The sequence below is a fragment of the Sus scrofa genome, chromosome 2 (assembly GCF_054392235.1).
Source record: "Sus scrofa isolate SSC_HxYL_T2T_F1_AM1 chromosome 2, Sscrofa_HxYL_maternal_Yorkshire_Landrace_v2.0, whole genome shotgun sequence".
Taxonomy (NCBI): Eukaryota; Metazoa; Chordata; class Mammalia; order Artiodactyla; family Suidae; genus Sus; species Sus scrofa.
The window spans coordinates 94,840,843-95,758,045 of record NC_139384.1 but is presented as its reverse complement, the minus strand read 5'-3'; the positions used below and the strand labels follow the sequence as shown (position 1 = coordinate 95,758,045).

Here is a 917,203-nt window from a genome sequence, read left to right as displayed (position 1 = left end):
CACACTTGCAAGAATATTAAATCAAAAACTCAGGCCACCTAGTGAAAAAAAAAGTTGTTTTTTTTTAACTAAATAAAGCAAAGTTTTTTCTTTAACTTAAAACTAAAGACATTGGAAGACTACTGAGACTTGGTAAAAAACTATTTTTAAAGCAATATTATTTTTAAATGATTATTTGCTGAGGCCCATCTCTCTCTCTCTCTCTCCTTCTGGTTCGTTGAAATGAGGTGTTTGAAAAAAAAATGCAGCTTTGTTTTTATAACAGTAAGAGATTATTTATATCCAGAGCATCAAAAAGGATTCTCAGGAGTTCCCGTGGTGACACAGTGGTTAATTAATCCGACTAGGAACCATGAGGTTGCGGGTTCGATCCCTGGCCTTGCTCAGTGGGTTAAGGATCCATCGTTGCAGTGAGCTGTGGTGTAAGCTGCAGACTCGGCTTGAATCCAGCGTTGCTATGGCCCTGGTGTAGGCCAGCGGCTATAGCTCTGATTGGACCCCTAGCCTGGGAACCTCCATATGCTGCGGGATCGGCCCTAGAAAAAGCAAAAAGACAAAAAAAAAAAAAAAAAAAAAAAAAAAAAAAAAAAAAAAAAGAATTTTCAAAGTAGGTTGAATAAAGATCTTGGCATGCAATTTTAACATTCCACTCACCTTTGAAATGATCTGGTCATTTTTCAATAACATCCTGTTATTGATCATTTTAACATATTGACCAGAAGAGTGGCCATTAGGCTTTCAGAGCATCACCCAAAGAAGTGAGGCATAAAGAAAAGTGACAGGAAAGAAATCATTCACGCCTTTTTCAACATCCTAGGCGACTTTGAGTTGTTTAAATTTTCTAAATCATTCCCTGTTCCAGAAAAAAAGAGGTGCCGAGACTGGGCAGGAACTGCATTTGACAGCAAAGGAAACCTCTGTGTCAAAACAGGGAATTGTTACCATCCAACCTCAGAGAGAGAAACTCAGAACAGAAATAAATCTAACAGTCAGTGTTTCAGTTCTCAAAAGTTGCTAGTGGTGTCAGGGAGAGGATGACTAGAACTGATGGCTCCTCTGCATCATCTTATGGCCAAGGAAACAGACAGGCACTGAGAAGTTACCTGATTTCCATGACTATGGAAAGATAGAGCCTTAGCAACATTCCAGGTCCCCTGAGAGTCTCTGCTGGATGCCTTTTCTACTGTAGATATTTTTGTTTATATACATATATTTTTTTTCATATGAAGTCCTTTTGCATTTCACTAAAGTCTGTAGGTTTGAGCAACTTTCACATGCTTTGTCAAGGTTGAATCGGCAAGCTTTCTTGGCAGTTTGGCCTTTTTCTCTTTGTTCCAAACAAGTCAAAGTTTGGAAAGACTGAACTTTAATTTTAGTCACGGCAATGACAAAAAAATTTAAAAAAAGCACACACAGTTCCATTATTATTTTTCCCACTTCACAGTTTAAGAAAGTTAGATCTCCAGTGACTCTGAGATGATCCCCTGGATAACCTGGAAACGGAGGAGGAGAAAATAGCATTGATTCCAGGTGGTTCCCTTTGCTTTTTATCCCCTTCGCCCTGCCTTCACTTTCTCCATTGCGTCTGTCATCTAACAAAGCAGAGTAGATGATTTGTTTATTGCTTGTCACCTCTCTCTAAAATGTGAGCTTCTTGGGGAGTTCCTGTCATGGCGCAGCGGAAATAAATCCGGCTAGGAAACATGAGGTTTCGGGTTCGATCCCTGGCCTCGCCCAGGGGGTCAAGGATCTGGCGTTGCTGTGAACTGTGGTGTAGGTGGCAGACACGGATTGGATCCTACGTTGCTGTGGCTGTGGTGTAGGCCAGCGGCTGCAGCTCTGATTAGACCCCTAGCCTGGGAACCTCCATATGCCATGGGTGCAGCCCTAAAAAAAAAAAAAAGCAAAAAATAAAATGTGAGCTTCTTGACAGCTGGGACTTGGTCTAACTCTTGGCTGCTGTGTGCCCAGAACTTGCAGCAATGCCTGGAATACAGTAGCTGCTCAATTATTTTGTTATAATCATGAATTTATTAAATACTGTCATGTACCATGCACTGTACTAAGAATAGGTGCAACTTTCAATCTTATAACAACTCTGTGAAGAACTTCCAGTTATCCTTACTTAACAGTGAAGAAACGGATTGAGAATCTCACAGGGAGTACAGTAAACAGCAGTGCTCAATGTATGTGAATCTAAACTTTTCTCCAGCACAAAAAAAAACATTTCCTGGTCTTTTCTGGTCTTTTTAGGGCTGCACCGGAGGCATGTGGAAATCTCTGGGCTAGGGGTCTAATCTGAGCTCCAGCTGCCAGCCTACGCCACAGCCACAGCAATGCCAGGTCCGAGCTGCCTCTCTGACCTAAGCCTCAGCTCAAGGCAACACCAGACTGTTAACCCACTAAACGAGGCCAGGGGTCAAACCAGCGTCCTCAGGGATACTAGTCAGGTTCTTAACCTTCTGACCAACAGGAATTCCCACCTCCTGCTCTTCAGATTAATAAATTGAAGTGCAAATTGTTCACCTTCTATGAGTGATGTGTTCCCTTTTCCCAGGTAAAGGCTAAAGGAACTGCTATAAATGCCCCCAAATTACCACCATCATCCATTTGCCATCACAAAGAACTAAGAAACTAGGGTCCGGTTTGTGTCCAGGTACCAGTTCTTTTGTAGTTTTACTAATAATCCCCTACATTTCCCTGTTACTTTCACATGTACTCATGAGAAAAGATCTGAAAAAATGCTCAACCTAAGGGCTCTACCACATACCTGTACAGTTGTCCTGAATCCATTTTTTAAATTATTCATGATTTCCCATTAACTATAATTTCAAGTATGCTTTATCTTCATCTCAGGTTGATCTGTCTTTGGCAGTAGCTCTAGTCCCAGCTTTAATTTTCTCTGCCTGACTCTTACACTCCCTTTCTGGAACACTCTGTCTTCAACTGGTAGATGAGAGGCAAATGAAATGAAATTCTGGTTGACCTGGGAGAGCATGGATTTTTTTTTTTTAATTTTTTTTGCCTTTTTAGGGCTGTACCTATGGTATATGGAGGTTCCCAGGCTAGCGGTCCAATGGGAGCTGTAGCCACCAGCCTACACCACAGCCACAGCAAACGCCAGATCCAAGACAAGTCTGTGACCTGCACCACAGCTCATGGAAACGCCAGATCCTTAACCCACTGAGCAAGTCCAGGAATCAAACCTGCGTCCTCATGGATACTAGTCAGATTCATTTCTGCTGAGCCATGATGGGAACTCCGAGCTTGGATATTTTGAAAGGAGCCTCACTATGTATCAGACAATGAAAATTAAGACATTCATTATGTTACTGACCTGGGCTCTTGGACTCTTTAGTCAATAGAAAATGATAAGTTCCTGCTCTGGTGCAACGGGATCAGGGGCATTCTGGGAGTGATGGGACACAGGTTCGATCCCCAGCCCAGCACAGTGGGTTAAGGAGCCAGCATTGTTGCACCTGTGGCTTGGGTCGCAACTGGCAACTGTGGCTTGGATCTGACCCCTGTCCCTGGAACTGCATAGGCCATGGGGTAGCCAAAAAAAGGAAAAAGAAAAAGAAAAAAGGAAGAAAAAAGAATAGCGGTTTGAAAAAAGTAGAAATTGATAAGAGATCCTATGAGAAATTCAGGCCTAACTTTATTGGGGCTCGTGTGGCAGGAGGGAGCAAGAACAAGAGACAGATGCCTATGCTCATTATCTGAGGAGGGTGGGCTGGTTCCTTAAATGGGATGAGGGCAGGGTCAGATAAGTGGGTCAGGTGGAAAGGGTGGTCTGCCCACCCCCTTGGTGGTACTGCGTGCAGCAGGGATCATGTGCTTTTGCTCAGGGCACCTCAGAAGTGGCAGTTGGTTTGTGGCTTTTTTTTGTATCTTGTTCACAATTGCCCTGACAGACCATGGGTACAGTTATTTTTAGTTCCTTATAGTTTCTTTGTATTCTGTTGCCGGAGGAGACATTTGCCCAGGTGCAAACACTCCAGTAAGAAGGCCCAGGTCCTCACCTACCTCAATTAGGCTGACAAATATGAAAATGCTTAACAAGTGTGAGGCATTGGCAGTTTTCATGCAGTGTTGGGAGAGGTATCCTTTAAGCAATCATTTCCAGCCATCTCTGGTTAAGATAAAGAGGTACTTTTCCTGCAATCCAGCAATTCCATGTCTACTAAGATCCTTTATTTTAGGGCTGCACCCACAGCACATGGAGGTGCCCAGGCTAGGGGTCTAATCAGAGCTATTGCTACTAGCCTATGCCAGAGCCACAGCAACACCAGATCTGCGTGGTCTGCAACCTATACCACAGCTCACGGCAATGCCAGATCCCTAACCCACTGAGTGAGGCCAGGGATCGAACCCGAAACCTCATGGCTCCTAGTCGGATTCGTTTCCGCTGAGCTGCGACGGGAACTCCTACTAAGATCCTTCAGAGAAGCTCCCACATACAGAGAAACAGGTGCAAAGATATTCATTCCAGCAGAAAACTGGGAGCAACTTAAATGTCATTTAGAGGCAGAATAGATAAATACACTGTGATATATAAAAATACAATAGCAAATGATAAATGTGATGCCATTTATGTGAAATTACAAATATACAAAATAACATTACATGTACATATAGGAATATATGCGTGTGGGAAAAGAAAAAAAAATGCACAGGAAGAATGTATCAACTTCAGAATAGCAATAACCTCTGAGAAACCAAGGAAGAGAATGGAAGCTGAGAAAGTAGACAAGGAACATCAAATACATCTATAAAACTTAATTCCTTTTAAAATACTGAAGCAAAAATGGATTTGTTGAATCCAAGTGGTATGTACATAAGTATTTAATATTTTAACCTCTCTCTCTGTTTAGAATGCTTTTCTATATATATATATATATATATATTATACCACCACACGCGTGGCACATGGAAGTTTCTGGGCCAGGAATGGAATCCGGACCACAGCTGGGACCCTCACCACAGCACCAGACCCTTTAACCCACTGCGCCTGGCCAGGCATCCAACAGGCACCTCCTCAGCAACCCAAGCTGCTGCAGTTGGATTCTTAACTCACTGTGCCACAGTGGGAACTCCCAAAATGTTTTTTTAAAAAGAAATGTGCATTCTGCTTGTAAAACTATAAATATGGTAAAATTCATTGAATTATTTTTTTAAAAAAGAAATATGCATTCTGTTAGTACAATCAATTAATGTCTCAGTTTGTTGGCTTACCGATTTTCTAAACTTTGTATTTATTTGATTTTCTTAAGGCAAATGTATATTATTACAAAACAAAGTCTCGCTGAGATGAACATATTGATGGTGGCAATTTATGCAAACATATCTTTCTAGAAAGGTGCTTATTGTCTGGGGAAGTTGATTATGGCTTCTACCCCCAAACTCAGGTGCACCCTAAGAGTGCTGGGACCTGCTTCCTGATGACCAACTTTTCCATTTGAGGACTGTTTAGTGACTCATGCCTGTCTTGTTAAAACTCAACAAGGGATAGCTCTTCACTTCACGAATGGGGGGAGGGTTGACCCCAAGACCTGTCTGTTATCTAAGCAGAAATTGTCACACTTTCACAAAGCACTGCATAAACATTTTGGTGCCACCCCCCCACTTTAAAGAGTTTTTTGTTTTCTTTTTGTTTTCCTCTTCTTTTAATTTTTAGGATGGCACCCATGGCATATGGAGGTTCCCAGGCTAGGGGTTGAATTGGAGCTGCAACTGCCAGCCACGCGACACACAGGATCTGAGCAGAGTCTGCAACTACACTGCCGGTCACAGCAACATCGGATTCCCAACCCACTCAGTGTAGCCAGGGATTGAACCCGCATCTTCATGGATACTAGTCAGGTTTGTAACCCACTGAACCACAATGGGAACTAACCAGCTGCTAAAACTCATTCAGCTTATTAAGAGTTAACTTCACTGGAGTTCCCATTGTGGTGCAGTGGTTAACGAATCTGACTAGGAACCATGGCCTTGCTCAGTGGGTTAAGGATCCGGCGTTGCCATGAGCTGTGGTGTGGGTCACAGACGCGGCTCAGATCCCGCATTGCTGTGGTTCTGGCATAGGCTGGCGGCTACAGCTCCAATTAGACCCCTAGCCTGGGAAGCTCCATATGCCATGGGTGCAGCCCTAGAAAAGGCAAAAAGACAAAAAGACAAAAAAAAAAAAAAAAAAAAAGAGTTAACTTCACATCTGGATCTGGTCAGCCTGAGACTGTGTGTAAAAGCCAATAAAAAAACCAAGGGCCATCACAGTAAAGGAGGCAGATATCACCAACGCCTGCCTTTTGTCATACTGTACATACAACTGTCACCTCAAACTCAACAGGTGAAAAAATCAGAATCACCCAATTCCACATCCTCCCCCCCCCCCCCCCCCGTGGACTAATGGGTCTTTTCTCTGATTGCCATACCCTCTTAAAACAAATATTTCCAGTCGCTTAGATTTTTGAGGTTTTGATCTCAAACTTTGTGGATTCCTCCCAGATCACTCCTCAGCATCCAGTTAGCCAGGAAGATTTGGTAGGTTTTGGTGAATATGTTTCTTGTTTGTTAATGTCTCTTCTTTCCTCTTTGGTCTCATCATCACCACCATCACTCCAGCTCAAGCTCTCACCCGAGCTGAGCCAGTGGCCAGTCCTGTGTTGGTTTTTCCCTTCTTGTAGTTTAACTTCACTATTTCCTCCTCCGAATGCCTGTACCAAATATCTTTATTTATACTCTTCTTTGAACATTTAGCAACTGCTAGTTCAGTTGCTATTTGTTTCTGTTGTTCTCTTGATTAAAAAAAAAAAAAAAAGTTAGCACAAGTACCCAGATTTCCCCTTTAATTCCCAAATAGTCAATAAAAGAAGTAACCCCAGAGTGTCCAAGAGAGCAGGGTGGAAAGTTATAGCTGTTGAAAGTCTGCTGATTTTCCACATGTTTATTCCAAGCCAGGACTTTCTTCCTAGAGATGTTGAAAGTCTAGAAATGAAAGCTTTCATGGAGTTGGACTCTAACCTTTGTCTAACATACAATAAAGACGGTGACTGTAGAAATCTTGGGTCCAGCAAGTGATGACATCAATAGGGTCTGCCTACTACACAGAAAGATTATCATTGGATCGCTACAGTTTCTAAGCCTTGTCAGGAAAACTAGCTGGCTTTCGAATCAGTCAGCTCTGGCTGCTATAACAAAATACAATAGGTTTAAACAACAGACATATGTTTCTCACCCTTCTGGAGGCTGGGAAGTTCAAGATCAAGGTGCCTGCTGATTCCAGTCCTGATGAGAACCCTCTTCCTGGTTTGCAGATGACCAGCTTCTCATTAGGTCCGCAAGCAGCCCTTCCTTGAAGGCGGAGGGGGAGAGAAAGTGGCAGGAAGGGAAAGGTGGGGGGAGGGAAGGGCCAGGGATGGGAGACAGAGAGAGAGCAAGAGAAGGGAGGAGGAGAGAGAGAGAAGGGAGAAGGTGAGAGGGAAGGAGAGAGAAAGAGAAGGGAGGGGAGAGGGAAAGAGAGGGAGAGAGAGAAGGGGGAAGGGAGGGGGGAAGGAGGGAGAGACAGGAAGGGGAGGGAGAGGGGGGGAAGGGGAAAGAGAGGGGGGAGAAAGGAGAAAGGGGGGAGACAGAGACAAGGGGAAGGGAAGGAGAAGAGAGAAAGAAAGAAAAGGGGGGAGAGGGAGGGAGAGCAGAAGAGGGAGGGGGAGGGAGGGGGATGGGGGAGGGGGAAGCAGAAGGAGGAGGAGGGAGGGGAGGGAGGGAGAGAGGGGGAAGAGGGAGGGAGAGAGGGGGGAGAGGGAGGGAGAGAGGGGGGAGAGGGAGGGAGGAAATCTGTAGCTGGCTTGCTTTGGTCAGGTCCCATCTTGAGCGCCCCACCTCGTCTAACCCTAATTTCCTCCCAAAGGCCCCACCTCCAAATGCCATCACGTTGGGTATCGTGGCTCCCACTCAGGAATGTGGGGCTTTGAAGGGGAGGAACCCATTCAGTCCCTCGCAGGCACTTTTCTGGTTCCTCAAATGCCTGTATTCTAAGCCTGTCGGAGGGTCACAGTTGTTTCACCACATCCCATGGACATCGGCTATGGTTTTATGAGAATTTAGTGTGAACAAAGACCACAAAAGCGGAGCAAGGGTGGTGCTGTTGAAGCTGAAGGCAGGAACCCCACCCCCCCCACCCCGATCAGCCGCGAGGTCCAGTGGGGGAGGGGAGGGAGGCCAGACAGTCACCACGAAAGACACTGCTTCACGGTCTGTCATTTTAAACCCTTAATATTTATTGTTAGATTTCACACAAGGCTCAGCCCTTCTTCCCACTCCAAGTGTTACACGTCGTCTCGTAGTGTTTATTTAAATAATCTTAAAATGAATTTAAATTGTTTTCACTTTGAGAGTGAAGTCTACAGTCTCTTGAAAGAATTGAGGACATTCCAGGAAGTAAAATTAAACAAAATAGACAGAATTAGGAATTTATCTTCTGCAAACTATAATGTTAACTTCAAGTGACTTTGAAAATATGGTGAATGAAGCTCTTCTGAATGTCTGGAGTTTATACCTTCTCAGAAAGTCTGTTAATTAGTATAAACTTGAGCCTTAAAATAATTTTTCGTTAAAATTATATGAGGTGTTCTTTCAAAAAGGAAGCATTTATCTGCAATTGCTATAGAGGATCTGTTCATTAGGTGAAGAGTCCTTTTCAATAAGCAACAAAACCATTAACCAGAATGTTGAAAATCTGGCCCTAATTCACATGTAAATCAATTTTAAGATTATCAAGAGTTCCCTGGTGGCTCAGTGGGTTAAGGATTTGGCATTGTTACTTCTGTGGTGTGGATTAGATCCCTAGCCTGGGGACTTCTGTATGCCACAGGCAGAGTCCCCCCCCCGAAAAAAGTGAAAATATACCTAAGGGAGTTCTTGCTCTGGCACAGTGGGTTAATAATCCCGTTTGCCTCTGTGAAGGTGCCAGTTTCATTCTGGCCAGGTGCAGTAAGTTAAGGATCCGGCATTGCTGCAGCTGTGGCATAGGTCACAGGTCCAGCTTGGATTCAGTCCCTGGTCAGGGAATTTCCATATGCTATGAGTGTGGATGAAGAAGGAAAAAAAAAGTATCTAAGATTCTACCCCTCCCATGAGTTATAAGACCCAGGATCATTTTGATTTGATTTGTGGTTTTTTTTATACTAATTGGTTTGTAAACATATTTACAAATAACACTTTTAAGTCAAATGACTTTTCCAGTCTTCATTCTATTTTATTATTATTATTATTATTATTATTATTATGTGTTTTTTAGGTCCACAGCTGCAGCATATGGAAGTTCCCAGGCTAGGGGTTGAATCAGAGCTGTAGCCCTGTAGCCGCTGGCCTACACCACAGCCACAGCAACGCGGGATCTGAGCCGCATCTGTGACCTATACCGCAGCTCACAGCAATGCCAGATCCTTAACCCACTGAGCAAGGCCAGGGATGGAACCCACAACCTCATGGTTCCTAGTCAGACTCATTTCCGATGAGCCATGATGGGAGCTCCCCATTCTATTTTAATATTTTAATTCCATTCTAGCTCCTCTACTTAAGTTAGTGCTTCTCTGTGATAATACAGATTTCAATAAATTCCAGCTCGGCCTGGGTCTCTGCTCTGTGGCAGGGTCTCAGTTTTATAGCACTAGTCCTAAAAAATTAGGCTTTGGAATTTTATATTTGTTGGCTTTCCTTGATTGAGTTGTTCAGTCCCTTAAAGAAATCCCCAGGATCTAGTGACCAAAGGCCCACAAAGGAAAGGGGCCACACTTTCCCTCTCCACCTCCTCTGTAATTTTATACTAGGAGGGCATTAGTTCTTTTCCTATGATGCCTCTGTTAGGCTTCACTGATGCCTCTGATGAGAGTCCAATTGTAGAACACATTTAAAAAGAGGAGGGGAGAGAAGTGCAGGATATAAAAGTACTATTTCCAAGTAATTTTCATTTCTTCTTCAAAGAGTTTTTGAGTCTCCATGACTTAGAGCTCTTAAAAAACCATCTGTTGCCCTAGTTTAACAACGCTCCAGTTTTAATCATTGCTTGTACACCCAGTGCTTTGCATATAGCAGGAATCTGATAAATACATGTCGTAACAATGGATGATTAAGTTCAATCTCAATTCTCTCCAAAATCATTTTCCTAGTGCAGCCTCATCACTTGACTCCCTTGAACTGGTAAAATATTTCTTGCTTCTTCTGGGTCTTTGATGCCAAGAAACCCTGTGGTGAAGGGAAAGTTAAGTAAAAGCCCATATTTGGCAAATGACCATATATTTAAATAGTTCCTGGTTGTGGCAGAGAGCTCAGCTTTGATAGAGGACCTCTGTGTAAATTCACAGATCCCTGCATTGTAGCATCTCTCACTCAGAGCAGGAGCGACGCAGAAGTATATATAACATTAGCATGAAATTCCAAGAGAGAAAGGCAACTGTGACATCTCTGAGAACTGTGGGGCCTCTTGGCTTTCAAAGCAAGGTCGGTCATTCTAACCAGCCAGCCTGTTCAACTGCCAGAAATTGTCTCATGAAACGAAAGGAAATTATGGATCTGTCTTTCCTAAGAGCCGCTCGTGATGGACAGAACCCTGTGGTGAGAATGAATCCAGCTGGAGAAAAGCCCTGCGATAACAGCAGGTCATCCTACAGCGGCTCCAGCCCCAGGAGCTATAACAGGGGGCAAAAGTTACATCAACACATTCTTTTTTAATTTAATTTTTTTGCCCCCCCCTTTCTAAGGACTGCACCCTGAGGCATATGGAGATTCCCAGGCTAAGGGTTGAAATGCAGCTGCATCTGCGACCCACACCACAGCTCATGGCAATGCTGGATCCCTGACCCACTGAGTGACGCCAGGGATCAAACCTGCCCCCTCAGGGATACTAGTCAGATTCATTTCCATTGCACCACGACGGGAACTCCCTATAACACATTCTGATGGCTCCACTGTCTAGGGTCCAGAAAAAAAACCGAAGCTGCATAAATAAAAGTGGAAGAATGATAGGTTACACCTCAGAATAGAAAATGAAAAACCTGAGGGGTCGTGGGAGGTGTTGAGATGAGTGTGCCATCAACAGAACACTCTCAGGGCAGAGTGTAATGCTGGTTTCCACTTACTGGCTTAGAAGGAGGGAGCTTTGATGGGACCCACCGCGTCATGTCCTCCCTCCACTAGCAGCTCCTAAATGACGTGACCTGGAGTTTGGCACCTGCCGTCTGCGTCTGCATGGATCAAGTCATGAGCCACTGCACCTGCCAAGGCGCAGCACCCCCGATCCAAGCTCAGGGTGGAGATCAGGAATGAGATACTCTGGGAAAACTGGAAGACTGGGTCTTCAGGTAGTTAGATATTTTTAGAAGATTTTGTGAGCCCACTTCTCGCATCTCCTCATTTCTAGAAAAACGCTAAACAAAAAGATGTCCTAGTCATCTGTAAATGCAGCCACGCCCAAGGGTGAGCCTGCGAGCCCTGAGGGAACTCAGGAAAGAAAGCAGACAGGCTGAGGTGTGTATCAAAGGAGTGAGTCCAGTAAACCCAGACCCTTCCGTCTTCCCCTAGAAACTAACGTCCTTAACTGAGATATCCGGTTTTCTGTAAATTTTTTGTTCGTACTACCGCCCCTTTGTTGAAAAAGGTCCTATATATCCTGGCTCCTCATCTCACCTCCTCAGTGTGGTTTCTCAGAGCTGCCTGAGATGCTGTCTCCCAGACTTAAATCCTAATTTAGCCCCCAATTAAACTTAACTCTCCACTTGCAGGTTTGCGTTTCTTTAAGTCGACAGTGATTACGGCAAAGCTCTAAGTATTCAGGGCTAATCCAAAGGGAAGTGATCCAGGTGGGTCCCTACTTCAGAAAAACAAAACAAAACAAAAAAAAAAAAAACAAAGCCAGGGGAGCTTGAAGAGAACCATTCAGCTTCTAAGCACAGGCGCAGGAGAGCCCCATATCCACTTAGAGAAGAGAGGTGAGTTGGGAGCCCTGGTAAAAACATCTGTGGGAGAAGCTCCTATGCAACCAGTGAGACTTGGTGAGAGGGGGAAGAACTCACCCTAAACTGGGCTAGCCGGGGGCTCAGTTTGCAGACAGCCGATCAGCCTGCCTGTGGTTTTGAAACAGACAACATTAATGGCCTGAACCTGGCCTAAACCCAGATTGGGACTTGAACCCATGGTTTTAAATTAGAATCACTCTTTGTCGGGACTCACGGAGGTTCAGGGTCTTGCAAAGGAATTCAGCGAGAGACAAAGTGACAGGCAAGACATAGATTTATTAGGATAGGATGCTTGTGAGAGATGAAAGCGGGCCGGCAAGGAGACTCTGCCCGAGGATCTGGTGGGCCACAGTTTATCATCCAAGGGGAGTGGGGGTTGGAAAAGCCCACCTCTTCCTTTCTGGGAGTAGTAGTTCCTCCCTAGTATCCGGTAAGGTGTGTATTCAAATCTGCCGAAGGGTGGTCCTCAAACTCTTGCCCTTGGTCTGAATCGGAATGCAGGCCGCATCCCATCCCCCGCCCAACGACCTGGGGCCATTCTCGAGGCTCCACTAATGAAGCCAGCCTGACTTGTGCTAATGGTTTTCTTGAGCAATTTGTTAATTTACAGTGATCTCTCAATGTCCCCTGAGCTTCGCTCTGTAAATATGGCCCTTTATCGGGATTTCTCCAACTGCCTGTGTCTACTCCATCCTTACCAGTTTGATCTGCCTTTTTTTTTTTTTTTTTTTTGTCTTTTTAGGGCCCCATATGGAGGTTCTCAGGCTAGGGGTCCAATTGGAGCTCTAGCTGCTGGCCTACACCACAGCCACAGCTCTCGACAACCCCAGATCCTTAAGCCACTGAGTGAGGCCAGGGATCAAACCTGCGTCCTCATGTATCTTAGTCAGGTTCATTACTGCTGAGCCTCGACGAGAACTCCTGACCTGAATTCTCATGCATCCTATATTTAAGCAATCGCTGCACTTCTCTATCTCTCTCTGCTTTTCTTTTCAGGGCCGCACCTGCGGCATATGGAGGTTCCCAGGCTAGGGGGTTGAATCGGAGCCACAGCTGCCAGCCTATGCCAGAGCTCACGGCAATGCCAGATCCCAGCCCACTGAATGAGGCCAGGGATGAGTCCTCATGGATACTAGCCAGATTAGTTTCTGCTGTGCCACAATGGGAACTCCCTGGACTTCTCCCTTGTTCACTTCTCTGGCAGAGTGGACAATCTCTCTTGACATGTCCTTTGGGGCTGACGCCATGCTAAACACTGAGGAGGGATAGAAAGGAAGGAATAGAAGCCAGGCACTGAGCCCTTCAGCAAAGTACAATTCCATTTGGCTCTGGCCCTAATTTGTATGCAAATCTGTCATTACAAAAGGTCAGCAATACATTACAAATAACCCAAGCAAAGGATTAAGGGGTTGGCAAGGAGGAGTTCCTGCTGTGGCTCAGTGCGTTAAGAAGCCGACTAGTATCCATGAGAATTCAGGTTTGATCCCTGGCTCTTAGTGGGTTAATGATCTGATGTTCCCATAGGAGCTGTGGTGTAATTCACAGAGGCAGCTCAGATCTAGCAGATCTGGCATTGCTGTGGCCGTGGCGTAGGCTGGCACCTGCAGCTCTGATTCTACCCCTAGCCTGGGAACTTCCATGTGCCACAGGTGCAGCCCTAAAAAAAAAAAAAAAGAATGGGATGGCGAAAGTTATTCTAGTCACCTAAGCAATACTGTGATATTCAAAACAACATTGTTTACATGGTTTTTTGCCCAAAAGAGTGGTTCAAAATTTAAAAAGCTGAATGAAGAAGGCAACAGAAGGGAATTTCAGGTGAAAAAAAAAGGAGCTCATTTTTATCATCTGACTATATTACTTATATTAGCTAAAATTCATGTCCTTTTCCATGCTGACCTCCTAATATAGCTCAGATTGTCTAGTTAAGATACCAAAGGGTATTCAGAACAGAGAAATATGTCTTATTGTCCTAAAAGTTGTCTGTCCAGTCTTGCTGCTTTGCAAAGTTGCAAAAAATCACACTCTGTGAGTTCACATACTTCCTTTTAGGCTGAATAAAAAAACCAGCTTCCAAGTCAGGATGAGCAGAGAGTTCCAAACACTGAGCATTTCATGGCAGGCAGCATGAAGTCCTGGATTGGATCTATAAAATCAGGGTTGATACATTCTGATCCTTTACAAAAGGACCAAAGGGCAAAAATTCCTCATGTAGTTTTTGGTATAAGAGAAGTTCATACATACATAATAATCTCTATCTTTTACTACACACACACACACACACACACACACACACACACACACACACACATACGCACCCATACCTTGCAGTTTCACTTAGTGAAATACCAGGATTTTTACTCCAGTGTCCCTGGGCCTCCAGAGTTCAGCCACAGGGCATCAGGTAACTGGAAGTGGGATGAGGCTTGAAAATTCAAAGATCACCCATTTCACATTGTTCCAGAGTGCCTGCTTTTCCCACAGAGAAAAGTGCTCTCAGTAGAAGGTTGTTAGGGGAGTTCCCATTGTGGCTCAGAGGAACCAAATCTGACTAGGAACCATGAGGTTGCGGGCTCGATCCCTGGCCTCACTCAGTGGGTTAAGAATCCGGCGTTGCTCTGAGCTGTGGTATAGGTTGCAGACGTGGCTCGGATCCCAAGTGGCTGTGGCTGTGGCTGAGGTGTTGCTGTGGCTGTGGCGTAGGCCTGCAGCTGTAGCTTCGATTGGACCCCTAGCCTGGGAACCTTCATATGCTGTGGGTGCGGCCCTAAAAATCAAAAAAGAAAAAAGGAAGTTGTTAGGGACCTTGGGCCCCCAAGGGCCTGAGGCCTGTTCCACTAATATCATATGTCATATATATCATAATATCAGGGAGTAGGAACTGGGGCAAAGGTGTCTGGAAGATGAATGCTCGATTCTCTCGCTTTTGTGCTCCCCACCCCCACCCCACCAGTATTTTAGTTTTTCTTAATGAGCCAAAGAAGGAAATCAGATAGGCTAAATACCTTGCCCAAGGTCATTCAGGGCTCTTGACCAAGTTCAAAGCATTGCTGGCTCGGGGATCCACCTGGAACATGCCTGCCTAATGACTGGGAGGCACAGGTCTCCTGGAGCATTCAGGGCTGTCGCTCCAGAGAAACTTTCCTGGGGAAGATTTGTGGCTTAGTTCAGTTTGAATGAGAAGAAGAGGAAAAAGGGAAAAGAAGGGAGCAAACGATGGATCTGAGGTGTCAAGAGGCTGCCAGGATTGTCATAGCTCTTGGCCTGAAAGGGTGAGATGATTAAGAAGGGCTTCTTGCTGGTGAAATGAATGAGCTGGGAACTGGTGGTTTAGCTGTCCCAGCAGATACGGCCCTGGGTGGTCTCCTCCTCCACTTTTTCCTGGTAGCCAAACCGGCCCACAGATATTTCACTTAGCTTGTACGGTACAGGATCACAGAGTGTTTATAATTAAACTAGTTGCCAACATGTAAAAAAGCTGGTTGGCTTCTCCCTTTTCTTAAAAAAAAAAAAAAAATAGGAGTTTCTGTCATGGCATTGCAGAAATGAATCCAACTAGGAACCACGAGGTTTCGGGTTTGATCCCTGGCCTCGCTCAGTAGGTTAAGGATCCGGCGTTGCCGTGAACTGTGGTGTAGGTCACAGATTCGGCTTGGATCCTGCGTTGCTGTGACTGTGGCATAGGCTGGCAGCTGTAGCTCTGACTGGACTCCTAGCCTGGGAACCTCCATATGCCGAGCAGCAGCCCTGGGCTGGGAGCAGCGGCCGCTGCCTCTCTTTACCTGGGGTGCACCCCCCCCACCCCCCGCCCCCTGCACCCCGACTGAGCCAGAGCCTACTGCCCTGCCTCTTCCGGCCTCTCCACCTTTTCCCATACCTATTTCTTTCTTCCTGCCCCAATGTCATGAGCACCTGAGACTGAAGAATTTCCTAACCCACCTCTGTGTTCAGACTTGCCCCTTGATCGATCCTGCTCTCTTTCTTAAAGCCCTGCCCTCTCCCAGGTGGCCTCAGCAAACTGCACAGTCCTACGGGCCAATTAATGTGATGCTTAAATCTTACAGTCAAGAAACGGCACTCAGTTATTTTTTCATGTTTATTTTTCCAGAACCTACTGGAAAAGACCATGGTCGTGTGAATTTTAGGCCAGGGGGACAGACCAGGTGTAGAGACTTGGTACAGGTGAGCAGCTTGTCATGCCACCTTGTGAGGGTTGCTTGTCCATTTTTTTTACTCTGTGGAAGTACCCCGGCCAGGGATGGAACCTGTGCCACAGAAGCGATAATGCCAGATCCTTAACCTGCTGAGCCACCAGAGAACTCAGGCTACTGTTCTTTCTTGAGCATGGGACCCATCCAAGACTGGAACTTGGAAACTGGACCGTGGGGTAATGGAGCATCTACCCCTCCCTAGAGCCATCTCAAGAAAAGAGAGGAGGCCTCCTCATCCCCACATCCATCTAAAGACCCCCCTCTAGGCAGGCCCTGGCCGGGCACAAGACACTTGAGGAACCCTCCAGAGCCACCCGTGATGCCAATGGGGCACTAAGCCTCCTGGCAGAGTGCCATGTACTGCTCAGGGAAACACATGGCTCCTCCCTTGTCCTGCAGGTACAGCTCGAAGGTCAAACGAGCTGAAGGGTGGCCAAGGCCAGGACGGGCCTGGGCTCCCGCAGCCCAGCAAAGAAGGGAGCTCATTTGCTTACAGTTTCACCCCAGCCTTTCCCCCTCCCCGACAGCTGGCTCCCCGGTTAATTCTGTACCACGATCATCAGACTGGCAGCTGGTTTAGTTCTGACAGCTTTTTCTTCTCCTTCTCCAAACTTCTAGCTTTAGGAAGTACTTTTAACAAGGCTTATGTTTAAACAAGAACATGGCAGGGGCCTGGGAACGCTAAGGAACAATAGGCAGGCGGCAATGACCTCCCCCAGAGTCCCCTAGCCTTTGTTCACAGCCCAGAAGGCATCGCCTGAACTTGAAGAAATTATAGTGTGATGTGGTAGACTGCGAGCGTAAGAAGTGAGGGAGAGAGAAAGAGAATGAACACAGCTTGGAATCAAGTTTTTTTTTTTTGTTTTGTTTTGTTTTGTTTTTTTCAGGGTTAGGGGTTGAATCAGAGCTTCAGCTGCTAGCCTACACCACAGCCACGGCAACTCAATCCTTAACCTGCTGAGCAAAGCCAGGGATCGAACCTGCATCCTCATGCATACTAGTCTCTGAACCACAATAGGAACTCCTGGAAATAAGTTCTTAAAGCTAATGTGTCCCTGGCAAACGTGTAATTTCCCTAAGTTTACAGGAACAGAGGACTTAAAGAGCTGAGTTTCAAGTTATATATACATATATATCACTCATTATCACTCTGCACTCATGGTTTCACAGTCCAGATTTAGATCCAGGAGGGGAAAAAAAAAAGACTGATAGGAAAACTGAGAGCGTGCAACTCAATGCTTGAAAATAAAATTGAGGATTTGCTTAAGTGTGAACATTTTGATTCTGTGGGGAAATATTAGCTCTCAGAAATGACGCCCATGATAATCACAGCATCTTTACTGAGTGGCTGGTAAGTGCAGAACCTCTGCTTTCAAAGAGTTTGCAGTCTTAACCATGTGAAGAAGGCATGGATTTGGAAGAGGTGATAACAAAATAAATGCTGGCCAAATAACATCAGAAGGTTTAGGAATAAGGAGATTTCTTAGCAAAACCCAGAGTGCTATGAGTGTTTAGGACAAAGAGAAAATGGAATCCATCAAGAAAGGTCTTGCTGACTCTGGCATGTACAATCCTTTACCTTCTACCCAATGTCAATCTAGTGTTTGGCCAAACAGGAACCATATTTCTAACATATAGAACGTGCTGACACATAGTGTAAGCGCTCAACTCATGCTTCTTTAATGAATGAGCAAATGAATGAATTCAAGTAAAGAAAGCAGACAGGCTCCGCTGTTTTTAAGCATTCCTTTGAGGCACTCTTCCCAGGAGAAGCAGATGCCTATCAGAGTCACAAGCCTCCCCCATGTGTGCCAAGACACCTCTCTTGGTGAGGCTTCTTTGCCAGCGCATGTCTGGAAGAGCAATTTTGTGTCTTATAGCCACCTAACCCAGGACAAGTCCCTGGGCCTTTGAACCCCTGTGCCATCATCTGTCAAGCGAAACCCACTTCATGGGACATAGTGTAAGCAAAGCTCTTAGCAAGGTGCTATGAGGACATATATGTAAATGAATGTGGATCCTAATTTGAATATATGAAAATCACACATTTACCTATCCTAAGAGGCTTTTCTAATTATTATTTTTTTCTTTTTTGGCTGTAGTGTATGGAGTTCCTGAGTCAGGGGTTAGACACAAGCTGCAGTTGTTGCAGCTGTGGCAACGACAGATTATTAATCCACTGTGCAGGGCAGGGGATTGAACGTGTGTCCCAGTGCTTCAGAGATACCATAGATCCTGTTTCACCACAGTGGAAACTAATTACTTTTTTTTTTTTTTTTGCTTTTTAGGGTTGCACCCCTGGTATATGGAGGTTCCCAGGCTAGGCGTCAAATTGGAGCTATAGCTGCCAGCCCACGCCAGAGCCACAGCAATTTGGGATCGAGCCAAGTCTGTGACCTACACCACAGCTCACGGCAATGCCAGATTCTTAACCCACTGAGCGAGCCCAGGGATTGAACATGCAACTTCATGGTTCCATATTCAGTAATGAAATAATCTTTTTTTTGAGGTATGGTTGATTTACAATATTTTAGGTGTATAGCAAAGTGACTCAGACTCCGTTATACATATATTTCTGTGTGTGTATATTTATGTATGTGTGTATATATGTATACTTTTTCAGATTCTTCTGCATTAGAGGTTATTATAAAATATTGTCTATAAATAGTTACTTAAAAATTATCTTTGGTTCTTCTCTTTCCAACTTAAAACAAATTTCGTGCATGGATAAAAGGAATTTTCTGGGGCAATATCCACTGGCATGGCGAGCCAGAAGAGTCATCACAGAAGACTTCTGGCTCTGGCTGGGGGACTCGTGCTCCCAGAGCAGGCCCAGTGGCTCAGAGCAGAGAGGGTTAATCCTTCCTGTGAATGTGAGCAGCATTTCTCTGGCAGCTGCCCCACAGCCACAGGGCCCTACAGCCCAGCTCTCCCCACCTTCTGCTTTGCTGGAAGCAGGCCATTCGGGTGGCTTGTTTCAGTGCACGAGCTTATCAATAAAAAGAGATTTAAGTGGACAGGTTGGAGATGGGACCTTACAAAGTCTGGGTAATTGGTCACATGCACAGCTCTCTTCTCCATGACCTCCACCATCAAACCAGTTTACTTCCCCCCTTAAGCCAGGGGACAGTCTGCAGCCCCAAAAGATGACATTGCTCACTGGAGGGGACCCAGAGGGGTTGATTTCCAGGAAGTTCTCCCAGCCTGAGGGAGAGGGCTGCCTCTGGTCTTGCAGAAGGAGGCAGGAAGCTGAGGGGACTCGGTGAGGCAAGCAAACTCCCCCTCCCTCCCCACCCCAGGCGAGTCTGTGAGGGGAGGTCTGAGGAAGCGGTCAGACCTTCTGGCCTCAGTCCCTCCCCTGAAAGCTCCTGGGAATCAAACAATGCAAATCAGATGATGCAAAAAAAGCAAAGCCCCCCCATCTCGCCAAATCCCTCTCCTTCAAAGTCAAATACATGAGGAGTTCCTGTGGTGGGGCAGCTGAAACGAATCCAACTGGTATCCATTAGAATGCAGGTTCGATCCCTGGCCTTGCTTTGTGGGTCAGCGATCCAGCCTTGCCATGAGCTGTGGTGCAGGTTGCCGATGGATCCTGTGTGGCTGTGGCTGTGGCGTAGGTCGGCGGCTACAGCTCTGATTCGACCCCTAGCCTGGGAATCCATAAGCCTCGGGTGTGGCCCTAAAAAAAAAAAAAAAAAAAAAATCAAATCAAATACATGAAAGAGGTGAATGCACAGCGTCAGTTATTTGAGGGGTGGGGTGGCACACGTGTCGTGCAGGAAGAGCATCTGTTAGGCTCTTAGTTGGGAGGTAGTGAAGGTGGTGGTTAAAATTCAACCTGTGGTTCCACCCTTTACTAACTGTGAGTAATTTCGGTCTAAGGATCTGTTTCCTCACTGTACACAGGGCATAGTAATAGTCTCAGCTTCTAAGGTTACAATGAGGAATAAAAGCGAGAGTGTGATTAAACCCTAGTGAGGTGGGTGGTGCCCTGGGAGCCCTCAACAAAGAGGAGCAAGTATTAGTGATAATACCATTATTAATACTATATGGTGGCAAATACCTAAATACATATTTAATAAAATAATGTAATATATGTAATCATAACAATTCTTATTTGTCCTGTCTAATGGGTACAGTGGCTGATGCTGAAAAACCATCTCCCTGAAGGCTTCTGAGGGCTCAGTCATCAAATGACCCCTGGGCGGGCAGCTGGCTGTTCAGACAAGGAGACCACCACACATCCCCACTTAGGACTGGACCCCTTCCAGAGGGCTTTGCCCTAGGCTAGCTTATTTGATCTTCATGGTAACTCTATGAACAGGTTTTACTTTTCTCACTCTCTGGAGGAGGAAACAAAAGCTCAGGGATGTGCCCAGGGTGGCCCCGTTAAAGGCAGCGCCAGGATGAAAATCTAATGCTGCCCCTGAAAAAGTCTGTGCTCCTTTCCTCAGACCAGTGTTCAAAATACAAACCCCAGGGCCCCCAATTCCTAAATCCCAGAGATTCTAATTCTTGACCGGGAGTTTTTTTTTATTTTTTCTTTTCTTTCTTTATTTATTTGCCATTTCTTGGGCCGCTTCCACAGCATATGGAGGTTCCCAGGCTAGGGGTCCAATCTGAGCTGTAGCCACTGGCCTACGCCAGAGCCACAGCAACACAGGATCTGAGCTGTGTCTGCGGCCCACATCACAGCTCACGGCAATGCTGGATCCTTAACCCACTGAGCAAGGCCAGGGACCGAACCCGCAACCTCATGGATTCGTTAACCACTGAGCCACGATGGGAACTCCTGGGAGTTTTTTTAAAGTGCGGGGCCACTTGGAGAGTCTCCACCCGAGAACACACAGCTTTTTTGTTATCTTTGAATGAACCGAAAATTGGAAATAGGAATGCAATGGGCAGTGGAAAAACGGAGTCTCAGCTTTGAGAGGGGAGGCAACGGGAAGCAGGCCTCTGACTAGGAGGCTCCCTGGAGCACTCCAGGTGAAGCCAGGTCCAACAGCACCCATCCAGAGCCTGACGTCCATTGTGGGGAGCATCCTGTAAGCTGGGCACTATCCTGGGCACATCCACACACAGTCACAGTGAGGTCATCTGTCTCCATTATTATTATTATTATTTATTTATTTTTATTTTTTTATTTTTTGCTTTTTTTTTAGGGCCACACACACCTAAGGCACATGGAAGTTCCCAGGCTAGGGGTTGAATCGGAGCAGCAGCTGCCGGCTTACAGCCATAGCAATGCCAGATCCGAGCTGCATCTGTGACCTATACCACAGCTCACAGCAATGCCGGATCCTTAACCCACTGAACAGGTACAGGGATTGAACCCGCAACCTCATGGATCCTAGTCGGGCTCGTTACTGCTGAGCCACAACAGAAACTCCGAGGTCATCTGTCTCTATTTTATAGACAAGAAACCTGAAGCACAGAGTCACTTATGCGAGGCCACCTATTTGTGAAGATAGTTGGTGAAGTACTGATGGTCCCACTCGTAGAACTAACACACCAAGTGGCTGAGGGACAATGATGGCGACTAGCAGAATGCATCAGAGACTGCGGGGTGAGGGGAAGGGCAGGTCTCCCAGGCCTGGAGCACCCCTGGGCGCCTCCTTCTTTCCATCCCAAGAGCCAAGGTGGGCCTCACTTCTCAGGCTCATCCTCCCATCACGCTCAAGGTTGCCTGCCTTTGGTCTCTTCCAGAGCCTTCTGAAAGCACTGATCCCTGGTCCCTTCATCATCCTTAACCTCTTCCTCTATGGTTCTTTCTCAGTCTTCTATGAATAGGGTCAGGTAACCCCGCCCCCCTTTAAAAATTCTTCCCCTCAGACTCATATGCCCTAAATCTCCTAAAACGGATTCCATTCCTCACCCCTCCCCTAATCTGCCCCTTTTCTCCTGTGTCCCCCATGTCAGGTATCGACATCAGCATCCGTTTGGGTGCCCAGGTAAGAAATTGAGGCATCATTCTTTTTTTTTTAGACACTCATGGCATACAGAGGTTCCCAGGCTAGGGGTCAAATTGGAGCTACAGCCACTGGCCTATGCCACAGCCACAGCAACGCCAGATCCAAGCTTCATATGTGACCTACGCCACAGCTCACAGCAACTCCAGATCTTTAACCCACTGAGCAAGGCCAGGGATCAAACCCACAAGCTCATGGTTCCTAGTCAGATTCGTTTCTGCTGCGCCATGACAGGAACTCCTGTGGCGTCATCCTTGATCCCTCCCTCTCCATCACTTTGTCGTCCAGTCCATTGCCTCGTTGTGTAGATGGCACCCTGCAAACACCTCTCAAACTCCCTCACATTTCTCCTCTGTCACCCCCTTCAACCATCATCACGTTGGGTCAGCGCAGGGTTGTCTGTTCTCTGCTTTTCCAGTTTTGCCACCTTCCCACAACTTCTACCCATCGGTGCTCTACCCAACAGCCAGAGTGATCTTTACACATATAAACCTGATCCTGCTACTTGCTTACAAGCCTTCAGTACCTCTGCTAAGTCTTGTGTTTAAAACTAAAGTCCAGATTGTGGGATATAGACCTTTGGTGACATGATTCTGCTCCCTTCTCCAGACTCATTTCTCTTTCTCCCCAGAATCCATATGCCTTCAACCACCCAGCTGGGCCAGTTCCCCTTACCCTGCAGTGGGGATGTCACCTGGCCCAGGATGTTTCTTCTGACCTCTCCCAGGTGCCTGAACCCAGTGCTTACTCCTGGTCACATTCACTTGCCACATGATAGTTATCGTTTTTTCTATATTCTGAACTAAAAGCACAGTACCTGCTCCTTGAGGACAGGGACTGTGTCTTAATTATCAGTGCTCATTCCTAATTATTAGAGGAATGCAAGTCAAAACCACTATGAGGTACCACTTTATAATAGCCAGAATGGCCATCGTGAAAAGGTCTACAAATAACAAATCCTGGTGGGGGTACAGAAAAGGGAACCCTCCACACCATTGGTGGGAATGTACATTGATGCAACCACTATGGAAATCAGTTTGGAGGTTTCTCAAAAACTAAAACTAGAACTACAATACGATCCAGCAATCCCATTCCTGGGCATATATCCAGAAAAAACCATAATTTGAGAAAATACATGCACCCCAATATTTGTTGCAGCATTATTTACAATAACCAAGACATGGAAACAACCTAAATGTCCATCAACAGAGGACTGGATAAAGAAGATGTAGTATATGTATATAATGGAATATTACTCAGCCATAAAAAAGAAGGAAATAATGCCATTTGCAGCAACATGAATGGGCCTGGAAACTATCATACTAAGCAAATTTAGTCAGACAGTGAAAGACAAACATCACAGGATATCACCTGCATGTGGAATCTTGAAAAAAAAAAAAGGATACAAATTAACTTACTGGAAGAATAGAAACAGACTCATATATTTTGAAAAATAAATGGTTACCAAAGAATACATGTGGGGGGTAGATGGGAGGGCTAGACTGGGGGTTTGGGATTGGCATATGCACACTGAGGTATATGGAATGACTGGCCAACAGGGACCTGCTATATGGCACAGAGAACTCTACCCAGCATTCTTTGATAATCTATGTGAGAAAAGAACCTGAGAGAGAATGGATATATGTATATATATGACTGAGTCACTTTGTTGCACAGCAGAAATTATCACAGCCTTGTAAATTAACTATTTTTCAATAAAACTTAAAAAAATTATCAGTGCTTCTTCTTCACACCATACCCGGCACTTAGTTAAAGCCTAATAAATATAGGTTGAATGGTTGAATGACCCAGCAAAGCCAGGAGAAGTAACCAGAAGCTCATCAGCAGACTTTGGGGCTCAGGTCACACCATGTTTTCCATTTTTAGGAGCCAGCCTGGCAGCAGAGATGGACGGAAATGGTTTGGAGGAAGGCCCTGAGAGCTGCCCCTTGCTGAACTAGCCTCTGTGCTAAACACTTGCTGGTAATTAGATTCTCTTAGTTCCCATGTGATCCTGTAAAGTAGATACTGTTTTTGTTCTCATTTTACAGATGATGAAACTGAGACTCAGAGAAGTTAAAGAATTTGTGATAGTCACACAGTGGTGATGCTAAGAACCCTTGTCTTTGTATCTTTCTCTGTGTTACAGTTTAATTCCATAGCTTCCCCCTGCAGCTACCTCCATCTGTAACTTACGTGGAATCTATAGGGAGTTCCTATGACGTTGTAAGCAGAGAAAGAACTAGGAGACAATTTGTAAGAAGGACAAATTGCCTACCAGACTTGGCACTCCTAGGCCAGAGGCCTGGATACCTTTGCTTAGCGTCTAGACCAACTCAGACTCTGTGATCTTGGAAACTGAGAGCTTGAAAGGACCTGAAAAATCATTTAATCCAGTTTCCCCCTGTGACACATGACGGGGCCAGTGATCTGCCCAAGAGCACTCACTCAGTCTCTCCTGACCCCTGGCTAAGCTGTGTGGGCTTTGTCATCTTGGTGGCTGATTTTTGTATACTTGACTCTTGCAGTAAAACAGCCCTCTTAGGAGTTCCTGTCGTGGCGCAGTGGAAATGAATCCAACTAGGGGCCATGAGGTTGCTGGTTTGATCCCCAGCCTTGATCAGTGGGTAAGGGATCCAGTGTTGCCATGGGCAGATGTGCCATGTGTAGGTCACAGATGCAGCTCTGATCTGGTGTTGCTGTGGCTCTGGCGTAGGCTGGCGGCTACAGTTCTGATTAGACCCCTAGCCTGGGAACTGAGGGTTCGGCCCTAAACATAAAAAAAAAAAAAAAAAAAAAAAAAACAACCAAAAAAAAAAAAAAACTCCAAAAACAAATGGCCCTCTTAAAGCTTTAAACTGCATTTTTGCTTTGTCAGGGAAAAGAATTTCAACTTCCTTGATGGCCAGATGTCGCTGCAACAGTGGACCTAGACCGGCTGGAACCAGGAAGTTCAGGGGAACTAGCGAGCTCAAGTGAGATGGGGTTCAATGGTGAGGAAAGCCTGGGGGCGGGGGCGGGTGGAGGCAAGTTGGAATTCTTTCCCAGCACAGCCTTCCTTTCACAAACATCAGGGAAAAACACAAGGGGCCTTCAGAATATTTTGTTTAACACATACCTGGTAGTAGAACCTGGAGAAATTGTCCTCAAGCGCTTACAATCCAGAAAGGCAGAGAGGTGTGAGTGCGGTAATTAGATGCGATGAGAATCCAAGGGGAAAACCCTCCCAGAGGCCGTCCAGGGCTTTTTATTTCAGGGACGGTTTCCTACAGGAAGTGGCTCCAAGCTGGGCTTTGAAGGAAAACTAGAAGGGGAGGCAGGCCATTTCCGACCGACCAACCGACCAACCGAGGGAAGAGCCAGGGCGAGATTGGAGGGGCTGAGAGTAAGTGATGAGAGTGTTAATGAGAGCGGTGCTGCTCGACGTGTGGGACGTGGACCAGCCGCACCAGCATCACCTGGGAAACTGTTAGAGCTGCGATGATGGGGCCGCACACCTGGACCTACTGCATCAGGGCTGCTGGGCATGGGCCCTGCAGTCTGAATGGTTTAACAAGCCCTCCAGGTGATTCTGATGCACTTTCAAGGTTCAGGCTCACTGGATTGGATCCTTCCTAACTGAAAGTCCACTGTGTCTTTGCTCCCTTGGTCAGGCTCTGGGACAGCAGGGACAGGTGCAGACAGAACATGGGTGCCAGCATGCCGGTTCCTTCTGAAACACCCCCTGGGCTCCAGTCCTTCTCAGACACAAGCATCACAATGCACTGTGTAGCTTATGGTGGCTTCTCCTCATCTGTGAGGTCCTAGAGGGCCTGGCTGCTCCGTGATGCTAGGTGCTGACTAGGCTAGTACCAAGTGTCACAGCTATGTCTCCAGAAGCCCTGTCATGTCTACTATGCCAGGGCTCTGAGAGGCTCCTTCTTGGAATTCTTTCTTAGTGTCCTCAATGATACAAATGTCACACTCGCACATGGACTTTCTCAAACACCTGGTTTGAAATTGACACACATACCCCTGTTCCAGGTACCCCCTGCTTTTTGTTTTTTCTCCCCTGCTTTTTTCTATCACATCAATCAACATCTATCCTAGGTTTTCTTCTTTTGTATCTTTTCCAGTCTGCCTAGCCTCCAATAAAATGTGCAGTTCATGAAGACAGGGGACTGTGTTGTTTTTATTTCATTGCTGTCATCTCCACACTGAGATGTAGCCTAGCATTTAAGAGGTGCCCTACTGTCCAATGAATGAATGAACGAATGGTTTATACCATGTGATTTTGCACATGTAGCCTCAGTTATTGATTAAGCCAGGAATTGGTCCCTAATCCAGTGGCAGCTTCCCATTGGTTGGCCAATGGCCTTCAAGGGGGTCTGGCACGAGAGCTTTGTCACGATGACAGGCTAAGTCCATCAGAGCCCACTGTTAGGAAGTTGGTGAGACACAGAGAGGGAATCTGAGAGTAGGATGGGACTAAAGAAAGGGGCCACTGAGCAGAGGTAGGAGAAGCTCCAGATAGAGAAGTGAGACAGAGGAAAGTTGTCATCTTTTATCTTTTAATTTGTATTTTCATCTTTTTAGGGCCACACCCGTGGCATCTGGAGGTTCTCAGGCTAGGGGTCAAATTGGAGCTGTAGTTGCTGGCCTACACCGCAGCTCACAGCAGCGCTGGATCCTTAACCCATTCGGCCAGACCAGAGATCGAACCCGCATCCTCATGGATACTAGTCGGGTTCGTTAAGCACTGACCCATGGCCGGAACTCGCCCGAGTCATCTTCATGGAAAAACTCTAGCCTGATAAGTCCAAAGAAGTGCACTGGAAAGCGCTGTGGGGGAGGGGAGCTGCTGGGGGTGACGGGAACTGCTCTTCTATTCCAGATGGTGTCCTGGGTGGCCTTGCAGCCTGTGTACCCAGGACCTTCTCCCTTAGTGCTCTGCACATTCAGAAGCCAGCTTTCCATCCGCTAAGATACCCTTCAGCAAAGGCGCCTGGGTGCCTGGCCAGCCCCTTGTCCTGGGCAGGGGCTCATAGGGACCAGGCTGGGCTGGCTCTCACTCTCGTGGAAGGTGCCTGCACTGGGCTAAAAGGGCTCAGGGTGAGACTTCAGTGGCTGTCCTCGCCCATTCCAGGCAGTGGGACTCAGTGGAGCTGGAACCCTGAAAGCCTGGCAGTATGGAAGCGACTTTGGGCGATTCCACTTTAAATGTACCCTGTCCCTTTATGACTGGGCAGGGAGAAGGTCAGGGAGAGGCTTCATGACTCAGCCAAGTCTGCAAACAAAATCCCGGTGTTTGCTGTTCCACTGTGGCCTTGGAGCGGCTTCTCTGAGGCAGGCTGGGCGTGAGGCAGGGTGTCAGAGGTGGAGGGTGCACAGGGGAAGGGGTCACCCCTGTCCCCAGCTCTGACTGGTTGGTTGTTACCTGATCCACCCCAGGGCCCCGCCCCTCTGTGCCTGCCTGCCACTTACCGTCCTGCCTCATTTCCAAGGACAACCGTGAAAAGCTTGCCACCTGCCCCCACGCAAGACCGAATTTTTCTAGAGTTGCTAGGGCAACTCAAAACATTTTCTTTTCGCTCTGCTCAACACGGAGATTGTTGGGGTTCATATCTTTTTCTTAAATGAAAACATTTTGTCCAGATGGCATGATAACCAAAGCTCATTTGTTCATGAATGTTTATGAAGTTCTGCTAAGAGTTAAGAGCTGGACCAGGAGCTCCCCTTGTGGCCCAGCAGGTTAAGAACCCAACTAGTATCCATGAGGATATGGGTTTGATCCCTGGCCTCACGCAGTGGGTTAAGGATCTGGCATTGCCATGAACTGTGGTGTAGGTTGCAGAGGCGGCTCAGATCCCCTGTTACTGTGGCTCCGGTGTAGGCCGGCAGCTGTAGCTCTGATTCAACCCTTAGCCTGGAAACATCCTTATGCTGCAGGCGTGGCCCCAAAAAGAAAAAAGAAAAAAAAAAAAAAAGGTGGACCAGATGTTGAGGAAAAACAAGTGACAAGACAGAGCTTCAGTCTACAGGAAAGACAGTACACAAATCATGATAAGCATGAGGAATATTACACAAGAAGAATCACAAGGTACTACGGGAGCTAATCACAGAAGGTACAGGACCTAGTCTGGAAATCTGCAGAAACCTTACTGAGGAATGGGTTGGTATTTTAGCTTACTAAAGAGTAAGTAGAAAAGGAGTTCGCTTAGTGGCGCAGTGGAAACGAAGCTGACTGGGAACCATGAGGTTGTGGGTTCGATCCCTGGCCTTGCTCAGTAGATTAAGGATCTGGCATTGCTGTGAGCTGTGGTGTGGGTCGCAGACGTGGCTCGGACCTGGTGTGGCTGTGGCTGTGGCGTAGGCCGGCGGCTGTGGCTCAGATTCAACCCCTAGCCTGGGAACCTCCATGTGCTCTGAACTGGTAAAACCACTTGTCATGCAGAGTTGAGGAAAGAGAAGGTCCTTTGACTGTCAAATGCCAGATTCTGGAGGGTGTGGAAAGCAAAGCCTGTACTATTTTTCTTCAAAATATACTTAGTGTCTCTCACCGGGTCCATCTTCTTCTCTTCAGTGTAGCCCCACTGGACCTCTTTTTTTTACACCTATCTCTCTCTCCCCCCACGCCCCATCTTTCTTTCTGTCTCTGTCTCTGTCTCTTCTCACCTGAATCTATAGTTAGGAACTATCCTCTGTATGGAATACTTTCAACGTACTTTTTTTTTTTTTTTGGTCTTTATAGAGCCATATCCACGGCACATGGAAGTTCGCAGTCTAGGGGTCCAATCGGAGCTACAGCTGCCGGCCTACAGCCACAGCCACAGCCACACCAGATCCGAGCCACGTCTGCGACCTACACCACAGCTCGTGGCAACACCAGATCCTTAACCCACTGAGTGAGGCTGGGGATTGAACCCACAACCTTATGGTTCCTAGTCGGATTCGTTTCCGCTGTGCCATGACAGGAAGTAAGAAAACACATTTTCATTTAGATTCAATAACTTTTCGAAGATTCTAAATGTCTGCTAACATTTTGGTTTTGCCTCTCTCTTTTAATTTTTCTATGTTGGTTATTATATTATGAGGTTCTTTTAGATTTCACACTTCATGAATAAAACTGAAACTGGTAACTCAGAAACAGGGTAGGATAGATGGAATTTGCTTCCAAAGTTTTCACCTTGGAAGGAAGACCAATGTATTTCACTGAACCATTTCAGAACATGGCATTAGCATTACCCAGTGAGGACCCCTGGGTCTAAGAGTGGTCTATCTTTTCCTTTTGAAATTACTGAGTGAAAAATTCCAGGATCCGGGGTTCCTGTTGTGGCTCAGTGGCTAACAAACCTGACTAGTATCCATGAAGACATGGGTTTGATCCCTGGCTCAGTGCGTTAAGGATCCAGTGTTGCCGTGAGCTGTGGTGTAGGTTGCAGAAGAGGCTTGGATCCCACATTGCTATGGCTGTGGTGTAGACCTGCAGCTACAGCTCCAATTTGAGCTCTAGCCTAGGAACCTCCATATGCCCCCAGTGCGGCCCTAAAAAAACAAAAGGCAAAAAAAAAAAAGAAAAAGAAATAAATATCCAAGGCTCTGAGCTTAACATATTCACTGTAAGCGTAAGAGATGAAAAGTCGGTGGCAGCTTGAAGCTCACGGGTGTAGAAATAGTGCTTCTCTATCACTTCTAGAGTGTCTTAAAACAAAAATTAGAAAATAGGAGTTCCGGGAGTTCCCGTCGTGGCGCAGTGGTTAACGAATCCGACTGGGAACCATGAGGTTGCGGGTTCGATCCCTGCCCTTGCTCAGTGGGTTAACGATCCGGCGTTGCCGTGAGCTGTGGTGTAGGTTGCAGACGCGGCTCGGATCCTGTGTTGCTGTGGCTCTGGCGTAGGCTGGCAGCTACAGCTCCGATTTGACCCCTAGCCTGGGAACCTCCGTATGCCACAGGAATGGCCCAAGAAATGGCAAAAAGACAAAAAGACAAAAAAAAAAAAAAATCAGAAAATAACAAGTAAACAAAGACCCTCCTGGGCCACTTCCAAGTCCAGCTTCCAAGTCATTTCAGCAGGGTAGAATTTTTTTTAGAGTATGAAAAATGTATATTTTAACCACGTATTAAAAATTGCCATACACTCGAAGCCATCTATAGCTTCTGTGCAATTCCCATCAAAATCCTGATGGCATTTTTTTGCAGAAATAGAATAAGCAATCCTAAAATTTGTATGGAGCTGCAAAAGATCCCAAATAGTGAAAGTGATTTTGAGAAAAAAGATCAAAGTTGGAGGCATCACGCTCCTTGATTTCAAACAATATCACAATTGTATACTCATTAAAACGGTAGCTAAAAACAGACACAGAGGTCAATGGGATAGAATAGAGAGCCTAGAAATAAATCCGTACATATATGATAAATTAATTTATGACAAGGGAGCCAAGAATGTACAATTGGGGAAAATGATACTGGGAAAACTGGACAGCCATGTTGTAAAAGAATGAAACTGGACTGTGATCTTATACCCTAGATATTATTATTATTTTATATATATATAATATATGATATTATATATGTATGTGTTTTCCAGTATATATATACATAATTATTATTATTATTTTGTTTACACCCACGGCATATGGAAGTTCCCAGGCTAGGGGTCAAATCGGAGCTCTAACCGCTAGCCTACACCACAGCCACAGCCATGCCAGATCCAAGCTGCATCTGCAATCTACACCACAGGCTTTGCAGCAACGCTGGATGCTTTAACCCACTGTGTGAGGCCAGGGATCAAACCTGCATCCTCATGGATACTAATCAGATTCTTAACCCTCTGAGTGACAATGGGAACTCCTATCTATTATTATTCAGCCATCAAAAGGAAATCTTGGAGTTCCCATCGTGGCTTGCCATTTGTGACAACATAGATGGATCTTGAGGGCATTATGCTAAGTGAAATAAGTCAGACGGAGAAAGATAAATACCATATGATATCATTTATATGTGGGGTCTAAAACAAACCAAAACAGAACTCAAACAACCAATAAACAACTAAGCTCACAGATACAGAGAACAGATTAGGAGTTGCCAGAGTTGGGAGCTGGTGGAATGGGTGAAGGGGGTCAAAAGTTACAAACTTTCAGCTGTGAAATAAATAGGATGTAATGTATAGCATGGCGAGTCTAGTTAACGATACTATATTGCATATTTGAAAGTTGAAGAGAGCAAACCTTAAAAAAAATTTGTAACTATATATGATGACAGACATTAACTAGATTTATTGTGGTGATCATTTTGCAATATATACAAATATCAAATCATCATTTTACACACCTAAAACTAATATAATGCTATATCTCAGTTATAGAGTGATAAATAAAAATTATTACAAAAAAATTAAGTGTATGTTTGTTTATATATAAAGAAAAGGAAACATTATTTTCACATGTCACATGAATGGAGAAGTGAGAGTGCCGCATCAGAAGTGGTGAAGAATGGTTTTATGTACCAATTTTTAAACATAATTAATTGCTTACTCATCCCAAATGGCTTTCAGTTGTCTTGACCCATTTTTAGTTACTTTAACTAGCATTACATTCTGTTGAAAATGACAGAAAACCTTATCACAGTTAAGAAGTCAAGCACCTTCTATCCTCTTGTCTTGTCATCCTCAAGTTGGCTTCGACCCCATGGTCCGAAAAGACTGCTTGAGGTCCAGCCATCATGTCAGTATTCCGGGCAGTCCGACCTTTCTGGAAATTATATGCAACACTTCCACCTACACCCCCTTGGCTAGAAGTTAGACATAGGGCTACTTCTGTCCACAGGGGAAGCTGGGAAATGTCATATTTGTTCTGTGCCTATGTATCTAGCTAAAAAAGAAGAAAACAGATACAAGGGCCACCAAGAGTGGCAGCTGGGGACCTCTGGGGCTGGATGATATAAATATTCAGGAGGAAACACTTTTTGCTATTATGCTGTAATAATGATAATGACTTTCCTAAAAAGGTCAAGTGCCTTTCATGTATGACTACAGGGCACAACATTGCTCCTGGTCTTGGCAGAGCATAACTTCCCAAAGAGAGGCAGTGCTCAGCTGGAGGCCGAGAGGAACGGACCCTTAGAACAGGATCAGGGCACCCGTCTAGCCTGGTTAGCGTCAGTGGGCAGACAGAAGAAACACGGGTTCCTCTGTGGTCGTTCCCAGCACCAGCCACTCAGGTCACCTGATTTTCATCTCTTGGAATCACGACAAATCATGAGTTCTGATGACTTGCAACATGAGCTGTGGGGAAATTTAAAGGAGCCTGCAGTTTAAAATCACATGAGCATATTCAACAAATGAAACATGTTTGTGTCCTCCAGAGACTGTCTAATCCCTATTTGGTTTGCTTGGCTCCAATCTCACATCATGGGCCAGAACCGTGTATTTCAGGGGTCGAGCCACAGCCCCTGCAGAAGCAATGCCATGTAGTTATGTTGTGAGCCACTCGGGAAGTCCAAGAACTGCGTATTTCGGATGGTAGAATGTCTTCCATTGAAAATAAAGACGAGTGGTCAGAAATCAAATGATGTCTTCAGCTGTCAGTGAAAAGCGGCTTTTAAGTGAAGCTTATGTTTCCTAGATTAAACCATAATTGGAAAACAGATTCATTCATTTGCTTGTTCAGTCACCAAGTCAAGCATCGCATGGATGTCTCTGTGCCCTTGGCAGGTCTACAGAGATGGCCTTGAAAAGCCTGGTGGCATCTGACAGATGTGCCAGTGTCCATGGTTTCTATTGATTCTATATGTTTCTTGGCTTTTCTCTCAGCTGAGAAAGAGCATTAATTAGGAAGCAGGAGTTCAGGTCTCTTGAATGTTCTGAAGCCTCGTTTGCTCCATGGTATGCTTCGTGGTTGAGTTAGATAAGGGGTCTCAAGTAAAATTCCTTGAGTGGCTGGGCATGTAAAGTAAAAAAGTGAAGTGGACCTTGGCTTAAGAAAAATAGAGGGGAGTTCCTGTCATGGCACAGCAGAAACGAATCTGACTAGGAACCATGAGGTTGCAGGTTCGATCCCTGGCCTCACTCAGTGGGTTAAGGATCCTCTGTTGCCATGAGCTGTGTTGTAGGTCGCAGATGTGGCTCGGATCCCGAGTTGCTGTGGCTCTGGCGGCTATAGCTCTAATTGGACCCCTAGCCTGGAAACCTCCATATGCCGTGGGTGTGGCCCTAAAAGGACAAAAGACAAAAAAAAAAAAAAAAAAAAGAAAGAAAAATAGAGGCAGAGGTCTGTTTTGCTTTCCTCTTAACTCAGCTTTAAGAAAAACAACTGTGTGGGCCAGTGATCAATAGTCACCAATGAAGCTTCAAAACCGAGGAGCTACAGGGAGCAATGGGGCCTGGGGTCACCTGCAGAAGACAGGTCCCTGCCAGGTGGGGCTGCGGTTGCTTGTCTTCAGTGAGGACTGAGGGGGTGAGTGCTGCCAGGTCTTCTGACTCTTCGAGAGAATTGAGAAATATGGATTAATTTTCCTTTGTGAAATTTTGTATTTTCTGATTTAGGGGCAACTAATTCAAACCTTTTTTAAAAAAGTCCCATGCCAGTCAATCTTGTATAGGCCAAGCTAAACAAGCTTGTTTTGTAGGGCCGCCTGATCATGGTTTCTGGGTTACACTGTAGTCCATGGAGCAGTAATTCTCAAGTCAAGATTCCACCTTCTGGAGTTCCTGTTGTGGCTCACCGGGTTAAGAACCTGACATAATATTCATGAGGATGTGAGTTCAATCCCTGGTCTCGCTCAGTGGATTAAGGATCCGTGTTGTCGCAAGTTGGGGTGTAGTTACAGAGGCAGCTTGGATCCAGTGTTGTTGTGGCTGTGGCGTAGGCCGGCAGCAGCCCTTCCAATTCAGCCCTTAGCTCAGGAACTTCCATGTGCCGCAGGTGTGGCCCTAACAAGAAAAGAAAAGAAAAAAAAAAAAAAGATTCTACCTTCAGCAGTTCAAGAGCTTCAGCAGGTCAAAATCCCTAGAAATTACACACTGAGCTTTGTGAGTATACATTTTTGGGGGGAAAGGACTTGTGAGTATCCATAAAGTTAAAAACCTATGACCAGAAAACTTTTAAGATCTACTGAGCAGCCTGGCACGTGTTTTCAGCACTGATTTTCAGAATGCCAAGCCATTCATGATCATGTAATCAGACACTTGATTCACTCATTCATTCATCAAGAGTTACTGAACATTTACTATGGATGAGGCACCTTCTAGGCCCGGAGAATACAGAAACCAATAAAAGAGACCAAGTCTTTTTTGTTCTCGTAAGATATATCCAGCAGAGGGACACAGACGATATCTATAAAAGCAGAAAAGGTCCATGTCATGTCAAGTGGTGATGAGGGCCATGCAAGAGGAGAGAGAGCAGCAAGACTAGGCGGAAAAGGGGGAGTGGAACGGAAAGGCCTCTCTGTTAAGGTTTTACGTGAGCAGAGACCTGGCTGAAATCAGGAAACAAGCCGAGTACTTTTCCAGAAAAGAGCATTCCAGAGGAGGGTGAGATGAAGACACAGGCCTGAGACAGGTACAAACAGCAGTCTGTTACTGGAGCAGCGAGATTAACTCTACCTACTAGTGGGGTTAATAAAAGACTTTGAGAATTTTTTTTAAACATTTATTATTATTGTTTTTTTTGTCTTTTTAGGGCTGCACCCGCAGCATATGGAGGTTCCCAGGCTAGGGGTCTAATCAGAACTATAGACGCTGGCCTACGCCAGAGCTATAGCAACTCGGGATCCGAGCCGAGCCTGCAACCTGCACCACAGCTCACGGCAACGCCGGATCCTCAACCCACTGAGCAAGGCCAGGAATCGAACCCCAACCTCATGGTTCCTAGTCGGATTCGTTAACCACTGAGCCATGATGGGAACTCTGGTTTTATCTCTTTATAGTGATACAGCCCAGTTTTAAAAGTAGCTCTAAGAAGAGCAGGCCACACCCACTACCACCATAAATTGGCTCCATCTTTCCTGAGAGCTGTCCAGTAAATTTCACAAGAGCTATGAAACCATTCACACCCACGACTTGGTCATTTCACTTAGTGGAATATTTCTACAAGGCAAAAAGGGAAAAAAAAAATCCCCCCAAAATGTCCTTAGCAGGGCCCTGTGTAATATATATGAAAAATTTTAAACAATCTTAATCCTTAAAAATGGGGTGAAAATAAAAAAAAATAAATGATGTATTTTGCCATGCTTGGATTCTATAAAATTGTTAAATTACATGTGGGAGCAATATTAATGAGTGGCAATGTATTATAAGAAAAATGTTAAGTGGAAAAGGCAAGCTACAGACCTTAATTCAAAATTATGGAAAAGGGGGAGGGACAAATTGGGAGGCTGGGATTGCCTTATACACACTAGTGTATACAAAATCGCTAAGTGAGAAGGACCTACTCTGTACTACAGAGAAATCAACTCAATACTCTGTGATAGCTTATATAGGAAAAGAATCTGGAAAAGGGCTTATATATATAAGACCTATTATATATAATTATATATACAATATACAATTATAGATATATAATGTATATATAATGATACGTATATTTAAAAAAATTCTGGCCACACCTGTGGCATATGGAAGTTCCCAGACCAGGAACTGAATCTGAGCCATGGCTGCAAACTACACCACAGCTGTGGCAAAACCAGATCCTTAACCCACTGTGCCAGGCCAGGGATTTAACCCAGGCAGCTGCAGAGACAATGCCAGATCCCTAACCTACTGCACCATAGCAGGAACTCCTATAAATATGTATAATTCACTTTGCTGTACACCTGAAACTGTGTAACACAACATCGAACAATACTCCAATAACGATTTTTTATTTTTATTTATTTTTTTGCTTTTCAGGGCCACACCTGTGGCATATGGAGGTTCCCAGGCTAGGGGTCCAATTGGAGCTGTAGCCGCGGGCCTACACCACAGCCACAGCAACGCCGGATCCTTAACCCACTGAGCGAGGCCAGGGATCGAACCCACAACCTCATGGTTACTAGTCAGATTTGTTTCTGCTGAGCAACAATGGGAAGTCCCAACAACAATTTTTTAAAAAAGCAAAAAAAAAAAAAAAATTATGGAAAAGGTATTGTTTCACATTAACAAAGACCAAAAGAGAATTTGGAGGGATTTAAAAAAACCATCTATCATTCAGTCAGCTTTCTTTTTGGGTGGAGTTGCTTATACTCATAATGCATCTGTAACTTTTTTCTGTTGTTGGGTCATGTGTCAGATTTTTTTAAAGCTGAGGTTTACCACCTGTGAAGTACCATTCCTCCATGATGCCACTGAAAATGACAGGGCTGTTCCATGGGCACTGAACTCACCATGTGATGGTGAGAAACATGCAAGTGGGGTCCACAGGGCATGTTATGGCTGGCATCGTAACTGGAGCCATAGGACAATGGGGTGCTTTTTGTCATGGTTTTAGTATCTGCTCCACAAAGAGTTTCACTGAGTGGGACAGAAAACCAGCAGCAGCTCCTGTGAATGCAGCTAGAACCACAAGGCTATTGTTTCAACTCTGGCAGGTTTAGAAGAGCAGAAAGTTCTCTTAGCTGTGACAGTTCCCAGCCTCTTCTTGATAGAGCCTGGCATCTAATTTTTTAGGCGTCTCCTTGTGGGGAGAGTCGACACCCAGCTTATTAAGTTCCAAAGAAAAGCGCTGTCTGGTCCACACTGAACTTTGAGACAGGTCACTGGTCATCTCTTCAGAGATGGCTTCCCTGGCCACTTGATCTAAAGTAGCTCTCGTACTATATATAAAACAGATAACCAACAAAGACCTACTGTACAGCACAGGGAACTATATTCAATATCTTTTTTTTTTTTTGGCCTTAAAAAGGCTGCACCCATGGCATATGGAGGTTTGCTGCATCTGCGACCTACACCACAGCTCACGGCAATGCTGGATCCTCAACCCACTCAGCAAGGGCAGGGATCAAACCCGCAACCTCATGGTTCCTAGTCGGATTCGTTAACCACTGAACCACAACAGGACCTCCCCAAATCTCCCAATTTAAAGAAAGCAAGCCTGTAGCTCCTGCCTAGAGAAGGAGGACACATCCCCTTGCGTTGTGTTCTGTGTGTTAGTCTGGAACACAGGCTTAAAGCGTCTTGTTAATCTACTCACGCATTTCTTAATTTTTAAATATTTTATTTTATTAATGATTTTTATTTTCTCTATTACAGTTTGTTTACAGTGGTCTGTCAATTCCTACTGTACAGCAATGTGACCTAGTCACACATATATATACATTCTTTTTCTCACATTATCCTTCATTCTGTTCTGCCATAATTGACTAGATAGAGTTCCCAGTGCAATAGAGCAGGCTCTCCTTGCTTATCCATTCCAAAGGCAATAGTTTGCATCTACCAACGCCAGACTCCCAGTCCATCCCACTCCCTCCTCCCACCCCTTGTCCACCACAAGTCTGTCCTCCAAGTCCAAGGATTTCTTTTCTGTGGAAAGGTTCATTTGTGCCATATATTAAATTCCAGATATGAGTGAGATCATATGGTATCTGGCCTTTTCTTCTGACTTACTTCACTTAGTGTACTCATGCATTTCCTTATCATCTGTCTTTCCTCATGATAATGTAGGCTCCTTGAGGACAGGGACGACAATGTCTTCTTATTTCCTTTTGGTGCCTACAATGATTTCTGATTGACAGTAGTTCCTCGGCATTTTTTTTTTTTTTTTTTTTTTTTTTTTTTTTTTTAGTGAATTAATAAACGGACTTGAAACAATCCACAATTCAGGATCTCTGGACCTCTCTGGCTCATCTGGTTGTCATTTCTCAAGTCACCTTGAACGAAGGGGTTTAAGATGGAAAATGAGGTGAAACGTGGCTGCCATGTTCGTTAGCATCTCGGCAGGAGCGGCACATTATCTGGGGTCCCAGGAAAAAGGTTGCTCTGGGGATCCAAGGGGGCCCTGTTTCACCTCCCCTTCTTGAAAATCTCCCTGTATTCCCAGATCCCCACTCTTCCTTCTTCCTTTCCTTTCCTTTGCTTCTTCTGGAGAATGAAGGCTAGCAGTCGGGTAAGCAGCGGTAGAGAGACGGGAAATTTCTGTCCGTTTCTTTTCCTTCAGCAGCTGCAGGGCCCTTAGAGAGGAGAAGGGAACTCACCGAGGCTGGGATGGGGGACGTGGTCACTCAGGACCTGCAGATTTGTGGTTGCATCCTTTTCAACAAACAGCTCACAAAATAGTTTCAGGAGATAACCCAGCATCTGAACGTCAGTGGGGAATAAAGGCTGTCAAGGGGCCGTCATCAACGAGAAGCTGACTTCTGTTGGGTGAGTGGAAATAGAGTCTGCTCTGTGGAAGTGGAAATGCTATCTTATGCTAAACCAAGTCTTCAACTGGCTACCTGGGGTTAGTGCTCTGGGATGTCTGATAAACTGCTTCAGAGTGTGTGAAGAAAACAATGTAGCAATTGACACCAAAGACTAAAAATCCATCTGTTGGAGTTCCCATTGTGGCTCAGCCATTAACAAACAGGGCTAGTATCCACGAGGATGCAGGTTGGATTCCTGGCCTTGCTTAGTGGGTTAAGAATCTGGCATTGCCCTGAGCCATGAGCTGCAGTGTATTTCGAAGATGCAGCTCGGATCTGGCGTTGCTGTGGCTGTGGTGTAGGCCAGCAGCTACAGCTCTGATTTGACCCCTACCCTGGGAACTTCCATGTGCCGCAGACGGAGCCCTAAAAAGAACAACAACGACAACAACAACAAAAAAAAAGGTGAAAAAAAAAATCCATCTCTTTCTACCTGATCATGTCAAGACAGGAGACTTTCAATGGTTTTTTCCTAGTCAGTCATTTTCTGATAATTTAAACAGAATTGCTGAAATGGTGTATACCTTTGGTTATCATTGCTCCCCTTTGTTGAAAGCCTAGAATGTGCCTGGCATTGTTTTAAGCACCTTATGTGTACTCATCCTAAGAGGTAGTCACTATCCCCTTTTTTTTTTTTTTTTTTTGTCGTTTTTGTCTTTTTGCCATTTCTTGGGCCGCTCTCATGGCATATGGAGGTTCCCAGGCTAGGGGTCGAATTGGAGCTGTAGCCGCCGGCCTGCGCCAGAGCCGCAGCAATGCGGGATCCGATCCGCGTCTGCGACCTACACCACAGCTCAAGGCAACGCCGGATCCTTAACCCACTGAGAAAGACCAGGGATCGAACCTGCAACCTCATGGTTCCTAGTCAGATTCGTTAACCACTGAGCCACGATGGGAACTCCTCACTATCCTTTTTTTTTTATTGATGAAACAACTGAGGTACAGAGCAGTGAAGCAACTTGTCTGAGATCATCCAGCCAGAAATGGCAGAGCCAGGAAACAGATCTAGGAAAATCTGACTCTAGCATCTATTCCTTTAACCTTTAAAGAGAGGGCTCTAGAGGGAGAATCCAATTTTCAATGACGTTGGCTTTTTTTTTTTTTTATAAAGCTTGAGTTCTGTAAGAGTTCAATAACAGTTGGCTACCAAGGAAAAAAATTAATAAAAACACTGTACGTAAAGCACCAACTTCTAGAGCTGGAGCTCAACCAGTGGTCGTCACTATGAGCAAGTTTTAGAAAAGAGAACGTCCCTCCCACAGAGATTAACTTTCTTTGTAACCAATCAAAAGCAGTTTTCCAAACTGTCTTTCAGTGATCTTGGCATTTAAAATTATACTTGTTTAGGAAACTGGGGTGAAATACACTTTCGAACATAAAAATGCTGGCAAATAGGGAGATGTCGGAAAAATATAGGGAGTTCAGGAGGATGTCTGAATGCCAGGAAGAAGACTGGGAGCCGGGCGTAATCACTGCAATAATCAATGGTTGAGGATAGGGGACTTTCTGGGGAATTTTCCCTAGCCTGTCCTTTATTTGGCACTGCTTGCTAGGAATATACCTTAGGTTAGAGAAAGATTTCTTTACATGATTTTCAAAGCACTAACCTAATATGAAAAGGTTGATGAGTTAGACTACGTTAAGTTAGGACTTCTGTGCAGCAAAAGACAGCATTAGGAAAGTGTACTAAGCATTTGCATTTTATCACTCAATTTTTTTCAAACAGGGATGTAAGTAGCCCTGTATTACAGATGAAGAATTGAGGCCCAGAAGAAGTTAATGAGCTTGCCCTGGACCACAAAGCTTACTAGTGGAGGAGCTGGGGTTTGAACTCAGGTCTGACTAAGTCTAGAGAAAAAGTTCCTTTTTTTTTGTCTTTTCTAGGGCTGCTTCCCATGGCATATGGAGGTTTCCAGGCTAGGGGGTTTAATCAGAACTGTAGCCCCTGGCCTACACTAGAGCCACAGCAGCGCAGGATCCGAGCTGAGTCTGCAACCTACACCACAGCTCACGGCAACGCCAGATCCTTAACCCACTGAGCAAGGCCAGGGATCAAACCCACAACCTCATGGTTCCTAGTTGGATTCATTAACCACTGTGCCACAACGGGAACTCCAAGAAAAAGTTCTAAGTGGCTGTTTTTGTGCCTCCTTTACTCCCTCAAAAATGTCCTCTGTGGGGCCTGGCACAGTATTGGACTCCAGACATGTGTCACCACTGGCTTCCCATGGTGCCTTGCTGGGTGCATTCCTTCCTGTAAATTATTCATTTCCTCCAGCACCACTTCATTAACTTGGTGTGTTGGGAAGTGTTGCCCCGTAGTCTCTTTCTTAGTTCCAGAAAAGCAAGATTCCTCTGGGTGTGATTCACCACAGCTGCACCTGGGAGAGATGTGGACCACCGTGCTGTGTCTGCAGCATCTCTGATGCTGACCCAACAGGATGAATGGCAGAGCCCTGGCTAAGAGGTGAAAAGGCAGCTCTTTTGGGGGAGTGCCAGAGCCACCAAACCCCGCTCTGTGTTCTCAGGGACTGTGGGATCAGTGAGGCCCCAGCATCCTAGTATGTCCCACCACGTCTAGCTCCTTCCCTTCCTGGCTGCCCGAGGCCCTCCTGTGCAGCTGGGCACCTGGGCACAAAGGCAGGGCACTGTGCAGGTTGGTTTGCAGGAAACAGAAGTGGAGCTGGGTTTTAGGGCCCTGGGTGAGTCACTAGGAGTTGTTGCCAGCGTCACCACAGATCCAGGTACCTGCCATGAATGCCAGTGACAAAAGAAGGTAAAGGTTGTCTTGCCCTATGACAATTAGGCAGTGCCAGGACTCCATCCTATCTGAGCATGCCCAGGGCATCTGGCTCCCATGGCTATCACCTCTCAACAGCCTCCTATGAATGGAGTTGCAGGCCTGCCTCCAGCAGCAGATCTGAGCGTCATGCTAATCATTAGTGGTACCATTTACTGAGGGTTTCAGTGCCAAGGGCTTTGCTAAGCTTGCTTTATTTATTTGTTTATATGTATTTAATTAATTTATTTATTTTTATTACTCAATGAATTTATCACACCTGTAGTTGTACAATGATCATCACAATTCAATTTCACAGGAGTTCCATCCCACAATCCAAGTACATCCCCCTACCCCCCAAACTCTCTCCTCTGGAGACCGTAAGTTTTTCAATGTCTGTGAGTCAGCATCTGTTCTGAAAAGAAGTTCATTCTGTCCTTTTTTCAGATTCCATATGTAAGTGATAGCGTTTGATGTTGGTCTCATTGTCTGACTGTCTTCACTTAGCATGATAATTTCTAGGTCCATCCATGTTGTAAAAAATGCTGGTATTTAGTTCCTTTTAATGGCTGAGTAATATTCCATTGTGTATATGTACCACATCTTCTTGATCCACTCCTCTGTCCATGGACATTGAGATTGTTTCCATGTCTTGGCTATTGCAAATAGTGCTGCAATGACCATCAGAGTCCATGTGTCTTTGCGAGTCATGGTTTTCTCTGGACAGATGCCCAGGAGTGGGATTGCTGGATCAAATGGTAGTTCTATTTTTAGTTTTCTGAGGAATCTCCATACTGTTTTTCACAGTGGTTGCACCAATTTACAATCCCACCAACAGTGTACTAGGGTTCCTTTTTCTCCACACCCTCTCCAGCACTTATTGTTTGTAGACTTTTTGATGATGGCCATTGTGGCTGGTGTAAGGTGGTACCTCACAGTAGTTTTGATTTGCATTTCTCTAATAATGAGTGATGTTGAACATCTTTTCATATGTTTTTTGGTCATCTGTATGTCTTCTTTGGAGAACTGTCTGTTTAGATCTTCTGCCCATTTTTTGATGGGGTTGTTTTATTTTTTTGGTATGGAGCTGTAGAAGGTGTTTATAAATTTTGGAGATTAATCCCTTGTCAGTTGATTCATTTGAAAAGATTTTCTCCCATTCTGTGGGTTGTCTTTTCATTTTGTTTAGGGTTTCCTTTGCTGTGCAGAAACTTTTAAGTTTGATTAGGTCCCATTTGTTTATTTTTGTTTTTACCGTCATTACTCCAAGAGGTGAATCTGAGAAGATGTTGCTGTCGTTTAGCTAAGCTTTTTATTTTATTTTATTTTATTTTATTTTATTTTATTTTGTCTTTTTGCCATTTCTTGGGCCGCTCTCATGGCATATGGAGGTTCCCAGGCTAGGGGTCTAATCGAAGCTGTAGCTGCCAGCCTGCACCAGAGCCACAGCAACTCGGGATCCGAGCCGCGTCTGCAACCTACACCACAGCTCACGGCAACGCCGGATCGTTAACCCACTGAGCAAGGGCAGGGACCGAACCCGCAACCTCATGGTTCCTAGTCGGATTCGTTAACCACTGCGCCACAACGGGAACTCCAGCTAAGCTTTTTATATACATTTTCTCAATACTTATGAATCTCTGTGAAATACAAATCATCATCCTTTTTTTTTTTTTTTTGGTGAAGTTTCTTGGTTTTTAAATTTTTTTAATTTTTATTTTTTTGCCACACCCCTGGCATGCAGAGTTTCCTGTGCCAGGGATCAAACCGGCACCACAGCTATAACCCAAACCATAGTAGTGACAATGCCAGATCCTTAATCCACTGAGCCGCTAGGGAACTCCCAAATTATCATCATTCTGGTGTACAGTTGTAGAACGAACACTCAGAAAGATGAATGTCTGCCATGCCCTTATAGTTGCTAAGAGGCGAGTCAGATGCAAACCCACAGTTGTGTGATGTCAAAACTCACAGGAGTGCCTACTGTAAACTAATGAAGCTTCAGCCTTAGAGCCCCCCATTTGCATGGGTCCCCTCCAAGGCCCTGGAGGGGGGTTGCCTAGCTATGTGTTCATATGGTCATATGTTCTTTTTCTTTTTTTGGTCTTTTGCCTTTTTAGGGCCACATATGGAGGATTCCAGGCTAGGGGTCTAATTGGAGCTGTAGCCGCCAGCCTACACCACAGCCACAGCAACACCAGATCCAAGTCATGTCTGCGACCTACACCACAGTTCATGGCAACAACGGATCCTTGACCCTCTGAGTGAGGCCAGGGATTGAACTCGCACCCTTATGATTCCTAGTTGGATTCGCTTCCACTGCGCCATGACGGGAACTCCCCATGAGTTCTTTAAACACATGCAAAACAAAAACCAAATTGCGAAATTAGCAGATTATTTCTTTAGTCACCATTTCCTTCCACTGTGTCTCTCCTCTCTCAGACTTGTCCAGGTGGCGTGGAGGTGGGTGGCACGGGGCGCTCTCTGGCCGAGAGGAATTCGAGCTGGGTTGTGTTCAGTGGAGGTTCAGGGGGTTGTGGATGAAGGTTGAAATCACTTCTGTGACTTAGTCACCCCTAGCTGTCCCTCTGAAGGAATGGCTTCCTGCAAAACTCCTGCCCACTGTGCCCACTCACCTGGCCTTGTGACTGGAGCACACAGCCAGAGGTTGGATTGCAGCTATGAAGGTGGCCTGTATCTTCAGCACAGGAAGTATGCGGAAATGGAAAGAAACATGAAACTTTCCAGAAACCTATTCGTAATCAAAGCTAATTCTTATGTTCCTATTCTTCCTATAATAATATCACAAAACTGCTGACACATAAAGAGGCAATCATGGAGTTCCCTGGTGGCTCATCTGGTTAAGGATCCAGTGTTGTCACTGCTGTGGCATGGTTGGATCCCTGGCCAGAAACTTCTGTATGCATAGGTATGGACAAAAAAAAAAAAAAAAGAGTATGCAGCCAAAAAAATATAGAAAAAAGTTAGAGAGGTGTGTCAGGCAGTGAATTAATAAAAAAAAAAAAAAAACACTATTGGAGTTCCTGTCGTGGCATGGACTAGGAACCATGAGGTTGCGAGCTTGATCCCTGGCCTCGCTCAGTGGGTTAAGGATCCGGCTTTGCCATGAGCTGTGGTGTAGGTCACAGACATGGCTCGGATCCCGCCATTGCTGTGGCTCTGGCGTAGGCTGGCAGCTACAGCTCCGATTAGACCCCTAGCCTGGGAACCTCCATATGCTGTGGGAGCGGCCCTAGAAAAGGCAAAAAGACTAAATAAATAAATAAATAAATAAATAAATAAAATTTTTTCATTGAAATACAGTTGATTTACATGGTGTATTCATTTCTCATTCTACATAGTTACTTTTGTAATATTTTGTTTAAAATTTTGTATCATTTTTCTTAAAGAGGACCCCTCAAATCTGGAAGTGACTTTGCCCAAATTCATCATGCTCTTAGCATCAGAAGGTCCCCTTGGTCCTCAGCATGGATGAGGAAATGGGGATTTGAGATTTGGAAAAGCCTGAGCTCCCAGCACTTTAGAAAGCGCTACCAGTTTCCTCTAATGAAGATGGGAGGACACGAATGTCCCTGAAGACCAGGCAGGATGCTGGAGAGGGTGCAACAGCACAGCAAAACCCCGGCAAGAGGGTGGCCACCGGTCTATGGTGAGGTATGTCCACAGTTTGCAAAGACCAAAAGAGGGGATGGGGCAACTCAGCATCACTTAGTCTTCTGTAACGTGCAATCGCTGCCCCTATAGCCCCATCCCAAAATGAATCTGCAGATGAGATTTCCATGGACATCTCAGTCCAAAGGGACTTTTGCTGCCACCTTGGGAGCCAGCATGCAGACGTGAGCAGGTGTGAGGAGTGGGGCTGTTGCACACGTGGTCAGTTTTGCTCTCCCCATGGGCTCTTAGGCAGGGGACATGGAAATATGACTGAGGGCAGGTGGCTGCCCAGTGCACTGGGGAGTCTGGGTTGGAGCGTACTGTGTCCTCCGTGGTCCCAGATCACACCAGCTCATTCACTCGGGCCCCAGGGCTGGAGCTTGCCTTTGCTTCAGGAATTCTCCTTTCTGATTTTCACTTCTCCACCTGGTGTCTGGATTGCAAATTACAGGAGATGATGATGCATTTCTTTGCCCCACTGAACAACGTGGGCCACCCCAGCTCCAGACTGCTCCTCCTTCTGGCTACCCTGGCAGCCAACCAGGGCACAGGGTGGAGGAGGCTTCAGGGGGAAACGCCCACAGAGGGGGTGGTTTGCTGAGAGGCTGCGGTGCAGAATGGGAATCATGTGCCTATGGACACCAATATTAGAGAAAATGACTGTACAGAAACAGCAAGGTCTCATTTGGAATTCTAATAAGCAGAGAGACCGAAGGAGGCGAGGAGTCACTGGTCTAAGAACAGCGTGACCCAGCCATGTTGGGGTGTACCTCAGGTTTTTGGCTTATGGGTGCAGGGATCAAGGGTTACTCCTTAACCTCTGTCTTTATGACCCCCTTCTGAATGAACAGCACACAAAAGAGTGAACACATCCACTTAGGCTGTGTGGTCTCCCCTATGACCACAGGCGCATTCTATCACATTCTGTACCCGTATATGCACACATCACACTTTCATACACAATACACATACCCACCAACAAATAAGTAGCATTTGGGATAACGTTATGGGCTGAATAGTGTCCCCCCTCTTACTACCCCACGGTTCACATGTTGAAGCCCTAACCCCCCTTCTACCTCAGAATTCAATGGCATTTGGAGATGGATGGAGTCTTTAAAGAGGTAACTAAGTAAAAATGATGTTATTCGGGTAAGTCCTAATCCAATATGACTGGTGCCCTTCTTAGAAGAGGAAACTGACACACGTAACAAGAGATGATCATGTGATGACACAGAAACACAGCCATCTAAAACCAAGAAAAGAGGCCTCAGCAGGAACCAAACCTGTCCAGATCTTGAACTTCAAATCCCAGCCTTAAACACTGTGAGAAAATAAATTCCCCTTGTGTGAGCCTGTACCAACCCATGGTACTTTGTTATGGCTGCCCCGGCAAATTGATAAGAGATAATGAGGGTGCTTTCATGGCAGTGAACATCAATACACAGGATGCTACCTTGTTTGAACACACAGACTGCTAGGAATTCCACAGATGGGATTTTGCAGCCACTGAAACAGGCCAGTCCTGTGGATGCTTCCCTCGGACGCCTCACTATGATCCATGCCGCACTCATCTGACTCCAGCATCTTCAGGTGAGTTCTGCTTGCCATCATCCCTGATAACCACCAGGGATTTTAAGCCTCTGGAGTCTTCTCTTCCCCCTTCTAAGATCCTCATCATGGAACAGGGAAGAAAGGAAAGGGAGGCAGATGGCAGCTTTTCTTAAACACTGAATAGGATCTAGATGTGGTGGGCTGGGAGCCTGGAGGAAGGGTGAAGACCTGTGTTGGGCTGGGAAGTTCCAGTTTGCTGGGGGAAGGAAAAGGGGCGACAAAGTCACTATAGCCCAAAGAGAGGATCTAGGTTAGGGGAAAGAACCTGGGAGAGGTGCCAGCAGACCCTAAGAGAAGGAACAGCCCAGGGAGGGGAGTGAATACACAACCTCCAGGGAAGCGCTGTTCAACGCAACTTCCAGGGACGATGAAATGTCCTCTATCTGCGCTGTCCAATATGGCAGCCACTAGTCATGTGGTCGCTGAGCTCCGGAAACGTGGCCAAATGTGACTGAGAAACTGAACTCCTAATGTCATTTTAGTCACGTGAAGTATAAATGTCCCCAGAGGCTGCAGTGTTAGCACAGTTCGAGAGCTCATGGCCTTGCTGATAGCCTCCTCAATGGCTCCCTTCCTTCTCCTTTGCTCACCAATCCCCAGTGTTGTTCAGGCAGGCAGAAGCCATGTGCTTCGGGGAAGAGTGTGCTCCTTCCTCACTCGCTCGCTGGGGGCAGGTACATCTTGGTTAGTCCAAGCGAGTTATGGTAACTGTATGCCCCTTGCTAATGATTCGTTCAGGAGTAGGCAAATGATTCCAACCCAGCCAATGAGGCAGAGGCGGATGTCTGCTGGAACATTCTAAGACTGTTCTCTTTTCTCCTCAGCTTAGAAAGGATCATAAAACCCTTTTATGGTCCCTCTTCTGGCCCTTGGATTTTCTTTCTTTTTTTTTTTTTTTTTGGCTGCACTTGCAGCATTCAGTAATTCCCGGGCCAGGGATCGAACCCATGCCACAGCAGTGACAACGCCACATTCTTAACCCGCTGAGCTACCGGAGAACTGGTCTTTGGATTTTTGTGTGAAGATCTGATGTTTAGAATGGTTGGAATCATCTCATGCCCACAAAGGGAACAAGAGACAGACAAGAGATGGAATGAACTTGGGTCTTCACTGCCGTCGCCCACCCTGAATCATAACCAACATCGGAATTATCCTACTTTTTTGTTATGTGTAATAACAATTCTTTTGATTGGCAAAGCTATTTGTGGCTGGGTCTTCCATTCAATGCTGTCAAAAGTATTCTTTGGGGATGAACAAATCCACGGCAGGCAGTTTATGTTTCTGCCTCCATGCCAATGCTATAAAATAGAGCGCGGCTCAACATGCTTCTCAAATGTTCCGAGCACACTACCCATCAGTTGGAGTTAATATACTAGATAAAAATCGGTTTGCCATTCCTGCTCTGGGGTGGAACACCACAGCATCTGCTCTGCAACAAACTCCCCCACAAATGTTTTCTTCCCATTGGTCCTGGCTAACAATTGAAAGTATTCCTGCAAAATCAAACAACGCGCTAATACCCATGACACCAGCCCACAGAAACAATTCAAATAAGCCTGAAGCAAGGGAAACAGATTTTCTTCATGTCCAAAGACATTTTCTAAAAAAAAGTACGTACTTTTTAAAGGGTCCGTTCATGCTTGGAAGGGAAGTCAGAAACATGGCAAACTTTATTTGAATATAATGGAGCAAAAAATGCTCTTTTATTAATCCGATGTCCATTAAATATCTTTGCAGCTGTTACATGAATTTTGGGTGTCTGGCATATCACTGTACACACACTTCCACAGTTGAGAGATTTACACAAGTCATCCCACATGACACACACCCTCAACACAAGGAAGGGGACGCGTGGCTGGCTCGGGCATTTGTTAAAACACACTTGGTCAAACATTTTGGCAAAATGGGAACTGGACATAAGAGGAACAGATCAGAAAGATGCGTTCACCACAGGACCAGCTGTACTTAAGAAGAAAACTGCAGAAACCTGAAATGGAATTTATTGGGGTGCACACATGCAGCTCATATATACAGTCCATTTGGGATAACTGGAACATTCACAGCAGGGGGGCTTACAGAGCAGTGAAAACAGGAAACAAGACACAACAAAACGCCCAAACACCGAAACCAAGGAGAGGGCCACTGCCAAGATCTCATTGCAGAGAGAGTGGCTGGTTGGTTTAGTGTGTGTGTCCAAAACGGACATTCACCTGAAAGCGAAAACTCTTCTAGGACCTTATTTACAGCATCGAGACATTAGCGAAGGACATATGGTCTGTTCGATGTGTTCGTGGTGCAGGAGAAGGAGACACAATGGCATTTTGGATGCTGTGAAAGCACGCATCGAGAAAGAACATTCTTGTTTGATTTAGGACATAGATTCAGTGCAATAAATGTATAATCACAGCAGAGGAAATGAGATTAAGCCAATCTGTCCAGTTCTATCCAGGCAGGCCTGGTGACCATCAAAGGCAAGGAAGGAGTCTTCTTTCTTTAATGCCTTCTTGGGCATGAGAGGGGAGATATTGCGTAACGCTGAACAAATTTATTTTTGTTTGCACAGTGTAAGAGAACCAATTTGCTGCCCATTCTCCCTGAAGGAACGAGAATCACAGAGGGTCGTGAATTCTCTGTACCATGGGTCTTATTCTGAATTAATACAACTGCAGAAAGAGTCCCCTAGTGGACAGTATGAGGTTGAACTTGCTAAGTCTTTCTGTCCCTCGGGTGGGTGGATGGGCAATGCTGACCCACAAACCCACGGGATGCAATTTGGTTGGTCAGGGTCTATGGCGTAGGGGCCACATACAGGTCAGGGCCTTAGGCAGAGGTGTGCAGGCAAATGATTAACCGCTGTCTGGGGAGGAATGTGATTTGCAGGTTTGTTGCTGTCTGTGGTGTGAATGCTCCTGACATGGCCAATTTCAAGCTATAAAGTTGATGTCACTGAACCTGCAGATGGAGAATGTATTCAGAAGACCAGCATTTCGCAGTATTTCCACCACAAAGACACAAAAGGTGTCAATTACCTCAAGAGCACAGACGATACTAACGTGCAGTAAAATAATTAGAAAGGGATGAGTTTTGAATATCTATTACCTTTGTTCTTAAATATAATTTCATTGTAAGTTTACATGCTTGCCATTTTTTTTTTTTTCCTTTTTAGGGCCTCACCTGCAGCAGGTTGAAGTTCCCAGGCTAGGGGTTGAACTGGAGCTGCAGCTGCTGGACTACACCACAGTCACAGCAACCCAGGATCTGAGCTGCATCTGTGACCTACACTGCAGCTTGGGGCAGCGCCAGATCCTTAACCCACTGAGCCAGGCCAGGGGTTGAACCCATATCCTCATGGACTGTTGGGGTCTTAACCCACTGAGCCACAGTGGGAACTCCTACATGCTTTAATTTTTAACAATGGCTGTTTCTCAATGGCTCACAAAATTCCTGACATGATGGGCTCTGAGAAAAAGCGTTGCACCTGCTCCCCTGAAAGTCTTGGCCTAAAAGCTGCCTAGGACCCTGCATCCCAGCTTCCAGGGCAGGCCATGAACTCAGTGTTAAACCCTGAGTCTGCACAGAAGGCTGAGGGCTACTTTCTCCTCCTCTAGTTCTGCGAATTTTTGGCTCGAAGGGAGCATGGAGGTGGGAGAGTACACAGAGGGGGGCAACCCCTGCAATTTCAGCATTTAAATCTGAGTAGAAGGCATGCAGCCTCCCGCACCAAGTAGGACCCTCTCCAGGCATGGAGAGATGTGTCTGTCTGCCCCAGGTCAGTGAATTCAGGAGACCTTGTGGGCCTCCTTGCCATTCAGGAGACGGGAGTCGAGCTAAGAGATGGGCCTCTCTCAGGTGGCAGGCCAGCAGTGCCCATGCCATCTCAGGCAGAAGTTCGGAAGCAGCTGGAGATCTCCCCGAGCACAGGGAGCTGTGTCAAAGCCACTGATCTAGAGGTCACACCCCCTGCACCCACCCCTGTTCTCCATCCCCTGGGCCTCCCCAGCACGCATGGGATGGCACATCCCTTCGTCATTCCTAAGAGCCCCATAAAGCTTGGCCTCCCTTTTGCAACGGTTAGAGTCAAGAGGAGACAGGAGGAGGGTGGGAGGAGGAACAGAAGGGAAAGTGGTGTGTGTCCTGCCTGGAGGAGGGAAGGTGAAAGCCAGTGGGTAAAAAAGGAAGGGGAGGGCGGAGGGTCCCTGACAACCACCTGCTCTCTGCTCTGCCCCGCCCCTCAGATCCCAGACCCCAAAGGTCCTTTGCAGCTTCCGGACAATTGCAACACCATATGCACTGGTTTTTAACTGAAATCTGAAAATCGCCTGCCATGGACTGTCAGAACCTGTTTTCTGGATGGCTTATCTGCTGAAAGTAGAGAGGGGCAAGGCTGCTCTAGGGGTCTGCAGACAGTTGACTTCATCACACGTCTTCAAAATCAGAAAGGAAACACCCTGGGAAGCTGAGGCCGGGGCGGGGGCGGGGGAGGGGGGAACGTGGCAGCAGCTGGGCTCTGACTTCTGACTCTGCTTCGAGAGAAAATTCCAGTGCTGTTTGCTCTGGAACAGACTTCCCAGCCCCCACCTCCACTTTCAGGCCATGGAAAGAGAGCCTGCAAAGAAACTGGGACTTTAAAAATGAACACCACTATAAAGATGGGGCGATCTTTGCTGCCAAATATTTTCTTTGAATACGTTAGCACGCAGTTCTCTATCAGGGTATTTAAAGAAACAGCGCATGTATGGCTCCATTTTGCCTTTTCCCAGTATATTCTGGTTTGTATTCCCGCCAACAAAGGCCAAGCAATTGCGGGGCTTTCTCCTCCTGTCAAAGATATTCCCACTTTCTGAGGAGTTCCTGCATTGCCCATCAAAGACTATCACTTCTTTTAAATTTAGAAAAAGAACACTGTGTTTATGGGGGAGGGGGTCTCTAAAGGTAATGGGACCCCCATCACAGACAGCTTCTTTTTCATTCCCTGGTTCCCCACTGTATGTCCTACTAAGGGTTAACTGCCTGCACAGTACAATGCCTCAACCTAACACAAGAGCGCAGGCCGATAAATATTTGTTGAATAATCATTGGAGATGACAAGAAATGAGTGAATATTCTGCCTGGCTCCCCCCCGGCCCCCGGCCCCCGGCCCCAGTGCTGTTGGCCTTAAACTAGGGACCAGGAATGGTATCCTCGACACTCAAAATTCCGGGTTCGCTAAACCAGATCAAGGTCTTGTTTGAGAAAGACACAAGTCAGCTCTGGCAATGGATGTGTCTGGTTGGCGCGATACCACTGATATAAGGAACGGTCAATATTTAGAGCAAAAGACCATCACGTGGAGAACTGTCATTCCATACCCAAAACAACCAAGGGATGCACATCTAGAAGATACTGATGATTTTGTCTACACGGCAATTCCGAGAGAAGCTTTACTCAAAACACACTTTGCTTGCCAGAAACAAAAACTGTACCAAAACGTATAGTCCATTTCGGAGTGCCCTGCCATGGGGCTTCTTCTTGTTGGTGCAACATGACAACTGTTTCTGTAGGCTTGGTACCAGGACCAAGTTCAGCTTGATAGGAGGGTTACTGGACATCCAAATATACAGCCAATATGTACCTTAACAATCAACAAAGGGTCTTTCCACAATACCAGGTGAAGGCCAAATGCAAACACTTCTGGCTTGAGAGCATGAACGAGTGAGGTGTTTTACTGAAGAAACAGGTCAAGGCCCTTTTGAGAGTCAACAGAAAAAAAACTGGAGACTATTATATCCTGTTTTGACTGGCAGAGGGAATCAGAAACTATTCCCATGGAATGCTTTTGAAACGATTCCAGGATTGAGAAAATCTCAATTTCGCCATCTTTTCACTGGAACCTTCTTGGTTCTTAGACTTTCCCTTCTGCCACTTCTTTTCCTACCTCTTCTTTGATATCTCAAGACATCCAGGAAAGTAACTAAGCAGTTTTGGGTGCAAACCTGAACTTTTATTTTTTGGTCTTTTTAGGACCACACCTGTGGCACATGGAGGTTCCCAGGCTAGGGGTCGAACCAGAACTATAGCTGCTGGCCTATACCACAGCTCACGGCAATGCCGGATCCTTAACCCACTGAGCAGGGCCAGGGATGGACCTGCATCCTCATGGATCCTAGTCTGGTTCTTAACCTGCTGAGCCCAATGGGAACTCCCTGACCCTAGATTTGGTAAGATTTGTAAATAAAGGTGCATTTGCTAACTCAGGTGAAATCACTCAAACACTTTCTGAAGGCTTACATCTGCATGAGACCATGTTTCAAGAATAAGACGGCATAACATCAGGAGAGCTATGGAATGTGGCCTTTGTGATAGGACTGTGATCAGAGTATTTGAGCACCCATATTCCACAGGGTGCTTGCTTTCCTAGGCGAGGGGCGAGAACTGTCCAACCACTAAGAAACTGGCAGCACAAACAACACGGAAACCATGCTCTTGCCCATTCCACAGTGGCTTCCTAAACAACTTCCTGAGCTCTTGTGTGCTTGCCTATTTCCCGCTTTTTCAGTTTCTCAACGAAAACTATTAGGTGCTTGTAAAGATGAGTTTAGCATCAGAAGAAGGTAGAGAGAAGATGAAGCTATTTTCATGATGGACCTCTAGAATTTCGGACTCATCCCAGTAGCAAACTACAGATGGGGAAACTGAGGACCAGAGATGTTGAATGACTTACATTCTCTTCAGCAAGATCTGGGGCTCACTACTGCTTAGTGGTGGAGTCTGGGCTGGGACCCATCAACCTTATCTCCCAGGGTTAGCTCTCTGGTGGTAAGATGATTCCTGGCTGCTGGGTGTGGCTTCCGAGGCAGCAAGAATAAATGAGAGGCAGGAAAGACCCATTACTTGGGGTGTAGTGTGTACAAGACTTGGAGTTTGGAGCAGCTGGATTTTTTCCTACTGAGAGGACCCAGTGATGATAACAGGATTTGGGAACCTTCTGGATCAATTCAAAGCGCAATGAGGAGATTTCAGATAGAAAAGGAGTTAGAAACAGGAGCCTGGCGAACTGTTTCCTAGGCTTTCATTTGGGCATGTAGCCTCACTTTCTTTCTACTGTGGATGAAAGGAGATGCTGGTTGCAGGTCTGTGTGCCAAAGGCCTGCTGCAGGGATAGAACAGAGAGCTTCTATTTCATCTCACGGCTCTATCTTAATCACGCTGACCCCAGAACAAACCAGACAGGCCACGCCACATACTTTAGGAAGAACTTGAGCTCTCTCCTAGAAAACGACAGTGATGGGAACAGGGTGAGAGAGGCAGGGAAAACAGCAGGGGAGGTGGAAAAGGTGGTGCCCAAGAAGGTTTGTGACCACAGACCGTCCAGGAGATTAGAAGAGATCCCTCTTGGGCCACCTGGGAGGCTTGAATTAGATGACAAGAAGGTCAGGAAAGGTCATTCTGAAGGGGATACACGCTGGCAGAGCTCATGGGGGGGGGGTGTCCTGCTGGTTAATCCAATTCTGACCCAACCCAGGGTTCAAATAAAATTCTATGCAAAACCGTGCTCTGGATATTTGATGCATTTGGACCTACAACAGACATTTGAGTCCTCTCTAAAAGTAGAAACAGTCCAGGAAGCCAACTCAGCTGTCATGGAAGAATAGAGGCAGCAGTATCTTTGCACACGTCCAGGCATCCTTTGAGTGGGCTGGTGGAGGTACACACGTTTCTTTTGTAGGTATTACCGCACATGGTACATTTAACCAAAAAAAAACTGCTCAGGTCCTCAAATATGTCTTTTTAAGAAGATAAATCAAGGGGTAGGTGGTGGTGGGGGATGAGTCCACAGAGAAGAAGAAAATACAGGGTCCCGTCATGGGTTGAGGGGCTGTCATCTTTGTTCTCCCATAATATTCAGGAGGCAGACGTGAGAGGAAGTGCTGTTTCTTTCCCTGCCTGGTGGATGTTGTTCTAATGGATTCCATCCAGCCTCTCTTGATTTTCCTCCTTCCTGCCACCTTTGCACTTTGCGGCTTGCGTTTTCCTTAGCCCCGAGCGCACATCCCTGGGGGAATCGCCCTCTTCCTGCCGGGCCCCCAAACCAAGCTGCCCACCCCCCACCCCTCACCGTCCCAGCCTGACATACTTCAAGGGAGAGTCGATTAATGGCTTCTGTTAATGAAAGAAGCTTTTCATGGGGCCTGAACTCTGCCGTCCTGAGCTCTAGGAGGATTATTAGGAAGGGGAGAGGGAGGCGGAGTGACCTTTGGGGTTAAGACATCTTTGAGTGTGATGGCTACTGGAAACAAAGGCTCTCCCTCCTCAGAGCTTGGCCTGTTGGAAATGCCTATAATAAGAAACCAGGAGAACCCTGGAACAAGACGGAGAGAGTTGAAAAAAGGAACAGTGTTTTAACGTGGGATTTGTTGCTGGCTGCTGGTCATCACGGCAAGTCTGCATGGAGGCTTCCGATGTCAAAGAAGATGAGTAAAAGGGACCAGCGTGGAGGGGGGCCGGCCCGAGGGGTGAGAAGGTCACCCAGCCGACAGCCCCTGGGAATGTCCTGCTGACCTCTCTCTTCCAGGCCCAGGCAGATTCCAGAAGTAAAATGAGCAGCCAAAACCCACCGGGAGGTGCTGCCCTGTCTGCCTGAGGCCCCTGGAGCACAGCAGGCGAGGTTTTCACACAGAGGCAGCGGCCAGGAACGCACTGACCAGGGCACCAGCCCAGCAAAAGCTAGTGGAATGGGACGGGCTTGGGTGAGGCTGATTCGTCCAATGTCAATGCCCCCGGGGGCACTGGCCCTCTGGAAACTGGTCCCTTGGAGGTATCATCTGGCTTTTACAAATGGCTATGGAGTGAATTTCTTCCTCATTTGCAATTTACAACAGCTTAGATGAGGGATAAGTTCTAGATGAGTGAGTCTGGGTGATGGGCAGGAATAAGGAGTCAGACCCTGTTTTTAGAAAGTGGCAGCTGGGAGCAGGGTGGGGGACAGGGGTGAATAAAAGCAGATCGCTATGAGCTCTGATTTTCTGATGTTCTGAACCACAAGCCACAGCCCCAGACAGAGTTACAGTCCCCTTGTCTTGTGTTCTTCAGGAGCTTCCCTGAGTCTTCTGGTAGAAACGCTGCTTATGCAGCTCACTCAGAGCTCTGCTGCTAACTGCAGAGCCTCTATTTTTCTTGTCACCAGAGTCACCTTAATCGTCACGCCTGAAAGAGCCCCACCCGGCTCTGTTTGGTGCCACATGGTTTTTTCTGAAAGGCCCTGCTGTAACAGCAAGAATTGCTGGGTGTCCTTTTCTAAGTAAACAGGAAATATCACTCTGACAAAAAAAAAAAAGAATCCCTCTCCTCAGCACAAATGCAATAAAATGCCCACTTATATTTCCTGCGAAAGCTGAATTAGGAACAGGATCTGTTTCTTATAGCAGCCCAGACCTCATCCTAACTTCTAAACCTTCAGTGAGCAGAAGGCTCAGGCCAGCCCGGCTGACCAGGACATTGAAAAAAAAATCCTTCCACTGATTCTAGGAGGCAGCAGCATCACAGGTAGGAAAGACAACAATGCATGGACAGAAAACAAAACCAAACAAAGCCCAAACTGTGCAAAATCACCTGTAAGAGGCAAGATGGTATGCGTCTAAATTTGAGTCACAGCAAGACAGTGTTCTGGTATTTGACCACCTTTCTATCTCTGAAAAGTCTGGAGCCTTGAGTCAGCCGGGAGAGGGGACACAGGGCAGGAGAAAGAAACACAGGATGGATGGCTTTTTTTCCCATTACATCAGGACCTGGGTTCGTGTGTCAGGCAGGCGCAAGCCCACCAGTCCTCCACACACGAGCACGGTGGAGGCCAGCAGGATGGGGATTGCTTTGGTGATGCTGACCAGGGAGCCAAATATTAAGTTGCCAAGCACGGCGGCCGCTTTGCATAGTGCATTCAGGAAGCCAAAGCCTGTCGCCCTGCAAAGGAAAGAGATAGAGATGAGGTTGAGAAAGTGACTTCCAAGAGTCCAGCTGTAGACACAGACGTCTTCGATGGTAATTTTCATGCATCTTCACGCAGACGGGTTGGTACATAACTTTGAGCAAGGAATCAAAGGCCGGTCAGCACATCTGGAAGGAGAGAACCCCAGCTGTTGGTACTGTTCCTTCAGCTCTCTGTTGACTTTCTTACCATGGATTCTTATTCTGCCCATGAGTTTATTGTGAACAGAAAGAGAAAGGACATGTCAGGGGGTTAGAAGAGTTTCTTCTCTCTTCCAGAATGAAATTAAAATGTACGACAATTTAGTTCTTTAGATTTTTTTTTTTAATGCCCCATATCCTCTTAGCTTAATTCATGTGTGACGATTTAAGTAATTTAAGTGCATGGGATTTTCTGAGAAAATCAAGGATGACTCCATCTTTCTGGCACCACAAGGATGAACTATTGCTCCCCTGTCCCAAATATTTTTGGTAGCAGGCAGAAACTGAACCTTGGTCTGGGCGGCCACCCATGAGCTAGTAACATACTTCTCACACCCTCACCGGAGCTCTAGGTGGGAAATCAGGCCCAAGAAGATATTTCAGAAGACAATCAGATTGTAGATCCAGAGAAGATGCTGCTTCCTCTGCTGACATATAAGATGTGCAGGTGGTGTACATATATATATATATATATATATATATATATATGATGCATCCCATTTCTTAATTCTTGGGAAAAGAAAATTTTTATTATCTTTATGTCTATTGACTGTAATTTTACTGAGGTCTTTTAGGCAAGAAATTCAATTTTGTTCGTGAGTGTATGGATACTGCTGCTATCATGTGATAATGGAATTTCTTCTGTCTTTCTGCCATTTCTGTTTTTTGTCTGTCACGAGGTTCATATGTGTATTAAAGGCACTTTGAAGGCGGGGTAACCTTGATGATATGTTCCCCCTCCCAAGGGAAATGCATTTGATACACTGTAAAAGGCAGTCTTTAGTACACATCTTTCTTCGATAGATTTATTTTATTTTACTTTATTTTTGCTTTTTAGGGTTGTACCTGTGGCATATGGAGGTTCCCAGGCTAGGGGTCGAATCAGAGCTACAGCTGGCAGCCTACACCACAGCCACAGCAATGCCAGATCTGAGCTGTGTCTGTGACCTATGCCTTGGTTCCCGGCAACGCCAGATCCTTAACCCACTCAGCGAGGCCAAGGATGGAACCTGCAACCTCACGGTTCCTAGTTGGATTCGTTTCCGCTGTGCCACGATAGGAACTCCACCTTTGATTGATTTATAAATAAGTGGGTTTTCCTGTGGTCAGGCATAACAACTACACATAACGTTTTGGGCTGCTTGTTCCGAGTGATATCTTCTACAATGTGTAGGTATTTACTGTGGGCATTATTGTAACATTGACTTTGCTGGTTAGAACAGACTTTAAAAAGGGCAGCAAGTGTCGACTTTCTTTTTTGCTCAAGACACCCAGCGAGTCGAGGAAGCAGCCTCTGCAGTGTGGCCAAGTCAGCAAAGGTTTGGATCATGGAAGGGGTGTAACAGAATCTCTGATGGAGAAAAACAGGAACCTCTTGAGAAAAGGGTTAGCTCATTTGGTATTCTTCTTCTTTTGGGTTTGTTTTTAAAGAAAGAGATGAGTAATAGCAACAACTACCAGGAAGGTAAGGAGATTTAATACACTGATAACTATTTTCAAATGAACTGCTTGAGGTTACACGTTGGGTACCACAGAAGACTTAAGCAGAATGACATCCTCATCTACTGCCTCCTCTGTCTCCATGGAGATGTTTTAAGGCCAAGTTGTCTTTTTCTTTAAAAAAAAAAATTAATAGTCTTTTGGGAGCAGTTTTAAGTTTCTAAAAAAATTGAGTGAAGAGTAAAGAGAATTCTCACACAGCCCCTATTACTAACATCTTAGTGTGGCACATTTGCTACAACTGATGAGTCAATGTTAATATATTATTATTAACTAAAGTCCAAAGTTTGCATTAGGGTTCACTCTTTGTGCTGTGTATTCTATGGGCATTGACAAATGTGTAGTCCTATGCAGCTGCCATTACAACATCATACACGATAATAGTTTCAATGCCCTAAAAATCCTGGCCGCCACTGACCTGTTTTACTATCTCCTTAGTTTTACCTTTTCCACAATGTCATATAATTCAAATTATATAGTATGTAGCCTTTTCAGATCAGCTTCTTTCATTTTTTTTTTTTTCTTTTCTGGCTGAATCCGCTCCATATGGAAGTTCCTAGGCCAGGGATTGAACCCGTGCCTCCACAGAGACAAGCCAGATCATTAATCCAGAGTGCCACAGTGGGAACTCCCTTTTACTTTTTAAAAACTACACGTTAGTTTCTTGATTCTGGAGTCACAAATCACCGAACACATCTTATGGAACTGAGATAAGCTGTATTGTTCTGCGGAAAATAGCTAGTGTGTATATGGCTGATAAGAGACAAGGAAATATTCTGTATGGAGAAGTCTCCTGATGCTAAAACTGCAGAATAAGCCATGCAGAATTTACATCTGGGTTAAAATAACCATATTTTCTTCCCAAGCTATAAACCTGGTATAACTCAGGGCATAAAGTCCAGGCGGCCAGCTTCTTTCGTTGCTAAAACTCTAGCAGAGGAACAGACGACTTCCTGAGCCTTCTGGGTAGCACTAAGGGAGGTGCATCAGGAGCATCTGGAATCCAAAGCATCTAAGAAAGACGATCACATCCTTATTTCGGAAGAATCTCCGTTTTCATTTATCAAGCGGAGGCAGTTCTTCAGATGAAAATCTGGTGCGGATACAGAGCACATAGCTTCCTTAAATTAATGCTGGCATTCGAGAAAACATGACTGTCCTTTCCTTGGATAAGAAAATTATTTCCTCAAATACTTGCAGCTGGAGGGTGTGCTTTTCCACACATTGAAGGCACAGATGCATTAGGAACATCTTTCTCAAAGGAGCTCTCCCTTGGGGGTCATCTGTTTATAAATAAACAAGCGTTTGGTTCATTTATTCCCTTGTCCTTACTTAAAGGAAGGCCAGGACTTCTGTAGACACCCCCAGCCCAAGTCAGCTCATGCTCATCAAGCCCTTGGAAGGTGGGAGCTCAGAGCTGACAAAGCCCGACTTGACTTGCTGATTTCCCAGCAGCAGAACAAACTATTGAACTTTTTTTTTTTTCAGTCCAAAGATGTCCTGTGTCTTCTCTGAACCAACAAGCATCCACAAGAAAGAATGCAGCAGACTACTGTCTTTCTACAAGCTCTATCCCTTTTCCCCTCCCTTCTCCAGCCAGAATCCTTTGTTTTCCATTCTTACTCAACCTATTTATTTAAATCTTTCAAATAGAAACTCTTTCCCCAACAGTAGCCTGGGACTGCAGCAGCCCTGGTCTCCATCCCACTAAGTTGGTCCTTCTCCCTGCACCAGTAACTCCCTCTGATGCTGGTGCAGGAGCTGTCTGGCTGCTGTGCTCAGGCTCAGCTGTGGGGGGATGTGGCTTCCAGAGCATCCCCAAACCACAGCCCCACTGTGGCTCCTTCTAAGAACCTTTACGCTGTAGTGGGATCTAGCGCATTTATATCACTTTACGCTTATTTGACGGCCAGGAAAAGGAAAGTGCTGACTCCACTCTGGATACTGAAGATAGCTTTGCCTTCACATCCAGCCTCTTTCTTATTTGTTGTTTTTTTTTTTTTTTTACTTCTTGGCAGAGTCAGTGCTGGTGTTAGCCATTGTCTGTCTGCCTCTTTCTTTGTTTCTTCCTTTTTCTTTCTCGTCCTCCTTCCCTCCTTCCTTCCCTCTCTTTCTTTCATTTTTTTTTTTTTTTTGTCTTTTTGTTTTTTTAGGGCCACACCCATGGCATATGGAGATTCCCAGGCTAGGGGTCTAACCCAAGCTGTTGTTGCTGGCCTATACCACAGCCACAGCAACGCCAGATCTAAGCCACGTCTGCAATCTACACCACAGCTCATGTCCGGATCCTTGACCCTCTGAGTGAGGCCAGGGATCGAATCCGCACCCAATGGTTCCTAGTTGGATTCATTTCTGCTGCCCACAATGAGAACTCCATCCTCTCTCTCCTTCTTTCAGTGGCTGCACCAGTGGCATGTGGAAGTTCTCTGACCGGAGATTGAACCTGAAGCCACAGTGACCTATGCCACAGCTACAGCAATGTTGGATCCTTAACCGACTTCGAGGGGACCAGGGATGGAACCTGAGCCACTGCAGTTGGATTCTTAGCCCACTGCACTACAGCGGGAACTCTGCCACTGTTTTAAACACTGGCTGAAATATCTGCCCATTGACTGATGAAATTGGGGAAAAAACCCTTAAATACTACATTTTGAAAAAGAATAAAATGGTATAGAGTATAGATGCAGACTTAGCTCATGGGATTTACCTGCTAAGGGATAAAGTGTGAACATTCGCTTTGTCTAGTCTAAACTTTGGGAAATGAACTTTTTCTGGACAACTCAGTCCAATCATTGGTAGAATGACGGGGACATTAGCATGGGACATTTTGGAAAGTACAGACAGTCCTCAAATCAATGTGATCTAAAGATTCATCTGGAAGTTGGCTATTTAAAACACAGAATGAATTTCATTTTTCTCATAGGAACAATAATACAAATGATGGCTAGCTTCCCAGATTAATCTAAAAGAGCTATTTTAACACTGAATCCATCTGAGCCATTGGACTACAATGTTAAGGGCCTAATACACTCCTCGAATATTTGTTGAATAAGCAAGTTAGTCCTTCACATAGTTCTAACTTACACATTCTCCTATGCATTTATTTATTCATTAGACAATCATTTATTAAGCATCTATTATGTGCCAAACACTGCACTAGGCACCAGGGGCCCCAAAATTAATAAGATTAAGTCTCATTTTACACTAAGACAGATGTAAAAAGATCATGATAGTGTAACATGCTAAGTGCCTTGAAAAAGATACCCAGAGGCTACTAAGGGGTGTGTGTGTGTGTGTGTGTGTGTGTGTGTGTGTGGAGGACAGCAAGTGGTCTCAGGTTGGGGGTGGGGACAGCTGAAGGGAGATTTCTCAGAGGGGACAGATAAGAATAGAATTGGTCTTAAAGGAACAGGAAGAGCTTGCCAGGTGATGATGGAACGTGAACAGAGGTGTTCTCTGCTCTCAAAACACCCTCACATCTCTCCAACTCGTCGCCATGGTACCCCACTCAGGCGTGCCTTAGGCATCTCCTCTAAAACCTTCTTGAGTGCAAAAGGCCTGCCTCCCTCCAGTCCCCAAACAAGTCTCCCGTTTCCTCATGCAGCGGTTCTCCACTTGGGGTCAGAACTGGGGTGCACACACGTGTGTAACCACGGCCTCACCCAGCAGTGCTCAAAGCACCATTGATGGAACTTCTAAAACACAGTGATGTGGGAGCTCCTGTTGTGGTTCAGTGGTAATAAATCAGACTAGTATCTGTGAGGATGTGGATTCCACCCCCAGCCTCGCTCAGTGGGTTAAGGATCTGGCATTGCTATGAACTGTGGTATAGGCTGCAGACGTGGCTCTGATCCCGTGTTGCTGTGGTGTAGGCCGGCAGCTGTAGCTCCGATTCGACCCCTAGCCTGGGAACTTCCACATGTCACGGATGTGGCCCTAAAAAGCAAAAATAAATAAATAGTGATGTGGCCACACCAATGCCTAGAGGCATGTCCCCAGAAATTCTGACTTCACTGCTATATGGGAGTCTAGTTATTAGTTTTGTTTTTGTTTTTTTTGGTCTTTTTAGGGCCATATACACAGTATATGCAAGTTCCCAGGCTAGGCTAGGGGTCGAATTGGAGCTGCAGCTGCTGGTCTATGTCACAGCCGCAGCAATGCCAGATCTGAGCTGCGTTTGCAACTTACACCACAGCTCATGGCAACGCTGGACCTTAACCCACTGAGTGAGGCCAGGGATCAAACCCACAACCTCATGGATACTAGTCTGATTCGTTTCCGCTGTGCCACAACAGGAACTCCGGGAATGGGCTTTTTAATGGACATTAGTTGGTCCATGTTTGTTGACTGACATCAGATGGTTACCTTGCTTTTGTGGAGGAAAAAACCCCTAGTTTCACATTCTTAAATCGGGAATGATGGAATTCAACTGCTTTCTGATCTATAAAGCAAGAGAACATTTGTTTCATGTACACAGTGAGTGTATGTGTGTGGTCTGGGTGTGTCCTCCTGAGCCAGGGGAAGGCGGCCTCCTATAACACCCTATCCTGCAAACTGAGCCTTCCTGACACACACACGGGGGAGGACTTTCCTGGACTTGTGAGCCCACAGGAACCTCTCCCTGGGCCCAAAGTCGACCTCCGTCTCCCTTCCCTCCCCACTAGCGTCAAGGGTTATCCCATTGCTTGTTCCTCTGGACATACAAACATGAATCCAGGGACAGGTAATAATGGAAGCCTTTGTGTCTTATCATCTATCTGGTAAGCCTCACTAGGAAGCGAGTCCCTGGGCCAGAGTAAATGATGACAGAATGAAAGTGAGCCCAGGGAGGCCACCTAGAGTTCATCTAAGGCCATGGTTGATGGACACGGCTGTGAATCCCAAGAGCGGTGAGCTTCTGAGAAACTGATTTTCAGAGCCTACCCCAGTCCCACAGGGAGGACTCTGTATGTCACAGGCGAGCAAGGCCTCTGCTGGGAGCAGCGCTGCACAGTCATACCTCTGGCTTTGATGCTAAGGGATTCAGGGCAAGTTACTTCCCCCAATGTCTCCTTTTCCTCACCTGAAAATGGCATCTATCTACCAACACTTGTAGGGTTGGCATGAGGATGAAAGTTAAACAAGGTCATCTGAATACTCAGCACTGTGCCTGACTCGCCTGTCCATTTCTCACATGAGAAAAGGCTCCAGAAAGGTTCAAAGACTCATCTAAAGGGACCTGGCTGTTTTTGGGCAGCGTCTGTAGCTGCACTCAAGTTTTCCTCCACCGCGTTGATGGAGAAGGGGCCAGAGAGGAGGAGGAGGTTTCCGGGAGGCAGTGCTGTCTGGGGAAAGGGGAGCTGACAGCAGCAGGACTGTGGATAAACAACACGAAGGAGGGACATAGCAGGGTCACAGGGGAGAATGGAAGCGAAATGCCACCTCACTCACACCTGGTCCAACTAGCTTAGCCTGCAGCGCGGGGAGCTAGACCCCATTCAGGGAGGAAAACTATCGCCCAGAACCAGCTGGATTGGACAAAGCATCTGTCTTTCCATCTTTCTATCATTTATTCCTTCACCTGGGGTCATGGGCATGAACAAGGACAACAAAGTCCTGCTCTCAGGGAGTCCACACTCCAGGGGGTGACAGAGAGTAAGCAAACGTACACCTTAACAGCTTATCCTCACATAGTCAGGGGGGTGATTGCTTTAAAAGTGCTTCAGTATAATATATCAAATAGATAACCATCCTACTGTATAGCACAGGGAACTATATTCAGTATCTTGTAACAACCTATAATGGAAAAGAAGCTGAAAAAGAATAGGTAGACGTATAAATGAATCACTTTGCTGTACACCTGAAACTAACACAACATGGTAAATCAATCATATGTCAATAAAAATTAAAAAAAATAAAAAGAGATTGTGTGTTTTAGGGAACAAAAACTGTTTTGCCATCTTCCAATAAATAATAAAAATACAAAGAAAAGGACTTCAGTATGAAGAGAAGTTGTCTCTGTACCGATAGAATTTAAAACAGGTTAATCAGGAATTAATGGGCCAGAGGTAGTTGTTTAGGGCTCTATCATTTTATTTATTTATTTATTTATTTATTTGTCTTTTTACCATTTCTTGGGCCGCTCCAGCGGCATATGGAGGTTCCCAGGCTAGGGGTTGAATCGGAGCTGAAGCCGCTGGCCTATGCCAGAGCCACAGCAAGGCGGGATCTGAGCCGCGTCTGCAACCTACACCACAGCTCACGGCAACACCGGATCCTTAACCCACTGAGCAAGGGCAGGGATTGAACCTACAACCTCATGGTTCCTAGTCAGATTTGTTAACCACTGTGCCATGACGGGAACTCCTCTATCTATCATTTTAGAAATCTGCATGAGGAGGTTTGTTCATGAACACAGAAATGAATTTTCATTGATGATATGAGTGCTTGATATGTGGTTGAATGGGAAGACTTTTCTGCCCTTACCACAATGGGTGGACCAGCATCCTCCAAGCCCAGCAACCCTGTGAAATGGTGCCGTTGGTCTAGACTCCAGATTCTAGAGCCGACTGGTCCTGGGCTCTGACACTTACAGTCTCACTCTGCTGCCTGACTAGCCCCAAGTCCGGTGGTCCTGCTGTCGGCATGGCGTGCTATCCATGGCCCCTTCATGCAACCACAGATATAGACTTTCCCTGGAGTCAAGAACAGGCTATAACAGGTTTTTATGTCTACTGGCACACGTGGTAGGATTTTGTGCCATTGTAACACACCTCCTGGGGGCGAGGTGGTGGGTGAAGGGGATGTAAGCTCCCCACACCCTCACTCTCCACTTCTAACTGCCAGAGACAAAAAGGATCTGACATTTGCTGAAAGTGACCCAGGACACATAAAATATAAACATATATAATGATAAGGGCTACAAAAAATAAAAATAAGGCAGGGCAAAGGGACATGGCTGGAGTGTAGCTGGGTTAGATAAGATGACTGATGAAAGAATCCTTCATGCCAAAATTTTTTTTTTTTTTTTCTTTTTAGGGCTGCACCTGCGGCATATGGAAGTTCCCAGGCTAGAGGTTGAATCAGAGCTACAGCTGCTGGCCTATATCACAGCCACAGCAACTGGGGATCCCAGCCAAGTCTGTGACCTACACTCCAGCTCATGGCAATGCCAGATCCTTAACTCACTGAGTGAGGCCAGGGATCGAACCCGCATCCTCATGGATATTAGTCGGATTCCTTTACACTGAGCCACAATGTGAACTCCCCATCTCAAAATCTTTAAAAAATAAGTGAGAGCTTTATTTTCATGAGCACGGATGTAGACTCTTATTTCATATCTTCAACAACTGAGGCCCAGTTATGCTGAGTGGCCTTCCTGAAGTCCACTAAGAGACCAGGATTTAAGAGATCCAGGATTCCAGAACCTCAGGTCTGAGCCACAGGTGGGAATGGGTAACTTCTGTGTCTAAAGAGACACAGTCCTAAAGCGAGGGGTGTGGGTTGGTTAATTCTGGGCAGATGTTTTGACTTTAGCTCACTGAGGAAGAGGACTGCCCCACAGCTCTGGGTGTCAGCAGCAGCTGCCCAGGATGAGCGGGGAACAGCAGGTGGGAACAATGAGGGGGTTACTTTCACATCCTTTCTGAGGTCATGTCTGAAACTGGGCATGCGTAAGGGGAAGGAAGGAGGAGGCCAGTGGCCAGACAAAGGGGGGAGCGCACTGCTGGAAGATCCCCATGAGACAGGCCTGCAGGGCTGAGGGATGCTGCGTGGAGATGGTGGCCAGCACGGAGAGCTTGGGTTTCATCCCTTTCAAGGTGGGCACTCCTTGCCCTGAGCTCCGTGGAGGAGGGGTAAGCATAGTTCTGGGTGGTAGAGACAAAGGAAGTGAGAGCTGGGCTGGGGTGGGTGTGGGGGTGGGGGTGGGGGGAGCGAGCGAGCTCTGCCGCAGGGTGGCAGCAGGAAGTCACTGCCTGGATGCAGAAGGACATGCAGGCCAAAACAGAGAACCCGGATGAGTCAGAGCATGTGCTGCCTCTACAGACCTTCCTCGATGTAGGATGGGTTACATCGCTCCAAACGCATCACAGGTTGAATGTATCACAGGTTGAATGAAATGCAAACCTCACAGCTTGGCCTAGCCCAGCTTCAACATGCTCAGAGCACACGTATCAGCCTGCAGTTGGGCAAAATCATCTAACACAAAGCCTCTTTCATTATGAAGTGCTGACTATCTCATGTAACTTCTTGAATACTCTATTGAAAGGGAACACCAGGAGGGTTGCCTGCGTGCAGAACACCTGTAAGCATCACAGTGGTTTGCCCTTGTGATCCCGGGGCTGAGTGGGAGCACTGGCTTGCTGACCAGCACATACATATTTCAAAAGCATCTGCTTAATAAATTGGTGAATGACTGCTCTACCTCCAGCTCACGAGTCTTTCCAGCATCCAAATGTAAATACTCAAATGCCCATCAGAGAGCACCATGGGAACATGAGAAATGCCACATGTCCGAAATGGAGCTGATTACTTTCCTAACCTTAGTCCAAACCTGCTCTTCCTTCTGTGTCCCAGGCTCAAAACTGCCATCGACATCCACTCACCTGCACATGCAGAAACTGGAATCATCTTTGTCAACCTCTTTCCTCATGCCAACATCAAGCGCCCATCAATCACTACATTTTGTTTATTCTGCCTCTAAGTATCTGTGAGCATCTGTGAGCATGTTGACTTCTTTCCTACCTGCCTCTTTCTAGGTCCACATCACCATCCCTGTCCCCTCACTGGTCTACCTGCCACCAGAAGGAATTCTCCAGCCCATGTATGAACATGTCACTCTTCTTCCTAAAACACCTCGAGGGCTCCTCATCACCAAGACAATATTGCAATTTACAGACTCCCTCATGATCTGTGCCTTGCTTGACTCTGTTAACTCTTGTTTCCAGAGCTTTTCAGGTGGTCTTTCCTCTGACTGAAACATTCTTTCTCCATCTCTTTGCTGGGCTCTCACCTATTAGTCTTCAAGTCTTAGCTTAGATGTCCCTTCTTCTAAGCAATCCTCTCTTCTGCTTTCATAACACTGTATCCTTTCCTCAAATAACCAACTCTGTTACACCTGATGTTCTTAAGCTCTGTGAAAGTAATCACCACAAAGGGCTTATTTGTGGTTGTATCACATACACTCCAAAGAAAGTTGATGAGATAAATGAACAACATTAAAATTCATATTGAGATGGAACAGACATACTTTTCTTATTCTTCCTACTAAATACAGCTAAAAATCATGGACATTATTAAAAAAAAACTAAGAAGACTCTGAAAGATAAAGAGAATATGCAGAGTAGCTGGGAACCTAGGCAATGGTGAGTCCCTCAATTTTCTTTTTGCATCATAGATCTGAAGAAAGCTGGCAGTGTGGACGTACCAACAGGTACAGATTCAAATAACATTCCAACAAAAGCCTGCATTCTCTACCCAAAGGACCAGGACAGAGGCAGCCTAGTAAGACAGAAAACACTTAGACAATAACCTCTCTCCTCCAACCAAACACCAAAAAAACTTGGAAATCAATTGCCAGCTACGCCAGCAAAAGATGAGTGGAGAATGTAGTCGTCCATCCTTATAAAATTATAATGGGGTGCCTCAACATGATCACTGGGGTGGGTCAGGGAAGGATAAGTAGGAAGCTGGGATTTTCATCCCTGCGGGTCAGTAATGAGCTCCTCCTTGCTTTCCCTCCATGGTATCAGCCATCATGAAGAGAGCCTGGACTCCCACCCCTGCCAGTAGGAATGAGGACACCCCTCTTGGGTGTCAGTGGAGGCTGAGTGGGAACCTGGACATCTACATCCACCTGACAATAATGAGGCAGTGCACCCCTTCTCTTCCCATAGAGGGATCTGAGAAAGCCAACCAAGACTAAAGGCTTAAATAAGATCAAAAGTCTCATAACATAACATTGAAAATGACTGCTTTCAATCGACCAGCATTTATTATATGAATAACCAGGAAGATCTCAAATGGAATGTGAAAAGAAGATTAAGAGATGCCAACATTAAGATAGCAACACCTGAGGAATTCTTGTACTTCCTCATCTGGCTGTTCAATGTGCATCTTTTATAATAAACTATAATAGTACATATAGCATTTTCTTGTATCCTATGAGCCATTCTAGTAAATTATCAAGGCCACTGGGGGTTGTGGGAATTCCCAGGTTTATAGCTGGCTAGGGAGGAGTGTGAGTAGCCCGGGTGCCCCGTTTGTAGCCGGTATCTAAAGTGGGGCAGTCTTGAGAGACTGAGTCTTTAACTTGTGGGATCTGATGCTAACTCCAGGGAGGATAGTGTCAAAACTGGAGAAGTGACAGGTGCTGGAAAAGACACCATATCTTTGGTGCACCAATTACGTGAAAAAGCTTCCCTAAGCTTCTATTCCAAGAAACTGATTCCTTCACATCTCCATAAACAAGTTGCATCTTCAAGGACCCCACTAAAATAATTCACTGGGGATACACTATCAGTACAGAGTTCTTAAAACAAGCCTGTGAAGTAGGCAAAACTGCTGGTCAGGGTCCTTCCATAAGCAGATAGGAGAAAGAAAACCAGGCATGGCTTTCTTGACATCAGAGAAGTTTGACCTAAGCCATTTTGTGATCTAAGCCTGGCAACAATGCTTGCCCTTGAAGAGGTCTCAGTAATAACTATCTTAAGGGAACAAAAGAACAAACTGTTATCAGGCAAGAGAAGAACCAGTAACAATAGCAAAGATAACAAATCAGTTGTAAAGACTCCCAGTTTTGTTTCCATGGTAAAGATGAGTCTGAAGGACTTTCTTGAGCTGCTCCACAGAATTTAAATTCCTTTCAGTTACTCAACCATCAGATCAACCGGAACCTAAGGGAAGAGGATGTTGCCCTATTCGAAGTCTGGTGAGAATCAGCTAAAGCTTGGATTCTCTCTGCTATCAAGCCTTTTCATGAATATGCATGTGCCCATAGCTCAAAACTTCCCTAACTCTGCCGTTCACAGAGACACTGCTTTGGGTAAGATCCCTGGTGTTCTCCTTATTTGTTGCAAGAAAGAAATCCTTCCTTCTCCCGATCCTTGGCTTGGTTGTGTCTTTTGGCTTTGGACACCCACCAAGATGGGTGGGAACTAGTTCTTGGGTAACACTTTCCACCCCTTTCTCTGCCTCACACATTATCATGTGCCAACCCATGTCCGTCATCTTTCTAACCTGGGGGAAAATCTAAAATGTCACTGGGCCTCTGTGGAAGACTCTGCAATCATTATGTTATGTTTATCTCTGATGACAGGCTTTGAGGACAGAAGAAAAAGGGACAAAGAGTGGTATAAGAAATATATCTTTTCCCTGGTTCCTAGCACAGAGCTCCTCAAACCTAAGGGATAGGAGTGTCTCCAGTTATTCATTAAAGCCCCTTTCCCTATGTTGGAGCTTCTGCTACTGAGCGATGTAGGGTGAGGCAGGTTACTAGAAATAGCAAGGGATTAGAGGTTGACACTGGGCATGGGGGGAGAAGGGTTGGAGATAAAGCTCTATAAAAACTCTTGAACAACAAGATTTGATAAGCTTCCAGGCTGAAGAAGGCACAGAAGTACTGGAAGCTCTGTGCTTCTTCCTCCATTGCCTTGCCCTCTGCCTCTCTTCTGTCTGGCTGTTTCCAAGTGGTAACCTCTTATAATAAATTAGTAAACAGAGGTAAATGTTAACTTGAGTTCTGTGAGCCATTCTGGCAAGTTATCAAACTTGAGTGAAACTACGTAACCCAGATTGGGACTTGACTCCATTGTTCCCCCTCCCACCGCCTCCCGGTTTTTGGCTGCCAGGAGGCATAGGGAGCTCCCAGGCCAGGGATCAGATCTGAACCACTGTCATGACCTAAGCTGCAGCCGTGGCAACACTAGATCCTTAACACGCTGTGCCTGGCTGGGGATCAAACCTGCGACCTGGCGCTCCCACGACGCTGCCAATCCCATTGCAGCACAGAGGGAACTCCTTCCGCTGTCTTTCAATTAAGGTCTCAGGACTTGCTGAAGTTCAGGTTTTTTATGTCTCAGCACAGAAGGAATTCAGCGAGAGGCAAAGTGATAGGTAAGAAGCAGATTTATTGAGAGAGATAGGGTGTGGGCCATCTCAGAAAGTGAGAGGTCCCCAGACACAGGGTGGTGAGTTTTTATGGGCTCGGTAATTTCACAGGCTAATGAGTGGGAGGATTATTCCAACGACTTCTGGGAAGGGGCATGGATTTCCAGGATTTGGGTCACTGCCCACTTTTTGGCCTTTTATGGGTGGCTTCAGAACTGCCACAACACCTGTGGGTGTATCACTTAGCATGCTAAATATTGTAATGAGTGCATAAAGAGGCTCGGGATCTATGGAAGTTGGATCTTCCACCATCTTGGACCTCGTTGGTTCTAACCAGTTTATGCTGTATCCTTAAGGGCTCTGTCTTTTTTTTTTTTTTTTTTTTTTTTAAGGTTGTGTCCTGCCTGCTTCTCTCTTTTTTCACAAAAAGTGTGAGAGGCCAATTTAGAGCTGGTTGGTTAGATGTACAGGTGATAACCTGAATTGTGTTTGGTGTCTGAAATGGGGGCACTCTGGTGGGAACTGAGTCCTTCATCTGTGGATCTGATGTTATCTCCAGGTAGATAGTGTTGGAACTGAGTTAAATTTTAGGACATCCAGCTGGTGTCTACTGTGGATTAGAGAATTGCCTGCTATGGGAAAAAACAAACAAACATATTTGGTGGCCAAAAGTGAAGTATGGAGAGCAGAGGGGAAAAAACAGCTTTTCCTTACAAAAAGTGCTTGCAGTGGCTGTTTGGCTTCATTTTATAGGCACAGGAAAGAACTACTCAGTTAATACCTTAGATTTTTTTTTTTTTTTTTGGTCTTTTTAGGGCCGCATCAGTGGTGTATGGAGGTTCCCAGGCTAGGGATCTAATCGGAGCTGTTGCTGCCGGCCTATACCACAGCCACAGTAACACCTGATCCGAGCTGTGTCTGTGACCTACACCATAGCTCATGCAATGCAGGATCCTTAACCCACTGAATGAGGCCAGGGGTCGAACCTGCATCTTCATGGATCCCAGTCAGGTTCATTAGCGCTGAGCCATGACAGGAATTCTGGTGCTTACAGTTTTAATTTCACATTTTCCTGCCTCTTTATGAAATGATTTAGGCTAGCTTATAAAAGACAAAATTAATAAGCTAGGGATCCAAGAGTGCAAATCAGGACGAGGAGGAGCCAAGCAAATATTTGGACCACAGAGCTACAACATGGACTCAGGCTCCTGCCTCCTGACTACACAACAGGAAAGGAAATGTGAGGAACTGCTAATTTTTATCCTGGAAAGTGAAGAGATGGAGCAGCAACCCAGAGTGGGTCCTGGCACGCGCTGCAGATTTGGGGTTGCAGGGAGGCACGGCATGCTGTGGTGGGAAAGGTCCTGTCCTCACTGGTACTTTCTCAGGAAATGCAAATGGAACCCCTATTAAGCGTCAGAGAGGTAATACCAAAGGTCAAGACAGGTATGGCTTTCAAGTGTTAGAACTTTCATAGCACTTAGACCATATCCTAAATTATGTTCCCTGAATATAATCACCTTCACTGGGATTTTGATAGGAGTGCTGTGAAATGGCTCAAGTGGTTGGTGACTTCTTAGTTTGGGGCTTGGAATCAGTGTGTCCTAGCCTGATCAGGAAGAACAGACTCTAGAAACTGGGCAGTGGTCTAGCATGAAAAGTTCTAGTGAGAAAAATCACAGCCTTGAACCAGAATGCTTGTCAGGATGTACTGTGTTTTGCTTCTACAGGGAGAAGGGACTGGAGGATACCTGCACACAAAACATTGGGGGTTTTCCTCTAACAGGTGACCCAGGGGTCCGTGGCACCCTCTTTTTGTGACTCGGAGGAATGCAGCAGAGATGGAAGAGGGTTTAACCTGAAACGGAGTACGTCGCCATGGCCCTGGGGGACAGGTTATCTATCTCTCCATCACTAGGATGTGACTTCCTGTACATTATCTGATAACACGAGCTTAAGCCCTGGAGAATGCCTGTCATCAACAGCCTGCCTACACTGAGAATGCATCTTGCCAGTGTCTGAGTCCTGGCCCAGCGGCTGTGCTCTGAAGCACATCTCCATGTTTCACTGTTTCAGTAACTGAATTACAAGAGGAACATACAGCAGGCTGGTGCCCAGGACAGGCGGACTCCTCTGAAGCGGACATTGTCACTGCCTTGCAAACCCTCCTGAGACTGCTTGCTGGGACACGTCCTCTCTACAGGCCTTCCTCGCTCCTCCATGTGGTCCAGGCTTGCCCTGCAGCCAGAAAACTCCCTCCCTGTTTTCTCTCCTACTTGCATGTCCCCTAACAGAACAAAATTCGTACATGTTTAATCCCATCTTGTCCTCTGCTTCTCCAAGGACCTGAGCTAATCACACAGCAATTTCTCTTTTTATCTGGCCGGGTGCTTAATTTTTCCAACAACAGAAGCACAGCAGGCCCATGTTTCTCATGGATGGACCTGCCCAGTTCAATGTGTTTGTATTTGTTGTTTGTTTTTGTTTTCCTGTTTTGGCCACCCCTCTGGCATAGGGACGTTCCTGGGCCAGGGATCCAATCCGAGCCAGAGCTGCAACCTATGCCATAGTTGCAGTAACACCGAATCCTTAACCTAATGTGCTGGCCCGGGGATTGAACCAGTGCCTTCACAGAGATAAGCTGGATCCTTAGCCCACTGTGCTGCAGCAGTAACTCCCCTGGTATTTTGTTTTTAAGCCAGGTTTTTGCTACAGGAGGACTCATCCTTCATCATCTCCATCCCTAATGGCAGAGGGTTAAGCACCTGAGTCATCCAAAACAATATCAAAAGTTTACAATGTAAAACAAAAAGATCTCGGGCTATGACATAGCCTTACTATAACACTGAGGGTCTGCTTTTAAAGTCTAGTTTAGGAGTCCCTGTCATGGCGCAGTGGTTAACGAATCCGACTAGGAACCGTGAGGTTGCTGGTTTGATCCCTGCCCTTGTTCAGTGGGTTAAGAATCTGGCATTGCCATGAGCTGTGGTGTAGGTTGCAGACGCAGCTCAGATCCCGCCTTGCTGTGGCTCTGGCGTAGGCCAACAGCCACAGCTCTGATTAGACCCCTAGCCTGAGAACCTCCATATGCCATGGGAGTGGCCCTAGAAAAGAAAAAAAGACAAAAATAAATAAATAAATAAATAAAGTCTAGTTTAATCCACATCTGGGCCCAGTTTGCAGGATGAGAAAGCAAGCAAGCTGCAGAGTCTTAATCCTGTTTTGGTGACATCCTCATCCCAAGACATCCAACCTAGGAGCTTGCCCTGCAAAAAGAACTAATGTTTGTGGAATGAAGGAAGGAGATGCCGGACCCGGGGTGTATGGTGCCTTTCAAAGCCTAAGTGGCCAATAGGAGGTTACTGATTAGAATATTTGAGGAGTGGACATCCAGAAGGGTTTCAGACATTCTGCAGGGAGACAGGTACAGGAGTACCTATGGGTTCCTTTGAGCTCAGTAATAGATGCTCATGAAGAAGAGTAAGTTAGAGCCTGGGCATTCGGAGAACGTACCCCATTGGGGCCAGTACATAAAAAGAGGGACTCGGGATAAGTTGAAAATTGCATCCGCATTGTCCTAGAAAAAACCTCCTCCATTTCAAGTCCAGAGACTCCTGACTCCATGCTCTAGCAAAGAGGCCCTCAGACCTGACAGAGTGTACACGGAATCAAAGGCAGAGGCCATGTGCCTTGGCTCAAGTCGAACAGCAAAAACAGGGCCTCTCTTCTTGTAAGGACTTGGCTGCTGGAGCTCCACCCCAAAGCCTGGCCTTCTAGCCCTTTTTAGGGTAAGAGGTGTGCACAGTCTCTGTGTCTCCATTTTGAGAACTGAAGCACATTTTTCTTCTAATAGTGACCTTTGTTTTGTCCCTAGAAATGTGTTGGGCTTTCCTTTCACCAACCAGGAAGGTAAAGAGAGAGGTTCCAGAGACCTCTTCGTGGTTCCTTAACACCGAGCTCATGCTGTCACTAGCACACATGAGAGAAGGACACCCTCAGGACGCATAAGAGGCCCAGAGAGGCTCCCGTACCGTGTCCCTCCCTGATTGATTACAGCCTCCTCAGACTGTTAGCCAGCAAGCTGAGTCATGGGCACATTTAAATTCCTACACTGGTTTCACTGCCCTATTACTCCTGCTGACACCTATAATCCCCTACATTTTCCTTTTAAAAGAAACAAAGAGATGTATGACATACATAAGCTACGTGGATATATTATAGAACACATGGATTATAGCCAATATTTTATAATAACTATAAATGGAACATCACTGTTAAAAATTATGACTCTTTTATACGTCTGAAACTTACACTGTATATCAACTATACCTCAAAAAAATCAGGTAAAGAAAACCTTCCATAATATATATAAATATCCATATATATATATATATACATATATATATATATATGTATATATATATACACTCAAAAGCCTTCATAGCTCCTAGGCAAACTGGCTTTTGATTTTCCCATACCACATTATAGTTAACTATAATTATAATATTTAGTATCTGTATTTAATAACAATATTGAATATATATTTAATGACATAATGCATGTATACACTGCTATAAAAATGTCTAGCTGGAAATACACTCTAGCTGTAAAAACTGGGGGACAATTTCCATTGTAATTATTCTGATGTAATTATTTAGCATTTAATTTATGACTGTCCCTTCTCAGCCACCATCATGTATTCCCAGAAATGTTGGCAAACTGAGAAACTAATCCACAAACTGTTTTCAAAGTAATGACATTTTTATGACGCTAAGTGTAATCGTCAATGAAGAAGCAATAATGTTTTGTCTCATAAGATAAATAAATATAAGACATGAGCAGAACCTCCAACTTCCTAAGCCAGATTTTTTTTTTTTTGGAATTTTGCTTTCTTGGGGAAATGGCAGTTTAGCTTATTTTCTCTGACTTTTCCATGGTGCTCAGAGCACCTCTACCTGGGGACCCATTTCAACATACCTCCGATCTGTGGGGTACAGTTCCACGGTGACCACGTCCAGAGAGTTCCAGGCCGAGATGGTCAAGCCATTGTACAGACACAGCATGCCTATCATCATGGATTGGCTGGTGCCAAACCACAGGAAAAAACAGCTGATCCCTGAAAGCACCATGGAGCCACCTGCCAAAGAAGCAGACAAGAGGCTGGGGTGTCTCCCCTCAGACTAGAGCGAGGACACTCGGGTCTTTGCCATCTCATAGCAAAACTGAATCCCAAGAGGAAGCTGCAGTCTGGGCTCACTAAAGCTCAGGCACAAGTGTGTTTACCTATACTAAAGGTTTGCCTCTCTAACTACCTTCTGGACCCAGCAAGCATGAAATGCCCATCATCAACCACTCAGCTGTACAAGTAGAAAAATATACATTAGTTACACATAATTAGTTTTTCAGTCTGTTAACTCACAGAAGCTGCTCAATGAGATGTAATGAGACATAATTTTTATGAAAATTCAGTCCTAATGAAAGGTCTTAAGGGATTTCTCCTGGTCTCTGCAGGATGCAAATCCTTGGGGAGGGGGGTGGGGGTGGGGAGGACAGTGGGAGACAGGCTTCCTCTAGACGGCAGGGGCAGGGGCGGCTCTGGTATTTTGCATGAAACCAAGCACATACCTAGCATCGTTAAGCGCCCGATTCTGTCCATCAGGAGAGCAGACACGATGTTCCCTGGCAACACTGCCAATGTTCCCAGGAAGTTGACAAAATAAATCCAGTAGGCACTATAGTCATCATCAAAGGTAATTGGGCATCCTGTCTTGTTGTTAGAAAATGAGCAGTTTTGAAATACGCTGTTAATGAATTTATATGGCTCAAAATCTGTGGACACAAAGAGAGAAAATTCATCAAGCTCTTTAGGATTGTGCATCAGTATAAGAAAGCCTGTTGAGAATTGAGAAAAGAATCACAGTATTGTATAATGGAAGAGAATGTTAAAAAAGAGAATATATATATTCTGTGTTGTGGCACAGTGGAAATGAATCTGACTAGGAACCATGACATTGTGGGTTCGATCCCTGGCCTAGTTCAGTGGGTTAAGGATCTGGTGTTGCCATGAGCTGTGGTGGAGGCCGCAGACACGGTTCAGATCCTGTGTTGCTCTAGCTGTGGTCTAGGCCGGCAGCTGTAGCTTGGATAGGACCCCTAGCCTGGGAACCTCCATGTGCCTCAGGTGCGGCCCTAAAAAGCAAAATAAAATATATATACATATATATGTATACACACACACACACACACACACACACACACATCTGAATCACTTTTCTGTACACCTAAAGCTAGCACAATATAATAATCAATTATATTTCAATTAAAAAAAAAATGAATCACAATATTGTAAACTCTTTGAGAGCTTCAGGGCCCAGCCAAAGTACTGGGCCTAGTCTAAGACCGCACATTATAAAGCAAATGTAGGAAGGAATAGCTTTGTTGAATAAAGGCATAAAGTAAAGAGTCCAGTTATCTTCTGATTTCTATGGTTGGTCATTGCTAATTGCATTACTTGCTTACTCCTTTATAGTATTAATTTGTTCCAATTATCATGTTCCATAAGGACTATCTTTATAGTACTAATAGCTTCTATACTACAGTTACAAAAACCATTTGTCTTAAAATGAGTATGAATCAGCCTTACAATTGCCATAGTAAAAAAAAAAGAAAAGAAAAAATCTCTTTGGCCACGCTGATGGCATGAGGATATTCCAGGGCCAGGGATTGAACCATGCCATGGCAGTGACCAAACCCACAGCAGTGACAATGCTGGATCCTTAACCTACTGAACCATGAGGAAACTCCCACTACTGCTGATTTATAGGGCTCTGAGACAAGGAAGGACTTCCCTAGGGTCCTTGAGGCTGAATTTATAAGTGAAGGTCTAAGGACCCGCCGAGGAACAAGGGTCAGCCTCTTGATCTTAAAAAGTAACTAGAATTCGCTGATTTTTCTCTTGAATTTGGATCTATCTAAAAGGGATTGCAGATGATGGTGGGTTCTGATAAAAGGCAGTGAGATTCAAAACTGTTGTTGTCCTTGCTGATCAAAATGTGCCATTTAAGCTGCCCTTCTGAAGTTAAATGGGTTAGAAGACAGTGGGAGTGCTACTGAAACAAACCCCAAGACCCCTGACTCCACTCTCTTTTGGAGCTAGGCAGGGCTGGCAACAGGGTGGCGCTGATCCTCCTGCCAGTGTCAGGCTGTTATTCTAGACCTATGTGACAGGCAGACCAAGGTGTGGCGGTGGGAAAGCATGGGTTTGGCAATCAGATAAGCCGGGGCTCAAATGTCAGCTGTTGCTAGTTCTACAACAGTGGCCAAATTACTGAATTTTTCTAAGCCTTGGCTATTGTGAAAATTAAATGACATAATGAATGTCTAATCATTTGGGGTATAATAGCAGGTGCTCAATCAACGTTGTTTCCCCTCCTTTTTGAAAAAAAGCTTTTTAATTTTTTTATTTCTATGGATACACTTGCAGCATATGAACTTCCTGGACCAGGGATTGAATTCAAGCCACATCTGCAGCAATGTCGGATCTTTTAATCCACTGTGCTGGGTTGGGAATTGAACCCATGCCTCCACAGCCACCTGAGCCACTGCAGTCAGATTCTTAACCCACTGCACCTCATTAGGAACTCCATCTTCCCCTTCTTTTTTCCCCTGGGGGTTTTCCAGACTCTATCAAATGGACTGGACTCAGAGACAGTATCTGATTGAGCGTATGTGGTCCATCTCTGCAGGCATGCTCTCTTAAGATAACACCAGATTTGGAAACCAGGATTATCAAAAACAAAAACAAAACCAAAAAACCTTCAGGTTAATTCTTTGCTTTAAGAATGATTCACCGTAGGACTTTTTTCTCTCCTAACTCTGAACTCGGCAAGTTCCATCTGCATTAAATCTGACAGAGACAGACAATTCAAGCTCAGCTTTGAGCCAGCCTGATGGAAGGAGTCCATTCAGCTGTATTTCAACCTTCATCCCCTCCCTCCTCCCCGGTTCCCCAAACCTCTGCCCAGACCTATCATCACATGGGTATCATGTTTCTGCCAAGAACAAGACCCTGTGAAGAGGACTCAGGTAAGGGGTAAGCAGCATACCTACCAGTGTTGTTAAACACGGTATCAATAAACGTGCAGTTCTTGAAGTAGGTGTTGACTGACGTCACATCCTTAAAGGTGCAGGACTTGAAAACGGAATCTTTGAAAGTTACGGATTTCATCCTGATCCCTTCGAATCTGCCCAACACACAAAAAGACTCACATCAATGACTGGGTTCAAAACCGAGTCAAATATAGATTTAGAGATGTGATGCCCCACTATGGAATCTCTTAATTAGAAAGGACATCGATGTCTCAATTTTCTCAGCTCTTAGCTTTTCCCCTTTTCCCTCCTGCAGCCTGTTCTTTAGCTATTTCATTGCTCACCAATATTATGTTCTACCAGAAGCAGAGATGGCATTCAGCATAACATTATTCAGCTTTTCGTAATGTTGGTACAGGTTTTGTGAGGTATATGGCTGAAGGTACTGAATTTGGAGATGACCTGCAGCTACTGATTCTTTTATTTTTCAATGCTGTCCTCTTGTTCCTTCACATATGCCTGTATCTGAAAATCCTCTATGTAGGGATTAATAGTGCTAGCTTGAGGATGTGCTCTCACGGTCACTTTTAATAAAAGTCTGCTTCCCAAGTTAAAAACCCAAGGCTTCTTCATTCTAGCATAGGGACTTCCAATTGTCTTGAGACAGGATGGGTGACTTCTGCTTGATTGACATGTGGAATGATGGACGCAGGTGTCAAGAAGCTCGGCTCACACTCATTTCCAAGAATGTTTTCTTCCCATAACCAAGTGGTATTCCTTGAACTAAGCAGAACGACCATAGCTCTGTTTATGTTTGGAAATGTACAGAAGGATGAACCTTGTTCAGATACATTTTTGGGTGAAGGAGAAGGCAGAGATGTTGAGTGTCAGAATGATCCTAACATCTTAGAAGACACTACAGTTCAGCTCTGTCTGTATTGTCCAGAACTCCCAGGAGTCATGGATAAATATTTATCAGTGTCTCTTGGTAATTCATTAAGAGACTATAAATGTACCTTAGTCACGCATTGAGAGGAAACTGCTTGTTCAACTGGGGAAGAAGTTATTATACCAAATACCACTCTTTTATTTTATTATGTTGTATTTTTGGCTGCACCCATGGCACGAGAAAGTTTTCAGACCAGGGAATGAACCTGCACCACAGCAGTGACAATGCAAGATTCTTAATCTGCTGAGCCACCAGGGAACTCCCCAAATACCACTCTTCTGAGGGCAGAAAGGGACTAATTCTCCTGGGAAAGTGAGCTGACTTAAAAGCAATTCACTACTGAGTACTTTCTTTCGTTCATTTTTTTTTAGGGCAGCACCTGTGGCATATGGAGGTTCCCAGGCTAGGGGTCCCATCAGAGCTACAGCTGCCGGCCTACTCCACAGCCATAGCAACTCAGGATCTGAGCTGAGACTGAGACCTTCACCACAGCTCACGACAACTCCCTGACCTAATGAGTGAGGCCGGGGATTGAACCCACATCCTCATGGATACTAGTCGGGTTCGTTAACCCCTAAGCCACAAGGGGAACTCCGCTACTGAGTACTTTCAAAACCATTCGCACCCTAATGCTGGCCACATTTGTCAGCTCAAAATGTACAAAGTGCCCATGAGATCAACCTCCTTAAAAAAAAAAAAAAAAAAAAAAAAAAAAAAACTCGTTGTAATCCCTACTCTGGGAGTCTGGAGTAAAATCTTGTAAACCATCAATCTATCCACTAAAAGAAGGTAAACATTGGCACATTTTAAGAAGATCACTAATCTTCTGAAAGGAAACTGAATTTAGAAAAAGGAAACATGGGAGTTCCTGTAGTGGCTCAGTGGTTAACAAACCTGAACCCGACTAGTATGCATGAGGACACAGGTTCGATCCCTGGCCTCACTCAGTGGGTTAAGGATCCAGTGCCGCCATGAGCTGTTGTGTGAGTCACAGACGCGGCTTGGATCCCACGTTGCTGTGGCTGTGGGGTAGGCCGGCATCTGTAGCTCCGATTCAACCCTTAGCCTAGGAACCTCCATATGCCACGAGTGCAGCCCTAGGAAAAAAGGATGGGGGGAACGATTTTTCATGGATACTGTCTATACAGGGTACATACACATGGTGCAAAATTCCAAAAGGTGAAAGAGGGAAAAAGTAAGTCTTTCCTCTCCCACCCTCAAGCCACCTGGTTCTTTTTCCCCCAAAGATAACCACTGCTCTCAGTTTCACATATGCTTTTCAGGGAGCATTCTGTATATGGGGTGCTTGCAAACAAGACACTATTCCAGATCTTGTTTGGTTGTGCTGAGAGTCTATCTGGAGGTCATTTCCTCTCAGTACCTAAAGAATTTCATGATATTGAATAGGAACAACATTTTCAAAAAAAATGAGTAGCTAGTGGTATTTGAAATTTCCCTGAAAGGCCAAAAAAAAAAAAAATTCTATCACCTTCTAAAATACATGTATATGTTTTATAAGGATTTTTAATACTATTAAATATTATTAATCATTATATTGCTAAAGTAAACACATTTCTCTGTGACGACTGACTATCCAGCAAGAACTTTTTATTAAAAATATGACTGTCAGAGACAAACATATTAGACATTTTAAATGGAGTAACTGTAGTTTTTTTAGGGTTGCACCCAAGGTATATAGAGGTTCCCCAGGCTGGGAGTCCAATTGGAGCTACAGCTGCCGGCCTAACGCCACAGCCACAGCAACACCAGATCCAAGCTGTGTCTGCGACCTACACCGAAGCTCATGGCAATGCTGGATTCTTAACCCACCAAGCGAGGCCAGGAACTGAACCGGCAACCTCATGGCTCCTAGTCGGATTCATTTCTGCTGTACCACGACGGGAACTCCCTTTTTCATTTCTCTAAATTGGTTTTTGCCTTGGGAAACTCTGTTCAATTATTTTACTTAAATCATTTTTGAAATTGGGAGAAGTTCCTTAGAATGATGTCAGTCAGCAAGAACTTATACCAACAATTATTTGCTCAGATTACAAATAATGGGTAGAGATAAGGACTCTGCCCATCCCTTTCCCTCTCTGAAAGAATGAACCAGAGCCACCTTTTGAGTCATTCCTTCTCCTCATCAAGAGGCATTCCAGATTCTATAACCAAAAACATCCTTTGCTAACTTATTCCCTACTTTCAAAGCCCTTAATTTTGGGGAATCATTCCTACTCTCTAATTGAAACTTCCTGATACAACTTAACCCCAACTCTTGATTCAGCACAGGGGAGAAGGAAGGAATTCTGCAAAGTGGTCTGCTTTGCCAGAGACAGAAAACAGGCATCAAATTACACCTCAGATTTCCTCTCTGAGTTCAATAATGGTATAACCTCTCTTGTTTTCTCATAGTCTTCACTCTTCTCTTCCATGACAGATTTTGCTTGCTTTCCAAAGCCTTTCTGAATTTTCTTTTCACATCAGTCAATTCCTTTTTTATAAATGGGAAGCAGCTCCGTTTCAGAAGTAGTTGTAAGTGAAGGAACAGACATACGTGTACCTTTTCTTTAAAAGCTATTTGCAAGTATTCAAATTTAGTCTGAAAATGACTATGTGTACAAACTAAAAAAACCAACAAACCCAAACCCCAAAACCCAATCCCAAAAAACCCATGCATATTTTAGAGCAGTGAGGACTATAATAGACACTTATCATTATTATTTTTTTGGCTGCACCCACAGCATATAAAAGTTCCTAGGCCAGGGACTGAACCTGTGCCACAGCAGTGACCTGAGCCACAGCAGTGAGAATGCAGGATTCCTAACCACTAGGTTACCAGGGAACTTTAAGAAATACATTTTTGAGATTAAGTAGGAAATTAAGCGATTTAAAAGTTTCTGGACCTGCCATTCTCGTATTCCATTCCAATATTAATCTGATTTGCCATTGTAAAGTTAATAGTAAAATCTGAAAATGTCACTCTTGGGTCATTTGTATTTTTCAATACATTCGGCTGCAGATGTTTAATGACATCAGGGAACCAAACGGATAATCCATAGTACCTGCAAAGACAAAGAAACGTGAGTTTGTAAGGGCGCTGGCACCCTAGAGGCCATGCCCAACTTCCAGACATTTTGGGTGAGGAAGTGGTTCCTGGAGAAGCACTTCTGATAAGGACTGGCCCCCTGCAGCAGTGGGAAGCATCAAACGGGAATCTGCACTGGCCCTCCCACCCCAGCTAAGTCTGCAAAGATCAAGCTAGAGGGATGGCCTAGGTGTCCCTAGAGAACCCCAGGTCTGTACTTCTTGAACCCTTCCTTTGGGAAGAGACATGCATAAGAATCCCATCCAACACCAGCAGGTGGATGTTTTTCTTCTCCCCTGAGGCTACACTGAAGAACTCAATCTCCTAGTTTAGGTGCTACCAACTCCTGGGGCCCCCACACTCTGAGGGCCCTTGAAGAATCACCTCTTCATCTATTTCTTATTTTGGCTGTACCCACGGCACCCAGTGACAACTGCTGAATCCTTAACTACTAGGGCATCGGGGAACTCCAGAGTGACTTCTTTATTAATGGACAATCTTTCTTGGTTCCTATACTAGTGGTACTGCTAGCTTGGGGGCAGAGTCCCATGGCAAAGAGGTTCAAGGCTGGGAAAAGGGCCATTTAAGCCCTCCATCAGAAAAGCCTGGTTATTTCCCACTTTCTGACTCTCACCTCTAATGTGTTATTCTAACAGGTTACAGCTCAGCCATGGTGCAGTGTTCCTCAGAACAGCAGCCCTTAATTTAGCGCGTGGGTCTACTGAGTGGTTAAATGTGACTAGTCTGAATGAGATGTGTGCCGTGAGTATAAAATACCAGACTTGGATAAAACAAATGTAAAATTAAGTCATTAATCATTCCATATTGATTAAATGTTAAAATGATAATATTTTGGACAAAGTGAGTAAAATAAATTATTAAAATTAATTTCACCTCTTTTGTTTCTTTCTTTCCTTTTATTTATTTATTTATTTTTTGGGGGGGCTGCCCCCAAGGCATATGGAAGTTCCCACACCACGGATCAAAACTGAGCTGGGGCTGCAACCTACACCACAGCGGCAGCAATGCGAAATCCTTAATCCACTGCACTGGGCCAGGGACTGAACTGGTGCCTCCACAAAGACAAGCCAGATCATTAACCCATTGCACCACAGTGGGAACTCCCCCTTTTTTTTTTTGGAACGTGTGGCTGCCAGAAAATTTCAAATAACACTTGTGGTGGACATTCTACTTTTACTGAACAACACTGCTCTACACTGGTGGTTCCCACCCAAAGCAGGGTCCCTGGACCAGCAGCATCACCAGGGGGCTTGGGAGAGAGACAGACTCTCAGGCCTCATCTGGACCTGCTGAGTCAAAAACTGTGGATGGAGTCTTCCAAGTGATACTACTGATACGGCACACCCAAGTCTGAGGAGCGCTGCTCTAGTTTATCTCCAGCTACACTGAGCTGCATCGGGTAAGAAGTGGTTATAAGCATACCTTTTACAGGCAGATGTGCTAGGTTTGAATCCTGGCCTTGCTGCTCACCAGCTGTGTGAACTCGAGCACGTTACCCACGCCTCAGTTCCCCACCTCCATCTCTACTATCAGAATGGGGATCGTATCCACATTCCTGGGCGGTTGCTCGGATTAAATAGGATGCAAAATACCTAGCACACAGTGAGGGCTCAAAAGACTAAGTGCTTTGTTTTTCAATCATTATTGCTGCCATCAGGATTCCTGAAACATCTCTGTCTCGGGAGTCCATAGATTCCAACCCCTTCTCTCCAAAGATCATGAAATATTTACTGCAGGGGTGTGAGCGGGGGGCCGCTGAATAGGCAGCGACTCAGGACGCAGACTCTATGCGTTGTTCTCTAGTCATACGCAGAAGATCAACATCTTCACAAGTGGCAACAGTGAGGGAAACATGATACCCTGTACCATCCATCATCAATAACATGAGGAATTTCAGCTAATTTTTCATTTATGCAGCAAATGTTTACTGAATAGCCACTGAGTGCTAAGCACTGTTTGAGGTTTCAGGGACTTCAGGAGGAAATCGTAGAGCTTAAAATGTGGTCCGTACCAAGTAAGCAACATAAATCATAATTATTATCCTACAACTCTTCAGATTTGAAGAACTGAACTTCTATCTTGCTTATCTTTGTATCTAGCCAGGGTTTAGTACGGAGTGGGCATTTAAGACATGTTCCTTTTTTTTTTTTTGTCTTTTTAGGGCTATACCCGCAGCATATGGAGGTTCCCAGGCTAGGGGTCGAATCAGAGCTGTAGCCGCCGGCCTAGTCACAGCCACCGCAACGCAGGATCTGAGCTGCAGCTTCAACCTACACCACAGCTCACGGCAATGCTGGATCCTAAACCCACTGAGTGAGGCCAGGAATCGAACCAGCAACCTCATGGATGCTAGCCTGGTTCGTTAACTGCTAAGCCAAGGTGGGAACTCCAAGACGTGTTAATTTTTATCCCCCTCTTCCTTCATAGATTAAGGGGATTTTTGGAACTTGAGGGGTGTGACTTTACGTGTTCTAAGTCAACCCTCTCAATTTAGAAATAAGGAACTAAAACTCAGAAGTGTTCTCACGTCTCAAGGCAGAACAGCCCCCACCTTCCCTGTCTCTCCCTCCACTGCAGCTCACAGCCCTGCGGAAGGTCTCGGTCACCTGTGATCACTCACTTGCTTTAATTTAGGGATGCTGGGAGACGGAACTTGCAACCTAAATACTGGGCTCTACCAGGCACAATGAATGCCTATTGCCCTGAAGTATCCACCTGCCCTTTTGGAGGAGTAACTCGGGCAAAAATGGAGCTGTACACACATATTCTAAAGTGAATAGTCAACCACTAGCAAATACAATTCTGAAATGTTCTCTCCAGTACTCTTCTCTCAGAACACAGAAATGGTGGTTTGATTCATTAGATGACAACTATTTATTGAGTGTTTATTATGGGCCAGTGCCATTATATCCCTGAGCAAAACAGTTGAAAATACTGGTTCTCACAGGAGCTCCCAAAGGGGGAGGACAAAGCTTTCTTTATTCTATACCGAATAAAAAAGTGTTTTGTCTATTAGAAGATGGAAGCAGTGATAAAGAATAATAAAGCTGAGTAGGGAATAGGGAAGGCTGAGGGGGCGTGATTTTATTTGTTTAATTTATATTTTGTCTTTCTAGGGCCACTGAGGGGCTGCACATTTATTTATTAATTTATTTATTTAAGTTATTTTTTGTCTTTTTAGGGCCTCACCCACAGCATATGGAAGTTGCTTTGGGGAGGTATCCTTGAGAAGGTGACCTGTGAGAAAGGGCTCAACGGAGGCAAGAAAATGAGCTGGGCCTTGACTAGGGGGCAGGCAAAGGTCTGACATGGAACATCTAAGAAAGTTCTGGTGCATTCGAGAAAGAGTAGAGGCCGGTGGGGCCGGGGCCTCGCAAATGAGGACAGGAAGGTGGAGAAATCATGAAGGCAGATTGTCTGCGATCCTACAGGACTTTGCAAACATTGTTCATTTTTTTTTTTTTTACCACCTCAGCTATATGACAGGATAAATAAAGTGACTGGTTGATAAATACTAACTGTCAGCAAATTCAAAAATGAAAAAAAAAATTCCTTCCTAGAGGTTAACAGCATCAAACAGTATAAGAAAAGAAAGCAGGGTGACCAGGAGTTATGGTGGGGAAATTTAGATTTCACTCATCAAGAATTTAAGCATCACTTACCCAAAGGACAGCGTGAACCAAACAATGGTAAGCTTTATGGTATTTTCCCTGACGGGGTAGGTGAAACATCTCATAAAAGTCAACCAAATCTGTGAAATATTAGACAGTTAGTTTTCTTATGCAGTTACCTAAGTCAACCCCACCCCCAAACCCCTCCAACAAATTATAACACATGTTGAATTTGCTTTGGGCTGGATTCACGTGAACTTTTTTTTTTTTTTTAAACAACGGTAGCCTGAGCCACAGCTGTGGCAATGCTGAGTCCCCAACCACTGGGCCACCAGGCACTCCCCATTTGAACTTAAAATGTAAAAGCTAAAGGCTACTGGAAATCAAATGTGGAAATGTTCATTTATCAGCTTTTTGGAGGCCAACGGACAAAGTAACTGAAGATGTCGGTTCGCCCTGTCACTGCCAATATTCCTTGCATAACAACCTTTCCTCTCCAAGGAGGAAATATCTTAGTTACCCTGCGAATCCCAAGAGGATCCTATTACCTGGTTCTACTCCAGGAGTCAGGTGTCCTGGGCAGAAGGGGGAAGATCCCCACTCATGGGATTGGTCCAGTCAACCCTGCTTCTTACTAACCTCAAGCAACATGTTGGCCAGCAAGTCAGGGCAGGTTTGGTACTTACTCCATACAGTTCTGTGCGGATCCGAACAAAACACCTCCGGTACCATGTTCCTGTGTCACTCTCAATCTCAATCAGCTCATCTATTTGCCGTGGGGTTTTGATTCTGTTTACCTGTAAGGTGCAACACAGGGCAATGTGCTGAGTTCTCTTCTCTGAAGTTGTGGAGTTCAGGCTTACAATGTGTTTTTAAAGGAGTGAAAGCCGACTCCAACAAGAAGGAAGCAGGTATTTGGGACATGAGCAGGTATCCATACATATATGAGACCACTGGTATAAGTACACAGACTCAAAAGGCACCTAAAAGAACTAAATACAGAATGAATGGGAAGGAATATCAGAGAGAAACAGAGAAAGAGCTAATAGTAAGGGAATAATATACCTTTCTCTAAATCCTTACTAGAAAGGCACATATTAGGAGGCAGGGGAGGGATGGATTGGGAGTTTGGGGTTAGCAGGATATGAACTATCATATAGAGAATGGATAACCAACAAGGTCCTACTGCAGAGCCCAGGGAATTATATTCAATATTCTGTGATTAAATCATGATGGAAAAGAATATGAAAAAGAATCTATATGTACAACTGAATCATTTTGCTATATAGTGGAAACTAACACACCTTGTAAATCAACTATACTTTAATAAAAATTTTTTAAAAGGTACACAATAGCAGATGAAACCTCCAGATAGATGTGCTCCTGGATTAAGATGAAATCTTTTGCTTGGATTGAACACACTTTTCTTTGGAATCTATTTGATGAATCTGGCCCCTAAACATAAACATAGTTCTTAAGAGCCTTTCCATCAAACTTTCATTCTTAGTGCTTTCCTGCAACCCTTTATTCCTTCTTCCAGAGACCAACCAACAGACTGGTCAGCAAGTACCCACAGGTGACCATGGAGTGAGATCCAGTGAACAAGCTTTGACTGCAAGCATCAAACACTGACTCCTTTTCTTTTTTCTTTTTTTTTTTAACCTTTATAGGGCCACACCTGTGGCATATGGAGGTTCTCAGGGTAGGGGCTGAATTGGAGCTGCAGCTGCCAGCCACAGCCATAGCAACTCGGGATTTGAGCTGCCTCTGTGACCTACATCATGGCTTACCACAAAGCCAGATCCTTAACCCACTGAGCAACGCCAGGGATGGAACCTGTGTCTTCATGGATACCAGTCGGGTTCCTTACCGCTGAGCCACAACAGGAACTCCCAGACACTGACTCTTCGATGATAGAAGGGGAAGAAATGATAGAAGTTCAGCCTGAAGCTGTATCCATGACTTAAGCTAGTTTCCCTTTGCTAAGGAAAAGAACTAAGAGTCAGGAGAAGCAATGCTTTCAACACAGAGAATGAAGCCTGAAAAGAGAAAGAAAAAAAAAAAAAGCAGCAGCAGCATAGTTCCTTTGTGGACCTGTCCCATCTTATCCTGTTAGTAAACATCTACTTGCTTTTTTTTTCCCCTCTGCACCCATGGCATGTAGGAATTCCAGGGCCAGGGATTGAACCTGTGCCACAGCAGTGACAACACCAGATCCTTATCCTGCTGTGCCACTAGGGAACTCCACCCTCTACCTGCCTTTGATTCACCCGCGAGAGGACACAGAAACACACACACATACTATTCTAACCAGGGATAACTTTCGAACAGATCTTTCTGGAGAGTCTGCCAACATCCAAAGCAGCACTTCTATTGTGAGAATCCAGGTACCAAGACTGGCTTTTGACAGAGGTGATGTGGAGACCCTCAGTTTCCTGCAAATTATACCAGGTGAGCAGTAGCCTCTTCCTGGCTATATAAACAAAGATGTCTATATTTAAGGACAGTAAGGGAAATATGGATTTCCCATATGGAAATATGAGATTCCAAATAGAGTCAGCTCCAAACCATCCATTTAGGCAGTATTTGGTGATACTCTAGGAATTTTTTTTTCTTTTTAAGGCTGTATGTGTGGCATGTGGAAGTTCCCAGTTTAGGGGTCTAATTGGAGCTGTTGCTGCCAGCTTATGCCACAGCCACAGCAACACCAAATCCTTAACCAGGGAGCTAGGCCAGGGATCGAACTCCCATCCTTATGGATACTAGTTGGGTTCTTAACCTGCTGAGCCACAAAGGGAACTCCCTAGAATTTTTATTTTTAAATCATAGGGGTATTCTTTTTCTGTGTGTGTACTGAATGAAAAATTCATTTAATTCTATAGTGCTTTATAACATTCAGAAGTTTCATACAATTTCATATAATCCCATAACTCTTTTTTCCTCCTACTTCTCTAACTGCCCCTCTCCCCTCTCCTCTCCCCACTGGTACCCACTAGTTTGTTCTTTAAATCTGTGAGTCTGTTTTTGTTTTGTTATATTCACTAGTTGGTTGTGTTTTTTAGATTCCACATATGAGTGATCTCATACAGTATTTGTCTTTCTCAGTGTGATTTATTTTACTTAGCATAATGCCCTCCAAGTCCACCTATGTGGCAGCAAATGGCAAATTTTCATTTTTTTATGGCTGAGTAATAATCCTATATATATATATATCACATCCCCTTTACCCACTCATCTGTTGATGGGACCCTTAAGTTGCATGCATACCTTGGTGATTGCAAACAATGCTGCTATGAACATTGGGGTCCATGTATCTTTTCTATTAGTGTTTTTGGTTTGTTTGGATATATACCCAGGAGTGGAACTGCTGGGACATTTGCTAGGTCTATTTTTAGTTTTTTGAGGAATCTCCATATTGCTTTCCACAGTGGCTGCACCAATTTACATTCCCACCAGCAGTGCATGAGGGTTCCCTTTTCCCCACATCCTCATGGACCTTTATTATTTGCATTCTTTTTGATGGCCATTCTGACTCAACATACTACTTTGGGGACACTTCTTCTCCACTCATTAATGTTTGTGCATGTGTTTAATGGCACCCATGGGGAGCCAGGCCTTGCACTAGACTCTGGAGATACAAACATAAAACATCACACACCCTCCAAGCAATTACCATACAAATTAGAAAGTATTCTAATGGAACTCTATATCAGATGGGAGAGACATATTATACAGGACACCAAGTTGGCCTGAGAGCGAGGGAGAAGTCGTCACGGACTGTGGACTTTGAGCTGGAGCTTATGGAGAAACATGTCATTTGCTATATGTGCAAATTACTTGATGGGCATTTTTTTTTTTTATGCTTTTTTTTTTTTTTCCTTGATGGGCATTCTAAGTGAGAGGAATCCCAATGCAAACATCCAGCAGTGTGAGTGAAAAGACTGTGTTGGAAACCACAAAAAGTTTGGGATCCCTGAAGACCAGTGCAAGGGCAGAGGGCAGTGAGTAATGTGGGCTGAACCAAAACAGTGGCAGTAAGGATAGAAATTAAGGGACTGTATAAGAGAGATTCAGGGTAGAGAATAATAGGACGTAGTGACTTCTTGGATGGAACAGAGATAAAGGAAAGAAAGAAATAGGATAGTTTTCAGGGTTCTGGCATGGGTGGTATTGGCGGTACTTGCTGATAGAATTTTGGACAAGGAAGATGTTTGGAGACTCTTAAGGTAAGAAGTTGAGATTTAGAAATTCAGAATTTGAAGGGCTTATAGTACATAGGAATTGGCCACAAAGCCCATCAAGACACATGGCTGGAGCGCAGGAGATGTGTCCATTAGGAAACAGAGAATGAGGAAGGAACTGAGACCAGCTAAGGAGAGTGTGTAGAGTTAAAAGAGAAGTTGGCTGCAAATTAAGCCCTGCAAAACAATGGGAAAATAGATGCATAGGAAGGAGAGTTTAAAAAGGAGAACTTTGGAGTTCCCATTGTGGTTCAGTGATTAATGAACCCCACCAGCATCCATGGAGATGTGGGTTCAATCCCTGGCCTCACTCAGTGGGTTAAGGATCTGGCACTGCTGTGAGCTGTGGTGTAGGTCGAAGACATGGCTCGGATCCTGCATTGTGGTGTAGGCTGGCAGCTGTAGTTCTGATTCGACCCCTAGCCTGGGAACCTCCATATTCCACGGGTGTGGCCCTAAAAAGACAAAAAATAAAAATTTTAAAAAATACGGAGTTCCCGTTGTGGCGCAGTGGTTAACGAATCCGACTAGGAACCATGAGGTTGCGGGTTCGGTCCCTGGCCTTGCTCTGTGGGTTAACGATCCAGCGTTGCCGTGAGCTGTGGTGTAGGTTGCAGCACGGCTCAGATCTGGCGTTGCTGTGGCTCTGGCGTAGGCCAGTGGCTACAGCTCCGATTCAACCCCTAGCCTGGGAACCTCCATATGCCGTGGGAGCAGCCCAAGAAATAGCAAAAAAAAAAAAAAAAAAAAAAAAAGAGAGAGAAAAAATTTTAAAAAATAGAAACAAATAAAAATAAGACCTTGGAGGGGGCATGCAAATTCACTGTATTGTAGATATGACAAGGAGAAAGACAAATTTGTCACGGTGGAACCATGCAATGACTTTGAAAGTCACATATAAATGATTTTGAAATTATCCATTCTTTTAGAATGTTCCCACTTTATCCCACCTAACCTTTATACAGTAATACTAACCATGAGTGAACTTGGTAAGTCAGACCTTCTGGAAGAAAAAGCAGGTTCACAGGGCAATGAAGCCCTACTGAGACACCTTCTCAGAAGTTTTGGGTAAAGGGTATCTCCTCATCTGGCTAAGAAAGGTTAGGTGACACTGAGCATCTAAATGATGTCTCAGAGTTCCCGTCGTGGTGCAGTGGTTAACAAATCCGACTAGGAACCATGAGGTTGCGGGTGTGATCCCTGGCCTTGCTCAGTGGGTTAAGGATCCAGCATTGCCGTGAGCTGTGGTGTAGGCTGCAGACTTGGCTCAGATCCCGCGTTGCTGTGGCTCTGGCGTAGGCCGGTAGCTACAGCTCCATTTCGACCCCTAGCCTGGGAACCTCCATATGCCATGAGTGCAGCCCTAGAAAAGGCAAAAAGACAAAAAAAAGAAAAGATGTTTCAAGATTGCTCTTGCCATATGGTCCTTTAATTTTTTTTTTTTTTTTTAAGGGCTGCATCCTCAGCATATGGAGGTTCCCAGGCTAGGGGTCGAAACGGAGCTGTACCTGCCAGCCTACACCATGGCAACTTGGGATCTGAGTCGAGTCTATGACCTACACCACAGCTCATGTCAATGCTGGATCCTTATCCCACTGAGCGAGGCCAGGGATCGAACCCTCATCCTCATGGATGCTAGTGGGGTTTGTTAACCACTGAGCCACGACGGGAACTTCTATATGGTCTTCCTCTACTGTGCATCCACTCAAAAGAGGAGCCTATTTAAAGGCTTCCAGGTCCTCAAGGGAGGCCTTCCACCACTAATCTTCACTTCTCCATTAACCGCATAACCATTCGGCTAATTAAGAAACTGTGATAACTGGGATAGATGCCAGACTGAAGTCTATCTTCATATTATGAAAAAATTCATTTGCTACTAAAAAATGAAATGAATAAAGAATATTCAGGAGACTGTTTAATCAGGAACTATTTCACATATTTTAAGAACTATAATTGAAATTATTCATAAGACACTAAAAATCTTATATCCCCCAAACCTATTTAATTAATTTTTGTTCAAATATAGTTAATTTACAATGTTGTGTTAGTTTAAGTGTTCAGTAAAATGATTCAGTTTTATATATATATACATATACATATATATGTATATATATATATATATATATTTTTTTTTTTTGCTTTTTTTAGGGCCACATTTGCAGTATATGGAAGTTCCCAGGCTAGGGGTTGAATCAGAGCTACAGCTGCCGGCCTGCACCACAGCCACAGCAACACGAGATCTGAGCTGCATCTGTGACCTACACCACAGCTCATAGCAATGCTGGATCCTTAACCCACTGAGCAAGGCCAGGGATTGAACCCGTATCCTCATGGATACTAATCAGATTCGTTTCTGCTGTGCCACGATAGGAATCACTAAATTCATTCTTTTTAGGATTCTTTTCCATTATAGGTTATTATAAGATATTAAATATAGTTCCATGTACTACACAGTAGGTCCTTGTTGTTTAAAACTATTTTATACGTAGTGGTGTGTATATGCTAATCCCAAACTTCTACTTTATCTTCCACCCCAAACCTATTTTAGATGTTAATCTAACTGTATGCTGCATAGATCAAAGGATTTAAAAACCATTGTTCTGGAGTTCCTGTCATGGCACAGTGGAAACAAATCCAACTGGGACCCATGAGATTTCAGGTTCCATCCCTGGACTCGCTCAGGAGGTTAAGGATCCGGTGTTGCTGTGAGCTGTGGTGTAGGTCGCAGATGTGGCTCAGATCTGGCATTGCTGTGGCTGTGGCGTAGGCCAGCAGCTGTAGCTCTGATTCGACCCCTAGCCTGGGAACCTCTATATGCCACTAGTGCAGCCCTAAAAAGCAAAAAAAAAAAGGAAGAAAAACATAAAAATAAAAACCATTGTTCTTTCCAAAATATTCCATGCATCCAATTTTCATTAATTTAGACTGGTTTTCCTATTGAGAATAAACTTTATAACCAGTGGCTGGAAGAGCAATCCATACAGAGGGAACAGCACATACAACAGTAGTGCAGCAGGTTTAGGTTAAGGTCCAGGGCACTGGAAGCTGAGAGTGGCTAGTGCAGCAAGAGAGGAATCTACAGTCAGGCCTTTTCAGAAACAGTTTCTTGAGACCACTGGTGTAGAAGATCCACTGAGAAGCAATGCTCACCGTGAAGACCTTCTCAGGCTGACCCCGTGCTCTCATGTTTGTGTCATGAATTAACTTCAGAATCATCCAGGCTTCATCATGTTTTCCAACCTAAGAAATATGAGTAGACAGTAAAGTGCCAAGAGATGAAACATACACACTCCCTCATCTTCCAGTATGCTATTGGTAGAGCAAATCGGATGTAACAGTGCGAATGCACTTCGGTTCATCCTGCTGGAACACACAGACCACACGGATATCCTTGAGCACCTTAGTTGAAAGGATGCGCCTCTAACTAGAAATAGCACCTTTGGGTTGTAAATTTCATTTCTAAAACAATAACCCATGTCGTCTTCATTGAGGGGAATGACTTGCTGGAGGAGGAACATTAGTGCTTTCTGGCCACGAGGCAGCTTTTTCACATGGTTGCTTGAAGCAGGCCTCCATAAAACCAAACCCTCCATAGTTCCATAGCAGGAAGGAAAAAGGTCCCTCTTGAAGAGGCCAATATATTCGCCTAGAATTGAAAGGAATCCATCCCAATGCCTGTGGCTTCTTTGAGTATTTATAAGGATGAGCGTTACCTCCAACAAGAACCGTGGGCTTTCAGGCATGAACGTGAGGGCCACCACTGACGAGACACAGGGGAGGGCGCAGACGATGACAAACACACGCCAGCTGTGAAACTGGTAGGCCGACCCCATGCTGAAGCTCCACCCTGGAAAAGAAGAGGGGGAGGGGGTGAGGGAGAGCACCTCGCAGACGGCCTGCTGGGGGGAGCGAGGACCCCACGTCATTGTGGGTGTCCACACCTTGAACTGATTAGGCAAATCTCAGCACCCATGGAAAAGTGAGCTGATCGGGACATTAGCCACAAGGAACCAGCTCAAGTTGAAGACCACCAAGGGCAGTGCTGAGAAGCAAGCGGTCTGGAATCAAGGGGTCTGGGCCTAAGGATAGGGGTGCATATGTATTTGGACAACCAAACTCCACAGCCAAGGTAAATGAAGGTGGGATGGTGCTTTTTCCAACAGAACCCCATGTGGAGCATCTTCCCTCTGCTCCTTCAGATAACTCTCTCTCTCTCTCTCTCTCTCTTTTTTTAGGGGCATACCCATGGCATATGGAAGTTTCCAGGCTATGGACTGAAATGGAGCTGCAGTTGCCAGCCTACACCATAGCCACAGCTACGTGGAATCTGAGCTGTGTCTGCAACCTACACCACAGCTCACGGCAATGCTGGATCCTTAACCCACTGAGTGAGGAGGCCAAGGATCAAACCTACATCCTTATGGATACTAGTCAGGTTCTTAACCTGCTGAATGGGATGGGAATTCCATTGCAATGACTAAAAACTGACATTTGCCAACCTTTCCACATGTACCTGTCAACCACCCAGTCCAGAGAATTTTATATTTCTAAATAGCATTTTATTATAATATGACAAAAACAAGCCTAATGGGATGCCAAAAAAATTCTCTTCAAGGACTATAAGAAAACCAATATTTGAGTGCATTAAGAATGGTTGAAAGTGAAATTCAACCATGATTCTAAATGAGAAATAATGAAGCATATCAAATCTAATTGAAAACAGAGAGGCAATGCAGAGAAGCATAGATGAATTATGTGAGGCGAAATTCACATTTTTGCAATGCTTGGTATTCAGAAGGCTGCTGTGAGCAAAAGTAAGACAGTCTACATTCCATCAGCAGGAAATCAGTGTAATTATTCATTGTTTGCACAGGAGGCAAGTGAGATTCTGGAGGTGACATGACTTCCTCAAGGCTATGTAGCTGAAGTTTTATACTAGAATTTTCACCAGGATTTGAGGCAGAATCTTATACCACACACGTCCTCACATCTACGCTTACTGGTAAACACAGAATTTGTTGATAAATGATGTAAACACCAATGGTAATGCTACATTGATCTTAGATTTTATAAGCATTTTCCAGGACTGTCATACATGAAGATTACGTGGGATGCTAAGGATTACATCGTCAACTTTAGGAGAGGATGTCTACTCTCTATGTTTTGTCTAGCAGGAGTCCAAATGTCTCAAATATGCAACACACAGAAAAAAGTCTAATACATAACTGAGAGAACATACTTTCTTCACATTTGATCTGAGAGCCTCATATAAAGGAATTCTTTTTTTAAAAGCACTAGATCCTATTCTTTTTACATACTGGATGAAAAAGAAAAGCTTTAGATGTCTGAGTTCAGCTAATACAATGTTTTACATTTCGGGTGATCACATAGTCCAAAGGGCAAGAGTGAAGACAAGAGAAGAAAAGGTCTCTGGACCCTCTGCTAAAACAATTTAATTCAGAAGGTGTTTTTTTTTTTTCTTCTTTTTTTTTAGGGCCACTCCTGTGGCATATGGAAGCTCCCAGGCTAGGGGTCAAGTCAGAGGTGCAGCTGCCAGCCTACACCACAGCCACAGCAATGCCAGATCCTGGACCCACTGAGCGAGGCCAGGTATCAAATCTGAGTCCTCATAGATACTAGTTGGGTTCGCTACTGCTGAGCCATGGTGGGAACTCCTGGAAGGTGCAGTTTTAACAACAAAAATAGGATGAGTTGCTTAACCAAGGAGAAAGTCACACTAAGAGGACAGAGCAGGAAGCTTCTTGCAATAATGTTCCCTCTCTGCCAAAAGATGTCCTCATCCTAATGTCCAGAACCTGTGACGATGTCACCTTACACAGCTAAACAGATTTTTGCAGGTGTGATTTAGCTAAGGATCTTGAGACAAAGCTATTATCCCAAATTATATGGCTGGGCTCAACACAGGTGCAAGGGTCCTGCAAGAGAGAGGCAGGAGAGTCAGAGTGAGAGAAGGGGGTGAGATGAAGGAGGGAGTGGTCAGATTGGAGAAGGTTTGACAACACCAGAGTGCTGGCTTTGAAGATGGTGGATGGGAGTTCCCATGGTGGCTCAGCAGTTAAGGAACCCGACTAGCATCCATGGGGATGCAGGTTCGATCCCTGGCCTCACTCAGTGGGTTAAGGATCCGGCAGTCCCATGAGCTGTGGTGTAGGTTGCAGATGTGGCTTGGATCTGGCGTTGCTGTGGCCCTGGCATAGGCCAGTGGCTACAGCTCCGATTGGACCACTAACCTGGGAACTTCCACATGCCTCGGGTTTGACAAAAGGCAGGAAAAAAAAAAAGAAGAAGAATATGGTGGATGGGGCCGCAAACCAAGGGCTGCAGGTGGTTTGTAGAAGCTGGAAAAGACAAAGACATGTATTCTCTCTCCAGCTTCCAAAAGGAGCTTCCAGAAGCCCTGGCAACCAGGCTTCTGACCTCCAGAACTGTAAGATAATAAACACATGTGGTTTAAAACCAGTAAGTCTGTGGTGCTTTGTCAGAAGCAGTCAGAAGGCAACACACTTCTTTGAAGTTACAGCTCTCTGAATGACTAGATTGACAGAGGTTACATTGGAGAATGTCAGCTCTTCTCTTTGAAACCGCAGCCTCTCTGCTTTTGCTTGGATGTTTCCAGATGCCTCTCCAAGGACTTGAGGCTTCTTCTTCTTCTTCTTCTTTTTGGGGGCTTTTTAAAGCCGTACCTGTGGCATATGGAGGTTCCTAGGCTAGGGGTATAATTGGAGCTACAGCTGCTGGCCTACACCAGAGCCACAGCAATGCCAGATATGAGCCATGTCTACAGCCTACACTACAGCTCACGGCAACACTGGATCCTTAATCCACTGAGTGAGGCCAGGGTTCAACCCTGCAACCACATGGTTCCTAGTCGGATTCATTTCCACTGCACCATGATGGAAACTCCCTTGAGGCTTCTTCTTGACAGTTGGTCTTAGAAATATTACCCTTTATTCTCACTGCTCCTGAATATCCCTGCAGTGGGGAGAGAGACTAATGGCAGTGTGATTCCACTTCTAACAGTTTTCAGCCTCTAGAGGAAACTGGACCACAAAGAGCTAGAATCTAAACCCAGAAGAGAAGCAGCCAGTCCAGAGTCTAGCTCTCAGCCTAGAATGTGGTTTTTTCAGGTACAGATTCTTCTGCCCACACCAGCTGAAGCTGAGCCTACTCATTGCAATTTCGGTCCTTCTTTGTTAGCTGTGAAGTCCATCTCTGGTCCCCTGCTCTGTGCGTGCGTGTGTGTGTGTGTGTGTGTGTGTGTGTGTGTGCATGTGTGTGTACGCACGCGTACACGCACACAACAGAAACTGATTTGCACCTGTGTCTCTGAGCTCACCTTCTGCTGGTCCCCTACCTCCCTTGGTCCATCCCACACACCTGCTTTCAGTGTTCCAAAGACGCAAGGCTTAATTTCATTTTAGGGCCTTTGCCTTATTTCCTAGGAAGCCTAGCCAGACATTGAAAGGACACTGGTTGAACTTCAGCCAGTCTTTCTATGTCTTTTGAAGTAGAGGATTTTTCAGTATTTCTTGTCCTCAATAGAGTCCCTTTGGGGTTTTGGGTGTTTAATGTTTTCCCTTGCTCGTAATGCTCTGCCTGAGTATGTGCACACATGGATGCTTCCTTTACACTTTCCCCGGTCTCAGTTTAAGGTTATCTCTTCAGAGAGGCCAGGAACACCCAGTCCCACTCTTATCCCCAATGCCTGTTTTATCGTCTACACAGCACTTCCTGCTGTCTCAAACCACGTTCCCTGATTTGCTTACATGTTTACTATCTGTGCCCCTCCACACTACGAGAGCAGGAACCCTGCTTTAGTTACTCACAATACATCCCCAGTGCCTACTGCAAGTCCCGGTCCAAAGGAAGTGTTCTTGAAATGTTTGTTAAATGAATGCACACACACACCCACACACACCCCTTTGTGTGTGTGTGTGTATGTGAACACATGCAGCATCACCGCAGGCTACAAGACATTAGTTACTCAGGTTTTCTTCTGACCTTTTCTTCTGAATCCACACTAAACAGCAAAACAACCTTGATTAATTTCTTTCCAATTCAATTTGTGATTTGTATACAAATTGATGATCCCTTTTAAAATGACACTGATGATTCCTTTTAAAATTACACTGTTCTATGAGTTTGATAAGAGACACCATCATAATCAGGACACAGACTGTTGCACCCAACACATTCCTTCCTGCTGTGCCTCTGGAATCACAACCCCTGCGCCATTCCTAACCCCTGGCAAGCACTGATCCCCTCTCTCTCCCTAGAGCTTTGCCTTTTTGACAGTCATATAACTGGATTCACTGTACACACCATTTTATTTTATTTTATTTTATTTTATTTTTTGTCTTTTTAGGGCCGCACCTGCAGCTTATGGAAGTTCCTAGGCTAGGGGTTTAACTGGAGCTGGAGCTGTTGGCCTACAACACAGCCACAGCAATGCCAGATAGGAGCCGCATCTGTGACCTACACTACAGCTCATGGCAACACCAGATCCTCAACCCACTGAGTGAGGCCAGGGATTGAACCTGCATCCTCATGGATACTAGTCAGATTCATTTCTATGGAGCCACAATGGGAACTCCTTTATTTTATGTTTATTTTTTACAGCTGCACCTATGGCAATATGGAAGTTCCTGGGCTAGAGGTCTAGTTGGAACTGCAGCTCCGACAACACTGGATCCGAGCTGCATCTGTGACCTACACTGCAGCTTGTGGCAATGCTGGATCCTTAACCCCCTGAGTGAGGCCAGGGATCAAACCTGCATCCTCACAGAGGCAACATTGGGTTCTTAACCTCCTGAGCCACAACAGGAACTCCCAGTTTTTTATTTTTATTTATTTATACTGAAGTATAATTGATTTACAATGTTTCAGGTATACAGCAAAATGATTCAGGTTTATTTATACACATACATATTTATATATTCTTTTTCAGATTATTTTCCATTATACATTATTATGAGATATTAAACATAAGTTTCTTGTGCTAGACAGTAGGTCTGTGTTGTTTATCTATTTTATATACAGTAGTTGCTGTTAATCCCAAACTCCTAATTATCTCCCTCTATGCTTTTCTCTTTTGGTAACAATAAGGTTGTTTTCTAAGTCAATCTATTTCTGCTTTGTAAGTAAGTTTATTTGTATCATTTTTAAGATTCTATATAAAGTAATATCATATAATATTTGTTTTTCTCTTTACTTAGTATGATAATCTCTAGTTCTATCCATGCCAATGGTATTGTTTCATTCTTTTTTAAGGCTGAGTTATACCCCATTGTGTATGTGTGTGTGTTGTGTGCGTGTGCTTTACATCTTTAACCACTGTTCTTATACACAGCTCTTAAAGTCTACCTTCTCATATAGCATAAAGCATTCATGCAAACTGTTGCACATACCAATAATTTTTCCTTTTCATTGCTGAGCAGTATTCCATTGTGTGAATATATCAGTTTGTTTACCCACTCATAGGTGAAAGAGAGTTGAAATTTTTCCAATTTTAGGGGATGATAAATAAAGGTGTTATAAAAATTGTACACAGGTTTTTGTGTGTCCCAAAGTTTTCCCTTTCTTTTGGGTAAATAGCTAGGAGTGGGTGAATTGAGTCATATGATAAGTAGCTTTATAAGAAGCTGCCAAGCTACCTTTCACAGTGGCTGTACCATTTTGCCATCCTATCAGTATTGTATGAGAGTTCTAGCTGCTTCTCACCCTTCCCACTGATTTTTTGTCAGTTTTGTTTTGATTAAATTTTGGCCATTCTACAGTGGTATCTCATCATGGTTTTAATTTGCACTTCCCTAATGCCTAGTGATATCTTGACTTACTTTCTACTCATTTTTCATACTTTTATTGAGTGCTTCTATGTGCTTGTCACAGTGCTGTCATGTGGAGGCGAAGACTTATTCCCTGCCCTTGGGGAGTCAGCATCCAGAAGAGGCAGATGTGTTAACAGATACAATAAACAGCATGACTCATGCTAGAACAGGTTCTAAAGAAAGTGTAGGATGAGCATAGAAGGGGCAGAGGTATCTATCCCAGAAGTCTTCTCTCAAGAGCCCTGGCTAGATTTCCTGTCCAAACTGGATCCAAGAACAAAGAGAGAAAATTCTTAAATTTCTAACATCCAAGTTAGAGATACAATTCAAAAAGGTCCTTTAGGAGTAGAGGAACTATATATAAAGGAGATAATCAAAAACACCTTCTGGGAGTTCCTGTCATGGCGCAGTGGAAATAAATCTGACTAGGAACCATGAGGTTGCAGGTTTGATTCCTGGCCTCGATTAATGGGTTAAGGATCTGGCGTTGCCGTGAGCTGTGGTGTACATTGCAGACGTGGCTCAGATTCTGCGTTGCTGTGGCTGTAGCGTAGGCTGGCAGTTCTAGCTCCAATTTGACCCCTAGCCTGGGAACCTCCATATGCCGCAGGTGTGGCCCTAAAATGCAAATAAATAAACACATAAATAAATAAAAATACCCCCCCCCAAAAAAAACCCCAAACCAAGCACCTTCTGTATAGCACAAGGAACTATTCTCACTCTTCTGTAATAACCTATATAGAAAAAGCATCCAACAGAATGGATATATGTACGTGTGTAACTGAATCGCTTTGCTCTACACCTGAAACTAACACAATGTTGTAAATCAACTATACTTCAATTAAAAAAAAAAGAAGAAGTAAATGAGACCAGCCAGGACGGTGTCATGCCCAGTCCTCAACTCCCTCCTACTATATCACAACCATCCTATTTGGAGAAGCAGAGGAAAGCCTGAGGGGTAGGAGAGAGTCATAGAAAAGGGGTTCAACCATACTTCCCTTTTATGATATGCCCTAGGTGTGGGGGAGACTGATGGATGATATCCTGTGGGCTGAATGAGGGACAGACACAGGGAGGGTCTTGAGAAATGACCGAGCAGATGCTTTGTAAAACTAAACTCCATTATCTAGGTTAGAAATGAATGAAAGAATGAAGGAGGGAAACCCTGACCTCCATAACTACTCAGCCAGGACTTCTCCGGGACCCCCTCCCCAGCTTCCTTTCAAGATGGCTTCAATTTGCATTTGAGAGACGCAGAACCCAAACCATAGACATCAGGAAGTGGGGAGACACCAGTGTGGAGGGAAGGGGACTAGGAATGTGATACAAGCCACATGCAACTGGGAAGGTGGTTGTTGCTTTAAGATATTCATCCTCACTTAGAAAAATGGATTCTCTCTACTGAGCCCTTCATGTTGGTACTACGCCTTTTTTGTCTTAAAAAAAAAAAAAAAAGATTCTTGCATAGATGGTGGTTCTAATTATCCTCTGGACTTTATTTAAATACCCATTAAGATGTCATACACAGGGATTTATCTAAACATAATGTAAATTCCATGCCAGGAAGGACCTCGATTAGGGAATTACAGAAAGCAGTTTACTGCATGGTGCTAATCAGCATGGTGCTAATAAGTGTTGTGTATCCTGCATGATAATCAGAGCCATTTACCAGGCTCAAGCTGGTATGCTCTGTGACCACAGAAACCAGATGCCTCCCCAGCTGCTTGATGTCTGAAATCTTCCAAGGTGCCAAGGAAGAAGTGGGGGATACATGTAGAAGAATGCTGGCTTTCGTGTTCTTCTGGGCTCTGTCCCTGAAGTGCTGGTAAACTGATCTACACTGGTTGCTAGCTATGTGATATTATCAATCACCTGGACTTTGGTAAGAAGGCAGATTTTAGGTGTAGGACACAGATCCAATGTTCTAAAACTTTAGCATTAATTAATACTAAAAACAAACATCATAGGTGAGATCCGTTTTCAATAGCTATCACCTATATTTCTTTTTCAGTGGTCTTTACTCACAAGGCACACAGGCAACTAACATTCTCCTTGGAAAAGCAGTTCCAAATCCATTTTCTCAAGGGGCTAACCAACATAAAGGTTAGGAAGGGAACAATGACCAGATGTATTTCTTTTTTCTTTTTTCTTGCTTTTTAGGGCTCCACCCTCGGCATTTGGAAGTTTCCAGGCTAGGGGTTGAATAGGAGCTGCAGCTGCCGGCCTACACCACAGCCACAGCAACTCAGGATCCAAGCCACGTCTATGACCTACACCGCAGCTCAAGGCAACACTGGATCCTTAACCCACTGAGCAAGATCAGGGATCAAACCTGCATCCTCATGGATCCTAGTTGGGTTCATGACCACTGAGCCACGATGGGAACTCCCTGATCAGCTGTATTTCTGATTTTATTTCTAGAGAAATGAAATTTTATCCCCTAAACCTGTCGCTGGTTTAAAATATAAATACTATCTAATCAGCATGAACCATTGATCCTCAGCTAGAAATTCAGGTTATCATGCATCTAGTGTCACCTGTGACGCTGTAAGATTGAACCAGGTGCACCTGGATAGTCCCTGTGGCCAATATCAGCAAGATTTTTCACCTTCTTCCCATTTGCTAAAAATGGGGGGGGGGAGTACTTAAATAAACTAAGGTACAGGCACATCTTAGGAAACCACATAACCATTGGCAAAGAATGAGGTAGGTTTTCCCAAATTGATTTGGAAACTAAGAAACAATGCTCAGTGAGAGAAAAACTCTTCCAAACAGTGTAAATAGTGATTTCATTTTTATAGACACATAAACTCTATCATTACATCTAAAAAACAAGTGGGAAAAAAGGACACTAAACTATTTTATATGGTTATTCAACATAGTGAGCGGGGGGCCTATGGGGAACTTTCACTTTGGCGTTTTGCATCACCTTGTATCACTTTTTACGTAAAGGGGAGAAAAAACCTTTTCAAAGAGTTGTAAGCCTTTGATTTTTATGAAATGTAAGGTCTTATGGGAAAAGAGAGAATAAGGAAACTGGAATGATACCTGTGACACTCTTCAGCATCCATATAATTTGTTAATTCTGATTGTGGGTTTTTTTTTTTTAGGGCTGCACCTACAGCATATGGAAGTTCCCAGGCTAGGGATTGAATTGGAGCTGCAGCTGCCGGCCTACATCACAGCCGCAGCAATGCCAGACCTGAGCTGCATCTGCGACCTACACTGCAGCTTATGGCAACACAGGATCCTTAACCCACGGAGGGAGGCCAGGAATAGAACCCGTATATTCATGGAGCCACTACTGGGCCATTAACAGGCTGAACCACAATGAGAACTCCCGGATTGTGATGAATTTAAACAGTGATACTACAGGGTTCATTTATGGAGAGCAGTGAGAAAGTGCCCTGGTGTCTCTGAGTGGGAAAGAAAATGATATTCACAGACAGTTCATCTTTAACCTGTAACTCTAGCCATACTCTGATTTTGGATCCTTGGACCAAGGTCAGTTGCATCTGGAGCAGTAAGTGCATGAGCATTACTGCCAACAGTGATACACAAGTCAGCCACACATACACACCTACACACATACACACACACACAGAACTGGAGTGGGCGTGCCTACGGCTCAGCATCATGCCTTCAAGAAGTAAAAGCCAATTCAATTGCAATTACGCATCCCACGGAGAGGGTCCAACTAAGTGCAGGAGCCATCTGTCTCCAAGAGCAGGTCCAGGCAACACGCTGACCCTTCCTGCTAGTTTCTCTGCTTCCAAGCTCTGGTGCTACCATTTGGAACAGACGGAGCCAGTGGTCAACAGCAGGAGGACGTCACATCGTACCTCTGATTCCTCAGTCTGCCTTGAGATCCTGACCATGCTTTTGAAAAAATAAACTTCCATGTAGCTTTGGAAATGCAGAAATTCCTGGGCTTAATTTTCGGTGTATCTCTGCGGTTGAGTGCTCCAAATATGAAAAGAAAGAACGAGAAGAACTTTCTAAGAGTTCCTGGAGAAATTATGTAAGATTCATTCGAGCATGGTACTTCCCAAGCTTCACTGACAGAATCAAGAGTCCAAGGATTTGAAAAAAGCTGACAGCATAAAGACTCTGTGTGTGTGTGTGTGTGTGTGCATGTGTGCTTGTATGTGTGTGTTTTAAATAAAAATCTACTTTGAGTGTGTGTGTGTTTTAAACAAAAAAATCTCCTTTGGTTTTTTTTTGTAGACAAGAATATAGTACTAATATTATGAAAATGTAGGTCAATTCAAGTTTTATCAAAGATTTTTATATACATATATACCACTATAGCCTATGGGATGGTCAAATTTTAACCATATACAAATGAAGCTTATATCATAAATGCATATAAAGGCAGCTCATTACTCCATAAATACACATCAAATATATTCCTATATATTATCTTATGGCATATATGGGCACACATTAACTTTCCTTCTCTATTTTACTCACATAAATACTTATTTAAAAGGAACTGTATACTGTATTTATTTAAATACTCCTGTATTTAAAAGGAATATTTACTGATCACAAAACACTGGGGAGTCTCATGTTAGGTAGACAAGTGGACTAATAGACTCTTAAGCCCTTTCCAGGCTAAAGTTTTCCTGATTCTAAGATGTCGTATCTGGATAAGATGAAGCCACAGGGAAACTCTCTTGAGTGTAGATGCATGGCAAGAAAGGGAATACTTTCAAAACCAAACAGAACAAAAGAAACTTGTCAACTGCCCTTTGCACTGGCACAAGTTCCCAAAGGCTGGTAGGGGCCTCATAGCAGAATGAAACTTACTCTCTATATTAGCAACTCAGTCAATATGCTGTCACATCAGCTGAGCTGAAAATACCTTTTATTTTTATTTTTTTCCTAAGCAGTGCTCCATATAATATCATGGTCCCTATTCTATTCCAGATGAGGATTTCTTTTTGTCCTTTTTTTTTTTTTTTCCCACCATTTCTTGGGTTGTTCCCTTGGCATATGGAGGTTCTCAGGCCCGGGGTTGAATCGGAGCTGTAGCCACCGGCCTACGCCACAGCCACAGCCCAGCAACTCGGGATCCAAGCCACGTCTGCGACCTACACCACAGCTCACGGCAACACCGGATCCTCAACTCACTGAGCAAGGCCATGGATCGAACCTGCAACCTCATGGTTCCTAGTAGGATTCGCTAACCACTGAGCCACGACGGGAACGCCTCTTTTTGTCCCTTGCACGTGGTGTCACCAAGATCTTCCATAAGATCAACAAGGGCTCTCTCCCCATTCCCAGCATATTTTTAATGAAGCAGCACAAAAATGCCAACAGAATCCATTCTTAGTTGAAAGTTGGTCTCCCCAGGGCAGAGATAAAGAAGGGGCTGTAATATGTCCCAGGTCGTGACAACAGAGGTCAGCCCGAGTGTTCTTTGCTGCTGATGTCAAAGGTCACCCTCGTGTGTCTCCACTAACTGATGACCTCTCTACCTGCTCCTGTTTTTCTGGCCCCATTTCTCTCCTTGTAGCCTCTGATCCAGAACAAATCACTTAAGACTTGACAAGTGAAACAGCTGCTTAGCACACAAGTCAGGCCCCAAATGACCTTTAGAGCTTTTAGGGCCGCACCCGCAGCATATGGAAATTCCCAGGTTAGGGGTTGAATTGGAGCTACAGCTGCCAGCCTACGACGCCACAGCCACGGCAACGAGGGATCCAAGCCATGTCTGCACCCTACACCACAGCTCGTGGCAACACCGGATCCTTAACCCACTGAGCGAGGCCAGGGATCAAACCTGTGTCCTCATGGATCCTAGTCGGCTTTGTTAACCACTGAGCCACAATGGGAACTCCCTAGAGTTTTTTCGTTTATGTCAAATAAATTCTATTGTAACAGGCTAGAAAATACCTACAGTTACAATGACCTGGGGGCTCAAGGAAGGGGACATCACACCCGGCTTCCAGGTACAGAGGATGGAACTAGGACTCTGGAGAGGGTCTGCCCTATGAACCCCAGACCTAGATATTGCTCACCTGGGTCCAATTTAACCCCACCTGGAGAAGAGCCTTTCCATCATCTCAAGTACCTGAAGTTTACCCACATTGGATGCTTCGCCAAAGGACCCCCCCAGGCCAAGTGGAAACACTCAACCTTCCTTCCTCATCGCCCTCCAGACCAGAAATATGGGGCACAGTCTCCACCCTTCACCCTCCCTGAGCCTAGTCAATCACTGAGAAAAACGATGCTACTTTCTGTATTTCTGCCAAACCTTTCCTTCCACCTGTGCTTCAGCCCAGGCCCTCATCCCTCACCCAGGCCATCCTCATAGGGCTGATCTGCAGCTGCCATGGATGTGTAGGGCTGTGCCCACCACTGCAGCACTGCAGTACACAGTCCTGGTTACTGCCCTGCATCCTGAGCCTTGGATCTCAGCAATGGAAGGGCCTCAGGACCTGGCTCCTGTGCTTTGGCTTTCTTCTCTGATTGGCCAGTGCCCCGTGGTTATATAATTTTAATATCATCTTTCTTTTTTGCTTTTTGTGAACAGTGTGTATTAATTTCTTTTTTGTCTTTTGTCTTTTTAGGGCTGCACCTGCAGCATATAGAGTTTCCCAGGGGTCTAATTAGAGCTGTTGCTGGCAGCCTACACCACAGCCACAGCAAAGCCAGATCCAAGCCTTTTCTGTGACCTATACCACAGCTCAGGGCAACACCAGATCCTTAATCCGCTCGGCGAGGCCAGGAATAGAGCCTGCAACCTCATGGTTCCTACTCAGATTCGTTTCTGCTGCTCCATGATGGGAACTCCTGTATTAATTTTTTTAAAATTATGGAATTGTTGATGTACTATACTGTGTAAGTTTCAGGTGCTCCACTCTTAAAGGCTATACGCCATTTATCGTCACTATAAAATATTGGCTATATTCCCTGTGCTGTGCAATATATCCTTGTAGCTTATGTATTTTATGCATAGCGGTTTGTATCTCTTAATCTGCTACCCCAATCTTGCCCCTCCCGGCTCGACTCTCCTTATGGGTAACAACTAGTGTGTCCTCTACATCCGTGAGTCTGTTTCTATTTTACTATATTCACTATTTTATTTTTTGATTCAACTTGTAAGTGATATCGTATTTGTCTTTTTCTGACATATTTCACTAAGCATAATGCCCTCCAAGTCCATCCATGTTGTTGCAAGTGGCAACATTGCATTCTTTGTTATGGCTGAGTAGTATTCCATTGTGTATGTATGGGTGTATGGATCTACTTCACATCTTCTATATCAATTCATCTATTGATGGACATGTAGGCCGCTTCTCTATCTTGGCTATTGTAAATAATCCTGCCGTGAACACTAGGGGTGCATGTATCTTTTTGAAGTAGTTGTTTCCATTTTTTTCTTTGGGCATATACCGTTGAGTGGAATTGCTAGGTCATATGGTGGCTTTACTTTTAGTTTTTTGAGAACCCTCCATGCTGTTTTCCATCATGGCTGCACCAATCCACATCCCCACCAAGAGTGTATAGATCTCTTCACACCTTCACCAGCATTTGTAATCTGGACACCACTTCTCTTTAATGGAGCTTCCAATCAGCTCCTAATCTGCCCAGTCTAGTCTATCTCCCATGTACCTTCAAGAGATCTTTCCATAAGAAAAATCAGATCACATCACTCTCTAGCTTAAAACCTTTCAGTGGTTCTCCATTGGCCTTTCAGGATAAAGTCCGGATTCTTTCATGTGGCCACAGGGCCCTTCAAGGCCTGGCTGCTGCCCATCCCTCCAGCCTCCTTGCTCAGAAGTCCCTCCTGCCACCCTCTGCTACCTGCTGTGCAACATCTTTGTATCTCTACCCTTCCCCATCCTTGTCAATATGGAGAACTCCTAAACTTCAGTCTTTTATTAACCGGAGAGGAACATTCTCTATAGATTCCTCCAGACACAGTAAAAGGTATTCACTCCCCTCAATGAGCTATCTTGGGATCGTGCGAATTCCCACGGCCCTGAGCACGGTGCCTGACACAAAGAAAAGCTGCAGTAGAGTGATCATTCATCTGCAAATCTGTTCCTGGAGGGCAAGGGCCATGTCTTATTCATCTTTAGGACAAAACACAGCAGAGAGTAGTCACTCAACAAATGCTCATTTAATTAATCAATAAAGAAAATCTGTTCTTGGATTCCTTTATAATCAGAGAGCTTGCCCAATACCTTCAAAAGTGATTCTTTGCAAACCTATCTACTATATTTCCTAATTTCAGAATAATATGGAATTTTCTTTTCTTTTGGTAACTGATTTTTAGCTTAATTTCCTTGGAGCAAGAGATCATATTTGGTATTTTTTTGAAATATGTTGGAAATAGAGTGTGTGGTCCATTTTTGGTTTTTTTCTTCTCTCCAACTTTACTGAGATATGATGGACAAATAAAAATTGTATATATTTAAGATGTACAATGTGATTTGATATGTGTATATCTTGTGAAATGATTATCATAATCAAGTTAATATACACATATATCACTCCACCTTTTTTTTTGGTATGGGGACACTTAAGATCTACTATCTTAGCAAATTTCAAGTATACAATATAGAATTATTATCTTTCATCGTTATGCCACATATAGAAGGACAGTCACATTAGATCCCCAGAATTTATTTATTTTATAACTGAAAGTTTGTATACTTCGCCAGTATCTCTTCATTTCCCACAGTTTCTAATGTTGTATCTTGACAACAGCCTGATGGAAAGGGGGCTGTTGAGCAATGCATGTATTTTCTTGTGGACAAACTTAATATTTTCCCCACGCAAACTAGATTTCCTTTCGAAAAAATAAAACTCTTAAGAATTAATATATTAATATGTAACTCAAAGAGACTTTAATACATCTTTAAAGCATGTTTCATACAAGATGGCTTGAAGATAAAACACGGGAACCCAAATCAGTTCAATTGCTGGCAGAACCCCAATCCACTCTTGCCTGTCTCTGATTTATGACCCTGCATGAGACATACAAACACTATTTCTCTTTACCCGCCCCCTGCCCCCTTCCCCTTTGTTTCAAAATGTCAGGCATCTAGCAGAGTTAAATTTCACCTTTGCTCTCTGGAAAGGCTGCCTGCTTGGGTCATTAATCTTGGCCCAGAAAGAAGCTCCTCGCTGCTACTGACTGTAGAAATGATTGGCCCTGGTGCATCCCAGGGAATGGCTTTTAAGGGCTATGGCGCCAGAAAACTCAAACCCAGAGTGACTGAGTCTGGGGCGGAGGCAGTAGTTTTTCATTCCATCTCGCCGTCTTTGGCTGCTACTTAGGAGAAATGATGTAATAACTCAGGGACCCCACGGTGACAGAGCACAAGAGCACGAGCAGACCACTGCCCCAGCAGAGCTGCTATAAAACCAACTTGGACCAGAATGCTAGTACCAGCACTTACAGATGCCCACGTGGGCTCCCTTCCTCCTCATGACAGTGCACCAGCTCTGATTACAGTTGTGGTAAAGGACAGGAAGCTCTGAGCACCAACTGAAGCCTCCACGAGGGACACAGATGAAGTAGATGCAAGGCCTGCAGCAGATTCCCAAAAAATTTATAGTACACTCACCATGGGCCAGGCACCTCACACACATTCATCTTGTTTAATACCTCCACAGTCCTGTTTTCTCTGCCACCCCCACCTCCACCCCAGGGTGGCCAGATAAAATCAGGTCAGCAGTCAAATATGATCTACAAAAATTTTTCAGTATAAGTATGTCCCATGAATATTCGGGGTATACTTATACTATAAATTATTTGCTATTTATCTGACATTCACATTTAACAAGGTACTGTAGTTTCATTTTTATTTGTTAAATCTGGTAATCATACCTCAGGAGACATCTGGCAACACCTGGAGATGTTTTGGTTACTGTGGGTTTGGGGGAGGAAGGTTACTACTGGCATCTAGTGGGCAGAGGCCAGGGATTCTGCTAAATACCTTACAATGCATAGGTCAGCTCCCCCACGTCTAAAGAATTATCCAGCCCAAATGTCAACAGTGCCCTGGATGAGATCCTGCTGTAAACCTGTTACTGTGCCTGTCTGTGGCATAAGTAACAAAACTAATAGAGATAATAAGGATATTTCAAAGCTTGTCTTTCACACAGAGGTTTGAACACAGACTTCAGACTACCTTAGATTTCATTCTTGTATGAATAAATTTTGTTTTTATGTTAGTTTTTGCTAGTTATAAGCTCCTTTGTTTTTGTTTTTTGTTTTTTTTTGCTATGAAATTGATCTAGGAGTTGTCCTTTTTTTTTTTTTTTTTTTTTTTTTTTTTTTTTTTTTGGTTTTTAGGGCTGCGCCCATGGCACATAGAACTTCCCAGGCTCAGGGTCGAGTGAGAGCTACAGCTGCCAGCCTACGCCACAGCCACAGCCACGCAGAATCCGAGCCACATCTTCAACCTACACCACAGCTCAAGGCAACGCCAGATCCTCAACCCACTGAGGGAGGGCAGGGGTCAAACCTGCAACCTCATGGTTACTAGTTGGATTCCTTTCTGCTGTACCACAATGGAACTCCTTTTCCTTATCTTTTAAATGTACCCTAAGGAATAATAAAAGTGGCATATACTAAGAATAAAGAAATGCCCCCCCCCATTTTTCCCCTGCGGCATTCTTCTTCAAATGCTTTCTGATAACACCCTCAGCTTATAAATGGTTAGTACCACATGAAAAGGTAATAACTATCTACTTCCTCTAGCATTTGTATTCTTGTTTCACAGGGCAGGGAAGTTTGCTCTTAAAATGCCCTGCTAATCCTCAGGAATGGGGACACAGTACAAGCACCTGGCTTCAACCACAGGTCCCTACAAGGTTACTCCAATAGAGCTTTGGCCAGTCAGCGGGAGGAGCTCGCACTTGTTCCAAAGATCTGCACTTAGAACGCTGGGTTCCTCTGGGTTCCTGCTTTCCAGAGTCCATCTCTCCGTTCCCATCCATCACCAAGCCCTGTGCTATCACGTTGACCATAGTTCCTAGCCTCCTGGCAGCCGTTATGGCCACCTTCCATAATGATTCGCCTCTCCTGACCCTGCTGGTTAATCATCCAGCCTCCTGGAGGATGGCTCAGTAAAATCACCTCAACAATGAGCTGCTCTGTGGCAGCCCCAACATTTCCTCCCTCCCCATCATCTCTAGAATTTGCCCATTGGCACTTCCTCCCTTGTCTATATGCTGAATACAGTGTGGATTCCCTTTTTCCTATCTTGAGCTCCTTGTATCCTAGGTGGCTCCTCCCACCTAAGTTGTTAGAGTCCTTACAGGTGCACACTGACCAGTCTTTCATATATGCTCAGTCAATATACTCAGCTCAGGCTCCATGGGACACCTTCACATCCCCCTTTACAGATTTAAAAAGTGAAGATGAATGGATTAAGAAGATGTGGTACATATATACAATGGAATACTACTCAGCCACAAAAAAGCACAACATAATGCCATTTGCAGCAACATGGATACAACTAGATTCTCATACTATGTGAAGTCAGGCAGAGAAAGACAAATACCATATCAGTTATATGTGGAATCTAAAATATGGCACAAATGAATCTATCTATAAAATGAAAGAGACTCATAGACATAGAGAACACGTTGCTAAGGGAGTGGGATGGACTGGGAGTTTGTGGTTGGTAGATGTAAACTATTACATTTAGAATGGATAAGCAATGAGTTCCTGCTGTACAGCACAGGGAATTATGCCCAATCGCTCTGGGCAAAACATTATGAAAGATAGTATAACAAAAAGAATATATATATATATGACTGGGTCAGCAAACTGTACAGAAGAAATTGGCATAACACTGTAAATCAACTATATTTTAATAAACAAGAGAAAAAAAAAAGAAAAAGTGAAGATTTAAAAAAATCAGCCTTAACACTGAATTACCATTGTTCAACATAAGTAGTCTTCAGGATCATGCAAATTATAACCACAATGAGATACCATTCCATGCCCATCTAGGGTTGGCAAGGATGTGGGGCAACCAGAACTCTCAGACATTACTCGTGGGAGTGTATAATGGTTCAACTTTAGAGAACTGACAGTTTCTTAAAAAGTTAAACATATATCTACTCTGTGATCCAGAAAGCCTACTCCTGGGTATTTATTCAAGAGAAATTAAAAATGTAAGCAGAGCCGAGGATGCTCAAAAAACTTGTATAAAAATAGTCAGAAAGCAGCCTCTGGGAAAATTTAAATTAAGCCCTTTCCTTCCCACCAAAAAACTCCACATAAAACGGGAGGCAATTCAAATGTCGATTAACAGGAGGATGGAGGAACACGTTCATTATAGGAATCTGTGTAAGGGATACTACTTTATGACAAACAGGAATGAACTACTGACACATGTAGCAGTATGATTTTTTAAATAACTTTATAAAATATTATACTGAATTAAAGAAGCCAGAAGATTCCATACTTTATATGGAATTTAGACATGGGCAGAATGAATCTATGCCTATAGCAATCAGATCAGTGGTTGACTCTGGGGCAGGGAGTGAGGAACCGACTAAGAATGGGTGTGAGGGAATTTTTAGGGAGGTAGACGTGTTCTATTATCTTGATGTGGGTGGTGGTTACATGGATGTATACAATGGCTAAAATCCATTGAGGGGTACATTCTTGCAATTTTTTGTGGGCAAATTATAACCTCAGTTTAACAAAGAGTGGTCAGATGACAGCAACAGCAACAAGACTACATTGCCAGGAACACACCAAAGCTCCAGGCATAGGACTAGATTCTTTAGAAACTAATCGGATTTGAAGGATTCAAATTGCATTGCTTTGGGCTTAACACTATGTCAACTGGTTGTGTCAGAACAGACAACATTCTTTTCGCTGTTCATAGCAGAGGTGACCAAAGGCCAGGCAGGGCTCAGGTTCCATACTGAATTTCCTCCCACTGTCTTGGCCAAGCTCTCCTAGACACAGGTTAACTCCTGAGGCTATTACCCTTCTGACCATGAAGATGTTGCCCAGACTGGTCTCTGGCAGACATCTAAGTGAATCAAATACACACTACACAGAGCCTGCTTAATGAACCACTGCACAGTCCGGAGCTACTATGTCTAAGGGTTCAAGCCTTCACAGAACAGATAGTTCTAACTTCTGTGACCTCAATGAGTTCTGCAGCTCCCACCATAACCCTTACAGCCAAATTCCACACACACACACACACACGCAAGTTATAGAGAATATTTAGCCCCAGAGACAGCAATAATTGTGAGCTTACTGAATAAGATTATATGTTAATAAATAAAATTAATAAAATAGTAGGGAAAGCAAGGAATTTTTTGCTTAACTCGGTGGCTCTCAAAGTTTGGTGCCCATGGAACAGTTGTGGAGATTTCTAAATAGCACAGATGACTGAAGGTCGGTGTGCTGTGAAGTCTGACGATTGGCTGGGATAAACAAAGGGAGGCATGATTTGATATAGAGGTAGATTAAGGAAGTTTTTTTTTTAAAGGTTTTCAGATGTCTAGCAGTCATTTTCACTTAATAGGTGGTAGCCTGAAGAAGTTCAAATTCAATTTTAGAGACTTATGAGCCTGATAACAAGGAGGGACTTGTTAGTTAGATCTGTTTTATAAACACCTTTGACTTCTGAAGGCAAAGTGAAGATGCAAACCGGGCATTAGTTTTATGAAGGGCTTGAAAAGATCAGCATAATGACATTTTATTTTTTTATTTTATTTATTTTTTTGCTTTTTAGGACTGTACCCATGGCATATGGAGGTTCCCAGGATAGGGGTCCAATCAGAGCTACAGATGCCAGCCTACACCACAGCCAGAGCACCACAGCTCACGGCAATGCTGGATCCTTAACCCACTGAGTAAGGCCAGGGATCAAACTCACAACCTCATGGTTCCTAGTTGGATTCGCTTCCACCGTGCCACAACGGGAACTACCATAATGACATTTTAAAGGAGAGGCAGATTAAGAAAAGATTTGGAGGTGGGTGAAATTCTGGCCACAAAAATAATTTTCACTAAAACTGACCTTCTTCAATCAGAGTCCCGTTTGCACAAAGGCAAACCAAAGTGACTTCTAAAAAATACCCCAAAAGCCCTCCAACAGACTGAGTTTCTGGAGATGATGAAGGGAGGAAAAGTTTCTGGCATTAAATAAGGACTGGCACAAATCCCAAAGCTGAAGTGCATCACACATCCATTCTAGAGTGTTCTAAGAAACAGGAGACTGCGACTAACCTTAACGGACACTGGGGGGCACCCTGGGTTCACAGGATGCACAGAGATGAGGTGTTTTTTTTAAAAAGCCTTTTCCTTGGTGATTTTTACTTGCAACTCTGAGGGGGAGCTGGAATCCATTCAGAACCATGACTGTCCCAAAAGACGGGGCCTCAAAAGTTGTGCTTTTTCTTTCCAGCAGGGTTCTCATTCATGTGCATTCTAAGCCAACTCTTAAATCTGACCTGGTAAGGTACCCACCGGGCAGGATAAATACATAGATTGGGATGGCAGGGTGCCCTCCATGTCTGAGGACCAGAGACCCAGCCAGGGGGAGCCAAGCACAAAGCAGCCTCAGGGAGGTTAGATTACAAGATGGAGCCCTTAAAGGGCTGCAGATCAGTATTACTGTTGTTGTTTTTTAATTAAAGTGTGGTTGATTTTCAATGTTGTGCTAATTTCTGCTGTACAGCAGTGACTACACATATATACACTCTTTTTTTTTTTTTAATATTCCTTTCCATTATGGTTTATCCCAGGAGACTGGATATAGTTCCTTGTGCTACAGAGTAGGACCTCACTGTCTCTCCATTTTTAAAATTTATTTGTTCATTTATTTATTATTTTTCTAGGGCTACACTGGATCCTTAACCCACTGAGTGAGGCCAGGGTCACTGCTTTGTTCCCTGGCCCGGGGAACTTCCACATGCCACGAGCATGTCCAAAAACATAAAAAATTAAATAAAAAGGGTTCAGGGAAAACAATCTGAGAGTGTACTTTGTTTCTACAAGGAGCTACAGTAGGGACTCCCTTCTCTGATGGCCCAGGGCTCAGCAGAACCTGGGGGAAGAGCTAGGGGTGGCCTGCAGTGACGGCACTGATAGATCTCACCAGGTGATGGTGTTCGGTTTTAATGGGCACAGGCACAGCGCTGCTGATGGAAAGGTTATTTGAAACCAACCCACAATCTGGGATGTGGGTAGGCAGAGTCTGATAGAGCAAAGGAATGTCTACCTGGACACAAATCCCAGCTGGGATGATGGGGCCTGAGGACAACTCTGGGGTCACAGTAGAGAAACAAGTGTGAGTCTGTGAGGACCAGCATGAGAAAAGGACTCTAGAACCAGGGCTAAGGGAAAGAAACACTGTGGATATGCTGGGGCTGGTGAGGACGGGGACAGTGCATGGGAGAGATGACAACATGAGGAGATGCTCTTAAGACCCACTGGTCTGGCATCCAAGCCACTTGATATAATTAGAACCAGAAAACAGCAGAATACATTCATGAATTCTTGTCTGGGAAAACCAACTAAACAGAAAAGGCAGAGCTAGAAACATATCTTAAGAGCTACAGCATTATGATTCTGATAATTCCTGGCAGGAAAAAAGCTTTCTTGTATCTGGAAAAAAAAGAAGAAAAAAAAACCAACTTTGGTCACCTTGACATATTAGAAATGAGTAGAGAGAATCGCAGAATTTAATAATGGCCTTGAATGATATTGAGTGATTATTAGTATTACCTTGAACTGCTGTTTCTCCTCTTTCCATGGGGTAGGGAAACACTGGAAATCTCTGGTTAGCAGAGAACTTTCTGATAGTGAGTATTAAAAATTGCACACATACTAAAATCCACTTTTGGGAAGAGGGGGGGCTTATAAAAACAAATAAAATCAAGAATGAGTCTCATATGCCTGGTATGACCTGGAAGAGAGTCAATTTGATGACAAAGGATTCTTTTGATCATTTTTCTTTACCTCAAATAGCAGTTTTTGTTGTGTTTCCTAGTTATAAAAATAATACATGCTTATGTGGCAAATCTGAGAGATACAGACTATAATTTAAAAGAAGGCAAATCCCCCCAAGTTTCATCACCCAGCGGTAAACATAATTAACAGTTTGGATTTAGTACAATTATTAGTATTTAATTAAGCCATGAGAAGATTTAGTAAGAGTCTTGGGAAAAGTAGAAGCTTCATTCAGTAAGAGTTTTGAAATAGCAATCCTGGTTTACAATACATCGGGGTCAATCTGTGTATTTCAGTGAGTATTTGGGTACATCTACATCAGACGTCATTGCTTTTTTAAAAAAGGAGATCATAGGACTAAGATGGAGTCACTTGTGCTAAACCTACATCACCAAACTGAACTAATACCTAATCCAATTGCAGTTTCACCCTTCCCTAGGAATTTAACCTAAACTCATCAGTCTGGGAGTTCTCTGGTGGTTCAATGGGCTAAGGATCAGGCATTGTCACTGCTGTAGCTCGGGTACTGTTCCTGCATGGGTTCGATCCCTGGCCCAGAACTTCCACATGCCACAGAAATGAAAACAAAATAAAAAACAAAACAAAAACCCATAAACTGGTCAGTCTGGAATTTCCTGTTCAGCACTGGTGAGAAGTAAAGCCTGAAGACTCCTTCCATCCCCCAAAGGAGGTGACCTGAGCCTGAAACTATCCACTCTTTGCTGGAAATTTCCCCTTCCTGCCCCATCTTTTGTCTATAAAAACCTTCCCTTTTCTGCAGGTTGATGGAGCTCCTTCCTACAGTCTGGAAGGGATGCTGCCTGACTCATGGTCATTTAATAAAGTCAATTAGATCTTCAAATTCACTCAGTTGGATTTTTGTTATTTAACATCTTATATACCTGAAAATGTCTATAGAAAAAACAGGCAGTTCATAAGGGCTGGAAGACTGAAATCCTAGAGCTAAATACAGAGGCTGGAGAAATGCTTGTGCCACGTCTCACTCCAACTGGGTTCTCAGAACCCACGTCCACCAGTTCTCTCAGGCGTGAAAGAAAAAGGAGGGACGTGGGAATGCTGTTGCTCTGCACACTGGCTGGCTAGGTTTGTAGGTGTACTGCATTTCCACCTCCTGCCAAATCTGAGAAAGCAGTTCATTAAAAAAAAAAAAAATCAATGAGAATATGCCATAGTAGTTTTTCATTGCACGTTGGAAGAGGGGTATTTTTCTTCTTCTTCTTATAGTATGTGGGAATAACTGTTTCTAAATTAAATTATGCCTATAGGTAAAGACTCAAGACTTCCTACAGGATTGCCCTCCACCCATCCCCCTAACCTCAGAGGCCAACCCCAAGCCCAGGTTGTCACCTGTGCTTCTGGATCATCTGGCTACAGACTGGAGGTTTCAGGAGCCCCTCCCTACGTTCAGGTAATTCACTGGAGTGGCTCACAGAACACAGAGGAATATTCTATGCACCAGATTACTGGTTTATCATAATAGAAAGAACTCAGGAACTACAAGATGTAAGAGATGCATGGGACGAGGAATGGGGAAAGGGCTCATTCTCCAAGTTTTTGCCCAGCATGCCATTCTCTCCAATCTCCACGTGTTTGCCAGCCCAGGAAAGCTCTCCAAACCTCACCGTTTTTGGGTTTTTATGGGAGCTTCATTCCACAGGCATGATTAAGGCAGTGGCCACCAGCTGAACTCAATCCTTAGCCCCTTTCCCCTCCCCCCAGAGGAGACATGGGGGCAGCACTGCAAGTTCCAATCACAAGGTTGGCTCCAAGGCAACTGGCCCCTACCCATCCTTAAGGGGTTCTCCAGTCACCTTGATAACATACCAAAAGATACTTTTATCACTGCCTAGTTACTTAAGAAATTGCAATGCTTATCCCACTCTTGGGCATATATCCGGACAAAACTCTACTTAAAAGAGACACATGCACCTGCATGTTCTTTGCAGTACTATTCACAATAGCCAGGACATGGAAATAACCCAAATGTCCGTCGACAGATGACTGGATTAGGAAGATGTGGTATATATACACAATGGAATACTACTCAGCCATAAAAAAGAACGACATAATGCCATTTGCAGCAACATGGATGGAACTAGAGACTCTCATACTGAGTGAAATGAGTCGGAAAGACAAAGACAAATATCATATGATATCACTTATAACTGGAATCTAATATCCAGCACAAATGAACATTTCCACAGAAAAGAAAATCATGGACTTGGAGAATAGACTTGTGGCTGCCCGACGGGAGAGGGAGGGAGTGGGAGGGATATGGAGCTTGGGGTTATCAGATACAACTTAGAATGGATTTACAAGGAGATCCTGATGAGTAGCATTGAGAACTATGTCTAGATACTCATACTGCAACAGAACAAAGGGTGGGGAAAAAATGTATACACGTAAGGATAACTTGATCCCCTTGCTGTACAGTGGGGAAAAAAAAAAAGAAAAATTACCGAATTGTAATATTGTGTACAAAATAAAATATTACATAATAATAAAAAAAAGAAAAGAAATTGCAAGTGCTTTAAGCGCTCTGTGCCAGGGATGGGTGTCAAAGACCAAGCGTGTTTTTCTCATTATAAACCACAATATCACAGTGATCGTCACTAACATTCACTTCACAAAGGTAAAACTTTCATGTAAGAATAGTAAGATTGCGGGGGGCTGAGAGGAGATGTGGTGGGAAAGGAAGAAACTGGTCCCAGAGACATGAAGCTCTGCATAGAGATGTCTGCCCTTCATTCCCTGCCAGGGAATCAGAGGTGAATGTGCAATTAATCAAGAGCTATGCTCATCTCATCTAAAGACTTTTGAGACACCACATCCCTCCTTTGTTTCTAAACTGACATTTACATTTTCATCACAGCTCTTGGCTATATCTCATGCCAGGGGTATATTTTCTGGTATACTGTAAATAATGGCAACTCGAAATAAAAGTCATGATGTCAGTCTTAAAAATGAAGCCAATGGAATCTAAATACCACAGCAATTTGGAGCTGTCACCAGCCACCTAATAACCACAAGGACAAGCTCTAGATTGAAAGGAAAAGTTTGCATGATCCGCCTTTCTCCCTGAACTTGAGACTCCACTTTCCCCACACAATTCTAAAATCCACTATACTGTTATGTGTGGATCATGCGGTTATGATTTTATTGATCAATCTAGTATATTTCTCTGCAACAAACACAAGTTTTAAATTTAAAATGTAAAACAATAGCTTATGGCAGCAAGCTCTCTAAGTGATTAAAAAAGATACACTGATTTATTACACATTTGGTCGATATAACAATATATTGGATTGTAAGTTTCTGATAATTTTTAAACTGAAAAAGTTTTATTGGAAGTGTATCTTTTTTTTTTGTTTTGTTTTTTTTTAGGGCTGTACCCAGGACATATGGAGGTTCCAATGCTAGGGGTCCAATCAGAGCTACAGCTGCCGACCTTCACCACAGCCACAGCAACATCAAATCCAAGCCACGTCTGTGACTTACACCACAGCTCATGTCAACACTGGATCCTTAACTCACTGAGCGAGGCCAGGGATCAAACTCACACCCTCATGGTTCCTAGTCAGATTTGTTTCCTCTGCGCTATGCTGGGAACTCACGGAAGTGTATCTTTAATAACATGAAATGGAGGCCCCACCCTACCCCAGACTGGTCCATGTATCCCTGGGTGAATATTACTTATTGTTAAAATGACATAGTTCATCAATAATTCTTTTTTTCCTAGTAATTGTTTTTTTGTTTGGTTTTATTATAGTAGATTTAAAATGTTGCACCAATTTCTGCTTTACAGTAAAGTGACTTAGTCATAATATGTATACTTTTAAAATATTATTTTTCATCACAGTCTATCCCAGGAAACTGGACATAGTTTCCTGTGCTATACAAGGTTCCCTGTCGGATCTTGTTGTTGATCCATTTTAAATGCAGTAGTTTGCATCTACTAACCCCAAACTCAAAGTCCATCCCACTCCCTCTCCCTCCCCCTTGGCAACCACAAGTATTTTTCATTCTTATTCATATAAATAAATAAGAGTGAATGGAGACAGTTTTACTTACCTACTGCTACATCATTCAATTCTGGGAACCCTGAATTTTCTTAGTTACCTGTTATCAAACACTGTTAATCATCTACCAGGGTACTTGATCCTTCAGTTTTGTTAAAAGAATCAGAAACCAGCTGAGTGCAAAAAAGAAAATTTATTACTCGCTCAGCATCACGTGTTCTCATCTCTTAAACCAACATTTTGAATGGTCCCTTACTCGGAGTCTAGATATTACCAGCAGAGGACGCTAGTGAGCACTGTCCTTTTGCAGAGCAGAAGTGTGTGTTCTCAGGTAGATTAACTTAAGGAAAATCTGCTTATAGAAGTGGAACTTCTTAAAACTATCAGCATATCTCCTTGGACAGTGAGTTGCAAACCCTAGTATGAAGACCCAAAGGCTATGGTCTGGGAACAGTCCTAATTTATCTTCTACCTCACTGACTTCAGACAGGGCTCTCACTCTTTCTGAACCTTGGTTTTCTCTAATGATAATTAAAAACAAACAGCCAACCAAGCTTGGAGGCTTCAATGAAGTAATGGAAATAAAAATGCTTTGTAAACTGTTAAATCCCAGTTAAGTACTGTGATTTTCATTAATATTGGTACTGTGATTTTCATTCATATTTTGGATAGCAATGATCTAAGTACAACAACTAAGATCAAGGGTCATGTCTACAAGTGATGCCAATCTCTGGACTAAGGGAAATTGGTTAGTAAATTCAAAACACTAGTCTTCTGAACCTCCAATGAGAAAATAATGAACAGGCACGCAGCTGGTTCTAACACTGGGTAGCACTGGTTCTCCAGTGTGGCCTCTGATCCACCAGCCTAAGCACCACCTGGGAACTCGATAGAGCCGCACACTCTCTGGCTCCATTCAGTCCTTTGGAATCAGAAACACTGGGGGTGGGACCCAGCAGCCTGCATTTTAACACCCCCCTCCCAGGTGACGCTGTGATATGCCAGAGTCAGTGCTGTTCAGGATGCTTTAAGCGTGGGGTTCTCTACTGGCTTTCTCAGAATGGGTGGCAAGAGAGCACAGGAGGAAGCACTTAAAGTGAATGAGTTCTGTGTCAGCATGTCGCTGAATTCCCCAGAGGTGGGATGTTCTCTTTCACTGTACGGATGATGCATAGACTGCAACTGGTCAGGGGAAACCAGAGGGAAGGGGGCGAGAGGGCTACTTACTAGTTTTCAGAGAGTAATCTTAGAGCTCTTAGGATACACAGGTTAATGGCTGTTCTTCTTACGTGCAAGAACGAGAAGCCTTTTTGGCCTTTGCTTTTTTTTTTTTTTTTTTTTTCCTTAAACAAAGGGAGAAAACAGGATCAGAAGAAAGGAAAACATCCATTGAGATTTCATGGGAGTTTTAGCTGTGCCCATCTGGCTACAAAGAATGAGGTTTTTTGTTTTCAGTGCTGGGCTGGGGTAGCCTGGCCCTCCAGCAGTCTCCAGCTCCTAAAGCTGACCCAGAAAGCCTGCCCTCAGGCAGCCTCGGGAGGCGGGGTGCACAGGGATGGGTCCCAAGCCACTGCAGCTTACACAGGAAGAATGAAACTGTTTTTCCAAGGGGATATATAGCTCCTCCTTTTTTCCCCCAGGACAATCTACTTAATGCATCTTGAAAGCAAGTGGAAAGGAGTGGTTCAGAAATATCAGATGTTAATGGGGTTTGGATGCTGTTTCCTCAGCATGCTCTTTTAGTACAAAGCCAAAAAAGTAAAATGGTAGCCACAATACGAAACCAGGGTACTCGAGAAGCAGGCTTTCAGGCAGAGCCTCTCTGATAGGTTGACTTTAATAGTCTTTAAAATTTTTTAAGAGTTTTTGATTAATAAGATATGTAAGAAGCAAAAATCAAGTTAAAACATTATGCTAAGCATTTTAATTAATTTATTTATTTTTTTGTCTTTTGTCTTTTTAGGGCCACACCCACAGCACATGGAGGTTCCCAGGCTAGGGGTCTAATCGGAGCTGTAGCTGCCAGCCTACACCACAGCCACAGCAATGCCAGATCTGAGCTGTGTCTTTGAACTACACCAGAGCTCACGGCAACGCCGGATCTTTAACCTTCTGAGTGGGGCCAGGGATCAAACCCGCATCCTCATGGATACTAATTGGGTTCGTTAACCACTGAGCCACAAGGGGAACTCCTAAGCATGTTATTTTTAACCTGGACTTTTCTTGATCAAAGTTGAAGAAAAGCAAGAGCCGAAACAAACAAAAGCCAGCCAAAATACAGAGTGGCGAGTGAGGCAAATATTGGAATCTCTTGACATTTCTTTGCCAAGGAGGTAACCTTTGAAACATGGGTACACAAAGAATTACAGTCACCAACTGTTTCATTTTCACACCAGGTTTCTGCTTTTCAGAGGAAATGGCTTTGGAAGAGAACAGACCAAGAGCTCCCTATAGAATGTTCTAATCGTGTCGCTGAGGCCACAGCAGCCCACTGAGGGTTAACATTAAGTCAATGCCTTTGGAGGAAAATCTCATTACGAGGACCGTGGCGCAGAATTGAGTGCTGTCTGGCAGATTTATACACCCCGTGGCTCTGCAGAGGCTTCGATCCGATCTGGCTCAGTGCTGCCGCTGACACTGCACGAGGCACAGCCGTGCGACAGATCAGACACAAACCCACCCGCCGGCATTTCACAGCAGCAGAGTGAGGCAGTGACGGTGATGTCCTCGCCTTTCCATATCAGAGAGAAATCCGTACAGACACACATCTTAAAAACCAATAAATACATTTCCCGTGTATTTTTTTAATGCTATAAATTTAGTCTTCTTACTAATCAAATGAAAGCAGCTGCTGGTATTACCACGATTATTTATAAGCCTCGGATCATATTAAAACACTACTCGGATTGGCTTTAAATGACACATTTAAAGGGGGCACTATTTTTCAGAGCCAGTGTGGAATATTTAATGGAGAGTGGGACGGCCTCAGGCCTTATTTCCAGTGTACTTCTCATGGTGGCTTTGGTTTGTGTTTCTTTAAAAACTTGGTGACTATGAAGGGAATGTAAATTTAATAAATGCTTTGCATCTGGCATCAGATATTCCTGTTTGTGTGAGAGCACTGAAAAATAACAACGGGTTCTGGAATAAACAAAATCTACAGGCGCCTCTAACCTAATGATTTTATAAACTTGAGACAGCTGTTAATTGCTCCCTAGGCTCTGAATCACAGCATAGGGTAGAAGCGGTCTTGCAGATCTGCCACATGTCTGCTTTCACTGGTTTTCCTCAAAGAGGGACAATCCAAGTCCTTTCTCCTTCTGTCTCTCTCTCTCTTTTTTTTTTTTTTTTTTTGGTCTTTTTAGGGCCGCACCCACAGAATATGGGAATTCCCAGGCTAGGGGTCAAATCAGAGCTACAGCTGCCAGCCTACACTATAGCCACAGCAACGCAGGATCCACACTGTGTCTGCAACCTACACGGAAGCTCCAGGCACTGCGGGATCCTTAGCCCACTGAGCGAGGCCAGGGATCAACCTGCATCCTCATGGATACTAGTCAGGTTCGTCACCGCTGAGCCACAATGGGAACTCCTTAATTCCTGACTTTTAAGGTCTGGTTCTCAATTTCCATTCTGTAAATATGACTGGTGTCAATGCACTTCTCAGCAAATGAATCATTTCTAATCACTGTCTTGCTAGATAATGTCATAAGAAAAGGAAGGATGACATCTGACTTTTCTTGCAGCCTCCACCCTTACCATCCTTCCACGGGTCCTCATCCTATGGGTGTTTCACCAATAGAAGCTCTAATTTCTAGAACTATTTTGCTGGCACAGGTAGATGGTGACAGGGTGAAAAAGACAAGCATGCATGTGTAGCTGTGTGTGTGTGTTTTGGGTGGAGTAGGGGGACAATGGTGGGGACACTGAGTTTTAGTGTCCATGGGGTGTGGGGAGCAGCCTCACTCCATCTTGCCTCGTTGGGTGTAAACTGGGTCTATACTAAGTATTTCAAAGCACTCCCTTTCCTCCCTTCCCTTCTGCCCTGATTTTCCAAGAAGAGTGTCCCTTCTGAAGTCTGGAATGCTTCCCACCCTGCCACAATGGCAGCAGGTAAGGTGCAGGAACAAAGTGTGTGTGTGTGTGTGTGTGTGTGTGTGTGTGTGTGTGTGTGTGTGTGTGTGTGTTACTGTTGAGGATTCTCAGAGCATATGTACCCAAAAGATGCCTACTTATACAACCTCGAATGAGTCAGACAGATTTTTCCCCTGAAAGGACTGAACTTGACCGGTTGTTTTGACAGTCTGTAGCAACTGAGAAAAATATGTCTAGGTGGCTGTCAGAGTGAGGTAATCAACAATAAATAAGATAGTCCACTGGGTATGGAGAACAGACTTGTGGTTGCCAAGGGAGAGGGGGACGGAGCGAGAGGGACTGGGAGTTTGGGGTTAATAGATGCAAACTATTGCATTTGGAGTGGATAAGCAATGAGATCCTGCTGGATAGCACAGGGAACTCTATCTGATCACCAGTGATGGAACATGATGGAGGATGATGTGAGAAAAAGAATGTATATATGTGTATAACTGGGTCACTTTGCTGCATCGCAGAAATTGAGGGAACATTGTAAATCAACTATGATAAAAAATTTTAAAAAAAGGCCCACTGGGAAGGAAGAACACAAGTCTCAATGAACTCTGATAGCAGTAATCAACACTGAAGACAAATACGTATGGCATTGATGGTCATCTTTCTATTTGGATAAATCCTAGGAAATTTTGGCTGATTTCATGATTTCTTAGTGCCAGTAATTCTGGCAAAGAAAACCACAGGCTTTATAGTGTGACAAATGTGAAGGAATCCTCAGGGAAATAGACAGGCTTAGGCTCACACTGGGGTCTTAAATATAAATAAAAGGATTTTTTTTTTTTTTTTGGTGCAGTTATTCCCCAAATACCCAGGAACTCTTGGGAAGTAATCATGGAGTCAGGAACTTGACATTTGCTGACAGTGGTGGGCAGAATGTAAGCAAACTTAAAAGATAAATATGTGCCCTTGAAAACCTCCCAACCACAATGTCTAAATGCTGGAAAACATCCTTTTACGTTTTGTGTGTACACTTTATCTTAAACTCACACACCTAACCTCCCCTCCCCCTCTCCCTGCCTCCCCCTTGCCTTGTGGATGGAACTAGCATCCTTTTTTTCCAGTTTTTTACTGCAGTGTTTTAGTGAGCCTTTTAGGAAACTGTCTTCTTTGATTAATCACATCTCTCTTCCTGCCTCCAATAATTCCATCCTTTAAGTATCTTTAGATCGAACACCCATAAATCACATGGCGCCCCAAGCTAGCTATGAATCACTCACAATTTCAATTAGCACACAGATCTCATACTTGACGTAAGTGGAGGCAGCAGTAACTGGAAGGATCACAGCTGATCAAAGGCTTCAGACTGTGCCATGGCCCGAGAACCCAACCCAGTCACGACACTGAAAATATCTACTACTTGGGAGTTCCCGTCTTGGCTCAGTGGTTAATGAACCCAACTAGGAACCATGAGTTTGCGGGTTCAATCCCTGGCCTTGCTCAGTGGGTTGAGGATCCGGCGTTGCCATGAGCTGTGGTGTAGGTTGCAGACGTGGCTCGGATCCTGCGTTGCTGTGGCTGTGGTGTAGGCCAGCGGCTACTGCTCCGATTCAACCCCTAGCCTGGGAACCTCCATATGCCATGGGAGTGGCCCAAGAAACGGCAAAAAGACAAAAAGCCAAAAAAAAAAAAAAAAAAATCTACTACTGAACTCTGGAATGTCAGTGCATTTATGAAAAAAAGGCTTGAAATTAAGTTTGTCTGAACGTCTCTGTAGACTCCCATAAGAATAATCTCTTGGTGACTAACCCTAAGAGCTTTTCCTAGCTCTCAACTGCTTTGATTCTGAAGAAGCATCTGACACAGGTGACTCAGCATCCTGCATGAACCCAACTTCAGTCATCACCCAGTCACTGCACCAGCCTGGTTCCCCGTTCGCATCCCGGCTTCTCTGTTACAACAGAGTGGACCTTTTCTGCCAAGGTCTGGCCACTCAGTTAATTCATTTATAATTTATGTATTCTAAAAATATGTATTGAGGGTCGGACACTGGAGAATCAGCAGTGAGAGCTTCCTGACCACAAGGAATTTACAAACAAGTGGAAATACAAATACATAGATACGAATTAGAACACAGCACAACAGACTGAAGGTGGAGGATACACAAGGTGTTCTGAGAGCTTCCAGTTGAGGCGACCCAATCCAATCTGGGGGTACAAGGGAAGGCTTCCTGGAAAAGCTGACATATAAGTTGAGTCCTGAAGAAAGATACAAATTCTTATCATGAGAAGGGTGTTTGCAGAGGCAGTGTCTGGCCCTTGGGTCTCTGAACTTGTCATGAGTGGGTTCACTTTCCACGTCCATATGCCTTCCTCCTCCTGCTAGACATACACCATGCAACACAGCAGCCACTAACCACATGTAGCTACCAAGCCCTTGAAACATGACCAGTGTGATGGAGGAATTTTTAAATTTAAATTCACTAAAATGAAATAAGACTGATGCTTAATTATCAGAAATCGTTAAGTATGTTTGGAACACTGAGGGTGTGAATCTACTATTTCAACTGTGAAATGCATGAAATCAAAATACAAAGCAAGCATTTCCAATGAAAACTTGCATCTGAAATGAGACTTGCTGTATATGTAAATTACATCCCATTACTGAAAACTTAGAATGTAAAATCTCATTTTTGTATACTGTTTACATGTTAAAATAATATTTTTGGATATTGGGCCAAATAAATTTTAATAAATTAAAGTTAATTGTATGCTTTAAAAAAATTTTAATGTGGCTACTAGAAAATTTAAGAATTCATATGTGGCTCACATTATATTTCATTGGACAGAGCTGTGCTAGACCTGGGCTGAAAGGAGGGACTGGGTCCCACTTTTCTTTCATGTTGGCACAATGTTTCGTGTATAAATATTTGTCAAATGAGTAAGATATTGTACATGTGGCTAAGTCCCCACCTACAAATACTTCATGAAATACTCATTCCACAGAGAATTTTGGAAAGCTTCCCATGCCAGCCCTGTTCTAGGCCCAGGGGGACAAAGCAGCATGAGACAGGATACTCACCCCCATGAAGTTTCATTCTAACAAGAGATGTCATGGTGACTGTATATTATAAATCAGTATAAGTGAACAGAGGCCAGGAATGGGTTTGCTACTTTTGATCAGGGGGTCAGGGATGTCCCCTCCAAAAAGCAGAGATCTGAAGGTGGAGAGAAATCATTCCCTATCCGAGGAAGAATATTCCAGAAGAGGGAACTATATGTGCAAACACACTGAGAGGGAACCGTGATTGGTATGTACACTGAGCAAGGTCAGTGTGGCTGCAGAACCATGACTGAGAAAGAGCCATGGGATAGAGGAAAGCAGGGACCCGATCAGGTAGGGCCATGGAGACCAAAGCAAGGACCTGGACTGAACTTCAAGCATGATGGGAAGACAGAGCAGCTGGAAAGTAGGAAATGGTTGGATGGACCTACACTTTTAGGATTAGTATGACTGCCTTGTTGATAACAAACCGGAGGGCACAGAGGGGAATCAGAGAGATCATTTATGGAGCTTTAGCACGAGTCAAAGGGAGTGTACTGAACATCCCTAGGAATGTACAGAAGGGGACGAGAATGAGAGAAATCTGGAACCCCGCTGTGTGTTTACACATTTAAAACAATCATCATTTAAAAGTTCATCTTTAAAAAAGTCATTCTTCATCGTCAAAAGCATGACAGTGAGCCCGCAATATATTCACACAGTACTGTCTACTTGGTCCTAGTTCTTGTCTTGGATTCGGCTGAAGAAGCCTTAGAGGGAAGTCCTTCAGCTTTATCAGATAATAAAATCCCTTCACTAAGTACTTGTTGACTAAGGAACTGACACAAGAGAGCTCTTGAGGAGTCCTTTACTAGAAGATTGCAGGTGGCTGACAGACAAATTATGGCTTCAGAAAACATACATTTTCTCAATTCAGTGCATTTCTACATTGCAAACGTACTATACCTATACGTATACACACACACTGAGGCACTTGTAATGGTGCTCAATTAGCACCAGGCACTTTCTGTGGGTCATCTATGTAATTTCAGTAGCAACCCAACGAATAGGTGCCACCATCTTCATTTTCTTAATAAAGAACAAAATGCTCCAAAGGTGGTGGGATGGTTGGTGTAGACTATGGCTTCAAGTCAATTCTATCTGGGTTTGATTTCCAGCTCTGCACCCACTATCTGCATGACCTCAGAACTTTTTGTTTCTGTATGAGTAAAATGAAGTAGGTCCAACTTGAAGCCACAGTGCCACTGTTTCTTAAAGTGTGGCCCATGGGTCATCTACATCAGAACTACCAGGGTTCCTCTATTAGAAGTACAAATTGGCATACGGTCTGGGAGTCTGCATTTTTAATAAGCAGTGGAGACATTTAATAAATATATTATTCATTTGACATTTACTCGTAGGGTCATAGCTAGGATTAACATACCTTTTAAAAATTTGGTCATTCATTTCTCCAAAGAAGATATACCGATGGCCAGCAAACACATGAAAAAATGCTCAACATCGCTGATTATAAGAGAAATGCAAATCAAAACTACCATGAGATACCACCTCACACCAGTCAGAATGGCCATCATTAATAAATCCACAAATAACAAGTGCTGGAGGGGCTGTGGAGAAAAGGGAACCCTCCTGCACTGCTGGTGGGAATGTAAACTGGTACAGCCACTATGGAGAACAGTTTGGAGATACCTTAGAAACCTATACATAGAACTTCCATATGACCCTGCAATCCCACTCTTGGGCATCTATCCGGACAAAGCTCTACTTAAAAGAGACACTTGCACCCGCATGTTCATTGCAGCACTATTCACAATAGCCAGGACATGGAAACAATCCACATGTCCATCGACAGATGATTGGATTCGGAAGAGGTGGTATATATACACAATGGAATACTACTCAGCCATAAAAAAGGATGACATAATGCCATTTGCAGCAACATGGATGGAACTAGAGAATCTCATACTGAGTGAAATGAGCCAGAAAGACAAAGGCAAATACCATATGATATCACTTATAACTGGAATCTAATATCCAGCACAAATGAACATCTCCTCAGAAAAGAAAATCATGGACTTGGAGAAGAGACTTGTGGTTGCCTGATGGGAGGGGGAGGGAGTGGGAGGGATCGGGAGCTTGGGCTTATCAGACACAACCTAGAATAGATTTACAAGGAGATCCTGATGAGTAGCATTGAGAACTTTGTCTAGATACTCATGTTGCAACAGAAGAAAGGGTGGGGGAAAAACTGTAATTGCAATGTATACATGTAAGGATAACCTGACCCCCTTGCTGTACAGTGGAAAAATAAAAAAAAATAAATTAAAATTTGGTCATTTTACATTTATATGTTACTTCTCTGAGGTACTTGGAGTGTCACAAAATTCTACATTTAGAGGCACTGTCAGAGTTTGGTTTCCCATGAAAAAGAGCCTGAGACCAGGACTTGAGTGCAGGTGGTTTATTTGGGAGGTGAGCCCAGAACACAGGTGTGAAGGAGCAGGCAGAGTGAGAGAAGGATGGATGGAAACTCATAAAGAGATCATTGCTGAACTGGTTACTGCTAGGGGCAACAGGAGCTCACTTCCACTGGGGACCCTCTAAGGAACCATGCAGGATGTGTCACAGAATGGTCCCTCCACAGGAGGTGAGTCTAAGGCAATTAGTCACCACCTCCTGTTATCTACTGGTTGAGAAATGTCTCCTAGGAATTAAATTCCTTGCACATTATGGCTGAATCTGTGTGGGGCTGAGAGGTTTTTTAGAGGGAGCTCTGTGGAGAAAAATCAGATCCCCAGTGGGAACTTGAGTTAGAACACTGGCCATGTGTACTATACTGTCCACACTGAACTGATGTCAGGGGACTGGAGACCAGGGAACAAAAAACACATCTGCTTCAGGCAGAATCCATACAACTGCTGCTTAATTTAATTGCTCGATTTGAGGCAGGGGATCTGGGAATGCAGTCTTTGGCTGGCAGAGATCCAAGAGCATATTCTTTCCCACACATGCCACCCTTTCATGCTGTGATGGAGCTACCACAGCATCTCAGCAGAAAATGAAGAGTCTTAAAGAGAAAGAAATAGATTCTGACATTTGCGGGGGGGGGGTGTCTTTTGCTGAAAGCAACTGCCTATTGCCAGAACATGCTACTCTGAGCTACCCCTACTCTCCATCTCTAGTCAATAAGCTCCTCTTATTCATGGAATTTTCTTTTAGATTTCTGGTACTTCACTCTCAAATATAAACAGACAGCTGAAGATCTCCAGGTACTTAAGGAAAGAACCCAACCTGAAAGAAACCAAAACAATAGAAACAAGAAGCTCAGAAGAACAGGCAAAGCAGAAAAAAAAAAAATTGCTCACTATCTTCCCATCCTCATCCCATACTCAATATCCTTTGAGTTTTATGAGGACACAATACAGTCATGAAACAAGAAACAGTGGTATGAAAAAGGCAAAAGAACACACAAATAGATCTTGGTAATTAAAAAGAACAGGAAGAGCAGAAATGAAAACTCAACAGAATGGTTGGAAGATAAAGCTCCTAGACAGTAGAGCAAAAAGACAGACACATGGGCAGGAGGAAAGGGGAGCTCAAAATATTAGAGAATCCATCCAGGTAATTCAACACTCCACAGACAGATATTCTAGAAAGAGAGATCAGAAAAAGTGATGGAAGGGAATCATTAAAAAATTATTTAAGGGAATTCCCTAGGAGTAAAGAACATAAGCCTTGAAATTAAAATGGCTCGACAAGTCCCAGGAAGGTGAGAAGAAGAGGAAAAAAAAGAGACACATGAAGGTATATTATGATCATGACATCATGGATAAAGAGAAAATAAGAACACACAGACAGAAAACATACGTCTTACACAGAGCAAAGGGATTCAGAAAGGCATCAGATTTATCAACAATATTGCATGCTAGATGACAGTGGAACTATATCCTCAAACACTCAGAGGCAAAATAATTTATGACCTGAGATTCTATACCCAGCCATACAATCAATCTAGTATGTGGTATGACGAAGTGAGAGTCAAAAGGTTGATGGGTCCCAGGAATGGGAATCAACTCAGGAGAGCAGGGAAGAAAAGTCCCAGAATGAAAAATATGCAGGAGATGCAAGAAACAGAATGACCAAGGATTCCAGGAGAAATGTCTTCAGTAAAAAGCAGTGGAAATGACAGGTCATCTAATACATTTCATTAGGTTGAAAACTGTATTAAGAGGGTGTAGATGTGGAAAGAATTCATGAAACATATATAAAGCCAGGCAAATGAGAATATAATACAGTTATTAACTCCAAGAATGGCAAACGTTATATAAGAAATATTTCCAAACATTATGGGAAACACTCAACAGGAAACAGACTGATGTAAATACTGATTTAACTAAATGTTTTGAGTTAACTGTGTTGAGAGCATAGGAGAATTTTAGTGCTGGGTTGGGGGGTGGTGGGAGTCCAAGAACATTAATTCTCAATTTTAATGCCAATCAACAGATAATATGTAACATAGACACAGCAAGGGAAAAAATACATCCACATAAAAACTAGGGAAAAAAACTAGGCAACCACAACTCTGGTGAAACAAGTTGCCCTTGAGGAGAAGGAAGGGAGGGTGGGCAAGGCAGGGCAGGGAACTATAATTTTTTTTTTGTTATCATCTTCATAGTACCTGCTTTTTAGGACTATGGAAAATGTTACTTGATTTCCAAAATTTAACTACAAATATTTATTCTGAAGCTCAGAAGTAACTTTTGCATGCTATCCACTGTGCCCAAAAGCCTGTTTAGTTTGATATAGTTGTCACTTGGTATCCTTAGTGGACTGGATTGGTACCAGGACTCCAATGCTTAAGTCAGTTATATAAAATGGCATAGTATTTGCATATAACTTACACACATCCTCCCATACACTTTTTTTTATTTACTTGTTTTTTTTTAGGGCCACACTTCTGGCATATGGAGGTTCCCAGGCTAGGGGTCAAATCAGAGCTGCAGCTGCCAGGCTACACCACAGCAACATCAGATCTGAGCTGCATCTGCGACCTACACCACAGCTTGCAGCAATGCTGGATCCTTAACCCACAGAGCGAGGCGAGGGACTGAACCTGCAATCTCATGGTTCCTAGTCAGATTCGTTTCTACTGTGCCATGACGGCAACTCCCTCCCATATACTTTAAATCATCTCTAGATTACTTATGACACCTAATACAATATAAATGCTATATAAACAGTTGCTGGTATGTGGCAAATTCAAGTTTTGCATTGGGAGTTTCTGGATTTTTTTTTTCCCCAAAATATTTCTGATTTGAGGTTGGCTGAATCTGAGGATGTGGATACCTGTAATTAAGGACTTATCTTAAAAGTCTTTGGGCATACTGCTGACATGGTGAGGCAGACATCTGCCACACACACACATCCCAAAGTGATCTCATTTCATCCTAGAGGAAATGGATCAGCTGAGACCAGGGATTTGGTTCCATAAAAAAAACATGGGTCTTGCCACTAACTCCACAGCAGGCAGTTTCTAGGTTGCAATCACTCTGTCTTCTAAAACACACCCATCCTTTAATTTCCTATAGGATGGGGTGAGCGAGACAGCTCCCATCACCAACTGTTTCTTCTCCACTTTAATCAACTTAGATGCAAGTGGCATCAGGCTCACTGCAGGACATATCATTAATGACATGTCCTAAATGAGCCTGTGAGCTACACAGAAAAGAAACAAAAGTGGATTTATAAAATCATGATGTTTTCCTCCAGATCTGAAAATGGGTCGAGAGGTTTTATTATGTTTATATATATTTTTAATCTTAATTCATCTCTTGCATTAAGCAAATGCCATGTGAAATGGATAGCCTGAGATTTTCAATATAAGCATTCTCAATACACCTCAATGACAAGATTCTGTGTCCTGAGTTTATCATATTGCCAATTGTCGCACTGTAGTACTGTTTGTATTTAACATTGTTTATTGACTGGGTTTTTATTTCTCTTTGTAATTTTAACCTTTCCTTCCATAGATATATTTATTTATTAAGATTTTTATTTTTTCTATTATAGTTGATTTACAATAGTCTGTCAATTTCTGCTGTAAGCAAAGTGACCCAGTCATACATATATATATGTATGTGTATATATATATATGTGTATATATATATATATATATACACATTCTTTTTCTCGCATTATCCTCCATCATGTTTGATCACAAGTGACTAGATAGAGTTCCCTATGCTATCCAGCAGGATCTCACTGCTTATCCACCCCAAATGCAACAGTTTGCATCCACTAACCCCAAACTCCCAGTCCATCCCACTCCATCCCCTTCCACGATGGCAACCACAAGTTTGTTCTCCAAGTCCCTGAGTTTGTTTGTTTTCTGTAGATATATTCATTTGTGGCATATATTAGATGCCAGATATAAGTGATATAGTTAGCATCATATTACAGCCGTCCCAAGTCAGAAATGTGTTCCCTCAGTCCTGTGATACAGAAAGCTTTGATGTGTTCCCCTTTACAACTAATGTATTACAAATGTTAGAAAAGTCCATAATATAACAAGAAAAAAATCTAATGAAGCCTTGTTTATCTTGTCAAGCATTTTATGGCATCTTTGCATTTTACTAAGGATATCCATTTATTCCTTGATTTTGTGCCTCAAAAGATAAGATTATATTTGTGCCTTGTAAGATCTACTTTTTCAGGCCCTTTTCTCCATGGATAACTCTCCCTTTGTTTCGTATTTTTTTCTGACGCACTTGTGGAAAAATATTGCTTTAGGTCAAATTGCACTTAGGTGATTTGATCCTGAAAGGCCACATTAATAAATACAGGAAAGTTATACCATTAGCAGGATTTAAAGGTAAAATGAAACATAAGGGCATTGCCATTCACCTATGTTCATTCTTCCATCTCTACGGATCAAATCTCCAGTCCAAGGAAATAGAGTAAATAATTCTGATGAAGTCTGGCCAGCATGTGTAGTTTCCTCTAGTTTTTATCTCTTGATTATCACTGCAGGCTGAGCAATGCAAAATCACCCACCCATATCACCTTCCATTATAAATCAGGTAAGCCCAGGCTGCCCTTTCGATTGGCTATAATATACTGCATGAAGGAAGCTTCAATTTCCCACTAAAGTCTGTGCCAGAAGAAGAAGGGGAAAAATGAGCAAATCAATAACCTTTTCCCTACAAGGAAACTATGATTTATAATGCTCCTACAGAATGCCAGGATGCTTTTTAATGTTTTTTCTGGAAGAGTGATAATGGTACTATGGGGAACCAATGACAACAGAAGCCTGAAATCCGGTGGTTATTTGCTGCTTGAAACACTGCTTTATTGAGGAAGCCAAACAAAATGTCAGAATAAAACGTCATCTCTTTGGACCCCTCCAATTTGGAAATTACAGTACCACAGGCATAAAGTGTTTGATTCTTTTTGAGCTAAAAACCCCAAATAACTTCCCTCCAAACATTGCTATACCTTTCATATGAGACCACTGCAGGTCTTGAAAATGCTGTACTGAGTGTGATAAGATGGGTATATTATTTGGAAGTGTATGTTAATTAAATATTAAAATGAATTCATATTTTAATCAAATATGAATTGGAATCATATTTTTCTTCAGAAACATGCATAGACTGGGATAATAGGGACCACAGTGTTCAGGGTGAATTTTTGTTACATATACTTAATTTTGTTGGAAGCAAAAAGGTCAAATATGAAATCCCTGTGGCGAGGCAGTTCTAGAAACATACAGTAGGCGGTTCTAAATTACTGGCTCCATTAAGTTTAAATATTTATTGAACAACACATCATAGTCATACAAGTCAAACTGATATGCCCATTTACATCCTGGCTTCTAACAATGCACAATACTTTAAAGAAATAAAGCAGCATTTGTTTCAAAGACATACATAACAGAACCTTCCTAATAGAGCTTGTCCTTCCTGTTGTGAATTAATGTAGTTTCATTGTTCTGAGGAGAGAACTGTTTCAGTAACAGACTTCAAGACCAAAAGAAATAAAATCAGCCTTGAGCTGCAACAGTGCAGTACATTAACAACTGTGACTTTGAAAATCAGAAGAAAAACAGCCAAACTGAAGGCAGGTGTTTTGGAACCTTGGCAGTGACTCACTAGACTACAGTCAGAAGTACTAATTAACCCCGCAGATTCCTGCATTAGACAGAAATTTCATTCTGAGAGCTCTTAATCCATTCCCAAGCTTTATAAATTGCTTGCCACAGAACCTCAGAATGTTCTGGCAGAATTAATGGTATTTTTCTAGTGTGTGTGTGTCAGGGACTGAGGCTTGGAGAACTCAAGGGCATGCGGGTATAAGTGAGGAAAGACGACATCTGATTCTTAGTCCAGGACACTTGGTGCTACTTCATCTCTGCTCCTCATATATCTCATGCTCAAAGTTACTTAATAAACAATGAAAATGACCTCCAACAAAACTTCTGACATTTTCTTCTCTTTTTCCACCTTAGGTAAAGAGGGTGGAGTTAATTACCTTTCCACCGACACACTCAACAACATTGTACAAAAAATGTGCATCTTTATCCACATTCCCCATCAATGGGTATTCCACCAGCAGCCCCGCAGTCAGTGTGTTTTAATTGTGGACTCCAATTTGAATAAAATAGTGTGCCTCGTCATGTAATGGCAACATGTCAGCATCCTCACTGTTTCATACTCTTTTCACTCAACATTGGACAGAGATCGCTACACCTCCTTCTTTCACAAACAGCATCACTGTGAGCATTCTTATCCATGACCCCTTACTGAAGTAGGGACTGCTGTGGTTGTATGCCAGGGAGGGCGTGTACTAGATCAGAGTATGTATATTTACACATTTGGTCAAGCATCATCGGATCGTTCTTTAGAATGACTTGCACCAGTGTTCGTCCCTCTACATACTTCAGAAACAGTATCAGCTCAAGGCCCCCTCAACCTAAACCTCCTCCTCTTCAGCACAGTTTGGAGGAGGAAGAAGGGCTTTGTCTCTTGCTATGTGACCCTCATGGGATACGGGCACTGTCCACATGATCACTATTCAACGTACATCCTCCCTACCCTGCTGGGCGCTGTGTTGCCATCTCTAAACAGGAAAAGGCAGAGGCTGAATGGACATAGATTTGGAACTCAAAGGCTCAGAACTGAAAAAGAAGGGATCTGCATGCAGATGAGTGTGAGAGTGCAGAGAGTCTTAAAGGGGGGAGGGTCGGCTGGTCTGGCTCCTGAAAACCTCGTGGACGATTCACTTCCCGAGACCAAATGAAAATAAGAAGAGGCAGGCTGCTGCCTTGAAGGAGCCGCTGGTCTTTGTCTACTTCTCTCTTTTCTCTTTATAGGGCCACACATGTGGCATATGGAAGTTCCTGGGCTAGGGGCTGAATTGGAGCTGCAGCTGCAGGCCTTCGCCACAGCCACAGCAATGCCAGATGAGTCACATCTGTGATCTACACCAAAGCTTACAGCAACACTGGATCCTTAACCCACTAAGTGAGGCCAGGGATCAAACATGCATCCTCATGGATATTAGCTGGGTTCTTAACCTGCTGAGCCACAACACTAACTCCCAGTCCTTGTCTTTTTCAATATGTTTCAATCCTTTTTTTTTTTCTTTTTTTTCTTTTTTAAGGCCAGACTCGCAGCATATGGAAGTTCCCAGGCTAGGGGTCGAATTGGAGCTGCAGTTGCCAGACTATGCCACAGCCACAACACTGCTGTGAGCCGCGTCTGGGACCTACACCACAGCTCACAACAACCCTAGATCTTTAACCCACTGATTGAGGCCTGCATCCTCATGGATACTAGTCAGATTCGTTTCTGCTGCATCACAATGGGAACCTTCTCAATCCATTTCTAAGTGTCCAGTCTGATGGAAGGAAACCTGAGAGCTGAAAGCAAACCTCGTAGGTCACAGGGCTCTGAAGCAAAAAATGGAACTGCCAAGTCAAGTGTGGGTCAGGGGGCGGTTGGGGGTAGAGCTCTGAGCAGCCTGACTTCTCTTAGCAGGATGCGGGTCCTCAGCCTGGCAGACATAGGGGGTGGGGATGGGGAAGGCAGGTATCGAGGGGGTTCCTATTGTCCACCACTTTAAGCAGATGTTGTTTCGAGAAATTCCCCTGCTTTCCTGATTAGGCCATTTGGAAGATCCATCATGGGAGGAGGAGGAAGAAGGCTATCACCTCTGAATTTGGCGAGTCTTTAATGGAAAGCTGGACATGAGCCAGAGTAGATAAAAGGAGCTTCTTGGGTACCAGCCCAGTAGAATGGGAAACCATATAGTGAAGCCACAAACATGGTGGGCATGCAGGCATGCCATCTGGTTCCCAATTCCTACTCCTCCCCTTCGCTAGCTGGGTGACCTTGGGCAATTATTTTTTTTTTTTAAGTACTTTTATACTTTTAGGGCTGTACCTGTGGTATATGAAGTTCTCAGGCTAGGGGTCCAACGGGAGCTGTAGCTGCTGGCTTATGCCACAGCCACAGCAATGTGGGATCCAAGCCACGTCTGCCACATATACCACTGTGCATGGCAACGCCACATCCTTAACCCACTGAGCAAGGTCCACGTCCTCATGGATACTAGCCAAGTTCGTTACCACCAAGCCACAATGGGAACTCCTGGGCAAGTCATTTAAATTCTTTGGGTCTCAGTTTCCTCCTCTGTAAGGTTTATGTGATCATAGTGCCTCTTCATGGGATAGCTGCACAAATATAAGTATTAACATGTGTTCATTTCTCAGAACAGCCTATGGCACAAACTAAATGTTCATTAAACATTAGTAAAGAAGCTGACATCAAATCTCCTTTCTAGGAGGTGAGTGGTGGGTGCTTCCCCTCGTTCCCACCTCTCAGTTCTTTCCATTCCCCTGGGGGGCAGGGTGTGTGATCTCAGACTCAAAACACAAAAACGGAGAAGTCTGGGGGGCAAACTCTCAGTCTTCTTGCCTAATGTTCTGGATTTTTCCACTCTCTCCTTTCTGCCAATCCCCCGGAGTGCAGCATAAGATAGTCCTCCTCAGCATGACAGTCAACTTGGATTTCTGAGGTCTCTCTGCTATCAGGTTCCTCAGCTACAAGTTACAAACTCTCAGGTCACTTCAGCCCATCTTCTGCTCTGTCCCTCTTCAATCAGGCATCTCAGTGTTCTTCAAATCATAACCATATTGCCAGGCTTTTCTCTGAGAGATGCCCAAGTGGATATGATTTGGCTGGAACTGATTCTCAATAGCAGGAAAGTCTTCCTGACTGTGCAGTGCTTAATGAATGACTGACACTTCAAAGAAAAGCAACTGTCTGGATCCCTTGAGGCTACTGAAGATGCTTTGGAATTGAAATGTGAGTCACAGGCCAATAAAAAAGGAGAAAGAGATAGGGAGGGAGGAAAAAACCCCATAAATCTGAGAACCACTTTCAATTACAGTAATGAAGCATTAGCTTAGCAATGACAAAACTTGGAGCAACCAACAAGTTGGCTACTTGTAATTCTGCAGTTCTGAATAATAGCTCCTACAGAGGTTTGAGCTAAGTGAAATGTGATGGAACAAATGGATTCCTTCCCTTCAAATCCCATCAGCCACAACCATCACGAAGATGGGATCCCATTCCTAAAAATGCTGATTCACACAGGAAGACAATAACCTCACAGCACAGGCTTGTTTAAAACTAATGAGAACTTGCAGTAACTGTCTTTGATCAGACACGTAGAAGGGCCTAACATTGCTAACTAGACCACTTATTACATGGCTCTGTGGCTCAATTAATCAAAACACTCATTATTTGCAGATTAGTCCATAATGAGTGTTTTGATTAATTGAGTCACAGAGCCATGTAATAAGTGGTACCATGGAGATTGGTACCATGGAGGTTATAAAGATGACTAAGGTGGTTTTTTTTGTTTTTGTTTTTGTTTTTGTCTTTTTCGGGCCACACCCATGGCATATGGAAGCTCCCAGGCTATGGGTCCAGGCACAGCTGCAGCCGCTGGCCTACACCACAGCTACAGCAACACTAGATCTGAGCCACGTCTGCGACCTATACCACAGCTCACAGCAACACTGGATCCCCAACTCAGTGAGCGAGGCCAGGGATCAAACCCGAGTCTTCATGGTCAGACTCGTTACCGCTGAGCCATGATGGGAACTCCTAAGTTGTGTTTTTTTTTTTTTTTGTCTTTTTGCCATTTCTTGGGCCACTGCAGCAGCATATGGAGGTTCCCCGGCTAGGAGTCAATCGGAGCTGTAGCCACTGGCCTACACCACAGCCACAGCAACACCGGATCCTTAACCCACTGAGCAAGGTCAGGGATCCAACCTGCAACCTCATGGTTCCTAGTCGGATTCATTAACCACTGAGCCACGACGGGAACTCCAGTACTTTTTTTTTAATTGAAGTACAGTTGAATAACAATATTGTTTTAGTTTTAGGTGTATAGAAGTGATTCAATATTTTTGCAGCTTATTTTCTATTATAGGTATTACAAGATAATAATTCCCTGTGCTATGCAGCATATCTTTGCTGCTTACTTATTTTATATTAAGTACTTTGATCTGTTAATCCCATACCCCTAATTTGTGCCCCCCCCACCTCTTTTGGTAACCACAAGTTTTCTGTACCTGTGAGTCTGTTTGTTTTGCATATACATTCATTTGCATTATTTTTTTAGATTCCACAAATAAGTGATATAGTATTGGTCTTCATCTGGCTTGTTTCACTAAGCATAATTTTCTCTAGGTCCATCCATCTTGCTGAAAATGGCAGTATTTCTTTTCATTGCTGAGTAATATTCCATTGTGTGTGTGTATGTGTGTGTGTGTGTTTAGCCCATCCTAAGTCAATCATCTGCTGTTGTTGTTTTTTTTTTGAAGAAAGAATTGGAAAATTTTATTTGAGCCAAATTTGAGAATTATAATCCAGGAAAAACATCTCATAAAACTCTGAGAACTGTTTTTTTTTTTTTTTTTTTGGTTAGAAAACAAATTAAGCCAATTGTCTCTTGTTGGGCCCTTAGGTTGCTTCCATGTCTTGGCTATTGTCCATAGCACTGCTGTGAATACTGGGCTGCATTTAAAAGATGACTAAGTCTTGATCTCTGCCCTTGGAATCCAGCAATTACTTAAATACTAAATAATCATTTTTTATTGAAGCTACAAAGTAGATTCTAAAAATTATAGCTCCAAAAGAAGGTGGTATGCACCCAATACGAGACAGCCATGGGAGAGCAGATGCCCCAGTGAGGGCCTGGGCTAATGGCTCCTCCTACTTGGTTTCACTGGTATCACCTTTGGGTCAGAAAGGGGTGGATAGCCCCTTCCATGGTCTTTCCTTTCTTTCTCTTTTTCTCTCTCATGGAACTCTATCCTCTGTCCACTACAAGAAAGAGACATCATCACTAGCATTCTCGACCATAAACTATACATGGTAGAAGGAAGATGGTGTCTTCTGTACGGCCAGCCCCTGTGCAGAACTTGTCATGCAGTCTGTCATCTGTGTCGTGATAAAATGGAGTCCCTCTAAAACCAAATTCATGATTGAACCTCTCTATCCAAAACTTTATTCCCTTTCTTATCCTATATTTGTTCCTTTTCAAGATTGATCAAAGAAGAAAGGGGATTGTAACCCAGCAGAGTCACATGAGGCCTTCCTGGGAAAGACTCTCCTTCCCCCATGTTCTCTGCCTGCCTCTTGTTTGAAGAACAATTTTAGCCTTCCGGGTCTTCTCTGAGTTCCAAAGAGCAAATTTAATCCGAGGAGTAAGAAAAAACAGAAACAAAGGCAAACAGTCAGGCAGGACAAAATGGTAAGAGTTGAGCCATTAAACAAAGTCAAGTACATTTAATTACTCCTCAAGGCCTATAGACAATATTATGAGATACATCCTTGAGCTGTTTTGCAGATGCTGAAACCCTACCAGGTGGAAGTTAACTGCATGTTGACCACAAGCATGTAGATCCCAGACTGGCTGGAAACAGAAGGATGGATGATGTTGACTTCTGATTATCTCACTATCAACCCATCAGAAGAATGTCCATGAGCTGATTACACCCCTCTCCCTTACCCTTTAAAAATCTCCCTGAAAGCTACTAGGGAGTTTGGTCTTTTGAGCCCCAGCTGCCCATGTTCCTTGCTTGACTTTACAATAAAAGCTGTACTTTCCTTTACTACAACCCAGTGTTAGCAGATTGGATTTACCACGTGCAGGTGAGCAGACAACAAGTTTGGTTCCGTACCATTGAGATGATGGCCCTGAAAGTCTCCATAAACCATCATCTCCTATGAGATGATGATGCCTACCAGACATTTTGCATCCCACCCTCTCCTCAGAAGGTCCCTGTGGATCTTTCTTCCTCCTCCCCAGACCATGCTAAGGCCCTGCCCTTCTGGCATTGCTAGCTCACTTCCAACCTCTAACCAAAACTAAACTCTCACTCTCTCAGTTCATTGGGACTCTTTAGCTTAAGAGTACAGCTGCCCTGCAGGTACCTGATGACCTAATTGCGAGAAACTTCCTCCTATTCAGACTCCCAGAGAAGCACCATACTCTCTATCAGCACAGGCTAATCACATGCCTTCTCCCCTCCAGGTCGACTTAGCTCTCTCTGGCATAAACCAGCAGCTCCCGGGCCAAATTTGGCACCTAGCCTACAAGCGTGTGTTGTTTGGTCAATGCAGTATTTTGAAAATTTTGTACAAAAATTGGGTGATTATGATAGAGCCACTGTGGAAAATGTTTGAACAGTTTCTCATCAAGTTACATGACTTATCAAACAATCCAGCGATCTCCTCCCACCCCCCACCAGCATTTACCCAAGAGAAATGAAACTTCATTCACACAAGAACTCATACTCAAATGTTCACAGCAGTGTTATTCTTAATAGCCCAATGATAAATGATCCAAAAGGTCCATCAATTGGTGATTGGATCAACAAACTGTGATCCATCCTTAATGGAAGCTATTCAGGAACGGAAAGGAATGAACCACTGAGACACCCAACTACATGGACAAATCTCAGAGGCATTACGTTAAAGTGGAGCCCAGACACAAAAATTACATACTACACAATGTATTCCATTTATATAAAATTTTACAAAAGACCAAAAAAAATCTTTGCTTACCAGGTGCCAGGCATGGTGGGAGGGACAAGGCTGCAAGGGGCATGAGGTAACTTTTTGGTGATAGACCTGTTCTTTATCTTGATTAAGGGGGTCCTCAATTAAGCTACAGAATTGTATCCCTTTGCCAAATCTCATCACTTAAATTGATGAATTTTATTCTAGTTGTATTTGTTTCCTATTGCTCTGTAACAAATTCCTGTAATCTTAGGGTTTAAAAATCACACAAATTTATGCTCTTCAGTTCTGGAGTCAGAAGTCCAAAGTAAACTTTCCACCACACTAAAAGCAAGGTGTCAGCAGGGCTGTGTTTCATATGGAGACTCCAGAGAAGACATTTCATTACCTTACCTTTCCCAGCATCTCAAGGCTGCTCACATTCCTTGGTTCAGGGCCCCCTTCCTCTATCCTTAAATCAAACCTCACCAAAGTGAGTTGTGCCCATGCTACCACTTCTCTGGCTCTTTCTTCCTTCTCTGTCTTCTGCTTTTAAGGACCCCTATGATTAGATTGATCTTAACATATAATCTCCCTATTTTAAGGTCAGCTGGTTAGCAACCTTAATTCCATCTGTAACCCTAATTCCCCTTTGCCTAGTAACCTCACATATTCACAGGTTCTGGGGGTTAGGATGTGGATGTCTTTTGGGGCCCTGATTCTTCCTACCATATAAGCATGTTATAGATCTATAAGGATAAATTTTAAAATCGGTAGATTGCAAACTGGAGAGACCTCACATAAATATCCAGAATTCTACAAGTCATGCACTACAGCACCATTTATAACAGGGAGAGAAAGAAAACAGCTTAAGTGTCTATTAGGAGGGCAGTACTTAGCTCAGTAATAGGGGATCTACACAACGGGATACCCTAAACCATGGAAAAATAAGAACCTCCTTGTGCACTGACTTGAAAGGGTCTCCTGGGTGTATTGTTAGGCGAAGAAGCAAGATTCAAACAGTGTGGATAGTTTGCTCCTGGCTGTGTGATTTTATAAAGTGAGGTCAGTGTGAGCACACACACAGGGACACTGATTTTTCCTGGGCTGATACGCAGGAGTGGCTGCTCTGGGGAGGGTCTGGGTGGCTTCAAGACAACAGTGAGAGTGAGACTTAACTTCCACAGCATATTCTTCTGCACCTTTCCCACCCTTAAACGATGTCTATGGATCACCTAATCATGTCAGTAGGTTGTTGGGAATGGGAAGGGAATTCAGGACAGAAAATGAGCCAGGAAATGAAATGAGAGAACCCTTGCATCAGAAACAGGTCCTCCCCTGGTCCTGTCCCAGGCCCCTCCCTGCCCACTACTTTCCCCTCGGTTCTAACTCATGTCCCTGGAGAGCACCCAGTCTGCCAATTTCCGGGAGGTTTCAATTCTGATCTGGACTTGGTGCTTTCACTGATGAGGCCCGGGGTTCCATCCCTGGTCTGGGAACTGAGATACCACATTGAGCCCATTGCATGCCCTGGCCAAAGGAAAAAATAATAACAATTAAAAAAAAAAAAAAAGAATCCAGCTTTTGCTAAGGTCTGGGTATCCTAAGACACATTCGTTTAAATATGCACAGTGGTGGTGGTCTATACACTATGCTTTGTCCTCTGCTCATCAGATTTTGATGATTCAAACCTCATCCCACATTTTAAAAAAGTTCCTATACTACGCATATAAAATAGATAACCGACAAGGACCTACAAATATAGCACAGGGAACTATACTCAATATTTTGTAATAGGGAACATACTCAATACTTCGTAATAACCTTTAAGAGAAAAGAATCTAAAAAAGCATAGATATGATTGAATCACTGTGCTGGACACCTGACACAACATTGCAAATCAACTATACTTCAATTAATCAATCAATGATTCAAAAAGAATATCCAGAATTCTGCCTTCTGGTAAATCATATCTGGGCACATCAGGCTCCAATAGCTGCATGGCTAGATCTCCTACAGCTGAGTGGCTGCCAACCCTCAAGAGAGGACAGGGACCCTTTCATTTGCTTCAGTCCTCTTTTTTGCCAGCATCACCTATTTCCATTACTGGCTTGGTCACTAAGTTATTCACACTGGCCATCTCAGTTTTAAACTTTTCATTTGAAATCAAATGAAATCATGATCTTCACATCCCATCTTCCCTTCTTGCCCCAGCCCCTCCAACCCTCTACCTAACCCGTCAGGCTGATGTGCTCCTCCATCTCATTTGTAACACCGTTTGTATGTTGAAGCACATAGCGGAATTCAAGGTGGCTCCAGCAAAACTCCCAGCTGAACTCCCAAATCCGTCATAGAATCCATTTGAGAAAGGAATGCTCTAAACCCACAGGGTGAAATAGCAAAGATGAGAAGAAAAGCTTAGATTCAGGACTCTTCATTGTTATCCAAGTACAGGTGTTTCTCTGCACTTTGACCTTAGCCTAGAAGCATCTCTGGCTTCCAGCATGGGGGGCAGATACAGTGTCAATACACAACGTTTGTCACCCCCAAAGTGCAGTGTAATATCTCATTAAGCAACTTGTATAAAGGCTAAATCTCAGTTTGTTTAGCAGTGATGGCGGGGGGGGGGGGGGAGGTCATAGAATCCAGTTCTTTGTAGGATAATTTAGACAGAAAAATTATATTGATTCCATGACCCTCAACTGACTTCCTAGCCCTTGTCAATCATATCACTAAAAAATGCTTTGATTTGTTGAGAAGACTGGGAAAGAGAATATGCAAATGATCAAAAGAGGTCATTTCTTCTCCTTCCATGGTACCAAACAACCAACGAGAGTATGTTCTAGTTGGCTCAGCTCATTTGGTTAAGATTTACAGTGACCACTCTGCTCCAGCCCATGCTACTTTTTTTTTTTTTACCTTTCTTGCCTCCTTTAATTTTGCCATACTTAGAACCTGACCACTGTCATGTCCATAGCGCACAGTTCTCAGACTATTTCCCAGTCTCTTTGCAAGTGTCCTTCTGGAGCCTCAGGGCTATTTTTGTCTTGTATATTCCACAGAGTGGTGGGAAAGCACAGCTGAAGAGCTTATTGAGGAATGGCATAAGAACGAGGACTAAGTGGATAATGCAATTCAATCTGTTCTCCAGTGGAAACATGCTCTCACATTTCATGAAAGATTAGGCACTTCCTAAAGAAGCAGCACCTTCCAAATTTGAGAAGAATCCCTTTAAGAATTAGTAAGAGTCTGCCATCATGCCTTCCACCTCAAATTCTGTCCTACTTAATATATTCTTCTAAGCAAGCTATTCTAGGCATTAATTGTGTACTTTCTGGAGTTACATAGTTAGGCTCCGTGGGGTCCAGTTTTGCTGAATGGCCACATTTGCTGAGATGCCACACCTTGGGCTTGCCTTGAGACCCACCAAAAGCAACTCAGAGCAAATCTAAGCTCGATTTTGACAGAGACAGTTGCATAAAATATAAACACTAAATCATCCCGTAAGAGAATGGAAGCTCCCAGGTCTTTGAGCACCAATGCCTTTGCTGGTAGGTTATGTAAAAGTCAAAGTTTGGCTTACTCCTTACAAATGAAAGAATACTGCACTTACAGAAAACAGATGGGCAGTGCTGTAACACTTCGCCTTAACCATCTGGGCAAGTGCAGGGAGCATTCCCTCTGGGGACCCTACTACACATATGGCAAATAAATGTTCAGGTTCTGTAGCGTGTACTTTAAGATATTAGGAAAGCCTTCTCTACCTACACAAAACTGTAAATACTTCCTGCCTTCTAAGCCAGTTCAGTATTATTTATGGAAATCTAGGGAACGATCATATGTTCAAACAAGGAATATTTTAGAAGATGACAATTTTTATGTCCCTCCAGGTGAAAGTTAATTGAGAAGCACAGGAGTTAAGTTACCAAGACTTGGTAATGGTGCTAATTGTAAGCCTTGGATAAAAGACCTAATTAGGTTAATGACAAATTCAGCCCAGCAAGGGTATTTTCAGGACACTTTTTTTCGAAGACACACACACACACACACACATTTTGTCTAGTTCAGAATACTGAAATGTGCAGAGAAATGAGGTGGGGAGAGCTTATGGAACCATAGGGCTATCCTTAAGACCTTATTTTAGAGAGAAAAAAAGATAAGTGCTTCAGAGTTAGGTTTTGTAATAAGTATCTAACAAGAGAAACATAAACAAACAAACAAACCAAATAATCCCCAATGCCTTCAAGGGAGGAGGTGCTTTTGGTGGCTGGAAGGCCCTTTCTTTGCTAAGACCACAATGGGGCTGCTATGGACTGACCCATGTCTCCCTCAAATTCATATGTGAAAGCCTTAACCTCCAATGTGGCTGTACCTGGAGTTAGGGTCTTTAGGAATTAATTAGTGCTAAATGAGGCCATAAAGGCAGGACCCTGATTGGTTATAAGAAGGGGAAGACAGATCTATCTTCCACATGAGGACGTGGCAAAAAGACCACAGGAACAGAGCCCTCAACCAGAAACGAATGATTGGCATCTTGCTCTTAGATTTCTCAGCTTTCAGAACTGTGAGAAAATACATTTCTGTGGTTTAGGCCACCCAATCAATGGTTTTTGTTATGGTAGCCCAAGCAGAGCAATACAGATAGTACCCAAGTTTGGAGTTAGAAGCTGAATTTCTCCGCATAAGAAAGGAGAGTGGGGGTGGGCAATGCAGTTAGATTCCTGGGGGGAAGGAGCCTGGAAGCCAGTGAAGCAGCAGCCTGTGTGGGGAAGGGGAGACAGAAGACATAATGTAGCCTTTGGAGGGAACACAAACGTCAAATGAGGATTTATGAAGTTGTGGGATAAAAGGGTTGTGATGTAAAAACCTCTTCCATGCCTTAGGACATTTTTGGTAACATAATTTTTCTCTTTTTATGGCCAAATGAAGTTCCTGGGCAGTAACGCTGGATCTTTAACCCACAGAGCGAGGCCAGGGATCCAACCCATATCTCAAGGACACAATGTCAGGTTCTTAACCTGTGGAGCTACAATGGGAACTCCCCAGTTAGATAATTTTTAAAATAACAGAACTTGGGGCATGATTGCTTTTTTTATGGCAAGTGGTGGTGGCTTAGCTCTTAGATGCTTGGGGAAGGGGCTGTGACAGCATCACCTGCATGGATGAGGAGAGGGATGGCTGCCATATGGGCCATAAATGCACATGGTAGGGACCTTAACAATCGCTCCAAATAACTCACTGTGTTGCTCTTTGAGGAAGTCTCTTAGCTTTGTCGTATCTGGAGAACATTTTGAAGAAACAAGAATCAAAAGACGGGTTCTAATTTCTAGTCTTTCATTTTCTGTGTCATTTTGGGAAATGACAAACCTTCTATGCAGCAGGCTCTCCATTCCAAAAATGGGAATAACACCGTTGCCTTTGTTCCCAAGATTATTAGAATAAAAATGCAAATTATTGCATTTGGAGTGGATAAGCAATGAGATCCCGTTGTATAGCATAAAGAACTCTAACTAGTCACTTGTAATGGAGCGTGATGGAGGATAATGTGAGAAAAAGAATGTATATATATATGTATGTGTGACTGGGTCACTTTGCTGTACAGCAGAAATTAACGGAACACTAAACTATGATAAAAATTAAAAAATTTTTTGAGTTAAAAAAAGATTTACATAAACACGTCCTTCAAAAAACTAGCACTAATTTTGTTTTCTACTTTTAATTTTGAAATTGAGTCACAGAAAGCTGCTAAGGTAGTACACAGTAAAGAGAGATGCCATGTACTCTTCACAAAGTTTCCTTCAGTGCTTGGAAATGATTAGATCTGAAGTAGCTGTAATACAATATCAAAAGCAGGGAACTGACAGTATAATGTATGTGTATAGTTCTTTGTTACTTGATCATGTGTGGATTTCTGTAACAACCTGCAATCAAGATGCTATTTTATCAACCCAAAGATCTTGGCTGGGGGCGGGGGGATGGGGCTGCCCAGCTATAGTCAAGCCCACTTCCCTTCTCCACACCACCTTTAGCTCCTGCCAACTGCTCATTTCTTCATCTCTATCTTCCAGAATGCTATGTGAGAATACCTTTTGAGACTCCCTTTTTTGTTCAGCAAAATGCCCCTGAGGTCTATACAAGTATACAAGCTGTTGTTCATTTCCTTTTACTGACGGTACAATTCTACTATACTGTAGACATTTTGGTTGTTTCCAATTTGGAGCCAATATAGATAAAAGTGTTCTGAACAACCATGTTCAGGTGTTTTGTTTTGTTTTGTTTTCTTTTCTTTTCTTTTTAAGCTCTTACCTGAGACATATGGAAGTACCCAGACTAGGGGTCGATTTGGAGCTGCAGCTGAAGCCTACGCCACAGCCACGGCAATGCAAAATCTGAGCCTCATCTGTGACCTACACTGCAGCTGTGGTAATGCTTGATCTTTAACCCATGGACCGAGGCTAGGGATTGAACCCATATCCTCACAGACACTAGTCAGGTTCTTAACCTGCTGAGCCACAATGGGAACACCATGTACAAGTTTTTGTGTGGACGTACATTTTCATGTCTCCTGGGTAAATGCTCAGGAGTGCAACTGGGGGTTGTATGTTAGGTGTGTCTACTTTTTTTTTTTTTTAAAGAGAACTCCCCAATTATTTTCCAGAGTGGTGGTACTATTTTTTTTTTTTTTTGTCTTTTTTTGCCATTTCTTGCACTGCTCCTGCGGCATATGGAGGTTCCCAGGCTAGGGGTCGAATCGGAGCTGTAGCCACTGGCCTACTCCAGAGCCACAGCAACGCAGGATCCGAGCCACGTCTGCAACCTACACCACAGCTCACGGCAACGCCGGATCGTTAACCCACTGAGCAAGGGCAGGGACCGAACCCGCAACCTCATGGTTCCCAGTCGGACTCGTTAACCACTGTGCCACGACGGGAACTCCTGGTGGTACTATTTTGAGTTCCCACCAACAATGCATAAGACATGCAGTATCTGCATCCTCCCCAGCATTTGGTGTTGCCATTAATTTTTAAAACTAATTTTTATGCTATAAAATGTATTCATCACTTGTGTTCAAGACAAACCCTAATGCTAACAGCTCTTACAGGAGGCACTTCTATTTATAGTAAATGAAATCAACTTTTCTGGTTTTATTTATTGTAGACAGAGGTGGCACCACCTCTGCTGAAGATCAAGGTCTCCTGGATTCATGGAAGACAGTCTGCTAGTGAGGCTGGGGTTCACATTCATTTTGGGGAATCCAGTCAACTGTGAGCTGAGCACCAGGGAAGGCTGGTCTGCTGAAAGGCTGCAGAAGATTCACTTGTCCAGGGCTTTCTAGAGCCTTGTACCTACATTTTCTGAAACCAACATGTAAAGGCTACATGAGCCCAAACTGTATCCACCTTCATATGGGCCCAGATTCTCCTCCTGACGCACATTAGCATGTACTAAGCACTTTCTCTGAATGAGGGCCTGGGATACCTTGTCTATAATAATCATGTGTTAGTAATTACAATTTACTAAGGACTGAATATTACAAAGAAAACAGCTCTCTCTCCATGACTTCTGAAGAACAACCAAATATCAAAGCTCCTTGGTGCAGTGGAAACAGAAGCTGTATACTCTGAGCTTGTTTTTCTTAGATTGTTTTCTTTGGGTTCAGGTGCTGACATTTTGAGTTCACTGATGGCCCCGACAGCCACCCAAGGAAGGATTCCCTCAGTTCCTGCTGTTATCCAAGCTTGGCTCTTTAGTCTTCCTGATCATTCTGTGTGCTGGTTAAGTTGGCCAGAGTTGCTTTCCATTATGGGCATCCAAAAATGAGTATAAAAGGGCCATGTTTAAACTTTAGATGATTGTTGTACAACTATAAATGTAATAAAATTCACTGAGTCATTTTGTTAATAATGATTTTTATTTTTTCCATTATAGCTGTGTTTTAATAATGATTTTTATTTTCATTGAGTAATTAAAAAATTAAAAAATAAAAGTCAAAGGTACATCTTTAAAAAAAAAGGAAACTTTAGACTGTGAACTACATAAACTTTACTACAAGATTTTTCCAGAGGAAGAAAAAATGGTGCAGCAGAGATGGCTAGTTGTCCCCTAACAGCCACACTATCTTGATTTGTATTTTCCTTGCTGCCTGGAATAGAAGACTGCTATATACATTTCCGAGATGCCCTTGCAGCTAGACATGGGCACGTGTTGAAGTTCTGGCCAATGAGATTTCAGTGGATTTGGGTGAGACTTCTAGGAAGAGTCTTGATGGGGGCACAGACACATCCTTTTACATCTTTTCTGCTTCGTGCTGCCTATGATGTGGACCTACTGGTTGGAATGTGCTAAGAATGGTGGAACTCCGAGATGAGAGGAATTGGGACCTTTGATGACGACAACTGTGGAGCCCTGCCTCCATCCAGGCTTCTTTTATGTCGTACAAAACAAATTTGTCTTATTTGTGCCTGTTCTTTTTTTTTTTTTCTTTTATATGCAGTCAATCCTAATCTTAACTCATAGAGATGGTGAAGAAATGGAAAGTGGGGTTCTGGGAAGAACTTTGAGGGCAGTGGTTTCCCAGGGTTCAAAAGAAAGCATTTGCTAATTTCCAGCTTCTATGCTCATATCTGCTTCAAAATCATGGTTGCTACTATACCAATTTATATGAGTGTGTATGTGTGTATTTTTATGTATATGTATATGTCTTCTACCCTGTATTTCATAATGCTTTTTGAACAAACTATTATGAGGACATTAAATTCATAAAATCCTGTTTGGTGACATTTCAAAACAAGGATTAAGTAATTGGTATAATTTGCATCAACACTGTTCAATACAACAAATGAATTCCGAGCCTAATATTCAAATATATAGTATTGAGGGCAATAATCACATGGTTTCCTACCCTCACTTAAGTTAGTTTTTGAGAGTGGTACCATAAAAATGCATTCACTAAAGCAGAAAGCAATTCTCGTATCGTCTCAACTTGCTCTTGAAAAGGCTTTTATCAATGTCACTTATGCTAATACAGTTTGATAACTATTCTGAAACAACTGGTGTCATTCATAATTCTATTTATATCATTTTCTGCATTTTAAAACATTGTTCCGAAAGGAAGTCTATAGGCTTCACCTGACTATGTGAGGGATGGATTACAAACCCCAGCTCACCTAGCAGCATCACCTAACAGCATCACCTAGCAGCATTACCTAGTAGCATTAGTAGCCAAGGAGCCTCTGTTACTTATGTCAAGGCATGAGCGGGAAAACTGCCATGTTTTTTAAGCCTGCTTTTCCATTTTAGGATCATATGTGTAAGATATGAAAAATAAGAAGGAAAACCTCAACTAAAATTTGAGTCAGGAAAGCCAGCAGAGGGAGCTCTCGGGCATTATCACTTCCCATCATTTGTTTGCACTTGCCTCCATTCGCATGCACAACCAGAAGAGTGCTTAGTACTCCCAAACATGGAAAAGTCTACTTTCTATCCAGAGGGAAGACTTTCCTTGCCCAGCAATAGCCCAGCCAATAAGAAGTGCCACAGCTCAGCCGATGAGAAGCCACCACCACCCTGAACGCTGGCTTTCTTTCAATGAACTTTCCTTTGGAATAGTCCCTCCCGACTTTCCTCTTTTCTCTATAAAAGCAAGTCCACTCTTTGGGTTGTGGGATGGAAATCCCGTGAAATTGGATTGTGATGATCATTATACAACTACAGATGTGATAAATTCACTGAGTAATAAAAAACAAAAACGGAAAAAATAAAACAAACAAACAAAAAGCAAGTCCACTCCTTTGTTCTCTGGATTTGCCTATGGTCTGCCATAGCTTGCATTTCCCAAACTGCAATTCCCCCGGCTACAACAGAATTTTGCTTGTAAAATAACTGCCTATTTTATTATTAAACTTAACAAAAATAATGCGCCTGGTAGAATGCCTGGGACATGGAAGGGTCTCAACAAATGACGGACAGCCCCCTTTCTGAGGAGCTTGAATGGAAGAGTTATGACCTGAGCTCCATGGTGATTGGCTTGACAGATGATAAAGGGGGCGCCTCCTCAGAGTTAACTACACAAACCTCCAAGGTTAGAGTGAGAGTTGAAAAACTCTGTAGAACTCTCCAGCTCTCCAGGAGGTAGACACATCTTTTGAGTCTGTGGAAGCAGTTGGTTTTTTTTTTTTTTTTGGTGGGGGAGGGGCAGGGGGAGGTTCTATTTGCACCCCAGCTGATAAATGTGTTTTCCCAGGTGATGCTCCTAGAATGAGGATAGAGGCAGGAGAGCTGGCTCGTGGCCATGTTTATGAATGGGAGACTTCTGGAGTTCCCATCATGGCTCAGTGGCTAACGAATCCAACTAGGAACCATGAGGTTTTGAGTTTGATCTCTGGCCTCGCTCAGTGGGTTAAGGATCTGGTGTTGCCATGAGTGTGGTGTAGGTTGCAGATGCGGCTCAGATCCCACATTGCTGTGGCTCTGGCATAGGCCAGTGGCTACATCTTGGATTAGACCCCTAGCCTGGGAACCTCCATGAGAGCGGCCCTAGAAAAGACAAAAAGACAAAAAAAAAAAAAAAAAAAAAAAAGACAAAAAAAAGAATGGGAGACTTCTGAAATAGCTGCTTCTGGGTACCATGAAAAATGAAACATACTCACAAAAGAAATGGCCGTTCACTTAAACTATGGTAATGCTTTTTTTGATTTCATGTCCATTTCTTAAGCCCTTAAAGACTCTGTCATTATGGTTTTTCTGGCCGATGTATCATAAGACTGCGTGAGAAAACTGAGCCACAGAGTGAAGGAAATCTGAATCCAAGGGTCATTTTGTTAAAACGAAAGATTGGATTGATCCTAAAATGGACAAATTAAGAAATTATATTGGTATATGCTGATGCAGGAAATTGATTCCCTTTTTTTTTTTTTTTTTTTTGTCTTTTTGCCATTTCTTGGGCCGCTCCCGCGGCATATGGAGGTTCCCAGGCTAGGGGTTGAATCGGAGCTGTAGCCACCGGCCTACACCAGAGCCACAGCAACACAGGATCCGAGCCATGTCTGTGACCTACACCACAGCTCATGGCAACGCCAGATCGTTAACTCACTGAGCAAGGGCAGGGATTGAACCCGCAACCTCATAGTTCCTAGTCAGAGTCATTAACCACTGCGCCACAATGGGAACTCCTAGGAAATTTTTTTTTTTTGTCTTTTTTTTGTTGTTGTTGTTGCTATTTCTTGGGCCGCTCCCGCGGCATATGGAGGTTCCCAGGCTAGGGGTTGAATCGGAGCTGTAGCCACCGGCCCACGCCAGAGCCACAGCAACGCGGGATCCGAGCCGCGTCTGCAACCTACACCACAGCTCACGGCAACGCCGGATCGTTAACCCACTGAGCAAGGGCAGGGACCGAACCCACAACCTCATGGTTCCTAGTCGGATTCGTTAACCACTGCGCCACGACGGGAACTCCAGGAAATTGATTCCCTTTGCAATGTCTTACTCAGAAACACTTGAGCGTAAAATCTTCAGGGCCATGACATACAATGAAGTAAGGCAAAGCTGGGTGGTCACCCAGGCTTGGGGTAACTGGATGCCTGCCTGTCCTTGCTGGGCAGTTCTCTTTTTAGCCCTCCCCTGCCATCCTGGAGTGGGCACAGAACACAGTGGCGTGCCTTACAAGTTCCACTCTCTTTTTATCCATCTCCACAACCTTCAAATGATAAGTGAACAGTTAAGAAAACATAGGAACCAGTGGTTTTGCTCATCCCAGTTCCTTCTTGCTCCCCCGACCTCACCTTCAGCCCCATCTGTGGAAAGAAAAGACTATACCAAATGAACAACTGTGTCAGGCACTGCACTAAAGAATCACTTTTTGTATACAGTCCTTTAGTACAGCAACCCTGTAATGGGTATTATGTCCATTTTATAGATGAGGAAACTGAGGGCCACAGAGCCTAAGTAACTGCTCTAAAGGTGACAAAGCCAGAGAATGGCAGAGCTGGCTTGGAACCAGGGCCTGCCATATCTAAGCCCATGCTGATAACCACTCCGCTGACTGCCTGTGTCCAGAGTGTAGAACACCTTGCAGCCGAGACAGAGCTTGTCTCTAGGGACGTCTGTGTAACCCACAGGCCAGTGGTGATGTGTGCCAGCAGGTGAAGGCCAGCAGGATCTTGTTCTTTCTCTGAGGAGGGCACCATGGCCTTTAAAATTGGTCTTTATATAGGGTGTGCACTTTAAGTATGAATTCATCCAACAAATAAGGGAGTGGAAGACTGATTCATTGGGTTACAGGTCATCAGTTTTATAGTTATCACTTTTTCCTTGGTTCGCTCCACTATCTTACATTTTTTCCTATTTTTTCTTCTCTCTGCTCCCTCTGATCTTCTCACCCTCTGGGTGAAGTTTATATATTCTATGCATTTTAGGTCCTTCTCCCTCTTCTTTTCCTGAAGCTCTGAGCTCACACTGGGCCATAATGGCAGCATCTAGGTATCTGACCTAGGATAGGAATCTGATAGCAATAACAGCTACCACTTTTTCCTCACTACTTAAAAATCCAGTTTAATATGGAAAAAAAGAATAGGAACTACATAGTATAGTGCATCATTATAATAATTCTTGTGTGTATCCTTCTCATCACAAGTAGCAATAGTTACTTATGATTTTTTTAAATTTACAGTTACAGTTACCATTTCTGAGCACTAGTTATGAACTAGGTGCATTAACATGATCATTACATTTAATCTCAAGACGCTGACTTCGGACATAGGGCTGGGGGACTGAAACACTTGACAAAGCTCACATGCCTGAAAGCAGAGGGGCTGAGATTCAGAATGAGCTATCACTGTCTTTTTTTTTTTAATGGTTTGATTTGATTATTATTATTCTTTAATTGTTATTTCCCCAATACAATTTTTTTTCTAGTACAACATGGTGACCCAGTTACACATACATGTGTACATTCTTTTTTCTCATATTATCATGCTCCATCGTAAGTGACTAGACATAGTTCCCAGTGCTACACAGCAGGATCTCACTGCTGATCCATTCTATCACTGTCTTTACTCACGCTTGGCCACAGTGTCTTCCTTCCTGTGAACAAAATGTCCCTTAGTGTTCCCTGTTTCCTTCTTCCACTAGACAGTTCTTTGACTATCCCTTCCTCTCTGCATCCCAGCTTCACCATCAGGGAGAAGAAATGTACCAGCTTCACACATCTTATAACTGAAGGCAGGAGAAGCCAGCTTGTTAATTCAGGCAACCTCAGAACTATGTGAATTTTTAAGCCCAGACATCACACTGTGGCTGGGGGTGGAGGGTGGGCTTCATGGGGACCCCCCCTTCCCCTGACCCCCCGGCCCCAGCTAAGGGCCATTCATTGGAGGTGGTGGATGGGGCTGCTGTAGGGCCACTCTGTGGGCTTTAAGAGCTGAGGCACTTGTGCTGAACCGAGAGCCTTCCCACTTGGCTAAATGTCCTTGCTGCTCTGTGTCACACACCTCAGCAGGGGACAACACTCCATCTGATGTGCACGCAAACTTAAAAGAAAATGACAACAGAGGGTTTAATGGAGCGGACAGCACTGCAACTCGGCGGCAACCCCAAAGTTCAATGAAAGCTCTCAGCCAAGGAGGGAAAGTGCCTGTGATTCAACTCCCTTGCTCCACTTTCCCTTAAGGCATGGGAGGGGGGGAGGGGGGCTTCCAGTAAATGCTGAGATGCCCTGATTCACGGGGGAAGGGGGACGGGGAGAAAGGCTGCAGACAACCTTTGCACCTGTGCATTCTGTTCCTGGACACCATGCTTGTTTTTTGTGAACCAGAAGCTGGTCCTCACTGTGGGTCAGGAGCTGTGGGCTTGAGAGTGGGTATGGGGTCAAGAGGAAGTGCCCCTTGGAACACCCTGTGCTCAGATGCTGCAGGCATCTGAGCTTTGAGGCGAGGTCATTTCCCACTGGGTAGGCTCTTCTCCCACACTCCCTTGCTTTATGGGGACTGCTCTTAGCCACAGGGGGAGCCCCATTCTAAAAGCTTCAGGCTGGGAGGACCTGTCACAAGGGCGGTGGCAGGCAGGAAAGGTGCCTGGTGTGCTGACATCCCAGACACTGCCTCCCAACATCTTTCCAATGTGGGAACCTTCAGATGTTGGTGACCTGCTGTCTCTAGGAAAGTTTTCAGCCCCAAGACCAGTGACATGAAGGTAAAGCACATTGTCACCTGATGCTGGTACAGAAACTCAGCTTGGCAGATGGCCAGGTGGGTCCGTGGTCCATCAGAAACTCTTGGCACAACCCACACCTGAACTTGCCAGCCCTTGAAGCAGTCCAAACATCCTTTCTGGAAATTATGCCTAACTTTCTAGGAATCCCTCCAGGTTTCCTTTCTACATCCTTAGTGACCAGCTCAAGGTCTGCTTTGCATCAGAAGCTTGTCTGGAGCCAGAATTCAGGTCTCCTGGCATTAGGCTCAGGCTCTGTGCACTGAGAGCTCGGCCACAAATGCAGAAAGGCGATGCCCAGAAACACAGCAGCACCTGCGTTCCCCACGACTTGATGTACGTACCATTTATCCCTTGACATCCTTTTCATGTGGATGGAGCTTATTGATTCTTTCCCTCCAGAGAAAATGCTATTATCAGTGTGAGAAGGGCCAGTACCTGGCTCTGAGTCACTTTATTATGCCCTGAATTCCTTCTCTGTTGGGTGAAAATTCAATAGACTGTACCGGTGGCAGTGCTTAGAGGTCTCCTGAATAAAACAGGATGCAGGGGCAAGGACCTGCATGCTCTTGTTATTTCTGTGGGCTGTGGAGTCATTTATACCTTGAGAATTTCAGAGGGAATAAAAGAAACCTTATTTTTTTCAAAGGCTGTAGAGAAAGTGGATGGACTTTTAACCCTTTGTCTTTTTTTTTTTTTGGCCACACCTGTGGCGTATCAGGCTAGGGATCAAACTCGTGCCACAGCAGAGACAATGCCAGATCCTTAACCTGCTGAGCCACCAGGGAACTCTTTTCAAGCAAAGAAAAAAGAAGTGTCACAGGAAAGAAGAGATACCTACATGTAAAAGTTACTTTTTCTTTTTTTTTCTTTTTTTGTCTTTTGTCTTTTTTTTAGAGTCACACCTGCGGCATATGGAGGTTCCTAGGCTAGGGATCTAATGGGAGCTGTTGCTGCCAGCCTATGCCACAGTTACAACAACTCGGGACCCGAGCCACATCTGTGACCTACACCACAGTTCACGGCAATGCTGGATCCATAACCCACTGAATGAGGCCAGGGACTGAACCCGCAACCTCATGGTTCCTAGTTGGATTTGTTTCCGATGTGCCATGACGGGAACTCCTCAAAGTTACTTTTTTTTTTTTTTTTTTTTTTTGTCTTTTTGCCTTTCCTAGGGCCGCACCTGCAGCATATGGAGGTTCCCAGGATAGGGGTCTAATAGGAGCTGTAGCCACTGGCCTATGCCAGAGCCACAGCAACGCCAGATCTGAGCCACATCTGCGACCTACACCACAGCTCACAGCAACGCTGGATCCTTAACCCACTGAGTGAGGCCAGGGATCGAACCTGCAACCTCATGGTTCCTAGTCGGATTCATTAACCACTGAGCCATGACAGGAACTCCCTCAAAGTTACTTTTTAAGTGAAATTCCCAACTGGATGAACACAAGGGCCTGGATGAAAACAACATATTAAAACTCAAACACTGACTGAACTGGGTCAAGCTTGCTTTGTGCTCTCATTCACAGCTGCATGTACATACATGATGAAGTCCCAGAGGCTCCCATGATCACCCACTGGGAGAGATACGGAGCTGATGAACCTCAATCCTGGCTGCACATGAGAACCACCTGGGGGCTTTAAAAATTATCTACACTAAGTCCCCAGACCAGAGTATCTGATTCAGCTGATCTGGGGTAGGATCCAAGCACAGGTATTTTCAGGGGGTGGGGGAAGTGGTAAATGTCTATTAAAAAGTACATGTGAGGTGTTCCCGTCGTGGCGCAGCAGAAATGAATCTGACTAGGAACCACGAGATTGTGGGTTCAACCCCTGGCCTCGCTCAGTAGGTTAAGGATCTGGCACTGCCGTGAGCTGTGGTGTAGGTCGCAGATGCAGCTCAGATCTGGTGTTGCTGAGGCTGTGGTGTAGGTCCCCAGCTATAGCTCTGATTAGACCACTAGCTTGGGAACCTCCATATGCCATGGGTGCGGTCCTAAAAAGCAAAAAAATAAAAATCGGCACGTGAAAAGTGTCACCTCTATATGGCAACATACAAAAATCTTGAGCACCCAGCTTAATAAATTTTTATGAATGAATACTCTTGAAACTCACCCCCCTCCCCATCAAGATACTGAACATCATCATCCCCTATTAGCCTCAGCACAGGACTTTTTTGGGGGGGTTGTCTTTTTTTTAGGGCCGCATGCACGGCACATGGAGGTTCCCAGTCTAGGGGTCAAATTGGAGCTGTAGCTGCTGGCCTACGCCACAGCCACAGCAATGCCAGACCCGAGCCTCATCTGCAACCTACACCACAGCTCATGGCAATGCCGGATCCTTAACCCACAGATCGAGGCCAGGGATTGAACCTGCAATTTCATGGTTCCTAGTCAGATTCATTTCTGCTGCACCACGATGGGAACGCCAGCACAGGACTTTTAAAATTAAACTCTTTGAGTCTGAAAAAATTAAAACTCTGCAAGTTGCAGGAATCTAATAATGAACTCGACAAGGGTATTTTAAAAATCTCCCCTGTTGATTCTAATACACAGACAGGATTAATAGCAGTCATTTTCTGTTTTTGCCACACTTTGGGCCATGGGAAGCCTTCAGTAAAGGTTTTAGATTTTTGTTACTGATTTCTTAACCAAGTTGTTATATAAATTCATATATATAAATTCACCTCAGCCTCAGATACATTTAATTTTGTTGTACTGAGATTATCTTTATAAATTTTCATACATTGTTTATGATTCACAACCTCCCTCTTTCTGCCTACATATGGTTTAGGTGGCCCTTTCTGTTCTAAATAAGAATACCTTATGAGTGCTTGGGAGAAATAAAGATGGAGTTCATACTAGTTTTTTGTGGGCTGGCCACTGACTGATGGTTGGCAAGGAGAGACAAAGCCTGGAGCCCTCCATAGGGCTCCCTGCAGTTCAAGGGCAGGTATGTGGGGAAGGCAGGAGTCCAGGAACAGAAGCAAAACGAAAAGCAATCATGTTCAGGCCTGGTGGAAAGGCAGAGACCACAGAGGCTAGCCTGAGTTATAAGTTTAGGGAGGCCAACAGGAGAAATTCTGAGATATGATGGGAAGGGAAGGCCAGGAAGGGGAGAGCAATCAAGCTGGAAGCCAAGGAGCTGTGCTGTCACCAGAGGCTGAGACACTCTGGCCTCTGAAGGAATCCAGCTGCTGAGTAAAGCGGCCAGGTTGTGCCCTGCATGAGTGATGGGCAAAGACAGCGGGTGGGGCTGCATTTGTCTTCCACCTGGACGAGGCACCTGATTTTCATTTGCACAAAGGCTGCAAAGGGACTAGTGGTGGCTCTGGAGGCAATTCTGGGTACAGCTGGACTCTGCCCAGGCATCTCTTTTGTTTCCAAAGAGGCAATTCCTTATGTGGTGGCTAAGTGATTTTTCCATTTGGAAAGTGAACTGAGAGGGGTGGGAGTTAGATGCCACCATGGAGGGTGGGGGCGGTGGGAGGTTCTGTAGGTGGCTGACATCCTCAGGTCCCAGACGAAGGAGGAGAATCTCCCTTTAATTCCTCAGATGGTGGCAAAAGACAAGCCTCACGGTAGATGAGTAACTGCCTGTATGAGGCCCAAAAGTGACCCAAGAGTCTAAAGATGAGAAACTCATCACATTCAAATGTTTACTTGGCAAAGATAGGTTCTCCCAGGCCCAGTAACAAGTTCTTATGTCTTTCATGGTTTATTTGTTTGTTTTTTTTTATAAAATACAATTTTGGTTTGCATATAAATTTTTAGGTTTATTAAGAGTGTGACAATATGAATTTTGTAGTTCAGAATGTAAAATAAATCACAAGGCATCTGAAAACTGAATTCTGCCCTATCTTTGATTTTTTTGGGGGGCTAAACCCATGGCATGTGGAAGTTCCCTGTTCAGGGGTCAAACCTGCACCATAGCAGTGACCCAAGCTGCTGCAGTGACAACATCAGATCCTTAACCGCTAGGCCACCAGGGAACCCCTATCTTGTCTTTGATTTTAGCAATGAGTTAAATTCACTTAAGGGTTGCTCCCTAACAGAATTATGCTTTATAAGGACAAGTTATTTTGTTCTTTAAGAGGAAAAAAAAGCGGAAAAACAAAAAATGAGCAAAGAGTGAATTTTTGAAATCTGATTTTTAGATTGATCAGTTTTTTTTTTTTTTTTTTTGTCTTTTAAGGGCCATACCTGTGGCATATGCAAGTTCCCAGGCTAGGGGTCAAACTGGAGCTGCAGCTGCAGGTCTATGCCACAGCAACGGCAATACCAGATCCAGACCACACCTGTGGCCTATACTGCAGCTTGTGGCAAAGCCAGATCCTTAACCCACTGAGCGAGGCCAGGAATTGAATCTCACATCCTTGCAGATACTATGTAGGGTTTTTAACCCACTAAGCCATAACGGAAACTCCTTGATTAGATTTTAGCTAGAAAAAAAGAGTGAGTTTTTGAAGTCATGATGGTTTTAATTTGGGCAGTATTCATATTTTGTCAACTTGAGCCTGTTTTCATGCACACACACACACACACACACACACTTATAATACCCCCACCCACGTAACCACATAACCAGAACACATCCTCTCCTAGATTCTGTTGACCTAGCCCCAGGATTTCATTGTTTTTGGGTGAAGCAACTGTGAGCCTGTGGCTTCTGAGAGGTACAGTACTGTTCAGAAACAGGAAACCATCAAGTATTCTGAGGCGGCAGGAATACTAAGTGCTTAGGAGAAACAAGAAAGGTCTGCACAGCAAAGATGGTAGAATCACCTCTTAAGTTCTGCAAATTGATGGTCCTTGACAAGGTGGGTTTTCCATGTTCCCATCCCAGTTCTGATCTGTCAGAAAAGGTGATGAGGGCATGGGCTGAGCCTTGGACAAAGCCCAGAGGAGACAAATCAAGGCACCTGTGTGTGCCTCATATGCACGAAAGTCCCAAGAACTGTAAATCACATGGCTTTATATGCTGATTGTGATATGTGTAGCCTTTCACCTCCACTTATGCCAGGACCCCAAAGTTGAGAGCACAAAGGCAACAGATGAAAGTGATGGCTTTAAAAACAGCAAAATGCAACAGTATTCCTAAAGGATCATTGGTAGTCTTACCTTATACAAATCTCTATACAGGAGGCAAAAACCCTAGACATGACAAAAGGGAAAAACATGATGATGATAGTGTTGTTCTCAAATCAGCATTTAAGAGAGAGGAAATGGATAAGAGTGGAGGCTGAAATATACAAGGTGACCACCCAGCTGGTGAGAGACTGGTCTCTTACCATAGTGCGGGATGATGGCCCAGGCCATGGCAGAGGCGTAGATGCCACCGATCATCCAGAACATGCAGAGCCAACTCAGATGCTCCCCCCGCTTCTCTCGGGCCAGCACTTCAGCAAAGTAGGAGAACACAGTGGGAATGGCTCCTCCAATCCTGCCAAGAGGTACAGAGGATACATGAAATCAGAGCCTGCATGGCCAATGTGAAATACAAAGGGTGGAGCCAGAGCAAGCTCTAACTGCACATGTTCTCTTTATATCCTAGTGTATCAGGAATATATATTCCCCATCATTTACTAACTTTATTCACAGAGACTCTATGTTTAAAATAAGCTTATTATCCCTCCATACACTTGAACCTGCAATTAAGCTACTTTACCAAAAGGGGGTAGTGGTGCCCTATTCATGTGCTTAATAGAGCTTACATTAAGATCTCCCCAGACTTTACGGTGGAATTACTACCTAAATTCCACATGTTTATCAAATGAATATTCTACATATTTATCAAAATATCATGCTATGTGGCATAATCTAAGGAATTTGTTCATTAACACATTTTTAAAAAGACACTATGATTATGCCCACCCTGTCCATGAAATGTGGACTTTAGAAACAGGTTTAAACACCTCTAGAGGGCTGTCTGCAATCCCACAGCACTGGTCCTGGAGCCTAAGGTGGCTGATATGCTGATAAACACAGGACCACCATGGTTGCTTTCTAGACTGGCTCTGGTCCCCATCCAGCAGATTCTGCTGAATGAGAACATGGGACAGGGGTACTGAGAGAGTCAAATCAAGAGCTACTGGTTTAGACTCCAACAGTCCAATGCTTCCTTCCAGTTAGGGTGATTATACTAGATGCTGACTGGTCTCTGAATATACGATATGAATAGTGCCTTCTACTCAGGTTAAGGGTTCTCAAATGAGAATCTACAGAATCAAAGTTTTGCTCATTCTAGGGAGACAGGCCATAAATCTCATCAGAATTTCAAATCGGTCTAGACTCCCAAATTTTAAGAGCCACTGCCTAAAAAGGTGAGGTAGTACGGGGAAAAATTACTATCATTCCAAACAACACGCGAATTCTTAAACATTTTTAAAAATGTGCAACAATATAAGCAAGTTGTAAAGACAACATCGAGTCATACAATTTAAAAAATATGTACTAATTCCTTTATGTTCAATTTCTGTAAGGAAAATTGCTACTGACATTTCATGTAAATTTGATGTCAAGGAGTAACACATGTATTTACCCACTGAGCAATAAGTGATTTCCTTAGAGCCTTTGATACGATAAAGAAGTATTGACAGTGATGTTAGCAAGTGCAATTAAGAGAAAGGTCATATCTGTAGCAAACTAGATGTATTGCATGAACTACAGGATTCATAATATCACTCTGCATCCACTGGCAGGTCAATGTATGGCGTCATTTTCATAAGTTTGCTCCTGCTTATAGCGATGCTGTAGTTTTCTGCTTCTGGATATGGGCAGACCACTTTGAACCATGTTTTTCAACCCCAGGCAACAAAATTAATTTAGGAGCTCTAAATGGCATTTTCAAAACTGAAATAGAGGTGAAAATTTTTGAGTGACACTCAAGTAATAAGGATAGATAACATTTCATGAAACTTCTGTCTCCATAATAAACATATTTGTAATGTATAATACATATTCACATATGAGTATATATATGTTTAATATATAACTATATATATAATGTATGATAAGTCATAATGTGCTTTTTTTTTTTTGGTCGTGCCCGTGGCATGTGAAAGTTCCCAGGCCAGGGATGGAACCTGTGCCACAGCCATGACCCGTGCCACTGCAGTGAGAATGACAGATCCTTAACCTGCTGCACCACAAGGGAACTTCACAGTGCTTCTTAGTGAGGGCTACTCTTGAAAGAGTTTAAAAATCACTAACTTAAAGCATTTATATCTGCTCCTCCAGGCTGTGACTGTGACAGTTCGACCTAAAATCCCTAGATATATGACTCCACATGACTTCAGATGCAGAGCATGGCTATCACACGAGGGGTAGCCAGTCTGGTCCCAGTCTATCAACCAGACCCCCAAACAAGAAGCAGCTGCACATGGGGGGGCATGCAGAGCTGGCCCAACACCACACTGCACCGAACCACACAGCTCTCTGTCTGGCTTCTTGAGGACTTCACACCATGCACTGACAGCTTAGTTGAATTTAAGAATTCAACAAAGCCTCGAACAGATATGAAATGGTTTCATTGCTGCACATAATTTTAATGGGAATAAAACGTCTGTGTGATAAATCACTTAGTGCTACTCCTTCTGTCATTTGATATGGAGAATCTGTTTCTCTGCACCATAAAGTGCCACGTCCCTACTCTGTGCCTTTAATTCTCAATGCATAGAAAGAGTCCCAGTTTTTACTGATTTTTCACACCCTAATGAATGTTTCTTCAGGAATGTGGCCATTCCATACGTAAGAGCTGTAACTCACACTTCATGAAGGCACAGTTGGGTGTTGGGATATGCCAGGCTGCTCTTAACCAAGATGAATGTTGTGCAGGGGTGGCTAAAAAGGCAAGAGAGAGCGAGAGGGACTGCAGACTTGCCCGTTAGTTTTAAACAAACCACTGTTGCATAAAAGACTGCCAGTTTTAAGGGCTTTGAAACAATCTAGCTGGTTTTGATTCAATGCCTCCTTTTTTTTTTTTTTTTTTTTTGTCTTTTTGCCATTTCTTAGGCTGCTCCCATGGCATATGGAGGTTCCCAGGCTAGGGGTCGAATCGGAGCTGTAGCTACCAGTCTATGCCAGAGCCACAGTAGCATCTGCAATCTACACCACAGTTCACGGCAACGCCGGATCCTTAACCCACCGAGCAAGGCCAGGGATCGAACCTCATGGTTCCTAGTCGGATTCATTAACCACTGAGCCACGACGGAACTCCATCAATGCCTCTTTTTTAAAGTTTGTTTTTATTTTTGTTTTTTTGTTTTGTTTTGTTTTGCAAGTGGACACAGGAACTCTAAAATCAAGGGATAAACAAGTCTGAAGGATGAGAGAGGGAGTCTATTTAAATCCCTTGCAAAGTCCTTCAGACTCAGAGCCCTGAAAAACAATCCAAGTGTTCACATGTCTCATTGTGGGCTGATCATCTATTTTGGGGAAATCATTACTCTTCATCTTACTGTGACATCCTTCCAGCAAAGAAAAAACATGACATGCTGTAATATTAACTGTTGCTAGTATTTCATACCCCATCAGAGTGCTTACAGGGTCTTAACCCCGGACCCAAGGCTCTTGGAAGGTGAGGACCATATTGTGTTCATCTTCGAAACCCCTTTTCTTGGGTCCGCTGGGCATGCACTAAGCGATTACTCAGAAGAACTGAATTTCACAAAGACTCTAGGTGATAGAGCTGGCGGCGCTTCAAGCCTAATGAAGTATTCGGCTCCGATGACTTAAGCCTCTCCAGTGAGTGGAAACACACATCATACGTCCTAGGGCAGTGTGATCTGAGAAGGTGGGGGAGCTGGAATGGCAGGTCTGATAGCAAGAGAGTCCCCAAGGAGTTCTTGAATTACTCTATTCTCAGTTGTCACCCTCCACCACCAATCTTATATTTTAAAAGTTTCCCAGAGTTCTTGTCATGGCTCAGTGGTATGAACCCTACTAGTATCTATGAGGACGTGGGTTTGATCCCTGGCCTTGCTCAGTGGGTTAAGGATCTGCCATTGCTGTGAGCTGTGGTGTACATGACAGACGTGGCTCAGATCCTGCTTTGCTGTGGCTGTGGTGTAGGCCAGAAGCTGTAGCTCCGATTTGACCCTTAGCCTGGGAACTTTGATATGCCACAGGTACAGCTCTAAAAAGACAAAAAAAAAAAAAAAAAGCTTCCCATTTCTATTTTAACTCACCATTTTGTGCGAGGGGCTAATATGGTTCCTTATTTGTTTTATTGTACAAAGATATAATTTCTGAGAATACCTGAATTGAGAAGAATATTTAAATGGCAGTGTCCAAATTCCCATGTATCAGTGGTGGTTACACAGGGCAGATTTTGCTTCCTCTTTCTCCCAGCAGACACTTGACAATGTCCGGAGACATTTTTAGTTGTCACAACTCAGGGGCTGCCATTGGCATAAAGCAGGTAGAGGCCAAGTGTAGTGCTAAAACTCCTACAGTATTCAAGGCACATAAAAGAATTATCCAGCCCCAGACAGTAATACTGCTGAGGTGGAGAAACTCTTGCAATAGGAATTTAACATGGAAAATATGATCTTTTATATTCAAAATCCAGAACATAAGGCATAAAACAGTTATCTTTTGTACTACCTAATGGGTAACATATGTCTAAATCCAGTTAACATGGAGATATTTTTATTGTTCATTACATAATGATCAGTTAGGTACTGTTGGAATTTGCTCAAGTTATTTTTGATGGAGTACTTGCATAAATGGAGCAATCAGATCAGGATGGTTTATAAAAATTTTTTCTCACTATTGGATATTAAGTCAACTTCATTAGCTTTCCAAAAGGGTCAAATCTTAATTATCCATGGTAATAGGAGGCACAGAGGGAATCGTAATTGAAATCCACACTCTATTACAAGTGGAAGATTAGGTAGATTCAAAATAATTGACACAAATGAAATAGAATGTTGATGTTTGGAATTTCAGAGTAGGAGTTATTCCCTAAGTAATACTAATTTTAGGTTCTTACAACTGTAATTATAGAAATATAAAAAAGTAAACAATCTGTATTAAAAAAATTACTAGAGGAGTTCTCATCGTGGCTCATTGGAAACAAATCTGACCAGCATCCACAAGGACACAGGTTCGATCCCTGGCCTAGTTCGATGGGTTAAGGATCCGGCATTGTCATGAGCTGTGGTGTAGGTTGCAAATGTGGCTCGGATCCCGCGTTGCTGTGGCTGTGGTGTATGTAGGCCAGCAGCTCCAGCTCCAATTTGACCCCTAGTCTGGGAACCTCCATATGCCAGAGGTGGGGCCCTAAAAAGACAACAAACAAACAACATTATTAGAATAAGTTGGGACCCTTCCACCACCCCACTGCATGAGTGTGGATGTGCTTGTGCAGGAGCACACATGCAATACATCCTCAAAAGGTCTGTGAAACTTTCTGCAATACTCAATACCAGGCATCACATTAAATACTGTGGAACCTATTTCCCTCGGGAGTCTAAGATAAATTCACGAATGAGATATCGTATACAGCAAAGACTGTATCAGCTTTATAGACCAAAGCTGGGACAGGGAGACATATAAGTTGACTCAGTTCCATATACAGGTGAAGGACAATGCCAAACATTACTGTCTGTGCAAACCTCACTGAAAAACTGGGCAGCCTGACTGTCCCAGGCCTGCAAGTTTCACAGCCACACCTCACATTGCTCTAGTCCCCATGGAGGCTCAGTGGTGGATGATGTTTGTCTCAACCTCGTCATTTGCTGGCTCTTGAGGCAAACATGGGGAAAGGTTTAGGCTTCGGCAGTGAAAGAAGAAGGCTGCGGACAAAAAGCCTAATCGTACTCAAAGTGGCTCCAAGTATGACACTTAGGGAGGAAATTACAGAATTACGACTCCTTGTCCTGAGGAGGGATTCTATTGAGTGATTCTGTTTTAATTCTCCAGCGAGCATGTAACAAAGAGGGATTTCACTCTAACTTATTTCACCATGTACCTCAGTCTTGCCTTCCCATTGGAAACGGGGGTATTAAGTGAGAACACAGTTAAGGAAGAAGCTGGGTAACTACTGTCAAGTCAAGTGTTCTGTACAGATAATAAGCAGGGGGCAAAGTCCACCAGGAGCTGACTGTGGCTTTGTTATGACAAGCATCACGGGTTTATAAAAAGACTAGTGAATGGTGTAGTCTATACCAGGAAATCACAATTACAAAAAACCGGCATGAAGCATGTCCTCTTAATCCTCACTCAGAATCAGCAAAAAAGGAAGACACTGAACTGCCAGGCAAGTTGGACAGCAGCAATTCAGAACCAATTCACTATACTGTCTTTTGTTGTTGTTTTTTAGTTTTGTTTTGCCTTGTTATTTTACTTTATTTTAGGGCCCCACCCATGGCCTATGGAAGTTCCCAGGCAAGGGGCTGAATTGGAGCGTCAGCTGCCAGCCTACACCACAGCCACCGCAACATGGAATCTGAGCCACATCTGCAACCTACACTGCAGCTCACAGCAACACCAGATCCTTAACCACTGAGCAAGGCCAGGGATCAAACCCACATCCTCATGGATCCTAGTCTGGATCATTAACCGCTGAGCCACAAAGGGAACTCCCACCATATTTTCAAGTGGACCCAGAAATAAACAATTAAAGTAGCAGACCCAAAAAGGGACTTCTCAGTGATTTCCTTTTCATGGAAGCAAATAAGACTATCACAGAGGAGGTTGCTCGGAGTCTTAACTGAAAGAACACAGATCAAGTGGTCTCTGAATGGGCTGGCTTGGCACAGAAAATGAGATTGCTGTATTGATTGGAAGGCATGTGTTTATTACGAGTAGTCAGGCTAGAAACTGGAGAAGAACACTTTCTGGTAACGGAACCAATCACAGAATTAGGAATGGGAATCTTCTAGCCCAATGGTAATGTGAAAGGAATGGATAGTTAGGTAGCTTAATCTTTCAATTTCCAAAGCCACAAGTTTAAACCTGATTATTTTTTTTTATTATTTTTTTAAATGATTTTAGTTTTTTTCCATTAGAGCTGGTTTAGAGTGTTCTGTCAGTTTTCTACTGTACAGCAAAGAGACCCAGTCACACACACATACATACATTGTTTTTCTCACATTATCCTCCATCATGCTCCATCACAAGTGACAGATATAGTTCCCAGTGCTATACAGCAGGATCTCATTCCTTATCCACTCAAAAGGCAATAGTTTGCATCTATTAATGCCAGATTCCCAGTCCATCCCACTCCCTTCCCCTCCCCCTTGGCAACTACAGGTCTATTCTCCAAGTCCATGATAAACCTGATTATTTAAAAAATATACTGAGTCACTTTTCTATACAGTAGAAAGTGGCATGACATTGTAAATTGACTATAGTTTTTTTGTTTTTGCTCTTTAGGGCCACACCTGTGACATATGGAAGTTCCCAGGTTAGGTCAAATCGGAGCTGCAGCTGCCAGCCTGCGCCACAACCACAGCAACGCCGGATCCTTAACCTACTGAGTGGGGCCAGGGATCAAACCAGCATTCTCTTGGATACCAGGCAAGTTTGTTTCTGCTGAGCCACAACAGGAACTCCTTTTTTTCTTTTCTTTTTTTTTTATTACTCAAATGAATTTATCACATCTGTAGTTGTATAATGATCATAATCTGATTTCAAAGGATTTCCATCCCACATCCCAGGCACATTCCCCCACCCCCCAAACTGTCTCCTCCGGAGACCATAAATTTTTCAATGTCTGTGAGTCAGTATCTGTTCTGCAAAGAAGAGGAACTCGTATTTCAACCATAATTTAAAAATGGAAAATATACTGAGATATAAACACATATTCCAGGGAAAAGCTGTGTTTTTAAGAAAACATAACTGCCAACTCCCCTAGCCCTTGTTTGCAAATCAGGTTGGTGCCCTAAGGCCAGCAAACCTATATAGGTTTGTGTATCCACAGCAGTAGATTTGGTGCCATGAGGTGGGTGGGTGGGGGGGAGGTGTATTCAGACCAGGATTCTAATGCTATCTAGAAAAAAAAGTTAATCTCACTATTGAGAGAGGTGAAAGCATCAGCTCCCACAGCACCTAACTGATGTCACGAATAAAGATGGTGATGATTTCAGGATGATCTGTAAGAAACGATGACAAAAAAATGCCGACTTTTCCAGCCACATGCTGTACACACCTACCCATCCATTCTTCCCCTCATCCTCCCACTCACCTGCCATCTACTGGTCCATTCATCACTCACTCATGCAGGCTCTCACCCAGCCAAACTCTGGTCCAGCAACGTCACCCAATGCTGGCGGTAAAGGCATGAAGAAGACAAGTTCCTGCCCTCACGGAGCTCAGAGAGTTAATTCTAAAGGGTGCGTATGGCTAATTTTTCACAATTACACATTGTTTGAGTCTGGGAGATCTCTTGCTCTGTTACTTCTTTCTCTCTTGAGATCAACAGTACCTTTGCCAAAGGGTATACTGGGAAATAAAGTGTGTCCCAAAGGTCAGTTGTTGTTGGCACTTCTCATAAAAGGCACTAAGACAGTATTCCCCAAGAGAAATGGCATGTGAACCACATACATAATTTTTAACTTTCTAGAAAAGATATTAACACAAAGGAAAAAAAAATCGGGTGAAGTTCTTTAATACATATTCATTTAACCCAAGGTACCCAAATACTATCATTTTAACACAGGATCAATATAAAAAGATTGCATTCTTTGGTACGTGCCATCTTTGAAATCCAGTGCTGTGTATTTTACAATCAGAATACACCTCAATCTGGCCACATTTCAAGCGCTCAGTGGCTGCGTAAGAAAACACTGATGCACTGTTTACAATTTGGGTTTGCAATTATTTTTCAATTAAAGATAATTTAGTCTGTTGCCTCATCTTCATATTGGAAAAGGTCTCTTCATCCTAATTCTCTGAGTTGAAACCTTCTTGAACTCAATCTGAACTCAAAATGTTTATTTAGTGTCTACCATGTATCAGACATTGTAAGGTAGAAAATCACAGACATTTCTCATTGAATCTGAGACAGCACAGCCTGGTGGTTATGAGCATGGAGTGGGACCTCGGACACTTGCTTAACCTCTCTGCGCCTCAACCTCCTCATCTGTGAACTGGGTAGAATAAATAATATCTGCCTCACAGAGTCACTGTGAGGTTTAAATGAGTCAGTATTTATAAAGTGCTTAACACAGCATCTCTCACAGGGCAAGAACTGAATAGGTGTTTGATAAAAGTTGAAAAATGGGTTTGCATTTTTTCCCAACATGACAAGGAAATAAAACCTTATAGTTTAGAATTAGATAGACTAAAACTCAGAAGACCTGGGGGTCTATTGAACATTTAAAAGTCACTTTATCTGTGCCTCATTTTTCTAATTTACAAAAGGCACAGTATTGTCCCCTACCTTGTTATTTAAAATGTGGAAATAAATGAGGTTTTACATATAAAACACCAGAATTCCAGTTAGTGGTGGTCATCTCTCCAAAGCCAAGGTATTCTGGTTATTATAACTTTATACAGTTATAATATAATATAGTTACAGTTTATTCAGTTAATGGATGGATATTGCAAACAGCAACGAAGCATGCCTTGGTGAGGCTCCATTTGCAGAGGGAGAAATAACTATTATTCATTCTCTTACCGTATACAGACACTGAAATTTCATTTTAATTTTTGTTGCTGGTGTATTTTTCTCCTGACCTTTATACTTAGCAGTGCCAGGCCTTCAGTGAGAAGCTCCCAACTCTGACATTGCCTGGCATCTGAAGCATTATCATTCCCATAATTAACAGTGACTGGAAACAAATAATTTAATTCTGGGCAAAGGAAAATGAATCAATGGTGTCAACTCCATTTCCCATCTTTCTAATTTTCTGTAACAAAAGAGGAGACGGAAATGTCTGTTCCCTGGTGCGAGATCCACTTAGGCAAGTGAGAGACAGATGAGTAATTGGTAATGTCCTATTCCTCGTTCCTGCAAAACATGGCTGTCGCCGGTAGGAAGATCATTCTTTGCGCTGAATAAATATTTAAAGTTGCATAGAATATGGCAGCTGGACATATTTAAATTTCTAAGAAAATAAACTCGTGACTTAGTGTGGTGAATTAAGAGGGGAGCACATTTTGAGAGAGTACCTCTATCATAAACCCAGGTTGATCTCAGGCTAAAATGAGAGTTCCTTTTATATGCAAAAACAGGAATACAACACAGCACTGCTACTGCTACTGCTACTTCAGCCACAAAATAAGAGAAAGCAAATGGAAGCCTGTGGCATTTGCAATAAAATCATCACTGAGAGGTCTTATTCTTGGATTCAGAAAGCACAATCTACTTGCTCACAGGGTAGCCCATTCCAAAGGACTTCACTGCAATTTAAGTCTTAGCTGTGTCATTCCTGGTTCCACTGCTGAACCTTAATTTGTAAAAGGAAAGGTCTGGACTGTGACCCAGAAATTCTTTTTCTCCCCTGAATTCCCCAGTGTGTACAACTGGTGGACAGGTGCTCTACCAACGTAGAGGTCTATCAGTTGCTCCATCCATTTCCATTATGCATTCTGGAACTGAGAAATAACCAAGGATGGACTCAGGGACCCTCAGGCCCACTGTGAGGTGGACCTGAGCTACAATTCCATTGATCACCTGACCTCCATAAGCCCCTTCCCTGACAGGTGGATCACAGTGACATCTGGCGTCTCCTGGAATTCAGAGCCAGTGCCAAAAAGCCTGCTTATTTCCTTTTCCAACATGCAGTTACCCTGGCAAAAGGCTATCATCCTTTTGGAGAAGGCTGGGAGAAAGATGAGCAGTATAAACTTCCAGCAATGTACTAGAGTCCTTCCACCAGGAGACCTGGTCTCCCCTTCATTCAGTGGGGGTCTGTCAACTGGCTCAAGTCTGGGAACTGACTGAGGGGCCACACCTCTCGGTTTTTATGATGCAAGTTAAACTTTTGGTTACTTGACTCAGAACTCTTCCCCTTATATGGATCAAGTAAGATTTTGCCTAACTTCCAATCTATTTCACTTCTAGGACACCATGGCTTCAGGTCTGTGCTGGTCAGACTCCACTGCTGCTGTGATTGGGGTCCTTCACAGCAGCCACAGCCACCTTGCTTTGAAAGATGAAGCAGTAATGGGCAGACTGACCCATCTCTGCCCTCTTGGAATTCACATGCTGGTGGAGGAAAAAAATAAACACATACAAAGCAAATATTTTTAGGCATCTATCCCTGCTACCAAGAAAACTGACAGGGGTCTGTGATGAGAGTCACCGAGGGAGGTCTCAGGATGGCCTCTCGGAGGTTGTGAGTACTGAGGGCTCTGGCAGAAGATTCTATGAAGCAGAAAGGATGACAAGAGTGATGCTGTTGGGAAATGCAAGGAGCGTTGGAGGGTCTGAGCATCAGAGTCCCAGAGAGGAAAAATTCCCAACACACTGAAGAGAATGCAGAATGCCCTTGATCATCCAGTTTTCCTCAATTTAAAAACCAGATCAGATATGGATGAAGGGAGCTGCCTAGTAAGTAGAAATAACAAGATCTCTTATTTAAGTCTCCAGGATCAAAGTCTTAATTCTTTGGCTTAAGTTTTATTAAAGACTATTTAAATAAAAAGGGCCTATGTCAAAACTTCAGCTGCTTATGTACTGAGTTCATTGGCAATGGCATGAAAAGAGTTTAAACATGACATGCCTTTAAAACAAGAAGAGCCTTCAAGTGGAAATTGCTTTCTTGTTGGCAATTGTGTCATGGGTCCTCTTTCTGTGAATGCCCCTGTGGCCACCCCAGGCACTGACTGGTTCTTACAGGTGGAGGATGGGAGAGCTGTCTACCTTCCCTCTACCACCAGACCGGAAGCATCTGGGGGCCAGGGCTCATCTGTCGCCATGAAATGTCTTCCATGGATTCAGAGAGAGAGAGAGAGCAGGTGCAAAAGGGGGTTTGCTTTTTGCTTTTTGTTGTTTTTTAGTTGCATTGGAATGGAATTGGAGAAAACAGAGACTTGGCTGAGACCTTCCAGAGATTCAGAGACAGGGTGTGCAGAGGGACACTGCAGCTGCTGAGAAAACCCCTCTGCCTTCAGGGTAGCTCTCTACATGTTACTACATGGAGTTCCCCTTGTGGCTCAGAGGTAATGAATCCAACTAGTATTGATGAGGACTCGGGTTTGATCCCTGGCCTCACTCAGAGGGTTAGGGTTCTGGCATTGCTGTGGCTGTGGCGTAGGTCTCAGACACAGCTCAGATCCCATGTTGCTGTGGCTGGGGGGTAGGCTGGAAGCTACAGCTCCAATTCAAACGCTAGCTTGTGAACGTCCATATGCCACAGGTGCAGCTCTAAAAAGACAAAAATAAAACAAAAAATTAAAAAAAACAATAAAAAAATAAACAATGGCAGCTCCAAACAAAACAAAACAATACCAAGTAGGTAACATGGCCCAGAAACTCAGCTAAGGAAGACCGATCATGTTTTCCTTCACAACTGCATTTCTCAGGTGCCTTCAGATGCTGGGTGTTTTGCCACCTAGGCCCAGGTGAGGAAGCTGACATCACTCATCATTCTCCCCAGCCCACCCCCCAGCCTAGGACATCTCAGTCTAGTCTTGGGATCAGGGATGCTCCATTGCACTCACTTGTTTTCTCCCACGTCTCTGCCTACGATTTGTCTTTTCTGTTTCCCTCTTGGGTGAGACTTGAAATTTCAAAATGAGAAAGAGGCCTCTTTTTCCTTTGCCCTCTGTGGTCATGGCGAGGCCGTGAGCACAGGACAGCTTAGCTGAATGAATGGAAGGGAGAACCGAGAGAGAATGGGGGCAGCCAAGGTGGGGGTGGGGGTGTTTCTACACAGTATCCCTCATTTCTGTGTACTCCTGTGTACTTCTGTGTACTCTACCGCATTATCTCACTTGATCTTCCCACTCCAAGGGAGGAATGTAAAGTACTAGCGTCTCTCTCTGACAAAAGAAGAAGTAGGCTGGAGAGTCCAAAGGACTTTCCCAAGGCTTCACAGTAAAGGGCAATGAAGTAAAAGTCAAGGAGGACTTGGGTTTCTGAACTCCCCATCCTACGGCAACCTGGCAGAGGCACAGTGCTTGAGTCTCTGTTACCACAAGTTACACAGCCTGAGTTGGCAACAGACAGTCTGCGCTTGGCCAGGTAAATTATGTTATTATGTAGAGGTGTGCAGCCCTGAGCTGCTGGCTGAACGATGATTTGTTTGCCATAGCAAAAAGGATGATGTTGGGAATATACCCAAGCAGTTTCTGTCTCTGTAGGGCCTTTGAATTAGCTTCTGGACAGTCCCTCAGGTTGGAGTATTCTGCAGCCACCAGAATGGCCCTTTTCCCTGCAGTCAACTGGGTTGACCATGTCATCATCCAGACAGGCAATTAAAATTGCCATAATAATGAGACCATAGCCGGGTACTTTTGAGTCTGTGGCTCTCACTGACACTTCCTGGATACGACTGCACATGGAAAGGCCCGGAAAGTTCAGACCTCAGGCTATTAGCTTTTTCCTGACAGGCTAGTGATATGATGCAGGTAAAAGAAAGCAGAAGGAAGTTTTCGGCGTGGCGAGAATACCTTATCCTATGGACCCCGAGAAGGTCCTTTAACAAAGAGCGCCAAACAACTCCTCTTCTTCCTCCGGTATCTCAAGTCACTCAGCATTAGGTCTAGAGAGGCCCCCTGAATCCATGACCCAAATTACCTCCCCAAGGATGACATATATATGTAACTAGTCTCCCACAGAGCCCTGATCACCAAGGATCCCCTCTGCTGAGGAAAAGCCCTCTTTCCCCATCATTACAAAGCAAATCACTGATTCTGATCATTTTTCTCCAGGAGAAAAATATTTTCACACTTTCCCAAACTTTCCAACCCTCTTGGTTTACTGGAATGGTCTTTTTTCTAAGGGAAACGCCTGAGATTTGTGCAACTTAGCTGCATATTTGCAAAGTGCCCACTGTGTGCACAAGGTAACACAGGAGAGGCTCTAAGAAGATAAAAAAAGAATATTAGAAAAAGCTGTGGCTAATCCATGAATCTCCGTACACGCACAAATCTTGTGGCAGAAAATGACATAAAAAAGTAAAAATATTTTGAATGAATTTCAAAAGTGACCTCTCAGTCTGCATGAGAAAATCTTTGTACCAGAAATGACCCACTTCTACTATCTTTTTCTCTGATGCCTTATGTTCCCATTAAGCTTAGCTCTGATTTTAAAGTGCTACTCTATGTAATTAAGAGAGATGGGTTGCAGTTTTCTGACTTTTGCTTGTGGTAAAATTTGCTGTGTGGGTACCACTATCATGAGCCACCACAACTGATCTAGTTCTCATGCTCATAACCCAGCCCAGCCTCTTGTCCTTTCTTCCCTCATTTTAATTTTATTTTCTATTATTCCTATAGATTCATCTTATGCTAGATCCCTCAGAAACAAAGACTCCAATGAAAACAAAGTTTTCAAGCATGAATCAGAAATTTCACATTTTCACTTTTTTTTTTCGTATCAAAGCAGAGTTTCGTGGACTGTCCTAATTGAGCTGTTGGGTTTTACAAGCTGATTCGCCTAGTCTAGTAATAAGTGCTTCAAGTTCATAAAAAATGACTGCCCCACTGGCTATACTATGGGCATTCACTTGGCTAACAGCACAACACCTGTTAATTCAACAGGACTCAGGAACTTACAAAAAGAACCTATTGCATCTCAAGAAGCAGCCTTCCTCCCTAAATATGCTGTTAACATAGATCAATAAAACATTTACTTGAGACATTCTCATTCTGGATTTAAGAGCATGCTTGGATGGTGTGAAGCTTTAATTAGGTCATAAAAGGTAGGACCAGAGCTACTTTTTGCTTACATTTTCAGAAGAAAAAAACCAGACATTTATGAATGTGCACTGCCATGGAAACAGCATTCTGTTTAAAACAATGCCCATTTCCTAGACATAAAACACTAAAAGAACCAGCCATGGGAACACCATTGTGTGCTGTCTTTTCTTCTGGATTTAAAGGATGATAATTATATTTCTAAGAACCAGCATTGTGGCTCCCAAGGCTGACATGAAGGTGGGCAAAGGGATGCGTTACAGGATAATTTCTTGGTAATGAGGGCCTCTAGAGGAGAAAACATGCACATTATGTTTTTATGGAGAATAAACACATTACTCTAAAATACCAAAGGGAAAAACCTTACCCGAATCCAGAAAGCAAGCGACAGAAGAGAAAGAAGCCATAACCTTGGACAAATGAAGAAAGGAAGGCAAAGAATCCGTTGATAGACATGCAAATCAGAAGAGACTGCTTCCTTCCCACTTTGTCCGCCAGTCCTCCCCAGAAGAAGGCCCCCACCATCATCCCGAGGTACACTATGCTGCCTGCAACACAGAAAACAGAGAAACACATCAGAGAGGCGGAGTAAACGGCACAGGTCACAGCAGATCAACAAGAGACAAAGCACATTCCAAAATTTTTCAGGGAAAAACTTCCTTTTTTTTTTTTTTGGCTTTTTAGGGCCATACCTGTGGCATATGGAGGTTCCCAGGCTAGGGGTCGAATCAGAGCTACAGCTGCTGGCCTGTACCTCAGCTACAGCAATGACAGATCTGAGCCGAGTCTGCAACCTATACCACAGCTCACAGCAACTCTTGATCCTTAGAAAAAGTTCCTTTAAAAATAGATCCTTCGGGACACTTAGATCAGTTTTCAAGTTGGAAAGCAAGCTCTGTGGGCTCCCTTTGGCTGCCACGGTTGATGGCAAGGGCAAAAGAGGAAAACAGTCAAGTTCTCACCAGCTTTTTGGGGATGGATACCTTGTGGGCAGCCACAAGGAGGCTCCATACAGAACAATTCCACAGTGTGACTCAGGGCTGTGTCCCCTTTGTTCTGAATGCTCAGCTTAACACCACAAGATCAGGATGGGAGCCTGAGTCAGGGGCCCCCAGGTCAAAGTGGATGCCCCAGCTTGCTTCAAATCTTTGCCATAGCACATGACCAGGGCGAGGTCCAGACTCTTGGGCACCCTCTGGAGGATTCCATGGGTTCTCTCTGGTTCCTCCTGAAAGCCCTGCCCTTCCTTGGGAAGAAAGGGAAACCAGAGTAATATTTCAAGAGTTAATCTTAAATTGGTCTCAAATACTGTGCAGAAGAGAAAACTTTTTCTTGGGATTAAGAGCTTAAGGAGCCTGGAGTTCCCGTCGTGGCTTAGTAGAAACGAATCCGACTAGGAACCATGAGGTTGTGGGTTTGATCCCTGGCCTTGCTCAGTGCGTTAAGGATCCAGCGTTGCCATGAGCTGTGGTGTAGGTCACAGATGCGGCTCTGGTGTTGCTGTGACTGTAGTTGGACCCCTAGCCTGGGAACCTCCATATGCCGTGGGGCCGTAAAAAGCAGGGCAAAAAAAAAAAAAAAAAAAAAAAAAGAGCTTAAAGAGCCTTAGGAAGAAAAAAAATTATGGTTAATACTTTGGGAACTGTCAAACTCATCGTGGTTGGCTTTGCTTTCATAAGAGAAACAAATGGAAAATCAAGAGTTAGATACATGTCCCTCTTGGCATCACAGTATACAGTTGAGGTGGGTGGGTGTGTGTGTGTGTGTGTGTGTGTGTGTGTGTGTGTGTGTGTTTTAATTTTATTGAGTACAGTTGTCTTACAATGTTGCATTAGCTTCAGGCGTGCAGCAAAGTGAATCAGTTATACATACACATATAGCAATTTTTTCCCTATATAGATTATTACAGAATACTGAGTAGATGTCCCCGTGCTCCACAGTAGGTCCCTGTTAATTATCCATTCCACATACAGTAGTGTGTATATGTTACTGAGTATTCTAATTCACTTGCTTCTTCTCAGAAACTAAGCTCCCATATGCTTTGTTCAAAGTCTTTTGCAGGATGAAATATTAGGTATCACAAATGTTACTTCAGGGAGGTTTCTAAAAGGGTGTGCAAAACCTAGGGAAAACTGCATAATTAATAAATGAACGTTTGGCTTTAAAAAGCTACCCACGGGAGTTCCTGCCGTGGTGCAGTGGAAACGAATCTGACTAGGAACCATGAGGTTGCAGGTTCACCCCCTGGCCTTGATCAGTGGGTTAAGAATCTGGTATTGCCCTGAGCTGTGGTGTAGGCTGCAGACACAGCTTGGATCTGGCGGGGCTGTGGCTCTGGCATAGTCTGGCATCTGTAGCTCCGATTAGACCGCTAGCCTGGGAACCTCCCTATGCTGTGGGTACAGCCCTAAAAAGGACAAAAACACAAAAAGAAATAAATAAAAAGCTACCCACATCTTTTATCTATTTTTGATTTTTCCTTTGCTTTCACCAAAGTACCATTTGACTAGTTCCCTTCTCAAAGGCATGTTTGAGACCCTCGGTGGCATTTAAGTTGCAAGCTGAGAAAACATTTCTTTAGATTAGCTGGGTAATATCCTACTTAAACATTCACCCAAATTCATTTGCTTAACACACAGTTAATGAATCAGTATGAGACCCATTTGGCAAAATCTGGTGATGCCACATCAGTGACATGTAGATGCTGCTTTGCAGAGAGCTGCGTACAGATGCTATGGTGAATGGCAAATGATGGAGCAACTCTACAATGAGACACAACAGAAGCTTTTTCTATTTAGACTGGGGGACTGCAAAGAGGTGGGTGGTCACCCTTTGCCTGGGTGGGGATGGCATATTTTCCTCTGTACTCTGGTGCGACCATATACAGATCCTCCTCCTCAATAAAGATATTACTCACATCATGAGGCCCAAAGCATGTCCAGAAGATAATTTAAAGAATGTATCAGGGCAAAGTAAAGGAATTCCCAAAGCAGACAGATTCACCCAGGGAAATGCATATGTAGCATATTTCTTATTTAAAACCTTAGAGGCTCAAGTTTGCCACTCATGCCTCTCAGAAGAATAATCAGTAGCTAAGCTGCTTTATGATAATGCCTGTCCTTATAAATGTCTACAAATCAGAAAGTGAGCTCCACTGATCAGGAATGGCCTGTGGCTGCTTCAGTCTAAAGACTGGCGAATCCTTCCTTCCCTCCATTTTTTTTCCCCCCTTCGGCCGTGCTCGTGGCATGCAGAAGTTCCTGGCCAGGGATTGAACCTGCACCACAGCAGCGACCTGAGCCACAGCAGTGACAACACCAGATTCTTAATCCGCTGAGCCACTAGGGAACTCCAAAGGGGGCTCTTTCTTATAGCTCCAGCCCTAGGAAAAAAAATGGTCACTAGCACTTGTGGAACCCTTACCTGTTTCTAAATGTTTGCATGAATGAACTTCTTTAATCCTCTCAATATCCTCAGAGGGGTCTGAGGTTAATACCATGGGAGCCAGATTCCTTGGTAGGAAAGCTGAAGTCCTGGGAAGCTAACAATTTGACCGTAGGAAAGTGGGTGGCGACTACATCCCAGTCCATCAGCAGCTCTTTGTACAATGAAGTTATGATTCCTTGCACTAGTCTGGCTGCCCTTCTTGTGAAAATACCTCAGGTTGTCCAGGCTCTTGTACGGTGGTATTACCTAAACTTGAAAGCAGTACCTCAAAGCTCCCTGAGGTGCCCTCTCCCTGGACACCACCCTCAGAAAATGAGAGTGAAGTCTGGGATGGCAGAAAATGATAGACCGGAGCTGGGGGAAATGCTGGTCTGTCCCACCGGAGCAAGTGATAAGGGAGGCAGTTCGCCTTCTCAGACATTCTGAATGGGTACATTCCTGATCTGGGTGTGGGGGGTAAGGGAGTTAATGCTAAAAAAAAAAAAAAAAACAAAAAAACAAAAAAAAAACAGCTGGAGGGTGCCAGAGCAAAAATGAAAATCTCATCTCTTGTTAAAAAGAGCAGACTACTCAGAGTTCCCACGGTGACTCCGGGGGTTAAGAATCCGACTAGAATCCATGAGATGGGCCATGCAGCTTGGATCCCACGTTACTGTGGCTATGGCATAGGCTGGCAGATATAGCTCTGATTTGACCCCTAGCCTGGGAACCTCCATATGCCAAGAGTGTGACCCTACAAAGCTAAAAAAATGGAGGCTCCTGCGCTACGCACCAAAGGAGGAGTTGTAACTCCCTTGCTTTTCCTGGTGCAGGAGGAAGGATGCTCCTACTGGGCAGGTCTCCATACTCTGTCATCCTCATCTTCCAGTCAGTCACCTTCAGCTGCATCTTCCCTAAGCCAGATCAGAGCTTCAGAGAGGGATGATTCTAGCACTTGAAGGGCTCAGACTGGATGTTAGATTCCCCCCACCCAGCAGTAGCATGAGGACACAGCCTCACCCTGGGAGCCTCTTAAACTTCACAGGCAATACAGCCTGAGAGATTGAGCCTGTCCTGGACTCCTGTGATGAGGATGGCTTAGTGACTTGACAAGGGGCACAAAGGCCCCATCGATTATTAGCACCTTATACTTAAGCCACTTGAAAATAAAATCTCAAAGTAATACTTATTAGGGGTTTTAATACAAAAGTAAAATAAAATGGCTCATCATTTAATTCCCCCAGAAATCCTTATTTATGTATCTATACTTATTTAAAAAAACAAAACAAAACAAAAACCAAATATGCCTCCATGGCCAATAATTCAAACCACACAAATGTACCGAATGAAAAAGTCTTCCCTTCCACCCTTGATCCTCTTCTCATAGGTAACTATTATCAAAATGTTTTCTGGGAGTTCCCATCGTGGCGCAGTGGAAATGAAGCCGACTAGGAACCACGAGATTGTGGGTTTGATCCCTGGCCTTGCTCAGTGGGTTAAGGATCCAGTGTTTCCGTGAGCTATGGTGTAGGTCACAGACGCAGCTCAGATCCCGAGTTGCTCTGACTGTGGCACAGGCCGGCAGCTACAGCTCTGATTCAACCCCTAGCCTGGGAACCTCCATATGCTGCAGGTTCGGCCCTAAAAAAAAATAATAATAATAAAAAAAACCCAAAACGTTTTCTAACTCTTCCAGTAAGTTTATTATATAAATATGTAAAAATGGATATCCAATAGGAATTGTCTGTTAAATACAGGTTTTTTGTTTGTTTTTCCTGTGCAGTGTTTATCTTGTCTCTTATCATGTTTAGCATTTCTAAACTAAGCAAACCAGGAATAAATCTCAATGAGAATTTTAATAATTTCTTCAAAATACATTCCATATACTTCAGAAAAGCATTTACCATCAGCTAATAGGGGGAAACCAAACAATTATTTCTCCATCTCTATTATTTTTATGTCTAAAATAAATCCACCCAATCTCCTTAAAAGAGAGGCTATTAAGTTCCATTTAAAAAATTTACTGAGTACCCACTATGTGTGACTTTTCCTGAGGTGCTAGAAATACAGGGCTAAGTTATGATCCCTGACTTTGGAGAAGGAAAAATCCAGCAAACCTTCATCCAATGTTTACGCTAAGTCAGAAGAGATGGGAGACAATCATACTAAGTCAAGTCAGTCAGACAGCGAGACCCCAGCATCCTATGCTATCACTTACATGTGGAATCTAAAAAAAGGACACAATGGACTTCTTTGCAGAACAGATACTGACTCACAGACTTTGAAAAACGTACAGTTTCCAAAGGAGACAGGGTGGGGGCTGGGGGAATGCACTGAGGGATTGGGATGGAAATGCTATAAAATTTGGTTGTGATGATTGTTGTACAATGACAAATGCAATAAAACTCATTGAATAATTAAAAAAAGAGAGAGGAAAAAAAAAGAAGAGATGGAAGACTACTTCTCACCTATTACTTCACACAACCCTCCCAACAACCCCACGACTCAGGGCCAAGACAGAGAGGGTCATCCGGCCCAGAACCTTCCACAGCTTCCTGGGGACACATGACGGGAACAGAATGGTGCAGTCAGGTACCTGGGCTCCAAGTTCCTGAACTCCTCTCCTATTCCACCAAGATGGCTTAAGGAGCTCATTGTTCAGTGAGGGAGATGCATGACTGAATGAGCCCAACTGCAAGGCATGGGCTCCAACGGAGGTGTAAGTGGGGGCAGAGGGGCACCAGGTGGCTAATAATTCTGACTGTGGCCTCTGAGAAGGGAATATCTGAGAGGATTCTAAAGGATAAGAAAAGTTTCAAGCTAGTATTACATTTCTCCATAACAAACAGGTTTAGAAAAAAAAATGTAGTATTGAGCTGTTATTTTCACTTTTACCCTGGCTAAAAATATGTTTCAGATCCAGAGGTAATAATCTCTTGTGCCTACACTGGGTTACTCTGGGTAATTAGATGTGTCACTGGGCATGCTAGGGACAGAATTAAACCTACCCGATAGCTTATTTGAGACAAACAGCATGACTAGAAGATACATGTTTTGCTCACGTAATCTAATTAAAGCCAAGTCTTTGAATTTTAGCAAAGACGTGCTGTGAATAAAAGTACAAACGCTCTGGAGGCCTGCCCCTTGTTTTCACGTGTCCATTTCGTCTTCGTGATGCTCTTATGTCCCTGAAAACTTAGAGCAGGACAAGCTCATGATAATGGACCAGCCTTTTCGCCTCTCCACTCCTCATGCTGCTGCTGATGGCCAGAATAAGTCCCTTATTATACAGAGTGAGGCTGAGAGAAGCCAGGACTCCTTGACCAACAACACTGGCACCCTGGGGGGAACTTGCTAGAAACACTCCATTCTGGACCTACAGACTCAGAGTCTGCATCTAAACAAGGTTCCCATATGGTCTGTGTGCACTTTAGAATATCCAATCTCTTGGGCTAGAACATGATGAAAGATACTATGAGAAAAAGAAAGTATATATATGTACGACTGGGCCACTGTGCTGGATAGCAGAAATTGGCACAACACTGTAAATCAACTATAATTTTAAAAAAGACTCTGAAAGCACTTTTTAGGTTGGTGTGCTTTCCATTAAAACAACCTCTCTAATACATTTTTTAACTTAGAGTTTGTATTTGTCTAATACATACTTGAAGGGAGGAGATGCAGGTGTCAGAACGTTTAATTCCAAAGACAGAGAACAAGCATGGTCTCCCAATAGAGGCTGGAGACCTCCGAAGGGCAAGGAGGAACCCGTGCCTCTCCCAGGACCTGCCTTTCTTAGGAGCAGCAAGAGGCAGACCTCCAATGTGATTAGAGGCTATGAGTTTCAGATCCTTTTATGAATCTAATGAATTCAGTGGGCCTTTCAGGAGGAAGAGCTTGGCTTGAGAAATAAACACCACTTGAGACTCATTCTTCTCCCACCATAGCTGGGGCTCAGGATATCCTGGGTCAGCCAGCCTCTTGGTCCAGGTCTCTCAGACAGAAAGAGGCCTCAAACATCACTTCCCCATTAAGGGATTTTCTAACATGGGGACTGACCCGTTTTATTTCATCATACCCTGCCCACCCTGCCTCCATCTCCCCTGACAAATACCATGTTTCCATTATATCTCTGTGCTAAGCTGCTTTTGATTCCTTGTGACAGTCCCTAAGGGGGCACATCTTTTCCCCCCCAGCACCACTTAAACTCAACAGAACAATTTTAAGAAATGGAATACAGTGGGTTTTCTCCTAATAATTTTAGCCAATAGCTTTTTTAAAAATGGTTTTAAGCATTTCAGTTATCCATGGCGAATGCATTACCCTATAATTCATTACACCCTTTATTTACAGATGGATTTTCAATTAAAAACAGTCTGTGGTGGTGTTCTGAATTCAGTGATAAGTAATCTCCATGAGGCCATGCTCGGGCTCACCTTTTACAAGGAGATTTTCTTAGGCTGTAACAAAATTTGAAGTCTATGTGAAACAAAAATAAATCTTTAAGAATAACAATGACAGTTCAGGAGACGGTTGTTGAAAAGAATAATATAATATGATCCATTGTAGTCACAGGATTGAGAAAAATGCTGTATTCCCTAAATTACACTCACTACTTTTTAGGCTCTCTGTGTTTATACCTAATCTGCTTATGAGAGTTCTGCTGTTATTAGCTATGTATCTAAAATGCAAGAGGAAGGTGCATTTATTTTCCCTAAGGTGGAGTTTTCTCCCACAGACTTGTTACAACTGCAGTAAAAACCCACTTACCCAATGCTTACTTAACCAACTCAATGGATTAACGAATCCACCCACAAATGCACTGGGGATTATTTCCCATCTTTCTTCTTCTACCAGCAGTGCTTTAAGCTGTATTTATACCTAGCCTACTTATGAGAGTTCTGCTGTCATTAGTTACGTATCCAATTAAACATCGGTCACATTAATAATGAAATATGAGTGTGAAAGGAATAGAGGCTATTCCTATGAAAATTAACTTAAGAAAGACTGGGGGAAGCTGAGTTGTAAAAGCATATTTATCAAATAAATGTATTAAATAAACATCTTTATATCAAATAGATAATTATTACATATTCAATTAAAATGTATTAAGTTATATTAAATAAAATTATATTAAATAAAATGTATTAAATAAATGTGAGCCATCCACCTCTAAAAGACTGAGAAAATCATAAAGATGAAAGATTCCATGCTTAGATGGAGGCATATCAAAGAAATTGAAACAGAAGATCCAAGTCACACAATGAAGATAAAGCCAATGGCTGTGAAGATGCAGGAAAGACGATGGGTTACTTCATTCCGAAGCTCCCTACTCAGAGGGTGTCTGTGCATCCAAAGACGGTTGAAGGAAAGCAAGCCTATGTGTTAAAATACAGTGTCCAAGTCCCTTCACTTACACTGTATATTTTTTTCTGCTTTTACCAACTTTTCTATTAACTGATCAATTACCAGTCTGGACTTAATTAGATAATAGGGTTTCTATTTTGCCTCTGAGGACTCCTGAAGACATGCTTTTGTGCTTAAAGAAATCTGGTGTGCATAGCCACTGGAAGAGTCAAAATTATCCACTAAATATCTTATCACTGACGTCACTACTAAAATAGCATCTCCTTAAGATCGATTCCAGCATTCACAACTTTACTTTCCCCCATTTCCTCAAAGATTTTTTTTTTTAATGTATATTAGCAAAGTCTGTGGAATGAATACCGAGATATCCAGGACTAGTTCCAGTCTCCCTAAGACTGGCTGTAAACTGTCGGGCTAGTCTTTCAGCTTCCTCTGTGTCAAATGGTGGGCCATGGTCAGCCCGGTAAAGCTGGACCAGTCTTTCTCTTCTTTCTCTCTCCTTTGCTGACCTCTAATGCATCCTCCCCACCCATCCGTGGATGCAGAAGCTTGCACAGCAGCTGCCGTGTGATTGCTGCTCCTGGACCCCTAAAATAGAGAGCTATGAGTGTGGCCATCCCTTGGCCAGACCCCACTGCAGTCCATAAAAGGCTGATTCTTGAGAGCGCTGTATCTCCCCAGCTGCCCCTGCACCCACTCAATTCACAGAAGGCTGTAGCATCTTCCTCTTTATCTACAACTTGCTATTTCTCATTGCCACTGGTTTCAAACTCTATGCTTAAATTAGAAATAACATAAAATCTCAAGTTCAGTACTTATTCTATGGGATTCTTCCACTGAATCTGCCTAAAAGTGGGCCCATTATTAAAGCAAGGGGGGTTGAGATGCGGGAAGCAGAAGTGGCTTTCTGTTGTTGCTGCTTTTTAGCCAAATGCAATGTCCTTCATCCGTTACTATTTTACCACTCTGAACTTTGGGTCAGGCCCCAAATAGTTAAGAGGCCAGGTCTGTGAAACACATGAACTAGATCTGAATTTCTGCTCTACCATTCACTAGTGGTTTGATCCTGAGTAAGTCACTTTCTTTCTTTGTGCTTCAATCTCTTCCTCTGTATAATGGGGCTAATAATAATATTCCCCCCACCACAGGATTGAGGAGGGATTAAATGGGTTAAAGCACAAAGCACTGTGTTCAATATAAAACAACAGCTAATTTAACTATTGCTGTGAGAGAAAGAAAAGAGGAAAACAAAATGGTGATGGAAGAGAAAATAGGAAGAAACGAAGGGACGCTGGAGTGGTATATAAAGTAAAATCACAGCTTTTGGCCTCCTTCGGCTCAAGTTCTGAATAGAAGCCACCTGAAACAGCTCTGGAAGAGTTATCTAATTTTGTAAATCTCAAAGACATTCTTTTGCAAATTGAAACTATTTAAATAAGTACCACTAGGCTTCTCCTAAAACCAACCCCTCATTTTTTCCAATTACTACTGTTTTTAGTAGTCAGAGGTAAGGACCGTGATGCATCTATGCATCTATGGACTTACAGAAAAACAAATAATAATAATACTATCAGGAGTTTCCTTTGTGGCTCAGCAGTAATGAATCCGACTAGTATTCATGAGGACTCGGGTTCAATCCCTGGTCTGGCTTAGTGGGTTAAGGATCTGGTGTGGCCATGAGCTGTGGTGTAGGTCAAAGACACGGCTCGGATCTATCACTGCTGTGGCTGTGGTACAGGCCTGCAGCTACAGCTCTGATTTGACCCCTAGCCTGGGAACTTCCATATGCTGTGGGTGCTGCCCCCCTCCCCCAAAAAAGAAAGTAATAATATCAAAAGCATATGTACAAATCAAAGAAAACAAAACCCTTTCTCATTTGCAATGGAGAACATTTGCAACAAAAGTCAGCTCACCTTTGGCAGAAAGAACAGTAAATATCAGGCGCCCTACAGCGCATCTCTGACTTTTACATTTGAAAAGTCTGACATTTAAGTCTGTTGGTCCAGGCAGAGACTGATGTAGCTGCTTGCACAGGCAGGTAGTGCTGTATCAAGCACCATCACCACTTGTTAATTAAATGTTTCTGGACTAAACAGCCCTTGAAGGCTCAAAGACTGAGTTCAGTGAGCCAAATTCAGGAAGGACAGTCATGAAAAGAAAGCCCAAACTTTTCTCTAATCTTTCCTCAAGTGGCCAGTGTACACTGGCTAGGCAAAGATATATTTAAATATTTTTGCATGAAAAAATATTTTTGTATGTATGGCTCTGCAGGCCCCCCAAAGGGCAATTACAGCCCCCACTTGGGGTTCAAAGCAATAAAGAAACAAGTCCTGGGAATCAAGAGGGCATAAAGCCAGGCATCTTACAGGGTACGAGGAAAGGGGAGTGAAGAGAGGTCTGCAGATAGGGTATGGACAAGGCCCTCCTTCTCAGCAGCGCATAGCTTTGGGCAGTGGTTGCAGACAATGGCTGCACATCAGACTATTTGGGAGCTTTAAGGAAAAGACCAACGATGCTCAGACCACACCCAGGGATTCTGCTTTTGAGGGAGGGCTTAAACAACACTACTTTTAACAAGCTTTCCAAACAATTCTAATATGAAAGCCTGGGCTTTGAACCTTTAGCTTCCTAAGGAGATTAAAAACATGCCAAAAATTAATTACCACTAAATGAAACATATGCTCAAATTAAGGTGAGCATGTTATGCTTAAGGGGGAAAAGGAAGGAGAGACTTAATTAGTTCCAGGGAATCTGGAACCCTTCCCCTAGAAGGTAATGGTGGCTCACGCTGGGTTTCGAACAAGGAGTAAGAATTCTCCAAGTAAAAGGGGAAAGAGCCCAGGGAGGGAAGGAGATCAAGTTCAAAGGTTTGGAGGCTGTCAGCGCACAGCACACTAAGGTGAGCTTAGGTGGTTCAGGATGAATGAGTCCAGGTGCAGGGGCGAGAGGGGTGAGAGATGAGGCTGGAAGTCAGCCCAAAGAGTTGGCCTTTAACTTGTGGGAGGTTCAAAACTAGACTGGACGTCATTCACGCCTGAAAAGATCCTTTTAGCAATCCCGTGGAGAACAGACTGCAGAGAACAAAAGACAGAGGGGAGTCGGGGGCAAGGAGGGCCCAGACCAGGGTGAGGCAACCAAGTTCTGACATGCCCCAGCACAAAATTTAAGGAAGTGCTCACTCCCAAGTGCCAGCTCTGCACTTGCATGGCTCTGAGAGTGAGGGCATCCTTAAATCTGCGCTCCAGGCACCCCGCTCTCTTCACCCCAATCCCGGCCCTGGAAAGAGGACCGGCTGAGGAAGTTTTACCGAGAAGTAGCCCAGGAAAGGAATGAAAGCACCTGACCAAGGATGGGGTGGTAGGCTCGAAGAGGGGCAAGGTTGGAGGTACTTTTCATGGTCTGAATCCACAGCAAGGAAGAGTGGAAGGTGATGCTGAGGATTCTGGCTTGGGACGGGTCACAATAATACTAATAAAGAGAAGGAATCCAAGAGGCAGCAGACCTGACAGGGCCAGTGTCTTTTTTTTTTTTTTTTTTTTTTTTTTTTTTGCTGTACCCGCATGTGAAAGTTCCTGGGCCAGAGATCAAACCCACGCCACAGCAGTGACCCTTAGCCACTAGGCCACCAGGGAACTCCATAGGCCAGTGTCTTCATCATGTGAGGAAGAGGTTCACGTCAATAACCCTCCCTGTCCCACGTGTAAACAGGGCAGAACAGGGTGGTACAGGCAATGCATGCAAATCCATAAAGCCACGATTAATATAGCAGATCATCAGGAAATAGTTCATGATGGAAGCAGGGCTTGAGATGAGTCTCCAAACAAAAACCAAGAATATGAGTAAGGAGAGAGCAGAATGGCACGTTTGCTCACGCTCAGGCATAGACCACAGCTCGGGGAAAGGTCTGCAGTGGGAAACAGCTCGAAGGGTGGAAGGTCACAGAGTAAGCAGCATGGGTGGAGTGGCTGGGTTGGGGCAGGTGGAGAAGCACAATTAAGGTGAAGAAGGAATAGAAAATCCTTAAATTTAAGAGGCCAAAGTTTTAAATGAATTACACAGACAAGGGGAGCCACTGCTGGGCTGGTTTATGAGCAGGGAATTGATGCCATCAAAGGACAAGTGTAAGATGACCAGGACACTTTAGAGCAGGATAGGAAAACTGTCTCTAAAGGGCTGGAGAGTAAATATTTTAGACTTGGCAGGCTGTATGGGCTCAGCTTCAACTACTCAATTCAGCTGTCGCAGCATGAACACAGCCAGAGACAATATGTAAGCCAATTTGCAGAGCTGTGCTCCAATAAAACTATTGATAAAAAACAAGAAAAGGGCCAGATTTAGTCTGTGAGAGCCTTTGAGGAAAAGTTTGCCTCTAGCTGAGCCCAGAAACTCAGGAAAGACTTGGGCTTGTCTTGGAAGAGGGGACCAGTGGTCTTTGGAGGGGTAATCTCAGTGTAATGATGTCAGCAGAGGACAGGAGACTAAAGAAGAGTGGCAGTGAGGACACGGAGACAGCAGGAGGAGCTAAGCACAAGTGCCCTTCATAAGAACAAAGGGGTATGATGTTGCTGGGCTGGGAGAAAAATTAGAACACACACATCAGCAAGGGAGAGAGAGAAAAAGAGACAGAAGCGAAATATCAGGCACATTAACATAGACACAACTGCCCTGAAACCACAGCCACAAATATAACAGAAAACAGCAAAGGGCCTCTGCTACTACAAGAGTGGGCTATTTTGCCCTTTTTTTTTTTTTTTCCAGGGCTGCACCCACAGCATATGGAGGTTCCCAGGCTAGGAGTCAAATCGGAGCAACAGCCGCCGGCCTATACCACAGCCACAGCAATGTGGGATCCAAGCTGTGTCTGCGAGCTACACCACAGCTCATAGCAACACCAGATCCTTAACCCACTGAGCAAGGCCTGGGATCAAACCCAGATCCTCATGGATGCTAGTCAGGTTCATTAACGGCTGAGTCACAACATGAATTCCAGAGTGGGCTATTTGGGCCAGGGATTGAACCAGAGCCACTGCAGAGACAAGGCCAAGTAGTTATGATGTGAGCCACAGGAAAAGTCCAAGAAAAAAAGAAGTGGGCTAGTTTGGAAGAACAGTGCTATCTTGTTTAGTCTTATTTCCAGAAAATCCATGAAAAATAGGCTTACGAGAAATGTATTCATCTTGAATTTAAGCATAACTGCCAGCAATAAAAGGATTTTTCAGAGATATCCCTTTTAAATAAGCAAACAGGTAAAACATAAAAATCCAAAAGGAACGGGTATTTTAGAGGAACAGTACAAGGAGCTAATTTTTGAATGGTGTCTACACATTTTTTGATAATCCAAACAACAGAAAGGCCTGGAAAGGAAGGGCTCCTGTAGCTTACGCAGGCCTTTTGTAGACCCGGGGATCAACTCTGCACAGCAGGAAACAGGTCTGAAAAGGGACTCAAAGATCATCCTTGGCCTGATCAATACAGATGAAAACCACTACACACGTCCTCCAAGCCTCTCTCTTGGAAAATTTTGAGTGTGTTTCTTTGTTGCTGTTGGGTTTTTTTGGTTTTGGTTTTGTTTTTTTTTCCTTTGTGTGTGTTTTTAGGACCGCACCCCATGGCATATGGAGATTCCCAGGCTAGGGGTCAAATCAGAGCCATAGCTGCTGGCATCAGTGCGGGATCCGAGCCAAGTTTGCGACCTAAAGCACAGCCCACAGCAACGCCAGATCCTTAACCCACTGAGCGAGGCCAGGGATTGAATCCATGTCCTCATGGATGCCAGTCAAGTTCGTTAACCGCTGAGCCATGATGGGAACTCCGATGTTGGTTTAAATTTAGGTGGCTGATACTGAAATAAAAACCACACTGGATCTTGATCAAGTCCAGTAAAGACCTAAAGAGAAAATTTTCTAGTCCATTTCTGATGTTCCAATATGACCTTTTGTTTCCTCCAAGAGGCCGGTACCAAAACTGCCTGCCCAGAGCAGTGAGTCAACAAACAACAGGATTGGCCTTGGACTAATGGATACTGCTGGCAAAGTGGAGGTGAACTCAGGTGAATTCATGTCGGCACTTTATGACACTTGAGATTTATTTTGTCATTAGGGATGAAACATCACACCAGAGCTCCTCAGTCCCCAAGTGTCAGAAGTACACTTGGGTATTTCAGGGAAGGTCATCCAAATATTCAGGTGTTGGTCCACCACACTGAGTTGTTATTTAGTGGCTGATTATTCTTATTATGAATATAAATGATTTGGGTCTAACATGAGCAGTTAGCCATCTGCTTCTCAGAGTAGGAAGGAAAAAATGTGATTACTTTGAGAGTAAGAAAAAAGTAGAAAGTTTAGTCATTACATCATGGCTCAAAAACCAAACCAAAGAGCATTTTACTTTCTTCTCTAAGACATGTTAAAAATTGACCTATCCCCCAATTCCTCAATACCCTGTAAATGCATCATAGTCATTCTTATCTTTGAACAGTCATCCACTTAACCTCATCTCTCTTGCCTTCCACCCAAATCCTGTACCTTGAACTTCATCTCCACATTCTTTATAAGGATGCCCTAAACTACTTTAGTATTCATGAGTAACTTCTACATATTCTCATCCTAACTCTGACTTGTATTCTTTGTCAGTATTTCATGGGCAGCCATCTTGACTCTAGAACTAAATTGCAATTTGATCCCTGGTAGGTACCAAATCATTTTTCTTTTCTCTTTCTTCCTCTCTTTTTGTTTTTAGGTACCAAACCTTACAGCATCTTATTCTAAAACTCCACGAGACTGTATCATTCTAGGCACATTTAAAATAATCAATAAAACCTAGCTAATTTCATTTAAATCTAACATGGCAGGTTTAACTCAAACCCTAGTACCTCTCACATGCAGCTATGCATTTAATGGAGCTAATGCAAATTTGAAATTCTAAACATAAAATCTTGAGTGTCCCAAGAAAGTTTGATAAATGCCATACTTGAGATTTTTTTTGTCTAGAAAAGTGATTCCCAAACACATATGTAGAAAAAAGGCTTCATAAGAAAGTTTCTGCCAGCCTACAGGGAAATGAGAAAAAAAAGGAAAATAATGTCATTTTCATACAGATCACTTTATTCAACTTAAAGGAAGTTCCTTTATTCTAAGGGTATGTCCTTCCTATTATTTTGATGCAAACATGCCTTTTGTTTTATGAAATGATAATATTATGAGTAGTGAGTGTTGTTGCAATTATTTATTTAAGTTTATTATTTTATTTTTTTCTTTTTACAGCTATAGTTGCAGCATATGGAAGTTCCTAGGCTAGGGGTTGAATTGGAGCTGCAGCTATGGCCTATGCCACAATTTTTAGCAATGCTGTATGCAACCCTGGATCCAAGTTGCATCTGCAGCCTATGCCTCAGCTTATGACAAGGCTGGATCCTTAACCCACTGCGTGAAGCCAGGGACTGAATCTGTACCCTCATAGAGACAATACTGTGTCATTAACCTGCTGAGTCACAACTCCCACTGTTTTTTAAAATTGACCTTCTTTAGTAAAATTACTGGTTTCCTATGTGAATTCACCTAATTTTTAAAAATTGGGCTTAAAAAATGTAAAAGACAGCAAGCCATTAGTCTAAAACTCCAAACAGTGAGAACAATATTTTTGACATACTGCACACTGAATAAGGGCTAAACTAAGAAAACGAATTTATTAAGCTATGGTTGACATAATGAATTTCTAACAGAACGGAATCGGAATGTCTCCCTTGTGTGTATGAGATGATTATACCATGTGGCTGCAAATTTCTCAGTGTTCTTCCCATCAGGAAGTGGAGTTTATCCTGCCCCTCCTTGATTCTGAGCAAGAACATGACAGAAGTGATGCTTCTTCCAAGAGGGGGTCGTAAAAAGCCGTGTAGCTTCCACCTTGCTCACTGGAACACTTGCTCCATGCACCCTTGAGCTACCACATGAGAAGTCCGACTCCCCTGAGAAGGCCAAGCAGGAGCGGTCACAGGTAGGCGCCATGCTCCATGGTCCCAGCAGAGCCCTGACAAGGTGTCAGGCATCTTGGACCCCCCAGGACGGTCCAGGTACCAGCTAACCACCGAGTAACCTCTGATAGCATCACGAAGAACAGAAGGATCACCCAGCCAAGCCGGGTCCAAGTCCCTAACTCACAAGAATGTGACGTATAATAAAATGGGTTTTGCGGAGTTCCCGTCATGGCGCAGTGGTTAAGGAATCCAACTAGGAACCATGAGGTTGCGGGTTCGGTCCCTGCCCTTGCTCAGTGGGTTAACGATCCGGTGTTGCCGTGAGCTGTGGTGTAGGTTGCAGACTCGGCTCGGATCCCGCGTTGCTGTGGCTCTGGCGTAGGCCGGTGGCTACAGCTCTGATTAGACCCCTAGCCTGGGAACCTCCATATGCCCCAGGAGCGGCCCAAGAAATAGCAAAAAGACAAAAAAAAAAAAAAAAAAAAAGAAAAAGGGTTTTGTTTAAAGCCACTAAGTTTGGGGGTAGCTTGTTACACAATAACACGTATCTGGAACAGCATATTCCCTGAAACACTTCTAAAAACATTTCGTTCACTGAGATACTCAGACTATAGGGAATGCATTATGAAGATATCAAATATTTCTCCACTTTCAGTTTAAGGAAGATCGAAACGGTTTGTTACTATTGCTTTCAGTACTGCAAATCACTTCAAAAGAACATAAGAAGCATTTCCATTAAGGCACTCCCCTTTGTACCCTTAATTCCAGCCCTAAATTAAACATGGGGGGGGGGAACAGGAGGGGGCAGAAACAAGCTAGAATGTTCTCCCTTTGCCTTGCTATCAAGTCTTTTTTCCTAGAAAATTCCAGTAAAGATTACTTGGGGTTTTTGCTTAATTTTGTTTTAATGAGTGGGTTTTAAAAGTAGGGGAAAGAGAGAAGTTAAGTAAACAGGGAGCAGGATTGAAGCAGAGGGTGTTTTATCAGAGGTGGTGGGTGAATGGGTTCTAAGGTGGGAGACTTGATCATGAACTGCAAGGAAGGGAGAGAGCACTTTCTCCCCGGGGAAAGTAAATTAATTAGCTCCTAGAGGAAAGAGCACAAGAACATAAATTCTATGTGCTCTGGAGCATGCCGACCGCATTGTAGCTGATTAATAAGGCTCAGAGGTAGGACGAGAGAACCGCAGTTCTCCTTGGGAAACTGGGTAGCAGTTTCACTACCACAGTTGGTTTTCTCTGCACAACCACCCTCCCCCAAACTGAGACCCTCCAGGCTCCCCCCCATTTTCCTATCTTGAGACCTTGCAGGACATTAAATCAGTGGTCACTTAAAGCTCACGGCACAGATGAGACTAAGTGTGTTAAACTTTGACTCTCTGCGGGTGGGGGCAGGGGGAAGAGGGCACCCTGTGCACAGAGGGGTGTCACAAATAACAAGCTGCTTCTTGAGGCCAGGCTGGGGCCTCACAGGTGTGTGGACAGGTAAGCAGAGCAGGGTCGCAGGTTGGGATGTGAGGGCTTCAAGTTACCTTCAAGCTTAGTCAGACCCCCGACCCCCGACCCCCAACCCCCAGCCCACTGAAGAGATGCTGACAGATGTGCAAGGCTACGGTCGGCCAAATTTGACAGGGTTTGACTGCTGCCTTTATTACTCATTCCAACTCTGTCTCTCTCAGTGGCCCACATGCCGACTTTCCCAAAGAGAATCAGACTCGATAAACCTCTGAGTTGTATGGTTAGTTTTAGTTTCAAAAGTTTCAACTTCAGCTTTTAAAAAAAAGTTGTTATTGCCCCAATACAATTATTTTTCTACTGTACAGCATGGTGACCCAGTTACACATACATGCCTACATTCTTTTTTCTCACATTATCATGCTCCATCACACTGCTGGTGGGAATGTAAGCTGGTACAACCACTATGGAAAATAGAATGGAGGTACCTTAGAGAACTATACATAGAACTACCATATGACCCAGCAACCCCACTCTTGGGCATATATCTGGACAAAACTCTCCTTAAAAAAGGCACATGCACCTGCATGTTCATTGCAGCACTATTCACAATAGCCAAGACATGGAAACAACCCAAATGTCCATCGACAGATGACTGGATTAGGAAGATGTGGTATATATACACAATGGAATACTACTCAGCTTTTTGAAATAATACATGTTATGGAGATTTTAGATTTTATGTCTATATTTAGCAATTTAAAACACAATTATAGATCATTCTGCTAAAGTTCAGCATATTCAGGATTAGTGTGAAAAGCATCCCATCAGCAAATCAAGTCCCACAGGTCAAGTTTTCTAGAACGCAGGGGAAAATCTTCACACTATTTAACCCTTCTGTGTTAGATCTAATTTTCTTTCTGCACTTCAGTAATTACGACTGTCACTAATGTCTAAACACAATTAGATTCACTGTCAATTTTTCTTATATATATGTGTGTATGTATATATATATATATGCCATCCTACCTTAAAGGATAAATTCTCTTTTTAATTGAATTATACCTAATCTTTAGGCCCTGTGAGTAAAATCTAGTCATGGTCAAATTCCCTTTTATTTTATAACAAAGAGTGATGAGAGGTTACATTTGTTTTAGATAACTAACTGTCCTTAGCAAACTCTAGCCTCTAGGGGGAGCCAAAGACTCCCCCTCATTTCCTCCAGCAAAGGAAGTGGCTCTGATTCTGAGAAGCACAAAATGGAACATAAGGAGACTTAAAAATGAGGCCATGTAGTCGGATGGAAAATGATCTCTTCATCAGTTCAGCCCTCTTCTCTGTAGTGTTTTATCTTGCACAATCTGTCTCCACATCCCTTTCCCCTCCTTTCTCTCTCCCTCCACCTTTTCTCAAGAATGGTGAATTTTTACCTTGCTTAGAAGCTGATTAGTGAGCCTACCAGTTCTGTGGAAGCAGGTAAAGACCCGAGGCTCCTGGCTCTGAGACCAAGGACTTTCCTACTCCCAGTAATAACAATCACTAGGTTGGAGGCCTGTGTGCTGACCAGGAAGGAATGGGGCAGAACTACCACCTGCCTCCAGCCTTGGTGTTACACTAAACACAGAGCAGCCCAGCTCATCAGGGAAGGAGACCACAACCAAATTTGGAGACATATTCTTAGCTAGTAACCAATAGCGGGGGTGGACAGACTGTGTTTCTGTATAGCGAAGAATGGTGAGCTAAGATTTTTTTTTACAGTTCAAAAGGGTTATAACAAAGAATATGTAATGGAAACCATAGGTGGCCCCAAAAGCCTAGAGTATTTACTATCTGGTCCTTCACAGAAAAAGTTTGCTGACTTCGGGTCTATAGCATCCTCTATACTTGGAGCTTATGAGGGTGAGGGTGGCAGTGGCAAACAGGATTCAGGATCTCTCTTGCTTTTCTCTTTCTTAATCCATCAGAGCTACAAAAGGCAGGCCTGATGGGACAGTGCATTATGAGATCATCTTGTTCCTTCCTTATTACCTCCCATCCTCGACATAAAGCCCAGAGGCAGGCAGACTTCATCAGATGGAGTTGAGACCCTGGCTCACTGTCACATCAACATGTTTGTGGGCAAGGGTTTTTTGACCAGCATCCTGCTGGTACATTTGATTTCTAGTAGCTGCCACCCAGCCCTCCAGAAGACACCTCTGGGAAACCACCTCTTGGGAAACCACTTCTTGCCTACCAAGCACGATGTTTCAAACCAACACCACTACTCCATGGAGCCTAGTTTTTGTAGCCAAATTATCTTGCTACGTGGCAAGCTGACTCCCCCAGAACCACCTTTCTCAAGCCCCTCAAATTCCACGTGCTATTGTGGTTAGGACAGAATCCCAACAGCATCAGCAGCGTCCAGTAGCTTTGTTAAGGAGCTCCATGTAAAGGAACCAATCATGCACATTATTATGACCAACCTTTAATTGACACAGCATCTCCCCGAACCTTGGCTCATCAGTCAATGGTTTGATACAGGGGATGGATTCCTCTGGTGCTACTGAGGGACTTAATCAGTTTGTGCTCGACCTTCTTTGGTCCAGTAGTTCTGCCAGCTTTAGAAATGAAATCCTAACTGACAAGCCTGAGAAAAAATACATCTACTTAAGCTTTCGTAATGCCCCTAATTCCTAGTTTTTCACCACCCTGCCACAGTTTTCAGCCAACAACTAGGAAGTTTCCTCTGAAACTTACGTCACATTTAGAGGCTAAGTACAGTGTCCTAGTCATAGAGATCTAGGCCAATCTTGTCACAGCAGTAAATTGGAATGACAACCATCACATTGCCACAATAATTCTGGGGATTGGAATGCTCCTAAATGGAACCCCTGCTGAATCTCACCACCTACTAACCAGCCAATGTTCCTGCCTTAATTCATTTTTAAAAATACATTCAGATTTCTCCCTCGAAGAGTTTGATGGGACCATTCTTCCTCTACTATGTCCAATAAAATAATTTTATGCTTTTATTTTGTTATATTTTTCTTTCACTCTGTTAGTAGAACTGGCTGACATGGGAACCCTATTAAGGGAGCAATACCTGAAATAATAGCTCACTAATTAATAATGAAAATGGGGAGAAGCTTGCCAGACTACTTACCACAGCTCCAGTAGACACACCGAGTTCCTCAAGATGAATGTTACACCAGAATTAATTAAGCAATGATGTCTACAGGGCAGTCTCCATAAAAAAGGAGTAGAACAGGAGGTTTTATCTCAGGGTTAAATTTGACACCGGAGCAGCCCTGGAATATCCTTTTGGAACTCCTAAAACTCTCAGAGCCTACACATTTTCAGGAAAGGAAGACTGTTGTATATTTTATGAGAAAGGCTGGCGAGAACACTTGCTCTCTCAACTTCGGTTCTCTGCACTAATAAATGCACCTTTATTATTTAGGAGAGAGGGATGAGGGCTGATGAGGAAGGGGAGATATATATAGTCACCTCAGGACACCAGGAAAGCACAGGGAAGGGCTGAGAGCTTGAGACAAAGCGCAGAGAGAGTCAGCTGCCTCCTAGGGCTGGCTTTGGACTCCATTAACCCTCACGACTCCATCTCCAAGAAGAGATGGGGAATTTACCAAAACTTTTCCACTTAATTACTCTTTATGACTCTGTCACACAGGAACACTCCTAAATTTTTGTGGAACCATCTATATTTGTTGCTCTTTTGCCTGCTTGCATTTGTTTGTGGCCAATATGATTAAAGGAGTTTTATCCATTATTGCTGATCTGGATCCAGGGTGAGAATGGGATCCAGGGTGAGTAGCTCTGGAGGGCGGGAGGGGTCTGGAAGCTACTGTAGTTGGACAAGAAGCAGGGTGAGTCAGCCAAAGCAGGGAGTGTCAGATAGGGCCACGGGGTGCAGAGTCTGGAGGTAGGGGGAGCCAGCAAGGGCTGCTCTGGCAGGAAGCCTCCAGCAAAGGAAACTCAGAACCATGTGTAGGTAACTCCGAGCCCATGGGTTTTGAGTCTTCCTACAAGTCCATGGTTCACGTGCAGGGTCAACAGGCCCAGGGGCATTTGGAGCATTTATGCAGGAAACTCCTAACCCAGATTTCCAAATGATTGCCTTTCACTGCAAGGAGAAAGCAGTTAGGGGCTATATAAGAAGCGTATACATATCATGGGTCTGGATATCATGAATGTGGATTCCATGAATTCTGCCTCAGAATTAAAAGCAGGAGTTCCCATTGTGGCTCAGCAGAAATGAACCCGACTCGTATCCATGAGGATGCGGGTTCGATCCCTGGTATCGCTCAGTGGGTTAAAGATCCACCATGGCTGCAAGCTGCGGTGTAGGTTGCAGATGCAGCTCGGGATCTGGCATTGCTATGACTGGGATGTAGGCTGGCAGCTGTAGCACCAATTAGACCCCTAGCCTGGGCACTTCCATATGCTGCAGGTGTGGCCATAAAAAAAAAAAAAAAAAAAAGGAGAAGAAGTAAAAGTGGTTTTCTCTGTCCCACATCAACTTCCTATTTTTCCTATATAATTTTAGGACCAAAAGTGATATGAAATGTTTACTCTAGATTGTTTTTTGTTTTGTTTTTGTTTTTTTTAAGCCCAGGAAGAGCTCAGTTGATAAAGATTCTGACTCCTATTCCTGGACCTAAAGACTCTTCACCACCAGCCACTCAGTGGAGGAGACAGCATGCCTCCTAGCCAGACCCTGACATGACTAGCCATGTGACCTTGGACAGACTAATTAACCTCTCTGGGCATCAGTTTCATTGCCTCTAAAACAAAGAAAGTAACAGTTCATTCTTCACTGTGTTACTAATAAGATAAAACGAAACACAACTTTCTAAGTCAATTATACTCCAATAAAATTTATTCAAAAAAATAAAACCTCAGAACAAAAAGACATATACTCAAAAAAAAAAAAAAGGTAAAATGAATTAAATCTTGTAAAGTGCTTGGAACTATTTCTAGCAGATAGTAAAACCTACGTAAGTGTTTGCCACTATTATTATGCTGGGTTTCCCCATTGGTAAAGATAAGCTAATGCTCTCTTCCTCCAGCTCACAGAAATAACATGACTGTCACACTCAATTCTAAGAGTCACAGCAACTTGGGGATTTTCCCTTCACACTAATCAGTCACGTTCAAGGCCATAAAGATTCAAGGCCTAGGAGGATATAGAGGCAAAAAAGATACTGAGCCAAATGACTCCTTTTACAGATGAAAAACTTAAAGCTAAAACTTGCTATGGCTCTTCAGTTTGGCAACAGAACCAGGACTAGAATTCCAGAAAGTGAACTTGCCAGTGTCTGAGGCGAAGGTGAAGGTACAACATAATAGCAGGTGCCAATGAGGTCAGGATGACTGTTTTTTTTTTGTGGGTTTTTTTTTTTTCTGTCTTTTAGGGCCACATCCGTGGCCTATGGAGGTTCCTAGGCTAGGGGTCCAATCAGAACTGTAGCTACTGGCCTACGCCACAGCAACACAGGATCCAAGCCGCATCTGCAACCTACACCACAGCTCACGGCAATGCCGGATCCTTAACCCACTGAGCGAGGCTAGGGATCAAACTCACATCCTCGGGGATGCTAGTCAGGTTTGCTAACCGCTGAGCCACAACAGGAACTCCCTGGCTGACTGTTTTTTGATTGTCAGCCCAGTCTTTTCAGAAGCATGATCAAATGTGAAAATGTGTTGAGCTTTGAAGAAAAGGTGACATATAATTATGTAGGGTTAGCTGGGGTGGAGCATGACTGTGATGGACAGCTCAGTCAAATAGAATTCACGTGGCTCGACTTCCTTCTGTAACCAAGCAGGACCTACAGGCCCTTCCTGGGCCAGGCCCTTCCTTCACCTCCTCTGCTTTAGCTCCTCTTTGAAGTACCCAGATAAAAAGTAACCGATACACCTTTCCTGAGTTGTTTTATAGATGTGAAGATGTTAAATATTTGATATCCCTAAGCACAAAGTCCCAGGCCTCCAGGAACCTGAGGATCAATGATGTTAACCCCTGTGACATCACATTTTTTGTTTTTAGGGCCGCACCCACGGCATATGGAAGTTCTCAGGATAGGGGTCCAATCGGAGCTGCAGCTGCTGGCCTACACCACAGCCACAGCAACATCGGATCTTTAACCCACTGAGCAAGGCCAGGGTTCGAACCTGCATCCTCATGAATGCTAGTCAGGTTTGTTAACCGCTGAGCCACAATGGGAACTCCCAACACCCCAACATACCCAGCCAGAGAATTGTGTGCCTGCTGATCACATACCCTGTGATACCCCGCTTCCCTCATCCAACCTTTAAAAATGTTTTGCTAAAACCCTTTGAGGAGTTTGGGGTTTTCTAGGTATGAGGCACCTATCTTCTTGCATGGCCTTGCAATAAGTCTTTCTCTGCTCCAAACCCTGATGTTTCAGTTTGTTTAGCCTCACTGTGTGTCAGGCACGCAAACTTGTGCTGGCTAGCACTTTCGATGTTCCAATTCTGCATCATGTAAATCAGGTACAGAGATCTGTGTCATGGAATCCACACACAAAAAAGCATCCCCTCTTAGAAGAACCCTTTAACTGGCAAATGTGACCTTCGAACACTGGACTCTAAATGAGCAAAGAGCTCTGCTGCAGAAAGCTTGGCCAGCGGTGATGAAGGCAATAAGGTTTGTTGAACAACAGCTCTGTTGTTAGTTCAATATAAATCCAAATACCCTCTGCTATTTTATGAAAGGAGCATAAATAGGGGCCCACACACTGCGAGGTCCTAAACTTGAAAGTGAGGGGAAAATAACCAATGAGACATTCCCTGAGGCAGCATTTAATGCCTAATGGTTGGATGCCATCTCATAGGTATCTGCAGGATTTATTTACCATAATATTGAATGATGACTCCTACAAAGGTCCCTTTTATTTTAGTTGGTTGCAAGTTCCATTCCTTCCATTCCTTTACCATCAGATCTGGATTAAGCAAAGATATTTAATGCTTCAAACAGGGATTTGTCAATTCTAATTATAAACTTGGAATTAAGAAGCCCAGTTTCTACTTCTTCTCTCTTCTCTGACTTTAAAAGGCTTTGGAATTTGAGCCAAATCACCTCGGATTCCACCCTGCAGGGATGTAGAATGCTGCTGTGTCATGTACTAGGCTGAGGGACAAAAATTTCCTTTACTTTGAAAAAACACCTAAAGCTCTTATCCATGAGGGTGTTCACACACACACTCACCCCTTATCTTCATTTCTATGCTGGGCATGATCTAAACATAAGATACCACAGGACAGAAACAATATCAGGAGACTGAGGAAGAATAGCGGGCTTGAGGCCCTGGGGTTAGCCAGGGTCAGGTGGAGGAGCTTTCAGGCACTTACTGCCTCCCTCCACCCCCACCTTTCTTCCTGGCAGCATCCAGTTCTGGACCTTGAGTCTGATTCTTGGCACTTCTCCACCCAGCTCTCACTCTCCTGGGCTGGGCTTGGCAGCACAGCCTTCTACCTCTCACTCTGGATCTGGATTCCAATCTGCTTCCTACCTCTGTCTGTCCTGCTGCCCTTCTCCATCCTCTCGCCTCAACTTATCTGTTCCCAGTTCCTGAATCTACTCAGCTACTGGCTTGGTCTTTTTGAATTTGGTCCTAACCTAACAAAAAACAAACCACTCCCCACCCTTCACCTCCCAGCTCAATAGGTGCTACTCATACTCTTGAGCAATAAATAGGAACAAATGATTAAAACATGAAACTACTAATGGATGCCCAGGGCACTATGTTGAGAGGGGGGGAAAAAAAAGCCAACTCAAAAGGTTACATACTGTGTAATTCCATTTCTATAACATTCTCAAAATGTTAAATTACTGAGATGGAGAATAGATCGGTAGCTGCCAGGGGGTAGGGCTGGGGAGTGGCTATAAAGGAGTAACATGAGGTGATTTCTTTGTGGTGATGGACGTTTTGGACTCTGTGTGAAATGGTTATATAAATCCATATATGTGATAAAATTTCTTGGCACTATGCCCAACTCTCCCCACACCCCATCAAAGAAAAAAAAGAACCCACAAAGGATGTTAAATAAAAAACATGATGAGAGTCAGTAAGGTCTGTATTTGAATTAACAGTATCATGTCAATATCAATTTCCTGGTATGACAATATAGGTTTTGTAAAACATTATCCTTGAGGGAAGCTGGGTGAGGGACAAATAGGAACTCTTTATACTATTTTTGCAACTTCTTAGAAGTGTTAAACTATTTAAAAAACATATATATGTATGCATGCATATTTATTTCCTCAATAGTAAGGTCATGAGTTCTATCCCCAGCAATAGCACATCTCAAGAAAGGACAAAAAATGACAAGCAGAGTGTCAAAATCATAACTCAGCTGCATGGCATTCTTAATAAAAATATCATATGGAATTTAGTGTCAAATGGCAAAGCCTTGATATTTTTAAAAAGCAAAACAAAACTGGCTAGGTCGCACGATTTAACCAATGATCCATCTTTAGTTGGCAGGACAGTGGGCACATAAAATCAAGGTGACATTCACCAAATGTTTCACCTTACTCAAATACGGTTGGCTTTTCTTTTGGCAGTTATTTTCTACCACACGGTTTTTGTTCTACTGTGCAGGTTACAAATGTCTTCCTGGCATGAACAGCAATCCCTAACATACATGTCCTATGGCTGTCTCTTCCCCACATCACCAAGCAAAGAACAATTCTGCCACTAACTACCTGGAAAGACCATCAAATCCCACAGCCCTACATGACGGGCCGCTCCCCCTACTTCAGGCCAGTCACAAGTCCAGGCTGTCACTGGAGCTTCTGAACGACTGTCTCCGGAGGGCCCCACACCTCCTTCCTAGGGTTTGATTAATTTGCTAGAGTGGCTCACAGAACTCAGAGATACATTTTACTTACTAGATTACCCATTTATTACAAAAGGAAGTAACTCCAGAACATCCAGATGGAAGCGATGCAGAGAGCAAAGTATGAGGAAGAAGCATGGAGCTTCCAGGCTGAGAATGCCACTCTCTCCAAATCACCTGTTCACCAACCCAGAAGCTCTCCAAACCTTGTCCTTTTGGGGTTTTATGGAGGCTTCATAATACAGGCATGATTGATTAAGTCACTGGCCATGCGAATCGACTCAACTTTTAGTCCCTTCCCCCTCCTCCAGGAGGTTGGGGTGGAGGTGGGGAGGACAGACTGAAACTTCCAATCCTCTAGTCACCTAATTGGGTCCCCCTGACAACCCTCCCCTGAAAACTACCCCGATTCCGAGGGGGCTTTCTAAAACTCACCTCATTAGCATAACAAAATATACTTGTAATCACTCTCAGCACTTAGCAAGTTCCAAGAGTTTTAGGAACTCCGTGCCCAGAATGGACAAAGATCAAAGATATATTTCTCATAAATCAGAGCATCACAACATGACTGCTGTATGGGAAATGATCTTGAGATTATCTGGAAAAAGAACAGTATACTTCTTAATAATTCATGAGTTCCTGAAAGGTATCAAAGAATCCAGTAAAATAACCCTTAATACTTCAAAATGAGATCAGAGTACTTAAAAGGACATGTGGCACCTTATAATTGTTCTCACATGACTTGAGTGCTTCAAAGACTTCAGGAATGGAGGAGGCTGGACATCTTGACCTGACAACTGAGGGAAGGCATAGACATTATTATCTGCTCAGAGAAAGGAAGGTATGGGTGAACACGTCTTCCCAATTCTCAGAAGACGAAAGAGGAAAAGTACTTATGGCAACACCTATTGACTGAGAGGATGACAGGAGGGGTGTGTCACAGTCAGGAAGCTCTTCAGCATCAGTGTCCGCCTACTGTACCGACTCACAGCTCCAGAGACATTCTGCTTGGCATTTGCAAAAGTTCATTCCATGTGCATTGAGTGCTAAGTTGCCAGAAAATGAAAATGAGTAAGTAACAGCTCAAAAGGCCAAAGAAGGTGTTGTTTTGCAGTAGGACATTTATCATGATGGTCATCACAGGTCTAATTTGGTCTTCACTGGGAAAAGGCTTCGTGTCTTATCTGTGTGAGAAAAAGGAGAAAGCGATCTCCTTGGGAGGTTGGAACTGCAAGGCTAATGAAGAGCCCAGATGAAGTTACGGCAGGGCCAGGCCAACAATACTAATAAAGTACATGGTACCATTACAGACAGTTATAAACCAGCATCCTTTGCACCTCAAACCTGAAACACATGGGAAAAATCATTAACAAGCAGAGTTCATTTACAATACACTACATAGGCACAAATACTGATTAGAAGAGAGAAGTGGGGTATAGTCCACCATGGACACATTCATTTGTTCACTCAATCACCAATTCCACAAACACTTCTGGAGCAATAACTACACACCAGGCACTGGTAACCTGAATAAACTGGAGCAACCAAAGAACGTTTCCTGGAGGCACTGAATTTGGTCACTGGTTCAGAGTTATCCAAGGCAGAGGCCTCTACACTGGATTCCTCTGAATTTCCACTTCAGTCAAATATGAATACTGTGCTCTATGAAGCAAAGGCTTTCACAGTTAAATCACTTTGGAAGTGTTCCATGATTGTCTCAGTTTTGCATTTTTTTTCTTTTTTAGCCACACCTGCAGCATATGAAAGTGCCCAGGCCAGGGATTGAATCCAAGCTGCAGCTGTGACCTATGCCATAGCTGTGGCAAAGTCAGATTCTTTAACCCACTGTGCCATAGTGGGAACTCCTCAATTTTGCATATTAAAGGCTCTGAGAAAAGCTACAGTAAAGACTTTAATCCATCAGAGGATCCAGTCTGGGCAACACTCCTCTCAAAACACTCAGACTAGAGTTCCCCTTGTGGTACAGTGGGAATGAATCCAACTAGTAATCATGATGTTTCAGGTTTGATCCCTGGCCTGGCTCAGTGGGTTAAGGATCCGGCATTGCCGTGAGCTATGGTGTAGGTCACAGAGGTGGCTTGGATCCTGAGTTTCTGTGGCTGTGGTGTAGGCCAGCAGCTGTAGCTCTGATTTGACCCCTAGCCTTGGAAACTCCATATGCCATGAGTGTAGCCCTAAAAAGACAACAGACTAGTTAGGAGGGAGCACAGACATTCAAAGTGAAAAGAGAGGATTAAGCAAGTCACAGTTCACATCCCAAGAAACACTGCTATAGCTCAGTCCATGTAAGACAATACATTTCCAAAAATGTCACTGCTGTCCAGTTATCTGATAGGATGCCACATGACGTGTATGCAGTATTTTTACCAACTCTCTTCTGCCTAAGACACACAGAGATGGTACATCTTTCATAGAATCTCGGCATCATAGAGGGCTGTTGCTGCTAAGACTGTTGGGAAACCTCTGGTACAAGCCTCTTGTTCTACATGTGAGTTTGGACAAAGCTGATCAGTGACTCCAGAAGAGACCCTAGGCTCTGATTTCCAGCTGAAATGCCCTTCGAAATAACTACCTGACTTTTCCGTGCTCTAGAGAGTATTTACTGTACCCTGGGTGCTAAGTGACAATTACTAAGTCATCAAAGTCAAGTACAATATTTCAAACATCACTATAGAAAAAGAACAAAAATAAAACATGCAGCCTTCAGCTTGGAAGTATTCACTGAACATTTCAGGGGAAGAAAAATAAAGGTTATGAAGGCAAAAGAGTTAGCATGACCTCAAGAATATCACCATCTGGAGTTCCCATTGTGGTGCAGTGAAATGAATCCAACTAGTATCCATGACGATGCAGGTTCAATCCCTGGCCTTGCCATGAGGTATAGTGTAGGTCACAGATGTGGCTGGGATCCTGTGTGGCTGTGGCTGGCAGCTGTAGCTCTGATTTGACCCCTAGCCTGAGAACTTTCATATGCCACAAGTGCAGCTCTAAAAAGCAAAAAAAAAAAAAAAAAATTCATTATCTGACAGACCTCCTTGTATCAACTTGTCAGTGAGACTTTCTGATATCTTTGGTGTTGCTATAATCTTATTAACCTACTCATACAGAGCTTATTACTCTGAATATAGCTTCCCCCCTTCTAAGCTAAACTTATCTAAGAGCATCAGTGTAAAGACTATAAATAGCCCAAGTAAAATGATCAGTGACATGAAAATGTAGGCTACGGTCAAGAGAACTAAGTCATGGGTTGAATTTAAAATAGAGAAACAACTAATAAGATTCTATCGCTTTCTTGTTTCTGTCCTGGATTTTATAGAGTCATTAAAATGACACTGCACACAAAGACTATATATAAATTCACTTAGTCTAATTTTACAAGGCAGCCAGTTAATTTCCCAAGCAAACTTTACATGTCTCTTTTTAAAAACAGCTTTATTGAGATATAATTCATATACCTTCCAATTCTCACATTTAAAGTATAAAATTCAATGGTTTTTAGTTATTCACGGATAAGTACCATGATCACAGTTTTAGAACATTCATTACCTTGAAAAGAAACCCCATACCTTTTAGCTATCATCCACCCCCTCATCCTCTCATCCTCTTAATTCCTAAGCAACAAAAAACCTACTTTCTGTCTCTATAGATTTGCCAATACTGTACATTTTGTATACCTGGAAGGGTATAATATACAGTTTTTTTGTGACTCACATTTCATTTAGCATAATATTTTGCAGGTTCATCCAGGTTGCAGCATTTGTCAGTACTTTATCCCTTTGCATGGCCAAGTAATATTCCACTGTATGCACAGAGCAAATTTCATTTATCCATTTATCAGTTTATAGACACTGGGGTTGTTTCTACCTTTTAGGTATTATTCATAATGTTTCTATAAACATTCATGTACAAATTATTATATGAATTTTTATGTTCATTTATCTTAGGTGGATACGTAGAAGTAGAATTGCCAGGTCATATGATAACTCTGTGACAAACCATGTAAGGTACTGTCAAACTTTTCTACAAAGTGGCTGTACCATTTTACACTCCCACTAGCAATGTATGAGGGTTCCAATTTCTCAAAATCCTTGTCAATACTTATTATTATCTAACCTTTTTATTTAGCCATCTTAGTAGGCATGAAATGGTATCTCATCCTTTTTTTGATTTGCATTTCCTCATGACTAATGATGTCAAGCATCTTTTTATGTGTTTACTGGCTATTTAGAAATCTTTGCAGAAATGTCTACTTGAGTCCTTTGCCCATTTTTAAATTGGGTTGTCTTTTTATTACTGAGTTGTTAAGAGTTCTGTTTTTAAGTTGGAATATAGTCTTTTTATTACTGAGTTGTTAAGAGTTCTGTTTTTTAACTGAAATATAGTTGTTTTACAGTAATACTTTAGTTTCAGGTGTACAGCATAGTGATTCAGTATTTTTACATATTATACTACATTAAAGGTTACTGGAGACATTCTATGAAGCCACTATCACCCTAATACTAAAACAAGACAAAGATACTACCAAAAAATAAAGTTATAGGCCAATATCTTTGATGAATATAGACGTAAAAATTTTCAACAAAATTTTAGCCAACCGAATCCAGCAACATATAAAAAAGATCATATACCACAACCAAGTGGGATTCATTGCAGGTTCACAAGGATGGTTCAACATATGCAAATCAGTCAATGTCACACACCACATTAACTAAAGGAAAGTCAAAAATCACACGATCACCTCAATAGATACAGAAAAAGCATTTGACAAAGTCCAACATCCATTCATGATAAAAACTCTTACCAAAGTGGGTATAGAAGGGACATACCTTAACATAATCAAAGCCATTTATGACAAACCCACAGCCAATATAATACTCAATGGAGAAAAGCTGAAAGCCTTCCCACTAAAATCTGGAACAATACAAGGATGCCCACTCTCACCACTGTTTTCAATATAGTATTGGAAGTCCTAGCCACAGCAATCAAACAAAAGAAATAAAAGGTATCCAAACTGGAAAAGGAGAGGTAAAACTGTCACTGTATGCAGATGACATGATACTCTATACAGAAAACTCTAAGGACTCCACACAAAAACTACTCAAATTGATCAACGAATTCAGCAAAGTAGCAGGATGCAAGATTAACATTCAGAAATTAGTCACTTTTCTGTATACTAACAGTGAAATATTAGAAAAGGATTACAAAATCACACCCCAAAAATTATACCCCAGAAATTAAATACCTTGGAATAAACCTAACCAAGGAGGTGAAAGACTTATATACTGAGAACTACAGAACATTAATCAAGGAAATTAAAGAGGATTCAAAGAAATGGAAAGATATTCCATGTTCCTGGGTTGCAAAAATTAATATTGCAAAAATGGCCATACTACTCAAAGCAATCAACAGATTTAATGCAATCTCTATGAAGTTACCCACGACATTTTTTAGGCAACTACAATAAACCATCCAAAAATTTATATGGAAACATAAAAGACCCAGAATTGCCAAAGCAATCCTGAGGAACAAAAACCAAGCAGGAGGCATAACTCTCCCAGATTTCAGGCAATATTACAAAGCCACAGTAATTAAGACAGTGTGGTACTGGTACCAAAACAGACATACAGACCAATGGAACAGAATAGAGAACCCAGAAATAAACCCAAACACCTATGGTCAATTAATCTTTGACAAAAGAGGCAAGAATATAAAATGGGAAAAAGATAGTCTTTTCAGAAAGTGGTGCTGGGAAACTGGACAGCCACATGTAAATCAATGAAACTGGAACACACCTTCATACCACACACAAAAATAAACTCAAAATGGCTTTAAGACTTAAACATAAGACAAGACACCATCAGACTCCTAGAAGAGAACACAGGCAAAACACTGACATAAACCTTAAAAAGGTTTTCTTAGGTCAGTCTCCCAAGGCAACAGAAATAAAAGCAAAAATAAACCAGTGGGACCTAATGAAACTGAAAAGCTTTTGCACAGCAAAGGAAACAATAAAAAAACCCAAAAGACAACTTATGCAATAGGAGAAAATATTTTCAAATGATGCAACTGACAAGGGTTTAATCTCTAAAATATACAAATAACTTATACAACTCAACAGCAAAAAAAGCCAACAATCCAATTGAAAAATGGGCAAAACACCTGAACAGACATTTCTCCAAAGAAGATATACAGCTGGCCAAAAGGCACATGAAAAAATGCCTAATATCACTGATAATTAGAGGAATGAAAATCAAAACTACTATGAGTGCCACTTCATACTGGTCAGAATGGCCATCATTAACAAGTCCACAAATAACAAATGCTGGGGAGGGTGTGGAGAAAAGGGAACCCTCCTGCACTGTTGGTGGGAATGTAAATTGGTACAACCACTATGGAAAACAGTGTGGAGATACCTCAGAAAACTAAATATAGAGTTATCATATGACCCAGCAATCCTACTCTTAGGCATATAGCCAGACAAAACTTTTCTTGAAAAAGACACACGCACCTGCATGTTCACTGCAGCACTATTCACAATAGCCAAGACATGGAAACAACCCAAATGTCCATCAACAGATGATTGGATTAGAAAGATGTGGTATATATACACAATGGAATACTACTCATCCACGAAAAGAACAAAATAATGCTATTTGCAGCAATATGGATGGAACTAAAGACTCACACTGAGTGAAGTAAGTCAGAAAGAGAAAGACAAATACTATATGTTATCTTATATCTGGAATCTAATATATGGCACAAATGAACTTTACCACAGAAAAGAAACTCATGGACATGGAGAATAGACTTGTGGCTGTCAAGGGGGAGTGGGAGGGAGCAGGATGGTCTGGGAATCTGGGGCTAACAGATGCAAAATATTGCATTTGGAGTGGATAAGCAATGAGATCCTGCTGGGTAGCACTGGGAACTATATCTAGTCATTTGTGATGGAGAATGATGGAGGATAATGTGAGAAAAAGAATGTACATATGTAAGTGTGACTGGGTCACTTTGCTGTATAGTAGAAAACTGTCAGAACACAGTAAACCAACTATAGTGGAAAAAATAAAAATCATTTAAAAAATTATTTGAAAATAATGGCTATAATTTCCTGTGCTATAAAATATATCACTGCTACTTTTTTTTTTTATACTTAGTAGTTTGTACCTCTTAATTGCTCCTCCCCACTTTCCTCTCTCCACTGGTAACCACTAGTTTGTTTTCTATATCTATGATTCTGTTCTACTTTGCTATATATATTCGCGTTTTTTGTTTTTTAGATTTCACATATAGGTGATGTTATATAGCATTTGTCTTTCACCAACTGTCTTATTTCACTAAGTATAATATTCTCTACGTCCATCCACATTGCTGGAAATGGCAATATTTCATTCTTTCTTTATGGCTGAGTAATATTCCATTGTATACATATACAGAATCTTCTTTATCCATTCTTCTGTTGATGAACACTTTGGTTACTTCCATATCTTGGCTATTGTAAGTAGTGTTGTTATGAACACTGGGGTACATATACATATATTTGAATCAGTCTTTTTGTTTGTTCTAGATATATTCCCAGTAGTTGGAATGCTGTATCATATGGTACTTTTATTTTTAGTATTTTGAGGAGCCTCCATACAATTTTACAGTGGCTACACCAGTTTATATTACATTCCCACCTAATGGTGTACAAGAATTCCCTTTATCCACATCCTTGCAAACATTTACTATTTGTAGACCTTTTGATGATAACCATTCTGACAGGTGTGAATTGATACCTCATTCTTTTGATTTGCATTTACCTAAGGATTAGTGACCCTGAGCATCTTTCATGTGTCAGCCATCTGTACATCTTCTTGGGAAAAAATGTCTATTCAGGTTTTCTACCCATTTTTTGATGGGGTTGTTTTTGATTTTTGATATTGAGCTGTATAAGCTGTTTACATATTTGGGAAATTAACCCCTTGTTGGTCATATAATTTATAATTATTTCCTCCTATTCAGTAGGTTGTCTTTTGGTTTTGTTGATGTCCATTATTCTATTTTCCAGATCACTTATGCATTCTTCTGTATCATTTAGTTTGTTGTTCATTCTCTCTGGTGTATTTATTTCAGTTTATTAAACTTCTTTATTTCTGATCAGATCTTTTTTTAAAAAATATTTTCTAGTTTCTTGTTAAAATTCTCACTGCGTTCCTTCTTTTTCCTAATTCAGTAGAAACATTCTTATTACTAATTCTTTGAATTCTTTATCTGGTAAATTCATTTCTTTTTTGTTATTTTTTCAGGGGTTTTCAGTTGCTCTTTCAATTGAGACCAGTTCCTCCACCTTTGCATTTTACTTGACTCTGCCTCTATGAATTTAGGTGAAACAGTTACCTACCGCAGTCTTGAAAGGGTGTTCTTATAGCATCCCTATTCAAACTTCATGTGCCTAATTCCTTTGGTGGGAGAGCTGGGTTTCACATGGACTCAAGTCCCATCTTTCATCAAGGTATGTTGGCAGCTAACACCTGAGTAGAGAGTGGTGCTGGGGATGGAGGGACTAGAGCTGGCACTGAGTGAGAGGGAGGTCTCCCTTGCTCTGTGGCCATCACTGCCTATCGAGGGTGGAGCCTGATCCCAAGTCGCTGGAGTGGAAACCCTGGGAATTGGGCCGAGATGGCCCTGTTCCCTTTAAGGATGTGCTTTCCCCTCTCCCAGCACCAGGACCATTGCCCTAGGCTGGGGCAGTGGGGGGAGTGCTGACTCTGGGGGTCCTGAGTGGGCTTTTGGCTCATCTTGGACACAGAAAGAGGTCCAAGGTGCTTCCTATGTACTGCCTGAGCAGGCACCAGCCACTGTTTCCCTCACTCTGCTCAGACACAGCCTTGGGCCCGTCTTCTTTGTCCATCACAGCCTCTGCCACCCCTGCCCTGTTGTGGAGCTGCACTGCAGGGCAAGTGAGGCCTTCATGTACTCTTGCGGGGGGCATATTGGATCACACCAAGCTCTGGCCTGTTTTTGATGTGTTGTTTAAGTGTCAACAATGGCCCCTGCTGCCCCGCCCACATGCCACCCTAGGACCAAGTTGCCTCTATATCTATCCCATATCCAAGCTTTCTCTCCAGTCATGGTAGCCTTAGATCCAGTCCTGCACTGCCACATGGAATAAGTGAGGTGGAGTGTTTGCTCAGCTTGGGCTGGGATGCACACTGAGGTGGCCATGGGAAACTTGACAGCTGCTGAAGTAGCCCTCTCATTTCCTCTCTGCCCTGCCTTGGGGACAAGTCAGCAAGCATGTCCTCCTCATAAGTCTAGATTTCCCACAGCCCTATCGTTAGTCTCTGTTGTCCTCCAACCAGCCCCCCCCCCACCCCCCGTGTAGGACCCCAGGATTGGAGCACCCAATCTCTGGTTGGAACCTCTCACTCTCCAGGGTAAATCTCTGCCTTTATATCCTCCCTTTTCCTCTGAATCCTCTCTCTGGGGCATGGGTTCCAACCTGATCACTCTTCCTCCCTTCCTACCCAATTACATGTAGACCTTTCTTACAGCCTTGGTTGTGCAAGAGTCTTCCTGCCAGTTTCCAGTGAGATTTTTTTTCTACATGTAGATGTATTTTTGATGTGTTTGTAGGGGGAATTGAGTTTCACATCCTCCTACTCCACCATCTTGATTGACCTCCAGAGTTCTATATATATTTGGGATATAAGTCCCTTATCAGATATATAAATTGAAAATATTTTCTCCCATTTTATGAGTTGTCTTTTCACTTTTGTGATGGTGTGCTTTGAGTCAGCATTTGTTTGTTTGTTTGTTTGTTTGTTTGTTGGCATGCCTGCGGAAGTTTGCAGGCCAGGGATCAAAACCGCACCACAGCAGCAACCTGAGCTACAGCAGTGACAATGCCGAATCCTTAACCCATTGTTCCACTAGGGAACTCCTGTGATGATGTGCTTGGAAACACAGATTTAAATTTTGATAATTTATTTTTTCTTTTGCTGCTTGTGTTTTGCTACCAAATCTAAGAATCCTTTGTTAAATTAAAGGTCATGGAAATTTTCATGTTTTTGGAAGTTCTTTAACCTCTTACAATAAATTCTTTGATCTATTTTGAGTTTATCTTTGTACATGGTGTGAGGTAAGGGTCACTACATTCTTCTGTGTGCAGTTACCCAGTTGTTCCAGTGCCATTTGTTGAAAAGACTATTTTTTCCACACTGGATGTTCTCTGTACCCGTGCTTAAAATCAGTTAACCATAGATATATGCTTATTTATGTGTTCTGAATTCTATTTCACTGATAAGTGCATTTAACCTTGTGTCAGTACCACATGATCTTGATCACTATTTGTAGCTAAGTTTTGAAATTGGGAAGTATAAGTCCTCCTAGATTTTAAATAATAGCTACTTAGTTTTTTTTTCAAGACTGGATATTCTGGATCCCTTGAAATGCCATTTGAACTTTAGACTGGTGTGTCAATTTCTATAGGGAAGTCAGCTAGGATTTTGACAGTGATTTTGTACATCAATTTAGGGAGTATTACTATCTTTCATTGTCTTCCAATCCATGAACATGAACATGGGTTTTTTTTTCCCATTTATTTAGATCTTTTCTTGTTTTTTTTTTTTTTCTTTCAGGTTGTAAGTTTTACACTTGTTTGTTTAATTTATTCCTAAGTATTTTATTCTTTTTGACACAATTATATAAACAGCATTGTTTTTTTTTTTAATATCTTCTTCAGGTTGTTATGGCTAGTGTCTAGAAATTACATTAATTTTAGTATATTAAATCATGAAACCTTGCTGCTATAGGTTAAATTGTGTTCCCCTAAAAAGTTATGCTGAATTTCTAACCTCTAGTACTTCAGAATGTGACTTTAATTAGAAATAGGGTCATTACGTTGTGGCGCAGTGGTTAACGAATCCGACTAGGAACCATGAGGTTGCAGGTTCAGTCCCTGCCCTTGCTCAGTGGGTTAATGATCCGGCATTGCCGTGAGCTGTGGTGTAGGTTGCAGACGCGGCTCGGATCCCACGTTGCTGTGGCTCTGGCGTAGGCCTGTGGCTACAGCTCTGATTAGACCCCTAGCCTGGGAACCTCCATATGCAGCGGAAGCGGCCCAAGAAATAGCAACAACAAAAGACAAAAAAAAAAAAAAAAAAAAAGAAAGAAATAGGTTCATTACAGATGTCATTAGTTAATATGAGGTCATACTGGACTAAGGTAGGCCCTTGATTCAAAATGACTGATGTCTTTATAAGAGGAGAGATTCATACAGGAAGAAGGTGGCCATGTGTTGACTAAACTGGAGATTAGAGTGATGCATTTACATGCTAATAAATACCAAGGATTTCCAACAAGCACCAGAAGGTAGAAGAGGCAAGGAAGGATTTGACTTGGTGTCTCAAAGGAACTGCTAACAGGTGGATTTTGAACTTTGAGCCTCCATAATTGTGAGAAAATTTATTTCTATTGTTTTAAACCACTCATTTTGTGGTACTCTATTACAGCAGCCCTAGGGAACTTATATACTTGCTGAATTTGCTTATTAGTTTTAATAGTTTTTTAGTGGAGTCTTTAAGATTTTCTATATAAAATATGTCATCTGTGACTAGGTTTACTTCTTTCCAATTTGGAATCCTTTTATTATTATTTTTTCTAATTAGCTCCCCTAGCTAGAAGCTCTAGTATAAAATTCTACAATATGTTCCCATTGTGGCTTGGTGGGTTATGAACTCAACTGGTACTCATGAGGATGCAGGTTCAATTCCCGGCCTCACTCAGTGGGTTAAGGATCTGGCATTACCATGAGGCTATGGTATAGGTCATAGACATGGCTCAGATCCTGTGTTGCTGTGGCTGTGTTGTGGCTGGCAGCTGCAGCTCTGATTTGATCCCTAGCCTGGGAACTTCCATATGCCGCAGGTGCAGCCCTAAAAAAGGAAAAAAAAAATCTACAATGTCATAATGATTAAAAAAATGAAGAATTGGGTTTGTTATCTAATATGTATAATAATATCTCAGAAGGGAGGGAAGGGAACACAGAATTTAGGAGTCTTATCTCTGTATCTCACTGGAACTAAGTGACCATAAATCTGAAGCTAATTCTAGGACAAATTACCAAAACTGACTCAAAAAGAAATAGATAATATGGATAGATCTTTTAAAAAATAAAGATACTACATTAATAATTAAAAAAAACTACATGCAAAGAAGAACTGAGGCCCAGATGGCTTCACTGCTGAATTCTACCAAACATTTAAAGAATTTTGTTTCTATGAAGAAGAATTTGTTTGTAAAGAATTCTTTGTTTATGCAAAATTGAGTTACCATCCGTGATCATTTTCATAGTTCAATACAGCTTTGTTCCACACACGTCCTTTGTGCTATTATTAGCAAATATGTCACATTTCTATAAATTATAGGTCCAACACTATATTTTATATATATAGTTTTATACTATGAATTTTTAAATAAATTTAGAGAAGAGAAGATATATGCATTTATACATTTTTTTTTGTAATTTGCCAGTGTTTTTTTTTTTATGTGGGTTGAGATTACTTCATGAAGCTGCTTGCTTTCAGCGTGAAGAACTTACTATGTCTCATAAGATAGATCTGTTTTTGTTTATCTCTGTTTTTGTTTATCTAGGGCTGTCAATATTTTGCTTTTATTTTTGAAAGATACCTTTGCTTAATATAAGATCTTTGGATAGTAAGTTTTTTTTCTTCTCCTTTTTTTTTGTCTTTTATATATTTAGGGCTGCACCTGCAGCATATGGAGGTTCCCAGGCTAAGGGCTGAATCGGAGCTACAGCTGCCAGCCTACACCACAGCCACAGCAACACAAGATCTGAGCCGCATCTGCAACCTATACCACAGCTCATGGCAACGCTGGATGCTTAACTGGCTGAGCAAGGTCAGGGATTGAACCTGTGTCCTCATTGTTGCTAGTCAGGTTTGTCAACCACTGAGCCACCAGGGGAACTTCATTTTTTTTTTTTTTCTTTTTGTACTTTAAATATGTTGTTACTCTGTCCATGGACACCATTGCTTTGGCTAAGAAGCCAGCTATCAACCTGGATCTTGTGACTCACTGAATTTAACAATCTCTGCCTCTTGACTGCATTGTTTAATTCATAAATACTTGATGTTATAAATACAGCTGAATTTATATCTATTTTACTTCTTTCCATGTATCACATCTTTTCTCCCCTACATCTAACCTTCATTGTCTCTTCTCCCCTACGTTTAACCTTTCTTGTTAACTACATTCACCCTTATATATTTTAATATAACATTTACATTTCTTTAATGATTCATCACTATCATTTTTGAATTATTTCTTTATAACTGCTCCCTTATAAGTGCTGAGTTGTTTTTCTTTTGTTGCTTTCAAGATTTTCTTGTGAGATATTTTCAAATTACATATCTGATAAAGGGTCAATATCCAAATTACATAGGGAACCCCTATAACTCAATAGCAAAAAAAAAAAAAACCCAAAACAAAACAAAACCAAAAGTCAATTAAAAATGGGTAAAAGGCTTGAGTAGACATTTCTCCATAAAGACTTACAAATGGCCAACAGGTGCATGAAAAAGTGCCTAACATCAATAATCATCAAGGCAAATCCAAACCATAATGAGCTACCATCTCACACCTATTAGGATGGCTATTATTAAAAAAAAAAACAAAGATAACAAATGCTGTAAGAATGTGGAGAAAAGGAAACCCTACAGCCATCATGGAAAACATAATGGAAGTTCCTCAAAAAAATCAAAACAGAAGTACCATATGATCCAGCAATCCCACTTCTGGGTACATACCCCAAAGAATGGAAATTAGTATCTCTAAGAGATATTGGCACACTGCACTGTTTACAATAGAAGGGGAAACTAATTAAATGTCCATTGAGAAGTGAATGGATTTTTTAAAATATGATATATACATAGAATGGAACAAAGCCTTAAAAAGAAAGAAAACCCTGCCATTTGCTACTACATGGATGTACTTGAAAGACACTTTGCTAAGTGAAATGAATCGGACACAGAAGAACAAATACCACATGATCCCACTTATATCGGGAATAAAACAGTCAAACTCCCAGCAGGGAGTAGATTAGTAGCTGGGGGAAGGGAAACAGGGGAAGGGTTAATCAAGGGGTAGATAGAGTCCCTTCTGCAAGATGAGTAAGTCCTAGAGATGCAGCGTACAGCATGGTGCACACAGTTAATAATACTGTATTACATACTTAAACCTTTGCTAAGGCAGTGATGGGAAGGCAGATTCACTAGAACAGAACCAGGTGCTTTTCAGACATTGTCTCTATTCTCACAGCAACGCTGTAAGGTGGCATTTTGTACTAACAATGGTCTGTAAGTTTCCTGTACTTGGATGTTAGACAGAGGACCAGTTCAGGGCGCCCAAGGTCAGCTTTAAGTAGTCCATGACTACTAGCAGCTTGCTAACACAGTTTGAAAGCCTTCACCTGACTTACTCTTCTCTGCCTGCTGACACCCCCAGATCCGGAACAGAGGATGAGAGGCTCTGGAAAGGTGATGATCACGGTTAAAAAGAAAAAAAAAAAAAAAAGAATCTGCAAGATAAAGGTACTATTTAGTTTCTCTTTTCAGATTAGTAAACTGACTCAGAGAACTTAAGAATCATGCCCAAAGTCACACAACTCCTAAATGTCATGTCTCAGATTCAAATCCAGCTCTGCCTTGAAGTTTTTGTTCATCTTGTGCTTCTTCCCTTCACAACCAGACATTTGAAGACATGTGTCTGGAAATCATCAGAGAAGTCCAGAGCTGCTTCTACTATGTCTTTTTAGTCCTGCCTTTCGGACTGTTCCCTCTGTTGCATCTCCCTGCTACAAGTATCTGTAACCCATTAGGTGCCCTTATCTGACATCTGTCTGCCTCCATCTCTGGCCAATAAGTGACTCAAAGCAAGGACCCTATCTTTGCAACACCAGCACCTGGTCTAGAACCTGGCACAGAGAAAGCACTAAGTAAGTGTTTGCAAAATGACCGAGTCGTGTCATAAACACACAGAGACAAGAAAGCCCCAAGGGCTAGGTCTTAGGAAAGCCCTATTTAGGGGGCAGAGAGTAGAATGCACGAGGAGTTTTAGGGGAGCTGAGAGATATCTAGGAGGATGCTGAGCTCCCGGAGGCCACAGGTAGAAACAATTTCGGTGAGGATGAGATGGTCAACATTTTATTGGTCTCAGCCTTTCAACGAGTTCCCTTCAACTCAAGTCAATCCATACGATGAGAGGAAGCTTGGGGAAAGAGGCTATTTCCTTCAGGCTCCTAACTGGAGGATGTGGTGGGGTCTCTACGAAACAGGAGCAGCTCAGGATGCCCAGGCAGTCAGAGGAAGTAACTTCCTCACCCCAGGGAGAACCACACAATCCCCTGTCCTTTCCTGGGCTTTCCCATGGGCTTCGCAGTGGTCCATCCAGGATGCACTCCTGTGTCATAGCTGTAGAATTTATTTCTAAGAAGGGAAATGGCATCTCTTGGGGTACTATGCATTGCCTTGAGATGCTGAGAAAATATGATCTGCGATCCCACACACTGTAATAGGTGCACGAGGAATCTGCAGGGGCCACCATCACTGGAGTATTAACTGCATTTCTGCCTAGGTCCCTACATTATAACTGTAGGGTGCCCAGTGAGGGGGAAGGCGGCAGGGGAAAGGGAGGCTTCTTTACTGATCCAGCAGGAACCCACTGGGCAAAGTTGTGTTGTGTGGTTTTAGAGGATCCTCGGACTGAATCAGTTCACCTCTAGGAAGTGGCTAATTGGTAACTGACTTTCCCCCTCTGCACACCAGCCCTGGGCAATTCAGTACCACCTTGTCATTGCTGTTTGGCTGCTTACATGAGAACAATTCAGCAAAGCTTATTTCATTGTTAAATCCAGAGGTACCAGTAACTGACACAGTCTTCAAGCTGGAAAAATAAATCAAACGAGATAGCGCAGCTAACCCAATCAGCTGCTGGGTTCATCTCCTACAGATATTCCGGATGTGATTACAGGCACATGGGATGCACAAGGACTAGATAATGGCTACAAATCTGCAATGATTCCCTTACAGAAGATGATTAATATTTTTTCAGCTGTTCCAGCCTATGTATAATGATGTTATTAGCAATATTATCCAAAATAAATACATCACAGTACCTCATCACCAGCTTTTATCAGTTTTGAAAACCCAGAGTTGTTTCCTTCCCTTAAAAAATGTACATTAAAATTCCATTTCGCAGTTAATCTGACGTCTGTCTTTTCTACTCTCCGGAACAGGTTTTCCGTGGCCATGGCCAACAAACGTCCTTTTCTCGGTCAGTTATGAGTACCTCCTCCGTCCTGAAACCCCTTGTGCTCCTGGCCTCCAGGCAGGAGGCTTTCCCTACCTTTCAAACCATTCATTTGATGACTTTCCTCCTCTCGCCGCTGGCACATTCACTAGGGATCGGCATTTGCCTCCGCTCTTCCTCATGCTCTCCCCTCCAACACGCCCTCTGCTCCCGTGCTCTGCATCTCTATGCAAAGACATCTCCAAGGCCCATCTCTAGGGCTAGTTTCCCCATCCAGCCTCAGAACCCACTTCCCAATGCCTGTTTGGTCAGTCTCTGCTGAGCAGTCTGGCTGGCATCTCAAACTCAAGAGAAATGCACTGGGTTCCTCTTACCTCGCAGGCTCTGTGCTATGTGCGAAGGGTGGTCTATGAATGGGACACTCAGTTCCTGAGCTTCTAGTACAAGTCAACTAAACTCATTTTCCTTGCTATGCATGGGCTCCCCCCACTCCCCCCACCAATGCCAGAGTTCCAGCCTGTTCTTGCCCCAGAAACATCCCTTCTCTACCTGGACTCTGCAAGACCACCTTCTACCCACAATTCAAATCCCGGCCCCAATATCACAGTCTCTTGATGCTCTTTTAAAATCTCTCAAATGTGCCTTTGGAATAGATGAGCAATGCCAGCCTGCTGGAGAGCACTGGGAACTGTATCTAGTCACTTATAATGGAGCATGATATTGTGAGAAAAAAGAATATATACACGTATGTGTGACTGGGTCACCCTGCTGTACAGCAGAAAACTGATGAAACACTATAAACCAGCTATAATGGAAAAAATAGAAATCATTAAAAATAAAATAAAATCCCTCAAACAGAATTTCTCTCTCAGTCCCTTGCTTCCTGTATCATTTTGATGACAAGGGTCTTGTGCCTTGAGTTTTGTCTGGCTGGTCTTTGTATTTGTATGATGCACAGTACAGTGTCTTGTGAGAATCGAATAAAGGAATGGATAAGCTCCTGCTAGTGTTCTTTCTGGGTGAGTACTGCTAAATTCTGAAAGGTGGCATTCTGTAAAGACACCTCTAAACTATTAATTCGAAAATTAAACAGAGGGCACCAAGAAGCCAACCACCTCACATAGACAACCTGCCCCCACTGCGGTGTCTGTGTTTACAGATGAACTGATTCCCACAGCAGGATTTCCTTTTGTCCCTGTTAGCAGTTTGGCTGACTCTTCCAGCTTTCAGTTCTTCTGACACAGTCGTATTTTTAACATTTCTGACTTAATTAGATTCTGCTGAGAAAACCAAGCTATGCTCAGAAAAGCCATTACATTTCGTGTAGATGAGGAGGGGGAAAAAAAAAACCTGCAGTCACATTATAATTTGATCCCCATGACTCTGGCACTGAGAAACTATTTCTGCAAAGCAGAGTCACACTGATCCCTGCACATCTGGGGTCCGTTCTGGGATGAGAGCTGTAAATATGGTTAGGGACTATGATGCCCCCCACTGTGTAGAAGACCAGCCTCCAAAAGCCAATACCCATTTCAGCAGAATCAAAAACAACTGTGCATCCCTCAGCTGGTGGTAAGACATTGACTTTTTGGGAAAAAAAACACTTTCCCTCAGAAATGGCACATTGGAGCTCCTGCTATGGCATAGTGGGTAAAGAATCCAACTACAGCGGCTTGGATCACCAAAGAGGCACAAGTTCGATCCACAGCCCAGAGCAGTGGGTTAAGGATCTAGCGTTGCCAAGCTGTGGCATAGCTTGCAGCTGTGGCTTGGATCCAATCCCTTGTTCGAGAACTTTCAGGTGCTATGGGTGCGGCTGTTAAAAAAAAAAAGAAAAACACATAAAGCTCCCTTGTCCATGGATAGTACTGCATATTAATGAATAAGGAAATCAGTCCCATTTTCATTGCTACTCTCCCTTTCTATTGTTTGAAATCATACTATCATTTATAACCTTTGCTGCTGGGGATGCTGCAGCTCCTTGTTTGGGGGGCCTAAGATAGCTCTATGCAATGTCAATGTCAGGCTTGCAATTAGCAGTGTCAGCATCACTTGGGAGCTTGTCAGCATAAAGAATCTCAGACCGCACTCCAGGCCTGCTGGATCAAAACCTGCTTCCTCAGGTGGCTTGTCTGTACCTTCATATCTGAGAAGTACGGGCCAAGATCACCGTGTTTCTGAGACTTCTCTTTGACTAAGAATCACCTGGGGTGCTTACACAACACATCCAGTTTCCAAGGGTCACCCCCTAGCAGTGATTCAGAAAGCCCGGGATCAGATATAATTTTGGTTAAATGGATAAATAAATTAATACGTCTATGAAGCCTGACACAGAGAGGGCCAAGAACCAACTCTAGGCCGTCTGCCCCCTGCCATCATCACCGCTACCAGGAGGGTTGCTGGATTTAGCAAATAAAAGCACATGAGGCCTGGGTAATTTGAATTTCAGATAAACAATTTTTAAATATAAGTATATACCAAATATTGCATGAGACATACTTATATCAAAATATTATTCCTTCACTATGTATCCCACATTCAAATTTAACTGGGTATCCTGTAGGTTATCTGGTAACCCTAACCATCCCTGACTGGAATATTTGGGAGAGGAGAGTGGGTGGCAGATAAGTGGAAAGAGAGACTAGGCCCAGACTGTGGGGAGCTTAAATGCCTTTGCAGGGAGTTTAAATCCATCCATACTTAACATTTTTGAGCAGGGACATGAGCAACCCAAGCCCTCCCCTTCTTACTCCCAGGAATGATCAGGTGACCAAGAGCCTCCATCCCAAAGGCCCTTTAGGAAAGGAGACCAGAGGATTGTGGTCATAGCCAGTGACCATGTCGCAAAAAATAAAGAAGTTAAAATTTCAAAACCTTAAAATCATTATGCATGCATTCTAAACTCTTAAATTATATACTTCTACTCTGTCCTGACCCATAAAAATAATTTAAAAGATACTCAACTTTTCTTTTTTTAAGGACTAGGTGGTGCACAGCTAAGCCTGAGCCTTATTTACAGAGAGCTATTTGCAATTGGATAAAAAAGCTAGCAACACACCAAAAGCCAAATTTCTAGTGCCCTTCCAATGCCTACTCTGCCAGAACCCGGAACTTGATTTCTGGACCTCCCAAATACCTGGCACAAAGTCCACTTGTAAAGTTAGTCAGAGCTCCTACTCACAGTCTATTTGCTCTTATTTAGCATATAATTCTCTTTTTTTTGGAAGTATAGTTAATTTACAGAGTTGGGTTGTTTTCATATACACAGCAAAGTGATTGTTATACATATACATATGTAAAAATATACACACACACACATATTCTTTTTCTGATTCATTTCCATTTTATTATTTATTTGTTTTTGTCTGTTGGTCTTTTCTAGGGCCGCACCTACAGCACATAGAGGTTCCCAGGCTAGGGGTCCAATCAGAGCTGTAGCCGCCAGCCTACATCACAGTCATAACAACTCAGGATCTGAGCCGCATCTGTGACCTACACCACAGCCACAGCAATGCCAGATCCGAGCCATGTCTGTGACCTACACCATAGCTCATGGCAACACCAGATCCTTGACCCACTGAGTGATCCAGGGATCGATATCACGATCTCATGGTTCCTAGTTGGATTCGTTTCCACTGCAGCACGACCGGAACCCCAATAACACATAATTCTTAATAAGCCTCACTATCTAGCTTCCTAATCCACAATAAGAAACATCAGAGATGAATTAAAGACAGATGAAACTGCAGCAGTGACAGGGCAACAGAAAGAGAGAAAAAAAAAACCAACAACAACAACGAAGTATTATATAAAGAATAAAAACAGGAGTTCTTGTCGTGGCTCAGCAGAAACAAATCAGATTAGCATCCATGAGGATGCAGGTTCCATCCCTGGCCTCGCTCAGTGGGTTAAGTATCTGGCGTTGCTATGAGCTGTGGTGGTGTAGGTCACAGATGTGACTCAGATTCCGAGTTGCTGTGGGTGTGGTGTGGGCCGGCGACTACAGCTCCAATTCAACCCCTAGCCTGGGAACCTCCATATGCCGCCAGTGTGGCCCTAAAAAGACAAATAAATAAATAAATAAATAAAAACAGATACCCTGAAATATTAGGAAGCATTTAAATGATATACGATAAATTTGGAAATCATATAAAACATTTTGACTTCCATTTAAAAAATAGGCTTAAACAACAAGCTCCATGGCTCTTAAAGAGGTAAGCTTTATTTACCAAAAATAAACACCTCACTTCTCAAAAAAGTTACATAAGTGAAGTTATACATTTTAATCTAATAATTATTCATCTGACTCCAGGTGAACTAAAAATTGCCTACAGAATGTTTTTAGGTTTTGTTTTTTCTCCTCTGATTCTTAAATAGCCTAACTGATCCATACTTAATTCCTCCCTCTAGTCTCAAATATTCTCCAGGAGACTCAACAGGAATCCAGCAGTCCAGAATTTTCTTACATGAGAGACCAGTAGAGACAACTCCATGCCAGAATTACCTGGAATCTCTCAGGAAGAAAGCTACAGGAGAAGCTGCTACTGACAAAGAAGTGAGGTCCATGATCTAAGGCCCTGATTCCTGTGAAACCCCAAGAAACATGCTGAAAAGCTGCTCTATTGTTGCATTTTTATCTGTACAGGACTCACAGCCAATTTTAGCATCTCCTCAAATACAGGAGACAGGTGAACTCCACCCATCTCTGAGGACAACTGGGAGCAACTCCAATGACTTCCTTCTGTTTTCTCTTTTTTCCTTTTTGGTACTGTTAAAATTTATATGACATAATTTTCCATTTTAAGTGAAAGACAACATATAAACATATGGCCCCCAAGTGTTGAGAGGAAAGTTCCAACAGAGGTAAAATGGATTCTTGAATCTGGAGGTGAAATCACACTGGGCAACCCTCTGCCAAACGTGCCCCACCTTCTCCTTCTCCTGACAATTGCACTCCATCTCCTAGAAGGGGAGGAAAGCCTCCTTGGTATATTGGTTTTATGTAGTCATCAGCAAGGGTAAAAGGATTCTGATCTAAAATCTTGCTTGGGAACTTAAACTTGACCTCTCACCATCCGTTCTCTCCTTCAGTGGGCACATTACATTCATACTAACTGAGTCAGGCTCTTTGCAGAAAAGGGGCCACGCAGATTTCATTTCCCCCTTTTGGTTCATGCAAATATCTCCCAAGGACTAAGATATTCTTAGTAATGATTTTACTTAAAAGAATGTTTTCGCTTCTCTTTGGACATGGTAAATACCTAAATTTAATATCAAAAGCTATCAGAAACGTAATATATTTTGTGTATTGATCTTTGGTAATTCAAACACCATAAGAAATAATCCCCAAATACTTGTTTCTCTGAAGAACCACAACAAATCTCTCAGAAGAAAGATACGCTTTAGCATTTATGGCAAAGCACCTTATTAATGTCCCCCACTAAGTAGAGCAATTCCAACTTCCACATCTTCTCAACCTCACTAAATGCACCCCAAACATGAAACAGCTCCCTTAACCTCCCCTCTGTGAGCCTGATCCTATGTCAGGAACCTAAACAGAACTCCTCTCCCAGGAACTCACCGAGGGTGCTATGAGGATGCAACATGGACCCTAGCAGCCTGGACGCAGTCTTCCCTGCAAAAGTGCCCATGGTGAGGCACAGTCCTGCTTTCCAGGAGCATATCCCTGGGCCCAGGAGAGAAGCCCCTCTCCTTCCTTTACCTCCCTTTCCACAATGTGGCTGGGCCCACGTGATAGTTCAGATGGATGCTGACCACTCAACCAAGCCCCAGCCTGGCCACAGTGCATGGTGAGGGGTCTTACAGGTGGGTGAGAACTCCCTCATCGGTAGCATAACTAGCAGAGTCCACTGTCCTAAAGCAGGGCCTCCTCTCTCTCTTTTAATGGTAATTATACTTGTGTCAGTTATTCAGGACAGCAGTGCAAAGTTACCAAAGGAGGGAGCGTGAACACAAACCTGAGACAGGCAGATAACAAAGCATAGAGCCTGTCACATGCTCGATTCCCCACCACTTGAGGGCATCCCATTCTGCCCTCTACCCAAAGAACCTAATTTTAGGTTTGGCTCTGCTCCTTGCCTTTGAGATGTCAGACTTTAGTGTTGGAAGGAAAACCCAGCTATGATCAAGATCAGATCAGATCTGGAAGTCTACTCCCCTCTACCAGCATGTCCTCTCTGAAGCTTCTGCGGGAAACTTAGGTCCTATAAAAGCTCTTGTTATATGAGAATATTAAGATCTTAGATTTCCCAAGGAAAAGCACAACTGCATCGGTTTTTTTGTGTTTTGTTTTGTTTTTTTTGGCGGGGGGGGGCCTCTTTTTTTAGGGCTGCACCCCCAGCATACTGACGTTCCCAGGCTAGGGGTCAAATTGGAGCTGTAGCTGCTGGCCTGCGCCACAGCCACACCAGATTCAAGCTGCATCAGTGACCTACACCACAGCTCAGGCCACACTGGCTCCTTAACCCACTGAGCGAGGCCAGGGATTGAACCTGCGTCCTCATGGATACTAAATAGATTTGTTTCTGCTGAGCCATGATGGGAACTCCTGCAATTGCATCTTAATGTTTGGAATTCAAACCTACAAGTCTGTATTATTTGTATTTGGCTTGATCCAGTTATTAGATGATTAACAATTCAGACTGCCTTATTTAAACCAAAGTCCACAACTAACAAATTCCTTAAACTGATAACATATCACCAACTCCTCCTTCAGGATGAATCCCAGACCGAGGCAGTATATGTAAAGGTGGTACTCCCAGTGGATCAGAATCCTCACCGAGGAGTAACCTAGGATGTAGGGATACAGGGATTCAGGATGCAAGGATCAGCCTTCAGGTTCAAAGCTATACTGTGGGAAATTCCTAGGGATCATTCAGGTGACAGAAGGCCATGTACTATCACATTTTCATAGTCCCAGAATGCTACTTCTGGGCAAATTTCAGGAATGCAACATGCCTGTTCTGTGAAAATGAACTGCAGACTCTGGATGGAGGAATCTTTTTAGATTACTTCGTCCAACTCCATTCGGATGTCAGAAATCTCTCTTCTCTCAGGAGGACCTGAAAGACCTGGGAAATAAGACTCAGGAACATAATGGCAATGAATTATTGAGTCTTTGTTTCCAATTTGGCCATAATGAATCCAAATAAGATTTTGCTAGTGTTGGTAGACAGGATGTTCTCTAGAAGCCAATAAGTTTTTAATTCCAATTAGGATCATATGACAGCGAGAGGCTAAACAGAGCCAGATGGCGTACCCACAACAGAGATCAAACCTCCCTCCAAGATGCAGAGGCAGACACAGAGGACAAAGGGATTGGGCAGGCTGCAGAGCTGCTGACCCTGAAACCTGCAGCGTACACTTTCAGGGCACAACACTATGGGTCTTAAAATCTGGAGCCTGCCTAGATGCCAAATGATCAACATCTGGGAGTAATGCTAAAAGAGAAAAAAACTCTGCATCATCTCTGTTATTAGCTTGGACATGCTGGTTCACCTGGCAGCACTGGGCAGGTATGATGCACACCATGAAAAGATGCTCAGTGCACAGGGAGGCTGTCACTGTACTCTGCCTGTGGTCTAGTGACAAACAATAGCCAATGGGACTGAAAAGGGGGGATCTCAGAAACTCGAAGCTACTTTTTTAAAATACAGATATCTAAATATAAGGCAGCTTGAAATCGCAGTAGAATATTTCTTTTTTTTTATTATTATTACTAGTTGAAGGAATAAGGGAGCTTATAGAGAGATGGAGAAAGAGAAATTAGGTAAGAGTTCAGGTCATATCTATCCAGCTCAGCCCTCAAGGAAACTGCCCTTTATTTAAATGGCAAATAAAATTAAGAGACAGAGAGACAGAATGACGTCTATATGTTCCCAGGAATTCCACACCATCCAAATAAAAACAATAGAAAGATTAAAAGAAATGCTTAAGGCTTAGCAGAGATTTTTTTTCTGTTTTATTTCTAGAGTCTAAACAGTGCTTGTCACATAGTAGGTGCTCAGTAAATTTTTGTTGAATGAACATTATAATTGTCAGTGGAAGATATAAGAATGCCAAAGGGTCTGACTTGATATGACTGATGGCAAACTATTGAGTCAAGTGAAAATCACTGTTCCATTTCTAGCCAGAAATAAATCCTAAACTCAAAAAATCTGTATTTACTCTAGAATTATTTAGAAATACCTTTAAAACTTTCAAGAGCTTCTAGAAATGAAAAAAAAGGTCAAGTAAAATTCTATTCATATGTACATATATATTCTTCTTAATGCTTGAATGTTCTTGGTCTACCTTTGTTTTTGCTCAATATGCCAATCAAAGCTCACTAATACTGTAGTTTTTATTTTTTTTTTTCTTTTTAGGGCTGCACCCGTGGAAGTTCCAAGGCTAGGGGTCAAATGCGAGCCACAGCTGCCCGCCTACACCACAGCCACAGCAACACCAGATTCAAGCTTTGTCTGTGACTTGCACCACAGCTCATGGTAATGCTGGATCCTTAACCCACTGAATGAGGCCAGGGATTGAACCTACAACCTCATGGTTCCTAGTCGGATTTTTTTCTACTGCGCCATGATGGGAACTCCTGTAGATGTTTTAAAGGAAAACTAACATGGGAAACCCAAGTGATGACCCAAGTAGGCCTCCCTGGGTGACAGCCAGTTCCTCCCACTGCTGGTCTGGATCTTGACACCCCATGTTCAGAAACCAGATTGTATCAGCACACCAAGGACAGATCCATCTCTCAGAAGCAGATTCCCAACAGTCAACCTCACCACAAACTGAGGGGAAAAGCCTGATTAATTAAAATAAAAAACAGAATTACCTAGAAAACTGGCATCCTTTGGGAAGCACATTCCCAATGTGCAAATTCTAAATTGCTGGATTTGAAATCTTCACATTGCTTTGGAGCATGGAGTTAGGACAAGAGGGCTTAGCTACAGGGTTCATGTCTTCACAAATTCCAGACCGAGGCTGCTCACTGGATAAAGGAGCCTCCCCTACAATATGAATACAGGTGGCCCAAAGTGCCCTTTGAGGCTCAGAGATAACAAACCTGACTGGTATCCATGAGGATGCAGGTTCAATCCCTGGCCCCGCTCAGTGGCTTAAGGATCTGGTGTTGCCATGAGCTGTGCTGTGGGTCACAGATGCAGCTTGGATCTGGTGTTGTTGTGGCTGTGTTGCGGGTCACCCGCCGCAGCTCCAATTTAACTGCTAGCCTGGGAACTTTCATATGCCCAAGGTGTGGCCCTTAAAAAAAAAAGAAGAAGAATGCACATGGCCCTCATGGCCCTCAAACCAGACAGGTGAAATCTTTAGGTCAGGGCACCCCAACCCTGAGCAGCATTTAGCAGGGCAGTGCCAACATGTGCATCTATGACTTTCCCTTTTGTGTCCCTCTGTTACAATGAATTCCCATTCAAAATAATACATTTCTTGCTTTATATATGTCTTCAATGGGGTCTCAAGGTGTTAATTATCTGAAGGGCTGTCATTCATTCATTCAGCAAATCCTTGTTGAGATCCTACTATGTACCAGGCACTGATCAGGGCAGGGGATACAGGAGTGAACAACACAGACAAAAAAATTTGGTCTCAAGGGGCTTACACTCCCTCTCTTTATGTTTAACTTATTTATTTTAACTTCTGCCACTCTGCCTCTTTAAGATGACTTTGCACTTTGGGCTAATTTTAGAAGTGCATCCTCCAAGGCAATCAAATTTCTCATTTGTGACTATTGCCATTATGTGCTTAGTATAAATACAAAAAGCAGGCATTATCTCCTATTAGGGGTCTGAAAAAGGGAAAAAGATGCATAAGTTCAACAGGTGATTACACTATTGAAGCCCACAAACAAAAAGTGAATTTCTAGGTCATTGCTTGAAAGAGCAGAGTGATAGCATCTTATCAATAATGGAGAGATTATATCTTCCAGGAGGAAACCCAGTGAAGAGGATTTTAAAGGAAAATATTAGAGAAATGGAAAGGAATATGGGTTAAGAGTTGCTCTATATGTGTCTATTCCATAGTCCTGTCTGAGCCAATACCTTGCCATAGACTAGGCAACCCACCTGAACTCTCGAGGTCTCCTACTGTCGTCTTTAAGATAACAGTGTTGCCTACACCACTAAGGCACCAACAGTTGGAAAATACCATGATTTTCCCAGGTAAAAGGAACCAAGCCTTATTAGTCTCAATTCCCTCACAGGACCTTGGGCCATGCCCCATACAACATGACCACTCCATAAATACTGCCTTATCAAATGCTAGAAGCTGCTGTAACACCAATGTGGCAGCTGAAGTCACTGATATTCTGGATGAGACGTTTAGAACTTTTCGTTGTTTAGCTATGGAATCCTTTATTCACATAAATAGCCTAAGTAGGAGATGAATTTGAGTTGGCTGTGATGATGTGGGGTGAAGGGAGCCAGAGGCGGTCCTGTCCCCACCCATCCACACTCCCATCCATCTCCAAAGAGGGCTCCACGGAACCAAAGTGTCTAAAGGAACATCAACATCAGATTTCAAAGTGTCTCCATGCAGGTGAATTTATTTCTGGCTATTAGATATTTGCGGGCCAAAAAGATTCTCCAACACCCTGCTGAACTGACAGTTACCTTCATTTGGCCATTTTCTACCTTCTGTTTAGCTGTGTTTTCTGTGCTTAGCCTCTGCTTCCGACTTGCTCATCTGTCCTCTGGTTCTGACCACTCTTCCACCTATCAGAGCAATGCTCTCCAAATGAACTTCCTCAGTCTCCCCACATGCTCTGCCTCCTCTGTTGCCCATGGCAACACCCACCCAGCCTCTCAAGCCCACCCCCCTTGAATGTCATCCTCAACTCCCTACTTATCTTTCTCACACCAAATCTTGCCATTTTTCTTTTAGGAACATTTTCCAATTCTTACCCTGTTAACTGACTGAGGTCAGGATTCCATCATTTTTTTTTTTTTTTTTTTTTTTTTTGCCTAGGCTTTTGCCTTCATCTCCTAAATGACCTTCATGCTTCTAGTAGTTACCATAGCAACAATTATTTATTAGGGTTTTCTACATATTAGATACTTGGCTAAAAGCTATACACACATTCTCTCATTTAATCCTCCCAATGTAATTGAGTATTCTCTTTTGGGGGGCTGCACCAGCATATGGAAGTTCCCGGGCCAGGAATCAAATCCTAGCTGCAGCTGCAACCTACGCCATAACTATGGCAACAGTGGATCCTTAAACCACTGTGCTACAGCAGGAACTTCTAATTTGAGTATTCTTAATCCCAATGTACACGTGAAAACTGAGGCACAAAGAAATGTTATTTATTAATTGTCACACATCAAGTAAGTGGCAGAGGCTTAGATTCCATGATCCAACTGACTTTTTAAGCCTCTTACCCATCAAATTCACTTCCCACACTGCTGCCAGAGGTGGCTCTTTAAAACACAGATGCGATGATACCATTCTTGCGTATTACAGAATAAAACCCAAACCCCCATCTTGGCCTTAGGGTCTTTCATGATTTGTCCACAACTTGACCTATTAGCCCCAACGCCATCCGCCCATCATGGCAAATTCCCCATAATTCCCCACAGAGTTTGGGTCTTTTGACAAGTTTAACAGCTTCCTGAAATGCCATTCTCCCTCTTTTCTCTCCAGTAAACATTATTTATCACTCAAAACCCTGTTTCAGAGTTCCCGTCATGGCTTAATGGTTAACGAACCCAACTAGTATCCATGAAGACCTGGGTTCAATCCCTGACCTTGCTCAGTGAGTTAAGGATCCAGCGTTGCCGTGAGCTGTGGTGTAGGTCACAGACTCAGCTCGGATCCAGCATTGCTGTGGCTGTGTTGTAAGGCTGAATCTCTGATGCGACCCCTAGCCTGGGAAACTCCACATGCCCTGGGTGTAGCCCTAAAATGACAAAAGACAAAACAAACAAACCAAAAACCCTGTTTAAATATCACTTCCTGGATTAATTTTTTTTTTTTTACCAGTTCCCAAAGGAATTCCTCTCCGATTCTATAGCACTGTGTTTAATATCTGTCATAGAAAAAAACATAATGTCCTTACATTTATCTCTTTACAAAAGATCTGTCCAACTGGACAAAAAATTTCCCAAATGATGCAGATCGCAACCTTCCCAGCAGAATATCTCCTAGCGAACCCTGACAGGTACCTGGCTCACTGTTGGTGCTCAATTAATACTTACTGAATGAAACGGCCTTGCTTATCTACATTTTTTTTAATTCCACTCACTTTTTGTCCTACAGTAATCAGATGTTGTCCCAATTATACCACTAAAGCTCCTGTCCTGAAAATCACCAAGGCGTGTGGAAATTAGGCGTTATAATTGATAAAGGAAAAAAGAAACACATAGAGGATAGTTATCATTTAGTTTGGGTTTAATTCTCAAGTATATTTTGGTTTAGAATAAGTTGTTTTCTATTTTGTACTAGTCAACATTTGGCCATGATCATGTTTTAGTTCCTAAAAATGACTAAGCTGTCTGACGCCAGCCAGAACGCATCTGGGGCAATAAGGATGAGGCTCCTTGCTTCACCAGGTGGGTCTTAGAAGGAAACAGGTCCCTCTGAAGGAAGAGCATGAGGAAAGAGTGGCCAGTGAGGTGCTTGCTGGTCTCTGATGGGAGAGAGGTGGAGGGTGGTGCTGGGCCTGGTCATGCATTCCACCTGCCTGAGCCTTTCTTTTTTTGTTTAATATCAAAGCAAAGTTGACTTACAATGTCGTGTTAAACAGCCTTTTTTTTTTTTTTGCTTTTTAGGGCTGCAGCTGCAGCATATGGAGGTTCCCAGGCTAGGAGTCGAATCGGAGCTACAGCTGCTGGCCTACACTACAGCCACAGCAATGTGGGATCCGAGCTGCATCTGCTATCTACACTACAGCTCACAGCAATGGCAGGTCCTTAACCCACTGAGTGAGGCCAGCGATCAAACCCATAACCACATGGTTCCTAGTCAGATTTATTTACGCTGTACCACAACGGGGAACTCCTAAACAACATTCTTTTCTCATGTAGGTTGTAACAGAATATCGAGTAGAGTTCCCTGTGCTATATATATATATATAACAGGTCCTTGTTACTTATCTATTTTATATATAATAGTGTATATATGTTAATCCCAAACTTCGATTTATCCCTCCCCTCAGGGGTTTTCCTAGGACCCAACCTGCACCCTCCACCCCCACCAACAACTCTTAAACAGGAACTACGATGTGATCAGAGAGGGCTAACGCGAACCGAAAGGCACAGCACTGCATGGGGAGGATGCTTTCTGTCTGTGCTACCCAGTCATGGGGGCAGGGAATCTGAAGGACATACTGTCATTTCTCTTAATACACAGACGCCTCCCTTTAAAAGACTTCCTAGCCTTGGAGTCCCCGTCGTGGCACAGTGGAAATGAATCTGACTAGGAACCATGAGGTTGCAGGTTCAATCCCTGGCCTCACTCGATGGATTAAGGATCTGGCATTGCTGTGGCTGTGGTGTAGGCCGGCAGCTGTAGCTCCAATTGGCCCCCTCACCTGGGAACCTCCATATGCTGTGGTTGTGGCCCTAAAAAGCACACACACACACACACACAAAAAAAAAAACTTCCTAGCCTTGCACACAGTGTTTGTTTGAAGAACCATCAGCAGCTGCCTGACCCAACCTTTATTATAAGACCCTGCAGCACCTAAGAGTCACACACACTTTCCTTCTTCCAAAAACTTATAGACCTTCTCTCTTTCCTGGATGCTGCTTCTCAGTCTCCTTAGTGACATCTTCCTTACCACCAGTCCCATAAAAAATATTTAGCAGGAAGCTGCCCTCTTCCTGTTTAAGGTCGTTGGCAGTTTCATCTTAAATGAGCCGACTCTAAAAATGCTTGCTCAGCATTTCAGCCCAAAGAGCCAGTAGCTCACTGACTGCTCCTCTTCGGACACTCCCAAAGATCTCAAAGTAGTGAGTCTAAAACTAAACCTTTCTTCTTTTGCCTTTGTGTTGAAATCTGTGCTCTGCATTACCTAACTTGATGAGTTGGCTTCCTTTCAGTAACTGCCCTCTGCCTCCCTCTTCCAAACTCCCAATGATCAAATCCAGCTCTTTAATCCATCCCTTCCTCCCACTTGCCTTTGTCAGGTCCACACCCCTTACGTGGTCTCCTAGCCTGAAGTCTCTTTATCTAAACTTCTCTTCTGGTTATTGATCTTTTCTCTGGTAGTGTACAGACATCTGTCATTTCTCCATGCTAGACTACAATTCCTAGGATAGATAGACCTTGTTTTGTTTTTGTTTTTTGTCCTACTATCCCCTGTGTGATATTGCACTTTGCACACAATAAATGCTCAATATATAGACTTTTGTAATAGAAAATGTATTATCTTAAAGTGATGGTACTTATTTCCCCAAAGAACAGCTTGTTAGATAATTGGTTAAATATTTACTCTAACCTTTTCCTGTCCAATTAACAATGTTATATATGCACACAGACCATACACAGAGACACACGCACACAAGATGTGTCCTTATCTACAATCTTCCAGCAAACACAAAGAAAGGCGCTATCTCCCGAATAACTAAAACACAAATTGGTTAATATTTTTCATTCTTAGTCTTCCTTGAGGGAAATGACACAAGGCTTAGTGGCAAATGAGAAATTATTTTGCACATCTCTCTCTTCCAAAGGCCACCAAACATGGGTCATGCTTCTTTCTGTCTTGCATTTTGATCCCATCGCTGTGACTTAGTGTGGTAATTATATTACAAAGCTATTATTTGATGAAATGAAAATGGCAAAACAATTTACATGCTTGTCGGAAAAAAGACTCAGTTAGGATGCAATTATAAGTGAGATTACAATGGCAAAATAATTGAAATGCGCGACTGGAAGCCACAGTTATGAAACCATTAAAACGCTGCTGGGCGGGGGGGTGACGACGGGATTGCAACATGAGTGAAGCCACACACTCCTGGGGACACATTTTAATTCACTAACGCAGGCGACATTTATGGAGAAATGAAAATGCCTGTGCTCCGATTGTTCCACAGCATTATCTACACTTGTGAAAGCCACCTGGGGGTGTGTAACATCATCAGGGTTTATGGGACCGATTGATAAGAGCAGAGCGTGTGACACTGCACTTCCACTCAGCACCGAGAAGAGAAAGGCACGAGGGCAGGCTCAGCCTAGATGTTTCTGAAATGCCTCCAAAACAAAAGCCAGGATCATAACACAAAAAGATGGTTATTCTAAGTTTAAGCCTGTAAATATTAAATATTTGTGTAGATGTGTTTCTAAGGATCTATCTTCTTCAAACATTCTGCTGATAGATTCCATTAGCAAAATCTTGATAAATATTTTGATGCCCAGGCTTAGAGTGAGGAGACTTACTCACCAAAGGAAAAAACAAAATACAATGCTCCACAGGAAACAGGCAGGCAGCAATGATCAACTTGACAAATAATTAAGGACCCTACTCTGAACCACATCCTGCATGTTGATGGTGGAACACACAAATGGGGCTACTAGCAATCAGGAGTATGGGATTAACAGATATAGACTACTATATATAAAAGAGATAACCAACAAGGGCCTGCTGTAGAGCACAGGGAACTATACTCAATATCTTGTAGTCACCTACAATGGAAAAGAATCTGAAAAAGAACATATATATATAAAATATATATGCATATATAAAACTGAATCACTTTGCTGTATACCTGAAACTAACACAATATTGTCAATCAATAATACTTCAGTAACAATTTTAAAAAGAAAAATTTAAAGATGAATATTTAAAAATAAAAAAAGAAATGCACAAGGAGATCCTGCTGAATAGCATTGAGAACTTTGTCTAGATACTCATGTTGCAACAGAAGAAAGGGTGGGGGGAAAAATGTAATTGTAATGTATACATGTAAGGATAACCTGACCCCCTTGCTGTACAGTGGGAAAATAAAAAAAAAATTATAAAAAAAAAAAAGAAATGCTAGGAGTGAGTCATATAAAAGAAACAAGGGTTAAAGGAATAAGACGTAAAACCTCTTCTCATGAATGATTCGCTCTCTTGTGTTGTCACATGGCAGGTTAGCAGATGGTATTTCATTTTTTTTTTTTTTACACAGAAAAATTTTTCAACATCAGTGATTATAACATTACTTAATAGCGTTACTTACCAAACCACACAAAAATATGTATGTCTTTGTTTTTCAAACTTTATTTTTAAAAAGGCCCTTGAGGAGTTTCCATCAATGATGCAGCAGAAACGAATCTGACAAGGAACCATGAGGTTGCAGGTTCGATCCCTGGTCTCGCTCAGTGGATTAATTCACAGACACAGCTCAGATCCTGCATTGCTGTGGCCAACTGGACCCCTTGCCTGGGAACCTCCATATGCCACAGGTGTGGCCCTAAACAGCAAAAAATAATAAATAAATAAATAGGCCCTTGAAAGTAGAGGTATCAATGATTCTTGCTCTCTTGCATAGACTCGGAAACACAAAAATATTTAATATGCACATAAACATATTATGTTCCTCTCTGATGGGGGCTGAGCAAAAGGGGTTTGAAAGGCCTCATGACCAAATGTACCAAGTGTCTGCAGGAACTTTACACTTGGGGGATAGTCGGCTATTCGCGTGTTTCTTGACCTTCTTATTTTCCCTTCCACAGGGAAACAAGTGGGAGTATTAACCATGGCTTTGGAAAAATATGAACCTCACATGCATGGTAACTTTGAAACAGAAATCAAACCTGCTCTGTGTAGAATCTAAAATACAGCACAAATGGTCCTATTTATAAAACAGAAACAGATCATGGACATGGAGAGCAGACTTGTGGTTGCCAAGCGGGAGCAGGGAGAAGGTGGGATGGATGGGGAGTTTGGGGTGAGTAGATGCAAACTATTACCTTTGGAATGGATAAGCAATGAGATCCTGCTGTATAGCACTGGGAACTATGTCTAGTCACTTATGATGGAGCATGATGAGAAAAAAGAATGTATACATGTATGTGTGACTGGGTCACCTTGCTGTACAGCAGAAAATTGACAGAACACTGTAAACCAGCTATAATGGAAAAAAATAAAAATCATTATTTAAAGAAATATGGCACAAATGATCCTACCTACAGAACAGAAACAGATAATGGACACGGAGAGCAGACTTGTGGTTGCCAAGGGGGAGGGAGGAGAAAGTGGGATGGATGGGGAGTTTGCGGTGAGTAGAAACAAATTATTACATTTAGAATGGATAAGTAACCAGGTGGTACTGCACAGCACAGGGAACTGGGTCCAGCTTCGTGTGTGTGTGTGTGTGTGTGTGTGTGTGTGTGTGTGTGTGTGTGTGTGTGTGTGTGTGTGTGTGTGTGTGTGTGTGTGTGTGTGGCTGGGTGACTGTGCTGCACAGAAAAAACTGAAAGAACATTGTGAATCAACAACACTTTAATAAAAAAATTCAAATCTGCTCTCTAGATAGTTTATAGAGCAGTTATATTATCCTAACATATATAATTTAAATATTAATATGATTTGAAATAGATTTTCAAGTCTTAGGAGGAAAGGAACTTTTTCCAGTATGGATATAAAGGCATATAGCCTTTTAAAAAGTCATCTAGAGAAAATTCTACAAATAAGGGTAATTGAAAAAAAACCAACAAGCAAACATACACAGAGATTATAGGAAAAAAAATGGTAGGTATTTAAACCATAGTATTATATATAAAACTTGGAATTTGAAAGCACATTTGTCAGTTTTGGAGAATTAGTCTCTGTATTTAGAGAAGCGTCAAGCAAGTTTCATATAAAGATTTTATTAACTTCCAAGGGCATATCCTTGGAATTTAACAAAGGATAAACTAATGCAACATTTATAATAAGTTAAAAATGTACTGCTCTACTGTGAAAAGCATAAAGATAAAAGGGGGGGGGAGTTCCCTGGCAGTCTAGTGGTTAGGATTTGGCACTTTTACCACTGTACCCTGGATTCAGTCCCTGGGCTGGGAACTGAGATCTCACATCGAGCCACTGCATGCCGTGGCCAAAAAAAAAGTAAAGGAAAAAAAACAGAAAAAGAAATGAGGTTGACGGATAGATAGATGACTAGGTGTTAAAGAAAATAACAGTAAATATTAACTAGAGAATCCGGGTGGTGGATATATATGGACATCCCTGTACCATTATTCTTCAGATTCCTTTGCATGTTTAAAATGTTTAAGTGTTGGAAGAAATGCAGGGCTCCCTAAGAAAAGTAGTTATTCTCTTTGTTAACCCCACTCAGCAAGTAAAGCAGTTTCAGAACGTGTCTCTCTGACACACACTCACCTAGCCATCCGGACCCTGAATCTGGGATGCACAGGTCTGTCTCAGCGCTGGGCAACACAAAGCCCACGACAAACACCTCCACGCCATCCGCCATCAGGGCCATGCCCAGGACAAAGAAAAGAGCCCACTGAAAGCGGCCGTGACCACACTCTTGGATTATCAGCTCGTACTGCTGGGCGAGTTCTTCCTCGTCAGCTTTCCTCTCTGACTCCAGCTCCTGGCGGTCCTTGTACTCGCCGCCCTTGGGTGGCCCCACTGACACGATGCTGTCTTTCCCCTGGTTCGTGTTGGGGATGCCCTGATACTCCCCTTCATAGATTTCATCATCTTCATCATGGCCCTCAGTAGCTTCACTGGAGCCTTCATCATCATTGGCCTCCCCGTTGTAGGTTTCTCCCGGGGGGTAGTCGTCATCCTCTTCCTCGTCTTGGAACCGACTGTAGGACCTCTGCGTGTATTCATCCTGGGCGCGGTCCACCGCTTGATTCACCTTCTTAACTGTCTGTTTCTTCACCTCTCTGGCAATGTCCTTGGCACCCTTCATCAGGGAAGTCCTATCCTTATAAGAGTCTTCCATCCTAGCTCAACCGACGGCCAACGAGAAGATGGGAGTTTTTCAGACTCTGGTCAGTGGTTCAGTCCTGACAGCATCTTCCACTTTGGGTTCAAAATGGAACTGCAAAAGAAGAAAAACCACAGAAGATAGTTATTACTTTTTTCTAAGTCTTTTCCACTGTCTATTTCTTGTTCTCTTTTCACTGGCCCCACAGATTAAGACACAGAATCAGCTTTTCCTTGCTTTGGAGAACACTGCTGGTTCTCTGCTTAAGTGAGATCCGCACGTGCAGGCTTTAGGGTTTTTTGCTGTTATTATTACTGTTTTGTTTTTAAGGAACTCTGTTTCTTGGGTGACCTTACATAGAATGCACAAGCATTCTCCTGAATATACAATGGAATATCTTGCACTTTTACATGTACCTCCAACATATTTCTGAAGTGCTAGAAAGACAGACCATGGTTGAGGAAAAAATAATACTGCTCACAGATACATAACACTCTGCAAAAGCAAACTGAGAATAATAAAAGAATCTTGTCTGACTTCATTTCCTCACAAAAATAGCAAGCAAGCTATCAAATCATATATAGGCATACCTCATTTTACTGGGCTTTGCTTTACTGGGCTTTGCAGATACTGCATTTCTGGCAAGTTGAAGATGTGTGGCAACCCTGGGTCAAGCAAGTCTATCAGCACCATTTTTGCAGCATTTGCTCATTTTGTTTCTATGACACACTTTGGAAATCCCTGTACTAACTTTTTCATTATTATTCCAACTTTTTCATTATTATTATATTTCTTATGTGATCTATGATCTTTGATGTTAATACTATGATTTGCTAAAGGCTCAGATGATAGCGGGGAATTTTTTTTAAGCAATAAAGTACTCTTTAATTAAAGTATTTTACATTATTTTTTAAATAAAATGCTATTGTACACTTAACCAATTATAGTATAGTATAAACATAACTTTTATATGCACCGGGAAACCAAAAAAATGTGTGTGATTTTATTGCAATATTCACTTTACTGCAGTGGTCTGGAACAGAACCTGCAATACCTCCGAGTTATACCAGTAAATATTTATAAAATGCATTTGCCCTCTATCTTCAGTGTTATCGTCTTCCAATAAATGATAACAGAAATTCATATGACACTCAAAGCTGACAATGAATACTTTGCCTTAGTATGGCAGTTACAGCTCTAAGAAACTGGCAGCGTTCATCAAATGATTTTGATACTTTTGATAATCACTGAGTTAGAACATGTAGCTTGTCAAGTGGGGATGTGCCCTTTCAGAAACCACTCCCAAGTCAGCAGGGACAGGTAAGCCACAAGTGTGTCACTTCACACTCACTCTGTAAGAAACCCAAGCTTAGCTCCTAGCTTCATCTCTAGACACCGCTCTCCCAATGGCCCACCCACATACTCCCTCCCACCATGTACATGTATAGTTAGATGCTCTCTTGGTTACTGGAGTCAACAGCCTCGCATAACCCATCACTTGGTTTCTTTTCTCACGGACAGTCCCTTATGCCTTGGCTCATTACCTCCAGACTGATGTCTTTCACTTGTCCACTGAGCTGTCCCCACTGGTGGCCCAAGTGAGGCAATGTCAGTACCACCTTGTACAAAGATGATATGAAGGTGAAAATGTCATCCTCCCCCAGCATTAATTCCCCAAGCCCTGCGATGGGCAGCATTCCAAACACTGGTTTATGTAATGGTCATTTCTACTTTGTTCTTTTGCATCCAGAGTAAAATACTTGGTAAGTGGCTATTACAAACATGCATTACAACAGCAAAAAACAAACAACCCAAAGGAAAAGTGGGCAGAAGACCTAAATAGGCATTTCTCCAAAGAAGATATAAAGATGGCCAAAAAACACACGAAAAATGCTCAACACTGCTAATTATTAGAGAAATGCAAATCAAAACTACAATGAGGTACCACTTCACACAGGTCAGAATGGCCATCATTAACAAGTCTACAAATAAATGCTGGAGAGGATGTGGAGAAGAATGTACATTTATACAGCCACAATGGAAAACAGTATGGAGATACCTCAGAAAACTAAATATAGAACTACCAAAAAAAAAAAAAAAAGAGAAACTACTGAATGACACATCAGTCCCACTGATATGTCACATGTCTGAACAAAACTTTCATTGAAAAAGATACATGCAGAAACACTTTTTACAATAGCCAAGACATGGAAAAAACCTAAATGCCCATCGACAGATGAATGGATTTGATACATACACACAATGGAATACTACTCGCCTATAAGAAACAAAAAAATAATGCCACTTGCAGCAACATAGATGGGACTGAGACTCTCATACTAAGTGAAATAAGTCAGAAGGAGAAAGACAAATATCATATGAAATCACATATCTGGAATCTAATATATGACACAAATGAACATATCTACAGAAAAGAAACAAACTCATAGACATGGAGAACAGATTTGTGGTTGCCGAGGGGAAGGGAGTGGGATGGACTAGGAGTTTGGGGTTAGTAGATGCAAACTATAGCATTTGGAGTGGATAAGCAATGAGATCCTGCTGTATAGCACAGGGAACTATGCCTAATTGCTTGTGATAGAACATGATGGAGGATAATGTGAGAAAAAGAATGTACATGTATGTGTAACTGGGTCACTTCATTGTACAGCAGAAATTGACAGAACATTGCAAATCAACTATAATAACAATTTTTGAAAAAATGCATTAACCAGTTCACCCAGACATGACAAGTCAGCCCAGCAATAAAGTCAAAAAGATGTTTGTTTATAAATGGACTGGGCATCATGACCACTGAATACCTACACATGACCAGGAGGCAAAACAGAAGTATGGCTCTGCTTTGGCCTGTGTTTCAAAAGATGACAAAATGAAAATAAACCCAAACTAAATTGAGATTTGGGGACTAATACATACACACTACTATATAAAACATGGATGAACCCATAGCACAGGGAACACTACTCAATATTGTATAATAACCTATAAGAGAAAAGAATCTGAAAAAAACACAGATATATATACATGTATAACTGATCACTTTGCTGTACACCTGAAACTAACCCAATAAGTATAGTAAATTAACTATACTTCAATTAAAAAAAAAACATATGATCACAAGGCTTTTTGCCAAATGTCTTAATGAAGGATATTCCTATTTGTTCTTCCTTTTCTTTCTTTTGGGAGAGCTGAGAGACAGGGAAGGGAGAGACGGCAGGATCCATCAGGAGAGTAATACGGGAAGCAGTGAAAACAGTCTGAGGCGGGCTCAGAAACTTAAAAAGGCAGGAAAAGAGAGAAGAGAAGAGAGACTGATGATAAATGATGCTGGCAATGGAGCCATATGATATCACTTATAACTGGAATCTAGTGTACAGCACAAATGAACCTTTCCACAGAAAAGAAGATCATGGACTTGGAGAATAGATTTGTTGTTTCCCTGGGGGGAGGGGGAGGGAGTGGGAGGGATCAGGAGCTTGGGGTTAATGGATGCAAACTATTGCTCTTGGAATGGATTTACAATGAGATCCTGCTGTGTAGCACTGAGAACTATGTCTAGATACTTACATCGCAACACGACAATGGGAGGTAAAATTGTGTATACATGCATGTGTAACTTGGTCCCCATGCTGTACAGTAGAAAAAATAAATAAATAAATAAATAAAAATGAAAAGCAGGAGTTCCCGTCATGGCTCAGTGGAAAAGAATCTGACTAGCATCCATGAGGATGCAGGTTCCATACCTAGCCTCGCTCAGTGAGTTAAGGATCCAGCACCGCCATGGCTGTGGTGAAGGCCGGCAGCTACAGCTCCGATTTGACCCCTAGCCTGAGAACCTCCATATGCCATAGATGCGGCACTAAAAAGACACACACACACACATACACACACACAAAAGGCAAAAGTAAAACATTTCACACAATAAAGCCAAATGCTTTATTTATTCATGGTAACATCCATGAATTGACAATCACATCAGACACGGCACACGAGCTGCTTCCTGAGCATAAGAGCATCTTAAACACCATTAAAGGAAAAGACTGGGGAGTATGAAAGCAAAGCCTGGGCCCCTGTTACATGTCACTCGTGAATAACATGCCTAGCAGTAATGGAAAGCTTCTGCAGTTGCTTTCTCTACAAAAGTGACTGCATTTGGCTTTCCCGCTTTTGTTCCCAGCCAAGAATATTCTCATCACATGCTTTAAGAGGCTCTCGCCCCCAAAAAGGTCTTTGTATGGGAGCCACCTCTATGACAGAAAAGGTCAGGCACAGTGTCCTGAAGTCACAGTTATGAGTAGCAAGTGGATAACTGTAATTTCCTATGGAATCGAATCACGAGTCATGAAAAAAATTTTTACAATTAAAAATTGGTTCTGGTTTTGAAAAAAAAAATGCTTCTTATAAAAGTCATTTTGACTCTGAGGCCAAACAAAGCCCATGTATATGTGACTTTTCCTTTGGACTCCAGGTTCCTCAGGCCCAAATCAAGGCTCTAGTTGATTTTTGGATCCTCAATGGAATTGATGGGATCTTGTAGTTTGTAGTCTCACTAAAGCAAAGAAGATTTTTCAGTGCTTTTGCATGATGAAGGAAGGGCAGGAATGAATACTTATCCAAAAATTCTGTTCAAATCCAGATGTTTGCAGATGTTGCCAGTGGGGGAAATTCAGCGAAGGGGAGGTTTAAGGATCTTTGTGTGATTTCTTACAACTGCATGTGAATTTGCAATGACCTCCAAAGAAAATAAAATAAGAAACCAGGAAATAAGTTTGTACCATCTACACTATGCAATCTTAGAAAATGTGCAAGATGTTTGGCTAGTGGGCAGATTATTCAGGGGGCAGAGGTGTATTCAATGGCTATTCCTCTTTCTGGTAAATGGAAAATGGAAAAGCTGGGCTCATTCCAAACATCACTAGGAAGATGGTAGGCTGGGATCTGTGCTGGGCTGGGGTGGGGGTAGGGGGTTGGGGGCAGGTCTGCATTAAAGCAGCAGCTCCCAGATGTGGCCTGCACACCAGGGATATCCATCAGCAGCTGCTTATCACATTTGGCAATATGTGCAAACAATAGACCTTTGTTTTGAGGTGAATCAGCCAGTTATACCATGTATATGTGCCAGCACTGTTTTAATGAAAAACGGTTGATTTTGTGCTTACTTTATGCCAAGCTATGTGCTAAGGACTTTATACACATTCCTGTATTCTTTTATTTAATCCTTACTCAATCCTATAAAATAGATACTATAGGGTCCATTTTAAGGCTTATCGAGATTACTTAAGTAGCCCAAAGTCATAAAGCTTGTCAGAGGCGATGCTGGAGGTCAAGCTCAGCGGTCTGACCCCACAGACTTGCCCCTTCTCCCCTCTGCCTCACAGAGTGTGCTCCCTGAGGTCTTAATAAATGCAGTGGCCTTCTTCCTTCCATTTCTGGTAACCTGCCTTTCCTATACCAAAATGGTTTTAGAGCCTCTTTGCTAAATTGTCAGAAAGATTCTGAAACATGAATTACTCCTGCCCTTTGTTGGCGGATCACCATTACCCTCCTACCCCACCCCCACCCCAGCCCATGGGGTGAGCATGGAACAGAGGCACTTCTGAATCAAAAGGCAAAGCAGTTCCAGTAACCCAAAGGCGGTTCTCTGAAGAGATACAAGTGCTAGTTGATGGAAGCAAAGACCCACAGTATCTGGTCAGAGCAGTAGCAGCATCTCCTACAATTAGCATTTAATACATACTTGTTTAGATGCCCTGCTAATCATGTTAAGTGGCGGGACCTACACCTGATTAAAAACTATATTTATAGGAGCAGCTGTTACAACTGAATAACATTTACAGTAAAGTTTATTTTATACAGTTAATGATATGCACAATCACTATGTGTGACACCATTTTGCACAAATAACAAGCCATACACATCAGTGAGTTATTTTGGCAAAACAGAGGTTTTTGTTTTTCCCCTTTGGTGGGTCATGCCAAACAGCATGTATCCACTAATACTATATCCTATTGCAAAATCACCCTACACATTTCCCCATCATGCACAACCCCCACCTCTGTACACAGATGTTCTCCAGGTTCCCCATACTGTGCTCAAAGCTCCAGTCCCTCTTTCTGCTTTATCCTTCATCACCAACATCATCCAAAGATTAGGAAAGCTCCTCCTCCTTGAAACTTTCTAGAATTTTCTGGATGCTGGAAACATCTCTCTCTCTCTTTTTTAATTTTATAGCTACACCTTCAGTATATGGAAGTTTCTGGGCCAGGGATCAAATCTGAGCTGCAGCTGCAATCTATACCACAGCTGTGGCAATGTGGGATCCTTTTAACCCACTGGGCCAGGCCAGAGATCAAACCTGTGCTGCCACAGAAACAATGCTAGCTCCCTCACCTACTACTCCACAGCAAGAACTCCGAAGCCCCTCATTTTAGTAACTGTATTTAGGCATCTTTAAAGCCACTATGCAGACTAATGACAGAGACAATAACAGCTCACCTATTATCATGTCGACCATGTGCTAAGTATTTCAAAGGTATTATCTCATAAGAGTAAGGTTCACAACAGTCATACACTGTAGGAACTCTTAACTCCCCCCCAGCACCCCCCTCCCCACATCTTATAGGTGGGAAACTAAAACCTGCCCAAGAACTCAAACCCAGACAATCCTACTCCAGAGTCCCATCATTCACCTGATCCATCTACCACCTCTTAGTGGAAATGGGAGCCTGTGATGGGAAGAGAGATCTGAGGCCACAGAGCTGCAGGAGAAGAGAGCCCTCACCTCCCACGCCTGGACCTAGGGAGCCTCTCAAGTCCGTGGGGATCTCTAGTGTTGGGCCTGGGGAGCGGGGCACGCTATGTAACGGTCCTCCTCTCCTCTAAAATTCAGGTCTAATAGGGAGAGTCAACACAGCAGGCAAATAGCAGTCACCTGCAACTGAAGGAGAACCGGGCCCACACTTCCCCCTGAGGCCACACTGTCTTCCCAGTGAGTCCAGGCATGAGGGAACATGCGGCACTCCTTCTGGGGGCAGAGCATTCAGGGAGCTGTCCAAATCCACTGATCTGCAGACGGAACAGCTCCTACAGGGCTGAGGCCAGCAGGCCAAGGTCTTTCCCCCACTTCACTGCCAGAGAAATCACCCCCCTTTCCTGGAGAGGAGGGGGGGTACGTGTGCAGGTGGAGGAGAGAGGAGCTGTAAACATCTGTCCCACATCTGCCTCTCCTGGGGAGCAGAGGAAATTCCTGTACCCAAGTGGAAACCAGAGAAGTGGGGAATAATGTTTCACTTTAGCTGGATGCTGTGTCATTTTGGTCAAGATTCTAACCGAGCCCACCAGCCACCGCAAGGAGAGCTGTATCACTTTCCATCTCTTACTGATGTAACCCAAGACCAAGCATATGTGATAACATTATAGCAATGTCACAAAACAGGGTTTCATTAAAATAAAAAGACAAGAATATCTAAGATCTGCATTAGGTCCGGAAATACTGAGGAACACTATAATTCATACTCCAAATTAATATACTTTATGATTAATGTCAGAAAGGCAACATTTAATATGAACAACCACCCATATTCCAAGTATGGCTGATTATAAACAAGTAGATACTTTTTTTTTTTTTTTTTTTTGGCTGCACCCACAGGGCATACAAAAGTTCCTGGGCTAGGGATCAGGCCTACAATGCTGCAGAGGCTATGGGGATCAGGCCTACAATGCTGCAGAGGCTATGCTGGATCCTTAAACTGAAGCACCACATCAGGAACTCCTCATATACTTCTTTATCAACCCTGTTTCATATATATCTGAAAGTGGTGTTTTTTTTTTTTTTTAAAGCTTAAAGTCAATTTTATTGAGGCATAATTTATACTCAATAAGATGCTCTATTTATTCATGAGTATTAAAAGAATTTAGTCCAATATATTTGGTGCTGTACACCATCTAGATTATGAGTATGTTTATTCTGGCAAGAAAATGTTTGGTGAAAGGCTTATTCAGCACAGGTTTGAAACCTCTGGCCTTTATATTAACTGTCCACAAAAAAGATCAGCACACGGAGCTCTGGACTTCGGTGGTCTGGAACCAGGCTCTGGAGACAGCACAAAGATCAGATATGGGAGTTCCCACTGTGCCTTAGCAGTAACGAACCCAACTAGTATCCATGAGGATGTGGGCTCAATCCCTGGCCTCGCTCAGTGGGTTAAGGGATCCGGCGTTGCCATGGGCTGTGGTGTAGGTCACAGACACAGCTTGGATCTGGCGTTGCTGTGGCTGTGGTGTAACTGGAAGCTGCAGCTCCTATTCAAACCCTAGCCAGGGAACTTCCATATGCCTTGGGTGCAGCCCTAAAAACACCAAAAAAAAAAAAGAAAAGAAAAGAAAAAGGAAGGAAGGAAGGAAGAAAAAGAAAAAGAAAGAAAGAAAGAAAGAAAGAAAGAAAGAAAGAAAGAAAGAAAGAAAGAAAGAAAGAAAGAAAGGCAGGAAAAGGAAAGATCAGAAGGTGAACATGGCCTTGTAGGAGCTCCCAAGCTGTGGCTGGGATTCACCTCTAGCCCAGGTAAAAACATCCACATTGTATAGTGTAACCTTGTGAAATAGTAACGATGTTTGAAGGTGATCAGTATTAAAATGCAGAACCCCATATCCCCAGTGAGATAGCATTCTGAAGAGAAGATTTTGGGAAGAGGAGAACACGTTTTGAAATGAAGGAACAGATAGTGACCCATCATCCCAGCCTAAAACTCTGACAGTAGACTGTGGCCACCGAAGGTTGCCTCTTGCCTTCTGAACCTCTGAATTATGTGTAAATACGTGTAAATTCCCACTCTTCAAGGGGCAGTTCAAAGGCTATCTCTTTCATGAAGTAATTTCCCTTCATTGTCACTTAACCTAGCCCATCTTCCCAGTTAAGCACAGTTGGTTTCCTCCAGATAGTTAGTGTTCCCTGATAGTTATTCATGAGTGCCACGGTCTGCCTTATTGGAGTGTCAGTTCCCTGAAAATAGGAACTTAGTAAAATAAAACACCATAAAGTTATTAAATGAGGTTGTGAGCACCATAAAGGGGGAAACTCTCTGACTGCCCCCTTTCTTCATGAGGGTGTCGTCTGCTTCAGTCTTTCCCCAAAGTGCACTCTGCACCATGTGGTCCTCCTAGGTGCTCTGAGAGGAAAAAGTTCTACTTCCAAATAAACTGGGAAGCTTCGGTCTCATACTTCATATCTCCTTCCCTAGGGGAGCCACAATGCAAAGCTTCTTGTAAAGAACCTTGTTTACATATGTTACCCAACCATTTCCCAAAGTTTCCTAATAACAGAATGTCCTGCCCTCAACAGGACACCGATAAGCGGTCTTCATTATACACCATATGAAATACTGTGTTATGGTAAATACCGAGATCCTTTACAACTTTAATGTCTCTCTTATGAAATACTACAAGACTCAGCAATTAGAATTAATTGAGGGGAACGGGATGAAAAGCAGAAAGCCCACATTAAAATAACATTTCTAAAATGAAATACAGTAATTCTTTCAGGTCTATCAAAATCTAAAATTAAATTTTCAAGAAGTACCCTTAGAATTTTTAAACAGACTCGCTATAAAAATAAAGAGTATTTTTGCATATTTTTAAAGTAATAAGTCATCTGAAGAGCCTGGAAATTTTAAGTATGTCAGCATTCTTTTTATGAAATTTTGGTGCAATAAACCTGCTCTATGAGGAACAGCTCTCCTAAACCAAGATAAAATGCCCTCAACAGTTGTCTAAATCTCTACAAATTCCACATGAATGAAATCTAAAGCCCTTATCCAAACCACAAACCTGCTTATATATATCAGCTGTTCTGAAGGTCCTAGACCTCTTATTAGAAAGAATATTCTCATGCGAGTCAAGGGGAGCAATATTCTCTTGAGGAAGTATTTGGGTTCAATTCAGTACAGCAATATTCTTTCTGATTACAAAACTAAAATATGCTTAGGAAATAATCAGATAATTCAGAAAATCACAAAGAATAAAGCCATACATATTTCTACCACTCAGAGATTCCCACTTTCAATCTTTAGGCTATGCAGAAGCTTGAGTTTATGATAAATGTAAATCTTACTTTACATTTGGATTTGAAGTCCTTCTCAGATTACGCTATTACCTCTAAATTTTCAGGTATGAATTTTCCTTTGCTAGGTTAGTAGACTATCTCAAATAGGATAGGACTTTATTACATATTTAGTAATTCTTGGCTGTGATTCTATTTTCTATAGCAGTGGTTCTCAAAGTATGCTTTGCAGAGCCCCAGGAAACCCCCCAAGACCATTCAAGCAAACTGAGGTCAAAATGATTTTCATAACAACAGAAAGATGTTTAACTTTTTCACTCTCCTTTTTTCATGAGTGCAATGTGGCATTTTTCAGAGGCAACATGATGTGGGGTGACATCACTGCTCTGATGGTTAATGGAATGTGTACTTGCAGTTTCTTCTGTTTTAAAAAGTTTCTCAGTTTTAGTTTCTTAATATGGTAAATATCAATAGAGACAACCTATAGAAATTAAAGCTCTTTTGTCCTTAATAATTTTTAAGTGTGATAAAAGGGTCCTGAGGCCAGACCAAAAGTTAAGAACTATGGTTCTATAGGAATCTTCCCCTGCATGGACTTGGAGTTGTGGAGGCTTCCTTTTAGAGTTTTTTTCCTATAGGGTTTTGAGCTTGCCTCTGCTAGAGTCCCATAGGGTTCCCTAAGGTCTGAACTAGCTTTTCTATCAGGAGCTCAGTGTTGAATGCCTCTATTTGCGGAGATGTGGAAAGGGTTTCCATCTCAAGTGGGTGACACTCTTCCAGCCCTAGGTGGGCAGTTGTGCACTGCCGTTTCTTAGTGGGGAAGGGTGTGTTGCTGGATCCTGGCTTGCCTGCTGACCACATCCTGGTCAGAACTTAGAAGACACTGTGCCAGCTCCCCCCACTGCTATGTCTCCCCTTTTAATTCCTGGCACCTGAGCACTTCTTTTTCTTCCTTTTGAGGTCAGCTATTTATTATCTAAATAATACTTGTTTATTAGATCATCCATCTATATAGAGTAAGATTTAGTATGAGCTCAATCCACTATCTTGACCTAGAGGTTGGCACTTTTATAACCTGCGTCAATTATATGGGTTTTTTTGGGGGGGGAGGTTACTGGGGAGGGTTTGTTTGTTTTTCAGCTGTACCCATGGCATGCAGAGGTCCCTGGGCCTGGGAAAGAACCTGAGCCACAGCAGTGACAATGCTACAGCAGCGACAAGGCTGAATCTTTAACCACTAGGCCTCAAGAGAATTCCCTAATTATAGATTTTATATTGAAAAATTTCTCATGCTTTTGAATTATCTACTATTTTAATTTATGGTACACTGTAATTCACTTAACCTGTCTCCTATCACTGAGTGTTTTGGTTGTCTACAGTATCTTAATGTTATTAATAACGTGGTGATGCACACCCTTGTGGTGGATCTTACTGAGAATTTCTGAGGTCAAAGAGGTGACCAAAGAGGAGGGGGATGGAGTGGGATGGACTGAGAATCTGGGGTTAAGAGATGCAAACCATTGCCTTTGGAATGGATAAGCAATGAGATCCCGCTGTATAGCACTGGGAACTATGTCTAGTCACTTATGATGGAGCATGATAATGTGAGAAAAAAGAATATATACATGTATGTGTAACTGGGTCACCTTGCTTGCTGTACAGTAGAAAACTGACAGAACACTGTAAACCAGCTATAATGGAAAAAAATAAAAATCATTACAAAATTGAAAAAAAAGAGGTGACCTAGTTTTGATGATTTCTATGTATGATGTCACATTGTCCTTCAAAAAGGTTATGGCCATTTATAACTTCCCAAAACATGTAGGAGAGCCCATATTTCAATGTGTCTTCATTTATCATGGAAAATAACAATTGTGATTTTTGCCAAATTAGAGAAAATGGTGTTTTATCATTTTAAGTTGCACTTGATTATTAGTGAAATGGAACCTCTCTTTCCTGGTGAAATCTTTTATCTTTTGTCCATTTCTGTACTTACGTTTATAGTGAGTTTAAGGGTGGCCCCCAGAAAGCTACATCCACATCCCAGAACCTATGAATGTGACCTAATTCAGCAAAAGGTGTATTTAAGTTGAGAATCTCGAGATGAGATCACCCTGGATTATCTGTCTGGGCCCTAACTCCTCTGGAAGTGTTCTTATAAAAGAGAAAAGACAGACACAGAGGAGAAGACCACATGATGACAGAGGCAGAGGGTAGAGTTATGCACTCCCAAGCCAAGGAATGCCAGCAGCCACCAGAAATGGAAAGAAGCAGGAAGAGTTCTCCTATTTGGAAAGACTGCAGCTCTGTAACATCTTGAGCTGTGAGAATAAATTTCTGTGTTCTAAGCCCCCAGTGGGGTAATTTGTTAAGTAGTCACAGGAAATTAATACAAGGTCTTTTTTATTGAATTTGAAGAGCTCTTTGTATAGGAAGGATCTAAAGTCTTTTGTCGTCTATGATTGGAAGTAATTTTCTCAGATGGCCTTGTCTATGGTGTTTTTGCCATGCAAAGCTAGTACTATTTTTATTGAGTCTATTTAAAAGTCTCCTCTTTCATGTTTTCTGCCTTACAGCAGATTGTTAAGGCCCTCCTGGACTTCCAAAATAATCATCTCTGTTTGTTCTAATTCATTTTAGTTTCATTGTATAATATTTAGTTCTGGCATTTATTTTCATTACAGTATGTGAGGAAGGGACTTCTTAAAATGAATAACAAATATCAGAAACATTTATTAAAATGTCCCTATCGTAAGAGACAGAATTCCTATATGTATTAATATATCTCCAGTTGTGAATTCAACTCTTTGATAGATTTATTTACTGCTGCTCTCATAACATTTAGCTTTATCACTTACTATGTTTAATATTTATCAGTAATGGACCCCTCATGACTCATCCTTTGCAAATATTTATTTGTATCTCATCTACTTTCTCATCCAAATGAATTTTATAATTGCTTTATCATTTTCCAAGAAGATTTTCATTAGAATTTTAACTGGAATTGTACTAAGTGTGTAAATTAAGTTCAAGAGAATGAGAGTTCCTGTCTTGGCACCATGGAAACAAATCTGACTAGTAACCATGAGGTTGTGGATTAGATCCCTGGCCTTGCTCAGTAGGTTAAAGACCTGGTGTTGCCATGAGCTGTGGTGTAGTTTGCAGACACAGCTCAGATCCTGTGTTGCTGTAGCTGTGGTGTAGGCCAGCAGCTGCAGCTCCAATTCAACCCCTAACCTGAGAACCTCCATATGCCAAAGGTGCGGCCCTAAAAAGCAAAAAAAAAAAAAAAAAAAAAAAAAAAAAAGTCAAGAGAATGAAAAGTCTTGGGAGGAGGAAGGACGAATTACGAGTGTGGGATTAGAAGATACAAACTACTACACATAAAATAGACAAGCAACAAAGATTTACTGTCTAGCACAGGGAATTATATTCAATATCTTATAATAATCTATAATGGCATATCATCAGAAAAAAAATAACTGAATCACTATGCTGTACACCTGAAACAACACAACATTTTAAATCAACTCTATTTCAATTTTAAAATGTCTTAAAATACTGTCTCTTTCTATTCATTCAAGACTTTTAAGATGCAACTCAGTGAAATTTCAGTGCTTTTTTTTTTTTTTTTTTGGTCATTTTAGGGCCGTACCTCTGGCATATGGAGATTCCCAGGCTAGAGGTCTAATTGGAGCTGTAGCCTCCAGCCTACACCAGAGCCACAGCAACACTGGATCTGAGCCATGTTTGCAACCTACACTACAGCTCACAGCAACACTGGATCCTTAACCCACCAAGTGAGACCAGGGATCAAACCTGCATCTTCATGGATGCTAGTTGAGTTCATTAACTGCTGAGCCACAATGGCAACTCCTCAGTGTTTTCTTCTCACTGTGCCAGTTACTTATGAACAAGATGCATACACACATAAATGTAAATCTTTTAAAATTCATTTGCGTAGGAGTTCCCATCATGGCTCAATGGTAACAAACCCAACTAGCATCCATGAGGACTCGGCTTTGATCTCTGGCCTTGCTCAGTGGGTTAAGGATCCGGCGTTGCCGTGAGCTGTGGTATAGGTCACAGATGCAGCTCGGATCCTGCATTGCTGTGGTGCAGGCCGACAGCTGTAGCTCCAATTCGACCCCTCTCCTGGGAACTTTCATATGCCACGGGTGTGGCCCCAAAATTAAAAAAAAAAAAAATCATTCATGTCTCTGTTTACTGGTTTCTCAGAACCATGACAGATATTTGGCCACTAGCTTAAGTTTCTGTCAGATCCATTTGATGGGCTGGGAAGAGTGCTCCCTCCATTAAAGCATGGGCCTCAGCGCAGAGGCCAACCCCCTGCATTTTGATAGTGAAGTAGAGTAGGTGAGTTGCAAGTGCTGGGTCAGACTCACCCAGGCAGAATTCAGAAAGGGAGAGCACTGCACTGTGTTGACAGTCCTAGCTCAGCTGTCCTCTCTAGATCCTCCATAGACTCTGGTCCACCTCTCATCATGTGTCCCAAAGAGCACCTTTGTGGAGGAATTGACGAGCAGACCTGGAGTGTCTGCAGTGGTGCCCAGGAAGGGTGTGGTGCTCTGGATATGTCTGCAAATAGCTACCAGGATTCTGTCACCCCTTGAGGAACACAGATGCTTGAGGAGCATCAAAACAATGTGTACTATGGAGCATTGCCAGTGATAACACTGTAAACTGTTACACGAGTCCTCCTCTTCCATGAAATAATCTCTTCCATTAAATGACCAAAGACATTGTGGCAGAAGATTTCCCCGGTGTGACAGAGAGGCTGTCAGATCTGAAGGGGACAATCTGTGATTGCGGGAAAAGCACTCAAGTGCATGTGATTAGTTCTGCTTCTTTCGCTGGGACTTAGGAATCATGCATGGGAAATGCAAAGAGAAAACAAAGCCAGGAACTGAATTCCTTTGGGGAAGTGTGCAGGTGAACCTGAAGGCTCTTCAGGGCTGGGAAGAGCAGAGCAGAGTGACTTTCCTCAACGATTCTGCTTAGCTCCCTGGGATTAAAACAGGACACACCCCCCAAAGAGCTAATATTCACTGAACAAGTATTTATTAGGCACCTATGTTGTACCAGGCACTCTTTGGGAACTAAAAAGAAGAGGCTGAACAAAACACACAATATCATTGCTGCTGACTGTATGGAGCTTTCTTTGTAGTGATAAGACAGATAACAAAACAAATAAATATATGATTTCATGCAGTGGTAAGCGCTACAGATAAAAATAAAGCAGGGTAAGGGTTAGAACAGCACTGCCCGACAGAACCCTCTGTGATGAGGGAGAAGGTCCGTATCTGTGCGGTCCAACAGCACTGGGGTAGAAAATCCACATTTAAGTGGCCAGGCCTGCCTAGTAGCTACCGCATGGCAGAGTGCAGGCTTAAAGAGTGCAGGAGGGGCTGCCATTCTAGGCAGAGGGATCCAGCTAGGAGTGGTCAGGTGGGAAGAGCGGTTCGGGTCCTCAAATTCCCAGAGCAATTTGAACAGAAGCCTAAGGCCAGGGTATAAGCCATGCTGCTCGCCAGGGACTCAGAGCTTCCCAGACACAGAACAGCAAGAGCAAAGCCTCAGGTGGGGCTGGCAAGGAGGCCAGATGCTGATCAGGGTCAGGGAGGGAGTGACAAGAGAAGTGGCTGGTAACAGACCCCAAGACTCTGAGGCCACAGGAGGTGTCTTTGGTTTTACTCTAAGCGGGATGGGTGCAGAGTAGGGGCTCTAGACAAACACGGCTTCATAAAACCCTGCTGGTTTTATTAAACACTGGAAATGTCTCTTTTCTTTTAAAATATCTCAGGAGCCCAGCTCTTTTGTATCAGTTGCAATCTTTATTCCAACTATAATCACCTGATCATTAACATACAACTTCAAAATAAAGGTAGGATTTATTAGATGTCTTTTTTTTTAATTTTTATTTTTGCCAAGTCTGAGGCAAGGCCAGGGATCAAACCAGTGCCACAAGAGCGACCCAAGCCACTGCAGTGACAATGCCAGATCCTTAATTTCCCGAGCCACAAGGGAATTCCTACTAGATGTCTTTTTTTTAGGGCCACACCCGAGGCATATGGAGGTTCCCAGGCTAGGAGTCAAACTGGAGCTGCAGCTGTTGCCGCAGCCACAGCCACATGGGATCTGAGCCACATCTGTGACCTACACCACATCTCATGGCAATGCTGGATCCTTAACCCACTAAGCAAAGCCAAGGATCGAATCTGCATCCTCATGAATGCTAGTCAGATTTGTTTCCACTGAGCCATGATGGGAGCTCCTAGATGTCTTTAAAGACGGGTTTGAGAAAGGAGGAGGGCAGCTAGAAGAAAAGTTCCTCAGTACAGTCAGAGCCATTCAAGAGGAAAACCTCTAAGACCTAGATGTACCTGGTAGGTACTTAATAAGGACCCGTGATCTCTGACATCTTCTCCACATTCACTCAATCTCTCATCGGAGTTATTATAAAATGAGATCAGTTAGTCTCAGCTTCCTCTGCTTGCCCATCACTGGACTTAGTATAAAAAGACACAGACCAGGCAACTTACAAATGAGATAGTCATATCTTGGGTATTTAAAAGTTGGCTATAGAGTCAGTCACGTACTGGTGTCAGGCAATTCCTTACACCAGTAAGGAAAACGAAGAGTCACATGACCCATACACCATCTCAGTGGAACAAACACTTGGTCATTCCTAAATTTATACAGAAAATCCACAATATCTCTTGAGCCAACATGTGTCCTAGGCAAATTAGAGTGACCTAAGTGATTAGACATAAACAGTGATCTTGTATGTGAGTCAAACACACACCTGGGTTCTAATGCTGCTTTTCCCACTTACTACTTTTGTGACACCAAATGTGTTATCTATGATTTTAATCTTCAATTGTGTTATCTGTAAAATGGGAAATAAAGGCACTATTGGGAGGATTAAATAAAATTAACATCAAAAAGCAACACTGGGTGCATGGTACCCACTCAGTAAGTGCCAATTTACTTGCAATTAAAGAATAAAAGAATGTGGAGTTCCTGTCATGGCACAGTGGAAATGAATCAGACTAGGAACCATGAGGTTGCGGGTTCGATCCCTGGCCTTGCTCAGTGGGTTAAGGATCTGGCGTTACTGTGGCTCTGGCATAGACCAGCAGCAACAGCTCCAATTCGACCTCTAGCCTGGAAACCTCCATATGCTGCAGGCATGGCCCTAAAAAAAAAAAAAAGACAAAAAAAAAGAATAAAAGAATGTGATTTATAAATATAATTCATCATCCAGCAGCAATAACGCTGGCAATTTCCTGTTTTGAAAGGGCAAATGACCATTAAACAGGTTGGCTGTGTTCTCCAGCTGGGAGCCCAGGCTGTGGAGTCCCCAGGCAGCAGCAGTTCTCACAGAAAAAACTCACCCTGGGTGCTCATGGCTGGGATGCACACTGAGGTTTGGCTGCAAAGAAAGCTCCAAGAAGAATGACTGCTTGTCTGCCTGTCTTTTCTGAGCGAGGCAGGCAATGTGATTAGGCGACTTTCAGAGTTCTAATGCCATTTAAAAGCAAGTCTGCCTCATTCATATTACTCTGATAACAGCAAAACACTTCTCCCCGGACCTCAGTTCACTCCCTTGGATGTTAACAGACTGAGGCAACAGACCTCCTCACCCAGGCTTGCCCTGTTCTCCCCTTAATGCCTGCAAATGACATGTTGGCTCTTTCTTCTTTGCCCATGTTTTACTTGGTAAACACGTCATTTTGAAAGGTTCCTAGGATGTGGCTACAATGCAGCAGCCCTTGTTTACTTCAGCACCTCCCTCCGATAAAATCCCCAGGGCAATGTCCCCACGGGAAGCTCTACTCATTGTTCCCATGGCTTGTGGCCTCCAGAAGGGAGGCACCGGGGACTTCCTTACCCCCTCCACCAGCGGTAATGCTGCTAAATGCGGGCGCAGCTCTGCAACCAGCTGTCTTAGGGGTGCATACATCCTCACTGTGCGCTCCACGATGCAGGTGGACCGCAGTGTTCATCAACTCGAGGCTCCACGTTCTGCCACGTGGTGCAAGATACCACTGCGTGATCAAGGCAGCCACCGGCCTGTGGGGGCCCTTGTCTCTTCCAGCAAGACCTGCTCCTTTATGGTCATTGGGGAATAGAGCTGCAAACTCACTCACACACAGGCATTAATAAATGGCTAGGAGTTCCTAAAGCCCTCCTCCCTTCCCTGAGGTCTTTCTTTTTGAATTTCTTAGTCCAAGGAAATGTGTAAATTGTGGAATTTCAAGCTGAGTAACTGGGTGCATAAATTAGATATTGGGGGACAGGAAGGATTTTTTCTTTTCTTTTTTTTTTTTTTTTTTTTTTTTTTGTCTTTTTGCTATTTCTTTAGGCCGCTCCTGCGGCATACGGAGGTTCCCAGGCTAGGGGTTGAATCGGAGCTGCAGCTGCCGGCCTATGCCAGAGCCACAGCAACGCAGGATCCAAGCTGCGTCTGCAACCTACACCGAAGCTCATGGCAATGCCGGATCGTTAACCCACTGAGCAAGGGCAGGGACCGAACCCGCAACCTCATGGTTCCTAGTCGGATTCGTTAACCACTGCGCTACGATGGGAACTCCAGGAAGGATTTTTTGATGTCATCCTCCCAAGTGGCTCCTGAATACTCCAGCAATGTGTGAGAACAGATCTGGGCCCAAAGCAGGCATCACAGGGGAGTCAGAAATTATCCATCCATTCACCAGACTACTAGTTCTTTAAAGAAAGAGTCGGTATTCTGTTGCATCTCCTATTTTTGGTGCCCAAAGCAATGCTGGACACTCATTCATTCATCCAACTAACTGCTATTTTTCACCTCCTCATTAGAAGGGTCTAGATTCTCCCTGGATTCTGTGCATTAAAGGCCCAGCTCCTCATCATCAAGGAATCTTCCACTTAGTGGAACAGCCAAGATGATAAGAGCTATGGGCTGGCCCACGGTATTATGATATTATGGGATAGAGTAGGGTCTAAACTGAGGTGACCAGACAAAAGATGAACAAGTAAAGCATTCATAGACCAAGGACCTAGTCTACCAAAGGCCACAGTAGGAACTCAGTATTCACTGCAATAAAAAACACACAAACATGTAGTGAGGGTCTTTTGCACACTGCCACTTGTGTGCAGCACACAGAAGCAGGTGTGGAAATAAAAAAATGTATTTCCATTCTCTTTCAAAGTTCCTGGGGCAGGAGGGCTCCAGCAATTGTGTGTCCATGATCCCTTGCCAGTCTCGAGAGTCCTGCAGAAATCAGCTGAGACCCTGACTTGATTCTCAGATTAAAAGCCAGCAATGTTTTGGAAGGTGGTAGCTTCTAAAGAACTCCTCTTATAATTTAATAAAATTCAGAAATTGGACCTCTTTTAAAAAATGGATTTCCAATGCCTTCTCTGACTATCACACCTCTGGGGCCAACAGGAAAATTCAACCTTGACCATATTTGCTAAAATTAAAATGTTCAGTTTCTTCCGTTAACTCTTTGGTGTCTGACTTTGCCAACATTGTTACCTACAGCAAATGAGCATAGGGAGGAAGGTATAAAAGGACTTTCATGATTGACAGAAATGTATGATTGACATCTAGTTATATACCACAGTGTTTTCCAAAATGCATTCCAAGAGCTAATAAAAAATGTTCCTCAAAAAGAGATTTAATAGACAAGTAAGATGGGGAAACACCTGTTACTTTCCCACCACCTCCCGGTCCCAGCGTATCACCTGGACACTGCAAGGGCAACTTCACTGGTCTTCCTGGTTCCATCTTTCCCCTTTAGAGGCTTTTCTTGGCACAGCAGCCAGAGAAATCCTTCCCAAAGGTAGGGCAGAAATATCATTCCTGTGCTAAGAACTCTTCAGGGCTTCCTTCCCACTCCCTTTGTCCCTACATGGCCTGGCTCACCTCCTCTCTGGTCTCATCTTCCACCATACCCCCTCTAAACTCCACCCAGCCTACTGCAACAGGTCAGGTGCTCTTCTGCCTCAGGGCCTTTGCACCTGCTTGGACTGATCCCCCATCCCCCACTCTGAGATAACTGTGGGCCTCTCATATCCTTCCCATTTCTCAAACGTCACCTCCATATAGCACTATAGACACACTAAGACAGTGCCCCACTGACTCTTTTTTTTTTTTTTTTTTTTTATTTTCCCACTGTACAGCAAGGGGGTCAGGTCATCCTTAGATGTATACATTGCAGTTACAGTTTTTTCCCCCACCCTTTCTTCTGTTGCGACATGAGTATCTAGACATAGTTCTCAATGCTATTCAGCAGGATCTCCTTATAAATCTATTCTAGGTTGTGTCTGATAAGCCCAAGCTCCCGATCCCTCCCACTCCCTCCCCCTCCCATCAGGCAACCACAAGTCTCTTCTCCAAGTCCATGATTTTCTTTTCTGAGGAGATGTTCATTTGTGCTGGATATTAGATTCCAGTTATAAGTGATATCATATGGTATTTGTCTTTGTCTTTCTGGCTCATTTCACTCAGGATGAGAGTCTCTAGTTCCATCCATGTTGCTGCAAATGGCATGATGTCATCCTTTTTTATGGCTGAGTAGTATTCCATTGTGTATATATACCACTTCTTCCGAATCCAATCATCTGTCGATGGACATTTGGCTTGTTTCCACGTCCTGGCTATTGTGAATAGTGCTGCAATGAACATGCGGGTGCATGTGTCTCTTTTAAGTAGAGCTTTGTCCGGATAGATGCCCAAGAGTGGGATTGCGGGGTCATATGGAAGTTCTATGTATAGATTTCTAAGGTATCTCCAGACTGTTCTCCATAGTGGCTGTACCAGTTTACATTCCCACCAGCAGTGCAGGAGGGTTCCCTTTTCTCCACAGCCCCTCCAGCACTTGTTATTTGTGGATTTATTAATGATGGCCATTCTGACTGGTGTGAGGTGGTATCTCATGGTAGTTTTGATTTGCATTTCTCTTATAATCAGCGATGTTGAGCATTTTTTCATGTGTTTGTTGGCCATCTGTATATCTTCCTTGGAGAAATGTCTATTCAGGTCTTTTGCCCATTTTTCCATTGATTGATTGGTTTTTTTGCTGTTGAGTTGTATAAGTTGTTTGTATATTCTAGAGATTAAGTCCTTGTCAGTTGCATCATTTGAAACTATTTTCTCCCATTCTGTAAGTTGTCTTTTTGTTTTCTTTTTGGTTTCCTTTGCTGTGCAAAAGCTTTTCAGTTTGATGAGGTCCCATGGGTTTATTTTTGCTCTAATTTCTATTGCTTTGGGAGACTGACCTGAGAAAATATTCATGATGTTGATGTCAGAGAGTGTTTTGCCTATGTTTTCTTCTAGGAGTTTGATGGTGTCCTGTCGTATATTTAAGTCTTTCAGCCATTTGGAGTTTATTTTTGTGCATGGTGTGAGGGTGTGTTCTAGTTTCATTGCTTTGCATGCAGCTGTCCAGGTTTCCCAGCAATGCTTGCTGAATAGACTTTCCTTTTCCCATTTTATGTTCTTGCCTCCCTTGTCAAAGATTAATTGACCATAGGTGTCAGGGTTTATTTCCGGATTCTCTATTCTGTTCCATTGGTCTGTCTGTCTGTTTTGATACCAGTACCACACTGTTTTGATGACTGTGGCTTTGTAGTATTTCTTGAAGTCTGGGAGAGTTATGCCTCCTGCTTGGTTTTTGTTTCTCAGGATTGCTTTGGCGATTCTGGGTCTTTTGTGGTTCCATATAAATGTTTGGATTGTTTGTTCTAGTTCTGTGAAAAATGTCATGGGTAATTTGATAGGGATTGCATTGAATCTGTAGATTGCTTTGGGTAGGATGGCCATTTTCACAATATTGATTTTTCCAATCCAGGAACATGGAATATCTTTCCATTTCTTTACATCTTCTTTGATTTCTTTGATTAAGGTTTTATAGTTCTCGGCATATAGGTCCTTTACCTCTTTGGTCAGGTGTATTCCGAGGTATTTGATTTTGTGAGGTACAATTTTAAAAGGTATCATTTTTTTGTATTCCTTTTCTAGTGTTTCATTGTTGGTATACAGAAATGCAACTGACTTCTGAATGTTAATCTTATATCCTGCCACTTTGCTGAATTTATTAATCAGTTCAAGGAGTTTTGGGGTTGAGTCCTTTATGCTATTTTTCTTATTCCTCTATCACCATCTGATAACATAGTATTATATTTTTATTTGCTTACTGTCTGACCCTCCTCCAAAACCAAACTCCATGAAAAAAAAGGAACTTTTTTGTGGGCTGTTCTTGCTCAATTCCCAGCACCTAGAAGAATGCCTGACACATTCCAACATTTTTTGTTAAACAAATCACTGACTGGAACACTCAACTGAGCAAAGCCGAATGTTGTTGCTGTTGCTTTTCCAAGGCTTCTCAGAGCCTTTGGCAGCCTCTGGCATGCACTGTGTGCATCCTTCTTCCAAGAAGGGTAAAGAACTGTAACACCCAAATTCACCCGACCCTGCAGCGCAAACTGCTTACAGAAGGAGCATTTCCCAGGTCTCGTGTTGGGGAACCCTTATGAGGGGTGAGACATGTCTGGGAATAAAACATTTTTTCTTTGTTGTGCTGCCAACAAGAAGAAGGCTCCCTCAAGACAGAGGCCTCTTCTTGCTCTCAGACTCAATTCCCACAATACGGGAGCAGGATGAACACCGCTATTTCTCAGCACGATCCCAGAAAAGCAAAATTAATTTTGATGTTTCTCGGTCTAATCTTGGGAAGGCAAATCAGCCCGATGCTCTCACTGGGCACTGTGCTGCTTCTGTCATGGCCAGTGCGGTCTGTGAAAGATGCTTGCCTTTGTCTTCCAGGCTCCACTGGCAGCAGTGATGGCATCGAATTACAACAGTCCTACAGGCTACCCTCCAAACAGAGATCCACTGCTGGAAATACTCAGGGTGGAGGAAGAAGGACAAAATACATTTCCTTCCTGGAAGAGGGCCTGACTTTATCCTCTCTCAGTCTCTCTCATGTAATTCACAGGTATCGATTTGAAGTATTCATCATTTAACAATCACCTTTGCTCTAGTCATAAGGAAATCATATGTGATAGCAGCTATACATGTCTTGAAATAACTTTTCTGGGCACAAACCATTGTGTTGGTTTTCTAATACAATATACCTTAGATACAGAAAATCTTAGGGACTCCACTAAAAAAAAAGATGAAAACTAATAAACAAGTCCAGAAGTATATCAATTTCCTAAGGCAGCAGGAACAAAGTACTACAAACCGTGTGGCATAAAACAACAGAAATTGATTCTATCACAGTTCTGGAGGCTAGATGTCTGAAGTCAAGGTGTCAACAAGGCCATGCATCCTCTGACATCTGCAGGAGAGAATTAATCCTTCTGTGCCTTTTCTCAGTTTCCCATGATGGCCAGCAGCTCCATCACTCTGACCTCTGCCCTGTCATCTGTGTCCCTGTGTCTGTGTCCAAATGCCCCTTTTCTTATAAGGACCACAGTCCCATTACAGTTCACTCTGATGACCTTATCCTAATTTGATTACCTTTGTAAAGACTCCATTTCTGAATAAGGTCATGTTCACAGGTACTGGGGCTCTGGACTTTAATATGTCTTTTAGGGAGGGAGGCAAGTCAACCTGTAAAATCCATTCTATTAGAAAAGTGACTGTAGGTGTTCCCATTGTGGTTCAGCAGGTTATGAACCTGACTAGAATCCATGAGGAAGTGGGTTTGACCCCTGGCCTTGCTCAGTAGGTCAAGGATCTGGTGTTGCCATGAGCTGTGGTGTAGGTTGCAGACACGGCTTGAATCCTGTGTTCTGTGACTGCTGTGTGGGCCGGCAGCTGCAGCTCCGATTCAACTCCTAGCCTGGGGCTCCATATGCCACAAACGTGACCCTGAAAAGCAAAAATCAAAACAAAAACACAACCAAAAAACTGACTGTAAATAAAATGAACCTATATTTGACCATACTTAAACTGTGGTAGATCCAGACAATGAGAAGTTATTCAGCACTAAAAAGAAATGAGCTTTTCACATGGATGAAGCTTAAGTGCATATTGCTAAGGGAAAAAATATTCTGAAAAGGCTACCTACTGTATGATTCCAACCATATGAGATTCTGAAAAAGGCAAAACTATGAAGACAATAAAAATATCAGTAGTTGACAGGAGTTCTGAGGGAGGAAGGGATGAATGGGCAGAACACAGAGGGTTTGGGGAGGCAGTGAAAAAATACTCTGTATGATACTTTAAATGTGGATATATGTCATTATACATATAATGTATAATAAGTAAGTGTGGGCAAAAACTTGCTGGATGTAACAAAACCAAAAGTGAATCCTAATGAAAACTGGACTTTCAGTTATTATGATGTGTAGGTTTGTCAGTTATAACTAAGAACCACGGTGTTGGAAGGTTTTGATAAAAGAGGAAGCAGTCATTGTGGCAGGATAGTATCATGGCTACTCATCATGGCAGGAGGTCACGAGGAAATCTCTGTACCTTCCTCTCCACTTTTCTGTACACCTAAAATTGCTCTAAAAATAATAAAATCTCTTAACACTTTGAAAAAAAAAAAGAATTACAACATATCTCATTTGTGTTTTCCTGTCACCAATCCCTCTCCAATCTCCAAAATGAGGTTGGCAGATACGTCAAGTCTCAGAGAGATGTTGCACATCTGACAGAGAAAATGGCACAATTCTTGCAATCTCCGAGGGTTAGTCCTTTACATTTCCTCTGATATTAGAAGAGAAAGAAGAAAAATGGAATATTTATAAACACAAACTAAACATTTCTATCCCTTTCCTTTTCTCCTTTCCTTCATACCATCTCCTTCGCTGCAATCTTTATATCACTTAAAGTCATATGTAGTAAGACAGCAAGTAATTAAGACTTGAACATTAGTTCTTGAATGTAAATTCTTCTTCTGAGTTTCTTCCTCCAAGTGGCCGTCAGCAAAAAGGTTGGTTCCATAACCATATATTCATGAAGACCATCAAAAGGAAAAGAAAGTCAGACAACCTGCACTCACATCCCTATTTGGCAGCTGCCGGCTGGGAGACCAAGGGCTAATCATGTCCCCTCTCCAGTCAATGGGACGATGGTGAAAACACGTAAGCACAGAGCACACTAGGTAGACAACCTCTACATTGTCTGCCCAATGCCAGACACCAAGTCATTTTTTTTTTTTTCACCGCAATCAAGCAAATTAACTAGTTGTCTCTATTTGACTTAGGATGGGGAACACTGAACTCACGTTTTATTCCCATTTGATTCCTAGGTCAAGGAGCAAAAGATAACGAAGGCTTCAGCTTGAAAACACAATGTGGTCATTTATGTCCAAAAAGGCTTGACGATTTTAAGGTTACCCAATGAAAAGAAATTTTTTTCCTTTCTAACATAGAGATACCCAATTTTTCTAGAACAGAAAGTCAGTTCCTCTCTAATATGATGAAGAACAGAATTTCAAGAATGCCTGTGCTTAGAAATATACCTATGTATTGAAACATTCCTAAAGAGCAAATTCTGTCAATGTTGCTCACGTCTCTCATTTCTGCTAAGCCTTGCTGTCTGAACAAAAGAAACTGCTCCCATAACCTATCACTGCCCCATAATGTGACTCAATTTCTTTTTCTCAGTCCCCCTCTCTCTCTCTCTCTTTTTTTTTTTTTTTTTTTTTTTGTGTTTTGTCTTTTTTAGGGCCGCACCCACAGCATATGGAGGTTCCCAGGATAGGGGTCTAATCAGAGTTGTTGCTGCCAGCCTACACCACAGCCGCAGCAACGCCAGATCCAAGCCACGTCTGTGACCTACACCACAGCTCATGGCAACACCGGATCCTTAACCCTCGGAGCGAGGCCAGGGATTGAACCCGAAACCTCATGGTTCCTAGTCAGATTCATTTCCATTGAGCCATGACGGGAACTCCTCAGTCCCTCTCTTTATATCCCTCTTTATTCCTACAAAGGACATCACTCCCTTTTAACTGAAGTTACTATAGTATTATCATATTATTGTTATGTCTTTGCTATTACTTTTTTAAATCAAGTGTTTTAAAAAAATGCTTTCTAAATACTTAAAAAATCTTCAAGTTGCTTTCACAACACATGAGATAGATATATACGTATTATGCTGTACCCATGGCATATGGAAATTATGGACGTTCCCAGGCTAGGGGTCAAAACAGAGCTGCAGCTGCAGGCTTATGTCAAGCTTGCGGCAACACTGGATCCTTAAACCACTGAGTGAGGCCAGGGATCAAACCTGCGTCCTCACAAGCTCTATGTCAAGTTCTTAACCCGCTAAGCCATGATGGGAATGCCTTATGATTTGTTGTTAATTCCCCACCCTCTGCCAATCATGGGTCACTGGCCCTTAAAAAAGTTCCCTATACTCAGTGTAGACAAACAAGTCTAAAAGAGAATCCTGTAAAACAATTATCTTCAAAGTTTGCCTACTGTGTTGTGTAGAGTAAATTGGAGTGATCTTTCCTGAGATGTGGTTTTTGCATACTTAGGTATGATGTCAAGTTTAAAAGGATCTGTAGACATTATACCGATTTCAAGAATTAAGCAATATTTTAAAATGGCTGATTGTAAGAAAACACTGTAAAAGTTAATCCTTTTGAGAAAAGTACTCCTTTGTGGGTCTTCAAATATCCCTCATACATCTTGTGTAATCAATTCCTAACTAGCATAGTATCAAATGAAAATGCAATTTAAAATAATCTGTAAAATATACGGTATCACTTGCATGTTATATGTAAATTGCATATGTGCAAAAATCTGACTCTTGTGCCACTATTCCACAGCAGCATTTCCTATATGTATTCAGTAGGTTGGAGAGATAATAATGAGTGTTATTGTCTATTCAACACTTAGAAGTCACAAAAGCAAGGTCTCACTATTGTAATTAATCAAAAAGTTTATAATCCTTAAAATTTGCAACACTCTGTTACTCTTGAATTAATTAAGGGAGGTGAGAATTCTCATCTAAGAGGATATACAGAGAAAGAATATTTAGGGCAGAGAAGGCAGACTGAAATCTCTAGGTCAGGATCATGCTTGGTGTATCAGAGGGACAACAAGGAGGCCAGTGTTTTCAAAAAAAGAGTGTTAGCAGAGAAGAGGGGGAGATGAACTCGGACAGATAACAAGGGGCCGGGCAATGTAAAGCCTTGTGGACATTTGCAAGGACTTTGGCTTTTACCCTGTGTATGATGAGGACCCCTGCCGGGATTTGTACGGAGAAGGGAAATGATCTGACTTCCTTTTAAGAGATATCTCCAGCTGCCATGCTAAGAATGGGCTCTACAGGACAAGAGAAGAAGCAGAGACCAGGTAGCTTTCTACCTGGAAGCTACTTCAGTAATTCAGATGGTTCAGACAGGGGTTGGGAGGGGCAGCAGCAGAGGTGTTAAAAAATGGTCAGATTCTGGATATAATGTGAAAGTAGAGACACAAGGACTTCCTGACGTGGACTGTGAGAGGAAAGAGAGCAAGGCGGGGGGGGGGGGATGGGTTTTCCATATACAGAGATGGGGTAGGTGGTAGCAGCAGCAGGTTTTGCTTGTGGGGAGGGAGAGGGATCGAGAATTCAGTTTTTGGACAAACTAAATTTAACATACTGATTAGACAGCCAATGGAGATGGTGAGTATGTAGCTAAAGTTCAGGGACAAAGGTTTGGACCCAAGTTATATACACTGGGGAGTCAATGGCATTTAGGTGGGTTTTAAAATAACAAGAATGCACAGGATCATCACCAAGACAGTGAGTTCCGATAGAAAAGAGAGAAGAGAGGGATGTATTGGACCTTGACCATTGGAAGGTTATGAGGTTGGAAAAAGGAGATTCAACCAGCAGAGTAGATTAGGAAAAGTCTATGTGGCAGGAAGAAGCTCAAGAAAATATAATTTCAAAGGAAATTAATCAAGAGAGTATCAGGAAGGTGTGTATCAGCCAGGATCTAGTCAGGAGACTGAATTAAGAGAGTATTTTATTGAGTATAAAATTGCTAACCAGGTAACAAAGAGGGTGAAAAGAGAACTCTAAGGTATCATGAAGGTAGAAACCACAACCACAAAAAAGCCTACCACCTGTAGGGCTAGGGGGACAAAGAATGGGGTTTGAATTATTAAGTAAGCTTAAAGGAAGGGCCCCACAGAGCTGAGCTCAGTCTCCTGAAAAGCAGGTGCTGCTCAGCTGGTGCTGGTGTTTCTGAGCTCAAAAGAGGGCCCTGTGGGTCTGGGAACTCTTTTCTAAAAAAGGCCGTCAGCCATCTGGTGCTTATGTCTTTGAGAGGGCTATAAAGAGGTGCAGTATTGGTTTTCCAGGGCTGCCATATAAATTACCACAAACCTGGTGGCTTAAGACAACAGCAATTTATCCTTTCACAGTCCGAGGCTGGAAACCTTAAATCAAGGTGTCAACAGAGCCGTGCTCCCTCTGAAGGCTCCAAGAAAAACTGTTCCATGCCTCTCCTAACTTCGGGTGGTTGCCAGCAATCCTTGGTGTTCTTTGCTTGGAAGACTCCACTCCAGTCTCTGTCTCCATCTTCACACGGCCTTCTTATAAGGACAATAGTTATCGGGTTTAGGACCCACTCTAATCTGGGATAACAGCATCTTAACTAATGACATTGGCAAAAACTATTTCCAAATCTGATCACATCCTAAGGTTCTTGGGAGGTGTGAACTTCTTTGTAATGCTATCCAATCCAATATAGGCAGGTTCTTCGAGCGCTGAAAACTGGAATCATATGTAACAACAGGGAGGCACTGTCATTTCTGGGGTGAAGACGTTTTTCTAAACCATGACACTTAAAAGAACCACATGCAGACAGTAAGCCCATAGGAAGCAAATGAGAAAGAGGAAGTCCCTTTTTCCTTCTCTAGCTCCCTCTGTTACCCTCTATTGCAGAAGCTAACACAGAGGCATCTCAGAAGTCTAGTTTACAGACTCATCTCCAGCATTTCAAACGTAATTATAGAAAAGTAGGTTTGGAGCAGAAAGGCAATATCTTAACAATTAGCACAAGGAGGGAAAGGTCAATTATGTCAAAAGTTGCTGATAAAGAAAAATAAGAACTGATAGTTGCCAACTGGATTTTAGCAACATTTGTTCTATGAACAAATAAATTCAGAAGGTACTCTTCTAAGGACTTTTTGTTGGACTTGCCAGGCATTTCAGCACTTTGGCCAGCTCCCTGCAACAGGGCTCAGCCTGTGCTGACTGACATTAGAACAGTTAACAGCCATCAGACACATGTTGAGCTACCAAATGCCCACAGTGCTACTCACAGCCACTACATATCCTGTAACTCCCTCTGCTGCATTTTATTTTGATGTTTGCAAATGAATTAAAGTCACTTTGAAAATGAATACATCCCCGGGGTCTTCCATAGACCACATAGAGAGGCTACTAAGGGAAATCAGGCAACAGGTGATTTTAAAATAAAAATAAAATGAAAATTGAGTTCCACTTCTCTTTCCTCCACTTCTGTAACTGCTGTAAGAAATCCATGGATGATTGAAAGCAGGTGCTTATGTTTTCTTTCTCTCTTTGGAGGGTGACAGAAGCAAGTAAAAGTAGTAGAAGAAATTGTTTTGGTAAATCCAGAGCAAATGCAGTGCGCATTTTAGAGCCCAGACGCATCCTTAATATCTCATTGATATTTTGGGAAATATTTTCTGCTCCTCCTTAAAATTTATAAATCATGCTAATTTCACAATTATTTAAAAATACATAATACAAAATAAAAACAAAGAGAAGACAACATAAAAACACTGTGAATGAAGAAGCTTAGATTCTAAGAACATCTTTGTAAATAACATTGTATAGCTCTGGGCGAGTGTTTTAGCAGCTCTGATCTGCCTTCTTTATCTCCTAATGGGTATGCTGGCATAAAAGATCTCTAAAAAGCTCTCAGCTTTTGACTGTATTCCCTAACTACTAAAACTAGCGTGTATCGTTATCAGGGTTATCATGCAATTACAATGCATTTTTAGAGTGGAAATTAGTTAAGGATTTTACTTTAATATATACATTACTATAATTTTGCAATTTTCAATGAAATAATGACAGTATATAAACAAATTTATAAGACAATAGGAAACTAAAGCACTGAAAGTAAAATCTGAAAGAAAATTCCTCAGTTGTCTATCACTGTTAATTGTTATTTATTTGACATTGATGACTTTCTCCTCTCTTAGAAATTAACCAGTTAACCTGTGTAAAGTAGATCATAAGAGCCAGAAAGCACTTGGTATATATCTGTTTGTGTCTAAAATTGATGAAAGGGGATAAAAATATAAAGAATGCACATAATAAATCAATGTATGTCATTAAGCTAATCTAACTTTATGAGGAAATAGAGTCCTGACTTCTTTGTATTGTTTCTGTGTGTTCTGAAATTTCATTTTTTACATTTGCAATTTATAGTTCATAGTCCAAAACTATCCAGAAGAGTTTCTGCCAAATGCAGAAGGTGTGGGGAAATTCATCTAACCAGAATTCCATTAGAACATACATTTGATCAAACATAACTGATAGGAAAACAGTAACCATGGTATTACTCAAATATCTTAATTTGGAATGGTATGTTGCTTGCTAGTTAATACCATAAATGAAAAATCACTAAATTTGGTAAAACTTTTGCTAGATTCTCTCTGGGGTGTGTGTAAAGTAATCATTTTCGTTTGCCGGAAGTTCTCAACTATCAATGTGAGGTTATATTTTCATTTAATATCTTAAGTAGAGAAAACATTTCCTTTAAAATTACTTTGAGACTGCAATAATCCATTTTCTTTTTTTGTGTGAAAGATATAACTATCCTTTCAAGCTTTCTTACACTAAAGAAAGGCAATGAGACTGACCTAATAAATCAGTTGTACAATTTATGTCAGAGAATGTTGTGCCTATGTTCTCTTCTAGGAGTTTTACAGTGTCATCTTATGTTCTCTTCTAGGAGTTTTACAGTGTCATCTTATGTTTAAGTCTCTAAGCTATTTTGGGTTTATTTCTGTGCATAATATGAGGCTAATTTCATTGATTCACATTCAACTGCCCAATTTTTCCAGCACCACTTGCTGAAAAGACTTTTTCCCAATTTATATTCTTGTCTCCTTTGTTAAAAATCAATTCACCAAAGGTGTGTGGGTTTGTTTCTGGGTTCTCTATTCTGTTCCATTGATCCATATGTCATTTTTGTACCAGTACCATGCTGTTTTGATTACTATAGCTTTGTGGTATTGTCTGCAGTCTGGGAGAGTTATGTCCCCTGCCTTGTTTTTTTTTCCTCAGGATTGTCTTGGCAATTCTGGGCCTTTAATGGTTCCATATAAATTTTAGGATTATTCTAGTTCTGTGAAAAATGTCATGGGTAATTCGTTAGGGATTAAATTTGATAGGTATTAAAATGCATAAATGTGTAGACTGCTGTGGGTAGTACGGCCATTTCAACAATGTAAATTACCCCAATTCAAAAGTATGGGATAGCTTTCCATTTTTTTGAATTCTCTTTAATTTCATTTATATTAATGTTTTATAGTTCTTGGCATACAACTCTTTTCTCTCCTTGGTCAGGTTTATTCCTAGGTATTTTATTTTTTTGGTGTGATTTTAAAAGATATTTTTTTTTACATACCTTCTCTGATAGTTCATTGTTATTAGAGAAATAGAGATATAAAACCAAAAATAAACAAATGAGACAATCAAACTTAGAAGCTTTTGCATAGCAAATGAAATCATAAACAAAAATGAAAAGACAACCCACAGAATGGGAGAAAATCTTTGCAAATGATGCAACTGACAAAGGCTTAATCTCTAAAATACACAAACAACTCACACAACTCAACAACAACAAAAACCCAATTGAAAAATGGGCAGAAGATCTAAGTAGACATTCTTCCAAAGAATACATATGGATTGTCATTAGGTATGTAAAAAGATGCTCAACATTGTTAGTTATTAGAGAAATGCAAATCAAAACTACACAGGTACAACCTCATACTGGTCAGAACAGCCATCATCAAAAAGTCTACAAATAACAAAAGCTGGAGAGGGTGTGGAGAAAAGAGAACCCTTTTTAGGGCCACACCCACAGCATATGGAGGTTTCCAGGCTAGGGGTCTAATTGGAACTGTAGCTGCTGGCTACACCACAGCCAAAGCAACGCAGGATCTGAGCCACAGGATCTAAGCTGCATCTGTGACCTACACCACAGCTCACGGCAATGCCAGATCTTAATTCACTGAGCGAGGCCAGGGATCAAACTTGCCACCTTATGGTTATTAGTTGGATTCATTTCTGCTGTGCCACAATGGGAACTCCAGGAAATATAAATTCTTACATCCACTATGGAAAACAGTATGGAAGTTCCTCGGAAAACTAAATATTGAACTACCATATGATCCTCCAATCCCACTCCTGGGCATATATCCAGAGAAAAAACATAATTCAAAAAGAATCATGCACCCTAGTATTCACAGCAGCACTATTCACAATAGCCAAGACATGGAAACAACTTAAATGTCTACAACAGAGGCATACTGCCGCTGTAATACAAAAGCTGTGATGCATATACACCATGGAATACTACTCAGCCATTTAAAAAATGATGCTGCTTGCAACAACATGGACGCAACTAGAGATTCTAATACTAAGTAAAGTAAGCCAAACAAAGACAAATACTATATGATATCACTTATCTGTGGAATATAAAATATGGCACAAATGAACCTATCTACAAAATAGAAATAGGCTCACAGACATAGGGAACAGACTTGTGGTTGGTTGCCAAGGGGGAGGAAGGAGGAAGTGGGATGGACTGGGAGTTTGGGGTTAGTAGATGCAAACTATTACATTTAGAATGGATAAACAACAAGGTCCTACTATATAGCACAGGGAGCTATATTCAATCTTCTGGGATAGACCATGATGGAAAAAAATATAAAAAAGAATGGTTGTATGCGTGTGTGTGTGTGTATCTATACATGTATACACACACACATAACTGAGACACTCTGCTGTATAGCAGAAATTGGCACAATACTGTAAATCAACCATACTTTAATAAAAAATACAGTAAAAAAATTGAAAAAAAGAAAGGTAATGGATTGCCTTAACTGCCTGTGGCTGCAAAGAGGTCAAGAAACATAGAGGGAATTTTTTCCTACTATTTTAACTTGACCAAACACAAAATTACTACAACTCTATGGATCTCCATTTTAATATCTCAGTACTTGAGTGTCTAGCAATCAGGTGCTATGTGTCACCAATAATCCAAGTTCCAAAACTGGTCAGGGACTTTTAAAGGTTTCTCAAAGACTGGTCTACGGGCCACCAGTATTGGCACTACCTGGGAACTTGTTAGAAATGCAGAATCTCAGGTCCCACCTAGACCTACTGCACCAGAACCTGCATTTTAACAAGATCTTCAGGTGATTTGTATGCACAGTAAACTTTGAGAAGCAGTGCCCTTATGTATCAACACTCACATTCATTTGAGTACAGAAAAAAAAATATTACAGGTATCCACCAGAAGTTGTAGCTGAATATGCCCACAGCAGTGTGCCATGTGATTGATAAATAAAAATGAAGATATGCTCATATAACCATTCTCAACTTAACCTTAAAAGTAAATAACTATTGAATATCTGTATAGAATATCTGTGCCATGTAATTAGTGTTACAGATTAGTTTCCCAGATTCCTGGGATCTCCTAGTTTACACCTGTTATCTTGGAATAATTATTAATAGTATCCCACCGCCTTTTAATCTAAAAAGGTTCTCATGTGGACAATGAATTACATGGTTGCCCTAATTAAAATTTGCTACAAAATGTATCCATAACAACCTTCCCAGAAGATTTAACTGTAAGAATACATGATATTTGGGCCTCCCTAGTCACCAAATTCTGCTATTTTATACTAATAAGCAGGAAAGAGACGTTGCACTGCTAAAATAGTAAGGCAAGCATTTTCCATTTCACAGATGAACAGAATCATAGTGGCTATAATCTTCTAACTTTTTATTAATTTTACCATACCACTAGTATTTGATGTGGCTTATCTTTACTAGAATCTGGTATAGGGTCTGACTTAGAACCTACATTTATTTATTTTAAATTTAATATATGTTTATGGTGTTGCAGAAAGGTCACCATGACTTGGAACTATCAAAAATGTTAAGAGAACCTCGGAGTTCCCATCGTGGCTCAGCAGTCAGCAGACCTAACTGGCATCCATGAGGATGCGGGTTCAATCTCTGGCCTTGCTCAGTAGGTTGAGGATTCGGCATTGCCGCAAGCTATGGTGTAGGTCGCAGACACGGCTCAAATTCCACAGTGCTGTGGCCATGGGGTAGGCCACTAGCTACATCTCAGATTGGACCCCTAGCCTTGGAATCTCTATATGCCACAGGTGCAGCCTTAAAAAGACCAAAAAAAAAAAAAAAAAAAAAAAGAGAGAGAGAGAGAGAGAAAACCTCAGCTTCAGTGTCCCATAAGTGAAAAGCACCCTTCAGCTAATTTCCCACCTGTACATGCTAAATGGATCATAAGCACATCGCATGCACTAGATAAAGAACAAGAAAACTAGCTTGGGTGAGCCTATAGAAGCAAACAAATGCCCAGGAGAAGGGTGGAAGGACTCTATGCTCTTCCAGGCAGACAGGTAAAGAGTAAGAAATGGCCATTCGCTGGCTGTGGGGCAGAGTGTAATGATCTCAAAGTACAGGTTTGCTAGGAATTCGCTCTGGGGAAGTCAATTCTGCCCAAATGATCAGAAGAGGACAGTGCCTGGTGGAGCTGGGGTCAATCAGCAGGAGCTAGAGTCCATCCAGAGGCCATGGGCGGTGGCATCAGGATGAGCATCAGGTAATGAAGACAGGGACAAGAGGTGCCAAGGGCAGGGAAACTGAGCCAGAAACAGATCTAGATTATGTGGAAGAGCAACCTGGAGAGGGAATACAGTAAAATCTTTTGCTATGGAATAACTTATACAAAATTCACCCTTTGGGGTGTATAGTTCTGCAAGTTATAGGTCAGTTCTACTACCCCTCCAAATTCCCCAAGCCCATCTGTGCTCAACCTTTCCCCTAACTTCAGCCCCTGGCAACCACTTTTTTTGCTATATAAATATATAATATAACCAAACTGTGTACCTTCGTATCTGGCTGCTTCCACCTAGTATAATGCATTTGAGATTCATCTTTGTTGCACTTATCAGCAGTATGTTCCTTTTCAAAAAATTAAAAAGTAGTATTCCATTGTATAAATGTACCACAATTTGTTTATCTAGTCACCAGCTGACAACATCTGGATTGTCTCCAACTCTTGGAGAGCTGAACGAAACCCGTATAAACATTCACATACAGGTTTTTTTGGGAACCTAAGTTTTTTATTTCACTTGGGTAAATATGAAGGATGGGGACCAATGGATCATATGGACGATAGATGGTAAATTTCATAAGAAACTGCTAAACTTTTTTCCAAAGTACCCATTGCAGTTCCACCAAGAATGTTACAAGAGTTCCACATGTTCTGCATATTTGGCAGCACTTGGTATTGTCAGTTTGTCTTTTTCATTTTAGTCATTCCAGTAGGTATGAACCTTGATCCATACCTTTTCTAATCTCCCATGAATGAAAATATATAATAAGTTCCCATCTGCGTATGCAAAATGAAAAAGAGGCACATGTGTGGTTTTAATCTGCATTTCCCCAATGAGAAAGGATATCAAACTTCATTCCTTGTGCTCATTTGCCATCCATACAACTTGTTTGGTGAAGTGTCTGTTGAAATACCTTGTCCATTTTTTTTTAACTGGGTTGTTTTTTTAATTTCTGGGTTTGGAGATTTATTTACATACTATGTATACAAGTTCCTTTTGAATAAATGTTTTGCAAATATTTAACCCATCTATGGCTTCTATTTTCATTTTCTTAATAGTGTCTGATCAGAAGTTCTTAATTTCGATAAGTCAAATTATCAAGCTTTTTTTTTACAGACCATGATTTTGATTTCATATCTAAGAAATATTTTCCTAACCCCAAGCCACAAGTATTTTCTCTATGTTTTCTTTCAGAAGATTTATAAATTTTATGTTTTATAATTCCTTCCATGATTCATTTGGAATTAATATTTGCATATAGTATAAAGTACAGATCAAGGATTTGGTTTTTTTTTCCTCCACCATATATACAAAGATTTGAGTACTATTTGTCAAGATTATTCTTTCTCCCTTGAATTGCCTCTGTACCTTCTGCAAAAGTTAACTGGTCATATATATATACATATATATATGAATCTATTTCTAGACTCCTTATTTTTCTGCCACTCTTCTTTATGTCTGTATGAAACTGTTGATTTCTGTAGCTTTAGATTAAGTCCTGAAGTCAGACAATATGAATCTTCCAACTTTGTTCTTTTTCAAAGGGGTTTGGCTATTCTTGTTCCTTTGTCTTTCCACATACATTTTAGAGTCAGTTTGCTGATTTACATACATTTTTTAAATTGAGCTGGGATTTTGATTCGGATGCACTGAATCAGTTCAGGGAAAAGTGATATATATTTACTGTATTGAGTGTTCTAATCCATGAACACACTACAGCTCTTCATTTAGAGCTTTGATTTCATTTATCAGTGCTTTATGGTTTATAGCATAAAGATACTGAACATATTTTGCTAGATTTATAACTAAGTATTATTTCTCTTTGTGTGCTATTATAAATGATACTGCTTTCTTAAATGTGAATTTCCAACTGTTTATTGCTAGTACTTAAGAATATGAATGACTTCTATTAGTTTTAGTAGCTTTTTGTGTGGATTCTTTGCTATTTTCATTTAGCTAACTATTATCACCTGTTAACATGCAGTTTTATTTCTTCCTTTCCTATGTGCATGCCTTTTATTTCTTTTTCTCCCTTTCTATATTGGCTATGGCTTCTAATTATAATTTTGACTAGGAGTAGTTAAAGCAGACATCCTTGTCTAGTTCCCAGGATTAAGGGAAAAGCACTTAGATGTCTAACATTAACGATTATCTTAACTGTAAATTTTTGTAGACTTTTTTTTGGCAGCACCTGAGGCACAGGAAAGTTCCTGGGCCGGGGGTTGAACCTGAGCCATAGCAGTGACAACGCAGAATCCTTAATAGCTAGGCCTCTAGGGAACTCTGTGTAGATGCTTTTTATAAGGACGTTTCCTTTCATTCTGAGTCTGGTGGGTTTTTTTAAAAAAATCATAAATGGATGCTAAATTTTGTCCAATACTTTTTCTGCATCTGTTAGACTATTAATGTGATAATTTACACTGACTGACTGTCAAATGTTGAAGCAGCATTGCACTCTCAGAATAAATATGATCATATTCTTTTTTTAAAGTTCTGGATCCAATTTGCTAGTATTTTACTGAAGATCTTTTTGCCTATGTTTATAAAGGACAGTGATCTAAAGCTTCTTTTTTTGGTAATGTCTCTGTCCAGTTTTAGTAGGAGGGTAATGTTGGTCCCATAGAATGAGTTGGCAAGTGTATCCATTTTTGCTTAATTCTGGAGGAGCTTAGATAGAATTGGTAAAATTTCTTCCTTAAATATTTAGCAGAATTCGCTAGAAAACACATTAAAATTTATTTGTACCAATCACATAGAACTGTGAGAATTAAATGAGATTGTGTATAAAAATAGTCTAGATGCTATAACAAAGAACACCCTAAACAATAATGACCACTTGCTATTTTTATTAGTCTATTAATTCAACTTAATGTTGCTTGTTAGCATACTGCTAGAAGAGCATAATACACCTGCCCTGTGAAGAAGCTTATATGTCATAAGCTGATGTGGAAACTATCTAGGTTGGCCAGAAGTAGTTATGGCAAAAACTTCAGAGAGGAGCACAGATTTGAACGAAAAGAACGTAAAGATTTTTGCTACAATCATTACATACCCATTTAAGATACATAGAGGAGGGGCATTAAAATTCAAAAAGAATTTCAGCATTATACTGTTTGAAACATTTTATTTTGTAATTGTTCTCTAAATTTATATATGCCCAAGAAAACCATTCAGCTCTTTACTAGAGTCTTGAAATTATGAATGAGCTTAGATGCAGGTGAATAATATAACAAAATTCCTCTCTACTATGTCTACTTTGCATTTCAGTGACTACACAAAGTCATGAGAACCAAGAACGGCAAATAAGGCATCACAGGTGCTATAGCTTGAGAAATCCATTACACAATATACTGAACAGTTCAGTGGTCTCAATTGTGTATTATTACATACTCCATAGTTTCCTCACACCTCCTTATATGGTTTTGCAGACAGAGATTATAAAAGAATTGGGGGAGGGGGTAGTGAAGCACACCAAGGGCTGTAACAGAAAGCTCTTGTGTAAATGTCTAATAGAATATGCTAAACCTTCACTGGCTGTGAACACAGAGGACTCAAGCCTTGGCAGTCTTAGGCTGGTGAGAATAACAGAAGTGCATCAATGGAAGAGCCTGCTAAAGTCAGGGTCTTGTTTCCTCTTTGATTAATAATGAACGGTTATTGAACACCTCTCAGCAAGGCTCCAAGTCAACCATCTAAGGCAAAGAGTCTCTATAATGCTCTTACAGAGCTCCACAGAATGCACAGATTCCTCTGGTGTAGAGAGAGAACCTGAATTTTGAAGCCCCATAGGTATAAATCCATTATCTATAGTTCTGTGACCTTAAGCAAGTAACACATGCTCTCTGAGCTTCAGCCTTTTCATTTCTAAAATGTATAAGCCCCTTCTGATTCATCCCACAAATATTCCTTGATTGCGCCAGGCCCTTGGTCACCCACTGGGTCTATAAGGATGAACCTTCAAGACTCAAGACAAGGGAAACTATTTACAAAACTGCAAGTGTTTTCACAGACTAAGGAGAAGGTGGTTAAGCTGCATGATGGAAGGGGTCTAAACTAGACCTGGGAAGATCAGGTTAAGACTTCCTTAAGGAATCTACCTTTAGGTGAGTCCTGAAGGGTGCGTGCGAGTTAGCTAGGTGAGCTGTGGAGTCAAGGGTGAGGCAAAAGGCTCAGAGGAGGCAGAGGGAAAGCACAGTGACATCAGGACCTAAGATAGTTCACTGTGGCCCTAGAAAGGAATTGCTAATTGAACTCAAGGCAATGGGGAGCCACTGGTAACATTTTTTTTTTTTCTTTTTCAGCTGCATCTGCAGCATATGGAAGTTCCTGGACCAGGGACTGAATTCAAGCCTCCGCTGCAATTTATGCCACAGCTACACCAATGCCAGAGCCTTAACCCACTGTGCCAGGCCAGGGATGGAGCACGTGTTGCCGCAGAGACAATACTGGATCCTTAACCCACTGTGCCACAGCGGGAACTCCCATTGGTGACTTTTAACATAAAATGGAATGTTCTTTTTGTGTTTACAAAGGTCACTTTGGTAGAATCAAGAACTGAAAAGGGACAAAACTGGAGGTCAAGGGGCCTTTTAAGAAGTTATTACATCCCATGTGAGAATGAGGGTGGCCAGGAGTTAGGGCATGATAGAAAATAAACAAATGCCTAGAAATATGACAGGCGTATGCTAGGAACCCAGCAAATGTTAGCTGCCTTCTTTCTTCTTCCCCTGTGATCTGTCATTGTTTTAAAGGGAATGTCCAATGTCCCAGTGGCCATGCAAGTAAAATCCCTTTTCAATGAATACATTTACAAAGAAATACTCTTCATAACAGATACTTTCATATGTCCACAGGGAGAAATTCATTCTATTTACCTCTCTTTTTAGTCATCTAAGGATGAGATTTTTCTTTTTTTTTTTGTCTTTTTTTTGTGTGTGTGTGTGTGTCTTTTTGCCTTTTCTAGGGCTGCTCCCGCGGCATACGGAGGTTCCCAGGCTAGGGGTCTGATCGGAGCTGTAGCCGCTGGCCTACACCACAGCCACAGCAACACGGGATCTGAGCCGTGTCTGCAACCTACACCACAGCTGACGGCAACACTGGATTCTTTTTTATTTTTTTTTTATTTATTTTTTACTTTTTTAAAAATTTTTATAATTTTTTTTATTTTCCCACTGTACAGCAAAGACAAATACCATATGATATCACTTATAACTGGAATCTAATATCTAGCACAAATGAACATCTACTCAGAAAAGAAAATCATGGACTTGGAGAACACTGGATTCTTAATCTACTGAGCGAGGCCAGGAATCGAACCCACAACCTCATGGTTCCACATCAGGTTCATCAACCACTGAGCCACGACGGGAACTCCTAGATTTCTAATGTTGAGGTTAAATGCAATTTCTCTGCAACGAAATTGTTATTATGCCTTAGTTAACTATAACAGTAAGTTTTATCACTATTACCAGCAGACTTTCCAATCACTGATGATCACATCAACTGTTTAATATTTTCACAGAGTTTAAGTAGCATTTTAAAATTATTTTCAGTTTCATTTTTGCTTAATGTTTGTCTCCTTCCCTCTAGAATATAAGTGCCCAGAGAACAGGGACGTTGTTCTCTGTTCTACCTCCAGCAGCTGGAGCAGGTTGCACTTAGCACAGGTGCAACAAATACCTTCTACAGAATGAAGAACAGGGATTCACCTATGAAGTAACTGCAGTTGGCCACTCCTAACTGGCATCTCTACCTCAAGACTCTCCCTACTTTAAGCCATTGCACACCTGATTTCAAGTTCATCTTTCTAAAGGTACAGCTCTAATAAACGCAATTCCATGTTCAAATTGAGCCCAGACTGCTGCCTCTGACCTTCACGGAGTCCTACCTACCCTTGCAGCTCAATCTCCTGCCCGTGCTGACATTCCAGTGTTGAAATCAGTGCTTTTGCCCCTTTCCTGTTCACCCATTTCTGTTCCTCTCTAACCTTAAAAGAACCTGGTTATAGCAACAAGATCACTAGGCAATTTCACTGAATGCCTGGCCTATGCCCCCCCTGAATGCATATCCTGCCTTGTCTAACCTGTTGATTTTTCTAGGTAAAAAGAAGAATCAAGGAGTAAGCATTTAAAAAATGACCAGCTCTCTATTCTAAGATCACCCCCTAAGCAATCCTGCAGGCAGATCAATCAGGCAAGATAATATCGAAAGAGTCAGACGGTCTGCATGCAATGGAGAATGATGCAGAACCCAACCTCCTGCCTCAATGATTTACTGAGATTCTACCCCACTCCCCAATCTTTCCCTTTAAAAACTGTCATGGCTGAGCAGAATTTTTGGACTTGGTCTCTAGACACAAGTCCACCCATTTCCCAGGTGGCCAGGTTTTCTGATAAAGTTATTTTTCTTTTCTAGTGATGCCTGCCTCTTGAATTGCTGGCTTGTGAGCAGCCAAATCCAGGTTCAGTAACAAGTCCTTCCTCATAAGCTTCTCTCCATGATCAACAGGATCATTTGCCACTGCCCACCTGCACCCAGGATGCACCACCTCTACCTCAAACACCCAGCATTTCCCTCTCTGCCCAACAAAATCCCACCTGCCCTTCAAAGTTCATCTCAAAAGCAACTGCTTTTGAAGTTTGTCTTTTTTCCAAAAGTTCAGTTTTAACTAGGGTGATTCCACATGGCTTCTATTCCTCCCTGAGACATCTGGCAATGTTTAGGGACATTTTTGGTTGTGACAACTGGAGGGCAAAATACTACCGGCATCCAGTGGTTAGAAGCCAGGGATACTGTAAACCACTCAACCAAGCACAGCACAGCTCCTCACAACAAAGAATGATTTAGCCCAAATATCAATAGTGCTAAGACTGAGAAACACTGCCTTGAGCAAATCATCTTCAGCTACCTTCAAACCACCATGGAGCTTGTGACTGCTTGCAATGGCCCATTCTTTGTTTTAAAGGACATCTATGTCACCTGTCAGAGCCATCCCTCCAAGTCTATGTCTGAGATCACAACCCATTTTTCCTAATGAGCACAGCATATCCCTTGCACAAGGGAGATTATTGATTTGTTGACTGATATTGAATTGAAATTTCTATTTCATTCAATTTTTTACTCAAGTCTATTTTCTGTTTCCTGCTAAGAAAAGGCAGGCGCCATCTTTTGCGCATTTAACCTTGTAAATACTTAAAGACTGTTATTAAAAAACATCTGTTTTCTTACCTCCAGATAAACTCCAGCACCTTTTATGATTTGATAGGGAAAAGTGCTTTTGAGGGCAATAATTGGGGCTACATTGGATTGACCATAGTTTTGATGCTAGTTTTCATTACATACTGTGAACCTGAATTTATTTCATTTAGCGTATCAGTAGCTTTTGAGCTAATAAATAAGCAGGAGTTCCCTCTATGGTGCAATGGGATCAGTGGCATTTCTGCAGCGCCAGGATGCAGATTCTATCCCCAGCCCGGCAAAGTGGGTTAACGTCGGTTAAATTGGGTTAAAGTAGGTTAAAAGATTGTAGTTGCATAGGTCGCAACTGTGGCTCCAATCTGACCCCTGGCCCAGGGAACTCAATATGCTGTGGGGCAGCCAAAAAAAGAGTAAATAGCCAAGTCTGACTTCCAGTTGAGTTAAAAGGCAGCTTTTCTAAAATAAAGACTAACTAATAAATGCTATGATTTATCTAAAGCACCTCCTTTTCTTACCCTAATATTTAACAAAGCTAATAAACATTTGCTGATTGCATAAATTATAAACACATTATAAATATTTTGCTGACATTTTACAAATAAAAGGTTCCAGCCGATCTGCTGAAAGGGCTGTAAATTTTGTGACTTCTGGCACATTTAAAAAATTCAACTAAGAGTCAAAACTCATATATGATCACCAACACCATTCTTATCTCTCCTGAGACATGAGAAATTTATTAAGCTAAGGAATATACATACACAGACCCATTCTGGTTCTTAGAATTTGGGATTGTGAATGAAAAATTCAGCTTGGGTGAAAAGATAGAAAATCTGATATGAACAGAAAAGATCATCATAAATTCCTTTCACCGTTACTAGAAGGTAAGCTGAACTCTCTTGAACGTCAACCCAAATGGCCTGGGGGCTGAGGATAAGCACAGTGGCTGGTGTGAGAAGCTATCACACTGAGAAGATGGACATCTTGATTCCCAATGCTGTCAGTTAAAGAGATGGTGAAAACCTTTATGAAAGAGCATTCCGTGTCATCCTCTGTCAGCCAGACTGAAAATCAGCGGTTAGTTATCCTTCGAGGGAAGGAGGAAACCTCTCCGAGGAGAAAAGCACAATGCAATCAGAAGACCCTGAGAAGGCACTTAACATTGTCATGCTTTCTTGAGTGAGGATGTCATAACTCATCACCAGCAAAGTGAAATGAAGACACACAGACATACACACAAGCTAATAAGGCCAGTGGGAAGTGCAGAAGTAGCTTCAAAGGCACCACTGGGAGCCCCAAGAGCTCAGAAACACACTTTATTTTACTTCAACTTTAGGCAAAGATAATTCATCGTGTGATTTTTAAAAAGTTTGCAGTTTCAAAACCATCTCTTAAGGGACAAAAAATTCTAAGCCAACAATCAGATACAGCATGAACTGCTCTTTTCCATTTTATGAGGAGCTTTATTAAATGGAATACAATGCTACAGCAAATATCTGACGCAGTATGAAGACAGAGCTGTGAAATAAGGTAATCAGAAGCGAGTGCTTAAAGCCAAGAAGTAGGGAGTAAAAGCCAAGAAATGGGGAATAATTTCCATCACAAAACGTCCCTTTAGTCTTGGCTTAGGCCCCATCACTGGGCAATTCAGGTGGAGCTCAAAGGCCTCCAAAGCTTCTAGAGCCAGTAGGTTTCACTGGTATCAGCCCTTAGGAAGAACCATGCCATTCTATGGATGGTAAATAAAGCTGCCAGTATAGGATGGCCTGTGCTCCTGAGTCTCACATTCAATTATATTAATCATTAGTTTTCTCCTCAGATTTGCTGGGAAGTGGATGGTAACCTTTACAAGTGTTTTTTGTTTTTTTTGTTTTTAAATGCACTGCCTTTGGATGTAATCAAACCTCCTTGTTCACACCCATCTATATCCCAAAAGGCAGGCACGATCATTACACATTCAGGTTCTCAGTAATGAATGTTTGGGAAAACAATTAGCTGTAATGTATTTATCAATAAATGAAGAAAGCTCTGCCCCAACCATGTGTCCTCTGCCCGCCAAAGATAAAGAGTGTGATGCCTTTATTAATACTCTGACTTTAGATTAAAAGGCATACAGGGCAGCATATATTACTCAGTCCTAGGTCACTTTTTCAATGTCTTCTGATTTATTCCTCGTCAATTACCCTCCATCAATTTCAGTTGTAAAGAAAACACTCATATTTTTGAACTATGGACCAATATAGGTCACCAAGCTTTCACTCCCTCTTTTTGTCAGTCTTTTCCGGAAGCAATTCAGAGGGCTCCCACTCTCATACACAGAAGACGCTGGCAGGGCAGTCCTCTAGGATCCACTGTCTGGCAGTGGCCTCAGAAAATAACAGTATTTTAAAAACAGGGTTAGAAAGAAATGACCAGATTCCTACTGGGCACCCCTCATGGCTGTTGGGCCGGCCGTCTTTGAACACAAGGGTCTATTTCTTCTCCCCTGTACGTACCCATCACTAATCAAGATTAGAGCACCATGGTAAAGACTCAGTGCCTGCACAGCCCAAATCCCCAGACTGCATGAATTCAGGGTAAGCCTCAGAAGTACCACCATGATAAAGGCTTGTATATTCTCTACAGACATGTCATTTCTATGGGCAGGTCCAGCCCCCACTCCACCTCCCTTCACATTCACCGCTAGAAAGAGAGAGTAACATGACAGTCATCACAGAAAGAGTGTGTCCCTTTGGGCACAATGCTGAGTTGGAAAAGCCCTCCCTGTGTTACAACCTGCCCCTTCCTAGCCTTGAACATAAATCGGCTTGTTACACACAGTGCTAAAATATAGAATTCAAAGCAGTCCAATAGCACCTACTAATAACATATTTTTATTAATGCCTTATTAAAAATTTTTCACAGCTGAAATAACCTACCTGCACACATAAATTGAAAACTTATATAATAGTCTAACAGTGACAAGGAGAACAGGAGAAGTAATAAATTATGTTTTAAAATATGTAAATGTCCCAGTGTAGCTCCTCTAGAATACAAAATGAAGACAAGGGATGCTTGCTCCTAAAAGTAGAATCACCATGAATGCAAAAAACACCAATGTAGACAAATATAAGTGAGCTTGTCAGCAACTTAAATACCACAATTTGTGTTTGTTGCCACTAGTGATGTGATTTTTAGAAATGATGAACAACCTTTAGTGAGATTTTAAACAAAACAAAATAGAATCTTCCCTTGATTTATAATGAGTTTTACTCCTGGAAAACAGACCACATATAAAAACTACATAAAATACTTTTGCTTATAAATGTAAAACAGAAGAGAGTCTAGGCTCAAATTATTAGAAACAACATATTCACCGAAATGGGTATCTACTCAGACAATGGAAGGCAATGCTTTGTTATATGGAAATACCCTATGAATTATAAGTCTTTGGTTGATGGAATGTGGGCTTAAGTGACAACGTACCTGTTCTGAGCCTAGTCTTAAGAGGCATCACATGTTTCCACTCACCTTTCTTGTACTTCTGCTGTGTCCATGCAAAAAATATAAAATGGATAGCCAATTACTCCAAGGATAATTAAAAACCTGAATCTGGAGTTCTTGCCATGGCACAGCAGGTTAAGCATCCAGCATTGCCACAGTTGTAGTGTATGTCAGAGGTGTTTCTTGTATTCAATCCCTGGTCCAGGAACTTCAATGTGCTATGGGTGCGACCAAAAAAGTAGATCAGCCAGCCACTGCCAATCTACAGATGCACGGGTAAAAAATGATTATTGCTTTAGGTTACTAACTTTTGGAGTGGTCAGTAAGGCAGCATGATGTAGAAATAAATGTCTGGCAAATACTGTTTGGACAGCATTTGGAGAAACAGAAAAGTCAATGAGAAATTCATGATGTTGGACAGGGAGTGGGTGGACACTGGGAAAAAGAAGGACTGGGTGGGATCCAGAGAAAAGGCAGAAGTTAATCAGTGTTATATAAACACACAGTGCTGAGTCACTAGCCCTATGAGTCACCGGGTACTGGGAGAGCCCTACAACAATCCACACTAATGCGCACCTCATGAGCTCACTCCCCTGCAATCACCTTGAAGGACAGAATAGGCAAAGTCTGCCACAGCCTGACAGATTCACACGAAGGCAGGCAGAGATGGGATGAGGACTGAATAAAGTCCACGGTCACTGCAAAATATCACCCTTGTCATCAAAATTCAAATCATTGTTCATTTATCCTTTGAGATTATAAACACAGATAGGAATAAACAACCAGTAGACTCACAGCAAGCTTCTTTTGCCAATTTTTTGCCTACATTTTTGCCTCTAAAGGAGTTGGTTTCTTCTAGAAACCTGGCTTCTATCTCTCAAGCATTTTAAAAATTAATTAAATATATCTATATATGTATAGATATATATATTAAATATACCTTCTATCTACCTATTAATGTTCTGAATTTTTAGGCTTGTTATTAAATAATAAATGAAATAAATAATGAGTTTTAAAACTGCATATCACTACAGGCAATGATTACAGGATCAAATGAGACAGGGATGCATTTTAAATAATTCATAAATTTTTTTAAGATCTTTAGGCAATGCCACATGATTCTATAAAGCTTCTAGAATATATGCAAAAAATTGACTCAGGTTATAACTAGCCATAACAATGAAGAAAATACAATTAAATACAAGAATCACAAGAGTTCACAAAATAAAAACAAAGCAGTGATTATAAATATGCAATAAATTTGACAACCTGGATAAAACTGACAAACCTCTTTTTTAATGCAGCTTATCAAAACTGACACAAGAAGAAACAGAAACTCTGGAAACTTTCTCTATTAAAAAGAAATCATTTTGTAATTAATTAGAAGCTTAAAGGCATTAAATGGAATTCTATACATCATTCATAAGAAATTTTAGCCAATTAGAAACAAAAGGAACCCTATCCAATCTGATAAATCGGAGGCCAATTGACAGAACTGCTCATAAGAGACGTACATCACAGGCAGAGCTGCCCTGCATCTAGGAGTGTGGAACAAAGCAGGGACCATTCTCTCTGTCCCTGGCACCTTACAGACTGGGAGTCTGGGAACCTAGAGATAGCATCCCGGCACAGTCATGACATCCCCATGTCCATCAGCAGTGGTAGGGCTCTGCCAAGCAGTTTCCCAGATGTGGGCATGAAAAAACAGGCACCTAAGCAGGACAGGGAGAGCTGTGTTAGGCACCTCCACAGGACTGACATCAAGATAGCGACAGGAGGTTGTGACTGCAAGGATTATGCAAGGGGCAAGGGGCTTCGGGATCACTGCGAATAAGCTATTTCGTGACATGGGTGCTGGTTAGAGATGTGCTCGGTTTGTAAAAGTCAATTCAGCTATATCCTTTAATATGTGCACTTTTCTCTTTGTATACTATACTCCAATTAAAAAGACTTTAAAATAATTTTTTTTTTTTGTCTTTTTGCTATTTCTTGGGCCGCTCCCACAGCATATGGAGGTTCCCAGGCTAGGGGTCAAATCAGAGCTGTAGCCACTGGCCTACGCCACAGCCACAGCCACAGCAACGCGGGATCCGAACCGCGTCTGCGACCTACACCACAGCTCACGGCAATGCCGGATCATTAACCCACTGAGCAAGGGCAGGGACCGAACCCGCAACCTCATGGTTCCTAGTCGGATTCCTTAACCACTGCGCCATGACGGGAACTCCCTAAAATAATTTTAAATATTTTCAGCTCCCATGGGTCCAGCGCCAAGAGTTATAGAAAGATCTCAATGACTTGGCCTCTTCCCTTGAAGTTCAAGGAACTCAGAGTCTAGGGACTCAGGAAAGCTCCTGTAGAGATATCACGGTGAACACAGTACAAGAAGCACTCTTACAGTGTGGCTGCAAGGGGACCCGGAAAGTCAAGAAAGGGGCCCAAATTCTGCAATGAAAGGTCATGAAAAGCGATCTTTAAGCTGAGGTTTGGAGGATGAGTAGCAGCCTTTTCTATGGACCAACGTGCAGATGCTGGGAGTGGGAGAAGGACAGATGGTGGGAGGAAGGATATTCTGGGTCCTTGGTAAGAAGAGATAAAAAACTGCCCATCTCTGGAGTTTCCGGTGTGGTGCTATGGGTTAAGAATCTGACTGCAGCAGCTCAGATGGCTGTGGAGGCACGGATTCAATGCCTGTCTTGGCACAGTGGGTTAAAGGATCTGGCATTGCTGCAGCTATAGTGTAGGTGGCAGCAGCAGCTTGGATTTAATCCCTGGCCTGGGAACTTTCATATGCCTTGGCTGCAGCTATTAAAACAAACAGGGAGTTCCCGTTGTGGCGCAGTGGTTAACGAATCTGACTAGGAACCATGAGGTTGCGGGTTCGGTCCCTGCCCTTGCTCAATGGGTTAACGATCCGGCGTTGCCGTGAGCTGTGGTGTAGGTTGCAGACGCGGCTCGGATCCTGCGTTGCTGTGGCTCTAGCATAGGCCAGAGACTACAGCTCCGATTCGACCCCTAGCCTGGGAACCTCCATATGCCGCGGGAGCAGCCCAAGAAATAGCAAAAAGACAAAAAAAACCCAAAAAACAAAAACAAACCAACAAACAAAAAACTGCCAATCGTCAATCCCATCAAATACACAGTCACAGAGAATGAATAATGTCTCTCACAGCAAAACATGCAGTATATTAATATAGGCTTATGACAGCTGTTGGACACATAAAATGTATTGAAAACAGGAGTGAGGGGAGGAGGAGATCCTCGGCTTTAACAATCTAGGTCAGCAATGGGAGTCCTTCTCATGGGCCATTGTATTCAATGTTTATAAGCATATACCTTTTCTCATTCAAAATGAAAAGTAATTTATGTTCTCACAACTTACTAATATTACGGACTAGAAAAGTATCCATGGGAAAAACTGGTGCTGCTTTTTATCACTCAAATATTAATTGACACTTTTACATTTTATTCAGGGGCATTTGAGCAACAGCATCGCAGGGATCCTGAAACTAGATTTTACCACCTTTACTGATGCTTTAATTATAAGAGTAATATGGGTTTATTGTTGAGAACTCAAGTGATTCAGAAATACAGAAATTAAAAAGTGTCAAGTCTTTTCCAAGTTTTCCCCCAAAGATAATAGTTTGGTCTTTATCCTTCCGGGCTTTTTAATGTACCTCAATTTTTAAATAGAGACATACCACATATTATGGTCAATAAATTGCTATATATTTTTAACTACTAACATGTCTTCCAAATAGTTCCATGTTAGTACCTATAGGTTCAACTCATTCATTTCAATGTATGAGTAGTATTTCATTGTTTCAATGAACCATAATTGATTGGACCACCTTCTGCTGAATATTCAGGTTGGTTCTTATCTTTCACTACTGCGATGATGCCATGAACATCCTTACAAAATTCTGATGATGTATCTAAATATTCCAATACCTCTGAGCATTGGGCACTAAGGGAGGCACTAAGACGTCTCCCAGGAAAGGGCTCATCCCAAGCAAAAGGTAATTTCAGACCCACTAGTTATAATCCTAGGACAATGGGCTGGCGTCAGTGGGGACAAGTGATTGTGAATACAGGGCACCATGTCACCTGAAGTGTCCTCTCAACAGCCCCAGGCAGTCACATAATCTCTAAACTCCTCAGGGACATTTAAGAGCACACGGTGGCATTAGCACATTCTACAATACTGGAGCCAGGGCATCCTGGGCAGTGGGAAGTAGGTTTAGCAGCACTGTGGTGGTGTTGCTGCAGGGAACTAGGCACAAGGACCACAGGGGTGACCCCTGAGGACTCAAAGAAACAGTGAGAACTCTTTAGCCTAGGAATCCACAGCTAGGGTAGAAGTAGAACCGGAGAAGTGACTGCAGATGTTATTGCGGGTCTACAGTTCTACTTCCACACTGATGTGGCCAAGAGGAAACCCAGGCTGCAGGTTTAATTGGATACTTCAAAAAATAACAATTTTTCTACTTAAACTGTGTTCGATGCAACTCACACTGTGTTTAATGTGCATGAAATGGGGCATGCTGTCACGTGTTGAAAATAATAGCGTGTGGGCACACCTGAGAATGGCCCTATGGAATTACTGGACCATTACTTCTTAAATACAAACACATACTAATACAAGAGTGGAATAAAGAAAAAAATGGTGTGCTCAGACCCACAGAAAAGTCATATTAAAATGAGTACAATTTAAAACAGGCTAGTCAGAGCTTGAAATGACAAAGTGGGTCACCTTTTCTACCCACTGCCAAAATGCATGGCTGTCCCCTGCTGCAGAGGATCCTGTGCTGTGTGACTCATCTGACTTAGAGCAAAGAACAAACATCTCTGATACTGATATTTCCCTTAGAAAATTTTCAGCCCTCCAAGATCACTATTGGGTGGATGTGCAGATTTTAAAACCTGAATATTGGGAAGAGACAGTGTCTAAAACAATTGCTGAGGGTCCTGGCTTTCCTACAAAGGCAGACCTGGAATTTCAAGATCCTGGTTCAGCCACCACAAGAGCAGCGATGGGGAAGGAAGGTCCAGGGAGGTGACCTCAGTATAGGAGACCTAAGGCTAGTTCTTCCAAAGCTCCAGATGCTCAGTCAAAAGTGTGGGCCCACTGGGTGGTCACAGTTGGGTGAAGACAGTCATGGTGTAGTGCAAAGGACATCGAATTTGGTTCAGTCAATTACAAGCTATTGAAAATGGAAAAAATCACAAGTTCTCTGAGTAATGAGAGGCACCTCGGTCATTATGAAGACAAAACGCAATGCTCCTAATGCATATGCTCTTGATACAAACGTGCACAGGTTACCAGGATCCACTACATAACTGGCTAGGTCCCTCCATAACAGAGGGCTGCATAGCTGTAACTGCTGAGCTGAATCTCCAGAATACCTTGCATCTGGGAAGCATTCTGGAAACACTCAGGATTGCATTATGATTAAAAGGAAGAAGAAGGAGTTCAGACGTTAAAAAGGAATCCTTTCATTTTACAAGACCAACATTGGGAGAAAAGAAAAGACACCTCTTAGTGTGAGGTGCTGACAAAGTGACATGGTAGGAACTTTATGAATATTTTTCCTATTTAAACTTTGCATATAACCCTAAAAAGGAGATATAAAGATCATCTTTTCACAACTGAAGAAATTAAGGCTCTGAGAGGTTAAGAAACTTGTCTATGGTTATAACATTTTTTTAAAAAGGGCCGTTATAAATATCTGATAATTATAAATATCAGATATTTATTTATAATTTACATAATTATATAAAAATAATTTATATTTATTTATAATTATAAATAATTATAAATATCTGATAATATTTACTGAGCCCCTTAGACACTAGGCAGAAAACAGTCAAACAAAACAATGGCCTCCCCCTAATCTTCTTCCTGGACTCCTAGAGTTCAACAGTTTAGTCAAGAGAGAAAGGTATTAATGAAAGAATCGCTCTCTCTCTTTCTTCTTAAAGGAAATGGTAAAAATAATGCATTTATAAACAGAGTTGCCAGATGTAGCAAATAAAAATACAAGATGCCCAGTTAAATTTTAATTTCATATAAACAGTAATGTTCTAATATAAGTACATCTCATGCAAAATTTGAGATATTTATGTTAAAAATGAATTCAAATGTAAGCATCCTCTTTTTCTCTAACCACCTTATTTAAAAGGAAAAATACACTGTGAGGGGAGAAGGATTTTTACCGTGCCAAAGAGGCTGGGAGGCTTCCCCAGAAAGAGAAGAATGGACTAACATCTAAATAACATAAGGCATTAGTGTGAGCAAGGCAGGTTGGGGCAGGTGATAAGGTTGCCATAGCAGGAGACTGATGTTTGAAGGTTGCTAGGATAGGAGAGGTTTGGGGGTTATGCAAAGTGAGGTTATGGAAATGAGCAGGGGCCAGACCAACCAGCGCCTTGAAGGTTAAGGTTTTCAGTCTTTATGCCACTAGACTGACAGGTCATATATGATGTTCTTTCTGCCTGTGCCCATCTGTCTCCACAGAGTCATCTTCCAATCACGTGCTGACTCCACCTCTGACTCTTATCAAAGGAGTTAGTCATTCTGAAGTCTACCTTGCCAGCTCAGAATGTGATTTCTCTGAGAGCTCTGAGTAGATATTCCGTAAATATAAAAGAAAACAAGATAGTTTAGAAAGTCCACGTGTTCTGGACCCCTGCTGCATTGCCTAGTACTAGTTCAAGTGTTTCTGCAACTGTGATCCCCAAATGACAGCAACCAACCCACTTGGCAGAGGCTGATGAACGGAATATGTCATCAAGTTTACCTCAGAATAAGAGCGAATATCCCTAATAATAGGAAATGGATTTTATGGTGCTTGTGGTCACATGATATGAGCCCACCCGTGAAACCACCACTCATTTAGAATGTCTAGGATGGGGCTCAGAAATCTCCATTTTAATAAGCTCCCCAGCAGAGTCATACACATGACTATTTGGGAATATCAATCTATTAAGCTATTCTAAGATTCTAGTTCATAGGATTTTCAAATAGTGGCAAATGACAGGAGAAGCACTTGGCCTAACTTACCATAAATCTCACTGTGCCCTTGAATTGTAGGAGGGCCCAAGTGCTGTGAGAAGACTGAAGCCCATCAATATAATTCTTAGTGTCCAGTTTTAATAATTTGTATTTCGTACTCTGCAGAGGAAAAGACAGAGCAGGCATAACATGCATTAGGTGGTCAGGAAAAAACATTAAAACGGTGCCCTGTTAAATTGATCTGAATATCTACAGTGCATTAAGCTGAGGTTGTTTTTCAAGTCTCATCTCTTAAAAGAATGTTTTAATCCACACTCCTCATGGCCTAATACAAAATCTAATAGACCAATTACCCCTCAAAAACAGAGCCCATGGCTCTATGTGAAATTTTAACATGAGCTAATCAAAAACTCCTTATATTCTATTTACAAGAAAATTTCAAATTTAAAATATAACTCATCCTATTTTCTGTATTTCGTGGAGGGAAAGAATATTAGAACTGGAAAGGACCGAACCATCCAATCCACTCCTTTCCATTCATTACATTTTGTTCATTTCATCCCACTAAGGGAAGCCATCGTGATATGCAACTACTACTGACCCTTCCTAATTACAAGGGGTGTTTGTGATAAAACTAAATGGTGTCTTTATACCCTCTTACAACATATTTCCAGCAAGAATTAAAACAGTCACTGAATCCCCCATTGTTATTTCAACTGTGTCAAATAAAGAAAGAAGCTTTAAATTCTATCCACTGCAATATTTCACACGGGCTGGTCAACAGAGCTGGAATGAAAAAAGCCAAAACAAAATTAATTTAGCACTGTTGTACCAAAACTGCACCAAAGCTGGGGGCAGTGCAGCCGTAGGTTTACAAACCCACTTCATCTAAATAACAAGTCTGTGTTTAACGAGTAACGATACACGTTGTAACCATGGCTCAGACAGAAATCTCAGCAACATGGAACCGAGAAGCACTGGTGAATCGCAGATTTTCCCCTGATGCAGCCGCATAGAATAAAAAGAACATTTTAACTATTTACTATTCAGAGAAATCTACCATTATGCATGAGCAATATGAATAACAATGCAGTGACATGGCTGGGAAGGCATTTTGACATGTCAGATGTTTTTTATTCATGAAATATGTCATCAAGTTTACCTCAGAATAAGAGCTAGTATCCCTAATAATAGGAAATGGATTTTATGGTACTTGTGGTCACATGATATACTGCACATTTTGATGCCTTTTGCGGTAAATTCCCTGAGGGCAGGAAACTGCATCCTGTTCTCTGAGAGACCTTCCACACTTACAGACTATGACAAGCATTAATAATGAGTAGAATTTTTACCTAAAAGCTTGTAGGCTAGTCTGATGTTTAGACCAGAGAAGCTACTTTTAACTGTCATTGGGTCATGAAAAATAAATCTGATCTCTCTAATATATCACCAAAAGCACTCAGATGTAATCCAGAGGTCGTTCCCTCCCCTTCTCCAGAGAATCAGCAGTTAATGACATTTGATTTTATATTAGACTGCTAGGAAAAGTCTATTGTCTGCATTTGCTGGCAGGGAAGGCCAAATTTCATTAAAGAAACAGTGCTCCAGGAAGTCTCTGGAATTTTTTAAAAGATAAGTGTTTTCTTCTTCCTTAAAGGGACTCTTTGTTTCATAATATTTTCCATTCACAGAGAAGCTGTATGTCCAAAATTCTCTGAGGCTCTCTCCTTTGTCCTCAAAACAAGTAACTTGAGACTAGCTAGTCTCAACTTATTTTTCACATTTCTCGAATATGGAGGATGAACCCAAGAGAGTAAGTCATTTGCCCAAAGCAACATAATGTTTGGGAAAATGAAACTGTGATCTAGTCTCTGGGTTCTTTAATAATAGCTTTTCTTCCTTCCTTCCTTTAACTCCCCCACCCCACTTCATTCCTTTTGCCACACAGACTGCAGATTTGGGCTCCTTCAGAAAAGCCTGGACAAAAACCTTTCCCATTAGGTTTTCAGAAAGTGTAGTCCCTTTTTTTTCTTAATACATAGAACGACATGTGAATTGGGCCTTTTATTTTCTACCTGGGAATGCATCTGTAGTACCTTTTAAAAACATAGTTTTTATTAAGGAGGAATGCGGCACATTGTGTGGTAAGCCTTTCTCAAGCCCCACTTAGAAGCCAGGCCTAACAAAACTCCCGAAGAACAGTGAAGGAATGGATTGGCGCTACAGAAACTGAAGAACCTCAACATCGAAGCTTTCACATGAAAACTTGCCACAAAGCACGAGGCCTTTCAGAACTTGCCTTTGAAAATGAGTGGATGCCAAAGAGATTACTAGATTCTCCTTCGGGATTAAGGATCAGAATTACAATGAAACAACTTTCTCGTGCCGTCTCAGCTAAAATGAAGGGAGGAGATTCACCCAGAGAGGAGACCATCAGGGAATCCCTACTGCGGCGCCTTCAAAGTCGCCCTATCTTTTCGGTCCCCCGGGGAGCGCCTGGTCGCTGCGGCGTCTTCCCGCCACTGCGGCGCAATGCGGAGCCGCCTGCTTGCCAGCAGCCTCTGCCCTGCCGGGCTTCCCTCGCTGCCCTGCATAGCCGCCAGTCCCCGCCGCAGTCTACACCCACCGCCCCCGCCCCGGCCCACGCCAGCGTCCTCGCCGGGTCGCCGCGGTCCGCGCCGGGTACGCTGCAGGGCATCCATCATCCGAGAGCCTTTGACGCACACAGGCGCGCTCCCAGACGGAGACTCCGCCGCCTCCCCCATCCCCTACCCTCGCCCCCGCCCGGCCCTGGCTGGTCTGCATTTGCATCACTGGCACACGTAGAGGGTGACGCGAGCGCCCCCCTCCCCCGCCTCCCCAGCTCTGACCGTCCAGGCAGCACCTCCAGCCACAGTGACTCAGCCCCTGACCCCTCCGCCCCCGCGCGCTGGGCGCCTGAGGTCCCCGTACGCCCACACTAAGGCTCTGCGTTGTGCACCTGCGTCGGGGTGCCGGCTGCCCCCTGCCAAGTTCGTCACCATATTCCGCAGTCCTAATGGGCCCAGCCCGGGGCTGTTCCCTCGGCACGCCAGAGAAAAGTCTTCCCAGTTCTAGAACCCCGGATAAGAGCAAAGAGCCCGCCGAGATAAAGAGTTAAATGGGTTAAATGATCGTCTCCACAACCCTCCTCACCACCTGAAATTACCTCGGTAGTTACTTTAGGAGCAACTGGCCCCTCTCCCAGCTGAGCCTCATACAGGTCCATCTATTTAGCCGTGCCTAGAACACAGTAAACGCTCAATAGGTTTTTGCTGAATGAAGGCGTAGTGTAATCAAGTGCCAACATAAACAGCCCCGCGAGTTTCCCGTTCTCCATCCCTCCCGTAAACACTAAACAGGGCTTTGGGGATTGATGTGGAATAGTTTTAAAATCCCCGATGTTTTTTATAGGCTCCCCCAGCGCTTACCGCGGCTGCCTCTGCTCTCCTGCCACCCGCACGTCTGCAGAGGGATCCCCACCTAAAAGTTGAGCCCAAGGCTAGGTGCGGGTACAGGTCGGACACTTGGTCAGGGTTTCGGAGCTGCTTGTTTTGAAGCTGCCTCCCCCTGCCCGTCAAACTATGCAACCAAAGGATCGTTGAGGTCCCCGCAGAAGGCAGGCGCTGCCCCCGCATCCCCGCGCCTGCCACCTGCCTCCTCCCGGGAATCTGGAATCTGGGATAAAGCGCGCCTGTATCCCCTGACTTACCCCGGGCAACCGGGGGGTGGGCGGGGGTGTCACTCGACCTACTTTACCCCGTCTTTCTCGGTCCCACTCCAGTAAAGGCGTCCGGGCGGGCATCACCTAGCACCTGCAACCGCTTCCCGAAGGGCAGGTGGGGCAAAGTTGCTCTTCTAAAAGGCTACGAAAAGTTCCCCAAGCTGCAGTTCCGGCCTCTGGGTCTGGAAGGGAAATTAAGTAGCGGCAGGAAATCCTGCCACCGCTGCCAGGGTCCCTCACTCACCGCTCCAGCCGCCAGGGACCCTCCGCCCAGGGGTGTCAGCGCTTCAGCCGCGGCCGCGCGGGCGTCGCTCCGGCTCGTTCCCCGGGGCCGCCTCCGTCTGCCGCTCTCTCCTGCAGCGCGCGGAGAGGTAACTCCTCTGAACGTGTCAGCGGCGAGAGGAGGGGCGGGAAAGTGGCTCCCGGTTTGCACGCTGCGGTCCTCCTCCTCCTCCACCGCCTCGCCTCCTCCCCCCGGTGCTGCAGTGCCGGGCGACGGCGTAGCGAGAGTACGAGCAGCGCGCAGGGAGGGAGTCACGGCGCGCGGGGGAGGCGGGAGCCGCGCACGACTTGGTGCTGAGCGGGTTGACGCGCTCCGGGAAGTCCCGGTGCTAGGCGCTGCCACCGCGCGGGATGGCGGGCGAGGAGAGGCGGCTAAGGCCACCCCCAAGTTGCAGGTACTTTTGGAGAAGTCAGGGCTCAAGTTCCCAGCGGGAGGAAGGAAAGGGCCCCAGTCCTTAATTAGTCACTGGCTGTTACTTTGCCTTGCGCATATGGGGGCGGCGCCTCGGGTCTGGTCCGGCGGGACAAGGAGTTCTGAATGCTAGACCCGGCTGTGTCAGGATAAAAGGGGTTTGCCTCCTCTTTCTGGACCTGAGACTGACGTGCTAACTTTGACTCGGTTTCCAGGGAACCACCGGCCCGGACTAGGTCGCTCGCTCACCCCTTCCCACCCCAACGCTGGCATACAAGTCGAGGCGAAGCTTGGGGCGCAGTAGGGGTAAACAGGAGGAAACTTCGCCGGGTGCCTGGGGTCGCCCCAAAGCACGGGAGGGCCAGACAGCCGGACTCACAGGCAGACTTTCGAAATGGCCTTTTAAGGAGAAACTACCTAATATTTTTAAAAGAGGAAAAAAAAAAAAAAAAAAGCCAAGAGAATTTTGTTTGTATTTTCAGGAACATTTCGCCCCCTTGCACTGCTGGAGACCCCGGATCGAGCTTCCTCATTTCAAAGCTGCAGGGTTCCGCCGCTTGGGAGAAACCTGCCCCAACGAGGCCACACCCAAGACTGGCTCAGCCACCCCACCGCAGCACAGGAGGGCCTTCGGCAGCCGCCCCTTCCCCCTCCCCACCCTCACCCCCACCTCCTGCGCTGTCACCTAGACATTGCGGGAACTGGGGCTTCCCCTGTCCCCCACACTGCCAGGTCCCTGCTTCTACAGAACCAGGTCCGGAAGGGAAGCGGCTGCACAGGCAGATGGCTTCCCCGCGATCACTGCTTCGGTGGTGGGTGACCCGAGGCAAGACAAAGCGCAAAGCCTAAGTAGGCTGCCAAGGGTGGAAATCTCTCTCTCCCTCTCCCTCTCCCTCCCCCCCCCCCCCCTCTCTCTCTCTCTCTCACACACACACACACACACACACACACACACACACACACACAGAGTCTATCTGCCAATGTGTTCTATTCATGTAAATATGCCTGGATGATTGAGTATGGATGTGTGGATATAAATACTACATGTGCATGTGCCAAAAAGGGGAGATATCTTGCATCTCAGACAAAATTCTGCCCGGAGAGACTGGTGGGAATGAGGTGGTTCACCCCAGCGGTGTTTTAACATGAGCCTTCCAGCTTGGTTTGTGCCATTAAGCCTAATACTGTGAAGGAAGAAAAGAGACCTGTAACTTTCCCTTCTCTCCATGTCCAGCATACTAGAGTTTATGATTACCGTGTCTCATAAAACCTACACTTGCTGCGCTGGTCTTTGAAAGCCTGCCTGGGTCTTGTTTTGGTTAAAGACATTGCAGTTGGCAACTACATGTGGTGCTGAAAAGTGGTCAGGCAATGTGAAAATCAGGGAACACACTCATTTGCATGTCATGGATCCTTCTACATTGAGAAATCATTTAAATTGTGTAGGCTAAAATTACTGTGTTGTTACCATGAGAAGGCATATATATCTCATGGGAATGCCTATAAATCCAGCATTGGAAATAAAATTGTGAACTTTTAAAAAATCATAAATCTTACTCAGATTGTCTACATATTATATACATACATACGTAATTTTGAGCTCTAAACTGCAAAATGTGCTGGTAAATCACTGGGTTCCCAAGTGGATACCCTCTTGAGAACTTCACAGTATTATGGATTGTTTCTCCAGTGATGTAAGTTCAAAAAACCGTAACACAAACCTTAAAAATGCTCTATGCTTTGCTGTCTCTCCCTTAAATCATTCCCCTGTGCTATCCATGAAAGATATTTAAAGGAGTGTATCAATTTCTCTTGCTGCTGAGTTTTCATGTCTTGATGCACTTGAAGATAGCAGCTCCTACAGGAAAATTCCTGATTGCATATTTGCAGGAAACATCTGATTTAAGACCAGATCGTGTTGGAGGAGGGTATTTTGATGTGTCTCTGGAGCACATCACACATTCTCAGGATCATGGTGGGCATGGGCTCCTTGTCTTCCCCTCCAGAGCCCCTCACATTCTAGGGTTCTACCTGGTGCATCCCTTGGCCCCAGGCCTATTGGATCCAGCACTCAGAACAGTCTTGTTCACGCTTTCTCTCCTTAAAACCCTTGTCTTGTAGGGGCTGATGGAGAGTAAAGGGGATACCTGCCTTGTCCCCATAAAATCCTAAAGTCACTCTCCACCTACAAATCAGAAATGTTATTTCTCAGCGCAGTGTGTGTGTTTGTGATACTAGAAAGCAAGCCATTAAAGACATCCAGTGAGCATCAAAGATCTGTCTTCACACCTACAAAGTAGTTTCAATAAAAATAATTCATACTAAGTACAGATGCCTCGGTGATTACATTTGATAACACACTCAAGCACAGTGTCTAGCACATAGTGGGCACAGAATAAACATCAGTCCCCCTTCCTTTTAGTAGCCAGAATGAGTGCCAGGTTGTGCCATGGAGTGCAGGTACTCCAAGATGCTTCTGGAAGCTTACAGTAACACCTAGCTTCCAGAACAGCATTTTAAATTAAGGTCACACCTGGACTAAGGCCACACCTTTCTAGTTTTCCTTATCCATCATCAGGGATCAAGAGTGAGGCACAGACATCCATCTTTCTCACCTCCAATACTCACAGCTTTCCCAACATGCTGTCTTAAATCTAATATTAATCTCATTAAGCCCTTAATGCCTATTTACATCAGTCACCACAAGCAGCCCCAGAATCCCAAGTGCATTTTTCACCCCTACATTCTAATGTTTCAAGGCTGCATCCATTCAAGTATAGATCTACAGCTTGTTGGACCTTGGGAATGGATCCCCCAGTCCATTCTGCCATTATTGGTACTGAAGTTCCATGGTGGCAGCAGCCCACACGTCTCTCCCAAGATGACTCCACCACCATCTTCCTCCTGCTACCAGGGAGATGCTCACTCTGACCTCTGATCCCTACATCCACCATTTTCACACAGCCACTGTACTTTAGGGGTTGACCTCAGTACATCTTGATTGGTTCAAACCAGTCATGTGATCCCATTCCCCCTTCCAGTGATTGGTTTTGGGCATAGACATGTTATATACAGTTCTGGCCAATGGCATGTGAAGGGAACACTTCTACAGAGCTTTTGGGAATGGTTTCCTCACTTCTGAAAATTTGAATGAAAACAAAGGTCTGATTTCTGGTTTTAGACATTATCATGCCTAAATGTGACATATAGATCTTCTGCAAATGTACTGTAACCATGCAGAAATGGTAGTCTAGTGACAAAACACATGAAGGATATAAAAGCCAAGTGAATTCAGAGTAGTGGAGCCAGAGCTCTGTACCCCACCTGAAATAGCCCTATCTCTGTTGTGTCATCAATTTCCTTATTAAAAAAACAAACAAACAAACAAACACAAAACACTTGAGTCTTTTCCTCGCAGCTGAAAGCACTCTTCACACTTATGCTATCCCCTACTCTAAAAGAGTATGTGGCACATGGTAGCTTCTCCACAAATGTCTACTCATTTAAATTGAGCTGTGTGTCAAGTTCATTTCTATTGAGAAAACAAGAAGGACGTCTCCATCTGTTGGTCCCTAGATCATAGACTGTGTTTGGCAAACATTTGCTTAAAGCTAGTACGGCTTCAGGATATTAACAAGCAAAATGGAAACGTTAGGAGTCCAGATGGAAGGCTGAAAATGAAAAAAAAAAAAAAAAAGCTCAATGAAAACTCAGATCTGGAAGAATCTTCTGCTCGATTTGCCAAGGAAGGAGCTGCCTTAGGCAGGGTCTGGAAAGGAGAAGCTAGAGTGGCCTCTAGCCTCCTCTGGTGGCTCAGAGGGGAAGGTAGCATGTCACTTAAGCATCTGTATGAGGGTGGAGATGGCAAAGGGAGAAGAAGAGCCCACAAGAAACAGCCCTTGGTAAAAAGAGGCAGAATTTGATGTTTGGAAGCCCTTCTGGGTAAGAAGGAGAGAGATGAACTAAAGGAAACTATAAGCTGTTCAGGGCTGAACCCTGCATGTACTCCCAGGGCCATAATTGTCCCTCTCTAAGCAGTTTGTTCCCATATGTATCCACATGTCTAGAATAAAGTCACTTTGTCACTCAGAAAATGTCTAGCCTCATTGCATGTGACTACTTACTGATAAGACGCACTGCAGAGGCTGTGTTCCTGAGGTCTTGGTCCCAGGCAGAGGAGCCCTGATACCTGAACAGGGGCAGAGAAAACGGGAGTCACCTCATACAATAGTGTGGGGTCCCAGCATTGGTTTGGAGACACCTGGGAGACGCACTGCTGCAAGTAGACAACTCACCTGCTCCAAACTTCTCAACAGCTGCGCTAGTGTCTTTGAATAAAGTGTCAATGCCTAAGCCCATCTGTGTGTGTCTCATGTCCATTTCCACCAGAGCTTTGGGCACAGAGCAGGTGCTGATGACCAAGCAGCCAGGGTGACTCGGCCAGTCTCTGACTTCACTCCTCCAGGGCTTGCACAACAGGCTTGTGAACCCTCAACCAAGGGAGGATGGGAGTTGACAGGTGCATGCTTCAGTGTTCTTGCCTCACGGGGGGACAATTCTGAGGACCATTCTATGTGGTGGGATAGCACCCAGGTGGTCACCAACCATACGTTGGTCACCAACTTGTTAACAAATTTATTGACTTTTCTCTCTTCCTTGTCTCACTTCCCTGCCTGCTCATGGTATTTGATAAGATCACGTCTTCAGTAAACTACACATGGTCTGTGATGGCTTATATGGGAAAAGAATCTGAAAAAGAATGGATATATGTATATGTACGGCTAATTCAATTTGCTGTACACCTGAAACTAACACAAGATTGTAAATCACCTACACTCCAATAAAATTTATAAACAGACAAAAAACTACACGTACTCACACCTTAACCCCACACCAAGACAACCTACTGTGCAAAGCCAGCCATAATCAGCCCCACACTCTAAGGTTCGACAGCACAGATGGCGCACATTACTTACCAGTTGGTTCTGAGTAATTCTGCCTCATTTCCTATAGCAAGCACCACAGCCTTTTGAAATCCCACAAACTTCCTAAATTGAATGCTTTCTATATAAGAGGTGCTAAATACATGTGAATAATCATTCAAACATTTAATTCACCTTCTACATTCCTTCATGAACTCCTCTTTCCAAAATGAGCCTTTTTTTTTTTTTTTTTGCTTTTTAGGACCACACGTGCAGCATATGGAGTTTTCCAGGCTAGGGGTCGAATCGGAGGTACAGCTGCCAGCCTACACCGCAGCCACAGCAACGCAGGACCCGAGCTGCATCTGCGACCTACACCACAGCTCACAGCAATGCCGGATCCTTAACCCACTGAGCGAGGCCAGGGATCAAAACCGCGTCCTCACGGATACTAGTCGGGTTTGTTAACCACTGAGCCATGGCGGGAACTCTCAAAATGAGACTTTTCAAGGGTCTTTCCATATGAGAGACTGATGATAGATTCAAATTCTGCAATGCCTTCTTTGGAGGAATAACAACAGTATCATACCTTGAGAAACCTCTAACATTCCTACAGTTTTAATTATGCTTTAATTTAGAATTTAAAAAAAAAACCCACATATACCCATTTTGTGGCAAGAGTAATCTTTCTGAATATTTTACTTCTGTTTTTCTTTCAGTGACTTCTGTTGCAGCTCTAAACTCTATGGCAAGTGTTCTGATCATCTGTATCCAAGTGATTTATAGCCCAAATATGAATATTCCCATTGGGTCTTCCACACTATCACTGGCTGGATTTTCCTTTTTAACAGGTGACCACAGGTTTGTTAATACATTGAACTCTATTAAATTATTTTCCTGCTCTAGGGAGAATTATCGTTTCCATGTTCAGAATTTGTCTTGCATAATCTTCCTGCTCTAAATTAGTGTTCTAACATTCAGCTTTTCCATTTTAATAATAGACATGCTGATTTTCCCATATGATTTAGCTATTAAAAATGCATGTAGTATGCTTTCAGGAAGTTAGATTCACTTCTATTTTTAGCATGACCCATAGGTATTGGTGCTGACCAACTTGGGCCCCAAATAGCTTTTTATTTTAAGAGGTAGCAACACCATAAATGTTAATGATGGAAAAATTTGGTATGAATAGTTTTAGATTAAATCCGTTCCCTGCTGCTAAAAATATTTTAAAACTATCCTTTTACTCCACTTCAAGTCACAAGAAGTGTTTGCTGGGTGCCACATTAACCACTTATTGCACAAAAAAATGCATCTTATATGGACATTAGATCTCCCATGATACAACCTGAGCTCATTTCTGTATTCAGTGGCAGCCCTGAACTATAGGTTCTTTAATAACGGGACCCAAGGGATCAGGTGGAGCTTAGCGTCTCTTGCCACACACTTGCCAGGGGTTCTCTGCAAATTCCAAGAAGGTAGCTTCCCACCTTCATGACTGATGCAAGGTCAAATTAAGCCCATCCCAGGCTACTGTCAATTCCCAGGGAGAGAATAGAAAGTCTCATTTTGGCATTAGGTCTCATTTTGGCACTAAGTCTTATTTTGGCATTTACTAAAAGTTCAGTATTTGGATCTGTGAACTACTTATTTGCTCCCTAAAGTGCTGGGGAAGAAGCTTCTTTTCTTCTTTCCACCCATTTCATTTATCCCACAGAAGGCAGAGTCAGGTTACTAGTGGGTACCTTAAAATTATGGTGGCTCTATCTTGTCCCTCTGACTCATTACCTCAGATGTGAACTTAATGCTGTGAAATTCCTATTTCCCAAAGAGGTAGCTCATTTCTGAAGGCTTTCTGGGGATGTAGGTTCAGGGACCCCTTGGAAGAACAGAAGTTGGTTCAGGAATTCCACTGAAGAGATCTAAAAAATACATCTCTTTAGGTTATCCCAGAGGTAATGCAGAAATGGTATAGAGGGTAGAGGATATTCTGGGTTACTGGTTCTCAGAGTGCTCAGTGTAGACTTCCCTGGCATATCAACCAGACAGATTAAAACCAAGAGATCATAAAACAGTTTTCATAAGGTACCAGAAGACGGCTGCAACTTAACCCACAAGCCAGATCTCATCTTGGTAAAATACAACTTCCACGGTCACCTTCCATAAATCACCTTTCCAGAAGAAGACAAGATCCAGACACCTAGGGACAAAGAGCTTAGAGAACAGTGGGAATGGTCAGTGGTCTTTGAGGTGCTTATGATAAACCTCAGGATCCTAGAGAGGGCAAGTGTTTGCATTCTTACCTGCAAAGCACACCAGGATTCCCATCAGTAAAGAAGAGACTAAAGTTATACCGTCACAAGTTGCTACCTGTATCCTTACTGAGGGCCTTGGCCTCAGTGATGGTAGACACTTGCCTGGGAGAACAAGGCCTGGGCATGAGACTGAAGGCACAACTGTTTCTATAGCAGGAGATGAGGGAACCTCTCCTTCCTCCTATCTGGACACAACTATGTGCAAACAGGGTGCTTGCTGAGGACCCCTAGAGCGAGGGCAGCAAGTTGGCAAAACTCTGCTTAGAACATGGGCAGGTGGGCAGCAAAGATCAGATAAGAGTTCAGGCTGGTAACATTTCCCAGGAACTTAGGGTACCAGGCCTGGTTTTCTCTGCCAGGATCTGAGATGCCTAGCATCTTGGATGTGGGCTGGGGTCCTGGACTGGTCCTGAGGCAAGACTAGATTTCAGGCTGCAGAGCATGGAGGGTGATCTTACACAGCTCCCAGAAAGGCAGCCAAGGTGATAAACCAGCAGACAGGACAACTGAAACAATGTTCCAAAGGCACCACAGAGAACTAGAGTCTAGGTATGAGTCCCTATGAGAGCCTGAGGTCTACAAACCACAGAAAATGAAGCTAAGGCTAACCTAGGCAAAACAAACAAACAAACAAACAAAACCCCCACCAGATTGTTTAGAAAAAGGAATCAATCAGAATTTCAGGAAGAACTGAAGAGCCTGGTCTGTGAAAAACAGGAGTCAGGAGATTGCTGAGCTCTGAGGAGGCTCTCTAAAAGAGAGCTCTGCCTTTAGTCCTTTGTGACCAGCCTGGGCTTCTTAGGAGAGTCTGAATCGGTGCCTGAGGGACACGCTCACCAGGATTCCCAGGGCCATTTGCAGGAAACCAGGATGCAGTTCCCAGAGGAAGAGAGAGGAGAGGTTCTGTGTGAGACAAAACAAGAGGTATCCATATCAGGGCAGCTCAGTGACAATCAGGGGTGTCAGACTTTATTTTTTAATATTTATTTTACATTGGAGTATAGCTGACTCACAATATTGTATAAGTTTCAGGTGTACAGCAAAGTGATTCAGTTATACATATATATGGATCCCTTCCTTTTCAGATTCTTTTCCCATACCGGTTATTGCAGAGTACTGTGTAGAGTTCCCTTTGCTATACAGTAGGTCCTTGGCTAGGCTTAGGGGTGCGGGAGCTTGAGGGGAAGGTAGAGAGTGCAAGGTGGAGAGATCTGAGACAAGGGTCGTTCTGCAGATCCCACAGCCCCCATCGGGCATGAGAATGAGGGGAGCTGCCCAGACATACAGAGTAGCCATCGAGTCAGAGAGAAGGCTTGTAAAAGATGGCAGCCCCTTCCCTCCTTGGTTGAGCCTCAAACATATGGTGTCAATATAGAAAATCTGCACCCCAGATTCTTGGCAGAAAGTGATTATAACTGCTCATTGCTTTTCAAGAGTTCAGTTGTAACAAAAAAATATTTATGAAGGGCCTGAAGACCAGCAATGCATCCATTTGAAACTCTGAACGCTATACTTATATTATGTCAGACCATCAGGGAAAGCCACATACCTGTGATGATTTCCTTTTGTTTTTTGCACTTGACATTTTGTTGCACTTTGCCAATTTTATTCATTGTATTTTGAAAATATGCTATACACCTACATATCAGGATATTTTAAGAAACAGTCTCATTAGTGTGGCAGGAGCGGATGGTGATAAGGGCTTTGGTCACTAGGTCAGGCAGCTCAGTCTTTAAGGAACCCCAAGGGAACATTTCTTTCCATTTTTAGTATCAGTAAAAGTCATGATACTCCTATACAAATGGTTTATTTTGTCCTAGTTATACTTTTTCTCTTACACAGGTTTTATAGAAACTCTTCAGCTCTTCTAGTGTTTTAGGATTTAAGTAAGAATATAGACAAAATTATTTTTTCAACTTTTTTAGGTCAGATAATTGCTAGTATGTTAACTATTTGGAAGGGTAAAAAAAAATCAAAAGCTATGCAATTAATTATGAAACTAGAAAACTGTGATATAAAAAACTTCACAGCAATAATACAAAAAGAATAAAAATTACAGGCCAATCTCAATCATGAAAAACCCTTAAGAAAACACCAGCAAAACTGAGTTTGACACAATAAAAAAAAAAAAAAGGGTAAACCATGACCTCATAAGTTTTATGATGAAAGTATAGTCCAACATTAAGAAATGTATTAATAATTGGAGTTCCCACTGTGGTGCATCAGATCAGCAGCATCTCTGGATGCTGGGACTCACTCCAAGTAGAAACAGCTACATACATAAAAGCTATAACACACATATTGCTGATTCTCTTTCTTTGCGTTGCTTTAATTTTGCTAAGGTTACACCCAAGGATGGTTCCTGCACCCTGGGAGGAAGCCCTGTTGAAGGAAGGGTCCCACCTCCTTCCATGTCCAGTGCCTAAGCTCCATAGTTTTTCTGAAGAAGGTCCTTACCTTGAGATTTATGGTCTGCTTTGTCCTCCAGTTCTTTCTCAGAGTTCTATCCCCTTTTTAAATAAATTAACTTTTTAAATTATTATTATTACTTGTCTTTTTAGGGACACACCAATGGCATATGGAAACTCCAAGGCTGGGGGTCAAATTGGAGCTGCAGCCTACACCCTACACCACAGCTACAGCAAAGCAGGATCCAAGCTGCGTCTGCAACCTATACCACAGCTCACAACAATGCTGATCCTTAGCCCACTGAGCAAGGCCAGGGATCAAAGCTATGTCCTCATGGATACTAGTCAGGTTCATTACCACTGATCCAGAACAAGAACTCCTATTTTGGGTTTTGTTTTTTCTTTATTACGCCATAGTTAATTTATAGCGTTATGCGAATTTTGCTGTACAGCAACGTGACCCAGTCATATATATATGTTCTTTTTCTCATATTATCTTCTATCATGTTCTATTCCAAGAGACTGGATATAGTTTTCTGAGCTATACAATAGGACATCATTGCTTACCCATTCTAAATGTAATAGTTTGCATCTACTAACCCAAACTCCCAGTCCACCCCATTCCCTCCCCTCTTGGAATAGAACATGATAGAATGTTCTCCCAGGGTGCAGGAGCCATCCTTGGATGTAACCTTAGCAAAGTTAAAGCAACACAAAGAAAGAGAATCAGCAATATGTGTGTTACAGCTTTTATGTATGTAGCTGTTTCTACTTGGAGTGAGTCCCCTGGCTTGGAGCTATGTTTTAGTTTTGCAAGTTGCATGTCACTTTCTCCATCATCACCCAGCAAGTCATGTATTAAATGCTCCTCTTTGTGGTATATTTCGCTAGGTTCTGCTCAAGAGCTAATCAGGAGGAAACTGTTTCTGCCTACCAGGAGTTTACAGTTCGGATCTCAAGGAGGTCCTTCTCCTAGCCCCTCATACTGGAAACCTGGCATATATCTTGGCAGGAACTGGACTGATATGGTTAGAAGGTTGAACTCAACCTTTCCCAAAGCTTTCCTCCTTTAAATATCAGTATTCTGAGAATATCAAAATGCTCTATTCACTTTTAGTATTTTGCTGTTGTTAAAGTGGCTTTAAGATCAAACACAACACAATTCTAAGAATAATGTACTTACAAATAATCAAAGGAACAACACGAAAGCTAGTTTCACCTCTTCTCATAAATATTGTATTTAAAAGAAACTAAAAGGAAAAAACACTTGTAGTTGATTACTGTCTTTGATATGCAAAAGATTGTTTTTGCTATTAATAGGTCTTATTTAATGGAAAACTTTAAACTTCACCAGAAAAAATTCTCTGATTGTCTTGGTCCCCCAGAATTATTGTTTATAATACACGAACAAGATTTTAAGGTGGAACAAAATACTGATCTGAATCTTCAGTGTATGTAGCTTTATTCAACACATGTAAATATTTATGGCTTTGGAAATAAAATAGTATCTCCTGACTGATAAAATTCTTAGACTGTATTACCCAATAGTAACCTCTGACTGAAAATGTGAACTGGAATATACTTTTTTAAAGTGAAATGTTTAAGTGTTCCACATCAATGCCTCCAGGCCAGTGGATAGAACATCTCTCAGAAGACAGCAAACCAGAAATCTTAAAAATCAAGGACATGATGACACCCTTAACCTCACTCACAGGCATGGAGGTTGAAAGTATTGAGGTGGGTACACTAAGAACAACCACTGCATCTATTTAATAAGCTATTAAGAAATTTAAAATTTAAATTTTATTCTTTATGATTAAAAAGAATCATCTCTTATTTTGTGACGAGAATAGACAAATATAAAATAACATCATGGGATTCTATTACACATATAGTATTTCTAGTTAAGATCATACTGCATATACAATTTTTTTTTTTTTTTTGTCTTTTTGCCTTTTCTAGGGCCACTCTCACAGCCTATGAAGGTTCCCAGGCTAGGGGTCGAATCAGAGCTGTAGCTGCCAGCCTACGCCAAAGCCACAGCAACTCCAGATCCAAGCCACATCTGAGACCTACACCACAGCTCATAGCAATGCCAGATTCTTAACCCACTGAGCAAGGTCAGGGATGGAACCCACAACCTCATGGTTCCTAGTCAGGTTCGTTAAGCACTGAGCCACGACGGGAACTCCCATATACAATTTTATACTCTGTGTTTTTCTCTTAATGTAATTTAATGATTTTTCCTGTTTTTAGAAACTGTTCATTAACATCACTTGAATGGTTACATGATACTTTGTAAACATTTGTATGGTGTACACAAGTACATCACAGTATGCTAAGCTAGTCTTCTGTTGTTAGATATTTAGAATGCCCCAGGTTTGTGTGACTGTAAATTATACTGCATTGAACAGCTTTATGGGCAAGGTTTTCTTTTTTCAGGGTTCCACCTTAGGATAAACTCTGAAAGGGTTTATCTGCATCAGATAGTAAGAATGGTTTTACAGCTATTGGAAAATACTGAAAATTGTTCCTTAAATTCTCAAATAGTGGCACCAATTTAAACTGTCCTTGGGTTTATCAGAAAGGACATCTGATGATGTTCTATGACCAGTGTTCTGTGTTGGCTTCTTTTCATATGCACTTTTCCCATTTAAAAAACATAAGTTCCCTTCGTGGCTCAGTGGTTAACGAACCTGACTAGGAACCATGAGGTTGCAGGTTTGATCCCTGGCCTCGCTCAGGGGGTTAAGGATCTGGTGTTGCTGTGAGCAGTGGTGTGGGTCACAGATGCAAGCTGGATCCCATGTTGCTGTGGCTGTGGCTGCTACAGCTCTGATTAGACCTCTGGCCTGGGAACCTCCAAATGCCACAGGTTGCGGCCCCAGAAAAAGACAAAAAAATAAAATTAAAAAATAAAAATAAAAAATAACTGAATTGAAGTTCACATAAAGTTGTGCACTGAGAAAAAAACCACACACAACTTCTTTGTATAGGTGCTGTTGAAGACATGGTCTGTCACTTACTGACCCTTTAGGAAATGTAGGGGAGAAATTGCTCTCAGGTTTCATTGCCAATGAAAATTATGTCCCTTGTGAATAGCTGGTGTCTCTAATCAAATGGAGCTGAGCAGTTCCCTGTGTTTCCTTCTCTATTTGGCCACCAGGAATATCAGAAGTCAGGCTATGGCTCATTTTCTAGTATCATGCCTTATTTTGACTTTGATTTGACTTTCTTACCTTAAAAACAATTTTTATGTCATTATATTTTAAACTACTTTAAATTCTTAAAATAGATATAATCTAAGGCAGTTAAAATTATTTTCATTAAAATATTTTTGATGATGAAAAGCACCTTGTTGCTTTAAATTATATTTTACTGAGTCCTAGTGAAACTGAGTTCATTAACTGTTCATAGTTCCTCCTTGGCAGTTTCCAGTGCATTTCCCTTTCCCATTTAAGGCTTTATTTATTTATTTATTTTCAATTGAAGTATAACTGACTTTCAATATTATATCCCCACTCCCTCCCCTCTCCCCCTTGGCAACGACAAGTCTGTTGTCTATGTCTGTGAGTCTGTTTCTGTTTTGTAGATAGGTTCACTTGTACCATATTTTGGTTTGACGTATACATGAATCATATGGTATTTGTTTTTTTTTCCCCCTTATCTTTCCTGTTTTGATGACTTATATTTTTTCCATTATAATTGGTTTACAGTGTTGTGACAATTTCTACTGTACAGCAAAGGGACCCAGTCACACACATATATACATTCTTTTTATCACATTATCCTCCATCATGTTCCATCATAAGTGACTAGATATAGTTCCCTGTGCTATCCAGCAGGATCTCATTGCTTATCCACTACAAATGCAGTAGTTTGCATCCATTAACCCCAGACTCCCAGTCCATCTGACTCCCTCCTTCTCCCCCTTGGCAACCACAAGTCTGTTCTCCATGTCCATGAGTTTTTTTCTGTGGAAACGTTTGGGAGATAGCTCAGGAGACTAAATATAGAACTACCATATGACCAAGCAATCCCACTCTTGGGCATATATCCAGACAAAACTTCCCTTGAAAAAGATACATGCAGTTGTATGTTCACTGCAGCACTATTCACAATAGCCAAGAAATGGAAACAACCTAAATGTCCATCCACAGATGATTAGATTAAGAGTATGTGGTATACAACAGAATACTACTCAGCCATAAAATAGAACAAAATAATGCCATTTGCAGCAACATGGACGGAACCAGAGATTCTCATACTAAGTGAAGTAAGTCAGGCATTACTTATACAGACCACATCTTCTTAATCCATTCATCTGTCGGTGGACATTTAGGTTGTTTTCTTATCTTGAAGTTTCCCCAGAAAATTAGATAAAGAACTACCCTATGATCTAGCAATTCCACTCCTGGGCATCCATCTGGACAAACCTATAATTCAAAATAGATGCATGCATACTATGTTCACTGCAGCACTATTCACAATAGCCAAGACATGGAAACAACCTTTCTCTGATTTCTATTCCAGGCTCTCCTCCCCTGTCCTGAAGTCTAGTATTGTCTTTAATCTCCTCTCCACACTGTGCAGTGTTAAGGCTTATCATGCAAAATGCAAAATTCTAGTGTAAATTCAGTCATATTTAGTCTGCAATACTCTTGAGGCCATTAAGCTATTCCCCTTATCTCTCTCTCCTTTACTGTCACTATTTGCTTTATTCTTTTTTTTTATTGTTTATATGTTTTGATTAACAATGTTCATAGGCATCCAGAGTCTGTCTTTCTGAATCACTCTCAGAATATCACATATAACGGTTTAAGGATTGTTTAGATCTCTTCAAATGTGTTTCAGAAACAGTTAAAAAAAGATATTCTTTAAGAATTAAGTACCAGTCTTTGACAGAGGCAAGGTTATAAAATTGTAGTGGTGAATAAAACTGCTCTTTTCATTGTTCTGTATCTTGCTTTTTTTTCATTTAGCATAAAATTCCTTGCTATTAAAAGAAATTGTCCATCCCTGTATCTCTCAGAATTCTTAGCTGTAAACAAAAGAGTATGAGACAATTCAATCAGAAGAGGAAATGAGGTAGGTCACAGTATCTCTGAGAGGACCAACGAGCAAGTTTACGTTCTCACAGTGGGAATTAACGCCCCAGCCATACTACGGGATGCTACAGTGAAGATCTCACAGCCGCCAACATGGGGCGCTGATTTCAAGTGCTGCCACTGACTGAAGGTCAGAAATTTCACCACCACCTATGCAGGAAAATGGCTATCCTAGTGTCTGTTTTCTTTCACACTTCCTTTCCTTCCGAATTGAAGCCTTTCATAAATATATCCTGGGACTGGCAGAACCTGGGACACATACCTGTGCCTTTGCTGCAAGGGAACTTGGGAAAAAGTTTCTAGCTTCTGCCTGGGAGTTGGGATGGGGGAACATAGAATATAAGGAACCTCATAAATACACAGGATAAAAGAGCAAGACAATTCATCAGGAGTAAACAAGTCATCAGCTCCAGGAAGGAATGAAGAGGATGGTCAGTCACTTTCAGACTCGCCTTTGAGGATGCATGGACTAATTTTATCATCCGGTATAAAGCAGGCCATGATAGTGGACTGGGAGAGATATTCAGAGAGTTAAGGAAACTACACAGTATGAAGGAAGCACTTACCTTGTTGGGAGGCACGGCAATATGGCAGATGACTCTCTCTCTTGCCTTTCTCCCAGCATGTAGATCTGAATGCCTGCTTTGTGGTCAGAAAAGGCCATGCCATTCAAAGGAGATACTGTTTTGTACCCTGTACCTCTGTAAGAGCTTATTTAGGCTTAATTAAAAGCAACTCCAATGACTTGGCTGACTGCCATGGTAAGAAATATAATATTACTTTTGATACTTCCATTTTCAAATTGACAAGCATGTGACATGGTCCTCAATAAAGAGCCTTTTATACATGTCAGGATTTTTTTTTTTGCCACATCACTGGAGTAAAGAGCTATAAAGCAATAATAGAAATTGAACACAGGGAAATTACTAATTTGTTTTTTCAAGTACAAAAAAAAATCCCAAACTCAGGTGACAACCCAGCAGACCCCTCCCGCCATCCCCCTTTTCCATACTCTAAAAATTGCATCAAATAAGAAATTTGCCTGGTTTTTGTTAGGTAACGGTGATAGCAGGCTTTATAAATATTTTAAGGGGCATTAAGTTACTTGCATCAGAGATAAAGAAAACCCAGGAACATGTGAACTACTTCAGGTCAAAATTCCTTCCTTGTTCAATATAATCAGAGGGTAAAAAAATGAACCAAAATATATATAACTCCCTGTAATGAAAATATCATTTTTTTTGTTTTGCATTTGACTTGGATATCATTCTGTAGATTACTTGACCCTTTTTTGCACTTATCTTGATGTATACTTATTTCACAATGTCCATTATAGAAAGAAAGTTTCAAATGAATGAACACAGTATCATGAAGTGTAGTGGCAGGTTTCCATATCTCTGTACCCTATGTAATCATGAGTGTGGCAGGGCCTCAGGACACGTTAGCTGATGAAGATAATGATGACTGATTATCTATACCAAAGATAAGAGTACAAAGAGAGAAGTTATGATCTATTATTATGCACATTTAGATATAACTCTTAGCCAGACTACAATTAGAAGTGGAGGAAGGACAGCATTTCATCTCTTTCTTTCTGACGTGGCTATTTTCTGAACCAAGCTGCGTTCCTTGCTGGAGTCAAGGTGACATATCGAGCTAGGCTTTGAGAAATTATTAGAAAATAATATGGGGAATAATTTTAGTTATTTGTTTCTGTTAATAAAAATAATTGAAAATATTTACATGACCCAACATTTAATTCTTTATCATAAGTCAGAATATGTATGATTGCTTCAGAATTTTGGAAATGACTTAATGCATTCTTTTTCTCTTTTTACAGCCAAACCCGCAGCATATGAAGTTCTCTGGCCAGGGGTCAAATCAGAGCTGCAGCTGTGGCCTACGCCACAGCAACATGGGGAGCCAAGATGCATCTGTGACTGACACTGCAGCTTAGGGCAATGCTGGATCCTTAACACTCTGAGTCAGACCAGGGATTGAACCTACATCATCACAGAGACATCTGGTCCTTTACCCACTGAGCCATAATAGGAACTCCCAATTTAGTGCATTCTTACTAAGGCATTCCAAACTTGAATAGATGCACAAGATCATGGTAGAGTATTATAAAAGAATATTGTAATAGAATTTTATGCAATCTACATGTACTTATGTTAGTTTTCTGAAGTGACCTTGAAGCATTCTTATTTATATTTTAAACTGTGATTAGATTTCCTTTGTAATACTAATATCAAATTTCAACTTCTAGTCACACTCATAAAGCAAATCATCTTGCAATTTATTGCATTCAAATTTAATAAAACAATAGAATGTTCAGGTCTTGCTGGAATATTCTCCCTCGACTCTTAGGAAGTTCCTAGTCTGTATCTAGATTCTGATAGGCACTTAAAAGTTGTCTTTACCAATATTCATTTGTGTTCACTCTAAGCTGCTGTTCCATAGACATGAAAATATAATTAGCCTTGATAGTTGGAGCAAATAAATCTGACTTGGCTCTGGGCTGGCTTTGGATGTGTAATAGGATTGGACAGGAGATGATTAGGTTGGAGTTGTCCTGGCAGTAACCACTCAAGTGTTGCAATGAGCTCAGGCTGATGGAGGGGATCTTGTGCACCTAGAAGAGGTCAAAGATCTGAAATGGGCTCCCCTTGAAAGAGGGCATAATTCTCACCTCATACTCAGAATACACCTGGGGTATTCATGATCATGTCATTGGAGGCAGCTCCAGGGAAGGGACAGTTTCAGGGCTCCTCTTGGTACCTTTCTCTCACCATAGCCCATTTCCTGTCTGCACTTGCACTTGCTGCATTAATCCAGACATAACGCCTGGCTCACAGTAGATTTATCCAACAAATAAATGCAAACAGCGGAAGAAATCTAATATGCCATAATGGTACTTCTCTGTGGAACAAATTTTAACCATGCCTAAAAGAAATGTTCTCTCTAAAATAAAGATATAATATTAAATAGTCCTTATAAAGTACTTCTCTAAAGGATACAGAAAAAAAAAAAAGAACCGAATGATTCAAATCACTCATAAAGATTAACTTTATTTTCAAGGAAAAATACTTTTTGCTTGCCATAATTTTCCAAAATGGCCAAAAACCTTGATAAAAATTATTAGACCAATTTGTGAGATTTTAACTTAACCCAGAATAATGATAATAATAATTTCAGCCAGTCACATTGCCCTATACTTTTACATTCATTATAGTCCTTAATATTCACAAGAACTCTAAATGATTGGCACTGATTTGCATTACAGCTGAGGAAACTGAATCTCAGAGACTAAACGGCGTGTCCAAGGTCATATGTCTAGTTAGTCGAAGAAGCAAAATTAAAACCTATCACATATAACATATGAGTGAAGGACTGGAGCTCAGTTATACTATGAAGCTAATTTTATGTAAAAATTCCTTCAACTTTCTTTCTTCTCACTAATTATGATTAACAGTTTCCATCTCTACAATATCTTAACATATAATAATACATTTGATTTTCACTACACCCCATGAGGTTTGCAAGGCAGATAGTGGGGTTCATTTTTATGGACAAGGGAAACTGAAGCTCAGAAATTTTGACTTGCCAGCATCACAAAGTAGGTGTACACCCAGAATCCAGTGATCTTTTCATAACACCCAGTGCCTCCTTAAAGAACACATCAAAATTAATAGCGAATCGGTATTAAAGAGGCACAGCTGAATTACTTCAAAACAAAACAAAACCAAATAAAAATCACTGTGGTTACTTGACAAAATTACAGTTCCAGACCAGAACTAGTGATAGAAATCTGTTTTTCAGATTGTAAAAGACAAAGCCATTGTAAAATTTTTTCCTACAAAATGACTCTGGACAATAAAAATGTCACACTTGGTCTTTGATTAGTTTAGCATAGGTAAGAACAGATCAACCTCACAGCATCATACATCAATTAACTCTCTCCCAGTCCATGACTAAAGACTGAATGATATGTAACCTCTGAACCACAGAATCAAAATATCTGCTATTTGATCTGATGGCTGGTACATTCCAGACTAAAATACATATTTCTCTCATTTCCATTCCAGAACTAGCAGTGTATCACAGAGCTGGTGTCAATCAGGGAGTTTTGTTGAGCAATGTGACATATATTTTATGACCCCATGTGCTGAACTGAAAAGACAAATGACACTTGAAACAAAGAGGTCAACTTTCTTCAGGCACAGATGCTTGTTATAGATTTTAGAATCCACAATAGTTATCTGAAATTCTTGAGTGTTCCGAACCCTTTTGGGGGTGCCCATATGGAAAAACTAGGAATTAAAATATCTTGAACAGCCTATAGACTAAGCCAGCCTTGTAAGTCATTGGAGTGTGGTATGGAACACCTGGAAAGTCTAAAATCTCTCCCCCATAGGTTAATAACAATTACTGAAATTCCACTGAAATGCTTTATTTTTCTGGGATGATTTTAAAATTAGTATAATTTTTTTTTTTTTTATGGCCACACCTGCAGCATATGGAAGTTACTGGGCTAGGGGTTGGAATGGAGCTGCAGCTGCTGGCCTACACCACAGCCACAGCAACAGCAATGCAGGATCCCAGCCACATCTGTGACCTGTGCCACAGTGTGGAGCAACACTGATCCTTAACTCACTGAGCAAGGCCAGGGATTGAACGCACATCTCCATAGACACTATGTCAGGTCCTACCCACTGAGCCACAATGGGGACTTCAAAATTACTATAATATTAATGCATATGATTACAATAGTTTCAGTATAATATTAGTATATACTATAATAATAGCATAGTATTATATATACTTTATAATAGAATAAACTCTTTTTTTTTTTTTTTTTGGCTTTTTAGGGCCACACCAGTGGCATATGGAACTTCCCAGGCTGGGGTTGAATTGTAGCCACCAGCCTATGCCACAGCCACAGTCACAGCAGCACAGGATCCGAGCTGTGTTTACGACCTCTAGCACTGCTCACAGCAATGCCGGATCCTTAACCCACTGAGGGAGGCCAGGGATGGAACCCAAACACTCATGGATACTAGTTGGGTTTGTTTCCACTGCATCACAACAGGAACTCTCTATAATGGTATAAACTCTCTAAGAGAAATCAATAAGCATTATTACACTAGATAGAATTTTTTTTTTTTGTATTTTATTTTGAAGTAAAAGCGACTTTAGAATTAGATCCTGTTGGAAGAAAGAAGGTGTCAAAGGGAGAAATTGTAGGGATTGAGTTTTAGTAAGGACTCTGGTGTTGAGGACAGACCGTGTTTGGGACCCTACCCAGATAGTCAGAGGAGTCAACAGCAGGATGTGCTGGACCAGTGCCCTGGTCTGTCAGATGGGCTGACAAGGATGAAACGCAGTAAATATGCATTCTCCCTGCCCCAGGCCCCAGGTCTAGTAGCCATGGCACTGGGGCAGAATCTTAGGAGATTTTGATGACACAAAGAGCCCATCATTGCAATGAAGCCTAGAGCCTTTTATAATTGTCACCAACATTTTACAAGTCTTAATACTGCAGTATTTTCTCTTTTTTTTGGCCTTTAAGGGCTGCACCCGCAGCATCCTCAACCTACTCCACAGCTCACTGACAACGCTGGATCCTAAACCCACTGAGTGAGGCCAGGGATCAAACCTGACTTCTCATGGATACTAGTCAGATTCGTTTCCACTGAGCCACGACAGAAACTCCTACTGCTACTGCAGTACTTTCTTCATTTACCTCCCAGTGATAGTCTGCCTTTGGTGAGGGCAACTCACATAACAAATGAGACAGGGTAATCTTACTTCTTGCCCATAATCCCTGAATATGAATATGCTTAAAGCTTTCTCAAGCATAGTGATCTCGAAATCAAAAGGTACTTAGTTTTACAACTAAAATCAGATTTAATGTTTTAGAAAAGTGAATTTTAAAAATTTCTCAGACTTGACTGGCAGAAAATAAAATTTCCAAGAAAATCAAGCACTAAAAGGTTTTGGGTTTCCTTTTAGCTTTTAACATGGCCTTGAATGGCTTGAAAACTTGATCTTGCAAGCCATGATGCCATTGCATAGGAAACCTTGTCTGGGAGGAGCCAAGAAAAAAAAAAAAAAAAAAAAAAAAAAAGGAAGAAGAAGAAAAGAAAAACGAAGTTCCCACATTTTATTTTCCTCACATGTTTACTGTTTCAATGACATTTTTTTAAATATAAAAGGTAAAGAACCTTACTACAGAACATTTGGATACTGTATATAACTGTGGATAAACTGAAAGGGAAAAAACCTTATATCTAGTTCTACTGTTCAGAGACAATTGTTCAGTTGCTACTTTAATAGATTTCACTTTTTTTTTTTTTTTGGCATGTGATGCCTAGATTTTTATAGATTTTTGAAAACTTTGTTTTTAACATATTTACATAATTGCAATCACGCTGTATTTTATGACTTGCTTCCCTCACTTAACATTATTGCAGAACTCTTTTCTATTATATTACAAATTATGTAAACATTATTTCTCATTGCTATCTTGAACAGAATACATAATCAATCTGCTAATTTTGAGTAACTTTAAATGCTTCACTGTCTAAGCAATGTTGTGATGGGGATCTTTGTTGATAAGCTTTCCTACAGTTTTGAAGACTTAAAGTGGATTTCTAGAAGTGGGATTATTGGAACCAAAGGCATAATAACCTATACAACATATATTGCTAAATTAAATCCTAAAGGATTATACAAATTTACTCTTTGACACCTTCATCTCCTCAGTCTTCAACAGCTCTGCATATTAACATTTAAACATCTGCTGCTTTTTTGATAAAAAATGTTACTTTGTTTTTTTACTGGCTTTTTTTTATTAGTAGTGCAGTTGAACATTTTTTGGTATGTTAGCTAAGCAGTTACATAGTATTTTCTGTGAATTTCTTACTCAAATATTGAAGTCTATACTTTTAAAAAATAATTTGTGAGAATATTTTAAAAGGATTAACTTTTTGTTACATTTATTGTAAAATTCCATTGTTTAATTTACCTGTATGTTGATTGTGCTTTTAATTTTAAAAACTACAATTGTTTTAAATTTGCATGTGGTCATATATATTTATACTTTGTGATCCAGCTTGCATATTATTTTTTTTTTAAATCCAGACCCATAGGAGAAGAGTTTAGATGTTTTCCTTCCTGTGGCTTTCCCTTTCCTTCTTTAAGAAGTAACTTATCTAAATCTGATGAGTGGGAAGAAAATCACCTGTTTCCAAATTTAAGATTCATCTTGGTTTAACTCTGTTACCTGGTAAAACTCTGAATTGTTGCACATCACTTTCTTTTGATGTTTTAACTCCAGTGCATTGATGGATAAAAAGCCATCAATGAGAACAGGGGCTTATAAACAGATTTACATGCTAGAGTTTTAAGTGCTCTGGTGGATTTTGATCAGGAATTGGGGAAGGAATACTCAGTGGTAAATCCTTTACAGGAAAAAAAAAAAAAAACCACAAAGGGGAAAAAAGAAATGGGTGATTGGCTAATGAACAAATGAGTAAAGGTATACTGCCATATCTGTGTAGATTTTAGCATTCTCCAGCCCTGGGTGAACTCCATTTTTACCTAGGACTCATCTCTTCCAGCTCAGGATTTCCAAGGCTCTGACAATGGGATCCTCTAGAGACAATCTCCAAGACTTTTTTTTTTTTTTTTTTCCCTTTAGAGCAGCACCTGCAGCACATGAACTTCCTAGGCTAGGGATCAAATTGGAGCTGCAGTTGCCAGCTTTCACCACAGCCGCAGCAATGCAGGATCCGAGTCAAGTCTGCCACCTACACCATAGCTCACGGCAATGGTGGATCCTTAACCCACTGACCAAGGCCAGGGATCAAACCTGTATCCTCATGGATACTAGTTGGATTTGTTTCCACGGAGCCACAACAGGAACTTCCGCTAAGATTTTTTTACATATTCTCTCTCCTGCTTGCCAGTGACATCTTTCCGCGGGCTTTGGTTTTCCTTCTCTCTAATCTCCCTTCCTCCAAAGATCCAGATGTTTTATCATGGAAGAAAAGGAATATTACAGTCCTTGTCCTGTGTTGAGATATAATTTACAGTATCTCTTCAATTCTAAACATTTGCATGAATATTAACTGAATAAGTTGGGCAGCATTTAACCAATATCTACAATATGATTGATGGTACTAATCAATGAACAAATACTGACTGAGTGCTGACTGTAAGTCAAGCATTTTCAAATGCCTTAAATATATATTAATTCCTGTGACGAATTGACGAGGTACGTACCATTATTGACCACATTTTACAGGTGAGGAAGCCAAAGCACAGAGAGACTGGTAAGTGACCCCAAACCACACAGTTAATAATTAATGGATCTAGGCAGGATTCAACCTGGGTTGTCTGGTTCCTGAATTTCTGCTCCTTAAGGTTATGATGTACCATTTGCCTAAGAATTCTGCTCTGCCTTAAGTAGAGAACAAATAATATCACTAAAGTCACATAACTACCGAAGCCTTTGCTACAAATAAACATGAAAGTTAAGCGAAATAAATGTATAATGAAAGCTACTACTTACTGAAACACCAGCTTCCTCTGCTGCTCCTAGGCAAGTATTTAATGCAGAATACTGCCCCCCCCACCAAAAAGAACAGAAAACAAAAACAAAACCCTACTAAAACCAATAACCCCCAAACAAAAAACAAAACAATTTGTTTCCTCCTGTACTTACTGACTTTAAGTTCAAAGTAACATTATTTGTGTAATTGTAACATGTTAAATAGAATCACAGCTTCTTAAAATCAGGCTTATCTGGTCCTACCTGCCTCCAGATCACTGCAGAAATTCCTTTTGCAATAGCCCTGCCAGCCATCGTTCAGCCCTTGATGGAACATCGACATTGACATACATTCACCAATAGTAAGATGGCCTCTTTGGCAGGTAGTCTTCCTACCTAAAAACGAAATGTGACTATTTGGGAAGTTCACTTGTACATTCATCATATGTTTCAGAACGCCTCTTCACCTCAGCCTTCACCATGAAACAGGCTCTGAGAATTTCTTGGGGACTAAAACATACACCTTGTTTTCAAGGAGCTTACTCTTTCGTATGTGTGCACTGAGCGAGGCAGGGATTGAACCCACAACCTCATGGTTCCTAGAGGATTTGTTTCCACTGTGCCAACAGGAACTCCTAGTAGAGTATTTTTAAATTGCTTTTAAGTTAGAATTTTATCTGTAGTGATAGCATATCCATGAATAGCACAATAATTTTTCTTACCAAGCACATACAAGCTTGGTAACCACTGAGCCATGACAGGAACTCCAATACATTCTTTTTTTAAAATATTATTTTCCATCATGGTCTATCCCAAGAGACTGGATATAGTTCCCTATGCTATACAGTGGGACCTCATTGCTTATCCATTCTTCTTTTTTTTTTTTTTTTTTTTTTTTTTGTCTTTTTGCCTTTTCTAGGGCTGCTCATGTGGCATATGGAGCTTCCCAGGCTAGGGGTCTAATCGGAGCTGTAGCAGCCACAGCAAAGCCAGTTCCAAGCCGTGTCTGCGACCTATACCACAGCTCACGGCAATGCTGGATTCTTAACCCACTGAGCAAGGCCAGGGATTGAACCCAAAACCTCATGGTTCCTAGTCAGATTCATTAACCACAGAGCCACAACAGGAACTCCCTAAATCCATTCTAAATGTAATAGTTTGCATCTACTAGCTCCAAATTCCCCATCCATCCCACTTCTTCCTCCATCCACCTTGGCAACCATAAGTCTGTTCTCTATCTCTGCTAAGTCTGTTTCCATTTTGTAGATAGGTTCATTTGTGTCATATTTTAGATTTCATATATAAGTGATATCGTATGGTATTTGTCTATCTCTTTCTGACTTACTTCACTCAGAATGTGAATCTCTAGCCACATCCATGCTGTTGCGAATGGCATTATTTCTTTTTTATGGCTGAGTAGTATTCCATGGTATATATGTACCATATCTTCTTAATCCATTCATCTGTAGATGGGCATTTAGGTTGTTTCATGTCTTGACTATTGTGGATAGTGCTGCTGTGAACATAAGGGTGCATGTATCTTTTCAAATTAGAGTTTTCATTTTTTTCCCCAATATATACTTAGGAGTGGAATTACTAGATCACATGGTGGCTCTATTTTTAGTTTTTTAAGGAACCTATATATTGTTTTCCACAGTGAATGCACCAATTTACATTCTTACCACCAGTGTACAAGGGTTTCTTTTTTTCCACACTCTCTCTGGCATTTACAGCATTTTATTACTTGTAGACTTTTTTTTGGCCATGCTTTGGCATGTGGAAGTTCCGGGGCCAAGGAGCAAACCTGCGCCACGACAGTGACTTGAGCCACAGTAGTGATAACACTGGATCCTTAACTGGCTGCACCACAAGAGAATTCCCATTTGTAGACTTTTTAATGATAGCTGTTCTGACAGGTACAAAGTGATACCTTAATATGGTTTTAATCTGCATTTCTCTAGTAATTAGTGACGTTGAACATCTTTTCATATGCCTGTTGGCCATCTGTATGTCTTCTTCAGAAAAATATCTATTTAGGTATTTTGCACCCCCCCCCCTTTTTTAAGCAATCAGCTAAGTGCTTTCACCCCATGATGGAATAACCCAAATGCCATGAACAACAGAATGGGTAGATACGAGGTGGTCTAATCACTGTTCGGATACACTATGGAACACTACATGACCAGAGAATGCACAAGCTACAACCACAGGCAACCACATGGATTAATCACACAGACATACTGTTGATTAAAAGAAGCCCAACAAGAAAGAGTATAGGAATTCCCATCCTGGCTGCTCAGCAGAAATAACCTAACATTCATGAGTTTGTTGGTTCGATCGCTGGCCTCACTCAGTGGATTAAGGATCCAGCACTGCCGTGAGCTGTGGTGTAGGTCACAGATGTGGCTCGGATCCCATGTCGTGGCTGTGGTGTAGGACGGCAGCTACAGCTCCAATTTGACCCCTAGCCTGGGAACCTTCATATGCTGCTGGTGTGGCCTTAAAAAGACCAAAAAAAAAAAAAGAGTGCATACCACATGATTCTATTTATAATTATCCAATGTTAAAATCAGGGAAAACTCATCACAATTATTAGAAATCAGATTGTGGTTATCCTTGGGATTACTGTCCCTTTGGACATAGTGACCAAGAGAGACATGAGAAGACCTCAAGGGTATGGGAAGGTTCTGTTTCTAAATCTGAGTGATAGATTCTCAAGCGTGTTCATTTTGTGAAAGCTTATCAAGCCAGACACTCTAGATTTCTTTAGTTCTCTGTGTGTACATTATATTTAAATCAAAAGTACACCAAAGGAAGCCATTATTAGAAACATTAGATAAAAGTCCATCAGGCTTAAGAAGAACATAGGTCAGAAAATGGAAAAATTCAATTTACCTTATTCAATGTTATAAGAACTCAGTTGAGAAGATGAATTGGAAGAGAGCCAAGGTATTACCATTAACAAATATAGTCTTGGGAAAAATATAGCACCAATTTCCGTAATGAGAAAAAGTCACCGGCAGGGCTCTGCCACATAAAATGAATGAACAAGGGTGGTCATATTCAGACCTTCTCTGAGATCTGAGAGTTATGCTGCCCAGAGGCCATCTGAGAGCACCCTACCCAAGGGGCTTAGGGCCAGGCCACCCCCTCTTCAGGGGACATTTTTCTGGCTTAGAGGCACTGGCTTTTTAATTTTTTAAAATGCTGACTAGGCATCTTTGTTCCTTATTATGAGACCACAGCTTTTGTGTTCTTTGCATTTTATTGGTTTTTTGTTTTTGTTTTTTGCTTTTTAGGGCCGTACCCACAGCATGTGGAAACTTCCAGGCTAGGGGTCAACTCAGATCTACAGCTGCCAGCCTACACCACAGCAACACTAGATCCGAGCCACATCTGTGACCTACACCACAGCTGACAGCAAAATCAGATCCTTAACCCACTGAACAAGGCCAGGGATTGAATCTGCGTCCTCATGGATGCTAGTCAGATTCGTTAACTGCTGAGCCACAATGGGAACTCCTGTTCTTTGCATTTTATTTGAATGTTATGGTGCTGTAGAGGGCACAGCAGCTTTTAGAAAATAAGTTCTCCTTCAGAGGAAAAACTTTTGTAGTTTTATGTTTGAGATGGCAAACTTTCTCAGATCCTAAGGATTTGAGCTGAATAAACAGTCAATGTTTTGAGGTAAACAGATATTCATATATCAGAGTTCTCTCAATGATCATCTTCACCTCTCCTCTTTTCCACATATTTTTTAGGACCCAATTAAAATTCCACCTCCTCCATGAAGTCTTCCACGAAGCCCCTTCAGAATTCACTGCTTTCTTATTTTCTTCTACTGAACTTTGTTTGTGTCCTTGTTTTGCTTTTCTAAAGTGAGATAACTTAGTACAGTTGTATAGTGGCCTTCCAATTACAATGGAGTTCCCATTGTGGCATAGTGGGTTAAGAATCTGACTGCGCAGCCTGCGGGCTGCAGAGACACAGGTTCAATCCCTAGACTAGCACAGGGGGTTGAAAGATCCAGCACTGCTGCAGCTGCAGTGTAGGTCACAGCTGTGGCAAAGGTTGCAGTTGCAGCTTGGGCCCGGAACTTCTATATGCCATGGCTGTGGCCATAAAAAAATAACTACATAAAATAAAATAAAGTTACTTAATTTATCTGAGCCCAAATTTCCTTATTTATCTATTTACAGGATTGGGTTTCTTATTTTTTCAGTTACATGACTGGATTCTTCTAATGATCAAGAGTACCTGTAACACACCCGAACACACCTGGCAGAGAAGAGATCAAAAGAAGACAATTGATTCTTCCTCACTCTGCTCTATTTTGCTCTGCTAACATGCATCACCTTCTAATATGTGAGAACTCTCATATGTTAAGTTTATTATTTGGCACCTGTCTCTCCCCACTAGACCATAAGCTCTACACACTCATCTATTTTGTTCATGGATGAGTTTCAAATGCCTAGAACAGTGCCTGTAACACTGTAGGTGTTTCAAAAATATTTGCAGAATGAATGAATGAATTCCTTCTCACCCTTCCCGCTGCCCCACCCAGGAAGCCTGGTAGACTTATTAACCATCACTAGATTTAAGCTTTTTGAGGACAGGAACCCTCCTCAACGCAGCTTCTTTAGCCCCCACAGAGCATGGCATAGAGCCTTGCAAATAGGAGCTACTGAGAAGTCAATGGCAAGTTACCTTGCTACTAACACTCATACATTAAAGCAACATAAAACAGATTTAAACAATGAAGTTTAGACCAACAAAACCTGGTGTTAGCAGCATAAAAGAGCATTAATACCTTAAGCCAAAAGCAGCATCCTGGGGCCACAATAGATGAATGTATGTGTTGTTTGGCTTAAGAGTGCAGCTAAGCCTTTCAATACATATCAGCAAAGAAAGTAAGAAGAGAGGAAAGAAAACAGAGCCAAAAGAGAGAACTGCTTGGTGTTATTAAATGAAAAATTTTCCTACTTTTTAAATTTATTTTGCAGTACAGAAGAAGGAATGGCCTGTGTGTGTACATAAAGAAATGAAATAAAATGTTTGGACAAAGTAATGGAAACAATAAAATTAAATAAAGTTACTATACTCTGTGGTGTTTGGCTTACTCTAAATGAAGATTTGCAGTGAAATAAATCTAATGCTGTTTCACTTAGAAAATGAAACATCATTGTATATAGGACTAGGGTAGGATTTGTGGATTGTCACTAAGCAGTAAGAATTAGTTTGGACTCTCCTAAATTCTAGGAGGAGAAGGTATAGCAGTTAATTACCTGGGCTTCGAAATTCTGTGCTTGAATGTGGTTTCCTCTACCTGCTACTTTTGTCAACTTAAGCTCCATGACAACTGGATTTCTCTAGAGCAAGTGTGAGAGAGAAAGATGAAAGCTGCCATCTTTCATTTCTTAATCTCAGAAGGGATATACCGACATGTCACTGGTCACACGGACCAACCCTGCTTCAAGAAGACTACACAAGAGAATGTGAATTCCAGGAGCTGGGGGTCACTAGGGACCATCTTAGAGACTGGTTACCACAGATGGGTGGAACACCTGGAGCTTGATAGGCATCTCTGTCCCTTCAAATGGGATTTCCTCATGGCTAGCTGGGGCTTCCTTATCGCATGGCAATTTTAAGGTGTTCAGGTTTCTAATAAGACACTGCCTTACCCAGAGTGAGCATTCTCTGTCAAAACGTGGAAGCTTCCAGTCTTCCTAAGACCTAGGCTCAGAAATACTGGAAACTACATCTGATTTCATCTTATTGTTCAAAGTGGCCACAGAGTCTGCCTAGTTTCAAGGGCAGGAACAATGAACTCCACCCTTTTGCAAGAAGGAATGTTGTATTGGAGAGTTCAGTCACAGCTTTTGTGGGAAACACAATCCTCCACATGTGGTAAAGGAGAGTGACATTTTTTTCTTTGGAAGAGATGAATACTAAGCTAAAAACTGAAAGCTGGAATTGGAGAGGGCACGTCGAATGACATAAGCTGTTTGGGGCAAACATACTGTATATGTAATGACTGGAGCACAGCCATGGAGAATGGCAACTGTGAGTCACTTGTGAGGATGTATAGAAATTTACTTGGCAAGAAGAGGATAGTGACACCAGGGAAAGACAGGAGATAGGGACAAAGACAAGTGCCAAAGGCTCTGAATGATAAACCAACAACCCAGACTTAGATGGAAACTCTATAGATTTTGGAAGAAATGATGCCCTTAGAAATACTTTTGAATTAATAACTTTAACATTTATGAAACATTTACCATGTGCCATGTACTTGATTAAGTATTTTACATACAGTAATTCATCTAATTCTCATTCTAAGCCTGAAGAGTGAGTATTTCTTCATTTTTTTTTTCTTTTTAAGATGAGGAAATTGAAGCTTAGGGGCTGTGAATAACTTGCCAAAATTTACAAAGCTAGTAAGTGGCAGAGCAGGGTTTGCAATTCAGGTCTATTTGAAACCCTATCTGCTCAATGGATTCGTTGTCATTGTAAAATCCTAGAAGAAAGAAGTATTTCAGGTGTGATTAGGAAGAAGCACCAGAATGAGGTAGACTCAAGGGACTGACTTGTAGTTGAGATGGCCATTACATCCAGAGTAACCAACTCCGTGAGCAGCACCATGGACAGAGCCAGGCACTGCTGTGAGTAGGTGGGCTGCACACCCCGCAGGGTACCACTCAACTCTCCAGAGTCACAAAGTGGGAAGCAGGAGTCTTTGTAAACTTGGGCTGAGGGAGCTGGTGGAAGTAGTCAGAGGAGCTGCCTTGAGTGCGAAGGCAGGGCAGGGGATGTCTTCCAGATTTGGAAGGAGTTCCTGTAGGGGAGGACCCTAGATCCTCCTTCATCTGTATTATCTTGTTTGACTGATGGTACAGCTTTAGGAAGAACTTGTATAGAACAATGAGAGAGGGCAAGATCCCCACCAGAGAGCCAGATCAGCTGAATCCACTTTGGTGCCCAATGGAGGTCAAGAGATGGCTGCTGGTGATGAATATTATATCCAGACTGCCCTCACAACAGTGTTTAATCTCTCACCCTCACCTTTAGACCAAGGCCAGAAACCTCTGCTCTGCTCTCCTCTGGCTGCACCCCTCTTTGTGAGATAAGGAGTCTAGTCTACCAGACCAAAGAGATGTGCCCATATGGAACTCATTCCCAATTTCTAAAATGCCCAGCATCCCAGAATCCCGTGCCCAGATGTCTTGGGCTTGCTTTCAGTGTTTCCACAGTCCTCCTATCTGGATCCTTCTTTTCTTCCCTAGGGTGAATTCTGTCAGTGCTCTATGCACACTTTAGACGGAGAGGGTGAGCCAAGAGGCCCTAGTTTAGCTGGTTAAGGAGGGACAAAAGGAGCTTGAACATGCAGATGAAGATGTCCACACACATATATATACATAAGCTCTTAGGGAAGGATAAAGCCAGACACAGGAAGAGAAGGAGTTCTGACTGGGATTCTAAATGTGAAGCTGATCTTTCAGTTTAAAGGTTTATTTATGAAGGTAGGAGGATAGAATATATTGCTATCCTGGGTTAGCTTATCTGTAACTTTAAATTTTTGGATGTACAGACTCTGTCTTCTTGCCCAAGTCCCAGAGGAATGGGCCTGCAAATCCTAGTACAAGCTTGAAGACGCTGTTCATCAGACCTGCTCTCTCCCCTCTGCTCCTCCCAGCCAGCTCCAGTCACCAGTCACTCTGCTCAACAGCACCCCACACTCCAGTTCCTCAGGCTTGATAATGGCCATTATTAACCATGTGCCTTACGACAAACGGAAAGCTGCCTATTTTGGAAAGCTATACTGTCACAACTCCCCTACTTCTTGAAGCAGATGATTTTTAACTGCGCTGTATCTCTAGTTTCTCAGTTTGAAAAGAGGACCGAGGAAGGAGCATTCAGAGTCCCCGTAACTTTTCAAGGTAGCTGGCACTGCAAGGTTTTTGAGCTGTGAATGAGGCTCAGCTGTTCTCACCACAGCACTCCTATACCATCAACTTTTTAGAGGCTGAAGGAAACTTGGCTTCTACACTCACTGTGTGCAAATGTTCACCTTTAGCCCATTTGCTTCAAATGGTGCATCCAGGATTTAAAACGATACCTCCCAAACACATCATTCTTTCTCCCTAGGGTTGCTTTCTTTGTGCTAACTCCCTTATACCAGCCTACAAATATCATTCAAAAAAGTCTTCACAGAATTTGATATTGTACTTCTATTCAAGTGAATATTTTAATTTGGTACCATTTCTGCATCTTCTACCGGATGATATCAAAGGCATTTTCTGCTGCATTATTCAGTATCCTTTGCAGAAAAACCCATACAAGTTCCTCTTACAATTCAGTGCCAGGAAACAGTTTGTTTTACTGGAAGAACTGGAATGATTCATTTAAAGAGATAACAATTGACCTTTCCAACCATTCTTTTTCCTTTTTTGTATTGGCTGCTAAGAACCTCAGAGTTAAATTGAATACTCATATAATTATCTGATTCTAGTTCCTGACTCAATTATCTCCTATGCTCCTAGTCTCACTCATTTCACCTTTATTCTTTAACCATGCTACTGGATGTGTTTTACTGTTAAAAGAGTTAATCACTTTTTAAGAAGCAGATAGATGTAGACATCATATTATAAATAAATAAACATAAGTAAATGCATGCTTAGTTTATTATGCTCTCCTTTGTAATAAAAAATGCTATTACTAGGAGCTCCTGTTGTAGTGCAAAGAATCTGACTAGAATCCGTGAGGATGAGGGTTCAATCCCTGGCCTCACTCAGTGGGTCAGGGATCTGGTGTTGCTGTAAGCTATAGTGTAGGTCGCAGATGTGGCTCATATCCCATGTTGCTGTGGCTGTGGCATAGGCCGGCAGCTGCGCCTCTGATTTGACCCCTAGCCTGGGATCTTCCATATGCCATGGGTATGGCCCTAAAAAAGCAAAAAATTTAAAAAAATATTTTTTAATGCTATTACTAGCTCTTATGAGAATGCGTAGCTTGATTTTTGGTAGCAATAAGTTGAACAGAGACACCCATTTCTTCCTCTGTTTCATTTAAGTTATAAAAGTCTGTAGAAGAATGGGCATACATCCACGTGACCTAGGAAAGCTATTGACTACAGTTTTAACCACTAATATGACTGCCCATAAGCAGTTACCACTTAGTTTCTTATAAACACAAAGAGGGTACTGGACCAGGTAAGATCTCTTCTGGCTTCAATATTTTCTATCTCATGCCCTGAAACTTAACCACCTCGAGGTAATAAAGTGCATGCAAAGGAAATGATCTCTGGTTTTCCAGTTTGTTCGTCTGGCATGATCCTGGAGGGTCAGCCTTCACAGGGAGGAGACATGAGCTGCATCTCCAGGATTGGGACAGCAAGCATTCAAGAACTGAGTCATGTCACCAGGCACCACTGCTGAGGGCTAGTCAGGAAGCAAAAAGGACAGCACAAGAGCCCGTACTGACCAAGCCTGTGTAGTAGACTTGAGGCCTCATCAGTCCCATTTATTTCTCCAGGATGTGGCCATATATTGCTGACCTGAATGCCTAGCTATGTGTAGAGCAGCGGCTAAAAACCACAGCCAATATCACTATAGAAACACTAAAATGAGAGCCCTTGAGAAATGAAGCTTTGTATTGTATCTCATGCTGCTTGGAAAAGAAGAAGCCTAATTGAAGTTTCTCATGTGCTTATCTGAGCATTTACAAAGCAAGGCTGCATATTGACTAGGTCATGTGATTCTTCTGAGCTGTTACAGAGTTCTTCATTAATACAAAGGGGAGGTGATAGATGTAGTCTGAGCTGCCTTGCAGAAAGCTTTAATCTTCTCAGAGATATTTCACAAGCTATTCATTCAAGAATTATGCAAAATATAAAAGGCTTTAATTCCCATCTTACTTTTGTGCCATCAGTTCAGGATATATTGAGAATATTTTTCCTTTGTATACCAAGAGAGGTTCGACTGCTCTTTAGGATTCATATTTTCAGTGAATGATGTGAGTGACCAGTAGTGTGATAAAGTTTCCACACTGTTATCACTTACTATGTGCCTGGAGTTTTATGTGCCTTGTTTATAATTTATATGACAATGCTGTAATATAAATATTATTACCATTACACACCCTCGTTTTACAGATTTTGAAACTGAGGCCTATAAAAGTTATAAAAGCTTATAACCAATGCTGTAATATAAATATTATTACTATTACACACCCTCATTCTGCAGATTTTGAAACTGAGGCCTATGAAAGTTTTGAGCTTGCCAGATGACAGATGAGTGCTAGGTCTGAGATTCTGGCCAAGATCTGCCTCACTCTAATCCATGCCATTTCCACACGAGCACTTTTCCCTAACCTTCAATCCTACTCCTTTTAGTCTAAGAAAGAACCTTTCATTCATTCATTCAAACATCTGGTTTGCACATTTTGTATACCAGGTCTTAAACACAGTGCAAGAAGAAGAATAAATAATAAGATAGAGTCCCTGGCCCTAGAGAAATAACATTCTTTTCTTTCATGCAACAGCTAATCAATAATAACAGCTGTGTTCTTTGAATATTTAAAATTAATTATATCACTTAAAAATATCTATTTATATTCCATTTTATCTCAAAGGAAAGATTTTAAGAGGCTCTTTTCGAAAGCAGAAACAAATACATTTAGAGACTTTTCATTCCATGAGCTTTACTTTGGGTCTTGTGAAATGATGAATAAACTAACTTTTATCTTACTCAGACTGGGCTATAAGAATACAGTCCATATAATACCTCAAGAAATTCAGGGCAGCAAGTTAGCTTTTGGGAGGCTGAAAACCAAATAATTGGGAAAGGTTCTGGGTAAGTTGCTAAACTATAGAAATATTTCTGTATCTACCATAAAGGACATTACAGCAGCTGAATTAAGCAGTAGATACAACTAATAATATAATTTCTAACATCAACTCATTAATTAAGCTGATTATTACAGAATGTCACTTTGGCCATTAACAAATGAGCCTCCTGTTGCATTAATAACAGAGGTACTGGGTATGTTAACATCTTAGGCAGTCTTTTATGGATGGGCTAGGTAATTCTGTGGATTTTTTGTGGTTTTTTTTGTCTTTTATCTTTTTAGGGCTGCACCCACGGCATATGGAGGGTCCCAGGCTAGGGGTCCAATTGGAGCTATAGCCACTGGCCTACACCACAGCCACAGCAACACGGGATCCGAGCCACGTCTGTGACCTACACCACAGCTCATGGCAATGCCAGATCTTAACCCACTGAGCAAGGCCAGGGATCGAACCCGTGTCCTCATGGATGCTAGTTGGGTTAGTTAACCACTGAGCCACAATAGGAACTCCAGAAATTTTGGGATAGGGTTGCTATTTGATCAGTAGATTCTTGGAGAGGATTCAGGACTTTGGAAGACAAATGCAATTCATACTTACTGAAACTACAATCCACCTGATAATACTGTCCAACTGCAGTCAGGTAACTGGGCCTGGAGGCAGCCCTTGGCAGGCACAGAAAAGATCAAGGTGACAGTGGCAATAGGGGAGTGGCAGGGCTTGCCTGCTGTTCCAGAGCCAGCCAACATTATTGGGGTGGCAGCCAAGACAGAAGGGCTGGTGATGAGGGAAATGGGTGCCATTATTGTCAGAGCTGGAGATGGAGTTTCTCTGAATCAGATTGCGTGGACAGCACTGGCATCAAGTGTATAACTGTAACGAGCAGGCAAAGTGCCCAGGGACTTCAAGAACCCCAGGAGGCAGGAACCAGAAGATGCGCCATTTAATGGGCAGTTATTGGAAGAGTTTGATGCAACCCCTTCACCAAATGGTGGCTCAGACGGGAGAACTATTTAGCCAGTGACAGCCAGGTCAGACAAAAGACTATACCTGCCATTTTTAAAATTCAGCAAATCATTTCAACATTATCAGAAGGATTTGATGGATAATTTGCACAATTTATTTGGCTTGGTGAGCACCTGTATGCTACATTACCTAGTTGATTTAGAGACTAGAAGATAATCTTCAAATGTTTGAGTTATATATTAATTTGTATTACCATGCTTATTGTTAAGTAGTTTGAATATCACTCATGGCAAGGCCCCATCCTGGAGCCAGCAAAAGGTCCAGTGGCTGTCTTCACTCCTAAGGAAGCACATTCCTAAACAAGACTGCCCTGAGAGAGCCTATCAGAAGAGGGTTGTCCACCATGCACAGGGCGCCTCCTAGAATTGTGGTACCAAGATTGCATCCTTTCTTAATGCATATTACACTGTCGTTAAAGCAAATGGGTCCCTTTCATTGCTAAGGTAATAATTCACTACTACCTCTTTGAATCTTTGATCCCTTACTTCTAGAATGTTCTGTGACCAGTGAGTCTATGAGGTGCTCCAAGGCTTTCTTCTCCAGAAGCTCTTGGGTGCGTGAGCAAACAATTCCTATGCCTTAGACAAATAAGGTGGAAAATTCTTCACAAGGAACTTCACAGAAATGAAGGAAACCAAGCCTCTGAGCAAAGTAGTCTGTCTTGCTGGAAAAATAATAAACCAAACCAAAATATATAGACATTCTTTCCTATACAGGGACCCTTGATGATAACCTATATTAAGAAATAAAGCAGGTTAAGCTGTCTTGAGATTTTTCTTTTTTTTGAGGAAGGCCTGTATTGCTATGAACTTCCCTCTAAGCACTGCTTTTGGGGCATCCCACAGATTTTGAATGGTTGTGTTTTCATTATCATTTGTTTTGAGGCACCTTTTAACTTCCCTTTTGATTTCCTCATTGACCCATTGGTTTTTTTTAATAGCAGGTTGTTTAGTCTCCATGTAGTAATTTTTTTTCTCATTTCTTTTCCTATGGTTGATTCCCAGTTTCATGCCATTGTGGTCAGAGAAGATGCTTGAAATAATTTCTATACTCTTAAATTTGTTGAGGTTAGTTTTGTGTCCCAGTGTGGTCAATCCTTGAGACTGTTCCATGTGCACTTGAAAAGAATGTATATTCTAGTTTTGTTGGGTGTAATGTCCTGAAAATGTCAATTAAGTCAAACTTTTCTATTGTGTCATTTAGGATCTCTGTTGCCTTACTGATTTTTTGTCTAGACGATCTGTCCACTGATGTGAGTGGGGGGTGTTAAAGTTTCCTACTGTTATTGTATTCCCATCAATTTCTCCTTTTACGTCTGTTAGTATCTGTTGTATGTATCTGGGTGCTCCCATATTTGGGGCATATATACTGACAACTATAATATCCTCTTCTTGAATGGATCCTTTTATCATTAAAGAGTGTCCTTCTTTGTCTTTCTCTATGGCCTTTATTTTAAAGTCTATTTTGTCTGATATGAGTATTGCAGCTCCTGCTTTCCCGTCTTTTCCATTCACATGAAATATCTTTTTCCATCCACTCACTTTCAATTTGTATGTCTCCTCTGCCTTAAGGTGAGTCTTGTAGACAGCAGATTGTAGGTTTTTGCTTTCTTATCCAATCTGCTACTCTGACTCTTTTGATTGGAACATTTGGTCCACTGACACTGAAGGTAACTATTGATAAGTATGTATTTATTGCCATTTTAAACCTTGTTTTCCAGTTGATTCTATGTTTCTCATTTGTTCCTTTCTGTTTTTGGTTGGATAATTTCCTTTCATTTAATGTTTGTGTCCTTTTCTTTTTAGTTTTTGTGAATGTAATGTTTGGTCATTTGTCTCTCATATTCATTTTCTGAAGGAGTTACTTGAAACTCCAACAAATAAAGTCTTCTTTCTTGGATTAAAGAAAAACATGGCTCACATTCTAAGAAAGTGATTGCGGGACATTCCAGAATTCCTGCTGAAAGACTCAGCCTGGAGAGTGATTAGTCCAGTTGATTAAAAAAAAAAAAAAAAAAAAAAGGTAGATGATTCTAAGAGGAAGAGGGTTGGAAAAATGTAGAGTTGAGATTTTATATATTCAGAGAATTTGGTACCACATGAAAGGGTGTCACAAGCAATTACTAAAAAAAAAAGAAAAAAAAGAAAAGAAAAGTAATGCAATGAACAGAACAAGAAAATAAGGAATATAACTCCCTGAAAGTTTTAATGCAGAGGGGAAGAGAATGAGCTTTGAGCCAGACCCCCTGCACTGGTGAAATCCAGCTCTGGAACTTATCAGCTGTGCGATCTTACATAATCTCTCTATGCCTCAGCTTACTCATCTGTATAATGGGGAAGGCATTAATTCATCAAGGACAGTTGCAAAAATTACATGAATTCATACATGTAAAATCATCAGCACAGTGTCTACCACATAGTAAAAGCTCAGTAAATTTTAGCCATTATTATTATTATGGGTTTTTTTTTTAATAAAGGAATCTATTTGTGAATAAAACCAACCAACCAAATAAAAAACACAGAATTGGGGGAAAAAATAAAGTATTTTTTAGTTACACAGAATTTACTGTAATTTAGAAAAAGAAATAGTTTATCATTAAAGTCTTTATGTTTAAACTTTCCTGATCCTACAACCCTATGGAATAATCACCATAGACACTGATTTGAAGTTGCCTGGCTGAAAATCTGGCTCTGGCACTGAAGGGCTATAACCAATCAAGTTCTGAAAAGAAGTGGCTGATGCAGAGACCAGACAGAACCCACTTCAAGAACCTGATCTGGGAGTTCCCGTCATGGCTCAGTGGAAATGAATCTGACTAGCATGCATGAGGACGCAGGTTTGATCCCTGTCCTTGCTCAGTGGGTTAAGGATCCAGCATTGCTGTGAGCTGTGGTGTAGGTCTCAGTTGCAGCTCAGACCCCAAGTTGCTGTGGCTGTGGTGTAGGCCAGTGGCTACAACTCCAATTGGACCCCTAGCCCGGGAACATCCATATGCCGCGGGTGCAGCCCTAAAAAGAGCCCCCCACCAAAAAAAAGAATCTGATCTGATTACAAACCCTGGTTGATGGTTCTACCCAGAGCTCTCATTAAAAGATGCCAGATTGAATTCTAAACTGAAATTCTAATTTTTATCTCAAAGCAAACATCACATGGCAAAATTTATCATAATGGACAGCTGCAGATTAAACTGAATATTTTTAAAGCACATTCTTCTTGGACTTGCGGAGGAGCCACATATTTGTTTACCTGCCCTTGAAATTACGTATGCTTACTGAGTAGGGTAGATAAAAGAAATGGCTAGAGACTTTGTAATTGGTGTAAGAGAAGTTGTAGCCTTTTTTTTTCCCTCCTCTGATAGTTTTTTAACATCATTGTCAGCATTAGTGCTTTCTCATATTCTGATTGAGAAATCACTGTGATGCTTGATAAAATGAAAATTCCTGTGCCCCACCTCATATATACTGAATGAGTCTTGGGAGTGGAGTTGGAGAATCTGCGTTTTAACAGGAACACAGTAATTATTTACAAGTGTGAGATTTGAGAATATCTGTTCTTTAAGATGGAGATTGATGACAGTCATTCATTCATGCTCTTTCATTCATTCGCATGTTCTCCCCATGGCTATTTATTGAGTACATTCTCCTGAGTGCAGGGAATGTAGAAATAAATAGAATACCATTGATGCTCTCCAGCAGCTGAAGGTCTTGATTTAATTTTCACCAGCATTTCTCAGCTCAAAGCAGTATGGCCCCACAAGGGACATTTGGCAATTTCTGGAAACATTTTTCATTGTCATGACTGGGGGCAAGGGGTGGAATCTTGTGGATAGAGGCCAGGAGGCTGCTAAAAATTCTGCAGTGCACAAGAGAGGTCTCTCCTTGGTGAATAAAAATGGTCCACCCCAAAATGTCAGTAGTGCTAAGGGTGAGAAAACCTGATTTTCACTACACTGATTCATTCAACCAGGCCAAGCACTGGAATCCCCTAGAAGCTTAGCAAAATACCCATACCCTCCAAAGTATTATCTGACCAATGTGCATCTATGTTTAAAAATGGATAGAGAACATGACTCTGTGGGCCATAATCATGAGATGTGAAACAAATCTTGCTTTACAGTGGGAACAAGAGAAGAACTTTCATTTGTGCTATAAAAAGGCTCCAGAGAGTCTAGAAACAGACTTACCCAAATATGGAAAATGCTTTTGACAAAAGCATAAAGGCACATACGTGGAGAAAAGGTAGCCTAGAACAATCTGATAGTCTGGCACTAGAACAACTGGCTATCTACAGCAAAAAATAAACTAAATGTAAAACCTAAAATTGTAAATACTTTTGAAGAAAACAGGAGAAATCTTGTGTGATCTTGGGTCACACAGGATTTCTTAGATATAACACTGAAAGTATATTTCACTAAAAACTCCTGCTTCTAGGGAGCACTGTAAAGAAAACGAAGAAGCAAATGACAAATTGACAGAAAAATATTTTATGGCAAATACGACTGTGCTAGCCTCACCAAGGCTCATCAGCTGGAGGCTGAAAAACAGTAAATGGAAAAAAAAACCTTATTTTGCATACTTCACTGTACCACCTACAGCCTTTTAGTAGCTGAAATATTTTTGAATTTTTTAGATCAATAGTTCTCAATTTTGCCCAACTCACCTGAGGCACATTATCATTTCCAAATGTATTTGGCTTACTTAATTGCCACTTTGGGTGGGAGCGGATAGGATGTCTTACAAAAGAATATATGGGAATCCTGGGCAAGATGTGTAGTTTTAAAATTCCTTCTCCACCCACCTCCCACCATCCTGGTTGAAAATCACTGCCTTAGTCATCCATATAAACTTCTGAAAAGTACTGAGTACCTAAACTTAAGTTTCCCAATGTTCATTATTCATTTTGCATCAGTCCATGTTTGGAATGGTCAGGCATGAACAAGCATTAATGCTTTCATTGGCTTCCCCAAAGCCACACAGAAGCTAATGGAGTGACATAGCACATATGGACCATCTGACTTTCATTTTTCTCAACGTGCTATTGAAGAGACAAACTCATGGGTCACCATACTGTATTTCTCTGGGTATCCAGCTGCAAGCATGCATTAACCAGTGTTTCAAATCATGCATGTAGAAATTAATAAGGCCCAATATCTGAATACAGAAAATAAAGACCTGGATTTTTTTTTTGTCAAAAACACAGAATTTTACCAGGTGTAATATTTCAGGGAATGTTTTCCTAATACAACCATTCTCTTACAGGGGAGGGATTTCCAATGTGATATGATGCTTAAGGTGTTGGGCAGAGCTTCTAAAAGCTCCGCTTCCTTCTGCCATGGATAAATATCCCAGCACTTTGTGAAAAGGCACTACGCCATCTGAACATATTAGGCTCCTGGCTGTCTTGATCAGACTATCTGTGCACCTCTTTGCTGAATGTTTGCTGGCATAATTCCCAGCCAGGAATGCTCCACAGCCATCTGCTCTATCTCTGGTACCTTGCCTATTTGCCAGGGGGAGAGAAATCTCTCCCCAAGTACTGCTTAGGTGTTTGGACTACTATAAAAAAGCAGTGTAAAAAAAATTATGTGCTCGAGGCATGTGGGCTGTTTCGTGTTATGATATTTTATTATACTTTGCTTTCCTGTATTTTCAAATTGATTCTACTAGTTGTAAACATGCACAGATGGAGTGTGGAGGGACGAAGGAAAAACAGCTGCCTGAAGGCAGTGATGGGTAAGAGGAAAGCCCTGGATGAGGAGCTGTGTCCTGTCTCTGCTCTACTGAAGGTGCAACGTTGAGCAAATCACTTCCACATTTTACTTTCCTTGTATCAAAAAGGAAAGGTTTCCCCACAAGGCTGAACTTGTAAAACTGGAAAAAAAAAAATCATAGCAGCAAAAAACAAATCCAAAAGATTAATGATTGACTACAAAACAAAAACCAAAACTCCAAGCAACCAAACCATTTGCAATAGTTGTGGAAAAGGGTTAATATTCCTAACAAAGAGCTCCTACAACTTGGAGAAAATTAAAAAACACGGACAACCCATAAAAATAGTCAAAGGACATGATAGGTTTCATAGAGGACATAGAAAGTAAGTGGCCAATAAATAAGTGACAACATGCTCCCAAATGGTCAGAAAAATAAAAAAATCAAAGCAACACTGGGACGCCATGTTTTTATGCATCTGACTAGAAAATAGGAAAGAAAAAAAAGTTGATAGCTGGTGAGAGTACAGGGACATTTTCTGATGCTGTGATGGGAATGTGGATCTGTACAGGCTCTTGGGATAGTAATTTGACAACACTTACCAACTTCCCCAGCAATCTTGCTTATGGCAATCTACCCTACAGAGACAGAAGCAATGTTATGTAAAAATATGTGTATTGCCATGAGTGTGCCAGGAAAATGCATGTATGGACATTTTAATTGCAGAATGGAAGGGGAAAAAACCTGCAATAATCTGAATCTCCATCAATAAAGAAACAGTTAAATAAATTATTCTATGTCAGTGTTTCTCAACTGGGACTGATTTTGCTCCTGAGGGGACATTGGGCAATATCTGGGGATAAAATTTTTAATTGTCACAACTAGGGGTTAGGTGTTACTGGCATCTAGTGGGTAGAAACCATGGATATCATTAAACATCTTACAATGCACAAGACAGCCACCCCATACAAAGACTTATCTGGCCCTAAATATCAATAATGCCAAGACTAGGAAATTTTATTGTGTGTGTGTGTGTGTGTGTGTGTGTGCGCGCGCACACACACACACGAGCTCAAGATGAGTCCCCAAGGAAATATTAAGTTGAAAAGTTCAAAGTAATTTATAATATTCTATTTTTAAAAAAATACTAGGAAGCAACTACACACACAGGTTTATGGGCATGCACGTACATGCATACACACATTTATTTGCATGAGCATGGTGTAAAGTATGGAAATAGTTTTACCAAAATAGTAAACCTGCTTACCTTGGGAAGGACCAGGAGAAGTGGTACAGGAAGAAATATGCCCTCCTCCCTCACACATACAGACTTGGGCTCCTCTCCTCCTGTTTTGGGATGGCTAAATCTGAGTCACACAGGATTTCTTTTAAAAACTTGTATTTCCTGGCCATAGTCAAGATTTCTTAGATCAAACACCATGGGGTCTGAACATTTTTCACAGTTTTTGAGTTTTCCCCTCAAAACCGTCCTTTAGGGAAGAGGTAGCTGACTTCTGTTGAAGTTCTTACCAAGTACCTCCTGCTATGGGGACTCTCTCTCAATTACTTTATTTTGGCAGCAAAGTAACATTTAGAGGAAAATGTAGTAGCGTGAAAGCCAGGAACAGTGTTTATAGAGGTCATCCGACAGAATCTCATTATATCTACACATGGCAGAGAGTGAGCTCTGGTCCCTTCATTCCCGTATGAGAACCCCTGTCCTACCACAGGGGCTCCACTCCCATGACCTCATCCAAACCCATTACCTTTTAAAGGCCCCTTCACCAAATACCATCACATTAGGGACAGGGCTTCAGTATATGAACTTGAGAGGGACACAAACATTCACTCTACAATAATGGCCCCGCAAGGACTGATTACCTCAGGTCATTGCCTTCTGAGAGAAATCGAAGCTTCTCAGCAGAGGATTATATTCTAGCTGGTATAAAGGAAAGACAGAGGAATTGTTAACGTGATCATTTTGGTGGGTGATACTGTGGAAACCCTGAAATGCTAACTCAACTTTCTGTCATATGTAAGATGGCATGGATAAAAAAGAAATACAGAGCAGCAAGTCAGAGCCTAGGTCTTGGAGGATGAAGTGTGTACCGTTCTAATCTAGCACCTGCCATTCATGAAAAGTTAGATACTTGGGAAGGTACTTTGGTATTTCAAAGCCAAGAAGGCATTTGTTGATGCATCAGGCATGCTGAGAAAAGCAAATCATCCTTGAGTGCACTGAATGACACCGACGAGTTAATGCAGCTGTTAGGCATTACGCACTAGGGTGAGAGTGGGAGGCAGAGGAGAGCTGTCTGAATGAGCCGCAATCTCTCAGTCTGGCCTCACCATGGCTACAAATGGTACGGAGTAAATCATTTTCACCTCGGCTGCAGGTTCTGTTCAATGGGATTGTTAATGCCTGCCTTAAAGAATGAGGACTAGAAATGATCCAAGAAAGGCTTAAGAAGACACGAAGTGGTTTTAATAATTTCAGTGATTTTAATGATGTTTATTTTTATTTTAAGAGCAAAATCAAATAACTTTTATTCACCTAAAAGATCTTAATACAATGGAAGACCATTTAAAAGCTTTCAGCCTGATTCAATGTCCATGCACTTCTGAATATTAAATTGTGAAACTAAAAACTTCCAAGGGATTAATGGGATGAAATGAAAGAGGTTTCAAATAAATCATCAGTAAAAATGTCCTTTCAATTATAAAATGACTTTTCCAGCAACAAAACTTCTATTACCAGGACAAACAGAGACCTAAAGAATCTTAAGACTTGTCCTGCATCACTTGTAATTTTATATTTTTCAAATTAATTTTCCTGAATATTAATTAGGCTCTTACCATATGCAAGGCATCCTGCTTATGCTGAGGATAGTAAGATAGATAAATGTGAAACAGGACAAAGATGGAACATTAGAGTTGCCACGAAGGCAGCTTAACAGGATTGATAAAAACCAATCTGTATTCCAGTAATTGAATAGAAACACGTTGTTACTAATAACAAAAAGCAATTTGTTTCTAGAATGAACATTCATTTGTTATGATCAAACATTTTCTTCTTCTTGTGTTTGGAAATGTTGCTTTAAACTCATACAATTCACATACTCAAGTTTTCATAAACTAGAACGAATCAAGTCATTGAGTATTCATGATAAATGTATGAATTCGAGAATTTTACAATTTAACATAAGTTGTATTAAGTAAAGCTCACAAACGAACCTAATTAATTTTCATATTAATCTTATAAAAATACAGCTGCCTTATGCTCTTTTTGGCCAGAACTTAATCAATGGTCTCAGACCATCAGGAAAAAAACAAACAAACAAAAAACAAGCAAATCACTGGACTAGACTAATGATTTCTTCATGTATCCACCATATTCGCTGTATTATTTAGATTACCATTAGCTACTGAATAAATAAATCCTAACATTTTAGTGGCATGGCACAACACAATTTTACTTTTGCTTACTTTCCAGTCCAATGTTAGTGCTACTAGTTAGCGATTGCCATCAATATGGTAATTCAGCCATCTGAGTTCTTTTTATCATGTGCCTCTGCCTCTTCTAGCATCCCAGAATCTGCATTCAGCAGACAATGTGCAAAGAGAGAGGGTGGGAAAAACTTAACTGCTTTCTGAAGCTGTCCTGGCCCAGAAGAGACACTTAGCACTTCAACTCACATTCTACCGGAAAGCCATCACCTGGCCATACCTAAATGCAAGGAATGCTGGGAAATACAGTCTAGCTCATCGCCTAAGAGGAAGAGGAGGAGAGGAATGGGTGTTAGTTACAGTTAGCCATACGCCACCCTTTGGGTCCTCCCAAAAAGAGAATATGTTAAGTTCCCCTCCAAAAGAGATTAAGTCCCCTTCACAGTCTCTGATGCCAGGGCTAGGTCCAGGTAAGGAACTGCCCCCACCATCTGATCTGTACGTGCTGCCTTTTGATCTTTTTGAACTAAAAAGACAGATTTTATGCCACTCCACGCCTCCACCCCCAACATACAATGATTGAGCAGGGACAGAATAACTGTAATCAAACTCTCATCCAGAAAAGTGAAGAATGGAAAACATACCATGGCCTCACATCCATAGAAATGAAGAAATCCTACAGACATTTGTGAGGCATTTTGTGACTTGGGTAGGAGGATTCCCTTGTTTTCACCCAGATATTTCTTTTTGGAAGAAACTCCCTTGTCCACTATTCTTCGTGGCCCTGGGATCTTCTCTTTAGGAAGTTTCTCTTTATCTATCATCTACCACGACCACATGTGAAATAGGTGCTGAGGACTATGCCCTCCTAGAAAGCCATACAGCCCTGCACCCACTGGGAGCTGGTGCAGGCTTAAGAGACTCAGAGCTTGTTTTAAAACTGTGATAGTCAAAGGTTTTTTTCTTCTGAGCTCATAGTTTTTTTGGCAATGCAATTCCCACAAACCTTAGTAGGTTTTTGATTGTTTTATGCACTAAGCTGTGGGTTGTTACATTGCCTTGTTAACTGGAACACTCTCAGAGACTTAGTTCAATGGCATGTCCTTATATTCTATAGTCTATTACTAAAAACTTAATGTAATTCCACTATTTACTTGTAGGCAAAGGATTTATAAGGACATCCAATTCATTATCTACAGCAACATTTCTTAATATCCCTTTCCCTTATATTACACTTTTTAAACTTTCTTCTTTACCCCTCCCCACCAATATTCTCTTCGTTCTTCCCATTTGTATGGACTTCTTTGCTTTTCTTCTCCCTCTATAGTTTTTCTCTCATTCATGCATAGAAACATAAATCCCTCATCCCAGCTTCTTGGGTTTTCTTACCCAATTAGCCCAACCTACATAATAAGGCCTACAGTGGTAAGGATATAAAGCGGGTAACACCCAAACTTGACATTGAAGGTAGAATGAAGAAAAAGAGGTGAATAATACTCTTGCAGAAATATTTTTTCTTCCCTCATGGCCCTTGCAAGTCTATTATCTTTCTCTACTGTGTCTTTTTCCTGAAGGAACATACTCATTTACTTAACAGTGCTTCAGCTACTACCCCATCATTTTTTATTTTATTACCATTATTTTTTTTTTCTTTTTCTTTTTATATCTGCGCCTGCAGCATATGGAAGTTCTGGGCCAGGGGTCTAATCTGAGCTGCAGCTGTGGCCTATGCCACAGCAACACTGGATCCTAGCCACATCTGTGGCAACGCCTGACCCTCAATCCACCGAGGCAAGTCAGGGATCAAACTGGCATCCTCACAGAGACAACATTGGGTCCTTAGCCGGCTGAGCCACAATGGGAACTACAATTACCACTGCATTGAAAGGAGGTCATATTCTTCTTTTTTCCATTTCACACCCTCTATTTACTTCTTAACCCATGGCAGTGTAATGTCAGCCCTCACATGTCTATCAAAATTCCTCTAAGATCTCCAAATGGTCATCAAATTGCTACATGCAGTGGTTTCCCTGGACTATAGCATACTGTGATGCTGTGCCCTGGAAACTTTTCTTCTCAACTTCCAGAACCTCATTTCTGCTTTTCGTTCTTTTTCCACAGCTGAAACAGTGATCCAGCTATTGATCGGGTTCTCTAATGCTAGTTGCTTTTTTCTTGTTTTATTAGTCTCCTTTTCCTCAGGGAAATTGGGACAAATTCTGCAGGAGTAGGTGAGAGTATAATTAAGTTGCATCGTCTAATGCCACACTGAAAAGGATCTCTGCTACAGATTGGAAATCCATAAGCACCTCCAGAATCCTCAACCTTTTCCTATTTCACATCAAGTTTTCTATTTACACAGCACTACATAAAGAATGGCAGTAGTCTTCTCTATCCAGTTTATTTGTGAAGCTTAATCCAGTTTTTGGGGCACCAATAATCAGTTTTAAAAACCTTCTTAAGGTTGATTATAAATAGGATTTCTCCTTTGAATTTACACTTAGAGTTTTTGCAAAAAAAGAGACATATCAATATCTTTTTTATTTTTTTTAAATTTTTTGTCTTTTTAGGGCAACATCTGTAGCATACGGAGGTACCCAGGCTACAGGGTTAACAGGAGCTACAGCTGTCAGCCTACACCACAGCCACAGCGACACCGGATCCAGGCTGCGTCTGTGACCTACACCACAGCTCACAGTAATGCCGGATCCTTAACCCACTAAGCGGGGCCAGGGATCAAACCTGTGTCCTCATAGATACTAGCCTGGTTTGTTACCTTTGCACCACAACAGGAACTCCAACAATGTCTTTCTTTAACACCTTTCCCTGAACTTCCTTATCCTGAACTTTGCCACACTTAATTAACATTAAAATAACCAATTTTAGCATGTATCATATTACCATTAATACATTATTGGAAAGTCAACCATTGGCCTGAAAAATTGATAGATTCATGATTTACATGTTGTGGAATTTGGATTTAAAACTTTTAATACCATAGCAATATCTTAACAGACATCTGCAAGTCTTTTCAGAAACACAGATTTTTCTATTTTTTTCCTTTAAAAACTCCTTTACATTCACATTATCATTAAGAAGTCTACAGAGATCAGACCTTTTGAAGTTAAAAGGGAACCATAGGATTAGATGAGAAATTTTTCTTACTCTTCAGTAAAGAGATAGATGAATTCTACTCTCAAGTCATAATATGATACAGTGACAGCTTTATCTCTTCTCTTCCTACATGGATGTCTTTTATTTCTTTTGTTTGCCTAATTGCTGTGGCTAGGACTTCCAAAACTATGTTGAAGAGCAGTGGTGACAGTGGGCATCCCTGTCTTGTTCCAGATTTGAGTGAGAAGGCTTTCAGTTTTTGCCCATTGAGGATTATTTTTGCTGTGGGTTTCTCATAAATGGCTTTGATTATATTCAGGAATGTTCCCTCTATACCCACTTTGGCGAGGGTCTTGATCATGAATGGATGTTGGACTTTGTCAAATGCTTTTTCTGCGTCTATTGAGATGATCATATGATTTTCGACTTTTTTTTTGTTAATGTGGTGTATGATGCTGATTGATTTGCGTATGTTGAACCATCCTTGTGAACCTGGGATGAACCCAACCTGGTCATGGTGTATAATTTTTTTGGTATGTTGTTGGATTTGGTTGGCTAAGATTTTGTTGAGAATTTTTGCATCTATATTCATCAATGATATTGGGCGATAGTTTTCTTTTTTGGTGGTATCTCTGTCTGGTTTTGGAATGAGGGTGATGGTGGCCATCATTAATAAATCCACAAATAACAAGTGCTGGAGGGGCTGTGGAGAAAAGGAAACCCTCCTGCACTGTTGGTGGGAATGTAAACTGGTACAGCCACTATGGAGAACAGTTTGGAGATACCTTAGAAATCTATACATAGAACTTCCACATGACCCCGCAATCCCACTCTTGGGCATCTATCCGGACAAAACTCTACTTAAAAGAGACACGTGCACCCGCATGTTCATTGCAGCTCTAGTCACAATAGCCAGGACATGGCAACAACCCAAATGTCCATCGACAGATGATTTTGGATTCGGAAGAGGTGGTATATATACACAATGGAATACTACTCAGCCATAAAAAAGAATGACATAATGCCATTTGCAGCAACATGGATGGAACTAGAGACTCTCATACTGAGTGAAATGAGCCAGAAATACAAAGACAAATACCATATGGTATCACTTATAACTGGAATCTAATATCCAGCACAAATGAACATCTCCTCAGAAAAGAAAATCATGGACTTGGAGAAGAGACTTGTGGTTGCCTGATGGGAGGGGGAAGGAGTGGGAGGGATCGGGAGCTTGGGCTTATCAGACACAACTTAGAATAGATTTACAAGGAGATCCTGCTGAATAGAACTTTGTCTAGATACTCATGTTGCAACAGAAGAAAGGGTGGGGGAAAAACTGTAATTGTAATGTATACATGTAAGGATAACCTGACCCCCTTGCTGTACAGTGGGAAAATAAAAAAAAAAATCTGATACATGAAGGAACTAGAGATCTAAAGACAAAACTTTAACGTAATTTGAGAGTCAAGTCTCAGAGAACAATCTCCACTGCTTTTTTTTTTTTTTTTTTTTTTTAAGGGCTGAACCCATGGCATATGGAAGTTCCCAGGCTAGGGGGAACAATCCAAGTTGCAGCTACCGGCCTATGCCATAGCCATAGTAATGCCAAATCTGAACCACATCTGTGACCTACACCACAGCTCATGGCAATGCTGCATCTTCAACCTACTCAGCAAGGGCAGGGATCGAACCCACATCCTCATGGATACTAATCGGATACATTACCGCTAAGCCACAATGGGAACTCCAGTCTCCACTGTTACTGGCTTAAGCTGAAGGGATTTATTACAATTTAATTAAATGGCTTCAGAATCACTGGCACAGCTGAAGAACATACCTCTTGAATGAATTTTCAGGGACAATCCTAAATTCACCCCATAGAATGGGGCCACCCTGGTACTTGCTACCCCTTCTAAAATCAGAAAGCCACGAGCTCCAGAACAATGCCGCCACTGCCACAATCAGGTGGCAATCTAAAGGCGCGAGGCTGCCACACCACGACCACACACATGAACAAAATGGATGTCTCATGCCCTAACCTCCCAAAACCCAAAAGATTTGGGATTGGACACTGGGATCACAAGCCCTACGAACTGCACCTGTCATAGAAACAGCAGAATCAGTGTGGCTTCCGCCTCATTGCCACTTCCCAAATACTGTATGAGCGCATCTGATTGGCACCTAAATCACATCCAGAAGCTGAGCTGCAAGGAAATCTGAGGGAAGCAGACATCAGTCTTATGCTCTTATCCACCTCAGCAGTATAAGATGGAAATAAATTCCTAAAATGTAGGGCTGTAGTTGGATGTTAAATGGTTTCTGTACTGGCTAAATATGAAATCCATGAAGATTAATGAGGAAATGCTGAAGTACTATTTTTAAAAACTCAGTGACAGAAATTACTTTACAAATATTAACTCATTATTATTATTATTATTATTGTCTTTTGTCCTTTTGGGGCCGCACCTACGGCAAATGGAGGTTCCCAGGTTAGGGGTCTAATGAGAGCTATAGCTGCCGGCCTACACTGCAGCCTCAGCCACACGAGATCCGACCCATGTCTGTGACCTACACCACAGCTCATGGCAATGCTGGATCCTTAACCCACTGAGCAAGGCCAGGGATCAAACCCACAACTTCATAGTTCCTAGTCGGATCCGTTTCCACTGCACCACGACGGAAACTCCAAACTTATTATTATTAATAAAGTATCAGGCCCAGTGAATGCCAAGTTCTGACTAGGGCTCAGATGATGCATTTGGTAGAAAAGCAAAACAATGCTGCAGGTAAAGCCAGCAGCCAATGGAGACTCCGGCGGAGGTGAGGTAGTGAGTGCTGCACAGGCCTGATGTCAAGTTCATTTTTCCATGATGAAATTATATGGGGTATATTTACAATCAAGTGAACTATAACCCTCCACCACTCAATAATGAGTGAGAAATTACTGCAGAAAGGTTGGCGAATTATGATGATAAACACAGCTGCTTTGCTGCAGCTCATGCAGGTGTGTATTTTAGTAATGCTAATGACGCCCATTGCCTCTGCTTACTGAACCAAGGAGATTCCCTGGGGCAATGAGTGGGAAAGAAAGCAAGCCCAGCCCCAAAGCCTTTCTACAACAACAGCCATCATAACTGTCCAGCCTTTCATGTAGTTAGTCAGTACCAACTATAGCAATTCAGGCTGCCCTTTATGGAGTATCTTCCGCAGTCCACACTGAGTGTTGCTTTACTTTGTTTTACTCACTACATCATCACAAGAACCCTGGATGGCTGATGTTATATACCATTTACACTATTTTACAGATGAAAAATCTCAGGTTCAGAAAAGAAAAATCATTTACACAAGGTCAGGGAAGTAATAAGATACTTAAATGTATCTGAATCCACAGTAGAAATGTATTGGTTTTGCTTGTCCAGTATTCTCCCCTTTCTCAGGTTTTGGCTAAATTGACTCTGCCACTCCTGGGATTGGTGTGGGACCCACATATGGTTGATCAGCTCATTGTGTCCTCTTGGGCACAGTGGCCAGAAGTGCCATGTGACACACCCAAAGCCTATTAGAGAGAATTGCATGGCTTTTTCTGGGTAAAATAAAAGTGAGGGACTTTTCTCCCTTCCCTGCTACATTGGGGTTTTAAAAGCTGGCAACCTCTTGCTACCAAAAGGAAAGAGTCTACTAAGAATGGAGCCAACACAGTACAAAGCAGAGAAGAGAGATGGGAGAGAGACTGGTCTTACTGATATCTGTTAAGTGTCTAAAACACAGACATGCCTGAACCCAGAGAACACATGGACGTCTCAGAAATAGATAAGTAGTGCATGCTAACCGACTGTACCACTAGAGCTCCTGAGGTATATAGGGAAATTAATTCTTTTACTTCCTAGAGTCCATTTAATACAGACTTTGAAGCTCATTGTCTTTCCACTGGGTCACATTGTTTTTAATATCAGAGAAGAAACAACCTCCTAAAGGAAACAAAAATTAGGTATAATATAATCATATACACAGTTTTATGATACATTCGCTAGTTTATATTAAAATCACTGAAAAGATTTTGAGTAAAAAAGATTTGAACGATTTTGCCAAAAGGTAAGTTACTTGAACATATCATGAAATCTTACTGGGAAATCTCTCAAGATTTTCTATTACACATTAATAATAGCTTACCTCTTAAAACTGAACTCTGAGGCAGATGGCCAAAAAGCACAAGAAAAGATACTCAACATCACTAATTATTAGAGAAGTGCAAATCAAAACTACAATGAGGTATTACCTCATACTGGTCAGAATAGCCATCTTCAAAATGTCTACAAACAATAAATGCTGGGAAGGGTGTGAAGAAAAGGGAACCCTCCTACACTATTGGTGAGAATGTAAATTGGTACAGTCACTATGGAAAACAATATGGAGGTTCCTTAAAAAACTAAAAATAGAACTACCATATGATCCAGAAATCTCACTCCTGGGCATATATCTGCAGAAAACCATAATTCAAAAAGATATATGCACATCAGTGTTCACTGCAGCACTAATTACAATAGCCAAGACATGGAAGAAACCTAAATATCCATCAACAGAGGGTTCGATAAAGAAGATGTGGTACATATATACCATGGAATGCCACTCAGCCATAAAAGAGAACAAAACCATGCCATTTGCAGCAACATGGATGGACCCAGAGATCATCATACTAAGTAAGTCAGAAAGAGAAAGACAAATATCATGTGATACCACATATACGGAATCTAATAAAAAGTATACAAATGAATTTATTTACCAAACAGAAACAGACTCACAGATTTTGAGATCAAACTTACAGTTATCAGGGAGTTCCCACTGTGGCTCAGTGGGTTATGATTCCAACTAGTATCCATGAGGATTCTGGTTTGATCCCAGACCTTGCTCAGTTGGTTAAGGATCCAGAGTTGCCATGAGCTATGGTATAAGTTGAGGACGTGGCTTGGATTTGGTGTTGCTGTGGCTGTGGCTGGCAGCTACGGCTCTGATTTGACCCCCTAGCCTGGGAACTTCCATATGTTGAGGGTGAAGCCCTAAAAGGCAAAAAACAAAAACAAAAAAACTATGGTTACCAAAGGGGAAACACTGAAGGGAGGGATAAATTAGGAGTCTGGGATTAACATATACACACTACCATATACAAAATAGGTAAGTAACAAGGACCTACTATATAGAACAGGGAATTCTACTCAATGTTGATAATATGGGAAAAGAATCTGAAAAAGAATATGTATATATACATGTATAACTGATTCACTTTACTGCACATCTGAAACTAACAGCATGTTATAATCAACTATATACCCCCAATGAAATTTAAACAAAGTTGAACTCTACATGCATCCCTCATCATAAGCCAGGAAGAAGTGATATACATGAAAAGGTCTAATAAAATGGAAGAATTAGCCCATAAATATAAAAACATTTCTTTAAGATTATTTTAAAGAATCACATTTATTGGCAATTATGATACTTCTCCATAGAATGTCACTCAAAGTGTAGACTGTACCAAGGTATAGTGGGCAAGTGCAGTGAGCACCAGGATGCAGGGAGGAGAGGGCCCAAGATATGAGCTCCTTCTTCTTCTTCTTCTTCTTCTTCTTTTTTGTCTTTTTGGGGCCGTATCCGTGACACATGGAGGTTTCTAGGCTAGAGGTTGAGTCAGAGCTGTAGCCACTGGACAACACCACAGCCACAGCAATGCCAGATCCGAGCTGTGTCTGCAACCTGCACCGCAGCTCATGGCAATGCTGGATCCTTTAACCCACTGAGCAAGGTCAGAGATCAAACATGCATCCTCATGGATGCTAGTCAGATTTGTTTCCACTGAGCCATGACGGGAACTCCATACTAGCTCCTTCTTATTCTAATTGTCAACAAAGTACACGTATCAGGTAGGCTAGGCTAGATTAGGCCAGGCAGTTAAATAAAAAGTTCTAAATTCCTAGGGCTTTATCTTTGTTCAGCTCCATGATTTGATCCTGATACGTGTGCAATATGGGTCAGGACTCTGCTCCATGTGGTCCCTGAGAGATGGAGGCCTCTCCAACTTGCAGCCATACCACCTAGAAAACCTAGCTTCCTTATCTGTTCTGGCAGAACAAGAGAGGATGAAGGTCACACACCATTAAGTACTCCTGCTAGAAGTAACACACATCATTTCTGCTCCTAACCTAAGGCAAAATTGGTCACACTGTCTCAACGTTAACTAAAAGAGAGGCTGAAAAAGGCAGTGAATTACATGAGATAATTGGCAATAACTATCTTCTAAGTGTCCAAGAGCAAAGAAGAATGGAGTGGACCTCAAAATGTTTTGACCAGGCTGTAACTGTATTGTTTATAGGTAAAATTTTCATTTATTCATTACTTCATTTAGGCTTTTTAAAAAGTGAATTTCTATACCAATTAGATGGTCTGCGGTAAATATAAACATTAAGATAATCAATGACTCCAGAGTTGATGTAATTACATTTGGTAACTTGCCCTGTGGGGTGAATATACCTTTAGTTAAGTAATCAAGTAGCTAAATCCACCTAAACTGATAAAGGGCAAGTGTGAGCGTGGTGGGGAGCAGTGTTCAATGTGTGTCCATCCTCAGTCTTAGGAGAATGTGGGTGTGCCTGCTTGGTCTGCCTCATCTTGATGAATGGGAGGAAAGATGGGATACTCAGACCTTAAGAGTGATTCAAGACATGGTATGATGTATTTTTATAGAGCTCCAGAGGGCAGAAATGTTTGTCTTTGTGAAGAAGTCTGAATTCTTCAAACTGGTCTGAATTTTGCCAGTAGTTCATAAAGAAGGTGGTACCACCATTTAGGGAGTATTTGGGAAACTTGTGGTGGCATGTTTGGTGGAGTTTTTTGTTTTTTTGCCTATTAACGTAAATGGGAGGTTGTACAGACATTCAGTTGGTAGGAGTTCTGCATCTCAGGACATTCAAAAGTCTTATCCAGCATTCATGTTTATAATCATCTGAGCCCACATAACTAAAATATGCTTTACTTACAAACAGAAAAAATACAGGGTGTGTGTGCTTTTATTTCTATTAAGTTTTCCAAGAATGCAACTATTGTATAAATGGAGGGTAGTTTGCACTTTGTTTTGCTGAGTCTTGTCAAAAATTGCTTTCTATTTCAGATTTATGTTACCCCTAGCAACAGTGCTAATGATGTTTGCATTCATAACGATTCTCCAAGTACATGCAAATACCTGATGACATTATTGTATTTTCTAATGCAGTCATGCTTGCTTGTTTAGATATTTGAATATGTATTTTTACAAAATGCTTTTCTTTTCTCCCTCTTTTTTATTGTATCGAGAATATTGGGTATTTTTCAAAATTACAGAGTAGTCAAAAGTTATATCTATGAATTTGATTTTAGAATAATAAAGGAACACATGAAATGTTTGCTATGAAGGGGCTGGATCTGGAAAAGTTGATGAGAAATGTGTTAGACATATGGCATGATGTTTAAAATCTTGAACTCATGATTCAGAGTTAAATAGATCTGAGTTCAAGCCAAGTTCTATATAACTGCAGGGAAATAGTTTATCTTCTCTAAACCTTAGGTCTTTTCATCTCTAGAATGGGAGCACTATCTGTTACATTAGTTATTTCAAGAGCCAAATGAGATGGTTAGATGATTAGCTTGGAGCCTAGCCCTTAGGAAGCAGTAGATAGATTACAGCTATTATTTCTAAGTTATTACTAGTAACATAGCTTAAAACTCAACATACAGAACAAATAATTCAAAAATTTATATGGAATCATAAAAGACCCAAAATTACCAAAGAAAACCTGAGGAAAAAACAAAGTGGGAGGCCTCACTCTCCCAGACTTCAGACAATATTACAAAGCTACAATAATCAAAACAGTGTGATATTGGTACAAAAACAGAAATGGAACAAAAAAACAGATCAATGGAACAAAATAGAGAGCCCAGCAATAAATTCAGACAGTTATGGTCAATTAATCTTTGACAAAGGAGGCAAGAATATAAGATTGGGAAAAGACTGCTCTCTTCAGCAGGTGGTGTTGGGAAAACTGGACAGCTGAATAAAAATCAATGAAACTAGAACACACCCTCACCCTGTGCACAAAAATAAACTCAAAATGGCTTAAAGACTTAAACATAAGACATGACACCATAAAACTCCTAGAGGAAAACATAGGAAAAACATCCTCTGAAATAAATCCTAAAATGTTTCATTAGCTCAGTCTCCCAAGGCAACAGAAATAACAACAGAAATAGACAATGGGACCTAATCAAACATACAAGCTTTTGCACAGCAAAGGAAACCATTTTAAAAAAACCCAAAAAGACAACCTATGGGATGGGATAAAATATTTACAAAGGATACAACAGACAAGGGCTTAATCTCTAAAATATAGAAACAACTCATACAACTCAACAACAAAAAAACAGATGGCCCAATTGAAAAACGGCAGAAGACCTAAATAGACATTTCTTCAAAGACGACATGTGTGTGATCAGTAGGCACATGAAAAGATGCTTAACATCACTAATTATTAGAGAAATGCAAATCAAAACTACATTGAGGCACATTTCACACCAGTCAGAATGGTTCTCATCATAAGGTCTACAAATAAAAAATGCTGGAGAGGGTGTGTAGAAAAGGGAACTCTCCTACACTATTGGTGGGAATGTAAATTGATATAACCACTATGGAAAATGGTATGGAGGTTCCTCAGAAAAATAAAACAGAATTACCATATGATCTAACAATCTCACTCGTGGGCATATATGCACAAAACTATAATTCAAAAAGATAATGCACCTGTATGTTCCATACAGCACTATTCACAATAGCCAAGACAGTGAAACAACCTAAATGTCCATCAACTGATAAATGCATTAAGAAGATGTGGTACATATACACAATGGAATACTACTCAGCCATAATAAAAAAGAACAAAATAATGCCACTTGCAAGAACATGGAGGCAACTAGAGATTATCATACTAAGTGAAGTAAGGTGGGAAAAGAAAAACAAATACTGTATGGTATCACCTATACGTGGAGTCTAGAATATGGCACAAATAGGAGTTCCTGTTAGGCTCAGCAGGTTAAGGACTTACATAGTCTCCACGAGAATGTGGGTTCCATCCCTAGCCTCACTCAGTGGGTTTCATATCCGGTGTTCCCACAAGCTGTGGCATAGTTTTCAGATGTGGCTTGGATCTGGTGTGACTGTCCATGGTGTAGCCCTGTAGCTGCAGCTCAGATTCAACCCCTAGTCTGGGAACTTCCATATGCTGCAGGTGCATCCATGGGGAAAAAATATGGCACAAATGAACCTGTCTATAAAATAGAATCAGATTTATGGATATAGAGAATAGATTTGTGGTTGTCAAGGGGGAGGGGGGAGGGAATGGCATAGACTAGGAGTTTGGGGTGAGTAGACGTAAACATGATTACATTTAAGCAACAAGTTCCTACTATATAGCACAAGGAGCTATATCCAATCCTTGGGATAAACCATGATGGAAGATAATATAAGAAAATATATATATATGTATGTATGTATGTATCTATTTAATGTCTGGGTCATAATACAACAGAAAATGGCACAGCATTGTAAATCAACTATACTTTAATAATAATAGTAAAAAAAACCTCAACATAAAACATATAGAAGCCACCAGAGCCCCAGAATCTTAGAGAACTTAACTAGTAACGTCAAAATGGCTACTTCCTTCTTTCTCTATTTTCTCTATTCTAGCTAAGCTGGGTCAAGGCAGCTGTGGGAGGTACAAGTTTTGGTGTATCTAGATAGAACCCCTGGATTTCTTTGTCAGTATTTTTTTGCTTTCTTTTTCCTCTTAAGCCATAGTTACTTTACGCAACAATGCCCTTTATCAACTAACAATGCATCATCCACCCACAGGCTGCCACCTTGGTGGGTGTTGAAAGGATGGATCCATTGTTACCTGCCTCCAAAAGCTGATTCTTTGAAAACAGACAGCTCTGCTCTTTAGGCTGGAAATGTATTTCCACTTTGCTTTAAGTTCAGAAAAAATACAAGGTTTTAATGATAGCAGTAAAATATGCTTCATGAGATTAGCAATCTAGACTAAATTGGACAATTCTCTTTAGAAACCCTTTCTTCGTAAATTTAGTTTCATAATATGATTACTAATTGTACAAAAAGAGACATTTCCAACTCCTGTACTGGACCCTTGCAGACTTGAGACATACTATCTGGACTCTCTTCCCCCTCTGCTCACCTAAAAAACTATATGATGCCAAAGAACATACACTAGAGCTAAAGTTTCTAAGTTTTTACTCAATTTTAGTGTTAGAGTCCAAAATAGTTTTAATGTCATCAAAATCCCTAAAATTGATCTCTTATTGAGATTTAATTTCCTGTTTTTCCCACAAAGGTGACTGAACATTAAAGGGTTAAAAAAAAGTCAAAAGAAGGAATTCCCACTATGCTGAAAGGGGACTGGTGGCGTCTCTGGAGCACTGAGACATGGGTTCAATCCCCACTTAGCACAGTGGATTAAGGATTTGGCATTGCTGCAGCTGTGCCATAAGTTGCAACTGCGGCTCCAACCTGATCCCTGGCCTTGGGAACTCCCTAAGCCATGGAGCGGTCAAAAAGAAAAAAAAAAAAAAAAAAAATCAAAAGAAGACTCAAAGAAGTAGACAGTCCTGAAAGTTTATATACCATGTTTAACAAAAGGTGATAAACTGTGGAAACATGATAAGACAAAGGTGTTTAGGTTTCCAGGGGCTGCAAACTGTGAGAAGGTAATAGAAGTACCCCCGCCACCCCCACTTTTCAAAAGTTTTCTGTATGCCACCTCGATTTTATGAAAGACTTACTTTAGTACCTGTTTTCACTAACTTCCATCTTTACAAAAAAGGTGAAAAGCATAGTGTTCAGCATTGGTTTTACAGGAGCTGTCACGGAGGCAGCAGGCACACCAGCCAGAGTCTCCCTAACAAGCTCCTTCCCCAGACCTACCCTCAGCATCAAGCTGCCACAGTTTTGAATGTGTTTGTGCGCATCTGTGCTTCATCTTGATTTATTTTGTGTGTCCATCAGCAAGATGTGTCCTAAGGTAGGATGTGTTCCTGCTTTGGAACAGTGGGGGAAACCTGTATATGGAAGATGAAGGCTATTGTAGCAAGGTTTGTTTGTGCCGGTTCACTTCCCCAGAAGAGAGGATTTAGGATAATCCTCATTTCTCAGGAGTTTCTCCTTTTAGTCAAGTAAGAGAAGCTCCAAGAACGCTTCTTTCTGCATCTGTTGAATGTCACATGCCTTCACTTAAAATAATCCTTCTGCCAAAGTGGCATATTTCTGAGAGGCATATTCTGATCTCTGAGCCTGCATGAGGACAAAGACAGGAACAGAGCCTCATAGGAGTCTCCTACAGACACTCAAGTGGCTCCCGCAGTGACTAGGACCAGTGTGAGAACTGTGGAGGAGATGAGGGAGAGTTGGATTCTGTACACGTTTTGAGGGCAGAGCCAGCAACCCTTTCTGTGGTGTGGAGATGGGGCATGCCAGAGAAGAGTCCAGGATGACGCCAACGCTTTAAGCCTGAATCTCAGGCTAGTTGAGAAGAGTGAGTGGTGTCCAATTTACAGTTATTTGTGTTATTCCTAGAATCCATTGGCTCTGTACATAGAGGTTAAAAATTTCATCTGTCTCCCCTTGAATAGTCTCTGAGCCAACAAGCCAGGTCACAGCAAATCATGTTCCACACCAGCAATTTAGGATGAAGCCCCTTTGAATTCCACAGATTTCCCTGCTGAGACAGACAGGGGTTCACCCTCAGAAGTCGTTGGTATCTTTATGAGTTCACCCTCAGGGGACATTTCAGTTCAGGCTTCAAATAACCCTTTTTTCTTAAAAAAAAAAAAAAATCCTGTTTAAAATTCTATTAAAAAAAAAAAAAAAGGTGGTGGTGAATGAAGCCTTTCCCCTTCATCATTGCTGTGGGAAAGAGTCACATAGTTCTTGACTCTTCCAGAATCTAGAAAGAATCTAGAAGCTTGCCTACCCCTGCATGGAATGGAGCAAATGACAAGAATAGCCTTTTTATGGCCTATGTTTTCTTTTTTACTTTGTTTTGTGAGCTTGTATTTCCTTAATTATGGGTGATGTTTTATTTATTTTCATATATGTATTAATCATTTACATTATTTTTTGCAAACTATGGTCTGTGTTCATTTTTCTATTAGGTGATCAGTTTTCTTTATTGTGTTGGAAAAGTTTGTAAAAGGTCTTTTAATATATTATATGTAATATATATACATATAACAATTATATATCTTATTTGTCCCATCATGCGTTTACTCATGTTTTTCAAATTTCTAACCAGTGTGCATTAGGTTTCTTTTCTGGCCTTGACCAAAGCAGGTTCTCTGTTCCTATGCTCCCAGGAAGAGCAATCAAGTCTTAAGAGACTCTCCTTTATCAGCAACAGGCAAGGAAAGGAAAAATACTACTGTTCTAATATTTATGATTCAAACTATTACAGCTAATTTCCATAAGTCACATGAGATGGGAGACCTCTCATCTCATGTGACTTAGAGATGAAGTTGGAGAAGGTCTTTTAAGAATTCCATTAATGAAAACTCTACGGGGGCTGAGACTGTCTTGGTCACTCTTAGATCCCAGCATCTTGCAGAGTGTCCGAAGCACAGTAGATGCTCAATAAATATTTGCTAAATACATGAATGCAAGACAAAATGTTCCTGGTTTTCTTTTAATTTCCCAATTTAATCTAGTAAAGTACCGTTAAGGTGGAAAGAACTCTGCTAAGGTTTACCATGATATAAACACAACGAGGAAGGGAACTAATGCTTCCTGAATACCTACCATGTGCCAGAGACCAAGTTAAGAATTTTCCACATATTTTATTTACTCCTTCTCACAATACTCTGTGAAGTACATATTGTCACTTCCTTTTTACAAACAAAACTGAGACTCAGAAAATTTTAGTAAGTTTTTCAAGCCCACTCTGCGTACTTTCATATTCTATGCACATTTCACTACACTCTGCCCTCAAGGAACTTACAGACTAGGAGATTTGTATGTCTACATACAAATGAAGACATAGAGCATGAGAAGAGTCATGAGAAGTGCAAGTAATATATTATAGGAAATCAGAACAGAGACTTGGAGCCAAATAGCTTAAATTCAAGTCCTTTCTCTATCACTTACTGACTGTGTTGCCCGGGGAAAATTATTTAACTTGTGTGCCTTGATTTTCTCATTTGTGAAATGGGACTAGTAATAGCATTTACCTTGTGGGGTTCTGAGAATAAAGTGAGCATACACACACACACACACACACACACACAGTAAGGGACACACACTTGTTGATGATGATGATGACGTTCAGAAGAAGCTTCAAAAGAAGACATGATGGTACTGTAAGAGAGTGGAATTTGGATGGGTAAGAATTCAGAAGTTCCAAACACAGTAAAAATGGAAGGCATAGAAAGTGGACAATATCAGAGGAGCAACAATGAGAGTTTGCCTGGAATGTGGACCAGTGAGTCTCCATGGGGGGCACGCATAAAGGGTTTTGAAGTTCTTTGTCAAACTATAGCCACAGGCCTGAGATGCTGATTTGACCCTTCCCCAAGAAAGTGACCCTGACTCCCAATACGTGAAGTAGCAGTTAGGGGATGGAAGATGGGAAGGCAGATTGGGGTCACATTCTTAACTAAATCCCAGGTTAAAGGATTAAGCCTTATTTTCTGCACACATTTTTTGCCTCTGTGACAGCAAATGCTATTATCAAAGATATTTCCCACATGTGAAAATGCAGAATAATTCCAAAACATCAACTGCCTCCATATTAGTCACTATATAAAAAGCCATGTTATGTAATAAAAGCCCATTTTTGCTCCTCATACAGCATCTTCCATTGACAGCAAGGAAAAGGAGAGGGTGGACAAAAATAAATCATGGAAACTTCACGTGTGTGAAGGCAAGTGGCAAAGATCAGAGCTGAGGACACAGTCACACACAAGTGTCCAGGAGGCTGGCCACTGGGCAGAATTTTCAGAAGATGACACTCACTCTTCCTATTACAAAAAGGCAACATATTCTGTTTTTCCTAAAACTATTACTGTCCTTTGGGGATGTCAAATACTCAATCACTGAGATTCACCAAGAGGCTAGAGATGTTGAAGCAACAGCCCCTTCCATGAGGAGCTTGCTTCACGGTTGAGAGAAGAGCTAAGGTCAATGTTTAGAATAGGTGAAGGACACTTTTTCACAAGAGCATCATCAACATGCACAAATGAATACTGCACAAAGCTTTGCATGTCAAGGAGACACAGATAAAGCCATCAAGATCAATGGGATTACTCTTGGAAAGCATCCAGGAGGAGATGAAGTTTTCACTCATCTAAATGGGAAAGTCCAGATATGGAAAAGTTTTAAAGCCCAGTTGGATCCAGGGATTCAAACAATACTATAAGGACTCTGATTTTTCCTCCATTCTCTGCTTTGCTCCTCCCTGCAGGGTTTCATTCATTAGCTAATGCTTTGAAGATTGATCTAGGAAAGGACTCAAACTTGTTCTGCTTCAGCCACATGTCCTTTCCTGGATGAACCAGTTTGCCTGTGGGATGGGATACTTGATCAGCTGATGCTGGCTAATGAGCCCGCCTAGAAGTAATTGGAATTATTACAGGGAGGGTCTCCAAAGGAAAGCATATTTGTCAAAGAAAATCAACATATGCCTAACACAGGAATTACTCTACCAATCCAAAAGTCATGAAAGATGTTCAGAACAGAAACAGATAATTATTCATGAAATCTTAGAATGCAAGAACTGAGAAAGGGGATATTTGGGCAATTTGTTTCAAGACAAAGAAATAGAAGGATTACCAACAATGATTTAAGGCTCTGGTTTTCAAACATTTATATTTTTAGCAGCATAGCTTTTTTTTCTTCTTAAAAGGTATCTTCTTATGTGGATCCCTAAAATAGAAAACAAATAAATGTGCAACAACTCTGAAAGTGAGGTTGGAAATGGTGTCCACTTGGTCTTCTACTTGGAGCTTGAATCAGTCATAGGTCACTGCAGAGAAACCCTGGGGCTATTTAAAAACCTACTGGCTTATGGGAACCATGAAAAAAAATGTTAATATAAAGGTCAGCAGAAGCTGAAAACATAAATGGCTTCCAGAAGGGTTTAGCAATCGTAACAGGCAAAATTGCAGGTCTATAATGGATTATAAGATTATAAGGAAAGTGAAGGTCACTTACTTGTAGGTCACTAACCTCTGAAAATCTTATCCAAGCATGGCAACTGGCTCAAAGCCCATGATTGTGTGACCCACATCAGATTAGATGTGACTCTTCTTTATTTTGAGATTTATGAGCAACTGGATTATTGATGATACAGATCAGTATGACCAACCTCTCTAGCAAGAGCAACTACTTCATGACCCGTGCCTGGATAACAAAAAATTTAAGATTTGGGTCATGCTCTGCAAGCCCTCCATGTCACCGTGAGAGCAAACACCAGCTTCCTGCTGCTGTGGCTTCTCTTACTCTCAGAAGAGGAGTTTGAAGTTACACAGTCAAGCTTCACTTCCAAACTTATTAGTTGGGTGACCTGAGCAGGTCACTTCATCTTCTGAGCTTGTGCATGAAATGGGACTTTTAGATGTTATCCCCGATGGTCTCTGTCCTTCTCCCTTTCCTTCCATCCTGCCAGTCCAGTTCAGCCCAGTTCACAGTTCCATCCTTTTCATCTGGTCTACAGCAGCTGCTCCTGTTGCTACTGTGACATCCTAAATGCTTCTTGTGCTTTCCTTTACACCTGCCCTGTTCAGTTTCCGAGGAACCAACCTTCAAGAACCACACCCTAGTGCTGACCACACAACGATCACTTGGCAGGCCAGGAAGTACATTTTCTTGGTTGCCAGTGTTATCAAGAACTCTAAGGACACTGATAACTGCCAGAAAGGAGCCTTTTTTGATTAGCACAAACCTTAGGATATGGGCCTCAGCATGACTAAAAGCAGCACAAAGACGAACACGAATGTGGATTCTGATGCTGAAAGCAATGTGCCAAGAACTAATCTGCATGCTTCATACACCTCGTCTCACTTAATCTTCCCAATAACCCTATGAAGTAGCCCTATTGTTATGTACACTTTACAAATGAGAAGATTAACACTTTGTTTCACTGGTTTCTTGCACATTTACCCCATGCACATAGACAGCCCAGCCACTCAGTGGCCAAGGTAAGAAATGGCTTTCACTTGCAGCAACTACACACTTTGAAGGAAGGGAGAATTTTTTGGTAATGAGGGTATAGTTTTTTGATAATGATGTGGCTACCATTCCACAGGTCCTTAAACATTATTATCCTTGAAGGATGTGCTGACTGCCTGGCTGATGGGACCATCTCTGATTTGGTCCTAGGAAGAGCTGAGAGGGAATAGGGAGTGAGTGTTTAAGTTTGTGAGCCATGAACGCTTCCTTCCCCATCCGTCTCTTCCTCCAATCTGAAAGCACCTTCAGCTCTCCAGAAAGTCCACCTAGGCCACCTCTTAACCCCAACTCCACCCTCTGCTTCAAACCCTCTGTCTCACGTGGTTTCTCTCCTGAGCCTGTGCATTTAATTTTCCCTTCTGGCCTGGCCTCCTCCCATTGTAACTCACTCAAACTATCTGCCTGACTTTTGCTTTGGTTTTTTCCTAGGCAGGGTTCTTCTCAAGGTTCTCTCAGCTCCACTCCCACAGCCCCAGGAAATGGGATGTCTTGACCCAGATGCCCAGATTGCCCACCCTGAAATGGCCCCCACTTTTCCCTGAGGGGAGTCGGACAGGCTGCATTGGCTCACCCCTTGATTCTACTTTTGAGAACTGCAAGGCTGCACAACTCACTACTTGATAGTCTCCTTCTGTTGTTTTTCTACCCCTTCCCCCAATCCCAAGCCCTAAAGTGTTTGGGTGACACTGCTTAAAGAAAAGGCATTACTGTCCCCAAGCCCTATAAGCACAAACAGACCAAAGCAGAGGGTTTTGAGGTCCCTGAAACATTCACTGGCAGCAGGAATACAGGCTAGCAGTCACAGCTGCCTATCTATGAATTTCTGCTTCTGAAAATTCAATTATTATAATAACAGTCCATGAACCGCTCTGCTCATCTCAATCCACCTACATCATCTCAGTGTTGTCTCTTGAAATATGCTTCATATTAAAAAGATCTATGAAGTTTTTACTGAAACGTAGCCCACACTCTCACCTCCTCTTTATGTTCCCTCTGGTTACTTTACCAATGTAAAAACACAGAAGTAAGGGGTAGGTGATGCAGAAGAAACAGCTCTTTTTACTATTATCAATTTTATCTATGCTTCTTGAAAACTTCACAATACTCTCCTCTCAACTTGCATAATGACAAGTTTCCTGCAGTTTGCCCTTAGCTTTTCTGATGCTATTGATGCCTGGCCAGAGTCAGATTAAAAGAAACCTCACTCTCTTCTCTTCCTTGTGTCTCTAAATATGTTCAAGAAATTTTAAATATACATACGGTATTACAGCTTTATTGAGATGTAATTCACCTACCACAGAGTTCACCCATTTAAAGGGTACAGTTGGGCGGTTTGGGGTATATTCAGAGTTGTGCAGCTACCACTGCAATCAGTTGTAGAACATTTTCATCAACCCCTAAAGAAACCCCATATCCACAACCCGTCACTCCATCCTCTTCTTCCCCCAGTGCTCCATCCGTTGTCACAAGTGAGCAGCAGAGATTATAGAAATGGTCTTGAATTATTGACGATCTCTTTATTCAGATTTCAATCCTATTGGTTCCTGACTGGGCTAAGGGAGTGGTCTTTCTTCCAGGAGGCTCAAGAAGCATTGCATTAAGACAAACTCCAGTGCAAATGACTAAGGGTGATACCTTAGCAGCCACAATGAAGAATGTGCCCATGTGGACCCAATTACCTATAAGGAGAGTATTAAAAATTTCCCTTTTTCTCACCAGGAACTATTCCTGAACGAGGAGAGAGGTTTTAAAAACTTCCTTGCCAGAACTCCCCAAAGAGAGTTTTACTATAACTGATTCACAAAAGGGATTTCTAAGGAATCCACTTAAGAAAGAAAGAAAATAATCAAGAAAAAATGTTAAGGATTAAAAAAACTGATAAGCAAAGAAAAACAGCAAGCTGGGTGCCAAAGCTATATAATCACTGGCTACATTATAAAACTCATAATGCCATAGATATACAGAGTTCAAACATAATAATATATAATGACAAGGAAAATATGAGGACAGGAAAATGTATGGGTAAGGAAAATGGTATTGTATATGTATAAAATACTAATGTTAGAAACCAGCATATCCATGTTAGTATCAGACAAAGTTGACTTTAAGGCAAAAAAGCTTTTTAAGTATAAAGAGAGTTATAATATAAATTTCCAATTCACATGAAGATAAAATTCTAAATCTTTGTGAACTTAATAATAAGGACTGAAAATGCACAAAACAACAACAAAATTCCCTGCCAAAATTCTGTATGCAAAGTTATTTTCCCATATCCTCTGGCCCACCCTTGGCACCCGTTCCTCTCTCTTAGTGCTCTCAAAACTCTGGGCCCTATCATGGCCCCAAGTTTGGTGCACCACCAAGCTCAGACATAGTTCCACTCTTTCCATATGTGCTTTCTGTTTGTCCTTCTTCATCCCCCATCAGAGCTGGAGTGCTCCCTAACTTATTTCCTCTAGGCATTAGTTCTGCTTCTTGCATGGATGGTATTAGGTCAATATGTCCTCATCCTAGTTAATATAAAATCTTAACCCCACGTGACAAAGTCAGTCTGAATGATGATCTTATTTAAACATGACAATCAATGTTCTGAATTGTGTGTGGAGGAACCAGAGTGGGGAGAAGAGGGGAGAAAAGGAATATGTGATTCTTTTGGGAATTAGATGCATTTGAAATGCATATTTGAGTCAGAGGTCTGTGTCAGAGGCCAAAATACAAATCTTGGGGAATTGCTGTGGGTGAAACAGCTCCCTCACTGGGAACGTTTCCTCCCTGGATATGCTGTCACGTTGTTCTCTGAATGTCTTAATTTTTATTTCTAACGTAGTCTGCTTCAAATAATGTCATGCTAAATGCCTTTTAGAAATGGGTCTGCTGGCATGTCGGGGGGGGATGTGGAGTCAGATGCTGGAACAAGGCTTCTCAAGTGGGGTGTGTAGAAGGACCACAGGGAGCTTGCCAAGATTCCCATCTTTGGGTCCCACCTCCAGAGTTCCAGCAAGTCTGGGACAGACCCAGTATTATTCAGGCTCACAAGTGGTTCATAGGCCACACACCACACCAAAGCAATTCCAGACAAGCATAACATTTGCATGATGCAAACTAAGAATTTGAAGGTGTGATGAGCTTCCCTTTGCTTCCATTTTTAAAGTTCTATTGAAGTACAGTTGATTTACAAAGTTGTGGTAATTTCCTCTGTACAACAAAGTGATTAGTGATACATATACATATATCCATTCTTTTTTCAGATTCTTTTTCATATAGGTTATCGCACAGTATTTGGTAGAGTTCCCTGTGCTATATAGCATGTCCCCCGTTGATCATCCATTCCATATGCGGTAGTGTGTTAAATCAATAACATCTGACTGTCATACTCACCTTCTCCCACGTGCCCCCATTCAGGACCCAGCCAAGACTCATGCATCATATTTAGTTATTATGACTCATTATTGACCCCAATCTGAAACCAAATCTCCACTCTCCTGGGTTCTTCATGACATTCAATTCTCTCTAGGGTCCAGGTCAGCTGTCCTACAGAATACCCCAAATTCTGGAATCTTCTCTTCCCTGGAATCTGACTGAGGTCAGACACTTACGGCAAAGATGCCACACAGCCGATGCTGAGTTCCCTCCATATCATGACTTCAGGGGGCGTGTGATGAAAAGTAATTACTTGAAAGGTGATGGCATAGATACAGTGTTCTCAGTATTTCTCCACTCTCAGGGGGGAGACCACCTTTTTATGGGGGGAGATTTTACCTTCACTCCTCCACTGCTGGAGTCTGCCTGAATCTACACTCCAGCATGGCTCTCAAGGTGGCCCTGCTCTTTTCAATTCTCTACTATCTATAAATGGAAGAGCATGGTACCATTTCCTGTCTCCTAGTTATTTTGAAGGGTTGAATTACAGATTTTATTTATTCTCCTTATTGACCTACATGCTTTTTGAAAGATGTGTGGAAAAGTAGAAGTCCTATCATTTTTCAGTGAGAACTTGGAAGTCCTGTTCCAGAAGGTTTTCAGAGCAAGTTTTCTTTTCTTTTCTTTTCTCCTATTACTAGCCCTTTTTAAAATGATTTTTATTTTTTCCATTATAGTTGATTTACAGTGTTCTGTCAATTAAGGGCAAGTTTTCTTAAAGCCTCTAAGAGTTTGATCCAGACACAAGCTATAACAAATTGACTTTGTTCCTAAGAAAATATTTGTAATGAGTCAAAGCGTGTTTCTTTACCTACATCTGAGATGAAAATAAAGGGTAGCTAGGCAGTGATGGATAGTTCTTAAAATGACTACAAAGTTGGTTATTTTGTGTTTTTATTTCTTCATATTTTGTTTTAAATTATTTGATAGCATTTCTAACTGGCTATTACAGGAATAACATCTCTAATATAGCTTATTTCTACAGGAAAATTTTAATCACTGCAGTCATGTGCTAATCTGTGCTTCCAATCAACCTAGGAAGCAATGCAAAATACCCTTGAAAACTTCTGAAACCCTAGATCATGTCTCAGTTTAGTAGAAGGGCTGGGGAAAAAAAGAAGCCTCCTCATATATGCAAGCCAAAGAAATAAAGTAAGGCACCTTAGATCCTTGCTGGAATAAGGCTGGGCTTTTAATTCATTTTAAAAAATTCATTTATTGGCATCCAATGTTCCTTTAATTAAAAGCATTTTCCATGAAGAATTGTAGACAGTCACAAAGCCACTGAACATTTCAGAGATCTCCTTCAATCCTCTCATCTTACAAGTGAAAAGGCCAAGGCTTGAAAAAATAAGTAGCCAGTTCAAGGTCAGAGTGCTCATCCGAGGCAAATCGAGAAAGGCTCTTACGAAGTCCAGATAAAGGCAGGAAGTACAGGAATTTATCTAAGCCAAGGACATAGATCCAATGAGACAAGTCTTTGAGTTTCTCAAATTACACCTCAGAGCTGGAAGCAGAACATCTATAAATACAGCTGGTTCTGCCTTTTGTGTACCTTTCCCCTAGGGATGTGGGAATCTTACATCTTTTGTCTAAGATTACAAATCACATCTCACTGTCTATCTGGCTTTCTTCTTAGGACTCTCCCACTAAACTGATCGCATTATAGACATGATTTACCTTTTTTAATTGGCTCATATGTACCACTGCAGACTCCTTTATTGGGCCAAAAATAGCAGCAGTCCCAAGTGAGGCATTAAAATCAAATGACCCCGTTAAGCATAGCCAATCCTTGCTGGCCTTATAAATCACTTTCCCAAAATTGTAGAGCATCATTGGGATTTTTAAGGGAAAAATCTTCACTTAGAGCCACTGACAGAAACTGCATTTCTTTTTCCTTCTTGTTTCTTCCTTGGCTTGAAAAATTATTATGCTTTCTTTCTCCTTCTAAACCAGTCCATCAATTCATTTCTGGCTATCAGCCCAGGAAAGATGTGCCTGAACCCATTAGGCTGAAAGGGCTTCATTGTGTCACTGCACCTGAAGATTAAGTGGCCAGGATGACGTCACACACAAAAAAATAGAATAAGAACTATCACCATCCTGACACTGCAACTAAGACAGTAGATATCTTTGACCTAGACAATCTCGTCTCCTGAAGGAAAGGGAGAGAGGCAGCACTCAGGCAACCAGGGCCAGAAATGCCTACTACTCTTATAAGTAAGAGCTTCAGAGAAAACACATTATATTTAAGTAAACTGATTATGGAGAAGAACCTTCCTTATTTATTTCCATTTTATGGAGATGTAATCAACATAGAGTATAAGTTTAAGGTATACAGCATAATGACTTTACTAACATATATTGGTTTTTGTTTTGTCTTTTTTTTTTTTTTTTTTTTTTTTTTTGCTTTTTCTAGGGCCAAACCCACAGCATTTGGAGGTTCCCAAGCTAGGGGCCTAATAGAAGCTACAGCTGCCAGCCTATGCCAGAGCTACAGCAATGCCAGATCTGAGCTGCCTCTGCGACCTACACCACAGCTCACGGCAACACTGGATCCTTAACCCACTGAGCGAGGCCAGAAATCAAACTTGCAACCTCATGGTTCTTAGTTGAATTTGTTTCTGCTGCACCATGAGGGGAACTACTGTTTTCCTTTTTTGGGTTTTCAAGGTTGCACCACAGCATATGGAAGTTCCCAGGCCATGGGTCAAATCGGAGCTGTAGGCCCCAGCCTATGCCACAGCCACAGCAATATAGGCTCCAAACTGCATCTGCAACCTACACCACAGAAATGCCGAATCCTTAACCCACTGAGTGGGGCCAGGGATTGAACCCGAGTCCTCATGGATACTAGTCGGGTTCATTATTGCTGAGCCACAGTGGGAACTCCAGACTTAAAAACATTGTGACATGATTTCCACAGTAAGTTTAGTTAACATCCCTCATCTCATATGGATACAAAAGAAAAAAATTTTTTCCCTTGTGATGAGAACTGTTAGTATTTACTCTCTTAGCAACTTTTGAATATACTTTCATACTGTTAAGTATAGTCATCATGTTTACATTATATCCCCAGGACTTATTTATCTTATAACTGGAGGTTTGTACCTTTTGATCACCATCCAATTCCTCCAACACCTACCCCCCACCTCTGGTCAATATACTCTGTTTTCTGTATTTATCGGTTGAGGATTTTTTTGATTCCACACGTAAGTGAGATCATACAGTATTTATTTTTTTCTGTCTGACTTAATTTCATTTAGCATAATACACTCTAGATCCATCCATATTATCTCATATGGGAAGATTTCCTTCTTTTTAATCGCTGAGTGGTGTTCCATTGTAAATACACATGCATACACGTACACCACACTTTCTTGACCTATTCATCTACTGATGAACACTTGGGTTGTTTCTGTGTCTTGGTTATTGTAAATAATGTTTCAGGGAATGGGGGGGGGTACAGCTCTATTTGACACATTGATTTTGTTTGGGGGAAGGACCTTCTTGAGTGTCAGCATGCCCACATAACTCTGTTGTAGCACATTTATCCTCCAGTGGTGGTCTCATGGGTGTTTTCTCACTGAGATGATTTTTTTTTCTTTTCCTGCCATCTGCTCTGAGCTGTGGGATTTTTCTCTGAGCTTATCTTTCTGGCTCACTCTGCCTTCTTGTTTTCCTTAGTACAAGCTGTGCTCCCCTTGCGTTAGAGTGCATGGTCATAGAAAATGACTGTACAAGCTGAAACCACTCAAAATGATCTTATCAATGGAAAAAAATTATGGTTGTTCTGTGATCCTTACAAATGGTTGTCTGAGAGATAATAGAAAATATATATTGGTCTCTGTCCCTGGTTCCCAGCACAGAGCTCTTGAAAGTCTTGTAATTTTTTAAGTGACAGGAGCACCAGGAACATCTTTTGTTCTATTGAAATGACTCTGAGTGGGCTCCTGGATGGGGGCTGGTCACCAGAAATACCAAGCCTTGATTAGAAGCTTGCAATTTTCAGCCCTGTCTCCATCCTCCAGAAAGGAGAGAGAAGTTAAGAAGAGAGTTAATAATTGATGATACCTGTGTGAGGAAGACACCATGAAGTCCAAGTGGTGTGCAGCTTGGAGAGTTCGAGGTTAATGAAAACATCCACACTGGGAAGGTGATGCACCCCAGCTCCACAAGGACAGAAGCTCCTGTGCCTTCCAGGCCATAGTACCCTATGTATCGCTTCATCTTGCTATTCATCTATATTCTTAAATAAACTGATAAGCCTATGCAACTGTTTCCCTCAGCTCTAGGACCTGTTTTAGCAAATTAATGGAACCCGTAGAGGAGGTCATTGGAATCTCTGACTTACAGCCAATTTGTCAGAAGCACAGGTGATAACATGGGCTTGTGACTGGCCTCTGAAGGGGTGTGTGTGTGTGTGTGTGTGTGTGTATGTAGAGCTGGGGAGATGGGGGGAAGAAGTCTTATTGGACTGAGCCCTTGGTCTGTGGGATCTGACACTATCTGCAAGTGGACAGTGTCATACTTGAGTTGAATTACAGGACACTCAGGCAAATGTAGGAATTCCAGACAATTGCTTGGTATGGGGACAAAAACCTCCACACGTTTGGTGACCGGAAGTGTCAGAGGGGAAATGTTTGCGTGACCAGTTCAAGAGACACAGGGAAGAAACTCACAGCAGGGAAAAACCCAGTTTTCCCTTCCATTTACGGTCCCTATACAGAAAAGCTGAGTTATTCCATTTACCACTGCCCAAGCCTTAAAAACTCTTGCTGTTAGTAATAAGTGTATAAAGAAATAAAGAACAAAATGTAGTACATTGTAATTTGGAACATGAGAAACACAGGATGAAACAGCTTTACTTCCTTTCTCTTTATATTGCAAAGATACTTTCTCCAGAGTAATTTGAACAGTAATCGCCTTCTTGTATGATTTACAATAGGAGCAAGCATCTTTCCATTGCTTTGGCAAATCACCATACTCCTTTTAAAGTTTGGATCCACTTCCAACGTTTTATCCTTTGCATTTTCAATCGGTGAGAAGCTTCCTTTAATATGAAGTTTTTGCCCCATCACTTCCTGAGACATGTTCCTGGTTTTTGTCACTACCACTTTTTAAATTTATGTCCATTTTGATTTGTTCCTCTGGCTACAGAGTCTCTTGAAGAGCAGCAGTGTCAACATTCCTACAGTCACTACTGCTTCTATAATTCTATTTACATTCAATTCACATTTCGCTTTCAGCATTATCGCTTGTTTTTTGCTGCAGCTTCATCTTGATGATGAATATACCCTCTTTCGCTGATCCATTTTTGCAAAACATCGCACAGGTTTATCACTGGGAGATCAGTTTAACGTAACTATGCTTTGCTACTTGTGGTTGAACTAACAGATATGCCGTGACCAAGCAAGAACTGATAGACACTGAAAGAGGAGATGTCATTGCTCACCGGTCAAAGCACTGATCTGTTATGCAGGTAGTAATTTGTAAACAAAAGAGCTAGCAATTATAATAGTTAATGTATTACAGTAACTAAATTTGAACTATATTGTTGCGAATTGATGCTACCAAACCATGGTAGTATGAAAACCATGTCAAGTGAGGACTGTGTATATAACTTATGTGTGTATGTGTCATATTTCTTATGGTTTTTATGGTCCTGGTATAAAAGGGCTTGTCTTGCTTGGGCAAGATGGAAAAATTAGGTCAATAATCTTCTTGTGCTTCCTCAACTACGAAAGTAATTTATACCCCTATCTCATTGAAAACTAGCCCAAACAAACTGGCCATATTGACCATGATGTGGATAGGGAAGTTCAATATTACAAAGATGTCAGTTACTTCTTCAATAAATCCATCCAGTAATAAAATGAAAACACAAAACAGATTCACAGACATAGAAAACAAACTTGTGGTGTCCAAAGGGGTAAGGAAAGAAGGGATAAGTTAGGAGTTTGAGGAAAACATACACATACCACTACAAGTAAAACAGACAACAAAGACCTACTGTATAGAAGAGGGAATTATACTCAACATTTTGTAATAACCTATAAGGGAAAAGAAGAGAATCTGAAAAAAGATAGAGATGTACGTATAACTGAATCATTTTTCTGAAACTAACACAATGTTGTAAATCAACACAAATAGAACCCCTCTGCAAACCCAGGTGAAATCCCAGGGGAATGTTAGGGGGCGAGGTTTAATTAAGTAATTTTAAAGTTATTGTGGATAAATAAATGCATGAGGAAAGGCAAGAAAAAATTGCCCAAAAAAGGGGGAGGTATAATGGTAAAGGCCCTGTCCTATCAAATATTAAAATGAAATCTAAAGCTATAGTAATTAAAATAAGGAATCTGCACCAGAATAGGCAAATTTAATATCTGATAAAGCTGGCATTTTCAATGAAAAGAAGAAAGATGAACTATGAAGTAAATTCTCCGTTTAAATAAGTAACAGAAGGGAATTCCATTTCCCTGGTAACCAGTTAAGTACGAATTGAAGGAATCAGACACCATGTTTAAGTACCAGATTGTCAAATATTTAAGAGAACAACAATTCCCAATGTTGACGATGCTGTGTTAAGAGTGTAAACTGTCACATTTCTGAATAGTATTACGTATAAAAGCCTTTAAGAGGTACATATTCTTTGGCCCAGCATTTATGAGGAGTCGGGTTCCTGTATAAAACCCCATGTGTGTGTCTTCAGCTTTACCTGGGAGGCTGCTATCCCCACACCAGACTTGCCATGCATCACAGTCTCACGGGAGATGCACTTAAGGATGCAGGTCCCCCCTTGCTGCTCGAACTCTTTATGTATGTCCACTCTTAGCCCTAGGCCTTCATTGCTGGGTCTCTGGAGCCTGGGTGAAGTCTTTTAAGGGAGCCTGCAGAGGCCTGAAGACCTTCCCCACTCTAGCTGGGTACCCGTACTCTTCTGCTCCCACCCCTTCTCTCTCGTGCTCCCCACTACCCAGAGTCTATAAAACTGCCAGAGTCTTGTTCAGAGCACTTTGAACATAGAGACAATCCCCCTATCTACACTAATCCTCCTGACCCTCCACCAGTGCACAGCACCACAGGGAAAATTAAAAAGGGGAAGAGTTGGCACTTTCTCCAGCTCTAGCCTTTTACTTCAACTGTTGTGGAAAGTGAGTCAAGCCTTGATTGTAACTTTAATTTTGACTCATTGTTGCTTTAATCCATGCTAACTCTTGATAGCTCAGCTATCTCTCCAGATTGGCTGAACTCCTAGGAAATTATACTGCAAGAAAAATACTAAAACAAGTGAGAAAAGATACATAAAGATGTTCAACACAGCACGGTTTACAACAGGGGGAAATTTTAAAACCTAACTTCTCATCAATAGGGGACTGGTAAAATAAACTGATACATTTATGTATTAAAATACCAGATAACTGCTAAAAGTCACATCTTGATTTCTATTTTTGGCATGCTTCTATTTTTTGGCATATTTCCTATGGCCCCAAATCACATTAAATAGAAAAAAAAAATGACAACATGACATGTATAGTAAGGTTCCATCTTGACTTAAATATGTGCATGTGCCCATACATATACATATGAGCTCACAGATGAAAATCTTGGAGTTCCCACTGTGGCTCAGCGGAAACAAAGGTTTAAGCCATGGCCTCACTCAATGGGTTAAGGATCGGGCATTGCGTGAGCTGTGGTGTAAGTAACAGACACGGCTTGTATCTGGCGTTGCTGTGGCTGTGGCGGAGGTCAATGGCTACAGCTCCAATTTGACCCCTAGCCTGGGAAACTCCATATGCGTGGGCTGTGGCTCTAAAAAGACCAAAAAATAAATAAATCTTAAAGGATGACAATATTATATTTTGTGTGTCCTTATTCTGTGTAAAGAATTTCTGTGAACATTTTATGTATGTTATCCAATATAATTCTCAAAAGGTAGGTGCTTTTGTTATTTTACAGGTCAAAAAAATCTATGGAATATAGAGAATAGACTTGTGGCTGCCAAGGGAAGGTGGTATGAGGGAGGGATGGATTGAGTTTGGGATTAGCAGAGGCAAACTATTATGTAGAGGATGGATAGACAACAAGGTCCTGCTGTACAGCACAGGGAAGTATATTCAATAGTCTGTGATAAACCACAGTGGAAAAGTGTATACACACACACACACACACACGTATGCAAATATGTATACGTGTGTGTATTAATCAGTTTGTACTGTACATCAGAAATTAACACACTGTAAATTAACTATACTTCAATAAAATAAATTAGTTTAAAAAATCTATAGATTATTAACAATTTGCCTGAGGTCACAGCTAATAAGAGATGGAGCTAAAATTCTAACACAAGGACCCTCACCCCAGAACCAACCTGTTGTGAGGGTGCTAATAAAGCAGCCTCACCAAGTAGAACTGGCAGCAGATGCTGGTAGTGGGATTGCAGTGGTTTTGTTCTTATGCTTTAATTAATTAATTAATTTATTTATTTATTTATTTAGTCTTTTTGCCTTTTCTGGGGCCACTCCTTCGGCATATGGAGGTTCCCAGATTAGGGGTCTAATCAGAGCTGTAGCCACCAGCCTATGCCAGAGCACAGCAACACAGGATCCGAGCCGCATCTGCGACCTACACCACAGCTCATGGCGACACTGGATCCTTAACCCACTGAGGAGAGTCAGGGATTGAACCTGCAACCTCGTGGTTCCTAGTCGGATTTGTTAACCACTGAGCCACGATGGGAACTCCTTACACTTTTAATTATGATTTGAATTTTTCAAAAATGGATTACTTTTAGCACTTATTTTGATTTTGAAAAAGAAAGTGAATACAGCTACAAGTGGCAGAATGTCAACATTAGAGGAAACAAATAGGAGTTTCATTTTCTCACCTAGGGAATCCATCTGGACTGTAACTTTCTGCTCTATCATTGTTAATGTTCTGGCTTTTGGCTTCATGGTTGCAAGACAGGGCACCTTCAAGCATCATGTCTGAGTTGCAGGTAAGAAGGAAAGGGGAGACTGTCGGAATAATCAAGGAAGTGTCTTTAGATGCACACCCAGCAGACTTGTGTTTACATCTCACTGGCCAAAGCTATGGTACATGGTCACCTGCAGCTGGAAGTCATCAAGAACTGGATTTGTGAAGTGTTCCCTATTAAAAAAAAAAAAGGACTGGGAAGACTCAGATTTTACCCTACTTGCAAGCCTACAAATTAGTGTGCCACAGTTTTGTGGATGCCAGCAGAAGGTACAAGATACCTGGCTCAGAGATGAAGGACTTTATCACTTACAGCACAGCAGGCAGCATGAGTTTCCTGTGTGCTTTGATTCCCCTTACCCCCACCCATGCCAAGTCCCACAAAGGCAATGCAGAGGCAGACCCAGATTGATGCTGAGAACACCGTGGGTTCATGTCACAAATGAGAAGCACTGAGTTTAAACCCCCATCTTTTAAGAGGGTCACTGGCCAATATTTCCACCAGAGGAAAACCACCTTTATTATTCTGCCCTCTGCCTCACAGGAAGACATTAGCTCTACCTGCCAAGACACGTCGCCATACAACCATCCTTGGAATGACAGCCCAGAACAAACTCTTGCACAAAACATGAAGAAATGCAAGAGGCTCATGGAGAAAATTGTCTCCCAACAGAGGCCATATCTAGCTAAGGTGGAAGGGCTTATGGATGAAAGTTGTATTGGCCAACCAAAAGCATCTCCCCTTAGAGAACAGTCATAACTATCATTAAGCCTAGAACAATTAACTAGCAAACACTTTCTCTACTGATACATAAGTTTCCCATTAAACACTGGAACAAATTACCACAAACTCTGAGGCTTCAAACAAAGTGAATTTACTCCCTTACAGTTCTGGAGGTCAGAAGTCCAAGCTCAGTTTCACAGGGCTGCTGTCAAGGTGTCGGCAGGATTGATTCCTTCTGACTTAAGGGACAATCTGTTCCCTGTCTTTTTCAGCCTCTCATGGACACGTGCATTCCTTGGCTTGTGACCCTTTCCACTATCTTCAAAGCATATCACTCTAGCCTCCGCTTCCATCATTACATGAACCTCTGCTCTGATTCCTGCTGGGTCCCTCTTAGAAGGACTGTTGTGATTTCACTGACTCCACCTTGGTAATCCAGGGGCCTCTCCTCTTAGTTTAACGTCCCTTTGTCGTACAAGGTAACATTCACAGATTCAAAGAATTAGGACCTGAACATCTTTGGAAGGTCTTTGTTAAGCAAATTACAACTGACTTTAGCAAATAAAATACTGAGTTATCCTTATAAATGGCATCAATTGTAAAATAGATTCAGAATCAATTCAAAGATTGATAACAACATATACAAACAGGACAGACTCTAGTTTTCATTTATTTAACAAGTCCTTTAATCTGAGATTCTTCAGATATATATTTTAAATAATGTTTTCAAACCTAACAATAAACTGTGTTTAAATGGCCTTAATAAGCTCTATAACTGCACCTGGTTCACACATTGCCCTTTACAAATCATTCTCTTTTAATGTGAGCTCCCAAAGGGCCTCTGCTAATAAGCAATCTTAGTATCACTGAACCAAAGAACTAATGAATTTCAGTGTTGAAAAGCTCTCTAGTCTAATCTACACCCAGAGCAAGAACACCTTTCCCCATCTCTGACACATGGTTAGGCAGATTGTTTCATATTGCTGGTAATAGTGAGGACCCAGTTTTTAAGAGGTGGCCCTTCTTTGAGTTTGGGATGAGATGATGTCCTGAAGAGGGCACTTTTTTTGGAGTAAGCTTCCAGGGTTCAAAAGTCAGTTCTGCCACTAAAAGATGGTAGGACTGTGAGAGTGTGATGGTCACTTCTATGTGTCAACTTGGCTACACTACAGATCCTACTTAGTCAAACAGTAACCTAGGTGCTGATGTGAAGACATTTTATAGATGTGATTCAAGTCTGTAATCAGTTTACTTTCAGGAAGATTACCCTAGATAATTTGGGTGAGCTTGATTTAATCATTGCAGAAGAGTGGAACTAAGGCTTCTCTGAAGAAAAAAAATCCACCTGCAGCTATAACTTCAGTTCAAGCCTGCAAGTTCCATCCAGCCTGTCCTTCCTAAGAGCTTTAATAGCCTGCCCTATGGATTTTGGATTTACCTAGCCAGGTCTCACAATTGCGTACGCCAGTTCTTTCCTAGATCTCTCTCTCTGTACACATACATTTCTTTTTCTCTTCCACTTCTGGTGGAATCCTGACTGATAACACTGTAAATTACTGCTTCTCTGATTTTTTATTTCTTTATCTGTAAAATGGGCATAGTAATAACCTCATGGGCTTGCTGCAGATTTATATTTGATAATTTGTAAGGTAAATCACCTAGCACAGTGACTGGCATAAAGTAGGCCCTTAAGGAATGTCAGTCATTAATCCCCTCTCCTTTAACTTATTAGATGATTTTCTCTCAGCTGGAAATTAAATCTGCTTTTCTATCACTTATATCCACTTACTCTGATTCTGCCTCTGCAACCAAATACCAGTATGTCTATTCCATTGTTCATGTATTTCCCCTGAGAATATTTGAACCCAGCCACTTTGCATTTATGTAGCTCTATGTGGGTGGGCAATTTACGAGGGGCTCAGCCAGACATGCTTCTCATCTTGGCTTGCCTCCCTCACATGGATGTGGGCAGATTTAAGACCACCTCAGCTGCAGTAGCTGGGCTGGCTGAGATGGCTGAGACCACTAGGCATTGTAGCTCTCCACTTGTGTCTCTTAATCTCCTCCAGATTAACATGGTTTGTTTTTATGGCTTGGACAGAAAACCAGAGTGAACAAGCCAATCATATAAGATGGAAAGCAGAATGCACAAGTGCTCTTCAACCCTTGGCTTCAGTTATATTTGCTAACATTCTGCTGACCAAAGCAAGTCATGAGACCAAGCTCAGAGGCAGAGAGGGGGTTGTACACTTACAAGGCCCAGGACATGGATACAGGAAAGCCATTCAGTGAGGCTATTAATACAACTCATCTACCACAGTCTGCTCTCTAGCCACCACTATTCATGGTGGTGCTCCATGCAAAATATACTCATCTCCTGTAAAGGCCTCTTAAAGTCTTATCCACACATGGCAACTGTCTCAAAGCCCATGATTTTGTGCTCCACATCACATTAAATGTGGCTCTTCTTTATCTTGAGACTTATGAACAACTGGATTATTGATAATATAGATCAATATGACCAAGCTCTCTGGCAAGAGCAACTACTTCATGACACCTGCCTGGATGACAAAAATTATAAGATGGCAGCAACTGTAAGACACAGCTCAATTTCAGATACAATAAAATGTGGAAAAGAGTGTGTCTTGGAATTGATGGAATATGGTAAGTTTGAGAGCAATCAGCATGTAGAAGGCATTTGAAGCCATGGGACTATGTGACATGGCCCAGGTATTGAGTGTATATAGAAAAGAGATTGTAGAACTGAGCCCTGAGACACTCCAATATTTAAAAAAGAGGAAGGTGATGTTTATCCAGCAAAGAGCTACAATGTACAGCTAATGAGGTAGGAGGAGAACCAAGAGAAATAGTGTCACATGGCAAAGTGAGTACATCATTTCAAGAAGAGGGAACAGCCAGCTGAGTCAGAGGCAGTCGACAGAGTATAAATCGGGCTGAGCGCTAACTCTTGCTCACCACAGTGTGGGGGTAAAGTGGTAGAGGCAAAAGCTGGCTAGGCGTGAGTTCACGAAAGAATGGGAGGTCAAGAAGTGTGAAAGGTGAGTAAGGTAAACATTTTTCCTTTTTAGGGCTGCACCCGCAGCATATGAAAGTTTCTGGGCTAGTCTATACCACAACTATAGCAACACCAGATGCAAGCCGTGTCTGCGACCTACACTGCACCTTGCTGCAATGCCGGATCCTCAGCCCACTGAGTGAGGCCAAGGATCAAACCCTCATCCTCCTGGATACTAGTTGTGATCTTAACCCACTGATTCACAATGAGTTGGCCAAGTAAGGTAAATTTTAACAGGTGTTTTGCAGGAAAAAAGGGAATGGGGAGGTAAGCAATAAGGCAGTAGCTGGAAGGTGATGGTAGGTGAAGATGTAGCTTTTTAACATGGAAAATACTGCAGAATGTCTGGGTGCTGGTGGAAATGATTTAGCATGGAGGGCAAATCTGGTAATATTGCAGGGGGGTGGAAAGTGCAAGAATGGTGTCCTTAATTAGGTGAGAAGAAGGTAAGAGCCAGGGCACAGGTAAAGGGGCTAGCCATGTAAAAGCCAGGGCCCCATAACCATGCTAACAGGCATGAAGTGATGTGCGTGTTGGTAGATGTGCTAAAGGGAAGGGTTCACTTACGATGGCTCTGTTTTCTGAGTGAGGATCCCTTCAGTCTGCTGACAGTGATGTGGGGGCTGTTCTTTGACGAGAACAGAAGATATTTGCTAGAGCCGCCAATAATTTCTTGGTAGATTTTCTCGGGTTTGATAAGTAATCCATATTTGTTACTTGTGCAGAATTTGTTTAGACTATAAATAATTTTCTTCACCATGCCAATGCCCATTCCTATCATTGCTGTTTCATTTTATTGCTTTGTCCAGAACTGCTATGATAAGGTTTAAATAATAAAGGCTTCTAGCAAGCATCCTAGATTTGTTTCTAAAATTAATGGAAATGCTTCTAGTGTTTCCCCACTGAGCATGAAATAGCTGCTCTTTTAGAAGAGAACTACCATTTCAAAACAAGAAAATAGTCTATTTCTAAAGCTGTAAATTGGAAATGTGGGTTTTTATCAACTACTTTCTGAGTATCAGTTGATTGTATACTTTTTTCTTAAGTTCCTGATATTCTATACTAATAGATTTTTTCCCCTTAAATAACTTACTAGACTTTATCTCAAATATTAAGAAGTGCCCATTGAACAGAATGTGGGAGTGGATTTTTAAGTTAAAAAAAAAAAAGCATGGAATTGTCCAATTGGTCAGGATGTTTTCTCCTTTCTGAAAAGACCCCCAGGAGGAAGGACTATAACCACTTAGACTGAAATCTGCCTAAAAGCTTGTAAATTGTCATGCAGGCTGCATCCTCTCTGAGCCGCTCATTCCAGTCTCATTACAGAGAAAATTATGAATTAACAGCAGTTGATGAAGAGTTTAAATTCCATTTTTTTTCCCTTGCCAGCTCTAAAGCATGAAACAACTACATTTGTCCCTCTGTATCCACAGGGGATTTGTTCCAGGACCTCCCACGGATACCAAAATCCATGGATGCTCAAATCCCTTATGGGAAATGGCATGGTATTTGCATATAACCTACACAATCCTCCCATATACTTTAAATCATCTCTAGACTACTTTGAATACCTAATGCAATGTAAATGCTATATAAATAGCTGCCAGCAAGTGGCAATTCAAGCTCTGCTTTTTGGAATTTTCCAGAAAAAATTTTTTTCCAGAATATTTTCCATTCACTGTTGGTTGAATCCACAGATGCAGAACTCACAGATATAAAGGGTGACTGTATAGGGATTTTTCTGTACTTAGTAAATGGTCTTCACATCTCTTATTCTGTGATTATCCCCACTCCTTGGAGAGAGAGAAAAAACCTGAAAACATCTACTTAAAGGAAAAAATGGTATTAGAGGAAATGAAGAGCAACTTGGTATTGATCCTCTACTTTTAAACACATCAATGTTAAACAACACATCAATTCTCTTTTTCTCTCTGCATACAATTTTCAACTAAACTATACCTGCCATTCAAATGTGTCTCTTGAAATAGAGCCATTGCACTATTCCTGCACTATTGCAGTAAGTACATTTGCATCCTAGCTCTTTTGCAATGTTGATTTAAAGTTAATGGCTTGAGATTACAGTCACTGACATAAAACCCTTCTTTTTGGAACAGGAAAGCATGATTAAGCTTTCCCCCTCTTTGTCGATCTCGAAGGACAGTTTAATTCAGGGCTGTAAGGGACAGAGACTGATGCTGCCTGAGCCTCACTGCTCTTCTGAGTTTATTGCGTCACTGTGTAAAGACAGCTGTGCTCCGAGGCTTTCCCTGGAGCCCCACCAATCCACTTCTCTCTCTGTTTTACAGGGCTTGTGAGCATGCATCCCAAGGCTCTGAATATAAAACATAATTAAAAAGGCTTTCCTCTTAGAAGCCAGAATGTCCTCTCTGTTGCCACTTCTTAGAACCAGAGGGAGAGGTCTCAGGATGATAATCCCGCCAGGAAGAGTCTGTCCTGCTATAATGGAGTCTGAGAATGCCTAAGAGAGTCACATCTAGTACACGACATTATCATCTTCAACAGGAAAAACAGGAAATAAGTCTCAGGCATCCTATAAGTTTTAGATGAATTCCCATGTGAATTGGACATAAAATGTGCTTATAGACATGTAGCCAAGGTTTTGATTTATTAGATGAGGTTTTTTATATTCAAATGAAGTTGAAGAATTCAAAAAACCAACTTCTCCTTTAATTTCAGGCAGACTTGAAGCGTGACAGTTGCTGTCATCATTTAATAGATATTTCAAACCATCAAAATGTACACAAATAGTGTTTTACCAGACGTACTTCTAGGATCTTACCCAGTAAATTTATGTGCCAGTAAGCCCCTGTTTCTGTATTTGAAAATCACCAACACTGCAAAACTGTGGAAGTGCTGTGGTTTACCTGATTTGGCTTTTAAGTGGCACCACCTCAGGGTGAGGTGTTGTATGCTTTTGTGGTGGAATGACCCTTAGAACAGCTGTTGGAAGTAATGGAATGTCAATGAGCATCCTATGGGTTTACTGGAGTCAGCAGGGTGCTAGGGTGGTCAAGAGCATACCACGTGGCCTGGATTCCTGCCTCTGTTGCTTTCTGTTGTGTGACTTTGGCAAGTTTCTTAGATGCTTCTTCTTTTTTTTTTCATCTATACAATGGCTGTAATGATAGTACTCGCTTTGTAGGGTTATGAAAAATATGTCGTATAGTTACAGAGTTATGTAAGTGAGATAGATGATAGACAGAGAGACAAATGGGTAGGATGTCATATAATTATAGAGTTATGAGATGTATAGACAGATGGACAGACAGATACAGGGTTATGAGGGGTTTCTTCCATAGTGTGTCTTCTTAGTGTCTGTCACAGAGTACACACCGATGGAGAGAAAGGATGATGATGATAATGATGTCATTGATGATAATGGCTGAACTGATAAGAGTCTTGAAAAGTAGCCTCTCTAGGGAAATGCCAATAAAGGAAATCAGGTTCTTTCAAGCTACTTTCACGTTTTTCTTCAAAGATGTATCCCTGGCTGAAGCCATTATATGAGGTTGTTATAAATGGAATAAGCATTCTTCTCATTTGACCCTGAATGACTGCAGCGCCCCATCCATGCTCAGAGGTCTGGCTCTCCACTATCGCGGGAAATTCTTTTACCTGATTTGCAGGAACAGGGAGAACACATATGGTATGAGTGGTATCACACCTCCTATAACAAGAGCTATTCTTCCCTTTTGTAAGCTAAATTCATATATGTGTATAATGATTACTTCTTATATTTTAAACAATTTGAGTTTTGCATGTTGGCATTCCGCTAAGCAAAATATTCAAAAGTGAATCTAGATGACACAGTTCAATATTTATCTCGATTCAAAAACTCAGGCTCTGTAACTGGAAAACTAATATATTATCACTGCCCAGTTAACATAATAAAATATCATTATTTAGATTGCATAGATTTGGAATTTTAAAAAATCCAGAGTACTAAAGCAGGTGTGCAGGCCCAAAAAGCAATAGAAGACTGATTTTTAAATTTTTTGGCACAGAGAATATTTATTTTTCCATATGCCTTTTCTCCTCGATCCAAAAGATCTTCCACCAGCCCCGAGAATTTATGGAAGGAGTTTGCTCACATCATAAGTTGAGATTTTCCACTGGGAACTGGTACTGGGCTTGGGCATGGGGTCTCATGGAATTTTTCTGAAAAATTTTTCATCATTATCCACGTCTCTAGGGAGAAAGAAGTCATAACTTGGATACTCTGGACTAGGCTCTAATTTGTCTTTGTTCAAAATACTTTTTAAAAACACAGATCATTAAACATGTATAAGACTTTGTAGAATGGAATGTTTACAGTACTTTGCAATAATGCCACTGTTGACCAAAACCCCATGAAACAGGTCCAGGGCAGCTCAGTAACAGATGTCCGTCTAGACAAGAGGTCTAAGAGTTAATTTCCCTAAATCCTACCCTAAAGGTCTTTCTCCGTGCTGGCTGCTTTTATCCCAAAGATCTCTTCTGAGACACAAATGTAGCATATTTACCCTTTCCCTTCAGTGTCTGTATAATCACGCCAATCTTTAAGGTTCTTATTCTTTACTGGCAACAACAAGTCTCCTATTAATTTGAACTTTTCTTTCTGGAGAGGTTTCATTGAGGTTCAGGTTGGTCAGATTTACTTGAAACTGGAGAAATCTGTGGTTGACAATCTGATTAGTGTCCTGTTCATTTCATATGAGGTCTTTTGAAAGATTTTCTAAGAATGTTATCAAATAATTTTGGTGAAATCTACCAATAAATGTATTTGCACAAAAGTTAACTTAGACTAGGATAGTAATATAAGAACACACTCCTGGAGTTCCCATCGTGGCGCAGTGGTTAACGAATCCGACTAGGAACCATGAGGTTGTGGGTTCGGTCCCTGCCCTTGCTCAGTGGGTTAACGATCCAGCGTTGCCGTGAGCTGTGGTGTAGGTTACAGATTCGGCTCGGATCCCGCGTTGCTGTGGCTCTGGCGTAGGCCGGTGGCTACAGCTCCGATTGGACCCCTAGCCTGGGAACCTCCATATGCCGCAGGAGCGGCCCAAGAAATAGCAACAACAACAACAACAACAAAAGACAAAAGACAAAAAAAAAAAAAAAAAAAAAAAAAAAAAAGAACACACTCCTATAAAACTCACTTGAATCTAAATAGATGTATTAACAATGGTCTTTCTTAGGTATTTAAAACAAGTTAATGTTCTCAAGGACTTGTACCAGAAAAATTTTTACATGAATCACTTTTCTTGGCCTAGTTTGAGTATACTGTGCTTGAAAATAATGAAAACTGTGTCTTTTCAGAAAATTAAAAATTGTCAGCAGTTTATTCAGGCCCTTACTCTGAAAGAAAATCGTTCCTTAAGTCAGACACTATGTTTCCATTTAAAATATTAGCAAATAAAATTATCAGCTGAACTTGGGGTTTTGCCATGAAGTTCAAAGTTGCAGAAAATTTAAATACATGTAGAAATGTTAAAACCTTATCATTAACTCAAGATCATTATTGTTGCAATGAAGGCAGAACTTCTTAAAATTAGTTTTAAGAAATTAATAATATAGTATAAAGGATGAATCTTCTCCTTGGATATTAGTATTAAATTTTCAACCACAGCTTATTTTGTCCATGGTTCTCAATTCCTTTAATAATGTTATATTCCCATCTTTCTAAAAAAATTTCTCTCAAAAATAGTGTAAATAAGCAAGAAAGAATCTCTAGAGATTTTTGTTTGGCATCTTTCATAAATATTTTTGATTTCATATGAACTGAAGTCAGTCTATCAATCATCCCCAAATATTTTGAGAGCTCATCTATATGCTAGACACCAAGTATCATTTATTCAAATTAAACATATTCATTCTCTCAATAAGCACTTACTAAGACTCAGTGCCTTCCTCTTTATTTTTTCATTTTTACTTTGTCTTCTTTTTATTATTAAACTATAATTAATTTACAGTGTTGTTTCCATTTCTGCTGTACAGCAAAATAACCCAGTCATACATATACATATATACATTCTTTTTCTCATGCTATCTTCCATCATGTTCTATTGCAAGAGATTGGACATAGTTCCCTGCTTTGTACAGTAGGACCTCATTGCTTATCCATTCTATGTAATAGCTTGCATCCACCAACCCCAAACTTCCCATCCATCCTATCCCCCACCCCCACTTGGCAACCACAAGTCTGTTCTCTGTGTCTGTGAGTCTGTTTCTCTTTTGCTCTTTCGTAGATAGGTTCATTTGTACCATATTTTAGATTCCACATATGTAAGTGATACCATATGGTATTTGTCTCTCTCTCTCTCTTTTTTTTTAGGGCCGCACCTGCAGCATATGCAGGTTCCCAGTCTAGGAGTTGAATCAGAGTTGTAGCCACCGGCCTAAACGACGGCCAAAGCAACACCAGATCCGAGCTGTGTCTGCGACCTACACAACAGCTCACAGAAACGCTGGATCCTTAACCCACTGAGCGAGGCCAGGGATCGAACCCGCGACCTCATGGTTCCTAGTCAGATTCGTTTCCACTGCGCCATAATGGGAATTCCTGTTCTTCTCTTTAAATACAGAACAGCTTCCTATTTTTCAGAATTGTGCCATATAGCCTTTTATAATACTGATCTAAGGCTAAATATAAACCAAATCAACTGGACAATGCAGTTATCATATCTCATTCAAAATGTGCATGTACCAAATTTCCATCTTCCCTCTTTCAATTCATAGGCTGACCCTCCTGGAAAATACATTTTTGTAACACCCTCTCAGAAAGCCTTTTCTGGTTGGTTATTTTCACTCTCTAAATGTAGCTCTTCCTCATATCTTCTCTTTTATGATTTTGGAATGTATATTAACCTGAATAATTAATACTTCGTGATGTAAAAACTGTGAACAACCTCAGTAGCCTAATCCAACAAACACCCATTCCTTGCTTATATCATGGACTGATATGGAATTGGTCCTTCTCCAGCCTGTGGCTAACAGATGACAACAACACTGTCTTGGCAGGAGAAAAGATGGCATAGAGAGGACTCCCTACTCTTACCTACTTGGAACTGGAAGCCCCACATTATTTTGTTCACATTCCCTTGGCAAGAATTAATCACATGGCTCCTGTGTAACTACACAGACTTTTCCTGTGTATCCAGGCACAGAAACGGTCTGGTGGATATTGTCTCCACCAGCAATAATGACTTTCATACTTAACATGTTTCCTCTTAGAAAACAAAAAATAGTATCTGACCCTGAGACTGGCATACCCTTTTCTCCGAACTAGCAGTGTACATTCACTCACTCATTCATTCAAAAAATACAGACTGCAGGCTCACCAAACAGCAGAGTGGAGGGGTTAGATCTGTACCCACACCAGGTTGCAAATTCCTTCAGGATGGAAATCATGGCTGCTTTATTATTTGCCTATTCTTAGCTCTCAAAAAAGTGTCTACTGTATAAATGCTCATCTATGTGATAATAAGATTTTTATAGACAAAGGAGTTTACTCTCCATGGTACATTTTTTTAAACCTTTGGGTGTATTTCCTGGGGAGTCAACTCAGCACTTGCCCTAAGTTCCAGAGTAAGTAATTCGCTATCTAGTTTTACACCAGGCCACCACAAATGTCAACATTCAACCCTAGCAAATTTCTAGACTATAAAGAGAAGCAAGAGTGTGGCTGTTTATTTAAAGAAGGCTAAAGAATCAATCATTCATGAAATGGACTTGAAGCCAAACATCACTTTCCATGTTTTCTATGTTTTTTCATGTTTCGGTTATAAACAGCAAACACGTTCCCCTTGCCTTCGCTATTTTTAGTTTGCCCTTCAAAACTGCCCCGTTACCCTCTCCATCTTCCCTGTCCTTTCAGGCCTTGCGTATATCCTAGGCACACCTATGTCAAGCAGGAGAACAGAGGGAAATAGGATGAGTAATAAGACAACATTTCAGGGAGCATTAGTGGTGTGCACGCCATTACTTCTCTTTTCATAAAGTTAGCACTACCAGGGGCAGACCAAGGGCTTTAACTGCAGAGTTTGCTGGGAATGGGAAATCCAGACCTTCATGGAGATGTGCTGCCTGGATCTACTTGCCTCTAGGCACACAAATGTGAAATTACTACTCCATGGTAGTCAGCCTGAAAATGAAAAAAGAATATCTGGCCTCTTGATGGATCTATTCCACCCCTAGCCTTTCCATACCACATTTTCTAAACAACCACTAGAGTACATCTGTAGTTAGTACAGTTTATTCATTCATTCATTCAACAAATATTTATCAAAAAGCCACAAGGTAGCATGGTGAAGATGTTAGAATGCCCATTCTGAAACCAGACAAATTGTCTTTGTATCCCAGTTTTACTAGCTGTGCAATTCCTAGCAAATATCCTTTCCTCTCTGTATCTCACCTTCCTAATCTGTAAAATATAACAGTTCCTGCCTTTGTACCAGCCGTTCTCTCTTCCCCAATATTCCGCCTCCTGAGAATTTCAGGGCTAACTCAGTCACCTTCTTCCAGACCTTGATAAACTCCTGTTTCAATGACACCTACTCTGACACCTGATTTAAATTTTCAACCATCCTCTGTCTCCAATTTCAACTTCCCGATCCTCCTTATCCTGACTTTTAAAATTTTCTCCCTAGCACTTAAAACAAGCTAGGTACTATATACAGAAAAGAAACAAACCTATGGACTTGGAGGACAGACTTCTGGTTGTCGAAGGAGAGTGGGATAGACTGGGAGTTTGGGGTTAGCAGACACGAACTATTGAAATCCTGCTGTATGGCACAGGGAACTATTATCTAGTCACTTGTGATGGAACATGATGGGGAATAATGTGAGAAAGTGACTGGGTCACTTTGCTGTACAGCAGAAATCGACAGAACATTGTAAATCAACTATAATAAAAAAATTAGAATCTTGAAAAAAAAAAAAAAAAACGTGCTAGGTACTTACCATATCTGCTGCTTGTTGTGCAATTACCCCGCTAGGCTAGATGTACATGCAGACTGGTTGTACCAGTTTACGTACAGATACTCTGTATCTCAGTCATCTAGAATAATCTCTAGCACATAGCTGGAGCTTCATGAGTATTTTCCAGTGAAAAAATGTTCTATTATCTAAGGAGAGGGTGGGTTTATCTGCAGAAACATGACCCTTTGGTCATTTGAGTATTAAAAGGTTCATCAAGAAGGAAAAATTTTATTTTGTTTTTGTTTTTTGCTTTTTTAGGGCCACACCTGCAGCATATGGAAGTTCCCAGACTAGGGGTCGAATTGGAGCTACAGCTGCCGGCCTACGCCACAGCCACAGCAACACAGTGTTGGAGCCAAGTCTGTAACACCACAGTTCCCAGCAACAATGGATTCCCAACCCACTAACACTAGGGATTGAACCTGCATCCTCATAGATACTAGTCAGATTTGTTTCCACTGTGCCACAGTGGGAATTCCCAGGATAAATTCTTACAAGTTAATCACAGCATATATGCCTTATTCACTTGATCGTCAGTAATCATTTTAATTGTGGAATACATACATACATACATACATTTTCCTAAAGAGTTTCAGATACTTAGGGAAAGTCTTGTCATTAGTAATTACCAAAGCTCAGGACCTAAACCTGGGTCTTTGGACTGGGTGCTTTTTTCCATAATATAATGTAGTACAGGAGCAAAATAGTGTGGCTATTTTACTTTTTGACTAATAAAAGTGTGACTCCTCATACAAAACCTTAGTTTACTTGTTTCTTTCTCATCTTAGATGTAGGTTTCAGATTTAATGAGCTATTCCAAACAAAGGCTAAGCATAAGTATCACTCCTAGCTAACCTAGCAGGAACTTAGAATTGGATCGTATAAAACTAGAAATTAGTTCAGTTAGTTATAGACCAGAAACATTTCCTGCTTTGTTACACCTTCCTTCACAACTTGTATTGAAGGTGAGTAATCAATAATGTGGAATAAAGAACTACCATAGGACCTAGCAATCCCACTCTTGGGCATATATCCAGACAAAACTTTCCTTGAAAAAGACACATGCACCCGTATGTTCACTGCAGCACTAGTCACAATAGCCAAGATATGAAAATGTCCATCTACAGATGAATGGATTAAGAAGATGTGGTATATACACATGATGGAATATTACTCAGCCAGAAAAAAAGAACAAAATAATGCCATTTTCAGCAACATGGATGCAACTAGAGACTCTCATACTAACTGAAGTAAGTCAGAAAAAGACAAATATCATAGGATATCACTTATATCTGGAATCTAATATATAGCACAAATAAACCTTTCCACAGAAAAGAAAATCATAGACATGGAGAATAGACCTTTTTTTGGTCTTTTTTGTATTTCTTTTTTTTTTTTTTTTTTGGAGAATGGACTTGTGGTTGCCAAGGGGGAGGAGGAGGGAGTGGGATGGACTGGGAATTTGGGGTAAAAAGATGCAAACTATTGCCTTTAGAATGGATAAGCAATGAGATCCTGCTGTATAGCACTGGGAACTTATGATGGATCATGATAATGTGAGAAAAAAGAATGTATATATGTATGTGTGACTGGGCTACCTTGCTGTACAATAGAAAATGTACAGAACACTGTAAACCAACTATAATGGAAAAAACAAAAATCATTTAAAATTAAAAAAAGAAGTAGAAAATACTTGGCTTTAGGAAGCCAGATCAAGTTCAGTTATAATGGGGTCGTTGCTTCACTAGCTGAACATTGTGTTCAGAAGCTCAACACAGTAACAATTTTAACCTCTTTTTTTAACTGCTCCATGAAGCTAATGATATGGAAAGATTTAATATGGGAATATTAATCTTTTGTCTTTGTGTGTGAACATTTTTGACAGGCAAGGAAAGCTGTGCTAGGTAATTGATTTTTCTTGTTTCTCTGGAAAACTGGAGATAATTTTCCAGCACTTAAAGAAGCTCTAGGACTGGCTCTTCATCTCCCTAACAATAATACAGCAGTTGGTAGAATTCAAAGACTCAGTCTAGAATAAGTGTGTAAAATTACATCAGAAGAACCACCTCACATCCATTAGGATAACTACTATAAAAAAAATAGAAAAGTACAACGTTGGTGAGGATGTGGAGAAATTAGAACACTTCTGCACTGTTTTGGGGAATGTAAAATGGTACAGCTACTGTGGAAAACGGTAGAGTGGTTCCTTAAAACCTTAAAAGCAAAATTACCATATGATCCAGCAATTCTGCTTCTGGGTATGTACTCAAAGGAACTGAAAGAAGATCTCAATGGGATATTTGAAAACCATTATTCCCAAAGCAGCAATATGCCCAATAGCTGAAACACTGGAGTAACCCAAGTGCCTATCAATAGAGGAATATACAAACAAAATATGGTACATACACACAAATGGAATATTATTCAGCCTTAAAAGGGAAGGAAATTCTGACATAGACTACAATGTGGATGAAACTTGAGGACATTATGCTAAGTGAAAGAAGCCAGTCACATAAGGACAAACACTATATGATTCCATTTATGAGTTACTTAGAGTAGTCAGCGTCATAAAGACCAAAAGTTGAATGGTGCTTTCCAGGAGGTGGGGAGTGAAGAAATAGGGAGTTATTGTTTAATGGGTATAGAATTTCAGTTTTTGAAAGATGAAAAGGGTTCCAGATAGGGATGGTGGTGATTGCACAATATGAATGTACTCAATACCACTGAACTGCACACTTAAAGGTGGTTAAGATATTTTATGTTATATGTATTTGCCACAATAAAACTTTAAGAAATTTCTTCCATGGGGAGAGGAATCAACCTATCTACTTTCTTGCTCCACAGTGCTCTGATGAAGGACTATAATTAATGAGTTCACTTTGTGAGTATCTAGTGTCTCTGAGGCCAAGGAGATTGATTTGATTTTCAGATGGGCAATTAGCCCCGTCTCTAATGGCCACTGATGGTGCCCTTCTTCTGAACTCCTGCTCTCACAGTGAGTGTGCCCCTGATCATAAGCAAGAACAAATCAATGTGTCTTATACTCATGATCTCTATATAAAGACAGGCCTGTGCACATGTCCCTCTAATACTGTCATCCTAAATTTTAAAAGGAGATTTTTTTTATATCACATTGGCTCTACCAGTTAATATATTATTGTAATTATGGATTCCATTGGGAAACTAAAGATTTTTAAATCCTCTTCCTATCACTTTCTTTCTTTCAACTAGTTATAAAAATTGCTTTTATTGTTGCAAAAGAAACAGAATCTTCATGAAGACAACTGAATATAGATATTAATTAACCTCCTTCCCCACTCTCAAGCCCCCTTAAAATGATATCAAAAGAATAAAAAAGGAATAAAGGCCTAGTAATAAACAGACTGAGAGAGGACATGAAACAACCTAAATGTCCATCAACAGATTAATGGATAAAGAACATGTAGTACCTATATACAATGGAATACTACACAGCTACAAAAAAGAATTAAACAGTACCATCTGCAGCAACATGGGCAGACCCAGAAATTATCATACTAAGTGAAGTAAGTCAGAAAAAGACAAATACCACATGACATCTCTTATATGTGAAAACTAAAATATGACACAAATGAATGTATTTATGAAATAGAAACAGACAGACTCAGACATAGAAAAGAGACTTGTGGTTGCCGGGGGAGTGGGGGGGAGGGACGGAATGGGAGTTTGGGATTAGCAGATGCAAACTATTATACATGAAGGATGGATAAACAACAAGGACCTACTGTATAGCACAGGGAATTATATTTAATATCTTATAATAAACATAATGGAAAATAATTTAATACATAAATAAATAAAATTGTACAAAGTTAAAAAAAAGAGAGAGAGACTAAGAGGGGACCTATGAATAGATTAGAGAGTTCATCAAATTTCTGAAAGACAGAAAGTGGACAAAGTATGTTGGTTGGTAGAACATGGTAGAGAAAGCCTTACCCAAGAAAATTCTGGAAGGGTCTTTGATGGAGGAGAATGCCCAGAGAATATTCAGCCTTAGCTTCAGCGGGGATGAAGGGGGCTGAAAACAAGATGGGGGGAATTTACTGAGAGACTGACAACAAAAGAACTATGCCAATAGCTTCACTTTCCTATCTCATTAATTAGCACAATATTTATAACAGTTGCATTTGGTAGTTAAGAACCATCTCATAATATTAAATGATGTATATTATTTTCAAGTTTATACCTATCTAGAACCAAATATAATATGTATGGAAATGTGTACTAATTTTTTATATTGGCAACTACACAGCTCTTGAAAACTAAAACTTCAAATGGTTTGTTTAAAATAATTGAACATTACCCAAAGTTAACATCATTCTCAATGGTGAAGAATTGAAAGCATTTCCTCTAAGACTGGGAAGAAGACAAGATTCACTTTCACCAGTGTTATTCAACATAGTTTTGGAAGTCCTAGCCATGGCAATCAGAGAAGAAAAAGAAATAAAAGGAATCCAAATTGTAAAAGAAGTAAAACTATCAGTTTTTGCCGACAACATGATACTATATCTAGAAAATCTTAAAGACACTACCAGAAACTGTTAGAACTCATCAATGAATTTGGTAAAGTTGAAGGATACAAAATTAATACACAGAAATTGATTGCATTTCTATATATTAACAATGAAAGATCAGGAAAGAGAAATTAGGGAAACCATCCCATTTACCATCACATCAAAAGGAATAAAATACCTAGGAATAAACCTACCTAAAGAGACAAAAAAACCTGTACTCTGAAAACTGTAAGACACTGATGAAAGAAATCAAGGATGATACAAACGGATGGAAAGATATACCATGCTCTTAAACTGGAAGAATTAATATACACAAAATGACAATACTACCTAAGGCAATCTACAGATTCAATGCAATCTCTATCAAATTACCAATGACATTCTTTACAGAATTAGAACAAAATATTTTAAAATTTGTATGGAAACACAAAAGACCTTGAATAGCCAAAGCAATATCAAAAAGAAAAAATGGAACTGGAAGAATCAGGCTCCCTGACTTCAGACTCCACTACAAAGCTACAGTCATCAAAACAGTATGGTACTGGCACAAAAACAGAAATACAGATCAATGGAACAGGATAAAAAGCCCAGAAATAAACCTATGGTCAACTAATCTATGAAAAAGGAGGCAAGAATATACAGTGGAGGAAAGACAATCTCTTCAAAAAGGTGGTACTGGGAAAACTAGATAGTTGCATGTGAAAGAAATCAGAACATTCTCTAACACCATACACAAAAATAAATAAAATGGATTAAAGACCTAAATGTAAGACCAGATACTAAAACACTCCTAGAGGAAAACATAGGCAGAACTCTCTTTGACATAAATCACAGCAACATTTTGTTTGATCCACCTCCTAGAAAGATGACAATAAAAACAAAAATAAATCAATAGGGCTTAATCAAACTCAAAAGCTCTTACACAATAAAGGAAATCATAAAAAAAAGACAACCCACAGGATGGGAGAAAATCTTTGCAAATGATGCAACCAACAAAGGCCTAATCTCCAAAATATATCAACAACCCATAAAACTTAACAGTAAAAAAAACAAATAACCCAATCAAAATATGGGCAGAAGACCTAAATAGACATTTATCCAAATAATACATATAGATGGCCAACAGGCACATGAAAAAATGCTCAACATCACTAATTATTAGAGAAATGCAAATCAAAACTACAGTGAGGTACCACATTACACCAGTTAGAGTGGCCATCATTAACGAGTCAACAAACAACAAATGCTGGAGAGAATGTAGAGAAAAGAGAACCCTCCTTCACTCATGGTGGGAATGTAAACTGATACAACCACTATGAAAAGCAGTATGGAGGTACCTCAGAAAACCAACTATGGAACTACCATATGATCCAGCAATCTCACCCTGGGCATATATCCAGACAAAACTTTCATTGAAAAAGATACATGCACCCACATGTACATTGCAGCACTAGCCACAAAAGACAAGACATGGAAACAACCTTAATGTCCATTGACAGATGAATGGATTAAGAAGATGTGGTACAGGAGTTCCCTCTGTGGTGCAGTAGAAACAAACCCGACTAGAATCCATGAGGATGAGGGTTCGATCCCTGGCCTTGCTCAATAGGTCAGGGATCCAGCATTGTGGTGAGCTATGGTATAGGTTGCAGATGCAGCTCAGATCCTATGTTGCTGTGGCTGTGGTGTAGGCTGGCAGCTGTAGCTCCTATTCAACCCCTAGCCTGGGAACTTCCATATACTGTAGGTGCAGCCCTAAAAAGCAAAAAAAAAAAAAAAAGTGGTGTATATATATATGCAATGGAATACTATTCAGCCATAAAAAGGGCAAAATAATGCCATTTGCAATAACATGGATGGAACTAGAGATTCTCATACTAAGTGAAGCAAATCAGAAAGAGAAAGACAGGAGTTCCCGTCATGGCACAGTGGTTAACGAATCCGACTAGGAACCATGAGGTTGCGGGTTCGGTCCCTGCCCTTGCTCAGTGGGTTAACGATCCGGCGTTGCCGTGAGCTGTGGTGTAGGTTGCAGATGCGGCTCGGATCCTGCGTTGCTGTGGCTCTGGAGTAGGCTGGCGGCTACAGCTCCAATTGGACCCCTAGCCTGGAAACCTCCATGTGCCGCGGGAGCGGCCCAAGAAATGGCAAAAAGACCAAAAAAAAAAAAAAAAAAGAAAGAAAGAAAGAGAAAGACAAATGCCATGTATCACTTATATGTCGAGTCTAAAAATATGGCACAAATATTCTATCTACAAAACAGAAGCAGATCATGGACATGGGGAAGACTTGTGTTTGCTGGGGGTTGGGGGGAGAAAGAGAGATGGATAGGGAATTTGGGGTAGGTAGATGCAGACTGTTACATTAGAGTGGATGGGTGATGGGGTCCTGCTGTACACTTAATATATAACTTCTAATTTAGACATACGGTGTATGATGATGTGAACCATATTTTTGCCTGGGGTCACAGATACTAGCATAAGATAGAGCCCCTTGGAGTCAAGTCAATTCATTTGGATAGTCCAGTGGATGTGGCTATGACTGTGGTGAGTGCAAAGTGGTGTCAGGGCACAAGGGAGGGTGAGGAGAAGGGGCGTGTTTGTCTAATGTGAGTGCCCTGGAAATGTTTGGGAATGCATGTAGTACTTATAAGCATCTTATAAGCATAATTACAATAAGAACAATAAATAATAGAAATAACAGAGCAATAAATATTAGAAACAGGCTGTAAAAAGTCATAAAAAGCAGAGCAATAGCCAGTGTCTGGCACTTGACTTAACATGGTTATTATAGAATATACTCATGAATTCTGAGTTTGATGATACTTCAAGGTCACTTAAAAAATAGCAACAGGAAGAATTAGAATTATAGGGGGTCAAGCCAGCAAGAAGATTTTTTAATCCCATGGTGCCACTCTTAAGTAAGTTTCATACCTTAAGCTTGAATATCATTTTTCATCATACAGTCTTTTCAGCAAATTCATTCTGCAATAAAAGTGTGATTAGAAGCATTACTGCTAATTTTGTCTGAGGAAGCAGTAATGATGCTCCAAGTCTTTAAAAGAGTATTGATTTTTAGTGCAATTTCTCATTTCTTTGTAAAGAGGACTGGTCTTTTATTTCTTTTACCCTCTACAGGAAAGAACGACATTTGCAAAATCAAGCATTTCTATCTTTGGACTGATAGAAGACAGAGTCAAGGATGCAAACAATGGACCCAACAAACAGTGAAGTAATGTTGTCTGAAGTGTGTATTATTTCATCTCTGTGGGTTTATAGAATTGCTATTTCTCCCGATGATCACAGAGGCTAGATTAAGTCCTTGAGCAGCAGTATAAGTCTAAGGATGGGGTGTGTGTGTGTTTGTTTCATTGATAAGCCTCAACCTTAGCTGCATTTTAGAATCACTTGGGGAGCATGTTAAGAGTACCATTGTCATGTTCCCCCACAACAGCGCACACACCTTGCCAAAGATGAAGAGTTGAGAACTACTGCATTAAGTAGACAGAAATTATCAGTTCTAAATACTTAATACCCTGTGAGATGTTAAACAGGGTAAGTATTGAGGCAACTGATTGCCTCCAGATTGTATCTAGGATCTAGTTAGGAGAAGAACAGAACAAAGGACCAAAGTTCCTGCTTTGAAGGGCTGTTCTATACAGGGAGCAGGCAAAGAGAACAGATCTCCTCTAAGGACAGCCTCCACCCAACCAAACAGCAGAAAATTAGAAAACAGGTCCTCTATCTGCTTGTCTTAGAGGCATACTTTGCTCAACTCTGGACTTCAGGTCAGAAACCTTGTCTTCTTTATCCTGTATCACTGGCAGCAACCATGGTGCAAAGAACATGCGTTTTATTTTATTTTATTGGCCATACCCACAGCATGTGGACATTCCAAGCAGGGATCAAACCTGCACCACAGCAGTAACCAGAGCCACAGCAGTGACAATACAAGATCCTTAACCCAATGAGCCACTAGGGAACTCCCAAGAGCAGGTGTTTAATAAACAGATAAAAGAATATATGCATGAATAAATAAAAACTGATGTATTAAATCTGATGTATGAAGTCTCTCTTATTAGGAGACTCTTTCCATCACAGTTTTTGTGTGAGGTCTCAAAAGGTAGGGGAACAAAAGAATAGGTAGAAATTGGCCAACGTTCGCCAAAGGGCACAGCCAGCTCACCTATAAAAGGAAGTGTTTTGGAACTCTTATCCCTATGTGCACTTCATGAGTATCAAAGGGTTAAGGACGAAGAGGTCAGGAAGAGGATTTCCTGGGAAAGTTCTACTATGCTGTGAACACCCCACCCCAGTACAGGAAATGCCTCCCTCTGCTTCAAGCATAATGAGAGACGCTTGAGGGAGAACCATACGGACCTTATATACATCCCCTAAGCCTGGGAGGCCAGTGAAATCTGCACCTGAGAAACATCCAAGGCCAGAGGCAGTGACTGGAATATGCTCACTTGAATAGTAAGGACAAATGTCCAAGTCATAAAGGGTCTGCACTCCAGAGTCTGTCAGGGCAACAGATGTAAGAATGTCTTCTAAGTACCAGATGTGGTCCATCTGGGGGCTGCCTTAAGACTACCATGCCCAGAGTTCCCGTCGTGGCTCAGTGGTTAGTGAATTCTACTAGGAACCATGAGGTTGTGGTTTCGATCCCTGGCCTTGCTCAGTGGGTTAAGTATCCGGCTTTGCCATGAGCTGTGGTGTAGGTTGCAGACACGGCTCGGATCCCGCGTTGCTGTGGCTCTGGTGTAGGCCGGTGGCTACGGCTCTGATTTGACCCCTAGCCTGGGAACCTCCATATGCTGTGGATGCAGCCCAATAAATGGCAAAAAGACAAAAAAAAAACAAAACAAAAACAAACAAAAAAAAAACACTACCATGCCCAAGAGGGCTTCCTGCCAGAGGCAAGCCTGCCTCAACAGAAGGAAGCAGGAAGACTACCAGCAGGTACAGATAACTGGAGCCTTGACAGTTTGGAGAGAAATCCATTCCCTCATAATCTACAGAACTTCAGATGAAAATTACCCGTTATGAGGTGTCTCCAAAGAATCCACAAATGTATCGCAAGAAAAGGAGATAGTTTCAAAGATCTTCCAGGCTCAGTGAAACTCAGCTTTGACACCCACTAAACCCAGGGAGTGCCATCTCAGATGACGACAGTTCCACTAAAGAAGTCCTTCCCTGCTTCTACTTTCCCTGAAAAACTCAGGTATGATAAGACCTGGAAGAGGATCATCTCAAGGCAGGGAAAGAGAGAAGTCATCTCATCCACCTTTCTTACTGCAGGCCCAAACTATGAGAGAAAAGGAGCGTTTAACTTGTGGAGTTTTAATTATTACACACAAGTGGATTTTTTTAATTCCTGAAATAAAACTGTTTCTTTGTGTGCGTATGTGTATGTGTGTGACCAAGGGTAATTGGAAAACTCATTATCTACACACAAGTAAATCTGGGTGAAATTCTTAGGTGTACCAGAGATTGTGTTCAAGGGAGATTGTGTTCCACGAAGTGGGTTTGATCAGATAAATAAAATTGCTTTATGATTATACTCTATCAAAGGACTCTTATTCCACGTAGGGGTTACACGGGTTAGAGTGAGTTCAGAAAGTCACTTGTGACTTAAAGAAAAGGGGTGTTTCTGAATTTTAAGACGTATACTACCTAGATAGTCTCAGTGCTTCTCAAACCATTTCCAAGGGTATCCGTGAGTCATCTGCAAGTTATACAGATTATACATTGATACTTTCCAATTAATGGCAGCGAATGAACAAAGGAGGCCATGAAAGGTTCAAGAATGCTGATTCTGGACCCAGAGTCCAGGATGTGAGATGATGCTTCCCCACCAGCTAGATGACCAGTCTCTTGTTTTATCCGAAGTGACTGACAGTACTGATTAGGAGGGGAGTAAGGAAGTGAGGCAGGGAAGGGAAGGCAGCAAAAGAGGGGTGTGTTACCACTCTGGGAAGATGGGAAATGGTGTAAAACACCCACCCTAGGATTATCGCCTTGAAGGGTGAGGGAGCTGAGGCTTTCTGAAAAAGGTATTGTCAGTCTTTAGTGAAGGCTGTTCCTAAGTATGTGAATTCCTCTGCCTTTAAGACAGACCTGGTGTGCAGGAGGGTGGACTGGTGTCTGGTGTTTCAGAGAAAGTCCCCAGGCACAGAGATGCAGACCGGGATTGGCAGCCAGCTGCAGCACATGGAAATGGTGAGTCTGAGGCACTGACATCTCTTTCATCACTCAGTTCCCTGCTACCCTATGTTAAGTTCCCTCTATCCTATCACAGTTTCTTAAAAGAAAGACTAATACCAACAAGAGGAGTAGTAAGACAAGACACAATCCATAACGCTGAAGGTAGTCCTAAGCTGCAAGCAATATCCATCACGTCCTTTTCTCTCACCCTTCCAGACTCACCTCATGCTTGACCAGCACTTCTGCTGGTCAAGGTTACTTGCTATAGAGATTACACACACTTTCATCCATGAGAAGTCTGAGCTCTTATGCCCTATCCAAGCTATGGTTGTCACAACCGCCCATTTTTGAACATTGAAGCACAGAGAGGTGCCCCAGTGAATCTGCTATAACTCTGAGACTTATCAAAACCCTTTCTGTTTCTCTTAGGAAAAGGGCCCCTCTCTTGTGAGTCAGGACTTCTGATCTCACAGAGCCTAAATTTGCAGGTGTGGGAAGCACAAACTTCCCAAGTGGGCTCCTGAGGGTAATGGTGAGAGGATCCACTCCTACTTTAAACTCTTGGTTCCCAGACCCGGGCCTTCAACCTACTTAAAACACATCAACTGATATTATGCAGAAAGCTTTGGATAATATAAGGTAGTACCAGAAGATACTACAGCTATACATCCATCGTTATACCTCTTTCACCCTTACGTGGGTCCCTGGTTCACAGCATTGTTAATTGGCTCCCATGAGAGATGAGACACTTTGTGTGCTTGGAATGGCTGAGGAACTATGGGGCAAGGAAGGCAAACTCACATCCAGAATAGGAAGAATGAGCTTCTGTTTCCTCCAGGGTGGCAGGGCTCTGATACAATGAAATGGCCACAACGTTCTCCTCAAAGTATGTTAGCATATCAAGGGCTCAGCATCGGTCTCTGCTGTTTACAGATCAAATATTCAGCAGTGGCAACTGCCAGACCATCTTTGGCAATGCCATGCTGCTGAGCCATGGATAACCTCTATCCACGCCCCCAGAACTTCTAAATTCATCAGCCTGTTTGCAAGCTCTGGGTGACTAGACAGCATAGCTAGCCCTTCCACTGGACAAGCCTTCCTCTCCATCAGGTTGCCCAGGGTCTCTTCTGTGAGGGAGGGCCTGTGGGTGGCAGAGCTATGACATCCAATGGGAAAGAAAAGGGAAAATGTGGGAGAAGAGTATACTGGAAATCAGAGAAGAGTATACTGGAAATCAGAGGAAGTGAAGAGATTGAAGTTCAACAATGTCACATGAATTATCTTGGTCAGAGTTATTTCAAATTCCTGTTACTTCAGTCTCACTAAAAGCAAGCTGGGATATCAATCTTTACTCCATTTTCACTGGCTGTACATACTGCACCCCTTAGGTGATAATAAAGACTTGTGGGTTCTTTGGGTTCATGAGTATGATTCCTTATTATTTTTACTACTGCTCAGCAAGCACTTGAAAAGATTATCTTACTTATTGGCGAGGGTGGGGGGAGCAGGAGAGATAACAACAAGTTTTTTATATGCCTTAACTTCCTTTGCTGTAAAATAAGTTACTCGGTAAAAGAAAAGTGTCATGTGGGATACCATAATGGCGTAAAATGTTCTAAGTCCGCAAATGGTGTTGTTGGCAGAAATATGGTGATCAGGGAAGGCACATCCACATCCATATCCATATCCAGAATGAGTGTCTTTTTCAATCAGAATAAGTCACTGCCCTCTCCTTGATGGAGATGGACATTTTTCGCCTCTGTATGAAGCATCTCCAGATGCTAGATTGAGACAGTTGTATTTAATTGAAATCTCCTTGGTACTTCCTGGTTTGGCAAAAAAATCCCCCATGAAACACAGGTTGGGCTTCCTCAGCATGAGATACAATGCAGAAAGGCTCTCCAACCTTGAAAAACTTGAAACTCTTGGATATGAGACAGACTGCTGAAATAGAACAATTTTTTTCATTCAGTTTAAGAAGCCCTGGCAGTTCCCATTTCCCAGCAGGCAAAAGCAGAGTGATCAGTTCTGAATAGAATCTCAACAGAGAGCATTTTAATCAAACAGAATGAGTATAGAGCAGCTGGCTCTCCGCCAATAATTCACAGACATGTTTGCATCCAATTGGAAAAGAGTAAACATCAGGCACCAGGCCAAGTCCATTTCATGTATTAATTTCTTAGTCTAAAACAGATCTTGGTGGCATTTTTTTCTACCCTCATACACAAGAATGCTCATCTTTTTTCTACCATCTAGACTGTCTAAACAAAACTAGCTAAAATCCAGCTTAATAATCAAGATAATTTTAATATCCTATACCATTTTTGTATACAAATCTATAGGCCAAGAATAGAAAAGGAGAGAGGATGGGTGCTGAGAGTCAGCAGAGAGGAATTCAACTTCTTCTCTTTACCATTTTCTCTAATTTTTAAGATAATTAGAATTATTCATTGGACTTTGGACATGTGGCCACAATATAGAGACTTCAGCAGTAAAGCTTATGTATCTAAATGAAGGCAGACACCATGGGAAACATAATTATTCCAGGGATACTGCCATTCTTCAAAAATATTTTTGAATTCCTTCTTTGGAGTGTCTCTCAAGCCATCAGGAAATTCAATCTTACAGACCCAACTCACATTTAAGAGTAAAATATCCCTCAGTTTATTCATCCATTGATATATGGCCTCACTCTGAATGTTTGGCAGTTTTAGAAATTAAAATCCACCCTCAAAAGACACTTTGCCATCTCTAAGGATTCTCAAAGCATATGTTTATGAAGGATAGTCCAAATGCAAGTTCCAAATGTATCTTTTTTTTTTTCCCCACTGTACAGCAAGGGGGTCAGGTTATCCTTACATGTATACATTACAATTATATTTTTTCCCCCACCTTTTCTTCTGTTGCAACATGAGTATCTAGACAAAGTTCTCAATGCTATTCAGCAGGATCTCCTTGTAAATCTATTCTAAGGTGTGTCTGATAAGCCCAAGCTCCCGATCCCTCCCACTCCCTCCCCCTCCCATCAGGCAGCCACAAGTCTCTTCTCCAAGTCCATGATTTTCTCTTCTGAGGAGATGTTCATTTGTGCTGGATATTAGATTCCAGTTATAAGTGATATCATATGGTATTTGTCTTTGTCTTTCTGGCTCATTTCACTCAGGATGAGATTCTCTAGTTCCATCCATGTTGCTGCAAATGGCATTATGTCATCCTTTTTTATGGCTGAGTAGTATTCCATTGTGTATATATACCACTTCTTCCGAATCCAATCGTCTGTCGATGGACATGTGGGTTGTTTCCATGTCCTGGCTATTGTGAATAGTGCTACAATGAACATGCGGGTGCATGTGTCTCTTTTAAGTAGAGTTTTGTCCAGATAGATGCCCAAGAGTGGGATTGTGGGGTCATATGGAAGTTCTATGTATAGATTTCTAAGGTATCTCCATACTGTTCTCCATAGTGGCTGTACCAGTTTACATTCCCACCAACAGTGCAGGAAGGTTCCCTTTTCTCCACAGCCCCTCCAGCACTTGTTATTTGTGGATTTATTAATGATGGCCATTCTGACTGGTGTGAGGTGATATCTCATGGTAGTTTTGATTTGCATTTCTCTTATAATCAGCGATGTTGAGCATTTTTTCATGTGTTTGTTGGCCATCTGTATATCTTCTTTGGAGAAATGTCTATTCAGGTCTTTCGCCCATTTTTCCATTGATTGATTGGTTTTTTTGCTGTTGAATTGTATAAGTTGTTTATATATTCTAGAGATTAAGCCCTTGTCAGTTGCATCATTTGAAACTGTTTTCTCCCATTCTGTAAGTTGTCTTTTTGTTTTCTTTTGGGTTTCCTTTGCTGTGCAAAAGCTTTTCAGTTTGTTGAGGTCCCATGGGTTTATTTTTGCTCTAATTTCTATTGCTTTGGGAGACTGCCCTGAGAAAATATTCATGATGTTGATGTCAGAGAGTGTTTTGCCTATGTTTTCTTCTAGGAGTTTGATGGTGTCCTGTCGTATATTTAAGTCTTTCAGCCATTTGGAGTTTATTTTTGTGCATGGTGTGAGGGTGTGTTCTAGTTTCATTGCTTTGCATGCAGCTGTCCAGGTTTCCCAGCAATGCTTGCTGAATAGACTTTCTTTTTCCCATTTTATGTTCTTGCCTCCCTTGTCAAAGATTAATTGACCATAGGTGTCAGGGTTTATTTCCGGGTTCTCTATTCTGTTCCATTGGTCTGTCTGTCTGTTTTTATACCAGTACCATACTGTTTTGATGACTGTGGCTTTGTAGTATTTCTTGAAGTCTGGGAGAGTTATGCCTCCTGCTTGGTTTTTGTTTCTCAGGATTGCTTCCAAATGTATCTTAACCAATTGTAGTTATCATTAGAAAAAGTATTTAGCCATCTAAAGGGAGTACTTCAAAAGAGGAAGTACTCTTCTGAATGTAGAAATTCTCATAATTGTTGAAAATTAGTCATATTACTTTAGTACTGTTTATAAATAATAGTAATATTAGTAAAATTAGAGAAAATTAGTAATATTTGTCACTTTATACCTTATCAAAAATGGGAAATAACTTTCTAATTCGTCCCTTCCATGTGGGGTCTTTTTGAAAACCATAACATATGTGAGTGTTGGTAATTTATGAAACTAACTCACAGGCTACAGCCTACTTCTCAGATGTGTTCTTTTTATACCATCTCCCTATTTCATTCAGTTCAGTTCTGTTTATTTCCGAAGCATGCACTGTGAAACACTAGATCCCTAAGACAAAGCACAGCTTCTATAATAGAATACATTGAAGAAACGCAGCCTGCCACATTCCCTCTTAGATAGTCACATTGTATGTCAACACATCGAAGGTGCCCCAGAGGTCAGTTCTGGCTGCATCTACTTCTCAGGTGTCTTCACTCAGACTCAGGCTTTTCTCCCACGTCCTCTCCTCTCCCAGTTCTCCTCTTCTCATTAAATGGCTAAGTTATTCTTCCAATTGCTTGAGTTAAAATCCTTGGATTTGTTCTTAACTGCCCCCTTCTCTTACAGCCATATTCAATCTGTTAAGAAATCCTATTGGGTCTTATTTTAAAGTAACTTTGTCTCACTTCCTGCCACATCTACCACTATCACTTTGATTCAAATCATCACCAGGTCAAAGTGTCACACCACCTCCTAACTTGTTTCTCTAATTTTTTTTTTTTGTCTTTTGTCTTTTTAGGGTCACACCTGCGGCATATGGAGGCTCCCAGGTTAGGGGTCAAATTGGAGCTACAGCTACCAGCCTATGCCACAACCACAGCCACGTGGGATATGAGCCGTGTCTGCGACCTATACCACAGCTCATGGCAATGCCGGATCCTTAACCCACTAAAGAAGGCCAGGAATCAAACCCGTGTCCTCATGGATACTAGTCGGGCTTGCTAACCACTGAGCCACGATGGGAACTCCTGTTTCCCTACTTTTGTCCCTGCTCCCCTCTAGTCTACCATCAACCTAACAGCCCTAGTTACATCACTCCTCTGCCCATGTCCCACCAATGAGTCCCTAGTGAATTCAGCATGAAAGCCAAAGTTCCAGTGATGACTTTCATATGTTCTACCATATATGGTCTGTTTTTCTGCTCCCTCATCCTGCCTCCCATCTCTACTTCATCTCTTTTATCACCTTTCCTATAACTTTCCTCCTAGATTAATCCACTCCCATCATACAGCTTCTTGGCCATTTCTGGAACCTACCAGGCATTAGCTTTTGTATTTACTCTTCACTTAAATATTCTTTCTCCAGGTATCTGAATAGCTCACTCCCTCAGTCTTGTACACAAATGTCCTCTTATCAGTGAAGTCTTTCCTGACAACCACCTTATATATTCCCCACCCCCCCAACCTCCTCACTCCAGACTGTCACTCTCACCCTGCTTTGTTTCTCCTCATGGTGTTTATCACACCTAGAACATGGTATCTGCATTTTTATTATGTGTTTCGTTACTAGGATGTAAAGATTCCTTTCAACTCAACTCCCAGTGTCCAGCATGGTGGTTGGCATGGTAGGTACTCAATAAATATTTGTTGAGTGAATAAATGTATATAAGTTTCTGAGTGATCCTGCAGTAAATAAACCTGTTAATCATCATTCTCAACCATATGTATATACAAAACCACACCTTAAAGCATCATTCCTGGTAGCAGCATAGTGAACCCATTTTAGAATCTCATGAACGGAAGATGTAGGCCTGCCTCACATTTGCTGCCAGTCTAGTATGGGAGATGAAACATAAACAGAGAATTCAATGTAATGTGGTAAGTGATGAAACAGATATCTGTGAAGGCTTCTATGAAAGTATAGGATAAGGATATTTAATCTAAGAGGTCTCTAAGGGGCTTCTAAGAAGAAATTCCTGACTGTGCTTCTACAACAATGTGCTCTGTAACTGACCATTACACACATCTTCCAGGCATTGTTAAATAATGGCTTTCACTGATTATCTATGGGGGAGAATAATACTTTGACCCTTGGTAAAACTTTGGAAAACATTAAGAACATAATTCTAGGCCCCTTTTGATAAAAGCAAGATTGAGGAGGAAACAAATATCTTTTAGACCAATAATGCCCAGGATGATTATTTTATAAGAAGTTTTGAAGAAAAGTCAATAAGGGGTTATAACTTTCTCATTTGAGATAGGATGTTTTCGTCACTAGAGAAAAAAATCATGTTTGCTGTAGTCATGCAAACTAGTCAAGTATAGTTTGCCCTTGGGTTACTCAAGACTACATGAGCCATGACTGCCACTGTTAGGAATAGGACACCCATTATCTTCCTTTTACTCTAAAGAACAAAGGACATGCCCTCACCTGCCCATCCCACCCTGTATCCAGCAAGATCCAGGGAGAAGAAATCTTTCAGCATTCAGAGTCTGAGGCACCAGATATTTTAAGACCTGAGGAGAGTCTTAAGACTATGATGCTTCCCTAGTGTGGAAAGGGGTGGGGTTTTCCAAGGCAGGGATGGAGAAAAATCGGTTTTAGGTTGTGGCTTCTGAATTGGGACTGAAGAAAGTGAAAGCCAAGTGAGATAAAGAGGAACATGAAGTGAATGATCACACCAAAGACAAAACCGAGGGCCTTCTATTCCCACTGGCACCTTCAAATCCTTCCTGTTTAGGTTAAGTTCCCAATTGTATGAAACTTCATGGGAATCCAATTTAAAAAGTCAAGATCAACCAACCTCCCCTCCACTGGAAGTTATGGCATTGTCACCAACCAAACTCAGACAATCAGATTCTCACACTTGGATCTTTCAGTCTTAAGCAAGGTATGCTAAGATAAAAGATTAATAATAAACACTATTTTTAAATCTGTATTTTACTTGAAATACAGTAAATTTTACTTTGTATTATACAGTTCATTTAAGTCTCACAAATGAATAGTCAAGTGTATGACTACAATTAAGACACAGAACAGTTTTATCAACCCCCTCTAAAACTTTTTCATGCTGCCCCTTTGTAGTCAAATCCTTGCCTTATCATCCACTGACCTGATCTCTCTTCCTACAGCATTGTTTTTCTAAAATGTTATATACATGAAATCATATACATGTCTTCTTTCATGTTGGATAATATATTTGAGATCCAAAATTGTATTTTGATAAGTATATCAACAGTTTACTCGTTTTTATGACTATGTACTATTTCATTGTTATTCATACGGTAATGAAAGGACCTGATTTTAAGACTGACTATAGAGCTACAGTAATCAATATAGTATGGAACTGGTGAAAGGATAGCCCACATAAAGCCACAGAATTTACTAGAGAAATAAACACACATAAATATACTCAAGTGATTTTTGACAAAGATACAAAGGCAATTCATTTTTTGTTAGAAAAAGGATGGTCTTTCTAACAAAAGTTCTAGAACAAATGGCTATTCTTATGCAGAAGACTGCAACCCTTACCTCTGCTTCATATCTTATTCTTTTAGTATCTACAGGGTCTGTAGTGATATCGCCTCTTTCATTCCTGGTGTTGGTAATATGTGTCTTCTTTCTTTTTCTCTCTCCTCTTTTTTTGTCTTTTTAGGGCCATACCTGTGGCATGTAGAAGTTCCTACGCTCAGCATCAAATCGGAGCTGTAGCTGCTGGCCTACGCCAGAGCCACAGCAACGCCAGATCCAAGCCGCATCTACAACCTACATCACACCTCACAGCAACACCAGATCCTTAACCCACTGAGCAAGGCCAGGGATTGCACCCATGGACACTAGCTGGACTCGTTACTGCTGAGCCGCAATGGGAATCCCCTCCCTCTCTTCTGGTAAGTTAGCCCATGTGGGGGTTTGTTAATTTTTAAAAGTCTTTACAAATAGTTAGCTTTTAATTTATCTGATACTACTGTCTATCATTTTTATTTCTCTTCTCAGGTTCCACTTTTCTGCTTGATTTGGATTTCATTTTTTTTTTCTAGTTTCTTAATGTAGAAGCTCAGATTATTATAACATTTTTCCTTTTTCCAGCATAAACACTGAATGCTATAAGTCCCACCCTAAACACCGCCTTACCTGCCTCCCACAAAGTGTGGTATGTTCTATTTTCCTTTCCACTTTATTCAAAATACAATCATTTTCTTTGTGACACCTTTTTTGACCTATTCATTATTTAGAAGTTTGTTATTTAATTTCCAAATATCTGATGATTTTTCAGATATTGTTCAGTTATTGATTTCTTATATAATTCATTATGACTAGAGAACATACTTCGTGTGATTTCATTTTTTTATGTTCTAAAACTGAAGTATAGTTGATTTACAATGTTGAGTGAATTTCTTGTATACAGCAAAGTACTCAGTTACATATATGTATATACATTTTTTCATATTCTTTTCAATTATGTCATATTACAGGATATTGGATATAGTTCTTTGTGCTATACAGTAGGGCCTTGTTGTTTAACTATTTTACATTTAACAGTTTGTATCAATTCTTTAATTTTTATTTTATTAAAAAATTTCTTTTAGGGCTATACCCGCAGCATATGGAAGTTCCCAGTCTAGGAGTCAAATCAGAGCTGTAGCTACTGGCCTATACCACAGCCACACCAACACCAGATCCAAGCCACATCTGCAACCTAGACCACAGCTCATGGCAACACCAGATCCTATACCCACTGAGGGAGGCCAGGGATCGAACCCACACCTTCATGCATGTTAGTCAGGTTTGTTACTGCTGTGCCACCAAGGGATCGCCAATTCTTTAATTTTTTAAGGTTTATTCTATGGTCTGAGATATGACCTATGTTAGCAAATGTTTTATGTGCACTTAAAAATAACATGTGTTTTGTGGTTGTTGCTGAAAATTTTCTATAAAATAACAATTACATCAAGTTGATTGACTGCTTTGTCTTCAGATACTATATTTTTTAGTTCTAAAATTTCTGTAGCTACTGGCCTATACCACAGCCACACCAACACCAGATCCAAGCCACATCTGCAACCTAGACCACAGCTCATGGCAACACCAGATCTTTTTATAATTTCTACTTTTCTACTGAGAATTCCTATCTTTCCATTCACTTAAGAGTGTTCGCCATCACTCTATGGAACATAGTTATTATAGTGGCTTTAAGTCTTTTTCTTTTTTTTTTGCTATTTCTATGGGCCGCTCCTGCAGCATATGGAGGTTCCCAGGCTAGGGGTCGAATCGGAGCCGCAGCCACTGGCCTACGCCAGAGCCACAGCAACGCGGGATCCGAGCCGCGTCTGCAACCTACACCACAGCTCACGGCAACGCCGGATCGTTAACCCACTGAGCAAGGGCAGGGACCAAACCCGCAACCTCATGGTTCCTAGTCGGATTCGTTAACCACTGCGCCACGACGGGAACTCCCTAAGTCTTTTCCTGATCATTCCAATATCTAGGTCATCTGAATGTTACCTTTTGTTGATTCTGTTCATTATTGTTTCCCGGGTTTCTCTGGGTTGTTTTTGCTTGCATATTAGTAATTTTTTTTTTCACAATGGGTATTTATGGATTCTATAGTAGTGATCATTTTCAATATTATACTGTGAAATATGGGGTCCTATTAATATCTTCTGTGGGCAGAGAATCTGAATATACATTTTGCCGAAGAAGACATACAGATGGCCAGTAGGTATATGGAAAGATGCTCAACATTACTAATCATCAGGGAAATGAAAATCAAAACCACAGTGAGATATCATCTCATACCACTCAGAATGACTGCTATCAAAAAGACAAGAAATAACAAGTGTTGTGAGCACAGCACATGGAGAAAAGGGAACCCTTGTGCACTACTGGTAGGAATATAAATTTGTGCAGCCAATATGGAAAACAGTATGAAGATTCCACCCCCCCCCAATTAAAAACTGATCTACCATATCATCCAGCAATTCTACTTCTGGGTATTTATGTGAAGAAAATTAAGATATTAATTAGAAAAGATATATTACCCCTATGTTCAATGAAGTATTATCTACAATAGCCAACAGATGGAAACTACCTAAGTGCCTATCATTAGAGGAACAGAAGATGTGTATATATACAATGGAATACCACTCAGCCATTAAAATAGAATGAAATTTTGCCATTTGCAGCAGCATGGATGGACCTAGACGGTATTATGCTCAGTGCAATAAATCAGGCAGAGAGAGAGAGATACAATATAATTTAACTTATATGTGGAATCTAAAATACAAGCACAACATTGTAAATCAATTACACCTTAAGAAATAAAAATTAAAAAACCAAGTAAGTGAATAAGCACAACAAAACAGAAACAGACTCATAGATACAGAGAACAAACAGGTGGTTGCAGAGTGGAGAGAAGTGAGGGCATGAGAGAAATAGTTGAGGGAGATTAAGTGGTACAAACTTCCAGTTACAAAATAAATGAGATGAGTCAGGGTATGAGATGTACAGGGTGGGGAATGTAGCCACTAACTGTGTAATATCTTTGCATGATGATGAATGGTAACTAGACTTATTCTGGTGATCATTTTAAAATGTACAGAAACATGAAATCACTATGCACCATGAACTAACACAGTGTTGGAAGTCAAGTATACTTCAAAAAGAAAGAAAGTCATAGAAAAAGAGATGAAATTTGAGGTAAGCAGATATGGGGTGGCGCGAAGAAAGGGGAAATGGATGAAGGCAGTCAAAAGGTGCAAATTCCCAGTTGTAAGATAAATAAATATTACAAATGCAATATATAACATAGTAATTATAATTAACTCTGCTGTATGTTATGTATGAATGTTGCCAAGAGAGCACAAGGAAAAAAAGGTTTCTATATCTTTAACATATGAGCTGATGGATGTTCACTAAACTTATTATGATAACCATTTCATGATGTTATGTAAGTCAAATCATTATGCTGTGTACCTTAAACAGTGCTATATCTCAATTATATCACAGTAAAACTGGAAGAAAAAAAATTCTCCGCAGACGCAGACTTTTTTTTTTTTTTTTTTTTTTTAGCATACACTCAATCTGGTTTGTTCTGAACAATGAAATCTATCTTACCTTCTGTGGGTGTTAGTTCCAATATCAGTTAAATTTTAAAGCCTTCACTATGCTCTTTGGATCTGGCTTATTAAGACACAGAAGTTAGTCCAGATCAATTTTTCATAAGGCAGCTTATTTCTTGAAGTCTTTGCTCTGTTTCTTTGGGTCTGGTCTACTTGTCTCCAACTAAGTGGTGAGCCAGGACCTAATGTTGGCTCATGCAAACAGTGAAGGGATCCTCATCTCTAGTCTTTTCTCACTAGTGTTTCGTTCACCCTTTGATTCACAATGACCTGTTTTTCCTAGTTCCCTTGACTAAAAAGATGAGGTGTTGGCTTCCTGTGCTTTTGTGCAGTTCCACATAAATGTTGCTGCCCTTAGAATAAAGACGGTAAGGAAACAAGAGAGAAAAATAAGGGAATTTCCTCAAACCCTTTGGACAAGAGGGCCCCCTTTTCCAGTTCCTTTAACCTGGAACTCAGTCCTCTCCTGGGGTAAAAGGCACTTCATCTCACCGGTGGCAGTGCAGTGCCATGCTAAGGCAGGCTCTGAGCCAGGAATAGAAGAGGAAAAAAACCCCATAAAAATGGAAAAAATAATAATTTTCCTCTGCACTTTCTGAAAAGCAGGGATCCCTTTTCTGGGTCCTCTAGATAGAAAGAGATGATTTCTTTCAGTTTTCCTGTCAACACTTGCTTCCCTTTTGTTCTTGTTAGCCTGTCCCCAGCCCAAAGCAAGCTAGGAGTCAAAGGAGAGAAAGGAAAAAAACAAAACAAAAACAAAAACCCAAAAACCATGAAACTCTTTCTCGTTACAGGATGTTAATCAAATTTTGACCTCAGTCTCTGTTTCTCATGTTATTGTTTACTCTTCAGATTTCTCCAGTAATTACCTTTTCTATGCTGTCCAGAGTTGTTATGATCAGTGGAACAGACTGTAGTCTACATACTCTATCTTGGCCAGCCAGGGAATTTCAGTAACAAGCATTTATTTGTTCAGTCATCAGGAAGCAATCTAGTTGCTCTCCGACACATATATATCAATGACGACACTACTAATGACTTGATTATTGAATATTAACTTCCCAGGATATTTGCTTGTAGGCCAAAAAGAGAACATGAATTAAGCTATACTACACGCATAAAGCCACAAAAGTGGATACAAACAAACCATTAGAATAAGTATGTAATTGGTTTCTAAATTCTTAGTCAACAATATGGATTAGTTCTGTTGGGTTTGTTCATTTGTTTTGCAACAATTCGTGTCCTCTCCCTTTTTTTAAAAAAATAACATTAATACACTGCTGCTCAAATAAGTTAATTCTCCCTTTTCCACAGACCCTTTTTGCATCAATAAAAAGTTCTCTTGCTAAAGCAAATAGAGAAGGGTCGGGTATACATAACCAGCAGGAAGAGGAGGCATTTAATATATGTCAAAATGAATACCATTACCTCCAAATAAGTTTTTAACAAAAAAGGAAGCCCTGGAATTGCTTTTAGGGAAAACACTATTTAGAGAACACCTATTTCCATATTTTAGGACAATAAAACTGAAGTCGAGAGAGGTGAAGTGTTTCATTCAAGGTCAACCATTTCCTTCTTGCCCATGTTTCAGAATTTAGCGCAGTGGTTACAGATGAAGTAGTTCATTTTGAGAAACAATGCTTTGTGATTTGGAAGTCTGTAGATCATAAATCTTTTGCAATGATGGGCAGACAGGATGGAAAAATCAAAGATGGAAAACAGTAGGGATAGAGGAACAAGAAAATGAATGAGATGAAAGAGGATAGAACACTACAGTCTGAGGGAAAAAAAGGAGGAGGAGGAAGAAATGCAGAAAAACAGAGAGTATCTGTCCTCGTGGAAGCATTATTTTAAATTTCATGGCCAAGTCTATTGGAAACAAAAAAAATTTTTGGCTGCATCCACGGTATGCAGAACTTCCCGGGCCAGGGACTGAACCCACGCCGGAGCAGTTACCCAAACCACAGCAGTGACAATGCAGTGACAATTCCTGAGCCACCAGGAAGCTCTGGGAACAAAATATTTTTGCCATTCAGGAGAAAAGTCACATAAAAATAATATCCATCAATAACTATACCCACCTAAAAGCCAGTTGCCAATTAAAAAGTATTTATTTTATTTATTTCTCAAGCAGTATACTAAACTCTAGACTTCTTCATCTATACCCCTATGAACTGTTAGCCAAACCCTGTTCCTGAAGGGTTTATTCTTTCAGATATCTTAATTTGAATAACATAATGGTAATGTTAACAACAGCATCTTTCTTTAATACAGAGCCCTGAAAAGAGAGAACGAATAAAAGCAATTTGATAAGCTAACTCATGTTAAGAAGTTACTGACAAGAACATTTTTCCTAAAGTAGTTGAGTTTTAAGAGGGAAATCTATATGATATTATGCTTTAGTCTCTATTAATAAATCATGGATGGGAATTTATGCATATTATGTATCAATCAGGACACAGGTTTAGGTCTAGCTGTAGAAAACGGCAAAGAAATAATAGTTTAAACAAGTTACATATCTTTTTCCTGTCACATAACTGACTGAGGTAGGCAACCTGGGCTAATAGAGCTGCTCCCTGGTGCTGGACACCCCAGTCCTTTCTGTCTCATGGCTTGGCCATTCTCAGTACACAGCTTCTATCTAGCTAATGTGGCTGCTTTGGCTCTAGCCATCATGGCTAAATTCTACCTTGTGGGTAAAGGAGAAAGGGTGGATCACATGCCTATCCTTTTAAAGGAACAACCCAAATGCACATGGGTTCATCAGTTATAACAAACGTACCACTCTGGTGCAGGATGTTGATAGTGGGGAAGGCTATGCATGTGTGGGAGCAGGGTGTATACTTATGGGAACTCTCTGTATCTTCCCTTAAGATAAAACTATGAACTTAAAACTGCTCCAAAAAATAAAGTCTATGAAAGAAGGAAGGAGGGAGGGAGGAAGGAAGGGGGGAAGGGAAGGAGGGAGGGACAGAGACAGCGAGAGACAGAGAGAGAGAGAGACAGAGAGAGAGAGAGAGAGAGAGAGAGAGAGAAAGGAAGGAAGACAGAAAGACAACCAGCCACAAAAAAAAAAAAAAAAAAAGAAAAGAAAAGAAAAGAAAAAAAGAAAACAGCTGTAGGATCTTAGGGAAGTAATAAACCACAATGTTACATTTTAAAAATATTGACCTAAGGGTAATCCACTTCATTTACCAAATAGCAGAAGATGAAGAATCTCTTGCAATTTAAATCCATTTAGTCATTAAACCTTCCAATCTTGTTTTCTCATCAGGAAATAGTTCTGCAACTACTACAAGATTACTTGCCCTTTCCTCTAACTCTCTTTTAATGATTTGGTACAAGGCGACTCTAATAGGCAGGAGGGCAGTCACACTTTGAAGTAAGAAACACATTTATTAAGAAGTAAATCAAGTGTGACAGAGACTCTTGTCTATGACATATTGCAAACTGTGCATGGCTTGCAAATTTTACTGTTCACCAAGAGAGGACCATTTATTGGTAGGAGAAAATGTTAGTCCCGTCAAAGCAAAGGTATCAGATGCTAAGAGAAACAAAACCTGAAGGCATAGATGAATGAAAGCACCAACTATTACTTCAGTGGTGCTTGTTAAATAAACATTTATAGAATGCCTACAATGTGCTAAGCGTAGTACTGGTACTAGGAAGCACACAGATGAAGAAAGCAAGGTTCCTCTCCTTAGGGAGCTTACTGTCTTAAAGCAGAGACATTCTGCACATATAATTTCAATATGGGATGATAATCACAGAACTAAAGTTTAGCTCCCAGGGAAGAGACCTTAGGTGGAATTAAGGCAGGAGCAAGGGAAGGTTTGCTGGAGAGGTCAGGCTGAATTCAGACTTGAACTAAAAGACAAAGGAAGGCAGGTGAAGAAGAGGAAGGAAGACATTCCAGGTAGGAGGGACAGCTGAGTGAAGGCACTCAGCTGGAGCAGATACAAGCTGTGTGTGACTATCAGAGGAGGACAGAAGGGGTACATTTGGGTCCACTGCATTTTAAGTAGTGTGATACTTCTGGGTTCTTGTTTACCTGACTTATCACTGTACAGTTATGGGGGAGATAGAGGATGGGAAGCGTGGCATGCTGTTAGGCTGAGGAAATGTGAGATACTCATTTTTCCCCAGTTGGAAGTTAACAGATAATGTCTGGAATGGACTGAACTGTTTCCTTCCTCCCTGTCCCCCCAGTTCATATGTTAAAGCTCTACCATTAATATGACAGCGTTTGGAAATGGGGACTTAACTCGGGTTAGATGAGGGCATGAGAGTGGGGCCCTCTTGGTAGGATTACTGATAAAAATAGGAAGAAACAGCTCTCTCTCTACCATATGAGAATACAGCAAGAGAACAACTGTTGGAGTTCCCGTCGCGGCACAGCGGAAACAAATCCGACTAGGAACCATGAGGTTGCAGGTTTGATCCCTGGCCTTGCTCAGTGGGTTAAGGATCTGGGGTTGCTGTGAGCTGTGGTGTAGGTCGCAGACACAGCTGGGATCTGCCATTGCTGTGGCTGTGGGGTAGGCCAGGAGCTGTGTTTCTGACAGACCCCTAGCCTAGGAACTTCCTTATGCTGTGGGTGTAGCCCTGAAAAGAAAAAAAAAGAAAAAAAAAAAAAAAAAAAAAAGCAACTGTCTATAAGCCAAAAAAAGACCCTCACCAGGAACTAAACTGGCAGGCATGTTGAACTTGGACCTCACAGCTTCCAAAACTGTGAAAAATAAATGTCTTTAGTTTAAGCCATCTAGTCTACTTATGCCACCACACAAAGATATTACAGCATTTGTTAGTATAATCCCCACACTGTATATTTCACACCCATGACTTATTTATTTTGTAACTGAAAGTGTGTACCTCTTAATCTCCCTCACCTATTTCTCTCCTCTTCCCACCCATCTCCCTCTGGTGACCACCTGTTCTTTCTCTGTATGTGTAAGTCTGTTTCTGTTTAGTTATGTTGGTTCATTTCTTTTGGTTTTTTGGATTCCAATTTTAGGTTAAATCATACAGTATCTATATTTCTCTGTCTGACTTATTTCACTTATACCCTCAATCCATACATGTGTTACAAATGGCGGTATTTCATTACTTTTTATAGCTGAGTAGTATTTCATTATACGTATGTGTGTGTGTGTGTGTACACACGTACACACACACACACACATATATATATGAGTTGTCCAGTTTAATTCTTTTGCATGCAGCTGTCCACTTTTCCCAACACCAGTTATTGAAGAGGCTGTCTGTTGCTGATTGTAAATTCTTGCCTCCTTTCTTGGAGATTAAATGCCTGTATACGTGTGGGTTTATTTCTGGGCACTTTCTTATGATCTATGTGTCTGTTTTTGAGCCAGTACATACAATTTTGATTATTGTATGTAGAAGAGTCTGAAGTCAGGGAGCATGATATCTCTAGCTTTGTTCTTATTTCTCAGTATTGTTTTGGCTACTCAAGTTCTTTTCTGTTTCTATACAGATATGCTGTGAAAAATAACATTAGTATTTTGATAGGGAGTCCATGCAATTTGTAAATCACTTTAAGCAGTATGGTCATTTTAACAATATTAATTATTCCAACCCATGAGTGTGATGTAGCTTTCCATCAGTTTGTGTCATCTTTAGTTTCTATCATCAGCATCTTACAGTTTCCAACTATAGATCTTTTACCTTTTAGTTAGATTTATTCCTAGGGATATTACTCATTTTTATGTGACTGAAAATGGGACTGTTTTATTAATCTCTTTTTCTGGTAGTCTGTTGTTAGTGTATAGAAATGCAACAGTGTTTTGTGTATTATTTGTACCCTGCAACTTTACCAAATTCACTGATGAGTTCTAGTAGTTTCTTGGTGGCATCTTTAGGATTTTCTTTGTATAGTACCATGTCATCCACAAACAGTGACAGTTTTACTTCTTCCTTTCCAATCTGGTTTCCTTTTATTTCTTTTTCTTGTCTAGTTGCTATGGCTAGAATTTACAATACTATGTAAAATAAAAGTGGCAAGAGGATGTATACTTGTCTTGTTCCTAATCTCAGAGGAAATGCTTTCAGCTTTCCACCATTGAATATGATGTTAGCTGTGGGCTTGTCATATACGGCCTTTATTATACTAAGGTATGTTCCCTCTATACCTAGTTTCTGGAGCATTTTTATCATAAAAGAATGTTGAACTTTGTTAAAAGCTTTTTCTGCCTCTATTAGGATGATGATATGATTTTGATTCTTTGTTAGTGTGGTGTATCACATTGATTTATCTGCAGATATTGAATCAATCTTGCATCTCTGGGATTAATCCCACTTGATCATGCTATATGATTTTTTAACATAATATTGTATTCAGGTCACTAATATTTTGTTTAGTATTTGTGTATTTATGTTCATCAGTGATATGGTCTGTAATTACTGTGTTATCTTTGGTTTTGGTATCAGGCTATCAAGCTGATCTTGTAAAATGAGTTAAGAAGTGTCTCTTTCTCTTCAAGTTTTTGGAATAGTTTGATAAGTGTTAATTCTTCTCTATATTTGGTAGAATTTATCTGTGAAACTGTCTGGTCCTGAACTTTTGTTAGTTGGGAGGTTTTTTTCTTAAGTACTGATTCAGTTTCATTATTGGTAATTGGTCAATCATATTTTCCATTTCTTCCTGATTCCGTCTTGGGAGGGAATTTTATTAACATGTAACTGTTGTAATCACTTACATTACTTCGTATTTCTGTGCTGTTGATTGCAACATCTCCCTTTTTTGTTTCTGATTTTATTGATTTGGGCCCACTCTCTTTTTTTATTTTTTTAATGCTCTTGTTTTGGGGGCTCTGGGTTGTTGAGTGGGCTGGAGGCAGGCAGCCTGCTCCCTAAGTGGCCAGGCCCACAGGGCCTGGGCACACATATACCTGGAGCTGAGGGAGGGGCACAGGTTGGGCTACCAGGGCTGAGGCTGGGGCCAGGAAAGTGTGCAGCTGCTGGCTACTGTGTGGCCACTATTGCCTGTACTAGGTAATGCACCCAGCTCTCCTTTCCTATTTTTCTTGATAAATCTGGATAAAACTTTATCAGTTTTTTTAAGGGCCACAAGTGTGGCATATGGAAGTTCCCAAGCTAGGGTTGAATCAGAGCTACAGCTGTCAGCCTACACCACAGCACAGCAATGCCAGATCTGAGCTATGTCTGCAACCTGTACCACAGCTCATGGCAACACCAGATCCTTAACCCACTGAGCACAGCCGAAGATCAAACCTGAATCCTCATGGATAATAGTCAGGCTTGTAACCCACTGAGCCACAACAGGAACTACCAATTTTTTTTTGTCTTTTCTTCCCTTTCCCTCTTTCCTTCTTTCTTGCCGCATCCCACAGCACATGGAGTTTCCCAGGCTAGGGGTTGAACTGGAGCTGTAGCCATTGCCCTACATTACAGACACAGCAATGCCAGACCCAAGCCATGTCTAACACCTATACAACAGCTCACAGAAATGCCAGGTCCTTAACCCACTGAACAAGGCCAGGGATCAAACCTGTGTCCTCCTGGATACTAGTCAGATTCGTTTTCACTGAGCCACAATGGGAACTCCTTTTTTCTTTTTTCTTTTGCTTTTTGGTCTGCACCCTCAGCATATGGAAGTTCCCAGGCTAGGGATCAAATCGAAGCTGCAGCTGCTTGCCTACACCACAGCCACAGCAATGTCAGATCCCAGCTGCATGTGTAAACTACACCACAGCTCATGGCAATGCCAGATCCCCAACTCACTGAGAGAGGCCAGGAATTGAACCCACATCCTCATGGATACTAGTCAGATTTGTTTCCACTGCACCACAATGGGAACTCCCCCAATTTTTTTTTTAATCTTTCAAAGGATCAGCTCTTAGTTTCATTAATCTTTTCTACTATTTTTCAGTCTCTATTTTATTTCTTTCTGCTCTCATCTTTATTATTTCTTTCCTTTGAATAACTTTGCATTTTATTCTTTTCTAGTTTCTTTTGGTGTAGATAAGGTTGTTTGAGATTGTTCTTGTTTCCTGATATAGGCTTGTATCACTAAACTTCTTCCTTAGAATTGATTTTGTGGCATCTCACAGGCTTTTTTTTCTCTTTTTTTTATTACTCAAATGAATTTATCACATCTGTAGTTGTATAATGATCATAACAATCTGATTTCACAGAATTTCCATCCCACAGCCCAAGCACATCCCCCCACCCCCCAAACTGTCTCCTCTGGAGACCATAAGTTTTTCAGTGTCTGTGAGTCAGCATCTGTTCTGCAAAGAAGTTCATTCTGTCCTTTTTTCAGATTCCACATGTCAGTGAAAGCATTTGATGTTGGTGTCTCACTGTATGGCTGACTTCACTTAGCACGATAGTTTATAGGTCCATCCATGTTGCTAAAAATGCTGGTATTTTTGATGGCTGAGTAATATTCCATTGTGTATATGTACCACATCTTCTGGATCCACTCCTCTGTCGATGGACATTTAGGTTGTTTCCATCACAGACTTTGAATCATTGTGTTTTCATTTATCTTCAAATTAAAAAGTTTTTATTTTAGTTGATTTACACTATTGTGCCAATTTTTGCTGTACAGGAAAGTGACACACACATACACACATATATGCACACACACACATATATATATATACACACACACATATATACACATTCTTTTTTATATTTTATTTTCCATCATACCCATTTTTCAATTTTTGTTATTGTTGTTTAGTTGTATGAGTTGTTTGTATATTTTGGATTATCTCCAGATATTTTTTATTTCTTCAATTTCTTAAGTGATCTATTGATTGTTTTGTACTACATTATTTAGCCTCCATGTATTTGTGTTTCAGTGGTTTTGTCTTTATAGTTTATTTCTAGTCTCATAGCACTGTGGTTGGAAAAGATGCTTGTTATGATTTCAGTTTTCTTAAATTTACTGAGACTTGTTTTGTGGCCTAGCATGTGATCTGTCCTGAAGAATGTTCCACATGCACTTGAAAAGAATGTGTACTCTGCTGCTCTTGGATGAAATGTTATATATATATATATGTCTGGATTATCTGTCCATTGATGTAAATGGGTGTTAAAATTCTGTGCCATTTTAGTATTACAGTCATTTTCTTCTTTTATGTTTGTTAACATTTGCTTTATGTATTTAGGTGTTCCCATGTTGGGTGCATAAATATTTACAATTGTTATATCTTCTTCTTGGATTGACCCCTTGATCATTATGTAACACCCTTCTTTATCTCACATTATAAAGCATTGCTCCCCCAGCTTTCATTTCCACTCGCATGGAGTAACTTTTTCTACCCCCTCACTTTCAATCTGTGTCTTTAAATATAAAGTGAATCTCTTATAGGCAGCATTGTTTTTGTATCCATTCAGCCACTCTGTATCTTTTGATTGAAGCATTTAGTCCAGTGACATTTATAATAATTATTAATAGGCATGTACTTATTGCCATTTGTTAATTGTTTTGGAGTTGCTTTGTAGTTCTTTTTTGTTCCTTTCTTCTTTTGCTCTCTTCCCTTGTGATTTGATGACTATCTTCATTGTTATGTTTGGATTACTTCCTTTTATGTGTGTGTATCTATTAGAGATTTTTGGTTTGTAATTACCATGAGGTTTACGTATAGCAATCTGTATGTTAAAACTTCTAACTTTTCACTCTGTTCATCTTCCCCTGAGTTCTTTAAGCATCTTTAATATCATAACCTTGAGCTCTTAATTGGGTAGTTTGCTTATCTCCCCCTCACTAAGTTCTTCTTCTGAAGTTTTATCTTGTTCCCTTGTTAGAAATATGTTCCTTTGTCACTTCATTTTGCCTAATTTGATATTTTTATTTCTATGTATTTGGTAGGTTGATTATAGTTCCAGACCTTGGAGAAGTGACCTTCTGTAGGTTATGGCCTGTGTCTCAGAAGTGCATTCTCCTCTGGTCACTAGAGTTATAACCCTTATGGACTGCATGGGCCCTTCTGTTGTGGAAGACTGACTATTGTGGCTAGTCTGGTAGGGGTGGCTGGCATCTGCTCCTGCTGGGTGTCAGGCCCTGCCTTGTGCAGGTGCTGCCACCTCCTGGTGGGCTGGGCTTGGTCATGAGGGAGCCGACCCAGTGAGTCCTGGGTCTAGTGCTGTCCCACTGGTGGGTGGAGCCAGGTTTTGCAGTAGGTGGCTGCTGGTCCAGAGGTCCTAAATCCAGTGGCAGCCTATTGGCAGGTGGCGCCAGTTTCTGACACGGCTGACTGCAGGGTCTTTTGTGTCCCAAAACTGATATCAGCCTGTAGGTGGACCAATACAGATCTTGGGAGGCTGGATGTAGTGTCCAAGGTGTCCCCAGAGCTGGTGTAGGCTTGCTGGTGGGTGGGGCCAAGGCCCAGGTGGTTCTAGAGCTTGTATTGGTCTGCTGGTGGGTGGGCTGTGTCCCGATATGACAGATCATGGGGCTATGGTGGTCTTTGGGCACATCGGTGGGCAAAGCCAAGTCCTAGGGTCTCTGGCTATAGAACCTAGGGGTCCCAGATCTGGTGTGCCAGCCCAGGCCCCTGGAGTTCCAGGGGAATCCTGCCTACTTGTGGGTGAGCCTGGTCCCAGGGCTGGTGCCAGCCCACTGGTGTGTGAGGCTGGGTCCCCCTGGTAGACAGAACCAGGTCCCAAGGAAGCTGTGGGCTCAGAGACTCTTAAGGCAGACAGCCTGCTGGCATGTGAAGCTGTGTCCCCACTTGGCCAGCCACTTTGCCTGAGACTAAGTACTGCTGCTGATAGGCAGGTGGGCTGGTGGGCAGATCCAGGTTGTGGTGCTAATAAATCACAGTGAGGACTACAAAATTGTGCTTGCAAGTACCAATGTCCTTATGGTAGAAAAGCTCCCCAAAATGGCTGCTGCCAGTGTCTGTGGCCCCAGGATGCAATCCAGTTGCCTGCTGCCTCTCCAAAATCTGCAGGTGGGTCTGACCTAAACTTCTTTCAAATTACTCCTTCTTTCCTGGCTTTTGGAGCATGAGATTTTGTGTGCATCCTTTAAAAGTGGAGGCTCCATTTCCTATATCCCTCTGACCCAAAAGTAAGCTCCACTGGCCTTCAAAGTGAAACATTCTGGGACCTCATCTTCCTGGGGTAGGACCCCAGACTGGGGAACCCCGTATGGGCCTCAGACCCCTCACTCCTTGGGGGCAAACCTTTGCAGTTATAATTGTCTTCCTGTTTTTGAGTTGCCCACCCAGGTATGGATCTTGACTCTACTGCACCTCCACCCCTCCTACCCATTTTGTTGTGGCTCCTTCTTTTTATCTTTTGCTGGAGAAGATCTTTTCTGCTAGTCATCCATTGTTTCTCATCAATAGTTGCTCTGTAAAATGCAGTAATTTTGGTGTACCTGTGGGAGGAGGTGAGCTCTGAGTTTCCACACTCACCCATCTTGGCCACTCTTCCCCTCTATAATTATTCTTATGCATGTCTTTTGGTGAATACATGCATGCATTTCTGTCCAGCACATATAGGCAGCTCCCAACTTGTGCAATACCAATATACACAAATTTCAGTTGTCACAGTTAACTCCAGTCCTCCAACAACACAATCTGAATTTCAGTTAACACTGTACATTAACTGTGAGCAACTGCAAAACGACTTCACTACTAAATCTTCAGTCCAGACATCACTATGTAAAAAGGTAAGAGGGGCATCACGACCAGAGATCAATCATGGACTATGAAAAGAAGTCTACACCTCTGTCGTTTGTTTTTTTTTGTGTGTGTTGCCTCTTTGTTTCCCAGTTATAAACTCAAATGACATTTTATAAAAATGGATAATGGGAAAAAGGAATTGGCCAATGAAGGAGAAAGTGCAAAAAAAAAAAAAAAGTGGTAGTGGTAGAGGTGAAATTTGAATCAAGTATTAATGGAATCATAGACGAAATCATTGATCATGGAATGCTGACAATGCCATTATTTGAGACACTAGATATGCAACCAGAGGAACTTTACAAGGGTAAACTCATCAACATAAATGAAAATAATTATGACGAAAAGGATGAAGATGTCCCAGAAGAAGCGACACCAGCAAAAAAAGTTACAGTAAATGAACTCTCAGAGATATTTCACTATATTGAAAGCATAAAAACTGAAATGTTAGGAGCTGATCCAAACTTAGGAAGGAGAATGGCAATCACTAAGACACAGAAAAGATGCTCGCTCCATACTGTATATAACATGACAGAGAAGGCAATTATTCTTCAAACTACATTTGATAGCTTTTTTACAAAGAAACAAAATGCTTTCTCAATGTTTCTAATGTAATAATTTACAATATACTACATACATATTAGTTTTATTATCTTGTTATTTCCCTATACAAATGTGACAAGAAGAGACTTTTTAATGTTGTGGCAACGTTTTTGAAAGAGCACATAACAATCATCATTTTCCCACTGATTATGAAGGTCATTTTGCACGGTTTCTGCTTGTGTGGTCATGTTTATATCCCACACCACTGTGCAAGGCAAGGAATGCCTCTACTGAGAAGTGTGAATTGCTAGTGTAACAAACATTTGACACCCTGTCCAAATAACAATCAATTCCTGTCATAAACCCCTGTCCTAGTACAAAAGCCTTAAAGATTATGTTCCAATGAACATCAACAGGTGTCTAAGTCAATCTATGTCCTTGGAAAATTAGTAAAGGTAAAACAAAATGAAGAGTGAACAGTCATTAGACTTTAGCTTATTATTTTTTTAATGTATTTTACCTATTATGTAATGGTTTATATACTGATTTTTCTCAGACACATTTTCAAAAAAGGGGGAGATGAGGACACAAGTGCAAATGACCCCACAATAAGCATGGACCCTCCTCCCCAAAGCAGGCTAGGACTTAGAAGCAAAATTAATAAGACAAGGATACACTGAGATTGATTCCTCTAAGGTCTAAGTCATTCTAATTTCCTTTTTCAAGATTTTTTTTTTTTTATGTTTTAAAACAAGAAACAAGAGAAACCAAAGAATTTCAGGAGTTCCTGTTGTGGCGCAGCAGAAACAAATCTAACTAGTAACCATGAGGTTGTGGGTTAGATCCCTGACCTCGCTCAGTGGGTTAAGGATCCAGCATTGCCAGTGAGCTGTGGTGTAGGTCACAGACATGGCTCAGATCCTGCGTTGCTGTGGCTGTAGTGTAGGCCAGCAGCTACAGCTCTGATTTGACCCCTGGCCTGGGAACCTCCATATACCACAGCTGCGGCCCTAAAAAGCCAAAAAAAAAAAAAAAGGAAAGAAAGAAAGAAAAAGAAACCAAAGAATTTCAAACAAATTCAATTTATTAGGAAAAAAAGCAAGTCCTTTGGTCTCAATGGAGTGAGTTATATCCTTACGGTCTAATGAAGAGGAGGGAGGATTAAGGTTGGCCCTGGAACTGGACCATTTGAGTTTGAATCCCAATGTCACCTCTTACCTTGAGTAAAACATTTTCATCATATAAGCTTCATAAAATGCAGATAATAATAGTTGGTACTTAATAGACTGGTTGAGATTGAATGAGAATTGAATGCAATCATCCTTGTAAAGTTCTCAGCCACTGTCTAGTACACCACCTAAATGCTAAATAATAGTATCTAAGTTTCAATGGAGTTGAATAATGATGCTGTGTGTTATAGCAAGGCTTTGTGTGGCCTAAGATGAGAGGGTCTCCCCAAAGGGCTATGAAAATATAGGGAAATGAGGTGCCTTTACTGATGCTGGATACAATGGTATATGCAAAGCTAGGCAGGCAAGACAAAAATGTAAGGCATAAAAGGGATCATAGGCAGAAAACTGGAGCAGCCTGCTATAGAAGAAAGGAGGGGAACGAGACAGGAATGTAAGAGAAGGCAGGCATGGCAGCAGTTGGCCTGGAGCCCAGATGGTTTTCCACTAGATGCAAGAGGTACTTACCCATATCAAGACATTCAGCTGAGCAACTGGCTGTGGAGTTGTTGGTCCTGCCCCAGGGTAGCCTTACCCAGTCTAGCTCCCCGAATTGTGATCGTTAGGATAAAATGGTCATGAGTTAGAGATATCAGGCCTTCCCTTATACATTCCGCAGTCCATTCACCCATTCAGCCACTATCTGTTGCACATCTACTAGGGGCCGAGTACTGGGATAAATGTTGAGAATACAGTGAGTATAAACTGGTGAACATATAATCACAAATTGTGAACAGTTTTATGGAGGGAAAGAACAGAATATAATGAGAAAGAATAAAAGGAAAATGTAATTTATATTGTTAGGTTAATGATGATAGTGGGGGAAGGCCTAGAGAAAGCTTCTCTGAGGAAGTGACATTTAGTTGAAGAACAGATAAGCAAGCATTACACAGAGATGGAAGAAGAACTTTCATGAAAAGGAAACATCAGGTGCAAAGATCCCAAGAAAGGAAGGAATAATCCAAGGATGGAAATCAGTCTGGAGTGCAGTGTGCCAAGGCACTAGTGGTACAAGATGAAGGTCGAGAAGCAGGCAATACAGGGCATAAGAGGCCACTGTCACAGGCTGGGTTCTGAGATGGAGTTTGGCTTGCAGGATGTTTACTAAAAAGTTCCCTCTAGATCAACACCTGTAGAAAAAGGGAAGGAAGGAAGCAAGATGTGCAGAGAAGAGAATGAGCTGATGTTCAGGGCCAAATGACAGCTGAAGCCAATCCCTCGTGGAGCTAGAATGGTCCTTCAGACCAAGACAGCCAAGTCTTTATGCCACTGCCTTTGGATGTGGGCCACCCTGGACAAGGCAGCTACCTGCCACTGAAAGGACTGATAGCCGAAGGCATCTACCAACAGCATTCCCAGTAGCCAGAGCAACAGCTCCTTTTGTGAAGGGGGATCTGGGCAGATAACTGTTTTTCCACAGCTATAGTCCTGGAAGTTGGGATTTTGTTTCTATACAATGGGAAGCTGGGAGAGAAGGATGGGAGTGAAGTGAATGACATGGCTCAGCATACATGACCAATATTGCTGCTGGGTGGAGAATGGATCAGAGAGGGGTAAGCTTGGAAGTAGAGAGACCAGTCAGGAGAGTGCTGTCCAGGTGAGAGATGATGAAGGCTGGGACTAGGGTGGAAGAAATGGAGATGGACAGAAGTGAAGAGATTCAAGATGTATGGAAGAAAGAAAGGAATTGGTGAGGGCTTACATGAATGAGGAAGGACAGTAACAAGAATGGCTGGATGGATCCTGATTGCTCAGAGGCCTGGGAAGTATCACTGTAGCTCTGCAGCTAGGGATTCTTTCAAGAAGTCATCTGGTGAGGGATTGATATAAGCATTGTCCCTGGGGAAATGAAGTGATAAGTAGCAATGATGTGTTAAATGAAAAAAGAAAGTTAGCACTCAAAGATTTAATTCAGTTTACCTCAGAACAAGTAAAAAAACAAAACAAAACAAAACCTGGAAAGCCACATTCAGTTCAAACTTAGAAAAATGTTAAAATTAATTCTTCTATCCAATATGAAATCCACTGATGCATTGTGGGAGAGGTGTGTAAAATAAAAGGTTATGTAAAAGCAACCAATTTTCTTCAAAATATACATCCGATTTACCTAAGCAGTCTTCACAGGATATTACAAAGAGAATTTGATTGTTTGGCCACATAGCTTTGAACATGATTTCTTTAAATAGCAAATTAGGCTGAATGCAGCCTCAGCCTCCATCTGACATTAATATAATGGGCCAGCAATGTCCTGGTCCTCAAATAAGGGAGCAAAGCAGCATCTGCAGAAAAAGCAAAATTGTCTTTGGAACGAAACTCTGTCAGACAAAGATTTGCCCATGTACTACAGTTTACAAAAGCGAGAACAACATTACATGCTGTTATTGGGAGAATTTCTATCAGCACCACTTTGAGCCACAGCATTTTAGAGTTGGAAGAGACTGGCAAAGAACATATGCTTCAATGACTCCACTGTATAGATGGGAAGATTGACTTACAGCCACATAGGAGATTTGTGACAGAGCATAAAGTAGAATCCAGCTTTCTTACCCTGCATATTTTCTTCTATACCACTGCCATTCAAATGATTATAGGTGGAATAAATGCTGCAGAATAGAGCCTCCCTTAGCCAGTTATGCCTAAAAGGAGGATTCTATATTCCAGTATATGACAAAGAAGTTTTGCTTACTGTGACTCTTCACCAAAAAAAAAAAAAAAAAAAAAAAAAAAAGAAAGAAGATTGTCAAATCAACATACATGGACCATAAAATATTTAACATATTAATCTCAAATGAGTCTTTCTCTTGAACGTAGATTCTAGTTTCATTTTTAAATTTTCCTGAAAGCTCCTTGAAGCTTTAAATGTGCCATTAAGAGAGTGCTCACACCCATGAATTTCCAACTTTCATACCATCAATTTCCAGTGTCTTTCATTTTCATAAAGGTCAGTGAACAGAAATTGCATTCTGAAGTGCAATCTCTTGGATTACAAACCTTCCAGAGAATTCCATGAGGTGTTCAAGCCATCGCACGCAGTGTGGAACCAATTGCTGGCCCATGAAGGAAATAGCATGTCATAGCGACCTTTTGTATGATTCCTTCTGTTAACAGAACCAGTGAACCACAACTGAATTCAATCTTAAATTTCCAGTGCACGACAGCTGGATGTCCAGAGAGGAATATGTGCACTTTCCAGAATATCATAAAATTTAAAACTGGTAACTTTTTTCCCTTTCCAGAATAATGTGAAGATGCATGAAACATTTCTGCTTGCATTTAGATGGTCCTCTTCCCAAATGACTCTACATTTCACCTGAGAATATTTTAATGGGTATTGCCAGACTTCACAGGGAAAGACAAAGTGGAAGGGAGGAGAGAAGATGAGAAGGGAGGGGGAGGAAAGGGGAGAAGAACAGAAGGGAGTAGGAGGGAGGGGATAGAGGAGAGGGAGAGGATCAGGGAGAAAGGAGGGAAGAGGGAATGCTTATGAACCAGCTCTCATCAAGCTTTTTTTCTTTCATTGTTTTCTCCTAGAGGCAAAGAAGAATTAGGTGACATTACCATAAAATCTGATTTTACCAGTACGACAGATAAAAACTTTTGACAGCAAAAGTTCTGATAAATACCAAATACACACTAGTCTGTGCTCAGGATTTACAGAGCTTTAGGATGCAGCCAATATTTTACAAAATATAGTTGGTTTCTCTTAAAATAGAAAAGGCAGACCTTGCTCAATAAGCAACCAGACTGAGAGCAAAGTATGAGACTAAATAATTTATATAAAGTAATTAGCATGGTACCTGCACTTAGAAGGAGCTCAGCAAATATTAACTTATTATTATCATTATTTGTGTAGTGGTGCAACCCATTACACAACAAAATTGTTAATTGTTAACACAAATTACTTGCATACACAAATGGTTGTGCAAGTGATAATTAACCATAAATATGTTCTCATAAACTCTTAGAATTAATATTACCTTTACAGAACCAGATCTAGTTTTTCTCCTTTCTATTTTAGAGCTTTGCATCTTTATAATATAACATGGTTTATACTTTCCTTAACTGCAGATTAATCCTCCTTCCACATTTATGATAATCCCATTCCTGGAAGCAAAAGAAGCCAGACAGTATTCTCCTAAGCAGGTGTCCCTGCTTCCCCACCTGGCTCTGGGCAAACTTTCCCTGGTTCTCCTATGGCGAGGGCCTGCCCTGGGTACCTGAGGACAAAGGGCTCAAGGCTGCTGACTCTAGAGTGTGGACAGTGCAAAGCAGACAGCAGCATCCCCCCAAAGAAAGGACAGGTATGAAGGGACAGGCTGGGGGCAGGAAGACTCAGGCAGGGTAAGGAATGTCAGTGAACATTTTAATTTCTCTGCAGAAATATTACAGGCCAGGAGAGAGTGGGATGATATATTCAAAGTTCTGAAAGAAAAAACTCCAAACAAGAATACTTTAATCAACAGGCTGTCCTTCAGAAATGAAGGAAAGGTAAAGGCTTTTCCCAGACAAACAAAAGCTGGGGGAGTAAATCATCACTAGACTTGCCTTATAGGAAAAGCTTAAAGGAGTTCTTCAAGCTGAAGTGAAAAAACACTAATTAGTAATACAAAAACACATGAAAATATAAAACACACTGGTAAAACGTAACTATATAGTCAAATTCAGAATATTCTAATACTGCCATATGATGGTATGTTAATATTTTAACTCTAAAGTAAAGATTAAAGAGTAAAAATATTAACAATAACTATAGCTGTGATAATTGGTTAATGGACACAATATAAAAAGACATAAATTGAAAAAATAAAATGGAGAGGAGTACATGGGTAAAATTTTCATATAAGATTGAAGTTGTTATCAAATTAAAATATACTGTTATGTTTTAAGTAAGCCTTATGGTAACCACAAAGAAAAAACCTACAGTAGGCACACAAAAATTAAAAATAAGGGAGTCAGGAGTTCCCATCGTGGTGTAGTGGTTAACGAATCCGACCAGGAACCATGAGGTTGCGGGTTCGATCCCTGGCCTTGCTCAGTGGGTTAAGGATCTAGCGTTGCCGAGAGCTGTGGTGTAGGTTGCAGACTCGGCTTGGATCCTACGTTGCTGTGGCTCTGGCGTAGTCCGGCGGCTACAGCTCCAATTAGACCCCTAGCCTGGGAACCTCCATATGCCGCAGGAGCAGCCCAAGAAACGGCAAAAAGACAAAAAAAAAAAAAAAAACATAAATCAATTAAATTCATCAATTAAAAGATATAGACTGGATGGGTAAAATAACAAGACCCAACTATACATTGGCTACAAGCAACTCATTTCACTTTTAAGGAAAAACACAGGCTGAAGTTAAAGAAACCTAACTGGAAAAACTATTCTGTGAAAGTGGAAACAAAAAGAGGACAGCAGTAGCAACACTTATTTCAGACAAAACAGACTTTAGGTCAAAAACCATAGCAAGAGACAAAGAAGGTCATTAAATAATGATAAGGGATCAATTCTTTAAGAGAATATAATAATTATAAACAGAAAATCAATAACAAAATACTAGACATGAAATACATATTAGAAAAGATAGACATAACAAATACAAACAGAACATTTTAAGCAACAGCAACGAAATAGACTTTCTTCTCAAGCATTCACAGAATATTCTCCAGGATACATCACATGTTAGGTCACAAAACAAGGCTCCACAAATTTAAGAAGAATGAAATCATATTAAGCATCTTCTGTGGTAACAATGTTACAAAATTACAAATCCATAACAGGAGGAAAACTGGAAAATTTACAAATATGTGCAGATTAAACAAATGCTCCTGAACAAACAAATGGATCAAAAGAGAAATCAAAAAATATCCTGAAACAGGAGTTCCCCTCATGGCTCAGCAGAAACAAATTGGACTAGCATCCATGAGGATACAGGTTCGATCCCTGGCCTCGCTCAGTGGGTTAAGGATCCAGCATTGTCATGAGGTGTGGTGTAGGTCACAGATGCAGCTCAGATCCTGCATTGCTGTGGCTGTGATGAAGTCCAACAGCTACAGCCCTGATTTGACCCTTAGCCTGGGAACTCCATTTGCCACGGGTGTAGTTCTAAAAAGACAAAAAAAAAAAAAATATCTTGAGACAAATGAAAAGTAAAGTCACAATGTACCAATACTTACAGGATGCAGAAAAAGCAGTTCTAAGAAGAAAATTTATAGTGATAAGAGCATACACTAAGAAAAAAGAAACGTCTCAATCTAACTTTACACCTCAAAGAACTATAAAAAGAACAAATTAAGACCAAAGTTAGTAGAAGGGAAATTATAAAAATCTGAATGAAAATAAATAAAATAGGAGTTCCCGTCGTGGCTCAGTGGTTAGCAAATCCAACTAGGAACCATGAGGTTGTGGGTTCGACCCCTGGCCTTGCTCAGTGGGTTAAGGATCTGGCGTTGCTGTGAGCTGTGGTGTGGGTCGCAGATACGGCTCAGATCCCGCATTGCTGTGGCTGTGGTGTAGGCTGGAGGCTACAGCTCCAATTGGACCCCTAGCCTGGGAACTTCCATATGCCACAGGTGCGGCCCTAAAAAAGACCAAAAAAAAAAAAAAAAAAGCAAAGAAAAGAAATAAAATAGAGACTAGAAAGACAACAGCAAAAAATCAATGAAACTGAAACCTTGTTTTTTGAAAAGATAAACAAAATTGACAAATTTTAGCTAGACTAAAAAAAAAAAGAGGACTCAAGTAAAATTAGAAATGAAAGATGAGACAGTACAACTGATACTACAATATACAAATGATTATGAAAGACTACTATAAACAATTACATATCAACAAATTGGATAACTTAAAAGAAATGGTTAACTTCCTAGAAACATACAACCTAGCAAGATTGAATCATAAACAAAAAGAAAATCTGAACAGGCCAATAATGAGTAAAGATACGGAATCAATAATCAAAAATCTTCCAATAAAAAACAGCCTAGGCCCTAATGACTTCCCTGATGAATTCTACCAAGTATTATTTTAAAAAGAAAGAAAAACTAATACCAATCTTTCTCTAATCTTTTCAAAAAATTGAAGAGGAAGGAATACCTTCAAACAAATTTTATGAGGCCATGAGTTTGCTAATACCAAAGCTAGACAAGACACTATAGAAAAGAAAATTACTGATGACTATAGATGTGAAAATCCTCAACAAAATATTAGCAAATGAAATGTGAAAGCACATTAAAAGGATCATATACCATGATTAACTGGGAGTTATTCCTGGGATGCTAGGGTGACTCAATACACATAAGTCAATCTACTGTGATACACCACATTAACAAAGTAAAGGATAAAAACTGTATAATTATCTCAATAGGTGCAAAAAATCACTTGACAAAATTCAACATTCTTTCATCATAAAAACTCTCAAAAAATGGGTTGAGGTACATACTTCAAGGGCAAAGGAAACCATTAACAAAATGAAAAGACAATGAAAGTGGCAAGAGGAGACCTCCTTGACAGTGGATATCCAATATTTAACATAATACTGGCAGTTCTAGTCAGAGAAATTAGGCAAGAAAAAGAAATAAAAGGCACCCAGCTCAGGAAGATGTAAAATTGTCTCTTATAGATGATACGATCTTAAACAAAGAAAACCCTAAAGACTCCACCAAAAAACTTGCAGAACTAATAAATGAATTCAATAAAGTTACATGATAAGAAATCAATATGTAAAAATCAGTTGCGGAGTTCCCGTCATGGCTCATCAGTTAACGAACCTGACTAGGATCTATGGGAATGCGGGTTTGATCCCTGGCCTCACTCAGTGGGTTAGGGATCCAGCATTGTCATGAGCTGTGGCACAGGCCGGCCTCTGTAGCTCCAATTCAACCCCTAGCCAGGGAATTTCCATATGCTGCGAGTACAGCCTAAAAAAGCAAAAATGGATAAATAAATAAATAAAATAAAGTAAAATAAAAATCAATTGCATTTTTATACACTAACAATAAACTATTGGAAAGAGAAATTAAGAAAACAACCCCATTTACAGTTATGTTCCATCAAAAAGAATAAAATACTTAGAACAAATTTAGCTAAGGAGGTGAAGACCTATATACTGAAAACCATAAGACATTGATGGAAGAAATTAAGGAAGATACATATAAATGGAAAAATATCCCATGTTTGTGGATTTGAAGAATTAATGTTGTTGAAATGTCCAAACTACTCAAAGGGAGCTATAAAAAAAAAAAAAAAAAATCTCTAAAAATTCCAAAGGCATTTTCTTACAGAAATAGAAAAACAATCCTAAAATTCATATGGAACAACAAAAGACCTCCTAATGGTCAACACAGTCTTGAGAAAGGAAAACAAACCTGGAGGCATCACACTCTCAAATTTCAAATTATATTGCAAATATAGTGACCAAAACTAGTACGGTACTGGCATATAAACACATAAATAAACCAGTGGAACAGAACTGAAAGCCCTGAAATAAACCCAAACATATATAGTCAACTAATCTTTGATCTGGACACCAAGAACACACAATGGGAAAATGATATTCTCCTCAGTAAATGATGTTGGACAAATTGGAGAGCCACACATAAAAGAATGAATCCAGGCCTCTATCTTACACCATCTACAAAAATTAACTCAAAGTGGGTTAGCGATTTAAATGTAAGGTCTAAAACTGTAAAACTCCTAAGAAAACACACAGGAAAATGCTCCTCTACATTGTTCTTAAAATGATTTTTATATAACACCAAAAGCACAAGCAGCAAAAGAAAACAAACCGTTGGGACTACATTAAACTAAAAAGCTTCTGCAAAGCAAAAGAAACAATCGAAAAATTAAAAGGCAACACACAGGACTTCCCGTTGTGGCTTAGAGGTAATGAACCCTACTAGTATCCATGAGGGTGCGGGTTTGAGCCCTGGCCTTGCTCAGTGGGTTAAGGATCCATCATCCAGTGTTGCTGAGAGCTGTAGTTGGTGTAGGTGACAGACGTGGCTCGGATCCCACATTGCTGTGGTTGTGGCAGAGACTGGAAGCTGCAGCTCAGATTCAACCCCAGTCTGAGAATTTATTCCTTTTCTTTTTTTTCCTCTACTGTACCACTCCTTCAGAGAAGAAATGGATGGCTGTGGTCCTCTGTAAACAGAGAAGGAGGGAGGAGCTACAGGGATTAAAAAGAACTATTAAGAGGAATTTTTAAAATGGTTAACATAGTAAAATATCATGCTCTATTCCTCAACTGTGAGGACTGCTTACCAAAGGATTTTGGCCCTTTGTGGCCATGCACACGTGCAGCCTGGCAGGAAAGCAGCTTATGTGTACTGCTCTGGCCCACTATTTGTTGGCAATATCTGGCTATATACAATGTATCTTCATCAAGAACATTTGGTATCCCATATTATTCAAGTGACTTGGATTCAGAGCCACCAGAAACACGGAAGATGCAGATGAAAAGTACAGCCAGCCTCAACCACTTAGTATATTCCAGTACTAGCCAGGAAAACTCTGGCACTAAACAGGAAAAACAAAAATGGAAAAGATGTATGTGTTTAAAAGTTATTAACTGATTTTCATTCTTTGAAGCAAATATGATTGCAAAAATCATCAGTAGCAAAGCTCGTTAGTTCTTTTAATGGCAACTGAAATGCCAAGAATCCCTTCCATCTTTCCAAGAATGTTCTGTTATACTGGATAATTTTTTTATTGAAAGGAACTAAAATAACTCTGAAAGAAACTTTATAATACAGCTGCAAGCCGTGGATCAGATGTAAATTCAGTGAGAATAATTATATTTGTGTCAAGCTATCCTGGCTTGTAATTCCTTTCCTAAATTATATTCAACTTTGATTAAAGTGAGGACAGCTATTTTCTATCAATCACAATTCAATAGGCCAATATGGAAGTCATTTCAACCTGAAACTCAAAGAAACACTGATATCAGTGTTTCAATAATTTGTAGAGTCTTACTGTCTCTGGCTTAGATATGAGTCAAAGAAAGAAAAGAATACAAGAAACCTAAGTGGTTCATAAATACCTGAGATGAGGAGATGATCTAGTTCATTTGAAGGGTTGCATTTCAAACCACCCCAGGGGATGATAAATCATTCCATTTTATTTTATTTCTAATTTTTTTTTTTTTTTGTCTTTTTAGAGCCAAACCTGCAGCAGGTGGAGGTTCCCAGGCTAGGGACCAAATTGGAGCTGTAGCTGCTGGCCTACACCACAGCCACAGCAACACTAGACCCTCAACCCACTGAGTGATATCCTCATGGATATCAGTTGGGTTCGTTAACACTGAGACACAGTGGGAACTCCAAATCATCCTATTTTAAAAAACTATAATCTTCTCAAATTGCTTATTCTCTTTTTCTTTTTTTTTCTTTTTGCTTTTTACAGCCGCACCCATGGCATATGGAAGCTCCCAGGCTAGGGGTTGAATCAGAGCTGTAGCTGCTAGCCTACACCACAGCCACAGGCAATGTGGGATCTGAGCAGCGTCTGCAACCTACACCAGGGCTCACAGCAATGCCAAATCCTTAACCCACTGAGTGAGGCCAGGGATCAAACCCACAATCTCATGGTTACTAGTCGATTTGTTTCCACTGTGCCACAATGGGAACTCCATCAAATTGCTTATTCTTACAGTCTGTGTTCTTCAAGTTTTTTTTTTAAATCTTCCCTGTTTATTAAATTAACATGTGAGTTTTTAATGTACATAACATTGCAAATAATGAGGAACTAACTCTCCCTCTCCACCCTTATGGTACTGATACCAGTGCTAATCACTGAAATACAAGCAGAGTTTGAGTTCTTAAATCCATAGGTGACTCAGATGTATCTGGGACTTATCTGTTCAACTTCAGGGTCTGTCTTTGGGCACCCTATTTGTTGAAAACTGGGAAGCCTTTGGGAGGGACCTCTCCTGGAGGGGTGACCATGACGATACTGATCTGCTGAGCAAGTCCTTTGTTGCTGGAGGGAAGGACGGTTCTGTGCTCTGTACAGGAGGCACTGGACTTGCTACCTCAGCCCTATGAGGGGACAAAACATGCTGTGACTAGGATCTGCAAAAGTGATTTCTCTATACTCTGACACACGGGGGCCAAGACCACACCACCCTGACACTCCTTCACAGGTTATGGCAAAGGAGAGAGAGGCATTCTTTCCTGGGGCCCAAAAATGGCTTAAGCGCATCAATCATGAGCCTGGTGGAACAGAAACAAGCAAGTAACAGAAGCATAAAGTAGGGAAATACTGTGTAGAATAGAAACAGAGAATCTGAATCACAGACAGTAGAGAGTCAGAAGACCAACTCTTGTTACAGAAAGTATGCACCCCCACCCTCACCCCATCAGCCTGCCTTGTCCTCAGACAAACTGGGTCATCACGTAGTCCAACCAGTAAGTGGTAGTGTTTTCTTATGCTGAGCAAAAAGAATTAACAAATCCAAAATAGAATATTTCATGATAAGCTTTGGGCTCACAAGTTTACATTCTCACAGTTCCATTCAACAAAATTCTGGAGTTGATGAGATACTATCTGGATATGAGAGAGAAAAAATTGCCAAATCAAGAAATTACGGGAGTTGCTGTTGTAGCTCAGCAGTAACGAACCCAACTAGCATCCATGAGGATGCGGTTCAATCCCTGGTCTAACTCAATGGGTTAAGGATCCAGCATTGCCATTTTGGTATAGGTCACAGACACTGCTCAGATACCACATTGCTGTGGCTGTGGTGTAGGCCGGCAGCTGCAGCTCCCATTCGACCCCTAGCCTGGCAACTTCCATGTGTCATGGGTGTGGCCCAAAAAAGAAAAAAAAATCATGGATTCTGCTGGCATATTTGGTACTTGCTGGGCATCAAGCAGTCAATGTAAGCTCACTATGCAATGAATATCAGATCTCACCATTTGCTTCTTACGCTCACTACCTTGTGAACGGGAACATGTTTATAGCAAAGTACATTTGGTTTCCAGTTACAAACTTGTGTCAGTTCTGTTGGATTTAGGAACTGGGTTTGTACCTTCCCTGCAATATGTACTTTCTAAAGTAATCCATTTCCTCTCTTGTTCTCTGACCTCTGCTTTCTCTTGAAGCATCTATAGCTCCTATCATTCACCACGAGCACCCCAAATTCCATCATTCAAGACACAGACTTTTTAGCTTTGATTAACTGCAATGGTCTGAGTGGTAGATGAGGAGTCAAAAAGAACTACTCAGAAAGAGCAGCCTAGCTCCTCATTTACAAAATGGTACCAAGGGCTGTCATGCACTAGATATGTCTGTGCTGATCAAGTTCTTCCTCTTATTTCTCTGACTCTGCTTTCTTTTTTCTTAGCACCTCCATCTTTCACCAAGATGTAACACTGCCTAATTAAAAAATCACAGTAAATTATATGGCAATAACTATGCCACTATCATTCTGTTCCCTTTCCTACAAATTATTTAATACATAAGATAAAGAGTATAAAATCCCCCTATTTTAATTCTTCTAGATATATGGAGAAGGAATTTGTTGGGGCCCCTGGGTATATCAAAGTGGTGGAGTGTTGTTTGGGGCAATTGATAGGTTACCGTTCCTTGAGTAGGATAATGTGATACAAATCCAGCTCGACAGATAACTGGCTCTGAGACATTCACGAGCCACTCAAATATCACCTGTTCATTTATTAAACAAATTTTTTTCTAAGTTAACTATGTGTTGGGCTGTGAGCTAAGACCTGGATGCAATGACAAGATAAAATCCCTCCTTTCTTTGGCCTTATGGTGTAGTCGTGTCTTTAGCTGGGGGAAAAAAAAAAAAAAGGCAGCAATATCTACTTCCCAAGGAGGTGAGGTATACTATGTGAGGAAAGTTCCTAACACAGTACCAGATCTGTGGTAAATAATTTAATGTTATCTCGATTCTCATTCCTCTTTTAATAACATGCCAGGTATATTTCACTCTGTATGTGGCTCTATACCTAACTTCAGCATTTCAGAGGTTATAGACAGAGAGACAGAAATGCTATGCACACAAGTCAGATACTCATGCTACCTTCTAGTGGCTAGATTCCCTATTTTTGTTTTTTCAAATTGTTGTCTGTGTTGGGGAGGGAAGGGAAGCATTGCCCTAGACCCTCTTACAAAAAGAGTCTGCTATTTTTCTTTTTAATCAGATGTTGATGACAAGAATGAACATGCATATATATAGCTCCACTGGGAGGTTAAAGAAAAACCTGTTTCTCTACTCACAACAGTTCTACACCAAATGTGTGGGTTTTCAACACCATGAAATTTTCTAATTTTCTAACACCCACTGGGTGCCCTGTCATTTAATTCACTCTAATACTAGCTACCTGGTGCAGAGCTCCGTCCCACAAGACTGCCCCCCACTTCTGATGCCAACTGCACGTGTGGGCCTCCCATACTTCTGACTGACTGGTTATAAACTGGGGATTCCCGCAACCCCCTCCTCCAGCTCAATGATGTGCTAGCATGGCTCAGGGAACCTGGAAAACACTGTGCTTGTTTGAGCAGTTTATCACGAGAGACGTCTCAGAAATAGCCGGAGGAGATGTATAGGGCAAGGCGTAGTGAAGAGGCACCCATTCTTCACGCCCTCTCCAGGGGCGCCACCAGCCTGAAAGCTCCCCCAAACACTGTAATGTAGGGGCTTATGGAGGCTTCATCACACAGACATGACCAATCATTAACTCAAACTCCTGCCCCTCTCCCCTCCCCAGAGGATGGGGGATAGGGCTAAAAGTTCCAAGCTTCTCATCAAGACTTGGTCTTTCAGGTGACTGGGAGCCCACCAAGACACCTCCTCAAAACAAAAGACACTTTACACTACAGTAAGATTTCTTTCATGTTGTGTATTTTTTTATATAATGATTTTTATTTGTTTCCATTATAGCTGGTTTACGGTATTTTGTCAATTTTCTACTGTACAGCAAGGTGACCCAGTTACACATACACGTATACATCCTTTTTTCTCACATTACCATGCTCCATCATAAGTGACCAGACACAGTTCCCAGTGCTACACAGCAGGATCTCAATGCTTATCCATTCCAAAGGCAATAGTTTGCATCTATTAACCACAAGCACCCCATCCATCACACTCCCTCCCTCTCCCCCTGAGCAATCACAAGTCTATTCTGTAAGTTCATGATTTTCTTTTCTGTGGAAAGGTTCCTTTGTGCCATATATTAGATTCCTGATATAAGTGATATCATATGGTATTTGTCCTTCTCTTTCTGACTTACTTCGCTCAGGATGAGAGTCTCTAGTTCCATCCATGTTGCTGCAAATGGCATTATTTCATTATTTTTTATGGCTGGGTAGTATTTCACTGTGTATATATACCACTTCTTCCTAATCCAATCGTCTGTCCATGGACATTTGGGTTGTTTCCATGTCTTGGCTATTGTGAATAGCGCTGCAGTGAACATGTGGGTACATCTGTATTTTTCAAGGAAAGTTTTGTCTGGATATATGCCCAAGAGTGGGCTTGCTGGGTCATATGGTAGTTCTATGTATTGTTTTCTAAGGTGCCTCCATACTGTTCTCCATAGTGGTTGTGCCAATTGACATTCCCACTAATAGTGGAGGAGGGTTCCCTTTTCTCCACACCCCCTCCAGCACTTGTTATTTGTGGACTTATTAATGATGACCATTCTGACTGGTGTGAGGTGTTATCTCTTGGTAGTTTAGATTTGCATTTCTCTAATAATCAGTGATGTTGAGCATTTTTTCATGTGCTTGTTGGCCATCTGTAGATCTTCCTTGGAGAAATGTCTATCCAGGTCTTTGCCCATTTTTCAATTGGGTTGTTGGCTTCTTTGCATTGAGTTGTATAAGTTGTTTGTATATTTTAGAGATAAGCCCTTGTCAGTTGCATCGTTTGAAACTATCTTCTCCATTCTGTAAGTGGTCTTTTTGTTTTCTTTTTGGTTTCCTTTGCTGTGCAAAAGCTTATCAGTTTGATTAGGTCCCACTGGTTTATTTTTGCTTTGATTTCTGCTGCTTTGGGAGACTGACCTAAGAAAACATTTGTAAGGTTGACGTCAGAGAATGTTTTGCCTATGTTCTGTTCCAGGAGTCTGATGGTGTCTTGTCTTATATTTAAGTCTCTAAGCCATTTTGAGTTTATTTTCGTGCCTGGTGTGAGGGCATGTTCTAGTTTCATTGATTTGAATGCAGCTGTTCAGGTTTCCCAGCAATGATTGCTGAAAAGACTGTCTTTTTCTTATTTATTTATTTATTTATTTATTTATTTATTGTCTTTTTGCCTTTTCTAGGGCTGCTCCCATGGCATATGGAGGTTCCCAGGCTAGGGGTCCAGTCGGAGCTGTAGCCACCAGCCTACGCCAGAGCCATAGCAATTTGGGGTCTGAGCCACGTCTGCGACCTACACCACAGCTCATGGCAATGCTGGATCCTTAACCCACTGAGCAAGGCCAGGGATCGGACCTGAAACCTCATGGTTCCTGGTCGGATTCATTAGCTACTGAGCCATGACAGGAACTCCCCCATTTTATGTTCTTGCCTCCTTTGTCAAAGATTAATTAACCATACGTGTCTGGGTTTATTTCTGGGTTCTCTATTCTGTTCCATTTGTCTGTCTGTTTTGGTACCGGTACCACACTGTCTTGATCACTGTGGCTTTGTAATATTGCCTGAAGTCTGGGAGAGTTGAAAAAGGAGAAGTCACAATGGATGCTACAAAACACAAAAACCATGAGAGAACACTATGAACAGTTGTATGCAAATTTGACAACCCAGAAAAAATGGACAACTTCCTAGAGACTCACAGCCTACCAAAACTGAATCAAGAAAAAACAGATCAACTGAACTGAACATTTCAACTGATCAGACTGATCACTAGAAATGAAATTGAATATGTCACAAAAACACTCCCTACAAATAAAAGTCCAGGACCAGATGGCTTCACAGGCGAATTCTACTAAACAAAAAGGAACTTACACCCCTCCTCCTTAAACTTTTTCAAAAGGTTGAAGAAGAAGGAACACTCCCAAAGACATTCTATGATGCCACCATCACCCTAATTCCAAAACCAGACAAAGATACCACCAAAAAAGAAAACTATAGGCCAATAGCTTTGATGAATATAGACTCAAAAATTCTCAACAAAAGTTTAGCCAACTGAATCCAACAACATATAAAAAAAAGATCATACACCACAACCAAGTAGGATTCATCCTAGGTGCACAAGGATGGTTCAACATATGAAAGTCAATCAATATCATATACCACATTAACAAAAGAAATGTCAAAAACCACATGATCATCTCAATAGATGCAGAAAAAGCATTTGACAAAGTCCAACATCCATTCATGATAAAAACTCTTACCAAAGTGGGTATAGAGGGAACATACCTTAACATTATCAAAGGCATTTATGAAAAACCCACAGCAAATATAATACTCAATGGAGAAAAGCTGAAAGACTTTCCACTAAAATCTGGAACAAGACAAGGATGCCCACTCTCACCAGGGTTATTCAACATAGTACTGGAAGTCCTAGCCACAGCCATCAGACAAACAAAAGAAATAAGAGGCATCCAAAGAGGAAGAGAAGAGGTAAAATCGTCACTGTATGCAGATGACATGACACTATATTTACAAAACCCTAAGGACTCGACCCCAAAACTAATTGAACTGATGAACAAATTCAGCAAAGTAGCAGGATATAAGATTAACATTCAGAAATCAGTCGCATTTCTGTATACTAACAATGAAACTTTAGAAAAGGAATACAAAAATACAATACCTTTTAAAATCGCACCCCAAAAAATCAAATACCTGGGAATACCCCTGACCAAGTATGTAAAAGATTTATATGCTGAGAACTATAAAACATTAATTAAGGAAATTAAAGAAGATGTACAGAAATGGAAAGATATTCCATGCTCCTGGGCTGGAATAATTAATATTGTAAAAATGGCCACACTACCCAAAGCAATCGACAGATTCAGTGCAATCCCTATCAAATTACCCATGACATTTTTCACAGAATTAGAACAAACAATCCTAAAATTTATATGGAACCACAAATGACCCAGAATTGCCAAAGCAATTCTTAGGAACAAAAATCTTTCTTTTCTTTCTTTTTTTTTTTTTTTTTGGTGTATGTGCAGGATATGGAGGTGGCACTTCCAAGGGTTCTGTTCCTGACACACAGGGCAAGGAGGGTTCCCCAGTCTTGGCTTCCTCCCAACTACTTTTCAACACATCCAACCTGCAATCGTGGAGCCTTGTTAAGACTCCAGAAAGTTCAATGGGATCATTCCCACCAGTCTTGCCATCCTACATACAAGGTACATGTAGTGAACTTGGGCACACACAAGCCTTCAGAACTACAGCTCCCCAACCTCCATCCCCAAACTACTTCCATGTCTGCCTAACCCCTTCCAAATCTTTCTAATTATCTTCCCACTTTCCAGCCCCTAGACTTAAGCCCTTTGTGGGCTCACTTGCCTGGGATCCTGAGACAGATCTTGCTCTAATTTATACCATCCAGTGGAGGTTGGATCTTTTCCTCCAAATGCAATGGATCAGGTAGACGCATAATACTAGCACCTATTTCAAGTACTGTCAATTTTTGGAGACTCTTGATTTGGAAACACATAATACTAGCACCTATTTCAAGTACTGTCAATTTTAGAGACTCATAATACTAGCACCTATTTCAAGTACTGTCATTTTTGGAGACTCCTATTCACTGAATCAGATACCAGGGACTTCAACACTGACCAAACCCACTTTCACTCTGCTCCTTAAGACACTATCATTTGGGAAATCCTACTGAACTAAATTACTAGGCTGAGGCCAAACACATGACATCCTTCTCTCCCACTGCCCCATTCCTGTGGTCCAGCATGCTTCACAGAAAACCTGGTTTGGAGTGACTAGGAGTGGTCCAGGGCCTGGTTTGGATTGACCTAAAGTGGATCAGGGCCATTCTTAGATTTTTGCCTTCATGGCTTCCACCGTATCCTAAATCAAATATACTTTCCTGCCATGTAGGAGAGAGAATTTGGTCAGTTCGGAGTTATTCCAGCCCACCTGGCTTGATCTGCTTCTTGGGCAATGGAATCTCAGGCTATAGTCCAAAACCTATTAAGCTAAAGTACAAGGTTTTGGCTTTATTCTGAAATAACTGAAAATATTTTAAAGTTTCTGGGAAACTTTAAAACATTCCCATGTTTCAGTCTGTTTCCTCTCTTTTACTTGGCTAGCTGTTACTTAAGAGTGAGAAGAAAAATGAGACCTTGCAGAGTTTTCATCCCAGGACTGCCACTAAATAAAGTCCAAAGAAATTTTTCAAGGACAAAAAATCAAGGTCACAGATGACTGTATCTCACCCATTGGTTACACTTGCTTCAAGTATACCAAAATATTTTAAATTTATAGTGTTCTGTCAATTTCTGCTGTACAGCATGGTGACACAGTCATACCTATATACGTGTGTATGTTTATATACACACTATAATACATATATATACATCCTTTTTCTCATACTTAAGAGTTGCTTGGGCTTAGAGGGAAAAACAGGCTAAAACTAAAGGTCAAAACAGGTATTTGCTGCTATGCATGATCTCCTAGTGTCCTAACAGCAGCTTAATGGAAAGAGACTTAAATCAGAGAGAGTTTTACCACCTGACAGTAATGTTAAACAAAATGCCTCCAAGAATAACCCCCTCCTCTACCTTTAGCCCACTGTTGTCTTGCTCTATGCTGTTGTCTCTCTCCCACAGACTTACCATTTTCCATCCTCACACGCCCACAGCACATCAACTGAAACAACAGTATGCACTTAGCAACTGCAATTAGCTAGTCACTGAGACCAGGCAGATCCATTCACCTCCCCCGTTAAGACTAAGTAACATTATAATAGCATCTGTGGTCCTGAAGGAAGAGCAAGCAGGAACAAGATGCCTCTGCCGCCTCCAGATAGGAAGGGCAGTTCTTAGTATCTGACCAACGTAGCTGGGAGATCACTCAGGGCCCTGACACATGAGGATAGGCTGTCATTTGCAGACCAATTTGGTCTCATCTTGCTGTGGTTAGCACTGCACTGTGGAAATCAGTGTGGGCTCTTAGGAAAGAGGAACAGAGGGTTGGTCAGCAAAAATAATTTTGGAGCCAGTGTTGCTGCCTCCAGCTTCTAAGTCTCAGCCTCTCTGCCAAGTGAGGACAGTAATATCCACCTTCTTACAATTAAAAAAGCATGATGCCTATAGGAAACACTACCATTTTAAAAAGATTTTATTGAGGTATAGTTGAACTATAGTTGACTTACAATGTTGTGTTAACTTCTGCTATACAGCAAAGTGAAGTGATTCAGTTATACATATCTTCATGTCTTTTCCTTTGTGGTTTATCATAGGATATTGAATTATAGTTCCCTGTGCTATACAGTAGGACCTTGTTGTTTATTCATCCTACATACAATAGTTTGCATCTGCTAACCCAAAACTCCCAATCCTTCCCTCCCCCTTGGTAACTGTAAGTCTGTTCTCTATGTCTGTGAGTCTGTTTCTGCTGCACAGATATGTTCATTTGTGTCATATTTTAGATTACACATGAAAGTGACATCATTATGGTATCTGTCTTTCTCTGACTTAACTTCTTAGTATGATAATACAAGCACCATAACTTAGTATGATAATCTCTAGGTCCATCCATGTTGCTGCAAATGGTGTTGTTTCATTCTTTTTATGGCTGAGTAATATTCTATTGTGTACATATATGTTGAATCTTCTTTATCCATTCATCTGTTGGTGGACATTTAGGCTGAATAAACACTAACGCTGACTGACACTGTTGAATATCAAAGGGAGTTTTAAGTATAAAATGGGCAACTTCACAGGATTTTATTATAAGGGGATGATATTTAAAATCTCTGAGCTGCTGGAGAGTTTATTAAGCACTTGAAGGAGGATTTTCAGAGATGTGGAACCCAAACAACCAGCAATGGTATATCTACAGGGTTGAAGGAGCAGACAAAACAGGAACTGACAGAACTGTGGGAAAAGCTGATTCACAATAGCCAAGACATAGAAGCAACCTACATGTCCATCGACAGATGAATGGATTAAGACGTGGTACATATACACAATGGAATACTACTCAGCCATAAAAAGAACAAAATAATGCCATTTGCAGCAACATGGATGCAACTAGAGATTTCTCATACTAAGTGAAGTAAGTCAGAAAGAGAAAAACAAATACTGCATGATATCACTACATGTGGAATTTAAAATATGGCACAAATGAACCTATCTACAGAACAAAAACAGACTCATGGACATAGAGAACAGACTTGTGGTTGCCAAAGGGGAGGGGGAGGAAGTGGGATGGATAGGGAGTTTGGGGTTAGTAGATGTCAACTATTATATTTCGAATGGATAAGCAATAAGGTTCTGCTGTGCAGCATAGGGAACTATACCCAGTCACTTGTAATAGAACATGATAAAAGATGAGAAAAAGAATATATGTACATGTATAATTGGGTCACTTTGCTGTTCAGCAGAAATTGACAAAACACTGTAAATCAACTATAGCTTTAAAATTTTTTAAAAAACCTGTGAGAAAGTCTGGGTGGTTGGCATAACCAAATCCAGATATTCACGGAAGAGGAAAGGAAATTGCTGGGACTGAAATGCAATAACAAGCCCTGAGTCACCAGTTGGGGGAGAAATTTCTTCCCAACCCCATAGCCAGAGCAGCTCACATGTAACCCAACCAAGGTGCAGACTGGGACTCATCATTTTCCTTGCTCATCTGGCACACAACTAATTAATACAAGTTGTTGCTGTAAATAACCCAGATGTCTGCAAACTGATGAATGGATAAATGAAATGTAGAACATCCATACAATGGAATACTATTCAACTATAAAAAGTAAAGAAGTACTGATACATGCTACAGTGTGGTTGAACCTTGAAAATCTTATGCTAACTGAAAGAAGCCAAACCAAAAGGCCACATGTTGTGTGAGTCCGTATGTATGAAAAGCCCAGAACAGGCAAATCCACACAAATAGTAGATTAGAGGCTGCTCTGTGCTAGAGGAAGAAGGGAATGGGGAGTGACTGCTAGTGGTGAATCTTCTGGGGGTGATGAAAATTCTCTCAAGACAGTAGTGGTGATGGCTACACATAATCTGTGAATATACCAAAAGCTACTGCATTGTATACCTACATGGGTGAATTGTGCGTTATATTCTAAATAACCACATAAAGCTGTTATAACAGTCATTGTTTCTGACTTATTCCCAACTAATATTGGCATCTTCTAGTCAAGGCCAAGAGCATCACACAAGTTTGTTTTTTGTTTTTTTTGTTTGTTTGTCTTTTTTCCTTTTCCTAGGGCTGCTCCTGCAGTATATGGAGGTTCCCTGGCTAGGGGTCGAATAGGAGCTGTAGCAGTCGGCCTACGCCAGAGCCACAGCAACGCCAGATCCAAGCTGCGTCTGCCACCTACACCACAGCTCACAGCAATGCCGGATCCTTAACCCACTGAGCAAGGCCAGGGATTGAACCCGCAACCTCATGGTTCCTAGCTGGATTCGTTAACTACTGCACCACTATGGGAACTCTGAGCATCACACAAGTTAAATCCACCCTTTCCCAGGAATGTGCTTACTAAGAGATGAGAAGGAACAAGGCTGTCCATGCAAGGACAGGGCTCAGAAACCTCATCAGAGGCCCATGGTGGTGGTTCTGGGTTTTGGCTTCTTCGAGGCATGTTTAATATTTTGTCTTCCCTCAAGTCTCTATTAAATTAGAACTATTTATTTATTTATTTTTCTTTTTACAGCCGTACCTGTGACAAATGAAATTTCCCTGGCTAGGGGTTGAATCAGAGCTGCAGCTGCAGGCCTATGCCACAGACACAGCAACACAGCTGATTCAAGCAGCGTCTGTGACCTACACCACAGCTCACAGCAATGCCAGATCCTCTACCCACTGAGCAAGGCCAGGGATTGAATCCACATCCTCATGGATCCTAGTTGGGTTACCACTGAGCTACAATGGGAACTCCTAAATTAGAACAATTTAGATATTTTGTTTCATCTGTTTTCTTACTTGGTTACTCAGAATCAGACTAAAGAAACAAAAATTAAACACCAACCTGCCTTTCCAAATCTATGATGGTTTAAAGAGGATCTGTCTCGGTTAGGGTCAACTTTGGTCCCGACCAGCAAACATTAGCTGACGTTTCTGCACAAACCCATAAGTTATGTTACCATTGTTCTCACATATGCCAGATGGCAAGTGTCCCATATACCCACGATAAATCATTGCTATCACACTCTCTCACAGGGCTCTTTTCCTTCTTAGTACTTATCTCAGTTTTATGTAGGTGTTTGCTTATATCCACCCTCCTTCAGTAGCCTACAACTGTTACCACAGTGTAGCAACTTGATAGTGAAGCTCCCTCCCTTGGCCCCTTAGCCCTGCACCTGTACAGAGCTTGGCGCAGACCAGGCTTCCTGTGAGCATTTGCTGAAAGAATGAGCCCTGGTGTGCTGTTTTGGAGATGCATCATGATCAAGATCACCCTGTTTCTTTTAATTATTATTTCACAGTCTAAACAGTAAGAGCTCCTCCACTCACCTCCTTAAAGAGCATGCATTTGCTCCCCAAGCATGCCTTCCTTTGGGTACTACCCCTCCTGTATGTTGTATAATGGGTTAACTATGTGGCTTAGAGTTGTCATAATGGCCACTTCAATTAGTTCAAAGTTAGGCACATGACCAAACTGGACCAATTGGAACCCCCCTGAAACTTCTCCACCTGCATTTTTGGGAAAGATGCTTTAAGGCAGGTTTTTCAATATCAGCCCTATTCACTTTTTAATGAAGATAATTGTCTTCTTTATGCATTCTAGAGTATATATAAGCATTCCTAATAGATTCCAGTAATAAGCTCTAGATATGACAACCTAAACACTTTTCCAGATATTGCCAAAAAATCCCTTGGGGAATGCAAAACTAATTCCAGTTAAGAACCACTGATATAGGAGTTCCCATTGTGGCTCAGGGGTTAATGACAAACCCAACTAGTATCCACAGCTGGCCTCGTTCAGTGGGTTAAGGATCCAGCGCTGCCATGAGCTATGGTGTAGTTTGCAGAAGCAGCTTGGATCCAGGGTTGCTGTGGCTGTGGTGTAGGCTGGCAGCTACAGCTTTTGGGACCCCTGGCCTGGGAAGCTCCATATGCCACGGGTGTGGCCCTAAAAAGACCAAAAAAAAACAAAAAACCAAAAAACCCACTGCTGTAAGATGTGCCTATGAAAACAAAATAAACCGCTTTTGTCTGAATCCATGTTCCCGGGGGCCCCCTGGAAGGAAGTTTCCATGGAATAGCCATCTGCAGGAAGAGAGAATGAGTCCAACAGAAAAAAAGAAAGCTGAGAGATGGGGAGAAACCCAATAGCATCTTCTAAATCTCACTGGGATGTGATTTTTAGGTTATCTGCAACAAAAGCAGACTCCTGACACATATATCCATATATAACTATCTTCTCTGAAACCACGTGTGACCCCAGAATCTCTTTCAAAGTCACATTTGCCTATTCTAACCACAGGTGGACTAGTTAATAAGGCTCATGATTAGCCAAAAACAAGCAAAGAGACACAAAAAATGTGTGCTATCCATGGGTGCATCTTTTGTAAATTTCGTATCCTTTCTGTCTTTTTTACAACAGTGTGGAACACAAAGTAGCTATCATCCCAAAGTGGTTGAAGGATAGCTTGTGAGTTAGTTTCATAGGGCTGCTTTCACAAATTACTACAAACTAGGTGGTTTAAAACAGTGGAAATTGCTTGTCTCACAATTCTAGAGGCCAGACGTCTGAAATCGAGGTGTCAGCAGGATTGCGTCCTTCTGCAACTTCTAAGGTAGAATCTGTTCCATGTCTCTTTCCTAGCTTCTGGTGGTTGCCAGCAACCCTGGGAATTCCTGCATTTGTAGCTGTATCACTCCAATCTCTGCCTCACATAATCTTCTTCCCTGCATATCTGCATATATGATGTCCTCTCTTCTTACAAAAACATCAGTCATTGGCTAATACGACCTCATCTTAAATAATTACATCTGCAAAGACCCGAATTCCAAATCGAGTCATATTCAGAGATCCCAGGTGGGTGTGATGTTGTGGGGGACACTATTCAATCCAGTCCAGACGGCGTCACAATACCTTATGTTAGAAAGCTTTATAGCTTTCACAGCATTTTCAAGAAAATAAATAGAGCAGGCAGGTATACAAGTCACCTTTTTTCAAGGATGTTCTGAAAAAAAAAAAAAAAACAAACTCTAAGCTGCATAGAGTGAGTAAAAAAGGACAAAAAAGAAAGAAAGAAACAACAACAACAACAAAACACCTTATAGCATCAGCTGGAAAACTAGAAACAAGCGGGACTGCCTGTCTGCAGACCATTCTGTCTCTCTTTCCTACTTTGTCTCAAATTTTATCTGCAGCCTCAGCATGGGGATCTAAATGCTAGCTATATTGTTTCAAGAACCATCTGAATTTTCATTTGGAGCTCTAGCCAAAATGATACAACACCATAGCCAACCAAAGGAGTTACTGTTTCTTTTTCTAGGTTATGTTGCAAGATGGGTATGTATTTCTAAATGCATGGATTTATCAAACTGCCTACCAGATGATTTGTCCCAGAGGATGAGAACAAGGAGTTAGGAGAGCATTTGATGAGAGTTATTATGTACCAAGGGCCTTTGTTCTCCTATGATCACTACCAGTGGCTCCTGGAGAGAAGCACAGGAGAAAAGAGGGGGCAATTTTGCTTTGTTCATGACCAGATCCAAGGATGAAAAGGTTCATCATTACTAGAGATTCCTGGAACACTCAAGAATCTTCAATATAGAGGAATTCTTATTCTTTTATGGTCACAATATCATACTGCAGGACTAAAACCTAAATTGGAACTGAAAGCAGTGCTCCCAGGACACAGTTTGAAGTAGGGTCATGCTTTTGTACCCTCTCCTCTCAGAGACCAGGTGTTTATCCTTCATACTTCTCTTATCACCTCTTCTGTCATGAAAATGACAAATAAGGTCCCTCCTTATTCGTGTGGGTCTGGCCTCTTAAGTTCTGTTACCAGCTGACACCTATGCCTTTGGTCTCTAACCTTTTACCCCAAGAGCTTATCCAGGTATTTTTCCAAATCTAATCCTCTCCTTAAGAGAAATCACTTTGCCAGATAGATTAAGCAAGTACAAGTTTTTTCCCAACTTGTTTCAGGACAAAAGAAAAATAGATATACATCTGACTGTTTAACTCTACCAAAATCACATAAGGAGCCCATAATATGTCCCAGAATAAAAGTAGCTGTCAGCTGTTGACTAGAAATGAGCATATTGAGCACATTCCATTGTTTCATGGAAGAAGGACTACACTGCAGGGTGGATTTAAAACAGTCAACTGTCAAAAAAAAAAGGAAGGGAGTTCCCACCGTGGCATGCGGAAATGAATTCGACTAGGAGCCACGAGGTTACAGGTTTGATCCCTGGCCTCGCTCAATGCGTCAAGGATCTGGCATTGCCGTGGGCTGTGGTGTGGGTTGCAGACATGGCTCAGATCTGGTGTTGCTGTGGCTCTGGCATAGGCCAGAGGCTACAGCTCCGATTGGTCCCCTAGCCTGGGAACCTCCATATGCTGAGGGTGCAGCCCTAAAAAAAAAAACACTGTCTTATAAACAACATATACACTCAACAGCAAAAAAGCCAACAACCCAGTGGAAAAATGGGCAAAAGACCTGGATAGACATTTCTCCAAGGAAGATCTACAGATGGCCAAAAAGCACATGAAAAAAAGCTCAAGATCCCTGATTATTAGAGAAATGCAAATCAAAACTACCATGAGACACCACTTCAGACCAGTCAGAATGGTCATCATTAATAAGTCCACAAATAACAAATGCTGGAGGGGATGTGGAGAAAAGGGAACCCTCTTGCACTGTTGACGGGAATGTAAATTGGTACAACCACCATGGAGATCAGTATGGAGATACCTTAGAAATCTATACATAGAACTACCATATGACCCAGCAAGCCCACTCTTGGGCATATATCCGGACAAAACTTTCCTTGAAAAAGACACATGCATCCACATGTTCATTGCAGCACTATTCACAATAGCCAAGACATGGAAACAACCCAAATGTCCATCGGCAGATGAATGGATTAAGAAGATGTGGAGATATATATGCATGTGCATATATATATGTATGTGCGCACACACACAATGGAATACTACTCAGCCATGAAAACAACAAAATAATGCCATTTGGAGCAACATGGATGGAACGAGAGTCTCTTATCCTAAGTGAAATAAGTCTGAAAGAGAAAAACAAATGCCATATGATATCATTTATTTCTGGAATCTAATATATGGCACAAATTAACCTTTCCAGAGAAAAGAAAATCATGGACTTGGAGAATAGACTTGTGGTTGCCAAGGGGGAGGGGGAGGGAGTGGGATGGACTGGGAGCTTGGGGTTAACAGACGCAGAATGTTGCCTTTGGAATGGATAAGCAATGAGATCCTACTGTATAGCACTGGGAACTATAAATATCTAGTCACTTATGATGGAGCATGCACAATGTGAGAAAAAGAATGTATATATGTATGTGTGACTGGGTCACCTTGTTGTATAGTAGAAAATTGACAGAACACTGTAAATCAGCTGTGATGGGAAAAAAAGCATTTAAAAATAAGTAAAATAAAATAGTCACTATCTGGAGTTCCCATTGTGGTTCAGCAGGTTAAGAACCCAACATAGTATCCATGAGGACTCTGGTGCAATCCTTGGCCTCACTCAGTGGATTAAGGATTCGGCATTGCCGTGAGCTGTGGTGTAGGGCACAGATGCGGCTCAGATCCCTCATTGCTGTGGCTGTGGCACAGGCCAGCAGCTGCAGCTCCTATTCAACCCCTAGCCTGGGAACTTCCATATGCTGCAGGTGTGGCCCTAAAAAGAAAAAAAAAAAAGTCACTATATATGGAACCCTCCCCCTGTAAGATCTCAGCTACCCAAGACAGCTCACCACAATTCCACCTGAGCAGACTCTTACAAATCTTCACCTCAAGCAGGTAAATTAATATGGTAGTGACTGACATGACATAAACCATAGCAAGATCTAAATCAGGAACATGGGAAGATAATACCAGAGAAGAAAGAGATCCCATCGGCCCCTGAAGAGAAGACTGGTGTTCTAATGCAAGGCGAAAATCAAGTCTGAAGAATAAAAGCAGATAAATATTATAAAAGGCAGGTAAAAGAGTTTTAACTTGGAAATGGAGGCCAAAGTTTAGGAATCTGGGGGTCAGATCAAGAGGTAAGAAACAGGTGATCAAATTTTGGTATGGAGGTCAAGGTTTATCGGGCCTCAAGCTATTTTTAATGGACCAGCATGCTAGGCCTGTGCCTTGTTAAAAGTACCTCCTGGCCCCAGATAGATCTTTGCAACACAACACAGGTGGTGCCAGCTCACAGTCTAGACACAGCCCTAATATAGACAAAAAGGGAGGAGGAAATTTATTCTAAAATTCGATTATGCCAGTCAGTGGCACATTTCTTTCCCAAGTCACAAACACATTTACATAGTCTGAGACTGCAAGGCCGACACCTGAAAAATAAACTTCTGCAATGAAAGAAAATGGATTTTAAATTGCAGAGGTAACATTTGTATTTTGTGCCATCTGTTATAACTCAAGTTTCCAGCAAACAGATTATTCACCAGAAATGACGCAAAAAAAAACTCAGATCAAAATTACGTTATAAGAAACAAAGATTTTAAAAATGCTAATTTTCAACATGTTGAATCAGTCTCTTTAACTTAAAATGCACTTAAAGATTACTGATTATCCATCAGTGTTCTTATATGGACCAAAATGATGATAAATTAAACATTTTCCTGAAGTAAACCTAGACCATGAATGCACATTCAATCTATTTTACAAATCTCCTAGCACTAGTACTACAGTGTGGGCATTTGCCTTAGGAATGTCGTGCTCTGCAGAGTCACTCTGAAGTCTGAGATGGTGGTTAAAGGCAGCTGGCCAAGGGTTAAGATTCCTGGACATTTCTGTCTCCACACTGCAGGCACAGGTGAACCCAATGTATGCATCTGATCAATAACCAGAGTCTCCAAGTCCCTAGCTTTCATCACAATCAATACCAGTTACTGATTTGGGTCAGAAAACAATTAGAACTCCCTAAATTAGGGCTGGTGCAAGTACCTCAGAATCAAAAAGAATCAAAGCATTTCAATCCACCTTTCAGTGCAGTTAAGAACAAGAAGAAAAAAAAAAAAAAAGATCCTGCTGTGTAGCACTGGGAACCATGTCTGGTCACTTATGATGGAGCATACTAGTGTGAGAAAAAAGAATGTATACATGTATGTGTAACTAAAAAAAAGATCCTGCTGTGTAGCACTGGGAACCATGTCTGGTCACTTATGATGGAGCATACTAGTGTGAGAAAAAAGAATGTATACATGTATGTGTAACTAGGTCACCATGCTGTACAGCAGAAAATTGACAGAACACTGTAAATCAGCTATAATGGAGAAAAATAAAAAATCACTATATTAAAAAAAAAACAGTAAGGTGAGACACCCACCGTTAGCTCCCCCCTCCTCCACATGGCAGTGTTGTTCAGAAAAGGAAAGAATACTGCAGTAACATCTTGACTCTAATATGTGCACGTGTCCAACATGAAACAAATGGTAGGGGGAGGCTTTCTACATGATAGGGTCACTGGGTGCCTCATTCACCTCTGCTGACATCGATGCAGAAGCATCAATGACAAGTCAATGACCTGCTCACTATGCTGAGGGGGCCCTCTTCCCCCCCCCCACCCCCCGCATAGTGAGCAGGTTTCAAAGTTCAGGGAAATAGATAAAAGTGGAACTCTCACTTAGGGCACCTCCTATGCTTGATATATGAAACATCACAGAGCCCTCGACAGGGGAGACCAAGCAAAGAGGTACACACTCGGTAGACCCCCAATCCAGAAGACAACACATACCCTCCTTAGAGAAGGGGATCAACCTGTTGGCCTCTAAGTGTTGTCATCATGCCATCACTTTTTTCTGCCTTTTCCCTTTCCCTTTCTTTTCTCAGTGGTGGAATAGTGGGAATTTATAGAAATAAGAAGTGTGAGTATTTGGGAATTGTGTACAGGTAAGCATCAGCTTTCAAGACTGCTAGGCTATTGCCATACACTCTCAAAAGCAAGAGCTAGCACTCTTCCCCACTCTATCCAACCCAGGAGGAGAACAAAGGCACACTATCCTATAACCACCACTGAATTCTGTACATAATACAGATTTGCTGCAGTGGGAGGAGTTTTGCTAATACCCATGCGTCCTCTGAATAAGTGCACCTGCTTTGCAAAACACTGCCCTAGGCAAGTGAAGGAACAGTGGCATATTGCTTAAATGCTGACTTTGTTTCCATACATAACTTCAGGTTTGACTTGTGAATGACTTTAGCATTAGCCAGGAAAATATGGCTCTCTTTAAACACAATGCACTGGAAAATGCCTAAGAGACCAGATATCTCAGTTTATGTATAAATCTCAACTACTTAATTGCATGATCTTGAACACATTTTTAATTCTTCAAAATTAGGGGGACTAGTGAGTTCCTGTTGTGGCTCAATGGTAACAAACTCGACTGGTAACCATGAGGATGAAGGTTCAGTCTCTGGCCTCGCTCAGTGGGTTAAGGACCCGGCATTGCTGTGAGCAGTGGTGTAGGTTGCAGACCTGGCTCAGATCCCACATCGCTCAAATCCTGCATTGCTGTGGCTGTGGCATAGGCTGGCAGCTACAGCTCCAATTCAACCCCTAGCCTGGGAACTTCCACATGCCCCAAGTGTGTCCCTAAAAAGCCAAAAAAAAAAAAAAAAATTAGGAGGACTAGAATGGATTAGTGATACTTAAGACTAACATGCATTAGGAGGAACTGTTCAGCCTATAGAAACACAGATGCCATTAGCCATTCCAAGCACTTAACCCAGCATCTCTACAGTAGGACCCTCAGACAAGCAGCAAGATTCCCTTCTGTTTTACAGCCTTTGGATGTTACGATAATTGCGAAATCATTTATTCATTCGGTGTATATATATGCAAAGTTTACTATGTGCCAGAGTTTTATTGGCCAAATCGTGTTCCCACAAAAGTTGTTGTGTTGAACTCTTAGAATGTGACTATATTTGCAGAACGGGTCTTTAAAGAGGTACTTAAGTTAAAATTAGGTCCTGAGAGTGAGCCCTAACCCAATATGACCAGTGTCCTTATAAGAAGAGGAGACTGGACACAGACATGCACAAAGAGAAGACCGGGTGAAGACACAGGGAGAAGACAGCCATCTAGGAGCCAAGGAGAGAAGCCTCAAAAGAAACCAACCCTGATGACACCTTGATCTCAGACTTCCACCCTCCAGGACTGGGAGGAAAGAAATTTGTGTTGTTTAAGCCACCTGATCTGTGGTACTTTCTTACAGCAGACACAGGACAATTTGTAAGATTCTGGGTCCCACACAGGACAAAGCACAGAAATGGCCCCAGTCCCACGTGTTTACAGTCTGGTGAAGGGTCAGAGAAGAAATAATTCCATGTTACAGTAGGTCCTATGAAGCTCACACCTTGGTTGCTATAATCAAGAAGAAGACTTTAGATGAAATCGACAGAGATGAATGCCCTGAAGCCCTGACACTGAGGCTGTCAAGCTGACACATGCAGGAGGAGATTGAGGTGGCCATGTGAAAGCTAAGAGAAGAGGCTTCCACTCTAAGGAAGCAGCAGATGTAGAGACTCAGAGGAGAGAAAGAAATATGCTAATTTGGGGAAATAAATGCCTTGTGGCCAAAATGAAATTTGTGAGGAAGGAAGTGACATGAAAAGGTAATTTGGCTGGGGGTGGGCAGTGCATTCAAGTCATGGGAGAAATCTTGGATTTTTATTCAAGTACAAAAGAAAAAAGCACAACTGAATTTTTAAAAAATCTAAGTGCAAAGCAGTTTAGAGCTCAGCCTCAGAAAAACCATGCCCACAGGATAATCTTATTTGTTTGGAGTCACAAGGTTGTGACCAAAGCATCACTACCCTGTCTGCACTGTACTTAAGTGGCCCTTTAGTTCTGTGGAGGGGTAAATAATCCTTCCTTGACAGGCTTAAAAGGTACACAATGGCCTTAGGTGAAATGTTAAAAGTAAAAACATGTTACTTCTTAAATTTGCTATAGTCAAAAACAATTTTGAGATCCTTTTTTCAGTGATAGTAGAATAAAAATTTCTTCTCATTTCTTTAAAAAAAAAAAAAAATTGAATGGGAGTTCCCATTGTGGCTCAGTGGTTACCGAATCCAACTAGGAACCATGACATTGTGGGTTCAATCCCTGGCCTTGCTCAGTGGGTTAAGGATCCGGCGTTGCTGTGAGCTGTGGTGTAGGCTGGTGGCTACAGCTCCGATTAGACCCCTAGCCTGGGAACCTCCATATGTCATGGGTGCGGCCCAAGAAATGGCAAAAAAACAAACAAACAAACAAAAAAATTGAATGAAGTTCCCTTGTGGTACAGCAGATTAAGGATATGGTGTTGTCAGTGCAATCGGGGGTGGGTTGCTACTATGGCAAGGGTTCAATCCTTGACCCCGGAACTTCCTATGCCACAAGTATGTCCTCCTGCAAAAAACAAACAAACAAACAAAAAAAACAAACCAACCCACAACAATTGAATGCTTTTAAGCAGGGAATTAACATTTATGGAATGTGAAATGAGGCTCTTGTTAGCTTTGGTTGCAGCATGAATATAAGAAATATTATATTCTCTTTAACAATGAATTTTATTACATTTTTAGTTGTACATCATCATCAAACTCAAATTTTTTTTTTTTGCTTTTGAGGGCCACACTCAAGTCATATGGAAGTTCCCAGGCTAGGGGTCAAATCAGAGCTGTAGCCACCAGCCCACACCTACACCTACATCTACAGCAGTGCCAGGTCTGAGCCATATCTGTGACCTACACCAGAGCTCACGGCAATGCCAGATCTTTAACCCAATGACTGAGGCCAGGGATCAAACCCACAACTTCATGGTTCCTAGTTAGATTTATTTCTGCTGAGCCACTACAAGAAGGAACTCCTATCACAACTCAATTTTATAGTATTTCCATCTCAAACCCCCAGCCCATCCCCCCACCCCCAACCTGAAGAGACACTATATTGCGAAGTCAGACCCATGCTGGTATTTCAAAGGTGTCTAAAAACTTGTTAGATGGCACATAAGCTCTTCTGCAACATTTTATCGATAAAAAGGTTAGGATCTGGACATTAAAGAAGAGGGTTTCCTACAGAACTGTAAGAATGCCCTAAGTCCCATCATCCATTGCTAAGAACACCCATTAATGATATCATCTGTATTAATGACATCACTTTGACTAGATGAGCAAGAAGCAACAAGTACATCAGAGGCCTTCTTAAAGCACCAAATTCCAAAGGATGAGACATAAACTGAGAAGATGGAGGATCCTGCCCCACCTGTGAAGATTTTAGGGTTCTGGTGGGCTGGGGTATCCCAGGATATCCCCTCTACAATGCAGGACAAATTACTGCATCTTGTCATTCCCACCACAAAGGAAGAAGCACCATGCCTGGTAAGCTTAGGCTCACTAACCATCTTGGTTTGTTCAGTTCTGGGGCATTTTATGGGGTGCAGAATTTCCAGTGCTGAACCTGAACAGTCCCAGGCAAACTTGGATGGGTAGTCAGCCTAGCAGGCCTAGACTAGGGGTCGAATTGAAGCTACAGCTGCTGGCCTATACCACAGCCACAGCAACAGCAATGCAGGATACAAGCCTCGTTAAGTGACCTATACCACAGCTCACAGCACCGCCAGATTCCCGACCCAATGGGCGAGGCTAGGGATCATACCTGAATCCTCATGGATACTAGTCGGATTCATTTCCGATTATCCACGATAGGAACTCCAACCTCTTTTTTTTTTTTTTTAAAGCCACCCTGAGTCAGGTCTTTGTTTCTGCAGCTACAAGCATTCTAACTTATACTACCCCAGAGTTTCAAAGAGACACTGGCACCAAGTAGGAGCTCTGTAATGTCTCCCAATCGAATTGAGCTCTGAGTTGAACTGTCACCAAGCAAACAAGTAGAGTATCTCTATTAGATCCAAGTGTCTGGCACAGTCCTTAAACCACTGAAGGTGTTTGTTTGGCAAATATCTGCCTAAAGCCAGAATGGCTTTAGGATCTTAGCAAGCAAAATAGAAACCTGAGTCTGCAAGGAAGTGTTGAATATGATAAAAATTTGTCCACTGAAAACTCAAGTTCTGGAAGAATCTTTCCACTCAAAAGGAGAGGGAAGGAGTTGCCCCAGGCAGGGTCAGGAAAGGAGAAGCTGAAGAGGTCTCTAACTTCCTCTGGTGGTTCAGAGGAGAAGGCAGCATGCCATATCTGTAAGCGGGTTGAGATGGGGAGGGGAGAAGAAATGCCCACAAGAAACACCCCCTGGTAAAAAGAGGCAGAGTCTGATGTCTGGCAACTTCCTTAGAAAGGAGAGAGATGAACCAAGGAAAACTCCAAGTTATCCTGCCCATACCCATTCCATTAGCTAGCGGGAGTGATGGCAGCTGAGAGCTTTCAGCCAATCCATCTCCTGGACTTGCTCTCAGCTAACTAGGGCTGACTTACCGAAGAGCTGTGTGACTACAAAGACTCATCCATGCAAACAGCATCTGGGTGGAAGCCTCTCTCTCCAACTGGGAACAACTCTGAAAAGCCATCCTGGCTTCAGAACTGCCTGTGGGCATGGCTGAGGCTAGAGGCTGCACTGCAGTACAACAGCTTAACTTTTCCCTCAGCCCAGCCCCCTCTCCTTTGTTCCCACAGTGGTGCAGCTCTCAAGAGCATCTCCCATTGACTTTGTGCATGCAAATCTCCTCCTAGTCTGCTTCTCCAGTCAAAAACTGAAGGAAGGGTCTGAGATTTTTACTCTGCCTATAAGTTTAACAAGTTAATCTGCCATAGGCTCACAGATTCTGGCAGAAGACATGAGACTCCTGGGTCAAGGACAAAGAATGTTATTATTCATGGTTCAATAACTAGCATGAACTTCATGTTTGAAATGATTTTCCTTGTTCCCCAAATGCCACAGGGTGTTGCAGAGCACAGAGTAGGTCTGCATCACAGTCAACAAACCCTGAGCTTAGGAAATGCTATCTTTTAAGTGGGGCAGCTAGCAAATCTGCCTACCCTTAACCCTGGAGGGAGATCTTATATTTATTCTACTGGTCAAGAAACAAATCTGTCTTCTTTCCTGGAAGCAAATATTCTCTCTGCTGAGACCAGCTCAGCAGGATGGGGCTGAAGAACTGGTGCTGTGAAACCTAAGGAAAAAAGTTAACATAAAACAAGACAAAGAGACATTTATCTTAAGTAAAGGTGGGAACCGGGGGGGGGGGGGGGGGGGGGGGGGGGGCTCAAGGTCTCAGGGACCAAGAGCACCACACTGCTTTTATTGTGTTTTTTACAATTACGTCAAGTGAGAAAGGGGTTGTAGATGCAGGATATAGGGGTTTTTTTTAAGTTATTTTAAAAGTCACATAGCCGGTTGCTGATTAAGCTTTTACTCAGACCTTTAGGCATTTAACAATCATTAGCATTTGAGAAAGCCTGGCATTTGCTTCTGCAGACTGCGTGCCTATCTGCAGCAACCTGGCGTGCCTAGGTTTGCACCTCGGTTCTAATGCATATGCATATCCTGCTAACAACCCCTCATAAACCCCTTGGGGCCATAGGGCTCCTCTTTTATTCTTAAGAGGACGTATCATGCTATGCAAACAGCGTGCCAATCTGCACAGGTACGGCGTGCCTAGACCAATGCGTTAAGTCCTCATTCAGCTGACCCTATGAATAACTTACGCCTTTAGGTCTTTGTTCTTAAGCTTAAGTCATTTACCAGCACTGTGACTGTTTTCCAAGCAGGAAGATGGGGTAAAGTAAAACAGGACAAGATAGAGTTTTCAGCAAAGAGGCTAAGAAAATATTGTAGAAACATGTCTCGTGACATCTCTCCAGCTTCTAAGTTCATTTGCCATATAAACATCCCTGAATAGATAGCTTAGAACACAAACTCATAGAAGACGTGCAGAAATAGGAGGTAACCATTGACATTTGTCTCCCAACACTTGGGAAGCCCAGCCTGTGCTACACACACGTGCAGACACCTCACATAACTATGATGATTTCAGCATTCGTGTAAATGTTGTCTCTATTAATTTTCAGAATAGTGTTTTTTCATTTTCAATTATATATCTGAGAGCTACCACAGGTTTTTTCTTTTTAATCTTTACTTTTGTCAATTAAATACATATGTAATTTTTAAAATAAAACAGAACAAAAGAATTCAGAATGGAAAACAGTAGTCCCCTACACAATCCCCCTCACAACTAAAAAAACAACAAAACCCTCTAAAATTTCCTACCCACCAAAGGTAACAACTTGCAATTACCATAGCCAATTACTCTGATATTTACTTTCATATTTATAAATTTAAAAATAATGATCATGTCATTGTTGTCTGTTTCTCATAAATAGAATCTGTCGCCTTCCGAAAGAAGTCAAGAAATTAACTCCTATTGTCATATACACACATTTTTCTGCCTTCCTCCTCTCAGTATGAGTGTTTTAAGTCATATTTTTAGTTAAATACACATTCAGTTTCCCCATTTTTATGATTACATATTATTCACCAAGGAATCAAGAATATACTATGATCATATTTTCTTCCTTATTCACTTCTTTCCTGGAATTAATTGCCTTTTCCCCCGATTCAGTTTAAATCTCCAAGTGCTTCCACTGCCTTCAAACAACTCTATAAAATGTCTCTTGATTCAATTTTCCATATAGTCAGAGATGCCTGATAATCTACAAGTCCAGTTTCTCCTGACGGCGTCCTTCCTGTAATATCCTTTTCCAGCCTAGGCAAGCTGCTTTCTAGGCCAGCTTCGCCACTGTTGTTCTTGGATTTCCAAGGGTATTATCTAGGAGAATTTCCTCTACTTCTCTCCCTCATTTTGGTAAAGCAATTACCCTCCAGTATTTGTGTGAAAAATGGTACCAGAAGGTAAAATTTGTAGACCCTGGAGACATCAACATGGCTTTTATCTCTTCTTATTCTTGAATAAATTTGCATATAAAATTTTGAAGAAATTACTACATCAATTTCAAGCTTCCAGAGTTTAAGAAATCTGGACTCTAATATACGGCACAAAAGAACCTTTCCACAGAAGAGAAAACCATGGACTTTGAGAATAGACTTGTGATTGCCAAAGGGGAGGAGGAGGGAGTGGGATGGATTGGGAGCTTAGGGTTAATATATGCGGAGTATTGCCTTTGGAATGGATTAGCAATGAGATCCTGCTGTGTAGCCCTGGGAACTATGTCTAGTCATTTATGATGGAGCATGACAATGTGAGAAAAAAGAATGTATACATGTCTGTGTAACTGGGTCACCATGCTGTACAGTTAGAAAAAAAAAAAGTATTGGGGAAATTTTTTAAAAAATGAAGAAAAAAGAAATGTTTTCTTTCTACTTCTCAATCTTTCGTGTGCCATCTGTTTTATATCTCTGGGAGAATTCAGCATCTCTCTTCTATCTGAAGAGCATCTTCAATCACTCAGTGGGACGTTGCAATATGAAAATATGTCTTTCAGTTCCAAGAAATTCACCTTGATCATTTTCTCCATGTCATTGTCTCTCTTCTCTGGTTCTGAAATTCTATTCATTGAATACTGTACCTCCTGAACACACCCTCTAGTTTTCTTATCTTTTTTCACTATTTGTTATATTCTGTCTTTTGATCTTTTATTCTTTCCAGAAATATCATCTTCCTATCCCTCTCCTGAAGTTAAAATTTTCATTCTTATATTTTTAAGTGACAAGAGTTTTCGTTTTCCTTATTCTCTGTTCTCTGACAATGTTTTTTTTTTTTTCTAAAAAAAGCATCTTTTGTTTTTTGTTTTTGTTGTTTTTGTTTGTTTTGCTTTTTATGGCTGAATCTGCAGTATATGGAAGTTCCCAGGCTAGGGGTCAAATCAGAGCTGCAGCCACAGCAACACAGGATCTGAACCACGTCTGTGACCTACACCACAGCTCACTGTAACACCGGACTCTTAACCCACTGAGTGAGGCCGGGGATCGAACCTGAATCCTCATGGGTGCTAGTCGGGTTCATTATTGCTGAGCCACAGTGGGAATACCAAAAAAGCACCTTTTTCTTATTCATGAATCATTATCTGTAATCTTTCTGGGATGATTATCAGTTGTAGGTGTTTGATAATCCCTCCTGAATTTACACTGTCTCTTTTCGGTGTGTTAGTTTTGGCTTTGTATTTTTGTTTTGTTTTGTTTTATTTTTTGTCTTTTGAGGTCTGCACCAGTGGCATATAGAGATTCCCAGGCTAGGGGTTGAATCAGAGCTGCAGCTGCCAGCCACAGCCACAGCAACATAAGATCCAAGCTGCCTCTGCGACCTACACCACAGCTCATGGCAACACGGGATCCTTAACCCACTAAGCAAGGCCAGGGATCGAACCCGCAACCTCATGGTTTCTAGTCAGATTCGTTTCCACTGCACCATGATGGGAACTCCAGCTTTGTATTTCATGTTAAAGGATATCTTCAAAAGTTAGATCATCTCTACATAGAACTATCACATGACCCAGCAATCTGACTCTTAGTCATATATCCGGACAAAACTTTCCTTGAAAAAGACACACACACTCACATGTTCACTGCAGCACTATTCACAATAGCCAAGACATGGAAACAACCCAAGTGTCCACTGACAGATGATTGGATTAGGAAGACGTAGTACATAGACACAATGGAATACTACTCAGCCATAAAAAAGAACAAAATAATGCCATTTGCAGCAACATGGATGGAATTAGAGACTCTCATACTGAGTGATGTAAATCAGAAAGAGAAAGACATATACCACATGATACCATTTATATCTGGAATCTAGGCACAAATGAACCGTTCCAGAGAAAAGAAAATCATGGACTTGGAGAAGAGACTTGTGGTTGCCAAGGGGGAGGGGAAGGGATGAATTGGGAGCTTGGGGTCAAGAGATGCAGACTATTGCCTTTGGAATGGATAAGCATTGAGATCCTGCTGTGTAAAACTGGGAACTATGTCTGGTCACTTATGATGGAGCACGATAATGTGACAAAAAAGAATGTATACATGTATGTGGAACTGGGTCACCATTCCGTACAGCAGACAATTGGCAGACTATGTAAACCAGCTAAAACAACAACAAAAAAATTATAAAAAAATAAAGAAGAAATTCCCTGAAAGCTTAAAAAAAAATGATCCCACCTACCCATTACGATTAATAGTAAGAATTAAGACACCAATTGGAAGCTTTATATGAATGAGCCAGACATTTAAAGGAGAGAGTTTTAATACTATTGCATGGTGGGGAGGGGGTCCTAGCTTTTCTTGGGAAGAACTCCCAAATGTCAGTACATGTAGGTATTTTTTGTCTTTGCACGCTGACGAGTTTCTTCAAATGGATTGGCTCCAATCTCCTGCCTGAATGGCTCAGCATTCTCAGAACCAAGCAGAGGAAGGGACTTGTGGGTGCCAGGGAGACGTGTTTCCTCTTCAGGTTATGGACTTTTACATAATGTCCTCACCCTATTTATAGGACCAGTGCCACACTATTGTACCCATCTGCGTCTGGTATCCCAGAGACCTGACCTCACATAGCTCAGTCTCTCTAAACAGTGAATGAACACCCAGCCTTCCACTTTCGGCTGAGTTGAATGAGTGTGCTTGTTGATTGGCTGAGTGGGCTAGGAGAAGAAACCTGGAAATCCAGCTGACTCTTCTAAAGGCTTTCTACCAGTTTTCTGTTTGGGGTTCTGCTCTGTAATTTTGCCTTTAGGAGTAGCTGCTGTTTCCGATGCCTGACCAGTTCTAGGGTTCTGTGATGCAAAAATTACTTTCTCTTGGAGTTCCCATCATGGCACAGTGGAAATGAATCCGACTAGGAACTATGAGGTTGCGGGTTCGATTCCTGGCCTTACTCAGTGGGTTAAGGATCCAGCATTGCCATGAGCAGTGGTGTAGGTCACAGGTGTGGCTCAGATCTGGCGTTGCTGTGGCTGTGGCATAGGCCAGTAGCTGTAACTCGGATTCAACCCCTAGCCTGGGAACCTCCCTATGCCATGGGTGCGGCCCTAAAAAAGACAAAAGACAAAAAAAAAAAAAAAATTACTTTCTCTTTATGGACTTCTCCTCTACAGGCATTTGAGTTTCAGCTCTTTCTGGTATGCTAACATATTCACATTTATCCATTTGCTTTCCATATTCTAAATTTGTATTCATTATCTCTCATCTGCCACCATCCTTTCTTCCATTCTCCATGCCTTTGTGGCTTTTCACCTTTATTTATCCTTTGACTGTTATTTTAATAGGGTTGGGGAGGGAGTTGAGAAGAACTAATATGTTCATTCTATCATGTTTAATAGGAAGGCTTAAGACACCATCATCTTTTCAAACCTTAGGATCTCTAAGGTGTGTGATCTAGCCTTGGGGAGATTACAAGGCAAAAAACTACTCATTAAACACCTATAGCCTACCAAAGATTCCAAACAGTTCTGTCTGGTTCAGAACACACACCTATTCATGGCTTATAAAAAGGAAACAACTAAAGATTATATAAGTGAGGAAATAATAACATATTCAACTGCATGATACAAATAAAGACAAGACCAAGGGCCTTTCCTATTCTATAACTCTCAGTGGAGAGCAAGGTGTAGTACTTGCGCTGATTTTGCTGCAGGTGGTAGGGGAGCAGCTCTGAAGAACCTTGGAGCAGACTTAGAAGCTCTGTCTTACTGGGGGATGTTTGGGAAATGAAATAAATTTGAAGAGTTAAACATCTTAGAAAACTTAGAAGCAGAAACTTATGATAAGATAACCCACTTATGTAAACGTTTTAATTCACAAACCAAATAAATAGTATAACTGTAGAAATGCTGGTCCCCTGTAGGAGGAAGGCCTTTAGCAATAAATTTTCATCTTCAAGCAAAGATCTGCTCATTTTAAATCTGTCTTTTTTTTCCTGTTTCACTAACTTATAGAACTCTATTCTCTCTCTCCTCAGCACAGTGTCACCAAAGAAAATCATGTTTCTTTAAATATGTTGTCTTACTCAGACTGCTTGTTAGTTTCTGCTCTTCCATTTCCTGCCAGATAATAAGCTTAAAGCCAGAAACAGAAATGGAATTGCCAGGGGCAGAGGGTAAAGGTACAACAGTAGGAAAAAGTAGGCTCAGAAATTGAGAAGGACACATGGAATAAAAAAGAGCTCAGAAGGTGACTGATAAGGGGGGAGAAAGTGGGAGCTACAAAAGAAAAGGAATACAAGGAGAGGAGTGGAATGAACAGAGAGACCTCACAATAGATAGGCAGGGAGCTGGTACAATGAAAGCTTCCCTTGCAAAGGGAAGATCTCAGAGCAGTTCTCAGATGGAAGGCAAATATGCCAAGCTCCATCTGTCCTCTGAGAATACATCTGTGGACTGCAAGGGTTCCAAAAATTCAGATTGGGAATTTATGAACCTCAAGTCTTATGAAAATGCCTCTTAATCCTGAATTATCTTTGCAAAAAAGAGGCTTTGCCTTTTATCTGTTTTTTAAAAAGTTTTACACTTACATAAAAATTAAATACCACATTTAAAGAACCTTATAGAACTTGAGGACCCAAACATTAGTTTGAGAGATGTTGCCGTAGAAGTCCAGGGAGAGGGTTGCCTAAGGAAGGCTCAGGTATGATGGGCAGAGGACACAGCACACACTGACATTTCAATAAAAATAGATCACAGATCACTGGTATTACCTGCCTGAATTGTTATTTTTAAAAAATAGGAGTGGAGTTCCCTGGTGGCCTAGCAGTTAAGAACTCAGGGTTCCTCACTGCTGTGGCTCAAGTTCAATCCCTGGCCTGGGAACTTCCACATGCCAAGGGTGCAGCCAAAAATAAAATAATGAAATAAAATGAAGTAAAATAAAATACAGTGGTGATAAGAGCCAAGGCAGGGAACAGTAGCACACAGAGAAAAGTAATATTACTTTCTCTCATGATTTAGCAAAGCCTCCAAAAAAATTGTCACTAATCTCTAGAGTCATAGGCCAGAAAGGACTCTACAAAATCATTTAAGTTGGCGCTTTACTTCAGATAATCTGGTAACCAATCTCTCAGGGAAAAAAAAAGTCAAGTCACAATGAAGATTCAACATTTCTTGGGCTGGCAATGAGAAAAACAGTTGTCACAGATTGTCAGTTATCCAAATGGGAAATTCAGCTTTCTTTGCCACTGAGCAAATGTTATTATAAATACAGCTTGTCTTGCAGCCCAGGGCACTGAGTCAGAATTTGTATGCTGTACTAACTAACTGTAACTAGAAGCAAGACTGAGAGTTGCAGTACTGTTTGTCCACCAACCAACCCTGTAGCCACACTCATACCTGCTTTGGTCACGGAGCAGAGAACACTCACTACACATAGATGACCATGGGTCAACGGCTCTAGGATGAAATGAACCTGAGAGCCATGTCTAGAGTCTGGCAGGCCCTTTCTTGAGCTCTGACTCTGCAACTTAGAGCTTTGTGAGTCCAGAGAAAGTAGGAAGTGAGAGGAGAGAGTAATCGGTAGGAAATAATAATGCCTGCAGAACTACTGTAAGACTGAAATGAAGAAATATATGTAAAATAATTACAAAAATGCCTGGCAACTCCTCCAAAAAAAAAAAAAAAAAAAAGTCAACTGCCATCAGTATTAGCAGCACCAATATCAGGAGTGGTTCTAGAATCCCCATATTATAAGCTTTTCTATATTTTTACAAGGAAAAGAAGTGAATTGGTGGAATGGGGTCTTAAACGGTCCTTGTGTAGTAAAGAAGACTCATAATGCATGTTCATTTGGAATGTTTTAGCAGAGAGGCAAGCCTCTCTGGGCACTGCCACTTAACATTATTATTATCACTTTGTCCTTGTAATTACTATGGTAACTACTGCAATGTTTGATATCTGAAGAAGCATATCTGGGTACCATGTCTGGGGAGAAAGGGCTCTTGAAGATTGGTGCCTGACATCAAAGTCCTCCATGGTCACTGGTGGTACACAGGGCAAGAGAACTAAAAGGAATTAATAATTGGGCACTGCACTGCACACCAACAGAAAAATCGTAGAGCAGAAATAGGGTGGCATTAGAACAAACCCAGTTGATAGGACTCCCATTGGAATCCTAGAGATTTCCATAGGATATCTTATTTAATTCTCATAACAATTCTGTGATGTAAGTATATTTAACCCAATCTTTAGAGAGCCAGACTTCCTATCTCTGCTACCTATTAGCCATTTGACGTCAGCAAGACATGTACTCACTTTCTGCCTCAGTTTCATCATATTTAATATGGGGACAAAAATTTACCCATTTTGTAGGTTTCTTAGGAGGACTAAATGAGTTAATGAATGTAAAGCATCCAAATAGTGTCTGACACATAGTCAATGCTATAAAAGTTGAGTGCATATTCTCTGACAGATGAGTGAGTTGACACAAAGAAGTTGTTTCACCCCGTTAGTGTAAAACATTAGGCATTCCTAGACTCTAATTAGGGGTGGAGGACAGGGGTGATGGGATGATGAGAGGGGAGTATTTACTAGGTAATCCCTATAAATTGTTTCGCCATAAAGAACTACACTTTGGAACAATGAGCACTAAATTTCTTGCATGTGTCATATCTCTAGGATAAACAAGTTCTGTAAAGTTTCTACAGGCTGAATCATGAATGCATTACATGCACTCAAAATAGCCTTTATTCTACTGTTTACTTCCTCTGTGGCCTTGAATTTCAAGTATTATTTAGCATCTTAAATGTTACAAAGGTTTTTTATTATTATCACTAATTGTACTGTGAAGATCCAATACTGTTTACAAACTAGTATGAAGTACATTGTCTTTGTGTTCTATAGAACATGTTTTAAATTCATCATAAGTCTGCAACATAGTCATCAAGCATATCTCAACCCAGTTTCACATGGTGAAATAAGAATAAGCAAGTCCATCAACTCTCTCTATAAACAATCAGAAAAATGATTGAAAGGACATGTTGAGCCATTATTCTATAAGAATGTTGCTTCCATAGGATATTATTTAGCCATGTAAAAACAAAGTGTTTTATTTATTGGTAGAATTAAAATAGTCTCTAATTAGGCACAGTTTGAAATCAATGACATAAAAGCAATTATGGTACAATCAAGCAAAATGGTATTGTTGGCAGGTTCCACTTATCATTCCAAAATTACCACATTAGCAAAAGTCAAGCATTTATTAGTGCTACTGCAAAGCCAATCAGATAGTCCATTCACACAGGCCCCTTTGGCGTTTCTAAAGTTGTGACTACTCCTGAGGAGCATGATTAATTCACGGTGTTATTTTTCTGTTTGCCCTCCCCAAGAAAACCCTCTAAGACTGGAGTTTATCTTCCCAAGTTTCATGGAACCCAAACTCACTTTTGTTGAGCCCCAGTCTTTGTTAGTTTTTGTTAGTTTCTTCATTAATCAGAATTTGCACTTTCTTGCATCTTCTTCAATCATCACAAAGACTGGTAAACAATACCATTGCAGAAATGTCATTGAATAGAATGTTCAGACAATGTCAGTTTAGTTATTTCCAAGTTAACAAGAAAAACCAGAAATGTACCCAGAAGAATTGTTTGTTGAAAACCTTTCTAAAATATATATTTTCAAGATTTAATAAGTATACTAATAAGAATAGTAGCTAACACTATCTAGTACTTACCATGGACCAGTCACTGTGCTTTATATATATTAACTCATTTAATTTTCACTGTAAACAAAGAGGAAGCTACTACTTTTCATTTTACTGAGAAAATGATTAGCTGGCTTACCCAATGTGAGATAAACAGTAAATTCAAGTAAAGATTTGAACCCAGCCTTCTGGCTCCATTCAAACACTACTGTATATGGTATGGCCAGTACAGGGTTTATGTTTGTGTGTAATAGCTCCTTAAGGATTTAATATCTTATATTGTGTTGAGTCCACCATTATGAACATGAATTCCCACTGAGGACCGTAAAGTAGGTTTAAGACTTGTGTAAAAAGTGGGTGCTGGGAAAAGAGAGAAGGTGGTTTAGAGCCTGAGCTCAGTTAATTTGGGGGCTTTAAAAATTGTTGCAGCTGTCCCTCTAAAACAATACCAATTCATATTAAATGGCTGAAATAATTTAAAAAAATTAAATTTTTTTGCCATTAGTAATATTTTAAAGGCTGTTTTATTAATCTTTTTCTATACCATAAAGATGCACTTACAGAAATCAAAGGCAATTTATAGTATAGTGGTAAAGTGGATTCTCAAAAAGACTTGTAAACCTCACAACTCTAGACTTCAGCTTCCTCATCTGCAAAATGGATCTAAGACTAGAATTTACACTCACTGGAGAAGATGCAGATGTTCCATGTAAAACACTAAATATGACACTTAGCATACAGCAAACACTCAACAGAAGTTAGATATTGATATTAGTATCAGAAATACATTGCATTTTCAATTTGCCCTCCTATCCAAGTCTAGATTGTCTTCTTACTTTATCAAATATTATTCAAAAACATTTTAAAATATGCATTAGAGATCTGTTTCCTTTTTTTTTTGTAATTTCTTTTCTTTTTTTTTTTTTTTTTTTGTCTTTTGTCTTTTTTGTTGTTGTTGTTGTTATTGTTGCTATTTCTTGGGCCACTCCCGCGGCATATGGAGGTTCCCAGGCTAGGGGTTGAATCGGAGCTGTAGCCACCGGCCTACGCCAGAGCCACAGCAACGCAGGATCCGAGCCGCGTCTGCAACCTACACCACAGCTCACAGCAACGCCGGATCGTTAACCCACTGAGCAAGGGCAGGGACTGAACCCGCAACCTCATGGTTCCTAGTCGGATTCGTTAACCATTGCGCCACGACGGGAACTCCTTTTTTTGTAATTTCAAATATGCTGCAATGAATGTCCTCACCAATAACTGCTTTGTGATTGTCTGATTTTTTTTCCTTAAGATAAAATTCCAGAAGTGAAATGTCTGTTTCCAAGAATAGAAAAATGTAAATATTTTGAGACTTTTAATACATATTTCCAAGTTCATGTCCAGAAACAGTATGGCACTTAACATTATTATCTGCAGTATGAGAACATATAACTTTGTGGGATTAAAGTTTTGATTATTTCTGCAAACAGCATAATCTAAAATATGGCACAAACGAACCTATCTACAAAACAGAAACAGACTCACAGACATAAAAGAACAGACTTGTGGGTGCCAAGGGGGAGGGGGAAGCAGTGGGATCAATGGGGAGTTTGGGGTTGGTAGATGCAAACTACTACATAGACCAGAAGGAAAGATAAAATGAGAAAAAGAATGTATATATATGTATGATTTAGTTACTATGCTGTACAGCAGAAACTGATTCAATACTATAAATCAGCTACATCCTAATAAAAAATAATTTTTAAAGAAGAAATAAAATGTGTATTATATTTGAAAAAGTATTATGATTACTTCTAATATTTACAAATTAGTTTTAAAATGGTGACAGATTTATTTTATACTAGTGAAACTGAATTTTTTATGTTATGTTGAATACTTTTGTGAAATTGCTATTCATGCCCTTTGTCCTTGTTTCCACTGGTGCTTTTGTTTCTTTCTCATTGTTTCATAAGAGCTTTCCATTTTCACTTACTGATTCATGTATTCAACGAATATTTATATTGGCACCTACTCTAGGCCAGTTTTATAAACTTTGTTTCACAGATTATGACATATTTTGTTTTCATTTGCTTTCATGTTTTGTACATAATTACTTTGATGTACGGAAATTTTAATTTTCAGGTATCTTAAACCTATTAATGTTCTCCTCTGGCTTCTGACTTTGGTACTAAAAGGCCTTGCCTAGAGTTGTATTATATATTCATCTAGGTCTTTCTAATTTTTTTAATTACTATTTTTCATATTTAAATATTTTAACTATCTGGAATTTATTTATGTAAGTTATGAGTAGGAATCTAACATAATCATTTTTCTTTTCAAATAGCCAGTTCTTTGAAATCTAGGAGCTTTATCTCTCTAAAATACTTAATCAAATATGATATTCTTCCATTTACTGGACTATTTTTCCAGTTTGCAAATTCTCTTTGAACCTACCAATACCTCCTTGTTCCAGTGCCCTACTGTTTTAATTATTTTATTTTAAAACTCTATTTCAGGAGTTCCTGTCATGGCTCAGCAGAAATGAATCTGACTAGCATCCATGAGGATGCAGGTTCAATCCCTGGCCTTGCTCAGTGAATTAAGGATCCGGCATTGCTGTGTGCTGTGGTGTAGGTTGCAGACACAGTTTGGATCTGGCATTGATGTGGCTGTGGCATAGGCCAGCAGCTACAGATCTGATTCAGTACTGAGCATGATAGATTTGGGTTTTTTAATTAAAAAATAGCTTCCTTACATTTCCACTTTCATTAAAAACATTTTAAAAGCAGAACAGATACTGACTCACAGACTTTGAAAAACTTATGGTCTCCAAAGGAGACAGTTTGGGGAGTGGGGAGGATACACTGCGGTTGTGGGATGGAAATCCTATAAAATTGGATTGTGATGATGATTGTACAACTATAATTGTAATAAATTCATTGAGTAATTTAAAAAATAAAATAAAATTAGAAATTGGAACTGAATTATATACAATGACTTTTTTGTATAGCTAGATGATCATATACCTTTTTTCCTTTGGCTTCTGATAGCATATTGCATGAATAGATTTCCAATATTAAACCATCCTTTCAATTCTCAAACAAACCCCATCTAATCTTGGCATATTATTTTTATATGATGCTACTGAAATAATTTACTTTTTTCTCACATTTAAAAATCTATATTATATGAATTTTTCTCATATCATATTCACCAGATTTTGACATTAGGCTGATGCTAAGCTTATTTAAATAAATGCAAAAAATTTTTCATTTTTTCTGTGCCCTACCACAACATTAACAGAAAAAAATTAACTGTTCTCTAGATTTTAATAGAATTTTCTAATAATATTTATGCACATATGACCTATCTTCTTAAAATGTAAAACTTTATTTTTAAATTTTTCTCTCAATGCCTATGTTGTAAATAAAATTTTTGTGTCACAATCTTTTTCCTCAGAAGTCTATAATGGTTACTCCTTTATCTTCAGGTGTTTGATAGTAGAGAAAACCCAGTGTTTTTCCTTCCTGGTAGATAACTTTTTTAAATGCCTGAATATATATATAGATTTTCTTTTAATCTCTGAAATTCAAAATATTTGCCAGGATATGTCCAGGTGTTGATCTTATTTAATTTTACCAGAACTTGTTAACCACTTAATCTGAAAATTAATTTGAATTAATGTTTAATATTTGTTCAGCTCCAGAAACTTTCTTTTAATCTTTTAAACACTTTTTTTTTAATCTTTTTATTTCCTGATTAGTTCTTTTCCTATGTCTACTCTGTTCTCTTTTCCTGAGATTCCTCTTACAAGTATTATTAGATCTTGTGGTTCAGTCCTCCAATATTTATCTTACAAAAATTTTTTGTTCTTTTTTCTTTTGATGGCCACACCTGTGGCATATGGAATTTCCCAGGCTTAGGGATGAATCAGAGCTGCAGGTGCAGGCCTATGCCACAGCCGCAGCAACACCAGAGCCGCATCTGCAAGCTACGTATGCCACAGCTTATGGCAACGCTGGATCCTTAACCCACTGAAAAGTCAGGGATCAAACCCACATCCTCAAGGACACTACGTTAGGGTCTTAACCCGCTAAGTCACAACAGGAACTCCCTAAACATTTTCCATACTGTTTTCATTTCTTTATTCCTTTGAATCTGGATAGTTTCCAAGGCTTATCATTTACTTTATTGGCTAAATCTTCTGCAACTGCAAATCTGATCTTCATTTAGGCTTTAAATATGACATCAACTGTTTTTCTTCTATGCTCCTTTTCTGACCTCAGATTGATCTTCGTGACCACCTTGCTTTTCTAGAGTCAACAACCTCATCTCTATCATGTTAAGATCACAAATTTAAAACTTGAACTTTTCCCCTCTATTTTAAACAGTAATTGCAGTTCATAGGAATTTGCTCTGGTTCTACAGCACGGCCCCCGCTTTTTAAACAGCAATATCTTTTCATATGATTTCATGTGATTTTGACTGTTGGCTCATCTTAAAGAGGTATCTGTACTTGTTCAGCTTTGGAAAGTGAGATGGATTCTATCAAAGATTACCTGGATCTCTGTCCAAATCTTTCAGACCGGATAAAAAGTGAAGCAAAAGGTTGGGATTTAATGCAATTTTCCATTTAGAGTATAAATACTAAACCACCTGGGTCACTAAGCCAGAGCTAAGGCTAGAGGCAGTCACAGCAGGAAGAAGAGTCCTCATGCTGGCTCTGAGCTTCTGGGTTTATTGAGCAGCTGTAATTAACTGCAGCAATGCCCTGATTCCTTGTTTGGCATGTTTGTCCTCATGAGGAGCCAGATGAGGCTCTCTGTCTGGGACAGGTGCCTGTGTTTAGTGTAAGCCAGAAACAAAATCATCCCTGGCCCCCACTAAATATGGCCACGGTTTTTGAGCTGTTTTGCATATACTGAAACCCTCACCAAGTGGAAGAAGTTAACTGTATGCTGTCCGCAGACCCCAGACCAGTTGGAACCAGAAAGTTGATTAATTAATGCTGACTCCAATTACCTCACCACCAACCAACATATAAGAAGGATGTCCATGAGCTCATCATGCTCTGCTCCTAGAACATTATAAGACTCCTCACTATCCCCTCCAGGGAGAGGCACAGTTTTAAGCGCATTATTAGCCTGCCATGGCCCCCTTTGCCTGGCAAAGCAATAAAACTAATCTTTTCTACTTCACCCCAAACTCTATCTCTGTGATTCAATCCAGTGCCAGTTACAAAGTACAAGTTGCAGAAACATTACATCTGACAAGCTTCCTGTCAAATGGGCCACCCTTTCATATTGTCCATCATCAGTTTCTAATATTTCTTTTTTTTTTAATCTTATTGGAATATAATTGACTTATAAAGCTGTGTTAATTTCAGGCGTACAGCCAAGTAAATCACATATGCCTTTACATAAAGCCATGCCTTTTCAGATTCTTTTCCCATGTAGGTTATTGCACAGTATTCAGTAAATTTCCCTATGTTAAACAACAGGTCCTTGTTACACATCTATTTTATATACAGTAGTGTGTATATATTTAACATTTCTATTTCACTATTTTATAGGTGTGTAAGTGGAAATTTACAGAAGCAGTAGACTCCTTGTCTGAGCTCCACTTGTTTTTTATTTGAGAATCCCTCAGTTCTTTTCTAACCTGCACTTAGGAAAAGTGCTACTGCACATTGTTAATGGGAATGGAGAGAAAGCCACATCAATTCTCCTCAAGAACATAAGAGAAAATTACCTTCTTAACAAAACTAGCCACAGAATTTTTCTGCTTTCACCACGGTGATCTTCATAAGCTGTTTGTTTTTCTTCCCCTTTTCTTGATTGAGAGAAATAATGTAGAAAAGCTCAGATATAGGGTGTAATGGGAACTGCACAGACTTCTAATTCACTGAACTGGCTAAAGATCGAAAATTAATTCATTTCTTCAGCCTAAGCCAGTAGAACATTTTTCCTCTGGCTGAGACAACAAGTTACCATCAGGTACTAAAAATATACAAATCCGACTTTTAATAGAATTCAGGCTGAATTAAAAAGAAATATTATTAAAGTAGTCCAAGTACAAAATTATTAAAGAGACATGAAATAATATGGAGGAACATACCCAAACATGTTTGACATTTCTAACTAAAACTTGCAAGAAAACAAGTACTTGCCTGCTTGGCTGCTCTTTTTTTAGGTTTAATTGTCTTAATAAAATATTGTTTCAGGTAAAGAAAGAAGAAAACTCAGGATTGTGAAAGAAGTATCTCAGGCAAAGCCTGTGCCTTGCATTTCATGCCAGGAACCACAGAGAGGGTTTTCAGGAGAGTGCTGCCAACAGCGGTGGCCATGGAATAGTTGCGGGAAGCAAGCATGGCGGGTGGACAAAGATGCTGTCTTAGTTCCTGGTCTGACTTTCCTTTGATGGTGCCATCCCCCAGCCCTGAGACTCTGTATCTTCACCTCGAATTCCCTTCTCAACTCTGAGCATCATGACTCAACTCTCAACTCATGACACAGCAGCTTTTTGTGGTGGACACAGTGAAGAGATGGTTTTGAAGTAAATCTTGATGAGCAAACTGTTTCAATTAGTTCACCATCTTCTCTTCCAGGAGCAAATATTTCCTGAAGCCAGGAGCTAAGTTTTTTAAGTCTGGTCCCAGCACTGTTTAACACAGAGACTCCTTCCCTCCAGTCCTGCCCTTCTCCAACCCACCTCACAAACAAAATGCTTACCTCAGAGAACAAATGTGTTCATATTACTCTCTTGCTTTTGCTTTTAAATTCTCTGTCATAAATAGCAGAGGAAAAAAAAAAATCTAATCCCTAAAGAAGTTCAAATTCAAGTGTTTTATGAATTGGCTCCAACTTCATCACTCCCAGGGGGACTTCCATGGGCCCTGCTGGTACATGCTGGCTAATTCTTGCTCCTCCTTCAAAGTGTTGTTTTTACCCCATTAACATACCCAGCACATTCCCCAGCTAGGTTCTACTGGGATTGAACCCCAATTATCAGCCTGGCAGCCAGCAGAGAAGGTGGGTGGGCTCTTAAAGAAACTACTTGCCACCATGCTGGGTAGGACTCCAAGAGTGTGGACTGACTGTGAAATCAGATTGTTATGATCATTATACAACTACAGATGTGATAAATTCATTTGAGTAATAAAAAAAAATGGAAAAAAAAAAAGTGTGGACTGAGACTTCAGGGGAGCCCACAGAGCTAAATTCCCTGTGGACACCCACCCAAAGACCCTCATCCTATGTCAAAGTCCCAGTTTTTGAGCCAGGGAAAGTCAATATAATAAGTCTGCCTTGGCTGGAAATTTCCATTTCTTTTAGGAACTTGATTCTAACTAACAGGCCTGGCATCTACCCCTCACCTGTGTCATCTTTCACTGCAGCAGCTCAGGGTGGATACACAGTAGGAACTATTTGGTAAATAAATGAATAAGTGACCCATTGCCTCCAAAAAACCCCAGTGGGACCCTACTGTACAGCACAGGGAAATGTGTGTGATTGGGTCACTTTGCTGTATGACAGAATTTGATAAAACACTCTAAATCAACTATACTTTAATAATAAAAAATAAAAATTAAAAATAAATGCATAAGTGAATGGCACTGAACAAGCAGTGGTTTGGAAATCCATAGAGGCTAATTAAAAACTCAGTTTTGTATTATTTCTAAACAAAGGAGAAATTCATATAGATGAGAGTATCAGAATCAATTTTTCTAGAGAGCCTTCTGCCCTTTATTTTCTCTCATCTGATAAAACATAACCATGAAGTATTAAATAGAACATGTTTATATGTCACTTCTCATGTCTTCTGTAAAACAAGAAACTATAAATAGGATGTAGAGAATATTACATTAAAATTATTTCACATAGAATATAAGATTAGGGAAATTCAAATTTATATTGTTTAGGCTAATTATAGACTGCTTTCTTTATGTAATGGACAAAAAAATGAACACGGCCAAATTTATATTTGTCATGTATTGAAAACTAAATGCTTGATACATTTTAAAGATTCTTTAGTAAGCAAAGTGAATCAGGAGAATAAATCAAAAGAAAAACATAATCTGGGGTTCTGAAAAACAAAAGAAGGAAGTGACATTTAACCTGCTCAGAATTATATTTGAGCACAAAATCTTGTTTGATAAATGAATTACAATTTCACTCTCAGAATGTTAGTCTTTAAAAATATCTCAGGCATTAATATCACCAAGTGAGTCAGAACCAAATAGTTGAGCAAAACCTCAAAATGTGAAGCCATGACAATGCATAAAAACACTTCTGAACACAGCGGCTGAAGGTAAAAAGGACAACTGAAAAAGCCACAATTAAGGCTAAATAGTCCCAAAACCTCTTAAATGTTCTACATGAATAATCAGAATATTTGCAAACAATAAGCCATTTATCTCTACATTTCCAATATTAAAAGCAAAAGCAATAAATACTCAAAAGTCATAATTTCCAGAGTTCCCGTCGTGACTCAGTGGTTAACGAATCCAACTAGGAACCATGAAGTTGTGGGTTCAATCCCTGGCCTTGCTCACTCAGTTAAGGATCTGGCATTGCCATGAGCTGTGGTGCAGGTCGCAGATGCAGCTCAGATCCAATGTTGCTGTGGCTGTGGCATAGGCTGGTGGCTACAGCTCTGATTGGACCCCTAGCCTAGGAACCTCCATATGCCATAGGTGCGGCCCTAGAAAAGACAAAAAGACAAAAAGAAAAAATCATAACTTCCTGATTTTATAGTTTTCTGTTCTCTAGGCCCTTAAGATTATATCTGTTATTTAAAGTGGCTTAAACACTTCAATATAAGACATGACAACATAAAACTCTTAGAAGAGTGCATAGGCAAAACACTCTCTGACATAAATTGTACCATGTCTTCTTAAGTCAGTCTCCCATGAAAATAGAAATAAAAGCAAAAATAAACAAATGGGACCTGAACAAACTTAAAAACTTTTATACAGCAAAGGAAACCATAAAAAAAAAAAAAAATGAAAAGACCTGAACAAACTTAAAAACTTTTATACAGCAAAGGAAACCATAAAAAAAATGAAAAGACAAACTTAAAAACTTTTATACAGCAAAGGAAACCATAAAAAAAAATGAAAAGAAGTATCTTCTTCTATAGACTAGAAGAAAATATTTGCAAATGATGCACCCAACAAGGGATTAATTTCCAAAAAATACAAACAGCTCATACAACTCAGTAACAAAAAAACCCAAACAACCCCATCAAAAACAGGAACATGAAAAGAGGCTCAATATCATTAATTATTAGAGAAATGCAAATCAAAACTAAAGTGAGGTACCACCTCACACCGGTCAGAATGGCCATCATTAGAAAAGTCTACAAATAACAAATGATAGAGAGGGTGTGGAGAAAAAGGAATCCCTTCCACACAGTTGGTGAGAATGTAAACTGGTGCTGCCAATATGGAAAACATATATATGTTTATGACTGGGTCACTTTGCTGTACAGTAGAAATTGATAGAACACTGTAAATCAACTATAATGGAAAAAATAAAAATCACATAAACTTAAAAAAATAAATGGAAATATTAATTTTTTTTAAAAACGGAGATTCCTTAAAAAACTAAACATTGAGTATAATCCTGAAATCCCATTCCTGGGCATATATCCAGAGAAAACCATAATTTGAAAAGAGACATGTACCTCAATGTTCACTGCATCAGTATTTACAATAGCCAAGATATGGAAACAACCTAAATGTCCTTTGAAAAATGAATGGATAAAGAAGATGTGGCATATGTATACAATGGAATACTACTCAGCCATAAAAAAGAATGAAATAATGCCATATGCAGCAACATGGATGGACCAAGAGATTATGATACTAAGTGCAGTAAGTCAGAAAGAGAAAGACAAATATCATATGATATCACTTATATGTGTAATCTAAAATAGGACACAAATGAACTTATCTATAAAACAGAAACAGACTCACAAACATAGAGAACAGACTTGTGGTTGCTAAGGGAGGATGGGATGAATTGGGAATTTGGGATAGCAGCTGCAAACTATTACATAAATATACATATATATATATAATGCATAAACAAAAAGGTCCTACTGTACAGCACAGGGAACTATATTCAATAACCTGTGATAAACCACAATGAAAAAGAATAAGAAAAAGTATATATACACACGTGTGTATATATTGAATCACTTTGCTGTATAGTATATATTAATACAACACTGTAAATCAACTATACTTCAATAAATTTTAGAAAGATTCTGTCTCTGTGGTGGAAATGCTACCTAAGGTTGATCTACTATGCATCTCTACCCAACCTCGAGTTCAGTAACGTCACATGGGTAGCTTGAAACCGGCCATGGTGGGAGTATCTACAACAGAAACTGGTGAACTTACTGTAAATTGGAGTTTTTCTTTGTTCGGAGACCAGGTTGTTAAACATTTACCAGCACACCCTGGCAATATTATTCCAGGCCCTAAAAATTTGAGAACGGTCTCAGTCTTTCTGGACCAAGGACTAAAATACTAAATATTTCTGAATCCACATCAGCTGACAGATGATGTCTGAGTTCATGCTAACAGTGCCTGATATGCCCCCTCTCCCATAATTTCTGGAACCAAGCACTGCACATAAAGAGAGAAAATTCTGGCCGAGCAATTCCACTTCTGGGTATTTTTCTGAAGGAAATAAAAGATATCCGTATCCCTATGTGTACTGCAACATTAGTTACAATAGCCAAGACCTGGAAATAACTTAATTGTCTATCAATAAATGAATGGATAATGAAAAATGTGGTATATATAAGAATATTATTTAGACATGAAAAAGAAGGGACTCTTGTCATTTTCAACAATTTGGATGGATCCTAAGGGCATTATGCTAAGTAAAGCAAATGAGGAGAGAAAGACAAATACCATATGATCTCACTTACATGTGGAATTAAAAAAAAAAAAGAAATAAAGAAAAATCAGGAGTTCCTGCTGTGGCGTAATGGGGATTGGCAGCGTCTCTGCAGCTCCCAGATGCAGGTTCAATCCCCAGCCTGGCATAGTGGGTTAAAGGATCCAGAGTTGCAGCAACTGTGGCACAGGTCATAACTGTGGCTCAGATCTGATCCCTGGCACAGGAAATCCATATCTTATGGGATGGGCAAAAAAGAAAAAAAAAAAAGGAGAAGAAAAAGAAGAAGAAGAAGAAGAATCAAATTTATGAATACAGAGAACAGATTAGTGGTTGCCAGAAGCAGGGGTAGGGAGTAAGCAAAATGGATGAAGATGGTCAAAAGGTAGAAACTTCTAGTTGTAAGATAAATAAATCCTGGGGATGTAATGTACAGCATGGTGACTGTAGTTAATAATACTATAGCACGTAATTCAAAGTTGCTAAGAAAATAAATCTTAAAAGTTCTCATCACACACACAAAAAATTACAACTGTGTGGTGCCCTCATATATGGAGAGACCCAGACAGATATCAGGATTCTAATTCTTTAATCTGAGTATCATTCAAGTGATAAATAAGAATTTTAGTGAAACAACAAAAGCAAATCTTATATCCTTAGTCATGTGTATTCAGTCCAGAAATTGCTATTTCATCTTGAACATACATGGACAATTTCTGATTCATGACAATTCATCCAATATTAGGCTTTGTATATAAAAAAAGGAATCAATACATTTGACATTTGTACAAACATTATCAAATATAGGATAGAAACATGTACTAGAATAAATGGATCCTGGAGCTTATACAACTTGCTATTATTAATAGCAAGATGACCTCATTACCAAAGTTGTTTATTTTCAAATTACTGCTAATACCACATGTAATGGGGAAAGATTACATACATTTCTTTTAAAAGTGGAAGGACGACTAGACTCTTTAACTACTTCTATTCAACACTGTACTAGAGGTCCAAGACTCTAGTACAACAAAGCAAGGCAATAAAGCCAAAAGAAAAGTAAAAGGTGCACAAATTACAAAAGAAAGAGTAAAATTGTCCTTATTCACAGATGACATGATTGTATACATAGAAACTTTGTAGGAATCTACAACAACAAGTTGGTAAAAGTATTTGTTAATTTAGTAAGGTCACAGGATACAAGGTCAATATATAAAAATTAACTGCATTTATCTCAGCCAGTAATTAAATTGGAAATTGAAATTTAAATATTCAATGCCATTTACAATAGGAAAAAACATGGGGTATTTAGGAATAAATTTAATAAAATATCTGCAAGATCAATAAATGGAAAACTACAAAATACTGCTGAGAGAAATTAAAGAAGAACTAAAGAAATGAAGAGATATACTGTGTTCATGGTTTGGAAAACTCAATGCTGTTGAAGTATCAAATATCTTCAAATTTACATATAGATTCAATGCAATTCCACTCAAAATTCAAGCAGGATTTCTCTTAATGAAACTGACAAGCAGACTTTAAAATTATGTGAAAATGCAAAAGATATAAAGGAGCCAAAATAATTTTGAAAAAGAACAAATTTGGAGGATTTAGAGCACTGGTAATTAGTCACCAAAGACTTCCTTACATTCGACACACTTCAAAAGTCTCCTAGACAAGTATGAGTTTTATGTTGTTTAGATTTTTTGCAGTATTAAAAAAAATTACAAGAAAAGCTAATTAAAAAAAAAAAAAATCTCCCATGCCCTTCTTAAAGGTTCTGAGCACTCAATCTCAGTATGTGTGGGCTTTTATCCACACATCCAAAAAATTTCCCAACACCAGCTGAGTGCCCTACAATTCAACTCAGCTGTGACACCATGTCTCAGAGACAGCATCAAATTCCACAAAGTGAGGGGCCAGTCCCATAGTCTGCCTTCTACTTCAGATGTTAATCACAAGTCCAGGTTGTTCCCTGGACTTCTGACTAACAGGCTATCGACTGGAAGGTCTAATGACCCTTCCATGGGTTCAATTAATTTGCCAGACCTCAGAAAAACATTTTACTTAATGAATTACCAGTCTATTATAAAAAGATATTATTCAGGAATAGGCAGGTGGAAGGGTTTCACAGAGCAAGATATGGGCGAAGGGCTCAGACCTTCCATGCCCTCTGCCAGTACATCATTCTTCCTGTATCTCCATGTGTTCAACACCCTGGAAGCTCTCTAAACCCATCCTTTTGGTCTTTTATGGAGGCTGCATTACATAGGTATGACTGGTCACTGGCAGCTGAACAGTCTCCAGCCTCTTCCCTCCCAGCAGGTGGAGCAGAGGGATGACTGAAAGTTCCAACTCTCCAATCTCATGGCTGGCTCCCCTGGCAACCAGCCCCCATCCTTCAGCAAGGGTCCAAAAGTCACCTCATTAACATGCAGTTTTGGTGGAAAGAGGCTTTCTATGATGAACATGATCCCATTTCACCTTTAGGGCTCTGAAATGATTTCAGAAATTGAGGACAAGAGACGAAATGTTACGACCAAGATGCTCCTATTTGCTCTCCTCACTCGGAAAATTCCATGCATTTGGGGAGTGTGAGCCAGAAACCATGGGCTAAGACTGAATTTACAATTCTTACGAAACACAATATCACACTTTCACATCCTAGCCTGAGGTAGAACTGCCTACACCAGTTATTATTTTATTTTTAATTGTGCTCTAATGAGAAGATGGTGTTTTTGATTCAGATAGATATGAATTTAAAACTTATACTCAAAGTTTTTAATTCAAAACCACACTTACTAGAAGAATAAACTTCAGCTGGTAGTTAATGTATAAACTATCCTGTAGTTGGTAAAAACCTTTTAAAATATCCCACTGAAGCAACCTTTCACAATGTACACATACATCAAATCATCACGCTGTATACTTTCAATATACTCCAATTTTGTTAATGATACCTCAATAAAGCTGAAAAAAGTAAACTTTGAAAGATTAAGAAACAGATATTCCACACAAGAAGAATGAGCTATGGTTAGATAATAATTTTTGCTGAAATTTCCTGGGTCACCTTGCAAAGCTAGAACCAGAGCTAGTGACCTGACCAAAACTGAATACCAATCTGTGTGCTAACCTGGGATTTAACAATTAAATTCTGACCAGTGTTAGGTAGTCATAGTAAGAAACTGGTCATTTTTTTCTCAGAAATGAAAAGTAATGGTCTACTCAAAGTTAATTTCATATCATTGATTAAAAAAAAATGATACTGCAGTTTCAAAGCCTATCTTTAAAAGCCTAATAAAAGCATAAGTATTTTGTGGTTATTAAAATGAGTACTTTCCAGAAAGTGTCATCTTTCTTTGCATGTAAATAACACAAATTGACAGAAAATCAACTTGCCTCAGAAGTGAAATTATGATCACACCAATTACTGGAGCTGATATTGCTTGAATATATTTATAAAACATATATTTTTGATTCAGGAATCTAATTTGGTAAATCATTTTGCAGAGAAAGAAGTACTTAAAAATCATTTGTTGGCCTACTTCTCATATCTGATTTTATCTATTAAATCTGCTTAGTAAAAATCTGCAGTCAATGGAGAAACAACAAACACTCTCCCCAGAACTGTGATTTCTAAACCTCTAATTCTACCATAGGGCAAGTCTAAACTTCCATTCTTTTACATGTTTTTCAAATACCTATTATGCATCAGCCAGGAAGAAGAATTTTGTAGCCCCTGTCCTTTAAAAATGTATAATGTTCCAGAAAGACATTAGGCGATCATTAGAATGGTGATGAATGTCCCAAGGAAGTACAGACAGCCATGAGAGTATTACAATAAAGGCTAACCTAATCTGGAAGCTCTCATCCAGGAAATGAAGTTTAACCTGAAGCTTGAGGATACCTAGGAGTTAACAAGCTCTGTGAGAACAGAACAGTCATGGCAGCAGAAACTATCAGAAAGGAGAGAAAGCAATTCAGCTTGCTTATTAGTTTCATTCTTGCTCATCTTCAGACATCCTAAACAGTTTGATGATCTAAATGGACTCTGCATTCAGAGGTCCCATTGTGGTACAGCGGAAACAAATTTGATTAGTATCCATGAGGATGAGGGTTTGATACCTGACCTCACTCAGTAGCTCAGGGATCCGGGGTTACCTTAAACAGTGGTATAGGTCACAGATGCAGCTCGGATCCCAAGTTGTTGTAGCTGTGGCGTCGGCTGGCAGCCGTAGCTCCCATTCGAACCCCCAGGCTGGTTAACTTCCACATGCCATGGGTGCGGCCCTAAAAAAAAAATTTCTTAATAAATGTATTTCATTCAACTGTTTTATGAAATATCCTGGATTTTATTTTTCTTTCATTTAACCTTCTTACAGCATCTACTAAATCAGTGCTATTCATCACAGTCCACTTACAGGACCATCAGCTTGTAGGAAATGCAGGTTCTTGGTCTGCACCTGTAATTGTATCCTAGGGATGCTCTAACAAATTATAACAGGCTAGGTTGCTTAAAGTAACAAAAATGTATTGTCTTACAGTCTGGGAGCCAGAAGTTGGAAACAACTGAGGTGTCAGTAGGACTGTGCTTCTTTCCAAGTCTCAAGGGAAGAGACTCTTTACCCTCTTCCAGCGTCTAGTGGTTCCAGGTGCTTTTGGCTTGTGGCTACAAAACTTCAAGCTCTGGCTGTTTCCCCTCTGTGTCTTTTCCTCTTCTCTGTATCTCTCATAGAGAAATTTATCATTGGATTTAGGGCCTACCCCAGTAATCCAGGATGACTAAATAAGGTCACATTCAAATATTCCATGTGATATAAGTTAATATATTGTTTTGGAGGCCACCATTCAATCAACTACATCACCCACTAAATAAAAATCTCTGACTACAGGACCCAGAGACTTGTGGTTTAACAAATTCTTCAGGTGATCCTTAAAATGCTAAAGTTTGAGAATTGCTAGGCCAACTCCTTCCTACTCAGCTGGATTCTATTATCTTTTCCTAAACAACTCTTTCCTGCTGCTGGTCTCAGAGAATAATCTTTATGGGAAGCATGAAATGTTTGTTCTGCATTACTGAGTTAGAGAAAGGACAAAGGAAATTAGAAACAATGTAATGACTTCGTACCCAAATGTGTGTCTTCACCCTTTCAAACCTTTCTTACATCTCAAGATCCCAGGAGGAAAGTCCCAGGTGAAGTATGGAACAACTGCAAGCCTCCAAGAGAAATCCCTCCATCCATGCTATCTCAGCAAAATGACAGAAGGGTATATAGATGGAGAAGAGCAGAAGACAGACACTCCTTCTCACCCACACCCCCCCAAACACACCACTTTTCCCAGGGATCCTGAGACCCAGATATCCCTGGAACCCAGCTAACACGGAATCTGGCTATGAGTGAGAGCTGATAAACCACCTGTCAGGAGGTCACCTAACAGGATTGAGAAGATCTTCATCAAAAGAATGCTGTTAGCTCTTTCAGCTAGGGACAAAATGGGGTGCAGAAGTGAACCCAGAGGACTGGCAGCATGAGAAATCAGAGAAGGAGCTCTGAGCTCTGCTTGAGAAAATGCTGAACATCTTAAACCAAGAGGACAGACAAGTTACAGCCCCAGAGGACACCAGCAGAGACAAATGTACCAAAAAAAAAAAAAAAAAAAAAAAAAAGATACACAGAAAAAGAGTGGGGGAAATGACAATGTATAGATAATCATTTGGAAGTCTAGCTTTGTTCAAAGACAAATAATGATCATAACAAAGGTGGCTTACCTTAACAGAACTTAAAAAGGCAAATAATTGGAAATTAAAGGCACGGGGGTGTTTAATACGTTGAGTTGCTTAGAGAGTGGTTCAATGCAAATTAGCTGGATCAATGTTTCCCTGGCAGAGAGGCAATTACATTTAAGAAAGTTTTAAAAGGTGGTTACTAAGCAACTACATTCAGCCTACACACATTGTTCATCATCTCTGGTAAATTATAGAAAATGACAGCCTGTCATTATAGAACAGAGACATGCAAAATTAGAGCATTGTTACTCTACGTTCCTCCTACAGGAGAAAGATCAATTATATCTTTGGCAAATCATTAGGTTAAATAACTACAATAAGTATTAAATGTTAGTGTGTCATGGTAAAAATGTGTAAAAAGCCAGGAGTTTTTCAAAGAATGACCCTTGTCAACAGGGCAACCCTCCCCTGACCTAAATTCATATCATACAACATATATTAGTATAATTCATAACTCAGAACTCTCTATTGTCTCAAATAAGAAGACGATATTCTTAAAAAAAAGAGATGATTTCTTGGAGTCAATGCTATATCAAGGGTGGTACCTTATTCACTGCCTTAACTATTGATGTGAATAATATTAATACGTCTTTCTCTTACAGATCTCTTCTACCAAAGACTCACTTAAAATTCTACCAATCGAGTTGCATGTTTCAAACTGCTCTCACTGTGACAGGAAAGACATAATGTGAAGTCAGGTCAGGGAGGGTTGTACCTGCTGACAAAGGTCATTCTTTGAAAAACTCCTGGGCTTTTTACATATTTTCATCACGACACACTAACACTTAATACTTATTATCGTTTTTAACCTAATCATTGATCCTGACTATCCTTTAAGATGAGAATATCAGGATATAGCAGTAAATGAAATCCAAACACCCCATTTTAAAATACTGGGAAAACATCTAGTTTCTTGGATAACAAAATATTTCTTCTAAAAGTGTATGCCACTGGGAGTTCCTTTGTAGTGCAGTGGGTTAAAGATCCAGCATTGACACTGCAGTGGCCTGGCTTACTGCAAAGGCAAGGGTTCGATCTCTGACCTGGAAACTTCCACATGCTGTGGATGTGGCCAAAAAAAAAAGTATATGCCACTGAATTAGGTAATCATGTGACCAATATACAGTATATACCAGATAATGTAAATGTTCTCAAATTTCAGGGAAAACCTACTAAATAAATGCATTTTGAAGGGTTTTTTTTTTTTCTTTTCCGATTTATAAAAATAATTCTTATGGTTGAATAAAACCAGATCTCTACTAAGTTATTTATCACCATTTCAAAATACATTCTAAAAAAATACATCTTTAGAAATAATGCCTTATTTTCTCATGCCCACTTCCCACTCCTCTTCCCAGGCTATAGCGGTAACGCTCAGATGGAAATAATGAGCAGAGTGGCTTTCTCACTACTCCAGCTGCAAGCATTTCAGTTATTTCTCTCTAATGGTGGCTTTCACAATCATGTCAGTAAAAACTCTTAGGAAAGAAGAAACTTGTTTCCCAGCTTCCTTTCAGCACATCTTATTGCCAGCTAGGACACTGTTATTAACTGTGACCTAGAAAACCAGGTAAGCCCAGCGTCACAATGAATGAACAGGAACTGCCAGATGGCGGCCATTCAAGAGGCCCTCCATCTTATTATGGTCCCTCTCCACAACCAGATGAATTTTCTTTTCATTTCTCCTTCTCTCCTCATGGTATCTCTACTCAGTAGATATGCTGCTTTCTCATAGTTTCTGCTTCATAACCTTGGTTTACCCATGGCCTTATCAATAGGTCATGTTAAACTTTCATCTTTACCTCCAATTTCTAGGTGGATAATTCCAGTGCATTACTTATGAAAAATTTTCAAAAAAGAAAAAATAATTAACCCAGTTCGTCTTTTTGAGCCAGATCGTGTTATTATAGACCACTCCCTAGTCTATGGGTTGTGGTTATGGTGTTTTAATGTATCCAAAATTCTTGGACAAGCCTTTCATCCAGAGATGAGGGCATAAATCTAGGCTGTGAAGTGACACTGTGCAGGTTTCCAGGGCCAGGTCTTTAAAAACCATTAGCTTGCTCTTGGAATCCAGCCACTAACTGTGAGGAAGCTCCAGGCCATACAGAGGAGATAGGTAGGTGCTTCAGCTGAGGTGCAGGCAACAACCAACATCAACCACCACACATGTGAGTAAGCTGCTTCCAAATGATGGGAGTCGCCAGCCATTCAATCACTCCTACCCTTTGAGTCTTTCTAGCTGATGTATCAGATGTGCAGCTACAAACCACCCTTACTATGCCCTGTCTGAACTCTTGATTGACAGTGTCCATGCACATAACAAAACAGATGCCTTATACCACCAAGATTTGGAGTAGCTCGTTATGTACCAATAAATAATTGGAAAATATTTTGGGACTCTAATTATCTAATAAGCTATGTCAGTTAACAATATACTTTAATGACTTAAAAAACAACAATCATTTTCTTTCATGGATATGGGGGTCAACCATTTAAGAACTGAGCTGGGGACTTGTGGCTCAGGGTGTCCCATGCAGTTATAATTAGATGAAGGCCGACCCTAGAAGACCATTAGCGATGAAGCAGTTGGTGGCTGGCCAGGCACCTCTCCTCGTCCTGAGGTTTCAGGGGCTCTCTGTGTGGTGTCTCCATGTGGGCTAGTTTGAGCTTTACTGCAGAAGGGCAGCCTCAGAGTGATAAAAGTCTTACATGGTGGTCCAGGTGTGACTGTTCCAGTCAACCAGGTGAAAGATATATGGCCTTTTTTGATCTAGCTTCCTAAGTCACACAGTGTCATTTCTACCATACTCTATTGGCTAACTGGTCACTAAGTTCAGCTTAAACTCAAGGAGAGGGGACACAGTCTCCACCTTTCAAAGAAAAAAAGTTTCAAAGAATGTACTAACGTCTATCAAATCTCCACAGTTTAGCTCTGGGTTAAAGCTAATTCCTATTCCAATGAGCTATGCCCAGGGTGTACCTACTGCTGCTCTTGTTGTTCGGGGCTAGAGGCAGAGTGTCTCCCTTAGAAGGAGCCGCACTGGCCTATTTAGAGCACGAACCCCTTTCCTGCCTGGCACCTAGAATCCTTCTTCCTCTTCTAAATGCCCTATGCCCTCAGCATGCAGTTGCTTCCATCTGTTGGAAATCTGAACTTCTCTTCAATGGCACTCATAGTCTTTACACAAAATTTGGAGAATACAGAAAACTAATGCAGAGAAAATACTTCATTCCACATATACAGCTCCTGAGATATTCATCCCCAACATAATCTGACTGTTTACAACCACAAATATGCTAATCTTCTGATAAAAGGAAGACAGTCCAGAGTCATGACCAGTATTAACATCCAGAAAAAAATGTCAAGGACTACTTTAAAAGCTGCTTGCCTATCTCAGAACCCAGCATCTTCAATGATATGTAGCCTTTTTTCCTGTCAAGGACTGCTTTAAAAGCTGCTTGCCTATCTCAGAACCCAGCATCTTCAATGATATGTAGCCTTTTTTCCTAATTTGTTCTCCTTTGGCTCTGCTCCTGCCCAGATGTTATTTCTTACCCTTTATGGACTCAAACTGACTAATAGTAAACATCAAAGCACTCTGATATTTATAATGACAATTTTTATTTAAGCACAGAGGGAAGATAAAGAACCATCTTTTGATCCTGAAATTCTAGGTTTACATATTTGTGACCAAGCAATAGCTACAAATTTGTATTGTGCATTTTCTCTTAGTATTATAATTTTTTGGTACTATTATAATCGCAACTTATGGTTTCCCTCTTTATTTTCTATGACAAAAATTAGTCCAATGAAGAAAAATATTAAGTATCTAGTAACTTTAGCAACTCACTATTTCTGTTTTACTTCACTAACTTACTATTAATAACAAAACACTTTATTTTTAAGTTGAATGAGCAAACTAATTTGCCTGTTATAATTCTATCAATATATAACTTCTTACTTTAAGTTTTTTTATAATTTAAAATGTAAATTTTTTCATAATTTAAAATGTAAACAAGGAAAAATTATATTCAATCCACCAAGTTTACTTATAAATTTATGTAAATAAAATTATAATTTTATTATAATAAACTTTATATAATTTATATAAGTTTATATATTTTATATAATTTATAGTTATAAACTATTTAAATAAATATGTTTAAATATAATAAATAATATAAATATATATTTATATAAATTTATAAGTAAACTTGGATTCAATATAATTTTTCCTTGTTTCCTCTGAAATTCCACTAAAATGAGAGGAAAAGGAATTTAAAACTATAAATCCATAGTGGGAAAAAAAACCCAAAGAAATAATTATAGCCTATAAGAGATGTCAACAAAAGCTGGAAACTAAAAAATAATAAATGAAAATATCCTAATAGACCAGAGAAAATATAATCTTTAATGAGAAATCCAAAAAGAAGTAAGCTTATTATGTCAAAAACTTGATAAATTACTGAACCTTGGGAATTTTCAAAAACTGGATAAACCAGGTATCACTGAGTCCAACAATTAATTTGGGGCTGAAAGCAAGAGCACTGGTTGAAAATCTTTATGAAAAGCTAGGACCCTGATGCTCCAAGTGCTCCACCAGCCCATTCAGGCAGGACATGAGGAAGAACAAAAGACCGGAAATCAGAAGAGCCCTCTGAGATGGCCAAAAAGCACATGAAAAGGTGCTCAACATCACTAATTATTAGAGAAATGCAAATCAAAACCACAGTGAGGTATCACCTCACACCAGTCAGAATGGTCATCATCAAAAAGTCTTCAAACAATAAATGCCAGAAAGAGTATGGAGAAGAGAGAACCCTCCTATACTGCTGATGGGAAGAAAATTGACAGAACCACTCTGGAGAACAGTATGGAGGTTCTTTAAAAAGCTAAAAATAGAGCTACCATATGACCCAGCAATCCAACTCCTGGGCTTATAGCCATAAAAAATTGTAACTCAAAAATATACATGCACCCCAATGTTCACTGAAGTGCTATTTCCAATAACCAAGATATGGAAACAACCTAAATATCCATAAAAAGAAGAAGGGATAAAGACAATGTAGTACATATATGCAATGGAACATTAGTCATAAAAAAGAACAAAATAATGCCATGTGCTGCAACATGGATGGACCTACAGATAATCATACTAAGTGAAGTAAGTCAAAGAAAGACAAGTATCATATGATATCAGTTATACATGCAATCTAATTAAGAAATGATACAAATAAATTTATTTACAAAACGGAAACAGACTCACAGATTTTAAAAATAAATTAATGGTTACCAAAGGAGAAATGTGGCCAGGAAAGGATAAATTAGGAGTTTGGGATTAATGTATACACACTACCACTATATATAAAATAGATAACCAACAAGGACCTACTATATAACACAGGGAACTCTACTCAATAGTCTGTAATAACCTATATGGGAAAAGAATCTGAAAAAGAATGGATATATGCATATCTATAAATGAATCACTTTGCTGTACATTTGAAACTAATACAGCATTGTACATCAACTATAATAATTTTTTTAAAAAATGAGGCTCTGACCTGGGCAAGATCAATCACAGCTGAGTGCAGGGATGGAGCGACGTATTGAGAAAGCAATATGGTTAAAATGTCCATACTACCCAAAACAATCTATGGATTTAATGCAGTCTAAATCTAAATCCCAAAGGTGTTTTTTGCAGAAATAAAAAAAAATATGTCCTAAAATATGGAAATATTTTAAAGATTCATATGGAATCTCAAGGAATTCTGAATAGCCAAAACAACCCTGAAAAAGAAGAATAAAATTGGAACTCTCACCTTCTAGACTTCAAAACTTATTACATAGTCACAGTAATCAAAACACTGTGGTACTGGCATAAAGACAGATATATAGATAAGTGGAACAAAATAGAGATCCCCAAAACAAACCCTCACATATAGGAGCAAATGATTTTTGATAAGAGTACCAAGACTATTCAATGGGGAAAGGACAGCATTTTCAATAAATGGTATGGAAAACTGGATACCCACAAGCAAAAAATGGATTTGGACCTTTAAACTACATGCAAAAATAAATTCAAAATGGACCAAAGACCTAAATGTAAGATCTAAAACTACAAAATCCTTAGAAGAAAACATAGGGGAAAGGTTTCATGATATTGGACTTGGCAAAGATACTTTGGATATGATTTGAAAAACATAAGCAATAAAAGCAAAAATAGATCACTGGACTACATCAAAATAAAAAGCCTCTCTGTGTCAAAGGACACAACCAACCAAGTGAAATGGTAAGTTATGGACTGGAGTAAAATATTTGTAAATCATGTATCTGATAAGAGATTAATATACAGAATATATAAAGAAATCCTACAACTCAACAACAAAAAACAGGGCAAAGGACTTGAACAGAGATTTCTTCAAAGAAGATATATAAAACAGGCCTATAAAAAGATGCTCAAGGTTCCCGTCGTGGCGCAGTGGTTAACGAATCCGACTAGGAACCATGAGGTTGCGGGTTCGGTCCCTGCCCTTGCTCAGTGGGTTAACGATCCGGCGTTGCCGTGAGCTGTGGTGTAAGTTGCAGATGCGGCTCAGATCCCGAGTTGCTGTGGCTCTGGCGTAGGCCGGTGGCTACAGCTCCAATTCAACCCCTAGCCTGGGAACCTCCATATGCCGCGGGAGCGGCCCAAGAAATAGCAACAACAACAACAACAAAAAAAAGATGCTCAAAATTACTGATCATTAGAGAAATGCAAATCAGAGTGACAATGAGATATCACCTCATATCCAAAAGGATGGCTGCTATAAAAAAATACAAGAGCAAGTAACAAGTGTTGGGAAGGATGTGGAGAAATTAGAACCTTTGTGCACTGTTGGTGAGAATGTAAAATAGTGCAGCCACTATGGAAAACAATATAATGGTTCCTCAAAAAACTAAAAATAGAAATACTGTATGAACCCACAATTTCACTTCTGGGTATATATCCAAAAGAATTGAAATCAGGGCCTCAAAGAGATATTTTTACACCCATATTCATAGCGGCATTATTCTGTATAGCAAATGTGGAAGCAACCTCCAAAAACAATGATGAATGAATGAATGAATAAACAAGACATGATATATACATACATTACAATATTACTCAGTCTTAAAAAGGAAGGAAATTCTGACACATGCTACGACATGCATGAACCTTGAGGACGTTATGCTGAAATGAAACATTATACTGTATAATTCCACTTGCATGAGGTATCTGGAGTAGTAAAACTCGTAGAAACAGAAAGTAGAATAGTGGATGCCAGGGACCAGGGGGAGGGAAAAATGAGATTTTGGTAATGAAAAGTTCTGGAAATTGGTTACACAACAATTTGAATATACTTACCACTACTGACCTGTTTGGTTACACAATTTGAATATACTTAACACTACTGACCTGACCTGTACACTTAAAAGTCAGTGAGTTGATAAATTTTATGCTATGTGTATTTAATCACAATTTAAAAAAACAACTTTAATCGAAATGTAATCATAATGTGTGGCTCAACTGTGGACATATACATACATATTCCTAATAGTGTAGCACTCATTTATTTAGACAAAAATTACGATATAACTATATTTCCAAGCAAGAGGAAGCTTAGTGTGGAGGCAGGTATATCTCACCTTTCTCTATTTCATTCTTCACCTATTCTGTTCTGTCTAATAAGGGAGGTATTGGAAACCTGCAGGCTACATTCTCCATGCTGCCAGATCAGTTGAAAACAGCTGGCCTGACCTATCAGTGGCATTGTCGGAAAACTGCATGGCAAGAGAAAAATACATTTTTTTTTTCCTCCTTCTGTGTTTTTTTTTTTTTTTTCTTTTTAGGGCCGCACCCATGGCATACACAAGTTCCCAGGCTAGGGGTAGAACTGGAGCTGCAGCTGCCAGCCTACACCACAGCTTTAGCAACATGGCTTTAGCAACATGGGATCCAAGCAGTGTCTGTGACCTACACCACAGCTCACAGCAACACCGGATCCTTAACCCACTGAGCAAGGCCAGGGATCAAACCTGCATCCTCATGGATACCAATTGGATTCGTTAACGCTAAGCCACAAAGGGAACTTCGTAAGTGCCGTTTTAAGCCGTGTCTGTGTTCCTCCTATGGCTCCACCTCCCCTCAGCAGTTCCAAATTCTGCAGTACCCTAGCTACTGGGCTGAAAAGCACCTCTTCCCTTCATCTCCCAGTCTAGGCTTCCTCATGTTACAAATCTTTGATTTGCTCACCAACCCCTATTTGGCTTCTCAGCTTTTCCATGACTAATTCCTGAATTCAAATTCCTCTATTGTGAGAATTTTGTTTCTGCTGATCATGTAGCTGGGAAAGTATCATTCCCCTCCCAAGTATCAAAGAAAAAAAAAAAGATAAGATAAATTAGTAATTCACAACTTTTCTTTAGCCCATCAGAGAGCTGAGATCAAAGGCGAATGAAGTAGATTGAAAGCCAGAGAAAGACCAGAGCCTCCAAGGAGACAGAAGCTTTGGTTTACTTGTGGCAGAGTATGAAAGAAGGAAACACTGGACACCATGCAAGTAGGCAAGAAGAATTCAGCTAAAATTCAGCTAACAACTTGGAGATCCTGCTGTATCACAATGGGATCAGCAGTGTCTCTGCAGCACCAGACTCAGGTTCTACCCGTGGCCAGGTATAGTGGGTTAAGGATCCAGCTTCGGCATAGGTCACAGCTGTGGCTTGGACCTGATCCCTGGCCTGGGAACGCCCTATGCCACGGGGCAGCCTAAAAGAAAAAGGGAAAGGAAAAGAAAGTTCTTAACAACTTGCCACAGGCCCAGTGTGGACTAGTGTGGACTAGTGTGTGTGGACTAGTATGATATCATAGAACCCCCGGGAGCTTCAGACATGAGTAGAGTTCATATTCACTTGTGGTTCTTCTATACAGACCTCCAAAGGGTGCTCACAAGAAAGATGAGGCAGGGTGAACGATAGGAGAAGGCTTCCCTCAGTGGAGTGTGAAGGCACAAAACCCAACTGAATCTTATTTTTCTTCAGACGTCACTGAGGGAAGGGCAATAGAAGGTGATACACAAAGCACACACATTCAGAAAACAACCTCTCAAAATGAATAAACAGACAAACTAAGGATAGCTAATAAGAGTGAAAATTCATGAAATATTATAAAATACTCATTTAACCCCCCAAAAGAGGGAATGATCAGAATTAGAAAGCAGGATGTTTATTATTATGTTGAATTCAGTTTAACTTAATTCAGTAATCATATATTTGCACCTATTTGCACCAGACAAGGTGCTAATATTTGTGAGAAGACACAGATGAACAAGCCCTGGGCACTGCTGTCAAGGATCTTCTGCAGTATGATGGTGGCAACCACATAAACCAAAAAGCTTCATGGAAGGCAAAACATCCTCAGGGAGCAGAGAGGCTGTGTGGGCAGAGGAGAGATTTCCTCTTTAAGTAAGAGAAGAAACAACACGATAACGTAATGTTCTATGTAAAGATAATGATTCAATTTCTCGTGTCTTCTTTCTAACAAACCCCAAGGCCTAGAAGAAATGTGCCGAACCTGGTGCTTTGGTGACTGAGTCCAATTTACTTTACTATTCTTCCAAGTGCAAGGTTGAGAACATCCTGAGCTTGTATTTTGTTTTGCAATCATATTCCTTACTTGCTCAGGTGATCATTCTTTTTGAGCTAAGAATAGAACATGCCAAAGAAATTAAACAGAGATATTAAGTAGAAATGAATGGTGGGGCACCTCTCCATTCAACATTTTATTGTTAATTATAAATTTGCTGCATGATTTCAGTTCCTAAGGAGGCTTAAATTTTGTTCTAATTACGGAAGACAAGTGGTGTGTATCAGAAGCAGCTGCTCCAGAGAGTTTTTGCTAACAGTCATTTCCAAATTATATACACGCAAATGATTCAGCTTTGTTTCTTTCCATTTCAGCCTTGATGTGTGGGTTTGTAATTTCTTCACGCATAATGCAAAGAAAAATCAGTTAATCTCTCAGGATTTTATTATGCCTATTCACTTCATTTTCTCAAATCTAGGAATAGCTGTGAAGGATAACTCAGCTAAAATCACTTTTTAAAGTATAGGGATAGAAGAAAGGAGAGGGGGAGGGAGAAAGGGACTGAGGGAGAAAGGGAAGGAAGGAAGGAAGAGAAAAGACAGAAAAAGGAAACAAAGAAAGGATTAAAAAATAAATGAATGGAAAGAAGTTTGAGCAGAGGGTAGAGTCCTGGAAGAGTACAGAACAAAGAGAAAAATGCAACTTCTTGCATTGTTTTTTATTTAATAGCACATGCTGGCCTAACAGTAAAGGGTCAGATAAAACCTTATCCCTTGGAGTTAGGTTCTCCAAGACCATTCCTGACTTCCTGTTCCCTACTAACTGTGAGGCCTTAGAAAACTTATTCACTAAGCTTTAGATTCCCCTTCTATAAAATCTAATTAATAATAACACCTGCCGGGAGTTCCCGTCGTGGCTCAGTGGTTAAAGAATCCAACTAGGAACCATGAGGTTGTGGATTCAATCCCTGACTCTCCTCAGTGGGTTAAGGATCTGGTGTTGCCATGAGCTGTGGTGTAGGTCGCAGACGCGGCTTGGATCCCGCGTTGCTGTGGCTGTGGTGTAGGCCAGCAGCTACAGCTCCAACTGGACCCCTAGCCTGGGAACCTCCATATGCCGAGGGAGCAGCCCTAGAAAAAGGCAAAAAAGACAAAAAATAAATAAATAATAATAATAATAATAATAATAATAATAATACCGGCCACCTAAGTTTGACATAAGCGAGAGGAAAATAAGAACTATAATTCTGTGGTACCATCACACTCATCAGAGAAGCAAAACAGTTGATATCCAATAATAAGTGTAGTAGAGGAGGTCAGGAAATAAAATTCTCATACAGTTGAGGGGTACATAAAGTAGGGAGCAATTTAACAATAGAAAAAGTTAGAAATGCGCATACTCTGACTCTGCTATTCCTCTTCTTGAAAGTCCCCTAGAAAAACTCATACATTGTGAACAAAAACACATACACAAGAATGTTTACTGCTGTTATTATTTATAATTGTTGAAAATAGAAAAATTCAAATATCCCTTAACAGAAAATAGGTAAATCATAACATATTCACAGTGAAAAGGAATGATGTAGAGCCACATGTATCAGTATAGATGTCTCTCCTACACAAATTAAGTAAGAAAAAAAGAATCAATTTTGAGGTTTTAGAATGTTAAGGCAGAATCAGAACGGAACTAGAAGAGGAGCAAACTTCACCCAGAGAGCCTGAACCTAAAGCTGCATACAATAACCAATGTGTTTGTGGTCATACATAAAATAGGTATTTCTTTACTGGCTGAACTCCTAGCAGGTGGAAGTTCCCAGGCCAGGGATCTAACCTGCACCACAGCTTTGACCCAAACCACAGCAGTAACAAGGAAAGATCCTTAACCCACTGAGCCACAAGGGAACTCCTAGGAGATACATACATATATATATATATTTTGTTTGTTTGTTTGTTTGTTTTGCTTTTTAGGGTCGTACCTGAGGCATATGGAAGCTCCGAGGGTAGGGGTCCAATTGGAACTACAGCTGCCAGCCTACACCACAGCCATAGCAATGCAGGATCCAAGCCACATCTGTAAACTACACCACAGCTCACGGCAATGCCCAATTCCCCACCCACTGAGCGAGGACAGGGATCGAACCCCCATCCTCATGGATATTAGTTGGATTTGTTTCTGCTGCAACACAAAAGGAATTCTGATAGATTTTTAAGTATTAGGATGAGGCATTTAAAATTTTGCATGGGGAGTTCTCCAGCAGTGCAGCGAGTTAAAGATCTGGCATTGTCACCATCACCCTAATTCCAAAACCAGACAAAGATACCACCAAAAAAGAAAACTATAGGCCAATAGCTTTGATGAATATAGACTCAAAAATTCTCAACAAAAGTTTAGCCAACTGAATCCAACAACATATAAAAAAAAGATCATACACCACAACCAGGTGGGATTCATCCCAGGTGCACAAGGATGGTTCAACATATGCAAATTAATCGTCATACACCACATTAACAAAGAAAGGCCAAAAACCACACGACCATCTCAATAGATGCAGAAAAAGCATTTGACAAAGTCCAACATCCATTCATGATAAAAACTCTTACCAAAGTGGGTATAGAGGGAACATACCTTAACATTATCAAAGGCATTTATGAAAAACCCACAGCAAATATAATACTCAATGGAGAAAAGCTGAAAGACTTTCCACTAAAATCTGGAACAAGACAAGGATGCCCACTCTCACCAGGGTTATTCAACATAGTACTGGAAGTCCTAGCCACAGCCATCAGACAAACAAAAGAAATAAGAGGCATCCAAAGAGGAAGAGAAGAGGTAAAATCGTCACTGCATGCAGATGACATGGTATTATACATAGAAAACCCTAAGGACTCAACCCCAAAACTAACTGAACTGATGAACAAACTCAGCAAAGTAGCAGGATATAAGATTAACATTCAGAAATCAGTCGCATTTCTGTATACTAACAATGAAACTTTAGAAAAGGAATACAAAAATACAATACCTTTTAAAATCGCACCCCAAAAAATCAAATACCTGGGAATACACTTGACCAAGGAGGTAAAAGACTTATATGCTGAGAACTATAAAATATTAATCAAGGAAATTAAAGAAGATGTACAGAAATGGAAAGATATTCCATGCTCCTGGGTTGGAAGAATTAATGATGTAAAAATGGCCATACTGCCCAAAGCAATCTACAGATTCAGTGCAATCCCTATCAAATTACCCACGACATTTTTCACAGAACAAGAACAAACAATCCAAAAATTTACACGGAACCACAAAAGACCCAAATTGCCAAAGCAATTCTGAGGAACAAAAACCAAGCAGGAGGCACAACTCTCCCAGACTTCAGGCAATATTACAAAGCCACAGTCATCAAGACAGTGTGGTACTGGTACCAAAAAAGACATACAGACCAATGGAACGGAACAGAGGAACACAGAAATAAACCCAGACACCTATGGTCAATTAATCTTTGACAAAGGAGGCAAGAACATAAAATGGGAAAAAGATAGTCTTTTCAGCAAGTATTGCTGGGGAACCCGGACAGCTGCATGCAAATCAATGAAACTAGAACACAGCTTCACACCATGCACAAAAATAAACTCAAAATGGCTTAGAGACTTAAATATAAGACAAGACACCATCAGACTCCTGGAACAGAACATAGGCAAACCCTACAAATGTTTTCTTAGGTCAGTCTCCCAAAGCAGCAGAAATCAAAGCAAAAATAAACCAGTGGGGGAGTTCCCGTCGTGGCGCAGTGGTTAACGAATCCGACTAGGAACCATGAGGTTGCGGGTTCGATCCCTGCCCTTGCTCAGTGGGTTAACGATCCGGCGTTGCTGTGAGCTGTGGTGTAGGTTGCAGACGCGGCTCGGATCCCGCGTTGCTGTGGCTCTGGCGTAGGCCAGTGGCTACAGCTCCGATTCAACCCCTAGCCTGGGAACCTCCATATGCCGTGGGAGTGGCCCAAGAAATAGCAACAACAACAACAACAAAAAAGACAAAAAGACAAAAAAATAAAAAAAACAAACAAAAAAAATAAACCAGTGGGACCTAATCAAACTGATAAGCTTTTGCACAGCAAAGGAAACCAAAAAGAAAACAAAAAGACCATTTATAGAATGGGAGAAGATAGTCTCAAACGATGCAACTGACAAGGGCTTATCTCTAAAATATACAAACAACTTATACAACTCAATGCAAAGAAGCCAACAACCCAATTGAAAAATGGGCAACAGACCTGGATAGACATTTCTCCAAGGAAGATCTACAGATGGCCAACAAGCACATGAAAAAATGCTCAACATCACTGATTATTAGAGAAATGCAAATCTAAACTACCAAGAGATAACACCTCGCACCAGTCAGAGTGGCCATCATTAATAAATTCACAAATAACAAGTGCTGGAGGGGGTGTGGAGAAAAGGGAACCCTCCTGCACTCTTGGTGGGAATGTAAGCTGGTACAACCACTATGGAGAACAGTATGGAGGGACCTTAGAAGTCTATACATAGAACTACCATATGACCCAGCAATCTCATTCTTGGGCATATATCCGGACAAAACCTCCCTTAAAAAAGGCACATGCACCCACATATTCATTGCAGCACTATTCACAATAGCCAAGACATGGAAACAACCCAAATGTCCATCAACAGACGACTGGATTAGGAAGATGGTATATATACAGTGGAATACTACCCAGCCATAGAAAGGAACAAAATAATGCCATTTGCAGCAACATGGATGGAACTAGAGACTCTCATCCTGAGTGAAGTAAGTCAGAAAGAGAAAGACAAATACCATATGATATCACTTATACCCAGAATCTAATATACGGCACAAAGGAAGCTTTCCAGAGAAAAGAAAATCATGGACTTGGAAAATAGACTTGTGGTTGCTAAGGGGGAAGGAATGGGGTGGTTGAGGAGCTTGGGGCTAATAGATGCAGACTATTGCCTTTGGAATGGATTAGCATTGAGATCCTGCTGTGTAGCACTGGGAACTATGTCTGGTCACTTATGATGGAGCATGATAATGTGCGAAGACAGAATGTGTACATGTATGTGTAACTGGGTCACCACGCTGTATAGCAGGAAAAAAACATGTATTGGGGAAATAACTATTAAAAAAAAAAAAAAAAAAACCTGGCATTGCTTTTTCTGCAGCTCGGGTCACTGCTGTGGTGCAGGTTAGATCCCCGGCCTGGGAACATCCACATGCCTCGGTGTGGCCAAAAATAAATAAATAAAACAAAACTCTGCATGAAAATCTGTGTGTGATGCAGGGGTGGGGGGTGGTAGTGATCCTCAAAATGATAGTATGTGGCATTTGCTCTTTTTGTCTGCCTACCATCCCTAACCTTTTATTTGCTAACAATACTTTATGTTCCTGTCAATCATGATCCCCCTTAAAACCTCCATTCCTGACCAGTGATCAGATAAATTTAGGTAAATCAGGCGCCCTCTCTCTCCTGGAAATTTAAACCTTGGGTATAACTGCAAAAAGATGAAAAGTGATGCCAGTATCCCCAAAGAGCTGACAACTGATCTGGTCACAGGTTGATCACATTGGATCCTCTCCTTTATGGAAAGCATAGCAATTCAAATCACTATAATTGATACTTACTTTGCATCTGGATTTGCCATCCCTACCTGCTATGTTTTGCCAGGGAAAGCATCCATGGTCTAATTCACCATTCTGGTGTTCCATTAAATGTTGCTTCTAGTCAAGGAATTCCATTTACAAGGGAGGAGGGGCAATAGGATTCACTATTTTGGGGGTGGGGAAAGGGAGCATGCCAAGTGTGGGTAATCTGGCATTATAGGAGAGAGACTACAGAACACTGATGTAGGGCTGTGCGGAGCTAGTTGGAGCTGGATTTGGAAATGCAGTGCTAACTGAGGAGATGTGGCCTACCTTTGGCAAGGCACAAGTATGCTTTCAGCTGTCTGAAGAAAGAGTTGCATTAAGCAATATAAGGAAGGAATATTTTTCCTTTCTTGCCTTTTTTTTCTTTTTTTTTTTTTTGTCTTTTTGCCATTTCTTGGGCCACTCCCGTGGCATATGGAGATTCCCAGGCTAGGGGTCGAATCAGAGCTGTAGCTGCCAGCCTATGCCAGAGTCACAGCAACTCGGGATCTGAGCCGCGTCTGCAACCTACACTACAGCTCACAGCAACACCGGATCTTCAACCCACTAAGCAAGGCCAGGGATCAAACCCGCAACCTCATGGTTCCTAGTCGGATTCGTTAACCACTGCGCCACGATGGGAACTCCAGCCTTCTTAGACAAGGAAAGTAAAGTGTGCTTTAATGTTGGGCAGCCAATAAAATAGATTGCAGTCAAGTCCTTTTGGCTGCCAAACATTATCCCCTTCCTAATGGGTCTCAGCGGGAGGCACATCACCTAGAACATTTGACCTAAGGGAAAGGAATCAGATACAGAAACTAAAATTTTGGATGTGAAGCTAGGCATGCAATACTCGCCAGTGTTCAAATTTAGATGGTGGCGATGGCAACAATATGCCCTAAAATCTAAGGCCAGCAGAAATTGGAAAGTCATCACTTATGTTAAATCACGGACCCTACTGTGGTGTCTTCAAATCATCTTGCCTAGGATTGACAGATGTTTCTTCTAAAACTAGGCATAAGTACCATTGGTTTAAAAAAAAAATAAAAAAGTACTTGATTGAAGAACAGTAATGGCAGAACCTGAGACCTATTATTTCCCTAAGTTAAATCATATTTGTTTAACCTGCTCAGGACCATGAGGAAACCTCAGGTGTAACACTTTAAGCTGGGCCCAGAGGTTGAGCTGTATGGCACTCTCACTGTCCTCCTGGCTACAGCTTAGCAACTCTGACCCCTACTCCCTCAGTTCTGCACAGAAGAACCAGTTATGTGACCTATGCAAAGTTCTCTCTCTCTCTTTTTTTTTTTTTTTTGTTTGGCTACACCCATGAAATGTACAAGTTCCCTGGCCAGGGATGGAACCCTTACCTCAGCAGTGACCCGAGCCACAGTAGCGACAATACCAGATCCTTAACTTGCTGAGCCAAGAGGGAACTCCAGCTTTCTATTTTCATCATGGACATAATTGGCTGTGTGGAGCATTCGTAGGGAAGATGTCACAGCCATGCTTAACAGTTTCTTTAGTACCATGGTTTCTCTGGAATAGTCCGTAAGGAGACAATAATGGCACAAGGACAGTTGGAGGCTCACCATTTATCTCAGCAAAAAACACTGTCTCCCCACCTCAACCTACTGCCTGTGGTCAAATTTGGCTGTGGCAAGGGTCAGGGTGCAAGGTGTTCGCTGTGTATGTTACTAGGTAATAAAAGGTAAAATTTTACATGTTGACTCAGTGACTCTGACTCTATGCTTCCAAACAGCTGTATCATGATGGTGTCATCAAAACGTCTCCTGGGTCAAAATAGCGGAACCAAAACCACAGGTCAAGCCAGCTGCTTTGCTTCCCTGTCAGTGTGGCTATGTGAACATTAGAAGCAGTTTCTTGAATCTGCCTTAAGTTATCCTCAGGGAGGGTAGTTTCAAGGACTTTGTCCTTCACTCACTGGATTGTTACTTGAAGGAGATGACCTTGCTGTCTAGTGACCCACACAGGGATGTGACTGCAATCAATTATTAGGTTTCTCCATTAAAGTTACTCTCTTCTCCCACCACTTTTCATTCTGTACTCTTTGGAAGGAAGTCACTATGCACAACCCACACTTAAGGAGTGGGGAGTTATGCTCCCTCTTTTTTATTTTATTTTATTTTATTTTTATCTCTTTAGGGCCGCACAGCGGCATTTGGAAGCTCCCAGGTTAGGGGTCAAATCGGAGCTGCCAGTCTACAGCCACAGCAATGCCAGATACGAGCCGCATCTGCAACCTATATCACAGCTCATAGAAACACTGGATCCTTAAACCCACTGCGTAAGGCCAGGGATCAAGCCTGTGTCCTCATGGATAGTAGTTGGATTCGTTATCACTTAGCCACAACGGGAACTTGGCTCCCTCTTTTTTAGAGGAAAGTACTTACAAAAATTTTTGGAATTATTTTACATGGAAGATATTTAATCATCCAGTTCCAGTACACATGCATAATTGTATTAGAATTCTTAGCCTGCACCCTCATGAGAAACAACTGCATTCACCAACCTAAGTGCTCATATACAGTTCCTTCAGTCATTAGTCTTACAAACTCCTCTCATTTCCAGGGTTATCTGGGTCTGCATATCACCCTTTACCCAGTTGGGTGAGAATGTTTAAAACATCTGTAATATATTTAGATTCTCTTGTCCTAGTCTGCATTCCATGTTGGCATCCCCTGACCTCCTAAACAATTTTTTTCTACTTCTCACACACTAAGGTTCACTCCTTGTTCTGCAAAGTTTAATGGATTTTGACAAATGCATAAGGTCAAATATCCACTATTACAGTATCATACAGAATAGCACTTCACCTACTTATCTTCCATTCTCCCCTTAAATCCCTGGCAACCACTAATCTTTTCACTATTTGTAGAGTTCTGTCTTTCCAAAATTTGGAATCATATAGGATGTAACCTTTTCAAACTGGCTTCCTTCACTTGGCAATATGCATTTAACTTTCCTCCACGTCTTTTTACGGCTTAATAGCTCATTTCTTTTCATCACTGAATATATAATACTCAATTGTATGAATCTACCACAGTGTGTTTACCCATTTATCTACTGAAGGGCATCTCAGTTGCCCACAGTTTTTAGAAACTATGAATAAACTGTTATAAACATTCATGTGCAGGTTTCTGTGTGGAGAGAAATTTTCAACTCATTTGGATAAATATCTACAAGTGTGATTTCCAGGTCATACAGTAAGACTGTGTTTAGCTTTTTAAGAAACTGCCATTGTCTTCCATTTTGCATTCCTACCAGCAATAAGTGAGAGTTTCAATAATAGATTTATTTATTTGTTATTTATTTTATTTTGCTTTTTAGGGCCACACACACAGCAAATGGAGGTTCCCAGGCTAGGGGTGCAATGGGAGCTACAGCTGCTGGCCTACACCGCAGCTCTCATCAATGCTGGATCCTTAACCCACTAAGCAAGGCCAGGGATCAAACCTGCATCTTCATGGATCCTAGATGGGTATGTTAACTGCTGAGCCATGATGGGAACTCCTAACAAATTTTTTTTAACTCCAATAACAAGCAAACCTTCAATTACACAGAATCTCACTGATATAAATCACCTCTGTTGTGGGAATTAGATAAACACCTAGTTTCTATATTTCATACCTTCTTGAGGGTAAACCATGAGCTTCTATAATTGTGTGGACTTACATATGAGGGAACAGAGGAGTATAATGCTTTTCCTTCCCTGCACAGAAAACATATTCTATGCACACTCACATTCATAGTTTTCCCCAAAATTGCCATGGCAATATGCACTGGCTAGCTTCCTACCATGAAAGGATACTGAGAGAACTGAGCAAATAAATCTACACTTAATCCCATCCATACTGATACTTTATCAAGAAGAGAGATTATCCACCATTAACATCACCATTTTAATTACAAGGAATTTCAGTAATTAAAGACTAAGTGATTATATCTAGAAGACTAAATGTGAGACAAGCAGAAAAGGGTGTTATAATTATGGGCCTTTACCTGAGCCCTGGTTCAAAATCAGCCTTTGCTATACACTAGCCATGTACCACTAAGCAATTTTCTTAATCTCACTGGGCCCTGATTCCCTAACTGTAAAATGGGAATAACAATAGTAGTACTTTTCTCATAGGGTAGCTGCAGTCAACCACTACATAATTACTATCAATGCCTAGCCCCCTTAATCAATTCAGGACAACTCTGAAGGGTCTTCCCAGCTCCTGAGCTCCAGTTAGAATCAGCACAATCTTCTGTTGTAACTGCATCCTTTTTAATGATAAGTTGTATTTTATTACCTTGAACTGACAGGTTTTCTAGATCTTAGGTATACAACTCATACAACTCAAAAACAAACAAACAAAAAAAACAACAAACAAACAACCCAATTGAAAATGGGTAAAAGATGTAAATAGACATTTCCTCAGAGGAGACATACAGATGGCCTGTAGGCACATGAAAAACTGCTCCACATCACTAATTATTAGAGAAATACAAATCAAAGCTACAATGAGGTAACACCTCACATCAGTCAGAATGGCCATCATCAGTTAAGTCTACAAATAGCAAATGCTGGAGAGGGTGTGGAGAAAAAGGAACCCTCCTACACCGTTAGTGCAACCACTGTGTAAAACAGTATGGTGGTTTCTCAGAAAACTAAATATAAAACTACCACATGATCCAGCAATCCCACCCCTGGGCATATATCTGGACAGATCTTTCATGAAATTGTATCTTATTTCAACTTTTCTTTCTGTCCAATCCTGCCTCCCTCAAGCCTTTACATTTGTAATTCTCGAGAGCTCTTCCTAATGAAATTCCTGCACACAAACTTCCATCTAAGGAGATCTGACCTAAGCAGCTAGCATGACCATCATAACCACTATCATTATTGCTGTTATTTATTCCAGGGCCTCAAGTCTATGGGTATTATGTGTACAGCAGCAATACATGCCTCAGACCTTCACTTGAAGGACAACTTCTTTCCAGTGGACAGAGTGGTCCTTAAACTCTCCAAAGTGATGACCCACCAGAATTGTTCAGCCTAGTCGTTAAGTATTGTACATCTCCTTAGGCTAGCTGGTAATGGTGGAGGATGATGGGCAAGGATGAGCAAAGAGGACAGGAAAGAGACTAAATCAATAAATAAAGGAGTTCCTGTTATGGCACAGTGGAAACAAATCTGACTAGGAACCAAGAGATTGTGGGTTCGACCCCTGGCCTCGCTCAGTGGGTTAAGGATCCGGTGTTGCTGTGAGCTGTGGTGTAGGTCACAGACGCAGTTTGGATCTGGTATTGCTGTGGCGTAGGCCAGTGGCTACAGCTCTGATTTGACCCCTAGCCTAGGAACCTCCATGTGCCATGGGTGCAGCCCTCGGGAGTGGGGGCGGGGGGAATCAGGAGCTTAGGGTTAGTGGATGCAAACTATTGCTCTTGGAATGGATTTACAATGAGATCCTGCTGTGTAGCATTGAGAACTATGTCCAGATACTTATATCACAACACAACAATGGGAGGAAAAAGTATGTATACATGTATGTGTAACTTGGTCCCCATGCTGTACAGTGGAAAAAAAAATAAGACAAAAGACAAAAAAAAAAAAAGATAAAATGTGAGATGTCAAGAAAGTTTAATGGCAGAAGGCAATTTATTAGAAACAAGTCCCTTACCAGGAAAGCTGAGATGACTAGGCTAGTTATACAAGGAGAGATTTAATAATCAACACCAGAAGTGAGATTTTCAGGGCTGTGTTGCTTTGCACACAGCCAAAGACCCACAGGAGAATCCCAGAGTATAGGTCCCACCCTTGGAATGGCAGCAACCCTAAGCAGGAAGCAAAATAATACCTAATGGCACTGCAGTCCAACAGGGCCATACAGAGAGGAAATTGGGTTATTAAGCATCAGAGTTCAGTGATTCTCTTTCCATCTAGCAGTTTACAGAATAAATAAATAAATAAATACACACACACACACACACACACACACACACACACAAATATGCAGAACAGGTATGTTTTCTTGAAGAACACTCAGATATTTACAGTAAACTTATCCATGGCCATCCTGTTTTGCGCCCCAAAACTATGGGTACTCACTATTCCTGACAACTTAAAATTTGGGTCTTTAAGAACAATAATAAAAGAGGCCTCAACATTAGCAGTCGACCTGTCAAGAAATCTTCCTTATTAAAACAGGGATGTCAGCCTCTCCTTTCAGCAGACAGCTTTAATTATCTCAGACTATGGTTTCCAGAATTACTCTAAACAGCTTTCTGGAACAGTGGCTATAAGGGCACAAATAGTGGGCCCCGGGAAAAGTTGTCTATCAAAATGAACATATTTGGTGACCTCTAGGAGGGCAGTGAACCAATCCCAAATTTATAAAGCATGCTCTCTCTCATTTCAAATTTTCATCTCAAAAGCTCACTGCAAAAGACACTTATGTTTAAAGTACTTATGAACAAAAGAATTACAAGAAAATGTAGGGACAGATAAGAGATCAATTAAGCCAACTCTGCTACCCTTGAATTCACCAAGACATGAAAACTGTCATTTCTTAACTAGCCCATGTGCTTAAAGCTTAGCTCAAAAATTGGGTCGTTGCTACTAATGAACCAAACCTACTTTTGCTAAGGTCTAGTATCCCTATAGAAACCAAGAGAAAGGCCATAGCTAAGGACAACCAGAGACCCAAAGGGTCTGTTCACTGGGCACCTAGGGACCTAGCAGAAGTAATGAATGTCCCATTCCTTGAATGTCAAGGGGGATAGTGAGATAAATGGATGACGGGGCGTGATGCTGAGCTTGAGACCATCCAGAGGCACAGGCAGAACACTGGTTGCCACAGGTGAAAACCAGATTGGAATCTGATGCGACCCAAAGTTGAAAGGAAAAGTACTGAAGACCTTTGTGACACACAATAATATCTGGTACCCACCATGCAAAAAACAACCAAAAAAGAGAATAAATATTAAATAACTTGCTTGCAACTTAAAGAAACAGCTAGAAATTTTTATCTTTATGACACCTCTTCCACTGATGAGGTCAGAAGAATTAACACACCTAGTGAGTCTCATAGTTTGTGTTTCCTCATAATTGACAAGATTTTCCAGGGATGCTATTTATGATTCACATAAGAGATTCTAAAGGAAGATTTTTTTTTAAATGAAAGAAATAGTTATAAGTCTAATCAGGTCATTTCTGCCCACTTTCTGGGAGAAATATGGTCAGTCTGGAGTTGTGGTGAGTACTCTCATGTGCAACACACATGAGAACTGGGGTGGAAATCCTCTTGAGCTCTGTCCCTCATTTGGCAGAAGCCATGGGAATTTCTGTATTGAGAGGCATTCAGAGACCCATTCAGAGGCATTCAGAGACCTAGTCCCGATCCTAGTAGGGAAGGATGCTTGACAGATTTATGTCTCACACGAACAGAGGAGCACAACAAATATTTGACAGCAAGCTTGCCCTAAGAGGTTCTGCTAGACTGTAGTTCCAGAATGGACCAACTCTTCATGTTGCCAAGCTGTCAATGAGAGCAGATTAGACAGTAATGGTGCATGACCCTTACCTGGCTCCCAGAAACTGGGTCAGGAACAACTCGAATGTTCAGAAGTGCCATGGGATGATAGGCATCAGGCTCACCTTGGGACAGGGTGTTTTCAGGCCCCTTCACCTGTCTCATTCCTTCCCAGGGAGTTTGAAGTCTTTTAATAAAACTATTAAGCCATGAAGATTAATCTTTACTAACAAGAGAAAAGTTTGCTTGTGTTTTGGGTGGTCCTGTTCAATAAAGGATATGAAGAAGCTGTGGACTCCAAGAGCCTACGACTGCCTGTTTAGGAAATGACCGGTGGATTCACAAATCACCACAAATTGGTGGCTCAAAGCAACACTCACTTACTCTCTTGGAGCTTACCATTCTGGAGGTCAAAATTCTATAATCAGTTTCACTGGGCTGCTCTCCCTGCAGAAGCTCTAAGGAAGACCGCATTTCCTTGCCTTTTCTAGCCTCTAGAGCTGCATTCCTTGCACTTCTTGGCTCATGGCCTTCATCTTCAAAGCCAGCAGAGTAGTGTCTTGCTTCAGTATTCACACTGCTGCCTTCTGCACTCATATCTCTCCCGGCCTCTCTCTTATAAGAATATTTGTAATGACACGTAGGGCCCACCAAATAATCCAGGATAATCTCCCCCATCTCAACATCCTTAACTTAATCACATCTGCAAAATCCTACCCCAGGCAGGAATCATGACTCCTCAGCTTTTAGCAAAGCAGAACAAAGCTGGGTATGTGGGGGAAGTGTGAGGACAGTAAAGGAAAAAGGAAATGCACCAGGGCAGGGGATAGTCATATGAGACTGACTCTTTAGGACCCAGAAAAAGCAAAGAATGTCTCATATCTATCTCTGGGCTCCCACTTGTTCTCTTTCTGTAATGTACACTTGCCCTTATATATAGTATGCTGCCATTTGTATAAAAGGGAGAAAAAAGAAATAGAAATATGAATGTGATTTTAAGTGGTTGTAATATCTCTGCGAGTACAAACCACCATATGAGTCCACTGACCTCAGACTAAGTCCATGGGACATTTCAAGTTCAGTGTTATCAAGAAATCCCTACTCAGAAAATCAGAGACAATCTTTCAATATGTAATTTTAGAATTAAAACACCAAGATAATAAAGAAGTGAAGTGATTCATCTAGAATCATTCATTAGATTCAAAAATAAACAGTGAGGAGTTCCCGTCGTGGCGCAGAGGTTAACGAATCCGACTAGGAACCATGAGGTTGCGGGTTCGGTCCCTGCCCTTGCTCAGTGGGTTAACGATCCGGCGTTGCCGTGAGCTGTGGTGTAGGTTGCAGACGTGGCTCGGATCCCGCACTGCTGTGGCTCTGGCGTAGGCCGGTGGCTATGGCTTCAATTCGACCCCTAGCCTGGGAACCTCCATATGCCGCAGGGGCGGCCCAAGAAATGGCAAAAAGACAAAAAAATTAAAAAATTTAAAAAAAAAAAAAACAGTGAGACTTCATCCTCTTCCTACTAGTTATCATCAAAAGCCTTTTTGGTATTCCATATGCAATTAAACACAGGCGAATTCTTAGTCAATTATTCATTTGTTATACACGATGATACATCAACATTTTGACCATTTTTTCCCCAATTCATAAATCAATATCTTCCTTTCTCTAGTCAGAAGCTCCACTGCTATTACAAATCATAAACTGGAATACAAATTGATCAATTATTTAGCCTGTCAAATCTCTAAGAGAGACGTGAGAATAGCCTTAGGCAATTATTTTTGTTGTTGTTGAGCATGCTTTTGATGGTGAGAAAACTAACAGGTGTTTTTCTTCACTGTTAGTTGATTTGAATCTCACCCACAAATAAGTAAAATCAGCTTTAGTTATTAGACAACAAATCAATAATGATAGTGCTGTTAGACTTGAGGGTGGTTTTTTTCTTTTTTTCCTTTATTGACCTAAAGAAGACTCACAAAGGAAGACGGCTTAATGAGCCTGAAAATGAAGCCATTCATTTGAACTGGAGAGACCAACACATTCTCTCCTCACCTCATATTAACCCACTGTTCCCGTCATGAAGAAAACTAGAGGAACCAAAAACACAGAGGGCCAAGTACAAACACTCAGAGTGCAATACCTGGTCTTCAGCACTGCTGCATAAACACTGAGCAAGTTTTTCTTCAGTGATTCCTCACTTTCCAGCCTTCTCAGAGATAGATTTCAGTACAGGTGGACCCCCGTGAATTACTGTCTTATCCATCTTACTTCACTGAGTATAATTCTGATCAGTATAACAGTCCTGATCAGACTGTCAGGATTTAGATATTCCCAAACTGGATTCAGACATGGGCTACCAAGCAACAGCCAGCTATAATGGGCATTAAAAACAGCTCTGGAGTAATAAAATGCCTCCAACTCAGGTTTCCAAGATGGATCCTTTACACATAATTGGCAAAATGCAATTTGGTCCCACTTCCTCTGAAGTAGAAAGTAGCCTTTAAAAGAAAGCAGTCTTTTAATGACAGCATCTTTTAAATGACCTTTTTGAATGAATAAAAATATTGCTTCATGTTTTCTGAAAAAAAAAAAAAAAGAAAGTAGCCTTGAGTGATGGAAAAAATGCACTTTGCTAAAGCCAATCCATGTTCCTTGAGTATTTTTGTGACATACAAGTTATGTAGCCTAACAGTCTATGGCAGCAACACTGAGACTAGTCATCGAACAAAAGCCCAGAGGTTGGTGAAACTACTGAGCTAAATAACGCACAGAATCATGCATTTATTGAGAAGAAAGAAGTTTTAAGTTCTATAATTCCTTCTAAGAATTTGTTTGATTTCTTGTTTACCCAAGAAAACAGAAGAGAGGACAAGATGCACAGAGATGTGGGAAAAAATAAAGACTTTCTCACCAAATCTTCTATTACCTCTATCATTAGAGGACTGGTTATAAGGCTCAATAGGAAAAAAAAAAATTGAGAACAGAAGAGTGAATTGTTAAGGTGTTAAGGAAAAGTATGACTAAGCAGTGAAAAAATTATAGTTTCTTTGTGGTGATAGGACATCCCTGTATCCCTCCTATGGTAATGGTTCCTTAAATCTAAACATGCAACAAAATGTCATAGAATTATACACCAAAAAAATGCATATGAAATTGCTGAAATTCAAATGTGGTCTGTACCTGAGTTAATGGTATTGTAAAAACATCCATTTCCTGGTTATGACAATATACTATGCTTATGACATTACCATTTAGGAAAGCTGAGTAAAGAGTATACAGGATCTGTACCACTAGTTTTGCAAATTCTTGTGAATTAAACTCTTTCAAAATAAGGAAGCTAACTCTCAAGTTAAACCCAATCTCTACTATACTTTGGGGGAACTGAGGAGAAAGAACTGTCCTATTCATGGAATGAAGTAAACAAGAAGTTGAGATTTCAGTACAAATTGGCTAATGCGACTACCATTTTATTGAGCCTATTAAAAACATACACATATAAATTTCTCAGAGAGTATGGCAACTATATATGGCCACCTGACAAAGAGTTCTGGCCAAAACTACATCGTCTGTTGGTGCTAACTCTTTCCCTTTTGTCTGGTTCCTGCATGGAGTGGATGTGACATGGAGGTACAAGCAACCAGTTTGCAATCATGAGGATAAAAACCATGGGCTAACAAGCATGGTGGCACAAAAGGAGTCTGAACTATACCTCCGAACTTGTTTTGCAACAAAAAATAGATCTGTATCTGTTTAAGTCAGTATTGTTCAGTCAATGTTAAATGCCATTTCTATGGGGAGAAAAATATACCTGTTCTCCTAAAGCAGTGGGGCTCATCAGCACCAGTGGAGGGAGAGTGGTGCCATGCAAAGTATGAGGGCCATCAGCCATACAGGTACCACTGTGCAGGTGTGACAGGAGAATGGAAAACAAGAGGATGAGGAAGTGGGGTTTATCACATACAAGGCAGCACTGTAGGACCTCCCCCAACATATCTGAGTACACCTTGGGGAGGACAAAGACAGTGGGCCTTGGGCCATTGTGATCTGAGTAACCTCTGGGCAATCCAGTTTCCTTGCAGGCCCTCAGGATCACCACTCTGGGAAGGGTAGGCTGAGACCAAGGAGAAACCACTCACTACACACCAAGCTAAGTCCATCTCAGAAGCTCATTCCTTCCCTAGATATCGAAGGAGACAAGGTCCTTTCTCCTGGGGTTCTGACATTAAGATCCACCTGCAACCAGGAGTTCCCGTCGTGGCGCAGTGGTTAACGAATCCGACTAGGAACCATGAGGTTGCGGGTTCGGTCCCTGCCCTTGCTCAGTGGGTTAACGATCCGGCGTTGCTGTGAGCTGTGGTGTAGGTTGCAGACGCGGCTCGGATCCCGCATTGCTGTGGCTCTGGTGTGGGCTGGCGGATACAGCTCCGATTTGGCCCATAGCCTGGGAACCTCCATATGCCGCGAGAGCAGCCCAAGAAATAGCAAAAAGACAAAAAAAAAAAAAAAAAAAAAAAATCCACCTGCAATCCAAGCATTAGTAAACAGCCTAGTCCTGCTCACCACTGGCATCCTCTGAATATTTTCCCTCTTGCCTTGAAGTGGGAGAAGCGGCTCTCTTGTATCCAGTGTGGCCTCTTCTCATCACTTTCTACCAGCTTTGAAAACTTTTAGGACATTATTTCACACTTTATCTACCTACGGGCTTTGAGTTTTTTATTTGCCTTTTTTCAGGTGTGGTTTCTTCAAGCTTTTTAACATGCTCTTATAATATTCCTGCATTCCCTTGAAATCATGCTTCAGACTCTCAGGGACCAGAGCAACACTTCCTGTGGCTGTCCTATTTATCATATGAGCCGCAGGTCAGCAAATGTCAGCCCTCCTGCCCTCCTGTTTTGTTGGTTCACTGCCAAACTCACTGTTTACTCATGGCTTACGGCTGCTTTTGAAGAGTTGAGCTGAGCAGTTGCAACAGAGACCCAATGGTCCCACAAAACCTAAAATGTCTACTATTGGCCCTTTACTAAAAAAGTTTTGTCAATCCCTGACATAGGCTATCAAATATTCTGAATCAATATAAAATATCAGCTTACCCAAACTCCAATGTGTACTGTTCATACACTAGCCAGTTGGAGAAAACCCTTAATCTATTTATTTGGTGATTGATTTTTGCCATATTTTCTATAAAAGAACACTTATTTTCTTATTCATTACTCTCAATTGTAATATCAATTTAATATCAAGTAAGATATTAAAATATAGTTTATAGTGGATAGTTATAAGTGGGAGAGGGAAGGAGGGAGGGGCAAAAGAGGGGTAGGAGATTAAGCAGTACAACTATTAGGTTTAAAATGAGGTACAAGGATAACAACACAGGGAATATAACCAATATATACTATAAATAGAGTATAAACATTAAAAATTTGAATCACTGCATCGTACACCTATAACTTATGTGTTATTGTACAGAAACCACACTTCAATTAAAAAAAGAAAAATAGGGAGTTTCCATCGTGGCACAGCAGAAATCAATCTGACTAGGAACCATGAAGTTGCGGGTTCAATTCCCGGCCTCGCTCAAGGGGTAAAGGATCCGGTGTTGCCGTAAGCTGTGGTGTAGATCGCAGACGCAGCTCAGATCCTGGGTTGCTGTGGCTGTGGCATAGACCAGCAGTTGTAGCTCCGACTGGACCCCTAGCCTGGGAACCTCCATATGATGTGAGTGTGGCCCTAAAAAGCAAAAATTTTAAAAAGAAAAATATATAACTTATTATTTGCAATATATGATATGGCTTTCACACATAAAGCATGAAATAAATGTAAAATATCATTTGTGGACCTTCTAGAGTATTTTTTTGAATTGCTACTGTTGATACTGGTTTATTGTTAGATGCACTTTTTGTTTTGACAGAAGGAATCCTCCTAAATTACTTATATAAGACACATTATCACCCTTTAGTTGGATCAGTGAACCAGATGACAGCTCAATTTGAGGCATTAAAAAACCTTCTGGGGAATCATTTATGGTTTGGGGAAAAAAAATGCCTTTCAGAACAGAGACTGTGTGATACTGAGTAAGAAAACCATACAAGAATAAATAATCGTGGACATGCCTGTTCCCTGATATGAGATTTTTTTTTTAATAAGTAGTTAACAGAGAAAAATAAAAAGGGAATGCAAATACAGTTTCAATCAATTCAAAATAAAGTTGCCTAATTTAGGAAGCCTGAAAATAATGCCCCTCAAACTTAACTGCTTCCTTGTCATAATACAGAAAGACCACACTAATGGTATGAGCTGAAATTGGAACAATTGCTACCAAACAATTTTGAAATATATATATATATATTCAGAGTCTTGAAAATATTCATACCTTTTAAATCCAATTAGTTTCCTAAGGAAATAACCTGTAATGTGGATAGAGATAAGTGCACAATGGTGTTAACTGCAGCACTACTCATTAGCAAAAATAGGAATTATATATATTAATTAAATGTCTACTATAACTCAAGCACTGTGCTAGATGCTGGTGATTGAATACAACAGGCTTTGATAAGGAAGTGCTATTTGATCTGAGACCCAAAAGAACTGAAAATCAACCACCCAAGAGAGTTGGACAATGTGTGTCTTTGTGGAGCATGGAAGGGGAAGGAGAGAGAGAAGGGAGAGGCTGGGGAATGGTGATAGTCATGATGATGCGGGCAGGGGAGTATCTTGTAGGAATATTCCAGACAAAGACCAGGAATATTTGGAATATAAATACCAAACTAGAGGCATTTCCTGGTGGCCTAGAGGGTTAAGGATCCAGTGTTGTCACCGTTGTGGCTCAGGTCACTGCTGTGGCATGGGTTTGATCCCTGACCCAGGAACTTCTGAATGCCTCAGGCGCAGCCAAAAATATATGAATTAATTAAATTCCAAACTACAGAGTTAAAGTGCAGAAATCCAATATAGCAGACATCTGCATATTGGTCTAATCTTTTTTAAAAATACTTGATTTTTATTGCCTCCACAATGGGTGAAGATGTAGTATGCAGACATCTGTCGTAGATATAGCCCTGGGAGGAGGGATGGACTGTTGTATTTTGTAAAATTATTTAACTAAAACCCTAAAGTATTTTCTGAACTAAATCTACACCTAGAGTTATTTTTTGAGCTAAAATTTGAGAACAAATTGTAATTGTCTTTTATTTTTAGACTGAAGAGCAATGCAAGAACCAGGGGAAAAAATATACCTTGTGTTCAAATCACATAAAAACTAACCATCAGTAATATTAATCCTGTTTTTTTAAAAAAGAGACTTGAAGGAATGGGACTATCTGGGAATATAAGATACCTTTTTTAAAGATGCTTTACTTAATTATACCTGCCCTACCCCCAAGGCTTGATGCTTCTCTCCAGTATAGGTAGGTCTGATTAGTGTATTTGGAAATTCAGCAAGTTTGATAATTAGTCTGTTATATAAGATGTTAACATGGAGGAAGGTCAGTGAAAAGGATAGGGAAGCTCTGTACTATTTTTGCAACTCTGCCGTAAGTCTAAAATTAACTCAGAATAAGTTTAAAAACAAACAATGAAAAACTTCTTGGATAGTATGCTGCCATTTGTATAAAAGGGGGAAAAAAAGTCATAGAAACATGAATGTGATTTTACATGGTTAGAATGTCTCTGAAAGTACACACACAGAACTGGTAACCTAGGTTAACCCTGGAGAAGGAACCTGGGGGCTGAGGGTGGAGAATGAAATTCCTCTGGACATTCTTTTTTGAATATTCTGAATTTTCTACCGTGATTACTTTACCTCTTTAAAAAATAATAAAAATGAAAAACTGGTCAACTTAGAAAGGCCATTCTAGTTCCAGAAGTTCTTAACTTCTCTTTCTGCCCAGTCCTATTCTCTTCCATTTTCATCCGCAGGTTTTGACCCAAAGGACACTTGCTAATATATATGGTGTCTGCTAAACTTCTCAGAGTGTGCTTCCCAGGAAAGGATTTTACATTTACTCTTCCGCAAATCTGTAAATTTGCAAAAGTAAGATATTTTATCCATAACTGGTTAAGATTACTGACTCCTGGTCTCATTTTTTAAAAATTTTTTTCATTTATTTTTGCTGTGCCAGCTCCATGCCAAAGTTCCTGGGCCAGAGATCAAACCCAAGCCACAGCAGTGACAAAGCTGAATCCTTAACCACTAGGCCACCAGGGAACTCCTCCATCTCAACTTCTCCTCCTTCAAGTTTCCCATCATGTTGTGTGGTGCTGGGGTGTCTATGGCTTTTGCGGATCCAGTTAAGTATAAGTTCAGTTGGGAATAAATTTCATCTAAGTTAGTGGAATAATTTGTGTAGTCCATGGGACACTGTATAAACAAGTTATGGGAATTCACTGTCAGGATACAATGGTGCAAAGAGATGTCATACTGAGATGTCAATGTTTCCTATGGCACTTGGCACTGAAATTTGGTGGGCAGTGATGGGAAAACAGCATGATATGTAAGGAGCGAGATGTTTGTGGAAAATCCTTTTAAAAACAGACATACAAAATTATAGGTAAAATGTCTGATTCTCATCAATGCCTACAAATTGGAATTTCTCTCCTGTCAGATCAAATAAAACTCATAATATGCCAAGACACTGAGGACAATCCATAATGGCCTGGTAAATGACTGTCATCAGTTCAAAAAGTACTTAAGATTAGTCACTGCACAAGAAAACTTGAAATGCCCTGAGATCTTATATCTCATACATATATGAAATTTAACAGAGATTTTCCAAAACTTAATGAGAACCCTAAAATTATATACTACCAATAAGTAGTCAAACTGAAATACAGTTATTATAAAATAATTTTGGATAAACTACTATAGAGGTAACATTAAGTTATCTTTCTAGTCTCTCCATGGAAAACATTCCAAAATCATTTTCATATGAAGAGTATGATCAAATACTGTACAGCCAAAAAATAAAAGTAGGGATAAAAAGTACTAGAGAGGTAAGTCAAGCAATTAGTGTTTTAATTGTTATGTTACTTTTCTGGATTTTTATGAGGCTTGTGTATTTGCCAGCATTTTAAATTTATCATTTGTTTTGATTATCTTCTCTCATTCTAAGTACGTTTTCATATTTGTGTCTGCTTTGTACTCTCTTCTTGAAGAAAACCTAAAAATTTGATTAAGTTTCAGGCCCTACAAAACCTAGGTCCACCCATGAGAGCCATACTTTGAAACCACCTTTTTTAAAAAATGAGTAACATAGCATTACTACTATGTTAGAATTCTATAATGGCTCTCTGCTAGAGTGTCTTTCAAAACAAATCCTGGTAGTGAGAAATGCATATACTCCCAGGAGGAAACTATGGAGGAAAATAACTAAGCACTTCCTTGAATATTAGCGCACATCACTGCAATCAGTACGGGCAACATAATGCTCACTAGAGAAATTATTAATATTTTTAACACCATTTATTTTCTTTCTCCCTCCCTCCCTCTCTCTTTCTTTCCTTCTTTCTTTCATCTTTTTAGGGCCACACCTGCAGCATATGGAGGTTCCCAGGCAAGGGGTCAAATCAGAGCTGCAGCTGCCGGCCCATGCCACAGCCACAGCAACGCCAGATCCAAGCTGCATCTGCAACCTACACCACAGCTCATAGCAATACCGGATCTTTAACTAGCTGAGTGAGGTCAGAGATTGAACCCACATCTTCATGGATACTAGTTGGGTTCATTACCGCTGAGCCACAACAGGAACTCCATTCATTTTATTTTTCAACCATACCTTACGGTCAAAGCATTGGGCAGTAAGGCACCAACCAGTCCTGTTTAACTGTTAAATGCTGGTGTGCATCCTTTATAGATTTCCCTTATTATTCCCATTTCCTTCGCCCCATTCTCATTTCTATCGAATTGATAATCTCCAACTCATGTACATCAACAAGAATAACAGACACATGCACCAATACCCCTTGGTAAAATGTGAAAAAGAGAGAAAAGTTTGTTGTTGCCCAATGATTGTTTGTACCCAAGGTAAATAGATAATATCATTCTTATTGGGAGCTTCAGCTCACATTATTTGCATATGAATTGGCCCCAACCAAAATGGATGGTGGTGTGAATTAAACAGTGTGAACATACACTGATAATACACTGAACAAGAAGAAAGGATGTCTCTGGGTCTATCACTGCAAAAATGACTAAGAATGGAGTTCCCGTCGTGGCGCAGTGGTTAACGAATCCGACTAGGAACCATGAGGTTGCGGGTTCGGTCCCTGCCCTTGCTCAGTGGGTTAACGATCCGGCGTTGCCGTGAGCTGTGGTGTAGGTTGCAGACGCGGCTCGGATCCCGCGTTGCTGTGGCTCTGGCGTAGGCCGGTGGCTACAGCTCCGATTCAACCCCTAGCCTGGGAACCTCCATATGCCGCGGGAGTGGCCCAAGAAATAGCAACAACAACAACAACAACAACAACAACAACAACAAATAAATAAATAAATAAAATAAAATTTTAAAAAAAGCAAAAACAAAAAACAAAACAGTTTAAAAAAAAATGACTAAGAATGGGAAAGTGGCAAACACTGCTGGGTGTATGTTGATATCCTTTCTCCTTCCTCACCAACAGTATCCTGATTCTTAATGGTATGACAATGTGCCCAACTAATAAACTACATTTCCCAATCTTCTTGAAACCAGAAATAACTATGTGATAAGAGTTCTGGCCAATGAGACAAAAGTGAGGCTCCTAGGAATGCTTGGTAAAGGGACCCCAGTCAACCAACAACATCTTTTGCCCTTTTTCTTACTTCTACCTGGAATTCAGAGGTGATACTGTAGTAAAGGCAGTCATCTGACAACCAAAGGGGCACCAAAAATGATGTTTAAAAGCTACATGAGGAATTCCCGTGGTGGCACAGCAGAAACAATCCAACTAGGAACCATGAGGTTTCAGGTTTGATCCCTGGCCTTGCTCAGTGGGTTAAGGATCAGGCATTGCCGTGAGCTGTGGCGCAGGTTGCAGACATGGCTAGGATCTGATGTTGCTGTGGCAGTGACATAGGCTGGCAGCAACAGCTCCGATTACACCCTTAGCCTGGGAACATCCACATGCCCTAGGTGCAGCCCTAAAAAGACAAAAAATTAAAAAAAAAAACAAACAAAAAACGTACATGACCTGCAGCTACGAAGGCAGAAGGAAGCATTACTTACCTTTCCTGATTGCCTACTTCTAGACTTCTTGTTGGGTTTAAAATGTAAATCCTTATTTATTTAAGTCAGCTGTAGTCCAGTTCTGTTATATGCAACTACAGTCAGCTCTCCATGTCTATGAATTCTACATGCACAAATTCAATCAATTATGAATCAAAAATCATTTTTCTAAAAATTAAAAAAAATTTCCAGAAAGTCTGAAAAAGCAAACTTGAATTTGCTGCAGGCTGACAACTCTAGTATTTACATTTTATTAGGTATTATATGTAATCTAGAAATGATTTAACAATAAAGGAGGACATGCATAGGTTACATGCAAACCCTACTCCATTTTATGCAAGAAACTTGAGTATCTGCAAATGTTGGTGTCCACAGGGGTCCTGGAACCAATCCCCATGGATACAGAGGATTGACTGTATACACAAATTCCCACCTGATACAAGAATACTTGAGATCTCTTTTTCAATTTTCCTTACACTATTTATGAATACTTAACTATCCTTAAAAAGCTAAGATATTTACAGGGAGAGGGAGGGTAAGGAGAGGAGAAATAGGAAGATGAGTAGAAAGCTGTTAAATGTGGAGGCATTTTGGTTGTGAAGAATGGTGTGTCTGGAGCCAGGCTAATTATGTTAGATTCCAAGCCATGCTGCTCAGATTCAATTCATTTATTCATTCAACAAATATTAACCAAACATGTACTATGCACCACGCACAGTGTCTGAAGTACTTGGAGGTAAAATTAACCATTTGGTGCCTGTTTCCTCATTAGTCAAATGGAGATACTGACAATATCTACCTTGTGGGGTGATTTATAATGAAGATTAAATTAATTACTATTTGTAAATATATAGAACAGTAAATGGCATCTGGTAAGTGTCCAATAAATACCAGCTCTTGATATTAAAAGTAATTTTGTAAAAATAATAATATGTAAAAGACAAATTTACTTGTATTATTATGTGAAAAATATTAAGTCATGAAATGGTATTATCTCATTATCATCTTGGAAAAGACATATAGATATTTAATAAGACTGAAGGGATATATAAGATGTAAACACAGGTTATCTCTGAGTGGTAAGATTATAATACCTTTAATATACTCCTTTGTACCTCTTTATATTGTCTAAATTTTCACAGCAAGCAAGCATTCTTCTTTCAATAAGACTAATAAAGTTGTGCTTAAGTTATGTGCACAATTCCTATAGGAAATAGTGCTTTATAAGGTCAAGGATCCTGACCCTTGTCATGTAATTCGTGCTTCCTCCTAAAGCAAGTGGCCATTCCCATCACCAGTTATACTAGGAGAAGTCATACATGTGCTCAGCTCAAATCCACAGTGTCTATTACTGAAGGAGCAGGGGAGTGGATATTGAGGGATAACATATTCTCCACCACGAGTGGAAGTAAACCAACAAGAATTCACCCACAGGATAGCTGGGCCAGTTGAAGGCCTCTATGGCGCCGCCCGTCAACCAATTTGAGAGAGCTGAAAAGAAAGAGCATGATAACAATAAGACAGTTTACAAAATAAGGAGGGAAAAAAAGAGAAAGGAGAATGAAATAAAATATAGCATAAAACACATACATAATCCATGAGAAAGAAGATTACTTCAAGAAACAGAACAAATTTCAGGACAATAAATTTTTCTTACCCTTAAAGAAATTCCCCACAGTTGAAGAAGTTAAAAAAAAAAAAAATGAAGACATTAGGATTTAATTTTTAAGTGAGATTTCAGAACTCAGGAAAAAAATAGGAGTAAAAACAATACCACAAAGGACCTAGCTATAAGCTAAAGGCAGAATGGAACACAATCAAAATGGGGGAAAATTAAGCGACTGATTTATATTCATACAATGAAGAAATAAAGATAAAGAGACAAAACCACCCTAAGGACAGTAATAAATATGAGGAACAAATAAAGGAGACCCAACATGTGTTTTTGCTATCACTGACGCAGAACACAAAATAATGGAAATGACACTTTTCAAAAAGTACTAAACAATAGATTCCAAAGAAGACTTTTCTAAAAAGAGGAAGAGCATTACAGTCCTGAACATTTTAAAGAGAAAAGTAAGCTTTTCATAAAATTCAACATTTCTTTTTCATTAAGAAAAACTTAGTGAAATAGATATTAATATAAAGCCCAAAAAATCTAGCTTCATACTTAATGGTGAAAGACCACATATATTCCCAGTAAGTTCAAGAATATGATAAAGATTCCTAGTAGAACCACTGAAATTACTACTTAAAGATTGTATTAGTACATATTTTGAAAACCCCCAAAAAATCAACTAAAAAATATACCAGAGACACTTGAAAGATCAGTAGGGTAGCTAGGTATAAGTAATATTTACTTACTTTTAAGAACCACAAGTAGTGGAGTTCCTATTGTGACACAGTGGAAACAAATCTGACTAGCATCCATGAGGATGCAGGTTCAATCCCTGGCCTCACTCAGTGAGTTAATGATCCAGCGTTGCCATGAGCTGTGGTGTAGGTTACAGACTCGGCTCGGATCCTGCATTGCTATGGCTGTGGCATAGCCTGGCAGCTGTAGCTCCCATTCAACCCCTAGCCTGGGAACCTCCACATGCCAAGGAGAGGTCCTAAAAAGAAAAAAAAAAAAAGAAAAGAAAAAGAATCACAAGTAGTTTATAAATATTAACTTCAATTTGAATATTAAAATGCCTTGGAGTAAACTTAACAACAATTATGCGACTTAAAAAAAAAACCTAAATGGGAGTTCCCTCATAGCACAGTGGAAACGAACCCAACTAGGAACCATGAGGTTGCAGGTTTGATCCCTGGCCTCTCCCAGTGGGTTAAGGATCTGGCGTTGCTGTGGCTGTGGTGTAGGCCAGCAGCTGTGGCTCCAATTAGACTCCTAGCCTGGGAACCTCCGTATGCCGTGGGTGCAGCCCTAAAAACAAACAAACAAACAAGTAAATAAAGATAATTTTTCAACTCAGAGACAATAAAAGAAGATTGGAAGATGATTTACATTTTTAAAAATACCTTTTCCTTAGATAGGAAGATGCACTTATGGTCAATTCTCCTTACTGAATTCATAAATTCAACATGATGGCAATACAAATACCAGAAAACTGTATTTTGTGGGGAAATAGGAAAATTTGATGAAATGACCTAAAAATAGACCAGAGAGATATTTGGAAAGCCCTGAAAAAAGAGATACTAATTGAAATGTAGCACCTCCACAACTAAAACATCATAATGTTCCACTAATTTATAAAATATGAACATTCCAGATTAAGAAGCATCAGCTAATAGCACAGATCAGAATATAGACCTAAACAGAAGTACATATAAGACTTTAGTTTATGATAAAAGGTGGCACTTCAATTCTATGGGGCAAAAAATAGATTGTGGTGATGATTGCAAAACTATGAATCACTCAAAATTATTGCATTATTCACTTAAAGTGGGTGAATTTGGTGGTATGTAAATTTTACCTCAGTAAAGCTGCTAAAAAACTTAATTGTAATAGAAGATGAAACCATAGAGGGACTAGAAGAAAATATGGTTGAATATTTTTAATCTTGGATTGAAAACTTTTCCAAACATGATACCTTGCCCAGAGACAACACAAATTTAAAATGTATATGTGGATAAAGACACTAAACATCAAAAGAAAAAGGCAAACTGTGAAAAAACGAGGAATAGGACTATTTTCTTTTGTACAATCAATAACAACAAAGCTAACACAATACAAATATAATTCCTATATCTACCCTGTCTCCACACATGATAAATTAATTATTATCAATATATTATCACCAATTCATACCAAATATCACCAGTCTGATAGCCCTCGAAATCCTTCTGCCTCCTCATGCTGCACTGGACAAAAAAAGCAAAATTACTAGTTTAAGTTCAGTTACATGATGTCTTCAGTCATTTCTGCAGTCAGTTTATAGCTGGGAAGAATGTGATTGACTTTTCATCTCTCACATGTCCCACATGTGAGCAAAATGTACTGACTGGACACATGGATCACAGAAAAAGAGGAAGTCCTACGACTGTAAAAATACAGAAAGTTTGACTGGTCAAATGCTTGTTCAACAATATAATGGAGCTGTTCAGTGCATTCCTATTTTGTCTCTAATCTATCCCCAAGGGCTTATTTTAGTTGTAACTGGTTGTGTCACCACAGTTCTACAATACAAACCTTGTGTTAGATGATCATGACTATGCAGATACGGCCATGTCTGTATTTCTTCTTCTGAAATTTTCATTTTATGTGGGATAGCCTCTCTACTTTATAGACAGTGGCATAGCATCATTAAGTATTTCCAGAACTATCAATTGAGGACTTCTCACATATAAATCAGTCACCTAAAAGGATCAGAAATGTACTATTTCCATTGCCAAGAAATGGATTCTAAAACTGTTTCCAAATTATTTATAAGAAATACTTGTTTCAGTAGGTCTTGTTCTTATCACTGTCCACTGGCAGCTACTCATGCTGACCTTGCCTTATTCGGCTGGCAGCCACAAGAGTTACAAGGGTGAGAAACGGAGGAGAAATTTAACTTTAAATGGTGTGTAACCATTCAGCTGCACCTCCAAATAGTACATCAGTGTGCTTCTGGGTGAAATATATGTACTACTCTCCTTGTGTTTCCATATATGCCCCCAAAGAGGAAAGCTTTTCAGATATCTTAGAACCCCAGTGTGGTCCGTGACCCATCAGCATCACCCAGGAATTTGTGAGAAATGCAGAATCTCAGGCTATATCCCTGCCCTTCTCAACCGGAATCTACATTTTCACAAGATTCCAGGCAATTCATGGGTAAGTTAAAGTTTTGGAAGCACTGCCTTAAAGTATCACACTCCTTTTCTGCCTGACAATTTCTTCTTCAGAGGCAAAATTCTCATCTGACAATCTTTGGGGTCTTCTATTTATTTTATTTTATTTTATTTTATTTTATTTTTTTAGGGCCGCACCTAAAAAAATGGCATATGGAAGTTCCCATGCTAGGGGTCAAATTGCAGCTATAGCTGCTGGCCTGTACCATATACACCACAGCTCATAGCAACGCCATATCCTTAACCCACTGAGCGAGGCTAGGGATCGAACCTGCATCCTCATGGACACTAGTCAGATTTATTACCGCTGAGCCCCGAGGGGAACTCCAATTTTGTTTTTTGTTTTTGTTCTTGTTTTGTTTTTTGGCTTGGGGGGGGGGGTCTTGTGAGCTAGGTTTGTTGCCTTGGCATTAATTCTCATAAGTGAAAAGTCACCAGGAAAAACATTACATGTGAAGTTACTTTAACAGCCTACCAAATATACTTCTTCTCTGCTGAGTTAGACCAAGAAATCTTCATGGTAAAATGAGTTTACCTTGCAGAAACAATCTAGATTTTTGGAGTTTTTTTAAAGTTCCAACCCAATCAACTTACTGTAGCCATCACAACCCTGAATAATTACTGGCTGCATCACTGTGATTATACAGTTGTTTCTGACTATGGAACCGTAATTTCTTAGCTGAGTCTAAGGAAACTATAGACAGTTACCTTATCAGAACCATCACACTCATGCTCCATCACCGTCAAGTAAACAGTCAGGTTAGCCATTAGAATGGTGCAGATGTCTAAAGATGCTCAGGAGCAGACTGTTGGAATAGATTTCCCAGTAATAGTTGCCAGGTTTCTCTGCCCACAAATGCTATTCTTTCAATAATGAGTCATTTCTATAAGAATACTAAAGAGCAGTTTAGTCTGTACCTCCCTAGATGAAATCCAGTGCTGGGCTGGCCTATAAGAATCTCCAGGAAAACATTTTTAAAGTATGATTCTAAGGCCCTATTCTCTTGATTCAGATTTCTTAGATTAGGGGTAAGATCTGAAATGGTTTTTTTTTTTTTTATTTTTTACAGACTTCACCAATTGATCCTGATGTACAACTAGGGTTGGATATATACACAAGAACTCAAAAGGCCATTTATTGGGGTATGATATCCAATTCTCCATATTTCTTTACTAATAACCATTACCATAGCATTTCCATACTATATTCAACAGGACACACTTTCCTTTAGATATCAATAATCAATACTTAGGGAGTTCCCGTTGTAGCGCAGTGGTTAACGAATCCAACTAGGAACAATGAGGTTGCAGGTTCGATTCCTGGCCTTGCTCAACGGGTTAAAGATCCAGCATTGCCGTGAGCTGTGGTGTAGGTTGACATGGCTCGGATCCCATGTTGCTGTGGCTCTGGTGTAGGCTGGAGACTACAGCTCCGATTTGACCCCTAGCCTGGGAACCTCCATATGCTGTGGGAAGTGGTCCTAGAAAAGGCAAAAAGACAAAAAAAAAAAATCAATACTCAAATAAGTAAATAGAAATAAGGTTTTATATTCAAAAAGTTTGGAGCAGCACTGAGCTTAAATAAAGTTAGACTGCTTTCTTTACTTCATATGACTATGATTACACATCTCCACCTAGCATGCTAGGTAGCATTTCCTAATTTATTTGACTATGGAAACCTCTTTTCAGTGTGTTCTAACTAAACATCTTTCAGAACTGGTGTTCTATAGGACACAGCTCAGAAACTGTCTCAACTAGAGTGCCAGGGAAACAGTATCTGGGCTGCTGCTGTCTGGATCCTTTGCTGTGAGCCCAGTAGTTCCTACTCCTCGTCCATCTTTGCCTACAATGCTGTGCTGTCTCCTTTCCTCAGAGCCCCTTGTGTCTGGTTACAGATATCTCTCACTCTTGGTCCATGCACTTGTTCATGCACGGTCACTGAGGATTAAATCAGAGCCACTGATCGGCACGAAAGGTTTTGCTTCCCTCTAGTCAGCTCTGCAGTATTGTCATGGCTATGATGGTTGGAGCGCTCTGTCTCTCTCTGTCTGCATCTCGCCCTCTCTCTGTCTCACTGGGGCATAGTTTCTTTCTGCAGGTATCCCCATTCTTGCTGAAAAGGCAGTTGAAAAGTAACCCTTCACTTGGGCGTTCCATCACAACTCTTGCCTGACACCTATTAGACACTCTCGAACCATTCCAAGATAGTTTTCATTCTTCCTGCCAAATGTTGTATGGGTGAAACCAAACAGTATTAAAATGCAAGAACCTATTCCCTATCAACCACAGCCACTAAAATCCTAGGAGGACTACTAGGAGCATGCTAGGAGACTTTTTAGACAGGTGGTATCCTCTTCACATAATAGGTAACAATCCATGTTCAAATAAGAAATGAATGTTCACATGGATTTTATGAGCTTTGAATATTACAAGTTCTAGTTCTCTCCCAATTCTATCCCCCTCCTATCACCATGGCAATCCATAAGACAGAAGAAGAATCAGGAGGAGCTTCTGATTATCTCTTAATCAGAGGCCCTTACATTCCTTTGATAATGATATAGGTGTTCACTGTACATGAAAAAATGTATACTTTTGTGTTTCCTAACCCATACACCACTTCAAAAAGACCTCCAAGTAATCTAATGGGAAGAATCAGGAAAGAATAAAATACAAAGGAACACCCAGCAAAACCATCATGCAATTATACAGCCACTCAAAACCAGGCTGCCCTGGGGAAGGAGTGTCAGATAATAAGAGAGAGAGCAAATTTGAAAGTTTTTTACCCCAATACTATTTTAATATTAGACCTCTGTATGAGGAGTATTAGCACTCCATGTGATTGATTCATAATTACATATCTCCTCAAGAGGACAGAGCTGGCCTAAAATTAAGGTCTGTGAAGTCTGGGTCATGGAAGAGTGAGAGGGTAAATTGATCCATGGGGCATTACCATGGTGACCACACTTAAAATCATCCCTCCAAGGGTGACTTAACAAAGGGTAGTTGCAGGGCCATTAACAAAACTCCTTTACAGGCAAATGGAACTGATGGTATAGTTATAACTACCGAGTACAGATGAAGTCCCAAAAAGACAGGAGCTGGTTTTCTCTGGCCTTTACAAGTGCTAAGATATTATCACCAAGGTCTTTGTACTTCTCCAAAGTGGAACTCACTGCCAGGTAATGGTTATAAGCTTTCGGAATTGGAAGTGCTTTTATAATTAAATATTTCTGAATTTCTGTTCCTCTGAATTCCTATTTGTTACAATATTTTGGAAGCGGTTATGCCAGAGAACTTTAACAACAGTGAAGACCTACCTTTATTCCTAAAAGTCCTACCTTTATTCCTTGTTTTTTATTGTTCTTTAACCCAACGCTGGGAAAACCAATGACCAACCTGTCAGTTCCAAGTGGTAAATGGACCAGAGGTCATAAAGAAGTGAGATCTATATCATCTGGAATATGCATTAAGCTGACAGCAAACAGAAGTTAGGCCAGGAAGCTTGGTGGCACGGACTGAATGAGTCCATTCAAATTCATGGGGGCAAATATAGCTCATTAATTACAAGCTGAAAATCAGAGACTATAAGCCCTGCTCCCAGTGACCTGATAGATAAGTTAGAATGTGGTAGCACAGATGATACATTTCTTAGGTTCGGGGTGTGGATGCCATGAGAATGCACCACTCAACTTTCCTGTTGGCAGGAGCAGAATGGATCAACAGCTCCAGCTGCATCCCTTGGGATCCACAACCATGTCTGCACCAAGGCCACACTTTCTCCCTCTAGACTTCCCCAAGTCTTGGCTCTGTGTGGCAAGGGTGCTACTGTAGGTCCATCTTGTAGGATGTGAGACTCCTCTAATAAGTGACTTAGGCTGGAGAACTCTTCATTGATCTGACACATTCTTAGAACTGTACTACAGTCTGAGACCCTTCCTCCCAAATCCTCCTTCCTTTTCTGTCTCCTTCAAAATTGTCTTAATTTCACTGAGTTGCAACTTCGGAGTTGAACCCCAAGTGTTTTTCTGAGATCTTTCATGAATAGAGAAGTCCTTTTTTCTTAAATGAGTAATAATACTCTGCAAGTATCTGTGACCACATATGGCTATTAAGACTAAAGTTGTATTGTTCATCCATTCATTCGTTCAACAAATTCATTCCATTCAACAAATTCTAAGTCACTTCTTTTTTTTTTTTTTTTTTTTTTATTTTCCCACTGTACAGCAAGGGGGTCAGGTTATCCTTACATGTATACATTACGATTACATTTTTCCCCCACCCTTTCTTCTGTTGCAACATGAGTATCTAGACAAAGTTCTCAATGCTATTCAGCAGGATCTCCTTGTAAATCTATTCTAAGTTGTGTTTGATAAGCCCAAGCTCCCGATCCCTCCCACTCCCTCCCCCTCCCATCAGGCAGCCACAAGTCTCTTCTCCAAGTCCATGATTTTCTTTTCTGAGGAGATGTTCATTTGTGCTGGATATTAGATTCCAGTTATAAGTGATATCATATGGTATTTGTCTTTGTCTTTCTGGCTCACTTTAATCAAAGAAATCAAAGAAGATGTAAAGAAATGGAAAGATATTCCATGTTCCTGGATTGGGAAAATCAATATTGTAAAAATGGCCATACTACCCAAAGCAATCCATAGATTCAATGCAATCCCTATCAAATTACCCATGACATTTTTCACAGAACTAGAACAAACAATCCAAACATTTATATGGAACCACAAAAGACCCAGAATCGCCAAAGCAATCCTGAGAAACAAAAACCAAGCAGGAGGCATAACTCTCCCAGACTTCAAGAAATACTACAAAGCCACAGTCATCAAAACAGTGTGGTACTGGTACCAAAACAGACAGACAGACCAATGGAACAGAATAGAGAACCCGGAAATAAACCCTGACACCTATGGTCAATTAATCTTTGACAAGGGAGGCAAGAACATAAAATGGGAAAAAGAAAGTCTATTCAGCAAGCATTGCTGGGAAACCTGGACAGCTGCATGCAAAGCAATGAAACTAGAACACACCCTCACACCATGCACAAAAATAAACTCCAAATGGATGAAAGACTTCAATATACGACAGGACACCATCAAACTCCTAGAAGAAAACATAGGCAAAACACTCTCTGACATCAACATCATGAATATTTTCTCAGGTCAGTCTCCCAAAGCAATAGAAATTAGAGCAAAAATAAACCCATGGGACCTCATCAAACTGAAAAGCTTTTGCACAGCAAAGGAAACCCAAAAGAAAACAAAAAGACAACTTACAGAATGGGAGAAAATAGTTTCAAATGATGCAACCGACAAGGGCTTAATCTCTAGAATATATAAACAACTTATACAACCCAACAGCAAAAAAACCAATCAATCAATGGAAAAATGGGCGAAAGACCTGAATAGACATTTCTCCAAAGAAGATATACAGATGGCCAACAAACACATGAAAAAATGCTCAACATTGCTGATTATAAGAGAAATGCAAATCAAAACTAAGTCACTTCTGTGCCACTGACAAGGATCCTATGCTTGACCAAACTTTAGTCAGACTCCTGAACTTTTCCAAGGCTCATCCTGTTGTAAAATCCAGTTTTAACAACAACTCTGCCAAGTCAATTTAGCAAGAATCCCCCACCACCACCTCCATATCTGATCAGGTTCTGCATCCTCTACCAACCCCCAGGTGATATCTGATCACCTGGGACTATCTTCTGTAAGAGTCTTCTTATATAGGTTTAGCCAGAATTCCACTCTAATCCTGTTATTTTCCTCAGTAATTTTTTATCCACTGGCCCCCAACCTAAATTCCCCTGCTGTCTTCAGAGTTGAACCCGGTATCTTTCCCCACTGCAAATTCTATCAAGGTGGTCCCTATACGGAGTTCCCACTGTAGCACAATGGGATGGGCAGCATTTTGGGAATGCTGGATGCAGGTTGGATCGCCGGCACAGTGGAGTAAGAATCCAGTGTTTCCACAGCTGCAGCTTAGGCTGCAACCATGGCTGGGATATGCTCCCTAACCCGGGAACTCCATATGCCCTGGAGCTGCCAAAAAAGGAAAAAAAAAGTCCCTATACTTACCACAACATACTGAAAAAAGCCTGCCTTAGCATCTTTCACAAAGGCCATGAATAATTTCTTTTCACCAGCTCTGTGCTGGACTCTCTTGGGGATATAGCAGCAGGAAAAACAGAGTTGGCACCTGCCCTTATGGGGCTCACAGTAAAAATACACATATTATTAAAAATAAATAAATATATATATAATCAATTTATTACGTCATAATTGGGATAAGAGATACACTTGAAAAGATCAAGGTGTCATGTCATTAGGAGGAGTCTAGGGAACCTACTTTTGGTAAATGGCTTGGGGGAGGCGTCCCTAAGACCTAACACTGAAGCTTGGTTCAGAAGCATGAGTAGACATCATCTGGTAAAGGGTGGCTTGGTTAGTGCTCAAGGCTGAGTAGTACCACTGAGCAGATGGGGAAGAGGGAAAAGACCTTAGGCAAGAAGCAACCTGTAGCATCCAGAGAACTAAAAAAGGACCAGGGTACCTTGGAAGTAGAGAACAAATAAGAAAGAAGTCCCTGATAAGACCAGAGAGGCAGGCAGAGGCTACAACACCACTACTTCTTGGCCAGAGGAGTTTCCAAGATTTCCTTATATACTCCCCTAAAATAATTACGAAAAATTAGGTACCCATTCACACAGTGTTAATTCACATCTAAATTATTTCATTTAAAATGTACATGGCTGCAAAGGATTTGATTTATGGTATATTGTAAAATTTACATTTTAAAGTAACAGCATAATATACCCACAAATATATGTATATAAATATGTTATTACTACCCAATATCATCCATTGAAATATATATGTGAGTATGTGAACGAGCGGATCTTCAACTCTTAGAAATTTTATGTTATTATTTTTTCTCGTTGAACTTCTATTTCCATTCCACCTTTCCTCAGGAATATCTTCAAATAAGCTATTTTCATTCTTGAAAATTTTTCACTGATGTCATTTCATCCTTCCAGATAACTTTTGTCTTCTGGATTGCATTATTATTACAATTAATACATTGTTTATCAAAAGCACTATATTATTAATTTAAAACATAAAAAATTTGGAAATTCTTCCATTAATGGAGTAGATGAGGATTCTTTATTTCATTTCATGTTTCAGTGGACGAACATTACTTATTGCTACAATGAGACTGGGTTCACTATCAATTCAAAAGTGTTTTTTGTGAGCTCTGAGAATCTTTGTTCACATGTATAAAGAGATGGAATCGGAGCAAAATTTGCTACAGAAATGTCACTCAACCATTTGAACTTCGTCCACTTTATATTCCAAAACCACACAGTGGCATATCTTCAAATATTATTTTTGTAATCCATCAGCTAACAACTCTATTAGAGTTTCCTCAATTTTGTTGAAAGCAAAGAAATGAAAATCAGTCTGAAATGTGAAGAGATTTGTTACCCATCATCAGAGACATCAATTTCTCAATTTCTAGGAAATATATCAAAAAGTCTTTTCCAAGACCGATCAAATAACTATTAACTATACCTCTTACCCTTTCATTTAGATGCAGCTTCTTTAGCTTAATATACTCAGAACAAGTTGGGAGAACTAAGATATTGCTAATCATATTCAATATTGTTAACATGCTTTCAATAAACTGAGTAAATCTTCAGCTTGCATATTTTTTAAAAGATATTAGCAATATTAAAAATACTGATCAAATAACCTAATGAAGTTATTTCTCATTGTCAGACCAATAACCAATCAGAATTCAGACTCCATTTTTTATTCCAAATAATCCTACAACCTGAATTCAATTACAGATATACAGGTAGTTAGGATGCAGAGTCCTGCTTGACATTGTCATCTGGATATGGACAGCCTCTGCTCTAGGAACAGATATGGCTTTTGGTGAATCTTATTAATTTTTGAAAAGGAATCATATTCATTGTCCTATGTAAGTAAAAAGACATTTATTGGAGTTCCTGTCATGACTCAGCAGAAACAAATCTGACTAGGGTCCATGAGGATGCAGATTGGATCCCTGGCCTTGCTTAGTGCATTAAGGATCTGGCATTGCCGTGGGCTGTGGTGTAGGTCACAGACTCGGCTTGGATCTGGCATCGCTGTGGCTGTGGTGTAGGCCAGAGACTACAGCTCCAATTTGACCTTTAGCCTGGGAACCTCCATATCCTCTGGGTGTGGCCCTAAAAAGACAAAAAAAAAAAAAAAAAGATATTTATTGAAAATATAGAAAGAGAAACAGGTATTCGGAATAAAACATTTATATTATTAGTATTATTGACATGTTTATATTCAATTAGAGTTGTTTAATGATTAGGTTGATGGCATAGTTACAGGATATGATCAAATAGAAAATCTCATTAGATCTAATTTTTGTGGTAGGAAAGGAAAATGGATGGAATGTTCATCATCCCAAATATGAAAAATGCTTCAATGGAGATCCCACCATGGTGCAGCAGAAATGAATCTGACTAGGAACCATGAGGTTGTGGGTTCGATCCCTGGCCTCGCTCAGCAGATTAAGGATCTGGCATTGCCATGAGCTGTGGTGTAGGTCGCAGATGTGGCTTGGATCTGGCGTTGCTGTGGCTCTGGCATAGGCCAGCAGCTGAAGCTCCAATTAGACCCCTAGCCTGGGAACCTACATATGCCACAGGTGCGGCCCTAAAAAGACAAAAAAAAAAAAATGCTTCAGTGGATCTTTGCATGATAGCCAAGAGCAGAGAGAGTTTTCCATCACCTCAGTCCAATTTAATTCACTCACAAAACACAGTTGGTGTTCACACAGCACTGTGTCAGCACTGCATACAAAATAAGGCATACTTCATGTCCCAGCTGAACTTATATTTTTCTGATGAAACAATACTTATTCTTACCTATGTGAAATTTAAAAGCCAAAAATGGTACAGAATACATTCCTCCAAAAAACAAAAGGGATAACTTCTATAGTTAGAGCAGGCTTCAAGGATCTCAATCTGAACCTTGAAGGATGAGTTCAAAGGAAAGTTAGCATTCCAGGTAGAGGGAAGAGTCTAAGGAAATTCTTGGAGATGATTCAAGGATTGATGAAGAAACCAAATAGGCTGGCGCAGTGGATTTAAAGTGGGGAAGAATGTAAGAAAAAGCTTAGATTATGAAGAGCCTAAAATGAACCTAAAAAGACTGGGACCTGTGTATATAGGCAACAGAGCCAAAAGGGCCTGTTGTACAGAGGAGAGATACAAAGAACACAAAACACCTTACATTCTGTAAATGAGGATGTGTGAGAGGAGAGACCAGACATGGCTAAGAATATTGTAATTAAGCCAGGACTCAGGAGGTGATCGTGGTGGTATGGGTGATGGACCCAGAGGGCACTAAACTTTAACTTGACATCCAGTCCCATCTCTGCACTAACTGGTCTAATGATCTTGGACAAGACACCTACTTTCTCGATATTTGTTTCCTCCACTCCCAGGATCCCTTGGGATTTTGTTGAAGGTGACAGCAAGCCAACAAAAATGGACCAAACAGGGTCTGTATCCTTCCTATCTACCCTCACTTCAACCAAATTAGATTCAGTAATAGTTATAGGAGTAAGAGCGTAGCCATTTGGAGACTTCTAAGTATCATTTGGAAGAAAGGTTCTGCTACTTTAAGTTTTGAAAATTTTTATAGGAACTTACATTAAACACATAAAAATGTGAGATTCAATGGAGGAGAGTGGTTTTAAAATATAAGACTTGGAACTATACTCAGTATCTTGTAGGAGTTCCCGTCATGGCTCAGCGGAAATGAATCTGACTAGCATCCATGAGGACGCAGGTTCGATACCTAGTCTCACTCAGTGGATTAAGGATCCCAGGTTGCCATGAGCTGTGGTGTAGGTAGCACATGTGGCTTAGATCTGGCATTGCTGTAGTTGTGACTGTGGTGTGGGCTGGCAGCTGTACCTCCGCTTTGACCCCTAGCCTGGGAATCTCCATATGCCACAGGTTCAGCCCTAAACCAAAAAAGAAAAAAAAAATCTTGTGATAAACTATAATGGAAAAGAATCTGAAAAATTGTGTGTGTGCATGTGTATATATAACTGAAACACTCTGCTGTACACCAGAAACTGATGCAACATTGTAAATCAACTATAACTTCAATTAAAAAAAATTTTAAGAGAAGACTTGGTAGGACTTGGTAACTGATAGAACTGAGAGTAAGTGTGAAAGATCTCAAAGAAAATCAAATGACTGAAAGACATGAAGCAATGATGATCATAAGGAGCAGGAGTTGGTTCCTGGGAGACAACACTGTCTTCCCTAAAGTTTGAAGGGATGAACTAGTATAAAAGGAAGTGTTTTCTCCTCATTATTTTCTAATCATCTCAATATACATATTTCTCTTTAATCTGCAATATCCAAAAAGAGAAGACTTACATTCCAAACATAATCTAAAATATTAGTTATGATGCCTTCTATTATTAACTAAAAATCAACACAACATCCAATTAAAGATAAATTTTCTTTAATGTGTACTTAGGCAAAATACTTTTGCTTCAGTGATGTAGGTATTTGTAGTAAACCTTTTGGGCTTAAATAATAGGCTTGTTTCCCACATTTAAACTAACCCACAATCTCAAAAAGTATTTTTCTCCTAAGATACTTATTTTAACAAAAAGGGAATATTAATTTGATATATCCTCTTTTGAAATGTTACCTTTGTCCTGGATTTTCATACAAGATTCTAGAAGGTATATTCAAAAATTCTTTGAACAAGCAAAACTATAATCCTTCCATATGTAAAGTCAGCATATATTTTAAATTTTCTTTCACAATCACAGTATCACAGGCAACTCAGAACAAAAGCTACAGGGAACAAAGTGTAATGGATCGTGATGACTGTTTTAGAACAGCTTGAACCTCCCTACAGCATACAAGAAGGCAATGTGAGCTGAATTCAGAAATGCTGAAAATGGATTTTACTGCAAGCTACACAGTTTCAGGGGCAAATATGCTTTTTTATAACTTATAAATAGAGAAGGATTCTCAGGTAAAAGGATCATGCCAACAAAAGATGTGTTATCCCTCAAATCATTCCATTTTGTGTATTTTTTCTTAATACAAAGCACATACATAATCACACACAGAATTGTTTCTAAACTAATATATCTTGTTCCAATTGCTTGTCACTAATGCAACAAATTGCATTTTTTATCACTTTACTAGTGTTATTATTCTTATCTCTTGTGAAAGAAATTATTACTGTTACAGCAAATAAATTGGATTCTAATGTTTCGAAGCAAAAGAGAGGCCAAAGAGTGATTTTGGATTCACTGTCTCCATCTTCTAATGCATCATACTTACGTTTGAAATAGCTGTATTAAACACAGAAAGAAGGAGAAAAGGGCCCACTCCTGGGCATCTATCCAGAGAAAACCATGACCTGAAAAGATACGTAAACTCCAATGTTCACTGCAGCAAAACATACAATAGCCAAGACATGGAAGCAAACTAAATGTTCATCAACAGAGGAGTACATAAAGAAGATGTGGTACATGTACACAATGGAATATTACTTGGCCGTAAAAAGGAAAGAAATAATGGCATTTGCAGCAACATGGATGGAGCTAGAAATTATCATGCTAAGTGAAGTTAGTCAGACAATGTCATATGCTATCACTTACATGTGGAATCTAAAAAAGGATACAATGAACTTCTTTGAAGAACAGATACCGACTCACAAATCTGAAAAACGTATGGTGTCCAAAGGAGACAGGTTGGGGGTCAGGGGATGGGCTGGAGGTTTGGGACAGAAATGCTATAAAATTGGGTTGTGATGATCATTGTACAACTATAAATGTAATAAAATTCACTGAGTTAAAAAGAAGGAAAAAAGGAGAGAAATTTATCACATTTCATTCTATTTCATCTTTTACTATCCTCAAAGTAGACTGCCCTTGTCCTAATCTCCTTGGAAGTAACTCTCACTGAGTTCAGGGCCATTTTGTTCAGATTAAATTTTTCAAACTATGTTCAGCTTCAGCTTAATGAACAGAAGCCTCCCACATCCTGGAAAATCACATCAGTTCAGTGTGCCTGGGATGACATCCTTCAATTCCCCACTGAGGGATTACAAGTAAATGTGAATGGTGAAGAATAATGACCAAGGAGATCTGACATTTGGTATGCTGTTCTGCCACTAAGGTGATCCCACCTCCACCACAGACCCCCTGCCTGGGAACCTGTCATGTCCGAATGGCATCTTTCATCAGGAGGGAATGCCATTGTTAAATAGCTCTTTGGTTGCTTAAGAATCATGACACACAGAGAAATTCAGCTGCCTATCAAGCACATTAGTCCATTATTTTTTTCCTAGGAAAACAAAAGCAAACTCTCTCATTAATCCCATTTCTACTAATGTAAGTCCTTCCAGGCAGAATCCTCCCGCTCCCATTTTTTCCCCTGTGTTGTGACTCTCCAAACTATTTCTGATAGGAAGACTCCAGCAAACATTTAATGGTGCAGAACAAGCGAGGCAGCTCTCTCTGCAGTGAACCCCATCACAATGAGCGTGTGCTCCCCATGACTCAGAATGAATCAGATGGAAAGGAAAAAATAACAGCACAAAACTGCAGCTTAAGAAAGAAATGGCAACCTGTGATCCTGAGAAAGAAGACTGCACTGCTGATCATGATTACCGAAGAACTAGTTGCCCTGGCTGCTGCATTCTCCAAAGAACAAGTAGAAAGTAGAGCAGGTTTTTCTTCCAGAGGAAATCAAAGCATTCTATTGTTTAAACACACTCGGGAAAAATAAATCTTTTATCTCTGTTCTCCCAAGCTACACTGTATCAAAACCAGAGATACATGTCAAAAACCTCTTCTTTGCATTTACATTTTTTATTGAAGCTTCGTGTGTGTGTGCGTGTGTGTGCGCATGTGTGTGTGTGTGTGTAATGCAAAATTGTATGTACGTGTGTATGTAAGTTCTTTGGGTTATGCCTATCTCCTTTTTCAGCATTTCTAATTGAAACTCAAAAGGTCCTTCACCAGGAATAGCCAGCAAATTTGTTTTTGTGTAAGAGCAGCTAACCCATGCTGACCCAGACCTGCTCTCTTTCTACTTGCTACTGGAATTTTCCTTCCTTCCATCCTCTCTTAGTGACTTTCAATTGCATTTCCCTAATGGCTAATGATGTTAAGAATCTTTTCAGGTACTTATTTGCCATGCTTTGTTCAAGTATCTGTTCAAATCCCTTTTTCATTTTTAAATTGAATTGTTTTTTGGTTTTTTTATCTTTTGTCTTCTCTCTTTTTAGGGTCACACTCGTAGCATCTGGGTGTTCCCAGGCTAGGGGTCTAATCAGAGCTGTAACTGCCAGCCTACTCCAGAGCCACAGCAATGCCAGATCCAAGCCGCATCTGCGACCTACACCACAGCTCACGGCAATGCCGGATCCTTAACCCCCTGAGTGAGGCCAGGGATTGAACCAGCAACCTCATGGTTCCTAGTCAGATTTGTTTCCGCTGCACCACAACAGGAACTCCTGTTTGTTTTCTTTCTGTTGAGTATAAAATTTATTAAAACATATTCTGGATAGAACTCTTTTGTGGTATATGTGATTTGCAAGTGATTTCCATACTATGACTTTAGTTTTTATTCCTTTAATGGTACCTTTCACAAAACAAATATTTTAAATTTTGATGAAATCCAGTATATTGGTTTTTTTCATTTCTAGGTCATGCTTCTTGTGTTATGTTTAAGAACCTTTTCCTACCCATAGGTTATGAAGATTTACTTCTATGTTTTCCTCTAAAAGTTTTATAGTTTTACACCTACACCTATGGTAAAATTTTGAGTTAATTTTTCTGTAAGAAATACATTCTCTTTTCAGTTACTCAGGTCAAAAATTTTGAAGTTATTTATGACTTCTCTCCATCTCTTACACCCACATCAAACCATTAAGAAGTTCTACTGATTCTCCCTTCTCATTAGGTCCACCATTATCTCATCTAGATGACTATATATGCCTCTTAATTAACCTCTGTTTTCTTACTTTGTCCTACACAGTTTAATCCTCAAAACTGCAACAAAAAAAAAAAAGCCTTTTTCTACAATGGACATCACAGAAATACAAAGGATCATAAGAGACACAAGCAACTATATGTCAACAAAATGGACAACCTAGAAGAAATGGACAAATTCTTACAATGGTACAATCTTCCAAGACTAAACCAAGAATAAATAGAAAAGATGAAGGGACCAACCACAAATACTAAAACTGAAACCATGATTTTAAAAAATTCCAACAAATAGTCCAGGACCAGATGGCTTTATAGACAAATTCTAGCAAAAATTTAGACAAGAGTTAACATCTATCCTTCTGAAGCTATTCCAAAAAATTTCAGAGGAAGGAATACTCCCAAACTCATTCTATGAGGCCACCATCACCCCAATACCAAAACCAGACAAAGATACCACACAAAAAAAGAGAATTACAGGTCCATATCACTGATGAACATAGATACAAAATTTCTCAACAAAATACTAGCAAACCATATCTAACAATACATTAAAAGGATTGTACATCATGATCAAGGGGGGTTTACCTCAGGGATGCAAGGATTTTTCAATATCCATAAATCAATCAGTATGATATACCACATTAACAAACTGAAAAATTAAAAACCATATAATCCTCTCAATAGATGCAGAAAAGATTTCTGACAAAATCCAACACCCATCACTGATTAAAAAAAAAAACCCTCCAGAAAGTGGGGCATGGAGGGAACCTACCTCATCATAATAAAGGCCTTATATGACAAACCAACAGTTAACATCATTCTTAATGGTAAAAAGCAGAGAGAACTCCCACTAAAGATCACAAACAAGAATAGGATGTCTGCTCTTGCCACTTTTATTCAATGTAGTTTTGGAAGTCTTAGCCATGGCAATTAGAGAAGAAAAAGAAATAAAAGGAATCCAAATTGGAAAGGAAAAAGTAAAATTATCACTGTTTGCAGATGACATGTTACTTACTATACCTAGAAAATCCTAAAGATGCTGCCAGAAAACTGTTAGAGTTCATCAATGAATTTGGTAAAGTTTCAGGATGCAAAATTAACAAATAGAAATATGCTGCATTTCTATATATTTACAATGAAAGATTATAAACAGAAATTACAGAAACAATCCCATTTACCATCACATCAAAAAGAATAAAATACCTAGGAATAAACCTACCTAAAGAGACAAAAGACCTGTATTCTGAAAATTATAAGATGCTGATAAAAGAAATCAAAGATGACACAAATAAATGGAAAGATATACCATGTTCTTGTTTTGGAAGAATCAATACTGTCAAAATGACTGTACTACTCAAGGCAATCTACAGATTCAATGCAATCCCTTTCAAATTACCAATGGTATTTTTCATGGAACTAGAACAAAATATTTTAAAATTTGTTTGAAACCACAAAAGACCCCAAAGAGCCAAAGCAATCCCGAGAAAGAAAAATGGAGCTGGAAGAATCACGCCCCCTATTTCAGACTATACTACAAAGCTACAATCAGCAAAACAGTATGTTACTGGCACAAAAATAGACACAGATAAACAGAACAGAATAGAAAGCCCAGAAAGAAACTGACACGCCTATGGGCAACTAATATATGATGAAGGAAGCAAGAATATATACAATGGAGAAAAGACAGTCTCTTCAATAGGTGATGCTGGGAAAACTGGGCAGCTACATGTAAAAGAATGAAATCAGAACACTCTCCAACACCTCACACAAAAATAAACTAAAAAATGGATTAAAGACCTAAATATAAGACTGGATCAAACCATTAGAACAAAACATAAGCTAAACAGTTTGTGACATAAACTGAAGCAATATCTTCTTAGATACAGCTCCTAGAGTAATGACAACAGAAACAAAAATAAACAAATGGGACCTAATTAAACATAAGAGTTATTGCACAGCAAAGGAAACTATAAATAACATGAAGAGACAACCCACAGAATGGAATAAAATATTTGCAAATGAAGCAACTGACAGGGATTAACAGCCAAAATATAAAAACACTTTCTGCAGCTCCATATTAAAAAAAAAATCAAAAAATGGGCAGAAGATCCAAACAGACATTCTCCAAAGAAGACATACAGATGTCCAATAGGCACATGAAAATATGCTTACCATCTCTAATTATTAGAGAAATTCAAATCAAAACTATGAGATACCACATTACACCAACCAGACTGGCCATCATCAAAATTCTACAAACGGTAAATGCTGGAGAATGTACAGAGGAAAAAGAACACTCTTAAACTGTTGGTGGGAATGTAAATGGGTGCAACCACAATGGAAAACAGTATGGAAATTCCTCAAAAAACTAAAAACTAAAAATAGAATGGAGTTCTCATTGTGGAGCAGCGGAAACAAATCTGACTAGTATCCATGAGGATGTGGGTTCAATCCCTGGTCTTGCTCAGTGGGTCAGCCATCTGGCATTGCCTTGAGGCTATAGGCTGGAGCTGTAACTCTGATTCAACCCCTATTCTGGGAACTTCCATATGCTGTGAGTAAAGCCCTAAAAAGCAATAAAGAAATAAAGAAATAAAAAAAGAATTTCCATATGATCCAGTAATCCCACTCTTGGGCATCTATCCAGAGAAAACCATGACTTGAAAAGCTACATGTACCCCAATTATCACTGCAGCACTACATACAATAGCCAAGACATGGGAGCAATCTAAATGTCCATAAACAGAGGAGTCACTAAAGAAGATATGGTATGTATATACAATGGAATATTACTCAACCATAAAAAGAATGAAATAATGGCATCTGCAACATAGATGGACCTAGTCTCTGCCATACTAAGTGAAGTTATACAGTGAGGTACAAACATCATATGCTATCACTTATATGTGGAATCTTAAAAAAGCATACAAATGAACTTATCTGCAGAACAGAAACAGTCACAGACATTGAAAAAACTTATGATAATCAAAGGAGATGGGGTGGGGGGGGACTTGAGGTTTGGGATGGAAATGTTCTAAAATTAGGTTGTGATGATGGTTGTACAACTATAAACCTAATAAAATTCACTGAATTAAAAAAGAAAAAAATGAACCTTTTCAAGCATAAGAGATCAAGTCACTCTTCTGCTAAAAACCCTCCAGTAGCTCCCATTTCTATACAATCCACTCCCTCCTTTTCTGACCACACTATCCTTGGCTTTTACCATTCAGTCCCTCCATTCCCTTCTCACAGGCTTCCTTGTGCTTTTTTTTTTTTTTTTTTTGGTCTTTTTGTCTTTATAAGTCCACACACCTGTGGCATATGGAGATTCCCAGGTTATTGGTCGAATCAGAGCTGTAGCTACTGGCCTACATCACAGCCACAGCAACGCAGGATCCAATAAGCGTCTGCAACCTACACCACAGCTCAAGGCAACGCTGGATCCTTAACCTGTTGAGCAAGGCCAGGGATCGAACATGTGTCCTCATGGATGCCAGTCGGGTTTGCTAACCGCTGAGCCATGACAGGAACGCCCCCTGGTGCTTTTTTGACCTTGCCAAGCATACTCCAATTTAGTCATCATACAGCTCTTCCCTTGATTGAAATGCTCCTCTATCAGACTGCCACGTGACAAATTCCCTCACTTCCTGTATGACTCTGCTCATGGATCACCTTTTGGAGATCAGCCTGCTTCTTGCCACCTACCAGCACTCCCAATCACCCTAACTTTGCTCTACTTTTTATCTTCCCAGAGCACTTATCATCTTCCAATGCATCTCCTAATACACCTACTGACTGTATACTGCCTTATTATTTGTCACCACCTCTGCTAGAAAATAACCTCCACAGAAAAGGGAACCCTCCTGCACTGTTGGTGGGAATGTAAACTGGTACAGCCACTATGGAGAACAGTTTGGAGATACCTTAGAAATCTATACATAGAACTTCCATATGACCCCACAATCCCACTCTTAGGCATCTATCCAGACAAAACTCTACTTAAAAGAGACACATGCACCCGCATGTTCATTGCAGCTCTAGTCACAATAGCCAGGACATGGAAACAATCCACATGTCCATCAACAGATGATTGGATTCGGAAGATGTGGTATATATACACAATGGAATACTACTCAGCCATAAAAAAGAATGACATAATGCCATTTGCAGCAACATGGATGGAACTAGAGAATCTCATACTGAGTGAAATGAACCAGAAAGACAAAGACAAATACCATATGATATCACTTATAACTGGAATCTAATATCCAGCACAAATGAACATCTCCTCAGAAAAGAAAATCATGGACTTGGAGAAGAGACTTGTGGTTGCCTGATGGGAGGGGGAGGGAGTGGGAGGGATCGGGAGCTTGGGGTTATCAGACACAACTTAGAATAGATTTACAAGGAGATCCTGCTGAATAGCATTGAGAACTTTATCTAGATACTCATGTTGCAACAGAACAAAGGGTGGGGGAAAAAATGTAATTGTAATGTATACATGTAAGGATAACCTGACCCCCTTGCTGTACAGTGGGAAAATAAAAAAATAAAAAAAAATAAATGAAAAAAGAAAAAAAAAGAAAATAACCTCCATGAAGGCAGAGCGCCTTGTTTTGTCCACTGACCCAACCCATGTCTTCAGAAATGCCTGGCAGTGGTAGGTACTCAATAAGTCTTTTTTCAAATGATAGAATGACAGCATTTCTTAAACCAGTGATTCTCAAGTATGGTCTGCCAACCTGTGGTGGTTCCCAAATCCTTTCAAGGGATCCACAAGGTGAAAACTATTTGCTTAATACTCCTCAAATGATATTTGCCTTTTTCACTGCATTGACATTTGCACTGATGGTGCAAAAGCAATGTGGGTAAAGCTTCTGTTGCCTTAGCACCAAGCAAGGCAGGGTCACCAAACTATTCTAGCAGTTGCTGTATAATTCACTGTCATGGACTACAGTTAAAAAAAGAAAAATCCAGGTTCACTTAAGAATGTCCTTGAAAAGGCACTAAAAACTGTTAGTTGTCAAGCCTAGAGTACACTTCTTTTCAATATCTTATGTTGCAAAATGGAAAGTACTCATACAGCACTTTTGCTATATACCAAAGTGGCGTGAGGAAAACAATTTGTGTATTTAAGTTGCAAGCTGAACTAGACACTTTTTTCATGGAATTTCGAATTCTCTTGAAAAAACACTGACAAAGTATGGTTATTCAGACTTTGCTATTGGTGGACATTTTCACTTTACATTCTAGTCACTTTAAGGAAAAGGACACAGTATTTTTTGTCAACTCTAAACTTTCATAATAAGTTAGAATACTGGAAACTCATATCCTCCACTTTGAGCTTGTGAGCTTCTCCATGCTTGTAGGCTTTTCTTATTTATCTTCTAATGTGGTAAATATAAATAAATGTAACTCACACTGCAAAAGCTCTTTTGAGTTTGTTTGGCTTTTTATTTAGAGCCACACCTGCAGCATATGGAAGTTTCCAGGCTAGGGGTCGAATTGAAGCTGTAGGTGCCAGCCTATGGCACAGCCAGAGCAATGCACAGGATCGAGTCTACGACCTAGACCACAGCTCACAGCAACGTCTGATCTTTAACCTGAAATAAGAGTTTTAACTAAAGAACACCCCCCACCCCCCCCCACCCCCCCCACCCCCCCCCCCCCCGGCTAAGAAGGCAGCTGCAAGCCTTTCCAGCTATGCTCTTCACTATACCGCCCTTCTTGTAATAATGTAACAACTGTGTGCCCTATGTCCAAGCCAGCAGCCCTGCTAATCCTGTACCCAACATTGCTTATCAGTTCTGCTTCTGTAACCTTGCTTGCTCAGTTTCTTAGGGAGGAACTCTGTCTGCTTGGGGATGGGGGGAGGTTCGGGATGCTAACATGGGAAAATCAAGACCTTGTAGTGTATAAAAGTTACTGAGAACAAAGACCTGGTGCTCAGACTCTGGAGGTGACTCCTCTGAGCCTGCACCGGTGCTGAATAAACCTTACTTTTCCATATCTCCGAGTGCTGTTTGTCTCCTTCCACTGCCACGGTTTTTGCGGTTTCCACAACAAACCCACTGAGCAAGGCCAGGTATCAAACCTGAGTCCTCATGGATACTAGTAGGGTTCGTTACCACTGAGCCACAATGGTAACTCCCTCTTCGAGTTCTTCAATAATTTTTAAGGGGTCCTGAAAACAAAAAGTTTGAGAATAGATGATTTGTCCCAATTGTCAGGGGGCTTCCTTGTTCTTTATAATCGTAGCGATTTCCATGAATATCTGACAGGACAGAACAAACTTAGCTCTGGACTTAGACACTGAGAGGCCCACTGCCCCTCTGTAACTCATTTTTTTTGTTGGACAAATTTTAAGGTCGCTTTTGAGGTAGGGCATCTACAGCTGAAATCATTGCTCAGTGATCAGGAGAAAGGATCTGGCATAAGGCTCACCATCCCAAAACAAATTTTTGAGATTTCCAAGGCCCGAGAGGAGCTGAGATCTCATGGTTTGCAGATGAATTCTCAAAGGAATTGCAAATGTTAGGTAGGATAGGATAGGGACTTGGACCCAGGTGATTCAAAATAGGCCATTTATTGATTGCCAAAAACAGGAGGCCTGCAATCAAACAATGAAGACACAGGCAGATACCAGAGGTTTGCTCTTCTGAGCACCTCTCTATAACCTTTTTTCCATGCAAATAAGGCATCCTCTCCCAGAACCAATCAGAAGATCGAAACTGCCCCTCCCTCACAATACAAAGATCAAAACTTCACTCAGCTCTCACTCCCAGGAACCGTGCAGGGGATTGGGACAGGAAATTAGTGGGTGTGGGGTAAGAAAACAGGAGTCCTCAAAAAGGTCCGAGAGATATAGGGCTATAAAGAAAGACCCAGTTGCAGCAGGCACTAGTCCCTGCCCAGGACGGCCCACTTTCTCTGAGGGTGTTAAAAAAAAACTTGCTTGGAGTTCCCGTCGTGGCGCAGTGGTTAACGAATCCGACTAGGAACCATGAGGTTGCGGGTTCCGTCCCTGCCCCTGCTCAGTGGGTTAACGATCCGGCGTTGCCGTGAGCTGTGGTGTAGGTTGCAGATGCGGCTCGGATCCCGAGTTGCTGTGGCTCTGGCGTAGGCCAGTGGCTGCAGCTCCGATTCGACCCCTAGCCTGGGAACCTCCATATGCCGCGGGAGCGGCCCAAGAAATAGCAACAACAAAAAGACAAAAGACAAAAAAAAAAAAAAACTTGCTGTACACTGCTACCTGCACATCAAGGAGTGCTCTTCACGCTAGGGATTCACCTCATACCCTAATTTGAGCCCTGTAAATAGCTGCATATTGGAATTAAAATCCTAAGAGAATATATATTTACTCATCAACTTTTACAAACTTGTTTGGAATTGGCAGCTAGGAGACAAAAATATCTGTCATGGGGAAGGGAGGCGGCGGGGGAAGGCGGAGGGGGGCTTTGGGAGACGTATAAGAGGGAATCTAGGTGAGAAGGTCTAATATCTTTTTTTGTGTTTAGTCGTTTCACTTACCTATAGTGAACCAGGTACGGAGGCGGGCACACCTAACACTTCGGATTAGATTTCCCAGGGCAGAACCGAGGCGAGGACTCCCCAACTTGGCAGACCTTGTGCAGAAAAGCTGCTCGGGACACCTCAATTCAAGATGGCGGTGGTGGCGAGCTGAGCGCAGAGAAGCGGCTCCATCCCAGAGCAACATGCGCATGCGCCCCACAGGCAAGGGCACCCCTCCTCTACCCCCACAAGAACCCTGCAAAGCGGAACCGTCCACAGGCCGTGGGGACAGCGTGAGCTCCCTCCCATTCTCTGATCAAAGATTAAAACTTTCCTTTGCTTTGGAACCAAATTGGATCTTGTTCAATCGGAGTGAGCGACACTGGGCAGGAGGCCCCTTGTTGGGGCCTGACTCCAACGGGTCGATAACATCCAGGAGTAATTTTCTTTTACCTAAGTTTACATAAATATTAGCCATCCTTTCCTCTCAGAAGTTTTGTAATGCAGCAGCTACCGAAAACCTCTGTTACATAAAGAAACTGGTCCACAAAAAGAGCTTCCCCACAATGTAAGACAGAACCACTGCTAATTTGTACTCTCTGTTCCCACAGTTGAACATACTGTAAAGATAGTGTAAAGTTTTTATAAATAGATGGTTTTGGACTTGTACTGTTTTTCAGAATTATTACTCTATAATTTTAAGAGCTGTCTGATTTGAGGGAGTGTGGTAAACTGACACTAGGAAATCAATCACCTTTCACTCATCCTACTACATCTGACTATTCAAGAGAGAAATTCAAATTAGTAATAAAGTATTATAAAAGTGGAGACAGGATTGAGTTAGACAATTCATTGAACAATTTATTTGGGAAATAAACCAGAAGAGGCTACATAGATAAGTAGAATGTGGACCTAATGAATAGCGAAATTTTTTTTCTCCAGAAACACTGCAGATCAATGTTTCTACATATTAATGTAACTTAAAGCCATAATTGCCTCTTAATTTTGTGAAAGGATTTCAATCCAAAATGGAATTGGAGTATATGAAATGGAGAATCTCATGTATGTGCCCTCAAGAAAATGAAAGATAGGAACTGAGAAAATGATTTCCCCTAAATACTTGATTTAAAGAAGACTGGTAACTTATCTCCTAACCAATAAACATCCACCAACAATCTCTCCCAATCCTCAAGTCAGAGAACTTGCTGCTTGAACTCCGGCTGGACATCAGGCTCTTTGTACTTCTTTTCCATAAATATAGTTCACCCTAAACCCTTAATGGACTCTCCTGTAGCTTGCTACAGTTAGCACGCTCAAATTACAATTCCTCTGCTATTCCAGAGTAAACTCAATTTCCAGTCATTTAAACTTGCCTCAGTTTACCTCTTTATTTGGGTTGAAAATTTGTTCTCAAAATGCAAGTCTACAAATCACAGGCTTATAAGTAGCTGCCATTCTCATGTCAAGGTCTCCAGCTGCAATGGACACCATTGGTGGCCCACCCACATCTCCTTGCCATGGTCACTTCAGTGCATGCAGCCTGTCAAACTGATTAAACAAAGAGGCCATCAGACTGAGGTGGCTTTAATGCCACGGTGGCCGACATAAGCAAACCAAAATCTAAGCCTATTAGTGCCGCAAGACTACACAATCCAAACCTAAGAACAACCAATCACGAACAGCCAACTAGGCTTTAAGCTTCAGCCAATCAATAATGTCCTTATAAAAGTCTCTCCGCCAGCACCTGCCAGTGGTGGAACACTGCTTACCACTTTCATTCGTCATTGCCTGATTCATACCGATTTTTGCTCAGATAAATTGTTAAAAATTTTAACATGCGTTAGTTTTTCTATTAACATGCCTTATTTCTATCTTACAAGGACCCACATTTCTTTACTTGAGGGCTTTCTCTGGCCACCCAAGCACACAGCACCCCTTGTAGGCAGGTAGAAAATGCAGAGACGCTAACACTCTGTCAACTTCCCACTGACAATCCAGACCGAGGGGGGTCTGCCAGCATGGGTGCCACTGTGGACCTGTGAGCAGTGGAGTGATGCTTAGCTGCCCATAGTGGGAGCTGGCCCATTAAGCACACCTCTTCAGCCTGCCTTGACTTCCTCCTCAAGCCCCCATGGCCCTGCCTTCATCTGCCAAATAAACTACAGTTTATAAGGGGATTGGTTCCCAGAACTCTGCAGATACCAAATTGCACAGATGCTCAAGTCCTTTATATAAAATGACATCTTATTTTCATATAACCCACACACAGCCTCCTGTGTACTTTACATCTTCTTTAGATTGTCTATAATACCTAATACAATGTAAATACTATGTAAACAGTTGTCAGTCAGCAGCAGATTCAAGCTTTGCTTTTTTGGAAACTTCTCGATTGTTTTCAAATATTTTCCACCCAGAAAAATATTGAGCAGGTCAGATCTACATGCTCATCGAATCCTAGGTTGATTGAATCAGAGGATGCAGAAGCCATGGATACAGAGGAATGTCTGTATTCTCATTTGAATCACTGTCTCAGGATCTGCTTCTAAAATAAGAGATGAAAAGAAAAGGGTAGAAAAGCCGAGTTTTGAGTGAGCCCACCATGATTTTCCAATACTCTGAAGTACACAGAACACCCCCTGCATCTTTATTGAGACATAATTGAGAAATAACAGTTGTATATATTTAAGGTATACAATGTGATGATTTAATGTTTATATACACTGTGAAATGATTACCCCAATCAAGTTAGTTAATATATCCTTCACCTCAGTTACCATTTGTGTGTGTGTGTGTGTGTGTAGTAAGAACATGTGAGATCTATATGCTCGTCAAATTTCAAGTATATAATATGGTATTTATTATTTATTAACTATAGTCCCCATGTCACCGTGCTGTACATTAGCTACCCAGAATTTACTCTTCTTAGAACTGAAAGTTCATGATGTACACAGACCTCTCCAGCAGTCACTCTTTTGCAAACTTTAATAAACTGGGAGACCTATAGGAAAAAAAAAAAAAAGGCCTGTGAATATGAACACTTGACTCCTGCATGAAACCATTGAGAGTCCTTCCTGGGTCCCTCTTCAAAACAAAAAAGTAAAAGAATATAAAACAAAGTTAGTGAGGGAATAAAGTTATTTTGTTCCCTGTATCAATCCTCAGTCTTCCGGGGTTGAAAGGAATAGGTTAGAAGTGAATGGGTGCGGGATGGGGGAGGGAGGCAGTCAGAAGGAGATGAGAGGTGGACTCGCCATCGACTATATGGCCCCAAACTGCTATGCTGCTTCCTCCTCTGACTTCCTTTGCATCTATGAACTTTTAATAAACCTCTAGGGCAACACCCCTTGGTGAAGTGATGTGCATGGTTGTCTTGTATATATTGATTATATTGTATATATTCTGCTAAAATGGCAAGAAAACAAGTTTGTTTTTTTTTTAACTTTTTAGGGCTGCACTTGCACCATATGAAAGTTCCCAGTCTAGGGCTTGAATAGGAGCTGCAGCTGCCAGCCTACACCACAGCCACAGCAATGCCAGATCTGAGCCGCCTCTGTGACCTACATCACAGCTCACAGCATTGCCAGATCCTTAACCCCCTGAGCAGCACCAGGGATCAAACCCACATCCTTGTGGATACTAGTTGGTTTCGTTACTGCTGAGCCACAACGGGAACTTCCAAGCATTACGCTTTTTTTACAGAAGTGTAGTTGGTTTATAACATTATATTAGTTTCAGGTGTACAACACAGTGATTTAATACTTTTATAGATTATACTCCATTTACAGTAATTATAAAACTTTGGCTGTATTTCCTGTGCTATACAGTATATCCCTTTAGCTTATTTATTTTATACGTAGTAGTTTGTACCTCTTAATTTCCTACCACTATCTTGGCCTCCTTCCTAAGTATTACATTTTGAAAGAATATTATTTAATTGGTTAAAAGAAAAAAGGCAGCTCTGGAAGATGTAAGCTTTAGGTGTTCAGAAAACTTACTGTAACAGATCCTTCCCCAACAAAGGCATATACTTTTTTTCTTAATTACTCAATGAATTTATTACATTTAGCGGTAGAGTGGCCGAGCAGTCTAAGGTGCTGGATTAAGGCATATGCTCTTTTTATATTGTGCTCCATTTTTAATTTCCTCCCCTCAAATAACCATTCTAAAGGCAAGTCATTAAAGCGTCTGTGTTTCACATATAACAAGTATTCATTTAAGTGACGTGTGGCAAAAACTATAGCAAAGGAGAAATTTTAAAACAGAAGTATTTTACCCACAATTGCTCATACAATATTGGTATAAATATAAATATACAAACAAAAGCCTACAAATTCTGTACTCTTGTCACAAATAATCACAGACTTTAAAACATCAATTTACTTTAATAGTCCCAGGACCTCATGAAAATTCATTGTCGGGGAGAAGTGAAATGAGTCCGGAGAACAATGTGTTCTTTGTCTTTCACTTCAATTATCTTTAATAATTTCCAGTTTAGTGATGAGACATTTTGGAATCTTGATTGCTTTCTTTAAAATCTACTGATTGCCTCAATACATGCCAGAGGTTCAGTCGAGTATTTGAGAAGTACGCAGAAGAGAGAAGTTCCAGTAAATTAATTGTAGATCTTAACTTGCAAATGGAAAAATTTGCTGTGGAATAAATATTTCTTACTTTTGGGAAACCTGATGATCTTTAAAGCAATGGACACTGCAGAGACATTTCACACTTGAGGAAAAGGACATTTGATCCATCTGTATCAATAGCTGTAATTCCATGGATCCAGGGTGACTGCTCCTCTCTGGACTCACCTTTGGGTACAGTGGCTTAGTGGTTACATTGCTACACCTAAATACAGTTTGCCTCATAATGACATTTTAAATTATACCACTAGTCCCCCAAAAAGTACAGTGCCCCTTTCGGGAGTCTGTGTCTGTGATGCCATCAGAAGATCATCAACTTAAGGACTGGATGCCTAAGAATATGGATACATAGAGGCCCAAAAAACAAAGACTAGAAGGAAGGTAGGGTGAATTTACTCAGTTATGAGGATGGAGTGTCGTAGCCTCTGAATTTCTGCATGATTCCTCATTGCCACGGCCCAATTACTCATTTCTTATGCCTTTCTTGCTGTGGTGATGGATGATTTCATCTGGCTTATATGTGTTCTGGTCCTATTTACCATTGTTTATAGTCTTCTTCTTTTTTTTTTTTTTGGCATTTCTTGGGCCACTCCCACGGCATATAGAGGTTCCCAGGCTAGGGGTCGAATCGGAGCTGTAGCCACTGGCCTACGCCAGAGCCAGAGCCACAGCAGCTCAGGATCTGAGGCGCATCTGTGACCTACACCACAGCTCACGGCAACACCGGATCTTTAACCCACTGAGCAAGGCCAGGGATCGAACCCGCACCTCACTGGTTTTTAGTCGGACTCATTAACCACTGAGCCACAACAGGAACTCCTTACCATTGTTTAGGATCAGGGGACTATTGCTGTGATGGTTCCAACACAGGATAAGGAGCCAAAGGATAAGTTTCATGTCAACATCTCAGCAAAGGACTAAATGCATCCCTCTTGGACAGTTATTGTGAATTCCTTGGCCCTGTGAATGTAAACATGAAAACAATTTTTTTTCCTGCTTTTTAGGGTCACACCCGCAGCATATGGAGGTTCCCAGGTTAGGGGTCTAATCATAGCTACAGTTGCCAGCCTATGCCACAGCAACGCCAGATCCAAGCCGTGTCTGCAACCTATGCCACAGCTCACAGCAACACTGAATCCTTAACCTGCTGAGCAAGGCCAGGAATTGAACCTGCAACCTCATGGTTCCTAATCAGATTTGTTTCCATTGCACCACAACGGGAACTCCCAACATGGAAATTCTAAATAAAATATTAGCAAATCAAATCCAACAATATGTAAAAACAGATAATACACAACAGCAACTACAATCTCAGATATCTACCCAAGAGAATGAAAACATGCCTATAAAAAGACTTGTCTATAAACATTAATAACAGCTCAAACTGGAAACAATACAAATGGCTACCTACAGGTGAATAGATAAACAAGTTGCAAATTTTTACAATGGAATAAGACTGAGCAATAAAAAAAGGAATAAATTACTGATAAAGACATGGATGAATTTCATAAACATTACATTGGCCAGGCATAAAAAGAGGGCATACCAGTTCCCATAGCGGTGCAGCAGAAACAAATCCAACTAGGAACCATGAGGTTGCAGGTTTGATCCCTGGCCTCACTCAGTAGGTTAAGGATCCAGTGTTGCTGTGAGTTGCAGTGTAGGTCTCAGATGTGGCTCGGATCTGGAGTTGCTGTGGCTGTGGTGTAGGCTGGCAGCTACAGCTCCGATTGGACCCCTAGCCTGGGAACCTCCATATGCTGCAGGTGCGGCCCTAAAAAGACAAAAAAATAAATAAATAAATAAAAATGAGACCAATATTTCACTGAGGGGGTGGGTGGGTAGTGTTTAGTGCATTGTGGCACTGAGGCTACTACAACAAAAGTGCCATAAAAGTTGTGATGGCTTTAACAGCAGGCATTTAGTTCTCACAATTCTGGAGGCTGAGAAGTCCAAGATCGAGGTGCTGGCAGAGTCAGTTGTCTGGTAGGACCCGCTCCTTGGTTCATAGACAGCTGTCTTCTTGCTGTGTTTCACATGGTGAGGGGGGGTTAGTTCTCTGGCCTTTGTTTTAACTTAGTGCACTAATGCAATTCCTGATGCCTCCACCCTGGGAAAGCTAGTTTTCTGTTTCAACCTGGCTAAGTTGAACTCATAAGACAGGACATATTCTAAACATTAGAGAAGTGTCAGGCAACCAGAAATGCCCTAAATGATAAATGTCCACAATAACCCCTAAAAGAGAGATTTCTGTTGGCAAGTGCTTCTTCTATCTTTCAGTTACAACACATACTCAGAAAACCAACTGAAATGTACAAGTGATGATACTGAAAGGCCAGTAGAAGGAAAATCCCCCTTGTTCGGACTCGGAAGAGGCGACACCCCAAATCACTCACGAGAAGCGGTCTTGATGCAAACAGCAAGAGGATTTTTATTCCAAGCACGCTGGGGCCCACAGTCGTACGCCACGCAGGGGTAGAGGACTGCGGCCACGAGTGCAGAATAGGGACAGCTTTTATGGGGTTCACAACAAAGCCTGCGCATCGCAAACCAATCATTTTAAAACATCGAGAGCCCGCGCTCCGTGGACCAATCATTTTTTCTACAGTTCCGGAGGTCCGCATTTGCGCGGGCTCCTGGGCAGAGTGACAGATTGCAGTTGAGATAGGTCACTAGGGCTTTCAATGTGTAATCAATTCTTCTATGGCGCCAGTTAGTTTTACAGAATCCAGATAAGCAATTAGTCAACTCATTTCCTGTTATCTTACTTAGGCCAGGATAGCAAGCCCTGGAACAGCAAGAAGTGTGACCTTCTACCTATTTACTGGCAGTGAGCAGGGTCTGGAATTCGGGGCATCTAGGGCTTTTTAGGAAGCTGGAGTTAGGACTCTTTACTACCTTCTTGGGGTCTTGGAAGGTTAGGCTGCATTTTCATCCTTTCAATACCTACCTAGTATTGTAGAGTGTGCTACTTCATGGAGGAATATGGTACTCATAACAAAATTATGTAATTATCCCTTATTTACCATAAACCAAACTCAGAGGGACTTCAGTTACAATCCCAACTTTAAGACAATAATACATGGAAAACATTTTGCAGAAATCACTCACCTGCACCAAAAAAAACTCAACCATTTTATAACTCCAAAAATAATGCTTCTTGAGAATCAGATTAATCTCTTAATTTTTGCTAGGTAGGATAGTCTGACCATTTGAATTACAAGGAATAATGGTGCCATTTACAGCTATTCTCATATTCAGAAAATCATTTAAAACCATAACTTTCAATATAATCATCTCTATTCCTTTATATAATGCAAATATTTACTCCTGTCTGCCAAGATACGTATTTATTTCTCTGTGTACCTGTTGACAGTGCAAATAATGACTTCCTTTTTTCACTTTTCCCTGTCAGCAGCTGTCATATAAATCACACAAATCTTAGAATCTCTGGTTAAAATTGAGAAACAAAAAATTGAGTTCATTTATCCCTTTGGGGTTAAATTATTTTCAAAGTTTTCTTTGTAGAATCACTGCATTGTTTTTCCTCATACACTTGCCTTAGTGGCCATGCAGGCGTGGGTCACACTGCCACCTGGTGTGGCTGGGACAAACTTCCTTCCATTCTGTAGAAGCTACCAAGGCAGGGCATTGCTGAGTCATACCACAGGCCTGACTTCATTCTGGAGGGATTTACAGGCCAACATAAAATGAGGAGAGAGGCCTGCATCGAAGAAACACAAATTATTTCATAGAGGATGGAAAAATCCTAAGTATTCAGCATTTTTAATTCAGCGAATGGGCCCATTGTGCGTAAGGTCTGTGCTTGGCCCCACAGGTGACACAGAAATGAGGAAGGCACAAACCTTGTCGCAGAGGATTTAACATTGTATGACAGAATACAATATGAGCTAAACATACAACGTGCACAAGGCCAGAAGAGATCACAAGAAATAGCACAAAAACAAAACAGGACTTCTTAGAGGCATGATATCTGGAACAAGCCTTGAAGATTTGGGATTTTTTAGGCTGAGGATTTTATAACTGAGGAGGAAGAGGAAAAACACACACACAAAAACAATAAAATAATGAATTAGAACCTCTTAGTTCACTCCTTTTTGTTTGTTTGTTTTTGTTTTTTTAGGGCTATGCCCGTGGCATATGGAGATTCCCAGGCTAGGGGTCAAATTGGAGCTACAGCCACTGGCCTATGCCACAGCCACAGCAACAGCAATGCCAGATCCGAGCCATGTCTGCAACCACAATTCACGGCAATGCCAGATCCTTAACCAGCAAGGCCAGGGATTGAACCTGCATCCTCATGGATCCTAGTCAGTCAATTAACTGCTGAGTCACAAAGGGAACTCCTACTCCTTTAAAAAAAAAAAAAAAGTATTATTTTTATCTTGCCATTTTATCATAAGCAAAGTGTAGAAGAGGAATTCAGAGTCACTTGTGATTAGAGTTTTACTATTAAGAGAATGAAAGATATTTAATTAGAAATACTGACAAAGTTTGCTTTCTCTGAAAAGTAATTCCTAAACAATAGCGTTAGACAGCAACACTTCCATTATGTTTTCTTCAAATTTTCTTTTCCTAAAAAAAAAGACAAAAGCTTTCTCATTTAGATGTTCCATACTTTTATTAAGACAGGATTATTTATCATTTAAAATAATCTCAGTTACATAGTCATACTATACTCACATATATTATATATTCACCAACCAGAAATGAATTAATAGCTGTTCACTTTTAGAGATTTTTTTATTATTATTAAAAAAAAAAAAAGATGTTGGAGTTCCCGTTGTGGTCCAGCAGAAAGGAATCCGACTAGTAACTAAGAGGTTATGGGTTCAATCCCTGGCCTTGATCAGCGGGTTAAGGATCCAGTGTTGCCATGAGCTGTGTTATAGGTTGCACACAGGACTTGGATCCTGCACTGCTGTGGCTGTGGTATAGGCCACCAGCTGTAGTTCCCATTCAACCCCTAGCCTGGGAACCTCCATAAGCCACAGGTGTGGCCCTAAAAAGCAAAAAAAAAAAAAAAAAATGCTTGGGTAGTCTATGTGACTTGATTCTTGGAATTCAGCAAGTTAACTTCATCCCTTCATTTACCCTTGTGGTAAAATTAATACTTTTATACTGTTACATGTTTCTTTCAAAATCTGCAACTAATTTCAATTACTTGAATTATAGTCTAGACAGAGCTGTCATATTATTTTGCAAACTTGAATTTAAATTTTGATTTTATAGAAGAGCATGTTCTCAGCATTCTTTTTTAGAATTCTGAGGTGTTTACATAATTTCTTTAAGGGTTCATTATCATGGAAATAAACCAATGACTTTTGAATTTTCATTAGAATAGTCTTCAAATACATGCCCACTAATCTTGAGAAAATAATGATTTCTCTAAGTTGAATAATAACTAAAATAAAATGCTTTTTAAATATAAAATTTTATCCACTCATAACTTTTAAAATGAACTTTCTATTCTTTCATATTAATAGAATTATATATATATTTAAAGGTATATAATAGAGCATGCTTTATATAATATTAGGATTATGTATCATATATCTTAAACAGATACAGGTGACAATTGAGGAGGATTGCAAAATCTCATATTTTTTAATGTTATTTTTCTTCTGAAATAGAAATAATATTTAACTGATCTGGTTTTATCTATTTGCCTTTTTCTTATTAATAAAAATTCTAAAGCACAAATAATATTCTAAAAATAATTCTACATTTTAGAGATAAATATACAATACAATATTGCAATATGTAGGAATAGTTAATATTGCATCATGATTCCTCATTTCATCAAATTAAATTTTTCTGGTGAATGTATTCTTCTTGTCCAGTGGTTTAATTATGAAGAATTTTGTAATGACAAATAGCAAAATATATGTGAAATGGCCTGGCACATTGCTTGATACATAACAGATACTCAAGGACCTTTGGGGTTAAGACTCCAAAAGATAAGGATCTGCCCTTTCTCTCTCTGTGAAAATTAGATCTATTATTAATATGACATTTGACTATTTCGTAGGAATGAGCTCAGCTCAAATTTAAATTATTTCCCAAGATTCACTCATGTGTAAGTAGGACTGGAGGGGCTGTAAGGTACATTATCAATAGTAGCAGAGTTAACACAGGTAGCAGGGATGTGTACTCCAGGCAGGTTTGCGTATTCAGTATCTTTTGACTCATGGATCCTCACAAGAACCTTTGAAGGTAAGTGATGTTATTGCCCCATTTGCAGTTAAGACAATGGAGACACACAGAGGGTGAGTAACTTGCCTAGGGTCACACAGCTAGAAAGGGAAGGAGCTGGGGTTCAGAGCCAGGCAACTTGTCTCTGGGGTCTTGTCCCTGGGGTTAGGGTTAGGGTTAGGAAAAGACAAGTTATATAATATATATATATAACTATATAATTATAGTTATATAATATGTAACTATTTATGATATAGTTGTTTTAATAAATATACAACTATTTTATAATTAAAAGAGTCTGTTTCTAGAAAGGTCTTTAAAGCAGTGTTAAGGGGGTCCAGACACAGAAAGATTTCCCAAGGACGAAGGGCCAATGTGAAAAGGGAGGAGGAATTTTGAGTGTTGCTTCTATTGCACTCTGGGTGTGCCTTGTACCAGAGTTCTGGGAAACGAAGCCTAAAATAGAACAAACTTGGGGAGCTGAGAAACAATCAGGATAACATTAGCTGCTGTACAAATAAACCTCAAATTTTCAGTCACTTATCTCTGTAGAAATAGGTTTTTTAATTGAAGTAAACTATACGTGACATGCAACTTACTGTTTTAATCATTTTAAGTGCGTAGAAAATACATTTCTTGCTTATAGAAGAGTCTATAGTGGATGTCCTGGTTCCTTCCATCCTATATTCTGATATTCCCTGAGGTCTTTGAGCCAGACAGAGAGGAAAGAAAGACCAGAAAGGAGGTACACCTACTTCTTAAACTCCTTGGCCTGGAAATGATACACATCAGCTCTGTTCACATTGTGGGAAACTAGGTCCCTACCTCTGCATTCAGAGGTAGGGTGGAGGGCTCGGAACGTTTTTTAAACACATGCACAGCTACTTCTCAGCACTAATTCTATGTAACAGGGATCAGGAAGGCAGCTAACCAAAGGTTCCTTAACTAAATTCTCTCTAGTCAGTGGCAACACCAGGAAGATCTGTCTTGGAACCCAGTTAAAAAGCTTAAGACAAAAGACATAAACAGATCCTTCCCACTTCAGCACTGACCCTATTGTGCTGTGAAGTCTTTACCACATCAGTGCCACCAGCAGTGTCCACATTGATAGGCAGGACTCTAGCAATTCTGCCAGCAGCAGGGACCAATGCATTCAGCAGAGACATTAGTGTCTCTGACCCGGGAGGTTTCACCCTGATGTAGCAGGACCACCAGTGGCAGTGCCTGCGGCAGGGGTCTGGGAGTGCAGAGCTGCACAGAGAGCAGGGCAGTAGGAGAGGTGAAGCCATCTTGGGTACCTGCAGGGTCTCTGGGGGAATCTGACGTCTCAGCAACAGGTCACCTGAGGACATGCTGAGAAAGGAAGAAATCCTGAGTCAAAGAGGAGAAAATGGCAAGCACTTCACAGTACCTGAGAGGATGCTCCTTGTGACTGTATGTGAGCAAGCTCCTCTGATTCACAGAAACCAATTAAGGGTAAGGCTTTGTTGTGAGGCTGGTGGGGACCAAACAAAAGAAATATTATAGAGATCTCGGCTTTACCCCAAGGCTGCTGTGGGCTTGAAACTGCAGTTCTGTAAAACCACTTTCCTGAGAGAACACGTGAGAGATGAGATGGTACCTGGAAAGTATCTGAACTTATGTGGGAGCCAAAGCTATGGAACTTTGTTCCTGGAAGCCACTTCACAGCTTTCATGACAGCAGCTCTGAGACAGGGGATGGAGAATTGCCAAAAGCTATTGGAGGGAAGAGGTGTGACACTGATTGGCTTTCAGGATCACATATCCACCATAAACAGGATGAGTTAAGACTTCGTGCTACTTAGAAGAGGTGGTGAAAAGCTAAGCCTCAGCAGGGTTGATTTGCTGGGGGTGAGACATGCTGCAGGCAACCAAAAAAGAAGGAAATGGGATGAAGAGAGATTGAGATTTCCAAGACCCAGAACCCTAGGGATTTCCAATGTGGACAGTTGTCAGAACAGGGATCCACAGTCTTTAGTCTGCAAAGTATCTTTGGGGCTTGGGAAGGAAATGGACCTCAACCTCCAGAGGACCAGATATGAAGCTTGGAATGTCCAGGGCAGAGCCACAGGCATGCCTGATTGTGACAGGGTGGGGAGGGCTGAAGCCTACAGCCAGACACTATGCTGCTCACAACGACGGTGCAGTGTGGTGCCAAGACCAGCAGCATCAGTATCACCTGGAAACTTGTTTGAAATTGAATTCTTGGGCCCCATCCCCACCCTAATGAATTAGAAAACCTGAGGGTGGAACCCAGCAGCTTGCGTTTTAGTAAACCATTCAGGTGATTTTGATGCAGGCTAGGGGACCTAGGAGACCCAGGGGATGGAATGGAAGGGGGATGTATAATGGAGATTAATATGAGACCCCAAATGATAAGCAATATGATGGAGCCTATGATCTGGGAATCCCCATCTCCTTTTACCTATCCTCCCACATATTCTGAAATAGGAGACGCATTAAAAGACATATACAGCCATTGGAGTTCCCGTCATGGCTCAGCGGTTAAGGAATCTGACTAGCATCCATGAGGACACAGGTTCGATCCCTGGCCTTGCTTAGTGGGTTAAGGATCCTGCGTTGCCGTAGCTACAGTGTAGGCTGGCAGCTAAAGCTCTGATTCAACTCCTAGCCTGGGAACCTCCATATGCCCCAGGTGCAGCCCTAAAAAGGGGGAAAAAAAAAAACATATACAGCCACAAAAGACTTGTGGTTGCCAAGTGGGAAGGAGGAGGGAGTGGGATGGGCTGGGAATTTGGGGTTAGTAGATGCAAACTATTACATTTAAAGTGGATAATCAATGATTTCCTGCTGTATAGCACAGGGAACTCTGTCCAATCTCTTGGGATAGAACATGATGGGGGATGATATGAGAAAAAGTACACACACACACACACACACACACACACACACACGCACAATTGGGTCACTCTGCTGTACAGCAGAAATTGGCAAAATGTAAATCAACTATACTTTAATACAAAGTTGATAATTAAAAAATTTTAAAAGAAGAAGTAAAAAAGAAAACAAAAAACAAAAAATATATATATATACACAGGCAGTATATAGTGAGGCTAGTATTTTAACTCAACATATCTTGTATGACACCGGCAGGCACAGATGCTCACAAGGGCTAAGAGCACAGTAGTCCCAGGTAATACTACAGCATAGATCTGTTTCATACTAATTTTTTTTGTTTGTTTTTTAGGGCCGCATCTGCAGCATATGGAAGTTCCCAGGCTAGGAGTTGAATTGGAGCTGCAGCTGCTAGCCCACGCCACAGCCACAGCCACGGCAATGTGGGATATGAGCCATATCTGCGACCCACACCACAGCTCATGGCAAGGCTGGATTCTTAACCCATTGAGCGAGGCCAAGGATCGAACCTGCATCCTCCTGGACATTGGCTTGTTTCCACTGCACCACAAGAACTCCCTGTTTCATACTAATCTTTCCATATTTTCTCCTTTCCTGATATCCTGCCATCAATTCTCTACGTATTCAACAACATGCAGCCTCCTCTGAATAAACAGCATTTCCTCACTCCTACCATATCACCCTTTTTTCTTTTTCATCAGCATTTAAGAAAAATATACCATAAAAACTTATTCAGTATTATATATTCTGTTTATTATATCTACCAGCATTGCAACAGTATTGTTTTTTACTTCTTTTTCTTGCTTGTAACAGCATTTTAACCCCATAATGGACTCATAACGGAGCTAACCTTGGAAATAAAACATTTTCATTTTTTGGTAGAAAAATGTATTTCAACCTACAAACAATAATTTTGCGATTGAACTTTAGGACATGTTCATATATGAGGGTGGGTAGATTGACTGGCACGACCCCTCATATACAAACCAGAACAAAATATCTATTCAGATGGTACCATCAAGGAGATAAAACAAAGCATACTACAACAGTATTCACATTTGTTTTGAAATGCTGGATCTAGCATCTCTTCTTTTTCCTTCATTAAAAAAAAAAAGAGGGAGGAAAAAAGGAATGAAGACAGGAGAGAGGGAGGGAAGAAGGAAAGAGTCATAATTTAGAATTGTATAGATTCTCTGAAGACCTAAATAAACATTTCTCCAAAGGAGACAAACAGATGGCCAACAGGCACAGGAAAAGATGCTCAGCATCTCTAATTATATGAGGTATTAACTCACACCGGTCAGAATAGCCATAATCAAAAAACCTATAAAACATAGGAGTTCCCATCATGGCTCAGTGGTTAATGAACCCAACTAGCATCCATGAGGACATGGGTTCAATCCCTGGCCTCGTTCAATGGGTTAAGGATCCGGTGAGCTGTGGTGTAGGTCACAGACATGGTTCAGATCCCACGTTACTGTGGCTGTGGCATAGGTCAGCAGCCACAGCTCTGATTCGACCCCTAGCCTGGGAACCTCTATAGGCTGTGGGAGTGGCACCCCCCAAAAAAAAGACGAAAAAATGCTAGAAATGGGTGTGGAGAACAGGAAACCTACTTATACTCTTAGTGGGAACGTAAATTGGTGCAGCCACTATGGGAAACAGCATGTAAGTTTTTTAAAAAACTAGAGATAGAGTTACTATATGATCCAGCAGCCCCACTCTTGGGCATATATCTGAAAAGAGGACACTCTAACTAGAAAAGATATATGCAACCCAATGTTCACAGCAGCACTGTTTACAATGGCCAAGATATGGAAGCAACCTAAATGTCCACTGACAGGTGAATGGGTAAAGAAGACATGGTATACATGCATAATGGAAATATTACTCAGCCGTAAAAAGAATGAAATAATGCCATTTGCAGCAACATGGATGGACAAAGAGATTATCATATAAATGAAGTCAGACATATCTCTCATATGGTATCACTTACATGTGGAATCTTTAACAGTACAAATGAACTCATTTACAAAACAGAAACAGGTTCACAGACATAGAAAACAAACATATGGGTACCAGAGGGGGGGAGAGAGGGATAAATTAGGAATATAGAATTAACAGATATACATTAGCAGATATAAAACAGATAAACAACAAGGATTTCTGCATAGCACAGGAAACTATATTCAATACCTTATAACCTTAACACAAAAGAATTTTTAAAAAGACTATACAGATGTATAACAAAATCATTTCGTTGTACATCTGAAACTAACATTATATTGTTAATCAACTATACTTTAGTAAAAAAAATATATAGATGAAAAAAAGCATTGCATAGATTGTTATCACTGAGCTGAATTACCCTCATCTGCAAACCCACCCTCAGAAGCCCTAATGACCCAAGAATACAGCATTTGTATAGTACTCAAAACATCAGTGGGACTCAGTAATATTGTTCTGAAAAACTAATTAATCCTGCTTCTCACAGCTAGTCCTAGGTTGTTTTATCAGGCGAAAGAAATGCTAAGGGTAAGTGAGTTTTAATACGGCTGGAGGATGCTAACAGAGAGGTTCAAGGGCATGTCTCTCATTAGGAAGAACAGAAGGCTGATGATGAAAGCTAAGAAATGAACTCCCTTCTGTCATAAAAGGGCCATGGAATGCTGTGCTGCAAAATGCAACTGAGGATTCCAGGGAATCCAAATATTCTGAATAAGCTCTTATTCCACTACAAATACTGGCCCCTGCGAAGGGCTGCCACACTGCCTTGTCAGCAAACTGCTGTGCCCACAGCGTTCATCACCACCCTCTGTCTTTGCTTTAGACAAACTTTCTCTCTCTGTTCTCCCTTGGCTAAATATGCTCAATGAATCCGTTGTTTTGGCTTTCAGTGTGTGGAGGGATTCTAAGAGACTATGCAGTCTAGCTATAGAAGTGCTATGTGGGAATTCCCTTAGCAACTCAGTGGTTAAGGAACCCAACTAGCATCCATGAGGACACGGGTTTGATCCCTGGCATTGCTGTGAGCTGTGGTGTAGGTCACAGACGAGGCTCTGATCTGGCGTTACCATGGCTGTGGTGTAGGCCGGCAGTTACAGCTCTGATTCAACCCCTAGCCTGGGAACCTCCATATGCTTCGGGTGAGGCCCTAAAAAGACAAAAAAAAAAAAAAAAAAAAAGAAGAAGAAGTTCTATGTGGGGACACGCATTGTGAGCCACTTGCCCCCAAGTAATCTACCATGTTCTTTGCATACCTTCTTGCTGAAACTCAGGTTTCACCATCAAGTCATTTTTCTGATGTAGAAAAACCAGAACACTATTTCCAGAAAGCTATAGTTCATGAGCACTAGTACATAGTTCCCAAGGAAATGGACCTCTCCGGAGGCTTGTACTTCTCTCAGCTGCAGAGGTTAAATTACTACGTCAGCCACCTGTAACCTGGAGAAACAAATTCCAGCCTGAGAGGCTGTGACAAAGACCGAGGAATAGACGCTGAAAAGGAAGGAAAGGAAAATCTGTGAGTTTAGCAGTCTTGTGGAAAAACATCCATGGGGCTGGCTGTAATGCATATAGACCTCAGGGCACATCAAGGCAGCCTAACTAGATATGGCCCTAGCTAGGGCTCTGACCCTGAAATCTCTCCCATCTCCACCCCTATTCCTTTTCTCTGGACTTTTCTTTATTTGCCACTCTTCTCTCGCTTGCTCTCTCTCTCCAGATGTGCAACTCAAAGAAAGCAAACATAGTTCTCTCTAGATCTAATTTATTCCTCCATAAAATGAAAGTGATAGAGTAGATTATGCTTGCTATCCTAGGACAAGAGTCATCAGTGTTAAAGATTTCCTGGTCGAGCAATGTTCCCTTACAGTCCTAGCTAAACAAATAATAGGGTAAGGAGACAGAAGGCTTTTTAGATGAATCAGAGATGACCTGGAAAAGAAACCAGTTTCAAACCATTCCCCTAACTCAGGCCTAGCAATAATAACATGGGTTTCAAATCTTTCTCCCAAAAAATAACCCAGAGATGCTCCCAACAAGTACCCAGAGCTATCTGAGCTTCATGCCTGAAGAAGATAAAACGCCAGATCTTAAGAAAGTGAACTGCATGTGCTTTTAAAAAATTGTGAAGTGCTTTCACGTACATTGCTTCCCAACAAATTCATATGTCCATCTACATAAATCTAGCTGTGATATTAGTTGGAGGGATGGAAGTAACAGATTGCCCCCCAAAATACAGTGACTTAAGGGGAAAAAGAAACAATTGGTTTGTTTTGTTATATTACAGAACTGGCAGAGTTCTCTTCTACATGATCATTCAGCCCAATAGAGAGGGGAAGGAGAAGGCTTAGAGAAAGCATTCACTAACGTCTTAAATCTCAACTAAGAAATTGGTACATTTCATTCCCTCTAAGTGGGGACATGTATTGTTTACTCTTTCTAGGAATCTTGGGAAAAGAATCTGTTCTAAATTCATGACATCCAGACAGGTTTGTCTCTTTCTACATGTAGCTTCACAGAAGAATGGAGATGGCTTACCCATTTTATGAAACATGCCTCCCAAAGGGATAGAGAGGAGAAATGTGGAGCCAAGTACAGGAGGGGATAAGGATGGTGATCAGAAACAATTCCAGTGTAAGGGGTCAACATATGGCAATTCAATTAAAAAAGATTTTTGAACAAGGTGTGAATTTGTATCTATTTGGCATTTGTAATAAGCATGGAAAAGGGGTGGGGGGGACAAGCAAACCATAAGAACTATAAGTTTCTTTTTTTTTGGTCTTTTTTGCTATTTCTTGGGCCACCCCTGCGGCATATGGAGGTTCCCAGGCTAGGGGTCGAATCGGAGCCATAGCCACCGGCCTACGCCAGAGCCACAGCAACGCTGGATCCGAGCCGCGTCTGTGACCTACACCACAGCTCACAGCAACGCTGGATCGTTAACCCACTGAGCAAGGGCAGGGACCGAACCCGCAACCTCATGGTTCCTAGTCAGATTCGTTAACCACTGCGCCACGACGGGAACTCCAGAACTATAAGTTTCTTATGTCAAAGACACTGCTGGTGCTCTTCTTATTTCTTTGCTTGTATAAACAGAAGTCTAGCTCTGCCAGCAGGTAAGTAGGTGAGACCCACGTTATGCCATTTCTACCTACAGAAAACCAAACAGATACCTCATCCTCCAGATAACACAGAGATCCTAAAAACTTACGAGGGTCTCATTACTTGCTCTCCAGATTGAGGCACTCCCATTACCATCTTGATCCTAAGGCACCAATATAAGCAGAAAATTAGTTTTTTTGATGTTTGTATGGTAGGTATTTCAGATATAGTAACTCGCTGAATCCCCCTACAAACTTTTCTGTGGGTGGCATTATCCAAGGTGACAGTGAGTCGGTGGTAGAGCCAGGATATACTTATGATTCTAAGATCCGATACTCTCTTCACCAGAAGGGCTTGCCCGGCAGTCTGACACGTTTCAAGTTAGCAGTAAAACCTAGCCCAGCAGTTTCTTAAAGCATAGTCCGCAGACCTATGCATCAGAATCACTGTTAGTCTTTTTTAAAATTCAGATTCCCTAGCCCTACCCAAGACCAAGACCCAAGGAATCAGCAAGCAGGTAGGGGTCAGTGATTGTTGAGGGCCACCTAGGTTCGCAGATGATTCATACGCACGAGGACCTCACGCATAAGCTCTGAGCATCATTGAAAGACAACTACATACCGCCCTAGCTGACTTCAGCCCTGCTCCGCAGGCGTTAACAAAATCTGCCCCCTAAGCCACCTCAGAATCGAACTGAGCACCGCCTCGCAAACGCTGGGCGGGGCTCCCTAAGACCCCGCCCCCTCAAATCCGGCGCGAGCTGGGGGCGGGGCTCTCCCAGAGTAACTTAATTCCGGCTTCTCCAGGTCGCCACCATCCGGAGCCCCGCCCCTGGCCCTCGGGCCAATCAGGCAGCAGGTTGCTCAAGCTCTGGGCCAATGCACAGGGCCGTCCTTATTTCCTCACTGCAGTTTGAAACTGTCAGGTTGCTGCTAAGGAAGCTGCTGAGTTCGCTGTTGTTTCAGCGGCTAACGCGGCGAGAAGACACTGAAAGAGAAGTCCAGGTTTGCGGAGAGCAGCGACAGTGGGTAGCGACGCCCCGGGCGGACCCCGCGCCCCTGGAGGAGGCTTTGGCGTGGGGTTTAAAGTGCCTCGGCCGAGGTTGCGGCTCCCGGGGATCGAACGGGACAGGGCTGGCGGCGTCTTCCCCAGCCGCAGGCCCTTCAGCTGTGATGCGGAGCGGCAAAGTCGAGATGTTTTCCCTTGCCCGGTGTTCAGGAAGAGAGGTCCAAGAGTGAGGGTACCTGGAGTTTAACAGAGTAGTCAGTCATGTGTTCAGGCCATTTAAAATTGGGGGGGGGGGGACGGGGGATAATTATGTCCAATGCTTTATTGCTTTTAGGTAGGAATTTGATTAACACGGGTTAGTAGCAATATGATTGAAGAAAACTTAGAACCCTTTGCTTGCTCGCAGCTGCTTCTCCCCTGTGCCTTTACTCTCCACTCCGACGTGGGGAAGGACCTTCGCACCCTCTCTGCCTACCTCCAGTTAGGACTGGTCGAGGACTCAGGGACGTCACTCTGCTGCCAGCTCTCAAGTTAATTCACTGTTCCTCTGCCTCTTGGGAGTTAATTTGAATTCCCGGACCCCCGCCTCTCCCAGCTGCCAGGTAATTACCACGATGTAATTTGATTTTTCTGGCAATAGTGAAGCACTCAGAACTTTATATCTCGTGGTCTCTGATATTTCGGGTTGGAGAATACCGAACATTTAGTGATCAATCTGAGATACGTCGGCCACCGTTAAAGCAAGCTTTTTTTTTTTTTTCCTCGTTTCTGAAGTAGAAACGGTAAGAAAAGTGCTACTGTTGGTAGAGTTTTAAACTGTCATACCTTGTTGGCATCAAAGCAGGGCAGGTGGAAGATATATAGCATATTTTCCAAAAATCAGTAATTGTTTTGTGTCTGCAGTATCTATATTCGGAAAGCCATTGAGGTCTCACATCCTTTTCAGCTCATTTGTTTTTTTAAAATATTGAGCATCCCCAACTACCGTCCTTCTTACTCCCTACCCAGTCTACAAACACACCCTGAAGGAAGAAGGGAATAGAAATAGAAAGGACAAAGTTACCACAGTGGTGGATTTTCAGTCAGTGAAGCAGCCATTCCTTGCTGCAGATGTGTGTGCTTATTTTATCCTCGCTAATTGGCTTAACTAAAGTCAGTCAGGCTGAGATTGAGTTTACTTAATCATGTCTTTACACAGTCATGCTCATTGAACATAGTTTAAATTTCCTTTTCAGTCTCACCCCAACCTGTTTCCATTCTAATATTACACTTTTCACTGTCTGCCCTTTCTATTTCGGTGTCTTCTTCATCTCTTAATTTTCAGCCCACTGGGATTGAGAATCATTCCACTTTCCACTAAAATTGTTCAAGCAGGTGCCCTAGCAACTTCCTGATTGCCAAATTCAGGGACTCTGTCAGATTGTCATTTTCTTTCTCATTTCTGACCACTCCCTCCAGGAAGCTTTTGTGATGCTGTTCTTGATGTTCTACTGTTCTGACTTCCTTTCCAGTCTTTGCTGACTCTTCACTTTCCCTTTAAGTATCTAGAGGCTCTGATTTTAATCCTCTTCTTGCTGCAGTAGTGGTCCTCTACTAGGATTATAGTACCTTCTGGACACATGTTGGAAGCTAAGGATCCTCCTCCTTGAGAAATACACATGTGCCCAAAGTGTTGCATACAGTTTGGGGGTAAGGATCTCAGAATAAGAACTCTTTGTCACACTCCTTTTCATAGGTGATCTTACCTTCTCTCTTTTTTTTCAGCTGTTCCCGTTATGCTGACAATGCCTCAAAATGAATTTCCAACCTATAACTCCAGTGCAGGGCTCCCACCTTGTTTAATTCCTGGGAGCACCATTCATATTGAAGCCACTGTGAATGGCATCCCTTCGAGTTGTGCTTTGCATATAGTGTGGCCAGATACTGCACACGTATAGCCTCACTTCAGTGCCTCAGAGGCGCCTCACACTCAGCAAGTCTGATAGTGAGCCCATTACCCTTCCTCCCAGCCGCTCGTCTTCCTGTAGTCTTTTCCTTAGGGATTAGCGCTATCATCCATCTAGCTGCAAGCCAGCAGTCTGGAAGAGATCAGCAAGTCCTCCCTTTAACCCCTTAGCCAATTATTAATCATAATCTCGAATTTCTCCTGCCATAACTGTCTCACAGTCATACCTTCATCCACTTCCCATTGCTGCCTCCTAGATTTAGCTCCCCATTTATCACCTGAATTACTGCCGAAGGGAACATTTATCCCTTGGATGACTGCTGCTGGCTCTCAGTTGCTCTCCTTTCTTCAGTATCCCACCTCTGAAAACCATCCTGAAACCTGCCAGAGTAATCTTTCTGAAAGACAAGCCTAATCATATTATGACTTGTTTAAGGCTTGAATAACTTCTCTCAGAAGAAAGACAAACCTTTTAACGTGACACAATTGTGATTTCCCATGATCTGGCTGCTTGCTCCTTTCCCATTTTAGCCTTAGCTAAACCTTGCTTTGCACCCTTTGCTTTAGCCTCACAAAGTAGTTGCAGTTCCTGGCACATGTGTCCATGACTCTGTGCCTTTGCACATGCTGCTCTGCCGCCTTGCATATCCTTAAAGCTTTTCTCTGTCTGTCAGGTCTCAACACTTGGGTCTTCTATTCCCACTTCCTCACACTCTCACCATTCCATCCCATGAAAAAGGCTACTCCAGTCTCCCTACTTTGTGTCTCTGTTGTTTTAGGATCTAACATCTTTTTTTTTCATCATTCATATTATCTACATGTCTGGCTTTGTGTAGACACTAAAGTTCTTGAGGGTAAAAACTTCTCTGTCTTACCTTTCTTACATATAACTGGAGTTCAAACAGTTTGACTAGTACCATTTGTCTTTTAAATAATTTTTGTACTTGTTACTTAAAGTACTTTCATTATTATTTACTTTGTTGGTTAAGACCCTAAACAATTCTTCTGTGCATGGTATTAAAATCTATTGTTGTGTTTAGTCTTGCTTTCCTTAAGAGTCTCATGTTCTACTGACTGAGCTAGCCAGGCACTCGGGCTTGCCTTTCTCAAAATAATATCGCCAAAAGGTCAGTTCCCCACACAGAGAATTTGCACAAATTGTTCTTTCTCTCCTGGTTCCATATCTCAAAGAAAGGGCACAGTGCCCAGGTCAGCACACATTGTTGAACAGTGATCACCCTCTCTTATTCTCAACAGCTCTCACCATGGCTTTTTTCTGAGGAGCTTCTGATTTTAACCTTTCATTAATTTGTTTCATTTCCTTGACTGCATTATAAACTCACTAGTTAGGAATTGAGTCTTTATATTTTCTTGCCCAGTGATTTTTCTCTGTGACTATTCAATACTTTGAATGGTTTTAGCATATTGAATGATTATTGTTTCCAGGGTAGCCATGTACATACACACACACATATATATATATTTAGAAAACATTTTATTTTAGTTTTAAATATTGGAAAAAAAAACAATCTAAACTTGTCTTCACTTGTTTTATAGTATTTGTACAGAATGTCATCTGATGAGGAAAGAGGCTCACCTCCGGTTTTACGTAATGACTCCGACCGAGGCAGTTCTGTCTCTTCAGATCTTCAGGTAGGAAGACATGTCTAAATTTGTCATGACTTATTTATTTCAACAAAATGATAATATGAGGTAAAACTCGGAATACATTTTTCATTCATTCACACCATTCACATTTATAATTATAATGTGTATATAATGTATATCAAATTATAATAATATCAAACTTTGGGAAATACCTTATACTGTTTTAATTACCCTTTAAGAAAATAATCATGAACTCTTCCAGGGTTCTTTGTGCAAAGGCTTCACACAACACAAAGAGAGGAGAAGCTGAAAATCTCAATTTTTTTCTTGAAATTTTCTCATGGTGGTTTTCTCTCATGAATGCTGCTTTCACTTTAATGCAAATTAACACAACATCAAACCAATCCAGAGTTCTGGGGCCCCAGATTCCCCCAGTGTTCCACTCTTGGTTCTGGTCCCTGTTACCACAACATTCAGCACCTGTTGCTGCCTGGAACCTGGACAGTGACAGGTACATGGACCACAGAAGGTGTGGCTTTTATACGAAGTGTTTTAAATTTAATCCTAAATGTTTTATCAAAAAATATGGATTCAGATTTCTAGAGTAGATTTACATGAGAGAATACTGACACAGTATATCTTGGATTTTATAGTTACATCACCTAAGAGGGGAAAAGCTGGATGATACATTGACACCTCATTAGAGTCACTTGTTATTGGCCCTGTATATATGACAGAGGCTTTAGGGAAATGTTTTATGAAAGAAATGTGTTCCTTTAATTGAAATTACAGGTATAGGAATTGGGAAACTATTAGAAAAGTATCTGTAAATATTTCTTAGAGTAAAAGTAGTCTGGGATTGCGACATAGATACTTCATCTTTGTCTTCCCTTTGGATGGTACCTCTCCCATTTAGTGCTTTCTTTTTAGGAGACCATGCTTTCCTGCACCCTTCATCTTTGCTATAGCCAAAATTCCTTCAAGAGAGAACTGATGGACACATTTATGCCTGTGCTGTTGTGATTTGTAATAAATATATATTCGGTCTTTGTCCTGTATCTAGCCCAGAGCTCCTAAAACTATTGGTATTTCCTAACTAGTGAGAATGCAGGTGTCTTTTGTTATGTTGATAAGTGATGTTTGAACCCCACCTAAGGATGGGGACTGGTTGCTAGGAGAGCCAACCCTGTGATTAGACAGTTGGAACTTTCCACCACACCTCCCTGATCTCAGCGAAAAGGAGAAAGTCCAGAGATTGAATCAATTACCAGTGGCTATTGATTTAAACCCTCCTGCTTATGCATTGAAGCCCCCATAAAAACCCAAAGGGAGAGGGTTCAAAGAGTTTCCTGGTTGGTAATCACATGGATGTGCTGGCTGACTGGCCTCCTGGGAAAGGCATGGAAGCCCTGTGCCCCTTCCTCATACCTTACCTTATGTATCTCTTGCATCTGGCTGTCCCAGGATTATATCCCTTCATAATAAGCTAGCAATCCAGTGAATCATATGTTTTTCTGCGAACCCTCTAGCAAATTATTCAAGCCCAAGAAGGGCGTCTTTGGAACCTCCAGTCTGTAGCTGGCTGGTCAGAAGCAGAAGTAGCAACCTGGACTTGCAACTGGCATCTGAAGTCATGGGGTAGGGAAGGGCAGTCTTGTGGGATTAACTCTTAACCTGTGGAATCTGGTGGGTAGTATCACAATTGAGTTGAATTGTAGGGCCCCCAAATGGTGTCAGATTGCTTGTGGGCAGGGGACCCACACATTGTAATTGTTGGGTCCAGAAAAATTTAATACTAAAATGTTTACACCTTCTAAGATCTCAAGATATCAATTTGTCAAAAAACAAAGTTTATACTGAAAGAAATCTCTGGAGTAGAATTTTAAGAAAAGGAGGGGCAAGAATATTTTAGACCTGCAAGAAATCATTTTGTGTTATTGGTCACCTGCTTAGAATATTGCCCCACCTGAGGTTCTGTTTTTAGTAACCCTCAACTTAAGACCCTACTGGTTCTTGATTACAGTTGAAAACCTGCCCATATTCCTTTACTGGAAACATTTCAAGATATAAATACCAAAAATATTGTTGAAAATAAAATAACATAAAATAATGATGTAATTTACGTATATAGTAAATATGTAAAACCAAACACTTAATGCAAAAGCCCCTTGTAAATTGGTATTGCTCTTAAGGACATTTTTATTACTGTCTTAGTTATGTGAATGCTTCATAAAATTGTTTTTGTGTCTTTTTTTTTTAATATATTTTTTATTGTTATTTCCCCCAACACTCTTTTTTTTTCCCCCACTATACAGCATGGGAACCCAGTTACACATACATATATACATAAATTTTTTCTCCCATTGTCATGCTGCATTGTAAGTATCTAGACATAGTTCTCAGTGCTACACAGCAGGATCTCATTGTTAATCCATTCCAAAGGCAATAGTTTGCATCTATTAACCTCAAATCCCCAAGCCTTCCCCCCTGGGCAACCGCAAGTCTATTCTCCAAGTCCATGATTTTCTTTTCTGTGGAAAGGTTCATTTGTGCTGTATACTAGATGCCAGATATGAGTGATATCATATGGTATTTGTCTTTCTCTTTCTGACCTACTTCACTCAGTATGAGTCTCTAGTTCCATCCACAAAGTTGCTGCAAATGGCATTATTTCATTCTTTTATATGGCTGAGTAGTATTCCATTGTGTATATAAACCACATCTTCCTAATCCAATCGTCTGTTAATGGACATTTGGGTTGTTTCCATGCCTTGGCTATTGTGACTAGAGCTGCAATGAACATGTGGGTGCATGTGTCTTTTTAAAGAAAAGTTTTGTCTGGGAGTTCCTGTTGTGGCACAGTAGTAAATGAATCTGACTAGGAACCATGAGGTTGCGGGTTCCATCCCTGGCCTTGCTCAGTGGGTTGATGATCCGGGGTTGCCGTAAGCTGTGGTGTAGGTTTCAGACGCAGCTCAGATCCCAAGTTGCTGTGGCTCTGGCATAGGCTGGCGGCTACAGCTCCAATTAGACCCCTAGCCTGGGAACCTCCATATGCCACGGGAGCGGCCCTAGAAAAAGGCAAAAAGACAAAAAAAAAAAAAAGTAAAGTTTTGTCTGGATCCCAAGAGTGGGATTGCTGGATCATATGATAGTTCTATGTATAGATTTTGAAGGTATCTCCATAGTGGCTGTACCAGCTTACATTCCCACCAACAGTGCAGGAGGGTTCCCTTTTCTCCACACCCCCTCCAGCACTTGTTATTTGTGGACTTATTAATGAAGGCCATTCTGACTGGTGTGAGGTGGTGTCTCAGGGTAGATGATAAATGCCGAAGGATGGGCAGCATCCATAGTGCTTATAATACACTGATAACTTCCTTTAAGCACAACCCCAAAATATCGGCCACTTGCCCTGACTGCCCTGGTATGCATGGGTTCAGCTATATTTTAGAGTCACATCAGTCCAGCTATTGGCAGGGGCCAGGGTGGTGGGGGGCAAAATTACAAGCTTTGGTTGTTACTTGAGGATTCTTGTTGGCCTTAAGACAGGTTATCTTTGACAGTTAAGAAAGATAATATTATTCATTTCGATCCTTAACTGAAAAAATAACCCATTTGTCCTGTATCTACATATATGAAACTAAAATAGTTGCTTAAATAACTTATTTTTGAATTTTTTCCTTAAAGTAAGTTAAAATATATATGTACATTGAACACTATTAATGTATACCTACTTACATCCCCTCTAACTCATACTGATTATTGTAGGAACTTGGAAATACATGTTTGGATCTTTCTCCCTTATCAGAGGTCAAACTAGGGAAGCCACAAGTCAAGTCTCTGACTTCTACTTCCCCTCCATTCCTAGAGGTACAGTTTATTCATGTGATAATGAATTAACTGAGCAGAGCTGATCTGGCTACATCTAAGTTATAATTGCTTACAACAGAGGCATAAGATGCTAAGTTAATTGACATCAAAATAAAAATATGAGATAGCCACTGTATTAACCTTTTCCTGCCATCATAACAAAATACAGTAGACACTGTGGTTTAGACAAAAATTTATTTTCTCACAGTTCTGGATCCTAGTCAGTTTCTGATGAGGGCTCTCTTCCTGGCTTGAAGACAGCCCCCTTTTTTTGGCCTTTCCTTGGTACATGTGTGCAGAGAGAGAGAGAGAGAGCTCTTTGTTCCTTCAGATCAGTACCCCATCCTAATGACTTCATTTAACCTTAATTATGTAATTGCTTCCTTAAAGACCCCATCTTTGAATATAGTCACACTGGGGGCATTAGGGTTTCACAATGTGAATTTGGGGGAAACAAAAATTCAGTCCACAAGAGCCACACTTTTTTATGTTCCTTGTCAAGGTCAAAAGTTTGCATTTGCTGTTTGCAAATTATACTGGGGTATTGTTTTGGCTGCTTTAACAGGAACCAAGAGTGATTTATGTGAGTGGCTTAAAATTTGATTCTCTCTCATAAAAATCTGAGCTGATACCCAGCCTTGTGGTTATCTGAGGACCCTGACTTTTCTCTCCTGTTGCTCTGCCCTCCCTGCCCTAGGGATTGACTGTGTTTGCATTGTCAGGTCCTGGCTCACTGTAACCCCTCGCCCATTGGAAGAGATGAATAGGAAGCATAAGCTTCCTTTTTAAGGACTTGTCTGAAGTTGTACACATGATTTCCATTCAAATCCCATAGACCAGATCTTTTGGCCACACATACCTGCTTGCAAGGGAGACTGAGAAATGTCATTGGATGGCCATTTGCCTAGGTCAGTCCCCGTGGTTTATTAACTTAAAGGAGTAAAGGGGAAATGGATGTTGCTGGACTGTTAGCCTCGCTACCGTAGGAAGTTACTGCACTTAAAATTTTATATATTTTGACAACTCATTAGGACTGATTCATACATTCAAGGTGAGAAGAACCAGTGAAATATCTTGTGTATGGCCTCAATTTATCAAACCATATGGGAATTTCCTTTTAGGCTAGTGACTAGAAAACTGATATGGTTCAGGAAGTGTAAGCTTCAGGCTATTTAAATCTATTTAAAGACTTGCAGTTGTTTTTGTTAACATAAAAATTAAATATATCTCTGATGCTCTAAATGATTTTTTTTTTTCCTAAGAAGAGCCTTCTACCTCAGTGATAACCATTATGTGAAATACTGACTCTTTCTAGGAGGAAATGTCAGTTTAAAACTCAGGGATGTGTCTACTGTCAGGAAAGAGACATTACTGACAAAGGGGTTGACTCTAGCAATATGAAGATTCTGATGATTGAGTTTTCTAGCAGTGCTCTCCTTGCAGTATCTCTATTTCTCTCCTGTTGCTAACCTTAATATATGTAAAAATCAGTATTCGCTGTAATTAAAATTTACTGCATATAAGTAGTCTATGTTAAATATGAAATCAAGGTTGAAACTGAAACCAAGTCACTCCTTTATATTTAATTACCCTAAAGACTAGCAGTCTTCAGTCACCTACCAGCATACACCCTTTTTTCAAACAGTTTTACTTCAAATTTCAATATAAAAAATTAAAGCAGAACTACAGTTGTATAGTTTGATTTCATAAATTCAAGTTTATGGAGTTTACTTCTCATAAAAGCAGTTAGCAAAAACAAAGAAACTGCCTTGATAAATGTACATTTGAAATCAAGGGATATTAGAAGGCTGGTACAGTTTTACAGGCCTAAGTATCCAATTTAATTCTATATTTTGTTTGGGTTACATAGTATCAAGAAAGTTCTGATTCTAAATATAAGTAGTTGAAACAGTGGCTTTTTTTTTTTTTTTTTTTTCCCCCTTGGCCACACTCAAGGCATGTGGAAGTTCCCAGACCAGGGATCAAACCTATGTCAGAGCAGCGACTCGAGCCACAGCATGACAGCACGAGGTCCTTAAACAGCTGTGCCACAGAGGAACTCTTAATAGCAATCTCATATTCAACTAAACTGATTTGAGGAGTTCCCATTGTAGCTCAGTGGTTTAAGAACCTGACATAGTGTCCGTGAGGCTGCAGGTTCGATCCCTGCCCTCGCTTAGTGGGTTAAGGACCTGGCATTGCGGCAAGCTGCCACTTAGGTCACAGATGCAGCTCAGATCCATGGTTGCTGTAGCTGTGGCATAGGACGGCAGCTGAAGCTCTGATTTGACCCCTTGCCTAGGAACTTCCATATGCTGTAGGTGCGGCTGTAAAAAGAAAAGAAAAAAAAAAAAAAAAAAGATCCAAAACATAAAACATAATTGATAGGAAATATTTGCCTCAAACTTAAAGTGCCAGTGATGTGTTATGAAGTCATTTGCTACTGCACAGCTCATCATTCTGTGTCAAAGGAGAGCCTGACCCCATGAGATGTGCTTGAATTTGAGTGATTGGTGATGGACGTGGCCCACATGTGTCATAATTGTGTACTCGTGCAATTTACTGCAGCAAGTATGAAGTTACAAAATAAACTTGTGCCAAACTACAGCCTTTCCAATCTATGACACATTTACAAGAATTTGACATCACTGACAGAAGCAGCTTTATTCCAGCCAACAAACAAATTTAAGAATTTATGTTTTCTGGCCTATTAAAATGTGATAGTGTATGCTCCTTTTATTGGTTTTTTTTAAAGAGTTAAATCACTTTAAAATGAAATTTGAGGAGTTCCTGTCGTGGCGCAGTGGTTAACGAATCCGACTAGGAACCATGAGGTTGCGGGTTCGGTCCCTGCCCTTGCTCAGTGGGTTAACGATCCGGTGTTGCCGTGAGCTGTGGTGTAGGTTGCAGACGCGGCTCGGATCCCGAGTTGCTGTGGCTCTGGCGTAGGCCGGTGGCTACAGCTCCAATTCAACCCCTAGCCTGGGAACCTCCATATGCCGCGGGAGCGGCCCAAGAAATAGCAACAACAACAACATTAACAATAATGCCGAGGGAGCGGCCCAAGAAATAGCAACAACAACAACAAAAGACAAAAAAAAAAAAAAAAAAAAAATTTGAATTGAACATTGTGGATTCTCTGAAATACCTTCTTGGAAACTATTGTGAAATACATTGATATTTACTTAGACTTATAGACTGCTTACACAGTCTACAAGGCAGTTCTGACTTTAGAACTTTGTACTTAAAACATCTGTTCTGTTGGGAAATATCAAGAGACTTATTTCAGCTAATTATGACATATTCATGGCTGGAAGGTTGAGTGTGTTTAGATGATTAAATATTCTTACTCATAGAAGACCATAGGGAAAAAGGGTTGTTAATTTTCAAATACCTATACCTTATCATCATGGTCTTATTGAAAGTAGGGTTATTCCTTTGACTTAGAATGAATCTCTATAAATTCATTTCAGCACATATTTACTATGATACTTCAAGGAGATAGTTTTGAGCATCAGTTATCTTCATCTTGAAAGTAAATCAAATAATAAGACAGGACTAATGAAGTGATAATGGAATTTTCTATATCTGACCTAAACTTTTTATGGAGAAAAATGAAGAGTAAATAATTCTTTAGAACAATGGAATTTCATGTCTTTGAAAACCTCCCCACAATTTTTAATGCAAAAACATTTTCTGGGTCCATGCTAGGAGACTCGAAGAAATTACTCCTCCTTAATAGGAGTATCTGTCGCATCAGTGACCAACCCCTTTTGAACAGAGACTAAATTCCACAATATTTTTCACTTCACTTTCAGAATTTTTTGATTTTTCTACACAAATATCTAAGTATCTATATTAGGGAATTCCAGTTTTTTGTTTTTTGTTTTTGTTTTTTTGTCTTTTTAGGGCCGCTCCCATAGCATATGGAGGTTCCCAGGCTAGGGGTCTAATCGGGAGCTGTTGCTGCTGGCCTACACCACAGCCACAGCAACACCATATCCTTAACCCACTGAGTGAGGCCAGGGATTGAACCTGCATCCTCATGGATGCTAGTCAGGTTCCTGCTGAGCCACGATGGGAACACTCCCCTATTTTTTTTTTTTTCAAACTTGAGGAATATTCCTATAAGATCTGTGCTTTGTGACCTGCGTTTTTTTATCTTCCTTTCTTATGTGCCATGCTGTGAGCAGCAGGTAGAATCAAACATGTTGACATTCATGTTCTCTTTTTTTATCTTCAGTATTCTTTCTCTTCCAATATTCCGTTATGCTTTTTCCATGCGTATATATGAAAAGAGACTCAGTCATTGTAGAACTGGATGAGGCAGGGGCTAACCAGAGCCAAAATTACTTTTCATCCCTAGACCTTCTTGTTGTGAAGCCTTTGGGAGCAACTTAGAAATAAATTTCCAAAAAGCGGAGGAATGGCTTTGTCTTTTCCCACCTGTAAGCGGCTGCCCGTTGAGAGAGGGCTCTTGTGTGTTATAAATGTTGACTGGCTTCAGGGAACTGCTCTAGATAATCTTTGTGCCGTTTTAAATTGATATGCTGAAGGTGTTATCATTGGAAGAAATTTGGGTAGGTATGTTTTTTAGATTGCTTACTTATTTGATTTTCTTTTAATTTTACTTACTACAGTAGAGTAATAAGTGATGATAAATGAAAAACATAGATCAAAAGTACACAATCCTTACTATTACTTGGGAATACTACTTGGGAACTAAAGTAGAGAACATTTTTGTGCCCTTACCTTTCTTTTGCCTGAGTGTCCATTGTGACAAAGATATAATACATTATTTATTGTTGGCTTCTCATAGGAAGAGTATGAAGAACTGCTTCGTTATGCTGTAGTGACTCCAACTATTGAATCAAGTGCTTTACAGCCCTCTCATTCTAAGGGAGAAGTGGTGCCAGATACTAGAATTCCTACTATAATTGATGATATTCTTCAAAATCAAGGTTATGTATATTTTTCAAGATGTCTCTTAATTTGTTATTGAGCTTATTAATGCTATTGACTTATAACTGTGAAAATACCTCTTCAGCAATTCTTCTCATCAGTGTTATGTAACACTGTCATCTGAGGGGAATTTTACATTTTAATGTTTTTCTTATATAACAGTTGGATTTTTATTTGAACCTCAAATGACTGTTTTATGAAAAGCAATAAAATTAAGAGTGGCAGAGCCAGTAATTGCATAAAACTTAAACCTTTATTACCAGAGGTTCAATTCCTCTCCCTCATAGCATGTTCATAGTTAATATCCTAAGTCTTGTTGTCCCAATCCTCTTAGCCATAGAATTTCTTACTCTAGTGGAGCGAAAAGTATTAGGCTATATACAACTACGAAAAGGACCCAACGAAAGCAACACTGTCTCTTAGCGTAGGATGTTTCATCTCTGCACTTGTTATAGTGATTTTATGGCAGGAGACATTGATTGGAAACTAAATGCCCAAACCTCAAACTGAAGATGGTCCATAGATGGCCCTCAGAAGCCCTTCAAGTCATGAACCTTGTGCTAGGACTTGGTCAGCAGTATTTATATGAGCCTAGAGGACTCTTTGGCTTGTCACCACAAAGGTGAACCCATCTTTGAACTGTATCACTGACAGAATTGAGAACTAATGCAAACCAGGATGTGTGTTGATAGATAAGTGAGTGAAAGATGAAAGTCAGATAAATAAAGCTCCTTTTACCTGTCTGTTCCTTATTCAGTCAACTATAAGATCCTAGACGGCTCAGTCAAAATCAGTATTTTTTCAAGGGGCACTGTCATCCTCAAGCAGCCCTGATGATGGGCAGTGATCAACAATAGGCATAACTCCAAGGCTCCCTCCTAGAAGCACATGGCACAGCCTACTCAGAGGTCACAGCCTTAACGTCTGTTGTTCTTCTGCCACCGTCTGTAGACTTGGAGTTTTTATTGCTCCTCAGCTTACTGCACTGGATCAACAGACAGAACCTCACAACATGTATATTCTAACACTGAAACATACTAACTCTGAACATTTTCTGCCTAAATTTTGTTGATTTTCAAGAGATAGGCCCTTGAATGTAATCTTTTTACATCAGTGATCTTGACCATGTTTTGATTCCAGCATGCAGTTCTACTGAGCAAACCCAAAGTGCTGAATACTCTCTCACAGCAGTCACTTGGGATCTAAAACCCTGGTCTTTTCTGGCATTTAAGTTAGTAATTTGCTAATGAATGCCCTGCCCCTTCCAAAAAGGGTATGATATCTAAGCATACAGCATGCAGTGAATTTAGATATCCCAGTACACACACAGACTTGGTTAGGTAGGTCTATAAATTTATCATCCCATCCTCTCTACTCCTGGCATATCCCTAGCTTGGTATAGATGGGGTGTATTGAAGTTAACAGAGTATCTATAAGCCTCTCTCAGTAGCCATCCTTGTGAGGTTTTTCCTAGTTTCCTTTTCCATGTATTTGACTAAAGGAGGTAGAAATAAGGAAGTCCCAATTTAGGAAAACTACTGTCACTTTAGTTTGATTGCAGCTAGTAAAAAGCAGCAGGTCCCAGAAATTTCCAGTGTTGTAGGATAGGACAGTTTTTCTAAGGTCTAAAATCTCTCTTGATGTCAACTGAATGCCACTAGTAGACAGAAATCTCTTTTATCATATTTGTTGGGTGAATTGAGCCTCTTAATGGTACAATAAGACTTTTTTGGATCTCAGGTTTTTTCTTTTCTTCTTCTTCTTCTTCTTTTTTTTTTGCTTTTTAGGGCTGCACCTGTGGCATGTAGATATTCCCAGCATAGGGATTGAATTGCAGCTGCAGCTGACAGCCTGTACCACAGCCACGGCAATGTGGGATCCAAGCCGATTCTGTGACCTATGCCACAGCTCATAGCAACGCTGAATACCTAACCCACTGAGTGAGGCCAGGGATCAAACCCTCATCCTCATGGATACTAGTCGGATTCGTTTCTGCTGCACCACAATGGGAACTCACTTATTCTTTGTCTTAATGTTCCTATATCCCTAGCATACTGTATTTTCCTTGTTCTAAAATCATTCTTATGTACAGCTACCTTCCTAAATTAGGTATGTGTGATTAGGCATTTTATGTAAGACTGATTAGGTTTAATTAAAAGAAAAACCTTTCTTTTCAGCAGAAAATAGTCCTGCAGTAAGAGAAACAAGGATGGAAGTTGGAAAAGGATGTGATTTAAATATTTCAGGTCATTCAAAGACTGATGGTATGATGTTTCCTTAGCTTGTTTTTATTAATATATAATATTTTGTGCTCTGGTAAATATTATACATGTAGTAAGGGGAAATAATTTCATCATATTATTGGCAGGATTTTTAAATGCTATTATTGCTAATTTATTAAGTAATGCTATTTAAAATAATTTTGTAAGATGCCAAAATAGTACAATTAAGACAGGTTAATTCAGTATAATGTGTGGCATTTTTTCTTAATGGCTAGGTTAGAGGACATATATTTTAAAAGATTTAATGGAATATCAGATAGTTTGTTCAATTTAAATTTTTTCATAAATCAGTGCATTTTTTTTCCAACTTTTAGGCATTCATGTAACAACTTAACAATTGTTGCCGTATCTTTATGCCATCTTTCCTATCATCTAGTGTTTTTCTTTAGATATATTCATTTTTAGCTTAAATTTATTTTAAAAGGAAAATTTATGTCATTATTGATTATAGTGTAAAACTAATATAGACTTGTTATAGCAGAAAGTAATGGTAAAAATAAATGAAAATAAAACAAAGTTGTTAAATTTTAATTGAATAGTACTAGTGATGTGTTCAGCCTGAAGTCTGCTTATTCTTTGTTGAAGGGCAAGACTAGCAAGTGTGAAAATGGTTTTAAAAGCATACTAACATCAGACTGAACTTTTTCTTTCTTTAATTATTCTTAGAATAATTAAAATAATAAAATTAGACTTTTCTTACTCTGTGATTCAATGTTATTTAATGTTGGGGCCATTTAAGCACCATGTAAGAAATGCCTCTATACTTAAGTTTTCTCATTTATAAATAAAAGACTTGGGACCTCCTAAGTTCTTAAGTTGATTCTATTTTTGTTTGTTTGTTTTTTTAAAATTGAAGTATTGTTTATTTACAATTTGCGTTAATTTCTGCTGCACAGCAAAATGATTGTTTTACATATATTTGTGTGTATGTATATGTGTATATATGTGAGAAATTATGATGAATAGTCTCTAATTCCAGTGTACATGTGTGATAAAATAGCAACTTTTCTATTTTTGTGTTTTTAAAGATAGATGCCAGTTCTCTTTCTGGCTCTGGCTCTCATTCCTACCTCCCATCCTTTTTTTTTTAATATTCTTTTCCATGATGGCTTATCATAGGATATTGACTAGGTTCCCTGTGCAGTTTAGTAGGAGTTTGTTATTTTTTAAAATATTAATATATATTTAAATTAAAGAGCTATGTTTTTCCCATGAGTGCAGATCAAGTTGTGGTAAAAGAGAATATTTATGTACTTCGTCATTCTGCATTTGTCTTTGGGTTCCTAGACCATCTTCAGAACATGTTTTTTAGTAGCCCAAACCATTTGTTGATACATTTTTATGCAAAACATGTATTAAGAAATGGTTTTCCCTTTACAAAGTGTTCTTGAAAGATTTACCTTTAAATAGTAAATTCTACAGTAGATTTATCTTTGACTCATTCAGTAAGGAAAAGAGGAAAGCCCTTCAGTCTTGGTTATTAGAGCCCTTATAACAAAAGTGAGATACATGAGAAATTATGATGAATAGTCTCTAATTCCAGTGTACATGTGTGATAAAATAGCAACTTTTCTATTTTTGTGTTTTTAAAGATAGATGCCAGTTCTCTTTCTGGCTCTGGCTCTCATTCCTACCTCCCATGTTCATGGGCAGAGGGTGGAAGTGCATCTATTTCTCATCTATATGTTGAAGGCTAACAGAGTGCCTTACAACTGTCTAATGAACTAAATTTTTAGTCTCTTATAGTGTTGAATGTTAGTAGAGTTAAAACCCACCCCATTGTTTTGCATAAAGTAATGACCTATGTACAGTTAGTCTGACCTTGGTCCGTTACTTAACCCTTTCTAAACCTCAGTTTCCTCATCAGCGAAATGGAGGTAATAATACCTTTTTCTTAGAGTAGTGTGTGTTATGAGAGCTAATCTTATAGTGTTTTTACTACAGGAACATAGAAAGCACTTAGTAACTGTTGATATGATGATGTGGATGATAACACTTTGAACTCAGGCTACACCTAGATATACAAACCATCTTTATTTGGAGACAGGTCATTTGTGGATGGGGGAGGGAGGTGAGTTTTAAATCTGTGACAACACTAAAGTTTAAAATAACCAGATTAAGGACACTGAAAGGCCATTTCTCCATGTTTTCCTCAGCCTCCATAGATAACTGACATCTTCTAGCCTTCCAATATAACTTCTTGCCAATTTGGGTTATTTTCATTTTAGCTGACCGTTCCAACTTTTGTTTTATTCTAGGCTCATCACCAGTGTCATCCCCCAGGAAGCCGCCTCACCCGGTCATGGATTTTTTCAGTACAAATCTTTTAGTTGACTCTTCCTCACCAGGGTCTCATTCTAGTCCTATAGATGCCCATGAAATTGTTGTGAGCGATTTTCTTATTTCTGATGAAAACCTTCAAAAGATGGAAAACGTGCTTGATCTTTGGAGTTCAGGGCTTAAGGTATTACACTTGTTTGATTGTAATCTAATATGTAGTGTAGCAGTTTTGCTCTTGATTCCACTATTTAGTCTGTTTTTCTTTGAATTAAAAAGCTTTTAAAAAAACAAAAAATTCAGTCCAGTGTATTAAATCTGTGCTTCTCAGTTGTTACTGTCCAAGTGAATCACCTGGTGATTCTGTTAAACTGCAGCTTCTTATTCAGCTGGCCTTGGCCATGGCCTAAGATGATGCATTTTTAACAAGCCCCCAGGTGATGGTTCAGAAACCATACTTTAAAGAGCAGGGTTTTAAATAGTTGCTGGAACAGGTCTGCATGTTCCACTGACCTTCTCAGATGTTTCCAAAGGCTCGGCCTATGTGTGACTGAGAGAGGCACCTGTGAACCTCTCCCACATTGCAGCTCTGACTAAGGGGAAGTGCAGACCCAATTTTAGCAACATATATTCTCTTTATAGCCACTCTTCTAGCAACCACAGAATATAACCAATAAATCAATAAAAACTGATTTTTATTTTGGCGATTTTAGTAGCCTCTAAATAAAACAAAGTATTACAGAAATGGCGGTTTTTTTGCTATTTAAAAAATGGTAGAGAAAACAACAGTTTTTCTGAAACATAGTTTGAGAAAACTGAGTATTCGCACACAGGGAGAAATTATGGTCAAAAGAGTTTTGTGGTATTTACATATATTTCTCCATTATATGGAACCTTAAATTCTAGAAGTACTTTTTTTAGTATAATTTCTTTTTTTTTTGCTTTTTTTTTTTTTTGCTTTTTAGGGCCTTCCCCGCGGCACATGGAGGTTCCCAGGCTGGGGTTGAATCGGAGCTACAGGAGCCAGCCTATACCACAGCCACAGCAACACAGGATCCGAGCTGGGTCTGCAGCCTACACCGTAGCTCATGGCAACACCGGATCCTTATCCCACTGAGTGAGGCCAGGGATTGAACCCGCAATCTCATGGTTCCTAGTCGGATTTGTTTCTGCTGCGCTACAACAGGAACTCCCAATCTTTTAGTACAATTTCTATTTGTTTTCCCCCATGGAACAGGTTTCATATTTCTAGTCCTGGTGTAAGTTATTGGAATTGTGTACCACCAACCATTTAAAAATTATCCTGTGTTCAAGTTAACCACATACTGTTATCTAGTTTTTTGATAGCACAGTTATTTGGCCCTTTTACTTAGGCCAGTCAGTAGGGTGAAAAGGGATCAAACTTAGCAACTTGTAAGATGGCCATTGTGATAAATGATTTGGAGGAAGAAAGTATCAACTCCAATAGTTTCTGCTCTTCTCCATCTAGATGACGCCCTAGTCCTGCATTTCTTTGTTTTCTGATCCACCTTAAGATGGGCATTTAAGTCTTTGAATAAACGAAGGACATGTGTATTAATGAATGAGACCTAAATTTTTTAAATGACACTGAGATTTTAGGACCGTTTTTACAAAGTAACTTAAAATAGGCAAAAAATCATGTCCTTAGTATGGTGCATGAACTAAGAAGAGCTGTGACTATTGAATTTGTAGATGTTTTCATTATTGGATTTTTAAAATAGCTCTGATGTTGAGTGCATGTTTTGATTTTTAAAAAATATTTCTTAACTTCAGTGTCATTTAAAGAAGCAGTATTATGGAACAAGCAACTTAATTGTCGGTACATTTATTTTTCAGACAAACATCATATCTGAACTAAGTAAATGGAGACTTAATTTTATTGACTGGCACCGAATGGAAATGAAAAAAGAGAAAGAAAAACATGCAGCAGAGGTGAAACAACTGTGCAACCAGATCAACAGCTTGAAGGAGCTGCAGAAAGCCTATGAAGTTTCCATTGGGAGAAAAGATGAGGTCTTCTTTTTCATAACTGCTTTTTCACTGATTCAGTAAATGTCTTGCTAGGTAGTAAACACCAGGAACTGATTGTTTAGATCATACATGATACAAAGAGTAGATCATTTTAGAAACTGGTGGACCAATAGATATATAGAAATAAGATTTATTCTTTATATTAAATATGCCAGGCTCATGTCACTTTATTGAGTGCATGCTCGATGCGGGAACACTAGTTTTTTCTTTTCAATCTTCCTTCCTTCCTTTTCTTCCAACAGTACCACATTTTTTTTTCTTTTGTCTTTTTTGAGCTGCACCCGAGGCACATGGAGGTTCCCAGGCTAGGGGTCGAATTGGAGGTGTAGCTGCTGGCCTACACCGCAGCCACAGCAATGCCAGATCCAAGCCGCATCTGTGACCTACACCACAGCTCATGGCAATGTCAGATCCTTAACCCACCGAACGAGGCCAGGGATCAAACCCACATCCTCATGGATACTAGTTAGGTTTGTTAACCACTGAACCATGATGGGAACTCCAGCATTACCTACATTTTAAACCATCCTTTTAGAGGGGCATAAATATCCCACATTCTATCTATACTAAGTCTTTATTCATTCATGATGTCCTTTATTTCAGCATTTATTTCATTTTCTGTTAGCCTCTTAAGAATTTGAGAGTAGTTTCAAGTCTGTGCTATTTTTGTGCCCCCGGAGAGCATCTTGAAGAAAGCAGATGGGCAACAAATCTGTAGCTCCCCCAGGAGGATGATAGCTTTCAGAAAAGAGGGACCCACAGCAGACACCTCAGCTCCTTGTCTGCAGTTGTAGCCCTCATTGTGTTAATGAACTAGATAAGATTATGGAGTTTTTAATATCCTTTGTGGGGGGCAATGTAAAATTGAATATTTTACACAGTTTGCTTTTGTGAAACAATAGAAACTAATGTCATTCATTTTCTCTATTGCTTTCAAAACCCTGACCTAAGGTTTTTAAATATTTTAAATTTAATGTTTTTATTTCAAAATATCCCACAAAAAAAAAGTGTACATACAAGTTCAATTTTTGAAAACAAAGTGAACCAGCCATGTGCTACCACACAGCTTAAGAAATAGAATATTACTGGTGTTTTAGAATTTTTGCCCTTTTCCACTTTTGAAAATTATTTAAAGAACTAGAATAAATGTCTCTCAATAAATATGCCTAATTTACTAAATCTCTTTTTAATATGACCATTTTTAGATATATATTTTAGTTACTCAGTTCTTTATAAAAAAGAATATTATCTTAGGATTTAAAAGTCTTCATAGATTTTTTTTTTTAAAGAACAGAATAATATAACTGAAAAAGTACATCAAAGTGTAACTATTAACTATTTGCTTTTTTGAGTTTGTTGAATCTAGAAAATCATTAAACAGTTACTGAGAAATTTCTATTCTAAGATACTAAAGGCATTTAGGGACTAAAAAGATATTTGAAAACTGGTCTCTGCCCTTGAGTTTAGTGAATAAGAACATTGTGTATATGTACAAAACTCTAGAATGTATGGTTGTTTTTCTTAAATGCTGATGATTATATTTTCATATACGTAACCTTTTTTTCTTTTTTCTTTTTTCTTTTTTTTTTTTTTTTTTTTTTTTTGTCTTTTCAGGGCCGCGCCCACAGCATATGGAGGTTCCCAGGCTAGGGCTCTAATCAGAGCTGTAGCCGCTGGCCTACACCACAGCCACAGCAATGTGGGATCCAGGCCACGTCTGTGACCTACACCACAGCTCATGGCAACGCCAGATCCTTAACCCACTGAGCGAAGCCAGGGATCAAACCCAAAATCTCATGGTTCCTAGTTGAATTTGTTTCCGCTGCGCCACGATGGGAACTCCCTTTTCTCTTTTTTAATTTAAATATTTTATTATTGTATAGTTGATTTACAGTATTGTGCCAATTTCTGCTGTATAGCCAAGTGACTAGTCATACATATATATACACAATCCCTTTCTTATACTCCATCATGATCTGTCCCAAGAGATTGGATGTAGTTCCCTGTGCTATACAGCAGAATCTCATTGCTTATCCCTTCTAAATGTAGCAGTTTGTATCTACAAACACCAAACTCCCCATCCATCCCACTTCTTCCCCTCTTCCCCTTGGCAACCACAAGTCTGTTCTCTATATGAGTCTGTTTTGTAGATAGGTTCATTTGTACCATATTTTAGATTCCACATAAAAGTGATATCATACACAAACTTTTTAATGATTACAAGGATACACATAATGAAGATTTCTTTCCTCTTTTGTTCCCCTTCATTCATTGGTAAGAACTGTATTCATGTGGGGAAGTTTTTTGGTCTTTTTAAAGACAATAGTGAGATTAATTGGACAAATACAGTATTTGTGACCCATAGGTATTCTTTCTAGCATTTTTTATATTTGAAAAAAACACTGTACTAATTACTGTTTACAGGTGATTTCTAGCTTGTCTCATGCCATAGGCAAGCAAAAGGAACGGATAGAGTTGATGAGAACATTCTTTCACTGGCGAATCGGCCACGTCAAATCCAGACAAGACGTAAGTGTAAAAAAAGAAAAGATCGTTGACATTTCTAGACTTCTGAACTCAAAAACACTTGGAAATTATTAGAACTCTTGTTCAAGTCAATGAAAGATTTGTTTTCTATTAAGTCAAAATGAATTAATTTAATGTTACTCTTATTTCGAAAGAACTTGATTTGGGTATAGTTTGGGAAAAATACTTACGTTTTATACATTTACCGATATATCATCTCCTACTTCAGAGTATATTAATTAGGATTGTAACTAAATTACAGATATCCTGGTGATGGAATCCCTTTAACAAATTTGACCTCAGATGTGATTACATCTTTAGCATTTTACAAGCTTCCTATATTTTTTCTTCTTCTAAAATGCCTGAACACATCATCTTCATAAAGAGGCAGTATTGTATTTTTATATTATAAAATTGTGTTAATGTTTATTGTGTAAACTTGCCTTAGTAAGAATAAAAGAAATCCATATCTGTAAAGCTTTATTTTTTTTTCCCAAGGGCCACACTCGCAGCATATGGAAGTTCTCAGGCTAGGGTCCAATCAGAGCTGTAGCCACCAGCCTACACCACAGCCACAGCAACACAGGATCCGAGCCACGTCTGCGACCTAACCACAGCTAACAGCAACACAAGATCCTCAACCCACTGAACAAGGCCAGGGATCGAACCCACAACCTCATGGTTCCTAGTTGGACTCATTTCTGCAGCACCACAAAGGGAACTCCTGTAAAGCTTTTTAAAAATTATCCTTAATTTATATATAACTTAAGCTTGAATATCTTTTATTTTAATTAAATAAGAGCTGAATTAGTGTATCAGGTAAATATAAACTGAAAATAATAAATTATTGTATTAGAAGTAGAAAATTATATATGTATCCCATTAGGAGTAGAAAGTATATATGTATCCCATTAGAAAATAGTACAGAGACTCAAGAGTGTAGGGGATGATATATATAGATACATAGATATATAGGGTTTTTTTTTTTTTTCATCATGCTCATGCGAATCATAGAGTAATCTCTGTGCATTTAGTTCCAAGAGATTAAAATTTAGGGAAAAGTCTATTTCTATAATGAAACAGGATTTCTCCTTTAGGAATTCTTCCTTGTAGGAGTTCCCATCATGGCACAGCAGAAATGAATCTGACTAGGAACCATGGGGTTGTGGGTTTGATCCCTGGCCTTGCTCAGTGGGTTAAGGATCCAGCGTTGCCGCGAGCTGTGGTATAGGTTGCAGACGCAGCTCGGATCCTGTGTTGCTGTGGCTGTGGTGTAGGCTGGCAGCTGTAGCTCCGATTCGACCCCTAACCTGGGAACCTCCATATGTTGTGGGTACGGCCCTAAAAAGCAAAAAACAAACAAACAAAAACTTGTTTGTACTTTGTTAAAAAATTAATCCCAATAGATTAAATCTACATTAACCATTTTGAAAAAAGCTATTTAAAATGAGCCATATTTTGAAAGTTATTTATCAAGTGACATAATGAAAATATATTACATTCCAATGTTAGTTGAAATTGTTGAAGTTACCATCACTTTTTTTTCTTTTCCAACAACTGCTGAGACTTATGGAAGTTCCCAGGCCAGGGATCAAATCTGAGCCTGAGCTGCAGCTTACACCACAGCTCTGGCAACACTAGATCCTTAACCCACTGTGCTTGGCTGGGGATCAAACCTGTGCCGACACAGAGACAAGCTGGATCATTAAACCACTGTGCCAGAGCAGAAACTCACCATCACTTTGTGAATAAAGAAAATTTTTGAGAAAATTGGAACTGCTTCTTCAAAACAGTTTAAATTCATTGATAAAAAAAAAAAGAAGAGCAGGAGTTCCCATTGTGGCACAGCAGAAACCAATCCAACTAGTAACCATAAGATTGTGGGTTCAATCCCTGGCCTCGCTCAGTGGGCTAAGGATCCAGCATTGCTGTGAGCTGTGGTGTAAGTCACAGACGTGGCTCGGATCTGGCGCTGCTGTGGCTGTGGAACCCTAGCCTGGGAACTTCCATATGTTGTGGGTGCGGCCCTAAAAAGCAAAAAAAAAAAAAAAAAAAAAAAAACGGATATGTTTCTATTAAAATCAATTTGGTACTGTCTGTGGTGACAAGATATATAAATTAAGTTAATCTGCTTATTGTGTTGGCCACCAGGCTGCAAAGAAAGCAGTGCCATCTGGAGCCACAGCCACCACCCTTTCTGCCTTCCAGCTCCTAATCCTATTTTTAGTTTAAAGGTCATGCAGATTCATAACCAAGATGGCAGATAGCAAGTTGCTCATTTTCTTTCATTTGTATTTTTGTTTTTCCCCTACCTTGATTCATTGCATAAAGCAGTGTAATGGGTAAGAGCTTAGGCTCTGGAATGAGACAAGGCTGGCTTTTCTCTTTCTGCCTGTGTGACCTGGGCACGTTGCTTAACCTCTCTGAGCCTGGTCTCCCAACTGCAAATGAGAATAACATGATTACACAGGATTTAATGACATGAATGTACATAGCTTTACCACAGTGTTATGTTTCATTATTATTATTATTGCCAATGTATTTACTAGTCCAGTGTGTTTTTGAGGTTGTGTGTTACTTTCATTTAGGTTTATGAAAGTAAACTAGCCGACCAGTACTTCCAGAGGACTTTACTGAAGAAAGTCTGGAGAGGCTGGCGGTCCCTAGTGCAAAAGCAGTGGAAAGAAGTGGTGGAACGAGCTTGTCAAGCAAGAGCTGAGGAAGTTTGTCTCCAGATTTCCAATGACTATGAAGCCAAAATTGCTGTGGTAAACTTTTTAAATTTAATTTTCACTTTTTTTTTTAAATAAAAAAGGTAGCATCGCGTTAGTTCATAGTTTGGCAGAGTAACCCATTTCTCCAGTTTCATTCAGTGCAGTATGAGTTCTAATGAGACTCTTGGGAGAGAACTAGTACTTTCGTATTAGTGTTGCTTTTCCCTTTCTGCCTGTGTAACCTGGGCACGTTGCTTAATCACTCTAATAAGTCAGAATTACAGACTCATTTATTCTTTAAAATAGTTATAACTTTGACCCCAAACCTGTGTTAATATCTTGTATGTATATTTCTCTTGGAAAAGACCCACAGGTCCTTATATCTCTAAGAAAGCGTTCTTTCTTAGGCTTCTTTAGGCCTAGATTTAGCCAGAAATAAAGACCAAAAACAAAAATATTTATCCTTATGTTAATTTAAACAAACTATGTTTTTAGAAAGTTGATATAAAGCAGTTATACATAAATTGAAGTGCATTTATCTTTCCGAAAACATCTGAGACCCAAAATGAAAATAAAAACCGTCCTGAAAAATGTAGTAGGCCTCTTGAAATCAAATATTAGAAAATATTTTTCATCATTATAACACCAGATCCTTAATGATAAAGGTAAGTTTTACTATGCAAATAATATTCTGCAATTGAAAATAACATGCAAAAAAATGCAGTCCCTTTAGATTTGGTTCATGGGAAAGTGTCATACCTAATGTCACTTTGCAATTTAAATTCTATAGATAACATTTAGTTTTAAAAAAATCTGTAAATATATCAGGCATTTAGTTTTTTTTTTTTCTGAAGGGGTAAGGGCAGTTTGGGGCTCTTAATATATTTTGTTTTACATCTTACATAAAAGTTTTATGGTAAGAAATAACATCTTTTTATGTAATTAAAACACAACATTCTTGGGTGGGATTGGTATAAAACTACCCTTGTTTAAACCTTGACTTTATGGTTAGGCATCAAAATGATTTGTTGATGGAGACAATAGTAGAGATTAGATGCAACTTTTGAAAACTGAGACACAGCAGAAGAGGTATGTGGAAAAGTAATTTTAGTATTTCACACAAAAATAATTCCACAGTATGTCTCTTTTTTTAAACCATAAATGATATTCTTATTTTTGTCTCAATTATTTTTTATTTTATTTTTTTGTCTTTTTAGGGCTGCACCCTTGGCATATGGAGGTTCCAGGCAAGGGGTCTAATCGAAGCTGTAGCTGCCCGCCTACGTCACAGCCACAGCAACACCAGGTCTGTGACCTACACCACAGCTCACAGCAATGCTGGATCCTTGACCCACTGAGCGAGGCCAGCGATCGAACCCGCAACCTCACAGTTCCTAGTCGGATTTGTTTCCACTGCGCCACGACGGGAGCTCCTCGTGGAGTTTTTCTTGTTTTTAAAGATTCTTCTGATTTTAGTTAACTGGAACTTTGGAAAATGCAAAAGCTGAGATCCAAAGGATGCAGCATGAAAAGGAGCAGTTTGAAGATTCCATGAAGAAAGCTTTCATGAGGGGTGTATGTGCGTTAAATCTAGAAGCCATGACTATATTTCAAAACAGAGGTGAGACAGGTTAGTATTTTATTTAAGATTCTCTGCCTACTTTCACAAAGGATTTGAAGAGATTTCAATGATTGGTAGGGTCTACAGTACTAATTTTCTACAGAACCTATGTCTTATTTAGGCACTGGTATTTTTAATTTTATGGTATCACATCCAATTTTAAATCTGCCATGAAAATTCAGTCGGGGTTACTTAGTATTTTGGATCTGATAAAGTCAACTCTTAAGTATTTCGGTTCAATGTTATAAGCTTTAAATGTCTAACATTATTTTAAGGTCGTTTTAACTACAATGGTAATGCTTTTAAGTATAACATCTCATTTCTGTTTTTTTCTAAGTAGCCAAATCCCTTGTTTTATGGATTAAACATTTCTTGTCTAGTCATGGTTTCCTATTTTTAAACATCACTTGTCTTCCAATGTAAGAGAGGCCTCAACAAAAACTCATTTTTCAGCAGGTATAAATATAGGCCTATCTATGGGAGTCAAGTAAAATAACATTATGTCAAGAAAAGTCCATGTATTGGCTGGCGTCTGGGTTGTTTTTGTCATCAGAAACTGAGCTGAGAACAGCTCTGCCACCAATTTACAGTAAGGACTATTTTCCTCACTGGGTTGTAGTTTTCTTCTCTGAACAATATTATAACATCTGAACAAGAAGATAATATAAATCTTCCTTACCTGCTCCATAGAGGGTTCTTATGGGAATGCAGTAAAATATAATTGAAACCACTTTAAAAGACAGAAAGGGGAGTTCCCGTCGTGGCGCAGTGGTTAACGAATCCGACTAGGAACCATGAGGTTGTGGGTTCGGTCCCTGGCCTTGCTTAGTGGGTTAGGGATCAGGCATTGCCATGAGCTGTGGTAATCAATAAGTAACACTAAAATCCTTACTTTTCATATTGTAAAATAAATGCGTTCTTGCTGGTAGATTACATGTCATGAATTAAGAGCATTTTTGCACACTTATCTGATTTGAGGGACACATCGGTAGTTACCTTCTCTCAAAACTGAACCTTGGAGTTCCCGTCGTGGCGCAGTGGTTAACGAATCTGACTAGGAACCATGAGGTTGTGGGTTCGGTCCCTGCCCTTGCTCAGTGGGTTAACGATCCGGCGTTGCCGTGAGTTGTGGTGTAGGTTGCAGATGTGGCTCGGATCCCGAGTTGCTGTGGCTCTGGTGTAGACCAGTGGCTACAGCTCCAATTAGACCCCTAGCCTGGGAACCTCCATATGCTGCGGGAAGCGGCCCAAGAAATGGCAAAAAGACAAAAAAAAAAAAAAAAAAAAAAAAAAAAAGGGAGTTCTTTTTGTGGTTCAGCAGGTTAAGAACCCAGTGCTGTCTCTGTGAGGATGTAGGTTTAAATCCTGGCCTTGCTCAGTGGGTTAAGGATCCCGTGTTGCCACAAGCTGTATAGATCGTAGATGAGGCTTGGATCCAGTGTTGCTGTGCCTGTGGTGCGGGCCTCAGCTGTAGCTCCAGTTCAACCCCTGGCCCAGAAACTTCCATATGCTGCAGGAGCAGCCATAAAAACAAAAAAGAAAAAAAAAGACAAAAAGTACTTTAACATGTAAGATGATAGTCATAATTATTTCAGTCTTAAGTCAGCCTTCTGGGTTTTATGTAAATATGTAAACATTTTCACAGTGTTAGTTTATCAGTGAGACAACTTCACTTTGTAACATCATTAATACAATCTCGGTCTAACTTGTCTATGCTTGTTAGGCCGTCATTTTAAAGCATTGACAAGCACTTATTTAAATTCTGCATGTTGTGGATGGTAGTGAGTTCAAGCAAATTGTTTTCTCCTTACAGCAGTCATGGTGTGTGGCCCACATGCAAGTTAGAATCTTAGAATCATAGAAATGTTGAGACTGAATGGCTTATCTCACTAATATCCAAATGAGTACTTGATTTCTCCAGTAAATGGTCTTTTAATTGAGTATTAATGCTGAAAACAAACTCACCATCTCCAGTAGTTGAATAATCTGCTTTCAATTGTAATTATTAGCAAGTCAAATATATTAAATTGAAGCATTTAATTATCTATTTGTAGTAGATACTAGGTTTTACAAGTAAAGTGAGAAATTATAATCATTAGAACTTGCTACATTCAATTGCAAAATATCTCTTTCTCATAGCCTGCTTAAGAAGGTTATGAATTGACCTAAGACAGTGTTTTACCACCTTAATAGATTTACCATCTTAAACTTTAAATTTGCACACAGTTATGTCTCCTACAGGCAAACATCCATAATAGGATTTGGAGAAAATGTATTTTGATAAGTATACAACATGATTTGTTTTGCTCCTGTTGCTTTTAAGTCTACTGTCATCTGCAGCTAATGCCAGATTCTAGGATCCCAACTGTTTCCAGTGGCCTTTTGCTTTGTTTATCTTAACAATGGGGAATAAAGATGACAGGACCATGACACACGTAAGCAGTACACACTAGTGTTGGTGAAGCTACCAAAGGCAAAATTCATTATAATCTAGTGCTGGATTTGCTCCGTGATATTTAGGTTTTGTGACATTTTAAAAATGGCTATTAAAATAAATTTTTAAAAATTTTCACAAGAAAAAACAATTACTTCTGTCCCTCTTAAGACAGTTGTTTTTTCTTTATTATTATTTTTTTTTCAGGGCCACGCCTGCACCATATGGAGGTTCCTAGGCTAGGGGTTGAATCAGAGCTACAGCTGCTGGTCTACGCCATAGCCACAGCAACGCCAGATCCAAGCCACATCTGCAGCCTATACCATATCTCATGGCAAAGTCTGATTTGTTTCTGCTGCGCCACAAGGGAAACTCCCGTACAATTGTTTTTTATAATGCAGTTTTTAATAATGCAGTGTTGCTAATGTACCATCTGTCTCGTTAAAGCAAAATAAGTATTTGACTTTTTTAAATCTCTCCTGATTCTCCACTAGCCATAATCTATACTGCATCTCATGTACAGTATCCTAGTAAATATTATAGTTTGAATAGAAGTTTCTATGAAGACAAAATGTAACATACAAATGTCCTTTAAAAGGATACCTGGGGGAGTTCCCATTGTGGCTCAGCGGTTAATGAATCTGACTAGGATCCATGAGGATGTGGATTTGATCCCTGACCTAGCTCAGTGGGTTAAGGATCTGGTATTGCTGTGAGCTGTGGTGTAGGTCTCAGACATGGCTTGGATCCTGCACGACTGTGGCTGTGGCTGGCAGCCATAGCTCCAATTCAACCCCTAGCCTGGGAACTTCCATATGCCGCACCTTCAGCCCTAAAAAGCAAAAAAAAAAAAAAAAGGATACCTGGAAGTTCCCATGTGGTTCGGTGAGTTAAGCATCCATGCTGTCACTGAAGTTGCTCAGGTCACTGCCAATTTCTAATGTTTTAGGAACAGTAGGAAAATGTATCCAGGTAAAGCAAAAATGATAACTAAGCTTACAGTTAATCTGATACACAGGAACTGTGTAAATTAGTCCACATTAGCAAGAGTTGGTCACCTGCCTCTCCTTTTTTATTTTTTAATTGAATTAAAGTTCATTTGCAATGTTGTGTTAGTTTCAGGTGTACGCCAATGTGATTCACTTACACATACATATATATGGGCTTTTTTTCAGATTCTTGTCCCTTACAGGCTATTGCAAAATATTGGCTAAAGTTCCCTGTGCTATACAATAGGTCCTTGTTGGTTATGTATTTTATATATAGTAGTGTGTATGTGTTAATCCAAATCTACTAATTTATCCCTCCCCACCTTTCCCCTTCGGTAACCCTAAGTTTGTTTTTTGTCTGTGGGTCCATTTGTTTTGTATATATGTTCATTCATACCATTTTTTATATCACTCATATAAGTGATATCATATGATATTTGTGTGTCTGACTTAGTATGTTTTTTTGTGTGGTTTTTCTTTTTTTTTTTTTTTTTTTTTTTTGCCTTTTAGGGCCATACCTGCGGCATATAGAGATTCCTAGGATAGGAGTTGAATCAGAGCTACAGCTGCTGGCCTACACCACAGCCACAGCAACAGCAACACGGGATCCGAGCCCCACGTCTTCAACCTATACCACTGCTCACAGCAATGCTGGATCCTTAACCCGCTGAGCAAGGCCAGGAATCGAACCTGCAACCTCATGGTTACTAATTGGATTTGTTTCTGCCACACCACAGCGGCTATTCCCACTTAGTATGCTAATCTCTGGGTACATCCATGTTGCTGCATAGAGAATTATTTCATTTTTTTTTATGCCCCAGTAATACATTATATAAGTATACATAACCATCAAGGACCTATTCCATTAATCTGTCAGTGGACATTTAGGTTGCTTTCATGTCTTGGCTACTGTAAATAGTGCTACAGTGAACATTGGAGTACATGTATCTTTCTGAATTATAGTTTTGTCTGGAAGTATAACCAGGGGTAGGATTTCTAGATCATATGGTAACTCTATTTTTAGTTTTTTAAGGAAACTCCATGCTGCTGTGCATAGTGGTTGCATCAGTTTAGATTCCTACCTACAGTGAAGGAAGGTTCCCCTTTTTCCACACCCTCTCCAGCATTTGTTATTTATAGACTTAATAATGATGGTCTTTCTGACCATTGTGAGGTGGTAACTCATTGCAGTTTTGATTTGCATTTATCTAATAATTAACGATGTTGAGCATCTTTTCATGTGCCTATTGGTCATTTGTATGTCTTTGGAAAAATATCTTTTTAGATCTTCTAACCATTTTTTTATTGGGTTTTAATATTGAGCTGTATGAACTATTTGTATATTTCGGAAGTTAAGACCTTGACAGTCACAGTTTGCAAATATTTTCTCCGATATTGTGGGTTATCTTTTCATTTTGTTTATGGGTTCTTTTGCTGTGCAAAAGCTTTTAAATTTAATTAGGTTCCATTTATTTGTTTTTGTTTTTATTTTCACTACTCTAAGAAAAAGATCCAAAAAGATATTGCTGTGATTTATATCAAAGAGCATTCTGCCTATGTTTTCCTCTAGGAGTTTTATAGTATCCAGGTCTTACATTTAGCTCTTTAACCCATTTTATTTTCGTGGTGTTAGAGAATGTTCTAATTTCATTCTTTTACATATAGCTGTCCAGTTTTCCCAGCACCATTTATTGAAGAGACTGTCCATTGTATATTCTTGCTTCCTTTGTCATAGATTAATTGACCATAAGTGCATGGGTTTATTTCTAGGCTTTCTATTCTGTTCCATTGATCTGTATGTCTGTTTTGCACCGGTACCATACTGTTTTGATGACTGTGGCTTTGTAGTATAGTCTGAAGTCAGGGAGCCTGATTCTTGAGAAAGCTTTTCTTTCTCAAGATTTCTTTGGCTATTCAAGGTCTTTTGTGTTTCCATACAAATTAAAATTTTTTTTTGTTGTAGTTCTGGGTCACCTGCTTTTCTTCCAGGAAATACTATGGCCAGATATGACCTTTTTACTGGTTCTATATCTAATAAGACTGCAACCCACCTAAAAAGAGACAATCAAAACCTCTATGAAAAACATGTTAAAACTCAGTATGTGTGTTTTGTTTTCAAAGCAAAAGCGGTATTTTATATTGAATTTGTTCCTTTCATCAAATTATTTCAAAGGACCTGTGCATTATAGTGGTCATTAAACTTTGTTAATAAAGGAGTTCCCACTGTGGCTCAGCAGGTTACAAACCCAACTAGTATCCATGAGGATTCGGGTTCAGTCCCTGGCTTCACTCAGTGGGTTAAGGTTCTGGCATTGCTGTGAGCTGTGGTGTAGGTCACAGACACAGCTCGGATCTGGTGTTGCTGTGGCAAAGGCCAGCAGCTGCAGCTCTGATTCGATCCATAGCCTGGGAACTTCTGTATGCCTCAGGCATGGCCCTAAAAAGAAAAAAAGAAAAAAGAAAAGAAAAGCTTTGTTAATGAAGTAACTATTACTTTATTTTATATAAAGATAGCCTAGGAAAAGGATTTGACCAAAGCCCAAATTTCTGGATGGAAAGAAGACAATAAAGAAAACCATTTAAACACAGGGCTACGTAATGCCCTCTGTTAGATATTACGAAACATCTCAGTGACTGCATTTTGAAACCCTTATCCTGATGTTTGGTACCACAAGGATGTAGTCATAAGTGGGGAGGGGAAAATCTAGACTAGGACCTGTCATCCTAGCTGCTGGAAGTTGATGTTATTTATTCCTTTGATCTAAGGTTTAAGGTTCAGTTTTTGTTTTTTTTTTTTTTTTGTCTTTTTGCTATTTCTTTGGGCCGCTCCCGCAGCATATGGAGGTTCCCAGGCTAGGGGTCGAATAGGAGCTGTAGCCACTGGCCTACGCCAGAGCCACAGCAACGCAGGATCCGAGCCACGTCTGCAACCTACACCACAACTCACGGCAACGCCGGATCGTTAACCCACTGAGCAAGGGCAGGGACCGAACCCACAACCTCATGGTTCCTAGTCAGATTCGTTAACCACTGCGCCACGACGGGAACTCCAAGGTTCAGTTTTGAGAGAAGGTAACCTATGTGTCCCTCAAATCAGATAAGTGTGCAAAAATGCTCTTAATTCATGACATGTAATCTACCAGCAAGAACGCATTTATTTTACAATATGAAAAGTAAGGATTTTAGTGTTACTTATTGATTTATTATCGTTTGCTGGAAAAAAATCAAGAATTAAAAATTCATTGGTTTTCTTAGGGATAGGAGCAAGAGATGATAGATGAAGAGAGAGTATGGTGAGATCAGAAAATAAAGATCTAAATACCAGGCCATTTATCAGGATAGTTGTATGAAATAATGCAAAAGAACATAAATCCTTAGGCTCAGTTTGACCATATTATTGTAATGGTTGTAAAGTTCCAGCTGAGTACATAATTTAACCTTTTTTTTAGGGCCACACCTGTGGTATACGGAAGTTCCCAGTCTAGGAGTCGAATTGGAGCTGCAGCTGCCAGCTACGCCACAGCCACAGCAATGGGGGAATCTGAGCCATATCTGTGACCTGCACCACAGCTCACAGCAATGCTAGATCCCTAATCCACGGAGCGAGGCCAGGGATCGAACCCCCATCCTCAGGAATACTAGTCCAGTTTGTAACTCGCTGAATCACAATGGGAACTCCTAATTTATTTTTTACCTAAGAGCCATCATTCCTTAGCTTTCACTTGTTGAAGAAAATAGTCTTGTCTTCAGTGGTTGATGCCAACATTAACCAGTTAACACTGACAAACTGTATTAACTGAACATTGTTTCCAGTATATGACACACTTCTACACTTCTTTCAGACCAGATTTTAGCTATCATGTCTTTTTATTTTGGGGGACATAAAAGTCATCTTAATTTACAAGAGTTATAATGGAATTAACTTGTGGTTTATAGGAACAGACTTCACAAATAATAAAAGGGAAGAATATGGTCCTGGTGTTCAAGGAAAAGAACATTCTGCTCATCTGGATGCTTCGGGTCCTCCAGTGCCCTCAGTGGTGCCACCATCCCCACCCACAGTGGCCATGGGAGTGCCCAGCGCTGCTGCCTTTCCCTCTGCTGCTTCCATCACTTCCACTGGGGCCGCTTCTGCTTCTTCTGTCCACCTTCCTGTTTCTGCTGCTCATGGCGCTGGATCAACAGCCACGGCTGCTGCTGCACCAGAAGAAATGGTCAGTACAGTAATGCAGGTGCCCCCTTGGGTAAAGGGTTGCAAACTTGTCTGTATATTGGAATTTTGAACTCTGAACATATTTATCGATGGAGAAAAGTCTATATGCTATTTAGGCCAAGCCACAGAAATATTTAATTCTCAAAGTAGCTAAAACATTAATTTGTAGTGAAAATAATACCTGAAAGTTCTATTACAGTAGTGATAATTAAACAAAAATAAAGACCTTTCTCATTTTACATTTTTCAGAAACTAGTCAGGAAAATAGATTTAGAGTTTGTTTTGTATTTTTAAAGGTAATTATTGGGTTCTAGTCAAAGGCCTAGAAGATTAATAGCCCTTTTGTATAATGGCTACAGCTTCCCTTTTCTTGGATGCAGATGTAGCATCATTGCTACTCTGCAGTGACTCCATCTTGATTTTTTAGGTTTTAAATTTTCATAATCAGAACTGTTTTTCCTAGACTCACTAGCTGCTTTTAGAGGAGTACATAGAGGAGGACAGTACTGAATGAGGGTGGAGTATTTGAGGGAGGATTTACCTGAAATGGAACTCATCAAGCTATTCATATGCAGAGAGTTATGGACAAAGCATACCTGCTTCTGACTTCTGGGCTCCTGTTGTTAACCCTGTATTCTTCAGTGTCTCTCAACTGAAGGCCATAGGGATCCAAGCCCAGCTGAGCCAGCTCACCTCTGCAGGGCTCTTCTTTTCAGCTCCATTCTTTTCCCTACTCTAGCTATACTCTGGCACAGAGGTATGTATCATAAAGATGCTAGGGTGACTCTCATATGTTCGTCTCCCTCTCTTCCCCAGCCCTAACCACTCACAGGAGAGGAAAGAAGATGGCAGAGCAGATGTTAGGTCTTAGAGTTACCTGGCAGGCCATTAGAGGGTGCCATAGCGCCAGGTAGCTCTCTGTAGCTGAGGGAGGCGTTGAGTCAGTCAGACAATTAGTCATCTGTAGTGTTCAGGCTGACTTGAATTTCTGCCTTTTGGAAACTACTAACTTTGGGGGAAAATATGTTGAGTTCTGCTATTTTTGCAGATCTCAACGTATTTTTGTTCTTAATTCAAAGAGGTAAAAAAAAACAGGACTTAAGAGAAATTTAGATTATGTGGAGGAGTTTTGATTTAGAAATAAGACACGGAAATTCAACCCTGACATATGTTCAGCTGTGTTTTATTTTTCATGATTACACATTTTGAAGTGTGATTCTATACTGATGATCTCATTTAAATAAACACTGCATGTTATTTAAATTTCTGGTTTGCCATTCATCTTGCATATCCAGATAACATGCAGAGCTAGATTTTTCAAAATTTCCTTCTTGAAGTATGACTATACTATTTGTACATGGGTGTGGAGAAATGAATCTGAACATGCACAGGGAGGACCAAATGAATGAGGGTGCTCACCACCCTTTTTGCTATTTTTTGAAACAATTTGGTCACCTGAGATAATTCTGAAGTCTTTGAAACCGGAAAAAGCCCAATATTGTGTAGACGGCCCTTCTTCCTCCCCAACCCCTCCAACTACATCCTGCTGCTTCAGCAACAGACACATTACTCAGCTGCATTCACGTAAGTTCAGGATTAAGAAGGAAGAAGAATCACAAGTCAGTCACCTCTAAGTGTTTTGCTAGTTTTCTTCCTTCCTTATTTAAAGAAACTACTCAGATTATTCAGCTCACATATGTCCTCCTGTTTTTAAAAAGATCTATAATGATAAAAGCAGGAACAAATAGATTAGTTGGATAACTTACCTTATGTGAAACCGTCACTGCTGGGAACAGGAAGGAAGAGAGATGTGACCCAGGCCTGGCTATCTTTCTCCTCATTTGAATCACAGAGGCTGCCTGTGAACAGTCAAAACTTTACCGTCTTCCTCGGTATTTCTAGTAGCTACAAGGAGATGTGTGTAGAAAGCAAACTGCAGAGAAGCACAAATAACTAGAGAAGAGACCATTACCTCCTGTTGGTAGATCAGAAAATGTCTTCATCTGTAAAATTCCTTCCTTTCTGCAGGCAGACCTCCTCAGCATGTTAAAGAGCAGAATTCCATGGTGGAAAACACTCTTCAAAAATATATTAGGTGGTCATGTAAACAAATGCCCTGTTGGAGTTCACCGTGTTCAACAACAGATGACACTTGCCTGTTTCTAACTCCAGCTGAAACAACTGAGGGACTTGAATTGGATTTTAAGCTGTTTAGTAGTTTCTAACGTTCCTCTTTATCTGAGTGCAAAGGGAAAGTTTACCATTAGTCAGTTGGTGCCCCTCTCCCCGTTCTAGAAATGAGAAAACTGAGGCTTAGAGACGGTCAGGGAACTAGTCAGGGAACAGAACTGCTAACACAGCTGGAATTCAGACTTGGACAGTTCAGAGCCCTGTACTCTCAACCAATGATGTGCGTTGTTTCTCTGTGAAATATTGATATAAATATTGGGGGGTTTATATCATTTCCCCTTTTTTTCTGACTCCTTTTCATCTTTGCCCAGCTACTGTAATTAGTTGATAGTGGCGGGGTGGGGGGATGAGTTACATGTGTGTGTTACTGTTTATGTAAGTGTAACCTTTCTGGAGTATTATCCAGTAGTAGGCAACAAAAGCTGTAAAACCCAGCATTACCTCTGGAGATGGTCATCTGTGTCTTGCAATATCTTCCTCAAATAACTCTCAAAAGGGGAGAGGTTCTTGCTGTGGCACAGTGGGTTAAGAAGCCAACTGCAGGAGCTCAGGTCACTGCAGAGGTGCAGGTTTGATCCCTGGCTCAGTGCAGTGGGTTAAAGGATCTGGCATTGCTGCAGCTACAGCTCAGCTTCAGTCCCTGGCCCAGGAACTTCCATTTCCTTCAAGTGCAGCCATAAAATTTTTAAAAAGAAGAAAAGGGAAATCCTGTTTTCCAAAAATTTACTATATTTAATATGAAAACAACTGGTACAGTTAGATAAACTGCAGTTTGTTGGTATAAAAACCTCTCCTTAAGAATTATAACTGGTCTCTATGAAAAAACGTATATTAATGTCCTAAGAAAAAAAGGACACAAAAAGCATATGCCTAATGATGATTTATGCATAAGGGTCCAAAGAGTTCATAAAACAGATTCATTGTTGCTAAGAATTAGGGACGCTGGGGAGGGAAGACGGTAAGCCTCTAAAGGATGGCACAAGGCCAGTCTTTGTAGTGACGGACTAGTTCTGCATCTGGACTATCCTAACAGCTACAGGAATCAAAGCACGTGATAAAGTGACAGATCTATACCCAGGCGTCATTCCATTGTTTGCTTCCTGGTTTCGATATTGTAATGATGCTATAATTATGTCAGACATAATCATTGCAGGAAACCAGGGGAAGAATACCCGGGACCTCTCTATGCTGTCTTCGCAACCCTCTATGAACCTAAATTACAGAGTAAAAAGTTTTTCCCAAGTTCTTAAAGTTCTATAAAATAGTTTGGTACACCAAGGTTAAAGGGTGTTTGAAGATGCTTGATTTTAGTCTTATGAAATTTTTCTTTGTTAAAGTTATCGGAGTTCTGACTGAGCAGGTTAATAAGAACTCGACATAGTCTCCTTGAGGATGCAAGTTCGATCCCTGGCCTTGCTCAGTGGGCTAAGGATCCAGCCTTGCCGCAGGCTGCAGTATAGGTCCTGGATGCGGCTTGGATTCAGCATTGCCATGGCTGTGGCGTAGGGTGGCAGCTGCAGCTCCAAGTCACCCCTTAGCCCAGGAACTTCCATATGATGTACAATTATTTTAAGTGCTGAATATTTTGAGTTCTAGCACCAAAAATACCAAAAATTTTGCCGTGGATTTTTCTACCAACTGGATCTTTCTGTTTTTTAGTTTGTGCCCAGGGTTGTGACGTCTGCACAACAGAAAGCTGGGAGAACAATCACAGCCCGGATCACAGGGAGATGTGATTTTGCTTCAAAAAATAGAATCAGTAGCAGTTTAGCTATAATGGGCGTTTCTCCTCCCATGAGCTCCGTTGTTGTGGAAAAACATCATCCGGTCACAGTGGTGAGTCTGCATTGGATGACCTTTTGTCAAAGCATCTTTTTCCTGAGAGTTGATGGACAAATTATCGCTTAATGAAATGCTGGGGAGAAAATCAAAACCCATGATATCTGGTATTTTTGCTGCCTTTATATACTTATAATTGTCACACCTGCTCGAAATCTACCTTTTCCTCCTTTAGGAAATTAATTTCAGAAACATTGTTTTGTCTCAACAGTATAAAAATTATCAAAAAAAGTAATTCAGTGTGTTCATGTCCAAAAGGGTAAAATAAATGATTTCTCATTAATTTAAAAAAGAGACAAATATTATTTACGCCTCAACTGCTCTTCATGTAGCAAATTTAAGAAATGCTTTTATAGGTTTTAATTTTTGATTTTTTTTTTATATCTTCTTCCTGCCTTTTCAATACAATTGTCAGCATATTTTGAAATTGGAAAAAAAAATTCAGGTTGTAATAAATTCAGGTACCGTAAAGGAAAGTACATGGAATTGAAACAAAAATAAACTCAAACATTGAGTTAGTGCATCAATTTTGTTTCTTACTGCCTTTGAGATCGTATACAAATCAAGTAAAATGTTTGAGCCTTTATTTTTTTCTTGTGTAAAATGGGAGCCATAAGAGGACTTAACTCCTGGAGTTTTTGCCAGGATTCAGGATTAAATGAGAGAACGTGAAAATTAAATGGGATGTTAAAGACATTTTGTAAACTGTAAAGCTGTAAGCAAATTTAACAAAAATTACAAGAGAAGGGTACATGGGATATATCTCTTTCTTAAAACTGAATGTGAATCAGCAATTATCTCCACAAGTTTAATTCCTAAAAGTTACAAGAACACATTCCTCCAGAGAAACAAGGATTGACTTTAAAAGAGAATGGCCTCTGTATAAATTCTCAAGTTAAATTAACATTCCTATCTACTTAATATGTCAAAAAGATAAAAGGAATGATTTTAAATCCTTTTCTCAATACTACATTGCTGCTAGATAATTAAGTCCCAAGAGGCTGGATTGATTGTTTCAATTTAGGTCCAGGGTGAGTACAGGGCAGTGGCAGGCTGCGCTGGAGGAGTACCACACTGAAGACAGGGAGGGTGGAGGATTATCTTTGCCTTCATAGGTTGGACTGACTCTGAAAGTCCTTAGATGACTTCGCCACATCTTTCTGAAAAATGTGAGATTCGTTATCAAAAAATCTATTTTTATCAGCACATACAATGTTTGTGAAGAAATGGGGCGTGAGGGGAGAAAGACTGTCCTTCAGCAAGATCAAGAATATATAAAGAGAAATGTGTTTAATTCAGACAACCTGTTGTTTTGTACTGACAGGAATAATTTTTTCCACGGAGTTTCCGTCGTGGCTCAGTGCTTAGGAACCATGAGGTCGAGGGTTTGATCCCTGGCCTCACTCAGTGGGTTAAGGATCCGGCGTTGCCGTGACCTGTGGTGTAGGCCACAGACGCAGCTCAGATCCCTCGTTGCTGTGGCTCTGGCGTAGGCCGGCAGCTACAGCTCCAATTCGACCCCTAGCCTGGGAATCTCCACATGCCGCAGGAGCGGCCCCAGAAAAGGCAAAAAGACCAAAAAAAAAAAAAAAAGCAAAAAGGAATAATTTTTTCCAGAAGAAAAATTTCTGAACTAAAGTATCAGAAATGAGGGTTACGAGTCTTACCTCCCAAACTGCCCTTTGCTTATTTAGCATGTCCAGTAATTGGCCACAAAGTAAACAGCCAAAAATGGCTTCCATTATTATTTCCTTTGGATTGTGTAACAGACACAGTGGCAGTCCCCTGTACTATTTCATTTTTTTCCCAGCAACCTACGATCTAACCTAATGATCAGAAACCCTGTCACTAGTCAACCAGTAATCAGATTTCTGACCCTTGAGCGCCATCTGCTGGCTAATTGCCCGCTCCTGGAGCTACTTATCCTGTGCTGTATTTTGTAGCTCACGCTGCCCCTGGAACCATGCATCTGCTTCTGCAGTTCTCTTGCCCACCATCCCTAGGGACAAACAGCTCTCTTGACAGGGTCAGAATGGGTGGCTATCAACTAAAATTTCATACCAGTTACAAGAATTTCTCCCACCTGTAATGGTTATCCAGTTATTTATGTACAAAGAAACAATTACATAATACTTTCAAGAAAGGACGTTATTTTTCCATTTCTTTAAAGAGGAACACTTAAAGCGAATCTGACATGAGGGTCTTTGTTTCAAGAGGTTTCATTTTTTTTTTAAAGAAAGCCTTCTGAAATATAAATGTTCTGACGTAATATATATAATTTTACTTCAATGATTTTAAAGATGACTTCTCTAAGTGGAGACCTTAATAGGACTCTACATGTACTCATGTTTATGGGGTTAAATTATAGATAATGAAATATTTAATATGGGGTTAAATTATAGATAATGAAATATTTAATATGGGGTTAAATTACAGATAATGAAATATTTAATGTATAATTCTGTGGGGTTATTAAAGCATTTTTTTGCCTTTTCAGCAAACCATTCCTCAAGCTACTGCAGCAAAATATCCCCGGACCATCCACCCTGAAAGTAGTACCTCGGTTTCCAGGTCTCTAGGAACCAGATCAACTCACACGCAATCTCTCACAAGCATTCATTCCATAAAAGTGGTTGACTAAAAAGAATGTTCATATTGAGGTCTTTTAATTCTTCTGGTTTTAACCAAGAATTACAAGTCTTTAGTTTTTAAAATTTCGTATTCTTAGAACACCATGGATGCGTCATGTTCATTTTTTCAAAATGACAAGAGACTTTTTCAAGCTGTACTATCCTTTGTAACTGTATGTAGGGTTATTTTAATTTTATTTTTTATTTAAGCAACTAAGTAAAACTTTCTTAAATTAAAAAAGAAACTGGATTTTTTTTAATAGGCTCAGCCTGTCACTGATTACATCACAGTATATAAATCCTGTTTTTGCAATATTACTGCCAAAAGGCTAAATAAGTTAACTTTGAGAACTTTACTAAAAAAAAAAATTATTAAAACTAACGCAGGAGAGTTCCCATGTGGTGCAGTGGTTCCGACTAGGAACCATGAGGTTGCGGGTTCGGTCCCTGGCCTTGCTCAGTGGGTTAAGGATCCTGCGTTGCTGTGGCTCTGGTGTAGACCAGTGGCTACAGCTCCGATTAGACCCCTAGCCTGGGAACCTCCATATGCCTCGGGAGTGGCCCTAGAAAAGGCAAAAAGAAAAAAAAAAAAAAAAAACTAATGCAAACTAAATTTTTTATATGACAGTTTAAAAGGTAAGGCCCAGAGTAATAATGTTTTATCACAAAGTTTTTCATGACTTTAGTACATTAGTACCATTTTTCTAGGACTATAACAAAAATAGGGGGAAATGGCAATACTTATGAATCATTTTTAATGTTGAAGGGAAAAAAATTTTTACTAGCACAAAAACAGTGACAGAAACATCAAAAAGAAATTTCCTATTCAAATGATCCTGTTTCTTACCTTTTTGAAACTCTACGGCGTTGAACCCTTTTTGCCTCTGAACATCCATTTGTCCTGTGGTGGTCCAGCCCTAGGCAGAGACTTCACTCGCTGGTCAACAGGAAGAAATCATCTGGGCAAAACAGATTGTGGAGAAAAAAAAAGACCAGGCTTCTAATGGTTTTATTGTTGGCTAACTGGGTTATCTTGAGCCAGACACTTAGTTTACATTAATGTCAGGATCCTCATCTGTGAAATAATGCGATCTACCCTACCTGCTTCCCAAAGTATTAATGGCTTACATGAAAATGAATGGATTCTGAAGAACTTGCGTAGAGCTTGTTTCCATATCTTTAACAGAAGCAGATGGACTTAATAATCTGAAGCCTCTTTCTATCTGAACATAAGCTAGCTCTATGTTCTAACTTTACTCTTGGAAATCGTTTTTCTTATTGCCTCATGTTATAACAAGACATGAAAGAATAAATGTGAGCTATGCAAATAGACCATTTTCTAAAGGACATACCGAGGCTTTTTTGAACTATTGACGTGTCTGGCTGTGTTTTCCAGAGTGTTAGATCCTTCTCATACAACACTTGTTTTGGATTCCGGCCAGTTACCACTGTGGCAAACAGCTCCTCTTGGGTCAATAAACACAAGTCAGCAACACCACCTCTCCTGCTGCCCATTTCCGGGACAGGCTCCTCCCCATGGCTTTCCTATCTGCTCAGAGCCACCTACTCCTGTGCGGCCCTGAATGAACACCCATGGCGTAAACAGATTAACTCTTCCTTTCTCTGTATGAACTATCCTGAGATGCACTCACTAGTCAATCCTTGAGGTCAGATCACCAACTCCGTTTGATGCCACGTGTTGGCCAGTTTGGTCAATCACCCTGGTCTTGGCTCTCCCACCTTCCCCTTTCACTTCCTTTTTCCTTCATTCCTGCACCCTTTGCTCATCAGCTTTGGTCTTGGGCTCTGCTTTTTGAGGTACCTGCATGACAACTAAGAATGGTTTTCAGTATCAGAGCCATAACCACATGGACAAACGAAAGTGGATATTACAAATACTGTCATTAAGAATAAGGAGTTCCCATCGTGGCGCAGTGGTTAACGAATCCGACTGGGAACCATGAGGTTGCGGGTTCAGTCCCTGCCCTTGCTCAGTGGGTTAACAATCCGGCGTTGCCGTGAGCTGTGGTGTAGGTCGCAGATGCGGCTCGGATCCAGCGTTGCTGTGGCTCTGGCGTAGGCCGGTGGCTGCAGCTCCGATTCAACCCCTAGCCTGGGAACCTCCATATGCCGTGGGAGCGGCCCAAGAAATAGCTAAAAAAGACAAAAAAATAAATAAATAAAAGAATATTGTAAGCATCTTTTAAAGCTTTATCTAAACTCTAGAAATTGAACACTGCCTCAAGTAATTAGTGTTAGCCTAATTCAACTCAAATTCAACAATTAAAACACTTGAACAGTAAGAGTATGTATTCACATTTATTTTTGCATAAAGAAGTTACCCACATTTTAAAGTAAGGTCAGTAGAAACTGGCCATATTGGAGAATAGGTGGGGACAATGCTTTTCACTAGAAACCTTTCTAAAACCTTTTTGGAACTGTGAACATAGTACCATTTTAAACATTCATAGCATGAAGTATACCATTTACAATCATCATGAGGTGAAGATGTAGATCTGTAAATTCATGATTATCTATAAATTCATGATATAATAACTAGACTGAAACGGCTCCCAATTTTATTTCTTGCCTTACAGACCTTGGCCTATAGAGTCAGAATTTGAAAATGGAGAGCCTTAAATCATAACGAACAGCTAAACATAAGCTGATATAAATTGATACCTGATTTCATATTTCAGAAGCTTTTCAGATTACAAAAATGATGCGTGTTCAGTATGTACCAAAAGTACAAAGAAAAATTACAGTCACTTGTACTTACATCACCAAGAGATTAAAAAACACTGGTGCATACACCTCTGCTCTCTTCTAATGTCTTACCCATAGGTGTTACTTAAAGGCGACAGTGACTACATTTCCAAAGCAAGTTTCTCTTATGAAATCATCAGTAACAGTTAATATTTCAATACTATGGCTATGGGGTTAGGCACTTGACAGGCATTCTCTCTTCATCATCACCTCAACATTATGGAGCAAACAGACCTTTCCCTCATCCTTTCCACATAGAGAAGGAAACTAAAGACAGGAGAACTTGAATGTCAGCAATGCTCTAAGGCTCACAGTTAATAAATGGCAAAACCATGTCTGCCTATGCTAAAACCCTTGCTTTTTCATATACCATGATGGTCCCACCATCATGTATTTTTAAAACATGATCCACAAAATCCTAGATTATGCTCTCACTAGACATGCTATCATCTATTGCATCAGATGGCAGAAATGGGAAAATCATATACAACTTGCCTTAAGCAAAACCAAAAAAAAATGTTCAGTTCAGCAGTTAGAAAGTATAATTCCATTTTTTTCATCTGTTAGAGAAATCCTATTACTGCCATCTTCATAGCTGCGAGGGACATAAATCCTACTGGAAGAACTTCATGACATTTACAGAACTGAAATTTAAAAGGACTGAATCCGGAGTGGAAAATCATTTAAATACAACTTCTTTAGGCATTTATGAAACAGCACATTTCTTGTGCCTTGAGTCAGTTTCACTTTTAAATTGACGAATCTTTTCTGAAAAAAAATAAGATAACATTAGTAAGAGCTAACATTTATTAAGCATTTGCTACACGTCAGGCACTATTCATCCCACACCAGCCCTTTGACACAGGCATTTTTCTAGTTAATAACTGAGGACACTGGCAGAGTGAGTTCTCTATAGAACTTGCTCAAAATCACACAGCCCATTAGGGTTGCAATTCAGCTATATGTCCACACAGTCTCAGGGCAAAGCACAAGCCCTTCCCCACTGCAGTAGGCTGCCTCTTAGTCTTCCCCAAGAATTCGTGTGGACACTTTCATAGAAATGAGAAGGTTCAAAGTTTAGGGGAAACCCCCCAGTGCTGAGAGGATGATGTCACGGAAGGCAGGCATCATCCATGCACTATACCTCGTACCTGTCACTGTTGAAACTGAATATTGGATCCATGAGCTGATGTGATTTATGGTTTCAGTTTCGGGTAAAACCCCATCAGTGAAAATAATGGCAAGTGTCCCTATGTTTTGGTTTGCTACATAACAGTTCTAACACCACCTAATTTAATCAGTACGTTTTCAAAGCATCTTCTTTGACAATGTGGCCTTTGGCAGAGTGATTTTTAGCAATGATCCCAGAGGGCAAAATAATTGCCTGTCTGCTCTTTTCTCTCAACCTAGAGATAACTTTTTCAAATATACTAACTTGCAGAGTTTCCAAGAGGAACAGACATTGTGAGCAAGACAATTCTTAGTATAGAGCACTGTTGTAAAACCTTAGTAGATGGTTTGACACTCCTGCTCCCCGCCTTCCCCAACACATGCACTTTTCAAATTCCCGGCAGGGAAGTGACACTGAGAACCACCAGGCTAAAAATGGGACCAGTACTAAGTCACCAAAGGAGAAGCTGTGTGTTCTGACACCTCACTAGGACTGTGGTCCAGGGGAGGACTTCTGCTGACGGAGAGCTACCATTTGAAGGCAGCAGGAATTCCGATCTGTCTTTGAAAACTGTAACTCACCAGCCAGTTCCGGGAAGCCCGCGCGCACGAGCTCTTCATAAAGGTGCTTGGCCGGCATGGCCTGTGTCACCAGGGCCCCGTGCAGCCAGATGAGCAGAGCCCTGTGGCCGTGTTCACGGACGCTCTCCTCACCTGTGCCAAGCACAAAGGGGCAGCTGCTGACATCTCCTTGCTGTGAACTCATCCTAGCTAAATGCCCGCAAGACTGGGGTTGCAGGTTCACTCCTCTGGCAGCTGTGCGATGAGAAGCCTGGTAGATGAAAGCCCTCCCAGTCCCCTCACAGGTATTTCCAGGGGGACCAGCGTGTGCCATCACTGGCACACACACCTGCTATGCTCGACGCAGACCCAAGCAGCAGATGAGAGATTTAATAGCTGCGTAGCTAGCAGGGAGGGACCATCTTAAAGAGATGTTGAGCATGGATGGACCTAGAAACTATCATGCTAAGTGAAGTCAGCTGTACAATGAGACACCAACATCCAATGCTTTCACTGACATGTGGAATCTGAAAAAAGGACAGACTGAACTTCTTTGCAGAACAGATGCTGACTCACAGACATTGAAAAACTTATGGTCTCCGAAGGAGACAGTTTGGGGGGTAGGGGGATGTGCCTGGGCTGTGGGATGGAAATCCTGTGAAATCAGATTGTTATGATCATTATACAACTACAGATGTGATAAATTCATTTGAGTAATAAAAAATTTTAAAGAAAAAGATCACACACAAAAAAATAAATAAAAAATAAAAAGATGTTGAGGAGTTCCCATTGTGGCACAGCGGAAACAAATCCAACTAGTATCCATGAGGATGCAGGTTCAATCCCTGGCCTTGCTCAGTGGGTTAAGGATCCAGCGTTGCCATGAGCTGTGGTGCAGGCTGGCAGCTATAGCTCCTATTCAACACCTAGCCTGGGAACTTCCACATGCCCCACCTGCAGCCCTAAAAAGAAATAAATAAATAAATGTAGAGATAGTGAAATCTTCTTCATCATTCAGGGGGCACTGCTGGGCCGTCAGCCAGCATTTCTCAAACTTAAGGTGCACGTTTCACCTGCGGGTTGGCTGGGGATCCTGGCTGCCTGAGTCTGGGGTGAGGATCTGCAGGTCTTTAAGTTCCTGGGTCCTGCTGCTACCACGGCCAGTTAACCACACACTGATAAGTCAGCATGCACCCCCTCATTGTCAGGAAAATCTTTGGGGAGGGGAGGAGGAACGTCTGCATCACACCCCACAACCCCCTGTCCCCCAGCCAGACCCAGACCCTTCACTGGGCAAATCTCACTAGGTGCCTAACCTCTTCTGACACCCGAGAGGTGTGAGGGGGTTGCTGGGACACCAGGACAGGAAGCCATTGCCACTCCCAGCTGACAGTCACAGTGACAAAGCCATGCCAGGCCTCTAGCTCTCCCAGATGCTGAGATAAAGAGGGCCTGAGCTCTGCAGTGGAAGTTTGCTGCACAGACTGCTGGAGAAGCAGGGATTTCAGAGATAGCAAACTGCACCCATCAAGAATGTGCTTCTAGGTGAATCCAGTTCCTTCCCTAATCTGGGCTCTGCCAGACTAGTTTTTCTTAAAGACCATCAACATGTCCCCCCTTTGCTCAGAAGCTCACCAACTCCTTCATGCCGGTAGGTAGCATCACCCCAGGTTACCATGGCACTGGACTGTGAATGGTACTGTTACCACGCCAACTGGAGTAGCAACTCCTTCAAACATGCACCATGGCTTACAGAGCTGCTGTATCGCTCACCTGGCACAGCTAAACACACTCTGGGCACTCCCAACATGTGAAGCAAACACCTCAAAACTTTCCTTATCCTGATGGCAAGTACTCTGAACACATACTCTATTTCCAAATTAAATTTTTAGGTCAAGAGAGATTTCCAGAAGGCAACTCCATTTTCCTAAAGACTTTGCAGACCTAATTAACAACAAGGAGAAATGTTAACAGTATAAAAGAAATTGTTTTAGAAACTGTAGTCGATTTTCAACATTTTCAAAGCATTATCTTCTTTTTTCCCTCCTTTTTTGTTTTTGGCCTCCCCACAGCATGTGGCATTCCTGGGCCAGGGATCAGATCTGAGCCACAACTGTGACCCATGCTATAGCTGCAGCAACACCAGATCCTTTAACCCACTGTGCCGGGTCAGGGACTAAACCTGCATCCTGGTGCTGCAGAGATACTGCCAATACCATTGTGCCACAGTGGGAACTCCATCTCCATTTCTTCACATGAAAATGTATTCCTTTTGTTGGAATTCGCCAACAAAACCTGCCATAACATACTTTTGTGTGGTCTAAGTAGCAGCGCCCTTGGGCTGAGGCTCTGCTATCTCCAAGCCCCAGCCATCAAGAATGGGAACCACCCATGAGCGTGGGACTCACTCACATCTCATGATAACCATGTAAGGACAGTGCTCTGAACAGAAAATTTTACCAAGAAAAGCATTATGCTTCTTTGTTTTTAAAGCTAATTCACTGATAATGCAAACATTCTATATTCCTAGGTTTGGGTCAGTTATTAAAGAGCAAAGCTGAGGACTCCAGCTGACCTGACCTCACTAATTCCAACAGCTGGAGTCTGGCTGAAATGATGCCCTGGTTTGGAAGCCTCTAACCATGAGAGCCCTGAGTCTGTCTCCCACGTGTCTCTCATGGGAGAGCTGGTCGCGCCAAGGCCATGACCTACAAGAACCCCATTCACCAGGCCTGCTTTAAGGGATTCCTTCCTGGAGTGGAAGCTCTCAACAGTGAGGTTTTTTTGTTGTTGTTGTTTTGTTTTTTTGGTACAAGTTCCCAGGCTAGGGGTCAAATTGGGGCTGGAGCTGCCGGCCTACAGCACGGCTACAGCAACACAGGATCCAAGCTGCATCTGTGACCTACACCACAGCTCATGGCAATGCCGGATCCTTAACCCACTGAGCGAGGCCAGGGATGGAACCCTCGACCTCATGGTTCCTAGTCAGATTCGTTTCCCCTGCACCACTATGGGAATTCCAACAGTGAGCCTTTTATTAGGGCATAAACTGGTTCACCTCAGGCCAGTCTCAAGGAGCTCTAGACATTAGGGGGCTTTCTAGTGACAAGCCAACTTGCTTTCTCGGTGCCCAGTTCAGTTGGCAAACTTAAGCTTCTTCCAGGCTCAAGAAATGTCTCAATATGGCTCAAGAAAAGTCATCCTCCTTTGCGAACTTCATACTGCAGATTCCCATGAGTATTGGCAGCTTGCAAGGTCCCCAGTCACCTGTGTCCTAAGCTAAGTGGCCCTGCTCTTGGGCCCCTGCAGCCTGTGGCTTCTCGTGAGCACTGGACACCCAGTTGGAAGATGGGCACCAGGAGGGACAGCTCTTCTAACACCCATGCCTCCGGCGCACAGGGCCTGGGCCATGCTCACCTGACCACTGCTCCTCAATGGCTCTGATCTGGGTGTCTGTAAAGTTCCATGAACGGGCCAGCCTCTGCCACTCGTTGGCTTTCAAGTGACGGTAAGCCAGGTCCCAGAGGACACTGCGAATGTGCCTGGTCTCCTGACTGTGATCTTGCTTGAACGTCACCGTGAGGCTGGTTGATGGGTCCCCGAGGTTCTCACCATGCTCCTAGATCAAAGGTAAATGTATCAGATGATTTCAGACATTTTCTGCCCTTTGCTTTATATCAGAGTGTGGTGGCTGAGACTATGTTTTCAATATTATCTGTAACTATCATTTTTCTGGCATCTGAGATAGAGATAAATGTCTGAAATAAAAGGCTGGAGTACTGTCTAACCCAGGGAACGTGAGAGATTTTGCTGTGCTATGTCCCATGCCTTTTTCCAGTCTGCTGACCACTTCAAAAGCAAGCAGAGGGGATGCCATGGCTAAAGCAATGTCCCAACAACAAGTGTGTCTTTGAAGACCTTTTTTTTTTTTTTTTTTGGTCTTTTTGCCATTTCTTTGGCTGCTCCTGTGGGATATAGAGGTTCCCAGGCTAGGGGTCGAATCAGAGCTGTAGTCACCGGCCTACGCCAGAGCCACAGCAACACAGGATCCGAGCTGAGTCTGCAACCTACACCACAGCTCAGGCCATCGCCGGATCCTTAACCCACTGAGCAAGGACAGGGATTGAACCCGCAAGCTCATGGTTCCTAGTCGGATTCATTAACCACTGAGCCATGACGGGAACTCCCGACGGCCTTACTTTCAATCACTATCCGTTTTCCTCCTTTGGGGTGTTTGGTTTTTTCATACCAAGGTTTCAGTGGGGCCCAGGTTGGATATACACTTGATGAGACCCCATAGCTATACCCCAATCATCCTGTGCTCGTAGATGTGAGGAGAGCAAATGAGGAGCCTGACTCTGGGGGCTGAGGAGGGAAGAGCACAGGGCTTCGTCTCATTCTGTGTCACGGCCAGGCTCAGTCCACTAGCACCGTGCCTGGATTATTCTTGTTTTCTGGTTTGTCAAAGGTTCCTTTGGTCCCTTTTTAAGAATTCAAGGCCAGAGGAATTCCTGTCATGGCACAGTGGAAACGAATCTGACTGACATCCATGAGAACACAGGTTTGATCCCTGGCCTCGCTCAGTGGGTTAAGGACCAAGTGTTGCTGTGAGCTGTGGTGTAGGTCACAGACGCGGCTCGGATCTTGCATTGCTGTGGCTGTGGTGTAGGCAGTTGGCTACAGCTCTGATTCGACCCCTTGCCTGGGAAATTCCATATGCCATAGATGAGGTCCTACAAAGATTTCAAAACAAAAATGAAAACAAAAACAAAAAAACTGGAGAAAATTTCAAAGTGAAAACAGATGTCATTGTCCTAGAGCCACACCTACCATGCCCAGGCCATCAGGGCTCCAGACAATCTCTTCCCCAGAGGGTGAGAATCAGGGATGCAAAAGTCACATCCACCAAGAGGTTTGGCACCTCCCATCCATTTTCCTTCCCTGTTTTACATATGTGACTTCTATCTTTGTCTTTCATTTACATAAAAATGAATCTTAATGAAAGATATGCTGAACAGCAATACAGGAGTCAATGCTGGGGCAAGAAGTGGACGAAAGGCAGATCTGGTTTTCAAAACCTGAAAACATGGTGGGGCCTGGGCCTCAGCAACCATCATGGATCAGCCTGCACCTTCACTGCATCAGCAATCTCATCTGGAAAGTCTACAAACTGGTAAATTGGCCAAGGACAAGGGCAAGATCTTGCTCCAGTATCTGGACTTTGTGAACACAAGTTGGGAGAGGACAGGTGGGGTGACTTTCCCATAATGGTTTCAGGGTCACACCATGCAGGGTCTCGTCCACCTCAGCCTTGATCTACTGCCACAGTGGAGTGTGGGAAGCCCTCAAGGAGTTATGTAAGTAAGGCTGGGGTGGGGGTGCAGGGATCCAAAATACTCGGGAGCTGTGGGCACTGCACTTTTTCCTTTTCTCCTCACTCCATCTCCTGAAAATCATAAATTCAAGATCAAAACCCCAAACTCCACCAAGCAAAGAGTGCAAAATGCCTCTGCTTTCAATTATAGCATCTTTATTTCTTAGAGAAACACACATGCTGTGTGCATTCCAGGATTGGGCTGGGCGGCCCTTCAGGCTTCTGTAAGAAAGGGCCAGGGATCTGCAAAGCCCAGGTCTTTTTGAACAGTCAGGGAAAGCATTAGTAGCTTTTCCACAAAGTACTGAACTATTTTGCAGGAGTAACATAAGCCAGAACTGGTGGAAATTAAAATAGCATAAACCAGATTTTAGGAAGCTCCCACATGCTTGTGAACCACTGAATTTAAAGATGGATGATTGGGTGCTTAGGTTGATAAATAAATGGATGGAGGGAGGAAATTCCAATCATATCTTTAATCTTTTCACTAGGCATCTTTTTAATATTAGTCCACAATAAAAACTCAGTAACAACAAGAATTTTAAATAATAAATAACAATCAATTCACTTGGCTAAAAAAATATTTTAAGGCTACATATTAAAAACCAGGAGTTCCCTTCATGGATCAGCGGTTAACGAACCCAACTGGTGTCAATCCCTGGCCTTGCTCAGTGGGTTAAGGATCCGGCGTTGCTGTGAGCTATGGTGTAGGTTGCAGATGCAGCTCCGATCTTGCATTGCTCTGGCTGTGGCAGGCCAGGAGCTGTAGCTCCAATTTGACCCCTAGCCTGGGAACCTTCATACGCCATGGGAGTGGCCCTAAAAAACAAACAAACAAACAAAAACAAATCATCCTCCCACTCCAGACCTCAGGTTCCCAGTCATCACCAGGGTTAACAACTCCTAGCATTTCTGGGGGTATATTTCATCTATATTTATGCATTATTTGTCATTTTCAAAGTTCATCTAAATCTCACACCTTAAAGCTTTGTTAGGAAAGAGGGTTTATTCATCCAGTGAAGAAAATCATTTATTCTCATCTAGGAAAAAGAATCTAAAAATGCTGACAAGCAATAAAAATAGAACCAATGAATATTCCTGTGTTTAAAGGCAATGTGAAAACAACCATTTCAGCAGCAAGAGAAAAGATGCCACTTGGGAAAGTCATTCTCAGTAAGATACAGTGACAACCTAAGACAATGAGAACGAGGCTAAGAGAAAGAGGAAAAATGGGAAGGAATAGAAATCAGAGGAGGAAGGACAGCGATTAAACAGAGTTCTGCTTGTCTAACATTGTTTTGTTTGGTTTGGTTTTATGGGCAAACAAGAAAAGGTTGTGGCGGATAATGTGGCCTTTGAACTGATCCCCAAATGCCAGGACTCCGGAGCCTGTTAAATAACACTGCAAGCAGGGAAGCATATCAGTGCACATTGGCTTAAGGATTTCAGGGACATTTATTTCTCAGAACTAGCAAATTCGACAGCAAGATGGGCTCGAGGCTCCTCCAGGGCCTAGGACCTCAATTCTGGCTCCAGCCACTGGATCCGGGTGGTCAAGGACACCCTAGCCTAGAACAGCAACACTTACTGGAAATGGAGGGTGATGTGTGGTCGTGAAATTCCTGCCTGAGGGCACAGACCCACATCTTAGATAGAAGCACATTCTATTGAGAAGCTGCATGAGTGGCAGGGATCAGACCATCCCAGGGAGTCTTAATCCAAGAAGGCGAGGGATGCGCTGGAGACAGCTTCTGTGTTGTCATGACAAACACGGCTCTCGTGACCTCACAGAACACTTGAGCGCTCAAGGGCCGGCATAGCAGGACACTGAAGACTGCAAAACTCTCAATAGGAGTTTCCTTACCACGAATAGAATGGGGGCCTGGGAGCTTCAGAAGGGACTGTAGCCAAAGACTCTGTTACAGAGGACACAGCCAGGAGTCAAGCACCCGGGACCGCACGCTGGGCTCCCTAGTGCTGACGTGGACTGGCCTGCCTGGCCCAACTGAACTCTGCCCATTTCAGTTCCAATCACTGGTGCTGACACAGCAAAGGAGGAAGAGAGGTGCTCTTCACACCACGAGTGGGACAGCACAGGACAGAACGGACAGTTTTAACTGCATTGACCGGTGCCCTGCCTGCAGGAGCAGAAAAAAAAAAGTCCACGGACCTCGCACTGCCCATAACGTGAGGAGGTGGCAGAAGGGACCCTTGCTGAGCTGAATTCGTCCGTCCTTACCTCTCTCCAGGCGTAGTACCTCTCCGCTTTAATGAGCATGTCCACGACGAGGCTGTGGTTGCTCCTGGCAGCCAGGGCCAGGGCGGTCTTCCCTTGCTAAAAGTCAAAAATCAAAATATCAGGCAATGCAGCCTTCTGGGTAGGAGCTCTAGCTTTGCAACAAGGGGGCCTGGGTTCAAATCCTGACCCTACTGCTGCCTTGCAGGGTGAACTTGAAATCCTCATCTTCTCTAGGTCTCCATAACTGCCCCTCTGTGTAACGGTGAGGTGTAAGCCTGACATGCATATAGAGCCCTTAGGACTGTGTATGGCTTGGGGTAATTATCTAAGCGATGCTAGATATTCATAGTGTCAGGTGCTGGGTCAATTGGGCAGGGGGAAGGATTTGGGCTTAGGGACCCACCAGTGACGCTTTATACATGCATGGTCAGTGGGAACTCAAGCATTTCTCTAAGACCATCATGGGGTCACCCTGGCTCACTGCACTGGGACAGCCTCAGCAAATAACATGAGCAACTTTCTAAGTCAACTCGACACTAAAATAAATTTTTTTAAAATGAGTTCTCATTGTGGCTCAGCAGGTTAAGAACCCAACATAGTGTCTGTGAGAATGCAGGTTTGATTCCTGGCCCCAGTGGGTTAAGGATCCAGTGTTGTCACAAGCTGTGCTGTAGGTTGCAGGTGCGGCCATACAAAGAATATTAAAAATAATACTTAAAAAAATAAGAGAGACCTAATTTTAGCTGGGCACTTGGCCGCCCTGAACACTTCCTGGCCTCCCTTACCGTTGCCCATGTGAACTAACTTCTGGCTGAATGGTATATAGATGGAAGTAGTACATGTGACTTCCGGGAATTATCTTTAAAGAGAGGCGGGAGGTCACGCACCTTCTTCCCTCCTCTTCCTTGAGTGGAATGCTGCCATGATGGCGGGAGCCTGAACAGCCACTTTAGACCAGGAGGTGAAAGCCCCAGGTGAGGAGGGCAGAGTAATAAAACACAAAAGGGATGGGTCTGATTCCGAATGATATAAATAACAGTAACACTACATAGTACAGAATTCAGGTCATTAGACTCCCATCTGGAATTTTGTCTAGGAGTTCCTGCTGTGGCTCAGTGGTTAACGAACCCTACTAGTATCCATGAGAACGCAGGTTTGATCCCTGGCCTTGCTCAGTGGATTAAGAATCCAGCATTGCTGTGAGCTGTGGTGTACGTTGCAGATGTGGCTCCGATTGCAAGTGGCTGTGGCTGTGGTATAGGCCAGCAGCTACAGCTCTGATTTGACCCCTATTCTGGGAACCTCCATATGCTGTAGGTGCAGCCCTAAAAAGACAAAAAAAAAAAAAAAAAAAGAATTTTGTCTGTTATATCCTACCACCTACCACCTCTAACCAGAGATGAGGGGTTAGAATCTTAACCCAAGAGAATGAGCAAGAAGGCTATTCTGGAGACAATCTGAGATGTGAAATACCTGGAGTCCTTGTGGTACCTTATACAAACGACAAAGGCATGTGTTTGTCAAGATGGATATAGCTCTAAGCGACAGCACACAGCTTTGCAAGCAGCGTGCTCTAGATTTTACACAGCGCATAAGCTGGACATCTAAACTTTTTTTTTCCCCCTCAAGTCAAAGACAGTAGTTCTCATTTGTTAGGCAAATGATCTATGAAGAATCTGCTCATCAGGGATCCTGAAGAAAATTTAAACAGATGGTCATACATAACCCTAGAAGAAGCTCCAACCTCAGGAACCCTTGTTTCTATGCTTAGGGATCCAGCGATGTATCCTGATACTCCTCTCAAATGACAGAGTAAGAAGTTCAAGGCCCACCACCTTAAGTGGGTTTTTTTGTTAGTCCAGGCGCTAAGACCCAGGTGAGCCTGAAAATTAGAGCTGAAAGTAATCAGCTTCTAATCAAAAGAGACAGTAATGAAATTAGGAGGAACTGCATTTTGCAGGCATTTAGCAAGCTCTAATTGTATGCTATCTAAATTCTGGCTTGTAAAGCCAGTTGAATCACCATAATTAGCCTATTTTGGGAAGGCAGCATTCTGAGAGCCAGAGGTTTCAGGCTCATAGAAAAATCTTCCCAGGGGGTACAGCTGGTGTAGAAATCTAAATCCTTGGGTGCCATTGAGGGTGGGTGGCCCTTGGGGAACTTGGGGACACCTCAAGGCGAGGGGACAGGAAAAGCCAACTTTGAACAAACCTTGGCTCCTTCTTCCCCATCCAGACCTTAGAAACTGTCACTTATCCTTGGTAAAAAATTGTGGGAACAGCTAAGTAATTAATGAATAAAAATAATCTATGTCCTGGGTGCCAACTATGTGCCAGAGAGGCAAAGAAAGAGGGAGGGGGAGAAGGGAAATTTGGAAAAATCACAAAGCCCAGAAAACTGTGGCTTTTGTTTGGAAAATAGAGTCAAGAGTCAACTGATGTGTTCACTGGGTTATACAGTCCACTCACACCAGGGGCCTAACAGGACTTCCCTGCCCAATGCTATAGATTCTCCACTCACCAGAAGGCCGTGGAGGTGTTAAGTGTAAATGAAAAATAGAAGACAATACAAAAAGAAAGCATGGGAAACCACTAACGCTAAATGTTGATATAAAGCTAAATGCTAACAGAAGTTCATGAGCCAACACTGGCGCCACCTGAGTAATGGAAACTCCTTTATGCTTTTCTGTTTCCCAAAATATATTACTTAAATGATCAGGGGGAAAAAAAAGAGTTAATTTTTAAAAACCGACATACAGAGACAAGTAAAATATCACTGCTTAAGATCCCACACATATGCAATGTGCAGGTCTGAAATAGACGCAGGTTTGCACTCAGAATTAGAGATGTGCTGAGATGATAAATAGTGTGGGTGGAGACGAGGAAGGAAAAATGACAACATCTGCCAGTGCTGGACAGCCAAGCAGCCAGTAGCCTTGGCTTTGCAGCTCAACTCTGCCTCTTACAATGGCCCTAATACCATAGAAATCTCTCAAGTCTTCCCAAAAACTAGGATTACTTCCCTACCTCAGAGAGGAGACATGAGGACTGAAGTAAGATGTGAAATGCGGCAAAGGGTTGCAGAAAAGGTCACCCTGCCACACTGTTGGTGGGAATGTAAATTGGTGCAGCCACGATGGAAAACAGTATGGAAGTTCTTCAAAAAACTAAAAATAGAGTTGCCATATAATCCTCCAATCTCACTCCTAGGCATATATCCAGAGAAAGCTCTAACTCAAAAAATACATGCACCCCAATGTTCATAGAAGCACTATTTACAAAAGTCAAGATATGGAAGCAATTTAAATGTCCACCAACAGACAAACGGATAAAGACAATGCGGTACACCTATACAATGGAATACTAATCAACCATGAAAAAGAATGAAATAACCTCATTTGTAGCAATGTGGATGGACCCTAGACATTATTATACTAAGTGAAGTAAGTCAGACGGAGAGACATATATGATAACACTTATATGCGGAATCTAAAATATGACACAGATGAACTTAGCTATGAAACAAAAATGGACTCACAGACATAGAGAACAGACTTGTAGTTGCCAAGGGGGAAGAGGAGTAGGGGAGGGATGGACTTGGAGTTTTGAGATTAGCAGATGCAAATGTTTACATAAGTTGGATAAGCAACAAGATCTGATGGTATAGAAAAGGAAACTATATTCAATATCCTATAATAAACCATCACAGAAAATTGAAAGAATATGAAAAACAATATGTATGTATGTGTATATATATATATATATATATACACACATACACACATATATATATCTAAATCACTTTGCTGTATAGCAGAAATACAATATTGTAAATCAACTAAAATAAATTTTTAAACTAATTTTTTAAAAAAGAACAAAGATGTGAGTGTGAACACCTAGCAGGACCACCCCACAGTGGTCTTTTACACCACCCAGGAAAACTGGAACCTAACGAACAGACAACCCTCCCCTGGCTGAATATGCAGAACTATGTCACAAGAAAAAAAGCAAAGCTGTCTTTCTTTAAAAATGAATCTACCCAACGCCTAAGAATGCAAGCAACCCAAATATCCAACCATGGGTGGACAGAAGCAAAACATGGCATATACATACTATGAAATATTACTCAGCCTTAAAGAAGAAAATCATGACACATGTTTCAACTTGGCTCAACCTTGAAGACATTCTATAAAGGCAAATAGTCACAAAAGCGAAAAGACTATCATTCCACCTACATGAGGTAACTAGATTTTGGCTGTCACATGCATAAAGAAACTCTGGAAAGAAAAGAATAAACATTTAACAAATGGGTGAGTATGTCAAGGAGAGTGTTAGGGCCAGACAAACAGGGACAGGGTGAATGGGAAATTTTTACTTTAAAACTTTTAATAATTGTTTAAATTTTTGGACCATGTGAATCTATCTTTTCAAAAAATTAATATATAACTTGAATTTTTAAAACACATTTTATTGTTCAGAGTAAAAATTACTACCTCAATCAAAATTGGGATGTTTTGGATTTCCTGCTACAGTGCAACAGGATCAGCAGTATCTCTGCAGCACCAGGACATAGGTTCAATCCCTGACCCAGCCCAGGGGGTTAAAGGATCTGGGGTTGCAGCAGCAGCTGCAGTATAGGTTGTAACTGCAGCTCGGATCTGATACAAGGAACTCCATATGCCACCGGGTGGCCAAAAATGAAAAAAAAAAAAAAAATATTGGGTTGTTTTACTGACTATCAAGATACAAGGCTTCTCCAGTTTGCATCCACTTCACAAAGGATACGTTTGTGCTGCCTCTCAGGGCAAACAGCCAACAGGGAGGACCCAGCCATCGGTTCAGCTGAACAGAGTCAAGTCCCTGAACTCACCTTGTCAACAACCTTCAGGTCACAGCCCGCCTTCAGCAGGATTTCCACCAGTTCCACATTTCCACGATCAGCAGCTACATGCAAAGGAGTTTGCTGCCTCTGCCATGAGCAATTTCAGAAATACAATCCAAGCACATTAAGGAGGGGGGAAAACGTGCATAGTGAAAGACAAGGGGCAAGCAGAGGTGTCCTACCTAGGAATAAAGGAGAACAGGTAAGTCATGCATTTTTTAATAGGTACAGGGGACATTCACGGTAGTGTAATTTATAACAGGGAAAAAATCAAAAGGAAGTTATACGTTTAATAAGAAGACTCATGAGATAAATTATGATGTGTCCACCTATTGGAATAATAGGCAACCATTACAAATGATTTTTTTAAATGACTTCAATAAGAGATACCTAGGATAGTCAAGTTCACAGATATGAGGTAAAATGTTGGCTTCCAGAGGGAAGGGGAGAAGGAAATAGGAGTTATTTATTTACTGAGTATGGAGTTTCAGTTAGGGAAAACAAAGTTTTGGAGATGGATGGTATGATAGTTATATACATTGTGAATGGACCTAATGCTACAGAACTGTACACTCAAAAATAGTTAAAATGGTAAATTGTTACACGTATTTTACCAGAATAAAAAATGATTTCAAAGATTTTTTGAATGAGAAAAATGCTTGTAACATTAAAAACCTTACAACACAGCATTCTAGCTGAGCTCATTTATATATGAAAGTAGAGAGAAAGAAAAGGAAATGCATTTGTGATGTTAAGAATGGTTAATGTCCAGGGAGTTCCCGTTGGGGCACAGTAGAAACGAATCCGGCAAGTATCCATGAGATGTGGGTTCCATCCCTGGCCTTGCTCAGTGAGTTAAGGATCCAGCATTGCTGTGAGCTGTGGTGTAGGTCACAGAGGTGGCTCAGATCCCATGTTGCTGTGGCTGTGGTATAGGCTGGAAGCTACAGCTCCAATTTGAACCCTAGCCTGGAAAATTCCATATGCTGAAGGTGCAGCCCTAAAAAACAAAAAACAAAAAAAAGAGAGAGAAAGAGAGTGGGAGAATGGTGAACATCTAGATGGAGGATTAGAGGTTATTTTTATTTCCTTTGGATGCTTTTCTCTACTTTATAAATTTTCTACATTATAATGTATAAAGGGATGCAAGACTTTTCATTTCTTTCTGGAATAATCATTTCCGTATCAAGAGGATAAGAGTGTTTCAGAGTGATATATAAAATCACAAGAAAATCATATCTTAACCTCCCAACAAGAAGAATACTGATGGGAAGACATTTCTAAATATTAGGACAGAAAGGAACATTGATGATGATTCAGCCCAACCACTAAACCAGAGAGAAGATCCAGGGTCACACAGCTGGGCCCAGGACTCGTCCTACTACAGCACGGAACAAACCTGCTTGGGATGTTAACATAATTAATGTCAAAAAGTATTTACTCAAGACCCACTTTCAGGTGCAATGTACCCCTCTGGAGGGTTCATGATCCAAGATGTCCAAGTTACGCTGACAGACCCACCAAATGTCTACACTAACAGGGAACAGAGATACAAGTGTCACACATCAAAACCACAGTATCTCTCGCCTATTTTTTTTTCTTCCCTCTTTTTAGGGCTGCACCTGTAGCATATTGAGGTTCCAAGGCTAGGGGTCAAATTGGAGCTGTAGCCACCAGCCTACACCAGAGCCACCGCCATGGGGGATCCGAGCCTCATCTGTGACCTACATCACAGCTCACAGCAACGCTGGATCCTTGACCCACTGAGCGAGTCCAGGGATCAAACCCTTGTCCTCATGGATGCTAGCTGGTTTTGCTAACCACTGAGCCATGATGGAACTCTAAAACCATAGCATCTCCCTGCAACTAAACTGCTAGAGGTCTAGAAGGCAGGAAATGTACCATAATGTTCTCTTTCCTTTTCTTTTACATTGTGTGTATTCCTGGTCTAACCAAAAATCGTAAATGATAACATCTACTTCTATAACTGAGGGGCAGCTTAGCTGCTCCTTCTCGGGAATAGATCCAGCCAATTCTGATGAAACTGGAATCACACGTGAGCTCTGTCCACGTGTGGAGCAAAGATGCTGCCCCTGAGCAAAGACCTGGGGCTTTAACGTAATTGAACACACGTTTAACAACAAGAGGGCTTTTCTTCCCCCAGACTTTTGTGACTGTCAAAGGCCAGGGAGGAAGATGGTCTCCGGAGAAGGAAGGGATGGAAGGGGACTCAAGTCCCCATTTGGCTCAGGGCACCAGTGTGACCTCAGAGGCTGGAGCTGGAGCAGTCTGCAGAGATCTGAGTCAGTGCTCTGGTTTCACAGAGGAGGAAACTGAGGGTTACCCGGTGGGTCAGGACAGGCATGCCCACTGTTCACGGCTGCTCCCTTACCTAGAAGGAGGCAGCCAAGAAGCGGGGAGGAGTCCAGAGGAAGAGGACAGGCCATCCTAGAGCAAGCCCTGGTTCAGACAGCTCCCTCTTTGTCCTCTTGCTTCTTCCACCTCAGTATTTCCACTTCCAGCCAGTGATGGCTGCCTTTTATGGGGCCTTTGATTCAGCTCTAGAGGAGTGAATTCATGGTGCCTTTTTTTTTTTTTTTAATTCCAAGAGGTCTCTTTTGCCTTTGGGCAAAAAGAAGATACATTTACCATTTGTGTCTATAACACAAAAACAAAGCTTCCTTCTTGTGGAGAAGGGCTCCCCTCCAATGACAACATCTCACACTGGGGGAGTAGCTTTGCATTTAAAGAGCCTCTGGCAATTTACCCTCTGAGCTACTGTTTTTCAGAAGTACTCAGCCTGTTAAATGTGAACAGTTTAAAAATGCACTGGCTGAATCCCAGTTTGTGTTTGAAAAAGACAAAATATGTGTGTGCAAGTGGGGGTTAGAGAAGAAAAAGGATTTAAAATAAAAAAAAAAAAGTGCGTATTTCTCCCAGGAATCTTTAAAGCACCCTGAACTTAATCAAAACCACCGCTAAACACACACAGTGTTGAAACAAGACAGACTCTCCAGGTTCTGATGGGCCTGGCTTACCTGATTTAAGATGTCAACATCATGCTGGGCACCTAATAAGCTGTTTACCACTGTGATATGGTTGTTGCTAACAGCTAAATGAAGAGGAGACTCCTTAGGCTGCAGGGAAAAAAAAAAGAAACGAAAATTTCACATTCAAAAGATCCTGGCTTCATCATTCAGATCAAAAGGCGACTCATTTTAGCAGACATTTCCTGACCACCTCCTGAACTGCCCAACATGGTGGCAGGCTCTTCGTAAGTCTTCAGCAGTCATTTCCAGGCCAGGCTGTACAACAAACCCATGCACCTTCAATCCACTTCCCCACTTCATGCGTTTTAGAACTTGACCCTGAGCACCTACTATGGGCCAGGTTCTTTTCAGGATGTTAGGGATTTAGTGATGAACATGGCCCATTCTCAGGAGTATTTCATATCATAGGGTAAGAAAATACTCCTATCTTTAAGTCACAGAATAAACACATAGCTACAAATTGTGATAAGTGATTTGGAGGAAAAGTGGAGAGTGGTTTAAGAGTATATATATACACACAGGGGTGGGCCTGGGGTCAACCCTTCTGGCGGTCAAAAAAGGCTTTCCTCGAAATGCCATACTCTTGGATTAGAAGAATTAATATTAATAAAATAGCTATGCTACTCAAAACAATCTACAGATTTCATGCAATCCCTATCAAGTTACCCATGTCATTTTTCACAGAATTAAAACAAACAATCCTAAAATTTATATGGAACCATAAAAGACCCAACATTGCCAAAGCAATCCTGAGGAAAAATAACAAAGGTAGAGGTATAACCCTCCTAGACTTCAGACTATACTACAAAGCTATAGTAATTAGGAGTTCCCATCATGGCACAGCAGAACCAAATCCTACTAGGAACCATGAGGTTGTGGGTTCGATCCCTGGCCTCTCTCAGTGGGTTAAGGATCTGGCGTTGCCTGTGAGCTGTGAGTGTAGGTCACAGACATGACTCAGATCCCACGTTGTTGTGGCCGTGGTGTAGGCCAGCAATGGTAGCTCTCATTGGACCCCTAGCCTGGGAACTTCCATATGCCGCAGGTGCAGCCCTAGAAAACAAAAGCAAAAAAAAAAAAAGAAAGAAAAGAAAGAAAGAAAGCTACAGTAATCAAAAAAGCGTGATACTGGTACAAAAACAGACAAATGGATCACAGGAACAGATAGAGAGCCCAGAAATAAGCCCATACACCTACAGTCAGTTAATCTTCAACAAAGGAGGTAAGAATATACCAAAGGAAAAAAGTCTCTTCAGCAAGTGGTATCAGTACAGACATGTGCAAATCAAAAGTTAGAACACACTCTCACATCATGCACAAAAATAAACTCTCACATCATGCACAAAAAAATGACTTAAAGACTTAAATTTAAGACATAACATCATAAAACTCCTAGAAGACAACACAGGCAAAACATCTCTGACAGTAAATCATACAAAAGTTTTTTAGGTCATTCTCCCAAGGCAATAGAAATAAAAAACAAAAATAAGTAAATGAAACCTTATCAAACTTATAAGCTTTTGCACAGCAAAGGAAATTATAAACAAAACAAAAAGACAACCTACAAAATGAGAGAAAATATTTGCAAATGATGCCTGATAAAGGCTGGATTTCCAAAATATACAAATAGCTCATACAACTCAGTAAAAACAACAAAAAACAAACCAATTGAAAAACGGGCAGAAAACCTAAAAAGACATTTCTCCAAAGATGACATCCAGATGGCCAATAGGCACATGAAAAGTTGCTCGTTATTGTTAATTATTAGAGAAATGCAAATCAAAACTACAATGAGATACACCTCACACCAGTCAGAACGGTCATCATCAAAAAGTTTACAAATAGCAAATGCTGGAGGGGTATGGAGAAAAGGGAACCCCTCCTCACTAATTTGGTGAGCTGCTATGGAAAACAGTATGGTGGTTTCTCAAAAAACTAAAAATAGACTTGCCATATAATCTTCCAATCCCACTCCTGGACATATACCCAGAAAATACAAAAACTATTTTGAAAAGATACATGCACCCCAATGTTCATAGTAGCACTATTTACAATTGCCAAGACATGAAAGCAACTTAAATGTCCATCGACATGCAAATGGAATATGTGGTACATATATACAATAGATTACTACTCTGCCATAAAAAAAGAATGAAATAATGCCATTTGCAGCAACATGAACAGACCTAGAGATTATATACCAAGTGAACTAAGACAAAGACCAATACCACATGATATCACTTATATGTGAAATCAAAAATATGACACAGATGGGATTTCCCCGGGTGGCACAGTGGGTTAAGGATATGGTGTTCTCACCGCAGTGGCTTAGGTCACTGCTGTGATGAGGGTTTGATCCCTGGTCCTGGAACTTCCATGTGCTGCAGACATGGCTGAAAAAAAAAAAAAGATAACAGAAATAATCATATCTATACAAGAGAAACAGACTCACAGACATAGAGAATAGACTTGTGGGTGCCAAGAGGGAGGTGGGTGGGGAAAGGAAGGATTGAGTTTGGGATTAGCAGATGCAAGCTATTATATACAGGATGGATAAACAACAAAGTCCTACTGTATAGCACAAGGAACTATATTCAATATCTTGTGATTAACTGTAACGGAAAAGTATATATTTGTATAACTGAATCATTTTGCTGTACAACAGAAATTAACAAAACACTTAAAAAAAAAAAGATTAAAATCAATATTGTAAAAATGCCATACTACCCAAAGCAATCTACAGATTCAATGCAATCCCTATCAAATTACCCATGACATTTTTCACAGAACTAGAACAAACAATCCAAACATTTATATGGAACCACAAAAGACCCAGAATCGCCAAAGCAATCCTGAGAAACAAAAACCAAGCAGGAGGCATAACTCTCCCAGACTTCAAGAAATACTACAAAGCCACAGTCATCAAAACAGTGTGGTACTGGTACTAAAACAGACAGACAGACCAATGGAACAGAATAGAGAACCCGGAAATAAACCCTGACACCTATGGTCAATTAATCTTTGACAAGGGAGGTAAGAACATAAAATGGGAAAAAGAAAGTCTATTCAGCAGGCATTGCTGGGAAACCTGGACAGCAGCATGCAAAGCAATGAAACTAGAACACACCCTTACACCATGCACAAAAATAAACTCCAAATGGCTGAAAGACTTAAATATACAACAGGACACCATCAAACTCCTAGAAGAGAACATAGGCAAAACACTCTCTGACATCAACATCATGAATATTTTCTCAGGTCAGTCTCCCAAAGCAATAGAAATTAGAGCAAAAATAAACCCATGGGACCTCATCAAACTGAAAAGCTTTTGCACAGCAAAGGAAACCCAAAAGAAAACAAAAAGACAACTAAGAGAATGGGAGAAAACAGTTTCAAATGATGCAACTGACAAGGGCTTAATCTCTAGAATATATAAACAACTTATACAACCCAACAGCAAAAAAAACCAATCAATCAATGGAAAAATGGGCGAAAGACCTGAATAGACATTTCTCCAAAGAAGATATACAGATGGCCAACAAACACATGAAAAAATGCTCAACATCACTGATTATAAGAGAAATGCACATCAAAACTACCATGAGATACCACCTCACACCAGTCAGAATGGCCATCATTAATAAATCGACAAATAACAAGTGCTGGAGGGGCTGTGGAGAAAAGGAAACCCTCCTGCACTGTTGGTGGGAATGTAAACTGGTACAGCCACTATGGAGAACAGTTTGGAGATACCTTAGAAATCTATACATAGAACTTCCATATGACCCTGCAATCCCACTCTTGGGCATCTATCCAGACAAAACTCTACTTAAAAGAGACACATACACCCGCATGTTCATTGCAGCACTATTCACAATAGCCAGGACATGGAAACAACCCACATGTCCATCGACAGATGACTGGATTCGGAAGAGGTGGTATATATACACAATGGAATACTACTCAGCCATAAAAAAGGATGACATCATGCCATTTGCAGCAACATGGATGGAACTAGAGAATCTCATCCTGAGGGACATGAGCCAGAAAAACAAATACCATATGATATCACTTATAACTGGAATCTAATATCCAGCACAAATGAACATCTCCTCAGAAAAGAAAATCATGGACTTGGAGAAGAGACTTGTGGTTGCCTGATGGGAGGGGGAGGGAGTGGGAGGGATCGGGAGCTTGGGCTTATCAGACACAACTTAGAATAGATTTACAAGGAGATCCTGCTGAGTAGCATTGAGAACTATGTCTAGATACTCATGTTGCAACAGAACAAAGGGTGGGGGAAAAAATGTAATTGTAATGTATACATGTAAGGATAACCTGACCCCCTTGCTGTACAGTGGGAAAATAAAAAAAAATAAAAGAAAAAAAAAATTACAACTCACTAAGGCCTTGGATAGTGGTTAGCATTTTCAGCAATAAACTATTTTAAAATTTAACAAAAAAAAAGCTTTCCTGAAGAATTAACATCTGAGCTCAAATATGAAAGCTAAGGAAGCATTAAATAGACTTAACTGCAGGACTTCTCAGAGCCTTCAAAGAGCTCAAGTGCAGTAAGAATAGCTACAAGGAAGGAATAGCATTCACGTTCAGCATTTCCTGAGTTGCTCTGACCTAGGACTCCTTCTTCCTACAGCATGTTTTGGGCCGAATGCCCCACTGGCCCAGGGGTAGTGCTCGTGCTCAGCTCTTCCTCCTGAGTCTAGCCACTGCGTATCCACAAAGCCCTTGCAGTCTGCTCCCCTTTCCTTCCCCTTTCAACGCACTCAGCCACCTCCACCGTGGGCTTCTTACAGGCTCAGTGCCCACCTCCACAGAAATAAACACAGCGCCTACTGCCTAACTCCTGCCAAGCTGCCACTGTCCCCAGCAGGCTCAAGAGAAATCACATCTCTGGAGGTCAAAAATGCAGCTCCTAGGGGTGGGGGAAAGGTGAGGAGAACACAGTTGCGGCGTCAATTGAGGGGAGGGGGATCTAGTTGGGGGGGGCGGGGAGCAGGGGTGCAGGTGCAAAAGAGCAGGGGCAGAAGGTCCAGTGAGACCGAATGGAGAGCAGGAGTTGAGCCCAGAGGCAAAGTGAGTGGGAAGAAGGAACTCCGAGGCTGCGAGGGTGGTTGGTGATGACAGGGTTCCGGGCTGCTCTAAGGAACAGATGATCTCCATCAGCGTCGATTATGCACATCCATCAGTATCAGTTAAGCACATCCAACATATTCAGTGAAGGGTACTCACTATACATGCATTTCCCCAACAGGTTTGTACTGTTTTCAACACCAGGGGAGTTTCATTCCTAACTACCTTAGGAGGTAGGTCTTCTATTCCCCACTTTATCTATCAGGCATGGAGGTTAAATGACTTCCACGAGGCACTGGAGGTAGAAGTGGTACAAATAGGAATTGGATCCAGACCTTCCTGATTCCAACAGCAGCACCAGGCTCCTTTCCAGGAAATAGGGGTGGATGGATGGAAGATGTTATGAGCTGGCAAGGGATTCGCCAGCACATAGAGGAGGAGGAGAGGAGGGGCAGGTGGGATGGCATGGTCGCAAGCTGTCCGAGGGTGAGCAGGGGAAATGGGAGACAGACAGGGCAGAAGGATGGCAGGAGGGGAAGGCTTTCTACGCAGGTCTCTTCTGCTCAGGGAGAACCTTCTCTCTACAGACACTAGATATGAAAAAAGAGAATCTATCCTTCATCCCAGGGGCATTGGCAGTGCACTTCGTGCTGGACCACTGGCCTTGCTGGGGCCCAGTCCCTCCTAAGAAACAGGAAGCATCCTTGGATGGGCAGACAAGTTTAGAGCCCGTTGCCCGAAGGCCATTCTCCAAAAACAACCAGTCACGGTTTAAATCATATCCCTTTGCTCTGGTTGTTTTTTGTTTGTTTGGGTTTTTTTGTTTTTTTCTTTTTAGGGCACCACCTGCAGCATATGGAGTTTTCCAGGCTAGGGGTCAAATCAGAGCTGCAGCTGCTGGCTACACCACAGACCTCTCTCTGTTAATACAGCAAATAGCAATGGCCAAACAAGATCAGAGGAAAGAATATTCTCACAGGAGAAACGAAAGTAGGGTGAAAAATAGAGGAATGTTGCCCCATGGAATTCCAGCACAGTAGGCCTTTGTTAATTCTACCAAAGCCAATTCAAACTTCGGGGAACCTCAGTCAGTATCCAGGACTGACTTTTCAAAAGAAAAACAAGATGGGTCACTAAAAGTGAGAAAAAAATAATCATTCTCCTTCCTACGAACAGGAGCATTATCATTTTCTCAGATTGATAAATTTAATATAAGAATGGCATTTCTAGATGCATGAGATCATTTAACTGCAGCAAATATACATCTTTAAAACACGAAGATTTCATTTTGTTCAAGAACTTCAATGACTCTCTAAAATTCATCCCTCGGATTTTATTTCTCAAGACTAAGATTCAGTCTCCAAAAGCAGTCAGTCGGCCCTTGGAGAAAGAATTTCTCCTTTGTGATCACAGCGTCTCCCCCATGGCCCCTCCCCCCAGTGTATCTGCAAGGAGCATCACCCAGCACAGCCTCCCAGAGCCAGGATCAAAGCCCGTGCTATGGGGTCAGAGACTCACTTCCACCTTCTGGTGCAGGTCAACGTTCTCACTGAGAAGAAAGCCGACAAGCGGTGCGTGGCCATTCCGAGTTGCTGTTTGCAAGGGGCTGATATTGAGCTGTAAGACACAGGTGGACAGAGAAGGCAGGGAGGGATTCCCGTTGGAATCTAGCAGACTTTCTAGTGACTCGTCACACGGTCATCAGTTAAGACAATGAGGCAGTATGACTACTTGGAAAAGAAAATCCCACGTGTTTCTGAGTCTTTTGGTGACTCTTCGTTGTTTCTAGGTGTCTCCCATTTAACAGTCAGAGTGAGGAGTTCCCATCGTGGCTCAGGGGCCAACAAACCTGACTAGTATCCATGAGGGTGCTGGTTCAATCCCTGGCCTCACTCAGGCAGTGAAGGATCCTGCATTGCCACAGCTGTGGTGTAGGTTGCAGATGTGGTTCAGATCTCACATTGCTGTAACTGTGGTGCAGGCTGGCAGCTGCAGCTCCAATTAGACCCCTGGCCTGGGAACTTGCATACGCCGTAGGTGTGGCAAAAGAAAAGAAGAGTCAAAGTCTTAAACAACACAAGCCTCTGGCAAATCTGAGTTAAAGCTCTTTCCCTTCTCCTGGAAGAAGGAAGTGAACGAGAGCCAAGTCTTCTTTCTATAAATACTCAACCCTCCTCCTTGAGCCAATATAGCTGAACTTGGTATAGGCACCAAGAAATGCATTAACATTGGCACCAAGCTCTGACAACTTACCAGCAACTCTCTGCTCTGGCGTCCATCCTACACAAATGCAGTTTCCCTCACAGCCTTTCCACTCACCTCCTCTAGCGCCTCCTTCACTCTGCTACCTGCTGCCTTCCTCCGCCCTCACCACCCCAGGCTCACCTGTCTTCACTTAGTGCCCCTACCAGATGGCAAAGCACTTAGGTCAGAACCGACTCTTCATTATTCTGCTGCCCTCCAAGGGCCTGGCAATAAGACAAGATCAATTAAGGAGTTCCCTTCGTGGCTCAGTGGTTAACAAACCCGACTAGGAACCATGAGGTTGAGGGTTCAATCCCTGGCCTTGCTCAGTGGGTTAAGGATCTGGCATTGCCATGAGCTGTGGTGTAGGTCGAAGACGCAGCTCGGAACTGGTGTGGCTGTGGCTATGGTGTAGGCCAGCGGCTACAGCTCCAATTCGACCCCCAGCTTGGGAACCTCCATATGCTGCGGGAGCAGCCCTAGAAAAGGCAAAAAGACAAAAAAGAAAAAAAAAGGGGGGGGCAGAGCAGTATGCACTAGAATCTGTGTTGTGGGGGGTCTGAGCACTTGCAGGTGAAGTCTGTGAGCCTCTCGAACCCTCAGGGCCGTCCAGCAGGAAGAAGGGAAGTGAGCTGGGGGGACGCAGCCACAAAGGGGCCCTCTGGCACTGACATCCCATTGGAGAGCCTCATGTCTGAGGGGAGGGTGCAGGAAGGGATAGGTTCTCGAAACCAAACGCTTTGCCTCTAAGGAGAAACCCAATCTTTGTGATGGGGTTCCTCGCCTCACTGGAGGTTCTCCTCTGAGGTGAAACCTGCCACCGCATAACTGACCCAACGCGAGAATCTTCCAGCTGAGCTCACTCATCCCTCAGCGCCGTGAAAGAGAAGAGTACACTGTTCTGCGCCCCGTGCTTTGGATCGAATTTTTTATGAAGCGACAGATACGTGGTACAAATGCTCACAGGAATGATACACAGTCTGACCAACTGGTGTCTGGCTCCAGCCGATGCTAAATGCCTCTATGACCTTGAATAACTGGCCTCCCAAGGATGGGCCTCTATGGCCTCTCTGTAAAAATGACAGAACCACCTACGTTATTAGTTTTCTACTACTGCCAATAACAAATTATCACACACTTAATACCTTAACCCATACCTTAACCCCCACCCTCATCTTACAGTTCTGGAGCTCAGAAGTCTAAAAGGAGACTCCCTGGGTGAAAATAAAGGCCTTGAAGGAGGACTTTCAGGAGAATCATTTCTTTGGGTTTTTTTTTTCCATCTGTAAAAATCACTCACACCTCCTGGCTTATGGCCCCCTTCCTCTAGCTTCAGAGCCAGAAGTGGGGTGCCGAGTCCTTCTCATTCGGCAGTCCTCTGACCCTGCTTGCCTCCTTCTGCTTTAAAGACCCTTGTGATGACATTAGGCTCACCTGGATGATCCTGTTGTTACGCCAGATGATGAGCCACCTTCATTCCACCTGCAACCTTAATGCCCCTTTGCCATGTAACCTCACATATAGGTGCCCAGGATCACAATGTGGACATCTTTGGGGGCCATTATTCTGCCTACCACACCATCCTGCCTCTTTCTCTCAAACCACAGCAATACTGGGACAATAAATGAGCTCGTAAATGTGCACAATAATCATAACTATCATTGTATTCAGTCCACAAAATATCATTGAGCACTTACCATGTGTCAGGCGCTGTGTTAGAAAAGGAGAGGCTGTGACTACACTGACAAGATCTCTGATGCAATTTTCTAGTAGGGGTCGACCATCAACTGGTAGATCAGTAAATCAGGAGATTTAGAATAAATCCATTTATTAGAGCCTAGACATTATTAGAAGAATAACATCAGCTAGGCATTCCCGCCACAGATCAGTGGTTAATGAATCCAACTAGGATCCATGAAGACAGAGGTTCAATCCCTGGCCTCGCTCATTGGGTTAAGGATCTGCGTTGCTGTGGCTGAGGCATAGGCCGGCAACTGTAGTTCCGATTTGACCCCTAGCCTGGGAACCTCCATATGCTGCGGGTGCAGCCCTAAAAAGACAAAAACAAATTTTTTTTTAAAAAAAGAACACTATCAGCGAGTGGTAATGAGAACACTACAATGAGAAATAAAATAACACGTCTAGATGGTTACTTTCCAATGAGTGATCAAGAAACTGCTTCTTGGATACAGTGACATTTAAACTGAGATCAGAATGGTGGGAAATGCCTTCTACCCCCACCCTCACCCCTCACCCCACTGGGAATATCCGAAGCAGAAACAAGGGTTGTGAAGAGCCCAAAGCCAGGAACCTTATGGTAGGAAGAGCTGTAGGAGTCCATGGCATTTTACACATGAGATACTACAGGCACAGTGTGCAGGGCCTAGAGACTTTTTTTTGGCCGTGCCCTCAGCATGTGGAAATTCCTGGGCCAGAAATCAAATCCGAGTCAAAGCTGTGACCTAATACCACAGCAGTGACAATGTTGGATCCTTAACCCGCTGAGACATGTAAGAACTCCCCTGCAGACTTTTTAAGAGACAAATAACTGAAATCTTTTAAAAAACTGATTCCAAGATACAGGAAAAAAACCACAAAGTCGAAGTGAATATTTAATTGACATACTCATACTTCATTGATTGTTAAATGCAGTATTCATAAAACACTCATTATATTTGTAAACGTAATATGTAGGTTAAGATTTTTCACCTCCCTCAAATTCTCAAGAATGCAGAGTTCTAATAAATCAGGGTCAATCGTAAATTAGGGGAGTTTATCATATGCAAATAAAATGCACAGATAAAAATACCTTTTAGGAGTTCCCATCTTGGCTCAGTAGAAATGAATCTGACTAGCATCCATAAGGATGCAGTTTTGATCCCTGGCCTTGCTCAGTGGGTTAAGGATCCAGCGTTGCCATGAGCTGTGGTGTAGGTTGCAGACACAGCTCGGATCCTGCGTTGCTGTGGTTGTGGTGTAGGCTGGCAGCTGTAGCTCCGATTCCACCCCTAGCCTGGGAACCTCAATATGCCACAGGTATAGCCCTAAAAAAAAACCTTTTAAAAATAGTTTACTGGAGTTGGAGTTCCCTGGTGGCTCAGCAGGCTAAGGATCCAGCACTGTCACTGCTGTGACTCAGGTTTGATACCTGGTCTGGGAACTTGCACATGCCAAGCCAAAAAAATAAATATATATATTTACAGCAAAAGAAAATACGTACTTCACATGAAATGTGGGGGTATTTAAATATATTTGGCAAGATGTGAAGATAGGGCCTTTGGAAATATGAAATTCTTAAGGTCCACAAAAGTCCTCACTGCACCAGCTATGGCTAGGAAGGCCGGGAAACCAGCCTGCCGCCTAAACTCTGGGCAGCCTCTCACCTAGGAGGGGTGAATGGAGGAAGCCTCCACAGGCAGCTAAATCCATAATTCCCCTCCAATTACATCCTCAGAAATGACTCAACCTTAGTTGGGGTGGGGGTGCACAGCAAGCTCCTGGAGACCAGACTAATCAATGTCAGGGGGGAAAGTATTTCCAAGATCAAAGACAAGAATCACCTACAGATGGGAAAGCAAAATGACTCTAACACAACCCTGGTGTGGCCGTCCTGCTGGCTTCTTGCTTCAAACCCTCACTTCCCCAGGGTCTTTCCTGGGTCGGGTGGAGACAGGTGCAGACCTCAGTGGGGGCTGAGGCTTATGATCCAGGAAATGTGCTAATGAACTCAAGGGGGAAAAGTCAAGACAATGTAAAGGCTGCAAAATGGATTTAGGACAATTTCCAGGCTGCCTGGATGAGGCCAAAGCCATAGGATAAGGACAACATGGAGCCTGCAGTCCTGGTGGGGGCGGGGGGAGAATGAGAGCATGTGAAAGCCATTAAAAAGCAAAACCCTTCTGAGGGCCAAATAATGAAGTACAGACAGGAGGGACCCGACAGTAGGGAGCCCATAAGGATCTTGCTAATGAGGGAGGCTTTCCCTTTCCAGGGACACTTTCCAGGGTGGCTGCAGACGGGTGGGCATGGCAGGAAGGGTACCTGGGCAATGACAGAAAAACAGAACTGCTCTCATATTCCAAATATTTCCTGTTCCCCATGAATTCTTACCTTTGGGTTCATTTATTGCATAAATAACTTGCAACATCAGTGGGAATCCCTCTACTTTTCACTCTCACAATCTTGTTCATGTATAAATTTGATACAGTGAAAACTACAGGTATGGACATACATTGTTTTTTCAATTAGTGTTCTATCATAAGCATTTTTCTTTTTCTTTTTCTTTTTTTTTTGTCTTTTTGCCATTTCTTGGGCTGCTCCTGCGGCATATGGGATGTTCCCAAGCTAGGGGTCTAATCAGAGCTGTAGCCACCAGCCTACGCCAGAGCCACAGCAACGCGGGATCCGAGCCGCGTCTGCAACCTACACCACAGCTCACGGCAACGCCGGATCGTTAACCCACTGAGCAAGGGCAGGGACCGAACCCGCAACCTCATGGTTCCTAGTCGGGTTCGTTAACCACTGCGCCACAACAGGAACTCCCGTATAAGCATTTTAATTTATCCAAAAGATTTAGTATTTACCTTTTTTTTTTTTTAATCTTTTTGTCTTTTTAGGGCAGCACCTTCAGCATATGGAGGTTCCCAGGCTAGGGGTCTAATCAGAGCTATAGCTGCCAGCCTAAGCCACAGCCATAGCAATGTAGGATCTGAGCTGCATCTGCGACCTACACCACAGCTCATGGCAACACCAGATCCTTAACCCAATGAGCAAGGCCAAGGATCGAACCCACAACCTCATGGTTCCTAGTCGGATCGTGTCCTCTGTGCCATGACGGGAACTCCCTAGTATTTATCATTAATGTTTCTTAATAGCTACATAATTGGAAAAGAAACAGGTATGCCTTGGACGTCCCACTGTGGCTCCCTCAGTGGCAACGAACCTGACTAGTATCCATGAGGACGCAGGTTCAGTTTCTGGCCCCCCTGGGTTAAGGATCTGGCATTGCTGTGAGCCGCGGTGTAGGTCACAGATGCAGCTCAGATCTGGCATTGCTGTGGCTGTGGTGTAGGCTTGTGGCTACAGTTCCAATTTGACCCCTAGCCTGGGAACTTCCATGCACTGCAGGTGTGGCCCTAAACAAAAAGAGAGAGAAGGAGTCCCCATCGTGGCACAGTGGTTAACGAATCCGACTGGGAACCATGAGGTTGCGGGTTTGATCCCTGGCCTTGTTCAGTGGGTGAAGGATCTGGCATTGCCGTGAGCTGTGGTGTGGGTCACAGACGCGGCTTGGATCCCGCGTTGCTGTGGCTCTGGCGTAGGCTGGTGGCTACAGCTCCGATTAGACCCCTAGCCTGGGAACCTCCATATGCCGTGGGAGCAGCCCAAGAAAAGGCAAAAAAAAAAAAAAAAAAAGACCAAAAAAAAAAAGAGAGAGAGAGAAAAAGGATTAAACAAAAATGTACATGCCTGCCTACAGAATACAGGAGAATAAAATATTACCAGTTTAGGACTCTATCCTTTTTTTTGGCAGTGCCCATGGCGTGTTGAATTTCCAGGGCCAGGGATCAAACAAACCCGCACCATAGCAGTAACCAGAGCCACAGAAGTGGCAAAGCAGACCCTTAAGCCACTGAGCCACCAGGGAGCTCCTGGAACTTTATTCTTCAGTCTAATGTTTAGCTCTATACTTTTTGAAAAGGAATTATTTATACACTGTGCTGATATGCTAAGTTTTCATGTATACATATGAAATGTACATATATGTAACTTTTTAGAAAAGAGCTGCAGAGCAGTATACACATATATGCACATACATGTGTGTATTTGTGTGTGTGTGTATATATACATACAGAAAGAGAAAGAGAGAGTGGGCTACCATTTACGTGTGTCAATATGTACATGTGCACATGATTAATAGCAATTCCTGCAAGATTAAATAAACTACTAATAATGTTAGTTTGGTGGAGGTGAAATTGAGAGGAGGAGTTGGAATAAGATTTTTTTTCATCATATACACTTTGGTACTATTCAAATTCTTCATTATTTTCATATGCTAAAACGAATTAGAAAAACAGAAAAAGAAAGTCAAGCCATTTAAAGATAAATTGCAGTGGTTAGAAGTGCATGCCCTGAGCGCAAATCCTTGCACTGTCACTGAATAGGTGTAGGATCCTGGATGATCCTCAACTTTTCTAAATTCTCGTTTCCTCATCTGAAAAATGAAGTTCCAAAGATCTTAGCACCAAAGTATATTGTATTAAGAAGAAGGCACCATCCTATCTTCTTCAAGCTCCACAATGACCGCTTGGGTTTTTATACAGTTTTTCTTTCAGCATCTACTATGTTTCAGCCAGGTAGGTACTGTTTCCAGAGAGAAAACAAAGTAGAATAAAAGCATGTATTTGAGAAATAACTATCTGCTACTTCTGCCCTATTTTCTGCCCTATACCTTCTCAAAATAAATATGAAGAATGGTACCATTTTTGACTAAATGTTTTTTTTTTTTGTTGTTGTTGTTGTTGTTTTTGTTTGTTTGTTTGTTTGTTTGTTTGTTTTTTTTGTCTCTTTGCTATTTCTTTGGGCCGCTCCCGCGGCATATGGAGGTTCCCAGGCTAGGGGTCGAATAGGAGCTGTACCCACCGGCCTACGCCAGAGCCACAGCAACGCAGGATCCGAGCCGCGTCTGCAGCCTACACCACAGCTCACGGCAACGCCGGATCGTTAACCCACTGAGCAAGGGCAGGGACCGAACCCGCAACCTCATGGTTCCTAGTCGGATTCGTTAACCACTGCGCCACAACGGGAACTCCCTTGACTAAATGTTAATAGGGAAATATGAGAGGTAAATCATTAATTCTGACCTCAAAGTGAGCAAATTATTAATTCAGTCAGCCCTCCAAATCCCTCCACATCCTCGGTTCTGCATTGGCAGAGTCAACCAATCACAGGTCCAACACAGATGGTTAAATCTACAGATGTGGAACTGCAGGTACGGACTGTATTAGACCATTTTTCTTTTTTCTTTTCTTTTATCTCATCTCATCTCATCTCATCTCATCTCATCTCATCTCATCTCATCTCAACTCATCTCATCTCATTTTATTTGCTGCATCCTCAGCAGGCAAAAGTTCCCAGGCCAGGGATCGAACCACGTCACAGCAGTAAACTGAGACATAACAGCAACAATGCCAGATCCTTAACCCATTAAGCCACTAGGGAATGCCATGTATTACACCATTTTATATAAGGAATTGGAGCATCCGCAGATTTTGATACCCCCCCAAGCAGACCCTAGAATCAATCCCCAACAGATATGAGGGATGACAGTATTAATACTACGAAAGCCCAGAAAATGGGTTGACGCAGGACCCAGAGAGCACTCTGAGTCCCCTCCCTGTGTGAGTGAAAGGCCTGGAGCACGTACTTTGTTTGGAATGTTGATATCACTCCCTGCTGCCAGTAGCACTCTGCTGCATTCTTCATGGCCTCCTTCAACAGCTAGGAAGAATGGTGTTTCGCCCATCTAACAAAAGGAAAAAAAGGTCAAATTCATTGCACCTTGGCATAGAATGAAATTACTTGAGAAACAGTATGCTTTCTCTCTCTCTCCTTCGGGCATTCCTTTTAGTGGATAACATCTATTTGAGCATCTGTGTGCCCACTTATACTGCCAAGACTATATGCTTTGGCACAGTTAAACTGCACAACAACTCTGTGGGGTCAGGCTTATCATTCACACTTTACAGATAAGGAAGAAGCCTAAGCTGAAAAGTGGCAAGGCTAGGATCAAGTCTAGCTGTTTGGCTCCAAAGCCTGCATTCTTTTTTTAATGTTTTTTTATTTCTTTTTTTTTTTTCTTTTCCCACTGTACAGCAAGGGGATCAAGTTATCCTTACATGTATACATTACAATTACATTTTTTCCCCCACCCTTTGTTCTGTTGCAACATGAGTATCTAGACAAAGTTCTCAATGCTACTCAGCAGGATCTCCTTGTAAATCTATTCTAAGTTGTGTCTGATAAGCCCAAGCTCCCGATCCCTCCCACTCCCTCCCCCTCCCATCAGGCAGCCACAAGTCTCTTCTTCAAGTCCATGATTTTCTTTTCTGAGGAGATGTTCATTTGTGCTGGATATTAGATTCCAGTTATAAGTGATATCATATGGTATTTGTCTTTGTCTTTCTGGCTCATTTCACTCAGTATGAGATTCTCTAGTTCCATCCATGTTGCTGCAAACAGCATTATGTCATTCTTTTTTATGACTGAGTAGTATTCCATTGTGTATATATACCACATCTTCCGAATCCAGTCATCTGTCGATGGACATGTGGGTTGTTTCCATGTTCTGGCTATTGTGACTAGAGCTGCAATGAACACGCGGGTGCATGTGTCTCTTTTAAATAGAGTTTTGTCCGGATAGATGCCCAAGCGTGGGATTGTAGGGTCATATGGAAGTTCTATGTATAGATTTCTAAGGTATCTCCAAACTGTTCTCCAAAGCCTGCATTCTTAATTACTTTGTTATGCTGCCTCCTTTAATACTTTCCCTCCATCGCTCATACTCTCAACCTTTATTAATTAATCTAACAAACATTATTAGACACCTAGTGTTTGTTAGACACTAGGAGGCACTGGGATTGGAAAGACAACTAGGATACAGACCCTGCCTACGAAAAGGGAATAGCTACCGCAGAAACTGGCACAACAGTGTAAATCAACTATACTTTAATAAAAAATAATAATAATAAGGTAAAAATAATTTTTAAAAGATAAACCAAATAAAAGGAAAACTTCAATTTCTAAAGGAAAAAAGAAGGTAACAATCCATTAAGAAAGATATACACAGAAATGAGGAACTATAGTGCCGTATGAAGCATACAAAAAGAGAAATATATTTGTAGCAAGAACAGCTTTAGGAGTTCCCATTGTGGCACAGTGGAAACAAATTCCACTACTAACCATCAGGTTGTGGGTTCAATCCCCAGCCTCACTCAGTGGGTTAAGGATCCAGCATTGCCATGAGCTGTGGTGTAGGTCGCAGATGTGGCTTGGATCCTGCATTGCTGTGGTGTATGTGGGTAGCTGTGGCTCCAAATTGGTCTGGGAATTTCCATATGCCACCTGTGTGGCCCTAAAAAGCCAAAAAAAAAAAAAAAAAAAAAGAACAGTTTTAACCTTTAAAACTGATTTAAAATATTGTGTGTCATTTTATTTATTTTTTGCTTTCTAGGGCTGTACCTGCGAAACATGGAGGTTCCCAGTCTAGGAGTCGAATCGGAGCTGAGGCTGCCAGCCTACACCCCAGCCACAACAACACAGGATCTGAGCCACATCTGTGACCTATACCACAGCTCACGGCCATGCTATATCCTTAACCCACCGAGAGAGACCAGGGATTGAATTCTCATCTGCATGGATATTAGCCGGGGTTTGTTACCTGCTAAGCCACAATGGAGACTCCTGTACCTCGTTTTTAAAAAAATCTAATACCCTATCTCAGTAATTAAGATTCCTGAAACTCATTATGATAAACACTAGTAGGAAAAAAGTGAGTTGAGTTTAGGCCAAGACATAGAAAAGAAGGAAATGGTCTCACACAATAGCTACTTAGATATTTCCCCTCCTCATGCAAATTCTTTCCTAAAAATATTGGGAAGAAATGCAGAAGTCTGTCCCCAGGCCCTAACCCCTTGGACATGATCCTGTTTAACAGCTGCATGACGATAAAGTCAGAAGATTTTCCTCGTTGCTAATTAGGTATGAACAATCATATTAACAGGAACAAAAGAGCATGGAACCAATGTTCCTATCCCACAGAGATGGAAAAATTGTTTCCCAGTGGCTTTACCTGACAGCCATCTGTTAGAAAGGAATTTCTTCTCATAATCTGCCTTCTCATTTTGCCAGGAAAAGAGATGCCAAAAGGCAAGACCCAGTGGAAAAATATTTGCAAAAATCATGAAGGAAAGAATTCACGTCTTTAATATATCAAGAGCCTAGTAAACCTTCATTATCGTTGACCCAATAATCCTACCTCTAAGAATATACCCAAAGGAAACGGTGAAGAAGACAGACTTGAGTTTGCATGCAAAGAGGTTTATGACAGGATTACATTCATAATCAAGAAAAACTGAACAAAACATAAATGTCCAAGAGCTAAAACAGAGTTAAATGAATGTGAGGCAGCCGCTAAAAATATGTATGCATAGGAACACAAAGAAAACTGGGAAGAAAACACATCAGATATTTACAAGGTAATCCTTTCCATGTAGAGAAAATATAAGTGCTATCTATTTTTTTATTTTTTATTTTTTTGTCTTTTTAGAGTCACACCCATGGCATATGGAGGTTCCCAGGCTAGGGGTTGAATCGGAGCTGTAGCCGCTGGCCTACATCACAGCTCAAGGCAACGCCGGATCTTTAACCCACTGAGCAAGGCCAGGGATTGAACCTGCATCCTCATGGATGCTAGTCAGATCCCTTTCCATTGAGCCACAATGGGAACTCCAACTTTTTATCTCAATCTTATCAAATTTATATTTCTGGTATACATTTTATAGGTACATTGCTTAAATCATACACGGACATGTGATGAGAGGGGCATGCTCAAACTTTCTTTATTGATCTGAATTTGCTACCAAGAATGTTTGGAGACCAGTGCTCTACAGCATAGTCCCAGGAGTCACTCCAAATGGCTTGGCAATGGCTTATGTCAGGAAACCGAGGCAGCTAAGACTGTGTGTACATTATGGGCCTCATCTAATACCATCACTCTATGCTTTACTTTGTGCATATAAAACCTATCATAATCTGCAAGTACAGTTTTGGTTTTATTTATTTATTTATTTAGCTTTTTAGGGCCGCACCCATGGCACATGGAAGTTTCCAGGCTAGGGGTCGAATTGGAGCTTCTGCTGCTGGTCTGTGCCACAGCCACAGCCACAGCCACACGGGATCCGAGCTGTGTCCGCGACCCACACCACAGCTCACATCAAAGACGGATCCTTAACTCACTGAGGGAGGCCAGGGATCAAACCCACATCCTCACGGTTCCTAGTCAGGTTTGTTAACCACTGAATCACAAAGGGAACTCCCTGAAAGTACAGTTTGTTAGACTTCAGGACTTCTCTCCAGTGGGCCCTGACTCAAAATTAGCTAAACATTGGATAAAACTCAAATGCACACATTCCAGTGGTAAACTATTAAAACAGAACAGAGCAAGGATGACTAAGACTTTAAATTAAATTCCAGGACTGGATCTCTACATGGATTTGTGAAAGTCCAATGTCCATTACGCCTAAGACTTAGCCTAGCTGATTTGTGTTCTTTTTGGGTGTCTCACACATCATTCATAACTTTTATTTGAGAAAACCAAACCTCTAGGATCTTCCCTAAGTTAAATCAGTTCAACCTGATCATCACTCCGCCAGATGCTCACACACAAATGAAGGCTCTATTTCTGTCCATGATCCTCAGCTGAGAGCCTGGCTTACATCCTCCCAGGGATGGAAGAGAAAAAAAGGATAATAACGATATGTACCACTAATGCGGATGCTAGCCAAGATCCCACTTATTGGGTCCAGAAAGTGGATCACAATGGATACCACCTGTTTCACATTTACCACGTGCCAGGCACTATTCCCTGTGCTAAGCGTGTGACACAGCCTTTCATTTTAAACCTCACTAAGGCCTTAGGAGGCAATTCGACAGATAAGGAAACTAAGGCTGACAGGGGCCAAGTAATATGCCCAAGATCATGCAGCTGGAAGGACAGAGCTAAGATTAGACCCAGGCAGTCAGAGCCCAGCTCTTAATCTCTGTGGACCAATCCAGAGATGCATGGGGGCAGGCTGACTGGCTTCCTTGGTCCCAAGGGGATACAGACTTTCCCCAGGCATCACACATATCCACTTTCGCAGCCTCTAATTTTCATTATGTCGCCCACAGTTGCTCTCTTTGTGACCATACTCCATGGACTCTAAGGCACAGACTGCTTCTCACGTCACCATGTCTGAGATCTGGATGCATTCGCAATCTGAGTCGAGCAGGTAGCAGACATGATATAGCTGTCACTGCCTGTGATGTGCTTTAAATCAGAATGAGTGTCAGTGGCTTAGAAGAAAATCTCGGAATATATAGCAGGGCACCTTTTGAAGAAAAACTATCACAAGCACCTTTGAAGGCACAGAAGACAATGTTTTATTTGGAAAAGGAAGGACATCAAGACTCTGGGAGTCCCCGTTGTGACTTAGCGGTTAACAAACCTGACTAGCTAGAATCCATAAGGATGCAGGTTCGATCCCTGGCCTCACTCAGCGGGTTAAGGATCTGGAGTTGCCATGAGCTGTGGTGTAGGTCACAGACACGGCTCGGATTCCGAGTTGCTGTGACTGTGGTGTAGGCTGGCAGCTGTAGCTCTGATTCGACCCCTAGCCTGGGAACCTCTGTATGCCATGGGGGTGTGGCCCTAAAAAGGAAAAAAAAAGGACATCAAGACTCCAAATAAGACAATGATTCAAAAGAATCAAACTCTATGTGTGAAGTATAGGAATACTTAACCAACTTACTTTGCATATTTGATCCTTTATGTATGTATCATGAAAAACCAAAGTCTAAAAACTCTTTCAATAAGCATAAAATATTCTAAGTGACAAGAAAGCTTTTTTTGTGCCTAGTGTAACTGGCAGCATTATTTTTTCCCAATATTACATAAAATAATAATGTGCCTTATGATTAATGTGTCTTAAGTTATATGATTATAACATTACTTCTTAAAATATCTCTCAGGAGAGGCACCAAGTTAGAATTCACCAGAACATTAACCTATGAAGTCTGGGAGTTCCCTGGTGGTCTAGTGGTTAGGACTTGGCACTTTCGCCGCTGTAGCCCAGGTTCAACCCCTGGGCTGCAGGGATGAGATTCCACATCAAGCCACTGCACACTGCAGCCAAAAATAAGCCAATCAGTCAACCAACCATGAGGTCCAAGAAGACTCCACTTACCCAAGTCTCCAGGTGGTTCCAAAGGCAGTGACCCCAAGGTTAAAAAGTGACTACCCAGAGCAGATGACTCACAAGTCAGCCTCCACAGACACAGCCTCTCCACTGAACCCCAGACCTAATTTCTATCTCCCTGCTGCCCTCCACCTGCATACACCCCTCAAAGTGAACCCAGCCAAACCCATATCAATGACCTTACTCACCCTCTCTTCCCCTATGTGCCACAGCTCAGGAATGGGCACCCCACCCTCCCACTAGTCCAAGCCAAACAGCTGGGGGTCAGAAAGCCTCCAAGGTACCAGCCTCCCCAGGCACCAGATCCCCCTTCAGATGACTGTGTGAGAGTTACCTGTCTACACCCAGGATGGATCCCATCCCTGTTTGCTGCTTAAAACCCTTCTAGGTCTCTGCTGCCAACAGGTCAGAGATCAGTCCTCCTCTTGATAAGCACAGCCTTTCATCATCCCTCGGACGTGGCCCATTTAGCGCCCACCTTTCCCAGAAACCCCCCTCACCCCATCTTCAATTTCTGCCACTCTGAACTCATTTCCAGAACACGCTGTGCTCTTTTATGCCTCAAATCCAAGCCACTGCTTCAACCTACGCCACAGCTGCAGCAACTTGGGATCATTAACCCACTGCACCAGGGCGGGAACTCCCACAGGGTATTGCTCTGTCTGAAACACTCTGCCCTTGTGCCCTCCCCAAAGCTCCTCCTACCACTGTCCATTCAAATGCCAAGCCCCGGAGAACACACTACCTCCTCTAGGAAGTCTGTATAGATTTCCTCTGTGCTTCTACAGCACATTTTAGCCCAATCTATTTTGTATGCCTTTCTTGCCCTGTAGGCTTCTAGACTAAGAGTGCATACTCTTATTAAACACTTCCTGGTCAAAGGGTTAAGTAAGTGAATGGATTAGCCAATGAACTGTGGTAGATCACTCCAAAGACAAAGTGGGAATCTTTCAGCATCGCTTCTTAGACTCTGTGGCATTGACATCTTTGTCTTCCTCCCATTCCTTTTGCGAAAGCCATTCCTCCCACTCTTCCCACTTTTGAGTCCCATGGGCCCACCTGCACCGAGCACCTCCACGCACCTCATTGGTCTCATTTATTTCTTGCCACTGGGCGAGCAGCCTCTGGACCGCAAGGCTGTGACCATGCTTTGCTGCCAGGTGTAGGGCGGTGTTCCCCTCCTGCGACACAGATAGACAACATTAGAGTTCCCTGTACCCAGAAACACACCCCTCCCACAGTCAGGCTGCAGTGGGGCTCTTGGAGGAAAGGTGTCATTCTGGTTAAAGCTGTGGCCAGAATATGCACACTGTGGTATGTGGAATGATTAGCCAGTGGGGGACTGATGCATAGCACGGGGAACTCCACCCAATGGTCTGTGAAGGTCTACATGGGAAAAGAACATGAAAAAGAATGGATATATGCATATGCAGAGCTGGGTCACTTTGCTGAACAGTGGAAATTATCACAACATTGTAGATCAACTATATTTCAGTAAAACTTAAAGCAGGGGCTGTGGTCAGAATGTGGGCCATATTATCCACAGTTTTAAGTCAAATATATATATTTTTTAAGTTTTAAATAAACATACATGGCTATGTGAACCCGTAGGGAAAAAAAAAAAAAATCCATCCATGCTCCTTGTTCTACCTTTGCTGCTAATTTGTGAGCAAAAAGTGGGACAATAAAAGCAATTCCACATAACTTTTGGGAAGGCAAACTGGTGAAAGGTTTCTGGGGGAGAGCCTGAGCAATATATACCAAAAGATTTTAAAACGTGCAGAACTCTTGGAGAAGCAGAATGGAATCTGGCTGGGAACCATGAGGATGTGGGTTTGATCCCTGGCCTTGCTCAGAGGGTTAAGGATCCAGCATTGTCATGAGCTGTGGTACAGGTCACAGACGCGGCTCAGATCCCGTGTTGCTGTGGCTCTGGCATAGGCCGGTGGCTACAGCTCTGATTAGACCCCTAGACTGGGAATCTCCACGTGCTGCAGATGCGGCCCTAAAAAGAAAAAAAAAAAAAAAAAAGTGCAGAACTCTTGACTCACAATTGCTTATCTAGGAATTTCTCCTAAGAAAGTCATCACAAATTTCCCTGGTGGCTCAGCAGGTTAAGGATCCAGCGTTGCCACTACTGTGGCGCAGTTTAGATCCCTGACCCTGGAACTTCTGAATGCCATGGGCATAGCCAAAAAAAAACCCCATCAAAGACATGCACACAAACATGGATGGGTAGCCGGTGTTTACCTCCCCAGTGAGATGAAGTCAAGTGTCCTGCAGACCTCAGAGGAAAAAAAGAGTGGACTGGCGTTGAAAGTAGAAAATTCCGTGTAGTCCATTGATTTCACAAACATTTATGGAGCAAAACTGGCCACGTGGATGACCTACTGCCAAAGGGGGTTAATATCATCTGGATACTCTGTGATTCTCTCCGACGGTAGTAACAACTGAACGCTACTGCTCACCAAAAATGCCATTCCCAACCTGTACATCAGCCCTCACTCCCCTTTCTCTCGTACTCAGCAAAGAAGTCAAAGTCCATCTCACCTTGTCCTTTTCTGAGGTATGCAGATGAAGCAAGGTAAGTTTTTCTATCATTTCAACGTGGCCCCTTTCTGCTGCCAAGAGAAATGGTTTTCTTCCTTTCTGAAAATCAATCACAAACGCCAGTGTTCATTACACACTTTCTGAACAGACCACACAATGGACAAAGTATGCAGCCCTTTGAAGGGATGAGGAAGCCAAGAAGGTGATTCTGGTCAGAGTACTCTGGGCCTTCTTAAGGGAGGGAGATGACAATCTCTCTGACTCCAAACCAGATCCAGTTCTGAGCTGCTACCCCAAAGTGTGGGAACTCCACATCAGCACAGAATTATTTTGATGGGGACAGAGAAATACTGTCCAGAAATGGTCCTTCCAAAGCACCTGGAGAGGCGTCACCTCCCATCCAGACAAGGAGATTCCCTTTCAAATGCAGCCATTTCACCAACTTTCTGCAGTCACTGAATACTTCCTTCACTCAGCTATTTGTTGGGAAGCTAATTTTGTGCCAGACCTCATCTGAGTCACTCAGTAAGACTTGTCTTATTAATAAAAAAATGTTGGAAGCAGAAATTCACCAGGGTTTAATATTTAAGTGACTCATTCAGACATGACATTGTATCAGTTGCTTCTTTTCAGGCCTTCCTTGCTTGCTCATATGTTTATTTCCAATATCCACTAAGAATCAACAGGAAAACTCTTAAGGACAGGTCTACAGGAAAGGAATGGAGGAGTTCCTACTGTGGTTCAGCAGTAGCGAACCTGAGTAGTATCCATGAAGATACAGGTTCTAACCTTGGCCTCACTCAATGGGTTAAAAAATCTGGTGTTGCCAGAGCTGTGGTGTAGGTCACAGATGTGGCTCAGATCTGGTATTACTGTGGCTGTGGCATAGGCTGGAGGCCACAGCTCCAATTCAACACCTAGCCTAGAAACTTCCATATGCCTCGGGGGCAGTCCTAAGAAGACCAAAAACAAAAACAAACAAACAAAAAAAGAATGGAGAAATTAAGAATTCTCCAGAGACTATAGCTTAGGAGGGATGTTGATGTGCAATTTTGTTGGAGAAGAAACCTCAAATGCAGAATCTTTTGATTATGGTAATTTTTCCAACTTTTCACATTGCCAAGGGAGACTGCATCTTCAAGAGCCAAAAATGTCATCAAAAACAGTGAAAGAGCCATAGAAAACTCAATTTTATAACTCAAGATATTTAAAAGCAGGAAAGGACGTTAGAGTGGCAAAATGGAGGCAGAAGTATTTTCTTCAACTAAAGAAAACATTTACAATTTGGCTTGGTGTGTTAATAACTAAAAAGCTCGGCAAGATGCTTGATGTGAAAAACAAAACACAAGACTCTTTATAACAAGGTTCCTGAATTGGAGATTTATCTATCATCTGACCGCCTGCTGGTACAAGATAATAAAAAGATAATGGTCACTGTTAACTTGACATAACAGCTCATGATTCCCCAACAACTTAAAGAAAAAGGAAGAAAAAGTGCTAAAAATTTTAAGAAGTGCATAGGGATCAGCCCTACAGGGCTCTGTATTCATGCATGTAGGGAGGCTGGAGAAACAAATTGGCATCAAAAATTCACCTCCTGTATGTTCTTGAGCCAGGTGTGTTATTGCCTGTTAGACCTACAGCCCCAACTCTTCAAAGATTGAAGTCTTGACTCATCACCACTCTTAGTAAATTACTAAGGAAGGGCAAAGGGAGAGACAGAGACAGCTCAGGGTCCCCTGTTTGCTGGCTGGGTGATAGACACATAAGAACAAGATCTAGTCTTGAGCCACACACAGCTCCTAGGAAATGGCAGACCCCAAATTATTACATCTGGCTCATACAAATATCTGTAAATAACAAGTAAATGTCCATATAAACAAATCACAAAAAAGAGGAGATGAGAAATACTGTTTATATGCTAGATAAAAACATTTAGGCATATACTCTTATAAACCAATCACTCATTCATTCAACAATGATTAATATGTTACAAATTAAGCCATTAATATCAATTATTATATATCAGTCAGTTATTGAGCTAAGGAAGAGTGGCCCTGGAGTTCCTGTTGTGGTGCAGTGGAAACAAATCTGACTAGGAACCATGATGTTGAGGGTTCGATCCCGGGCCTTGCTCAGTGGGTTAAGGATCAGGCATTGCTGTGAGCTGTGGTGTAGGTCACAGAGGCAGCTTGGATCTTGCATTGCTGTGGCTGTGGCTGTGGCTGTGGCTGGCAGCTGTAGCTCCCATTGGACCCCTCACCAGGGAACTTCCATATGCCATGAATGCAGCCCTAAAGAGGAAAAAAAAAAAAAAAAAAAAAAAAAAAGAAGAGGGCCCTGTCCTCAAGAAGCTCAGAGTCTGTTAGGGAAGACGGACACATAAGCAAGTGATTCTAATGAAATGTAAGAACTGAGTCCTGGTGCAATATGGGGGGACATAATTCAGTGTGAGTGTGTTTTTTGGCTGGGGAGGCAGGTGACAATAGACGGTGGGAGAAGGCATTTAAAGGTTGCTAACACACTGGAACGGGAGAAAAGAGCACTGGTGACCTATCTCCTGCCCTCATCTTTTCCACCAGAGAACAGCCCATGTGTCCCATTTTTGTGGAGCTGTTCCTTGTAGCTCCTGCCTCTTCTATCATCTACCTCTTGGCCACAGTGTTTGCTTCAGGGACAGTCATGTGCCAAGCCAGGCCAATCGGAGTCGCCTTTTTTTCTGGTACATTCTATTTTTACCCTGGAGTCATCAGCTAAGCTGTCAGTAGCCCTCTTGGATACTGAGGAGGAGCTGTCTGATAAGGAGACCCCCCCCCCCAACCTAAGAATGAAGCCAGCATGGTGGAAAACAGAGATGAGAAATGGGAGAAGAGACAAAGAGCCCTAATGACATCATTGGAGCTCCTGGATTCAGACATACCTGAAGCTACCCCTGCCTGAAGTTTTTCACTGAATAAGTCAATAAATCCCCTTCCTTTTAAAGTTCTTGGAATAGCTTGAGTTGAGCCTCTGTCACCTTTCATAGCAGGGGTTCTTTATCTCACAGAATTATGAAAGTGACTTCAATGCCCACCAGGAGGTCTTTTTAGGTTCCACTACATATTCCAGACTCACAAAGTTATCACAGGCCACATCACTCTACTCAGAAGACGTAGGACACAAACCACAGCTTGGCAGCGTCAGCTGTTCCTCTTCGTGCCATGTTCTGCACAGCTGTCCAGGAGCTGTTGCCGGTGCCCCCTTGTTTCCTGGCAACAGCTCAGTTGCCAGGAAACAAGATCCACACTGAGCAGGTGTGGGAGCCACCCTGCCTTTGAAGGCTGGAGCCCCATAGGAAAAACCGCTCTTATAACTCCTCTGGGGTAGCTTCCAGGTCCCTGCAAGGGTAATGCCGGGCTAGCTGCAAGAGTCAGTGCACTTCTCCCAGTGCACTGAGAGAAGCTCAAAGTAGGGCTTCTCCTCTCTAGTCACAGTTCATCTAAGTTCAGATGCGGTTTACCAATCAGGGGTCATTTTTATCCTAAATAATGCTGCTTAGTAACAGCTAATATTGTATCCTTGTCTTGTTTGCAGGGACACAGAGTCGGAAAGTTAACCAATGTTTAAATTTTCATGCGGAAGGCAAGGGGGTTTTGTTAGCCTTTTACCCACAGAGGCCATAAATAATACAGGAGTGGGTCATGTCCTGGAGTGGACATTTGTTGCTTTTGTCTCCATGCTTCTTTCTTGTAACAGCACTTTGATTTTCCTTGGGAGAACCTCTCACATATACACACACACATACCAAGCCATTTAGTTCATGTAATGCTGTTAATTACTGGGATTTACCTGCCACATTAAGTGATCACATAATCCATGCTGGTCACAGTGATTGGTTAGGATGGGGCAAATCATTCAGGCAGAGCCACACAGAATTGTTCCTGGGATTTATACATGAATATTTGATAAGCGATGAATTTTATTTCTTATGAATCGAAATCCCTAACAATATCTATCAGATTATAAACTTCAGGCTGCTAACAGTCATCTTTCCCACCATGTGGAGAGTATATTTATCAATAATGCCAACATAGATACAGCCAAGAGTTGAGGGGAAAAAGGGCTGGATCCAGCCACGCCTGAAGCCAGAAAGACAGACCCTCAAACTCTTTAGTTAGGAAGTGGTAAATTACCTTTAATGTTTAATCTAGATTAAACTGGATTTTTGTCACTCATAACAGGGAGAATTCTAACTAATACATATTTAACAGTCTGGGGAAAAACACTACTAGAACTATCTGAAGTCTGTTCAACTTTAAAATGGCCTTACTCTTTATCCTTGGTTGCTACAAAGTCTAGCATTTTTGCATGGCTAAATGAAGTGACAGAGGACCCACCCACAAAGAAAATCTAGTCTGGTAGAAATGGGAGGTTATCAAAGATGAAACATTTTTCCTTGCCAAGAAAACAGCTATTGCTTTAAACTTTGGATGCCCTTTAAAAAATGTTATCATCAAGAAAAAACAAAAACAAAAACTGAAAGCCAAATTACACAAAATAAGGACATTTAAAGTAATCCATATCTTACAAGCATAATAAAGGTAGCATAAAGAAAGATGAGGTGACAGTAAAATAAGATATAAATCTTTTCTCCCATCTCTACTACATCTTATTAGGTAAAATAACAGGGATTTCAAAAATGTGGTTTTTGGGGGGTATTTTTGTAAAATATGGTTCCTTATGTCTTATTCCACTTGTTAACCACCCAACTCTTGTTAAAGTATGTTCAAGTCGGCCTCTAACCAATGCAGTCTCACAGGCTTGCCCCACACTTGGAAGGCAGGGAGATTTTCCAGCCAGAAGGACTATGGAACCTGGTGTCAGAGCCTCAGGCTTCAGGCCTCAGACAAATAACAACACCTTCCTGGTTCAAGATCCTGATTCCCTTCCTGAGTGAAAATAAAGAGGGTCCAGAATTCTTGGGCCTTTTCCCCTTTCTTAACTTAATGTGTATCTAACCTAATATGTCTTAATTCAGTGCACTTAAATTTTTTGCACATGAATAAGTCTGAGGAATTGCAATTATTCATTAGAAAGTATTTTGCAAGGTTACTGCCAGAATTTTTTGACAGGTTACCAAGTTCAGCAAGTTTCGCAACCATTCATTAATGGGGTACCCAAAGTCCAACCCGACTGTCCCTTCCCACGGGATCCCAGAGAGGGTACCCTGGAGGGCTTCCTGGGAGAGGAGGCTGGTGGATGCCAGCAAGAAGCCCATAAGTGCCTCCTGGGCATGTCTACACCCCATGACATAGTCCTTCACCCTGCCATCAAGAATTCACAGCAGAACCCCTGCAAAAGGGGAAACCAGCAGGTCCCTGAATAAGGAGAGATTTGAGAGAAGAAAAGAACATTCAGTAAAAAGTGGTCAAAGAGCATCGAGTTGAATACAAAGGCATAGAACTGGCGAGGATGGAGGCCACGGGGATCGTTCTCCCCAGATGGGAGGCCATAGGTTAGATTAAATCTAAGGCTGTTAGATGTGGGCTTCACGTCTACAAAGGAAACTATGTCTTTTCAAATCCTCTCATGCTCATTATTCCCAGCCCTCCAGAAAAAGATGCTTCTTTGCATTTTGATCTCTAGAGACTTCCTAGATAGGAATATTGCTTTAAACTGACAGAGGATCCCCTACATATGCAGCTGAAACCAACCTAACACTGTAGCACTAAATTCTCACAAATACTCAATAAACATTTGAGTGGCCTCTTAGGCCACTGCCTTCTGTGTCCCTCCCTCTCCAAACATTTTAATCTGAGTACTTATTTTTGATCACTAGGTGAGAGTTTACAGGTAGATTCAAAATATCTAGACTACTTTACCCATAATTTTTCCTGGCTGCTCTATAATCTCTCTCCCCTGGAGAGGCCACATGATTCTAGAGCTATGTATGGAGTTGGAAGAAACCTCAAAATATTTCCCAGTACCCTGCACCTCTCCCATCCCACCCAATCTCTTCTGGGCCTAGTTAAATACATTTTATTCACAAAGACCACCTCCCAGTAAGGCTTTCTTTGTTAGCTTTTGGAGTTCCCTCTAGGCTAATAAGAAGGATTACTAACCCTGGACAGGTACACAGCCTCTTGATCACTCTGTTGATAAGGAACTAGACAAGAGGGCCAGCTGTGAAGGAGAAGCAGTCTTTTCTATCCAGTGTGTTTCATGAGCTCCACCAGACCCTCAAGCAAATTCAGATGGGAAACCCAGTGAAGAATCAATTTACCCTGAGCTCCTGATCCCAGTTTCTACTGGCTTTTGCCAATATCCTTAACCCCACTCACAGATCTGAGAAAAAGGTTAGACTTTTTCTTTTCCATTGACCAGTCCAGGTTTTCTTAGGACTAAAATTGGACTCAGAGATTCTCCTCTCCTTCAATGGCCCAGTGGACTCTATTTGCTCATTCCTCCTATGTCTCTAAATCCATCTTTATTGTAGGATCTCTCAGCTGCACATCTGGCCCTGCATAGTTTGCTGCCAGGGCCCCTCAGCCCTTGCCCCAACAGAGTAGGAAGAAGAGGGATGGAACAGAACAAGGAAGGCTGCTGGCCAGCAGAAGGTCCAAAAGTGGGGAAGGCTCCCTGCAAACTTGCTTTGGTCTTGGAGCCCCTTTAGCCTGTCTGATCGTCCCCACACACAGCTGTCGCCCATGAAAGCATCCGGAGCCAAAGAAAAGGAGGACAATCCTGCGTCTCATACAGAACAGGTTCTGAACACATATCTGCTGACCTGAACCTAATGGAATTCATTCACAGGCCACACCCCTAAGTTGGCATGGATCAAACTGGAATATCTGACTTCCTCATCCTGACATTCAGTGCTATTTGACTATGTTTGAGGAAATCAGACAGCATTTTACCCAAGAATAATCGTTACAATAACTACTATTTAGTGAGCACTTACCACATGCCAAGCTTTTTGCTAGGTGCTTTATAGTCATTAACTCACTTAAGCATTCCAACAGTGGCTGCTCTGATACTACCACATAGGAAAGCCTAGGGGTGGTATCTGATTGGAAAGGGGTGGTGGAATGGTTTATCATTCTGCTCCCTGGCAAAGGTATTTATATATAAGATTGAGGAAGTATCGAAAATCTTATATCAAAGAATGGAGGTATGGGAGTTCTCGTCGTGGCACAGCAGAAACGAATCCGACTAGGAATCTTGAAGTTGTGGGTTTGATCCTTGGCCTTGCTCAGTGGGTTAAGGATCTGGCATTGCCATGAGCTGTAGTGTAGCTCACAGACGCGGCTCGGATCTGGCATTGAGGTAGCTGTGGATGTGGCTGGCTGTAGCTCCAATGTGACCCCCCAGCCTGGGCATTTCCATATGCTTTGGGTGCGGCCCAAAAAAGCAAAAAAAAAAAAAAAAGAGGAGGTATGGCTGATAAAAAATGACATGGAGGTCAAGACATTTCCCCCCAGTCCTGACGTGGTGCTACTATGAAGTGGATCTTATTATTGCCATTGCACAGATTAAGATACTGAGGCTTTCAGCAGTTGGAGAACTTGCTAAAGCCACATATAGTTTAATATATGCCCAGACCTCAACCCAAGTCTGTCTGCCTCTAAGCTGTAAAAGTATAGTTGCTCAGTCTTACTCAGAAGTAAAAGAGATTTAGAGACTTTATTTGAAGAAATAGTTTTGTGGTTATTATTTTTAATACTAAGGTCAGAAAAAAATGTTAATTTTTTTTTCAAAAGAGGTGAAATAGCAGTTCCTGTTGCGGCTCACTGGGTTAAGAACCCGACTAATATCCATGAGATGTGGGTTTGATCCCTGGCTTTGCTCAGTGGGTTAAAGATCCAGTGTTGCTGTGAGCTGTGGTGTAGGTCACAAATGCAGCTCAGATCTGGTGTGGCTGTGGCCAGCAGCTGCAGCTCTGATTCAACCCCTAGCCTTGGGACTTCCATATGCTGCAAGTGCAGCCCTAAAAAGCAGAAAAATTGAATAAGTAAAATATCCCTTCTTTATAAGATTATTTTGGGGTTTAACAGTATAATTTGTTCATTCAGCAATGATTTGTTAAGCATTCATACATGCTAAGCCCTAGATCTCTCACTGAATTGATATGTGTACTTGGGTTTCCTGTGTACCGAGCACACTAATAAGTCCTCAACAAGTAGTAGTTATTATTATATTGCTTCTTAGGAAAAGAAAAATATATAGACAAATTTGGTGAAGTTGAGCTATATTCCATGGCTCATTACAGCATAGCCTTGGGTCAGATACATTCCCAAAAGGCCTGGCATAGCAGAGTGAAATACAGGCACGCAAACAGGGTGGCTATTGTCCACCCAGCCAGGATCAGGGAGTAGAGGCTGCATCCTCAGTACCTCCTGCCCTGGCCCCATGCAGGAGTCAGGGCCTCCAACCAGCACCAGCACTTCCCCTCTGTTCCGAGGTCTGCAAGGGTAACAGAGGAGCCGGCCACTGGGGAGGTCTGTCTGTGCTGGCTGCTTTGGCAGTTCCAGCAGGGGCAGGGGGGAGGCAGGGTTTGGTGGGGGTGTGTAGAGGCCTGTGCCACCACAGCAAACACACCTCATCAGGCTGGTCCAGGTCCTTCAGGTGCAGATCTTGAATGAGGTACTCCACAATGCGCACATTATTGCTCTGAGACGCCAAGTGGAGGGCATTCATTCCATCCTAAAAAGAGCCACAGCAATCTCAGGACTTTCCTCTCCTGCACTGGGAGGAGAGAGCATGTGTCCAGGGGTGACCCACATACCTACCTGATTCTTGGCTCTCTGGTCTGCTCCAGCTCTCACCAGCATGAGCATGACCTCAAGGCTTCCAGACCAGGCAGCAAGGTGAATTACTGTCAAACCATGCTTCCTCAAGAAAATAAGAAAGGAATCTATCACCTGGGTGAGTCACCATGATATCTCAGTCAACAAAAGCCAAGGAGTTCCCTGGTGGCCTAGTGGTTACAGAACTGGCATTGTCAATGCTGTGGCTCTGGTTGCTGCTGTGGCATGGGTTTGATCTCTAGCCCTGGAACTTCCACATGCTGCAGATATAGTCCCCTGCACCCTAAATCCCTCCCCCCAAAAAACCAAAAGCCAGGGTCATACTTAACTGTTGAAAATTAAGAAATGAGAGCGTTTAATAAACAGCAAAAGTGATATTTCAATTCTATGGGAAAAATGAACATATTTAATAAGTAGTATAGATACAAGTGGTTCCTCATCTGAAATAAAATAAAATAAAATCCTATATATAAGCAATGAGATCCTGCTGTGTAGCACTGGGAACTATGTCTAGTCACTTATGATGGAACATGAATGATAATGTGAGAAAAAAGAATGTATACATGTATGTGTAACTGGGTCACCTCGCTGTATAGTAGAAAACTGACAGAACACTGTAAACCAGCTATAATGAAAAAAAAATAAAAATCATTATATGTTTTAAAAAATCCTATATATGGAGTTCCTGCTGTGGCACAGTGGATCTGGCTTCTCTCTGTGGCATTGGATCCCCAGCCTGGTACAGTGGGTTAAAGATCCATTGTTGCTGCAGCTGTGGTGTAGGTCACAGATGTGGCCCAGATTCAATCTCTGGCCCAGAAATTTTCATATGCTGTGGGTGCAGCCAAAAAGGGAAAAAATAAATAAATGAATAAATAAAAATAAAAATCAACATTACCTTATACATGCAAAAAAGCACACAAACAATAAATATATCAGGAGAAAATCTAGCTTATATTATACAGTGTCTTTTTTTTTTTTTTTAATGGTCACACCCACAGCTTATGGAAATTCCTGGCCCAAGGACTGAAACTATGCTGCAACTACAGCAATGCTGGATCCTTTAACCACTGCACCAGGCCAGGGATCAAACCTGCACCTCTACAGCAACCTGAACCACTGCAATCAGATTCTTACCCCACTGTGTCACAGAGGGAACTCCAACTTTCTTAATTCATAAGTTATAAAAGGGAAGAGCTGATAAACAAAGTCAATAAACAAATGATAGGTGTTTAATGTATCCTAATAAAGATGAATGATTACTTTCTGTAACATATGAGGTATTCTTACATACCAACAAGAAAAAGGCAACCAAATCCATTGAAAAATGAAGCAAAAAAGGTGTTCTCATAAAGTATTAGTGGAAATGAAACCATTATAGTTTAAGCAATCTGGCAATATCTATTAAAATTTTAAATACAACCAGTAATCCCACTTCTGGGACTCCACCTTGTGAAAATAAGTTTTATTAACTTATTTATTTATTTATTTATTTACCTAATGTTCTATAAACAAGGTTATTAACTGCAACCCTTAAAGCTGAGTGCAGGTAAATGTCCATCAATACTGGAACACTGAACAAATCAGGGAACAGTCATACCACAACACGTAGCCATTAAAAATAATGAATTATAGGAGTTCCCGACGTGGCACAGTGGAAATAAATCTGACTAGCATCCATGAGGATGCAGGTTCGATCCCTGGCCTTGCTCAGTGGGTTAAGGATCTGGTGTTGCTGTGAGCTGTGGTGTAGGTCACAGATGCAGCTTGGATCCCGCAATGCTGTGGCTGTGGTGTAGGCTGGCAGCTGTAGCTCCAATTGTACGCCTAGCCTGGGAACCTCCATATGGCACAAGTGCAGCTCTAAAAAAAAAAATAAGAATTACAGCTATAACAAGTGACTTGAGGAGGTTTCCATGAGGTAGCTGTTAAATGCATAAAATAAGATGCAAAGAAAATATAATTCCAATTTTTTTTAAAACCAATGACCAAAAAACTCATGTGTGTATATGTATAGATCTGTATTTACTATATAATAAGTTAGTAAGAAGGTAGATAGATAACAATATGGACACGATTATATACGCATGAAGAAAAGGACAGAGATAAAACCACACATAGATGCCGCACTGTTAAATGTAGTTACTAGAGAAGAGGAAGTTAAGCAAAGAAGAAAAAACAAAAACAGAGGACTGAAGTCAGCCTGCTTGTTTCCTCTTATTTCTGTCAAAATAAAGTCTGAGGATCTAATGTATAGCATGATGACTATAGTTGAAGACACTATTGTATAGAATTGAAATTTGCTAAGAGAGTAGAATTTAAATGTCCTCATCAAAAAGAAAAAGAAATGCATGAAATGATGAGTGTGTTACTTAACTAGATGCAAGGCATCCTTCCACAATGTATATATACACCCAATCATCATGACATTCACTTTAAATGTATTACAATTTTATTTCTCAAATATATCTCAATAAAGCTGACAAAATTAATCTATTTTAAAATGAAACCAAACAACAACAAAACCCACAGGGCTTATGAGGGAATGGCGCAGAGGCTCAACACTCAAAAACTCTGAGAGGACCCTGCTATGGACTGAATTTTTGTGTCCCTTAACAAATCATATCTTTTTTTTTTTTTTTTTTTTGTCTTTTTAGGGCCACACCCGCAGCACATGGAGGCTCCCAGGCTAGGGGTCGAATCTGAGTAGCAGCTGCCAGCCTACACCACAGCCACAGCAACACAGGTTCTGAGCCACATCTGTGATCTACACCATAGCTCATGGCAACGCCAGATCCTTAACCCACTGAGCAAGGCCAGGGATAGAACCTGGGTCTTCATGGATGCTAGTCAGATTCGTTAACCGTTGAGCCATGACGGGAACTTCAATAATTCATATCTTGAAGCTTAATCCCCAATGTGCTGGTATTTGAAAGTCATGCCTTTGGGAGATAAGTAGGTCATGAGAGTGGAGCCCCATGAATGAGATTAGTGCCCTTATAAACAGACACCAGTGAACTGGCTTTCTCTCTCTGCTCTTCACTGAGAGTGGACAGAAACACAGGCAGCTCTCATGAGACACTGGAAGTGCTGTCATCTTGATCTTGGACTCTCCAGATTGTTGAGAAATAAATGTTGCAGAAGCCACCTAGCCTATGGTGTATTTGTACAGCAGCTCAAACTAAGATCCTAATAAAAACCGTAGTACAATTGTACATGTAAAATGTGAGGTATTTAATCACAATAAATGTAGTACTCAATCTTGAAAAAAAAAATCATGCATTACCTCTGTAAAAGTGCCTTGCAACAAGTAAGCCTTCTCAGCACATTTTATTTGTCTCTCATCATCAACTGTATTTGTATTCCTTGACACCGGTTTTCTAAATGGACACAGTATAAATAAATAAACAAGGAATGAGGGTCTGTGGGGGACTGCCATTTGTGAAGTATTTAAGCCTTTTGGCAGTTATTTTGGCTGCCCCAGAAACTGCAATAATGTATTTGCTTAATCTCTATAAAGTTCACGTATGGAGAAGTGAAAAAGCAAGTTCTAAATTATTGAGATGTTACTCTAATAAAACTATGATTGTCACCTGGGGGGTGATTTTGCCTCCAGGGTCATTTGGAGATGTCTAGAGATACTTTTTCTTTTTTGGCCACACCTGCGGCATGGAAAAATTCCTGGGCCAGGGATCAAACCCATGCCACAGAAATGACTTGAGTCACAGCAGTGACAATGCCAGGTCCTTAACACACTGAACCACCGGGGAACTCCTGGAGATACTTTTGACTGTTATGACCTAGGGCAGATCCCGGCATCTGGTGGGCAGAGACAACTGTAAAACATCCTACAATCCCAAACATCCTCAATAACCAAAAAAAAAAAAAAAAAAAATCATCTGGCCAAAATGTCTTAGTGCCACTGTTGAGAAACCCTGCTCTAAATGTACATACTCTATAAAATTTACATTTCAGCTGTCACACTACACAGTGTATTTAAGTCTATTTACATACTTACAAATTCAGTATGAAAAAAAAATGCTTTCCAAGTCTTGCAATTTTCCCCAAGAAACAATAATGTACAATAACTAGTAGAGGTTCTTCAAGAAATTTTACCCCTTAATTTAACCTTCCCTATAAATCAATGTTCTACATCTAGTAACAATAATCTATTTTCACATTTTAAAAAAAAGGCCAGAAATATTTGGGATAAACGATAAATTATGTTTTGATAGAAGCTCTATTTTTCCTATTTCTAATATACAGCTTAAATCACACAATCCTTCTATCAGTTAATTATTGATATTTTGGGCACTTAGGGAAATACAATGCATACTTTGAAGTTGTTATAAATTTAAATAAATAATAGCCCTCTTTTTGCCAGAAAAGTATTTTCACAGCATTGGGAAGGCCTGGGAAGGACTGGGAGGTTGGGGTTAATAGATGCAAACTACTGCATTTGGAGTGGATAAGCAATGAGATTCTGCTGTATAGCACAGGGAACTATACTGGATCACTTATAATGGAACATGATGGAGGATAATATGGAAAAAAAGAATACATATAGATGTACGGTTGGGTCACTTTGCTGTGCAGCAGAAACTGAGAGAACATTGTAAATCAACTATAATAAAATTTTTTAAAAAGTAAAAAAAAAAAGAAGTTCTATTTTTCCATAAGAAGTCATCTCTAATTTTAAATCAGCTAACGCTTAAGGATTTTAAACACTCATCACAAAATCCAAAAGCAAGGAATTCAAGCAGCAAACAACTTGAGTCTCTGAAACCATAAATTCCAAAAGGAGCCATGGTTCCTCAGAAGCAAAGAATCATTCATCACAGATGTAAACTCTCTCACAAGGCCTTCGTAAAACTAAGTCTTCTGATAGGACACTGACATGCCTGAGGAGTTTATGAGCAGAAGTCATGGATCACACTCACAGTCAGCACATGATGCTCTGTGAAGTGTGAAATGCCCACAGACACTACAAGCTGTTCTCATCACCGGTCTGACGACAGGTGAAGTCAAGAGTTTCCCCTGGGGAACACTGGCACCTGAGGAGCTTCCCAGAGGGAAGAAGCTCTGAGAGCAGACACCTGTCATCCTCCAGCACCACCTGCGATCCACCTGGGATCCTGTTTCACATCTGGAGTAAGAGCTCCATTTATCTGCCTCTTCCCCAGATTCTGGGATGCTGCCCTCTTTGAACCTGGAGTCCCCAGCTTCAGGGCTATACGTGCGATCCTCAGCATTCAGCTTCTGAATTGGTACTTAGCTGCTACAGTCTCGGTCCCTGCTCCCCGATAGAGTGCTGGCTCCTCAAAGCAGGGGCTGTACTTCATGCCCGTACTTCCTAACCCCATCAGCCAGGGGTCTTGCTAAATCAAAGATTTGGATTCAGGACGTCTGCGTTTCTAATGAGCTCCCAGGTGATGGGAGTGTTCCTAGTCTCAGGACCTACTATGAGCAGCAAGGACTTATATCAAGTTGAATCCCCAGTAGTTGGTACTGATATGCACCCACAACAGGCACTGAAAAAAGATTAATGATGCAGGGATGGTAATTGCTGGCTCTTTGTAAAGAGGGGTTAGAAGTCAGAAGAGACATCTGCCAAGTCAAACTCAGGGTTCAACACGCAGATAAAGAAGTTGCCATGGAATTCCTATTGTGGCTCAGGGGTAACGAACCCCACTAGTATCCATAAGGATGAGGGTTCGCTCCCTGGCCTCGCCCAGTGGGTTAAGGATCTGGTGTTGCTGTGAGCTGTGGTGTAGGTCACAGACATGACTCAGATCCCATGTTGCTGTGACTCTGGCACAGGCCAGCAGCTGCAGCTCCGACTCAGCCCTAGCCTGGGAACCTCTATATGCCACGGGTACAGCCCTAAAAAGCAAAAAAAAAAAAAAAAAAAAAAAAAAAAAAAAAAAAAAGAGGAAGAAGAAGAAGCTGCAGTGCCTGGCCAAACATGGCATTTCTTGAATTATACAAAGCGTTTCATTAGTTATGCTCTAATGCCACTGTGAATAACTGATTTTAGTTACAGGAATAACTGTTAGGGAAACTTTCAAGGCAGAGTACAGAGATACATCAGGAATGATATTTCTTGCCTGACAGCATTTGAGTCCCACGAGGCAAAGTTTCAAGAAGCTGATGCTTGCCAGAGTCATGCTTCAAAAACATGGTAATACAAATATATGTTTGGAAAAGCCTCAGCAAGAACAAGTTGGTATAACCTCTCTTCATCATTTCATGTACAATGGATTTAACACTCTGACATAAACACAGTTCGTTTACTATATTGGACACAGAGCAATCCTCAGACATGCTGTTTAAAAGGTACTATTGAACCTGGGCAATGGTTACAACCATGTTTATTGTACAATTCTCTCCATTTCCACAGTATATTAAAGATTTGGGGTTATCATCCTGTTTGAGATGGCCTAAGTGCACTCCCGCCAAAGGCCACTAATATTTCTGGACAGAAAGCTTGAAATAGTTACTTGAGGACTCTGCGATGTACATTGTTGCAGGTAGATTGGGGAAGAAAACAAGAACTCAAAATATAAACACTCAGGGTTTCCTGATCTGTGGTTTTTTTCTTCCATGCCCTCCAGCTTGGACTTGGGGCAGTACAAATCGCAGAACTGCTCCCCTGGCCCCAGAGGAGCATCCCTTTCTGGTATACGGAGCAGAAGGGGCCCCCACAGGACAGAAAAGGTGGGGGGAAATCTGGAGGTGTTTTTTCTTCTGATTCTCCCACAGGCAAGCCTCAGTTCCAAAGCTGCAACCTCCCAGTAGAAGGGGCAGCAGCAGTGACTGGGCAAACACCTACATCTTTGATAGAGGGGATCCTTCTCTCTGACCGGGGGAACTGTGGTCAGAGGAGGAGGTTGGGTTTTTCCCTCTTAGTCCTGGAGGCAGACCTAACTGTGGGACGTACACAGCAGAGCTGGCAAGTACACTACACCCTTGGCTTTCTAGTGAGAGGACCTGGAAAAGGTGGAGAAGGGCCGTGCAGATGGAGAATGTGGAGGAGATGCTCTTGGAGAGGTGGGAGCTCAGGGAAGCAACTCCATAAAGCTGTGTATGTGCTCCTGGTGTCACCTCTGACCTATACATGCACCTGACCCTAAGGAGTGTGACAAACCTTGGGGAACTGAACTATGGGGTCGACCACTGCCCAGATCCACACTGGCTCATGGATGGCACCCGTGAGGGCCAGGTTTAAAGAGCACTGCAAAAGTGCTGGAAACTTGAGGGGACATTGGTATCACAGGGGTTGAAAAAAATCGGTCAGCCATATACAAGACTTCTCATAACTTATACTTAAATTCACTCGAAATGGATAGATTGAATGTAAAATACAAGGCTATAAAAGTTTTAGAAGAAAAGTATGAGAAATCTTCATGACCTTAAGTTAGGCAAATCATTCTTAGATATAATACCAATGGCTAGATTCATTTTTTAAATATTGGTGAATTGTATTTGATCCAAATTTAAAACTTTGGCTCTGTGGAGAAAAACTAAAAAGATAAGCTGCAGAGTGTGAGGAAATAGCTACAAATCACATACCTAACAAAGGGTTTGACTATATAGAATATACATAGAATATATAATGAATGCTCAAGACTCAATAATTAAAAAAAAAAAAAAAGGCAGGAGTTCCCTGGTGGCCTAGGAGTTAAGGACTTGGCATTTTCACGTCTGTGACTCAGGTTACTGCTGTGACTTGGGTTCTGTTTCTGGCCCGGGAACTTCTCCTGCCACAGGAGTAGCAAAACAAAAACAAGCCAAACAATCAAATTTTTTTAAGTCTAAAAGATCTGAATAGACATATCACCGAACAAGATATACAAATGGTAAATAACACAAGAAAATGTGCTTTAATAATAATTAACTATTAAAGAAATACAAATTAAAACCACAATGAGATGCCAATATAAACTGATAAGAACGGCTAAAATTAAGGGGGAACATAACAACATTGAGTATTGATGAGAATGTGGAACAAATGGAAATCTGGTACATTGCTGATGGGAATGAAAATGGCCCAGTTACTCTAAGGAAGTCTGGCAGCTTCTTTTTTTTCTCTTTAGGGCCACACCCATGGCATATGGAGGTTCCCAGGCTAGGGGTCAAATCGTTGCTGCCGGCCTACATCACAGCCACAGCAACGCAGGATCCGAGCCTTGTCTTTCACCTATACCACAGCTAATGGCAACACCAGATCCTTAACTGAGCAATGCCAGGGATCAAACCCGAAACCTCATTTCCTGTGCACCACAACAGGAGCTCCTAGCACCTTCTTATATGTAGCATACGATATGCCCTAGTAATCTTGCTAAGTATTTGCACTAGAGAAATGAAAACATATGCTTATACAAATACCTGTACATGAATGCTTACAGCAGCTTTATCTGTAATAGTCAAAAACTGGAAACAGGAGTTCCCGTCGTGGCTCAGTGGTTAACGAATCCGACTAGGAACCATGAGGTTGCGGGTTCGATCTCTGGCCTTGCTCAGTGGCTTAAGGATCTGGCGTTGCTGTGAGCTGTGGTGTAGGTAGCAGACTCAGCTTGGATCCCAAGTTGCTGTGGCTGTGGTGTAGGCTGGCAGTACAGCTCCAACTGGACCCCTAGCCTGAGGACCTCCATTTGCCACAGGTGTGGCTCTAAAAAGGCAAAAAGACCAAAAAGGAAAAAAAAAAAAACAAAAAACGAAACAATTCTAAGGTCTTCCAACTTACATATGGATATAATAAACTGTGGTACATCTATATGCTGGAACACTATTCAGCAAAAAAGGGAGGAATCACTGACAAATACAGCAATGAAGATGAACCTCAGAGAAATTTTGCTGAAAGAAGCCCACCAGTCTACTTGCCCACCAATATAAGAGCAATAAATTAGGCAGAAAGGGATGGTCTCCCCTGGAGGAACGAAGAGAAAAATCTCATCATTTTGAGTTCTAGGCCATGTATGTGATTGGCAACAAACCCAGTAAGATGACCAGTTGGTTTGAACTGACTTCATTCATTTATCTTCCAAAGACTTACTAAACACATCCTAAACCTAGGTCCTGTGAGACATGCGGGTAAGTAAAGCAATGCCAAGCCTTCCCCTCCTAAGAGTCAGTTCAGAGAAATAAAAGAGGATAGCTCTTCGGGACTCTTTCCAACAGTTTAAGAACCATGGCCCATTAGATTAACTAACAATCAAGAACCATGATCCACTGGACTAACTAAAAACCAAGGCTATCATTTACTTCTGCAACTGGAGATGATAAATATGCTGTTGGGTCTCTCCAGGCTCAGTGCTTTCCCTTTGCCATGGTAAAGTATTAAATGAGGTTGGGAAAAGTCAGTGGAAAACTTTCAGGGTAGATTTTCATATCTAGGCACATAAATAGTTAAGGTAATAAGTGCTTAAAAGACATGAACTCTGGAATCAGAGAAACTAGACCCAAATCCTGCCTCGACTCAGATGTAATTTTGGGGGCAAGATACTTAACCTCTCTGTGTCTCGAGTTCCTCATCTGTAAACTGGACATTATAGTAATACTTTTCTCACTAGGCTGAGCGGGCTAAATATCAAAGTCCTCAGACTGGTGCCTCGTACACAATATGTGTTTAGTATGCCTTATTTGAGTTCACGGGGGCAAGTCCAGATTTAATGTCCCCAAGTCCAGTTGGCTTCTGTCTTCCATGTCCCCAGTTACACTCTGGGCAACCATCTTCTAACAAATGCATGCTACTGGGAAAAATAAGTAAAAGCCTACATCCTACAGGGGACGGGGAAACCATTTAGTCACCAAATACAAAGAGCACAAAATATGTATATATTCTCTAAAGAGATCTTTCCAAAATGAACCCTGACAAGGGAAATATTTTGTGGGTATGCAAAGAAAAGATAACCCAAGTGGCCAGATTTCCCCCATTCGTCTGTTCCAGTCCATTCTGCCAAATGATGAACTTACCTTATCAGCAACATCCACCCTGGCCTTGTGATTGAGCAAGAAATCCACTGCAGATAAATGATTTGCCCCCACTGCAAAATGCAGGGCTGTGCGGTTCATCTGAGGAAACATAATTTGTGTTTTCAGTCATCTGACTGTTATTTAGCTTTCTTAAGATGCTTTTTCTTTCTTTCTTTTTTTTTTTGATGGGCAAGAAATAGATTTATTAAGACAGGACGATTGTGAGAGATGCAAGCAGGCAGGCAAAAAGGCTCTGCCCCCAGGATCCAGTGGGCTACTGTTTTATTATCCAAGGGGAGTGGGGGTCCCCTCTTCCTCAGATACTAATAGCCCCTCCTTAGTATCCGGTAAGGTGTGTATTCAAATCAGCAGAAGGGCGGTCCTCAACTCCTGCCCTTGGTCAGAATCTGAAGATTCTTTTTTCTTAAACAACCCATAATTTCCTATCAGGTGTTTGTATTTGGGTTATTTATCTATTCTTTGCCTTGCCTTTGAGAGTGATGAGAATTGTGCCCAGCATAAACTTGCATTTCTCAACTATGAGACAGATAATATGAGACTTTAGGATTCAAATGGAACATATGCCCCAAGCTGAAATCCACTGCATAACCTATCATTGACTGTAATGATATGATGGATTTCAACTAGATAGAGAATAAAAGCTGTACTTCTCCTGTATGCAATTGTTAATAATGGTAATTGTTTTTCTGCCTAAGATATACTTTTTTTCACTTTTAAGGTTTTATTAAAGTATAGTTGATTTACAGTGTTGTGTTAATTTTTGCTGTACAACAAAGTGTCCCAGTTACACATGCACATATACCTATTCTTTTTCAGAGCTGCCTAGGATATATTGATAACGCATAAAAAAATTTTTCCTGTAAATTCAATCCATATGTGGTCCTCCTTCTGCAATTTTTTGGACTGTAAATTTTACTCAAGCAAACAAATCAAGAAAGAAAGAGGGAGTTCCCATTGTGGCTCAGCAGGTTAAAAACCCGATGTAGTGTCCATGAGGAGGCGGGTTCGATCCCTGGCCTTGCTCCGTGGGTTAAGGATCCAGTGGTGCCCACAAGCTGTGGCATAGGTCACAGACGCAGCTTGTATCTGGTGTTGCCATGGCTGTGGTTAGGCCAGCAGCTGCAGCTCCAATTTGACCCCTAGCCTGGGAACTTCCATACACTGCAGGTGCAGTGGTAAAAAGAAAAAAACAAAACAAAACAAAAAAATCCCACAGAGTTCCTGCTGTGGCTTGGTAGGTTAAGAACCCAACTAGTATCCACGAGGATGTGGATTCTATCCCTGGCCTTGCTCAGTGAGTTAAGCATCCAGCATTGCCATGAGCTGCAGCATAGGTCACAGACACGGCTTGGATCTGGTGTTGCCATGGCTGTGGTGTAGGCCAGCATCTACAGCTTCAGTTTGACCCCCAGCCTGAGAACTTCCATATACCACACGTGCAGCCATAAAATTAAAAAAAAAAAAAAAGGCAGCAACATGGATGGACCTAGAGATTATCATACTGAGTGAAATAAGCCAGACAAAGACAAATATCATATGATATCACTTTTATGTGGAATCTAGTAAAAATGATACAAAAGAACTTATTTATAAAATGGAAACGAACAGTTTTCAAAACCCATCTCGTGGTTACCACAGGTAACACATGGGGTGGGGGAGGGAAGAACTGGGAGGGTGGGATAACAGATATGGAACCTACTGTATGGCATAGGAAAATCTACTCAATAGTTTGTAATATGGGAAAAAAGAATGGATATATTTACATGTATGACTGATTCACTTTGCTGTACACCTGAAACAAATACGATATTATAAGCCAACTATATTCCAATAAAAAAAGGAAGGAAGTACGAGGGAAGAGAGAGAAAGAAAGAGGGGAGGGAGGAAGAAAGGAAGGGAGGGGAGAAAATACACAAAGAAAGAAAGCAAGCTATGAATATCTTTTGCTTCAAAGAAGAGCCAACTTGGTGCTCCCAACACCAAGTGATATCATGTGATACCAGACTGTCCAAGACAGCCTAATGTGCTTCCAACAATACATGTTTGCTTGTAAGTAAAAGACATGCCATATTTCTTATATTTTAGATACTGATTCTGCTTCTAAAGAATCTACAACCCTTTCACATAATTGATTGCAAAAATATGAGAACTATCTAAACATCTGCTTTCCCTGGTAGCTAAACTGGTGATAAACTAAGTTGGACAAAACATGAGTCATACTTGACATTGTCTGTGGTCACGAGCTAGGTTCTGTTATGTCAAATTGGGGCTTATAAAGTCCCCTTTGACTTTATTTGGGAATAAGGATACAAACCAAAATAGCATCCAAGATAATTCAATAAGCCACTTCCATTTTTTTTTTTATTTTGGTCTCTCTCTTCACAGATTTTAAGGAACTCTACAAGTAACCATGTCAACAATTTGCTATAAACAAGATTAAAGAGACATCATTAGAAAGCATAATATTAGTATAATTCATCAGGAGTTTATAATGAACTTGCTACACTGACTAGAAGTTTAAGTGTACTTCCTCTCTAGTACTTTAATATAAAAACATGGTTTAAAATATCAGAAAGTTGTACAGAAAAAATTTTCAAATGGTTATAAAAGTACATTAGGCAATCTATTTCCTGCCACTTGGAAACATGATTGTTGCTTCAATTATACAACTAATCTAGATATGACCTTTGAAAATCCTTGTTTGTTTAGTTTCTTTTTGCTCCCTCCCTTCCTTCCTTGATCTCCCTCCCCCCTTTCTTTGCTCCTAAAATTGTTATGCTGCAAAAATTTGCTATTTTTCTACTCTTTCCAGGATGTCTGTGGACAATGAATACTATATACACACAACATATCAGACACACATGCACACGCAATATACACAGAGACACAAAAAATTCCAGATACACATAAACACAGATCCCCTCACATACACAATGCATAACTGCTAAACATTGTTCTCCCGCACACAATGCATGACCTCAGTTTCTATAACCATACTGCTTGGGATAAGATCCAGGTTTTATGGAATGTGAAGTTTCTACTCTTTAGGAGCCTCTTTATTTTTTATTTTATTTTATTTAGTTATTTTTTTGTCTTTTTCTTTTTTTTTTCCTAGGGCCACACCGGAGGCATATGGAAGTTCCCAGGCTAGGGGTCTAATTGGAGCTATAGCTGCCGGCCTACACCATAGCCACAGGAATGTGGGATCTGAGCCTCATCTGTGACCTACACCACAGTCACGGCAACGCCGGATCCTTAACCCACTGAGCGAGGCCAGGGTTTGAACCTGCAACCTCATGGTTCCTAGTCGGATTTGTTTCTGCTGTGCCATGACAGGAACTCCACAGGAGCCTCTTTAAATTCAGAGTCAGAAAGTTTAACTGACTGACTGCAGTTAAAATTTTCTTACTTGTTCCAGATTTTACCAACTCATATAATAATAGGAACACACTGCTAGAGCCCTCCCAGTGCCCTGGAAGGAGTCTGTACAAGCAGAGGTCTTAAACTTTATGCTTCATTTCGCGTTAACCTCTGCCATCCCCACCATGAACCACTTCACAAATTGTCCTAAACCACTGGCATAGCCTCCAATCTGTTCGCTTTGATAAACCCTGCCTTGTAGGGCTGACAGGAAATCCCAACACAACCAGGCAGTAGAAATCCATGCTTCTGGCAGTGGACTTCTTCCCTACACCCAGGCACTCGAAGAACAAGGAAAAGTCAGCTTTCAGAAGGATAATGTGAGAAAAAGAATGTATATATGCATATACAAACATACATATATATATATATGACTGGGTCACTTTGCTGTACAGTAGAAAACTGACAGAACACTGTAAACCAAGCATAATGGAAAAAATAAAAATCATTAAAAAAAATTTAAAAAAGAAAAGGCCCCACTGTCCAACATGCAGATGCACTAGGTTTCAAAAGCAATAAAACGCAAACCCATGCTCTCCTTTGGATTTTAAATTTGGAAGGCCCCAACCACAAAGGACATCACTGGCAAGAAAACAATGATGAATTGTGTAGCAAGAGATGTTCTGCCTTTCCAGAATATGTGAGGCCAGAGTGATCCATCCACAGGCTACGATCCAGGATCAAGTCCAGGACCATAACCTTGAAAGCTGGCTTCACTGCCCACCCACAGACTGAGCACAGCTGCACATAAAGTCCTGAAAACTCTCCCTTGGCTTAGATCAATTAAACACCCAGGGCCTCTTCCACTGCTTGACTCCACTTTTAGCTAAAACATTCTGGAATTGCCAACAAAGGAGCTCTCCCTTATCTCATCCAGTACAATCATTTGTATTTTTATTTCAGTTAGACTGTGTAAACCCATGCCGCTATTTGTCATATTTGTGCCTTCTACTCACATGATTCACAGCATTAATGTTAACCTTCTTTTCAAACAGCTTCTCCATAAGATCCAAATTATTGCTTCTAGCAGCATTCTGGAAGCTTTTCTCATTTGGCAGCACTGAAAGGAGCAAGCGTGACAGAGGGAATTTAAGAGGGCTGAAGAGAAAGCAAACCTCATGTGGCAAACCTTGGAACTAAAATCTTGAGACAACAGCCTTGAGCCTTTCACATTCTGCTATTCTGGATGTGGGAACTTGGCTTCAATATTTTAGAAAGCTGTATTATCAAGATTCTACTTTCTCCTCACGCCGAAACTGTTTTCACTGCCTTCCTTAAAAATCTTCCTGGTCCCAAACAAAACATTATTCCCAAGGACCACCCTGAACTCAGCAATGAGGTATCTGGCTCTAGGAGGCTGAAGGGTGGCCGTGGACTTCCCAGAGGGCGTTATTTATAAAATGTTTGTGTAAGATTAGACAGGGAGGAGCCCAAACACTCCATACAAGCTTAGAGAGATAAAACTGATGTCTGCAGAGCCCCGTGCAGATGCCAGACCTGCAAAACAAAACCTTCACATGCTGCATATCATATAAACATACATGAAGGCTAAAAGGGATATGTTTTATTCTTTTTTTTTTTTTTTTTTTGTCTTTTTGCCTTTTCTAGGGCTGCTCCCGCGGCATATGGAGGTTCCCAGGCTAGGGGTCTAGATGGAGCTGTAGCCGCCGGCCTACACCACAGCCACAGCAACGTGGGATCCGAGTCTCGTCTGCAACCTACACCACTGCTCACGGCAATGCTGGATCCTTAACCCACTGAGCAAGGTCAAGGATCGAACCCGCAACCTCATGGTTCCTAGTCAGATTCGTTAACCACTGCGCCACTGATGGGAATTCCTGTTTTATTCTCATTTATATGAAAGGAGATAAAAAGTAGATTCGCACTTTCAACTCTACACATTCCCATTACCATACACTATGAACATTACCTATCACACATATATACACATTCAGATGACAGGTTTTATGAAATAGACTAGAGAAGAGTCCAGGATTTACTGCTGTGTCTTTCTTTGTTTGTTGGTGGTGGGGGTTTTTTTGGTGATGTAAAAAATCTGGAAAGTTCTCAAGGGACAATCCCAACACTGGGGCATAAAGTCAGAACTGGAATGATCTGAAATCAGCAATAGACTATCTCCAAATAGAAAGGACCTACAAGAGGCTTTATGGATGTGTTTCCAGGTAGTTTCTCTAGTATCTGCCAAGGACTTTAGAACGCCACCCAGTCCAATCAAAGGCCAGGGGGTATATCTTCCTGGGCGATAGACATGTTCATTCTATTACCTGGACCACTCTCTTCCTTTCTACCACGACTTTTGCTACCACTCTCAATAACTTCAGCATCCACACAAGATGATTAATCCAGCACTTTGGTCTCTCCGTTCCCTTACCCCTCACCTCCAACAATCTTTCGTTACACCTGACCTCACCCCCTTGATGTCAGGGTCACACTTTGACATGGCCATCATCAGAAACTACCCTACCCCTGACATCTTCAAGAATCCCATTCGCTGACCCTGACCTCATCCATTCAGCTCACCAGCTCTAGTTTTCCCAGTCTAGAAACTCTTCGACCTCCTCAAGGCCTCCTCCATTCCACCCTTCTCAACCTCTTTTCCTATTCATCACCTGTTAGGCCTTTCATTCACTCCTCAACGAGTGTAGGTTGTATGGTCCATGTTTGAACTCATTTCCATGCAATACATTTACCTCCCTCATCAGAGTAGATGGCAGAATCCAATTTCTGAGATGAAACCCAACACCTGAGCTAAATGGTGCAGGAGGAGAACACAGCCATGCGGTGGTAGATACTGCTCGTGACCATCAGCATCTGATGCTTCTCTCCTATCTGAACACATGCCTAAGTACACTTCCCAGCCTGGCTGCAGGTAGGGGAGGTAGCAGAAATGATGGTGTGTCACTTGGGGCTAAGCCAGTGAAAATCCCCTGGGTCACTCTCCCTGTCGGGTCAACCCTGAAAGTCATGTGTTTAAATATAGGGGTACCATAGCTGAATTGTGCCCCTCCAAATCCATATGTTGAAATTCTAACCCCTACTACCTCAAAATAGTGATAATAGTGTCCAGATGATCCACTCCACGCTTTAAGAACTTAAGTACAGGAGTTCCCGAGGTGGCTCAGCAGTCACAAACCCAAGTAGTCTCCATGAGGATTTGGGTTGGATCTCTGGCCTCTCTCAGTGGATTAAGGGTCTGGCCTTGTCATGAGCTGTGGGGTAGGTCATAGACACCGCTGGGATCCGGCACTGCTGTGGCTGTGACTCGGCCCCCTACTGCAGCTCCACTTCAGCCCCTAGCCTAGGAATTCCCATACACCGTGGGTATGGCAAGAAAGGAAAGAAAGGAAAGAAAGGAAAGTAAGGAAGAAAGAAAGAAAGAAAGAAAGAAAGAAAGAGAGGAAGGAAGAAAGAAAGAAAGAAAGAAAAGAAGGAAGGAAGGAAGGAAGGAAGGAAGGAAGAAAGAAAGAAAGAAAGAAAGAAAGAAAAGAACTTAAGTACAGAAAGATTAAGTGACTTATTTAAAGTCACACAATAAATCAGTGCCTGAGTCAGGCTACAGGAGATAATAGCACATAAAACTCTTTCCTTATGTGTAAAAGGCCTTACTCATTTCTTTAAAAGTTATCTTCCTTAATTTAAAAGAGTAACACCTTCTTTCCACCCACAGGGTAGGAGTAACCTGAAATAAAACGACCTGAGAAACGTGAGCCAACCCTGGATGGGGGTGGATCCCAAAGCTGGAAACCAGCCCACAGAGGGCGCAGGGCTGAGGAAGAACTTGGGGTCCCTTCCCCGCACCTGCTGGACCAGCTGCCCCCGCTGGCCTCTCCAGACCTCGTCCCCGGACTCACGGAACTCGTGTCTGGCCGCCGCCTCCTCCTCCCTCGGCCCGTCTTGCTTTGGAATCTGCACCAGGCCCCGCAGGTCCTCCCGCAGCCCTTCGGCGGCCGCGGCCGCGCCGAGCAGCAGCCCCCTCGCCGCCGCCCTGCGCCGCGGGGCGCGCCGACCGGGCTCCATGTCCACCCCGAGGCCGCAGCGCAGGGCGCCGCTCAGACCCGGGCTAGAGGCGGACGGGCAGGCCCCGCTCTCCGCTGCGGGCACTTCTGCGGGCGGCTCCCGTCCGGGCTTCGGCCCTACCGGGCCTTCAGGTGTGGCGCCGGGCTGTGGTTGCATTCACCTGAGATAAAATGTCCTGCGGAAACTCCCAGCGCACACTTAAGCCGTTCTTGGTACAGTTTGGAGAAAGGTCGAGGTTGGCTTTATAACCACACTCTTGGAACTTCTTATAGAATCATTTCTAAATGAGCTTCCAGAATTTTCTTTTGAAGAGACTAAGAGTTAGTTGCTTCTCTGAGGATGGGAAACCTTGCTATTTCTTTTTTTTTTTTTTTCTTTCGTCTTTTTTTGTTGTTGTTGTTGCTATTTCTTGGGCCGCTCCCGCGGCATATGGAGGTTCCCAGGCCAGGGGTTGAGTCGGAGCTGTAGCCACCTGCCTACGCCAGAGCCACAGCAACGCGGGATCCGAGCCGCGTCTACAACCTACACCACAGCTCACGGCAACGCCGGATCACTAACCCACTGAGCAAGGGCAGGGACCGAACCCGCAACCTCATGGTTCCTAGTCGGATTCGTTAACCACTGCGCCACGACGGGAACTATTTCGTTTTAATGCAGTGGTAACCTACTGAACTCCCCATCTTGGGTAGTATTTCCTTCATAGTGGCTTATAAAATACATGAATGAACTATAGCAGTCCATTCTGGGCACTCCTGTGCCTAGCTAAAATTAAAAAAATATAGGAGAAAAGCAGAATATTGAAGGACAACCAGAGTCTCTCCCCTGAGTCTCTAGCACCTAAGCACAGTGTGTTGGCTGGATTACAGAAAATAAAACAAAATAAAATGATGGCACATCTCATATCTGTGGAAGGGTTCACAGGTTAAAATTAGAAGTTTAGCCTAATCCAGGAAGAAAACAAAATTGAGCCCTCGACCAGATTTGACCCCAGAACTGACCTGCCTTTTTGATACACACACACACACACACACACAGATGGGCGATGTTAGGGAAATATTGTCTATAAATATGCACAAAATGGTTTAGAGAGGGGAAAGAAACTGATGAAAGCTGAGACATGAGTTGGAAGGCTAGAGATTAGGCAGCTGATGAGGATTTGACAGGAGTAGAAAGAAGAGGATGTTTTCAAGAGGCCCTGCAAGGATAGATAATTCAGTAACAGATATGGGTTTGGCAGAGGTTGTGTGTGTGTGTATGTATATCTGTGCACACACACATAATGTATGTATATCTGTGCATATGTATATGTAGGTATGCATGAGATTGAAATCATAACAAATTTAACAGAGCGAGATTAGAAGGAGAAGGTGAAAACTATTTGTCTCAATTATCTTCTGTCTCCCTGAGCCTTCTGTACACAGGAACAGTTAGAAAATAAATGACCTCATACTTGTAAGAGGAACAGTTCAATATTATGGTTTGCTTTCTAAATGGAATCATGTTTTCAATACTCACTGTGATATCATTTGCGTTTTTCTTGAACAACTGTTAATCCACTTGTGTATGACCAAGCAAAAGTAATTATCCCTTAATAATACAACAGAAAAAACCCAGTTTTTGTTCCAGGGGAATAAACACCACCTCTCTGAAACATTCACTAAAATCCTACCAGCACCAAGTATGCTCAGATATATTACTGCTTTTCGAAATGGAACATTACTTAAAAAAAAAAAAAAATCAGAACCAGGTATCATTTTCAAAATGGAATATTTCCTCAAAAGGCAACTTTTTCTTAGCCCTAGGTTGACTGTCATATTTTGAACCTTTTTCCAAATATTTCCAACCTACCCCAAAAGAACAGAGTAATAAAACACTTAGAAAGCAAGCCATTATTCGGTAAAGGGAAAGAAATGCAATTCCTGCTTTCCGGAATGCCTGTCCCTGGGTGCACCGTCTATGTCAGCTACTTCTGTTTCCCCGAGAAAAATAGCAAGAGAATAATAAACACAGTCTTTGGGCACGTATAATTTATTCATTTATGGGTCAACAAAAGATAGTTAACACCTACTCAGTGCCAGGGTTTACTTCTTAGAATTCAGAGATCAGTGAAAGGTCATCCAGGATCTCCAGCAGCCAACAACCTCGCTGGGCAAGACCACAGCAAAATCACAGCAAAGAATATTTCAGTGTCTTCACAGAGAATCAGAACCACACAAAAAAGGGACTGATGAGTTTTCCTAGTGGGCAGGGACTCTTTCCTGAAGGCGGCCCTTGGGCTGAGGCGAAAGATGACTAGTTAGTTGTGTGTGGTGGGAGAGGGCAAAGGAGCATTCAGGAAGCACATCCTGGGCAGAGGGAGCAACTGAGCGTGACACTGGAAGGGAGAAATAGCTTGGTTTAGTCTAGTCACAAGCTATGCAGTGTGATTTGATTGACCTTGAATGCCAAGCCAGTGCTTGGTAAGCACCAAGGAGAGTGATTTGCGGGAGCTAGCCTGTACCGGCCTCCAAGAGCCAATTGTTAAATTTTCAGAAATTTTGTGAACTGGTTGATAATATGTCGATAGCTTGAAATCTGTCATGGTGTTTGCAACATAGAAATCATCATCTTCTCCTCAACTCCTGCTGATCCTGGACAGAGTGGAGAACTTTGAAATCTTTTTTGGGTTTGTTTCTGATTTTAAAGTGACATCATGTAAACACTGTTTATACTAATCTGCAAAAAGTGTGCAAAATGTTTAGCGCAGAAGCTGAGAAATCAGTTGGAAGGTCAGAGTTTAGGCACGCATTTATTAAACAGCAAATACTTTTTGTACTGAGTGGTCTGAAATGTCCATACTCATGCCAATACTACTCTATTAGTGGACTGTAGTAATTACTGCAGATTTATAATCAATGCTGATATGACATAGGGCCTATTCTTCTACCTGATTATTCATGGGACTTGCTCTTCCATACAAATGTAGGATCTACTTACCATCTTCCAAGAAAAACCATGAGAAGTTTTATTTTGAATTTTACTGAAATTATAGAAATTAGGGGAGAATCGTTATCTTTGAGATAGTTATTCTTCCTATTTATGAAAAGGATTCCTCTTTGAATTTACTCAGACATACTGTTTGCCTTTCAACAGTATTTTGTAATTCCCAAGTTCTTGTACATATTTTGACAGATCGTTCCCTTCTTCCCACCCGTGGCCAGGCCCCTTTGGTTCCCTTATATATATTTTTTTTAATTTTCTTTTTTTTTTTGGCTATGTCTGTGGCATGTGAAAGTTCCAGGGCCAGGGACTGAACCCGTGCCGCAGCAGTGAAAGCATCAGATACTTAACCCGCTGAGCCACTAGGGAACTCCTTTTAGGTCCTTTATAAATTATTGTCCTATTTTCTAATTAGTTATTGCTGTTGTATGGAAATGCCACTTATTTTGTACACTGATCTTACAGCCTTAAACTTGGTGAATTCCTTTCTCAAATGTAAATTTTAAAAAATGTAGATAAGCATATCATCTGACAATAAAGTTTTACTTTTATTCTTTGTTTCCAGTTTTTATTCATCTTATTTCTTTTATTTATTGGTTATGCTCTCCAGGAAAATACGAGGGTGCTCTTGTGTTATTTTAAGGAATACTTTTAAAATTTCATCATTATATGTTGTGATTTATATAGCTTTTTTTTAATAGGTAAGAACAATTTAATAATAGAATCTGATTTTGTTTGAGGATAGCAATGTGCCTAGCTGAAAAACCCCCTTGCATTTCCAGGCCCTCTTTATTTTTTGGCCACACCTAAGGCATGCAGAAGTTCTTGGGCCAGGGACTGAACCCACGCCACAGCAGCAGCCCAAGCCACAGCATTGACAATGCCAGATCCCTGACTCACTAAGCCAACAGGGAACATGCAAAACAGAACTCCAGGATTTTTCTCTTTCTTTCTTTTATTCTCTTTCTTTCTTTCTTTCTTTTTTAATGGCCGCACCCTTGGCATATGAAAGTTCCTGGGCCAGAGCCCAGCTGCTGCATTCAGATTCTTAAACCCCTGCATCATGCTGAGATTCCAGGATTTCTTTTTATGTAAAGTGCCATTTAAAGACTTTTATCTGAATTTTTATTATTGTTTGTCTTTTTCTTACTGATTCATAGGAGTCATTTATATATTCTGGGTTATATACATTTTGGATACTAGCATTTTGCCAATTATATGTGTTGCAAATATGTTCTTCCAGGTGGTTCCCTGTACTCTGACCCTTAAGTAGGCAAGATTATAGATGCTTATTCTTTGTAGTTTTGCTGTATTTTAAAAAAAAATGCCCCCAAACAAACTTATAATAAAAAGAAAATGAGTTGCATTATTAGATAAACAGAAAAGGATGTGGAAAAAGTTCTGGGCAAAGAAAATAAGAGTAAAAGCAATGGAGGTGGAGAAAGAGTAGAAAACTAAGAGTAGAAAACTAACAATTTAATAATAGAATCTGATTTTGTTTGAGGATAGCAATGTGCCTAGCTAAAAAACCCCTTTGGTAGAAAGGAAACCATTTCTGTTGGTTAAAAGATTAAACATTTAAAATTTCATTTAAAATTTTTATTGACTATTACTAAATTCAGTGAAATGAATCATCTAAATGAAAATAATTTAGTATTTAATGTTGAAAATATACAATAAAAATAAACTTGAAACAAGATAGAAAATAACTAAATATGGTGCTATCTACTTTTCAATATGTTAAATAAATGTTTCATTGAACTTAATTTTGTATAGAATTTACATAAGTAATCATACAATCAAGAACTGAGCTCCACAACTGGGTATTCACCATAGCGTATAATAATATTAGGCATGAGATTGGCATGCTAATACTAAAGCTAATTTTAAACCATCCAGTAATAAACTCAAATTACCACTTGACTAAAGGTTGTGTGAGATTCTAATTTAAGCTATTCTTAAAATGCTATTTCTTTATACATTTGGGTAAGGAGCTATAAAATATGAAAAGAAGAAACAAAAATATGAGGACAAAAGATTGAGTTCCTTAAAGTAGTAAGAGAAAATGGTTTCCATCTTTATGTTTCAATTAAATTTTTGATAACACAAAAGTATTTGGAGTAACTACTGAAGCTAACTACTGTTAGGCTATCTTCTTTCACAAATATTAATAAAAACATGATAGAGATATAATTAAGATAAATGAGGTTTTATGTTTTTTGTTTTTCTTCTTTTTATAGCCACACCTGTAGCATATGGAAATTCCTGGGCCAGGAGTTGAATTCTAGCTGCAGCTGAGGCCTATGCCACAGCAACACTGGATCTGAGCTGCATCTGTGACCTATGCCACAGCTTGCGGCAATGCTGGATCCTTACCCCACTGGCAAGACCAGAGACGGACCTGCATTCTCACAAAGATAACGTTGGGGCCTTAACCCACTAAACCACAACATGAACTCCTAAAGAAGGTGTTTTAACCCACATTAATCTTTTGAATTGCACATTTTTCCCTTGAAGGTCATCCTGAAAATAAAGTGAGAGTAAATTTATCCTTTTTTTTTACAGATTTGTGTAAAGTGCAAATACAACTGCCAAGAAATGAAATTTATGATTTAAAAGTCCTGGATAAGAAAATAATTATCTTGGAGTTCCCGTCGTGGCACAGTGGTTAACGAATCCGACTAAGAACCATGAGGTGGCAGGTTCTATCCCTGGCCTTGCTCAGTGGATTAACGATCCGGTGTTGCCATGAGCTGTGGTGTAGGTCGCACAGCTCCGATCCCGCGTTGCTGTGGCTCTGGCTGTAGGCTGGCAGCTACAGCTCCGATTAGACCCCTGGCCTGGGAACCTCCATATGCTGAGGGAGCAGCCCAAGAAATGGCAAAAAGACAAAAAAAAAGAAAATAATTATCTTGAATCTTAGACTAAATATTTTTTAAAGTGAACCAAGTGCTTACTTATTAGATAAAGAAGTTTTAATTTTAAAAAATCAAATGAGTAATCATATTTTAAACAAAAATTCTTTTAACAGAAAATAATACTGTGATGCTATTTTCCTGAAGGTAACAAAACCTCTCATACTAGTTCTGCTAAGCTAATACTCTTCATAGAATTTATGATAAAATTAATTATGAATGCTCATGAGGTATCTGAAGATACTAGGAGCTAAAATATAGTTATACAAAAATTGTAGAAGATACTAAGATCAAACATAGCAGTCCAGTGCCAACAAAGTTGTTAAGTGCTGAAAAATTCATGTGCTAAAATAGGTTTGTCTGAACCTCTGAGAGCCCTTATAACGCCGGATCCGAGCTGCATCTTGTGACCTACATTACAGCTCATGGCAACATCAGATCCTTAACCCATTGAGTGAGGCCAGGGATCGAACCTGTGTCCTCATGGATGCTAGTCAGATTCATTTTCCGCTGAGCCATGACGAGAACTCCTAAACATATGTTTTTATATTCACTATAAAATATCATGAGGCAATAAATCACTTTCTGATCCCATTACTAATTTCTCATTTAAAAATTATCTCCAACAGGAATGATTTCCAACTGAAGGATAATGGAAGTGAAATTCTCATGGTCATTAAAAAAATATACAGAAGTAAATTAGTATATTTCAAATTCCTATAAAAAATGTCATTTAGGGAGGGATTATTGCACTTGCCTTTCACTAAATGAACATGTAAACTTGAAATAACCAAGAATACATTCATTGATTATAAAGTAACAAGTTTCAATCAAAAGTTAAAGATAAAATGTTCAATATTCATTTAAAAAATATGTCAATGGTATGTCTGGGATTGTTTGATTTTGTTTTCTTTGATGCCGAGTACTTTGTCATCAATCCTGGCCTGGAATAAAAAAAGAACACTCAATTAAAATGCAAGAAGATATTCAAAAAATAGTTTTTGCAATAATTGACTTTAATACCTTTACTTAATGATTTATAAAACCAAACTGGAACATTTCCTAAAAATCAAATCTTAAAATGTAACAATTTTAGGAATTTCCTTCGTGGTTCAACAGTTAACCATCCCGACTAGGACCCACGAGATTGCGGGTTCGATCCCTGGCCTCACTCAGTGAGTTAAGGATTGGGCGTTGAGGTGAGCTGTGGTGTAGGTCACAGAGGTGGCCTGGATCCCACCTTGCTGTGGCTGTGGTATAGGCTGGTAGCTGCAGCTATGATTCGACCCCTGGCTTGGGAACTTCCATATGCTGCAGGTGCACCCTAAAATGCAAAAACATAAAAAAAAAATTAACAGTTTTATAGCCAGCTTTATTAAAACTCAAATTAGCCATACCTTTTAGTTTTTGTTCCAATCTTCTGTACTTTGCCCGGGTTATCTTTAGAGGGAAGGGAATTTAAGAAATTCCACAATGAATAACATGAAATCATTACAATTATTTATAAAATTTAAACAGTTAAAGTTGACTGTTTAAAGAGAATAAAAATTTCCTTAGTACTACATAGCTCAAATTTATACATACCAAAAACTAATTTATAGCATAATTTCTTTATAATTTACTTGTTTCGTTGGTGTAATACTTAATTTTGAAGTTAGGTTAGAGTCAGAACTACCAAAAAACAAGTTAAAGAAGCTTCCTGGCTATATAATTATAGCTTTTACTACTGTGCCTTGGCAAATGTTCTCTGAAGGAATTTCTTTTTTGATTAGATTGCTCAGCTCCCTAAACCTTTGAGTTCATTCTGTGCTAAATCAAGCCCAAACCAAAGGTTTCGTAAGATTTAAAATCTAATGGCTTCAGTTAATTCTAACCCATGGCAAAGTAATTAACATTTTCTTAAATGGCAGCATTCACAAACTATCCCTTTAATGGCATATGTTTCAGATTTAACAATAATTTCAATTTTAATAAAACATTCCTAGAAAATCAAGTTCTTTAAAATGACTGCAACATGATGGAAGATAGTATAAGAAAAAGAATGTATACATGTATATATATATATATATGACTGGGTCATTTTGCTGTACCACAGAAATTGAAAAACACTGTAAATTGACTATACATTAATAAAAAATAAAATGAAAAAAAAAATGACTGTAAACTCACCAGTAGTTTTGGTGCTATCTTTGGGTCTGTTAACTGGACTAACTTTATCCTTTCTCAGTTCCTGGATAATGCCTTTGTTTAAGCAAACATCCACATGCACATTGAACAAGGTAAGATCTGAAGTCTTCTGTTCTAGATTACAAACCGGACAAACTAGAACTTGGTCACTGGTCACTTCATATAAATAAGGTTGGGGGGGTTCCTGCCTTCCTAATGACCCAACATCGTCATTTTCCAGTGCAACAGTACAAGGATTCTGCGGATGATGTTCCATATGAAGTGATTTGCTTGGAAGATTAGAACATTCTTCTTCACTGTGTTTATTACTTGAAGCATCTACACCCTCTGCATTAGATGGGTTACTGACAGTCTCTACCAGTTCCACAGAATCTACTGAAGTGATCTCTGTATTCTTCTGATGGGTTCTGTAATCCTGCTTCTCAAAGAGTGAAATAGAATCATGTACATGTTCTTTCTGATTCGCTTCTGTAGAGGAAGCATGTGAACACGAGGACATTTTAGAGTTTCCACTCACTGAAGGCCCATCAAGACATGCATCTACGTGTTTATTAAAGGCTTCCAGACCAATGCTTCCTTGCTCCCTAAAGCAAACAGGACAGGTAAATACCTGACCATTATCTGAATTCTCCAATGTTTCTAAATTCTCACTCCTCTTCTTCTTTAAAACTTGGAATGATTGTGATGTCGGTAAACTTTGTCTGTCTACAATTTCACTCTTAAATGTGTCTTGGTGGCTCAATTTCCTTTCAGATCGTTTTTTATCAAAGAAACTCTTCTTATGAGACATTTCCAGAGGTTTTGGAAACTGATCTTTGTCAGTTTTCTCTAGCATACACCCAGTGGCTGACAGGGTTTGGTTTCCAGGCTGTAAGAAGCCAATAATGCTTCTCTGTTGGTGTTTCTTCTCTTCTTCATTAGGAAAACTAGATAGCCGCACACCTAAATTAAACCAACCACAATTAATCCATTTCAATTATCACTTATAAAGCATAAAGACATTTTGCATAATACTATCGTGACATATTATGAAAAAGGCTGTTTATGGAGTTCTCTGGTGGCCTAGTGTTTAAGGATCCAGTGTTGACACTGCCGTGGCAGGGGTTCAATCCCTGTCCTGAGAACTTCCACATGTCACGGCTGTGGCCAAAAAAAAAAAAGGCTAGTTAGCAAAAAATAATAAGCAACACTGTATATTTTCTGAATTGAAGGATGCTTTTTCAAAGGTGGTATTATGAATAGAAATTTACCTTCTTTATAAAGGTAGACATATCAAATATTAAGTATCTACAGGAGTTAGCATTATTATAGGTCTTTTGATTAATATCTGATACATGATACTATTAAATACCAATTAACTAATTAGAGTCAATTACATAGATTTTTTTTTTTTTTGGCAATAGGATCTATTTTTTTTGGGGGGGGGGGGCATGTCTGTGGCATGTAGAGATTCCAGGGCCAGGGATGAACCCTTGCCACAGCATGACAATGTTGGATCCTTAATCCACTGAGCCACCAGGGAACTCCTAGGCTCTATTTTTTAGAGCAACTTTGGGTTTTCAGCAAAGTTGAGAGAATGTAGAGAGCTTCCATGTACTCCCTGTCCCCACACATATGGAACCTCCCCCACTATCAGTATCCTTCACCCAAGTGGTACATTTGCTACAACCCATGAATCTACAATGACACACGGTTACTTAAAGTCCATAGCTGACACTAGGGTACATGCTTACTATTGTACATTTTATGGATTTTGAGAAATGTATAATGACAAACGTCCACCATTATAGCATCATATGGAATAGTTTCACTGCCTAAAACCCTTTGTGCGCTACCTAGTCCTCCCTTCCTCAAAGCTTAACAACTACTCATCTTTGTAGTGTCGCCATAGTTTTGCCTATTTCAGAATGTCATATGCTGGAATCATACAGTGTGCAGCTTTTCAGATTGGCTTCTTTCAGTCAACAACATACACTTAAATGTCCTCTATTTCTTTTCATGGCCTGATAGCTCATTTCTTTTTCATGCTGAACAATATTCTGTTGTCTGGATGTACCACAGTTTCCATTTACCTACTACTGAAGGACATCTTGATTGCCTCCAAGTTTTGGCATTTATAAATAAAGCGGCTATTAACATCCATTCTTTAGCTCCTAAAATTAATACACTTTATTCAACTTCACTGTGTGCCATCTTTCATATGTGAAAATATGGCTAATGACCCATTCTTAGCAGTCAAGTTGGCATTTGGAGTGCTTATCCATAAACATTCCTTCACTCGCTCACTTCGGAAACCTGGTTTGTCTTTTTTCTCATGTGATGCCTAGAAATGTGGTTTTGTAGCATCACAATCCCTTGTCTATATTTCTGAAATCCAGAAAGCTCTGAAAATTGTAAGCAACAAATGGTAATTGATGATTGGATTGATGTGAGGCTATTTAGAGTCTTTACAATTCAATGTGAATAATTTTTTTGTTTTTCTACAGAAATAATCATGTGTTTGATCATGAATTGCTGCCTCAGATCCCAGAGGAGAATTACATAATATACTCAACATGCACTGAATTTGCTTTCTAAAATCTGAAAAGTTTAAAATTTTGAAACACCCATAACCCCAAGGATGTCAGTAGGCAGTAAGAAAAAGAACAACTTTAACTGGTTCTTATTGGAATTAAACTAATGATTATGGCCTCATATGCTTCAGATTCTAAGAATTAACAAAAATGGCAGCAGCAGAAGTACAACTTCCAAACAGGCTTAAGAAATAAAATGGAGGTGAGAATATTTCCCAAGTTGATTCTTTGGGAAAGTTTAGCAGATTGAAGGAAAAATATGTAAAGAGAAGTCATACCCATAAGTCTTAATCTCAAGGGATGTGGAAAATCAGCATCAATTTCTGTTCTTAGCAATTCTTTAGCAATGGCAAATATTTCTTCTGCAGTAGAAATAACAGATAAAACTGTAGATGCACGAGTTTTTACTTCGAAATCCACATTCTTCAGCTTAAGGGTAACAGTTCTACCCTATAACAAGAAGAATACATTATTATATATGGCTCTTTAACTTCTAGAAGAATAAGTTATTTTATAGGTTAGAAAAATTCAGAAAGGTCTCTTTATATATACAGTATGGATGTATAACCGATTATTTATAAAACATGGTGATGGAAATTATCATAAAGAATAACTGAAATCCATAAGTAATCTAAAAAAATCCCATTTTAGTCCGTGATTATTACATCCCTCCCCAACTGAATTTTTATAAAAGACTTTTCTATAAAGGGCAAAACTAACTGATCATTTTTCTTTTTATCACATCTCTTTTCGGTACCTAAAAAAGGAGAGAAAAAAAAATTTTCTGAAGGGACTTCACTGAAAAGGTCTATAGACAGCTCACACTTACTGTATGCCTACTGTATGCCAGATATTATGCTGAATGTACATGTTAAGAATTCCTTTACAGTTACTATTTCAAAAGTACAGAGTTTCACTTTGGGATAATAAAAAAGTTCTGGAAATCAATATTGGTGATGGTTCCACAATATGAATATACTATAAATGCCACTAAAATGTATACTTAAAAGTGGTTAAAATGATAAATTTTCTGTTATGTATACTTTGCTACCTCCTAGAGATTGTGAAAGTGGGTGAGACTTACTGACTCACGTCCAAAGGACAGATTATATGGAAAGAGAAAAATAGTAACTTCATAGTGGAGAAGCCTAGCAAACCCTATCTCAACCAAGTAATGAAGGTTATTATCATCTGTGATACTCTGTGGTTGTCAGAGACCTTGACAGGCTGTGATGAGATGAACGCTTCATTTCTGTGGAATTCTTTCTAAAAACCCATAACCCTGGTCTGATCATAAGAAAATTATCAGGCCAACTCAGATTAGAGGACGTTCTGCAGTATTCTAGTACTAGTCCTCCTCAGGACTGTCAAGGTCATGAAAAACAGGGCAATACTGAGAAACTGTCAGACTAGAGGAAATTGGGGAGACATGACAACTAAATGCAGTATGGTTCCCTGCACTGAATCCTGGAACAGAGGGAGGATATTAGTGGAAAAATTCAAATTATATCTGTATTTAGTTAAGAAATGTGCTAATGTCAGTTTCTCCGTTTTGCAAATATACTATGAAAAATATATGATGTTAATAGTGAGGGAAACTGAGTATCCTGGAAATCTACATTATCTTTTGTTTTGTTTTGTTTTTGTTGTTTTTTAGGGCCTCACCAGTGGGCTTATGAAGGTTCCCAGGCTAGGGGTTGAATCAGAGCCAGCCACAGCCACAGCAACGTGGGGATCCAAGCCGCATCTGCGACCTACACCACAGCTCAGGGTAACACCAGATCCTTAACCCAGTGAGCGAGGCCAGGGATCGAACCTGCATCCTCATGGATGCTAGTCAGATTAGTTTCCGCTGAGCCAGGATGGGAATTCCCTAAATCTACATTATCTTTGTAACTATTTTATAAATCTAAAACGATTCCAAAATTAGGAATTTATTTTAAAATATTTTTATTTTGTATTTTATTTTATTTTTGTTTTTTAGAGCTGCATCCACGGCATATGGAGATTCCCAGGCTAGGGATCCAATTAGAGCGACAGTTGCTGGACACAGCCACAGCAATGCAGGATCTGAGCTGTGTCAGCGACTTATACCACAGCTCACGGCAACACCAGATCCTTAACCCACTGAGCAGGGCCAGAGATCATGGCAACACCAGATCCTTAACCCACTGAGCGGGGCCAGAGATCAAACCTGCAACCTTATGGTTCCTAGTCGGATTCGTTTCCGCTGCGCCATGATGGGAACTCCCAAAATATTTTTAAAAAGAACTCTCTTTATACTTAAGGTATAACAGAAAAGGATTATAAGAAAATATTCATCAGATATCCCATTCTTGGTAATAACTTTTTAGTACTTTTGTATTACATTTCATAAAATTCCACCTTTGTTTTGAGAGTGTTGGAAAAATACTAAGTATGTATTACTGTGAGTGAAGATTATAAAATACAAAGTTCAAAGCCTTCCAGGTTTTGTTCTCAACATGTTAAGCAACCTGGATTAAGGCCTTGAATCAAAAGGCCTATTCTAGAAGCTCGTTGTCCACCTGACAATGACATTAAAGGGTAATTGGAAAGGCATTTATAACAAGTACAGTTCTAGGGAAATCCTTCTTTTGCCTTATTCTTTATTGCCAATATAACTCTGATTTTGAACTTATTCAAAAGTACTCTCAAGATAATATAGAATCCTCTGGAATTATATTGGAGCCACTGCACCCTTATAAGTTGCTTCTTCATAAAATGACCTCACCATACGCCTCAGACATGGGTCAGATTTGTCTCTATTGAAGATGGGAACACTCTTTTATGACAGTTTCCACTGTGTATTTAAATGCAAAATCTAAGTCTTCCTTTAAGGTAGCTTTTTATTATTAAAATTTTTAAAAATTAAGAACACCATATAAAAACAAAGTACCTTAAGTCCTTCTTTCTGCAGATCTTGAGCAAGTTCACTGCAAAGTTCTTGGCACAAGCTGTACTGCTCTTCTGCTTTATTTATCTCACTGAATGTCCTAGAAAGACAAAAATGATTTTGGTGCACAAAGTAAACTATAATTCAGGATAATATAGGAATGATACAGAATGTTTAAATGGCCTAGTATTAAGTTATATTTTCTACAGTATAGAATAGTTTTTAAAGGAACTAAGATATAATTAAGTAAAAATATCTAAGATTTTTATAAACAATGGAGGATTATTTATACTTAAACTGATTAGCAAAGTTGCATTTGCTCTCCACAATATTTTTTTAAAGAGGATTAAAGTCACCAACAGATAACAATGCCCCAGAACTTTATAACACATTAGGATTCATATGTATACAGACATTGCTACAGAGGATTATCTTAAGAAAGTACAGATGAGAACATCCTTCCAATTATTGCACACGTATTCTCTGTAAGAGATTTATCTTCAAGTTAATTTTAGGGCTTGGTTCATGGCACCTACGCACAGTTGTCTAACAGACAACTGGATATGGAGGGCTGGTAAGATTAAATGTAGAGCTTGTGACTTCATCGGCACAAGGGTGTTGAAAGGTCATATTAATATAAAAGAGGATGACGCTAAAGAGAAATAAAGGTGTAAAAACCCCTGGAGTTCCCTTGTGTTTCAGTGGGTTAAGGATCCGGCATTGTCACCGCTGTGGTTCTGGTTACAGCCATGGCATGGGTTTGATCCCTGGCCTGGGAACTTCCACACATTGTAGGTGTGGCCAAACTAACAAAGCCTCTGAGCAAATGACTATTCAGTGAAGAGTCCCCCTTTTAACTATCCCCAGCTACCCAGTTTTTCCTCCTTGGTGGCCACCAGTGTTGCCAGCTTGCTAGTCATTTGAATTCCTCCAGAGTACTATATACATATAAAGGAAAAAAGCAAACATTTCCCCTCATTTTTATATAAATGGTAGAATATTAGGCATATTAACACTTTGCTTTCTCATTCATCCTGGTGAGAGTTCTCTATTAAGTAAGTAATTTCTTTACTTTTAAATGGCAGCATAACATTCCAATTTAGAGATGTAAGATCATTTAGGAGTGTCTGTCCTGGCTTAGCAGTTAATGAACCCGACTAGGATCCATGAGGATGTGGGTTCAATCCCTGGCCATGCACACTAGGTCAAGGATCCAACATTGCAGTGAGCTGTGGCGTAGGTCACATTCATGACTTGGATCTGGCATTGCTGCAGCTCTGGTGCAGGTTGGCAGCTGTAGCTCCAATTCTACCCCTAGCCTGGGAACTTTCATATGCCACAAGTGTGGCCCTAAAAAGCGGAAAAAAAAAAAAAAGTAAGATCATTTAACCAATCCTTTATTAAGTTATTTCTAATCTTTTACTATCATAAAAAAAATGCAATGGATAACCTTGTACACATGTAAAATGACAAGTGATTACACCTAGGGAATGAATTCCTAGCAAAAGAACTGTGGGATCAAAGTATACGTGTGACTATGATGTTGACAGATATTGTCAAATGGCTTGTCCCTGTGGTAGCCAAAATAATGGTCCTCAAAGATGTCTAAATCCTAAACTCTCAGAACGTAGTACACTGTATGGTAAAACGGATTTCATACATGTGGTTAAATTAAGATGGGGAAATTATCCTGAACTAATGAGGTAGGTCCAATGTAATCCCAAGGGTTCTTATAAGAAGGACGCAGGAGGGTAAGAGTTAAAGAAACACAAAATGTGGAAATTTGAAGATGGAGGTGGGACTGCGAGCCAAGGAATGCAAGTAGCCTTTAAAAGCTTTTAGTAAGGAAATGGATTTTCCTCTGAAGCCTCTAGAAGTATTGCAACCCTGCTGATGCCTTAATTTTAGGGCTTCTGACCTTCAGAACCATTAAGAGAAAAAAATCTGTGGTAATTAGCTATACCACTAATAAAAAACTAGTATATTGTGGTTGCCATTATGGCTCAGAGGGTTAAAAACCCAACACAGTGTCCATGAAGATGAGGGTTGGATCCCTGGCCTTCCTCAGTGGCTTAACGATCTGATATTGCTGCAAACTGTAGCGCAGGCTGCAGGTGTGGCTTGGATCCAGTGTTGCCATGGCTATGATGTAGACCAGCAGCTCCAGCTCCGATTTGACACCTAGCCCAGGAACTTCCATATGCCACAGGTGTGGCCCTAAAAAGAAAAAAAAGAAAAGAAACTAGTATACCCTCCCTTAGAGTTTACTAGCGTTTTCACTCCTATAATCTTGCCAATAGAGCATGTTAGTATCTTTGCCAAGTTGATTAGTGAAAAATGCTATTGCAGAGATTTTTCAATCTGTATTTCTTAAATTATAAAAGAGATTAGGATTATTTTCACGTATTTTTAGAGCCATTTGTACTTTCTTTCCCCTAATAAGATCTTTGTTCATTTTTTTCTATTGGTTTGCTGGCCCTTTCTTTAAAAAATTAATTACTAATATTATTGTACAGCAAGCAATATTCTCAATTAAAAAATCATTAAATTGTCCAATACTATCCTGCTTTTGGACCCCCCCCCCTTTTCTTTTAATTGCTTTTAGGTACATCACAGCCTAAAACAGCAACTTTTATCAAAGTCATTCACTGAGTGTGTTATCTTGTAAAGGTCATTCAGCATTTCTGACCACAAATAACATATGTGAAAAATGAACAAAACCTTATACTAAGTCCGTGGTTCTTAAATGTCCTAGTGGAACTTCGGTGCTTTGAAGAGATAATTGAGGGACTTTTCAAACAATGACGTATTTGCCAAAACAATAACATTCCATCAAGATTTCTTGTGACTTCCAAACAAGATTGTAAACCAGTGAACTACATCAGCTCTAAGCTCTCATTCATCAACAGCTTACTATTTGATGCCTATGGTCATTCACCAATATTTGAAAAATTTTCAGGGGGAATTTCCATTGCCATTTCTTGAATTTCCCAAATAACTTCTCAGTATAAGTTTTCTTATAAACAAGCCTAGAAATTAAGGCTTGAAATCCTAAAATGCTTGGTTTTCACTGAATAGGAACAAAACCAACATTCAAAAGAATAACTGCAGTTATATTTTTTCCTATTGAGAGCAGAGCAAGCAAAGATAATAAAGCATTGTACTGGAATACTTAGGCGTGTCAACTGCTGAAATCTGTTATTTGGCTTGCAAATGAATTTTTTAATTTCAGTGATATTTTACTAATAATTAAATATTAGTTTAAAATAATATAAATTATGAATACTTTACCTCTCAACACTCATGCTTTTCCTCTCTCCATCCCTTGAAACAAACAAAAACCTTTTAATTGCATTCTCAAAGAAGACTGAGGTCCTTTTTAGTCAACCAGTAGGATTTAACATATCAGTTACCCTTTAGATATCTCAATAATGTTCTTGATTAAAAGTATATATACATCACAAAACACAATGAGTTTTTTCATCAAAAATAAAAGTACCACCAAAGAATGTAGACAGATAAAATGCTAATATGATGACATGTGTAACGGATCAAATTTATGTCTATCAATGAGAACAAATTCAAAAACAGGTTGATATTATAAATTGTTTCTATTTAAAGCCTGAATATTAAAAACTACACTTTACAAAAACCAATAGAAGGTAGTAGCATAATGGCTTGCAGTTATAGGATAAAACTCAATTTTGAATAATTTCATATCCATCATCTAGTTTTTGGGCTAGTGCATTCATTTTGCTCTGCTGCAGCTTATTTTTATTCAATTAAAGCACTCTGCAGAAGCTCAGGCAAAATTTGGTATACAGCAATAGGATGATGATCAGGAATCTGAACCATCTCGTTTGGTTGGATTCTAGTTTCTCTGATAGGAGGAGTTGAAAGCAAAAAGCTGAAATGACATGTTGACTATTCACTTCCTAAATATGAAATGAGCCTACTATGAATCAAGCACTGTTCCAGTCTTTGGAGATACAGTAATGAACAAAACAGACCCAGTGCCTGCCATTAAGAAACATATTTTAGTGGCGGGAGACAAAGAAAAATGCAATAAATATGGAAAACATGAAACAGGTTAGAAGGAGAGAAGTACCACAGATTAAAAAACTAAAGCAAATTAGGGGAACAGAGAATGCGGATGCAAGGGAAGGTAGGTTTGACCTTTTATACTATTAAAAATTACCTGTGAATTTCACTTAAAAGCATTACCTGCATCTGTACCACAGGTTAATATGTGGTACGTTATATTAAAAACTGTATTATTTTCAAGCACTATGGAAGTAAAAAGAGGGTAATTTTTGGATTAAAGAAGAAAGTTTTATTTCCCATCATCTTCAAATACTGGGTTATTTATAGTACTATGATGCCTTTCCCTTATCTTTTATAATCTTATCTATTATGTCCACTGAAAATCAAAGTCAGCTACCTGGACTTGAAAGAATGAGGAGCATGGAGAGATGAGAAAAGCAATAGCACATACCTTGCAATTGCTCTAAGATTTAGCAGGTTTAATTAGTTAATCAAACTTATTTTAAGGAGTTCACTCATGACTCAGCGGGTGTTGTCACTGCTATGTCTCTGGTTAGAGCTATAGTTCGGATTTGATCCCTTGCCCGGGAAACTACACATGCTGAGGGTGTGACCAAAAAAAACCCCAATTTATTTTATATGCCTCCTCAGTAATCATGTTTTCCTTTAGTTTAGCTATACAAATATAAAGGAGTTATTCTGAGGGCAGGCTCACAGGATGGTGACAAAATTGTAAAACAGAGCCCAGTCTTAATTCTCATTCTAGTTTTTAGGGCCCACTCTTCACCCACACCTAACAGTGCTCTCAGATCCTTCTTTTTAAGATCTAGAAGAAAGAGTGGCAGAGAAGAACACAGGGCCTCTTCTCTAGCTGTTGCTCTTCTGTATCTTTGCTCCTGTGGGTCTCTGCCTCTGGTCACTGCTGCCAACCCTACCTCTTAGCCCAGTCAATTTCTATGCCCCGGCTTTACCCTTCTTTCTGCAATTGTTCATTTGGTCACTTTCTATTTCCTACACTACTCTACAAACTCCATGAAGGCAGGACTGTGTCTTGTTTTCTGATATTATCCCCGTGCTTAGAACAGTGCCTAACACAAAGTAAGTACTCAGTATCTTATGAATGAGTCATTTACAAATCTGGGGAAGAGAAGATAAACAGTTGGTTCATGAAGGCTTTCAAAGATGCATTAGGTCTACTTGCTTAGGAGTTAGAAACGAACCTGACTAGTAACCATGAGGACGCAGGTGTGATCCCTGGCCTCGCTCAGTGGGTTAAGGACCTGGTGTTGCTGTGAGCTGTGGTGCAGGTCAAAGACTTGGCTTGGACCCCACGTTGCTGTGGCTGTGAGGTAGGCTGGCAGCTACAGCTCCAATTCAACCCCTAGACTGGGGGCCTCTATATGCCACAGGTGTGGCCCTAAAAAAGAAAAGTCTACTTGCTTAGAGAGTGAATTCTGGAGCATGAACCATCTTTCTTTCCTCAGCAATCTGACCACCAGCATTCTTATGTTCTGAACAAAGAACGAGGCAGGTACAGAAAAGAAAAGCACTCACCATTCCTCTTATCCATCTATCCAGTTGCTGTACCCAACAACCTACAAGTGGTTCTCTATTCCTCTTTTCCTTTACTTTCACATCCAATCTTTTGACCTTAATTCAAAAATTACATTCTGAATTGAGCTAGCCTAAAAGAAACTTAAAATATGTTATCCTTATCACCTCCATCTCAATGGTTAAAACCACTATTTCAGCAAATGGTAAAGAAAAAGCAAAATGACTTTACATACAGATACCTGGGCAAGCATGTTGAACCTAGACCCAGGGAAATATGAAGGAAATAATGCCAAGATGTTTCAGAGAAAAGGAGAGAAAGTAATGCCCTCTGTTGGTAGAGATCTGTACACGTAATAATTCCAAGAGCCTTTAACATTTTCTCTGTAACTTTTCCTATTCCAGAAACCTAGGAAAGAATAAATATTTATCATTAATACATTTTAAATTAAGGTAAGAACTGATTTTAAACTGCATCATACCTCTTATAACTAATAACAGGTATAAATAATGTTCCTATTTTCACAAGTCATGAAAGAAAATGGTTTTAATCACTTTTGGGCCACATTTCCTAAACCAGTGTTCCATGGAAATTTAAAATTTTAAATTCCATGGAATTTTTAAAAAAGCATTTAAAAAAGAGTTCTGTGGTCCTATAAAATTGGGGAATGGTAGGGTAAACAACTTTTTTTCCCATTTTGATCTTTACAGTTGACAAATAACATTAGTTTCAGGTGTACAACACAGTGATATAACTTATATATATTACGAATCCATCACCACAATAAGTCTAGTAACCATGTGGTGGTCACCACACAAACTTATTATAATGTTATTTCCTATACTCTCTATGCCGTACATTATATCCCATACCATTTATTTTACAACTGTACGTTTGGATCTCTTAATCATCTTTACCTATTTTGCCCAACTCATCACTCCTCTCTGGAGTGGTGAGGTAGGTGTTATATACACTATATATATATGTATATATATATATAAAATACATGTGTATAGGCTAATCCCAAACTCCTATTTTACCCCTCCCCTCCATTTCTTTCCCCCTTGGTAACCATAAGTTTGTTTTCTACGTCTGTGGGTCTATTTCTGGTTTGTTTATAAGTTTAATTAAATGGTAATAAGTCCATTACTTTCCAAAAACTTTTCAGCAAACAAGTTTCCTAAACCTCACTTGTAGGATTTCACAGAAAGATTTCTTCAAGTCCAAATTCAATCATCCACTACAGTTCTTGCATGTTACCTACTGTTTTAAAATTTTTCGGAAAGAATGATTACTATCATCCTAAAGAGTTTTTCTTCAGAAGTCAGAGTATATATACAGATAAAAAAAAATTGTGCAAAATCTTACCTTTCTAATGGGTAAGTCCTTGATGAAGTCCATCACAACCTGTCGGTTAGGGAGAATTTGGTATTGTCCATTTGGTTTATTCTTATCACTGCAGACTTTTGCTAACATTGTATTTGGTGCAATGCCTTAAAAGAAAACACTCTGATGACTCAAAGAACATAATATGTATGATTTAAAAATACGTGATAACAGGGAGTTCCCTAGTTGCTTAGCAGGGTAAGGATCACTAGTTGTCACCACTGCTGTGGCATGGGTTCAATTCCTAGCCCAGGAACTTCTGCATGCTGCAGGTGCAGACAAAAACAACAACAACCAAAAAAATAAAAATTAAAAATAAGTGCTAATAATACAGAAAAAATTAAATGCAAAAATCTGAAATGATATGGAACGCTACTTTGAAAATAACATTTGATTACTATCTCTCTCCAGGGTTTGCTACAATTTTAGGGAAAGGAACTGTATCAGTTATTGTGGCAGCAGAAATGAGAAATACTTTAAATCTCCTTTTTTTTTTTGTTTTTTTGTTTGTTTTGTTTTTTTATGGCTGCACCCACAGCATATGGAAGTGCCTGGGCCAGGGATTGATCTAAGCCACAGCTGCAACAATGCCAGATCCTTTAACCTGCTATGCCAGGCCAGGGACTGAACCCATACCTTCACATCAACCTAAGCCGCTGCAATTGGTTTCTTTTTTTTGTTGTTGTTGTTGTTGTTGCTGTTTCTTGGGCCGCACCCGCGGCATATGGAGGTTCCCAGGCTAGGGGTCGAATCGGAGCTGTAGCCACCGGCCTACGCCAGAGCCACAGCAACGCCGGATCCGAGCCGCGTCTGCAACCTACACCCCAGCTCACGGCAATGCCGGATCGTTAACCCACTGAGCAAGGGCAGGGATCGAACCTGCACCTCATGGTTCCTACTCGGATTCGTTAACCACTGCGCCACAACAGGAACTCCCGTGCAATTGGTTTCTAAACCCACTGTGCCACAGTGGGAATGCCTCTCTACGGTATTTTGAAGTCTAAGAGCATTTTTTACACACACCTTTTTTTTTTTTTTTTTTTTTTTTTTGTCTTTTTGCCATTTCTTGGGCTGCTCCCGCGGCATATGGAGGTTCCCAGGCTAGGGGTCGAATCGGAGCTGTAGCCACCAGCCTACACCACAGCCACAGCAACGTAGGATCCGAGCTGAGTCTGCAACCTACACCACAGCTCACGGCAACACTGGATCCTTAACCCACTGAGCAAGGGCAGGGATCAAACCCGCAACCTCATGGTTCCTAGTCGGATTCACTAACCACTGAGCCACAATGGGAACTCCTACACACATCTTTTTAAAACTTATGATTCACTCTCATCATTTGGCACAGGAAAGACTAACCCAATCAATATGGCTTTCATAACGTAATCTAGGGTCCTCATTATGAGTATCAGTTTCTACGCTAAGACACAGCGTGACCACCACCCCACCCCCACCCCCCGTGGGTTACTGACATATGTAAAGCTCTTTTTCCCTTCACCAGATGGTTCTAAATGGTTATGTTGCTAGTTGGTGCTTTTTCTGTCTCATCCAAACCTTAGTCATCTGGGGTCTTTCTTGACTGTAAGTCTTCAAAGGAAAAAATTAATAAAGTATGATATCCAAAACCAATTAAAATATATTTTGTGCTTCAAAAAGGAAAGCCACCTGGAGTTCCCGTTGTGGCACAGTGGTTAACGAATCCGAGTAGGAACCATGAGGTTGAGGTTGCGAGTTTGATTCCTGCCCTTGCTCAGTGGGTTAACGATCCAGCGTTGCCGTGAGCTGTGGTGTAGGTTGCAGACACAGCTCGGATCCTGCGTTGCTATGGCTGTGGTGTAGGCTGGTGGCTACAACTCCGATTAGACCCCTAGCCTGGGAACCTCCATATGCCGCGGGAGCGGCCCAAGAAATAGCAAAAAGACAAAAAAAAAAAAAAAAAAAAGGAAAGCCACCTAAGCTTTATGATTGTTTTTGCTTTGGATACATGGGCTTTTTTGCTTCATTCCAAGTTACCTGTAGGTTCACAGAATTCTGAATAGGTAAAGTTGTCAGCAGTTAATAACAATAATAAAAACAGCTAAGTAAAATATTTCTACACACTTTTAATGAAAAACTACTAATTTTACACTTGAATTAGCCAGTCTGAAAACTGTAACTACTGAAACCATCAATATCCATTTAAGTACCTGCACTGGCTGTCAGTGTTGTTTTTTGCTCGATTCTGAAACGAATTTCCTTTACCACTTCCTCAGCTGATGTTCCAAAAACAACTGAGTTTTGGGTCATTTGAGGATTATTCGGCTCTTCAAAGTTCACTTGAAAAGAATTTCCTGGGGACTTCAAATCAGGAGGACTATCTTCAAAAAGTAGTGGAGAGATGGATCGTTCATGCTCACTCAGTTTATTAACTTCCTTTCCTGGTTTATCTAAATTGTAAACAGGAACAGTAATTCATCTTCATTTTAAGAAATACATACTTCATAAATTAGGTTTTCCTACAGTCTTTCTAAAGAGAAAACAAATCTAATTTAGTTTTGTTTCTAAGAATCAAGATCAGAAATGTTATTATTTACATTCTACCTGTGTAACAAAGAAAACACTGATTCTAAGTTTTTCTTAAAAAGAATATTATTCATTTGCATTGTATATATTTAAAAGGAACTATCTTATGTAAAGCTTATTGATTTTTGTACCAAAATTATTTGAAATCCAGAATTGGAATTAGATTCAGAGTATTTTTTTTCCTAAAAAAAAAATGAAAGATTTCCCCCCCTTCTTTCCTCATCTCTGGGGGAAAAAGAACCTTCTTAAATTAGAATTTAGGAATCAGGAAAAAGGCATTAAGCAATACAGAGTAATTACGCCTCAAAGATAACTTTTGTTTTGACAAGAGGAAAACAACCTTAAAATTTTCTTCATTCATGGAAGAACTTTTTGAATATTAAAGTAATCTGAATTTTCTTCTTTCAAAAGCTAATTTTAATTTCTACTTTTTTGTTAATAAAGTATCATTTTTACTAAGACCACATCTGAAATAAATAGAAATTACTTCTGGAAGTTATACTTCTTTAAATATATAAATTCTTGAGGTCTAATCAGATTAACCATGTTCCAGGTTTAAGGGCAAGAAGCCTTTATTATGATCAAAAGGCTGTAAATTAATATTACTATTAAAAAGTAAGGTAGAAATTCTACTCTGATTATGACTTCATTTTATCTGCATTTTTCATAATGAACTATATGAAATACACTTAACTCTATATTGATACTAAAAATGTCCTCATGAACCAATCCATTGATGACTTTACCTTCTGCGTTTAATGGAGGCAAAATAAGTTTAAATGTAAAATTTATAAAAACTAAGATTAATAACAGAGCTTTCTGATGCATTTCATAATTTTTTTTACATGTATATGTTTTCCAAATTAAGGTATATACAAAAGCAAAAATCAAAGTTCTAGTATCAAGACACAAATACATTATATTTAAAAAATGGAAATTGGCCTTTTGGAAAGATTTTATAAAGATAATATAAATAAAATAATATGGCAGACACCTGAGGAGTTTCAAACTTTTAAGTATGGAATATGAATTAAGTTACAGACAGCTGTTTTCCAAATCTGAATTCCTAGGCCACTTACAAAGTAAGCCCTATTTTCAAATGTACATTAGCTGTTATTCATATACTTCAGTTTATTTTCCATTATCTGGTTTTAGAAGGCAGAGCACTTCAGAGGGGATTAAAGCTGTGTGGTGCAGTTAAAATGGTATCCACCTGGACCCTCTTTTCCCACCCAGATGTGCAGAAGTCAAGGTAAAGAGCTACAGGAAAACTGCAGACCGAATAAGGTACGTTCATGACCCCCTTCTGCAGTTCCTCATGCCCTGTTTTGTACCTCATGCTCCAATCACACTACCCTCAGGTGAGTCACTGACAGAAGAACTCTACAGTAGAAAGCAAAGCATGCTGTCTTCATGTTCATGGTTAGAGTTGCCGCTAAATGCTATGGATTACCTTTTCAATCTGTCTACTTCTCCATGAGCCCTGGCTATGCAACCAACTGCTGGAGTGGTTTCTTATTTCCTTTTGAAAGATATATCTTTATACTCCCCACAACTGAGGAAATAGTACAAAACTAAGGTTACTTATAATCTGAAACACTAGGATTAAAGATTCCACCTGAGAGTTCCCGACAGCGCAGTAGAAACCAATCCAACTAGCATCCACGAGGATGCGGGTTTGATCCCTGGCCTCTGGCAGTGAGTCGGGGAACCAGAGATGCCATGAGCTGTGGTGTAGGTTGCAGACGTGGCTTGGATCCCGAGGTGCTGTGGTGTAGGCTGGCAGCTGCAGCTCTGATTCAGCCCCTAGCCTGGGAATTTCCATATGCCGTGGGTGCACCCCTGAAAAGCAAAAAACGAAACAAAACAAAACAAAACAATCCCACCTGGATGACAAGTGCTAGAGAGTGTACAGTATTTTAGTTTCTTATATTGCCTGTCACTTACCAACCAGCTTTATATGAGGGAATAAACATAAAATAGTAATAATAATTTTAGGTATATATAGACATGGTGGTTAGCAATGCTTTCCAAAGACTGCACCTTTTAGAAAAAGGGAAAACAGCAGAAAAATGCCTTCGACTTTAGAGGAAGGTTCATCAACCACCTGCCATGGCTCCAACTCACTGCTGACAGCTTCTCCTGGCATAATGTGAAATGAGATATGCCTGCAAATCTGGCCCACAGGGACTTACGTAAGAGAAAAAAAAGTTAAAGTAAATAAACTGCTTAAGAATAAGAAATACGTCTAGTGGTTAGGATTCGTCACTTTCTTCTGCGGCCCACATTCAATCTCATCTGGGAACTGAGATCCCATGTCAAGCCACTGTATGCTTGACATGGTGAACGTTACAGTACAGATACTAAGTCAAGGCAAGGATAGAAAGGAAGCTGGAAGAGTAATGGATTCATTGCCACTGGGGCTTGATCTGTAGATCTTCAAATGTTTCTATTTAATCAGGAAAAAATGATTTTGAATAGACATTATTGCATGGCTCTGGGCTGCTGGAAAGATAATTTGAGGGAAAAACAGAAGGTAGCAAAATCATTGTCTTATTGGAAATTATCATTATTTGGTGATGATAATTATTACCAAATAATGGTAATCTTAGTTTGGCCTTGTTAGGACCAGAAGGGATTTGTCTTGTTCATTCCACTGATGTATCCCAATGCCAGTAACAGCGTCTGGAACAGAGGAAAGATTCACATTTGTTGAATTAATTCCATTTGAGTAGAATTGAACCTAGATAATTTTCATTAAGGAAGGAGTTAAAAAATGAGGCAGTGTGCATCGAGCATCCATTTGAGAAGGTGAGCCGTAGAAAGCCAGGAGGGCATCAGTCACCACATAGCTGTAAAACAGTGCTTTCGAAACTTTCATGTGCATATGTAACACCTGATTCAATAGGCCCTGAGGATGGGACCCCAGGGTCTGCCCTTCTAACAAGTCATCAAATGAAGCAGTTCTACTGGTCCTCAGACCTCACTTTTTTTTTTTTTGTCTTTTGTCTTTTTGTCTTTTGTTGTTGTTGTTGTTGGTATTTCTTGGGCCGCTTCCTCGGCATATGGAGGTTCCCAGGCTAGGGGTTGAATCGGAGCTGTAGCCACCGGCCTACGCCAGAGCCACAGCAACGCGGGATCCGAGCCGCGTCTGCAACCTACACCACAGCTCACGGCAACGCCGGATCGTTACCCCACTGAGCAAGGGCAGGGACCGAACCCGCAACCTCATGGTTCCTATTCGGATTCGTTAACCACTGCGCCACGACGGGAACTCCCCTCAGACCTCACTTTGAACCCAGCTACTCAAAGATATTATTCAGTGAGCATCTACTTTGTGGATAGCACCTGTAAGATTAAGTAATACTTCCTTACTCTCTTTTAGGATGTTTATTGTATTTTGAGTGCCAGGTTCAATGGATACTCTGATTCAGATCTCTCATCCAAGTACTAACCAGACCTGACCCTGCTTAGCTTCCGAGATTAGACAAGATCTTGCATGTTCAGCATAGTGTGGCTATAGACCAATCCAGATCTCAGTGGACCATTCCTTTCTTGAAATTCTATCTTGGCTCTAGGGACGTTCCTGCAGAATGATTATTCTGTTTCTTCAGCTCTTCCCTCTCGGGCTTCTTTCTGGCTCCTCTTCTCCCTCCTGTCCCTTAAATGTTCCTGTTTCTCAGGTTTTTGTCACCAGTCCTCTTTCCTTCTATTTGCACTTAGTGGAAATTCTTTGTTTTCTCTAATTCTAGTTGATTCCTTTGGAGTTTCTAGGTATACAATTGTGTCTAAAATAGTATTTCTAGTTCTTCTTTCCAAATATTTATGCCATATTTCTTATTTTAGGATTTTAGATGCAATATTATATATTGACATTCATTTGTAAAACACTTTTGTTTTGTTCCACATTTTACGGAGAATAAATAAAATGCTTTTCCTCTAATCATAAAAAAAGAATATAAAATACATGAAGAGGAAAGTATATAAAAAATGTTAATACAATTGATATTAGAGATTCATATCCTCATAATGAGTTTGGACATGTAATAAATGAAAAGAACATTAGCAGAGAATAAAGACATTTACTTTAGTCCCAATGTGATTTTTTTATATATATAACATATTTTGAAAGTAATTGTTAAAAGAGACCCTCAGGGGGTGCTTTGACATAACTAATGGTTCCCCTCCTTTTTCTTGTGAAAAATAAGGAACTAAAAAAAGTGAAATTTTAAGCAAAGTTGACATCAGGCTTTGTGTGTCACCTCCCCAAACAACAAATTTATACTCAGAGCAAAAAACCTTTTGCTGCAAGTTTCTATGTACAGAAATTATTGTGTTTATTGTTCAATGTTTCTTTTCTTTTCCTTTAATTTTAGGGCCACAACTGAAGAATATGGAAGTTCCCAGCCTAGGGGTAGAATCAGAGCTGCAGCTACCTGCCTACGCCACAGCCACAGCAACGCCAGAGTGGCATCTGTGACGCCAGACCCCTAACCCACTGAGCAAGGCCAGGGATCAATCCCATGTCCTCACAGATACTAGGTGGGTTCATTACCACTGAGTCACGATGGGAACTCCTACTGTTTAACATTTCTGTTAAAGAAAGAGACCTACCTCTTAGAGCTCTAAGTAAGGTAATAAAGTTATGATTTGATGTCCACATTAAATGTGCTCCAAAGATGCAAGTCCAAACAATGGGAAAGTTAGAATTTTGTGCCATTGAGGATCCACCATTTTTGCTTCAAGGAAACTTACAAACAGGTTTCCCCACCACTGCCTGCTCTATTTGAAGCAGTTAAAAGTTGTCCACATAAAATGTGGCTGTGGGTTTGTTTCTACTTTTTCATCCAGGTGAACTTTGCTTAGGGGTCCAGGGCAGCTCTGGTATTTGAAGAAATCATACCTCTAACAAAAGACTGAAAGTAGTATGTGTATTATCTGCATGTTTTTTGGCATCATTTTGAATAGGTTATAGGGAGCCCATTTGACCAAACTGCCTGGGATCATAAAACTTCTCTTTTGGAGTTCCCGTCGTGGCACAGTGGTTAACGAATCCGACTAGGAACCATGAGGTTGCAGGTTCGATCCCTGGCCTTGCTCAGTGGGTTAAAGATCCGGCATGGCCGTGAGCTGTGGTGTAGGTTGCAGATGCGGCTCGGATCCTGCGTTGCTGTGGCTCTGGTGTAGGCCGGCGGCTACAGCTCCGATTCGACCCCTAGTCTGGGAATCTCCACATGCTATCGGAGCAGACCTAAAAGACAAAAAGACAAAACAAAAAACAAACAAAAAAAACTTCTGTTTCATTGTATATAAAAAATAGAATCAACAAAAGGTTGTTGGGCTGCACCCCACAGGCCTATAAGGCCTGAACTTGCTCAGCTTCAAGATCGAAGAAAGCCCAGTCAGCAAGAGAGTCATCGATGGTTTAATGCAGCGGGGATCTTACACGTTTGAAGCAAAGTCCTGGGGCAACACCCCACCATGTGTGACTGATGGCGGGCAGGACATGAGGGCAGTTTTTGCTTCTGGGGGTAGAGTGAGGTTACCAGTTATAGGGGAATTGATGTCAGGTTGGCTCTTCAGTTACCAGGGATACCAGCAGAGCCCCTCACTGCCCCTTTGATAAGCTACTGGGAGCAACCATTAGCTAGGACCTGGGACAAGTATGCATGAAGGTCAGGCATGTGAGCAGGGTGTAAGTAAAGCAGGCGAGGGTTGAGCAGAGGATGTACAGAGAGCAAGACAACAGCCATCTCGAGTGGCCTGATCACACAAGCTCTATGGCAAAGAGAGGAGTTGGGGAGTCACTAATTTTGAAAATGGTCATAATCACTGTAGAACCAAATGATAGAAAATTTGGGAAATAAAAAAATCCTCCTTACTGTTTTAATGTTTGTGGCTAATTTTTTTTTTTTTTTTTTTTGCTATTTCTTTGGGCCGCTCCTGCGGCATATGGAGGTTCCCAGGCTAGGGGTCGAATCGGAGCTGTAGCCGCCGGCCTACACCAGAGCCACAGCAACGCGGGATCCGAGCCATATCTGCAACCTACACCACAGCTCACAGCAACGCCGGATCGTTAACCCACTGAGCAAGGGCAGGGATCGAACCCGCAACCTCATAGTTCCTAGTCGGATTCGTTAACCACTGCGCCACGACGGGAACTCCTAATTTTTTTTTTTTTAAATCCATTTTCTGTTAACAACTACAACAAAAGGCCACCTTAAATAAAGCACCTCCTCAGATTCAATGCAATCCAACCCTTTGTTAGATCTTCAGAAGAGAACTGCTATGAAATTACTTTGTTTAGGGACTCTGCCCGTTTTTCAAGTCTAGAGATTTAACAATCTCCTTTGGTTTAAAAGTGACATTCCACACATTTAACTCAGAATACCCACTGGTATATTTTAAATTTCTGATTTTTCATTTATAACAACTTTATTTTTATATTAAAGGCATATGTAGTCATCTATGGATGTTAAAGAGTTAACTCATTAATTCAAAGTGTTTTCTGTTTGTTTTTTACTTTGATCATTCTAATAAATTGCTTACCATTTTCTAGAGAGTTCCCTGTTTTGATGAAATACTTCCTTTTGTCCTCAGGCCAATTTTGCCTTTCCTCTAAGTGCTTTGTTATGTTCAAGTAGGCTTCATCAAGACTCAGGGCCATAAAATTGGGATCATAATCAGCAAATATTTCCTTAACCTTCAAAAGGAACAGAATGGTTTAAATTTTGCTGCCCCAGCAAAAACTGCCCACAGCTGATAAGAAACAATGACATTCTTATTTTGCAACTATAGTAAAGATTCTATAGTCAACAGCTCATGAATTTAGAGAATATATAATTTACTGCTAGGGCAAGTTTGTCCAAATTCTCAGTTGTATTAAAATAGAGCATGAAGGCAGAAGACCATAGAATAGCTTCACTTGATACAAGCTCTACTTAGCCACCTATGGCTAATGACTGATTCAAATAAATCTCAGACAACATCATTCTGAAAGGCACAGAAAAAAATGGTTAAGCATAGTAATTTTAGGTGGCAAGTCAAAAAGAGAAGAGGGAGCAATAGGATCCCAGTCCCCATTTTACGGTTGTTTTTGTTCTTTTTTAAGAGAAATAATCTTACGTGAAGGTACTGTTGTTTCAGAAAGTAGTTCTACTTCAATTAATCATCATATACACATAAAACTCTACTCAATACACACATTAATGCATGTATCTATTCAGAAAACAAAACTCAATTATCAGAATTTAGAATGGAAAAGATGACAGAATCTGTAGTTTACATCTGTGACTATATTAAATGATGGGGAAAAGTTTGGAGTTGCATCTTAGGATAAAAGAAACACATAAGAGATCAGAATTTCAGTATGATTCCAGAAATGCCTTTTACATAAGATAGTTTTATTGTATAAAACTATGCATTTTTGTAACCGCTGAAGTACTAGGCGAAATTAGAGGAAATGGTTGCCAAAATAACATGTATATTAGAAAAACATATTTGCTGAATTATGTTATATTTCCACCTAGTATTTAAAAGCTATCTGCTGTACCATGAGAAGGCTTTCTTTGATGTTTTAGAAAAAGAAAGATTTTTACTTGAATGTCATTATGAACAGCTGAGTCAAAGGTAATTTTAGAAAATGGTGACATAAAAATTGGCCAAGCTTTATTCAGAGAATACCTAATTAGCTTTATTCTTGCAGAAGAAACCATTTTTACAGTGTGCTCAAACGGAATCTTTCTAGTGAAAATGAAACTCTGGAAAGTCTGTAGTTGGCAGCCAACTAAGATTATTCTGAATGAAAAGTGCTCTCTGGAGACAATGAGTACTCACTAACTTCCTTTACATAGGACACTGTTTTAAGAACAAAATAGACCAGCATGAAGGCTTGGAGAGCAGTTAAACCTAGTCCATTCTTTTCGATAAAACAAAAATGGCTTTTTCTTAAACTTTTAAACTAAGCCATAAATATTAATGCATTTAGAGTCAGTGAATTTATGCTGTAGTTCATAATACACATAAGAACCCATTTGTCATATGCAAATAAACAAGCTAGGTCCTGCTCAAATCTTTACCTATCAACTTAATGTAAATAGGTAAAGAGAACTAAAAACAATTTAGTTCTTAGTGTCATACTGTCTGTCAGAAGTTCTGAGTTAAAGTAGAACTTAAAGTCTTACAAAGTCTTCGAAGGATTTTCGAACTTACAAAAAGCCTGTAATATTTATGGTTGGCATTTTACCTCTCATTAAGAATACGGGACAATGGAACTCCCACTGTGGCACAACAGGATTGGCCATGTCTTGGAAGGGCTGGGATACTGGTTTGATCACGCTGGGTTAAGGATCCAGCATTGCTGCAGCTGCAGCCTGAGTCGCAACTACAGCTTGGATCTCATCATCTGATCTCTGGTATGGGAGCTCTGTGTGCCACAGGGCAGCCAAAAATGAAAAAAAAAAAAAAAAAAAAAGGAATACAGTACAAGAGATAAGCAGTAATCCTTTGAAGGAGCTCCCTTTCCCACCTTCTCAGAGGTAGCCATAAAAGCATTTGCTTCCACAGACTGTTTTTGAAAGAATAACAACAACAAAAACTTAAAAAAAATTCAGGGTGGGATATTATTTTAATCTGCGGGAGGTTTTATTGCTAGGGGAAATGAGGTAGAATACAAAAAGGAGACTGAACCTAAGACCATTTATAAGATTAAACAGTAATAAGTGAGAGGCCAGAGCTTTTCAGCGTTTGAATTCATACAGTAGTCTTTAATGCACTGCATTTTGCCATGGTAGCCTAAAAATGTCTACTGTCATATACAAAAATTTCAATTTATGACTTAAGTTTTAGCACTGGCATGATAATCCAATTGTTACTGAAATTAGAGAAAAGGGCAGTTTTTCATATATGGCAGTTTAGACAATTTAGTGAATAATCAAATCTTTATATTTCAGAAATCTTTTTCAAAACAATAGATTATTCCCCTTTTTCTTTGATTATAATCTTCTGGACATAAAACACTCAAAAGCACCTTCACTAGGTAATAGGGCAAGGAGAGCAACTAGTCAGAATAAGTGAATTTTGTTACCATTTTAAAACACTGAGAAAACATTTATTTAGAAAGGAGCTTGGAATTAATGACTTGAGTATATTCTGTAGATTATAGATATACACTTATTATAGAAGAAAATGTACATTGCACATTAACACAAAATTAGCTAAAGTTTTTTAGGTTATGATTAAGGCAGTTCAGTCTTTTCTGGGGAGATAAAGAGTTTTCTAAGTACATGAAAAAACACATGGAAGGGGAGTTTCCGTCGTGGCTCAGTGGAAACAAATCTGGCTAGCATCCATGAGGACGCAGGTTTGGTCTCTGCCCTCACTCAGTGGGTTAAGGATCCAGCGTTGCTGTGAGCTGTGGTGTAGGTCTCAGATGTGGCTCAGATCTGGCATTGCTATGGCTGTGGCTAGCAGCTACAGCTCTGATTTGACCCCCAGCCTGGGAACCTCCATAATCTGCAGGTGCAGCCCTAAAAAGACTAAACAAACAAACAAACAAACAAAAAACATGGAAAAGCAAAGAACTAGGAAATAGAAGAGTGTATTATGGGCACATATGCAGCTCAGTATTCGATATATAAGCTGAAGAAGTGATAGAAGGTGAAACTTGAAGGGATAAGCTAAGGCCAAATTATGATGTTTTTGGATTTGACTCTGTAGGTCACAGGAAATCAGTGAAAAGCTCAAGTAGGGGTGAGACATCAGACTTACCTCGCTACTCACAGCTCGGTATTTGTCAAAATTGGGGGGCACTATAATCAGTTGAGGGCAGAGTCTTTTAGCAATAAATCCTGGCATGGCTCCACGAACACCAAACTTCCTTGCATGGTAATTCGAAGTAGACTGAAAGAATATGGACCACATGGGGGAAAAAGATTCAAACCTAAGTGAACATATTAATGCCTTCATAAAGAAAACATTTTCAATTCAAGGACATTTCTTTTATATGCCACTGTCTCCAATCAAGCTTTGACTTTATCCTGTCATGCATGTATTTATTATATGCATATATATATACACACACACACATATGATATACATACATACATACATAATACCATAACCCACTTCCGCTGTTGTCCATATTTATAATGTGGCACTAGGAAATAAGCAAGACGGTGCTAATAAAAACATTCTTACACTTCCAGTGACTAAACTTTAGTGGTTTTAAGGTATACCTGTAATAGAGTATACATAAATGTCTAGACGATAGTGGGATAGTTAGTAATATAGTAATATAGTAATATATTATATATATAGTATATATATATAATATATATAGTAATATAGTAATATAGTAGCAGTCAAGTAATAGTTATAAAGCAATATAGTACAAATAGTATAGAAGTTACAAAAAAGTAATAGTATCGATAGTAACAGTAAAGTATAATAGTGTGGGTTTGGAATTTGGTCTATTTGTGATTTTGGAAATTTTTCATCTAGAAAAAAAATTAAAGGTCTAATATATGGTCAGCCCAATAAAGTCTCAAAAATGAAGTGACTAAAGCTTAAAAGAACTTTAAAAAGTAAGTTTTATTTCTTAAAGCTTGAATTTTTTTTTGGAGAAAATATTTTGACTAGGAGATTGAACTAAACAATTATGAAAGTAAGAAGGAGAATATTACTTAACAAATTCTATTGACGATAATACCTGACAATAGTCTAGGTTAATGAGTTAGGCCACTGTACTACTTACAAAAATTTTTTATCACAAGGAATCTTTGGACACTTTAGCAAAAATGAAAAGAAATGTATAACAAAATCTATCAAATGAAGGATTATTTGATAATGATAATATAAATTTGCCATTAGTGGCTTTCAATGGCATTTAAAAAATCTTGCTTAGTACTCAAAACTATGCTAATCCTTGGTTAGTATTCTGGAATAGAAAATGCAGACAAAGACAAATCAAGGCTTTAAATGTAAACACATCTAATTGAATTGATATAAAAGCTAGATCTATAGTAGAGTAGAAACACAATTTTAAATATACCTTCTTTACTGTTTAGGTTTATGGTAAACTGCTAAGCACAGCCACAATCTTTTACAGTTCCTCCTGTTAAAAGGTGGGTTCTAGTTCTTCATACCAAGCGACATGTGTTGTAACTTGCTTTACCAAAAGAATGTGAGGGAGTGAGATTACATGAGTCCTGAAACCCAGGCATTAAGAAGTCTGCAGCTCCTCCCTTTGCTTTTTTGAGACCAAGCAGCTATGTAAGGATCTTGGGTTAGATTAAAAAATGATGATGTATCATGTGGATAGGGGAAGCTCATGGCTGGAAGCATGTTAGTGAAGCCATTGTGGCCCTAGCCAACTCTCAGGGGAGTAGATAAGAGCCATCCCCATTGTGCTCGGCTGGAATTATAGAATCAGGATTAAATATGTCTCACCAAGTACTGTAGGGGCTCAGAGGCATATAAAGTGATATATGTTCTCAATAAAAAATTACTAATAATAATTAATTGTTAAGTAATATTAAGAATTATAATATAATTATAATTGATATAATGTTAGTTATAACTAATAACTGATTAATATTAATCGATAATTATTCTTAATAATTTTTTAAAAATATTAGTTGATGATTTGTAGGAAAATGGAGTAAACTTTCAATAAGCACTGTTTTGGGACCAAGATTGTTAGTTGCCTGCATACTTGTAGAAGTAGAGATAATGAACAAATAGATTATAGTTTTATAATAAAATAACAATTCAGTAGGACTCAGGTTAAAAGCTATCTAAGGCACTGGAAGGAGTTAGAACAGGAAAGAATGCTCCTTGTTTTTTTGTGTGTGTTTTTTAATACCATCTATTCCAGTTGCTATTTCTAATTCCCAACACATTATTTGCTACACACAGGTAGCCTGGTCACCTTAAACTTCTATGGTGAGGGTGGCAATAAGGAAAATCATATAATAATCAGAAATACAAAAGTTTCAAGTCATAGGAAAAACTCTTTAATTACAGCACTATACTCATGAAACATGTTACTCCAGAACTGGTGTTAGCAAACCTTTTCCATAAAGGTCCAAATACTTTAGGCTTTCCAGACCATACAATCTCTGTTGCAATTACTAAAGTCGGCTTTTTAAATGCAACAGTAATAAATGAATGGGTGCAACTATGTTCCAGTAAAATTTAGTTTAAAAAACGGTGGCAGGCTGGATTGGGCCTGCAGGCCATTGCTTGCAAACCTCAGCTCTAGAATAGCATTTCCTTTTCGTGCTTTTTCAATAAGAAAAATAGAATTTGCCACAGAAAGATACAATGCCACTCTACCATTGACCAGGTTTCTAACTGTGGGGAAGTTACTAAACACCTCTCTGAATCTGTTTTCTTATTGGACAAATGGAAATAAAAATTTGTACCTCATGTGATATTGAAAGGATTCAGTAATTGAACACGTATAAAGCATTCAGAAAAATACTTGACAAACTGGCAGAACTCAATAGAGGCTTCCCCCTTCATGAATCAATAAGGCTTACCTAAATATGAGAATGTCATGAAACTTCCTTTTTGTCTTTGATCTTTTCCTACTTACCAACATATTCCTTGATCCTACAGCAATGGGCTTATCCCTTAGTTCTGGATTGTCCCTCATTTCTACGGCTGCATAGAAAGCATCCATGTCAATGTGCACTATGGTATTGCTCAGATCCCGGCTCTGTTCCAATTCCATTGCAAATCTGTCAACCTTAATTTTTAAAAAGTTAACATACTTTCATGCATAATACTGAAACATCACTAATCCTAACACTAATCTTACTTTTAGTAGGTATCTATTTGTCTCTGTCCATCCATTCATACAGCTATCCACCTACCCACCCATCCCCACACCTATATGTGTATATTTGATTCTTGTTTATTAAAGCTGGTAATTGCTTTTATTTCCACGAACTTAGGCAATCTGTTCTCAAAGATCGCACTCCACCAACGCTTTCATCTCTCATACCCACAAGTATGTAATAGGTACTTAATAAATATTTATTGAAGAATGGAGTATTCCAACTGCTTATGTCAAATGATTCTACTGCTTTATAGATCTGGAAAACAACTTACCGTAACTAAAAGCTTTAGTTTAGGTAAAATAAACAACTCCCATCAGACTCATAATATTAATATCTTAAAACATTAACAAAAGAAATATATAAAAAGATTATACTTCTTTGGCATATGATGTTTACACCGAATAGTACTATACAACTAATTGTACTAAAGGAAAATGTAAAGATTTCCTCTGCAAAACTGCTTTTATAAGAGTAAATTTGATAACCATTAGTTTATTCCAAACAAAATTAAAAATTTAATCTGTAATTTATCTTTCCATGAAATTTCAATATATATGTCAAATAGAACAGTGAAGAGTCTTAATTTTTAAGGAATGTTTTTGTTTCTTTAGAGAAAAAAGAGATTGATAAGAATGAAGAGAAATGATGTCCATTCATGATAAAAACTCTTATCAATGTGGGTAGAGGGAATATATCTCAACAAAATAAAAGCCATTTATGATAAACTCAAAGCCAATATAATTCTCAAGGAGAAAAGCTAAAAGCCTTCCTGCTAAAACCTGGAATAACAGAAGGATGCCTAGGAATTCCTTTGTGGCACAGTCGGTTAAGGATCCAGCAATGTCACTGAAGCCTCCCAGGTCATCTCTTTTTTTTTGTCTTTTCTAGGGCTGCTCCCACAGCATATGGAGGTTCCCAGGCTAGGGGTCTAATCAGAGCTGTAGCTGCCAACCTACGGCAGGGCCACAGCAATGCGGGATCTGCGACCTACACCACAGCTCACGGCAATGCCGGATCCCCAACCCACTGAGCAAGGGCAGGGATCGAACCCGCAACCTATGGTTTCTAGTCGGATTCATTAACCACTGTGTCACGACGGGAACTCCTCCCAGGTCATTTCTGTGATGCAGGTTTGATCTCTGACTCAAGAACTTCCACATATTGCAAGCACTGTGGTCAAAAAAAAAAAAGGAAAGACAAAGATGCCCCCTCTCATCACCTCATCACTCTTATTCAACATGGTATTAGAAATCCTAGCCAGGAGTTCCCGTCGTGGCGCAGTGGTTAACGAATCCGACTAGGAACCATGAGGTTGCAGGTTCGGTCCCTGCCCTTGCTCAGTGGGTTAACGATCCAGCGTTGCCGTGAGCTGTGGTGTAGGTTGCAGACGCGGCTCGGATCCCGCGTTGCTGTGGCTCTGGCGTAGGCCGGTGGCTACAGCTCCGATTCGACCCCTAGCCTGGGAACCTCCATATGCCACAGGAGCGGCCCAAGAAATAGCAACAACAACAACAACAACAAAAGACAAAAGACACACACACACACACACACACACACACACACACACACACACACAAATCCTAGCCATAGCAATCAGATAAAAGGTATCCAAATTAGAAGGGAAGGGGTAAAAGTGTCACTATACGCAGATGACATATTATATATCAAAAATACCCTAAGGACTCCACACAAAAACTATTCAATGTGATAAATGAATTCAGCCAAGCAGCAGGATACAAGATTAACATTTAGAAATTGGCTGCATTTTTGCATACTAACAATGAAATATCAGAAAAGGAAGTTAAAAAAATAACTTTTAAAATTGCACTCCCCCAAATTAAAATACCTAGGAATAAACCTGACCAAGGAGGTCAAAGTCTTTTATGCTGAGAACTATAAAGCATTAATAAAGGGAATTAGTGAGAATTCAAAGAAATGGAAAGATATCCCATGCTCCTGAATTGAAAGAATTAATATTGTTAAAATAGCCATACTACCCAAAGTAATCTACAGAAATAACACAATCCCTATCAAATTACCCATGACATTTTTCACAGAACTAGAAAAAATAATCCAAAAATTTATATGGAACACTGAAGAGCCAGAATTGCCAACGTTATCCTAAGGAAAAGAAGCAAGGCTGGAAACATAACTCCCAGACTTCAGAAGGCAATACTACAAAACTATAGTAATCAAAACAGTGTGGTATTGGTACAAAAATAGACATAGAGCAAGGGGAAGAGAGTGGGATGGACTAGCAATTTGAGGTTGGTAGATGCAATCTATCACATTTAGAATGGATAACAACAAGGTCTTATTGTATAACACAGGGAACTATATCCAATCTCCTAGAGTAGACCATAATGAAAAATAATATATATAAAAGAATGTACATATTCTGTACAGCAGAAACTGGCACAGCATTGTAAATCAACCATACTATAAATTTTTTTTAAAAAAAACCAAATAGATATACAGATCAATGGAAAAGAAGAGAGAGCTCAGAAATAATCAGACACCTATGGTCAATTAATTTTCAACAAAGGAGGCAAGAATATAAAATGGGAAAAAGTCTCTTCAGCAAGTGGTGCTGGGAAAATTGGACAGCTGCATGTAAATCATGAAATTAGAACATACTCGCACATCATGCACAAAAATAAACTCGAATAAGACCTGATACTATAAAACTCCTAGAAGAGAACATAGGCACAACATTCTCTGACATAAATCCTAAAATGTTTCATTAGCTCAGTCTCCCAAGGCAATAGAAATAAATACAAAAATAAACAAATGGGACCTAATCAAAATTACAAGCTTTTTCATAGCAAAGGAAACCATAAAAAAAAAAAAAAAGACAACTTAAAGAATGGGAGAAAATATTTGCAAACAACGCAAATGAAAAGAGTGTAATCTCCAAAATTTACAAACAACTCATACAACTCAACAACAAAAAACCAAACAACCCGACTGAAAAATGGGCAGAACAACTGAACAGACACTTCTCCAAAGAAGACATATAGATGGCCAGTAGGTACATGAAAATATGTTCAACATCACTAATTATTAGAAAAATGCAAATTAAAACTACAGAGAGGTACCACTTCACACTAGTCAGAAGGGCCATCATCAAAAAGTCTACAAATAACAAATGCTGGAGAGGATGTGGGGAAAAGGGAACCCTCCCACACTGTTGGTGGAAATGTAAATTGGTACAACCACTATGGAAAACAGTATGGCGGTTTCTCAGAAAACTAAAAATGTAATTACTGTATGATTCATCAATCCCACTCCTGGGCATAGATCTGGACAAAACTATACTTCAAAAAAATACATGCACCCCTATGTTCATAGAAGCATTCTTCAAAATAGTCAAGACACGGAAACAACCTAAATGCCAACCCACAACTGAATGGATCAAGAAGAGGGGGTACATATATACAATGGAATATTAGCCATAAAAATGAATAAAATAATGCCATTCACAGCAATATGGATAGAACTAGAGATTCTCATACTAAGTGAAGTAAGACAGAGAGAGAAAGACAAATACCATATGATATCATATGTAAAATCTAAAATATGGCACAAATGAACCTATCTGTAAAACAGACTCTCAGACAGGGAACAGACTTGTGGTTGCCAAGAGGGTGATAGGTGGAAATGGGATGGACTGGAATTTTGGAGTTATTAGATGCAATCTATTACATTTAGAAAGGATAAGTAAGAAGGTCCTACTATATACAGCAGAGGAAACTAAATCCAATCTCCTGGAATAGACCATGATGGAAAAGAATATTAAAAAAAAGAATCTATACATATGTATGACTGAGTCACTTTGCTGTACAGCAGAAATTAGTACAACACTGTAAATCAACTACACTTTAATAATAAAAAATAATTTTTAAAAAAGAAATGAAAGAAATAACCAAAGTAGGACAGTGAGAAAAGCGTTTATGTAGCAGACACGCCAATTCCTAATGTTCCTTTTTTGTAGCCTCTACTAGAGGGGTTGAAAAAGCTAAATACACAATTTTCTAGCTCCCACTGAAGTTGGTGGTGGGCATATCATCTATATAAAATATAAGGTAGTCAGTAAAACCATTAAGTAAAATCATGAAGAGAAGAGAGCTACTGAATGAGATGGAATACATAAACAGCATGGACAAATATCTGGTGCATGGTACAAGTTCAGAAAATGCAATCTATCACTAAAAGGATCGATGGAGAACTGCATAGCAATGCAATAAAAAATTAAGGGAAATGCAGTCAGAAATAAGCAAGTGGGCTGATCTCTGGAATGAAAGCAATTTCTATCATGTAGAGTTCTCTGGAGTAGGTTTCTTCAAAGGTAGAGAATTTCAGGGGTATGAATCAGCTTTTTTTCCCCTTGTTAGACTTCAACCCTGCTTCCATTCTGTAGAATTTTTTTTTCAAGGTCTTTCTTCTTAACCTTATAGTGACACTAGCTTCAGGTTAAGACTGCAATTCCTCTTTCAGAAACAGTCACCCTGATTCACATTTGTCTCCAGTAGCCATAGTGAGACTTTTTAGAGGGTCTGCTCCTATTTAGGCTGCAACTCAATGGACAACCTGGGGTGGTCTGTGCCTTTAGCAGGCTGTTCCTCAGTCTAGAATGCCTTTCACAGTTCGGTCAAGGATCAGCTCAGACATCTCTCTGTAACTTAACTAGATCTCTTCCTCTATGCCACAGAATGCAATGTTCCCTAATAGTTGTTGTCTTGCTCTTAACTATGGCACTTATTGTATTAGACTCTAAACTGTGAGTCCCATCAGGAAAAAGATCTTATCTGCTTTAAAAAAATTTTTTTTCCTCATAGGGAGATTAAGAGGTAACTTCCAGTTACAAAATAAATGGGTCATAAGGATAAAATGTGCAGCATGGGGAATAATGAATAATAACTTCAATGGTAACAGACAGTAACTATAGATATTGTGGTGATCATTTTGTAGCATATAGAAAAATCAAATCACTATACTGGGTGCCTGAAACTAACAATGTTATAGGTCAATTAAGGTACTTCAGTTAAAAAAAAAAAAGGTAAGATTTGGAGTCTAAGGTGCAGTATGGTGATTGTAGCTAACAATACTGCATTGATACATGAAAGTTACTAGAGAGTAAATCCTAAAGATTCTCACCATGAAAATAAATAATGGCAGCTATAAAAATAAATAAATACATAAATTCTTTCCTCATAAAAAAAGGCAGGAGAGTTCTGTATACCCATTTATATATATCAGTATAAATTTTATTTATATATATGTTTATTCCATATTTCTGATTCAAAAAGAGAAAGCAGTATTTATAAAAAAAAGTTTAGAGAAGGCTGACCTCACGCAGTGAGACACCACACCTAAAAAATGGAACTTTTTAACATTACTCCAATTTATTATCTAGATTTAAAACAACTATTTCTTCCAGTACTTCAAATTTAAACTAGAGAATTGCATCCTGACATAAAACAGATGTAAACAAATCATGGCAACTAATAAAAACAAGAGCAGATAAAAACTACTCTATATGACTCAACTGAGAATAAGAGGGCAGCATCTGAGATATCTCAACCCAGAAATGCTTTAGAGGAAAAAGATAATAAATAAAAAGCAAACCAAATGGAGAAAAATTCTCCTTGGACTCATACATTAGTGCAGTGACAGTCTCTGCAGCAATCTATTGTCTTTTCTGTGCTTAAAGCAAGGGTACAGTTGCCAAAAGGAAACCTCGCCACTGAATGACTCACACATTCCACTTTCCTCTACTCTCTCATTAGTCACCCTTGTCTGAACTCTCTCCCTCTACATCTACCAAAGACACACCACCACTGCTTTTTTTCTAGTTTCTTTTATTGAAATCTTCATTTGTGTTCTCCTTTCTTCCATTTTTCCTGCCAAATAATTTTCAAGTTCTGATCTGAATCTCTAACACGTAACTTGCCCCCTTGCTACAGAGGCTGTGCATGTCAGAGTGGGTAAGAATAAGGGCTTCATGGGGGTCTCAGGTGGGCTACTTATTAGTTAGACAGTGGGCAAGTTTTCCTCTCTCATTCTTACTTTCCTTATGTGTAAAGAAAGACTAAACCAACCTCAAAAGGTTGAAAGAATTAAAAGAGATACACATGCAATGAATGCATTTATCTAGGGATACGCTAAGGGCTTAGACAGTATCTATAATTTTCAAAGTTATAAAAATTATAAAAACATTTAGAAGTGACACTTACTGAGTACATTATATTTAATAGGCAAAATGCTTCTATGTTAACTCACCTAATTGTCAAAATAATTGAGATAATAATTATTATTCTCACTTTATAGATGAAACTAAAGCTCAGTACAATTATGCATTTTACCCTAAGTCACAGAGCTGATAAATGTTAGAACTAGACCTGGAAATTGGGTTGTTCTAAAGCCTGTGCTCTTTCCATTATTTTAGGATACTTCCCTAAATTAGATTTTTAGAAGTCTTCAACACTGAAATAAGCTCAAATAGAATTCTGCTGGTATATTTTATATCCATATTATATCATTTATGTTTTAAAAATCCCCCTTTTTGATTGTGTTTAGCGGACTACTTCAGAAATATTGTTCTTCATTTTTTTGACTTAGTAGTACCCCAAAATGCTGGGTAAATCTGAGTCCTCAAAATCAATTGTTAAAGTGATCAAAATGCACTGATTTGCTATGTAGTTGCCATTTAATATTGTCTATTCAATTTATGAGCCCATGTTACAATAAGGTGGGGGTTTTCTGTTTGGGTTTTTTGTTTTTTGGCTATGCCCAGGGCATGCAGAAGTTCCTGGGCCAGGGATCGAACCTGAGCCACAGCAGTGATGCCAGATTCCTAACCCACTGAGCCACCCGGAAACTCCATAATAAGATGCTTTGACAGCTACAAAAATGATAGTGCTTTTAAGAAGTCTAATGAAGATGGGATAGGATGAGGAATACTTAGGGAGGTTCTGAGGAAACATCATCATTGGAGTTTATGCCTAAAAGCTAGTTTACCTCAACTGGATGATAGTACTTCATACTATCTTATCACACATAATAAAATCTACTATTGTGAAATTTCATGACTCTGAAACAGAAACACATTTCCCATGAAAACCTCTGTTCTCACAGATCTTCTAGACTCCTTAGGACTTCCTCAATCCCCTCCCACTTATACAACTTCTTTTAAAGGAAGCTCAAAAACTGAAACAATTTTATAATCAACATAGAACACATTTCCTGCCACTTCCCTTGTAAAAGATGCCGCAGAGCCTCCCACAGCATAGTCAACTAAAACTGTAACAAAACCTAAAGTTCTGCCACACAATGTAAGGTATTTTCTATTTCTAGACTATTAGCATATTTAAGGATATGAGCTTTAACAAGAGTAGGAATAGCAAAAAGTTATGTTGTATCAGTCTTGTATCTTTAAAATTTTGTTAAAGATATTTGTAGACTATAAATAAATAAAAGTGACCAAAAAGAGTTCCAGAAAGTAAACTCCCTAAGGATTAAAATCAATTTAAAAACAATGTTACTGTAGACAGAATGGAATTTCGTTTTAATTTGATGAAATAATGCTTAAACTTATTTAAAAGAAAATATGCATGGGAAAAAATCTTTTTTTGTTGTTGTTGTCTTTGTACCATTTCTTGGGCCGCTCCCACGGCATACGGAGTTTCCCAGGCCAGGGGTTGAATTGGAGCTGTAGCCACCGGCCTATGCCAGAGCCACAGCAACGATGGATCCAAGCCGTGTCTGTGACCTACATGGCATAACCGTGTCTGTGACCTCACAGCAATGCCGGATCCTTAACCCACCGAGCAAGGCCAGGGATCGAACCTGCAACCTCATGGTTCCTAGTCAGATTCGTTAACCACTGAGCCACAACGGGAACTCCAGGAAAAAATCTTTTTTTTTTTTTTTTAAAAAAAGAGCAGTGAGGAGGAAATATTAAACTATATATTATCATTCAACAAATAAAACTGCATTGCATTGATACGGAAAAAGATTCAATTGATTAAAAGCAAGTCCAGAAACAAATCCAAGTACAATAAGAATTCAGTATATGGGAGTACCTCATTTCAGTTCAGAGGAGAAAGGACTCACGATTCAATAAATGGTGTTGGGACAAGTACATCACCATTTAGGAAAAATAACACTATTTAAGATAAATATAATACTAACTATTTAAGAAAAAAAATACTTTATACCTTACATCAAAACAAATTCCAAATGGACTAATAATTTGAATATTAAAAATATAAAAATACTAAAAAAATATAGGCTTGGCTGTGAGGAATAACTTCTATGCATAACACTAAAGTCAAGAAAAAAATTTAACACTACTAGATTTGATTACATACACATTAAAAAATGTATAAGGGGAGTTCCCGTCGTGACTCAGCGGTTAACTTACCGAACTAGCATCCGTGAGGACGTGGGTTTGATCCCTAGCCTTGCTCAGTGAGTTAAACGTCCGGCATTCCCAAAAGCTGTGGTGTAGGTCACAGACAAGGCTCGGATCCCGACTGCTGTGGCTGTGGCATAGGCCGGTGGCTACAGCTCCAATTCAACCCCAAGCCTGGGAACCTCCATATATCCTGGGTGTGGCCCTAAAAAAAGACCAAAAAAAAATGTATAGGGAAAAAAGCACTCTACAAAATTAACAGACAAACAACATATTAAAGAAAAATCTTTATAACGAATGGCAGAGAAAAAATATTGAATATAAGATCTAAAAATGAGGGGAAAGTTCTAGATTCTTCTAGATATGTGGGCAGAGCATTGTTTTGGACTGCTAATTGAACCCTAAAATTCACACTCTCTTCCTTCCACAGTAATCCGATTTTTGGTTGGGCACACGGCCACCCAATTAGAGAATATATTTTATAGCTTCTCCTGCACTTAGGTGGGGCTGTGAAACTTAAACGTGAGCTAAAGTAGTGCGTGCAGCTTCTTTTTCACTTGTTTAATAGCAAATTACTTGTCTTCAATGTTTTCCTTATTCTTTCCTTGCCAGAGGCTGGAATATGGATTGAAGGTAATCCAGTTCTGTCAGTCCAGGTAAGGATCACACTAGGGAATACGGGAACAACACAGTGTAGCACCTGGGTCTCTGATCTACTGTGGTGATCAGAACTGTGAGACCAGCTGGCACTACTTACCTGTGATGTCGGTAAGAAAGAAACTCTTTTCTTACTTGAACCATGATATTCGTGGGTCTCTCATGCCAGCTACTTAGTCTACATCCTAACAAACACAATAAAAGATGGTATTCTCACAAGAAGGAAATAATAATGGCTAATTTACAGGTGAAAAGACGTTCTTTCTCTGTCATAATCTTCAAAGGAGGGAAAAGTCAAACCACCACGAAATAACATTTTGGATACCATATCAGCAAAAATTAAAAGACTGATAAAATTGATAAAATCTAGTTTTAAACAAGTATGTGAGGAAACTAACACTCTTAAGTTGAAGATGAAAAATGGTACAACCTTTGGTGAAAATAGCAGGACGAGAACGCAAAGATAAATAAGAGCGATCATCACAAGGTTGTATATAAAACAAAAAACGGGAATCAAAGTGGGATAAGGTAAATAAATCATGTACCCCCATACAGTGGACTGCTATGAAGCATTAAAAGTGATGATCTGGAGTTCCCGTCGTGGCGCAGTGGTTAACGAATCCGACTAGGAACCATGAGGTTGCGGGTTCGATCCCTGCCCTTGCTCAGTGGGTTAACGATCCGGCGTTGCCGTGAGCTGTGGTGTAGGTTGCAGACGCGGCTCGGATCCCGCGTTGCTGTGGCTCTGGCGTAGGCCAGTGGCTACAGCTCCGATTCGACCCCTAGCCTGGGAACCTCCATATGCCGCGGGAGCGGCCCAAGAAATAGCAAAAAAAAAAAAAAAAAAAAAAAAAAAAAAAAGTGATGATCTGACGGACAAATCATCTTTAGTCATGATAGCAGACCACTTAATGCAGAAGACAAAAAACTAGCTTCTACACTGGGGAAGCATGTATCAAAACAAACAAACAAAAGACACATTGTAGTTTGGCAAAGAAAACAAAATTTATTATCTCTGAACTCTATCACAAGAAGAATTTTGTAACACAGTAGATTAATATTATAATTGAATTATTATGTTATAGTTTAAAGTGCTCTGTAAATCTGAATCAGATTTTGATAAGGGGTAAAATGTCTTAAAGTAAATTCTACCTATAGTCCACTAATCTATGACAAAGGAGGCAAGAATAGACAATGGAGAAAAGACAGCCCCTTCAATAAGTGGTGCTGGGAAAACTGTACAGCTACATGTAAAAGAATGAACACTCTGTAACACCATATATAAAAATAAACTCAAAATGGATTAAAGACCTAAACATAAGACCAGGTACTATAAAACTCTTAGAGGAAAACATAGGCTGAACACTCTCTGACATAAACCATAGCAATATCTTCTCAAATCCACCTGCTAAAGTAATGACAATAAAAACAAAAATAAACAAATGGGACCTAATTAAACTTAAAATTTTTGCACAGCAAAGGAAAACCTAAACAAAACGAAAAGACAACCCACAGAATGGGAGAAAGTATTTGCAAATGAAGTGACTGAAAAGGAATTAATCTCCAAAATACATAAACACCTCCTACAGATCAATACCAAAAAAACAAACAACCCAATCAAAAAATGGGCAGAAGATCTAAACAGACAATTCTCCAGAGAAGACATACAGATGGCCAAAATACACATGAAAAGATGTTCAACATCACTCATTATTAGAGAAATGCAAATCAAAACCACTATGAGGTACCACCTTACACCAGCCAGAATGGCCATCATCAAAAAGTCTACAAACAATAAATGCTGGAGAGGATATGGAGAAATTCTTACACTGTTGGTGGGAATATAAATTGGTACAACCACTACGGAAAACAGCATGGAGATTCCTCAGAAAACTAAAAATAGAATTACCATCTGATCCAGCAATTCCACTCCTCGGCATCTATCCAGAGAAAACCATGACTCGAAGATACCTGTACTACAATGATCATTGCAGCACTCTATACATTAGCCAAGACATAGAAACAACCTAAATGTCCATCGACAGAGGAATGGATAAAGAAGATGTGGTACATATACACAACTGAATATTACTCAGCCATAAAAAAGAATGAAATAATGGCATTTGCAGCAACATGGATGGACGTAGAAAGTATCATGCTAAGTGAAGTTAGTCAGACAGTGAGACACAAATGTTATATGCTATCACTTATACGTGGAATCTAAAAAAAAGATACAATGAATTTCTTTGCAAAATAGCAACTGACTCAGACTTTGAAAAGCTTATGGTTACCAAAGGAAACAGATTGGCAGGGCTGGGGGTTTGGGATGGAAATGTAAAACTGGGTTGTGATGATGGTTGTACATATAATAAAATTCATTTAGTTAAAAAAAAAAGTAAATTTAAGTTTTACTAGCAGAACCTTGACTACTTTGAGTTCTCGGTCTATAACATAATGCCTTGCAGGTTGGCTCTTCTCAAACTTTTCTACTGAAGTAACTTTTTAAAAAAAAGGCTATTTATTTGTTTATTTAACTGTACCTATAGCATACGGAAGTTCTGGGGCCAGAACTTCCTGCACCACAGCAGTGACTTGGCCACAGCAGTGACTTGGCCACTGCAGCAACAAGGCCAGGTCCTTAACCCACTGCACCACAAGAAACTCCTGAAATAACTTTTAACACCACAGAAAACTGAGTATTTACTCCCCAAATAGAGTACTGGAGAAGCCAAAAGCCTTCAAATTTTAAGTCTTGTTTTATCTTAAAAATTCATGAACATTTGGCATTCTACTATTTACACAAATTTTTAAAACTATGACACAATTATGTTTTAAATTACTTTCAAAATTAATTAACATATTCTCCCAAATCTTTTTTGCAAAACTAGTCTTGCAGAAAACATGTCACAGGAGGAAGTAACTATGCTCATTCATAGATTTAATACACACACACACACACACACAAAAGAAAACATGTCACGTTTATCTTAGGGCCTCTTCAATCTATGGCAATGTATGTATATAATAAAAAGAGCAAAAGCTTTGGGTTAAATCTCAGCTCTGCCAACTACCTGTCATATGAAGCTGGGCAAGCTACTGAATCTAATTAAGGCTACATTTACTCTCCTGTGTAATGGAGGTGACAAGTCTAGGAGAAGGGTCTTTATGTAAAAGAGTAGAGCAATATTTAACAAAGTGGTGCATTTGTTAAATTTTTATGTTTTACAATGTAATGAACATTTACATTTTACCTTGTTTTCAGTTATAACCTGACCATGATGCATTTTAACTAGCAATTATTTTTCTACCAGCTTCCACTTTAGCAATTGTATTAATACCTGTAATTGTGCTTTCCTTAGCTGCTGGCTGGTAATCTGAGCTTTTTGTTGCATCATATTTTCAATTCGTTGGTTGACTTGCTTTTCTCTCTTGAGCTCATTTCCATAAAATCTAGACCCCTATGTAGGAAAACAAAACAAAGCACAAGAAAAATATGTGAAGGAAATGAATATGTGAATATGCATCATTGTAAACCTGGTGGCTAAGAGTATAGAGCCTAGAATCAGAACGACTGAATTTGAAAATTGGCCCCACTACTTACATAGCTGGGTGACCCTAACATTAATCTTATTATGTCTCTGGTCTCCTTATCTGTAAAATGAATTTATAGTTACCTAAATCATAGGATTGCTGTGAGGCAGTACATAGCACAGTACAAACTCTCCAAGATGAGTACAGATCTGTACACAGAAAATAACAACTTGTCCTAGGCAGGATCCTTGGGGCACATCCAAGGCCTTAGTCAGCCAGGTCATCAGTTATCTCCTTCACTTTCACTTAAAAAGCACTGTAAAAAATTAACTAATAGAAACCTCGATTAAATAGAGTCTGAGATCATAAGGGGGAGCTCTCAACTTCTTTGATGATAGCAGAAAGCAATAAATAGAAGACCTCTTTACTTTCCTGGCAAAGACTCACCCAATGAAAAATCATGGACTCTGTTTACCATACCCATGCCAACTTCCTTTTCCCCTCTAGGAAAGGGTTCTCCTTTTCATTTTTGCTGGAGACTTGCATGTGGCTCATGGCTTGTCATAGTTATAGACCTTGAACTGCAATTCTCTGCTAATCCCTAACAAACCCGTTTTTTGGTGGAGAAATAACTGGCGGTCTATTTGTACTTTCTTATCTGGCGGTCAACAGTACTTTCTTAAAAGTTTTAACATTAGTCATTAAAGAAAATGTAGAATATAACTTTTACAAAATTACCCAACATCCTATCACCGTATATACCACCTGTCCGTTCATTAGGCTGATGGGTGTTTAGATTATTTTTACTTTTTGGCTATTATGAAAAATGCTGCAATGAACATCTATGTACGTTTTTGTGTTGACCCATGTTTTCATTTTCCTTGGATATGTACCCAAGAGTGGAATCTCTATGACACATGGTAACTCCATGCGAAATGTTTTAAGGAAACGCCAGACTGTTTTTCAAAGTGGCAGAACCATTTTACAGTCTCACGCAATGTATGAGGGTACCAATTTCTCCACATCCTTGTCAATATTTGTTATTGTGTGTCTTGTTTATTATAGCCATTCCAGGCTATAATACTGTGAATGACATCTCATTGTGGTTTTATTTGCATTTCCCTAATGACTAATGATGTTAAACATCTTTTGGTGTTTATGAGCCATTCTTACATATTTTTAAATGAAAAATCTACTTATATCTTTTGCATTTTTTTGATTGGGTTTCTTCTTCTTAATGAGTTGTAGGAATAATTCATATCACTTCCTTATTATTATTCCTTATTATTAGTATCCCTTATTATTACTTCCATATTAATTCCAATTACCAAGTTTTGTAATTTTCAAGGTGTAGGTGTTGCTTTCCTTTTGAATTTCCTATGTTTTAGATCATGGCATCTATGAACAGATAGTTTTAGTTATTCATTTCCAATCTTGATGGGTTTTATTTCTTTTAATTAATTACCTGACTGCAATGGCTAAAACATTCAGGACTATGTTGAATAGCACTGGTGAGATTGGACAGACTTGCCTTGTTTCTGATTTTAGGGCAAAAGTGTTCAGTTTTCTACCATAAGGTATGATGACAACTATAAGATTTTACAGACGCCCTTTAGAAAAACTCTATTAAGGGTTTTTAGCATGAATTGGTATAGGATTTCATCAAACATGCTTTTTCTGCATCTGTTCATATGACCATGTGGATTTTTTTTTTTGTCCTTTATTCTATTAATATGGTGCAGTACATGAGTTGATTTTTGGATGCTAAACTAACCTTGGATTTGGCCATGGCACATAATTTTTTAAACATATAATTAGATTCACTTTGCTAATATTTTGCTGAGGACTTTTGCGTTTATAATGCTCTTTAATCTGCTTCCCTGGCTTTAGTATCAAGGGGATACAGGCCTCACAGTAAGAGTTGAGACGTGTTCCATCCCTCTATACTTTGTGGAAGAGCTTGTAGAGTATCAGTATTTCTTCTTTAAATGTCAGATAAAGTTCACCAGTGAAGCCATCATGACTTGATCTTTTTGGGAGGAAGCGGAAAAGGGAGATTTTTAATTACTAATTTAATTTATTTTCTTATTATAGCTGTCTTTAGATTTTCTATATTTTCTTAAGTCAGCTTTGGAAAACTATGAATTTCTAGACATTTGTCCAGTTTATTGGGTTTTATTTTTTGGCCACTCCTGCAGCATGTGGAAGCTCCCAGGAAGAACCTGCTCCACAGCAGTAACCAAGGCCACTAAAGTGACAACACCAGATCCTTAACTCACTGTGCCATAAGGGAACTCCTGTTGGATTTTGTTTTGAAATACTCTTCCTCCACCTCCAAAATTCAGTAGGGTAAGGTAAGTAAGATATTTGTAAAATATGTTGGTAACTGTTGATGCTGAGTGATGATTACCTGGGACTCACTTCACTATTCTAATTTTGGAAATGTTGAAAATTTTCTGATAAGTTTTTAAAAAGTAAATTGCATTGCTATGGAGCTGCAACATTAGAAAATTTCAATTTTAAAATATATTTATAGAAGTTCCCACTGTAGCACAACGGGATTGGCAGCAGCATCTCTGGAGTGCAGGGATACAGGTTCAAACCCCAGCTGGGCACAGTGAGTTAAAGATCCAGCATTGCCACAGCTGCTGTGTAGGTTGCAACTGCACCTCAGATCTGATCCATGGCCTGGGAGCTCCATATGCTGTGGGATAGCCAATAAATAAAAAAATAAAAAAATAATTTATGGGAGTTCCCTTTTGGTGTAGCAGGTTAAGGATCAATTGTTGTCACTGCAACAGCTCGATTCACTGCTGTGACTCGGGTTTGATCCCTGGCCCAGGAATTTCCACATGCCACAGTGTAGCCAAAAAATAAATAAAATATTAAAAGTAAAAAAATTTTTTTTCTGCTTTTTAGGGTGGCATCAACAGCATATGGGAGTTCCCAGGCTAGGGGTCAAATCAGAGCTACTGCTGCAGGCTTATGCCACAGCCATAGCAATGCAGGATCTGAGCCATGTCCACGACCTATACCACAGATTATGGCAATGCCAGATCCCCAACCCAGTGAGCAAGGCCAGGGATCAAACCTGCATCCTCATGGATAACAGGTGGATTTGTTTCCACTGCACTACAACAGGAACTCCCTCAAAAAAATTTTTAAAAGATACTTATGGTAAACTCTCCCTTCCTCTCCACTAGAGGAATATATGTTATATAAAATATGTATTTTAATATATTTATATATAATTCTATGATGATATATAAATCATATGACATAAAGCAATCATATGATAAACATACGTTTTTCCTATGATTTATATATATATCAATATCATACAAAATTTATATGGAAGAGCAAAGACTCAAGATTACTTAAGATACTTTTGAAAAAGAACAAAGAGCAAAAAAGAGAACTTGTTCCAGCAGATATCAAGACTTATTATAAAGCACTGTAATTAAGATCATGTTGTGTAGCACAGGAACAGACAAATAATCCAGTAAAACAGGAGAAAGCCCTGCAGATCAGTAGGAAAAGGATGTACCATTTCGGAAACGGTACTGGGACACAGAAAAGAGAGGGAAGATCTGACAGGAACATCTGGCATACCTTATTTATTCTATTTCTTAACCTGTAAACTAGGCTCATAGGTTTTATTCTTTCCTTCTTTTAAAATGATGACAATTTCAAAGACATCTCAAACAAAAATATGAAATTGCTACAATAAACACATATATAAAACTATTGCTAAGATTTAACAACTGTCAGCATTTTGCTTATTTCCTTCAAAGTTTTTTTTTTTTTTTTTTTTTTTTTTTTTGGTCTTTTGTCTTTTTTAGGGCTGTACCCGTGACACATGGAGGTTCCCAGGCTAGGGGTCTAATCGGAGCTGTAGCTGCCGGCCTACAGCACAGCCACAGCAACACCATATCCCAGCTGCATCTGTGACCTGCACCACCACTCACGGCAACACCGGATCCTTAAGCCACTGAGCAAGGCCAGGGATTGAACCCACAACCTCATGGATACTAGTCAGATTCGTTTCCGCTGCACCATGACAGGAACTCCTCCTTCAAAGATTTTTTAAGTGAATTGTTTTCAGGTAAATTACGCATATAGTGACATTTAGCAATTCCATAGAGTATTTTAGCATGCCATTTTCCCACATAAGCATAATAACATTTTATAGCTAATAAATTAACAATAATTCCTTAGTAACATCTCCTATCTTCTCCATATCCAAATTCCTCCAAATGTTCCAAGTGTATTTGTTCCAACCAGGATCCAATCAGGGTCCATGTTATATTTGCTATTTCATCTTTTAATTCTCTTTTACTTTTATAATTTTATCTACATTTTATATGCTTAAAAAACTATTTTTCTCTCAACTTTTTATTTTAGAATTTCCAAATATTCAGAAATTGAAAAAGAGTACAATGAACACCTATCTGTCCTTGCCTAGATTCACCAATTGTCGATATTTTGCTGCATTTGGTTTCCCTCCTAACTCTCATGTGTTCACATGCACAAACACACATTTATCTCTCTTTCCCTTTCTCTCCCTCTCCCTCCACCTTTTTTTTTTTTTTTTTTTTTTTTTTTGGCTAAACCATTTGAAAGTAAGTTGATGTAGTTATCAGCATGCATTTCCTAAGAATAAGGATATTCCCTTAAATTTTATATCTTTCTGCATGGATATTCCATAATATACAAGTGAAACCAAGAAAGTGGTAGGAAAAAAACCCCACTAAAGACATCGTCTATGATCTTGCAGAAAGCCATCTGTAGTTGGCTAATTCAAGTATATTAAAAAAAGCCAATGAAAAACTGTCAAAAGGTAAACAATAATCCAATTGAAAACTGTGCAAAAGGTAAGAAGAGATAGTTCATAAAAAAGGAAATACAAGTAGCTTTTCAACACATGAAAAAGATGTACATTCTCACTTTTCCTAAGAGAAATGTAAATTAATGTTATACTATATTACCATAGACTGGCAAGTCCAAAAGTGTAGTAACACACTGTGTTGATACTGTTGTAGCATGGTAAACACACTCTCATATATTGGCAATGGAAATGTAAACTGACAGAACCACTACGGAGGGCAACTGGGGCAATTCATTAAAATTGAACACACATATTTCCTTTCATGCTATCTGTTTTTGGTGGAACAATTCCACTTCTGGGAATCTCCCCTCTAGTTCTACTTGCACATATGGAAGGTTATGAAATACAGAGTCATTCACTGTAGTATTGTTTGTAAAAATGAAAAACTAGAATTAAATGTTCGTCAATAAAGATTCTGACTGGTTCAATAAAGTATAATGTATTCACATATTCACGCATTAAAAACTAATGAAGGTCTTCAGTTTCTCATTCAGAAAGACTTCTAAGATATATTAACTGAAGCAAACAAAAAACAAAATTGCAATATTCTCCTACTGAAGTTAAAAAAAGGATGAAAAAGAACATGTATGCTAATTTTCCTTTACATGCATATTATGTGTATGTGAAGTAGAAAACTGGATGACAAGAGCAACAGAATAGAAGGGAATATGGGTGTTCTATACTCATTATAGCCTAATAATTTTATATATTAAAACATTAATATATAAAATATTTAAAACTTAGTGATTTTCTTTTTTAAACAGAAAGTTTAAAAGTTACTAAATTAAAGATAGTGAAAGAAAAAAGATAGTGAAAGAAAAAAGAAACACACCTTTGTGGCCTCCATTATAATTTTGTTAATTTTCTCTTTATCCAATCCTTCCATTCCAGCTTTATTATCATTAAGTCCCATCCTAAACAGAAGATCATCTTTGTAGTTGTCATTCCTTTCCTTTGTGCTGTCATTCTTCTCTTTTGTGCCATCCATGGTGTAAACTTAAATTAAAAAAAAAAAAGTTAAAGTTAAAATGGCCTTTTTTATTATCTGAAAAGCCATATAAAACAGACACTTTTTCAGAGCATTTATGGAGGGTGGGGGTTGGGGGGAGGTAGACACCTAAAAGTTAAAATAATACAGAAATTAATTTTTTGCTACTGAGAAATAATTATTACTCATATTTTAAAAGTTTTATCCCAAGATTATTATACTCTTGTAGGGAAGAAAGGAAATAACATTTCCTGCCAATTGTGTGCCAGCCCCTATGCTTGGTCCTTTATATTTGAGCTTCGCCCAGAAGCCCTGAAGGGTACATATTATTATGGCCAATATAAAGAGAAAAAAATCTGAGTCTTAGAACATGTCTACAAATTTGATAATGATAACACCTGTGTCCAAAGTTCATGCTTTTTTCATAGTTAATACACTGCAAAAGAAATAAATACAGAAATTCCCATCGTGAGGACGCAGGTTCGATCTCTGGCCTCACTCAGTGGGTTAGGATCTGGCATTCCACAAGGTGTGGTATAGGTTGCAGACTAGGATTTCATGTTGCTGTGGCTGTGGTGTAGGACAGCAGCTGGAGCTCCGATTCGACCCCTAGCCTGGGAACCTCCATATACTATGAGTGCAGCCCCAAAAAGACAAAAAGAAAAAAGAAACAAATACAAAATAATGTTTCTTTTGCCAAGTTTTAAGTTCAATAGCAATTTATTACCTACTGTTTCCAGAGCTTAATTCATAAGTCAGTGAAAAAAAATAGGAAAAAATCTATTCAATTCCAAGAAATTATTATATTTTACAATGTTATGTTACTTTTAAGGTTAATTTCAAATAATAATTCCTTAGTATACTTTAGAGTTCCTTATACTTTTGTTGTTGTTGTTGCTTTTTAGGGCTGTACTCGTAGCATATGGAAGTTCCCAGGCTAGGGGTCGAATCAGAGGTGCAGCTGCCAGCCTACACCACAGACACAGCAACATGGGATGCAAGCTGCATCTGTGACCTTCACCGCAGCTCCATGGCAACGCCAGATCCTTAACCCAATGAGCGAGGCCAGGGATCGAACCCACAATCTCGTGGATGCTAGTTGGGTTCATTACCGCTGTGCCACAATGGGAACTCCAGAGTTCCTTGTACTTTATCTTCACATACATGAGCTTTTAAAAACAATCTTAATAACCATGAAAAACAGATTTGCTAATTCTCATGTTAGGGAGAAAGAAACTGAAATTTCAGCAAGGTTAAATTAATTGCCCATTACAACTCTGACAATAAGCAAAAAAAACTCAAATTTGAATCCAAGTCTTCTTATTCCTAGTCTAAAGCAGCTTCCTAATATCATAGGTGCCTCCAATTTGGGGTTCACTTATACTATGAATAAAAGGCTAGGTGAATAGGTGCCATGAATCCACAACAAATTATGACAGTGCTTTCTCATTTACATGATTTATACACGGTACATTTGCTCTTCTCTGCCTGTGGACCTTTCCTCTCCTCCCCTCCCTTCCCCTTCCCCTTCCTGTCCTTCCTAGTTAACATCTATCACCAAACATAGTTACTTTTTTCCCTTGGGATGAGAACTTTTAGGATCTGTTCTCTTAGCAACTCTCAAGTATACAATAGAGTATTATTAACGACAGTCAGCATGCTGTACAGTACATCTCCATGACATGCGTTTCACAATTAAAAGTTTGTAGGGTTTTTGTTTTTTGTTTTTGTTTTTTGCTTTTTGGGTTTTTTTTTTTTTTTAGGGCTGCCTCCACATCATATGGAAGTTCCCCGGCTAGGGGTCACATTTGAGCTGCAGCTGCTAGCTTACACCACAGCCACAGCAACGTCAGATCCAAGCCACATCTGCCACCTACACCTGAGGCTTGCAGCAACACGGGATTCTCAACCCACTAAGCAATCTCATGGATACTAGTCAAGTTCTTACCGCTGAGCCACAACAGGAACTCTGAAAGTTTTTACTTGTTGATTACCTTTACCTGTTTCCCCCAAGCTCCCCACTCTCCACCCTTCCACCCTCCAATCCTGCCTCTGGCAACCACCAACTAGTCTCTGTTTTTTATTTATTTTTGTTTTTAGATTCCATATATAAGTAAGATCATGCAGTACTCGTCTTTCTGACTTACTTCACTTGGTGTAATGCCCTCAAGAGGACCTATTCTTGAGAGCTGCTTTCATTACTGGCACCATCAAAGAATAAAATAAATTATGGAAGGAAGTTTGAACACTGTGATTATTAGAAAGTTCTATTAGAAAAAAAAAAAGTGTATTATCAGAGTAGTTCTCAAACTGTGTTGCACGTGAGACCCATCTGAGAGACATTTAAACTCCTGATATCCAGATTGTATCCCATACCAAATAAATCAGAAATTCTGGGAGGAGGAGTCAGATATCAGTATTTTTAAGCAGTGCCTAGGTAATTCCAATGTCCCGAAATACAGGAACCTCTAGTGATGTTGTTTCTTGGTACCTAAGAGAATACTGGTTGGTTTTCTGTTCTTGTTTGAATTTTTTTCCTCTTCAGCTATCACACTCAACCTGTATTTTCCCTTATACTTTAGTAATCCAATTAATTATGTGTCATGTTCTAGTAATACAGGTGAATGTAATTCATTCATAATTTCCCCAAAGCAACACAAATGAAGAGAGAAGAGGCTAAATGCAAACATCACACATTTGAGGTGACTTTCCTTTAAATAATGAAATGTATGAAAGGAAAATAAATATTTACTGAATGCCTACTACCTCACATACAGCCCCCAAACTCCAAAAATTGGTTTTGGTCCTTAATTGGTCAAAAGAACTGGGCTATCAGCAATACTGGTGCCAGGTAAAGTTGTGAGATAGGTAAAGTTAGTTTTCAGTTACCTTCCTGCCTTGTTGATGTCCCATCACCAGGCAACAAATATCCAATTTCATGGGCACAGATTTACTATCACCTACATGCAAATGACTTCCAAGTTTACAGCTCCAGTCCAAATGCCTGACTGATATCTCAAATTTAACATGTCCAAAATTGATCTCATATGCCTTCGTCACCCCAAAGAGCCCTCCCGGCAGCCTTCTTCATCTCAGTTGAGGGCAACTGTAACAACCCCTTTCTACTGCTCATAGAAAAAACCCTATAGTCATCCTTTTTTTTTTTTTTTTTTTTGGCCTTTTTGTCTTTTTAGGGCCATACCCCTAGCATATGGAAATTCCCAGGCTAAGGGTTGAATCACAACTATAACTGATGGCCTATGCCAGATTCAAGCTGCATCTGCGACCTATACCACAGCTCACAGCAATGCCAGATCCTTAACCCACTGAGCAAGGCCAGGTATGGAACCTGTGTTTTCATGGATACTAGTTGGGTTCATTACCAACGAATAAGCCACAATGGGAACGACCCTTATAGTCATTCTTGACTCTCTTCTTTCTCATATATTCCACATCCAAATTGTCCGGAAATCCTGTGGGCTCTGCTTTCAAAATGTACCCTGAATGTAATCTCCTCACAATATTCACACTTTCACGCTAGTCTAAATCACCATTTATTTCTTGCATGAAGTACTGCAATAGCCTCTTAAACAGTTTCTGTTCCTGCCCTTGCTCCCCAACAGTCAACTCTCAATAGCCCAACTGATTCTTCTAAGTCATAAGTTATATCACAACAGCTGAAAACTGTACAAAGGCACTTCATCTCACTACAGAAGAAAATCTAAAACCTGTACAGAATCTGTATCCTTATTACCTGTTTGTTACCTGTCTACCCTCATACCTAATACTCTCCCCCTTGCTCGCTGCTTTCCAGTTTTCCTGTTCCTCAAATCTGTGTGGCATATTCTGACCTTGAGGCCTTTTGCACTGGTTGTTCCTTTCTCTCGGAGGGTTCTTTGGCCAGATATCCTCTTGACTCAACTCCCTTATCTCATCAAGTCTTGGCTTAAATGTCACCTTAAATGAGGGCCTACCCTAACCTCCCTATTTAAAATTGTATCCTTGTTACCCCTCCTACCTCCTATTTCCAATATCCCATTATTTTTCATAGCCTTTATCATTCCCAAACATAAGTTTACTTACTGATTATGTTTGATGTCTACCTACCCTGCGAAAATGTGGAGAATGTTTTCCCCCCCAAATGCTTGGCACAGAATAGGTGGTCAATAAAGACTTGTTAAATGACTTTACTTGGTTTATATCATTTTTTTTCATTCTTGTATTCACATAACTAGATCACATAATCACATTGAGATTGGGAGAAAAACTGCTGTTCTGAAGTTAATAATTCATTTCTTTTATTCCTTTATTTTTTTTTTCCATCCTGCAGCATACGGAGTTTCCAGCCCAGTGATCAGATCTGAGCCACAGTTGTGTGACCTACACCACAGCTGTAGCAACAATGCTGGATCCCTTAACCCACTGTGCTGGGCCAGGGATTGAACCTGAGACCTGGTGCTGCAGAGATGCTGCCAATCCTCTTGCACCACAGTGGGAACTTCTGAAGTCATTAATTTAAAAATACTTTTAGTTTTCCTTTATTTCAACATTGCATATGTAAGGACAAGTTTATGAGTTTAACAACCTTTGATTTGAGAAACCTTATTCTCCTATGACATTTAGTGATTAAATTGGTTTATTAAAGATTTTGGGACTTGTATTATAAGGATATTTTGAATTTATATTTTAGAAAACTTGCTAGGCTCCATTACTATTAAAAAATTCTAGCTCATATTTCTACTTTGAGAAATTATTACTTTGTTTAATTTCTTTGATTAAATACTTTTCATTATATCTAAATCTAGGAAAATCATTAGAAATTGCATTATTATTATTATTAAAGTTAAGCCAAATTTCCAGAGCTGGGAAAATCCCTAGTCTTATTTTTCTTACTTCTAAGATAGACTATAAAAGGAAGCAGGGGATACTATAAGCATCCTCAAGAAAAAGCTGACATTCACAGATCATATAGATGAATTTTGTTTGTTTTGCTTCCAAAGAAGCATTTATCCTCTGATTACCATGCACTATCACATATACAGTCCCAAGGCCTACGAGAAGGTGTAACTGTGACTTAAACAAAAGGTTTTATGAAAAAGAAAATGGTCGAACATTTTTATAGCATGGTGTTACAGAATACAGTCTGTTTGACTTCAACTTAGATGCTCAAACAGTAATGCACAGCTCAAAGGAAAGAACTCAGGGTTCTTGTGGTTTAACATACTTGTTTAAAAGCACTTTTTCCCTCAAAATATTCACATTCTTTCAGTATGATTCTACCACTGACTAGTCAGGTTACCCCTTAAAAAAAATTAAGGCCAACTTTTGCTTTTGGTGACAGTAAGAATGGAAAATTAGAATTTTTCAGAAGGAATTCTAAGGCGAAGGATTGTGTGGTAGGATTCCTCCTCCCTATAAAAAGCACATAAAACTTTGTAAAAAGTATCGCAAGTGCTTAGCATATTGACTAAATCAATTTGGAATTAACCTACCAAGAAACAGGCAAAATAACTAAGGGTAATAAGACAGAGAAAGAGGGAGAGGATTGAGCAGGAGGGGAAAGAAGAGGAGGAAAAGGAGAAGGAGGGAAAACTAAACTATAGTAAGTTCCTAGGCAGAGCTTGCTGCTTTTTCTAACATGCTATAAGGAACCAAACTAAGTAATCCCCCATAAAACCTTTATATGTCTTAAGAACAAACATTGTTTTTAAATTACTCAAATGTTCAAATATTTAATATGTTTGTTTCAACAGATAACACACCCAGTACAAAACTTCAGACTGCCATTAAATGTTCTTTTTACCACCTAAATTTAAATGCAATGAATTAAATTGAGAATGTTATTCTAATTTTAATGTAGTCATTTTCAAATTAATATCTCACTTAAAAATTTCCTTTTTCATTCTCGTTATAAAAATATTTAAATTTTCTAGAAAATTAAAAAGTCAGGGAGTTTCCTGGAGGCTCAGCAGGTTAAGGATCTGGTGTTTTTACTGCTGTGGCGTGGGTTCAGTCCCTGGCCCAGGAACTTCCTCATGCTGCAGGCATGGGCAAAAAACCCCAAACCCTAAGACTTTAACAGATTATGTTAATTTGTTAACATGTTCCTCTCTAATTATTTTACACACACATATGTGAACAAACATACTCAAAACTACATGCCTATAATTGTTATATAATGGGAACAAAAGCACAAAGGCAATTCTGTATTTTAAGCTTTACCTTTTAATACCTTTGTAAAATAATATGTATAAAAAAGGAAATTATTTGAAATAAGATTATTACCAAGGCTTTAAAAGTATATGTATCATTGAAATAAAAGAAATAATGTAACCCCATAGATCTTAAACCAAGGTGATGTATGCTAAAAGAAAACTCAAGTTTTCACCAGGGATTTAAGCTCTACTTTTTAGGAGAGAATCATTCATATATTCTATTCAATTGCCTTTTCCTTTGCTGAGTTGTCTATCTTTTTTTTATTACAAAGAAGAATGAGACAGAAGGACCTAAACTCTACATAATCCTACAGACATAAAACTACACACAATAATAAATTGAAACTGTCTTCTTAGTACAGAATGAAAAATATCCTGATACAAAACATATTAACTAAATGTAAATTCCCAAAGCTCAGCTTACACATTCCTATTCTGATTTGAGTTGCATATTTTTTTTTTTTTTTTTTTTTTTTGTCTCTTTGCCATTTCTTGGGCCGCTCCTGCGGCATATGGAGGTTCCCAGGCTAGGGGTCGAATCGCAGCTGTAGCCACCGGCCTACGCCAGAGCCACAGCAACGCAGGATCTGAGCCGCGTCTGCAGTCTACACCACAGGTCACGGCAACGCCGGATCCTTAACCCACTGAGCAAGGGCAGGGACCGAACCTGCAACCTCATGGTTCCTAATCGGATTCGTTAATCACTGCGCCACGACGGGAACTCCTGAGTTGCATATTTTTAAAAAAGTCTTCCAGGTTCTTTAACAATGAAAACTTTATTTACATTCAGAAATAAACACACTTCGATGTTTAATAATTATGAAAATTAAGTTTATATCTCATAGAAGTTGATGGTTTATGAGGATGTTGATTCATTAATACAACGGAGGTAGGCCGAGAGGTACTTTCTTTGGGTACCAGATCAACTCAGCAAAAATATCTACTTACGTAGACGTGACACCAAACTGAATACTTTTGTTTTAGTTGAGGCATAAAGTGCACAAATCTTCAGGGATTGCTGAATACATATATTCTTAGAAAAGGTTCTCCTGTAGTATCATTTTAGGTATTGCGATAACTTTTTTTTTTTTTTTTTGGCCAAAGCATGCAGCAGCTTAATGTGGGATCTCAGTTCGCAGTCCAGAGATCGAACCCAGGCTACAGTGGTGAAAGCGCCAAATCCTAATCACTCTGACACCAGGAACTCCCTGTAATAATGTTTTAAGTTATACAATTTCAAATGTCACCATTTTAATATAGAATTGCATATGAAGCCATAATAATAAGTGAGGGTTACACTACTATTGGGAAATTTCAACTATTATGTATTACTATACCATGTCCTACATTATTAGAAGGAAAATATTTAATAAAGTCAAAAGAATTGTAGAGGGTATTGTTTTATTTTATTTTGGTATCTGGAAAAATGGTCCTTTCAATTACCTCCTCTGCCAAACTGCTCCAGTTTTTCCTGATTTCTAGTCTTGACATTATTTTTTGATCCACTGCTGCTGATTTATGTTTCTTATAGCTCTAACAGTCTATGGCAAGAGTTTAAAATACTTTTAGCAACGTAACTATTTCACGTGAAAGCTTAAGTAAAATCTCAAATTTTCCCTTAAATTTGTCCTATGAATGTAAAAGAATAAATGATTCTATCACTAATGTAAAAATAATGATTTGTTTTTAGCACTATTAAATTTGTTTTGAAGCTTCAAATAACATTAAAGGAAGGTTTGTGAAAGGGAGAATGGGTTTAAAAACATCTAGCAAAGCACTGAGCTAAAATAATTTGTTAAACTAGCATCTGTTTTACATAAAAGTTATTTATGTTAACAAATGAGAGCAATTAACCCAAAAAAGCAAAAGCAGCCCTGACTTACTGATATCTATTTTTTCATAACAAGATCTAAATAAGTAAACTGATTATTTTAATGTACGTGAGATTTAATAAAAAGAGTTCAGTTTTAAGAGAATTTTGAATGGCCAAAAACACATGCAAAGATATTCTACATCACTCATTATTATAGAAATGCAAATCAAAACCACGAGGTACCACCTTATACCAGCCAGAAAGGCCATCGTCAAAAAATCTACAAACAATAAGTGCTGGAGAGGGTGTGGAGAAAAAGGAACCCTAGTACACTGCTGGTGGGATTGTAAATTGGTGCAACCACTGTGGAAAACACTATGGAGATTCCTCAGAAAACTAAAAATAGAACTACCATTTGATTCAGAAATCCCACTCCTGGGCATTCATCCAGAGAAAACCATGACTCTAAAAGACACATGTACACCAATGTTCATTGCAGCACTGTATGCAATAGCCAAGACATGGAAACAACCTAAATGTCCATTGGCAGAGGAGTGGATAAAGAAGATGTGGTACATATACACAATGGAATATTACTCAGCCATTAAAAGAAATAACAGCATTTTTAGCAACATGGATGGACCTAGAAATTACCATGCTAAGTGAAGTCAGTCAGACAATGAGACACCAACATCAAATGCTATCACCAACATGTGGAAACTGAAAAAAGAATAGAATGAACTTCTTGGCAGAACAGATACTGACTCACAGACTTTGAAAAAACTTATTGCTTCCAAAGGAGATAGTTCAGGGGGTGGGGGGATTCACTGGGGGTGTGGGATGGAAATCCTATAAAATTGGGTTGTGATGATCATTGTACAACTATAAATGTAATAAATTCATTGAGCAATAAAAAAATAAGATGAATTTTGATGTAGTGCAAAAAATATGTGCTTTGAAATCAGAAAGACCTAGCTTAAAACTTAAACTCTAAAACTTAACTAGCTGTGTCTTCTTGGGAAATTTATGTAATTTCAAGGTTTATGAATCTTGGCATTGTGGTCTGTAAAACTTACTTTTTTCCAGGGCTGCTGAGGATTAAATGTGTGACATATAAGAGGCCACAGCACAATAAACATATAGTAAGCATATAACGAATTGAGGAGTCTCTCCCCTCACTTTCATGCTTACTTTTTTTCTCTCAAATGTGACAAAGCCTACAGTCCTGGCTGCAAATACAAGCATGGAGTCGAATGAGGACTCAAAGAAAATTCTTCATTACCAAATAAATGGCAAGTGAAAAAAATCACACACACTCTCACTCCATCTCCACAACACACACAATGCCACCTAACTTGAAAAAGTCAGAAAGAACAGTCCCACCCCCTTGGATCTTGAGAAGCCTGATAAACAAAAAGAGAATACTTTTCATGACTTTTAAGGCTTTACTAAAGACATGATCCTAAAATTCAAATCGAGGTACCAAGTAGCTACATTTTAGTTTACCTTAAGTGTATGAATATAATATTAAGGTAACCAAGTCTAGACACATATGAAATGTCAACATTAATATCTAATGTTGAATTTGATCTCGTAGTGATTAACTGTATGAATGCACTGTCCTAATATGCTTGGAGTGACTGATTTAAAAATCACATACATTACTGTCCAGAATATGTGTAGAAGTATTTTATATTAGTGAAGTTTGAAATGTAAATGCATTTTTACTATTAAAAATCAAATTAACATACATCTAAGAATAACTCAAGTTTTCAGAGTAAAGTTTTAAATTAAATCCCAGAATATTCCCAAGATAATCATTGGAACTCATTGTGAACAGGCATATTTTAAAAATGTAAACATCTGCTAAGTGCTTATAATAACAGATAATTTTAATCCCTAACTCTAAAAATGCACTTTTATTATATAACCTTCACAGGTAAGAAACAGGTATCTCTATCTCTGGACGACCCCATCATTTTCTTTAAATAAGGAAATGGGAGCTCCTATTGTGGTTCAGTATAAACAAATTTAACTAGTATCCATGAGGATGCAGGTTCGACAGTGGCCTCACTCAGGGCTTAAGGATCTGGTGTTGCTGTTGCTGTGGCTGTGGCGTAGCCCAGAAACTGTAGCTCTGATTTGACCTCTAGCCTGGGAACCTCCATGTGCTGCAAGAATAACCCTAAAAACACAAAATAAATAAATAAAAGGAAAATTAATTCTATGCCATGGTTTCCTTGTAGAATTTTTCATTTATTTAAAATCTAGTAATCATTGGAAATGTTTCTACCTTCCTTACCAGGCCTCAAACGCTGGGAGTTAAGTCACTCTGAAAACAACATCTACTTATTTCAACAGAGATTAGAACCATATAGCTTATTAATCCTTTTACTAAAGGCTTGGAGCTAAGACTAACAGCAACCTTTTTAGGGACTTAAAATCTTGCTTATTGCTATGTGATTCTAACTCTAAAAGGTTAAAATAAAGTATTGGTTTTTATTAAAAGGAGAACTTAAATTTATCAGATTTCAGAATTATAACCATAATGGCATGAGCACATTTAAAAACCTACTAAATTAATAGGATTGCCAAAAACCTCTAAATGCAAGTATACTGGCATTTAAGTGCCCAATGCAAGTAAATTTTTACAGTTGACTAACCTTGTTATTAAATCTGCACATGGTACAGAATTATGAAAATCGATCGAATATTGACAGCACCTTCCAACATATGAAACATTCATTTGTATACTGTAAAGTACAATAAGAAACAAAATTTCACTTATGAATGAAATATGCATTTCCTAATACTATTAAAATAGTTACATTTAGTAATACTTCAAAGATGCTAGGAAAACCAAGAAAAAGGCACAACTAATACCATAATGTATAATTAAGTGACTCATTTCTTAGAATAGCAGAAGCAATATAAAAGCAGAATTGATAAGATGTCATGTCCAAAAATGGGTTATAAAAGGATGTGACTTTCATTTCAAATGCTCTCATTCTCACTTGGATTACTGACTCTGGGGAAGCCAGGTGCCAGGTGAGGCAGCCCTGAGGGGGGCTCGGTGTGTGAGCTTAGAGGGAGATCCTACTCCAATTAAGTTTTCAACAAACTATAATGGAAAAAATAAAAATCATTAATTAAAAAAAAAGTCTTCAGATAAGACTGCAGCCCTGGAGAACAGCTTGACTACAATCTCATGAGCCAGGGGTACTTAGTTAAGCCCAGCCAGGATCCTTGATGCATAGAAACTGTGAGAGAGTAAATTTATAGCTTACTCTCAGCTTCATCAGAGATCAGCACTGGTTCACAGACCACCTCTTTGAATAGCACTGCTATAAAATAGGTTTATACTAAAGATTATTACTATTTTCATTTAAATAAAGGTGAAAATCTTAAACATTCTAATAAACTGATAAACTAACTTTTATGCCAAATAACTTTTTCTCCTATAATGTGTACAAAACAAATTGGGCCGTATTTTTTTTTTTTTTTTTGTCTTTTTTTTTAGGGCCACACCAAAAGCATATGGAGGTTCCTGGGCTAGAGGTCTCATTGGAGCTGCAGCTGCCAGCCTGCACCACAGCCATAGCAACGTGGGATCTGAACCACATCTGCAAGCTACACCACAGCTCACCGCCATGCCGGACCCTTAGACCACTGAGCAAGGCCAGGGATCAAACCTGTGTCCTCATTGATACTAGTGAGATTCATTTCCACTGAGCCATGAGGGGAACTCCATAGGCAGTATTTTTGAACTTAGTAAACTAAAATATAAATATCAAGTGGGCAAAAACTGGTACAATGCTAGGCCAATAAGCCTATTATTGATAAAAGTATATTGACTGAATGTTGGGCATTTTAATTAATTAATTAATTTATTTATTTATTTATTTTTGCTTTTTAGGGCCACACCGGCAGCACATGGAAGTTCCCAGGCTAGGGGTTGAATCAGAAATACAACTGCCGGCATCCAGCATCCAACAGTCAATCCTTAACCCACTAAGCGAGGCCGGGGGTAGAACCTGCATCCTCATGGATACTAGTCAGATTCGTTTCCATTACACCACAATAGGAACTCTGAATGAGCATTTTAATATACAGGAAAGAATAAAATTAATAGTAACACCTAAGTTAAGTCTTTTTAAATGCAATAGGTGTAAAAATTAGCATTTGGATCTTATACTGTTTTACATGCCTTATTCTATTTAATTTTCATTGAAGATGAAGAAATTATGACTTATATAAGGTCATAGAAACTTGTGACTATATTTCAGATCTGGTTTCAAAGCCACCATACTTAACCACTATTTTACAAACACAAAGAATAAAACAAAGAATTAGTGAAATGTTTAATAAAAAAAGAAAGAACAGTATTTATTTTGTAGACTGATAATGGAAATAATAGCAAAGTGGTGTGTATGGTATAGATAAAATATCATATACTTACTATAAGAGAAAGCACAATTTATGGTCTATGTTTTCAAATGACATTATTATCTTGAAAATTCTCTAAAAGTTTAAGAAGCCTTCAAATGAAAAATATGAAATAATGATAAGGAAACTAAAATTATGAAGATATTATGTATATTCAGACTTTTCTGAAAATCAGGAACTTTTAAGAGTACATGAAATATGAGAAACACTATACAAAGAAAAATATATTTGGGGATCAACTGCAGATTTTCTTAGTGATCCAAAGGGCAATTTCTTCAACAATCATGACATCTAAAATAAACAGTTCATTTCTACCACACATAGTCTTACCTAATAACTTAAATAAAAATCAGTTATGGGAGTTTCCATTGTTGTTCAGTGGGTTACAAACCCAGCTAGTATCCATGAGGATGCAGGCTGGATCCCTGGCCTTGCTCAGTGGGTTAAGGATTCAGTGTTGCCATGAACTATGGCTGTGGTGTAGGCTGGTAGCTGTAGCTCCAATTAGACCCTTAGCCTGGGAACTTCCATATGCCATGGGTGTGGCCCTAAAAAAATAAAATAAAATAACAAATTGAGACTTAGAGAATTTATGTAATTCACCCATAAACACAGGAGGTATCCAAGTCAGAATTCAAATTCAGATTCTGCCCCCAGAGCCAACACTTTTAATCTGTATGTTAAACATATAAATATTGGCTAAGATGCCAGTAGGATTATTTTGCCTTCATTCTTGAAAAATATTTTCATCAGATACAGAAGTGAGTTGACAGGTTTTTTTCTTTCAGTATTTTCGGATGTTGCTTCACCGTTTTCTAATTGCCATTGTATCTGTCAAGATTGCAATCACTCAAATTGTTGTTCCTTGTATGTGATGCGTCATTTCTTTCTGACCACTTTCAAGGTTTTCCTCTTAATCTTTGGTTTCAACAGTTTGGTCATGATGTGCCTAGGCACATACGTTCCTCCAAAAGACAGATCCAGACCAAGTTCCTGCATTCTCTATGAACACCTCCCTCTACTCCTGCTTCTTCTTCATCTGCCTTACTTTGAAAGGTCTGAAGGTTTTCTCTGTTTCTGATATGTAGCAGAGCTGCCTTCCTCATCCCCTCCTACTCTCTTACTGCATATATTTAATTCCCCCCCCCACAAATACCGCTATTGAGAAAGAGAAAAAAAGCCTCTCCAAGACTTCAAAAATTCCCAACCTTCTTTTCAAGAATATGGTCTACAGAATCTATTTGCCTCAAGTGCCCATTTAACTACTATTTGCAATAATAAGCATTATACTAATCTCACAGTACAAAATAGTTTGGGGGGAAGAAAAAGGGAGTTCCCGTTGTGGTGCAGTGGAAAAAAATCTGACTAGGAACCATGAGGTTACAGGTTCGATCCCTGGCCTCGCTCAGTGGGTTAAGGATCCAGTGTTGCCATGAGCTGTTGTGTAGATCACAGATGAGGCTCAGATCTGGTGCTGTTGTGGCTGTGGCATAGGCCAGGAGCCAACGGCTCCGATTCGACCCCTAGCCTGGGAATCTCCATATGCCGTGGGTGTGGCCCTAAAAGGACAAAAAGACAAAACAAAACAAAACAATAATAATTTGGGTTCTCATTCCATAAAAAAGTAGCAATAATCCTTAGAAAGAAGCAAAGCTCTTTTGGAGAAGGGCTTTGTCTCTGGAATTAACCAATATTTCTTTCTTTTCTTTTCTTTCTTTTTTCCCCCATTTTTGGCCACCCTGCGGCATACGGAGCTCCCAGGCCAGGGATCAGATCCCAGCTGCAGTTTCAACCTAAGCTGCATCGGCAATGCCAGATCATTAAACCACTGTGCAAGGCTGGAGAGTGAGGCAGTTTCCCAGCACTCCCAAGACTCCACTGATCCTGTTGTGCCACAGTGGGAGCTCCACCGGTATTTCTTTACTTCATACCTCTTTTCACATGTCATCTTGAGGCTAAAGTAAATATCACATGTTGGATACTGACACCCTTTACTTCATGCTGGTTTTTGATAATTCTCTCAGATCATGATATATAAAGCATGGTTCCACTGGGAAATGCTTGTTACAATAGGACATACATGATAGCTATGCTTTTATGTGAAAAACTGAAAAATTCTGTTAATATTTTAGCCATTTCTAGCAAAAAATGGCTGACTCATAGTCCCTAAGGTCATGTATTTATTATATACTTTATACATTACTTTTCATACATCTATTTTTATTCTTTCTACATCTAGCATTTAAAAATGCAAAAATTTCACTGGATTGAGCAAAGAGAAATGAACTAGTAGTATATTAAAATGTGCTTTGATATTTAAGGTGAGTACCTTATTTGGTCAACTTAGTATTATTTTGGAATGAATTGAAATGATTAACCTTTTGCCTGAGATAGGAGAAGGAACAAACTAGTTCTAACTTCTTCACCTGAGACAGGAGAAGGAAGTACAAACTATTTCAGGTTTGGTTATGAAATACAATCAAGGAATTTAGTCATAGTAACCCTTGATATACCATAAACACCTATTAGACCCAATCTTAGTTTGAGTTTTTTTCTTTGAACAAATTTATTGTAAGCATTGATATTTCATATCTTATTCCTTCTTAAGGATCTCCTAAAGAACAAAATAATATATACTTTTTTATCAGAATAAAATTCTATCTTTCAATTTCTATATAGATCTGATTCCTTTGCAAATTGAAGATGTATTATGATGATTCCTTTACAAATCAAAGATACACTGCGGTATCTTAGGGATCTTATTTTTCCTATATTTTGAGTATTTTGTTACTTTTATCATCCTAGGAATTATTTAATCATTACTGATCAATTATTTTTAAAATAATAAGAAAATAAAATGGAATCATCTAGAAAGATGGTCTAGTTGTGAAATAAATCACCACTATTATATCATCCTTGGGTTTCCTTACTGTGTTGCCCACAGTATCATATCTTTGAAAGAAAGTATAAGAGAAGCATAGAGGAGTTCCTGCTATAGCACAGAAGGTTAAGGGTCCAGCACTGTCTCTGTGGTGGTGAGGGTTCAATAGCTGCCAGGTGCAGTGGGTTAAGGACCCAGCGTTATCACAGCTGTGGCATAGGTCACAGGTGCGGCTTAGATTCTGTCCCTAACCCAGGAACTTCCATATGCAGTGGGTGTGGTCAAGGGAGAAAAAAGAAAGAGCAAGAAGCATAGAGACACTATTTTTGCAGAGTTTTTCTTGTTGTTGTTGTTAGCTTTCATTAAACATAGAGGAAAGTTCTAAATTTTTCATTTTCTGCCCATATTGATAAATGAGGAGATTGACAGAAGAGTTTCACAATTATCAGACAAATCAGAAGACAAATGTAAAGAGACTAATAGCATTTTAGACTATAATAATGGTAAGTTAATCACATAAGCAAAATATCAGACTGAAATTTCAGAGGAGTCAAGTAAATATATTTTCTCAAAGTCAAAAATCAATGAGTAGGAGTTCCCGTCGTGGCGCAGTGGTTAACGAATCCGACTAGGAACCAAGAGGTTGTGGGTTCAATCCCTGCCCTTGCTCAGTGGGTTAAGGATCCGGTGTTGCCATGAGCTGTGGTGTAGGTCACAGACGCGGCTCGGATCTGGCATTGCTGTGGCTGTGGTGTAGGCCGTCAGCTACAGCTCCGATTTAGACCCCTAGTCTGGGAACCTCCATATGCCGCAGGAGCGGCCCAAGAAATGGCAAAAAAAAAAAAAAAAAAAAAAATCAATGAGTGAACAATACACTTTAAGAACAAAAGAGCAAATATGGCATTCCCATCCAGTTAGTCATTCAACAGGAAGGACGGACTTTATCACACAGTATTTCTTCTCAAAGTATTTAGAACATCCCATTTTTCTAACAGGATGTGTGACAATGTTCTTTCATCCTTTATGATGTTTGTGCACTGAGTTATTTAATGCAGTTTGTAACAAATGCTTAATGGAGATATACATACAAAGAGGCTAGGAAGGAGACAGATGAGGAAGAAATGAAAACTTTATTGGACTTTATTCTAACTGGTGTTTATAAATGAAAATATTTTGCAATTATGAAGAAAATGTTTTTTCTTTAACAAATTAAGAGATGTCAAAGTTTTTAATGTTATTGCATTTTGGTGATATAAGCGCAAGATAAAGAGCCAGAAGTAATAAGCTAGAATCTATTAAAGATGCATATGAAATCTGGGATCTTTCTTTTGAAAATGGATAGTTTCAGGATCATGCATAAAAGTCAATAAGCAGTTAGTTACTTCTAAAGGACATTACCTATTTCAGGAAAATGGAAATAAAAATTTGAGTTTACTAAGTTTTGATTTTTATTACAATTTCTAATGAAGTTGTTGTTTACTATCTCTTTATTGTTACTTCTCAAGATTATTCATAAAATACTCCAAAATATAAAAAATAAAATGATAAATGCCAATGACTACTTTCTACAATATACCAAGAATTAAATCAGTATATAACTCCTTTATCAACATTAGACAAAAGGATGCTTACAACAGGCTCTAGAGATCACTTAAATTATTTACAGGTAATAGAAAATAGGCTTGCTAAAATATACATTCTTTAGCTATCAGTCATAGAAAAAAACTGTAAACTGGCTACTTAATATGTCACTGCAGCTTAAAAATGTACGTGGATATATTTTCTTCTAAGGAAACTGTCAAACTAAAAAAACAAAACAAAACAAAACACAAAAAAACCTATGCAACATACCTCGAAAGTAATATGGCTCTGACAGATGCTTAAATGTTTAATAATAATAATAGTTTTTGTTGTTGTCTAACCACAGTTGTCCCTCCACATCTGTGGTTTCCACATCCGGGGATTCAGTCAATCAGTGGATCCGCAGTTGGCTGAATGTGTAAATGCAGAACTGCAGATATGGCAGGCCAACCATACTACTATCACCATTATAGTAGGGACCTTAGCATTCATAGATTTTGGTATCTTCGGGGTCCTAGAACCAAACTCCTAGAAGATACTAAGCGACAACTGTATATGTATTAAAAGTACATAGTATAAGCCTCTGAGGTTCAAAACTTCGGGCTAGACTACTCACTAGCTAGGACCTTGGACCACTTATTTAACTTCTTCAAACTTTAATTTCTTTATATGTAAAATAATGATGATGTCCATCTTGCAGGATTTTTGTAAAAGTGAACACAAAATGTAATAAAACTAGAATAATGTCTAACATAGAATAGGGACTTAACAAATGAACTTATAAAAAACCATGATGGAATTTGGCTCTTTAGTCTCATTTTCACGGTGCTAGTGATCTCTCTCCTGTTTATTGCAATTCCTACAGCTTTCCTTCAATCAACAACCAACTAAAGGTATTCCATTCACCCATATATACTGAACACTTACTATTTGACGGGTACTTTTAAAGCTTTACTTGGTCTTTAATAATAATGTAACTGTTAAAAACATACCAATTGGTTTATACGCTTGTTTTTGTCTATGTTTCTAGATAGTCTAGGATTATTGCCTGTACTTTTAGACATGTATTTCTGTATGCCAGAAAATAATGAGTCTATGAAAGATGTGGTATACATCTCATTCTTACAGCACCCTAATCAGGGTCATCACAGAGCAGGGTCTTAATAAACACTTTAAATGAAGATGGAGATAAACTGTGTATTAACAAACTGTATCACCATAACGACATGTATATTCCACAACACTTTTTTTTCAGCTTACTTGACTAAAAAGAAGAGGATCTGAAATTACAGTAAAAGTGAAACAATGAAAGGGATGGGGAGAAAAACAGGAAGCAAAACTCATTTACAAAGTATCGAAAGGATTCTACCAATACTTAAGAATACCACATTGCTTTGTATAGTATGGCTTTAACAGAGTAAAAAAAGAATTTCTCAAATTATAGGAAAAGAGGTTAAAAGAGACTAAACATTGGGAAGAAAAACAAAAGGAAAGTGTATAAATGCAGAGAGAGGACACATATTCCTGTTCTACTATAGATGTACACTATGTACTTTTTAGACAAAAGGATTTTTTTACTGTTACAGTTAAACCTATGAAATACCAACAACCCCTGACAAGTTTTTATCCCACAAAACCAAATAGATATAAATAAAACATAGTGGAATATGATTTCAATTTTATTCAACAGTAAAATAGATTATTTCTGCTTGGAACATGCCTGTTTTGGCTCTCCTCTGTACAAGAGGAAATAGGATTAAAAGGGTAGCCTACATGCTCTCTGAAATTTGTTTCTGAAATCACTGTCTTACTGCTGAATGTGAGAACTTTTCATGAGACGTGACATATTCCTAAGTAGCTGTATGTAGTGCATTAAGGTATAAATGAGGAAAAAAGGGTATCAATGAGTACCTCCCCTGCCAAATAAGTCATCTTTGGAGAGTTAAATGGTAAATATCAACACATAAGAGAGTCAAAGATATACATGCAAAGCGACCTTAAGGATCAGAATAACAGATAAGTCCTAGGAGTATGAGCATAATAATAATAACAATAATTGTAACAACTGATGTCAATATAACAAAAGAGTCTTTCAATCCAAATGGAGTGTGTGTACTTAGAACAAAGAAAAAGGAAGTAAGAAAGGTAAATATTGGCATGCCTAGTTAAATATCCATCACCATAACAGTAATAACCTAACTTAGTGTTGGTAATCATTTAAAATCATAATTGAGGGAAATAAAAATATGAGACTGAGATATAGGAAAAGGACATCAAGCACACATTTGAAACCAAGATATGAAGAGCAATCACAGGGCCTAGAAAAATGGTGAGATTAGGGGCTCTTGAGATCCTGAGGAGGGAAAAAGGACTGAAGTAAGAATTAAGAATAGGCATAACATAATCTCTTCTTAGTCCTATAAGTCAGTTAAAACAAGATGGAAGGCATCCCATGAAGGTTCTATTACAGCTTATTTTACTCACTATTTTCACTTCCTCTGCTTTTCCCATCACTGCTGCCAATGACTACTACAGTTAAGAAGGAACAAAAAAAGAGGAAAAATAGTAACAATGCACAACACATACAAACAATAGTAATGCAGGGGGAAGGGGAAAGATGAGGAGAAAGAAAATAGTACCAACATGTGAAAGAAAGAGAGAAATTCTACAGCTATCTGACTGTGGGGACCATTCATATATAAAGAATGCACATGAACTGGTCAGATTAATAACAAAGCTCCCTTTTTTTTTTTGGCTTTTTAGGGCCACACCTGCAGCATATGGAGGTTCCCAGGCTAGGGGGTCCAATCAGAGCTACAGCTGCCGGCCACATCAGATCCAAGCTGTGGCTGTGACCTACACCACAGCTCAAGGCAATGCCAGATCCTTAAGCCACTGAGCAAGGCCAGTGATCAAACCTGCAACCTCATAGTTCCTAGTTGGATTCCTTTCCAATGCACCACGACAGGAACTCCCAACTAGATTTTATGATCCACTTTTGGTCTTCCTTCCTTCCTCTCTTTCTTTAGGGCCACACCCTGAGCATATGGCATATGGAAGTTCCCAGGCTAGGGGTCAAATCAGAGCTATAGCTGCCAGCCTACACCACAGCCGCGGCAATGCCTGATCCTTAACCCACTGGGCGAGGCCAGAGATCGAACCCGCATCCTCATGGATACAAGTCTGATTCATTACCACTGAGCCACAATGGGAACTCCAACTTTTGATATTTCTCTCAGCAACCAGAAAATTGGTTCTACTATTTAAAAAACTTGATAGATCCCTTAATTAAGTTAATCCACAGACTGGTACACCTAGGTTACTTACACTGGATATGAATATACCTGTAAAAATCTAACAGAAAATAACTTTGGAAGATATGCATGCCAGATGTTGACTATAGGTAGGTAAAATACAACCTTTTTTTTTTTTCACTAACTCAAAAGTTTAATACATAGAGGAGCAATCCCCTCAATATTCCTACATTCACTTTACACATGATTGTATGCTATCCCTCTTTAAAAATAAACTCGCACACATATCACAAAAAAATGAGTATGTCACAAAAGATGAATACATGCAGGTTTCTTGAAGCCCCTTAAATTTCTGAAACTAGTGTTGACATCATCAGAAATGGACACAGGCACAATTACCACATTACATATAAATATCCATTTTGATATACCTATGTAAGTATCATTTTACAAATGCACATAACACTACAACAATTAGTACATACATAGCAATAAAAAGAGACTGGTTACACTAATGTAATTTATTGTTAGCATTTATTTACTATTCATGCAAAGTCATATGGTTATTTAGGATGAAGCTACTAGGATTCACACCCTGGGACTGTCTGCTTACTTACTCTGAACTCAGCAAGAACCACCACAGTGGCAGAAACTATATGATTCTTTCATAGGCCTGATAGGAACACCAAGCCAGACAGGGCAGGGTAATATGATCGATCAGTAGTTAAAACAGGAAAAAGAAAAAAAAGAAAAAATAAATAGCAAGCATTCAAAAGGGCAAATAATACAAGCTAAACTAGAAAAGGCCTGCAGAGGAGCTTTTAAATCTTTTAAATTTCTGAACTTCATTTAGGGGACCTGCTGTATGTCACACACATAATTATAAGCCAAAAAAAAGAGAGAGAGCAATCTATCAACTGTAATAATTCTAAATTTGACAAGACATTAGTTTACATGATAACTTGGTTGAAAGCGAATTAGCAAACAAGGACATTCCTTTTTCTTTAATCTTCCAAATAACCATTGTTTTAACTAAAAAGACCTGGGGCAAGGGCCTACAGAGATCCAATAGAAGTAGGGTTATATAATAGAATTAGAGAATAGGATTTATCACTGTCAGGTAGTAGGAGTAAAAGTTACCTTCTTTTACCTACAAAGCACTAGTTCAACTCTTAGAATTACATGTATACCTTTCTTGTTTTCTGTTATAATCGCCTTGAATGCAGACCCCCCCACAAAAGCCCTTCTCTTTAGTTAACCTTCCATTATTTTAAAATCACCCACAGTGATCAGCATAATATCTTCGTATTTGATGCTTGTTGAATTAATTTTTAACTGAAAGATGAGGTAAAATATATCAATTGATTATACTGTATTCTACATGCTAAACACTATTCTAGGAACTAAAACTGGAAAAAGGTTTGAATGGTGTTCCTTGGTAGCTTTTGGTGGGTTAAGGATCTAGTACTGTCACTGCTGGGGCTAGGGTTACTGCTGTGGCACGGGTTCAATCCCTGGCCTGGGAACTTGTGCATGTTAATGAATCTGACTAGCATCCATGAGGATGCAGGGGTTATCCCTGGCCTTGCTCAGTGGGTTAAGGATCTGGCATTGCCGTGAGCTGTGAGGTAGGTCATAGACTCGGCTTGGATTCTGCGTTGCTGTGGCTGTGGCATAGGCCAGTAGCTACAGCTCCAATTTGACCCTTTCTGGGAACTTCCATATGTTACTAGTGCGGCCCTAAAGAGCAAAAAAAGAAAAAGAAAAAAAGAAAAAAAAGGAAAAATGTTTTAAAAAAAGGGATAAAAAATTTTTATTTATTTATTTATTTATTTATTTATTTATTTATTTATTTATTTTGTCTTTTTGCTATTTCTTGGGCCGCTCCCGCGGCATATGGAAGTTCCCAGGCTAGGGGTCGAATCGGAGCTGCAGCCACCGGCCTACGCCAGGGCCACAGCAACTCGGGATCCAAGCCGCGTCTGCAACCTACACCACAGCTCACGGCAACGCCGGATCGTTAACCCACTGAGCAAGGGCAGGGACCGAACCCGCAACCTCATGGTTCCTAGTTGGATTCGTTAACCACTGCGCCACGATGGGAACTCCGGGATAAAAAATTTTTAAATTCATGCTTTGGTGGAAGAAAATAATATATGCAGTCTAAACACCCATTTAAACATTTATCATCCATTATAATGCAAATTATATACACTAGATATGCCTATTGTTTCTAGTTGGCCTCCCACTCCCAACAAAATACAGAAGTGGACCTATATTCCATACTTTGGGGAAAAGCTGATTAGAGCACTGGCTGGCCAATTACCTGTTTGTTTGTTTGTTTGTTTAAAGAATCTAAACTAAGAGACACTGAAAGGGGCCTGAAAATGAGAAGTAGTTAAACCAAGTTGGACAACATGCAATTTGAGTGCTTGAAAGAGACAAAGAAATTGAGATTGAGAACACAAGGACACACAGATAATTAGATGCCATGAGACCCCAGAGATGAACAGAAAAACACCAAGCCCTCATTTTCCAAGTTTCCAATACATAAGAGGCCCAGATGAGGATTCGGAGATCTCTACAATAGTATTCTCTTATCTGAGCTACACTCAATATATTTCTGCCCTCCTCAGTCAAAGAGCCTTAATAAAATCAACAATAGTAAGGTATCCAACTGGTCAGTCAACCAAAATAAACTGATTATTCCCAATGTGGTTCATTCTGAAATTGTAACCTCCTGCTACCATCTCCTTCCAAGAGCTTGCTTAAGTGCCATCCTAACACCATCTTTTGTCCTCAAGTGGGTGAGGGGCGTACTTAGACACACTACTGGGCAGTATAAACTAATGCAAACTTTTGTGGACAATTTGATAGTAAGTATCACACTATAAAACATACATATTCTCCATTTCAGCAGCCCATTCTTGGGAATTTACTCCCCTCTGTCACCCAAAGAGCTAGACAAATGTACAAAAATAAAGTTAATGTTTCCTTAGAGTGTTTTTGTAATAACAAAAACAAAATATGTCAATTGCCCATCAAAAGAGGAATTCCACACAGTCATTAAAAAGAATGCTATTAAATAGATGGTCGAAATACACTATTAAATTAAAATCACAATTGTACAATAAACAGCATGTCCCTCCACCTCCACAGATTTCCTCACACTTAAGATGGGGTATGTACCAATAAACCCACTATAAGTTCAAAATCTCTTAAGTAGAAGATGTATCTAATACACCTACTGAACACCATAGATTGGCCAAGCCTACCTTGAACATGTTCAGAACACCTACAATTGCATATAGTTGGGCAAAATCATCTAACACAAAGCTTATTTTATAATAAAATGTTGACTACCTCATGTAATTTATTGACCAGTTATTGAAAGGGAAAAGCAGAACACCTGTATGGGTACAGAACGGTTGTAAGGTGTGTACCCTCATGATCACATGGCTGACTGTGATCTATGGTTCACTGCTACCGCCCAGCATCACAAGAGAGTATCATACTGCATATTGCTACCGGGGGAAAGATCAGATTTCAAAATTCAAAGTATGGTTTCTAGTGAATGTGTACTATTTTCACACCATAATAAAGTAAAAAAAAAATTTTTTTAAGTTGAATCACTTTAGGGGACTGTCTATAATATATATGTTTATATTCTGAAAACTATAAACAGGTTAAAAAAAGGGGGATACTTCAGAAAGCAAGTATAGTCCTCTCCTTGCCCAGTATCCACAGGGGATTGGCTACAGGACCCTGCCTGGATACCAAAATTCATGTATACTCAGGACCCTTATGTAAAATGGGGCAGCATTTGTATGTAACCTATGTACAGCCTCCTGTATACTTTAAATCATCTCTAGGCTGCTTATAATACCTATACAATGTAAGTGCTATATAAATAGTTGACAGTAGGCAGCAAATTCAACTTTTGCTTTTTGGAACTTGCTGTATATTTTTTCCTGCTTATTTTTGGCCTGAGGTTGGTTGAATGTGTGGATACAGAATTAGAGGTAGGGAGGGCCGACTGTACAATATCTCACTGCTTCAAAAACACACATTATTTTCTATACTTTAACATTTCTAAAATTGGAATGCTTCATATAATCCTTGTCAGTGAGACAGTAGTTGTGACATAATTATCATTATCTATGCATCAAAATGTGAAGAATAGGTGTCTGCACCATAGGGAAAATAACTCTGAAGATAGTGATGAGGCATTTTTAAGAAATGCTGTAATCATCAATTTTCTTGAGTAAAGAGGAAAATGTATGGAAAAATGAACATTAAATTTTTTAAGTGAAAAATTAATTTACAAGACTGTAAAGAGATTAACTAATGTTTAATCTATATCATTTATAATTATTTTCTTCTATCAAAAAAGTGATACGGGAGTTCCCATCATGTCTCAGAGGAAATGAATCTGACTAGCATCCATGAGGACGTAAGTTTGACCCCTGGCCTTGCTCAGTACATTAAGGATCCAGCGTTGCCGTGAGCAATATTATAGCGTAGGTTGTAGACATGGCTTGGATCCCGAGTTGCTGTGGCTGGGGTATAGGCTGGCAGCTACAGCTCTGATCTGACCCCTAGCCTGGGATCCTCCACATGTGCTAATGTGGCCCTAAAAAGACCAAAAAAAGAAAAAAAAAAGTGATACATGTATATATGTACATACATACTCACATGAGTATACTTTTTTTCATACAAAATGGTACAAAGAAGAAAATTCAAGAGGAACATAATTTTGCCACCCAGATAACCCTTAAAATGTTAAAATAGGGCCAAAAAAATTTAAGTTGTATTATTCACATGCTGTATTTTGTTCATTTTTACTCTGGTTTTTAGACTTGCTATTTACAGATCTACCTCCATTTCTTAGGTTAGCATCTCTGAGTTTGCAAAGTAATGTTTCTTATGTAAATGCCCGATTTTTAACTGATATGTTTCAGTTGAGATCAGCGTTATAATGATTATAAAGAGCAATTAAATTCTTAGGTTAGCTAAAAAAGACTATTTAACTTAAACTGCATCTTTACCATAATACTGTAGGAATGAAGAAACTTTAAGGTCTGTTATAGACTAAACTGTGTTCCCCTCAAATGCATATTTGAATCTGTCAATGTGACTGTACTTGGAGGGTCTATAAGGAGGTAATTAAGCAAGGCCATAAGGGTGGGACCCTAATACAATAGGACTGGTGTTCTTATAAGAAGAGGAGGAGGGACCAAAGCCACCCAGTCTGTGGTATTTTGTTACAGCAGCCTATGTTGACTAATGAAGGCTCTTTAGAGCATCATTTAAAAAAATTAGACCATGTCTTCAGTTTCAACTTGGGACATCCTCTCTTGCTATAGTTCTAGCATAAAGAAGAAATATTTCCTCCCGTGCCTTTAGCTGTTGATCAGTAAAATTGCAAAATTCTCAGTTTCAACACCTCTGGGTTTTTGGCTTCTGTATCACTGCAGTGGGAGTAGAAGGCAGGGACAAAGGTTTTGGGATTGGTATTTAGTGGAGAAAAAAAGTGGGAGAATGAGGTGAGATGGAAGAGGAGAGGCAGAAGAGGAACTGAAGAACTCTAGTGGGGTAAGAATGAACAGTACAATCAGGATAGTTGGGGTCAAACTGCAACTATGCTCTTTACTGCTGTATGACCTTTGGAAAGTTAGTTAACTTCTCTGGGTTCAGTGACTTCATGTGAAATACCAGAAGTAGAAATAATAATAGAAATAGAACAGTAACAATAAATCCTATATCGGTGTTAAATAAGACAGCATAGATGTGAGATCTAGGTAAATGAAAGATATTCAAAATGATTAGCTAAATTCAGAGCACAGTCGTTCTGAGTATTCACCCAATTGTTCCCATTTTTAGAGGTATTCCAAAGCAAAGAAAAAGGTATTATCTTTAAAACCAGATAGATCTGTGACTAATCTTGACACTCAGTAGTTATTTGACACTAAAACAATGCTCACCTTATTTGGTTTTCAAAGAATAATTTAGATCAGGTATGTAAAGTGCTTGACCAAGGCTAAGACTTAATACTGTATAGATGTAATTTTCCTCAAAAATTAAATGCATTCTCAATCCAAATTCCAAAAGAATATTTCATGCAATTTGACAAGGTATTCTAAAATTCATCTGGAAAAGAAGATATAACAAAACTATCCAAATGAAAAAAATATCAGGGAAGTTCCCACTGTGGCTCAGCAGTAATGAGCTTGACTAGTATCCGTGAGGATGCGGATTCGATCCCTGGCCTCACTTTGGCATTGCCATGAGGTGTGGTGTAGGCTGCAGACATGGCTCGGATCTGGCATTGCTGTGGCAGTGGCCTAGGTGGGCAGCTGTAGCTCCGATTGGACCCCCAGCCTAGGAATTTCCATATGCCACCAGTGCAGCCTCCCTCCCCCACAAAAAAAGAAAGAAAAAATATCAGGAGAGTTTTGCTATTATATATATGAAAACAGCATAAAGTTAAATATTAAAACAATATGGCATTAGCATAGGTATAGACAAATAGATCATTAAAATAGAATGGAGGAGTTCCCTTTGTGGCTCGGTGGTTAAACCTGACTAGGATCCATGAGGATTCAGGTTCGATCCCTGCCTGGCCTTGCTCAGTAGGTTAAGGATCTGGTGTTGCCGTGAGCTGTGGTGTAGGCTAAAGATGCAGTTCATATCTCATGTTGCTGTGGCTGTGGCGGGCAGCTGAACCTTGGATTCAACCCCTAGTCTGGGAACATCCAAATGCCATGGGTGCAGTCCTGAAGCAAAAAAAAAGAAAAAAAAAAATGAGTCCAGAAACAGACCTAGGAATATGGAGATTTGACATATCCTGTAAAGATAAGGGTAAGAATAGATTATACAAAAATAAATCAGAGGTGGATTCAAGTTCTGAAAGTTGAAAAAAAAAAAAAAAAACAACTACAAAAGAGAAAATAAAGAACATTTAAAAGAAAGCTGGGGAAGGATCTAAGTAAGAGAGAGAAAATTTAGAAGCCATCACCCTCACCATAGAATAAAAAGAAAGCTCATGTATTTTATTCTTGCATTGTAATTTCTTCCCATTAACAGAAATGAAGTGAATCCCAACCTCTAATGTGGTACTCTAATCAGTATGTAAAAATCCGTCTGTATTTAAAAACATTTTAAAAGTAGTTTTTTAAGTATAGAGAGACAATGTGCAAAACCTTTTCTAAAAAGGCAGTTTATCTCATATTAATTCTAAATACAATGAAACAATTTCCTACTGATTAAGTGGGCACCTTGGTGATGTAAATGCTGGTGGTTACAACCACATAATTTAGAAATGCATAAAATATAATTAAAAATAAATGTATACTATGCTCCCATGATTCTAAATCGTATTATGAAGTGGATTTCTCAACAATTCACAATCATTCACTTAAGACTAATGAAATTTTAAAACCTAAATCTGAAAAGAATCAGAGGAAGTCAATGATATATTAGATAATCAAAAGGCAATGCAAAACTTAATTGCCACAGTATTCAACATTCTAAAGGTATAATTTAGGAATTCAATACTGAGGAAAATTGTGCTAAGTGGGTTTTTTTCTTCTTTTTTCTCTTTTGAATGACAAAATAGGGATTGTGTTTTAATTAACACATTGACAAAGTATTTTCAAAAGCTTTATCTCAAGGTTTTATTCATCTGAATGGCTTTCAATTGTACACTGTCACTTGATTCCAGAATGGAAAAATGATTTGTAACTGATTTACAACAGATTCAGCATCTGTAGGTGTCAGTTTAGGAAAATGAAACATAGCATTGGTACTTCTCAGAGGCACTTTTCCATCATTCTGTTTTTCCTGAAGATCCCAGTTAAGTTGAACTCTATGGCTACCAGAACTCTTTGTGGTCTCTATGCCTTTTTCCCTGCACTCAAAATTTCACCTCTATCTGCTGTCACCTGCAGTGAGCAGATATTCTTTCTCAGGTTTAATAAGGAATATTACTGTTGGCAATTACTAGGAAATTGACAAGATGGAAAAGTAGCACACGAGCTGAAATAATTTAAGCCACAAAGTTAAAGATGTCTCCATAAAAGTCATCCTTTTAAAGTATGCAGGAAAAAAAAAAAAACTAAACAAGATCTGTTAGCTCTTCTATTGGGCTTTCTACTAAGTCAGTTCTAGTCTTAAGATTAAAGCCAGGCTTCTGTTGTGGAATCCCTTATTCAATAAGATTACTACACTTTGGTTTTTGTTATACAAGAAACTTTCTATTCCAACCTCTCCTATCTTTCAGAGAGGTAGGTCAATACAGATTGATTTTTAACCTGGGTCTCAGGGAGACACATTAACAACTAAGAGAAAACTCCAGGCTCTCATCTTATTTTACTTTAAAAACTCGTCAACGTCATTTATCCTTTGACATCTTCGGAATTACTTTCCACAATACAAACTCTGCAAAATTAGCAATGAGAAGTTCTTGCTCTGGTGAGCAGGGTCTAAGAATTTTTCCTTCGAAAGTGGGAAATGTTCTGCGAAGTTTAATTTCTAATGAGCGAGATGAAGACCTTGGAAATTTGCAGAGGTGGTTTGACGGAAAGAAACGCCGCTGTCATTAGAGAGGTCGCAATCCCCAGGCCCGCGGTTGAGGCGGAAGCGCCGGGTAGACCTCTGCCCGGGCAAGCGGCAAGATGCTTCCGGACCTTCGGGAGGCCGCCAGGGAGGGCAGGCCCGGGCACCCTCAGCAGAGAATTATCTCACGTCCAGGCACGCAAGCCCGGTGGGTTCGTCATAAACACGCTAGACTGAGACACAAGCACGGCCGAGGGGGATCGGTCACGCAACTGTCAAGCGAAGCCCACCCTCCCGTAACCGTCCCCAAGGCGACAAGGTTTCCCGGCGTGGATCACTCACCAGTTGCCTCAGGACCGCGACTACAACTCCCAGGAGGCTGTGCGGTGGACAGAGCAGCGTCCTTCCCAGAATGCAGCACAGCGGCCTCCCCGTCCCTCCTTCTCCTTTCTCCGCTCCTCCTACTTATCTACCCAGCGTCACCCGGGAGGACCAGAGGTAGGTTGCGGGAGGGGACTCCAAGCTTCGGCGTGTCGCGTCAGACGTTGGGAGGGGGACTGGGCGGGGAGCAGGGGGGAGAATGGGAGGACGAAGGGGAGGGGAGAGGGGAGGGGAGAGTAAATAGTGGGCCAGGCAGGAAGATGGCGGCGGTAGCGGAGGTGTGAGAGACCCGGGTCTCTTGCAGCTGGATTTTTCTCTTCCCTCTTCCTACCCTTTTCCTTTCCCTGAGGTTGGCATCCCGAGGGTTGAGTTCGGGTGGCGGCGCCGGGCGCAGCGCAGGGGTCACGGCGACGGCGGCAGCGGCTGACGGCTGGAAGGGCAGGCTTCCTTCGCCGCTTGTCCTCCTTCCCCGGTCCGCTCGGTGTCAGGCGCGGCGGCTGCGGCGGCGCGGCGGGCGGACTTCATCCCTTCTCCAGCTCCCTCCTGCACCGGAGCGGGCACTCTTTCTTTCGATATCCCCTAACCCCTCACCTCGGGGACTGGGCGCCTCCTCTGGCACAGCTCGGGGAGCGGGGGCCGGTCTCCTGCTCCACTGTCGCGCCTCCATGTCGGATAACCAGAGCTGGAACTCCTCGGGCTCGGAGGAGGATCCGGAGACGGAGTCCGGGCCGCCTGTGGAGCGCTGCGGGGTCCTTAGCAAGGTGAGCAACCCGCGGGCCCAGGGCCCTCAGCCTGAACTCACCTGCCGCGAGGCGAGCGGCTGAGGGCATGGGGTGGGGCTGGGCGGGAGGCACGGACAGTCCCGGGGCGGGGGCTGCGGAATGTGTAGGGGTGTGGAGCCGAGTACTGCGGCAGGAGTGCCCGGGCCAGGGTTGGGGTGGGGGTGGGGGTGAGGGCAGAAGGGGACTGTCTTCCTCTCCTGCCCCGGAGCTTGGCGGCCTAGGACCGGGGAAAACGTGTCCCAATCCCGGATCCCGTTTGGGAGCGGGATGCGCACGGTGACTTGGACCCAGGGTGGCAGCTGTCCCGCATATGGGAATTCGGGTTGGGCAACAGCGGTGTCCGAAGGACTGGATACGAGAACGATGCAGATGAGACCTTTTATACGAGGTTAGTCAGGAGATGTCAAGCAGAGTAGGCTTGGGGGGTTTCTGCAGACGCGGCTGTTTAGACGGAAGACGGAACAACTCGGCTTGGTGCTGAAATCTGAGGTGGTAAACCGTGCCAGGTTAAATGTGAGAGATCTCAGTGAGGAGGACTCTTGAACTTTTCCCTTCACCCTTTATCCCAGTTCAGAGAAGAGCTATTGAATCGGCAGGTGATAGAAATATTCATAGTAACTTGAAACATGTCAGGATGGAGACCAACTTTTAGTCCAGGAAGAAGAGCATTATTTAATAGTGAAATATTCTTGGTCAGTGGGCCAGAATAAGGTAAAGACATCTATCTTTTCCTGCTTTTTTTAAAACCTGTTTTTCAGAATTTTTGCAAAGCAGGTAGTTGTAGGATTTGAAAGCTAATTAGTTAAAATGGATGAGGTCCTTTGGGGTTTGTTGTTTGGTTTTTATTTTATTTTTTCAAGTTTTTACTGTGAGAAGATCCACATTGCCTTTACTTCCTTCTCTCTTCCTGTTAAACTTTTAGAAATGGCCCGAGCTAGCAGTTAACTTGGAGAAGGGGAGCGGGGTCTGGTCTTTCAGCAAGCTTGGTCATAAGATACTAGGTCATGTGCAGCCACTAGCTATTAAGAAATCACCCTGCTTCCAGTATACACACTTTGGCTAAGCATTTGGACATTGTTTATGGAATTGTTTCTTATTAGGCTCTTGTATTGTCTTTAGAAGGCTGAGATAGGACCTAAGAAAGGCATATCAGAACTAAGGCTTGCAAGTGATTACAGTGTGTGTTGATAGTGCAATCATTATTGGATTCTCAGTGAAAAGTTTTCAGTAAAGTGAAGCTCCTTTAAGTTTGTTGAGATTAAGTGTATCTTGTAATTTAGGAATCTATTGAACACATTGTGTACTAGGTATACATTTTCCTTAGGAATTGTTATGAAATGGGCTCTTGGCTTCTCAGTGATTCTGGTAATTTCATCACTTTTTCTCATTATATGAGAAGCAGACTTCCAAATTAGTATTGTGGTGATGTTAAGTATATTACAAAACAAGCTGTGCTTTTGAACTATTGAAGCATTACTCTTTTGGGGACAGGGGGATTGGAGTGACCAGTGCTCTGGGTATGCATTTTATCTGGGTATCTTTGTATGCAGAGCAGTGTAGTAGGTGTATACTATCTCCTTGATATTTAAGTGAGTAGAAGTAGAGTATTGGGCCACTTCTTTGGTAGGTAAATAACTTCAGGGTTGCTGCATACATGGGCTCAATAAGAGTGTAGCTTTGGGTATTCTTATTAACAGGAAATTTACCTGAAATTTAACAATTTATGCTTACATATAATGCTTTTTGGGAAGCTTTTTAAGCAAGAATATTTTATATTGAATGCATGTTTTAAAATTTAAAGTACATATATGTCTTGACCCTTTGTATTCCCGGGTAATTTAAACAAGAGAACTCAGTATCTGGTCTTTTCCCTCTTTTTTTTTTTTTTTTTTTTGTCTTTTTGCTATTTCTTGGGCCGCACCCGTGGCATATGGAGGTTCCTAGGCTAGGGGTCTAATCAAAGCTGTAGCCGCCAGCCTACGCCAGAGCCACAGCAATGCAGGATCCCAGCGGGGTCTGCAACCTACACCACAGCTCAGGGCAACGCCGGATCCTTAACCCACTGAGCAAGGGCAGAGATCAAACCCACAACCTCATGGTTCCTCGTCAGATTCGTTAACCACTGCGCCACGGCGGAAACTCCTGGTCTTTTCCTTCTGTTGAGTAATGTAGTTAAGTCCCAATACCAACTCATTTTGTCTCCTCTCTCTCCAAATAGAGTGATTTTTGGAATGGTGGTGGTGAGACAGACTTTAATTATTATAAGTGTACTAGCCTTAAGTGTTTTTGTTTTTTATGAAGCGTATTTTCTGCAGACTCACTTCTTAGGTGCATAGGTTCCAAAAATACAGGTAGGCATTAATTCTAGGTGGTTATAACAAATACCAGGATGGATTGTGGATGGTAAAAGATTCATGCCGTGGTAGAACTTGAGAGCACCTAAGCCTGGATAAAATAAATCTCATCCAGTTTCTTCTGAAATCCCTCCATCCTTTTTACCTTCTCTTTCTTTTCTTTTTCTTAATTTTTTTATGCCCATACCAGCGGCATATAGAAGTTCCCAGGCCAGGGATCAAATGCCAGCATGGAATCCTTAACCCAGGGTACCACAGCGGGAACTTCCTTTTTACCCTTTCTTTACCTTATCTTTTTCTCCACACACGTAATAGTTGGCTGAAATTCTGTCCATCTCTATGGAGTCCATCTCAAATACTCTTTCTATGAAGCCTTTTTAAATTCACCAACCTTTCCAGAGCTCCTTCCCTTGAATTCCTATAGCATTTTATTTATAAGTTGCTTCTGACTCTTATTCTAAATGTGTTTCTTCTCCTCTTGAATCTGTGCTTACTGGGCTGTTGAAAATAGGAATCTTTGATTCTCCCACAGTGTCTACATATTGCTTTGTCTCTGTTAAATGGGGAAGAGTGAGGAAATGTTATTAAGGTAAAGAAAGGAGAGTTCCCGTCATGGCTCAGTGGTTAACGAACCTGACTAGCATCCACGAGGACACCTGTGAGGTTGCAGGTTCGGTCCCTGGCCTTGCTCAGTCGGTTAAGGATCCAGCGTTGCCATGAGCTGTAGTGTAGGTTGCAGATGAAGCTCTGATCCCACATTGCTATGGCTGTAGCTCTGATTTGACCCCTAGCCTGGAGCCTCCACATGCTGCAGGTGGGCCCTAAAAAGGCAAAAGAAAAAGGTAAAGAAAGGGCAGAAATCTGCTTTCTAGCTGTGGACAGGAGTTAACATTTTCTGAGTAAGGGGTCTTAAAGCTTATGCAATTTATTAGGTCTTCTGTAAGAAAATAATGTAAAATTATGGGCATACAATTGCTGAGGCCCCTTCACTTTGGAAGAGGTCTGTTCTTAGTGAACTCTGGATTTCTTAGCTTTATTAGGTTTGCATAACTCTGCTCCCAACTGAGGAAATACTAAGTACCTGTTCTAAGTATATTCTTGTTTAAAATCTTTTTTTTTTTTTAAGATGTATGCACCCCAGTGTTCATTGCATTTTATTTATTTATTTATTTTATTTTTAGGGCACACCCGAGGCCTATGGAGGTTCCCGGGCTAGGGGTCCAATCAGAGCTACAGTTACCGGCCTTCGCCACAGCCACAGCACATCAGATCCAAGCCACATCTGCGACCTACACCACAGCTCATGGCAATGCCAGATCCTTAACCCACTGAGCAAGGCCAGGGCTTGAACCCACAACCTTATGGTTCCTAGTTGGATTCATTTCTGCTGTGCCATGATGGGAACTCCCCTTGTTTAAAATCCTGATTAACCTTAAGGAGTAGAATTTGACAGACAAACAGAGGATAAGTAACTTACAGTCACACAGTTACTAGCCTTCTGAGGGGCAGTAATTGGAACTGAGGTGGTATTAAGGTAGCCAGTCTAAGCAATTTGTATTATAGGCAATGGGGAGTTGTTCATGTAAGTTTTGAAGCTTCAAGCTCAATGAGGTTAATATGTAAGATTAGTAAGGAAAATATGCCTAATAAATAAGATTATGTAAGTTATGAAATAAAAAGCAGAAGATACCACCAGTAATGTTATTAAGTCTTCTCAGGAATCTAGGAACGTGGTAATTTGATAGGAATACTTGAAGATAGAGGAAACAGATTTAAGGGCTTAATATAAAGGAAAGATGAAGAGGGGTTGGTGATGGGCTGTTAAGATTAAGAAGGAAATGAATCCGACTAGGAACCATGAGGTTGCAGGTTCGATCCCTGCCCTTGCTCAGTGGGTTAACGATCCGGTGTTGCCGTGAGCTGTGGTGTAGGTTGCAGATGCGGCTCGGATCCTGAGTTGCTGTGGCTGTGGCGTAGGCTGGCAGCTACAGCTCCGATTAGACCCCTAGCCTGGGAAACCCCATATGCCGCGGAAGCGGCCCAAGAAATAGCAAAAAGACAAAAAAAAAAAAAAAAAAAACGAAGGAACAACATGGTGTTGAGTATCTCCTCTGATTATAGATGTATTCATGATTTTATTCAGCCGTTCAAATGACAGTACAAAGAAACTGAAGTTCAGAAGAGTTAAATAACTTGTCAAAACTTCTCACACAGCTAACAAAGTAGTTCAGTCTCTCTGTGGTTGTCTACTCCGCTCTGTCCGTGAAGTACAGGAACCCTGAACCAGGTTGGAGTCTGAATGACTGTGGAAGTGGCAGTCTAGCCAAGGGAATAGGAATATAGGCAGGAAATGTATCTTATGGGTGGGGATGAATTCAGTTTTGTATATAACCACCATTATTTCAAGTGGATAAGTGGTGGTAAATCACAGGGAGTTAAAAATAAGGAAATAGTGATTAGAGAACCCTTAATAAAGAATTGCCAGTAGCAGAAGCTCTCAGGGAGGTATTGGAATGGTGGAGTTTAAAAGATTTAAGAGCTGAACCATCTCAAACCTGTTGAATTAGGGAGTAGGAAAGTGAAGATTTCTCTGAACAAATGCACTATATTTTTAACAAACCGTCTAGTGTCGGTTTTTGGCAGATAGTTACTGAATTAGCAGGTAGTTTTTGGAGTTAATATGTACTTAAAACCCCAAAGCATAAAAAAATACAATATGCAAGAATTCCCATAAAGGTTACATATCTGCCTTTGCAAGTTTATTGGTTGTGATCTTCAGTGTGCAGCAGCAAAACTTTAGCAACATAGAAACCATTTGTAGATACTAGAAAAAGCTAATACAGGTATGTTTTTAAAAACCCAGTTTTATGTTTATATTATTCTTGAGTTTGAAAAATAGATCTTCAGGGAAACTTGGAAAATGAATTAACTTTTAAATATATAATATTGAGTTTTGTAGAGAGAAAAATAAAGTTGATGTAGACCTACAAAGATTAATGATCTATGATTTTACTTTAATGTAGTTATAAACATCATAAATTTTCATGTGGGAATAACTTACAACAAAAATAGAGTTTGGGCCATGACTGGCTTCTACTTCTGTTGGTTTTGAAGACTTTGTTGTAATACTTAGTTGTAGGAGATTGAGAGACTATATAACTAAATTTACTTTTCTATTGGATATGTTAATTATGTCAAAGACTAATGCAACTTAAGTGTCTTGAAGGTGGCAAGGAAGGGAGAGTGAAAGAACAAAGTAGAATTTTTAACTGAAATGTGCTTCAGTTTTGTTCCCCAAATGTTAGAAGAAAGTATTATATTTTATTTACTAGTTTATTTATAATTTTTGTAAAAATTACCAAATATCATATATAGTTTAGAAAATTTTAACTTTTCACTGTTTTTTGTTTGTTTGTTTTTTGTTTTTACTGTTACAATTAAGTTAGAACTCTCCACATTTTGGTTTTAAAATTAGATTGATGTTTCAAAAATTTGTATTTCCAGGAGTCCCGTTGTGGCTCAGTGGTAACAAATCTGACTGCTATCCATGAGGACATGGGTTTGATCCCTGGCCGTGTGCTCAGTGGGTTGAGGATCCAGAGTTGCCTTAAGCTGTGGTGTAGGTAGTAGACAGATCCTGCATTGCAATGGCAGCTGCAGCTCCTGTTTGACCCCTAGCCTGGGAATCTCCATATACTGCAGGTTTAGCCTTAAAAAAAATTTCAATTTCTAAAATACTAACTTAATTTTTTTGTTTTCTTCTCCCCTAGTGGACAAACTACATTCATGGGTGGCAGGATCGTTGGGTAGTTTTGAAAAATAATACTCTGAGTTACTACAAATCTGAAGATGAGACAGAATATGGCTGCAGAGGATCCATCTGTCTTAGTAAGGCTGTCATCACGGTAAGTTCCTGTTCTCCTTCCTTCAGCAAATATTTATTTTGCATCAGCTATATACTGGGAACCTATTCTAGGTGCTTGGGATTTGTCTATGAATAACATAGATTAAGATCCTTGCCCTTGGAACATACAGTCTAATACTTTTTCTCATAAAGTTACTTTAGAATGTATTACTACGTACAGTTATTTTATATAGACATGTAGGTTACAGCAAGCTCTTAAACAAGGGCTTACAGAAAAAAAGATGTTAGATGGCTTCATACCTAATGAGATTGGGACAGTCACTTGATGAGTTATTGGAAAAAGAGCAAGAAAATAAAAAGATACGTATCTTAACATTTAAAAATTTTTGGTTAAAATACATAAATCCAAATTCATTTGCCAACTTTCTGATGTAGAGCTAACAGTATCTCTTTGAACGTGGAGTTGAGAGAAGTTGTTCTTGAGTAAAGTAGTATATCCATAATGCATGATTTGCAATTTCCAGTTTTGAATCTCTAAAGTGAAATAAAAGCTTAAAGATATTTTGAAAAACTCTAAATATAGGCTTCACATTTTGACTTTTAATGTTTTTCACTAATGTTTTATAGATGTCTCACTTTTATCTAATACCTTTTAAAAGAATGACTCACCTTTATTGAGTCATTCTACTTAGCTTGCATTCAACTTAGTTTACATAGAAACATTCTCTTTGCACTCATATTCCATAGACTTACATAATGTTTAATTAAGTTATGTAAGGACTTCAACAAATAAACTGGCATAAGCAGGTTTGGGGACAATGGACTGACTTGTTAAACATGTAACTCAGCTAGTGGGCCAGAGGTGCCTAAATATACTAAAAATAGCATAGTAGTTGAGAATGCTCAGCATATCATGGCATATTTAATAAAGGGCCATAAAAAAGCTGTTCAGGTCAGTTAAATGGAGCAGGTCAGTTAAATGGAGATAAGTTTAGGGATCTATTGTAGTTAAAATCTAAAAATGGATATGTTAATCATATTTTACTGATACATTCAAAGAGAAATAATACTGTGATAGAATTTGTATTGCTTATAAAAGTAAATGGTATACTTTGGATCTCTGTTGATACCTAAATGTGACTTACATATGTTTATGTTACACACTTAAGGAAAACATAGTATTTTTTCGTCATTTTTCATGTGTTCTGTTCCTCTTCTATATTCACAATTTGAAAACAAAAGTTTATTTGAATATTGAGATGGAAAAACACATAGAGGAGTTAGCTGGAAATGTTAAGAATGAAACTGGAGTTGGCGCTATGGCTCAGTGGGTTAAGAACCCAACTAGTATCCATGAGAACGTGAGTTCAATCCCTGGCCTCACTCAGTGAATTAAAGGATCCGGCATTGCCACGAGCTGTAGTGGAGGTCACAGATATGGCTTGGGTGTGGCGTAGGCTGGCAGCTGCAGCTCCAGTTCGATCCTAGCCTGGGAACTTCGATGTGCCACATATGTAGCCCTAAAAAGACAGGAAAAAAAAAAAAATGAAACTATTACTTTCCATTCTTTTATTTTTTAATGCCCAAGCTCTTGGCATATGGAAGTTCCCAGGCCAGAAATTGAATCCAGGCCCCAGCTGTGATCTAAGGAACAACTGTGGCAATGCCAGATCCTTTTGTGCCAGGCAGGGATTGAACCTGCACCTTTGTGGTGGCTCAAATTGCTGCACTTGGATTTTTTTTTTTTTTTGTCTTTTTAGGACTGCACCTGGAGCATATGGAAGTTCCCAGGCTAGAGGTCTAATCGGAGCTGCAGCTGCTGGTCTACACCACAGCCACAGCAACGCCAGGTCCGAGCCATGTCTGCGACCTATACCACAGCTCATGGCAACGCTGGATCCTTAACCCACTGAGTGGGGCCAGGGATAGAACCCACATCCTCATGGATCCTAGTCAGGTTCGTTACCACTGAGCCACAATAGGAACTCTGAGTCTTAACCTCCTGTGCCACAGAGGGAACTCCCTACTCCCCATTTAAAAAAGATTTTAGAGAAATAGTTTGAACATAAGGGCTTAGTATTTATTTTTTCCTTGTATGGTGTAATTTACTTTTGAAATTATATCTGGTTTAGTATTTGGAGTTTTATTTCTCTGGAGATAAATCATTATTCATTTTAGAAGGAAGAATAGTGGATAGAATGTACTTATAATCTTGAAGTGTCTTTCCTTGGTTCTTCCCCTCCTTTTCGCATATTGTTAGATCCATGTTAGTTACACTGCTTGTTTGACTCTTTGAAAATCATGTGTTTTTTGGTGATGTGAAAATGGAAAGGCATAAAATTTTAGATCTTTGTAAGTTTCCTAAGTGGTAGTCTTCCTAGAGTACCATCCTAGTTTCTTTGGAGTTAAATATAGTCTTCCTATCTTGAAATATGGACTAGAGTAATAGTGAATGGCTTTTTTGGGGAAAAGAAAAAAATATATAACATTTACATTGCATCTACTCAAGAAAAAACAATGTGTTCTTTGTAGGTTTTTTTTGTTCTTGTTAGATCTGTGTTTACATTGCTTTCATTGTGGTTCATAATCTAAGAAATGAATGGGAAAGTGAAACAATTTGAAGACTTTGAAAGGACCTAGTGGAGGTATTCACTGGGCTAAGTGGTAGTAGAGAAGGTAAAAAAATGAATGAAACAGCAGAATCTGAGTGGTAGTTAGTCTTCACTATGGTAAAACAGGTGGTAGAGAGGAACAAAAACATTTATATTCCTGAACTTCTTCAGCTTTGTTCCTGCTCTTTGAGTTCACAGGTTCACTGTTAAATATTTCAAGGAGGGAGTTCCCGTCCTGGCTTAGTGGTTAGCGAATTGGACTAGGAACCATGAGGTTGTGGTTCCATCCCTGGCCTTGCTCAGTGAGTTAAGGATCTGGCGTTGCCGTGAGCTGAGGTGTAGGTTGCAGATGCGGCTCGGATCCCGTATTGCTGTGGCTCAGGTGTAGGCTGGTGGCTACAGCTCTGATTAGACCCCTAGCCTGGGAACCTCCATATGCCGTGGGAGCAGCCCAAGAAATGGCAAAAAGACCAAAAAGACCAAAAAAAAAAAAAAAAAATTCAAGGAAATTACAAAATAAAACTAAATTCAGTGAACTTCTCAGAATGATGTTTATAAATAGAGTATGTTATTGAGTTAATTTAAAAAAATGTAATAGTAACCTCTGTTAAATAAATATCCTTCATTTTTCTTTTTTTCTTTTTTTTTCTTTTTTTTTTTTTTTTTGCTATTTCTTGAGCCGCCCCTGCAGCATATGGAGGTTCCCAGGCTAGGGGTCGAATCGGAGCCATAGCCACCGGCCTACGCCAGAGCCACAGCAACGTGGGATCCAAGCCGCGTCTGCAACCTACACCACAGCTCACGGCAACGCCGGATCGTTAACCCGCTGAGCAAGGGCAGGGACCGAACCCACAACCTCATGGTTCCTAGTCGGATTCGTTAACCACTGTGCCACAACGGGAACTCCCTCCTTCGTTTTTCTTAAATATAGGCTGTTTATATCATTTCATCTCTGAGGACAGAGGTTAAGTATTGTTGAATTTGTGCACATTGATAGTATTCACATATGAGGAAATCTAGACTTCAAGAATTGTGACTTTAGGAGTTCCTGTTGTGGCTCAGTGGAAACGAATCTGACTACCATCCATGAGGATTCAGGTTCAATCGCTGGCCTCACTCATTGGGTTAAGGATCTTGCATTACTGTGAGCTGTGGTGTAGGTCATAGATGTGGCTCGGATACTGTGTTGCTGTGACTGTGGTGTAGGCCAGCAGCTACAGCTCTGATTTGACTCCTAGCCTGAGAATTTCCATATGCCTTGGGAGTGGCCATTTAAAAAGGGGGGGGGGGGGGCAAAGAATTGTGACTTTACCGTAACGTCTTTTAGCGTATGTATTTTGTTGGTGAACCTAATGTCTGAGCCTACTTCTTCTAATAGAACCTAATTCATTGTTAAATTCACTCATTTTAGTTTAATAAATAAGTCATTCTTTATTCAAATCATGTTCTTTAGCTATGTGATAATATATTGAGGAAAATACTTTTCAAGGAAAAAAGTATCTTATGAGAGAATTTGTTAACTTGAAATAATTCTTAATGTGAAGAGATTGGGCATAAGTTAATGAAGAAAGAGAGTACTCTGTCACTTTGTGAAAAGTAATCTGTCTGTATATTGAATAAGTGTTTATGGAAAGAAACTTAAATTTCTCAGTTATTACAGTTTAGTAGTTATTTAAGACCCAATGCCTACTATAAAACTTGCCATATAGTAGATGTTCAATACATATTAGTTGTATTTCATCAATCAAAAGCTTATGTTTATGGACTATTTAAACTTATTTATTTTGTTAATTCTGTTTTTAAATAAAATACCCTTGGTAAAAAAAATATATATATGATTCATAGCACGAAAAGGTTTAAAAAGTAAATGCTTCTCTTTCTCTTAGTTCTGCACTCAAGAACTAACCAAAGTTAAATTTTTCATCTGTCCTTCCAGACAATACATATACCTATATAAGCATTTATTTGCTTATACCTTTCCTTTTCATTTATACAAATAACATACTGAACCTATTGTCTGTACCTTGTTTGCTTTTAATACGTTTTGGACACTTACTACATTATATTGAATTGCATGAGTATCCCATGTCTTATTTATTTGCTTTTTCCCTTTTCTTGGACATTTGGATCATGTTTAAATTTGTTTTACTGCAAACACTCATGAAACAAACATAAAGCAGTGTTTTAAAATATGTTTAGAGTTACTGTCAAATGCCCTTTCAAAAGTACCTCTTTTCCTTCCCACCAACAGTGCATGAGTGGCTGTGTTTCCCCATAACCTCAAAGATTGAGGAAGTCAGGTTTTGGCAAATATTTGTCAACCTACTAGATAAAAAATGGTGTCTCATTATTTTAAGTCGCATTTTTTATTGAAGAAGTTTAGTATCTTCATATGCTTATAACTCATTTAAACTTTTCATTGCTTGTTCACCTCTTTATTTTACTTATTGATATGTAGAAGCTCTTTACATCAGGGCCTTTGGCCGTGTGTCATATTTATTGCACATAGTTTCCCCTTAGGTTAACATTTGTCTCTTCTTTGTTTATAGTCTTTTTAGAATTAACGGAATTTAAAATATTTTATGTACTCATGTTGACCTTTTCCTTTATGGCTTCTATATTTAGTTATGTGTAAATAGATGTTTGCCCCTCAGAGACTATAGCTGAATAAATGTAGCTATATTTTCATCCACAACTTTACATTTAAATTTTGATTCCCATGGGAGTTATTTTAGTACAAGGAATGATGTGAGAATTTAGCTTTTTATTTTTTTCCAAGTGATTAACCATGTAGCCTAATAACTATTAATTGAAAAATTCACCTTTTCCTCATTAGTTTGGAATCTCTCCTTTATTATATAACCAGGTATATTGAGGGTGTTCCTGGACTCTCTTCTGTTTAGTTGGCTTGTCTGTTTCTTCTCCATATTTAAAAATATGTTGGTAATATTTCCTCAACTAAGTCTTTAAAGAACCATTTGTGAAGATAGAAGTGGTTTGTTTGTAATTACTGAGATTAGAAGGTCTTTTAGGAATTAGGTAGGTAGAGATTTGAGGTATATTGGAAAAAGTAACATCTTTAAAATTGATTTGCCTAAACTCTGTCTGTAGTCCTAAGTCTCACCTTAGGTGTCTGACTGTGTATACCTTAATATCTTATAAAATTTGTTCATTTACCAAATTATATAGATTCCTATTACTCTTTTTGGTTGGTTATAGGGAAAATTATTTACCAACTTCATGTCTTAATATTTTCAGAAGGAAAACTGAAAGGTAGTGAAAATGCTTACTGCTACATCGCAAAAAAAAAAAAATTAAATAGCTCTTATATAGATAGGAATTAGAAGGGAAGAAATTCAAAGATCTGGGCAAAATTAAAGAAGCCAACAGAAATGTAAAAGCAGGGGAAGGAAGTGGAAATGGAAGAGGATCTATAAACAAAAAAATTTTTGTGTCAAAGAGCAGTCAGATCTAAAAAGTTCTTTAGTCAAATACATCTCAAAACTGTATGAAAAAAATTAAGTTTTTGAATAGTGTAATTTTAAAGTAAAAAAATTATGGTTTAGATTGATGTTCAGTAAATTGGATATCACCAAACATGAGTAGGGCCATAAATAATCATCAGACAAGAAATTCCAGATTAGTAAGAAATCCAAGAAATTTGCTTTTTATCAAATGTGCAGTTTTGCTCTGTTGAACTGTGTTAGTAAAAGCTGAAGGAAAGAGAGGAAGATATATGCAGCCGGTAAAAGCACTAGAGAGATACTAGTTGGTATCCTTATTTGAGGGACGTTTGCTAGTGAATTTCTAAAGAAATTAGAATCCTATACTACTGAGATTTATGCATTTAGAAACTAATGATTTCATTTGGAAATATCTTCTATATTCAGTTAACTTGAATGTAACTCGAGAATAATGTAACTCAAGTATAGTGGGAAATGTTTAAAATATTTGGAAAGAGGCTTTGGAAGGGGAAAATTGTTAAAAAGGGTAACTTAAAATGTAAAGCCCAGAGTGTTGGAAGAGCTTATCTGAAATTATATAATTACAAAATGTATTAGTTTGCTAGGGTTACCATAATGAAGAACCACAAATTGAGTGTCTTTTTATTTTTTTTTAATTGAGATATAGTTCATTTACAAGTTTCAGGTGTATAGCAGACTGATTCAGATAAGTGTGTGTGTACATGTGTGTGTGTATACATTAAGAGCATTTATTAAATATTAAAAGCATTTCTTGCTTTTGATGATGGTTATTCTGACTGGTGTGAGGTGATACCTCATTGTAGTTTTGACTTGCCTTTTCTTGATAATTTGCACATGGAGCATCTTTTCAATGTTCCTTTTGGTCATCTTCATTGGAGAAGTGTCTGTTTAGATATTCTGTTCTTTTTTTGATTGGGTTGTTTGTTTTTTTGATATATTTTGGAGATATTTATATATTTTGGAGATTTTTTTGCAAATATTTTCTCCCATTTTTTAGGTTGTTTTTTCATTTTGTTTATGATTTCCTTTGCTTTGCAAAAGCTTTTAAGTTTAATTGTCTCATTTATTTTTGCTTTTGTTTCCATTACTCTAGGAGCCATCCAAAAAGATATTGATGTGATTTACGCCAAAAAGTGTTCTGCCTCTGTTTTCCTCTAGGAGTTTTATGGTATCTGGCTTTACATTTAGGTCTTTAATCCATTTTGAATTTATTTTGTGTATGGTGTTGGAGAATGTTCTAATTTCATTCTTTTATGTGTAGCTGTCCACTTTTCCCAGCACCACTTACTGAAGAGGCTTTCTTTTCTTCAATGCATATTCTTGCTTCCTTTGTCATATATTAATTGACTATAAGTGCAAGGGTTTATTTCTGAGCTTTCTGTCCTATTCCATTGATCTTTGTATCTGATTTTGTACCAGCAACATACTGTTTTGATGATTGTAGCTTCATAGTATAGTCTGAAGTCAGGGAGCATGATTTCTCTAGCTCTATTCATCTTTCTCAAGATTGTTTGGAAATTTGGGGTCTGTTGTGTTTCCATAAAAATTTTAAATTTTTTTGTTTTAGTTCTTTGAAAAACGCTATTGGTTATTTAATGAGGTTTGCATTGAATCTTTAGATTTCCTTGGGTAGTATATGGTCACATTAACAGTAGTGATTCTTCCAATCCAGGAGCACAGTATGTATTTCCATCTGTTTGTGTGGTCTTCAGTTTATTTCATCTGCACCTTCAGGGTATAGATCATTTGCCTCCTTAAGTAGTTTATTCCTAGATATTTTATTCTTTTTGATGTGATGGTGAATGGGATTGTTTCTGTAATTTTGATTTCTGATATTTCATTGTTAGTGTGTAGGAATGCCACACATTTCTGTATATTAATTTAGTATCCTACTACTTTACTAAATTTGTTGATGTGTATCTTAAACAACAGAATTTATTGTCTCAGTTGTGGAGGCTAGAAGTGTGGATCAAGATGTTGTCGGAGTTGGTTCCTTCTGTTGCATTTTATGGTGTGCCAGCAATCTCTGACATTTCTTGGCATCTCTGATGTCTGCATTCATGTTTACCTGCTGTATCCTTGTGCATATAACTGTATCCAGATTTCCCCTTCATATAAGGATAGCAGTCACGTCAGGTTAAGACCCTATTCAACTCCTCTGTGACTTCATCCCAACTAATTACATCTCCAGCTACCCTATTTCCAAATAAATTCACATTCTGATGTACTTGGGGTAGGGCTCCAACATATAAATTTGAGGGCACACAATTAAACCCATAATGCACAGTATCAGAGTTAAGACTAGAACTCAAGCCTCCCAGTTTCCACCTGGTATTATTTTATCACATGTCACTGAGCATAGGAAAAACGCATCTACAATGTATTTTATTTTGTGTAAGATTTGCAGAAACATGACTGTTAAATATTTATAAAGCAGCTCTTTAAAATTTATGATTTACTATTACTGTCTTTTGTTAAATCTCTGTAATAAATATGCCCTGTATTTTAGCATTTAAGTTTCCTTGAAGCAAGGAATACACAAAATTTTCTAGATTTGCCTGCTTGAAATAGTTAGCAAGAGGTTTGTTTTCTTAGTTTTTCTGAAGGTCATTTAAGCTTATTAATATACATCACTTTTTATTTAGTATTTTTTCTTTTTTCTAAATTTAATTGATTTACAATATTACATTAGTTGCAAGTGTACAACACAGTGATTCAGTAGTTTTAACAGTTTATATGCCATTAAAAGGTATTATAAGATAGTGGCTGTAATTCCCTATGCTATACGTATTAAGGGGTTTTTGTTTGTTTTGTGGCGGGGGTAGCGGGGTGGCTGTGGCTACAGCATGTGGAAGTTCCCCAGGCCAGGGATCAAACCTGCACCACAGTAGTGACAACGCCAGATCCTTAGCCCACTGAGCCACTAGGGAACTTCCATATTTAGTATCTTTTATTTATCTTAATTTCCAAAGAGCTTAAAATATCAATCTTTGGCTCTGAATTTAGATCTTGGCTCTGCTTCTTATGGCTAAAGGTATGTTTGAGCAGAATGTTAAATTTCACTGAGCACAGAGTTCCTGTTGTGGCTCAGTGGTGATGAACCTGACTAGCATCCATGAGGACGCAGGTTTGATCCTTGGCCTTGCTCAGTGGGTTAAGGATCCAGCATTGCTGAGAGCTGCGGGTTAGGTCACAGATGCAGCTCATATCCCACGTTGCTGTGGCTGTGGCACAGGCCAGCAGCTGCAGCTCCAACTTGACCCCTAGCTCGGGAACTTCCATATGCCCCAAGCGTGGCCCTTAAAAAAAAAAAAAAAAAACTATGAGCTTCACTTTTCTTTTTAAGTATTGAGCATAAGATCTAAGGGTGGAATGATTATGTGTACTAAACGAAATAACATAAAAGCACTTGTACTTTTGTTCTTGGCAACATATTAGACACTCAAATTTCTTTAAGTTTATTTCGTGAAATGTTTTATTAGAAACAAAGCCTGAAGTTTTAGTATAAAAAAAGAGAAGCTGGCAAAGCCTTTTATTAAAGGAGGACTTATTAAAGCTGGGGTATATGACATGTCATATTTGAATAGATTCTTATGCATTTCCTATAAGCAATTTCCTTCCACCAAGTAGTTGTATTTCATTGCTTAAAAAAAAAGTGAGTATAAAATACATAATATATAAAGTTAACTCTTCATATGCTTTCTGCTTATTCCTGACATTTTTTTTTACTTGTCTCACTGTTTATTGTTTTTTAAAGGCATGCTATGCCTTTTTAAAAATGAGGTTTATTTAGATACAATTTTGACTCAGCAAAATTCACTCTTATTATGTTATCTGTTGTAGTTTTCATAAAGATACATATAGTCATGTGATTACTACCACAATCAGAAAATAGAGGAGTTCCTGTTGTGGCTCAGTGGGTTAAGAACCCACAGAGTGTCCATGAGGATGAGGGTTTGATCCCTGGCCTCACTCAGTGGGTTAAGGATCTGATGCTGCAAGCCATGGCATAGGTTGCTGCACATGCAGCTTGGATCCAGTGCTGCCATAGCTGCGGCCTGTAGCTGCTGTTCCAATTCGACCACTGATTTGACCCCTGGCCCAGGAACTTGAGGAACAGGAACTTCCATATACTCAGGTGCAGCTGTTAAAAAAAAAAAAAATAGACAACTTTCATCACCCCAGAAAGTTCTCTCCTGACTTTATATAGTCAGTTACCTCCCCATCCACAACTCTTTGGAGACCATGTTTTTATAGTTTTATTTTTCCAGAATGTTATGTAAATGGAATAATATAATATGCAGCATTTTGAGTCTGGCTTTTTACTTAGTGTAATGTTTCTGAGAGTCATCCATGTTGCTGCATGTATCCCTATCTTACTCCTTTCTTTTTGCTTTTTTAGGGCTGTGTCCACCGCATATGGAAATTCCCAGGCTAGGGGTCAAATTAGAGCTACAGCCGCCGGCCTACACCGTAGCCACAGCAACACGGGATCCCGAGCTGCGTCTGTGACCTATACCACAGCTCATGGCAACACCAATCCTTAACCTGCTGAGCGAGGCCAGGGATTGAACCCTCATCCTCATGGATCCTAGTTGGGTTCGTTAACCTCTGAGCCACGAAGGGAACTCCCCTAACTTACTCCTTTTTATTACTGAGTACTCTTCCACAGTATAGATGTACCAGACTTTGTTTATTCAGTCTCCACCTGATAGATTTTGTTTCCTGTTTGGGGCTACTGTAAATAAAGGTGTAAACATTCAAGTACAGGTCTTTGTAAACATAATGTTTATTTCTTTTGGGTAGATAACTAAGAATGGGATTGCTGGATCATATGCTAAGTGTATGTTTAACCTTATAAGAAATTGCCAAAATGTTTTCCGAAATGGTAGTACAGTTTTGTATTTCTACCAAGGTATGAGAATTTCAGTTGTTCATTACTATTGTCAGTACTTGGTTTTTGGGCTTTTTGTTTTGTTTTGTTAACTGTTTGTTAGGTGTGTAATGATATCTCATTGTGGTTTCAGTCTGCATTTTCTTAATGACTGTTGATGGTGTACATCTTTTCATCTGTTTATTATTTGTATCTCTTGGGTGATATATCTTTTGTTTCTGTTTGTCTTCTTAATATTGAGTTATGAAAGTTCTTTATATATTCCAAAACCATAATTTCAAACATGTACTTGGCAGATATTTTCTGCCAACCTTCCGGACTGATTTTAGCCACTGTCGTTAGAAAATAAATAACATACAAAATATATTTGAATGTATATTTTGCTGACTTTTTGCTCTGAAATCTTGGGAACCTTTTATTTATTTCCCAGAATACTCTGCAAAGATACCAGCACTATTACTAGGTTTTTTTCCCTAGATTATTTGTACAGAGGCAGAATTTCTCACAATTTTAAAAAATTTTTATTTTTTAGTTTGGGTCTACAGTGGTACTCTGCCATTTTTATTTAATTTAAGCAAAAAAGCTTTAGATTTAAAGTTACAAGCTGACAACTCATCATGTATTGAATTCACCAGCAAAATTGGTGTTACTATTGAGTTTCTTCCTTGGAATGAGGGTTTTGTAAGCTTAATCTTTGTCCTTTCTTCCTTTAGGGAAGGAAACCATGGCTGATAAACAGAAATGAGATACTCTCTTAGTCCCCAAGTTAGAGAATATGTATTATCACACAATTACTTCTTTTAAAAATACACTTTCTGTTCTGGTCTTGGCTCAGCAGAAATGAATCTGACGAGTATCCATGAGGATGCATGTTCGGTTCCTGGCCTTGCTCAGTGGGTTAAGGATCCAGTGTTGCTGTGAGCTGTGGTGTAGTCACACATGTTGCTCAGATCCCAAGTTGCTGTGGCTGTGGTGTAGGCCAGCAGCTACAGCTCTGATTTGACCTCTAGACTGGGAACCTCCATATGCTTTAGGTGTGGCCTTAAAAAGCATATAGATATGCTTTCCCACTATATAATTTATCACTTAAGAAAAGAACAACACTTAAAAATTGATTATATGGAATCAAGAAGTCATGACCAGTTGAAGATCATCTAAAAATTAAGATGGTTTCTAAAGTGAGGGTGGGAGACCAAGTTGGGTAATAATCCCCGAAAACTTACATATAAACCCAATTTCATAAAGTGAAGTTTTCTTCTATTATGAAACACTTCAAGTGATTTAATTTGACTTTTAAAAAATTAGGAGATTCATCCAGGTAAATAATTCATCTATTTTATCTCCTTGCCCATAAAAAGGGGCTGAAAAATATTTAACCCCAAACATTTGAGAAAGGGTGAGGACACAATAGACAGTATTTTAGAAGCTAGAAAACAGATGGACAAAGTACTAAGTGAATTAGTAGTTCTGAGAAATCCAAATCCTAAGCTGTGATTTCAGAAAGTGGTGAACTAGATTTACATCACAATCATATAATACTTTAGCAGTAACAGATACCTCTGGAAATGAGAATTGAGGTTGGAGGTTGTAAATAAGGAAGATAACCCAAATACAAGTTTAAGACACGATCACATCCCCAGATATTCCTCCTTGAGTGACTGATTCCCTATCTTGATAAAAGATGGTGGGTTTATTCTTTTAGGATGGTTAAAATATCATGGTGTCTGGGCTTGAGAGTGAGGAAATAGGCACTAAGAAAAAAGTAAAAGCAAGGAATCGTATTGAATAGAAGGGTATTAAAGGGTGTATGCAGACTGAACACTGAGACCTCATGTCACCCCACCCCACTCCTTTTCCCTACTTGGCTCCCTGTACACTAGCTACCAGACTTTGATCTTCAGGGCAAGAGGGTGCTGGAGTGTTCTCTAGAGAATCTGGCCAGTTAAATAGGAAAGACCTAAAGGTGGCATTAGAACTTCTCCCACAAAATAGCCCAACTAGTTTATCTCACAGTGAAGCCCATCTTTGTTAAACTACCCATAGCCTTATAGTTTCCAGTAAGCTTTTAGTTTCCCCATTATTATTATTATTATTTTTATTTATTTATCTATTTATTATTTATTTTTTTGCCACGTGGTGCAGCAGCTTGATGTGGGGGTCTCTGTTCCCAGACCAGGAATTGATTCCAGACCTCAGCATTGAAGGCACAGAGTCCCAACCACTGGACCACCAGGGAACTCCCCATAGATCCCCTATTTTAAAAATTGAGCAGTCAGCAACTACTGGGCATGTGAGGAATGTTTTCAGTATTAAAGAGATCAAGAGAATAAATGCAAAACTAGGGAATAAATTACTCAAATATTTCACAAATAAGAAAATTTGCTAATATTCTCAAAGAGATAAGAGTATTTAGAATCATTGATTCAAAAAAAAGTATACTACAGAGATCTAAATGTAAGACTGGATATATAAAACTCCTAGAGGAAAACATAGGCAGAATACTCTGATATAAATCACAGCAATATCTTTTTGGATCCATCTCCTGGAGTAATGGAAATAAAAACAAACATAAACAAATGGGACCTAATTAAACTTAGAACCTTTTTCACAGCAAAGGAAACCGTAAACAAAATGAAAAGATACCTACAGAATGGGAGAAAATATTTGCAAACAATGCAGCTGACAAGGTATTGATCTCCAAAATATACAAACAGCTCATTCTACACACACACACACACACATATACAAACAGCAAAAACCCAATCAAAAAATGGGCAGAAGATCTAAATAGACATTTCTCCAAAGAAGTCATACAGATGACCAACAGGAACATGAAAAGATACTCAACATCATTAATTATTAGAAAAATGCAAATCAAAACTATAATGAGTTATCACCTCACACCAGGCAGCATGGCTAGTGTCAAAAGTCTACAAATAGAAGTTCCTTGGTGGCATAGTGGGTTAAGGACCCAGCAATGTCACTGCTGTGGTGTGGGTTCTGGCCCTGGCCCTGGAATTTCTATATACTATGGGTGTAGCCTTTAAAAAAAAAAGTCTACAAATAAATGCTGGAGAGGGTGTGGAGAAAAAGGAAACCTCCTACACTGTTGGTAGGGATGTCAATCAGTATAGCCGCTATGGAGAACAGTGTGGAGGTTCTTTAAAAAACTAAAAATTGAACTACTATATGATTCTGCAATCCCACTTCTACACGTATATTCCAATAAAACTAATTTGAAAAGATACATGCACACCACTATTCACTGCAGCACCATTTATAATAATAGCCAAGACATTAGGAAACAACCTCATTGTCCATGAACAGATGAATAGATAAAGAAGATGTGGAGTATATACGCAATGGACTATTACTCAGCCATAAAAAGGATGAATTAGCATTTACATCAACATGGATGGACCTAAAGATCATCATATTAAATGAAGTAAACCAGACAGAAAAAAAAATCATATAGTATCACTTGTATGTAGAATCTAAAAAAAAGAGAGAGAGATACAAATGAACTTATATATAAAGCAGAAATAAGCCCACAGACATTGAAAACAAAATTATGGTTACAGGGCAGGGTGGGGGTGGAGAAACAAATTAGGAGTTTTGTATTAACATATACATACTCCTGTACATAACATAGATAATCAGCAAGGACCTACACTATACCATAGGGAACTATATTTAATATTTATAATGTATAGGAGAAAATAATCTGTAAAAAGATATATATGTGTCTGTAATTGAATCATTTTGATGTATGCTTGAAACTAACACAACATTGTAAATCAACTATGCTTCAATTTTTAAAATTAATTAAAAAACGGGAGTTCCCATCCTGGCTCAGCGGAAACAAATCTGACTAGCATCCATGAGGGTGTGGGTTTGATCCCTGGCCTCGCTCAGTGGGTTAAGGATCCGGCATTGCCATGAGCTGTGGTGTAGGCTGCAGATACAGCTTGGATCTGGTGTTGCTGTGGCTGTGGTGTAGGCCAGCAGCTACAGCTCTGGTTTGACCCCCTAGCCTGGGAACCTCCATATGCCACAGGTGCGGCCCTAACAAGACAGACAAAAAACAAAATAAGACAGAACACAGAAGAAGATAAAAGAGCTCTCTTAGAAATTATAAATATGGCCTCAGTGATGGAAAAAACAGAAGGGTTGGAATATAGAATTATAGGCAGTTCCCCAAAAGCAGAGAAATAGGAAACGAGATAGTGAATAGGAGAAAAGACAAAATTAAAGGAATCAACCAAGAGTTTTAATATCGAACAATGGGAGCTTCAGAAGGAAAAAAACAGACAAGAAAGGAATCATCAGTGAAAGCATACAAGATAAACGTATAGAAATGAGGACATGAGTTTTCACATTGAAAGGGCCAAGGAAGGCCCAACGTAATAGATGAAAGGGAAAAAAAAAAAAAAAAACCCGTTAAAGATATATTTTGAGGTGGTCATTGAGAAAAAGGAAGATCCTGGATGCTTTCAGAGTAAACAGATCACAACACAGGATGAAAATTCGGGGTAGAACAATCCTCGAAACTAAAATGCAGTGAATGGGCTATGCATTTCTTCTTCTGAAGTAATATTTTCAACACTGAATTCTGTATCTAGCCAAACCACTAAAAGTTTAAGCGTAGGTAAAAGCATTTTAGAATATGAAGGTCTTCAAACATTTACTTCTTGTGATTTTTATATTGCCTTATTTTCGAGATACATAATCATATATCTGCAGATTAAATTATATGTTTTAAATTAGCTTCAGAATAATCCATTTCATAAGGTGTGAATTAGTTGTGTATAGATGAAACAAAACTGACTACAAGTTAACCATTGTTGAAACTGAATAGTGGTGTTTGTTGGGTTGATTATCCTATTTCTTTTTGCATATATTTGAAAATTCTCATAATAGTAAATAAACACACAAAAAATCCTACAAACCTTTCTTATGAAAATGTGCCACTTCAAAACAAGGAAGTATGAAATAATAATAAGATAGGCAGAGGATGTTCTCAAAGTGTCACCTCTAGGCCTCACCTAATAAATAAGAAGCTCTGTTGGAGGTCCAGCACCCTGTCTTAAGCCTTTCAGATGATTGTGTTGTGTGCTAAAATTTTAGAACCATTCTTCTGCGGCATATGGAGGTTCCCAGGCTAGGGGTCACATTGGAGCTGTAGCCTCCAACCTACGCTGCAGCCATAGCAACATGAGATCTGAGCCACATCTGTGACCTACACCCAGTTCACACCAACATTGGATCCTTAACCCACTGAACGAGGCCAGGAATTGAACCTACATCCTCATAGATACTAGTCAGATTTGTTTCCGCTGAGCCACGATGAGAACTTCAGAACCACTCTTAAGCAAGAAGAATAGCTGTGCTCAAGTAAAGAATGAACCTAACCAGTGGTTTATTCTATCTGATTGTCTTAACTGCTTCCTCTCTGGGCTCTGATGGTGGATCTGATGTTTAGATCAGTTGAATGGTTGTACATAAAGGCAGACAAATTGTTCTTGTGTTATTATTGCCAGCAGTCTCAGTGGACAATGTAAAAGGTTCAGACTTTGGGAAACTGTTGGGTTTAGTGATTGTCTCAGAAATGGAATAGTTAGAAGAGATGAACACCCCTATACCAACATGGCTGTTTGTCTAACTGGTACCTTAACATTTGATGCTAACATTGCCCATTGGTTCTCCATTATCTAGCATAGAATGTCTTTTTCCCTCCTCTTTATCAAACACCTGTCTTTCTTCTGGGATCAGCCTAAACCACAGTTTTTCAAAGAACCACTCTTCATCTTTTTGTCTTAACTGTAAGATTTTTTTTAAAAGAAATAGACCGAGCTACTATTACATAGTAAGCCTTATGCTGGGTATTTTTCATGTCAGCTCCTTTAGTCATCATCATGATCCTTACACCTAACCAGATAAATATTACCTTATCCTATTTAACCTTTTCATATAGGTGCTTTTATCTCACTTTGTGCCTTTGATTCTTTTTGGCTATATCCATGGCATGTGGAAGTTCCTGAGCCAGGGATCAAACCCGAGCCACACAGTGACAACATTGGGTCCTTAACCTGCTGAGCCATAGAAGAACTCCGTTTTTTCAGGTATCTCTAAATATCACGACCTGCCACTAAATATTAATTTGTTCATATAAGCTAACACATACATTACTATATCTTAATTTAAAATTTTTGATTATCGATTTTGTGTAATTGGTTTGCTTTTTATCACTCAAAGTATTTGGTTTTATACTTTTGAAAACATTGTTTTGAGAAGTTTGAAAGTTTCGTCAGATTCACACAGGGGTGAATAAACCCTTGCATTACACAGGGTTGCACAGAACATTTTTTGTAGCATTAGAATTTTGTTTTGAGTCTATTATTGATGTCTCTTCGAGTAATTTAAGATGAAAGAATATCTAAATTTCTAAGGTGAAATGAAGTATTTCAGGACCAATGAAGGAAAAGGGTGCATTATGCTATCATTTCTCTTCTAGGCTCAAGGCTGTCCTGCACTGTAATGTTTTGCATGGTCTGCCTCATTCTTTTTTTTTTTTTTTTTTTGTCTTTTTGCTATTTTTTTGGGCCACTTCCGTGGCATATGGAGGTTCCCAGGCTAGGGGTCTAATCGGAGCTGTAGCCGCTGGCCTACGCCAGAGCCACAGCAATGCTGGATCCGAGCCGCGTCTGCAACCTACACCACAGCTCACGGCAACGCCGGATCGTTAACCCACTGAGCAGGGGCAGGGATCGAACCCGCAACCTCATGGTTCCTAGTCGGATTTGTTAACCGCTGCGCCACGACGGGAACTCCTGCCTCATTCTTAAACCTCATCTCTTACCAGATTTCCTCTCATGGTGTCAAAATAAATAAAATTAAGAAACTGGGTGTTGCCCAGATCATCATCCAGGCCTTTATTTGAGGGTAAAAATTGTAAGGTTTTTTTTCTTTCTTTTCAAAAATTCCCAAAATTGAGATGAAAATAAGAGACAACTACCTAGAGAGTATATCAAGTCACTGTGTTAAATGAAAAAAGTTGACATGAATAATGAATTTGCTTTTCTATATATTTTTCTGAAGATAATTTGTTTTCCTATATGTTTTCCTGAACATTTCTAAATTAGGTTTGCAAACAAAAACAGAAAACAAAATCTTGGGGAAGATAATATGCAATGCCATGAAGTTATTCAGAGGAACCTTGTCTGGGAATCTCTTCTTAGATTCTGCTTTCTTAAACGAATGCATTTTTGTTAAGTAGGTTTTTTTTTATTTTAGCATCTTTTACTGTAGGGTCACCTGGGAAGTTTTCTCTGGCAAAGTTGCCAGTAAATTTACAATGAATCTCTTTTATATGCTACATTGCCAATTCTGGTTGATATCAATTGTAAGATTTGTCCTTTTTTCAGAGATTTTTAAAAGGGAGTGGAATGGACTATTTGAATAGAAATTTCAAGGAGGAAAAGGAATAAGAGGAGAGGAGACCAGGTAAGGAGCTGTAGTTATAAAGGCCCTCCTGGGCCACTTGAAGGAATTGTAAGGAGGCCTGTGTTACTGGAGTTGAGTAGATTTGGGGGCAGAGAAGGGGGGACCAGTAGTAGGAAAAGAAGGCAAAGAGGTTGTGGGACCTGATTCTGTAGAGCCTGGTGAGGCATTTTAAGAACTTTGGCTTTCATGCTGAGCAAAAAGGAAAGTAATTGGAGGCCTGAGCAGAGGAGTGATTTGATCCTAGTAACAGGATCACTTTTGGCTGCTGTGTTAAGAATAGATTGTAGGAGGTAAGATTAGAAGCAGGAAAATGAAATCAGGCAGCCTTAGGAGGCTATTGTAAATAATCCAAGTGAAAGACAGTGCTAGCTTGGATCAGAGTAGTGTTGGTAAAGATTATGAGAAATGGTTGGATTCCAGATTTATATTAAAGGTAGAGCTGACAAGATTTGCAGACTTGCTGATAGATTCTTTATAAGGTGTGAGGAAAATGAGGCAAGACATGATTTCAGGTCTAAGCAGTGGGTAGTTAGTTACCATTTACAGAAGTATGGAAGGAAGCTCGCAAGAGGAGAAGTTAGGGGAGGCTTAGATATGTTGAGATGATCAGTTTTGGATATATTGAGATGGTTCTTAGGCATTTAATAGAAGATGGAGGAGAAAATTACTAAAAGTCTGGGAAGAGGATCTTTTAGGAGTCATAAGTTGTGTGTGTGTATATATAAATTTACCTTTTGATCTTCACATCATTGATTTCTTAAGAGTTCCCTTTTTCCCCTCTGTGCCGTTAGACTTTGATTTTTTTTTTTTTTTTTTTTTTTTTTTTGGCGGGGCGGGGGGGAGTCTTTTTATGGCCAAACCTGCAGCATATGGAAGTTTCCAGGCTGGGGGTTGAATAAGAGCTGTTGCTGTTGCCTATATCACAGCCATAGCAACACCAGCTATGAGTGGCATCTGCTACCTGTGCCACAGCTTGTAACAATGCCAGATCCTTAACCCACTGAGTGAGGCCAGGGGTTGAACCTGCATCCTCACAGGGGCAATGTCAGGTCCTTAACCCACTGAGCCACAAGGGGAACTCCTAGTCTTTGATTCTAATGTTAGAAGTTTTCTCAAATGTTTGATGACATTGGCTTTTCTTAACAATGAGATGTAAGAAGAGATTAATTAAGCAGCTGGTTTTCAAAGGGCCCTGTTGTGAAGAGAGAAAGTATTGAGTTGACTACTGGTATTTTTTTATGTATCATTTTAAACTTCTTATTTTGAAATAATTTCATACAAAAAAAGTTGTAAATGGAGTTCCTGTCGTGGTGTGGCAGAATGAATCCGACTAGGAAGCAGAGGTTTCAGGTTTGATCCCTGGCCTTGCTCAGTACGTTAAGGATCCAGCATTGCCATGAGCTATGGTGTCGGTCGCAGACGTGGCTCAGATTTGTGTTGCTGTGCCTGTGGCCTAGGCCCGAAGCTGTAGCTCCAGTTAGACCCCTAGCCTGGGAACTTCCATAGGCCATGTGTGTGGCCCTATTGAGCAAAAAAAAAAAAAAAAGTTGTAGGTAATGTACGTAACTCCTAGATCAACACCTAGATTCAGCAATATTTTAACATTACAACATTTCTTTCATCATTCACTACACACACATACACATACAGACACACACCTTTTCTGGGTCATTTGAGAGTAGGGTGCATACCTCATGATTCTTTTCCTTAATACTTTAATGTATAATTTCCAAAAGCAAAGATATATCTAAGTATATAATTTGGCTGTCAAATTCAGGAAGTTTCTTATAATACCTGTTTCTTATCTACAGTCTATATATTTTATCACTTGTTTTATCAGTTTCCTTTACAGCATATTTTTTCCTTTCAGTGCAAAATCCAGTCCAAAGTGTACATTGCATTTAGTTGTCATGTCGCTTGGTTTCTTTTAATCTGCAGCAGTTCCTTAGCTAGTTATTTCATAGACTGTTATTCATTTGGAGTTTTTCATATTTTTTTTCATGATTAGATTCAGGTTATCCATCCTTGGGGGAAGTACTAAAATGATGTAATGTCCTTCTCAGTATATCACGTCAGAGGCAACAGGTTTCTGTCTGTCCCTCATATGTAGTGTTACTTTCATTTATTCAATCAAAGGATTATCCAGTTTTCCTGCTTGTAGTGACTATTTTTCTCCTTGAAAGTATAGAATATAAGTTCAGTGGGAGGACATTTTAAGACGATATAAAAATCCTGTTCTTCATTAAACACTTCCCTTTTTGATCCTTAGTAACATTTATGAAACCTGCCCCAGCCAATCTTTTCTATAAAGATTACAAAATGAAGATTGTTCAACTTTATAAACCCCTTCTACGTTTATCAGTCAGCATTCTACTGTTTTGCTTTTGTTTTTTATAAGCCTTCTCTTTTTGTCTCATTTGTTAAACAGAATGGACTCACATATTCCTGGATTATTTAGTGAACTGTCATCCATTACTGTCCTTAAGTATTCTGATAATCGAACTGTCCTTGATTTGGCTCACTCAGGTCCCTTCGAGTTGGTTCTTTGGTCCTTTTGACATGCTCTGTGACTACCTCCCTACCCCTCCAAAACACTTCCTGACTTTTAGGCTGAAGATATTCCAGGTTCCTTGTGTATTTTACCTTTTCCAGTCCTAGAATCAGCCATATATATCTGAGGAGCCTTGGTTGCTTTGGGTAGGAAATGGTATCAGTGGGAATGGGAGTCTTACTGCTCATTATAGACTTTGCCTTAATCTTCCTGTTTTAAATCTTGTACCCTTTTCTTGAGCTTTACTTGATAGCCATTAGTTTAGGGGTTCCATACCCAAATAGAAAACTCTAATCTTCTGCTAGAGGGATGATTTACTATTTTTAGAGCTATCAAGGCAGACCACTTGTTTCTTTTCTTTTCTTTCTTTCTTTCTTTTTTTTTTTGTCTTTTTGCCTTTTCTAGGGCCACTCCCGTGGCATCTGGAGATTCCCAGGCTAGGGGTCCAAGCAGAGCTATAGCTGCCAGGCTACACCAGAGCCACAGTAACTCAGAGCTACAGCCATAGCAATGTGGGATCAGAGCTTCATCTGCAACCTACACTACAGCTCATGGCAACGCTGGATCCTTAACCCACTGAGCAAGGCCAGGGATCAAACCCACAACCTCAGGTTCCTAGTCGGATTCATTAACCACCGATCACAACGGGAACTCCTGCTTGTTTCTTTTAATCAGTCTTTGAGTTTGTAGCTTCAGCAGAACCTAGAGCTTCAAATTACTGATTCTCTTTCTTTGATTCTTGCTGTGGTTCTGTGCACAAGTAAGCTTGCAACTTAATCCTCCCCACCCCCACACATATAGGTTTCCGTAGTTGCCAATGACATATAAATTTGATTGTATCCTCTCCATCTTCTAAAATTTGTTTGAAACCTCTTTTTTGCTGTTCTCTTCTACTGATTTTCTTTGTCCTGTTTTAGTGCTCTTTCATGTTATTTAAATGGAGTTTGGTGAGTAAGTAGAGGTGGATATATTCAGTCTACCATATTTAACCACAAATTCTAGTATTTTTAAAACTAATTTTGGGTCCTTTAACAAAAGTATTATGTGATTTATAGGAAATATATAGGTAAGCAAATGAAGACAATTTGCTGTGATCATACAATTTAGAGATATTTACTGTTAATCTTACATGTACTTCTTTCATATACAGTAACTGGTTTATTGATTATAGCCATATAAAATTTCATGGACTATGTATCCTATTTAACTTTTTTTCTGTGTACTAGATGTAGTATTAGACCTTAATGACCACCTGTGAACTTATCTACAGGTCTGTATCATTCTGATTGGGACATAGGGTAAGCAATAAGGAATCTGAAAAACTCAGAAATCTTTAGAAATAACCTAAGAAATTTTAAAAAATATGCCAGGGAGATTTTAGTAGTATCTCAGTTCAGGTTGAGTAGGATGTAGTTTGATGGAGGCACAACTGAGAGCATAGAAAACTACTAATTGTACAGTATTTTATTTTATTTTATTTTTTATTTTTTATTTTTTTTGTCTTTTTGCTATTTCTTTGGGCCGCTCCTGCGGCATATGGAGGTTCCCAGGTTAGGGGTCTAATCGGAGCTGTAGCCACCAGCCTACACCAGAACCACAGCAACGCGGGATCCGAGCCGCATCTGCGACCTACACCACAGCTCACGGCAACGCCGGATCCTTAACCCACTGAGCAAGGGCAGGGACTGAACCCGCAACCTCATGGTTCCTAGTCGGATTTGTTAACCACTGTGCCACTACGGGAACTCCAAGAGTATTTTATTTAAAGGACTATGACTATGTCATATATAAACTTTGAGCTTGCCTTGTTTTCAGTACAAGCTGTGTCTTTGTTTTGTTTTGTTTTTTGTTTTTTGGCTGTTCCTGTAGCATAAAGAAGTTCCTGGGTCAGGGATCGAACCCCAGCCACTGTGATGACACTGAGCCCTTAACCACTAGACTACCAGGGAGCTCCAAGCTATGCCTTTTTAGATAATGCACCAGTATGGGGAGAGCCACTAAACAGGAAGGAAAACTCAGCAATCAAAGCATTTAGAAAAGAAATTCACTTATCAGAAAGATTTGTAAGGGAGTACAGCCTTTAGAATAATTGGCACCCACTCGCCCCCCCCCCCAAATAGTTTAGATACTTAAAGGAAAATAAGATTATAGGGTTTATAGCTAGTCTATTCATAATGGAAAAAATAGCAGTTTCTTTTTTTTTTAAATGATTATATCAGCAAAGGGTCACATACCTTCAGCTATCGCCTTTACAGAAGTCAACAATAAAGTTGTTTTTAGGGAGGAAAACATTGAGGTTGCTTATTTGGGGAGTATAGAACTAGATAGGGTGACTGGATTTTTTGGTTTTCATTATATAGTGCAAAATGTTTTTCCCTCTGATTTTTGGTTGTGATGTGTATACTTCATAATGCACAGCAAGCAATGCATCAGTTTTGTCTCCGAAGAAGAGTATTATGCCCTATTTGTAGAAAAAGGAAAATCAAAGTATTCACTGTCCCCTGTGTTGTTTAAAGTTCTGAATGCCCTGACCAGCAGATGTATTTCAGTTTTCCAGTCTTTACCGTTTTTGTTATACCCAGCAAGCTATCATTTTGATCACCTAATTAACTTTGCTCTAGTTTGTTATTTTCAGACAACTAAATGAAGTGGGAAGTATGTATGAAGAGATGGGAGTAGAGCTAGAGGTTGAAATTTTAGATATGGTGGTGGAGGAGGGAGGTTATCTTGAGTCAAACCTTAAGGAAATAGCAGGGCTAAGCAATGAAGATATTTGGAGGAGAATACTATAGAAAGAGGAAGAGCAAATTCAAAGGGCCTTAAGCATGTCTCAGGAAGTTGTAGAGCTTTGTAATGGAGAGCTTTTGAGGGGCTTTGAACAGAGGAGAAACATGGTTTGGTTTTCCTTTAAACAAGCATTCTTGCTTCTGTATATATTCTAAATATGCGATAATAGGTGGTGGTAGGTACAATGAAGAAAACAATATCAAGATTTCTAAGTTTCAGCAGCGTTGGGATACAGTTATCTGAAGCCCAGTGTTAAAATTGGAATCAAGAATGCTACCATTTTAACTTAGCGTTTAATATACGTACATCATAAAATGCTTTTTACTGCCAGATTATCTAAAATATATTTCTTTTTTCCTCCTATGTTTATGTCTAGTGTTATATAGTTAAGCAATCCCTGTAAGTTGCTTTAGAGGTTTTAGAGAAGGTTATGCTGTTTCAAAGCTATATTAGTGTAAGAAAAAACTATTATTCTAGTCCATTAATCGATTTTATTTTTCCATTGAGAAGTTACTAAACAACAGTTTGAAAAAAATATATATTGCTTAATAACATTTGAGTGTGTTTACTGTGCCACATTGTTCAAAGGCATTCCACATTTCCAGCATACAAAAAACCTCCTGATATTTAATACTCTCAACAACCAAGGAAAAGTGTTATTATTACCCTTGCTTTCATAGATAAAGAATCGAGACTTAAAAGAGTTTTAAGTAATTTGCCTAAAATCACAAGAGACTATATCACCATCCCCTGGATCCTTGATAGGAGAAAATTGACATATGATAGAAGAGTTATGTATTTAGGTGTGCATTAGCTATTCCAGGAAGACTTCAGTTGATTGTTAAAGAAAATCAGCAGTCAGAAGCCCTCAAAACAGAAATAAGTGCCTGAAAGAAGACATCTTTTTGAAATTTGGGGGGAATTTCTTGAACTTTCTGGCAAATTCAGTTAAAGGGGTGGCCTTTGAGTCTAATTCTCAAAGGATGGCCATCTGAATGTCTTCTTGGAAAAATGTTTGTTCACATCTTTTCCAATTGAATTGTTTGGTTTTTTGATATTGAGCTGTATTAGCTGTTTGTATATCTTAGAGATTAATCCCTGTTAGTTGCATGTTTGCAAGTTTTTTTCTCCATTTCTCTAGGTCGAATTTTCATTTTGTTTATGGTTTCCTTTGCTGTGCAAAAGGTTGTAAGTTTGATTAGGTCCCATTTGTTTATTTTTGCTTCCAGTTGCCTTGGAAAACTGACCTAGGAAGAAGCATTGGTATAATTTATGTCAGAGAATGTTTTGCCAGTGTTTTTTTCTAGGAGTTTTATGGTGTCATGTCTTACATTTAAGCCATTTTGAGTTTATTTTTGTGTATGGTGTGAGAGTGTGTTCTACCTTCATTGATTTGCCTGCAGCTGTCCTACTTTCCCAGCACCACTTGCTGAGGAGACTGTCTTTTTCCCATTGTATAGTCTTGCCTCCTTTATTGAAAATTAATTGACCATAGGTGTGTGTGGGTTTATTTCTGGGCTCTCTATGCTGTTCCATTGAGCCATATGTCTTGTTTTTTTGCCAACACCACACTGTTTTGATTGGTGTAGCTTTGTGGTATAGTCTGAAGTCTGGGAGGGGTATGCCTTCTGCTTTGTTACTTTTCTTCAGGATTGCTTAAGCAATTCTGGATCTTTTATGGTTCTCTATGAATTTTAGGATTTTTTTTTTATACTTGTGAAAAATGTCATGAGTAATTTGATGTGGATCACATTAAATCTGTAGATTGCTTTGGGTAGTATGATCATTTTAACAATATTAATTCTTCCAGTCCAAGCACATGGAATATCTTTCCATTTCTTTGAATCATCTTCAATTTTTTGTTGTTGTTTTATAGTTCTCAGCATATAAGACTTTCACTTCTTTTGTGAAGTTTATTCCTATGTATTGGGGGGGGGGTTTATGTGATTTTAAAAGGGATTTTTAAATTTACATTCCCTTTCTGATATTTCATTGTTAGTGTAAAGAAATGAAACTGATTTCTGTATGTTACTCCTGTGTCCTGCTACCTTGCTGAATTCATTGATCAGTTGTAGTAGTTTTTGTGAAGAATCTTTAGGATTTTCTATATATAGTATCATATCATCTGCATATAATGACACTTTTACCTCCTCCCTTCTAATATAGATCCTTTTGATTTCTTTTTCTTGTCTGATTGCTGTGGCTAGGACTTCCAATACTGTGTTGAATAGAAGTGGTGAGAGCGGGAAGATTTTAGCTTTTCACTATCAAGTGCAATATTGGCTCTGGGTTTGTCATAAATAGTTTTTATTATGTTGAGATATGTTCCCTTTATAACTACTTTCTTAAGAGTCTTTATCAGGAATGGATGTGGAATTGGAAACACTACTTTTAAACAGGTGTGTAGTACTCCATTATGAAATGAACATTTGCCATTTTTGGACTGCTTATTGTATCAGTGAGAGATCTACTCAGGGAACCAGAAACTACTTTTAAGTATTTCAGGAGAAACTGTTTAATGGGAATCATGGGAGTTCCCGTCATGGCGCAGCAGAAACGAATCCAACTAGGAACCATGAGGTTGCGGGTTCCATCCCTGGCCTTGATCAGTGGGTTTAGAATCCGGTGCTCCTGTAAGCTGTGGTGTAGGTCGCAGACTCTGCTTGGATCCCACGTTGGTCTAGGTCAGGGGCTACTGCTCTGAATAGACCCCTAGCCTGGGAACCTCCAAATGCCGCAGGTACGGCCTTTTATATATATATGAAATCATTAGGGAAGAACTAAAAGAATAAAAGAAAAACATTGAAATAATCCACAGGTGGTAACCATAAGGACCAGCTTCTACTCCTTGGGCTAGAGCAACAAAGGGATGAAGTTGGGGTTTTCGGAATCTAGAAGTTAGAGGGGAAACCCTGCAGAGTTGTAATGTGGACTTCTGAAGAAAAAGTGTTGCCCAGTGGTATTTGTACTGGTATGGCAGAAGCCTCCTGGAACTGGAGCTTAAACCTCTGAGTTGAAAGGACTGCTTGGCTAGTGAGTACTTCCAGAATCAGAGGAAGGATTCCTGAAGAGCTGAGGCTCAGACTTCTGGAGTGGGTTCTGTTCACCTGCTGTCTTAAAAACTTAAAGTGCCCTGTGCATCTGGATCTCAGACATGGAGAAGTTTAGCCAGTGTAGTTGGTGGTAATGTCTCAATAGGTTTGAGAAGAAATACTGTGGAGCTGCACTTCATATATCTAAGAAGTGACTCTTGCATAGTTGGTACTGATACCTCTGAGGTAGCTAGATGAGGCTAGTTCAGGGAGTTCTAAAAGAGATTGGAGGGAACTCCCGTCATGGCTCAGCAGTAATGAACCCAACTAGTATCCCATGAGGAGCAGGTTCAATCCTTGGCCTTGCTCACTGGGTTAAGGATCCAGCATTGCCGTGAGTTGTAGTGTAGGTCACAGATAGGGCTTGGATCTGGCATTTCTGTGGCTGTGGTGTAGGCAGGCAACTGCATCTCTGATTCGACCCCTAGCCTGGCAACATCCATATGCTGTGGGTGCAGCCTTAAAAAGACAGAAAAAAAAAAAGGAGACTGAAACTGACTGCCACTGCCAGGGCTTAAGACCTTTGCCAGGCAGATGCCGATGGGAAACAGTAGACAAAAACACAAGTTTTTCTACCTTCCTCCTGCCTTTCAGTCTTTCCCATATTGGGAGAACTTAACAAACGTCATTTGCAGTGGAGAAATGTAGTTTGCAAAATTCCTGTCGAGTAGCACAAAAGAGTATAGAAGGGTGGATTTAAAAAAGAACAGTAGGCTAATAAGTGGCGTGCTCTGCCAAAATCCCCTCTTTGCTTTTGAAGAATTCTGACTCATGAGTTAGAGTTGGTTTCCCACATGAATCTGCAACAGCCTGATCCTCAGTGTCCCCCACTACCCTGGTATTCCTCCACCCCCTCAGCTCCCCTTAGTTATGGTCATATGAATTGGGTCTAGCCAGTGAGACTGCTGTTATATACTACCCTCCCTTTTCCGTACCCCGCCTGTCTCCCTTAGCTCTACCTCAATTGTGGAGCAGGACCATGTGGAGAAGCAGAAACAGTTTTTTCTTCTGATAGTGCTGGCAGTTGAAGCATCCAGTCTTTGATGGCAGCAGTGCCAGCAGTAGCTCACAAGTTCCTGAAGAGAGGCAGCCCTATCCATATAGCTGTTACCCACAGTGTAGTCTCAACTGGGGTTTTCTTGCCTGGTCCCCTCTGGTTCTTTTCCATTTCTGATCTCATTTATTCATATTTCTTAACAATATGAGTTGCCTTATACCTTCTAGATAAATTCCTTTTCTTCTTCAGTGAGCAAGAAGCAGTTTCTGTTGCTTTAATTTCGAGCACTTGATTGATCGAATTTAATAGAATTTAACTATTTCCTTGTTAAAGAATTTTTAACATTTAGTGTTTATTTGTTAAAAAGAGAGATGCTCTGCCTAGGTAACTTGAAATCTTTGACCTTAATCAATATTGGACAGGATATTCAGCAATGACTAGAATAAGGGTCAGATCTTCATTGTAATGGTGGTGCTAAGTGGCTGAAACTTCAGCAGAAAAACCAGCCAGCATCTTTCACAAGCAGAACCTGGGAAAGGAACCTGGGAAAGCCTTCTGAAGAATGAGGGAATCTCTCAAAAGAGAAGCCAGAGAAGGGGAGTTCAAAATTGTGTGTGTAAACCCTGTCCATGTCTCTGACTTCTGAACACACATGTGTGAGGTAGATGGAAAGCAGCTGGAAGTGATGCGTCACCGCCACCATGGCAGAGACTTAGGGGAGTTAAAACTCCTTTAAAGAAAACCCACCATCTGGAGTTCCCATTGTGGCTCAGGGAAAATGAATCTGACTAGTGTCCATGAGGATGCAGGTTCGATCCCTGGTTTTGTTCAATGGGCTAAGGATCCAGAGTTGCCGTGAGTTGTGGTGTACCTCAAAGACACAGCTTGGATCTGGCATTGCCATGGCTGTGGTATAGGCTGGCAGCTGTAGCTCTGATCCACCCTCCCCCATTCCCCACAGCCTGGGGCCTTCCATATGCCACCGCATGCGGCCCTAAAAAAAAAAAAAAGACTCTTTTTAGCTGTAGGAACCAGAAGGGCCCAGTTAATGAATCTGGAAAAAAAAAAAAAAAAAACTAGAGTATAACACTACCCAAATTTGAACCTGACCCTCAGCAGTGTGTGTGCAAGCTGGATTGAAAACTTTATGAACTGAGATCCTAGATGCTGCCCATTAAACACATGACAGAATTGTCCATTTGAGTCTAAGCAAAAAATTGCCTGCTAAAACAAAAACTATTTTTCAGAGTAATATAATCCAGAGTTCACAACCTAACGTTCACTGTATGTAAGATCAACCCAAAATTATTCAACATACAATGAACCAGGAAATTGCAGCACATTCTCAAGGGAAAAGACATGAACAAATGCAGAGTTCAAGATGAGCCAGATGTTGGAGTTATCTGACAAAGATTTTAAAGTAGCTTGTATACTTATTTGAAGTAAAAGAAAATATGCTTATAGTGAATGGAAAGATAGCAGTTTTGCTAGCGACAAAGGAAAGAACCAGTGGGACTTTTAGAACTGAAAAGAATGACATTTGAAATAAATGTTCTCTGCATAAGATTCATAGCAGATGAAGAAGACAGAAAATTGAGATTTTGAATTTAGATCAGAAGTCATTCTTAGTAGTAGTTTTTTTAGATTTTTGTGTTTGTTTTAAATGAACAGAACCTCAGGGATCTCCAGGGCAATTTCCAATTAAATGGGTTCTGCAAGTCTCAAGAGAAGGGAGAGTAAAAAAATATTTGAAGAACTTATAGTAAAAAAGTTAACCAAATTTGGTAAAAAATAGAAATTTACAGATTCAAGAAGCTTAACAAACACCAAATAGATAGTCATAACCATAGTCAAATTGTAAAAACTAAAGGTGAAAAATTTTCCAAGTATCCAGAGAGAAATAACACATTGGTGGAGAATGATTCAAATTACCATACACTTCCCATTAGAAACCTTAGAGGCTCAAAGACATAATGTAGTGAATAAGAAACACTTTCAGTTCAGAATTGTGTATTCAATGAAAGTATCCCTTAAAAATGAAATGAAATAAAGATGTTTCTTAGATAAAGGAAAACTAAGAGAACTTGTTGTGGGCAGACCTGCATTATAAGAATTGCTAAAGGAAGTTTTCATGCTGAAGGGAGATATACCAGAGGCAAACTCAGATTTTTAGGAACTAGTGAAGAGCATCGGAAAAAAAAAATATGGATAAATATAGATTTATGTTTTTCCCTCCTAATGCATTTAAGATAACAAAAAATGGGAGTTCCCACTGTGACTCAATAGGATCCATAGTGTTTATGGAGCGCTGAAATGCAGGTTTGATTCCTGGCCCAGTGCAGTGGGTTAAGTATACAGCATTGCTGCAAAAACTGATTTGGATCTGATCCCTGGCCTGGGAACACTGATTTGGATCTGACCCTGCAGAACAGCAAGAAAAGAAAAGATGATAAAGGTACAAAAAATGTGAATAAACCACTGTCTTAAAAAAACTGAATTTGTTGATTCCTCCTACTAAGAAAACATGCCCGCATAATTTCACCAGTATATTCTTTGATACGTTCAAAGAAATAACCCCAATTTTAAACAAACTTTTTTTGTTGGCTGCTTGTGCTGTGGCTTATTGTGGGATCCCAGACCAGGGATTGAACCTGGCCCACATAATTAAACTCTACTAAGCAACAAAAAAATTAATTATTGAAAAGGCACATAGATGAACCTCAAAATTGTTATACTGAGTAAAAACAGTATATACTGTCTAATTCCATTTATATAAATTTATTTATAAAGAAAACCAGTGTACAGTGAAAAAAGCAGAGCCTTGGTTTCTGGTAGATGGTGATAAAGGAAGAGAAGTTCTTGCAGACAAGCATGAGTAGTCCTTTAGGTGTTATGAAAATGAAAACATTTTCATCTTGAGTGACATTGATTTAGTAGGTTATATACAAGTGAAAAGCCATGGAATTGTACGATTTAAATGGATAAAGTTAATAGTGCATTAATTATATCTCAGTGCAAGTTTATTAAAAATTGGGTGGCTTTTTAAAAATTTCTAGCTGAGTTTTCCTACATCCTGTCCACTGAGTTTAACTTTTTACATTATCTTTTCATTATGTTTTCCCCCACTAGTGAAATCCCTTCTAAAGCATCCTGTCATACTGTTCCAATCTAGACTTTCAGTCTTCTGCATAACTCTTCCCCTGCCATTTCCCTTATTGTCTTCCTGGGAAGTTCCTTTGCTACTTTTCCTGGATCTCAGTTGCCTCTTACTTGGTACCCCCTCATTTAGTGGGAAGCATATCTTCCAGTTCTGAAAGGTAATTTTTCATCTTCATGGTTTACACCTTTCATACTGAGTAAGAGCCTGAATGTGCCTTTTCTCTTGGATTACTTAGTTTTCCTATAGAAGAAACTTCCTTGCAGGTAGAAGGAGATAGAAGGAGCAAGTATGGGTCCAAGCCTTCTGGGAGTCAAATTAATATGAGCACTTTTCTTTACCTGCTTCCCCCCCCCCCATCTCCCTCCTTCTTCCTACACCTCTCTCTACCATTTCTCTGAGAGGTAGAACCTCTAATGTTACTGTACAGTGGGATGGACAAGTCGGGTTCCAGGGGATCTAGTTGTACCTTTTAATAATGCTTCTACCTGTACCTTTACCTTTAGGGGGCTACCTGATGCCTTCAATACAAGTTGGCTTCTTCTGTCTACTTTTCCCTTGTATATGTTTACTTTTCAGCATTGTCAGGCCTGCTAATAAGTCACTTATCACATTCCAACTTTAAATTTTTTTGGCAACTTTTTTCTTCTTTTTTTGTGTGAATTTATGCCTCTTTTGTTCCTATAAGGTTATTTTGATAGGTAATGAATGCTGTGGATGTATGTTAAAGCCTTAATTCTCACTGTGATGGTAATTTGGAGGTAGAGCCTTTGAATGGTAATTTGGTTTAAATTATATTATGAGAATGGAGCCCCTCATGGTGCCCTTATGAGGGCATTAGAGACCGGAGAGCTGTCTCCTCCATGTGAGGACACACTTAGAAGCAGCTGTCTGCAAACCCTGAAGAGCCCCCTCCCATGCTCACATCCTGATCTTGGTCTTTCAGCCTCCAGAGCTGTGTGAAATTTCTGTTGTTCAGGCTACCCAGTCTGTGGTATTTTTGTTATAGCAACCCTTACTAAGAACTAAGACAGACCAAAAAGTGGATATAAATGCCACTACACCTTTCGATACATTTTTTTGTCCTTAACAAAGAATGTTGACATGGTGAAGGATGAGGCCCACCTACATTTTCCTTTCGTAGTTGACTTTCTTCCAAAGCATGCATTTTCATTTTCAGTGGGGGGCAATACTTGGTTCTTGGGAAAGTAAAATAATCTTAGGTATTCGAATATCTAACATGGCTCTTTAAGAAAAATCTGCTGGACAAAATCTTAATTCTTACTATTTCTCTTACTAAGGAGAATTTATTTTTTTCAAGGTGGGAGGTAATAATGCAAAAAGCTTGAAAAACGTTTTTCTGTAACATTTCCTTTTTTCTTTAATTTCATGGAATAAGTCTTTGGATTGTTTGTTTGTTTTTGGAGACCGCTTTTCCTGGGCATAGTACGTCTTTCTGATCTGTATGTAACTTCAATATTTTATTTAAAGAAAAGATAGTATCTTTGAACTTTCTGTTACATTTTCCTTTTTCAAAATGCCAGTTAAAGCATTTGCTTGACCCCACTTTGTCCATTCATTATTATATTTCTTTAAGATTGTTCAGCGTGCCCCTTTTAGCCTTGTTTGCTTTTTATTGCTTCTCCTGGTATAGTTTCAGCTCATTTCTTTTTCCTTAGCTATGTAAGTTTACTTTTCATTGCCTGCTGCCTCATGTCTTTTTAGCGTTTAAAAATTTTTTTTCCTGAAGATAGGTCATGTTTTCTTTTATACCTACCACCTCTTGTAATTTTTCATCTAATTTTGGCTCTTATCCCTTATTTGTTTCCCTCTAAAAATCATCTCTTAGGGCTCAGACTAGCATGAGACTGATGACGAACTAACCTTAGTCATAAAATTTAAGAGTACACCACAAACTCAGTGATCAAGACAAATAGTATTTTAATGTATATTTTTAAGAGTAATTCATAACCAACAAAACTATATCCACAGTGAAATTCTAAATAAACACAGGATCAGTTGTGTTTGAATGACACACTCTATCTGCAGTAGTCCCCCCTTATAGTAACACAGTTTTGATTTCCACAGTTTTAGTTACCTTCAAGGTCAGAAAGTATTTCATGGAAAATTCCAGAAATAAACTTTATAAATTTTAATTGCATGTTGTTTTTTGAGTACATAATGAAATCTTGTATGGGCTGCTTTGTCCAGTATATCCATGCTATGTACCCTACCCACTCATTAATACTTGCATAGGAAAATTCTTGGTACAGTTGACCCGTGAACAGCATGTGTTTGAACTGCACAGGTCCACATGTACTCAGAATTTTTTTAGTAGTAAATAGTACCTACAGTACTATCCAATCCAAGAGTGGTGGGATACATGGATGGGGAACCCGGATACAGAGGATTGACTATAAGATACTTGGGGAGTTCCCGTTGTGGCGCAGCGCAAACAAATCCAACTAGGAACCATGAGGTTGCAGGTTTGATCCCTGGCCTCGCTTGGTGGGTTAAGGATCTGGCATTGCTGTAAGTTGTGGTCTAGGTGGTAGATAGACACAGCTCAGGTCTGGTGTGCTGTGGCTGTGGTGTAGGCCGGCAGCTGTAGCTCCAATTCAACCCCTAGCCTGGAAATTTCCACATGCTTTGGATGCGGCCCTAAAAAGCAAAAAAAAAAAAACAGATTCTTGGGCTTTTTACTGTGCACAGGGTCCATACCTCTAATCCCTGTGTTGGGTCAGCTGTACAAATAGGGGTTGGTACTATCAGTAGTTTCAGGCATCCCCTGGAGGTCTTGGACCATATACTTCTTGGATAAAAGGAAACTATTGTAGTATGTGTTTAAAGGGGTTATGTGTGAACATGATGTGAGCTTTGTTCTGTTCAACAGGACCTCTTTAACAAATATACATTTCCTTTGCCTTGTAGACCTAGCTGCCAAAACGTTTCAGTTTTTAGGGATTCAAGGCTTCTGTGTTATTCACAGACTCTACTTGAAAGTTGGTACATCTCCCCTTTATGCCATCTATCCCTCAGATTGTTGATGGTAGAAATGGCTACTTTGTGTACAACTTTCTGTCAACTCCATCTCTGAGTAGGTATTGATTGAGATGTTGTATCTCATATAAATGTCTGACATTTAAATGAAGTTTTCAAATACTTTAGCTTTGTAGACTGTTATTTTATTCCATTCATATGTATAACTTTTTTATGTATTAAAAGCTTAAAGTTTTCCACGTATCCAAACTTTGAAACATAGGTAGAAGAAATCATATTTTATATACTTGACAGATTTAATAATTTGCCACAGTTTACTTGTGTTAATTTCAAGTTTTTATCAAGTCACACCCAGAGGAAACTTAATGGCAAGTTTTATCAAGTCACACCCAGAGGAAACTTAATGGCAAGTTCTTCTTTTTAGGAATATTTTCAATGTACCTTTGGACTCTGGAAGATTGTGAGGAAGTTTTGAAGACAGAAAAGTTGAAAGAAGTGTTTTCTGGAGAAACTAGTGTATTTTGAGCTACAGTTGGCCTTCCGCATCTGCTGGCTCAGCATCCACAGAAAAGGAGAGCTAACTGTACTGAGCTATTTTATACGAAGGATTTAGGCATCTGAAATTTTGGTATCCAAGGCGAGTCCTCAAAACAATCTCCTGCAAAAACCAAGGGATGACTATATATGTATTATTTCTTTTTATTTTCTGAAGCTGTAATGAGAATGTTGAACATAGTACAAAATGTAAAACATTTTCAGGAGTAGTTGCTAGAAATATGATAATGATTATGAAGTAAAAGTTTAAAAAACTTCTGGGCTATTTAGAACAGTTGATTGATCAGTTAAATTATTTATTTAGTTCTTCAGATAGTATATATGCTTCCTTTCCTCCAAGAAGCTTTTCTCAATAACTGGACTCCATTCTTAAGATTTCTGAGTATTTGGCTTTCAGTAAAATTTATAGTCACATTTTTGAGTGTTAATTATCTTTTGTGTTTTTCTGTATTCATAATTACTGAAGCAGGGTATGCATTGTCTTGTTTTTTTCCTTTTCTTCTCTGGAGCACGCCCTACCTCCCACCATAATCCTGACTGTTATGCCCAGCACATAGTGATTCAGAAAAAGTTTAATTTGTATCCTTTAGCCAGTTAAAACCTTGATTTGTTATCTCAGTCTTAAAAAAGAAGTTGTTTCATAAGCTAAAGAACATTGTGGAATTGTCTTATATTGTTTTTGTTAAATAAACTGATGAGATAACAGATTGATACTGTTAAAAGGGAGAGAATAAACAGTAAGCTCTGGAAGTACAATATGTAGTTTGTGTTAGGCAAATAAGTGTATTATTACATTGACCAGAGAAGACTCTTTCTCCCTTAAGGCTGAAATTGTTTACAGGAGAGGAAATCGACTGTACTTAATCCAGTGGAAGAAGAGGTAGCATTTGTGGTGTGATCCTGTCATATTTTAATTCATTTATGGGGGGGGATCAAGCATATAAAATGTTTGTTTTATATATTCTTTTTTTTTCTTTCTTTTTAGGGCCTCACCTGCAGCATTTGGAAGTTCCCAGGCTAGGGATCAAATCAGGGCTGCAGCTATTGGCCTGCACTACAGCCAGAGCAACGTGGGATCCAAGCTGTTTCTGCAAACTACAGCTCAGGGCCATGCTGTGATCATAGCTCACAGCAATGCTGGATCCTTCACCCACCAAGTGAGGCCAGGGATCAAACCTGCATCCTCACAGATACTAGTCAGATTCGTTTCCATTAAGCCATAATGGGAACTCCCTCATTTTATATATTCTTATGAAGAATGTGAAGCACTGAACCAAATAGTTGACATTGTCACTGCTTGTTTACATTTTGATGCAAGAAATTTCCTTTAGCCATCTAACATAGATCTGATGTAATGTTCATTTTATTTTTGCTTCTCATTGGAAGCTCTCCCAGCTGTTATAATCAAAGCTATGTAAAAGTCTAGAAGTTAATTTGAGATGTTATTTTGTGATAGAATATAAAAATATCTTGTTTATCAAATTTAATGAAATAAAACTATTGAATAATTTGAAAAAGTAGTAAAAGTCTTTCCTAAAATGTATTTTGGTCTTTTTTAATTGTACTTTTGGTGCTATTCCCACTAGTAAAAACTTAAAGCGTTTGAAGATAAATGTTTTTGCTGTAGGGTATAACACTTCTAAGAATATAATTAACTTTGCTTTTCATTTTCTCCTTTTTTGTCCATAGCCTCATGATTTTGATGAATGTCGATTTGATATTAGTGTAAATGATAGCGTTTGGTATCTTCGTGCTCAGGATCCAGATCACAGACAGCAGTGGATAGATGCCATTGAACAGCACAAGGTAGGTCTCCAGTGTTTACCGGTCCATAGAGGACTAGGCAAAAGATTGGTGGTAACTCCTTTAAAATAATATTGAAATGTATGTGTGTTACTGAAAAGCTGAACATAATTTGGATGGTAAAGATCAAAGCAATACGGATGTAAATTTTCGAAATAATTTTATTTCTAACATTTGAGTAGCACTAAGGGAATTTGCTGTGGTAAATATTTTAAATTGTTGGTTAAAACAAACTGCCTTTTTATATAAAACAAATCTTGGTTTTTATATTTAGGATTTGCTTCATAATAAATGCCTTTTATATGATCTGGATAAAAGGATTCTTGAAATAACATTGGATTGTAAAACCCTAATGTTTAGTATAAACATTTGTAAACTTAAATTTTTGTAAATATGAAGCTTTTCAGTAATAAACTTTTAGGAAGTCTTTCTTATATAAAAGTATAAGCTATATTCTTATAATTTAAAGCTAGTTTTTTACTTCTGTTATGAATAATTGGTAAGTAGGCTAAAGAAATATATGATATTAATACATCTGTATTAGTAGCTAGTTCAGTATATCATGATAAAACAAGGAATATGTAAAGTTAGAAAATCACCATGCCATTCCTAATTGTGACTTAAGAAATCTTTGAACTTGTTCATATACTTACTTGTCTGTACTTGTTCATTTGGGTTTCACAGAGTTGTAGTTGAAATACCTGTTTTGGTTATTTAATAGGCATAAAACATATAAATGCATGGTTGGCGTTCCCGTCGTGGTGCAGCGGAAACAAATCCGACTAGGAACAATGAGGTTGCAGGTTCTATCCCCGGCCTTGCTCGGTGGGTTAAGGATCCGGCATTGCCATGAGCTGTGGTGTAGGTCACAGTTGCAGCTCAGATCTGACGTTGCTATGACTGTGGCATAGGTCAGCAGCTATAGCTCCGATGAGACCCCTAGCCTGGGAACTTCCATATGCTGTGGGTGTGGCCCTAAAAAGACTAAATAAATAAATAAATAAATACTCATATGTGTGTGCACACTCATGTACACACACACACCCAGCAAGAAAAACCAGCCTGGCCTGGAATACTACAGGCACATTCTATTGATCATGCATTAACTTTTCTTTCTTTTCTTTGTCTTTCTTTCTTTCTTTCTTTTTTTTTTTTTTTGGTGCTTTTTAGGGCCACACTTTTGATATACGGAGATTCCCAGGCTAGGGGTCTATTCAGAGCTGTAGCTTCCGGCCTACACCACAGCCACAGCAACGTGAGATCCGAGTCACATCTGTGACCGACACCACAGCTCACAGCAACACCAAATCCTCAACCCACTAATTGAGGCCAGGGATTGAACCTGTAACCTCATGGTTCCTAGTTGGATTTGTTTCTGCTGCGCCCTGAGGGGAACTCCAACTTTTATTTCTTGATTATGAATTTTTCCCAGCCTAAAGAAATCTGGCTCTGATGCTTTTTCTCCCTGTTATTTTTTTTGTTTTGTTTTGTTTTTGTTTTTTTGTCTTTTAGGGCCGCACCAGCAGCATATGGAGGTTCCCAGGCTAGGGGTTGAATTGGAGCTGTAGCTGCCGGCCTACGCCAGAACCACAGCAACATGGGATCTGAGCCATGTCTGCAACCTACACCACAGCTCACGGCAATGCCAGATCCTTAACCCACTGAGTGGGACCAGGGATCAAACCCTCTGGTTTGTTAACCACTGAGCCATGATGGGAACTCCTCTCCCTGTTTTAACTTTAGAATTATGTTGCTTTAAAACGTTTTGTGAATCTTCGTTATCTTGATATTATTACTCAGAAAAGAGTTTAAAATGGGAGTCAGTTTTCTACTATTTAAAAGAGAGATGGAGAGTTCTCACTGTGGCATGGTGGGTTAGGAACCTGACTGCAGCATATCAGGTCATTGCAGAGGCATGGGTTTGATCCCTGACCTGGCCCAGTGGGTTAAAGAATCCAGCGTTGCCACATCTGGGCATAGGTCACAGCTGTGATTTGGATTGAATCCCTGGCCCTGGAATTTCACATGCCTTGGGTGTGGCCATTAAAGAGAGAGAGAGAGAGATGAGTCAATAGCCAGGACATGGAAGCAACCTAAATGTCCATCAACAGATGAATAGCTAAAGAATATGAGGTGGGAGTTCCCATTGTGGTGCAGCAGAAATGACTCTCACTAGGAACTACGAGGTTGCAGGTTTGATCCCTGGCCTTGCTCAGTGGGTTAAGGATCTGGTGTTGCCATGAACTGTGGTGTAGGTCACAGACGCAGCTCGGATCCTGCATTGCTGTGTTTGTGGTGTAGACCAGTGGCTACTGCTCTGAATCCCCTAGCCTGGGAACCTGCAAAAAAAAAAAAAAAAAAAAAAAGATGTATGTATACAGTGGAATACTACTCAGTCATAAAAAAGAATAAAATATTGCTATTTTCAGCAATGTGGATGGACCTAGAGATCATCATACTAAATGAAATGTCAGGCAGAGCAAGACAGATACTATATCACTATATGTGGAGTCTAAAAAAATAAATAATACAAATCAGCTTATTTACACAACAGAAACAGATTCACAAACATAGAAAACAACTTATGGTTACCACAGTGGAAAGGGGAGGAGGAGGAGGAATAAATTTATGGAATTAACAGATACACAGTACTACATGTAAAATAAACAACAAGGACTTACTGTATAGAACAAGGAATTCAGTGTCTTGTAATAACGTATAAGGGAAAAGAATCTGAACCTATACACCTGAAATTAATACAATATTTTAAATCAATTATAAATTTTAATAGTAATAATTTTTTAAAGACAGATGAGCTAGAATTCCAAAATCTCAATGCTTTGGAGCCTGACCTGGATGTAGACACTGCAACTTCTCCCATGTACAGTATATATGTGACCTTGCATGACAGTTCACCTTTTAGTGTAAGGAATACTTGAAGTAATATTTGTGAAGTTACTTACCAAGGTGGCTGATATATATTTCCCATTTATGACATAGTAGAAAAAGAAGACATTTTGGAGTCACAAGTAAATTGACTAAAATTATACCATGTTTTTTTCTGGATGAAGAGTTCTATGTTATAAGAATTGCTAAATGTGTATTAAGAAGCATGGCCTATTTTGTGTAGTTTATCAGGGCCAGCCCTCTTACTAATGATTATAGACAATATTTAAAGACAGTTTAAAAGAACTAATTTCTGTGTTTTTCACTGAGATGACCTTTAAATGCTTATTTAATCAGTTGATTTAAATTCCAAGGCTTGTTTTTTTTCTTTTAATTAAGCATTTTTTTATTTTGCTTGTTTTTAGTAAAGCTGATTCAGGAATCTTTGTAAGTCCTCCTTTTGTTTTTTCTCCTTGGATCAAGGACGCAAAAAGTGTATATTTCTTCCATATCATTGATTTTGTTGTACCTTTGAGTAATGGATAGATATAATCTTTGAGTCTTCTTCAGAGCATTATGACTTAAGCTGAATAACAGATTTTTGGTGAATTTAAGTTCTTAGAAAATAGATTCAACAGCAAGGCTCCAGATACATTGTATAAACTTTCCTTTCTGATTTCTAACTATAGTTTATTCACAGACAAGGGAAGAAAAATGATTATTATTTAATTTTAATATAAAATGTATGTGCCAACTAAACAACATATCAGTGAAAATTTAATTCGGATGTGAATTCTAAAAATAAATTGTTTAGGTTATTAAACTAACATAGGAGGGAGAAAATTCAAGTGCTCTAATAACCCAGCATAACCAGCAAGGTTTTCTTTTAGTTTTATCCCTGTAGACGAGGAACAGGGAGGTAGTGAGGAGGTGTTTACTGATTCATTCTGCAGTATCACTAAATATTGAATGTGGAAGCTGAATTGAGAGATTTTACTATTTAAACAAGCATTCTTGTATCGATATTCAAAATTAAAACCAAATTGCTGGAGTTCCTGTCGTGGCTCAGTGGTTAACGAATCCGACTAGGAACCATGAGGTTGCGGGTTCAATCCCTGGACTGGCTCAGTGGGTTAAGGATCCGACATTGCCGTGAGCTGTGGTGTAGGTCGCAGACATGGCTCGGATTTGGCATAGCTGTGGCTGTGGTGTAGGCTGGTGGCTACAGCTCCGATTAGACCCCTCAAAAAAAAGCAAAAAACCAAATTGCTAAGGCATGATGATGATAGGAGCTACTGTTTGTTAAGGTTCACCAGGTACACATTATTATTACTTCATGTGCTTTATTTTCTGTCTACTAACCTGAGAGGTGGGAAAAATATTGTTTTACAGAAAAGGAAATTGAGGTTTAAACTTAGGTAACTTGCCTGAGACTATATACAACTTGTTGGTTAATGAATTCTTAGGATTCAATTTTCTATTCACTATGCTTTCTATGAATTATCATTGGCAGAATGTTTGAAAACAATTACCTTAAGCTCACCTCCTGTGTGTCAGAGTGTATTGTCTGAGTTCTGTTACCGTATATATACAAGATAAACATGGACTCATCTTTTTGCCATGGATTGCCAAGACAAAGTTATATTGTATTGGTCAGAGTTCAAGCACTGGATACTGTGGTTTGACACGTATGGGATTGAATCCTGGTATAGTTAACATAATAGTTGTGCAACCTTGGTAAATTACTTAAAGGAGAAAAGATGATAGTATGCAGTATATACCCCCTCACCCCAAAACCTCAAAAAACAAACAAGCAAGCACAATAGCAAAGTTACAATAAATCATGAATATTGTACTTCAAGATTCCCATCATTCTAACTTAGTTCAGTTCAGAGTTACTTCCACGGCACCACTTGTTCTTATGATGGCTGGACAGGACACTTGGAACAGTAGACCTGTCTTTTTCTCTTCTGATAAAATCAGATGGGCCCGCATTGCCTTTTCTTGGTATCGGGCCTTGGTTAGGGCCTCTCTGATAGGTTTTTAGTTGGAGAAATTGAAGGTTTCCTTCTTTTCTTTCCAGGAAGCCATTGTGCTCTTTATAATAACCTTTATGCATCAGTCAGTTTCACACACACACTCCAGGAGTTCTATTTTACCGAACCTTTTCAACAATGATAACATAGTGGAAGTGATGGTGGTAGCTAACGTTTTTGAGGATTACAGTGTGCCAGATATGGTGACAAACACTTTGTATACTTTATCTCATTTTATTCTCCACCATCTTGTGAGGTTAACATTATTATCCTACTTTTACAGATTGGGAAATTGAGACATAGAGAGAGGTTCAGTAACTTGTCCAGAATCAAATTGCTTATTAGTGAAGAAGCCAGCATTCATACCCAGGTTTTTCTGACCTTAGAACCAGAGTTTATGGCTAGCAAGCACTGCTGCAAATATAAGTATATACTTATGTGAAATATAATTTGTTTACTGAAATCATGTGTTTCTTGTATTGCAATTTTTGTTCTCATATTCTTTTTATATTCTTCATATCTCTAGTGTTTGTTTTGGACCATAAACGTAAAGGCTCAGAGATAACAGCTTCTTTGTAGGAACCAGCAAAGCATTTGACACAAATCTTCCAGTTGAAGTAATTTATAGTATTGTAAAACAGATTTTATGGGGGAAGTTTGTGGGTTTTGGAAGTTTGTGGGTTTTGGAAGTTTGTTTTTTCTTTAATCTTCATGGTTGGTATTAGAACGATTACTGACAGAAATACGGTAGGATACTTTATATGTTTTTTCTAGCTTTGTTGTTTTGTTGTCCTTGGTATTCATTCTAGAATGACTTTCTCAGGACAAGGAAAGTTTAAAAATGATGATTCTATGATTTAAATTTTCTTAATATAGTAGAAATCACATGATTCAGTATGATACTAGACAAGTAGCCCCTGTGGAAGAAAGGTATTTCTGAGGTCATTCTTAAATTTAAAGATTCCCTTTTATTTTAAAATATGGAAAAAGCCATATGTATAAAAAACCAGTAATTTTATTTTGAAATAGTGTACTGGCTTTATTATGTGGAATCTATTCATATTCTGCATTTCTCCCTAGGATTTGAGACAGCATCAGATAAAATTTTGAAGGTGGAGTTTGTTTTTAATCTTTCAACCGTCTGCCATGTTGTCTATGAGGTTAAATAAGATTGTATTTGTGAAAATGAGTTGAAAACTAAAAACTGTGAATGTTAAGATGGTTTTTCCAAATTTGTATAAATTAATATTTTTCTAGGAAGATGTGTCTGTTCATTATCCAAGGGCTTCTATGAGTGTTTTCTGTGTAATTAGTTAATAAAGGAAATAAGATAAACCATCTGTTGATAGTATTATTTAAATGAATTATAGGGTTACTCCAAGAATCTTTTACAGTTGCAAGGCATGTAATTTTGAATAGACATCGTTTCTCCTTACTATGAAAGAAACATACTCTCCTACCCCACCAACCCACTCCTCAAAAAAACTAGCAGGAAGGCTTTCCTTGCACTAGTAAATTTAAGAATCATGTTGAAAAATTTCAATTTTTTGGCTCAGACAGAGTTTGTGGTAACCATGACATTTCTTTATTTCCATAAGAAAGCAACCTTTGTATATCCTGAAATTTTGGTGGTCTTGAGCCACCCATATTCCCCATATTTTGAAAAGTATCTAAGACATAAGGAGTCATAGGAAAATACACATTTAAGGAAGAACAATCCAGGTAATTTTTACAGATGTTGATTTTCTGTGGTGGGAATCTGCAAGCAGTTGTTTTGCAGTTTAAGGTGTGTGGATTTGTTCCTTTGTGAAGATCACTCATCCACATGTGAAGGTCTATTTGATTATTTTCAAAAGAAAGGTTTATTCACAGCCTGAGAAGCTGAGGGTTTTCTGTCTGAAGAAATTATGTGGAATATTTTTTAAAGGGATTTATACATTTTTCTTGAAATGGGGTATTAAAAAATTTCTTACTAGAATATATTTATGATTGAGCAACCTAAATGATACCAAAGACTTACTTTAAAGATCTTTTTAAAACTGTGTTGCTATTTGCCAAAATGATTTTCTTTTTCCTATAGTACTCCAGGGTCAGCTTGACCACGGTGCTTTTTCTCAAATTTTAGGAGGAATTCCTGCTTACTTCTGCTTAATTTCTTTTGTCTTAAATTTGACGTAAGGTTATTAGAAACTGTTTTAAAATAGCTAGGTGGCAGAATATACCTGTTTCTTCTTAGCACTTTTTAAATATTAGCAGCATATCATACTATCTCTGTCACTTTTAATCAACTATAATATTGGAAAAATTTAACAGATACTAGCAGCTTGTCTGCTTTATAAATGATTATCATGTAAACTTAGCTTTGCATTTTGAATCTGATTTAATTGGCAAAGGCTTAGGAATGCACTTAAAAGTTTTAGGACTATAACTTTTAGTATATACTTTGATTTTATTGGATCAGTTGATTAGAACCATTTCTTTTACTTTATTTGCATTGGAGCATAGTGATGGAGGGAAGAAGATGGAATCAAATTTTACTAATTCTTTACATTCAAGAGTTTTAATTTTTGAAAAGTTCAGGTCTGATAGCTGTCATAGTAATCAGGGCTCTGCCATTTTGCTCAGATAGTTGTAGAAAAACCTAGGTAGGAGGTATCATAGCTGAACTTTATTACTCAGCAGAAAAAACTTCATTATGGCTCTGGTGTTTCTCTTATTAAGATAAGGAATTTGGTTAGTTTCTAACAGTTGGAATGAATTGCTAAATCACAGTAATCCATACATGGTTAGTAAAAATTTTTTTAACACTTAAATGTAGATAAGTATCATACTACTATGATACAAGTTGGTGAAATCAAAGAAGAAAACAAGATACCAGTGTCCTGGAATAAAAATAATTCAAGTGTTAAGCGCTGTTAAAATAACTTTTTTGGATTTTGTTGCCTGTAATTTTCATGCTTGCAAAAGCTGAGTTCAGCTGAGCCAACATCTGTGCTTTGTATATCCATGTGTTACCTAAATGCTTCATGAAGTACATCGTCTTGAAAGGAGGAAATAAATTTCATTAATTTGTAGTTTTCGAAGAGGTTCTTTGGGAAAGCTGTTTATCTTTTATCAAGATAGGAAGGAAGGAACCAGAGGATTTTACGTCGAACAGTGAGTAAAGAAGATATTTAGATAGCTAATCATATTAACTATGTGGCCAATTGAGGACAAGTAACTTGACAGCATTTTATGCTAAAAAGGAGAGAGGAGTGCTGCATGTGCGGCCCTAAAAAGCAAAAAAAAAAAGCAAGGAGAGGAGTTACCACTGTGGCACAGTAGGTTAAGGATTTGGTGTGGTCTCTGCAGTGACTCAGGTTCCATATGCTGTGGTGTGGTCAAAAAAGAAAAAGAAGAAAAAAAAGAGTCCAAAAGACTTGATCTGGCACTTCATTAAAAGGATACTCAAATGGGTAATGAACATATGAAAAAGTGGTCTATGCCATTAGTCATCAGATAATTGCAAATTTAAATCACGGTGAGATACCACCAAATACCTGTCTGAATGGCATAAAAAATAAAAAGATTTAATACCAGGTGTTGGGAAGGAAGTGGCACAACAGATGTAAACTGGTACAGACACTTTGAAAAACAGTTTTGTAGTTATCTACTAAAATTGAGCATAGTTGTCTATTTAGATCAGGTGAATGTTGAAAAATTGAAAAGGTCTCACAGGTATTGTTATACTAGGTCCATCCATTTTTATTTATTTATTTTTTGTCTTTTTAGGGTCCCACCTGTGGCATATGGAAGTTCCCAGGCCAGGAGTCAGATCTGAGCTGTAGGTACCAGCCTATACCACAGGCACAGCAGCTTGAGATCCAAGCTGTGTCTGCAACCTACACCACAGCTCACAGCAACACCAGATCTTTAACCCACTGGGTGAGGCCAGGGATCAAACCTGCAACCTCATGGTTCCTAATCAGATTCATTTTCGGTTGTGCCAAGATGGGAACTCTTTTTTTTTTTTTTTTTTTCATCTAACACCATTTTCTCCTTCTAACACAGCTTTGTTAATATTATATTGTAATTTTACCACTCATTTGCTTATTCTTGGACCTTTAGATTGTTTCAGGGTTTTGTTTTTGTTTTTTGGGGTTTTTTTGCATTTAGTATTTACTGCCTTTCTATGTAAAGCATTTCTCTGTAGTTAATTGTATCCTCATAATAGCTTCTCAGAAGTAGAATTGCTAGGTTTAAGGATATGAGTGTTTTTGATATATGTTGCCAGATTGCTTTCCAAAAAGATTGTGCTGATGTACATCCCATTTGCAGAATGTGCAGATCTTCCTTTCACTGCACCTTTACCAGCATTATTAATTTTTTAGCCCTTTCTAAGTGAGATAGATTAAATATGTTCTGTGACTTTATTTTCTGTTTTGACTTTTGTAGAGGTGCTATATGATTATTGTAAGTAATTCAAACAGTCTAGACAATACTGAAAACTACAAAAAAGAAAGTGAAAATTCAGACCATGTAGAAATGATGACTGTTCATCCTTGTTAAAGATTCCTTCCAGATACTTCTTTGCATGTACACCTTACAGTTTTACATAAATGATGCCATATTGCTTTGTAGCTTTTCCTTCCCTCAGCAGTAATTATGGCTATATTTCCATGTTTGATATAAATCTCAATTTCTTCCTTACCCCTTAAAGGAATGCCTGTCTTTTGTAGAAAATTTAGATTTGAGGTCAAAGCCCTAGAATAATTAAGAATGTTCATTTGCTGATCCTTGTTTTCTGTTTTTATATTTCTTTAAGGATCCTCGCAGGGAAGAATTAATGGTTTAGGTCCCATGGCCAGATACCATCTTAACATTTCAACCATTCTGCAAGCACTACTTACATATATTAAACCTGTTCCCCTTATTAGAACAGTTACGGAAACTTAAGAAAGTAACATTAATTATTTTGCCACTATCATCTGTTTGTAATGAGATAAAAAGAATGGAATTATGACCATTTCATTTTGTGCCTATGAAGCTTCCTTCTAAAAAAATATGCATTGGCCCCTTTTTCTTAGGCATATCATGAAATAAGGAAGTTAATGAGCAGTGTTGGTATTTTGTTACATCTGTTACTAGCTTCTTTTTAAATTTTTCTCTTTGGTCATATCCACGGCATGCAGAAATTCCCAGGCCAGGGATTGAACCCGAGCCTTAAATTTATTTTCCTCTATGTAAGTGTTCCTGGAGTTGAGATATAAAGGAATATCCTGCTTTCGTGGGAAGGCAGAGAAGGAATGGTAGCTAATACTTAATAAGCACTTATGTAATATAAATATTACAGTGTATTATTAAAGATTTCTTCACTATAAAGCACACTTCTTATATCCTTGTCTGTTTTAAGTGCCACTATTTCAAAACTGATAATATTTCCTTACAGCAAACAGATGCCAGAACAAAAGACTTCATTACAATAGTACTGATACAACACATTTTAAGTAATGGATACTAAATGAATATGGAGGCTGATAGCAGTTTAGTGTAATTGTACTTCTACCTTAACAGGGACTTCTAAGCAGTGTATGATCCAAGGAGAAACATGAAGCCAAATAGGATTTAAAACAGAAAGTGAAGAATCAGATGTCTATTTTTAAAAGAACCACTCTGGCTACACTACAAAGGATTTCAAGAGGAACAAGACTAAATAAAAGCAGTTAGAAATTTGAGGGATTTATCCAGATGAGACACTAGGGGACCATAACTAGAAGATGGCAGTGGGAAAATCGAGAAAGGGACATATTTGAAGGAAGAAGCCAAGTCTCTGGATGTTGAGGCCGCACAATAGTAATTAACATCATGGGCCCTTGAATCTGGAATTAAATCCTGGCTCCCTTACTTACCAGTTGTGCTGCGCACTGCATAAAATCACCTTAAAAGTGGGTGTAATATTAGTACCCATATCACTTAGACTGGTAAAAGGATTGAAAAGATAATGTACTTAAGGCATTTAGGGTCATGCCTGGCACACAAAGTAAGTAAAGTATTAGCTTTTACTGTTGGTATTGGTATTATAATTTATCCAGTGGCTCTGGAATTAATATATAAAATATCCATGTAAAATTGCTCAACTCTTCCATCAGCCCTCCTCTCAAAGCAAAACAAAAGATCTCCCTTATCCTTTTGTTTTCTAAAGCTATGGTGGAAAAATTGTTTAACAGACTTTCTTTATACAGCCTCATTTGACTTACCTAGTTATTTCTTACCTCCATTTTAAAGTCACTAACAATTAGACTCCCTCAAAAGGTAGAATTTTTTTTAAAAAGATGACTGAATTCAGAGTATTAAATTTAGTTTTATTTAGAATGATCTTTCAAGCCAGAAATTGGGTTCTTAAAAAGGTTTTGGTACAGAGTATGGACTTGGTGGTTTCCTGATAAGTCTATTTTAATTTATCTCTATAAATTAAAGGATATATTATGGAATCCAAAGCCCTAAATCGTAAGTGTAAGAAAGAGGTAGGTCTGAAACCAAGGAGAGTGGGGGAAGCTGTGGTTACTCTACTTTTACAGTACTATATTGTATCTGCGCTTTGTTTTTTAGTACTTTGGATTGTTTTCTGCTGCTCCTCTAGCATTTTTTCAACACTTATGTGATAAGGCCTTGGTTAACCCAGCCTCCCTCATCTCACTACAACACTGCTTGTTTAGATTTTTCTGTAAAGGAAAGCTTATCTCATGCTCTTTTAGCAGAAAGTGCAAAATGAATAGACAAGTTCCATAAGTGACCTTCAAATGGGGGTTTTTAATTTGATATTGGTTTTTAAATTATGATAACAAGAATGACTAGGAAACTTTGAATGTTTGAATGAAACTTTGAATGTTTCCTAGTACCAAGAATGACTAGTATGATTTGAGAAAAGTATCTAGAGGCTAAGCAAATATAATAACTCAGTGAAGTTAACTGTATTGCAGCTGGGTTCTAGGCAGTTAGAAATGGATAAACTCTTCTTTAATATCATTTTATTAAATATACATTACGATTTCTTTGATTCATGAGGCGTTACAATTTCTGGAAGTCATTGTAGTTTGAACCTCTCCTCATCAGGTACATTATAAATGTTCTTTTTCTGTTAAGTTGTGTTATGTTTTATCTTAACAAAGGATTCAACAAAGGACTATCTTATATTTGGTCTCCACTGGATATATACATTTTTAGTCAGTTTTTTAAAAAATTGGATTTAGTATAGAAAATTACAGTTCTATACTAGCCATATCATTTTAAAGATGAAATTTTAATATTTACAAGTGTGAAATTGTCATGCCAAACTTTATTATACCAAATAATATGTTTATGATTACCTATAGTCATAAATAAAATTGTTGCCATTGCTCTAATTTATTATGATACTATTAACCATAATCCTGTTGATTAAATTGTTCTCTTGGTTATAGTATCTTGGTTCTCATGTGATTTGCTTCAAAATTATAATATTGAAAGTAAATGTGTGGAGAGTTCCCATTGTGGCTCAGTGGTAACAAACCTGACTAGTATCCCTAAGGATGTGGGTTTGACCCCTGGCCTCTCTCACTGTGGTTAAGGATCCCGCGTGGCTGTGGCAGTGGCACAGGCCAGCAGCCGCAGCTCCAATTCAACCCTAGCCTTGGAACTTCCATTTGCCTCAGATGCGGCCCTAAAAAGCAAAAAAGAAAGACAGAAAGAAAGTAGATGAGTGAATGCCGACTACAAAGCAAGCTTATTGGGGTTTTGTTTTTTTTTTTTTTTTTCGGATTTCAGAAATTCAGGTCCTGGTAAATGCTCCGTTGTACTTATGTTAACATTAAATCTCTCTTACGTTTTCTCTCTTCCTGTAATTAAAATGGAAGGAGACAATGGAGGGACTGTGTCACAAAATAGATAATTTTTGACACCACGAGGAAGTTACTTAATTTCTTTCTAAGTTTTTTTGCTATACTTCTTGCTGGAGAGTGTTATTAGGAAAATGAATAAGCTTTTCACAAGACAGATGCTGTGAAAAAAATGCTACAAACCAACCTTTTTTTAGATTCTTTATACCACTGTTATTTTGACTAGATGGGCTGATAGACTGTACAAAATGAAAATATATGCTTATTTCCTGTATGAATGAACCAAACAATAAAATTTAGTTAATAAAATTTGCTGGAGTTTTCTTTTAAAATCAGTTTTTAGGCGTTTTTGGTCCTTTATTAAATTTATAACTTTGAACCATATGATTCAGTTTATCGTAATTTTAAATATTCTCAAAAAAATCAAGATACGGAAAGTACATGTAGAAGAATTAATCTGAAGGTTACTATTGTACTTTGACCAGTAGTAACCTTTGTACCAGCTTTCCAAGTACAGTGCTTGGAAAATGCTACTGACCCCCTCTAGTGGGCAAAAGGTTGTTTTTGTTTGTTTATTTGTTTTAATAAGGAGGAATATTATACCAAAGATATGGTCTCATTACTGTAATATTTTAAAAATATAATAATCTTTGTTCCGTATAGGATGTGTTCAGTAAGTATTTCATTGAACCAAAATGGCATTTTATGTTTATGTAAAACATGTTCAGGAATACTGCTTACAAACTTGCAAATTTGAGAAAGAAAGGGTTTTTTTGCAAAGCAATTGGTGTGAGGGATCTTTAAGCATATATATTGAAAGGAGAAAATATTCCTATAGTAAATGTATTTGAATTCCATGTTAATTAATTTTAGATAGCATTTGGTATTTTCAAAAATTTTATATTGGTGGAGTTCTCTTATGGCACAGCTGGTTAAGGATGCAGTATTGTCACTGTAGTGGCTTGGGTCACTGCTGTGGCACAGGTTCTATCCCTGGCCCAGGAACTTCCACCTGCTATGGGTTTGACCCCCTTCCTCAAAATTATATTGACTGTAAATAAGCTCCAGTTTTTTCTTGTGGAAGAGTGGGATTAAGAAAAAGCCAGCATGCCTTTTAAGTATTATCCGCAAAATCATACCAATGAGATTTTGAAAGCATGTTAAGATTTTTATAAGAACATTCAACAGTGAATATCAGTTGTGACCCATTTCTGTCCTTGGGAATTTGCCTCACCCACCTTCAGAAAGCAGACCTTATGGGTGTAGAAAGTGAAATCCTCAGCTAAGACATAGCCAGTGAGAAATTCCCAGTGCCAGGAAATGTCTGATGAGTTCTTGGGATTGTGACATATAATACTTCAACTCAAGTTATTATCTTTTCTGTTTCATGATGTAATCTCCTGCTATGAACAAAACGTCTTCTTTTAAATAGCTGCTAGACAGAGGAAAAGTAACTTAGAAATTCAGGATAAGTATTGTTGAGCGTTACCTGGTGGGACAGTGGCTTAAGGATCCAGCATTGTCACTGTGGTGACCTGGGTTTGATCCCTGGCTCAGGAAGTTCTGCATGCCATAGGTGTGGCCAAAACAAACAAACAAACAAAAAAAAAAACCAAGATGAGTATTGTTACCTTTGATGTGAACATGTTGAAAGCCAAAACAAATGTCATTTTGCTACTTACAACATTGCTACTTTTCAGAATAATTTTGTAACTATCTTTTAAAATCATTTTTAGCTCCTGTGACAAAGTGTTTTTAAAATATTGATATCTTTGATCATAGATTAGATTTTTGAGAAAAATTCAGGACTAAATCAGAGCCATGTCATGTGAATGAGAGACAATCAAGCTTAATTATACAGTTAGCTATTCCTTTAAAGTAATGAAGTGGTTTTTAAATTTTTATTTTGTCATTCTCCAAAATCATTTTAGATAGCTCCATTTTGTGGCTATATCATAAAATCACTCTAAATATTGTGACATCAAGAATCTTTTATGCAGGAGTTCCCGTTGTAGCGCAGTGGTTAACAAATCTGACTAGGAACCATGAGGTGGCAGGTTCGATGTCCTGGCCTTGCTCAGTGGGTTAAGGATCCGCCGTTGCCGTGAGCTGTGGTTTAAGTTGTAGATGCGGCTCGGATCCCAAGTTGCTATGGCTCTGGCGTAGGCTGGCGGCTACAGCTCCAATTACACCCCTAGCCTGGGAACCTCCATATGCTGTGGGAACGGCCCAAGAAAAGGCCAAAAAAAAAAGAATCTTTTATGCAATGTAGTGTCATTGGCAGAATTACAGACATTTCCAGAATGACCAGTTTTTTAAACAGTGAAGATTCATTTGCATGCGCATGTGTATATTTGCTAAGCATTTTATTTATTTATTTTAAACATTTAAAGTTACCTCAGTGCAGTTGGGGTGACAGATGAACCCCCATTGTTTAAATTGAATAAAACGGAATTGATGTTCATGAATATACTGTATTTTCTTTTTCTTTGGAGTGATGTATATAATGAGATTTATTTAAGTGAAACTTTATTAGAGGTAGAAATACAATAAACTCTCAGCCTCAGTATTCATTTATTATCCATTACTTAAAATGTATGGCAACATCAGTATTGCTATAGTAGAGTCTTTTGTTCTATGATATTGTAAGGAGATATTACTGTTTTGAAATAACCCTGAAAAAAAAGGGGGGGAGGATGTAAGAAGTATTTTTTTTTTTTTTGTAGTCAACATTTAGTAAAGCTTCGTAGCATATATATTTTAAGATCTTAAAGTTGGGGAGGGCATTTGTTTTACTTTGTCTTTTGTCTTTTTAGGGCTGCACCTCGGCATGGGGAGATTCCTAGGCTAGGGGTCGAATCGGAGCTGTAGCTGCCGGCCTATGCCACAGCCACAGCAACGCCAGATCCAAGCTGCATCTTCGACCCACACCACAGCTCATGGCAACACCAGATCCTTAATCCACTGAATAAGGCCAGGGATCGAACCTGCAACCTCATGGTTCCTAGTCTGATTCATTTCTGCTCGCCACAGCAGGAACTCCCCAGATCTTAAAAGTTTTAATTTACTCTCCTTAGGACTCGTTGATATAAAGCAGGTAAATGGAGAGGGTAGATTCATTTGGATTTGAATTTCAAATTGTTAGGTGTAAATATTTTTCAAATAAATATCCAGGATTTGTTTTTAATATTATAAAATTTTGATTGTAAATTATGGGCTGGTTTTGTATTTAAATGGTTAGTCCAGATTAATTTCTGTTCAGAAATGAATGACATATAGGTGTCTGAAATAAGTGACTTTGAAGTACATTGTATTTTTAGTCTCTAGATAGGTTTTTATTTTTTTTAACAAGAATTTTTATTTTATATTAGAGTTGATTTGTAATGTTGTATTAGTTTCAGGTGTACAGCAAAGTGATTCAGTTTATATATATATATATTTATTCTTTTTCAGATTCTTTTCCAATATAAATTATTACAGAATATTGAGTAGCGTTCGTTCCCTGTGCCATACTTGTTGGTCCTTCTTGGTCGTCTGTTTTTTTGGGTTTTTTTGTAGGGCTGCAGCAGTGGGCACATGGAAGTTTCCAGGCTAGGAGTTGAATCGAAGTTGTAGCTGCCGCCTATGCCACGGCCACAGCATGCAAGATCCGAGCCACATCTGCAATCTACACCACATCTCATGGCAACCCTGGATCCTTAACCCACTGAGCAAGGCCAGGTGTTGAACCTGCGTCTGCATGGATACTAATCAGGTTTGTTACCACTGAGCCACGACAGGAACTCTTGTCATAAATTTTATATATAGTAGTGTGTGTATGTTAATCCCAAACTCCTAATTTATTCCTCCTCTCCACTTTTGCCTTTGGTAACCATTAGTTTTCAAAGTCTGTGAGTCTGTTTCTGTTTTGTAAATAAGTTCTTTTGTAAGCTTTTTTTTTTTTTTTAGATTGTATATGTAAGTGTTACCGTATGACATTTGTCTTTGACTTCACTTACTGTGATAATTTCTAGGTCCATCCATGTTGCTGCAAATGGTATTATTTCATTCTTTTTTATGGCTGAGTAATATTTCATTATATATATGTACCACATCTTCTTTATCCATTCCTCTGTCAGTGGACATTTAGGTTACTTCCATATCTTGGCTATTGTTCAGTCTTCTATATTTAAAACTAATGAAAAACTTTACCAGCCAGTACAACAATTAAAATGTAGAAACACTCTATTTAGAAAGTTAGCATTATTGTGGAATGAGAAGAAACTAAAGCCATTTCAGTTAAGGTACCTGGCTCAGTACTTTTGTTCCATTATTTCATAAGAATTCTCACTTTTTTATGTACTGTATGATTACTGTAATTAGAATTCTCTTTTGGTGGGATTCTGTTATATTGAAACAAGCTTAACTTTTTTACTTTAGCTACATTTTGAAGTACAATTTTTAAAATGGATCCATTTTAACTGCACACTTTGATAATTGTAACCTATACTCCCCAAAATACCTCTTTGTAGTTCATGCCCTCAGTGCACCCTGGTCTGCTTACTTTTCTCATTTAAGGTAATTTTTTGAAGTGTAATTTATATACAATGTATATAGGTTTCCTGACACCAAAATACCTACTTCATCAGTAAAACATTGCTTTGCCTAGAAATACAGAGTGATGTACAGTAATGAGTGGAGAAGAGCTTTAATTCCATCTAGTGTTAGGTTTATATGCAATTTATTAGTAAATTCAGAATTAAGAACATGTTGGGTACCTTTTACAGATAAATTGTTTTTTATAAAAGCAAGCATTAAAAGTATGACAATTTTACATTGAATCTTTGTGACTAGTATGTACTGGAAGTTTGAATTTTAAAAAGCTGCACTAGGAGTTCCTGTCGTAGCTCAGCGGAAACGATTCTGACTAGCATGCAAGAGGATGCAGGTTTGATCCCCTGGTCTTGCTCAGTGGGTTAAAATAAAGATCGTTAAGGATCCAGCATTGCCGTGAGCTGTGGTGTAGGTTGCGGACGCATCTTGGATCTGGCGTTGCTGTGACTGTGGTATAGGCTGGCAGCTGCAGCTCCGATTAGATCCCTAGCCTGGGAACTTCCATATGCCATGGGTGTGACCCTAAAAAAAATAAATGAATAAAAAATAAAAATAAACTGCACTAAATGTAATACCAAAAATGATTAGCTATTATTTTACCTCTTAAGTTTAGTGACTAGGATTAAAATTATGCACAGTACTTTAAAAAAAAAAAAACAGTAAAAAGTAATCAGAGATCCAAAATACTTGAGCAGGTTTTAGGTATTTAGAAGTTATTTTTTTCTAATGTTCAAGTTCCATTGTCTACATTTTTCGTACTGCATTTTCCTAAGGAGGATGAGATATAAAATTGATTAGAATGAGTGCCAACCCCATCAAAATTAGATCTCAGTGCTGAGTCTAAATTCCAAAAGGAGTTCAGTTATCTTCTAGGGTGTGATTACATAGTAGACTGCCAAAATTGGGAATTTTTTTGTGTGTCATGAACTGTCAAGGTGGCTACAAAAATAGGAAAAAATACAGTCTTCTTCCAGAAGGTTCAATCCAGGAGTAATTACAAAATGTGAACTATAAAAATTGAGCAGTAGAGTTCCCTTCATGGCTCAGCAGGTTAAGAACTAGTATACATGAGGATTCGGGTTCAATCCCTGGCCTTGCTCAGTGGGTTAAGGAACCCATGTTGCCGTGAGCTGCGGTGTAGGTTGCAGATGCAACTTGGATCCCACATTGCTCTGGCTGCGACATAGGGCAGCTGCAGTTCTGATCCAGCCCCTAGCCCAAGAACTTCAATATGCCATAGGTGTAGCCCTAAAAAGAAAAAAGAAAGAAAGAAAAATCGAGTGGTAAATGCCATAATCATGATATGTTAATAATGGTTGAGAATACTGAGATAATCTACCTGGAATAATAGGAAAGGCTTCAATGATCAGTGATATTTGAGCTGTGTCAAAATAGGTGATTCATCTATAAAGAAATAGTACTGGAAGTTTTCCCCTTTTTTGTCCCTGTTTTACTGTATTTTTTATTGTGGTAAAATATGCATAATAACCTATCATTTTAGTTATTTTTAAGTGTACAATTCTGTGACATTAAGTATATTCACGCTGTTGTTCAGCCTTCACCACCATCCATCTCCAGAACTTTTTCATCTTCTTCAGCTCTAACTCTCTACCTAGTAAATTCTCATTCCTTACTCTCCCCTCTTACTAGCCCCATGGTAACCACTATTGCACTTTTTATCTATGTATTTGCCTACTCTAGGTAGTTTTTCTATTAAACTCTTTTTTGTCCACTAGCCCAGCATGCACTTGGTATTCAGTGCATTTTTAAATTAAATGGAGATTATGAATCGAAAGGCATTGCTTAGGGAAGTGGGTTGCCTTTTTTGAGTGAACTCAAATTGCTAGTTATCACAGTAACCTAGGAAAAATTTTGTTTTCTCTTAAGTATTTTTCCAGTTTTGTTGAGATATAATTGGTAACATTGTATCAGTTTAAGGTTTATAACATAATAATTGGATACTTAACATCTACCACCTCACATAGTTAAAAAAAATTTTTTTCTTGTGATGATATTTTTTATTTCCTTCTTTTCATGTAGTTTACTTTACTTTTTAGACTGAATCTGGATATGGATCTGAATCAAGCTTGCGTCGACATGGCTCAATGGTGTCACTGGTGTCTGGAGCAAGTGGCTATTCTGCAACATCCACCTCTTCATTCAAGGTTTGTGGTTATGAATGCTTGAAGTTAAGGTTTAAATCAATTCAGTTTAGTACTGCATGTTGCAAAAAGAACTTATTTGATAGTCTTTTGAAAGAATTTTTCTTCAATGTAACTTATTTAAAGTTGTTGCAGCAGAGTTTTTCTTGTTTGTTTTTTGGGGTTTTTGTTTTGTTTTCTTTTTTTGCCCTTTTCGAGGGGAGGGTTGACCATGCCTGTGGTATATGGACGTTCCCAGGCCAGGAATCAGACCCGTGCCATCGCAGTGGCCCAAGCTGTTGCAGTGACAATGCAGAACCCTTAACACACCATACCACAGGGTAACTCCCAGAGTATTTTTTTAAGGAATAAAATCATGATTCATACAAATAAAATGAATACACGTCACAGATTCTATTTCATGAAATAAGATCTAAAAAAAAAAGAAAGGTGGGGAGCTCCCGTTGTGGTGCAGCAGAAATGAATCTGACTAGTGTCCATGGGGATGTGGTTTCGATCCCTGACCTTGCTTGGTGGGTTAAGAATCTGGTATTGCTGTGAGCTGTGGTGTAGGTTGCAGATGCAGCTGGGACTGTTGTTCTGTGGCAGTGGCATAGGCTGGTAGCTGCAGCTCAGATTCAGCCCCTAGCCTGGTAACTTCCATATGCTGCAGGTGCCCCCCTAAAAAGCAAAAAAAAAAAAAAAGAAGAGAGAGAGAGAAAGGAAGAAAGGTAGCTCAAAGGAGAATCTGAAGAATGCTGAAGTGATTTTGCTAATATATGCAAAACTGATCAGTATTCACAGATTAGTAACCAATATACTTCCACTGGATAAAGTTCATGTGCATCTCTATGGATGAGAATTATTTACACTGCTCTCAGTTTTCTACTACTTAAAAGAGTTCTAAAATAGCTCAAATGCAATAAAATAAAAGACTTGTATATGGTAAGACCATACCTTCCGTAGACGACCCTCACTACTCTTCGCAAAGGACACCTAGTAATGTTTTTTTGCCCATTTTAAAATCTTTTGACAGTATTTTCTCACAGTGTTTAATTTGAAAATACATGTTTCAGTAACAAGTTATCAGGCTTATTGCTCTCATTTCCTCAGGCTTATCACCTCCAAGCCTTTAATTAGCTTCAAATCTGTCTCTGGAAGTATTACATTAAACTTGACAGCTCTCCCTACCCGATACCCTCAGTAGTAAGGTATAAACCGTGAAAGGTGATGAAATACTGTGAGACTATATAAATTCTGGTCTTGTTAACTTGGATTATATCCTCCCTTTTTGTGTTTTGCAGAAAGGCCACAGTTTACGTGAGAAATTGGCTGAAATGGAAACCTTTAGAGATATCCTATGTAGACAAGTTGATACTCTACAGAAGTACTTTGATGCCTGTGCTGATGCTGTCTCCAAGGATGAACTTCAAAGGGATAAAGGTTAATTAGGCTATTACCACTATTTTTACTTGGAGAATGAATGGATTTAAAGCCTCTTGATTGTAAAGGGTAATGTCTTTAAGTGATAAGGTAATTATAGTCACTTTTGCTGCACACCCCTAATGTAGCAGATTTTATTATCCACATAACTTTTACATTTTAATAACATATCCTTTTAATCTGATCACTCATATCAGATATCATTGAAGATTTTAAAGTGGTTTTTTATTCCATTAAAAAATATAATATCATCTTGATAATATTGGACATTTGATGTGATTATGTCTAATAAGTGTACCCTATGATGAATCTCAGAAACAAGCGTATCTTTATGTTAAATCCTCCAGGTGTGAAATCAGTCGATCTTTTGCTCCCTTCCTCTTCCTCCTCTTCCTCTCCCACTACCTCTCTCTTTCTGTCTCCCTCCTTTCCTCTGGCCTTTTGCTTGCAGAAGAAGTAAATAATGGAGCTACGTATACGTATAAAAGTAATTTTTAGATGTTCTGAGAGATAAATGATCTTTAGTTAACTTATGATGTGAATTGTTAAATTACTTCTCCTTTGTTGCTGCTAGAAATGTTAGTGATGTTCCCAATATCTATATATTCTTTAGTATTTCTCTTAATTTGTTGTGTAGGCAAAAATAAATGATTCATGGCAGTATTACTAAATAGTGCTCATTAAGTTCATTCCGAGTATAACTAGGTTGCCTGACATGGTTTCGTTTCTTGGTCTTATTAAATGTATTTGATCAGAGTTCATATTCTTTTTGTCTTTTCTTTGTTCCCTTTTTCTGCCTTCTTTTGATCTTCTTTGTTGGCTTTTTAGTTAAACTCTATTATTATAGTGGCTACTTTAGGGTTTATAGTATGTATATTTAACTTATTCTACCCTCAAGTACCACTTCTATAGTATAAGAACTTTAGAATTAATGTATTTCCATTTCTTTCCACTCCTGAGGCAAGATATTAGCATTCTCTAGCCAATTCCTTGTGGATTATTCCAGGTTTGCATTCTAGGAAGAGGTGCTTTCCCTGCCCCGTGTAGGCTTTGGGTACTCTTCCCTGGAATCCTTTCAGATGATTCTGTGACCTCTGTAGTTCTCTCAACTTGTATGTGCTGTTGGTACTCAACTGCATACTCAGGGGGACCGTCTCCCCATCTCCAGAGTCCCCTCTCTGCACAGCTCTCTCCTCCCAACATTCTGCCTTGTGAACTCTAATGTCTTTGTCTCTCTAGATTCTCAGGTGTATTTCCTCACCTCAGAAAGTCTACCAGGCTCACCCTGTGTTTCTCCTTAGTCTACAACTTGGAAATTCTTCCATGGCAATAAGCTGGAACTCACATCATTTGTTCCCCAACTCTTAGGGATCACTGTCCTTCGTTGTCTAATATCCAGTGTCTTGAAAACTATCGTTTCATGTGTTTTGTCTGTGTTTTTTAGTTTCACACTGGAAGATTAATTCTTTACCTGTTATTCCATCTTTGCCAGAGAAGAGCCCATATATCTTTTAAAGTACTTAATTTCATCTAAAGTAACCTTAAGGTTCTTTATATTCAATACACTTTAAATTTTTGGTTCTTTAACATTCGCTGTTTATTTCTCTAAAAATAAAGACAGTTGAACTTCTATTTTTCATTAATTAAAAAAAACATGGGGCGCCCCCTTGTGGTGTAGCTGTTTAAGGAATCCAGCATTGTCACTAGCTTGGGTCTCTTCTGTGGCATAGGTTCGCTCAGTGGCCTAGGAACTTCCACCATGCTGTGGGCACAGACAAAAAACCCCCCCAAGACAAAAACAAAAAACCATATATGCTTTTTTTAAAAAAAATGAAATTAGACATTATACATCAGCTTTCATTTGCTTGCAAAAAACCCTTTAAACCAAATAGGATGTATACAGATTTGTATTCCTTGTTTATTTTAAAATGATCCACACCAATAATATGTAGCATTTTAAGGACAAGAGCGACGGGGGATGGAGTGGAAGTTGAGATGCAATAATAACTAGGCCGTGTAGATGATTCGGAAAAAAAAAAAAATGTTATTTTCTTTTTATGGCTACACTGCAGCATATGAAAGTTCCCAGGCTTAGGGCCAAGTCACAGCTGCAGCTGCCAGCCTACACCACAGCCCCAGCAATGATGGATCCAAGCAGCATCTGCGACCTGTGCTGCAGATTGCAGCAATGCCAGATCCTTAACGCACTGAGCAAGGCCACGGATCAAACCTGCATTCTTATCGATACTAGTCAGGTTCTTAACCTGCTGAGCCACAAGGGGAAATCCATGAAAAATATTTTTAAACATTACTCATGTTTGAATATATCACACCAGTGGTAGACTAATGTATTAGTTTACTAGGGCTGCCATCACCAAAGTACTGTACAGACTGGGTGGCTTAAACAATAGAAATTTATTTCCTCAGAGTTCTGGAGACTAAAAAGGTGTGATCAAGGTTTTGGCAAGTTTGGTTTCTTCTGAGGGCCATGAGGAAAGGATCTGTTCTAGGCCTTTCTCCTTGACTTGTAGATGACCATCTTCTCTCTGTGTCGTCACATCATCTTCCCTCCGTAAGTGTTTATGTCCAAATTTCCTCCTCTTATAAGAGACACTGGTCATTTAGGGCCCACCGTCATAACCTCATTTTAATTCGATACCTCTGTAAAGACCCTGTCTCCAAATACGGTCACATTTTGGGGTATAGGAGGCTTAGAACTTCAACATGAATTTGGTGGGGGGCACAGTTCAGCCTATAACAGCTGATTTCCCTCTAAATGGCTATTGTAAGAAATTATATTTTTAAGAATACATGCTGGACAAAGGTAAAATAAGAATATGGACCATTCTTTCCTATTTCAACTGTAGATCAGTATCAGAATTGCTAGTAAGGCTGACTTAACCTCATAGCCTCGCCCACCCGCCACCCCACACATAAACACTTGAATAAAATTTAATTAACCATTTAGTTCTAAATACTCTGGGATTCAAGAAGTAGAAAATAATATCTCTGACCTAAACATACTGTTTGATTTTAAAACAAGACATTCACACCATATTAAAAGTAACGGTTCTACTCTTCCTCTTCTATTCATTATTAGTTTAATGACTTGAAGTATATTACAGTTCTCCACATCCTTTTCTTCTGTAACATAGATATTGTATCCAGCACATATGATTGTGAGAATTAAAAGAGGATATGTACATTAGCCCTGTGCTTAATAGCAAAAAAAATCAGTAAATAAGTAATAGCTGCTATTATTAATCTGATTAATTTGCATTATTGGGATAAGGAAAGCAGGAATGTGCAAGATCCAAAGGTGGAATTTAGCATAATAGAGTTGAGTATTGGTAAGGGAGACACTCTGATTGGGGTGGGGTATTTGTCTTAGGACAGTAGTTTCAAACCATGTCAGATATCCCTTAAAGGTGCCTCAACAATGGACAAGGAGTGCTTGGTTGGGAAGAAAGTGGAGAAGGCTACTCTTTTAGCCAGGGCAGTTCTTGTTTTCATCAGTTGTATATATTGAGTATTGGCTAGAAAAAGAAGGTTGGAAATCCCTGTTTGGTAGTACTAGGCTGTTGGATGATTATGGATATTAAGGTGAATCCTTAGTAACCCAAAGTAGATACTAAGTAGATGAGTGAAATGCAGACCTTTTAGTGTTATTTAAGAGCAGTTAATCAGAGTAGTATTGAGTGAAGGTCAGGATCTTGTGTGATGGCAAGTAATGATTTAAAATCAGAGCAGTGTCATGTTCGTTAATTTCTTTGAATTGATCATATTTGCAAACTATTGATGAGAAGATGAAGATCCACAGAATCTGGGAATTTGATTAATCTTGGAACTGTGGTGTTTGCAAAGGCCTCACTGTGAATATTGAAAAAGGAATGATGCCCAGGGAAGAGAAAAATGTCAGTCGGATATTCATTTCGGCTCTCTGTTAGGAAATAAAATAGGAGTTCCTCAGTGGTAAGGAACCCGAATAGTGTTGCTGAAATTTTGGCTGCCTCTGTGCACCGATGCTAAATAGAAACACGGGGGAGTCAGAGTTGGAGGAAACAGAAAAAGAAACTTTAATTGGCCAGGCAAAGAGGGGAACATAGACTAGTGCCTCAAGGACTTTTCCCCCTCTTAGAGGGGGAAGTGAGGAGTCTTACAGTGTTGGAGGAGCAGGGCATGATATGCTCACATACATTTTCCTGATTGGTGGGTGGTGAGATAATTGGGAGCATCACCAACCTTCTGGTTCCAACTGGTCTAGGGTCTCTGTGTTTTTGGGCAGCATACGGTTGACTTCTTCCACGAGGTGGGGGGATTCAGCACCTGCAGACAGCTTCAAGGACGTGGCTCAGAATATTATCTATAGTCTTTGAAGAACTGAAGTTCCTTGACTTTGTTGAATGGGTGAATTATTATTACTGTTTTCTTTTTTCTCTGCATTTTTCACTTCCCTGATTAAATTGGTTCTTTGACTTGAAGTTTTTCTATAGATGAAAAGGCAAGTGGAGGACATGAGTGGGGGGTCACTCTGGGAAGGCCTCACAGGGTCCTGCTCGGTTACAGTAGTATCCATGAGGACGCAGATTTGATTCCTGGCCTTTCTCAGTGTGTTAAGGATCTGGCCTTTCCCATGAGCTGTGTTGTAGGTCACAGACTCGGCTCGGATTGCACGTTGCTGTGTCTGTGGCATAGGCTGTCAGCTGTAGCTGTAGTTTCTAGCATGGGAACTTCCATATGCCACAGGTGTGGCCCTATAAAGCAAAAAAGCAAAAAGAAAGAAAATGGTAGCTTTTAGTAGATAATAGCAGCTTATGATTTGCAAAGCTTGTTATAAATGAGTGTAAAATTTTCACATGATGAGAAAATGAAATAGCCCAGTAATTAGAAAATGGCAGTACAGAAAAAAGATTATTTTCCATAGTGATTCCTACCATTTAGTTAAAGGAAAGAACAAGGACCAAGAGTGGTCTTTGCATTCATTGCAAAGAGAGTCAAAATAGATGAAACGTTCCTTATAGAGCCAAATGACTCCTGAGGTAAAGAAATATAGCCAAGAAGTAAGACTAGTTCAGAATTAAAGTTTCTGATACAGAAAGGGAGTTCCTGAAAAGATAATAAACTAAAGAAGCCATTAGAAAGTGGAGAATAAGGTTGGGGGCTGAGGTTTAGAAATTTGCACTCAGAAGGGAAATATGGGAGTTCCCATCGTGGCTCAGTGGTTAATGAACCCGACTGACTAGTAGCCATGAGGACTCGGGTTTGAGCCCTGGCCTGGCTCAGTGGGGTTAAAGATCCGGTATTGCCTTGAGCTGTGGTGTAGGTCAGAGATGTGGCTTGGATTCTGAGTTGCTGTGTCTGTGGTATAGGCCAGCAGCTGTAGCTCTGATTAGACCTCTAGCCTGGGAACTTTCGTATGCCCTGGGTGCGACCCTAAAAAGACAAAAGACAAGAAAAAAAGAACTAAAAAAAAAGGAAGTGAAATATGTAGAGCAGAGGATTAACATCTGTTAGGAAGCAGATAAAAGGATAGTACATAGAAGAAAGAGGTGTGTAGAGGAACACAGGATTTTCTGTTTTCTGCAACTAAGTTAAGAGTCCAGGCATTCCTGTTGTGGCTTAGAAGGTTAAGAACCTGACAGTAATGTCTGTGAGGACGCAGATTTGACCCCTGGCCTTGCTTGTTGGGTTAAGGATCCAGCATTGCTTCGAGCTGCAGTGTAAGTCACAGATACGGCTCAGATCTGGCATTGCTGTGGTTGTAGTGTAGGCCAGCAGCTTCAGCTCCAGTTCCACCGTAGCCTGGGAACTTCCTTGTGCCACAGGTTTGGCCCTTAAAAAAAAAAAAGAAGAAAAGAAAAGAAAAAAGGGGTGGGGGGGTGTCTAGGCACAGACACTTTGAAATGAATTAAAATTGATATCACATCTGTAAGTCATTATATTTTTCCCTGCATGTCCTAGAGGCAAGATAAAGCATCTTCTGCGTGTAAGTTAGCCTCTTACCATCCTCTTCAGCCTTTGTAGGCCTCAGATAGGATTAGGAAATCTCTCCGAGATAGGGAGATAGAAAGACCAAAAAATGAAATAATTCACATCTCAGTACCATCCCTTACACAAATGAGAAGGGGTGCAGTTTTTATAATAAGTCATTTAAAGACATTCCACAGCATATTTATTGGGCATACCTTGATAAGCGCTGCAAATCAAAGATGAATAAGATCATTTACTCACAGGATCCAGAGTATATTGACACAGTTGAACATAATAATCTTATTAGTTTATATGTGCTTTCATCTTAACATTCTTAAATATATTTTATTTAGTGGTAGAAGATGATGAAGATGACTTTCCTACAACACGTTCTGATGGAGACTTCTTGCATAACACCAATGGCAGTAAGGAAAAGGGTAAGTAGTAAAATTTTCCGCCTCTGTTGGGTAAAATAAACTTGCTAAATAATATAGCTCACTATATAATAAGAATAATTATCTAATGGAGTAGTTAAATAAAAATTTTAAGCTGGAAAGTGGAAGTTTCTTCTAGGAAAAGACATTATGATATTAAATAATATGACAGCTCATCTGACAAACACTCATTCTGTAAGTTTCAGACACTGGCCCATTTATTTCAGCCATGTTTTATATAATAAGTTTCTGATACTAAAGGAGTATTTCTTAGGGAGGAGACATTGTAATGAACTTGAATGTTTCTTTAGAGTGTATTTCTTTCTGTTTAATGTTCTTTTCTCTTTCCACTTGGTAACCCGGTGTTGAAAAGTATATAATCAGTATTGTTAAAAAAAAATATTGAAATAGCTCTGATTTTACAGCACATTTGTTTATAGACTCAGGAGCAAGATGGCTTATTTCATTTATCGGTTTATTAATGGTTGTTCTGTTTATAAGGGCTAACCCATGAAATGGAGTTCTTAATTGTTCGTTATAAACCTACATTTTGCAACAATGTGGATGAACCTGGAAGGCATTATGCTGAGAGAAATAAACTAAGGATAAATATTGCATAGTATCACTTATATTTGGAACCTATGTATGATGCGCAGTTGGAGGGGGGCAGTGTGACAAACTGTAATTCATAGTCAGATGCTCAAATGCTTTCTTTTAATATATCCTAAGAAAAAGCTAGCCTGAGAATTTCTAAAATTTTTTTAAAGTTACAAATAAATCTTTGTGAAAAAAATAATTTAATTGTGCTTATTTTTGCTGATGTTATGAAAGAATGTGAAGTAAAATCAGTGTCTGTGGTATATTTTCAAATAACTTTTTAGTGTTATATACATAAAAATAATTTCCATATTTCAGAAATCATTTGGGAATATTCAGATATGGATATTAAAATCTAATGCTTCTTTTCCCCACCTTTTCCTGCTTTCTTCTTCTTCTTTCTTATTTTCATCATGGTTCTCTTCTTTTTTATAAGCCCCTCTATTCTCAATTATGTAATATACTGTCTAATTACAAAGTTTTCCTTATAAGTTGGGTCTGAAATGTTCAACCTTATTGAGTCATCCAGATATGTATGTCTTTATGAAATTAGAGGATTATTTTGGTACAGTTCTTTCTATTATATTTTAATTTCACAGTGAATAACCTTTAATAGAAATAAGATTTCATTTGGATATTGGAAAAATTATTGAAAGAAGATGTAAAACTCTCAGATCCAATGTTCCACCATTTCACTTACACTCCACTATCCCATCTGTATTCGCCAAAAGAGAATGGAAGCTTATTTTCTGTAGGAATGGAACTGCAGAGGTTTAGATTCAGGAATACCAAGCACAGCAAAAGATAGGTATATTGGCCTGTCAATAAAGTGATTAAATAGAGACATACATGCTGATTATTAAAATCTAACAGCCTTAGTTTTCTGCTTATCTCTAAGAACTCTGCTAACCAAAGACTAAATGGAAGTCTGTATACTGAAAGATGCAATCCCCAGCTTCCTTTTCTTACCATGTTTCCAGAATATATTTTCTGATATAAAACCAGACAAGGATTTTCTGATAAAAATTAGAAGATAACTCTGGAGACACTGAAAGGCCATAGAGAAAAGACTGAGAGATTTTGCAGGGTTCCACCGTGACGAAGCTGTCTCATTAGCAGATCACCATTTGATGAAGTCCACTAGTTAAAAAGCCCTCCCAGTGTATATGGTACTTGCAGTACCTAACTCTTAAGTGTGATCTGGCTAGATCTCCACACATCTTTTAGGAAAGCCTCCAATATCTTTTTTTTTTTTTCTTTTCTTTTTAGTCCATACCTATGGCATATGGAAATTCCCAGGCCAAGGGTTGAATCCAGGCCATAGCTGTGACCTACACCATAGCTGTGGCAACATCAGATCTTAACCTACTGTGCCACAATGGGAACTCCCAACATCTCTTTTGAAGGGACTAAAACCACGTTATAGAAGACTGGGTTATTTAAGTCATTTAGAGAAATGTCCTACAAGATATTTGAACAGTTTTTAAAATCACAAGTGATGTTTTAAGTACATTTAGGGAATTCACTGTTTAAAATAGTGTATTTCTTAATGTTGATGGAAATGATGATAATCATCTTAGATGGAAAGTATCTTTTCTGGTTAACCTCTAGAAATAAGTCAGAAGCATTAGATATAATCTGATGAAGTGAACAGAACATGTCTTTAAAAAAAAAAAAAGGTATAGTACATATTCTGGGGGTGCAGCCCTCTAAAAAAAAAAAAAAAGGTATAGTACATATGTTGAGGGTGCGCGGCCCTAAAAAAAAAGAAAGACAGAAAGAACATACCATTATCTTGTGTAGAGAAAATCATAAGGAATCCACTAAAAAACTATTAAAACTAATAAAGTTCAGTAAGATTGCAGTATATAAGATCAGTATACAAAAAAATCAATTATATTTCTTGTACACTAGCAATGAAAATGTGATGGTAAAATTAAGGAAGCAGCTTTATTTATAAAAGCATAACAAAAGAAGCACAAACCTTATACTCTGAAGACCACAAAACATTATTGAAAAAAATTAAAGATGACCTAAATAGATGGAAAGATTTCCCACGTTCATGGATCAGATGGCTTAATTTCGTTAAAAATTTAGTATTACCCAAGTTGACCTGTAGATTCAATCCGGTCTTTACCAAAATCCTAGGTGGATTTTTTTTTTTTCCAAAAGTGAACAAGCTAGTTCTAAAGTTCATGTGGTAATACAAATGACCCAGAGTAGCTACAATAGTCTTTTTTTAATTCAATGAATTCTATTATATTTATAGTTGTACAGCCATCATCACAACCTAATTTTAGAACATTTCCATTCCAAACCTCCAGTCCTTCCTCCCCCACAATCTGATCCTTTTGGTAACCATAAATTTTTCAGAGTCTGTGAGTCTTTTTCTGTTCTGCAAAGAAGTTCATTTGTGTCTCTTTCTTAGATTCTAATATAAGTGATAGCATATGATATTTGTGTCTCACTGTCTGACTAACTTCACTTAGCATGATACTTTCTAGGTCTATCCATGTTGTTGGAAATGCCATTATTTCATTCTTTTTATGGCTGAGTAATATTCCATTGTGTGTATGTACCATGTCTTCTATATCCACTTCTCTGTCAGTGGACATTTAGGTTGCTTCCATGTCTTGGCTATTGTACCTGCAGTGAACATTGGGGTACATGGCTTTTCAAGTTATGGTTTTCTTTGGATAGATGCCCGGGAGTGGGACTGCTGGATCATATGGTAATTCTGTAAAGTGGTGCAGCCACTATGGAAAACAGTATGGAAATAACTCAAAAAACTAAAAATGGAATTACCATATAATCCTACAACAGTCGAAAAAGAAGAGCAAAGCAGGAGAACTCACACTTCCAATTTCATAACTTACTACAAAAGTAAAGTGTGGTTCTGGCATAAGGAAAGATATATAGAACAATAGAACAGAATTGAGAGTCAAGAAATAAACCCTCACATTTATAATAAATTGATTCTTCATAAGAGTACCAAGACAATTCACTGAGGAAAATGTTTTGTCAACAAATGCTAGGCAGCTGGATATCCACATGTAAAAGAATGAAATTGAGCCCCTACTTCACACCAGACACAAAAATTAACTGAAAATGGATCAAAAACCTAATTAAAAGAGCTAAAAAGCATAAAACCGTAGAAGAAATATTGGAGTTAATCTTAATGACCATGGATAAGGCAAAGCTTTCTTAGATAGGACACCAATAGTCAAAGTGAAAAGGGAAAAAAGATAAATTGATCTTTATCAAACTTTAAAACTTTTGTGCTTTAAAGAATACTGTCAAAAAAAGTGAAAAGGTAACACAAAATGGGAGAAAACATTTGCCAGTGATTTATCTGATAAAGGATTTATATTGAAAATATATAAAGAATTCTAAGAAATCTAGAATAGGCAAGTATCTCAGTTTAGAGTTGTACAAAGCATCTGAATAGACATTTTCACAAAAAAGATACCCAAACAGTCAATAAACTCCTGAAAAGTTCCTCAACTCATTAGCCATTGGGAAAATGCAAGTTAAAACCACAGTGAGACACCACTTCACACCTATTAGGCTGGCTATAATCAGAAATACTATAACAAGTGTGGGCAAGAATGTGAAGAAATTGGAACTCTCATATACTGTTGGTGAGACTGTAAAAGAGTATCTGCCTTGGAAAAGAGTCTGGCAGATCCTCAACATGGTAAACTTAGTGTCGTGATTTAACCTAGCACTTCAGGAGAAATGAAAACATACATCTGTATAAAAACCTACAAGGATGTTCATTGCAGCATTATTCATAACAGTTAAAAAGCAGAAGTAACCCAAACATCTAGCCGCTAATGAATGGATGAACAAAATGGAACATTTTTTGACTGTGTAAAGGAGTAGCATGCTGATATGTGTTGTATCATGGATGAACCTTGAAGATATTACGCTAAGTGAAAGAAGCTAGTCACAAAAGACTACTTATTGTTCATTTATATGAAATATTCGGAGGCAAACCACAATGCAGAAAATGTATTAGTGGTTTCCTAAGGCTGGGGGGCTAGGGGGAGTAGAGTTGGAGAAAATGGAAAGTGACTGATAATGTATATCGGATTTGAGGGGATTGTTCGTGAAAATATCCTAAAGTTGGTTGTGGTGATGTTCATACAATTCTGAATATCCTAAGAACCATTTAATTATATGTGTTAAATGAGTGAATCTTACGGTGTGTAAATTATATCTCAATAAAGCCGTTATTTAAAAGAAGACTAAATACAGACATTAATATTGTTAGATTTTTTTGGCCTTTACTTTAGATTAAACCAATCTAAAGACAACAAATTTGTACTCCTAAACCCCTGTTTCTTATGATTAATTGTATTAATTAAACAAAGATGACTACTTGTATAGATTATGATATCTATTTTCTACTTGTTCCCACTTATCTATATTTTAACTGTATTTTCTGGCCAGTTTTTTAACTTCTGTCTAGTCCTATTTTGTAAGTAATATACAAGAGCATTTGTCATGGCATCTAATATATAAAATGACAGTAAATATTAACTCATCTATCCAATGCTCTTGATGAAACTCATTGAGAGGAAGTTTAGTGTTGATGGAACATACATTATTCTAGGAATCATGAGTATTGTCCTTCCTTTCCTCCTAGTCTTTATGCAGATGCTAATACTTTATCTAAATTAAAAAGTTAGACCACAAATCACTTTTCATCCTCTTAGCTCACATATTTTTCATGTGAATATATTAAATTTAGTTTTTTAGCTAACTGCATCTTATTTTGTTAGAATAATATCTACAGTAGACCAGTAGTCCCAAACCAGTTGATTGTTTACCCTAGTATGATTGATATCATGGTCATTGTCTTCAGTCATGTTTCTTCTTTTTCATAGTAGACAGGTAAGGAGAGATTTAAACAAAGTTGCCTTCCTATATGTTCAGAAGGACTTGTCCACCAGTTTTTTTTTTCTGCCTTGTGTGTAAACATACTTGGTCATTTGGAATATTTCATGTGGGGAAATGAAAATCTCACCACCACAGAAACTGGATCCCCCGTTAGGTTGGCTATGATTCATATACTGTGGGAGAGTCTAAATGAAATGAAGGGATTATGGATCTCTTGGCTTATGTCAGTATTTGTTTTTATTTTTGACATGTTGATGTGAATTAATGGGTTCCTTGATTTTCTGAGTGTTGATACCTTTAAAAGAGTTTTGGAGTATATAGTGTCAGGGTTCAACTAGAAGAAGTGTAAACCTGTGTGATAATTTTTGGAGTTTTAAGTACTTGCAAATCTAGATTTATGTATTATTGTATAATTTCTTTCATTTCTGCCCTTCATAAGCATGGTCATATACACATACTAGCAGCTTCCTTTTACTACAGTGTATCATTTTCCCAGAAGAAGCTAAGGCATGTAACCTTCTATCTTTAAGATCTTCTTTCTCTTGTTTTCATCTTAGACATTGATTTAGATAAGTATGCTCATCTAAAATGATTGACTACTTTGGGGATTTGCTTAAGTTTTGCCATCAAGATTAACATAGTTCTACAATATAACATATATCTTATATATGCAATAGATATAAGAGACTTGGAGCAAAAAATCAAAGTAACCAATACTTAGAGCAGCCCAGTGGATGACAAGCTAAAATGAGGACTGTCTTCATGACCTTCATTTCCTAACAGATGTGACAGGAGACAGATTTATCTCAGAAAACTTAGTATGTGTGAAATACTTATTTTCAACTGTTTGAAAGATTAAAACTCTGTTACATAGCACCTGTATCATTCTGAAAAAGATTTGAGGGCAACTCCTTCTGCAGGTAGTTAAGTGCAGCTGAAGAGATACATTTTGTTTTTTCCAAGACGTTGTATGTTGTTTTTCATCTTGTACTGACTATAAATTAACAAGCAGCATGAAGAACTCATTATTACAGTGACTTTTAGTTTCTAAGTTTATTATTAATAAAAATTGTAGTTTAAAAACAATCTTGGAGTTCCCATTGTGGCTCAGTGGTTAACAAATCTGACTAGGAACCATGAGGTTGCGGGTTCGACCCCTGGCCTTGCTCAGTGGGTTAAGGATCCGGTGTTGCTGTGAGCTGTGGTGTAGGTTGCAGACGCGGCTCGGATCCCACATTGCTGTGGCTCTGGCGTAGGCCAGTGGCTACAGCTCCAATTCAACCCCTAGCCTGGGAACTTCCATATGCCACGGAAGCGGCCCAAGAAATGGCAAAAAGACAAAAAATAAAATAAAAATAAAACAACAATCTTGGTAAGAATGATAGAAAATATAGGGGGAGGGAGTGGGGTAGATTGGGAGCTTGGAGTTAATAGATGCAAACTATTGCTTTTGAAATGAATTAGCAATGAGATCCTGTGTTGCACTGAGAATCATGTCTTGTCACTTATGATGGAGCATGATAATGTGAGAAAATAGAATGTGTACATGTATGTGTAACTGGGTCACCATGCTGTACAGTAGAAAAAAAAATTGTATTGGGGAAATAACAATTTTTTAAAAATTTAAAAATTAAAAAAAATATAAAAAAATAGAGAAGTTACAATGATAGGATTTTCAGAAAATATAAGAAAAATAGATTTTTTAAATTAATGGTATAATTAATGTACAATAAACTGCATATATTTAAAGTATACAGTTTGATTAAGTTTTGATATAATGAAGCCATCACCACAATCAAACCTATTATGTCTGTCATTCCCTGAACAGTTCCCTCCATCTCCTTTGTCTTCGTTTCCTCCAGCAGTTCTCAAATAATCATTGCTCTCTTTTCTGATGCTGTGGATTAGTTTGCATTTTCTAGAATTTAATATAAATGAACCCAGATTATAGGTGAGGGGGTTTTGCCTGATTTCTTTCCTAGTTTGAGATTCCTCATTGTTATATGTATCAGTATTTGATTTCTTTTCATTGCTGTGTAGGATTTCCTTCTATAGATAATACCCATGATTTCTTTAATCCATTAGTCTATTGGTGGACATTTGGATTGTTTATAGTTTGGGGCTGTTATAAATAATGTTGCTGTGAACATTAACATGCAAGGGTTTTTTTGATTAACATGTGGTTTATTACTTGGGGCTAACTACCCAGACATAGAATGGTTGAATTATGTAATTACATATTTAACTTTTTACAGAACTTGCAAATTGCATTTCACCAGTTATATTTGAAAGTTCAAGTTCCTCTAAATTTCAACTAACACTTAACCTGGTCAGTCTTTTAAAATTTTAGTCTTTTAATAGATATGTAGTAGAATCTCATTGTAGTTTTAATTTGCTTTTCCCTAGTGACTAATTGTATCAAGCATCTTTTCATCCACGTATTTGCCATGGGTGTCTCTTCTTTGGTGAAATGTGTGTTCAGATTTTGTCCAATTGTGTGTGTGTGTGTGTGTGTGTGTGTGTGTGTATATATATAAAATTGTGTTAACTATTTTCTTAGTGTTGAGATTACTATATGTTGTATAATACAGAATATATAATGTATATTGATAAAGGACTTAAGTCTTTTATCACACATATTCTGTGCAGAGATTTTTCTCCCAGTCTGTGGCTTGTCTTTTTATTCTTCTTGAAAAAAAATTTAAATAGAAATTCTGTATATTTAAAGAGTCTAATATGGTGAAAAGATTACTGCAGTCAAGCTAATTAATATATTTCCTCACAGTTACCATAATTTTTTTATTAACTGTAGATGAGCTCTCTGAATTTACTTACCCTGTATAATTGCAACTTTCATTCTTGTAACAGTGCCTTCAAGAGCAGAAATTTTAAATTTTGAAGAAGTTTAGTTTATTATGGTTGTGCCTTTGCTGTCATATCTATGTAATGAGTTTTTAAAGTTGAAAGTATCACTGTTTCATTTATATGAGTTCTATTGAAATGGTTTCTTTTAATTATGATACAAAATATCATGCTCTCTTATTTTGTATCTTGAGTTTTAAGAATTTTTAATTCAAATGTTAACATTGAATTAAAATTATAAAATGTAAACATAAAGAACCATTTAATGTGTGCATTTGTCCCAGACTTATGTTTGAGCATTTGTTTAAATTTTTTAATAGTAAGTTTGGCAATGTCTTTTTTTTTCTTTTTTATTGAAGTATAATTGACTTACAGTATTATATTGATTTCAGGTGTACAACATAATGGTTTGATATTTTTATACGTTACATAATGATCACCACTGTAGGTCTGGTTATTATTTGTCATTATACAAAGTTATTATAATATTACTGACTATATTCTCTATGCTGTACATTACATCTCTGTGACTTATTTGTTTTATTTCACTTTGGCAATTTCTCTTCGGGTATTTTTTACATTCAAGGCTTCTCAAAATGTAAGATAACTGTTGCCACAATAAGTCCCACTCTACGTTGTCTAAGTATTATTATCAAAGTGTTAACTCCTCCTACCACTTTATTCACTGGGTGTAGCATAGCAAATAGGTTTCAGGAAATAGAAAGTAGAAAAAAAGAACTCGAGAGTACATGTGCTGTTATAAGCTTCTTTGCTCATAGGATATGAATGGAAATTTTTTTTACTGTTGACCAACAGAAAGGAAATTATAGTTTGATCAGGCTTGTTCTGATGTGTTAGTTTTCTAAACATTTTCTAATTTTTAAGTTGCGATGAGGAATGATTTCTTTGTTAAAAAGATTTTTAGTGACTTTTTTTTTTTTTTTAACCAGTATTTCCACATGTAACACCAAAAGGAATTAATGGTATAGACTTTAAAGGGGAGGCGATAACTTTTAAAGCAACTACTGCTGGTATCCTTGCTACACTCTCTCATTGTATTGAACTAATGGTAAAACGTGAGGACAGCTGGCAAAAGAGACTGGATAAGGTAAGATTGGTTTTTTCTTCTTTTAAAAAAATAATCAGATTTTGTTTATATACCGATTGACATTTAAACCAAACTGACTTCTTAGGGAAAAAAAAATCTGTTGGATTGATAGATGTAGCAGGTGGTAACTGCTCCTCTGAAACTTGCTAAGCATCTTAAACCCATCTTTTAATGAGATTCATCAGGTACATATTCAATTACAGTATTCATTCTTCACTGGATTTTAACATAAAAGTTTTTGTAATGGTAATATTAATGCTTTGGATTAGAAATGATGAACCATTTAACGTTACCCAGCTTTATTGTGTGATATATGAAACTCCACTGAAGTTATATGATGTATTAAAACACCAATTTTTAAAGTTAAACATTAACATATTGCATTCATGGCCATGTATATTTTCCAAGGTCATTGTGATAGCATTTAACACACATTTTGTTGTTTATTGAACACTTGCCTTATGTTCACTTTTGCCCACCTTTGTTTAAACTGCAGCACTGATAATAATATTATAAAATGAATCCTAAGTTTCAACCGTGAGGTAGAAATTGGCTCAGTGAATTTGGTTGAGTAGGAAAACTTCTGTTTATAAATAATTTAATGTCAATAAGGTGTTAGAACTAAACCATATCTTACAAAATATAGTTTTAGTCAAGTGCCATCATTTTATAGAAGATGAGCCCAGACTTGTCCAGAGGTGTTAAGTAGCAGAATTAGAAGAATTTTATTCGACTATCGTCTGTATTTCAGCTCTGGATATTAGGGCAGACATCAGTCAGAATCTTATCATTCATTAGTGAGTCTCATTGCTTGCAATATTTGAAGGTTTTATCAGTGTGAGCAGAACACTAAGGAAAGCAATGTCATCATTGATGTAATGGCAAAATGGCTACAGGATTCAAATAGCACTGTGTGTTTAAGAATGTCCCCATGTTTAAAGAAAAGAGAATTGTTCACAATTTTCAGGTGCAGGTGAGAGTAAGCCAGGTTGACAAGCAGTATGTATTCTTTTAAAACAGGCATCAGCAATGTCCATTTATGGTACAGACACTTCATTATTATTCTAGAGTCAAACTATTACATCATCAAAGATTTCAGCTGTGGATCCAATTGAATTTTTAGGAGATTCCCTTTTCACACAAAAAATAATGTATTGAGCAAATGAGACAATCCCTTAAATCCATTAGACTAATGACTCAAGAGAATCATTCAGCTTATCCAGATCAGCTTATTCAAAATGTTTTGGAAACTTTCTTTTAGCTAATATCTCCCTTCTTCAGTCTTTTTATCCTAAGCTCTCCTTTCTTCAGTCTCTATATTATTCACTAAAGGATCGTCATCTCCAATCATATGCTGTAACTGCACTGCCTAAAAAAAATAATAATAATAATTAAAAAGAAGACATGGCTTCCCCATCTTTTTTGAAATTGCTTACTTGAAAAGGAAGATGAACTTGCAGTTGTCTTCAGTGTTCATAATCTTATCCCTTCTTTTTCTTTATTGGGTAGCAATAAGTATACCAAACCAAAAGATCTATGAAAAAAGCACTTATGTTGCACCATATTTAATCAAATAACACCTATAAATGATGGCAGTATTAATTGAAAACTGCAAACTTCTGTACTTTATAGTCCTCTTACAGGTCTATCTAATGTCAAATCTTATTCACCTTTTCCACTATATTTTTTTCTCAAGTTTGAAATAGGATCCTGGTTACATTTTACAGGAAATATAAGTGTGTATATGCATACACAGTACATACTTGTATATTCAGTGTGTATACACATGTATATACTCTATATAAAGGCTAGGAAGTTCTTATAGAGCTTATCAAAAAACATGTCTTTTAGGTAATCATATAATTGGGAAGGAAAGTACAGTGATAACACTACTCTTTAATTGAAGTATTATTTTTTTAAAGAATTTGTATGTTTCTTGTGTGCTAGACTCCAAGCTAGAAATGGGGAAACAGTAATGAACAGGAAATCGTCCCTTAAGGAGCTTAAAATCTAATGAGAACAGTTAAATAGGTGATAGGTGATAGGTGATATAATAATAGCTGTTTAATAGCCTTTGTTTAACTTTTTTTTTTTTTTTTTTTTGCTTTTTTCAGGGCCACACCCGCAGCATGTGGAAATTTCCAGGGTAGGGGGTCAGATCAGATCTACAGCTGCCAGCTTATGCCACTATGCCACAGCCACAGCCCTGTGGGATCCAAGCCACGTCTGTGACCCACACCACAGCTAACAGCAACACTGGATCCTTAACCCATTGAGAAAGGCCAGGAATTGAAACCATATCCTCATGGATCCTAGTTGGGTTCATAACCGCTGAGCCACAACAGGAACCCCCAGCCTTTGTGTAACTCTTAGGTAGATCTCTAATACATGTTTATCTGTGTATACATATATTAAAGGTGTATATAATTTAGATATAAATCTCTATATAATAGATCTCTGATTTTATGTTTAACAGCTCTTTTATAGATTTCTAATGTCAATTCCTAGAGCTAAGTAATTAAAAATTATTATTCTTCATGGTGATGATTTTTCTTGGTTAACTGTAAAAATAATTTCTTTTTTTTAAAGAAGTATGCTTAATTGTTAGCCAGCCATGTCCAGGAAGACCAAAAATTCTAAGGTTAAACAATTTTAGTTCTTAATGATATGGATAAGAGAAAACCTATTTATTGAAAATGTTTGTCGACTTCCCATCATGACTTAGTGGAAATGCATCTTACTAGTATCCATGAGGACCAAGGTTCAGTCCCTGGATTCACTCCGTAGGTTAAGGATCTGGCATTGCTGTCAGCTGTGGTGTAGGTTGCAGACGTTGCTCGCATCTGCCGTTGCTGTGGTTGTGATGTAGACCAGCGGCTGTAGCTCCAATTCGACCCCCAGCCTGAAAACCTCCATACGCCATGGGTGTGGCCCTAAAAAAATGACCAAAAAAAAAAAAATTGGAAAGAAACTATTTGCTTATATTAATAGACTCACAGGTGTATAATTTCACATGTTTTTTCACTTGCCTTGAAGTCTTTTTAATATTGTTGCTGTGCTGTTCATTTTTACTTTGTTCATTTTTTTTAATTAAGGTTGGTGATGTGCACCAATCTCGAGTGTACTGTTTGATGAGTTTTATATACATATATACTCCCCTGTAACCACCACTCAGATCGGTACAGAACTTTTATAAGGTTTCTTCATGCCCCTTCCTAGTCCATACCATTCCACCACCTCAGGAAGTAACCACAGAGGAGTTCCTACTGGGGCTCAGCGATAATAAACCCAACTAGTATCATGAGGATGTGGGTTTGATCCCTGGCCTTGCTCAGTGGGTTAAGGCTCTGGTGTTGCTGTGAGCTGTGGTGTAGGTCACAGCTGTGGCTCAGATGGTGCATTGCTGTGGCTGTGGCTATGTCTTGCAGCTGCAGCTCCGATTCAGTCCCTACCCTGGGAACTTCCATGTGTCGCAGGGACAGCCCTAAAAAGCAAAAAAAAAAAAAGAAGTAACTATAGTTCTAACTTATATCATCATATATTAGTTTTGCCTGTTTTTGAACAACCTGTAAATGGAATTATACTAATAAACTCTTGTGTCTGGCTTCCCTGACCCACCAACATTGACTATGAGCTTCATTCATCTTGTAACTTTTAGTGTTAGTTTATTATTTTTTATTGTTGTATAATTTAATGTTGTATGACGTTCATTGTATGATAAATTTTCATTGTATGACTTCAATTTGTTTTTTTTCTTTTTCCTGCTGATGGATAGTAGAAATACTGATTCATGGGGTATATGCTTAGCTCTAGTAGGCAAACAATTTTCCAAAGTGGTTATATATGGTTATATTCCAAACAGTAATAAAAGAGAATTCCAGATTCCTTTTTGTTTTTTAACTTTAGCCATTTTCTCTTGAGTACACAAAAGTCAGGTAATCTTTGGGCTAATGAATTCATTGATTCATTTGTACTAGCTTAATTCAGATAGGTTATTTGGAAGTAGTTAAGTTCTGTGTGAGTTCAGCATGGACTTTAATTTAGCCCTTAAATATTTGAGGTGAGTAAATATAGGCACTAGATTTTTATAAGCTTGTTTGGACTTTGGTATCAGATTTGACTCAGTGCAGCCCATTGTTGTAAAAACATGTTTGACATTGGTGCCAGGGCCAGCCTTTTTAAGTTGATCTTGGATCTTTTAGCAAACTCCTATCTATAAAAAGAGAGTTAAAGTAGAAGTCTAAAGTAGAAGTTTTTCAGCTCTAAAATAATTTTAACCAACAGTAAAAAAAAAAAAAAGTATAAGAAATTTATCTTTCTTTAGAGTATCTTTTAACATTTGTTTATTCTACCAATAATTGAGTTATTTTCTTCTGACATCCATTACTTTTTTCTCTGTAACAAAATAAATTTAGCTCCTACTGGGGGAAACAAACACATAAATATATATTGTAGGCATTTCTCTGATGCTAACTTATCTTTTTAATTTTTTTTTTAAAGTGTAGACACTTTGGTGGTGACTTAATCCATTTAATTATATAACCTACCTATAAGGTGATCTTAGTGGTGGTAATTTAAATGGTAGCTTGTATGTGATATATAGCTTGGAGAAAAGTGTTTTCTTGGGCAGAATAATACTCATTTTTCACAGGAGTGGAGTTATTTTTTGGGCAAATTATAAAATGTCGGTGAAATGTAGAGAAAATCCTACTTCACGTGATAAATTTTTTGCTTGCTTTTTTAAAAATTTTAATAGGAAAGTGAGAAGAGAAGAAGAGTAGAAGAAGAGTACAAAAATGCCACGGCAGAGCTTAAGAAAAAATCCCACTTTGGAGGACCAGATTATGAGGTATGAAGTTATATTTTTGATCTTAAAGAAACACATAGGACATACATATCACAAAAGTGATTAATTTTTACATAATAGTTTTGTAACCTTTGAACATTTTGAGTATTTCATAATGTATATATGCTAAAGGCTTACTCTGAAACAGATTTTTTTTCTTGGCCTACAAAGTGGGTTTAGTATAGGCTTTATAAAGCTCATTACTAGACCTGACCACTTTATAGAACAAGTTTTTGTTTTACATATGAGGATAATACTTATTGATAACACCTTCAGACTTTTTTTTTTTTTTTAATAAAAGCAGCCTATGGAGGAAAAACCTGAGAACTTCACAGCTGAAAGATTTTAGTCTGTTATGTAGACTGTGTTGTCTTATCCATAGCAGAGCATAAACTATTGTAATTGCCTTGCCTTCACATATGTATTTTTTTAACATGGTTTTGTTTGTTTGGTTTTTGTGTTGGTTTTTTGTTTTGTTTTGTTTTGTTTTTTTGGTACCACTCCTGCAGCATATGGAAGTTCCCAGGCTCGGAGTTGAATCAGAGCTACAGCTGCTGGCCTCCACCACACTTCACAGCAATGCTGGATCCGTGACCCACTGAGCAAGGCAAGGGATCAAACCCACATCATCATGGATACTAGTTGGATTCGTTTCCACTGTGCCACAGCAGGAACTCTCTGCCTTGCCTTTATATTCAAAAAATGCTTGAAACCAACTTTCCCCTTTTGGTTATTTGTTAAGCAGTTAGTAAGATCTACCTCTTCATATACACACAGGTATATTAAAATTTTATAAGCTGTTTTCCCATGATATTTCTTTAAAGGTAAAAATGTCTAAGGAGTTCCCTGGTGGTCTAGTGGTTAAGGATTCAGCATTGTCACTGCTGTGGCTCAGGTTTGTTCCCTGGCCTGGGAGTTTCTACATGCTGTAAGCACAGCCCCCCCCCCCCAAAAAAATGTCTAAGACATATATATATATATAGTAATTGTCATTAACACTGTTGATATTCCTGAAATGAACATTTTAAAAATGGAGTGGCAATCAGTGAGATAGAAGTAGAATGATAAAAAGTTAGGTTATATTTAAGAAAGTAGAAGAAAAAATTTTTGCGATTTTTTTATTCTAGAAAAAAAGGACTTGCTATTGACAGTATTTTTTATGTTGAAATTGATTCCAGCTATGAAAATTCATAGTATGAGACTTGATTGGTAATATTTTAAAATTACTAAGCTGTCAATTCATTTCTTTTGGTATGTATAAAACATGTAATTAGCTATCATCTGGGATTTTCAAAGTCCATATTACTAAAATGTATGCTGTTAAAATTTTTTTTTTATCCTAAACTAAGCAGATTGCTTTGCTATTTTAGGTTTATTTTAAGGGGAACTATAGGCATTTTTGAAATACCTTATTTTTTCATATTATAAATAATATAGATGTTCATTTAAGGTTATAGAAAATACAAAAAAGTTTTTTTAATTTAACAATATGTAGTGCCCATTTATCTTTATCAGCAGGATGTAAGTACAATTTTATATTTACCTCTACTATTGTCAACATGGGTTTTATTTCAGGTAAAGAGAGCAGGGTAGAGGGAGGAGGGTCATTGTGCTAAGCATATGTGTTTATTGGTTTCAAAAAATTGCTTTATTGGTGTTCCCATTATGGTGCAATGGTATCTGTGGCATCTTGGGAGTACTGGGACACAGGATTGATCCCTGGCCTGGCACAGAGGGTTAAGGACCTGGCATTGCCATAGCTGTAGCTTAGACCATAGCTGTGCCTCAGCTGTGATCCCTGACCTGAGAACTCCATATGCCACAGGGCAGTCAAAAAAAAAAGAAAAAAAAATTGCTTTTTAATATGATTCAGACTTTTTTTTTAAATGTTTATTGGTCATTAGCACTTTTTAGGATTCACTTGTCCATGCCTCTTGACATTTTTATTGCTAGATTTTGGGGTTTTCTTTGGGAGTTTATTTGAGAAGAGCAGAGGAATTGCAACTTGGGTAATGCACGCAGTAGCAAGTTTTAGGCAGTTTTGTTGAGGGTTTGGGGCAGGCCGCATTTATGGGCAAAGAATGCAAAGACAACAGGAGTCCAGCCAGAGTACAAGTAGTAAATTCATGGCTTGAAGATGGGGAGAGATTCTTGGCAGATGGTCATTGGTCAAGAGATAAGGTTCAGTATCTATAGATGAAGCATTTACAAGAAATCATTCTCTCATTTCAGGGGGTGTATGCTCTCTGGTTCCATTTTAGATTGAAATCCTTTCATAATTTAAATAATTAGCTGTATTTTCTGTTGTTTATCTTTTAAATGATCTCTTCTAAGTATATTAATATGTCTGAATTTTTTTAAAAACAGAATTATATATTTTATTCCAGTGCCATTTGTTGAATAAACCATCTTTTTGCCACCCATTTGAAAATACCTATCTCTTTCTCTTTTGATGAACAGAAAAGTTAAGGGCTTATTTTTTTCTCACCATCTCCCTGTCAACAAAAAATTAATTAGTTGATTTAAGAAAGAAATGGGGGAGTTCCCATCGTGGCGCAGTGGTTAACGAATCCGACTAGGAACCATGAGGTTGCGGGTTCGGTCCCTGCCCTTGCTCAGTGGGTTAACGATCCGGCGTTGCCGTGAGCTGTGGTGTAGGTTGCAGACGCGGCTCGGATCCCGCGTTGCTGTGGCTCTGGCGTAGGCCGGTGGCTGCAGCTCCAATTCGACCCCTATCCTGGGAACCTCCATATGCCGCAGGAGCGGCCCAAAGAAATAGCAAAAAGACAAAAAAAAAAAAAAAAAAAAAAAAGAAAGAAATGGGAAATTTTAGTTGAGCCAAATTGAGGATTATAACCTGGGAGCAGCATCTCAGAAAGCTCCAAGACTGCTACCCATTAGAAATCAAAGCACAGTTAATGTGAGGTTTTTGCTATACATCAAATCATATGACACATTGACAGTTTGCACAGTTCAGTTCTGTATAGGTCATGTGACCCCTTCAAGATCAAGAAGGAAGGTTATCTCATAAGGAGATGTCTTGTTGATGCTAGGAAAGTTGAGAAAGCTTTGGTTGATACATAGTGCATCAGAGGGGAAAGAAGAGGCCAAAGGGCAGAGAAAAATTTTTTATGTTTAAATTTTTCTCGTCTTGCCATAAAATAGGAATTTTATTTCTTAATTTACCACTTTTGATCATTATCTTTTCAGTAGAAAGCATTGTCATTAGTCCCTCAGTGCCGGGGTGGTTGCTTGCCTGCCTCCAGTGCATCATGTCTCTCAATGCTAAGTCCCTAGTAGTCCAGTTCTCTCTTTTGGCAATGGGAGGGTGGGGGGTGGGGAGGAATTATACTAGAAAGAGTGTTCAGCAAGGACTGTCAGCCATTTCTAGATTGTCTAATAAGACTTTAGCCAATTTTCCCCACATGTACATTATGTATGACCCCCCCCCCTTTTTGGAGCACTATAGATGTGATCTATTACAGTTTTCAAGTTGTGTTGACATCATTATCTTAGTACAAGCAGGTGACACATAGCTTGAAAGGCAAGCAACTATCACTTTATAAGTTCCACAAATTGTAATTTAAATTGCTAGTAGGACCAACAACATTATTAGCAAAGATTTAAGCCAGAATCCTCCTGAACCAAACATTTTCCTAGTATTTCCCCCAAACTGGGAAGAGGATTGTTCATTGTGGAAATTCGACCCTACATATATCATAAGATGAGCTAACAAATATCATGGCCAAATGGCCATACCTTTGGAAACCCTGTTTTTAAAAAAACCCCAAAAAATAGCGTGCTCACATTATAGGTTGAAATCACAGATTTATAGGGGCTGTTTCCAAGGCTACCCATAGGTGATTTTGAGCCCAAGGGAAATGAATTATGTATTTTTCTAACCAACCTGAGGAGAGCCATGGTCATAAACTTGTTCCATTAATCCATTGAGTCCTGTTGGGAGCTACCCATTATTCAGCATTCTAATGAAAAGGACTATTTATGGCCAGTTTTGGAATAAGCAGCATTAATTGGCCAGATAAGCCAATTAACTCACTTAGTGCTGTTGGTGGTGACATTAGCTTGCATGGTGCTAGTTTTTTCCTTTTAAAATAAAATATCCTAGGGGCCATCCAGCTAGAGCCATGGAGAGGAGAAATCCATCAGGGCAACCTAGAGTACTGGACACAGGTAATTGGTCACAAACCCAGCAATTATATTAATTCTTTTTTTGAAACTTGTAAATGATTGAGCCCAAGAAAGAAATACATTTGGTTCATAAGCAAAAGTGTGAGCACTTAGCAGAGTAATCAGTATGCAGGCCTAGTCCCGCATCTTGGGTCATCTGTCTACTTGAGATGTCGTCGTCTTCTCATGCTAGTCTGGTAGTGCTGGTCTTAGTCAATGTTAGCCTAGGTTTTTTTGTTTGTTTTTTTTGTTTGTTTTTTTGTTTGTTTGTTTGTTTGTGTTGTCTTTTTGCCTTTTCTAGGGCCCCTCCCTCGGCATATGGAGGTTCCCAGGCTAGGGGTCTAATCAGAGCTGTAGCTGCCGGCCTACACCAGAGCCACAGCAATGCAGGATCCGAGCTGCATCTGCAACCTAACACCACAGCTCACGGCAATGCCAGATCCTTAACTCACTGAGCAAGGCCAGGGATCGAACCCTCAGCCTCGTGGTTCCTAGTCGGATTCATTAACCACTGCACCACGACGGGAACTCCAAAGTCAGCCTAGGTTTTAGCGAACTAGTCAACCATTTTATGGCCCAATTTCCTTTAGTTCCAATTAAGAATTTGCAGGCATACATAAACCCGACTGGTATTCCCATAGGTGACTGTCCATCCAGGAGCTCTTTAGCCTTTGAGGCACAATTTCCCATTTTTAATTTTGTAGCCTAATTCAGATATGAAATATGATCTGAACAGTTTTCTGAGGACAGTCTGGTATATTGAATGTAGTTCTCCAAGAAGTTAACCTTGGGTTGGTTTGATTCTTTCACCTGGCTCTATTTCTCCCTATAACAGCCTCAAGCCACCATGAGTACTTGGAGTGGTAGGTTACCAGCCTCTGTCATGCCTTTGAACAAGCAGTATTCACTTAATGGTTATAGTGGGTCTCCCTTAATCTTCAGAGCTGAACAATTAAGTCTCTAATTTCACTAGTAAAAGCTTTGTTCTGACCATATATCTTTTTTTTCAATTTAAGCCAAATTTAACAAAAACCTTAGCCACCAACATGTCCCTGGGCCTCTTGCTCAGACCCTCTAAGTCCTGCCTAAGAAATGCACTGTTGCTCCTTGAGATTCCAAATCTTTTTTTTTTTTTCTTTTTTTCTTTTCTTTTTCTTTTTTAGGGCTGCACCCTCAGCATAAGAAAGTTCCCAGGCTCGGGGTCAAACCAGACCTGCAGCTGCCAGCCTATATACCACAGCTTGCAGCACTGCCAGATCCTTAACCTACTGAGCAAGGCTAGGGATCGAACCCAAATTCCCAAGTCCTAAGTGAAACAGCTCAAATAGAATTTTCAGAATCATCACTTAAACAATGAGATCTGGATATTAGGAGAACTCACCAGAACACCTGAGGAGTACTGAGAGGCTGGTGGGGCTCAGTGGACCCATGTTTGGTACTGAGGGCCAGTTCCTGGTAGACTCCGGGTGTCCTCTGATAGGTATCTCTGATATCCTGCCCGCTAAGTCATGCATGTCAACAAAGAAGTAATCACTCAGTCTGAGAAAGAAAGGTAAAATTTTATTCAAGCCAAATTAGGGAGAACTCTTCTGCCCACTGAAAGTCAAAGCAGAGTTATGTATATATAGGTTTTTTGAGGCAGAGAACCTTAAAGCAAATGATGTAATATTGACTGTTTACACAATCCAGTTCTACAAGTACAAAGTGGTAAGTCCTAGTGGTAACCCCCTTATAAGATCAAGAAGGAAGGTTACCTTTTAAGGAGTTGTCTCCTTGATGTTAGAAGAATGTTGTGTTTTAGGGTTGGGCAGGTATTTTTGCCGATGGGGCAGATATACGATACACAGTACAAGGAAAAGAGGAGGCCAGAGGGCAGAGAAAAAAAATTTTTTTTTTTTTTTTTTTTTTTTTTTTTGGTCTTTTTGTCTTCTCTAGGGCCGCATCCACAGCATAGGGAGGTTCCCAGGCTAGGGGTGGAATCGGAGCTACAGCTGCCAGCCTACACCACAGCCACAGCAACGCCAGATCTGAGCCGCGTCTGAGACCTACACCACAGCTCCCAACACTGGATCCTTAACCCACTGAGCAAGGCCAGGGATCAAACCCGCAACCTCATGCTTCCTAGTCGGATTTGTTTCCACTGTGCCACAACAGGAACCCCAGGCAGAGAAAAATTTTTTATGTTTAAATTTTTTCTTGCCGTAACAGGAATTTTATTTCAAATCCCTGTAGTATCGAGTTACATGGTTCTTAAACTAGGGCCTGTTTTTACATTTTTTCCCCTTTCTTTTGAAGTTTTAAATAGTCTGTATTTACTTGTGTCCACACTTCATTTTCATGGATTTTAGACATTTCTTAAGATTTAACTAATGCAAGACACTGTGCTAGGTTTGGGTGACATTGCAAGGAACCAGGCAAAGAAGGATTCTGCCTGAGAGCCTTAGCTGAGTATATAATGGGAACATGGAGCAGTTAATAGGCAGTTAGTATAGTGTACCTATGAGACATTTTTTAACACTGGGAGGATATTGAGTCAGGAATGGCTTCCAGATGAAACAACATCTGAGTTAAAATCTTAGTCATGTGTATATAGTCTAAATGTTTGTTAACCAGGTGAATAGCCTAGAAAGTGTTTGCTTGTAGGAGCTGAGAAGAAAGAAAACATTTGGAGACCAGAAGGAAAAGAGAGCATTTTGCCATAGGGTAAAACACTTATCTGTGAAGGTGGGGCCAGTGGAGGATGGGGAGCGGCAAGACTGGCTTGAGAGGTCTGCAAGAACCAGTATCCTCTGGCAGTGGTTTTTAAGCACTAGAAGTATTCAGATTTACGTTTAGAAAAATCATTCTTGCTTCCTGTGGCGAGGAGGGTGGATTGAAGTTGACAGTTGTGACTGACGGGGGCTTGGAGGCTTTTTCAGTATTACAGGTGAGAATTGAAAAATGGCTTGAATTAGGATAGAATAGTAGGACTATATACAGGGACAAAATCAGATATTTAGAAAGTAGAATTGAAGGATATGGTAATTGAATGAGGGAAAGAGGAGGAATTCAAGAACAGGTCCAGGTTTCTGCCTCATATTGGTATGGAGGTAGGGTTGGGGGGAGGTTTTAGGTTGCATATGAGTTGAAACATTCACTTGAGAATTCCCTCATATATTATTAGCGACAGAGACGGACAGGCTATAAAGTGGGGAATTGTCAGATGATGACTGAAATCATGGAAATGAATTAGTATGCTGTGGGGAACCCTGAGAAGTACTCACATCTAAGGGATGGGCAGAGGAGAAGGAGTCTGCACTAGAACCCAAAGAGGAGTGTTTACTTAGAGAGGAACTGAGAAATTAGTATTCCAAGGGGATAGAGGCTTCTATTTCCTAAAATAAGAGATGGGGGACACTAAAATGCTTCCATGCCTGGAGCCCCACAGCACCCTGTTCAGTTTCAGGGACGCCGCATTAGTGGCATGTGAAGGAATCAGACCCGCACCACAATAGTGACCTGAGCCACAGCAGTGACAATGCTGAATCCTTAACCTGCTGAGCCACCCGGGAACTCCCCAAAGTTGAATTAGGACTGCTGTTCTCAAGTGTTAGACTCCTGAGACTCCGACATGATTGAATGAGTATTGCAGTTTTTTAAAGTGTAGATGAAATTGTCATGGTCTGTGCATGCAGGTCTGAAGAAGAATTTCTGGCATAGTGAGGTGAAAAGAAAGAAGAGTTTATTGAGTTAAGAGGCTCCTCCTCTTCCCAGTCAGAGAAGAGGGCTCAGGATATACCTGCTGGCCCACTGATTGTTTGAGGAAAGAGGGGTCTTAAGATAACACTTGCTGGTTGGTTGAGGTCCTATGAGACCGCTGTAGGGGTGGGTGTGAGGAGTGGGCCATATACCTTTCCTGTAGGGCAGGAAGGAGTAGGACAGGTTGTTCAAGGTGGGTGAGGGGACATTACACTAAGATGTATGGGGTGATGATAAGGGTCTGGAATTCTTGTCTTGGCCAGAGGCTTTGAGTTCTATCTCCTTGAAGAGACCTTTGAAGTCCAACAGAAATTGGGGCTTTTTTTGAAGTGAGTTTTAAGGGATCCTCATAACTCTACGAGAGCTACTGCATTAAGTCAAGATTTCTGATATGCCTGTGCCAAATGGCAGGAAAATTATAGCATAGTTCCAACTCATGTATGGCCCCAGGTTGTAGCAGGGGAGGGGTGATGTTGCTAGATACTTTTTTTTTTAATTTTTATTTATTCTATTTTATTTTTTGTCTTTTCTAGGGCCACACTCACAGCATATGGAGATTCTCAGGCTAGAGGTCTAGTTGGAGTTGTAGCTGCCAGCCTACGCCAGAGCCACAGCAACGTGGGATCCAAGAGCCGCGTCTGCAACCTACACTACAGCTCACATCAACGCCGGATCCTTAACCCACTGAGCAAGACCAGGAATCGAACCTGTAACCTCATGGTTCCTAGTTGGATTTGTTAACCACTGAGCCATGGCAGGAACTCCAGTACTTTTAGTGATGACTTGGGATTTTCAGTGTAACCGGGAAGATTCCAGACAGAACCGCAATTGTTCATGTCTTATTTTGTATGTTTAAAAATTTAGGGACACTTAAACCCGAGCCTACTTCTTCAGCCTTCAGTTTTACCGTAATATGATGTTTCCCCCTCTGCCTCTCATGAGTTCTTGTGGCTAGATTAAAAATAAAATTGATACAGGAGAAAAATTTTAATTCATGTGCATGGGGTTCCCATAGAAATAAGACCCAAGAAGTGGCCAAAGCAGTCAGTCAGCTTTTCATCTAAGAAACAATAAGTTTGTGAGGAATTGATAGGACAAAGAAACTTAGGTTTTGGGTGCCCAATTAGTAAAGAAATGAAATAGAATTGGGGCATGGAATAGTAAATTAAAGAAGTAACCAGGATTGTTGATAGAGACATCTCGCTTCTCAGACCAAATTCCCTGTCTTTGGCAATAAGGGTGTCCTTCCTCACGAGTCAGGGGAATGCACCTGTCACATTTTTCCTGCTTTCAGGGAGACAAGAGTGTCAGTGTCCCTCTTGAATTGGCTGTTTCTTGAGTAACTTTATTTCGAAATAATCAATACGCCATTAAGGCACATCTTGGGGGTAACCTACTCTGGGCCCCAACTAAACTGTTGTTCCACTTAAGAGTCCACTTCAATGTGTTTTATCACGGCATTACACACACATACCTTGCTTGTTTCCATTTTGCTATTCTTTATACTTTTATCTTCTGAAATAGCTGAGATTCTGCTTGGTTTAGAATCACTTGGAGGCATTATTAAACATGCATATTCCTGGCTCCACCTAAGACCTACCGAAAAGTAATTTCTGCGAATGGGGACCTAGGAATTTTCATTTTAACAAGTTCTCCAGGTGATTGACTGCCACTGCTGTACCGTTCAACAGGCTTTCAAATATCAGCTCAACTTGTCTTTCTCCGTGATATAATTGACTTTGCTTAGGAAGATCCCCCTCAGAAGTCCTCGCTTTACTTCTCATTGGTTATAATCTTCTGCAACTTTATACTCAAAACCCTTCTGCAATTTTAGTTTCTGTCACCAAGTACTCAACTCTGTCACTGTAACATGAAAGCAAATATAAACAATACATAAATGAATGACCTTGATTATATTAAAATAAAGCTTTGTTTTAATTTCATATAATTCTCAAATGTCATAAGATGTTATTTTTTTCTTATTTCCCAACCATTTAAAAATGGAATTCTGAGAATTCCCGTTGTAGTGCAGCAGAAACGAATCCACCTAGTATCTGTGAGGATGCGGGTTTGATCCCTGTTCTTGCTTTGTGGGTCGGGGATCTGGCATTGCTGTGAGCTGTGGTGTAAGTCACACACGAGGCTTGGATCCTGAGTTGCTGTGGCCATGGTGTAGGCAGGCAGCCGTAGCTCTGGTTTGACCCCTAGCCTGGGAACCTCCATATGCCACAGGTGTGGCCCTAAAAAGCAAAAAAAAAAAAGAAGAAAAGAAAGAAATTCTTAGCTTAAAGTCCATACAGAAAGTAAGCAGCCAACTGAAACTGGCCTGTGGGCCATAGTTCATCAACCCCTCACTCTAAAAGCCTAACATGGTTTTTGTCAATATACAGTCAGTATTTGAGTTCTGAGTGAGTGAATTAGTTGTAACTCTCAGGATTTTGCACAGATTTTTTTTGTCTTTATGATATTTATTACCTACCTTGTATATGAAGTGAATCAGAAATGTTGTTTATCAACTCACTTTTCAACTTTACCCAGAGTTAATCCCAAGGTTATCACTGTTTTCTATTTTCTTGAATTAACTGCTTTTTCCCCCCCTATGTGTTTGAATAGGAGGGCCCAAACAGTTTGATTAATGAAGAAGAATTCTTTGATGCTGTTGAAGCTGCTCTTGACAGACAAGACAAAATAGAAGAACAGGTATGTATATTATTAAAAATTATAAAAATCCTTAATATATGTTTTTTCATATGAATAGCATTTGAACTCATGATACTCACAATCTAAAAAGTCTGTCTACATTGAGTCCAAAGGCAGAAGAATCATTTTAAGTCACTTCCTTCATTGATCAATTTCCAAGCAATAGAAAGAAGCTTAATGATTGTTTAAAGGAAGCACTTGTAATTATCATGAAATTAAATAGAAATATTCTACCTATTCTCCTTGACAACTTTATTATCATTCTGTTAATGTAAAGCCTATGTTTGCTCTGATTAAAGCACTCTCTTTGAATTTCTTTTTACTACCAAGTACTATATGAATTTATAAGGAAGATGACCAAGAATTTATTTTTCTTCCATATTAGTACCATTCGGGGTTTGTCTTGTTTTGTTTTTTTAATGGCGGCACCCGTGGCATATGGCAGTCCCCAGGCCAGGGACTGAATCCAAACTGCAACTGAGACCTGTGCCAGGCAACACCGGATCCTTTAACACACTGCACTGGGCAAGGAATCGAACCTATGCCTCTGCAGTGACCTGAGCCGCTGCAGTTGGAGTCTTAATCCACTGTACCACAGTGGGAATTCCCCATTTTTTATTAATCCCTTTATTGCTTTCATTACCTTCACCTTCAGTTACTTCCTCACTTTTAACTTTGCTTAGTGCTGTAGCATCATTAAATTCACAGCAGTTATACCCAGTTCCTTCTGTGAAAGTTGAAGGAAAGCATTTCTTAAATCTTTTAACTCTAGTTTGAAGACTAATTTGATCCTTTACCTTAAATCTGCAACATTGCAGTTATTGTGTATTACCACTAGATGGTACTTAAGGATGAATTTTAGCTATTTTCTCAAGACTTTAAGAGTCTTGCAAATAAATCATGTTTATCAGTTTTATACTACAAACTCACTTGCATAGAAAAGTTGGCTTGTTCATTCCCTGTCATTGCTAAGACAGTCATGGCTGTTTTGCCCATTTACCAGTCTGTTTCTCTGAGGGTAAGTCACTTGCGTTAGTGGCTGTTTGCTTTTCATGTTTACTTTTCCTTGATTTTTTTCCCTAAATCAATGATGAAAAGTTCATCACATTAATTTATAAAGCTTATTGCTTAGTTTTTATACCCAAGAGATGCTATACAGAACTCAATAGAACTTTCAGTTCCTTAAATGAGTTCTAATTTTGGATGCCAAAAATATTATCTGAAATAGTATCATCACTGTATTTCATTTTCTAGGATGTTCTAGGTTTTTTTTTTTTTTCTTTCACCGTGTTTTTTTTAAATGTAAGATGTGGCTATCAACCCATTTAATTTCAGTCTATTCCTGATGCTCTAGTAGATAATGCATGAGATCAGTTCCAAAGGTTCAGCTCATTACTCTCATTGCACAGAGTAGCTATTTATTGTACAGAGCTCACAACAACAAAGCCACTTCCTGGGTATTCTTAGGTAACACATTTTTGAGTTAACATCATTTGCTAAATTACTTGTTGATATAGGAAAAGATATATGCAATAAAGTAGTAAAAGAGAAATGAGATCCTAGCTATTGTGTTCATATAGTTTGAACAGAAATTACCAGTTGTCTTCTCCCCATAGTTAGAAGATGAGCATGCACACAACACAGCACAATTTCTGGTTCAGTATATTTAGTAAATATTTATTGAATAAGTGAGAAGAAACTAGGTGAGCTGAGGAGAAGAAAAGAGGTTAAGCGGTGGTTTAACAGGAGTGAATTGATGGGATGAAGGCCAGATAATCTTCATGGAAGGGAGACATAAATGTAGATGATATGTACTTTGGAACATAACTGAAGCAACCAGTGATCTTGGTTCAAGTAAGTGACACAGCCCTGCAGGGCCCTGGAATGATTGGAATAATTTGTCCAGAGTCTGGATAAGAAAATTATTTGGGGGAGTTCCCATCATGGCTTGGCAGTTAGTGAACCCAACTAACATCTTAGAGGAAGTGGGTTTGATCCCTGGCCTCGCTTAGTGGGTTAAGGATCCGGCATTGCTGTGAGCTGCATGCAGTATAGGCCGAAGACGTGGCTCAGATCTGGTGTTGCTGTGGCAGTGGTGTAGGCCAGCAGCTACAGCTCCGATTCGATCCCTAGCCTGGGAACCTCCATATGCTGCGGGTGCAGCCCTTAAAAAAAAAAAAAGACAAAAAAAAATTTATTTTGGTATCAGTATTAAGATTGATTCATGGTAAATGATCCCATGCTGATACTAGAGATTCTTACTGGGAACAGAAGCCAAAGACTAATTCTTGGTCTAAAATAGAATCTATGGAATCCAGAAGATGAAAATTGGGGTGTTCCCTTGTGGTGCAGCTGGTTAAGGATTTGACATCACTGCAGTGGCTTAGGTCACTGCTATGCTGTGGGTTCAGTCCCTGACCCAGGAATTTCCTCATGCCATAGGTGTAGACAAAAAAACAAAACAAAACAAAACAAGAAAAGAAAATTGGGATATGTGAAGTGTCAAGATTTGGCAAGACTTAGACGTTCAGAGTAGTTTCATAATTCAAATAAGTACTACTAAAGTGTTCAGTAATTAAATGTTATATCATCTGTCCGTTCTTAAGGTGCAAAATACACTATAAAACCTTCCCATTTAACATTAAATGTTCTCCTAGTCACAGAGTGAAAAGGTCAGGTTACATTGGCCTACCGCCATGCCATCTGGAGATGCCTTTTCTTCTGTGGGGACTCATAGGTTTGTCCAAAAGGTAAGCTAATGTTAGAGTTCACCAAAAGTATGTGCTGTGTTGTTCTTCACTGTTAATAAAACCATCTTCTTGTATAAGTTTTCTTCCTTTTCTTGCATTTAAGAATGAGACTTTTTGATATTACGTGTTTTCTTCCATATACATCCTCCAGAACTGTTAGAAGTCTTCTGAACATAATGTTCATTCTTTTTTATTCAAGGGGAAAGAAAGGGTGGGGGAATAGGGATTGGCTTGTCAAAAATAGTTGTTAACCAGAAGTGTAGCCAGTGATATTAAATCTCTTTTTTTCTTTGGGATTAAGTAGTAGTATTTTGTATTATTGGAAGCACTGCATTGTTTATAGAAAGATTTTGGAGCATAACACATAATAGGTGCATGAAGTCAGCACTTGCTGCTGAGCTTGTTTCATATAGTGCTTTGTTCTCTCTTTCTTTATCTTGTGTTTGGAAGTTGGTACTGAATGCTCTGTTGTGCCTTTGTTCTGATTACTTGGTTTTTTCTTTGTCTGTCTCTGGTAGCCCTATAGTCGCTCTTCCTCCATGTCTTCCATTGATCTAGTCAGTGCCTCTGACGATGTTCACAGATTCAGCTCCCAGGTACTGTATGAATGTATAGAGTGGACTTGAGTCTTTCTGTGCTATATTTCAGCCTGCTTTCCCAGTTCCTAGAAATCTTTTGGTTAGGCCACTTGTTTTAGTTTTGAATTTTAAATAGATAAATAGTAACAACAAGCATTAAAAAGGCCTTCCTTATATCCTAAATAGTTTCTCAATCAGGCCTTGCATGTGCCCTTTATATCCTCTGCTGTGAATAGCTTGAAATTTTGCCGTGTAGGAGTTACTCCTAAAAGATTTCACATTGAATTGAAACAAATAGAAGGTACCTGGTTTTTAAGTATCATGTAATATCTATTTCTTCAGACAGGATTCAGAAACTTTTATGGTCATGTTCTATAGGATATGTTACAGCATTAAAACAGTTTCAAGTCTCACTCCTAATCTAATTTAAAATGTCTCATAATATATTCCCCAGGGAAATAACTTTTTAAATAAAATTTCTCATTACCGTTATAATATTGAACAGATTGTGTTTACTTTAGGCAAATTACCTTTGAATATTATAAATGAGTATTCCTGTTCATATGCTAAATCAATGGAAATTGATTTTGAATTGTTTAGTGTCAGCAAGGCTTAGGAATTTAGTACAGAAAGCTGGATGCTTGCAGTCTCTGTCCTTGTAATAAAATCAAAGTATCATTGAAGGAATATTTTTTATCGTCAACGTTAGGTTAAAAATAGGTTCTTTTTAAATCATTGCCATTCAGCTTTGTATTTTTAGGGTGATTGTGTTTTATTGGGTTGCGATACATTATTGTATGTTAAGAACCTGAGCTTTCTAGTCCAAATGACCAAGTTTAAATCTGGTTTCCTGCATGATATTGGACACCTTTTCTAACCCTCTGAGTGTTGCTTCTATCATCAAGATAGAATTCTATCACTGGAACGTAACATGTAATAAGTGCTCAATAAGTGAGCTTTTATTATCATTATAATAACATTATTTCTTTAAGCTAATCACAATTATTTACGTTATTTTTCTGTCAGAATATTCCATTAAAAATTTTAAAAAGTCAATTTAGAACAGACATGCAGATAAAATTTACATTAGTATTCAACTGTGTAATAAATAAGAAAATTAAGATTCAAATTTTTTTCCTGACTTTTGTAGCTTTTTTTCCTCCTTGAACATTTTTGAGAAAGATGGATCAGTTGTTTATCAGAAATCACCCATAGCCAAATTTGTTACAGTATTTCTTACCTCTTGCTCATTCATTTATGCATGCTTTTTAAATAGTGAATTATGGTCACAGTAAATTAGTGACCATACTAGTTAATACTGGGAGAATTTTGTTTATTCTGCTCACTCCACCTTCCATTAAAATAATAAAGCAGAATTAACTAAAAGACATCAGTACTGGTCACCATGTTCCCTTAAAATATAGAAATACACGGGCTATAAGTGAAAGAAAATGTACGGAGCAAGAAAAGAATGTAAGCCACTGATAAGTGCCTAGAAATTAGGACTTTGGAACCCAGATCTGGGCCCAGGCTGTAGAGATATATAAAACAACTGAGAGCCTTTAAGTACAGATGAATATATCACTGAGAAGTAGGTGCCCAAATTTTTATAAGACTGCCAAAGTGGCTTACTTCTTTACCTAATTTTTTGTGTAACTTTTATACATGAGTTGAGCAAATTCTTTCTGGTGTGTTTTTTTCCCTAATGTATGGTGTTTGCGATTGATACATTTCTGTTCTTAAGCTTTTGATTATTCTCTTTAATATGCCTAAAAGGGGGGAAATGAAGAAAAAGAATATTCAGGTCTTTAAGTATTTATTACAGTATTTGTTGTCATTAGCACAGTTGGCCTCTGACAGATAACTGTTGATTCACTTGGCTTTGCTGTCTACATACAAGTCTTGGCTCATACCTGCTTGTTCTTGTTGAAATAATGTTCATAGTCCTGATTGAGTAGGATAATTAAATGTAGAACTGAGAGATGCCCTGAAAATAACATATAATATGTGACTCTACTAGGAGATTAGTAGCAACATATGCATCTGTCTGTCTGATGAGCAAATACTGGAAATTAAGTAGCTCTAAATCAGAGTGTACAGAAAGTAGGAAGGACTTGGATTTATGAATGGGTCTTTTGGGTCACATTTGCATTAATACAGTTGCCCTCTAAAGATGTCATCTCAGAAATCAAAGGGACATAGAAATCATACTTAGTTGAGGCAGAAAAAAAAAAAAATCAAAGTTTGGGTAGTACATCTCTCTGCAGGTTAATATATGGTAAGCATCATTGGAAAAACAATTCTGTACAAAGCTTTTCCCCTTTTTACGTCCATAGGAACACATTGTTGTGATAATTCTTTAATTCACCTTTGTCTTTTTTATTGTATAAGTAATACACACTAATTTAACAGAACTCAAAAGTAGAGTAAATAAAAATAAAATACTAGATCACTTTTAATCCACTCATGCATATCCTTTTACCCTAACATGTATGTTAAAATAAATAAAATCAGACACATGTTGATAATTACACACATCTTACTAATTATTTTTTTCTACCAAAGTAGGTAATTCTGTACATACTGTTTTGTAACTAGCTTTAAAAAAAAAAATAATAATAATAATAATTAGACCTGTCTTCCCATCAGTAAATGTAGGTCTAGATTTCGTTGTTTATTGTATGGATGTGCATACTAGATTTATCTACTCACCTAATAGTGAATATTAGTTTATTTTCACTTAGTCTCTATTATTTAATAAATAGTGCTACATATACATTATTGTACATTTATCCAATTACTTCCTTAGAATATATTCCTAGAAGTAGAATTTTTTAGGACAAAATTTGTGCACACTGCTAAGTTTTTTATTCTTATTGTCACACTGTTCATTAGGATAGTTGAACCACCTATACTCTGTGAGTCAGTTTTCTTTTGCTGTACTGACACTGAATAATAATTCAGTTAATATTTGCCAATCTGATAGACTAAAGGCGGTATTTTTGTTTCTTGGCTATTTGTGTTTTTCAGTGAATTGACTATTCAAGTCCTTGACTGTTTTTTCTTTTGGGTTAACAGTACACTGTTAACTTGTTATTAATAAATTATTATATCCAACAAATCTCTTTAGGACTCTGACTCTAACAGTAAGCATAATTATACCCTTTTATGTGAATAAGAGATAGAGATCTAAGCTCTGTCTGAGCCCTTCTGAGACTTTTGTTCATTGCAGTTTTGTTGTACCATCAAAGGACAATTTTCTCTTAAAATTTTTTCATTAATATTAGAAAAATTCATTAATATATTAATATTCGAAAAAATTTATATTAATATTAGAAAAGATCTAGCCTTTTAAAATGGCATACTAAGTGATTCAAATGTGAGGTGAAAGAAAAGATCAGAATTGAAGTACCATCACCTCTTACTAAATTTTTTTTCCTTTTACTGCTATACCTGCGGTATATGGAAGTTCCTGGGCTAGGGGTCAAATCAGAGCTGCAGCTGCAGCTGCCAGCCTACACCACAGCCATGGCAACACTAGATCCAAGCTATGTGTGTGACCTATGCAGCAGCCAGGGATGGAACTCACATCCTCACAGAGACAACATCCAGTCCTTAACCCACTGAGCCACAGAGGGAAATTCCATTGCCTCTTATTTTAGATGTGTTTTATCTCTATTTTAAGTCATAGGTGTTTCTAGTAACATTGTTTTCAAATTTTGAAGTTTTTTTTTTTTTTTGTCTTTTTAGGGCCACATCCACGGCATATGGAGGTTCTCAGGCTATGGGTCTAATCAGAGCTGTAGCTGCCAGCCTACACCAGAGCCACAGCAACGTGGGATCCGAGCCTCACCTGCAACTTACGCCAAAGCTCACGGCAACACCTGATCCTTAACCCACTGAGTGAGGCCAGGGATTGAACCCAAAACCTCATGGTTCCTGATTGGGTTCGTTAACCCCTGCACTATGACGGGAACTCCCAAATTTTGAATCTTGTTAGAAGGAAAATTTGGCATATGCTTATTCTGGTCATCCGATTAATAATCCCTTGTCTCCCATTTCTTTTTTTTTTTTTTTTTTTTTTTTTTTGGTCTTTTTAGGGCCTCACCGGCAAGTTCCCAGGCTAGGAGTTGAACTGGAACTATAGCCACTGGCCGGCACCACAGCCACAGCAACACCAGATCCAAACCGCATCTGCAACCTACACCACAGCTCATGGCAATGCCAGATCCTTAACCCACTGAGCGAGGCCAGGGATCAAACCTGCATCCTAATGGATACTAGTCAGGTTTGTTTCTGCTGAGCCACAACAGGATCTCCCCCCACTTACTTTTGATATAGAGTCATAACTGAAAACAGTAAATGGAATACTACTACAGGGGCAATGACTTGGGCATTCATGACTGTACTCACACACCAAATATAACCTAACCATGGTTAAACTTAGGTTACACAGACGTGACTCATATCCCGTGTTGCTGTGGCTGTGGGTGTAGGCTGGCACCTGTAGCTCCAATTCAGCCCCTAGCTTGGGAATTTCCATATGCACAAATGTGGCCCTAAAAAGCAAAAAAAAAGGGGGGGGGAGTTAAATAACACTAAAGTTTTTTTAAAAAACAACTATTTTTAGCAGAATAAAATCCTTAACATTTTTCTGTCACAGGTAATCCGTTTAAGGCAGGGCCTGTTTGGGAGAAACATTTTTTTTTCTGTCTCTAATCTCATAGGTATTCTTAATTCCCACTGTCTTACCTAAAAAGTATGTATTCAGCTCTAAAGAGTATAATATACATATTTTCAACTCTTTTCTGCCTTAATATTATATGACAAGATTATCAGTGAAAGTTTAGAAAATAGTGCTTAGAAACCATCTATGGTAAAAGTGCTAGTTCTTTCCGAGATGATCTTTTTATCATTTCAGATCTGTTTAAAAACATGTTTCAGGAGTTCCCGTCGTGGCACAGCGGAAACAAGTCTGACTAGGAACCATGAGGTTGCGGATTCGATCCTTGACCTCACTCACTGGGTTAAGCATCCAGCGTTGCCCTGAGCTGTGGTGTAGGTCACAAATGCAGCTCAGATCTGGCATTGCTGTGGCTGTGGTGTAGGCTGGCAGCTGTAGCTCTGATTCGACCCCTAGCCTGGGAACCTCCATGTGCCGCAGGTGTGGCCCTAAAAAGACAAAAGACAAAAAAAAATTAAGAAACAAAAACAAATTTCATACACTTCTGATGGAACATGGAGGATAATATAAAAATTATCTCATATATAAATATACACACACATATATTTTATATATATATATGAATGGCTGTGTCACTTTGCTGTACAGAATAAATTGCCAGAACATTATAAATCAACTATAGTAGAAAAAAAATCTTATACACACACACACACAGAGCACACAAACCACATCTCATACTAGGAGAATTTCCAAACGATACTTATAGGAAATATTACTGATAAATCTGATTGAGAATTCTGGGATTGTGAAATATTCAATTGTATTTGCTTATAGAAGGTCTGTAGAGGTAATTTGATTAAAAGCAGAGGTTGCAATTTTAATAAAAAAAACTTTAGTTAGAAATTTAGAAAGAATGAACTAAAAGGTGATTATTTGCAAATGTTGTACATATATGGATATTAGCATTGTCCCTAGAAGAAAATAGAACAATAAAATTGGAATCAAGTATGTGGAGGGGTTGATTTTTTTTTTTTTTCTTCTTTTTTTGACTATCAGCATATGGAGTTCCCACTCCAGGGATCAGATCTGAGCTGCAGTTGCCACAGTTGGGATCTATGCGGCAGCTGAGGCAGCACCAGATCCTTTTAAACTCACTATGCCTGGATGCTGCCGATCCCCTTGCACCACAGTGGGAACTCCACTTTTGTGGCTTGTTGAGTTGATTTGTACTCACGATAAAAGAGAATTTTATCAATGAAATAAGAGGGGTTTTCTTACCTTTTTGTAGGGAAATCTTGACATACATCTAGCTTTCTAATATCTTTATGTAGTCTTAAATTTAGGAACACTAGTCTAGATGGTCTCTTTGTGCCTCTTTTACCCTTAATGTTCCATGATTTTATACTTTAAGACATTATCTCTGTAAGGAAGCATTTAACGATTAAGGAAGGAATAATTCTTTTTTCCAGAAAATGCTTGTTTTTGGTCACTTGCACATTAGGCCACTATGTTATTTGAGTGGATCATCTTCCTTCCCTGCATTTCTCCCTCCTGTCATTAACCTGGATATGATATCTGGAATGTGGACTAAAGTCGTCAATACTGTGTAAAACCTACTAACCTTTGTGCATTTGGTAGCTTAGCTTTCTAAAACATCATTTCTGAACTGAAGTAAACTAAATATCATTCTGTTTTAGAGGCTATGACATAGCTTTTAATTGGATGTGGATTCTTATCGCTCTGCTTTTCTTTGCCAGGTTGAAGAGATGGTGCAGAACCACATGACTTACTCATTACAGGATGTAGGCGGAGATGCCAATTGGCAGTTGGTTGTGGAAGAAGGAGAAATGAAGGTAATCGCCAATGTATTGTCGTAGGTTTCTAATTGCAAGCCTGTTACAGTCATACTTATTACTGCTGACATAAGTAAGAGAACATTTTAAAATTTCTTTTAAATAAATTATTACATTGATCAAAGAAGCACCAGATGTTGAGAAATAAAATGTCCTTTTGCTTTCCTGGTTTAGCTTTTACGTAATTTCTTTGTGATCTTAATGTAACTGTTTGCCCAGACCACTCTGTTTTGCTTAAGCCATGGAGAAAATAAAATTGGGGGTTTTGATATGAACAGGTCACTGTTAGCTGATGGCTCTCTCTTTGGATGTTTCTCTCTCTCTCTTTTTTAATATGCTAAATGTTGTACCCAGGTGTCACTTTTTTCCTCTCTTTGGTCTGTATCTCACTTCTCGTTCTTCTCTCACTGCATCTTTTTTTGATATTTGGACATTGGTCAGCTAATCTTCCTCACATCCCTAAACACAAGAGACAGAGAGTAAGAGCAAGGATCAAGAGATTGAGAGCTGGTTTGAAAAGCTCCAACAGCATTGAATTTTGAATTACCATATGCCCACGGTGCTGTTAAAGTTAAGGAGATGAGATGTTTAATAAGATTTCCCTTCAAGCTGAAACTTTAGTTGGAGAAAGGGGATATTGACATTTAAAAAGATGTAATTACTTAGTTCTGTTTGATAACAGTAAATGAAAAGTATAGGTGACTAGTGGAGAAAAATCAGAAAAGAAAGATCTCTCATTTGAGACATTGTTTTACATTAAGGAACATTTGAACTATGTCTAGAAATGGAAACGACATGTGACAAAGGTGAGGTTGAAGGCATTTTATACAAGAAATGTAACATGAACAGAAACTTGAAAGCCTTTTTTTTGTTTTTGTTTTTGTCTTTTTGCCTTTTTATAGGGCCGCTCCCACGGCATAGGGAGGTTGCCAGGCTAGGGGTCGAATCAGAGCTGTAGTCACCGACCTACACCAGAGCCACAGCAACGTGGGATTTGAGCCTCTACTGCAACCTACACCACAGCTCAGGGCAACGCTGGATCCTTAACCCACTGAGCAAGGCCAGGGATCGAACCCGCAACCTCATGGTTCCTAGTCAGATTCGTTAACCACCGAGCCAGGATGGGAACTCTGAAAGCACATTTTTTATTTAGGAGTTTTGTGTAGTCTTCTGACCAAAATTATTCCAGCAAATGGGATACAATATTAAATGTTCTAATTACCTCTCCTCCCAAATAAGAAACAAATGAAGAAATAAGATAGAAGAGATAGGCAAATGAAATACCAAGATGTTAGTTATGATTCTGATAAGCTGACTGGAGAACATGAAGACCAGCTGCCACAAGGTCTTGCCAATATGTTACCTCATAATTAAACATAATATTTCTGACATAGCTAGATAATCACAGGGCTTCCCCATAAGAACTAGCCCCCAAAGCTGACCAAGATACATTCTGTAACAAGGAAAAGGGGTTGAACCAAGCCTGCCTAGTCCTCCTCCCGTACTTGCCCTTCAAATGTCCCTTTGCCCCCTACCCCCCACCCCAGGGAGGAAGGAGGTGGTGAAAGGGTGAAGAAAAACCAGAAGTGATAGTCCAGGTGAAGTTCCTCCTCTTGGAATGAAAGGTAGAGAAAAAGTGCCCCTCCGTCTTTAGAGAGAGAGAAATTGGGGCTGGATTATGGGGAATATAAAATAACTCCCTAAATAGAATTTTCTATTGTCTCTAGCAGTAGGCTAGCTAGCCACTGTACACACAGTAACACTTTAGCAGGACTAGGCTGATAGGGAAGAAACTAGAGACCAAGAAAACCACGTAAGTCAGGTACAAGGCGATAAAAGCCTACCTAAAAGAAGTATCCAGTAGTAGATGTGATTAGGAAGATTAGTAATAAGCTTAATAACTATGTGAAATGTGAGGGAAGGACTCAGAAGTCTTGAGTTTCCCATTTGGGTGACTTGGAAAATAGGAGTCCCAATAATATGAATAACTAAGTAAAGGAATGTAGTTTGGAGAGAGGTACCATAAAAGAGAAATTATGTAAACTGCGTAACAGTGTCTGGCTCCATAGGCACTCCATAAATTGAGAGCTGGTTCTCCCTGTGGTAACATATTATTTCATTTCTCACAAGAACAGTCTGGCGTACAAATCCTCCATGACTTTGAAGTAATTAATTTTGTTCGGCAATTTATGTATATAATCATAGTATTTAAAGTGAGATTGGAGTTCCCATCGTAGCTCAGTGGTTAATGAACCCAGCTAGCATCCATGAGAACACAGGTTCTACCCTTGATCTCACTCAGTGGGTTAAGGATCTGGCACTGCCATGAGCTGTGGTGTAGGTTGCAGATGCACCTCGGATCCCGCATTGCTGTGGCTGTGGTGAAGGCTGGCAGCTACAGCTCCAATTGGACCCCAAGCCTTGGAACCTCTCTATATGCCTCTAGTGCGGCCCTGAAACGACCAAAAAGTAAAAAATTAAAAAAATAAAAATAAAGTGAGATTGACCTTAGGTGGACAACCTCAGTATTTAAAGCAATATATCACTAATCTTTATGTGATTTTAGCTTTCTATGATTGGTTCAACAAGTAATTGAGTGCCTACTGCATTTCAGAAAGTGTTGTAGATGCTGGGGATACAGCATTAAACAGAGCTGCCGTAAATCAGTATCCCTAAAGAGATTATGTTCTAACCAAGATTTTATTCTAACCAGGCTTATTTGGCCTTCTTAGCCATGTTGAACAGTCTTCGAATGTTCAGTAAATAATGCCTAAATTTAAATTGATATGTCTACTATTTTAACAACTCATAGTAATTTTGTCTTTCATCACATATTCATATTTTTCATAGTTGATATGTACCCTGAATTCATAGTTTTAAATATTTTTATGTTGTTTTTGTTAGTGATTGGAAATTTTAAACTTTCTTTTAGCAGAATATTTATGTAAATATGTTTTCATACATACAATTCTAAAAAGCTGCTAAATTTTAAAATATACTTTGATGTTTGTACTCTAGGGGTTTGGTTTTTATTTTTTAAACAGGTTTTTTAACTGTATCCTCTAGGTATATAGAAGAGAAGTAGAAGAAAATGGGATTGTTCTAGATCCTTTGAAAGCTACCCATGCAGTTAAAGGCGTTACGGGCCATGAAGTCTGCAATTACTTCTGGAATGTCGATGTTCGCAATGATTGGGAAAGTAAGCTGCCATTATTAATATATTTGGTATAAATATTATTTTGAATTTAATCTCAAATCTAACCTGGTTTTTGTACATCTGATCTATAGTTTACAAAGTCAGTTTAGAAAATATCTGGATAATCATATAAGGGACTGATAATACCTTACATTTAAATAGAGCTTTTGGAGTTCCCATCGTGGCTCAGTGGTTAACGAATCCGACTAGGTACCATGAGGTTGCGGGTTCGGTCCCTGCCCTTGCTCAGTGAGTGAAGGATCTGGCGTTGCCGTGAGCTGTGGTGTAGGTCACAGATGCGGCTCGGATCCCGCGTTGCTGTGGCTCTGGCGTAGGCCAGTGGCTACAGCTCCGATTCCACCCCTAGCCTGGGAACCTCCATATGCCGTGGGAGCGGCCCAAAGAAATAGCAAAAAGACAAAAAATAAATAAATTTAAAAAAATAAATAAATAAATAAATAGAGCTTTTCATTGTACAAAATGCTACTCAGTAAATTAAAGCATTTGATCCACTACCTCAGTAATCCTGTGTGATAGGTAGGTAATAAAGTAAAATTTAGATAAGTCAAGTGACTTGTCAAAGGCCTCAGAACTAGTTAGTGGAAAAGCCAGGACTAAAATTAAAGATTTTTCTTTTATCGTCTTCTCTTGCCTTAGACTCTTTTGTTTCCATAATAAACCGTAGATGAATCCTGCTGAGGTTTGTTCGGAGTTTTTGGAGAGTGTGAGTGTGTGTGAGCGCACATTCATGCACGCACTTTCCCCTCAGGCACCAAATTTTACAAGTATGGGTATTTCTGAACATGTTTATCAGTGGTAGTTTGACACTTTTCACAAACATAATGCCCTAAATCTAAATAGAACAACTTATTCAGCTTCAATAAATTAGGGATCATAGGGAGGGGAGGGGTCATAGTGTTAGGGAATAATTTGTGCATGGGTAATGCAGCAGTGACTAGAATTTGCTTTGATTCTCAATATGAGTGAATTAATCACATTCTAGGAAAAGGTGATTTTTTTTTTTTTTTGACTACTAACATTTTCTCTTTATTTCAGCAACTATAGAAAACTTTCATGTGGTGGAAACATTAGCTGATAATGCAATCATCATTTATCAAACACACAAGGTAAATAAATGTCTTTTCATCTCAAAAGGTTACCAGCAGAGTTCGAACCGAGACATAAAAATTCTCTAAAGTAATGTTTGGCAGGAAATTAAATGCCGCAAAAGATTCAGAGACTTTATTAATAATTCATGAATTTCATGTCTCTGAAAGGTATACCAAGTCATTTAAAGCAGAATTGTGTGCAGGCAAGAACCTGAGAAATAACCAGAAACAGTATGTTGGATAAAGATCTCCAGTTAGTTATGCACACTTTAAATCTGAAAAAGAAAATCCTGAAATCCCTTTAAATATTTTTCTAGCATCTAGTCTCTAGAGGAGACAATGAGTTACCAAATGTGAAAGTGAATCATTGTTTCCTATGGCAAGAATAGGAGAATGGAAAGTATGTTGTTAGCCTATATTAAAATTCGGAAGTGGGGAGTTCCCATCGTGGTGCAGTGGAAAGGAATCTGCCTAGGAAACATGAGGTTGCCAGTTTGATCCCTGGCCTCACTCCTGGGTATTTGATTTTTTGGGGTGCAATTTTAAAAGGTATTGTGTTTTTGTATTCCTTTTCTAAAGTTTCATTGTTAGTATACAGAAATGCGACTGATTTCTGAATGTTAATCTTATATCCTGTGGCTTTGCTGGATTTGTTGATCAGTTCAAGTAGTTTTCGGGTTGAGTCTTTGGGGTTTTCTATATATAGTATCATGTCATTTGTATATAGTGACAGTTTTATCTCTTCTCTTCCTATTTGGATACCTTTTATTTCCTTTGTTTGTCTGATTGCTGTGGCTGGGACTTCCAATACTATGTTGAATAGCAGTGGTGAGAGCGGGCATCCCTGTCTTGTTCCAGATTTTAGTGGAAAGGCTTTCAGCTTTTCTCTTTTGAGTATTATATATGCTGTGGGTTTGTCATAAATGGCTTTTATTATGTTAAGGTATGTTCCCTCTATACCCACTTTGTTAAGAGTTTTTTATCATGAATGGATGTTGGACTTTGTCAAATGCTTTTTCTGCATCTATTGAGATGATCATATGGTTTTGGACTTTGCTTTTGTTAATGTGATATATGACATTGATTGCTTTGCATATGTTGAACCATCCTTGTGAACCTGGGATGAATCCCACCTGGTCATGGTGTATGATCTTTTTGATATGTTGTTGGATTCGGTTGGCTAAAATTTTGTTTAGAATTTTTGCGTCTATATTCATCAAATATATTGGCCGATAGTTATCTTTTTCGGTGGTATCTTTGTCTGGTTTTAGAATTAGGGTAATGGTAGCATCATAGAATGTCTTTGGGAGTGTTCCTTCTTCTTCAGCCTTTTGAAAAAGTTTAAAGAGGGCATCAGTTCCTCTTTGTATGTTTGGTAGAATTCACCTGTAAAGCCATCTGGTCCTGGACTTTTATTTGTAGGGAGTGTTTTTATGACATACTCAATTTCATTTCTAGTGGTCGGTCTGTTCAGTTGATATATTTCTTCTTTTTTTTTTTTTTTTTTTTTTTTTGTCTTTTGTCTTTTTTTTGTTGTTGTTGTTGCTATTTCTTGGGCCGCTCCCGCTGCATATGGAGGTTCCCAGGCTAGGGGTCCAATCGGAGCTGTAGCCACCGGCCTACGCCAGAGCCACAGCAACGCAGGATCCGAGCCACGTCTGCGACCTACACCACAGCTCAGGGCAACGCCGGATCGTTAACCCACTGAGCAAGGGCAGGGACCAAACCCGCAACCTCATGGTTCCTAGTCGGATTCGTTAACCACTGTGCCACGACGGGAACTCCATATATTTCTTCTTGATTCACTTTCGGCAGGCTGTAAGTCTCTAGAAAGTTGTCCATTTCTTCTAGATTGTCAAATTTGTTGGCATATAATTGTTCATAGTATTCTCATATAGTTTTTTGTATTTCTGCAGTATCTCTTGTGGTTTCTCCTTTTTCATTTCTCATTTTGTTTATTTGGGTTCTTTCTCTCCTCTTCGTGGTGAGTCTAGCCAGAGGTTTGTCAATTTGTTTACCTTTTTAAAGAACCAGCTCTTGGTTTTATTGATTTTTTTCTTCTTTTTTTTTATCTCTATTTTATTGATTTCCTCCTTGATCTTTATGATTTCCTTCCTTCTGCTGACTTTGGGGCGGCGGGTGTTGTTCTTCTTCTTTTTCTAATTCATTTAGGTGGTGGGTTAAGTTGTTGTTTGAAATATTTCTTCTTTTTTGAGCAAGGCCTGTATTGCTCTGAACTTCCCTCTCAGCACTGCTTTTGTGGCGTCCCATAGATTTTGAGTGGTTGTGTCATTGTCATTTGTCTTGAGGTATTTTTTCAATTTCCTTCTTGATTTCCTCATTGACCCTTTGGTTTTTTAGTAGCATGGTGTTTAGTCTCCATGTAGTAGGTTTTTTTCTCATTTCTTTTCCTGTGGTTGATTTCTAGTTTCATGCCATTGTGGTCAGAGAAGATACTTGAAATAATTTCTGTACTCTTAAATTTGTTGAGGTTAGCTTTGTGCCCCAATATGTCATCAGTTCTTGAGAATGTTCCATGCACACTTGAGAAGAATGTGTATTCTGATTTTTTTGGATGTAATGTCCTGAAAATGTCAACTAAGTCTAACTTTTCTATTGTTTACTTAAGGATCTCTGTTGCTTTATTGATTTTCTGTCTAGAGAATCTGTCCATTGATGTGAGTGGGGTGTTTAAGTCTCCTACTATGATTGTATTCCCATCAGTTTCTCCTTTTGTGTCCATTAATATTTGTGGTATGTATCTGGGTGCTCCTATATCGGGGGCATATATGTTGATGATTGTAATAGCCTCTTCTTGAATGGATCCTTTAACCATTAAATAGTGTCCTTTGTCTTTCTTTATGGCCTTCATTTTAAAGTCTGATAGGAGTGATGCAACTCCTGTTTTCCTGTCTTGTCCATTGGCATGAAATGTCTTTTCCCACCCCTCACTTTCAATCTATATGTGTCCTTTGTCCTAAGGTGAGTTTCTTATAGGCAGCAGATTGAAGGTTTTTGCTTTTTTATCCAATCAGCCACTCTGTGTCTTTTGATTGGAGCATTCAGTCCATTGACATTTAAGGTGATAATTGATAGATGTTTATTTATTGCCATTTTAAACCTCATTTTCCAGGATTCTGTGATTCTCCATTCTTTCTTTCTTTTTTTGATTGGATGGTCTCCATTTATTTTATGCTTGAGTACTTTTCATTTTTTGTGAGTGTAATCTTCAGTTTTGATTTGTGCTTGCCCTGTTTTTTAAGTATGTAAACCCCTTCCTATAACTGTGTGCTTTAGCCTGATAGTCATGTAGGCTCAAACACTTCATTACAATAATAAAATTTTAAAAAAGAAAAAAAGAATCTATTTGCTTACTTCCCTAGCCCACATTGTATGATTTTTTTTTTTTTTTTTTTTTTTTTTTTTTTTTTTTTTTTTTTTTTTTTTTTTTTTTGTCTTTTTGCTATTTCTTGGGCGGCATATGGAGGTTCCCAGGCTAGGGGTCTAATCGGAGCTGCAGCCACCAGCCTACGCCAGAGCCGCAGCAACTCGGGATCCGAGCCGAGTCTGCAACCTACAGCACAGCTCACGGCAACGCCGGATCGTTAACCCACTGAGCAAGGGCAGGGATCGAACCCGCAACCTCATGGTTCCTATTCGGATTTGTTAACCACTGCGCCACGACGGGAACTCCTAAAACATCTTCATGATTAGAACTGTATGCTGGCTTATTTAAGTGACTGCTCTCTAACTGTGGTTTCCTCCATCCTCATTCTTCCTCTTTTTTAATTTATTTTTTTTTTTTAATTTAGAGAAGCCCTTTCAGTATTTCTTTTAGAATGGGTTTCATATTGCTGTACTCTTTTAGCTTTTGTTTGTTGGAGAAATTCTTTATTTCCCCTTCTTTTTTAAGGGAAATAGAGTATTCTAGGTTGCAGATTTTTTTCCTTTCAGTGCTTTAAATATTTCTTGCCATTCCCTCCTGGCCTGTAGAGTTTCTGTAGAGAAATCAGCTGACAGCCTTATGAGGGTTCCCTTATAATTGACACTTTGCTTTTCTCTTACTACCTTTAGAATCCTCTCTTTATCATTAACTTTTGCCATTTTTATTATAATATGTCTTGGTATGGGCCTTTTTGGGTTCAACTTGTTTGGGGCCCTTTGTGTTTCCTGTATCTTGAAATCGGTATTCTTTAGCTTTGGAAAGTTTCCAGTGATAATTTCTTCAAATATATTTTGAATCCCCTTTTCTTTTTCTTCTCCTTCTGGAATTTCTATTATGTGTAGATTGGCCCACTTTATATTATCCCATAGGTCTCTTATATTGCTTTCATATTTTTTCATTTGGTTTTCTTTCTGCTGTCCTGTTTGGGTGATTTCCATTATTCTATCTTCCACGTCACTAATTCATTCCTCTGCAGTATTCATTCTGGTCTTTATTGCCTTTAGTTCAGTTTGTATCTCTGCAAATGAATTTTATAGTTTTTCTTCTCCTTATATTTTCTAGTTCCTTTCTGAGGGAGTCTGCATTACTATTCATATCTTCTCTTAATTCTTTCAGTATTTTCACTCTCTCCCTTTTGAACTTAAAGTCTGTCAGACTACAGAGGTCTGTTTCATCTTTGACTGCTTTAGGTGAATTCTCCCATTGCTTTAACTGGGAATGGTTTCTGAGCTTCTTCATCTTGCTTGTGTTTTTCTTTTTCTGTGTATTTGGGGAAGCCAAACTGTAGTTTGGCACAGTCCAGGGTGCGCCATGGCAATGGGGTGCTTCCTGAGGGTGTGCAGGCCTGGCTGGGTCGTGCTGCTACGGCTAGGTGCTTCCTGCGGGCAGTTGGGGCTGGCCGCTGTGGCGGGACGCTTCCCCAGGCCAGATGCGCCTGGCCAGTGTGCACTGTGGTGGTGATGCAATTCCTGTGGCTGGGCAGGGCTTGCCGGGGTGCACCACAGCAGCAGGGGGACGGTGGTGCAGGGGGCATCCTGACGGCAGGCAGGGCTGGCCAGTGAGCTCCACAGTGGCGGTGCACTTCTGATGCCGGGAGGGGCGTGCCAGGGCAGTGGGGCGCTTCCATTGGGCCGAGAGGCCTGGCAGGGGAACGTTGCAAGGGGTGGTCAGCTTCCCGTGGGTGGTGGGGCCAGTCCACCCTGTATGGCAGGTGACTTCTGGACAAGCGCCCGCAGGTGACTTGTGGGGGGGGATGCGCTGGGAAGGCTCTGCTCTCTGCTAGCTGGCGGGCAAGTGCACACACTGGGGTATTCTATGGCAGCCCGCCCCTCCTCCCTTCCCCTCCCCAACAATGTCGCCTTGTCTCTCCTGCTGGTCCGGACCTTCTCCTGGGTTCCCTCTATTGTGGCTTTCCACTCCCCAGCCCTTAGGGTATTGCTCCCTCTGCCCAGAGCACTGTTGCCTAGTCCCTTAGGCTGTCTCCACACCGCAAACCCCAGCCCACTCCCAAGGACTGACCTCTGGAGCTAGGTCTTGGCGTCCAGCCCCACCTGAGCGTCTCAGTCTTTGGTGTCTGTGCCAGTGTTTCAGATGATCTGTGCGGCTCTCACTCTGCTTTTCAGTTCTCAGACCTGCTGCTGCACTTTTCTCGGTGTCTTGGCGATCCCTCCTTCTCAGCTGATCATCCCCTTGGTTAGGTGGCTTCCTGGGGTGTAGGTTCCCTTTCTCCTTCACAGCTCCCTCTTGGGAGTGCTGGTCCCATCCCAATTCCCTTTCTCTCTCTCTCTCTCTTTTCTGTTGTTTCACCCAGTTATGTCAAGAGATTCTTGCCGTTTTTGGAGGTTTAAGTTTTTCTGCCAGCATTCAGTTGATGTTCTGTGCCAGCTGTTTTACATGTAGATGTGTTTTTTTGTTTTGTTTGTGGGAGAGGGTGAGTGTGTTCCGCCATCTTGCCTCCAAAAAAATCTCTGATATGATCTTAAAGAGTGCTGCTCATCTCTTGATATTTAAGTCATTGTCACTTTTTAAATTTCTGTCTTATCATCCCCGTGAATTTGCATCTATTAGTTCTAATATGGCCAAATTTTTATTATTGGCTTCACATACATTTGCCCAATACTGCTTTCGTCGACTTCATGAAGTTTTGTATCTTTAAAAGATGAACCATTTCACTTTGCAAATGATTGGTGTTATATTGACACTGAGTTGTTGGCTGTTTATTAAATTCAGCAAATGGGAAAGACCCTGTGCTTATTTTATCTCATGTAAAAGTATGTATTCCCAGTTTTTAGGACATAGGTTCTGTGTCGTTCCAACGATATGTTTTTCCTTGCATACTATGAAATCGGAAGATTCAGTCTTAATGGTTTGGAATTCTTCAAATATGATTATGATATCAAAGGAGCAGTCTTCTTACCCTAAAATCGTTGCTTTTAAAATCTATTCTTTGGGTACAGCATAAACAGATCTGACTAGTACCCATGAAGATGTAGGTTTGATCCCTGGCCTCACTCAGTGAGTCAGGGATCCAGCATTGCCGTGAGCCGTGGTGTAGATTGCAGATATGGCTTGGATCCTGCATTGCTATGGCTGTGGCTTAGGCTGGCAGCTCTAGCTTCAATTTGACCCCTAGCCTGGGATCTTCTATATGCCGTGGGCGTGGTCCTAAAAAGCAAAAAATAACAACAAATAAAATCTTTGCTTTGAACAGTTGAATCAGAGTGGGGTTTTTTTGGTTTGTTTTGGTTTTTGCATCCACAGCACATGGAGGTTCCTGGGTTAGGGTCCAGTCGGATTTACAGCTGCCAGCTTACACCATCGCCACGGCAATGCCGGATACATAACCCACTGAGCAAGGCCAGGGATTGAACCTGCATCCTCATAGATACTAGTCAGATGCATTACTGCTGAGCCACAAGGAGAACTCCCTGAAATAGAGTTTTAATGCTATACTTAAAAGCAGTATAATGGCTGTGGGGGCAAATAACAGTTAATGATTACTTAACAGGCACAGAATTTCTCTTTGGAGTGATAACACATTTACAGCTAGGTAGTGGTGGTATTTACATAACATTGTGAGTACAATTACAGCCACTGAATTGTACACTAAAACATTATTCAAGTACTACTCCTGTGGTGCAGTGTGTTGTAAAGATCCAGCGTTGTCACTGCAGTAGCTTGGGTCGCTGCTGTGATGCGGGTTCAGTCCCTTGCCCAGGAACTTCCTTGTGCCATGGGCGCAGCCAAAAATATATATATATATATTTAAATGGCATTTTATGCTGCATATATATTACTGCAGTTTAAGAAGAAGAAAAAAAGTAGCAAAACATACCTAGTGTTCTGCAAAGCCATTGTTTATAATCATTCCTTTGGTGGGCATTCTCAGATGCTTTTCCATTTAAAATTGGACAGCTGTTACCTTTAAGGCATTTTTCTTTTCACATTGTTTCTTTGTTGGTTTCATGTTATATGTGAATAAAAACTAGTTCAAATTTTTTAAAAAATTTTTACTTCCTCCATAGAGAGTGTGGCCTGCTTCTCAGCGGGATGTATTATATCTCTCTGCCATTCGAAAGATACCAGCCAAGACTGAAAATGATCCAGAAACTTGGATTGTTTGTAATTTTTCTGTGGATCACAACAGTGCTCCTGTAAGTACACTGTATAAATGTGTATAACTGTATAATATAAAGCTAAATATATAACACAGGGCAAAAGTGATAAACACACAAACAGAGATGCTTGGTTTGATAATGCTTCTTGGGTTTTTTGTCCTTGGTGGAGTATAGGCATTGTTTTATCTGAAGACAACAATCAGGCCATGAGCGTCTCAGCAGGGTTGTTTTCCTTTCTTCCTCAGGTTAAATGAGAGAATTGAATAGGTAGTATAGATAGGCTACTTCTCACAGTTGCCTCTCAAGCCACAATCAATTACTGGCAAAACCTCTGGTTTCTACCTCAGTTTAGCTCTTTTTACTACTTAAGAGGAGGGAAGACCATTCCTGGTGTGACGTCAGCTTAGCTTGTGTTCTTTATTGGTGCTTATCATAAGATTTTGTTAAGAGATGTTGATGAGTTATGGTTTTTGCTAAATTAATGTAGAATGAGACCAGAAGAGGTTATAAAACACTGGGTATTGGAGTTCCCACTGTGGCACAACAGGATTGGCAGCGTCTCAGGAGCGCCGGGACACAGGTTCAATCCCTGGCCCGGCACAGTGGGTTAAGGATCCAGCATTGCTGCAGCTGTGGCATGGATCTGATCCCCAGCCTGGGAACTCCATATGCCGTGGAGTAGCCAAAAAAAGGGAAAAAAAAGAAAATACTGGGTACCTACTACACTGGTGTTTTATTTATATTTTGTTTTGGCAGCTAAACAATCGATGTGTCCGTGCCAAGATAAATGTTGCTATGATTTGTCAAACCTTGGTAAGCCCACCAGAGGGTAACCAGGAGATTAGCAGGGACAACATTCTATGCAAGATTACATATGTAGCTAATGGTATGTATTTTGTTTGGTTTTGCTACTTGGGTAATGTCACTGTTTTTATTATGATCTACATGGTAAATGACAGTTTGGACAAATATGGACAAAAAAGAAAATTTTTTTCCCAGCCATACCTGCAGTGACTGGAAGTTCCTGGGCCAGGGATTGAATCTGAGCCACACCTGCAGCCAAGGCTGGATCCTTAACCCATTATTCTGCAGTCGGAACTCCTACAAATGTCTTTTTAGTTTTTATCCTTTAGATTTAGCAGTTTTTTTAATTTGCAGGGATGTATATCAAAATTATCAGGAATCTTTTAAAATATACATGCCCAGGAATTCCCGTCATGGCGCAGGGGAAATGATTCCAAGTAGGAACCATGAGATTGTGGGTTCAATTCCTGGACTTGCTCAGTGGGTTAAGGATCTGGCGTTGCTGTGAGCTGTGGTGTAGGTCGCAGATGCAGCTTGGATCCAGCATTGCTGTGGCTGTGGTATAAGCCAGCAGCTGTAGCTCCAATTAGACCCCTAGCCTGGAAATCTCCATATGCCACAGGTGCAGCCCTAAACAGCAAAAAAAAAATATATATATATGTATATATATATATAACATACATACCTGAATTTCTCCCCAGAACTACTATATCAGAGTTTCTGAAGCTGGGGCTGGATAGATAAATTTTAAACCTTCATCTCTAGAACACTCTTACATATTGCTGGTTTTAAGAACTGGTTTATTAAATATTTGCCTAATAGAATATGTGTGTAATTAGGAATATAGGCAACAGTGAGAGAAGAAATTAACATTTTTTTTCCTGTTATCCACCGTTCTCCATTTTAAAAATACATGAGCAAGCTCTTTGACAATCAGAAGCTTTACATCATTCCTTTTGTCTTTGAACTTACATTTCCATTTTCATACAGAGTTTGATCCTAATAAATCTTGTGCTTGAAAATTTTTTCTTGGCTATGCCTGTAGTATGTGGAAGTTCCTTGGCCAGGGATCAAACCCACATCTCAGCAGTGACCCAGGCCACTGTAGTGACAATGCTAAATCCTTAAGTGCTGCACCACAAGGGAACTCCAATGTTTCTTTTTCTCCAAATTTTCCAAGATCATTTACTGGGGGGTGTGTGTGTGTGTGTGTGTGTGTGTGTGTGTGTGTGTGTGTGTGTGTGTGTGTGTGTGTGTGTGTGTGTGTGTGTGTGTGTGTGTGTGTGTGTGTGTGTGTGTGTGTGTGTGTGTGTGTGTGTGTGTGTGTGTGTGTGTGTGTGTTTGCGCATGCGCACGCACCTAAAGGCGTAGAGCTGGAAAGAAATAAACCAAATCATTTACTGGTGTGGGTGTGGGGGTGTGTGTGGGTGTGTGGGTGTGGGTGTGTGGGTGTGTGTTTGCGCATGCGCACGCACCTAAAGGCGTAGAGCTGGAAAGAAATAAACCAAATCATTTACTGGTGTGGGTGTGTGGGTGTGTGTGTGGGTGTGTGTGTGTGTTTGCGCACACGCGTAAAGGCGTAGAGCTGGAAAGAAAACCAAATCATTTACTGGTGTGGGTGTGTGGGTGTGTGTGTGTGTGTGTTTGCGTGTGCGCACGCACATAAAGGCGTAGAGCTGGAAAGAAATAAACCAAAAAGTTATTGAATTGTTTGGTTGTTGGGTTACTGGAGAGTGTTTTTTCTTTTTTTTTTTTCTCTTTTCTCACTTTATAATTTTGGAGTTTTGTGTGGCTTTTTTTTGTTTTATTAATTGTAATACAATTTGTTGTTGTTGTTTGTTTGTTGCCTTTTAGGACCACAACTGGGGCATATGGAGGTTCCCAGCTTAGGGGTCTAATTGAAGCTACAGCTGCCGGCCGACTCCACAGACACAGCAGCGCCAGATCTGAATCGCGTTTGCAACCTACACCACACCTCATGGCAACAGCGGATCTTTAACCCACTGAGCGAGGCCAGGGATTGAACCCTCAACCTCATGGTTCCTTGTCGGATTCATTTCTACCGTGCCATGACGGGAATTCCTGAAATACAAATGATATAAAAATAGTATGTTAGTTTTAGGTTCTTTTCTTGTTGTCAGGCTTTTTAGTTTTCTGAATCTTTGCTCTCTGGTCCTTTCTCAGTTGCTAATGACTTTCATATTTCATGTTGGCCCACTGCTGGACAGCTCTGTCCATCAGTTGTTATGGTTCCTTACTACACCTCTTTTCTACCTATAGTGGTTATTGGAGTCCCTCTAATTAAATCTTCAAACTTTCTCTTTTTTTTAAATTTTTTTCTTCCATTTTCAAAAATTTTACTGAAATATAGTTGATGTACAGTGTTATAATTTATGCTACATATATAACAGAGTGATTCAGTTAGACACATACATCCATTCTTTTTCAGGTTCTTTTCCCATGTAGTTCAAGCTTTCTTTATACAGGGCCATCATTGCTAGTGTGTTTGAAAAGATAATTATGTGTGAGTAAGTTACTGTCCGATTATGGTAATGAGTATATCTGCCTTCAGTAACCTAAAATGTTAACAATATTTACATGTAAGTTAGAGAACCAAGAACATTTTAAAATAATAAATGCTTTTTTATTTGCATTTAGAGAACCAATATTTACATATAATTTAGAGAACCAAGAACATTTTAAAACAGTAATAGATGCTTTTTTATTTGCTTTCTATTTTCATATGGTTGTTAGTATTAAGGGATGAATGGTCAAAACTTTAAGAGATGCTGTTTCAATGTGAGGAATTTTTTGAAATTAGAATTAACAAAATGAGTGCTCCAGGTGTATAGGAGAATTGTGTCTTACCAGTTTTAATATTCCTTTCTCTCACAGTGAACCCTGGAGGATGGGCGCCAGCCTCAGTGTTAAGGGCAGTGGCAAAGCGAGAATATCCAAAGTTTCTAAAGCGTTTTACTTCTTACGTACAGGAAAAAACTACAGGAAAACCTATCTTGTTCTAGTATTAACAGGTACTGGAAAGTATGTTATCTAAGTATTGTTTTGCATCTTAATTTTCTACTTAATATATCTTGACTATTAGTCCATATAAAGATATGACACATGTAAAAACCATCTCATTCTTTTAACATCTGTTGTATGAATGTTACAGAATTAATTAAGCACAGTCCTACGTTAATGTCTGAGCGGTTCCATATTTTTACTGTCACAAAATGCTGCATGAATATCTTTGTGCAAGGAGGTGAAATCTTTAAATTTTTTTGTAAGTGATCTGTTAACATGGTTTAGAAATCAAAAGTATGAAAAGATACACAGTAAAATGTATTCTCTTCCCCCAAAATCACCCAGTGTTGTGCTGCCACGCCCCAACATACACACAAAAGTATATAGCCGCTGTTAGTAGTTTCTTATGTCTTTCCAGAGATATTTTATTTTCACCTGAATAAGCAAATACAAGTGTATTCCCCCCACACATACACATATTTTATTGTAATTGCTGAAAAGGTTGTGTACGGTACACAGGTTTCGCTATCTTGTTCTCGCATATACTTTATCTTGAAGGTCTTTGCGTGTTGGTGAAGAGCTGCTTTATTCTTTTTTTAAGGCTGTGTAGAATCCCATTGTGTAGATGTACACAGTTTCTCTAGCCAATCCTCCATTTGTAGATGTTAAAGTTGTTCCTAATTTTTGCTAAAACAGAGAAATTGCAGTCATATCTACATGTCATTTTGTACGGGATAAGTTAGTAGATGTGAGACTGCTGGCACTTTGCCAGGGGCAGAGGCGTAGAATTGTATTTGTGATTTAGATGTTGCCCTCTATAGAGATTGTTGTAATTTACCATCTCACCAGTAATAATGTATTGGAGTGCCTGTTTCTTTGACCTTCTCACACAATGTATGAAGTAAAACTGATTTTTTCCAACTTGTTAGGTGAAAAACACTTTCCCAGTGCAGTTTAAGTTGTAGTCCTCTTGTTACAAATGAGTTTGAGCATCTTTTCATCCATTTGAGAACCGTTTTATATAATTCTATTTCTGTGAAACTCAGTGTTAACATTTGAATTTGTAATAGGTATTACCAAAGCATAATTCACAAGCAGTACATGAATATGAACATCCTCTCTTGCTCACCTATATGGAGTGTTAAATCATTGGCTAAGAAATCTATATTCTTGGTTCAGTATCTTTACTTTTTGGCCACAGCTTGGTATGCGATCTCCATTCCCAGGCAAGGGATTGAACCTGGGCCACAGTGGTGAAATAACCACTAGGCCACCAGGGAACTTCCTTGAGTCAGTTTCTTTAGATAAAAATAATATAGTTAATAACTGTATATAGTTGACTCATGAGCATCTTGGGATTAGGGGCACTGGCCTTCTGCATAGATGAGAATCAGGTATGACAGCCCACCCACCGTGTCCTACGTGCCTCTATATCTGGAGATTTAACCAACCCCAGATCATGTAGTACTGAAAAGAAATAGTGTGTAAGTGAATATGGGCAGTTCAAGCCCATGTTATTCAAGGGTCAGCTGTAGTTAATGTCTGTTTTTAACCAAGTCTGGTTTCTAATACTGTCTATAGTGTGTTATTTCTTTTTTTAAAAAAAGGCTAAATGTATTTTCAGATACTGACACAAGGGTTATTGCACTGATGTACCAGCTCTTTAGATTTTCTCAGGAAAACAGGTTACATGAAAATGTTAAACAGGTTCTTGTTTTACTTTTCTGAATGGTTAGTATTAGGGAAAAAGCCTGATCTCTGAGGGATTTGCTTCAAGCATAAGTGCACTGCCTGGAGTTCCCATTGTAGCACAGTGGAAATGAATCCAACTAGGAACCATGAGGTTGTGGGTTCGATCCCTGGCCTCGCTCAGTGGGTTAAGGATCTGGCATTGCTGTGGCTGTGGTGTAGGCCCTCAGCTACTGCTTCAATTCAGCCCCTAGCCTGGGAACCTCCATATGCCGTGGGTGCGGCCCTAAAAGGACAAAAGACCAAAAATTTAAAAATAAGTGCACTGCCTAGATGCTCTATTTTCTTTTACTCTTTTATCCTCCTTCATTTTTTTGTCCACTCCAAGGCACGTGGAGTTCCTGGGCCAGGGATCAGATCCAAACTGCAGTCACAACCTAAGCCAAAGCTGTGGCAACACCAGATCCCCAACCCAGGGATTGAACCTGCATCCCAGCACTCCCAAGACACCGCCACTGATCCCATTGTGCCACAGTGGGAGCTCCTTAATGCCCTATTTTTAGAATATCTTGTACCTTAGAATTTTTATGGCTAGATCTGGACACATAGCTCCTTATTGCTTCTGTCACTACATTGTATTTATCAGATACACCAAAAACCTGATGCTACATGGTAGCAGCAGGCTTGTCACTCGCTGGGTGTCTCTCCCCAGAGCCTTAAGATTTCTAAAGCATTTCTGTTTGCTTGAACCAAAACCATGCTTGCAGCTTTATGTTTTCCCTCTTCACCTCTAACTTTCAGCCTTGCAGAGAAGGGCAAAAGATATAACTGCGTATTAAAGGAAAGAAATCAGAATGCAGATATGTATAGAACATGCTCTCAACTATGTTTGAGAAGAATGATTTTGAAAACATCTGCAAAATACATGCTAACATATTAATAGCATTTACCTCTAAACTGCTGGATTTAGGGCATTGTTTTATTGAGTATGTGTGTGTACACATTCTTCTTTTATGGACCTAGAGAGAAAAGGTTGAAATCCTTGGAAAGGAGTTCCTCCTAGGGGAAAGAGGTGGTAGCATTGTTTGTGGATACATGAGTATGTGTATAACGATAGTACTGGAAAGACTCACTGGCCAAAAATTCAGATCTGGCTTTTGAGTCCAGATCAAGCTTCTTTCTGACAGAGAACCAAATGTAGCCTTAACATGTAGTGAAAATCTTCATTTACCTTAAATAATGTTTGTTTCATAGTAATTTTGGAATATGTATGCATAAAGTAGATCCTAGCATTGAAATCTTAGGAAAGCTAACATTCCTAAATATGGTGATGGAGAAATTGTACTTTTCGGTATTGTATGAGAAATTCCATGAAGAGTTAATGAGGCCCAAAGATACCTAAAAGTTAGTCAAAACTCTTAAATTCATTTGCCATGGTATTTCTTAAGATAAGCAAACCTCTTTCCCATAGCCGAAAAAAAAATTTTTTTTTTTTCTTTTTTAGTGCTACTCTCATGGCATATGGAAGTTCCCAGGCTAGGGGTCAAATGGGAGCTATAGCTGCCTGCTTACACCTCAGCCACAGCAACGCCAGATCTAAGCCATGTCTTCGACCTTAACACCGCAGGCTCACAGCAACGCCAGATCCTTAACCCACTGAGCAAGGCCAGGGATCGAACCTGCATCCTCATGGATACTAGTCAGATTCGTTTCCACTGCACCACACCGGGAACTCCTCCAATTTTTAAGATTCTTGATAAATGATACTGTATAGCAAACTTTTTATTGAACACAAAGAAGAAAGTGCCAGTTTGCAAGGTTCAGATCCAGAGACCTCCTCCTGATTCCCTCTTTGCTTACCTGTATGGCACAGTGCCCTTTATTTTTTTAACTTTTCAAAAGATTTTTTTTCCCTGGCAATAGCCACAGCATATGGAAGTTCTGGGGCCAGGAATCGAACCCATGCCACAGCTGCAACCTGAGCCACAGCACTGATGACACCAGATCCTTAGCCCACTACACCACCAGGGAACTCCTCAAAAAAATTTCTTATACTTTCCATTATTTTCTGATAGTTAAATTTCAAATATGTAAAGTTAATAATTTTACATTCTTAAAGGTGAAAAATCCTTAAAATATAAACTTTAGTAGAGATTTTGTGCATTCCTTGAATTTGGGGTAGGAGGAGTATATTCTGGTAGTCATGCAGCTGTTAGTAGTAATACAGTGCTGAATGTTTTACTTGTCCTTTTCTTTTCTACAGTGACTGAAGCAAGGCTGTGTGACATTCCATGTTGGAGGAAAAAAAACAAAATTGAATGCTCTAAGCTGGAACATAGGATCTATAGCCTTGTCTGTGGCCCAACACCTTGGCCTTGTATACAAAAATGAAAAAATACTGCAATAGCAAAGCTGAACATAACACTAGCTGTCTCCTGCTAGATCTCCTCGTGCAGCATATAACTATAAATACATGTAAGATTACATGTATATGGCTATATTTTTATTTGCTTGCTCCTAGAAGAGAAAAAAAAATGAACTTTGAATCATAACTAGGAATTGATGCTTTAATTTTTGGAAAAATTTTCAGAATTTTTAATTTACTATGGTTCAGCCTAAGAGCCTCAGTTGTATCAGGTTTTGTGCACAAAAGAAAAGCACAAAAGTTGGACGCACATGGGGCATGTGCTTTCTGTGCACCAAATATCTGGATGGGGTTCTTTTTTTAGGCCTACAGTCAACTCTGTGTCCAGAATTTTTTGACTTTTTTGCTTTGTATAATCATAGAATTCATTGCTGCTGATTTCTATAATAATTCATGTTGTCATGTAAAGTGTATCTTAATAACTGAGGGCTGTCAATAACCTGTGATTTCGCCTTTTCTATAGTCTTACTCCCATGAAGAACCTTGGTTCTGATGGAGAAAGAGTGAAAAGCTTTATTTTTTTTCTCCAGATATCTTTATATTTCTATTGTATTTTTAGTTGTGTGCTGTCTGCTGCAGATTTATTTCAGTCTGTTACAAACACAATTTGGTAATTTCCTAAATTGGTTCTGCCTGCCTCCAAACAGAAACATCTGTACAACATATAGGTATAAACTACTTTCTGGTAAAACGGTCAGAATAAAATGAGCTCAAGTTTTCCTGAAATTTGTGAGAGGATATACAGTATTACTTGTTAAAGCAAATCAAACTGAGTTTGACATTTGATTCAGTATTTCTAGTATTAAGTAACATGTATATTTGTTAGTCCTTCTCATTTGGGTCAATTTAAAAGATATGTTGCAAGATAGACATAGAAAATACGGGCAGTACTCCTGTTGGCCTCTTGATCAGAAACTTCAGCAGAGCAGTAAAGAAGTCTATGTGATTCAAACTGAAATTCTTCCCTTAGTTGTTGTAAGAACTTAAATGTAAAATAACCTTTTTGAGTTGTAGCCCTCTGAAAAGCCTTGAAGCATGGAGTTGAGGCAGGGAATGGTACTTACTGAAGTAGAAATGACTGCCCACTTCAGAATCTTCTTTGTGTTTATACACAAATGTGCATACCTAAATCAGAGGCATTTTGTAAACGCTTTGCTGACTTGTTCTTCTATGGAAACACAGAAACCGGACCCATGTTGTAAAGCAGAGAGTCATGTCACATGGAACATGTCCTGTATATATTTCATACACGGTAATGGAATCTTAATGATAAAATGCAAGGTGATAATTTAATGATGGGATTAGTCTGATCACTTAATATACACAATCCTGGAAGTGAATTACTTGCATCAGATGTAGTGGTATTTATTATTCTGTACAGAGAGAAAAATACATATAAAACATATGCTTACATTACATGCACGCAGATTTCATGCTTCATAAATCTTTTCTATTTTTTAATTTACCTTTCTCTAAATGATGTGCATGGAATATGCCTTATTATAGAAAAATGCTGTTCATAATTTGACTACGTGGAAAAGTGCCTATATGGTGGTAATGCTAGTTAAGGCAAATAAGAAAAATTATCATATCAGTTTACTACATCACCAGTTAACATTTTATATTGTGATGTTAAAAAAAAAGAAAAGTTTATACCTCAAATGTGTATTTTATTTTACAATCAGTTGTGGGGTTGGAATGGGAGGGTTGGGGAAGGGAAGGTTTATTTACCATAGCCACTAATGGGAAACTTCAAAAAAAAAAAAATCCTATGTGCCCACTATAGATGTTTCTCTGTTTGCCATTTGTGGTAACTATCACGACTAAATTGGATAGCTTTATTTTACAAAGGTATGGCAAGTTTACAGAGTGGTGTCTAAATCTACATTAGTTGCATTTGCACTAAATGTTAATAATACTTTTGCAATTTATTCTGTAAATAAAATGATTACACTAAAAATATTTGTATTTAAAAAAGAAGAAAAAGATACATATAACCTTCGGATATAATCCTGCCCAACCAGATTTAGGACTGAGTTAGGGAGTATGAAAGGAGTTGAAACGAGATCAAAATTTGGAGAGGTACTAGCCCTTGACACAACATTCAGACCCTTTAGAATTATTTCTGTATGGCTGATGCTATGCTGAATACACATGATGTTTTTCTAAACTATAGTTATTTCTCTTCCCCATGCCCCCCCCCCAAAAAAAATCATTTTACTCGCTTTTCTACTCACTCTTTTGTACTCTGATAGAAACATGAAAAATATTGGTGATGAGGGGTTTTGTCCCTGAGTGCCCACTGTACAGTTCAGGAAAGCACAGTGTTTCACTTGGAATCAGAGCTCCTGGTTTTGAGGTGAAGAGTGATCCTAGCAGCTCTTGATTTGGGTTCGCCGTGGGGCAGCCAGACCAAGGAGGAGGACGACTGGGAGAGCTCTAAGACTGTAAAACAAGGAAGAGGAGGAATGGGGTTCCCATTTGTTCGGTGTCATCCGCTAATTTGTACTCCTACACAACATCAGTGTCAATGGCTAATGAGAAAATTTTAGTTGGGCTGAGCTGGTTCTCTTGTGAAATTGTGCTGGTTATCTTTAAGCTTATCAGTTGTTTGTCCAGTTAAACACTTTCACCAGTATTTGATCCAAGTTGTACAGACGATGTATTTGGATTGTCATTGTTCATCTGCAGACTCAAAACATAATCATTTTAAAGTACCTTGGGAGTGTGTAGAGTGTAACTATTCTATAATAGCTTTATGATCCTGATGATGTTTTTAAAAAGTAATTAAGTTGGATCTTCCATGTTACAATCACAAAATTAAACCCAGTATTTAAAAGTGGAAAAGTATTAAAATATTATGGACAAATGTGCTTGCTTGATTGTTTTTATTAACCCAGGTACTGCCCTGCATAATTCTCTGAGTAGTTATGAGCTTGAAATACTGCAGTTCAGTGTTCTTCAGACTGTAGATTGTAAGCCAGTTAGGGATCAAGAAAACTACTGAAAAAAATTTAACAAAATAGAACAGAATGGAATAGATGAAGGACATAGCATGTAATAAAGGTAAATATTTTATGTCTTTTATATATGTCTGTATGGTATATGCACACAAACTGTGTGTGTGAGGTTATAATTTTATTTTATTTTGTGTGTGTGTGTTTCTTTTTGCCATTTCTAGGGCTGCTTCTGCGGCATGTGGAGATTCCCAGGCTGGGGCTTGAATCGGAGCTGTAGCCCCTGGCCTACCCCAGAGCCACAGCAACGCGGGATCTGAGCCGTGTCTGCAACCCACACCATGGCTCACGGCAACACCATATCTTTAACCCACTGAGCAAGGCCAGGGATCGAACCCACAACCACATGGTTCCTAGTCGGATTCGTTAACCACTGAGCCACAGTGGGAACTCCAAGGTTATAATTTTAAATTATTTTCTTTTTTTATAATGGATCCTGGTGCAAAAGTTCAATTGCGAGAGAGTGAACCATGTGCAGCTGGGCATTTCTAAAATGGAAGCACAATGCTAATCATATACATTAAATTTTAGCTATATGCACTTAGCCATAAATAAATCATCCCTCACTTAATTGAATGATATGGCCAGCTCCACTTGCTACACTCCTTGAACCACCATGAGGTGGGAAGTGTGAATTTGCAGTGTACTCAGTCACTGGTTTCCTCCATGTTATATTGAAAGGCCTGAGCATGGTTCTCCCCTGGTATTCGAAGAGACATACCATCCAAATAGTATAACCTCAGATAGAAGCCAACTACTTAATCTGGTGGGATGCTGGGGAGAAAATTTGGCTGTTGTGTTAGGTTTATTGACAGAGAAATAGTATTGTCTTCATGGCACACGTCTATGAAGTTTTTCAAGAGCAGTTTTCACATTACACAGTTTCTGCTTTAGACTTGACTTTGGAATATAACTTTTAGGTGTAGTTCTAACTAGCAGTTTCCAATTCATTTGCTTTTATAGTGTCTTTCCAGATTTTGTCATTGTTTGAAGTAGATTCTCAGAGGACTCATATTATTGGCATTTGCACTGTCTACCCATTAAAAAATGTTTTGTGAACCCTCCATGTCTGTACACTCTGAATAGCCTTAAACAAATACAAAATTGAACAACTTTATTTGGCCTCTTTGTTCTCCTCCACAGAATTCTGTGAGTTTAGTACCTGAACAAGTCTTAGAAGATCTTTGAAGTTACTAAAAGATGCCCAACCAGGTTTTTCTTAACACCCAGGCTTTAGGATTATTGAGGTGCTAAGTGAGGATGTCTCTATAACATGTACCGCACACCTTGCCTGCATCTTATCTAACTACTCCCCTTAAAACACCTGGGGGGGATGGTAGTGGATGGTACAGCCCATTTTGTAGAGATAAGGAAGTAGGCCAGGGTCCAGTCCTACTGAGTGACTCAAGTTCTTTCTCTCTGTTAGACCCTGCTACTTTTTAATGCCTTATGTATTTAATGTCAAGAATATAATGTTTGCCAGAATAGGAAGAGGTAACATGCTTGAAGAGTAGAACTTTGAGGTGGGGATCTTAGCACCACACACTTCAGTATTGCTTCACAAAACTACAATACACATGTCACAAGATCCCGCCACATCTGTGAATGTTATCTTTTTTTTTTTTTTTTTTTTTTGGCTTTTTAGGGCTGCACACACAGCATATAGAGGTTCCCAGGCTAGGAGTCTATTCAGAGCTGTAGCTGTTGGCCTACAGCACAGCAACGCAGGATCCAAGCCATGTCTGTGACCTATACCACAGCTCACGGCAACACTGAATCCTTAACCCTCTGAGCAAGGCCAGGGATCGAACCCACAACCTTATGGTTACTAGTCAAATTCATTTCCACTGTGTCACAACAGGAACTCCTATAAATTTTATCTTAAAGGTTAAATTTGGCCATCACTTGATGCCTTCACTGACTTCTGGTTCCCCAGTTTAGAAGGATGAAACGACCATAAACAAGCCCAGGAAAAGTATTTTATCTTGGATCTTTCAACCCAGGGACAAGATCCAGCATAGGCATTGTTTTTGTGGGCAGCCTGCTGCAAGATGACAACTGAGGTAGTGACTTCAGTGTGCTTTGAATCCATCCCTACTGTGGTTTATTTTTTGCCTTTTTTTTTTTTTTCCTTTGTAGGGCCGCAAATGTGGCATATGGAAATTCCTAGACTAGAGGTTGTGTTGGAGCTGTGGCTGCTGGCCTACCCAAGCCACAGCAACGTGTAATTTGAGCCTCATCTGTAAGCTACACCACAGCTCATGGCAACACTGGATCCTTAGCCCACTTAGCAAGACCAGGGATCGAACCCACATCCTCATGAATACTAGTTGGGTTTGTTACTGCTGAGCCACAATGGAAACTTCTACTGTGATTCTTTTATATTAATACTGCTTGGAATTGGAAGCCCTAAGTGGTAGCTGGGTCCAGCAGCAGGGAATCCTTGTGCGGCTAAATCAAGATGTAAATGTCCAACCATTTTAGCAGTGTGGGTAGATGGTACTAATTCTTCAGCACCCAAAACCAGTCGCAGGGTAAATACTTATTGAACACCTACTATGTGACATGCAGTGTTGCAGGATTAGGGATAGAGCAACAGAGAAAACATCTAGCCTTTGTTGTTTTGGTTATAATCAGGTTTTTAAGAAGGGCATCTAAAGCAAGAGGAAATAGGCTTTGCGATCAGGAGCATTTCAATAAGGTATATTAACGATAGATTTAACCATATTTGAGTTGTGTGCAAGTCTTCTTAATGCTTGGTTCTTGGTTGTGCCCTCAAAAGGTAGATAGAGAATGGGTTGTTGCTGTGTTTTAACAAGTTCACCAACTTCCATGCACATTGATAGCCTCAATTAATTAGTAAACTCTTCTATTTTCCTGATTATTTTATTTCAAAAGTACATTTCAATATGTGGCTTGTGACTTTAACTTTTCATTCCTAATAGCCAGTAGATTTTTCTGTTACTTCTAAGTGAATTTCTCTCCATGTTCCTGGATACCATGTATTCAACATGCTGAACAAGAGTGAAATTTAGAAGTCAGAAGACCAGAGTTTTTCCAGCATTCTCACTTGAACAGCTTTGATCTTGCCAAGTCATTTCAGTGTTTCCAAATCTGTTTTTCTTTTCTATAAAGTAATATGAAATCATCTACCATGGTTACATCACAGGATTGTTTGGGGAAGAGTGTGATAATGTATTCAAAATGTTTTGAACTCTAAAGCACTGTGCAAATGTAAGGAACTCGGGTCAACTAGATATGTGTGCTAGATGCTGTCTTTTGAGTGCTGAAGACATGAAGCTGAGTAAGACACTGGAATAATGACAAGGAAGATGTAAACATCTGGGGGGCTTTGAGCCAAACCGTAAGTCACTTGTCTTATCTGAGATTTAGCCAACCAGGAGGGGTATGTCCCGTGAGGGAGAAAATCAGAAAGAGGCAGAGACCATTGGTGGAAACCCTTGAAGGCTGTGAGTAGATCAATCTACCAGCAGAGGGCATCACTGAAGGGCTTTCTTGAACATTATTTTACCAAACCCTGAAAAACCAGTGGGGCTGGGTGCCTGGTTTTGTTTGGATATGGAATAAGTTGACCAACCATTAATGTTGTTTCTACTTGTGAATACTTCTTATGCTAATGTCAGTGATAATAGTGACAGTTTTTTTGAAACTTGGGAAATTGATCCTGTCTCAAACAAACTGCCCAGTAATCACTGCCATGTTTGTAAAGTATTAGCTGAGTGGGGAAGAGTTCAGAGCCAGAGAACTAGGGTAGAGATGAGAGTCTCCTAAGTGATCTCTTTTTCTCCTGACCAAGTTATCCTTTAATGCCTAATGCCTCTTGCTAAATGTTTCAGTAGTGCCCTTATCTCCAGGACTAAATACATACTCTTTGACTTGAGTCTGATGACCAAGGTCTCTTTGAAATTTGACCTTATGGCATCTGCCTTACCAGCCTGTCACTCCTTGGTCCCTCCACAAATAAATCACCCGAGCCAAGATTTACCCCATATCACTCAGCAATCCGCGCTTACCTTCAAAGGAACTTCTCGAGGTCCCTGGTGGCTCAGTGGGTTAAGGACTCCATGTTGTCACTGCTGTTGCTCTGGTTACTGCTGCAGCACGGGTTCAGTCCCTGGCCAGGGAACTTCTGCATGCTGTGGGCACAGCAAAAAAAAAAAAAAAAAAAAAAAAAAAAAAAAAAAAATCATCTGAAAGGAACTTGTCTCTCTCCTCCCTTTAGTCAGCATCCCAAACCTACTTCAGGGTCCCAATATCTGATATTAACTATACTGGGCCCTCATCCTGTACCTCATCCTCTTCAGTTTTATTGTATTTTCCCCATCATACTCGGATTATGTAACTACTGACATTGCTATTGTATGTAACTATTATTTTGTCTTAGGAAAGAAGTCCTAATTACAATAATTCATTGTGTCAGCCATTCAAAAAGATGGAGGACCTTTAAGGTTCTGTACTAAGGTAACAAGGAAAGACATGGTCCTTGTCTTCAAGAGACCATGGTCTGGGGGAAAATGTGGGCAAGATTCACCACTGAAGTATGGTGGGGGGGGAGTTTGTATTTTTTCATCATTTTAGGGGTTTGGGGGGGGTCGGAACATGTTTTGATGGCATGTTCAAGATTCTTCAAGGTTTGGATTCTACCAGCCTAGGTAGGCTGTGCTAAACGCAAATAAAAAATGGGCCTTCCTTCAAGAGTTTCCATTTAAAATTGTGATTATCCAGGCTGTACCAGCAAGCCAGATTCAAGCTTTGGCTCCTTACCAGCGGTGGTGCAGTGTGGGTGAGAGCATGAGAACCTGCTGAAGGAGCTGTGGTCAGAGGTGAGTGGGCTGCTCATGCAGACCTGAGTTTACTTTCCTATTAAGAGCCATAAAGGGACTTCCTCTGCGGCACAGCAGGTTAAGAACCTGGCGTAGTCACTGCTGCGGCTCACATGCTGCTGTGACATGGGTTTGATCCCTGGCCCTCAAACTTCCACATGCCATGGATGTGTCCAAAAAAAATGTTTTTAATAAAAATAAAAAAAGCAATAAAGGTTTAAGAATGAGGTAGAGTGTTCACAGGCCGTACCCTAGATCAGAAGAGATGAGGCAAGAAGTACACCAAAATTTGATGGTTTTATTGGTAAGAGCCCTGAGGCCACAGCCCTAATCCAGACTTCGAAGTGGGCAGGGAGGTAGAGGCACCTGTTTATCTCCTTTGTGAGCTTCTGGCCAGGAGAGGGTGGGGCAGTGAGAGGTTTTCCATCACATCATTTAGGGTTAACACTCTGGTTTGCTTTATTGTGTCCACTGCATCTAATAACATACAGTGCCTGCTGATCGTGGAGTGGAACCTGAGACAGAATTTGCCCTTAACTGTCCCCTGCCCCCACCACATCCACTAAACGGTTTGCCATTTCAAATTTCAAGTGACAGGAAAGCAAAGGCTAGATGACTTATCAACACGTGTTAGATGACTTATCAACATGGCCTAGATGACTGTAGCCATTCTCTTGTGGATTACTTCCTGCCGCTTTCTTGCCAGGTTTCCTTGACAAAACACACGAATCACACAAGGTACCTGTGTGTAACTGTCACAGGGCCCTCTGGCCTTTTGGCTCACTGCCATCTGGCTTCAGACATAACCAATTGAATGGTCTGTTGAATTAGCTTCTTGCCTCTGAGTAATTCTGCTCCAGAGCTCCAGTCCTGGGAGGTTAATATACAGAGCAGTCAAACTGCAGGGCTATAGGGTGGGTGAGATGAAGGTAAGTGAGCGGGGAATGGTATATGCAAACCTCCTTAAAGGTAGGCTATTTTCCCCTTTGGGTCCTCTGAGAGAGAGCAGGGACCAAGAGATAAGAAAGTGAGGGAAATAATGGCTAAAAATGTCTCTTTCTTTAGGACAGTCATTCCAACTTTGTTGGCCTCTCCCTGGGTGTTTGCTGTGTGCTTCTAGATAAACACAATTTTCTAATACCATTTATTCCTGGTACCATCAGGCACCTCACACTGAAATCCAGAACTAGTAGAGCAGCAACAGAACTGCCCAAGTCCTGGCCCCACCCCAGACCAAGGGAAGGAGAACCCAGGTGAGTGAGCTGCGTGACCCCCATCGGGGAACCACCAGACTAAAGCACTTGCCTGTCCTACCTCCTAACTCCAGCAGGTGGCGCACGGCTCTGGCCCATTGGCCTAGAGAACAAGTGTCTCACGACTTGACACAAGGGTGCCCACACCTGCCTCAGCAGCTCCCAAACCTGCTCAGGAGGAAAAGGACAAAGTGTGTGTGTGTGTGTGTGCGCGCGCGCGCGCACGCGCGCGCACGCGCACCCATTGAGCATTGGGGGAGGGGGTCCATGCACATCATAATGAAAAGGTAATGTTTTTAAAATGAAGTCTTAAAAACTGTCTTCTCTAGGCTTCCAGTACAGAAGTTATGCATTATTTTTACTAACCAGGCAAAGTTCATTCTTAAAGTCAATTCAGGTCCAAGACATTAGAAGGCTAGTTTGAGAAACATCGCTCTTAAAAAAAATTCTTACAATGAACTTACTGCCCTTATTTCAATCTCCTGTACTCAGTGGATTTGTACTGATGTATTTTGCTGTTCCGTCTCCTCCTCTGAGTTCAGACCCTTCAAGATGAGATGTTCTCTTTGGGTTGAATTCTCTTATCCTCTCCTAAGGTGAGGAAAAAATCCTGTGTTGCTACATGCATCTATCTCACTGCTTATCAAATCACCCAAGCAATGAGGGGGTGAAACTCCTGCACAGCCTGCTCCACTCTCTAGGGGGCCAACCAGACGGGACCACATGTCATTTGGGAGAAAAATTCGAAATGACTCTCAAGGATCTGAGCCTTGGTTCTCAGGGATTCATACACACCTGTTCTCCTCTAACTATAGCAGAAGTAGAGTCCGCAATTGCCAGTAAATAGGAATCAGTTTTTAAGGAGGCCAACCTCAGCTATACTAAGCTGTACTCTCCGCTTCAGCTGATGCAGGCTCTGTGCACACCTGCAGTGCCCATGTGGTTTTGGCTGTCCCATCTTGATGACCTCTTCCTCTCAACTGTCACACCCCCAATATCCAAAAGGCGTCCAGTTGAGATGAGAAATCTGAACTCTTCAAATTGTCTAAGCAAGAGTTTTAAGGCATAGAGAACACTGGCCTGCCATTCCTGTTGTAGAGGTGGAGAACATAACAGATTATGATAAATGGTCACAGGACACCTAGTGTGAATTACAGGTTACCACTCTGGCCAGACTTTCAAAGCTTGCAGGTCTCAGGTCTATGGCTAATCCAAACAAAAAAGGTTACTGCTTACACTTATCAGTATCAACTTCCTTTTCATAATTTACTGGAACTGGAAGAAAGTATAACAAAATGTATACAATTTAGTAATTGTACAAAACATTAGTTTAGCAAGATGGTATTGGTTACAGTCACCAAAATGAAGACTCAACATACATTTCACAGCCACTTCCATGAAAAATTCAGATAAATAAAAAGTCACTGGAAAAAGACACAATTGAAGCAATTTAAACTTGACCTACAACAGAAAAGGCCAGTCTTCCCCAACAATAATGCAGACGCAGTCACTCAGAGGCTCTCCTGCTGCCAGGGCATTACTGGAATGTGTCTCAGAGTCCATCTTCTACGGAGCCATCAGCTTTCCAAGACCAACACTTGAAGCATCAGATGTAATACAAAATAAGGAGTTCTTTATTATTTATACAAAAGTTGTACATTTTTAAAAAATTAAGATTCACCAACTCTGCTGACCCCCTGAGGAAGCTTTTATGGGTCCATCAAAGAGCCCTGTGTGAATGTTTCAGTCGCCAACCTCCTGGCCGCAGGACAAGGGACACTCCCTCTGTGGCCATTCACGCGGCACCTTCACTGGCTCGGAAAGCTCACGCTCCTTTTCACTAGGCTTGACAAAGCAAACCAGGGTGTCCTGGACAACATTAAGAACAATTATCTTCTCAGGACCAACCTTTAAGTATTTTACCAGTATGTCAGTTGATTTTTATTTCTTCAACACTTTCAATAAATTCCTGGCACAAGAAGCTTTATTACAACATATACAGATTTCATACAGGCCTTTACAAAAAACTATCTAGATTTTTCAGCTAAATTAAGTATCTTTTAAGAAACTGGGAGTTCCCTTGTGGCACAGTGGGTTAAGGAGCCAGCATTACCGCAGCTGTGGCGTAGGCTACAACTACGGCACTGGTTCAATCCCTGGTCCGGGAACGTGCACATGCCGAGGGTGCGGCCAAAAAAAAAAAAAAAGAAAGTTGGCTTTGCGAAGTGGTAATTTTCTTCCAAACCTGTGTTTTCCACCTGCTGAGTTCCAAGAGAGGTCATAGACTTGTATATCATTGATAAACAGAGCCACCTTCATCTAGGCAATATTAAGAGCTCTTGGATCTTTAATAAAGAGCACAAAACTCTGCTTCTTAAAGCCTTATATGCCGAAAGATATGGCCAATCTAGACAAACATTTATATTTAGACCAGAGTCCTCTCTGAACAAATAACCTGCAGAGATAAATGCAGTGATTTGTTTTCTTGAAAGAGAACTATTTAGCACTGCTTAGTAGCACATTATTCTGTAATCCAGGGATAAGGGCAATTCTTCTCTTGAAGAAAGCAGGCCCCCTTCTGAAGAATCACATTGGCTATCCCCCCCAAAATCAAAACAGACCAGCACCAAATGAAGTATTAGTTTACAAAAAAATAAACTTAGCTCTTATTTCTTAAAGTTCTACAACCCAGACTTAATAAATTAACTATGAAATCAGGAGTTTTATCAGCTACAATATAATTTAAAAATCCATTTCAACCCAGGGTTGGGGGTTGAGGGGTGTGGACAGGAGGAGGGTTCAATCTCACACTGATCACCATGAACTCCATGAATTTTATCACAAGAAAACACTCTTTTCCAGCTGTATTCTCTTGCAGAAGTGTGCGGTCGATTACCACTGTGATGCTCTAAAGGCATAATATCCATGTTGAGGATTTTCCAAAGAGCACAGCATGTAAGGCATGTAAACTGTGTTCAGATCTGAGGAATCTGCGTGGAAAGAAGAACCTCGGACTTTCCGAAAGAGTCAGAAACCAAGCAGTCGTCTCACTGATCACGACTATTCATCCTCAACAAGACACTGCATTGAGCTTTTTTAATTCACAGATTTTTATGTCAGTCCTTTAGAACCCAAAGCCCGTGTTTCTGTTCAGAACTGTCAGCCTATTCAAGCTGCCTTCTTAGTGCAAGTTCCTTGGAGGTCTTGTAAATTTATCTTTGACCTACAGCAGAAAAAGACAAAGTAGGGATATACAAAATGTCAGGAATGCAGAATTTTAAGTTGGGACTTGTATCTGTGAAGGAGGTTTTTATACTACATATTTTAAGTATAGGGAAAACGTGCCAAAAAAGTCTTGAAGGCTTACCTGTTGTGAATCATGTGACTTCTGACGAGATGTCCAGCTGCCAAAGCTGCCATCAGGGACAACTCCCCAGCCATCACTGTACCGCACACAATTCGGGCGAGCTGCCGGGCGTTTTCCCCAGGATTGTCTTTGCACGCTCCTTGAACCCCTAGCATCTGCAGCCAGGGACAGACAGGGCAGGACTCAGCCTTCAAGTTACAGCAACAACTTCCTACTGATGAACTGAAATGAGGGCCACTACAATGGCGTTAGGAGAGAAGCACGCTCCGCTGGAGGGACTACATTTCCAGGTCTGACAATGGATCCACCGCAGTGGACCTGACGTCCACGGCCTGGCTGGCAGTGCCCTCACCCAGAGCAGATGAACACTCGTCTGCTCTCTTAATCTGCTTCCTCAATTTACTAAGCCTGTGCCTGCCCGATGGCTTAGGCTACTGGGAAGCAAGAGAGTGAAAAGATGCCCGCCGATCACAGAGGAGAGTGATCTGTGGATTCAGGTAGAAACACAGAATCCCAACGAGTCAGAACTGGGCCTGAGGTCCCTGGAGTCTGGCCCCACAGGTCTTACCTGCAAACAGGCCTGCTGAGGGAGCAGGCTGGTCCCCCCGCCCACGGTCCCGATCTCTATGGATGGCATGGTGCAGCTGATGTACAAGTCTTCATTTGTGGGACCACTCGCTTCCATTAAAGTAATACAGTTGGAGCTGCCAACGTTCTGTGCCGCATCCTGAAAAAAACAGAAAGGCAAAATAGAAAACTTCTCTCATTTAGAACGATGAAAGACAAGAGAGGTGGAGGCTGGAGCCCTCACCTGACCACAGGCAATGTAGATGGCAGTCACGATGTTGGCTGCATGGGCGTTGTAGCCGCCGATGCTCCCGGCCATGGCCGAGCCCACCAGATTTTTGTTAATGTTGACCTCAACCATCGCTTCTGTAGTAGTCTTTAATACCTAGAAAACAGAGGTGTGTGCATTTTATGTCTTCCCCCCGAAGATCAGGAGTGGGTTACCCAGATCTTTCTGCACCTCCAGAAACAAGGGAGTTTAGATGCGGCCCATGTCAGCCCTGTCCTCAGTAAAAAGTATCTGTAAGGGTCGTCCTGCCACCCACAGACCGGGAAGATGTGACAAAACGGTCATCTTTAACACAGCGCTTGCACCCTTACAGTCAACTTTACTTAGAATGTTAATATGCCTTTCCCCCCCACTTTTTAATCCATTGAAAGGTTAACGAAATTAAAAATTCACCCAATCACTCACTTCTCTGACAACCTTGGCTGGAATGACAGCTTCACACACAACAGACTTTCCTCTTCCCTCTATCCAGTTTACAGCAGCAGGTTTCTTGTCAGTACAATAGTTACCACTGACTGCCAGAATCTGCATTTCAGGGAAATACTCATGAAGTTTCGAAAGGGCTTTCTCTGTACCCTATTAACCAAAAACAAACAAAAAAACCTACATTAAAACACAGTCAGTTATAAATCAGAGGTTTTATCTGTATCTAATAATAGCAGTACTTCTAAATACAATTACTATAGTTCAGAGAGATTGAGCCCCAAAATAACAGCTGTCTTATTAACCATTACAGTGCCTAATTTCTCAGCCAGGTACAGGTTTCTCATGTTTTTAGATAGGAAAATGAAGTAGAAGGGTGGTTGCTAGGGGCACCCTTTGTAGTCACTGATGAATAGTATGATGAGAATATACTAAAAATACTCAATGAGAATATAATACTCAAATTCATGTCACCCGGGACTAACTCAATCCATGACCCACATGTAATAAGCTCCCTCTTCTAGTTATTAAATTGTTACGTGAAAGCCAAAGTTGCAAAGCCTGGTTAAGAGAAGTCAGACATTAAAGTAAATCTTGTGGTTAATGGAAAGGCATTAGGATTTACATAAAATATAAACAAGCCTTCCAATGACTTCCAATTCAATTAATTCAATTCACATCACTTCAAAAATCCAAAACATGCTTTTTGCAATGAAAAAAAAAATTTTTTTTAGTTGTGGAAAAATACCTGTAACATAGAATATACATTTTCAAGTGTATAGTCCAGTAATATTAAGTACATTCACATCGTATTGGAGTAACCAATCTCCACAACTCTTTGCATCTTGCAAAACTCAAAACTCTATAACCATTAAACAACTCCTCATTCCCGTCTGCCCCTAGCAACCACCCTTCTACTTCGTCTCCATGAAGTTAACTAATCAAGGTAACACAGAAATGAGTCATACAGTACTTGTCTTTTTGTGACTAGATTATTTCACTTCGCAAGTGAATCGCAAGGCTCATCCACATATATGAGCATGTGTCAACCCTTTCTTTTCAGGGTTGAATAACATTCCACTGTATATACGTACCAAGCTTTATTCATCTGCTGATAGACATTTGGGCTGCTTCTAGTTTTTGGCTGTTGTGCATAATGCTATAAACATGGCTATGCAAGCATCTCTTTGAGACCCTACTTGTGATATACCCAAAAGTGGAATTGCTGAATCAAAGTAATTCTATTTTTATTTTTTTCAGGAACTGCTATACTGTTTAATGGCAATTTTTAAAGCTTATACATTTAGTCACTATCCTCTCTTTCTGAGTAGTTCTTATAAACAGGTAAAACACAAGCAGCCTGACCAATTGACTTTAACATTTTACATTTCTGTCTGGTAAAGAGCAAATATCAGCAGAATAAAATGTAAGCTATATACAATCTTCTTATAAGGAGATACTTAAAATAAAGGAACTATACACATATGAACTTGGCTTCTTAAATATGAGTCCTAAAGTCTCTGGAAAAGGTCAGCTTTCAGGTTTTATAGGAAGCACTAACCCCTAGATTCTTCCCAGCCCTTCTGAGTAGACCCAGAAATTGTATAATGCTAGGTCTAAATTAAACATGTCAAATACAAACAACATCAATCAACAAATGCCTGATTTATATAAAATGAGTTGCATGAACTAATATTTACCTTTCAATAAAAATCTTTCAGTCAGTCAACTCTTTGAATAAGGAGTGTATATATAGATGGTACAAAATTCAAAAGTACAGGAGGAGGGCATATAGTAAAGTGTGAGCCTGCTGCCCTCTCCAGGGACAATCACTCCTGCAAGTTCTGTTAGTCTGTCCATGCTCACCTTCGAAATCATGTTCATCCCCATGGCATCACCTGACCTGGACTGGAAACGGATATAAAGGTTGCGTCCGGCCACACTCATTTGAAGTTTCTGTAGACGAGCAAATCTGTAAACGAAAAAAGCAGACTTCACTATTTTTTTTTTTTTTTTAAGAAAATGGAAGTTATCTTAAAATCCAGTTTAGGTGGTTCATTTTATATGTAAGAGAAAGCTCATGAAGATTACTTATTAAATGAATTTTCTTCTTTAATTAAACCTATTAATTGGAATACTACTTCAACTCTGTCTCATTATCACATGTACAAGAAGGGAGGGCTGCAGACAGTACTTTCATCATAAATAAACTTTAAAAGCCCAAATAAAAACAAGCATATAAGCTTGAACTATACTGGGGTTATCATTTGTATTGATTCTACTTCTTTATAAACTTAATGTTCTATATTCAAAGTAAATCTACTATACGAATATTTACTTCTCTCCTGCTTGGAAAATACTCTCAGGCAATTCTGCCCCAGAGAAAGTCTATGTCAGAACTCTTCTAGGGCAAAGTTACTGCCTAATCAGAGTGAGTCTTGGAAAACCAACGCAAACTTACAAGTGCACACTTTTTTTCTAATTCACCTCTATGGAGGTATTCATTTGTACCAATATTTTGCTCCCTCCATCCCAACCAAGCATTCATATTACTCGTTTTGAATGAACAGATTTAAAGCTGATATTTTGTTCTGTCATCTTAAGCAGGCAGTATCTTAACAGTTATGTTAAGCCATCACAGAAGATGGCACTGGTTCTGAAGTGAACACAAATGTACATGTAAACCCACACACACCTGCTGGTGCTGTCGAATGCCTCCTTTATCACTGCAAACCCTTCAGGTGTCTCGAGCCAGGCCTTTACTTCTGCAGAGTCACAAGCACGTGGAAAACGTACCACTGGGCCACGAGTCATGCCATCTGCGAGGATTCGGCTGCTGGCGCCTCCACCAAGCTACACAGAGTATGTCACAAAAGCACATATTAATCCTGAAAACAGTGCTGGCTCGTCTCAAACGCTGTCTTTGACTGTCCCCAGATCTCCTCTCACTGCCTAGAGTATACCTTAAAACAGGCAAATGCATAAATGCCAACTTACACCAATTGCTCTGCAGCCTCTATTGGTGCTGGCCACGAGGCAACCTTCTGTTGTTGCCATTGGAACCTGAAATTCTTTTCCATCCAAGCACAGGGGTCCTGCCACTCCAACAGGGATGGGCATATATCCAATAACATTCTCACAGCAAGCGCCCATTACCTAAAAGGAAAGGTCAGGTCCTGAGTGAAAAATCTACACATAGCAAATAAACAGCCCTTGTCATTAACAACTTTCTTCGAACTTAATCTTTTAGAGTATTTTTCAACCAAATTTTTAATTTACTCTTTACATGTTTTGAAAATACTAAAATCTTGAGTAATGACTACAAGTAACAAGTGGAAAAATTTCTGAATGTTGATAACCCATAGCATAAGCACAATACAAAATTGGAGTAAAATGGTTTAAAACAAAAAACATTTTATAAAACTATGTAGTTACAAAAGACGAGTCAAGAAAAAGACCAAAAAGCTAAAGACTAAAGCTAGAAAGGAAATGTGCTCAAATCAAGAAAATAACATACCAAGGAGTAATTATAGTCTCTGTAGGGTAGATACTGGAGGGAAGAAGGTTCTGGAAGTTTTTTGGAAAGTAACTGTCGGCGAATAGATACACCTCGTTCATGGGTTTCCATCAAAGTTTCCAATTTGTAAGCTGGGATATGTTTAGCATTGACCAACTGGATGATCTCAGCATCACTAAGGAATTTTGCACCTTTCTAAAGAAATGGAGGGGAAAAAAAAAAAAAGGTAAGGGAGTTGATGGAAGGAGATGAAAAAAAAGACTTGAACCATACTTCATATCATCCATAATAAATAAACCATTTTAATACAAACAGTGCTGTCAGGAGAACTAAAACATAAGTACTTTAAGAAAACGAAAGGAAGTTGGAATTCTAAAGACGATCTGAGTAGAAATAAGAACATCAAAATTAAAGAAAATTCTTTATAAAAATGTGAAAACTAACATTAGACTAAAACACTAAATTTTGCAAGTGACATTAATAAAAGGAAAAAACCTCCCTATTTAAGATTCTGACACTGGAGTTCCCGTCGTGGCTCAGTGGCTAACAAACCCGACTAGCATCTACGAGGACACGGGTTCGATTCCTAGCCCTGCTCAGTGGGTTAAGGATCTGGCGTTGACGTGAGCTGTGGTGTAGGTTGCAGATGCGGCTCAGATCCTGTGTTGCTGTGGCTCTGGCGTAGGCTGGCGGCTATAGCTCCGATTCGACCCCTAGCCCGGGGAACCTCCATATGCCACGGGTGCAGTCCTAAAAAGACAAAAAGACAAGATTCTGGCACCCATCTGTTAGTTTTGTTAACCCTGTATACAGCAAGACAGTTGGTACACATCAAGGAATGAGGAAAAGAATAGTGATAAAGAAAAACAATCTATTCTCACTAATATACACATAAGTTGAGAATGAACCAGAGTAAGCAGGTATGGATGGAACATAAGAGTCATCCTAAAACATGAGTGGACTGAAAGAAAACAAGCCTTGTGAGTATCAAGCTTACTTTAAAAAACAAACAAAAAAACCCAAACTCTTCTTCTAGTTCTGAAGTTCATTTCTGTGTTAAAGCCTTCCTAGACCTGAACACACATACAAGAATATAGCAGTTGCTCTTCTTACAATAACAGTAATAAAGTAGAAAGAATGTTAACTCTTAAGTCAGTAAATCTTGGACTCTTGATCCCAGCTTTACCATTTCCTAGATCAGTTACTTTTGGACATATTTAACCCTCCTGGAGCTTTCATTTTCTCATCTGAAAAATGGACATAATTCCACCTGTCTTACAAGATTGTAGGGAATAAATAAGAGCAGTACCTGTAAACCATGCAACATGGTGCCTAGAACTTACAGTACTGAGTTGCTATAATTTCCTTCCTTATTTAATTAAAAAAACTCCTTTTCTTACAAAAACTTTAATTTATTTTCTCACCTCTGCATTTCCAAGTATCTGTAGACATTCTTCATTAGGCCGAGGCTCCGAGGGAATCTGGATCTCAGGTTCCTGCATCTCTAGTTCCAGCGAAGAATCAAGTGTGGAGTTACCAACCACAAACGTGGGTCTGCTTGAGGTGTCAGTTTCTGCCACCAAGGGTTTTATAACCTCAACTGTTCAAAAGATTAAAAGAAATCTCTTAACGCTGAACTAAAGTTTTAAAAAAGACCTCAACTTCCTGATGAATCAACACTGGAAGAATGGAAAATGAGGAGAGTACGAAATCACCTTTTCTTTCTCTGTTTATCCTGGCCTCCTCCTCCACTGTGTGGAATTTCTGGTCATTTCTGACCAGTGTTGGTTCACGTCTACAACAGTCATCTGTGACTTTCTTTTGGGTCACTACCGGAGATGTGATAGGGTTTTTTAATGAGAGTGTAGATTCCGTCTCTGCTTGTTCAAAGAAGATATACTTGACAGCCAGAAGGAGAGCCAAAGTTAGGGTAATAACTTGTTCAATATCCATGCTGATCATTCTAAATAAAAGAGAGCAAATTAAAATGTTATTACTCAGAAATATAAAAGGCACAACTTAAACTTTCAGGAGCATAGCGTGTTATGATTAATATACAACAGTAGGGCTCAGGGAACTTACTTAGACAGATAAAACTGCCAGAGGGAAACACTTGGTTCAATTCTCTTGGACACATTTTCATCCAATCCTAACGAAACCTTAGAATTGTCTGCCGTACTGTTTTGAGGAGAAGGATCGGCTATCCAGCGACTGTGTGCGTGAACAAGAACCAAGCCTAGAGACTGAAAGAAAAATTCAAAAATCATGTTTTCTCTGTTTATCAATGAAACCTTGACTTCTCCTCCTTAGCAACTGGATAACCAAACACTATCTCCCTTCCATGACCCTCCCTTACCATGAAAAGAAAGCCCCAGGTTTGCTATGTGACTAATAACAGCCCCTCTGAACAGCTGAAAACACTACCCCCCCCCAAGAGGAACGGATTTTCAAAGAGATATAAAGTGGAGGAACTTGAAAAATCTATTTAGGGGAGAGAGAAAACCAGGGCCCTCCAAGAAATGATACAGAAGGGAAAAAAAAGGAAGAGGAACATCAGTGAAACAGTCAAAAATTACAGAACGATAAGCTTAGAAAATAAAATTGAAAAGCAGCATATATTGGAACCAAAGATACTGAAAGGAGAATAAAACCATGTAATTACCATAATTATTTTAACTCTCTGAGTAACAGGATTTGGTTTATTTTCTTCCTCTTCTAAAACTCGGGCAAAATGGCTGAGCTGCCAAATTGGACGACCCTCGCGGCTTTCCCGAGAAAGCTACAAAGTAAGTCAGTGTTACGTTAGAAGGTACTGATTTTCTTTAGGTGAACTAATCTAATGAGAAGTGTGACTCTTCTACTAATGCCAATAGTAGGAACTGCCCTTACCTCTAAAACCAAGGACACGCAAGCTGGGAAGAAAGTCATGAACACGAAGTAGTTGGCGAGAACTGACATGCAGCCAAAGCAGCACATAATTTCAAGCTGACGCACCCCTGGTTAGAGAAAAAGTTAACATGTTGATTAGTAAAGTAGTATTTTGTCTTTTTAGGGCCACATCTGCAGCATATGGAGGTTCCCAAGCTGGGGGTCCAATCGGCGTTATAGTGGCCAGCCTACGCCACAGTCACAGCCACACGGGATCTGAGCCACGTCTGCAATCTACACCACAGCTCACAGCAACACCGGATCCTTAACCCACTGAGTGAGGCCAGGGATTGAACCTGCATCCTCATGGATGCTAGTTGGGTTCGTTAACCCCTGAGCCATGACAGAAACTCCCAATATGTATATTTTTGATGGCAACTATATCACAAGGACTTTTCCTCTAGGCAGACGACTATGTGAAAGTATTAGCATATTAAGCTCTTGGCCGACTAGTGGGAAAAAAATTAGGAAGTCAGAGGTGCTGCAAGGCCTAAGTGCACAGAGGAATAACTTCCTCGAGGACAAAGCCTGCATCTTGTCCCGTGTCCCCAGTGTCACACTGCCAGGCAGGGCGGTGTTTAACCCATTTGATCATCCCCTTTTATCAAATGGTAGTACTCTGTTTTGAGGTAGGATATCAAGGACAGGCCACTGTAATGGAGCAAAGGTCTCCCACCCCATTTTATTACTGATTCAGTCCCACTCAACAACACAAAAGCAATTCACCCGTGGACCAAGGACTTTGTGTAAAACACTGCCAGCCATGCCATTCCTGATATAATATCATAATAAACATTTCATGTGTACAACAAACTCTAAATTCAGTATAACCTCTATGGTATCTATTGATGCTCTTACAATTTTGGTTCATTTCACTGATCTGAGAAATGATCTAACACAAATGCAAGATCCAAATTAACAAATGTTCCACTACACGATGGTGAAGGTATCATTGGGTGATATTCTCAGACAGAAAGGAAGAGAGATGGGAAAAGATTACCTAATCCCATTCTCTCGCTTTATAAGTAAACCTTAATATAAAACATATTTCTGCTGTCATTCATATTAAATATAAAATAAAAATGTTCTGAAATACAAATAAAACTTGATTCCCTTTTCCTATAAAAACTGCCAAGTAGAATAACACAAAAAACCCTCAACATTGTATTTCATTTTCTGAATTGTATGTCATTTGACTATATAATAGAAAAAAAGCATACATTGAAAAAACTCCACAGCAATTACTCTAAAATGCCGAAAACCAAGAGAATACAAAATTACAATACCAAAAGCATCCTCCATTTATTTATTTGTTTGTTTGTTTGTTTGTTTTTCTTTTTAGGACTACCCCTGTGGCATATGGAGGTTCCCAGGCTAGGGGCCAAAAGGGACCTGTAGCTGCCAGCCTACGCCACAGCCACAGCAAAGCGGGATCTTTAACCCACTGAGCGAAGCCAGGGATCAAACCTGCGTCCTCATGAATACTAGTCAGATTCATTTCTGCCAAAGCATGACAGGAACTCCCTGCAACCTCCATTTAAATAGTAGCCAAATATAATCTTTTCAAATTTGAGACTACTGAAATCACAAACCACACCTGACCAATGCTTTTACCACCTGGCTCTCTACCCTTTCCCAACAGTAACTACCGTTGTTGTTATAGGTTCTCCAGGCATTCTTTACTCTGTCCCCAGATAGTCTCTCTGTGCCACTTCAGCACTATAAGCAGACAGCACCAATCTACATACTTCCAAGAAGTAAAGACTTTTTCCTTTTTTTACTGGCTTTCCAAACAGTTACTTTCTACCCTAGGCCAAATTCCTAATTTTACCATTTCTGTACAGCTGTAAATGTCTCCTAGCTGGCTTCTCCAATGACAAAACTAATCACTTCCTTTCTCCACTGTTCTGACTTGTCATAACCAAACTCACCATCCTACCTTCTACATCAGTTTCCAATGAATAATCCTTGGTTTCACGGCCCACTACCAGTTCCGAGCTAATCTTCTCATCTTGTATATACTTTTCTGCTTGAATAAAATCATATAGGTATATTTTCACCTGATCAAAAACATTTTTCTGGATTATGGCGGCCGTTACATGACTACGTCTCTGTCAAAACTCTATACCCAGGAGTTCCTACTGTTGCTCAGTGGGTTAAGAACCGTATCCACAAGGATGCGGGTTTGATCCTTGGCCTTGCTCAGTGGGTTAAGGATCTGGTGTTGCTGTGAGCTGTGGTAAAGGTCTCAGACGCTGCTCAGATCCTGAATGGCTGTGGCACAGGCTGGCAGCTACAGCTCCGATTCGACCCCTCACCTGGGAACTTCCATCTGCCTTGGGTGTGGCCGTTAAAAAAAAAATTTTTTTTTTGGTCACATCTGCAGCATGCAGAAGTTCTCAGTCCAGGGATCAAACTCAAGCCACAGTGGTCACAATGCTGAGTCCTTAACCACTAGGCCACCAAAGAAGTCCTAAAAAAATAATTAAAAAAAAATCTTTGCTAAATTAATTTTGAATGACAGGTTAAGTAACTGAATAAATAATAAAATTGCCCTCAGAAAGTCAGAAGAAACATTATATACTTAATATACTATCTAGTGAAGAGACCTCAACTAATGACAACCAGCTACTCTCTTAATGTTAGATAACTTACCTCTGAAAGAAGGAAACTTCTTATTGAGGGCCCTAAGAAAGCACCAGGAAATACACTAGAACAGGAGTTAACTAAGCGTGGCCTTCATGAGAAAGCCGTGAAGTCTAAAGTCTAGTCTTAACTGATTAGGAAACCTTGACAAGAGCATCATATAGCCATTCTGGCAAATTTCCACACGAGGCTGTAATTTTTGTCCTACATAATGGAGTCCTATGTTTGACATTTCACATTTCATTCTCTGCTTTCCAATTAAGAATGAAGAAACGATTGTTGCAGCCAATGCTGGCCAAGTGTGAGGAGGTACTGCATACTGTCTGATTGTATCTTCCTAATCATTCTATTAGGTGGACCCAACTTAGAGCTGTCCAACTCCTGACTTCTGCTCTGTCTCCTACATGACAATTAAAACACAAGGAAGGAACCAAGTCACTAATTTAATCCAGGCAAAGTAGGAGCTGGAAGGTGCTTTCCAAATGAGCCTGGAATACAAACTTGGTTAAAAACCAAACAAAAAAATAAAACCATCATAAAGTCATCCAAAAAGAGTGGAGCACAGAAAAAGATAGCAAGAGTGAAAATAAACAGTAACCTACCAAGTTTTCACTAAAGCACACAGACAGGAGGTCAGACAGGATTATGTCCACATATTCAAACAATTAAAAAAATTTAAGAGTAATGCCTGATTTTTAAGACAGAGTGTAAGAATAATTGATACAATCCAATCTTTTTTCTTTTTCTCTTCTTTTGCAAACTTATTTTAAAATATGTTAAAAATTGCTTACAAACCTGACATGGTGCCAACTCCAATCACAAGGCATTCTACAAGAGCATCGAGGGTGAATGTGGGACCTAAAATTGCCATTCCACGAGCAATATTCTCCCTTACTTCATCCTAAAACACAGGCCAAATATATCAATGAGGGCAAGGTACAAAATAAATTTTTTAAATGTTAGAGAGCATCCCAGGGCTTCTACTAAATCTAATTTACTATATTAAGAATAAAATACACAATATGTTAAGATTAATAGGCATTCCAGATACAAGGGATGCTAATAATTTGGAGGAATAAAAAAAGAAGAACATGCACTGATCTCCCCATCCACTGAACGAAAGTTCTTAGGAAGATTCCTTTGGGGTGGGACATTAATCCTGCCATTTAAATCCCACACAAGTAAATCCTCCAACATTTTATACTTTTGCTACCATTGAAATAAGTGCTTAGTTGCAAATTTTTTGATATCATGTTAGTAATATGAAACCCAAGTATCCTTGTCAAAATGCTCCAATCATCATACTCGTCAAATACATAATCAGGACAGAAGTATATGAAAGTTTATCCTCAGATACTCTATTATTCTAAAATGTTAGGTTCTTTAAAGTGGCTAATGAACACCAAGATAAAATTTTAGATGGGCAATAATGCCAGTGTTCATTCAAGGGGTTCAGAAGTCAGTCTACCCTGAGAGTCTTCCATTACATCCTGCCCGTTCTCTGATAGGTTGAACTAGGTAGATACTCTAAGTTACTCAAAAGACGTGTTACCTTAGGCTCTGAAATCTTCAAGAAGGAAAATGGGGAAGATTCCAAATTCTAAAAGATGTGGAATTACAATTGAGTTGTAAGATAAATCGGACAGTTCCTAGGGTATTTGGGAAGACCCGTCTTAGGACGTGACCAAATTGTGGGCAACTCCTAAATCTTGGATTGTGAAGAAACTCTACTTATCCTTCCAATTAATGTCAACAATCTGAAAAAAAAAGAATACAACTGACATTCATGTCTTATAAATAATACCTGTGAGTTGGAGCTGAGGGCAAACTTTGCCAGTGCACTTGCTCTGGAAAGGTCAATCAAAAGTAGGAAAAAGGGCAGAGCTTCACTAGAAAAAAAGAAAAAGAAAACAAGATGATCAGGTATGTTTAACAAAACAAAAAAAAATGTCACTTAAAGAATTCCTTTCTAAAACAAAACTCTGCCCCATCCCATAGGCTGTATGAGCTCTGGCATGTGTATCTTTCTGCAGACCAAGAAGTACACCCTATACTCCTTCGACATCCTCAAAGCTAAATATATTAGATGCTCAAAATATTTACAAATATTTTTAATGTAAAAAAGTAAATACATATACACAGAAACACCTTTTGATAATTTTATAGCAAAAATATCATCCTTAGGAAAAAAATGCGTCCATGTGAATTAAATGTACGAAAAAGTGAAGTTACAGGTATCCCCTCTTTTTTGAAAGTTCGTTTTATGCCCCTTCACCTTTATGAAGGACTTATATTAGTACCTGTTTTCTCTAACCAAAAGGAATTTAAAGAGAATTTTCAATTTTACCAAAAAAAAAAGGTGAAAAGTAAAAATGGCATCCAGTGTTTCTTTTACAGGGAGCTGTCACAGAAGCAGTGGGCACCTGGAGCAGAGAAGCAAGAGTGTCACTGCTCAGGACCACATTCAGCATCTCAGCACCAAGCCGCCAGAGCTTTGAACTGTGTCTCTGAGCGCCTGTGCTTTATCTTGTGCATCCACTAGCAAGATGTGTCCTAAGGTACTTGCTTCTTCACTTAAAAAAGGTTTCATAGGAAAGCTGTACTTTCAGAGAGCAGTGGAAACCAGCAGACTATATACAATTTTTTTTCCATTAATTACTACTTGTGGAAGGATAAACAACCTTTCAGGAAAGTTAAATGCCAATAATAGCCCTAAAAGCCTACATAGCCATTGTTTTCACTCCTAGGAATGCATCCTAAGAAAATCACTAAATACAAACAGAAATTTAGCTACAAAGACATTTATCACAGTCTTGTTATTAATGGAGGAAATTAATTAAGCTAACAGTCCAATCTAGAGGAGTAAGTAAATGAACTACAATATAATCCTACAGGGGAACACTAGAGAGCTATTAAAAATAACTTAGTTTAGCCACACCCATGACATATGGAAGTTCCTGGGCCAGGGACTGAATACAAGCTGCAGCTGCAACCTATGCCATAGCTGCAACTTATACTAGATCCTTTAAACCACTGCACCGGGCTGAGGATTGAACCTGCACCTCTGGAATGACTCAAGCTGCTACAAATCAGATCCTTAACCCACTGTGGCACAGGAGGAATTCCTTCAATATATTTTGAAAGAAAGTATATTTATGCTTTAGGAATTCTCTTGTGGTGCAGGTTAGGGATCCAGTGTTGTCACTGCAGCAGCTTGCGTTGCTGCTGCAGTGCAGGTTTGATCCCTGGCTTGGGAACTTCCACAGGCTGCAGACAAGGCCGAAAAAAAAAAAGCATATTTTGCTTACTACTTACTTCAAGCCTGTCAATTCTTTATCTAGGAAATGGATAACAACTGTACTGAATACAAAACTTGAGAAAATTGTGAAGAGGCCGGCAATACCTAAAATGACAAAATTCAACACACTGAAAAAACTTCATCCTTTATTACACACATAGTAACATACAGTTGTATATAATACTCTGAAAGTAATATTATTTTCTCCAGATTATTAAGGTCTCAGAAATAGCAGAATGTCTAATTCAAATAAAAAGAAATGAACTACTGAATGCAGGCAGCATACTTTAAGCAACACACACATTTCTACTTGGGTGATTTAAACAGGTCAATTTCCATAGCAAATCAAAAATTTGATAGCATATCAAGATATGAATGTATAAAATGATTACCCAAAATATATTTTGATCCAAGTTGACGTAAATTCTGAAACTGGAAGTAAATATACAGGATTGCTATGCATCGTGTTATTGTCAGAATTATGATGTCACTGCTCAAAACATCCTTCGGAGAAAGACAGAAAAGAAAAATCCCAATCAAATATAAGTTCTACTTGGTATACATCATTAGTTTAAATATCATCATGATAATAATAGAAATTTAGGTGCAAGCCCAACAAAATATTAAAATGCAAATCAAAAGTTAACTCCCAATTTTTAAACAACCTAATGTTTAAGCCAATCATTTTTCACTGTTAATAGCTATCATGAAAAGTGTCCATTACACTTATATACCATAGGCAAAAAGAAAAGTATTTCCAGTTCCTGTTGTGGCGCAGTGGTTAAAGAATCCGACTAGGAACCATGAAGTTGCGGGTTCGATCCCTGCCCTTGCTCAGTGGGTTAACGATCCGGCATTGCCGTGAGCTGTGGTGTAGGTTACAGACGCGGCTCGGATCCAGCGTTGCTGTGGCTCTGGCGTAGGCCAGTGGCTACAGCTCCGATTCGACCCCTAGCCCGGGAACCTTCATATGCCACGGGACCAGCCCAAAGAAATAGCAAAAAGACAAAAAAAAAAAAAAAAGTATTTCCAGTGCATTTCCATACTATATAAGTAAATGAAAATGTGAGGTAAGTTTATGAATACCGAACTAAAAATTTTACTCTTAAATTTTTTTGATTATATTGTCTCTAAAAGGAGCTACTCTTTATTTTTATTTTTATTTTTTGTCATCTAAAATGTTTATTTATTTATTTATTTATTTATTTTATTTTCCCACTGTACAGCAAGGAGATCAAGTTATCCTTACATGAATACATTACAATTACATTTTTTTCCCCACCCTTTGTTCTGTTGCAACATGAGTATCTAGACAAAGTTCTCAATGCTACTCCGCAGGATCTCCTTGTAAATCTATTCTAAGTTGCATCTGATAAGCCCAAGCTCCCGATCCCTCCCACTCCCTCCCCCTCCCATCAGGCAGCCACAAGTCTTTTCTCCAAGTCCACGATTTTCTTTTCTGAGGAGATGTTCATTTGAAAACACTCTCTGACATCAACATCATGAATATTTTCTCAGATCAGTCTCCCAAAGCAATAGAAATTAGAGCAAAAATAAACCCATGGGACCTCATCAAACTGAAAAGCTTTTGCACAGCAAAGGAAACCAAAAAGAAAACAAAAAGACAACTTACAGAATGGGAGAAAATAGTTTCAAATGATGCAACCGACAAGGGCTTAATCTCTAGAATATATAAACAACTTATACAACCCAACAGCAAAAAAGCCAATCAATCAATGGAAAAATGGGCAAAAGACCTGAAGAGACATTTCTCCAAGGAGATACTCTTTAGACATTAAAAATGTAATTTGCTTTAGTCAGAAATCAAATTAATTTCACAAACCTCTTCAAACTTTGGACATTCATAATTCCAACCACAGATCTTATCGTTACCAGTAAACATGTTCATGGACATCATACAGATGGTCAGTGTCACTGTCCCCACTATGACTTCCCAGGGATGGGAGGCCACAAAGAGGCCATGCATTCGGAAGAGTCTTGACAACATTGTAGCTTCAGAATTCTTGGATCCTGGAAGGCATATAAGGTATAAACACTTAAATACAGTTTGCTGTATTTTTAGTTGAAGATTTTAAGGAAAAGTGCATTGTAAACCCTGCTTTTGTATGCACTGTCTTGCACATTAAGAATACTATTTGAACAAAACACTGTAAACCAGCTATCATGGAAAAAATAAAAGTCATTTATTTAAAAAAGGTATACTGTTTGATAGTATTTGAATAGTATTTGATAGTGTTCCTTATAATTCTGGAAAATAATTCTAAAATTAAGAAGACTGTTTTACTCACAACACTTAAAACCTCTGTTATGCACCAGCAAACAACTTAAAGGCAGCGCTTTCTTACCAGTTGTATGAATTTAAGTATTTAAGATCAAACCAAAGAAATATCTCAGCCCCTGATATTATCTAAGAAAGAGCATTAAAGCAGAAAATAAAAGTGAGAAACAACCATTCATTTTTTTCTGATTACCCTGACATAAAATGCATATCAATACCTTCTTCACTCTTTACATTCTAGTTACACAAAAGACAAATACCAAACAATCTACTTGTTGAGTGCCCTCCTGTAAATCATTATCTTAGTTTATAAAGCTCCTCAAGGGCAGGAGTCCATTACCCTTTTCCATTCCAGACCATACATGGCATAGTATCACTAGAGAAATGATACTTAAGAAACCTTCCTGATGTTGCTGTCACTGGAGGTCTTTTCCCAAACTTTAACAGCTAACAAAAATTCTACAACAATACCAGAAGAGGATGGCTAGTCAAAGCGGATGTCTCTAGCATTCAAATATTCCCAACAGAACACATGTTATTTTGGTCTAATGACTACCGTGACTAAACCACCCCATGTCTGCTGCCTAAATGGTAATGTTGATATTCTGATTTTTTAAAAATCGAAGTCACTGATCTCTAATATAGGAACTTGCAAGCCTTACTTATACTAAAATGAACGCTTATAATAAAGCATGTTAACTACCCAAAAAAATAAGATTTAAAAAGTAACCCCACTAGGAGTTCCCATCATGGCTCAGAGGAAAAGAATCTGACTAGTATCCCTGAGGATGCAGGTTCGATCCCTGACCTCACTCAGTGGGTTAAGGATCTGGCGTTGCTGTGACTTGTGGTGCAGGTTGCAGATGAGCCTCAGATCTGATGTTGCTGTGGCTGTGGCACAGGCCTGCAGCTATGGCTCCGATTTGATCCTCAGCCTGGGAACTTCCATATGCCACATGTGCAGTCCCCCCCAACCCCAAACAAGACCAAAAAAAAAGAATTCAAATGAATTTCACATTTATGGTAATGACTAAGAAAGTGATTCATTTATTGAGGAGAGAAAATAAAAAGGCACCAAATAAAAGAAAACATTAATAAAGGGTTATAGGCAAAAGAAGAGTAGTTTTTAGGATCAAAACCATGACTAAGTGTCACCTCTCATTGTATCACTCAGTGTTCTCTATTTTCTCTGCATTTCAGCCACACCAGGCCAAATAGATACCTGGTTTCCAAACCACAGGTTACAACCCTTTATTGGATCAATTATATCATGAAATCAATTGTGTGAGTCAGAACAAACATTTTAAAAAAAAATAGGAAAAAAAATAGCTGTGGGTAAGACATGTGGTATGGCTAGGTATTATTTCTTGAAATGTTACTTCTTACTGTGGGTCTCAATTTTAAAAGGCGGGCAGTCACTGAGATGTATAAATGTGGCAGGCATTTGTTTACTTATGCTTTTTCAACCTTTCTCCCTAGTCCTGTTCCTCATTTCATCTTCTGACACTTTGCATAAATATATATATACACATACATATATATGGCACTTGCTCAACAAATACCTGCTTAATTAAAAAAAATAAATTCTTAAGCTACAGTAGCATGCATTTTATTGACACACCTTGAAACAAACCTAAAGGGCACTAGAATATGGATTTAACTCCCCCCGCCCCCCCTTTGAGCCTCCCAGTTCTGTGCATTCAGAGAACCTATTAAAGGGAGATGGTGTGGGGAAGTGAGGCTACATTTTGTATACTATCTTAGAAATTAACGGTAACAAAAAATACTATGTATTAATCAGCAAGGACTTGGACTTAAAGCACTGGAGATTATCATCTTAGATGTGGACCCTTCCTCACTTCAACTAAAAGCCCCATAAAAGCCTAGATTTTCATGATAGCCTTCTATCATGAAAACAAAACCCAAATAGAAACAAAACAAAACCCTATAAACTAATCCAAATGATCAACTAGCAATGTTCCAGAAAATTAATTAACTAAAAACACATTTTGAAAGTAGGTCAAATTTCTAACACTCCCTTCTTCCAAAACCCTTGTCTCAATTTAGAATATTTCATCTAATGTATTCACTATTAAAAAGTTAATTCAGTTGGACTAAAATCTGAACTACTAGCAGGAAGGCAACCCAATTTGGTCAAATAGGTTTAGCATTATTAATATATAGTTATATATTAGGGACATTATGTTTTCTCTCAAAAGCTTTAAGGTAGCAGCACTGTCAATTCTGGGACATTTCTTTCTTAGGTGTAAAGTTATCTTTGCAACATTCAGGGAAAGATATACACATGATCCCTTGAACCACCCCCAAACACAGAGCAATAAATACATTTGGAAATACAAAATGAGTAACCAAATACACAAAGGTGTGTCAAAGTAACCATAACTGCACACAATCTCATTTCTCATGGGTACCCTCCCTAGTTCCCTGTGATTGTGCAAAGCATTTAAATGCCATAGAATCTAATCTTCCAACTTCATCAGCAGTTTCAAGTGGCGCCAGACGGCTACAGGGACATCCATCTCACACAAATTCAAAAAACAATACTTAGGCCATGCTGCAATAAAAATAAATTTTAGTTTAAAAAAATCAAGCGAGGCAGTGCATGCCTTGCTTATTCAGACTGAAGTATGCTACACATTTCACAGATTATTCAAAAGAATGGATACTTTAAATTGAATCCTCCAACTCTAACCCAATATGCTAGGAAAACCACCTACTATGGCCAAATGCAGAAAAGGATGCCTTGGCATCCCACTCTAATTCATTCCCCCCACTCAGCACTCATTCCAGTGTTTGATTATACACTACCTTACATTGTCCTCAATTAATTGCTGTGTATGTTTTGTCTCTCTGAAGGCAAGAACCATGTCTTATACTGAGTCATTTTAAATTTCAACAGGATCTAGAATTCTCCTGTTCAACCTAGTATCCTAGGGGAAATAAATTCTCTCAGTGGAATCAGGAAACCGGAATCTACACCCAGTTTTATGACATGGAACCTCTTTGTGAGTAAGTCATATTTTTTTCTATGCACTTAAAAAGCTAGTGCTCCAGAGTTCTTTGACGAAGAAGTATTAAGTGAGCCATATGAAACTGCTATTTTTGCAGGGGGAAAATGGACACATTTCAAACATCAGGAATTTCATATGGTCAACCTAATCAGATACTGATCTAAGTGGTTATTGCTCCATGATATAGATCACGCAAGAATAAAAAGAACACATGCATACATGTGCACATGCGCACACTATCTTGAAATGCTCATGCCACCTCAACAGTTTTCACATGTTAATGATGTAATCTTTGCACATTTTTTAGTTTTCATATTACTAACTCCCATTTTTCTTTACTGCCAAGTTTATCACTAAATGGAAAGACACTACCACAAAGGAGGCCCTCAAAATCCAGTCTATCCCCAAAGTACACTCTGGGCCTTTGCTAGATTACCTCTAAATCATAAAATGTCTTTCACTGCACAGAGAGAAAAATAAATTCACGAGCAAACAAAAAATACATTCTCTACACTGCGGGATCTGAAATTATACAGAATTTATTTAGAATGGCCTGGAAATTAATGTTTCCCATGACTTCTCAGGACCAAGTCTAAGAAAGCATGTCCTCAAATCCGAAAAATCTCAAACGACCATTTAAGATGGAGTACATCAACCTCTTCCTACTGCAAAAATTGTCTGTTCTATTTTTGAACCTCCAAGGTATGTTTATCCTATTCAAAACCAAATATTTCCGGAAAACCTACTAGGTTTGGACTCAAGGAAATCAGCACCAAGGAGACTCTGCCCCTTAAAAAAAAAAAAAAAAAAAAAATCCTTTAGGATCCTTTGGTTGAGTCTCTACATTGGGCTCTGCATCCTCTCAATCCGTTTCTCCTGGAAATAACCGGGTGCATGTATGCAGATCTAAGGTTCTTTCAGACTCTGAGCTAGTCAGCATCATTTACGGGAAAAAAAGGTGCTGACGAACAGCAGCGCCAGGGCGTGAGCCTGGTGTGAACAGCACAGCCTGGGCGTGAACGCCCACACCTGACGGACAAGTCCTTTCCCCGAGATGCGGGCTCGGTTGTCCCGCAGCCCCCAGTATTTCTCGAATCTAGGGAATTCCGAGGTCACCCTGCCTGGCACTCTTTCCGCCTGGCGATCGTGACCCAGCGGCCAGCACCGCCGACTTCGGACAGAGCCGACTAACCCGGCCACACCCCGCCGGTCTACCGATGGTGACGGCAGCCCCTCGGAGACCTGCCCGCCTCACCCCCTCCGGCCCAGCCTGGCCAACGGGCTCCCCGGCATCGGTGCCGGCCGCGGCTCGGCCAGCTGCGCCTCAAGGACGTCTCCTCGCAGTCCCCGCGGGGCCGGGCTCCACTCCGGGCAAACCCACCAGCACAGTTCCCCCCGGGTCTGCAGGAGGTGCCGGCTGCCCCTTCCCAGGGCTGGACGGAGCTCGAAAACCTCCACCAACACGACCCTAATCAGCTCTCACCTACCGCCGCCCCGGCCACCGCCCTCCTCACCTCCTGGTTTCACTAGAGGACACAGACCCGGGAAGCCGGCGCTCCGCCCGTCTCCAGTCAACGGAGACGCGGAGCGGAAGGAACCTTCGTTGTACGCACGCTCGGAACCGGGCGAGTCTGCGACCAATAAAGAAGGATCGTCCGATCGTCTAGCCAATCATCTGGGGGTTGCTCGGCCTGACGGCGCTACGTCACGAACGGTCGCCTTAACAACCGCCCATAGCTCTCACCAGTGCAGAGAACTTGTACCGCACCATCTCTCACCACGGCTCGGCCAACCAATAGCCAGTCGAGTCCCAGCAACAGGGTCTGCCTATTGGTCAAAGAGACGTGGGGGCGCACGCATGGAAGCTGTCTAGGCGAAGACGATAGGGGATCTGGCTGGTGGAGTGTCCTACAGCCCAGGACCTGACCTGCGGTCACCCCGCCTGTGAAAGTACTATGGGAAGCAGTAGTAGCGAGCAGAATTGGAGCGTGCAGATAAACGCAGGGTCAGGTCAAGGATAGAAAACTCAATTACTCAGTGGAGAGTGGTGGAGGGAAGTGAAGGTGGCTCTGAAAAACGGTGTTATAAAAAAGGGAAGGTGGCAGAGAAGTTTAACCCAAATCTCAAGCAGACCCATATCTGAAATCTAAACCAACATTTTACTGTGACTTACCTGTTACTATAAATAGTGTAAATGGCTCCAGTCTTGAGGTCTCTGTCTCATTTCCTCCCATCTCCTTCTCTCCTTTTCTCCCTCTCTCCCTCCAGTGCAAGGCACTGGTTACAGATTTGAAATGTGCCTTCTTTGTCTTGTCTGCTTTCCCCTTGCCCCCTCCCTGCTGCAAGCCTTTATTATATCTTGCCTGAAATAATGCAACAGCCTCTCCTAACTGGTCTCTCCACTCTTAAGTGCTTCCACCTTCCAATCCTATTGTTCTGTAGATCTGCCACCAAACCATGGAGAGTTGCTCACAGTCTACTGGTTTAAAGAATCTGGGAACCCCAGTATGGCCCCACCCCATATTTCTTGTGTGTCTCTCACTGTGTCAACCTGAGTAACTGACCTCTTTTCAGTACATTCAGTACCTTTTTACCTCCCTCTTTATGTTCTCTTTGTTTGACGTAGATATGCCTGCACATTTTAATTGTTGAAATCCTAACTCCTTCAAGGACCATTTCATATGTCACCGCTTTTCCTGATTCCATCAGATACATATCATTCTCCCTACTGTAACCACCATTAACATGTCCATATTCTGTGACTTGTCTTAATAACTTTTTATGTGGAAATTTCTTAAGAGCAGGAACTGCAGTCCACTGAAACTTGAAACAGTCCCTGATACATATTATATACACTCAGTAGGAGTTTTAATAAACTTATCTTACTAAAATCTCATAATCCCTAGGAAATAGATAATATTTCCATTTATAAGGAAAAAGAGTTTGTTAAGCAACTTGCTGTAGATCACATAGGATAATAGTTGAGGAACTTGGGATTTGAACCCAAATCTAAAGCTTATACTGGTTCCACTATCTTTCACTGCTTTGGTATGGGATCTTTATTCATAGCTCTTTACCAGATACTTTCAGCTGTTTTCTTTTTTTTTCTTTTGTCTTTTTATAGCTGCAACTGCAGCATATGGTGGTTCCCAGGCTAGGGGTCCACTTGGAACTGTAGCCACTGGCCTATGCCACAGCCACCACAATGCCAGATCTGAGCCGAGTCTACAACCAACGCCATAGTTCACACAACACTCGATCCTTAACTGACTGAGAGAGCCCAGGGATTGAACCTTCGTCCTCATGGATACTAGTCAGATTTGCTTCTGCTGAGCTTCAATGGAAACTCCTACCAAATACTTTTGGTATGCCCATTATGTGCTTTGGTTGGCACTAGAAATATAGGAGCAGACATGGAAACTGCCTTTATGAACCTTATACCCCTTTGTAGAGTTGGATGATTGTTAAATATTTGTTGAATTAATTAGAGTGGAAGGAAAGAGTTTTCCCAGTGAAGAAGACTAAGGGAAACTAACCAAAGATTGCAGTATCCTATTAAGAGTCTTATCAAAAGGAAGAAGAAGAAAAAGATCTGTAACTACCAAGGGCCTAGAAACTTTGTCATACTTTCAATATCTCTAGAAGCCAAAAGGGCCAGGTATCTCAGAATTATAAGTTATAACTTATACAAATGCTTACTGTAAATTCAAATAAGGTTTATGAAGGTGTTTCAACAAAAGTCTTTAGATCAAGATTAGAAAATTTCGTCCCCAAACTCTGCTTCATTAAGAGCTCCAATGAGATTGTGAGTCCAAAAGCAAGCAATAAACAGTCTTTAATTGTCTAGCTGTATGTTCTTTTTTTTTCATCTTTTGCCTTTCTAGGGCAGCACCTGCGGCATATGGAGGTTTCCAGGCTAGGGGACTAATCGGAGCTGTAGCTGCCGGCCTACACTACCACCACAGCAACACAGGATCCATGCCGCACCTGCAAACTACACCACAGCTCAGGGCAACACCAGATCCTTAACCCATTGAGCAAGGCCAGGGATCGAACCCTCATCCTCATGGATACTAGTCAGATTCATTAACCACTGAGCCATGATGGGAACTCCTAGTTGTATGTTCTATATGGTCCTCCAAATAGGTGTCAAAAGAATCGTTATTGCACTTAAATAATAATTTGTACTTAATGATAAATCACAAAATTTGGCAAGGACATGAAGGGGAAAGTGGGGATGGGGTCAAGGGAACATATCTACCTTCTTATTTTATGGATTTACCCTCAGAGTAAAGAGTTTATAATAGTACAATTTTTTATTACTTTTTTTTATTTTCCCACTGTACAGCAAGGGGATCAAGTTATCCTTACATGTATACATTACAATTACATTTTTTTTCCCACCCCTTGTTCTGTTGCAACATGAGTATCTAGACAAAGTTCTCAATGCTATTCAGCAGGATCTCCTTGTAAATCTATTCTAAGTTGTGTCTGATAAGCCCAAGCTCCCGATCCCTCCCACTCCCTCCCCCTCCCATCAGGCAGCCACAAGTCTCTTCTCCAAGTCCATGATTTTCTTTTCTGAGGAGATGTTCACTTATGCTGGATATTAGATTCCAGTTATAAGTGATATCATATGGTATTTGTCTTTGTCTTTCTGGCTCATTTCACTCAGGATGAGATTCTCTAGTTCCATCCATGTTGCTGCAAATGGCATTATGTCATTCTTTTTTATGGCTGAGTAGTATTCCATTGTGTATATATACCACATCTTCTGAATCCAATCATCTGTTGGTGGACATTTGGATTGTTTCCATGTCCTGGCTATTGTGACTAGAGCTGCAATGAACATGCGGGTGCATGTGTCTCTTTTAAGTAGAGTTTTGTCCGGATAGATGCCCAAGAATGGGATTGCGGGGTCATATGGAAGTTCCATATATAGATTTCTAAGGTATCTCCAAACTGTTCTCCATAGTGGCTGTACCAGTTTACATTCCCACCAACAGTGCAGGAGGGTTCCCTAAAAGTACAATTTTTAAGAGACACTTGTAAAGTAGTGAATAGCCCACATTGCCATCTTTATCCACATACCTGTTAGTATTTACCTAGGTAAATATGTTAGACCGCCAACCTCCTTCACTTTTCTTTCTTTCTTTTATTTGCTTTTTTTTCTTTTTGGCTGTGGCATGTGGAAGTTCCCCGGCCAGGGATCAAACCTGAGCCACAGCAGCAACCCAAGCTGCTACAGTGACAACACTGGATCCTTGACCTGCTGCACCACAAGAGAACTCCCAACCTTCACCTTTCCTTCTTCTTGTCATGGCTCATGCTTTAGAACAAGGAATTATAGCAAGAACAACTATAGCAAAAATAAAAGCTTTTGATATGGCTCTGTCAATGTACTTGCCACTTTTCTATATGCTTTATTTTTATAAACTCCTTTAATTCGCGTAACAGTCCTATTAGGAAAGTGCTAGTAGAATCCACATTTTGCAAGTGATGAAGCTGCAGAAACAGAGAAGTTAAGTAACCTGACTAGGTTCACACAGCTGGAATATGAACTTTGAAGTCTGTTTCCTAAGCACATGCTCTAAATCACTGCACTATGCTATTTTTTGTATTAGCGCATATCATGATTGCTGAAGCTTCTGACGATCCATTGCGAAAGATCTCTCTTAGCATCAGCAAAGAGTTTTACTTATTTATTTCCCATGCACAGTTCCCAACTATGTTCAAATTTATGTCTTCCAGCTTTGAGTGATTATCTCTTGTCTTACACATTTTTTTTTTTTTTTAAATTTCAGGAATGGAGTTCCCCTTGTGGCATGATGGAAACGAATCTGACTAGGAACCACGAGGTGGCAGGTTTGATCCCTGGCCTTGCTCAGTGGGTTAAGGATCTGGCATTGCCGTGAGCTGTGGTGTAGGTCGCAGACGCAGCTCAGATCCCGAGTTGCCGTGGCTGTGGTGTAGGCCGGGGGCTACAGTTCTGATTAGACCCCTAGCCTGGGAACCTCCATATGCTGTGGGTGCTGCCCTAAAAAGACAA

The 917,203-nt window shown here is 40.4% G+C and overlaps 7 protein-coding genes and 3 long non-coding RNA genes across 68 annotated transcripts; 4 read left to right on the top strand and 6 right to left on the bottom strand.

Annotated features, from left to right (window-relative positions):
* Window positions 1-48,590: 48,590 nt before the first annotated feature.
* SV2C (synaptic vesicle glycoprotein 2C) lies at window positions 48,591-295,628 on the bottom strand. 6 transcript variants are annotated; one of them, XM_021084457.2, is made up of 15 exons: window positions 295,391-295,597; window positions 294,592-294,665; window positions 291,453-291,563; window positions 238,191-238,866; window positions 176,811-176,991; window positions 161,920-162,071; window positions 94,063-94,196; window positions 93,500-93,589; window positions 86,795-86,905; window positions 86,160-86,248; window positions 82,295-82,453; window positions 78,464-78,597; window positions 75,980-76,183; window positions 75,332-75,491; window positions 48,591-56,542 (listed from the first exon to the last, which is right to left on the bottom strand). In XM_021084457.2, exons 4-15 carry the CDS (start codon window positions 238,765-238,767, stop codon window positions 56,359-56,361), a joined length of 2,175 nt encoding a protein of 724 aa, XP_020940116.1. In that variant the 5' UTR covers window positions 238,768-238,866; window positions 291,453-291,563; window positions 294,592-294,665; window positions 295,391-295,597; the 3' UTR covers window positions 48,591-56,358. The 6 variants fall into 6 exon arrangements, with proteins under 6 accessions (XP_020940116.1, XP_020940118.1, XP_020940114.1 ...); XM_021084459.2 differs by lacking the exon at window positions 291,453-291,563; XM_021084455.2 differs by lacking the exons at window positions 291,453-291,563; window positions 294,592-294,665 and having other exon boundaries at window positions 295,391-295,628.
* Window positions 65,959-75,198, top strand: LOC146405587 (uncharacterized). The gene is made up of 2 exons (XR_014838090.1): window positions 65,959-66,102; window positions 72,085-75,198. It is a non-coding gene; the product is annotated as an uncharacterized LOC146405587 (long non-coding RNA).
* On the top strand, window positions 294,442-298,162 carry LOC106509481 (uncharacterized). The gene is made up of 3 exons (XM_013994924.3): window positions 294,442-294,538; window positions 295,207-295,823; window positions 296,323-298,162. The coding sequence occupies exons 1-3, from the start codon at window positions 294,442-294,444 to the stop codon at window positions 296,527-296,529; spliced, it is 921 nt and encodes a 306-aa protein (XP_013850378.2). The 3' UTR covers window positions 296,530-298,162.
* Window positions 298,163-303,914: 5,752 nt separating this feature from the next.
* LOC146405586 (uncharacterized) lies at window positions 303,915-541,664 on the bottom strand. Its single transcript, XR_014838089.1, has 4 exons — window positions 541,513-541,664; window positions 539,983-540,166; window positions 388,751-388,832; window positions 303,915-303,980 (listed from the first exon to the last, which is right to left on the bottom strand). It is a non-coding gene; the product is annotated as an uncharacterized LOC146405586 (long non-coding RNA).
* A 1,199-nt stretch (window positions 541,665-542,863) lies between these two features.
* Window positions 542,864-561,193, bottom strand: LOC102163716 (uncharacterized). Of its 5 annotated transcripts, XR_014838088.1 has the most exons (8): window positions 560,975-561,193; window positions 560,463-560,516; window positions 558,508-558,745; window positions 549,695-549,858; window positions 548,067-548,160; window positions 546,959-547,094; window positions 544,448-544,492; window positions 542,864-544,036 (listed from the first exon to the last, which is right to left on the bottom strand). It is a non-coding gene; the product is annotated as an uncharacterized LOC102163716 (long non-coding RNA). The 5 variants fall into 5 exon arrangements; XR_014838087.1 differs by lacking the exon at window positions 542,864-544,036 and having other exon boundaries at window positions 544,374-544,492; XR_014838086.1 differs by lacking the exons at window positions 542,864-544,036; window positions 544,448-544,492; window positions 546,959-547,094; window positions 548,067-548,160 and adding an exon at window positions 550,645-550,730 and having other exon boundaries at window positions 548,542-550,507; window positions 560,975-561,077.
* Window positions 561,194-561,267: 74 nt separating this feature from the next.
* POC5 (POC5 centriolar protein) lies at window positions 561,268-601,761 on the top strand. Of its 13 annotated transcripts, none has more exons than XM_085013868.1 (13): window positions 561,268-561,357; window positions 561,768-561,963; window positions 564,864-564,959; window positions 573,607-573,748; window positions 575,930-576,013; window positions 578,290-578,495; window positions 580,166-580,342; window positions 582,785-582,889; window positions 585,475-585,654; window positions 587,077-587,221; window positions 594,581-594,858; window positions 598,707-598,883; window positions 601,384-601,761. In XM_085013868.1, the coding sequence occupies exons 3-13, from the start codon at window positions 564,876-564,878 to the stop codon at window positions 601,525-601,527; spliced, it is 1,722 nt and encodes a 573-aa protein (XP_084869994.1). In that variant the 5' UTR covers window positions 561,268-561,357; window positions 561,768-561,963; window positions 564,864-564,875; the 3' UTR covers window positions 601,528-601,761. The 13 variants fall into 13 exon arrangements, with proteins under 13 accessions (XP_084869994.1, XP_003123758.1, XP_005661552.1 ...); XM_003123710.5 differs by having other exon boundaries at window positions 587,077-587,230; XM_005661495.4 differs by having other exon boundaries at window positions 575,927-576,013.
* A 1,512-nt stretch (window positions 601,762-603,273) lies between these two features.
* ANKDD1B (ankyrin repeat and death domain containing 1B) lies at window positions 603,274-670,960 on the bottom strand. Of its 29 annotated transcripts, none has more exons than XR_014838080.1 (15): window positions 670,533-670,958; window positions 667,617-667,720; window positions 663,220-663,318; window positions 653,227-653,325; window positions 653,036-653,140; window positions 644,459-644,557; window positions 642,991-643,089; window positions 636,319-636,417; window positions 628,167-628,265; window positions 621,546-621,644; window positions 618,496-618,689; window positions 613,627-613,722; window positions 609,431-609,632; window positions 606,035-606,166; window positions 603,817-605,050 (listed from the first exon to the last, which is right to left on the bottom strand). XR_014838080.1 is itself a non-coding variant. In XM_013994922.3 (15 exons), the coding sequence occupies exons 1-15, from the start codon at window positions 670,852-670,854 to the stop codon at window positions 604,989-604,991; spliced, it is 1,815 nt and encodes a 604-aa protein (XP_013850376.2). In that variant the 5' UTR covers window positions 670,855-670,952; the 3' UTR covers window positions 603,817-604,988. The 29 variants fall into 29 exon arrangements, 24 of the variants coding, with proteins under 24 accessions (XP_013850376.2, XP_084869979.1, XP_084869973.1 ...); XM_013994922.3 differs by having other exon boundaries at window positions 618,496-618,594; window positions 670,533-670,952; XM_085013853.1 differs by having other exon boundaries at window positions 618,496-618,594; window positions 653,227-653,329; window positions 670,533-670,869.
* Window positions 670,961-675,261: 4,301 nt separating this feature from the next.
* POLK (DNA polymerase kappa) lies at window positions 675,262-754,295 on the bottom strand. Of its 3 annotated transcripts, none has more exons than XM_085013839.1 (15): window positions 754,224-754,295; window positions 724,980-725,143; window positions 719,067-719,186; window positions 706,409-706,561; window positions 703,579-703,710; window positions 700,360-700,513; window positions 693,435-693,674; window positions 691,231-691,355; window positions 690,104-690,270; window positions 687,558-687,590; window positions 684,270-684,366; window positions 681,631-681,802; window positions 678,762-679,721; window positions 677,990-678,032; window positions 675,262-677,536 (listed from the first exon to the last, which is right to left on the bottom strand). In XM_085013839.1, the coding sequence occupies exons 2-15, from the start codon at window positions 725,133-725,135 to the stop codon at window positions 677,452-677,454; spliced, it is 2,637 nt and encodes an 878-aa protein (XP_084869965.1). In that variant the 5' UTR covers window positions 725,136-725,143; window positions 754,224-754,295; the 3' UTR covers window positions 675,262-677,451. The 3 variants fall into 3 exon arrangements, with proteins under 3 accessions (XP_084869965.1, XP_084869966.1, XP_020940112.2); XM_085013840.1 differs by having other exon boundaries at window positions 754,220-754,245; XM_021084453.2 differs by lacking the exon at window positions 754,224-754,295 and adding an exon at window positions 735,827-735,912.
* CERT1 (ceramide transporter 1) lies at window positions 754,279-882,543 on the top strand. Of its 8 annotated transcripts, XM_085013843.1 has the most exons (19): window positions 754,279-754,379; window positions 754,612-755,023; window positions 761,169-761,303; window positions 797,586-797,702; window positions 817,125-817,232; window positions 818,513-818,651; window positions 824,975-825,058; window positions 834,370-834,527; window positions 839,284-839,376; window positions 849,913-849,999; window positions 852,657-852,749; window positions 853,268-853,345; window positions 859,769-859,864; window positions 862,931-863,063; window positions 864,117-864,187; window positions 871,640-871,768; window positions 872,489-872,618; window positions 875,432-875,568; window positions 879,513-882,543. In XM_085013843.1, exons 1-18 carry the CDS (start codon window positions 754,294-754,296, stop codon window positions 875,557-875,559), a joined length of 2,277 nt encoding a protein of 758 aa, XP_084869969.1. In that variant the 5' UTR covers window positions 754,279-754,293; the 3' UTR covers window positions 875,560-875,568; window positions 879,513-882,543. The 8 variants fall into 8 exon arrangements, 2 of the variants coding, with proteins under 2 accessions (XP_084869969.1, XP_084869968.1); XR_014838076.1 differs by lacking the exon at window positions 754,279-754,379 and having other exon boundaries at window positions 754,497-755,023; window positions 875,432-876,765; window positions 878,835-882,543; XR_014838074.1 differs by lacking the exon at window positions 754,279-754,379 and having other exon boundaries at window positions 754,497-755,023; window positions 875,432-876,698; window positions 878,778-881,322.
* A 9,327-nt stretch (window positions 882,544-891,870) lies between these two features.
* On the bottom strand, window positions 891,871-912,746 carry HMGCR (3-hydroxy-3-methylglutaryl-CoA reductase). Its single transcript, NM_001122988.1, is given in 20 exon segments — window positions 891,871-892,011; window positions 892,156-892,310; window positions 892,724-892,882; window positions 892,967-893,107; window positions 893,417-893,587; window positions 895,301-895,406; window positions 896,130-896,287; window positions 896,432-896,590; window positions 896,952-897,146; window positions 898,376-898,551; window positions 898,667-898,914; window positions 899,034-899,194; window positions 899,614-899,730; window positions 899,841-899,947; window positions 903,321-903,426; window positions 904,330-904,414; window positions 905,841-905,928; window positions 906,216-906,327; window positions 907,667-907,854; window positions 912,669-912,746. Coding segments are annotated over 19 exon segments (2,664 nt in total). The 5' UTR covers window positions 907,832-907,854; window positions 912,669-912,746; the 3' UTR covers window positions 891,871-891,956.
* Window positions 912,747-917,203: the final 4,457 nt, after the last annotated feature.

Bases quoted from the DNA above. Each gene is read 5' to 3' on its own strand.
- SV2C (XM_021084455.2), bottom strand. From the start codon at position 238,767: ATGGAAGACTCTTATAAGGATAGGACTTCCCTGATGAAGGGTGCCAAG. The intron at 76,184-78,463 runs GTAGGTATGCTG...TTGTGTCCACAG, and splicing joins TACCGTGTTTAACAACACTG to ATTTTGAGCCATATAAATTC. The intron at 56,543-75,331 runs GTATGTTGAAAT...TTTCCTTTGCAG, and splicing joins CTGTACCCCACAGATCGGAG to GGCGACAGGCTTTGGCTTCC.
- LOC106509481 (XM_013994924.3), top strand. From the start codon at position 294,442: ATGGGCCCAGCCCGGGGCTGTTCCCTCGGCACGCCAGAGAAAAGTCTT. The intron at 294,539-295,206 runs GTTAAATGGGTT...GTCCCACTCCAG, and splicing joins AGAGCCCGCCGAGATAAAGA to TAAAGGCGTCCGGGCGGGCA. The intron at 295,824-296,322 runs GTACTTTTGGAG...TTGTATTTTCAG, and splicing joins AGGCCACCCCCAAGTTGCAG to GAACATTTCGCCCCCTTGCA.
- POC5 (XM_005661493.4), top strand. From the start codon at position 564,876: ATGTCATCTGATGAGGAAAGAGGCTCACCTCCGGTTTTACGTAATGAC. The intron at 573,749-575,926 runs GTTATGTATATT...CTTTCTTTTCAG, and splicing joins TGATATTCTTCAAAATCAAG to CAGAAAATAGTCCTGCAGTA. The intron at 587,231-594,580 runs GTTAGTATTTTA...TGTGGTTTATAG, and splicing joins TCAAAACAGAGGTGAGACAG to GAACAGACTTCACAAATAAT.
- ANKDD1B (XM_085013844.1), bottom strand. From the start codon at position 670,854: ATGCAACCACAGCCCGGCGCCACACCTGAAGGCCCGGTAGGGCCGAAG. The intron at 618,595-621,545 runs GTAAGCCAGGCC...TGCTCATGGCAG, and splicing joins ATGTTGACATCTTAAATCAG to AGGCAGCAAACTCCTTTGCA. The intron at 606,167-609,430 runs GTGAGCATGGCC...TGCTTGGCACAG, and splicing joins CATTGAGGAGCAGTGGTCAG to GTGAGGAGAGCGTCCGTGAA.
- POLK (XM_085013839.1), bottom strand. From the start codon at position 725,135: ATGGATGGCACAAAAGAGAAGAATGACAGCACAAAGGAAAGGAATGAC. The intron at 690,271-691,230 runs GTAAGATTTTGC...ATTCTTTCCTAG, and splicing joins AGGACTTACCCATTAGAAAG to GTTTCTGGAATAGGAAAAGT. The intron at 687,591-690,103 runs GTATCTGTATGT...GTTTGTTTCAAG, and splicing joins GGTTCAACATGCTTGCCCAG to GGATGGAGAGAGGAAAAGCA.
- CERT1 (XM_085013843.1), top strand. From the start codon at position 754,294: ATGCAGCACAGCGGCCTCCCCGTCCCTCCTTCTCCTTTCTCCGCTCCT. The intron at 817,233-818,512 runs GTTTGTGGTTAT...TGTGTTTTGCAG, and splicing joins CATCCACCTCTTCATTCAAG to AAAGGCCACAGTTTACGTGA. The intron at 872,619-875,431 runs GTATGTATTTTG...TTTCTCTCACAG, and splicing joins GATTACATATGTAGCTAATG to TGAACCCTGGAGGATGGGCG.